Here is a 1,153,433-nt window from a genome sequence, read left to right on the forward strand (position 1 = left end):
ACATCAGAACAGGTACTAGAAGCAGCCTGATAACTCCGGGAGCCACACAGTGTATGTGAGGACTAAGAGAGGAAAGGGAGGGGTTGGTAAGGGAAGGGGGCACAACGGTTTCTTTGGAAGGAATGGAACTCTAAAGGAGGCCTAACAACTGCTGGAGGAGAGTGTAAGGCTAAGGATTTTGAGCCATTAGAATTTGCATTTCCAAAGATGAGAGCTATGACTGTGACAGGAAGAACAGGCCCCTGAGTGAGCCGCGGTGTTAAAGTGACTGAATCTTATTGGAATCACTGATGTCAAGAGTTGGGTTTTTTGTTTTATGACTAGGCCTTTGATGAATATTTGGGGAGCAGCTAAAAAAGAAAAAGGAAAAAAAAAAACATCTTTGCTTTCCCAGAAACAGATTCCTATTGCATTCAGTAAATATTTGGGGTGTCTTTTTGTTTATCCAACGTTGTGCCAGAGATTTAGGATGCAGTGATGATTCCCTTCTTAGGGAATCAATCATCAGAATCTAACACCTTAGTTCTCTTTGTATCTGACTCTGAGCCTTCTTTGACCAGCCTTCCTGGTTAGATTTTTGCCTCCTATTATAACCTCCTGCCTCTGATTTTAGCAAATATCAAATCTTTGCTAGGCAGCTACACTGCACTCAGCAGAATAGATATGAGTCTAGCTCTATGGGCCATGTCTCTTTCATTTTTCTTTCTTTCTTTCTTTTTCCTTCCTTCCTTCCTTCCTTCCTTCCTTCCTTCCTTCCTTCCTTCCTTCCTTCTTTCCTTCCTTTCTTTCTTTCTTTTTTCTTTCTTCCTTTCTTTCTTTTTCCTTCCTTCCTTTCTTTCTTTCTTTCTTTCTTTCTTTCTTTCTTTCTTTCTTTCTTCCTTTCTTTCTTCTAGCTGTAAAAATTCTGTAGTAGGTATTTTAAGACCCTTAGATTTCCACAAATGACAAATGGGACTTAGACACAATCAGGATACTAACAGTAAGAATTCTTCCCATCCTTCTTAGATGCTTAGTTTGATGCCATGGGTGGGGTCTGATGAGCTAGGAGTGGCTTGATTTCAGACTCGCTACCTCCTATTCCACAGGCCGTAATTGAAAATCTATTAACTCTGAAAACCAGTATTGTACATAAACCTCTCCAGCCCTGGCCATCTACAGTGAGCATGCCTGCTCTGTTATCCCTATAAATCATTAGAGATAGGCTGGGAACCGATCGATGAGAAAAAATTATGCCACAGCATTAGATTTCATCATATACAACTTGAACTATTACTTTTCTGTCCTGTGGTATGAGGAATTATGAGAATTAATAGTCTTCCTCTTCCCCAATGATGGGTTTATGACTTAGTGTTACCTACACTCTATTTCTCCCTTAAAACCATCAATTAATTTGGGGGTACTTATAACCACTCAGTCACTTCCTGAAATTAGTAAGCACCGCCTTCTCCCCCCCACCGCCAACCTTAATGGGATTTTTAAATAGTGATATACTTTCCCAGGTGTTGGTTTTCTTCTAAGACTGATTCAGAACAAGTATCTGCCTCAGCAGCTCTTTCCTTTGACCTTCTTCTTAGATTTCTCTTGACTCTATTTTTTGGGGGGGAAAGGGGGAGTGGAAGTATCTGTACCTAGTTCCTAAATGCAGATAAGTAAGCCTAAACATCAATATGAGTGACTACATGAGTTATTCTCATTTTCTTGCTTCAGCATCCCTGGAAAATGCTTTGGAAAAGTCCTTTGAAAAGTGAAGTCCTTTGAATGCAAGATGGGAGAATGGAGTCTCTTGCGAAAAAAAAAAAATAGCTCTCTGGGAAAAATCCCCAAATGTGAATGGCCAGAGCAGACAGACAGATGGGCAGGTAGAAGGTAGATGGAAGGCTTCCTTCTAGTGGAAGGCAAGGTCTGGATGGAAAGGAAGAATAGCTCTAACAATATGGCAGAAACCTTAATGCCTTCTGAGCCAATGAGCAAACGTTTGTTGAGCATCTTCCAAGTACAAAACATTGTGCTGGCTATTCCTTTCAGTGTCTACCTTATTGAGAATGAGAACTAGATTTTTCTGGAAGGGAAGTAGGCCCTTGTAAACGAAGCTGTGCATGGGAGAGGGCTGCCTGGGGTAGAGACATTGTCAGGCGGACTCCAGCTTCTAGCTTCTCTTTCTTTAGAGGCTCACTAACTTCCTAGCCTTGTGGAAATTAGGAAGGAACAATGTGTTCCCTGTTTGTCCAGCAGGAACCTATAACATCTCAATTAATGTGTCCGTTTACTCAATATCAGTATGTTGTCTATACTACAGATCTGTGCATTTATATTTACTGACTTGAGATGGTATATTGATAGCTTGTATTCTCTAAGAGTGAACAGAAAAGTTGAGAGTTTACCCAGCATCAAGAGAAAAACAAGCCCCTGAAGGTGCTTAAGAAACAGTGACAAACGGAAACAAATTCTCCTCTAGAATGTAGCTCCTGGGTCCTGTTCACTCAACACTGGTTATACTTGTGATGGGAATAATAATCCTTGCCTCATAGAGTTGCTATAATTTGAAAACAACTTGGTAGATGTGAGGTGCTTTAGTAAAAGTCCATTCCTTTCCAGAGGAATGAAGGGTGAGAATATGAAAACGCAGGTGAGAAATTCAGAATAAAGAATGGATGAGAAGAATATAGATGAAAAGCTTAACCAGTTGTTCCCTTCTGTCCAAGGTCTATCGCTCTGAGTCCTTCTGGAAATGTCAGACAGCAAGGAAAAATAAAAAGAAGAGGTCAAAGGTGGGTGCTGGTGGCTCACACCGGTAATCTTAGCTACTCAAGAGGCTTGAGATCTGAAGATCACAGTTCAAAACTATCCTGGGCAGGAAAGTCTATAAGACTTTTATCTCCAATTAACCACCAGAAAATAGGAAGTTTATCTATGGCTCAAATGGTAGAATACTAACCTTGAGCAAAAGAGGTCAGGGATAGCACCTAGGTCTAGGGTTTAAGCTCCATGACTGACAAAAGAATAAAGAAGGTTGAAGAAAGGGGACCTCCTTTGGAGATATAAGATAGGGAAAGAGTCAGAGAAGCAGGCACTAAAGGTTAATTAGGCAAAGACTCAAATTGTTCCGCCTGTTAGGTTAGTTCAGCTGGATTCAAGATTCTTCCAGATCCTCTGCAGCTCTAAATCTATTCACAGGGAGGAGGCTGTGTCGGCAGGCCGTTCAGGCTGCTCTCTTCCCCTCCCCCCCCCCCCCCCCCCTCTCTCTCTCTCTCTCTCTCTCTCTCTCTCTCTCTCTCTCTCTCTCTCTCTCTCTCTCTCTCTCTCTCTCTCTCTCTGTCTCTCACCTCAGGTATGTAGGGTGGTTCTGCTTGGAAAGGAAAGATGAATTGCAAGGAAACCATGGATTCAGCTCTTCCCTCCTCCATCCAGGCCCAGCAACCCTCTCTCATTGCCTCTAAGTACAAATTATTTCCTTGTAATGCCACCAGGGAAGTACACTTCCCTGCTGCTGACCCAGTGCGGCCCTCCAGTCTCCCCAGGCCTGGACATAAAGTGGACTCAAGCTCCAAGCTGTGCTTGGGAATAGAGCACAAATATTTATCCTGCCCATAAAAACACTGTGACAAGCTGCCCATAGTAAGTTGTGTCCCCACTGTCTTATAAGGCAAAAAGAAAAAAAAGGCTGGCTGTACTGGATAGCTCTAAGCTCTGTGCTCCACCAAGGACCCATGTTCAAAATGTACCCAGCTGTCATGTTACAACTACTGGAGATGAATTCTATTTCAGGCTTGTAGCATGTGTATTTTACTGATTTTTCCCCTTTTCTTTCTTTCTTTTTTTATTTTTTTAAGGCAGAATCAATATCAAATCAATCAGAAGATTTTCAGGGATATAAACCACAGATTCTGGATGGATAGGGGGCCTTTGCCCTGGGATCAGTATGGCAGAGCCCTTTAGGATACCCTGACCCTGGCTGACATGCATGCTTACCAAACTGGTCATCAAAGCAGAAACACGAGAGAGACTTGCTCATCTCTGTTTGGACAAGGGACTCCTTCTTACAGAGGTTCTCAGGAGAGCAACTGGATTGCCAGTGTGGGGCAGGAGAGGCATTTCTGGTGCAGACCCTTTGGAAGTTGGGTCTGTCTTCCCCAACACTCCAGGTAGAACAGGACTTTCTGCTCGCCAGACTCCCCCTGAGAGACCTCCCCGCATCATAATGAATGATACAAGATACCTCAGTTAAAAATCAGATTTCAGGGTCCACCCACTTCACTTAGCCATTCTCCCAACTTGCCTCACACCCCAATGCTAGAGCCTCACTCCTTCGGGTCTCTATCAATCCAGAGTCCCAAGACAGTAGTAATATCATATTCCCCCCTGGTGATTTGTCAGATCATTTTTTTTTCTTTCATTCATTCATTCAACACATCTTTTGTGCCTGATGAGCCAGCTGGTACCCATGGGGCTTTCTAAAGAACTGGCCAGGAGAGCTGACCAAGGCTCCAGATGCTTGTAGATTTGGAAGGTAATTAATGCTCAGGGCCCCAGAGAACAAAGCCAGAACTCCAAACCCCTCTGAGCCCAGCTCACTGGTCCCAGAGGCTTGATCTGTGAGGCTTCTGGTTTTCCACATGATGTAAAGAGGAATCTTTGGCAGAGGCTCCAAGTGCCACTATGAACTCTCAGCTCTTCATTTAATTACAGAGCTCCTGACCAGCCTCCTTTCATAAGGAGTTGGGTCTCAGACATGGAAGCAGGGTCCCCAAAACAGGAGCATGAGAACAGATAGATATTAAAGATACCCTGTATCCTTGTTCCAAGATTCCCAAGCAACCTTATCTATCATCTATCTATCTATCTATCTATCTATCTATCTATCTATCTATCTATCTATCTTTTACTATACTCTCTCTCTCTCTCCCAGTGGCTCTGTCAGAAAGTTCTAGCAACAGACTGAGGCATTTAGAGTGACTCTCATCCTCAGATCCTCAGTCTCTACGCAAAGGACCTGGGATGGGAAGCACCTGGCCCATAAATATGCATTCTGCTACTGTGACTTCCTAGAGCCCCTTTGCTCAAGGGTTGGGGTGGGGAGAGAAGGTCAAGTACCTCTCCTAGCCAAGATCTCTCCACTCCCCCATCTCCCAGGGCAGATATTACCAGATCTGATTTGTTATTAACGATGTTCTAAAAGCAGCAAGTTTGTGGCCAAGAGAAATCAATTGGCCAGAAATGTGCCAAAAGGGGAAATACTCTCCAGCCTCTGAACGTATGAATTATTGATAGCTGCATTTTGGGGCTTGGAGACAGCAGCTCTCAGCTGTAAGCAGCAAGGTATACTCTCTTTCCATCCCTTCACCTCACCCTCTTCAGTCTGGAGCCCTTGGCAGGCTGGTCCTGCAGATAGATGTGAGAGGGCTGGAGAGATGCTGGATCCAGGAGCTAGAAGGAGCCAGAAAGTGCAGCCCCTTTCTTGGCATTATGAAAGCACTCTGTGACTAGAGATGTTCTCCCAGACTGGCTCTCTCATCCGTGAATTTCCCATTTCCACCGCTTGCCAGGCTAGGACTACCTTCCCATCTCCATCCTCTATTAGCGAGAGCTTTGAAATTTCTGCATCATTAGGAAGGAAAAATCCTTAGGCTGCAAACAAAACAAACAAAACAAAGTGAATTCTTTCCTTTTAATCTATAAACCATTATCTCCTCCATTCGAGCTTCAGGATTGAGAACCAAGGTGGGATGCTAATAGTTCCTGAAGGTTCCATTTCTGAGATCTCCTGTGATGTAAAAAAAAAAATCACCCTCCTTGCCCTCCCCAGGACCCAAGAAGAACATTTTCTCGAGGTTGTCTGCCACCCCTGCTTAATTTTCTTGCTCATCCAGCATCGATGTCCTATGAGGTGCTGCTCATAGCTCCATAAATAATCTCATTGCCCCACAAATGCTGACTCCCCTCTAAGAGGATCTGCTAAATCCTGATTATGAATTCCTGCCTGTACTTCTAACCTGCCTGCTCACCCCTCCTTCTTCAGTTCTGCTTGGTAGAAATATTCTCAGATAAATGAACACATTTCCTGTCCATGGGCTAGAATTGCACTTGGAAATAGTCCCTAACCTTGGTCAGCCCATCAGTTCCCAGGCTCATGTCAAGACCCACGAAAGGAGTAGAGAGAATAGCTGTTATGCAGATGAAATGCAACTTGCTGTCAGTTTCTTTCCTCAGTTGCCTAACCCCATTCCTGCCCTGCCATTGCCCAGAGACTCTGAACAGCCAAGGCCTCATCCTACTGACTTCGGAATGGCTAAGTATTAACCATCTCCTAAGCAGTATGTTGAAAAGATACTTGAGTTTGAAGAAGCTGCTAAAATGAATTCTTCACTCAGAGGTCAGTTTCTTGGGGCTATATGATTGCTTTACACTCAGTGAAGCTAGAAAACAGCAAGGCTGAGCCAGGTAGACCTGTCAGAGAAGATCCATAGAGGACAACCAAGATGACCCATCAGAAGAAAGACTAAGTATGAGTCTGAAAAGAACAAGAAGCACCAACTCTAAGTTGATTTTCCTAATCAAAGTGAAAGTCTTGATGGGCTCAGACATGATAGCAAAAGGAGCTAGGCCAAAGAATCTCGGGCCTGCACACAAGGGAAGATACCAGGAGCTTCAAATTTCCTTGATTTCTACCCTGCTCCTCCTCTGCCAAGTCTTGGTTTTTCTGGACCTTCTGGAAGCAGTTGGTCTCTCTCTTTGACCACCTCATGCTTCTTCCAAATGAAACAAGCCTCCAAGAAATCCACAAGTATCAACTTCTAATATTCCAGCTCAGAGCTTAATTCCTGAGCTTATTTTAGGGCCAAGTGGGTGGACAGCAAGGACACATCCAAAGACAGCGTTTAGATTAGGTGGCTGGAACAATGTTGCCTGCACAAAATCATATTCCATCTGCAGTGACACAAGACAATAAGGTGTTCCTGGTGGTCCCTTTTTCCCCATCATCTTCATCATGAAGATGATCCCAGAAACAAGCATGCCCCTATGTCATCATCCAACTTGCTGAGTTTCTGCTAGGGAAACCACTGCATGGCTGGGTCTCCATTTCCTTAAGGATGCAAGGCCTGTTGTAAACAATCCCGCAATTTTCCTGTAAACTGCCATCTGACATCATACCTCTTGCTGCAGCAGAGGCTGTAGGCTGTAGTACAGGCTCTTAAACAACCCCACCTCATGTCCTCTTGTCTAGATTAACATGCTCTCTTGATTGCAAGATGGAAGCCACCCTGTTTGGTGGGTGTCTATCACTACTACATGCAAATCTTTGGGTCTGATCAATATCTAAGACCATGGTGCAAGGCAATGTCCAGGATGACAAAGAAGAGGTAGGGAACCCAAGAGGAAAGGTAGTGAAATTGGCTTCTTCAGAAGAATGGGGCAGAGCAACCGCCAAAGAGGCCTAGCCTCCAGGCTGGCTATGCAACCTGCTCAACTAATGTGACATTGGGCAAGGTTCTTTGCATCTCTTAAATTAGTTTTTCTCACTGTAAAACAGGAATAACACACCCTTCCTTATACACTTGTGGAGATTAAAGATAATGTGTCCAGTATGTAATGGATTTTCAATAAATGTTAATTCACCTTTCCGTCCCTCTCAAGCTGGTGCGGTGATTCTAAGTGGGGTAAAGATGCTCAATCAATATCCATCCATCCAATCAGAAGCCTTTTTACAAAGGCAATGTCTTTAAGCAAGCATTAGAAGTCAACCCAGCCAGCCTTTTTCCAATGCTCAATTGCCGGCAGTTCTTTCTCATGGGTAGTTTTGAGGCCCTGCTTGAACACCTCTAGGGACCATGATCTCATTATCTCCCAAGATAGCCATTTATTTTTAGATAGTGCTGCTTAGCACAGTGTTGTTCTGATTGAACTGAAAACCACTTACCTGCGACCGTCATCTGTCTTAATCCATCTCTCCAATATTGCCTCGGAAGATTTTTGTAAAAAAAAATAGTTTATCTAATATTTTAATTGACAACATTGTGAACCCATGTGTTAGTTAATGTTTTGTCACTATGGGCAAAACACAGGAGAGAAACAGTGGAAGGAAGGAGAGATGGATTTCTGCTCACCGTTTCAGAGGTTTCAGTCCATTGTCATTTGCTTTGTTGTTTCTGAGGCTGTGGGTGAGGCTGAATCATCATGGTGGGGGGACACAGTATGAGAGAGGGGGGGAAGGAAGGGAGAGAGGGAGAGGGGAGGAAAAAGAAAAGGAGAAGAAGGAGGAGGAGGAGGAAGAAGAGGAGAAGGAGGGAGGGGAGAAGGGGAAGAAGAGGGAGGACAAGAGGAGGATCTGAGTATAAGACATACCCTTTGAAGGCATACCCCTGTGACTCGTGATCCCAGCTAGGTTCTGCCTCTCAGTATCATCAGTGGATTAATCCACAGAGGACTTCAGCGCCCTCACACTCTCACCACCTCTCTCACGTGTGACCAGTGGATGCCAAGTCTTCAGTACATGGGTCTCTCTGGTGAACATTTCATATCCAGTAACAGTAATGACATTTAAAACATGAAACATGTTTTGGGGTGTGTGTGTGTGTGTGTGTGTGTGTGTGTGTGTGTGTGTGTGTGTGTGTGGTAGAATGGCTAAATCAAGCCAATTAACACCTTCGTTACTTCATGCTTTTTGTAGTGTGGATTGCACCCTTTTTCAATATACTAACAAAATACTGGAGGGGAGTTTATTTAATTCATACTTCCTGAAAGCCCAATGTCAGAAGACCCTACTGGAAGTCTACTGGCAGGTGGCATCAGGATGGGAATATGTGAGGGAGTAGCCTCATCACCCAGAAGGAAACCAGATGGCCATCAGGGGCCAGCCTCACTCACAACATGAACAAGCTCAGGGCAAGGCGAGAACTACCTTAATCCCTGGGTGGGGGGGCCCTCAATTATCTAATCTTCACTAGGGTCTCCCTCTTAAAGGTCCACATCTCTTAGCACCACTACTCTGAAGACTAAGACTCCAACACCTGAATCCTTGCGGGGAATTCCTTTAAACCAAAGGACTTACATGAACTTCACGGTCTGGGCTGGCCTGGACCCATGATTCTGCTGATCTCAGATGCCCACATAGCTAGAATGATAGGCACCTCCCACCACACCAGCTATTGGTTGAGAAGGGATCTTGAGCATGTTCCTTGGCTGGCCTTGATCCTTCCAATCTCACTCTCCAAAGTTACTGAGACGATAGGCATGCCCCACTGCCACCTGGCCGCAGTGGTTTTTATTTTGTGATGCAGTGATTCTTGTGTTCTATGTCTACTCGACAAGGGCTTCACTGCAGGCTCTAGGGTACTGTGGGTAGCTACTCACTTTGCTTTAACTCCCTTAGAAGGGATTTCAATCCCTGTGGAGTAAGGAGACCTGAGATTAGGCAGGTCAGAGCTCTAGGGCCAGCAACCTCCCCCACCCCGCCCCCCAGAACACAGGAGAGCTTCTTTGTAACAGGAAACATTGCTGAGGAGTAAGGCAAGAGGGCTCGAGGTGGGCGGATCCAATAAGGAGCACGGAGAGGTTAGGGTGAAGATGTAGCATCCATGCACACTGGCCCTGTTTGGGGCCAACTCAGCCCTGAAGCAGAAGGTAAACATAGCCTGGTGGTCCTGCAAGTGTGGCCTAGCCACACAGCTGCCAGCTTCAAGGGTGACCACCAGGATGCAGCTCAAATGTGGGCCTGGCCTGCAGTTCTCCCAGCCTCTGACAATTCTGCACCGAAGCCCCATGGAAACAGCCTGTCGAATGTGACGCTACTCAGCACAGTCTCTGCCTTGAAGCCTGCACCAGCCTCCCAATGCAGAGGCGGATGCTTTCCTAGCCAAATGCCAGATCTTTCCTACGGGGATTTCCTCCCCCCTCCCCCCTACCCCTTCTCTTGCAGGCACGTTGTGTCTCTTCCATCTCTCTGTCCTAAGTCTGAGTTGCTGGGACTTGGTCTAATACCCTCCCTGCTCCCCCGACCCCAAGAAGCTTCTTCTTAATGGTTTCTAAGCAGAAAGAGAGAATAGTGTAATTTGAGGAATCAAAACACCTCTTGTCACACAAATCCATTTCCTTGGGCCCCACCAGACACAGATGCTGGAACACTCCCAAGTCTAGTCATTCTGCTGTTAAGAACGATTTTTCTTCAGAAAGACCCTGTCAAAATGCAAATGTTACTAGGAGGGGTAACACATTAACTTATTACCATCCATTATCACTAGAGTGTCGTTTATCAGCTTCCCAGCTAAGAACAGGGCCCAGGGAGAGAAAGGGGAGTTACAGGACTGGTAGAGATCGACACCGGGCAAGCCTGGGGGGGGCATTACATGGGGACATGAAATGGGGTGACGGAGACCCCCAGGAAAGACCATCCTAGCTCTGCACAGGATGCTTCCCCAAGCCCTAGGGTACTGACTGTGCCCTCCAGGAAGGGGTGTTTCTGGATAAGATGGTCCCTTTCCAGCACAAATGGAACACAAGTCTTGTGGATTATTTAGAAATCATCCCATTTAGTTTTGTCATACATTATTTCCTTCCTAACCATTTGCTACTTAGGCAAATATCAATATGTATTTGTATTCCCTGTAGACATACTGATGGGGGTGGGGTGGGAGGGGAGAAAAATCAGACACACAAAATGGCAGGGCAGGTCAGACAGAGATTAAAACTGGGCTGTAGGCAAGTTCTGGAAGAGGGCCCACACATCACCCATACAGGGGTGGCAGCCTTAGGCAATGTGTTGGTTTCTGTTTTTCCTCTTTTTCTTCTACCAATCTCAGCAGAGCTTTTCCCTTCTCCTTGTATCTAATAGCCATACCAAATAGGAATTTTGTGCTTGTTGGTTTTGCAAAGAAAAGAAGCAGTTATTTTCTATGATCATAATTTCCTTCTAAGAAAAGCAGGCCCTGCACAGAGTCCTGCCTTGCTCTGCCACAGACTCTGTGGCTATGGGGGTGGGAAGGGAGGAGGGGAACTTTCTATGTGGGGAGTTTGGAATCCTGGGGAATGGTCCAGAAGAAGACGGAGGAAAAGAGAGCTGAGGATGTCACCCAAGCACAAAAACCTGTAGTGGAAGGAGAAATGGGGTTGCCTTATCTGGACTCTGGGGGAAGGGCGTTAGTAAGAAGTGAGTATACCTTGGGAATATCTTTTTATGGGGAGCAGGGGACTTGCTGTTCAATAATAATCATTTCCATCCCTACCAAACTTTAAGACTTTCTCTCTCTCTCTCTCTCTCTCTCTCTCTCTCTCTCTCTCTCTCTCTCTCTCTCTCTCTCTCTCTCTCATACACACACACACACACACACACACACACACACACACACACACACACAGTATAGTATGAACCGAACAAGTATTTATAAGTTTTAATAAAAGAATCCAATTTCCACTTGGGGTTATAAGAAGTAGAAGGCCGTTGGTAGAGGCAGTGGTTAGTCAGGTGCGGTTTCTATAACAAATACAGGTGATAAATTATCTCCAAAAGAGAAAAGGTTTGTTTTGGGCTCATAGATTCAGAAGCTGCACTCCATGATTTCCTTGGCCCTCCTTTCAGGTGGGGAGCACAGGGTGAGGTGGCCTGGGGGCAAAGAAAGAAAGGAGGGATTGTGGAAGGCATCCCATAATCTCCTTTGATGATACACCCACAGTGACCATGCCTCCCACTAGGTGCTGTCTTTTAAAGGTCCCACCACCTTCCTACAGTGCCAAGCTGAGGACTGGAATACTTGGATATTTGGGAGAAATTTCCAATCCAGAGGCTTGTAGACAGCAAGTCAGCTCCAGGCTGAGTCAATTCAGAGGAAACACTACTTGGAGCCCAGTGTGATGAGGAGAACACAGCCAAATGAGAGGGTGGAAGTCCTGGGTGATTTTAGACTTTTGTGGAGTACCAGTCAGTCCTGAAGTCAATTCTTGAATCTGGATCCTGCAAGAGTGAAGTCTGGATGCAAACCCTCAGAGACTGAGTGCTTCCCATCCCCCAGATCTGAGAGGCAGCGTAGGAAGGCAAAAGAAAGGAGAGCTGGAAGGGGATGCAGACTCTTAAGAGGCTGGAGGGGAGTCCAAGAAGAAGACTGTATGTGTGCAGTTGAGTGCTGTGGGCATGTGTCTCATAAAGCCTATGGATATTGAATGACACTGTGGCTTGGAAGAGGGCACAGCTGTGATCAGGTAAGCTGAGGACCCCATTCCAGACAAGATATCCAGGGGGATACCAGGACAGCTAAAGATCTCTGTACCTGTTATAATAGCATGAGAAAGCCCCCTCCCCACGTTAGCTGAAATGCCCAGGTGAAAAATGGGAGCATTGGAATTTTTGGAATTTACCATAACTGATTTCTTTGGCAACTCAAAACCAAAACGTATTTGGACTGTAGAAAGTATTGCTACTCAGCCATGTGCTTAAGCTTGTCATCTTACTGAGATCTAAAGGGCAGTAGCTTGAGACTCTCCTGGACAAAAAAAATGCTCATGAGATTCCATCTCCAAAATAACCAGCAAAAGTCAGGACTAGAGGTGTGGCTCAAGGGGAAGAGCATCAGCTTAACAAGTGCAAGGCTCTGAATTCCAGTGTGAATGCCAGTTCTGGGGCTTGAACTCAGGGTACTATCTGTGAGCCATTTTGTATTCAAGGCTAGAACACCACCACTTGAACCAGAGCACTGAGTAGTTTATTGGAGATAAGAGTCTCATGGACTTTTCTGCCGGGGCTACCTTAGAACCCTGATCCTCAAAGCTCAGCCTCCTGACTAGCTAAGATTACAGGCATGAGCCACCAGTGCCTGGCAAACTGAGTTTCTGATTCACATTTCTTTCTGGGAGTATCATGGGGCTTAGCCAAGACTAAGGAATCCCTTTCACGATTCTTCAAAGAACAAGATTTTTGATCCTCTGGTCCAAATTTTCCAAGTGGAGAGGCGGGACTAAGGACATGGCCGCTGCCTGAGCTGCACTGCAAAGCAGCTTGCTTCTCAGGGGCACAGTAAGAGGCTTTCTCCTCCTTCTTCACACAGTCGTGTCCATTTCCACCCTGGAGTCACACTATCTCAGCCAGAAGTCTGAACAGGATCCAAGGCAGTGGCTGGATGCTTGTAACAAACACAGCGAGTGCCTGACCGCCCCCAGCTGGGCTCCGGCAGGCAGTGACTCATCCGTGGGTACAATGACCAAACAAAAACAGTGACTAGGCAGTCTGAGCCACGCAAATGTCAGCAGAGAGAAAAACTGTCAATGAATGAGCAGAAAATGACTCTAACAACAGACACCCCAAGGTTAGAGTTTAGAACTCGGTCACCCCACTTGGCAGACAGTCAGCCCCCACTCACTGACAGTAGGTGAGGGGATATGGGGACATCCAAGCCTGCTCTCGTCATCTGCCATTGAGATTCCCAACGTGGGGTGCTGCTTTGGCAGGTAGCCAGTCCTTATCCTTCTCTTCTTGGGTCTCTAGAAAGGCTTTTTTTCCCTCTAGACTCCATGGAGGTAGGCATGCCTATGCCTTTTACTATGTGCTTCCTGCCTCCATGAACTCTTTTGGGTACCTTTGTCCTTTGGTGAGTGGGTGCCATTCATCCAGTGAGAACGATCTGGTTTACAGGCTTGCATTCCTTCCCGTGGCTTCTCTTATTTTCCCTTGTGTGTCTTTAGTGTCTTGGTTGAATGGCCTAGCTCAAGTAAGGCCAGGGGTATACTTTTTCCTATGAGTGCTTCCTAGGGTGGGGAGCTTTTGGGTTTGGATGATGAGATGGAGAACTTTACCTCTGTCTTGTCAACAAGAGCCTTCCCCCTTCATCTCCTAAACGGTGAGAAGTACATAGGCAAAGTCTTGCACCAGCCTATAAAGAATACTCCCCCAGAGAGTTCCCAGCCCCCAGAGGTCAACCATTAATCACCTTCTGGAAGCCTGTTGCAGGGTTTGTAATGGAAATGACTCTGTCGTCATGGTAACTGTGGCTCCTCTGGCCCAGGGGCTGCTGAGGCAGTTGGGGCTGCCTGGCTTCTCTGGGTTTTAGGTTTATTTACAAGCTGCCAGTTCTGGCCTGCTAGATCTGAAGAGCATCTAGGAAAAGGCCAAGGCTGATGGAGACCCAAAGAATCCTGATTAAACCACGTTCATTTAACCACCCATATGAGGAAGATGAACATTTTTGCCCCATCCAGGGGTTGATTTCTCATCTGGTGATTGAACAGACACAACTGCCTATATGGGGTTTGAAATGGACAAAGTACTAGCCCTGTCCCCTGAACAGGTAGGTGTGTGCTTGGAGCGAGCTAATAGAACAAACACATGCAGCTTCTATCTCACAAAGCAAGATCATAACATTCCATTGGAAGTGCAATTGTTAGGATTAAGGAAGACAGTGCAAGACTGTGGACTTTTTCTACAAAAGGCCATTTGCACCTTGTCCCTAAGTACTCAGCTCTGTCCTTGTAGGATGAAAGCAGTTATGACCAATAATAACTACAGAATCAGTGCTTCCTGGCTGGCTGCTCTTCCAGTAGTGGTCCTTGGGTGGGAGGCTATAGGCTAACTACACTTCCAGATGGGAACTGTATCTCAATGAATGAATGAATGGAGAACAGGGACCAGCAAGGACAGGGCAGCCCAGGGCAGGATGGGAGGTTTATGCTAGCTACAGAGTCCTGGCTCTGACAGGAAAGTGTGTACAAGGCCTAGCAACTTGCTGATTTATTAACACTCACCCCAGGCAGGGCCTTCCCTGAGAGGTTCACTGGGGAAGAGAAGAAGAGGGCTATGTGGCTCCTTAATCAACTCAGAACATGTGGATTTACACCAGCTCCAGGCAGTGAGGTTTTTCAGAGACCTTCCAAGAATTAAAAGGATTTGGACCCTGTTTCTCATTCACTTGTTCAGTGATTCCCAACATGCAGCATGGGCCAAGCTTTCAAGGCCCGAAGCACTCTCAGGTCTGCTGAGGAGAAAGTAGGCCCTCACATTAGGTCTATTTCCTCAGGATAAGAGGCCAGGCTAGTGCCAGGAGCTGGAGCATAACTATCTATCAGTCTAGAGCCATGGCTGGCAGTAGGTAAGGTGAGGAATCATTTGATTTATTGATCCATTCCAGTGACAGGGCCGACTGGCATCAGATCTGAGTGGAATAGCTGGTATGTGAGGGATACCGCCTCAGTTTGCATCTCTGTAAAGTAGGGGGATCTGTCCCAGTCCTCTTAGCCCCTGCCCTGAGCTGGCTGGTGGAGGCGGACTGGTGGATGGCATCTGTGGGAGCAGGCGGTGCACGACTGACTCCCTGAGCGTTCTATTTCTGAGGTTTATTCTGATGACTCTGTGCTTTCTCCCAGCAGGCTCTGGATGCTGAGCAGCTGTTCTTTTCCCTCTCACCCCTGGGGTGTCCTAGTGAGGGGGAGTGTTTCCAGATCTCAGTGACAGCTTTCTTGGCCATGGTAGGTTTTTTTCAACCCCTTAATACCATCCTTACACATGGATGGCACTTCACAGTTTGCACAAGCAGTTTCAGACACATCTTCTGGGTTTTTTTGCAGATTAAAAAAAAAAATCTCCATAACTGTCCTTCCCAGTTGGCCCAGCAAACTGGTCTAGCCCTGAGTTACACATGAGGAAATGGCTTTTTAAGGTGAGATGATTCAACCCTACTCTGAGTTCCCATCACCACTAGGGGGCAGTGTCGAGTCCAGAACAGAATTCAACCCCAACAGGTTAGGCTCCCCCTTTGAGTCCCTTCAGGCTCTGGGGTCCCTCAAATTTCTCTGGAGACCCCCATGCCTTAATGTTTTAAGTCTTCTTTAATTTTATTACACATTATAATAAAATAATATCATTTTGGAAGGGAGTCAGAAGCAATTTAAAAACATGATATGGAAGCTGGGCACTGGTGGCTAATGCTTATAATCCGGGAGGCTGAGATTGTTGTCACCAGTCTGTTTTAAGGACTGAGGATGGTGGTTAGAAGCCAGCCAAGGCAGGAAAGTCTGTGAGAATCTCATTTCCAATTAATCAGACAAAAGCTAGAAGTGGAGCTGTGGCTTAAGTGGTAGAATGCTAACTTTGAGCCCCCAAAACTCTTATTTGTAATAATTAGAATATGTACATACAAATCTACAAGTGAATCAAATGGATAGTAAAAGGCAAATAATCACACCTGGATATGATTGATTAAACAACACTCCAAGCATTCATTCATACACTGAGAACAAAGGAGGACATTCTTAGGAGAGGATCACGAGGGCTCAATAGCTATGTGTTTATGATCATATAAAATGATGCTTATCGAAATGGACTGAAGAAATGGAAACAAGAGGTTTTTTTATTGTATTATTTGCAGTTCTTTCTTTTTATCTTTCTTTTTACTCATTTGGTTTATTCCTTGCCACTGTTTTTTTTTTAATATTTCTATACCCTTTGTCGTGTATATAATTTTAACTGATTTGGGAAAGGAAGGGAAAATCACAGACATGGCGGGACAGAGGGAAAACCAATTCAACAGCAATATGCAATAGACATGATGTCGGAAATGAAGTTTACAACTTGTGGGGGAGGAGGATTGCCAGTGTGTACATATATGTATGTACATACATATATATGTATTTCTTATATATAATAAATGTTTTCTATAAACATATGTATATATATGCATGCATGTGTGTGATGTGTGTGTGTGTGTGCATATGAGATGAAGAGGTTTCATTTTCAAAAGTTGTCTTCAAACCCCAATCCTGAACCGGTTGTCTCCGTCACCCAAATTAATTCCATTTTCAAATGTGACTCTGTCCCCCTAAGCCTTCTAACAGACTCAAGCCAGACAGGTTTGAGAGAGAATGAGAGCTATTTTTACCACCTTCCTCTGGGGTTCTCCCTATTCATGGCTGGGGAGAAATGAAAACCATTGGAAATTCTAAAAATGGCACCCAGCTGTCTCTCCACATCCATGCATCCATGCAGTATGGCAGCTGTTCCATACTTCTGGACCCCAGTTCAAATCCTGTCCTTTGCAGCATCTCAGCCATGGTCTCAGAATGAGGGTGGCCATGATCACTGAACGTGGCCCTGGGCTCTCAGTACCCTGGGGTCTTCCTAGTTTTCTGAGATCCAGGCACACTTCTGAGAACAGATGCTCAGGGAGTCAGTCTTTACCTCCCAGTCTCAGTGTTCAATGAGATCCACCCCCCAAACTCCCACAGACAGAAACTCTCTGGCCCTCATCATTGTCTTTTGAATAGTTGGTGCAAGTTCTGCTATAGAATTTGCAGGTTGTGTTGTGCACTGGTTGGTTTTATCTCTCTGTCTTGGAGCTTTTGAAGCTTGAATCCTTTATCTTGCACAAATTCTCATGTTGCCAGTTCGTTTTAAGGAACTTTCACAATGTTCATTGAATGAAGAATGTGTGTTCAGGAGGAATGGAAAGAGGGGATTATTGGCTGGATCCCACTGTATGCCCATAGTCTGGTCTTCTTCAGAGAAACACCAGAAAAGAAGCTGTTTAAAAACTGGACTTGAAATCACAACAAGCTCTGTTTATAGAATCCCATTTGGAAGACATTGTTAGGGTCATTTCTCTTCATGTAACTCTGGGGTCAAGAAATCTGGTTCAGAGCAGTCAAAGGTAGAATCAGGCCCCACTGGACCCTTCTCAGTAGCACCTTTGGGAGAATGGATGTCTGCATTTTACTCCTCTCTAACATGTCATTAACCCCCACAGACACCCTCCCCCTTGAGGTAAGACCCAGGATAGGGGTTGCAGGAGGAGAGGGGACTCTCTTTTGAGGTCCTGTCCTTTGCTCAGTGAAAAGTGATCTATTAGAGGCTGACAGATCAATAAAGGCAATTTAGGCCCCTTTCTTGGAGTCTGTGTGACTTACAGGAAAGGAATAGTATAGCGTCCGGGTGGTGCCATGGGTCCCTCACTCCTTCCACTCTCTGCAATTAGAGCAAATTTGCCTAATGCACTAAAAGCCAATGAATCTTGTTGACTTATGATGGGTTGGGGAAGGCAAGAGGAAAGATGTCGGATACTGGCAGATGCCCTGCTAACCTTGATTTTAATTAGGCTTTAGTGAATAACAAACAAAACAATCCTTCATTTGTGACAACCAACCCTGGTGTCTAAAAGGCCTATAGTTGGTTGTTGCAAATGAGCAAGGCTATGTTTCCAGAGAAGCCAATTGGGTGGCTTCTCTCCTCTGGGATGTCGCTCATGAAGAGGTTGGAGCTCTACTCATTCATTGATGGACGAGAGATGTTTGTCTCCACACTGGAGCCCAGGTTAAGGACCTGTTAGATGTCTTCCTTGGAAGATTTCCTTGGGAAATCTGTAGTGCTTGAGCTCATTAGCATTAATCACAAAGTAGAAGCATGTACTCTTTTCTTTCAGGCTTTGGATAGAATATGAATGGTATTAAAATCCAATCAAAAAATCATACAGAATAACTGGTCTGTAGTTGTCAAACTGTCAAGGTTGAGAAAGATAAAGGAAGACTTGAGATTTTATTCCAGATTCACGTAGAATGAGACATCACATCAAGTAAATGTAACCTGTGGGTTCAAATTTTCCTTTCCCGTATGTGGCACTGTGAGAACACGGGATAATTTTTATTATTGTTTTATGGTAATGTAAGAGAACTTGAACTCTTTATTCTTAGGACAGTACAATGAAGCACTGTGGGATGAAGTAGAGCCTCTTCCACTCACACTAAAATTAACCAGCAAGAATGACCAAGTTGAAAGCTGAGGGGATGGGAGGGGGGAATCTAATCAGGAAAGAGATTCTGGCCACAGAGTGCTAGGTTTCAGATTCCTTTTCCCTCTCTGTTCCCAAATAAGCTTCTCTCTCCAAACTGTGGCTGAGCCTGTGATGTAAGCCTCTAAATACACACAGATTTGGGGGCCCTCGTGGAGCTCCTCTAAATGATGAGGTTTCTTACATGATGCGATTAAGGGAGGAGATTTGTCCAGAGAACCAGTGAAAAATGAAGGGATTTGGCTGGATGACCACCAAGCTCCTTTAATGCCCAGTGTTCTGTGACCTCTGATCCTATGAAATAGGAAAGAAATACCATAGTAGTTTGTGGCCTTAGAAACAACTCGAAGCTACCCTCCTGCCCGGCTTTGTTGCCTGCTCCTGAGGCTTACCTGTGGCAGGGTCATAGGCCTTTTTTTGCCAGTCCTGGGCTTGAGCTCAGGGCCTGAGCACTGTCCTTGGACTTTCTCAAGCCTAGAACTCTACCACTTGAGCCTCAGCACCACTTCTGGCTTTTTTCTATGTATGTGGTACCGAGGAATCGAACCCGGGTCTTCGTGCATGCTAGGCAAGCACTTTAACCACTAGGCCAAACTCCCGGCCCTCATAGGCCTTTTTTGAACTGTCTCTGTGTGGTGGGCTCCACTTGCTTTAGATGCTTGAACAGAGAGCACGTGCATATGTGGCTAAGAGGAAAAGATTCCAACATACGTAAGACGTATGCACTATTTTTTTGACCCAGCACTGATCAGAAAAAGAAAGTCTAATTCTGGAGGAAAAGATAGCCCATAAGTTCCTTTAAAAAAATTAATACTAGTCAGCAACTGTCATCAGTTCTGAGTCAAAAGACCAAACATCTCTCAGGAAGGCTGTGATTATTACAGAGGCTGAGCAAACTGGCTTGGGACACATCCAGTGACCATGGCAGGCCTGCTCAGCCTCTTGCCAGGAGTGGATTCTCCCTAAGACAGAAGTTAAGAAGTATAATCTTAGCCCGGCATGGTGGCTCACGCCTGTCATCCTAGCTACTCTGGAGGCTGAGATCTGAGGATCAAAGTTCAAAGCTAGTCCAGGTGCTAAAAAAAGTGAGACTTCAATCTCCAATTAACCAGTAGAAAATGGGAAGTGCAGCGGTGGCTCAAGGGGTAGGGTGGTAGCCTTGAGCTGAAGAGCTCAGGGTCAGTGTCCAGGCCTAGAGTTCAAACCCCAAGACTTACAAAAAAAGAAAGAAAAAAGTATACTCTTGTTTGGGAAAGGAGAGGCAAGTAGTCACAAGGAATGGTAGGTAAAATTACATGGCCCGGTCCTCCTTCTCTCCATCATCAGGATCCCAATTTTGCTCGAGATTTCCATGTTTCTGGTTTAAGATACCCACCTCTCCAGAGCATCCTGTGGCTGGCCATGCTTGTACAATCCAATCTTGGTAGATAAGATGCAGAAAGAGAAATTTCAGTTGCTTTTCCTGATTGAAAAACTCAGCCAATCCTACCCTTTCCTCCTTGCCCTTCTCCTGATTGGAGCCTGGGACAGTGGCTGTCATGGATGGAGCTGCCATTCCCAAATACAGAGCCATTGTGATGAGAGCCCAACCCAAGGCGGGTGGGGTCCATGTCTGCCCAGGGTAGCTTCCTGCACATCTTAGTGTGGAAGGGACAAATATTTCTTGGGATAGGCTTCTCTTTATTGGCCCCTGAATTCAGTCCCTAAAAGAGAGCTCAAGCCACCACCTTGTCATTAATGTAGTCACCTTGTCACAAGTCCTTGTGATTTTTCCCCTGGTCACAATAGATCCACACCCAAGATTATTCCTCTGCAAACTGGGGCATTGTGTTCTTCTGTTGGCTTGGTTCTTTTGGCTGCTCTAACAAAATGGCTTGAGTATAATTCATAAATAAGAGAAATTAGTTGGTCACTATTCCAGAGGTTGAGATAGCCAAGATCAAGCTGAGCAAAGATATGATGCCTGGTGAGGGTCCAGCTCGTCATAGATGATGCTGATCCTGGGAGGAACAAACAGGCAGGATGGAACTTCCTTTAAGAATGTGCTATTCAGGCTGGGAGTTTGGCCTCGTGGTAGCGCGCTCATTTAGCATACACAAAGGCCTGGGTTCAATTCCTCAGTACCATATACACACAAAAAAAGCTGAAAGTGGCACTGTGGCTCAAGTGGCAGAGTGCTAGCCTTGAGCAAAAAGTATCCAAGGACAGTGCCCAGGCCCCAAGTTCAAGCCCCAGGACTGGCAAGAAAAAAAAAAAAAAGAATGTGTGAATCTGGTTTGTCCCCCATAATCCAGCTATCTCCCAAACTTTCTTCCCACATTTTAATACCCTCATCTTGGAGATTAGATTTCAACAAACATTCAGATCATCATATGCCTGTTTCCCAGATTAGGTCTACAACTTTGACTCAGAATAATCTTAAAAAGTCAGGAATTTTGGACGGTAAGGATGGATTCTTTGCCTATTGATATGCAGCTCTGATCGTATGAAGTCTGTAATTTGTGGCAGCCACATTGTTGTACTGAGGAAGAAGTCTTCAGGGAATGAAGTTGACGTTTGGGAATAGAAATCCAAGCAGATCCACAGGCTGGATACGGATGACAATGTTTGAGACCCTGTCTCAAACTGTTCCTGATACCACAACTAAGTTTGGACTGGCAGATCATGTCAGGCATAATTCCTTCCTTTGTTAAGCTACTTAGGGTTTTCTTGACTCAGAGAGTATAGAAGTTCTTATTAATTCAGAGGCTTTGCTGAAGGCAGATGCTGACTCAGGAGCAATACTTGGTAGCAGCTGGCTTGGAAAAGGCCTCCTGGCCAACGAGCTGGTGCTATGTGTTTCTTGGGAGCTAAAGAGCGTTAGTTTTACAAGAGCTCCTGTCCATGCCAAGGCCATTTTTCATCCCAGCTGAACATACATTTTGATCTTTGGGCCCACTGAGAACAGTTTCATCAACTCTAAAAATGAGGCCCGCCTTGGATCAAAAGAGGGGCCTGTTTTATTTGGCTTGGGGGAGGGTAACTGAAGCTAATGGAATGTCCTGCGGTGAGTTATCTGCTCATCTTTCAGGAAACACAATCACCAGAGACAACACTCACTTTCATAAAATTGTCTCTGACACCATCTTAATTCCACAAATTACTGTCAACCGGAGCTGCAAGGAGTTATTTTTAAACTAAGTCTACTTGGCAGGCTATGGGGACAGGCTTGCAGAGTGTAGTGTAAGTGGCTCCAGAACTTCTGATGTGAAATAACCTGGGGTGTGTGTGTGTGTGTGTGTGTGTGTGCACTCACATGCATGTAGTGTGTAGGGGAATCATTGGGCATGCCATCTTTCTTTACAGTAATAAGCATTGAACTTAGGGCCTTCCACTTGCAAGGTTAGCTCTCTGCTACTTTAATCATACTCCTAAGCTTTTGTTTCATTTTCAGGTAGAGTCTCATACTTTTGTCCAGTGCTACCATCCTCTCACCTCCACCTCCTGAGTAGCAAAATCCTTCTACTGCCATCTCTTGAGTTACTAGGATTGTAAGAGTATGTATATCTCTTGAGTTGCTGGGATTACAAGGGTGTGTAGACATGTCCAATTCTCTCCCCCTCTCTCTTTCTCTCTCCCTCCCTCTCTCTCCCCACAGTTTTTCTCTAGCTTGCTTTCTTATGGAAGGGTAGACAATTTGTCTTATACAAAATTTAATGGAGTATTGCTTACCTATAGCTGGGGAGTGAGGACTTCCATAGAGCTGCCTCGACCCTTAGGAGTGTGCCACAGTCTCATGAATGAGCTGTTTCTTTCATCTATAGGATGGTCCCCGGATGATAGCTAGGTACTTACGGTTGAGAGAGTTGGGACACCAGATCAGGCTAGCCAACTTAGGACAAAAAAAAATTTCTTTGACTCTCAAATAACAATTCCCAGCATACTCCTGATATGCCAGCCTAGAAATCATATGCCCACACCAAATAGATCTTTGGGGGGAGGGGGTTGTCACAAAGCAGTTTGGGTGGGTTGAGAGATGGAGGTTGCCTCCTTTGACTCTCTTTGCACCTGGCAGCTACGTAGAGCTTTGTAGGAAAGAACTGAAGCTGTACTTTTAACTCAGTCCTTCCCAAACCTTCCTTCTCTTAAGAAATATATAGAGAGAGTTTTAGTGTCTTTGTCTCTGAACCAGGCCACAGCTGGAGAAAAACACAAGTAAAATAGCTTGTGGCTCTGAAAACCTCTGGCTGCCTTCCTAGGGTTGAGTCATGTCTCTGCTCCAGGGAGGTGCCATTAATTTGGTTAAGAAGAAGTAAAAAAAAAAAAAACAAGTACAGTGTGGTTCAGAACTCCCTGAATGAACTGAGAGCATTCTGGGTTATATCCACAAATGCGGGCTGAGAGTGAAGACCATGGCAGGTGTTGGTGAGAGCAGAGCTTGGAAACATTCCTTTGGAGCAATCCCCGCCAGCTCAGCCTCTCACTGGGCTATAAGTGTTTTGGAAAATGCCTCTCGTTGGCTCAGGAAGATTTTTTTTCCCTTCATATTAGGATATTTGTGCAGATGTGCCCAAGGTGGGCTGAATGTGCCAGGCTGTGCCACCTGCTGTCTTGAGGATGGTAGTGCCTTTGCTTTTGCACTAGAGAATCTGAACATGGGAGCAGCTCCCCCCATCTGCTCTAGGGATGTGGTAAGTCCAGAAGTAGTCCCCTCCAGCCAGCTGCTGAGAGTGGCCCTGGGACTCCTGCATAAGGGTAGAGAAGAAGCCATGGCTGATGCCAAACTTGTGCCTAGGCTACAGACAACTGGTGTCAGGAGGTGGTAGGACTTCTGGTCATCCATCACTGGTGTATATTCACTAGCTGCTGAGGGTGATGCTTTGCAGTGTGGTATCTTGGGGCCCTTGGTTTGCTTTCCTTAAGACCCCATCTTGGAAAAGATAGCCAGCTTCCTCCCTGCAGCCTCAAGAGGATAACTCCCACCCCTTACCGGGGGCATAGAGGAAATGGCTCTCTCTCCTTCTTGCTGCAGAGACCTCCAGCCTCCTTCTCTAATTTACCCCTTTTCTAACTTCCTGTAGAATCTGACAGCAGAAGAGGCCTGGCCATTTCCTAAATGAGCTGTCTTCACATCATACCTGTATCTTGGCTGCTTTTAGAAGGCCTGTGAGCCAGGTTCTGGGCAAACCTCCCAGGTATCTTCCAGCTAACATCCAGCAAGAGCCCACACGAGATGTCAGTGGACCTGGGAGACTCGTCCACCTTTCCTCTTCCATCCTGACACTCCGTGGACCCTCCACAAGTCCTTCTGAATGGGAGCCCAGAGCAGGGGGCATCCAGGGTTGGCTCTTGGCTGCACTGCCTACGTTCCACCTGGTCCCAGAGCTCCAGAGTGGAATGTGCAGACTGCCTTGCTCTCATTCAGCAGGCAGAGCTGCCCCCCTTCCAAATGCTCTCAGCCTGGAATCCAGGCCCGTCTCCTTCCTTTCCCTCTTCTACCCCAGAGGGCTCTGATCAAAATGGGAAGAAAAGGGACTGGGTTTTATGGAAGCACAGTGGTATGGAAAGGCAAACAGTCAGACAGACAGACATAAGTTAGCTCCAGGAAGGTCAGCTTTGATTCCAAAGTATTTCTCCTAGGTCCAAAGATACCCAAAGTATCTACATGAACCAGATAAACCTGATCATCTTGGGTTAGTTACTTAGCTGGAGCAAACCCAGCTTCTTTATTAAACATGAGCCGTATTATGATCGACCCTTAGGACTTTGGTAAGGGGTAAACAAATGAAGTGGCCCATTTAAAAATGTCAAGTATATAAACCTGGCATAAAATTAGAACTTCAAGGGGCCGGGAGTTTGGCCTAGTGGTAGAGTGCTTGCCTAGCATGCACGAAGACCCGGGTTCAATTCCTCGGTACCACATACATAGGAAAAAGCTGGAAGTGGTGCTGAGGCTCAAGTGGTAGAGCTCTAGCCTTGAGAAAGTCCAAGGACAGTGCTCAGGCCCTGAGCTCAAGCCCAGGACTGGCAAAAAAAATTAGAACTTCAATTCAAAAAGTCACTGGTATTAACTAGTTATTTAAAGGGGACCCTAGAGTTTAGAAGCAGACATCATTAAGTGCTCGAGAATTTTTATTGCAGAAGGTCTAATTCCTACCTGTGACAGGAAATCATTTCCTTCTCCTTCCATGTCCGCTACACTGGGCATGGAATCTATGTCGGGGAGATTCTCATACATCAGGAAGCCTAGGAAACAGAGGAAACCTTTCATTTCACCTCTTTCCCTCCACATAGTTCTAAACCATTTCTTTCCCCATGATGATGACATCCATCCATTCATCCCCACCTCCACCCTCATCCAGCAACCGTGATGTTTGATCAGGTGCTGAAGACTTACCTGTTCTGAGAACACCAGACAGAGTCTTTCATTCTTGTGAGTCTATTGGAAAGAGACAATTGATGGACATATGATGGCACCACTATTGAATTAGCACTAAATAATGGCTGGGTGTGCCCAGAGTTTCAATAAACTCAATTGAAACCTTCTACACCATCTTGGGCATACCCCTAGGATTCTACTAGGAGGCGAAAGGGGCAGGTGATGTAAAAATTGCATAGATCCTGGAGATCAATTCTTTCCTTGGGCCATGGCCCATACCTATCCCTTCTATGCGTACACTTGTTCTTCTATACTGAGGGTCCCAGGTATGAAATTTTATCCCATCCTTGATTGCTACTCTGCTTATGCATTCTCGAGCTACTAGAAGGTGGGAAAGATATCAGAATAGGGATTCAAATTCTAGCAATCTGAACAGCTTCAAATTGTATGATAAGGACCTCTTAAAGTACTCGGATAACCCACTCCCTATCTCAAATCTTATTCACTGTGATCATACAGTCACTCCCCTTATAACTTTATTATTCCCTTAGAGAAATATGAAGTTCTCTCATCTTGTAAAATGGGGCATTGCTTATTTATTTTGTCTGTTGCATGAGCCTCTGCCAATTCCCAAAGTTCCCACCTTTTACCTAAAGCTGGTCACTATGGTATTTTCCCAAGCCAAGGGCATTCCAACGTAAGTACAGAATGCTGGCAGTCCATTTTCTTGGCCTTGATCGCACACCGAAAATGTGCATATATCACAAAAGCACACAATGGAATCAGGATGTCTCCCTGGGTTTGGGGGTTAAAGAAGATGGAGGACAAGTAACTAGAAATTAGAAGGAGGTGGGAAGGAAGATGGAGGACTCTACAGACCAATGCGGTTGTACCCCAGAGAGAATGGAAGGGTGGGGGATAATAGAATTGAGGAGAAAGATGTAGAAAGATGTGGGGCTGCCTCCCTCCCTCCATCTCTCCCTCCCTCCTTCCCTCCTTCTCTCCCTCCCTCCTTCCCTCCTTCTCTCCCTCCCTCCCTCCGACCTGCCTGCCCCAGAACACCCATCTCATTACCTCAAAAAGCCCTGTGGGCAGCTCCCACAGTGCTGTGCTGAAACCTGTCTTCTTGCCGCTTCCCACTCTGTTCCCTGGAGCTCTGCAGAAACATGACACAACAGCGGGCAGTTCCCCTCACTGGTTCCCTGACAGAGGAAATCCCTGGTGCTAACAGCCTTCTAAATGAAAAAAAAAAAGAAAGAAAAAGAAAAAGAAAAAGAAAGAGCAAGAAAAAAGTGATTCTTAAAAGTGGGTCTCCCAGTGATGTGTCACCAGCTCTTCCTTCCTCGTAACCTGCATTCAGTGTGGAAACTCCCAAAAAGAAGCAGCCTCCCATCACCCCTTTGTCACCGCTAGGTCCCCTTGGTAAAGAGCATCAGGAAAGGAGGGGGGTTGCCCCGCCCCCTCCATCTCTAGTTGGCAGCTTTGTCTAAGGCAAGATGTTCCCTGTGTAAGCTTTCTAAGGCACTGGAATGTTCTCCTCCTCCCCTTCCTTCCCTTCCTCCTTTCCTCCCTCTCTCCCTCCCTTCCTTCTTTCCTTCCCTCTTTCCCTCCTGCCTTCCCACCTCTTCTCAACCTTTCTTCCTCCTTTCTTTTTCTTCCTCTTCCTCCTCCTCCTCTTCTTCTTCCTCCTCCTCCTGTTCTTCTTCCTCCTCCTTCTCCTCCTCCTCCTCCTACTCCTCCTCCTCTTCCTCTTCCTCCTCCTTCTCCTCCTCCTCCTCTTCCTCCTCCTTCTCCTTCTCCTCTTCTTTCTCCTCCTCCCTAGGGCTTGAACTCAGGACAATGTTCCTGAGTATTTTTGCTCAAGCCTCGTGCACTACCACTTGAGTTACAGCTCTACTTCTGGCTTTTGGGCAGTCATCTCAGCCTCCTGGTATCTAGAAGAACTAGTTTGTTCTTTGTTTCTTAAAGACAGATTGTTCTGACCTATCCAAAGCCTTCATGTGTGTTGGAAAGAATAAGACCTCCCCAAATGGGGGCCAACTCTGATCCACCTTGGAGTTCACATGGGTTTCATTGTGCAAGCTACAAACTACATATTCAAGTGAGAGAGATCAGTCATGGATGTAAGACTCGGGCCTCTTGCATAAAGAAACAGGCAGGGGTTGATTCAGAGCTCAAGTTGACTTCCTGTTTCCTGGCGCTTGGTCAGATAGATTCTAATACCACCACTCTGGAGTATTAAATCCTGGTCTCAAGCAGCTGGACCGAGGTGTGTTCAAATGTTGTGGTCTCTTTTTGGCTATGAGAACTTGTGCTCCCTGGAGCCTGTCACCTATAAAATGAGGATAGAAATCCCTCTCACACCAGGGTGCTGTGAGGGTCGAACAAGAGAGTGGAAATACAGCTACCCTGAGGACAGCAGCCCCACGACAGAGGTCAGTTGACAGTTAGGGAAGAAGAGACAAGGTGGGAGGAAGGGGGTTGAGTCCTGTGTTCAAGCGCCCTGGGGAGCTGAGAGGTAGTGGGGTTTCTTCTCTTCGTGGTGAGGCAGGAAGACAGCCTGTCGGGGGACATGCTGTAGAGCTGGCATAGTAAGAAGGATGATGAGTAGATATAGCCCAATAGGCACAGCGTGGCTCCTACAGAAATCTGTCACAGAGTTTGCGAAAGAGAAACAGGAAAGGCTGTGGAGAATATCCAAACAAAAGTTCCTAGGCTTTGAGGAGATGGAGATGTGTCTTGGGAGCAAAGAATCAGGAACAAGTGGGGTGGGTGTCTGGGGTAGAAAACAGATGTGGCAGGACGCCTGGACTCCAGATGGGCACTCTCCTGAGGACAGCTCAAAGGCTTTCCAGTCACACTAGCTGGAGGGTCTCTTCCCCATGGAGGCAGAAGCTTGATTTCCCGGGGCCAGGGACCTTGACTCAGCCTTGAGTCCGTGGTGCATTTCACCAGCCATAAATGTGGCTTTCAAGAGAGGTCGGAGCTATGCCTTACTTCTTCATTGTCTAAGAACAGATTCATTCAACACCTATTTCATTCCAAGTACCATCCTAGACGCTGAAATTACGAAAAGATATGAGAACAAAACTTCATTTGCTTCTCGTTACTAATGTGTATTCCCATTTGGATGTGTGTGTGTGTGTGTGTGTGTGTGTGTGTGTGTGTGTGTGTGTGTGTGTGTGTGTAGGCCCCGATATTTATTTAGGCTTATGAGATCATGTGGGAAAGTCTAAACATTTAGCTCTTCCAGTAACTAAGAAAAATGTAGAGTGCATCCTCTCTAAGGGGCATATGGGGCTGAGAACATTTCCTCTTCCGTGGAATCTGCCTCCCCCCCGACTTGATGTGTGGAGTTGGAGGAAGGAAGGCACTGTAATGCCAGCACAAGAATGTAAGCATAACAGATTAAGAGATGGTCAGGTAAGCCAGCGTTAGGACCCAGGAAGGCAAAACCAAAGTAGAAGATGTTGCCAAGCCCAGGGTAGAACTGGCAAGAGGTGAGAGCTGGAGGTAGTGCTGACGGCATAGGTGCTACAGAGAGGAGGGAGAAGATCGAACATGTGTGTGCTGTCCAGCTGTCTGAGCACAACGCTATGTCCAGACAAAGGCCATCTTAGGCAGGATCTCATCCAAATGCCCTGCAACATGTCAGTGGAGCCTAACTTCCATCCAGCTAGGGACCAGTGTCTGAAAGCTTTTGCTGAGACACAAACCACTGATGCTGCTCATAAAGACGGATGTTATGGAGTAAGATGGAGACTAAGGGGCCTAGGTGGAAACAGAGGGATGGGTCAACAGGGCATTGAAGTCACCTAAAAATGTACCACCCTTGGTTGTTGCTGCCTTTGTGATAGTTTGTCTCTTAGATGGGCTTCTTGGAAATGTATGCTTATTTAATATCATTTTTATTATGCAGTTAATCATGGGAGGGAAAGGGGAAAGGGAGTGTCCCTGAATACTTCTATTTCATTTGCTTAATGGAGCGCTCAGAGCAGGAGAGAGGAAGCTCCCTAATCATTTATTTTGGTAATTGGAATTATATTTGAGAGTGTGTGACCGTGTCATGCAGCCACTCCAGGCAGGGAGACTCACTGTCTTTATCTTGGTGCCCATGAACAGGTCCAGACATGCCTTCAAAGACACGCTGTCTGCTGGGAGCGCAGATAACAGTGTCCACGGGAGAAGGAGGGTGAGGAAGACAGCAGAGGCACTCTTGCAAAACCTGTCAGGGCTTGGAAGAGAATTAAATCTTATTTTCTGCAGTAATCCAGATTTTTGCTCTCTGGGCCATGGAGGGGATTTCAGATGTTAATTCCAATCTTTTCTGCCTAGAGCTGGATTTGCTTTCTACTCTGGGCTTGTGAACTTGGGTTGACTTGCATGGTTGCTTGGATCTGTTCTCAGCACAGGGCTTGAGAGAAGGGAGGGAGGGGTGCTGGGATAGGGCCCCAGAGACAGAGTGCTTCACTTCAAGTCAGTGTGGTTTAATTGTTAGGTGTAAGATTATATTTCTTACCCAAATGAGAGGCATGTCCACTGGCAGAAGTACAGGCAGGAGAGCCAGGGTTCCAATTCTGACCTCTGAGGAGGGAGGACAAATCTCAGCTGTTGGAGGGGTAGATGGTAGAGGAGCACAGGGGTTGGGAGTGAGGGCTGTGGAGATGGTAGGCCTTCATGTACTCTTGCTTTGTGACTTCCGTTGCTGGCCTTTGGGTACCACTTTCCTCATCTATGATGTGGATATCATAATAGTACCTATCATATTGAAATTTAATGAAGACTGATTGAATAATGACTATATAATAGCATATTATTATATATAGCACTTATATAATAATGTATTATAGTATATACAAATATATTACATATTATATTCTTAGTATGTGTAATGTAATAGTATATATAATATAATAATGTAATGTATAGTATATATAATATAGTACAAATCTAATATATAGTATATGGCATAATATATAATATATAAATGACATTTATAAATACTATATAGTATATAATAATATATTATACTATGATTAGAGTACATTATTATAAATAACATATAATATATAGCACATATACTATAGGATATACAATAATCTGTATATAGTATATACAGTGTATGCAATATATTATAGTATATAGTATACATAATATACTATATATAATAATAATGCATTCTTATAAGTACTATATACTATGTATTTCCTATAATTATATATTATATGTTATATAGACTATATAATATATATTATATATAACAATATATATTAAGTATAAGTGGCATTTGCTATCAATGGATTTGGTCTTAGGATTTCCATGGGTACCAGAATCTATTTGTGTTCAAATCCTTTATGTAAAATGGCATTGTACTTGACTACAATCTACATACTTGAATAATTTCCATTATCTGTAGATTGCTTATAATACCTACTACAGTGTAAGTACTATGTAAAATTGTTGTTACACTGCATTGCTTAGGGAATAAAGATTGGAAAAAGGTTTGTGCCTGTTCAGGGCAGATGCAACTTTTAGCCCCTAGTATTTTTCAGTTTCCTAGATGCTGAATCACCAGATGTGGCATCCATGGGTAGGGACTGTCTCAAACCATGTCTGGAACAAAATATTAACTCTTAGTTATTTCTACAAAGTAGAGCTTTGGTGGTTCCCTGTGGAGAGCTGCCAGCGAGATGTTGCTCACAATATTGGCCTTCTACCTGGTGAACAGCAAGCCCTCAGTCAATGTAAGCAGTTGCTGGTGGCTACTGTTGCTAATGAAGGCAGCCTGGACGCCCAGGTCAGGGCCCAGACAGCATGGCGATCTCAACGAGACAGACTGCCTATCTCCTTTCTTAATGGGGAGGAGGCTGGCTGCTCTGCAGAGAGACACAGCCCATCTCTTAAACCGACTCCAGGCCTGGCTGAGCATCCTCTGTCTTATCGACCCAGGGAGGCGTCAGACAGAGGAGGCTGTTTCCTTCATGGGGAAAAAAAAATGCCTGTGCTTCTGAATGCCTGCTGTGCGAGACAGAGGAGGAGTGGGCAAGAATGGGCACAGGGCCAAGGAAGAAGGAGGAAGAAAAACTGTGGGGTAGGAGCAAAGAGATGGCTGAACTCCCACCACTGGAGACAGCGCACCCTGTCTGGATGTTTGCTGGTGCTGGCTCCCTGCCTGCTGCTTGCTCTTAAAGACAGCATGTGTGTGACTCAGCTGGCTCCCTTCCTCCCTTGTGCACGGAAGACCCACTTTCAGAAGGGCCCTGGCAGAGCTTCAGATGAGGCCAAGTCCTCTGGAGGTGCTAAGGTAGAAAGGCTGGGTGGATACATACATCAGGTAGAAGTTTCCTTGCTCATTCTAAGAAAACCAGGCCTGCATTAACACTTAGCATGCGGGCCTGAGAAGAGGACACAGAGAATGCAAATCTATTCTTTGGAGATCAACTTTCCTTCCAGAAGCTGATATCAGCAAGCCCCACCCCCATCCCCCAGCTACCACTCTGCCCAGTTACCTAAAAGCTACTTTATCCTGCTGTGTCTTGTCTAAGAGTAAAAGCCATTTCTACCTACTTGAATAGCTCATTACTTCTCAGCATTGTGCAGTCTAATTATTTAGCAGATGATAATAATGATAATGGACTCCCATTTAGCCAGTGTTTACGTGAGTTGGACTGACCTGCACAGTTTATGTGGTGAGTTGTGCACTCTGATTACTTGACTCTGCTGTTTTCCTAGCAATGGAGCCTCAGATGAACGTGCTTAACTCCCAAAGCTCTGTTTTCATCTGTTGAGAAGGATTGTTTTCTTTCCGATAAATAAGGTACAGACGTGACATGGGGTAACCCTGTTCCTGCTGCAAGAAGGAACCAGCAGCTCAGCTATGCAAAGCGTGGTCTAGTCCTTGGCTCCTTCTGCACTGCCTTAGCTACATAGAGTACTGCTCTTTAAGGCCAAGTCCCTCCTAAGGAAGCTGTAGTACAACACATGCATACACAGCAAGAGAGAAAAATCCTAGGAGAACACAGAGGGCTGCCAAATCCATGTAGGAGCTATCTTCTAGGATATCTTCTTCCATATAAATGACCAATGGCTGCATCCTGGGCCTCTTGTCATGACAAGGGAACAAAATGTGGGCACCCAAGAAGCAACATGATGATGTCTTTTCTATAGATACATCCCAAAGCTTAGCGTTAAAGAAGTTGGTACCAGTAGCTGCAGAAATGCCAACTGTTTGCAGACCAAAAACCAAACCAAAATGAACAACAAGCAAACAAAACCCCACCACAACAACCTGCTCTATAGTCAGAGAACCAGAAGAAGAAGAAAAAAACCTAGGGCAGAAAATACTCAGACAATAAACACCCACCTTTAGCCATCACCACAGCTGAACCCATGACCTCCTCCACATCCACAGAGGCAAAGGCTGAGCAGGGAGCCTGGATATGTGCCTTGGCCAAGATGTCATGAAGTATTCCAACCTGTTTAGGTGGCATTAGAGAGGATGAAGTAGCAATGGGAAGCCAGGCCAGTCATCCTCTCCAGTCCCACATCCGCTTACACACGTGGCTGGGTTGCCAGTGGCAAAAAAAAAAAAAAGTCAAAACGAACTAACGAACAATGAACCAAACAAACAACTTTGAATTTAACCTTACAAGATATATGGTTAAAAAAAACTCAAATAAGAACATAGGATTAAACATGAAATGTAAAAACCATAACACTTTATGGTTTTGAATTTCAGATCAGAAGGACATACAATCCATAAATTCAAAAAAATGGTAAGCTATACTTCACCCAAATTAGAAATTTTGCTTGCCAAAGAGGCCCTGTTAGAGATTGAAAAGAATAGTTCCAGATCAGGACAAAATATTTCCAAATCACGTCCCAAACAAAGGACTAGTATGGAGACTATATAAAGAGCTCCCAAACTCAGCTGACAATAACATGAGTAATCTAAATATGAAATGGGCAAAGACATGAAAGGCGTATCACTGCAGATAGACAGATGGCAAATCATCACAGGATAAGGTGTTAGTATTATATGTCATTAGCTGCCAAAGAAATGCAAATGAGCATCACAGTGTGACTTCCCACCAGTCGATGACATATGAGAAAGAGCAATGGCACAAAGTATCAGCGAGGGTGCAGAGAACCTTGATCAGCACTCTGTTGCACTGAAGTCCCCACCTGCCCCTTGAGAAGTGGCCCAAGTGGGGAGGGGGAGTCAGAAGACACCAGATGAAGAGCCAGTACTCTGCTTCCCTACCCTCCAGGGTGTGGGCAGTACCTAGAGCTGTGATGGTTTCTTAAGAAAATATCTAAATACTCAGCTACTTCAGGACCCAGCAAGGTCCTTGTAGACAATTTATCTTGGAGAAATGAATGCTGATGTCATGGAAACCATGCTCTTAGGCCTTTCGTGTGTGTGTGTGTGTGTTTGTTTGGCTTGGGTTTCATTACTGGTCTCACTTTTCTTGCTGAGGCTGGCCTACACCCAGTCCTCCTATGTGTCCCTCTTATGAGCTGGAATGACAACTACCTATCACCATCTCCAGCTATGGATTGAAAAGGGGTCACACTAATTTAGTGCCTCAAAATATGATCCTCCTGAAGCAATCTTTATGCTTGTAATCCTAGCTAGTCAACATGCTCCATCTTTTTCTACTTTTTTTTAATTGTGGAAAGTATACATAACATAAAATTAGCCACTTTCACCATGTAAATGTACAAATCATTGATGGTAAATATGTTCACAGCGCTCTACTCATTAAGCTATACCTCAACATTTCCACTGCTCCAGAATCTTACATCTTCTATTCCACTTTCTTTCTTTCCTTTTTTTGGTACTGGTACTATGGCTTGAACTCAGAGCCTTATGCTTTTTCTTGGCTTGCTTGCCACCAGCACTGGACTTCTATTCTACTTTCTATGTTTGTAGAACTGATCTATTTTAGGTACCTTTTATAAGAAGGTACATGTGTGTCCCTACATGCATTAATTATTCCACTTAGGATAATATTGTTAAATTTCATCCATGTGGTAGCATGCACTAGAATCTCATTCTTTTTAAGAGATGAACAATGTTCATCATATATAGATATTATATGATTATATATTTATATAATTTATATTATATATTATATGATTCCATATTTATATGATTATATTCAAATATTATTGGAGGCTGTATTTCAGTGCCCAAGAATGAAACTATGGGACTTCTCTGCTTTTAAGCTGAAGAAACAAACTTCCCTCTTTACATGCTTTCTCTTACTTGTAAAAGACAGGAAAAATGGTTGGGAAGAAGGAGACCAATATCAGGGGAGGAGAACAAGAGAGGGATACAAGGGTAAATATGATTAAAACTTATTTTAGATATAAACATGCTATAATGAATTCATCCTTTTTTTGTCAGTTCTGGGGCTTGCACTCAGGGCCTGGGCACTGACTTGGGCATTCTCAAGGGTAATGCTCTACCACTTGAGCCACAGCATCACTTCTGGCTTATTTTTTTTAAATATATGGTACCAATGAATTGAACCCAGGCTTTGTGCATGCTAGGTAAGCATTCTACTGCTAGGCCACACTCTCGGCCCTCCATCTTTTTTTTTATCAGTTATGAGGCTTGAACTCAAGGCCTGGGCACTACCTCTGAGGTTTTTTTTGCTCAAGGCTAATGCTGTGCCACTTTGGGCCACAGCTCTACTTCTGGTTCATTTTTGGTGAGAAGAGTCTTGCAGGCTTTCTTACCCTGGCTGGCTTTGAACTGCAATCCTCAGATCTCAGCCTTCTGTGTAGCTAAGATTACAGGCATGAGCTACCAGTGTCCAGCTCAAAACCCACCATTTTTTTTTTACAACCAATGTATGCTAAGGTATTTTGTGCATTATTCCCAACCAATGAGAAGGAAGGATATTGGAGGGTTGGACGAAGCAACAAAGTGAGAACTCCCAGTCACTGGTGACTGAAGCAGGAGTTGAATGGTGGCTGGCATTCTTGAGCTCTAGGTGAGTCTACTCTCTGTCATCTAGTATTGAGGTCCTGTTCTCTGTGCCAAGGACGTCGCATTGCATCAACACAAGAACTCCCTTGTTCATGAGGACGAGAATTAATAAGAGCAAACAGGGAAGGATGAAAAATAGAGGAGGAAGATTAAGAAGGTGGAAGTTAAGGAAGTGGCAGAGCACAGTGGAATAGAAAGAGTACTTTCCAAGGAAAAGGTTGGGATGGAAGAAGCAAGCATCCAGGGAGACAGCCGCCTCTACATTCCAGAAGAGAAGAACAACTGTCAGTCGCAGTGATTGGCACACTACTTTATGAGTCCTGAAAGCTCAGATGCAAGGATCCTGGCAGGACAGGTGTATTTAAATCAGTGAGACAGAACTCTCCTTATCCCAACTTCCTGAAGCACTCTCATCCCTCATATATTATTGACAAGGCTCACTTTTATCAAGACAAACATTCTGGCCTACTGTGTAATAAATGTGTATCGTCTGCTCCTTATCACCCATAACCTCATTAAAATAATTGTCTTAAGTTGGTTGTTAAAGTGATAAATAGGGTAAGTGTTAGAGGAAATTAATACTCAAAAGGAAGAATGACTATAACCAAAACAAAAATTAACTCCTTTGAATTGGTCTGGTGTAACGTTGGGGATTTTTGTAGTTAATGAGCCTTAGAGAGTTAACTATAGAAGAGTCCAGGAGAATGACCAAGTGTGAAGGTGGGGAAGAAGCCAGGAGGAGTGGGGATGCATGGAGAGAGAGAGGGCCACAGAGCTGTCCATGTATCTGTGCCCATTCAGAATGGCCGCTCTGACCTCATGGTGCCCAGAATAATGCCTGACACCTGCATGGTGCCAGGGACACAAGCTCTGCACGGTAAGGCTCCTGGAAGGGGAGACGATGCCAATAGTCCATGCCAAGTGGGGACTGAGGCAGAGCAATTGCCAACAGAACAGCAGACAGCCCTGGAACAGGCTGTGGAGGCCCCCTCTCCTCTAAGCAGTGTGAGGGAAGACAGCATTTTTTCTTCCTTTCTTGTGTCTAAGCATACTCTTTCTACCAGGTGTGGTCAAGGTCTTGGGCCAGGTCCTGCTGCACTGTTCAGACAGAGAGATGGAGAGCAGAATGTAGCCAGAGCCTAGAGAGGTCAATTCTTAGCCAACAGCTTTTCCATGCTCGGAGGAAATGGTTTCTTCTGACAATCTCCTCACTCCTTATTTGTCTCTTACTGATAAAGCTCCTGAGATTTGACAGGCTCTACTTTAAGTAAGAAGTGGGCATAAAAAGATAAAAAGAAACTAGACTTCAATTTTAGGAATTTCCAGTTTCACGGGCAGACATGTGCAAAAAAAAGATCATTGCTGGAAATGCATTGTCTGTTTGCTTCTAATTACCTTGGGAATTATTTATTTAGTGTATATATATTCGTATTCCCCAAATTTCACACTTTGTCAGACAAGGAATGCTTCTGAAAAGACCTTTCTGTGTCCCTTTGTCATTAGGCAGAATACAATCTCCCTTAGCCAATGATCTGGGATGTGGACCACTTCCTGGAGTCTGACATTCTTGCAAAAAATTAACTGGAAAATAAGACAGAAAGCTTAAACAACTTTAGGGCAAAGCTCCTATCCATTTTGAGTGAAGAAAAAATTATAAAATGTTTAAAAAACAAAACAAAAGAAAAAGAAAAAAATGCAAGCTGAGCTGGGTGCTACTCAGGAGGCTAAGATATGAGGACCACGGTTTGAAGCCAGCCCAGGTAGAAAAGGCCATGAGACTCTTATCTCAGATTAACCATCAGAAAAGCAGAAATAGAGCGGTGACTCAAAGTGGTAGAGCACTAGTCTTGAGCAAAAAATGCTCAGGGACAGGGCCCAAGCCCTGAGTTCAAGCTTTATGATCAACAACAACAAAAGCTGATTATAGAGATTCAATTATGCCTTAATTGCTATCTTTTGTAGAATTGCAATCTGTTATTCATCACGTTAATCAAAAGAAACATTAATACTTGTGTTTAGCATTTCATTTTTAAATTCTACTTAGACTACAAGCAAGTTCCTCTTATTTTCTTTTGTTTTTTTTTTAATTTTTATTGTATTTTATTGTAGGTAACATATATTGGTGTTACAGTTACATTTGTCAGGTAATAGGTACATTACTTCTTGAACATTGATACCCCTTCTCATGTTTTTCCCCTCACTTTCCCTCCCCCCTCATCCCAATCATCTTGTTTTTCCCCTTCCTTTCCCTATTTCAAATAAACAAATAAACATATATACACTATGCCAGGTAACAAAGTCAGATACAGTAACAACATGAGATAAACCATACGGGGAAAAAGAGAAAAGAAATAACTTCACATAGTACACAACAGCTCTAAAGCTACGTACACATGGCCATATAGGATCAGACTAAGTGAAATGAACTTTAGGATATGGAAACAAGAGATTTGTTTTTGTGATTGTTGTTCTGAATGTACTATGTGAGATTATTTTCGAACTTCATATTTGATAGTTGGAATGAAGAGTAAACATGCCAGTCCCAGGGAATGAGCATGGTAGTACATACTTGTACACATTTACTCAGGAGATGAGGTAGAAAGATCATAGTCTGAAGCCAGACTGGGACATAGTGTCAAAAAAAAAATGAAAAAGCTAGGGACATGGCTCAAATGAGAAGAATGCTTGTCTAGCAAATGTGAGGTCCTGAGTTCAAATCCAATACCACACACACACACACACACACACACACACACACACACACACACCAATCAGAATTCCTTGTAAAGAAAAGAAGCTCAAAAGCCATGTGTAACAATATCTACAGTCAAGGCACAGAAAAATAAAAGTATAAAAGGAAAATAAAATCCCATTGGAAACAAATGAGACATAACCTGAATACAAATACGCTGCTTTCCACCCTGCTTGGAAACAAATACCTCGCACACATTCAGAGACCATGGCATAGAATCAGACAGATCCTTGCTCTTGAGTGGCCATGCCAAAATTCCAAACCTTAACAATTAAATTTTGATAATGATTAGTACTGAGAGCATTTCAGATTTTTTTACCCCCCTCCCCAATTCCAGATGTTTGTTTTAGAATAGTGATGTTTGGTAGGGGCCTGATGTTGATGATAACTTTGGGGTCCAGTCCAAACATGAATTTGGCACTCTACTCCTGTCTGCACGATGGATACTTCACCAGATATCGTGATAATATGGATGAAGTCATGCCGGGGGTGTGGGAGAAACAGGGAAGGCTTCCCCCAGTTCCCTCGGAAGGCAAAAATGACCAGGATGCCTCAAACTGTGCTCTGAGAACAAGCGTGGGTTAGTATGGTGGATGAAGAAGAGCAGTTAAAACCCATCTCCAATGCCTTTGGGCTGTCAGGTTTTATATCCTGGGCCAAGGTGTTCTACCTGTCATTTCCTTCCGTCCTCACCCAACAGGGTGCACTTTGTAACCTAATCTTTTGTTCTTTTTCATGGAGCCAAGACTCAGGGAGCCAGAGTGGCTGCCCAAGGCTGCCCAGAGAATGGCTCCAGGAAACTCCTCTAGCCATGGCACTGCCTGAAAATGCCTGCAGCCCTGTACCCCAGAACCTTGTGGTACAAGGAAGTTGGAGCACAAAAAAGAGTCTGCATTGGAGCTGGAGGGATCGGGGCTCAGTACCTGCAGCTTTATTTCTAACCTGTAGCCTTATTGCCGACATCACCCAAGAACTGTCCACCCAAGGTTGCCATTGTCTCTCCTCATACCAGGTCTGGGTAGAGGAGTCTGTGGCATCCCACAGAGAGTCTGTGTTGCTTTGTGGTCTGGCTACCAGGACCTGCCCAGTGGGTCACCCTTCAAAGCCTTCCTCTAATTGCCTGCTTCTTCTCAGAGCCCCCCTGCCACCCTCATTTTTCTTTTCTTTCTATATATTTCCCCCCTTTTTCCCTTTCGTCTCTCCTAAGGAAGGCCTGCTGCCTGGCACAGCTATTGTGTTTGGAAATGAGCCTCCTGGGCTGGTGAATAAATTGCATTTTTTATCCCTCCCTGTCACTTCTGGTTGGGGAGCACCCGGAGATGAAAGCTCAGACTTCAAAAGCACTTCTTTTGACACGGAGCTGGCTTTCTCTCATTTCCAAGCTCAGCTAGCCCACTAAGCCTGGCGCCTTACAGGCCCTGGCAGGAGCTGTACCTCAGCCATCCCAGAGAATGTTCTAGGCCTCTCTGGTACAGCTTTGCCTGGATAACAGGCCTCAAGGCCTGGGCACCTGCTATAGTCACCGTCCTTAGAGAATCAGTGAAAGGACAGAATGCAATTTCTCAGAATACACTACTGGTAGATAATGATTCTGCCCATCTCCTGGGGAGATGCTAGGCTCCTGTCTAGAGTAAGTGAACACTTCTGTTTGTGTTGTCACAGTAACTCTCAACGCTGGGGAGAACCAGGATTGTGATAGGGCAGATGCCTCGTCACTCATGGCTTCCTACACCTCCCAGAACTTAGCCCATGAGGGTTTAGAGACCTGGAACTCAGTTCCCCATCAATCTGACCCTCACTTGGAGGCTGGAGAAAAGCCTCCCTGAGCACAGGCTGCGAAGGACAGAGCAGCACCCAGCAGCATCCCAGTGTCTGGAGGCCAAAGGAACTGGGAAAGTTAAGCCAGCAGCAACATGGCTCCAGAATGGGCCACTGCGTCACAAAGCCATCAGAATTCCTTGCTTCTAGTTGGCTTCCTACTTCTGGCAGATCAGTCCACGTGTAGGAAATCCTTACTGAATTACCTCTTACCTAGAATCCAGGAGCATGCTGGGTACAGAGGGAAAAGTATGCACACCCGGACAGCTGTGTGAACAGAGGGTTGGAGTTTGATTTGGAATTAGAGAACTAAGAGACTACCTTCTGGATCTGTGTTTCCTTTGTTGGAGCTGAGGAAACAGGGGCCTTGAACCGCAAATCCATGTCTGAAAATAGAGAATAGTGGTCTCTGCCTAATGGTGGCTGAGAAGGTTGGAATGCAATCATTTGTGCAAAGGGTCCAACCTGGGTCTAGCATATCACGGATGCTCAGTAAATAGTCGTGTTTATAGTTCTTAGTACAGTCATGTGAGGGGAGGGTAACGTAATGGAACATACACCAAGTTTAGTGATGGAGGAAGCAGGCTTATCTCCACCTGGAGGCTGCTGGAAGTTATAAGATCCTCAGCAAGTTACTATAAAAAAATAACCACCATTGACACCTCTGGTGCCCATTTATTAAGTCCTTATTATGTACCACATTACCCACAGGGTATCTCATGCTTCCCCACAAGAGAGTTAAAGTCACTTGCTTGAGATGCTGCTGCTAGAAGCAAAGGTGAAACTTAAAGTCAGCAACAGGAACCCCATCATCTTCACTGGCAAGTACTGCATCTCCTTACTGTACCTCTCTGAGTCTCAGTCCCCCCAAGTGTGAAATTGATGTAAAATGCCTATTCCTTTGGTTTGAGAGGAGAAGTAAAGACAATGGCACAAAGACAACCCCCCAGAAGCTTTCCTACCATCATCACGTCAGGAAGCAGCATTTCATTTTAGCCATGCAGAGGTACAGAGTCCTAGACTACAGAAGTGGAAGGAGACTTTCCAGGTCACTGACTCTGACCTCCTTCAACTCTGATAGTCAGAAGGGAGGCAGCTGGCAGGCCTGGCATGTTCTGGCTGGTTTCCCAGAGAGGGGGGGGGGAGAACAGAATGTTCCAGAACATGGAGATGTCCAACTGGGACTTGAGGATTGTATTAGGAAAATTGATGGAATTCAGGTGGCAGGACTTCTAGCTTTTCACTCTCCTTGCAAAACAGCCTTTCAGAGAGGGGGAATCCATGCTGTGTTTGAATTTCTGTCACTATGGGACATCCTCCAGCCTATCCTCACCATAAAGACTCAACTTGTGTCTACCCACAGGCCTCTCTCTTCCCCCTCTCGCAGGAGCCTTCTTTGACCTGGGACTGTCATTTCTGTTTTGCTGATGGGTAAAGGTCACTAGCAGACTGGGACATCTATAATACAAATGACTTGAGAGGCGGAGATCTGAGACTTCCAGTTCAAAGTCATCCTGGGTAAACAAATCCAAGACTCTTATCTCTAATTAACCAGCAAAATGCCAGAAGTGGAGGTATGGCTTAAGTGATAGGGTACTCAGCCATGAGTAAGTAAGTAAGTAAATAAATAAATAAAAGCAAGAGTGTGAGGCCCTGAGTTGAAACCCCAGTACTGGTATCAAAAATACAGGAACAAAACCAAACAAACAGAGCCCCCCTCAGAGACAACCCCAGAGGATCATAGCTCATTACCAATGGGGCAGGAAGTTGAGGACGAAGAGAGTTGAGGGTCTTTTCCAACAGTGGCCCTGACCTCACCCTCTGATTGTAACCAGATCTTTCTAGGAAGGTTTGGACGCTTGCCCAGCCTCAGTCACCCAAGGTTTAGAGGACCGCAAAAGCTATGTACATCCAGAGAGCTGCCATATGTCACCACAAGCGACACGTTCACAGGGGTGGAAAGAGAAAGAGCCCTGAATGCTGATAGCTGTGCAGCTGCAAGAAGCTGGCTTTCCAGAATTGCAAGGAACAGCTTTGTGCTGAAGGTTTTATTATTTTTTTAACGTCACTTGCTTCCAATCCCATTTACAGTTATTTCTTGTCTTTATACTATGTTTTATTGAAATCCATTTTTTATTTTCATGCTTGAGGCTCTGCCATGGATCTTTCCCATCCCCCGCCCTTGCTTTACCTCTTCCTCCCCTACTCCCCCACTCCAGCCCATTGAAGGTTCCACATTACAGAAACACCAACAGAAAAGGTTTTGGAAGCATTATGGGGGCTTTTGTTCTCGGCTGGATTGCCCAGCAAGGAGTATTTACTTTCCTGAAACCAAGGCTGGAGATGCATTCTGCACCCGGGGACTGTTTCAGAATCTGCAGGCACAGGGCAGAGGTCTGCTCTTCTCCTGTCTTCAGAATTCCCCAGAGGACTCACTACAGCCCTGGGTTCACTTTGGACTCCAGCTCTGTGACCATTCTATCACTGCCAGGCAGACTACACTTTGCTCTGCCCTGAACCACAGAGCCTGCCAAGAGGAAACACCAGCAGAGCTGGTGTGGAAGTAGGATCCAAACATAAGGATCTCAGTTGCCTCCTTCGTGTCTTGCTGCCCCGCCCCTCTTGGCCTCTACCTATGAGGTGTTGTTGGGGTCTCCAAACACTGGACTTCCTGCCTCCGTCCTCTTCCCCAGCAGTCATCAAGGGTCACAGCCTCTGTGTCAATAGGCTGGGCTACCCGCGGTTGAGGCTGGTGTAAAGTCTTCCTACCACCATTGTATTGTTGATCTCCTGTCCTGACCTCTCCAGGTGGAAGGGCTGCCAGCCTGTCCACACTTCCTCCAGGAGCCTTCTGGTGCTCTCGGGCTCCTTTCCTAAATTGTGACTCCCAATCTCATGATCCTGCAAACAGCGTGACCCAACCACTCTACCTGTGAGCTGTAATCTCCAGTCCTTTAAACAAATGAATTGTTTTGAGACAGAGTCTCATCAAGTTTTCCAGGCTGAGCCTTACATCCTCCTGCTTCCAACTCCCCTCTCACTGAGATTACAGGCATGAACGAACTGTCATGCCCAACCGGAGTGGCTTATCTTTTGGTGGAGTTTGAACAAAACTGCCAGGAAAATCTGAATGTGGGCCTCACGGGCTATATTATGATAGGTGTGTAACCTCAGGCAGCCCACGTAAGTGCTCTATGCCTCAGTTTCCTCACTCATAAATTGGAAGCCAGAGTACCTTTAAAAAGGTGCTGTAAAACTTAAATGAGGCAACATACAAAGAGGACATAGAACAGTGTCAGGTACCCAATAAAACACGGCGTTGAGGTAGGTTTTCAGTATTGGTTCCAAAGGACAGAAATAAACTCAAGGTAGCTCACATTGTCAAAGCATGATTTGTTATTAATGTAAAGGTTAGACAGTTGTTTGGACCCCAGATGGGAACTTATACCACATGACAGACTTGTTCCTGATTATTTCATGAGAATCTTCCTCCTTGCTCTGCCTCCCCATATTCTTCTAGCTGGAAACATACTCCCTTGTAGCTCTTGAGGTTTGTAGACAAACCTCTTGAGGTTGCTAGACAAAGCCTCTGATTGGTCCAGTTTGGGTCCAGAGCTCAACATTCATCCAATCAACCATGTCCCAGGGGGCATGGCAGGATTATAGTGTGCAAAAAATGGCTTCAGGGGCAAGTATGTGCTGCATTGATCACTGAGAAGAACAAGCCCTGCTTCCGTGTATTAGCTCACAGGAAGTACGGGGTGCTGCACATGCTAGGTGCTGTTTGTAGATGAGTCACAGGTTGTACAGAGGTAGATTTTTAGGTGCTGGGGTTGCAACTCATTGCAGCTGGTTATTCAAGTTTTGCATGAGGTAACTTCAGAGGGGTTTCTGGAGCACTCTTGGATGGAAGTGATGAGCTGAAGCTCTTTCCTGCCTCCCCATCCACACCCCATCCTTCCAGCTGAGAAGATATTGGTCTGTGAGAAGAGCATGAATGAGCTCATCATAACCTCCAAAACTTTGTTAACTAGGAAGTTAACAAATAGTCTCTTTGTCCAGATGGCCACCACACCACCCACTCAGCAGGGTGGGGACCTTCCCTTTCTCGCAATGAATGGCCTATCAGACCATAAGCAATGGAAGTTATCCTTTGGGTACTGACCCCTGAGGATCAGCCCCAGGGATGGGGGTGTGGTGAGCAGTGAGGCAAAGGGAAAGTATTGGAAGGATGCTCAGGGTTAAAAGTGAAATCAGGGGATGTAAGACCATCTCCTTTACCTTTGCCCCCCAAACATCCAGTTTTCCACCTCTAGCTTACTTCCATCACAGGGGAAAATAAACCCCACAGAGGGTTCTTGTTCCTGTCTCATTACATTCACTGTAGGGTGGTACTTCTCAGTCTTGGCTGCAGGTTAGTTATAGCGCTGTGGAAACCCCTGATTCCTGGATAGATCAGTGAGATCGCAGGTGTCTGTGGACAAGATCAAGTGCCCATCAGTATGTTTGTAGAACTCTTTGGGGGTGTTCCCACGGTGCAGCCCAACTTGAAAGCTCCTACACGAAGCCATTCATTTAGATGAACTCAACTATGTTCAGATAACTCGACAATGTGTGCCTGCAGTCCTACACCTCCATCCTCTCTGGCTCAAGCTTCTCGTTGTCTCTGAGTCCTCCCATGAATAACTGCTTACTACATGAAGAATACCATGTTTGGATTTCCTGTTTCTTCCCTCTTGATGCCATCATGGTTCGGAAACTGGGTCTGTCTTGTTTATTTCTGTCCTCCATTGCATGGAATCACTTTACTTGTGCCATATGGACAGGTCTTCCTGTTGCTTTATTTAAAAAAAAAAAGTACCATTCATTAGAAGCTCTTGAGAAAAAGAAGGATCATTGGTCCTAGCTTGGCTTTTTTCCTATCTCTCTCCAGACAACCTAGTAAAATGTTGAAGAAGTAAATGTGTTTGCACTGAGACACTGTACTGGCCAGGTTAGGGTTTCTAAAAGTCTGAAGATTTTGGTGTCCTATACTGACTGGCTTACTCCCATTGTAGAATTGTGTTGCACCAGTGATGGAGAAAGATAACTTTCACCTTTCTGTGTCATATTTGGAAATGGTCCATGTCAACAGGATCCTGGCATTGTGTACAGAGGTGGCGTGGATGCACAATCAGGGCAAGGAAGAGAAAAATAACCATGACCTATGGAACATGCAACTTTGCATCTGATGCCTTTCTTACAACTGCTCAGGATGGTATTATTTCAACACTTCTAAAGCTCAGAAAGGCTATTTGCCCACGGTAAATGACAGAGCTCTAAAGGCTCAAAGGATTGTGCCACTTTTTTTCGGTAAAGCCAGGAGCATTCCAAAGAATACTTTGGGTAGAGAGGGAATCAGACAGGTATTTTTAGTCTCCCTCCTGATCAACCTTCTTCTTCATATTTAATGACAGTGGCTTAGGCAAAGGTTTGCCAATTGCCCTGGGGTCACCTACATTATTAGCATTTTTAAAAGGACCCAAAGCCACATTCTAAGAGACCCAGAGGTCAAACATCCAATCCATCCTCATGTGCATATAATTATTATTGTAATGACTGCATTATTATCATCCTCATTTATCATCATCACCATTTTCCAGGGAGACAAATTAGTTGTAAGCAACAGAAACAACTCAGGCTTCGATAAGAAAGCAGAAGAGCTGTATGTCAAGGGTCACCCTATAATAACCAAAGAAAAAGAACATGGCTGGGTCTCAGCAAGAAATGGGAGCTGCTAGCCTACTCTGTCCTTCGTCTCTCTGCTTGTCTCCCTGAGTCTCCTCTGGGTCCACAGACAGGTTCCTCTCTGTCCATACTGCATAGTACTGAGTTTGTAGATTGGACTCCTAACCACTTGCCAAAATGTCTAGAAGGGGAGCTCGCACTGGTCCCTGTTGGTCTTGATGTCTCCCGTCTCCCATTGAGTGGGGGCCTGGGGTGGGACACCCACTTTCTGGATAGGCTGGGCATCACCAGAAGGAGGAGGGACGATGGCCCACTGCAAAGGTATCCTGCCCCATAGCGCAGCACACAGTAAAACTGACACCGATGCTCTGCGGGGGACTCAAGGGTCCCTCTGGGTAGGTATTACTATTCTCCTTTAATTGAGGAGGAAATTAGAAATGATCCAGTCCTGAGATCCAACTGCTGGTAGATTCTAGCATTTTTCTTTTTTCTTTTTTTGTGCCAGTCCTGGGGTTTGAATTCAAGGCCCAGGGGCTGTTCCTGAGATTTTGTGCTCAAGGCTAGTGCTTTACCGCATTTGAACCACAGCGCCATTTCCAAGTCAAGCACTTTTGAAAATCAAGTTGGACTCAGTTGTGTGTGTGTGTGTGTGTGTGTGTGTGTGTGCGCGCGTGCACGCGTGCATGTGTATTATGTGTGGAATGTGTATATGTGTGTTGTCTGTGTATATACATGTTGGTTGTGTGTCACGGTATGTTCAAGGTATACATTATATGTATGCATGGGGCATGTGTGTTATGTGCATGTGTGTGTCCTCAAGCCTCTGTGGGTCTTTGTCCTCACACGTCCATGGCTGTGTTTTGAGTCTCTGAGAATGCTCACTTGTCAGCAGAGAGAATATTCAGCTTCAGCCTGCCAGCCCGTCAGCCAGAGCCAGAGGCCTGGCAGCTGTAGACAAAGACGCTCTGTATCCACCAGGAATGTGTGACCTCGCCGTGGCCTCTTCTGCTGGCCTGGGTTTATGTTAAGCAGAAGAGAAGGAGAGCCTGTACTGGGCCTTCAGGCTGCCTGTTCATGTACTCCATCCTCTGTCTCCTCTCTGTAGAGCTCTGGATCTGGGTCACTGCTGGGAGACTGCAGTGGAAGTGGCTGGAGCCAGGGGTCCCAGCAGCCCCTGCAAAAGAGGGGCCAGAGTGGAGGCACCGAAGGCTAGAGATGGAGAGCTGGTTTAGGCCTGGCTCTCCGCTGACTGGATTCATCTCAGATCGTCTCAGTACTTGAGATTTTTAGTTCTCTTTGTGTATGTCAAGGGCCCCATGAGCCTAATGAGGCCCCACAGCAAACTAGGCCTGGTCTGTGGCTATTTTCCTTCCCCATGGCCTGTGAGGAGAAATGTAGCAGGTGGTTGTGGTGGCCTTCTGTGGACATGTGCAGGGACAGGTACAGAGACATCATCCTGAGCACAGCTTTAGGAGTATCAGGAAGCAGTGGGGGAAATTGGCTTTGTCTTTGTTTTGACAGGAAGTTCTACCTGTGTTGCAGTCCTCCTGGGGTCTGAGCTTCCATAGTTGTAATGAAGACTGTGACCTTCTAGATTGTTCCCCAGGTTTCTTGCAGCTGTGACATCCTACTGATGGTTGGAGAAGACTGTGGACCCTAATCCCCACCAACATCCCCATTTTCCCAGTCCTTCATATTCCAATTGTTATGACAAGAACAAAGAAGTGATACTTCTGATGGGGGGGGGGATTGGGGGGTTATAGGGAGGAATGTGGGGAAAGAAAGGCAGGAGAGTGGAAACGAGCACAGGGTGCCAGGAATCTGTCATGCAATGTAGTTATTGGTTCTCATAAGCCAAAGCCACCAAGCCTCCTGCAGAAAATACAAGTCAGAGTACTAAACCAGAAATGATGGAATGATGGTACAAATGGTTTTAAACCCTTCATGTTTCAGGCCATGAAAACCCTACGTGACCTCAGAGGCTGACTTAAATGTTGGCTTAGGGGCCAGCAGCTTGTCCCTGCTCAGTCTGTTGGCCAGCTGAGAACTTCCGGCCCCAGAGGCACAGCCTCCCCTGCTGGTGTTGTGCTGTTGACATTTGTCCCTCATTTAAATACTACTGCATGGTTGTCATCTCCAAAGCATCAGAGCTTTGCATATTGAAGCAAAGGTAGATTGCATCTGCCATAAAGATGTGGGCTATGTTTGTAAGGGAAGGCTCTACTTATGAAATTGTTTCTGTTTGGATTCTACATAGCAAGTGAAATAAGAATCTTTTATTTCACTGGGGTAACATTCCTTGATTTAAAAAAAAACTGGTTGAGTAATTAGTTACCTTTCAAGTACTAGAGATTAAACTCTGGGTCTAGCACTTGACTAAACCACACCCCCCATCCTTTTGACATTAGTGTGTGTGTGTGTGTGTGTGTGTGTGTGTGTGTGTGTGTGTGTCTGTGTGTGTCTGTGTGTCTGTGTGTATGTGTTTAAGTCTGGGCAAAATCTCAGATAAGATAAAGATCTGCCTACCCCTGCCTCCTGAGTAGCTTGTATTACAGGCATGTAACACTATACCTGGCTGTAAATGGAATTTTATTGAGACATTTAAATACATCAGTTAAGAAAAACTAAACACATCTGAGGGTAAGCTGTACACAAATACCAAGCTGCAATTCAACCAACTACAAAAGTATTTAGATATAATACCTTTAAGGTCCGGATAGCAAGGGAAGCAGAAGTCAGGTTGTCCCTGATCTTATCTGACCTGGATCTCTTTTTCTTCCCTTGATTCTGACTGGAAGTCTGTGTGGATACACCACCATGGTCTATCCCCCACCAAAATGGATGCATTTGGAGATCAGTGATATTAGCAGACTTTGTCCATAGCTAGTCAACTCTGGATGGGTGTAACATAGCTGGTCTGACAACATAAGATCCATCCATCCGGCCTTTTGTTCCTAACATTTTCTCTCCTAATGGTCAGTACAGAGCCTTCTATAACCAAGGGCTCTTCAGAAGGGTCAATTCCCAAATGAAAAGGCCTTCGCCAAATCCTTGGATTTAGAATATCTTCATTAGTGGTGGGAGGTCTTTCATGATCTCTCAAGATATGGATTAGAACAATGTTCAAAACCTGGCTTAATTTCAATGATATCATGGAAGTTTTTATGAAATGCAATGGGATACTACCTCATTTATATACAAAGCTAGTCATTAAGGCTTGATTAACTATACATAAGACATTTAAATCTGGCTTGGTTTGAGTGAGACAGTTCTGCAGGCTCAAATTGTTGGTTTCTGCCTTGTCTTCTCAGCAACATCCAAGGACTCCCTGAATCAAAGAGGGGAGAATGGAAGAGACATTATGCTTGGGTTGAGTTTGCACAGAACAATGAGAGTTTTGGGCTGTGTAATTATCCTCTCTTCATATCATTTGCCCACTGGCTTTCTCCACCAGACTCCATTCCACTGGAGTATCTTAAAGGTCTCTCATCTCCATGTATCATCACTCTGTGAACATTGCCTCTTGAGAGGCTTAATTGATTAAGATTTCTGTTTAAAGCCTAGCAGAGCATTGCAGTCAATGAAGCTTTTTTCTTCCCATGGATCTGTATTTTAGTTTTCTTCTCTTCTTGCTATGTCTGAGGGCACCTCACAGATGAAGTGTGAGAATGGAGAATGTTAATGTTGCAGTGGGTCAGAACCTGAGTGGCTGAGGGATATAGCTAGAGTGGGAAAGCACATCTGGGATGTTCCTGAGGGACAAGAATCATAAAAAAAAGCAGACAAGAAAGGAGAGGAGGAAAATATGTGAGAAGCCACACTAGCAGAAAGCTGCAAGAGACAAGGGCTTCATTGAGCATGACAAGGAAAAAAAAAAAGCTAAAAAAAATTGTCAGGAACTTGGGGAAAAGAGATTTGACTCTGGCCACTTCTGATCTGGGAAAATGGGAGAAAATTCAAAATTCTAATGATCTGGAAGATCTAGGAACTGCTTTTGCAACTGGAGCTTGCATGTGGCATTTCCAGGAAATGGCTTCCTTGAAGGATAATGTGAGAAAAGGTAATCAAGAGACCATCTGATTGAGGTCATGGAGACGCCTTGCAGGAAGGAATAGTATTGGATAAATTAAAATTAGCTGCATGCCCAGTGGATAAGATGAACAAAGTTAGATTCAAAATATCTCATCTGTAGGCCACCGTTTTCTTATCAGTATGAATTCTGGAAATCCTCATTGGAGGAGAGTAATTGCAAGTCAGACTGCATCTACCATGCTAGGGAACCTGCCGCCCCACCCTCATTTTGGTGTGTGTGTGTGTGTGTGTGTGTGTGTGTGTGTGCCTCTCTCTCCCTCCTCCCTCCCTCCCTCCCTCCCTCTCTCCTTCCTTCCTTCTTTCTTTCCTCATTGTTATTTCCATAGCTATGTTGACCAGATGTCCCTGATGTCCTGATATGGTCATTCTTGAACTATTGCTCCTTTCTTTGTTATTCTTGGTGTTTGGGTCAGAATGACACCCACACATAGTCATCCTATCATAATCCCATGCACTTCCCTCGCCATAGTGATCACTGCTCTGCATCATCACTGGGTTATCTCCACACAACCCTTCATTAGATTGAAAGGCTTCTGATTGCAGACACCTGTCTGTCTTGCTCATCACTGGATCCTCAATATCTAGTACTAAACTGAGTACACTGTGACGTCCTGAAATGTTCATTTGATAGATGGATCAATGCTCATGATCCGAACTGAGTTCCCTGGGACATGCCTACACAGAATGCTTTATAGAAGACCTAACCTAGTCACATGGAGAATGGAGAAATGGATTTTTCTCATTTACTTTTCCATCCTTGCCCTGTGATAAATGGATTTGGGCATGTTGGCATGTTTTACCTTCAGAGAGTCCTCTGCATAGGCAGCCTAGGTTATCTTTCAGCTCCAAAGTCATTATTGCTGGGTGCTCACACCTATAATACTAGCTATCAGGAGGCTGAGATCTGAGGATCGTGGTTCAAAGCCAGCCCGGGTACTAAAGTCTGTGAAACTCTTATCTCCAATTAACCGCCAGAAGACCAGAAGTAGTGCTGAAGCTCAAGTGGTAGAGTGCTAGCCTTGAGCTGAAGAGCTTAGGGACAGTGTCCAGGCCCAGAGTTCAAGCCCCATGATGAGAGAGAGAGAAAGAGAGAGAGAGAGAGAGAGAGAGAGAGAGAGAGAGAGAGAGAGAGAGAGAGAGAGAGAGAGAGAGAGAGAGAGGTGAGGGGAGATCATTATTGTATTGTAGAGGTACTCTGTGCACACAAATTTCTCCTCAGAAACCATACTGTTCTGCAGGCCAGCAGGCTGAGAACAAGCAGCCAAGAGATACAGCAGGAGACACCAATGGTCAAGCCCAGCTTAGCCACTCCACTCTCTAATTGTGATCTGAGTTGAAGCCCTTGACCTCTCTGCTTTTGCAAGAGAAACGTCCCTTCCAGCTTCCAGCTATAATCCTGTACCAGTTAGTGGCTACCTAATAATCCTGAATATATAGGAGCTGAGGACTAGGTGCCAGGGTTATGAAACAGTCATGTGGAAAGCCAAACAGTACAGCTTAGTGGAGTTCTCCCCCACCCTCCCTTGCTTCCACCTCATGCTTAAACCCATGGCACTGTCTATGTGAGTACGCCTTCTATGACTTCACCAATGGAAACTATCCAAGGCTGAGCAATGCAATTGAATGCAAACAGTTCTATAGCACAAGTATATCAGAAGATTGCTGAAGATCTAAAACAAAAGAATTCAGAAGCCCAGTGAGCCCCAATGAGAGGATACCTGGTATCCATAAAATCAAGTTCTAAGGCTCCTATTTATTCTACCTTCTTCTGATGACAGAGTTAGGAAGATCAAGCAGGAGTTAGGGGAATGGATGGGTCAGCTAGGCAAAAGGCCTGACAGCTTTACTTTGTGGCCTGGAAGCTGAGGCCAACAGTGAACAAACAGAGTGGAGATCTGTCTATCAGTACATCTAGAAGTATCCCTGATGTAACTGAAGACGCTTGGGTCCCCAGGGGAGCCGGAGCAGAACTCCAAGCAGCTCCCAGAGAAGTCAGAGGAGACTCCAGTGACAGCAAAGACTTGGGTTGAATCAGCCTCCAAAGAAGACACTACTGACTCTCAGATGGTGACATCACTTTGCCACTTTGCCCCTTGAAAAGTTAAACCTTCCCTTGTAAAAGTCCCAAGGACTCAGTGCAGCCAGGGTGGCTCAGGGAGCTTCCAGCTCTTGCCTGCTACCTCTCAGTCTTGAGTTTTAGATTTACCCTGACAGTTTGGCAACACTTTAGGTCATAGAAGCCTAGCTAATTTGTTAATCTTCCAGCACCACATCCAACATCTTTTTGGGCACTGACACCAGAGTAATAGAAAAGCAGTAAGTAGCTTGGCCCACTGTTTGCCTGCTGAAACTAAGCTCCAGTGTGCCCTGCATAATTCATTTGTGCATGAAATGGAAGCTTAATAGCATAAGTAAAGCACTAAGCAGAAATCAGTGGTAAATGTCTTTTTTAAAGTCTTAAAGATAGACTCTACCTAACTCATAAAGCCCAATTTGGTATTACTTAGTGACTAAAACTCTTTTTCTCAGAAGCTGTCCCTGCTGGATGATTTTTGATCCTCTACCAACCCTGGCCCTTCTCTGTGGGAACCTTGTTATCTCCTGGTCATTCTCTGCCTCCTCAGCCATCTCCTAGCAGTTGGCACTGAGTCAAACATCTTGTCCTCACAGGACCCCAGCCTCCCCTATAGTCAGTGCTGGCACTCCAGCACCAAAGACTGCAAGCCCTCACAGGCCAGGCTCAAGGCCCTGAGCGGGCTGGTCAGCACCATGGAAGAGTAGGGGCCCTGCCAGGAGGCTATAGGTTATCACAATGACCAAAAGGACTTGTCTCCATTCTTCCTGAATAGGGAATGGCTCTGTTGGAATAGCTGCCTTTCTAAAGGGGTCCTTCTTCAGGTAAACTGAGTCTGCCAAACACTCACATGACACAAGCTGCTAACAGAATAGCCTGTGGCTTCCAGAGTCTCTTTGTGTTGCCAGAGATGAAAAGACTTTAAGCAACCATGTTATTTAACTCACAGTAGTGGAGTCTGGGAAGTTGGGAAGGAACTGACCAGGACATTCATGGTTTGGGTGAGAGAGTCATCCCTCTCTTCCAAGATGGCTCCTTATTCCTATGGCAGGTGATCCTGGGCCTTTGGCCTCTTAGTCTCTATAGCTGGTCCCTGAAGGCTAGTCTTTATGAGGACAAATATAAAAGTATTCATTCTGAGAGATACAAGGGGGATGTTCAAATTTCCAGAGTCACCCAGACTTTACTGATCAAGCATGGAGGTGCCTTCAGCCAATGTCCAAGAGGACGGGAGGCATAGACATCACAAGAGCTGTACACACCAGAAGGGAGACATCAGTCCAGGTTGCCTGCATCTATGGCTTGCATTCTGTAAATCAAAAGGCTAGGTTACTCTGTGTGACCCCAGTGCTCAAGGGCAACGCCCATTCTTGAGCTGTCTTAGTCAATGGCTGACTTGGTCAAAGGTATGTGTTGCCAGAGACCTCAACTGACTTTTCATGCTTCCCTCACAATAGTTTGTCCTCACAAGACATGAGGTCTAATCACCCCTACCTCTTTCCTTTTCTTTTTCCCTTTTATTCCTTCCCTGTGGTGGCCAGAGAAAGGGTAAATCTACACAGTGGAAGAATCATCAGAGTCATCTGCTTCCTTGATGCTTCCTTTGCCAGGCAGCTCTGTAAAGGTTGCAGCTTCAACCGTCTTTCTCACCTGAATCAAGTATAGAATCTGGCACAGTAGGCACCCATCGGGCCCTGCTAGAATCAATAGGTGGATGATTGATTCAACAACGTGCACTAAGAAACTGCTATATACTAGGTACTGTGTTGTGTTCCAGGAAATAGGCTTGATTCCTGCTCTCCAGGAATCTCAGCCCACATCTGTGTGTCCATGACTGCTTCCTGGTATCACCTCCTGTGTCCCTGGATTCCTGTACTAATAAACTATCCAAGCGTATGGGGGCCATCCTTGCTGCATAGCACACCAGATGGTAGCTTCACCAGGAAGGATTATTTAGGGGTAATCTTCTCTCAACCACCTTCCTCTCTAGCTCTCACTTAATTACCCAGCATGCCTCGTAAATAAAGGAAGGGGGAGGGAATGCCTTCATCTTGTGAGCATAAATGTTTTCTAAATGATATTGTTCCTGCTGCTTCCGAGAGCCTCATAAACATGCCTGGTCTTGGATTTATTACATGACCATAATCCTGCTTAGCCAGCTGGGGAGATGCATGGTTCTGACCCCTTCTCTTCTTTGCCTCCCCCATGCAGAAGAACCAGGAGCTGAAGGTGAGAGGTCACAGAGCTGACGGTAGCATCCAGCAGCTGATACTCCTGATTCATGCCCTAAAGAATTCTAGGCAGTCTAGCTTCCAGCAAACCTCCCAGGAGTTCTCTGGCAGAGAATCAGGAGGTCTTAGCTGGAGCAAGCGAGCCACACATGATCCTGCTGTTCTCTGCTGCTCATCCCTGTACGGCCTCTCACAATGAAGGCAGCCCACCCTTGTCCATGCTGGGACTTCTCAGAGAATGGCTGCAGGCCTCAGTAGACAGCTCTAAAGTTCCTTCAAGCCACTGACTGCCACCTGCTTAGCTCCCTACCATTAGCTGCAGTAGCTTTTCTGTGCGCTGTAGTTGTTGTTATAAGGCTCTGCTCTCCACCATCAGTTTGCGATCTCAGATCTGGGCTGTCCAACTTAGTGGTGTCAGCTGACTTTGAAGCAACTCTCCCAGCTGGCTGGAGAAGCTCAGCTCCACACGATTCAACTTCTGATGTTGAAACTGTGGGTAGACACCCTGGAGGACAGACTAGGAAGATTTCCCCTGGCCTCGTGGACCTTGGCTTTAGAGACTGATGACTGTGACCTTGAGGCTAAGTTGTCATCTGTCTTGGAGTGCACACCCTAAGCTGCTTACTGTCTGTGCAAGCAGATGAGTGTCATCCAAATAAATCTCGGCCATACTGCTCTAGCCTTCAGGCTTGGTTTCATACAGTGACACATTAAAAAGAAAAACAAATCTAACTCCAAAAGCTTTGAGAAAAGCAATGTAATTTTTCCCCCCTGAAGGTCCTTGAAGAGATGGCAAAGGGGAACATATATCACATCACGCAGAGAGAAACAGTCTAAAATCCCTGCTTACTAATCTGTCTCCACAAAGTCCTGCAGTTTCCAGAAACAGACGTGCCATACACAGCTGTGCAGGTTGTGTTCTACAAAATTCTTGGGGGCACATTTATGGCCATAATGCACACACACACACACACACACACCACAGATGAGAGAGAGAGAAAGAGAGAGAAAGAGAGAGAGAGAGAGAAAGAGAGAAGTCTCTACTAAAGTGTCTTCAACAAGGCAAGACTTCTTCCTGCTTTATATAATGATGCATTTGGGTAATGATAAAAGGCTATGACACCTTCTTGAATCCCTGTTTTCCAACTTCCTTCCTAAAATTCTCTAGTTTGGATCTGTGGCCTTATTTCCTACATTTCTTTTCTATGGGGAATGGTCCCTACCCTCCCTCTGCCATGACTTTAATGTTAGCTGTTTCTCCATTACTGCCATGGTCCTAGAGCAGGTCTGCAGAAACAATAACTCCTCCTTACAAAATGGCATTGTTTTCTCTCTGATCAGAGAGGCCTCAAGGGTTAACCTCACCATTAAGAAGACTTAAGAACCTAGAAGAGACATAAGAAGAAATGTCACTACTGCAACAGACCAGTTGGTCCAGTCCTCTGCCGAACTCTAATTCAGCCCTCCCACCAGGACTATCTGGAGAGCTCTGGCAGCTCTGTGCATGGAGTCCTAGGGTTTGCCCCTGGCTCTCAGAATCTCACATTATCTCTGTGCACAGATTTTCTCTCTCTCTCTGGAGCCTGTCTCTCTCCCTTGGTGGCTGAGGCCATTAGTCTTTTTCTCAGACCTAGGAGAGGAAAGGAAATGTCATTTACTCACCACAGTTCTCCCCCAAACAAGATACCTATGTCAGACATTTCTCTCTCAACATTATTTCCCAGAGTATGGAGTGGATACAGAGAGAACACCGCTAATAAACACTCTCCTGTGAGGTTTTATATGCACTGTCTCTTTCCTTCTGAGCTTTCCCCTTTGGTTTAGCATATCGAGTCTGTCCCTAGCAGAAATCTGACTGTCATCCTCCTCAGGTTGTCTCTGATGGTGGGAGAGAGTCTCTACCTGACCTGTGGTCATGTAGCTGGGCATGTAAACACATGGCTTCCTGCTGCCTACCATGTGATTCGACTCTGCCTGGCCCATGCTTTCCTGCCTATGGAAGGAAGATGTGGCCAGCTGTCTGCCCCTCCAGGCTGGCTTCCACTCAGTACAGCTGATGTCTCATCTGCGGAGGCCTCCTTGTTGGCAGTCTGGAAGCCTGCCTTCCCTGCCCGTGAAGTGCACGAGCCCTGTCAGAATAGCAGAGTCCACAGACTGCTCCTTCCTCGAGAGCCTTTGGAATAAATGGCTGCTACTCAGGTGCTCCCTGCCTGGCTAGGGCTCTGTGGGGAGAAGGGAGGGGGTGCTGACCTGGTCTCTGCCCCCCCCCACCTCCGGTCGAGGAAGTGAGCTCCAAGGTGAGTTCAGAGCCTTCTGTCCCAGGAGGTGGAGGAAGGATCCATCTCTTTCAGCTGCCTTTTTTCCCTTCACTTTCTCTTTCCATCCATGTTCCTGATTGTTCTGTCTTCTCCCTAAATAACACATCAGAGTCTCACCAAATCAATCACCCTCGCTCAACATTCTCCTCAGGGGGCCTTTTTTGGGGGGAATGTGGTACAATCTTCCTGTCACTTTATCATCTGCTGAAATCCAAAGGCAGTGAGCGGCAGCTGCTGTCAGCACAGCATTAAGAACCATCTATTTGGAGGCAGAGTAGAGAAGAAGGGAGATGGAAAGCAAACACAGGCTGGACTCCCATTTCTATCTCCTCTGGACTGGAGCTTAGCTTCCCTAATGCATTTTTGTCCTGCCACGTCCATACCATATTCCATTGCCTTTCCTCCAGGCAAATTCCAAAACAGAGTTCCAGGCCTGGTCCCTGTGGGGTTTGGGGTATTTCAGCTCCACTACTGCTGAGCATCTGGAGATAGAACGATCGAGCAAGATGGATGTTGGTGATGAAAGAAGTGGGTGCTACCAGTATGGGCACAGCATGGAGGTGAGATAATAAGTATTAATCTGAAGTGGGGTTGCCGGGAGCACTCATCTGCAGAGGTGCAAGTGGAGAAAGGAGGTAGGAGGTAGTTTGGAGGTAGTCCTGGGATGACTGAAGACCTGACCAGAAGGAGACCCTGAGCAGGGCCTTCGTATTGTGTCATCTCAGGGCAGAAGGTGGAAGGGTAGAGGGGGTGGACTCATCCTAGCAGAAACCCAAATCTCCAATAATAGAATGAATTTATTTATGGGATTAGAGCCTTCATGTCTGAATCAAGGCCCCATCTATCCCTTGGACTCAGAATCCGTCAACACCTCCCTCTTGTCTGAGTTAATTCCATATGACTTACTCAGACTTCAAGGGCCTCCATATTGTAGTGTCCTCTGGAGTTCATGCTGTATTTCCATTTTGTACAACATGAATTCAGGCAAACTGAGCAGTGAGTGACTCATGTTGGTACATTTATTGTCATGGGCAGTTGGGATCCTCTGATATTAGCGCCTCTATTGAAGGAGTGGGTATCCCCTCTGTTGCCCAAACGATCCACCCTCTCTCTTTGTCTCCCTCCTTCCTTCTTTCCTCCCTCCCTCCTGTCCTCAACCTACCTTTCTTCTTTCCTTCCTTCCTTCCTTCCCTCCCTCCCTCCTCTCCCTCCTCCCTCTCTCTTTTGATTTCTGGGCCCAAGGTACTTGTTTACTTACTTGCTTCCTTAGCTGGCACTCTACCACTTGAACTCTATCTCCAGCCCAGCTTTTGTTTAGTTATTTTGGAAATGTAGTCTCATGAACTTTTCTGACCTGGCTGCCTTTGTACCTCAATCCCCTGGATCTTAACCTCCTGAGTAGTTAAGATTACAGGTGTGAAGCCCAGAAATTCAGCTGTACTGCCCTTTCTGGGTCCCTTTCCAAGGATATCTCTAAGAGAAGCTTCCTTGATGGCTTTCCCCTCTGTATCCTCTGTATTTAGGTTTCACCTCTAGCATCGCTCTTCCAGTCTTGAGTTATGGCCATGTGCGTATCCTGCTACACACCTGTGGGGGCTGGGTCACACCTGGCTCACCCAGCTGAATTCAGAGCTTCACAGAGTCCAATCAGTCAATATGATGGAATCTGTCCACAGCTGGGGATTTCCTTCTGCTGTGGGTTGGTAGATATTATTGGTTGCTTTTGCTTCTGTCCACAGTGGGAAAAAGACATGTGTGCATGTGGGCACACACACACACACACACACACACACACACACAGGCCTGAATAGGAGCCTGCAAGAGAGAGAAGAAAGAGAAGAGCCAGTTTGTTTATTTCTGGCTTCTCGAGTTGTTTATTATCAGCTTCCCTCAGGTACAGCACATGGCGCAGCCGCACTGACAGTTACTGAGGAAACATTCAACTAATATCCTTAACTCCAACTGCCTTCACTACAGTCTAATTTTAACATGACTCTCAGTTGGTTTTTTTTAAGGCTGCAAATGAACTTATGTGGCAGATGCTTGCCTGCCGTGTCTGTCTGTCTTTTGCTGGGTCAGTTAGGAGATGTGTAGAATCTAGGGGTTGCCAACTCTACTTCTCTCTGACATCTTGCTAGACAGAGCTTTGGCTGTTCCCCGACTTGGAAAAAACAAAGAGATTCTCCCCAAATGACACAAACGAATGACTCTACCACACGTGTATACGTCTCCAGGGATCAAGAGCTCCTGTGCCCACTTGCCTCAAACATTAAATAGTTCTATGACACTGATTGCTTGGGAATAGCATGTTAGAAGGGTAGACATGGTAAGAAAGAGAGAGAGAAAAGCAAGAGTTGGGGATAAGTTCCTGCCTTGGGCAGGAAAACCAGCCAGACCTTTCATGTGAGAAGCTGAAGATGAAGAAGACCACCAAGAAATTCTGGATCTTTGTCCATGAGAGAAGTAAGCCAGAGGCTTCATGGTTACCATACCAGGCCCAGCAGTCTCCATACAAAGAATTACTTGTCTGACCTTGACCTTCCTTGTCCCAGCTTCGAGCAACTTGTTCTTGTTCTTCCCTCAGTGGAGACAAAGAATTGCATCTTTGCTCAAGTTTGCTTTTGCTTTCTCTTTTTAATATAAAAACAAGTTCCTATTTAAAGAGTGCAACATGAACATCTACTAACGGTGAGTAAAAGTAAAAGGCACGTGCCAGGTACTGGTGGCTCACGCTTGAAATCCTAGCTAGGAACTTCTAACTTCTAACCAGGGTCATTCTATGAGAGAGGGTGATCCCTTGGCGGAAAAGATGGGGAAGACTTCTCTAACCATTGGTAAGAAGCCTGCAGCAGGTGTGCAGGCGGTCCTTAACCCACACAATCTCGCCCTTTCTGCCTCTCCTCTCATGTGCCTTCCCTCCTCCCAGGGCTGGCTGCTGTCACCACAAATGGTGAGAGGAAGCACAATTTGTATTTCTTTATTTATAGAAGATGCTGCAGCAGACAGAGATAAATTAGCTGTCTTCTCACCCCACCCTCAGCCCTTCTCCTTTGGTCTGAGACTCTCCAAAGACAACTCCCTAAAAGGGGTTGACAGGCAGTGTTTGAGAGAGGGCATGGCTGGTAAGGTCCAGACTAGGAAGAAAGCTGCCAGTGCCTCTACTGCTGTAACCAGCACCATGACAAGGACATCGATGGAGGCCCTTTGCAGAGAGGGGAGAAAGACCTTCTTAGATATCAGAATTGAAAGGTCCAAGGATGCTGCAGATGCTCAGTGCCTCTGAAAAAAATGATTTTTAGAAAAGAAACAAACAAAACCAACTTTATCTGAACTTGTGACAACCAATTGGCTTAGGTATAAGCTGAAGTGCATATGCCCTTGAGTTCTGCCTCCCAGCCCCGTGCCTGAGCCTTGTCCTTCATCACCATCTTGTTTCTGTGGACAAAAGGAGAGAAATCTTCACAGAAAATGCAGATGCTGAAAGCACTGTGGCACTCTGCAGGAAGAGAAATACATGCCCAGCATAGATATAGCTTAGAAAACACAGTGAGTGAGAGGCAGACAGACAGACAGACAGACACACAGTGGACATGGATTGGAAAGCTCAGACACTCTTCTGAAAGAGTTTAAACAGAAAACTGGTCCCTTTGGATGCTTGGCAAGTTGGTCTCGGTTAGGAAATGAAACAATGGCAGCAGTCACATATGTGCAAGCACACACTCATACACACCACTTGCCACCTCAGTCACAATTAGTGTGGCAATCAGTAACATCCACAGTTTTCCTGGCTTCCTACCAGGCTCTGATTAAGGGGAAAGTTCTCACCTACCTTTCTTCATTCCAAGGCAGGCTGAGCTCCAGAATCCTCTCTTATATTCTCTTCCTGATCCTTTAAAGCAACTCACACCCTCCCGGAGGCTCTACCTTTCCTGCCATCTCTCCCAGAAACTGACTCAGACTTGGTTTCTTTGTCTAGTTCAGGGAATCCCAATTCATTTGGCCATCTGCAGGCATAGGTTCTAAGGCGTGGGGCATTAGTGGTGTAATGCCCAGGTAGAATTTTGCCCCACAAACTACTTGGAAGTGGGGGGTCATCTCAGTGGCTTAGACATTTATAGAAATGGGGCAACAATGACTTCTGCCTAAGAGGAGAAATTCCCCAGGGTCCAGCACCATGGACAGGGGAGAACAAAGATTTTTAAAAAAGCATGTAGTTAGGGAGTTGAGGATGCTCTCTGGTTATTGGAAAGGAGCTATGGCTCAGCCTGTACATGATCACTGAGAGAAGACACTGTAGGTACCATGCCTATCCAAGAGGGAATGGTAACCCTACATAATCTAGGGTCAAGAGCAGGAATGCCAGCTAGGCGCCAGAGGCTCACACGTGTAATCCTAGCTAGTCAGATGGCTGAGATCTGAGGATCATGGTTCAAAACCAGGTGAAGCAGAAAGGTCCGTGAGACGCTTATCTCCAATAAACCACCAGAAAACCCGAAGTGATATAGTGGTTCAGTGTGATAGAGCATTAGCCTCAAGTAAAAGAGCTCAGGGACAGCACCTAGGCCCCATGACAGACAAAAGAAAGAAAAGAAAGAAAGAAATGCCAATGGAAACCACAGGGCAAGTTCTCATCCTGAGCCCTCAGGGGGCTGTGGGCAGGTCAGTGGTCCTCTCTGATTTTCCTTCATCCACAAAATGAATATGAGGGTAACCTCTTCCCTATAGATCTGACTGTGATGTTAATTAGATCAAATAAGATGATGTATTATCTGGAAGTAAACAGTAGGACATAATTTATAATAAGTATTCATGTGATTTGGTTGTCTCTGGGCTCTTGATGAGATTCCAGAGCTGAGTAGATAGACGTCACTATACAAGCAGCTCATCAAATATTTGCTGGGACATCGTTGATTTAAGTTAAACAAACACAGTTATTTCTACCCAGAAACAAATGGAAAGAACAGGAGGACAAGAGGGACAGGGTTGTAGATTCAGGCCCTGTGTTGAACCATATGGTTCATGCAATGGCTTCTTGATACCTCTGACCTTGTGTCCTTGAGATTAGACTTGGGGGAGTCCACAAGGAAGAAAATGTAGAGGTGAGTGAATGACCCCTGAGCAGGGCTCTGGGCTTCCCAACTCCCACCTTCATTGTTCTACAAAGGCTGGCAATGGCATTTACTAGGCCCGTTGTCCCTGTTGCAGGGTGGCCTGTCTTCCCCATAGGGCCTCATGTCTTAGCTTCTCAACCTCCTTTCTGCTGACTACTACTGAGCTATGGGCATGTGGGGAAGGGCATTATATCTTACTCTGTGTTATGCTACTCTCGTGAATACCAAGACTGTATAGTTCACAAAGAAGAGACTTATTTCTTACAGTGCTGAAGGGGTTGGAGCCTAAATCTAAGGCAATATCTGGTAAGGTGATGTCCTTGAGGCCATGTTGGCCTATGGAGGAAGGCAGAAGGGCAAGAAAGAACCTGGGGATAAAGCCCCCTTTTGTAACAAATTCACTCCTGTGAAATGACACTCACTAGTCCATGGGGTGAGAGCCCTCATCACCTAACTGACTCTTGGCACTGCAGCATTGGGATTAAATCCTGAAGATGTGAATTTGGGGGGACACACTTAAATGAAACCAGATAGCCAATTGACGGATTAGCCAGTGGTGAATGAGTTAACCAAGATTCATGACTTCAAAATGATCTGGAGAGCCAGGGAGGTTGGCAGTGCGTGCCAAAACTCTCCTTACCTTTGCTCATCCCAGAAAGCCCACTCTAGCATGTGCAACTGGAACTTTAAAAGGCTGAGCTTGTCCATATTTGGGCTTCAGTAGGATTCAAACCCAATTTCATCTTGCTCTAAAGGGATGGCATCTGGAAAATCATGAGCAAGGGGAAGAGGCAGTTCACATTAACTTCCACCCTTCCCTCCCTGCCTCCTTCCTGCCACCCTCTCTGTTTCCCTTTGCTTGATTCCTCTCCCTTCCCCATTCTTCCTTTCTGCACATACTGGGAGGGAAATCTTCCCCTGACTGGTTCCCTTCTTATAGAATCCAGTGTCAAAGGCCTGGGGCAGGACTTGTGAAAGGGAAAAAGTGTGTGTGTGTGTGTGTGTGTGTGTGTGAGAGAGAGAGAGAGAGAGAGAGAGAGAGAGAGAGAGAGAGAGAGAGAGAGAGAGAGAGAGACAGAGACAGAGACAGAGTCAGAGACAGAGAGAGACAGAGAGAGAAAGACACACACACACACACACCCATCAACCATTACTACAAGGCTACAAACTGGTGCATTATCTGCAAACCCTCAGAAATACAGAGATTAGTAGCAGCTCTCTTTCACTACATTCTCTCCAACAGCTGTTGAAGAAGAGGAAAAAATGTTCTACAAATAAATATTTGCAAAGCAACTTAGCCATGGCTCACACAGTTGGATACAACCACGCTTAGTTCCTCTGGATGCTCACATGATCTGGAGCCTTAGCAATTTTCAGACCAGCTTTTCCCAAAATGCTGAGCCAATGGCCCATTACCACAGGCTGGCCCAGGGCTGGAGGCCTCAGGAAGAAGGGAGCCCCACATTCTCTCCAAGCCCCTCTGATGGCTTCCCTAAAGGCTGCTTGCTCAGGACTCTCCATCTTGCAAATATCCTAGAGAAAGAAGGCTGGCTGCTCCTCCCTTCATATTAGAGGGCAGAGCTGTCTTAAAAACCTGAACTAACAAGGGCTTTAGGGACAATCTCCTGTCACTCCGACATTTCATGCAACTTCCAAATAGCCTAATGCCACCGACAGTCCCAAAATCATTGTGGTTTGGGTGGATGTCAAAGTCAGGGTGAGCTAAATGAGATGATAGACAATCATAGATTCTTACTGGCTTAACCCAGAAAGGCAGTTCACTGCCTGGTGATGGGGACTCCATATCTCATGGTGACACAAGGACCCAGGTCCTAGTGTCATAGTATATAGTATAGTATATATAGGTATAGGGTCATAGCACTATATCCCTCACAAGAGCACTAACGAGTGAGAAGGTGGCGGGTCACACACAGGTGATTTTGATGTGCTAGGTCTGGAAGTAAAGTCCCACCTACATTCTATCAGGAAGTCATCATAGCCACATATTACCACGAAGGAGTCCCAGGAAGAAGAGAAACTCACCTCTGGGGAACAGCCATCTTTCCTTCCTTTCTCCTCAAACCCTCACTTTAAATTTCTCAAGCAGGTGTTAGAATTGGAAATAATAATCAATTTTTTTAAAAAAAAGAAACTAGTTAGCCGGAGCAGTAGCTCACACCTGTAAACCTAACTACTCTAGAGGCTGAGATCTGAGGATTGTGGTTCAAAGCCAGCCCGGGCAGTAAAGTACTTAAGACTCCTATCTCCAATGAACCACTAGAACACCGGAAGTGGTGCTGTGGCTCAAGGGTCAGGGTGGTAGCCTTGAGCTGAAGAGCTCAAGGACAGCACCCAGGTCTTGAGTTTAAGCCCCACGACCAAGAGAGAGAGAGAAAGAAAGAAAGAAAGAAAGAAAGAAAGAAAGAAAGAAAGAAAGAAAGAAAGAAAGAAAGAAAGAAAGAGAGAGAGAGAGAGAGAGAGAGAAAGAAAGAAAGAAGGAAGGAAAGAAAGAAGGAAAGAAAGAACCTAGATGTCCCTCAGTTGATGAGTGGATCCACAAGATGTGGTATTTGTACACAATGGAATCCTATGCTGCTGTCAGAAAAAAAAAACGACATCACCCCATTTGTTAGGAAATGGAAAGACTTAGAAAAAATCATATTAAGCGAAGTAAGTCAGACTCAAAGGAACTTAGGCTCAATGGTTTCCCTCATTCATCATAACCAGTAGAAACCTTGGGCTCTAATAGCAAAGATTTGCAATAGAGCAAAAACTTAATACATAAGGCCGTATAGTATGAAGTTAATTGAAAAGACCTCTAGGATATTGAAACAAAAGCCATATAACGAATGATTGCCGTCCTTAAGGTGCTATGTTATCTCTCATCTCTTTTGCTGTTCCTTTGTTATCTCATATTGTCACAATATCTCACTTTGTTATCTGATATATTGGATACATTTGTATTTGGTTACTTGAAATTGGACAGGGAAGGGGGGAAAACCAAGAGGGGGGTGGGGGGGAGGGTAATGGGGACCAAGACATGGGGAAGGGTATCAATGTATGTGAATTAATGCGCCTTCTATCTGACAAATATCATGTAACCCTTTTATTAAATACAATAAAAATATTTAAAAAAGAAAGAAAGAAGCATTTTTAAGTGCTTATTGTATGCCAGACCTTGTAGAGTCTACCAACAAAGTACTGGAATTTTTTTTTTCAGTCCAGAGGAGAAGAACGAATAAGACAGTGAGAAGTTCAATGGCTCTGTCTAGGTCACACAGCATGAGGGTGGGTAGTCCTGTTAGGATGGGATCCCAGGTCCAGACCTCTCAAGACAAAGAGCTAAGGGGGTCTGGGTTTAGATTCAGCCATGGGTGGGGTCATTGTAGCTCACAGCAGACAATGAATCACGGGGCAACTTGACAGCTCATCCTCTGCTGAGCAAAACTGCTTTTAAAAAGCACTTACTCTTTATGATCTAATTTAGGATGACATTGACTGTGCTGCAGCCAGCGCCCCCTCTTCCCTCCAGCTCCACCTTTCCCATGCCCTCCTCCTCCTTTGCACACTCTTCGCTCTGAGCCGCCATGGTGCTCTGAGCCTCAAGGCCCTGAATCCCAGGTTCCTCGCTGTCCTTGGAGAAGCCATCTCCACACGGCAGGATAGGCCATTGCAATACTTCTGTGGTCTGGCTGCCTCAGCTCCTGAGGGACTCTCAGCCTGTTGGCCCCAGAAGTTGCTCTTGCGCCTCTGCGGCAACCCGTAGCACACTTATGAGGTCAGGGGCACTGAGAGCAGACAGGTAGGGGTTCAAGACTGGCTCCACCACTTATGCATTACTATATTCATCTTTTAAAAAATGTGAATAATCAATAGAATCCTATGCTGCTGTCAGAGAGAACGACATTGCCCCATTTGTAAGGAAATGGAAAGACTTAGAAAAAAATCATATTAAGTGAAGTAAGCCAGACTCAAAGGAACTTAGGCTCAATGGTTTCCCTCTTTTGTCATCATCAGTGGAAACCTTGGGCTCTACTAGCAGAGATTTACAATAGAACAAAACCTAGATACATAAGGCCATACAGTATGACGCTAAATGAAAGGACCTCCAGGATATAGAAACAAAAGCCATATAATGAGTGATTGTTGTCCTTAATGTACTATGTTATCTCTCATCTCTTTTGCTGTCTGTTGGTTATCTCATATTGTTACAATATTTCACCTGGTTATCTGGCATATTTTATGCTAAATTGGTTATTTGAAATTGGATAGGGAAGGGGGGAAATCAAGATGAGTGGGAGGAAGAGGGGGAGGGAAATGGGGACCATGACATGGAAAAGGGTATCAATGTTTGTGAAGTAATGCACTTTCTATCTGGTGACTACAATGTAACCCTTCTATTAATTACAATAAAAATAGATGGAAAAAGAAAAAAAATGTGAATAATGGTATGTGCCTGACAGTGTTGAGTTCAGGAGTCAACGGATAATTCAGCTAATGTTCTTACCCTACTGCCTTATACACATGTAGAACAAAAGTGCTCAAGCGAATGGATCTTTCCAGTAGCCTCCCCACCTTGACATTCTCTGTGTAAGCAGGCAGAACTCTGCTCAGCTTCTCACCTGCTTTCATTCTCGGCAGCCATCTATCTCTATATAGAAGCCGGGTTCTTCCCTCTGGGCACACTGAATGGGTGGGGGGGGGGAAGAAGAAGGATTTTGTTAGATCAGATCCTCTGGAAAAAAAAAAAAGAATAGACACCAGGTGTCCTTGCTCTTGGATTCTGTTCAGGAAAGACTTGTGATGAAGGAGCTTGGGAAACCAGGTGTTTCTTGAAAGAAGGAGAGAGAAGGAAGATGGAGGAGAAATATCCTACTTTTACTGCTCTGCAGTAAGAGGAGAGCCAAGGCAAGTCCCTGAGGTCTTTACACTTTTCATCCTCACAACAAATTGATGCCTATTTTACAGATGAAGAAGTGGACACAGAGAGACAGAGCAGCCTGCCTGAGGTCACAGCCAGGTGATGGCAGAGCTGGGATTTGAAGCCTGGCATCTGGGCCTGTCTGAGTTGCCCTCAGGACCCCGAGCCCTGTCTCTGCTCCCTTTCACACTCTCCCCCCCGGCATGGGGGGCACACCAGTCCCCCTTGGCACACCAGTCCTCAGGGCCCACCCCTAGCTGGAGGGCAGTTCTGGAAGCATTTAGTATACCCCCTCCCACTGCAGTCACTACACATCTGTCGATGCTGGGCTGGAGTCATCCTTCCTGAAGCACATGGAGTCCATAACATCCAAAGTATGCTTCCTTATTTGAGGTGTGAGTCACTTAAAGTCGGCTTTTAGTAGGGCTGAGGGCCCTTCTGGGTTGGAGAGTAAGGACAATGCACAAGAGGCAAGTTCAAGTTCCCTCTTCCCGTAACCACCAGTGGGGTCTCACCCTGCTCTGAAGCTCTAACCACTCTTCCATCTAGTTCCTGGCCATCTTTTCCAAGCCTCTTCAGAGAACTCCTCACCTTCTACTCATATGTAAAACCAGAGACATAGAGGAGCCCCGCAAGTCCACATTTAACATAGGTTGACTTGCTACATACTTAAGAAAATGTCTATTGGGAGAAAAAGCCCAGGGACATTCTATGGAATCAAGCACTGAGAACCTTATTTTGTGTCGGAGCTTCTGAACCCACCATCCATCCCACAAACGGAGAGGCTCACTACAGCCCTTTGATATCGGCCTTTATGGAACCCCATTTCCTCCGCAGGTCCTTGACACTCAAAGATCCTATTGGCATCTTCTAGAAGGTCAACAGGAAGATCCTTCCCAAGAGGATTCACCATAGACAGTGGAGGCCTAACTCCAAGTCGAATCTCACGGTTGGGCAGTGCCCTGGGGAGAAGAGACAGTGGTGTGGGAGAGTTGCTGACACATCAACACAAGATGCCCGCACAAGCCCAGGTCCACAGAAAGGCCTTCCGCGAACTCCAGAGTCTGCTGTTCCCTCTGGCAGGGCTGCTGGCCCACCGAGCTCTGACTGCTCAGTCGCTTGCGACGGTCACCGTGGAGGGCACAGAAGCCTGGGCATCTGCCTTGTGTTCCTGTTGGCCCCCCTCGGCAATGAAGCTGGCGTCTGGATCGTGTCTGATAAAGAATCGATTTTGATTTCTTCTTGCTCCCCTGGGGCCTTGGCGGTCGTGACAGGAAGCCAAAACCTAATAAAGACGCACTGGAGCAGATCCTGTCTGGAGTCTGCTCGAGCCCTGGGCTAAGAAGGAGAAGAGCGAAAGGCCTGCCTGCCCTGAGCCCTGTGAAGTTAACTTCACTGTGACCCCGCAGGGCTGCGGTAGGAGACGGAGGAGGACGAGGAGTGCTCTCTGGGGCTGTTTCCCTTCAGGCTTCTCATCCTTTTTAAAAAGGTTTTTTAAAAATCATTATTCTGATAATGCCAGCGTTCGGCAGCATGAAGACTGAGAGTGACGAGGGAAGGAGACTCTGTATTCCAATGACCAGGGGAGAAGAGCCTGGGGTGAGAGGCTGGTTCCTCTCTTTGGACAAAGGTACAAGGCCAGCACAAGGTGGGTTTTGCCCATGCCTCTTAGCAATGCCAGGCCTTAGATCACTCCAACAAAACCAAGCCAGCTAGCACTGAACAAAGCATCCTGTCTGACCTCGAAGATGTGGCGTCCATTGGGTAAGGAAGCCAATTGACGCTTGGGCTGTACAAATAATCGTGATAAGTAGCCATTATGAACACACGCACACACACACACACACACACACACACACGCAACTTTAAGATGATAAAGTATTACTTGGCCCCCTAGAACCTGCTGTGCTGTTTCCATATAACGCCAAAGCACTTGAGATGTATAAGAGGTGTTATTTAAGGGAATAAATAACAACATTTATAGGCTTTTCCTGGAGAGTGCAATCAGCTTTGCATAATTCCCTAAAACTATGCTCAGCATGAGTATCTAGGCTGGGGAGCTGGCCTGCAGCAAGTCTCACTGGAAAAGGTGGGGGCGGGGGCGGGGGCATGGCAGGCAGATCTTATTGTCCATGTATCTGCACAGAAAAAAAAAAAAACAACAACTTTCCAGAACTATCCCTTACCAAAGTGCTTCCCACTATCTTACGGGGGCTGAAATTTCACCACCAACTCCCACCTCCTAGGAGGAAGTAGTTTGGGCTTCAGCAGTCATTAACACTATAGTGAGAATTTATCCCCGCTACTCTTAGCTGGCTCTTAGCTGGCCCAAAATTAATAGGAGTCTGGATGGAAAGGTATCTTAAGGAGAAAATGCCTATGTGAGGTAAAGAGGGTTTAATTCAGCAGGGAAGGACTTTTGACATATGGAGGGGAAAAAAGGGGGACAAGACAGAGAAACAAGGATACTGACATCTTTCTAGACTCTACCTGTGCTGTCTAGATCCAGCTCTGTCAGCATTTATAGTGAGTCTTTCCTTCCCCATCCCAGGTTCACCCTCAACTCCAGCTACAATGATTTCCTGGCTATTCTGTCCATCATTCTCCCCCCCCCACACTAGATCTCAAAATCTTTCCTATGTGTTGTCTCAGGCTGGTCTTATGCTGCTCTAACAGAGCAGCTCGTGCGGTTCATGGTTCTGGAGTCCTAGCGAGTCCAGGAAGGCAGGGTCTCATCCGGGGTGCTTTGCGCTGTGTCGTGGCACCGTGGAAGATGTATCAATGACAGAGCAGTGGGGAGAGGGAGCGAGGGGGCTGAAGTCACTTTTCTATGGCAGCCACTCTGGCCATTCTGACACGAACTGGTTCACGAGGGCATGAAGCCCCCACCCCTCAACCCTGCTGCAGTGAGGGTTAAGTCTCAGAGAAGTCACGTCGAGTCTCACAGCTGTGACAAAGGCCACAAGGCTCACTCTGTGGGCTTTTCTAGGGCTGCCAGGAGACTGCTTCAGAGGAGCCAGCCCGGTGGGAAGGGGGCATGGAAAAGGGCAGCAGCCACAAATACTTTATTCTAAAGATAAGAGAGTCAGAATAGGAAAATCAAAGGCGAGAGTGAATCGGAGAGCAGGCCAGCATTATAAATCAGAACTGAGCTCTGGAATGGGGAGACTATACGACAAGAAGTAAGGAGGGTGGTGATGATGATGATGATGATATAATGACTATAATTAGCCATGATAAAACCTACCGCCACTTGTATTTGTGCTGGGCACAAAAAGCCATTTGGTATCCCTGCTCCAGGGGAGATGGGCTGCTGAAGCCTTAGGACCCAGGTAGACCTCCCAGCAGTCGTGAGGAGAATGGACCTAGAGGTTCTGCTTGCAAAAGCCCCGTGACATGGAAGACATATTTCTACAGACTCCGGGACTATTTAGGAGGTAAGAGAAAAGAGACTGAGAGTCCCAGGGACAACAAAACCCTGGCAGGTAGCAGGCATGGTGTCTGTTCCTTCCCTTGGCGCTGGCGTAGATTGGCAAATTGGTTGTCTGACTTTGAGAAGTGAGTGTGGGCTTTGTACCTTGTACTCAGGACTCTGTCTTCATACAAAGATTTCCCGCCCCCCCCCCAAGAAAACAGTTGAAAAACTCTAGACAAAGTATCTAAAGGGAAACATACTATATATATATATATGTCTATATATTATAGCATATATACATAGTACATTTTTCCTTTACCCAAAGATTTCACAGTGTTCACCAGCTCCTGCTTCCTCGTGAGAAACAAGGAAAAGTGTGAGCCCAGGACACCGATGTCACCGGAAGGCTGAGCATTTTGTTTATCATGAAGTTCCTAATGCCGCTCAGAAAAGCAGTGGCGGGGTAGCAGGCTATGCGATTGATAGGGATGGGATTCATCCGTTCATTACAGGTTCGACGACCTCAGGTCCTGAGCCAGTGGAGCGGCTTTGGAAACATCAGGCGCTTCTCATGAGCTGTGGTTTGTGCTTAGCAGGACAATGAAGCTGTCAGGGATTCCTTGTAAGTATATAGTGCCGGGCTCCCCATAGTCTAATTGGATACTATGAACGTCAACATAAAACTTTGCACTATGGTTAGAAAACAAGGCATTAAAAAAGAGAAGAAGCCTTCTATCTAGCTGCCTTATGGGACTCTGACAAATCAAATGGTCTAGGATGAGGCGAACACAGCCCTTCTGGCCTCTCTGGATTCCCTGTGCCCACCAAAGGAGAGATTTCTTGCCCACCAGAGCTGGATGTGTTAACTCAAGACTGACCCTGTGAGCTACAGGGAAGGGAGGCCAAGTGTGAAAGAATATCATAGAGTTCTAGCCACTGGGCCTGAAATAGCTCCTCATCCTCCGGCCTTCCCATTTCCTCTCGAGGCTTCATACTCACGTGCACTCCCCATGTCTCCTGTTGTCTTCCTCCCCGGGGAAGGATAGCCTGCTCACAGGAAAATGGTGGAACTTCCATTCCATCTCTGCCATTCCTATACTCATCTCAAATTTTAAAAGGAGACTACTACCAGATAAGGACAGATGATCCATCGTCATTGAGATATAAGTCGCACCTTTGTTAAATGCCGCAGATAGCATACAGTAAAGGAAAAGCATTACATGCAAGTGTCCTTTCAAAGTAAGGCCCTTCAACCATTTCCAATCAGGTGCTCGTACCCTAAGCAAATTTCACTCCCATGGAATAAATACACCTTTCATCTCTACACTGGGCTTCCAAGGGAATAGGAATATTACATCTGATTTTCTTCAAGTCATTTTTTTTTATTTTTTGAAGAAAAATAACCTTTGTTGCGCATTCTCGTTGCATCCCCTCGGTCAAGCCATCAACACTTCATCCCACATATCCTTTCTACTACTGGCTGTCCTACGTGCTAAGTGTGTCTTTATGTTCATCATAATAGGCAGGGGTATTTTTGTGTGATTTTACAATCCACCTGTGTGGGTCATAAGGTAAATCCTAAGCAATTTTGTCAGAATGTATATCTGTAACAAAGTGAACGCTACAACTTGTGGGCGGGGATGGGAGGGGGAAGCTGGGGGAAAGTGAAGAGAGGGGTGTCATTGCCCAAAAAGAAATGTATGCATTGCCTGATGTATAAAGTGGTAACCTCTCAACATCTTAATAATATCCTAATGTTAATAAACATACCCATAATATTGATAACATTATATATATTTAAAAATATATAGCATAACCTTTTCTCAGACTTACACTACATCTTTCACTCTTTTTAGCTGCAGTAGAATACTCCACCCTGCCACATTTCATTTTCCCCACTGCCTAATGTTGCTTTGTCTAAACTGATTATGTTTCCTTCCTCTAAAGTGGATTATATTGACTTACGCTTCCCGCCAACATAAAGCATCATGGTCTAGAGTTACCATCCTGACTAATTAAAAAAAGTAGAGAGACATGATATGAAGCAGTGATCTCTAAGATATTAAGTATCGAGCAAGGAGGGACAGTCATCTCTAAAAAATAGGCCAAAAAGGAAGGGAGTCTAAAGACTGACCAGTTTACTGCATTGAGAGAATTTCCAAGCCAAAGCTCAGGGATGTAGGGCAGATAGACCTCTCTCTAGTTTATCCATGTGGAGGAAAGGGTAACTATAATTCATAGGGCAGAGTGTAAGAGAGGAATGAGCAGCCATTTAGAGACTCTGAGGATCTGCAGAAGATCCTACGTGAGAATGAAGAAGATATCTGGTCTGTATAGGGATATAAGGAAATGGAAGGCCAGAGGAAAGACCACATAAGTTTTTTAAGAAAAACAGTGTCTATTTTTCTCAGGGTTTGCAATAGCAACTGTTCTAACTAGCAAGACTTAGAACTAAATCTTACAGTTCATGAGGTATTGCAGTGAATATTCAGAAAAGTCTTGCTTCACTAGTGGGGATAATCATCTTTAGATTAAATGATGCTCTGGTCCCATCTAATGAATCTGAAACGCAAGACCAAAAAGCATTCATCTGCATTCAAGTAGTTTCACTGGATCCCACAAAGAAACATAAGAATACTTAGTGTGAACTGAAAAATATCCATCACTTAACAAGGTAAAATGGACAGTGTCTGGCTTTCAGTCAAGAAGTGTCAGACATGCAGAGAAGCAGGGAACCCTTGACCATAAAGAGGGAGTAAATCATTCTGATGAAACTTACACAGGATGAACATAAATGTTAGAATTATGTGACAGGATGTTAAAGCACTATTTATGGTTGTTATGGTTTGGATATGCAATGTTTCTCCTTAGGCTCATGGGTTGAAGGCTTTGATTCCCTTACTAGTGGCACTCTTTTGAGGGTGTCAGAGACTTCAAGAGGTAGCACTGAGCTGGAAGAGGGAAGTTCATTGGAGAGGTGCCTTCGAAGGTTATATCTTATCTCAGCTTTCCATGAGGCAAATAGTATTTTCCCATTGCGATGGCATTCTGCCTCACTATGGGCCCAGAATCTATAGAAACAAGAACCATGGACTACCATCTCTGAAACCACGGGTTACCAAAAATAAATAAATAAATAAAATGCTTCCTCCCGTAAGTTGTTAACGTCAGGGATTTTGTCACAGCATTGAAAACTCTGACTACTCTAACTATATTCCATATGCTAGAAAATGTACAAGAAAATGAAAATACTACAAGTCACTAACAAGAAAAGCTATTGAAAGTGGCCCTGTGGCTAAAGTGGTAGAGCACTACCTTTGAGCTGAAGAGCTCAGGGACAATGCCTAGGCGCAGAGTTCAAGCCCCATGACTGATAAAAACAAAAACAAAGAAAAAACTGTCTAAAGACATTGAACCCCAAAACATAATATTAAAATAGCAGAAAAAATGCATGAGAGAACTGCAGACAAGTCTAAGGAGCCTGATGTATCAAAAGTGGAGTCATGAAGAAGAATAGTGGAAGAGAAGTATTTGAAACAAATAATGGAATGTTTTTCTAAATATGATGGAAATGTAAACCAGGTTCCAAGATTCCTGGGCTCCAACTCCAGGAAACATGGGGACATGTAAACACATCACAGTCAAACTGAGACTGCGGATAAGAATCCAATGCCTCTCCTACATTAAGACAGATGGGGTAGGACAAGAGGAATGGGTGAGAATGGTGAAAGGGGGTGATATGAATCAAGATATATTGTACTCATAAACTGCTTTGTTAAATGGCAACTCTTGTACAACTACTTAAAGATGATGAAAAATAAGGATAATGAAACTTAAAGAAAAAGAAAAAATCTTGACATCAAAGAAAAAAAAAGGCGTCTCTGTAGAGAGAAGCAAAAATAAATGTGACACCACATTTCTGTTTTTTTAAAAAAAATGAATTCAAGTAGGGTCACTAAGGATCAAACTCAATCCTTCAGTTTTATTTTGGTTCAGAGATAAAATTTCACTAACTTTGTTCAGTTGAATCTCAGATTTGCTCTCTACCTTTTAAGTAGCTGGAATTACAGGTGTATGCTCATCTGACCAGCTGGAATAATGTCTTTAAAGCATGGTGGAAAATATTGTTTTCTGATATGAAAGCAAAATTAAAAACATTTGCAGACTTTCAAAGGTTGAAACAACTTCATCAACCGCATATATGTGCTGTAAGAAATAGCTCTCAGGAGAAGGATGAGTAGCAGCAGAGGAAAATCAATACTTGCATACCAGAATGAAAAATCCCCAAAATAGTACCTCCAATAGGTAAACAGGAACATTTTTTAAATTATTTAAAATCTTCAAAAGAGAATTGATTTAAAAAAGTGGGAATGATGATAATGATAGTATAACAGAAAATTATAACATCTGCAAATTATAACATGTGCAAGATATATGGCAAAAACAGGTTACTATCCCAGAAGGATGGAATAAAGACATGCTACTGGATGATTTTTGTACTATCTGATAATATACCATTTAAAAGTATATTGAGAAAAACATTAAAAATGTGCTACAAATTCAAAAGCAATCACAAAGACAAGAAAAAGAGCTATAGCTTAAAAATCCAATAAAAAGGCAAGATGGAATAAAAGTAATTAAATAAAGACATGTTCCAAAGGAGAAGAAAAAGAACAGATGAAAACAAAAATTCAATAGTAAAAGGTGGATTTAAGTGTAAGCATTCAATAATCACATTAAATAATTGACACATTCCAATTATAAGGCAGAGATAGTCAAATCAGATAAAAGTAAAACCTACCAATATGCCGTCTATAAGAAATTCATTTTAAGGATAATGAGAAAGTAGGTTAAAAATAAAATGATGAAAAAGATCTATCTGAGTGAACACTAACCAAAAGACAGATGGAATCGCTATATTAATATCAAAGTAGATTTCACTGCAAAGAATATTAACAGGATTAAAGGCGATCATTTTATAATTACAAGTGGGTCATCTCATTTCGAGAATAAAATGTTAAACATTTATGCAGAACGTCAAAATAAACGAGTCAAAAACTCAGAATTGTAATCAAATCTGCAATTATAAATGTCAAACTCAGCTTTTAATACTCCTCTCAATTTCAATATGTCCTTTCAACAGTAGACAGGAATCCTATATGATTTAGAGAAGTTAAATGATGCTATTGTCCTCTTATTCATGAGGATTGATTCCAGAACAACTGCCAACCCCACAATACCAGAAGCCATGGATGCTCAAATCCCTGTTATAAGTGGAATTTGTGTATAACCTTGTGTCACTTATAATATTTCTTCCAATGTAAATACTCTGTAACACACCTGTTTTAGGGAAATAAAGTCAAAAGTCTACACATGTTTAGTACAGAAGCAGTTTTTTAAAAAAAACCTAATTTTGATCTATAAATACAGAGCACAGATTCTGCCTTAATGAACCTCAAATCTGACATTTGTAGAACTCTCTGGCCAGAAAGAGAAGATGCAGCCTTTCAGGTGCATTAATAGCATTGACAGATTACATTCTGCTGCATAAAACAAGTTTCTATTGCCTTTTACACTGTGAGGATAGGCATTTCTGTATGTGGATGATACAAGCAAGCTCTCCTCCTCATTTTTAAAAGGCATCTTCTGATGTGTGGAAAAGCACATTTTAAGCTCCATATTCTTGCATCTATCCATAGCTAGAAGCAAGGGTGGAATATTGAATTTAAAGGCCTTGGCTGACATTTTAAGCCAGAATTTGAAAAGTAAAATATTGACTGAAGTACCCTCTAAAGACAAGTGCTCAGCTAATTATTACATATTCTCAATGGTAAGTAAGAAATATGTCGATGTTTACAAGCTGATTACATTAAAATTTGAGTTAAGTTACCTCTTTGTCTGGATCTTGCCAGGATAATGGCATTAACTGATTGACAGATTGATTGATTGATTGATTGCTGGGAAGGCCAAAAACCTTTTGTTACAAAATTCAAAGATTTGCTTTGTTTACTTGTAAGGACCCTTGCTTTATAATTTTGAGGCTGAAATATGTCTAGTATGCTAAACTCAATGTGTAGAAATGGGTTGTTGTGAAGAAATACTCCTGAATCCTGTTAATCATCGTTGGTCAATTTTACCAACCCCATTGGTAAAGACATCTTTTTCTGTCTCTAACACAGGCCATAAAAGATGTCTCTTGAAGTTAGGATCACTGTACAGTGTTTGAAAAAGAAATCTGAACTGTGATATAAATTCTTTGCCTCGCGATAATGTTATTTCCTCCTATGTTTTAGGAAAAGTTTTGGTTTTGTGAAAGGAATGGAAAGATCATGATCTACACCCATCCCAGGCAAAACAACACAAAACAATAACAAAAATAAAAACCTACAAGATTCTAGCTAAAAAAAAAAGTAAGCAATAAAGAACTGGAAGCATAACCTCAGTAGTAAAGCACCAGCCTATCTAGTACAAGAACCAGTATCATTATACAGATATAGATATTGAAAAATTAAAAATTCAGGGGCCGGGAGTATGGCCTAGTGGTAAAGTACTTGCCTAGCATGCACAAAGACCCACGTTTGATTCCTTGGTACCACATACATAGGGGGAAAAAAAAAGCTAGAAGTGGTGCTGAGGCTCAAGTGGTAGAGCTCTAGCCTTGAGAAAGTCCAAGGACAGTGCTCAGGCCCTGAGCTCAAGGCCGGGACTAGCAAAAAAAAAAAAAAAAAAAAATTCAGTTACAAGTAGCAGAAATCAGTGAGTTCTAAGTGATATACCCCATTAAATTGCTGTCTTACCTAAGAGGATGTCTGCAGTAAAGGGATTCATGGTTCACTAGCCTGAGACCTCTTTCATTCTCATACCCATCCATCTTCAGTTGCCAACTTTGTCCTCAGGACAGTCACAGCAGCTCCAGGCTGTAATAAACAGGCATGTGCATATTAACTAAAGGAAATGAAAAAGCCTCCCCAACAGCCCACCTTTCAAAACTAAGTTATGTGTTCATATTAATTCAAAAAATAAGATCATTGTGACTGGCTTCACACACTTGGATCTGGGTCTGTGGGCAGGGCCAGAATGCTTTGAAACATATGACTGAATGGACCAAAGCAGGGAGTCAAAGAAGTTCAGGCATCTCTGAGAAGAGATTAACACAAACTTGGCAATCAATAGTAAGCATTACACCTGATTTCTCCTCAATAAGGAGGTTGCCCAGTCCTAGCTTCCAGACTAGAGCGGGATCAATATTTGCTCTGGTGGTATTTTGAATAGACTCAAAACAACCATAGGAGAGAAAAGTAGTTGTTCCAGCAGAGGCATAGAAGGAGATCAATATGAGGCTGGCTTCCCATGGATACCGGTGTATTTCCTTCAGGGCCATTTCTCCAGCATTAGATGTTACTGCCTCCACTTCCCTGATGAAATCCAACTTAATAAAGCCAGAGGCAAACTTTGAAATTGCTGAAGCTTTGGCTTTTTGCAAATAGCAGGATTAACAGGAACCTCAGGAAGCTGCTCAGTCAGGAGCCATTAGCCCAAAGCCCTGGCTGCTGGATAGCTGGAGCGTGTCCACAAGGGTGGACCCCTCCAGTTCAGAGTGGGTTGGATACCATTGTGTGCTTGTGCAAGTCCTTAGGCAATGTTGACCTCGGAAAAAGGGCTTGGATCACATTTTCTCTCCTCAGTAGAGGCATTTTGCATCACATAGGCCACCTAGGGGCCAGGTGGGAAAGGGTATGAGTAGGAAATAGAAGAAGAAATTGAATTAAAAGGTCACTTTTCACTGATTGAGATTGCTTGGGACTTCTTCTATTAAAAACACAGCAGCTGCTGCTGCAAGTGGAAGGCTTGGTTTAAAAAAATGCATGCAATTTCTAAGGCCAGATTTAGATCTATTGAATCAGAACCTCTAATTTAGAGGTCTAGGAATGGGTTTTAAAGAGTTCTTTGAGCATTTTTTACAGGAAAAAAGCATTGCTTTAGGTCTTTTGTCCCAGAGCAGGACATTGCAGGGCATTGGTAGCTCCCAGAGGAAGGGGTGGGCTTTGAAAGGGTGGAAGGGCTCTGGATTATCTCCATCCTTCCCTCCCACAGTCTCCTCTGAAAAAGATCAGCTGGCTGCAAACAACAACAACAAAAAGTGGTGAGGACAGGTAGGGCTCATAAGAAATGGATGAGTAACTTAACCCTGAGAAGATGTGGTATGCCAGTGCTTTCAGGATTTTGTGCCAATTCCCCGACATGGGCGATATGGTAGGCATCACAGGAAGGACTTTAATGAAGGAGAGGTGGCTTAGCTGTACACCATATGACTCTAGGAGGGGCCTTGAGATTGTGCAGGGTTTCAGCCCTGCTGATATTCCCTTGAAATCAATGTGTGGGGAAAGACCATAAATTCCATTCCTTTCCACGCATAAACCAAAAGAAAGGAAATAACTTGATAACATTACATGGTTAATGTATCAACAGACTCAGGAACTGACATTTCAGATTTCTATCTTAGGAAATTAGTTTTTAGAGAATCACTCAAAAGACATAAATATATTAAACAAGCAAAAAAAAAACCCCTAATATAGATGTCTATAAAGATGAGAATGGTTAGGTAAGTTATACTATTGAATAGCAATTAAAATTATATTCATGAAGGCAACTATATGTTACATGACCTTCTACGACTTTTATTGTTGTGTCACTTATATTTATGTTTACAAAGATAAACATATAAATACTGAGTACATAGGTTTGTATTTTTGTCAGGTTAGAAAACTGTGGATCATGTTTTAGGAGAATTTCTCAACTGTCTCCGATGCTAGGCATGGTTGCAGTAGGCCCCCCTGGGAATCACTCACCCCTCCCTACCCACCTACACAGCCTCTGAAACCCAAGGAGGAATCCTATTCAGCTGAGAAAAGCTCAGGAAACTGAAAATAACATTGCTCAAGCCCAACAAATTGATTGAATCAGACTCTCTGGGGAAGAAGCCTAGACATTTGTATTTAAATTCAAACAAAGAAAACCCAACAAAACAACAGGACTTCTCCAGGTAATTCTACTGTACAGTGAAGAGACACAGATAAACTCTAATCTTGGATAATCTTTACATATATTATATATGAATATATCTATATGTATATGTATATTATTTACACACATACGCATATATATGTATATATATATATATATATATATTCCAGATGGGTAAGACACCAGGAGGTTAACAAAAATGGCTAGAGTGAAACATTCTAATGCCTATTCTAAACCACAAGTTCACTTATGGCCTAGGGCCTGTGCTGGCCCCATCTAAATGCTTGTTTTTCTGAACTCTAGCAGGACTTTTCTAGATATTCTGTGCTGTCCCTGTAGTAGCATCTGACTCTTTCAGCTCCCTTGTTTCTCATTAGAGAAAGTTCTAGTCTTTGCTTAAACCATTTTCAAAGTGGAGTCATTAAGAAGCAGGTGATTTTCCTTGAAGATTGGATTTCTTTACAAAATGATCTGCAAAATGCTAGATGCCTATTTAACTTGCTAATCCTGAGAATTTTTCTCCCTCTCTACTACAGGCACTGTTCTTTTGCATATATCATTTGGTCTCCCTAAGTATTCCCAAGAAGGAGGAAATCACTATCGTTCCTTTGATAAGAAAAAAAAATCCTCATTAAGGGTCGACCTGGCGATGGTTCTCCTTTCTATGTCATAGCAGAAACAGTTCCTCCTGGATGGCAGGAACTCGTTTGCATGAACATGTCCTTTATGCCAAGAACTCATTTACATAGAGGTCCCTGTATCCACCTTCAGGTGTGCCACACCTATGCCATGTACAACCATTTATATGATAGACTAGGAGAGCGAACAAAATGACCAGTTGGGCATGGTGACAAAACACCTGTAATCCCTGACTCGGGAGGCTGAGGCAAGAGGATCTTGAGTTTGAAGCCAATCCAAAGTATCTAGTGAGACTTGATATCAAAACAAATAAAAACCCAATATTATCATGGAGGGAGAAATAACTTCAAAGTAAGTCATATAAATCAGACTGACTTAATATTTCTTCCTTGGATTCAGTGAACAAGTACCTTTAAATCTCCTCTGGACTCTGGAAACCCGATTTTTGAAGAACATAGTCCTTCTCTTTTTGACTTTGCAACTTTTGTCATTTCTCTTGAAAACATCATGGAAAAATTCAGCTTAAAGAGCAAAGGCTCATATGGCTATCAAGCCTAGTACTCTTACTTTATTGAGGAGGGAGAAAGACCTAGACGATAACCTCAGCAGGTACCAGGTGTTAGACCCAGAAATCCCTACGAGAATTATCAAATTTCATGCCCAGATCAAGAGCTTTCAGTCAGTGTCACTAGCAACTCTGTTTGGGGGGGTGAGAGGGAGGAGGGAGAAGGGCAGGGAAAGGCGTCTGGGATTCAGCCTGGATCAATGCTTGATATTTTTGGGGGTGCCAGTCCTGGGCTTGAGCTCGGGGCCTGAGCACTGTCCTTGGACTTTCTCAAGGCTAGAGCTCTACCACTTGAGCCTCAGCACCACTTCTGGCTTTTTTTCTATGTATGTGGTACTGAGGAATTGAACCTGGGTCTTTGTGCATGCTAGGCAAGCACTCTACCACTAGGCCAAACTCCTGGCCCCTCAATGCTTGATTTTCTGCGCAAAGCTTTCTTTGCACTTTTAGAAGCAACTCTTTCCTTAACTTCTGTTCTAGAATTCTCTCAACAGCCAGGTGGTAAACCTGGAGAAGATGAACCATTTTGAGCATGTCTTCAACATCCTTTCCTTGAGCTCCATGCTTGAAATCATGCAAATATGTGGAAGGATGACGTAACTGGGATAAAGGTTAAGCAAGCCAGTCATATAGCCCACACCATGAAAGAAGACACCTGTCTCAGAACCTTACAAATGCTCTCACATCATTCCTTGCCTCCCCCTGGTGTCAGCCTGGGAGAGACAGTTGCCCCACCTGTTTTCATGGCATTTCCATCATGAGCTATGAGAGACTGGAAAGCAAAAAGCAAAAAAAAAAAAAAATGTTGCTTTGGATTTTGTCACTGACTCAGGGAGATCTCAGAAAACTCTCACCTATCTGGGCCTCTGTCATTTATTGGCAAATTAAGGAAAATGACTTGTGCTCTAGTTATTTCCAAAGACTATCAGAATAACATAACATCATGTAGTGAGAGGTTAACCAACTTGTCCAAGGCTATAAAACTCATTCACTGGAACATGAGACTTCATCTTTTACACCAACGCTAGGCTTGCCTGTGACTCATTATTTAATTAATTCAACAAATAGATATTAAGTGCCTCCTGGGACTGATTCTCTGGGTGAGACACTAAGGGTAGAATACAAAGCAAAAAGCTAAATACTATGCTCTATCGGAAATGGAAGTAGAGTAAAATGAGAATTAAACTCCCACCAGGACAGTTGTGTCTCCAGGCTCAATGATTCTCATGGCCCAATTGCCACAATTACCTGGCTCTGAGATTCCCCAGGTTTCTGAAGTCAGACTTCTATTTGGCCCATCACTGACAAAAGACCAATCAGCAGAAGGGCCAAAATTGCTACTGGGATAGCCCTCATTAGAATCATCTTTGAGGAAAATGTATTCTGTCCTAAGAACCATGATTTACCTGAAGCCTCTGAGTCTCAGACCCACGAGATGGAATTAGCTGATGAGCCAGGTCTAAAGGAGAGAGCTCTCGATGCATATTCTTTATTGCAGTTTTGGGTCTTTCTTGACCTTCAGTGACACAATCTTATATTTTGCAGTCTAGGATAATGGGAAATAAAATGAAACCCATGGTGTTCAGGGTTCACAGCACCTCTGAGCAGTGGCTGAGAATAGACTTGTGTTGTATATTTAATACTCTGAATTCACAGGCAAGGAATAAAATGTCCTACAGATCACTACAGAGCAGCTCCTTTGCTGCTGTATCTGGGCCAAAACATGGCAGCAATTTAACAAGCACCTAGGTGTAAATCATGCAGTGAAATCTCTCCCCATGGGAGGACAAAGGTTTCCTCAAGGAATGAAACAAGAGCTATCCAGTGCTAGGCATTTTTAGGAGTCGGCGTTAGTGTCTCAATGTTCAACATTTACATTTTACAGCAGAGTGACATTTTTAAAGGAGTTCTATTGCCCATTTGCAGCCATTACTCTCTGTTGTCCCTGGGTTTGGGGCTGGAGCTGGGCGATGAATCAAAGACACCCTTTGTGTCATGTCACTTAGCAACTCCCTCCTCTCTGGTGCTCACAGAGGCTGAGCTGGGCACACAGCCTGTGTCATCCACATGGTGGATTTACAGGTCTTGATTTATGCCAGCCAAAAGTTTCCTGGGGAAAAGGCAGCTGAGTTTGGGTTTCTGGCCATGTCTTAACTATGTGTTGAGAGTAAAACATGGAACAATTGTGGATTGGCACAACTGCACGAAGTCAGATCTGGCTCCCAAATCATCTGTCTAGAATGAAGGTTAGACCTAAGGGGGGCAAATGTATTGCATACATGTTGATGACCTCCCCTCCCTTCCCTGTGTAAGACAGACATCACTAATCCATCATAGAGCACACTCTTCAGATATGCTAAAGATTTGTCTCTGCTGAGCCAGATATACCTCAAGGTTGTATTTGAAACACACTTGATCCAGTGCCAACTGACCAGTTGGCACATGAGATGAATCTATTTGTCACTCCTGCCTTGCTCTATGTACCAAATCTGTTTCCCATCTCTCTTTTCACAGTAAGACTTCAGGAATTCACTCCATAGAGTTATCTCTGAAAAGCAGATAAATACAAGTAACAGTAGTGTAGGTACGGGTTTTGTTTGTTTTTGTCTTGGTTGCGGGGCTTGAACTCAGGGCCTGGGCACTACCTCTAAAGTTCAGTGTTCAAGGCTAGCACTCTACCACTTTGAGCCCCAGTACCATAATTATCTCATAGACTTTCCTCTCCAGGCTGGCACCAAACCATGATTATCAGATTTTAGCCTCTTGAGTAGCTAGGATTACAGGTTTGAGCCACTGGTATCTGGCAAACACAATGTGCATATGACCACTTAATTGCATGGTAAGAGTAATATTGGACAATGATTTGATGACATCAGTAACATACAAATGTATTTGTCATTTGTGGAATTGCAAATTGTGTATTAGGTACATGGATGGATGATCTAATCTGCTCATGTTCCCTCTTTCACGTGAACTGAAAGCTTTAAGTCTTCATGAAGAAACGACCCATCACAGCATAGTCAATCAGAGGAAAAGCTGGGATCTGAGCCTCAGAAGAATTCCAAAGCCTGTGTTCTCAGAAGAGCACTGGGCCTTGACCCTGAACACCAGCTCATCATTTTGACACTCTAATTTTCTTCTTCACAGCCAACGGTAGAGAGGGGAGATTTTCTTCTCTGTAGGAAACTGACCCTCCTAACTTGCTCCCTAACAAAAATCATTTTACCCTCCCTGGCTCCACATTCCTTTTAAACAGCTGATACACTGAAGTTTCTCAAAGAAAGAGAGAGCCCACAGCTCACAGGCTGGACAGAGCTGAATTCTTCCACAGGTAGAGAGGAAGGCTCTGAGCAGACTTCTGGAGCAGGGAAGAAGGAGGGAGGGGAGACAGCCTCAACTCTGTTCAAATTCTTTAGTGCCCAGCCTCATATCTGGTGTTTATTCTGCCAAGAACTATTCACAATCATTCCTTCCTTTTATCCTCTGATCCTTCTATCTTTCTGACTCCCACTCAGCATTCATGATTTAACTCTATGTCCCACTTCCTTAAGAAAGTTAACTTTGGTGTTTCCTTAATGATCTCCTTAACATGTTCCTTCCAACACGTTCACCAGTTCACTGTACTCGTCTGGTCTGTGTGGAGTCGTGAGCTGTCAGGCAGGTGTCTGACTTGTATCTCTGATACTCAGTACTCATACTCCTAAATCAGCTGATAAATCGATAGTGATTGAATGGAATGGATGGATGTGAACTCACTGTCAGGAAGCTAACTAGATTGGCATGGATAGGGAGAGCCTTCCCACCTCATTTCTGTGCCCAGTTAAGGTGATTGGCAGACGCTCCCTGAGCTTGTAGCATGTGAGCACCCGCAGCACATCCCACTGAGGCTCACCAGTCATATCTAAATGTGGTAGGAAAACAGACCCAAAAAGATTGCTTTAGTCAGATGCTGTCCATCAAGAAACTTTGGGTATAAAGGAAAACAAACACAAGTGATTAGATCTTTGTTTTATTGCTTGGCCATGGTCAAAAATCCATATCAGAGGTTAAAAGAAAAGTTCAAAATCTGGCCTCAGCATAAAAATGTGTATTGATTTCTCCAAAATAGACATGTACTACCCATATGGGAGACTGGCATCAAAGGAGAATCATTTCTAGATTCTAAGGACAGGATAATTAAATGTCACCCCTTTGCCATAAATTGAATGAGATTTTCCAGCTGAAGCTTGGGAAATGAAGAAGCGTATGGGTGATTCATATAACTAAGGTAGAACAGGTTGTGGGAGTTCCAGAGCCCTAAAACGATAGCCTCAGAAGTTCTTCCCTCTGAGCCTCAGTTTTGCTTTATCTACTGGCTTCCTGCTGATCTTCCATGGTATGTTGGTTCACAGACAGCTCCAGGCTTTCATCAGGCCAATGTGGGAGCACCAAAGGAAGAGGGAGCCCCTCTTTGTGGGTAACTGAAGGGAGGACAACAGTTGGTGCTGCAAGGTCTCACACCTCTGCCCTTCTCTCAAGCTCTATGGTCAGGGATGGAGGTATCCCTGCCCAGTCTTGTGATCGGAAGCCAAGCCACCGAGACTCATCAAAATTCTCTGGAATCATTTATTTCTGTCTGGGGCTGCTTTAGAACAAATCCAGCGTCCACCAGGGTCCTTTCTAACTGCACAACATCAGCAGGGTCCTTGGACGTGTTCTCGGTGTCACACACAGCAGCCAGGGTGACTCTAGGCCTTGGAGGATGGCCTCTGGACAATCTCCTTGGCAGCTACACTGAAATATTCTCTGAGAAAGCTTTTATCTTGAGCGTCAGCTTATTTCTAAATCACCGAACTGATTTTAAAATCTATTTCTGAAATTTTAAAGAAAATTAGCATCTTCTGAGATTGCATATATGTAAAAACAAATCTCAGTATTTTTAAAAGGTAAGATTGCAACCATTTTGGTGAAGCAAGGAGAAGGGAGAAATTCAGGGCTCTGTTCAATCCTCCTACAATTTCCTGTGTTATTCATCCTTCACCTTTCCAAGACCCCCAAAATATCTACAGAGAAGCCAAGTCCTTGAGTATAATCTGAAGACCATCAAGAAGAGGTGACCTCTTAGGATGAAGAGTCTACATTATATTTCCTTGGTACTTACAAGATGTTTTGTGAAAGGCAGTAAGGTCATATCACAGATTGTGTGGCTTCTCAGGTCCGCAATAGGCCAATCCATTATCTGATTGTCTTCCTTCTGGTGCTCCCCAAGAGAACTCACCATCCCTCTATTCTTATCTGCACTTCCCTCTCTTCTTTGTTTCTTTTTTATTGTTGTTGATTACATTTTTAATTGTATTTTAATGTTGGGGTAATTTCTCAAACCTTGATACCCCTTCTCATGTTTTTGCCCCCATTCATCTTGTTTCCCCCCTTCCCTTCCCTATTTCAAATAAACAAATAAACGTATATATAATCCCACCATGTTCAGGTTCTTTTATATCTTACCTTCATCCTCTAGCTGTCCTCTAGCATCCAAACAAGCTCTCATTTCAACTCACTTGAAGCTTCTGTGGAGAGCTTAACGTGTTCTTTTCCCCAAGGTCTGAGTATAATTAGGCAGCATGTGTTAGGTGAACCAGTATGGTGGGGAGACAATTCCCAGGTAAGTTTTACTGGGGACACATCTATCCCCTTCTGTACAGATGAGAATATTCTATATATTCTCACATAGGTCCTCGTCTCTTCCTCCAGGAAAACAAAATTCTGCTCCTCTAAAGCTCTGACCTTCAAAACCAGATAGAGGCCCAGAGGATCACAGAAGAGAGCTGACTGAGCTATGCAGATATTTATAATGGATCTGACACCTTTACCTCTCTTTGAAACTCAGGTTGAAATTTTCTTCCTGCTCCCCCCAAACTCCACCGCTTCTAGATTTAGTTTTTCCCTCCACACACAATAACACCATATGTTTGAGTCACAGATCTAAAGTCTTTCTCCACAAATTCAGGTGTGTAAGATATTCACACTGCTTTTTTAAAAAAATTCTCTTCAAGTGAAAATAAAGCCGACTTCATCTCTGTTCCCATGCTCCAAACACTGAGCACCAGAAAATTCAATCTTGGTCATCATCACCTTTCCATTTCTGACTTTCAGGATCATAAAAACTTAACCAGCCATGGAAGGGTTTGTGTCTGCCCACTGGAACCCCTATGTTCATTAAATAATCAAGTGACTCTGCCATCCTAGAACCCCCTAGATCCTCCTTCGGCCCTAGGCTAAGTTCTAGTATCTTGTTCTTCTATAGGTATAAACTTCTAGCCAAATACTACAAATGGCAACCATCTGTCACAGGTAAACCACAGCCAACCACCTACATCAACTCAGGTACACATCACAGCAGTTCCTTTTGCTCCTAGGTTGAGAGCTAGAGTGTCACCTGCTTCCTAGCACAGGTGAGGAACCAGCCTGGACAATAGCCATTGCACAAAGCTGCTCCTGCAGCTCTACCCTCTGATTTACCACCATCCAAGCTTCTTCTCAATGTCCTTCCATCGCTGGGCCCCTTATCTTCCTATGGGATAGTCCAGGATACCTTCCCAAGAACTCAAGGTACTTCTTTTTTTCTGTTGAGTCTTTGCCAGACCCTCCTTCCCACTTTTCCCAGCCTGTGTCATTAAACTGTAAGACCAATCGCAGCTCATTATCCAAGACATTTCTCTGTCCCCATTTAAACTACAGATTGTTTCCTTCAAAAAGTATTCTAAATTTGACTGATGGAGTGAGCAGACAGCTTGCTAGGTTCTTCTCCAAGGGAATACCAAAGCCCTAAGTTGGTGAGTCTAGAGGGATATGTAAGATAAGGACCTTTGTGTTTCACAGAAAGAGGAATGAATGGATGCTCAGGAATGGAAGGGAATGAGTGTGTGCTCAAAGTCAGTTGGCCAGGGAGGGCCACGAAGTGTGGAGTTCACATCTTAACATCTGCACTCTTACTTCTGATAGCGCTCAGTCTATTTCTTTATGTTAAGGGGGGACTGATTTCTTCTTCCTTTTGAGATGTGAATCAAGAAAAGGAGATAAGAAGCGCCCCTGGGAACTAAGACGCTTCCTTACCCTAGGAATTAAATGATCAGCTAGACATTCATACTTGGCTCCTTTCTACCATTAAACACCAGAGAAACCAGACACATCATGAACGGTTAAGTTTGTTTCTGAGTTAAAAACACCACCACCATCACAACCACCAAACAAAGAACCTGCAAGAAATTGATAGGGAAGGGGGGAAAACCAAGACGGGTGGGGGGTGTGGGGGGAGGGTAATGGGTACCAAGACATGTGAAAGGGTATCAATGTATGTGAATTAATGCACCTTCTATCTGGCAAAATATCATGTAACCCTTTTACTAATTACAATAAAAAATTTTAAAAAATAAAAGGGAGGAATAGTACTGAGCAAAAAAAAAAAAAGAAATTGGTAGAAGATCTAATGGAATTGGTACACAATATCAAATTAATAACATTTCAACTAATCACAGAGACGAAATCAGTACCAATTCTAGATGAGGCTGGTGTAGGATTAACACACATATAATTTATTTGACAAAGCACAGACATTTCAAAAGGAGAAAATCACCATTAAATGTTATCAAAGTCACTTCCAATTTTGGGATATGACAGCCCACTCAACCCTTTTTGAGATACCAGCCACCCAGGACACAAACTCTGCCAGCGGTCTTCTTCCTCCAGGCCCACAAACTCAGCCCTCCAGCCACCCTCTCCCTGTCCTCCACGTAGAGTCCAAGTACATGCCATGTCCCCCCTACCGAGTCTTACCACTTGACAAAATAACCGTGATACTGAACAGCTACAAAAGGCTATTTCATTATCTTAATTAATCCTCGTAGCAATGTACTGAGGCAGGTACTATTTTTATTTTAAAAATGAGGAAAATGGGGCCCAGAGAGGGCATACAACCTCCCCATGCTGTCACTGAGCCATAGCATCCATTGGACCCTGGGCTTCCTTCTCCTCCACAACGTCTATTCCTTATTATTGGGGAGAGAATTAAATGAGACACATGTAAAAAGACTGGCAGGTATGGCTGGCGTCCTTGTTACTTCCCTCCATGCTTCCATCTTCTCTTCCCCACTACACCATCCTTATTTTCAACATTAGAGCTCTATCCCTCTGAGTTTTGAAGAACTGGAGTTTACATGATAAGAGAGACAGGGTCTTTGAACCTCGATGCTACTTTCCACATATTCAGTTGGCATCTTTCTCTTATCCAGGCTCTTATTTCCTGTGGTTGCTATGAGCACAGAGCATTGGATTTAAGGTTCATGAATGCAAGTGGATACCTTGTACAGACAGTGGAAAGGACCCCCTCATTTAGCTTATTTTCCAGAAGACTCAAGGTTGCCTGGACCCAGCCAGGAGAAGCCTTTGAACAAAGAAAGTTGGACATCATTCATGTCCATCACTACTGTCTCCCCACATAAAGAGCATCAAGCACCCAATGAGGAAGTAAAGTACCCAGGCTAGCGAGGGAGACTATGTCTGACACTTACCAGGTGCAGTGCAACCTGGGTGAAGTGATCTTACCTTTCCAAGTCTCAGCTAAAAGGAGGATAATATGCGGGCGTGATTCAAATCTGTAATCCTAGCAACTCAGGAGACTGAGATCTGACAACCATACTTCAAAGCGAGCCAGGCAGGAAAGTCTGTGAAACTCTTGTCTGTAATTAACCATCAAAAAGTTGGAAGTAGAACTGTGACTCAAGTGGTAGAGTGTTAACCTTGAGTAAAAAAGCCCAGAAACAATACCCAGCCCCTGAGTTTAAGCCCCAAGACTGACACAAAAAAATAGTAGTATAATAATAACACCTGCATAGCAGAATTACTACAAAACAATAGAGAATGACTCATTTTTTTAGCACTTAACATAGCATCAGGGACACATGCTCAGTGAAGGCAATCACTTGGTAATACTTGTCACTCTGACTATAGTAGTAGTGATTGTAGCAGGCTACGTCATAGCCCATCTTTGTTCAAAGGCTTCCTTTAGCCAGGCCCAAGTATCCTTGGATCCTTGAAGTCCTTTCTATTTCCCATACAAAAAAAATCCACCTGCAAAAATTTGTATTCGTGGATCCATTAGATTGTGTTAGTGTTCACAGAGACTTTAGGAAACCAGAGACCGATGCTAAATTCTGGCACCTATTTCAAAATATTTGAAAAGTAACAGCATCACCCTGGCATCCTGTCTTCGACCACCTCCCCAACCCTCCATGTTTTCATGTGACAACTCTGGCAGACACCTAGCTATGCATTCAATTTGGTTAAATGCACATTTTATTCATGATTGTACCCTCAATTTGTTCTTCCACAAATTAAAGGCATCCGAATACGATATTCTTAAATTAGAAATGGAAATTTGGAAGCCATGTTGAAAGAGGAAAGAGGAGACATTAAAATTGGGGATGATTGGACCTAATCTTTGTTCTGACCTTCCTGGTAGCCAGTACAAAAAGGAAGCCAGATGCCAAATGACATACTCATTAGACGATGTTTTGGGTGGAGTGAATCTAGATTAGAAAAGCTATTTTTCTTAGCATTTTCCACACAGCAACTGCCAACCAACTGAAAGTAATTTTTTCCCAGCAATTTCTGTAGTGAATGTGTCTACTTTGTCCCACCGTTCTGTAGATTCTCAGAAAGAAGGAACTATGTTGTATTTGCAGTTTTATCTCTAGCCCATATGTCATTGTCCTTAGCCCATGCTTTAGAAATATTGAACACTAAGATAAATTGCAGATGACTGCTTAGTCCTCAGACTGGTAACTTGGTTCACACTTATACATCCATTGTGACATGCAAAAATTGGAGTCCAGTCCCTCCTGATGCTCAAACTCTAGATTCTTTTCTAATACTTCATGACTGTAATTATCTATTTCTCTATTATTGTAAAATATCATTGTTTCTAAGACACTAGTATCTTTCATAGTTCTATGGGTTGTATGGGCTTAGCTGGGTTGTTCTTGCTCAGGGTATTTTTTTAACCAGCTTCCAGTCAGAGAAGATGAAAGTCATCTGAACTACTGCAGTCATCTGTCAGTCCGGGAAGGAAGGGCTAGGGTAGTTGGGGGTAGTGAGGCATCGCTCTCCAAGCAGAGCCTGTTCCCTCACAGCTGGATGGTGTCACAGCTGGATAGTCTGACTGCTGACATGTTTCCCAGCGTTGTTTATAGTGAACATCCCAAGATTTCAAGGCAGAGGCTCCAGTCCTCTGGCTGAGATGAAGAAGTCACATGGAAATACTTTTATCTTACTCTATTAGTCAAACAACTGCAAGGCCACATAGATTCAGGAGATAGAAGAATAGACCACCTTTTAATGGGAGAAGAGTTACCCAGCCATTTTCAAAATGTAATACTATCCATAGGAAACTGTCTTGAAGATAAAGCTACCACCATCAAGCTAGGACAATATCGACATTAGAATATACAAGGAAATCAATAGAAGAATCAAGAAATACAGTTACACATAATTGATCATTGACAAACATGCAAGTGTAATCTTTTCTATGTGTGATATTGGGCCAATTATCCATAACAAAAAGTATATAACTCTTATCCATAACACAAAATTTAGTTTGTACAATACACAAAAATTAATTTGAAATGGATCATAGGCTTAAACACGAGAACTAAAACTATAAAGATCCTAAAGGAAAACACAACAGCATTTTTGAGATTTTTGTGGTAGGCTGATTTTGTAGGCATGAGACAAGGGCAACACTTCAAACTCTTTTTTTAAATTTGTGAATTATACTTTCTCCTTTTGCTAATCAATGATATCGTTAAGAAAACCTAACTGGAAGCCACAGACTAGGAGACAATGTTTGTATTATATGTACATATATATGACAAAGGATTTATATACCTAATCTATAAACAACTTTAACAAGCTAAAAAATAATATGGCAAGTCAATTTAAAATTCAAGCCAAAGATTGGAGACAGATATATCACAGCAGACAGTAAACAGAAGGGGGATGCAGTGACATTAAAAAGGTATTCAACCTCATCAGTGGTCAGAAAGGCTCCCAGGAAAACCATAATGTACAGCAAACCCACTAGGCTGGCCAAAATTGAAAAGACTGACAACATCAAATGTTGACAAGGGCAGGGAATGATGGGAAATGTCCTGGATTGCTGGTGGGAATATAAATACTTATAAAATGGGGCAACCACATTAGAAAACTGACAGCCTCATAAATATACACATGCCCTATGGACCCAACAAAAATTAAAACCATGTTCGAAGAAATTCTTGGAGAAGAATACTAACAGCAGCTCTACTCACAGTAACCACAAACTGGAGACAATGCAAAGGGCTGTCAATGTGAGAATGGATTGACGACTTACAATACAGTATAGAATTAGATACTACACAGTAATAGAACCAAACTACATCTGCCTACCAAACATAAGTCAGTCCCAAAGATATTATGCTAGGGGAAAACAGGTAAACATAAGTGCAGCATTCAAATTAAGCTCAAGTTGATAGAAAGCTGGTGTAGAACAGGAGAAAGCAGAGTGATTGGGAAAAAGCATGTCATAGAAATGTTTGCTAGCTTGATTTTGATGGACGTTACATGGGTATAAACTGTTGTCAGAATTCATGGACTGTACGCTATGGACTGCCATGACTTCTTCTTAGTTATACTTCCCCAATCCTGACTCCAAATACAGGGAAACATGACAGTAGAACAGGCAGGGAAAGAAAAGCATACAGTAAGATTGTAGATTTCAACCCCAATATAGCAGCCATTGTATTCCATATAAATATGCCAGATGCTCCAATTAAATGACAGAGATTTGAAAGGCTGGATGTTTAAAATCCCAGCTATTTGCTGTTGATAAGAGACACATAGAAAATGTAAGTTATGAAAACACTGAAAGTAAAATAGGGAGAAAGGGCAAGGAAGACAATTTATGCAAATTTTAACCAAGAAAGGAAGGTACTAGAACTATGCCATTATCAGATAATGTGAGTTTTAAGTTATAATGATTACTGGGAGAAAAGAGAAAGATTTCATAGTGATGGAAGTATCAGTGAACTAGGTATGAAAACAGAAATTCTCAATTTATATACATGTCTAAAGCTACAATCAAGAGGAGAAATTCAGACACTACAATCACCAAGGGGGATTTTTTTTCTCATTTCCTTTAATAACTGACACAAAAGTGTCCAAAAATATCAATAAAATTGCGAGATAGTTACAAGAAAAAATGTATATGCCAGTTGGATCACGGTGGCTCCCTCCTCTAATCCTAGCTACTCAGGAGGCTGAGATCTGAGGATCCCAATTCAAAGCCAGCCCAGATGCAACAGTTGGTTAGACTATTATCTCCGATTAACCACCAGAAAAGTGGAAGTGGCACTGTGGTAGAGCACTAGTCTCGAGCTCTAGAGTGCAGGGACAGTGCCCAGGCCCAGAGTTCAAGCCGTACAACTGACAAAAAAAAAAGTATATGTAACCAAATGGACAAGTAGAACACTGTTGAGTGGGTACAGGTCATTTCTCAGCATTTGTGCAACACAAAACAAGTATAAACAATTTTTAAAAAGTTGAAGTTGTGAACACATTCTGTGAACAAAAACAAATAATCTAGAAGCAAATGGCAAAACCAAATTACAAAACAAAAACTTGCTCTCTAAACTTAAGAATATGCGTCCAAGCTGGGCACAGTGACTACACTGCAATTGATAAGATGTTGGCAAGGTTGGCTGAGAACAGGGGAAAGAGAAAAAAGGCAGTAATGCCAGTAACAAACATGGCAACCCAATTTCATCACATAAGTATTAGAGAGATGACAAGAATGTTATAAATAGCTTTATATCAAGGCATTTGAAAACTAGATAAGATAAAAAAAATTCCTAAGAAAAACACAATTTAAAATTGGCTTGAAAAAAATATTGAACATAATAATTTAAAGTTACTGAGGAAATTAAATGAGTAATTATAAAAATCTTTCCTTGCAAAAATCTTTCCAGATTACATGATGAAGTGTGCCAAATATTCAAGAAAGACAAGAAAATGTTACTTTTTTTTTTGCCAGTCCTGGGCTTAAGTTCAGGGCCTGAGCACTGTCCTTGGATTTTTCTCAAGGCTAGAGCTCTACCACTTGAGTCTCAGCACCACTTCTGGCTTTTCTAAGTATGTGGTACCAAGGAATCAAACCCAGGTCTCCATGCATGCTAGGCAAGCACTCTGCCACTAGGCCAAACTCCCAGCCGAAAATGTTACTCTTACACAAAGTATTTCAGAGGATAAAAGACAAGGCAGCACTAGCCTACTTGTTTTATGAGACCAAAATAATCCTAATATGAAATTTCATAAGAACTTGACAAGAAAGGAAAGCTATAAGTAATACACTGAGAACGCAGAAATCTAAACAAAATGCCTACAGATGGAATTAGCAGTGTATGAAAGGAAATTTGTCAGATCAAACAGGCAAGTAAATTTAGTTTAACAGTCAAAATTCAATGTAATTTATACTGATGAAACAAAAGGGAAAATTTATATAATCATATTAATAGATAAAGAAAGAGCATTAGAGCCAGACACAGTGGCTCCAAGCTTGCAATCCTAGCTACTTAGGAGGCAGAAACTTCAGAATCATGGTTTGAGACCAGCCTGGCCAATAAAAAGAAAAAAAAGACTCTCTAGATTAATGTCTGGGCACAGTAGTGTGTGCCTGCCATCCCTATTTATGTGGAAGCACACATAAGAAGGTCATTACCAGGCCAATCCACACAAAATGCTATACCATAACTAAAAAAAAAGAAAAGATAAAAGAAAAGGCTAATGGTATAGTGGCTCGAGTGGCAGAGTGCCTGCCTAGCAAATTGAGGCCCTGAGTTCAAACTCCAGTACCATAAAGGAAAGATGAGAGGGAGGGAGGGAAAAAAGAGAAAGATACTATATAACGAGTGTCTACCATGTTCATGGACTGGAAGAATTAACATTTGTAAACGTCAGTTCCCTCCAAATTGATGTATGGAATTAGTCAATCCAGATTCTAATGGATATTTTTCAGATCTTGACAAGTTGATTTTAAAAAATCTCATATTGTTACACTATCTCACTTTGTTATCTGATATATCGGATATAATTGTATTTGGTTATCTGAAATTGGATAGGGAACGGGGAAAACAAGATGAGGGGTGGGGGAGGGGGGAAGGGAAATGGGGACCATGACATGTGAAAGGGTATCAATGTGTGGGAATTAAGGCACCATTTATCTGGCAAATATCATGTAACCCTTCTATTAATTACAATAAAAATATATTTTAAAAAATCATTGAAAATGAGATAGATCAAATTTTCTTGCAATAAAAAGAAAGAAAAGAACATAACAGGATAGGAAAAACTACTTTGCCAGAAAGCAAGGCTTATAAAATTATGTTATTAATATCAGGGAGAAATTTATGCAAGGACAAACAGACCAACAGAACAGCTCTTTAGCCCAAGAGCAGACTCACAAATAAGCCCTTTGACAAAAGTGCTGTTGCAGAGGAAGGAGTTTATAATCCACAAAATTTTCCCATATCAAGTAAATAAATACCAGTTGAGTAGATATATTAAATACAATCCCCTAGTTTACATTATACATAAGCCAATCATTACTGGGAACATTAAAAAAGATATATCCTATGCATGAAAGATTAAAGCTCTTTGAAGAAAACAGAAGATATTTTATGAATTATGGTGGGAAAAGAAAATTTTCTAATTTTTTCCTTATTCTTAGCAGAATAAGAGGGAAAAGGGGATACTAAGTAAGTATAAAGGAAATCATTACATACATTAAGAATATTTAATCAACAAAAAAATCCACTAGGACTATGTAAATGCAAGAAAAATGGAAAAGGTTTCATAACACACACCTGTTAGAAGCCTCATACTCACAATATAAAAAGATACTTCCTATATCAATAAGAAAAAGTAGACACCCAATAGAAAAAACATGCAAAAAAGAACACTCCTACCAGTAGATACTTCACTGAAGAGGTTATTCAATTGCCCAATAAATACATGAAAAAAAGAGTCAGCCTCATTAGTAATCAGGGAAATGCAAAAATTCAATGCAAATTGAAGTATATTCATAGAGAACACTACCCCAAATGGATAAAATTAAAAGAAATGACCGTAATAAGCCTTGGCAAAGACATGGAGTAAAAGAACCTTTATAGGCTACTGGTGGGAGGGAAAATTGGTATAATCCCTCTGGAGAACAGTTTGGCATGTCTACTAAAGCTAATCATACATATACTCGATTACCCAGCAACTCCACGTGGATACCAAGAGATGAGCTCAATAATGGTTAGAGCAGCTGTGTTTGCAATAGTCCCCAACTGGAAACAGCCCAAATGTCCATCAATAGTATCCTGGTTAAATAATTTGTGCTATATGCATAGAAAAGAAATTGATAGAGCAATGAAAAATAAATGAAGTGCAGCCACAATACCTATCAATCGCACAAACACAACATGGACCAAAACAAGTCTGACATAAAAAGTATACTGTGTGACTTTGTTTCTATGACTCTTAAACAGTCATAACATGCTAGTGTGTAGAGATGTCTGATTAAGTAATAAAATTTAGGAATGGAAGTATGTGATTGTTATTGGTTATCTCTGTGGGGACAGGAAAGCAGGCCTAAGAGGAGATAGTTCCGGCACATTGGTCCACTTCTATTTGGTTGATGATTTTGTATACTGTTTGATTGCTGTTAACTAATTGAACTGTACATTTTTTATTTTTGAAGCAGGGTCTCACAATGTGTTCCAGGCTGGCCTAGAACTCTCCTGCTCCAACCTCCTGTGTTCTGGGATTATAGATCTGTGCTACCATACCCGGTGAAATATATTTTCCCCCTTATTTTAAATTACTTCCTATATATGTGGTCCATTTGGTAAATATTTAACAAACAAAAAGAGAAAGAATTGGTGGCACAGACACTGAGAACAGGGCGATTGTTTTCTAGGTTGATATCTATCACTTTATTAGTCTTCTGTAGACTGTGCGATGCCCAAAAGGTCAGAAGAAATATAGTGCAGGAAAGCCAGATGCAATGGCTCATGCCGATAATCCTAGCTACTCAGGAGGCTGAGATCTGGAGGACCAAAGTCGTCCCAGATGAAAAAGTTCATGAGACTCCAGTTCCAAAATAACTAATGAAGTTGGAAGCATGATTTGAGTGGCTAGAGGGGCAGTTGAGTAAAATGAACACGTGCAAGGCCTTGAGTTCAAACTCCAGAACTGCAAAAGTGAGAGAGTAGGAGGAAAGGAAGAAGGGAGGAAGGGAGAGAGGGGAAGGAAACAAACCTGGGAACTTAGTGGTGGGATCACCCTCCCCCACAAAAAAAGTGTACATTGCTATACAAACAAGATATAAAATCAGAAGGGTCTTCTTTCATTGTTGTGCTGGTAGCAGACCAAATAGAGGAAAAAGTATCTTTTTAAATAACTGCTGCAGGAGAAACCAGAACTTCAAAGATGATTCTAGTGATTCAGGAAGACTTAGTAGCACAGATACTAGTTAAAATGGTGGTCTACCTGGGATCCAATCCTGGGATCCCAGTCCAGGAGTTTCCTGAAGGGGCAGGACCCATAGCTTCAGGACGCTAAGTAGGAGGGGCAGAAGTCCCCTGGAGGCACTGGGAGATGAAGTTCCTTCCTCCACTGCTAAGACAGAGCTGCTACGAAGAGACACCCATATCTGAAAAAATGTGCCTGAAGTCCTCACCAGCAACGCATCTTACACATCTTTGGTGTTCCTCTCCCTTCACTATGTTCTCAAAACAACAACAACAACAGCTTACTTTTGGAGGTCTGTTTCACTGGACCCTAGGGCCTGTCTTTGAACCTGGGCAGACTTCTGAGGGTACAGCCAAAGGCACCTGAAGACCCCATTGTATCTGGGATGGGAGTGGCATTTGGCACTGGTCAGGAGACTTCTGGATAAAGCAGTTCCCTCTGTTTAGTCTGGCAGGGAAAGCATTGTCTCTAGGGTTAGCCTCGCCTGGGCTTGAAGCCAGAGTTGCCACTTTCTGGCTGTCAGCCATATGACCTTGGCAACTTACTGGGAAATTTTAAGTTTCAAATCACGTTGCACAGAAAGCACTTAGGAAGGTGCCTGCCACAAAAAAAAAAAGTATTCCGTAAAGGCCACTGTTTGATTATGTGTTTATTGTCATCATCATCATCTTTATCATCATCCTATCCAGAGCAACATCCCCAGTAGCAAACAAACAGGAAGCAGCCTTAGGAAACAGGCTCATCCCACCTCTTTGCAGAGGTAGTGGAAGAGCAGCCATGAGGCGTTAAGGTCTCCACACAATCAATTTGGTGCCTAGAATATCTTGACCTGGACCTCAGTGGCCTTCCAGGAGATAATTGGTCTTCTATCTTGGCTGAGACTCTATTTTCTGGTTCAGGATATAAAATAGCTTGAGCCTCAGGGAGACAGAATCCTTTGCCTGGACCATTGTGGCTGAAGGTGCTTAGTTTTTTTCCTGTAAGATCAGAAGGTAGAAAATGCATGGGATTCCGTTTCCTACTTTCTCAGTGTGCTGCTCCCAGATTTCCCACCACCATCTCTAATGTCATTCCATTATGGTTTAAGGACCTATTAGATCAATATATATTTCCTTTGGGCAGATGCTGTGAAAGTACCACTTTGCTTAAAGGGAATGGCCATCTCTACCCTTGCCCAAGGTGGGGAGAATGGGGAGGGGGAGCAAGAGGCACCAAGAACCATAAGCAGGTGAGATGTGGGGAAATGGAGAAGGCCAGGGATGGGCTGAGTGCTGGCATCCTTTAGGCGACACTGAATTACATGGTCCATACAGAACTGAGGTAGATATTGGAACTAGAGGTGTGGCAGGTTAGCTGGAAAAAATGCCCACACCCCCTCCCACATCTGTGCCTGTGTGCTACCTCTCCCATCCAGAAAGAGTATTTCCATGTCCCTTCAACTTAGGCCAGTCGTCAGACTTGTTTGAACCCACAGAACCCTGTAGAAGTTACGCTGTATAACTGCCCATACTACAGCTTATGGCTCTGAAGCTTCTGCCTGCACCCTCTGTCTGCACTCTCCTAACGGTCAGCCCCCAGATAAGAAAGGTCATATATAATAAGCCTCCAGGTCGGGGAGGGAATACGTAGAGAAAGAATGGCTTGGCCAGGCCTGGACATTCTAGCACGCAGGTTGAAATACCAGGTAGAATAAAGCGAGTCTAGCCCTGTTCCCAGGAGAAGGTACATACACCAGTAACTGCAGCCAACACTTGAAGAAAAGCATCCAAGCTAAGCCTGGTCAACTCACAGACTTGGAAAGAAATTCCTATTTCTTAAACAGCCTTTGCTGTGTAAGGCACTCATTTGAGGGGTTAGTTGGGTTTTGTATGTATAGCCACAGATAACTAAAAGAGAGGGTGAGTCACAGACACTCATTAGAGACACTGAAAAGGAAGTTCAGTTAACATCACTGATTCCCCAAGTTTCAGAACATAATGCTTATTGATTTTTCACGCTTTTGATGAAACGTCTGTTTTAAATACACACTGCGGCCAGCATGTTTGCAAGTAGGAAGTGGGTGCCAGTAGCAGATTTTTCCTAGGATTGTAATTGGAGCGAAGCTGAGGAGAGACGCAGTGACCAGCAGCACTGTGGTTAATCACACGGCCTCCCTTCCATGTGGCAGGCCCTCTGCACAGGGGCTCCGCGTCACCATTATACTTTCTCCTTTAGAGGTAGGTCTTGTCTCATGGATGGGGGAATGTTGAGGCTCAGTCAACAGAAGCATTGGCCCAAAGTGAAACCACCAGCAATGACAAAGCAAGTATTAGAGCTCAGAGTTTTGTGGCCTTAGGATCTGCTAAACCTCCCAGCATTACTGCCTTTGGAATGTTCTGGAATGTTCTGGCTGTTGCTTCTGATTTTATGCAGGGCTTGAGAGAACCGGGAGTTTATTGAGGAGGCTTTTAGAGAACCTTCTTCCCCTCTTGCAAAGAAGCCACCCAGGGTAGTGTCACAATGGCAGGAGTACACATCTCTCTCAAACCCAGGGGACATCTGAGGGTCCCCTACTCTCCCCAGAAGCAGCACGTTAGACACTGTGCAATTTCACATACTGTGCTCTTCATTTCTAAGAACAGAGTTTCTCCTTTGAAATCTGTGATTCGCCTCAGGCTACTTACAGACAGAGCTCTGTGGAGTTTCCTCTCGTCCTAGAAGGAAGGAGCCTCAGTTCTGCCCCCGTTTAATCTTGGAAGCCTTCCTGGGAGAGTTCAGCTTTGAGCTCTGTTTTGGAAGCAGTGAAGGAGGCAGCTGGATGAATACTAAGTAGGACATTTTTAGATTGAGCAGCGGACTCTTGAGATGCTGCAGTGAAAATCTCAGTGAAGTGGAGAAGGCAGAAATAGTTCATCTGTTGTACAGCAAAATCATAATGCAAAACCATTTGCATGGGTTTCAATGATGGGCCAAATCAAATGATAACCCCTCATGGAAATAAATGTGCACTTCCAAATGTAGATGCAAATGAGCCTTTATACCATTTTAGGTGGGGACAGGGATGACGGGAAAGCAGTTCACAGGGACAAGAATTGCAGGGGTTGGTGGGCTAGATGAACACATGCTCATAAACTCAGAATAATCCAACAGTGAGATGCAGCTGCTAAAATCTCTAAAGCATAGCAGAAATATAAACTCACACATATTGTGCCAGTTTAGGTTAAAAAAATAATAACAAAATTAGAAGCCTGTGTGCAGTTGTAAGTGACTGTGGTCTACGTTGCACACCAAAGAGATAGTCTCTCTTGCTTTGTCTCTGGGTCTTTCTCTCCTGAGCTGTGGTATGTGATGTTGCCTCTGTTGCTGCTCACATTGAAGACTAGAATGTGAGACTCAAGTTTGTCCATCGAGAACAAGGGACCCGAGGCTGCCCTGGTTCTGGGTCCCAGTCTGACTGTGGCGTTGGAGAGGGAGCTGGAGCAGGAGCTTTTACTATTCTGATCTAGCTCTTCAGAGAACATTACTACAACTCATAATTATAATATTCTACTTCATCTATGTATATATTCTCTTTTTGATTGACTTTGCCATACCCATTTATATGTGGAACCTTCCTCCTCAGTGTCACAGTATATTTGGAAATGGGGTCTTTGGGAACTAACTTTAGATGGAGTTATCAAGGCAAGGTCCTTGAGCACAGACTAGCGCCCTTAGAAGACACCCAAGAGTACTGTTAGGACACAGCAGGAAGATGGTTGTCTGCAAGCCAGGAAGAAGGTCTTAGCCAGGACTAAAATTGGCTGGCACCTTGATCTTAGACTTGTCAACCTCCTAAACTATGAGGAACAAATGCCTGTTGTTGTTAGAGCCACAGATTCTATGATGTTTTGCTACAACTACCAAGCTGACTCGTATAGAAACCTTTGGAGATAAGAGATTGGGATCAGAATCTGAATATTCTTGTCTTGTTGGACAACTATATCATCATGCTGATTTTCATCATGAAGCCAGTCATTATTCTGATGCTGATGAGTCAAAGTGGCCACAGGTATAACACTAAGCAAAAGAAAGAACTTGACCTTCGTGTATGAGATGAACTTGGAGAGTAGACTTATTAACTTCAGTTAAGGAGAGACTGATCAGTCAGTAAATTCTTCCAGTGGAGCCAGTTCCTTAGAAGGGAAAACAGTTCAAGTCTGGAGAAACAAACTGCTCCTGTGAGACCAGAGAGTACCTCATGGCACTGTTTCCCTAGTGGAGAACCTCAGAGTCATCCAGACTGCTTGTGTTCTCCGAGTATTCAGATCCTAGTGTTCAAGGCAAAACACTGGAAGTTCAACACCATCTACCTCCTCTGGATAGAAAAAAACAAGAGTCAGAGAAAGAGAAACTATTAGCTTTGATGTGAAAAGTAGAACAGGTCCCAGATTCCTATCCCAGGTCAGTTACAAGGAGGGAGAGGATTATAAATCTTCTGAAATCCTCCATATGACTTCAAGTCACCATCTTGATGAAGATGGCAGCATTTCATACCAGTGGCCATGGTGTATAAAAAGAGACTGACATGCTCCAACTCCACCTTGGTTTCTTTGCCTTCTCTGTTCAAGAAAGCAGAATATCTCCACCTTTCTTCTGCAACCTTGGTGATGGGAGAGATACCTTTAACACAACCGAGGAGTTTGAGAAACTGACTCTCCACTTCCTATGAACTTGAGTTTAAGAAAGACTATGCCAGCTAAAGTGTATGCCCCACCAGAAAGGAATGCACAGGCTACCATTAGAAGCCAGGGGAAAGATTCTCTGAATAGCAGAGATCCAATTGTGGAAGTTTCTCTGAAGAACAATTAACCAGGTGATAGAAAAGTCCAGTTGCCATCTCCCTTGGGAGGTGCTTCCAGGTGGGAGAGTTAAGATCAACAAGGGAAGTCACAGAAAGGCAATTTTGGATAAATTCCTGAACAAGACCTTACTGGCCTGACACATGTACAGTACTAGAGACATAGACCCCCAAGGAGTAGAAGGTCTGAGAAAATGGGCAACAACTCCTCATGCCTTAAAAAGACTAGATACCAAAAGCTCTCCAAGGGTCCTTTCCAACAGTGAGCAGGTAAACAGCCACCTAAAAACGTAATGCCAAACCTCATCCCCCGGGAGCATGCATAGATAAGAGAGAAATGATACAGGGTTACATAAGGATGACCTTAAACATTTTCAATGGCCAGTGACTCTTCCTGTTCATCATTTTCTTTCCAAGTCATCTGGAGATGGCATCACCTGATAACTGGACACTGTTCAACCTTCCTGGGCTCTCACTGATCAGGGTCCTTCTGTGGGTTTTAGAAACAAAAAGACCCTAAAAAATAGTGAACAAAACAATTTCATTCCTTTATTTACAACCATGTGCAAAGCATGTCTTCTCCACTGAAGGCATTGTGCACGCCAGGAATGCAGACAGGAAAGACAGCACTGTCTTCAAAGGAGAGGCTCACAGCCCACAGAAAAGGAAAACATGAATAATAGACCATTCGAATTGAGTTATCCATTGGATAAATGTTGGCCGTGAGTTCTGTGCTCATACTGAAGATTTTGCAGGGCTAAGAAAGAAGACATCGTCTCTGCCCTGGAGGAGCTTAGATTCCTTTGGGAGAGACAGACCGTGGGTAAGTCACATATAAAAAACGTTTGGCGTGCATGCAAAGTGTCCGGTGGAGTTGTTTTAGATGAAGAAATAGTGAGATGAGTGAGAGTGGTTGAAGACTATTCCCTGACAAAAAAACAAGAAGGTTTTCACCCAGAATCCAAGAGGCAGCCATCCTGATGAAAAGTATGAAGAGTACTATTTTCAGAGAACACCCAACCTAAAGGCAGGGAAGATCTCGGTGAGATAGAAAAGAAATCCTTGTGTTCATGTGGTAAGATGGAATGACATGAGGTAAGGTTGGAAAAAAAAAGACCGGAGAAAGACATGACAGAACTTTATAAGATTTGAGAGGTGGTTTTCTTCTAAGTTGTTTTCAAGCAGTATCCTTGGTGTAAGATGAGGACAATAAGGATCTTTTGAGGACCAATAAAATCTTCACAGTTTTCATTGTCTTGACTCTCAGGCCTCTTGTGAATCTGATTTGCCTGTCTCTGCCCCATCCTCTTGCTCAGAAGAAGAAAGAAGATTCTTCTAGCTGCAATGAGCTGCAGTGACTTAGAGATGGCCTGGTAAGGGCATTTGAAGAAATCGGAAATGTTAACAAGACACAGAGAATAGGAAGAGAAGAGATTCCTAGAATTAAGATCTAAGACACTAGACCTTCTGACCTCATACTGCAAGTCACTAGCAGGGCAAATCTTTGTATCCCTTTCTCTCTGTGTCTCCCTCTGCCTCTCTCCCAAGGAAGAGAGGGGCTGCAGAATTCTTCCATACACACCGACGTCTCCGAAGACCCCAGCTTCTCCCAGCCAGAGCTACTGTGTCAACATTTACCACATCCACTTTGGAAAAGAAAAGTCCCGGAAGCGGATCCAGGAAGACAGCAGGAAACTTGAGATTGCCTTTGCTTTCATCTTTCCTTCTCTTTTATTTTTAAAGAAAATCTACTTTATAAAGATAGATGGTCTCCAAGTCTCTGAAAAGGGAAAGCAGCAAAGGAACTCCTTCTGGTGTGAATGAAAAGAATTATATAAACCACAGTAAATTTAGTATGAAATTACATTGCCAGCCCCAGAGAAGAAAAGATTCTTTTCTACCATGCAGGAGCCATGTTCAAGGATCCATTATTCTGAGTCCCCTGTCTGCCCACATTTAAAGGGACATCATGTCCTGTAAGTCTGGCCCTTCTTGTAGGCTAACAGCTGCTGGTAGACATTAATTTGACCTTCTTTAGGGCACTGAGTTTTTACAGGATTTCTTCCTTGTGTGTGTACTTGCCTTTACTTTCTAAACGGGGCCTCAGACTCCTGCTGGTTCCTAGGCGCCATTAGATCAGAGTTTCATTCTTTGGGGGGCTCTACCCCATTCTAACAGCTCTACAGACCTAGGAGGCCTGCCACAAAGGAGGCTCCTGGAATGCTTCCAGGCCATAAGGGGAAAGAGCTCCATCCTTCCGATACGGATTTCAGGTCCAAGTTCTTCTGACTTCCAGCTGTGGTTTGACCTTCGGCAAGTTACTGAATATCTCCAGGCATGATTTCTTCATCTACAAAATGATGATATTAACAGCATACACTCAGCCCTAGCCTTGAGGAGCTGTTGTAGAGCTCAAGTGTGAAAATATGTTTATAACGCTCTTGGAACAGTGCCTGACCTCTGGTGATTTTTCAACAACACTTAGCTACTTTCAGAGACAACCCTGTTTTCAATTGTTCTGGTAACATCTGCCATTTCCCTCTGAGATGCTAATACTCTCCAAAGAATGTTATGTAGATCTTACAATGTGGATGCTTAGCTAACTATGCTTCATTCATTCATTCATTCATCCATCCATTCACATATTCAATAAATATTTCTTGAGCTTTTATTTTATGTCAGGTATTGAAATAGTTTCTGCTGATAAGAGATGCATAAGGCACCATTCTGTTTGATTAAGGATCTATTGGCATTAGACAAGACAGACATGACAGCAACCTATCTGAGTTGGCACAAGCCACAGAATAAGCAGGAATAAGGAAATCCTTAGGTGGGCCTTTCCTGGGCTGTTCTTGATGAAACCAGATGTAGAAATAGCCAACAGCTCTTCTGTGGGGTTTTATAGAGCAGGTCACCAAAGCTAACAGGGAAGGCTGTGGATGCTGCTACCCAGGCCAGTCCAACTATGAGTTACAACTTAAGTTTAGAAGGTTTATAGTACTAGCAAAAATCAAAATGAGGTTGAGACCACCAGGGTAGGTAAGAGGACACATGGGCTCCAACCAAATCCCAAGATGGAGATGACATAGATAATAAGTTGTGCGATGCACAGACTCAGCTTGAGATGCTAGTAGAACAATCATCAGTCACGAGGACAGCGTGAGGTTCTGGAGAGCAGAGTGTTGAGAGAGAACACTGGGGCTTCGTCCTCTCGCGAGGGGTTGCATGAAGTCCCTTTCTGCCATGCTTCATCTATGGAAGAAGAGTAAGGGACAAAGGAACAATACAAGAGAATGCACATCTTTTGTTTAAGAGACTGGCATTTTTCTGAAAAGACGATGGTCCCATTGGATACAATTGAGCTCTAAAGCAGATTGGACAAGAACAACTTTTCTCCCATCCTTCTGTGTCTAACTCAAATTAGTTACAGAGAATGGAACTCATTAGTCTTGCACCAGAGTTGTAAAATGACTAAGTTTGGCGACTGCCCCCTCCATTCTGTATGTATCCCCTGTAACTAATACCGTGTGTAGAACAAAGGAACACTTGATAAATGTGCCAAATCTCTATGAAATAAAGAAAAGTTAAGGAACAGAAAGGAGTTCTATCTGTTGGTCCGAGTGTCATTTCTGAAAGATGTAATCGAGTTAATATACATGTTTGATATAAAACACAGTCCTGGGCCCACAGCTATTGACTGCCTACTCTTCAAGGTCTGGACCACACCCAAAAGCTTCACTGTTCTGGATGCAATAACCTCTCTGGATCTGGTGCCAGCAGCCATCGTGTGCCTGAGAACTTCAGTCTATTTTAAACTGAGACCCTGACAATGGATCAACTCCATGTCCCCCAGAGGCCCCACCCTGGATGCATACACACACACACGCACACACACGCACACACACACACACACACACACACACACAGTCATACACACGTACGCACAGTTGGGTTGATTTGCCCTGTGGGTGTGGGAGTTTTCAGAGTGGAAGGATCTTGGGTCTGGCCCAGGAAGAAGAGGTATATAATGAGGAGTACTTGCTCCTAGGAAGACAGTATGAAAATGTGTCATCAGAATGGACTGTCCCCTGCAGAGGAGTTCAGGCAGGTGGGAGAAGATTGTTCCTGAACTTACAAACCAGAGAGCCATTTCACATCTCCTGAATCGCATGTTTCATTTGTTTTGTTTTGTTTTCCTGGCACATGAGGTTGCGTATGCCTGCTGGTGGAGGTGGGTGAGAATAGAGGAACTGGGGAGAGGGCTGAGGCAGGGGATGATGCTGACATCATCGTGGAGGAGAGGGATGCTGTGAGATCACAGACGGGCGGGGGACTTCCTCGGTGAGAAGTCTGGAGGAGGGAGATGGAAGTGGGGATCCTATCTCTGGCTTTAACACCAGCCCTGGTGACAGCCAGCACAGGGGTCAGGTGCAGACAGGCGGGTCTGGCAGGAAACAATGGCAAGTCCTACTTGGATCTAGGGTTTTCCATGTGGCTTTGGTGGCCTTTAGTGAACTGGCAACATGGGATGCTTTGTAAGTAATAGTAAAGCACTAAGGGAAAAGAATGGGAAATGGTCGAAAATTGCTGCCACAGCAAGGCTTCAAAGGAATCCATGACCAGTGGTGAGGACGAGTAGGGTAGAAGGTAGTGAGGGCAGAAGTTCTGTCCCCCCCTATCTTGTTTCCTTGGGAGACTTTCTAAAACTCCTTAGGTCTCAGTTACCTCTTCCATAAAATGGGGATGATAATAACCTTTACAGGATTTTGAAGGCTAGCTAAATTAATATGCACATAGAAAGTTTTCGGGGGTCCTTATAAGTAAGTAGGTGTCAAAGGAAGATTAAATATTATTAATATAGTGCCAAGAGTGCTGGAATATGATACTGAGGCCCAGGGGTGTGGGGAGGGAGGGGGAGGTGCTAATGCTGACTCTGCATCTTTGAAATTCAGGTTCCTGGTTTGTGAGAAGAAGATAAAGTGTTAGGTAACCCCTTCCTTTCCTCTCAGCTTCCAAACGCAAGGTATGTTCTTGGTATTCTAGGTAGAGTTGACAGAAGTGGGCTGAGCTCCAAATGACTGTGAGCATAGCCTCTAACACCCCACCCTTAGGATATAAGCCTTTGAATTATGCATATGAGCCCTTGGCTCCCTTCAAGAAGGTCCTGAGAGTGCCTGGTGGGTAATAAGTCAGTGATCGATGGGAGTAAATTAATTATTCCCAAAGTAAATGGAAGATGGGGGCAAAGGTGAGGGAAAAGAACCCTGAACGCAAGGAAATGGAGGAATTGTGAATCTAAATTCCTAGTGCACAGTTGTGCCTAGGGTAGCACTTAATGACTTTTATAAGACATTCTAAATTAATGCAATCATGGCACAACAGATCTAGATTAGTTGGATATAAGGAAAAACTGCAAATCATTGGAATAATGAGAGATAGAACCATGCTTGAGAAACAGAGGGAGATAAGGGACCAGGTGATGGACTGTATGAATTCCTGAGGTTCTCTTGATCCCTCTGTGGCAGGTAGAGGGACTTCCTTGAAGTGGGAGCCTGCACGACCCTGGCAGAGCCCTCCTTCCTCTGTGTCGCCTAAGCAAAAGCTTAATTGGCCTTCCACCTACAACCCAGGGAAGGGCTGTGTTGCACCATGCCTCACAGATGCACGCCTTGCCAGACACTGCTCAGAGAATGTTTGAAATGATCTCCAGTCACCAAGCAGAAGCTAGAATGGGTCAGATAACAGGGTCATCTTGTCATGCAAGACGCTGAGTGCTCAGCAACCAAAGGGTGAGAGAGAGGGAGGGAAGGAGGGAAGGAAGGATGAAGGAAAGGAAGAAATGGGGAGAGGGGAGAAAAGGGGGGATTGGGAGGGAGAAGAAAGTGGGAAGGATTGAAAGGAGAATTGGGAGAATCCCAATGGGTTATTTAGAGCCTGTATGCCACAATTGCAGCCCAAGACAAGAGAGATCGATGGCAGATATGAACCCTGGGGTCAGTGATCATACACACAGATCAGGGAAGAAAAAGGCAAGGGAAGTGAGGTTCTCTAAAGTATTCTCAGTTTCCTGCGGCTGAGAGGCAGCTTAGGGAGCTGATTTCCTCTTGCTGGCTTGCTCCAACAGTGCCCTGCAGAAGCAGGGGAGAGGCGAACGCAAGAGCTGCACTTTCCAGTGATTCCAATTGGGTCCCACAAGGCAGGACCTAAGTCCTTCAAAAAAGAAAAAAAAAGGAAAGAAAAAAGCCTATTTGGAATTATAGCAACTTGGAACGGGAACGCCACTTGTGTGGAGCTGAGTCAAAGCTCTGATTGGCCGCTCCTTATGTTTTTAGAAGTAACAATTTAGAAAGCAGATGCAGTGTGCAGGCCACATCTTTCAAACTATAAAGTCTCATTTGGCAGGGCTGGAGGCTGGGAGAGGAGGATCTGCGTGCCTTAGACTCTGCATGAGTGGAGGGAGGCCTGTCTGGAGGTGGCAGAGAAGGGTTCCCCACCTGTCACTCAGGTTCTATGTGGACGGGAGACACAAAGGAACATGATGAATCAACTACCAACTTGGTTCCATGATGAAGGGACAGACTGCATGTACACGTGTGTGTGAGCATGTGCACACACATACACACACACACCACAAACCTAGGTGTCTAGATGCAGAGAGGGACTAGGTCTTTGTTTCAGCCTCTCTCTCTCTCTCTCTTTCTCTCTCTCTCTGTCTCTCTCTCTTATTTTTTTCATTTCAAACTCAGTGCTGTACAGCTCAATCAATGCTCGCTAAATAAACAAATGAATGATTTACTTTTCCAAGATATCCATGGCCCTAAACATAAGCTAAATTCAGATACTGGAAGGATTGTTTTCACATAGGATGGGAAAACAGCAAATAGAAAAATGCATTTTTTTAAGTTCCCATGTATCGCTTGAACCCAGGTTCTGGAATACAGATCATCTCAGCTAATCTCATTTGAAGATGAGTAATACTAAATGTACCGGCCCTCCCAGAAAGGCAGAAAGGCATGGCCTCAACTCCTCCCTGGTGCCATCCACAGAGGGCTTTGACTTCAGCAAATGAATGGCTGTCTCATCCATTCCTGCTCCCACACATCCCCAGAAGATTTGAAAAAGACATCGCCAGAATTTGTGAGGACCAGAAGCTCAGAATCCTAATCTTACAGCCTTCCCTTTTGTGTGTGTACGTGTGAGGCAGAGAAGCAGGAGAATATTAAGAGGAGTGCAAGAAGCTAAAAATATCTCCAAAGCTTATGTAAATTCAGTGCACAGAGAGGCGTTGGCCTTTGGGCTCCAGCTGTTCTCTGGACTCACTCTGATGTCCCTGGCATGTAGATGCTGACCATCCAACGCCTAACCTCAAAAATAAAATCGTCCTAATTGTGTTCCATGTTCTTTAGATTTATCACCCTTGGGAGTTCACTGCAGTATGCTAATGAGGGCACTAAAAAACCCAGAAATCCCTCCTCCCCCTGGCTCTCAAGAGAACTGTGCAGGTCAGAGTTGTCCACCCTTGGCATAGCTGGAGCCTTTGAGAGAGGCGACACCCCCTCCCTATTAACATGTTAATGGGAGGGAAATCAAAAGATCAAAAGCTCCAATCCACCTCCAATGAGGGCATCCTACACAATCAATAATAGCACAGCTGATAAAAGTCCCTCTGCCACCAGCACTGCTAATTGAGAATTAAACAAACTTTTATCTCCCGCAATCCTGAGCTTCACCCTTTAAAACAATGGCCAAGTTCAAAACCACATTTGGCTTCTTGATTCTGCCTGACAGTATGGGCTGCCACTCTGCTTTCTGGGTTCATGTACGAATGGAAAGGAGACTTCAAGATAGGAAGGAGGCGGTAGATGAGCAGATTGTTAACCTTCAGTGACCTTGCCTTGGCTTTCCTGCTTTGTAAGCATCACTTACAAAATATAGTTCGGGCCTTAGCTGTCTAATACTGGCTGCTAGACTGAGAGAGAAATAGCTTTTAATACTCTGATGACACAGTAGTACTGACATTAGAGGGGTGGCCTTAAACCAGGTGGCCAATTACTCTCAGAAAGGACAGCTCGATATCAATTGTGCTAAATTCAAACAGTCATCTGTGATGGAGGCTCCTGGGTGTCCAGATGGATAAGATTTGAATATCTCCATTGAATGGGACAATCCATTTCATTATCTACAGAGAAATCCAGGCCCTGGCTAGAATGCAGTCTGTTCAGCAAGAATAGTAAAGCAACACAGGAATTCTAAATCTCTCAAGTCAATGCCATCTCATTCTGTGTTGGATGGTTAGACTTCTACTGAAAATCAGGTCCAGCTTACAAGCAAATGCCAAGTAGGTGCTCATGGAGCTTTATGGGTTCTGCTTCTGAGCACCCTGGTATTTTAGCCAACTTGGCTCACTTGCTCATATCTACATGCCCTCCTTGCCTCTTCTTCCTTTGGTAGTTCAGACAGATGGAATTCCTCGTCATGCACCCAGAAAGTGTGTGTGCAAGTTGCATTCTGATCTCAATGAGACCTGGCATTAATGGCCACAGATATAGACAGCCCTCCATTCCTCCACTCAGAAAGAGCAAGTTGATTACAGGTGTGTGTGCAGTGTCCTTCACCCCCTCCTCACTGCACACATATGTACAACACATATGCATACACACACACGCGCGCGCGCACACACAGAGTCTAGTTTTCAGAAACATACCATGAAATAGCTTTAGGCTAGATCTTCACTTTCTAGGTTGTCACAATTCATACCAAGTCTCATGATCTCACTCTTGTTTGGACTTTCTTGTAATTCTTACCCAGATAGGTGTATACTGGAGTAACGGGTAGTTCAGCGATATGCCAGGACTAGCACAACTCAGGCCATCCAATTTCTTCCCTCTGCCTCAAAAGGCACTAGTGGAAAAGGGATGCTAGCTGCATTCTCCTTTTTCTGCTTCTCCTCTCTGGCAATGGTAATGGATTTGGGTGCTTGATTCAGTACTGGTTATAAAGTCAATGTGACAGTTGTTACCAACTTGGCATCAGAAATGGCAAACAGTAATTATATTAATTGTATTCTGTCTATTAATGCATGAATGCTGATTAATTATATTAATTTTAGGACTAGATTATGTTAATTGCTCCCATCCCATGTCTGTGGCAGACATTGCTATTCAATAATAATAATCTTTCCTGCTAGACATAGATGGGCCTCAGAAACCTCAATGCAGTAAAACACCATCACCAACTCCTATGTACACTACCTTGGTACATACTTCACATTTCTTCTCCATTGCCTAGCCCATATCATTTTGGGTAAAGATCCAGGAACTGGAAATTCAGAAATGGCTACCACATATCTTGTGTTGTCAGGCTGTGTGTGACTTCTTAATAAGCTAATGTTGGTCAGAATCTTTGAACCACAGGGACTTCTGGTAGACAGCTTTACTGGAAATGCTCTTTCTTAGCTTCAATATCAAACATGCTTTTCTCTGTCTAACAATGCTGTTCTCTCATTTTTCTAGTCAAGGAGCTTTGTCCCGGAAGGTGAACACACTCATCTCTCGCAGCAGAGTGGCCTTTCTTTGAAGAAAATGGGAAAGGAGATTCACTGGAGTAAATAATATCACACCAACTCTCCATAGAAACAGCATCACCTAAATAGGATTTTTAACACTATGAACTGAGTTTAAGAGGAAAAAAAATGTTAAGAATGATATTTGGTCCTTTGTAAGGTTGTCTTTGAAGATGTTCCTTGTATTATTATTTCCTCTTGAATTAAATGCTAGGGAAGAAAATTGTCCCTCCTGATAAATGAGTATTCTCTGTTTTATTAAATGAATCCATCATAATCTTCTCCTTGGCTGCCAGTAAAGTCACAGCTACTTTTTGTGATCAGTGCTTTCATCCTTCGCTGAAGTTCTCTGATAGATTATCTTTTCCTTTGGTTACGAGTCCCTCTTCCTCTTCTTTAACGGGTGTGTAGGTTTTATGATGAGCCATTTCCCTCCTAAAGGAGTGAGTGAGGTACTGTCAATCCATAATGTCACAAACAGTGTGGGGGACAGATTCCCAGGGGTACTGGACTTTAACCCCAATGCAGTTCCTCAGTTACTATAATTCAGATGTGCAATGTTCCCCAACAGGCTTTAGGTTAAAGGCTTGGTCCTTACTAATAGAAAGTAGTTGGAAGCCTTCCAAGAGGTGGGGAGCAGTGGGAGATTTGAGGTCACTGGGAGGGTATACCTTTGACTAAAGGGCATTATGGGGTGTCAGCCTCGTTCTTTCTCTCTTTTACTTCCTAGACATGATGAGGTGAGGATGTGCTTCTCCTCTACTTGTGCCCTGATGTGCTATCTCATCAAAGCCCCAAACAACAGGAACAATTGACCAAGGCTGACCCTTCCAAATCCCTGAGCCCAATCAGCATTTCTTCTTGTGAGCTGTTATTGTCTCGGTATGTTCATACAGTAATGGGAGGCTGGAAAACACTTGAATGAAGCCCAATCTGCGGGCCAGATCCCAAGCCCTTTACTCATGTTCTTCCAGAAGAGATGATGAAAGATTCCTGAGTTTAACACCAAGCAAAAGCTTGTCAAGAGTTGACATGTTGCCTAGCATGCATGAAGCCCTGGGTTCGAGTCCCCGGTACCACATACACAGCAAAAACTGGAGGTGGCACTGTGGCTCAGGTGGAAGAGCACTAGCCTTGAGAAAGCCCAAGGACTGTGCACAGGCCCTCAGTTCAAGCCACAGGACTGGCAAAAAAAAAGTTGATATATGCTATATGCTATTTTAGTATAATAAGAAATCCCAGGTCCTCAAACTTGTATAATGAGTTAATACAGAAAGATCCATAATTTCAACTTCTCTTTCTGTCCTCAATAAGTCCTTAACCTGGAGTTGAACTTGACAAAAAGTCAATGCAGTTAAAGATTAGTAGGCCTGAGGGGCATTCATTCTAAAAAAGCAGACCAAGAACTGAACTCTTCAGTCTATGGACTTCCTAAAGAAATTATTTTGCACTGTTATTAATCTGTCAGGAGAAAATTAATTTATTGTCAGAAGAAAAGTAAGTTTGTTGGTTTTAATAAGGCCTCAATTAAGTAATTCCCTAAGTTAGGAATGCGTATGTGTCAAAAAAATGAGCAAAAGCAGCTTAACTAGCTATTTTTTTGCGAGTGAATTCCTAAATCACAGATATTATGAGTCTATACCTGACCATGATACTATTTAAATCAGTTCATTCTTATATCAGCTGTTTTATGCCAGCTCTGGGGCTTGAGCTCAGGGCCTGGGCACTGTCCCTGAGCTTCTTTGAGTCAAGGCTGGCTCTCTATCTTGAGCCACAGCACCACTTCTGGCTTTTTCTGTTTCTGTAGTAATGAGGAATTAACCCAGGTCTTCATGCAAAGTAGGCAAGTACTCTACCACTAAGCCACATTTCTAGCCCCCTTATACCAGCTTTTGAAGTATATTCTTATGTCATTCTCCATACAGGCTTCATTATGAAATTATATGTACATATATTTATGCAATGTGCTTCAGTCTTATTCCTCCCTCTTTTCCCCTCCCAGATATCACTGGTTCCTACCTCCCCCAACAGTTCCTTTTGTATGTAAGTCAGCTCCTCTCCCCCAAACTATGGGTTGCTTTTAAGATTTTAACACTGGGAAGCATTTTGGTTATTGTGTGCTTTGACAGAAAGTTAGTGTTTTTGCCTGGGACTTACTAATCTTGTATTTGTGGATCTATAGATTTTATCAATGTTTTAGAAACTAGTCATTATTTCTTCAAATGTTCTTTCTTCTTTCTTGGTTTTTCTCTTTTTTGCCAGTCTTGGGCTTGGGCTCAGGGCCTGAGCACTGTCCTTGGACTTTCTCAAGGCTAGAGCTCTACCACTTGAGCCTCAGCACCACTTCCGGCTTTTTTTTTTCTATGTATTTGGTACCGAGGAATCGAACCTGGGTCTTCGTGCATGCTAGGCAAGCACTCTACCACTAGGCCAAACTCCTGGCCTCTCTTGGTCTTTCAAAGACTCAAGTTGCATATTGGACTGTCTAAAATTATCCCACAGGTTGTTTTGTAAAGCTCATTTTCATCTGTGTGTTTTGTTTAGGATGGCGTTTATTACTACATCCTTTTGTTGCTCATCTTTCTTCTCTAATTATAATGTTAATCCCATCCCTTCCACAGTCCGTCTCATCTACAGTTGTTTTATTTTAACTTCAGGTTTCATAATTTTTCATCTGTAGAAGTATCACTGGGTCTTTTTCGTGTTGTCTACATATCTGCCTATCTCTTTAAGAATATGGAAATAAAATTTTAAGAACTATTTTAATATTCTCTTCTGACATGTGTGCTGTTCTGGGTTAGTTTCAATTGATTAATACATTTTCCTCAGTTCTTTTTCTGCTTCTTTGAACGCCTGTTGGTTTTTGACTGGATGCCAGATTTTGTGAAGTACCGTACTGGGTACTGCCAGGGTACTTTTTTTATGCATTCCTATTAAAAATATTCTTGATCTTTTTTTTTCCCCCTGGGACTAAGTTCAAATACTTGGAAATACATTGATCCTTTTTTATCTTGCTTTTAGGATTTATCAGGCAGCACTGGAGTGGCATTTAGTTTAGGAATAATTGTACCAACATTGATCCTTCCTACTCCATCTTGAACAGAAGTAGAAGTCTTTTTGACAGATTTTTAATTTTAGAAGAAATGTCCCAGACCTAAAGGAAGGGAACTGCATTCAGGAGTCAACCTCTCTAGATTAGTATTGAATTTCATTTTAGTTCTCCAGATAATATATATATATATATATATATATGGATAACATAGAATTCATTCCTTATTTAATATATATATTCTTAATATTTAATAAATGTGGCTACCTAATAACAATAATATGTAACTTTACCATTTTGCAGAATTTTGCCTCTCCTTTCTCCTAATTTTCATATAATACACATAACTATTTTTGTCAGTTTTAGGGCTTGAACTCAGAGCCTGGGTGCTATGCCTGCATGCTACCACTTCGAGCCTTAGCTTCACTTCCGGTTTTTGAGATAAAAGTCTCACAGACATTTCTACCTAGGCTGGCTTAAAATTTTTTATCCTCAGATCTCAGCCTCCTAAGTAGCTAGGACTATAAGTGTGAGCCATTGACATTGACCATGTGATGTGTAGATGTTATATGTGGTATAATAATAACATACATGGTATGGGTATACTTTTGGGCTTAAGCAATACTTAAAATGATAATATTTTAAGAAAGCCAATGCCCATATCTTCCCATTTTGATTGCTATGTAATAAATTTCTTTAAAACTCGGTGGTTTTGATGAATTCATTTTATATGCTCATGGATTATGCAAATCAGGGACTAAGAATCTTCGCTGATACTTAGTAGTTGACACTGGAAATCAGCAGTCTCACATGGAACAGTCGAATGGTCTTTAGAACTTGTGAACAAACAAGTCTAGTGAAGTACTAGGGTACAAAACCAATATACAAAAGGTCAATGAGCAATAGTATGTCCATATACTAGTGAAAACTTCCTGAGTTGGAAATAAACAATGCTATTTGTAATAGCTATCAGAATAAATGAAACAACAAACCCAGGAATACATTTAAACAAAGTGATTTTTTTAAAGATTTATACAGGGCCGGGAGTTTGGCCTAGTGGTAGAGTGCTTGCCTAGCATGCATGAAGGCCCAGGTTCGATTCCTTGGTACCACATACATAGAAAAAAGCCAGAAGAGGGCCTTGAGAAAGTCCAAGGACAGTGCTCAGGCCCTGAGCTCAAGCCCAGGACTGGCAAAAAAAAAAAAAAGGATTTATACAATGAAGACTATGAAACACTGATTAAAAAATCAAAGAGAACACTGCAAAAGAGAAAGACATCCCATGTTCATAGATTTAGAGAATGAATACAGTTAATATTTCTACCTCAGGTAATCTATAGGATCCATGTAATCACTAGCAAATTACCAATTATTCTCTTTACAGAAATAGAAAAAAAATCTAAAATTTATATGAAATCACAAAGGAGCCCAAGTAACCAAAATAACTATAAGCAAAAAGAATAAAACTGGAAGCATCCCATTCTCTGACTTCAAAATATACTACAAAATGATAGTAACCCAAACAGCATGGTACTGGTGTCTATCAAAACTGATGCACAGACTAACGGAGTGGAACAGAGAATTGAGAAACAGGAGCAAACTGATTTTTTATAGAAGTGTCAATAATATACTTGGGAAAGGACAGTCTCCAATAAATTGTTCTAGAAATACTAGATAACTATACGTAAAGAATAAAACTAGTTGCCTTTCTCTCTCATCATATTAAAAGTATGTTTTTACTTAAAATGGGTCACACGTAAATATAAAATCAGAGATTGTATATAAGTCCTAGAAGAAAGACATTGTTCTGGGAAAGATACTTTTTGGATAAGACCCCAGCTAACAACAATGTTATAAAAGAGACACACAAGGCGTATATCAAACTAAAAAGCTTCTGAAAAGCAAAGCAAAGAAGTAGAATGAAAAGTTAAGCCATGGGTGGGGTGGGGGGGGGAGGCGTAGGAATCAGGAAACCTTTGCAAGTAAGATTTGTATCAGAATATATCAGGAACTCAACCTCATCATTTAAAAAAAAAAATCAGACTTAAAAATAGACAACTGAACTGCCTAGAGATTTCTCAAAAAAGAAAAATGAAGATAAACAATAGCCAAAATATACATAAAGAGGAAGGCCCAAACATTAATTGTGGGGCCCATGGGAGAGGAGGCTGTGACTATGAGTCTGACCGAGCTCCAGAACTAAAGGGAAGGAGGGAATTAACTGGTGGCTCCAAATGCAGCTTGCAGCTGTCATGGGAAGCCAGCCCAGGGTGGCCCACCATGATTCTGTGTGCCCTCAAGGAGAAAGGGGGCAGTGTCTGTGGTCTGAAAGGAGTGATTCACAGCACTGGGTAACACGTTGGGATCTGAGCCACCCAGCTGGGACATGCTGCCAGTGTGAATCAGAGCATCCTCCCACTCCCCAGCAGTTCACCTTCTTACACATGGTGGAGGACCCAGAACGTTATCTGGCTTCTGCAATCCCAGGGCTACATTTGGCCAGGTGGAAGAGCAAAGATAATTCAGCCCAACCCAAGGAGATCGGCAGAAATGGCTGTCCTGCAGTCAGGAAGACAGCCACAACAATAAGCTTTAGCAAGAGATTCCCAGCAATGAGCCTGGGCTCAACCTTGCCTCCCACCAACTTCTTGCTTGAGGAAAAAAATGTAGAAAGAAGTGATTACTCCTTTCTTCTACAAAAACATGATTTGCAGGGGTGGCCCAGTGGGGGGCGGGGCTGCTCTGTGTCAGCAATGACAAATTCACAAAGCTTGGCAGTAATTGAAGACTCAGGGCTCTGTGGCAAACCATCGAGCAGACAGTCAGAGAGTCCTGGGTGGGTTGGCGTGACCAGAGATGAGCAGAATCAACTCCTAATGCACTTACGGCAACCTCAGCAGAATGCCTGGAAACTGGATTGGTATCACATCCAATTTGCATATAGCTACGATTATGCTATCAGAGTGTGTTCTAGTGTTCATGCCATGCATTGCTATTCTCTAGCTGGGGAATGACTGGTAAACCCTAAATGTGTATGTCAGTGAAAAGGAGCATTTTTAACTCCTGTATGAAAAAAACAGAAGCAAGCAAATAAACAACTACCAATCAAAATACTCTCCCAGACATGCTGGTTTGTGCTGGGAGGTACATGTGTAAAAGATCAGATTCCCACTCGTTTGCTCCACTGGTGATACTCTGAGATGATGATAACTGCACTCAACACCGGGTCTAAGTGTGCAATCCGAAACAACCAGAGGACACCTCTGTTTAGACAAAGATCCAGACTAAATCTCCTAAAGAATCCTATGAGCTTTAAAAACAAAAACAAAAAGGTTTTATATCAGATCCTTAATATGTAAATGAACTTTCCAGCTAGTAAAAGTGCTCTGGTAGATAAATATTGATAGCTAAGAGTGCTTTTCTTCTCTTATGGAATAATAAATTAGTTGGGGAAGTGAGGAGGAGGGGGAGGAGAGTTCTGGGCAGTGGGAGGAGGGGGGGGGGTGTGAGCCTGATCAAGGTACATTGTATGTGGATATGGCCACATCAAAATGAAATCCCCGTGCAATCAACTGAGGCTGATAAAAATATAGGAAACAATAAAGGGCAAGATAATGACAATAACAGAAAAGATTTTGTTTGTTGTTTTGCTAGCTAGCAGGAGAAATGCCCAACAGAAACCCAAAGTCCGGAAATAGCTGTCTAAATGACAGAACTAATTGGTGCTGGGGTTGCCCCCCCCCCCCCCGGGGAGCAGAGCATCTCCCAGTCTGACAGTTCAAACATAAACCACAAAACTCTGGCACGGTGATACCCTGATCTCATGCTGAACTTGTTTATCCTCAAGCTAAATATTTTTCCTTTTTTTTTTTTAAGTACTGAAGGTGGAAGGCAGAGCCTCAGCTTTCCAGGAGGGTCCTCTGCCACTTGAGTCCCACCCTCAGCCCCTTCTGCTTTAGTTATTTTTCAGTTAAAGCCTTGATTTTCCTTACCAAGGCTTGCCTGGACAATGATCCTCCTACTTTTTGCCTCCCATAGCAGGGATAACAGACAACTATCATATCTCGTTTTTTTTTACTGAGGCAAGCTGAGCGCTCTCTCCCCCGCCCCCTCTGGCTGGCATGGGCTAGTCTTGAACCAGTCCCCTGGACCTCCATCTTTGGAGCAGTAGCTAGGATTACAAACTGGGCCAGGCTTGAATACCCATTTGATATGCACAGTGATGACTGATGGCACAGATAATCCTTTCATTAAAAAAAATATATATATATATATATATATATATATATATATATATTGTTAAGAATTCAGATCAGGGGGCCAGGAGTTTGGCCTAGTGGTAGAGTGCTTACCTAGAATGCACAAAGACTGGGATTCGATTCCTCAGTACCACATATACAGAAAAAGGCGGAAGTGGTGCTGTGGCTCAAGTGGTACAGCACTAGCCTAGAGAAGGCCCAAAGACAGTGCTCAGGCCCCAGGACTGGGAAAAAAAAACTTCAGATCAGGCCTAGCAAAATCTCCCCATCCGCAGATTGCTAATGTATTTTAATGATCACATACATTTTTACATGTTCCAATTCAGCAAAGCCTCTTTCTTTTTGCTAGAGATGCCAGATTTGGGTGGCATGTGTTTAATCTAGCCAAGAGAACATATTTCCTCCTGAAACATGGCCTTGACAGCAAGGCAAAGTGTGATTAAGTTGTGTCGCTAATATGTGCAGCCCAATCCATCTGGCAAAGGGGAAGTCTGTGAGATCTAATTAAGAAATTTAATGATCTGGTCTGATCAAACATCCTTTCACAGTTTCAGCAAGTGAAATTAGCCAATTAGATTACTGCAAATGGGTAGTGTTCTAATGAAATCTATGGAATTAGGGGTAGGGACCTAGGAAAGACGAGCTTTCATTCAGGTCAGCAACACATATCGTAGCTTAGAAAGTCTGTGAAACTTTCTTAAGATTCTTGGCCGGTAACTTGCAAAACACTGATCTGATTTACTTGGAAATTTTTTTTAAATAATTGGCTCCTGCTGGCTGAGGCCCTATGCCAACACTGCATGGTAATTCATTTGTGACATTCCTAGAAGAGTGAGTCTGCTGGAAGAACTGCAGTAATACGTTTAGGGAATAATCATGTCATTCTCCAAATAGGATGCAGGAAAGGAAGCAAACAGCAGGAAGCCAGCAGAGAGACTTCTGGGTTTCTGGGGAAAGATTCTCAATTTAGATGGAAATTGTATGACCCCTCCTCCTTTCCTACCATTTCAGGCTTCAAGTAAGACACTACCCGGGCTAGTGTACAAACCCACAGAGGATCACTTAGGTCTTATAGACCAAAAACGCTCTATGATTTTATGATGGTGACTTTGCAAAGAATCCATCTAAATTATAATTTTCTGGGCTTTTGTAGTTGTTGCTTGATTCTTGGGAAGCTTTTCAAGAAATACATGCAGCCTTCAGGAGATAAAAGTAGATAATCTAACCCTTCTGGAAATAGAGCTAAAGTAAGAGAATTCAAAAGGGAATATTCAACAAGTGTTCAAGAGCACAAGAAAGAAAACTGTAGACCCAGATTTGGCCTCTTACAATGAGGGGTAAGGGAGGGAAAGAAGAAGGTAGAGAGGAAGATAAAGGAAAGAGGAGAAGGAAGATGGAGCAAGTTTCAAGGAAAGAGATAAGGAAAGGCAATGTGAGAAACTCTGACCATCATGAGAGTCCTAGAGAGCAAGGGTACAATATTGTCTAGTATCAAATCTTAGGATGTATAAAAATAGTCCCATTTAGGGTAGGAGGCATGGATCAGTTGGTAGAGCACTAGCCAGGGAGCAAAAACATCAGGTACTGAGTTGAGTTCAAGTCTGGATCTTGGACCTTAAAAAAAAAAAAGGAGTGTGACCTAGGGGGAGAGTGCTTGCCTAGCATGCACAAAGGCCGGGTTTGATTCCTCTGTATTACATACACAGAAAAAAGACAGAAGTGGTACTGAGGCTCAAGTGGTAGAGCTCTAGCCTTAAGAAATTCCAAGGACAGTGCTCAGGCCCTGAGCTCAAGCCCAGGACTAGCAAAAAAAGAAAAGAAAAGAAAAGAATAGCCCATCTTTTATTTGTCATCTGGCTAAGAAATAACCACATTCTTCCATAATGACCACATCAAGAAAGCCATCAAAGGGCAAAGCAGAAATAACTGGATATATTTCTAGACAATATTTCCTAAACAACAATCTGATATCTCATGGTGTTAATAAGACATTCATCCAGTGACTTAACAACCCATTGTTAGATGCTCATTTTTCAAATCCCCTCTCCTGAGATTTCTCTATCTATAGGAGTGTCGAAAGATGGTGTCAGTATCTATTGCTCCAGAGATAAGGAAGGCAAAGTAAAATCTAAAATGTAGGAGATGCCAATAAATCTAGTCCATTTGGCAATGTTTCATTTCTTCCTTGTACCGATAGGTACAAAGCCATCACTGCAAATAGAACAGAAGAGAGGCTGAACACGAGACTGGTAATAGTTGATCAAGAGTATCCAGGATCTGATCATAAGGCAGATGATAAGTGCTATCATAAGTGATAGTACATGGGGCCCACCTGGTATAATAACTTAGAATAGTGGTGGTAGTTCTAGGCAAGGGACATCATGGAGACACAGTCAAGAGTGACAGGAATTCTGTTTGAGTTAGGAGGGCTGTTGGACTATAAAGTAGAACACAGCAACCAGGGGGTCCTGAATATCAGTAAGTTATGTTCTGAGATGACTGACCAGGGACCAGAGCCAGGCTGTGAGACAAAGGTCCTGATAGGAAACTCTCCCATGTACTGCGATATGAAAGAAAGATCCAAGAATAGTTGCTCATCTAGCAGCCCTTGTAGCTCTAATATTTCCTTTCTGAACCTAAGTAGTTTGACCTGTATAGTGGAATTAGGGCCATAGCAGACATTCTCAGCCTCCCCTCCATGAAAGGAAGCTTCAATAAAACATGAGGCCTGGTTCTCATTGGCTCAAATCCTAGAGAAGCCAGAGTACACAAGAAACAGGTTATATTACCACTGGCTGAAAACCCTGCTCGGTCAGCAAAGGCATTAACTAGAATCTACCCACTAGAAGTCTCCTCATTTCACTGATTTGGTGATTTTCTCACAGAGAAAAATGAAAAAGAGAAAGATCTAGGGCCTGTGGTTTAATTGAGACTTTTCAACTTATTTATGAATGCAATTGAAGTTATTACAAAACTACAAATATCAGATTATGTTCCATTATCCACTTAATGAGTAAAAAACACAATGATGTGAAATTTACTCTATCAGAAAATTCAGGATGCAGAAAGATATTATCAATAGATCATCAGGGAAAAAAACTGTCTAGCAGTGTCATTACTTAAAGAATAAATGTTGATTGATCATCACTGAGTGTGAGGCTCTATGGGAGATTTGATAAGTAAGAGATTATTCTTATACTCAGAGACTCCTAAGGCAATGGTGGGAAGAGAAAAAGCAGGTGAAGAACTAGGACATATTGAACATTTAATGTTCTGCTGATGCCCCTTGGACCTTTTCGGGCTCTGGCGGTGCAGGCTAGTAGTGTCAAGATATAATTCCCACCCCACCCTCACCTCCCAAAAGAGGTCAAAAGTTGATTTATAAATAGCCCAGCCCTTTGCCCCTCAGGTGGGATAATTCTAAAGCATATGTTTTATACTATTTCCTAGGTTCCTCTTGAGAATTAGCTCTAGTCAAACACTGTGGTAGTGGCTTAATAACTCAGCCTTTATTGTCTACATTCCCTTCTCCATTCTGCTACCTGTGTCCCTAGAACTTCTAGAATCAACAATTTCCACTTGGATGTTTATCTCGAGAACAAATAAATAATAATGATAAAAAAAAGAGGTGGCCAAAGCTTCTATGGAAATCCAAACCAAAGACAACTGCCTACTATGTTCTTTGCACCATACGAAACCATATACACACTCATCATCTGTTGACACGCTTGTTAGATAAAAATGTGCTATAATTGTTGTCATATGGCTTTACTGCTTAAGATTCTACACTAGTTGTCTATGGTAGTTGGGTATCAGAAAGATCAGAGTATAAAAAACAATGGGTCAAGGCATCTTCCTGACCCCAGATAATCCCCCAGTGGCGTTGACCATGCCATCACACCATTTCTTTTTTGGAGCTCCTTCTCATCCATCTCCAGTGAGGCCTCTTATGATTGGCTTGAAGCCAATCATTAAAATCCCACTTGCAATGAACACCAATGATTCAGTTGGGTTATAATTTGTGGATCTCCCTCAGGAGATCACATCTGGAATCCTAGCTACTCAGGTTGCTGAGATCAGAGAATTGTGGTTCAAAGCCAGCCCAGGCAGGAAAATCCATGAGAACTGTTAACCACCCAAGAAACTGGAAATGGAAATAAGAGGTTTATCTTGTGTGATTATTGTTCTTAATGTACTATTATTTCTCTTCTCTTTTTTGCCCTTACGATTAATATCATATTGCTACTGTATCTGACTTTGTTACCTGGTATATTATCTGTAATAGGTTTGTTTATTTGAAATAGGGAAGGGCAGGGGGGGAAAACAAGATATTGGAACAGGGTGGAGGGAGGGAAACAGTGACAAAAATATGAGAAGGGGTATCAATGTGTGAAAAGTAATGTACCCACTACCTAACGAATGTAACTGTAACTCCTGTATACATTATCCTGACAATAAAATTTTTAAAAATGGTATCATTGATGGACTATAACAAGAAAATCTGTGAAATGAATGATATAGCCAATAGTATAGAAATTACTTACATGGTATTTAATACTTATCAATTCTATACTCAATGGTAATATATATAACTAGAATTAATGTTGATATTAAAAGCACAGATTTATCAAAAGATCAAAAGGAGAAAAGTTGGAGAGAAAATTTCAACACATTTTAGTTTACTTTCTAATTTAGGGAGCTAATTTAACAATGGTAGAAAGATATGCCATTAATGCCTTTCTTCTTCATTGCCATGTCTTCATTTAATAAAATCCATTTTAAAAAAAACTGGAAGTAAAGCGGTAGCTGAAGTGGTAGAGTGCCAGCCTTGAGTGGAAAAGCGAAGGGACAGTGACCAGGAGATGAGTTCAAGCCCTACTCCTGACACAAAGGAAGAAGAAGAAAAGAAAAAAGAAAAAGAAAAAGAAGGAGAAGGAGGAGAAGGAGGAGGAGAAAGAGGAGAAGGAGAAGAAGAAGGAGAAGGAGGAGGAGGGGAAGAGGAGAGGGAGGAGGAGAACGTGGTAGGACCTAGTGAGAGATCATTTGAGAGTACTGTCCTGCAGGGTCCTGGTGAGTCCTAGTAAGAGGGTTGTTATAAAAGAAAAAGGACATGGCTCTTTCCTCACTCTCTCTGGCTTTCCCCCTCACCATGTGTATCCCTTACACCTTCTGAGATTCATCCACCATGATGTGCTATGTTTGGGGGAGGGGGTGCTCTCTAGAGCCATTTTCCTGCTGTGTGGACCAGGAGTTTCCCAAACTGGAACTGAAATAAACACTTTTTCTTATTACATTTTTCCAACCTCAGTATTATGTTCCAATGATGGAAAATGAACGCATACAGTATGTGAGTCAAGCTCATCAAATGAGAGCCTTCCTGAATATTTATCATTAGAATGAAGAAGAGAAGTGAGCCTCTCTCCACAGCAATGATGCGACAGAGGAAACACACTGTTTTATCTCGAGGCTCATGGCAAAAGGGTCTTCAGTAGGAGTTTGTATGGGGCGGGGGTAGGGGTGATATCCAACAGAGAGATAAAGAAGAAGGAGAAAGTAGAGAAGGGGAAAAGGACAGGTATAGGGCGTTGAAACCAGACTGATCCTTGGCCTTCTTTCATGTTCATGACAAGACAATGATGTTTCGTTTAAAAATCAAAGTCAAGGGGCCGGGAGTTTGGCCTAGTGGTTAAAGTGCTTGCCTAGCATGCATGAAGACCCGAGTTCAATTCCTCGATACCACATACATAGAAAAAAGCCGGAAGTGGTGCTGAGGCTCAAGTGGTAGAGCTCTAGCCTTGAGAAAGTCCAAGGACAGTGCTCAGGCCCTGAGCTCAAGCCCATGACTGGCAAAAAAAAATAAAAATCAAAATCAAAATCAAAATCAAAGTCAGGTCAAGTTGGATGGCTGCCATTTCCAACAGGAAGCTCTCCACCTAACACAGAGAACGTGGCAGAAGCCATAGTCGGGTCTGCTTAGCCCTTAGCCCAAGATGTTATAGAAGATAGAAGTTGAAAACCAAATAATGCTTTTTCCCAGGATTTCTTGAAGGCAAAACTCTGAATCTAACTTAGATTCCACAGACCAGGACAGTTCATAGGCACCTTTGTCTCCACACTGAGATTCTGCAGAGTACAGAACACATGTTTATGCTGCTTAGGCAGACTTGGAGTTTTCTAGAGTCAGCAGCTCCCTAATTTGAGAGGTGTCTCCCGATTTGATGGCTCTCTGCACAGGGTGGGGATTTCACCACTACCTGAGTATTTCCAAGTGTTAACTCTTCTCAATACATTTCAGCGCCAAAATCCCTTTAATCAAACCTTCCGCACTTGCATGTGGTAAGTGGATCCTGTGGTGAGGAATAGCGCTGACCAAGGTACACTTGACAGTTCACAATCGCTTTCTTATCCTGTTCTCTTGCCCTATCTCTTCCTCCCCTCTCAGCCACATCACATGACACAATTTGACCAAGACATCCATGTGATAATGCCCACTGGATACTCAAAGTGTGAGTCTAGCACTTGGCAGGGAATTCTGGGCTAAAGAGATTAGGAGTCAGCAACCTACAGTGAAGCGGTGGTAGTGCAGATAGACTTCAGAGAGAGGTAGGAAGATGTCGTCACTGAGACCTAAGCTTTGTAGAAGATGTATACGTAAGGGCTGGAAGACAGAAGAAACTATTGAAGAGAGGCCCCAAGTGACAGTCAGAAATGCTGAAGAAGAGGTTGTCACAGAAGCCTGGGGACAGAGATCCATGATTTCATTATTGTAGAGAGAAACAAGACGTGGGACACCGAGGGAGGGCCTGTGCATGTGGCATAGAAAGCTCCTGTTGATGATCTGGGTAGAATAGTAGGGATAGAAACTTGAAACGGAAAAACAAGGAGGAAATAGAAGTAAATAATGGGGTTCAGGGAGAACAAATGAAAGTGTTGTCATTGCAAGTGAAATTCATTGTAAAAAGGTTCTTTCTACAAACGCCACCAACACATCACTAGCCCATGTAGGTCCTATTATATCAATTTTAATGCATCCTCCCCATTGTTCGTTCAGGAAGGTCAAAGTTGCTGTGTGACCTTCATACATGGTGGTGCCTAAGAGATCCCTCTCCTGTAGGTAAAGTTCTGGATGAGTTCATAAAATGAGAGTAATAGAGAAGGAAGAACTAAGACCAGAGGCTTGAAGAGTGACACTGGGGAAGAGCCATACGATATGTGGTTTAGAACATTCAAAAGGAAAAAAAGAAATCAGAATTGATGAGCAGCTGGGAGAATCCTGGGGGATTTGTATAAGACATTTTGAGAAATCAATGCAGAAGTTGCTCATTTCTCTTTAAAAAAAAAGTTAATCCAACCATACTTTTTGTCCTTTCAATATAGGACTCATTGGATCATCAAAACACAACTTTTAGAGTATTGAGCCTAATTTAACTCTAGAGTGTAGGAGATTTTATCATTTTAATTATTTTGGGCCTCAAAAGAACTAAGTAAATCATACTCCTGATATTCTCCATGCAAGATCCTCCACTTGTTTTATGTATTTGTCAATTCTCTTCAATTCATTCTCTTCTATTCTATTCTCTTGATTAGCTTCAGGCATTCCTCAGTCTAGCTCTACCACATACCCATCTATCTCCCTATCATCCCAAATACATCCATTGTTGTAATGCTTTAAAGTACACTTTCCTCTTGGTGTAGATTATTAAAAATGGAGATTGCTTTATATGAATACATTTTAATTCATGTAGATGTTGCATTACAAATTGCAGTCTCTTACTTTTCCCCCACTAGTTACTTTTTTTTTGCCAGTCCTGGGCTTGAACTCAGTGCCTGAGCACTGTCCTTGGGCTTTCTCAAGGCTAGAGCTCTACCACTTGAGCCATAGCACCACTTCCAGCTTTTTCTATGTATGTGGTACCAAGGAGTCAAACAGGATCTTTGTGTATGCTAGGCAAGCACTCTATCACTAGGTCAAACTTTTGGCCCCACCACTAGTTATGTTTTTAGTATCTGCCCCTCAAACCTGCAAGGTTCTCATTTAATATGTGCCCTGTAACTGCTGTGGGGCCCTTCCATGGTATAAGCTTGCCTCCTTTACCTTCATATTCTCTCAGAAATGGATTCCTAGATGGCATTTAACTCATCCTCACCGCAAATAGCTCCATTGTGAGCACACTTGTACAGGGCCCAGGAATGACTGAGTCAGAAGATATGAATGGACTTCATTTGATGACTTCCTGGCTGGTTGCTCTCCAGCCATGTCCAAGCAACAAGTGAGGGTGAAATATCAAACTTGAAGAATCATGGCTGACCTGCTGGCACTGTAGGATCAGGTTTGACATGTCTCCAACTTACATTAAATCTGCATTTTACTTCAGTTAAATTTTTTTCTCTACATTACATTTCAAGCTCTGTGTGTACCTCTCTTTGTCATCACTAAACAAGGCATTGATAACGAGCTCCACAAGGCCTCAGTCCAGTTTCTGCTACTGTCGTGAAATGCCTTCCAGTGAGATGAAACAGAAAGAACAGGAATTTAATTTCCACGTAGATCTGGAGTTGGGAAGTCAGGCTCAAGAAGATTTAGTATCTGATGTGTGATGCTCTCTGCTTTCAAAATATTGGAAGGCAGAAGAGTAAAGGTGGCCAACTGTTTTCCTATGACCCTTTCATAAGGGCACTAATCCTATGCATGAAAGTAGAACCTCCATGACCTAATCACCTCCCAGAGGCCCTAGCACTTTGAGGACCATATGTATTTTGGAAGTACATATACATTTAAACCATGGTAGAATATTATCATGAAGAAGGAGAGGGAAAGCTGTCCACTGATGGTATGTTTGCCGCTAATTCAGCCTTAGAAGATGGCTTAGTCTCATCATCCCTTCTCTATGGTCCAATCACCAGGACCAACTTGAGCCACTGGAAAATTCCCTAATAGATCTCAGCTTTCCTCCACATCGAACCTGGCATGTTGCTTGAGGCCTCCCCTTAACCCAGCACCAATAAATCAAAGGGACATCAAAATTCTGTCTGCTAGGGAAAAATACAATCAAAATGAGCCAAGAATTAAAGGAAAGGTTACCTCAGTTTCCCTCTTGAAAAGGCAAAGAAATGCAAGATCACAGTAATGAGGCATCTTTGACTAGGAAACAGAGAAAGATGAATAATCCTAAACATGTTGGATTTCAAATCAGTACACCACTGAATCAGGGAGGACTCTCAAAACTTTCTCTGATTGTGACTGATGTGCTGTCAACAGACAATAAGTTAACATTTAGATGGGGTATCATAGTTTAAACTTCTCCAAAATAATCTTATCAATCCCAACAAACTTATAAGGAATTGGAACAGCTATTCTCAATGCTTCCAAATTTACAATATATGAAACAAAGGATCAAAGAGTCTACATGAAATTCCTCAAACCCCATTATTGGTAATTTAGACAACGAAAATGAAAACTGACCCCAGGCGGGGGGTGGGTCAGGAAATGTGATTTATAACCATGCATTTGTTCTAGCAAAATTCTACCACTGTAAAAGAATTTGGAAGCCAAGCAAAGTTTATTACAGCAGAATCTGATCCAGGCTTAATATTCATTGTTACAAGAGACACTGAAGTGGAACAATAAATTACATTTGATACTTCTTAATTTGGGCATTGTTTACTAGGGAGAAGAGGGCAAGAGAACAAAATACTTGATTCCTATAGGGAAAAAAATATATATATAATACCTTTCCTTTCTCATCAGTACTAAAGTGACTTCACAGGAGATGTTGAAGCAACTCTATCTGGTTCCCCCACATAGGAAGCAAAGTGCCAGCTGCTACCTGGAATCTGCTACAGCTCCCAGCAGACCCCTCCCCCTCACCCCCCACCCGGCAAGGGTTCAGCCTCCTGGGACTCCTGCTATACAGAGAGCTAGGGATTCCTAGCCAGCAGAGGAGGATTTAGCAACCCATGCTACAAGCAGGGAGATTTTAAAAATACAATAGTATTAGGATTCCAGGCAGTAGTCTGCTACAGAAAAGCTGGAAAATGTTGTATTTGACAGAAGAGACCACCTTCCCTGAAGATGGGCTGTGTCCTTTGCTAGAATCCCTCCCTGATTCGATCCAAGGAGTAATCTCAGGTCCAGCTCCTACTATCTGTATTGCTGCCCCATAGGACCCCATATGACTGAACAAGCCAGTGTCTCTCATGGTTCCATCAATCTGAGGTCTGCTGCAGTTGACCTCTGACCTCTGATCTGCAGCTTCTTTTGTTTTGGAGTTTATTTCAATGAACATTATTTTATGTGATCATATGCACACAGCTCTTGAGCCTTTGTGATCCTCTCCTAAGAATGTCCACCTTCCTGACTTCTAATTTCTGAATTCTGCCCATTACTGCCTGTTTCCCCGAGTGGGTCCCTGTGGTAGGAAAGTCATTCAGGCATGAATAGCCACTTGGATGCTCTTTCTAGACCACGATTGTATAAATGATGAAAAAGTGCTGAAGTAGATCTAACAGAGGACCAGGGAAGAAAAAGTTGAACTTCGACATGAAGTTCAAGGTTGAGATCAGTGTCCCTTCCTTACCACCATCATATATTGCTACGGTGGTGTTTGTCACATTGTCCCTGGTTTGAGCATGGAAAGACTCTTGTCCCCACCTCACAGGAAAACTGTTCAATCTGTTTATCCAAAGAAGACACCTGTCCTCCCCACAGGCTACGCAAGATCTTTTACTCTTCCACCCAGGGTTTCTCTACAAGCCCTAGGGCCCCCTATTCAAGGTGGATCTCAGCAGGGTGAGGAGTAGGAAGCTCTGGACGTGGGGTTCCCTTTGTGATGAGAATGTGATAAGTCACCAAATCTTGGTGTTGCTTTTATCTTCCTACCCACTTCTCGTCCCGAGTTTTTTTCATGTCAGTATTTCTGCTTCTGGTTCCCTCATCTCCATTTCCAGCTTTTCACTGTAAATCTTTGGATGACTTTATACATACATACATACACACATACACACATACACATTATGTGTAAATTATATATTATCTTCACTTGGCTGAATGTCTTGATCATTAGTCATGATTACTAAGTTACTAAATTGTCAGAGGATGAGCTCACGAAACAAAACTCCAGGGCAGCCAATATTATCCACTAGGGGATTTAGGTAGGGTACATTAAATGCTGGCTTCCTTTTCCACTTTCTGTGCCCTTTGCTTTTTACCCCCCACACATGGAGAAGGTTTGTCTCAGTGGTGGTAGAAATAGCTTGGGCTCAGCGGTACTGTGTGAAGTGAACGGGTCACACTAGAAAGTTTCCTTGTACTTAGACTATGATGTCCCTTTAGGGCAGAACATCATTCCTGACAGGGAGGAGGAACCATTTTTATAATGTTAACACCATTATACGCAACCACCAAGAAATAAAAAAGAAAATCATTGTCATTTACCAACAACTGTTGCTTATGTCATCTCAGCTTGCACAGTGTTGTGACATCGGGTCACTATTTCCCAGATCTTGGGACCTAAGACTCTGAACACCACTAGGAAGGGAGGAATGCCATTAGCTGGCTTTCTGATTCAGCAAAAGAGAAAATGTTAACTCATTGGGCTGTCAAAGATTTCCAAGAAAGTCTAAGCACCATGAGATTTTGCTTCTTACTCCACCTCTTGTGCCTAGCACTGAACAGTTGAATAAATGAATGGTCCTGTGAAAGAGTAGATGAATCCTACTCTGGTGCAGAAGAGAATAAATTCATACCTCTAGGCTTCTAGAGCACACCCTGAGGCATAAACATACACAAATACATTGTGCATAACATATATATATATATATACATACATTGCACATTTCAACAGTTTTCTTAAAAATTCATAACAATATTTCCTTCCCCATTTTATTATAAGAATGATGCTTTGGTTGTTTACTAAAGGGTAATTTATATATGCACATGTGGTTTTTCCTCTGACAATATATACAGCCTGGCCTAGGAGCTTAGGGGTGGGTTATTTCCTAGCCCACATCTATATCCTGTTGCCTAATTCCCTTTCCCTCATGATCCTAATTCCATGTTCCGCTGTTCCAGCTCACCTAGTCTGAGTACTACTTACAGGCAAAGCCTCCAGGTGGCCAGAAAAAGTGGTATTCTTCTTGTTATTTTTTTTCTTTCATAAAACCCTGGGTGATGTCATGAGTAATTGGTCCTTTCTGGAGAGGGATTGATAATCTGTCTTTCCTGGAGCTATTACCAAGCTGGTCTGCCAAATGGACAAGTGTTAAAAGGAGAAAATGGGGCAGTGGCCAGGGTAGGGAGGGAGCTCAAAATAATGGAGCTGAGAGCAACCCAGAGGTCCTCTTCTGGCAGCTAGACCATGAATCACAGCAGTGCTGGAGGGGAATCACAATTCATATCACTGCCGCCCTCCTCTGCAGCTGCTCTGTATGGCTGCCTTGGTTTGGTGTGGACCTGGGCACTTCTGTTCTCACTGCTCCCGGAGTATAGAGGATACCCTGCTGCCCCACCTGTATGGAACAAGGTGAATCCAAAAGTCTCGGTCAACAACACCAGGCCTGTGGATCAGCAACCACTACTGAACCTGTTCTGAACCTAGCACAAAGCCAAGCTCCGAGGGGCTTCTAGGGAGAAAGAATGTGCTACTCTAGATCACTACAACCTGCTGGCTCCCAGAAATACCTACACCCCTGGTTCTGAGCAAAACCAGGACTGGCCTCCTCTGGACTCATTCCTATTGTCTGATCTCCCTGATAGAATAAATTGTGCTACCCTAGGGGCATAACATCCATAGTTGCAAAGAGCTTTTTATATGAATGATCTCAATTTTCTATGAATCTTGGGGATTTATTTTAGACATAAAAACTTAAGAGCATTCTCCAAGGCCACCAATTTAAAGAATAGTGAGGCTACTATTCAACAGCATAGTTTTTCCTCCATGACTATGGAAAAGGAGGTACACGATGAGAGTAGGGGCTAGGGAAATGGGCCTGAAGAGAGAGCCAGCAGGGTGGGATGTCACCAAAGGAGGTTTTAAGCAAACCAGAGGACAGTCTAATAATCTGGATCCTAGGAGTCACTGATACTGGAGAAGAACTGTCAACTGAATCTGGAACATGTGTGCTCATATTTCTTCCAAGGATTGAGCCTTGCTAGAGTTAAAATTCCCAGCTGTGCATAGAGCCTTGGGTAGAAGCAACATAGTATACACATTGGGTGGTATTTGTTTATTTCCTTGAATCTCTCCAAACAATGATGTATGTACATTGAGTCTCTCTGGGCGAAGGACTGGAGTCCTCAGAAGACTATGACCTGGGAGTTTACCACACGGCCTCCATGCATTCCATTAAGAGTTGACAATTGACAGGAGCCATAAACTCTCCATGGGTCTGTAGCCCTTCACTCGGTCTCTCTGATGGGGTAGCTGACTGAGTGTTCCATTTGCCTCAAGGCAGGGTAGATGATTCATTGGGTACCAGTGGCTCACACCTGTAGCTCCTCTGAGGGCTGAGATCTGAAGGATCATGGTTCAAAGCCTAGCCTGGGCAGGAAAATCCATGAGATTCTTATCACTAGTAAATGGTGTTTGTTTTGTTTTGTTTTGTTTTTTTAAAGGTAGACGTGGAGCTGTTGCTCAAGTGATAGAGCTGCTAGCTTTGAGCAAAAACAAAAAAAAATGAAGCTCAGGTCCAGTGACCAGGTCCTGAGTTCAAGCTCCCTAACTAGCAAAAGGAAAAGGTAGATGGCCTAGAAAAAAAAGGAAGGCTACCCTTTTTCTATGTCATGAATGGAATATTTATTGCCCTATCATTTAAACTGTTTTTTTAGCCTTTTTTTTTATCCAAGTCACTGGGGGTTTTTTTGGTTTGGTTTTACTGGGCTACTTGCCGTAGATTGCTGCCCTGCTAGAAGGGTACCCCATAGTATTGTATGTGTGTGTATACATGTGTGCCTGTGTCCACATGTGTGTATGTATATGAAAGAGAGACAGAGACACAGACAGAGACACTGAGAACTTCCTCAAACCCTTGATGTTTTCAAGGTGCCATCTTACAAGGTTCTTCAGACAGGCAGGATAGAGTGATAATCTCTCTCTCTCTCCCTCTCTCTCTCTCTCTCTCTCTCTCTCTCTCTCTCGTCTGTCTTCCCACCCAAGGGTTCTGCACAGTGGGTACAACACGGCTGTCCCAGCAGGACCAAAATTGGGTGTGGTGTTCATTCTTAGCTCTCAGGAGCACTTCCTTTTCCCCAGCCTATCTCTCTTGAAGAAGACCTGAATTCTGTTTCCTTGACAACCAGTCTCTCTCTCTTTCTCTCCATATTTTTAATGCTGTGGTGATAAGGTGTATTTAAACCCAGCAGCCATGTTCCCATGGTGATAGAAGACCCCCAGTATGTTGCCATGGGAACAAGAGATGGCTTTGAAGAGGATAAAAGTAAGTCGGCTTTGCAAATGATGACGGCAAAGTTAGAAGCTGGAGAGGCTGAGACCACAGCTCAGGAAAGCCTTAGGTCATGCAGAAATGGTCCAGCCTGTTCTACCTGTGACCAGCCCAAGGTCACAGGCAGCAGGTACGAAGGATGACAGCGAGCTTCCTGCTCTGTTCCCACGTAATGTGATTGCGGGAATTTAAAGACAAGTTTCACTTACTCTGATCTGTATTTGATCCTTTGTCTAGCCTTTTCTGAAAGATGATTAAGAATGAGAGGAGCTGAGTGGGGCAGAATGTGGAGACAAGAGTGATTTAAGGGCATTTGTTCTCTTTGGATGCTCCTCAACATGAGGTCTAAGATCTAGCACCCTGCACCCAAAAGCATTTTTCCTTCTTATTTTCCTCACAATATAAACATAAAGTTAGAAGAATTTTCCCAATTAACACCTATATATTTACCACCCAGGACTTACTATTAATTAACATGCTATTATGCATTGGCTTTGTCAGCTAACTAGCTAGCCAGCTCTCTTTCCTTTGGCTAAGTCCTCATAGATTGAGAGTAAATAAGGATTCAAACCAGGTCTGTTACTTGACAAAGACTCTTTCCTTCCCTATATGCCACATTCACAAAGTCATACCAATGTGCCTGGGGACTAAAAGGGTTCCTAGAATTGGGGTCTTTCTGTTTTTCACAGTGGTGCAGCCCAGAGGTACTGTTTGTTTTGAGGGGAATTTCAGAATGACTGAAGGGACCCTACTAAGTAAGCATGCAGCAACTTTCTATGGACACAACCTTAAGCACAAAGAGATAAGAACAAGTGTTGGAAAGGTTGTAGAGCTACCAGAACTCCTGTACATTGCCGGTGAGATGGGGATGGTGACGGCTATAACCATTGTGGAATGTGATTTGGAAGTAGAAAGCTAAATGTGGACATCCCCTGTGACTCAGACATACCACTCCAGCAGCGCCCAGGAGAAATGAGGGTATAAGGTCCATCTACAAAACAAACTAACAAAATGTGAAAAGACATTCAGGAAGCTTTTGTTCACATTAGTTCCAGTTAGAAGCCACACACTTGGTCATGGAGAGAATATTGCTCAATTTTGTACATTCGTGTAATGGAGCTTTAAAGATTTTCAGAAGCTGCTAACACGCCCATCATATGAATGAATCTTAGAAACATGATGCTGAGTGGGAAACAAGAGCCAGGCACAAAAGAATCTGTGACAAATCTCACCTGCAGTGGTGAAAGTGAGAGAGAGGCATATATGGACACCTTTGCTGAGCTGCCCATGTAAGATGAATGCACCCTTGAATCCAAGATTATGAATCAATTCAAACATTAGGGAAAAACAAACATTATAAATCCAACAACAAAACTAAAATAATGTATAAGGGAAGAAGAGGAGGCATATCTCAGTATCAGGAAAGCAGTAGGTTGGAGAAAACTCTAGTACAAGTAGATTACCAGTCATGGTGAAAAGAGCAGCCATCACCAGGAGAAAGTTACGAAGTTCTCTTTTTCCCTGGAAATTCCATCCATGGAGTCTGTAGGCACCAAGAATTTCCTATCACACTACAAAGAACCAGAACAAACAGCTCACAATAGAAAGAGGATGCATTTTTAGGGTTTTTTTAAGTCATTTGCTCTTAAACAAGATGGATGAAGGGTTTCTCTTGCATTTGAACTGAGGGGTTATTGGGGAAGGAAAAAAAAAAGATGCAGGAATTCCTCTTGGGACAGCTTTTAGGAAATTAAAAGGCAGAAACAAAGGCAAGGTTGTTTCTGTCTTTTCCATCCCAGAGGAAGGAATCCAGTCTGGGACACTTCCCTTTCCCTGGAAGAGGAGGGGCCTGGCTCTAAGCAGGTACTAACAACCTCAGATCACAGTCCCAGTCACCTCCAGCTCTGCAGCTACCCCTGTGGGGGTGAGAGGGCAGAAGCCACATCTGTGCTTCTGGGTCTGTGTGCCAAGCTTTCCAGCATTTTCCAGGTTCATTAAAGTCAGGGACAGTCATTTGGAGCCTGGGCAATCATTGCACAAAGATTCCCTCCCTGAGCACTCTGGCTCCTCAGAAATGAAAGGGCCTGCCAACTTATTCTACATGGAGAACCCAGTTTCTCCTCTCCCAGCAAGCCTGAGGTAGGTCAGGACAGGAACAACAGATCCCATTAACACCCCTCCCCCCCCTACACATACCAACACGTCAAGCTTCTGGACTCTCACATCCCAGATACCTCTGCTACATCATTTCCCTTTTCATTTTGTTGGGATTAATTTTGCATTGCCGCAAGATTCATGATTCCTGTCTGGATTCCAAAGTACATAGCTAGAGGATTCCTCCAGAGAGGAATGCTGGTTAATACTTTTAGCATGGCTGCTTTGGACAGTGAGAGCAGGGTGTGTGTGTGTGTGTGTGTGTGTGTGTGTGTGTGTGTGTGTGTGTGTGTGTGTGTGTGTGTGTTCTTTTCATGTTACATCTAGATCCACCTCTCTATTGTTTTTAACATGTCATTGTGCCACTCTGCACAGGATTGTCATTTTAAGTGGAAGTTTGGCCTGACTCCAGGGCTTGATGCAGCAAGGTCAGGGGCCTCAAACGCAGCTGTAATTTTTATGCTGAACTCCTACAACTTGATGGCTGAGCCTGGGGAGGCCTCACCACCATGTAGAATGGGGACTGGATAGCTTTCAAAAGAAAGGGCATAGCTTTTAAAGAGAAGAAAAGTCTTGCTCTTCACCCCGCCCATCTTCTCTCTCTTTTCTGGAGAAAGAAAGTACAAAACCCTTAGCTGGACTGAGGTCTTATAGGAGAAAAGATTCAGGAAATCCTCAAGCAAATGCTTCCACCCAGGGTCGGTGTTACAGGAGTCTGAAGGCAAATAGGAATAGAGAAGTAGACATTCATATAGTGAAGATTGAGATCCAGGTTCATGGCCTGAGAGCCTACAGGTCTGTCCTTCTGCCTGCAGGAAAGAGTTCCTCATGAAGTCAGCATGAGAGGAGGGGGCCCTAGGAATGGAAGGAACTCTACCAAGAGTTTCTTGAAGAAAGGTAATGGATTATCCAGATTACTGAACATCTGGTCTTCAAACCAGAGACTAAAGAACTTAATCAGAAGTAGATTTCAAAGTCTCTGTGTGTGTGTGTGTGTGTGTGTGTGTGTGTGTGTGTGTGTGTGTGTGTGTGTGTGTGTTGGTACTGAGAACTGAACTCAAGACCTCATGTTTTGCTTATCTGTTTTGCTCATTTAGCCATGCCTTTACTTCTGGCCTTTCACCAGCTAATTGGAAATAAGTCTCACAGACTTCTCTGCCGGAGCTGACTTACAACTGTGATCTTCAGACCTCAGCCTCCTGAGTAGTCAGGACTACAGGTAAAAGCCACTGAGCCCAGGGGGGTTTTGAATTCTTCTGTGAAGGCGCAGCAGCTGAGCTAGTCCCTCCTCTCCTGTATGAACTTTAGAGCCAGAACCCAGGATTAGCCTCTCCTTGCTCCCTTCTCATCCTCTGCCTCACAGACTCTGTCAAAGTCCTCTCTTTGTACTCCTGGGGAACTTACCCTTGGTCCCAAAATCTTCTCTAGCAAAGCTCCCCTCCCTCCAGTGTCCATTTAGAATTAGGGAAAGAAATGGAGGGGGTCTTATTAAATATGTATATTGTTGCTATTCCTTTTAGTAGGATAATCCCTAACAAACCACAGCTGCACACAACCAACTGAGCAACAGACAGGAGGATATAAATATCCTGAATTACTGTATCTTAGATTCAGTTTTCCCACTGAAGCCCCACAGAGCCAGATTTGATTTTTAAAAGATATGTCAGAGAGGAAGAAGCCCGGGATCCAGGCCTTAGATATCGTAAATAAAATAAGCCTTTAGACCTCCAGGATATAGAAACAAAAGCCATATAATGAATGATTGTTGTCCTTAATGCACTATGTTATTTTTCATCTCTTTTGTTATCTCTTGGTTATCTCATATTGTTACAATATTTTATCTTGTTATCTGATATATTGTATATATGCTTATTTGGTTATTTGAAATCAGATAGGGAAGGGGGGAAGACAAGAGGAGAGGCAGGGATGGGGGAAGAGAAATGGTGACCAAAACATGAGAAAGAGTATCAATGTATGTGAAGTAATGCACCTTCTATCTGGTGAATATAATGTAACCTTTCTATTAATTACAATAAAAATATATGAAAAAAATAAGCCTTTAGTTCTCAGTCAGAGACCTTGGCCTGGTGATGTATATATGTGCATCCATTCATATGTGTACATATGTGTGTGTACATGTGTATACAAGTATACATGTGTGCAAGTCTACTAGTCAGGAAAAAGGGTGGAGAGTCAGAGATGAGGAATAAAGGACCACCAAACCTTCTGATGTCCATACCCTGGAGATAGGGCACCTGTTTACAAGAGAAGACAGGAAGAGAATTAAAAATGGTTTCTAATCCCTCAGGACCTATCATGCAGCCAATGTCACCCAGCTGTTCCCCATCTCTGCCCCATTTTCCCATCTGCTGCCTGCTCTAGATGGTGTCATAAGTCAACATCACTCACGGTGTTTTGGTTGGCAAACTCGTAGGTATGTTGGCCTGTGGGCTATGGGAAGTCTGGTCCCTTAGAGAAGAAATTGGCAAGTCCTAGCCTTTTCAAGTGGACTGGAATCTGAGTCTATACCATCTGGGTGGGTGGTAGGCTGTGCTTAGCAACAAAGCAGATCCAAGGCCAAGGCCAGCACTATAGTGAGGCATGGCGCCATACTGTTGGTGCCAGATAGCAGAGTCGTTCTCTGCATCCCCGGAGAACAGTTAAGAAGAGATCAAGCCTGGAAATTTGGAAGCCCTCCCAGTAGGCATCTGGCCTCCTGCCAGGGAAACCAAATCAAATCTTGGGCTGAAAGAATATGGTGCGTGCATATGCAATTCATTCATCCGTTCAATAGACATTAACAAACCTCTGTTGGGGACAGGGTATCCGTTCCAACTTTCCAGTTTGGGTTCTGGTGTTGCCCAGGTTGATTTTTTTTTCTCTAGTCACTCTAAGATAGACTAGCACAGCCCTAAGGGAAGGGAGAAAGTCCCTCCTATGCCAGATATGAAATGATTGCTCCGGATATGAAATGATTGCCCTCCTGGTATTGTTTCTTTGCCCATGACACCTTCTCCTCTCTCAGGTTTATTTTCCATTTCATTAGACCAACTAACTGGTTCTCAAGTGAAGTCCCTGCCTCCAGGAAGCTGAGTCCTAAGAGATTTACTTCCTTGGCGAATGAGGTTCAGAGGGTAGATGAGAGCAGGGGCATATATCCCAAGCTTCCTGGCTCCAGTGACACTTCTGGCTAGGACCGTTATGGAGACTAGCATGATATGGAGACTTTGGGATCACAGAGATGCTGCATGCCTATCACCCCAAATATCTCACCCCTCCCATACCTCTCATCCTATTTCCTTGGAGTGTATTTATTGGTCATGGTGTGGCCATGCCTGCGAAGTTTCACAGAGAGCTAATGACCCTACCTCTATTTTGTACCTTTCCATCTTCCCTATTAGGAACATTAATAATACATCAGTAGACATAGGTCAGTTCTTCTCTGACTTTCATTATTGCTTTCTTCTCTTTTGATTACAGATGTAATGACTTGTCCCCTTGTGAGTTTCTTGAGGGCTCTGCTGCATATTTCTAAATGCTGGCACAGTGCTCTTTTTCTTCATCATATTGCTCAAAAATAAGTGAACAAAGGAGTGAAATAATACATGTGGTTTTTGTTTAAAAAAAGGTCTGAAGGGCTAGGCATGGTGACAATGCCTATAATCCCAGCTACTTGGGAGGTTGAGACAGAATGATTATGATTTGCGGTCAGCCTAAGCAAAAGTTATTGAGATCTCAAAAATATGTTGTAAAAGATGACTCCAGTCTGTGATTCCGGAGATAGAGGGAAGAGGTCAATGTCTGAGCTCATACAAGCAAATGTAGCATAACACCCTATTTGGAAAAAAAAAATTAAGGAAAAAAGAAGCTGAAGCATTAGGGGCTTGGCCCAAATGGGAAACTCTTGTCTGGCAGGGGAAGGGGAGGGGAGGGGAGGAGGGGAGAAGAGGAGAGGAGTTTAGAGGAGAGGAAAGGAGAGTAGGGGAGAAGAGAAGAGAGGAGAAGAGAAGAGAGGAGAGGAAAAGAGAGGAGAGGAAAGGAGAGGAGAGGAAAGGAGAGAAGAGGAGAGGAAAGGAGAGGAGCTCAGAAGCCAGCTTTGGAAAAAAAAAAATAGGAGAAGCAGCTATCCTTCCATTCCCCTGGGATGAAAGTGAGTAATTCTCAATTTGATTGTGAGTCATTTCTAAATAAGCAGGAAACAGACACGTTTGAGCCTTATTTGCAAAGCTGCTTTAAGCAACTCTTCTGTAAGCCAATCTAAATAGGATACTTCTGCGTAGACCCCAGAAAGGTGTGTTGGATGCCAGTGGACCCACCGCCTCTGTGACACATGGGAGAAAGCAACAGGAGGCCCAGCCAGCCTCTGTCTCTACGTGGTCATGTCCCTACTTACTGACCATACATAGGCTGCAACACTGATGTTATGTTTCCAAATTGCTATATTTCCATTTCCATTCTTGTTTGGCAACCCCACCTTGGCTATCAGAGGCTGGGCAGCCCCTCTGAAAACCCTTGCAAAATACCCCTGTCTAAGGCAGATGGCCCCAGGCCAGATGGCACGTGCCTGAAGGGACATCAGATCTTCTGCCTGCTGCTTTTCCCACCAAGCAGACTTCCCATTTCTCTCATTCTCCACTCAACATTTCTCAGCTTAATCTCGGTAATGAAGGCACACTGGGTGTTTACTGCACACAGGTACACACACTAACACTTTAGTTCCTACATTCCAATCCCTTGTCAGGATTCTGCTTCTCTGTCTTTTGCTGGACCCATCTGAACCTGAGTAAATTCACAAAAGGCAGGAGGGGTTGACCGCTAAGAGGTTTTACTCTTGCAGGACAAAACCTCAGTCCCCATACTGGAGCTTGCAGCCCCTTAGATGTGGTTGAATTCAGAGGCCACTGCTTTAAGAAAGACACAGAGTTCTTGCGAAGCTTTTTTTTTTATTGTCAGGCAGATTAAATATCTCCTGCCTCAGACTCTCCTAACCCAAGTCCTAGGAACCTGGACTGGGGGCGGAGCCATCCAGTTGGCCTCCAGAAGGGATGAACTCCCCCGCCCACCACAGTAGCACCTGCTGCCAGGCACTTCCACCTGGGCCAGTCTCAGCCTCTGCGGGCCTGGGGTTCTGTTTTCCACTAATGTGCTCATATTTCATCTGCTTGAACATTTTGCTTTCCCAAGCCTCTTAATCCCTCATAATTGAAGATATTTTATGCTGATGAGTAGTGGTGTTAATCATGCCTCAGGACATCTTATTTCATTCTTTCTTGGGCCTTGGGCCAACCTGCACATTTTCCAACCTTGAAAGAGTAGACATTCCCTCTGTCCTCTGCAAGAATAGAGTAGGAGCTGGAGATGAGGAAGAACTTCCTGTGCTCAGCCTTTGAGACAGTGGATTTAAGTGTTTAAATTACTTTAAAGAACATTTTTAAAGCCAGGTGCTGGTGGTTCACACCTGTAATCCTAGCTACTCAGGAGGCCGAGATCTGAGGATCTCAGTTCCAAGCCAGTGTGAACAGGGAAGTCCATGAGACTCTTATCTCTAATTAACCACCAGAAAATCAAAACTGGTGCTATGGCTCAAAGTGGTAGACCACTAGCCTCAAGCTGAAGAGCTCAGGGACAGCACCCAAACCCTGAGTTCAAGCCCCAGCACTGACAAATAAAAGAGAGACAGAGAGAGAGCCAGGGAAAGAAATGTTAAAGAATGGAGACACTCTATTCTCTTCCTCATCACTCAACCATTAGCTAAACACTTCGTCCTGGATGCTTGAGAGGAATAAGTAGATTCCATACAAAGCTGCAATAGCAAATGGTCCCATCCAAGTCATTCTCCAGATGTTCTTGAGTGGCAGATGGAAGAATAGTGTAGGTGGGGAAGATTTCTAGTCTGATTGGAATTCATAAGAAGCGCAAATCAAGGCAGCCTCTCCCTCCACCACCCTCCCCCCCCCCCACTCCCAAACCCTGATTCTGAACTGAGAATTTAGATTGCTTGCAAATCTTCCATTGATCCTGCCCTCTGCAGGCTTTCCAGATTGGCCCCCACTCCACCACCATAAGTACTGTCTCCCTCACCTTCAAAGCAGGGATTTAGTGAAAATTAAAAATGCATAAAGCCACAACCTTGTTTTCTTTCCATTTTAGTGCTCAAAGAGTTAGAAAGGGTTGATATGCCAGGAGTAGCAGACAGGAGGGAGAAGAATTTATGACCCCAGAAATGTGGAGGCAAAGCAAAAGAAAGAGGCATTTAAGTCTTTCTATTAAAGTAACTCATATTAAAAAGTCATAGAAGCTGGGGGTGGCAGAGGCTTTATTTATTTCACCAGTGATGCCAACAATCAGCGATTTGTCATGGCTAGAGAACAGGAAATAACTGTCTCCCCCATGAATGAGCCAGCGCTGGAAGCTGCCTGTCAATGAAAATCTGATCCTAGTCTAGGATTACTAGAATGGATGCTGTAGGCACTCATTACCCCTGGGGCTGACAGAGCGGGTGGGACTTGCTTGTTCCTACATAGATTTTCTTTCCCTTTTTTTTCACTCTGCATTATTTCCCCTCATATCCTCACTAAGCGAGTGAGGATCACGCGACTGAGTGTCTAAGGATTTAAGCATTGAGACTTTGACTTTGATGTATGAAGTGAAGGAGAAATGGTCTCTTGGTATCTAGCTTAGGTTGCTGACCTCCAGAGCTGCAATAGGGGATGCATGAGGGAGGAAATGATGCCTTTTGGTTTGGACACGTTGAGTTTGGGATAACTGATGGACCTCGAATGGGTGGCAATCATACACAGAGCAAAGACAGATATTTGGAAGCCATCGAGGCCTAGGCCTTCCTTATCTTTCAGTTATCTGACAGTAGTATTTTAATTCACCCCCCCCTCTTTCTCCCCCACATTCTGAACCACAAGATTCATCATGCTACTGACCTAGTTATGGCCCCTTACCACTTCCTATTGACTTCCAGTCAAAATTCCAAATGAACTAGGACTTTGGAGACCTAGATTCTGATACATAGCCAAGTCTAATCTTCCAACCGGGCCCCAAGTGATCCCAGTTCACCAAATATGAAATATCCTTGCCTGTATTTTCTGTCTAGCAAACCTCTATTCATTCTGTAAAATTCCACTCAAACACCACCTCATTAGCAAAGACTTCTGGCTGTCCAAGGCAGAGAGTCCTTGTTTCCGCCTCTATGCATCCATTGTTAGTTGTTTTTACATCTGATAGCACTTACCACACGGGTTGCATAATGTGTGCAAGTGCATTCAATTGGACAGTGGGTTCTTTGTGGGGAAAACATTTGGTCTTTACATCTCACTATTTCTCCCAAAGTCAGCAGAAGGTCTTCATGTACTGATGACTGAATGGGCAAACCTTAGCCACTGTTTCAATCCTTGACTTTATGGTTCTCCTCACATGATTTGTCTGACATAAATGAAAGAAGAAGAGAATGAGGGAGAGGAAATGTAAGAGGGGAAGGAAAAAGAGGAGGAAGAGAAGGAAGAGAAGGAAGAGGAGGAAGAAGAGGAAGAGGAGGAGGAGGAGGAGGAGGAGGAGGAGAAGAAAAAGAAGAAGAAGAAGAAGAAGAAGAAGAAGAAGAAGAAGAAGAAGAAGAAGAAGAAGAAAAGAAATGCAGAAATTTTATAAATGATCATAGAAAAAATGCAATTCCTAAGAATTCTGGGGTAGAGCAGAAAATTCTGGGTTTGATCTCTTTTCCTTTGTTACCTTTCTATATATAAGAAAAAAATCTAGTTTAGATCAGACCCAAGAGGCTGCACTTTTCTGCCAGAATCTTCACAGATAATATGGAGACAATTTTCTCCAGAACTTGACAATTCAATAGAACCACAGATAATCCCTTGAACTTCCATTTTAAGCAATTCAGAAGAACAATTGCTGTTTCCTATAGACATTCAGGATCCTGAACACAGATATGAAACAGCCAGAGGAGTGGGACTTCGAGGATTCTCTATCTACATGGGATGGGGAGAAGACAGAACAGTAGTCTTAAGTTTGTTCCTCTACAAACCTGGATGACCTGGTTCCTCATATCACTATTATTAAGTTTCTCATCTGTGAATTAAGGGTTTTTGCCTCAGTAATCTCTAATGTATACCTCAAATTTCAATTTATGAAGGCTCCAAATTCCAATAGAATAACAATAGAAATTTAACATGGCCATCAATCCACACGTCCTCTGAAAGGGGCAGGGGTGGTGACATAAAAATCAACACAAGGATAAATAAAATAGCCATAACTCAAGTGTATAGCATACATAGGAGGCTGAGAATATCATGGAATTAAAATTGTACACATTTCGGAGAGCAGAGGGTAACAAAGTCATGGAAGACAAAGACCCAGAAAGAGAAACCACTGCTCAGATGGAGTGAAGATGAGAGTAGGTATAGGTCCTGATGAATCTGAGCACCAGCAACTGGGAAATGAATTGGAGAAGACCTGACAGCACAGTGAGCCAAAAACAGCACCTTGGAGAAGGGGCTGTTTCTAGGGAGAAGAGAAGACCTCAAAGAGAGTTGGTGACAAAAAATAAATAAAGGAAGGAAGAAGTTGTGAAGAAAAACATTCATGGTGTTACAAAAGCAAAAGGGAAACTACCAATCAGGCATGGCTGGAGTGGTAGAGCCTCATGAGAAACAAGCTGAGCAGATGAGGTCCATGAGTTCAAACTCCAGGAAGGAAGGACAGAAGGAAGAAGAAAGGTGTCTATAGTAGTAAAAATGTTCCATAAAGATATGGAACATAAAGATAAGGGAGTTACATGGGTTTGCATGCCAGCCAAAACTCATAAAATTATATATTTAAGATCTGGACAGTACATTGTATCTAAATTACACCTCAGCTTTAAAGTAAATTGATTACAGTAATAAATCATAAGTCAAACTTAATTTTTAAAAAAATCATGAGTCCATAATGACACTAGGAAACAGAAGTTGGATAAAGAGTAGCTCTACTTTTCAGAAGCGGGCCAACTAGCAAGCATTAAAGAATAAGGAAATCTCCATTTTTTTTAACCACCAATGTAAACACTGATTCAGAGAAGGGTAATAAATAAAGGTAAAAGCATGAAGGAATGAATTTTGGTAATCAGGATAGTCAAATAAACTCAAAATAAAGCCCAGCATTTAAGGGGAAAGGTAGTGTTTTGATAAAGGGTTCTAGCAGAAACTAAATTAGCGAACTGATCAAAGCCAACATCTCCAGTAATAGGAAAAGTTGGCAGCTTATGTCTTGGCAGGTGGCGCTCTGAGCAGGTTGTAGCCCTCCTCTGTATCAGGCCTACCAAGAATGCCAACCTGGATCTAATCATGACATAAGACTTAGACAAAACTGAATCATCAGGCATTCTTCAAAGTAAGTGCTCTAAACTCTTCAAAAAGGTCAGTGTCATAAAAGACCAACAAAGGAAAGAAAACTATTATAAATTAAAGATTAAAGTGACAAAATAAGCTCAATGCAACTTCTGATCATTGATTGTATAATCTTTAAAAAGCCAGCTAGGAAAACTCTGTGAAGACAAAAATGAAAATTTGAACAAGAGTTTGATATTAGATAAAACCATGCTGTCTTTGTTAAATGTCCTGAGTATGATAATTAATTCTATATAAAACACTTTCAAAAAGAAAGAGAGAAAGAAAGCAAATATGGACAAAAAATGTTCTCATTCATCTATGTGAAAAGAATATAAGTATTTGTTATACTATTTCTCTAGTGACCAATTTAGAAGTTTTCAAAGTAAAGTACTGGGGAAAATACTATATTTTAAAGAAAATTTTCATTTTAAAATTCTAGGTATATGCAATTTTCCCCACAATATACATATCCTTGAATTTTTCTATCATTTTTATTCCTCCTTGACCAAAGTGGGGCTTGAACTGAGCCTTGCTCTTTTGCTCCGCTGGTTTGCTCACAACTGATACTCTAGCACTTGACCCAAGCCACCCTTTCGGCATCCTGTATGAGCAAGATCGACTGAGGCTAGTTAGTATCATACCAGTAGTTCTGATGCTTGTCTAATGTAGATAGATATAATGCTTATCACACAGACACTCAGGCCTTTCAACATCTAAAATAAATATTATTTTGCAGTAGAAAGGTTAAACATATCATCACATATGTTGTTTTCTGGATCACAAATACATACAAGCTCCCTTTATTAATTCAGAGGATAGACACTGGCTTCAAGAAAAACTGACCATCTTAATCATCTTAATGGGTAATATTTCCTATGGCAGTGCTTTCCATCTAACCTGTGTTGTCAGTACAAGTAAGGGACAAAGGAAACTGTCATGCTATTCAATACAGACTAAGAAAATACTGGAACCTAAGTGCTTTGTGTTTGACTGGAAGTATTTTACTTCATCCAATGTATTTCTTCAATATGAAAATCCAGATCATTTATGTGGGTCAACACTACAGAGGCCACAGGTGGTCAAGACAGTAAGACCAGCCAGAAGGTAGTCAATATAATAACGACTAGCAATGAGTTTTTTTTCCATGTATTTTTATTGTAATTAATAGAGGGGTTACATTATATTCATCAGATGGAGGGTACATTACTTCACAAATATTGATACCCTTTCTCATGTCATGGTCCTCATTTCCCTCCCCCCTTCCCCCCACACAACTTGATTTCCCCCCTTCCTGCTCCTATTTCAAATAACCAATTAAGCATATATAAAATTTATCAGATAACAAGGTAAAATATTGTAATAATATGAGATAATTAAGGGACAGCAAGAGAGATGAGAGTTAACATACTACATTAAGGACAACAATCACTCATTATATGGCTTTTGGTTCTATATCCTGGAGGTCCTTACATTTAGTGTCATACTATATGGCCTTATGTATCTAGATTTTGTTCTATTGTGAATCTCTGCTAGTAGAGCCCAAGGTTTCTACTGATTATGACAAATGAGAGAAACCATTGAGCCTATGTTCCTTTGAGCCTGGCTTACTTCACTTAATATGATTTTTTCTAAGTCTTTCCATTTTCTTACACATGGAGCAATATCGTTCTTTCTGACAGCAGCATAGAATTCCATTGTATATAAATACCACATCTTTTTGATCCACTCATCAACTGAGGGCATCTGGATTGGTTCCATATCTTTGCTATGGTAAATAGTGCTGCAATGAACATCATTGTGCTGGTGGATTTATTATGTCCTTGTTTCTGGACGATTGGGTAAATGCCAAATAGTGGAATTGCTGGGTCATAGGGGAGCTCTGTGTTTAGTCTTTTGAGGAACTGCCATACTGCTTTCCATAGTGGTTGAATGAGTTTATGCTCCCACCAACAGTGTAGTAGTGATCCCTCCTGTCCACATCCCCTCTAGCATCTGTTGTTATTAGATTTCTTGATCCTGGACATTCTAACTGGAATGAGGTGGAATCTTAGAGTTGGTTTGATTTGCATTTCTTTTTTTTTTGCCAGTCCTGGGCTTGAGCTCAGGGCCTGAGCACTGTCCTTGGACTTTCTCAAGGCTAGAGCTCTACCACTTGAGCCTCAGCATCACTTCCGGCTTTTTTCTATGTATGTGGTACCAAAGAATCGAACCCGGGTCTTCATGCATGCTAGGCAAGCACTTTAACCACTAGGCCAAACTCCTGGCCCGATTTGCATTTCTTTTATGACCAAAGATCTCGAGCATTTCTTCATGTGTCCATTGGCCATTTTTATTTCTTATTCAGAAAAGACTCTACGTCTTTTAGCCATGAGTTTTTAAAAGCTACATTATTTGCACACTAATACTTTACAGCCAGATACCATGATTCATACTAAGGGAATGTGAAATCATGACAAATTGCCTGAAATTCCACCTCATCATGAAATTCCACCTCATCATGAAATCTTTTTATATGAATTAATTAGAAGAGGAGGCCAAAGCTAAATAAGCAAATTAAATTCCTCTAATTCACTCTACCCTCCTCCTTGCTTTGCCCAATGGGCACTGTTGCCACTGTTGCTGTTATTCTTAATAAATATAATTTATTGTTTGGAAATTTTAGAATTTAAGAGCATGAGGCAAGCCTCTTAAGGATGCAACTTGGGAAAGCAGAATGTTCTGGAAATGATTATTACCACCTGCCAGCAGCACTTTCATGTAGAATGGTAGTGTAAGTTTGCTCAATCATATTTACAAGAGCTTCGCAGAATCATGGAAACCAACTGGATGGCTGAAACTCATAGGAAGGACATGGGAATGTCCTGTCACCTAGGGTTCATGATGGAAGCCAGCCACCACGATGACCCTGAAATCATTGTGAATTCCCCTTCCATGCTACTAGGCTGGGTTGTGGATGTCTTCAGACTATACAGGGCCTAGATGTCCTGTCTAATTAAGAAGCTATTGCAGGAGTGATGGCAAAATTACTTCCAAGGCCGAATAATCAAAGACGTTGCTGTTTCTTGATTTCTTTCTAGATGGAAGGACATGCCTGAAGGATACTTGAGGATACAGCTCTATGGAGATGTCCATGTGAGGAGAAACTGAGGACTCTTCCATAGGCCAGCACAAGCTTGCCAGCCATGGCAGGGACGTCGTAGAAGTGAATGCACCCTCCAATCCCAGCTAAGCTTTCTGATGTCTGCAGACTAAGGTGCCATTTTGACTAAAGCCTCATGAGGAGCCCAAGACCAGAGATACCACCCAAGCTGTTCTCCAATTCCCAACCCACAGAAACAGAGAGAAATTTTTAAGATGCAAATTGTTATTTTTAAGCTGCTAAGCATTGGGGTATTTTACTACACAGCCATAGGTAATGATCACTAGCCAAGACAGAAAAGCAAGTCTCCAAATGCATAATGTGTAAGTGTCGATGGTGACTAAGCAAGTGCGATCTAGGCAGTCTTCAGAAGATACGCTAATTATAGACCTGTAAGACATGCTGCAGACATATACAATAAACAGAACATGGGTGGAAACAGATGAGTGTGTTCCTTCCATCATCATGGAGAAAACAAGTCATAATCAGGCCACCTCTGGGCTGAAAGCTTTGTCCCCCTTAAATCAGTCAACCCCCCCCACCTGGGTTGACTCCATAGGATCTTAGTTGTAAGGAATAGAAATGATATCCTTGGTTGTCGGGAAGGAAAAATAGAAGCTATAACTGTGGCCAATCAGGCTTGTTCTGGCCATAATTCTCCTCCAATCACAGTAAAGGTATGGCCGAAGAGACCTTGTGTGCGTGCAGGGCCTTCTTGTTCAAATCTCAGTTCTGGTCTCCTCACCCCACTCTCAGCAGGGAGAATGGATGCTGGCACAGAGGAGTGGGATATATGTGAGCCTGCGATTAATTTTCACCCTTGCTGGGAGCCTTAATCTATGCTGTCCTTTATCCCCCCATCCCCATTCCCCACTGCCCTCCCCACCCTCCCCCAGCATCTGCCTTGTTCTATTCAGATTTACTAAACTGAGCTCTATGATTCAGGCCATGAGCTCTCCAGTTCTGAAACCCTGAGGACAATTGGCCTAGTCCAGTTCTCGGAGTTGCCACCACACATGGGCTTTGGCGACGTCTCTTCACTACTCTGAGTCTCCAATTTCTCCCTTAAAACAGGACAGATCTAATGTCACACACTTGGCAGAACTGCTGAACAAACAAGAGTTGTGAGAAGGGGAGGCCCTGTGCCTGGCACGAGGTAGCACTAACTGAGATTGTTCCTTCTGCCTTTGTGTTCCTTTACCTGTCTCTGACCTCAGCTACACTGACTGTCCCATAGAGTATCTTGATACCACCCCCCCACACTTTATTTTTATCTGGTCCCGAGGCCAGAACTCAGAGCCTGTGTACTGTCTATCCATGAATCCCAACACCAGGGCTTTATGCATACTAGGCAAGCACTCCACCACTAGGCCCAGCCTTCTTGATACCCTTGTAGAGTTCCTGTGGGAATTAAATGAAGTCACAATTCTGAAAGGATCGGACACAGAGCCTGGTATACCATCCATCCTTTCCCTACCCCACCCCCACTGCCAACTCAGTCTTGTCCCTCACAGCCTCCCCAGCCTCTCATTCATTGGAAGGGCTAGAGCTTTGTTCCTTAATGGAGAATTACAACTCATCCGGAGGAAAGAATCAAATGACTTAAATTCACCCTAAGACATAAATGACTAACAATAGATCTTTGCTCAGAGAGAAAATTTTTATAGGGAGAGGGAGGAGGGAGCAAGAAGACAGAAGAGTTCAGAGGAAGGGCACTCATCAGAGACGAGACTAGGAAGGTCTCCAGGAGAAAGGCTGGATGCAAGGTCATAACAAGGACACACGGAGATCTATGGATCTTTTGGAAGAGGCTAGAACCAGAGGCCCTCCCTTGAGAGCCTCTTCCTCCCTTGGAGAGCTCCTCCCACAGGGAGCCAGTCCCCTGCGGGTAGCAGAGGTCACTGTGCCAAAATGGAGCTTGCAGCCTATGGAAAGGGGGCTGTGGTAAGTGGGAAGGGTCCCTTTCTGGAAGGATCACCTCCTCCACCTTACCTAGGTGCTTCTTGACCTCAAGACTAGGGAAGGGGCTTGTGGCATAAACAACTCAGATGCTAGCATGTGGACTGTGAGAGGCCCACAGCGGCCTGGCAGTGTGAAGGGAATGGCAGCTGGGCACATCGGGCTGAGATTCAGAGCTTTTCATTCACATCATGGCTTCACATCTTCACAGACAACATCCCCCTCCATCCCTGGAGCTCGACCTAAACAGCAGGTTTACCTAAAGGCTGGTAGAGCTTTCAGTCTCCTGCACTCTTGGAGTGTTCTTGGGGATGAGAGAGCTGGACAGTGGAAAACAATACCATGTAAGCATATCTGCCACCATACCAAAACAGTTCTCAGAAGAAAAAGCCAGGTATGGTGGCTCAAGGCTATCATCCTAGCTATTGAGGAGGTGGGGATCCGGGAATCATGGTTCAAGGCTAGTGTCAGGCCTAAAAGTTCATGAGACTCCATCTCAATGAATGGCAAAGTACAGTGGTACGAGCTTATCATCCCACACCACAGGGGAGCACAATGGCTAGATAATAGTGGCACCTACTTGTCATATCAAAAGTGATCAAGAAAAGCACCAATAGGAGAATCACAGTCCACGTCAACGCAGGACCCAATCTCAAAAACAATTCACATGCACACATAGAGTGGTTCAAGTGGTAGAGCACCTACTTAGCAAGCATGGGGCCCTGAGTTCACATGCAACTCCTACCAATAAAAAAAACCATACACACACAAAAGGTTCTCGAAAAATAAAGAACAAGGTGACTTTTCCAAAGCCGTAGTCATTTTGTAAGTGTAGGATTCATTCTGAGTCAACATTTGCTTTCCTATCTAGTATTCTATTTGCATAATTTTGTTCTCGTTTGTTTTTTTCTTACAGCACTCTCGAACCCCCAGAATTCGAAAGTTCTTACAACTTCAAATCCCAGAAAGCCTGGCTCTACCTCCAAGGACCACAGAGGGCTCTGTGACTGGCTCATAGAAATCCAGAAACAGATGCTCAATAAACCTGACTCGATGGTCCCAGCTCAGCACCTGTCTACACAGGTGACGTGAGTGCGAGGAGAAAGGCAGCCTCAAGACCTCCCTCAGGTCCAGAACACGCTGTGGAGATGGCCAGATGCCTGTGCTCTTCAGCCAGGCCCCTGCAGCCAGACAGGACTAAGATGATGTAGTGACTTTGTCTGCAGTGGATAAACATGCAACTTGCTGGAGGCCCCTAGCCTTTTGTTACTGTTGATACAAAGCAGGCTCCTTTTCTCTAAACCACTGTTTATATGTTAGCCAAGTGTCCTCCATAAATCTCACATCCAACCACCAGACTCTCTGACTGCTACAGAAATGACCAAAACCAACTCAAAAATAGCCAAATAAGGAGTTTATAGCGAGAGTTGAGGGTATCTCCATAGGAAAGGATGGCTAGAGAGACACAGTTCCAGAAAACTCTACGGGGGGGCTCTCCAAAATTAGAGGCCAGGACAAGATTGGAAACAGCTTTAAGGAAAATAAAGGTTCTTTAAAGAACCACAATCTCAGCCAGGGGACCAGGGCTATAAACTAGGGATTCTGTTCGAGTCAGAATCAGAGGACACTTGAAAGTCTCGGTTCAATAGTTCTAGGAAATATATATACTTGGTTCCAGTTCAAACTGGTTCTTCAATAGAGTGTGCTTTCTTTTCTTTTTTTTTTCTTTTTCCTTTTCTTTTCTGTCTTTTTTTCCAGGAGAAGATAGAACACAAATTTTGTAATAGCTTTGTGGTTCCATAAATTAATATTAAGGTTTAGTTCTGAGCTCAGCACAGTTGTGTGGTAAATTGTGGTTTGGAGGTTCCTGGTCTGGCTACCGTCCCTGTTTTAAAGGCCTCAAAAGCAGCCTGCAGATCTGTGGCTTGAAGAGGCTGAGAAGTCTCCTTCTTCGAATAGAAAGGAGCTAGCAGCTGGATCTTGACTCAGCAATGATTGGTGCAGCCTGCTCCCCAGCTATAGCTTTGGGGTAAAAGTCTCTTTTTCTGTGGTAGTCTTGCACAGCCTAGGTCAGAGTTGCTGCTATTTTAAATAATAATTAAAGAGGACACTCTTTGGGAAAAGAAGGAGGGGAGAGATCATCTTTATATAGAGCTATTGCTGGCTTGATTGCTGCTCCACCGGGACTTGTTTCTCCCCTTGGCACATGATTAACTGACTACTGCCATCTAGTGGACTTGGAGGCCTTCGATGCTGTGACTCCTAATGGATAAGACATTGGGCAGTGATCAAAAGAGGGACGCCATAGTTAATTAGGTCTTAGGGTAGATCCATAGGTAGAATTATGGATCAATTGCCCTGGAATATTCCTACGTAAAATTTCTCTTCTTTGGTTTATGGAATAAAAAAGAAAAGGGTTTTTAAAAGTCAGGGCCTGTGGATCATTAAGGTTTCAGTGGCAACTGAAACAAAGCTGCCATACAGAGCTTCAATGCAGAGGCTGTGGATACGTCCACATGGGCTGCTATGGTGGCCAGGGTGGACCTTGGGGAAGACCATGATGATTGGAAGAAACCCTCAGGCAGGAAGCAGTTATTGGCATCTCTGCAGCCAAGCTCGGGGCTGTCCAGGAGGCCCCAGGGGCTCTTCTAAGTAGGGTTTAGGATTGCCTAGAATGGTTCTTCCACAGATAGATGCTATGCAAATGTTTGGGGCCAGAGCCCATCAGATAACTGCAGATGTGCAGTCTCCAAGGAGCTTAGGCAACCAATCAAAAAAGCCGAGATAAGGAAATACATCTGGGCAAATATATACAAGGTAGATGGGAAATTTGCTATGGGCCAAAATAGTTGAATCAATACCACATTAGAACTCAAATCAAATCTACCTCAAGCCTTTGAATGAAGTCTGCAAAGATTTGTTTTTCAGTTGTCTTGACTTGGTTTTCTGGAAGATTACAATTCTTTCCCATTTCCCTATTCAAAGAGGCTAGGTTTTCATGCAACATTGGAAAAAAGGAACACACACACACACACACACCCTGACTTAGTTTCCTCATGCAAAAAAAATAAAGAGGTAGATTTAATTACCTCAGCTAACTTTATATTTCCCAATAGAAAATGTTCACTTGTGAGGTTTACTCCAGTCTGGGCTGAAGTTAACTTCAGGCCTGGAAAGAACTGAACTCAAGCTTTCTGATCATCACCTGGAGTGTCTCTTACAGAACATTTTATTCCAAAAACAGGACCATTTCACTTGACTCTGACCTTGACCAACCGTCAAGTGAGGTGTGATGACAATTTCAATGGAGTGAAGCTAATGATATGACTGCCACCCTGGGACCCAGCCTGCCTCCTACTCATCACTGGGCCTTAGCAAGTATTCATTTACTCATCTAAAAATATATGATAGCAACTCTCTATTTCCTTCTCAAGATTTTTGTGGGTCTATGCTTGGAGCATTCACAGGGACAAGGAATGCTTCTTTTAAAAGCTCACTGTGATTGGGAGGGGGTGGGGGGAGGAGAATGGGGACAAAAACATGAGAAGGGATATCAGTGTGTGAGAAATAATGCACCTACTATCTGGCAAATGTAACCTTGGAGGTGGGTCGGCTGCCACTGGAGCTGGGAAATGGAGGCAGAAGACAGTCTAGAAGCCATCACAGGATGGCCATGGAGAGAGGAGGGCCCTACACTCCCGTGGAAGATCAGATCCTGCTTCCTTCCTCATCTGGTGTAAATCCCTCCGTGAAAGAGCAGAGGACAGAAAATAGCAAGACGTGATTCATAATTGTCAATAACATTTGTGTCGTTTTGATGCTCTAACTCTATTACATTAATTGCTTTCCTCTCTACATTTTATTTTAAGGTGAGCATTAATTGATTCCCAACTGTAATCACAATTATGGTGAGCTACCCTGATTAATGGAAGATGTGATTAATAGGTAGAAGATACAATGGCTTCTCCTTACCCAGAATGATAAGATATATGTTATATGTGTTACTATAGCCCCAAGAATCCAGAAGCTAATGCACAGCTATCGATCATCAGATTTCATTGTTCTCCCTCCCCCAATGGCTAGACACAGCTGTCACTCTGACTAGCCTGCTATTTTTTTGTGTGCTTGGACTGTCCTATCCCTGACTCACAATGTTCTGGAGAGAAAACAGAGTTGCTCTCCTGTCATCTCCCAGATCTGAATTCTGAATCACGAGGCAGATGCAATTAAGATGTGTAAAGTGACAGATTTGCATTTAGAAGCAGATCCAGAAATGACATCAAAGTAAGCAGAGGGAAATATTGTTGATTGGTGTGCCTACAGAGTAGTGGATATTTGATAGGAAGAATGGGTGAAAATGTTTACCTTCTCCTGGGATAAGTGTTTCTAGACTCTCTTCTGCACCTACTCAGCCTTGTCCCAGAGAGAAATCCTCTTTCTGCCCTTACATCTCAACTCTGCTGTCCCAGATCCTGCTGTTAGTGCCCTGCTAGGAGACAGGATGGCTTAGCAATTGGACCAACTAACATGACAGATGGGCTCTCTACAGAGACCTTGTGACAAAAGCCTGGCCATCTCTTCTTTAGGACTCCTTCACATGGGCAAGCATCCGTCCCAGCCTCCTCCAACTTAAATGTAAGATCTTTCCAAGCTGGACACTTTCTGTCCTGTCAGAACACACTTCCCCACCAAGACCTGGGAGCCATTCTGGCCATAGCTCCACATTTTACACAGCTACGCACAGCTCAGCAGCGTTATCATCCTACATCCCAAGTGGCTGCTGCCCTCCCCCTTCAGTGCCAGACAAATATCTGGACCTTGTAGATCTCCATTCAATTTGTACATTCCTCAAGATGGCCAGCTGAAGTCCAGCCTTCACTCTGCAGACCTAGTCATACACCCTGACTCAAGGCTAAACCCACCTACAGGAAGAGATGTCTTCCTTTCATAGAAAAGCCCTGCCCATAGCTGCCTGAATACAATGTGATTTCCATGAGGGCACTGATGATGCCCTATTTGCCTTTGTCTATCTGGTCTACCTGAGGTTCAAAGTTCAACTCCTGCCATTGTGTGGCCTTGGGCAAGTCACTTAACTATTCTGAATTTCAGTTTCTCCATCCATTGATTGGAGGCAATCACCATGCCCATCTCTGAGTATTACTGGTAAGATGGAATGAGATGATGCGAGTAAATATTTGACAAATGTTAAGCTGTGATAGAGTATCACTGGATACCTGTGACATACGTGCTAAGCATGCCTTCCCTCTCCACACATAGCTGGAGATTGTCATCATGCATTAGGTTCATCCCTATCTTCCAACTGCCATCAGATTCATAGCACTCAGGTGCCTTCCCATACTCATTCCTTCTCATCAAGCCAGACGTGGACTTACATGTGAGGCTTAGGGACTGCTTCATTCAAACCAAGAGTCCACATCTTACCCGCCTGTGTCAGTTTAGTTCCTGGATGGTCCATTTTAAGAATCTGTAAGCGCTGGGTCTTCCCTCAGCCTCAGGGCCTTGCTGGTCTTAATTGGTTTGGTTTCAAAATAGTTCAGCCCTTCCAGGCAGAAACTGGAGGCTAGGTCCTGATGGACAGTCAGTAGCTACATGTGGGCATATGTGCATGTAAATATTTAATCACCTCAGAAGAACTGAGACTCAGAATGATGATCAGGTGCTGGGATGATTCTATTACAAGTCAGGATGAGCATACCGAGCTAATGCTTTGAGTTTTTTTCAGGATCTCTAGGAATGCACTGATAGAAATATTTAGGTCATGCCTGTAAGTTCTCAGGCAAGGTACTGTTTGAGGCTTCTGTTTCTCATCAAGCTTGATTATTTCATGCATGTACAGTTTTGAGATAGTTCTCTCTGTCAGTCTTAGTCAAAAATTTTTGTCCTGGTATTTTCTGAAAGTATAATAAACTTTAATGTGGGGCCCATACTTTTATTAGATGTTCACAATGGTCAGAAACTGAAATAAAAATGTTATTCTCCACTCGAAGGGTAAAAGAGAATTCTAGAAACAAAGGCTCCGTGCTGAATCTCTATAGAAGTCCAGACTTGACCACCAAGGAGATGTTTTCTGAATCCTAATAAAATAAACTGGTGATCCTATTATCTACCACTGCCTTCTATAAACAATATGCAACTCAAAAAAAGAATAGCCAACTCAAATTATCTTATTTCTTTTTGGAAAGTCTGTGGATTTCAGTAAGATGTTTAGAAGGGACTCTCACAATAGTCTTAAAGCCAAATGAAAAATATACATAGTGTAAGGATAGGATCAGATGAAATTTTAGGTATTTCAGATATTACTGGCAAAAAAACCCCCACAAAGTATCTGTGAAGCCTGAACATCTGGCAGGAGTGGCCTCAGGACTCTGTTATTGATTGGCCCACATCATCCCACAGCTTTATTAATTATTATTTATTTCCATAAATTGAAAAAACATTCAAAAATTGGTGAATCAAGCTTGTGGGTGGCATCCACTGGTGATAGCATACTGACCAAATAAAAAAAAAACAAGCACTCCACCAATGCTCAGAGTAGCTTTAATCCTAGCTACTCAGGAGGCTGAGATCTAAGGATCATGTTTTGAAGCCCACCCAGATAGGAAAGTCCATCTCCAGTTAACCACCAGAAACCCAGAAGTGGAGCTGTGGTACAGTGCTAGCCTTGAGCTCAAGCCCATAAACAACAATAACAAAATATAAGTGAAATTTAACCAAGTCACAAAATCCCAAATTTATGCCCCAAAATAGAGCAGGCTATACTACTCATCTGCCTTTACAACTGCTGAAGTAAAAGCACTTGGGATTTGAATGATTGGGGATTAAGGATTGGGGCTTGAGCTCAATGCAAGCTCAATGGGTTCCACAGCTGACCAGAAGCTGACAAACTTTGAGGGCAGCAAGCTCTACAACCAAGGCAGAGACCCAGTGGACACAGCATTGTTTCAGGTATTCTGTCATCTCAGCAATGACGAAGGATAACTTGATTTTCTAGCTAGTCATTCTCTTTCCTCTCACCCCCCCCCCGCCCTCCTACTCCCTCCCCCTCCCTCTCCTCTACCCTTCCCTCTGATATTCCTTGCTAAAATTCTATGTTCAGGCATCAAAGGTATAACTTTTTTTTCTTCAATAAATAAGTACATCATGAATTCAACAGATGCTTTCTTAGGACTTCTCACATTAGGTGTAGTATTGGCAGAACAGTGATGATTGCAAATCACTGTGTTAGACACAGCTTGCTTCTGGCAGGAAACAGAGATGGCAGCTGGGGTTTTAGAGGAAACAGTCCTGAGATGGTTCCTCAGGGAGAAGTACAAAGGCTAGCAGGGTACTGCTGCCTGGAAGAAAGACTGCCTGACCCAGCTGAGGTCAAGTCCCAGTTTTGCTGTCCTGACCATGAGACCAAAGCCAGGTTGAGTGAACTCACCAAATCTTAGTTTCTTATAAAATAGAGATAATGGTCCCCATCATACAGGGCTGTTGCACAGATTTAATGAAATGAAAAGGGCTGACGGACATAAAGTGCCCATCAAGGTACCTGGGACCTCATAATAATAAACTTTAGTACCCATTTTCCTCCAAATCAAGGGCCAGCGAGATCATATTTGGATAAGTCTTGGCATAGCATTTTAGGGCCGGCATTTACAAATTATAGTCTATTCAGAAAAAGAAATGACCAAAATGAAGAGAGGTTTAGGAGGCAGAAAAAGTTGAGGGGCTAAGAGAGGCAATATTCGATTTTTTTCTCTCTACCTTAATTTGAGTCCCAGAATATTCTATGGAAGCTTCAAAAGGGGGTACAACTTGGGGGGGTTCCTTTTCAGCTCCAGCATGGGGGAATGTTCTGACAATTATGGCCTTCAAGAATAAAACAAGAATAAAAAGAATAAAGCAAGCTTCCTTGTCAAGCAGGGACAGTCTGTGTTCCTCTCTGGGACTTTTAAGCCCAAGTTGGGGAAATCTGGAGGAAGAACTGCCAGGAACATCCATGCAATTATTTATCTATGCAATGCAGTGTTTATTGGGTACCTACGATGTGATCTTGGATTAGAAGGCAAAGATATAACCCCTGGATCAAAAATGTTCACAAAAGCAAATGATCCTGTGCATAGAGCTATGAGTTCTGTGGGAACTTGGAGGAATTTGTAGCACAGATTGTGTGCCAGAGTGGGAGCTGGGACCCACAGATGACCTCTAAGTCTCCTGACCCCTGTTACTGATGATTCAGTGTTAACTCATAATCACTTTCTTCAATGTATTTGCTCATCTAATCCAAAGACTTTTCTTGGAATTAAACTTTGGCAATCCAGGCTCCTGGTGTTTTACTGTAAGACTCCTCTGACACAATAATAACAATACCTGAAGTCAGTAAAATATTTTCCCTCTAATCAGCTGGTAGAGTATTTTCCATTTGTATAATAGTAAACCCTGTGCCTAGCCCCAAAACAAGACCATATTTAGGTAGAGGACACAAAGGAGACAGAATAGTCTTACCAGAACCACCCATTCCTTCCCAGTAGAGCTAGAGAACCCCTGGGAATACTGAATCTCATTTACTATCCTTGCCAATGGACAAGCCCGCATCTAGCTTTTTTCCTTTGGTGGATTTTTGTCCTGGAAAGCATTCTTGTTTCCCTCTGCCTCCTCTCCTCTTCCCAACCCCCTACTCCTTTATTGCAAGCACAGAATCTGGCAGATGAATGGCCTGGCTGATCTCCCAAGTTTCCCTCTGAAATGTAGAACTGACATCCTTTACATTTAAAATTCCAAACACAGTCACTGCTGTGTCAGAAAAATATTAACTGTTTGAGCAGTGGACCTTGCCACCCACCCAGGAAAATGATAAACACAGATAGAGAGGCAAAGGCATACCTGCCTGCGCTTAGCTCTAAGATGAGATGTATGGCTAAGTTTGGGTGATTATGCTGGGTTTCTGGTTTTTGTTTTGTTTTTGTTTTTTCTGCTTTGGCTTTTTTTTCCTTTTCAAAAGCAATAGAGGGATTCAACAGCCTGGGCTAAGAGCATTAGCTCTATGGGAAAACAGAATGCTCTAGCAAACCAGTACATGAATGCTTTGGGCTTGTTTATTTGGCTCTCATTGGAGGTTGAAGTGACAAGATGGGAGAAGGTCCTGAAGCCAGGGTTCCTGCAAATGTTAGAGTAGTTGGGGATGCTGGCTGTTCAGTTGTCATTTTTCATCCCTCTGAGTGACTCATGCTGAAAGCCTGACAAGGCTGCTGAGACAGCATGAGGCACCTGTTCCAACAGTTGTCCTTTCAGGCTCAACAGCCAGCTGTCCCTACCCAATCAGGAGACAGGGCAGAGAGAGGACAGGACAAGGGTGGGAGACTGAGCAGAGCTGTACCATAGACTCAGGATGTCCCATCCCAGCTTTCCTGGAGGCATTTCCCAAGGTGACTGAGCTGTTACTCCCTTGGCCCTGTGATTTATTTCCAGAATTGCCAGAGAGAAAAACATGAGAAAATTTCCAGGTTTTTATTTATGAGAGACTGGGTTTGAAGAGACTTCCCTAAAAGAAATTTCATGGAAATATCACTGGAAGATGGCATTTGTTTATACATCCTCCCATCCTAGTCTCTGTTTCTGTCTCTCCTCTCTCTCTCTCTCTCTCTTTCTATCCCTCCCTCCCTCTCTCCCTCCCCCCCTGCTCTCTCTCTTCTAATCTTGCTTTATTTTCCCCCATGGTACTTTAGAAATTTGGATTTGTTTATTTCCATATTATCTGTCTCTTTCCATTGGAGAGAATATTGGCCCCAGAAGGGCAAAGATTTTGTTGGTCCTTGCTGAGGCCCCAGTCCATAAAACAGTGCGAGGAGGGGGTTGGGAGGTAGGCACATAGCCAGTTCCACTACATAAATGTTTTTTCACTTGTGTCCTACAGTTCTATTATTGGAGATTTATTAAGTTAGTTTCCAAAAACTTCAAAAGTTATTCAAATGGAAACACTCCTCGACTGGTACTTAAAGCCTTAATTCTTAGCTAGTAAATTTGGAGGAAGGGAGAGTCTGGGAGATGGGAGGTGACACAATGGAACAGAGATTCTTTCTGGAATTACATTGAAGAAGAAAGCCTTCCAGGGGAGGAAGACCTGAAGCAAAAGATTTAGGAACAGGAAAGAGACAAGGAATCAAGTCTGACCACAGAATCTCTGGCCTTGTAGATCCAACATGAACAAACCCCATGTCTACTCTGGTAGAGGGACCCTTTCCTCCCCTCTCCCACTGTGGTTAATATAGTGTGAGATCCCATCACCTACTGTCCTCATCATACCTGTTATCAGCTCACCAGTCTCCCCTTCTATCCCTGTTGCCTGCCCCTCCCAGGCCCACTTTCCAATCAACTGCTTTCTCCTTCCTGCCCTATGTCAGCCCTTAGGACTGTGGATCAACGTTTTGGCTTTCCCTCTTATGACATATGTGTGTCTGCTAGTTCTGTTTGGTGGCTTATGAGCAGGTGGTCTCCTTAGAATGATTTGCCTGTGGGCACCAAGAATCTAGTGTACTTCTAGGGGGTCCCTGTTTTTTATGATAGAAAGCTAAGGAAGTAGACAGAAGAGATAGATGGGCTGAGGTCACTTCCTAGACGTCAGAATCTAAATCCCAAATTCTAGGTGCTCACCAGCCATAAGTGAGTGACCTCCTCCTGCTCATTCCATCCTTTTAAATGGAGGAATCGATCCTTGCTCAATTTTTTTCTGTCTTGCCATATAGAAATCCCAAAGATTAGACTCTGTCCACACTCTGAATCTCCTCACTCACCACCATCTCAAAGATCTTCTCTGTTCATGATGCATGATCCCCATGCTAGGCTGGTTGTGACTCATTTTTTCTCTCCCTACCTCATTCTGCATGTCTGCCTTCATATTTGCCCCAGACAGCTACTTCTTAATGTTTACTCATCCATTATTTGAACATAGAGCATTTACCCCATACAAGATACTGGACAAGCCTACATGCCAGAGTCTTCAATCAACTTAGACTTATGGATGATCACCTACATCTAAACACACAGAACAGGATAGGTCCTGAACAGGAGGCCAGAGGCCAGAAGTGCATGGTTCCATCTGTAGCTATAGCTTGCAGGCTGGGGAGCAGGCATGGCCGACACAGGGCTGCATTCTGCAGGACAAGCTGCCACTGAACAGGATGCTGCTATGAAGTGTGTTTTCAGTGATGGAAAGAAAACAAAAAAACAGAATCCCAGCTGCCGTCATTTAACTCACGGTCTGACTTTGGGTGAGTTGGTTATTCCTCTGGGAGCTTCAGCTCATTAGTCTATAAAATAGGAATTGTAATAATCTACCCCCAATGCGGATGGGAAGATTAAGTTATGCCTGTGGAAATGCTTTATAAACTGTAAAGACAGATGAAGACTGTTTTTATCTATCTGTAGGCAGCCCCAATTATCTACAGGTTAAAAAAAATGTATGCCTCCAAATTTTGTTCTGGAAGGTGTAGCTGTAGTGCTAAGATAAATAAATAATTAAAAGTTCCTAGATCTTAAAATCCAAATCAACTGGCTTCTAACAGTTCTTTGAATAGAACTCAGAGAGACTCTTACTCAACTCTTCACTCCCCATTCTCTCCCATAAACCCTACTGGATCCTCAGCACCAGTGATCCACATCACTAGGGCCTCTGGACCCCACAAACAGCCATTCAGCAGTAGACACCCATCCCAGCAAGCAGAGCGAGCACACTTGTTTGGATAATGGCCTGCACAGCTGTATAGCAGCAGATATCTCTCCAATTACAGTGGCATTAAGGAAAGTTATTGGAAAGGACTTCCTCCCACCATTGAGTAGTAAATGCTTTGCTAATTTGCCCGATGATCCATTTATGATGGCTGCTTGCTGATCCTCTTCTACAATCTACCTTTAATGGCCTGTCTGCTAGGACTGGCCAGTCTTCTCCAATGAACCAACTTTATTTTATGATGGCTTATTATTATATTTTGTTCAGGGAGTGCCTGCAAACGAGAAAGTGGCCTGAAAAAACTCTCTCATCCTGGGCATAATTACTGCAAAAGCACTTAGAAAGAAAGAAAAACAAATAGTAATCTTTGCTAATTGAAACAGTAAAGTATGCACTGTTCATAATTCTGGTTGAATTTTTAAGGGGAACAGAATCTCACATGCATGAATTCAAACCCACACGCAGTATACTCTCAGACACAAAATAGAATTTTGCAGCTGGGCACTGGTGTCCACACCTGTAATCCTGGAAAGTCAGGAAGGCTGAGATATGAGGATTCATATTAGAAGCCAGCCCAGGCAAGGAAGCTATGAGACTCTTGTCGCCAATTAACCAGCAAAAAGTTAGAAGTGGAGCTGTGGCTCACATGGCAGAGCGTCAGCCTTGAGAGGAAAAAAAGAAAAAGCTAAGAGACAGTGCTCAGGCCCAACATTCAAGCCCTAGCAGGGCATGAACATGCACACTCACACACATGCACACATACATACTATGACTTATACATATGGAGGACTCTCTCTTCTTTTGTTCTCACTCATTTATCTCCCATAACTCCTTATTTTTGGTGTGTTTGGAGCTCGTTGCATTAGTATTCATTTTTTTTTCAGATTGTTTTGGGGCAGGATCTGTTCTATAATTAAATCCATTCCCTCAGGGGGAATATACTTCACTTGTTTGAATTTCCTGTATTCCTTTCACTGTACAGGAAAGGAGGATTTTATTTGTATTTAGTCCTGTAATTATTCTACTCTCTATTTTTTCACTTTCTTTTCTCCTTCCCCTCAGGTTCTTCCATCCTTAGGCCATAGATATAAAACACAAACAAATGTAGGATTCTCAGAACTAGTTTGTTCAATGTAGAGTGAATTTCAGGGAAGAGTCGTCATCCATAGAGAGGCCACTGGTGAGTAAGAAGGCAAATCACCATGGAATTATTTTTTTTTCTCCCTCACAAAGATAAAGGCTTCTGCTGGTTCTACCTCCCATCCACCACTAAATCAGAGTACATCATGTGCAAAGCTAAAGTCAGATGATGCTTCATGAAAAATTATCTGTCTAATTTCGGAGTCATGGGGTTAAAAACCTGGGACTCAGATAGTAAGATACAGAAAAGCAGGAAAGTAGAGCCTGTGGTCTGTCTGGGTTCGAATCTCACCTTTACATAAGAACATCCTGTGAGGCCGGGAGTTTGGCCTAGTGGTTAAAGTGCTTGCCTAGCATGCATGAAGACCCGGGTTCGATTCCTCGGTACCACATACATAGAAAAAAGCCAGAAGTGGTGCTGAGGCTCAAGTGGTAGAGCTCTAGCCTTGAGAAAGTCCAAGGACAGTGCTCAGGCCCTGAGCTCAAGCCCAGGACTGGCAAAAAAAAAAAAAAGAAAAGAACATCCTGTGATAGAGCAAGCCTAATGAAGCCTATCCCATAGATAATTGCTAAGAGCTCTGGACAAAGTAGAAAAGGCAACTCTCTTTGGCGCTCATAGTATACAAAAGTGGATGGTAAGGTATGTTGGCCACTGAAGCAGAGAGCCATGAGAAGAGATCCCAGGTCCTCTTCCTCTTTCTCCCAGAGCATTCCATATCCAGCAAAACAATCCTTTGTAAGTGATGGTGAAATCAAGACATCCTTGGGTAAGAGGAAAACACGACTTGTACCCTTTATAACCAGCTCCTGCCATTAAAGAAAGGGAACAAGAAGTTGTGCAGGGAAATGGCACCAATGGTAAACATCTGGGTAGGCAGAAGATTATGCTTCTCCTCTTATAGTACCTGTGTGTGCTTATAGAACCTGCTTGTGCGGATATGCTAAACACTACTATAACATAAGGAAGGAGTCTGCAGAAGTGGATGTCTCTGAGGCTCCTTCATTTTACTGAAGTTGACAACAGTCAAAGATAAGAAACATGCAGCCATTTTTACAGCAATCATGGAAGACACGAAGTGAAATCATTGTTTTTCAAAGCTAGTCGGTAAAAGTAACACTAAAAAGTCAAAACGTAATTTAATACATAACAAATCTAAGGTTAAAACTCATAGGAACATACAATCTGAGTGTTGTCTCTAATATCAACTATGGAGTTGGTTGATAACACACTATAGATCTATCAAATGTACTGCTCTCATGTTGGGGTCTGACAGTGGAGAAGATTACATGAGAGCGGGAAGAGGGATTACAAGGAAATTTCCTTCATCCCTCCCCATTCAATCTTGTTGTAAACCTAAGTTTGATTTTTTTAATAATGTCTATTTTGGGGGGAGGCTTCAAGTCTAGGTCTGGGCGCTGTCCCTGAGCTCTTCATCTCACCACTTTGAGCCACAGTGCCACTTTTGGTTTTCTAGTGGTTCATTGGAGATAAGAGTTTCATGGACTTTCATGCCTGGGCTGGCTTTGAACCACCACAATCCTCAGGTCTCAGCTTCCCGAATTGCTAGGTTACAGGTATGAAGCCCTGGTGCCCGGCAAAAATGTCTAATTTTTAAGGAAAATAATAAGGGCAAACATAAATAATAAGATACTAATGCTACCTCCAATCCTATTAAAATTGTATTAATTACAATTAGTCTAAACATATCCATTGAAAGACAAAGATTGTTGGATTGATCTGGAGCATGGCCTAGTGGTAGAGTACTTGCCTAGAATGTACGAAGCCCTGAGTTCACTTTCTCAGTATCACATACACAGAAAAAGCCAGAAGTGGTACTGTGGCTTAAGTGGTAGACCACTAGCCTTGAGAAAACCCAAGGACTGTGCCCAAGCCCTGAGTTCAAGCCCCAGGACTGGTAAAAAAAAATAAATAAATGCAAGATTGTTGGATTAGATTTTCTATTGAAATCTACTTTTACTGTATACTGGCTGTGAGAGTTTGGAAAGTTACTTAATCTTTTGGATCTGTCTTTTCTTTATCCGTTACAGGGGAATAATACTATCTACCATGTATGGCTATTATACAGATAAATTAAGTGCTATAGTTAAGTGCCTAGTGTACAATAAGTGCCCAATAAATGATATCAACTGTCAACTAATGACCATTAACAGTGACCACTAATAGTTACTAAGTCCATTTGCAATATTTCAGGGCCACAATTCATTTAGTCCTACATTCTTGTCGTTGAGAAAAATATACTAATGGAAAGGTATAATCACAAATGAGTAGAGCTGTGTCTTCCTTCTATTAAAAGCATCATTTCTCTTATGTCTCTCAGAAAGTGGCACAAAATTACTTTGTATTTTTAATCTTACATACCACTCCTATTTATAATGTTCTGGCATTGGTAAATTTTACTACTTAAGGTAATTTATACATCTGCCACCAATGCTTATTTATTTTGAATGGACTCTTTGAGTTAACATTTATTTGAGTTAACATTAATTTACTTGAATTAACTTTTTACCCTCTCTGAAATTATTCTAACATATCAGGATGCAGCAATCTCTTATACTTCCTAGGAGTATGCTTGAATTTTACTACTGACTGTCAAAGCAAGGACTCAGGCTCCTCGGTATTTGCCCTGGTGGATTTATAGAGATAAAGCACCCATTCATGAGTCTATAAGACCCGCCAGAGGGGTAGCACTGATTCGTTCTTTTACAACAAAGGTAGACTGGTAGGATTCCAGCCAGAGTAGAGAGATGGAAGATATATAGAGATAGATACACACACACACACACACACACACACACACACACACACACACACAACCAAGAGAATACTGCCCTTGAGATTTGTCACATTTCCTCAGTAAAGCCGGGTACTGGTGGTTCATATCTATAATTCTAAGTATTTGAGGGGCTAAGAGCAGAAGGATCATGGTTCAAGGTCAACCTGGACAGACCTGAAGGAGTAGCTTATATGGTAGAGTATCAGCATAGCAAGAATGAGGCCCAATATTGCCTCCTCATAAACATAAATCCTTTGTGAGTATTGGTCCAGAGCTACATATAGAGAGAGTTTCCTCTCAACAAATACATGCATTGAGAACTACGTGTGTGCAGGATACAGACCCAGAGGCCAAGAACAGAGAGATGAATCTGAGAGCTAAATGCCACCCTTGAATGGGGGAGAATCTGATGGAGGAGGCATGGCCATCAGATCATTTCAATGGAATGTGGTCAGTGTTTCATTTATGCCCTCTCCAGTCCTTAATACTCCAGGACAGGTTCCCTATAAATGCCACAAACACCCTGGAAACCAGCTGGGAGCTTCCCCATTCTGGGAAAATGCTCTGGTTGTCTTCAGTCCACATCACACACACAGGGAGGTCTGGGAGTTGATTTTTCTGGGTAGTGTTTGCAGTGTCGCTTACCATTTATGTCGCCTGTCATATTACAATATTTACTTAAGTATTAAAACCAAGCCCTTTTACATAAAAACCAGTGGTTGTGGAGCTTTAATTAAAGCATATTTGCATACATTAATATCACCCAGCTTCCCTACATTTAACTTTTTTTTGCATTCAAAACATGACATTTCAATAACAATAGTTGTCAGTGCCTGGGCTCTTATTTATGCCGCAATTACAGGTCCTGTTAATTACAGTCCTGTCTGTTCTTCCAGCTCCACTGTGTGCAGCCATGGCTTCTAGTTCTTGTATGTGTGTGTGTGTGCATGTGCGTGTACATGCGTATGCGTGTATGTGTGTGTGTGTGTGTGTTACTTCTGCCATAAAAGAGCAGCTCTACCCTACTACAAAAGCCATCAAGACATCCAGCATCCTTCATCTCTGGCTCTGATGATGTTTGGGGCTTTGACAGTCAAAGGTATAAATATAGCATTTATATCTAAGACTATTATTGGCCAGCAGATCAGGCTCACATTTCAGTCTTTACTGATGATGGATCCAGCCTAGAATCTCCTCTTAAGTGGAATGAGTGACGACCCAGATAGAAGATCTTATTACCTGGGAATCTCTGCTTTCCCTTCAGGTTAGTCAGAGGGCCTGCACCCAAACAAGTGACGTCACTCTTCCCCCAGTACCTGCACTGTCAGGGCACTAACTACATGCCATTGTTTTTCTCTCTCCCTTTTCAGCTAGACTCTGAATTCCTGATAAGGGAAAGGTATCATAACTTGTTTAGCTTCCCATTGTCTAACATGTAGAATTACCCAGTAGAAATTGTGTGTTGGTGTGCGTGAAAGAGAGAAAGAGACGGACAGAGAGTATAATAAGAGGATCGGCACTAGAGCCAACAGCCATGTCAGGTCTTGATTACACCACAGGTCAAGACCAAAAGCCACACCACACTAAATTGAGAGACATGTGGTGCTTTCCTCTGCTGGACTAACCAGCCGACTGCCTGGATACCAAACTCACACTCTAGGTCAGGCATGGCTCTGTTTCACCAGAGCAACCCTCCAGTCAGACCCTGAGCTTGCCCTTGCCATGACTCCTGTGGAAATGTTCTGAATGCTGGAAAACAAATGGCTTCTGACATCCTAAAACTGCAGAGCCAGCCAGAGAGGGGAGGTTCTGCTAAACAGCCTGTGTGGCTACAGTGGGTTTCTGGGCCCCATCGTGAGGCCAGGGGAATGAAAAGTCTTTCTGAGCCTGACATTTCCAAATACAGAGGCCAGAACAATAAACATATGCTCGGCAGGCAGAGACCGCCTCACTGGAGTTTCTCAAGTTTCTCTCCAAACCCTTCCCTGCAAGCCACAGCCCACAGACCATCTTGTTTGTCTACTGCAAGCCCCAAAGCTGCCCTTGACCTCGGGGAGCCACACAGAGATGCCTGTCCCTCACCACAAGGCAAATATCTCTGCAGGTTATATGGATCTCCAGGATCCACAGAAGAAAGGTCTAAGATGAGTCTCGCTTAAAGGTGTCCAGGGAAGCCAAGATGAGATCTGTGTCTGCTCACTGCACTTCCACCCAGTGGAAATGGCAGACAGAGCACACTCTGCTGACTGGACAAAGCTGACAGGAAAGTTTCCCAGTGTGTCTGGAATGCAAGTAAATACCAAGGTATCAGGAAAGGCTTTAACAGCCTCTGCTGCAAAGTCCAACAACTATCCTTGGAATGTGCTGCCCTCTGTTCTGTGGGATGCTTGGCTACTTTCAAACCTAAAAGCAAGCTAGTTCACAGAGACCAGGAGTGGCCACACACACACCTGTTAACTTCAGTGTTTAAGAGAAAAACAGTTAAGTGAAACAGTGTGTCAGCAGCATCATTGACCTTCTAGAGCTCAAGATGCTACATTAAGTTCTATTAAGCTGATGACTGGTTTGAAAAAGAAAAGGAAAGGTAGGAGTGGGGGATAAGACAAGCCTGAGAGGATCTCCATTCCAGGTGTCAAGGGATTGTCATTCAATCCATTTAGAGGTTCTTCTAAATACAAGGCCTGCAGTCCACATGTAGAGGGTATGATCTGGAAGAAGGGGAGGAGGAGGGTACCCGACTACCCTATGAATCACAGCCACAACGTCTTCCCACCAAACCTCACTCTAAACACCATATAGACATCATTTAACTGTGCCAGCTCTACCCAGATGCAGCTCTGAATTCTCACTAATTTCTGGAAAGCGGGTGTATAGTCCAAGGTCAAGGGAATGACCTTGGCCAAGCCTCTTTCTTGAAGTTTGATAAGAAGCAATGTCGAGACTGCAGTAAACTTCAATGCTATTTACAGACATCAAGGTAATTAAGGCTGAGAAGGATAAAAGGACATGTGTTAAGACAAGATGAAATATATAGATCAAACCTTGAACTCTGCTTTCAAAACCATACATAATTATCTTCTAAAGACATTTAAAGTTATTCAAGGTGGAGTGCTTAGATATGGATGGGGGGACAGAAAGAGGCCCCTTGTTGGAAGGCTGACTTGTAGCTACAGAGGAAGGAACGAAATTTTCTCATCATGCTTTCAGATAAACTATTTGCAAGATTCCTCATTCTGACACCAGAATTTGGCCTCTTATCCTAAATTTTCAGAAGTTCCTCATACAGGCAAAAGGGAAAAGTAAGTTGAGAATAACCCAGATACTGAAATGGAGGGGGCTGCACTCAACTGGTTAAATAAAGCTTGAAGTTCAAGGGAGACAAAGCAGTAAAGTTCACAAAGTTGTGTTAAACACCCAAGTGCATTGATTTATCACACACGTGCGCACGCGCACGCACGCGCACACACACACACACACACACACACGCGCGCGCGTCCCATCTCCCAGATGAATAAAACGAAAGGCCACTTATTGTCTGAGACGTGACTAAAGATTAGGTAAAGAGGAGGGAATTAGGGGACAAGAGAAGAGAACCCTAGTACTGTAGATGGATAAGAACTTGGGAAAACTAGGCTAAAGGGTCATTCTACCCAACCACTCTATGGGCCTCTCCACCCCATTACCAGACAACTCAAGTCAGTCATCATACAAAGCCTGCTTAACTTTCCACTGCCACTCCTTAGAAGGCTAAAGCAGGTGGATTATGAGTTCAGAATGTGAACTGGCTACATAGTAAGTTCCAGGCCAGTCTGTGCTACACAGTGATACCCTAGCTCTGACATCAGAACAGAAATATACAGAACTAAATATCTAGCTTCTTTGAAGCTAGATGGTACTAGGTAATAACTTTAGGCCACTAAAATGGAAAAAAAATACTGTGGGCAATTTGCAAAGAAGATGCTTACATAGAACTAATTTGGCTTAATAATGAGCTCTTTGCCTTTGCCATCTTCCTTTCTAGAGTCCAGAATGTGGAGGTCATGAGTGGATCTTAAGGTGCCATCTTGGACCATGAGATGATCAAGAGGATAACAAGCTGGGGTTGACAAGGCAGAGAGATGGAGTTACTCTGAGAAGACTCCATACCAGCCCTGGGCTGTTTGGTCCTTACATGCTAGAATAAACTCTTGTAGGCATTAGCTACAGTTATTTGGAGATTTATATTACACACAGTGAAAATTTTATCTACAGGTGCAGAAGACTGTAAAATCTCATTGGATTGTTGTCAAAATGAGACCAGATAATATACATCAAAAATGCAGTGCCTCTAGATTCCCAGAAAGTATTTAGCTAAAGGTAACTATGGTTATTTTTAATCACACAACTGTTCAGCTCATAGATGAAGAGAAAGACCTGTTCAGGAGCTTGTCCCTTTGACTCTGGTACCTTGGTGTCCCCAAAGGTCTGCCCCTCCCATAGCTCCTTTGTTTTGGGGGGTGGTTGCTATGGTTTTTTTAAAATATATTTTTATTGTAATTAATAAAAGGGTTGCATTATATTTTCCAGGTAGAGGCACATTACTTCACAAACATTGCTACATTTTCTTATATTTTTGTCCCCATTTCTCTCCCCCCACCCCTCCCAATCATCTTGTTTTCTCCCCTTCCCTATGCTATTTCAAATATATATATATATATATATATATCAGATAACAAGGTAAGATATTGTAACAATATGAGATCACCAAGGGACAACAAAAGAGATGAGAAATAATACAGTGCATTAAGAACACCACTCACACATTATATGGCTCTTGTTTCTATATCCTGGAGGTCCTTTCATTTAACGTCATACTATATGGCCTTATGTATCTAGGTTTTGCCCTATTGTAAACCTCTGCTAGGAGAGTTCAAGGTTTATACTAATTATGACAAATGAGGGGAACCATTGAGCCTATGTTCCTTTGAGTCTCCCACAGCTTTCTTTGGAGACACACTGCCCTCAGCCCTCCTGGCTCACCTTAGTCTGCTTCATTCTCTTTTCTTCATTCTCTCTTACTGGTCATTCTGTCCTGAGTTGGTATACAGGATCTCACCCTGCCACTTGCTTTTGGCACTCCCCTTCTTGATTCCCTCCAGCACGGTCCTTCCAAATATTAGGATCTCCACACACTGTTTTGCCTTTCTGTAGACTTACTGCCATGCCCAGAACTTCATCTCCACCTTCACCCTTTCCACATTCTGAAAATGGAGTTTTAGGCTCCAGGCTCAAACGCCTGGCCCTCAATGTCACGTTGGGACATTTGTCCCTATTTACCATATGAAGGCTGGGAGACGGGCCAACAAGGCACGGTGGCTGTTCTTTCTCTCTCCTCCTCCTCTACCCCTTCCCTCGCTCTCACATTTTTTTCTCTTGGAGAAGTCCATTTCGATGCCTGAGGACACTCAAGCAGTGGTAAGTCTTCCTGACAGGCAATAAGAAACTAAGGTCCTTCAAGTATGGACTAACTCGCTTCCTATAGAATGGAAGAAATTTAAGAATTGTTTTTTTTTTCTGATGCCAAGCCCTATTTATTTTTCACCAGCTCAAAATCAGATCTACTGAGCTGGGCACTAGAGATTCATGCCGATAAACCTAGCTACTCAGGAGGCTGAGATCTAATGATCATGGTTCAAAGCCAAGCCAGGAGAGAAAGTCCATGAGACTCTTATCTCCAATTAACTACCTGAAAACTGGAAGTGGCACTATGGCTTAAAGTGGTAGAGTGCTAGCCTTGAGTAGCCTTGAGTGAAAATGCTCAGGGAGAGTACCCAGACCTGAGTTCATGATCTTTCAAGCCCCAGTCAAATCCCATTTAACTGACATAAGGAAGGTGACCCCAGGCGAGATTCTAAACTGGAACCACTTGCCATGAAGCTCTTGGGTTCCTAACACCCATAAACTGTGAGAGGCAATAAAAATATGTGTAATTTGTAGGTGCTAAAGTCCAGAGTTACACACAGATAATTCATGAACTCCTTGAGGACCATTCTGTGGCATCGTTTATGATGTCTGGCACAGGTTAGTCTCCTAATAGACATGTGTCAGGTATTTGTCTATCAATTGCTTTGACCAGGAAAGACTCCCTGAGGGAGCTTAGGAAAGCCTAAAGATTGTACCTTTAGGACAACAATGCGAATTTTAAAGATGTTAAACCAAGGGGATCATAATATGGTGTGGTGTTGCTTTCCCTATATATAGCTGTTACTTAAAAAAATAGAAAGGAAAGAAAAGCTTCAAGAGAGGTATAATGCATTCATAAACTGTTTTTTTAATGGCAGCTCCTTTGTATAGTTACTTAAAGATAATTAAATATGAGGAGATGGTGCTTCTCAGAGCATGACCAGGTGGGCTATCCAGGAGACAGGAAGAAATAGGACTTGTGGTACCCTTATATAGTCCATACTAACTCTCATCCTATCATAAAGGTATAGAGGAACAAGTGGGAGAGTTATCTCTGACCTTTTGTAAAAGGTAAGTGTCAGACATGTCTAATCACTTTGGTTTATTGATGAAACCATCTTGGGAATTGAAAGCCAATTCAGGAAGAGTGTGGAGAGGCCTGAGTTTCCTCCTTGATCACCTCCTAGGATGGAGCCAGACTAGACGTGGGATGGGTGAGAGAGCTGAGTTTCATACTAGAGTGACAAGGAAAACTGTTTCATAAGTAACAAAATTAGTAATAGAAACACATTACATAGTCCTTCTAATTTGCAGAGCATTGTATTCCACCTTGTCATGCACCTTTTATAGAAAATGAAATGGAAATGGGGCTGGGAGTTTGGCCTAGTGGTAGAGTGCTTGCCTAGGTACCACATACATAGAAAAAAAGCCAGAAGTGGTGCTGAGGCTCAAATGGTAGAGCTCTATCCTTGAGAAAGATCAAGGACAGTGCTCAGGCCCTGAGTCCAAGCCCCAACTGGCAAAAAAAAAAAAGGAGAGCACAAAAGAGCTACCTTTCATTCCATACTGAACATGGGTTACTGACAGGACTGAGTTATACAAGCATGATATAAATGTAACCATTTCAAGTGCGTAGGTTTTCTCACCTCCAGATGGAAGGCCTATAGCTCAGAGTCTTATCTGAGGGCCACAGATACCAGGTGGCAGCTCAGAGTTCAGATACAGCAGGACCAGGTATTTCCTAGATCAGGATCTTAAACATGAATGCCTGGTCTTCAGCAAATATTCTGTATGCAGTGTTGTTGGCTGTCATTGTGTTCTTAGAAAGAAACCTGCCTATACCCTAGCCAAGAATCACTCTTCCACAGCCTTGCCCTGGGCCAACTTTTTGCTCTGGAGTTAAGTGAAGTCCTTTCTGGATACAAGCCCTTCTCCATTTTAAAACCACCTCTAGGAGAAATGGATGGATGAAGTACCTGCCTGTTGTCATTCTGTAGTGTAAACCACTTCTCAGATAGAACATTCCACAGGAAGCCTGGGAGGTGAGACCCTCTTCGGGTACCAGAAGATTTGGTGAGCTTCAGCTACACAAGAGTAGGGGCTGCCTTCATTCAAGAAGGAACCCAGCAACTAGCACTCCCCCAAAGCCACCCAACAAAGGGCCTGTGAAGCCTAAGATGTTTAACTCATAGTCTTTAAATTCTCTTTGTCCTCTCTCTCTCCCTCTCTCCTTCCCTCCCTCCTTTCTCTCTTCCTCTCTACTCTCTCATACCTCTCTTCTCTCTCTGTTCCTCCTTTCCTTCCTCCCTTCCTCTTTCTCCTTTTTCCTCTTCCTCTTCCCTCCTAGCTAGTTCACTCTGTCCTCTCCCTTTCTCCTCTTTCTTCTCTCCTCCCCCTCTTCTTGTGGCTCCATCTATCCCTGGAGCGTCCTCAGGAATTATGGGTGTCCATTGATTAAATAGATGCACATAAACATGCCAGAGGCTGCTTTCTGCCAGAAGGGGCCTAAGCTACAGAGATCAGACCCAAATCACAAACACCTCCTGGGCTAAGCCGACTCTACTTTAATCAGCAGGAATCTCCCCTAAGCACCAGAAGACATGAGAACCTGGCCATCTAGATGGTAACTTTTCAGATGTCCAAGGATCAGCCCTTCTTGGTCAGTACATGAGTGAAGCCTGGGAGAGGATGAATGGGAAGAATGCTGTGGTACAGGCAGGTTAGGGCCAGAACCAAGGAGCAACCAAAGAACAGAGGAAGGAGGAACCAGTGCCTGATGGGCAGGCTCTTCTCTGCAGGCGTCTTAGCCACAAATGTGCCCTGGGGACAGAGCACAGGAAGAGAACATAGAGAGGAAGAGGGAGTCAGAGCTGGCCATGTAGAGAGATTTTATGTGTGATCAGCAAAAGAGGAGACTCGGGCACTTGACCTGGTTTGAAATTATTGCACATCCATCAGCGTCTGTGCAAATTGAGACCATCATTCAGATGGCTCACAACCATCACCCGCACCCTCATTTCCATTAAGCCCTGCGTGTATCTCCCCTGGGCCTAGCTCTGTCCAGCAGCTAATTGAAGGGGTCAAGATAGCACTACATTAATAACCCACACCAGAAAGTTCAGTTCTCAGCCCAGAGGCCATTGTCAACCTTGATGGCTTCTTATCATTTCCTCCTCAGACTGAGTAGAAAGAAGCTCATTGATAGGGCCTCATGGTGTGACCACTGGGCTGGGGCCCCAATCTGGATCTTACTAGCTCCATGGTCTTAGGCAAATTGTATACCTTGGAGGTCCATCTGTAAAATAATAACTAGCCAGATACCAGTGGCTCCGTTCTATAATCCTAACACCTTGGAAGCTGAGAATAAGAGGATCACAGTTTCAGGCCTAACTCTTTTTTTTTAATTTTTTTTATTGTAATTAGTAAAAGGGTTACATGATATTTGCCAGATAGAAGGTGCATTAATTCACATACATTGATACCCTTTCACATGTCTTGATACCCATTTCCCTCCCCCCCCAACACCCCCCACCCGTCTTGGTTTTCCCCCCTTCCCTATCAAATTTCAAATATCCAAATACAAATAAATTCAATATATCAGATAACAAAGTGAGATACTATACCAATATGAGATAACCAAGGGACAGCAAAGGAGATGAGAGACAACATAGTACATTAAGGACAACAATCATTCATTATATGGCTTTTGTTTCAATATCCTGGAGGTCCTTTCAATTAGCTTCACATTATATTCAGGCCTAACTCTTGAGGCATATCTTGGTTCAAGCACGTACCTGGGCAAGAATCAAGACCCTATCTCAAAATTAACCTACAAAAAAACAGGGCTGGAGGTATGGCTCAAGTGGTAGAGCATCTAGCTAGCAAGGGCAGAGCCCCTAGTTCAAACTCCATCCCATTTTAAAAAAAGAACAACAACACTATAGTATGATGCTAAATGAAAGGACCTCCAGTATATAGAAACAAAAGCCATATAATGAGTGATTGTTGTCCTTAATGTACTATGTTATCTCTCATCTCTTTTGCTGTCCCTTAGTTATCTCATATTGTTACAGTATCTCACTTTGTTATCTGATATATTGTATGTATGCATATTTGGTTATTTGAAATCGGATAGGGAAGGGGGAAAACAAGATGAGGGGTGGGGGATGGGGAAGGAAATGGGGACCAAGACATGAGAAAGGATATCAATGTATGTGAAGTAATGCACCTTCTATCTGGTGAATATAATGTAACCCTTCTATTAATTACAATAAAAATATATGGGAAAATAAGTAAAATATGGAACAAAAAAACCACTACTATTTGCAGTTACTCAATATTGATTATAGGCAAGACATTGTGCTAAAAAAATTCTATATATTATCTCTTTCTCATCTTTCAACCTTAAGAGATAGGTAAATTCTCTTCATTATTTCACAGATGAACAAACAAAAGCCCAGAGAAGTTAGGTAACATCCTAACATTCATGTAACTGGTAATCAGTACAGATGCCATTTGAGCTCAAATCTGCCTTTAATTCCCAAATATACTGTTAAGCAGCACACAAAACTCCTACCCCAGCCTCCAAGGGCCTAAAATTAAGTAGGGAGGAAACACATGAAAACCCAAGACACCTTAGAATAATGAAGCAAAATAGCCACGAAGATGTTACCCTGTGCTGTGCAGATGTCAACTAAGAAAGAGCCGTGTGGGTCAAATGAATCATTCTAACGTTTCTTACATTTTCATTTGTTTTTTTCCTCCCTTGATTCTCACACTTGCACTATTTATTTCAGTCTGTGAGACATGGTGTGGAGGTTCAGTGACCAGAGAGACCCACTGGCATCACCACCACCACCCCAACTCCAGAATTAGGTTAGGAGACAGTGTAGGCCAAGACAGAGGTGGGTGGGGCAAGAAGGGTGTGGCACATACCAGGCCCAGTGCTCTAAAGTGGTCCTGGATGTCACAGCAAGGTCATCAGAATGCATGCCAGCCATGGAGTACATGGGGAGCATAGGGAATCACTGAGTCAAGCTCCATGACCACTGCACTGGGCCTCACACAGGTGCTGGCTGCAACAAGAATCTCCCAGTGGGAGTGGAGATTAGCACTCAGCTCTGACTACAGCTTCTGTCCCATCATGGAAAGGGCCAGGCTGGTGGAAGTGGAAGCTGTGTTTCATAGCTGGAATTCCCCTCCGGCAGGGGGCCGAGGGTGGCAGGGGCAGGCAGAACAGCAGGTGTAACTGGCTGTTCCAGACTCTCAGCCTTGTTTTACCCCAAAAGGCCATGTCACCCATTGGCTCTGGAGTGTGGTCCTGACGCCATAGCTGGGAAGCCCCACATTCCATCTGTCTGCAGACAGATCCATGCCATATGGGTGCCAAACAGCTGTTGTGTTCGCAGGATCCAGCAGGGCCTAGAAGCTAGGAGTGGAAAGAGCTCCCGAGACCCTGTATGGGGTGGTGAGGGGGAGAGCAACATCCATTCCTGAGAGGGGTCTGAAAAGCCCATCACTTCCCAACAAGAAATTGGTGATGAAACTTCTTGAAACCATTTGTTCAGCAGCTTACAATTTACAATTATCCCATTTGGTCACCACCATGGGCCCTCCAAGTGGATTAAACAGATTTCACTCGACATTTTCTGGATGAGAAAAAAAGTGGTGATTGGAGAGAGTTGAGGGCTACCCAAGGTTAAACAACAACTCATGAGCAGCTGTGCAGGAATTCGACTCAGGGCTTTTTCTCTCCATATTCCTGTTTCTCTCCTAAACCATTGTCACCTGCTCCAATGGCTATGGAGCTACACTAATCTTTCAGGAGAAATAGTTTCAGAATGAGAAATTATTTTTTCAATTTTTTTTTTTTAACAGTACTGGGGTTTGAACTCAGAAACTCACATTTGCTCAGCTAGTGCTCTACCACTTAACCCATACCTTCAGCTTAGCTTTATGCTGCTTGGTTTGGAGATGGATTCTCATATCCTGGACTGGCTTTAAACCATTATCCTCTAGATCTCATCATCCTGAGTAGCTAGGATTATAGGCATCAGTCTAGCTGAGATATTCTCTTACAGAAACCCCCTTTCCCCCAAAAAAGGAAGAAACTCAGATACATAGCATGACTGGGTGTGGTCTAGAGTAGTCTTCAAAATTTGTACTGATTCATCCATTCACTGTATCATGTATTTGAATGCCAGGCACTGTGCCAAGCATAGGGACATAATGAAAAATTCAGATAACACAGATCCTGCTGTCACAGAATTTTAATTTCTAATAAAGATTATTTAAAAACTAGGGCCAGGAGTTTGGCCTAGTGGTAGAGTGCTTGCCTAGCATGCACAAAGACTGAGGTTCGATTTCTCGGTACCACATACATAGAAAAAAGCTGGAAGTGGTGCTGTGGCTCAAGTGGGAGAGCTCTAGCCCTGAGAAAGACCAAGGACAATGCTCAGGCCCTGAGTTCAAGGCCCAAGACTGGCAAAAAAAAGATTATTTTAAAAATAAATATTCCAAACCCCCTCCCCAGAAAAGCACAACCTAGAAGCTGGGCACTAGTGGCTTATGCCTGTAATCCTAGCTACTCAGAACACTGAAAGTCAAGGTTCAAAGCCAATCTGGGCAACAAAGTCCATGGGACTCTTATCTCCAATAAATCACCAACAAATCTAGAAATAGAATTGTACCTCAAGTGGTTAAACATTAGCCTTGAGCAGTACCCAGGCTCTGAGTTCAAGACCAGGACTGGCACACATGCGCGCACACTTTGCATTATGCTACATACAATGAAGGAAAAAACTGAAAGCCTAAGGTAGATGGACAGTGGATAAAAGAAGGGAGGTTCTTTAAATACTAGGCTAAAGAAGATCTTTGTGGGAAGATCTCATGGAAAGGTGAGGAGAAACCACAGAAGCACATGCCCAGTTGATTATCTGGAGCAGATGGCTATACCCATAGGCAAGACAATCAATGGATAGAATGTTTCCATGAAGTCAGAGTCCCTGGGGCAGAACAGGAATGAGGTACCTCAAGTAAGTGCAGACCACAGTGAATGGTGTCCACATGCGGAAATGCTACATTTAGTCTCAACCCATCGAAGGGTTTTCTGCAGGCAGGGAACATGACCTAAGATCCATTTTCTATGAAGTCATCCATATTGATGTTTGAAAGAGGACACCTCATTAGAAGGACATTTCAGTGCCTCTCTTGGCAAGTGATGGCAGAGAGCTGGAGAGGTCACTGACTATAGAATCTGCTTTGGGGAGTTTGGTTGGCAGAGTCTGCCATTGGGTTGGATAGGATGGAGCCTGGGAGGTAGGAAAAGACAGTTTCCAGAACTCTAATGATAGAGATGGGTGTCCATGGCACTTATTAGTGGAGTGGACAAAGGGAGGAGAATTCTGAGTAAAGATGTGGATGAGCAGAGCTCTTAGACATGATACTGCTGGATGGGTAATACAAATCTGACAATTATTAGAACCCATATGGCATTTCAAAGTCATAGGAATAGGAATGTTTAGGGAAAGTGCATAGTGGAGGAAGAAGAAACGTTGATCTAGACTTCACAGAGCCTAGCCTTTCCAGGGAGGAGAGCCAGCAAAGGAAACAAAGGAAGGAAGGAGTGAGGGATAGACTAGAGGCCAAGAAGTCACTGAATCCTCTGAGTTTCATGTTTCAAAGAACAAGTGTCACCACCAGTGTCAAATTCTGCTGAGAAATCAATAGGAAAACTGCTGTGGCCAAAAAGCCACAGCTGAACTTAAGAGGAGCAATTCCCACATTCTGTGGGGAATGGGTTCGGTTATAAATATGTGGTTGGAGACCCAAACAACTCCCCACCCACCAAGATAAACAGTGGCTAGATTGTATTAAGTTAGAGGGAGGTTATCCCACTGGATGTTTTCTAAATCAGGACACGCCAGAGCATGTGTGCATGATGTGAAGGATTCAGTAGAGTGGGAAAAATGAGTCATGGGTGGAGATATAGGTTATAACCAGAGCAAAACGATCTTGAAGAATGTAAAATGAGACATAACCAGATCGTGGAGGAAGAACTGCCCTTTCATCTGAAAGCCACCAGTAGCTCATACCTGTCATCCTAGCTACTAAGGAGGCTGAGATCTAAGGATCAAGGTTTGAAGCCAGCAAACAGAAAAGTCCCCATGAGACTCTTATCTCCAATGAACTACTCAAAAACCAGAAGTGCCACTGTGGCTCAAGTGGTAGAACCTGGCCTTAAGCACAAAAGCTCAGGGACAGCTCCCAGGGCTTGAATTCAAGGCCTAGGACCAGTCAAAAAAAAAATCACCCTTTCCTATGAAAAAGAGGAAATTGTTGCTGATACTGAGGGATTTGTGAGTTCACAAGGGGAGTTGGCACTCAATCATTTCTATTTCTTCAAAAGGGATTGAGGTCATCAGCTGTGAATGAGTGCTTGAAGAGTGGGGAGAAGGTGTGAAATGATTGTTTAGTTCAGTAGAAAGGCAGCATAGAGTAGCTATGCAGAGAAGCATGGCCAATAGTAATGTATGGTCATCATGAATTAGTAAAGAACTACTTATTCTGTGACTTCTTCCCTTAAATATTCACCTGCTCAGGAGCACACGCAGAGAAGAAAAGTGGCATTAAGAAATCCAACTGAGGGCTGGGAGTTTTGCCTACTGGTTAAAGTGCTTGCCTAGCATGCATGAAGACCCGGGTTCGATTCCTTGGTACCACATACATAGAAAAAAGCCGGAAGTGGTGCTGAGGCTCAAGAGCTACAGCTCTAGCTTTGAGAAAGTCCAAGGACAGTGCTCAGGCCCTGAGCTCAAGCCCAGGACTGGCAAAAAAAAAAAAAAAGAAATCCAACTGAAGCCAGGAGTTTGGCCTAGTGGTTAACGTGCTTGCCTAGCATGCACAAAGACCTGGGTTCAATTCCTTGGAACCACATACACAGAAAGAAAAAAAAAAGCCAGAAGTGGTGCTGAGGCTCAAGTGGGAGAGCTCTAGCCTTGAGAAAGCCCAAGGACAGTGCTCAGGCCCTGAGCTCAAGCCCAGGACTGGCAAAAAAAAAAAAAAGAAAAGAAAAAAGAAATCCAACTAAAGGCCAGGAGTTTGGCTTAGTGGTAGAAGAAAACATGGTTGAATGTAAGAAGGTCCATAGTAGAAAGGCCGTGATGCTGAATGAGTTTGTGCTTTGTTAACAGGCAAAGAGAAGACACATACAAATCTTGTCCCAGACCCCACTTTTTTCCTTTAGGAGGTACAGGATTGGAATTTGAATTCGGGGTTCCATACTTGAGTACGCTCCCACTTAAGTCATGCTTCCAGCCTTGTTTTCCACTGTTTGTTTTTTAAGCTTGATTCACTTTATTATTTTTGTATAAAATCTTATGTTGTGGCCACAGCTGGAGCTCGGGTCCTCTGCACGGAGACTCTGGTGTGGGTTTTCACAAGATGGTCAGTTAATTCCTGGTAAGGAGATTGGGTGAAGACGGTCTCTTTCCAGAGGTCAGGGGTCAGGTAACTGTAGATCTTGGAGATGGCATCAAAGGTGGCCTTGGCGAAGTTGCCCAAGGTGGCGGTACAGCCCCTGGCTGAGGTGTAGCAGTCATGGATACCAGCCATCAGCAGCAGCTTCTTGGGGACTGGAGCTGAAACAATCCCCATATCTCTGGGGGCAGGCATGAGATGCACCAGCACAGAGCCACAGCAGCCTGTCAGTGTGAGGCTTGCCAATCTTGTTCCCTCAGTAGCCTCTCCGCACGGGGACAATGGACAGCTTGGCCAGGATGATGGCCCCCCGGATGGCAGTGGCAACCCCCTTGGATCACTTCACACCCAGGCCGACATGGCCATTGTAATCGCCAGTGGCCACACATGCCTTGACTCTGGTGCACTGGCCAGCACGGGTCTGCTTCTGCACGGGTGTGATCTTCAACACCTCGTCCTCAAGAGATGCCCGCAGGATGATCTCAGACTCCTGGATGGGAGGAGAAGAGATAGATCTCCTCCGAAGACTTGATCTTCATGTCCTGAACCAGGCGGCCCAGCTTGGTGACGGGGATCCATTCCCTGTCTTGGGCCTTGCCTCCCGGAGCCCCGAGGCCGCTACCCCAGCCTCTACCACGGCCTGGGCCTCCTGGGTCCGAGGCATGAGTCACCGGTACCCAGGATATCTACCATCTTTCCAGGAAGTAAACACCTTACTGAAGTGAAGGAGCCCACAGACTGTCCAATCTGGTGTCTCTCAAGCTTGTTCTTCGTGGCTGTAAGAATACCAGTTATGGGGCTCTCTCAAGAACATTACAAAATAGGGATGGATATATCATACAATATAGCTCAAGATCAATTTGTTATATCAGGTACTATCTTAAACCAGGCTCTAGCCTAGGTAAATAAAGTAGCTTGTCTCAAAGGTTCAAGAGGGTAAAATTGTAAATGTCATCATTTCTACTCATTAACATCATGCTTTCCAAATACTAGGAAAAGTACCCACCCTTGTTGCTTAGTTTTTGCTTGAGGATAGTGAATCAGTCATCAATCTCCCAGGCTTTGAGACAAGGGGAGAGACTCATGACCTAGGACAGGAGAAGGTTATGGAAAGCCAACCCCAATAAAGGAAAACACAGTTTCTTCCTCTCAGTGTTCCAACAAGGGAGCCTGAGGAGGCATCTGCAAAACAAGATGGCAGTCTTGCTTATGTTTCTTCTGTGTGGAACACAAGAGGACCTAAGTAACTAGCACTTACTTGCTGATCTTATTGCTCACCTTCTTTCTTTCTATTAACTAATGCCTTACAAGTTTTCTTAAAGTAGCTGGGTACCAGTGGCTCATGCCTGTAATCCTAGCTACTCTGGAAACTGAGATCTGAGGACTGCAGTTCAAAGCCAGCCCTGGATTTAAGCCTTAGGACTTGCACCCAAAAAAAAAATCCTTACAGTGAGAAATATAAGAGTGTTTCATCCCCCTGCAGAGACAAACTTGGAGACTGCTGAAAAACCACGAAAATGGACTACATTCAATCATTTCCAGTCCATTTCTATTCTCCATGGCCCACTCAAATAGCTTATCTGTGTCAAACACTCAGTAATGTAAAGCAATCATAAAAGCAAAGGCATCTCTTTATTATAATCAAACACATACAAGAGAAAGACAGGAAAAGCAGTATGTCCCTGCCTTTGTTGTCTCTTCTGAGCCCAGGGTAAATAAGAGTCTCCCAGACCTTGGCTTATGACACTCCTGGTACAAGAAGCTGAGCAGAGCCAAATGAAAAGGTACTTGATTCAGGGTCCTTGTTCTGCAAGGTTGAGGGTAACAGGATAAACTGAGCAAACCAAAGCTATGGCCCAATCCAAGGGCCTGTTTCCAAGTTCCTTTCTCAAATTCCAATTTTTATCTGACTTCTACAGCAGTTCTCTCCTGAGTTATATGGGCTACACACATTTGTTTTGAGCTCCTGGGGCCTTGGACACCTTTGTTTGAATCTAGGCAATGGAGAGAGCATCACTTGGATTCTTTTTTTTTTTTTCTAAAGGAAGGAACTATCTAGAGATATTTGCCCCAGATGAACAGAAGTGGCACCTATTCACCATGTTTCTCTTGTGCAAGAAAAACATGACAGCCTAAAAGCCAGCTTTCCTCAAAAAGCTTCTCCTCACAGTAACAACAGTTATCATCTGGTGCATATTTATGTCACAGACTTGGAAAAATAGCATGCATGATGTTGAAAAGAAAAGGCCTTCCTTCACGATGTTTCAGAGAAGATACGACCCCTTGATGAGTCAACCAAATATGTGCTCCTCAGGGAAGCCAAACGACATGAGTGTCCAAACTAGATGGGAAGGGTAGAGACCCAGCAAAAACTTAGAAGGTAATGAGAGCTGGGATAAATGAAAAAGGGGATCTTCTTAATTTTACATCTTTTTGGTCTGAAAAACAACTAGAATGAAACAACACTGGAGATATGATTCCACTGTACGGTGATTGCTTAGCAAGTACAAGGCCCTGGGTTCAAATTCTATGCCACAAATAACAACAGAAATGATTATTCTATTAACTTAGAAATTGATTCACTATGTTAAATGGAAACTATAAAATATTATTCACGGGCATGTGTATATTTCTAAAATGTATATATATAGGTATAAAACAAGATGAACACTAATACATTAAGAGAAGGGTGAGATTGTGAATGTTTAATAGTTTGTTTCTTGTTTCATCCACCTTTTCAATATTTTCCATTGTATGTTACTTTTTTGTAATAAGGAAATGTTTTTCCTCAGCTTTAAAAAAAATATTAGTTGTACAAATGAGTTGCCATTTAACAAAGCAGTTTACGGATATAATATATCTTGATCACATCATTTTCCCTTAACTTTAAAAAAAATTATAGGTTTGGGTATGTAGCTCAGTGCAAAGGCCTTGCTTATCGTGTACAGACCCTGAATTCAATCTTCTGTATCACAAAAAAATAACAGTAACAACAACAACAACAATCAATACTTTTCTAAAGCAAGCCTTTCTCCATTTCCTTCCCATTTTCCCTTCTCAAAAGCAATACCAGTCAGAACCTCCTTGGTTCTATAAGTAAGTCTGTATGTGTACAGGCTTAAGTAGAGGAGGAGAAGGAGGAGGAAAAGGAGAAGGAGGAGGAGGAGGAGAGGATGGAGGAGGAGAAGGAAGAATCACACAACTCTTATTTTTCAAAACTGATTTAAATTAAACTTTAACCCAAGAAGTCAGGGGAAGCTGGCTGCTGCAGAATGGAACACATCTCAAATTACTTTGTAACTGCCTCTGACAAGTAGGGTTGGCATCGAGGTGAAGTAAATAAGGCACTTGCCTCAAGCACAAAATTTAAGAGGGTGTGAAATGCTCAGTAATCAAGATAAAGAATATTTGAAAATATGCAATATTTTAAGGTACAAGATTAGCACGAGTAATTCATGAAGAACAAAATAAAGGCAGCATGGGTATTAATATGGTATGTTTCCCTCCCCCCCTCATTTGCCTCAGGCTCTAAAATGGCTCCATATGTAACTGTTATTATCAGAGACAAGAAAACAAGAGATGGGTAGAAAGAAAGTGAGGAGTAAAGAAAGGGATAGGAGAAGGAACCAGACCTGCACTGAATCTTTCCTCTGTCAGGCACTTCCCATCCACACTATTAGGAGAGTGGAACCTTTCTGCCTGCCTCAAGAAGTTTCCCTCTTGAGGAAGGACGTTTTCCAGGTTACACTCTGACCTGTGCAGCTCCATCCTGTACTCCTCCTCTGGAAGATGGAATGAGTTACCTAATAGGTGGGTTGAGGAAATGGATCATTACCTCTACCCCCTTCCTCTCTGTTCTTCACAGGCAAGAAGGATCCAGTGACTGGCCACGAGTCAACAATTACCTTACTTGTTCAGAAAGCTACCTCCCTCTGTCTTCAGGGAATATTCCTGGCAACCATGTTTGTATCCTGTTTCACCTTCCGCCCACAAAACATGAGATCAGGGTGGACATCGATCAAGCAGAACAATTTTGTTCATTTGTTTGTTTTCTTTTAGACTTAGAATTACAATCCAGAGAGCTAACTGTGAATCCTTCTAACTACCAGATCCTGGTTATCTTTAACTTGTACTGGCAAATGCAGACTACCACAACCACTGGCATTATTCACATCTACAGTCACGCCAGGCATGGCCAAGGACCTGCCAGCCCTGTCTGTCAGATCACCTTCCTGACTCTATCGTGACACTTTCACAGAGCTTCCTGTCCCTGGAATGACAGACGCATGCCTCTCCACCATCCTTTTACTTCTTTTCTCCTAAAATACCACCTCTTGTAAGTAGGTAGTATTGTCTTGCATTGTTTGCTTCAAAGAGATGTCAATCAATGAAAGAAATATAAGCTGCTATAACATCAACCCCAAAGCAATGTTCTGGGCACGTACCCATCCTCGTTGGCTCCCGTAGGGTGACTCAGACAGCTGGGTCTCTCCTAGTGTGGGACTCTTCCACCTTCTAGATCCCCACACCCCTTCATTTCCTGTCACATGGCTTGGAATAATGGTAGAGACTGCAGATGATCAAATCGGATGTTTTATAGCTGGGTTTTGGAAATGGTGCACATCATTTAAACTCATATTCTATCAGCCAGAGTTAAGTCATAAGACTCATGTAGATGCAAAAGCGAGCTAAGGGATTCGGCTTGGCTGTGTGTCTCTGAAGAACCATTATTCATTATTTCTTCTAAGGAGAAGACTTACTTGAAGCATGCTGCTCCTACAGCAAGTGCAGGAAGACTCGGCCCTGGGTATCTTTGAAGAAGGCTGTGGAGCAGGGAGGTGCATCACCAGCATTCTTCAGAGAAGGAACCAATAGGAGAGTGAGTGAGAGAAGGAATTGGCTCCAACAACCATGGGCCTGGAAAATGCAGCATGCACTGGCTGTTCAGAGCCTAGAGCCATGGTTCCTCTGCAGCCTACAAGGCCAGGGCAGTAGCAGGCCGGAAACCCAGGAAAGGCTTCTGTGCTGCAGTCTTGAAGTACCATTGCTTCGAGAAACATCCATCTGGGCCCTCAAGGCCTCCAGCTGATTAGAAGACCATTACCCACCATCTGATTACTTCAATGCTATTCGAGTCAAAAAGTTGCCTACACAGAAATATCTAGAGTTGGATTTGATTAAAAAAAATAGAGCACCATGGCCTACTTAAGCTAACACATAACATACCTCACAGAGAGAGGTCTCTCCCCAAAGCTGCCCTGACTTTCAGCTCTTATGGATGGGTAAAATGGACTTCTCTAGTTGAGATCTTAAAGAAGGCATATGGGGAAAAGGACAATCAGAAGGAAAAAATTTTCCTTTAAAAAAAAAAAGGAAAGAAAGCGATGAGCGATGCATGTTACCATATCAGTCAGGAAGCCATCAGAACATTCTAGCATGCTCACTTCAGGCTTACTTGAGGAGGGGGTAACAAGGATCATTTACCAAAGTAATGAAAGGCCTAGAGGGGAAGGGAGGATACCTGGATCCCGAGGGATAAAGGAAGGGACAGTGATAAGGCCCACTTCAGAGAGTCAGTGGTTGAGGGACAGGGGCAGTCAAGGCACCCCGCAGGACGGACAGGGACACAAATGTCCTGACGTTCCCTCCCGTCTCTGTGGCTCCCACTGACAAAGCTCAACAGAGTCTGGAGTACAAGGAGCCTGGTGACGTCCATCTGGTCAGCCTGGTGGCACACACAGAGCAGGAAGGCTGAAGGGCAGATCTAACGCCTTCACCCACACCAAGGAGAGGGGCCCATGTCACAGACCCTGAGAGAGACAACAGAGTGTCACTGCAGATGCCTCACCTATGCTCTTCTCTGCCTTTTCCTCATGTCCAAATTGCCTACACACACACATGCACACTCACGCTACTCACACCACACAAGCCTGCATGCATCCACACAAGACTATGCACACACACACACACACCCAACACAGACGTGTGCACACATATACCTGTCTGCATACGCACACTCACATGAACACGCACTTCCCTTGTGCACATGCACACAAATGCCCAACACAATGAAAGCCGGTGCACACACTCTCATTCATGCGTGTATCCCACACTTTATCACAGCGTCTGCAGACGCCGCTGCTGCTCAGTCAGAAATTACAGGAGATAAAAACCAACAGAATTTCAATGAAGAGGAGAAAAAGACAAATCAGAAATGATGGGCAGACTTCCCTAATTGTTACTATGTTTAGAAGCCAGACAGAAAGTGGTGTGGGAGGAGAGATTCAGAGAGAGAGAGAAAGAGGGAGAGAGAACGGGTCTCCTGCAAGCAGGAAGCTGACCAAAGTTTCCATTGTTTCCTTCATTACTGGAAACCTAGGAAAGAAGGCTGACCCGAATCATGAGGGGAGTTAGGCACAGGAAAGCCACACGGACCCACGGGGGCTGACCAGACAGGCCTGGGCCTCTCCCCCAGCCCTTTTCCACACTCCTCCACACCCGCTGTGGATACTGGAAGAAAGGAAGATGCTGCCAAGCAGAGCAGGAACGCTGACCCAGTGCTCCGCCCTGGCCACCAGACTTCCTGATGTGCAAACTTGAGTGTGCTCCCAGCGGCCAGCTCTGGCCTATGGGACAAATAAAAGAAGCCCTTTGGGCTGACTTCAGCACCTTGAGGGTCAGTAGCTGGGTTTCCAGCCTCCCTGCAGGGCGCACTTGTGCAGGGGTGCAGCCACCCTCCTGTGAGCAGCAGTGGGACATCACCTGGCCTCTGTGCACCAGGGCTGGTCCTCTCCATGGGGTGGGGGGTGGGGGAGCACAAAAGCAACGTGAGGAGCACTGATTTCAGGAATGAAATGGTTCATCCTTGCTTCTCTTTTGTCCATGGAAGGCAAAAGCCAATGTGTATTGGGGCAGGGAGTGTGGCCTAGTGGTTGAATACTTGCCTAGCCTGCATGAAGACCGGGGTTCAATTCCTCTGTACCACATACAGGCAAGTGGTGCTGTGGCTCAAGGGTCTAGCCTTGAGAAAGCCCAAGGACAGTGCTCAGGCCCTGAGTTCAAGTCCCAGGTGGGGGGGAGCCAACGTGTATTGATATCATCCAGTAGGAAGCAGGAGGATTTAGGAACAAGAAAGGATTGAATCCTAGGTTACACCGTATTGCCACCATCACCACCATCAACATCACCACCTCCATCATCATCACCTCCATCATTATGATGTATAAATTCCCTCTCCTTCCTAATCTCTGCAGAGAGCAGGCCACGAGTTCGGGGCTCCCAGTCTCAACAAATTCCTGTTTGATATAGGGGTCACTCTGCCCCAGTTTTTTGTTTTGTTTTTGCCTGAAGAATTAGCTAAGCGACATGCTTTTTGTTTTACAGGCTGGTAAGAATGAAGTAGAAGACACACGAAAATGTTTTCTTGTCATATGGCTTCTCCTTGTTGCCAGCCAAGTGGAGTTTTTGATGACCACTGGGCTTTGTCTTAGACACCTGGTCCTTGCCAGGAGTTTGGCTGTCAATTCACAAGGCAGATTCCCATGGTCTTTCCCACAGATAATCCAAAGGGGCATAAAAAAGAAGATTCACACTCCACTAGAAGGCTGTGGGTTAGACTTGAGGAAGAACTTCCTACCAGTGGGATGGATAAAACAAATGAGGCTTTATTCCTAGAGGAGAGCAAGGATCTTGAGAAACAGGAGTGAGTCCCTCTCTGTCAGGGAGGACAGGGATTTAGAAGTATATTTGGATCTACTCCTGGGACACTCTGGTCGTGGAGATAAGAGTTGTACTTATGAGCCCCTTCTAGGCTCCTCTGAAGGCCCTGGAGGTTAATGTTTCCATTTAAATGGAAATTGAGTGCAAAATTATTAGCAACTGTTCAAAACGAACCAAATTACAAGGAGCTGTTCTTTGCACAGTACAAACAGAGCTGCCACACATGTCTGGACCTTAAATATCGAGGTGAGTTGGCTGAAGGTTGTCTCCCCGCTGCAGAATGGAACCCCTGGAAATGTTTCATTCAGAACACAAACCATGGAGCCAGAAAAGTTCCCTCAAGCCTCAGGTCCTGTTAAAACCCCAAGGAGGATCGGCTGCAAAGTGTCCAAGATCCACCGTCAGTGTGTCCTGAACAGGAGTCTGCCCTACTGAGCTTGATGGACCTTCTGGTGTTTAATTAGAGGATTGTCTCTCCAGCACTTGGTTTTGGTGATGGAAAGCTAGTACATGTCTGCTCTCCATCCGTAGAGGTGATTCTTTTCCTCCTCCCTCAGACCTGGGGACTCTGCACCACACTGCTTTTTCCCCTAGAGAAAGAGAACCTCACACAGCCACCATCCCAGTTTTTCAAAGCCAATCAAGGTTTATGGGCTGTGTAACCCAGAAAGAGGCGCCATACTAGAGAGGTTTCTAGCTTTGATTTAGACATGGAGGGAGGGAGGGACGGAGGGAGGGAGGGAGGGAAGGAGGGAGGGAGTCCATGATAAGTCCATGCTTAGCAACATGGACTTAGATGACAGGCTGCGGGGATTCAAATCTCAGCTCTGCTAGTGATGGATTAAGCATTGATGGAGCGATTGATCCTTTTTAATCAAAGTAATAACAGCTTCTAACTTCTTGATGGTTCCATGAGGATCATCCTATAACCTCCGGCACATGGTACTCAATAAATATCAGCCTGACTTTCGGAAACCTGTTCTAGGTGTGTGTGGGAAAGCACACCTTGCTGGGAACACTAAGGCATCAATGGATTCCATCACTTGGGTGTTCCACGAGGTGCCTTCCGCCTTGAACTCCTCCTCACGCATTTTAGATAGGTGTGCAGCATTTTTCTTCAGGCATCTCTGGGAAGACATGAATCTGGGAAAACTGCAAGTCTTACCTAGCAGCACAAGGCTGGAGAGCCCAGACCCAGGAAGTCACAGTGAGCATGTCACCTGTCCTTGGAGAGGCAGGCATTGTTCTTGCCACCTCCCTCATGGTCCCCAGCCCCACGTACTGCACCAAACTTGGTCCTGGCGGCCTCACTCCTCCAAGACGCCTCTCTGAGTCTGGGGTCACCCCAGCTGGAGGGATACAGAAGCTACCTCCTCCTCATGAGGGGCCAGTGAAGCAGGAAGTTATCAAGACATTCAAGTTGGTGGCTCCCGCCTGCCATCCTAGCTACTCAGGAAGCTGAAAGCTCAGGATCACGATTCAAAGACAGCTAGAGCAAGAGTCCCTGTGAAAACTCTCATGTTGAAGGCCCAATGAGGAACCAGACATTCAGAAGGGGAAGTATGGCTCACATGGAGCTTACCAGCCTTGAGTGAAAGGCTAAGGAACAGTGCTCACACTCTGAATTCAAGCCCCAGCTGGTGCAAACAAACAATATCAAGATTTCATCTGCCACACACCTTCTCAATGCCCTATTAACACTGTGGGACCTTCTCATCCTATGGATTGTACTTCCCAGAGGTAGAAACACGAGCAGGGTACCATTTCCCCAGATGTCCTTTATAGCTAAGGCATAAGCAGAGGCATAAGCAGAGGCAGAGGATGACGCAGTGACATTGTGGGGCCAGATGTGACATGGACCCTGAAGGCAGCAGCAGTGGTGATAGGCAAGCTCCTGGCTGTGATGTGAACTGGCAGCATGCAGCTGGCAGTGGTGGTGGCCGCAGACATTTTCTCATTAGCCAATTCTGCCACCTGCAATGGAACATTCTCCTGCAACTGTCACCTCAAACCTGCCATGTCCAGGTGCCACCCTTCTACTACCACTTCCGCTGGGGAATCTTGATCCTTACAGCTTGGAATCACAAGGACATAGCATATCAATTTAGAAGGGGAGACTTAATGCCCAGACCCTCTCAATTCATATGCACGCAGCCCCCACACAAAGCGTTCAGGCCACACAGCAGAGACCCTGCACACCCCGCCCTAAGGAGGACAGCACGCACCTGCGCATTGTAGAGATGCCCTGGGACAATTCCAGAGTTTGGCTCTGAGCTGAGAACAAAGGCCTTCCTCTGCCAGCAGGTGCATGCCAAGCAAAGGTGTCCAGTCAGGGCCAGGCCAGAAGCATGATGGGTTGGGACTACAGAGCTGGACTCTGCTTAGCCAGTATGGGTTCTTGGCTGTCACTCATGTTCACGGGGCTTGCAAGCAGCCATTGCTTTCAGCCCTTAAAGGGCCCTTGCAAGGCTAGAGGAAATGCTGGCAGGGCGCCTGGTTGGGGACAACATGCAAATTAACCTTCCCAGACTCCTGGGCAAAGAAAGAAGCATAGCACAGCAGGCCAGGAGGACCAGGGTGGGTCTGGTCTACAAGCTCCCTGCTGAGGACCTTCCTGTTTGCAGAGGCCCTCTGATCCCGACAATTGTCTCACAGACCCATGACGTCTGGCTTTAGAACAGAGGAGAGTCACAAGACACAGGGCGGTGGGAATGTGAGCTGAAGGCTTGGCACTCCATCCACCAAGTCTTTCAAGTGATGGCCTGGCCAAGGTACGAGAGTCTGGGCCAACAAAAATCAAAACGAAGTTTGAAGAGGGGAAGGGATTTTCTAATGGCACAGTGCCATCCACTTCTGATTATAGAAGTTAAAAAAGGTCTTTCTGCTCACTTGAAACCCAAAGAAACCAGATCACCAGGAGCTCCTAAGAAAGAGCCTTATCCGTGTTTGGAACGAGGGTTGGTAGGCCTGGGGCCACCATCTGGTGAAAAGTGGGCCATAGCACCTGTCTTCTTCACACATTGCTTATGAGCCCCTCCAAATCCACAAAAACACCATCCTCAATCAGTTGAGCCACTCCATGTCTGATTCAGGGATGGTTAATTGGACTTAAGAGTCTCATAGACTTTCTTGCCTGGGCTGGCTTCAAACTGTGATCCTCTGCTCTCAGCCTCCAGAGTAATTAGGATTACAAGTGTGAGCCACTGGCACCTAGCTTAAGGTTTGGGTCTTTAATTTTATATGAAATTTCATCAGATAAAAAGATGCAGGCATCTCCACACACACACACACACACACACACACACACACACACACACACACACTCACACGCCACCATCCACTTTGGCTTCATCTTTGACCCCAGGAAATTTCAGATGGCCCAGTTTGTCTCCGAAGATGCTAAGAAAACAAACTGACCATCCCTATACAAATCAAGAACTGCAAGAGCTGAGTTAATTGAGATCTCTTCCATCCCATCTTCCTTGTCCCTTCCCATGTGGGATGTCCATAACTGGAGTTCAGCTCCAGGCTCAAGTCACATTCCCTGCGTCCTGTCCTGGGGAATGCTGGCACAGGCCCTGGCCTTACCCAGGCACAGCCAGAGCTTTGTTTCTCTAGGACATGAAGAGTTTTCTCCCTGACAGCCTCTCTCATTTGATTCCTAATTAAACACAGACCCCTACAGCGCCATGTTCTCTGGTATGGTCTGACAAGCTTCCAGGAGGGTTCCCCCTGATCGCCCTCCAAGTCACATGACCACAGGGAAGCTTCAGAGCACGGTCTCCCTCGGGACTGAACACACCCTCCATCCAACCTCATGGCTCCCAGCCCAGAGCCCACGCAGGGAGTCAAGACCCCAGGGCAGTTATCCATTCATCACTGGCTTTCGATTATTGATAGTTCCTTTTCATTCTTGTGCATACAGGGAGCTTTCCGTTTATTTGGAAACAGACCATTTTGTCCTTAACCAAAAAAATAAAATTTTTTTTTCAGTCTATTCACCTAAGTAACTCATTCCCTCTCCTGATCCTTCAGGGTTTCAGACCCACAGACGTTCTGTTCTCACTGTTGCCTGGATCCTTTCCAGCTTATAAACAAACATCAGACTTCCATGGTAACATTGCAACCAAAATCTGTTCCAGACGAGGTCAACACACACACACACACACACACACACACACACACACACACACACACACACACACCAGTATATTAGGATTTGCTGTTCCATCTCCCTTACCCTCAGACAGAATTATAGAACTTGAATGCTTGGTAAAGTAGAAACATCTATCTACTTCTTCTTTTATTTTTTTTGCTAGTCCTGGGGGTTGAACTCAGGACCTGGGCACTGTCCTTGGGTTTTTCTCAAAACTAGCAGTTTACCACTTGAGCCACATCACCACTTCTGGCTTTTTTCTGTGAATGTGGTACCAAGGAATCAAAGCTGAGGCTTTGTGCATGCTAGGCAAGCACTCTACCACTAGGCCACACTCCTGGGCTTTTCTTTTTTTTTTTTTTTAAGTCAAAGAACCAAACTTTTCATAGCTTTTTTTCCCCAGAGCTGAGGAAGCTGTCACCAACTAGTTTGTAACCAGTAAAGAAATGAGGAGGAAGCATTTCTAACAGAGAGATGGAAGACTCTTCTTTTCATCTGCTCCATTCTGCTTCTAGATCTCAGATGTGATGTCCAGAACTCTAGCAGCCATCTTGGACCATGCGGATAAGGAGCATAGACTGGGTCAGCTAGAAGGAGGAACCTAGTCCTTTGAAACTTTCTGTGGCTGCCATGCCAGCATGGGATTGCCAAACTCTAGACTTATATTCCCTAAGAGTTCTGGAGAGAGACGTCCCAACATCAGCATCAGCGGACTGAAATTAAGGCATCCACGGAGGTTTCCACGTGCTTCCTCCAGAGGCTCTCAGAAAAGCCTCCTTGACTTCTTTCCACCTCCATTCGGGGCTCCTGGCTTTCTTTGGCTTATGCTCACAAAACTCAAATCTCTGACCCTGAGCTCTCATTGCCTTCTCCTTTCCAGTCTCCTTCTGTCTCCATGTTAGGAAGACAAATGCGATCACATTCAGGACCTATCCAGATAATCCAGGATCACGTCTACATCTCATGATGCCAAGTCCTCGGCTGGCAGATCAAGTCAATAGACAGGAGCCAGGGACAAGATTCAGATACCTGGAATGGTGAACATGCTTTCAGCCTACCACAACTGCATGTGAATCTTGGCTCCTCTCAGAGCATGAGGCCTGAGGCTACAGGAGTGTTTCACCAGCAGTCATCTCCCTGCTAGCTCCTGGCTGGGTGCTTTGCTGCAGAAACAGCTCACTGTGCTGCTGTCCAAGGGTCCTAGGGCTTGTCCCAGAGCCTGGTGCATTTATCCTCCTAACTCCTCCAGGCCCAAAGAGAAGCTCCTGTCCCTGCCCCCTGCCAGTCCCTACCACCTGCCTTCGTATCCCATGGCCAAGTCCACCTCTCTACCTTCGACCTCCAGGACCTTGTCCTCGGTGGATTGACAGCTGGGTTTCCCTAGAGATAGACTCCCATCCTAAGGCTCTGCCAGGAAGCCAATCACTTAAGTGAGCCCCAGAACTGGTACCCCCAAATATGGTGCCCTGGTACAGTCATTATTTTAAATTAAAGGAACTCTAAGAGAAGCAGTGGTTAGTAAAGGATTTACTCCAATCAACCCTTATCTACCTGAAGTCTGAACCTGTGAGAGAAGAAAATAATTACCTCTGGGTCCTTCTCAGTGTTTTCATTAACTTCTATCACAGGAAGGAAGTTCGTCAACACACCAGAAAAGACTTTTGTCACACACTATTGCTTCCTATTCTGGTCCCATTCAATGTTCTTTTTATTTTGTGAAAAAAAAATCATTTAAGGCTATGGTGACTCATGTCTGCAATCTACGTGGGAGGCAGAAATCAAGAGGATTGAAGACCCTCATCTCACAGGCAGAGAGATCCAGTTCTGAGATCCCAGCTACATGGGAGACATAGATGGATGTGGATCATGGCCCAGGCCAATCCCAGAGAAAAACACAAGACCCTACCCTGACAGTTACAAAAGCAAGAATAGGTTGATCTGTGGCTCAAGTGGTAGAGGACCTGGGAGGCCTTGCGTTCAAACCATGTGCCATGAGGATGTGGGACAAGAGGAGAGAATCCATCATTTACAAATCAGTTTGGTCCTGTGCACTCCAAGCCCAGAGCCCCCCTACAAGTTTGCCATTCTCCCTTCAGTCCCTCCCGCCATGGACTCACATTAGGCTAGAAGGTAATTACCCATTGATGCCTCCCATAAACATGAACAAACCTGTGTATCATTTGTTCAGATACTCTACCTTCGGTCAGTTCATTTTAGCGAACTTTCTCAGCATGAAAGGAAGGAAATCTTTCCCTCATCTCAACTACTTGGGAACATCCATCCTTTCTGAAGAAAGGCAAGGTCTTGTGGTGAGAAGGCTGGACTGGAACCAGAGATGGGCAAGTAAGAGCTATAATCCCATTAATTACCATCTACCACACCTCCGTGGGGTCTACATTTCCTCCTCTATCAAATGGAGCTCGATAGAAAAATAACACCCACCTGGCAACAAGTATTATGCGAGCAAGGAAGAAGGTTGTGTGAAATGCACCTGCCATGCCTGGCTCACAGGAGATGTTTGATAGGTGGAGGCCGTGTCTCTTCCATTCTGCTCATTCTCCTACCAGTTATGGACTCCTCCTGGTGGTGGAGGTGTGGTCCAACCCAAATAGTCTTCCTCCTGGATGCCCAGCCCGGGTCAGATCCCAGGTTCCGAGGGCTCTGTGCAGACTTGGACCGTGCGGAGAAGAAACATTTGTTTGTAAGTACCTTGGTCTATCATTTTAGGTACAGGGCCCCGCCATGTACCGGGGTGGCCTCAAACTTCTGAAAGTTGCATTTCCTGAAGGCAGAAGCAGACTTTGAGACACTGAACCCACACAGGATAGACTAGTTCATTTCTGGGGCACTAAGAGACTCTACCCATCGATTTCCCTATGAAAATCTTCAGTGAAATCCTAAAACTTAGAGGTAAATTAATTAAGATATGACTTCAATACCACCAGCCTTCCCTCATCAACAGTTCCTAAGACAGGACAGGCAGCATTAATTGTTGCAATTAATTAGGCATTAAACTGATAATGGGTACAGCTGCTAACAATTAAGAGCTAATTATGTCAAGCACTTTAACCATTTCACAAAAGAAATGGAAATCAGAGGGAAGGGTGAGGGGAATGAAAAGAGAGAAATCCATTACCTTGTAAACAAATGAGAGGCAGTTAGCTCCCCAGGCAGCTGGACCCAGCTACAGAAATGACACAAAAAGTTGATGTGAGCCTTGTCCCAGGCAATGCTGAGCCACGTTCAAACCTCCTGAGTCTGAGCTGGAGCAGGAGAGACTGGAATCATGGCTGGTGCCAACACATGACAACGCCACCCCTGGACCTCAGTGCCTGGCATATGCTGCCTCATAGAACCCCAACTCTAGTCATTGCTATCATGAGTCTTCCAATTCTGTGGCTTGGAAAACTCAGGTACAGAGAGGTTTCATGACCTGCCCAAGGCTACTCACTACTATTAGAACCTGCACTCAAACCCAGACATACTGACTCACCAAAATAAAATTTTAGGAGCTGGGTGCTGGTGGCTCACACCTGCAATCCTGCTACTCAGGAAGTTGAGAACTGAGGATCACAGATCGAAGCCAGCCTGGGCAGAAATGTCTGTGAGACTCTTATTCCCATTAAACTACTCAGAAAAAAAGCTGTGGCTCAAGTCATAGAGCACTAGCTTTGAGCACAAAGAAGCTCAGGAACAGCACCCAGAACCAGAATTCAAGCCCAGAGAAGCCTGGCGGGGGGGAGGAAAATTAATCCTTAAAACTCAGAGAAGCCACGTTTTATTGAATCAGAAGTGCAATCAATTAATTTTTAGGAATAGTTCAGACTGGAATGAGCACTCCTCCACAGTGGTAAATGGAGAAAAACCCACAACTTCAAACCACTCCCCATCCAAACCCATTACTTTGCTTGTGCTCCCAACTGCGAGGACCCATCTCTGGCTCCCAGGGGAATCTGTCATCCTGCTGAGCTTGCCAAGCAGCTCCTTAGGGGACCTCAAGATCTTTCTCCTCAGTGGGCTTTGGTACACATCACTAGTTGGTTTTTTGCCCAGGGCTTTTTCTAACAAGCTTTATCTTTCTTGTTTCGTGTGAGAAGATGGAGAAGCAAAATGAATCAAATCAAAGTACACGTACACACACACACACACACACACACACACACACACACACACACCAGAGAAATGCACTTAGTTACATGATTATATGAAGGAGGAAAGGGTTGCAGCAAAACTATTAAACCCCGAAATCTTCTCTACTAACCAAGAGAAAAGACGTGTCGCCTTGGATGGTAAAGCCCAGGTTAAAAATTCAGGTCCCTGTGTTCTGTGTCAAACTTGTTCCCACCCCCACCCCATTCTTGGACCTCAGCCACAGAGACTCCAATCTAGTAGGTTTGAGGGGGCTCAGGAAAGCTGCATTCTGATCAGCTCTCAGGTGGGAAGCTCTGATCTGCACTGACCCATTTTGTCCCCTTTCCCTTATCCCAAGCCATCAATCCTCTGCTAAGCCCACTGATCTTCCCCAGAGGTGAGCTCTTTGGCCCAGTTTGGGGACCAGTGTCTACCTTGGTTCCATTGACTTGGAAGTTCAATTTGTATTTGACCATCCTAGACCAAGATCAGATGTTAAGCGGAATGCAGAAAAGGGAGCACACAACTTTGTGTTCCCTCTCCCCTTCCCCACCTCCTGTCCCAACTGCTTGACAGAGATAGGAGGGGTCCTCGGTTAGCCAGGAGGAAAAAGGCAGCTGTACCAAATTAGATCCAAAGTGGCAGGACTTCTTGGACCACAGGTATCCCCTCCCATGGTGAGTATTACCTTTGTCACCTGATTAGCCCTCCCAGAGATAAACCCTTAATGACCTCCAGGGGCTCATCCACCATCTTGTCACAAGGCAGGTTAAAGCAAGAGCTATGGGACAAGTATGTGTGACTCACATCTCTAGAATGGAGAATGAGGAGGAGGATGGAGGCCCATCAGCTGTGTCATCTCTATGTCATCAATTCAGACCAGCTTTGGGCTGTACTTCAGAACTATGAAGGAAAAATGACTCAGAAACATTTGGCCCAGACAAGACAAAAGGTTAAATCTTCTATAGTCCCAGATCCTCCCCCTGCCCAAATCTCTAACTGGGGTCCTCTCCCTCAAAGGGCTCAGGGCTCCAGTGCTGGCAACTGTGAAAGAAAGCCTCTAAGAAAACACTGGAGATGTCATGCTCTTCCTCAAGGTCATTTACAAAGATGGCGACCAGGTGTATATGTGCGTGCCCTGAAGCCCAGCTGAACAGGAGGCATGAGACTGCAACCCAAGTCTACCACAAGGCAAAAACTGAAGACTCTATATCAACTAACTAGAAAGCAAAACAAAAGTGAAAACAGCCCAACTGCCTGCCAAGAGTGATGACCTCAGTTCAAATCTCAGTATGCAACCCCCCAAATATTATAATACAAATAAAAAGATCATAGAGCACCTTCATCTGCTATTGTTAAAGAAAGAAATAGAAATTGTTCTTTTTCCTTCTAGAAGGAATTGTAACAGCATATGAAAGACAATTAAAGGTCTCTTTCTCCTTCTAGGAATCAGCTGTAAAGAAATAGAACCCAAAGCTGGATGCACAAGGTCACTGTAGTACATTAATAATGGCTAAAAAAATGTAAGCAACTTAAATTGCATGACTAAAAAAAAATGTTTGGTTAAATGGACCCTAGGAAATACATTCACAGAAATAGTATGTACCTAATAAAAAATGATATTATAGACATAAGAAAATGTTCATAGCAACAGATTGTAAAATGCAGCTTGTAAAATGGTACACATAGAATGATTATTTTTGTAACAGCATGTGGCAGGGTACTACCTTCAGAAGGAAAAATGCATGAAAATGGCACATACCAAAAGGTTAATAGTGGTTATCTTCATATAATGAGCATACAGGAAAGTTTCTAGAGGGTTTTTTTTCCTTTTATGTTTCTTACATATTTTTGCAAACATCTGGGTTTCTTACATTGATCATATAAATAGTCTGAAATGAATCACAGGTAAAGTGAAACAGCCGATACAGTTTGAGGAGTCCTAAATGGGACATCATAACCTCCCTATTGTTTCCGAAATCAGTTTCAATATATGAAATATAAAAGGAGAACTATAAATACAAACTAGAGATTTTTTTTTCAACATCCTCATTCATGTACAGACAGGCCAGGGTGATAGCTATCAGCAAGTGTGTTTTGAGTTCACAATATACATAATCGCTGCCCCCAGCTTCCTTCCCATCCTCCATTCTAGCAACAAAGATTTGTTTCTGTAGAACATCTCCTAATAGCCCAACACAGGCACTGCTAATGAATATTAATTGACCTAACATCTTGTGGTGATGCAACCTGGCACATTTCCTTGTCTCATTTGGTTGCTAGGAAACCGTGAGAGCCGGCCACAGGGCTACAGGACACAGACCTTTTAAGTGCAGGGCAGGGTTAAACCACACATCAGAAATACTCTGCCTGATTAATTGTGTATGCAAGCAACTATATGGATGTGTGTGTTCCTTTCAAGTAAACAAGGAAAAAAATAAATAAGCAATAGATGATTGGGCAGTGGGCAAGGGGGAATGAGCAAGCCAGTAGAAATGGGTGCAGACTCTGTTACTAGACCCCCTCCCCATGCCTCTCCTGAAACATTTCTTTCCTCTGCAGCCCTCCTCCCCACCATCTAGGTTACCTGCTGGTGTCGTTGTTTCTTCCCATCATTCCTTAGTGATCTGGAGAGGAACAACAACGTTGGTCCAGGAAACAGCACCTGGGAAAGGAGAGACGGAAATGTGCTTGTTGGATCTGATTGTCCTGAAATCACAGGCATCAATTTCCATCATCTAAGTGCTCCTAAGACATGCAAATGAGCTGATGAGTATGCCTGACCTACCTGCAATTCTCCTGCACCTGACTTTGGCTCTCTTCTCTCTTCCTTGCTCTTTTCTTCTACTCATTCAACCAGCAGAGAGCATGGCCTGATCATTAAAGCAGTGCAGGTCCCTGGTCTGGCCACCTTTTGCACTGTACAAAGAGCAAGCTTCCTGGAAGTCAGCTTTCCTGGAGAACCTCACCCCCCCACACTCCCTGAGTCTCCAACTTTGCTTTCTTTTTGTAGTCTCCTCCTTTTGAGTTCTTACTTCACACCATTTTTTTTCCTAACCCAATAAAGAAGTCTCTGGGCTTGAATTCCACAGGCAAATCAGAGGCTTTCTCCATTCCGATTGGCAAGCTCTCTAAAGGGAAGGATGGGTGCTGCTGGCAATCTGTAGGCCTGGCCAGGAAATGGAGAGGTGAGTTCTCATCCCCAGCAGTGAAGGTGTAAGGTGATGTGCAGCTCACTTGAAGTTAGGAAGCAGAAAGGCTTTCCTGTGAGCACTGACTCTATTTCTGGAGGAATACTAACCTGTCCATTCACCCACCCATTCCCTGACTTCATCATCCACCTTCAAGAGAGTCATGCTTCTCCTTTGTAGAGAGGAGATTGGAGGCTGGGAGGCAGAGAGGTTCTAGGGTCTCCTGGAGAAGAAAAAAAAAGATTCCCCACTTGTTTTCTTTCTCTTGCCTCCTTCCTTTGAAGGTTAAAATGTTTAACGGCATCAAAGATGCAAGGGGAAACCCCTTGTCATTGGCCGAGACTACATTCAATAGAGAGCCGAGGTAGGGAGCACAGGTCTATCAATGGCTAAAGCTACAGCCAATAAAGAGCTGAGATGTGAGCATAGGTGTATTAAGAGGTGAGCAAAGAGATTCAGTGTCTCTGATCAGGGAAGTAGCAGGGAGAAGAGCCATCCTGAGAGAAGGCAAAAGACTCAACAACAAGATCAGGAAGGAGAAAACCACAAGAAAACACAAGAGACAGGACCTGAGGCTGGGGGCCAGTAAGACATCAGGAGAGATACCCTAGAGGAACACAAGAGACAGAGCAGCTGCTGCCTTCCCTGGGTTCTACTACAAGGTATCCAGTATGATCTGTGTGTCCCAAATACCAGATACAGTTAATTTGTGAGAAAGACTTGAATCTATTTTAAGGTTATCTTGGAAAAACAAAAGTCACTCCACAGCCAGATGCTCTCAGAATTGGAAGGCACCCCAAGAAGACATCCAGCTCTTAATAGCAGCTGTCCTCAGAGATGTAGTAACCCCACTCCTAGTGAAGAAGAGACAGTGCCTTGTGTGTAAAAGAAACCTGAGCCATTGTAGCAGGAGATTCACTGTCCAAAGGGAGGTTGGGAAGAGCAAAGGAAAACTGACTCTTTAACAGTGGCTATGTCAGCAGGACAAAGAATGGCCCCAGACTGTGTTACCTGAATCCCAGGCCCCTTCAGAGCCCTGATGGTGACAACAGGTATACCCCATTGGGTTCAAGTGAGCAAGATGTGAAAGATGGGGTTTTCCTTTGGCCAGATCCCTCCCAGATGAGAGTCAGCAAAATGAGGAGTGTCTGAAAAGTGAATTTGATTCTGAATTCTCAGAGTGGCTCAAATCCCACAGTGTTTCCATGGCAGTGGAGGGGGTCTCTCATGCACTTTCCTACAGAGGAAGCCCCCTGCATTATGACCTGGGAATAGAGCTTCCAAACACAAGCCTAACTGGCCATGATATGGAGCACATCACCCAGGGAGCCCGGAGACCCAGGACCATGGTCAGTGCTGTCTCTTGTGACTTAGGCAATGGACCTTAGGACATCAGCAGGCTTGAGTTAAAATGCTCTACCAAAACTGAATGTAAACTGATGCAACCATTATAAAAGAATAAAAAACAGATAAGTTGTGGTATTTGTACACAATGGAATTCTATGCTGCTGTCAGAAAGAATGACATCAACCCATTTGTTAGGAAATGGAAAGACTTAGAAAAAATCATATTAAGTGAAGTAAACCAGACTCAAAGGAACTTAGGCTCAATGGTTTCCCTCACTCGTCATAATCAGTAGAAACCTTGGGCTCTACTAGCAGAGATCTGCAATAGAGCAAAACCTTGATACATAAGGCCATATAGTATGAAGCTAATTGAAAGGACCTCCAGGATATTGAAACAAAAGCCATATAACGAATGTTTGTTGTCCTTAATGTACTACGTTATCTCTCATCTCCTTTGCTGTTCGTTGGGTATCTCTTATTGTTACAGTATCTCACTTTGTTATCTGACATATTGAATTTATTTGTATTTGGTTATCTGAAACTTGATAGGGAAGGGGGGAAAACCAATACGGGGAGTGGGTGGTGGGTGGGGGGAGGGTAATGGGTACCAAGACATGTGAAAGGGTATCAATGTATGTGAATTAATGCACCTTCTATCTGGCAAATATCATGTAACCCTTTTATTAATTACAATAAAAACATATAAAATAGAATAAAAAACAGTATGGCAGCTCTTCAAAATATTAAATATTGGGTTTCCATCCATCCATTCTACTGCATTATATCAACTCAAGAGGCATAAAAATGTATGGCTACACAACTTATAAGTGAATGTTCAGTGCAGCATTATTCAACATGGACACAAATGAAAACAACCCAAGGATCTATCATCTGATGAGTAGCTGAACAATATATGGTATCTCTATCCAAACCATGGAATATTATTCATCAATAAAATGAATAAAGCCTTGGAAACAATGCATTAAAGAAAAAGCAAGCCACCACATATGGCATGAACTCATTTATGTGAGATACCTAGAAAACAAACATATAAAGCCAGATTAGTTGTCACCTATGGCTGGGAGGAAGAAGTATGGGAGAGGGTGCGATGAAAGTACTAGTAAATAAAAGTGTTTTGGGGGCCAGGAGTTTGGCCTATAGGTAGAGTGCTGGTGTAGCATGTACAAGGCCCTGGGTTTGATTCCTCAGTACCACATACATAGAAAAAACCAGATGTAGTGCTGTGACTCAAGTTGTAGAGCTCTAACCCTGATAATGCCCAAGGAGAGTGCTCATGCCCTAAGTTCAAGCCCCAGGACTGGCAAAACAAAAAAAAGTGTTTTCTTCTCTAGGGGAAAATAGCAATATTCTAAAATGGGTTGATGGGAACAGTTGATAGTTTGCAGCCTAAAGCCCTTAAATTATACATTTTAAGCAGGTGGAACTTATGACATATAAATTATTTACCATCAAATGGAAGAGAGAGGATCAGGTGGAGGAGGGAGAAAGGGAGGTGAAAAATTTTAGAGGCACAGAAGTTAGCTTCCTGGTGACCAGAAATATTGTGCTCTGATCCCCAGATGGTACACATAGGAAGAAGAGAATGTGTGAGTGTGTGCAATGGAGGTGCTGCTAAAATTCAGAGAATACTTCCAGTTGATCAATGCAACATGAGGAAGCAGAGAGATTTGATCAGGGTTTAATGTTATAGCTCATCCTCTTATAATGCCCTTTCTTGGCCCCTTGAGCCACTGTGAAGAGGGGAAGCCACTGAAAAAGCCACATGGAGAGAGCAAGACAGAGCTACCACCATCTTTAATCACCCCAGCCATCCCAACTAAGGTAGAGGCCATATTGGATCTCCTAACTCTGGCAGCCATTCATGGAACTAAACGACCACCCAATCTGTGGCCAGCACCTCACTGCAGTGTCACGAACAGTACAACATCACTTTTGTTTAAACTAACACTTCTTGACATGGTCTGGTTTTGTGCTACAGATGGAAACACCTTAAAGCAACCCCCATCCACCCCATCACTCAACTGATTGGATGATGGGCTTTAATGGGATATCCTTGAATTCCAAGATGGATTTAAGGAGAAACACAGTTTTAATGTGTGTGTGCCCCGTGCCATTTGTCACTGTTGTTTAGTACCATTTAACACAATATTTATCTGATTGGCATATCAGTTACTTCACATCACTGCGAATTGGCTATAGCAAGGATTCTGTGCGCTTGGCAACCAGGAGATTGATTATGGTGATTATACTAATGGCTGGAAAAATGAATTTCATCAGGAAAGTTGTTTTGAAGCTGCAGTGACAGGCCCGGTATGTTTGCTCACTGAACATCACGCAGCCTGCATACAGATGTTAAAGATGCTTGAGCTCGGCCAGTTAGATTGGCTCTACAGAACACTTGCTAAAGCCCTTTTCCCTGAGAGTTTCATCTCCTGCCTGGACTGGACTGCATTAGAATGGAAGAGAATCTATGCATCTATCTCATCAGAGAGATCTGTGCTAGGTGTATGATAGATGATAGAGCTAGGATAGAGATAGGTCTATCACAGAAGACAGCATGAGCAGGAATCTTTTGGGAATGGTTGAATGTCCTCATGGCTCTGTGCAACTTGATTTCCAATTACACGTGTCTGTTCTGACAATATTAGTTGCACACACCTGTCCTTATGTCCCTAAGACATTTTAATCGTGATGACTATGCTAAAGGGAAGATTTTTGAGATGCAGGAATGTACATGTATATTTTTAAAGATAAACTTGAACATTTTTCTTTGTCTACAAGTTATGGAATTCAATGACTTGTTTCTTCTTCTGATACCTCATCCCGTGTCCAGAATTGCCCCTGAAGCACAAGATCTTGGCAGATGAGAGGCCATTCTTAACCATGGAACGTTTATTTTAAATTCCCGTCGGCAATCAGAAGAGGAAATGAGCGCAATTCCCAGTCATCTCTCTCAGGACCCAGCTTCTCCACAGCTTCATTAAGACTCACTGAGACCTCCAAAGACCTTTCCCACCCAAGAAGGAAAATGAGATTTGCTGAATAGGTTTTTTAGCAAGGGGCTGAGCTCTCACAGTAACCCAACATTAATGAAATTCACCTTCTGAGCCCTTTAATTGCATCGATAGCACTTCACTTGCAATCAAGGTTCTCTGTTCCCACTACAATTTTCTTGTTTAGAAAAATAGTAGTGTGACTCACGCCTCCATTAGAAGACAGAGTCTCTCTACACTCCTTAACACCCACTAGATGGTCCACCCTGAAAATATTCCCCAACCAGTGCTAAACAAATGCAGAGAACATAAAAGCAGAGAGGGCGTCTCCATAATTGAGCTGAAAAATGAGAGGGAATGCAAGAAGAGCTTCTATTAATAATGACACAATAATTGGAGGTCACCCAAAGAGAGCCCTGCTACACTCAACATTCACATTAGCTTTGTGAAAACAACAACAACAAAAAAACCACTATAGATCTTTCTGAAGGACTCACGTGAGTAATGGTGGAGTTGTTTATCAGATTTACCCAGTATCAGTAAGACCATTTTTTTTACCCCAAAGGGAATTGGACTGGCCTACATCACCTCGCTGCATGAGAAAATCATTTTGATTGGGGCCAGAGGGTAATTAATGCAAAGTCTAACTGTACACCAGAATAGCACACCCTGTGGGCTCTACAGCCATTTTGCAAGCATTTTTCTCCTACAGAAACTGTGTGCCATTGGAAAGCATTGCACACAGAAGTTTATGTCCCCAGGGAGGAGAAGAAGCAGGGACAGAGTGAAGCAGATAGACGCCATCTAACCACTGAGTCTCATCCAGCTGGGTTGAAAAAAAAATAATTGCTAGACTCCACCCTCACCAAGTGCATTAAGGGAAATTCATTATTATTTAGTGAGTGGATAGCAAATTCTGATACAAGATTGTTTTTCTAGATTCCCACTTGGGGAATGGCTCATTATGACATCCAGATAACTCTTGGACATTGTAAAATGGTTCGCTGCCATAAATTACAATTACATCAGTATAGATTTTCTTTGCAAAGGGAGGTCCATGAACAGAAAACATAACAACCAGGCCAAGATGTTATTTTCAGAGGGATAACGTGGAGGTGATGTTATTAAATCTGGGTCAGAGTTGAGGCTTCTTGAAGCCTCTTAGGTAAGAAGACAAAGTTAGGGCCTGGCTACAGCTGTGACTGCACACCACGGGGCTTGTTTGCTGTGTTTCCTGATCTACCTCTGATTTCTTCCCTCACAGTCAGCTTTCTGTTGCTGTAACAAAATAACTGAGACCAACAATTTAAGAAGAGGAAGTGTTGATTTTGGTTCACAGTTCCAACTTGGTAATATCCCTGATCATGTTCTTAAAGATTTCACCTCCTTTCAATAACACCATGCATTAGGTACCAAGCCTTTAACAAATGAGCCTTTGGGGGTATTCTGGCATATACCTATCCCAACTTCCTAAAAAAAATTATCCCAAGGTCCTTGGTTTCTTGGTAACTTCTTAGTTGCTTTTAGAAAACAACTGAAATGCAAACCTAGCCACACACAGGCCGTAGGTCAATCTGCATACAAGTTTTTGGTCAAAAGCTATGTCAATCCTTCTTTTATTCCCAGTGTCAGGACAGATTCCTTTTGCATGACACATACCAATACATCTTCTAAAATTACTCAGTGATAATCTAAAAAAATAAGATCTCAATTTCTACTTGCATTAAACTAGTAGGAAAGGGGCTAAGTGAGAAACTGTATTACCACCACCCACCAAAAAAAAAATTGGAAGTACCATCCTATTTGGAAATAGGGTCTAAGTCACCTATGATTTGTGTCTTTATAAGAAGAGTGGGAGAAGAGCCATGTGAAAAGCAAAGCAGATGTTATCCAAGAGCCAAGGATTGCCAAGAACTCCCCAGCATGAAAGGGGTGATATTGATCAAGATCTATGTTGTATTTACAAACTGATTTGTCAGATAGAAACCCCTTTGAACAACTACGTAAAGATAATAAAATATATATTTAAAAATTTCCCCAGCAAATGATAGAAGCTAGAAGAGGCCAGGAATCTTTAGAGGGAGGATGGTCCTGCCAACACCTTTATTTTGGACTTCTACTCTCACAATTCAGGAGACCAGAAGTTTCTGTGGTTTTAACCAGTCCCCAGCAAATGAACCTAGGTATTCTAGAGACAGGAGGTATTTTGGGTCTTCCTTAAAGTCTGCTGGCAATATCGAGAGGGACTCAGCAGAGGCCACCTGATGCTCCTTGCCTCTGTGGTTTTTTTTTTTTTTATAATCATCAAAAAGAAGGAAAGAGATGCAAGTTACCACAACAACTCAGAGGCACTCCTACTATGCATACCTTGAATCTCTGTGTCTTCTACCTCCATTCTATGCCAGTTCTTCCAGCCCTCAGCTCCCATGTTCCTATCTTTCAAGCAAAGCCTGACATGGCTCCTCTATCCTCAGTGCCCTCCTGGAAGCGCCCCTGCCTTTGGCTCATCACATCAACTCACTCATTTGTTCAATCAATTAAAATAGAATCACAGGTCAGGTATGACATGGAACTCCAAATTTAGTCCTCCTGGTGGAACATTCCAGGATATATGAGGTGCCACTTTCTCTTCTAAGGGCCCTAAGGTTTCTATTCCATTTTCCATACCTATGCTAGCTAGCTCAAACAGTAGTTACTAACCTCCACTGTACTGAGAAACTGAATTCTTTAATGGTTTTAAATTTTAGTTTTGTGTGTGTGTGTGTGTGTGTGTGTGTGTGTGTGTGTGTGTGTGTGTCTACTGTAGTAGATAGTTCAGGTCTTGAGCAATTTTTTTAAAAATCAGACACAAAGTGCTTCACAGATATTGGACAAACATATCAATGATGAACATTAATTCTCAGAGCATAAGGAGGAAAAGAAATAGTACTTAACTATTCCTTAATTTGCAAGGCCATCTCTGCCCACCACAGAGTTAATAGTCTACATCGTTGTGCAGAATGGTACTAGTTGAATTCCTCTCCTCTTGGTCCCCAAACCCCACTCAAATTGCACCCCTCTAGACCTCTGAGAATAAAACCTGGACCTATTACTTAGCCTCCTACCCCTTAATGGCTGTTCCTTCAGCTACATAAAGGCCCTGCTGATGCTTTTAAGTCCCATTTATAAAGCCTTGATTAAGTAAGTTCTTCTACAAGGTGCCATTCTTTCTCTCAGCTGGTGAGTGGAGACTTGCAAAAATAGGGAGCTTATTCTCCCCCCATCAGCTACAGTTACTCCATCAACAATCCCCCCACCCACCCAAGCCCTATGTCTAACCTCCTTTCTGTTACTTCTTTCCCCTGGGCAGTGTAAGCACTGGGTTTGAATCTCACCTCGGATGTTTTTCTAGGCTTGATTGTCTACTTTCGCTTCTTACAAGAGTATGAAACTTGCATAAGTTCTCTGAGCATTTATATCTAAATCATACCTACCTGTGTGGGTCATATGGAGTAAGATATAGAACCTGCCAGAACCCAAATCTTATTTCCTTTTTAGAAATCTTTCTTAGAAGTAAATGAATAAGGGAAAATATGGGGTGGGTACAGAAACAGGGGGACAAAGGATGAATGCATAGAGCAGTGATACTCACTCGACACTGTGGAAAATGAACTCTACCACTTGTGGAAGAACTGGGTATTGGAGGAAAAGTGGAGAAGTTGGAAGAAAATAAGAGAAAGAGGTGACATTGTTCAAAAAGTAGTGTACTTAGTCCCTGACTTAAATAACTGTAACATCATCTATTCAATAAAACATTTTTAAATAATAAATAAATAGGGCTACAGATGGGTGCTAGAGGCTCACACCAGAATCCTAACTACTCAGGAGACTGAGATATGAGGATCATGGTTCGAAGCCAGATCAGGCAGGAAAGTCCATGAGACTCTTATTGCCAAATTACTCAGATAAAGCTAGAAGCAGCACTGTGGCTCAAGTAGTAGAGCCCTAGCCTTGAGCAAAAGCATCTCAAGGACAGCTCAGTTCAAACCCCAGGACCAGAATACATACACATACACACCCACACCCATACACACCCATACACACACACACACACACACACACACACACACACACACACACACACACACACACACACAGGATTCTGAGAAGCAGGGATCTGCCATCAAGGCAAGCAGTAGGCACAGCCCATGCTGTTCAGCGAGGACTCTGGCTACACAAATGCCCTGCATCTGGATGTTTACAAATGAATGAAGCGTCCATGTTAATCCAGAAGCAGACAGTAGAGGTCTGCCCGTAGAAGAGGAGCAGCCAGGAAAGAGGGAAGCCTGGGGTTTGCTCTGATCGCAGTCATGAAAGCACTGTGGTACAGGGGCCTAACTACCTGGAACTCTGGATCCAGCAGTCATGCAGAGCCTTTCTGCTTTCTGTCTTCAAACAGGCAGCTCTGTGGTCCTCGGATGAACACAGGGCTGTTTTTTCTTACCTGCAATCACAGCTGCCTGAGTGAGCCAACAAAGCCTCTTAAGATTTTTCTCATCTTAAGCATGCTCTCTCCAGAGCCCTGTTTGATCAATAATAAAATAACTCGCTACGCAGCCATTCTAGAGAAGCACAAAATGGAGTTTGATTTTCAAGACATGCCGGTAACTCCCAAGAGCAGGGTTCTCTGCTCTGTGCAGATTCAGAGCTGATGTCCAGGCCTGGGGACCCCAGAGAATTCTCCGGATGGGGATATGAAAGTCATGATTTTCTGGTGGGAGAGTCTATCTTTCATGGCTTACCAGATTGTTGGGATGGGACAGTCTTTCCATCCACCAATGCATGCAGGCCATTTGGGGTGGAAGGTTGTGTTCAGTGGTCTGTCTTCCCCCTCCCTTGCTCCCTGCTGTGAATGCCAGAGAATATTAGAGTTAAATCAGCATTCACAATTTCATTTTCAATGCATTCAAAACAACAAATATTGAACATGCCAGCCTGCCCTTTGTCTTTCTCAATCCTGTGAATTTATGCGCCAAATGTTTATTGAGTTTACCAAATGTCAGAATCTGTGTTAGACTGGGACACAAAGGAAACCATGATCTAACAGAAGGAGACAAAGGTGACAGTAAGTCTCTGGAGTGTTAAATAGATGTAGACAGTGGGATGGGAGACAAGTCTTTGGGAGGGGACTCACACAAATGTGGGGGTGAATGCTAACACACACACCCCAAGAGGGAGTCAGTATTCCCTGTCTCCCACTGACATCACTAGAAATCCACAGCTGGTTCTTCCTCATTTTCTCTCAAATGGATGAGTCACAGGAGAGTTTTCCCCCATCAATATTCACTTCCTGGGAGTCTCCTGGCCTTAGGGATTATTTCTATGTGGTGGTTGGTGGTACTCACTTGTCATAAGAGCCTTGAGATGTTTCTGAGCTCCAACCTCAATCTAAACGCCAGATTCACCCACCCAACTGTGGACCTGTTGTTATGGTTTGGATGCTATTATGGTTTGGATATGATTTGTCCATCTCCTCCCCCCACCTCCAAGACACATTTGGTCCCTATTGTCACAGTGTTGAGAGGTAGAATCTATAAGAGGTGTTTAGGGCATTAAAAAAACAAAAATGAATGTAACTGTCTACCTAACATGAGGCCCCAAGTTCAATCACTCCAAAAAAAATCTACACTCAAATCAACTCACCAAAAGTAGAAGTATTCTGGTAAAACAAACCCTGCTGAAAAGACAGATATTAGTCTTGATTCTGCGGTCTTACTCCAGTCCTTTCTGACCTCTGAATCTGTTCCTCTAGCCATTTGGGAATACTCAACTCTCTTTGTTCTTCCAATATGCCATCTTTCAGCTTAAAATAGCAAAAACAGTTTGGGTTATATGCAACCAAAAGCTCCCATAATTGATACAACTAAGAAGATAGATCCTGGTTTAGCACCAGGATCCCTCCTAGAGGAGGAATCCCAGCCACCTGAGAGACAGAGGTAGGAGAATCAAAGCCCAAGGCGACTTAAGCAAAAGCATGAAAACTTATCTGAAAAATAACAGAAAACACAAAGGGCTGTGGTAGCGCCCTGGCCAACCAAGCACAAGACCCTGAGTTCAAACCAGATTACTGAAAAGAAGATATGGTTATTCTGTAGAAGTCAAAGCCACAGGGCTAACCTCAAGTGTAGATAGACTATCTCAACATACAGATCCAGAGCCTGAGGCCTTCTAGGAGAAGATATTGGTTTTGGAAATTTGGGGCATAGAGAAGGTGAGACTTTCCACAGCTATTTGGACTTTACTCACAGTCTCTGCACTGGAGCTCCTTTTCCATCTTTTAGTGGCTAGCTTTTTGGATTACTCAGAATGCCTTCACCTTTACAATTTTTACTTCCTCTTTATGGACATTTTTTTTCCTGGGATTTGGGAATTCAGCCCAAGGACTCACACATGTTAGGCAAGTGCTCTTCCACTGAACTAAACTCTTGGCCCTCCTCATCTTGTGTGGAATTTACATAACATTTTCTAAAGAAATGCTATTAAGAAAGTATTACAAAGTCACGCTTCACATGTTTTACAAGTTTGAACCAAGAAACTGATGAATGAGTGGATCAAGACTAGATCCCTGTCAAATTGTCTGTTACAAAAAAATAGAGACTTATGTCTGGGTCCATGCCTTCAATAGAGGCTGCCAGAGTAGGAACAGAGTAGAGAGGTTGAGTAGATACTGGGACCTTTCTAATACAATAATCCACGCACTGACTGACCAAGAGCGACAATGACAACAAAGGTTAAGAGAGTGGATTCACATAAGCCTGGGTTAACTATTCAACAGAGTGGTAGTGAGATTCAAAGGACTGAAAGGTCTTGTTGAGAAGGTGGAAGGGAAATGGAAACAGGAAGGATGGGTGTAACCGTGAGTGAAGAGGCTCACATGACAGACTGCTTCTCTTCGAGGCATGCTTGCAAATTCTAGAGTGAGTAACTTATAGTCTGACAAATACCCTTGGAAGTTTTAAGAAAAGACAGAACACAAAAGTGAGTCCCATAAGAGTCCAGAGACTAGCACATATCCCCCAACAATGTAACTTAAAAGTATACTAGCTGTTTTCGGGGCTATGGCTCAACTTCAAATCATTTTGAGCCCTAAAAGTGGTTGAAGTGTTGTTAAATTGTTAATACACTCCAAGCACATATCAAACGCAAATATAACTTCTCTCTAGAAGGAGATGATATCTGACACTCAAAGTATTCCTACAAGCAATTTGCAATGTAATATCCAGCACACAATCACAAATAACTGGGCACAGGAGGAATAAAGGTATATGGATAAAACTTGCAAGGATACTGCACAATAAAAACAGACCCACAGGGTCTCTAAATATTAGTTCCATCACACATAGACTTTAAAACAACGATGGTTTCCTATGTTTGATAATATAAAAAAAAGGTAAGATTGAACATTTGGGCAAAGAACCTCAAAGTTCAAAATAGAAATTCTAGAACTGGCTGCTATAATAATTGAAAGCCATAACCCAACATGGGAATTAAACCACAGATTAAAAAGAAAGAATGATTTGTGAAGAGAATTTCCAGAAGATACCAGAAGAAGGAAGGAGGAAGACATACAGAGGACATCATAGAAAAGTCTAATGTAACTGAAGTTCCCAAAAGGTTGAAACTTATCATTACTACCTACCCTGTCATCAAGAAACATCTGAATTTAAAAAAGAAAAAAGAAAAAAGAAATGGCTTTCTGGGGGCCCAGCAGAGAACTGAGATTATATAGAAAACTAGAGTTTCAAAATCTGTCAGACAAATTAAACAAAGCAAGAGCAGATGGTGAAGATTTGCTGAGGTGGAGCACAAGTCAGGAACTCTTTGCCTTTCAACCTCTCAAATGACCCTGCCAAGAAGGGCTCTGATCAGATGTTACACCTCCTCACTGGATTGCCCCACCTCCCAAACTTGAGTCTCTACATTTCAGCTCGTTATCAATAACTTATTTGTATTCTGTTCAACCAGCACAAAACAGATTAAGGCGGATCTAAATGCAAAATGATTCAATTTCCAGAAGAAAATAAAAAAGAAAATCAATATAATATTGGATTTGATGATGAGTTTTTAGATATAATACTAAAAAATGAAATCGATGTTAGGAAAAATGCACAATTTAGACTTTATTAGAATTAAAAATTTCTGCTCTGTGAAAGATATTGTGAAGGGAAAGAGAAAAAAAAAAACAAGCCAGAGACATGGAGAAAGTATGTGTCAAGCATAGCTGATGAAGGATGTGTGTGCAAAATTTAGAGAGAAAGAAAAAAAAAAGAAAACCTTCTCCACACTCAACAATGGGAAAACAAACAGCCCAATTAAAAATGAACTCCAATGACCAAAGCTGGAACAATTTGAACAAGAAACGAAATAATGGATTAGATTATAAACTAAAGCACAAAATAAATATTCAGGAGTTTATTCTGAAATAAATAAAGGAGGGAGGGGGCAAGAAACAGATTCCAAGGGCTGAAGAATTCTCCACTGTGATAAGTGGCATGTAACTCTGTTATGTCCTCATGGGGTTCACACAGAGACATTTTTGGCAAGAGCATCATTTAGAAAGGGGTGTGAAGTAACTTTTTACACAGAAAACCTGGAAAACATGATCTCAGATGGAGATCAAGGTCCACATTAGCAGAGATTAGACCTGTGGATAAAGCACATTCATCGTGTGTGTGTGTGTGTGTGTGTGTGTGTGTGTGTGTGTGTGTGTACCAGAGTACCATTTGAATCATGCCTCCCACCCAGCTTTTTGCTTCTCATCTGCTGTTCAGAAGCAACTGTGTCTCTCCTATCATATACTGAATAAGGGCCTTTTACAGCCCATGAGTTGGACATGCTCCCCTTCTTGTAGATAGTGTTGAAAGTTTGTTTTGAAAAGATGGAAGGGGGCGGGAGTTTGGCCTAGTGGCAGAGTGCTTGCCTAGCATGTATGAAGACACAGGTTCGATTCCTCGGTACCACATACATAGAAAAAAATAGCCGGAAGTGGTGTTGAGGCTCAAGTGGTAGAACTCTAGCCTTAAGAAAGTCCAAGGACAGTGCTCAGGCCCTGAGCTCAAGCCCAAGACTGGCAAAATGAAAACAAAAAGATGGAAGGACTAACTTCTTCAAGACATTGTCTCTAAAATAAAATTCAGAGAGCATTTACAAAAAAGTACTATGAGGACAATCTGCACGTATCACAAAGGAACTTTGTATATTTGGGACTGAGGGAACAGGACTGAATTTCCGTGACTGGAACCACGTAGTTCTATCTGCTAGCAACTTCGCTTTGACTGACAAGATCAGATGGATGAGAGGGAAGTGGGGCAGATAAATACATGAATGACCCGAGCCCATTTGCTTCTCTTCCACTGACGGTTCTAGGAACACATTTTCTTTATATCTTCTTTCAGGGTCTGCATCCACTATCTACCCCTCTCTCCACTGGGTAGAACATCGAAGAACAGTGACAAGGGACCAGAAGAGGTGACAACCCTCCCTGCTTCAGGAATTGCAATGTGCCCATGCTGGTAACTTTATTGAAATTCCATACTGTTCTTCCATCTTTCAGGGATGGCTTGACTCTTAAACCATTTTTTATAATGAAGTTATATGCTTGGCAAATACTAAGGCTAATCACAGCTTTAAGTCCAGGGTTTATTTAAATGCATAGTGTGTGGGCTTTGCTCGAAATGTGCTTTGGTCTGCAAAGTTATGTTCATATTTCTTCAGTGGACAGAATGTTTGACAAGATAGTAATTGTGTTAGCTGCTATAGAAACAGTTATATTGGAATGCCCACTGCCAAAGTGTAAGGATTTCTCAGTATTCTGTTGATGCCTATAGCCTCTGCCTGGACAAATTAGGAAGGATGGTAGCCTAGATGGGAGAAAAAGTACAGAGCAAACCTCCCACCCACTGTCATTCTTGGGCCTGAATTAAGGCCACATTCCTCAGTCATCCGGAAGTTGTGAAACCAGGGGGCCATCTCTTTCTCTCTCTCTCTTTTTTTTCTCTCTCTCTCATCACACACACACACACACACACACACACACACACACACACACACACACACACACACACACACACACACACACACACCTGAAGGGGAAAGGGGAAGATAAACCTCTGCAAATAGCTAACTGCAGGCAGGAATTAATGCTTTGGAACATGCTATTATTGGATTGATTTTAAATAGATGTTTCAGTTTTCTTTAGCAATAAACTGTGGGCTCTTAAAAGAAGCCAAAGGCAATCAAAAGAGAAGAAGAAATAAGAAACAAGAAAAAAAAAAAAACCAACCCCAAAAAGCCTTGCTAGGTTATTGCTCTAGAAGGATCTTTAAAATTCTGTTTCAAATTGCCGAACTCTGACAGAGCCATTGTGATAAACTGATGAATGTCTATTTATACCAAAACATAAAACATATGGATGGTTGTTTAGAAGACAAATGCATTTCGACACATATCTAATTTCATTCCATTGATAGGATATACTTTGTCAGACTCTCCATTTTGTCTTGGAGACGCAATCACTTTTGGTTTCTGCCGTGGCAGGCCTCTCCAGACCACAGTGGGCAGAAAACACTGCCATTGCAACCCTGCTTAAAACCAAGGAAAATGGTAAATACCACCATTACCACACCACTCTCACAAGAAATATTCCCAAGGAAATCATACTCTTCTTGTGTGCACCCAGCTTTGTATATGTGGAACTGAGAGAATAGGAATGAATTCCACCTGGGACAGCTTATATCCTTTAAATCTCAGCCTCCTGAGTAGCTAAGGTTACAGGTGTGAGCAACCAGCACCTGGAATATATGGCAATTTAAGGAAATCTAAAAATGATTATCTTGTTCCTCTGTTGTGGGACCCTATTACTTATCCACCTGGTAGATTGGTGGGATCTTATGACTAAGGTCTGGATTTAAGTGGAAAAATCATGTGTAACATGATCTTGGAATGACCTTAAAGGAATGTGGCCCCAGCTACCCTCTAGCTAAAATCCTTCTCATTTTCTTCTGCCAAACTGCCAGGCTGGATCTGTCAGGTACATGGAGTCAAGATTGAAAGCCACAGACTGAGGATGTCAGAAAACTAAGATGCTGTACAGGCTCCTGACTATTTCCAGAGCCCTCAATCCCTTAACTCTTAATTTCTGTGATTCAACAGAAATTTTCGGGGTTTCTCTCACTCGGACCCTAACCAATCCTCATGAATACAAGACTCTTGAGAATCTTCTATAAAAGTGGATTCATTGAACTAAACTGAACTGATACTAGGTAAACTAAAGTTATATCTTTCTCAAGAAGAGTAACTTCAATGTAAACTCAAGAAAGTTGAACAAGGCACATCACCCCGATCACAGCTGGTCTCATTATTTCTTCCCCTACTCACTCATTTTAAACTTAGGGAGGGTAAAAACAATCACTATGGCTACTGTTTTTAAAACATTACTTTTCACTGGCCACCCACAGTTTCAATATGGAATCTAGGGTCACCAATTACCTCTCAAGAGGAAAAATCGCACAGAGAAAACTTTTTCTCCAAGTTGAAAGTTCTCACTCCCAGCCTCTAGCTATGAACCATCTTGATTCGAATGGGCCAGAGCCCAATTTTCATCTCCATTTAGAGCACTTTGACTATGGTAATTTTTTTCTGATAATGTCTGGAAATTTCATGGCTTTTTAAGCAAGATGAGGTAGAATGGTTGAATTTACTGTGGGTGAAACGCTGGCAGAAGAAACTTCAATTTAGCAACTGTTCTCATGGTCTGCTAATTGAGGGTTCCTCGGAAGAGTGAGACCACTGAAAACACTTATTACTCAATGTTAATAAAAAAAATTATACACCTAATAAAAGTTAATGGGGATGTATCATGTGCCATAAAAACTGCAGTCAAAGCAAAGAATGCTGGGTTGGGGAGAAGATTCCATTATAATTCTGTATTGTCTGGGGCCAAAATTAGCCATCTTTATAATGCTTCTGAAATGCAAATGGTTACGCAACTCAAATTACATTGTAAAATATTTAGTAATAGAATCAACTCTTTTTGTAAAAAAAGAAAAGCAAGTGAGATATTTCCCAGCAAATCTAATTAACACCAGCAAGATCTTGCATCATAGTTTGTTAGTTTTCTGTGTGTATGGATTTGAGTAAACTTCCTTCTTAAGAATTCTATGTGTTAGAACTCCCCTATGACCCAGCAATTCCACTACTTGGCATTTACCCAACCATCCAGAAACAAGGGCATACTAAATCCACTAGCACAACAATGTTCATTGAAGCATTATTCACCATAGCAAAGATATGGAACCAACCTAGATGTCCCTCAGTTGATGAGTGGATCAACAAGTTGTGGTATTTGTACACAATGGAATTCTATGCTGCTGTCAGAAAGAATGACATCGACCCATTTGTTAGGAAATGGAAAGACTTAGAAAAAATCATATTAAGTGAAGTAAGCCAGACTCAAAGGAACTTAGGCTCAATGGTTTCCCTCATTCGTCATAATCAGTAGAAACCTTGGGCTCTACTAGCAGAGATCTGCAATAGAGCAAAATCTTGATACATAAGGCCATATAGTATGAAGCTAATTGAAAGGACCTCCAGGATATTGAAACAAAAGCCATATAATGAATGATTGTTGTCCTTAATGTACTATGTTATCCCTCATCTCCTTTGCTGTCCCTTGGTTATCTCATATTGGTATAGTATCTCACTTTGTTATCTGATATATTGAATTCATTTGTATTTGGTTATTTGAAATTTGATAGGGAAGGGGGGAAAACCAAGACGAGTGGGGGGTGTGGGGGGAGGGTAATGGGTACCAAGACATGTGAAAGGGTATCAATGTATGTGAATTAATGCACCTTCTATCTGGCAAATATCATGTAACCCTTTTACTAATTACAATGAAAAAAATGCAAAAAAAAACAAAACAATTCTATGTGTGTTTTCCAGTAAGGTCAAGAGCTGGTTTCCTCCAGCAGGATACCATCATGTGCGTCATACGGTTCTGTCATGTGTATGAACAAAGTAGCTACGGCTCTCGGGAGCTTAAAAGCTTTGTATAATATCTACGATGCCTATTGAGACATAGGAAGTCCAGGGAACAAACCTTTCACTGCGTCCCATCCCATGTGCCTTAATCAGACCACCATAATCATCTTCCACCTTCTAACCCATCACTCACTTCCTCCCCTGAGTTCCTCCTTTCCCTGCCCATCCAGATCCTTTACCTATCCAACAACCACCATGATTCACACACACAGTGTTGCCAATCTTCTGCCTAAAAATCCTTCAGAATTGTATTTTTAATTTTTCTTTGGTTCTTAGGGTAAAACTCCAAATCTTTTTTTGGGGGGAGGGGGTCGATCATAGGACTTGAACTCTGGGCCTGGGCTCTGTCCCTGAGCTCTTCAGCTCAAGGCTAGTGCTCTACCCCTTGAATCGCAGCACCACTTCTGATTTTCTGGTAGTTAGTTGGAGATGAGTCTCACGGACTTCATACCCTAGTTACTCAGCCTCCAGAGTAACCAGGATTACAGGCATGAGTCACCAGGGCCCAGCAAACCCAAAATCTTTCTCAAAGCTCAAAAATGTCAGTTTAGATCCTTTCTATATCTTATTCTCATCATGAGCCTCTCCTACCCTTACTCTGGAGTACCCAGCATGCACTTTACTACTGAGAGTTTGCACTGTCTGGATCTGCCTCTTGCCCCTCCGCTGAGGACATCTCAACTACAACTCACCCTCAAGCTTATTTCCTTCTACAGGGCTCCCTGAAGTCAGATTAGGCTAGCTTCCACTAACACAGGCTCAGAAGGCAATCACTACTCACCATTTCCCTAGTGTTCAGTCTCCTATTAATTATTGCACAGGGTCTATCTTCCTCACTAGACTTTAAAGCTGTCAATATGAAGCTTCAGTACAAGCACATGGCAATTATAAAACACTCAGATCCTTGTTAACTGTCTAAACAAATAAGCAAAGGAAATGTCCTCATACTCAGAAACACTGATTATGAGTTAAAATGACATTTGTAACATATAAAATAGAAATTAAAACTCAGGTCCCGAAGAAATTTAAAGCTCAAATCAGAATGGTATCGAGTCCCAAAATGCTGGAGTTGGAAAATCAACATTATGAATTTTTGTTTTTGGTCAGTCCTGGGGCTTGAACTCAGGCCATGAGCACTGACTTTGAGCTTTTTTTTTTTTTGCTCAAGGCTATGTAGCTCCACTTCTAGCTTTTTTGTGCTTAATTGAAGATGAAAGTCCATGGACTTGTCTGGGCTAGCTTTGAACCACTATCCTCAGATCTCAACCTCCTGAATAGCTAGGATTGCATGCAGGCCTAAGTTACCAGCACCCAGCTCATTAGGAAAACTTTAAAGATTGTTTTAAGCAAGAATTATCAATAGGATTGATGCTAACTTTGGAGGTAAGTTTTACAGTAGTATATATTAATTGTACAAAGAGATTTCACCATGAAATTTCCACAGATGCACAGATGTGCATTGATATAAAGCACTTTGATCAAATGCACCCCTCCATTCATTTTCCTTATCTCCTCCATTTTTAAACAATTTTACTAGGTTTCATTATTCTACTTTCATACATGCACACAAAACACTTTGATCATACTCACCTACAGAATTTTGTTACTGCATGAACTTACATTGCTTATTAGTGGTAAAGGATAAAATAGTAACCAGACAGTGGGGAAAACTGAACACTTTGACAAGCTGATCAAAACTGACAAGTGGCTGATTGACACTCTGCCATTTGAGAGGAACCTAAAGAGAGACACTGTGTCATTTATGAATCATTCTGGATGGAATACATTCCGCAAATCCATGATAAAGAAGTATAAAATGAACTGCCCCATGAAAGGCTATGTTCTAGATCAAAGGAGATCAAAAGATAAAGCAATACAACGTAATACATTAGCCTAGGTTGGCCCCTGCACTGAAGGGAAGAAAAAAATTTAGGCTATCATAGGGTTAATTGACAAAAGAAATGGAATATACAGAAAAAGGAACTAGATAAAAAAAATTGTATACTAGCTGGGCACGATGGCTCACGCCTGTAATCCTAGCTACTCAGGAGGCTGTTTTGCACAACTGTGATCTGAGAATCACAGTTCAAAGCCAGCCCAGGCACTAAAGACTGTGAGACTCTTATCTCCAATTAACCACTAGAAAACTGGAAGTGGCACTGTGGCTCAAAGGGTAGGGTAGTAACCTTGAGCTGAAGAGCTCAGGGACAACAAGCGCCGAGGCCCTGAATCTAAGCCCCACAACCAACTAAAAAAAATGTATTCTATTAAATTTTTGGAAGTTAGAGCCATCCTGAGAGTCAATACGAGAAAAGGAATCCATCTTTTGCACGGAGAAATAGGCACTGAAATATATTTCAGGGTAAATGGCCAAGATGTATCCAATTTACCTTTAAGAAGTCAGAGGGAACAAGGGAGAGAGATGGTAGATTAACTATTAAATGCATTAACTATTAAAAATAGACTTTGTAATGTTCTTGTTCATTTTCTTACAAGGATGTTTTATCTTTCAATTTAACTGTCAGTTTATGAGTACAAGGTATCTCGATCAATGTTACCCCTTCCATCGTCTCCTTCCTATCTCAAACCTCTTAATATCCACTCTTGTAGGACATCAGAATATTCTTCAGATGAACACACACACACACAGCTCCCATCTACTGCCTCTGAAAACTTATGAGGGTCTGCAGAAACCATCCCAGGAACCTTAATATGCACAGCACTATCACCCAGCAGCCTTAGACTGTGTGGTTGCCTAGCAACCCAGACCTCCTACTTGACAAGATGAAGAAAGCCTTCCCTCTGGTCCCAGCATTGGTTCACTCAGTTGTCAGTTTCCAGGTGAGGCTCTGACCAGGGCTTTTAGGGTCTGCAGAATCATCCATAGCCCCTGAGTGGGGAGGGGAGAGGGGGGAAGGATTGAGCCTGGCACAAAGTCTGGGGAACCAGGAATTCAATCTGGCACTATGCAAAGTGAAGATACCTTAATCAAGTCACTTAATTCTGTGAGCCTCGGTGTTGACATACTTTGACTGAATGACTGGTCCTCAAAGAGGAGTGGATTTCTTGACCACAAGACGAACTGGGAACCAGCCCCATTCCATGATTTAAGGAGAGTAGGATCCTTGGGAATGGAGCCCAGGCCTTTGCACCTTTGTAAAGTTCTTTAGATGATTCAAATATTCAGGGATCTCCCTCCAAAATTTAGGCCTATCAGTTAAGACCTTTAGTAAGTGACTAGCCCGGAGAACTCCTCCCTCATGAATGAATGAGAAATTGTTGTATGGGAACCCAGTTGTGATAAAACAAAGAAGTGGCATTTTGAGATGTCAGATTGGGAGTCTTTATTGGAGAGCCAGCGACTACAGGTGGACTCTTGTCTCAAAGACCTTCAGCCCTCGGATCCACTTAAGACTGTTAGAAAACTGAACCATGGCAGTAGGAGAGGAAAGAAGGAGCACAAAAACAATACCAACAAACCAGATCAACTCCACCAGAGAGTTGAAATGGGACACTATGGTGACCAAAGAGTCGGGAGACATGAGGCATGAAGTAATGGCATCTGAGATGGCCTGGGCCTAAATAGGGTCCTGGTCAGGGGCAGAGTCATAGGGAGATTGACAGTTCATGACCCCAAACCGGCAGGTCCAGCAACCTATTGTCCAAATCCCCACCCCTGCCTCTAGAAATTCAGGCACACGTATCACTTGGGGGCTGGGACTTCACCTTCCTCCACCATGAAGACAAGATGGCACCAGTCAAAAACAATTCCTTATCAGCCACTATGTGACCAAGTATCACTAATTAGACCCAATATCCTTATTTCAAGATTAGGAACCTTATAAAAGGGCAGAGATCCTTGCCTTTCAGCTCTTGCCCTACTTCGAATCGGCATTCCTCTCCTGCAGAGGATACCAGCCTCAGCTGAACCTGCCAGCGCCTTCCCTCCTTGATTCCAGCTTTAAAATTGGAAAAACATTTCTGCAAAATTCTCCCAAGAGTGATAGTGACTACTCGGTATTCTTATTTCCAGCTCATCACTACTCCTTACCTGTCCCCTTGGGGAGAGCAAGCTAGACCACCTCAGTTAGATAACCATGGATTTTTTTTAAATGACAGACAAAACATGGAATAGAAAATGTGTACCCCATCATGGCACTTCTATTTTCCATAATGCTTTAGGTTCCTGCTCAACCTATGGAAAGAGCTGAGATGCTAATTCAGCACAAAGCCCAGGGGAGACAATATAGGAGGAGCCCCCCTATTGTAATAAATACCCTTCAAGAAGACTCCATGGGAGTCCCAGTTCCAGAGCCCTTCTTGACAGTGAGTCTATTTCATTGTTTATCTTCTGCTTTTACATAAACTTGCTGTCTGTTTTAAGTACTTCACTGCCTTTTAATTCTCTAAGCTACAGAGAAAACAGATCTCTAACCCCTACACAGCATCACCACTCTCAGTCCGCACACCTAGCCTCTCTATAAATGGTTCCTTCCTCCAAATCTTGGAGCTCTGAGTTTCTATTTCCTGTTGCAACCCCAGCCAACACATCTGTCTTAACTGGCTACACCCCAAGTTGTGCTACAACTCTCCTCTGTTAGAAGTACTGAGATGAGGTACCTGGGGAAAGGAGTTGAACTACAACTTTCATGCCTCTTATGGCATTTCTAGGGCATCCATCTTGAATTCTGCTGTAGTCCACAGGGATCCCCCCCTATAAGAAAAGGTGAAGTCATGGCATTTAGGACCAGGATCTTACCAGGTGAGCACTCCAGGGCTCTTCTCCTTCGGCAGTTTCCCTGAGCACAAACCGTTCTAATGGGGCCAAACTGTCAGAGAATAAGGCTGCCCTCAAGAGTGAACGTGCTTCTGAGGCTCCAAGTCTAGTGGGGCTCCCATGATGTTGCCATGGCAGCAGTAGGGTCACTGCTTAGCAACAGGCCAGAGCTGCAGGAAGTTGCTCAGGGTGCTTTTCACATGTGTTAAAGTAAATGGATGTTTATCTCCATCTTGAGTGTAAATACACGGTGGGGGAAAAGAAAACATATACACACACGGGCCACCTGTGTATAGACAGCAGACAGGGCTGCCTGTGTACTAAAACGTGAAGCCAGGAAAGATGTTTTCTCTGTAGAGCAGGCAGACATGGAAGTCACAAACAATCCTCTTGTATCCCTAAAACAGAAGACCTCCTACTCAGACTTAAAGTCTTTATCACCACTTAATTTCCAACATGACTTCCAAACCTTCCTAAATGTCTTTTGATGGCTCCAGTGGAGTACTAGTTACAAGCATGTTCTCTAAAACATCCTTCTCATCCGTGTGCATGATTCACATTTTCTGTCTTCAGCCTAGACTTAGACAGGTAAGTATCATGGAAGAAACACTTTGCCAGTAAGGACATCATGAACTTAAACCTCAGGCTGTCAGTCACCTGACACTCTTGGCACTAATTAATATAAAGTTACTATGCTAAAGGTAGTACGCTAGCAGACTCAATAACCCCGGTTTTCAGAAGGTTCTCCAGTTACAGCTGCACAATGGAACTCAGAAGAATCACTTCTATAATGCAGGGGGCTCAGTAGGGCTTTCCTAGGTTTTGAACACCCAGAACAAAACCATAATGAGGTGCCAAAACCACAATCCAGCAAGGACCTGGTAATTGCAGATAAATTTTGTATAGGTCTTTGCCAGCCAGTGTCTCTATGGACCAGCTGCATCGACATCATCTACGAATTTGCCACAAATGCAATCTCCTCCCCAGACCACAGAATCCAAGTGTGCATTTTAACCAGTCGTACCAGGTAACTCTGATGCGCATGGAAATTATGACACATGCAGGCAACCCAGCAAGGTAGAACCTAGAACTTTTAGCTGATAGTGAGATAACTCTAGAATAAATAATGAGGAGGGAAATGAATTGTAGTTAAGGAGGGGAACAGTAGCTCAGAGATATCTGAGCAAGAGAAGAAAGCACGGGCATTGAACAAAGTGGCTGGGTAGTTTCCTGAGGATAAACTGAGCCCAAGAGGCAGTTTACACATCAACATCCGGGCCTGTAATGACAAAAGTTCTTAACAAATCCACACCTTACTTGATTACTAGCTCTGAATAATTCATTCCTCAAAAGAAGGTAGAGATTTAACTCAAAAAGATCACAAAGGGGCCCAGAGTTTGGCCTAGTGGCAGAGTGCTTACCTAGCATGCACAAAGACCAGTGTTCAACTCCTCAGTACCACATACATAGAAAAAGCCAGAAGCGCCGTGGCTCAAGTGGTAGAGCTGTAGCCTTGAGAAAGCCCAAAGACAGTGCTCAGGCCTTGAGTTCAAGCCAAGACTGGCAAAAATAAATGAATGAATGGATAAATAAATAAATAAATAAATGGTTCACAAAGGAAAAAAAAATATTTCCCAAATGGCCTGATTCAGAATATGCAAATCCCACACAAGGGGGCTTTGAAGGAAGGCCAATGGAGATTGCAAACCCAGCTTTTGCCAGAACACCCCAGAAGAAACGATCTCAGGCCAGACCTCAGAAACCTATTCACCTACTGCAAGCACCAGGATGATAGGGCAGAAGGGCTCCCCAAGGAGAACCATGCCCTTGGGCAGAGCAGTGGAGTGAACTAATTTCTAATAATGAGGCTGGGAGCTACAGGGTTTGTCTACAAAACAGGCTTATTCATGAAGAGTAAATATGTCAACTAATTTGAGAGGCACGCTAAATCTCCATTGTTTTCTGAAGTTCAGGTTTCCTGGCACTATAAAATGTGATGCACGCCTTCAAATGTGTGCCGCAGACTCTGAGAGATTGCAGAATGCCACATTAAGCCCAGAGCTCCTGGGCTAATGAGGGTAAGTCCATTTTGCAGTAATGAATTGTTGGTAATAGCCCATCATGGAACAGATGTCTCATCTATCACTGCACCAGGAGTCCGACACTCCTACTTCCCAGTGCTTCCACAGTGCAGGCAGGCAGCAGCTGGGGGACAATCTCCAACTCTGGATTCCCCAGGGTAGCCAACCCCACATAATAAAATGAGTGGGTACCTACATGATGTTGTGATTTGAGGCTCCCCAGATCCTCCGTAACTAAATAAGGCCCCACCCACCTGACACCAGCCTTGAAATGCCCTCCTTTGAATTGTCTCCTATTAAAATGTAAATATGTCACCTGCAAGAAGTAACACATTACATTAGCATCCATTATCACTCATTTTCACATTACTGGAAACTGAGCCCTGAGGGACTGGGAAGAAGACTGGCTGGTATTCCTGGGTGAAAAATGGTCTCAATTTGGTGGGGCAGGACTGCACAAGACATCTGGTATACCTGCAGACCCACCCTTGGTAATTCTATGCTCCTGATTTCATGATTTTTTTTTTTAATGTATGTACTTCCCCCAATGACCTGAGCAACTCCAGGAAAGAGTCATAACTTATTTACTTCTGCAAATTTCCAGAATCTAGCCCAGGAATATTGAGAAAATCCCTAGGAGGGTAGAAGTAGAAATAAGGACACACATAACAGATATATAGAAATCATTTTTTTTTTTGCTTTAAAAAAATCACTGACTTACAAATTGACTGAAAGCAGGGAAAAGGCTTGACATTCCATTTTGTATCTGTCTTTGCTGTGAGACATTCACCTCACAGCCACCATGAAACCCAGGAAGCAGAGAACTGATAGATAACATCTTTATTTACAGCAAGGGACAGAAGGAAATGAACTGGTCCCCAAGAAAAGGAATATCCGGACAGAGCACTAGCCAGGGAAAAATAACTTCTTTATCCTGATGAGATTGCTCCCCTCCAGTGATGACACCTATAACTTCTCTGGACCCTCCTAGTGCAGTTTCCTCTTCCTAAAGCTACCCATGCCACATGATAAACTACTTTTCCTTCACCTTCACCATTATTCGTCTAGTTATTTGGTATGTTGGCTCTGACATGTGGAACCCCTCAAGTTGAGCCTGAGGCCTCAGACTCCAGTTTCAGGCACATGCACAGGAAGAGATCATGGATAGGTCAGTGTTAGTGGCTGGTTGACAAGGCATGGACGAGGGAGGAAGAAGAATGAGGCATATTGACTATATTTCCAACTCACTTCCGCAAATGACAGAAAATTGACAATAATGAGAAATGGGGACAGGACGCAGGCTTTGGCTGTGGATGGCAAGTTCCATTGTCAACATGTTGCATGAGGTGACAGCGACCTACTCAAGCCAAGAGTCCAAGGAGAAGATAGATAATCTTCTCAAAAGACATTTCATGGGAGCCATGAGAGCAGGTAAGATTTCCAAATTAGTCAGAACTGCCAAACACGTCCACATATAAAGCATGAGCTCAAAATGAAGGAGACAGGGTTGAACTGGGTAGTGGTAAATGAATCTAAAGAAGAGCATCTCAAAAAAAAAAAAAAAGAAGAAGAGCATCTCATGATGGACATGGCAGTGCCAGACACAGAAGAAAAGTCTGGGAAATGGAGAAAAACAGATACTGTACTGCAAGACATAGGCTAGCTCTAGAGGGTGGTTTCAGAAGGGCAGCAGGGACAGAAAATGAAAATGGAGAATGGGCCACTGACCCGAGAGAGTAAGAAACAAGAAGGGAAGAAAGGTGGCAGCCAATACCACACATTGAGGACGGCACAGCCACGCATGGCAGGTGTGTCAATTCCTTCCTTTGAAAATGAGGAGAGCTGGATTTTTATATGTAGAGTAACAGAAATGCCAGAGAGCAGGGGACACTGGGGAAGTTTCACATGCAAGTCCTGGAGGCAAGTAAGGAAGTTAAGATGGAGTTGAAAAGAGGAAAGAGAGAGGTATCTAGTTTGAAGAAAAAGAAAGAAGCAAGCAATGAAGCAAAGTATCATTTTACTGGAATAATCCTAAACTCCTAAAGGTCAGCCCTCACCAAAAAAAAAGGCTTAGCTTTCCCAAAAAACAGGAGAAAGTCCTTGATGGCTCAGCTAGTACCAAGATTAAAGCAGGACTGGAGAGAGTGAAAATTAGCATCTTGTCTATCTACTGCTAACAGTCCAACTAACGGTGTCTGAACCTAGAATTATAACTAGAAAGGTCCTGAGACAACATATTACACAATCACCTAGGAAATGCAGCCCAGAGAGGGAGATAATTAGCCAAGATCATACACTAGTTCAGGGCTAAATCTGGACCAGAACCTAAGACTATTAGTCCCACCAAACAGTAACTATGCATACTGGATCACCTGGGACAATTCCAATCATCTACCATTTCTTCTTTCCAATCATGACGATGTTATTCAGATGAATAACAAAGCATGATTTCATTTTGCCACTCTCGTATGGCTCCTCATATTAAAAGTTTAAGAGAAAAATAAAGCAATAAATCAGGAGAGAAAGTCATTTATCAGATCATGCCTCTCTGATTTGGGTTCTGAAAACAGACACTGCAATTTTGTGGTGGAGTGATTGAAACTGTTCCACTAGAGTTGGAGAGGCTGGGCTACAAATCCAGGAAAGCCCCACCACCTAGCGTAGTAGTACATTGAATCAGACGCTTGACCTCTGCTGCAAGAGGGCCTCTGCCCTCTGAAGGTGGCAGCAGAAGGCGGGGAGGCAGCAGCAATCTCCCATGCTGTCATTATTGCCTTAGCAATGAGAAGAGACCCAGAGAGGGAAGCAGCCGGTGCAGCCATTAATACTGTTTCCCTCTAAAATAATCTCAGTGCTTTGGCCAGAGGATGATTTGAAGGCTTTCTGAGAAGCAGACTTAAGGAGAAAATGTAATTACTTTTTCCTGCACTTGAATATCGAGGCGGTGTCCTTTCAAAATAAAGAAGGCACTTGAGGGGTAGGAGGGAGGTGGCAGGAAAAGAAATGAAGGATGGAGAAGGGCCATTTGGGGTGACATTTTACCAGAGTGACTCCCTGTGGAAGCAGCTGGTGCAAATGTCATTCTAGCCAAGTCAGTACAGGAACAAGGGAGAGTGGCAGACTGAGTGGGGATAGCACAGTCCATCCCTGCTCCCTCCTACCACTCCTCTCACCCCAAATCCTGGCCTTCCCAGGAAGAGGTTAACCGGACACTTTACTAAAGTCATTGGCCTCAAACATGGCAGTAGGCAGCTTGAAGGCTGTTCTGCAGTCATGATGAAGTCTACATCTCAGCAGTGACAAAGCGCTGGGCTTCCTGTCTCCCACATAGATTAGTGGACCTGGAGAGATGGTACTGTAAGAATTAAGGCAGCACTCAGGTCCTGGGTTCAAGCATGTGCACATGTGCACAGGCACACATGCACACACGCACACATCTTGGAAAAGATGAAACTCCGAGTACATTTTCATCAAAAGTAGTCAACAAAAACAATCTCAAGAGAGAGGGAGAAAAGTCAGATGGAGAGTCACCCTACTGCACCACTTGGAAATAAGATTTCTGGCCAAGGTGGCTGATTCGTGTATTCTCTTTGAGGAGTAGAGAATTGAATTTGTTCACCAGACAAATGCAGTTCTATATTGAGTTTCCACCTGTGCAAGAATCCGTGCTGTGAATGGAATTGTAGAAAGTACATGGGCTCTGTTTCCCCACCAAGCAGGAGTCAAATTCCAGCCCTGATACTTACTGCATGCACTTAACTAAGTGGCTTAGACTTTTCAGCCCAGATGGTTCTCATTTACAAATGGGAGCCATAAATGACCAGAAGCCCAAAAGCTATTACCTACAACCCCAAAAAAGACTTAATAATAAAATTAAACAGGCCTAATGTTGATCTTTTAGGGTGAATTGACAGATGCATTTCACTCCAACAATTGGGTGTGGCTTCTTTTGTTGTTGTTTTGTTGTTGTTTGGGGTTTTTCTCTGCTGTGTGACTTTTGTTTTCAACAGAAAGTTTTTGTTTGTTTTTTGTTTTTATTTTTTTAAGGAAGAGTCTTTTGTTTGAGCTTAACATGGCTGTAGGACACCAAACTCTAGGGACCCTAAGACAATAAACTGAAATTCCTAACTGAAACTAACAGGAAATTAGGTGGCACTGGAAAGCTGAGTGACAAGTCTAGCTACACAAAATCCAGTCTGGAAGGAACTTTCTAGAAACTCAAATTCCTGGCCATGGAATGCCTTGTGTCCCTACAGAATGGATTTCCTATGGAAGTGTCCTGGACACCCATGTAGCAAGGAAGATTTTCTATAGTCGTTATCTTTTCGTGTGGTTACACTTAATACTGAAATGCTCGTGAGAAGCCAAGGAACTGCCTGCCACACACGGAGCCCAGAGAAAAATAACCAGCCTAACTCTTGTTTTCTTGCAAAATAGGTGCTGTGTCAACTCCAGCATTGAAACATGCAGACACAGTATCTGTGTTTAATTAACAAGCTGGAAAAAACAAAATGCTAATAATTGATAGAGGCTTGAACAAGACATTGGGAAAACACCCAGCCGAGTGGTGCCTGCCAATTCTCACTCTGAGGGAGTGATTAGCATTCTATAGCTTCTAAAAGAAAGTTCTGCAGAAACTGTCCCAATCACAGTGGGAGAATCACAGCACAAACCTCCAGAGTACTGGAGCAGCCTTCCTGGCTAATGCTTTTCTCCTTCTGGCTTGCTACTTGTTCTTGGCAGAGACAGAATTGTCTACCTATGAGTTTTCGAGTGACTGTGGGACCTGAGTTGACCATCCCAAACTGGATGTCATTTAACTTTCTGAATCTATGGACTTGTACATACACAACAATGAGCCACCAAAACAAGACAGCAATCTTCATAACACATTTCACAATAACCTACCCAATTCAAACTACAGATGAGAAGAGGCAATCATGGTAGCCCTTTTTGTCTAGGGTCTCTAGGAAATACGTATACCTCCTCTTCTAGGGGGTAAGATTTATATTCTCATATTTAAAAAAAATAGTTCACACTGGAGTAAATTTGCTCCCAGTATTTGTGGACATTTTTGAATGTCAGGCCTAGGGGAACAGAAGACTGTAGTTATTCACAGTTAGGAAAAAATGGGAGGGTGTATGAAACGCTACAATGCACAGGAGACCTCCACCTCATAGCAAAATAGTCTATGGCCCAAATTATCAACAGTAACAATGCTGAGAAAACAAGTTGTAAGGAAAGGTAGAAAGCCAGACGTAGTGGCTCATTTTTGTAATCCTAGAAACTAGAGAAGGAAATCAGGAGGATTGAACACCAACCCAGGAAAAGCATTCATACAAAAGGATCAACCAATGTAACAGTGATATTCACAAGACAATATGTTGGAAATGAACTTTACAACTTGGGAGGGGTTACGGACAGGGAAAGTAGGTGAAAAACATGGGAAGGGGTAACAATGTTCAAGAAGTAACGTACTCACTACCTTACAAATATAACTGTAACCCCTCTATACATCACACTGATAATAAATTTAAAAAAAAACATTCACAAGACTTCAATCTCAATGAATAAAAAGCTGGGAATGGTGGCATACGCCTGCCATCCTGGCAGTGCAGAAAGCATAAAAAATACAATTATAGTCCAGTCTGTCAAGGAAAATAAGTGAGACTCTATTCAATAACTAAAGCAAAGAGGGTTGGGAGGCATGGCTTAAATGGTATCTTGTGCGTTTGAGTTCAAATATCTGACACTCGAAATAAAAATGAAGAAGAAAAATAAAGAGGAATCAGTGAGGAACATATACCAAATAAAAACTTGCTTAGACACTACTATCTTCATTTCCTTCACTAGTTACTAGGACATCATTGTCCTTTTCCTGTTCCTCTCATAGTCCTCTATGTGTAAGCTGATAGTCTTAGGTCTAGAACATTATCCAGTAGACCCAAAGGCATTCCATCCTCAGAAAGAGCTGAAGAATCTCTGCTCTAAATATCCACTTACGCCTACCTGCCTCAGCCCCAGATGCCTATCCTGGAGACAAAACTAGATGATCTTAGATGATCTCCAACTCCCCATTGGGGATAAAGTTTTGATTCAAGCTCACTTCCATTGAGGTTTAAAATGTAAGGGTTTCTTCCATTGCTGTTATATATACGCTTTACTGTACCTTATACCCAGAAGTTTTAGGATACTGTTTTTCTTCTGCCTTTTTTTTGTTTTTTGTTTTGTTGTTTTGCCAACCCTAGGACTTGAACTCAGGGCCTGGGCACTGTCTCTAAGCTTATTTTGCTCAAGGCTAGCTCTCTATTACTTAAGCCACAACACCACTTCCTTCTTTTTCTGTTTATGTAGTACTAAGGAATCAAGCCCAGGGTTTCATACATGCTAGGCAAGCACTCTACCCATAAGCCACATTCACCATTGCTTTCCATTTACTCATTCATCCTATATTTCTTGTTATTCTTCCCTCCTCATATAAGCTGAGTCCTGGAAGAGAATGGGAAGTGTTAAACTAGCAGATAGTGGCAGAATCTGGGGGTAAGGGTTGGGGGAAGAGTGGGTACGCCCACTTTCTTCCCTCTTGCCCTATCTAGTAGAGCCCACAGAAACTTAGGTTGCACTCTTTGAGTATAATTAATCAGGCGTAGCTCAGAGTTGGAACTAATGCTTAGTGTGCAAGAGGACTTGGGTTCCATCTCTAGCACTGTACACACACACACACACACACTTTAAAACAAGCTAATTAGTCCCTAATGGACTCTCTTGGGCCTTGGCATGGAGGATGCTACCTTGCAGGTGCAGAGAACATCAAAAGGACTGACATAAAGACTTGGCTTTGGCAGATGACATGAAATAGGCATGGCAATTAAGGGTCAGTTGCATAACACATGGGTGGCTTGTGCATGAGGGATAGGCTCATGGGGGGATAGGCCCCCCAAAATTACAACTGCATGCAAGGTTGGATCCTGTGCCCTGGCACCTAGCTCTATGTCTACCTTACCCCCAGACAGATGGCCAGTAGCCACTGCCACCCTCACAAACAAAGGCCCCAGCCCCCACCCACCCTGCCTTCCCAGCATGCCCTGGGCTTCCCATCCCCGTCCCCAATCAAAATCAATTTCCACGTCTTCCAAGCACTCATAGGAGACTAGTGCTAACTTGATAAATTAATTCAAGCTAATGCAAATTATGGCTTAATAGGTTCCCCTTCTAGAGAACATTTACATTTTTTAAAGTAGCTTCAGTTCCTTCCATCTAAATGAGTATTAGGGGGATAGCAGATCCCCTGGCTAGCGGCTTAGGGGAGTCTTCTAGAAACAGGAGCACCTGTCTGTGGCCCTCTGAGATCAGGTGTGGAAAGTCTCATCTGTTCCCTCTGATTGTCAAATAGCTCATGGGCCACAAAGTACAGATGTCAAACCTTTGTCTAAAGCCAGGAGATTTCTATCTTGAGTAAACACACTTTAATACACTCAACTATTGCCTGGATCACTCTAACACATGCAGATGAGATTCTACTGTGCAATCAAAATAAACATCTATGATTGTAGTTTGCTTAATTTCCTCTTCTGTCTCGGAGGATATGAGTGTCTTTGAGGATGGAAGAAGAGAAAAAAAGAAGGAACCTGCCCTGCCTATCGCCAGGCCATCCTACCTCTCCCTAGGGTTAGCAGGCCTGTCTTGTCTTCTCCAGGGCCCCTGAATAGGCAAGAGTGTTCCAAGCAGGGTTTGCTCCAGCTGCTTCTGTACTCCTGGAAGAAGGGGAGGCAAAAGGGAAGTCGGGGTTCCCAGAGGACCCAGACACAAAAACAATTCTTCCCTGTACCATGTCTCCAGATAACTCTATGGATTATGCGAGTCTGAGCCCTGAGGAACCAACTCTCTTGATGACGTTTGGGACAAGAAGCCTGAATCCTAATGCAAAGACAATGAGTAAGACGTAGATCACAGCTTTGCCTGAGTTCTCTCAGCCTTCTTTCTGAGTGTTAGAAAATCTATTTTCTGTCACACCAGGCATTCCCCGACATTGTCATCTTGTGACAGAATAGTAAAAGGCTGACTGTGTGTGCAGAGGAGGTGGCCAGTGAACCCCAAGGCAGCCAAGCTACCCTGACTGAAAAACTCACACATCTCCTGAGCAAGAAGTGCAATAACAGCAACCACCAGGCTTCACAGTGACCTCTGTGGCTCACCCCGCCCCCATCCATTCAGGCAGTGATTTGCCAATCATTCATTCATTCATTCATTCATTCATAAGAAGAGCCAGCAAGAAGCCCTGCTCCAAAACATAATATAATGACTATCTCCAATTAATCTCCAAAAGGTAGGAAATGGAGCTGTGGCTCAAATGGACAAACAACGGCCTTGAGAGGAGAAAGATAAGGGACAGTGCCCAAGCTTGAGTTCAAACCTCAGTACACACACACACACACACACACACACACACACACACACACACACACACACTGGTCCTTGTCAAAACCCAGCCGTTGGCTCCTCCTAGTTCTCACTTTAGGAATGCAGATCAGGATTCTTGGGTCTTGGGGTGAGATCACATCCCATGCCCCAACTTCCCCTAAGAGGGGAAGTGACACACTCCCTTCTCTCCCTCTTCTCCCTAAAAATGGAACTTAACGCTTTAGTACCTCTTACTTTCCAGGCAGATCAGCCTCCGAAATGCTGGTTGTAGCATGTTCTAAGAGTTTTTAGTCATTGCTGATATTCAGGACAAAGGTAATTTCTTTGGTTTTCATGAAGCTCAAAATCTTTGGGGAAAAACAAACGAATTCAGGATAGGGTCAGAAAATTCTGTTGGGTAAGGCAAGCAGAGGAAGCTGACTCTGTACTGGACAGAGAGGCAAGGAGCCATGGAGGCCGACAGTGCAGAGGAAGTTGTTGGTGATGCACCTGGCAGGGCTGTAGCTGCCATAGTGTACATTCCAGCAGCACAGGGGTGGTGGGGCTGGGAGGGGCAGAGGGTGCAGCAGCCATCCCAGAGCAAAGTAATGGCTAGAACTGTGAAGACCAACTGGTTAAATGACAGAGAAACACCAGGAAGCCAAAGAGCTTCTCACACACTTGGGTCCCAGACACAGGTGGGACCCAAGGGGTAGTAAGTCTGCACATTTAAGTATTCCTGGGAATTTTCAGAGCTAGCTATCCTGAGAGGACTCTGATGAAGGTTTATGATTCTGAACAGGAAGTTTAGTGGGCCACGGTCCATGGAAAATATGAATAGAAGATGTCAAAAGTCACCAAAATCTAGTGGTAGATTGCTTGCCTAGCATTTCATGCAGCCTTGAGTTCAATTCCTCAGTAAACAGAAAAGGCGGGCAGTGGTGCTCTGCCTCAAGTGGTAGAGTGCTAGCCTTCAGCAACAACAGCTCAGGGACAGTGCCCAGGTCCTAAATTCAAGTCCCAAGACTGGCATCAAAAAAAGTCACCGGGATAAAGCTTAGGACATACTCTAATGAGGACTATAGAAAACTTTTAGTTTCTGTCTTTCCTGTGCTAGGGAGTTCAAGATGAGCACTCTTTCAACCACTCTCCCCTTCTGACTGTAGGAAGGAATGAAACCTCTCAAATAACAAGACCAATTACAACATTTTGACACGTAGGTCAATGGTAAACTACATATACAATGGTAGATCACATACCCAGTAGAATTCCCATAAGACTGAATCATTGCCTAGTGACCTGGGTATCTTTAAAAAAAAAAAAAAATAAGTAAACCTCCATGATATCTACCCAAAGATGAAATCACCCAAGGATTCATTGCCAAGAATGCATCATACAAGCAAGCAGAGAAAGGAAAAAAGAAAAAAGAAAAAACACTCTGAGCTTTTTGTATTATCAGAAAGGGAACAGCAATATAGATTCAATTTGTTTATAAGAACACATAAAATAATTTTGTCAATAATCATCAAAGGAATAGAAACAGGTAATATGTCTAAACTGGCCAAAAGAAAAACTAAATGGTTGTTTAAAATGCTCCATAAGTGCAAACAAATACAAGAAAACAGCACAGAAGAAACTTAGAACTCATTGAACAAATGGAAACCAAAAAATAAGGCAATAGATTTAAATGCAAACACACGGGTAATTGTATTAAATTAAATTGGACTGAAAAGTCAAAGTGAAAAAAAGAAAAAAGAAAGCCATGTGAGATTAAAAATAAAACAGGAAAAAAATTAAATATAAAAATTAAAAACAGGAGTCTGGCATCAGCAACTCACCTCCATAATTCTAGCTACTCAGGAGGCTGAGATCTGAGGATCAAGGTTCAAAGCCCAGAGTTTAAGCCCCACAACCTACAAAAATAAAATAAAATAAAACAAGCTATTATCATTCTGGAAAGAAGCCCCATCAAAAACATTACAATAAAGGATGAAAGTAAGAAGTATTTATAGGGGTACTTTCCTAATAATAATTCAATAAACTGAACATATGCATTTTATGCATTATTAAATTATTTGTTTGAATTGGTGAATAAAAATATGTATACTTATTGTGCATAAGGTTTATTAGATACATTTTAGAAAAACTAAATAAAGATAATTAACATGAGTCATATCTCACATACTTAATTTCTGTGTGCAGTCAATGAGATTTTAAGTGTTAAAAATCTAGTCTTCTAGTAATCTTTAGGTATACCATAACTAAATACCTCATATACTTAAACAACACACTTAAGTATGTGAGGTAAATATCTCACATACGTAAACAGCACAATAAAAACTTTTTTAAAGTATATTATTTAAATATTCTGAATACCTCAAGGTAATCAGTAACAACATTTGAAATAGGGCATGATTTCCAAATCACTGAAGAAAATAAAAGGCTATAAACCAACTTCTAAACAGCTTAGGCTGGAAAACAAAGAAAACCCAAAGAAGCATAAAAATGGAAAGTATAAAATAGTGGCAAATAAAGATGCAAATAAATCAATCTTGAAATAAATATAAGAAGTTTAACTACCCTATTAAAATAAAAATATTCTCCAGTTCTGCTACAAATTTAAACCCTATGGTACGTTGCCTACAAGAAATAGACATAAAGCAAAATAGCAAAGAAAACTGTGTGAAATAAAAGCGTGAATAATGATTTCTCAGGCAAGAACAGAACAATACAACACAGGAGTGGTGATGTGGAATTCTGAGAGGGTTTCCTTCCAAGCACAAAGTACTCAGGAAAATAGAAAATGTCACTTTACATTTATAAGAGTTACAAGCCACTGTGAAAACATAATACTCATAAATTTTTATAAGTCAGATAATTCAGCAAATAAAAAAGCAAAGATCGTTGGAACCACACAGGAAAATTTGGCATACATAATCAACACCCACATTTCTTGATAGATAGGGAGGGGAAAGAAAAATAAACCAAGGTATGAAGGATTTGAATAATAAAGGAAATAGGCTGAATTAGTGGGAATACATCAAATAATATACCTTACAATCACTGAATACTTTCTTTTCAAATTCCCATGAAACATTTACAGAAGTTGATATTGAGCTACAAATGAAACTTCAATAACTTCTTAATGTGTACACTGTACAAGCAATATTCCCTGACAACATGATTTTTAAAAACGAGGGGAGGCTTGAAAATTCAAGTGAAACTCCCTGGAAAAATTACACTTTCCTAAAGTGAATATCTTGAAGAAAGGAAATTAAACAATCAGAAATAAAAAGATAATATTACATAAAGTATTATTTCTATTATGGACAAAACCTGAAAGAATATAAAACAACAACAGAAGTGTGGTAAATATATATTTATATTTATATATATATATATATATACACACACACACACACACACACACACACCATATGGTGCTTCTACTAGTAATGTCATAGAAAAAAAGTTTACATATATTTATATAGGTCACACTGTGTAAGCCCAGGCTGGCCTCAAACTTACAATCTCCTCACCTCCCTCTAAGAACTGGCATTACAGATATAGATCACCATAAACCAGTCTGATTTGGCACCATATGGGTAGAGATATGTGTAAGCTATAATTATAGATTGCATCAAACTTGAGTGTATGTGTCCTAGAATAGAATCTAGAAGGGAACAGTAAGATCTCCCCTCGTAACATGCTGCTGGGTTATACAGTTAAAAGTGATTTTTGCCAGGCCAGGAGTGTGGCCTAGTGTCAGAGTGCTTGCCTAGCAGGCACAAAGCCCCGGGTTTGATTCCTTGGCACCACATATACAGAAAAAGCCAGAACGGGTGCTGTGACTCAAGTGGTAGAGAGCCAGCCTCGAAAAAGCTCAAGGTCAGTGCTGACCAAAACACAAAGTGATTGTTGCCTATATATTTTCCCCTTTTTCTACAAGTTATACATATGTGTAGGTGTTTGTGTTGTCTGTGGGTATTTTATAATCAGGGTAGAAAGCACATACATAATTTAAAAAGAAAGAAAAGACTGTATTGACCTCAAAGAAAAGGATGAATCTGCCCTTGAGGTGAGTTCTCAGCACAATCTTCAGCTTATTCAGGGTAGAATTTTTATTTTAATTGAAATATTTTTCTCCTTGATCCTTCTCTGTAACCTTTGCCATTTTTCTGTTTCAAATATCCTTAAAAAATTTTAATAGTATTTCTTCAGACATCTTGTCAAACTATTTTCAAAGCTGGGTATGGTGGTACATGCCAGTAGTCCTAGCACATGAGATGCTGAGGCAGAAACATCATTAGCTAGATATAGGCCCAGCTGAGCTGTATAGTGAGACTCTCAAAAAAAAAAAAATGAGCTTTGGCTCTGTATTTCTTTTCCTGCTTGCTTTCTTCTTTTCTTTCTTTTTTTTCCCCTGCTAATCCTGGGGCTTGAGCTCAGGGCCTGGCACTGTCTTTGAGCCTCTTTGTAGTCAAGGCTAATGCTCTACCACTTGAGCCATAGCGTCACTTCTAGCTCTTTTTGAGTAGTTTATTGAAGATAAAAATGTCATGGGAACTTTTCTGCCCTGGCTGGCTTCAAATCACAATCTTCAGATCTCAGCATCCTGAGTAGTTAAGATTACTGGTGTGAGCCACCAATGCCCAGCTTGCTTGCTTGCCTGCTTTCTTCTCTCTCTCTCTCTCTCTCTCTCTCTCTCTCTCTCTCTCTCTCTCTCTCTCTCTCTATCTCTATCTCTATCTCTATCTCTATCTCTATCTCTATCTCTATCTCTTCTTTCTTCTCTTTTTGAGACAGGCTCTGACTATAGCCTGGGCTGGTCTGGAACTGTCCTATGTAGTTTGGCTCAGCATCTGACAGCTAAATCAATAGCTCAATGGTAGTAAGAAAGACAGCATGTTCACTGAATTTTTCACTTTGCAAATAAATAGAATAAATCCAATGGACAGATGGAGATGGATGCTGAAACCTGAATTAGTGTAGTGTTCTCCAGAAGATTAAGCTGGAGGCCACTGCTGGAAAGGCAGATGTGAATGGAGGGCTCTCCCAGAGAGACCTCGGGAAACAGGCCTTGGAGTGAAGAGCATGATCAGATGTTAGTTCAGGGAAATAAATGCAGAAGCTGGACGGGAAGAATGGTGCTGCATTGCAGCCCATGAGTAGAAGCCTTTGCAATCATCAGACACAGTATTGATGAAACACCAAGCCTCGGGAAAGAGAGAGATTAAGTGTGTGTAAATAAGAAAACAAAATGTGGTGAGCTTCTCTTGATTCCATCTAAGGGACAAGCCAAAGTGATTTTTACTGATATTTCAGTTACATATAGAAAGGCAAATTTCACCCAATAAACAGGGCCATTATAAAATATTATCAGTTAGGGGATGCAAGAGAAAGAGGAGGAGGGCAGGCAAGCAGGCAGACACAAGACCTTATCTGGAAAATAATGAAAAGAAAAAAAAGTCTTGAGGCATAACTAAAATGAAAGCGGCTAGAGCATCTGCCTGGCAGGTGCAAGATCCTGTGTTTAAAAACTCTTAATATCACCAAAAAAAATGCAGAGAGGGATACAAGTCTGAATGTCTATAAGCTAAACAGGACTTGACAGAATAGTGAATACAACAGACCATGTTGATCAAATAAATGCTAAGGGGCTGATGTATTCCACCTAAGTGCCAAACACGTGATATTTCCTATCGTATTCACCGGCTCCTCCCATTCCAGTGAGGTGGGCATCTGACGTTAAGGAATCCTTTGGATGTTCAGTTAGGGTACCCTGCAATCAGAATCTCAAATACTAAACACTGAGAAAGCAGGTTGTGAAGAGGGGGTGTGGAGACCCGAGAGAGAGCAAGTTAAAGGTATAATCTAGGAGGAGGAAGAAGGGCTTGAGACCATGAGAATCTACAGCAAGTTTAAGAGGTCTGGGGATGACCGATGATGAAGAAGAAAGATTCAGGGTAAGGGAAAAGAATAGGAAAGTTCAGTGTCAGAGAATGTGGCATCATATCAACAGCCAGAAAGTCCCGATATTCCAGTTCTGAGGATGCTAGTTCTGAGGCCTGGGTCAGGTGGATGTCTTATGAGGCTTCTTTGTGGCCCCAATAGGCTACCATTACATGAGGCAAATGGACCATGCCTCTGTTTCTTGACAACCTAAAAACAAACACAACTAGAGTAAGAAGACGAGACAGAGGAGTCAAGGAAGATTCAAGGTGACTGAAAGAGGAAAAAAAAGGAGAATAAGATCATCCAGGCGAGTCTGGGGGTTTGGGGGTTTTGTTTTATTTGTCCATCATGGGTCTTGAACTCAGGGCCTGGGTACTGTCCCTGAGCTCTTTTAAAGCTGAAGGCTAGTGTTCCACCACTTTGAGCTACAGTGGCACGTCCAGTTTTTGGTGGTTAATTAGAGATTCAAGTCTCATAGACTTTCTTTTCCAAGTTGGCTTTGAATCTGATCCTCAGATCTCAGCCTCCCGGTGGCGTGAGTCACCAGTGCCCAGCTGAGAGAGTCTGGGCTAGAGCTAGAGATTTCATTCGAATCGGTAAATAACAAACATGGTGACTAAAGCTTTAAGTGTATACAGTGAGGAAGAGTCTTGTGTTGCACAATGAGAAAACAGAGAAGCCACATTTTGAGAGGTCAAATTGAGAGAATTTATGAGAACACCAGAGGCCTGCATTTGGACTCCTATCCCAAAGACCTGCAGCCCCATGAATTCACTTAACACTGTCAGATAACTGAGCCATGAGAGCCAAAGAGGAAAGAAAAAGCAGCAAAAAAAATACCAATAACCAGATGATCTCCAATGGAGAGCTGAAGTGGTATGCATGGCGACTGGAGAAGAGCTCCAGCAGACAGAGACATGACACAGGAGGCATCTCATAATGGCACCTGAACTGGTCTGAGCCTAAACAGGTCAGGTCAGGGGGCAGGAGCACAGAGAGCTTGAGAGTTCACAACCCAAGACTGGCAGGTCCAGTAACCTATTGTCCAAGTCCCCGCCTCTGCCTCTAGAAATTCAGGCACCCCCATCACCTGGAAGGTAGGCCTCCCCTGTCTTCATCATGAAGGCAAGATGGCGCCAGTTACACCCAATACCCTCTCATCTGCCACGTGGACAAGATGGCACCAGCTACATTCAGCATCTATACAGGTCAAAAGAGTTTCAGGAGGATGCAATGAGGTAAAAAGGATGTAATAAGGTAAAGAGATGCTGCAAAACTACTTTCAACCAAGAAAGAAGAATGAAAGATGGCACAAAGATGCAACAAATTCAGGACTTGTTGGCTACGTCTAGTAAAGGGCTATAATCAAAAGAATGGGGTGGTAGCTTTAGAGAAAGATTCCAGTCAAGATGAAATTCTCTATAGAAATGGCCATTGACTAGAGTTATAAAGCCAGTGGAGCCATATGACCAGAAATATGGGAAGTGGATGCTGGGATGCTGCTCAAGAATAGAAACCAAACCTAGTTTGAAGTGTTCATAAAGGCCTGTAACCTGTCTCCTGCATGAAGCTGAGAAGTGGGACTGACTGCCTTACCTAAAAGCAGCAGCCTGGAGGAGTAGAGGAGGCAGAGTAAACATCTGAAAATTAGAAACAGATAAGAAAATCAGTCGTTAAATTTGGCTTTTTGAGCACATAGTTTTCTCCCAAAATTCCACTAAAAGGAGAATAGGAGATTAAAAAATGCTGCAAACCCACAAGGACAAAGAGAATAGAGGATGAGAAATAGCACCAAATGATGGATGGTGGGAAGGGAAGGCATTAGCAGGCTGGGGAAAGCTGAATGTCAAGTGCATGCAAGGAGGGCGTCAATGTCAAAGCCAGATGCAGAACCCTGGGATATAGCTATGCTCTGTAGCACAGTGCTCAGAGCTACAGGGGCAGAGCTGAAGGATGAAATGATTTACAGAATGAAAGTTATAGGAAAGAAAAAAAAAGCCAAGTGCCAGTGGTTCACACCTGTAATCCTATTAAGGAGGCCAAGATCGAAGGATCATGGTTCAAAGCCAGCCTGGGGCAGGAAAGTCTGTAAGACTCTTATATCCAATAAACTACTCCAAAAAAAAGAAGTCAGAAGTCATGCTGTAGCTCAAGTGGTAGAGTGCTAGCCTTGAGCAAAAAGAAACTCAGGGACAGAGCTCAAGCCCCAGAACCGGAAGGAAGGAAGGAAGGAAGGAAGGCAGGAAGGAAGGAAGGAAGGAAGGGAGGGAGGGAGGGAGGGAGGGAGGGAGGGAGGGAAGAGGAATAAGGAAAAAGAAGAAGGAGAAGGAAGAAGGAGGAGGATGAGGAGGAAGGGGAGGAGGAGGAAGAGGAGGAGGAGGAGGAAGGGGAGGAAGAGGAGGAGGAGGAGGAAGGGGAGGAGGAGGAAGGGGAGGAGGAGGAGGAAGGGGAGGAGGAGGAGGAAGGGGAGGAGGAGGAGGAAGGGGAGGAGGAGGAAGGGGAGGAGGAGGAGGAAGGGGAGGAGGAGGAGGAGGATCATCATCATTGAGGTAGATCACTCCTTTTGCAGAACCAAGAAACAAGCCTTTCCCAATCTACTATATTGGGGAATGGATGGTCCCAAGCCTGGATAATCTATTCTGTGGTAAAATTAAACCACCAAGCTTTCATACAGAGGAAGACCAGACCAACAAAGAGAGGAAGACAGGTACCTAATGAAGCAGAATTTGATGGTTTAATGTCCTTTCTCAGACCTAAGTTATTATCCTAAGTCAATAGATTCCAGGCAGGAATTCACTGGTAGATTGGTCTCTGGGAAATACAATGTCCCAAGAGAACAGACATCAACGTGGGCATTTCACCAAAGCACCAGTGAACAAGCCGCCCTCATGAGTACTATAACACCCTCACCTTCATAGGAAGGGCCAACCACGGATGTCACAACCACTGAAGAAACTTTTCAGGATCAAAAGGGAGAACTAATTTGGGGGGTGGGGGAATGCACAAAATTGGAGACAAAAAAAAGGAGAATTAAAATAAAACTAATATTCACAGAGATTATACTCATGATAAAAAAGAAAATAGGCTGTTATAAAAGGAACATTCTGAGAATATTAAGGATTTGAAATTTTAAAATACACATATATACATGATAATCAAAAGGAAGTCAATAGAACACGTGAGAGATAAAATTAAGAAAATGCAATGTATACAGTAAAAAAAAAAAAAGAACAAAGATGAGGGCTTAAGTGGCAGAATGCCTACCTAGAAAGCACAAGGCACACCTAAAACAGAAGAAAAAGCCAGGCACTAGTGACACACACCTATAATCCTAAATACTCAGGGATCTTGGATCTGAAAATGCAGATCGAAACCAGCCTCAGCAGGAAAGTCAGACTCTTATCTCCAATCAATCACAGACAAAGCTGGAAGCAGAGCTGAGGCTCAAGTTGGTAGAGCGCTAGCCTTGAGCACAAAAGTTCAAGGACAACATCCAGACACTAAGTTCCAGCTTTAGGACCCGCATTTAAGAGAGGAAAAAAAAAAAAAAAAAAAACAGTATTCAATTGGTAGTGTTAGTATTTGACTTAAAAGTCACCTTTCTCAAGTATAAAATTACTTCGGTGACTTATTCTCTGAAAACCATTTAAGGAAATTCACTGTAGAAAACCATGAAAGCCAAGGTCGAAGCTCTCAAGATCGTTTTCTATCAAAACAAAAAACGAACTCACACATGTTACAGTAATGAAGCTACATCACCTCCTCTCTCTTCCTAGTACGCCTCCCCATCTTGTAACTGTTTCTACAACTCTCAGGAAATGATCTCCACTGAAGACTCTCGAGGTCCTGTTTCCTCTCACATTTTCCTACAACTCTTTCCAGAATCTAACCCCGGTGTTGCAAATGATACTCCTGACACCAAGTGAAGCTTTCATTTTTGAAGACACCAGATTAGCACAGAGTGAAATTAAAGTTATCGATATAGTTACCCAAGGATACAGTCTTATGCCAAGTGGCCAGACAGAACCTGAGCAAACTCAGCAAGTTGTCGCCATGGCTTTCTTTGAGCATTGACACGAGTTAAGACAGTCTGATCTAAGAAGATCTTCCTTGTCATTGTCTCTGTTTCACGTCTGCCCCTGTAGATGCTACTTCACAGTGAGACTGGCATGTCTGGCCTGCCAGCCAGCACCTTCTAGGCTCTGCCAACAGGGGGAGCTACAGGAACTCTAGAGAGTTAAGAGGAAGTTGTGTGCACTTTCTGGCTCACTTCCTCCTCCTTCCATCTCTGGCCTCCTTCCCTGTCTTCTTCCATCTCGTCAGTGATATCTCATCCAGGAGCACCTCAAGCTGGTAACTGTAGCAGCTGGATCCATTGCCCAGTTTCTTACACATCCCCAGAATCAACCTCACTTCTCATAGGTGCCAGGACCTTCAGGTGTCCCCTTTTTTTCAGAAATACGATCTCCAGATTTACAAGGCTGAGACTCCTCCAAAGATCTGAGCCCTGAGGGATCCGCTTCCCAGCGTCTGGATTTCCCCAGCTCCAACAGCTTCCTTTCCTTTCCCCAGTCCAGGGATGGTGTCTACTTCATGTAGTTCCTGCCTCCAGGCCACCTTCGTGTTTCTGGGTGGCTTTTCTAGCCCCCAACACTTGTTCAGTCAAGTCCCTAATTAAAATCCCCTCACCCCACTGCAGAAATACCTACTTTAGTTTCTGCTCTTCCGCCTCAACCCCTAACATCGAAACACATCCTTCTCTTGAACTCTAAAGCTTCCCACTGTTAAACGTGTGCCGTTCACATTATAAATTTCATATAAGAATCAATGGAGGAGGAAGAGAGAAACCATTTCCAGTCCTCTGAGGTCAGGGATGCTAGACCATGATGGAAGGAAGCCATTGACTCACCCTTCTCAACCAAGAGAAACATCCACATTCTTGACAGACGCTTCTGCCATGCTGCCCCCTTCACATATGCATCTACTTTTGCCACCAGCCTCCACTTGTCAATCTCAGAATTTGTGAAAGGCTGGAGTAACAACCACCTAGCGGGTATATGTCTTCTGACTGAAGGGAGATGAAATGCAGCATTTCTTTAAAAGCCAATTATTTCCAACCTGTTCCATTAGAGTCAAGCGTGCTAAATGAGCATGTAACATATTGACTTTTGTGCCCCATGGCATCTGGGGCCGTAAATGTCCTGCTTATTGTAAGACTCGGTTGCATAGCTCTTGCAAATCAGGATCCTCCTTGGGAGAGCTTCCGTGGCCCCTGTGTAACTCAGGATGGCAAGAAGACAGGAAGCCTGCTAGGAGGGGAGCTGGCCTTTCCTGTCCAGGCACTGCTGCACACAGGGCCAGACCCACTGACCCGACAGGAGTCAGGAAGCTCTCCACCCACATCTGATCCATGGACCATAATCCTTTGCAGCTAGTGCTACTCTCTGGGAGAAAGATATCATGTGTCCTGCCTAGGATTGTCCAAGGCAGAGAAGACAGCGACAAGAGTTCTGACATAGCTCAACTCTGGAGTCAGACCTATCTGAGTTTGACCCTTGGCTCTTTCAGTTGTGTGCTATGGAGACAAGACACTGGATAACTTCCTTCGCCTGTCCTAGCCTCAGTCTTCCTCCATGAAAAAAAAAAGAGCTGTTAATACCTACTTTTGCAGAATTGTTAAGATGATTGAACAACGCAATGTACACACAGCTGCTTATGTAGAAGCCAGCCTGCTGGAAGCACTAGAGAAATTGCAGCCATTATCTTTACATTTTGTGGTTTTATAAATATTAACAACCTAGATTTCTTATTGCCAGAGGACTGGAGCCTTCAGTGAATCTCTTTACCACTCTGCTGTGAGTATAATGTAAGCAAAACAGAGGCAGCAACGTAAACTACATGAATTCTTTAAAGTGATCACTTCGGATGCCTTCTTTGTGTCTTTGACTTCCTGCTGCCATTGCATGACTCCTACTGGGTGTGTTCCCAATGATCTTGTGAGAGTTTTCCCCACTCCAGCAGGGAAAGCTCTGGGCATCCAGCAGAGGTGTGTGCAGCACCCTGAGCTCACACCCTGAACCGTTACACAGGTGTGGCATTGGGAATTCACCGGCGAAGTGACATGATTGCTTAGCAAGAGTGACATCTGATTGTTCCTTTCTCTGCTAGTGCAATCTCTCCTAAAAACATCATCCAACTGAATGCCTCCTAATTCCATCGGAATGCATTTTAATTATCACCGCTTCTTATGTTGGTGAGCTGTTGCTGGAGTTTTTGATTTGTGATGGAAAATAGGGAAGCCATAAAGTATTTTGGTGACAGCTCTCTGATTAGGCAGCATTGCAGCAAAACAAGTTGTCACAATAAAACTGATTAATCAAGTTGTCAGAGTAAAACAAATTAATGCCACAAAAAAAAACCCTTTGCTAGAAATTACCTCCGTATCTGGAAGTGTTTGACGGATGAATTCCTTCTATTAGAACAACTTTCATCTCCTGGGCAACTCTTCCAAGTCTGCCCCCAGGGTTGGAATCAAGCCAGCCGCCCAGTAGCAGGGAGAAACCGAGGGCCCAGAGGCATATTTAAAGGGGACAGATATGGACTTGATTTTCAGAGATGTTTTTATTCCCGCCAAACTGCTCAAGGGACTATTGTTACCAGCAATGGAATGCAATAGCCATTAAATTTTAATGCAAAATAAATACAAAGGCCATTACCTGCAGGCCTACTATGGAGTCTGGATTTAGTTTTTAATTTATTAAGATGTTTAATCACAGTCCATTGGCTGGAAGGATGTTCTGCAGTTCTTCTTGTGTATTTCTCTATCTTGTGAGTTTCACCCATGACAGCTCCTATCTACCACAGTGTATCATTACAGAAATGTTCAGCCACACAGAGCCGTGTTCCTCACAACCAGAGCTGATTGGACAAAAGCAGGCAAAGTCTGAATTGAACCCATCAGATTCGACCACAGGATCCCCCTAAAGGAATGGACTGCTTGTCTTCACAGTGGAAGACAAGGACGTATCCTAAGAGTTCAGAGCCCTTAAGAGTCCTGACAAGTCAAAAAGGAAGAAAAGGTTTTCAGATGGAAGGTGTAGGATCTTGTAGGAGAAGGTTCAGTGGGGAATGAGGAGCCAGGAGAGAGCTGGCAATTGACAGCATTGCCAGGGCAACTTCCATTCCAGAAGGCTCTCCAGGCTTCATTCCAATTTGTGGTCCAACTTAAAGCCTCCTCTCCTAGAGATAAAGGTGAGGGAGTGAGTCTCGTTCCAGCTAAGCTGGTACCAGGCTCAGGCGACAACGGGGAAGAAAAGGATCCACAGGAAAGTGAATGATCTGCAAACTCTGGGCTAGCACAGATACCACCCAGTGCACCCTGCCAGGGCATCCCACATAGACTCCGGAGCAGTTGTCAACTGGTACCAGTTCATGGGTGCCTGGCAACAATGCTAGCCTTCCCAAGTTAGAGAGAGGCCTTAGCTATAGAGAGGCCTAAGTCACAAAACACCAGCCCCCGCCCCAGCACCACAATGGGCTGGATAGTTACCGCAGGAAACCAGAGTCCAATGACACCTTCAATGCTTACAAGGCATTGACCACACCCCCTGTCATCTGACATTGAAACACCAAGCCCTAGGAGGCCTCAGTCACACAGATTTTGAAGGCAGAAATCTACATACTAGGGGGAAATAGAGATACAGAAGAGAGGGAGGGGAAGGAATGACATAAGATCCAGTCCACAATAAAATACTAGAATCACACTTTGTTCTTTCCACTTTCTAAAGAATAAAGAACTCCATGTTTGTACAGGTATGTAGTGAAACATAATATATGGATATGAGTTCAGAAAATTCTGGATTATCAGATACCAAATGTTCTGATCATTCTAAGCAATACCCTATCCAAAAAAAAAAGGAGAAGGAAGAAGAGGACAAGGAGGAGGAGGAGGAGGAGGAGGAGGAGGAGGAGGAGGGGAAGGGGAAGGGGAAGGGGAAGGGGAAGGGGAAGGGGAAGGGGAAGGGGAAGGGGAAGGGGAAGGGGAAGGAGAAGGAGAAGGGGAAGGGGAAGGAGAAGGAGAAGGAGAAGGAGAAGGAGAAGAAGAAAAGAAAGGAAGGAAGGAGAAGAAGAAGAAATAAGGCAGCAAGGAACATAGATTTGAAAACTGGAAGGTGGGAGGGGAGTTCACACTTAATTTCAAAGCCAGGGGAAAGAGATCACCTAGATACACAGAAAGGAATGGACAGCGTGGAAGTTTAAAATAACCCCAGTCCTCACAGTCCCTGCCTGCTCATTCCAGTGTCTCCCGCATCCCACTTGTCAGTACAACCCCAAGAATTAGATATTATTTTCATCTTCACCTCCACTTTAAGGCGGGGGGTTCACTTCAAGGTTCAGAAAGATCAAAGACACCCCTCCCACATGCCTGCTAGTAGCCTCACCCTCGTAAGCCACATGGGCAGGAAATGTCTTCAAGATCCATTCCTCCCAGTGCTGAAACCTGCCTCAACTTATGCCAGCTGGAATCATCAAAGACTGGCAGCTCCAGCTGCCACTCAGGGTGACAGCCTTGCCAGCCAACACTGCTGGGTCCACCTGTCCAGTATTAGCCCATCCATAGTCAGTTATGTCCAAAATGCAGCTCAGATCACTTCTTTCCTCTCTCATACCACCCAGTGCTTCCTTTACCCTTCCTTCCATTGCAGCCCTCTGGCCAGGCCAGGCCTCAGAGCCTTTCCTGCCACATGACCTTTCAGCCTCCCGGGACCTGAATGAACATGCTCTTCACACAAAGATGATGCCTTCTACCCAAGAAGCCCAGCCCCTGTCATTTTGTGGACAGGGTGAACTGCTTCAGACCACCTCAACCCTGCCCACCTTACCTGCCATGGCTCCATGTCTCGTGCCTGTAATCCTAGCTACTCAGGAGGCTGAGATCTGAGGATCACAGTTTGAAGACAACCTAAGCAAGAAATCACCTGAGACTTATTGCCAATGAACTACTCTGAAAAGGCTGGAAGTAGTAATGTGGCTCAAGTGGTAAGAGTGCTAGCCTTGAGCAGAAGCAAACTCAGAGACAGTACTAAGGTCCCGAGTTCAAGCCCCAGGCAGGGAAAAAAAGTAATTTGTGTCTTCTCTGAGCAGCTTTTTCTGACTACTGCCTCCTGTCTACTGGGCCTTAACTATGCCCTGTACAACTTTTTTTAAATCTTATTTGACATTCTATTAGTGCGTGTTAATTATACAAAATACTGTGTTTCACTGTAACCTTTTCAAACATGTATAGAAAACATTTTGATCACATTAACCACCATTACCCTCTCATCTCCTCTCCTTCTGATTCTCTTCTACCTTTTTCACATATGAGAGAAAGCACGTGATTCCTGTCTTACTGAATCTTGTCTCTTTCACTTAACCAGATGATCTCCAGTTCTACCCATTTTCCCACAAAGGCTGTGCCCTGTGTGGACAGGTGATGCATTGCAACCCAGTGATTTGTTTGGACATGCTCTCGATCCTACTACATGAGCAGTTTTCAGAGGACACGTATCACCTCCTAATGATCCTTACGTGTCCTGGTAACAGAATAGATGCTTGATCACTACTCAGTGGATAAATAAATGCAAGAATGAATGAGTGACAACAGCCACGCCAGGCTCTTGCTGAAGCACTTCTCATACAAACACTCAGACCTGCAAGTGGGGTACCAGAGCTGCAGGGAAGCAAAGCAGGAAGTCACTACCACTCTTTAGCCAGCCCTGCCGAGTCACTGGCATCAAAATCCCAAGTGGCACTGAAAGTTCCGGCATTAGAGCCACTCTAGGCCATTCATGTTTCTTTATGCGCCAGGAGTAAGTTACAGAATTGTATGGGATTGTTTAGTAATCCTAAAGAGAAGAAAGGGGGCGATCTTCGGGTTCTACTCATTCTAAAGGTGGAAAGTGAGAGGCAGAGAAATGAAGGAAGCTGTTCTAGGATAACCAGCAATGGAAGACCAGGTCTCAGACTCCAAAACCTAATCACCTACCACCTGATCCATTACACCAGCTTCTGGACCCATGGCCTTTCATGATGTGGGAGACAGGGGACCAGTACCCTGAGTGCCACTAAGCCCACAGACCTGGGCCACCAACTTGTCTAGTGACATAGTAGACTGGGTAGTTGAACCTCCCTCCTCCTCCTTCACTACACCTGGGTCTGACACAATCTTCTTGCTCAATGTCGATGTGAAGTGAGGCAATATGTTGAAGCTCTTACCAAGGGCTTGGCTTGCATCAGATGCCTAATAAATATGCGTTTTGATTTGGTTTTCAGTCAGGAAAGCAACCATTTGGAAAGGCTGTTTTCTTTAAAAAAAAAAAATCTACGGAAAGAGACACTCGCTGATTTACAGTCTTCTGTTCTGGAGGGTCTTCCATATTTTTGCCTAAGTCAAAAAAAAAGAATTTAAAAATTGCTCTTTCTGTAATACAATAGTATTTCACTTTTATAAGCTCTTTTATAAACATGCTATCATCCAAATAACTTTCTCAGTTCAGGCAGGAAAAAAAATTGGCTACATGAGGAATGGAAGAGAGGCTTCTGGTTATGTTCCTAGTGCTTTAGAATTTTCATTTTCTGGGCTAAATCAGAGTCCTGCTATTTATAATTTGGCCCTGCTTTGTTTTTTTTCCTCCCTCCCCCTTTGCTTGACTTCCTACCTTCCTTTATTTTTTATTAATTTAGTTGGTCTTTTATCAAAGATGTGTATGTGGATACTTTAAAGAATAAATAGTTGTACAAGTCTGGCAATTGAAGATGACAGGGTCTCTCCCTGCCATTCCTGTTCCATTTCCTACTCCTTGGAGGTGAGTACTCTCAACTCTCTTACCTGGTTCTCTCTTTTGTCAGTAAATAATATGCTTGGACAATACATAATTATATATATATATATATATATAATTTTTCTAACTTTTTCCTGGTCTAACCACATACATGGCTACTTTCCATCTCCCTGTCCACATTCTCCTCACATAGCAAGAAGGTAAACTTGGCTAGGTCAACATATAGTTTCTACATTACTGTTATTCTGTAAATATCCTTCACTGTGAGCCACTTGTATACTGTTATTGCCTTTCTATTTCTGCAGCATCTGTTCCCCGTGTATTAATAATGGTCTTTCTGGTTCCTATAGACTGAACACCAATTCAACTCCAAGCACTTTTCAGATGAATAAATGTCTTCTCAGTGGATTTGTGTACTCTGGGCATGCTATTCATTTCATGTTTTTGAAGATACCCTCTTTGGAGCCTTCTGGCCTTCTCCAAACCAATGGTCACTCACCCAGGCCAGTGACCCAGCTGTGAACTTGAGAATCTCTTTTCCATCAGTTTCCTGGATCTTGTGGTTTTGAGTCGCAGCCCATTTCTTAGATCTCACATCCCTCTTTTTCTTGAATTACTTCCTGTTATCTTTGTACAATGCACCCTTCAAAAGCTTCATAGAAAAGGGTAGGTATAGTCTTGAGACACGAATGTCTTAAAAGGTTTCTCTCTTGATTGATAGACGTTTGAGTGTGGAATTCATGTTTGGGATTCCTCTTCCCACAGACTTTGAAAGTATTTGCTCCATCAGTCTGTCAGCTTCCAACATGGCTGTCTGTAAGGTTCTAAAATGTTATCATGCTGTGTCCTGGAATAGCCATTTCGTCTACTTGTCGTCCAAGAAATTCCTGTCATTCATTTGTTTTCAGGTATTTCTTCTGCATAGTTTTTTAATGACTATTTTTGCCAGTTAATGTATCCATTCCTTCCTTATGGAGCACTCATTAGAAATGCTGGCTCTCTTGGAAGTCTTTAGCTACACTGTGCTCCCCTTTCCCCTATGTCTCATGTCTGCATTTGTGCTCTGCTCTGGGAAGATTTACCCAACCTCATAACTTACTCTATTCATATGTTCAGTAAATTTAAGAAAGCCAACTCTTGGCCAAGAAATGTCCAAAGTGCCAAAACTGTCACTGTGGAGAAAAGGAAAAGTCACTCTTACCGTTGATCAAACTCTTTGCATGCTACCATCGAAGATTATATTTCGGGTAACAAATTTTAAATTCCCAACAGCTGTTTGTCATCTCTAAGTACGCTTTCGTGGCCCAACATCCACTCCTGGATTTTGGCTTCCCTGTCTCCTTGTAGGTCCCTGAGCATTTTGACAGACAGAAGTTTTATTTGTCCTTCACGGTTTCCATTTCCTCCAGGTTGCCCTGGTCTCATTCGGTTTTGGTTTACAACTCTGTATATGGTACTGAGGAATCAAACTTAGGACTTCATGCTTACTAGGCAAGCACTATACCACTAGGCCACACTCCTGGCCTGGTTTACAATTTTCTGTTACTTTCTTCACCAACTTGAGTATAAACCACTTGCTGCACCTACGCACATACACACACACACACACACACACACACACACACACACACACACACACGTCACCATTATAGCAGCATTGGAATCTCCCAATTTTGGACCTTTACCCTCCCAAATGGTGGGATAAACAAACTTCCTTTTTTTTTCTATCAAGAGCCCAGCCTCAGACATTTTGTTACAGCAACAGAAAATGACCCGATTCATATATTTAAAAAGTAGCATGCTACAACACTGATGAGAACCTCCAGGATGGTGGTTGGGACTATTAAACTTCATTTGTACAATAAATATGCAGTCAACCTGGTGTACAGTAAATTTCACGAAGGAAATTGATATGAATCTCTTTAGGTCTTTCTTCTTGAACTGGTGAAATGTTTCAGGGTTATAACACGCCATCTGTTAATGTTTATTTAATCTTCCTATTTCAGTTCAATAATACCTTCTTCAATGTACCTGTGTTCTTGATATGGAAATTCTGTTTTGCCTTTATAAGCTTTCTTCTGTCTGCCTAAACCATATAATAGTGATAATGATGGTTTCGATCATATTCACTGTCTATTGCCGCAGAACAAATCACCACAAAATTTACACACTTAAAACAATAAACAGCACTACCTGGTCTGTGGGATCTGGAATCTGGATATAGCTTAGCTGTGGGCCTCTGACTTAAGGATACACGAATACAAGATGTCAACTGGGGCTTGCAGTCTCATCTGAAGGCTCATCTGGGAGAAACATCTGACAATGCCCTAGACTTGATCACTATTCAAAAGACAGTTCTGAAACTACAGCATCTATCTAGAGAGACTAGATTACTTTCAAATTCACCATGTCTTAGCTCCTCTTAGTTCATCAGAACTTCCTTTCATTAGTCTCAGTCCTCTTATGTTTTTTATACCCAAGGCTAAACCAGGCAGTATCTTCAGTACTTGACTTAGAAAACTTCATCTCTGAACTATCTAGTTCATTAGACATAATTTCCTACTTTCCATATTGCTAAATGCAAAACATTTAAGTCTTTACTACTTCCTAATAAAGATCTCCCTTCCTGTTTTCAACTTAGGTGTTTTTATATGTATAGATCTTTCTCTAAATCTTCATCTATTGAACACTTTAAAGAGGCTTTTCAAGCCAGGAATGTGGCCTAGAGGTAGAGTGCTTGTCTAGCATGCATGTAGCCCTGGGTTCAATTCCCTGGTACCACATACACAGAAAACACTAGAGGTAGTGCTGTCCTTCAAGAGGTAGAGCGCTAGCTTTGAGAAAGCTCAAGGACTGTGCCCAGGCCATGAGTTCAAGACCAAGAACTGGCCAAAAAAAAGGGGAGCTTTTCATATTTTATGTATTTTTCCAGCATCAACCACCCATGGTATCCAAGTTTATGTGAAGTATGCATTGGTACACCAAAACCCAAATTCAGAAGCTTCACATTAAACCCTTATTTTTTTTTTTTTACCATGCAGGCGGTGCTCTGCTGGATGTCTCTGTCTCTAAAGTTCTATCTCAAGGCTACATACAACAGGTCAGCTGAGGCTAGGGTCTCAACAGCAAGCTTGACTAGGGAGAGATTCATTTCCAAGCTCTCTCACATGACTGCTGGCAGAACTCAGCATGTCATGGGCTGTTGGATCAAAGACCTCTGCTCTCTGCCAGCAGGCAACTCACAATATGAAATTGCTACTGAAGTTAAATAAATCAGACAGTAAAAGATGGAGGCCTAAGACAAAGCTAATCTCTTTTTATAACCTAGCCATCTCAGTGTTATTGCATCGCTTTTGCATATTCTTATGGTTAGCAATGAGACCCCAAAATCCAGTCCTCTCTGAAGGGAAAGGGGTTATTTAAGAGCATCAGTAAGAAACAGAGCTAAGGCTCAAAGTGGCAGAATGCTAGCGTTGAGCAAAAGAGCTCAAGGACAGAGCCCAGGCCCTGAGTTCAAGCCTTACCATCAATAACAAAAAAAAAAAGAGCATCAATATCAAGTGACAGAGATTATTGGAGATTTTTTTGGATGCTATCTTGGAGGATACCACTATAATATGATACGATGTAATTAATCTAAATATATAACATATCATTAGATGACATATTATATTCAATTTATTGTTATATCAAGTAAGATGAGATAACCCCAAAACATTGACAAGTCAAAAATAACAGAATCAGGGGCCGGGAGTTTGGCCTAGTGGTAGAGTGCTTGCCTAGCATGCACAAAGACCTGGGTTCAACTCCTGGATACCACATATGTAGAAAAAAGCCGGGAATGGTACTAAGGCTCAAGTGGTAGAGCTCTAGCCTTGAGAAAGTCCAAGGACAGTGCTCAGGCCCTGAGCTCAAGCCCAGGACTGGCAAAAAAAAATAATAACAGAATCAGAATGCACAGCAAAGATCTTTTGTCTTCAAATTGGGTCTCTCCAGTCTTGCATTCTACTTTGCAGTATTTATCATCACATTGGACTATTTTGTGGGTTGGTAACTTCCCTAGATCTCTAAAATCTAATTGTGATTCTTATGCACACATCTCCTGATATTAAATTTGTAAGCCCCATATCGTGCGACCTAGAGGAACTACTGTGATTTGGGAGGAGATAAATATACCCTAAGGATTGTAATCACAGCAACCATGAAATAAATGCGTGGCATTAGAGGGAGCCTCAATTTCCTGGAGTGAGTGAGGCAATACCAGCCGTGGCTCCTCTAACATTCTTGCTTGTCTCTCTGCTTCACACTGAGATCTGTTGGGTTTTTTTTTTTTGATTTATCACTGAACAGCATCCAAGCCACTCATCCATATACTCATCTACCACACAGCACCCTCTGGGTGTCTGCAGTACACTAGGCCCTATGTTAGCCCCCTTCTTCTCCGAAGTTCCTGGTCTGATAGGTGACCAGTGAAAACATACTTATGAAACCCTCAAAAGATAACCACTGAGGACCGGGAATTTGGCCAGGAATTCGGTAAGAGTGCTTGCCTAGCATGCACAAAGACCTGGGTTCGATTCCTCAGTACCAAATACATAGAAAAAAGCTGGAAATGGTACTGTGGCTCAAGTGGTAGAGCTCTAGCCTTGAGAAAGCCCAAGGACAGTGCTCAGGCCCTGAGTTCAGTCCCCACAACTGGAAAAAAATATATAACCACTGAGTGGATAGAGCAAGAGTATTCAAATCCTGTGTGTTTTAGAGCTCCATTTTAAAATTCTGTCTAAAGATATAGAAATGGAAGAAAAGAGTCGTGTGTGTGTGTGTGTGTGTGTGTGTGTGTGTGTGTGTGTATAACAAATTCCATAAAGATTATGTACACCTGAGAGTATAGGTAATGGGTGGAGAGGTTAAAGGCCATAGGTAAAAAGTTTATATATATATATATCAGGGTCTGGGAATGTGGCCGAGTAGTGGAGTGCTTGGCTATCATGCATGAAGCCCTGGGTTCTATTCCTCAGTACCACATACACAGAAAAAGCCAGAAGTAGTGGTGTTGTAGCAAAGTGCTAGCCTTGAGCACAGAGAGGCACAGGGACAGTGCCCAGGTCCTGAGCTCAAGCCCCAGGACTGGCACCAAAAAAAAAGTTCAAAAAAAGCATCAGAGAGCCATCACTGACTTGGAGCGGTATCAAAAGCAGATATGTGTTCCCAGGGAAACCATCCTCTTTTTTTCACTCAGTTTTTCTATTCTAGCCATGCTAGTCTTGTCTCAACCCTACCCTAACCTTTATCCTTTACTTTTATGCTTGGATCCTTGCACATCTGGTATTTCTACCTACAATATTCCATCCATCCTATCTTTCTTCATCTTGCTAATCCATGCGCTTCTCTCAGCTCAGCTCAGATGTGCCTTCTTGGGAACACATTGCCACCCACAAACCAAGCATCCCAAAACTCTCCTGATCTATCGCATACAACATGTCTGCTCAGTGTCTGCCTTCCTAAATCACTAGTTTGTGCGCTCCCTGAGCACACGAGAATTATTAATCTTCCTCACCATGGCTTTTGCAAGGTTACAGGTGAATGACTGGGTAAGCCAATGAACCAGACATCCTCTGACCCTGAAAGGAGCTGTATTGTCTCTTGTAGGGAATATTATGGAGAATATTCTAGAGGGCCTCAGGGGTCAGGCTGTGCAGCAGACGCTATGGACTTCACTCAGCCTCTTAATTCTAGGACATGACGAAGAGTAAAGCAATAAATAGAAACATCATCCTTCCCTTAGGATGGAACACTGCAGGGGAAATACTATAACACCTCTAATTCTCAATAATTTTGTATTTTAGATGCAAGGCAATCAATGGACAAGACCAGATTTTTTTTTCTTTGTGTGTATGCCAATACTGGGCCTTGAACTAAGAGCCTCACACTCTTGCTTGGATTTTTGGCTTAAGGCTAATTCTCAGCCTCTTAAGCCACACCATTGCTTCTGACACGTTGCTGGTTAATAGGAGATAAGAATCTCACAGACTTTCTTGAACCAGAGTCCTCAGAACTCAGCCTTGGACAGCTAGGATTACAGGCATGAGCCACCAGCACCAAGATAAGACCAAATATTTTTAAATGTCTTTTAAGAAAAATAAATCAAAAGATCAAAAATGACTAGTGAGGTGGGGGGAATGGGGACAAAAACCTGAGAAGGGGTATCAATGTGTGAGAAGTAATGTACCTGACAAACTGTCACCCCTCTGTACATGATCCCAACAATAAAAAAGAAGAGAAGTGACTGATTTCTTCACCACAGACACCTTGCAAAAACAAAAAAGACTCCAGTTGAGAAAAAGAACCATTAAGAACATATCCTGAGAGTTGAATTCTGACTTTCTTCTAAGTGCCATTCTCATTGGCACAGTAGTTGTTCTTGGTATTATCTGGTTCATACACAGCCCCGAGAATGTAACAAAACCTAGGAAGCAGCCAGGCACCAGTGACTCATGCTTGTAATCCTAGCCACTCAGGAGGCTGAGATCTAAAGATCATAGTTTGAAGCTAGCCCGAGAAGGAAAATCCCCATGAGACTCTTATCTCCAATTAGCCAACAGAAAACCTGAAGGGGAGCTGTGGCTCAAAAGGGCAAAGCACTAACCTTAAGAGAAAAAAAAAACCAAGCTCAGGGACAGCACCCAGGCCTCAAGTTCAGGCCCAATGACCACCACCACCAACAACAAAAATCCAGCACACATTGACACATCTATTCAGACTTGTGTTTACTGTTTCAGAGGCTCCTTCATCTCTTGAAGTCCATGACAGATCTCCAGGTGAGGAATATTGACATGACATATGAAGCAGTAACCACAACTCCAAAACAGCTAATGGGAATGGATTTCTAAGAGCTTCATCTTTCTTCTCATGAAAAACACAAACCTGATGGTCAACACTGACAATAGTCTGGAAAAATCAGAGAGTAACCATCTACTATAAACTACTGGAGCTCAAAGTCTGGATCTGCTTTACTGCAGAATCCCAAGTTTAAAAAAATAAAACTGGGAGGTGAAGTCTTGTGGACATTTTCATTGCATAGAAGGAGAAACAGAAAGGGACTAGCACAGAAGTAGAACGGAGAGGGGATAAGAAAGAGTAATAAAGGGGATGGTTATGATCACAGGGCATTGTATGTTTGTATAAAAGTATTTGGATAACTAGAATAAGTCCACGATATTCTTAGCAGAGATCACAATAGCTCAATAGCTATGCACATATGGCCAAAACAATGCTTACAGAAATGAACTCCAAGAAATGGAAATAACAGGTTTTTCCAGTGTACTGTTTGCAGTTATTTCTTTTTCTTTCTTTCTATCTTTCCTTCTTTTTTACTCCCCCCTTTCCTTTTTTACTCCCTCCCCCCCCCGAATCTGGTTTATTCCTTGTTGTCACTGTTTTTTTATTTGTACCTTTGACTTGTATAGTAGTTCATCTGATTTGGGAAAGGGAAGGAGAGTCACAGAAATAGTGGGAAAAGGAACCAAGGCAACAGTGAAATTCACTAGATACTGTGTTGGAAGTGAACTTTACAACTGGGAGTGGGAGGAAGGCAAGTCACGAGGGTGGGGGGAAATGGGAGAAAAGGAAGAAGGGCTAACACTGTTCAAAAAGAAATGCACTCATTATCTGACCTACATAACTGGAACCCTTCTGCACATAATCATTACAATGAAAAATTAAAATAAATGAAGAACAATGTTTCGATGAACTTCTTTACTAGGCACCAATAAAAATATACAGCGATAAAAATAAATTTAAAATGAGGAGAGATGTAAATGAAGAGAAAGAGATAGGATTGCAAGGAGAATCAGGCAAAGGGAAGAAGGTGCAGGCAGAGTGAAACTGAAAAGCCCTAAGAAGATAAGGCAGTGATTTCCCCAAGCTTGGCTGCATAGCAGCCATGAGATCACTAAGCTTGCTAACCACAATACTGTTTAACTTGTTAGGACTTGAATCAATAAGAAACCCAGTGTAACATTTGTGCTGTGTGTTTCCTCTTATTTACACTAAAGAAGAACAAAAGGAAAAAAAAACTATGTCTCCAGCCAAAAACATGTCCTCCAGGGAGCCAAGTTCCGTCAAAGTCAACAAGAAAATAGGGACTGGAAAAGAAAATTAAACACTTCAGCATGGCTATATTTAGCTCCAACCCAGAGATGGTCTCTTAGCTTTCTCCTCCTTTCCAGCTGGTTCCAGTCTTGGCAAAAACTCGGTTAAATCACCATCAATTTACAACCTCCTATGGAAGTTTCTGGTAGCAAGAGAAGGGCAGCTGCCCTGGGAACCAAGGGACCCTCCACCCGTCTGTGGGTAGATACCCCCACAGATGGCTATGCCCTGCCCACCCTGCCCCATCCAGGGAGATGAGACAGGAAGCATCCTCAAGAGACTGAGTTTTAGAGCCCTGTGCAACTTCTTCCAGCCAGTATAGCTGAGCTTGTTTCTCTGCCGAAGCTCAGCTTTTCGACCCGTAAAACAGAATGAATGAGACCTGCACACTGAGATATTGGAAGTATTAAGCGATCTACCAAACATCAACTGTTACCACGAAACCATTCCTGCAACCTTACCTTCCACAAAAAGCCAAGATAAACATGTGGCCCCAACACTTAACTCACCCTGGTGAAATAACCTGCCAGATCACACTACCATACAGAAGAGCCCGATCTCCACCTCCTCACCCGGCACACCTCCAGTGCTCAACAACTGTTGGGCAAAGGAACGGTTGGGTGAGGCACATAGGACAGGCATTGGGGTCAGCTAGCGCTTCTCTCCCTGTAATGTGAGTTCAGAAGAGATCTGTATGGCCTATCCAGACTTGAGGAACTGTCTCTCTACACGACAGTCCTTCTGAGCCACTCTCTCCTTGATTTGTCTCTTCAGTCTCCTTGTTGTTCATGATGAAATTAAGGCCTAAGGAAGAAGAGGAGGCCATACCTCGTTTAAGGTCTGTGGACTTGGCAAAACCTTCACCAGTCCAGTGGAGGAGGAATTAACATTCACAAGGGTAACGAGTCTCAAGCCAGTGGTCTCAGGGTAGCTCTCGTCTGCATGGGCAATAACACACCGGGTGTTGTCTTCTAGGCAGAATCAGTCCAAAGAACCACTCAGCCGGCTCCGGGAAATGGCTAAATGGTGAGACAAATTGCTCATAACTTTGACGAGGAGGATGGTTGGATGATTCTAGCATCTCTCTAGGGAGAAATAAAATTCAGAATTCATGCATCAAGAAAAGGATTCATTTATTTAAAAAAAAATACCCTATGCAGAATTTACATCCTGCCATAAAAATGGAGGAGTTAGGGTAAAGCAGCATTTTTGCATTAGCAGAATGGATTTGTCAGGAACAGCCTCCCCCCGCCTGGACAGAGCTGTTTTTGCCTTTAGACAATTCCTGTCAGGGCCAAACAATCCAGACATTTGCAATTATCGCATGTTAGCTGGCTTTTTAAATTATAAGGCTGTCGGGAAGAGTTGACTCCTTGCTGGAAAAATATGCACCATGGTGCTTTCTGGCAGTTTCTACAATATACAGTGAGATGTCCATTCTGCCAAAACTCAGAGAACAAAGGATTGTTGTGCCTATGTGCGCATGCAAAGCCAAGTATGCGAAGTGGGTGGACTCAGCTCAGCCCCTCACCCTCCAACGAGACCCAGATCTGCCAAGGCCTTATACAGCCTCTTCTCAGCACAGGCCCAAGTTGCTTGAGGTTTCCTGTCCAAAGATTTGGATAAATGTCCTTTCACTGCCTCTCTTCTCCTTCTGTTGGATACCTTTAAACCACTTGAGGGAATCCATGAGGACTGGGTGTCCAAGGAGCCTCCCTGCTTCATCCATGCTGCACCGTCAAGGTAATGTCAGCATCCTGGTACTGTCTCCCTCCAAGGGCAGCAGAGGAGTCTGTAGCTATCTTAACCAGTACCTCGTGGAGACCAGCCCTTCCTGGCTCATGTCGCTCTTCCCCACTCCCTGAACCTCTCTTATGTAAGAGAGTGGCCCCCTTCCCCTTTCTTGAGACCCTCCACTGCTTCTTAGTCCTGACATTTTCGTGGGATCCTTTCTCATGGGATCTCCACCACAACTCAGTAAAAACCATTCCCCATCTGGGCTTCTGTTCACTGTGCGGATATAGAGAGAGAGTGTGCAGGTTACTCAAAGGCACTTGAGATCTCTCTCATCCCCTCTGAAGTCACTATACCAACTTCTTCCTCACTTACTGGAGTAGAAGCCTACCTCAGTACCACATTCATTTCCTGGGAGTATGGCCTAGTGGTGGAGTGCTTTTCTAGCATGCACCAAGTCCTAGGTTCAATGACCCGATACCACATACACAGAAAAAGACAAAAGTGATGCTGTGGCTCAAGTATTAGAGCATCAGCCTTAAGAAAGCTCAAGGACAGTAACCAGACCCTTAGTTCAAGCCCCAGCACTGGCAAAAAAAAATTCATTTCCTTTTGGAAATATATATTTATCTGAGTTGTATGTCCTCGACATACAATGAAGCAATGTTGATCATTTTATGCTCAAAAAAAATCCTTTCTCTCCTTGCTGGACCAGAGCTCAAATGTCTTTGCTTGAGCTTGCTACAACAATGGAGCCCAGCTTCCAGTTTCCTCCTCTCATCGTGACTGGGAATGGAATGGTGCAGGGTCCATTTCAGTTCATGCTAATGAGCTGTCCTCAGATCTTTTCCAATGTCTCTGCCCCCACCTACAGCCCAGGCACCCAACCCACCTTGTGTGGGTTCTACTGCTCCATAGCCAGCTGCTGAAACAAGAGCATCTCTGATGCGGAAAGAGTGATGTAAACTGGAGGGTAGCTCAAGAGACCTCAGGTGCACCTTAAAGTCACATCACACTGACCTCCAGGCAAGAAAGCCCTCGTAATCACCAGGAAAGCCCTAGGGTGCGGTGGGGGGGGGGGCAAGGAAGGTTCAGGGAACTGGGTGGCTGAAGGTTCTTTTAACTGGCCTCTGCATCTTGGTCTTGGGTTTAAGTTTTGAGCTACTGAGACCGCCTGAGTTAATCTTCCATTTCTCCCCTTCCTCTAGTCTTTTCTTCACCAGTTACACATATTCTCATGCCTGGCACTTAAAAGTATTTTCCACCATTTTCTCACTAAGATTTGGGTAAACTTCTAGAAATGGCACACTACCCTCTTTACTACTCAGTCTCTTCAGCCCACCAAAGCCTGGTTCTCTGCAAATCTCTGCAGGCAAAGTCCTCAGTGGCTATCTTGTCCTGCTCCCATTGCGATTCTAGCTCCTCCCTCCTTTCCCTCTGCTGCTCTGGCTGCTTTTTATTATAAAATTACTGCATAATTTTCACCCAGTCCACCAGTCTTTTTAAAAGGAAAGGGTTGAGAACAAGTTAGCACAAGAACATATCAGGTATAAACAAGAACAAATTGCAAACAAACAAGGATGCACAACCTTTCTCACTGGCTTCTTTTCTTCAGCTGGTCCTCTGTCCTCCATACCTCCTCTCCTCCCTGGTGATCTCCCCATTACCATGCCATCAAATATCATCTAAATGCTAATGATTTCCAAGCCTGTCTCTCCAACTGCAACCGTGATTTTTAAAGATGGCTCCAGTTCTCCTTCAAGTCTGTTATTCACACCCTGGCACATTGTTGCACCGGGGTCAGGCTGTGTGACCAATAGAAAATGGTCCCTATGCTCTAGGACTTCTGAGACTAGTTCTATAAAAGACAGTTCCGTCTCTGCCCTATTTTGTTAGAGCACTCACTCTCTCTAGGGGATGCCAGCTGCCCTATCATGAAATTACTCCATCCCTTTGGAGAGGTCCTCAAGATAGATTCTAAGACCATTTTTCACTGCAACAATATGAGAGCACAGTCTTAGAAGCAGATCTTTCAGCCAAAGTCATTCGGATGACTACAGCCATGACCAGAGTTTTGGCTCCCTCCTGATTAGAGATCTCAGCCTAAGACGGTCCTCGGTTCTTCATTCATAAGAACTACGTATTGGAAGTAGTTATTGTTGAGCATGGGTGGTAGGGAGGGAGGTTCCCTTATTGTGTTGTTTTAAACCATTAAGTTTTTTGAGGATAAGTAACTCCAAGTGGTAGATAACTACATAACTGCCCAGCTGACTTTAAGCTGTGATCCTCAGATCTCAGCCTCCTGCACAACCAGGATTATAGGCGTGAGATGCCAGTGCATGGCCACAGCTCCTCTATATCCCTATATACGCTTTATATCCAGAAACCTCCTATCTTAGCTGTATGCATGAATATCACAGTCTCAATCAAATCCAGCACTTATGAAGGACATATGCTTCCCTCTCCACCACAGACTCCCTAAATCAGTCCCTCCCTTGCCTACTAAATAGCAGAATATACTCCCCACTACTGAAGTCAGAAGTTCAAGTCTCAGCTCTGCCTCTCAATGTCTTTATAATAAAACTCCAGGCCCTAACACAGCTCACAAGGGCCCCAACCTCCTGCTTTGCCATTTTCCAGCATGTACATGCCTGCTCCCTTTAGACTATCCTCCTGCACATGTTCTCTTCCTGTGACTCGAGCCAGTGTCCCTTCCCATCAGATCTATGGGTGACATCAAGCTGACTCTTACTCCTCCATCCGTTTCAGCCTGCAAGTCACTTCCTCTCCGAAGGTATGCCTGGACTTTGGCCTCATGACATATAGCAGCTTGAGTTCCTCAGGAGACTAAGCTGAGACAGAGAGTCATATGACCTGTAACTACTCTTGGGTCAACACCTGTGGGAGGGAAGGAAGCAGAGTTGAACAGAAAAAAGGCCTCAGTGAGCCTCTTGAAGTGCCTGAGGTATGAATGGCAGACAGTGTGATTCTGGGCAGGATGGTCAGAGAAGGGAGCCTTCTCAGGATGCTGAGAGCTACGACGAACTCAGCCTGCCTCTGCCAGCAGCCAACATAGACAACCAGGGAAGAATGAAGAACGTTCTTCACAGAACCTCCACGATTTACTTCTGCACACCTGGCACTCACACTGCACTGCAGCTGCACGATTCTAGCCTGTGTGTTCTTTGCATGCAGATTCACACCGATTTCACTTCTAGCTTCAACACACAGCACTGCCTGGCAGATAGCAAATATTCAAGTCATCTGTTAAATGAATCTGAAGAATCAGACCTGACTATCAGACATTTCCAGAACTTTCCAGGAAAGGGATATTGTTCAAGGCTTCTTAGAAACTCTCCTCTCCTGAACTTCATCAACTCCCACTTGAACCATGACCATGGGGTCTTCCCAAGATAGGGATGTCTGCTCTCCCAGGCCAGGGCCAACGACAGGTACATACTAAACCCACAGAGGTGGGTTTCTGCTTCTGGAAAGGCAGAGCCATGATGAACAAGTCTGGTTATAACCATATGCCCAGAGGACTATTTTTTTTCCTTCCTTATTTTTTCTTATTAAATTTTAAACAGCTCTCAACCACTTCTAACACCAGAATCAAACACAACAAAACAATGTGTTTTCTACTAATGTGATAGAGCAGACAACACGGCTCCCGCAAAGCTGTGAATTATAGAAGAAAACTAACTGTCTGATTTCTCCGTGAAGATCCTCATCTCCACCTTCACTGGCTCCAGCTGAGCCCAGCACCCCACACAGAAGTCAAGACCCCTGTTTTCAGCATTGCCAGGTGCCTCTGAATGCCCTCAGGCTGCTTCCAGGGTCAGACCAGAAGCCCTGGCTAGATTCTGACTGCTTGAAGAAGCTGAGTCAGGAGGCTGTGCCCAGTATAGCGGACTTCCAGCCTAGGCTCGTTCATGCCAGCTACATGCCCTGGACTTGAGAGTTGTGGAGGGCACATCAAGAATTCCTGTGTAGCTGGGCGCCCGGGGCTCACACGTGCATTCCTAGCTACTCAGGAGGCTGAGATCTGAGGATTTCAGTTCAAAGCCAGCCCAGGCCAGAAAGTACATTCGACTCTTACCTACAATTAACCACCAAACCTACACACACACACACACACAGAAGTGGCACTGGGGCTCAACATGGTAGAGTGCTCACCTTGAGCAAAAGAGCTCAGGTACATTGCCCAGGCCCCAAGTTCAAGCCCTGTGACTGACAAATAAAATAATTCCTGTGCAAATGGAAATTTTCCCAGAATAGAAAGATCCTAGAGGAGAGCCAAGGACATGCATGGATCATTCCTACCCAGCCTCATCTTCCCTAACTGGGTGAGACTTTAGCTCTGGCTAGGAAGCATCCCAAGGAGCCCTTCAAACACCTTGGGATACTACAAAAGCAAGTTACACATGGGAATGGCAGGTCTAGCATGCTATAGGTTGGGTGATTATATACTTTTTCAGCCCAGTGAGGATTGTTTTTGTCAAGGAATTTAAACTCTGGGTCTGGGTGTTGTCCCTGAGTGCTTCAGCTCAAGGCTACTGCCCTACCCCTTGGGACACAGTGCCACTTCTGGTTTTTTGGTGATTAATTGGAGATAAGAGTTTTATGGATCTTTTAGTGCCTGGGCTGTCTTTGAACCAGTCCTCAGATCTCAGTCTCCTGAGCAGCTACCATTATAGGTGTGAGCCACCATGCCCAGCAGAAGGACATTTTTAATGGAGTGTTATTTGCTGTGAAGCCAAGATCAGATGTGTGCGATAATGACTGTCCCAAGCAAACCAAATGTGCAACTACCTAGTTTCGACATGCCCACCACTCGTGCCACTCTTGAGCTTTGTCCATCTTCTCTGCTCCAAGCCTCTCTTCAAAGTCAGGGAAGGGGATGGAGAGAGCATGTAGGGTAAAGAAGAGGTCAAGGGAGAGATAGGAGCCCCCAGAAAGAATGTGCATCAAGCAGAAGTGTCGGTGTTTCCTGATAACAGCAAAGGCTATTTTCATTTGAAATCTGCTGTGCCAGATGACCTGGGCATACATTCAGGCTTCATATATAGTCCCTGTATGATCCTCACAGAATCCTGCGTGAAATGACTAACTTTTGTGGGAAGGAAGGTTCTGGGAGGCAATCAGGGTGAAGACTTCTGGATTCAGTCCTCTCCCTCTGCCTTCCAAAAACCTTTTCCATAAATCCCTCCCTTCCTTTCCTGACTGAACAAGCCAACCTGAGAAACTCTAACCTCTTGCCATTTCCTGCATCAGATAGTGTGCCACTAGGTTTTGCCAGCTTCATAAACTAGCAGGAAACAGATGCTCCTGACACAAGAATCTCCCAAGCTGTGCATGTGCAGGAAAGCTGCTCATTTTCCAACATATATTCCTAAACATGGACTGTGACTACCACACAGCTCAGAAAGAAAACACTGTAGAGATAATCATCACTGGCTACCTTTTTTACAATCTAGGATAACTAGCCAAAACACCTGTACATTTTTCCGGTTTGGTTTGATATTTACTAAGCACTCACCTGTGGGATGCACTGAGCTGGGTCCAAGAGATTCTAAGGATGACAACACATCTGCCTGCCCTTGAGTTGCTTCTAGGAAAAGACAAAGGATGAATAGAAATGACAATGAAGCAGAGCAGTGACCAAAGACCAAAAGCAAAGAGCCATCAGGCCCCAGAGGAGGACAGGTTATGTGAGCTTGTTTAATCAAGAATCTTTCCAAAAGAATGGAGCATTTTCTACTAGCTTCAAAAAAAAAAAAAAAAAAAAAAGCAGAGCAAAACCAGCTACCCCTCTTAGCAGAAGGGGCGTGAAAAGAGCCGCTATTTCACATCAGAGACGCTAAGCTCAAAAGCTGGTTATACCACTCACAAGCTGAGCAATTTGGGCCAAGTATTTGGTCTTGCATTGTTTAACATCTGTGTGTCTTTCCTTCATCTCTGAAGTGAGAACGGTAGCTCCAGGCTCGTGAAATGGCTTCGAGGACCAAATCAGCTCACTGTGGCAAAGAGTCATGACTGGCACACAAATGCCCAATAGATATGAATTGGTTACTTGTAGACATTGCTCTAAAGAGTCTCGGCATTGGCCATATAGTATGAAGCTAATTGAAAGGACCTCCAGGATATTGAAACAAAAGCCATATAACGAATGATTGTTGTCCTTAATGTACTATGTTATCTCTCATCTCCTTTGCTGTCCCTCGGGTATCTCATATTGTTACAGTACCTCACTTTGTTATCTGATATATTGAATTTATTTGTATTTGATTATTTGAAATTCAATAGGGAAGGGGGAAAGACCAAGAGGGGGAAGGGGGGGGGGGGGAGGGTAAAGGGTACCAAGACATGTGAAAGGATATCAATGTATGTGAATTAATGCACCTTCTATATGGCAAATATCATGTAACCCTTTTATTAATTACAATAAAAAAATATTAAAAAAAAAAAAGACTCTCGGCATTAACTCCATGCCATCCTTCCAGGCTGCCTCCAGGCTAGTAGCTGAAGAAGGGCAGAAGGGAACAAAGGTCACAGACAGGATTCTAAGCAAAATGGTTCCAGAAGGGAAACACACACACACATACACACACACACACACACACACACTCCACATGTGATCCTCAGAATCCTGCTCCTTAGAGATGATATTATAAAAATTACAGGCAAATTGAAGTCAATACCCAGAACAGAAAAGGCATGTGTGTGTGTGTGTGTGTGTGTGTGTGTGTGCATGTGCGTGCGCGTGCATGTGAGCATGTGAATGCACCCATACACACACACACACACACACACACACACACACACACACACACCCCTCTTTGTAAGGGAGGTTGCCATGGAGATGAAGCAAAGACTGAGGAGCTACTGAAATGGCTATAATTAATTTAGAGCATTAAAAACAATTAAAATTGTATTAAAGCAAGTTCATTTAAACAAGGAATCAACTGGGTGAGCACATCACATCAAGCATGAGCAAAATAAAAGCATTGCTTTGGGGTGTTGGGACAGACACCCTGGCTGTCTTCAAAGAAGAAAAATATATTACTGCAACAGTATTCAGGAGCAATAAAATATCTAACCTAAATTATCTAATGTGTTTCTAAAACCAAGGCAGTTCTCTAAAAATTCTATTTTCTCTAGTACTTTTATGCCAACTTGGAAAACAAAATGAGAACAGAAAATTACTCCTTATCAAATAAATGGATGTGGGTTTCTGTGTCCCATCATTTGGGGCCACAATTATTTATCGATAAAGAAGAAAAGTCTTCTTCTTGAGGGCATGGCTCAAGTGATATAACACTTGCTTAGCAAGGGTGAGGCCTGAAGTTCAGCCCCAGTAAAAATACATAATTTATTAATTAAAAAGGAAAGGAGAGAAGAAGGGAAGGAAGGAGAGAGGGAAGGGAGAGAGGGAAGGCGATAAGGAGAGGGTGGAGGGAGGGGGAGGGAGGGAGGGAGGGAGGGAAAAGAAAGATGACAGACATTATGGAATGCCCACTATACGTCAGTCCCTCTCCTGGCCACTTAATCAAGTACATCATTGAATGCCCCAAAACTCCAAAAGAAGACATGAGTGGAGCTAGGTGCCAGGGGCTCACATCTGTAATTCTAGCTACTCAGGAGGCTGAGATCTGAGGATCACAGTTCAAAGCTAGCTTGAGCAAGAAAGTTAGTGAGACTCTTATTTCCAATTAACCACCAGAAAAAAAAGAACAGAAGTGGATCTGTGGTTCAAAATGGTAGCATGCTCACCTTGAGCAAAAGAACTTGGCAATAGTGCCCAGGCCCTATGGAAAAAAGAAAAGGAAGGAGACATGAGTGTCCCTGTCCTGCCAACCTGGGACTCAGAAATATGTGCAACTGTTTGGTGGCAGAAAATGTACGTGAGCTCTTGTCTGTCGGGCCTCCCAGGCCCACGTTGTCACCACATTCCTCCGCTTCTTAGGGAAGAAGTCAAAGCACCCAGGCACCATTTTTGAGCACAGACAATAAAGCAGACCCTGTGCCGCACATTTGATAAATGTCATTTAGTCTGGTCATCACAAATAACTCTCGTTTCACAGAGAAGGAAACTACAGAAAAAAGAAACGTGCCAAAATTTCACAACTGATAAAGAGCAAAAGCAAGAGTCACTCCCAGCAAGCAAAGGGGTGACACTGTCTGAAAAGAATTGTGCTTTTTACCTGACTTATATAACTCTGACACCTCTGTACATCACCTTTATGAGAATAATAGAAAAGTATTTTAAGGGTCACTCCCAGAATTGCCCGAAGCAGACCCACTTATCACATGCCTAGACTGGGATACGAGGCTATGGCTGAGAGAGGACAGCTGGCTGTCAAATCCAGTGTTGAGGGGAGGATTTAACAAGAGGACAAGTCAGAAAGTCCAGAGCAGGTGGTCAGATGTCCAGCAGACCCAGGAGATAGGAATAGAAGAGCAGAAGCTGAACAGGAATGTATACACTGATGTGTCTTCATCCTTTGGTGTCTGACATGCATGTTCAAGGAGCAAGGCAGAAACAGCCAGCTGATCATGTCCCCAAGCTGTTGTAAGGTGAATCCAGTAAGTGAGATACAGGCAAGCCACATTTTGAGAGATGGAGGAGTCTTTATTAGAAGGCCAGTGATCACAGACAGACTCCAGTCGCAAAGATCTACAGCCCCACAAATATACTTAACACTGTTAGAAAATTGAGCTATGAGAACCAGAGAGGAAAGAGCAGAAACAGAGAGAAGGCCGGGACTATTTTTATTAAGCTAGGGATTAACCTGAAAAAAATCTCCCAGAAGGGCTGGCTTTATAGGGCTTTCCAAGCTGTAGAAGAATCTGGGTTTAATGCTGGGTCTTGATGGAGGGTTTGAAATAAGGTTTGTATTTTAAGATGTATCTAATTGCTGAGTGCAAAATGTATGAGGTGTGGGGAAAACTTTTCTATCCAAGTGTGTTGCTTAACATTTCCTGCTTTGGCCAGGTGGCTTTACTCATCTCAAGGAAATTGCCTTAAGATAAGGAAGGACTTTGAAATGTAAGATTTTTGTCTTAATCTAGTTTTTCAAGAAGGAATTAAGACCAACCTCAGAAGACACAAAGACACACCTCAAAGTGGTAGTAGTAGTAGTAGTAGAAATAGTAATAATAATAATAATACAGAGGGAAATGGGTACCAAGACATGTGAAAGGGTATCAATGTATGTGAATTAATGCACCTTCTATCTGGCAAATATCATGTAACCCTTTTATTAATTACAATTTAAAAATGCAAAAATAATAATAATAATAATAATACAGAAGATGCAAGTATATTTTGAGACTACTTGTGAACTGTTCATCTTATTTTAAAGTCACCTTGTGTAAATACATTTTGCCCAATACAAACTAACCAATCATCAGTGGGTTGTGGACCTAAGCTCAACCAGTTGGAACAAAGTAGGGGAGGAGCCTGCTGCACTAGAAATACATAAGGAATCAGCCTACCTGGTCTGTCTATTACTTGCCAGATTTTGGCTGATGGCACACCATTCTGCAGGAGTAAATCTTGCCTTGCTGAGACAATTCTTTATTTTCCTGTCTATCAGTATGACTCCAGGGGTTCTTGGAGAGCATATTTATAATAGATCAGGCTCAGGCTCAACCATTCCCAACTAAGAGCTCCTGGAGAAGCCTCTTTCCTCTCTTAACTTCACCTTCCCCATTTGTGACTTAGGAGCTTAGGGCCTCTATACTGTTGATTACTATTGGGGTAAAAGAAATAATACACAGAAAATGCATTGCCACACTTTACTGTAGGTTCTTGCTTGGGATCTTACTATCAGATATCTAGATTTTCTGCTTCCTAGATTTCTGCTTTCTAGATTTTGCATCTCGGGGTAGGTTTGAGGGCTTGAACTTTAGCATTAAATGGGACCAGGATTGGAATCCTAGTTTGGTCACTTCCTTGCAGCAACCTTTGACACATTATTCCTCTGACCTCTAGGTTTTCCCTTGTTAACATTTGTCACGAATTCTACCTTATTGAATTGCCAAGAAATAGAATTAAAAGTTGTTATGTTTAGAGTGAGGGAATATCAGCCCAATACTTGAAAAACAAAGCATTTTCCTGGCATTATAAAATGTTTCCAGTAGTAAATGCTCAACAATAGGGTTGTGGCTAATAACTTAGGCTACATATACCATGATTTATTTATAGAATACTGCATAATGCAGCCATTAAAAATAATGTTCTGAAGAATATTTAATGGCACAGAAAAATGATCACAATATAATTTTAAGGGGAAAAAATTAGGCTATAAAACTCAAGTATTAATTCTCAAAAGAGAAGAGAGAGAGTGTGTGTATTCTGCATGTATTTAGGAAAAAGTTAAGAAAGATGTTGCAAAATGTTGACTGGTGAACCTGCTTTTGTTTCTCCTATATATTCTGTGTTTCCAAGTTTTCAAATTTCTGTATTGTTCTCATAATAGATATTATCTTTTAAGATTTCAATCATTCATTTATTCCATGAAGGTTTTTTTCCTAGCATACATTGTGAGCCAAGCAATTTTTCTAGTCTCTGGAGATACTGTGTTAAAAAGTCAACATGAAGGATTTTTCTCAAGACACCCTCTAGCCTTGCATTTTATTCCCCTTAATTCTTTTATGCACTAATTTTCTCTCCACTTTTGAATTGTTCACTCCTCACAGGAAGAAACCTTGTGATCCCCTTCTCTACAACCTACCATCACACATGCTATGCACACAGGAAGAACTCTGTGGTGGATTTCATTTTGCCCACCAGCCATTGATTGAAAGGGGCTGATTTCCTAGAATCAACCATCACAGTAAGATCGGAAAAGGTACGGCTTCCTCTGTTGACAGAGCCCCCAGTGGTATGTGTTATGGTTTAGAGATGGAATGTCCCATCTGATGAAGGCTACATCTCCAGCTGGCATTGCTCTTGAGAGGTGATTAGAAGATAAGAGACAACATGCCTTCCTCAATGGATTACTCCATGGATGGACTCATAATCTGATGGGATCACTGGAAGGTGGTAGAGATTTAGGAGACCAGATCTAGTTACCAGGCCCAGAGTTCAAGTCTCACAACCAACAAAAAAGAAAAGGGCAGACAAGTCTGATATGTGAAAAATCGCCACGCTGACGAAAACCATGATGCAGAACACCGTGCTGACCGAAGAGACCATTCAACAGAAAAAGCAGAGTGAGACTTCCTAAGAACTCAGAGAGTCCCCCCCCCCCGCCCCTGTCATCTCAGAGATACTGCATGACGCAGAAAAAGAACCACCTGAAAAATGGACACAAGCCACCAGTCTTGTGGTGGTACCCCGTGCCAAGCCATTGGCCAATGGGTCTCTCCACTCCCCCCATCCGATGGCCAAATCCTCAGTTTGCCCAGGGATAATAATAATACCAGAAGATAGTCCAGTGCTAGTAGCTGTAATCCTTTCAACCTAGGTTCAAAGCCAGCCACAGCAGGAAAGTCTGTGAAACACTTATCTCCAATAAGCTACTCAGAAAAAGCTGAGAATGGCTCCATGGCTCAAGTAGTAGAGTGCTAGAAAGGGAACATTGGAAACTCTGGATCCTGCACATAAAATCACTTGAATTTTCTGCTCTCCTCCACCCTTTGCTCCGGCCTCCCAGCATAAGGACTGCTGAAGAATATGAGGAAGATTCCCATCCTACACTATCTCCCAGCCAGCCTGGCAGAGGCTACAATTTTGAAATGACACAACAGATACCTCCAGCAAATGGAATGGGATAAGAAAACACCTGTGATTTCTCTTCACCATAAAAAAATATGTCACTGCAGGCTTGTTTACAAATGAGGGGAATACTGCATTTCATGCTGAGGGGGGAAAACATGAGCTCCTGGGCCCACTGACCTCTGACCCTTATGGGCAGAGTCCAAGAGCACCAGTTCACAAGTCTCTGCTTTATATGACTCACAGTGTTCATGGAATGCCTCCCAAATTCCAGGGAAGAGAAAAGGAACAGAGAGTAAGCTTTTGTGCTGTTCAACTTATTAAACTCAATGGGTTTTTTTCTTCTTTGCTTCAGGATGTTCTTCTCTAGAATGTTCTTTTGTCAAAATGATAAGGAGCAGATGGGAAATTTTTAATGACTTTACTAGATTAAAAGAAGCAGCCAGTGACCCTGTGTCCCTTTCCGCATCCAGTCTTTTTACTGTATACCTTCATCTAAGAAATCCAAAATCTGGAGTTCTTCTGGACACCGTGACAAACCCAGGGATTCCCAAGGTCTATTCCACCCAGCCCCACCCTGGCTCACTCACGAATTTCTTCCTGATGCACAATATGAACCTTCAGCAATGAACAAATAGATTCTTCTGTGAACTGCTATGGAAAACAGAGCCTTAGAGATGAGCGAGTAAACAATCTGATTTCACAGGTGAGAAAACCTGCTCAAAGGAAGTGTCAAATGGCAGAAGCAACCCAAAGAGCCCTGTAAAGGCACCCAGTCCTGACTGGACAGCTCTGGGCCCTCCCTCAGAAGGAGTAAGGTAGTAGCAGAAGAGTCTCTCCTCTGGTGACCACCACAGTGGACTGAGCGACTAGCAAATTCAGGATGGACCAGAGAATGCTTCTTGACACCAATAGAACTTAGACTCCCCCAGGGCAGTCTACCACTCCTTCTTTTGCAAGAGAATTTGCAGGAAAGGACAAACCAGGTTCACTGGGCTGTCTCTATCAATACTGTGGTTTGCTTTCTCCTCATCCAGAGCCGGGGCTGGCAAATTCCTTGCTCATGACATCCTCATCATAAAACACTCAAAGATTATTCTGGAAGAATTCAATTCTAAAATTGCTTCATATTGCACACATCTGAATGACAACAATAACAACAAGATAAAGTATTCTTTGATGCCTGCCTGATATTTCAGCTGGGAGCAGTTGCTTGACAACAAATGGAAAGAAAGAGGGGGAGGAGGGGGAAGGAGAAAGAGGAACAGGAGGAGGGGGAAGGAGAAAGAGGAAGAGGAGGAGGAGGAAGCAGAAGCAGAGAGCAAGAGAACGAGAGAATGAGAGAGCAAGAGAGCCAGAGAGAGAACAGCGGTGTGGAAGCGCCAGTGGGGTGATACAATCAACCCAATCAATCACCTCTAAAGGGTGAGCGTCCCCCTCAGAGAAAAGGTTTAAGGAAATAGGCAAGCAGATTTAATGGAAATTTTTCTGCATCTATTGATTGAAATCTATTGCATTTTCGTGCTATTTGAAAACATGTTGCTTTTGCATTAGGCAGTTGGTTTATGGCTTATAAAAAAAAGGAAGCGTAGGAACTTTCAGAGATGGGAAAGTTTAGCAGAGACGCTTGTTCTGTCACCACTGTGTGCTTACAGTTTCCCTGTCTTCTTTGTGACAAAGCGCATAGAAGCCCTGTCAGGAGAAGGCTGCAAATAACAACCATCACTAGGCACCGAACCCCAGCTCCCAGAATGCATTGCCTCCTCCTCCAGCTCCTTCCTTTGCAGACTCCTCCATTTCTGCCTGGAACCCCTCCTCTCCCACCCTTATCCTCCACTGCCTCCATCACTGACCACATCTCCTGCAAGAAAGCTTTACACATGTCCCCAGACAGAGGCAACAGCTTCCTCCCTTGTCCCCCAACATTCCTCCCCACCCCCACCCATGATGAGATCACACAGTTCCATCCATCACTCCAAAGTGCATTTTTGTATATATTTTCATGTCTGGGTGGTCATGGTCAATTGTATCCCCTACACACACACACACACACACACACACACACACACACACACACACTGCTCAGGTTAAGACATTTTTTTTTCACATTTGAAATCAAGTTGCTTTGAAAATAATGTGTATGTTGACTGTGGTGGTACGTCTGATTTTCTTCCCTCTGTAAAGCTGTTATTATATTGAAAATGCACCTTAAAATCCAAGAACTGGGGGGCTTGGAGCATAGCCTAGTGGTAGAGTGCTTGCCTCACATGCACAGAGCCCTGGGTTCGATTCCTTGATACCAAATACAGAAAAAGCCAGAAGTGGTACCGTGGTTCAAGTGGTAGAGTTCTAGCCTTGAGGAAAGCCCAAGGACAGTGCCTAGCCCTGAGTTCAAGAGCTAGAACTGGGGGGGGAAATGTAAAAATCCCAAAACTGGGGGTTTTCTTCACATTCCTTGTGTACAATCTCCTAAGGAGCAGGACCTGTATTTTAATCATTGATGCATCCCTACCCCTTAGCAGAGGGCCTGTGGCTGAGGTGGAGGGGCCTCCTAGGACTGCGTTGTGCTTCTGTAACACAGTATCACAGACTGAGTCTTTTTTTTTTTTTTGGTCCAGTAGTGGGGCTTGAACTCTGTGCTGGCTTTGAACCGAGATCCTAAGATCTCAGCCTCCTGAATAACTACACCTCTTCCCTGATGGTGCCTTGTATTCTGTGCCCACATGCCAAGGACAGAAAGACACAAGAGAGAACCCTGTCTCCAGAGCCCTTTTAATAGCAGCAACCAATAATCTTACCACCTAAAATTCCCCGTGAAGCCCCGAATCTAACACTATTGCACTGGGAATTCCTATTTTCTTTGTAGTACTGGGAATGAACTAGAGGCCTCATGCTCTATCATCTGAGCCACACCCAAGTCCTTTTACTTTTAAGGTTTTTGTTCTGTTTTTGCTTATTTTCTCAGATAGAGTCTTGCACATTTGCCTGGTCTAACCTTTGGCCAGGTTCCTCCTACCCAGCCTTCTGATAGCTGGGAAGCATGTTCCTTATGCCCAGACATTGGGCATTTTTTAATTACAGGGATTTGTAGGGCCATATTCACACCCCCATAGCAAACAAGAAAAGGAAGAAGGTCTTGTTTTCTCCGCTCTCAACCTTTCCTGCTATCCTCATTCTTCTCCACCACTGGACCATATCGAGAAGTTCTAACCATCACTTCTAGTCTACTCTCTTGGTGGAGGCTTAACTGATCCTGAAGACCCTAGAAATACACTGAATTAAAACAGAATGGATAGCACTGCGCATACAAGCGAGGCAGCAATTAGGAGCAGCAGCCACCAAGTTCTCAGGAGGGCAAGAGAGCGGAGGAGAAGAGAAATAAAGTGACCTCATAAAGACACTTAATTTCATTACCACCAGACACACTTGCCCATTACTGCTCTGGGTGTTTAATGGTTGTATGATTCCATCTATTGATGCTTAGCTAGTTCATTAACTGTGCTGCTCAAAATACAATTAGCTCCAACAAACCTTTCATCACTAATAAAAAACAAAAAAGTGGAGGGGGGATGGAGGAGTGGGAGGAAGGAAAACTGTCATTATCAGAAAGCAATGGGGTGGACACATCTGTATAGTAACACCGTGGCCCTGACACTCACCAGTCCATTACTAAGTCTCAAAATTCAACCAAGCAAGTGGCATGCTATGGTGTGAGTCCAGCAAGGCTGTTGGACTGGTTTTGCACACACCCAGTTGGCACTGACTGTGATGGAGTCGGTTGGGTCAATCTTCCACAAAGCTAACGGCCAGGGTGAGTCATGAGGGTCTGCTTGGCTCCTTGTTCATTTACCAGATACTGACTAAGACCTTCCTGAGTGTCACAAACAGATACATCCAACAGGCAAGAAGCCTACAACTGAGGAGAATGTGTGCATGCGTGCATGCACGTCCGTGTGCCCCTGCACATGCCCACAAGTGCCCAGTTAGGGGCATTGGTAGGAGCCCTGGTAATCTCAGGGTCGGTGACACCCTACCCTGACAGCCTTAGGGCACTCAACCTTGCTTGTTTCCAGTCTTCCCTTAATAATACCTGCTGAGTGAAAGCTTTCTGCACCCGGCCTCCCTCCCCCTGCCCAGCCCCACCTCAATCTGCCCCTGTCCCTGTCCCTTATTCTGGTTAACTCTTCCTGCTGGGTGAAAGCTTTCTGCACCCAGCCCCCCTTGCCCAGCCCCACCTCAATCCTACCCCTCTCCCTGTCCTTATTCTGGTTAACTCTTCCTATCATTGGATATACTCTATGTCTTATTTTTCTTATATTTTTGTTGATGATCTCCCAACTAAAACATTGACTCATAAACAGCAGGGATTTTTCTTTTCTGTTTTCTTCCCAGCTTATTCCCTAGCACCGCACAATGCCTGGCATTTTAAGGGAATTTAATAACTAATTTTCAGCTGCCTGAGTGGACTTGTGCAGTCTTGGTCTCCCTCTGTATTCAGTAGGGCTCCGGCTCCTTTTGTCACTTGGCTTTTTCACCAAGCTCTCACAGTAGAAGGTGCTGGAAAAGCAGAAGGGGGGAAGGGAGAAGGGAAGATGCCATTGTTTTTCTATTTCTCACCTATTCTCTTTTCCTTCTCCTGATGATGTCTCCAAAGGTTCTATTATTATTTTCATCATCTCAACTGCAACAGTGTAGCTCCTCCAAGCTCTTTCTTTCTACCCCCAGACTCTAGTAAAATACCCTCTTTTTCCTTCTATTTCCCCAGCTCTAGCTGGGGCAATTGCATCCTGCAGAGGAAAGCAGTCCATTACTTTGCAGCCTTTCTTCTGTTCTCTTAGTCTTCCAAAGCTTATGCATGCCACAGCCTGAGTAAAATCCCCAGAGTCTGATGTGTAGCTAGCATGGTTTCTCTCTTCCTGATTGAGTCCTGATGGAATAAGGAGGCTGAGGTTGGGGAGCGTTGTAACATCCAGGACTTTGCCAGTGCCAGGCTTGGAAAGTGAAGCCTGCCGTCCTTTCCTTCCCATCTTGCCACCCAGCTCCTGCCGCTGACAAACTAAAGGGCTGAAGAGCAGCTTCTGGAATGATCTTTTGGTGTTGGGATCCTCTCTCCCAGTCTAGGAGTGAGAACCAGAAATAAAGGAGATCTGGAATCTCTTGGGCCTCAACCCCCATTTAATTCACTTGGCAACAAATGAGGGGGGGGGTCAGGGCCCCGCTGACCACACTCCTAGAGAGCCTGCCATTGACTCCCCCTTCAAATGCTTCCCATCTAATTAGAAATCACCACAAATTACCCTAAGCATCACCCATCACCATCAGGGCAAATACAGCGGGCCCCACTGAGGGGTTGGGGACACTGAGGTTTCTAAGAGCAGCAAACCCCCCCTTCTCCGAAAGAGGAGATCAATTTTGGTGAAAATCCGGAACTGGACTGAATTACGGCCCCCTGAGATCCTTACACACGCTCCGGCATATCAGTCCTCATCAGTCCACACCACACAGGACATGCCTGAACCATGTGGTTGGCATAGTCCAGTTGCATTCCAGCTGCCAGCTTTTCCAAATCCTATGCCCCGTGTGTACAGTCACACACATACATACGCACATACGTGAACACATGCTCTCATGTGTCTTACCTACCACCCACGGAGGTGATTATTTCTTGGAAAAAAAAAAAACAACATAGAATATCCTGCCAGGGACATCCCCAAAATTCAAATCTCCCCATCATCATTTCATTTGTTGCCAAGTGAATGAATGGGGGTTGAGGGCATTATGTGGTGCTTTAAAAAAAAAAAAAAAGTAACTTGTTATAAAGGGGCTAGACAAAGAATGTGGTATTTCATTTTGGTTTAATTTGATTGCTTTTTGTGGGCTGGGAGCTTAAACTCAGGGCCTGAATGCTGTCCCTGAGCTACTTTGCTCAAGGCTAGAGCTCTACCACTTTGAGCCACAGTGCCACTTCTAGTTTCTGAGGGGTTAACTGGAGATAAAGAATCTCATAGGGACTTTTCTGCCCTGGCCGGCTTTGAACTGTGATCTTCAGATATCATCCTCCTAGGAGAATAACTAGAGTACAGCCATGAGCCACCGACACCTAGCTGGATGTGGTGTTTTTGAAAATGACAAGTCTAGTAGGGCACCGGTGGCTCATGCCAGGTAATTCTAGCTGCTCAGGAGGCTGAGATCTGAGGATCGTGGTTCAAAGCCAGTCTGGGTAGGGAAGTCTGTGAGACTCTTATCTCCAGTTAACCATCAGAACACAAGAAGTGGTGCTGTGGCTCAAGTGGTAGAGCGCTAGCCTTGAGAAAGCTCAAGGACAGTGCCCAGGCCCTGAGTTCAAGCCATAGGACTGGCAAAAGAAAAGAAAAAGGAAAACTAGAATAGCCAGGTACCGGGGTGGTTCATATTTGTAATGCTAGGATTACATGATATTGATGATCATGGTTCAAGCCTAGCTATATAGAAAAGTCAACAAGGCTATGTCCAAAATGACCAGCAAAAGCAGGGCTGGGAAGCATGGCTCAAGCAGTACTATGTCAGCTGAGCGAGTAAGCCGAGCATATGCAAGACTCTGAGATCAAGTCCTGCTATAGCAGTAGCAGGAGGAGGGGGAGGAGGAGAAGGAAAAAGAGGAGAAGGGGGAGGAGGAGGAAAAGGAGGGGGACGAGGGGGGGAGGGGGAGGGACAGGACTGGGAGAAGAAGAAGAAACTGGAACAAATTTTGGTGTCTCAGAATGGGGCTTTGAAGAGCAAAGCTTATCTTGAACGTGTATATAAGAAGAGGATTCCTGGCAGAGGAGACCAGCATGATAGCGAGGCAAGAAACACAGAGGGTGTAGTATGGCTAGAACAGCACTGGAGGAGGGGGTGAGGATCACAGCTGGGGAAAGGTTCCAGGTGGATGAGCTGTCATTTTTGTTTTGAATTCACACTTGAACACAGCCTAGCTTAATGATTTTTTTAAACTATAAGCTTATACAACAATCTCCAATGAGAACCAGTACAGGGGCACAGGCCCCTGACTGGCTCTGGATTTCCCATTTCAACCCTGTGTCTGTGAATGTGGCACCTTTGGCCTCTGTGGGTGGTAGGGACATTCCGAGGCCTGCAGCAGCCCTGGTCTATAGTTATGCCAGGTGATGGCAGGAAGAGCTACATCTGCTGTGGTGCCCTGCGTGTTGCCATGCCATTAGGCACAGGAGGAAGAGGGGTCAGTGTCCTTGATGCACCTAGAGGGAGGGAGGGGGTCTGAATGCCTCTCACCTGGGTTGCTTCCCAGGCTTGAAGATAGTGCCTGGCACTCTGTGGGGTCTCACTGCCAGGAAGGAAAACTAAATGGATTTTAAAGGTCTCGAACATCCCTCCTCTCTGTTCTGTCAATGAACAGTCACCTCCTCCTAACCATCCTTGGAATTCTGCAGTTACTTCAGGGAAATGTCACGTTTGCCACTGTTCTAATAGGGTAGCTAGCTAGCACACAGGCAAAGACGCAAACAACTCCACACGGATATAAATATTGTTAGTGGCATCATTCCAGCTCTCTGGCATGTGTGCTTCCCAGTGATTACAGGGGAGAAGACGACGACGAAGCAGTGGCAGTTCCACGTGCAGGCTGGGTCCCTGCATCTAAACCAGACCCATTCTCCCTTGCCTGAGATTGATCCACTCATTATTTGATCGTATTATGCAGTGAAGGCTGGATGTTTATGCAGCTTTCACAGAAAACTGAATGCATCCTGGGGACTAAGAATGTGAAGAAGGGGTCTGACTTTAGCCCTTCCGCTGAACTCCCCTGAGCTTCAGTTACCCCCGCTGTAAAGCAAGGGTCTTGACTTGACCAGTTCACCCAAAAATACAGGACTCGCTGGAGGCCTATGATTTCATTCCAAGGTAACAGGCAAACCAATCCCCACGGATGCCCTACAAAGCCCCAAAATTGTTGGGGAGGTGGCCAGGCCATGCCTGACATTTACAGGGCACAGAATGAGATTACAAATGGAGGCCTATGTGCCATTTGTCATATATTTAAAAGCCATAAATCAAGCTAATAACTACTAAGATAAAATAGGTTTTTCTCTCTCACTTTGACAAATAGGTCTTCAAAATGACCCAGTAGGCCAAGTTGAACTTTAGATTCTTGAAGTCCTCAGAGTTTCACAGCACAGCAGAGCAGCCATAAGATCCAGCCTGACTTAAGTTCCTTCCAACTCCCAACTTCTTACATTGTGAGGCTTGCACACAAGCATGTGTGTGGTGCAGCCTGTCTATCCACGCTCTGTATATACACACATTCACACACACACACACACAACCACCAGTAGGCCCAGGGATGGGTCTGCCAGCAGCTAGCTTAGTCCACTCTCCAGAGAATGGAGCTGGGATATGAACTAAATACTGGGCCATATGTGCCAGGGCCCTGGGGATCCATATAGAGGTTGGCTATGTGGACTCTGCACCCGGTGGGGAAGCATCCCTCCATAGGAGGCCACCGTGGGCAGGGCCAGTGTCCCCCCGTGCCTGGCCTGGGGACAGCTCCAGAGGTGGTGTGACAATTGTCATATGTGACAATGGGCCAGTTTCCTTACTAGGTGAAAAACTTCTAATCCATAAGGAAAGACAACTTCTCCATGGAAGATGAAGAGACTGTTTCAAAGAAAAATCTTGGGCCAGGTGGTTCACACCTGCAATCCTACCTACTTGGGGAGGCTGCGGTCTGAGGATCAAGGTTCAAAACCAGCACAGGCAGGAAAGTCTGTGAGACTTTTTTTTTCCTTCAATTAACCACCAGAAAATCAGAAGTAGAGCTGTGGCTCAAAGTGGTAGCCTTGAGCAAAAGAGCTCAAAGACAGCACCTAGAACCTGAGCTCAAAGACAGCACCTAGACCCTGAGCTCAAGCCCCATGGCTGACAAAAGAACAAAGAAAAACATGACAAATGCAGGGCTGGGATGTGGCTGTGTGTGGAAGAATGCTTGACTCCCCTGCACAAGGCCCTGGATTTGAACCCCTAATACCACCAACTAATAAAAACAATAATAATAATAATAATAATACAGATGCACATCATCTTCAACCTGGCGATTCCACATCTAATTACAAAACTGGCAGAAATATTTCAAGCCAAGCATAGAGGCTCCTGTCTGTGACCCCAGCTACTCAGGCAACCGAGACTGGGAGAATTATAGTTCAGTGCCATCTTAGGCACAGTTAGGAGACATCTCAACAAACAAGTAAGGCATGGTAATGCATGCCTATCCCTCAGCTATTAGGGAGACAGTGATAGGACCATGGTCCATGGCCAGCCTGGGAGGGAGGGAGAGGGAAGGGTGGAGACCCTATCAAAACAACCAAAAACCATGAGGGGCCGGCCGGAGGCGGGGGGGCGCTCAAGTGGTAGAGTGCTTGCCTAGCAAGTATAAGGTCCTGAGATCAAACCCTAGTACCAGTGAGCTAATATGTAATAAAATTCTTCAACAGAAGGAATCTTTACAGAACCTTTGTTGTTGTTGGTGGTGGTGGTGGTCATGGGCTTGAACTGTGGGCCTGAGCCCTGAGCTCTTCAGCTCAACGCTACCGGCCTACCCTGGAGCCACAGCGCCACTTCTGGTTTTCTGGTGGTTAATTGGTGATAAGAGTCTCACAGACTTTAGTGCCTGGGCTGGCTTTGAACTGCGATCCTCAGATCTCAGCCTCCTGAGTAGCTAGGATTCTAGGCATGAGCCACCAGGCCCAGCTTTTTTTTTTTTTCTCCTTGATCGCAATATAATACGGGAAGCAATCTAGAAGTCCACAACTACAGAACTTCTTAATTCAGCCATGTGTTATGACTACATAGAGCGGGTCACATATGAGCCCACACATAAAATATCTTCTAGCTTATCTTATCTGTGACAAGTTGCTCAGAGAAGCACCCAGGTAAGTGGTGATATGCTGAGGCTATGTTTAAAGTGAACACACACACACACACACACACACACACACACAACCGATGTTCAGACTGTGGAAGAACACACAAGAGACTACTGTATGGCTGCCTGCAGAGGAAGTCTCTGCCCAGATGCTCCAGCTGCTATGGGAAATTCAATTTTTATGGCATCTCTTGCTGTACCTTTTAAATTTTACATTATATGCTTCTTTTGCTCATTATAAAATTTTTGAGTAATAAAAAATGGAAAGCTTAGTTCAGCACGACATCAGATTCTAGCAGCATGTCTTCAGTATCTTATATCATCATTATTTATATACAATATTCAACACCTCCCACATTTCACTCCTTAAAAGCAACATTGTATCAAATAGCAACATATCAAATAATAATAGATACAAAATTCAAGGATACGAATGTGCCGAAAACTAACATAAGATCAAATAGTTACTTGCCAAGGCTCACGCTCACCATTTCATATTCACAACCTCATCTATGTTTCTAGAATGATCTCTGGCAGTAGGGATGGTGACTGTCCATGTTTCATAGTAGAGAAACAAGGAAAAGCATGACTTCCTATGACCCCCTAGATACACCCTGGAGAAGTTGCCTACTTCCACAACCATCTACCCCTAGACTGCTGACTTAAAGACGCCCTTTCACCCCTGTGCACAGAAGCTCCTTCTTCTGGACCCCTCATCCCACCCATATGTCCAGTACCTGGAATTTAGAAAGAACTCGAGGCACGGCTGAGGGCGCAAACGATGCCTATGCCACACCAACAGTAGTCACCCACGTCTTGTACCTGTCATACATGTCTGCTTTCCTCAGATGGAAGGAGGGATGAAGAACAGGCCTGCTTCCAAGCAGCCAGGGGTCTCTCTTCCCCACAACCGCCTGCAGAGAAATACAGGGAAGGAATCAACTAACCGAAGGAAGATGAGTGGAGTGGCTGGTTCCACACCAGAGGGAATACTTTTGAAGCAAAGGTGCCAAGGCTTCAGTGAGACCCCTGGGCCTAATCTGTTCACCTCTACATGAATCCTGGCTTACGTGTCAGCTCAGGATGTCAGAGAACCAAATGTAGAGTTCCTGCCATCAGCAGCAGACCAGATAGGAGACCCTGTCCCCCGCTGAGACTGGTAAATACTACATGGGACCTCCCTTTCAGCACAAAACAAAAGGCACTGGTCCCCTGTCCTACCCCTACTCCCAGCCAAACAGTAGATATGCTCACAGATCTGTTCTCCATGCTTCAGCACAGCCCTCAACCAGCTTCCATTATCCCGACACACATTTCTGTCTCCTTACCCTACATGATTTATATGGGGTCTAAATAATAAATGGCATGGATGCTGTAGGATTTATAGTGCTCCAAGTAGGTCATTAAATAAATCAGTGTATAATTTATATAAATGAACCTAAATCATGTACAAGGAGGATTTCATTAGGAAACCAGCACCATGAGCAGATAAACATGAAGACTGGCAGAATATGGCTGTGCTGGAAAATCCCTGGCCTCTGTGACCACACAGGAAGGTACTAGAGCTTCCACACCCCCTGGGTCTCAGCTTGATGTGTCCTGGCAGACCTGCCTCCCTCTCTAGGTTCCTGGACTCTTTTAGCAGGTTTCCACACAGCCACAGGGGCTCTGTCACCTCCAAACCAGTCAGCCTCTTCCCATCTCCCAAGTGTAACCTCAGATTACAGAGAATGCTGGGGTTCACCTACCAACTACAATCCCAGTCTCCAGCTTGAGCGTCAGCCAAAGGAAGAGCCCAGGTATCTTTGACTGGCAGGCAGATGTCTGCCTGCCACATTGCCCTCCGGTGAATGCTGCCCCAACCTCACTCCTACCCCCATGCAGAACCCATCCCAGGCTCCTCTCCCTGAAGAGCAAGAAGCATGGCCTATCCTCCCTGGTGTGAAGCCAGCTGCCCTTCCATCTTTCTTAAATGGAAGGGTAGTTCCCTTTCCTTATTTCCCTAGTCTTTAGTGCTCTTCTTCAATTTGCTACAACCAAATATCACGAGCTGAGGGAATGATAGGAAGTAGAAAGGCGTCGCTCGCCATGTTGGGGTGCTGAGATAGTGTACATAGAATCTGGTGAGGGTTCACTTCCTGGCTCTTAGACACATCTTCTTAACATAGTAGAAAGAGCTAGAGTATGTTCTGGGAGAGATAGAAACAGCTAGAACATGTTCTGGGAGAGATGGAGAGATAAAGAGATAGAGATAGAGAGAGAGATAGATAGAGAGAGAGAGAGAGAGAGAGAGAGAGAGAATGATAGGTAGATAGACAGACAGACAGACAGACAGATAGACAGACAAACAGATAGATAATAAGACAGACAGAGCACTAGTCTTGAGCAAAAAGTATCCAAAGACATTGCCCAGGCCCTGAGTTCAAGCCCGGGGACCAGCAAAAAATAAAAGAGATAATAGACACACAAACGAGGGGGAGGAGAGCCTAATCACGTAATCACATTCCTGAAGGTTCCCTCATGACATAACATGTTCTCAAGTCCCTGTCTCCAGCTCCTAACACATCTTGGTGGTTAGGTTTCCACAGAAGAACTAGAGAGAGACATAGACATTAGGCCACAGTGACTACCGATATCTCCAGGGAAGAGTAGAAGAGGGAAGCCTCACACCTCTGTCCTTCTGAGATCTGTAGAGCACACCTGAGATTTTCCCATGCTGAATGGAGAAAGAGGTGAATCCAGAGAGAGGCTGGGAGAGGTCAGGGATGACCACTGCTGAGGAATTCAACAGTGAAGCTTCAGCCTAGAAAATGGACATTGTAATGGATCTCCAAGTTCCTATCCTGTTGGCTGCTGCTGTAATGTCATTCTCCTGAGAAATCCCACAAGTACATAGGCAGCATTTTTAATATCAAACAATTGTGCTCGTGTCTTAAAAATAAACCAGATTTGCAGTACAGTAGACATCCCCTTTATCCACAAGAAAAAGCATCCAAGACTCCCCAGGGCTGCTTGAAACTGCAGACTGTACCTGCTAAGCCCTGATGACGTTATGTTGTTTATACCCACATAGCTACCTACAATAAAGTTTAATTTATGAATTAGGTACAACAAAGATAAGAAAAATTAAGAACAAAATAGAACAGTTATGCACAGGACACCAAGCAACACCATTATTAGGTAACATAAGTGTAATCTGAACACAAGCACTGTGGGGCTGGGAGTGAGTGTGCTAAGTAACTACTGGGCTGGGGGAGTGGGTAATACACAGCAGAGACACTCTGGACAAAGGATGGTCGGCATCCTGGGTGGCCTAGAGTGGGACAGTGTGAGATTTCCTCACACTACTCACAAGAGCACATTCTTAGAACACACTGTTTCTTTCTGGAATTTAATATTTTCAGAGCACAGCTGACCACAGGTAACTGCAGACAGGGGAGAAGTACCGTCATGGGAAAGTCACTGTGTACCAGCAGAGGTAACAGAGCACCAAGGAATATAGAACCTGGAGTCTAAGAAACCAGGGTTCCAATCTCAGCCCCACCATTTTCTTCCTCTATACATACTGTGCCATTTGCAAACTGGCAATGGTAATAATCTGCAGTAACACAATAATGGTAGTAGCACAATATTTCCAAACACACTTTCTCCTGATCAGGCTGAATCAGCTGTGATAGTACTACAGTTTACCTGAGCCCTGTGACCTTGGAAAACAGAAGAGGTACACACACACACACACACACACACACACACACACAGAGCTTCCAGTCTCCGGGTAACTAAGTTACTGTCTTCACATTCTTTCTAGACTTGTTCATTCCTCTAAAAAAAAAAAAAACAACGGCTTTCTGCCTAGTCTTTGTGTGTGTGTCATGGTCAGAGCATGGACTCTTACAATCATCCCTCCTCGACCCCACCCAGACCCCTACAAACAGTTTTGTCTTCCAGGGACCTGAGTGGGGTTTTATTTGACAGTTTGAAGAAAGTAGGCCACCAGATTACTTGAAGGAGCTCTGAGGCTCAACAGTATTTTTTTTTTCAAAACTAACCTGCAGTTGCATAGAGGGACGCAAACAACACACCTGAGAACCAGTCACACAACCACCCTGGAGCAAATCCATTTGTGGAGACCCGGGACCTGCCTCTGCTCCTGAGCCCCCACCTCAGGACACTCTGTGGCCCTGTGGATCAATTCTAACCATCCCTTCATTTGCCTCCTGTGCTCATCTTTGAAGCCTTGGTTCTAGGCACCAAGTCCTGAGTGGGCAAAGACTGATTGGCCCAGCCGAGATTACATGATTGGGCCCAAGCCAGGGGCATGTCCCCTCAGTATTTCCCACTTGACACAGGTTAGGCCACAGGAACAAGATGATAGATGTCTGCTATGCTTTTCTATCTAGATCTTCAACTTCTTGATGCTAAATGGCTTGTCAACAGCGTTGCTATAAATCCCACAAATGATGAGTGTCCACAAAGCAGTGTCCCACTCCACAAAGAACACACTGTCCACCTCCCTCCTTAAAACTGCCCCACCCATGCCTTCAGCGTTGAGCAATCCACACAGGTACAAAGGACCGCCGGTTCATGGCCTTAAGCTTCCCTGAAGCCTGAGCCACTCATCACTGAAGAGAACCTCAGGCCCTGGTAATGGTCCTGGAAGAGGTGTCAGCATGACCCCACTACCTGCTTCCACCTCTGCCCACTGCCAGGACAGAGTAGCAGTTAATCATCGTACAACATGCCAGTACAACAGCTGGTGATCAGCCATTAGGGTAAGCCACCAAGCATGGGAATTTCAAGCACCCCGCAGTGCACTCAGAAAAGGAGAGTTATTGTAAAAGCCAGGTGTTCCCATCTAATTGCAAGAACCAGTGGAAAATGTACATCTGCGCCTGCGAAGGGCGTTCTGCCTGTGAGGAGTATGGGAGAGACTCCCCACCAACCGTCAGGCAGAGACAGCAGCCACTGTGTTCCACGGGGAGCTGTGGATGGAATTAACCCTGAGGCCACCAGCCTGAGTCCTGCTGTAACTCAGCAGCAGCCAAACTGCGCTAGCCTGGCCCTTGGCAAGGCGAGCTTGGCTTGTACTTCCCAGAAACCTGTCTCATCCTGCCAGGCCCAGCAGCCACGCATGGCTCTGGTTCACCCAGAGCTTCTCATAATGCAAGCAGCATAAAAGTCACCTGTGTGGGGGCATTAAGTAACCCTCAGAGTTGGGAACGCCTAGCTTCTATTCTTAGCTATGTCCCTACTATCTCTCCAACCTGGGACAAATGATTTGGTCCCAAAGTCAATCTAGTATTATTGCCAGGTGGAGCTTTGTTAAAGGTCTCTAGGTCACCTGAAAGGAGTCCTGGCGCCCCAGCCCTTTCTATCCCTGTCTATGGCTTCTTTTCATCCGATGAGCAATTTGTTCTACCATATGCTTCAGCTTCACCATGAGTCCAAAGCCATTGGGCCAATGATTCATAGACTGGAACCTCAAAACCGTGAGCCACATAAACTTTTTTTTGCTGGAATAGGGCCACCCTTAGCCTCAGGCAATCTCTGGACTGGATGGGTAGGTGGTATCTTCTAGTCTCTCCTCACAAACTGTGCACAACGTACAAGGAAGTCTCTCCTTCTCATCAGCTCACATGACCAAATCAGCTTTGCTCTAGGCTCACACTGGCTCATTACTCTCCCTATCCCATCTCACTCATGCCTGAAGATTCTGGAACACAGTTCCATGGAAAGCCTACACCGGGGAGACCGAAGTCTCTTAATATCGGAAACAAGACTGTGACATTCGTCAGATTAGAATTGGGAGGCTGCAGCTACTCTAGGAAGCAGCCATTTTCCCAGGTTTCCAGATGCCTCCTGCCCTCAGCCCCCCTGAGTCTTCCCCGTTCCTGTCTTCCCACCCTGGCTTGTGTAATGAGCCCTGGGAAACTGCACTGAGTACTCCCGTGGCCAGTGGAGGGCTGGTGGAGACTTTACTAATGAGGGAGGTGAAAGGAGCCACTGTGAGCAGCATCTCAACATGGTGCCAGGTGGCAACGTCCTGCCTCCCTCTCCAGGCTGTCTGTTCCAGCCTGCTGCCTCCCAGCCACACTGCTCCAGTTAAGACGTGTTAAGACAGAAAGTTGCCACTTGATTAAGATAAAAATAAAATAATCAAAATATGTACCACGATCTTCCTTTGAACAGATGGCCAGGGAGCTTGTCTCGTAACACTGAACACCGAAAATGACTCAGAGGCTTATCTTCCTGCATAATCAGGAATTCACTCACAGTGGGTACAACAGGCAGGCAGGAGGTGAAGAGGCTCTCGGCAGAGGTGGAGGAATGATAGTCACTTCTGGGTCTTTCCCTCAGCCTTTGGGGCCACACAAGTCTGCATCGGTCCCCTGTCAATATGTCAATATGTGGGTTGGGGATAGGGAAGGGAAGAGGGGAGGAGGGGGGCACAAATAAATGAATGATGCTTCAGACACCTGGAGCAATCCTTTATCTGACTGTACCTCTTGGTGTTTTATCCCAAAGAAAGAATATTCCTGCCACCCCATGCTTTTTATCTCATGGCAACATCCAGGTCTAGACAACTTGTCTCCCGTCTGGCTACAGCCGTCAAGCCCACTGTATGAAGATTTATTTGTTTACGTGTCTTTGTTCCCTTTGAGCTTCTGGAAAGCAAGCATCATTTCTTATGTGACTTCAGGTCCCAGAGCCCAGCAAAGCCCTAAACAAATGTTTGATGGATAAGTGAATGAAACTCATCAGAATTATTCACAGCCTCTCAAAGGTCTAGCTGGCTTCCACCACTCTTCCTCCTCTATTCCGCATGGCCAAGAGCTTAAATCTTTCTAAAACCTTCAATGAGACAGATCTCTCAGTGCTGCAATACAGAAAGGTGATTGTTGAAGACATAGATAATTGATTTAAAAGAATAGAAGGGATAGGTGCATATTTTGGTGTATATCTTCCTAAATTATTTCCAAGATGATGGACAAGTATGTGACTCTTTAGGGAAGTTAAGAATGGGAAAGAATTTTGTTCTTCTTTATTTCTCCAGATCTGAGTTACTACTTTACATGTGAATTTCTGCTTTTCTTCTTAAAAGCCAGTTCATAATTATTGTAAGAATCACTGGTTAAATCACTTTCCTGCTCAGAAAGTTTCATGGATTGCCCATTTCATTCCAGTCACCTAACTTTCTTCAACCCCAACTTGACTTTTCAACCTTCCCTTGATTAAATCCCTCTGCAGATGCTCTCAGTAAACAATTCCTATGCTATGGGACCAGGTGTGTTTGTGATCAGCGCAAATATGAATATTCCAATTCTATTTCCAGGCGCATGGTAGGATTGTGTTTCTCTTCTGTGTGTCACACCCCTAGTGTGCTTGCAAACAATGGGCGCCTTCCAAGATGGCTGCAATGACTCTCACCTTCTGGCATCTGTCTAGTTGTGTGGGCCTCTCCCCTGGAGTATGGCCTGGACCTGAGGAAGAATGTCAATAAATAGAATATCAAAAAATGGTGGTCTCTTTCCATGCTTTCCCTGAGGAAGGTCACCTTCAAGAAACTAAGATTAGCCTCCAGGTTTGAGGCCAGCAATTCCTTCCTACAATAACATGAGTGGGCTTGGAAATGGTTGCTGGCCCAGTTGAGCTTATAAAAGTTCCTGATTCAGAGTAAGTAGCCAGCTGATCTCCCAAAATGATGACCTAATAGTCACTGGTATTTTAAACCACTGTCATAGGATGCTGTAATACATAACTAACATAGAGGCACTGCACCATCTTATCCCTCATCCCATTCTGTGCCTGAAGGCATGGGAGGAGAGGGACTTTATGTCTCTCACTATGCCACACTAAAATAAGAAATAAGCCCTTGTCTATTGGGGATGTTTATTACTACACACAACTTAGTCTATCCTGACTAATAAACTATGTGCGCAAAAGCACTGAGATTTTAAAATACTATCCCATTGTAACTGTCTTCTCAAAATGACTTGTGGCTATGTTCTTTGGACCCCCCCATTTCTCCTCTCCAATGATTCCCATCCACATTTTCTCAATCTAGCCTCTCCCACGAAGTACTCTCTACTTTTTAATGACAATCTTTATTTAAAAAAATGTTTATTAAACATGGCATTTGAAATATGATATAAAATCTATGTTAATAAATTCTTTAATAAAAAGGTCAAAAAAGAAAATTGTTTAAAATTTTTGGTATTATGATAAATGATATACAGAGGGGGTTATAGTTACGTAAGTCAGGTAATGAGAACATTTCTTTTTAGACAATGTCACTCCTTCCCTCAGTCTCTCCCAGTTTTTCCCTCCCACACCTACCCACAAGTTGTACAGTTCAATTTCAACATGGTGTCTAGTCAGATACAGCTGCATTTGTTCACCCTCTGTGCCTTCATTTCTGTGGCTCCTCCTCTTGCTCTCCCAAAGATAGACAGAAAAAAGAAAACAAAACAGCAACAAAGAACAACGCCTCTTGGTTCCATTTCCCGGAGTTCAGTTCAATAGATGTTGTTTTACATGAGCATTGTGCCTTTGTGTTCCCCTCCTAAGAGTATCCTCCTTCGTTCCACTGTGTGGAACACCTAGGATCCGTATAATTTATCATGTCCAGCTTCCGCACATGAAAGCATTCACCATCCATCCCTCAGAACTTGGCTTACCTCATTTAATATGATTTCTAGGCTTCTAATTACTTTTGTCAACATTGGTCTGCCTCCTTCCTTTGAACATTCATCCCCTCTCTCCCTTACCCCCAATCTGGTTCCCACCACTTACTACAGCTGTAACTAATACTACCTGTACAAATCTCTGTTGAAATACAAACTCCATGAGAACAAAGATCACAGGGTCACATTCCCAGCACCTATAACTCCTAACACCAACCTTCAACATGTAGATGAGTAGCGTACGTAACGCATACACAAACTCATACCTTTCTCTGCCTGCTCATTCTGACACATTCACACATTTTACTTTTGCATCTCCCAAATCGATTCTGAGTAATAGATATCAGAATTGCATCCACTGAGTTCAAGCTCCATGACCGACAAAAAGAAAAAAAAAAACAGAATTGCATCCCCTACTCAGTCAGCACCCCCCCTCACAATCCTACCCCTTACAATCTTAATGACGCCTGGCACAGGGGCATGCATATGTTTCAAACAGAGTACCCAATAAGATTATTTTGTTATGTGCTCCACAGATAATTAAGGAATGAATACAAAGGAACTGTATGGATACAGTGGTGTAGATATAAATCCTTAGGCCGGGAGTTTAGCCTAGTGGTAGAGTGCTTGCCTAGCATGCATGAAGACCAGGGTTCAATTCCTCGGTACCACATACATAGAAAAAAAGCCAGAAGTGGTGCCGAGGCTCAAGTGGTAGAGCTCTAGCCTTGAGAAAATCCAAGGACAGTGCTCAGACCCTGAGCTCAAGCCCAGGACTGACAAAAAAAAAAATCTTTAGGACACAGCAACTAAGAGAGAACCACGTGCTGAGGGTTTATCTTGCCTTTGCTGGCTGTGGTGTCACGTGCCATGTGGTGTCAGGCCAGATGTTATGTATTCATCTCTTAGGCCAGCCTGTCTGCTGGGACTGCTGTGTCTACTGAAGGAAGAAGTGTGCAGAGAGTACCAAACACAGTGCCTGGGCAATGAGAGGATGTAATAAACATTGGCCACCATCGCACATCTTTCAATGGATTTTAGCAAATGCTTGGACTCTGCCCCAGGGAATCCCTTCCATTGTCTCCCGTTCATTGACCTCTACTTTCCTCAGGTATCTGGCAGCCTAGACTTCTAGACTTACTGTTGAGTTTCAGAGGTAGCAACCCAGAGACTTAGCCCACTTGACCACCCAGCATGCTCCTGGCTCCACCTTACCTCCTCCTCCCCCCTCCCCCGCCAAGTTTGAAGTTAGAGTAAGGGGATGCAGCATCTCATGTGCTGCCTGGGAACACAACCCAAGCTCCTCCGCCATCCTCATTAGTTGCAGGATCCAGTGCAGAATGACAAGGTGAGCCTTTGTTCAACAGGCACTAAGATTTCCCAAACAGCAACTGGAGACCACGCTAAACAACGCTCAGGCCCTGCCCTGACCTTATAGGTCATCCAGGGTGCTGCGCTCAGTCTTCTTCAGAGGGGGCATGGGGGGGGGGGGCTCCAGTATTTGGGAAAGTCAGAGGGAATGGAGCCAGGCCAACTCCACATTTGGCTTCTCCATCCTCATCCACCTTGACTTCCCCTAAAATCCCATCCTACAGACCAATTCTGTATTTTGATTAAAAACCACAATAAATTTGTGGATACAACAAAAGAAAATTGATGTTTTAGTACAACTCATTAGGACACCTTTATTAGCTCTAGAAATAGAAAGAGGATATAAAAATAGAGAGCTTCATTTGAATCAGCACTGCGCTGGCAAGGGCAGCTGTAACTCCAGAACACTAATTGCTAGGTAGGCTCATTACTGGTTAAGTAAGAAATCGCAAATACCATTAAACAATTGTGATTAAATGTATGTCATTCTAATTGAATACATGGTTTATCGCCTCCCACTGAATCGGCGGGTCACCTTCCAGTTTGGCGTCTAAGACAGAGACAGCATCATGTCCCAGGGAGCCTGAGAGCCTCCAAGCTGAACCCTCAAATATGGACAATGTGCAGGTGGTGAAGATGGGGTGTCATTCAATCGGGGACCTGAGATCAATACCACTTTGTGTCACACCTGGGCACTTTTTCCTCTCCTCCCATTGCCCAGATCTGGGCTTCCTGCAATCATGGAAGTGGCTTGCACTGGTTTGAGGACTGGGGCTGGGACAGGCAGGCGGGAGGGGAAGGGAGGGGATTTGGGTATCACCTTGGCTCTGGGAGGAGACTCTGGATCCTTAGAACCACACCTGGCTGGGGTCCTGGGGACGTGGATAGCCTTGGATCTCATCTCTCACTCCCTTTTGCTAAGGAACCTTAGCTAAAGAGTCCTGTTTTGGTCTCTCAAGGATAAGTATGTACCCATCACTGATTCGGGGTGCTCACCTGTCCCCTGGGCTGCCATCTCCACACACTGATCTTTACTTGACTAAACCAAGAGCCAGGGTGATAAAAGGGACACAGCTGGCCACATGTGGTTATATCAGCCCATCGTCCTCAAAGGAACCAGAGCAGCACCATTCTCAACACACTGTACAAGATTACACAGCTAGTTACCTTTAGGATCTTTTGTTATAAACACACACACACACACACACACACACAGCCCCTAGCCCAGTTTAAAACAGGCACCCATAGATGGCTGGTAGATGAATGAGTACAGTGCTGTGTGAGCCTGTAAAAGACAGGGATCAAGGCCTAAGGGGTTAAGAATACTTGGTAAGGTTCAAATAAGTTCACAGTAGGCTGGGAGATGTGAGGTCTCCCTGGAGGAATTGGAGACCCCAAACATCAAAACTAAGAAGGTAGGATACTGGAGCTAGGTGTAGTGGTATACACCTGTAATCTCAGCAGATGCCAGGGGAATTGGGTGCTTGAAGCCAGCCCGAGCTGCCTAGTGAGACTCTATGTCAAAAAAGAGGCGGGGGAGAGAAGAAAGAAGGAAGGGGAGGGAAGCAGGGAGGGAGGGGAAAGGAAGTAATAGTAATGCTATTGACAAGGGACAGAGCCCCTGCCTTTGCCTTGCATCCTGTGGGCACTCATTCCACCGCTTCTCAGGAAGAGCAAGGCTAACCAAGGAAAGAACCCTGGATCTCTGCTTTTGTGCAGGTAGAGGGAGACAGAAAAGGCACACACCAAAGATGCAGGCTGCATCCTTCTTTCCCAGCCCACACTTGAGCCGAAGGAATGGAAGGGCAGCTGCCTGAGACACAGTCTGCCTGACACTTGCCCAGAAGTCCTCTCCTTCCTACTTCATCCATTCTTTTTTTTTTTTTTCACCAGTCCTGGGCTTGAGCTCAGCCTGAGCACTGTCCTTGGGCTTTCTCAAGGCTAGAGCTCTACCACTTGAGCCTCAGCACCACTTCTGGCCCGGGTCTTCATGCATGCTAGGCAAGCACTTTAACCACTAGGCCAAACTCCCAGCCCTCATCCATTCTTCAATACAAAACAACAACAACATCAATTAAGTGCTCGCTGCAGATTTGTAACTCTCCCAGTTTGGAAATTCAACTTTTAAACCTGCTTTTTACGTATCCTGTCATGGAGCTGGAGGGCCCAGAGTCCTCCGGCATCTAAATGGAGCAGGGGAGGGGGTGGCAGCGCCAGAGCGGGGTGTCCTCGTATCACATGTTGAAGGGGAAGGCCCCAGCCTGTTCTGGCTGCACAATCTCATTTCAGTCCTGCCATGCACGGTGAAGCCGCCCATAGGTGTGACAAATTGTCTTATCTTTTCTAACCTTTGTTGGACCTGTGCTGGCTTCGGGGTTTAACATTAAATATATGGCTTTGGTTTAATAGCAAAGCGGTTCTCTTAAAATGTCAGATTAGAAGATGCTGAGTCACTCACAATGAAAAGCCTGGTCCTGGGTAGAAATTAGAATCACTGGGGCCCGCAGAGTAACACACCATATCCTCAGACTAAATAGAAGGAGACAGGGTTTAAGTTCTGATCAAATTTAGAAGGCGATTCTGGGCCTCCACGGGACTGTTTGCTCTGAAATACGGGAATGAGTCAGAGTGATCAGGCACCGGGTGAAATATTGTCACTCCTAAACGTAAACACAGTGACAGTCAACATTTTATGTACTTAACAACTCACTAAGCTGTACTAAATAAAATCAAAACTATAAAATTAAAAAAAAAGAACTAAGCAAACAGTGTTCAAGATATAAGAAGTGAGCCAGGCATGGTAGCATCGCCTGTGATTTCAGCTACTCAGGCGACAGACGTAGGAGGATCACCAGTTCAAAACCAGCTCAGGCAAAATTAGTAAGCTACCTGCCATATACCTAGAAAGTGCTTTGTTTGTTAATTATATTGTCTTTCTCAGTGAATGCAACTGCACGGTAATAATTGTTCCCAAAAGACTCATTAATGGGTCCTGAAATCAGTGGGGAAACTGGCTGTTTATGAAATATTTACATGCAACTATTAATTCCAGAGGTAAATAAAGTAACCTGACTGTGGAGAAATGAGTGAACAGGATGAGAAAAGAGCCAGGGCCACATGCCTCCCCAACACAGCACGGCCTGTGGAGACCGAACAGCGCCATTTTGGTGGCTTTTGTGCCCACCATGCACACCCTCCACTCAAAACCGTGCAAAAACGTCAAATGAATCCAAAGCGATGCTCTTTCATCCTAGGGCTGAGGGCATGGCAGAGGGGGCACACCCTAGCATGGGCAAGGCCCTGGGTTCAATACCATCTTCAAAGTCAAAGATCAAGCCGGATGCCAATGGCTCACACCTACAATCCTAGCTCCTCGGGAGACTGAGAATTCAGGATCACAGTTCAAAATAGTCAAACTAGGCAGGGAAGTCGTCTTATCTCCAATGAACTACCAAAAAAAACCCCAAAAAGCCACAAGTGGAGCCATGGGTCAAGTGGTAGGGCACCTTCCTTGAGAAAAAAAAAAAGCTAAACTAAGCTAAGCACGAAGCTCTGAGTTCAAGCTCCACTATTGGCATAGAAAAGAACATTGTAGAAGATCACTGAGCAGTCATGAGAGACCAAGAAAACCTTGGGGAGACGCCCATTTGTGGACTGGAGCCCAAGAGCGATTTCATCATTCCCTGCCCTGGCCCACACACCCACTGTCACCAGTTCTCCCACCCCCCATATGCATGTGCATACACACACATACACATGCATGTGTACACACTCTCCTATGCTCACAAGTTATTTTCTGAGCTTGTACAGGGCCATTCCTGTGAGCCAGGCAGCACCTACTAGTGTAGGTACCGGTCTGCGGTTCACCTCTTCTTCCTTCCTCCCTTGCTCCTGGCCCCTGAAGGTCAGTGAGGACCAACGAGGCGGCCTCCCCATCTGGCTGCTGCCCCCCCAAAACATTAGCTCAACCAATGTTCACCAACTATTGACACTCCACTACACACACATACACACAACACATCTACCATACAACAAACCAGGATACAGGCTTGGGGCCCTGGATCTTGTGAGCTGTGCATCCTTAGTGGACACCCTCTCTCATTCCAGTCACATCATCTGGACCAGAGAGAAAGGAGGGAGCCTCACAGGGCTGTTGTGAGGCGCACACAAGATGGGGTTTAAATAGCCAGTACAGGAATAACACATGTCAGAGCTAGTTCTAACCTCCATAACAATAGAATGATGCGGTGAGCCTGGAAGTCACTTTCTCTTCATCATCTGATGGAGAAGAAGCAACTCCATCCCTTGCACGCAGGGAGACTGAGGCTGAGCAAAATGGAGGACCGTGCTTGAGTTTACAGCACAGGAAGGAGAGGATCAACACTGTGTGTGCTGATCCCACCTCCGGGCTGGGTTGCACACACACACACACCAGCAGCCCAGACCTGGATCCTGAGGAGGAGACCCAGCGGTGGGAGGGGAGGGGCTTCACACAGCTATGGAACCCAAGCCAGCTGCCTGCAGAGCCTTTGGGTGGACAGAGGACCTTCTTTTCCAAGTCAGGTTCTGGGGGCCACAGTGTCCCCCGGGAGCTGGATGCAAAAGCAGAATCTAAGCACAACACGGCAGGGGTTGCAGGCACTTTGAGGCAGAAGGAGAGAGGCCTGTGGGCTCCAGTCATCCTGACCATCGCACGTAGGACTGTCACAGCAACTTTTGGGGAAGTACAAAATAGTGACATTGGTGGATCACGTGGTGGCTCTATTTTCAATTTCCTGAGGAGCCTCCACGCAGCTTTCCATCACGGCCGTACCAATTCCCATTCCCGCCTTCATTACACACAGCTTCCGCTTTCTCCACACCTCCGCCTGCACTAACCTTTGCCTTTTTGACAACAGACATGTTCACACATGAACATTGCACAGTGATTTTCATTTGCATTTCTGGCAATTAGAGATATTGAAGAATATTCTTCCCCCAAATACTTGTGAGGCGTTTAACCAACAAAAATCATTCCATAAATTAAAATTCACAGAAGGAAAAGCAGTACATATGTGGAATGGATAGGACAGAAAAGCCAAGTAGTAAGATTGATGACTAACTGAAGCGATGCTTTCAAAACAGGGAAAGAGAAGAATGGAAGTGGTCTTATGGACTCTCCTATATGTATTTTTCTACATGTCAACAGTCGTGCAACTCTTACCAGCAGGGGCATCTCACAATCAGTTACCTCCACCTCACTATCATGCCACAGTCTCTCTGCGCAGGGAGGCTGTCACGGTGTGGTTGTCAAGGCCTGGGCCATGGGGTAAACTTGATCTCAGCTGTTTATGTTGTAAGCACTCTAATTGAGTTATATACATTGCTGTGATTACATGTGAGTTTAATTGCCATTTAAAATGTCTTTTAAAAGATTACACTATGGTTTGGCATTGAAATGAGAAGTTATTGTGTATGCCAAAAGGCGTAGAATTAGAGCAGCAGGGTGTAATTCATTATTACTGAAGCAGGGGTCTGGTACTGGAGTAATAGCTGCAATTCCTTTTTTTTTTTAAATTAAAAAAAGTGCCTGACAGTATCCAAGAAAGGAATTTGGCTTTGTAACTGAGACACATGTAAAAGAACAATAATAGGGCTGGGAGTTTGGCCTAGTGGTTAAAGTGCTTGCCTAGCATGCATGAAGACCCAGGTTCGATTCCTCGGTACCACATACATAGAAAAAAGCTGGAAGTGGTGCTGAGGCTCAAGTGGTAGAGCTCTAGCCTTGAGAAAGTCCAAGGACAGTGCTCGGGCCCTGAGCTCAAGACCAAGACTGGCAAAAAAAAAAAAAGAACAATAATAATAATGATGATGATGATAAATCACTTGCCAAACAAAGCAACTGAATCCCTCAAAACGGACCAAATAGTGAAATAAGAGAGGACAATCTGATCAGTTTCATCAACTATCATTAAGGCATGGTGTCCTAAATAACTATCAGCATTTTAATTCACCACTGGTACGTGAAATAATAGTGCAAAGTAACCCAAAGGCCAGTGTAGTGGAACAGTCCTACAGTCTCAGTGGCTCCGGACGCTGGGGAAAGAGGATCATGAGTGCCTAGGAATTTGAGGCCAGGATTGAAGCCAGTTCAACACCGAGATTAGTCTAAAATGACTGCTTTATAAGTACGGTTACAAGACAGAACACACAACCAATTCTAGCTTAAATCCTGTAAGACAGAATGATCAGAAAAAGAAGATGGCAGCTGTTGAAGACCAGAAATCAAGATTCAGCCTAATAATTGTGTTTCTGAAGAAGAATCCAGGATAGTCATTGAAGATATACTGAGCGAAAAATATTCCAAAACGAAATGAAGCCAAGAATTTAAAAAAAAAATAAAATAAAACTAGAGTTCACTAGGTTCCAGCATCAGTAACCAAGACAGCCAGATGACCCAGGTGCCAACGGCTCAGGCCTGCATCCTAGCTAGCTAGGACGCTGAGATCAGGAAAACCAAGTTTTTAGGACTACTCAGACTGAAACATTAATGAGACCCCTCCCCCTTCTCAACCCATAGCCAGGTTCAGTGGCATACACCTGCCTGTCAAACCAAGCAACACAGAAGGCTGAGATTGGAAGGATCATGGTACCCAACCTGCCTGGGCAGGAAAGTCTTCAAGATTCCATCTGTATAGAACAGAGCCAGACAGGGAGGTCCAGGCCTGTAACTCCACAACAATGAGAAGTCTGACGCATAAAACAGATCATGGCTCAGGCCACACACTAACACAGGCCTAGAGGTGTGACTCAACGGTATCTCGCCAGACTAGCAAGGCAAGAGCCTCCCTCCCCAGTTCAAACCCCCCAGTACTGAAAATAAATAAAATAACCAAGAGGTAGGGTCTTAAAGTAGTAGAGTTCTGCCATGAGAAAGATGTCGACTCCAGAATTTTCTCTTAAGCAGGTTTTAAGGAAAGACAACCAAAAACAGCTCTCAGAATGTCTGCCACTCACACATTCTGTAAATTATGTTAATCAACTATACCCTAGCTGCCAGGTGATGAGTTGAGATTAGAACACAGCAGAGAGAAGGGTGAGCCAGGGTGCCAGAGCATCTCAGCAATCAGAGGAAAAAGAATTGCTTATGCAATTACCCAAAATCATTCAATAACACATCCAAACTTATAGTAGACCTATGCATTCTCAAGTAGGAAGGGAAAGCATTGGGGAGTCAAAGGTGTATTCTTTCCTTTTTTTTTTTTTTTTTTTTTGGCCAGTCCTGGGCTTGAGCTCAGGGTCTGAGCACTGTCCTTGGACTTTCTCAAGGCTAGAGCTCTACCACTTGAGCCTCAGCACCACTTCTGGCTTTAATATGCATGTGGTACCAAGGAATCAAACATGGGCCTTAGGTTGTTAGGGGGTTATTTGAAAGATAAACAATAACATTGAGCCTCTGCCTTAAAGTATTCAAGGTCCGAAAGTCTCCGGTCAGCACCCAGGACAGATTTTCATTTGTTCTAAGAGAAAGCGAATGTTAAAAATGCCTTCAAGAAGCCTGAAGAGAACCAGTCTTTCAATGGCACGTAGGCCTCCAGCCCTAAGTGGAGCCTAGGACTGCTTAGCAAACACGAGGTTCTGGGTTCAAACCTCAGTACGTGCACCATAAAAGGGGAGCATCCTTCAGAGCTCTTTGGGTCTAAAGTACTGTGTGCTAACCTTTCTCTTGCTAAGAATAGCAAGATTCAGTCAGGTCTCATCCTAAGGAACACACGTTCTAAAAGTGCAGCTGCTCTGAGATGTGTCTTCCTCCATGCACCTTGGCGTTCTCCAACTCAAATCTCAAATCATGCTACACACCAAACCATGGCCTGACACCCAGCCAAACCTAGCTCCCAGGCAAGCCAAGGCCGGGGAGGCACCGGCTGCCACTCAGAGCACCCCAACACCATCCCTGAACCCCCAAGGCTCCTCCAGGGTCCTGTGTCCAGCATACCTGGACACCTCCCCCTGGCCTGTCCTCCGCCCCTGCCCTCAGGGAGACACCATGGCTGCTGCAGGTGGGCCACTGCTGCCACCTGTTGGCCACCTCCCTCTGTGCCAAACTCAGCTTCCATCTCTGCTGGGCCAGGGAAGTGAGAACCACCGGGGGGAGGGGGGGGGGGGGGGGGGGACGACACATCTCCTGTCCAGTTGCCAGGCTGCACACCAAGACTGGACTCTAGCCTGGAGGGGAGATTGCAGATCCCTGCTCCTCTCGATTTCATGGATAAAATGAGCAAGAGTGACAGTGACAAAGTCCACGTGTTCCTCTGTGTTCTGGCAGGAACCCACATTCCAGCCTGCCCACCGGACACCGTGAAACGATGGGGAAATGATATCTAGAGGAAGGGGTGTCTTTTCTGAAGGTAAACAAATGTGCTGTCAACCAGCTCTAACCCCAGTGAGCTAGGGAGGGGTCCATGAAAGTCACGAGTGATGACCACCTAAACTCAGGGCAGCACACAGAAGAGACAGGCAGAAAAAAATCACCAGAGGCAATCGATTAGAAAGCCACCTGAAAGCCCAGTGCCAGCAGCTCATGCCTATAATGCTAGCTACTCAGGGGGCTGAGATCTGAGGATCATACTTCAAAGCCAGCGCAGGCAGGAAGGTCTATAAGACACTCGTCTCCAATTAATTACCAAAAATCCAGAAATGGCACTGTGGTTCAAGTAGCAAAGTTCTAGCCTTGATCACAAAAGCTCAGGGACAGGGCCCAGATCCCAAGTTCAAGCCCCAGGACAGACAGACAGACAGACAGACAGACAGACACACACACACACACACACACACACACACACACACACACACCAGTCACCTGAAAGAACAAGCATTCTAGAGTATCTGCAAATTATGCTAATAAACACTCAACCATTTGCAAAAGTGGATTTAGAAATAGCTATTGAAGCCAAGTTCTCTCTCACACACACACATCACCATCAGAAAATTGTTCATTTTCATCAGCCAGCCAGGTGTAGGGCTCTGAGATCAAAACAAGTCCCGAACACATTGCCAGTGATCTTCTATAAAGAAATTCTATAGGTGGCTTAAGGGAAGAAGGGCCATGAAATAAACTCTTGTGGCCACTAGAGGGGGATGCTCCCTCAAGAAACATTCTAAAACTGCGTGAAGTAGAAAATGGTCAAGAAACACATTCCACGCCCAAGAAACGTTCCCTTTGGCATGGATCCACAACAAAATGTGGGTCTATTCCTTCTTGCCTGGAGATAACTATCCCTGATCACATACAATACCTAACCAAGGCGTCGTAGAATGAGACACTGGCACACGCTCATCTGAGCTACACAACTGATGAAATTCACAGACAAATCCGGGTCACTGCACAGAGGAGCCAGCCCAAAGTAGATTCTATCCATGCCAGTATCCAACTGGTCTGGAATCTTCAAAAAACTGAGACACAAACAACCCCAGGGGGCCTCAAAGGTCCATTGCAGCAACTTGTTTCCTTTCAAGGACAAAAATCTAAAACCCCAGCACCTGATCAAGAAGAGGCTGCCAACACACACTGCATGAGATGGGCCAACAGGTCTACAGCTGAGTGGACCAGGGCTCTCACAAGTACAAGTGGAGGAAGAGGAGGAAGAGGGGGAGGAGGAGGTGAAGAAGAAGCCCCAGCCCTCACACAATCCAGCCGGGATCCCAGCAAGGCCAGATATCTCTACCCATGAATGAGTGCTAGCTATCTACTTGAAGTGTATCTGCTCTTAGCTTTGTTGTCTTTTGTTTTGTTTTTATAGATATAGGAGGCCTGAAGTACAAAGAACTTAAACATAGTTTTATGTTAATTTATACTGTAATTGAATAATTTAGGAAAAATAAGTTTTAAGAGAATCTTAGAGCTTGGTGTTAATGGAAGCCATTTACAAAGCTCTGGTTAACCAGACTAGAGCCAGTCTGCTTGCACAGCCCTCTGATGACAGCAACAGGTACTGCAGCCTTCTTGGGTGTCCCCAAGTCATGGTAAGACTTCCATTCTTCTCATCTGCTGCAATCTAGAACAAGGACAGACATACCAGGACAGCATACAGAACACTGAGTAAAGGCTCCGCACGTGGCTATAAGTATCAGCACAAACTCATGATGCGTGTGCACTTTAAAAAGTCTGCCCATTGAAAACCTGCATTTCAATCTCCAGACACAATCTGAAGAGGCCAGGGTCTCCTCAACAGTAAGACAACAAAGAAAAGTCCATCTCAAGTATTGCTTGCTGTTATTCCATTGGCAAGATGACGGAGCTTTGCCAAGCTACTCTTCAGATTCTCCAGTTAATGGATTAGTAAGGCAGGAGAGAGCCGAGTGAACCATGGGAAATAAAAGCCAGGGGAATCAAAGAAAAACATTGTATTCATGAGTAGCTTAATTAAGAGCAGCCCCTTTACCCACGATCCAAACATACTACACTGAAAACTCCAGAAAAAAAAATAGTTCCTATGTTTTATATGTTTTTATGTTCGTAGTATGGCTACAACTGCTGTGTATATTGCTATTCTATATGTGCCTGCTGTTATCAATTAAGCCTCACTGCAGGTATATATTATAGAGAAATACATGGTATATTTGAGTTTTCACACTACCCAGTTTCTGGCATTTCTAGGGTCCTGGAATATACCCCTTTCAGATAAGGGAGACCACTATACTATTACAGGATGAGGGATTTCTCTGCTAGGTGAAGGAAGAAAATATTCCTTAGATCAACGGAATTTAGAACTGTTTATTTGAGCAAAACAATGATGATGTAGGAAATTCCCAGAAGCAAGTGAGTTTTGAAAACTCCAACCAACAACATATTCAAGCAGCCTCTCGAGGAAGAGAGCCAGGACCCACCAGCAATCCCTTCATTGGTGACAGCCCAGTTTACCAGTGAGTCTGTAAGTTACAGCCTAACTTATTTATAGCTTAACCAGTTAATTGGTTGCAGGGTCTTCTGCAACCAGTCATGGTCTTACTGTGATTAAATTCTATTTTGGTTTGGTCAGCTGGGCTTGGGCCAAAACCACAGCCTCCTGCAGTGTTACCCAGACAGCTCTGGAATGAAAGCCCTCATAAGCCTAGACAGAGCTTTCTTAAAATTGGGTGCAGCCAATCTCTCCTCACCATTCCTCTTTCACTCCCCATTCTTGTTCCCTCACCATCTTTCACACACATTTCCTTCCATCAAATTCAGCCAGCACAGCATCTCCTTCTGAGAACAGGAAGAAACTTACCAGGTTTTCTAAGTAGGCTTGTCTTCCACGGGCCAGATGGCCCGCAAAGGCCTCCAGGCCTCCACAGCTCCTTTCTTTATTTTTATTCAATTCTTCTTTGTAACCCAAAGTCTCTCCAGGTTTCCCTGTGGTACCCAGCCTAACCTCCAAATTCCAGGGCTGGAGGCAGCCTCCTGCTTCCATCTCCCAAGGGTAGCTGAGGCTCCAGTAACACTCTTGGGCCTTAGTGGCCCCTTCCATCTTTAAAAGCAGCAGTGGCATAATGTAAGTAACGCCTCTCACATCACGTGACCCTGACTCTTCCGCCTCCCTCCTTGTCATCTACATGTTTGGTGGTTGGTGATTACACGAGGCTCACCTGGGTGGTCTTCTCCCTAACAATCTGAAATTGCCATCCAACAGATTTTCTAGGGATTTGGATAAGGCCCCATTCAGGATACCCTGCTTCTTCCCACCAGTCAAGGAAGCCATTCAGGCTTCATCTCCAGTCCTCTTCTCCAAACCCACCAAATGCCAACACACGCCACGTACCAAGGAACATTTCCTCCCTCACAAACGCCTCACCTTGTATTTCCTCAGGTTATTCTCTCCACACAGTCTTTGCCAATCTTTTCCATCAGGCCAACTTACCATTCAAGAAGTAGTTCTGGTTGTGACCAGCATAAACCACTGCCACACAGAAACCTGTGGTAGACTTCAATGTGGGTTTGAAATCCAGGCCACAGTCAACTCTCCTCTCCAGGTCTTATCTGCAGCCACCAGGACTAAAGATAGAGGGAATGTGCCTCTGAGACCCAGAGACCCTACAATCAGCGGGCTCCTTCTCCACTTTGGTTAACACAAAGCCATGTTTTATAAAGGGCGAGTGGTAAGCCGAAGTCCCAGCAGGGAGGCCACACAGAATGGATGGCACGTGGAAGGCTGGAGTTGTTAATACAGGAATCCAGAAAGAGAAGTCAATGGAGCTTTCAAACAGCCAAGTGAGCTTCACATGAGCCAGGAGGCTCGCAATGCTAACAACGTGGGAAGCAGAATCCTCAAGAACACAGTTCAAAGCCAGCCCAAGCCAAAGCAAACTTTGCGAGGCCATCTCAACAAATAGCTCGGTGCCACGGAGCACTTCTGTCACCTCAGTGACCAGAGGAAGCACACACAGGCTGTCCAGCACCAGAAAAGCCAGAACTTATCTGAGAAATAGCCAACACAAAACTAATACGGGGCATGACTCAAGGGGTAGAGTGCCCGCCTGAATTCAGTCCCCGGCCATTGGGAAGAGCCACAGTTGCTAAGGGCTGCTTCAGAGGGCAGGGTTAGAACCCTGAGGACCAGGACCTAGGGGAAGAGCTTCTTGAGAAGCGGGTTTAGCAGTGTGGAGTGGCTTCCTGAGGGGTCCAGCCAACTTGGACCGCAGTTTGGATGTGGAATAGAGGAGACACACCTGTGTTCAGTGGGAGGTTAGTCCTGTGGCCTTTCTCTTAGAAAGTGGTCTTCGCCCCTCTCCTGTCCTGTCGTTGTTTCCCTGCCATGCTGCACCAGAGGGCGCAGAGGCTCCAGAAGACGCCATAGCACTGAGATATTTGTGAATCACAAGCAGGAAGTGAATGCCAGTGCTCAGCTAGAAGACCCATCAGCTGTGAGGGCTGGCTGGTTCCATGATCTTGGCTTGGCTGCTCTCCCACTGTTCCAAACACACTGCAAAGGTAGGTAAATGTTTTATTTAAAAAAAAAATGGAGGGGAGGGGGTTCAAACAGACAGGCCAAAGAAAATATATAAATATTTCTTTGGATCCTAAAGAAAACGCAAATCCCAAAGATACAAGACTGCAAGTGGGCCGAGGTTCTGGATGCTGGCAAGCAAGTGTATCCAGAAACTTAGTTCTGAGCCACCACAAGAAAGGAATCACCCAAAATACCCAACTTCCCAGGAAACTGTGGGCTGGGGGAGGTGAAGGATAAAACCTCAGTTCCAGGACCCAAGCCTGACCACCCCCCTGTGGTACCTGTAGTGTCTCCAGCTATCATCAGGCCATCTTGGTCCAGACCAAGAGCTCAAGAGACCACAAAGACTCTGTGGGCCAAGAGGCCCCAAAACCTCCAAACAATAAAGCTGAACATATAATAAAAAAAAATGTAATGAGTCCAAGCTGGGTCCAGTGCCTCACACCTATAATCCTATATCTGGGAAGCTGAGATTGGAAGATGGAGGTTGGAGGCCAGTGGGGGAGGGATTGATGAGATTACAACTCAACCAATGAAAAAAAAAAGGTGGAGTTACCCAGTTATGGGGAGATGGTCAACAGAAGAATCACAGACTAGGCTGGCTCCTGGGGTGGGGAAAATCATAACCTAACCTATTCAAAACAAGTAATGAAAGCAAGAAGGAACGAGGGAACATGACTCAAGTTGTGGAACACCTACCTAACAGGCATAAGCACTCGTGTCCCCTCTGTAATGCACCAGTCAGAGATGAGTGGCTCTTGTGTCCCTGTGACCCCAGGGATCCATCCATCTTTTAGCCAGATAACATTAGAAGAGCTCCCCTATCTCCTGACTCACCCAGGAAATAGAGCACATCTATCTGTCACTCCATACCCTGATTTGGGATGCCTTACGTTGGAGCAGATATTAGCTATGAAAAGAAATAAAGGAGAATCATGTCACCAACTGAGGGCACCGAAGCTCTTCTTGTCTTCCATAAGGCAAGTCCATGATGACAACCATGAACTTTTTTGTTTTGGTTTGGTTTTTGTCCGTCATAGGGCTTGAACTCGGGACCTGGATGCTGTTCCTGAGCTTTTTCATTCAATGTCAGTGCCCTATCACTTTGAGCCACAGCACCACTTCCAGTTTTCTGGGGACTAACTGGAGATGAGTCACACAGACTTTTCTTGCCCGGGATTGATTTTGAACCGGCATCCTCAGATCTCAGCCTCCTGAGTAGCTAGGATTATAAACATGAGCCACCAGTACCAGGCTTAATTCAGTGTTTTCTGTTCTTGTTTGTTTGTTTCTGTGACTCTGTTTTCTCTATTTTTAGAGAGATTCTCCAAGGTAAAAAATAAATAAATAAGACAGCTAGCTGCCTTTAACACAGGCTAAAGCATACGGCACAAGCAGCCATCCTGCTTTTATATAATTGTGATTTCTCATTCAGCTCCTCTATCAGTCCCGAGGGGAGCGGAGGAGATGCCCAGCTGAGGCCCGAAAGGTGGTCACCGTGAAGAGATGTGTGCCAGATGGGAAAGGCTGGCTAATGTTAATGGAAGGGTTTGAAGGCCCCATCTCAGTCTGGATTTTAGTCTGCTGATAATGAGAAACCTCAGAAGGATTTCAAGTCTGCAAGTCTGAGATATCCACACTGCACATTAGAAGGCTCACCCAATGTCTGAATGGAAAGGGAAGAGACCAGCCACAAGACAAGGAGACGGGGCAAAACCAGCATGGTTCTGGGAAGACTTGTGAGTGCAAGACTTAATCACTGACCCATGCTTTAAGGAAGAATGGTGAGAGCTGAATATTTCCAAGGTGGAAAAATGGAAGGAGAAACAAGTTTGGGAGGGAAAGTTATAGTAACTGCCTGCAAGATGCATGGACCTGGTTTGGCCTGCAGAATACCCATAGGCAGATGAACAGATGGGTGTGGTGCCAAACTAGAAGCCTGGACTGGAAAGCATGCAAACTGTTTCCACTGATGGGTTGACCTCTCTGTTGAGTGGGATTTTAAATATAGCCTTGGAGACACAACCTGTTCCAGCCAAGTGGTGGGTTGCAGCAAGGGATTCTGGGTGATGCTAGACTGCCTGAGAGGGGAAGGGTTATTCTATGGGTGACTCCAAGGTTTGGCGGCTACTGGGTCAAAGGGAGCCCTTCTAGGAGCACTACAGCCCCCAGAGACAGTTCAGTAGCTCTGAGAAAGCTCTGGCTTAAGGAATGCAGGGTTCTCCTAGCACCTGTCTCCCCAAATGTAAAATGAAATGAAATAGATACTCCCCAATGTCTCTCACCTGCCTAGCAGACAAAAATCAGGAATTCTCCTCTTTCATTCTTTCATTGCCTACCGTGACTTTCCTGCCATGCTGGTGGGAAATTAAACTCAGGACCTGTTCATTCGAGGCAGGGACACTACCACTGAGCTAAATCCCCAAGCCCCAATTCCTTCCAATAGTAAGTCAATGGCAAACATAGAACCATTTTTTTCCTAAGTATTTTCTTTCTGATTACAGTACTAATATGTATTCATTGTAGAAAATTTGATTTTTTTAAGAAAGGATGAATCCACAGAAACTAAAAAGGCCTTCAAATCACTACAGATAAAACTATAAAATCTCACTGTAATTTATAGTCTTTCTTTGTGTGAATATGTGACTTTTTGAGAAGTGGGTTTGTAATTTGGGGTACAAACAGAGCAACCACTTCCAGCCAGGCCTAAGAATAAGTAGCATACAGACCTATCACCAATCTGATTGACAGTGGGTGGCTAAAGTGCTAGAGCATCTGCCTAGCAAGCCCAAGACCCTGAGTTCAATCTCCAGCGCCAGTCCAGATAGCCTCAAAACAAGAGATCAAGCTACCACCTGCTACCTAAGAATAAGAGACATAGCTTGCTGGATTACTTTATTTTTATGACTTTTATTTAGCTCATCCTTAGCATCTTCTCATTGTCTTCAGATACTTTCCCAACACAGTATTAGAAATGTCTTCCAGGCATCCATCACCCAGCCTGTCACTGGGTATAATTAGAATGTGTTCCATTTCTTTTTCTGCCATGAAACATGCTGTCATTCTCCGATGTTCCTGTCAGTCTTTCCTTTCAGCAGCAACTACTTGTATAGAGTAAATGCTTAGAGCTTCCACCTTGGCCAGTGGCTTAGGTGCGGTACGTGTGTGTGTGTGTGTGTGTGTGTGTGTGTGTGTGTGTGTGTGTGTGTGTGTGTGTGTATGTGGGTCATGGGTCTTGAACTCTGAGCCTGGGCACTGTCCCTGAGCTCCACAGCTCAAGGCTACTGCCCTACCCCTGCAGCTGTAGCTCCACTTTCCGGTTTTCTAGTGGTTAATTGGAGATAAGAGTCTCACAGACTTTTTGTATGTGTGAGTCATGGGGCTTGAACTCAGCATGGGCGCTGTCCCTGAGCTCTTCAGCTCAAACCTACCGCCCTACTCCTGGGCCTGGGCATTGTCCCTGAGCTCTTCTGCTCAAGACTACCACCCTACCCTTGAGCCAAGCCCCACTTCCCATTTTCTAGTAATTAATTGGAGATAAGAGTCTCAAGTCCTTTTGTGCCCGGGCTGGCTTTGAACCTCGATCCTCAGATCTCAACCTCCTGAGTACATAGGTTTATAGGTGTGAGCCACTATTCCTAGCTCACAGACTTTTTAATGTCTGGGGATAGCTTTGAACCCTCATTCTCAGATCTCAGCCTTCTGAGTAGCTAGGATTTCAGGCATGAGCCACCACGCCCAGCAATAGGTACCTTTTTAAGGCTCCAGACCAATAGCATTAGCTGTTTCCAGCATGGCCACTCGTCCTCTAACAATATATGTTCTACTTGCCCGGGATGGATCTCATTTGTATGTGTGCTCACTGACACATACCTGAAATTTCTTGATTGTTAATAAAATAGAACTTTTATTCTGAAGCAGTGAATCATTTCAGAATTCATCTTCATAAGCATATACACAAATCTCTGGAAAAAGGGGAATGAAGGAATGGGATCAAAAAGAGAAAGTGTTAATGTCATCCAAATACCTACTAGATGCTTCCATGCTCTGGACCTTGAGGACATTAAAATAAATAGGAGAAAGCAAATACTGACCATCTATTGCATACCACTCTGATAAGTGTCAGAATTACTATTTTAAAAAAAGACAATGATTATCATCTTCCAAGAGCTTAAAATATCAAGAAGGGCTGAAGGTTCACGCCTATAATCCTAGCTACTCGGGAGGCTGAGATCTGAGGATCGTGGTTCAAAGCCAGCCTAGGCAAAAAAAAAAAGTCTGTGAGTCTGTTATCGTCAATTAATCACTCAAAACCAGAAGTGGTGCTATGGATCAAATGGTAGAGCACTAGCTTTGAACAGAAGAGCTCAGTGAGGGATAGCACCCGGGACCTGAGTTCCAAGTCCCATGACTGGAGAAATCTCAAGAAGGGAAAGGAAACCCAACAGGAGAAAGTATTTAAAACTTCATTTCCCCGTTATGTGTTCTCTCATGGAGCCTCCTTTATGGCATGGATATGTCAAATGTGAGCTATATCTGCTGATCCACATTCCTCCCCATTCCCAATCGCAGGAGAGAGCTCCAGGGCAGGCCTGACTTCTTGCTCATATTCCCATCCTGTGGAGTCAGTGAAGGATTTCCCAATCTTAATTGTTCAGCGATGGACAATGGGGGAAGGTTATCACGTACTTTTCCTGTTGCCTGTCCACTCCCATCTAGTCCCCTGCACACCTGACACAGACCAGGTGCTGGGCCACAAGGTCACAGCAAGGGACAGGAACAGGAACAGCACTGAATGATTGGTTTGTCCATTAACATGGGTGACGAAGCGGACTCTGGGGGTTTGGTTTGGTTTTGCTTTGTTTCCTTTTCCTCTTCCTTGTCACTCATTCTCCTGCTCTTCCACCACCCACAGAACACAAAATGGCCGCCTCCTCCCCACATCTGGCTCAGGCGAGCCACTCACAGAGACCAGGTTCCTTTCACCGACAGTTGCTGCCTTCTTTATTTTCCCCTTTCCCCCCTTCCTATACTTGGCCCAATTCTGTCGCAACTTTGCCACTTCGCCCTGCCCAGAGCAATTGACACACTCAGGCCCTCCTCTAAGCCATCTCTCACAACACCTTAGAAGTTTCCTGAGAGTCCCACTCTCTACTTCCTGGTGTCTTTTCTGGATTGCCCAAAGCCTAAATGAACATTTGCTTAATCCATATTTGGATGGGGAAAGTAGAAGACTGTCAGCTAAAGTGTGGGCTGGAGGCATTGGGAAGGATCGGCCAACAGGCCGGGTTAGAACCTGTCTTGAAGTAGAATCTACCACTGAATGCTGCTGTCAGCCGGGGACCCTTCCTTCCTGTATCCCTGCCACCCCCTCCTGAGGAGCCTTCAGCGTGACAGAGAAGAGCAGGATCGCCATGAGCAAGGCAGCCAGGATTGTGGGTCTTGTCAGGGGTCTCAGGTGCCCACCCCAAGACGGGCTGGCAGATAGAAAAGACCTAAAGGTCTAGGGAAGGAGGAAATGGGGGAGACCATTTCCTAAGAGGAGGGTTTCCAGAGTTGTGACTCAGAGAGAACAGGAAAGCAAGAGTGAAGAAAATATCTTGGTCCATCTTCTGGATGATACTCAGCCAGTAGAGAACGACTCTTATTGGTCAGGGGCTGCACTGTCCTCTCTTGAATCCATCCACGTAGACAATAGCCACAGTTGCCATTCTAAGTGTCCTTGAGCAGACAGGCCCTAAGCTACATGAGGCGTCAGCAAATGTCACCGGATGCTATGGGCCTAAGACCTGAGCCTCCAGTCTCCCCCACTATTCCTGCCCCAGGCCAGTCCTGTATACTTCCGGTCTATATCTTTATCATTTCCTTCTCTACTTTTTCCTGCCTCTTAGACTAGAAATTTGAATTTCAAAGCAAAACCAGGAGAACCTCCTCCCTTCAACAGTGCCTTCTACCTCACCGTACCTGCCTCCTTCCTTCTTCATTAAATCCTGGGCCTGCTCACCCCAGGCCCACTCCTCCATCAAAAATCAATACCTCACCGTATGCTAGTGGGTCAAGCCTATAATCCTACTCAGGAGGCTGAGATCTGAGGATCAGGGTTCAAAACCAGCCTGGGCAGGAAAGTCCATGAGACTCTTTTTTTTCATATATTTTTATTGTAATTAATAGAAGAGTTACATTAAATTTACCAGGTAGAAGGTGCATTACTTCACAAACATTGATACCCTTTTCTCATGTTTTTGTCACCATTTCCCTCCCCCCACCCCGACCCCTCATCTTGTTTTCCCCCCTTCCCTATCCTATTGCAAATAACTAAATAAGCATATATACAATATATCAGATAACAAGGTGAAATACTGTAACAATATGAGATAACCAAGGGACAGACAGCAAAAGAGATGAGAGATAACATAGTACATTAAGGATAATAATTGCTCATTATATGGCTTTTGTTTCTATATCCTAGAGTCCATGAGACTCTTATCTCCAATTAACTACCAAAAAACTGGAAGCAGAGCTCTTGCTCAAAGTGGTAGGGTGCTAGCCTTGAGCAAAATGAGCTCAAGGACAGAGCCTAGGCCCTGAGTTCAAGCCCCTCAACCAACACAACAACAACAAAACTAATACCTCCCCAACACCAAATCCACGGAGGAATTTTCTGTACTTTCCTGTTGTGGTTGTGTCCTGAAAAGGCTCAGACACCCATGTCCTGTCCTGCACTGCCACACGAAACTACCCCCAGAGGAGAGCTGTGACCCTGCTTGGTTTCCATGGCTTTCATTCAGCCGCTAGCTCTACAGACCATTGTCATTAATAACAGAAGGAAAGGCAAATAGAGCTTGACCAGGGGACAGCACCGCTTGCAACTGTGCCCACAGTCCAACAATGAAGACATAAATTAAACATTCCTGTAGGCCATCGGGGAGTTACATGTTTCTTGTGGCTCACGGATCATCGCATGTGATAAATGTGGAGACCAGGAACACTCGCTGATGTGTCAGAAAGTCCTTAGAAAAATATGTCCCATGGCATAGTGTAAGACACTACTGATCATGCTCACTCTCTTTCTGACTTAAACTGTTGACTGTCCCTTTGCCAGCCCTCTGCACTCTGGCTCTCTCTTGTTCTCTCTGTGTGTCTCTTAATGTCTCTCTCTCATCCTAACACTTCATATCCTAAATTCCCACCTCTTCCATATACAGTCTAATGCTGGCTTTCCTGTCAGTCCCTCTGCCACTGCCCCAGAGCATCCCTCACTGGAATTTTCCATACCCACTCTATGCTGACAATTCCCAAGTCTACACCCCTAGCCTTAGCTTTCTGACCAGCAGGGTTTGCCAATACTACCACATAATATATATGTCCCTAGGTACTTGCCCCAGGAGCCCCAAATGAAACCCACCCCAGCTCTAACCCTGCTACTTCCATGGTTCCTATCTTAGTCAATGGTAGCACCCTCCGCCCAGCCAAGCAAGCCAGACGTCTGAAGTCACCCTCCACACCACCCTCTTAGGCAATCCAGCTCCACCATCTGTTCCATTAATGACCTTATTTAAAAAAAAAAATCAATCCCCTCGCCTTCAGTCCTGCATCTGCTGAATCTTTGGTCATAATTTATCAGTGCTTCTCTGGCCTGTTGTCATAGCTTCATCAGGGAGCCCAAATTCCATTCTCTCCACCCTCATCCTTCCTCATCTCCCCAGAGTTACTATAGGAGATATCTCACCCCACATCTGGCTGTGTCACCCTCCTGCTCTAAAATTCTGTTGCCTGTGGATAAGATTCAAAGTTCTTGGCCTGCCTTGGTCCCTGTTCATTCCCAAGCATCAGCACCTCTCATCCCTTGCTGTGAACATCCCTTGTTAGTCATTCCCTGCTCACCATGTCCTGTTTCCCATTGCCATACTTCTTTCTTGCTGGAACACTCACCCTCCTTCCGTCATCCTTATAAACAACTCATCTACCATTTACTCCAAAACAAATTTTTAAGGACATCAGTGCCCTTCTTTTGTACTCCAGTATTCACTTACCTCTGACGCTAGTACATTTAGCTACTACTCCAAAATCATCCACTGGTGGACCAAATTCCCAGCACCAAGCCAAAAGGTATTGAGAAGGAGGAATCAAATACTGGACCCAACTAATGGTCATAGCAGGGCTAGGGAGGCAGTTACAATTGAGTCTCTGAGCCAGATGGCTGAACCATGACTTGAGGCTAACTCCAAGACCAAGGCCTTTCAAGTACAGCCTGGAAGAGGTGAACCAAGCACAAAGCTGGAGAGAAGAATGAGACAGCAAAGCATCCCCACTCCCTCCACCCAGGGGATAGGCTGCATGGCGAGGGACCTAGGAACATGAAGGGTAGGCTCCTGCCAGGCAGAAAAGATGAACTGGAGGACTTAGCACTGCAGAGGTTTTTGTTATTGCTATTTGGGTCTGAGATAGGTTCAACTGCTGGGCAGTCCCAAGCCAGGCCAGCTAAATCTAGATGCTGGGTCGCTGTCCCTGCAAATCCCCACAACTATTCTTCACAACCACTGTGTGTTTTGTTCTTAGCCTGTTGGATGAGCGAGCACACACCACCTCTCAAGGGCATGAGTCTCCAGAAGACGTTTGGCATGGATCAGGTGAGGAGAGGTCCATGGACTCTCTGAGGACATCAGAAGATTAACATCGCTCTGGTCCCCAGCTGCTCCCAGGAGAACCCTGTTTCTCTCCCACTAACTTTCCAGAAGCTTCCCTACAACCAAAACATGGCAGCAGCCAACCAAAGGGCTATAAAGGTAAAGGCAAGAGCCAAGCCAGAGCAATATCAGGCCCAGGAACCCACAGAGGGACAGTTAGACAGAGCTGAAGACCCCTTACTCCTGAACATGGTTCCATGGCGCGTCCCTGCCCACCTTCTTCCAGAGCTCTCTGCTGGAAGATGACTTCTGAACAAGAATGACCGAGAACCCAGGTCTGGAATTCTTCCAGCTAAAGAAAACTAAAAATACCATCTTATGTTTACAAAGCATGGAGAGGAAAAGCAGCCAGGGTGTAGCTAACAACAGATAAGCTAGGCTGCGCTTCTCTGCTGAACCCATGCCCAACGAAGAAGCAGAATTTCCTCATTAGTGGAGATCTGGCAGGTATCCAGGACAAAAGCACCCCAACCCACCTTCCATCTCTCCTCTCCCTTCGGTCTGTGGTAGACCAGTCACCCTTTGACCTCCCCAACAGTTCTGGCACTGGAGAGCTCCTGTTTTGGCATAGAGCCCTAGGATCCACCTCCACTGTCCTTATCCTCTTCCTTCACCAGTGAAGACCCTCACACGCCTGCTCCTACCCGGTCTCGGTCCTGAGGACTGAAATAAGGGCTCTGCCTTTACAAAGTAGACTTGGTGGTCCTCTTTGTCTGCCTCCTCTCGGGCACCCCACACCCCAACTCAGCTGGGATCCAGGGCTCATAATCAGCCAGGCAGGCCACATCCAGATGGCCAGGAGAAGGACACATGGCTGTGACTCACCTATCATTGCTCAAAAAGGAACAAAAGCCTGGGAAACATGGAGTTCCCCACTGGAGGAGGTGTAGGCAGCTTGCAGCTCCACCTCGGTGGAATCTTTCCAGTAATAAGAAGGAACACAAGAGCTTGTTGAATGGCTTCTCTATGGCAGCCATTGTACTTCATGTTCATTATCCCATTGAAAGCTCTCCACAGTTTCATGGGGTGGGTACTATGGTAATCCTCGGTTTATGGACGAGGACATGGAGCAGTGCCATACATCATTGGTCATTAGCAAAATAGGCAGCAAATGGGGATGAAGCACAGAACTTGACTTTAGAAATGGGGCTCTCAGCTGCCACGCAGGGGAAATCTGCCTTACTCTGCGAGGCCTCCCTTTGATAGCGTCTTGAAATGTCTAAACTCTAGAGTTGTCTGTTGGACTGGAATCCTCCTGAGGCTCGAAATCACTTTCAACAGCACTTTGGGAGTGATAATAATTTCCAGGTGATTTCTCTAGAGCAGGGTCTCACGATCTCAGCCCTGTCGACAGACACTTTGGACCAGATGACTCTATCGTGAGGATTGTTTTGTGTGCACCAGGGCCTCGGCTCACTAGATGCTAGTTGTATTTTTATCCCAGATGTGACAGTCCAAATGACTCCAGATATTGCCAAAGGCCACAAGAGTGGCAAGAACTACCCCAACTGAGTACCACGGCTGAAGAGTAAGCAAGTGCAATGAAAATACTTGTTCTCTCTGAATAACACCAAAAGCAAGCGCAAAGCTATTCCTACCACTAATAAAAGATAGTTTTAAAAAGAGAGAAAGAGAGAGAACGTTCCTGAGAATTACCCACAAAAACTGGAATTTCAGAACATCAAAACAATCTGTTATGTTCTTTTCTTTTTGGCCAGTCCTGGAGTTAGAACTCAGGGCCTGGCACTGTCCTTGGACTTTCTCAGGCTAGTACTCTACCACTTGAGCCACAGCGCCACTTCCAGATTTTTCTGTGTATGTGGTACCAAGGACTGGAACCCAGGGTTTTGTGCATGCTAGGCAAGCACTCTACCACTAAGCCATGTTCCACACCCACTTTTCTTCTTTTTTTTGTTGTTGTTGTTGGTCATGGGGCTTGAACTCTGGGCCTGGGCATTGTCCCTGAGCTCTTCAGCTCAAAGCTATAACCCTACCCCCTGAGCCACGGCACCACTTCCTGTTTTCTGGTGGTTAATTGGAGATAAGAATCTCACAGACTTTAGTGCCTGGTCTGACTTTGAACTGTGATCCTCAGATCTCAGCCTCCTGAGTATCTAGGGTTACAGGCATGAGCCACTGTGCCCAGATCCTACCCTGCTTCTCTGTTTATGTGGTACTGAGGAATCCAACCCAAGGCTTCATGCATACTAGGCAAGCGTTCTACCACTAAGCCACATTCCCAGCCCTCTATTACATCCTTAAGCTGTTCTTGTTTTCTTTTTATTTTGTCTTGTTTGTTCACTTATCTGTCTTTGAGAGGGTAAGAGGGGCACAGAAATGGGATGCAAAAGGTGGTACTCACTAGACACTAAATTGAAATGAACTGTAAATAATTTGTGGGAAGGGATTGGAGAGAAGAACTGGAAGAAAGCAAGGGAATGAGTGACTTTCTCCAAAAGGAAATGTACCCATTATCTGACTTATACAACTGTAACCCCTCTGTACACCACCTTTACAATAACCATAAAAAATTAAAAGAGCCAAACCCCCAAAATAACTTTTACATATTATTGTTAAAATTCTTTTGATAGAATAAGCCTCACCTTTGAAGGACATGCTCACAGAATATAGCTTTTCACTTCTTCAGGCTGTGTTTCTCAGCATTTGAGGAAATAATTCTTGTTCCATAAGTAACAAGACTGCATTGGTATAAGAGGTATAGAAACAGAGATTCCCTGGTATTGTGAAAGTAGAAACTGTCATCGTTTAGGTTTGGAGGAAAGAAAGTAATGATATTTAAATGCTGCTCCATAGTACTGAGCCAATACAAAATAGGGGGGCGGGGAATACAGTTTAATCACTATTAGTGGCAGAGGTTGGTATCGCTGAAGGCGATTCAATGAATTAAAGAATCTTCTGAGGTTACTCAACTTATCAAATGCCCTGCTTTGCGAGAACAGCCACAGGCCTGGTGTTCAGTAGTCCTGTGAATAATTGGGGTACCCCATGGAAGTGCATGATATCAGAACCTGGACATCTCAGGGAAAGCAAGTCTGTCATCTTCTCCCATCGCTAATAACTCCAGAGTCACTTGGCAAAGATGAGAGATAATGAACCTATCTTTCTCTTATCACCTGAGTCTTTTTCTTTCTTCCTCACTTTCACTTCTCACTTTTTGAGTTGCCATCAGAGCAGTAGGCAGTGTGTCAATTGCATGACCTTACTTTTTAAACCTTTTCTTCCTCTAATATACCTGAGGAAGACACAGTATTAAAAAAAACAACAAGAACAAGAACTGAACACAGGAGAATCCCAGGGGCAAACATGATGTGACTTTGACCATCAGGCTACCCATCCACATTCACCCTGGAAGTTTCCATTGAGGCTCCACTGGTGTAGTGGGAAGGAGAAAAATGCAATTGCATCTCTTCATGAAAAACGTGTCTATACATAAATCAGAACTGAGAGAGGCCACACATTTTCAGTGGCTGACCAGGGCTGGCCCAACTCTCTTTGGTGCCCTGCAGTGGTCTCTTCTCAAGCAGAGTTCTTGCATCTCATTGAGGAAGCCAGCCCAGTGTGTAGAGAACACCCAAGCCCCCCTTTTCCTCCTTCTCCACTCAGGACACCTTTCCTCCCTCTTCTGTGTGGCGACGGGAATTCTGAGGCCTCACTTCTCTTCCTGTCCTATTTCACTTCCTCACCACCAACCCCTCAGGTCACTAACCACCCTCCACACTTTGAATTCTGCTAAAAAATGAATGAAACCAGTTTCCAGTTTGGGTGGACAGGTGGGAAGAAGTACAGATCCTAATATCAGAAAGAGGATCTTGATCACACATCCTGAGATTCAGCCATCTAGCTCCTCCTAAAATGCCAGCCACCTCTGATTTTTTTTTAACAATGACATGAGGCATTTCTGGAAGTTTCCATTCAAGGTAAACCTTTTGGATTCTTAGTTTCTAGTCTTTGGCTATCAGGAACCTAAATAGGGTATTTGTTATTTGGGGTTATCAGGAACCTAAATAAGGTACTTTATTGTTGTTGGTGGTGGTGGTGTTAGGGGGTTTGAACTCAGGGCCCAGGTGCTGTCCCCGAGCTCCTTTGGTCAAGGCTAGCACTCTACCATTTGAGCTACAACTCCACTTCTGGTTTTCTAGTAGTTAATTGGCTAGGCACTAGTGGCTCATGCCCATAATCCTAGCTAGCTACTCAGAAGGCTGAGATCTGAGGATCCTGGTTCAAAGCTAGCCTGGGCACAAAAGTCCATGAGACTCTTATTTCCAATTAACTACTAGAAAACTGGAAGTGGCACAGTGGCTCAAGTGGTAGAATGCTCATCCTGAGCTGAAAAGCTCAAGGACAGCACCCAGGCCCAGTGTTCAAGTCCTATGACTGACAAAAAGGAAAAAAATAAAGTTAGCAGCCTAGAATTTAGCAAGGACAGGAAGTGAAAAGCCCCCTGAGGCCATATGACCTTCGATAGCTCACCCTGACCCCAGACCCAGTCCACTGACTGCTACTGCAAACAAGATGATGGGAGGCTGGGGTGGTGTGAACCCTTCTCTGTGCTTATACATACCACGGAGGACCCGATGGGAGCAAATGAAGTAACCATGAACCATTGCATTAGAAAACTACAAAAAGCGAAGGCGAGGCAGGAGTCCCAGATGTCCTCCAAAGCAAACACATGGCAAAGTAAAAGCAAAATGCCTGTAGCTCGACTACAGCTGAATGCAAAATGCTAGGAAGAGCAAACACGTAGTAGGCAGAGAGTTGACTGTTGGGGTGGGGGTGGGGGCTGGGAGGAGACTTGCGCAAGAGGAAAAAGGCAAGTGATTCTCTTATCTTTGGGAGAACAGCTAATCTGAATTCTCTAACTGTCCTTCCCAAAGAGGCATCTCTGGAGTGACCACCAAACTTCCATGGTGTGCAGGCTCCCCCAAAAAGCTTCAGGCAGACTGGCAAGTTTGGGATGCACACAGTCGTAAAACCAGCATTTCCAACTGGAACAATTAGTCTGACATTCCATTCCAATCTAGCTTCCACAGATCCACTGCTAAACCCTTAGTGTTCAAGGTGCGATCAGTGGACGGGCACCAGGGCCTTTTGGAGAGTGTTAAACGTGAGGAATCGCAGGTCCCCCCCACACAAGCGCTAATTAGTCAGCAGCTGGTATTAGCTGGGTGCTTGTTCCTTGCACCCTGAAGATACATTTATGTTTTTAAAGTACTATTTTCAAATCACAAGCTTTTGAACAGTGAGATTTTACGGGAGCTAGAATCCAAGTTTCCAGAGACAGGCATAGAAGAGTAGAGGGAGTAGTATCTCACACATGCACTGTTTTAAAACTCATTTTCTTCTGGTCCCCTGCCCTCTAGAATAATCAAGTCATTCCTGGTAGAATCAAAGACCAACTTTGTTTTGTGATCCGCTATTCCTAGAGCCAGTAGACATGCAAGGCCACAGCAGTATCTTTACCCAAGTATACCATGAGCCCAGATTCTGTTGCAGTATGTGAATGTAACTGTTAGCTTAAATGAGTTTCCAAGTTGTTCCCATTCCCACAATCCTCTGTTTCCCTTTTACCAGTTGGTAAACAAATTGGTTGTCCCTATATGGTCAACAAGACTCCTGTCTTTTCTCTTCTCCTGATCTACTGCCTTAATCTGGTACTAATGAAAGGAAGGAGGGAGGAAGAGAGGGAGATAGGGAGGGAGAAAGAAGAAAAGAAAGAAGGAAGGAAGGAAAGGAAGGAGGGAGGGAGGGAGGGAGGAAAACTATCAGTAATGAAATATTATCTAAACCAAAGTCATGAAGATTCCCAAGAGTTTTGTTGTTTTACATTTAAGTCCTCAATGCATTTGGATTTGTTTTTGCATATGGTGTGAGTTCAATATTATTCTTTTACATATGGACATTCAGTTATCAAACACCACTTATTTAAAAGGATCATTCTGCTCCCATTTAAGTTGTCTTGCAAAAGTCATTTGGTCAGAAATGGTGATGTGGCTCAGTGGCAGAGGCCTTTTCTACCCTGCATAATGCCCAGAGATTGAGATCCTGGGTTCAACCAAAAGAACCATAATATATAATATAGACTATATAGTAATATATAATACAACATGCATGCATTAAAAATCAGACTGCATAGTAGCTGGACACTGGTGGCTCATGCCTGTAATCTTAGCTACTCGGGAGGCTGAGATCTGAGGATCGAGGCGTTCAAAGCCAGCCTGGGCACGGAAATCCGTGAGACTCTTATCTCCGATTAACCACTAGAAAACTGAAAGTGGCGCTGTGGCTCAAGTGGTAGAGCACTAGCCGTGAGCTAAAGAGCTCAGGGACAGAGCCCAGGCCCAGAGTTCAAGCCCTACAACTGACAAACATTAATATTAATAAGAAGAAGAATATGTTTATTTGTGTATCTGTCTACATATACTTACACAGCTTCCTTTTGCTGCATAAAGAATATCAGGAAGAAGGTGGCCTTAAGCTGTTTCTTTCTAACGAAGTATATATCAATGTAGACATAGTTATTCCACTTCTGTGTTAGGCAGGAGATAAACTGGAAGTAGGAATGAATGCTCATTTAAGGAGGACCCAGAAGGGGCTCCATAATAAACCAAGCAAAGAGGGCTTCTATGCCTGGGTTCCTTGCACAAAGAGCAGAGCCTCCACGCAGGCTGGTTTGGGAGAACCAGCTACGCTCCCTGCCAGCAATCAGCCTTCTCACAGGCTTTCCTCACCAGCAGATGCCTAAGGGAATGAGATGCAGCCCAAAGCCACCATCTATCTGTTCAGCCTCCTCTTTGAGTAAAACCAGAATGGCAGAGTACTGCTGGTGATAGGTAAGTAGAGACTAGTGATTCATTCCTGGTGAAATCTTGGGCCAGATTCCAGAAGGCAGTGTATTTTCAGGAGGGGTGGGAAGAAGATTTGCATGTGTGACGTCACCCAGAAGCTCCAGCCCCAGAGCTTATAAGCAGAAGCATAGTTGGTCCTCTGCGTTACCTGTACCAGGCCCAAGTCATTGAAGCAAAAGCTCAACCATGGCGGTGCTCAGAGCCTCGCTGCCTGAACTAGGGCTGTTTCTGTACCTGGTGCTCCCATTCTCCTCTGCTGACTTCTTCACATACCAAAGTAACAACTGCGTGGGCTTTGATAGGATCGTCAACACCACTAACCCGGGCATCACGACCATTAAGACGGTGCCAAAGGACGAAGCCTTCTACACAGGTGAGTAGCCGCCATGCTGTCTGCCAACCCCAGTGCTTCCTAGCGACTAACCAGAACGCCATCCCTCTCTTAGCTACACCAAATAGGTTATCTCTGAAGCAGGTAGGAAATGGGGATTGAGTGCGAGGAGGGGACTCTTTCTGTCTGTTTCTCGAGGCACCTAAACCACAGGAAGCATAAAGTTCCCATGCTCAGATTATCTGAGCCCCAGCAAGAGCACAGCTAGAGAAAAGAAGAAAAGGAGGGGGGAGGGAGGAAGGGAGGAGGAGGAGGAGGAGGAGGAGGAGGAGGAGGAGGAGGAGGAGGAGGAGGAGGAGGAGGAGAAGGAAGAGAAAGAAGAAGAAGAAGAAGAAGAAGAAGAAGAAGAAGAAGAAGAAGAAGAAGAAGAAGAAGACAGAAGAAAGTGTGGGGCATTAATTACTCAAGGGTAAAAATTACACCACCGCATGTAGTCTCTTCACACCCACTTAGCAGAACAGCACTCCTGTGGATGGCAATAGGCATAGGGCCCTAGCCCCTCTCTAGAAGGCACTATTTGCATTCTGAGAAGTTCCACTGCTTGCTCAGGGAATAGTGCTAATAAAGGAGCCTGGAGTCAATGCTCAATCAGGATCTTTTTCTTTCTAGTCCTGGGGCTAGAACTCAGGGCCTGGGTGTTGTCCTTGGGCTTTCTCAAGGCTGGTGCTCTACCACTTAAGCCACAGCACCACTTCCGCCTTGTTTCTGTGTATGTAGCACCAAGGAATTGAACCCAGGGTTTTATGCATGCTAGGCAAGCACTTTATCACTAAGCCATACGTTCGGTCTCATTCAGGATCTTAAATCTGTCTTTGTGTGGGGGGGAGAGCATATGTGTGTATGTGTATGTGCATGTGCATGTGCCTATACTGGGGCTTGAACTCAAGGCCTCATCCTATCACTTAGCTTTTGTACTCAAGCTCTACCATGTGAGCCACAGCTCCACTTCTGGTCTTCATGAGGGTGAAGCAGAGATAAGAATCTCAAGGAATTTCCTGCCCAGGCTGGCTTTGAACCTCCATCCTCAGATCTGAGCCTTCTGGGTACCTAGATTACAGGTGTTGAGCCACCAGCTCCCCAGCTCATTCTAAATCAAATTTTCTTAGAAGTATCTGGAATACGTTTTATAAATAGCCCTGTGGGGTCAGCCACACATACCAGTCAAGGAATATGCTGGTTGGTTTTATGAGAGCAGCAACGGCATCTGCAATGTTTGTTTAGTTCCTACTACCGTTCTCATCTTGGAGATGAGAAAATGGCACAGGGGCTAAGTGACTTACTCAGTCGCAGAGCTATGGGAGAAGTGGCAAAAGAATATGTCCCAGATTTCCAGCCTCAGAGACTCAGCCCTGAGCCTCTGTACATCTCTCCATCATCAGAGTGAAATCAGACATCCTCAGCTACAAGCCAGCAACTGATCTAGGGGCAAACTCCATTCATCTCCCAGTTTACAGTTGAGAAGTTAAAGCCTTCCCTAGACACTAGAATATAACAGTACTAATACTGCCTAAATCACACAGTCAATGTGGACCCAACTTCTGAGCCTGTCTTCTTGTTTTATCTCCTCTTAACACCATCATATCTCCCTTAAAAGTCTGACTGGATTTTGAGGCTATCGATTGCTGCGCTCCGCTGGGGAATGGCCTGACATGCCTTTACACTCAGGCTGCTTCTCTTCTCTGTCCCCTGCTCTTTTCTTTCTTTTCCCTAGGGACTGCCACTAAACACTTCCTTTATGACACCCCCTTCCCCAGTCCCTAGGGAAGCGGACCTGGTCCCACCAGGGCAGGGAGGATGACTTTGTAAGGGAAGACATACAGAGTTGAATTCTACTGGGACTAGGAAGAATGAGGAGCCTGAATGCAAGAGTGATTTGAGGCCCCGGTGTAAGAAAACACATACGAGGCCCAAGTGGTAAGCAAGGTACGGAAGGCAAGAAAGCTTTCTGGAGGGAAGGAGACGGGAGGAGAGGTGTGGAAGTAGGATGACAATAACAGTTTCAGAGGGGTCTGGTGGAGCCAAGGAGAAGGGAGACAGGGGAAAGAACTCAGTTTCCTCCTAAGTCTACGCATCAGATCCCATTTCAGAACTGCAAAGCACAAGATTCTCTGTGGGAATCTGACTCACCGTAGGAATGAGTTCCACGGAGGATGAAGCTCCTCTGCCTGTGGGGATGAGAAGAGCCAAGTGACAAATGGAGGGGAAAAGGAAAAGGGGAGGGAGGGAAAAAGGGAAGAAGGGAGGAAGGGAGAAAAGAAGGAAGGGAGGAAGGAGGGAAGGAAGGAAGGAAGGAAGGGAGAAAAGGAGCCCTTAAGTCTATAGCATTTACATTAAGTTACATTACATCATATCCTATTTAGCATCTGTCTCCATTTTTCCCCCAGTCCTGGGTGGGCTTGAACTAAGGGCCTGGGCAGTGTCCCTGAGCTTCTTTTGCTCAAGCCTAGCACTCTACCACTTGAGCCACAGTGCCACTTCTGGCTTTTTCTGTTTATGTGGTACTGAGGAATCCAACTCAGGGCTTCATGTATGCTAGGTAAGCACGCTACCACTAAGCCACATTCTTAGCTTGTACAGGCAGGTGAGAGGAGGTGATTCCACTTTCTTCCTGAACCTTCAGCTTAAAGGGCACCACCCCACATTCAGTGTGGCCTCCAAGTGCCCAACACTGGGCTGGCCAGATACTGACACAGCTGAAAGCACTGAATGTAATGAAGTCCATGACTTTACAGCAACAGATATGAATGTCCCTAGTATGAGAGGAGAGGGAGGCTGGACCAGTCCAAAGGCAGGACCTGAGCAGGATCTCAGGGGTGGACACGGAAAGGGATGTATCATGAGAAAGAAGGAAGCATTACAGGCAGGCAGCCCAGTCTGAGGTAAGGCTGGGGCTAGCTGTGGGCCAAATGTGGGCCAGGTGTGGGCCAGGTGCATTTGCACAACCAGGAAGGCCAGCTGCCCTAGAGCAGGATGCAGCCGGTAGAGAGAGGTCAGACCCTTCAGGTCCTGAAACCTACAAGCTAGTCATTATCACTGACAGGCAGTGGCAGAAACACAAACACGGCAGCAGACAGGATACAGTGAGGCTTTGGGCCGGAGTGCTTCCTGCTGGACTGGCTGCAGGATAAAATCTGGTGAAGCTAGCACGCAGTCCAGAAATCCAGGAACACGGGAAAGGGAGGAGGAGGGCTTGGCTCCTGGTGAAAGAGGGAAGCAACAGAGACAGGCACAAATACGTCCTTGGAGGGGTGACATTCTTATGACCGGTTCCTATGACCGTCATGTGTCACTTTCCTCCACACCAGGTTACACAGATGTGAGACAAATGTCAGGGCCTCCCTGAGCAAGTCAAGGCAAGATGCATTTGAGTCAGCTGACTTTGATTAGCAAAGCAAACTAGGAGGCCATAGAAATAGAACATGCCAAACACAACATAAGAACAATTGCGATTGTAATGTATCTGATATCCATCACATAATAAAACCTTTAAGATTTTCTTTTTTAATCCTCCCAGGAACCTTTCCAGAATAGGCATTGTTATCCTAGATAGCACCAGGACTAAAAAAAAAAAGAAAGAAAAGAAATCAACAGGGTTCTGATAGCTCTTGCCTGCATTCCTAGTTATTCAGGCCAGCAAGGACAGGAAAGTCCATGAGACTCATGTCCAATAAACTGCTCAGAAAGTGCCAGAAGTAGTGCTGTGGCTCAAGTGGTAGAGTGCTGGCCCTAAGTACAAAAAGACTCAGGGACAGCACTCAGTCCTGAATTCAAGCTGTAGCACCAACGCACACACACACACACACACACACACACACACACACACACACACTCAAACCAAGACTGGAAAGGGACATGACTTGCTTCTAAATGTCAAGCCAGAATTGGATCTAGGATTGCAGGCGTATGCTGCCACACAATCCACTTCCTTTACTTGGTGGAGAAATCTCTGGTGGGATTTCGGGTGACTGGGAGGTCATGGAAGGCTGACATGGAGGAATTTACTCACAGAGCTCTTGGAAGAGAGGAAGAGACTGAATGACTGTGTTGAAACTCACCCTGTTTCATGTCTGAATGCTGCCCCGTGCAGGTATCTGCAGTGCCAGGAGCACATGCCAGGCTGGGTCACGGGAGGCACTCATCTGGGGCATGTATTTTTCTGCTCATCCCAGGAGACCCCTGCGCTCAGACGCTGCCCCCTCCTCAATGCCTTGGTCTCCTTTTGGGCAACAGAACTTCTGGGGCCAGGCCCAAGGCTTGGCTTTACTTGGCAGAGATGTTTCCAGATGTTTATAGAATACTCCCCAAGAGCCCACCTGACCCTTTCCAGGTGACAGTCATCCCCTGGGAGGCACCCCCCCCAGGCTCCTCCTCATCCTCTCATCCTGCAGATGGGCCTTGGCTCAAAGAGGTGTCCACTTTTAGGACCTCAGTCCTTCTGTGAAGCAGCACCATGGCTAGAGGAAAGGTCCTTCATCTACCTCGTGCTATGGAAAAGTTAGAAAATGCCAGAGTAGCACTAGGCAGAACCTATCAATCATCTGTGATCTCACGACCAGGAAATCATCATAGTTAATGGATTTCCTTCCATTCCCCAACTTTTTCCCCACCTGGGGCTTGAACTTGGGGCCTGGGCCCCTGAGCTTTTTCACTATGACTAGTGCTCTACCACTTGGAGCTCCATTTCCTGTTTTCTTGTGGTTAATTGGAGAGAAGAGTCTCATGGACTTTTTCCTGTCCCCAGGGTTGGCTTTGAACCCCAATCCTCAGATCCCAGCCTCCTGAGTAGCTAGGATTACAGTCATGAGCCTACTAGACATCTAACTCATTCCTCAACTTGTTTACAATGATAAAACGATGTGACACACACCCCTTCTTTGTACATGTCTGCTGTGAGCTTCGCCCCTCACCCTGGGCTGGCACTGACAGATGGGCTAACTGCTTTCTCCCCACCCTCTCTTCCTAGTGACCATTCCAGTGAGTGACCAAATCACTGAGGTGCACACGCGATCTGTGAAGGACAACCAGGCAATAGGCATCTGGGAAAACCCTACCAAGAAATGCTTCGATAACACAGGGTACACGGCCGTGTACGAAATGAAGACACTGAATGACACAGTTGTCAGGGGCGTCTGGACAGTCCCCTTTATGGTGAAAACCCTTCCAGTCGAGCTTCAGTAAGAACATCCCATCTTTTCTGTCTTGCACTTTTCTGTGTTTATGTGGGCTGTGTGGGGGGTTGGCATTCAACCTAAGAGGGCTAATACTGCAGTCTGGATGTGTTGGGCCTGACCTCCTGGCTGGGGGAATTGAGTTAAAGAGCCATCTCAAACAGAGCAGGAATTCACTTTGAGGCTCACTGTACCACAAAGGAAATAAGCACAAAGAGAGGCAGAAATGGGAGCTGGACTTGAGAATTCCAGCCCTATCGCTCACCCTATCACTCCTTGTTTTACCCTCCAGTGTCTTCATGGTGGATCACAACAACACAGCCAACTTTTTTGCCATACCACTGAATGAAAGTGAGTTTCTTTTCAGCCGGTTTGTATATTGGGCAGTATGCCTAAACAGCTGGGAAAAGTTATTTGTGGGTACCCTAAATGGGGGGGGAGGAGAATGGGGGTCTGCGAATTATGTATTCCCAAGATGCCAGTTAAATTTTTCAGCACCTTACAACCTACCTAAGATTTGTCCCCATCCTTTCACCCTGCTAGAAAAAAGGTTCCCCAAGTTTTCTGCAAATTCCCAGAAATTTTCATAGTCACCACTGGCTCCAAAACGCCTGCTTCTAAAAGAGCTGTTTCTATTCAATACCATATAAACATCCATATGAGAAGCAACACCCCTGATTTCTGTAAAGAATTTCCACTCCACCAGGTGCCAAGTGGTTCATGACTGAAATCCTAGATACTCAGGAAACTGTAATCTAAGAATGGAGGTTCTAAGCCAGACCAGGCAGAAAAGTCCATGAGACACTTATCTCCAATTAACCACCAAAAAAAAAAAAGCCAGAAGTAGAGCTGTGGCTTAAGGGGTACAGCACAAAAGCTCAGGGACAGATTTTATCTAAAGGATGGGGGGCCTGGGGAAGAGCTGCCCCTGAAGGGGTGGTATCACACAAATATGGTCTCATGAGTTCTTCAAGTACCCATGGACTGCCATCCAGAGGGGCTTCCACTGGCGTTTTACACGCTGCAGCCCCAACCTCATCCTTTCCTGAGGTGTGTCACTCCTCATCTCCCTTCCATCCCCTCCCTGTAGAAAGTTAAAACAGAAAAACTTGGAAAAACCCAGACTTACAAAAATCTGTGTCCCCAACATTGCTCAAAAAAGTCAAAAGCAAAAGGAAGATCCTAATTCTAGGCAAGCACTTTAACCACTAGGCCAAACTCCCGGCCCTTTTTTTTTTTTTTTTTTTTTTTTTTGCCAGTCCTGGGCTTGAGCTCAGGGCCTGAGCACGGAAGATCCTAATTCTAATCTCATGCTTAGTCTTACATCAAAACTAAAGTGACAGATTTAAGGATGTTTTTAAGTACACAATCCAAAGGACAGGAATAATTAAGTCTTCCTCAGTGTCCAAATAACAGAACTTCCCCATGAGCTCCAGAACACTGCAAGTCACGCCTGGTCCTACTGAGCATGCATTGATAAACTATGTTCAAGGGGATACTTATTTCCAACAACAACTTTTAAAGTGATTATGCCTACAGCAACTATGACAGAAAAGTCTGAACTTGCTTCCTTGGTGGCTTTTTATCTGGAGAAGATGTTTTCTCCAGAGAAGATGTTCTCTGAGATGTTTTCTTCCTCAAGAACAGTTCCAGGATGCACAGAGGCGTAAATGCTAAGGAAAGGAGATGTTTGTTTCTAAACAAGACCTTAGTAACTCCACGTTAACAAAATCAAGTGAAAGAGAGAGAGAGAGAGAGAGAGAGAGAGAGAGAGAGAGAGAGAGAGAGACAGAGAGAGACAGAGAGAGACAGAGAGACAGAGAGACAGAGAGGGGGGAGGGAGGGAGGGAGGGAGGGAAAGAGGGAGGAAGGGAGGGAGGGAGAGAGGGCAGAAAGAAGGAAGGAAGGAAGGAAGGAAGGAAGGAAGGAAGGAAGGAAGGAAGGAAGGAAAGGAAAGGAGGGAGGGAGGGAGGAAGGGAGGGAGAGAGGAAGGGAGGGAGGGGGGAGGGAGGGAAGGAGGGAGGGAGGGAAAGAGAGAGGGAAGGAGGGGGAAAGGAAGAAAGAAAGAAGGAAGGAAGGAAGGAAGGAAGGAAGGAAGGAAGGAAGGAAGGAAGGAAGGAAGGAAGAGTACGATAAGACATACCTATAATCCTAACAGTAGAGAGGCTGAGACAGGCAGTGGAGAGTTTGAAGCCAGCCTGGGTTACATAATAAAACTTCATTAAAAGAAAAACGTTATGGGCCTAACTCTAGCTCTGTACAGTTCTAGAGAAATATTTATCCTGGGGAAATGCTAACTGATCTAAGACAATGGCCACTAGACTGGAATGCAGCCTCCCGGCTGGCCAGAGACTGCCCCAAGGCTGGTAACTCACTACACACTAGGGTTAGTTTCCTTCTTGTAACCAAAGAGTTTTCCAGTGGTTGAAGGTATTTCAAAGGGACCCTCTCTATAGTCATTTAGATCCTTGAAGTGTCTAAGCCCCCAGCTCATTTACCCAGCATCAGACAAGGCCCCAGGATTACAAGTCTAGCTCCTCTGCTTCTCTGAGAGCTCTCCTCAGTCAGACCCCTGCAGGTGGAAATGGTAGCACCTCAGAAGCCATTGAACAGTCAGGAATCTGGAGTGTGCATCTTTCTCCCAACTTTGAAAGCAGAGATGGCAGTTCTCAGATCTGGATAGCAGAAAGCCCTTGACATCAGCAAGGAAAACATAACCTTGTGCCGTTCTGGTTCGGAGCTGTACTGGTTAATCCAATAGGAAGGACAGGAAGTATCTAAGGGCAGCCTCTCCACCCCAACAATAAATTCATCGGGTGAATAAATTCAATAGGTCATCCTGGAGCCTGAAAGGACTGTGGGAAAGGACTTAATGATTTTGGTGACTTCACCCTATGTACCCACTCACCGTGGCCCTACTGTGTACACACCTGGCACAAAGGTGCCCATTGAATTCTGCTCATGAACTCTGGCTCCAGAATACTGCCAGCTTAGCTGCTGCTTCTAGCCCCCTCTCCCCACCCCACAGAGGGTCTGATACCATTGGGATTTTGTTTGTTTTTCAGCAATAATCACAACCTTGACTTCTCCAGCCAGCCCATCTTCTAAGAATGACCCAACCTCAGCATCAATGCTCAGGGGCAAAGCCAGGACCACCAGGCCCAGCAGGCCCACCAGGCCCACCAGGCCCACCACTCCCAAACCAAGAACCAAGATCACACCCAGAAGTTTGGCTGTGCGCGCTTACAGTAACCCCATTATGGATGCCATTCACATCCTGCTGGTTTCCCTCACCGCCAAACTCCTCTTCTAAAGGAAACCAAGGAAGCCAGGGCTTCAATATGTGTCAGTGAAGGCTTTGTGTTCTCAAATGTGGAACTCTACTACCAGCCACTGCTGCAGACCAAAGACTCATGGCCCTCACAGGGGACTCAGGTGACACAGATGGCTCCACTGGCTTTCTCAGGGCACATATAAATGCTTACACCTGCCCTTACCATAACATGGAATCTGCCTGTCAGATTCACATGTCGTCAGGCAATCTGAACTTCTGTTCCTCGGCCCCTTCTGAGTCTCTAGAGGAAGATTGCTTCCTAACTTTCAGGATAATCTCAAGTTCCTGACTGATGACACTTCGGTTACACTGAACTTCTCACTTATGTGACTCCATGGGAGACCCAGGAAAAGAAAAGGAGAAATGGTCCTGAAGCTACTGGCAGGTTCCCATTTTGCTATCCCAGAAGGTTTTGAAGGGCAACCAAACAGGGAGAGGCCTTGTTTGAGCAGACAATGGCAGGGGAAATTATGCTCTAAAGGCATTTTCCGAAGTCGCACTAAGTAAATGGTACTTTGGACAAGAATAATGTGTTAAATTCAAGTAGTTCTTTAATGAGTGATTTAAAATATTAAAAATTAATGATATAATGAATGTGTATGTTTTTAAGACTAGACCTAAAGGTAACTGTAGCTCAATTTTCATTTTCTTCCCACACGAACAGGTCATTTTCTACTAATAGTAATTTCCACTAAGAAATGGGCAAAAATATAAGACAATGTAAAAATCAAAAGAAAGCATGCTATTTCCAACAGTAAGCATAGACTAAGGATCAAGTTTTCCTTTCATAATTATGCTATGTTTCAGGGCGCTGACACCTTAACATGACATGGCTTTAAGATTCTAGACTATTGTTCTCTCTCCAGCCTAGAGTACCCTGGGACATTCCTTGTGGCTCTTAGATGCTGCTGCACAAAGTTTCCTGGGCAGCTATTCAGTCTGCTTACTCAAACATGTTCCGGTTAACCAGGTAGCTGCCATGGAGCCTTGATGGGGATAGGTAGGAGAGGAGGTCGGCCTCTTCAAGAAGTTTTATGAGACTCCATCTCAACCAATGACATAAGGAAAGGTGGCACATGTCTGCTATCCTGGCTTCTGGGAAGCACCATGGCTAGGTGCAGTGTCAAGGGCCTGTCAACCTCAGTGGCACAAGAAATCACAAACAGCCTGGGCCAGCCCATGCCTAAAGCAAGACTCTACCATATTGGAAAGAAACAGTGTAGACTGGGGCTGGAGGTGTGGTTTAAGTAGTAAGAAACCTGCCTACCAAGCTCAAAGCCCTGAATTCAGTCTCCAGTGCTACCAACAGAAAAGCAGACAGGAATGCAGACCTGCTCTGAAGATGGCTTTCCATTTAGCCACAAGGCAATGAGTTGGCCCTGACCTTGACTGCTAGATCCAGTGAGTGTGCCATGCTAACAACTATAGCATTAACCAGTGAAAACTCAATAATTTATAGCCGTTATCACAAAGTGTTTCAGTGTACATCTCTTTTGAGTATATCCTCTTCAAGCTGGTTAAGTTTCTTCAGTGTAGACATTCAGGTCTTTCATCAACTAGCAAATTTTCAGCCATTATTTCCTCATTCTTTCAGCTTGCCTCTCCTCTGGAAATAATTTATAAGTATATTGTTTTATTTGATGGCACCCCACAGATCTTTGCAGGATGGCCTAAGGTGCTTTATGCCTGGGGGCACATTTTGCCTCTGCCATCTGGAGGAAAAATAATCTCAGTGCACCCTCTCTCCTGCAACTTTCCAGTGGGGCCTGCTGAGGATCTGAAGTTCATTTGAAGTCCATGCCCTGAGCTCATGGGGACAGCTCTGTACATGCATAGCTCTGAGAGTTCTAGCTTCTCTTTAGCTAAGTCAGCAGTGAAGATTAGAAATCAATTTCACTCAGAACGCAAATGGATTATACCTGAGAAAGCCAGATAAATCTGTTTGAAGGAAATCTTGGGGGGGAATTTTATGTTATCATGGTGATCATTTTTCTAAGCTGAAGTGTGAAAGAATTGCTGAAGTATGCTGCTATCTGACGTACACTCAAGAGATTTAAATCTCAAATATATATATACATATATATGTATATATATGCATATGTAGTTGTAGAAATAAACACAAGCCCAGATAATTCTTTAGAGATGGCAGGCAGATACTTGCAGTCTGCCCTCAATACTGGCAGATTCAACTGTTTCACCAAAGATCAGAATCATTAGGGAAAATTGTGCTGAACACAGCAGACTCTCTAAACAAGACACTGGATTAAGTATTAAAAGTAATGTACAGATAGCTGGCAGACACGAGTGGATGGTGTAGGCTATAAGTACACCAGAGGGTCTTGAGTATGATGTACTTGGGTACCCTTGGGGTGGGGAGGATGGATTGAAGACCAATCTCCTATAATGCAGAGGAATGATTGCTCTCAGCATCTGTTATGTAGGAGGCAGAGCTAGCACCTGGGGAAATAGGAGTGAATGAGGCACACAGGGCTCCAGTTTTCAGGAAATTGATACTGATGAGGTTGGGATACTGAGATTGTCCACTAGTTTACTAGTGGACAAAGAAATAAGACAAAGAGAAACATATAAAAGGTTGAAGTGCCAGAAAGGGAAGTGTTTAGTCATATAATAATTATATATATATATATATATATATATATATATATAGAGAGAGAGAGAGAGAGAGAGAGAGAGAGAGAGAGAGAGAGAGAGAGAATAGACACAGGGTGGTCAAGGAAGACTCTAGCAGAGCCTTCCTGGTACCAGGCCCAAATCTGAGGAATGCTTTGGTTTTTGAAAAGGGGAACAGGGAATGTGGCAGGGCAGGAATACAGATGACATGAGGCAGGCATGGAGGAAAGGGTCCTGGGACCAGGATGTAGTAAACACTTGAGCTTGTAAAGTGCGCAGTGGCCAGACAGACAGACCATGGCAGCCAGGAGGAGGAGGCCACACTCTATTCTAAAAGCATGAGTCAGCTTGAGACAGCAAAGAGTAGGGAATAAGGTCCCAACAGCTCGTTCTAGCTGGAGTATGAAAGACAGCCGCGGGAAGCTGGAGACCAGTTAAGAGGTAACACCAGCAATCCAGACAAAGAAAAAATGGTGGCAAGGATGGTAACAACAGAAATGGAGAGGTAGCTGGGCACTGATGGCCTCGAATCCCAGCCACTAGGGAGGCTGAGATCTGAGAATCAAGACTCTGTCTTGAATTAATCAACAGGAAAAAAAAGGATGGACTGGAAGCATGGCTCAAGTAGTTGACTGCTAAGTAAGAGCTCAAAGCCCTGAGTTCAAACCCCAGTACGCAGTACTAGTACAGAGAAAGAGCGAGAAGGGGGAGGGGAGGGGGACAAAGGAGAGGGATGAAAAGAGGGAGGGAGGAGAGAGGCAGACAAGCTCCATAGAGGAGAAGGAACTGAACTGTAAGAAGGAGATTGAGGACAACTTCCAGATTCTGGTTTGAAGAATGGGATGCTTGGGCTGGGAGTTTGGCCTAGTGGTAGAGTGCTCGCCTAGCATGCACAAAGACCCGGGTTTGATTCCTCAGTACCCATACATAGAAAAAGACAGAAGCAGTGCTGTGTGGCTCAAGTGGCAGATGGCTAGCCTTGAAAAAGCCCAAGGACAGTGCTGAGTTCAAGCCCCAGGACTGACAAAAAAAAAAAAAAAAAAGAAAGAAAAAGGATGGTATAGTACTGGCACTTATGGGGAGGAGTAGAGGTGAACTTGTCTCTCCAATAATCAGGACTTGTTTCTTGAGTATGTTTAAGAATACAAACCTAAAATGTCATTTCTTAAGTCAAACATGAAGTGGGGGGGAGAAGATAAAGCAAAACAGAAAAAGGAGGAAGAAGAAAAGAAGGAACAAAAGGAGGAGGAGGAAGAGAGAGAGAGAAAGGGGAGGAAAATGAAGAGAAAGAAGAACAGGGGAAGAAGAGAAAGATGATCAGAAGGAAGTGAGGAGAAGGAAGAAGAAAAGGAAGAGGAGAAAGAGGAGAGGATGAGAACTATGTTCCATTCCCCTGGCTGCTCTACGGTAGAAGTAGGTGGGTGGATTTCTAAGAGGAGCAGAGGGGCTGGGGGGGGGGGACAGAGCTCTGACATGGAGGAGACCCTGACCCATCTTCCTCCTGCAGGATCAGGAGCTCTGGGCAGCAACCTGCACACAGACAGTGTTTACCTGGGACATCTTCCAGAAGTGCACAGCCGCAGATTGCTACAAAGTTCAACTGTGTGAAACCAACAATGGTTTGTCCATGTGCGGAGGGAGGGAGAAATACCTCACACACAATAAGAGCAAAATAGGCACAATCTGTTCATCTTTTAAGGTGCAATCAGCTCCAGAAGCAAGTTGAAAAGCTGGGTGGATCACTTAGGCCAGGTCAGATGTAACCACATCCCACACAAACAGCTGGTCTGTGCATGCCAGCCAGTTTTAGGACCCACTGTGGCTACTCCATTATCAGTTAAGTTGACACGAACGATAGCTGAGCTCTGGGCATGCTCACAAGTTCTGATGACTATCTTGTTAGGCAAGAGCTCTGTGATTTGAACCACACCTCTAGCTCTTTCTGCTATTTGCTATTTGCCCGGAAAGAGCTCTGACTGCATGATTCTCCTACCTATGCCTCCTGTGTGGCTAGAATTACAGCTAGGAGCCACTAGGCCTGACCAAAATTTCAACAGATTTTTAACAATATGCTGTTATTTTAATTAGCAAATGTTATTGGGTAATTTTACCAGAAACACTGAGGAAAAAACATTTTTAAGTTTTGTCCATAAAGAAACTCATAGTGGGGAGTGGGGGTTTAGCCCAGTGATTAAGTGCCTGCCTAGCATGCACATAGTTAGAAAAAGCCAGAAATGGTGCTCTGGCTCAAGTGGTAGAGCTCTTGCCTTAAGAAAGCCCAAGGACAGTACCCCCAGACTGAGTTCAAGGCCCAGGATTGGCAAAAAAACAAAGGGGGGAAGGAGTATGGGGGGGGAGGAAAGCTGGAGCAACCATTACAGTATATTTGACATAGTCTCTAAAAGAAGAAAATCGCCTGCAAAACCATCCACGCATCTACTCACTCATTCTGTAGACACAGAAAGAGATATTTTTATCCTTCTAAGTGAGCGAGTGGTGGGGTGGGTTCATCTTAAAGCAACACCTGGGCAATAAACTGCTACAGGTCAATGAAACCATGAAAAATAACATGCTTTCAGATGTCAGATCTATCCGAGCATGGTGGTCCACACCTGTAATCTGAACACTGAAGGAGCAGGAGAATGTCAAGTTTGAGTCCACCTGAAGCTGCACAGCAAATCCTAGCCAACCTCAGTATACAGGGGAATCTTGTTTCAAATACCCCTGAAGTTAAAAAAAGGGGGGGAGGGGATGGAGACGAATCAGGTCTACAAAATCTGACATATTTTTAAATTCTAGAAATAGACCTAATTGTCCTTTTTATCAAAGTCTGTATTTTAGAATCAGACACCCTACTGTGTAATGTTCTGTTTGTAATTTATTTGCTGAGTGATCTTTAAAAATAAGTAATTTAAACTTTCTTGCTCTTAATTTTCTTATCGGCAAAATGAAAGTGCCCTGCATGGTACTGATAGGAACTCAACGTGAAGACTCTTGATAATTAATAATAACCTTGCCATTCAGATAACCAATACAAAATCTACATACATCACATAAAATGCAAGTGACTATACCATGTGGAAATATAGTAACACACACACACACACACTGAACAGCACTCAGTCTGTGGTATGGTGCATACACTGTTATCTGCAGTCAGCGAGCTGTACAGGCTGGTCATGTGCAGTGCAATAACACAGCATTCCCACAGGCCCTCCCAACAGTACTCCCTCTAGTCCTTCCCAATGGCCCTCTGTCAGATCCAAGACTCACCAGAAATGTACACGTGCACTGCCCCAAGGGAGTCCTATCTCTAGTTGCCACTGAGCAAACGTGTACCATTAGCACACCCCAGAAAGTCATCAAGAGGGCTCAGTCTATTGAGAAATAAACATACTGTCTCCAGACTTAGTGGTCACCTGAACTTTATTTTTTGTAAGATTTAAGGTGAAACATTTCTCCCATTTATATGATACCAAGAAAAACATCCTTGAAAAGTGGGGTGACAGAGAATACAACAAAAATAGATCTCTTTTGCTTTCAGATAATCCTATGTCAAGAAATTTTGCTGGAAACAAAATCATGTTTAATTTACAGACAACAGACCCCAGGTGGCTTGCAGGAGGGCCAGGATACGCCCCAGGAAGGAGAGCATGCTTTGCATGAATGAATGCGAGGCCAGCATCCCTGCCCCAGCCACAAATATATCTTGATGACACAACAGATGTCATCAACATGACCGTTCTAACAAGTGTTTCAGTGGACAGGCACTCCAGAATACAAGGCCGAGGCCCAATTACCTTTCTGAAGATCCTCAGAGTAGGAAAAAACAAACAAAAAACAGTCTTCCGAAAGCAGTAACCCACCCCCCACACACTATTCTCCCTTATAGACTACAATGTTGTTGTCAGTTTCATACACTTTGACCTTATAAAGAGCTCCCTCAGGAAGTAATTTCTGGAGATTTTCCCAGATATACACAGCTACATTTTCTGTCGTGCTATAGAAAGAAAAGAAAAAAGTAAGTTCAAAGTGCAAGTCAAAAAAACAAAATAAATTTTTTTTGGTCTGTTGTGAGACTTGAATTCTGGGCCTGGGCCTTGTCCCTGAGCTCTTCAGCTCAAGGCTACTGCCCTACACCTTAAGCCATAGCCCCACTTCCTGTTTTCTAGTGGCTAACTGGAGAGTCTCACCAAATTTAGTGCCAGGGCTGACTTTGAACCGTGATCCTCAGATCTCAGCCTCCTGAGTAGCTAGGATTACAAGGCATGGGCCACCGCGCCCAGCTCAAAAAATCAAATTTCTTGTTGAATATTTATAGAGAACAAATTCCATGACTGGAAGGTACCATTAGACTAGAAATTTGGGAAGTCACCTGGCAATCAGGCGAAATGTTAACTGTATGTGTTTCCTGTCTACATGAGGCAAGAGAGATACCTACCTTACAGTGTCCGCAAAGTATGCCACGTCTAGGTCCAGGTTCTTGTGATCCAGGGGCTCCATGATGGCCTCCTGGGGCAGAACAGAGCGGCTCAGCATGCAAATCCCCTTCCCATCATGGAGCTGGAACCCCACACTGCTAAGTGCTCTATGTGGGACTAATAAAGCAATCCTACAAGGTTTAGAGCTGCAAAATTAAGGATGCCACAGCTACCTGTAATGCTGAGCTTGTCCTACTTAGTGAAAGTGAAGACATGAGAAAACAAAAAGCAGAGAGTCCTGGAGTTTTCCCCAAACACAGCCACTCTCATTCAGAACTCAGTTGAACACTTCCTGTGCTCTGTCCAACAGGACACTAGAAATGCCTTCTTCCTGTCCCCAGCACAGCAGTACTGTGGGACCACAAAGACAAAGTCTGTAAGAAACAGTGTTTATATATGTATACATGTGTGTATGTACTCATATATATGTATATACATTTATATACATATAAAATACTGTTTCTTATGGACTTTATTTTCATATATAGGACAAATATATATAAATATATGTACTATCTTTATCTAAGCTTATATAAATAGTATATATGTATATAAGTATGTATGATTTATATAATACATAATATACAATTTATATTATACCATATATAAACAGGAGGTATATATACTATATATGTATATTATCTATTTATAATTTGTATGTTATTAACATATAAATAATATACTTATATACATATATACTCTTTGTACAAATTTAAAGTATATATATTTATAAATATCTGTATTTATAAATCACAGTATGTAATGGCAACCTGCCAGAGACCACATATGAGAGGTCTCATACATGGTCTCCATGTTTTGTGTCTTACCTTTGTTACCTGTGTACATGTGTTTTATGTCCCCAATCTGCCTAAATTCTTTGAGCACAGTGATGTTTGTTCATTCATTCCTCATTCATTTATACAACCAACTATTTTAGAGTACACTCTTCTTTACCTCTTACAAAAAGCAAAGCATACATTTTGCAGCTATGTCTCATTCACTTCTGTGTTTCTAGGATTTAGCTGGAAAAAATGATACATGTAAGCCCATTTACTTAGTATATGCATAGTGGGAGTGTCAAGAAGGCACTGTTACCCGGGAGTTTGGCCTAATGGTAGAGTGCCTGCCTAGCATGCACAAAGACCCAGGTTCGATTCCTCGGTACCACATACATAGAAAAACCCAGAAGTGGTACTGTGACTCAAGTAAGAGAGCTCTAGCCTTGAGGAAAGCCCCATAACTGGCATAAATAAATAAATAAATAAAGTAAAATGCATTGTTGATAGTTCATTTTTAGGAAACAAAAGTCAAAGATCAGAATAGAACTCAGTTGCAGAGCTAAAAAAGCAGTGGGCAGCAGAGCCAATGGAACTGAAAAAGGTCCCTAGCTCTGCTGTGCCCTGAGGCAATTCAGGTTCTTGCTTAATCTCTGATAGCTCTCACAATGCAAGAACAGTTAGGTAACACAATAAGCTCTCATTAAATGCCTTCCAAGTGTTGTCTCTATAAGCCAGAGGTGTTCTTTTAAAAAAACAAAAAGACAGAGCTGGGCCCTGGTGGCTTCCATCTGTAATCCTAGCTACTCAGGAGTCTGAGATCTGAGGAACATAGTTCAGTTCAAAGCCAGCCCAGGTAGGTAAGTCTGTGAAACTCATCTCCGAATCAACAGGAAAGAAAACAGGAAGTGGTTCTGTGACTCAAGCGATAGAGTGCTAGCCTGGAGCAAAAGAGCCCAGGGACAGTGCCCAGGCCCTGAGTTCAAACATCATCACTGACAAACAAAATCTATATCCGAGGGTACAAGAAGTAGTCAGTGAAAAAATAAAGCTATGATTTGAAAGAACCAGGGATTTGTTGTATGCAGGACATGAGGATATTTCAGTGAGGACTATGAGGTATGCGTGGTGCAGGGCCCTCAAAGCTGTAACATACACAACTGAATTACTTCCTGCTAAGAACTCCCAAAACTAAGAGCAGTCCCTCCAACTACACCCCACCCCTACCCATAAAGCCATGTAACTTCAGGAAATATGACTACGCATGCAGGAGAGTGTCAGCAAAAATTACAAAGGAGACTGAACATAAATTCCCAAGGCAAGTAGGCGGGGGGGGGGGGTTCGAGGGGGTGTCACACCTCTAATCCTAGCTACTCAGTAGGCCAAGATCCAGAGGATCGAGGTTCAAAGCCAGCCTGGCCAGGAAAATCCATTAAACTCCATCTCCAATTGTTAGCCAGGGTGATGGTATGGCTCAAGTACAGACCAAGTAAATTGAGTGAGTATGAGACCCTGAGTTCAAACCCCAGCAGTGGTTAAAAAAATAAATAAAAAGGGGGGAGAAGACATCGTCCAAAAAGAAATGTACTCTTTATCTGACTTACATAATTGTGCCACTTTTATACATCATCTTTATAATAACAATTTAAAATAATTATTTTTTAAAAAGAAAAAAAAGAAAAAGCTGGGCATTGGTGGCTCATGCCTATAATCCTAGGTATCCTGATTATCTGAGGAAGAGAAAGAGAGGGAGAAGGAGATGGAGCGAGAGAAAGAGGAAAGAGGGAGAGGAAAAAGGGAGGGGGCAGGGGAGGGAGAGAGGAAAAGAGGAAGGAAGGAAGGAAGGAAGGAAGGAAGGAAGGAAGGAAGGAAGGAAGGAAGGAAGGAAGGAGAAAAAGAAGACCTGCTATGAAGCAGTATCACTATGGCATTACCTCCATGTATTTTTTGAGGTCAGTCAAGTTCATAACCATTCCTGTATCAGGATCAATCTAGAGAGAAAACAAGGATGAATATTGCTCTTTTACATTCCACGTATTTAAACTGTTGGCTGGCGATTATTAAAGGCTGCTCAGTGTGGAGATTGTGTCACTTCTGCCTGCACTACACTGAAGCCCCAAACACTCACCCAAGGCTCTTCTCCCCTCCACCCAGAGCACACTGCAGGCGAGGCTGGGAGAGGAGAGGCAGGGACAGCAGGCAGCTCAACACACACACATAGGCCAACAAGGAAGCAATGGAAACCAAACCACATACACACAGATTGCACCACAAGAGGGAGGGCCCAGCAATCTAGACAGAGCACACAAATGTCTTCAGCACAAGAGATGAAGGCATGGTTCAAGTGGTAGAGCACCAGTATGAGCAAGAGAGCCAAGCAAGTGTGAGGCCCCAAGTTCAAGACCCAATATAGAAAAAAAAAAAAAAATGTCAGCACGTACCTCTCCATATACTGTCACCACAACTACGGGAAAGAAAACAAAATACAAAAAAAAAAAAAAAGCTAGATTTTCAACCAATGTAACATTTTCATACAAATCAGCAATGTCAATTATTCATCAGATCTACGGCCCCCAAAGGTATATGTATATTTTCCCACAAAACATCTGTCCTTTAGTTGTAATCTTTTGTTCAACTAAAGCAAGACTCAACCAATACAGAGGAGCTTAGGAGGCCCTGTGGCTAGCAGATGAAGTCAGCCAAGGCCAAACAGGGTTTAAATCCTGCTTAGGACTTTCATGTGGTCAGCCATAACTGCTGTGCACTCTCCACCTCAAAAGGAGAGAATGTCCAGCTGGGAATGTGCCTTAGTTGTAGAGTGCTTGCCTAGCATGCACGACACCCTGAGTTCGATTCCTCAGTACTACATACCCAGAAAAAGGCAGAAGTGGCACTGTGGCTCAAGTGGTAGAGTGCTGACCTTGAGCAAAAGAAGCTTAGGGACAGAGCCCAGGCCCTGAGTTCAAGCCATAGGACTGGCAAAGAAAAAAAAAAAAAAAAACCACGGAATGTGAATTCAGAAGTCTAGTTACACAATAAACTGGCCAACTGTAGGCAGGCCCTTTCTAAGCAAGCCAAACTACTATTAGATTCTCATCTCTTTCCTTACAAGACTGCACCATTTTAGACTAATGCTTTGTAAAACAAGTGTTTCTGCAGAGCATTAAAATCTTGATCAGTACTTTAAAAAAATTAATGACTTTAAAAATGTTGTAGTTTTAGGTACTTCCTGAGTTTGAGAGGTATCGGAGAAAAAGGCAGAAGAAACCTGATCTTCTGACACTTGAACATTTGGAGGCTAGTGGGGTTTGAACTCAGGACCTCACACTTATTAAGCAGGGGCTCTGCCACTAGAGCCACTTTGCCAGCCTCAACTGTCCAGACTTTTGTAATGCTGTCATATACTATTTCCTGGTATACTGAGGTTTATGTAGCTGGTTTTTGAGGCATCAGCTCAGGAGTCTCTTCTCCTTGCATAAATTACTTACTTTCATTCAAGAGCTCTGAGCATCCACCCTGCCCATGAGGTTTCTCCCTCCCTCGCCATACCAACCCTGCCTAAGCGCCCTTAGCTGAAGAGCTGGAGGTCCGCCTGTCTCTGCTCACCTTTGTAATTGTGCCCGTGCCCATTTGGATTGTTGCATTTCCCATAGAGTTTCAGGTTTTCTTCGTCACTCAGTGACTTGCTAACAAATGAAAAAGCAAAGTCAGTCAGCCTGAGCCAAGATAGTTCAAATTCAGGCTCCTTCTCTATTCTCTACATTTTATTATTTGCTCTGATCTTTCCAAAGTATAATCACTCATCATTTCATCAGCTCAAGAAATCATTTGTAGTTCCTTACTTAACTGGACACCAGAAACCAGTGGACATGCTGTAATTATACTACTGTACCATATGATTTCGCATTAAAGAAAAAAAAAGCTTCAATTCAGGCCCTATGTTCCACAGCAAGATTCCAACTTATCTAATTATCCTTTTCAGTTTTCAATTCAACATTTACATTTACATTTACACATGCTGTGTAAAAGGTATGTATAGAATAAAGCCAGAGCCCAGACAGTGATAACACAACTTAAAATCACTTTCCTCCCAGAAAAGAACTGTATGACCTCCAATATCCTATTCACCAATGGATCCAGGTATATTCAAATCAGGTAAAAATGTAAAAATACATATCTTAGCTATAATTCCAAACAGAAAGCCATCTACTGAATGAATGTGTGTTGTCTGTACCCACCTAACTACCACACTGCCCAGTGTTTGTGCATTCTGACACAATCCCTTTAAGATCTGTATCCACTGCACATAGTCACACAGAACCACTTGTTTACAGGGCTTTTGAATAAAATTCTCTCACTGCACTCTTCACAAAACGGGTCACAAATATAACTGTAACCCCTCTATACAACACCCCGACAATAAAATACAACAACAAAATATGCGCCACATGGTAAACGTCCAGGAGAGGCAGAGGACAAATGTCACATATGTGCTGCTCTCCACACCCCCCCCCTCCCAGCATCCACATCACTTAGAAACAGAAAATAAACTCCTGTGCAGGAATGAAAGGGCCCTGTGGAATCCAAACAATTGCCCTTGTTTTGGTAGACAGCTAAGGGTGGACTCAGGGCTAGAGTTTTCTACCTTGACACCCCCAAAATCAACTCCAAAGGACTAGGGGTGTGGCTGAAGGGATACAGCTCCAGTCCAGCAATCACGAGGCCCAGAGTTCAAACCTCACTACTGCTTCCTCAAAAAAAAAAAGCAACACACACTTTTTCGGTGGAGCCAAGCAGTCTGAATGCACTGGGTGCAAATCCACGGGAGCTGCTGCTCGATTAGGAGACTACATCGGATTTCTCTTGCTGTTTGGCGGAGGGAGAACAGAGCGTGCAGGGCAATTACATTAAATACGGTAGTTCGTGCTCGGGTGGTATAGCTGTTTTACTGGGTGTAGAAGACGAAGCACCGGGTACTGCGTAAACAGGGGCGTGTGGCTGCTGAATTTCACTGAACCTCTGGAGAGGACCCTCGGCGGAACCTCAGAGAGATGCCCGGCCCGCCAGCCACGCTCGCACTCGGACGTCCCAAGCCCCCTAGCCAGGGACCCAGCACCGCGAACCGCCCCAGCCACAGGCCCCGCCCCTCACGTCAGCAACCTCCTGGCCCCGCCTCCGAGGGCGTTCCGTGCGCAGGTGCAGCCCCCCGCACCTGTGGACACTCCCCACCTAGGCACACCCGCCGTCCCGGGTGCCTGTGGGCACACCCTACCTGTGCAACCGGTGGCTGGCACTGAAGGACACCAGGCGGGATACCCGCGCTCGGCGGCGACCTGCGCTCATCGTTTCCAGACCACGCTGGCTGGCGACCAACCCTGCTCCCTCCTCCCGCGCTCCCACCCGGAGCCGGTGGGCGGGGCCTCCCCGCGGCTGCGCGGTGAGGGCTCCCTCCGGAAGCTCCCGTAGGGCGTCCGGGCTGGGTGCTCAGACCTTGGACCTGGGGATTTGAGGCCAGGCCTAAGGGGCACGTTCTGTTTGCTTGAGGGGTCCTTTTGAGCTTCCCTCCCGCCCTTGCAGAAAGCCTTGGGTTCCAGTGCTGGGGGCCACTGTCAGAGCCACAGTCTATTGACAAAAATAATTTTTTTTTTAAAAAAAAAAAAAAGCCCTGTGCGGCAGCTCCCGCCTGTAATCCTGGCTACTCAGCGGGCTGAGATCTGAGCATGGCTGGTCAAAGCCAGCCCAGGCACTAAAGTCCGAGAGGCAAGATGCTGCCTCAAAGAACACTGGGCACAAGGTATTCAAATGTACACATATTGCCAAAGGAACCCCCCAAACCAGTACCTTTGAGTCCTTACTCACTCGTGAAGTAAATGTTTACTTAGCACCTAGGTGGCAGTCATACAATCATCGTGGAAATAGTGAATAAAGTGTTTATGACTAAGTCAAACAGAAATAATGTAATGCACGTAAAGCCACCTCATTGTGCTCTGATAGTAAAAGAAGGCCTCCAGAAAGAAAACACATTTTGAGCTGTCCTCCTGATGTGGAAGTCAAGAATCACAAAAAACAGGTGGAGAGGTGCCATCCATCTTGGGCACACTGGCAAGTTCTTGGCTACCCCAGGAGCGGGATGGCCTTATGCTAGAAACACTGTTCAGAAACTGCTTTTTTTTTGGGGGGGGGGCCAGTCCTAGAGCTTGAACTCAGGGCCTAAGCACTGTCCTTGGGCTTTTCTCAAAGCTAGACCTCTACCACATGAGCCATAGCAGCACCACCTCCAGTTTTTTCGATGTATGTGATTCAGAGGAATCAGACCTGGGTCTTCATGCATGCTAGGCAAGCACTCTACCACCAGGCCAAACTCCTGGCAAAGAAACCAAATTCTTATGGGCCATGAGAGTCACTCTACGATAACAGAAAGGCCCCACCCTTGGATCTCTGGCCTGGTCCCTCACATTCAGAAGCACAAACCAGCCTGGTTTACTGAGGGAAGATCCCAATGTGTGACAGTCCCAAAGATGATGGTGGCATACTATCATGATTTGTTCTGAAGCTGTGTTCACCCAACAAAACTGAGTCCAAACTTCCCGTTTCAAGAAGTCCTGGTCATCTAAGTCAAGGTCCACTCCTTTTGTTTGCCCCTGGTAAGGCAACCCAGGGCTGGCCATCTCACCTTCCTCTTCCCTCACTGGTGCCCCATGTACTCCCTTTCTCTGAGTCTCTTGACACTGGCCAGTAATAAGAGCTGGGCTTAGGGAGAGAAGAGGCCTACCTGTGCTTGGAGTCATGATTATATGCTTACTCAATCTTACAAAATTTTAGCGAGGTGTTGGTGGCTCATACCTATAATCTTAACTACTCAGGAGGCTGAACTCCGAAGATTTTGGTTCAAATCTAGCCCCAGCAGGAAAGCCCTTGAGACTCTTTATTTCCAATTAACCACCAGAAAACCAGAAGTGGAACTGGAGCTCAAAGTGGTGGAACACTAGCTTTGAGAAAAAGAGCTCAAGAACAGTGCCCAGGCCCCAAGTTCAAGTCCAAGAACCCACCAAAAAATAAAAATAATTGTTTAAAAAACTTACAAAATTTTCCTGCATTTTCTTACTAGACATTGTTTCTAGATTATAAGTGCTATTGAGCCTTCTGGGATTTTTTTTTGTCTTCTTTAAGAATATTACAGCAGTGGCTCATGCCTGTAATCCTAGCTACTCAGGAGGCTGAGATCTGAGGATCAAGGTTCAAAGCTAGCCCAGGCACAAAAGGACTTATCTCCAATTAACCCCTAGAAAATGGGAAGTGAGGCTTGGCCCAGCGGTAGGGAAGTAGACTTGAGCTGAAGAGCTCAGGGACAGTGTCCAGGCCAAATTCAAGTCCCATGACTCTCCCCCAAGGAATCCTTGAATCAAGTCATATAATTATCCAGCTAACCTCTGCATATTAGAACTTCATTCCCTGTATACATAGGGAGTAAAAGTTTATAGACAGTTCAACAGGCCATCAGACTCCTGTGTTTCCCAGAAGCCAGGGTTTCCCAGTGAGCACCCACATTTTGCCTAGCAGGCACAAGGAAGGCCTTTTGTTAGATGGATCATCTCACTGTTTCCCATCTCTGAGCACTGAGCTCCCATCTCTGCTATATTTCTTCTGCTCAGTTCTTTCTGCTATTGTGTACCTCTGTCCAGTTGTTCATGTCTCAAACCCATACATAGACTTAGTCCTTTTGCTTTACTGCCACTACATGAATCTACACACACACACACACACACACACACACACACACACACACACACACTTACATGTGAACACTTCATGCAGGGTCTACAGCTTGTAGAGTCTGAAATAAGTTTGAAGGAAAATTAAAGAGGAAACTAGCAATCTAGGCCTATATAGAAAAACCTACCCATGATTCACAAGTGCCCCCAAACTGCATATTTCAGAAGACTTCAACAACAGTCAACAGGCATAAGAAGCCTGAACAGTTTACCGATCTAAATTGGAGGTAAGCATGTGTGTGTGTGTGTGTGTGTGTGTGTGTGTGTGTGTGTGTGTGTGTGTACTAGGGCTTGAACTCAGGGCCTTACACTTTGAATTGTTTGCATTCTCAAGACTGTCATATTACCACTTGAGCCACACCTCCACTTCTGGCTTTTTGTTGGTTACGTGAAGATAGACTCTCTGGAATTTATCTTCCTAGACTGGCTTCAAACCAGGATCCTCAGATATTAGCCACCTGAGTAGCTCACATTACAAGTGTGAGCGTCTGGTGGAAGAAAGGAGGGTGTTGGCAAGGCTGGTTTACTTGGGTGCTCAAGGGTGTTAGTAAAACCTGGTGAGGGTTAGAATGTGGAGATTATATGGTCTGTGATGCCACCTGTTGTCCAATTCAGTGAAGAACTGCTGGCTTCTACCAGCCCTTGGCAAATTATATACACTCAGAGTTAGGAGACCTGCCTGACTTCAGTGACCTCCAAAGGTTGAATTAGGGGCAAACAGGGATGGCAGCCAGGGGTCAGCAGCAAGGTAAAGCAGATGAAATAGAATCTGCCATGGATAACAGAGCAACAGCCAACAATGATGAGGCCACTGAGCAGGGCAGAACTGGCTTCTTGCCCACTGAGTAATTCAGAACCAATGGTAACAGGCAGGCTGTGAGGGGGAAGTACTCAATGTATTTCAGATCCAGACTCGAAGCCCAGTATCAAGGATTATTTCTGTTCTTCTCCCACACTTCTGACTTCCTGATCATTATAAGTCATCCTCAGCCGAGCACTGGTGGCTCACACCTGTACTCCTAATCCTGGCTACTCAGAAGGCTAGGTATGAGGGTCATGGTTCAAAACTAGCTGCGACAGGAAAAGTCCCTGAGACTCTTATCTCCAGTTAACCACCAGAAAATGGGAAAGTGGAGCTGTGGCTCAAAGTGGTAGAGCACTAGCCTTGAACACAGTTTTCAGGGATAGCACCCAAGCCCTGAGATCAAGCCCCATAGTAGACAAAATAAAGGAAGGGGGGTTGGCAGGAACATGGCCTAGTGGTAGAGTGCTTGCCTAGCCCTGGGTTCAATTCCTCGGTACCATATACACAGAACAAGCCGGAAGTAGTACTGTGGCTAGAGTTGTAGAGTGCTAGCCTTAAGGAAAACCCAAGAATAGTGTTCAGCCCCTGAGTCCAAGCCCCAAGACTGGCACATTAAAAAAAGGTAATACTCTTTTCCCACCTACCTTTTCTCCTCTTCCTCTCCCTCTCCCTCTTTCCCTTACTGGAGATTTAGCACAGCATCTCACCATGACTCCTGCCCTTTGGGGTTTTTTTCAGATTGGGTTTTGCATTAACTTGGCCTGCGGTCCTCTGACCTTTGTCTCCCAAGTAGCTAGGATTATAGGTGGCTTTTCATATGTATCTTTATTTTGATCTAAAGAAAAACATATCCAATAAATCTAAATTTAAAACTCTCTTTAAAATGTTCTGTCAACACTTGTTTAATGACTTCCTTTTATAAAGAGCCCTAAGAAAATATAAAACCACAGTTATCTCACAAATTATGCTTTAATAAATTTAAAACCAATGTTCCATGATTTAGGAGGTAAGGTGTCTTCTGTATGGAACGTCTCATGTACATCTAGTCCCCAGACCTGGTGGCTGTCTCATCAGATGGGACAAATGTTCCATGGAACCCATAAGGTATTGGCACAGGTACCTCTGCTCGGCCTATTTCTTCAAAATTCTTGGCATCCAAGACTAGAAGAAAATTGCTCTTATTCTGCAAGGAGGGAAGCAGAAAGGCAATACTGAAAATTTCCCTTTTCTCATTAAAAAATAATCTGTCTTCACTGGCCATGGAGTTCCTAATGAAGGGACCATGATGAACTAATTTTCCTATCTATTCCCAGGACCTAGCACCACCACCACCACCCACTGGGCTCAATTGCTAAACTGGACTAAAAGGAAACCTATGGTTGAAATTTAGTCCTAAAGAAGAGGGAAAAGTTGTTCATCCTAATAACCTTCCTAGGCTTTGTTTCAGTTTTATTTCTTATGAGACATGGGGATTATTTCTTCAAGTTAGGAAAGCCTCCACTTTTTTGCCCAAAGGGCAGCACTGTAAAACAAGCAGGGATTTGCCCTGACCTAATAGCAGAAATGCTGAGTGCATGACACCTGGATTGAGTCCATGTCAGACATCACTAATCGACCACAGCACTTTCTCCACCAAACCATAAAAGCCCTCATGCGGCCACTAATAATTTATCAAAGCTGGCACCTGAAGTGATTCTATTTGCCATAGACTGCTGCAGACAAGCAGTCAATAAGTAACATTATTGAGATACCAAGCCCAGGCTTCTAATATTGGGCTCTGAAGTCAGCTAAGCTGCAATTGGAAACACAGGTAGTAGTATGAGCATTAGATAACAGCCAGAAGATTTAAACACCACTGTACCATGAATGTGATGAATGTACTACAATGGAATGAGATGCAAGTAAGTCCCTTGAAACCTCTTCAAATTACAAACTCCATACCTGTAAAATGATATCTCATCCAACTGTCTTCATAACTAAGATTAATCTGAAAATAGTCAAGAGCAAATTCCTGTGCAGAAGTGAATTGTTAAATAATTCCATAAGTGAGCTTCAGAACAATCACAAAGTATGGGTTGTGACTAAAAAGGATATGTAACAGTAAAGAAGGAAAGAGAAGGGAGAAGACAGCCTGAAGGCATCAAATGACATCACTAAATGTCACCCTCAATTGACTTAGTACTATATATTTTTTATTAGCAACAGGGAGATACATTTACCTGGCTGGGAGTCACCACCACAGAAAGAATAACTCCACCATCTTCTTCTCCAGAATCAGGTACTGGTACAAACACAGGTTCAGAAGGATAAAACCCATCTTCTCTCCAAACCTACAAAAAACAAAAGTTTTCTATAGTCTGTGTTACTCCCCACATGAATTTGGTCTTCAACAGAATACTCCAATAGTTGGGGGGGGAAAATGAAGCTTGCTAACCTGATTATAGGGAAGGGGCCTTTTGCAGCTCCTAGATTCTATCATTTTCAAACATAATTTATGTAATTGTAATTTCCATCAACTTGAAAATAGAGGTTTCCCAACAGCCTTAACCCCACAGTTTCCCTAAAATAGTATCAATCTTAGGGTTATTTTCCTGGGCTTAGATTTTCTTTAGGTTCTTTAGAGAAAACATATCCCTAAATTCAATGATTCTATGTTCTCCAATTTAAGAAAGTGATGAAGCAGTTTAAATATTAAAGAATTTCAAGAGCTGCCTTTAATAAAAACAGAAGTGAATTCAAATGGAAGACAAGGTCTTTGGAAAACTGAAAAAAGAAAAGGGATTTTCCTCACCTTCAAAGTCTTCTCCACCACATCAACCTTAATTAAAGAATCCCCCACCAAGTGCCTAAAGCCACAGCCATAGAAGAAATGATACTTTTTGCTATTGAATTGGCTGTAGTTGATCTGAGGAAATTCAATCCCCCCTTCAGTCTCTAGATCCTCATTATGTAGATCTTCATGAGAGCACCAGATCTAAAATGAATTAGAAGTGGTTACATAATTCTCATCTTCAGAGTAGATTGGTAAAGAGAGCTAATTCTCAGTTTATGACAGGGTTTGGAAACTACGGTTTTTTAATCACTTTTTTTTGCCAGTCCTGAGGCTTGAACTCAGGGCCTGGGCACTGTCCTGAGTTACAGCACCATTTCCAGCTTTTTCTCTGTATGTGGAATCAAACTAAGGGCTTCATGCACGCTAGGCAAGCACTCTACCACTAGACCATACTCCAGGCCCATGTTCTACCACTCTGAGCCACAGTTCCACTTCTGGTTTTCTGGGGATTAGTTGGAGATAAGAGTCTCATTGGACTTTCCTGTCTAGGCTCAGATGTCAGCCTCCAGAGTAGCAAAGATTACAGATGTAAACCACCAGCACCCCAAGCTTTTGTAACAGTTCCTCTTTCCATCAGGAATCTGAGTTCATCTGTTATCAGGTTTTGTAAGCCTGAGATGCCATAGGTATAAGTGCTATATTGTTCAGCTAAATAAAGATAAGTCATTGATAGTGTCACCACAAAATGCTGTGATAAGCATAACTTATCTAGAAAGCAAGGATTGTCCTTGCCAATCTCAAATGCTTAAACTCTGCACAGGTGAGGAAGTTGCCCCTATCTGTTTCTAGACTCAAAAGGGAGCATCGACACTGAGTGCATTCCCCGCTAAGTTTCTGAGGTTCTTGTACAAACAAGATTCCCTGACCTCACCCTCATGCTCAATTGCATGTTAATTGGTCACAAAAATCTCCGGAGAATAGCAAAGTAACACAACTCAAGTTCAAAGTCTTAATTAGTGTAATACCTTTCCATCATGCTGTTTCACAGCACTGGCTGACGAATAGGAGAGTGGACTGAGGTTCTGTCCATCAGGGGCATTCATGTGGATGTCAAGGGGCAAGACAAATCTGCGAGGAAAAGATCTGGCTATTGAGCTGTACACCTACACAAGAACAAAATAAACAGGTGGAAAAAATTGTCATTCTTAGGATCAACTCTGTCATTTCAACTCTGTCAACACCATGGGCATTCTTACCTAATTATATAAATATGATAATTCCCTTTCATCCACTCAACACATATTTTTTATTAAAGAATTTATTAGCATTGATTTTTACATCATATTTCAAATGACATGTTTAACAAACAAGTATTCAAGAAGGGAATCTCTATTCAACACATATTTTTGAGCACCTACTACGGCCAAGTAGTGTTTTGAGACAATATGGATACAACAATGAGCAAAGCAGTCTTTAATGTCATGGAACTAGTGTTGGCATAATGAGAAATCTGAAACTTAGATGATATTTATATTATTTAATTAGCATCAAACAAACAAGTGACTAGACAGTCAAAGATCTGAGGGGCCAGAAAGTAACAAGGGGTTCTTCCTTCCTGAGAGTTGATCCAGGTAGAATTCTATGAAGAAAAAGATGGATCTGGGGCCAGGAGCATAGCCTAGTGGTCAAGTGTTCACCTAGCATGCACAAAGCCCTGGGTTCAATTTCTCAGTACCACATACACAGAAAAAGCCAGAAGTGATGCTATGACTCGAGGCAGAGAGCTAGCCTTGAGCAAAAAGTGTCCAAGGACAGTGCCCAGGCCCTGAGTTTAAGGTCCAGGATAGGCAAAAAAAAAAAATTAATCTCTCAGGCCCAAATTGCTCAAACACTGCACTCTACTGAGATAAACAGCTTGTTTCAGCCTTGGCTAGCTCCTGGAAACTGAGTCTGGGGGATGATCTGTCCAGTAAGTTGTGTGAGAGGTTGAATCAATGGTACTAGAGAGTCTGCATAGCTAATGAGCACCTGAACTCCCTGGGGCTGGGATAGGGGGGAAAGATGATCTGATGGCTGGCAGCTTCAGTAGGATTAGTCATGAAGGGACTGCATGCATACACCATTGATCTCTAATGCAAACTTTGCATAACCAGCATGGGGTGAGCATTCAAGACAGACAACATTCCACACCTACTGCTATGACTAACTCCTGGAAATTAAGTATGCTCCATGTGGTTCTACCAGGAGAGGACTATTACAAGCTTGTGCTGGACTCTATCCATGGACCTTTTCCTTTTGCTCACTTTTCTTTGCATCTATGTGTGTGCTCCATCAGAGTCATGAGTGTAATAGTAAGCTGAGCCTGGTAAATTCATAAAGTACTAAAGTTGAGACTTAATCCCAGCAACTCCCTGTCTACTGAAATAAAGCATACATAGAAGAGCCAGAGACTATGTACTGCTTTCTATTAGTAGGCAGTGATCCTAGGATCATGGTTCAAGGCCAAACTCAGCAGACAAAGCCACACAACTTTTATCTCTATTAAACCAGCAAAAGAAAGCCAGAAATGGAGGAATAGCCCCAGTGGAAAAGAATCAGTCATGAGTGGGTTCAAGCTGCAGTACTAACACACAAAAATAAATAAATAAAAATTAAAAAATAAAAATCATTGCTGACAAAAGTATAGATAAGTACAATTTATATTTTACCTCAGATTCAATATTGGGAAGAAGTGATTCCCTTTAGTTTCATGAACTGCTACACTGGGAGTCTTATTTTCCTACACCTTCCAGATATAATAGAATGTTCAGTGCCTATGTGTAATGTAAAACTAATTGTAACTGCTTCCTACTGCATATAATGGCTTTTCACCATGCCTTTTTATTATTAGGTTTTAAATAATGTACTTCAGATAACATAAATAAATGATAAATCTATTTCTCTAAAACTACTCTACCTCCTTTTTGCCACAAAGGAGCAAGAAAAACTGGAAATTCCAAAGCCAGATCTTATTTAACTCAAAATCATCTTAATAATACCTGGTAAAACAGAGATGTTTACCTGATCCAGCCCTTCACCTGCTTTCCGGAGATTCTGTAGTTGGTAAACGTCTAGAACTCTTCCATCATCTTGACAACACATATCGATCACAACACAACCCTCATCCTCAAAGGCATTGATTTGATGAAAAGTAATGAAAGGTTTACTAAAGTACATCCCTGGAAGCAGCTGGAAGGGAAGAAGAAACAAATCCTAAAAGCTTTCCTTTCCCTAGTTTTTGCTTGTTTCATTTTTTTGTTTTGGGTGTTTTTTTTTTTCTTTGCCAGTCCTGGGGCTTGAACTCAGGGCCTGGGCACTTGAGCTTTCTCAAGGCTAGTGCTCTACCACTAGAGACACAGCACTACTTCCAGCTTTTTCTTTTTTCAAATTTTATTGTCGGGGTAATGTATAGAGGGGTTACAGTTACATTCGTCAGGTAGTAGGTATATTACTTCTCGCACACTGATACCCCCTTTCATGTTTTTGTCCCCATTTCCCTCCCTCCAACCCCTCCCAATCATCTTGTTTTCCCCCCTCCTATTTCAAATAAACAAATATAAATTATACCAGGTAATAAAGTCAGATATAGTAACAACATGAGATTAACCATATTCTTCCAGCTTTTTCTGTGTATGTGGTACCAAGGAATCGAATCCAGGGCTTGGTGCATGCTAGGCAAGCACTCTACTACTAGGCCACACTCCCAATCCCCACAATGTTTTTTTTTTTTAAGAGGTCAGTCAGGAACTCCTGGGATTTGAAGTCAAGGTCTTCCAATTGTTGGGCAGGCACATCTCTATTTTGAATATTCTACATGGCACATCCAAAAGATATAAAAAAAAAAAGTAGACTAGAACATAGAGCAAATCTGCTTTGATTCATAAACATTGCCTACTAATTCAACTGAGAATCAATCTACTGAGAATATCTGAAGGGGAGGGAAAGAGGGAGGGAGGGAGGGAGGGAGGGAGGGAGGGAGGGAAGGAAGAAAGGAAGGAAGGAAGGAAGGAAGGAAGGAAGGAAGGAAGGAAGGAAGGGAGGGAGGGAGGGAGGGAGGGAGGGAGGGAGGGAGGGAGGAAGGAAGGAAGGAAGGAAGGAAGGAAGGAAGGAAGGAAAAGAAAAGAAAAGAAAAAAGAAGCAGAGTACAGTGGCTCATGCCTGTAATCCTAGCTACTTGAGAGGATGAGATCTGAGGATCAAGGTTCAAAGCCAGCCCAGGCACAAAAGGACCTGAGACTCATCTCCAATTAACCTCTAGAAAACAGGAAGTGGGGCTTGGCTCAAGGGTAGGGTGGTAGCCTTGAGCTGAATTGCTCAGGGACAGCACCCAGGATGAGTTCAAGCCCCATGACCCAAAAATAAAGAAAGGGAGAGAGAAAGAGAAGGGAGTGAGGAAGGAAAGAAGGGAGGGAGGCAGTTTCAACTAACAGGCTTGAATTTTTATGGGATGATCATAATGACCTATCTAGAAGTCACAAAAGCAACTAATTATATAAGTTTTAGATCAGCCAGGAGTTTGGCCTAGTAGTAGAGTACTTTGTGCTTGCCTAGCATGCACAAAGCCTGGGTTCGATTCCTTGGTACCACATACATAGAAGAAGTCAGAAGTAGTGCTATGTATGGCTCAAGTGGTAGAGCTCTAGCCTTGAGAAAGCCCGAGGACAGTGCTCAGGGCTTGAGTTCAACCCCTGGGACTGGCAAAAATAAAATAAAGTTTTAGATCTCTACATAAGCAGCACCTGCCTTTACATCTATTATGCTATGGAAGACCCATACAAAGAGAGTTTCTTAGATGCCATTTTAATTGAATCAGATAAGTAAACAAATAATATCATGTTATACAATATGCAGAATCCACTTTACTAATTAATGAATAGGTAGTCCAGTCAACACAAGAAAAAAAATATCCTTAATTAGGAGGGTCTTAAAAACAACTCCTAAGGTAGGTTTAAAAAACAAAAATCAATCCTATGGAAATTCACCTTTGGTATCTAACCCAGCAAGAAAATCATGACAACCTGGGCATGGTGGCTCATGCCTGTAATCCTAGCTACCCAGGAGGCTGAGATCTGAGGATCACAGTTCAAAGCCAGCCCGGGGAACTAACGAACATGATAAGACTCTTATCTCCAGTTAACCTCTAGAAAACAGGAAGTGAGGCTGTGGCTCCAGGGGCAGGCCTGTAGCCTTGAGCTAAAGAGCTCAGGGACAGTGCCCAGACCCAGAATTCAAGCCCTATGATCCCCCCACCAAAAAAATCATGACAAGTATGCTCAAAATACTCCACCTGTCCAGTGTGTTTATCCACAATGTGAAACCGTGTGTTTTGTTGGGGTTCCCAACTCATTCCATCTGAAAAAGGCTTTCCCCGAACTTTAGAAGTGACAATTTTCCACAGCTTCATCTTTAGAGGCTGTTCGATGAAGATTATGTAGTTCCTTGTCATTCCTACAAAATTCCAGGAAACAAGCATGTGTTATTTGGCACATTGAAGTAGTCAAATGCAACAGTTTCAAGATCTTTCTGAATGCCAACCTAAGCAAGTATTTCCTAGCCCTGCTGTGTGTGTTTCCTGTTTCTATGGAACAAAGGGGAACTGCTAAGAATAGGTCAGGGTCCTCAGCTGATTTCTTTAGCTTTTGTTTCACTTAAAATTATTTGTGTTTCAGAACAAAGAAGTACAAGATCGATTATGATCTGCGCAGTTATTCCTTACGTCCCTTCCTATTTAATACTGGGGATCAGGATTCAGAAGGAATTTGGCAGTAACAATTGATGATAGAAAAAATAAGAAATCTGGGTCAGATCTGAAACCATTACAAATTCTCTCCCCCAAAATATAATCAGGACCTTTCCATGTAGGATTATTATTTGTAGGCTTTTAAGTAGCCTAAAGTTTTGAATGGTCACTCAAGTTTTTATTATTGCTTATTTAAAGCAACTCTCTCTTTAGACATCTAAGCTAGTAAGGAGTACATGACAAAACACAATAAATTTAACGGACATTAAAATGCAAGCCCAGGGGCTGGGAGTTTGGCCTAGTGGTACAGTGCTTTCCTAGCATGCACAGAGACCTGGGTTCAATTTCTCGATTCCACATACATAGAAAAGCTTGAAGTGGTGCTATGCCTCAAGTAGTAGAGCACTAGCCTTGAGGAAAAAGCCGAAGGATATACTCAGTCCTTGAGTTCAAGCCCCAGAATTGTCCCCCCCCACCAAAAAAATGCAAGCCCAGTCTCATTATCACCCTACTCTGGCACTCTATCACAGAACTTGTTAAAAAAAAAAAAAGTCCATTAAAGCAGAGCCCAATACAATCTTTCTTCTCTCTAGACTTACCAAAGCTGTGGTAGTAGGATGGCTTCATTGCTTCTGTAGGAGTAATAGAACATATCACCTGGGCCCCATGAATTGTTTCCTTTGGGTCCTTCCTCTCTGGAGGTACCCGAATAACATTATAGCAGGAACCTGAAAAAAGAAAGTCATGGGGTTGTCTTTTTTTTTTATAAGATAAGGACTTGGTATATTTGTAAACACACTATAAACAGTTATGGATGGATTAACAAATACCATCATTATATAGCCAGTCAACAAGTGAGTAAATAGAAGATACTGAACTAACATGTTGGTGTTAGAATTACTACTGTTGGTCATGACAAATTTGGACAACATGGAATTTTGTATTCTCCAATCTCCTAATCTCCCACCTTACCTTCTTTTTTTTTTTTTTTTGTGGGTCATGGGGCTTGAACTCTGGGCCTGGGTGCTGTTCCTGAGCTCTTCAGCTCTAAGCCACAGCCCCACTTCTCATTTTTCTAGTGATTAATTAAAGATAAGTGTCTCACAGTCTTTAGTGCCCGGACTGGCTTTGAATCCAGATCCTCAGATATCAGCCTCCTGAGTATTTAGGATTATAGGCATGTGCCACGAATCTAGCTTCCTTCCCTCCCTTTTTCCTTCCTCTCTTCATCTCTTTCTATCTGCCACTGAGTCCAGCTTCCTTCCCTCCCTTTTTCCTTCCTCCCTTCATCTCTTTCTATCTTTCCTTCTTTCCTTCCTTCTTTCTTTGAAAAAGGGTCTTGAACTCTCAATCTGCCTGCCTCAGTTTCCCAGCTGCTGGGATTACAAATATGCACCCCCATTTCCAGTTCTAATCTTCTTTTTGAACAAGATAATTCAGTAATTTTTAATTTATTCATCCTACAACCACTTACTGAGTATATTCTGAACACTGTCCTAAAGGGCTCCAAATGCTAAACTCTATGTACTATATACAGCAGTGTGGAAAAAAATCTATTCTTTTAAAAGGCTTGAATCCTAATAAATCATAAAAGTAAAAACGTAACGAATCAGATGATAAGAAGTCTAATGGGAAAGAAGCCAGGGAATGGGGCTCTGTAGTGATTGTGTCAGTGTGGAACCACTGTTTGCAGTTTTAAATATGGTGGTCTGGGGAAATCTTCACTAAGTGGATGACATTGAGATAAAGACCTAACAGAGATAAGAAATGGAACCTTGAGGATATTTGGGAGGAATGCCTTCAAGGCAAAGTGAATCAAACTACAAAGATTCCTAGCTAGGACTCATGTTAACTAATTTGGAATGTTCAAATGCCAGGCAAGGAGAGCTCAAGAGCTGAGGCCAAAGAAGTGGGTGCAGGTTCAAAGAACGAATCCGGATGCTACATTGAGTATACACTATGATGGGGCAATGGAGGTAGCAAATAAATAGTTGAGAGGTAAAAATTCAGTGACAGAAGGCTCAAAATAGCGTGGTTAGGAAGTGGAGATATGATTAAGTGGTAGAGTGCCAACCATGAACAACAACAAAAAAAAAACAACAAAGCTAAGAGCCAGTGCTCAGACCCTGAATTCAAGCCCTAGTAACTGGCAAAAGCAAACAAACAAAAATCATACTTTCCATGAAGGTACAAAAAAAGAGCTCTGAATAACTGATTAATAAGAAAAAACTTGTCTTAAATAAGTATTAAAAACTAGTTGGACTGGTTAATGTTTAACACATTTTAATTAATTTTAAATGCTTTTAAGTAGCTGGAAAATCTAAAATAATGAAGAGCTTTTTAGTTCCTAAAAGTAGAAATGAATCCCAGACATTTTTATTTTATTGCAATGAGAATCACTAAATTTAATGTAGCTTAGGTAGTCAAGTTTCCCACAATTACATATATATTGAGCTCTACTTCAAAACTTCTCTTCAAATGAGATAATCAAATAGGAATTAGGATTAGATAAGAGAAGTATTTTTTGTCTTGTCATTTGAGTATAAGTGGTGATTATTCAGTTCACTGCATTGAACTTTTTTTTTGGCAGGGGGAGTGGGTCAGTCATGGGGCTTGAACTCAGAGCTTGGGTGCTATCCCTAAGCTCTTCAGCTCAAGGTTAGCACTCTACCACTTGAGCCACAGTACCACTTCCAGTTTTCTGATGGTTAAATCTCACAGACCTTTCTGCCCAGGCTGGTTTTGCACCTCGATCCTCAGATGTTGATCTCAGCCTCCTGCGGAGCTAGGATTATAGGCATGAGCCACCAGCGCCCAACTTGCATTGAACACTATTTTAGTCAGTGAATTATTCTAACTACTGGTCTTCAAGGCAGTAAGTAAGCAAAACAGACACCTAGAAAACCAGCTGATTTATGTCCAGGAGAATCTACACTGTCCTGGACTGTGAGTTTAATTCTAGTTGACTGCTCCAGGTGTCAGAGTAAACAGCAAATTGAGAGTAAGTAACAAAAACAACCCCTCCTGACTAGTGGCCAGGTTTCTCAGATCTCAAGGCTCACATTAATAATTTAGATTCTCAGTCAGGCACTGGTGACTCATGCCAGTAAATCCTAGTTGACATCTCAGGAAGGAAGGTTCCAAGCCAGCTCAGGAAGAATATCAGTGAGACTCTTATCTCCAATGAACAAGAAAAAGCCAAAGTGGAAGTGTGGCTCAAGTGAAAAAGCCAACTGAAAGTACAAGGCCTGGAGTTCAAGCCCCAGTTACACACACACACACACACACACACACACAATCCTTCAATGCTTATAAACAATAAAAATTTAAGTTATGCAAATAGTAGAATGTTACCTGAACCAGTGTGAGCCCCATCTATAGTCTCCAGCATTTTTTAAAAGTTATATTGAAAAGTACAATTGGAAAAGAAAAGGGGTCAAGAAGTACTATATTCATAAACTGCTTTGTTAAATGGAAATTCCTCTGTATACCTACTTAAAGATAATTTTTAAAAGGACAAATGGAAAAAATCAGCTACAAGGGCCAGGAGTTAGGACTAGTGGTAAGAGTGCTTGCCTAGCAGGTACAAAGACCCTGGTTCGATGCCTTAGTACCACATGCCTAGAAAAAAATGGTGCTGTAGCTCAAGTGGCAGAGCTCTGGCCTTGAGAAAGCCCAAGGACAGTGCTAATGCCCCAAGTTCATATTTCAGGACTGGAAAAAAAAATCAGCCTCAAAATCAGGTGCAAAAGAACTACAAAACAGAAACTAGAGATTGTGTATTTTAAGCTCAGTAATGCTACTTCAGATGTATCCTTCTGAGTCTTTTTTAAAATTATTTTTATTTTTATTGCTATTGTAAGTGATAATACAGAGGGGCTACAGTTACATAAGTCAGGTAATGAGTATATCCCAGTTTTCCCCTCCCATTCTCACCCATGAGTTGCATAGCTCATTTCCAATGTAAGTGTCCAGTGAGCACCACTAATTCTTCTGAGCCTTTTGAATGAAATTTCATGTTTCCATCTTAGCCACAACGCAATCATGAGAAGACAGCTTGTTTCCCAATTATCTCTAGGAAAAAGAAACTAAAACCTCCCCTAAAACTCCATTCCCACCTTACCTCGTGGCCCATAGGAGTTCCCCAGATTGTATGCTGTTCCATCAGGGTCAAAGTGAGGATGTGCAGTTGCTCCATTCACAGCAATAAATTTGCTCCAGTCTACCTACAGGGTAAAGACCAGGAAAGAGAGTTAATTGTTCCTTGTGCAGAATTCTGTTGATGCACATAACTAATAGGGAGATGTCAACTGTAGTAAAAAGAAGTAAAAACTACAGGAGATGTACTAATTTCTTATCTCTGAGAAATCAAAATTATCTTGCCTAATTAAAGTAAAAAGCAACTGAGAAGAAAAAGAAAAATAAAAAAAGAAGAAACTGAGACTGAAAAAACAACCCCCCCCCAAAAAAAATTGCCAACAAAAATAACAGAAGGGGCCGGGAGTTTTGCCTGGTGGTAGAGTGCTGGCCTAGCATGTACAAAGACCCAAGTTCGATTCCTCGGTACCACATATGTAGAAAAAAAAGCTGGAAAAGGTGCTGTGGCTCAAGTGGTAGAGCTCTGGCCTTGAAAAAAGTCCAAGGGCACTGCTCCAGGCCCTGAGTTCAAACCCCTGTTGTCAAAAGACAACAGAAAAAAGAAGCCATGAGTAGATTTGGCCAAGATTATATAAAAGTTAAAAGAAAAAAAGAGCAATAATTAGAATTTTACTTTATAGATTTTTACTACTAAGTCACCTTTTGTTTAAGTCACTGACCTTTTTTTTTTATTATTTTTTTATTTTTTGCCAGTCCTGGGCTTGAGCTCAGAGCCTGAGCACTTGTCCTTGGACTTTTTCAAGACTACCACTCTACCGCTTGAGCCACAGCACCACTTCTGGCTTTTTCTTTTTTTTAATTTAATTTTTTATTGTAATGTATAAAGGGGTGTTTACAATTATATTAGCCAGATAGAAGGTGCATTACTTCTCACACATTAATACCCCTTCTCATATTTTTGTTCCCACTTGTGGCTTTTTCTATGTATGTGGTACAGAGGAATTGAATCCAGGTCTTTGTGCATGCTAGGCAAGCACTCTACCATTAGGCCAAACTCCCAACCCCACCCAGAACTTGTGGGGGGGGAGAGGGGTGTGTGTGCGCGCGCGCTAGTAATGGGTCTTCAAATTGGGGACTTTCCTTTTTCATTCAGGGCTGACGTGAGTCACAGCTCCATTCCAAATCTTAATTTGGAGGCCGGAGGCATGTCTTGAGTAATAGAACACTTGCCTAGCAAGCCTAAGGATTTGAGTTCCAATCTAAGTAATAAAAATATACATAAAGGACTTAGAATGTGGCTTAGTGATAGAGTGCTTGCCTAGCATGCATGAGGCCCTGAATTTGATTCCCTTGTAACATATAAACAAAAAATAAATAAAATTAATTTAAAAAATTAACATACATACATACATACACACACTTGTTCTGAAATGTGATTTTTCATGTGCCAAGGCAAATGGGCCTGTCAAAATGAGCAGTACTATTATACTCCCCTATTCCCTGGATGTCAAAATATCAAGACTTAAGGAAAACTAATGGGATTATCTTCAAGGAAAATTAACCCCACATAGACCTTTCTAACCAGAACAGAGGGCCAAGATGAACTAAACCAGTAAATATCTTTGTTTCAGTGTAGTTATTTTTATTATTATAAAGGTGATACATGGAAGAGTTACGTAAGTCAGGCAATGAGAACATTTCTCTTTTGGACAATGTCACTCTCCTTGTTCTTTCCCAGTTTTTCCCTCCTGTCCCTGCTTTCAAGTTGTACCTTTCATTTTCAACATAGTGTCTAATGAATACTATTGGATTTGTTCAGCCTTTGTGATGTGGTTATTAAGGCTCCAATATCTGCTTCAGATATCTACTATTTTAAATAACATTTCTGAATGGAAAGAAGTGTTAAGATCTAATATATTCATTATTTGAACCTATACCCACCTTTTCTGTGTTGTCCAGAGTTTCAATGTCCACTTTGTTCATAAAATTGGTCTCAGTGCTAATGTAGTAATCACCCTTGTACCTCACATAGTTGACATTGGTGTTGTCCGTCATGACTGAAACCAAACATTTCAATTCTTTTAGCATCTGAGCTTACCTAGCACGTAAGCACGTACTCCAAAAGAAAAGGCAATTTTAACACTCTCTCACCCCAAAAAATATTTTTGAAGATTTGTATTTGTATAGATTGTCATCTATCATAATCCTGCAAAGAATGATGTCTATCACTGACAAATTCTAGGCATGTTGAAGACTGCTTACTTGGTGGTATAAACTTGGACATGAAACGTTCAAAAATATTCCTGCATGGGTCCGGAAGAGCCAGTGTGCCAAATTCTGAGATCACAATTCGGTTGGCAGCCCTGTTGGCTTTGTATGTGTCACTCTGTAGAAACTTGCTTCTGTATGTCACGTTACCCTTCTCCAGCCTGAACTGGTGAAGCAAAGCCATTCCATCAAACCAGTGATTGTACCTGCAGACAGGAACAAAGAACAGGAAAGACTGAACAGTAGATAAAGTGGAAGGAGAGTTGGCGCTAGAGAATGCATTTCAGATATACAGATAAGAAAATGGCCTGTTCTTCCAGCACCACCTGACTGATCGGGGAACTTAAATTTTTATTTTTTTTTGCCAGTCCTGGGCTTGAGCTCAGGGCCTGAGCACTGTCCTTGGACTTTCTCAAGGCTAGAGCTGTACCACTTGAGCCTCAGCACCACTTCTAGCTTTTTTCTATGTATGTGGTACCGAGGAATTGAATACGGGTCTTCGTGCATGCTAGACAAGCACTCTACCACTAGGCCAAACTCACAGTCCCGAACTTAAATTTAAAAAAAAAATTAGTAGCATACATTAGGAGTTTATAGAAGGAAGTTTTATTGTAACATTCTACACAGGCATAAAATGTATCTCAAACAACCTTACCCTATCAAAAAGCTCACATTCTATACACGGCTGAAGAAACACCCTTCAGTGATGACTCCTGAGATATATCTAATCTTTATAAGAGAAAAACAAAAAGGACACAGGAAAGAACATTGGTATTTTCCAAAAGTTATCTTCATATGCTATGCATATTAAAATGTCCATCTCCTCTCTTTTCTTTTTCAACTTCATCAGTTAAATAATAGGACCCTGACAAATAGGTAGAAAAATCTGGTGACCTTGCTTTTAAATGAGTTTATCATATGGTCCTTTCTTTCACATGCTTGCCAGAGTGAAATGCCTAAGGCTTTCAATAGGCATAAACAACACTAACAGCATTGCTTTAAAAGGCAATGATTGCCTGGTGCCAGTGGCTTATGCCTGAAATCCTAGCTACTGAAGAGGCTAAAATCAGGATCACCATCAAAGCCAGCCTGAGCAGTAAAGGCCACAAGACTCTTTAACAATTAACTACCAAAAAAAGCCTGAAATGAAGCTAAAGCTCAAATGGTAGGGTATTATCCTTGAGTATAAAGGCTCAGGACAGCATCCAGGCCCAGAGTTCAAGTCCCAGGAATAGCACGTGCACACACGTGAGCCCATACACACACATGCACACACACGCGTGCACATGTGCAATGGTTCCTACAAACAGTACTAGAAGAGGGATTTGTCCATTCACATTCTGTGAAGCAATTCAAATGTCTATCAATATTGAATGGAATAAGCCAAATGGTGGCCACTCCAATATAGGTCACCTGGACAGACTGGTTATTTTGCATTAAAAAGCAGTTGAAAAACAGCAGCTGCAAGAAGAGCATTACAATCTACTGTCTTTTCCAAAAGAAGAAAATAAAAGTCCCATGTGACAGCATCTTCCCTGTTCCAGAAGAAAGATATTCCTGTCCCTGGAGATGGGGACAGGGATCTGTACAAAGGAGCCCTGTTAAATCAACCCTACTCTCAGCCACTTCCCTGCAACCAAGGAACAACCCTCCTCCAAAACCTTACCTGGTCACATTTTCACAATGTACTACTCATTACCTAACTAAGTTTGCAAGCTATGGATCATCATTTTTCTCATTAGGAACATGTGAAAATTACTAAAGAAAATATGTATTCCCTTCTCCTCCTATTAATCTTCCTGACAGGTAAAAGACTAATTCTTGGGCCCTGCTAAGGATTCTCAAGAAGAACATAAAATGTCAGCCAGCTCCTAAAAATAAAGGTCACTCAGACTCTGTAGCAATTGAAAAAGGCTTATATAATATTTTGAAGCAAAACAACAACAAAATTCTACATGTCTGAAATTGCCTAAAATAAGTCTAAAGCAAAAAAGGGGAGGGGGGAGAAGTTATTGCTCAAGTAGTAGAGTGTCTACCTAACAAGCACAAGACTTGAGTGCCAAGCTCACTACCACTAAAATAAATAATAAAAAATAAGAATGTGGTCAATAGGAGAAACTGGAAGAGATCTCTGTGGTGGGGGACATTTGAGGTGAGGAAGAGGGTGGTAAGAAGGGAAGTCACACCCTTCCTTCGGAACTTGTGAAACAAGCTTAAAAGTCACACACAGAGCTCCTGATCCACTCTTCTTTTTGGCTTGAACCCACAGACATTCAAATTCATGATATTCTGCAGAACAGAAATAGTAAGACTTTTCAAAAATAATTTTTTTTTTCCTCCTGTAGGTTATGGTTTTCCTATCTGTAACCACAGAGATCTCATGGCTGCGTGCCACCTCAGAAAGGAAGCAGATAGTGAATGCATGCTCCATAGATTCCATCCATGTCAAGAAATCTAGGCTTACTCATCCTTCCCAAACTCAAACTTCCCAGGTCCAACTCGAAGGAGAGAGCCATGGAGCCACTTAGGAATATGCCCTTGGACTTGAGCGGAGACGGTCTGTAGAGTCTCCTCCACCGTGGTCACCAGTGGCGCAATGCATGGCAGATTCTGCCGCTGTCCCGAAGTAGTGTTTTTCGGAGGTGTATTCCCGGTGTACTTCCTCATTACTGTAGAAAGGAAGCCAGAAGCATAAAAAAGATAACCAGGTTCTAGAAACATGCCCGTTTCCCCCACAGACAATCAAATCTTTTTTTTTTTTTTTTTCAGTTGTGGGGCTTGGACTCTGGGCCTTGTCCCTGAGGTCTTCAGCTCAAGGCTACGGGTCTGCCCTTGGAGCCACAGCGCCACTTCCCATTTTCTGGTGATTAATTGAAGATAAAAGTCTCAGAACTTTCTAGTGACTGGGCTGGCTTTAAACCAAGTTCCTCTGATTTCAGTCTCCTGAGTAGCTAGGATTAAAAGGAAATTTTATTCTTACATTTCCTGATGCTCTGATTCTCCATTTTTGAACCACAACAGTGTGGTTCAAATTGCATTTCTTGTAGGTTTTATCTGCCAAAGAAATAACTTGAGACTTCAATTATACAAATATGATCATTTTTTATAATTGACCAATGCTTATCTTTTACACAGGAAGAGTTCTACATTCTAACTATAGATGAGCATTAACAATTTTACTGTTGCAAGTTTAACAAAAAAAGACCCTCATTCAAAATTATAATCACATTCATCTCAGAACTTTAGACACACCAGAAAGTGAACATAATGACTTCTGTGCATTTGGCAGGATGTGAAATTTAATTTCTTCCATTTGAATGGATTATACATGAAAGTACACGAAATCTTCTATAAGGGCTTTACAAATTCAATTATACAATATTATGAAATCATCTCAGGTCCAAAAGACACAAGACCTAAAGCTGAAAATCTACCTGTTTTTTTCATTTTTACTGAATATTCACAAGATTAGCTATTGCAGAGGAGTAAGCAAATATGTAATTATTTGAATACAGTATAGTCCTTCTACCTAACAAGCATACGGTGCCTAAATTCAAGCCAAGTACTAAAATTAATAAGTAAATAAAATCCTTTACTTCTTTTTATTAAAATTTAGTTATTTTGTTTGTGGGGCTTGAACTGTAGGCCTGGGCATTGTCCCTGAGCTCTTCAGCAAAAGGGCTAGTGCTCTACCACATGAGCCACAGTGCCACTTTCAGTTTTCTGGTGGTTAATTGGACATAAGAGTCTCACTGACTTTTTTGCCTGGTCTGGCTTTGAACCAAGATCCTCAGATCTCATCCTCCTAAGTAGCTAGGATTACAGGCATGAGCCACCAGCGCCTGGCTTCATAAAAATTTTGTAATAAGCTCAGGGCCCTGAGTTCAAATCCTAGCAAAGAACCTCCCCTACTAAAAAATGTAACAGTGATATAGAAGTTTAGTCTCAAAAAAATGAACATACACAGCCAGAAGGGTGGCCTAGTGGTAAAGTGCTTTCCTAGCATGCACAAAGCCCTGAGTTTGATTCTTTGGTACCACATACACAGAAAAAGCCAAAAATGGTGCTATGGCTCAAGTGGTAGAGCACTAGCCCTGAGAATGCCTAAGGACAGTGCTCAGGACCTGAGTTCAAACCTCAGGACTGGCAAAGACAAAAACAAAAACAAAATGATCACACAATGTTACTATTTCCCTCAAGTCAGAGTTTTTGTTTTTGTTTTTTTTACTATTTTAGAACATTATGTACAGTATTATATCTATGATCCAATTTCTTTCCTATCTCTCAAACATTCAGTTTGGAGCATGTAAGAGTTAACTGTCCTAAAATTTAGGTAAGCCCAGCTATTTCCTGATTTCCCTAATAAAATTCACTCTTTCTCTGACTGCCATTCCCTAAGAAAATTACAGCTAGGGGTGAAGCTAAGAGTCCTAGCTTATATTTATCATCATACAACAATACTTTCCAAAGAATAGCTCTGTGACTGCTTTTTTTCCCCTTATCATTAATATCCCTAGAGCATTACCTTGGACCTTTGCTCTTTAATCTCAGCACTCTCCCCATGTAATCTCATCTAATCTCAATATACCAGTTACTTCTAAGAAAATGACTCAACATTTCAAAATAGAATCCTTCATTTTCCCCCTTCCAAATCAATTTTTCTACCAGCTACATCACCTAACTTCAAGATCTCTTGGGGTCTTCTTCTCTGTCCTTTGTATTCACTAAGTGGTTACATTCCGCTCACTATACCCACACTGGGCCAGTGGAGGATGCTAAGGTAGTAACATAAAAAAAAAAAGCCTGTATGCATTACAAGGCTCAAAAGTATGGAGATGGGATGTAACTTGGTGGTAGAGCACTGGCCTAGCTTGCATAAGGCTGTGGATTGAATACACAGCACAAAAAAAAAAAGAAAGAAAAGAAAAAAGACAAAGAAGCCCACAAGTGTGCCTAGGGGAGAGCCTTTTCTCCCACCCTCTAGAACAGAACCAAAAATTGTTTCCCCAGGCCTGAACCCATCCTTTTCAGTGCTGAAACCTCTCTACTTCTCTTTCCTTTTTGTCACTCCCTTCCTAAAGTCCTAATTTAGGCCTGTATCTCTTAGCTGCATATTTTATTATCAAGTATTTGAGAGGAGAAACTAGATAGGGGATCAAACTATCTTTTACACCAAGCTTCATAATTAGTGAGCCACTTGATCTCCTTGGCTCTTGAGATTGACCAGAGTCCCCAGTCACCAGGATTCCAAATACCAGGATAACCCCAGTGCACAGTAAAGGTATTACCATATATTCTGTCTGTAAATATGTACCACATGGGAACAAATGGACAACTTATTAACTTTCCTAAGTAGGTATCTGATTGTATCATATAGTCCTCCAGAAAACCTTCACAAATGCCTTGTCATTGTCTACCAAGTACAGACTAAACTGCTTGGCAGAAACTGATGATCTCCTACATTTTACTCCAGCCTACCTGACCAGTTCAGGCTCCCATTCATTGCCTTCCACTCCAGCTCCACTCTCATCTTCTCATAATCATACTATTCTCTACTTAGGATATTTCTTCTCCTTCAGCATCCAATTCATCTCTCAATATCCCCATGGCAAAAACTGATTCTTCTTAGAACTCATACAGCAGCTGTTGATAGCTCTCTTATGGGCCTTTATCTTACTCTGTTTTATATGATAAAGGCAAATGGGCTTTATATTTTCTACTATCAGTACTCCTTGAATACAAAGTCTAGTTTTTGTCTGCCCTCTTCTATCACTATCATATTGCCTTGCATATTGAAAGCACTAAATTGTTGAATTCACAATTATGCGATTTGATAGTTCTATAGCTGTTAATTTCAAAATATAAAAAATCAAGTAAGAACGAAGACTCAACATTTGCATAACCAATGATATGGACATGGTATGGGAAATATAAACACAACTACATAGACATAAAAACTTATGACTCTGTAGACATAATGTTTTATTGTATTGATTAATACATATCTAAGATATACAAACCCTTAGCCTAATTTTGATTATATTCTAAAAACTAAGTGCCTGTGATTGTATATAGAGATTCCCTTCCTGAATACTTGTTTGTTAAATACATCATTTGAAATATGACGTAAAAATCAATGTTAATAAATTCTTTAATAAAAAAATAATAAATCAAGTATTTTACTCATAATAGAAAGCTACAAAGAACAAAAACAACAGGTATTAATGTAGTCTCCCAAAATGCCAGTAGAACAATCAATGACATTAGAACATTTTTTTTGTCAGTCCTGGGGCTTAAACTCAGGCAAGGGCCTGGGCTCTGTCTCTTAGCTTCTATGCTCAAGACTAGCATTCTACCACTTGAGCCACAGTGCCACTTCCAGCTTTTTCTGTGTATGTGATACTGAGGAACCAAACCAGGGCTTCATGCATGCTAGGCAAGCACGCTACCACTAAGCCACATTTCTAGCCCACGGCAGTAATTTTTTGCGTGTGGGGGTCAAGGGGCTTGAACTCTGGGCCTGGGCCTTGTCCCTGAGCTGTTAACCTTGAGCCACAGCCCCACTTCCCATTTTCTAGTAATTAATTGAAGATAAGAGTCTCTGGGCTTTGGCTTTGTAAAGTAGTGCCAGTAGTGCCAGGCTGGCTTTCAACCATGATCCTCAGATCTCAGCCTCCTGAGTAGCTAGGATTACAGGCGTGAGCCACCACGCCCAGCAATCCCATGGCAGTAATTTTTATTTAGAAAAGTCTGACTAATGAGTTGTCATTCCTATTACACATTTAAACAACAACAAAAATCCTTAAACAGAAAATGTGTAAAGGTAAAGGCTGTTTTTCCTAACAATGAACCAAGTCTGGCTTCTCGTTCTTTCACTTCCAGCTGGGTAGATCTGCTGCTTCTATCTACTCTACAGAGAGGAGAGCTTCAGAAGCTGTCAGCAGTGTTCAGGAAACAGACACCATGAAAGTCTAAGTGCAAACTGTTAGGAAGAGGAAGGGGAGGCTAAAGAAGGGGTAGGGGCCACATTCCCTACCTGGGAGCCAGCGCATTACCAAGGAAAGAAAACCCACAGTGATGGTAGAGACACTGCAGACAAAACGGAGAAAATTTCAAGAAAAGTTTCTGAATTCAGTTCAATAGCAGCAGCAGATCCAGTGCTTTCCAAATCCTCAGGCTCACTGACAGCTTAAAGCACTGCTAAACTGTAAACATTCACAGAACTTCCTGGGTTGTCCTTGGCTCAGTGACAGAAGTGGGTGGGGAGGGGAGTGAGGGGTGGAGCTTCAGAACACCAACAAATCTCTGCATCTGATTTCTCAGGCAAGTTAACCTAATAAACTATTTATAAAAATTATCTTTAAATATTAAAATGAGACCCCTAATGGTGAGTGGTCTCTCTTCTTAGGCTTTCCTTTCTTGACTGTCCTCACTCTGTCAGTTGTAGGGACCCAGTCCATCGCTTTCATCAAGCTACTCCTTGTCTCTGAAAGATTCAAAGTAAAATCCAATTTTAGACTATCAATAAAGGTCTCCATAATTAGGCAGAAGAGGCTTATTTTTTGCCCTGTGTTGTTCCATAATTTCATCCTTCCTTTTCTGCTCATTAATTTTACAAACTATTTTCTGACAATGTAGTATGAGTACGTAGTGAATGTATATGTATGTGTAACCGTCTATGATTTTGTACTTTAATGTTTGAGAACTAACCTATCAAGTCAATATTGTGCTTCAAAATAAGAATGCCAGGAACAACATTCAACTCTTGCTTTTCACCAGTGTAGATGATACTGCTCTGCTTTGTGAACTCTCATCCCAGCAAAGTGATTAACATACCGTGATGTGAAAAGCAGCAAACATTTTCTTCCTGAAATACTGAAATGTCTTTTTTTGGTGGGGAGAGTGGTGTCATGGGGCTTGAATTCAGGGCCTGGGTACTGACTTTGAGTCCTTTTTGCTCAGGACTAGCATTCTACTACTTGAGTCACAGTCCCACTTTACTAAGAGTCTCACAGACTTCCTCTCAGGCTGGCTTCAAACAACCATCCTCAGATCTCAGCTAGGACTACAGGCATGAGCCACCAGTGCCCACCTGGCAAAATCTCCTCTTTTCCTTCTCAGAAACCCAACTCAAACATCTTCCTCTGAATCCCTTTGTCAAAGGTTATCTAGTAACTCCCATGAAGTTGCCTCAGATACTTTGGCTGACATATTGCATCTTCCTAGCAAAGTTGTGTCTTTGAAGAGGAGTAATAAAAAGTATCAGAAGTCAGTCTAGTGCCTAGCAGAGTAAGATGAACAAAGATGGTTCCATATTCTATTTTAATTCATGTCTGTGAAAAGTAATTTGCAAACTTATAAATTCTTATTAAAATAGAATATTGGCTATAAATTAAAAGGTTAATGATGTTTCCTGCAACGCCAAGTCACTAGTTTTAGGTTTATTCTTGTTTAAATGGATAGAACCCAAATCATCAAACTGAAAGTGGCGCTGTGGCTCAAGTGATAGAGTTAGGCTTTAGCTAAAGAGCTCAGGGATAGAACCCAGGCCCAGAATTCAAGCCCCACAACCACCACCACCACCAACAACAACAAACCATCAGAATGTGGCTTAAAATATTAATTTTCAAGCCGGGTCCTGATGGCTCATTCCTGTAATCCTAACTACTAGGAGGCTAAGGTCTGAGGATCATGGTTAAAAGCTAGCCCGGGCAGGAAAGTCACTGAGATTCTTATCTCCAATCAACCACCTAAAAACTGGAAGTAGCACTGTGGCTCAAAGTGGTAGAATGCTAACCTAGAGCACAAAAGCTCAGGGAAAGTGCCTAGTCCCTAAGTTCAAGCCCCACTAACAACAAAACATAATAATAATGATAATAAAACAATAATAATTTTCAGATACTTTTACACTAAAATATGGCTGCTCTGGGTAGTAAATATATTGTAAATGAGAAATTAGCTCTTCAGGGTGACATTGATCAAGACACATTGTACTCATAAACTGGCATGTTGGATTGAAACCTCTTTGTGTAACTACTTAAACATAATTTTTTAAAAAAAGAAATCAGTTCTTTATAGTGTTAATCAGGCTAAATGATCTAAATGTCTAATTCTGCAAAGAGAAGAAACATACTGAATCATGATACCATTATAATATACTGTTTATTGCAAAATAACTGTAGGCATTATTTTCATATAATAAATGATCCCAGATGTGGTGATACATGCCTGTAATTCCAGAATTCAAGGGAATAAGGCAGGAGGATTTTGAGTTTCAGGTGAGTCTGGGCTACACAGTGAGATCTTATCTCAAAAAAACAATAATGGAGCTGGGTACCAGTGACTCATGTCTATAATCCTAGCTACTCAAGAGGCTGTGAGATCTGAAGACTGTGTCTCTAAGAAAGCTAGGCAGGAAAGTTCCTGAGACTCATTTCTAACAACTAAAAGCCTTGAAATGGGAGTTATGGCTCAAAAGGCACAGCACTAACATTGAGCAAAAGAAATTTGAGGACAGCACCCAGGCTGAGGTTCAAGTCCCAGAACTTGTGTGCATGGACACATGCACACATATACACTAATAACAATAGCAGTAATAATAATAATGGCAGTACAGTAGTAGTAAATGCTCAGAAAAAATAACCCAAAAACATTTTATGATAATAGATCAAATGAACCACTCTCCCATTTTGTTTTTTTTTGTTGTTGTTGGATATGGGGCTTGAACTCTGGGCCTGGATGCTGTTCCTTGAGCTCCTCAGCTTAAGGCTACCACCCTACCCCTTAAGCCACTTCTGGTTTTCTAGTGGTTAACTGAAGATAAGAGTCTTAGGAACTTTTGTACCTAGGCTGGCTTTGAATCATGATCCTCAGATCTCAGCCTCCTAAGTGGCTAGAATTACAGGCATGAGCCATGGCACCTAGCTTTTCCTATATTTAACACAAAAAACTCTGAAGAGGGGGTGGGAGTTTGGCCTAGTGGTTAAAGTGCTTGCCTAGCATGCATGAAGACCTGGGTTCGATTCCTCGGTACCACATACATAGAAAAAAGCCGGAAGTGGTGCTGAGGCTCAAGTGGTAGATCTCTAACCTTGAGAAAAGTCCAAGGACAGTGCTCAGGCCCTGAGCTCTAGCCCAGGACTGGCAAAAAAAAAAAAAAAAAAAAAAACTCTGAAGAAAATGATTCAACAATCAAACTTCTGGTTGCATTTAGTTTTCATAAATCCTATTTGTAATAGTTGTTAACCTCCAGCCTATTCTGTTCCATTTGTGTATATGCCTGCCAGTCTAATTTTTTGTACTTAACTAACTTCAGAGTAAATATTTCTCATCTTTTCTTATATAGGCATTTACATACTGTAATGCTCATTATTAAAATAAAATTTGATAAGTTTATTTTTAAAGTTTAAAAGCAAGGCAAACATGCTATCTTGCTTAAGAAGACCAGTTCCCTATGGTACTGTTGGCTAATGTGCCAAAATTTGTGATTGCTTATATTAGAATATGAAAAATCAGTATTGTGACTTTTTAAAGCTGGTTAATACAGTTATCTCATATAGCCACATAGCATATAGATTATTCTGAATAAAATCATATCAGGACTTTATATCAATGGTAGAATATTTTAGTCTGAGTAACAGATCCTATAGCCCAAATTCATTTTCAAATCACAGGGCTGAAGTCATTTCCCAGAGTCATCTTATTTAAGCAGTTCTCTTTACTTCTGTATCATTGATCTCTATTCTGCATTACACTGCTGCTAGTACTACTAAGTATAAAAATAATAATTTTTTTTCCAGTCTTGGGGCTTGAACTCAGGGCCTGGACACTGTCCTTGAGCTTTCTCAAGGCTAGCATTCTACCACTTGAGCCACAACACCACTTCAACTTTCTCTATGTATGAGATACCATGGAATTGAACCTAGGGCTTCGTGAATGCTAAGGAAGCACTCTACCACTAGGCCACACTCCCAGCACTAAATATGATTCTTTAGCTGCATACACTGATGAGGATAAGGAGGTTAAGAAGACACTTACACAGCCAGGCATGATAAAGAATGCCTGTAATCACAGAACTCAAGAAGCTGGTGCAAGAATGCAACAAGTTAAAGGACAATATGGGGTACGTAGCAAGATCTAGTCTTTAAAAGAAAAAAATCACTCATAGAAGGTCCTAGTAATTTTTTTTATTTTACTACTTTTGCCACAAAGAACTAATTTGAAACAAAGTTTGTATTAGTCACATATAATAAACAATAATGAAATAGCCCAATAATATTAAATACAAATAGTACATTTATATTTTATTGACTAAAAGTTTTCATCTAGTGATGAAACAATTTTAAACTATCTCTAAAACTGCTATGTAAACATAAAATTATAAAAGCAAAACCAATAGTGATGAATTAACTGAGGCTTCTTTTAGAAATTAAAGGTATGAAATTTAAGGGAAAGGACAAAAAAATCTATGTGTGATTTAAAGTTTTGATAAATGAACAAAGTATTTGGTAAATAAAAGTAACACACTTCACATTAGGTGCAGCTTAAAACTCCTTTTAAGTACAGAGAAAGGATTCAAGATAGTTCCCTTAAAGATACACATTTATAGCCTTCAGAGCATAAAGGTCATTCATCACAATAATAGGTTTAAATCTCAGCGTATTTTAAGTATAATTATCACTCTTCAGCGTGTTTGCAATAACTGTAAACCTCTGTTTCAGGAACTCTTTTTTTTGTATAAGAAAGTTTTCAATAGTGTTAGCTTCTCTGAAGAGTCCATCTATCTCGTCAATGTAAGATGCATCTACTGCTGCTCTTTCACTAACAAGAAAGAAAAAGTTTTGTGTTAAACTAGTTATTAATTCTAAACAGACCCCAGTGAGAATGGTTCTTTATTATACCATATTTGTCAGCTATTTTGTTTTAAATGGCTTTTCACATGAGTGTCTCATGCCTGAAATCCTAACTGCTAAGGAGGCTGAGATCTGAGGATCACAGTTCAAAGCCAGCCAGGGCATGGGATTATCTCCAATTAACCACTAGAAAACTAAAAGTGGGGCTGTGGCTCCAAGGGTAGGGTGGAGGCTTGAGCTGAAGAGCTCAGGGACAGTGCCCAGGCCCAGAGTTCAAGCCGCACAACTAACAATAAAAAAAAAAAATTAAATTAGTTTCATAATTTTGACTCTGAACATACTATGAACTGTATCTTACACATTATAACTTTAACAAATTATATAAATTATTTCACATCCACACAAACCATTATTTAAACATTTTTAAAAACAATAATACATCCTAATACCAAGACAGTAAGATAATTATTTAAAATACTTCATGTAATATACAAGAATATATCAATTAATAAATCTCTATCATAATTATTATGACTAAAAATAACTTTCTTGAAGAGATATTCACACAAGTTTCCTTGTTTTGTTTTTCTTTTTTGTGGGTCATGGAGCTTGAACTCCTGGGCTCTGTCTCTGAGCTCTTCAGCCCAAGACTACTGCCCTACCCTTGAGCCAAGCCCCACTTCTGTTTTCTAGAGGTTAATTGTAGATAAGAGTCTCAGGTCCTTTTGTGCCAGGGCTGGCTTTGAACTTTGATCCTCAGATCTCAGCCTCCTGAGTAGCTAGGATTACAGGGGTGAGTGACAAAGATATATTCAGTCTAGTATTAGCTCTGGCAGTGACAAAACAAAGGACATTTAGCAGAAAAGTTAAAGCTTCTTTCTAAAAACAATCAACTAATCTATTATAAAACTTAATCAGGGGGCTGGAAGTTTAGCCTAGAGGTAGAGTGCTTGCCTAGCATGCATGAAGACCTGGGTTACATTCCTTGGTACCACATACATAGAAAAAAGCCAGAAGTGGTGGTAAGGCTCAAGTGGTAGAGCTCTAGCCTTGAGAAAGTCCAAGGAAAGTGCTCAGGCCTGAGCTCAAGCCCAGGACTGGCAAAAAAAAAAAAAAAAAAAAACAACCAGGCAGGGAGTTTGGCCTAGTAGTAGAGTGCTTGTCTAGCATGCACAAAGACCCCAGTTCAATTCCTTGGTACCACATACATAGAAAAAAGCTGGAAGTGGTGGTTTGGCTCAAGCAGTAGAGCTCTATCTTTGAGAAAGCCCAAGGATAGTGCTCAGATCCTGAGTTCAAGCTCTGGGATTGGCAACAACAACAAAAAAACAAGATAAAACAAAAATCTTAATCAATGACATTTGAGATAGAGCCAAGTATGGTTGTACATACCTATAAACCTAACTACTTGTGAGGCACCTAACTACTTGTGAGGCAGAATTCTCATGCAATTCTAGCTACAAAGTCCAAGGCCTGCTAGATACCAGTGGCTCACATTTGTAATCCTAGCTACTGGCGATGAGATCTGAGGGGTAAGGTTCAGAACCAGACCAGGCAGACAAAACCACAAACATAAGCAGAAAGCTAAAGATAGAGATATGATTTGTGAGCAAGAGCCCTGAGTTCAAGCCCCAGTGACAGCACAAAAAAATTAATTTAAAAGTCCAAAGTCAGCCTTAGATAAAACTATAAATCCTTATTCAAAATATAACTAGAATTCAAAAGGTGCTGGGGACATGGCACAAATAGTAAAGAACATACCTTGCAAACATCAGACCCTGAGTTCAACCCACGTACCATCAAAAGATAAAAATAAAAAAGAATTGATAGAATAAAAACTTAGAAATTTTAAATTACATGTTAGGTTTTGTTTTTTCTTTTTCATTTTGGTGTCAATCTTGGGGCTTGAATTCATTGCCTGGGTGCTGTCTCTGAGCTTCTGTAGGTAGGCTAGCACTCTACCACTTGGACATAGCTCTACTTCCAGATTTCTGGTGGCTAATTGGAGGTAAGAGTCTCATGGACTTTCTGCCAGGGATGGCTTCAAGCCACAATCCTCAGATGTCAGCCTCCTGGGTAGCTAAGATTACAGGAGTGAGCAAGTGATACCCAACTACATGGCATTTTTTTAGGCATTTCCCATTAAGGCAAGAGAATATACTGTACTTGCCTTAAAATCTTTGCATATGTAGACAACATCAGGTTAATTTCCTTGTTCATATCTGTTTAAAAAAATTATTGAGTAAGTTTTGACATGTTAACAAACCTATATAACACAATGTATGGAAAAACAAATATTTTATACATCACCACTCAAATCTTTCTCTGGAGCTTCATCTTTATAAAACAGTCCAGAACACTCAGGAAAAGATGCATCTGATTTTTCAGGAGAGGACAGCTGTGGCATTTCAGGCTAACAGAAGAAAATAAGTTTATATATGCAACAGTAAGATGTTTAGGATATACAGACTATTATGAAAATAAAGCAAAGTGGCACTAGGATTAGGTGGTAGAGCCTTGAGCTGAAGACCTCAGGAACAGCACCCAGGTCCAGAGTTCAAGCTCCAGGACCAACCAAAAAGAAAGAAAGAAAGATAAGAAAAAGAAAAAAGCAAAAATGCTAGAAATTACATATCCTACTTATATTTTCCAATTATATATTTTAATTATTTAACATGTCATCACCAAGGAAAGCTTTAAGCCTGAGAAAGAATTTACTCAACATATTATATTTTGGTTTTAAATCAGAATTCAGTATTTAAATTCAATTTTGAAAATGATATTAGTCTCCTGATAAAAATGGTTTTGTATATTAACCACTGGGTATTTTCAGAGTAATATAGCAACTCAAATAGGGACAACAGTCAAGTGCTTGCAAAAGTTTGCAATATAATACAGTCTTCAAGGAATTAAATAATGTCCTTCATACAACAGATCAATGCAGCAGCAACCAAAAGACTAGATACAATGCTTTTAAAGATAATTGGGGCCAGAAGTTTGGCCTAGTGGTAGAGTGCTTGCCTAGCATGCACAAAGACCAGAGTTCAATTCCTCTGTGCCACATATATAGAAAAAAATCTAGAAATGGGTGCTGTGGCTCAAGTGGTTGAGCACTAGCATTGAGAAAACCCAAGAACAGTGCTCAGGCCCTGAGTTCAAGCCCCAGGACTAGCAAAAAAAAAAATGTAAAGTAGAATGAAAGATTAAGGCTCCAAGGCAAAAATCTTACCTCCAATTCTCTTGGTCTCTTGCAATTTCTAGAATCAGGTTTTACAAGATAATTCGCCATCATATTTTGGAGGTTGGAACTATAAAGTTCAGAGCAGTGCCAAATTTAAGTGCAAACTCCATGCAACAGCTCTTGTAAATCACTTTTCTTTGCCCTTTCTAGTGATGTTATTAATTTAGGTTTTTATCTGTCATTTAATTTCTTCCCTTTTAATCTTATGGATATCTATTTAGGTACTAATCTTTCAAAAATTTAATTACCACAATCCTTCTGCTCAAAATCCTCGCAGGGCGGGTGGACCATGCCTGTAATCCTAGCTACTCCAGAGGCTGAGATCTGAGAATAGGAGTTCAATGCCAGACCAACTGGGAAAGTCTGTGAGATGCTCTTCTCTAATTAGCCACCAAAAAGCCATAAGTGGAGTTTTAGCTCAAGTGGTTTAAGTGCTAGGCTTAAGGAAGAAGAAGCTAGAACAGCACCCAGGCTCTGAGTTCAAGCCACTGTACCAATACAGGTGCACAAACAGAAAAAAAAATCCAGACAAGATATCTATGTCCTCCATCATTTGGGGACAACCACACCACTACGTACATTCAGCCAAACGAATCTCTTAGGCATCTGTCTAGCCTAAGAGACAGCTCAGTTAAGATTCTACAATCTTCATAAAATCTCAATGTCAAAATAGCCCTCACAGCTCATCTCACTCAATGTCCCCAGTCCCTTTTTCCACAAATAAGAAAAGCAAAGCAAGATGGCGGACAAGATTTTCACAAAACTAGACCAGAAAAAGAAATTTCCTCACACTTCTGATTTGAGACTGTTTCTATGTTGCTATCCTACTTTAATACTGCATCAAAGAGCTTGCCCATAAATTCTAAAGATGTTTTTCCTAAGGAGTCTCCAGTAATAAGTTTAAACTTTAAAAAAGCATTGGAGCCAGGCGCAGTGGCTCACGCCTGTAATCCTAGCTACTCAGGAGGCTCATTCCTCTGTCAGCGTTGAAAGCCTCGGCCTAATCCAGACGTCATCCTCAAGCTTGAGGAAACATCCGCCGTGGTCACAACGCTGGGCTGTGCAGTATTAGACGTTGGTAACAAGACTATTGCCAAGAAATTTTTTTTTTTTTTTTTGCCTTAAGCAACAGTCTTTTTCTTCCTTCCCAGTGCCATTCTGGTTCCTCGGGCTGTACTTTTGGCCTACTTTTAACTCCTCAGGCCCTACTTCCGGTCTGTTCTGTTTCCTGGGGGAGGGGCTACTTCCGGTCTGTTCTGGCTCTTGGGGGAGGGGGCTACTTCCGGTCTGTTCTAGCTCTTTGGGGGGGCTGGGGGAGGGCTGGGGGGGGCTGGGAAAGGAGGCCTACTACCAGTCTGTCCTGGCTCCTCAGGCCGCTGCTCCGGCATTTTCTCCCACCTCCCATCCCGCACCCAGGCCTGTGCTTCTAGGCCCCTGTGCTTCCCCTAAATCCCCTAAGACGCCGCCCCAGTCCTCTCCCGTGGCCATCGTTCACACTTGGTCTCACTGTCCGGAGAGCTCATCCTTCCTGTCACACCAAGAGCCACTTCACTGGGCCGTGGCACGGTCGTCGTCGTCGTGGCCGCCGCGAGCACAAGACGACCGACCGTTGGGCAGGCGCTCAAATGCGCAAGCTCCACGCGCGCGCCAGCCCCACGTGACCTGCGGGCTCCCAGCAGGCCGTGCGAGCGCCCCGAGCCGCTGTTCCCTGCAGAGGACTGGAAAGCCTACAGCGCTCCTTGGAGAAGAAGGCGCCTTTCCCAGCCTGTTCCTGGTCCATCTGGAAACTTGGAGCAATCGCTTTTCTCCTGAGGATATGGAAAGACCAGGGAAAAGTGGAGCGCTGGGCGGGGGGGGGATCTTTTTGCTTGTTTGGGGTGGTGGTTATGTTGCTCTTGTTTTTAAATCTCTCCTCCTCCTCCTCCCTTTCTCCAGGAGTCTTGAACTCAGGGCCTGGGCTGCCCCCGAGCCCTGCTCACGGCTAGTGTTCTACCACTTGTGCCACAACGCCCCGGCCAGCTTTACCTGAGCAGTTTATTGGAGGTAAAAGTATCACAGATTTTTCCCGCTGGGGTTAGCTTTTAAATCTCGGCCTCCTGAGTAGCTAGGATGACAGGTGTGAGCCACCAGTGCCCGGCTGGGTGTTCTGTTTTGTTTGCCACAGAAGATTGGGATCCTAGGAAAAGACCCCCAGCACATGGTGCTCCTGGCCTGTTTTCAAATAAAAGTGCCAGGGATTGCATTTATGGGAAGGATCTGAGCACCCTTCGCTCTGTTCTCAGTGCAGACAGAATTTCAGACCCACACCTTTTTGGAAAATGCCTATCTGCGTGAGTCAGTAAGTTTAGTTGACCTAGTTAGCAAAAGCTTTCACAAAGGGATTTATAATATGTGTGAGTCACATGCTGTTTGTGGCCTAACAGGATTAGCTGCTTTAACATGGTAACTTTGGGGGGGGGGATTAAAAAAAAAAAAGAAAGCTAAACGTGGTAACTTTGATCTTCGATATTCTAACCGCATTTCCAGTTAGAAGCATATCACATAAGACAAAGGTCAGTAACACACCTTTGTGAATACCAGGTACAAGTTTACACCTCATAAACTATAATACTCAACAGTTTTCTTCTTTTTCCTTATTTAAACTTGAGTTACTGTTAAGACCTGGAAGTGACTAGGGATGTAGCCCAGTGTAAGACATTTGTCTAGCATGTGCAAGATCCTGCATTGAAGAAGAGGTTGATTTCCTAATGTGAAAATATAAGCCTTTGGCTACTAAGTACTGAATAGATGATTGACAGTCTCCAAAGGCTCCCTAAGATAGTAAAGATAGATAACTATCTTCAATGGAATTTCTACCATCAGTAGCAAAATAGTGGAAGTATTTTTCCTAATTTTGGGGGGGGAAGGGGCAGTCCTAGGGCTTGAACTCAAGGCTGGAGCACTGTCCTTGAGCTTTGTCAAGGCTAGAGCCCTACCACTTGAGCCACAGCATCACTTCTGGCTTTTTCTGTGTATGTGGTACAAAGGAATGGAACCCAGGGCTTCATGCATGCTAGGTAAGCACTCTACAACTGAGCCAAACTCCCAGCCCTTCCTAGCATGATTCTTTTTAATGAAAAAATATTTTCCAGGTGGGAGTTTGGCCTAGTGGTAGAATGCTTGCCTAGCATGCAGGAAGACCTGGGTTCAATTCCTGGGTACCACATACACAGACAAAGCCAGAAGTGATGCTGTGGCTCAAGTGGTAGGGCTCTAGCCTTGAGAACACCCAAGGACAGTGCTCTGGCCCTGAGTTCAAGCCCCAGGACTGGCAAAAAAAAAAAATCATGCTAAAGAACTATCCTTTAGTATAATGCTGTGTTGTTCCAATGCTTTCCTTTTTGAGTATAAATTTTCATGAAATAAAATTGTAAGGATTAAAATATATATTTGGGATATATATATATATATGCTGCTTTAGCATTCCATGTTAATTAGCTCAGTTGGAGAATGGAAAGTTGTTATTTTAAATTCATAAATTACTGTATTCATATATACAGTAATATATTACTATCATATTCTTAAAAGTGCTATTCGTCTTTCTTCTAGTGACCCATCAGCCAAGCACCTCCAACCAGCCACTCTGCCACAAACTTCCTTTGTAATTACTGCTACAGACATGATGTGTTTGTGACATTAGGGAATGGGAACAGTGTGCTTTATGGAAGAAAAAAAATGCTTGCAAACTGGGTATGTCTGCATTTTGTTTCCTAACTTTAAACTCCTCTGTTACCATGTCATTTACCTTCTGATTAAAAAGAAATATAAAAATGTTACCTTGCAATTTTTTTTTGCTGGCAGAGTAATCCAATTTAGCACATGTTCAAAAAAAAATCCCAAAGGAATTTTGTTCCTATTCTGTTCTTTCTATTCTTTCAGGGCTATAACATTTGCTATAAGTTACTGTTAGGAAAATGGAGGAGAAAGGAAGGAAAGAGGCTGGACTCACTCTTCCACAGGTGAAAACTGTTTATTATAATAAAGATAGAGTAGCGAGGTTCACAACCTTCCTGCTGGCATGGAGACTGTTCAAGAGCTGGGACAGGAGCTGGGTTTTTATGAGGTCTTAGCAAGGAGGCAGAGGTTAATGAAAAAACCATTAGATCTAAGGAGGGGGGCGGGCTTTTCAGTTGGGCCCACAAAGAATGTTTACATGCAGACTTAAATAGCTTGCCTTGCTGGAATCAGGCAGTCTGTACATATCTTTGGTGGCTTTCCTGGTATGTATATGCACCTGGGAAAACAGGGTGAGGGTCAATCCTACAATTTTTTTTTAACTTTTGGGTGCCTTTTCTAGGGCTTGAACTCAGGACCTGGGCACAGTTCTTGAGCTTCTTTTGCTCAACGATAGCACTCTACCAACTCATCACTTGAGCCATAGTTCTACTTCTGGCATTTTGATAGTTCATCAAAGAGCCTTATGGGTTTTCCAGCAGCTCTGGCTTCAAACTGTGATCCTCAGATCTCAGCTCCCTAAGTAGCTAGGGTTTCAGATGTGAGCCATTCAGTGCTCAGCACATTTTAGAATACTTTAATGAGTTGACTATAAGCCCTGAAAATTCATCCCCCTAAACATTTCAATTATTTTACCTAGGAATTTTAACCAAGTTCCAAGAACAGGAAGTTTTTAGTCCCAGAAACTGCAAACAAATATGTGTCTTTCCCCCTCTCCCCCCAGTCCTGGTGCATGAACTCAGGGCCTCAGCATTGTTCTTGAGCTTTCTCAAGGCTAGAGCTCTACCACTTGATCCACAGCACCACTTCCAGCTTTTTTCTATGTATGTGGTATAAAGAAATCAAACCTGGGTCTCATGCATGCTAGGCAAGCACTCTACCACTAGGCCAAACTCCCAGTCAATATTTGTCTTTTATCAGAGCAAAATTTACTTTCTATTGAAGAAAGAAAAATTATTCCACACAACTCAAATGGCATGAATCATGGCTTACAATTGATAACAACAGATAAAGGGAAAGTTTTATATAAAGCAGATTAGTTTTGTTCCACTGAGAAATAGATTGCAGTGTCCTCTATCAACTATTGTTTGAGACCATTTTGAACTTGAATGAGGTCTAAGTGTGAAAGAAAGTACTGGAAAAACTCCTTTCCAAAATAAAGTTACATTTTAAATATATTTTAGGCATTATGATTGTATTATAGAAATTAGTCCAGTATGGCTGATTATTTAATACTGTTCAATAAGGAAAAACTTTCTGGCACTTAGTCTCAGCACAGAGACTTAAGGTAAGAGATGAAGATGCTTCTAACCACTAAGCAGATGTACTTTTTTTTTCTAAATATATTTCTAAGGAAATTCAGGTTATGGAAAGGGCCAGACAGGCTGGGAATGTGGCTTTAGAGGTAGAGTGCTTGACTAGCATGCCTAAAGCCATGAATTTGATTTCTCAGTACCACATACACATAAAAAGCCAGAAGTGGCACTGTGGCTCAGTGGTAGAGTACTAACTTTGAGCAAAAGAAGCAGCACAGGGACAGTGCCCAGGCCCTGAGTTCAAAGCCCCTGGACTAAAATGGGGGGGAAAAAAAAGGTGAGACCCAACTTCACTTTTATATAAGAAATTATTTCATACATGTAAATGCACACATGCACACACACCACTCATTCTCTCTCTTACACACACACACACACACACACACACACACACACAACCACCAAAAAGCTGAAAGTAGAACTATGGCTCAAGTAGTAGAGTGCCAGCCTTGCACAAAAAAAGCTAAGGGATAGTACCTAGATGCTGAGTTCAAACCCCAGTACTCTCTCTCACACACACAGTTCTTTTTATTATTAAAACTTCACTGTTCTTGTTTGTAAGATTTTACAGCAAGTTCTGTGGCACGGTAAGGAGCCAACATCGGAAGGCGGGTCCAAGGCGGGTCCAGAGGCAGTCTCCTCCCCTCACAGCACCTTCTTCCTCATTGACACAACTGCTGTATACAGCTGGGCAGCAAGGAGTTCTCAGTTTTCTGCATTCCGGCTCTGGCTGTTGAAGAGACTGCCACCTTCTTTCTCAAGAGGACTGAGAAAAGACACTTTAAACCTTCCAGATCACTCCCTCTTGCAGAAACAACATGGCACAGGTAAGATATGTTCTTCCTTATCTAAATACTTGAGCATGGCTCTCAGAAGTAACTATGCTTAAAAATCTACTGAAGGAACTTTAAAACTGTTCATATAACTAAGATAGGCAGTTAGAAACCGCATGATGAACGTAAGCAGAGCCAGAATAGGAACTTTTTCTCTTTTTTCACTTCAGGCCAGAGATTCTCATATTTTTTGGTCTCATTCCCATTTACTCCCTTAAAAATTAATGAGTACTCTAAAGAACTTATATATATTTAGGTTACTTATTACATTACTGCCATTTACTGTAAAAAAAAAAAGTAAAGTTGAGATTTTTTAATATCTGTAATTTATTTTAAATAAATCAATCCTGTTATCATAAATCCTTTCCCAGGGTTGGGGATTTAGCTCAGTGGAAGAGCCCTTGCCTGGCAAGTGCAAGTTCGGTCCTCAGCTCTGGGGAAAAAAAAAAAGCCATAAATCCTTTTCCCCCTGGTTTTCTCTCGAACGGAACCCAGTGCCTCATCCTTGCTAGGCAAATGCTTTACCATTTGAGCCATGACCTCAGCCCATCTGTTTGTTTGTATGCTTGTTTTCTTGCTTTTCTTTTCATTTATCCTTTTCAATTCTTTTATTCATTTTTGGAGAGTTTGAGGGGGTTAGTTTTGTTTATTTTTAAGTGATATTCTTAATTAAAGAAATTATGTATCCTGGAAAAATGCAATAGGAAGAACAGTTTGTTTTTTTAACAAATCTCTTTTATGTCTGGCTTAATAGAAAAATAGTGGGATTTTCATCTACATGATCTTGTTCTGTCTTGCAACGCCACACAGAATCTAGGATCTAGGAAACTCTACACCTGTGACAAAGGAGAATGAAAAAAAAAGACAAATGGCAACCTAGAATTGTTAGCACATGTCTTGATTTTATAAGCCTCCAAAAATCCTGCAGAGTGATCTAATAAATAAGCTTTTCTTTAGAGGAATCTGTAGGCATATTTGCCCCATTTTAGATTGACAGCCCTCATTTTAGGGCATCCACAGGCTAGGCCCAGTCACAGTTGTCCATTCCCACCCAAAAGGGCACATACCCCAGCTCCAACTGTGTCAGCAACATGCTGCCTCCTAGTTCCGGTGCCCATTTCTGGTTCCACGCTATCTCCAGTGTCCAGATGCAAGGTGCCCAGACCTGACTATGTGCCCCAATATAGAATGTTTTCTGGCAATAAGCCAGCTATAGAATGTTTGGCCCTGGCTATAGAATGTATTGTATAAGCTATGAGCCAGATACAGGATGTTTTCTTGGCATAAGTCAGCTGATATCTCCAGGGTCCTGCTCAACTTCTAAGATTTCCTGATCCGAGCCCCTGCTCTGGTTTCCAGCCCCTAGCATCCTATAGTTACCTCCCCTGCCTGAGAGCAATTCACTGTTCTCTGTCCTAAGGAAGATCAGCCTGTCCATTTTGGTGGACATAAAATCACATGTGACTTGTGTCCGTGTGGTTTTCTGGGATAGTGCTTACAGAATCAATTATAATCACAACAACTGAAAACTTTGCGTAAGGTTAATTAACATCTGCAGCAGCACCCTTGGGCTGGGCTACCTTTGAATAACATTTCAGTACTTCCAGGAGGGTTTTATTTCGCAATAAGAAAATAACTGGCAATTTGCAGTGGAATAACAACAACAAAAATTTTAGGGTATCCTGAAGCTCCTCTTTACTTTTTGCCTACATTCAGCTATTCAAGGGCTATAAATCCTCCTGCAGAATATCTTTTTTTTTTTTTTTTTGCCAGTCCTGGGCCTTGAACTCTGGGCCTGAGCACTGTCCTTGGGCTTTTCTCAAAGCTAGAGCTCTACCATTGGAGCCACAGCACCATTTCCAGCTTTTGTCTGTGTATGTGGTACCGAGGAATCGAACCCGGGTCTTCGTGCATGCTAGGCAAACGCTCTACCACTAGGCCAAACTCCCGGCCTATCTTCTTACCCCCACAGTGTTTTCATATTGTTTATGAGACTGAATTTGAACTCTTCCAATAACTTCTTAACTTCTTTTTTGCTGAACTCAAGGCCTAGGCACTGAGCCTCTTTGTGCTCAAGGCTAGTGCTCTACCACTAGAGCCACAGTGCCACTTCTGGCTTTTTCTGAGTAGTTTATTGGAGATAAGAGTCTCATGGACTTTGCTGCTCAGGCTAGCTTCAAACCATGATCCTCAGATCTCAGCCACCCAAGTAGCTAACTTTTAAAGCCTTCCATAATATTGTGTTTACTTCTGGACAACGTAACTGTTCACTAAAGTCAAAAGAAACGGTAGGAGCCGGGAGCCAGTGGCTTACACCTGTAATTCTAGCTACTCAGGAGGCTGAGATCTGAGGATTACAGTTCAAAGCCAGTCCAGGCACTAAAGTCTGTAAGTCTCTCATCTCCAATTAACCACTAGAAAACCAGAAATGATGCTGTGACTCAAGTGGTAGAGCGATAGCCTTGAGCTAAAGAGCTTAGGGACAGTGCTCAGGACCAGAGTTCAAGCCCTATGACTGACTAAAAAAAAGGAAAAAAAAGGAAGGGTAGGGCCTGCCTAGGAGGTACTCAGGTGACTCTGAGTTCACACCCACCAACTATGAAAAAAAAGAAGAAGCATCAGGGGGCGGGAGTTTGGCCTAGTGGTAGAGTGCTTGCCTAGCATGCACGAAGACCTGGATTCAATTCCTCGGTACCCCACATACATAGCAAAAAGCCGGAAGTGGTGCTGAGGCTCAAGTGGTAGAGTGCTAGCCTTGAGAAAGTCCAAGGACAGTGCTCAAGCCCTGAGCCCAAGCCCAGGACTGGCAAAAAAAAAAAATGAAAAAGGATCAACAACATTGTTTTGCTTGTCACATTAATTTTCCTTTTGAAAGCCTTTTATCTACATTTTTTTCTTTCAGTACTGGGGCTTAAACCCTGGGCCTGGGCACTGTCCCTTAGCTTTTCCACTCTTGGCTGGCACTCTACCGCTTGAGCTACAGCTCCACTTTTTGCTTTTTACTAATTAAAAGAAGATGAGAGTCTCATGGACTTTCCTGTCTGAGCTGGATTTGAGCCACAATCCTCCAATCCCAGCTTCTAGCTTTGGTGGACGTCATCCCTTCTCGGAAGATGCTGTTCCAAACCACATGGTTATCACTTCCTCTGAGAAATCTTTCCCCAGCACCACAAGGGAGGGTCATCTGTAAGTCTAGCTCTTACAACACTCATTCTGTTTTTGAAACTCTGGGCGTCTGAGTCACTGTGGGTATAAGAGCTAAGTTTCATTTTTGTTAATTTCGTCATCTGCTAGCTCCTGAGACATAGTGGGGCTCCCTAATTCACTGATGAATGAGCTCAAAAATGAATGTAATAGTATTTTTGTAGTATTTTTCTTTAGTATTTTTTAGATAACTACATACATCTACATGTGGCTCAGCTAAATACTCATTGTAAAATACTAGTCATTTAGCCCACCCTGCCTGAATAATTATTTCAGTGAACATGTACTATCTATAATATTGAAGCAGAAAAGGCCATTCTCATCATTACACCCCCCCCCACCTAATAGCTAATCAGAACAGAGTCCTGGGTTAACAGATAACTACCTTCTTAGTTCTATAGTCATTGACAACTAAATTCTGATACCATAACAACTATCATGCTAAGTAACAAAGCTAGGAAGATAAATAAGAAAATGTCCTCAGCTAGGAGTTGGTGGCTCACGTGTAATCCTGTCTACTCAGGAGGCTGAAATCTGAGCAGCACAGTTCAAAGCAAGCTCAGGCAGTCTTCTTATCTGCAGCTAACCACCAGAAAACCAAAAGTAGAACTTTGGCTCAAAGGGTAGTGTACTAGCCTTGAATAAAAGAGCTCAGAAGACAGCATCCAGGCCCCAAGTTCAAGCCCCATGACTGGCAAAGAAGAATGAGGAGGAGGGAAATGGAGGAGGAGGAGGGGAAGAAGGGGAGGGAGGGAGGGAGGAAGGAAGGAAGGAAGGAAGGAAAGGAAGGAAGGAAGGAAGGAAGGAAGGAAGGAAGGAAGGAAGGAAGGAGCGAAGGAGCAAAGGAGCAAGTGTGCCCTCACAGCACTCTCAACCTAATCAGTGTAACCATGTTGTCCTCACACTCACTATCTTCCTACCTTGGCATCCTGATTATTGGGAGGAAGATAGTGAGTTTGAGGATAACAGGTCTGATTCATAATCTTTAAGTTGGCTTGCCTCTTGTAAAGCAAATTTTTAGATGTATCTCACAATCTTCTCCTCTTTTGGTTATATTATTGTCCCTTCAATTTGCCTTAACTCCTTTTAAACCAACTGGTTGAGATGGAATCTCACAACCTTTTTGCCCTAGGTGACATCAAATCAAGATCTCATGCCACAACACCCAGCTATTCTCTGAGATGGGGTCTTGTGCACTTTTTGCCTAGGTTCACCTTGAACCATGATCCTACTGATGTCTACCCACCTGAGTAGCTAGGATTGCATGTGTGAACCATCAACACTCAGAAAAACACCACTTTGGTCATTGTCTCACCTTTAACCTTCAGTGGAGTCATGAACCTTCAGCTTCTTATCGATGGAAAATTATTGGTTCTAAGACAGGAATGGAATGAGAACCAGAACCCAGATAAAAATGACAGGATTAGATGTGTTTCTGATATCCTCAGATGCTGCCATACTTATATAGATAAAATGTTGGTATCTTCTCGGAGAATATTAGAATAGTAATTTAGTATTCAGCTCAAAAGAGCCACTTACCTTTTTTTTTGCCAATCATAGGGCTTAAACTCAAATTCAGTGCCTGGGTAGTCCCTGACCTTTAAAAAAATTTATTGTAATGGTCATGTAAAAAGGGGTTACCGTTACATGTCAGATAATTAGTATATTTCCTTTGTAACAGTGTCACTCCCTCCCTCATTTTCTCCCAGTTTTTTTCCCTCCCAACCACCAACCTTTTTTGTGTGTGGGGGGGGAGTCATGGGGCTTGAACTCGGCCTGGGCGCTATCCTTGAGCTCTTCAGCTCAAGGCTACCACCCTGCCCTTGAGCCAAGCCCCACTTCCCATTTTCTAGAGGTTAATCAGAGATAAGAGTCTCAGGTCCTTTTGTGCCTGGGCTGGCTTTGAACCTTGATCCTCAGATCTCAGCCTCCTCAGTAGCTAAGATTACAGAGGTGAGCCACCACATTTTTTTTTGCCCATTCCTGGGTCTGGAACTCAGGCCTGAACACTGTCCTTGGGCTTTTCCTCAAGGCTAGCGCTCTACCACTTGAGCTACAGCACTATTTCTGACTTTTCTATGTATGTGGTACAGAGGAACTGAACCCAGGTCTTCACGCATGTTAAGCAAGCACTCTACCACTAGGCCAAACTCCAGGCCCCTACCAACCTTTATATTGCTCAAGGCTAGCACTCTACCACATGAGCCACAGCTCCATTTTCAGTATTTTATGATTAATTGGATAAAAGAGTTTCAGACTTTACCTGCCTAGACTAGCTTGGAACTTCAGATCCTTAGATCTCAGCCTCTTGAGTGTTACAGGTGTGAGCCTGTATTGAGGATTACAGGTGTGAGCCACCAGTACCTCGCTTTCTACCCATTAGAGTGTATAATGAGTGTTTAATAGTGTTCCTGATTCCAAACATGTAATGTTTTGTAAGAGAGCCTTTCAACAGGTATCCCAAGCAGACCCTTGTGCACTTACTAAACATCCAGAGTGTCCCCTGGCATCCTGGAGGTTAAGCTGAGTGCTGAAGCTGAAGGAAGTGCAGGCCACGGTGAAAGACTTCTTGAGAAAATGGGCAGTCATCACTGTTGCTCTCCATAGGTAGAGATGGCTGCTGTCCCTGCAGAAGACAGTTTCATCAACTTTGTGGAAATGAGATTTATTGATGGTATGCTCTACTTCATAGGTAAGTATGACACAATAGTAAACATAGATGATTGTGTTCAACTAGGAAAGAAGCTGAGAAAAGAACTATTAAATGACTCCTTTCCGTCGCCAAAACTCATTGTAATATTATGGACTCTTCTCTAGAAAAGAAATCAAACTTCTAGAAATTAACCAGAACATTTCCTAGATTCTGTCACCTTGTCCCTCCAAATGGCTTGGGACTTTGATAAACAGTAGTTCATCATTATTATGAAAACCTCACAGAAGTGGGTATGTTGAGGAAATTCTATTTCTTGAAGCAAATTGGGACCTTAGACCCAGCAGCCTAAATCTAGAGCTCTGCAAGTAACTTGTACCATTCTTTTTATTTGTGTGGTCCTGGAGTCCAACCTCAGGGTTTCATGTTTGCAAGGCAGGAGTTCTACCACCCTAATGGTGAATTATATGTGGTATGTGAATACATTTGATAAAAAATAATTCTCGGACCACCAGCATGGCTCAAGCAGGAGAATACCTATCTTATAACAGTGAAGCCCTAAATTTAAACTCCAGTCCTCAAAAATAGATAGATGATAGATAGATAGATAAATAGGCAGGCCTGAGCCTGTAATCCTAGCTATTCAGGAATGAGATCTGAGGATTGTAGTTCAAAGCCAGCCTAGGGACTTAAAAAGTCTGTGAGACTCTTAACTCCAGGTAACCAACAGAAAACTGGAAGTGGCACTGAGGCTCCAGTGGTAGAGTGCTAGCCTTGAGCTGAAGAGCTCAGGGACAGAGCCCAAGCCCAGATCTGGTTCAAACCCCATAACCCCCCCCACACACACACACACACAAATATTTATATATATATATAAATATTTGTGTGTGTCTCCTTGTGTATCTTCCTATTTGATCACTAATTTAAATAGTAAAACCTATCACTTTATAAAATCATAAAATTTCTATGTATTAGCTGTTTCTATGTAATAGATATGCATTAAAATTTATAAATCCAAGATTTAAGGTTTACATTTTTATGCTTAAATAAGAGCAAATAACTTACCTGAGAACACACGAAATCTAATGAGCTTCATTGTATAGACCTTGTGGATAATTACGTCTTTCTGATGGAGCCAATAAAGATCATCTCCGTTACACAGGGGCCAGAAAGGGAGTGATACAACAGAGTGGTAAGGAGTATAAGAAGAAAACTCTGATTTGAAATATTTAATTTTAACATATTTTCTTTCTCTCCCCCCTCCCGCTTTAGCTGAAAATGATGGTAAAGTATAAATACGTTTTTCTTTATTTGCAAAATAAGTAGCTGTTTAGGACACAGCCACTAGCAGTTAGAAGAAGCTGTCTGTATGGTATCATCCATTTGGGAAGCCACTCTTCCCAAAGGAATTTTCAGGCTCCACACACATTAGGAATGAAGATGACCATAATGGACTTACCTGAGAACCTTTACATCTAGCTCTTAGAATCTGCGAAGTAGATCTTGTCTAAACCTTGGATTGGCTGGATGTCGTGGATTCTCTGAAAGGCATAGAAAAAAGAGATTGAGCAGGGTGCGGTGGCTCATGCCTGTATTCCTAGCTACTCAGGAGGCTGAGATGTAAGGATCAAGGTTCAAAGCCAGCCTGGGCACAAAGGGACCTGAGACTCTTATCTCCAATTAACCTCTAGAAAATGGGAAGTGGGGCTAGGTTCAAGGGTAGGGTGGTAGCCTTGAGCTGAAGAGCTCAGGGACAACTCCCAGGCCCAGGGGTAGGGTGGTAGCCTTCAGCTGAAGACTCAGGGACAGCGCCCAGGCTGAGTTCAAGTCCCATGACCCACCAAAGAAAAGAGATTGATGCATGAGAACTTTCTAAAATCAGCATCTCCTTTCTTCAACCACATCTCTCACAAGTGCTTTAGGATGCTCCCTGTTTGCTCTGGTGGGTAGGGGCAGAGTATACTGGTAAATAGGTAGAATAGGAAGAAGTAGTTTTCTGAAAGTGAAACTAGAAGTAACAGTGAAAGTGAAGAAGATTTGAACTTGCAGCTGTGAAGATACAGCTGGGAAGTGCAGTACTGATACCTGGTGGATGGTATCATGGTGGCATGATGACACCCATTCAAGTATCCGTACCATTGCTCATGAGGAATACTTAACAGCCAGTTCTGATGTTTTGCAGTGGAACTATAAATAAGTTAAGGATTGAAGATACTGTGAACAATATAGGTAAAATGATGAACTGTGAGGTTCAGTTGCAGAGGGGAGGAAGAGATTAGCTAAAGAGGGAAATAGTGTGTCTATTCCTCTATTCAAGAAAAAGAAGTTTAACAAGACTTAATGTGTATTACAGAAGACCTGGAACCAGATTATTTTGGCAAGCTTGAACAATATAGATATTCAATCATACGAAATCTGGATAACCAAGTTCTCTTCGTTTACCAGGGAAAGATGCCTATATTTCAGGATATGACCGACTCTGACTGTAGAGGTATTTTCTTATATTTGCAGACACACTAGCTACTTCTTCCCATTCCATCATACTGGAATATGCCAGACCCAATCTTAGATGAAAAATCCAAGAGTAACAGCAATTGCTTTTACAAAAAAACAAAGAAAAAAAAACATAGACCATCCATACAGTAGTTGAAGTAAAATACTGGATGCAATAAAGACATTACTAGAGATCCTACTACTCTGAATCAACATTTGGCTCACTAGTCCTTAATTTTATTGACTGTATAAGATCTCTGGAAGTGACACTGTGGCTCAAGTGATAGAGCACTAGCCTTGAGCTGAAGAGCTTAGGGACAGCGCCCAGGCCCAGAGTTCAAGCCCCATGAAAAGAAAGATATATAGTGAGATCCTTAATCACAGCTAAAAATACAGATGATATCTTTTGAAAATGAAACATAAATAACAGCATTTTAATTGAATCCATGTTCCATCAGAAAATCAAAGTGCCTTAGAAAATGAGAGTGTTCGTTGTGCCTCCTAAGATATAAGTCGTAAATATCACACTTTGGGGTCAGGTAAAAGTAGTAAATGTGCATTTTTACTTTAATGTGGATCTCAAAATATTTACCACTCAAAAGACAAGCTTTTGGAATTCAAAATGTTTCGGTTTTTGTTTTTGGCCAGTCCCTAGAGCTTGAACTCTGGGCCTAGATACTGGCTCTGAGATTCTTTTGCTCAAAGCTAGCGCTCTACCACTTGAGTCATAGCACCTCTTCCTGCTTTTTTTTGTTTATGTGGTACTGGGAATTGAACCCAGGGCTTCATGTATGCTAGTCAAGCACTCTACCATTATAAGCCACATTCCCAGCCCTCAGAATGTATTTATAAGCTCAAAAAGTTGTCATATTTTTGGTTGTCATTGATGTTCAAATGTGTGTGTTGGTACTGGGGCTTAAATTCAAGGCTTGCAGCTCTCCCTGAGCTTTTTTTTTCTATTAAGGACTTGCCTTTTGTTAAATTTCCACAAATGTTAATCTTGTCACAGGTGGCTGAGGTGGTTGCACTTGTCATTCCAACTATGTGGAAGACTGAGATTCCACCCAGCTCTGGGGGGCGGGGGGAAGTTGGCCATACTTATCATCCCAGTTAGGGCAGATACGATAAACAGGAAGATCACAGTCCAGTCTAGCTCTGGCAAAAAATCAAGGTCTGACCTCAAAAATTACCAGAATTAAAAAGAGTTGGGGATATGGCTTAACAGTAGACTGCCTGCTTAGCAAGGCCGAAGCCCTGACTTTGAAATTGCCTTATTTAAAAAAATTCTCATTAGTGCTCTCACTTATTTTAATGTTTATTGCAGATAATGCATCCCAGACCAAATTAAAAATACATATGTATAAAGATAGTCAAGCTAGAGGTTTGGCTGTGACCATCTCTGCAAAGTATAAGAAAACTTATACTCTCTCCTGTGAGAACAAAACTATTAGCTTTAAGGTAAGACTGAGTATTACTTTGTTTTTAGGCAAATTAATTGATAAAATTAGGAAATGCAACTATCATTTCAATCTTTTTGTTTCCAGCCTGGGGCTTGAACTCGGGGCCTCAGGACTGTCCTTGGGCTTTCTCAAGGCTAGTGCTTTACCACTTGAGCCACAGTACCAATTCTAGCTTTTACTATGTATGTGGTATGGGGAATCAAACCCAGGTCTTCTTGCATGCTAGGCAAGCATTCTACCACTAGGCCACACTTCCGACCCAATCTTTTATCTAGAGCAAGAAACATAAAACTATGAAATGAGTAGTGAGATAATGTGATAATGTTATGACTTTTCTGGGACTGACAGGTAGAAGGAGACACACTTTCTTCATATTTAGAACAGCCAATCCATATATAAAAAATAGTATGAGGATATAGATGTGAATGATATTTTTGTTTACGAATAGCCCGTGCCTAGTAAGTGGAAAGCCCTGGGTTTAAATCCTAGAATTCCCCCCACCCAACCACTCTAAAACTTAAACCAAATAAGAATAGTGTGTATGTAACAGATAGAGCCTCTAGACACACCCTTTGCCATCTCCTTCTAACTAGAATTAGGTTGCACTCCCTACTACAGGCATGATAGACTGCAAGCTTAGTGATCAGAATGATGTCAGAGCCCTGGAATAGAACCCCGGGGGAAGAAGGCAAGCTCAAGTTATGTGAGACAGAGGAAAATTTAGTTGCAGAAGCAGACCCAGAAACTGAGCTAAACATAAGCTATACACAGGCTCTTGTTGGAAGAGACAAGTGTCAAAGAAGACTGAAAACAGACAGGCACTAGCGGCTTACACCTACAAACCTAGCTACTTAGGAGGCTGAGATCTGAGGATCACAGTCCAAAGCCATCCCAGGAAGGAAAATCCATGAGACTCCTACTGCTTAAAAAGTCACAAGCAGCACTATGGCTCAAAGGGTAGAGTGCTAGCTTTGAGTAAAAGAAGCCCAGGGCCCAGGTCCTGAGTTCAAGCCCCAGGAAACACACACACACACACACACACACACACACACACACACACACAATCCTTCTTGACCCTTGTTGAAGGCACTCCAAAGGCACTGGGACCCTTTCCACATTCATTTGTGGTGCCCCTTCCTAGTGATAGCTTCAAATGTCCATTACCCAGACTAAAGAAAATCCCAGGAATTTCTTGCCTTAAATGTGACACCTGTTCTACACACCCACACTTCTACCTTCAAACATAACTTTTCGTGCTAGGTTTGATCTAACATACTCATTTCCCTTGGTTCTTCTTCTGGAACTTGTGACATTTCTGCTAAGTATTACTTCTCATTTAGATATCAGCATGATCTCAAATTGACTTACGTAATTTAAGGTGTCATATTCTAAATTGTGTTACTGTAGACTACAGAAATAGATGCCAATAACTATTTACCATAGCAAAGATATGGAACCAACCCAGATGCCCCTCAGTTGATGAGTGGATCAACAAGTTGTGGTATTTATACACAATGGAATTCTATGCTGCAATCAGAAAGAATGACATCTCCCCATTTGTAAGGAAATGGAAAGACTTAGAAAAAAATCATATTAAGTGAAGTAATCCAGACTCAAAGGAACATAGGCTCAATGGTTTCCCTCATTTGTCATAATCAGTAGAAACCTTGGGCTCTCCTAGCAGAGATTTACAATAGAGCAAAACCTAGATACATAAGGCCATATAGTATCACGCTAATTGAAAGGACCTCTACGATATAGAAACAAAAGCCATATAATGAGTGATTGTTGTCCTTAATGTACTATGTTATCTCTCATCTCCTTTGCTGTCCCTTGGTTATCTCATATTGTTATAGTATCTCACTTTGTTATCTGATATATTGAATTTACTTGTATTTGGATATTTGAAATTTGATAGGGAAGGGGGAAAACAAGATGAGGGGAGGGGGTGGTGGGAGGGAAATGGGGACCAGGACATGAGAAAGGGTATCAATATATGTGAAGTAATGCACCTTCTATCTGGTGAACATAATTTAACCCTTCTATTAATTACAATAAAAATATATGGAAAAAAGAAATAGATGAAATGGAAAGCACTGGTTTATATTGTCAATGGTTTGGTTATATTGGGAATATGACAGTCATCCATCTTAGTAGGCTACAATGCTATTTTAAGTGTAGGGTTTCTCTATCAGTCTTTAGGAACATGGGAATCTTTGCTACCCTGGGGTCAAAATGCAGTCCAAAATGTCATCTGGTTGGGTATTAACATGGAAGAATCTTAGGCAATCTTCCTTTTCTAGCTCATCCTGAAAGCAGACATAATGCAGCAATAGGAAAATGCGGTAGCAACACATTTTCAGCAACACGAGGTTTCAGTCACAACACCCTCTTCTAGGGCAAGGAGACACTGACCTTCAGAACAACCAAGGCCTGGCGAAGCAGACATCATTGAGTTCATGAATGTGAGACTAATAAGAGCTGGCATGCTTGGCAGGGAGAGAGAAAGGGCTTTTTTTCATATATTTTTATTGTAATTATAATTAATAGAAGGGTTACATTATATTCACCAGATAGAAGGTTCATTACATCACAAATATTGATACCCTTGATACCCTTTCTCATGTCTTGGTCCCCATTCCCCCCCCCCCCCGCGCTCAGACAAGGACTTTTGACTGAACTAGTAGAGCAGGGCTGTGAGGAAATTCAGCTTGAGAACAACTGTTCTACATTTAAGATCTAGCCTCCATTGAAAGGCTCAGATTCATGGAAGGTATTTGTGTGGCTAGCAATGTCATCAGAGAAAACAGGAACTAACATTAGAGAGGTGACAATCACTGCTAGACCTCCAGTTCATTTGTAGTAGATGTGGACTCTCAGTGATAAAGGAGAGGGGATATTAAGGGTCACAGTGAACATACAAACAGAAAACCAGCAGTTAAGAGCCAGTATTCCCGTATTCCCTCTCCCTGTCTTTGAGAAAAAAAATTCTATTCAATGCAATACTTCTAAATAAACAGCATGTCTTCAAGTTGTTCGTGGCCTTTAAAAATTTAATGTTTAGGGGCCGGAAATGTGGCCTACTGGTAGAGTGCTTGCCTAGCATTCATGAAGCCCTAGGTTCAATTTCTCTGTATCACATACACAGAAAAGGCCAGAATGGCCCTATGGCTCAAGTGGTAGAGCACTAGCCTTGAGCAAAAAGTGTCTTTTAACAGTGCCCAGGCCCTGAGTTCAAGTCCCAGGACTGGCAAAATAATAATAATAATAATAATAATAATAATAATAATAGTGTTTATTTTTCTCTTTATAGGAAATTGAACCTCCTTTGCACATCCGTGATACAAAAAGTGACATCATATTCTTTCAGAAAAGTGTTCCAGGACATGATGATAAGATGCAATTTGAGTCCTCATTGTATGAAGGATACTTTCTAGCTTGTAAAAAAGAGGATGATTTCTTCAGGCTGATTTTGAAAAAAAATGAGTATGGGGATATGTCTGTAATGTTCACTGTGCAAAATGAGAGATAAAATTCCACTTTTAGCCTGGCACTGGTGGTTCATTCCTATGAAGTCTAAGGATCACAGTTCAAAGCCAGCATGACAGAGAAACAAAAAACATGAGAGTATCTCCAATTAAACAGCAAAAAAAGCAGGAAGTAGAAGTGTAGCTCAAAAGGTAGAGCCTTGAGCAAAAAAGCCAAGAAAACACCTGAGGCTTGGAGTTCACACCCCCAGCACCAGCACAAATAATTAAAATTCTATACTTTCAACTTTCTAGTTTTCGTGTTTGGAAATTTTTCTGAGCCTTAATATTGCCCATTTTGGATTGCTGTAACCACCATGTGAGGCTGGATAACTTAGCACATCTTGTCACAAGATGTGCTAGTGGCTGGAGTATGCAAACAGTCAACATACTAATTAGGGTCCTGGCTACAGTACAACAAGCAAGATGGAAGACGGTTGGAAAGGAACCTGTGGATTGTGCTCACTTTATAGTAGCAACCCATTGTGTGTGTGTGTGTGTGTGTGTGTGTGCGTGCGCGCGCGCGCGCACACCCCCCCCCCCCCCCCCCCCCCCCCCCCCCCCGCACAAGTAGTAGTAGTACTTTGAGAGCTGAGGGAGCAGAAAGCAACATCTGTGGCTTAGGATTTTGCCTGTTTGTTCAGCAGTGGCCAGTGACCTCAGCATCTTGCATGGTTAAATATTTGCTACAGAAGAATGTTAATGCCTGCTGGAGCCACGATGGCTGAGATCAGCTGTTCAGGTGGTGCACGATGTGTAGAAACAACACTGGCCCTGCTCACCACGCCCTTCTCACCTTGATAATCCTTCACACCCAAATCTTCCAGTATCTAGAAAGGTACCACCCTTTCCTTCCTGGCACCCTAACAGAATTGGTTCTCCCAGGAAAGGGATAAAAGCTCCTAATTCTTAGATGTTTATTATGTGCCAAGTACATAATGTTGTATATGCCAACTGGATCACATTCATAAATCAAGTCACTGTGCTCAAGGCACTGATGGATGGTGTTCTCTTGAGGGCAGAGGCCCTAAGTAATGCTTACACCCTGTGGTGCCTCCCACAAGCTCAAATGCTTATTTCCTCCCACAGGCAGGCAGAAGACAAACAATGTTACTGATCACCCACCATGGGCCATGCTCTTTTGAGTCATGGCCAATGCACTGGATCAGCACTTAAAGAGTTGCTAAGGAGGCTGCATTTTAGTAGAGGGAAAATAAGGCCTAGATAATGGTTTTAGAGATCAACGTGTTATAGTGAAAAATGCAATGTAGATAATTAAGAATCTCCATGGAATAACAGTCCAAATAAGCTTGGAAGATCATGTCAAAGTTCCTGTGGCAAGAATAGAAGGAAAAACATTCCAAAAAGAACAGGCAGCACAGAGGTCCTGAGCTGGAACAAGTTTCTTATATGATGCAGAGGAACTGCTAAGAATAGTAAAGCTCACAAAAGGGAGAGGTTGGAGAGAGACTATGGTAAGCTCAGGCAGAAGTGAGTGGATGTGTGTGTGCTGATACTTTGCAAGTTAACTCCTTCCTTTGCCACTGTTGAAATTCAGGCCCTTTCTTCCGTCCTACCTCAGGCTTACCAATTTTCCTAAATGTCTTTCTTCAAGTCACTTAAACTCCTTGCAGAACAGTACATGCCTCATTTTCCATTGCTGCAGTTCACAATCATGTCCTACATACCTAACAAAAAAATCCAACTGGAACCTGGGGCATAATTCTCCCTCACCATCTAATGCATACTGCCACTACACCACTTTCCAGATCCAAAATGGGATGAGATGCTGGAGGTGACTGCAGTTCTCTGCTCTGCAGGTGCTGCTCTCATTGATTCTGAGGATCTCCACTTCATCACTCTATCAGAACATTGGTATACCAGAAGCCTGGCAAGAGGGAATATGGGCATTAAGCGGAGTCATTGCCTATGGAGAATTGTGTGTGTGCGTGTGTCGGGCTTGAACTTGGATTGGCCGCTGTTCCTGAGCTCTTCAGCTCTAGGTTACCGCCCTACCACTGGGCCTAACTAAGCACCGTCCCTGTGTAATTCAGCTCAAGACTACTACCCCCTTTTCTGGAGGTTAGGTGGAGATAAGAGTCTTGGGTCCCTTTGTGCCCAGGCTGGCTTTGAAACTTGATCCTCAAATCTCAGCCTCCTGAGTAGCTAGGATTACAGGCATGGGGTACTGTGAGACACCGCGCCAGGCTTAAGCAGTAACAAGTCCCACCACCACCAAATGGTAAGCCACTGAGTCTCACCTGTTTGAAGCCTATGACCCACTGTGAAACAATCCCTTCTTCCTAACACTCAATGAGTGCATATCTCCATCTGACAAGACCACAGGCACCTTATGGTACAGATTTTTATAACCTCCAGTACAGACATTCAAGAACAGGCATACCCTTTCTAGATGGCTGCCGGGTAAAAGTCCTTCTGAAAGTGCTAAATGTCAATACCTATATTGCTAGGAAAAACCTCAAGCCTCACACTTCCCTTTTTTGTTTTTCCTCAGTTGTGGAACTTGAACTCTGGGCCTGGATGTTGTCCCTGAGCTCTTCAGCTCAAGGCTACCACCCTATCCCTTGAGCCACAGTGCCACTTCTGGTTTCTGGTGAGATAGGAGTCTCATGAACTTTAGTGCCCAGCCTGGCTTTGAACCTTGATCCTCAGATCTCAGCTTCCTGAGTAGCTAGGATTACAGGCACAAGCCACTGAAACAGTCTCACACTTCACTCTTAGCCCAGACTAAATGCATATGGAATGTAACAATTCCAAAGGCCAGTATTCACAGAAACACCATTAATCAAATTCTAATTCCTATTACTAAATCTTCATTCCCCACTCATACCAAATTTATACCTGTTTCCATCTACTGTATCTTTTCTTGTATTATAGTATTTTGTGTCTGCTCTTTGTTTTTTCCTTTTGCCAGTTCTGGGGCTTGAACACAGGGCCTGGGCACGGTCGTTGGACGCTTTTTGCTCAGGGCTAGCACTCTGCCATTTGAGCCACAGCTCCACTTCTGGCTTTTTCTGAGTATGTGGTACTGAGGAACCGAACCCAGAGCTTCATGCATGCTAGGTGAGCACTCTTACCACGAGGCCACACTCCCAGCTGTGTGTCTGTTCTTAAGCTCCAGAAGGAAATTTAATACCCAGTCCTTTTGAGAGCTCTGGATACAACATTTAATTGTAATGAAAAAGGTTATGGCCAGAAATGGTAGAATATACCTGCAGTCCCAGTAACTCAGAAAACTAAAACAGGAGTGTGGTTTGAGTGCAAGAGTTGGAGGCTAGAATGGGCAACAAAGACCGCATATTTAAAAAACAAAACAACAACAACAACAAAAACCTAAAACAGTAGGAACAGCTAGTGCATAAAAGAATAGAATATATTATACAATTTTTTATTTAAAAAAAAAAGTTTTCAAAGAATACATTTTCTCATTAGCAATCCCCATAGTGGGAAACCATTTTACTTACTTTTGAGCATGAAATGTTTGGAATCTGAAATATTTTAGTACACCTACAAGGGAAATCTTGCTCCTAAATTTTAGTACATCTATTGGGGAAGCTCTGAGCTTCCTTTCTAGGATTTAGAAATCTGTGAGATAAAGCACCTTCAAATTTTGATGTTTCCATAGGACATGTGACCATCAGTTCCAGTTGCAACAGAACTGAGAGACACTTCCAAAATTTAAATACCACCCAACTTTCTGCAAAGTCTTTATTCACAAACAAATAGGCTTTTCCTCTGTCCATTATTTCCAGGACAAAACCAAAAGTATAATCATGTATTCATAGCAGTAAAGCTAAATTTTTCAAATGAGATTGATAAGTTGATAAGAGAAAAAAAAAACTCAAAACAAAACTACAACAGAAACAACCATATATACTACTGACACCGTGAGTTTTGTGAGCTGGGAGACAAAGCATTCATTCACCACAACACAAAACACAGTCTCAGTTTCTTAGATCGAATTCCTCTCAAATCTTTCCTCCACATCAAATTCTGAAAAATAACCATGTAATCAGGAGGTTTATACACCAATGTACTCATCTGTTATTTCTTTTTTTACTGAAAGTTGAATGGCATGACAGAGCAGACAAAGGCGCATACAATCAACTCTGAATGGATGGAGAGGTCACAGCTTCCACAGCATAGCCACCGCCTTGCAGATGCCCACATCGTGATAGTTAAAATAGCAAAGCCCAGCAAAGGTTAAAGATGAGAAGAGCACGAGGGCTGTCCTGGCAATTTTCGGCAATGTGTCCCCATGAACATAATCAGTAACAACTTGTCCAAGGCCCCTAAAAAATAAAACAATAAAAAAATTATCACACAAATGAAGAAAAAATGACAACACACACACACACACACACACACACACACACACACACAAAACAAAGAAAAAAATCACAAGTGTAGTTAAAAGGCCATACAGATAACTTGGTTAAAATAAAACATTCAGGGTTATCTTGTCACTCCATTAACTGTCTGCTCTTTCCAATGATTTTGTGTAGCCACTGTTTTTTTGTTTTGTTTTGTTTTTTTCCCCAGTCTGTCATGGGGCTTGAACTTGACCTGGGCACTATCCCAGAGCTCTTTTTGCTCAAGGCAAGCATTCTACCACTTGAGCCATAGTCCCTCTTTGATAAGAGGGGCTTCTTTTTCCTAGGCTGGCTTCAAACCACAATCTGCAGATATCAGCCTCCAGAATAGCTAAGATTATAGGTGTGTGCCACTGGCTCCTGGCTACATGCACCATTTCATAGGTGGAATTAATACTTATTGTGAGGTAATAAACCAAAGTACTTGTGCTAAGAAAGATAAATTAAAATGAAGAAATGAAGAATTTCCAAATATATAATAAAGATAACCACAATATACAATAAAGATAACTTTAGTCCTTGGACTCAAAGTTCCCAGATTTGTGTGCTAGTACTGGGACTTGAACTCTGGACCCCAAGGACCTGACATGGGCTAGGCATGCACATAGGAGGTTGTGCACACAGGAGGCAGAGATAGGAGAATCACAAGGATGATTCAAAGCCAGTCTGGGTTACACAGCAAGACCTTGTCTTCCTCCTTCCTTCCTCACAAAAATAATAGTGATGGATATATAAGTGGGAGAATGTAAGCGTTTTGTTTTTGTTTTCTACAGGTCTTGAGTAGGTTAACGTCTTCCTTATATACAACATACAAGACAAGCTTAAAACAGACAATTGAGCAGCCAACACTGAAAGGAAAAGACTGCTGTACTTGCCAGTAACTATGGAGTGTGAGGGCTGCAGCCAGAGTATAGTCAATCGCAGAGCAAGGATTCAAATATGCAGCTGGAAGCAGGCCTAAAAGGCCAACAGCAAGAACCCTCTCACCAGTCCAATGGAGAGATGCAGCTGTGGAACCAGCTGCAAGCAGAGGAAATTCACATGAGCTGAGAAGCTGAGAGGAGACACTCAACATTTACTGCACAATCACCTAAACTGACAGAATGGGAAACAGGATACACATAAAATTTAACTCTAAAATACAAGAATAAAACCTATAATTGACAGTCCCTTTTTAAGTCTTTTAACACAGGGGTCTCCTTGCCTGAATGTACTTCTCAGAAGACACATTCACTTTGCTTAGAGGCTAGACAAAATATCTTTGTGGAATAAGCCACTGTTGGACTCCAGTAGAATAGATAGATACCTTATGAATATATATGCATCATACCTTATGAATATATTCCAGTGATGCCTGAAAAACTCCTTTAAAACAATATTTGTGAGGGCTGGGAGTTTGGCCTAGTGGTAGAGTGCTTGCCTAGCATGCATGAAAACCCAGGTTTTATTCCTTGGTACCACATACATAGAAAAAAAAAAAAAAAAGTTGGAAGTGGTGCTGAGGCTCAAATGGTAGAGTTCTAGCCTTGAGAAAAATCCAAGGACTGAACTCAAGCCCAGAACTGGCAAAACAAAAAACAAAACAAAACAAAACAAACCCCACAATATTTGTGGAGCTGGAAGTGTAGCCTAGTGGTACAGTGTTTGCCTACCATGCCACGAAGCCCTGGGCTTGATTCCTCAGTACCACATACTCACAAAAAGCCAGAAGTGGTGTGATGGGTCAATTGGCAGAATGCTAGCCTTGAGCAAAAAGTGTCCAAGGACAGTGTCCAGGCCCTGTGTTCAAGCCCCTGCATCTTCTAATCTTTGGAAGGAATATATTATTATTCTCCCAAAACAAAGTTAAAGCAGCCAACTCAAAAAGAGGCAAAGGTTCGAGGCCAACTTTTAGGATCACAGTCTTTTTTTTCTGCACCAACAGTTACAAGAAAGTCCAAAACAAGCCTGGGCCCATCAGTGGCTCACACCTGTAATCCTAGCTACTCAGGAGGCAGGGGTCAGAGCCCAGAAAGCAGCAAAGAAGCAACATTGGAGAGAATATACCATATCGGCTTGGTGACAGGTGAATTTGTTGTGTTCCACACCAGCCTGGGGTAGGCGAATCCTGGAGAAATGCTGACACAGAAGCAGGTCTAATCACTGGGGCTCGGAGGAACAGAGCTGAGGGACGAAATGTTACAAAGACTATAAGCCCTTCTTCAAAACAGTGAGACTTCTACATGAGCATATGCAAGCCACTTATATACTTCACATATGAAATTGTACCACATAGGTATTACAAAGTAACACACGTACAAAGTAATATTATGTACCTTTGTAATACGTAATATCTCATCTGTAAACATGAAGATCGCTCCTATTTCACTGGGTTACTATGAAAGCATACTAAATAGCTATTGAAAGAATGAAGAATAACCACTTAAAAAAAAAAAAAGAATACTAGGCCAGGCATGGTGGTAGCTCACACTTGTAATTCCAACTATGCATTTTAGGTTTACTCCCAGCTGCTTTGTTTTTTCTTTTACTTTTGAGATAAGAGTTTCACTAACTTTGCCCCAGATGGCCTCAGTAGCAGAGCATGAGCTTAATAGCCAAGAGGTTATAAATTCGAAAAAGAAAAAGAAAAAAAAAAAAAGACTGCTTGCCCTTGTAGTATCTTGGAGTAATTCCAGGACCTCAGGAAGGATTTTACGTTCCAGACTTGAGCAACATGGTAAGACACCGGTCTCAACACTACACAATGGTAAGTCGACCCTGCAAACCTATCTAGTTTTCAACAGCCCCTTCAAGATCTCTGGAGCCAAGGAGCTGGGAGCAGTGCCTGAGTCCCTGAGAGACTCATCTCCCATCAGTCACAAACCCCAGGCCCCGCAGAGGAGAAGGACAAGGCTGGGACTGGAAGCACACATCCAGGAGCGGGGCTCCAGCTGTGGCGGGGGTGGTACTGGTACCGACCCCGGGCGGCGGGCACGGGCCGGGCCGCAGCCTGCAGCCGGGAGCGTCCCCTCCGGCGACCCCGCCCCAGCCCCACCCAGGTCCCGCCACACCGGGGCGACGCGCGCGCGCGCTGCAACGGCCTCGGAGGGCGAAAGCCAACGGGAGTCATGCCTTTCTCTCGCGCTGACTCGCTCCCCCCACCCCGCTCCGTGCCCCTCCACCGCGCCAGGCTGCCGGAAGCGCCTCTGACTGCCTGGACCCCCTCACCTCGGCCTCCCCGGGCACCGCAGAGGACACTCAGCCTTAACAGTGCCGCCATCTTGCGTCTAAGGACTCAAGGTCACCCAGCAACCCGGAAGTAGTTATGCTGTAAACGCTCCCTTCTTCTCCCCGCCCCTCTGCCCGGAGACTGGGGGGGTGAGAGGAATCCCGGAAGTCGGGAGGCGGTGCCTGCTGCGCATGCGCTCCAGCACTCACACGCACACGCTGGGTTTTTGCTGGTCCTGAGCGATCCACTGACCATGGCGGAGCTGGGCGAGGCGGACGAGGCAGAGTTGCAGCGTTTGGTGGCGGCGGAACAGCAGAAAGCACAGTTCACAGCTCAGGTGCGAGGATCGGGAGCGCCCCTGGCGGGTGGAGGGAAAGCAGGGGACCCCGCGGTTCTCCGCACCCTGCGGCACGGGGCTGGATCCCACCTGAGAGCAGTTGTGGTCTCCGTGCCTGAACCTGACTGGTGCCCAGGTGAAGCAGGCACAGCATGGGAAGAAGAAGATGGGGAAGGTCTGGGCCGCGTACGAGAGTGGGAACCCTACTCAACCAGCGACCTGGCTGGCGAGCCGGCCAAGGATCTGGGTTCTAATCCTGCCCCTGGATATTGAGTGCCCCGGACAAGATGCCCGTCCACTGTGGGGTTTGATTTCGTGCCACTCACCGCCTTTTTGTCTTGTGAGAGTCATGTCGCAGTGTTTCTGGGTTCTGAAGCAACTAACTAATGTGGACTTGTTGGTTTAGGACACGGATTTTGGAATCTTTTGGGTATGGTTCTAACCTGTGTGTGGCCATTATGAACTAAATCAGGGCATGACCTTGGTGTTAATACACATGCTTTGCATAATCGTTCTGGGTAAATAGTTTTCCCCTTTGGGGATGATCAACAAAAACCAAAACCCTAGTTTAAAATCTTTGAATGCTGAACATTAAGAAAATGGAACACCTTTTTGCAGTCATATGCATATTTTTCTGAGGACGAAATCCATTTCCTTCTTTGTGTATGCTGGTCTTGGGGCTTCACCTCAATACTTCAGTGCTGCTCCTTGAGCTTTTCAGCAGTTTACCACCAGAGCCACTAGCTCCACTTAAAATTCTTTGGAGATGAATCTCATTAAAGACTTTTCTGCCTAAGCTGGCTTTGAACCATGATCCTCACATCTCAGCTTCCTAATTAAGATGATAGGTATGAGCCAACAGCACCCAGCTCACTAAAATTCTTAGGTTTATCTGTGACACACTCCCTTCCCCAGGGTTAAAATATCAATAACTGTCAAGGGTACAAGTTCAGTGAACAAGTGCGGTGATTTGATGAAGATGATTGGTACTATCTTCCCATTTTGTGTTGGTGCTAGCTGCTTTGCGAATGAAGTATCTCATCAAGAAGTTACCATCTGTAGGGATGATAATCTGGACCATTATCGCTGAGAAATGAAGATTACAAAGGAATTCCATGGTTTTATCAAGTCAATTAGAATCACCTATATGCAGACCCCAATGGTTACTGTTTTCTTCTTAGGTGCATCACTTCATGGAGCTATGTTGGGATAAATGTGTGGAAAAGCCAGGGAATCGCCTAGACTCTCGCACTGAAAACTGTCTCTCTAGCTGCGTGGACCGTTTCATTGACACGACCCTTGCCATCACCAATCGGTTTGCCCAGATTGTACAGAAAGGAGGGCAGTAGATCATCTGAGAGAAATGACAGAAGCAGCGAGGACTGAAGTGCCAGTGGGGGAGAGCTGCCCACCCACTGTCAGGTTAGCATCAAATGATGCTAACAGTAACACATCAAAGGTGAATCTGATTTGGAATTCACATATTCACAGGTTATATCACATCAGTAAATAAATGTGAATGCTCTAGGACCTTTTTTTTTCTTTCATTTAAATCTCATTTTAGGATTACTATAGAGATCTGATAGGAACACTAGAAATAAATATATTCCAAGGCTGATAGTACAAATGGGGGAGAATGTAAATTTTGGAGAGCCACCCTAACCCATATCTAATGGGTATTAAAAGTAACCATCAAGGGCTTCTCTAAGGCACAGATAGAAAAGAACTTGAGGTTGAGAAAAGTGAAGAACAGAAAACAACTTTATTGCTCATACATGACCAAGGAAAGAAACATCAGGAGGAGGGAAGAAAAACAAAAAGTGTATTCCTTGAGAAAAAAAATGCTAGTGTAGGAGAATGGAAAGATTAAGACCCAAACAGAGCCAACTCCTTGAAGGTGCTATTTTCTGCTGGCCCATTTTCTTGAATCTGTGCTTGGAATAGGTGCTATTAGAATACCAAACAATGCTGGGGACACGGGGCTTAAAACTACTTCCAGCAAAGATTTAACTTGCTCCAAGGTTAAGAGGTAGTAATTAATTATACCTTTCTTCTGTCACTAAGCCTCCACTTTCCCCAAGGCCAAAACTACACCATGAACACTGACAATTGAGTTATCAAGTTAATATTTCAGTATCCCCAAAAGGCAGCACCTACTCATAGTCAAGGGATAGAGCACCTACGGCCAACCAAGTATTTTAAGACCAAGCACTTTATTAGAAATGTTTGATGTTTGATAAGACAATTTAGTAGTTAAAATTATAAAATAGCAGTCACTTCATGGAATGTCATCATAGTTGTATTCTATTGCTGGTGTCTCAGACTGTCACATTTCCATGAAGTATTTGTGTTACATGGGTGGAAAATAAGGCAAGGGAGATTTTTTTTTAGCTTAACCTGCTCTGGAACTCATAACTGAGTGGCAGAACCAGGACCAAAAGTCATGCTTTTCACTCAGCTGATAAAGTGACAGACAGTCAGGTGAAAACTGACAGTGCATCACTTGAACTTTCTTCCCATAATGAGAAATTCACTTACGTTCTGCCAGGCTTTTTTCAGTGATATTTTGGTTTCTTGGGAATTAAGAGAGGAATCACAGTATAACAAAGGGAAATAATGTGATCTCTGCTTGGTGCTTTTAACCCAAAGGCAAGACAGGAAAGAAATGGGTTATGTCCCTGAGAAGCCTGTTTCTTTTTGGAACTGATTCAACTTAAGTTTCAGGGAAAATCTGAAGTTCGTTAATAGAATTAGAAATGAACAAGGAAGACAACAGGGCTAGCAATTGTAGCGCAGTGGTAAAGCACTTGCATAGCATGCACAAGAACCTGGGCTTAATCCCCAACATAGCAAAGAGAGAAAAAAACCCCAGGAAAACAATACTTAGATGGCTGTTGCTGCCCTGAATCCATTTCAGAGCATCATTAGATAGCATGACCAATTCCTAATTTTTCCCCATTTGAACTGAAGGACCAATTTCAAATGCAAGTGCACTTAAGACTACAGCATGAAACTAGAAAAACATTTACTGTCCAATTAGCATGTGTTAGGGGTATACTAGTAGCTATACCCTGTCCGGCAGGGAAATTTGAGAAAATGGAAGTTCCTTCTAACAGTTGTCTGGATTACCAGAAAGGGGAAAGATTTGTTCTTATGCCCATTTCCTCATTAGGTAAACTAGACCACACCTGTGGAGTCAAAATACAGAAGGCTCAAAGCACCAAGACTGAGGACAAGTCAATATGACACCTGCTATCTGAACAAAGAGCAACACAGTGTTGTTCTCTTGTTAAAACCATTCTACACAGCACACTCCTTCAATCCCCCTCTTCATCCCAGCCCTTGATGTCCCCAAACTCAACATTTTAACCAGTACACCCAGGCTTTTACTGAATTCAGTTTCCTGGGTCCTTTAATTGGCTATCTAGGTCACTTTACCTTAAATGTGATTAATTGCAAAAAATAATCTTCAAGAAACCTTCATAACAAAATACCAGATTCCCCCCAGACAAGAAAAGGGGATCAAGTTGAAAGTCTGGCAAAACAGATAGATGGCACAGACACCTCTGACCTCAAACCCCTGTGCAGAAGGGGTCACTGGCACAACTCCAAGGAGTAAGAGTTATAAATACCCAGAATCGAGTGGGAAGCAAGAATGTTTCTTTCCCATCTAGTCATCCTCTGAGCTCTCAGCAGACCTTTCATCTGTAGCCACTTTCCAATTTGTGCGTTTGTTTGTCCTCTCCTGTATTTCACTGTTAGTGACAGGGACATGGACATCTGTGTCTGTCTTTTTCCTTTTGGTTTTCTCAGTTTCTTTGTCTTCACTTTCCTCAGAACTGCTGCTGGAAGCTGAATCATCTGACTGAGAGGTGTCACTTTCTGCCTCTACAAATAAAGCAGGCTTTTTGAGAGACTTTTTCCTGGATTTTTTCTTGCGCTTGTGGGGTTGCTTCCTTTTCTTGTTACAAGAGGGCCCAGTTTCTTCTGAGAACTCACTTGAGGAATTTGCTGTTATATCTGTGGCTTCCTTTTTGCTTTTCTTCTGTTTCTTGTGTGACTTTTTTTTCTGCTTCTTTTTGTGAGATTTCTTTGACTTCTTATGTTTGCGGGATTCATGGGTAGATTTGATCTGGAGAGAAGTTTTTTTCCCATTGGTAATATCTTGGTGATCACTACCAATAAAAAAGTAAAAATAAACACATAGAAATTTTAAAAAGTTTTTAGCCAGGCACAGTGGCTCACACCTGTAATCCTAGCTACTCAGGTGGCTGAGATCTGAGGATCAAGGTTCAAAGCCAGGCTGAGCACAAAAGGACCTGACACTCTTATCTCTAGTTAACCTCTAGAAAATGGGAAGTGGGTCTTGGCTCAAGGGTAGGGCAGAGTAGCCTTGAGCTGAAGAGCTCAGGGATAACACCCAGGCCCAGGGGTAGGGTGGTAGCCTTGAGCTAAAGAGCTCAGGGACAGTGCCCAGGCCCTGGAGTTCAAGCCCCTTGACCCACAAAAAAGTAAAATAAAAAAGGGTTTAATATTCTGTACTCTAGACAGAAGCCTGAATAAAGTTGGATTTTTTTTTGGGGGGGGGCCAATCCTGGGGCTTGAACTCAAGGCCTGGGCACCATCCTTGAGCTTTCTCAAGGCTAGAGCTCTACCACTTGAGCCACAGCACTAGTTCCAGCCTTTTCTGTATATGTGGTACCAAGGAACTGAACCCACTACGCAAGCACTCTACCACTAGATCACACTCCAGGCTCAACATCTGAATTTTAAATCAGATTATTATTATTATTTGCTAATCCTGGGGCTTGAACTCAGGGCTTGGGCACTGTCCTTGAGCTTTCTCAAGGTGAGTGCTCTACCATTTGAGCCACAGTCCCACTTCCTTCTTTTTCTGTGTATGTGGTACCGAGAAAACCCATGGCTTCCTGCATTCTAGGAAAAGTACTCTACAACTAGGCCATGTTCCCAGCCCTAAATCAAAACTCTTGACATAGAATCTAAGACTAACCTACTTTAGTACTTTGAGTTTTTTCATCATTAAAATGAAGACAAGGGAGCTATGGCTCAAGTGGTAGGGCACTAACAAGCAAAAAACAAAGGAAACAAAGGGCTATGGCCCTGTCCCTGAGGTTAAGCCCTAAGCCTGGTCAAAAAAAAAACCCCAAAACAAAAAACCCTCAATAATGAAGAAAATGTAGGTAAAAATCCTCAACTACCATAACTGACTATATGATACTAACCCAGTACTCCTTTATCCAGTTAATTGTGGATGATCAGAGTTAAAAAATATTAAGTGGAAAATTCCTGAAATAAACAACTTTTAAGTTTTCAGCAGCATGTCATTCTGAGGAACACAAGCTTCTCAATCCCACTTGAGACAGCTACCTTTTGCCCAGCTACCCACCCCTTAGTAATTTATTAGCCATCTGGGTTATGATTCATTGCCACAGTAGAGCAGTACACACATCTGGTAACAATGTACTTAAGGCCCAAAGCAGCACAAAAATAATGATGACAATTCAGATATAGCAAAAAAAGCCACATCTGAAGTAAATAGATGGAGCTTGATCATAGTTATGTATCAAGAGGAAAACACAAAATATAAAATGTTCCGTTATATATGAGGGTTCAAGTATCTAATGAGGGTCTTAGTACATATCCCCAGATAGTGGGGACTACTATATTTATAGAAATCACTGCGACTATGAAGTATATACCAGCACATCAGATTCTAGATACATTTTTAGTATATCAGTAAATATATTACTTGTAAAAGGAATTCAACTTCTAGTACAAACCTACTAATCCTACTTTTAGTAAGTTAATTTATCATACCTGTCTGTTTCAAACTCTTCAGGGTATAACTCTTTATATCCACTGTGACCCCATCTGTAAAGATGACACATTACATTTGTTAAAGCAATGCACACATTAAAAAAATAAAACTGCTGGCATGGTGGCTCATACCTATAATCCTAGCTACACAAAAGGCTGGGATCTGAGGATCACAGTTCAAAGCCAGCCTGGGTATTAATGAATGAGAAACTCTTATCTCCAATTAATCACTAGAAAATGGAAAGTAGGATTGTGGGTCCAGGGGAAGGGCGGTGGCCTTGAACTGAAGAGCTCAGGGACAGCACTCAGGCCCAGAGTTTAAGCCCCATGACAGACAGAAAAACAAAAACAAAACAAAAAACTATTAACATGTATATCTAGAACCAAGAGACATATACAGAACCAAGAAAATAGATATGGAAGAGACACATATAGCAACTTTTTTTTTTTGGGGGGGGGGGGTGGGCCATAGGGCTTAAATTCAGCCTCAACGCTCTCCCTTGAGCTCATCGGCCCAAGGCTACCACCCTACCCTTGAGCCAAGTCCCACTTCCTATTTTCTACGTTAACTGGAGATATATAAGTCTCAGGTCCTTTGGTTCTTTTGTGCCCGGGCTGGCTTTGAACCTTGATCCTCAGATCTCAGCCTCCTGAGAGGCTAGGATTACAGGTGTGAGCCGCGTACCTGGCCTTTTTTTTTTTTGTGCCTGGCTTTTTGTTGTTGTTGTTGTTGTTGTTTCAAAATCAGTTATGGTGCACAAAAGGACCTGAGACTTTTATCTCCAGTTAACCTCTAGAAAAGGGGAAATGGGGCTTGGCTCAAGTGGTAAGCCATAGTCTTGAGCTGAAGAACTCAAGGATAGAGTCTAGGCTGAGTTCAAACCCCATGACCCACCAAAAAAAAAAAAAAAAAAGTGTAGTTTTTGGGCGAGGAATTTAGCATAGTGGTAGAGTGCTTGCCTAGCATGCACAAAGACCTGGGTTCAATTTCTTGGTACCACATACATAGAAAAGCCAGAAGTGGTACTGTGGCTCAAGTGGTAGAGCTCTAGCTTTTCTAGACTTGAGAAAGCCCAAGGACAATGCTCAGGTCCTGAGCTCAAACCCTAGGACCAAAAAAAAAGTGTAGTTCTTGCCAGGCACCTGTGGCTCACACTTAAAATCCTAGCTATTCAGGAAGCTGAGATCTGAGGATTGTAATTCAAAGCCAGCCTGGGTATGAAAATCTGTGAGACAGGCTGGGAGTTTGGCCTAGTGGTAGAGTGCTTGCCTAGCATGCATGAAGACCCAGGTTTGACTCCTTAGTACGACATATATAGAAAAGCCAGAAGTGATAGTATAGCTCTAGTGGTAGGGTCTTGAAGAAGGACAGTACTCAAGCCCTGGCAAAAAAAAGAAAGAAAGTCTGTAAGATGCTTATCTTCAATTTACCACCAGCGAATTGGAAGTGGTGCTGTGTCAAGTGGTAAAGCAATGGCCTTGAGCTAAAGAGCTCAGGAATAATACCTAGGCCTAGAGTTTGAGCCCCACAACCAACAACAACAACAACAAAGTATGGTTCCTATTCTAAGAAATCCTGGAAATAAAAAGACATCCAAATTGGAAATAATAACAAAAAAAAGGAAGTTCCTCTAACCCACAGCAACTACTAACCCACTTTCTGTCTCCATGGATTTGCCTATTTTAGACATCACATAAACAGAATCATATAATGTAAGCTTTTGTGTGTAGCTACTTTCCCCTGGTGTAAGGTTTATAGGCTCACCCATGCTGTGGCATATTATTAATACTTGGTGTCTTTTACTGCCAAATAACAGTCCAGTAAATATAATAGATAAACAAAATGATGAAGGTATCATCAGTTAATCTTTGGGTTTCCACCCTGGGAGCATTTCAATAATTCTGTTATAAACCGTTTTATTCAGTTTTGTGTAGGGACAATTAATTTTGCAAGTACATATCCTCAAGTCAAATATCAATTCAATTCACAGAAATTTAGTCACAAACCTGTCCGGCATATTAGCTTCATAATCATATAACTTCTTGTTCCAGGACTTGGACTTAAGAATATCATCTTCCACTGTTCCAGAAATTACATTCTTTGGTCTCCAGTAGTCTCTCTGACTCTCTTCATCAAAACCATCGCTACGCATTCGACTAGAAATGAAAACACAACTTTCAGATCTGAAAACAACCTGAGGGTTACTTTATGGAACATCACATACACAACAGGACAATAAAACAACTGAAATTTACTCTTTTTTTAATTTGGATCTGGATGTCCCCCCGAGGCCCACGTGTTAAATAAAGGCTTAGTCCCTAGGGAGGCTATATGGAGATGTGATGTCAATTTTAAGAGGTAAGGCTTCGCCAGAAGCCACTGGCTTAGGCCTGTAATCCCAGCTACTCAGTAAACTGAGATTTGAGGACTATGGTCCAAAACCAGTCTTCAGTTAACCATCAAAAACTTGGAAAAGGTGTGGCTCAGGTGATAGAATACCAGCCTTGAGTGAAAAAGCCAAGCAAGAGTGCTTGGCCTGGAGTTCTAGCACCAATACCAGCATAAGTACCAAAACAAAGTCTAAAATAACAAGTGATTGCAAAGGGAAGTAGTGATTCATCAGTTGAGTAACCAGAAGAAAATCTGATGTTAAAGTCTGTTAGACAGTTATAATTCAAAGAATCTTGAACATTTACAATCCAAGACAGAGGTGGCAAATTTTCCATTACAAATAAATTAAGAGTCTCTCCAACTGAATCATCATTGTATCTTTATGCTTGGATCCAGATTTACCAAGCAGGGAAAGCTTAATGACTCACAGAAGTGAATTCATGCATCCTTAACATATTAAAATGTTGTTAAACAAAAGCTGATGACTCTGAAATACATGAGAATTATTTTAGTTCTAGAGAGATTTGAACTTCACCTTGAACTGCTGGGTAACATTTTCCTTTTGGTTCCCTGGTAAGCATCCTCCATCTGTTTCTCTAGTTCTCTGATTTTCCACATATCTGATTCCTCTTGAATCTATTTTTTTTTTAAAGAAAAGAAAATGTCACTTAAAATAACATTTAATATTACAAAAAATAATTGAATACATAATATGCAGTATACAGTTGTGGATTGCACATGAGGTGATGATCAGAGACCAGGAAAGTCAATTCTGAGTTTTCAAGAACATGAATAAATACCAGGCGCTAGTGGCTCACACCTGTAATCCTAGCTACTCAGAAGGCTGAGATCTGAGGATCATGGTTCAAAGCTAGCCCAGGCACGAAAGTTCATGAGATTCCAATTTACCACCAGAAAACTGGAAGTGGCACTGTGGCCCAAATGGTAGAGTGATAGCTTTGAGTTGAAGACCTCAGGGACAGCACACAGGCCTAGAGTTCAAGCCCTATGCCCCCTCGCTGCCCTCCCCCCCCCCCACCCCAGAACGTGAGTAAACAGCCAGGAGTTTGGCCTAGTGGTAGAGTATTTGCCTAGCATGCAAGAAGACCCAGGTTCAATTCCTCCATACTACATACATAAGAAAAAAGCCCAAAGTGGTGCTGTGGCTCAGTGGTAGAGCACTCACCCTGAGATAAGCCCAAGGACAGTGCTCAGGCCCTGAATTCAAGCCCCAGGATTGACAACAAAAAAGAGTTTGTAACCCTGAACAGAGATTTACTACATGTCCAATTTTAAAATCACAGTGCAATTAACAAATAATAATCTCACATTTGTAAGAACCTAAACAATTTTATAAGGAAATCAATGCAGGAATAACTAGTACATTTTACTAAGAAGAAGCAAAAACTCAAGAGATTTTACCAAATTTAAAAAAAAAAAAAAAAAACACAAAACTAGTGCTGTGAATATTGTACTTCTTGTCTCTAATCCTAGCCACTCAAGAGACAGAGATCATGATGAGTGCATTTAAAAGCCAGTGCAGGCAAAAAAATAAAGTCCCAAAGACCTCATTTCCACCAATATAAAGGTGGGCATGGTAGCATGTATTTGTCATCCTAGCTACTCAAGAAGCAGACCTCAATTAGAACAAAAACATGTTGAGCAAGTGTAAGGTTCCATGTTCAATCCTCAGTATCAGAAGAAAAAAGGTGGGGAGGGGAGGGAGGAAGAGGGGGAGGGAGGCAGGGAGGGAAGGAAGGAGGAAAAGAGAAGAAAAAAAAGTAAAAGTAAATTGGGCCAGGCACCAGTGGCTCATATTTGTAATCCTAGCTACTCAGGAGGCTGAGATCTAAGGACCAATGCAGTTCAAGGACAGCCTGGTACAAAAGTCATGTCACTCTTAACGCCAATTAACCACCAAAAAAATCAGAAGTGGTGCTGTGGCTGAAGTGGTATAGTGGTAGCCTTGAGCTGAAGAGCTCAAGGCCAGTGCCCAGGCCCGGAGTTCAAGCCCTAGAACTGACAAAAACAAAACAAAACCCACAAAGGAGAATTGGTGCCAGGCACTGGTGACTTGTACCTATAATCCTAGCTGCTCAGGAGGCTGAGATCTGAAGACTGCAGTTCAAAGTCAGTTTGTGAGACACATATTTCCAGTCAACTACTCAGAAAAAGCCAGAAGTGGTGCTCTGACTCAAGTGGTAGAAGCTAGCCTGTGCAAAAGAAGCTCAGAAACAGTGCCCAGGCCCTGACTTTAAGTCCCAGACCAGCAAAAAAAAAAAAAAGAATTGGGATTGGCTCAGGTGGTAGAGCATCTGACTAGGATCCACTATGCTGTGAGCTCAAAGTCTAGTACTGCCAACAAACAACAAAAGCCTAGTAAAGATAGGTCATTACATTCTCTAGGCTGAGTGTCTTTAAACATAAAGATTGTCAAAACCAAAATAAACCACACTGCTGATTTTTTTCTACATAACAAACTACAATAGCATAAAGAACAAGAACATGTTTTCTGTTTCTAAGTTCTCCCAAACAACTGTGATAATCTAGCATAAATTTATATATTTTTTAGTTAACATAGAATCTCCAAGTACCACAATACTGGACTTGCCACTTAGCTCCTGTCACTGTCTCCTACAAACCCCTCTTTCTGGATGTGTAAGATTTCTTGTCATACCCCAAATGATTAATGCTTTCTCTTCCTCTCCCTCTCTCTCCCTCCCCCCCCTCTCTCTTCCTCTCCCTCTCTCTCTCTTTCTTTCTTTGTCATGGGGCTTGAACTCGGCCTGGGTGTTGTCCCTAAGCTCTTCAGCTCAAGGCTACTTGCCCTACCTTTGAGACAAGCCCCATTTCTCATTTTCTAGAGGTTAACTGGAGATAAGTCTTAGGTCCTTTTGTACCTAGGCTGGCTTTGAACCTTGATCCTTACATCTAAGAGCCACCGTGCCCAGCAATGCTTTTATTTCTTATTGGTAGTGACAGGATTTGAACCCAGGAACTGAACTACCATGACTTACCATACCAGCTCATACTCTTTCTTATTGTTGTCAAATTAGTACAAGATGTCCTCTCTGTTCAGAATAATCTTTCAAATCTGGTAAATTTATAGTATTGGACAAGAACCAGTTCAAACATTAGGAGCTCAAATGCCACTCATTCTGTGAAATCTTTCCTAATTTCCAAAGGCAGATTTCATTACTCTTTCCTCTTAGCTTTAAAGTACTTTCTAACTGCCTCCACTACATAGCAATTAACAAAGTATAATTATCTATTTATTCCTATTTCCTATCTCCCTAGTTGTGCCATAATAATGCTGGCACACTGTATCTTCAAATGTTTAAGAATGAGTGGTTGGTACTCTCCCCCACACACACTTCAAGCCCTCTCCTCCCCTAAACACACACCTTATTGTGAGCATCTGTGTGTCGGATGACATTTCTCAGGAGGACTTTCCCCAGTGGAACCCGGGACATCCTTCAACCTGAAATAAATTAAAAATAACATTTCATTATTTCCTTGGTTCTTTTAATTTTCCCTTAAATAGTATAAATAAGTGTAAGGTAAAGGGAAAAAAAATCACTCAACTAGTAGACGAAAATCTTAAGGAAAATCTTAAGTTTTTCTTTCACCACTTAAATGCCAGAGCACAATTAATGTAGGAATGAAAGGAATAATGGCACATGACCATTCCTTACAACGGCACAAACTGTTTTCATGAGCAGCATTTTACTTCAACTCTGTGTTTTAACGAGGCAAGTATCTGTCCTTCAGCGTTCACGGGAGCTTGGTGCTGGGACAACACTCATAAACTGCAGGGGTGCTCAGCTTTCTATTTACAATGGGGAAAAGTCCTCGCATATAACCAATGCACAACCTCCCATACTCTTTAAATCAGGTCTGCATTATTTGCGATACATAACACAATGCAAATGCTATTTAAGTAGGTACTAGACTTTTTTCGTTTGGCCCAGGGGCTGAATTCCTAAGATGCTGAACCTTTGACCAATAGTTTCCCCCCCCTTCCCCTGACAGCCATGACTCCCGCATAATCCCAGATAAGCCGTGGACGTCCACAGCCAGATGAAAAAAATCAAACCTCCAGATCCCCAAATGAGTAGGCAACAAAGCAAACGCCTAGATTCGAGTGTCAGAAACCACACGTCACTAGTCACAAAAACTGACGCCTGGAAACATCCAATGCAAAACGACCTCCATCTCTCAAACCGGGGCATTTATTTCGTACAGAAGTTAAAAATTAAAAAAAAACAAAAACAAAAACAAAACAAAACACTAGAGGACAAAGGTATTCACACGTGAAGCTTGGCAGGGGCTTCGTGCGAGCACCCCAACACTCACTCACCCCTCGATCCTGAGGAAATCAGGCATCTTGTTAGTGTGAGACGAAGAACCACTCCATTACAACATCTCCTCCGACCCAGGAAGCCAAGGAGTCAGGGCTCAAAGGCAGCTCTGCAGCTTCACCCGAGTCCTTCGTGAAAACGCAGCCTTCCCACCGGTTATTCTGCCCTCACCCGGGGCCCAGCCCAGCCCGACGGGCAGCGCTCCGGCCCGGACCGAGGCCCAGGGGGCCGGGCCGCGGCGCGCAGGCCCCGCGCGCAGCCCCCGCCGCGCGCGCCGGGCCGGGGCGGCCCCGGCGGTTGGGGCTGGCTCCCCACACGGGGACGGGGACGCTAGGGGCGGGTGAGGCCTTCCGTTGGGCCCCGGGAAGTAACTAGGGTGTCCGAAGGGGGGGGGATGGAGCTTCCCGAAGGAAGACAAAAACCACAGCCCCATCTTTGTCAGCGGGCTCCCTGCCCCGCGGCGGCCTCAGAGCTCCCGGTCACCGTCCCCCCAGACGCCCTCCCCACACAGACACACACAAACACACCCATACCGTGCGCCGCAGCCTCGCGTGGCGGGGGTGGGGGGGGAAGGAAGCGGGCGGCCCGGCAGAAAAAAAAGGGGGGGCGAGACTTCCGCTCCAGACAGGAAGTTGTGCTCCCGGGAAAGCCTTCCTCCCGGCAGCGAGCGCCAGAGACTCCCCTCGGGAGAGCGTGCTCCACACGCTGGAGCCTGGGCGGGGGGGCGGGGTGGCTCCTCAAGGAAGCGGGCGCTTGTGCGGAGGAGAAACGAGTCTGAGCCCGCGGACAAGCCAGCCCGCTGTGGGGCGGAGGAGACCCCGGAACTGTATGGGAGGAGACTTGTGTGCCCACGGCCGGCCGGACCCGTGGGGGTGTGGAACCCGCCCTGGTTACCCGGGCAACCGGAGTCGCGGAGAGCCCCGAGCGCCGAGGGGAGTTGGCGGCGGCCGGGGTCTAGTCCAGTCCGCACGGCGTGGGGGCACCGCTCCTGTAGAGGCATGGGGGACTCGACGGGGTATCTTCAGCCTCTGCAGATCGCTTAATCCTCACAGTCGTCCCACCAGGCAAGTGCGGTCGCATCTTCATTTTCATCTGACGAACGTGACTCGCTCAGGGGTCGCGCTGTTAGCTGGAGAGAAGAGCAAAAAAGATGGCCAGCGTGCTGGCTCCCCATCTGTGTGCTCAGACTGCTAACAACACTGGGGACTGAGGAAATCCTCGGTGCCCCCCACCCACTAGGAAAACGCGGGGGGCTAGCCAGGGTCCAGAGATCTGAAAAAAGATCCTCATCAGCCATCACCGCTCTGCTCCCTCAGCGCTGGTGAAGGTCCAGACAGAGCGAAGGCTTCATCCGAGAGGACACTTTAGTAATTGAGGAGGGGCTATTAGCTATAAAATATAATTAATAAAGTAAAGATGGAGCGGTTCTGAGCGCCAGCCCTTTAGACACAATTCCTCATCCATTCCTCCTCCCCTAAAAGAAACAAATCGATGAACGTTTCTCCTCTAAGGTCTTTCCACAGGCCACAGCAGCCTATTTTTCACCATTAACCATGGAGACATCCTCAAAAGGTCTATTGACCCAACTTACTCAGTTCTGGAACCTCCTAGATGACTTAGCTGAAAATGACCCAGAGTGTTATAAGAACTTCATTCAACAGGAGCTGAAAGAGGGAAAAGAGCTCACTGCTGGCCCAGAACCATGGATGTGTCTACAGACCAGGATTCTAGTACGTACAATTGCTTTAAGGGCTGGGGAGGCCTTGAATAAGTGGAGAGTATCTTACCCTCACAGGAATATTTGACAGAAACTCTGTTTAAGAATAATGAAACCTAATGTTTGGTGATTGTGTTGAAAGAGTAAGAATGAGAAAATCTTAATATACTTTGAAAGATCTCAAGAGGAGTCATTTATTACTGGTAGAATGAAAAAAGTGGTGTAACGATTTGATGGATCATGGAGTTGGAGCTTTTGCAAATAAAACTGTTGGAAAGTTATGCAGTGATGAAGTAGTTGGATGTATCTGGTAGAACCACCACATTACAACAGTTTCTCCTGTTTTTTCCAGAGGAAAAGGAGCAGAAGTGGGATTCATAATGATAAGCCAACAACTTCGGGGAATATCAAATAATAAAAGCACAGTTTACATATATAGAATGATCTGTCACCTATAATTCCCTTCTTCTGGGTTGGAGAATGCAGCTCAGCAGTAGAGCACCTGCCTGGCATATATAAGGCTCTTGTTTCATTTACCAGCTCCACAAAACAAATCAAAATAAAACAAAAACTCCCTTTTCCCACCCTGTAGAAAATTGCTTTTCATCTGGTCATATATTTATCTAAATGAATGTCAGGAAATGGAAAGAAAAACACAAAAGAGATGCTTTTATGTTATCTTAAAACTTTCTAAAAACATAAATTTTGAGGTATCAAAATGATTCACTTTCCAGAAACCAACAGAAAAACTACTTTATATCAATCTGTGTCAGTGGAAAAGGATCCCTGCTCCCCAGTCAGCCATTCACCCAGTACCTATAAGTGTTGGCAGACCGGAAGATATCTCTGAGACATCAGGTACAAATAATTGAAGAGAAAACATATTTGCCAGTCCTGGGACTTGAATTCAGGGCCTGAACACTGTCCATGGACGTTCTCAAGGCTAGAGCTCTATTGGCTTTTTCTATGTATGTGGTACCGAGGAATTGAACCCTGATTTTCATGCATGCTAGGCAAGAACTCTACTAGGCCAAACTCCCCCTCCCAGAACACATCTTTTTTTTAAGTTATTTTGAGTAAGCATGGACTAGGTTTTCATTAGATTTGCATTTCAAGCAAAATATTCTGAAGTATCACTGTGGCTCAAAGTGGTAGAAGAGTAGCCTGGAGCTAAAGAGCTCAGGGACAGTGCGCTGGCCCAAAGTTCAAGCCCTATGACTGACCAAAACAAAAAAGTAAACTATTTTCTTTTTTCCTTTTTTTCCAGTCTTGGGGCTTGAACTCAGGACCTGGGCGCTGCCCTTGGGCTTTTTTAAAGCTAATGCTGTACTACTTGAGCTATAGTACCACTTCCAGCTTTTTCTGTGTGAGCCATACCAAGAAATCCAAGCCAGGGCTTCGTGCATGCTAGGCAAGCACTCTACTACTAGTCCACCCTCCTAGCCCCAAATATTTTCTTTAATAATAACAATTAATACAAATTGGCCTGCCTTCATACAAAATTGAATACTGTTCAGTTATTCTAATAATATGAACTGCTTTGAACCTGTGTAAAAATACCATATAGTGCCATTGTCATTGCCTCTGAATTGTAAGTTCAGCAAGAATATGATTTAATATGTGACTTGACAATATAATTAACAGGTAATCTCATTTCACACCCTTGGTTACACACAGATGCTTACATAGTCATCAATGTCGCCTACAACCCTGAGGTTCTCCGGGAAGCAGAAGAGGACCAAGTGCAAAAAGACCAATTAATAAGGATGGCCATGGAATGCATCGAGCAGAGACTCCAGACCACCCTCTCCCATTCTTACCAGGTCACCAAACTAAAAATGAAAGGGAGCATTCAAAGAATGAAACGTAATTTGATGAGAATGCAAACTGATGTCACAGACTTCAAGGAGAAAATGAAGAAGGGTAAGTTATTGAATATGAGCTCAAAATTAAACGTTTTAATTTTTTTGTGTGTGTAACCTATGTATATTTTTGCAAACTAGAACTGCCTAAAAGAAACTTAAGAAAAATATAAAGCTTTTGAAAGGGTTAAAACTATCCATATTTTTACCTGTTTGATTTTGGGCAGTACTAGTGGTTAAACTCAATGCCTCTCACGTGCCCAGCTTTTTTATTCCTAGTTGGTAGACTAGCGCTGAAGCCATGCCTCCAATCCTCCAGAAAGATTTTTTAATCCTACAGATTTTTCAGTCAAAAAAAATTTTTTTTGCCCGTCCTGGGCTTAAGCTCAGGGCCTGAGCACTGTCCTTGGACTTTCTCAAGACTAGATCTCTACCACTTGAGCCTCAGCACGACTTCAGCTTTTTCTCTGTATGTGGTACCAAGGAATCGAACCCAGATCTTTGTGCTGGGGAATGAATCTAACCTAGGACCTCAAATGCTAGTTAAGATTGCCACTACTAAACTACATCCCCAGGTGCATTTAGGTTTTTTTTTTGTTTTTGTTTTTGTTTTTTGCCAGTCCTGGGGTTTGAACTCAGGGCATGGGTACTGTCCTTGGGCTTTCTTAAAGCTAGTGCTGTATCCCTCTGAGACACAGCGCCACTTCTGGCCTTTTCTGTGTATGTGACACTGAGAAATCAAACCCAGAGCTTCATGCATGCTTAGACAAGCACTGGCCCCATCATTTAGGATCCTTTTTTTTTTGTTAAACATTTCCAAACTTATTTAATCATAGCCATACATATTTTTCCAAACTAATTTAAACCAAATAATATTATCTGTATATGTACACATATACATGTGAATGTGTCTCTACATATAAGGATATTTGCAAATATTTTGTTGTCATTTTATATGAAACACTTGTGCAGTGGTCTGTCTCACAGGCTCAGAGCATTTTGTGATTTTCTCTCTCCTGTCTCTTTTTCCATAAAGAAAATACCCTTGAAGAAATAAGAACCAGTGCTATGTCCAGTCCAGATCACTTTCCTCAACTGCTGCTGCCAAAAGACCAAGTTTCAGGCAAATCTCTTATTGAGGAGCTCTCTAGTATTGAAATCCCGGTGGACATGAAGGTTCCAGCCTATGAATTAAAAATTGTAAATGACCAGAATGAGAAGCCTCTGAAAATTGAATTGAAAGTTGAATTACCTGGTGTTAATTCAGCCACTCATTGTGACCTTCATGTTTCTAAGGTCAGTGGAATAGACCATAGAGTAATCCTCTGGCCTCCATTGGAGGTTGTTTGCAGGAACCCCTGAAAATACCAAAACCCAAGGATGCACAAGTTGTTTTTTGTTGTTGTTTTTGGTTTTGGGTTTCTCCCCCCACCCAGTCCTGGGGCTTAAACTTAGGGTCTGGATACTATCCTTGAGCACTTTAGATCAAAGCTAGCACTCTGCCATTTGAGCCACCAACACTTCCAGCTGATACTGAGGAATTAAACCCAGGGGTTCCTCCATGCTAGGTGAGCACTCTACCACTAGGCCACTTCTGGCCACAAGTCTTGTATGTAAAGCTGCAGAGTATTTGCAAATAACCTGTGCCCATCTCCCCATACATTTTATAGTAAAAATCCAGTGCATAAGAGTTCACTTTCCACTCTTAACAACTATGGAAGATAATCCATTTATAAACAAAAGGGAGGATTTTGAAGGTTCCAGACCATTGTCAGTTGGCCCATTATTTTAGGGCAGTATGAGGAAACACATCATAGCAAGAGCTCATGGCAAAGAAAAACCACTTGGTACCATGGCCAGGGAGAAAGAAAGTGACCAACGACCCACAATCCTCTCCAAGGGCACACTCCCCAATAGCCTGCCTAAAGACCTCTAAAGTAAGCCCTGCCTCCTAAAGGTTCCATCACCCACCAATAAGAGTGCCTCCCTATCACCTTTGGGTGATAGTTAAGATACCAACTTGACTGAGTCATATTAGAAGTTCACACATGTAGAGATGCAACCATTGGAGACCTAACTACATTTCTAGTCCCAGGTAAATTAAATCCTCCCACAGGTATGGAACCTCCAGTTACAGAGGGATAACAGTATAGAAAATTTGGGCCCCGGAGCATGCTTGCCTAACATGCACAAAGCCCTCAGTTTGATTCCCCGGAACCACACACACAGAAAAAGCAGGAAGTGGCGCTGTGGCTCAAGTAGCAGAGTGATAGCCTTGAGCAAAAAATACCCAAGAATAGTACCCAGACCCTGAGGTTCAAGCCCCAGGACTGGCCAAAAAAAAAAAGGAAAGAAAGAAAATTTGTATCTATTAGCACACACTACTCTACCGAGTATTAGTACACTTTAGCCTTCTTGGTCTTATAATTATTTGTCCATGTTACAGACTAGCTAGGCTACTGGGCTTCCTGAGTTTATAGCTTCCTAGACTGAGGTGAAATAGCGGTTCCAGATTATCTGTCATTTTCACAGTAGGGTGCCAACAGAAATGAGCAGCCCATGCAAAGGATCTAAAACTTCAACTGAGCTGCAGCATATATCACTTCAGAGGAGGCCAGGCCTTAGAAGTGTTCTCACAGGTTTATAGGAAGCCATACAGCAGGGATATAGAATCTGCCTCTTATAGGTTTTTGGGAACAGCCCTAATTAGCCACAGTCTACCCCTCTTGGTCACAGATATTTTGCTGCTTTTCTAAAGGAAACACTTTAATCCCAGTAACTAAACTCTAAAAAACATGATTTTTGCGATTGTAAAATCAAAAATACATGATTTTTGCCATTGTAATCTTGGCGCTTGAACTGGGCATGAACACTGTCCAGAGCTTTTTTTGGTCAAGACTAGAGCTCTACCACTTGAGCCACAGCCTTTTCTGTGATTAATCTCAGATAAGAATCTCACAGGGGCTGGGAGTTTGGCCTAGTGGTTAAAGTGCTTGCCTAGCATGCATGAAGACCAGGGTTCGATTCCTTGGTACCACATACATAGAAAAAAAAAAGCTGGAAGTGGTGCTGAGGCTCAAGTGGTAGAGCTCTAGCCTTGAGAAAGTCCAAGGACAGTGCTCAGGCCCCAAGCTCAAGCCCAGGACTGGCAAAAAAAAAAAAAAAAGAATCTCACAGACTTTCTGGCCCAATTGGCATCAAATTGCAATCCTCTGATTTCAACCTTTTCAGTAGCTAGTATTACTAGTGTGAACCACTGGCCCCTAGTTTAAGGGATTGTTTTTTTTTTTTTGGCTGATTGTAGGGCTTGAACTCTGGGCCTGGGCACTGTCCTTGAGCATTTGAGCTCAAGACTAGTCTATTACTTTGAGCCACAGCACCACTTAGTTTTCTGATAGTTAACTGGAGATGAGTCTCACAGACTCTTGTGGCTGGGCTGGCTTTGAACTGCAATCCTCAGATCTTAGTCTCCTGAGTAGCTAGGATTACAGGTGTGAGCCAACAGTATCCAGCTGGTTTCTTTGTTGTTATTTAACTTTTTTTTTTTTTTTTGGTACTGGGAATTAAGCCCAGGACATTGCACTTGCTAGGCCAGTGTTTTGCCACTGAGCTACATCTCAGCTTTCTGTGTCTTCTTAACCAGATCAATGGCATAACAAGACAAGCACTCCAACCCCATCCATCACACATTGTGGAACAGAGATAAGAATCATAATTAACAGCCTCGCTTCAGAAATATAAAATGTTTCCAACAGAAGCAGAAATATTTCACCAAGGGATTTTTCAGATCCCCTAATCTCTTTCAGGCCCTACTACATTTTCTTGCCTTTTGCTAGTTAACACCAAGGATTGTACCACATAATTTAGCATGGTAACTATTCCAGGCACTACATCATTTAACATTTGATGTATAGTGCCAAAATAAAATCTCAAAACAGCTAGATGCCAGCGCTCAGGCCTATAATCCTAGCTACTCAGGAGGCTGAAACTTGATGATCACTGTTCAAAGTTAGCCTGGACAGAAAAATGTATGAGATTCTTATCTTTAATTAAACCAAAGACAGAGTAGAGTGTGGCTCTACTCATTAGCCCTGAGCACAAAACCTCAGGAAGAGCATCCTGACCCTGAGTTCAAGCCCCAGTAACCTGTGCAAGAAAAATGTCTAAGACGGCCAGGAGTTTGGTCTAGTGTAGCATGCTTGCCTAGCATGCACGAAAGCCCGGGTTCGATTCCTCGGTACCACATACATAGAAAAAAGCCAGAAGTGGTGCTGAGGCTCAAGTGGTAGAGCTCTAGCCATTAGAAAGTCCAAGGACAGTGCTCAAGTCCTGAGCTCAAGCCCAGAATTGGCCAGTAATTTTATTGCACATTGCAAGATCACGTGACAGTAGGATCCTCCTACATAAGTGAATAATTGAATTCAGAAATTACTGTGAAAATATTTAATAGCACTAACTTTAAAAAATCAGTTTTAATGTTATGAAAATATCTTGTCATTCTTAGGATGATTTACTGATGGTGGTCTCTGAGAAGTACCAACTGCACCTGAATCTTCCAGTGTCTGTTGATAATGAAATGACTACAGCAAAATTTATCAAAGACAAGTCTACATTAATCATCACAATGCCATTGGTATAAAACAACAGCTTGATGTTTTGGGCTTGCAATTTTTATCTCAAGTAATTTGTTCCTTTTTTATTTTTTTCTGTACTAGGTCTTAGAAATTTCTAGGAAAGTACCCAATCACATAAACCACAACTCCAGCTCAAATTCCATTTTCTCTTTTTCTTTTTCTTTTTTTTTTTTTCCTTTTTGCCAGTCATGGGGCTTGAGCTCAGGGCCTGACACTGTCATGGGGCTTTCTCAAGGCTAAAGCTCTACCACTTGAGCCACAGCACCATTTCCAGCTTTTTTTTTTTTTTCTATGTATGCAGTACCAAGGAATTGAACATGGGTCTTTGTGCATACTAGGCAAGTACTCTACCACTAGGCCAAACTCCCAGCCCCTAAGAGTTCCCTTTGATAGAATAAGATTTTTCCTTTTAGCTGAAACATCTATTTTTAACTACTTTTTCTCCTCAAATTTAATATTAACCAGAAAATTTGAAAGAATTTCAAGATATGAGATATTTATCTTAAATATACTCCAAGCAATCCTAAGACATAAACTATCATCTGGAAAATTCCTGTTTTAAAGGAGCACATGGCAATTCTTGGTTTGCTACTTTAAAAACCAATTTGATCTCTCGATTTTTTTTTGGCCAGTCCTGGGGCTTGACTCAGGGCCTGGGTAATGTCCTTGAATACTTTTTGCTCAAGGCTAGTGCTCTGCCACTTGAGCTACAGTGCTACTTCGGGCTTTTTCTGTACATGTGGTACCAAGGAGTTGAACCTGGGTCTTCGTGCATGCTAGATGAACACTCTACCGCTAGGCTACGCCCCTGATCTCAGACCTGCAGAAAGTTTGGTATCACCATGATGGGCTGCAGCAGTAAGTTTCCTCCAGCACTCAACATACAGGACCAATCTGCTTCCAGAAAACTATATGTGGTACCAAGGAGTTGAACCTGGGTCTTCGTGCATGCTAGATGAACACTCTCTTACCACTAGGCTACGCCCCTGATCCCAGACCTGCAGAAAGTTTGGTATCACCATAATGGGCTGCAGCAGTAAGTTTCCTCCAGCACTCAACATACAGGACCAATCTGCTTCCAGAAAACTATATTTCAGTAGGACAGCTCCACCAAGAATCTGAGCTAGATAGCTACTACATTTTGTTGTTGTTGTTGTTTTGTTAGTCATGGGGCTTGAACTCTGGGCCTGAGTGCTCTCCCAGAGCTCTTCAGCTCAAGGCTACCACCTTCCCCCTTGAGCCACAGCACCACTTCACCACTCCGGTTTTCTAGTAGTTAACTGGAGATAAGAGTCTTACAGTCTTTAGTGCCCAGGGCTGGCTTGGAACCGGTGATCCTCAGATCCAAGCCTCCTGAGTAGCTAGGATTACAGGCGTAACCCACCACGCCCAGCGCCAGATACTACTTTTGACATCAGATAGGACTTTTTTGTTAACTAGATACAGTACAGCAATTGCTGTTTTGTCACATCATGAGCAAGTGTATGACAAGTTCTTTTCTCTTAGAGAAATTTGGTACACTGCTCAGCTTCGATCTCCTATAAGGTGTCAAAGACAAATGTACCAACTATCCGATTTACATTCCAGGTTAACACAACACATCAGTACCTATCATACTTTAAACATCACTTTGCCTTTTCTAGGTTTAAAAAAATAACTACCTTATAATTATTAGTATCTATTTCAACACAAAACTTATAAATGAAAATTTAGGAAGTGATGTTCATATAGGACAGAATAATCTGTGATATAGAAAAGCAAATAAAATCCTAAACCTGACCTACATTTGAATTCTTCTAGCAATGTTTCAAAATCTGAGACTATAAAACTTACAGAAACACAGAAACACAAAGATTGCCTTCACCAACACAGCCAAATCTTTTGAATATCTATCTTCACAAAACATAAAGCTGAATTTACATTGCCTTTAATTATGTAGATATTTCCATCTTGTTCTTGTACTTACTAATAAAACAAGATCAACTTCCAGAATAATATTAAACTTAAGGCTTGGTGCTGATGGTTTAGAGCTGTAAGTGTAATTTAGAGACTGAGATCTGCAGTTAAGATTTGAGGACAACTTGGACAATAGGCTCCTTTTCCAAAATAGAAAACAAAAAGCAGATTGCCCCCATAAAAAGTTAAACTATGGTCAACTTCCAAATATCTACACTTTTATTAGTTTCTTTTTGTTGTCAGTCTGAGACTGGCACTATAAGATTTTTTTTGCTCAAGGCTAGTGCTCTACTACATTGAGCCACAGTGCCACTTACGGTTTTCTGAGGGTTAATATGGAGATAAGAGTCTCAAGCACCTCCCTGCCCAGGCTGGCTTTGAATCATTATCCTTAGATCTCAGGCTCCTGAGTACCGAGGATCATAGGTATAAGCGATTGCCACTTGGCATTAGTTTACTTTTAATGTTTTTTTTATTATTAATAAAGATTTCTACTACTCTACAAAAAGCAAAACAATCCCCAGGAAAAACATTAAAAATTAAATACATACTGAGCCAAGAGTTTGGCCTAGTGGTAGAGTGCTTGCCTACCATGCACAAGGACCAGGGTTCAATTCCTCACTACCACATACATAGAAAAAACAAAACAAAAAACCTAAAGTTTCCACTTGTTGGGGGTGGGGGCCCTGGACCTTTAACTCAGGGCTTGGGTGGTGCTTTTTCTGAGCTTCTTTTCTCAAGACTAGCAGTCTACCACTTGAGCCATAGCTCCACTCTAGGCTCTGGTAGTTCAGTAGAGGTTAGAATCTCCACAACTTTCCTGCCCGGGATGACTCTGAACCTCAATACTTAGATCTCAGCTCCCTGAGTTGCTAGGGTTACACAGTTATGAACCACCAGCACACAGCTGGCTGGATTTAACGTTTCACATTCCTTATCTCTAGTGGCAATCCCCACTAGTCCCCTGGTGGCCGAGAACTCTTGTGCTATTAGGTGATGACCATTACTTTCAACTTGTTATCTCTCACATACTGGCCTAATGTGTGTGCAAACCATGCTCTTTAAATATCTACCAGAGCTAGATCACTCCTATTCTGGAAATAAGTTCCATGCCCTTTGAGTTATTATGGTACTCCTATCTCTTGACTCTTGAGTAGCTGAGATTATAGGTATGGGTCACCACATCTAGCTTTTTTTATTCAATAGGGCTGGACTGCGATACACCTGTCTCTACCTACTTAACAGCAGGGATTACCAACCACTCCCAGCCAAAATTTTGTATGGACTGTGAGTTTATAAGCACAAAGAAGATTCTTTCTTCAGGACACAACTTTTTTTTTTTTTTTTTTGGGTCAGTCATGGGGCTTGAACTCTGGTCCTGGATGTTGTCCCTGAGCTCTTCCACTCAAGGTGTCACTTCCGATTTTCTAGTAGTTAATTGGAGGTAAGAGTCCGGGCTGGCTTTGAACTGTGATCTTCAGATCTCAGCCTCCTGAATAGCTAGGATTACAGGTGTGAGCCTTGAAAACGTTTTTTTTGTTTGTTTTTGTTTTGTTTTGCCAGTCATTGAGCTTGAACTCAGGGCCTGAGCACTGTCCTTGGGCTTTCTCAAGGCTAGAGCTCTACCACTTAAGCCACAGCAGCACTTCTGGATTTTTCTGTGTATGTAGTACTAAAGAATCAAACCCTGGGCTTCATGTATTAGGTGCACACTACCACTAGGCCATGCTTCCAGCCTTTTAAACATTATTATTTGAACCATAGCTGAGATTAATTCTTAATTCCACAATTCGTATTAGATGGCAACGGTTTTATTTTTCTTTCAAGGGAACAAGAGAACCGTAAATATCATTAAAGAACTTTTATTTGACTTGTTGGGACCATATATAGCTCAAAGTAAGGCCAGCCCCTCATGACGAGTTTTATTGTTCTTGCATAATCTCCAGTTCAACCTAGAAATACTAACAACCGAAGTCAGCTGGCTATTTGTGAACTACATGAGTAGCACTTGGGAGAATGAACATGTAGAAAGATTGATGCAGTGCTGAAACACTTAAAGCAAGTTCAGAGGACAGCTCCACACAATACATGTACAAGGAAGCATGGGTCAGGTTTATTTGAAATAGTCATAAATCCAAATATTTATTAAAAACATATAAGCTCAACAGAAAGTCTAGAATTTTTATAATGTTCCCAGTTCATTTTTATTATCCTGAATATTACCACCTTCATTCCTTTAAAAGGCAAACATAATAAAATGGAAAAAAGTTTGTCCTTCTAATAGGATTTTAGGGATATTTTATTTACTTAAGGCAATGCTTGGTAGAGAGTGCTTTTTTATGTAATTTTCACTGTTTTTAAAGAATTACCATTTTGTTTTGGGCATCATTTGTTTTTATTGTTTGTTTTGTTTTTGAGATGGGAGTTTTGCTATCTTACCCAAGCTGGCCTCGAGCACCTGTGCCCCACAGCCTCTGGATTCCAGCTCATAAGAAGCCAGGACGACACTGCTGGTGCCTGGCTTGGGGATTGTATGTTAGAATTCTAAACCATTCACCAGTGTTCCTAACTTCTTTCCTCCTCCAACAGGATTTGGTGCTAAATAAGACTTTGGCACATATCCAACTCTAGTAATCCTATTTTACATTTTGTACATTTATTCCATATACATCCCACAGTTACTTCATAGAGTCCGATTATATAAGCAATAAATTCTGCTAGGTTCATTCACAGCTAACATTCTATCAATCTTGGAAACTCCTACGTCTACAACTTCTTTTTATTTAGAAATAACTATAGAGTGCTCTCAGAATCAAAAATTTAAGCTATTTAAATAAGTTGTTATATCAAGAAATCACCTTCCATTTGTTGTTGGTTTTTTTTTTTTGGTGCCAACACTGGAGCTTCAATTTAGGGCCTCTAGCCCTTACTTAGCTTTCTCACTCAAGGCTGGCACTCTTACCATTCAAGCCACACCTCCACTTCCACATGACTTTATCTTAAGATAGAAAACAATCCTTTATTTAGAAGCTCATTTAAAAAATAATAATAAAGGACAAGCAGATGCGGTAGCTCATGCCTATAATCCTAGCTACTCAGGAGGCTGAGATCTGAGGATCTCAGTTTAAAGCCAGCCCAGGTACTAATGTCTATGAGAGTATTACCTTCAATTAACCACAGAAAACAAGGAGTGGCATTGTGGCTCAAGGAGTAGGGCAGTAGCATGAGCTGAAGAGCTCAGGGATAATCGCCCAGGCCCAAAGTTTAAGCTCTACAACTGACCAAAAACAACAAGAATAAAATAATAAAGGACAGTTGGTTGAAGAAGCCTAGGAAAATGTGGAACTTAAAAGCTTCACTTTCCTTGAAGTTTTCTATCATTCCCATGTGTGATAAACCACAATCATGTAATATAAAAATCAGGGCTAAATTCCAAAATAAAGCTTTAATTCAGACCCTACCTGCCCTCCCTCCACCCAAGGGAAGTAATTTTTCTAACTTCCTGTCCTCACACATAAACAATTTGAACTGAGAAGTTAACACATCTGGGTTACCTTCATATACTGGTCTCTAGGGAACCACAATCCTGTCTATTCTATATCCTAACGCAAGTACTTATGGTGCAATGAACAAAGCCATGTGTCTCTTTGACTAGTATTGCACACCTGGAAATCTGATGTTATTAAATGTACACAGTATTTAGATGTAACTGACATTAAAAAATTCTATAATGCCCATTACAAATAACTCATATGGACAGATTCAATAATAAAAATAACTAGTTAAACTTTCAAAGAACCACCTGTTTAATAACATATAAATATCTTGATAAGAATGAACCAAAGTGACCTGGGAGTCTAGAAGTTCTTCAGTAAATTATAACAACATGGTTACAGGTTTTTCCAGGTATTTCCTAAACTCAGCAAGCCACTGGGCTCCAACTGCTCCATCCACAACTCGGTGATCACAGCTGAGTGTAACAGACATCATGCTAGCCACATCAAATCTAGGAAAAGAAAACAAAACGTTAGATTTTTTTTTCTTTTAAAGAATAGCCACCAAAAAAAAAAAAACCAAAAAAAAAAAACACTGGGCCGGAAGTTTGGCCTAGTGGTAGAGTGCTTGCCTAGCATGCACAAAGGCCTGGGTTTGATTCCTCGGTACCACATACATACAAAAAAGCCAGCATGGTTCTGAGGCTCAAGTGGTAGAGCTCTAGCCTTGAGAAAGTCCAAGGACAGTGCTCAGGCCCTGAGCTCAAGCCCAGGACTGGCAAAAAAAAAAAAAAAAAAGAATAGCCACCATGTACCGACTCCTGCTCTTAACCCACCCAGGCATTAAATATTTTCCTTCCACTTTTAATGTTACCAGTTATCTTCAGCTCAGAGAGCTGAACTGATCAGATAAGATGATGGCAAGCTGGCTGGGAGTTTGGCCTAGTGGTAGAGTGCTTGCCTAGCATGCACGAAGACCCAGGTTCAATTCCTCAGTGCCATGTACATAAAAAAAAAAAGCCAGAAGTGGTGCTGAGGCTCAGTGGTAGAGTTCTAGCCTTGAGAAAGTCCAAGGACAGTGCTCAGGCCCTGAGCCCAAGCCCAAGCCTGGGGGGGGGGGGGGGGGAAGAAATGATGGCAAGCTATACAACCAGGTCCAATCCAGCCTTCTGCCTCTTTTTATAGAGAAAAGTTTTTGTGGGCTGGGAGTTTGGCCTAGTGGTTAAAGTGCTTGCCTAGCATGCATGAAGACCCGGGTTCAATTCCTTGGTACCACATACATAGAAAAAAGCCAGAAGTAGTGCTGAGGCTCAAGTGGTACAGCTCTAGCCTTGAGAAAGTCCAAGGACAGTGCTCACGCCCTGAGCTCAAGCCCAGGACTGGCAAAAAAAAAAAAAAACAGCAACAGGGCCAGGAGTTTGGCCTAGTGGTAGAGTGCTTGCCTAGCATGCATGAAGACCCGGGTTCCATTCCTTGGTACCACATACTTAGAAAAAGCCAGAAGTGATGCTGAGGCTCACGTGGTAGAGTTCTAGCCTTGAGAAAAATCCAAGGACAGTGCTCAGGCCCTGAGCTCAAGCCCAGGACGGGCAAAAAAAAAAAAAAAGAGAAAAGTTTTCAATTACATAGTTTCTATCATTTTTGCCTCCCTTGTATAGTTTAATGGCGGGATATGTGGAATGAAGACCATATATATGCTCAAGAAAAATATTTACTCTCTCTTTAAAAACAAAACAAAACAAAATGTTGACTTCCTGGAGCGTAGCCTAGTAGTCATGCCTGCCTAGCATGTACTGGGTCGATTCCTCAGTACCACATACACAGAAAAAGCCAGATGTAGTGCTGTGGCTCAAGTGGTAGAGCGCTAACCTTGAAGAAAAAGCCCAAGGACAGTGTCAACTTTGAGGTCAAGCCCTCAGACTGGCAAAAAAAAGTCATTTGACTGTGCACGAAGACCCCCCCAGTGCTGCCTAGAAAGCTCCCACTAGCATTTGCTTTCTGCTGCAGTGTTTTTGGAAGGGCAACACTCCCTGAAGGTGGGTGCCCAACCTGCAGTGAATGAAAGCAATCACTGCTCTCACAGAACTTATTTCTAGAAATAAGAAATATCATTAGAGTCACTGGAGGCATCCTCCATCTGGCTGCCATCTTGTACCGTTTATAGACTCCGTTAGAATAAGCTGATCAACAGGAATAAAAAAAACAAGGATTAATTTCTTTTAGTAAAATAAAAGTTGTTGCCCAGAGGAATTTCATTCCATTTGCATGTTTAGAAAGTTTTCTGCTAGAATTTTGTTAAAAATGTTTCCTATTCCTTTAGTTGCCTGATTTTTTCTTTCCTCAAAGCCTATTAGTTTGTTGTGGTTTTTTGTTGTTGGTTGTGAGGTTAGAACTCAGGGCCTGGGAGCTGTACCTGAGCCTCTTTGTGCTCAAGGCTAGGGTTCTACCATTTGAACCACAGCACCACTTCCAGTTTTTTGTTTTTTTTTGGGGGGGGGGGGGGGTTGCCAGTCCTGGGGCTTAAACTCGGCCTGGGTACTATCCTTGAGCATTCTCAAGGTGAGCACTCTATACCACTTGAGTGACAGCACCACTTCCAGCTTTTTCTGTCTGTGTGGTACTGAAGAATCAAACTCAGGGCTTCATGTATGCTAGGCAGATACTCCTGGACATTAGGCCACACTCCTGGCCCCACACTTTCAGTTTCTGAGTGGCTAATTGAAGATACGTGTCTCACAGGGATTTTTCTGTCTTGGCTAGCTTTGAGCTACAATCCTCAGATCTCAGTCTCCTGAGTAGCTAGGATTACAGGCATGAGCCGCCAGCACTCAGCTCCTATTAGTCTTAAATTAGGTCTTTTGATTGAGTCCTAAAGTTCTTGCAAGCTCCTTTCTTGTTTCTTAGATTTATTCTACCTAATTGTCCTCTTCCTCTACCATATCTAATGTCTTTGGTCCCTGATACTGTCTTCTACATCACCTATTCTGCTATTGAGTACTTCTTTTTTATTTCTCTTCCTTCTAGTTGGTCATTTGTGATGGCTTCTCTCTAATGAATTTCTCTTTTATGTCCTATATGGACTGCTTTACCTGTGTCTTTTTTTTTTTTTTTTTTTTTTTTGCCAGTTCTGGACTTGGGCTCAGGACACTGTCCTCTAGTGCTAGAGCTCTCACCATACTCACAAATTGCCTTGTGTAGGCTATCTATTCATTAATCATATTTCTCAGCAGTGTTTATAAGGTATATTCAGAACTATCTTCTAGGTCCCTGATTGTTGCCTGATTATTTTCTGTGGAATTAAGCTTCCTTGACTTGCTATTTTTCTTGTATTTTTTTTTTAAATTATGGAGGTAATGTATAGAGGGGTTACAGTTACATTCGCCAGATAGTGGGGTGCATTACTTCTCACACATTGATACCCCTTTTTATGTTTTTGTCCCAGTTTCCTTCCCCCTACCCCCTCCCTTCTTGTATTTCTAAGGTTTGTTCTGCCCATTTGGAAACCCTTTTAATTTTTTAGGGAGCTATGGCCTTCTTAATAAATTGGCCTCTACATTCTTGATTAGCCAGTTGATAAAATCTCCTTTTCTGCACTATAATACCCCTCCCCAAACAAAGGGGAAGGTATATTTAGATGGGGGAATACCCTTTTATGATTTACAACCTCTGATTTAAAGTCTGTGTAATTGTAGGGTTCTGTGTTTGTTTTTTACTTTATATGATATCCTGTTGTGGTTTCAGTTTGGGGCATTTTTTTTTCCCATTGGTGTTATTTTGCATTGGCTCATATTGCCTCTTACAATTGAATTACTCATTAGTTACAGATAGACCTAATCTCCTTTTCTTCACCACAATACCCTTCTCTGCCTAAAAACAAAGGTATATTTAGATGGGGAATACCTACAAGTAACAGGCTTTTTAGATAGGCAATATTAGTGTTTCGGGTTTCTGTTGCATAGACTCTCGACTTGATTTTTTTTAGCGGTGCAGACTACAAGATCTTTCTCTCCCTCATTTTCTTCTACCTTTGTCACCATTATCTATGCTCTTGTTCACCCTTCTTCAGCTCAATCTTCTATAACATTAGACTTCTCTCACCCATAGTTGTCTCTGAAAAACTACTCCTCTCCAAACTTCATCTGCCATTTTTTTTTACTAATAAAGAAGTGTTAAGATCACAGCATCCCCACACCACCAAACTCTAAGCTAGATTTAATGCTTCCAACAAAATCTGACCCCAGATAAACACATCAAACCATACTTATATTTGACCTACCTGAAACTCCAATACCTATGGCCAGTAACTTGGTAAAGTGGATGCTCCAAACCATGCATAATGTGATGAAAATTAGTTTGCAACTCCCTCTCCACCAGGGCACTTACCCTTGTTCATTGTCTGCTGGAACTAGCTTATCTTCTGAAGCACCAATTGCCAAAATACATGCTTGAGGTGGGTTAATAATGGCAGAGAAATTTTTAATTCCAAACATTCCTAAATTGGAGATTGTAAAAGTTCCACCCTGAAGAAAGATTGACTTTAGTTATATTTACAGTACATTGGTGGTTCACAATTGTAATCCTAACTACTCAGGAGTCTGAGATCAGAGGGTCAAGATTCAAAGCCAGCCAGAGCAGAAAGTGCATGAGACATCTCTAAACAAAATAGCTGGCAAAAACCTGGACTGGAGGGCATGGCTCACAGGGTGAGGCATCAAACACAAGCAAGCAAGCTGAGCAACAGTAAGGCTTTGAGTTCAGCTAGGACATGGTAAAAAAAAAATCATACTAATTGCTTGTCACAATAAACTAAGGCACTAGAGAATTTTTTACTTTGTTTTAACAAATGCCTGAATAAAAGATATTTCTGAAAAGAAATGAAAATAACCATTGTAATAGAACAAAAGCCAGTACTGGATATAGTTGGAAGGTATCTTTTTTTACAGCTTTTTATGTGACTCCATTTGTCTTTTCAGGACCCTGTGAGAATACAAGGCAGAACTACATAATAAAAGCATCACATAATGGTCTTAGGAATAACATCATTCCCCTGCCCCATTTCTTCACTTGAGAGGCTAAGGCAAGAAATCTACAAGCTCTAAGCCAGCCTAAGCTACACACTACAAGAGAATGTCCCACAAACCAGCCAAAAAGGCCCCTAAAACGTAATCCTTCAAGGTCAATAAACTGTCTTACCTGGAACTCATGTGGCTGCAGTTTACCTTCTCTTGCTTTGGTTGCTAAAGAAACAACATCATTAGCGATGGTTTCCAGTCCTTTTATGTGTGCATTAAACACAATGGGTGTGATGAGGCCTACAGGAGTACTGACTGCAACACTGACATCAACAACATGGTTTCTGTGTAAAAAAAAAAAGAAATCAAACTAATCAACACTGGGGTTTTCTGGGTTTGGGGTTATTTTTGGCCAGTGCTGTGCTTGAGCTCACGGCCTGAGCACTGTCCTTGGACTTTCTCGAGGATAGAACTCTACCATTTGAGCCTAAGTACCATTTCTGGCTTTTTCTATGTATGTGGTACCGAGGAATCAAACCTGGGTCTTCGTGCATGCTAGGCAAGCACTCTACCACTAGGCCAAACTCCCAGGCTTGGTTGTGTTCATTTTTTTTTTGTTTTGTTTTGTTTTGTGGGTCATGGAGCCTAGGCTGGGTCCCAGAGCTCTGCATCTCAAGGCTACCACCCTATCCTTGAGCCAAGCTCCACTTCCCCGTTTCTAGAGGTTAAGTGGAGTATCTCACGTCTTTTGGGGCTGGCTTTGAGCCTTGATCCTCAGATCTCAGCCTCCAGAGTAGCTAGGATAACAGGCGTGGGCCACGGCACCCTGGGTTTGTTTTCTTGTTTTTTTAATGTGCTGGTAGTAGGACTTGAATTCTGGGCTTCCCCCTTAATGTCCTACATTTGAGTCACAACTCTACTTCTGGTTTGTTACTAATTAACTAGAGATAGGAGTCTCTTGGATTTGTCTGCCCAGGCTGGAGTTAAGCCACGATTCTTAGATCTCAACTTATTGAGTCGCTAGGATTATAAGTATGCCCCACCAGGCAAATACTATTTTCTTGATTAAATGATAACTTTATTACAATAATTGAATGTTTTAAAATAGAACATTCTCAACAAAAACAAATGCCATACCATACCACATAAATACATACAACTATATGTGAAACGAAAATAAAAATATGGCTTAAAAAATCATCCTGTCACAATATTATCTAATAACCTTCCTCCTGATAAAATGTGTTCCCTGACTTGCTCATCACAGAATCCAGCAAACATTGATTTAAGTATTTGTTGAACGGCTGTAAGGATGAAGGGCATTCGGTAAGAATTAATAGTTACAGAATCTGCCATGCCCTTCATCTTTTCAATTAACATCTTTTGCATTTCATAGTCTTAAAAGCAGATGGCCCTTCCTTGAATAGCTATTTGAAACATCCAACACAATAACAAGTGTTGGTGAGGACTGGATAGACTGGAATACTCATCCATTGGTGGTGAAAAACCACTTTGAGAATACAGAACTTATGTAAGAGCGACGGAAATTTGGCCTACCACGCACAAAGACCTGGGTTTGATTCCTCAGTACCACATACGTAGAAAAAAAGCTGGAAGTGGTGCTATGGCTCCAATGGTAGAGCTCTAAGCCTTGAGAAAGCCCAAGGACAGTGCTTTAGGCCCTGAGTGCAAGCCAGGACTGGGGAAAAAGAAAAAAAAAAAAAAAAACCTTTTTGTAAGAGTACAAACATATTACTTAGTAAATAAATATAGTCCCTACCTTAAACAATCATGAAAATCAGGTTACTGTATCCATGGTATACAACATGTCTTATTCATAAACACAGTTTAAAAAACTAAAGATATTTAATAAAAATTATATTGCCTGTATTGTATTTACATGACATATTTTTTAAGAGTGAACTGTTAGAAATGTCCATCCTAGTAAGTTACTGAAAGGCAGGTAGTATACCCACACACAACTCATTAGCTCTGCCCCCAGCCCTCACCCCGACCATCTTTACCTGGAATTCATCTACAGCAAGGCAGTACACTACATCTAGTGTTTTCCTGAGTTCTGTGAGTTGTTCTAGCTAATTAAGCAAACAGAGTGTCACGGGGACCTGAGTTTCTAGCCCACTTCGTTGGAGTTTAACCTAAAGTGGGCAGGATCTGCAATTAGGACCTGAAGTGGGACAGTCCTGTGAGCCTTCTGGGCCCCCAATCTGTGGGCTCCCACACACTTTTAGGGACAGTGAGATGAACTGGCTACTATACAGGGGCTTCTGCCAGCCTGTGCACACAAGTCACAGAGGTGGGCGTGTGCAGGTAAGAGAAGAACAAAGGAAAGCTGGTTTGGCTTTTTTTTTTTCCCCTAATAGATGAGAATGATGATAAAACAATAAAAGCATTCATCTACATACAAGAAAACACCCAGGCTAAAGAGTCAGAATCCCAATTCTGAGCACAATTCTGACACTGAGTTATTATTAACCATTAACCTCAGGACAAGTTATTGCACTATGTAGAGCCTTCCCCTCTTCATCCAAAATATGTGAAAGAACTGAACAAATAAAATGGCTTTAAGAATTAAATGAAAGCATGTGGCACACTGCACTGTGACAGATGTCACCATAATATTAACAAATACTGTCTGTATTCAACATTACTCTGAAAGCCCGTTTATTTAACCTTGCTTTGTAAGAGTCGTTATTAGCTTTATTAGACTATGTTTATATTGCTCTCTTCATTGAACTCAGAGAATCTGTAGTCACTACAAACTAAATTTAGTATTACCTCACAAATGTTTCTAGTTTGTTTTCAGACTGTGTCACCTATGACTGCCATCTCTTCCTTTAACTCCTAATTATATATTCGATGGGGTGAGGAACAGGTACAGTGATGTATAGCCTTTCCAGTTTTACTTACTGTCTTATAACTGTGTCCATCCATGAAGAATTTGCTTCAGGAACTTTTAAACATGCCAAAGCTGAAGCTTTTATGATGAAGTCATTGACAGAAATTTTGCTTTTCCCTTCTAACATCTGGGAAGACAAGAAATGGTCAGAATTTTCTTAAATTCTCTCCCCACAAAATGAACCAGTCTATGTAATTCTGAGAAAGAGACTATGGAATTGAAAACATACAAATGATGTGAGGTAAAAAAAAAAGCAAAATTAAACCTAAAGTTGCTCCTTTCATCTTGTTTAATGTACATCTTAATAATTACAAACTAAGATCAAGAACAAGGCAAGGTTATCCAGGCAGGAAAGTCTGTGACACTCTTACCTCCAATTAAGCTTCAAAAAAGCTGAAAGCAGAGCTCAAGTGAGAGAGTGCTATTCTCAGACAAAAAAGCTCAGGAACAACACCCAGGCCCTGAGGACAAGCCCCAGCCATGTCACACACACACACACACACACACACACACACACACACACACACACACACACACACAAATAAATAAGAAGAAAGAAAAGAAAAAGAAAGCCAGGTGCAGTGGCTCACACCTGTAATCCTAGCTTCTCAGGTGGCTGAGATCTGAAATTGTGGTTCAAAGCCATCCTGGGCACTAAAGACCATGAGACTCTTATCTCCAATTAACCACAAGAAAATGAGAAGTGGGGCTGTGGCCCTGGGGTAGGGCGGTAGCCTTGAGCTGAAAAGTTCAGGGACAGTGCCCAGGCCCAGAGTTCAAGTCCCATGACTCACACAAAAAAAAAAAAAAAAAAAAAAAAAAAGGAAGGAAGGAAGGAAGGGGAAGGAAAGAAAGAAAAGAAAAAGGAAGAAAGGGAGGGAGGAAGGAAGGGAGGGAGATAGAGGGGAGGAGGGAGAGAGAAAAGAAACCAGGAAAGAAAAGAATCAATAGATGAATGGAATAGATTTCAGTTACATGACTCATCTGTGAGGGCTGACTCCAGGCTGGGCATATAATGCCAACGCACTAGGTATGAAGCACTGAACAAAATGAATAAAGTCCTGCTCTTGAGTAACTGCAGCACTGGGTGGGGGGGAGGGGGAGGGAGGAAAGGAAAGTGAACTAAGGGAGGGGAGAGAGAAGTTACAATTGTAGAATAAGGGAGACAAAGGGAGAGTTATAGAGCCAACCATTAGGAGGGGAAGGAGAAAGCTGTGTGGGTACTAGAGAAAGAAGACAAGTGCAAGGGACCCGAAGGCCACAGTGTGGACAATAGCAAGGCACCTGCAAGAGGAAAACAAGAGGAGAAGAGATCAGAAAGGTCAGAAATACTCTTCCACGTAGGCTACTCCAAGGAGTTCAGCTTTTAGTTCTCACATACTTGAAAAAAATCTTTCATATATCCCTTTTTTGTTTTCAGGATTGCTGGGGATCAAATGCAGGGACTATTTGTCAGTTCTGGAGACTGGGTATCACTATCTAGTCCAGGCTAGCCTTGAACTCACAGTCCTCTGGCCTTAGCCTCAGAGTACTAGAACCACAGGCAAACACGTATTACTACGCTCATATTACTACTTTATTGTTAATGTAGATACTTGTTATATCACTTTGTGCTTTAATTACAATGAAGCAAAACTAGTCTCAGCTATTAAAATGTATGTGTGTATATATATATATATATATCAGTTTAGACTTTTCTGAAAAGTTGCTATCATATTATTTTACTGTTCAGAATCACATTAATAGACTCTAGTTATAGTTCATCAGGTTTAACTTCTTCTTATAAATCAAAGTTTTTCCTTAGACTGGTTTATGGTGTATATCAGGCAATTTATCCTCCAGATTCTATATTACTTTTTTTTTTCCAGTACTAGAACTTGAACTCAAGGCCTGGGCACTGTCCTTGGGCTTTCTCAAGGCTAGAGCTCTACCACTTGAGCCACATCACCACTACCAGCTTTTTCTATGTATATGGTACCAAGGAATCAAACCTGGGTCTTCATGCATGCCAGGCAAGCACTCTGAACACTAGGCCAAACTCCTGGCCTTACCTCCATTTCTAAAGCATTGATTTTCCATGTTTACAATAAGCTTTCCGTAGCCTCTGCCAATCCAAACACTTGAACTCAACAAGTTTATCCTATACTACTGTGAATTCCCCAACTTCTCTCACAGGTTTCTCCCCATGATCTCCACCTCAACAGACTCTCCAGTCTGGAATTCAGGAAACAATTAGGCAATATTAGCACAAAGAGATTGATCCACAAATTTTCATTTTCAAAACAATTGCCTTCCCTCCCATGCACATGTATCATTTCTCCAATTAAATTATAAATGAAGACTATGCCTTATGTTTCTGTTTCTTATGTTACTAAACCTAACTGGGTACAGGGTATTTGACTATAAACGTTTCTGACCTACAAAAGAAGACTCAAGTACAGCATCATAGTGGCTTTGCTAAACTAAATTGATCTATGGCTCAGTTCACTTAATATGATAAGCTTTAAACAAGGATTAGAAGATGAAAGTTCTCCAGGATATTCTCTCAAAGTTAAAATTAAAATGAGTTATTTTTTTATTATCAACTAGCATACTGTAACAAAATCTACAGTCAAAAATAAAATGTCTAGTGGTAGAAGGCTATTTCTATAATTTAGGAAATTAGAACTTCCAAAAGTTTTACCTTATTAAGTTCTTTCCGTACCAACAAAACTTCTCCCATATTTACATCAATAGAAAGGTAATAATGAGGTATAGTTTGCTTGGATTGCATCAACCTCTGTGCAATAACCTGCAATGAAAGATATCCAAAAGTCAGTTAACTTGATCTGAGAGGAGACCGTACATAATTGAGTCTGCTCCCTGGCAAGGCTTACCCCAGGCATTTCAGACTCAGCAGATGAGGGCCTAATAGATTTAACCATCACACACTTACTTCTTTCTTCCCAGTATTTAATTGTCTACCTGGTACCAAGCTAAATTTCCTTAAACTGTCACCTAATATTCTCAACTGAACAGCCTCTGGCTGGAGGGAAGATGCCCAACAGCTCTTGCTGCAGACAATGGTAATGTTCTTACTCGACGAATGTTGCTGATTGGGATATCTGTGTAGACCCCGGTAGGAACTGGTGCCACTCCTGGACTTGGGGGAGCCATAGCGGCTGCTGCGGCCTGTGGGGGTGAAAAATACTCTCAGTAACTGTGTTCCAATCTTAGCATAAACACCTCTTAAACATATAACACCACTCTACGTGTCAGAGAGAAAAATCAGTTTTGCAGAATAGCTACCTCTATCCCCGGGGATATTGGAATGATTATGATTAGAATGCTTATATTTAAGAACTTTAAAGAACTTTTTTTTTTTTTTTTTGCCAGTCCTGGGCTTGAGCTCAGGGCCTGAGCACTGTCCTTGGACTTTCTCAAGGCTAGAGCTCTACCACTTGAGCCTCAGCACCACTTCCGGCTTTTTTATATGTATGTGGTACCAAGGAATCGAACCCGGGTCTTCATGCATGCTAGGCAAGCACTTTAACCACAAGGCCAAATTCCCGGCCCTTTAAAGAACTTTTTGTTATTACTTACAATGCTGAAGTCACATTTTAAACACCATCTTTCTTTGTACCAGAGTATATGTAATAACTAGCTTAGGTCAAAATAATTTTATTTTTGCAAAATTAATTTAAAGCAAAGTTACAATAAAAAAAAAACCATCAACAAACAAACAAAAAAGAAAAGTAGAGCCAGGTGTGGTGGCTCACGCCTGTAATCCTACTCAAAAGGCTGAGATCTGAGGATCAAGGTTCAAAGACAGCCTGGGCACAAAAGGACTTGAGACTCTTACCTGCAATTAACCTGTAGAAAAGGAGAAGTGGAGGTTGGCTCAAGGGTGGGTGGTAGCCCACAGCTGAAGAACTCAGGGTAGGGCAGTAGTCTTGAGCAACCGCTGACAGTGCCAACACCAAATTCAAGCCCCATGACCCACAAAAAAAAAAAAAAAAAAAAAAGTAGGGGCCAGGAGTGTGGTCTAGTGGTAGAGTGTTTGCCTACCATGCAGGAAGACTGCGGCTTGATACTTTGGTACCATGTACATAGAAAAAGCCGGAAGTAGCACTGTGGCTCAAGTGGTAGAGCTTTAGCCTTGAAAAAGTCCAAGGACAGTGCTCAGGCCCTGAACTCAAGACTCAGGATTGTAAGAAAGAGAGAAGGGAAGGGAAGGGGAGGGGAGGGGAGGGGAGGGGAGGGGAGGGGAGGGGAAAAATAAACAGCCAGGTATGGTGGTTTACTGTTATGATGCCAGCACTCACGAGGATAACGCATGTTCAAGGCCAGCCCAGACTACATACCAAAACACTATCTCAAAAGATACAACTAAAGAAAGAAAAAGAAAAGCAATCAGTTCTCAAATTGAAAAGATTAATAAAGAAAAAGAAACTAGCGAGGTGTGGTGGCTCACACCTATAACCTTAGCTACTCAGGAGGCTGAAATCTGAGGATCACAGTTCAAAGCCAGCCCAGGCACTAGAAAGTCCATGAGACTCTTATCTCCAATTAACCATTAGAAAACTGGAAGTGGCACTGTGGCTCAAGGGGTAGCTTTGAGCTGAAGAACTCAGAACAGTGCCTAGGTCCAGAGTCCAAGCCCAACAACCAACAAAAAAGAAAAATAAACTAATTTATTATGCTGACAATGTTAAGAAGGATATATAAAGACAAATCTTTCATTTTAAAGCAAACATCTGAAAAATCAAGTTCAATATTTTTTGGCTGATTATCTTCACAATTTAACTACTCAAGCAGATGTTGAATATATGGATTTTATCCCTGTGTGGGCTAATTAACAATATAAACTCTAGAAAACCAACTTGCAATAGTGCTTTTTAAAAAAGGGACTATGGGGGCCGGGAATTTGGCCTAGTGGTAGAGTGCTTGCCTAGCATGCACGAATACCCAGGTTCGATACCTCGGTACCATACACATAGAAAAAAAGCTGGAAGTGGTGCTGAGGCTCAAGTGGTAGAGCTCTGGCCTTGAGAAAGTCCAAGGACAGTGCTCAGGCCCTGAGCCCAAGCCCAAGACTGGCAAAAAAAAAAAAAAAAAAGGGGGGACTATGTCAGGCACTGGTGGCTCAAACCTATAATCCTACTACTCAGGATTACTCTAATTAACCACCAAAAGCTGGAAGTAAAGGAATGGCTCAAGTGGTAGAATACCATCCTTGAGCAAAAAAGCTAAGTAAATCTGCAAAACCCTGAGTTCAAGCTCAAGTACCACCGTAAGTTAAATAAAATAAACTAATTTAAAAAAAAACAGGGCAGGAACTGAGAAAAGGATATTTTAGAAAAAAACAAATATCACTACTCAAAACATAAGTTGGAATACATGTCACTATAATGTTTTGTACATAAACAATAGCATGTGAAAACTAAACATCCTTACGCCACTAAAATTAGAAGAAAACACAGTTCTGGTTAAATTATTTCATTCATAAATAATTTATGAAATGGTTAATAGGACAAAGTGCTTTGCAGGGAAAAATTTTATAAAGGTAAGTTTCAAATATAACTCACAGGAACAGCTTTAGAAGGCACAAAAGAGTCAATGTCCTTCTTGATGATTCTGCCCTCTGGTCCCGTCCCTGGAAGAAATACCAAGGATCACACCACCATCACACATCACTAAACTGCAATTGTGTAAGGTTTGCTACCAAAACACTAGACCATGTTGTCAGAGGTAGTTAAATGTTCTAGAAATCTGGAAGCACAGCAACCATATCTGCGACTGCTCTTACTGTGGTATGATTAAAATATACTTGGTCTTTGCTCCTGGCTCCTGACATGGACCTCCTAAAACAGTTGGCATTTCCTATGTCAAAGGTGTCTTCTGCTATTCAAAGGAAGGTCCTGACACCACACAGAGTTTATATTCATGAGATGACTCAGGTTGGAGCTACTGGATCCCTACCAGAAAAGGAGATGGTAGACTTAAATACTAACACCTGAGTAGAGAATGTTTCAATCCCCTTTCCCATCTGCATCTTCCCATCCTCCTCCTCCACTGCTTCAATTCCTGCTCTACTACCAAAGAAGACTAAAAATTAAGTTCAATAAACAATGGTCATTGTTTATATCCATTGTGTCTGTGATAATACTTCTAAGAAAAGAAAGTCTAGGGCACCAGTGGTTCTTGTCTGTAACCCAACGTACTCAGGAGGCTGAGATCTGAGGATCACGGTTTGAGGCCACTCAGGGAAGACAAAAATCTCTTAACTCCAAATAACCAGCAAAAAAAACCTCGAAGTACAGATGTGGCTCAAGTGGTACAGTCTAGCCTTGAGCAAAAGAAGCTCAGGGTCAGAGTCGGGAGTTTGGCCTAGGGGTAGAGTGCTTGCCTCACATGCACAAAGATTGGGGGTTCAATTCCGCAAGTCAAGTGACAGAGCTCCAGCCTTGAGAAAGTCCAAGATAGTGCTCAGGCCCTGAGTTTAAGCCCCAGGACTGGCAAAAGGAAAAAAAAAAAAAAAGATCAGGAGACACACGGCTGCAGAAATGATATTTTGATTTCACCTACTCTACTTTCTCAAATTACTGTTGTCAAGTCCCCAAAGCCATACCTGACTCAGTCTTGTTGGTTCTATGTAAATAATCTCAAAGGCTGGCATTTCTTTGCAGTTCCACTTTCACACTTTCACTTTGTTTAAGTCACCATCATCAGCTCTAACCACTGAATATTCAAAAATATAAATCAGGGAGCTGGGAAAGTAGCTTAGTCATAGGTAGAGTGCTTACCTAGCATGCACAAAGCCCTAGGTGTGATTCCTTGGTACCGCATACACAGAAAAAAAGCCAGAAGCGGTACTGTGGCCCAAGTAGTAGAGCACCAACCTTGAGAAAGCCCAAGGACAGTGCCCAAGCCCTGAGTTCAAGCTCTCTACAGTATATTATTTCATTCTATATGTGATTAGAATTAGGGATAGCAATGTAAGCTGACATTTTAGAGAAAAGAAAGGGCTGGTTCAATAATTAAATCTGAAGAATTTAGACAATACTAAAGAGACAAATATTCTAAAGTCCCAATATTCTTACCATGCAGGCAAAGGTAGGTGATTGGAGTTGATTCATATAATTTGAAAGCAAATCTTTCCTGAATACTCTGTATGCATGAAGTGCTTGTTCATAAATTAGTAAGACCTTAAAGAAAGGATTAAGTGAGCCAAAAGCTTTTGGAGAATAGCTTAGTACTTCAGAGTGGGCTCTGAAGTTAGAAGGCTTGGGTTTAAACGTCAGCTCTGCCTTATTCTAACTGTGTGACCTTTTGTATGTCTCTTCATTTGTGTATAAAAATAAAACTTTATAGGTTGTAAGGGCCTGTACAGAGAAAGATTATTAGTTAACAAGGGCCTGTACAGAGAAAGAATATTAGTTCCCATGGTTTTTTTAATTAGATGATTTAACAGCTAAGAAAGGAAGGCAATGAGTCATAATGAACAATAGGATAGATATATGTGCAGTCACGACTGCTTTAGACAGGTGGTTGAGGAAGACCTTCCTGATGAGGAGATGTGCGAGCTGATCTGAAAGATGAGTCAGTCAGCTGAGGACCAACCAGGTGAAGACCCAGGGACAGAGCCTTTTGGGCAGAGAGCAGCAATACCCAGTCTGAGCTGGGAAAGACTTTAGCATTTTTGAGGAGTATAATGAGGGCTTCGAGGCAGGCAGGATCTAAGGGTAAGAGAGACGGTTGGAAAGAAATAGAGATTCAAACATCAAGGACTTTATAGACCATGATGAGGAGTTTCATTTTATTCCAAATAAAAGCTGTTAGAAGATTTAAGGAGGTGAAACTAAAATACACACACACACACACACACACTCACACACACACACACACACAGCCCAAACTCCACATCTCATGTTCTTATTACTGACGAATGAGGAGATGAATAAGGTATTTTACCTTGCCCCTAGGGAGCTTTAGTTCAGCTTAGTTTTATTTTAGCTAACTTTCTTGAAAAAGGGTCTTGTTAGAGCCCAGGCTAATCCTCAAACTTAAAATCATCCTGCCTCAGCCCCCCAAGTTCTGGTATTATCAGTAAGCACTACAACGCTTGGTTTGAGTTGTTTTATTTGAAGTCATTTCAAATCACTCCAACTTCATGTTTTGTTTTGTTTATTGCTTATAGTCAATGTAGCCCTGCCAAAAAGTTCTTCATATTATATAACCAAGCCTTATAACACAACTTTGCTCAAAAGCACATTTACTTTCACCAATAAATAGGTAGTTTCCGTAATCAGAGGAAAGTGAAGGTAAGGCACCTAAATCCTACATACAGACAGACTGGAAGAAAAGCAAGTAAAATGTAGTGGTAGTTTCTGTACTCTGCAGAGGCAACAAAGGAACTGTTTTCCTTCCTCATCCTTCTCCCTATTAGTCTAGCTAACACCAGAATCCATAATCTGGCTAAATCGTAACTTTATGTCTCCATTACCTAGAGACTTACCTTTTACTTGTGAAAGGTCAATCCCTTTCTCTGCTGCCAACTTCTTTGCAAGAGGACTGACAAATATCCTTCCCTTTGGTCCAGAAGGAACAGCCAGCCCGGCAGGAGTGGCTGAGGGTGTAGGGGCTAAAGGCTGAGGAGTTGGAGGAACAGTGGCGACCTTTCAAAAAAGTTATAAATTATTGATTCACCACTGTAAAGACTGTTTACATTTGAAGTTAAAAACAGTTTTTTTTGTGTTTTGCTTTGTTGGTTGTGTGGCTTGAACTCGGCCTGAGCGCTGTCTCTGAGCTCTTCAGATCAAGGCTACCGCCCTACCCCTTGAGCCATAGCAACACTTCTGGTTTTCTAGTGGTTAACTGGAGATAAGATTTACACAGATTTTAGTGCCGGGCTGGCTTTGAACCATGATCCTCAGACCTCAGCCTCCTGAGTAGCTAGGGCTACAGATGTGAGCCACCATGCCCGGCTTAAAAAACAAACAAAATAAACATAGCAGTTTTTAATTAAATAACATTTTCCCCCAAAATCACAATGCACTTTTTCCCTACTTAAATACATATCTACATGATACATAATTTTTGTCAAAGACAAAAGAAAATCAAACGATCTTATTCCAGGGTCATACAGATGTGTATAATCTTCACAGCCTACCTGTAACTGAAGCTCTCCCCACTTCTTTATTCTCATTCAGTTCATCACCGGTAATCTCATTTCAAAATATATTATGCTACAAGACTCCACATAAGAACCGGAAGGAACAAACTAATACTGCTCCTGGCCAGTTCCCCAGCACGCCGGGCAATGTGTCTTAGAGAAGCATGCATAGTTTTACCTTCTGCAGAAGCTTCATCGTAAGTCTTTTCTATGCTTGGAGTTAATACAAGCTCTGAATACAGGCATACAGTGTGCTGAACAAAGTACAGTAATAAACTCAGTACTGTACAAAACATTTCCCAAGTATATGCTGGGCCTAATATAATATCTAAATGATTATGTAAAGTCAACAGAAAACAGAGTGAAACTGTACCTTCCATAAGCATATTTACACCCAAAGCAGAAAGCGAACATGTCACTTCAGCTTTGTTCTCAGCAGCACACAACACAGGAGGAGAAAAAAATGCTACAAGGCTCAAACTAGGATCCATGAGGTAGATTGCAAAGCACGACACACCCTATGGGCCTCCAACAAGGTGAACAATTAGCTCCTTCCTTTCTCATAGGCTCTTGCAAGTGAAAGAACCTAGCACATCAACTAATCAAATCCCTTTCATTTAGACATGAATAGAACAAATTCTCTGGATTCTAGAGGCATACCTACCGGGGGTGAGACAGGTGGTGGTGCTTGTGGTTTTAAGTCAGCTACTTCGGTTGGTCTATAGTCGGCAAATGCTGCTATATCTGCCTGTTTCTCTACAATGATACAAAGTGGGGTTCCTAGAGGAACATCTCTTGTGCCTTCAGGGATCAGGATTTTTGCCAGATAACCTTCTTCCTGTACTTCAAAACCTTGAATAGAAAGAAATACATTAAGGATTTTCAAAGACACCATTACCCCTACAACATTGCCTTTCTACAAACTAACTTGTGTTTCATTTTAACTACAAACTGAGAATCATGGCAGCACACTAAAACCCTGGCATCCACAGGCTCCATGTTCCTGGGTTCCGCCAGGAATCAGAACTGTCAATAGTGGTGGAACTGAACAGTCTCTCTTTCAAAACATGAGTTACGGGATATGTAGACATAGTGTTGGACATGTCAGTAGAGAAGTTATGTATACAATTAACTTTGTGTGTCTGAGTAATTAGAAAGCTTGATACATGATGTAAACTATTTCTCTTGACATTTATTCACATACATCCATCTGTGTATATATGTATGTAAATTGTATGTGTATCTATAGTATGTAATATATTAAGTATAAATACACATAAATTTCATATTTGTGTATTATAAACATGTATATGTATTTGTAAGATATACATATTTACATGTATATATTATATGATATATGTGTGTGTGTGTCTACATAATTATGTATATATTGGAGGCGGTAGGAGTGGGGTTCAGTGCGAGTGATCTTGCAGGCGCTGGATTCAAATCTCTAACACATTAAAATACAATCACACACAAATACACATTAACCCTCCAATAACAACAAACAAAAAACATGTGGTCATTTATATAATGAATTTGAGAAGAAGCTAGAAATTTTGGTGGCAAAATGTCTTGGGACCTTACAGAATTTAAGTGAATTAGTATTTAGACACTGTCTATGGTACAAAGAAAATACAGGTGGCCTCCAATTCAGAGGACTAAAGGTACTTAGGGAAAAAAACTGCATTTTGCACTGAATATCTAGGAACTTGGTTTTCTGAAACCACTACCTTGCAGATAGTGAGAGATAAATGGGTTCTGTTAAGTAAAACTGTGAGAGATAACCAATGGTGGTTACTTCTGAAAGTTAAAGATCCACATGCAGATCCACAGAACTCAAGATGGTATTAGCTGTATTGCTAAAGATCAGAATCCCATAAAGTCAAATCAAGGAGGCTTCCAACGTTGACAGTGACAGGGGATTTCAGCTGTAAAAGCACATTCTGAGATCTTCAAAGAGGTTATATTTTGATTTATACCACATATTTCAATGTGAAGGAATTCAGCATTACTAGCTTCCCCCTCTTTAATCATGATTATTCCTAATATTAGGATTATCTTTCTATGTGATGGGGGGAGGTTGTTTCAGAACATAAATCATTTATCAGAAAGTACATGAAAATGTGATACTTTCAAAAGGTTAGAAATCATTTATCGGAAAGTACATGAAAATGTGATACTCTCAAAAGGTTGACAGGTATGTATATCTCAAAGAATGAGAACAATCTAAATTCTGGTTTCAGTTTTCCCACAAAATCATCTTAAATCCTTTGCTATTTGCCTATCTTCATTTTCCTCTCTCCTTCCTTTGCCCAGTTTCCACAATGACAATTCTGACAGCTTTTTAGTAACATAAAAATAGGCTAAGAACCTCTGAACTGACATATCCTTGATTCAGTGGGTGCAATATAGAACTGAGAAATCTGATCATACCCGTTGCTGTTGTCTCAGGAAGTAAATCCTAAATATTGTAAGATTTTTCATATTATCACTCACTCAGTCTAGGCCAGGATGGCAACCCTCTTCCTCAGTGGAAAACTCAATGCCTCATCATTAGGAGCTAAAAAGAAATCTCACCTATGGTGGCCTTGTCCGTCTCTATCTCTGCCAGTAAGTCTCCTTCACTTAGCTTCTCACCCACCTTTTTTTCCCATCTCTGAACTGTGCCCATCGTCATGGTGGGAGAGAGGGCAGGAAGAAGTACCTGTAGAGACAAACACAGGTGGGCACTTAACACCAGGTAGCATTCATTATCATGAAAGCTCTCAGGTAAGTGCAGTTTCAGGGAGTGCTAACATCTATGACAATCCACATACCCATCATAGCCTGTCACTTCTCACCAGTTAAACCACCCTTCAGGTCTAAGGTTTACAGTTCATCAGCAGTAGAAATAGAAAACAATTCTTCCAGACAAAGTTAGTTCCTGAATAGATATCAAAGCATAACCATCTTTCATCTTTTAATAAAACAAAGATTAAAAGGCTAGGTGCCAGTGGCTCATACCTGCAATTCTAGCTACTCAGGAAGCTGAAATATGAGGGTCAAGGTATGTGAGGGTCAAGATATGAAGCCAGCCTGGACAAGAAAATCTAAAAGACTGTTATTTCCAATTAACCTCTAAAAGGCCAGAAATGGAGCTGTGGCTCAAGTGGTAGAGTACTAGCTTTGAGCAGAAGAGCTAAGTGAAAGCATCCAGATCCTAAGTTCAAGACCCAGGACTGGTACAACAACAAAAAATATAGATTAAGATGGAAATTTGTTTCATAAAACAATCTTGGCCCAGACAAGTCTTAAAATTTTGTTGTGCTCTACACTTAGCCTCTATTGTGTTTTTGGTTTTTGTTTTTTTTTTTTTTTTCATATATAATAGGCTACATTTAGCTGGGGGTGCAGTGGCTCCCATCTGTAATCCTAGCTACTCAGGAGGTTAAGATCAGGGTTCACAGCCAGCCCTGGGCCCTAAAGACTACAAGACTCATCTTCAATTAATCACTAAAAAAGGGGAAGTGGGGCTTAGGCTAAAGGAGTAGGGAAGCAGCCTTGAGCTAAAGAGCTCAGTGACAATGCCCAGGCTCAGGGGTAGGGCAATAGCCTTGAGGTGAAGAGCTCAGGGACAACGCCCAGGCCCAGAGTTCAAGCCATAAGACCCACCAAAAAAAAAAAAAAGAAGAGAGGCTATATTTGTTCCAAACTTCTCAGAATACACATACACAATGGAAAACTAAATTAAGAGGTATTCTTGTTGATTGGTACATATACTCATATTTACAGTTCTAGCTACTCAAGACACTGAGATCAGGAGAATGACAATTCTGGGCAAGCCTGGGCAAAGTTTGCAAAACCCCATCTCAACCAATAAAAAGTTGGTACACTGACACAAACTGTCATCTCAGCTATTCAGGTTACAAGGGGGACCCAGTCTTAAAATAATCAGTTCACAAAAAGGGCTTGTTGATATAGTGCCTGACTAGCAAGTGCAAGGCCCTGGGTTAAAACTCCAGGAATGTCAAAAAAGAAGTAGTCTTTGGGCTGGAAACATAGGTTTGTGGTACAGCATTTGATTAGCATGAGCCCAGCACTGGAGGGGAGAAAAAAAAAAATCTCTGGTGATGAGTTAGTATTCTACAGATAATATTCTTTGGTGATTATAGTTAGTACTGTCTTCCTGGAAATTGCTACAAAGACAATTCTAAGTATCACACACAAAAAAAGGTGAGAGTGCTGGGAGTGTGGCCTAATGGTAGAGTGCTTGCCTAGCATGCACAAAGCCCAGATTCAATTCCTCGGTACCACATACACAGAAAAAGCCAGAAGTGGTGCTGTGGCTTAAGTGGCAGAGCATTAGCCTTGAGTAAAAAGTATCCAAAGACAGTGCCCAGGCCTTGAGTTCAAGCCCCAGGATTGGGGGGGGGGAAAAAAAAAAACAAGGTGAGAATATACACAATTACTCAATTAAGCTGTTCAACTATGTATACATATTTCAAAACAACTCAATAATAAACTGACAGAATTCTGTCACCAACTCTTAGAAAAGGCTATCATATATCAAAGGAAGCTATTAGCTATGTATCGTGGTACAAACCAGTAGGATGTGGAAGCCAAAGAGTTTCAATGCCACTCTGAACAAAAAGTAGCTAAACACTGTCTCAAATATAAGGGGTGGAGACAGAAACACAGCACAAGTGATAGGATACTTGCCTAGCATGAGGCTGGTTTGAACCCTTGGTTCAAAGAGAAAGGAAAATACTAACTGGGAACTTTCCTTTCAAGGATGGCACCCAGTGTCTAAACTGTTTGTGTAGGAATAAAATGTAAGTAGATGACCAGGAGTTTAGTCTAGTGGTAGTGTTTGCCTAGCATGCATGAAGACCGATTCCATGGTACCACATATACAAAGAAAAAACCGGAAATGGTGCTGTGACTCAAGTGATAGAGCTATCTAGCCTTGAGCCCTGAGTTTGAGCCCCAGGACTGGCAAAAAAAATAAATAAATAAAACCATAACTAGAAATTATCCTCAAAGACTGTAACATAATATTCTTGAGTGAGAAATTTTAAAACGTTATCCTGTGTACTACAGTGAGACTGAGAAAACATTAAGGGATCTACCGAAATTCACATATTTGAAAATAGTAATCAGTAATAAAGGTGGTTAGTTTTCATGGTTCAATCTCTGTATACTCCCAAATGACAAGAACTGTCTACATTTAAAGCCAGTTTCCAGGCTGTGATAACACTTATGGAGAACAGGTTAATCATCAATCGTCAAGAGCGAGCACTCAGAAGCTGAGCCTTACCTGCATATGAGTTGGGTATGAGCTACCAGGAGCCTGAGCGGAAGGTGCGGGGACCGAGGCAGCAGCTGGAGATGGAGGTGGGGCTGCCTGTGGGGTAGGCGCTGCTGAGGCATCCAATGTATAATTTTTAAATGCCTCAATATCCTCCGGCCTAAGGAAGAGAAAAAAGGGAGCAGATGCGGCAATACTTCGGAAGTACTGAAGTCCTAATTTTTCAATTTGGAGTGAAAAGAATAAGCACTGAGCATCCACACACAACCAGGGCTCAACTCACCTTCCAACTGTGATACAGATGATGGCTCCAACAGGGACATCCCTGGTACCTTCAGCAACAAGTATCTTTGCCATGTAACATTCTTCCAGGCTCTCAAACCCAACAGTGGCTTTATCGGTTTCAACCTTTTAATACAAAGCAGGAGTTTAGGTTTATCATCCCAATGTGAAGTTTCTTAGCATGAACAAGTGTGACACCCTCCAACAGTCATGTGAACATAAAGCCACTATCAGATTTCAAAGAAGAAATTACTATCTATCTATCTATCTAGCCCTTGGTAAAAAATCAGGTTGGCAAGCTGTTTAAAATAACTATGGGGCCAAGAGTGTGGCCTAGTAGTACTATGCTTGCCTAGCATGCATGAAGCCCTGGGTTTGATTCCTTGGTACCACATATACAGAAAAAGCCAGAAGTGGTGCTCAAGTGATAGAGTGCTAGCCTTGAGAAAGCTTAAGGATAGTGCCCAGGCCCTGGGGGGGGGTGCTGGGGGGGGGGGGAAGAGATCTAACCAATCATCTCTAATATCAAGTTATGAGGCCAGGCACCAGTGAGCGGCTCATACCTATGATCCTAGATAATTCAGTTGGCTGAGACCTGAGATTCAATTTCCAATTAAACACTAAAATGCCAAAAGTGGAGAGTTGGCTCAAGTGATAGAGCACTAGCCTTGAGCAAAAACAAAAAGCTAAGGGACTGTGCCTAGGCCCTGAATTCAAGCCCCAGAATCAGTACAAGAAATCAACATATCCACTATCACGCTGTGAGAGAAATCTGTTTTCTTAAGCAGAAAGAGCCACTCACCAGAACGCTAACGGACCTATTGTCCAGTAAAGCCGGTCCTTTAGGTCCACCTGTAGATTTTACAACTTACCTCTGCAATTAGGTCTCCCTCGTTGATTTTCTCCCCTTCTCTTTTTTCCCAACGGGCTATGGTGCCTGCCTGCATAGTAGGGGAAAGAGAAGGCAACGGAACCTAGAGGAGAAAAAGAAGTGTAAAAAGGACTATTCAACTCTCAGACAGGTTTAAGGCTTCACTCAAGCCAATATCACGCAGGTTAGGGGTGGAAACTCCTTTGTAGACAATTACTAGGCGCTCATTTTAAAAATAAGATATTTTTTCCCCCTGATTCTCACTGGACACCGAGGGAGTTCCTGGCACCCGGAGTGGACGATTTCCAGTAAGCTGTAGCTCTGACAAGGCACAAACCTCGCCAGACATTTTGCCTAGAGCCCCAGGCTGTGGAGCTGTTCTTTCAATGGGACAGAGTCACGACGAGGGCCAGGCTTGGGGACGCGGGCCGGGCTGGGCGTGGGAAGAAGGGCGATGACAGGCCGCGGGGCCCAGGTACCCGGAGGCCAGGGGGGCGGCCCTGGGGGCCCCGGGGTCCGGGGTGAGGACGCTCACCTTCTGATGCGAGGGTAGACTGTACCAGCGGCGGCCTGGACAGCCCAGGAGCTGCTGCAGCAGCGGGCGATGCCGAGGCGCCGGCCCGCCGCTGGGGCCCCAGCGACGCAGGGCTCGGACCCCGCCATTCCCGGTGGTCGCGCTGCGGCAACGGACCAGAGCGGGGCCAGCCCGGCGGCTCGCGCTCGGAGCTCCGGGTCCCTCTCTCAAGGCCGCCCAGCGAGCCCCAAGTCCTACCTTCGGGGCTGCACTCTGGGCTTGTCGCGCACAGAGGCGCCACATAGTGCCACAGGCCCCCCACCCCTGCACACCCCAAAACCGAGCCGGTGTCTCCGCAGTGACCTCCCCAAGAGCAGCGCGGCTCTGCCGTCAGACACTCCGCACTGTCGCGCGCTGTCGTAAAGCCGGCGGCGAAGGTTTACGACACCCCCCTCCCTCCCTCCCCCCCACCCCCAGCCCCGCCGGCTGCGCACGCGCGCTGGCGGCTCTTCTTCAACCAGGAGGGGTCGGGGCGATCCGGAGGAGCCCAGGAGGGCCCCGAAGTGTAAAAAGGAGAGGGGGAGAAGATGTGAAGCGGGGAGGCCTACGAGGTGAAGGGCCCGGGGGTCAGGGGGGAGCCAGGCCAGGGAGGGGCTGTGGCGTGGGGAGCCTGGGGCTCGAACCCAGGGCCTGGGCGCTGCCCCTGGGCTTTCCCGCTCCAGGGGGGGGGTCACACAGCTGCACTTCCGGCTTTGTGATGGTTCATTGCAGAGGCTCAAGGACTTTCCTGCGAAGGCGGGCTTCGAACTTGCATCTCACAGCCTCTTAGGTGAAGGATTACTGGCTGAGTGCGCCCCCCCACACACACCCCTAGCACGGGCAGGACTGGGTTCTGCAGCACCCCTGAGAACGAGACTAACCGGGCTTTCCAGCCAGGAGTGGAGGGCAAGTCAACCCACAGGGAGACAGACAGACAGACAGGCCCGCCTCCTTCCCGAGATAACAGACGTGGTACCCCTGGTTACCATGGATACCTTTCATTAGCCACAAGCTTCCTTTAAGATACAGTCTGAGACATATTGGGGTCTGCCGATGAGACTTCGGTGGTATAGTTTATACTCTTGGTAAGATTTATTTTCGTTTTGTACATGTTCTTGTAATTTCTAAAGCAGCGCAAAATCAATCTTTAGTCACTTAGTTTGTGTTTACATTAGAAATACCAACAGTCAAGCTACCCTTATCACCAGTCTCTTAGGGATAAACAAGCTACCAGGGAGATCACTTGAGGAAATTTACCTTCCCTGAATGTAAATCACTTACTGTATGTTCATCTCAAGTCAATAAACACAAATGAGAATTATTAATGAGATTTAGCTTGCAAACTCCATTTTATTCAGTGTGTGTGTGTGTGTGTGTGTGTGTGTGTGTGTGTGTGTGATTCATTTACCAATTTAGTAATATACAGGCAGTTAAAACTGGTTATCAACTTTGATAATCAGAAGCTTCTGGCATAGCACTGGTATCATGAAAACATCATAAAACAGGGAATACACAGTAACATTCTCTTGGAAAGCAAATGTTGCAAACAGGGCATGTTCCTAATAAAATTGAACTTTAGATGTGTTAAGCATGTTAAACCTCTTATGTAAATTTAGACAATAGGAGTGCAATCATAATGCTTACTTAATGGAAGAAAGTGAAAGCAATTATGACCTAGATGTTCTAAAATAGAACCCTCTGAGATCAGATGTACAACATATAGTTTTCCCCTAGTTTACAACCATCCTGGTCAAAAAGAGAAAAAAGGTTGGTCAGAAAGTAGGGTTGTCAACACCAAGTATGTTTGACCAAGAAAAGTTTGGTTTTTGAACCACAGTCTCACTACGTAGATCAGGTTTGCCTCTGCCTCATAAATGCTAGGATTGCAGGCATACACCACTCATGCCCAGCTAACCCAAATTCTTGAGGTACAAATCACAATGTTCCAGTCTCAGTTAGTTCTGGGAATTGAGCAAACAGATGACAGTCTTCAGTTTTTAAATGACTAAAGAGGAGGGCACTGGAGTGGCTCCCACCTGTAATCCTGGCTGCTCAGGAGGCTGAGATCTGAGGATGGTCGTTCAAAGCCAGCCTGGACACTGAAGACTGAGAGATTATCTCCAATTAACCACTAGAAAATAGGAGATGGGGCTGTGGTTCAAGGGGTAGCGCGGTAGCTTTGAGCTGAAGAACTCAGGGACAAGCCCAGGTCCAGGAGTAGGACAGTAGCCTTGAGCTGAAGAGCGCAGAGACAGCGCCCAAGCTCAGAGTTCAAGCCCCAGAACTGACCAAAACAAAAGGCTTAAGGACTTAAGCCAAGGAAACTGGTTTTTATGAGAAGTGTATTTGTTTTTAACTAACATGGTTTAGAGATTATTTTGGACTCCCTAAACACTATTTCTTTAGTTGTTCTCAAAGATTGAGAACCTGAGTAGTAAGACTGGCTATCCCACACCAGTGCCACAAGTGGACAATACTGTGAAAAAGTTATGATGCAGTCACATAAGATACCATTCAAAATACAGATCACTGTGTACTCTACACAGGCTCCGTTAGCTTCTAAAATGAGCACCGCCCGCAGTTTACACAAGTTCCCCAGTGACTTCCTCCAGTAGAGATGCGTACTCAGTCTACTCATGGTTCCTGAAGTCAGTAAGCTAAGGGGGAGAAGTTATAGTCTCCCCTGAATTCAATGTCTACTTACCAAGGCTAGCTATGTAGCTCCTTTTCGGAAAGAGAAAACACAAAGTAGAAGACTTTGAAGTTTTTCTGTGATTTAATTTTCTTTAGAAAGTCAAGGTCCACATAATGGTAAGACAGTTTGCTGAAAGGAAACTGACACGTAAAAACTAAGAGACACACATTCAAGATAAGTTGTACTGGAAATGCAATAACAAATTTTGGCCTGACACCACTCATGCTGTCATATAGCAAAAACACCAAAAACCCATGCAATGGAGAAATTGGCAACATAAAGACTTTTTTCCCCCAGACTTCTTGAAGCTAAAGAAACCCTGAAAATATTTAGTTTTCTTCTGTTGGCTTTCCTAATGCACATTCTTGCTTATGGCTGACTGTCCCAAACTTCAGTTAGTTTTGATGAAAAAGCATTCTTCAATAGGAGACCAAGTAAATTTACATGAAACAAAAGGTGTTTTTTGAACTCCTCTTTCCTGGTAGAGCAATGGACTAGATTTCCTGAAACTCCCTTTACAGCTGAATAGCAGGCAGATTGGGGAGAGGAATCAGTTGTCATGAGTATGCTGGTATTAAAATAAAGCTTGTTCTGAAACCGCAAGAGGTGGTACGAAGATACTGTATAAAAGATACTGGGTTCTTTAGAAAAATGGACAACAGTATACAGGATGTGATAGTATATAAGACTCACCCTCAAGTTACAAAAGTAGACATGGCAAATGAGTACAAAAGAATTTTCCAAATGTGAACTATTTTTAAAAGATGTCAATAGGAAACAACAAGCTGTGATTTCAGAGTTCCAAAGGGTAGTCTGTTCAAATGGCCAAAAGGAAGAAATAAACTAGACACAGGTCAAGAGCTGATCTACTGACTATCCCTCTTCTGTTTGGCAGTGTACACTGGTGGTTGCAAACTGATTTGGGGAATGCATACATATCTTTTACATGTGTATGTATAAATTCACTGATTAGTTAGTGGTTGCTGAGCGGAGGAATGAGAAAAATCTAAGTTATTAATCTCTGGGAGTTGAACACATTAAGCATTTACATTTGACTATGTTGCACATGAGAAATGATTTTAGGCTTTTTTATCACCCTGAATCAACCCTGCCATTCACAACTCATGCTCCATGCCCCCATGGGTTCTACTGTGCCCTAAAGGATCAACGTAGATAAAAACAGAAAATAACAGAAATGAGGGACAGACAGTAAGTCATGCTCAGTCCTTATAAGTCACAAAGAAACACTAAGATTGATGGTCTGTCTCCTCCCGACTGCGAAGGAGATACCATGAATTAAATAAAGTCATGAGACAAAAGTCAACAAGATATGGGTAGCAGCACCTTTCCATACCCGCCTGGATTTTTAAGGAGCCTTTCACTCCAAGTTCATCAGTTCGAAGGTAAGTAAATGGCTCTATAATTGAAGAGTCTCCAGGGAAGAAAAAAAAACAAAAAAACAAAAACCAGCAGTACATGATATGCCCTCCCCGGGCTGAAGGATAAACTGCAGAGCCAGTTAAGACCGGAAGAGTCAGCCCAGGTTCTTGGCAATGGTTTTAGCACAGTTTAGCACTATAGGGACAGCCCTTCTCCATCCAATCAACAACTCAGCACCATCCATGTTCAATAGCATAGTGGAGAGTGTGCTCCCATCTTTGGTACCATCTCTGAGTTAGTCCTGGTTTGCAGTAGCTGCAAAGAAGCAGAAAAGTTGGTACCTTTGCCTTGTCTGTAAGCATAAATGCTGGGACTCTGATTACTGCAACCACTGAGGCTGGTCAATACTAGAACACTCAGGAGTGAAGCGTTCAATTCCCCAATTCCAGAGAACAGCAGCCAGGCCCCCCTGTCCTGGGAGTGGGGTCATTCATCACCACTGGTTAAGGCCTTCGGTTTGTTGTCCTCAGAGTAGAACAAGATTCTGTTCCTTCCCGTGGACAAGGAACTCCAGATGAACTCCAGCTGTGCCAGGCACACAAAGGGACTGGCCTGTGACCGTTACACTTGCAGAAGCTTCTGTTTTGGCAGCACGAATTAGAAACTTCTTTGTGTGTCTGGTTTTAGTCCTTTCCTGAGTGAAGGCAGCCAGAGAGTGTCCAGGTTCCAATACCCAGAATTAATTTTCTCCATGGTCTTCCTCTACCCAGGCTACAATTTTCCCTTCCCATCCAGGAATGGCATCATCATCATGGAAAACCTAGGTTAAAAAAAAGGAAAAACCACTGATAAAACAGGTAGGCATGTTGTCACAAACCTGTAACTCTAGCACACAGGAGGCAGAGGCAGGATTGAGTCCAGAGACTCCTGTGCTGTATCGTAAAAACAAAGAAAAACTAAAACTAAAACAAACTGCTTCTGGCCAAAAAGAAAAAACATATTAAGGATAAGAAAGTGTAAAAGAAATCCTTGAGTTACAATTTATGTCCTTTTGTCTATCCCTAAAAATAACAATGAGTATTTTCAATGTATCTTTTCTTAGTACTATATTTATGATATGGTTTTAAAAAATTCTGGAGCTGGGAGTGTGGCCTAGTGGAAGAGTGCTTGCCTAGCATGCATGAAGACATGAAGACCCAGGTTCTATTCCTTGGTACCACACACATAGAAGAAGCCCAAAGTGGTCCTGTGGCTCAAGTGGTAGAGTGGTACCCTTGAGAAAAGCCCAAGGAGAGTGTCGAGGCCCTGAGTTTAAGCCCTAGGACTGGCAAAAAAAAAAAAAAAAAGTCAGATGTGATAGCTTACACCTATAATTCAAGCTACTCAGGAGGCTGAGATCTAAGGATTGCCGTTCAAAGCCAGCCTGGGCACAAAAGTCCGTGAGATTCTTATCTCCAGTTAGCCACCAGAAAACTGGAAGTGGTGCTGTGGCTCAAGGGGTAGGGCAGGAGTCCTGAGCTGAAGAGCTGAGGGACAACACCCAGGCCCAGAGTTCAAGCCCCACAAGTCACACATACACACACACACACACACACACACACACACACACACACACACACACAATTCCTCACACTGCTTTGCTCATAGTAGAAAACAATAGTAACCACACTTAAAGAACTAGAAGAGGAAAAACATTGGGTTCCAAGCATTGTTAAAGGATGGGTGGGAGCCAGGCACCAGTGGGTGGCTCACGCCTATAATCCTAACTATTCAGGAGGCTGAGATCTGAGGATCACAGTTCAAAGCCAGCCTGGGCATTAAAGTCCCTGAGACTCATATCTCAAATTAACCATCAGAAAACCAGAAGTGGCACTGTGGCTCAAGTGGTACAGCACTAGCCATGAGCTGCAGAACTCAGGGACAGGGCACTGTCCCTGAGTTCAAGTCCTACCACCAAACCCCACAACCAAAAAAAAAATAGGTGGGAAAGAACACCAGTCCAATCATTCATTCATTCACTTCCAAAGCCACTAACAAAACTTGGTTATTTTAAAGATTTCAGTGAAGAAATCTTTCCAGAACAAAATATTCGCTTTTCTAGCTTTCTCATTCTGTAGCCCAGTGAAAGCACTCGCAATACTAGCTCTCAAATTCTCTTCAAAAAATGTTATATTTGGCAAAAAAAAAGTTGTATTTGGAAAAGCATAGGTTTAGAAAATACTGAAGTAAGCATGATGACCAGAAGATCCTTCTTTTCATTATGAAAAACTACCATTATGTAACTTGTACTTTTGTATGTTCATACCTGCATGTGCATTTCTAGGTATGAAGCAAGTTTTCTAATTTGTGACAAATTAGAGAAAACAAAAAGCTCTCTTTAGCTGACTCTACTCCTAGGTAGAGTTCTCCTGGCCCTACCTTAGGATTTTTATCTCCCCTAACAAAAAGATTTCCGTTTTTTGTTTGTTTGGTTGGTTGGTTGGTTTTTGTTTTTGTTTGTTAGTTATGGTGTCTGAACCCAGGGTCTGAGTGCTGTCCCTGAGTTTTTAATGCTCTACCACTTTGAGCCACAACTCCATTTCCAGTTTTCTGGTGGATAATTGGAGATAAGAGTCTTAAGGACTTTTCCTGCCTGGGCTGGCTCTGAACCATGATCCTCAGATCTCAGCCTCCTGAGTAGCTAGGATTGCAGGTGTGAGTCAGCAGTGTCTGGCTAAAATGATTTTTTCCCCTGCCAGTCGGGCTTGAACTCAGGACCTGGGCACTGTCCTTGGGCACTTTTTGCTCAAGGCTAGCGCTTGGCCCCTTGAGCCACAGCGCCACTTCCAGCTTTTTCTGTGTATGTGATACTGAGGAATTGAACCAGGGCTTAGTGCATTCGAGGCAAGCACTCTACTACTAGGCTACCCTAAAATGATTTCTTAAATCTGGATAGAGGGAATTAGAGCATATTGTAAACTTATAAAGTTCTAACAATGAATCTTCCCCATGTTCTAATGCAAGCTAATAAAAACAAAATAAAAATGTTATCTGAATTCTTTGTTAAAATGGTAACTAATGGGTGCTCAACTTCTTCAGCCACTCACAGCTCTCTTAGTCTGACGTCATCAGACATAATCTGAAGCTCCTGTAAATTCCTCTGACCTGAGTAAGAAACTTGGGTAGTTCTGGGAACTAGTTCTTGAGGAGGAGGCTTTGGGATTCAAGAACGACCGATATTACTATCAGTCTCCCATGATTCTATACCTCCTCTTTGACAGTGCCAAACTCCGGGTCCAGGGCTTTGAAATGATACCGGTGATTCCCTTCACGATCAATAGCTGCTTTAAAATCCTTCAGGGTTACCTCTCCCAACCTGCCACAAAAGAAGAGAGTACCAACATAGACTGTTAATCAATATGTTCTAAAGATAAACCCGGTGCCCTGCCAAAATCAACAGGCAAAATCAGCGGTGGCCTCATTAGGTCACTGCCCCTGGTAACTGAGGTAGCTACAATAGCAGAGGCCAGTCACCGCTAGGAAGTGAAAATGTCATTACGTATCAGGTGATCTGAGAATGTAAACTAGGGTTAACTGCCTCAGCAACAGTCCAATCACTTTCCTCTGTCTATAGCTGGAAACAAGACAAAAGGTCTTAGAAATGAACTTTGCTGACCAACCATAAAAACATCCATATGGTTTCCTTCTTTGTTTAGATAGTCCACTTCTCTTAGGCTGGTAAAATCAAACCAGGCATCGTGATCGATATCGTTATTCTCCATTATTAGGAAGCTGGCTTCAAACCCAGACTAATTAGTTAGACTTGTAAGATAGAAAATGACACAACCTCTCAGCAGTGGGATGGTTTCAGAGTCTAAAAATTTGTTTTTATTTGAAAATCAGTTTCCTTAGGAAGAAACACATTAACTGAACTGAGATTTAGGAAATTTTTAACAGAAATTCTAGGTAGGGATTAGTTGTAGTTATCATACAATAACAAAGATCAGTGAGTGAGTGGCTGAGAGTCCAGGCTGCAATCTGTGGCTATCAGCAGGAGCTCTTTTTAACAATTAAGAACCTGCATAGTTACAAGGCCCAGAAGTACCACTGTTCCTAGCCTGGAATCAGATAGAGATTTGCCTCAGTGAGGGGCAAAACGGAAGTGGAGTCTCTACTTCTTGGGCTCTTCAGTCTATACAGGCTGCCCACTCCAGTGGTAACTAAGTGTCTCTGCCACAGTGATCCCCAGTGTCTCACCTCTTTGGTATATTGACCATGAAGGGTGTAAGTGATCGGTCGGTGAAATAGAGCACTTTAGTGCACATGCTGCTGATAGCTGGCGAGCTCTGGGAGTGAGGCAACCCTGCAATCAGAGACACTCGAGTTAGAACATTCAATTTCCTCCTTTCCAGCAACTCACAATATCTCAGGGGAATTAAGCTGTTTGGGGTCACAGCACAGCTCTGGCTCTTGTTCAACCTCATGTCCCTAGGGCATGGTCTACAGGATGTCACCATGAGGACCACATGGACAAGAAGTGCTTTGGGCATGGACATTATCATAAATTCTCACAGGGAATGAGATTAGCAGCCTGAGACCTGACAGGTGCTGATGCCAAAGATTAAAAGAGGACAGAGAGTCACACCTGGCAAGGTTTCAAGACGGGCAGACACACAGAAAAGCCTGCCAACTGCCTATGTTTAGATTTTGGAGGTCAGGAGTAGGAATACTCAAAGTAAAACCAATGGAAACAAGAACCACAGAAGCAAAGGAATCTTACAAACTCAAATCCCAAGGAACCTGTGCTTCCTGTCTACCAAGTCCAAAACCTATCCCAACCCTTGGCTACACAGGAATTAGTATGTGTTGGGGTTGGGGTTGTGGTCACGTTCCTAATTTGTCTCCATCCTTTACAAAGGTACTTTAGCCAGGCACCGGAAGCTTACGCCTGTAAATCCTAGCTGCTCAGGAGACTGAGATCTGAGGCTCACAGCTTGAAGCCTACCAGGGCAGGAAAGCCCATGAGACTTTTATTTCTACCCCAAAAACCAGAAGTCGAGGTGCAGCTCAAATGGTACAGCACTGAAGAAGTCCAGGGACAGCACCTAGTCCCTGAGTTCAAGCCCTAGGAGAAGCATCCTCTCCCCCCTCGACCCCCACACACCAAAAAAAATTTTTGGTACTGGTTCTGGGGCTTGAAGTCAGGGCCAGGGATGGGGGGACCTGGGCATTGTCCCTGAGCTCCTTTTGCTCAAGGCTAACCCTCTGCTACTTGAACCACAGACTTTCCTGCCTGGGCTGGCTTTAAACCACGATCTTCAGATCTCAGTCTCCTGAGTAGCTAGGATTACGTGCATGAGCCACTCCTGTCATCTTTAATTAATTGGTTTTAAAGTTTACAATCACCACTGTCTGGTTCTACATCGTTGTTCTCCTCAAAGGAAATCTGTACGATTAGGCAGTCATTTCCCATCTCTCCTTCATTATCCTGGCATCTAGCAACTCTTTTCTTTGTGTCTCTACCAATTTCCTATAAATGGGGTCACATGTTATGTGTCCCTTTGTGTCTGCATCCTCCACTTTACACAGCATTTTCACAGTTCACCTATGGTCTAGCATGTGGCAGAATCCTGTTCTTCTTTACAGCCAAACAACTGGCTACTCTGTGCTCCTAGCAGAATCTGTTTATCCATTCAACTGTGGGTGGACATTGATGTTTCTTTCTGGCTGTTTTGAATATTGCTGCTATGAATGTATTTTTTCAAAGGCCTGTTTTCAATAGCAGTGTGTTACTTAGATGTGGAATTGCTGGCTTGTACAGTATTTCCATGTTTGAGGAGCTGCCAAACAGTTTCCATAGCAACTGCATCATTTTTAAAGTTCCATAGCAACACATAGGGTCCCATGTTCTCCATCATCAATGACAACTTCTTATTTTCAGTTTCTTTGGAACCACTGAGTAGGTGTGAAGTAATAAGTTACCGTGTTGATTTTTTTTGTATTTCTTTTGGTGCCAGGTAGAAGATATATCTGGCAAGTACAAGGCCCTGAGTTCAATCTTCTTAGCTCACCTCCTGGCTGGGATTAGGGAAATGTACCATCATACCTAGTGTATTTGTTGAGATAGCTATCTCGCTAACTTTTTGCCCAGGCTATCCTCTGCCTCCCAAATAGCTGGAATTATGGGCAGAAGCCACTGCACCTCACAAGGTTCTTTTTTTTTCTTTTTAATATGTTTTTTTTAATGTATATAAAACACAGAAAATGGTTCTAGGAAGCTTTTTACTATTTGATGTTTGTAAATTATTTACTTTCAGATTGGACCCATGTTTAAAAAGAAAGAAAATGTGAATATTATTAAATGAATAAGTAAGATGCAAATGAAAAGAGAAATTGCCAGGTAGGTAATTTCCAATTTTAGTTCAACAGGCCACTAGGTGGTGCAATTATTTTGCAGGCCTTAAACTGAATGGCCTAACCACTCAAGTTTTAAGAGTTTTAAGGAGAATCCCCTCCCCCAAAATTAAACAACTTGCTTCAAAGAAAAAGTGGAATTTTTTTTTTTTTTTTTTGCTAGTCCTGGGGCTTGGGCTCAGGGTCTGAGTGCTGTATTTGGGCTTTTTCAAGAGCTCTACCACTTGAGCTACAGCACCATTTACAGTTTTGTTTTTGTTTTGTTTTTCTATGTATGTGGTACTGAGGAATTAAGCCTGGGTCTTTGTGCATGCTACGCAGGCACTCTTACCACTAGGCCAAACTCCCAGACCCTGCAATTTTTCATGTGTACTATTTGAGACCGCAAGATGATGATGATGATGATGATGATGATGATGATGATGATGATGATGATGATGATGACAATGATGTGTGTGTAGATGTTGTTTTATATTTTCCTTGGTTCTGCATAAATGTTTAAATTACGTATTTTCCAGATGGCTTAGCCCGTCTGAGTCAGCAGCATCCTGCCTGTGGCTAAGGGTTGATGATGGTGAGGATGGCATGTGTGCTCATTGCCCTAGAAGGAAAATTCTATCCCCTTAGGTATTAGTAACACACACACACACACACACACACACACACACACACACACACACACACACACCACCACCAACAATCACAACAAAACAAACTTCTGGTCTAATTTGCTAGAAGTCCCTACTGAAAAATAATGAGTACTCACTTGAATTAGGGGGCCAGGAGTCCCGGTATTCATAACCTGCTTGACTTCTGGGTGACTTGACATGAACCTGGGGAATCACACAAGAATTACAAAAGTTGCTGGGCACAGTGGCTCACGCCTGTAATCCTAGCTACTCAGGAGGCTGAGATCTGAGGATCACGGTTCAAAGCCAGCACGGGAAGAAAAGAAAGAGAGACTCTTAACTCCAATTAATCACTAGAAAATGGGAAGTGGGGCTGAGGCTCAAAGGGTAGGGCGGTAGCCTGGAGCTGAAGAGCTCAGGGACAATGATCAGGCCCAAGGGTAGGGCAGTAGCCTGGAGCTGAAGAGCTCAGGGACATTGCCCAGACCCAAAGTTCAAGCCCCATGATCCACAAAAAAAAAAAAAAAAGACAAAAGTTATGATCAGTGGAAAAACTTAACTAAGACATATAAATCAAAAACCTAAAAGGCAAATTTTTCTATCACTTCTTCTTCCAGAACATAGTTACTAAAACAAATTAAACATATTTATCTTACTAAATAGTTAAGCACACTGATGAAAGCCTTTTTAATTTCCAGTGAATTTTCCATATAGTTTCTCACCCAAGGCCAAGTTCATTCAGGGGAAAGGGAGAAGGAATAAACAATAGAGACAGATGCTTCAGGGTCAAGAGCCACAAGTACTTACTCAGCCACACAGTGGCTGAGAGCAAGAATTCCCTTGAATTCCTTTCCTGGAGTGTCATACTGTAATAAACAGTAGTTCCACCAAGAGGACAACTAATGGGTATCTGCAGCTGGGTCTTACATCTTTTAGCGTTTCCTTCATCCAAACTAAAATTCTTAAAAACCACGCTTCCTTAGATAAGCAAGACATCGCAGCAAAGGGCATTAACCTTTCTTTCTTGTTTCTTCTGCATCTCCACGACATGCAGGCGCTCCATGAGGCTGGAGATGCCCTGCTCCAAGCTGTCAATCGTGTGGTGCTGAGGGTCGTGGCCACTGAAGCTGTTGCGTAGGCTGCGGAGAGCATCTCGGACGAGCTGCAGGTCACTGGTCTGTGGACAAGAGTATGGTGCTGGTGGCATGGACCTGTGCTGTACGATCAGCCATGTCCTGACCACTGAGCTAAAGGGCAAGGGTTCCCATGAAAGACCCCCTGTACTTTTATGATGGAGGATAACTTTCCTCCTTAGAAACAGGCCCGCTGTTGGCCTATGATTGCTTAATCTTGGATAGAAATGCCTTGCCTCTTTACATACCCATCACTTGCCAGGGATGAGGATATGAAAGATCCCAGACCACTGATGATGGTTGGGGTACTGTTCTAGTTACTGTGCTGGCTTCAGCTAGAAGTAGCAGGCTTGCACTCCCATGCCAGAACTTACCCCTCTGTGGGCACTGGAGGTGGCTCCTTTCCCTGCAACTGGAAGGAGAAAACCATTGCTTTGAGTGGTGTGGCTGTTGAAGCTGGTCACCTAGGGCAAGAAGAAATGGTTTGTGAAAGGGAGAATTCTGAGCCAAGCCATCCTCCCTCACTTAGTTTTCAACACTTCATGACATAGAGTCTATAGCTATTTACTTATGGAATGACTCCACTGAAAGCTTCTTGAATGAAGATATGATTTTCCTTTTGCTCCTTCTTGATTGAAGATACATTTTGTTTTTCCTGCTGCGTCAGTGCCGCACCTGACACTTAGGCACTGTGAATGCGGAATGGATGGAATGGAAACCTTGGCCTGAAACCCCCAGTCTAGCCTCTCCCATAGCCACTTGCAGGTCCCAGCACTTCCTTCCCTTTGCCTTGGTCATTGCAAAGAGTAAGAATGACTAATGTATCCCGAGCCTGACTCTGTGCAATGCTGTTAATTATGTGGCTTAGTTATTCATGGGGAATACTTGACATACTCCTCTGTTTTCCAGCTGGACCTCAATACTGAGATTGAGAAGCTAAGCAACTTAAGATCACATAATGTAGACAGGGTAAAGCGGGGTTTGAAATCAAATTTTCTTATCTAGGAACCAGTACTCTTGACCCTCTTACTAAATGACCTCCTACTAAATTGGCCTGTGGCCCCCGCATCAGCTCTGGGTAAGAAACAGAATCTCTCTCTTGGCTCTGTGAGGAGAAGGAGAACCCAAGCTCTAGGTTACCTCATCTGGCTCTCTTTTCATACAGTGAGCCAGAAGGACATCTTTGTGTTCTAGCTCCCGTTCTAGATCCACCTACAACAAAACAGAGATGAAGTCAGAAAAGGGTGGTTCTTTTTTCTTTTTTTCCAAGTCAAAGGTGCAGGAAAGTGAGTGGCTGTGCTCTGACCTGCTGGTAACTGGCATCAGAGAGTTTCCGGAGTGTTTCTTCCAACTTGGCCTGGCGCTGCTGAAGGAGGCGATCCTTCTGCCCTAGCTCTTTCTACGACAGAGTCAGATGTGAGGCAAAATGGAGACCCAACAGTTCATCCTCTGCCATGCCATTTCTACCCACAGAAGGTAGAGCCTTAGGGAGACAGTCCTTACTGGGCAGTATCACTCCACAGCTTTAGACAGTGCAAAGATACTTGAAAGGGTAAGAAGGACCATGCACTGGTGGTTCATATCTGTAATCCTAGCTGCTCAGAAGCCTGAGATCTGAGGATTGCAGTTTGAAGCCAGCCAGGACAGGAAAATACATGAGACTCTTATCTCCAACTAACCACCAGAAGTGGAGCTGTGGCCCACAGTGGTAGAGCACAGGAAGGAAGGAAGGAAGGAAGGAAGGAAGGAAGGAAGGAAGGAAGGAAGGAAGGGAGGGAGGGAGGGAGGGAGGGAGGGAGGGAGGGAGGGAGGGAGGCAGGCAGGCAGGCAGGCAGGCAGGCAGGCAGGCGGGAAGGAGGCAGGCGGGCAGGCAGACAGGCAGACAGGGAGGGAGGGATTTGGAGGGAGGGAGGGGAAGGTAGGGTAAAAAGGAAGGGAACTATTTCTAAGAGGGCCACAAGGAGCCATCCCTACTAGTTAGACATAAATATAAGTGAGTCATTGAGGTTTCTAGCTCCTTATTTCTATGTTCTTTTTCCTAACTGCTATCTACTCTTCAAGTCTCGTGAACCAGGACACAGATGACTTCCCTCCAGAAAACCAGGATCAGAGTAGAATGTATAAGTGATCTTTGAGCAATAGCAAATCGGGGCTGTTCATGAAAGATGGAAGCCATTTCCAAGCCAATATTCATTCTTACTTTGTACTCTCCTAAGAGCCGGTTCCTCTCGTCTAGCTTCCTCTGGAGATCCACCTGCAAAAATCAGGAAGAACTCAGTGGTATGAATACCAACACTCATGGAAACCGGCAGCTGGTAACCAGAGCTGATGTTGGAAATTACAGGATACAGCACATAGGGGAAATGGTTAGGATCGTTTTTAAATATGGCTGCTCCCCGTGCCTTTCGTCCTCAAAGCACTCCTGCAGAAGGCACGGCTCTCACATAGAAACAGAGGTTAGTCTGATGGGAAATAAAAATAACTACAGACACTCAAAATAGGTATGCCCAGAGCAAGGTGAGACTGAGACGGCCGGTGTGAGAGCACTTCTTCTTCGGTCCTCTCAGCTCAGGGCTCACTGACATCAGAGTTCTCACATTTAACTCACATTCTGGTTCTGAAGCTCATCTCTGTCCATATTTGCCCTCAGGAGTTCTTGTTTGAGTTGAAGAACAGATGTGTCCTGCTGAGCCAATCTCTGCTGCAAGGCATCCTGGGAGAGAAGAGCACAGTAAGTGTTGTGGTCTCCATCAGTCACTCAGTTATTACTAAAACTTCCTGAACCCATTACCATATATGCAGCAGTAATTCTGCTAAACTGGGAGAGAGAACCACAAACTGTTGAGTCAGGGTTTTTCTGTCCTCTTGAGATATGAGAATCACAGTTCAAAGCCAGCCTGGGCAGGAAAGTTTAGTCAATTAACCACTAGAAAATTAGAAGTGGTGCTGTGGCTCAAAGTAGTAAAGTGCTGGTCTTGAGCAAAAAAGCTCAGGGAAAGTGCCCAGGGCCCAAGTTCAAGCCCCATGACAGACAAAAACAAAAACAAAAGAGACCCCACTCCATCTAGCATTTGCGGCTTTTCCTCTTATCTCTCTTCCACATCCCATTTCCTACAAAGGTGGTCCTGTAGGGACCACCACAAAGAATGCCTAGAATTACTTCCTCCCTGGCTTCCACAGCCTTTCTGCTGTCCTGATGCCTCAGGGAGTATGCCTCACTGCTTAGAACTGCTCTTGGACTGATGGGTCTCTTCTCACTATCACAGTTGTAGACTATCTTTTCCTCATTAGAGCCTCCTGGACTCCCACCAGGCCTAAGACAGTTGTCTGGATAACTGACATCTAAGAGTCAGCTCTAACCTACTCCTTCGCCCATAATGACTTTGGATAGGACTAATGGACTAGCACTGTAGTCCAGTGTATTTAGCCTGACTTTGACTTTTCTCTCTTTATGGATCACAAAAAAAAAAAAATCAAGCAGGTTCTAGAGAATAAAGGATCTCTTTCTCCCTACCTTCTACTTCCCTTCTCTCTTCTTTTTTTTTTTCCTGGACAAGGTCTCACTACACAGTCCAACTTGGTCTCTAACTCACAGATCCTCCTATCCCCCAGTACAGGAGTCGAGCTGTATACCATCACCAAACCCAGGAAGGGCCCATTTTTAATTATGGTCGTCTACTAGCACAGTATATGGCAAAGGCAGTCTATGAGGCCCCTGATATCAGTAGTTTACAGGAACATTTCCAAGGTGCACTCCCTGGGATGTTAATGATTTACATGGGAGAAAATCCAATTCTGTGGTTAATAACTGCAAATTTTTGCAGGCAAAACCTCTTTATGATAGACCTTCTTAAATCCTTTACTATGGTATTATTCTCTCTAAATCTTCAAGCCCATAGGGCATTTTTCAAACTTACTTGACCACTGAACACATTTGCTACTTGAAATGCTTCCTATACTAAGGCCACAAAAAACACTTTGGCAGAGGCTGTTGACTTATACCTTAAGCAAGCCTATGAGTATGTGTACAGGGAAAACAGAAATGGCAGAGGCCTAAGAAGAATCTGTTTAGCCAATATAATCCTGTTTGAGTGACGTTAACATATATTCAGCACTGAATATATAACTAAGTCATTGCTTCTATTAGCAAAAACAATGGAAATAACCTAAAACTCCACCAATAGAAGACTGATTAAATATAATACTATACGTATTATAATATCCTACAGTTATAAAGAAGAACTAGGGAGGTGTTTACTGAAATAGGATGATCCCTGAACACACTGCTAAGTGAATACTACTATCTAGGTAAAAATTTTGGGGGGAAATTGCATACATCCCTTTTACTGAAGTTACCTCCAAGAAAGAACTAGATGTTTGGGGGCCAGAGTGGGAGGGAAACTTTCGCATCTATACTCTTGGTACCTTTATTAACTATCCCAAGACTAAGGTACGGGCTGTGTTCTCCCTCTCTCCCTCCCTCCCTCCCTCTCTCTCTCTCTCTCTCTCTCTCTCTCTCTCTCTCTCTCTCTCTCTCTCTCTCTCTCTCTCTCTCTCTCTCCCTCCCTCCCTCCCTCCCTCCCTCCCTTCCTCCCTCCCTCCCTCGCTCCCTCCAGTCCTGGAGCTTGCACTCAGGGCTTGGGCACTATCCTTGGGCTTTCTCAAAGCTAGCGTTCCACCACTTGAGCCACAGCACCACTTCCGGCTTTTTTCTATGTATGTGGTACCAAGGAATCGAACCTGGGTCTTTGTCCATGTTAGATAAGCACTCTACCACTAGGCTAAACTCCCCGCCCAGTTTTCTCTTTTTTTTTTTTTTTTTTTTTTTTTTTTTGCCAGTCCTGGGCTTGAGCTCAGGGCCTGAGCACTGTCCTTGGACTTTCTCAAGGCTAGAGCTCTACCACTTGAGCCTCAGCACCACTTTGGGCTTTTTTCTATATGTGGTACCGAGGAATCGAACCCGGGTCTTCATGCATGCTAGGCAAGCACTTTAACCATGAGGCCAAACTCCCGGCCCCAGTTTTCTCTTTTTTTAAGGACCCTTTTTTTTTTTTTTTCAAACTGAGGAACCCTGAGGGAATACTTTACACACTGAGACAGTTAAGGGAACTAGCGGGAAGTGGCAGTAAGTACCATGAGTCACAACTACCAGACACGCGCCTCAGCAAAACAAAGACGGATTCTTCTGTGTCTCACTTGCCACCAAAAAGCCCTTTCTCTCCCCAAAGTAGCCAGCCTGTTCAGGACCCTCAGCAAATCCCAACGACCCTCCTGGCACCCACCAGCAGAACTACTGTACCTCACAGAGACTATTTATAGAATGAAATGGCTTCCTTTGTTACCTTTATTCCCTGCAAATTTCTGGCTTCTTGTTTACATTTCAGCAGCTCTTTCTGCAAACCAAATATAGTTAGATCAGAGGGTGGCATCTGGATTGCTTCACAGGCATTACCTCATGCTATCGGCGAGAACACAAAACCCAGTTATCATTCCATCACTGATGAACCCTCTATTGTGGCAGAAAGCAGATGCAGGCCAGTCAGCAGCAGAGACCAGACCCGTAGAAACAAGAACAGGACCTGTTCCAGTCTTCTCTGCCACCACTGAACTTCCAGTCAAGAAGAGTCTCACCAAGAAAGAAGACAGCCCGGACATCCCCAGCGTCTCTTCATGCATAGGAAAACCTAACTGTAATTACCTCAATCTCTCCTCCCACTGAAATATATTACTGTATCAAAATATGCCTATCCCTAAAGTCATTAAGCAAGGTTTAATGTTCAGCAAACGGTTGGAATGATTCTCCAAGAAAATACTGTTCATTGTGGAGGACCAAATCAAACCACATTTACTTGGCCAAGCACTAGTAGCTTGTGACTTCAATCCTAGCTAGTCAGTCCTGGCAGAAAAGTTTGCTGGATTCCATCTCCAAAAATAACCAACAATAGAAGTGGATGTATGGCTCAATGGTAGAGCACCAATCTAGCAAGTTCGAGACCCTGAGTTCATAGCCCAGTACAGCAAAAGCATTTTAAAAATTAAGATCGAATAACAAAAAACTACATGATTAGCTTTCCATTTCTGTAGACTATACATATATACATAGATATGTGTGTATATATATACATATAATATTGCTCTGCTCTCTTCCTACTATATCAAATGAGCAATTAATGATCAATGTATTTAGAGTGGAATTCTTAACCTGAACTGCTCAGGTGGGACCTAATGTTAGTTTACTCAATTAAAAATATCCTGATTTGGGATGTGTTTATTCACACCCCCTTTTTATTTCTAACTCGTGTCAGGCTCTAGGAGTTGTGTTATAAGATGGAGTGTAACTTGCATCTACTAACATGGATCCTGCTCATCAGGAAAACAGTCTCCATAGCTACTTTCTGGGATTAAATCATCAAAGTGAGCACCACATATGCACACTATACTGCAATTGTCCTGATTATACTGTGTTCAGAAAATTCATCTTCATTATATAGGAAAAAATAGTAATGTTTTCTTTTTTTTTTTTTTTTTTTTTTTTTTTTTTGCCAGTCCTGGGCTTGAGCTCAGGGCCTGAGCACTGTCCTTGGACTTTCTCAAGGCTAGAGCTCTACCACTTGAGCCTCAGCACCACTTCCGGCTTTTTTCTATATATGGTACTGAGGAATCGAACCCGGGTCTTCATGCATGCTAGGCAAGCACTTTAACCACTAGGCCAAACTCCCGGCCCAGTAATGTTTTTCTTTTACAGGTTTTCCAAAGAGAGATCACAGAGCTTAAGGAAGACAATATTCTTGTAATGGACTAGAAAAAACATCTTGCAATTAAGTTCATCCACTTGAAGTTGTTTTATAGTAATCAAAACTGGAAAAACCTCAAGGCTCAGGATTCCATAGATCAAAGACTATCTTTTTGATAAACTCTTCGTAAAGTCTTGGAGACTAGAAGTAAGACAAGTTTGTGACACATGCGTCCTAAGAACTAGAATAGATTTTTACTAAACAGTGGTATATCTATGGTGTACGTTTCTTAAAAGTCCAAATGTAATAAAAGAAAAAGAAAAAAAAAATCCTGATTCGTCTGGGAGCTGGTTGCTCACACTATAATCCTAGCTACTCAAGAGGCTAAGATCTGAGAATCGCAGTTCAAAGCAAACACTGGCAGGAAAATCCAAGAGATTCATAACCACCAGAAAACCAGAAGTGGAGTTGCAGATCAAGGCAGTAGAGCACTAGCCTTGAGCAAAAGAGTTCAGGGACAGCAACCACATTCTGAGTTTGAGCCCCAAGACCAACAAAACAAAATTCTGATTTGGAGGATGGAAGCATGGCCAAGTGCTTTTTACCTACCAAGTGCCAGGTGCAAGGCCCTGAGTTCAAAATCCGGTACCACCAAAACAAGAAAGGAAAAAAATAAAAAAAGTTTCCACTACACTGGACAAAGAAAACCAGGTTTTAACAAAATTCAGATTTTGCTGTTTTTTGAGGTTTAATTTTTACCTTTTTTCTTTAAGTGCAGTGTGTTTGATGGCTCAATAATTGTGTTTGGATGGCAGCACAACAAGGGAAAGCTGCTGCTCTATTAACGCTAATACATCTCTCCCTATGTTTTTTAAAAATCTAACTAGGCATGTCCATGTACATTTAAACATGCATAATTTGAACTTCTGGGAAAAAGTGTTTCAGGTTACCATGCAGAATTAGCAATGCATAGATATCAATAGCCATATTGATCTAAAAAAATGTTTAAGTTGGCCAGGAGCACGGCCTAGTGGTAACGTGCTCGCCTAGCATGCACAAAGCCCTCGGTTCAATTCCTCAGCACCACATACACAGAAAAAGCCACAAGTGGTGCCGTGGCTCAAGTGGTAGAGTGTCAGCCTTGAGAAAGCACAAAGACAATGCCCAGGTCCTGAGTTCAAGCCCCAGGACTGGCAAAAAAAATGTTTAAGTTAATTTGTTGTCATTTGTTCAGGGGTAACACATTATACTAAATTTGTAAAGTTTTACATGGATTTGATTATAGAAATTAGTGAATTTTTTAAAGAATTAAAGTCTTAGTGTGTATGCACATATGCATACTTCTATGTTAATGGCCTTAGTCATATACTAATGACCAAAAATAATTTCTTATTTTTTTTTGCCAGTTCTGGAGCTTGAACTCAGGGCCTGGGCTCTATCCCTGAGTCTCTCTGTGCTCAAAGCACTCTACCACTTAAGCCACAGCACCACATCAAGTTTTTTCTGTGTATATGGTATTGAGGAATCAAACCTAGAGCTTTGTGCATGCTAGGCAAGCACTCTACCATTAAGCCACATTCCCAGCCCCCAAAATAATTTCTAAAGATTAAAAATCAACTGATCCAAAAGAATTCTTGGAAGTACTCATAAAAACATTTCACCAATACCTGATTGATTTTTTAAAATTGTAATTTAAAAAGAAAGCCCTAGAAAAATTTCAAACACATATACAGGCACAACCAATAATGACATAGGCACCTATAACTTTAAGGTCCTAAAAAATTTAACTTTATGATTTTTTTATACTGGGTACCTCTCTCTTTCTCTGTCTCCCAATGAAAGACAGGATAGATACAGATACAGACAATAACCTGGTTCTGTACTCTTTTCCTCCATGCCAGAACTGCCCTGAACTTGATGTGTAACAGTCTCATAGATTTTTCAAAGGGTAAGATGTATAAGTCTTGCCATACCTTTAAGTCTTGATTCTCCTCCATACTCTGATCCAAACGGCTCTGGATTATAACCTGAGCACAACACAAAAAGAGATGCTTGTGTACCTATACTACAAAGAACAGAGGCCATTCGCTCGGCAAGTATTTACTGAGCACCTACTAGATGCTAGCTGTGTGCTGGTGATACAAAGAGCAGGAGAGAGGTTCCTGCCTTCTGACGGAAGCATATTGTCCAAGTGAAGCATGCAAAGCAACACAGTCAGAGCTAGAACAAGGACAGGTATGTTGGGAGCAGAGATGATGTAAAGAAGAAATAGCAAGAGATGAAGCAGGAAAGGGAATTAAGGGTCAGATCATGAAGGGCCAATGAGAATACAGGGGAAACTGATGGAAAGTTCAAATGCATAAGCTAGATTCAGTGCTTAGTCATAAAAGGTAAAGCTCACCAGCTGTTCCTCTGGATTGACTCCTGGTTCACAGAAGGCCAAGGGCCTCTCCTGTTCATCTTCAGGTAAGGATCCGTTGAGTAGTAAGGCCTAAATAACCACAAAGACAGAGAGAAATTGAACTCCCCACTGGAAGACTCAGTCCAGAGCCAGACTTGGCAAATTCACTGAAGCCTTGGAAATTTTCACCCTGGCTACTTCCAATGGCACCTCTGAGGTCTAGTCCCTGTATCAGGCCCATGCTCTAAGCCTTTTTAATCGCCCTAAACACACAGGATCCCTCTGCTCTAAGCTCCTTGGCTCCAGAGAAGACACAAAAGCAGACCTTCCTTTCAGAAATGCCAGAACCCCTTTCAAATGGGAGCTGCTCAAACTCAGTTGGGACAGCTGAGAAGTAACTTGGCTTTAAGAAGGTATTACAATGAATCACTTGAAATCCATTGAAAGCATTGCCTTGGGAGTGTTTTTTATTTACTTGTTTGAGAAATGGTGTGCTTTTATTCTCTAAGACAATCTGGATGGAAGGAGGAGGAAAACATCCATGCAGGGAAGTTACTCATCCCAAAGCCAGGCTGTTTTCATTAAAATATTAACAAGCAGGGACCAGGCAGATTTGCCCCAAAGCTAAGGAAGCTTCAGCTTTACACACCTGTTTACATTGCCTTTTCCAATACCGTATACCTACTATTCTATTCCTAAAGACAACCCATCCCAATTATAAACTTACAAGGGTGTGTGCCACCCCTAGAGCTAAATTTTATGGGGCAACTCAGCTCTGTGAAAGACTGAAAATGTGTGCCTATTTTATACCACATTTCTGTCTCCATTGAAATATAAACAGGGATATAACCAGAGAATAAACACATTCAGCATTGTTGATGTTTTCAAATCCTGACAGTGGTTGATGTGCTAACCACTAACTAATAAGAACATTTTGAGTCAAATGAATTTGACTAATCCAGTAATTCAGGAGAGAGGTACAGATTATGTGTAAGAAACTACAGGTCTACAGAGAGCTAAGGGAAGAGCACCAGTACCACAACAGTGACTCTAATAGCAAATTGTTAGGCTCTAACTAAGGCATACTAATACGTCAGAAAGCCTGGATGTGACTTAGCATACATCTTGTTAATCATGGAAAGAGTTAAGAGGCGCGGGGATCCTGTGAGTCCTTTTGTTTTCTACAAGGGAACTGAATCCTTATTGTGATCATGTGGCTGTGAATTAAAATGCCTATTTGCAGGGAATATTGAGGTGCTGACTTCATCACAGTCAATTTTCTTCTTTATCTTTTTCATTACCAATGGAACTTCTACACTTGGTCTCAACCAAAAGGCCAAGAAGCAATTTGCCATGGAATTTCTCCCAGTCTAAGATATTCAAACCAAACTGAAAGCTAGCCTGATATCCATGTTTATATCATGCAAATTATCCAAATGGAAAGCTTGGGTATAATCCAGATGTTCTCCAGGCAATATGTCCCAATAAAGCACAAGAGAACAATAACAACAACAACAACAAATCTGTTAAAAATATTCCTCAAGAGTGACAGGAAGGGCATTTAAATGATCCTTAGGCCTGTTAAGCTGGAAATCTTAAAAATACAATGCAAATGTCACAGAAACCAACAACTTTCCTTAGGACTGTTTAGGCAGCCAACATTCCTCCAACCTCTCTTGATTCCTGGGCAGACATTATGCAAACTGTCTTTCTACAAATTCCCCTTTTCCTTTGGAAACCCTTTGTGTCCCCGCCCTGTGGCTAGCTGGCTGAGAGCATGCCCTCCATCGCCTGCCGGCTGCCAGAGCCACCCACATAATGTGGGCTTTGTTTATGTGTCCATAAATATTTCACAATTCAGAAGCAGTGCAGTTCCCAGCACAAACAGAAAGGAATATTCCTGGACAATTCCAGGGTTATCAGCACACTACAAGGACTCCCCACCTCCAATGCAGATGGTGGCACAAAGGCACAGGATTGCAGGGGTCTTTAGAGGTGGACATTATGTCAAATGGGTCAGCCAGTCTCTGGGGGACATGTGCCAAGCTAACACTGCAGGTGTAGGAAACACTGAAGGGCTTTGTTGCTCAAGGAAAGCTTTTTCCACCGGATCCTCATGCCCTGACATCCACTTACCAAAGCCCCAAGAGTGAGCTAAATCCTGTGGCTAGACTCAAGTGGAGGCCTGGCGGAGTGGCTGGCTCCTCCACCTTTCCTACTGCAGAATGCCCAGGAGAAAATTCCTGACCATTCACTGTGCCCTTCTTTGCTGAAGGCTGAACTTGCAGGTCTGTAGCCGCATAAAAGAGAAACCCACTGTGCAGCAGAGTCAGAATAAGGGCTGACCAGACTCCATTATGGCTTCACAGCTTGCAGAAATCCTAACAGCTGTATTATGGCTAACTGTGCTCAAGTCCATGTAAAGCCCTCACACAGAAGGGTTTTTCTCTCTCTAGAAATTTAACCCCCCCTCCCCACTTTAACTCTGACTTCATAAACAACTGAAATCAGGTCTTTCCAGTTAGTACAAGTGACAAAAACAACCATCAGTTGGTGCACCAAGGACAAACGGCCCGCGAAAGAGCTACCTGTAGTCCTGATATCATTTTCTTTGCTTCCTCCATTTCTTTCTCCAAATGCTCTTGTTGTTCCAACAGCTGTTCTTCCCATGAGGTCTCCAGATAGGGAGCAGGGCTCCCTGGTCGCCAGTCTCGGCATAAGGGAGAGCCTGTCTCTTCTACAAAATGAAAGGAGGGAGTGTAGTCCATGTTGAAGGAAACTGACTTACTGGCCCCAAGCAATCGGAAAGTGCTGCACAGGTTCAGGTCACCTGCCTTCTGAACCTGTCGGCACAGACAAACCGGACTCGCCACCAGGTGGGGTTGTGAAGCATAAAGAACTGGCTGTTAACTTCGGGTCCAGGCTCAGGGAGGCATCACAGGCTCAGGGTCAGCTACCTCTGATGCTTAGAAGGAGCAGTATCCTTGCAAGGAGAGCCTTGATGTGGGGCATATAGGTTCTTACGTTTAATTCCCTGGAACTCCCAGAGCCTAATTTTACCAGGAACAGAGGGGCTGTCAAATGTAACAAAAGGAAGTAAAATGAAATTCCTGTTAGTTCGGAGTTTTCAATTTAAGACCATCCTTAAATATTTTTTCATTTCTTTTGTGACCATCTGGAGCCCTTTGTAGACGTAACTGAGCCATACAGGAACCACACTAGTAAAGCTATTTAGTACGGTTAATACTAAACCACTGTACTATTAATAGTAAACTATTTAATACTGTTCTGTGGTTTTGTTTTACTTCACTACTTTTTTGTTTGTTTGTTTCAATCTTGGAGCTTGAACTCTGGACCTGGCAGCTGTCCTTGAGCTTTTGTGCCTAAAGCTAGTGCTCAACCACTTGAGCCATGGCTTCACATCCAACGTTTTTTGTGGCTAACTGGAAATAAGAGTCTCATAGACTTTCTTGCCCAGGAAGGTTTTGAACCATGATCCTCAGATCTCAGCCTCCTGAGCCTAGGATTACAGGCATGAGCCACTGACACCCAGCCTTATTTCCCTACTTTTAAGACCTCTTGGCTCACTCTGGTGTCCTCATCCATTGTATCCTAATTATATGCACAGTCATTTAAAACTCATTATGGAATACAGAAGGTGTCTTTATTCGTAACAGGAATGTAGCAATTCCTCTGGGTTGTAGTAAAGATTTAAAAAGGTAACTTACGTACTCAGCTTGCTGGTACCTAGCCAAAAACAAGTAGTCAATATTCTCCTACATCCACTCCTCCCCAAGGTCCTGGGAGTTTCTTTGGTACTCATGCCAGGACCGAGGGGAAGCAGAGTTTGGAAAAACTCTGCAGTTTTTCTTCCGAGAGCTCTGGTTTTACGACAACCCTTATGGGTGAATGAAATTCAGTCTAACTCCTGTGCTTTGCTTTTTTCAGACATCTTTTTATGTTTAAAGAAGGAAAAAATGAAAACAAGTGAGAAAGACTGAAAAGTCTAAATAAAAGGACACCTTTTAGGTCCTTTGTGTAGCCCTCATCTCTAGTCTGACATAGACATGCTCTGCTGAACACTCTCATAGCATCTCAGTTGATACTATATATTCCCAGTCCCAATTTAAATTAGGCAAATGCCAAAATTAGTATTGTAGGATCAGAATAATAAAAATTACTTACACAAGGAAGTCTCTGACTGTCCCAATATCAGTTCCTAATTCATAGGCAGCAAGCTAGACAAGGTCTTTGTCTGTATGGATGCAATTGTCTTTTTGGTGTTTGTCTGTGGCCAGTCTTGGGCCTTGAATTCAGAGCCTCACACTCTTTTTTTGTTGTTGTTGCCAGTCCTGGGCTTGAGCTCAGGGCTTGAGCACTGTCCTTGGACTTTCTCAAGGCTAGCACTCTACCACTTGAGCCTCAGCACCACTTCTGGCTTTTTGCTATGTATGTGGGGTACCGAAGAATCGAACCCAGGTCTTTGTGCATGCTAGGCAATCACTCTACCACTAGGCCAAACTCCTGACCAGAGCCTCACACTCTTGCTCAGTCTTTTCTGTTTACAGGTAGCACTCTACCATTTGATTCGTATCTTTAGTTCTGGCTTTCTACTAATTAACTGTAAATAAGAATCTCATTGATTTGTCATCCTAGACTGCATTCAAACTGAGATTCTCCCATCTCAGCCTAATGAGTAACTAGGATTATAATGTGAGCATTATATGCTGGTGAGCGTCTAGCTTAAAATACAAGACCAGGGAGCTTAGACAAGTAGGTAAGTTGTCAGAACCTCCAAACTTTCCAAAAGCCTGAGGCCTTTCTTGCCAACCGAAGGCAGCAGACAAACAGTACCTGTTCTGTTCTCTATTCCTTCAGAGGGGATGATCACAAACTCTGCCTTCTCCTCCGAATTGGTTATAATGGATTCACTCTTTGCACTGTGGATTGGACTGGGTGAAGTCAGGCTATGATCAAAGAACAGGGAAAAGAAACAATTATCATACAGTTGTTTAGAAGCCAGGCTCCAAAATTTATCTTATTTGTCTTCCTCTGAATGCCTAACAGTACCTAGCTCACAGTAAAAACAAATTATTTAAGACAAAGTTGTTGAATGAATGAAATGTATATTGATTGAATGAACTACCCAGGCCTGCACAGCCTGTTCTACAGTGAGGCTGCTTTTAAAAGCATAATTGACTAACAAATTATCAGGATAGACAATCTAACATTTTTTTTTAACTTTTCAGCTTTGTTTGGACTTTAGTTGGTGGTGGTGGTGGTTTCTGTTTGTTTGTTCGGATTTTGTTGTTTGTTTTGGTGCTTGATCTCAGAGCCAGCCTGGGCAGTGTCCCTGAGCTTTTCTTCTCAAGGTTAGTGCTCTATCAGTTGAGCCACTGCTCCACTTCTGGCTTTTTGGTGAATTATGGAGAGGAGTCTCAAGGGCTTTCCTGCCCAGGCTGGATTGCAACCATGATCCTCAGATCTCAGCCTCCTGAGTAGATAGGATTACAAGGCGTGAGCCACCAGAGCCGGCTACTCTTTTTTTGTTGTTGTTTTTTCTTTTAACCTCTATCACCACTATGCAGTATGTATCTTAATAGCTGGAAGGAAATGGTATTTCTAATATGCTGATCTCACAAACAATGCCAGTAGAGCAATCACAGATCAGATGTAGACAGATCCCACAGGAGTAGGTGGGGTAGAGGATGCTTAAGTGTTGGTAATTGCAGGAGGGTATGCAAGGCTTGGACCGATTTATCCATGTTTACATTTGAATGTGTAGTTTACATGGAGAGGCAGTAGGTTCAAAGGAGAAAGACTTGGAATGGTTTTTTAAAGTTTCGTTATTTACTCTCACCAAAAAATTAGTTATATTCTGACAAAGCAGTTTCAAATTTTCATCAGAAAGATCTGAAAAAAGTCTTAAATTCTGTTGTAACTGCCAGCCTTGGCAAGAACTGTCCAGCTCTTCTGGGAAGCAGGTTTTACATCCCCAGAACAGCAGCAAATGGTCAAGACGAGATGGGGGAGTGAGACTGATGCTTTTCCTGTTGGGGAAAAGGAATCTTGAAAGGCCATTTCTCTTTGCAGTGCACCTTGAGAACATCGGCACTCAAACCATCTCAGTGGGCCTCAGGGCGAGGGCTCAGCCCCCTCTTGAGGAATTCCTTCCAAATCCATCACCCTGACAACAGCCAAAGTGTCTAGGAGTCACTGACCCACTTAATGTGCCCCCAAAGTCTCCCAGGCTGGTCCTCAAAACCAGAGCAGGAAAGTTTCATCTTCTAGAAACAAGTGAAAAGCAGGAGCTAAGCCTGGGAGAAGCAGCCACAGATTTCAAAACCTGTGATGCAGCCTGAGGACACGCGTGTCCTCCCGCTCCTGGTCCCCGGTGGAAGAGCTGCTCAGTCAGCACCACCTTCTCTTCCCTCTTAGAACGGGGGGAGAAGGGGGGAGGAGGAAGAAATCCAAGTCTGGGCTGTTCTGAATTAAAATTGCTTTGGCCGATCTGTGTGGATCTACAACTCAAGTAGCCAGAGAGGTGGGCGACGGTGGGAAGCGGGATTCTGACACGAGAACCCCTCTCATCCATGCGGAGCGGGCTGCGGGAAGAACTCGGGGCTTAGGGTCCTGGGTCATTTTGGAGAGAACAGACGCAGGAAGGTTCGGGCCTCAGGAATGACGTCCGGCCGAAACAGGGGGGTTGGACCGGGATCCAGGGCCCGGAAGAAGCCGGCACCGGCGGAGGCCACACGGCTCGCTCGCTCAGCTGGCGAGGTGCTGAGGACGCTGGACCGGCCCGCGGGAGGCAGGCGCTAGACAAAGCGGGGGTGGGGAGGGGGAGGGAGGGGGGTGGGGAGGTGGGGGGGGACGGGGTGCCACCCACGGGTGCTGGAAAACGACTCTCCTAAAAGCGCCGACGCATGCTCGGCTCCACCTCCGGGATCCGAAGCGGGGCAGAGGGAGGCGGGCGTCTGGATGCCCGGCCCCACTGGGGGAGTGGCTGAGCCGCCCGAGGAAAACAACCTTTTCCTTTCTTGAATGGAGGCTGCCGGGGTGAGGCCGAGGGGGAGAGGTAAGACCCGGGACTAGACGTCCAAAGATCCAGGACCCACCCCCCACCCACCCCGCGGAGAGGAGAATCCGGAGGTCCCGCCGGAGCCCAGCGGAGCCGAGCGGAGCCGAGCGCAGCGCGCGTCTCGCGGCCTCCCGGGCACCTGCTGGGCGGGGACCGAGCGCTCGAGTCCTCTGCCCCGGCCAGAGAAAAGTATCTTCATGCTGCTAATTCTAGGATGCAGGCTTCCCCCGCCCCCCTCCCCGGATGAGCTTAAAAGTCCGGATTTCATTAACACCCCGGTGATTACAAATCAGATCCACCGATTTCTTAATTCTCTCTCCAACCTCAAGGTACCGAGCCAGCAGCACCTCCCTCCGCCCTGAAGATTAAATCCAGTGTTTAAACATAAATACATAAATAAAGACCGCGGGAGGGAGACGGGGGCGGAGGCCGGGGTAGAGGGCCGCCCCTTCTCCTGTAGCCGCTCCAGATTTCTAAAACCTCGCGTTTTCTGGCGCGGACCCCGGGCCCCGCAGCCTGAGCTCCCGGGGTGCGGCGCGTCCCCCACCCCGCGCCCCGCGCCCCGCGCCCCGCGCCCCGCGCTCACCATTTGACCTGCGTCCCGCCCATGGCCCCTCCGCGGCTTCAGCGCGCGCGCCGCCCGGGCTGGGGTGGGAGGCCGGGCGTCACGGCGCCCCCAGTCTCGGGCATGTCCCCCGCGAGCGGGGCGAGCGAGGACTCCGGGGACAAGCCCCCCTCCGAGTGGCCCGCCGGGGTCCCCGGAGGAAGTGGGAACCGCAGGGCCTGGAGTCCGGCCCCGGGGACCCGGTCGCCCCGGGGTGCGGCGCGCGCTGCCCGGCGGCTCAGACCCCGGTGCGGCCCGGCCTCCCCTCGCGTGCGCAGGGTCCCCAGCAGCCGCATCCCGGGCTCGGCCGCGCGGCGCCGGGCATCCCCGCGGGCGGCTGCGTCTCAGCCCATGCCCCGGCCGAGAAGCTCCGGCGACTAGGGCTGCGCGCCGACCCCGCTCCGCACCGCCCCCCAATCCCGCCCTCCGCGCCCCAGCCTCCCCAGGCTGTCACCGCCCGCGGCGGCGCTGGGCCGAGGTAGGGGCGCGGGCGGGGCGGGGCGGGGTGGGGAGTACGGGGGGGGGGGGTGAGCCTCGAGATGGAGGAATGGGGTGGAGGATAGGGACGGGGATAGGGGCCGGGGTAGGAAGTGACAGGGAGAGGTGAGCCCCGAGACGGAGGAGGACGAGGGTGGGGGACAGGAGGACGGGGAGGGGAGTTGAGCCTCTGGATGGGCGGGGAAGGACCGAGTGGGAACGCGGGGATGGGCGAGGGAGGGGCTGCGGGTTGGAAGAATGGGAGCAGGGCGCGGGTGGTCCTGACGCAATCAGCGGCAGAGAAACGCGGCTGCTCCGGTCCCTTCCTGGGGCCAGGGTTCGGGGCAGGGCTGACCCACGGGGAGCTCAGCCCAGCTCCTCGCAGGTAGGGGGGATGCCAGGACGGCTGGCCGGGGACGCGGGCTCGCCCCCCAAACGCCCTTCCTCCACCTTCCCCTCCGGCCTTTCGTGTCCTCCTTTCCCAACGAAGGATCGTTTTGCTTGGATGTGGTGGAGAGGCTGGCCGGAGGCTTAAGAGCAACAGGCGGGCAGAGCTGTGCCAGGGCTTGCCTGCAGAGGAAGAAGATGGGCACCAGGACTGGCTTATCCTAGAATCGTCTTCGGATCCTCTCTCCACCCCAACAGAAATGGGGGGGGGGCATTTATGTGGGCTCCCAGGACAGGGAAAGGGTGGCAGTACCAGAACCCGCTGGATCTCCCTCCGCTGGCTGTGACAAGCCTTCCCCTCTCCTGGATCCAGTGACAAACAAGCAGAGAGCTGATTGAGCATCCCAGAAAACCCAGTGAAGAACCGGCATTACAAGAAAATGGAAAAATCAGGGGGGAAAGAGTGCTCATAGAGAAGAAAGGCCCACCGACAGGCAGGAAGCAAAAGACTTCCTTATACAAGGAAATTATCTCCTGATTCTGTACCTAGTGATAGTCCAAGCAACCAAACAAGGAAGCAATGGCTTAGAACTTCTCTCAGACTGGATACAAGTTTTCCTTGGACTGATGAAGAAAAGATTCATGAAACTGGATGGTTACACAACCTTCCTAATGGAAGATACTAAATGGCACTGAACATTTTAAAATGTATATATATTTTATAAATAAAAGGCTGAACCAAGTTACCAGTATGTTAAAATGCTGGTACGTTCCATATGACTTCAATAAATTAGGCATTTAAAAAAAAAATCAAAGTAGACCAATAGGCAATTTGAGGGCAGGAGAATAGGAAGAATAAAGAAAGACATAAAAAATGCATGTATAGGGGGCCGGGAGTTTGGCCTAGTGGTTAAAGTGCTTGCCTAGCATGCATGAAGACCTGGGTTCGATTCCTCGGTACCACATACATAGAAAAAAGCTGGAAGTGGTGCTGAGGCTCAAGTGGTAGAGCTCTAGCCTTGAGAAAGTCCAAGGACAGTGCTCAGGCCCTGAGCTCAAGCCCAGGACTGGCAAAAAAAAAAAAAAATACATATATGAACCAAGTAGACTGAAGGGAAACAGGCTATGCTGGGGTGGGGCTGGGGTGGGGTAGGAGAGAAAAAGTCATCACAGCATGAATTATTATGATTCAGCACCAAAATCAAGTTGGGGAAGGTGACTCTGTTGTGATCTGGGGATGTGTTTGTAGAAGAGTAATCCTTTTCTGCCACTACACTTGGCACTGACCAGCCTTTATTGGAGCAGAGTGTCCTGTTCTGGTCTGTGCACTTGGCTCTAAGGGAGACGGCCTCTTGGCTAGAGTCACAGACATCATTAGCCCACTCAGACGCATCCTAATCTGCCACAATTCCCAGACCTACACATGAACACAGAGATGCGAATGCTCAGATGACTGCACAGATTCCTCACTCGTTATGAATTTTATACAGCCGTCTCAGGTCCTAGTTACATTCTGGCTTCAGGACAATGCAGTGGAACTGGCTGTCTTCAATACAGTTCAATACAGCTGGTGAGACGCAGATGCCAAACTACTGAGCTCCCCCATGTGGTGACAGACGAGCATTGGTACAGAGGCTCCCACAGCTTGCCAGCACCCTATACGGTAGTTCTGCTGAGATCTTTTTTTTGTTTTGTTTTTGTTTGGTTGGTTGTGGGGCTTGAACTCCGGGCCTGGGCGCTGTCCCTGAGCTCTTCAACTCACAGCTAGTGCTCTACCAATTTGAGCCACAGCACCATTTCCAGTTTTCTGGTGGTTAATTGGAGGTAAGAGTCTCACAGACTTATGCTCAGGCTGGCTTTGAACCGTGATCCTCAGATCTCAACCTCCTGAGTATCTAGGATTACAGGCATGAGCCACCAGCGCCCGGCCTGAGGTCTGTCCCTTTAACGCCAAACCCAAACAAATTTAGGAAAGAAAATGTGTGTGTGTGCGCTGCTGGGGATTGAACCTAGAGCAGACACACATTTAGCAAGAGCTTTACCTCTGAGACACACTCCAGTGACCCCCCTGGCCTTACTGGTGTGTCGCTCTTTGAAATTGAGAATCCTACAAATAACTAAGAATTCAGCTTTCAGACAAGATGGTGGTGGTAAAGAACCCGAGGCCACACTTACCTGGAGCAGCTGGAATCTGACAGGGACCTCTGCTGTCCTTCATATTGCTGCACCAGTGCCCTCACACTCCAGTATGGATTCTCAATCTCTTCATCCACACTGCTGTTCCTAGAGCCAGGGAGTACCAGCAAACAGGAAGGTCAAGTTCAAGTACCGACACCTGGCCACTCTGAACATTTAAGACAAAACCCTCACTTAAAAGCCCTTTACCTCGAGATGGGAAGGAACAGATCATCACAATCTCTACAGTGCTCTAGGTTGTACTCTCCCTGTACAGGTAGATGACCTCTGACACGTGTCTTGACCTGACTCTCTAGGGCAGCCCAGCCACCTGGACCCAATGTAGAGTACAGCGTCCCACACTTGGACTACAGCATCCCTCCCAGTACAGAAACACATGCTGTGCCAAAACATATATTGAAAATGTAGGCACCAGAAAAAAAAATGTATACGCATGGCTCCTTCACATTCTGCTAGCTGTGAAATAAACATCTCAAAACAATTTTTCTCTTTTGGCATGACCTTCCCGATCCCTATTTTGTATTTTCTTCAGAAGTGTGGAGCTGGTGAGATTCTTTCCTCTACTCCCCTGTGTTAACTACGAGAAGGAGTGGTCGGTGAGTGGTCAAGTCCAAGTGTTACTTAAGAGAAGAAGCCTAAGCCGGCAAGAGGTCAAGTTCAAGTTCTCACCCTTACCTCTGTCTGTATCGAAAGACATCCCGTCCAGACCGTGACACGTCATGGCACACATCGGCCAGAGCAGCGGCTGCTCCCTGGGCCACAGCAGTGGCACAGTGTGGTTGGTGACTTTGCAGAGGGGTTCTGGAATCTCGTCTGTGGCTCACGGTCCTGTTACAGCCAGGTTTGAAATGAGCTGCCAACGCAAGAACCAGCCTCATGATGGACTTCAGGTTTCCTTCCACAATATCTGATAGAAAGAACAGAGCAAGAGGTCCTTAGGTGATAGTAGAGGTCACAGACTTAGGTGTCTGGCACATAACACTAGTGCAACAAGCTGGCGAAGCAATCAAAGGTCTGTCTTCACGAAGCATGTTCCGTGAGAAAGGCAGGTTAAAACAATTACAGTGAGTTATGATAAGAACAGTACAGGAGTGTCGGCATCTTAGAAGGCTTGGGGATGGATTCATAGAGGAAGCAAGTCCTCAGCTGAGACCTGACTGATGGAGAATGCTTCAACAGACAGGAGAGATGGGAAAAGCACCCAGGAGAAGGAGTGGTAATGGCAGGTGAGAAGTTGTGCAGGAGAGAGCAGGAGAGCTGCATTATCTATATCTGACATGGAGCCTCACCTAATAGCAAATGAGGACTTTAAATGTCACTTCTCTGAAATGAAATTGTGTAATAGGACTTTCACTAAGTGTTAAATGCATGTATACATGTACACACACAAGAATATAAAATATCACTTTGGATTTGGTATAAAAGTACTATGCCAAATAGTTAAATAACTTTTATATTGATCTCATAGTGAATAGCAATATTCTGGATGTCATGGATTAGACAAAATAGATTAGTAAACTTAATTTCAGTTGTTTCTATTTTATAATGTGGCTATTCGAGATTTTGTTTTGTTTTGCCAGTCCTGTAGCTTGATCTTAGAGCCTGGGTGCACTGCCATTGAGCTTCTTTTGTTCAAGGCTATCACTCTATTACTTGAGCCACAGACCCACTTTCAGCTTTTTCTGTGTATGTGATACTAAGGAATCGAACCCAGGGCTTCATATGCGTGCTAAGCGAGCACTCTACCACTAAACCACATTCCCAGCCCTAGCAAAGACTTTTTTTTTTGCCAGTTCTGGGCATGGACTCAGGGCCTGAGCCATGTCCTTGGGTTCTTTTTCTCAAGGCTAGAGCTCTACCACTTGAGCCTTTTTTCTATGTATGTGGTACCAAGGAATTGAACCCGGGTCTTCGTGCATGGTAGGCAAGCATTCTACCACTAAGCCAAACTCCCGGCCCCCTATCAGAGACTTTTAAGTTATCTAGTGACTCACACTATATGTTTGGAAGCCTGTACTATGGAGGAAGAAGTAAAAAAAAATCAGCATTAAAAAATTAATAATAAAATCCAGGCATGGTGATGTACGTCTGTAATCCCAGCTACTAAGGAGGCAGAAGTAGGAAGATTGTTTTCTGAGCCAGTTCAAGCAAAAGCATGAGATCTGGCTAGAAGGCATAGCTCAAGTGGGATATGCCTGCCTAGCAAGTCTGAAGCTCTTAGTTCAAAACTCCAGAGCACCAGGGTCAATAAAAGAGAAGACAGGTAAAACAGAGGAGGAATCAGAAGTTGTAACAGTCATATGGGACAGGCTGAGCCATAGGGAATATTCTGAATTTCATCCAAAGGTCTCTAGGATGCAGACTTGTAACAAAGCCAATATACTCTTAGATCATTTCTGCCTGCAGTGTGAAAAGCTGAGGGAGGGGGCTAATTACAGTGTCTGTGAGTCTCCTGGTAAAAAGACAATGGTGCACGGAGTGGCAGTTTCCCTCAAAATAGCCCACTTTACTGGGCCAGATCCCCAAGCCCTCTCCACATGGGGACCAGATCAAGTATACTGCTGCACTCCACATTCTGGCCTAGAAAGAAAAATGTGATAGATGTGATAAAAAGCAACTGCAAGGAAATAGGCAAAATTCTATTTATATGACTTCAGGGCCTTTCAAATATGCAAAGCTTGGAAATGCTTGTTTGATACCATTTACCACATGCTCTCAGTGGTTGGATGACCCCAACACAGAGGACACTAATAATTCAATGTGAAAGAAGGGTTCTCCTGTACCCTCTTTCTCATCTGACTCACAAGAAGTCAGCCCCAGAGACTGATGCTGAAACAGACCAGATAAAATCACTTCTTAAGACTCAGCAAGAGGACCAGGCAGACTTTGCTTTCTAAGGACACCTACATTGCTCCTTCCTCATAGGCCAGGAAAACTCACCTTGATCAGTCCTCTGCACAAGAAGGCGTATGCAGTGGCCACCAAGACCCTTTTGTCCTGCCTAGGATGATCTAGCAGAAAAAAAAACCTACAAAATATTTTCCTTCTAGAAAAATGAATAATGTATTTAGGTAATAGAGGAAAAGAGGAAGAAGAGGAGGAGGATGAAGAGAAGGAGGAGAAGGAGGAAGAGGAGGAGGGAGAGGAGGAGGAGGAGGAGGAGGAGGAGGAGGAGGAGGAAGAAGATATCTATTTTTAAGGGAAAAAATGAGTTCACATGGCTGACTCTCTTACAATCCACTCAGAGCCCCTGACACAAGACCAAGGTGTGGAGGCTGTGAGCACCACTAAAGCTGAGTGTGATCTGTCCACCAAGGACATGAAGAACACTGACCTTTAGCTGAAGTCTGGTGCATACGAATCTTCTTGGAGGCCACAAACTGCAGTACTTTCTCCACATTATTCTTCATCTCCTGCTGGTTACTGGGACTCAACTGTACCCCACTCAGCCTCTCTCCTGCTGTTAGGAGAGAGAAAAGATAAGGTGTCATAGGTAATATGGTAACAGCAAAACACAAAAAGAAGGAATATTTGACATGATCACTAAAATCAATCAAAAGTATACAGGCAAATTAAATCTTGGTGGTTGTACTCTGGATGGGAAAGAGGACAATGAAAGACTTTTAGAGGACCTTCCAACGTTCAGATCTACCACTGAGTACCTATGAAGTAAGTTACTATGTATACATTTATTCATTCAACAGTTACTCACTGAGCACCCATTGAGTGCCAGGCATTATTCTAGGCACAACAGAAAGCAAGCAATAGACAAGTAAATTCCCCTTCACCAAGTTTACATCTATAGGGATGGAGATAACAAACAAGTTAAGTCAATGTTAATATCATTTCACGAAATGCAGTCGGGCACTGGTGGCCCATGCTTGCAGGATAAAGAGACTGGTAGGTAAATGAAAATTGGGGCATTGAAAGTGAAGAGCTACAAATGAGACATCCAAGAGGAAATAATGAACAGAAAGCTGGATATCTGTGTCTAAACTCAAGGAAAAGTTAATGGCTAACAAACAAATCTGAGAGGCAGCCTTGAGGTTGTGTGTGTGCATGCCTGTCCTGGGGCTTGAATTCACAACCTGGGCACTGTCCCTGAGCATTTTTTTGCCAGTCCTGGACTTGAGCTCAGGGCCTGAGCACTGTCCTTGAACTTTCTCAAAGCTAGAGCTCTAACACTTGAGCCTCAGCATCACTTCCAGCTTTTTTCTATGTATGTGGTACCGAGGAATCGAACCTGGGTCTTCGTGCATGCTAGGCAAGCACTCTACCACCTGGCCAAACTCCCAGCCCCCTGAGGATTTTTATTCAAGGTTAGTACTCTATCATTTGAGCCACAACTCTACATCCACCATTTTTTTTGTTGTTTGGTGGTTAATTGGTGATAAGAGTTTCATATAATTTCCTGCCCGGCTGGCTTCGAGCCTTGATACCTAGATTTTTCAGCCTCCTGATTAGCTAGAATTATAGATGTGAACCACCAGTGCCAGGATGAGGTTATTTCTAAATAGTAAAGTCTCAACAAAAGCAGTATTCAGAGCTGGGCATGTGGCTGACTGGTAGAAGATCTGCTTAGCATGCACAGACCCTGGCTTCCTCCCTAGCAACACACCACACACACACACACACACACACACACACACACACACACACACACAGAATATTTAAAGACTTGGGTTTGGGGAACATAAGAACACATTTTCATACTCTTCTAGATGCACAGATTATCTCTGGAAAGACATATAAGGAATGTTAACATTGGCTGTTTCAAAATGGGGAATGAGATGAGGAGCTGGTAGACAAACAGAGGCAAAGAAAAAAAGCTTTGGGCTTCATATTCTTTTGTAGCATCTGGATTTCCTACCAGCCACGTGTAACCTATTTAAATAAATGCAACATTAAAAGTTTCAAACGGGCTTTGGAATGAAAGCAGATCTAGGTTTGTACGTACACTGTGCTGCTTAGTTATGGAGCCATGAAGTCGCTTAGCTTCTCTAAAGTTTACAAATATTAGCCTCATCTATGTGGTACTCAGAAAGTTTCAGATTTTGAGGTACTTCGGACTTCAAAGATTTGGATTAGTGTGCTTAAATGTAAGTGGTTAAATTACAGTCAAATATTCCAAAAATAAAGAAACAATATGAAATGTGAAACATTTTTGATCCCAAGCTTTTGAATAAGAGACATACTCAATCTGTATTTATACCTATATCATAAATATTTAAAACAGCATGCTTAGCTACTCTGTTTGACACAAACTAAATAATCAATAAGATTAAAAAAATCAAAACACAAAAAAAAATCCTAGCTGGGTGCTAGTAGCACATACCTGTAATCCTAACTACTCAGGAGGCTGAGATCTGAGGATTGTGGTTCGAAGCCAACCCCAGCAGGAAATTCTGTCTGTGAGATTCTTACCTCCAATTAACCACCAGAAAACTCAAAGTAGTACTGTAGCTCAAAGTGGCAGAGGGCTAGTGGTATAGCTCAGCCCCACAATCGACAAAGAAAAATCTAAAAATAAATAAATAAATCCTCTCTTATAGCTTGTTTCCTGAAAGTAGAAATAATAGCATCAGTTTCTCAAGGGTATGATGATTAAGTTAAATTAACAGGGTAGAAAGTGCTTAATCCTAGCAGCTTTGATTACTATTGCCATTGTTATTAGCACCCTGAAGAATTCATGAGCTGTCCAGCAAGGTATACATAGCGGTGGGGGCGCTGTTATAGACCTTGCTTCTTCCACACACTTGCAAGGCCAGTAGGCTAATATACTAATAAATGTTTGAGTGTGTAATATATTCCTTTACTTAGAAGTCATACAAATAAAACATATAAGTACTATACACGTTCTTACAGAGCCCAATCTATACGGAAGGAAAAAGTAGGTAAACGAATGGACCTCAAGTAATTACCATTCACTAATCACAAAGCTCTGGACAAATGCTAAGAGGATAGGGTTTGGTAACACCATGTAGTAAGAATGGGTCCAGGCTTCAGGGAGGACAATTCTGTCATGAAACATATATTACAAAAACATAACACAGTACAGAAAGCTAACAAATTCTGTTTGCCTGGTTACTGCTTCCTTGTCTAGTCTCAGTTTAGACATAGATTCTCCTACCAGGCCTTAGTTTAGGCACCATTCCAGATATGATCAGACATCCCTGAACCCCAAAAGGCAAAGCAGAGGTTCTCCTTTCTGCATACTCTGATTATCTTATCAGAATACTAAATACATGAATGGCATTGACTTTAGACTGGGAGTCTACTAAAGGAATAGGCTTACATACACCCAAAAATATACAGTGCCAGGCACACAGTGTTTATTGACTAAATAAGTGAATTGATTTTTAATATGTTACACCTTCCCTACTTTCATTGCCATATATTCTAAAGAAGAAACAACCTGCTTTGAAGGGCATATGGAGGATATAGAAGGTCATGTTCTGGTCTATGCTAGCGTCAGAGTCCAGGGCCAACTGACCAACAATCTCGATGAGGTACGCCAGAATCACCCCATCCCGGAGATCCTGTCGCAGATCTTGCACAGGCTGCACTGATGGCCTCTTCTTCAGCTGTGCATTCACCCAGGCCACATAGGCCTGTAGCTGTTGCTGGAAAACAAAGAAGTAGAAATAAGGGAAAAGTGACACATTATCTTATTTCCTATCATGCACCCTCTAAAGCCACCTGAGAGATGGATATGGTGGGAAAGAAAGAACAAAGGCAGTATTATAGCCAGGTATTAGCATCTCATGCTTATAATCCTAGCTATTCAGGAAACTGAGATCTGAGGATCATGGTTCAAAGCCAGCCTGGGCAGGCAAGTCTATGTGATTCTTATTTACAATCAGACAACGAAAGGCAAAAGTGGAGCCGTGGTTGAAGTGGTAGAGCACCTTCCTTGAGCAAAACAAGCTCAGGGAAGCATCCAGGTCTCAAGTTCAAGCCCCATGACCAGCCCCCTCCCCCCAAAAAAGATGCTAAGATGCTATCATAGACAGGCCTAGAACATGTGTTATAAAACTCTCAGGTTCAATGTCAATCTTCAGAGATAAAGATGGACTTTGGTGGCCCTGCAGACATAAATCAGTAGCTGAGTGTCTCAAGGACAATGACTCCTGCTTTCCTTCAGTTTTGCTTTGCTGACAGTGAGGAGGACTAGACCTGGGACCTCAGCCAGTTTTCACTGCTGCCAGCAACCTACCACACTCCCCACTGACAATCCCTCATACACACAGGCATGGTGGAGTGTGGCACTCATACAAATGCATCGTGCAGGGCCAGAAATAAACAGCAAGCCCAGCTCAGAGCTGCCTCTCCCTTTGCTGCTCACTTCAGAATGAGACTTATGTGAAATCATCTCACAGCCAATGTTAGATTTACTCTCCTGAGCCTTTAATCCTAGGATTGCTGCCAACTTAGTTTTCATGTCTGTTTTTATATTGCTAAAGAGGATCTGGTTGCATAAAACTGGCACAAAGGAGAGAATGGTGAACATCACTATTATTTACTTAAGACACCCAGGTGATACATGTGACTAATGTACAACCTGACATAATCCATTTTGTCCCTTGAACAGAACATGTATTCAGATGTTTGTTCTAATGATTTGGTCAGAAGATGATGGGCCCTTGAATCTAATTAGCACATGAGCAATGTCACAATTCAGGCAGCAGCTCTGTTTGGTTTCTATACCAGCCTGGGACCTTGAACCTAAAAATTAAGTTCCAAGGCTAATTGTATTAAAGTCTAATTTATTTAAAGTACAGCTGGTCTCTAAATTTCAAGTACTTCCCTAATGAAATGATGCTGGAAATTACTCCTTGGCTGCTTCCTGATCTTAAATTAAAGCAACACTGGTCTTGCTCCTCGCTGAATTGTGGAAATAAACAAAGTCATCAGTAAAGTGTATGGAGGCAATAATGTCACTAAGGAACTGCAGGCAATGGATGATCAGGAGATGAGGGAGGAATCTAATATCTACCGCACAAAACTATCCGCCATCTGCGGTGTCTTACACATGTTTTAAGTGTACATGAACGCCCAGCATGCGTCCTGACATGCAACTGAGGCTTACTAAATGGTTGTTACTGTCAACATCATCATCATGCAATATGATTCTCAAAAAATTCGCTACAGAGCGTACACACACACACACACACACACACACACACACACACACACACAAATATATACTACAGAGTCAGCATCATGTTTTACAATAAGTTTTGAGAGGTTATGTAACTTCTCCATTATCCCCATAGCGAGGACATGGCAGATCTAGTTTAACAACCAAGTAAATGGGACCCATGCATTTATCAGAGGTCTCTTGCTATCCAGCTCCCTCTGCAGAACACACAAGTCTGCATCTTCTGCCTAATGTGGGCTGGACACCCAAACTCATCCATCCTTAGGACTACCTAAGCCAAACCAGGCACAAGGAACCTAAGGAATGAACCAATCTGGTCTGAGAAAAAGAAGCTGAGACTAGAAACAGCATTGAGAATAACAGTGGAAACATGAATGTTTGGCTTATTATAAAAGTCTTAATCAATTTCCCTATAATAGTATCAGCTCTTCCATCATCAAAATAAAATCCAGGGCCAGGAGTTTGGCGTAGTGGTAGAGTGCTTGCCTAGCATGCACGAAGACCTGGTTTCCATTCCTCAGTACCATGTACATAGAAAAACAGCCTGAAATAATGGTAGTAGTAGAGCTCTAGCCTTGAGAAAACACAAGGACAGTGCTCAGGCTCTGAGTTCAAGGCCCAGGACTGGCAAAAAAATAAAAAGATAAAATCCACCTGTAATTCTAGCTACTCATATCTAGCTGAGATATGAGGATCATGGTTCAGTATCAGCTGGAACAATAAAATCCATGAGACTATTATCTCCAATTAACCACCAAAGAAAGCCAGAAGTGGAGGTGTGGCTCAAATGGTAGAGCACTAGTCTTGAATAAAGCTCAAGGACAGCATCCAAACTATGAGTTCAAGCCTCAAGACTAGCAAAAGGAAGAAGGAAGGAAGCAAGGAAGAAAGGAAGGAAGGAAGGAAGGAAGGGAGGGAGGAAGGGAAGAAAGGAGGGAGGGAGGGAGGAAGTTAAAGCTGTAATTAAAAAAAAGAGGCATCTTTCCATTACTCTTCCTACCCCATTCCCTTTTCTCCCATCTATATCCTACAGACAAACAAATCCATTGGTCTCCTACTATCCACTCGGTGCTGGTTAACAGAGCTCTTCCTTATTTATTCTTCCAGCCACAAAGTACTTGATGAGAGGATTCAACTACTCTCTTACATATGAGCATTTGGGTTTTGTTTTATTTTTGCAATGACAAACACTGCTGCAATCAGTAAATTTGCACACAGGTATCTTCATGTTGATTGATGTTCGGCTTCAGGGTACATTTCAAAAATGAAATTCCTGGGTCACTTGTCAGATACTGCCAACCTCACCAGCAAAATAGTTGTACCTATCAGCTTTCTTGCCAGCAAGGCAGAGGAATGCCTGTTTTCCCATAGCCTTGTCCAGTGAACATGCTATATCTTAATTTTTCCCAATGTGATAGGAAAGGAATGATGTCTTAGTGTTGCTTAGTTCAAATCATTTTTTAAAACTAGGTTTGGGAATCTATGATATACCTTTGCTTTTATCTTTTTATATATCCATATGAATTGTTTGTTCCTTTTTTATTTTTCCGCATTTTTCTATCGACGTGTTCTGCCTTCTACTCCTCTACTCCATTTTTTTTTCCTTTTGCCAGTCCTGGGGCTTGAACTCAGGGCCTAAGCACTGTCCTTGGACTTTCTCAAGGCTAGCACTCTACCACTTGAGCCACAGTACCACTTCAGGCTTTTTCTGTGTATGTGGTACCAAGGAATTGAACACAGGGCTTTGTGTATGCTAGGCAAGCACTCTACCACTAGGCCACACTCCTAGCCTCACTTCCCCCATCTTTACGAGCTCTGTATATGTTACAAATGTCAGTTTTTTGTTTTCAATATACATTGCAGTTCATTAGCAGGCAATTTGTTTATGGTAGGCTTTTTGGCAATGGAAAGAATTTTATATTATAATGAAGTATACTGAAATGTTATTACCGCTGAAAGTTAAAAGTCACAGAGGGGCCGGGAGTTTGGCCTAGTGGTAGAGTGCCTGCCTAGCATGCACAAAGACCCAGGTTCGATTCCTCGGTACCACATACATAGAAAAAAGCTGGAAGTGGTGCTGAGGCTCAAGTGGTAAAGCTCTAGCCTTGAGAAAGTCCAAGGACGGTGCTCAAGCCCTGAGCTCAGAGGCCCAGGACTGGCCCAAAAAAAAAAAAGGGGGGGACAGAAAGCCTAAGAAATGAAAGAAAAATCTACCCATTTTTTCTAGTTGTTTTATGATCCCTTTTACTGTTACTTTCTGGAGGTTAAAATAATATTTTTGTTTAGTTTCCTTCTCTTTGTCTTACAATTTTTTAATTATAACTATGTAAAAATAAGATATTGTGTGTGTGTGTGTGTGTGTGTGTGTGTGTGTGTGTGTGTGTGTGTACACATGCCAGTTCTGAGGCTTGAACTGAGGACCTCGGCACAGTCTCTGAACTTCCCCACTCTTTCTTTCTTTCTTTCTTTGTTTCTTTCCTTCTCTCTTTCCTTCTTTGTTTTTTTCTTTTCCTTCTTTTTTTTTTTTTTTTGCTTGTCAAGTCTAGAACTCTACCATTTGAGGTAGAGCTCCACTTTCAGCTTTTTGGTAGTTAGAGATATGAGTTGTGGACTTTATTGCCCAGGCTGGCTTCAAATTGTGATCCTCAGATCTCAGCCTCCTGAGTAGCTGAGCCACTGGTACCCAGCAAAGCCAGTTATTCTAAATAGGGAAGAGCAGGTCTTCTCCGGCCAGGGCCAGAGGGGTTCAGAGGGTGGCTCACTTAGCATTTTTTCTCCATCTTGAAATGTCTACCTGCAACTCCTCAACCTACTCCCTGTACCCTGGCAGTTAAAGCAAATTGTTAAAGGATTTTTTTTTTGGTAGCAGTTCAAAACAAAAAAAAATACATACAAAAAAATAATTGTTTCCTTCTAGTACTATCTCTTTATGAGTCTATTACTAAGTGAAGACAAGACACAACAGGTTCAGTACAACAGATATATCTAGAACAGTCCAGGAGTTTGGTACCACATATATAGAAAAAAGTCAGAAGTGGTGCTGAGGCTCAGGTGGTAGAGCTCTAGCCTTGAGAAAGTCCAAGGACAGTGCTCAGGCCCTGAGCTCAAGCCCAGGACTGGCAAAAAAAAAGAGATATCTAGAACATGAAGAGTATCTTGAACATGCCTCTGTTGTTGGTCTGTTTCCAAGAACTGCTGGAGAGGAACCAGGGGACAATGACAGATTCCAGCCAGGCTTTGACAGTGTCCAAGGTAGTTGGCTGGCTCACACTGGCTTCCTGTTTCAGAGGACATATCCCTCTGCATCTGGTAATGATCAGGTGACTCGGCTCCCATCACTTGTTCCATCCCTTGCAGCCATAACTGATTAATCTACCTGCATTGATCAGTCAAGCCCAGCCAGCTTTGAACTGGCATTTTGGAATTGAATCAGTCCCTCCTCCACCTCCAGACCAAGCTGTAAAGACAGAGAACTTAGATGTTGCTGTGAATCAGGTTGCCAAGTGCAAGAACGAGAAGTTCCTATAGTTGAAGACAGACAGACATAGAAAGACATGGAAAACAGGAACAGAGAACAGAGGGAGCCAACCTGCCAGTATTTGAGTTCTTAATGTTCGCTGTGTCTCACATTCTGCAATGCCCTGCCCTTTCTGCGGTTTCTTTTTTCAGATTTTCCTTGGATTCCATGAGTCATTAAGTTCCATTTCCTACCTGTCTAGTTCAAGTTAGATTCTGGCTACTTGTAATCAATTTTTTTTAAGGCAAAACAATACATACATAGAACTAATCTTGATTCTGAGTTTCTGTAACTTGTTGGGGAGTGGGGAAGCTAGAAAGATGCTTCCAAAATGACAGAGGGTTTCTATTAAAATTCTGGATTAACGTTGTGGTCCAGTGTCAGGAATGGGTATGAGCTGGCTGAACAGGGTTCTGGCTGGACAAGGCTGGATTCCTCCTCACAGACACCCTGTATTACCCTACAATTGGGGTTACAACCCTTCTAGTACAGACAGTCCTTCATGTTCTTCATGTGGGCAGGAATGTTGACCTTGAAAGCTTTCCTTCTGCCAAATGTAACTTTCCTTCTTTATTTTTTATTTTTGGAGGATCTGCTCTTCACTCCAAACACAACTTTGTACATCTAGCCTAGGTTTTTTTTTTTTTAAATAACTGTACTTTATTTCTTTGCTGTGTCCATTTTTTAATTTTTTTTTTTTACCAGTTCTGGGGCTTGAACTCAGGGCCTGAGCACTGTCCTTGGACTTTCTCAAGGCTAGAGCTCTACCACTTGAGCCTCAGCACCACTTCCGGCTTTTTTCTATGTATGTGGTACCGAGGAATTGAACCCGGGTCTTCATGCATGCTAGGCAAGCGCTTTAACGACTAGGCCAAACTCCCGGCCCTAACCTAGGTTTTGAACAGTCTCTAAGACTCAAGGTCAGGCAGAAGTCCTGTGAGGGACTTGTTTGGTTAGAGTTGCAAAAGTACTAGGTGGGACTATGGAAAGCAGTATGGCAGTTCCTCAAAAGACTAAACATAGAGCTCCCCTATGACCCAGCAATTCCACTACTTGGTATTTACCCAACCATCCAGAAACAAGGACATACTAAATCTACTAGCACAAGGATGTTCACTGCAGCACTATTTACCATACAAAGATATGGAACCAACCCAGATGCCCCTCAGTTGATGAGTGGATCAACAAGATGTAGTATTTATACACAATGGAATTCTATGCTGCTGTCAGAAAGAATGACATTGCCTCATTTGTAAGGAAGTGGAAAGATTTAGAAAAAAATCATATTAAGTGAAGTAAGCCAGATTCAAAGGAACTTAGGCTCAATGGTTTCCCTCATTTGTCATAATCAGTAGAAACCTTGGGCAATAGAGCAAAACCTAGATACATAAGGCCATATAGGATGACGCTAAATGAAAGGACCTCTAGGATATAGAAACAAAAGCCATAGAATGATGTTGTCCTTAATGTACTATGTTATCTCTCATCTCTTTTGATGTCCCTGGACTATCTTATATTGTTACAGCATTTTACATTATTATCTGATATATTGTATATATGTTTATCTGGTTATTTGAAATAGGATAGGGAAAGGGGAAAAACAAGATGAGTGGCAGGGGTGGGGGGAGGGAAACAGGGACCAAGACATGAGAAAGGGTATCAATGTTTGTGAAGTAATGCACCTTCTATCTGGTGAATATAATGTAACCCTTCCATTAATTACAATAAAAATATATGGAGAAAAAGTACTGGGTGGGTTTCACCAGGGATGTCTGGGAAACCGGAGCTGCTAAGCTTTTGTGCAGTTCTTGAGACAGTGGACATAGGAATGGGGGAGGTGGGGATATGGGGGGTGGCATCAGAAAGGCAATTGGCTTACAGTGAAATCAGATACCTGTTTAGAACTTAGAGACCCTCCAGCAGCAAAAGGTGACCAGATGGGGGCCAGAGTTCCAAAGTTGCTGAGAAACAGGGCTGGAAGTTTGGAAATCTTGTTATGACTGCTCTAATTGCTTTTTCTCCCCAATTAATTCTTTCAGGCCTTTACTGGACTAGATAAAGTTCTTTCTTCATTGTACTTGACATCTAGTTAGGTAATAAATTGTTCACAAGAAAAAAATACCATTAAATTTCTTCTTCCTATGGATAGAGCTCTTGATATTAGTATTGCAACCACTGGTTAAAGGATAATATATCAGAAAATGAAGTGCTAAAGGTTTTCTGAAAAATATTACTACCTATCCTTAATTTTAAACTTTTTTATTAATTGTAAGTTTGCTAAACAGTCTCTGATCCTCCATGGGTCCACACTACAAGGTTAGACATTCAATAAATGCATAGACATGGGTGGACGAAAGATCACCCTCTTAAGTCTAGGGGTGTCCTTTGTTCTAGAAATAGAACATTCTTCTAACCCCAGCCCCTACCCAAGCCTGGCCACTCCAGGCTACCTCTGTGAGCAGGTCAGTGAGCACTGGCTGGCAAACAGCAATGCATTCAGAGAAAAAGGTCAGTGTTGAGCCTTTGGTGTGAGGAGCCCAGACAATGAGGTCAGTCATAGCACATGAAGCATTTCCTAGCGCTCCCCAGACCGTCAACGCTGCCCGGCGCCATGGCACAGGAAAACAGTACCCTGCCACTGTGCCACACGCCTGGCCAGCACATCACACAGCAGGAGGACCACAGAGTGCATGAAAGCTCTCGGCCAGGGAACATCTGCTGAGCTGGCATTGGCTCCTGTGGGAACAAAGCCAGAAACCCTGTGGAGAGGATAGAAATCAGTCTGGATAGTAAGAAAAAGAAGTCTGCAAGTTGTGGTACTTTGTTACATTAAAGAGTTGGCAGGAATCGGCACCAGTGACTTACACCTGTAATCTTAGCTATTCAGGAGGCTGAGAACTGAGGATTGTGATTCAAAGCCAGCCTGGGCAGAATAGTCTGTGAGATTCTCATTACCAATTAACCATCAGAAAATTGGAAGCGGCGCTGTGGCTCACGGTGGTGGAGCACTAATCTTGAACAAAAGGGCTCAGGCACAGCTCCCAGGCCCTGAGTTCAAGCCCTACAACAACAACAACAAAGACTCAACAGACCTTTGATTCTATAGAAAATAGAAAAGCTTAGAGGGATTTGTTGCAGAAGTGTCTGGAAACGACTCTACAAACCAGTATTCAATGCTCTCCTTACTAGGATAAGGATTCAAGCACCATTTCTCAAGGACTGCCAAGCAGATCAGTTTGTTTGCTTGTCCAGGCAGGGTCTTGTTATGGGGTCCAAGCTGTTTTCCAGTTCTTGGACCCCAGTGATCTTCCTGCTGTGACCTCCTGAGAAGCTATGCCTATAGGCCTATGCCACTGCAGATAGCCAAATAGATGAATCTTCATGGGGAGTTTCAGTTTGTATTTTTCTATTCAGAAGAAAACCGGTAAGGAAAAGCTGCCAGGTCATACGTCCCAAAAGGTTAAGACTCAGACAAACCGATTTCTTGTCGGGCAGCCTTTTCATAAACCTTTGCACAATGTCTGTCCTCTCACATGTTCATTCTGAAGTTCACTCTTCTCCACAGGCAAGATTTCTGTATCACCACAAGTATGATACTGAGCATTTACTTTGTTATTTCTTGTATAATTTTATTGTTATTAAGGTGTTGTACAGAGGGTTTACCATTTGAAAAGTCAGGTAATGAGGACATCTCATTTGAACAATGTCACGCCTTCCTTCATTTTTGCATTTACTTTATCTTCGTTGGCCTGTGAGCTCCATGAGGGCACAGAATCTGTCATTTGATTTCTATTTTCAGATCCTGGCATGAGGCCTGGTAAACAGTAATTCAGCAAATGTGCGGTGAGTGATTGCTTGCATGCACATACCAGAATAGTAGGGGAGGGGGGGAATCCTAACTTTAATGAGCAAAAGGGCTGGTAAATATTTAGTGATTTCCATGATATCATTAACTTGAAGTTATCCCTACAACTGCCCACAAACATTATTTCTTTATGACATTAAACGTCCTATTTTGTTTTGGCTTTTTATATTAATCCCTTGGAAGCAAGAACTGAGTTGAGTTCCTGAGTTCCCCAAGCAATAAGGGCTGAGTCCTAAATGAATGAATGCTACTGGCCAAATCCTAGAACTATTAAAACCTTCCAATGCAAACATTAAAGTCTTTTAAAGTAAGTTCAGTCATCAAAAACAAAACAAAGCACTGGCAGAAATTCATTTTGGCACATTAATCGAGGACAATGTTCATATAACACCAGTAATCTTAGTGGCAGAGAAAATAGCTTTGAGGCAGATGCAGAATGGGGAAATTATGAACTATAGAAAAACCCATTACAGAGGAAAGCAAGGATACTAGTAGCCCAATCTTAAGGATAAGTCCCAACAAAACTATGTCAATAAAAGGAAGTTATACTGACGTTACTGATGAGGATCGATTCTGTGAATTATTTGCCAAGTAGACAGGTTCAATAAAGGAAATGAGCAGAAGAAGATCCTGTTGTGTGTGATTATGCATAGTATCATATACATTGAGAAGAGAGGCCAAGAGTGGGTAGAGGAGAGAGACTTTGATTCAGAGGGCCAGGTATCTCTCTGTTGCAGGATTCTCTTTTAATTAACCAATTATGGCCATAGCTCTTATGGCAGGTTTTTTTTTCCTTCCCCAGAGAATGAGGTCTTAGCCCCTAACCACACAGTTCTCTAAAGCGTCTAGGTGATAAAGGATAGCTTCAGATATGTATCCTTCTCAGAAGGGGACTAGATACATGTGTAGTATTCTTAGCCTCAGTAAAAAAGTGTCTCAGAGGAATTCAAAGTGTATTCTGATGCTGGCTTTTAAGCCCTATTTACATGGTATCACATGCCTCAAACCAATGGGATTGAGTATGACTAGATCTATTAAGGAACCCTGGAGACTGAACTAGGTCAGAGCCCCACTAAATCTGAAGGAACCACTCATACCACTATTCAGTAACACAAAAGGGGATTCTGTCTGCAAAAAGAATTCTTTAATAAAGTGGATTATCTATGTGAATTCTTTAAAACTGTAAAGGACCATTCAAGGTGAACATATTTTTTATTAATTGGATGATGTTAATTTTTCAGGGAAATCAAGTGTTTATTGGCTTTCCCAACCCTATAAACTGAGGACGACAGACGTGCATTGGTGCTGAGAGGAAGGAGGAAAGTTTATGGGACGGGTAGGAAAACTCAAGTAGCAGCAGGGAAAAGAGGCATTCCTGCCTAAATAGAATAGAATTCGTGATAAAGTCGTACATTTGTTTTCAGAAAAACTTTCCCATTCTCCTTGTCTCCCTTGTTTTGCAAGAATTCGAGGTTAATGGGTATTTACAGAAGCACCCAGGGATGGAAAACATACCCATTTTCTCTTCTAAATCCTTCAGCAGAAGGGCCACATGAGCCAAAAACAATGACCAGGCACTGAGGCCTGAGGCCTGGGAGGATCATTAACAGAGAAGAAGCCACAGGAGGACCACACAAGTTTCTGCCACAGACAGTGGACAAGCTGGACTTAGGGAGCTAAAGATATGGACTACATAAAGGCAGAGAGGGAAAACAGAGGAACCAAGAACATGGGAAGCCTTCCTGGCTTTCTATATGTCAACTCCCAGCCTGTAACTGTCTTTGTTAGCAATTTTTTTGCATGTGTTCAGGCAGGAATGGTGCAAAGCTGGGGAGCCCTGCAGTGCAGGCAGGATGCAAGCTCTGCCCTTCAGTGAAGGTCGTGACACCCCTCAGCCAAAGGAAAACTCCAACCTAGTTGGTTAGGCCAGGACAGCATTTCTGCAGTTTTCCACCCCCCTCTCTGTAAGGAACAAGGCTGGGGAAGAGGGGCCAGCACTGGGGAAGGCTCTATGGCAGGTCAGAACTGCAAGACTGCTTAATTAGAAACAGAAATCCAGGAAAAAGTCTGTCCTGCAGCTGTAGAAAATCGTATACAGACAAATTCACAATACTGATTTCCTCTGGAGAAAAGGGGAGAGGAGTGGGAGGACAAAGGTGCTTCCATCTTGCCTGTCATGTTCGTATTTCAGAAGAGAATCAAGCTGGGGTGTAACTCAACGATTCAACATGTGCTAGGCATGTGTCAGGCTCCAGGTTTAAGCCACACTACCAAAACAAAAAGGCAATGCATGTATGTATTTGACTAAAATTTAAAAAAAAACTGTTTGGTTTTTGTTTTTAAACTTGGAGAGCTTAGTGGTAAAAACTTACCTAGTACCCCAAAACCCTAGCCACAACAACAACAATTTCAATTTAAGGTCGATGGGAAGAACAGGAGAAGGAAAAGGCAGTGTAGACCTCCCTGGGTGCCCTGGTGAGACGCAGAAGCAGGAGAAATCAGAGAGAGCAAATGGCAGGGGGAAGGGTCTCAAACCAGATGAAAGGGGAGAAAACGATTAAAAAATAATAACAATAAATAAAAAGGATTCCGCCCCAGCCCGTGCCACCGGGCAGAGCTGAGGCTGCCAGCCTGGCTTACGGGGAGCAGGGCCCCTCTTCCTAGAGAGCTCGGGGCCGGCCCCGTCCGCGGCTGTGAGCCGCGCACCGCCCCGGGTGGACACTGGCGCGTGGAGGGCCCCGGGGAGCGCGGGGCGCAGGCTCCGGAATCAAAACTTTCCGCCCCGACCAGGCCACCCACCCGGCCTCCCCGGCTCAGCGGCTTCAGCGCCGGCGATGGAGGGGCGGCTGACCTTCTGCCTTTAGGGCCTCCCGGAGGGCTTCCCGGGGGCGCGCGGGAGGAGATGGAGCTGGGGGCCCGGGGGACCCCGCCCTGGGCCCCGGGGATCCGGGACGGGGTCCCCCGCCAGCTCTGGGGAGGCCCGCGACTCCCGCAGCCTGCACCACGCCCACCGCCTCGGCGCCCCCCACCCCGGGGGCTCCGCAGACGGCTCGCCCCGGGGGTCCCCGAAAGGAGGGGCGCGGGAGGGGGGCCCCGGACCCGGCACTTGGCCGGGGGGGGGGGGGTCGCGGGGAGGGGACCGGGAACCGAAGGCGGGACGGTTACCTCATTGAAGCCCTCCTGCAGGACGTCCAGGAGGCTCCCGCGGGCCAGGCAGGCGAGCATCGTTCCCGCCGGGGTCCCCGGGCGGGGTGTCCGCCGGGCGCCACCCCCCCCCAACCCCGTCCCCTCCGCACACAAAGGCGCTCGGCTCGGCGCGTGGGGGAGTCTCGGCGGAGTCCCGCACGCCACTTACTGGAAGCCTTAGACCCGAGCCCGAGCGGCGGCTTGCACTGGGCATGCTCGCGCGGGGCCTCTGGCGGCGGGACCCGGCGCCGTAGTGGTTTCCATAGAAACAGCCCGGCCCGCGCGGGGAGCAGGCTGGCCCGGCTCGGCGCGCGCCTCGGCGCGTGCGTGCACGGGGGCGCGCGGGAGCCTGAGCGCGCTCTGTACGCGCGTGCGCGCACGCACACGCACGCCAGGAACGCGGGCCCTGCGGGCGGGTGTGCACCCGTGCTCACATTCACACACACACTTACCAGGCTTGCAGTGAGCACAACATGCATGCACACATGCATGCACACACCATACGCAGGAGGCCAAGCACGCATGTGCATGTGGTAGGGGCTTGCAGTCTCTCTCTCTCTCTCTCTCTCTCTCTCTCTCTCTCTCTCTCTCTCTCTCTCTCTCTCTCTCTCTCTCTCTCTCTCTCTCTCTCTCACACACACACACACACACACACACACACAGACATTGCACTCCACCACCAGGTGAGTGAGAAAATAAGTGAATCATAGGATCCCACCCCCCCTTCCTTCCAGACTAACGGAAAACAGCAGCCCTTTTGCACAAGGAGCTGAAAGTGATGCCAGGCTAAACAAGAAGCACAACGGAGAGAAGCAGAAAGGAAGAGGTGGGGGGGACAGGAAGGTAAAGGGAGCTATGGGTTCTGGCACCAGTGGAATATACTTAGTAGTATGGTGTGGTAACAATGCACACAGAATCATAAATCACAACAGAAAAATCCAAGATACACTGAGGATGTCCAAAGCTTTACTGAAATGTGTCCTCCTTCCTTTTCTTTTTAAAGTGAACACAGAAAGCTTAAGTCCTCACCTAAGATGGTAGAGTATACCTGTAATTCCAGTATTCAGGGGAGGCTGAAAAACAAGGTTTGACAGTTTGAGGCCAGCCTGGGCTCCAGAGCCAGGTCTCCTGTCCAAAAAAAAAAGGGGGGGGGGGAAGCAAAACCTAGTGAAGTTTTTGGTTATTGTTGTTTTAGAGTTTGTCTGAGCTATAACAACGTTTGCACACAGGGCCTTGAACTTGCTAGGCAGGTCCTGGCTAGGCAAGTGCTCTACCATCTGAGCCATGCCTGTAGATCTTTCTGTGTTGGTTATTTTGCAGAAAGGATCTCACCTTCTGCCCTGGAAAGCCTAAACTGTGATTCTCCTGTTTGTGCCACCTGTGTAGCTGAGATGAACAGCACACCACCACACCCAGCCATCTGTGGACTTGCAGTCTACAGTCCTTTTTGCCCAGCCTGGCCTTAGAAACCCTCCAGATCTCTGTCTTCCAAGTAGCTAGATTACAGGCTTGAGCCACTGTGCTTTGTGCTTGCTAGGCATTCTACCATTTGAACCATAGCTCCATCCCTAAATGGATTTTAATTAAAATTGTTATTTTGCTGTTTTTATAGCAAAAATAATGATACATTTGATAGAGCTAGCTAAAAGCTGTTTCAAGTGAAACAATTATCCCCCTTTGTGATCATGATTGGTGTCATGGGCCTCATTAGTTTTGTTCTAAAGGCTAGTCAATCGCATCATGTCCAGTCAGTGCAGACTTACTTGCTAGTAGAACTGGAAGCTAAAAGAACATCCATGTTGTATTGTACCTTGTGAGGCCAGATGGAGGGGGAGAATTTACAGATTGTTAAGGCTGAGAGAAGGTCAGAGCCTAGCCCAAGGACATTACCTGTCAGTGACAGACAATAAATTGTCTTAAAAGAAGGGTACTGCGTACATTTTCCCTTAGTACCTTAGCAAGTAAAGTCAGTAGTGTGTCTAATGAGTCTTATTCAACCTAATGAATTCCTTCCTTAGATCACTAGAGGGAGAAAATCCTTACCTGAAGCAGCTAGACCAGCAATAACTGCTAAGAACAAAATTCTTCATCAAAAAAGACAGACCTGGGGCCAGGAGTTTGGCCTAGGGGTAGAGTGCTTGCCTAGCATGTGCGAAGGCCCAGGTTCGATTCCTTGGTACCACATACATAGAAAAAAGCCAGAAGTAGTGCTGTGGCCTAAAGTGGTAGAGTTCTAGCCGTGAGAAAGCCCAAGGACAGTGCTCAGGCCCTGAGCTCAAGCCCAGGACTGGCAAAAAAAAAAAAAAAAAAAAAAAAAGACAGACGTGGCTTTCACTACCACACACAGACAACAAAGGGTTAATAAGGGTGTTGAATGGCTCTTGCTGGCTAAGTATTCTGAATTTAGCTCTAGCTGAAGCTAGGAGAAAGCTATGTCACTTGATTAAGCTTGAACCTGAGCAGCCCATAAATCAGACCCCTAGTCTCAATAATCTAACTGGGAGGTTAATTGCCAAGAACTCCCTTCATCATGAAATACCTCAGTTCATGGTGCAAAACTGTCAGGAGAGACTTGACCTATGTTAATGCAATGACATCCTTTATAAAGACATGAAATTTCTGGGGCCGGGAGTTTGGCCTAGTGGTAGAGTGCTTGCCTAGCATGCATGAAGCCCTGGGTTCGATTTCTCCGTACCAAATACACAGAAAAAGCCAGAAGTGGTGCTGTGGCTCAAGGGTAGAGGGCTAGCCTTCAGCTAGCTCAAGGATAATGCCAGGTCCTGAGTTCAAGCCCTCGGACCAAAGAAATGATCTAGCCATCAGAGGCAGGCCTGTTGACACTTACTTACCCGTGCCAAGAAATCACTGTTTCTTAAACTTTTTGATCAAAGTAGGACCCATAAACTCAATGCTTCTTAAAAAAGGCTTAATAAATAACTGAAATTTAAAACTCCCAAACAGAGAATTTGTTCATTTGGCCCAGTTCCCTTATTTCATACAGGAATGTGACAGGGGATAAAGTTGATTGGAATTAATACAGTTCAACTATGTAGAGGCATAACAATGAAAACTCACCCTCACCTCCAGTATGAGTGGTATAAGCCAATAAAAGGGAAACGTATTCAAGGCTGGGAGTCATTCAGAAAATTAATTTACATGGGAGCTAAAATCTGAACCTAAGGTCTCTGAGGCCTGGCTGTGTGCCCTGTGCACAGCCCTTCGCAGCATGCTGAAAAATTAAGAGAGAGTTGAGGCGATTGTAATGACTTGATAAAAGTCATTTTTGAGTTGTAGAGCACTTGTCTAGGTCCTAGGTTCAATTCCTGGTACACAAAAAGAGAGAGCTGGATGCTAGTGGCTCACGCCTGTAATCCTAGCTACTGAGGAGGCTAAGATATAAGGATCTTGTTTAGAAGCCAGCCTGAGCAAGAAAGGCCATAAGACTCTTATCTCCAGTGAATCACAGAAAAAATGGGGAAGTGATGTTGTAGCTCAAGTAGTAGAGCACTAGCCTTGAGCACAAAGAGCTCTGGATTGCCAGAGAGGGGAAGGGGGACGGGCTTTAGAGGGGGAAGAAAGAAAGAGAAGAAGGGAGAGAGAAAGAGACTAATAGTCACTCAAATGTTTAATATGCCTATAATAAAAGCAAAACTGATTTTTTATCACCAAATCCTGTATTAAGCATTAATATACATACATTTGATGGTTAATTTGCCCCAGACCCAGTAGCTACCAAGTCGTTACCAAGTGGTAAAGCCTAAATCTAGAATTAGTCTTCTGCAAAACTTGCATATGATGCTGGCAACACCGAAGTTACTTAGAATATAATTTTAGATGAATGAAGGAACCAACAGAGAAAACATTCCCAAGTGTGTTTGTCCCTTCTATTAATAAATAAAACATGTTTTCCTAATTAAGACTTTGAGCCTTAAACAAAACTGCCATTTGGTGAAAATATTGCCTGAGACTTCTCTCATGTAAAACTCAAATGGGTGAAATTCACACCTAGGGAATAAATTAGCACTTCTATTATGGGCAATCATTCATGACTAAAGAAGCAGAAAGAGTTTTAATAAACAAATACTTTAAATTATCAATGAAATGTTATAAATGACTCTCACAGTAACTCCTTCTCTCTTCTCACATGAGCTGAGTTCCTTTTTAGTAAAATGTTTACATTTACATTTCGGAGATGTGTGCAGAGATATTTGAAAGAAAACAAAAAGGCTTGTACCAACCAGCAAAGGGTACAAACATATCCTGGCTCCACAACTGTGCTTTATTTATGCTAGGTAAATGCTCTATCCTCAATTCTAAATTGATCTTTAGTCTCCATACCAGTCTATATCCATCTTAATCTTTCTCGGATAATACATTTGACTTGTTGCTTTCCTGTTCAATGGCTTCTCATATTCCCTTTGTGCAGTGTGTCAGATGGAAGTTCTTTGTGTCTAGCTTCAGGGACCTCTGTACAGGTGAGAGTAGTCATTTAGTCATTTAGCTGGCTCTTTTTGGGTTTTTTTGGTCTTGAACTCTGGGCCTGGGCGCTGTCCCTGAGCTCTTCTGCTCAAAGCTACTAGTAGCCCTACCCCTTGAGCCACAGCACCACTCCCAGTTTTCTGGTAGTTAACTGGAGATAAGAGTCTCATGTTCTTTAGTGCCTGGGCTGGCTTTGAACAGTGATCCACAGCTCTCAGCCTCCTGAGTAGCTAGGATTACAGGTAAGAGCCACCTCGCCCAGCTAAGCTGGCCCATTTTTTTTTCTTTTTCTTTCTTTCTTTTTTTAAGCCACAGAATTCTCTTTTAATAAGATCAAAAAAAAATTTCAAATTGGCGGTGGGGTGAGGGAAATGGGGACAAAAACTTGAGAAGGGGTATCAATGTGTGAGAAGTAATACACCTACTACTTGGCAAATGTAACCCCTCTATACATTACCCCAACAATAAAAAATAAAATAAAATAAATTTCAAATCTCACATGGAAGTGCAGTGTAAAGGCCACGACTGTCAGGTGACCATGATCCCAGACTCAGTCTGTCCCTGGCCGGCACCTCCACCTTTACTAGGCCCCATCGCTGGGTCCCCCTCATACTTTCTAAGTCAGAGCCCCCCTGGATGTGCCGGTAGACAGGGCTAGCCCCAGGTCCACCCAGGTAGATGTGGTTGGTCCCTAATCTGGCTCATTTTCATCCCCATGCTTTCCCAACTTAGATTACCCCATTTATTTACTGAAGCCCTGGAGATGAACCCAGGGCCTCATGTGTTCTAAGCAAGCTCTCTACTGCTGAGCTGTATCCCTCCTCTGACCACTCTTCAGCACTCCTCCAAATCAGTATTCTAAGGCCTGATATGTTTTTATTTTCTCTACAAGGTGGAATCCAGGCACTACCGGGTCACTCCACCTTAAAAAAAGAGGTAATTAAGAGACCCCAGACTCATACTAGTGAAGAATAAAGAACCTGTATAGCAGGGGTTAAAACTGCAAGGCCCAGAAGGACCTGAAGGCTGTCTGCGATGATTCAAGGAAAGAAAACATTCTGTGGTATTTCGCCTTCTAGGTTCACTGAGATAACCAAAATCAGGACGCCCTCAGGAAAATATGTTTATATTACACAAATATCACAAGGCTAACCACCATTTTGCTTCTGTATCTGCTTGCCTGCTTGCTTTAGCAACACACTGCTCACCACTGCCTTCCAATTAGAAATAGCCACAGAATGGTGCCACTGTAGACAAGCCTACCAAAAGTTACGATGTCTAATGTTCATGATAAAGAACAAATGCACATAAAGATCACTAAATAACCACCAATGAAATTATGTCACGGTGGTCTTGCATGGCCCACTTTTGTAATCCTTGTTTATAAAATCCTACCCCACCCTAAGCATGGGGCCATTTTTCACTATCAAGATGGTGATTCACTGTCTTGGTAATGGGAAGCAGATGTCACGTAGCTTAATAAAGTTCTTAGCTTTTCTTAACTGAGGGGCTTGGCGTCTCATTTGAACTTTAGGTATAATACATAACATTCGTCATTCCCATGGCGAGTCTATATTTCCTTGTTCATTTTTGCTGGTGCCAGAGTTTGAACTCAGAGCCTCATGCTCTGGCTTGGTTTGCTTGCTCCACTGACACTGCTACCTGATCCAGGCTTCCAGCTGGTTAACTTGGAGATGAAGTCTCACAGATTTCAGCCTCCTGAGAAGCTAGAATTATAAGTGTAAGCCATTGGTACCCAACAATTTGCTCCTTTGATTTGAGACAGAGTCTTGCTGTGTTGCCCAGGCTAACCTCAAATTCACAATTCTCAGGCATCAGTCTTCTGAGTGCCAGGATTAGAGGAGAATATTATCATACTCAGCTTACTTGTTCATTTATTAGCAGCCTTCCCCTGAAAGAGTTTACCATGCAGAAGCTCATGAGGGCAAGAAATTTGTTATTTTTTTGGCTACTGTTTTTTAAAATTTACTTTTACAATATTCTGTGCCAAGAAAACTGTCTGTCACGCAGTAGATGATTGATCGAATACTGACTGAATACATCTTTCTCATTTTAAAATTCAAAGTTCTGGCATGTTTAATGCTGTGCTATTCAACAGTTATGGTTAATTTTGGACTCTGGGTTTTTGTCTCTATTACTAGATTCTGAAATCAAAGGAAAATTTTTGGCATTCTCTATTTCCCATTGCCTGCATGCATTCTTTCATTCAACAGTCATTACATTTATGTTGGGAATTTTTTATACATTATTACACGCCAGGTATTATTCTTTAAGCAAACACACTCACACAATACACAAAGTCAAGGAACCAGAAGGGAGGGAAAAAATAGTGAAGGAAGACTTATAAAACTGAGAACTCAAAGTTAGGACCCAGGGAGTATACACAGGATGAATGTCAGACGAATGGGTAGAAGAAGAAAAAAAACTGAGATGGAATAGTGAGAGACTAGGTTAGGATAGTGCCAAAGTAATCACCAGATGGTATTGCTTAATATAAACTGTGCCAAAGCAGATATGCAAATATATTCTACTTTTTTTTTTTAATTCACATTTCAAGTTGTTTGCCTGTTATCCTAATGCGTGAAGATTAGGTTGAGATAGCACCATCTGGTGGCTGTTTTGGAAATAAAGTAATTCCTGACTTTTTCTCTATTGGGTAAACTGTAAAGGCAGCTGCCTTGCTTCTGTATTGTTCTGATCTCCAACTAACTATCAAAAAGCCAGAAATGGAGTTGTGGCTGAAATGATAAAGTACTAGTTTTGAAGGAAACAAGTTCAGGGATAGTGTCCAGGCACTGAGTTCAAGCCCCCAATCCCCTCAAAAAGAAAAAAAATAGAAGTTTTTGTATAATATGGTCTCATGCAAAACACTTACATAGGAAAAAAGACAGGACAAATGCATTCTAAAATGCAATGCTTTCTAACATGTAGGAGACTTTCAGGTTATCGTTTATTTTTAAAGATTTTTAAATTATTTATTTCATCATATGTTTCAAATGCTCTATAATTAACATAAGTTATCTCTACAGTGAACATTAAGTCTACAGACATTCCAATTAATTGTAAAAGAGGTTTTTTTTTCAGGCTCTGAGGATTTTGTTAATTCAAGAAAAACAAAATGTTGAATCGAGACTCAAGTGAGATATAATTTCCACAAGGAGGGGAAGCAAGAAAAAGAAGGCAAATATTCTTTGCTTCCAGGATCTGAGTTCTGAAAAAAAAACCCTAATGTAGAACTGAAATTCCAGAAATCTTCTCCCATCAAAATACCAAAAACTTACAGAGGGTTCTGCTGGCCGCAAGGAATCACAAACTCTCATGACCTCTTGGGTCCTCATCATCAGAACCAAATCAGAGCCACCACCTTAAATAGAAAAATGCAAAAGTGCAGGAGGAGGGGAAAAATTTAAACCAACCTAGTAGGGATTAGGTCCTTCCCCCTAAACCCACCAATTGCCATCATCTTGAAGTATCAGCATTAGAATTCTGGTCAGCAGAAAATGTATCCTAAGATAGTGTTGTCATCATAACAGAGCTATCTTGCAAAGCCATTTAGAAGCTTATTTAAAATGGAAACACGAGGGTTTGTTTTTCCTTTGTCTCTGTTTTAGTTTTCTTTTTGTCTTGTTTGTTCATTGTCTTTGGGAGTATAAGGGAAGCACAGAAATGGAGGGACAGAGGATGAACAAATGCAGGAGTGGTGCTCACTAGATACTATGTGAGAAATGAGCTATACAACTTGTGGCTGGGGACAGGAGGGAAAAACTGGGAGAGAGGGAGGGAAGGGGGTGACATTATCCAAAAAGAAACCTACTCTTTACCTGACTTATGTAACTGTAACCTCTCTGTACATCACCTTTATAATAACAATAAAGAGCTTTTTTACTTAGGTTTTCATAGGAACAGCTATGTTTCCTTCTTCCTTTCCTCCCTATTTCCTCCATTTATAAAGTCAGGAACACAAGCTATAGTCTGATGATAATCACTAGACAACACTGGCACCTCCGACTCCAAACATCATTCTGATGAATTCAGTTGCAACCCAGAGAGAAAGCACTTAACACTGCCACGCAGAATTCGTCTAGAGAACTTTAAAAGTTTACCACAGCATCTTATTTGATACTGGGAATTGGTTTTTCCTTCACTCTTGGCTTACACAGAGAAAAGAGGCTAGGGACTTAACTCTAGTCGGCTGGTCAGTGATGGGGGCATTCCTCTGACCCAATTCTTCCTAGTTCCCTTGCAGAACATGCTGGAAGAAAAAACAAATACCAACAATGACTACGATGATGATGGCAGCCAACCCTCGACTACATACTTACTATGCAGTGTCGGAAGACCTTTACATTCTTATCGACTCTCTGTACAAGTTGGTATTGTTGTTACCACCTCTGCGTGCGTGCTGTGTGTGCGTGCACTGACATTCCAGTTTTAGTGCTCTACCCATCTGCAGAGAATCGCCCCTCTTCGGGATCGAGGACTGCGGCGTGGGGAAAGTGCATTTCCACGGGGTCTCCACACCCGGAAAGTCTGCGACAGAACATGCACCTAAAAATCTACAAGGCCCAGACCCCTCACCTCACCCTCGTTCCTCGTGTGAATATTTAACCATTAGTAAGAATATTTTCCAGTACTTACCTTTCAGGACCCACCTCTTGAATTATCCACCGGTTTGGGTCAGCATCTCTGCCCCCCTCCCACCCCCACCCCACGACCGGCTTTTCTGGTGGGTCCAGCCAGCGCTTGCCCAGAATTTGCTAGTGTATTCCTGTTACCATGGTGACCGCCTCGCCACCAGCCGGTGCAGGCCTTGACCACGCCTCCAGCGTTTCCTAGTCCCGCCTCTCTGCGACCCCTGTCCTGCCTCCATTGGGCTAGACTCCTCCTTCTAATTGTGCAGTCTACAGTCCTGGTCAGCCTTGACCCCGCCCCTACCACCATGGGCACGCCCCTGTCTGTATGGACCCGCCTCTTGGGTTCGATTTTAACCAATGGGGATCCGCTTCCTGTTGTCTAGCCACGCCCCCAGCTCCTCTGCCTGCTGCCTCCTACAGAAAGGAGCGCACCAGGGAGCTCTGCTGGTTGGATTTCCCAATTGACTGATGGCCTTCAGGTTGAATACAACAGCTGTAAAACCCCGCCCCAGAAAATGAACCAGGCTCCTTCTTTACCCTCCTTTATTGATTCTAGTGGTTTTGCATGAGCAAGAACTAACTTTAGTTCATCCAAAGAAACTTACAGGCATCTCCGGGTTGTTCAATGACTTAAAGCCCTTGGGACCAGTGGTTGGGAGGCTTTATGCCTCACCCTTGACCCCATTTGTTTTCTAAGTTTGGAACCCTGGAGCCAGCTCCTAAGGGAATTGCCCAAGCCAGCCTTCAGGCTGTGTGCAAAAAGCTTAGCATGCTTTTCCAGAGCCACTCCAGCTTCGGAGTTCACAGTGTACAAAAGAAGTCATTAAATGAAGCTCAAGTGCATAGAAAGCCCAAACAATGCTGGAGGGGTCAAAGATCTACCATCCTGCACACTCCTACCTGTCTATGTGGAATGCATCCATCCATTCATCCATCCATCTATCCATACATAGCTATTCTATCCACTGCTCCAAGCTAACAGTAACAGAGTCCTAGAGAGATAAAGAAGGGATATGCACAATTTCAAGAACTTAAAAAAAAATGAGTAGACAACATTCCAGGGCTGTAACCCAATTCCACAAAGCAGTAGATTTCTCCTCATAGGAGTAGTGATAAAATGATGGAGATTGATCCGCCTTCCCCAAGGTTCACACCAAGGTCCCATTCTTGCTGTCGTAGCGAGGAGTGGCCTCAGGAAAGTGAAGGGTGGCATACTCGGTAGCAGTTTCTAAATGCTGGTGTTTGATCTCACTGGCCGAGCGGGACTGGATATAGCTGCACACTTGAATGTCCGCATAATGTAAATTGCTGTCTGATGAGAGGTCTTGACTTCTTTGAGATATGGACTGTTGTAACACTAGCTCATATGTGTGTCCTGTGGCTTCATGGCCCTAGGAGAAGGGAGGGTGGGGCGAAGAAATTGACAGAATTAAAGGAGATCCTACATTTTCCTCCTTACCTCTAACACAGGGCAAGTTGAATCGATGTTCCTTTGGTTTGGTCCTTTGAGACAGAGGAAACTGAGTAGCACCAGCAAATTCTACAGATGTGTGTCCCAGGATTAAAAAGACTCAGTACTAGGATCCTGTCTTTGAGTAGTTCAAAAAACAGGGAGCAGTGGTGGCGCATATCTGTAATCCTAGCTACTCAGGAGCCTGAGATCTGAGGATTGCCATTCAGAGTCAGCCTGGGCAAGAAAGTGCATGCAAGAGGAATCTCCAATTAACTACCAAACAAACAAAAAACAACCAGAAGTGGAGCTACGACTCAAGTAGTAGAGCTCTAGCGTAGGGCAAAAAACAGCTCAGAGACAGTGTCCACTCTCTGCGTTCAAACACCATGACTGACAAAAAAAAAAAAAAGGAGGGAGAGGATGAGGGTGAAGGAAGGAGCCTGACATTACCTTGGTGCCATTTTTCTGCAGCTCTTCTTGCTGCTGCTGCTTTGATGTGTGCCTTATTTTCATCTCTGTGGAGAAGAACCCAACTTAAATCCCTGTCTCCATTGAGACCGCCCTTTTCAGTCTCTTTTAAACTATTGTGCTGAGTTTGGAATGAACCTCTCTACCTCCACTGCCACTTCCCTCACCTCTACTAATCCTACATCTAGACCCCTTCACAGGGTGTACACCCTGGACCTTTTCACTGCCTGGTTGTACTGACTTCCATCCTCTTCGTCCATCAGCCCCTAAACATAGTTCCAGAAATACATGATGAGAGGACACAATATGCCAGGCTTTATAACATGTCCTTGGATTGAAGGATAAACTAATTGTTTCATCTGTCTCAAGGAACTTACTGTCTATTAGAGAAATACATAAGAAGAGTTAAGTCCTGGCCTGGGAATGTGGTTTAGTGGTAGCATGCATAAAGCCCTGGGTTTGATTCCTCAGCACCACATAAACAGAAAAACTCAGAAGTGGTGCTACAGATCCAGTGGTAGAGCACTAGCCTTGAGCAAAGAGAAGCTCAGGTACAGTGCCCAGGCCCTGAGTTCAAGCCCCTGGACTTGCAAGAAAGAAAGAAAGAAAGAAAGAAAGAAAGAAAGAAAGAAAGAAAGAAAGAAAGAAAGAAAGAAAGAAAGAAAGAAGAAAAAGAGAGAGAGAGAGAGAGAAAGAAAAAATTAAGTGCTCATTTGCACCAATGGATAGAAAGTCGCTTCTCTTGTCTTCTCTTCTGAGAATTGAACCCTCTCTCCTCCACCTTTTTCCCCTCCTCCTCCTCCTCTTCCTCCTCCTCTCCTTCTTCCTCTCTTCTCCCTCTCTTTCTTCTATTGAACAAGGGCAGTTGATCCACACCCCTAAACTTTTCATCCCCCCCACCCCCAAACACACCTGGCCTGGTAGTTTGCTTTTTTCTTTTTTCTTTTTCTTTTTTCCCTCTGTGCTTGTACTAGGGCTTGAAATCAGGGCCTCTCATTCCTTCTTTTCTTTTTTTTTCTTTTCTTGCCAGTCCAGGCACCTGAACTTAGGGCCTGGGCATTGTCCCTGAGCTTCTTTTGCTCAAAGCTAGTGCTCTACCACTTGGGCCACAGTGCCACTTCCAGCTTTTTCTCTTAATATTGTACTGAGGAATCAAACTCAGGGCTTCATGCGTGCTAGGCAAACACTCTACCACCACGCCATATTCCCATCCCAGTGCCTCTAATTCTCACTTGCTTTTTTTTTTCCAAGCCCAAGGCTATCATTCTACCACTTTAGTCACACTTCTACTCTTGTCTTCTTGTTGGCTAACTGGACATAGGAAGAGTATCACAGACTTTTCTTTCCAGACTGCCTATGAACTGCAATCTTCAGATCTCAGCTTCCTGAGTAGCCAGTATGACAGGAATGAGCCATCATCACCTGGAGAAATTTGCTGTGTTCTCCCTGGCTAGCCTCCAAGTCACAACTCACAATGCTCCTGTGCCTTCCTCCTAAGAAGCTAGAGTTACCAATCTGTGCTACTACTCTCCTCCTTCTACCTCTCTTCCTCTGTGGGATCCTACAGAGTGGCTTACATAAAGTACAGTAATATTTGTGAAATTTGCTCAGTAGCCTTTGTTACATGAATGAAAGAAGCAACTCTGAGATGACAGAAAAGATGAGATCCTCTAGTTCGAGGTTGGCTGTTGGTAAACTAAAGATTTTCTTAGATTTGTGGGTGGGATAACAGGGGAAAACGGGGAGAGAGTGAGGGAAGGGGTGACATTGTCCAAAAGCAATGCCCTCTCTACCTGACTTACGTAGCTATAACCATGTTGTACAACATAATAACAATCTATTTATAATAGCAATATAAATTGTCTTAAAAAATGAAAAGATCCAGGTGCAGTGGCTCACGCCTGTAATCCTAGCTACTCAGGAGGCTGAGATCTGAGGATCGAAATTCAAAGCCAGCCCTGGTACTAAAGTCCGTGAGACTCTTCTCTCCAATTAACCACTACAAAACCAGAAGTGGCACTGTGACTCAAGGGGTAGGGCTGTAGCCTTGAGCTGAAGAGCTCAGGGACAACTCCTAGGCCCAGAGTTCAAGTCCCACAACCAAAAAAAAAAAAAGATGAAAGGATAAGATGAAAAAAAAAAAAGTAAGATGGAACCCAGGGTTTCATTGTAAGCAAACACTCTGACACATTCCCAGTCAAAAATATTTTCTTTGATATACCATTCCCCTTTATGCTCCCAAGATCTCTCATCTTTTCTACTCCTGTGTCCTTTCCAAAAATACTACATCTACTATCTTCTCTAATTTTCCCTCCCTGATGCACCTTTCCAAACTTACCTGCTTTGTTTTTCTTCTGGAAAATGGATGCACAGCTCCTGTGGTAGGAAAAACAGATCATGCATATGCAAGACCTTTAATCCCCTACACACACACACACACACACACACACACACACACACACACACACACACACACACAGACTTCTCTGCTTCATTTACTATGTGGTCTCCTTGGTTAATATTCTGGAATGACCTTCTCCCCTTCTCCTATCTCTCTAAAGACTCGCTCAGAGTCAGGTTCATCCCAAAAGCATTTGCCAAGGGGAATCACACGTCTCCCACATGGATGATTCTGGAAGGTGGAATGGTACAACTGACATAATCAAACCCAAAATACAGCTTTAGGCAATCAGGCCTACTACATGCCAGAGATGTAGGGCTAAGGGCTATTCTGGGATTGTCTAACAAGTTATTCCCAGCAGAGGGGGAGGAAGACCTGCCAAATAATGAATTGGTTAGTCTAGATCCAGAGACCTTTATTGCTATTTGTGTGTGTGTGTGTGTGTGTGTGTGTGTGCGCGCGTGCGTGCGTGCGTGTGTGTGTGTGTGTGTAGGGGCAACCTTTAACAACTGAGGTCTTTTGTTCTGGAAGTCCTAGAACTGCCACAACCAGGATTCACTAATAGGGACCCCCCTCCCCCGCACCTTGCAGTCCCTTTTCCCAAAAAGTGACCTCACTCTGTTTCCCTGTCATTGTTTTCAACTAGGAGAAAGTGAGAGGTGTTTAACCTTCACTGTCCTTTGGGGTGTTCTGTAGACAGAACAAGGAGCACTGGATTTGGCGGGTGACTCAGCTACCTTGTCCTCCTATTAATTTCAAATACCCTGGGGTCCCCCGATGGAGCCTGTGTGTCTACACTATTGTCAAGAATTTGATGCCCAGAGAAGTAACACTTGTCCGAGGAAACAGGCTGAATAGTTTGGGACTTACTCCGGATGCTTTTTCTTGCTAGTACATTTCCAAATCTCCCCAGAGTCAACCTTATTTCTGTCTCCATGGAACATTGCCTTCTTTTGTTGATTAGAAAAAAAGACACAGACAGACTGGTGAAGCATGTTTGTCTGTACTATGACAGGGGAAAAAAAATCCAAATTTTCCCACACACATTTGATAGAGATTTGTGTTTGGGTGTCGATTTTGGTTTTGAGGTTCACTGCTGAGCTGAAATCAATCACTCTACATCTCAACATTCCAGGTGATTCAGCAGGAAACAACACAAAACAACAACAAACAGAACAGAACTGGTACTCAGGGGGCTGAGGTCTGAGTATGACAGTTCTAACCCAGCCCAAGCAGGAAAGTTCATAAGACTCTTATCTCAAATTAACCAGCAAAAAGCCAGATGTGGAACTATGGCATAGGTAGCAGAGTGACAGTTTTGAGTGTAAAACCTAAGGGACAGCATTCAGCCCTGAGTTCAAGTCCCAGGATCAGAACAAAATCAGCTTCTTCTTTCTCCTTCAGCTCATGCTGTGTGTTATGACTGCTGAATGTTCTAATGCCTTGGCCCTTGATACCACTGTTTTCTACTTATTTCTGTTTAAATGGATAAAGAAAATAGCAATTCTCAACCACATGATTGGGCTATCTGATTTTAGTGAACAGAGCCTCTCCCAAGTTAGATATTGTGCAGAGCCTGGACAAACCTCAGAATATTCTCAGGTGACAGATTTATTTTTAGAACTGTATTAAGGAAACTAAATGGACACTTTCCCACAGTAGTAATAGGAAGAAACATTAGCACAATCCTTCTAGACTACAACTATTAATCAGTATAAAAAGCAAGTCTTAAACATAGATTTTTTTTTGGTGGGTCATGGGGCTTGAACTTTGGGCCTGGGCACTGTCCCTGAGCTCTTCAGCTCAAGGCTACAACCCTACCCTTGAGCCAAGCCCCACTTCCCATTTTCTAGAGATTAATTAGAGGTAAGAGTCAGGTCCTTTTGTGCCTGGGCTGGCTTTGAAACTTGATCCTCAAATCTCAGCCTCCAGAGTAGCTAGGATTATAGGCATAAGGCACCACCCCCAGCTATACTCTGTAATGGAGCAATCACATATGCTGATGAATATATATATATATATATAAATACTCACTGTAGTATTACTTATAATTTCAGAAAAATAAGGAACACCCTGAATGTCCAATTGGACATTTGGTAACTGGCTAAATAAATGGCATACCCAGTCAATGGAAACTATGTAGCCACTTAAGAAAAGGATGTTGGAAAAATACCTAATACGCTGGAAATTTTTACTTTTTAATAAGCTGTATAAAGATAAATCTAAGTGGTATATGCCAATAATCTAGCATTTGAGAGACTGAGGCACGACTGCTGCAAATATGAAACGAGCTTGGGAAACATAGTAAGACCCTATCTTAAAATTTCAAATATAAATATATATGTATATTTGATATAATGTGTTTATACACACATATATCATGTTTTGGAATTTTAAAATGTACTTATTTATGGAAGTGAAAGTGTTGCTTAAGTGGAGGTGTGGTAGAGTGCCAGCCTTGAGCGAAAAAGCCAAGTAAAAGTGTGAGGCCCTGAGTTCAAGCCCCAGTATCAACATACACATAAACACACACACACACACACACACACACACACACACACACACACTGCATATTTTAAAATAAAATGGAAATACATGAAAATGTTCCCATCATCTCTGGGTGCATAGATTTATAATTGCATTTTATCCATCACTTTGGGGAATTTTCAAAAAGTCATTATTACACTAAAACAGCAACAAACTATATATATATATGGTCCTGAGGCTTGAACTCAAGGCCTGGGTACTGTCCCTGAGCCTCTTTGTGCTCAAGGCTAACACACTACCACTTGAGCCACAGTATCACTTCTGGCTTTTTCTATGTAGTCTATTGGACTTAAGAGTCTCATGGACTTTTCTACCGGGGCTGGCTTCAAACTGTCATCCTCAGATCTCAGCCTCCTGAGTAGTTCTACTCAAGTTTTAGTAGGAAAAATACATTTGGGTCAGGATATCTGACCGGGAGTTTCCAGAATGAATTTGAGAATCAGACTCATCATGTCATATTAATGGTACAACTTTTGGCAAGTCCTTAACTTCTCTGGACTGCCATGTTATTAATAAAATAAGGATGATAATCAAATCTAAATATTCCAGAGGTTATTGTAAGGATTGAATTCAGTAGTAGTGTAAAAAAATCTTTGTATAGTTCCAGGAATATAGTAGGCCTATCAAATAGTTATCACTATCAGAAAACTATCCAATAGTGAATGATAAAAACACAAGAGAAGATGATGATGCTGTCACAATTCTTCCCTTCAAGCTTTTCTATGTTTTTAGTTGTCCTATATCTAGGCTAACTGAAAGTGCTTTGTTTTTGTTCTTTCCCCCTTTCCTCTGTGTGTGTGTGTGTGTGTGTGTGTGTGTGTGTGTGTGTGTGAACTCAGGGCCTCTCACTTAGGGTTTTCTGCTCAAAACTGATGTGTTTTACCACTTAAGCAATACTTCTATCTCCTTTTTTTTTTTTTTTTTTTGCTGATTAACTGGAGAAAGAAATCTTATAGAATTTTCTGCCCTTGACTGGTTTCAAATCTCCATCCTCAGATTTCATCCTCCTGAGTCACTTATACTTTTTTTTGTTGTCTCTATTTGACTGAAGGGTCAACTAAGGCCCTAGAACTTGGTGTCTTACTCAAGAAGGCAGGGAGTACATAATCATTTTTTAAGGGCTGCATCTGTCACTCTACCTGGTAGACAATATATATTCACTAAATATTTGCTGGTCTTTCTCACCCTAAAGATAAACCACATTCAGTCTTTTGAATGTAGATTTCCTCCCCCAATAACTAATAAAGGTTCCTATTACTTTGGCTACTTTTGTGTCTTACCTGACTTTCTGCCAGACTTTAAGGATCTAAGTGGATTAGCTGCATTGACTTTCCAGTAACACTGGTATGTGTAATGTTTGACTTATGAATCATTCCGTGTTCAAATAAACCAGCTAAATTTCAAAATAAATATTTGCTTACTAAATGACTAGATACGTGATTGTGTAGTAGCAACAGAACTGGAACCCAAAATACTGATTCCAAATTCTTTGGGCTTTTTAATTCACCTTTCATGTTTCTCTGCATATAATGATGCTTAATTTGAAACAAGACATCTTTGGGATCTGCTATGATCTAGCTAGGAGTCAGTGGCTAGGATAAAATCAGTCTTGGAAGTTTATGTTAATGTGCAATCTACAGGATGGAACAGTTACAATACCGCAATAACTTTTTATGGGGGGGTTTCCCACTTTTTTTATGGGGATTTGTTCTTCAAAATAATAGGTAGTTCTGTTAATCTACATTTTTCTCCTGAGTAGATCCAGAAACATTAGAAGAGTACCTAAAGTTACCTAGCCAACAAGTGTGAAAGTTCTAGTCACAAGTTCCGTGGATACTCTGCCTGCTACTTCCGCCCTTTTAAACAAACAAGTCATTTTGCTCAATCTGGGATCCCATCTGTGATGACCTAGCCATGGAAGTATGGAGTCTGAATTCAGGCCTGGGTTGGAAACTTGCTTTAGCTGCTCTCTAGCCATGTGACACAGAGCAAGTTAACAAAGTTGCCACAGAGCTTCAGATTTGTTGTTGTTGTGGTGGTGGTGGTGGTGGTGAGTGTGGCTGTACAAAAAAGAAATAGGGAGAAAAAGATCACTTGCTCATAGGAGTGGTGAGGAAAAATAAACTGAGACCATATTGTATAATGCCCAGCACTAAGCTCTCAGTCAGACAGGATAATCGTTATCTCCTGGGGAAGAAGGGCACACTGTCCTTCTGTCTGTCCAGCGCTGCTGAGGCCATTCCACAGACAACTGACTTGGCTGTGTATTCTAAAGCCTTCCGGAAGGAGGAAGCTTAAAAGGATGTAAGGGACCAGGAGGGCCATGAAGGCAATGAAAGGCTCTGCTTCCAGGCTCTCTGATTCTCAGGCCAACAGATGGGTCCCTTAACCCTGCCACCCTACTACTACTTACCAGCTTCCCCCGCAGCACAGCCGGTTTCCCATGGCGCTTGTTCGTTTCCCGGGGAGCCCAGCTGGTTTTCAATGTGAAGAGGTTTGTTCATTTCCTGGTTCCCGGTTCAGTTTTCAGTGGCAAAGCTCCGGGGGGAATGAGAGTCTGTCAGTGTCAGGTTTCAACCTAGCAGGTTGGACTTTGGAGGCCACCTGCTGGAATGAATCCCAGGTGACTGCCAAAGTGGATTATTTCCACACAGAGGCTCCAAGGTGAGAGCTTAGCTCACCTTGGGGATTTGAAGCTTCTTTGGATAAAGCCATGGCCTTTGAACCTCAGAAACGTGAGCTAGAAAAAACACTTCTCTGGGTTTTCTTGGGAAATGTTTCTCTGTGCTCTCACACTTATTTTTAAAACATACCCTGCAGCGTGAACAAAGGAGCCTGCCTTAGATTTCTCCTGCAACACTCAAGATGGAATTGGTAGGAAGTTTCTTATGATGCTTGGCCGGAACCTGAGTTTAAATACTAGTCTCTTGGGATCTAAAATGCAGGGAAATGGATTCCTTTTGTATTTCTTGCTACTAGAAATAACTGGGAAAATTGCTTAGCCATTTAGGTCCTAGATTTCTAGGACCATATAGTGGAAGAGCTGAATTTATTGTATTTTATTGTCAGTCATGGGGCTTGAACTCAGGGCCTGAGCACTATACCTGAACTCTTTCACTCAAGGCTGAATGAAGCTTTACCACTCTGAGCACCACTTCTGGTTTTCTGATGGTTAATCAGAGATAGTCTCACAGACTTTCCTGCCTGCCTGGGCTGGCTTTAAACTGTGATCTTCAAAATATCAGCCTCCTAAGTAGCCAGGATTACAGGCATGAGCCACTGCTGCCCCCTTAAGAACTGAATTTATTATACAATCCTTTCTGATATAAAATCAAATGATCCTAGGAAGACAGGCACAGGTAGCTTTTGTCTATAATTCCAAGTACTCTTATCTCCAATTAACTAGTAAAAAGCCAGAAGTGGCTGTGTGGCTCAAGTGGTAGAGCACTACTTTTGAGCAAAAAGTACAGGCCCCTAGTTTAAGTCCTAGCACTGGCATCATAAAAAATAAAATAAGTAAATCCTGGGATTGAAACAGCCTCCCCATTTCCTGCCCACCCACTTCTTTCTTCTCAGCTGAGATCTACAAAAATCTGTACTTATTTGCTTCCCAGGACCAAAGTGAGACTTGTCTCCTGCATCCCCAACAGCTAAGATTCAGCCAAGAAAACTTCCCTGTAGAGTCAGGAGAATGGCCTAGTGGTAGAGTGCTTGCCTAGCATGCACAAAGCCCGGGGTTTGATTCCTCTGTACCACATATATGGAAAAGGCCGGAAATGGCACTGTGGCTCAAGTGGTAGAGTACTGGCCTTGAGAAAGCTCAAGGACAGTGCCCAGGACCTGAGTTCAAGCGCCAGTATCTTCCCCCACCTCTGCCCCCTTCCCCCCCAAAATAGAATTTCTAGGAACATCTGTAAAACATGGCACATGTCTTTACTATCTTCAGCTCTGCGCTTCACAGGACTATATTCTGAATTTATCTCCATCCTCTTATGAAAAATAGGAACAAACTACTGTTGGCAGGAATCACAGATACTTATCAGAGGGTAAAGCATCTTTTTGTATTAGCTTGTGCCCCAATCATTTTACAAGCTTCTTCTCTATACAATACTCTACTACTAACTTTTCCTTTCAATCTTCTTTCCTGCCCTTCTTCACCAAGTTCAAAATCCAATAAGCTAGGTATCAATAGCTACACTTGTATCCTAGTTACTTGGCAGGATGAGAACTGGGAAATTGAAGGCGTTCAACGCCAGCTCAGGTAGAAAGTCCCTGGAGACTCCATCTCAATACAAGGAAACTAGATGAAATGATGCCTGCCTGTCATTCCAGCAATTCAAGAAGCATGACATAGGCAAATCACTGCCCAGATAAATGCCTGGCCAAGAACAAGATCCTATTTTAAAAAGAACCAGCAAGGCCTGGCACAGATGGTTCATGCTTATAATCCTAGCTACATGGGAGGCTGAGATAGTGAGGTACAGGGTGCAAGGTCAACCTGGACAGAAAAATTCCAAAGACTCCATAGAGAGGAAGCTAGATACAGTGTAAAGCCAAAAAGAAGTGGGTGAAGATGGCTCAGGTGTACAGCCAGGAAGGATACAAGAACTTCTCCTAAAAATAAGGAGTGAAAAGCAGGGTTGGAGGCATGGCTTAATGGTATCTTGTCTGCTAGCAAGCATAGAGTTAAAATGTCCAGTACTTTATTTAAAAGATTCTTGAGAATGAGAACAGGGGATGTGTGAGGCCCTAGGTTCAATCCCTAGCCCCCAAGTAAATAAATAAAGCTTAATTGCAAAAAAGATCAATATTCTGATTGAATGCTGCATAGAAACCATCTTCTTCCCAATTAGATGTTAAGATTCCTGATCACAGATAATAAGACTATCATCTTTATAATTTATGTGTACATATAGATATATTCTCCCATAGTATATTATTTTGGGGGTTCATAATTGTTAGGAAAATGAAGGAGAATGGAAAAGTAACAAGCCAGACTGGGTCATCAACAGATGAGGACGGTTTAGTGCCAGCCAGGGGCACAGACTTTCCCACGTGTTTGGAGATTGTGCCAGGGACTGGATTGTGGGGTGGGCTTCTATAGGTCTTAACAAGGAGGCAGAAAATAAAAACATGGGCTCTGCTCTCCTGGGGACCAAGGGTGGAATGATGTGCCCATGGTCATTCTGTGTGTGCATGTGAGCACACATCTGGTGCCCTGGAGAATAATCCTTCATATTCCATCTTTACATACATAAAAGGATTGGGTGGAGAGGGAGGAGGCAAGACCTTCATGAATGATTTTTCAGTCTTATTTCTCTGATGCCACTGCTGCCGCTGCCGCCTCCTCCTCCTCCTCCTCCTCCTCCTCCTCCTCCTCCTCCTCCTCCTCCTCCTTCTCCTTCTTCTTCTTCTTCTTCTTCTTCTTCTTCTTCTTCTTCTTCTTCTTCTTCTTCTTCTTCTTTTTCTTCTTCTTCTTCTTCTTCTCCTTCTTCTCCTTTTTCTTCTTCTGCTTCTTCATGGTTGGTCTTGAACTCAGGGCCTGGGGACTGTCCTTGGGCTTTCTCAAGACTAGTGCTCTACTACTTGAGTCACAGGACCACTTCCAGCTTTTTCTGTGTATGTGGTATGGAGGAATCAAACCCAGAGTTTCATGCATGCTAAGCAAACACTCTACCACTAGACCACACTCTTGGCCCCTGATGTATTCTTATACTATTTATTTAGTGTACTGGGGATTGAACCCAGGACCTACTGCATGTTAAGCAACTACTTTTCCCCTGAGCTACATCCCCAGTCCTGCTCTTATTTTTTATTAACCAGTATATTAACCTGAATTCCTTCAGGGAAGGTTCTTATCTCACAAATCCTTAAGGAGGGGATGTGAACGATTGTCAGATACTGTGTGAAACTATTCTGATTGTCTTAGGAGTATGTGTATTTTTTTGAACAGATGGATGGCTTTTGTTAGATTTTCATATGGGTCTGTATTCTCACAGGTTGTGGAACAATTAATGTATACAAAAAATGTATTGGAGGACAAAGAAAGGCTTTTTTGAGATATTTTGCAAATCATACACATGCCATGCTGCCCTGATTGCAAAATGGAAGTATGGGGAAAGACACTCCTGTCTTGGGCTTTTTTGAACACACCATGCCTGTGGGTACTACGATTCTTCTTGCAAAGGAATACTCAGGAGCCTAAGATCTCTGTATTTAGTCTTTGGTGAGTTGTAGAGATGCAACCATGCCTCTCTTTGGGATGCTACAATGTCAGGGGCAAATAAATGCTTTCTTCCTCCCTGTGTGGAGGACGGGGAAACTGTGAGACAATGGTGGCCGATTTTTTCTGTGTCTGTGCCCTCTCTTCATACAAACTCAGTCCCTCAGAATCAGAGACCATTTCAGGGGTCAAATCTTAGTGTGGGAAAACAATGCATTCACTCTAGGGCTTTAGGCAACTCTCTCTAGCCAAAACACTCTTTTCCCCAACCCCTACCCAAAAAGGGGCAGACAGTCTGGAGACCCTTGTTTTTGTGTCTCTAATCACCAGCTCAGACAGTGCCCTCTGGGCTGTTTGCATGGCATATCCCTTTTCCCTCCCAGGATCACTCTCTCTTTTGTTTCATTGTGAGAAAATTATAGCTAGGAATTTGATCTGGAGCCAGTATCTGCTTCCACATGTGATCTCAGCATCCAAGTGTGAGCTCAGGGAACTGTGATGACCATATTTAACTGAGGAGGGCTTTTTTGGGGGGGGATGGGGGGGGAGATGGGGGAAATCTAGCTGGCTTGTCCAACTTGTCTACCTCTTCCTTCCCACCCACCCCATCTTCCAGGCCACAAAATAGGGAACAACACAACCAAGGCCCCCCTGAGAGATGGGTTTATTCAGCTCCACCCAGAACTAAAGCAGAAAGCTTAGGACCTGTCCCAAGAGATCAAATCAGACATTGTGGTACCTCTCCCTCCCTCCATCCCCTCCCTCCAAGAACGCTGGCTACCTCTGGGGTGGTGGGCAGCTGCTGGGAGCCACAGCCGGAGGTAGACGGGGATTTCTGTGGCAGTCAGGGCTCAACTCTGGCTCCTTCCTCTTCTTCCTCGGGGTCAGGAGGCGCGGGGAGCAGGGAGATATAGACCTCATTCACCTCTGTGTCCAGATGCCGGCCTCCCCGGGGGGCCTCCAGGTTGAGGATCCCGTCGTGGGAGAGGGCAGCGCGGACCCTCCAGGGGTCCACGTCGGCAGGCAGGACGTAGGTGCGGCAGAACTCTCTGGAAATGAAGCCGTGGCGGTCCAGGCGCTGGGGATGGCGGGCCGATACCTCCAGGAGGTTATCCACAGTCCTGACGGTCACCTCGTCCGGGGTGAAGTGGCTCACGTCCAGAAAGGCCTGGAACTTGCCCTCGCTGAGTCTAAGCTCAGAAGCCCCTGCCCTGCTTCCCTCTCCAGCTTGGGTGGCTCGAGGCCGGACATAGTAGCCGTGGTAGAGAGTGGGGGTCAGGATGTCTTCTGGCAGAAGGCCTGAGGAGCAGAGAGAGGAGGCAAGAGGTGGGGTGAGGGAGGGCAGGGAGGGGGCCAGGGGGCAGAGAGGCGAGGGGAAGCAGGGGAGGAGCTGGGGAAGGGAACCAGGTGGGCTGGGAGGATAGGAAGGGAAGGAAGAGGACAGGCCTGAGGTGTGGGGCCAGTGGGACAGGGTGGGTGGGGAGGACTGGGGTGGGGGGGACTGGGGTGGGGGGGACTGGGGTGGGGGGGAGGACTGGGGGGGGACGGCTTGCCCCAGGAGTTCAGTTAAGCCCCGAGTGGGGAAGAAGCCAATCACCACCTTGGGCGCCCAGCCCAGCCTCTGCGGAGCTGGGGGTGGGGGTGGGAGGCCGGGGACGGCGCGGGGAGGGCCCGGTACCTTCTCCAAAGCGCTGCTCGCCCAGGCGGCTGGGGTTGGCGAACTCGTACTCGGCGGTGGCGGGGTGGGCGTGGGGCACCGAACGGCCCGACATGGCTGCGCTGGGGTGGGTGGCCCTGGACCCAGAGGGAGCCCCGAACGAGGCTCCGCACGACCCCTGCAGCTGCCCCGAGAGCCAGGCAGCCTCTTGGTTGGAGTGGGGGCGGGGTCGACACCACCCAAAATAGTGCTGGGCGCCTGGGGGTGGGGGAGGGCGGGGAGTGCCAGCGACAGGGGTGTGACAGCGCGCACCGCCCGGACCCCCGGCCTCCTCCCCACCCACACCCTGCAGCTGTCCCGGGGAGGGGGGAAGCTGAGGGTCCTGGGCCTGGGACCAACTGGAGAGGGGGAAGTGGTGCCTCACAGAAGAGCAAGAAGCTGGAGAGACCCCCCCACACACACACCACACACCACACACACAACCCCTTTTATATTTCCACTCTCTTCTGTCGCACCCCTCTTTCACAAAGTGCCCCGAGTTTAAGGTCCCATGAGTCCCATGAAGCACACAAGCAACCACCCTTGGTTTTGTGGATGGGAGGGAGACAAAGATGAAGATTCTCTGCCCAGATGAAGACGAGGGTCTTCTGAAGCCAGACCAACCCAGAAGGTCACTCAACCTATGGATGGTCACCTAGGGCTCTTCTCTCAGGAGGAACAAAGAGTTAATATCCCCAGGGCCCAGCCTAGGAAGATTCCAGGGCCCGCCCAGGCTCAAGATAGTTGCTGGCTCAATTCCCCTGGCATGCAGACCGGAGAGAAGAAGGAGGGGCACAGAAGCAGCTGTTTGGGATTCTTGATTCTGTCCCAGCTCCTCTGGCAAATAGGGGATGGGACCGAGGAGGGGGGGGGAACATTAGGTGTGGACAGAAAGTTAGTGAATCAAGACCAGGACAAGTCACTGGCCAGCTCAGACGGGTTTGTGTTTCTCTTTTCTTAGCTCAGTGAGTCCTGGGTATGTGTCACACTGCCAAATCCCTGATCACACGTCTCCATGAACTGGCGGTCAGCTGGGATAATAAAACCCCTGACATCACCATTCCAGAAGCTTCACAAGACTGTATATATAAGAGGCAGGCTGTAGCTGCAATTGAAGGAGCTGACCAGCCAGCTGAAATCCTACTTTCATCTAAACCAACATGGACATCGCCATCCACCACCCATGGTTCCGCCGCCCCTTCTTTCCTTTCCACTCTCCCAGCCGTCTCTTCGATCAGTTCTTCGGGGAGCACCTGTTGGAATCTGACCTCTTCCCAACTTCTACTTCCCTGAGCCCTTTCTACCTTCGACCACCCTCTTTCCTGCGGACACCAAGCTGGATTGACACTGGACTCTCAGAGGTAAGTCTGTGGCCTCCTTGGCAGAGCAAGAGAGTCCTTTCTGGAATCACCTGGACATTCCATCTGTGTTCCTTTTCTTCCCTACCTGGGACCTTTTTGGGCTTACAATGTCCAGAGGTGACCTAATGCCTCCCTGCCAGGTACCTGCTGAATGCTCCTCCATTTCCTAGTATATTTTTCCATGTACAGTAATGATCAGCCTCTTCTTCAACTTTCCAGCAGGACATCTCTTTCTGATCTGTAGGGGAAAGCTTGCCCTAACTCCTTTGTTTACTTCTAATACTTCCCAAACTTGATTTTGATCATCTCAAGTTTTAGAGCTGTGGGGGGTGGGAAGAGGGGAGACCTTTTCTATGATTCTGGTTTTTTGGGGGGGGCGTTAGCAGGGCTGTGCAGGACAGCAGCCTGAGCTCTTCTAGCCCATGAGTAAAGAATGTAGGTTCATTCTTGGGATGCCCACACTTGTCCTAAGAGGGTAAGAGGGTGGGAGAAGAAGAGAACAGATAAGATTGACAGAAACTGTCCCAGATAACAGACTGGTTTAAAAACATGTAAGTGTGAGTAAACAGGAGCTGAGAAAGCAAGGGCTTTGGAAGGACAAACAGGACTAACAGAACATTCCAGATTGAGTGGGTAAGAAACTTGGCAGAGACCTGAGCAAGGAAAATGGACCATTGTCTCACAGACAAATGACAAAGCTAGGCATTGGACTGAGGCAACAGAAGCCATGCCAAGATCTATCCTTGTGATGGGTCCCCTGGGTGGTCTGTTTTCTTCTCTGTGCCTCCAAATAAAGGTTGGGCCTGATAACCAAGAGGTATGCATGAGGTACCCTTATGATGGCTTACCTGAGAGAAACACAGGTTATTCACAAAAGGATTTATAGCAGACAAGAGGAGAATCCACTACCTGGCTAGAAAGCAAGTCTACAAAATGATGAGGGTGCATCAGTATGATCAACATCCCCACCATCTTTTTTCCTCCCCTTGCAATTTCTAGATGCGTATGGAAAAGGACCGGTTCTCTGTCAGTCTGGATGTGAAGCACTTTTCTCCAGAAGAACTCAAGGTCAAGGTGCTGGGAGATGTGATTGAGGTGCATGGCAAGCATGAAGAGCGCCAGGTATGTAGCTTGCTTTATTTTTTCCCTTGTTCATTCACTGCATCCTCTATATCAGAGGTGAGGGCCATCCACCTCCAAGGCTGCTAACATTCTCATCCAAAGACACAAGGGTCTGAATGAGGAATGACCAATCAGTAGCTACAAAACTAAATTAGGGAGAGGAGTGGTCTTTGAGACATCTGTTTTGATTGGTGTGGACAGAAATGGGATTTTTCTTTTTTTAAGCTGGTGTTTCTGAACTTTATTCACATCAGAATTATGGGTTTCCAATATCCTAGACTAATTAAATCAGAATGATTAGGGGTATAACCCATGCATCAGGATTTATTTTTGTCAGTTCTGGGGCTTGATCTCAAGGCCTGGGCACTGTCCTTGGGCTTTCTCAAGGCTAACGCTCTACCATTTGAGCCACAGCACTACTTCTGGCTTTTTTGTGTGTATGTGGTGCAGGAATTGAACCCTGGGCTTCATGCATGCTAGGCAAGCACTCTACCACTAGGTCCCTCTCCGACTGCATCAGTATTTTAAAAAGCCTCCTTAGCACATTGAGATCTATAATCAAGGCTCAGAACCATTGTTTTGGATATGCCTGAAGGTAGTCAGACACTTGGATGTTTTACATAATGACATTAATTATTTGTACCCTGAAGGCACTTGAGTTTGTAACCTTATTAGACCTGTTCTAGAAACCTTTTCTCTTTCAGTGCATCTTCTGCTAAACTATTTTTTTTGCTTACATTTTTCTAACTGCTTCACCTCCAATCCCCTAGAGCCATGAAAAAGTGTTAATTGAGACTTGGATAGATGCTTGGGACTCAGCAGGTTAAAGACCACGGCCCACAATTCTGAGAAATGACAAGATGATTTCTAACTTGCTTCCCAAATATTAATAAGAACCAAGCGCTGGTGGGTCACGCCTATAATCATAGCTACTGAAGAGGCTGAGATCTGATTATTTCAGTTAAAAGCCAGCCCAGGTAGACAGATATGTGCGCCTCTTATCTCCAATTCACCAACCAGAAAACAGGATCTGAATGTGTGGCTCATGTAGTAGTGCTCTAGCCCTAGTGGAAAAAGCCAAACTAGAGCTTGAAATCCTGAGTTCAAGCATCCACACATTCGAGTATCCTCCCTCCCCCCCTCCCCACATCCCTCAACAGAAATTAATGAGCAGCCAGAACCTGTTTATAATTGGTATAGCTTATCATATTTGGGCTGTTTTAATTTGGCTCATATAACTTACTTTCTCTGGATGGAGTCTGGGTTTTTGTTATTTATTTAAGCAGCGGTCCTTATTAGGACTGAGACATTTCTGAAGAGTCTGGATATGTGTGGGCTTCCAATGCTAGGATGAGATTCCAAATCTTATCGGTCCCAACAATGTTGGTCTAAACATTTAGGAAAATCCCTTGGTTGTAACTGTGCCTCAGGGTTTGAAGAGCTATGACATTTGGGGCCATTTCAGATTTCCTTTACTGATGAAAATGACCAGCTAGGTCCTATTCTCAAATCTGAAAAATGAATGGCATTTATTCAGGAATTGATTTATTTGAAGCAGTGCTGGTGCTTGAACCCAGGGCCTAGAAAGCGTTCTATCACTGAGCTATAGCTTATTTGTTTTCTCATGATGTCATGGCATTTGGTCTCACCTAAGGGGAGCTGGGTGAGTGGTATTGTCTGGTGTTCTTATTTCTTTGCTTCTTGCCTTTTTTTCTCTTGGTTTAGGATGAACATGGCTTTATCTCCAGGGAGTTCCACAGGAAATACCGGATCCCAGCTGACGTGGACCCTCTTACTATCACTTCATCTCTGTCCTCTGATGGCGTCCTCACTGTGAATGGACCAAGGAAACAAGCCTCTGGCCCTGAGCGTACCATTCCCATCACCCGTGAAGAGAAGCCTGCTGTTACTGCAGCCCCCAAAAAGTAGATGCCCTTTCTCTAAATGCATTTTTTAAAAAGAAGAAAGTTTCCTCACGTGAATGAAAGAAGATCTCATGACTAGTGCTGAAGCTTATTAATGCTAAGGGCAGGCCCAAATTATTAAGCTAATAAAATACCATTCAGCAACAGAAAGCTTATTTTTTTTGTGTGTTTGAATATTCACTCCAGGGATTTTTGGAGTCAGAAAAGTCTGTTTCCACCACTTACTAATGATATAAATTTAGACAAGTCACTTAGTCTTTCTAGTCTTTGGGTCATTCACTTACAACTCTGTGTTTATACAGAGTTGTGACTTGTAGACTAAGGAAAAAGAGTAGCTAGGTCCCTGGCAAAGTCTTTCTTCTATCTTTGACTGTAGCTATTTCAAAATTTGCAACAAATCTGAATAAAATCTAAATAAACACTGCATAAAAGGCTTTAATACGTCTCTAAAATTGCATCATCAGTATTACTTGATCTTTACCAAATAATAATTACCTTCAGCAAAATCACAAGAACTATAAATAGAAGATTATCACATAACACACGAAAAAAAGCCTCTCAAATATAGTCCAAATCATCCAGCAAACACCTATTGGACTAAGCCTGAAAACTATCTAATATATTGAGGCTCACATACATAATACATAGTGACTCACATTTAATATGGAACTTACATATACACAGTTGATTGAAATAAAAAGGCAACCTGAGTGTTGGTGGCTCATGCCTGTAATCCTAGCTACTCAGATTGGAGGCTGAGATCCGTAGATCATGGTTCAAAACCAGCCTGGACAGGAAAGATGGTGAAATTCTTATCTCCAGTTAACCACAAGGAAACCAGAAGTGGCACCATGGTTCAAAGTGGTAAAGCATTAGCCCTGAGTGAAAAAGCTCAGGGACAGAGCCCAGGCTCTGAGTTCAAGCCCCAGGACTGGCAAAAAAAAAATAATTCTTTGAGCAGAGTCACACTAAGTAGACCAGGATGGCCTTGAACCTGAGATTCTCCTGCTTTGTCATCTTAAATTGATGACTAACAGTTTGTACCTCCAGAACTGTGATATCTGAGAGAAATAGTATATTTTCAACATGCCTTCTACAGTATCTTTAATGTAGAATGTAAGAATAGGTATCACTAGCTTAAATTTGACATTTAAGCCTTAGTTAAGACAAACAGAAAATATTCTGTCTTCTGCTTTATTCAGTATGATACTGGGTTACAGGAGGCTAAGTTTTTACTGTGTTTAGATTTGTGCTCCCTTTTACATCCTACTCCACAGAAATAAAACTTATTCTTTCTCAGCATTCTGGACCTGGAAATTGGTAAACATGAGGACTGTATATGCACCCAGGAAGATGTCTGATTTGGGGCTTTGTATAGTTGATCATATAATCTGATTTTTCTGTGCATTTGTATTGAGGAGGATCCAGTTCAGGTTGATGTCCTGGGAACCATCGAGGCTGTCGATAAAACCCTGAGAGAAGAAAAGGCAGATGGAAATAGTAAACAGCAAGAAGTATGAGTACTTGATCTCATTTTCTTTTTTTTTTTTTTTTTTTGCCAGTCTTGGACTTGAGCTCAAGGCCTGAGCACTGTCCTTGGACTTTCTCAAGGCTAGAGCTCTACTACATAAGCCTCAGCACCACTTCCAGCTTTTGTCTATGTCTGTGGCTCCGAGGAATCGAACCTGGGTCTTCGTGCATGCTAGGCAAGTACTTTACTACTAGGCCAAACTCCCGGCCCCTCTTTTTTCTTTTTTGTTGGTTGTGGGGTGTGAATTTGGGGCCCAGGTGATGTCCCTGAGCTCTTTGTGCCCAAGGTTAGTGCTCTACCACTTTAAGCACTACTTTTGGTTTTCAGACTTAATTGGAGGTAAGAGTCTCACAGACTTTTCTGCCTGGGTTGGCTTTGAACTGTGGACCTCAGATCTCAGCTTCCTGAGTAGCTAGGCTTACAGGTGTGAGCCACTAGTGCCTGGTTGGCTTTCTTTTTTTAGCCAGACCTGGGGCTTGAACTCAAGGCCTGGGCACTGTCCTTGGACACTTTTTGCTCAAGGTTAGTGCTCTGCCATAGAACCACTTATGGCTTTTTCTGTGTATTTGGTACCAAGGAATCGAACCCAGGACTTTGAGCATGCTAGGCAAACACTCTACCACTAGGCCAAATGGCTCATTTACTCACCACCCATTCAGTTTACTTCTATTTAAGTTCCCACTATGTGCCGAGCACTGAATTCAGTGCCGTGAATGTAATAATTGAACTAGTCCACCTACTGTGTGTTGAAACTGGCATTTTGCTGTTGTAGCTCACATCATATGTTGTTTCAAAGTAGTGTCCAAACTGGAAAGAAAAATTAATGGGTTAAGAATCTAGGAGTCTTGGGCCTAGAGTGCTTGCCTAGCATGCACAAAGGCCCAGGTTCAATTCCTCAGTACCACCTTCATAGAAAAAGCCAGAAGTGGTGCTGTGGCTCAAGTGGCAGATCTCGAACCTTGACGAAAGCCCAAGGATAGTGCTTAGGCCCTGAGTTCAAGTTCCAGGACTGGCATAATAAAATAATATAGGAGTCTTGAGCTAATATCAGGAAATGAAGGACAACAGAAGAACATGAGTTCTAATGAGTTCTGTCATATTTGAGATAGACTAAGGGGTCTATATGTTGTTATCTATCTTACTAACATTCACGTCTTTTTTTTTTCTCTCCCCTGTCCTGGAGCTTGAACTCTGAGCTGGGCTTCTTTTGCTTTAAGACAAGTGCTCTACTACTTGAGCCACTGCGTCACTTCCAGCTTTTTTGAGTAATTTATTGGAGATAAGAATCTCACGGACTTTTCTGCCAGGGCTGGCTTCAAACATTGATCTTCAGATCTCAGCCTCCTGAATAGGTGGGATTACATGTGTGAGCCACTAGCACCCTGGCTTCTTTCATGTCCTTTTTATGTTTAGGAGATATTTAAGAGCAAGACAAAATGACTAGCCCAGATAGGGGGTGGAACAGAGGATGGGCTGGATCAGAAGACATTACAACTTTCTGTAGATCAGGAGGTGAGGTAGAGAGAAGCAAGAAGAAAAGGAAACTACCCATTTTTTTCCATAGTTAACAACTTGAAAATAAAGTAGGATGGATGGGCCCCACTAAAGACTGCTCCCCTCCCTGCTTTACTGAAAAACAGCCTAAAAAGTCAACTCCAGCGTTTTAAATGGCCACTGGCTTTTCTTCTAACAGAAACAAGACAAAGTTAGATTACCTGGGAAGGCAAAGGTTTGGGCTGTACAATATCCTTTAGGTCATATCTTTCCTGGTTCCAGTTGCCAATCAGGGTACGGTTCGAATATGAATTCTCATTAGTGGTGCATCTCCATCCATACTGGGAAAACTTAGACATATTATTCCAATCTGTCCATATTTCACCATGACCATCTGCATAAATGAGGCTTCCATAGTGTGGGTTTGTGAGGAAACATACAAGGTCTTGTCTCTGAAAAAAGGCATGCATTCTTATTGCAAAAAGAGCAGAAAAGACATTGCTTCCTGCCCTCTCCTCATAATGGAAGATATAATCCAAGCATACCTTACTATTTCTCTAGGCTTTTCTCCAAATACATTAAATTTGTAGTTCTGAGAGTTGAACCTAAGGCCCTGAACTTGTAATCTATCACTTGAGCCACCCTAGCTATTTTTCAGGTATAGTTTCATGTTTTTACCTTGAGACAACCTCAGACAGTCACAAGTAATCTTCCTGTGTGTGTATTCTCAGTACTTTGGATTACAGGCATCTTCCACCATGCTTGGTTTATTGATTGAGATGTGGGGTGTGTCTTGCTTTTTTTCCCTCAAGCTGACTATGAGACAATATTTGCCTCCCAAGTAGCTGGTAGTACAGGAATATACCACTGAATCTGATTTCAAACTGAATTTATATGATTTCCTTTTTCTTTTTTTTTGCCAGTCCTGCCTGGGGCTTGGACTCAGAGCCTGGCATTGTCCCTGAACTTCTTTTGCTCAAGGCTAGCACTCTACCACTTGAGCCACAGTGCACTTCTGCCTTTTTCTGTTTATGTAGTACTGAGGAATGGGACAGGGCTTCATGCATGCTAGGGAAGTACTTTACCACTAAGCCACATTCCCAGTAAAACTGCTTTGTGGTTCTACTGCAAACAGTCTGGCCCAAGTGCAATCAATCTTTTAACTGAAAATCTAAATTTCAAAAAGAAAAATTTAAGTTTTCCCAATGTACATTATGTATCTAGTCCCACATTATCATCAGTTGTGTTTAAACCATTGTGTGATCTATTTCCTTCCCCTTAATTTTGTGAAAATATGCCTCCCCCAAAGGAAACAGTGCCCTAAAAGCAAGGCAAAAGTGAAGCATGGGGCCAGGAGTTTGACCCAGTGGTAGAGTGCTTGCCTAGCATGCACAAAGACCTGGGGTTGATTCTTGGTACCACATATGTAGAAAAAGGGCTCAGGACCTGAGTTAAAGCCTGGGACTGGCACACACAAAAAAGTGAATGTACTTATTGAAGTGATAAAAGGAAAAAAATTTAAATTTGTTGAAGGGCAGCATGTCTGTGGCAGAAGGTATGTGATGTTATGGCAAAGATAAGCCAAGTATCTGCAGTACAGACTGAACTGTATGCATCCTAAATATTCATTTTCCTCAAAGATACAGAGAATCTATTCTATGTGATTCTTTTCCTTTCCAGGTTCATGCCTTCACTGAACTACACTATCAATAAGCAATGGTAAATGGGTAAATGGCTATATGTCACCACCCCCTTACCCCTTACCCCTTGAAAAAATGAAGGGAAAAGAAATTCAATGTCAGCAGGGATCTGAGGATCACAGTTCGAAGCTAACTTAGGCAGAAAAGTCTGTGAGACTCATATCTCCAATAAACTACTCAGAAAAAGCTGGAAGTGGTGCTGTGGCTCAAGTGGTAGAGTGCTAGCCTTGAGCAGAAAGAGGTTCAAGGGTAACACCTAGGCCCCAAGTTCAAGCCCCAGGACTAGAAAAAAGAATAAATGTCTTCAATAATATATGAAGAACTAGCTAAGTAGGAATTGAGAGACTAAGGGTATTGCTACAAAAAGAATAACAGCAAGAGTTGAGTAATTAGATAACTCAATAAATGACAATTTCTTTCCTTCTAGGCTGGGCTCATAAGGAGTTGTCTTTCCTTTTACCTGCAGGATGTCACATCTTACACTGTATTTATACATTTGTAACATACAAATGAGTTCTTGGGCTGGAGTTTCTATCTCAAATGGTAGAGTACCTGCCTATCAAGAACAAGGCCCTGAATTGAAACCTCAGTACGAAAAAAAAGAAAAAAAAATGAAGTACATTGAACTTTATGTCCCTTGAAGGCAGACCTTTATGGTACCCTTTCCTTTTAGCCCCAACCAAGTCAATAGTGCTTTACAGATAGACGAGTAGTAAGTGAACTTCAGCTTGTTTTTGGTAAAGAATCAAAAGCTCAACATTCCTTTTGGCCCCCAAATATTTCTGGCTGACTTTGGATCAAGTTGATACCTTCCCTGAAGAAGTATAAGTTGTTAATGTGTAGAAGGGATCGTCTGAAGATCTCAGAAGGCTCTGATAGAAATCCGTTAATGTCTGTGAGCCACATAAGTTGGATAAAGATGCCATTAATTCTAATCTTCACAGTTCTCCGAGCAAAGAATGTAGATGTTGCTATGATCAGATGGCCATGATCTGGGAGTACAACCCACTGGCCTTTTCAGAGGCAGAGACAAAACTAATGAAGCAGCAATGAAGGATGGCATCTCAGTTAACTGCACTCACACCATGTGCCTTTGTGAAGATTAGATACAAGCACTGATGTCACCAGACAACATGGTGACTGGTCTCATTGGGCCTAATGCTCAGACTGGAGACTGAGGTGATGCTGTCTGTAGGGTTTAGAATGACAGGCAACATCATCCACTGAGTTGTCCAAGAAAGAAGCCTGGGGCTTAACTTGGATTCTTGACTTTGCTTTTAGCATCCAATCACTTACTCTTTTTTAAAATAATATTTTATCTTATTTTTCCACTAATGTTGATCCTTAAGGTCTGGGCACTGTCCCTGAGGTTTTCTGCTCAAAGGCTAGTGGTCTACCACTTAAGCCATAGCTCCACGTCTAGTCTTTTGGTGTTAATTGGCGATGAGAATCTCACAGCTTTTCCTGCCTCAGCTGCCTTTTAATGGTGAGGTGTGAGCCAGCATGCCCCAAGTCTTTTTTTTTTTTTTTTAATCAGTCCATTACTGTCTTTACTGCCAGGTTTCAGTTCAGGTCACTGTCACCCTTTGTCTCCCATGAGTGCAGGAGTCCCTATCTGATTTCTTGCTGTCAACTTTGTTCCTCTCCAAACCTTTCTCCAAAAAATTTGAAATGAATTTTGAAAATGGAAGTAATTGTATTACTGCCCCCATCACCCCACAATTTGACATCATTTGGTGACTTTCTACTATTTTCAGAATAAAATTTATTTTGTTAAAATAGTTTATAGCTGGGATCACCTACAGATTCACCCGTAGGTGGACCTAGCTGCCATAAGGTAAATATTGGGAGGACTATGGTTCAAGGCCAGCCTGGGCAAGCAAAAAAACCGTCAAGATCCTAGCAAAAAACAAAAACAAAACAAAAAACCTAAGGGGAAGTGGCTCAAGATAAAGCATCTATCCAGCAAAACGAAGCTCTGGGTTCAAACCTCAGTATTCTTCAATCTTTAGGTTACCCATTCTTTCTCCGAGTTTTAGGCAAACTCATTTACTGTTGAGTTCACCACCTTGTTCACACATCTTTCCTTCCGCCCTCAGTTGTACTTCCCTTCCCTCCTCTTTGGCTTTCGACTCAGGCTCACAGAATCTTTGTCCACAAAATCGGGACGGTTTCCTCTTATTATTATTTGTGTGTGTGTGTGTGTGTGTGTGTGTGTGTGTGTATGTGTGCCGGCCCTAGGACTTGAACTAAGGCCCCCGGGGCTGTCCCTCAGCCTTTTCCTCCAGGGCTAGGGCTCTACCACTTGAGCCGCAGCACCACTTCCGGCTCCCTGGTGGTTAGTGGTGGGTGAGGGGCTCCGGGACTTTGGTGCCGGGAGTGGCTTTTCACCGCGATCCTCAGACCTGCGCCTCCTGAGCAGCTGGGATCACAGGCGCGAGCCAGCGGCGCCCAGCAAGGCCTTTCCTTCCGGAGGCTTTCACAGAAGCCCGGGTTAGTCCACTGCCCGCACACGACCCGCTCGCTCCGTCCGAGTCGCCTTCGGCGGCGCGCGCGTCCCCTCTGTTGAGTCAGCAGGCCACATCCCGTCCTTCCTCGGGTCTAACTGCCTTCCTCCAGGCTCGGCGCCTGACCGACACGGGTTATTGCTTGACTAGAAGAGAGTAGAGGCACCTTGAGAAACTGTGAACAGCAGGGACAGTGCGAGACCGCCATCTCGGACGAGATTCACGCCGTTTACAAACTCCTCGGCCGGGGCTTCCACCCCGCGCTCCGCCGGTCACTCTGTGACATCACGCAGGTGCGACGAATCCGTTCCGGGTCACCTTCGGGCTTCCCGGACATGTTGACCTTTCCGACGGGTGGGAAGTGGCGAGGACAGCGGGGCCTGCATCGCGATTTAGCACTCAACGCTGAGCCTCTCGAGGCGGGGAGGAGGGGGGGGGGGTCCCCCAAAGCTTGATCCAGACAACCAGAGACGCTGTGTGCGCGCGCCGCCGACTCGTTGACGGGCGAGGGTGGGACGCACGGGGAGGAAGAGGCGGGCGTACGCGCGCGGAGGAAGTGACGTCAGAAAAGAGCGCCGGGGGGGGAACGAGAGCCAGGAGTTCGGAACGTGGCGCATCCGAGAGGAGCGATGGCTCCTTGGCGCTTCCTGTTGGTTGGAGAAGGAAATTTTTCCTTCGCCGCTGCTCTGAGCGAGACTCTGGATCCGAACTCTAGACTTATAGCAACCTGCCTTCAGCAGCCGGCCGACTTAGCTCGGGATCCGGGAGCCCAGAAGAACCTAGTGCGCCTGCGCGAGCGAGGTGGGCCGAGACTGGCTCCTCCCCCAGGCTCCTCCCGCAGGCTCCTCCTCCCAGCGTCTGGCCCCGCCCCCGGAGTGGAGCGCGGCGGGGACTCCGGGCCGGGAGGCGGGGTGCGGGGTGCTCCGGATCGTAGTAGGAGGTTGTCAGTGCTGTGTGCCTAGTCCCGGAGTGCGTGCAGGTTCCCCCCCCCCCCCCCCGCCCCCGTCCCCCTTCTGACTTCAGATCTTAAGGTGTTTTTCTCTCACCCACCCCAAACCATCTTTGCCAGGTACCGAGGTGCGATTCGGGGTGGACTGCACCCAACTGGCCAAAGCCTTTGAACCACACGAGAGGGACTTCGACCGAATTTATTTTAACTTTCCTCACTGTGGACGCAAAGCTGGGGTAGCTAAGAACAGGCAGCTGCTGGCCGAGTTTTTCCAGAGGTGAGCAAAGGGGAGCCCTTGACCAGTGAAAGGTTTTAAGAGGGACATAAAGAACACGCAGACACGTAATGAAGCAGGCATTGTGTACATTAATATATTTGGAGGGAGCTACAAGGCCCCCATTGCAGCTAACAGTTCTGCTGGGAGTAAAAAGGATTATTTTATCTTAGTTTGGTCCCTCGTGGGACTTGAAAGCTGCGCCCGGGCGCTGTCCCTGAGCCACAGCGGCCACTTCCCGTTTTCTAGAGGTTAATTGGAGATAAGAGTCTCAGGTCCTTTTGTGCCCAGGCCTGCTTTGAACCTCGATCCTCAGATCTCAGCCTCCTGAGTAGCTAGGATTACAGGTTGTTTAACAAGGCAAACTAGTAAGACTCAGTACAGTTGGGAAGCCAACTGTAGCACAGAATTAGGAGCCAAATTGCTAGTATTTAAATCTTGCCCATCACTTAGTAGTTACTACTTTAAGCAAGCTTACTTAATCCTTAAGTATTTCTGTCTCCTCACCTTGGATATGACACTAATAGTAACTTCTCCATACAATGATTGTGAATTTAAAATAGCATTTTACACTGATATGCCAAAATAGGTGATTCTGTTGGAGGGCTCCATTGGATGTCATAGTTGTTAAACCTTTCAAAGATGCAGTGTTTTAAGCTAGTATGTTGAAAGTATAAAACTTCGATAGGAAGAAATAGTGGAGGGGGGACAGGGAATGGCTCATGGCTGCAGCCCTATTAAAAGGCTGTGACTTGGGAGATCTCTATTGAAAGCCAGCTAGGGCAGAAAAGTTTGTGAGACTCTTATCTCCAAGTAGCAGGCAAAATGCTGGACTAGAAGAAAGCGAATATTTGCTTTCCTAACTTACTGATGTGAATTATAAATAGGAACGTTGCAAACATTGGCCTTTCGGTGACATAAAGACAAAAGAAGCAAAGCGGTGATGACTATTATTGGAGTGCATAGGTTCTTTGTAGGTTTGACGCTTCATAGACTTTTGCAAGTGTGATTGGGTTTTAATTATTTCACAACTAAACTGTGTGTAATTTTCAACTTGTTTCTGATGAGTCCCTGGGGTTTCCCACTCTATTAGCTGTGCAGATGTTCTTACAGAGGAAGGAGAAGTACATGTGGCATTGTGTAAAGGACAAGGTGGAACCCCTGCCGATAAGCCCCAGAGAAAATGGCACAACAGTTGGCAAGTGGTTGCCATGGCTGCTCTGGGGGGACTCATTTTAAGTGATGTACATCCCTTCAGCTGTGAGACTGTGCCAGGGTACAAGTGCACTGGATATAGGTACGTAATAACATAGGTCGAGGCCTTCTCCTGTTTCATCTCATTAATGATAAAAATATAGATTTTTTTCCCCTAATGATTTTCAGATTCAATATAGAAATACTTGCCTTTTAAAATAATGACAGGCATTTTTTTTTTTTTTGGTCAGGAGTCAAGATAAATCCTTTCATGTAGAAGGTGCTTTGAATCATATCTTCACCCGGAGCTTACCCTTTGAAGTTTCTCAAGCCAGAATCTTCAGGGTCAAACTGGGAGACCAGTGGTTTTCCTTTCTAGAACCAGAAGCACTTGCAGGAAAACTACACAGGTAACCTACTATTTTGCTGAAAACCACTTCCATCTTTAGTTTAATTGTGATTGTCTTGATGAAAATCATAATTTGAATAGTATATCAATGATGTTGATGCTATGAATACTTGTTAGTCTGGCATATTGTTAGGGTTGTGGTTGCCAGAGTATAGGAATACATATTATTTCTTCCAGACTACTAACTTGTGGATGAGTAGTAGAGTTCTTGCCTGTCTAGTATGCCTGTTTTTGACTTCTGCCATCACTAGGGGGTGGGCAGAGGAGCCTATGATACCTCCTTCTGATACACAACTTTTCGTTTATTTCTTTTAGGATCAGTTTTGTGGTTATTGCTCTCTGCTTAAGCATTTGTTTTTAATTCTAACTGCATTATACTTACTATTTTAAATGAGAAAAGTTATTTTCTGTGTCTTTAAGCAGGAATTTCCTGGAACCATCTTCATGTCATCCTACTAGAACCATAAATGAAAAAATCATTGCTGAATTGGGCACAGCCTTCTCTCTGAAAAGGTTGAAGTGTTCCTTCCCTTTATTGCCACAAAGAGACACCAGTGTTCTCCCTTCTGGGATCTATGATGCTCGATCTGTCTTTTGGATTAGTCTCTGTGAAGATTACTCAAATGATGAGTCCCTGACTGGTGAAACAGTACAAGGAATGGAGGACCTTCTAGTGACATTTTCAGAACTTAGCTTTCCTAGGAGTCCTGAAAGAGATGGCAAGGAAGAAATTCGTGAAAGAATCTATGGACAAGCCAAGCTCTGCCTTAGATCTTCTCTTCTAGTTTATGCGCAGGCTGTCATCCAAGCTCCAGGCTTCCTCCCAGGTTTTCTGCACATCCTCAGTGGACCTGTGTTTCAAAAGTGCCACATTTTACCTTTTGCAATGCCAGCATTTCATGAGACTTTATTTATCCTTGGGGTTAATAAAAATCAGAAGGATACCTGTCTTTCTTCACTGCTGGATCTCCTGAAGAGCATTCTGGATAGACTTCTGACCCAGACATTGCTGGAGGGCTCTAAGCTGAGCAGATCAGTGGAATTTGACCTTCAACCAAATGGAAAGGATTGTATAATTTATATGAAGTCTCATAATTTTGGCCCAGACTATGATAAGGATTTGATTATTGGGTCTGTCATCACATCTGCAATGAACATGACACATGAAGACCAGTGCTTTGTGTTTGTGTCTTTAAATTTGGACTTAGTAACCATGCTTGTTTGGGGTATCTCTGATTGGAGAATCTTGTGGACCTTTGATAATCGTTTCCTGAAACAATGTGTTCCAGGGAAAATAGAACCCTTTAAAAGTTATTCCTTATATCCTCCATATTATGTGCATGATATTAGTTTTTGGTTAGATGAAAAGCAAGGATTTGATGAACTAGAATTTCATACTGTGGCCCGAGCAGTGTCCCAGGACACGGTTATATCTATACAGTTCCTTGGTCGTTTTCAGCATCCAGAGACTGAGCGGGTTAGTCTCTGCTATAGATTGACCTACCAGGCCTGTGATAAGGCCCTCACCAAGACACAGGTAGCATCAATGCAGTTCCAATTTAGAAAAGAAATTCAGCGATTACATGTTACACTTCGATAGGTTCATCCTTCATTGGGTATAGATGAAAAAGGACAACTTGCAACTGGTGGTCCTTTCTGGGCTCTTTTTAATTGATTATTACTTCTGTAATAGAACCTTTTTCTTTGCCACTATAGCATTATTGATTGACTTTTATAAATGGTAAGGCAATTTTGTACAACTGACCCTTGGGATTGTACAGAATTTTTAAATTTTTTATCAGTCCTGGGGCTTGAACTCAGGGCCTGGGCTTCTTTTGCTCAAGACTAGTGAGTGCTCTGCCACATGAGCCACAGAACCACTTCTGGCTTTTTCTGTTTATGTGGTACTGAGAGCCTAGGGCTTCATGAATGCTAGGCAAGTACTCTACCACCAAGTCACACTCCCAGCCCTGTATAGAATTTTAATCCCAAGTAATGACCAAAACAATACTGTATAGAATTTTAATCCTGAGTAATGACCAAAACAATACTGCATAGAATTTTAATCCTGAGTAATGACCAAAGCAATAAACAAAAATATCTTGTATTTTAGATGCTCAGTTGCTGAAGAGCCAGTAAAACCTGGATACCTCATAAATAAATTAGGTTTTCATATTGTCAGTTTCTCTCTTACCTTAACCCTTCACGCTAGTTGTCATCTCAAAATCAATTTATGACAATTTTTTTTTTAAATTAGAATACTTACTGCCTAGTAAATTGCAAATGCTCCATGGTTGGTATTATCCTGGCATATGGTCTCTGTAACTGATCTTTAGTGAAGTCACCTACTAATCATAGCTGATACTTTGCTTCTGCTTTAGCAGAAAATGGGTACATGAGCTGTGTACAAGCTGGATGCTTGGAGTTGGTAACTAATGGCCGCAAGTAGGAACTGAGCAATATGATTAATTTCCCTTGTAATACTTTGGAAGTTTTAATCCGAAATTATAAGCAGGAGCTTTTCCTGTTAAAGTCAGTCAGTGCTCCTTCCACAGACTTGCTTCTTACTGTACCAACAGCACAGGTGGAGACTGGAGGAACGGGCATTTCCCACTCACTCAGTCACTTTCTGTTATTTATGCCTTCACTGCAGTGGACCTGGAGGTCGGGTCCCTAGGCAAGTGAGTAAGGCTCCTGGAGGGAGAGCCTGGAGCGGCGGCTCTTCAGGACCCCGGAGCGCCGATCGCGCCGCTTCTGCGCATGTCGAGGATTTTTGTCCCTCGGCGGACACCGTTCCCCGGACCGGCGATGTCTGCGCGTTCTCCAGCTTCTTAGGGCGCCGGGCTCCACCTCCCGCCCCTCACGCTTGCCATGGCGAGCCGAGGGGCTCGGCAGCGCTTGAAAGGCGGCGGCGGCGGCGACCCGGCTCCCGCCACCAAGAAGCTGCGGGAGCAGCCGGGCAGCCGGGAGGCGGGCAGCGCGGAGCCCCGGCCGGAGTACGCGTGCGGGGCGGGCGCGGCGGGGGCGTGGCCGGCGGGCGGCGGGCGGCTCCGGGCCCGCGAGGGGCTCGGCGGTGCGGGGCGCGGCGGGGCGCGGCGGGGGCGTGGCCGGCGGGCGGCTCCGGGCCCGCGAGGGGCTCGGCGGTGCGGTGCGGGGCCGTGCGGGGCCGTGCGGGGCGCGGCGCTGCACCCACCCCGCCGCGCGCACCGGGCCTGTCCGGGCCGCTCCCGCCGCTCCGCACAGCCCAGCCCCGAGCCCCGGCGCTCCTCCCGCGCCCGCAGCCCGCCCGGGGAGTCCCCTGCGCGGGTTCCCGGGCTTGGAACCGACGGGGCGCGGGTGGAGCTGGCCTGGAGAGGCCCGAGCGGGGGAGGAGAAGGGCCTCGTGGCCTTCCAGCCAGTGACAGCCCGGCGTGTGGGGAACCGTGGGTCGTAGATGCCGCGAGCCTACTGACTTGATGGCTTCAGAGCAGGAAGTGGGAGACCTGACTTCTGCAGCGAACCTGTGCCAGCAGAGTGAGACGACGACAGATGGTTCACCTTTTAGGTGCATGACCACGGGCACTGTCGTGACCTACAGGTTTCGTCCTGTTTGGCTTTCTTTCTGGGCAGGTTGTCTGGGAACAAAGCAGGCCAAGTCTGGGCACCTGACGGCTCTACTGCTTTCAAGTGTCTTCTCTCAGCGAGGTTATGCGCTGCTCTTCTGAGCAACATCTCTGACTGTGATGAAACATTCAACTATTGGGAACCAGTAGGTGATTCCTTTTTCCCCCCCTTTCTTTTGCAATAGTGGGGAATCAAACTCATAGCCTCACCCCTGCTAAGCAAGTGCCTCATGTGAACTTAGGCTACATCTCCAGATTCAGTTTTGTCTTTTTGTCTTGCCTGCTCGGGAATCATTATCATCTAAGATACAGAATACCATGAGTGTGACTAGTATTAAAATAACTTCACTTCTGTGTAATGAGAGCTACTAATTACCTACTCATGGAAGGTTGTATGGAAATGAAAATTGCATGATATAAAGCTGTGATTTGTAATTTAAACTTTTTCTTAACAGAATAATTTTTTTGGGGGGGAGATAATTCTTAAAGTTAACAATTACCACAAAACTTGGAAGAAAACCAGTTTAGAGTTCTGCTTCTCAGGTTCAAACCCCATTCCCTTTAGGCAACCACTTTTTCCAAACTTTTTTACTTTATTGCTTCTGGTGTTGATCACAATAAACAATGTTATTGAACAGAATGCTAACAATTCTATTTCTTTCTTTCTTTTTTTTTTTTTTTGCCAGTCCTGGGGTTGAACTCAGGGCCTGAGAACTGTCCTTGGGCTTCCCCCCCCCCCAAGGCTAGTGTTCTGCCACTTAAGCCACAGCACTACTTCAAGTTTTTTTTTCTATGTATGTGGCACTGAGGAATCAAACCCCAGTCTTTGTGGATGCTACGCAAGCACTCTACCACTAGGGCAAACATCTATCAATTTTGACTTTCTATTAAAGAAAATTCAGGGGCCGGGAGTTTGGCCTAGTGGTAAGAGTGCTTGCCTAGCATGCACGAAGACTCGGGTTCAATTTCTTGGTACTACATACATAGAAAAAGCTGGAAGTGGTTCTGTGGCTCAAGTAGCAGAGTGCTAGCCTTGAGAAAAGCCCAAGGACAGTGCTCAGGCCCTGAGTTCAAGCCCCACAACTAGCAAAAAGAAAATTCAGAAGTGCAATTTTCACATTTTGTACCAAAAATGGAGAAAAGATACTTGGCATGGGTCTTTTAAGGAAGACATATGATTGAGTTTTTCTGTTTTGGCTATTTAAAAAATTAACAGAAAAAAAAAGTTAGGCTTTCCATGTTCACCAAAGAACAATTTTGTTGGAAATTTTTAATATTGGATTACTTTGTTTTCTTATCTACTACTTTCAGATGGTTGGGTATTTAGCATTTTTGTATACTTCTGTCTTCACCCCAAAACTTCACCTGCTTCGTTAATTAGACTTTGGCCAGTGTTAGGCTGATTGCCTCTATTTTTTTCTTTCAGACGCACTACCTCATCTATGGGAAGGGGTTTCAGACCTGGGAATATTCCCCGGTATATGCCATTCGCTCCTATGCCTACCTGTTGCTTCATGCCTGGCTGGCTGCATTTCATGCAAGAATTCTACAGACCAATAAGGTGAGGGTTTGGGACCTGGAAGCAATCACAGCTAATCAAGAAGTATTCTTTGGAACAGAGGAGAATAGGATAAACAACAACAAACAAACAAAACACTAATGAAGAAGGCATTTCTTTTGCTTTTCTTCTTTGAGGTGGAGTCTTGCTATGTTGCTCTGTTTTGTCCTGGGGCTCAAGTAGTGTTTAAGCCTCCTGGCTCATCCTTCTGAGAGTGGTTGGGATTATAGGCCTGAACCATCATGCTCAGCTAAGAGAGGATTTTTTTTTTTTTAAAAAGCACTCTACCACTTCAGTTATATCCCCCATTGTGTTTTGATCTTAATATGGAATATTTCACTAAATTCCCTGATTAGTGTCAGTGGCTTATCAGTTGAATCTCTTGAGTTCTCTTTAGCTGTGTATATATCTTACTCTGTTTTTGTATTGCTACAGCAAACACATGAGGTCTGGTAGTTAGTAGTTTCTTCTTGAGGAAGAAAAAGAGGTCTATCTAGCTCATGATTCTGGTGACTGGAGGGTCCAAATAGCCTGGCACCAGTGTCTTGGTAAGGATTCTGACTGTGACATGACAAAATAGCTGCTAGGAACTGGCCACATGCAGAAAGGACATGTGTGTACTCAAAAAAAAAGTATACTTAGGACAGTATACTTAATTTATAGCAATCCTTCTAAACATAGCTAATCTACTCCTATGAGATGGTATTAATTGATGAGAGTGCACTCCCTCTAACTTTATTACCCTTTGCTAGGGCTTGCATTTTATAAGTGAATCATCTTAACATCACCACCCTGGTGATTGGGATGCTAGTACATGAACCCCTGGAATACAACCCATATCCAAACTATAGACGTATACTAAATTTCTTTCATTCTGTTCTTCATACCATTTTTTTGAGGGGGGGCAGTCCTGGGGCTTAAACTCAGGGCCTGGGCACTGTCTTTGGACTTTCTCAAGGCTAGAGCTCTACTACTTGAGCCACACACCACTTGTGGCTTTTTCTGTGTATGTGGTACTGAGGAATCCAACTCAGGTCTTTGTGCATGCTAGGCAAGCACTGTACCACTAGGCCATGCTCCCAGCCTTCATAACTCAGTTCCTTCTCATTTTTTTTTGTACCACCTAGCACTTCCAGTTACTGAGTTGGATATTAGAAACGGGGACATCATTGTCCTGTTGCCAGATACAATTATTTTAGATAGTTCATGTTAAATCTTGTTGTTTGTTCTCTTTCCCATTAGCTGAGCAGTCTTTAAACATAGACACTGAATCAATCACATCTGTCGTTGTGTTCGTCATAGCGGGTTTTCAGTATGTTTTGTTGAGTTAATGAATGGCACTGGTAACTACCAGGATCATTTCATTGAACTTGTTCTTGGAATTTTGTTGGTTATAGTGATGGACAAATACGTTTCATATGCTTGTATAGGGCATATTTTCTGAGGAATTCAGCACAGGGACAGTGTTCTGGTTGAACATTTGGCCTAGTACAAGCTAAACAAGTGCTCTACCACTTATCCCTAAGTGCCAGTTTTATAGTAAAAATAATTTGAAACCGGGTGAGGTAGCTTATGCTTGTAATCCAAGCTACTCAAGAAGCTGAGATCTAAGTGCCTCAACTTGGGCACTAAAGACTGAGAGACCCATATCTCCAATTAACCACTAGAAAACCAGAAAAGGCGCCTGTGGCTCAGGCTAGGGTGATAGCCTTGAGCTGAAGAGCTCAGGGACAGAGGCCAGGCACAGAGTTCAAGCTCCATGACCCATAAAAAAGAAAAGAAAAGAAAATATTGATATATTGTTTTATTTTTGAAAGTGCTACCCATATTATAAATTTAATTTAAAAAATCACATTAGGGCCGGGAGTTTGGCCTAGTGGTAGAATGCTTGCCTAGCATGCACGATGACCCAGGTTTGATTCCTTGGTACCACATACATAGAAAAAAAGCTGGAAGTGGTGCTGAGGTTCAAGTGATAGAGCTCTAGCCTTGAGAAAGTCCAAGGACAGTGCTCAGGCCCTGAGCTCAAGCCCAGGACTGGCAAAAAAAAAAAAAAAAAAAAAAAAGTCATATTAAAGAATTTTGGAAGGTTGGAGGAAAGATATATAAATTTCAAATAGGCTGCCATAGCTGCTCTTATATTCTACTGTATTCTTTCCCATTTTTTCATACATAGTTTTCTTAAGAGACCTCAGTGTATTTTAATACTGTGTAATGTACACACTTTGTGTTCTGTAAATAATCACTACTTAAAACATTGAGACTAGGGTTTGGGTACATGGCTTAGTGGTAGAATGGTTTGGTAGCATGCACGAAGCCCTGGGTTTGATTCTTCGGTACCACGTACACAGCTGGAAGTGGTGCTGTGGTTCAAATGGTAGAACACTAGCCTTGAGAAAGCCCAGGGACAGTGCCCAGGCCTTGAGTTTAAGTACCAGGACTGGCAAGAAACAAAACAAAAAACATTGAGACTACTTATTCTTTTTTTTTTTTTTTGCCAGTCCTGGGCTTCGGCTCAGGGCCTGAGCACTGTCCTTGGACTTTCTCAAGGCTAGAGCTCTACCACTTGAGCCTCAGCACCACTTCCGGCTTTTTTCTAGGTATGTGGTACCGAGGAATCGAACCCGGGTCTTCATGCATGCTAGGCAAGCACTTTAACCACTAGGCCAAACTCCGGCCCAAGACTACTTATTCTTGAGTGCTTGGTGAAAATGAGCATTATATTGAAAGACGTTTCCTATTCATAGCAATACATTTTAATGTCTGTGTAATAGTCTGTGAAATGTAGTATGATTTACTTAAGCCTGCCCCTGTAATTGGACATTTTACAATTTTTTTTTTTTTTGCCAGTCCTGGGCCTGAGCTCAGGGCCTGAGCACTGTCCTTGGACTTTCTCAAGGCTAGAGCTCTACCACTTGAGCCTCAGCACCACTTCTGGCTTTTTTCTATGTATGTGGTACTGAGGAATCGAACCTGGGTCTTCATGCATGCTAGGCAAGCACTTTAACCACTAGGCCAAACTCCCAGCCCCTACAATTTTAACTAAAGTGTTAGTGCTGTGATTGACATTTTCAGCATGGGGAATGAAGTTCCTTACTGTTCCTTGAGTGATGCAGGTGGGCATATGAAGTCTAGGGATGTGAAAAATGTGTGTGGTTTTTGATACATTGCCTTTCAAATGATCGTACCAATTTATAGCATTTTTCATTGATGAAAAATGAGAATCATTTCAATTTTACAAGTATCTTGGTTCCTATCTGTGACTTCAGTTCTCTTGTTCTGGGTTTCTTTCAGATTCTTGTCTTCTACTTTTTGCGATGTCTTCTAGCTTTTGTGAGCTGTATTTGTGAACTTTACTTTTACAAGTGAGTATAAAAGCTTTGGTTCTAAAAGTGCTAGGAGAGGAAGTGGCTCAAAGTGGTAGAGCACTAGCCTTGTGCAAAAAGAGCTCAGGGACAACATCCAGGCCCTGAGTTCAGGTACCACAACCAACAATAGCAAAAATAAAAAAACAGCATAAAAGTGTGCTAGGAGAAAGCCTAATATATCAGCTGTCTGATAGTCTAAGTAGTGATCTGAATTAGTAAACACTTCCAGCTCCTGAAATATATCTTGTCATTAATTTTTAGATCTGTGAATATGTATGTAGCTAGTCTTACTGCAATTTAGTAGGATTGTATTTGGCCCTAAAATGCAGGGCAGTGATTTACCTTTTGTTGTGGGAACCTACCTGTAAGTGCTTAGCCTTGAGTTCTAATAAAGAGAATTGGAATGCCATTCTCTGACTCCCAGAAATCTGGGAGTGGCCTGAGAAAGATCAATTGCTCCTAGCATTACAGAGATCTAAAATTCTGCCCTAAATGTGAGTTAATCAAAATCTAAAACTTCCTTGGACCTTGGAGTCCCATGGTGGAGACCTAAACAAATTGTGGTTGTTTGCTGTTTACCTCTACTTCCAAAGGTAAGGAAGTCTATCATCCTGAGATTGTTTGACTTGCCTGTATCTGTAACTTCAAAGAGATTGCTAACTTGCTTCCTGCAAGTACTCCACTGTCTGATAATCAATAAAGATCCTATTAATGGGACCTTGAGCAGTCTATTGTTGGCAAGAGGTATAGGCCCTCTGGTGCCCCCAAAACTTCTGTTTCCTTCACTGCGTTGCTCCCTGTCCTGGCAGGATAAAGGCACTCACGGCAGTTTGCAACATTTCTCCTGGAGCCTGGCTGATAAGAGAACTATTCCCAATGTGAGAGAGCCTGCCCTGATTTGTACCCAGGACATTGTTACACAACACAGCTATCAGTTGATTGAATATTAATGGAAGTATCAAGCATTTAAGTGTTCCAGTAGTCAAAATAGCTTACCCCTTTTAACAGTTAATAGTGCGTCAATTCATTAAAAATTTCTAGGGTGTAATGTTCTTTATTAAAAATTTTCCCAACTGATTATGTGTCTGAATGGAACAGAGGAAAAAACAAAGCTTGCCTTTGAGAATTACAATGACAAGGTGGTCTTCTTTGTGATTTGGATTTGAATTCAAATCACTTACCTTTTCCATTATGCCTATAGTTGAAGATTTACTATAAATTTTTCTGGGATAGTAATGTCTGTGGGTGACTATTAGAAATAAAGTTGTAAGAAGAAATTATAATAGAAATAAATCCTAAAATGGAAGTCATAAGAAGGGCTCAGGAAAGTCAGAAATAAAAATCATCAGTGACTCAATCATGTATTAGGTGTTGTTAAAACAACACTTAGTATATAGTATGTGCACTTAGTTTTTTTTTCAACTTTTAAAATTTACTTGTTCATTTCTTGCATTTGAAGTACTCTCTAATAACATCCGTGGCCTGAGACTCTTGCCATAGTCCTTAAGCAGTATGCAACTGCAACCAGCCACTTTACGGGGTTTTCCCTCTTGATCAGTTTTGCAGAGACCTACTTGATCCCCTAGTTTTTTGTTGTTATTGACCTTAGTAAGGTTGATTTGGTGCTCAGCACAAAGGGCCTCCATCAACTTGACCTACATGGGCTCATTGCAACTTGATGCAAGCACACATAGATGTGCTTGGTGCAAGCACATTTAATGTTTTTAAAGAAGAGAAAGAGGGAACTGAAAATGTGAACAAGAAACAGACTACAAAACTATGCAAATTCAAAAAGAATCAGAACTTCTAGAAATGAAAGTGCATTATTGACTACAAAACATGTACGCATTTAAAATTCATCAGCTAGATAATTTAAACAGTAGACTAGGTGCCTTTAACAAGTACAATAGTAAAATGGAAGATTGAGTTGAAGAAATTACGAAGACTATATAGTATAAAGAAGTTAAGGGCCAGGCACCTGTGTAATTCTGCTACCCAGACATTTCAGATCAAAAAAGAAAAACATGCTTGCATCAGAAGTAACACCGAAGATCGAAAAGTCAAATACAGAACTATTTTTGACAGGTTTTACAGCAATTTCATGTGTATAAAAAACCAAGAGCACAGGAAAGAAGCTACGAACCTATGTGGAGGAAATGTATCCTTAAGTCGGCTATCAATGTGGTGAACGCTAGTTTGATCTAGTTTGATTTGAAATGTCTGTCGGCAAAGCCGATTAGGCTGATTAGCCTTTGCCTTTCTTGTAGGGCCGTGTGTAAGAAGTTTGGGCTGCATGTGAGTCGAATGATGCTGGCCTTCTTGGTGCTCAGCACTGGCATGTTTTGTTCATCATCTGGTAGGTAAAAGGGAGGGGAGAGGACAGCAGGCTCACCATGGCCCACCATGGCACTGAAGGAAGTACTTGTCCAGACATAGGTTATATTTTAAAATGTCAATAATTTATTTATTGCCATTCCTGGGGCTTGAGGTCTGATCTCTTCAGCTCAAGGCCACTGCCTTACCCCTGGGCCTGGGCATTGCCTCTGAACTCCTCAGCTAAAGCTACCACCCTACCCCTTTGAGCTGCAGCACCACTTCCTGTTTTCTGGTGAATAATTGGAGATAAGAGTCTCACAGACTTTTTAGTGCCTAGGATCCTCAGCTCTCAGCCTCCTGAGTACCTAGGATTACAGGCCTGAGCCCTGCACGTTTCTTCTTCTTTTTTTTCTCCATTTGCTTTGCTACTTTTAAAATTGATTTTTTATTTATTTTTATTTTTTTTGGCAGTCCTGGGCTTGAGCTCAGGGCCTGAGCACTGTCCTTGGACTTTCTCAAGGCTAGAGTTCTACCACTTGAGCCTCAGCACCACTTCTGGTTTTTTTCTATGTATGTGGTACTGAGGAATCAAATCTGGGTCTTTGTGCATGCTAGGCAAGCACTCTACTGCTAGGCCAAACTCCTGGCCCCTTAAAATTGATTTTTATGAATGGAAGTTTCCTGGAACTATCTAGCTTTTTTTTTTTTTTTTTTGCCATTCCAGAAAACTGAACTCAAGGCCTGAGCACTGGACTTTCTCAAGGCTAGAGCCCTACCACTTGAGTCACAGTAACTGGTTTGAATTTTTTCTATATATGTGACACCAAGGAGTCAAACCTGGATCTTGCTGGGCAAGCACTCTACCATTAGATCAAACTCCCGGTTCCAGTATCTAGCTTTGTGATGTTAGTTGAGGCACAGAGATAGAGAGCCTCTGAGTAGAGCCTGCTGTCTTTAAATCTCATTCCGTTTGTTCTTGATGGAGTCGAAGGAGTTTTAGAGGAATGAGGATTTATGAAGATCTACCTTTTTGTTCCAAGATGTGAAAACACATTGTTGCTATTATAGAGACTTGGAATAGGCCTGGTTGTCTGGTGTACACCGTGACTAGATTGTGGTAGAGGTAGATAGAGAAGAGCTGAGGACCAGTCTATCCATAAATCCATGGATTTAGGATGCAAAGCCATGCTGCCTCCTACCTGGCCCTTGAGAAATCTTCCCAGATCACTGTAGGGTACACATTAGGACCTGAGCACTTTTAGAGTTCCAGAAGCTATACTTCAGACACAAATTGTCAGCAATGATTCTTAAATCTTTAGAAGTATATTCCCTGTTTGGAAATAAACTCAGGATCACCCTGGAGAAACTAGACTTTTGTAAGCTTGGATTTGAGATACAGTCAGGAGAAGACAACTATGGATAATACTGTATAATTGCAAACTGTATGTTGGTATCTAAAATGTAGGAGTGAAGGGAAATTGTTGAACTCTTTTTTTTTTTGGTTGGTAGTCTCACAGACTTTTCTGCCGGGGCTGGCTTCAAACTGCAATTTTCACATCTCAGCCTCCTAAGTAGCTAGGATTATAGGTGTGAATCAACAGTGCCAATACCTTTTTTCTTTCTTTCTCCCCAAGGATTACCACTTTACTGCCTATTTCTAATGTAGCATTGCTCAGAGTAAACTCCTGGATATTGGCATTTCAAAATATAGGTTGGTTGGTGTTGCATCTTAGACTCTTACCCCTTCTTCCTTTCATTTCTTCCCTCTGCAGCATTCCTTCCCAGTAGTTTCTGCATGTATACTACATTGATAGCCATGACTGGATGGTACATGGACAAAACTCCCATTGCTGTGCTGGGAGTAGCAGCTGGAGCCATTGTAGGCTGGCCGTTCAGTGTTGCACTTGGGTAAGAACCTAACATAGTGTCCCATATGTCACTGCACTTATGGCAGATCTTAATTCTGGATTAGTGCCAAGTTGTCTAGGTAGTGCCTAAAGTTACAGGAATTAATTTGAAAAAAATTGAGAAATAATAATACGTTTCTTCATTATTTTAAACCAACCTTCTTTCCTCCCTTCTGTCCCTCCCCACCTTACACCCTCCCTCCTTTCTTCCTTTCTTTTTGGGCCAGTCCTGGGGCTTGACCTCAGGGCCTGGGCGCTGTATCTGAGCTTTTATGGTCAAGGCTAGCAGTCTTACCATTTGAGCCATAGTTCTACTTCTGACCTTTTGGGTAGTTAATTGAAGATAAGAGTCTCAGTGGAATTTCCTGCGTGTGCTGGCTTCAAACCTCAATCCTCAAATCTCACCCTCCTGAGTGGCTAGGATTATAGGCATGAGTCATTGGTGCCTGACTAAAGCATATACATATATACATATATATATCTATATCTATCTATCTATCTATCTATCTATCTATCTATCTATCTATATATATATATATATATATATTTTTGCCAGTCCTGTGCTTGGGCTCAGGGCCTGAGCACTGTCCTTGGTTTCTCTCAAAGTTAGTGCTCTGCCACTTGAGCCATAGCACCATTTCTGGCTTTTTTCTATGTATGTGGTACCGAGGAATCGAACTCAGGTCTTTGTGAATGCTTGGCAAGCACTCTAGGCCAAACTCCCGGTCTCTAAAGTATATTTCTTAAAGTGCTAATCTTAATGCAAATGGTAACTATGAAATAACTGTCTATTAGATACTGTTAAACCATTTATAAATATTCCTTAATCTTACAAAACTCTGAGAATTACAATCATTAGTGCTTTAAGAAGATCCCAATATTTTGAGTAATGTGCTGTTGAGATTATGTTTTTCTTGCATCTGGGCCTTTTTTTGGGGGGGCAGTCCTGGGCTTGAGCTCAGGGCCTGAGCACTGTCCTTGGACTTTCTCAAAGCTAGAGCTCTACCACTTGAGCCTCAGCACCACTTCTGGCTTTTTTTCTATGTATGTGGTACTGAGGAATCGAACCCTGGTCTTCGTGCATGCTAGGTAAGCACTCTACCACTAGGCCAAACTCCCGGCCGCATCTAGGCCTTTTTGACTGTACATCTGATTTTCTCACTCTGTCTACCCTGTACTATGCATTTTCCTGGTTCTCAGCCTCTAGATCTGTTTCTTTATTGCTTGTGCAGCATATTCAGGGGAGTTTCCAGTTTCTTCTAATTGATATATTCGAGTGTCCATTACATATAAATATGTGTGAAATGTAGTACCAGTAGCTCAGTATTTGTTTCCTGAGCATCTTTGGCATGCATAGCTCTGGTAGGTCTGATGAAGAGAAGTACTTTCATATACCAGCTTTCTTCCCTCTCAGTCCTTGGTAGAGACATTTTATTCTCACTTCAGCATAGGTATGTATGCACAAGTATGAGATCTGTCTATAAGTGTTTTACTTACCCTACTTTCTTTTTTTCTCTGCTAAATAGTTTGCCCATTGCCTTCGATTTGCTGGTCCTGAAACACAGGTGGAAGAGTTTCTTTTATTGGTCACTAGTGGCCCTAATTCTTTTCCTGGTGAGTTTTCCTTTTTTTGTTTTGTTTTGTTTTGTTTTGTTCTCATGTTCTGATGAAAGCACCTTGTGATATGGGAAAAGGACACACTGGGGGTTCACTTTGTTTTACATTCACAAGTTGTCTATTAACATTATTTTTTGGATGGATCATGGGGCTTGAACTCCACTTGGGTGTTGTCCCTGAGCTCTTCAGCTCAAGGCTACCGCCCTACTCTTGAGCCGGGTCCCACTTCCTGTTTTCTAGAGGTTAATTGGAGATGAGAGTCTCAGGGTCCTTTTGTGCCAGGCTAGCTTTGAACCTCGATCCTCAGATTTCAGCCTCCTGAGTAGCTAAGATTACAGGCATGAACCACCAGGTCCAGCTTGTCTATTAACATTTTGAGAGTATTCCCAGACCCAAACTACAGTTGCTGTGTGTGTTCTGTGATTTCAGGTGCCCGTGGTGGTTATCGACAGCTACTACTATGGGAAGCTGGTGATTGCTCCTCTCAACATTGTTTTCTATAATGTCTTCACTTCTCATGGCCCTGATCTTTATGGTGAGTTTTTTTTTTTACAAAATCTGGGGGAGGGTTAGAAAGTAGATGAATGTACCAGGGCTTCCACACCTTAATTCAGTTATCTTATTTCATCAAAGACAGTTTGTCTTTGTTGGAAGTCTTACCTTACTTAAAACTAGAATGATATTTGAATGGAGCACAATGATGACAGGTAGCCATTACTGCTTCTTCATTAATGTGATATTCACATACTGGTTCCCCATTTTCCTGTTGATTATTTCTAGTTTTAGGGTTAGAATTTTGAGGATGGTTGGGTATACAGCTTTTGCTGCTACTCCCCTCCCTCCTAAAAGTGACTTTTTTCTCTTGTTAAAAAATCCAGGTTACTGGGCTGGGAGTTTGACCTAGTAGTAGTGTGCTTGCCTAGTGTGCATGAAGACCTGGGTTCAATTCCTCAGTACCACGTACATAGAAAAAAAATCCAGAAATGATGCTGTGGCTCAAGTGGTAGAGTGCCAGCCTTGGGAAATCTCAGGGGCAGTGCTCAGGCCCATGAGTGCAAGCTCCAGGACTGGTTAAAAAAAAAAAATCCAGGTAACAAAGAGAAAATAGCCCAAATCCCATCATGTTTATATAGCTGCTATTAATATTTGGGAGAACATTCCTCCATATAATTTCTATGCGTGTATACCTTTGATGTCACTTAAAATTTTTTTTTCTTTTTTTGCCGGTCCTGGGGCTTGAACTCAGGGCCTGAGCACTGTCCTTGGGCTTTTTACTCAAGGCTAGCGCTCTATGACTTGAGCCACAGCACCACTTCCAGCTTTTTTCTATGTGGTACCAAGGAATCGAACCCGGGTTTTCGTCCATGCTAGTCAAGCATGCTAGGCTAAACTCCCGGCCCAAAAGAGACACTTTTTAACATTAAAATAAGTTAGCCAAATTAGTAAACATTTTTAAAGAGAGAAATATTGTTTATTTTTTTGCCAGTCCTGAGGCTTGAACTCAGGGCCTGAGCACTGTCCTTAGGCTTTCTCTAGGCTAAAGCTCTACCACTTGAAATACAGCACCACTTCCACCCTTTTCTGTGTATGTGGTACCAAAGAATCAAACTTAGGACTTCATGCATGCTACGCAAGCACTCTATACCACTAGGCCAAACTCCTGGCCCAAGAGAGACACTTTTTAACATTAAAATAAGTATATAGCTGGGCAGCAGGGGTTCACACCTATAATTTTAGCTACTTAGGAGGCTGAGATCTGAGGATCACAGTTCAAAGCCAGCCTGTGCAGGAAAGTTTGTGTGACTCTTACCTCCCTCCAGAAAACTGGAAGTGGCATTGTGGCTTAAAGTAGTAGAGCACTAGCCTTGAGCACAAAAAGGCTTAGGGACAGTGCCCAGCCCCTGAGTTTAAGCCCCTGGACCTACAAAATAATAAATAAATAGAGCTTCTTCTGCTTTAATCTTTTGGGGATCCTTAGAGTTTTCTACATATTTGAATGTCCTGACCCTGCTACAAAGCAGTCAGTATTTTCTCTGCATTCTTGTGAATTTGTGGTGTTGCTAGCCCCATCCATCATGTGCTTAGGCCACATTGCCAGAAGATCCAATAGATTGCCTGAGGAGTTTGAAAGCAAGAATACGAATGAGATACTTGCGCCTCCTGGGATTTCAAGAGTTTTATCATCTTAGGTGGCAAGGAACAGGCTAAAATAAGCAGTGTTTTATTCAGTGAAATGAATTTACAAACCCCATGGTTGAAGAACAGTTGTTAAGTGAAAGAACTTTAAAAGGCTTCTTTATATTTCCTGGATCCCAAGGATATGTGAAAAGCCTTCAGTTCTAAGCTTTTGCCGCTAGATGTCTCTCTTCAGCCAGGGAAAGTTCGTACATTTTAAATTGCCCACTGCTTTTGGTTTTCTTGTAAAATTGTATTTGACTTCTGGAAACAAGAAAAACAATAAAATGTGGGTTGTGTGGTAAATACTGATTTACATGTATCCCATTCTGTATAGAGGAATACATTGACTTTGTGTTAATTCTGAAAAATTGGCTTCTCCATTTTCATAAATGATTTATTAGATGTTGATTTTTTTAGGGAGGGGCAGTGGTCAGTTCTAGGGCTTGAACTTAGGGCCTGAGTGCTGTTCTTTAGCTTTTTCGCTTAAGGCTAGTGCTCTACCACTTTGAGCCATAGTACCACTTCCAGATTTTTGGTGGTTAACTGGAGATAAGAGTCTCGTAGACATCTGCTTTTTTCTTTTTTAGTTTAATTTATTTTTTCTGGTTTGGTTTTAAATGGTGAACCTCAGATCTCAGCCTTCTGAGAAACTAGAATCATATGAGCCACCAGTATACCTGATGTTGATATTTTGATTGCTTGTTTATAAAACCTTTTCTGAGGGGACGGGAGTTTGGCCTAGTGGTAGAGTGCTTGCCTTGCATGCACAAAGACCTGGGTTCAATTCCTTGGTACCACATATATAGAAAAAAAAGCCAGAAGTGATGCTGTGGCTCATGTGGTAGAGCTCTAGCCTTGAGAAAGTCCAGGGACAGTGCTCAGGCCCTGAGTTGAAGCTCCAGGATTGGCAAAAAAAAAAAAAAAAAAAAAAAAAAAAAAAAAACCTCAAAAAACAACAACAAAAAAAACACCTTTTGTGAGAATTTATAACAGGGCCATATTTTCTCTGGCCTCTCCAAGTTGATGAGACTTTTTAATCTATAGATCAGACTGACAGAGGAAGTAGAGAAGGAAAATAAATTCTGGTATAAGTTTATATTTTTAGTGTAGTGGTGGTTGGTTAGGTTTTAGCACAGTCTCTGGTCTTCTCATGGGCAGTGGCATTTGCTATGTTTTACCGAGAAAGAGTCTTTGAGACTTTTTCCTGCCTACTTTGATGACATGGTATTTTGGATCAAAAAGGGTTTGTTGGGGCAGTGGGGATTATTACCTGGGCCACAATCAGTGCTGCTGGAAAGCTGTAGTCAGCTACTTTTAAGGAGCTGTTCCTTGGTATTAGACATTTTGTGTTTTTACCTCATCTTTGAATTTGACAGTTTCTTTTTTTCTTGATTTTCATTTGTTAAGAGTTTTTACTTTTTTGCTGTAGCTTACCTGAAGAGAGAATATTGCTTTCATCTTAGAAGTAGGACTCCCTTGTTAAAAGAAAAAGTTGACAATGAATAAATGAATGAATGAATTCTTGAATGCCTTAATTGCAGTTATGTCTCAGAACTAACTTTGTTTGACATGCTGTGGTGCTGACTTGGAAATTTCTTGATATCAAATAAGATTAACCGATGTAAATATTTTGTGATCATCACTCCATTTGGTAAATGTCACGGATCTTTTATCCTATACAGTTGTTAAACAATGAGACAGTGTGTCTTCTGTCTTAGAAACTCTAGCTCTTTCCTGTTACTTCAATGTTTGACACTAACTTGCAGTATATTGGCTATTTTATGAGTTTCCGGGTCTAGATGCCCTATTAAATATGTTAGATACACACTTTATCTGAACATTAAAAATGCCTTGTGTCGACATCTTTTGGTGCCATTTCTCACCTACAAGTACAGGATTGCACATATTTTCTGCATATGTGGATAGATTTCAGTTAAAGAATTATTGAATAAATTGCCTCTGAGCAATTGCTTCAGGCCCTTAGAAGGCTGCAGAAACAAATAATTATGGTACAGTCTGTTGGGTGCTTCAGCAAGAAGATAGGGAATCTCAGGAGCAAATCCTTCTGCTGGTTATCAGGAAGGGTTCTGAGTGCCACTTCTGGGGCTTGAACCCAGAACCTGGGCTCTGTCCTCGATCCTCTCTTTGCTCAAGGCTAGCACTCTACCATTTGAACCACAGCACCGTTTCAAGTTTTTTCTGTGTATGTGGTACCAAGAAATCAAACCCAGGGCTTTATATATACTAGGCAAGCACTTTACCACATGCCTATGTTCCTATCGTGACTTCAGTCTCTCCATTACGATTGCAATCATATAAATATTCTCTCCATTATTTCTGGTTGAATCAGAGATATCCGATATCTGGGCTAGATAATGTACCATTGTGTGTGTGTGTGTGTGTGTGTGTGTGTGTGCGCGCGCGCGCGCGCACACGGCGTGCGCATGTGCCTTTCTTGGAGCTGACCTTGGGGCCTGGGTATTATCCCTGAGCTTCTTTTGCTCAAATCTAGCACTCTACCACTTGAACCGTAGCCTCAGGTTCAGCTTTTTTGATAGTTAATTGGAGAAAGAAGTCTCACAGACTTCCTTTCCTGGGCTGGCTTCAAACCTTGAATCTCAAATCTCAGCCTCTTGAATAGTTTAGGATTACAGGTGTGGGACACTGCTACCTCACTTATAGATAGCATAGCATAGCTTAATGGTGTTCCCTACCTGAGCTGCCTTCTTTCTTATGAAGTGAAGGAAAAGGAGTGCCTCTTCACAGATATTAATTACCACACTCAGTTTATTGAACGTGTATTGTGTGCCAGAAAATTCACAGACTGTCTTCTTTCCCTCCCCAAAGTTCTGTGAGGTAGGTATGATTTATGCTTTCTGCCCTGTGAGGAAGCTGAGCTGTTAGGAACCCACCATTCAAAGCAAAACAGACAAAAAACCAGGGATGGGAAGAAAGCCCAGAGATGTCTACTCGAAGCCTGCAGCTTTTCTATTGAAAGTACCCTTAGTTAAACCAATACCCTAGAATTTGGACACTGTTTCGGGACAGGAAAATACGCTTGCAAAAATAGGTAGCATGTGTTGAGAGTAGTGGAGGGTAAGATCTGACCCAAGGAATGGGTGCTGTAACCTTTGTATTACTGTGCATTGACTTAAAGGGTGAGCAGGAAGAGGGTGATGAGGCAGGAGGAGCCCGTGGAGCACTGGGATAGCAGAATGACATGCACACTGGCAGGCTGTTTCTCTTGGGAGTGTTGAAAGGAAGAGTGGACAAAGTAAATAATACTTGACATTATAGGACATTTAGAAATTGAGAGTAGTCTATAAAATTGCAAAGTCATGGGCAAATATCTCTTTAAGGTCAAAGATTAGCAGGTAAAAACACCTCAGAAAAGGAAGTGATTGACTTTGCTTCTAGTAGCATTTCAAGGACTCAGAACTTGGTGTCCATGAGTATTTTTGTCTGATGGTGTCTCTGAGGAGTACATGCCTTGGCAAAGGTTTTGTAGGGCCCTTAAAGGAAAATCCCTGAGATAGGACAGCAGGTCTATTCAGGGATACCACTCTGCAGCTTAGCTTGTGCATGTGTTTTATCCATGTCTTTCTGATCATAGGACAGGAAATTTTATAAGGTGAAGGTAAGTGCCTTTGTTAGAAGGCTTGCTATTTCCTCTTCTTTCCCCAGTGGAGTGGAGGGGAAAGGCCCGGGAGGTGTCCTGAGGCCTGCTTAGCATTGACTCAACATGAGGCAGAACTGTTCTTTTGTTAATCATTTCTGTGGAACCTTGCTGGCATTTCTGTCTTGGTGGTTCAAATTTGACATTTATCAGGATGATTTATTATAATTTAGTTCCTGTACCTTTATAAAATTACAGGTCTCTGAAAAGGTTCCCCTTCGTTCAACCTGTGGGACAGTCAACATTCCTTCTCTTTTTAGCTTATTTTAAAAGTCCCCCTTAGCTCATCTGAGTGAAAGGAACTGAGGTACTTTCCATAGAGAGGGAGATGGGTGAGTCACTCCCCTGCAGATTCTGCTGCCAGGTTGCTCTCACTCTGCACCAGTTCAGTGCTTAGCTTGTCATTCAGATGTGCTTTTTTCTGCAGTGTTCAGCTTTGATGCTTTGTGAGCATCAGCATTGAGTAACTCCCTGGATAGAGATAAAAGTTTATATCCCCTTCCTCCCCACCCTCCCCAACCCTCCCCAACCCCCCCACCCCCGCCCCAAGGCGGTGTCTCACCAAGTAGGGAAGAACATTAGTCAACAGAATCTACTCCTAGTGTCCTCTTTGCCCTTATTTTTAAGACTGTGGCCACTTGAACTTTCTTCACTCTTGGCTTATTCTCAGGTTTTTTTGCTCCATTCTCCAGGGAAGGAGTAGTCTGTTACGAAATGTTTACAGCAATTTGATTTCGGAACCCCCCAGTACATAAAAATGACTGAGTTTACCAACTTAATACTTTTGGTACATCATATCTAGGTGAAAACACACATCAAATAGCAAGTTGTGACTGTGATAAATGCTAGAAACTGAAGAGCTTCTTTGAAAAAGCAATCTATATTTGCAAATATCAGAGACGAAAGATTGTTTTCTGAGGGAGGCTGTGCATCTGTGATGCCCAATATAGAGGTTACTCCCTTTCTCTCTGCTCATTGTTGCTTTTTCTTCACAGGTTCAGATTTCCAAAATTCTGTTAAGAAAAAAGGCCTGCCAGAGCTTGATAGCATGACATCCATCCACACAACGGGTCAGGAGAGGGTTGTGGAAAGCTTTCCTTTCCAGAATCTTGATTCTAACTAAAAGGATCAGTTTAGGAAATATATTGTTAAGTATTAGTTATTCACAGCAGACATATACTTCTGTTTAGTAACTAAAACCTTCTGTTTTTATGTAGACTACTAACATAGAATGAAAGATTAAAAGTGTCTCTAATAAACATGTCCTTGGACAGTGCCTCTGCTCCTAACAGCCTCAGTCACTGTATTTAAACAGGAAGCAGTGAACTTTCCCTAAGGTGGCACACAATTGATTGTGTACCCTTCCTACTTAAGGTACTCCCTTCCCTTTTACTTCTCCCCCAAGTATTTCTAGAATTAGGACTTTGGTTCCTGATCTTGTGCTGTGCAAGTTGCAAAAATACCAGTTGGTTGTTTTGCTTTTTTTCTCATGATGATTCCTCTGCCTCCTGAATGCCTTTTAAGCAATGTGAATTGTAGGAAATTGCTGTGGTGCAAGGAGGGTTTCATACAGTGATTAAACCCTCACATGTTACTCACCACCTGGAAGAACCTACCACCTGTCCAGAGGAGGCTAGTTCAGTTTTCAGATTTAAGAATTGTGAATTAAAGGATAAAAATGAGTGTGAGGGAAGCTTGTGTTTTCTGTCAGTTTGCTTCATTCTGAATCCCTCAGCCTTCTTAGCAGGGCCTCCATCTCTGAACATGAGCCTGAAAAATACAACTTTTGCTTTTTCTGAAGCTAGAAAGTAAGTAATCCCTGCAAGCAGATGAGAACAAAGTGGGAGAGACTGAGTAGCTCCAATGGAGTTTCATTTGTTAGTCTCATTTGGTCTGCAGAATTCTGAGAGTAGTTGCATTCAAGTGGCAGTTTGTTGTAGTTGTTGTTGCTTATTTTTGTTTATAGCTACATATGGTTCTATGTTATTAAGCTATTTAAATTATTTGGTGGTTTTGAGAAAGTATTATTCCTGTTCAGATATGGCACTTTGGGCAAGTTAGGGTAAAAATTTTGTCTTAGTCTATTTCTCATAACAAAATGCCTGGATCTGGGTGATTTATTAAGAGCAAATGTATTTTCGTAGTTCTGGAGACAAGCCACTTGCTAATTTGATGTCTATTTGGGGCTGCCCCCAAATTGTCCCCTGTACTAATGTCTTCATAGTAGAAGAGCAGAAGATAGAGTGATTTTTCTTTTTTCTTTTTTTTTTTTTTTGCCAGTCCTGGGCTTGAGCTCAGGGCCTGAGCACTGTCCTTGGGCTTTCTCAAGGTTAGAGCTCTGCCACTTGAGCCTCAGCACCACTTCCGGCTTTTTTCTATGTATGTGGTACCAAGGAATCGAACCTGGGCCTTCGTGCATGCTAGGCAAGCACTTTAACCACTAGGCCAAACTCCCAGCCCGATAGAGTAATTTTTCTACAGATAGGAAATATAACTAAACACTTAAAACTTGATTTCTCTCTAATGTATCTTAACTCTGACCTCTTCCTTCATCTTTTTTTTTTTTTTTGGCCAGTCCTGGGCTTTAAGCTCAGGGTCTGAGCACTGTCCTTGGATTTTTCTCAAGGTTAGAGCTCTACCACTTGAGTCTCAGCACCACTTCTGGCTTTTTCTAAGTTTGTGGTACCAAGGAATCGAACCCAGGTCTTCGTGCATGCTAGGCAAGCACTCTACCAGTAGGCCAAACTCCTGGCTCTCTTCATCTTTAGCTTCATCTTTTGTTTCCTGTGTGGCTGAGCATGAAAAGGCGGTAGGTAGACTTGAGGCTTTCTTCCTTCACTTGGGATATTGGATCTTCCATGTTAACTGAACAAAGGTCATAGAAAGTCAATACTGTAGGTGTTGAAGATATCCACTAATGTTTCCTCATCCCTTTTTTCTTCTTCAGGTACGGAACCCTGGTACTTCTATTTAATTAATGGACTTCTGAATTTCAATGTGGTCTTTGCTTTGGCTCTTCTGGTCTTACCACTGACGTCTCTTATGGAATACCTGTTACAGAGGTTTCATGGTAAGTAATTCAAAAGATGGTATTTGGCAAGGAGAAAGCCAAACTAGAAAGATATACCAGTACATGAACAATAATTATTCTCGATTTTCTTCCTACGGAAATGGTTGGCTCTGCTGTCTTTTTCAGTCTGTATTTGTAGGTTTTTGAACCTATCCAAAGATTTGGTTAGTTTTATATTTCTTCAAGAGAGGAAGTTATTATAATTTACACAGTCATCCAGGAAAACAAATACATTTATAAAATCTCAAAGTGACAAGTCTGTATGTGTCTTCAGTCTTATAAAGACCATGCTAGCAGCAAACATGCTTTGAGAAATTATTCTAACCAAGAATTTGAAGACAACCACATAGGAATTCCCTGAAATGGATAGTGAAATAGAGAGAGGCTGTGAATTTTCTAAGAAACACGAAGCTTCTCTGGGTGCCATTTGTTTGGTTTCTAGGGAAGGTTTAGTGTGTCATTTGTTTTACTTGCTCTGGTTCTGTATTGCACAGCTGCTGTTTTCTCAAGTTGTCGTGGCTCTGGTGCCTACTGTTTCTTATATGGAAGACAGATTTGAGCAGAAATTCATATGGGCTTTGGAAAGATTTAACTTCAGACTTGTTGATCTGATTTGGATGCCATATGATTGATTCCTCTCCAGTCCGCCCCCAATTCCGTTTTACTGTTCATGGTTCATAAGGGGTTTTCTGTGTTAAGTGTTAAAACATTAGATTCCTTTTGTTTTGTCTTAGGACTCTTGTTTTAACATAAGCATATTGCCATTACTCTAACAAAATTAAATCTGTAAAATCATCTACTACCCAGTTGAAAATCAGATTTTCTATAATGTGTGGAAAAGCAAGAATTAGGAGGATCTTGAGCTCCAGGCTAGACTTGGTGACATAATGAAACCCTATCTCAAATATACACTGAATCTGACATTACATTTTTTAAAGCTTTGTATAATGACACTTGTCTTATTTTTCTCCTAAAGATTTTTTTTTTTTTTTGCAGAGGGGGCGGTGTCATTGGGCTTGAACTTGGCCTGGGCGCTGTCCCCTAGCTCTGTGCAGCTCAGCTCAAGGCTATCATCCTACCCCTGGGCCTGGGTGCTGTCCCCTAGCTGTGCAGCTCAAGACTACTGTCCTACCCTTGAGTCAAGCCCCACTTCTCATTTTCTAGAGGTTAATTGGAGATAAGACTCTCAGGTCCTTTTGTGCCGAGCTGGCTTTGAACCTTTGATCCTCAGATCTCAGCCTCCTGAGTAGCTAGGGTTACAGGTGTGTGCTACTGCGACTGCCCGGCTCATCACAGTTAATTTTAGAGAACTTTAGTATTTAGTCTTTCTCCTAAAGATTTTTAAGCCAGATATTCATCCTACCTAGTGTCCTACATTTTAGACTCAGTGTTTCTCTCTTGAGGCAACTAACTCCACTATCCCTTGTACTTTTCTTTTTCTTTCCTCTTCCCCTCCTCTTTCCCTTCCTTCCCTCTTTCTCCCCCCCCCCCATTTTTTTGTTAGTTAATGCTGCTGGGTTTGAACTCAGCCTGTGCTAGACAATTACTGTACCTCTGGCCCTTTTTGCTTTATTTATTTTGCAAATTGGGTCTCGTGTTTACGACCAGGCTGGCCTAGCCCTCCGTCCTCCTATGTACATTTTTCATATTGTTTGTATGACAGGTGTGAACCATCACAGCTGACTTTTTTTTTTTTTGCCAGTCCTGGGCTTGAGCTCAGGGCCTGAGCACTGTCCTTGGATTTTCTCAAGGCTACAACTCTGCCACTTGAGCCTCAGCACCACTTCTGCCTTTTTGCTATGTATGTGGTATCGAGGAGTTGAACCCGGGTCTTCGTGCATGCTAGGCAAGCACTCTACCACTAGGCCAAACTCCCGGCCCCATCTGACTCTTATTTAGTTGAGGTATGGGGTTTCACAAAGTTTTAGCTAGGCTCTCTGTGTCTCTCTCTGTCTTGGTCTCCCTCGGTTTCTGTCTGTCTGTCAAAAGCTTTATTTTCATTTGGTCCAAGGCTTGGGAAGGGTTCCAGGGTGGTTCGTTAGGAAGGTGCCCAATAGCTAGAGGGAGAGGCTCTCGTGGAAACCCTGATGTCAAGAGATGCAGAGATGGTCCTCAAGGGCTGCTGGACGCTGGGGTCTTCTGGTTGTGCTTGAGGGTGAGACATTTGAAGAGATCCTCTCCCAGCCTCGCTGGAGGGGCTGCCAGCCTGTGGAAGTTGTTAGGTGGCCTGCCTGTCTTCTTGATGAGCTTCACCTCTTCATCCAGGAAGAGCTTCTCCAGGAAGCCACAGAGAGGGGGGTCTGTGTGAGCAGAACCGAAGGCATGAAGATCCAAAATGGCTTGGTTCCAGCTCTTCTCCAGGGCCAGGGCAGCTGCCAGGGCTTCCATGGTTTTACCCCACTCATCTTGAGAAGGTTTCTGCACATCCTAGAGCAGCTGCATGCTGGTCCTACATTTTCAGGGGATGGTGGGTACCCCTGTGCGTCTCCTCTGCCAGCTGGCTGAAGAAGTGGCCTATGCTGTTCAGAGCCAACATCATCGCCATCAAAATAGTAGCCCAAGGGGCCGGGAGTGTGGCCTAGTGGTTAAAGTGCTTGCCTAGCATGCACAAAGATCCGGGTTCGATTCCTCGGTACCACATACATTGAAAAAAGCTGGAAGTGGTTCTGAGGCTCAAGTGGTAGAGTGCTAAGCCTTGAGAAAGTCCAAGGACAGTGCTCAGGCCCCTGAGCCCAAGCCCAGGACTGGCAAAAAAAAAAAAAAAAATAGGAGCCTAGAGAGAGGTAGATGTAGGAGGCCCACAAATGCACATTGACCAGGAAGTGGAAGGCAGCTGCCACCTCAGCGTAATAGTTCTGATGAATCTGCAAGGTCACGGCTAGTTGTCAATACAGATCTAATCACGAAAACCGGTGTGGATTGGTCCTGGAAACAGAGACTGGTGAGAAGGGTCAGAGGTTCTGAGTGAAGCAGAGCTTCAAAGGCAGCTGGTGATGGAAAAGAGGAGTCCCTGGGTCAGTTTCGTCCAAAATGCCATTGAAAACAAGACACAGATCCATGGGACTGGCTTACGCTTCTTCTCCTTAGTATTTCTTAGGATTACTTTTTCTTGATAGTGCTGGACCATAATCTAACCCTGCAAACTGTAGCCATGGGGGATAGACACCAGGGGGCACTGTATATCCATCCTTTGCCAGCATTTTGCATGCACTTTTGTTTTCACCAAACATTGTAGGAGTTGCCTTCACTGTGGATTGTAGTTTTATCACTCAGTGCTCCTATACCTAACCATAGGAACTTTCCAGCAGGAGTTGGGTTTCACAGTTATTATATTCTTTTTATTCTTTTCTATCTTTGAAGCACATTTTGTTTCAAGATTTAGAATGGATAGGTATTAAGAAGAGAAAACTTAATTAGAAAACTTTATGAGCCAACTCCTTTTAAGTGTTCTTATATTTAACTTGAAAACAAATGGCTACTGGGTATGGGGAAGCATGCCTGTAATCTCAACAAGAGACTGAAATAGGAGGATCGTAAGCTCCAGGCTAGACATGGTGACATAATGAAATACTATCTCAAAAAACAAAACTTAATAAAATACCCTACCCCAACAAAAATATTCCTAAACTAAAACAGACTGATGTGTAGCTTGATGAAAAGGGTTGAAGAATCATTTTTTTTCTTTTGATCTCTATATAATTTGTATACAGTTCAAAAAAAGATTAATACTTAAACAGAACACAGGAATTAAGAACCAGGAAATGGGGGCCAGGAGTTTGGCCCAGGGATAGAGTGCTTGCCTAGCATGCATGAAGACCCTGGTTCAATACCTTGGAACCACATACATAGAAAAAAGCCAGAAATGGTGCTGTGGCTCAAGTGGCACAGCACTAGCCTGGAGGAAAAAGTCCAAGGACAGTGCTCAGGCCTGGGTTCAAGCCCCATGACTGGCAAAAAACAAAACAAAACAACAACAACAAAAAACTGGAATGAGTTTATTAGGTTTTTGGTTACCCTCAGTAATCTTTAGTCTCATGGAAGGACATTATAGGAAGAGAAGGCCTTCCCATTTCTTCTCTCTTCTTTACTAAGTTCTGTTAACCATTAAATCTGGCTTTCATTTATGTTCTGACCAAATCTAGTATTGTGCCTCCCTTTAAATTTGGATCTTTTGGGTGAACTCTTTTCTTTGTTACATTGAAACATGATTTGGAGTATCCTATAGCAGTCTCCAAGTTTAAGATGAAGAGAACATTGAAGTTAAGGATGTTGTTTTATTCTAATGTGATGAAAGATGGATATTTTTCTGTGTCTTGCAGTGCAGAATTTAGGCCATCCATATTGGCTTACCTTGGCTCCAATGTATATTTGGTTTATAATTTTCTTCATCCAGCCTCACAAAGAGGAGCGATTTCTTTTCCCTGTCTATCCACTTATATGTCTCTGTGGTGCTGTGGCTCTTTCTGCACTTCAGGTGAGTTTCAGGGAAAAGTGTATGTATTCATTCTGTTGTATTTACTGCAAAACTTGCTCACAAAGCTTAAAGGCAGATTACAATGTGTGTCCACCTGTGATATTTTTGCCCATAATGTTAAACCTAATTCAGATCATATTGTTAAATATCTATGTGTTACAGAGCTGTTTATCATACTTTATTAGCCGAGTTTTGTGTGGTAATTTATCTCTGCTATCAACAGTAATGTGATTGCTGGCAAAAATGCTTCTGTTTATTCACTAAGGTATTAGCTCTGTAGATTTTACTCAGTATCTAATGAAAGTGAAGTGTGCTGTTTTAAGTATCAAGAGCAATACAACCAGGCCTGGGTGGCTCTTGCTTGTAGTAGTGTGTACTTAAGAAGCTGAGATCTGAGGATTACAGTTCAAGCCAGTCTGGAGAGGAAAGTTTGTGAGACTTAATCTCCATTAAACTACCAAAAAAGCTGGAAGCGAAGCTGTGACTCAGGTGATAGAGTGCTAGCTTTTAGTAAAAAAGAAGCTGAGGGAGAGGGCTCAGGCTCTGAGTTCAAGCTCCAGGACTAGCATTAAAAAAATGGGAGGAATATAAGCATAATAAAACCAAAGTTTTGTCTGTAAGGAGTTCAAGGAAAGATCAGAAAGCAAATAGCTAAACTCAAGGCAGACAAACGCTTTACCTTATATTGAATGGTTTCATAGTATCATGTATTATAATAATGGATCTTAGGCAGGACATATGTTAACTTAATTTTACACATAAGACATTGAATTTTTGAAAGTTATTTACTCAGATATGAAAATCGATCACAGGCCGGGAGTTTGGCGTAGTGGTAGCGTGCTTGCCTAGCATGCACAAAGACATGGATTCAGTTCCTTGGTACCAAATACATAGAAAAAAGCTGGAAGTAGTGCTGAGGCTTAAGTGGTAGAGCACAAGCCTTGAGAAAGTCCAAAGTCAATGCTCAGGCCCTGAGCTCAAGCCCAGGCCTGCAAAAAAAATAAAATAAAAAAATAACAAAAATAGATTACAGTAATATGAGGTAATTTGTTATGTACCATATGTTAATAATTTCGTTCTCACTAATTGTTCTAGTAGAACTGTAATTTAGCCTATTTTATTTATTTATTTTTGTTTTTGCCAGTCTTGGGGCTTGTACTCGGGAGCACTGTCCTTTGCTTTCTCAAGGCTAGAGGTCTACCACTTGAACCACAATACTACTTCCAGCTTTTTCTATGTATATGATACTGATGAATCGAACCTAGGTCTTTGTGTATGTGAGGCAAGCACTCTACCACCAGGCCAAACTCCCGACTCTCACTTTATTTTTTTTTTAATTATTGTAAAAGTGATGTACATAGGAGTTACAGTTATATAAGTCAAGTAATGAGTACATTTCTTTGAACAGTGTTATCCTGACCTCATTTTCTCCCAGTTTTCTCCCTCTGACTCCCATCCCCAGTTATAGTGAGAAAAGTGAGACAGAGTAGTTAAGTAACTTGCCTGAGGTGACAGAACCAATAGGTGATGATAAAAGTACATTTTCAATTCCCCATAGGGACTACTTGATGGTGGCCTTGGGTGGTATCTGCTTTTCAGATACCAAATCAGAATAAAACTTGCTTAAAACTTTGAGGTTCCATTGGACAGCCATGGGGCAATTTTTTTAATCTTGGTTTAAAACCTGTCTGAGTTGATTCCCTTGCAGTTGATCTATGTTTTTATATTTCTGTGTATGGCCTAGACATCTTGGGACTCTTTCTTGCCCTCTGCTACCTCTCGATTATAAGGGAACAATTGGATGGATTTTGTTCTTAACATAATTATTGAGAAAAAATTCACAAACCGTATAGTTCTATATACTTGTTTAAAATGTATAATTGTTTTTTTTAGAATCTACACATATATGTATGCAACTATCATCGCACTTCATTTTGGGGGGGGTGGGTCATGGGGCTTGAACTCTGGACCCAGGTGCTGTCCCTGAGCTCTTCAGCTCAAAGCTACCATCCTACCCCTGAGCCAAGAACCACTTCCCGTTTTCTAGAGGTTAATTGGAAATAAGAGTCTCGGGTCCTTTTGTACCCCAGCTGGCTTTGAACCTTGATCCTCAGATTTCAGCCTCCTGAATAGCTAGGATTACAGTAGCTAGCTGGCTCATAGCAGTTAATTTTAGAGTACTTTAGTATTTAACTTAATATTACATCATTCATAATCTTATCTGTGTTCCCATGTCTGTCTCCATTATTTTAGTTAGCAGTATAATGTTTCTTCTACTTAGATTCCCAAGATGGGCTGAGGATATAATTCAGAGATAAGAGTTCAAACTTACCCTGAGTGCCCTGGGTTTAACCTCTAGCACTGCTGGTGTCTTGAGGTAGAGAAGGTAGCAGAGTTTATGCATATGTACATGTTTTATAATAATCATCTAGGTTGTTGAGTAGTTTTGATAATTACCAGTATTTTTTCTAGAAGTGTGTTTTTCGTTTCTTACTGTTTGGCCATAAGCCATTTTGTTGATACTACAAGCTTTGGTGAAACTTGTAGGTAGGGAACGTAAAGGTTAATACCCACATCAAAAAGTTAAAATAGCTTGTGTATTGAACAAAACTACTAAAAAGCATTTTTGTTGAAATATTAAACGAATAAGTTATTAGGACTTTAAAATAATCCTATGAAACTAGTAGAAGTTTATTCTTAGCAAGTTGGCTGATTGGCTGACCTCTAGACATCACAGGGAATTTGGTTTTGATCTTAGGATTTGGCCTGCTCAGAGCCTTCCTCACCTATTTTTCTACTGCATCTGGGGGGTATTGTGAGGGCTCATGATTATATGTATTCTGCAGAGTGTGCCCTCTCTTTTATCAATACAGTTGTCTCTCCTTCTAGAAATGCTACCACTTTGTATTTCAGCAATACCGCCTGGAGCACTACACCGTGACATCAAGTTGGTTGGCGCTAGGCATGGTCTTCCTGTTTGGTCTCCTGTCTTTCTCTCGCTCCGTGGCACTGTTCAGAGGTAGATGCAATGACCACTGACGAGGCATTTTGCTTCAGGGTTGCTTGTTGCAGGATTGTTTAACATTGAGAAGACTTTCCTAAAGAGAGAGCCTTCACAGTGGCTGGGGCATGACTTCTGAACCTCAGACTTAAGAAGGAGATTGACAATTCTTTTTTAGTATGATTTTTTTCCTCCAGCATTTTTCCCTCTTTGCTTTAAAGGGCTGCTGCTGAAGCTTAAACTTAGGTTGTGAATTGGGGCTCAAGTCTTCTGATTATATTTTTTTCTTATAATTATTATTTGAATCACAATAGTATGTGAAGATAGAAAGGTGGAAGGATACATAGAAGGGCAAAAAACAAGTTATATTTGGCAAAATAGCGTCTCTGCTGCAGCCATCTTCCTGACTTCTAGCAGGAAGAGCGGCTTCTTTCACACTCTTTAAATTTATGTGGCTCACAGCGGGACATGATGTGCATTGTAATTAGATGTCCAGAGCTCACCTTCCTCATCTTCAGCTTTCATCCACTGTTCTTTCTCCCAGGTTATCATGGGCCCCTTGATCTGTATCCAGAATTTTACCGAATTGCAACAGACCCAACCATCCACACTGTCCCAGAAGGCAGACCTGTGAATGTTTGTGTGGGAAAAGAATGGCATCGATTTCCCAGCAGCTTCTTTCTTCCAGAAAAGTACGTGGACCTTTAATTCCTGGAACTTAAAATGAAGAAATAAAAATAGCAGTTCTGTGTCATGGTCTTCTTAGTTTTTGTTTTGTACAGGAATTTCTGCAGAAAGTCACTGATCCACCTTCCCTCTCTGTTTGCTGAGGGTCTGCATTACATTTCATTAGACAGGTGCCACTTCTGGGTGTGCACACACACTGTCCCATAACTTCTGGTGTCTGGGCACTTCTGAAAATACTCAGAGGCCCTCCTCGTCTCCTGGTAACTCTCCTAAAAATTTATATTTGCAGCTCTATAGTTATTTGGTATGAATCCACTTAAAAGTCATTGAGAGGACCGGGAATGTGGCCTAGTGGTGGAGTGCTTGCCTAGCATGCATGAAGCCGTGGGTTTGATTCCTTGGTGCCACATACACAAAAAAAAGCCAGAAGTGGTGCTATGGCTCAAGTGGCAGAGCACTGTCCAAGGACAGTGTCCAGGCCCTGAGTTCAAGCCCCAGAACTGGAAAAAAAAAGTGTTTGAGAAGCTCTCTTAGAGTGTTTTCAGAAAATAATTATTTTTCGTACAATAACAAAAAGGCACTGGGGGAGATTAGGATGTCTGAAGCAGCTTCATTTACACTGTCTTGTTAGATGTGACAGCATACGCCCTGAAGTTTCTCATAGTTTTCTTAATTTGGTTCTATATTGATGAAGGGAAGTTACATGAGTACAGGTGTTAGCAACTTAGCCTGTGCTGATAGCTTGGGCTTAATAAAGATCCGGTATCAGGTGGGGGATGTAGCTCAGTGCCTAGGACGTACAGGTCCCAAATTTGGTCTCCAGCACTGCAAGAACAAAGGAAAAGAAAGAAAAAAATCCTGTATCAGTCATTAATGATTAAATCTTGTTTTTTAAGGACTTTGCCCTTGGTCTTTCACATTCGAAATAGTTTCCTAGGTGAACATCCTTTGGAGATTACTCAGAAACGTCTCTCTTCAGTATTTCTCTCTCAGCGCATTAAGCAGCTCACCTTACATTCAACCTTCCAGGATGCCTAATGAATTGCTTTGGTTTCACTAATTCCATTTAAGCATATACTAATTGGCAATAAAAGCTGACACTTTTCTTCTCTTGATAAAATGACCAAATCTGGTTGCAAAGTTTGTTTCTCAGACTTGGATGAAATGGATTGAGACTTGGTTGTCAGTTTCTCAAGGATTTTGGACTTGAGTTATGACCTATGCCTCTGCTCCCTGGCTGAAGTTTTAACAGCAGAAATATATGTATTTTACAAGTGAAATGTTTTTCACATGGTTTTTGTTTGCTTCAAGTCCATTTAGCAACATAATCCCCTGTGTTTTTCTTTTTCTCCTGGTTTTGACAGCTGGCAGCTCCAGTTCATTCCATCAGAGTTCAGAGGTCAACTACCAAAACCTTTTGCAGAGGGACCACTGGCCACAAAGATGATTCCTGCTGACATGAATGACCAGAACCTAGAAGAGCCATCCAGATATGTAAGGAGTACATTGTTTTGTTGCTTCTTTGAAAAGAATGCTGCTCCTAAAATCTTTCAGGATATTATTAGAGGAAAATGAAAATTTCTCCAAAAAGTAATTTCTTCCCTTTTTTTGGGGGGGGGAGTTTGAACTCACTTGCTGGGAAAACACTATGCTGCTCTGCCATGCCTCCAGATTGTTTTGCATTGAGATATATCTGGGTCCCACTTTTTGCCCAGGCACCTGCCTAGTCTTTGACATACCAGTATTAGTCTTCCCATTATAGTTGGGTTGACAGGCTCTCATTACCATACCCAGCTTCTTTCCACTGCGATGGAGGCCCTTGGACTTGGCTCTTGGGTTGGCAAGGATCATGATCCTCCCACATAGCTTAGGATGAGAGTGCTATGGGTGAGTAAAGAGAGATCTCTTCTGAACTTTCCTGCCCAAGCTGGGCTTGAACAGTGATCCTCCTGTTCTTAGCCTCCCAAGTAGCTAGGATTACCAGTATGAGCCACTGCACCAAGCATAAAGAGAATGAGGCATGTAACAACTTTTGTTTAGAGTGAACAGTATTTTTTTTTCCATTTTCAAATTTCTTCTTTCTGTGTTTTCTATATAAACTACAGTTTCAGTGTAGCTTCTCAACTTTTGGATGGGATAGAAAAATATTTATGGTAAAATCTAAACTATTCTGAAACATATTGAAACACATAAGGCTGCTTGGCCTAGTAAAATGCTTGGTAGGGAACTTTCAAGTCATCTGTTACCTTTGACCTAGCTCTTACTATGTTCTGGTTTTAGCATATGAAATAGTTAGACATACTATTTCCACAGTGAGTGCCATGGAACAATCATTGTCAGTGCCATGATCTCCTGCCTACTTGTCTTTACACATGCTGAGATCAGGCAAATTCTATTTTGACTCTTTTGAAAGATGGTACTTTCAACATTTGATGCCTATAAAATTTTGGTGGTTAACTTGGTAGTAAAACAAGTGAGTGAGTGGGGGTTGGGAGTTTGGCCTAGTGGTAGAGTGCTTGCCTAGCATGCACAAAGACCTGGGTTCGATTCCTCAGTACCACATACATAGCAAAAAGCCAGAAGTGGTGCTGAGGCTCAAGTGGTAGAGCCCTAGCTTTGAGAAAATCCAGGGACAGTGCTCAGGCCCTGAGCCCAAGCCCAGGACTGGCAAAAAAACAAAAACAAACAAACAAAAAAACCAAAAAACAAGTGAGAGGAGTGAAGATAATGTTCAAGTCTTTAAGCACATAGCAGTTCTTCCTTTAAGTGGTGGAAATATTTTTTTTTTCCTTAGCCATTTGATTTTGTTGTCTATACTGTGTAAGTATTTCAATACGTATGTCATCTTCTTTTCCTGTCAGGTGTGTGAGGGTTATGAGGGAAATGACTATGCTTTATTTCTTCTGTAGTTACCATAACATCTAGAATAGTACTAAACACCTAGTAGTTAGCCTGTAACCCCTATCTGCAAGACTAGTGTATTCCTGAAAGCCTGCATAATACTAAACCCCAAGTAGACTTTCTCTTTTTCAGTACCTATGACAAAGTTTAATTTGAATTAGGCACACCAAGAGAATAACAATAAGAAAAGAATTATCATAATCTACTAAAATAAAAATCCTACTATGGATTTTAGCAACCTCAGCATGAGGTTTTTTTTTTTTTTCTCTTAATGAATTGACTAATGGGTAGATGGCATGCATAGCATGCATGTGCTGAACAAAAGGATGATTTGTGTCCTGAGCAGGACAATTCGAGATTCAGGCATGCTAAGTGTTATCATTCAGTTTAAAACCTCTAAATTAGTTCTTTCCACTTAATATTTGCAGTCATAGTTAACTCAGGGTGATTGAAATACTGGGAAATTAAATGCTGGGTAAATGTACATGTTTTCCCAATGGACAACGAATCTTTATCATTGGGATAATGTTGTGGGAACGCTGCTGGAAAGCTGGCCTTTTGCACATCTTTGGCTTTGGTCACTGGTTTTCTGTTTGATTCATATGTCCATCTTCTTGGCTACCAGATGTCATTAACATTGGTTAAGGGGGATATTTTTTATAATGCACATCACAGTTACTAAAACGTTGGCTGATAAAAGTAGACATGATCAAATCCATGTATCTGTGATGTGGTGTCATGCACGTTCCTGTATTGAGAGTTGTCCTGCCGAGTTTTTTTTTCTTTTTCTTTTTTTTTTTTTTTTTTTTGTGCTTTGGCGAGAAAGGTGCCCACCAAATCCAGTTCACTCATGTTGACTGGAGAGTAGACATTGGTGGCTTTATTTTAATTCTACATGAACCGTGATCAGGGGTTCGTTTTTTAGTAGCTGTTTAAAAAGATATTTGTTACCAGGCATGGTGGCTTATTCCTGTAATCCTAGCTTCTCAGGAGGCAGGGAGCTGAGGATCGCAGTTCAAAGCTAGCCCGGGCACTGAAGAATGTGAGACTCGTATCTCCAGTTAACCACTAGAAAATGGGAAGAGGGGCTGTGGCTCAAAGGGTAGAGTGGTAGCCTTGAGCTGAAGAGCTCAGGGACAGCACCCAGACCCGTGACTGTTTTACTCTGATAATAAATATACTCATTGTATGAAATCATAAAAGTTAGAAGCCAGAAAAGAAAATCTATCACATTATCCAAACAACATCATTGATACATTTTAGGGGGGGGGGTTCTTTTACTTTTATTTTTTTGGTAATACAGTGGGCTTATACTCAGGGTCCTGTGCCTGATAGGCAGTCACTGAGTCCCTTGACCACATTCCTGAGCACATAGGCCTTGTGTCAGACTATTTATACTTTCCATATAAGTAGGATAACCGAGCAGCTGGTGTGGAGGCAGGGACTAGTGTTTATGTCCCCGCTGGTATTGATCAGAGATCTTCCCAAACTCCACCTCCTAAGTAATATGAGCTTACTTTTACCTTTTGTCTTGTTGCGTTCATTAAATGCAAATCAAAATCGCAGTTATTTGAAAAGTATTAATGTGTTAATTCTTCAAGCAATGGTGCCAGAACTCTGGTTACAGTGGACACATATCTTTGCTTGACCTGTAGAAATTCATGCTATTCTATACTTATGTTCATAAACTTGGTATAAGCTCAGGTTGTAAGTCCAGGTTAGTTCAAGAAGACAAAATCATTCTGCACTCCATCTTTTCTGAACATCCTGACTATCAGAAAAAAATCTTTGTTGTTGGGGCCAGGAGTTTGGCCTAGTGGTAGAGTGCTTGCCTAGCATGCACGAAGACCCGGGTTTGATTCCTAGGTACCACATACATAGCAAAAAGCCAGAAGTGGTGCTGTGGCTCAAGTGGTAAAGTCCTAGCCTTGAGAAAATCCAGGGACAGTGCTCAGGCCCTGAGCCCAAGCCCAGGACTGGCAAAAAAAAAAAAAAAGTTGTTGTTGTTGTTGTTGTTACATAGTTTACATAGAAATTGGGATCCTACTACTGCTCAAGTGCCAATGTGTACCATTATGTCTAGCTGGTAGGATTATTTTTATCTGCCCTTTGGCTCTCAATGACAGGTTTTAGCCAACCCTTTTTCTAGCTAGCTAAGTGGTTCAGCCTGTTCCTTGTTTATGTCCTGCATGGGAACTAGGAAAGATGCATGACCTCCTTTACTCTGAATTTACAGGGATAGGAATGCTTGTGAAGGCCCTCTGGTTTCTGTTTTACTATTTTAAGTATATTGCAGAGATACTATTTTTCTGCATGTTCTTTCATGGTAGGGATTTAGTAGCTATTAAACCTCCCATTATTGAATAAGTGTTATGTAGATTGCTTCATTATAAGACTTAAAACTAACCTAACTTCCTTCCTTCCTTCCTTCCTTCCTTCCTTCCTTCCTTCCTTCCTTCCTTCCTTCCTTCCTTCCTTCCTTCCTTCCTGGGGTTTGAGCTCAGTGTCTCATGTTTGCCACACATGTACTCTACTGCTGAAATGGCTCCAGTCTTTTTCTGTTTTTTGCACTTATTATTATTATTATTTTTTTTTGCTAGTCCTGGAGCTTGAACTCGGGACTTGAGCACTGTCCTTGGGCTTTCCTCAAGGCTAGCACTCTATCACTTGAGCCACAGCACCACTTCTGGCTTTTTCTTGTATGTGGTGCCAAGGAATCGAACCCAGGCCTTCATACATGCTAGGCAAGCCCTCTACTACTAGGCCAAACTCCCGGATCCTATTGTTTATTTATTTATTTATTCATTTATTTTTTGCTAATACTGGGGCTTGAGCTCAAGGCCTAGGCACTGTTCTTGGACAATTTTCGCTCAAGGCTAGCATTCTGCCACTCAAGCCACAGCACCACTTCCGGCTTTTTCTGTGTATATGGTATGGAGAAATCGAACCAAGGGCCTCATGCGTGCTAAGTGAGTACTCCTACCACTAGGCTATGCTCCCAGCCATTATTATTGTTATTATTATTTTGGTTATGGAGCTTGAATTCTGGGCCTGGGCACTATCCCTGAGCTCTTCAGACCAAGGCTAGTGCTCTACCACTTTGGGCCACACCTCCACTTTCAGTTTTCTGATAGTTAATTGAAGATTAGACTTTCATGGACTTTTGTGCCTGGGATGGCCTTGAATCATGATGATCCTCGGATCTCAGCCTCCTGAGTAGCTAGCCACCAGTGCCCAGCTGTACTTAGTCACGTTTGAACCATTGTGCCCAACTAGTGCTATCTTTCTTGACAAATTCAGAATTTTGTTCAGTATTTCAAAGCAGATGATATCCTTCTCTGACTCTAGGACCCACATCTGATTTGGGAACTAGTCATTGGTTAGAGATTGGAGAAAACCACATTTAGAAAGGAGTATCCAGGGACTTTTCACTGACTTTCACTTGATGCTTAAATACTCTTGTATACCATCTTTGAAAGAAATAGATTGGGCCGGGAGTTTAGCCTAGTGGTAGAGTGCTTGCCTAGCATGCACTAAGACCCAGGTTCGATTCCTTGGTACCAAGCCAAAAATGGTGCTGTGGTTCATGTGGTGGAGCTCTAGCCTTGAGGAAGTCCAAGGACAGTGCTCAGGCCTTGAGTTCAAGGCCCAGGACTGGCAAAAAAAAATAGATTGATCATTAATTTTCTCCAAACACTAATATAGTCATTTCTGCTTTAACATGATATAGTGTAAAAACAGAAAACAAAAAGCAGGCACCTTTGTGTAATGAAACCCATAAGACTAGTTATGTGCAGTGGCTCAAACCTGTGTTTTAAAGCTGTGTTTTAAAGTGGTAGATCACTAGCCTTGAGCAGAAAAGCTCAGGGGCAGTGCACAGTCTCTGAGTTCAAGCCCCACAACCAACCAAAAAAAATTATTATCCTAAAATATAGCATATCTACATTTAGAATTTTTTTTTTGCCAGTCCTGGGCTTGAGCTCAGGGCCTGAGCACTGTCCTTGGACTTTCTCAAGGCTTAGCACTCTACCACTTGAGCCTCAGCACCACTTCCAGCTTTTTTCTATGTATGTGGTACTGAGGAATCGAACCTGGGTCTTTGTGCATGCTAGGCAAGCACTTTAACCACTAGGCCAAACTCCCAGCCCAGAAATTGTTTTTTTTATGATCTCTACTGATTGAATAGCCAAAAAATTTTACATGTGAGTTCACATTTTCACAGTGCCATAATTTTTAGTCTTGATTTAAGCATTCATTTAACAAATATGCATTTAGCGATGCTGTATGTGGGACAGAAAAACTGTAAGACAGTCTGTGCCTCCTGGTGGCAAGTACTTTTTAGAATTTAGTTGGATGGAGCCTTTCGAAAAGAAATGAAAAGCCAAAAAAAGTACTTAAGCTCTTTCCCTTTCAGAAGTTCCCTCCCAGCCCCCAGTGTTCTGATTTCAATAAAGGATACTATCATAGGAGACACTGATTAATATCTGGCACGTGGTGCAATGGCAAGAGCATTGAGTAGGCAGTTAGAGTGTGAGTCTTGTCTAGATTTGAGCAAAGTGTATTTTCTCTTTAAATGCCTGGGAATTTCAAAGACTAGACTTTTTTTTTTTTTTGTTGGTATCTTTTTCTCATTTGTAGTAACTACATTTGAAATCCAGTTACAGTGTTTATATTTCACATTATTCTGTTACCTGCCTGCTCATAAATATTTTAGGGCGGCATTTTACCTTGAGACATGATTCCTAGGCCTTGAGATTTCATGATGGGAGACAAATTACCTGCTGCAGCTTTCCAAAGGAATGTCTGCAGACCAGAAACTTCCTCGGCACTGCAGTTGTTGATATTGGGAAGTTTTTACTGTAGACTCCAACTCTGACAGTTTCTGTTCCCACTGAGGAGAAGAAGCTATGACAATACTTGTTTTGTTACATTCAGCTTTCCTTTGCTCTTTCCTCCCCCAAGGAAATGCACACACATAATATCATTCATAACTTGATCTCTGTTTCAAGCTCTTTGTTTACACTTGTGGTGTCATTAAATTGTCATTCTTAACATATGTTTATTTCTAGTAAAGTTGATGATTAGTTAACTAGTTTGGATTTCCCAGTCATCCTTTTTTTTTTTGCTGTGGTTTAGAGGTGTGCCTCTTTAGAACTTCTGGTGGGCTAGGAGAAGCCAAAAGAAGTTACATTTCTTTCACAATGAGTCTTGAATGCTTGTGTTTTACAAAATTTCAAGTTGAGACATATTTTTAACTTTGACAGCTGGCTGAGCTATATAGCCTCTGACTAATGACATAAAACCCATTTTTGTTTCATGATCATGTATTAAAGTCACCCTACAATTTTGTTATTTTTTTATGCAAGAAAGGATGATTAAATCTGAAAAAGAAATTGAGCTCTTTGGTTATACTTAAGGCAGATTTAAGTCTAGTTTCTTGATTTCTGAATTATAGATGATGTGGTTATGGTGGGTATCCTCAAATTCTGAAAGCATGAGAGACTCAAAGTTGAGAGAGGGAACTAGTTTTTCTGCTTCACATTCAGCTAGTATTACTTTACTTTTAGGAGATTACTGGTGTCACTGGAGGTTTAAACTGAGAAATCAAACTAAAGCATAATGTACATGTGTACATATTATATGGAATAGAGCAACATATGTAGTATGTGGTATATAATATATGCAACATATTACATTGAACAATTTATATGGTATGTCAAGAGTTTGTAAGAAAGGTCGGGGGCTGGTAGCTCATGCCTGTAATCCTCCTACTCAGGAGGCTGAGATCTGAGGATTGACGTTCAAAGCCAGACTGGGCACAAAAGACCAAGAAACTCTTATCTCCAGTTAACTACCAGAAAACTGGAAGTGGCACTGTGGCTCAAAGTGCTAGAGCACAAGCCTTGAGCTGACGAACTCAGGGATAGCGGCCAGGCCCAGAGTTCAAGCCCCACAACCAACTTAAAAAAAAAAAAAAAGAAGGGCCAGGAGTTTGGCCTAGTGGTTAAAGTGCTTGCCTAGCATGCACGAAGACCCGGGTTCAATTCCTTGGTACCAGATACATAGAAAAAAGCCGGAAGTGGTGCTGAGGCTCAAGTGGTAGAGCTCTAGCCTTGAGAAAGTCCAAGGACAGTGCTCAGGCCCTGAGCTCAAGCCCAGGACTGGCAAGAAAAAAAAAAAAAAAAGTTCACAAGGAACGATTGATATTTTCAGAGAAAAAGATCTGATAGGCTGCTAATGATTTCTTTCTCTTAAAAATACTTTGAGCGGGGGCCAGATGTTTGGCCTAGTGGTAGAGTGCTTGCCTAGCATGCACAAGACCTGGGTTTGATTCTTTGATACCACATACATAGAAAAAGGCTGGAAGTGGTGCTATGGCTCAAGCGGTAGAGCGCCAGCCTTGAGAAAGTCCAAGGACAGTGTTCAGGCCCTCAGTTCAAGCTCCAGAACTGGCCAAAAAAAAAAAAAAAATACTTTGAGCTGAGCGCAGTGGCTCACGCCTGTAATCCTAGCCACTCAGAAGGTTGAGATCTGATTATCTCAGTTCAAAGCCAGCCCAGGCACTAAACACCATGAGACTCTTATCTCTAGTTAACCAGGAGAAAACGGAAGTGGGGCTGTGGCTAAAGGGGTAGGTTGGTAGCCTTGAGCTGAAGAGCTCAGGGACAAAGCCCAGACCCAGAGTCCAAGCCCCATGATCGATTAAAAAACAAAACCAAACAAAAAAACTTCTTTGTTTGGCACTGGTAGTTCATGCCTATATCCTAGCTACTCAGGAGACTGAGATCTGTGGATTCTAGTTCAAAGCCAATCTGAGTAGGAAAGTCTGTGAGACTTTTATCTCCAATAAACTGCTCAAAAAAAGCCAGAAGTGGTCCTATGGCTAAAGTGATAGAATGCTAGCCTTGAACAAAAGACGCTCAGAGATAGGGGCCAGGAGTTTGGCTTAGTGGTAGAGGAAAAAAAAAGCCAGAAGTGGTGCTGTGGTTCAAGTGGTAGAGCTCTAGCCTTGAGAAGGCTCCAGGACAGTGATAAGGTCCTTAGCCCAAGTCCAGGACGGGCAAAAAAAAACCCAAACAAACAAAAAACAAAAAGCAGCTCAGGGATAGTGCCAGGTTCTGAGTTTAAGCCCCAGGACCAGAAAAATTAAAACAATACAAAAAAACTTCTTAAAATACTTTTCTTCTGCTTTTAAGAACCAATCATTTTTTGCTTTTATCACTTGAGGAAAATAAGTACCTTTGAAACTGCCTAGAAGATCTTCCAGTTTGCTTTACCATCAACCCAGTATTTTATCAGTGGGACACAAGAAGAACTTTCAGTTAAAAATTGGGAGATAGGAGCCCGGAGTTTGGCCTAGTGGTAGAGTGCTTGCCTAGCATGCACCAAGAACCGGGTTTGATTCCTTGGTACCATATACATAGCAAAAAGCTACAAGTGGTGCTGTGGCTCAAGTGGTAGAGCCCTAGCCTTGAAAAAGCCCAAGGACATTGTTCAGGCAAGCCCCAGTATTGCCCCCCCACAAAAAAATTGGGAGATTGTTGTCTCTGAACCTTTCTGTCTCTTCTTCAGTAAGTTGTTTGAGTGATTTCATTTAAGATGCCTTTCCTGCTCTTTTTTTGGGGGTGGGGGGCAGTCCTGGGGCCTGAATTCAGGGCCTGAGTACTGTCCTTGGGCTTTCTCAAGGCCAGAGCTCTACCATTTGAGTCATAGCACCATTTCTGGCTTTTTTATGTATGTGGTACCAAGTAATTGAACCCTGGTCTTTGTGCATGCTAGGCAAGCACTCTACCGCTAGACCAAACTCCTGGCTCTTTCTGCAAACTTGATCTGGATGACTTCAAAGAAATAGACATGGTTTATCTATTCTGTTTTGTTTTAACCAAAAAGCATACTGTAGTAGAAAAGGCAAATTGACTGTGTTACACTCATCTAGGCAGGAAAGGAGTTAAAGAACTACATAAAAGTTTAAAGTCAGGTGTATGGCACCCATCTGTAATTCCAGCACTTGGGAGGTTGAGGCCAAGAGGGTTGTGAATTTGAGACCAGTGTGGGTTACACAGGAGACTATGCTGCAAGAAGCAAAACAGAATAAATAAAATAGGATCCACTTGCCTGTTGGTGTTTGGGCAAAAGCCCTGCGTGTCCAATAAACATGCGCTGTTGGTTAACAGGGCAGTCCAGCAGTCTGTGTCACTGGGAAGGTGAATGTTAGTTGTTTCCTTTCCCTTTTCATCATTTTAAAATGTTTTCACTGGGAATCCTCGTGCCTCAGCTTCCCGAGTGTTGGAATTACAGGTTGTACCACCACTCCTATACCAGCAGATGACTTTTAAAGAGGATGTATGAAAATATTCAAATAGCCCTTCATTTACTTCTTACAGAAACATCTGAAAATTCTGTTAATGATGGAAATGGGCTAATTAGGACCCAACATTACTGTTTTTCAAGCTCTGATTAAACTTGAGGTTACAAGTTCCAGGAGGACAGATCATGCCTGGCTTTCTTATATCATTGGTTTATGATGGGAATTGGCAGAGGGTCGAGTTTGGCACAGTTGCCTCTTGGATGGCTCCCTATCAAGTGTGATATATTGCATGAAGATGGAAGGTGTCTTAGCTATGTCAGGTCTATTTCACACAGATGCTTCTTAAATCTCCCAGTGAGTGTCATCATGTATGGCAACCAAAGTCTGGGAACTGGAGTTGGAAAGATGGCTCAGTGGTAAGATCTTACCTACCATGCTTTTCAATTCTAAGATTTATTTCCCTTTTATTTTTAATTTTTTCAGAATCTCCTTGTCTGCTGAATTTTTCATTCAATTCTTTTTTTTTTGATTTTTTTTATTGTAATTAGTAAAAGGGTTACATGATATTTGCCAGATAGAAGGTGCATTAATTCACATACATTGATACCCTTTCACATGTCTTGGTACCCGTTTCCCTCCCCCCCACACCCCCCATTCATTCAATTCTTAAATTGATCTCTTCCTTCTCCCTTTCCTCCTCCTTCTTCCTCCTCTCCTGCTCTCCCTCCCTCTCTCGCTCCCTTTCCCCCTGCCTTCTTCCCACTCCCCCTCCCTCTCTCCCTGCTTTCTTTCATTTTTCCTCCTCCTCTTCCTCTTTTTTCTTCTCTGATTAATTCTAGATGGAGTTTCAGGGACTTTTTTTGTTGTTGTTTGAGCTCATTTTGAACTGGAATGCTCAAATCTAGCCTCTTGAATTAGCTAGGATCACAGATGTGAGCCACTAGTGCTGTGAATTGACTTTTTAATTTAATTTAATTAATTTTTTTTGTTGGTCCTGGGCCCTCAACTCAGGGTCTGGGCACTCTCTCTGAGCCTCTTTTTGCTCAAGGCTAGCGCTCTACCACTTAAGCTAGAATGCCACTTCCGCCTTATTCTGAGTAGTTTTTGGAGATAGAAGTCTCGCAGACTTTCTTGCTCAGGCTAGTTTTGAACCATAATCCTCTGATAATCAGCTTCTCGAGTAGGTAGAATTACACACCACTGCCAGGTGTGAATTGCCTTTTTTTTTTTTTGTGGGTCATGGGGCTTGAACTCGGCCTGGGCTCTGTCCCTGAGCTCTTCAGCTCAAGGCTACCACCCTACCCTTGAGCCAAGCCCTACTTCCTGTTTTCTAAAGGTTAATTGGAGATAAGAGTCTCAGGTCCTTTTGTGCCCAGGCTGGCTTTGCACCTTGATCTTCAGATCTCAGCCTCCTGAGTAGCTACCACACTCACCTGAATTGATTTCTTAATGCATCTGTTTCTTTATATTTTTGGGAGATCAGTTGTTCAGTTTTAGAATCAAACATTTGAGTTCTTTATGATTTTAATAATTTCACTATCTTTGAACATGGTTTTTTGAAGAGTTGTGAATTTTTGGAGTTACGTTGGCTTGCTTTTTATAGTTTTTTATTTTTTTGTGATTATGCTTGTTAGGGTAGATATCTCTTCCAGTTTTATTTGTTTTTTTCTTTTCTTCTTGAGCAGACTTTTCTTGAAATCTCAATCCCCATTAGCACTCTGGGAGAGGAAAAGAAAGCAGATTTCAGTAACAACACCAAAGCAAACCAGATATTTAAATATAAAAAATATTTGGAAACAATATCTACATCAATAATGAGGACTGAAAAGAAAGAAGGTAAGATCTGGGCGCTATAGTTCACGCCTGTAATCCTAGCTACTCAGGAGGCTGAGATCTGAGGATCAAGGTGCAAAGCCAGCCTGGGCACAAAAGAACCTGAAACTCTTATCTTCAATTAACCTCTAGAAAACAGAAAGTGGGGCTTGCCTCAAGGGTAGGTCAGTAGCTTTGAGCTGAAGGGCTCAGGGACAACTCTCAGGCCCAGGGGTAGGGCAGTAGCCTTGAGCTGAAGAGCTCAGGGACAGAGTCCAGGCGGAGTTCAAGCCCCATGACTCACCAAAAAAAAAAAAAAAAAAAGTAAATAATGAAGATAGGAATATTAATAAAGTGATAAGGGAAGTAAGGCCAGGAAAAAAAAATCGAGAAGCAGAAAGATGGGAAAGGGTATGAGAAATAATGAGGAAAAACATAATAAATGCAAAACAACAAAACAAAAGACCAGTGAATAGTTCCTGTCTGTTGGGAGATGGAGAAGGGAGATACTTTGCTTTTTAGATGTCTTGTTTTAAAGTTCACTGTGTGTGGGAGAGGGGTGCAATGAGTCATTTTCTGTCTCACAGCCTAACAAGTCAAACCTGAAAGAGGTGTCAGGAGGCTGAGCCCTATTCTGCCTTGCCCAGGGCAGGCACATGTGAACTGAGACAATGACCAAAGCTCGGCTGATATTCATACGTGCCAGTGATACCATATATGGACCTGGCAATGCAGAGAGTGCAGTAGCTGCCTCGAGTTGCTCTTGTAGGCTAAGTACACGGATCATCTATTGGATGCCCCGCTCCCCCAACACACACACTGCTTTGTCAGTGCATGCAGTTGTAAATGATAATCCTGAGCAGTAACTTTTATTTCCACCAAATGTCTCTGGACTCAGCATGGAGAAGACAAAGCAAGCTGCTGTTGGCAGTGATCCTGCCTGCCTTGGTCATGCCAGTCTCTAGCCCAGTCCCCTCTTGTGATCACAGGCTCACAGGCTAGTCTGACTTCTTTTCCAGAGGTGAGGACACTGTTCCCAAATGGAAGTGACCTGGGTTTCAGTTCTTCCAGCTACACAGCCCTGTGTCTGTGAATCTGTATGCAAAATCATCACCAGTTTCCTGGGCCACACAGACTCTCAGAATTGTTGCTCAGCTTTGAAGTGTAGAGGCTTTGGGGATTTGGAAACAAAAATATTCAGGGGCCTTCAATTCCCACCTGTCCTACAGTTCCATATTCAGATCCCTGTGGTCCCTGACCAACACCTATGTGCTACATAAATTGCAGATTTTGGATCTTAGACTTTTATTTATTTATTATTTATTTATTTATTTATTTATTTATTTATTTGCCAGTCCTGGGCTTGAACTCAGAGTCTGAGCACTGTCCTTGGACTTTCTCAAGGCTAGAGCTCTGCCACTTGAGCCTCAGTACCACTTCCAGCTTTTTTCTATGTATGTGGTACCAAGGAATTGAACCCGGGTCTTTGTGCATGCTAGGCAAGCACTCTATCACTAGGCCTAACTCCTGGCCCCTAGACTTATTTTATAGAGGCCTGCTTTCTGCAGCTATGTACTCATAGAGACTTTCCTTCTTTCCTTTGCTTAAAGCCCCCACTATAGTACCATATTGTAGAGTGCCTGATGTTAAGGTGATTTTTTTTTTGTCAGCCCTGGGGCTTGAACTCAGGGCCTGGGCCCTATTCTTGAACACATTTTGCTCAAGGCTAGTGCTCTACCACTTGAGTCACAGCACAACTTTCAGGCTTTTTGTATATGATACTAAGGAATTGAACCCAGGGCTTTGTGAATGGTAGGTAAGCACTCTACCACTAGGCCATACTTCTGGCCCAGGGTGCTTTGCTTTATATATCTGAAGTGGAATATTGCTGGAACTCATTCAGTTCTGTCTACTGTTTACTGTGTCTTTCCACAGCATCCACCTCTCTCTGCAGTCATGTAGCTCTTGTTCTTTTTCAGTCTCAGAGAAAAGCAGGAAGTGTGTCTGGACACCTCTACCATCTTTTCTTCCTTCAGCCATACCTTTTATATGAAGTACTTAGTGTTGAAGTACTTAATCATTAAGTACTTAGCATGTCTGAGAAAACTTAGAATTTTTCAGGCATGCAGGCTGACAAAAAATTCTCTACTGTTTTCCATATGTAGCAATGATAACACCAGGAACCAGTGGTTCATGCCTATAATCCTAGCTATTGTGATAGTAGAGATTAGAAGGATAGCTGTTTGAGACTAGTCTTGAACCAGGCAAGTGCTCTAACACTGAGCTACATCCCCAACGCAGTATTGTCTGTCTGTCTGCCTGTCTGTCTGTCTGTCTGAGGTATAGTGTCTTGGCCTGAAGCTCACTGTGTATCCCAGGCTGGCTTCCAATTCATGATCCTCCTGCCTCAGCCTCCCAAGTGCTGGATTTCCATCTGTGTGCTGCCACACTTGGCTCTTCACTTTTCAACAAGAGCAGATTAAGAGAACTGAATGAATGTCATTTATGACAAATATGTATCTTCAGGTTTGTTCAGTGTTATAAAAAGACATAGACTCGTATTTTATTTTATTTTATTTTTGGCAGTACTGGAGTTTGAACTCAGGGGTGTTCTACCACAGGAACCATGTCCCCTGGTCTGTTTTAATGTAAGGGTTCATGTAAAGCCTTATATTTTTGCCTGAGACAAGTGTTAGACTGTAGTCCTTTTACCTAAGGCCAACCAAGAACTGGATCTTTTCTGTCTTTGTCTCTAAATTACCTGAGATTAGAGGGTGTGAGCTACCAGGTATGTCCATATGCAATATAATGTTATTTTTTGTTTTGTTTACTTTTTTTTTTTTTTTTTTTAGTTCTGGGGATTGAACCTGCCTTAAGCATACAAAGCAAACACCGAGCTTGAATTTTTATATTAACACATTGTGGCTAACATAGATCAGTAGGTATCAGAAACATTATATGCAAGAGGTTCTGTAAGATATAGAACTAGACTTAATTTTCTCAGATATTTCCTCTGTGAATTGCGAAAAGCAAAAAATATCTATTTGGGCTTTGGATTAATGCATAGTTTGAATGTATTTCTCCCCCGCCCCAAAGAAACTCACCTTACTAAGTAGACATCTGTCTAGCTAGACAAGTGATCTCCCTCCCTCAGACCTCCCTTCCTCCCTCAATCTCTCTACCCTTCCTCGTTTGTCCCTCTCCTCCTTTTTGAAGCTGCATATTCAGGTAGAAGAGGATGACCTTCCTTGATAGAAAAAGGTTACATGAGTAGTTGCTGTGCTTCTCTGTGCTTCTCCCAAAGACTCGGATTGCCTGAGGTATGCCAGGTATGGAATCAGGCACCTCGGAGACCCAACCCCAAGCTCCCACAGAGCTTGTAAATGTTTAAAGGTAGAAAAATCTGGGCCTTCTCACTGTAGTTGCTCACAAAAGAGAAGAGAATATATGATCAATCAGATTTTACTTTGTGCTCGGAAAGATGTACTTCTTAAAATTGAATATTAAATTATAAAATCGTATGTTGAAAAGCATGTGTCAACCATGGTTGCTGTTGGCTAGTCTCAGTGCCATATTTTCCTTAGCTGTGGGTAGAATGTCCAAGGAGTTTTTTGTTTTTTTTTTCAGCTTTAATCTTTGCCCTGCTTTAGAGGCCAGGACAAATGACTGACTGATCCTTCTTCATTTTCCTCTTCAACTCATATAAGACTTTCTTTTTTTTTTTTTTAAAGACTTTCTTTTTACTATGGTTGTTTACCAGAGAACCTTGAGTGACATTTGAGCAGTCAGATCCGCCTTTTCTGTGTAGATAGTTTCTCTGTGATTGATGTCCCCTGAACTTCACGTCGGCCTTTGCCAGGATCTCTATTTTTACAGCTACGTGCGTCACTGTCATTTCCAGCTGATAGATGCCTGAGTGCAAGTGTACATCCTTCCTGTTTGAGGACTTGCAGGGCTTGGCTCTGGCAGCTGGATAGACAGCAGGGAATGTCACCAAGAATAAGAGGGTGGACTGTTAATTCATTCCTTGTCCTCACACAGCATTCTTGTTGTGATAAATTTACTTGATATAATTGTTGAACCCATTCCAATTCAGTCTTCATGCTACTCATAACCTTTCTGTTTAGTTTAAAGTCTGTTGTCCACCCTGCTTTTCAAACTGGTGAATTGTCCTGTGTCTACCTCCTTTCCTTTAACTGTCCCTTCTTTTTTTTTGTTGTTGGTCATGGGGCTTGGACTCTGAGCCTGGGCACTGTCCCTGAGCTCTTCAGCTTGAACCTCAGCGCCACTTCCAGTTTTCTAGTTGTTAATTGGAGGTAAGAGTCTCATGGGCTTTGAACCTCGATCCTCAGATCTAAGCCTCCTGAGTAGCTAGGATTACAGGTGTGAGCCACCGTGCCTGGCTTCTAGTTGTCCCTTCTCTACTTGCATCTTCGACCTCTTTTTGAAGCTAGATTTTTAAACAATTAACTTGTTTATTTTCTGTGTGTGTGACAGTATCTTGCTGCATAGCACCCAGACCCAGGATCTTTCTGTCTCAGTTTCCTCAGTGCTAGGATTACAGTCATGTGCCACCATGCCTGACACTTCCAGAGCTTTGTCTGTGGTATTTGGCTATTTTCTGTCCATTCTCTCTTCATACTCTTATACTTGGCTTTCCCTCCTTCACTTCTATGTAGTGTTTTTCATGCATTCGTGTCTGTTTTGTTAAAATTACATAACACCTGCTGTGTGCTTTGTACTTTGCTAGGCTTTTGGAATGTAAAGTGGATATCTTCTATTAAGTTAAATTTCTTAGTTACTATAGATTGTGACTGTGAAATGTTTTGAGACGCTCTGCCTGCTCTGAGAATGTGTTATCCGGGGACTTGTTCTAGTTTAAGTGGTCAGTGAAATCTTTCCTAAGGAAATCATTTTTAGGTAAAATCTGAAGAATAAGTAAAAATTTATGAGGCAACAGCAGAGAATGTTCCAGAGACTAACTCCTTCCTCTCAGTATTTGTTCTGGCTAAGTTGACCTTACTTCAATTGGTCATTGGTCATACAAATGCTTCTTTCGCCTTGGTCTGTAAAACACTTATTGTCTTTTCCTCGTCTAACCTAATTCTTTAGTATATTCCTTTCCTCCCCAGTTCCCTAAATTGGAAATCTTGGTGTCATTAATGTCCTTTGAGGGAGATTTGAGATTTATTAAAGATGAAGAAGGCAGAAAAATTCAATAAGACATTCTGTCATTTCTCATCTGAATATAACATTAGTGATTGGAGCTGTTGCTTCAGCTTTTCTCTCACTGGGGTAGTCAATGTAGGCTCCTCTTTGGTTTCTTTTGTTTACTCTCTTATTTTTATTAAAAACAAATTTTTTTTTGCAGTACTGGGTTTTGAAATAAGGGCTGTTGGGCTTGCGAAGGCAATTGGACCATGCCTTTTGCTTTAGTCATTTTTCAGACAGGGTCTTGTGCTATTTACTCTTGGACTACAATCTTCCTTCCTATGCTATACTACCACGCCTGGCATTCATCATGCTTTCTAAGACTTTAAATTATTACCTTACTTTTTGGTTGAAAACCTTAGTGCCGTTGCACATGATCCAGCTTCTCCTCATTTCGGTTCGTCCTTATCAGTCCTTAGACTCTCCTTTCCTTTCCCCCACCCCTGTTTTCTTACTCAGAGCCTTGAGTTCTCACTTGACTGTTTTGCTTAAGGCTGGCTCCCTACTATTTGATCCACAGCTGCACTTCTGGCTTTTTAAATTTTTTGCCAGTCCTGGGGCTTGAATTCAGCGCCTGGGCAGTGTCCCTGAGCTTCTTTTGCTCAAGGCTAGCACTCTACCACTTGAGCCACAGTGCCACTTCTGGCTTTTTCTGTTTATGTGGAATTAAAGAATCAACCAGGGACTTCATGCATACCAGGCAAGCACTCTGCCACTAAGTCACATTCCCAACCTACTTCTGGCTTTTTGACAGTTGTTTGGATATGAGTCTTACAGACTTATCTGCTTGGGCTGGCTTTGAATGACAGCCTTCAGATCTCAGCCTCCTGAGTAGTTAGAATTTACACTGGTGCCAGCTCAAGGCTCTTTTCCACCATTTAAATTCTCACATTTCATAGAGATGGTGAAGTATTCCTTCAGATATTTCAGCTATTTGTATAATCCGTTACTGTTTGGCAGTTTTATTTAAATGATTAATCTCATTTAATCCTTACTGTAGTTTTTTGAGGTAAGCAGTAACATGTTTCAGTTAAATAAGAAGTCATCAAAGTATAAAAGCAGTTTGTGACAGAATCCAGACTTTGTCAAGGCCCGCTGACTTAAAACTCCTTTTCTAATCACCTTATTTTTCCTCTTAAGACAAACTAGTGTTTTCTGGAAGTCTTTTGCTCATATGCACTTTCATTTGTACCAGTTGCTTCCCAAAAGATGAAATAGAAGTTACATTTTAATGGATTAGTATCTCTATTAATATTTTGCTTTAAACATCTAAGACTTGTACTGAAATCTTAAATAGAACTTACTTCTGGATAATGTGATAAGTAAACCATGAGATAACTGGAAGAGTTGAATATCAATGGTTAACCACCCACTTTTTCAGAAAACTATTTGCCCAACATCTAACCTCACTATGAGACTGGTATTGTACCTGCCTAGAAAAGCCAGGCTGTGGTCAAGAATTGAAAGATCAATACCATAAGAATCAAGACCATAAGAATCTTCCTTTTTGCTCATGCTGTTTAATAGAGGCATTGTAAAAGCCTTTAAAAACTTGCTTCATGTTCTTACAGTGATTCGGAGCTACAGAGTGGGTGTTTAGGCAAAAAAGGCTCCTTCCCGAAGTGTTTATGCAGAGCATCATTTTTAGAGAGTTCTGTGGAATGGAATTGGGTCTGACGTCAATTCTCAGTGTGCTTTCTCTCCCCTGGAGGAATAGCACATATGTAGAGACAGATGTGAGACTGAAGTCTTTTTTACAAATGATGATTGTAGAGAATGAGAACACTGCTGTGAGGTGGAAGCTAGGAAAGAACAGAGTTTACTCTAAGCAATGACCGCATTGTTCTTACTGCACTTTAAAAAAAAAAAGCTCTAGTCATTCATAACATATAAACTAAAAGTAAACATAAAATAAATAATAAAATGTAAATATAAATAAATCAATGATTATTATAGTAGAGAAAGTGCTTGTATAAACCACCACCCTAAGTCAAATAAGAGAACATTCTCAGCACCCAGACTTTCCCAGGAATTGTTTTGGCTCATGCTCACATTCTCCTTTCCAAGGCATTCTGCTGACTTACATGGTAATACTATTTTGGTTTTTGGCCTTTGATATACATTTTTACATGCATTTCTAAGGTTAGTTTTGCTTGAATTATGTTGTATATAGTTTTGTGTGTCTTAATCTTTCACTTAACATTTTATTTTAACAATTGCATATTTATAGCTATAGATTTTGTTAGTATGTAGTTTTTCATTGTATGGCTGACTGTACTGCTGTTTATTTTACTGTTAATAATCTTTGGCTTTTTCCAATCTGGGACAACTATCAATAATATCACTTAGGATATTCTTGAACTTATATTTTGCTGCAGGCATTTCTATTAGGTATACTTTAGGGAAATTGCCTATTATATGTTTGTAGATCAAATACCAAATATTAACAATTTCATAGGGTGCAGGGTGCATGTGCCTTACTGTGTAGGTTTAGATATTAAAATCACTTCCTATGATTATTGCACCATAAGAATACATATATTCAATATTATCATATTCTACCCAATAGTTTTCTAAAGATTTTTGTGCCATCTTAATCATTTATCATCAATATATAATTGTTGCTTCACATTATGGTCAGTATTTGGCACTGTAATTTTTCATTGTGGCTTCATAATTGCTAATGAAATTGAATACAATTTCATTTGTTTTGGCCATTTAAAGATCTTGGGAAGTACTTGATTTGTCATTTTGTATTGAGTTGTTTATCAATCAATCTCATTGATTGGCAAGAGTTCTTATATATGCTAGATCTTGATCCCTGATGAGTAAATGTGTGACATATGTCTCTTCTCCTTTGTACTGGTCTTTTCATGCCCTAAGGTGTCTCTTTGGGTGAATATACCTTTGTGTGTGTGTGGATGTGTGGGTGGATGTGTGGGTGTGTGTGCTTGTGCTAGTCCTTGAACTCTAAACATTTTCTTTTTTTTTTTTTTAAATAATCTTTATTATAAAGTGACAAGATGGCTGAACCATGTTCTAGTGTTTTCTGAAAGTTGGAATTTTTATTTTTTTTTTGCCAGTCTTGGGCTTGAACTCAGGGCCTGAGCACTGTCCTTGGGCTTTCTCAAGACTGGCGCTCTACCATTTAAGCCTCAGCACCACTTCCAGCTTTTTTTTCTATGTATATGGTACCGAGGAATCGAACCCGGTTCTTCGTGCATGCTAGGCAAGCACTCTACCACTCGGCCAAACTCTCAGCACCTCTAAACACTTTCTAAACAAGCACCCTTATACTTCAACCATGCTTCCAAAAATGATATTTTCTTTTTTTTTTTTTTTTTGCCAGTCCTGGGCTTGAGCTCAGGGCCTGAGCACTGTCCTTGGACTTTCTCAAGGCTAGAGCTCTACCACTTGAGCCTCAGCACCACTTCTGGCTTTTTTCTATGTATGTGGTACCGAGGAATCGAACCTGGGTCTTTGCGCATGCTAGGCAAACACTCAACCACTAGGCCAAACTCCCGGCCTCTGATATTTTCATTTTTAATGTAGTCAAATTTCTTTTTTTTTTCTTTTCTGTCTTTTTTTTTCTGGTTCTGGGGCTTTGAACTTTGCTCAAGCTAGTGCTCTACCACTTGATCTATAGCTCAATTTCCAGTTTTAAGAGAGTTTATTAGATATAAGAGTCTTAAGGACTTACTAACCTGGGTTGGCTTTGAATCATAATACTCAGTCTCACACATAGCTAGGATTACAGGTGTGAGCCACTGGCACCTTGCTGTTATTTTTTTTTTATAGTTAATGTTGAGTCTTGTCTAACATATCTTCTACCTTAAGCTCTGGAAGGTGCCATGTATTATTTACCAAGAGGTTTATCATTGTCTTTTGCATCTATGTATGTAGTCCATCTGAAAAGAGACTGTAATGTGTGGAGTGAGGTTGTATTTATTCATACCCTTTCAGTGTCTGGAGTAAAGGATGGTACACTGGAAGCTGGAAATGGCGAGCAGAAGATAGATTTTCCATAATCTGGTTATGGACAGAGCTTTTAGCTGTATAAATGTCTGAGGGGCTAAAGGGCTTACCAAAACTAGAATAAGACCCCTCAGGACTCGCATACCTCTTTGTCTGAGCAAGTGTTTGTCCTGCCCTCCTGATGATCTTTTTTTTGTTTTTTTTGGCTAGTCCTTGGGCTTGGACTCGGCCTAAGCACTGTCCTTGAGCATTCTTCAAGGCTAGCGCTTTACCACTTGAGCCACATCAACACTTCTGACCTTTTCTGTGTATGTAGTACTGAGGAATTGAACCCAGGTCTTCGTGCATGCTGAGCAAGCACTCTACCACTAGGCCATGCTCTCAGCCCCATCTTGATGATCTATCTTATCAGAATGGAGAAACCACCAGTATCCTTATCAGAGGTCTTGTATGTTTATTCCTTTAAAACCTTGTGAAATTCTTGAGATTACAATTAATGTTTATTGCTATGCAGGGAGTTTTACAGTTATTGATGAAGAGTTTGTCTTTTTCATTTTAGATTGACATCAGTAAATGTCATTATTTAGTGGATTTGGATACCATGACAGAAACACCCCGGGAACCAAGATATTCATCTAATAAAGAAGAATGGATCAGCTTGGTCCACAGACCATTCCTTGATGCTTCTAGGTATGTGCTTTATTCCTAAGAGATTTCTTAAAATCAGTCATTAAAAATTGACTCTAGAATTGAGTAACTTCTGACCTGGGCAGTATATTTCTTTTTCATTTGGGTCCAGTGCATAATATGCTTTTGTCTAGTCCCCTGAGAATTCTAAGAGCGCGCTTAGGGTATATTCTGATGTTATCCAAGTGAAAGAGTCCTAAGTAGTACAGGCTGGTCTACTGTAGAGAAATCAAATATGTGAGTGACATTTTGGAGATGTCTGTGAAGGTGTTTCTAGAGAGGATTAATTACAGGGGCAAGACCTAAACTGGACGTGTGGGGTGCACCCCACATGGGCTGAGATCCAGAAGAATAGAATGGAAAAGAGGAGAAGAGAGCCCACTAGCACAGACATATTCTCTCCTCTGACTGACTCACCCCCTTCTTCTCCCACTTCCTCTTCTCTCTTTTCTCTCCTCTCTTCTCTCTCCTTCCTGGTTGCCCCAGCCTCCCCACTATAATGGACTAAAACTCTTTAACTATAAAACAAAATAAACCTTTCCTGGCTTGAGTTATTTTGCTTAGGTATTCTGTCATAGTGATGAACATGTTTGACTAACCTGTATTCCATAGTTTAAATATACCAGTTTATCCATTTACCTATCAAAGGACATCTAGTTGCTTCCAAGTTTTGTCAATGGTCTTAGTTCATATTATAACAAATTACCATAGCCTGGGTAGTCTAAACAACATTTATTTTTCACAGTCCTGGAAGCTGGAATTCCAAGAGCAGATGCTAACACAGTCAGATTGTGATGAGATTCCTCCCCTAGGCTGCAGATTCCTCTTCCTCCTGCTCCTCTTCCTCCTGCTCCTCTTCCTCCTCCTCTTCCTCCTCCTCCTTCTCTTCCTCCTCCTCCTCCTTCTCTTTCTTCTGTCATTCCTTCCCTTGCTCTCTCCCAGTTTTTTTTTTTTCTTGTGCTAGTTCTAGGGCTTGAACTCAGGGCCTGAGCACTGTCCTTGGGCTTTCTCAAGGCTAGCACTTTACTACTTGAGCCACAGCACCTCTTCTGGCTTTTTCTGTGTATATGGTACCGAGGAATCAAACCCAGGGCTTTGTGCATGCTAGGCAACTACTCTACCACTAGGCCACACTATCAGCCCTAGCTCCCAATTTTTCCCTCCTATCCCCACCCACAAGTTATAACGTTCATTTTCAATTAACTGTACCGTTGCTGCATTTGTTTATCCTTTGTCCCTCCATTTGCAGGTACTTCTAGCTTTGACAAGTTGATATCCTGAAAGGTCACTTAACCCATTTTTGAGGGCTCCACTCTTATGGCTAAGTTTACTTCCCAGAGGTTCAATTCATAGTATCATCCAATGAAGAATAGATTTCATTATATGAACTTTGAGGGGATACAAACGTTTGAGTAAAGCTGTTAAAGGTTGAGTATTTCTTATAGAAAATGCTCTGAGCCAGAAGTATTTCAGATTTTAGATTCTGGAATATTTGCATATACATAATGGGATAATTAAACACTAAACACAGAATTAATTTATTTCTCATATGCTTTATACATATAGCTTGAAGGTAATTTTAAATATATTTTTATTTTTGAGTAGTTGTACAAAGTTGAAGGTTGTTTTATTCAGTATTTTAAATAATGTTATTCATAAGACAAAATTTTATGTCATGTAAGTCTCCACTGATAGTGTCATGTTAACGCTCAAGACTTTTGACTTTTGGTTCTTTTTGGATTTTATATTTCAGGTTAAGGATGCTCAACTAGCATAAAATAAATGTCCAAGTTTCTGTGTGAATATATTTCCATCTCTTGAGTAAATATCAAGTCATGTGATTGTGAATTGTATGGAATGTGTGCTTAGTTTTATAAGAAGCTGCCACATCATCTCTCTTTCAAAATGACTACCATGTCATTCTAGCCATGAACTAGAGTCTGTACATTTTTGCAACCATTCGGGACTGTCATAGTTATGTATTACATATGCATATATGTGTGTGTTTATGTATGCAGAATAGGTGTGTAGTGGTATCTTGTTTTAATTTTCATTTCTCTGATGACACATAATGTGATGGCTTCAATTTTCTCAGTGGAGTAGGATGTTAGGTTATAGGTTGAGAAAGATAAGTAGAAGGGATGAGGTGCTGGAGATCTGAGCAGAGAAAAAGGCAAAAAAGAGCTAAAGAAATGTAGTGTGATTGGAAAGCAGGATCCAGAACGGACTGCCTCTCTGCTTAATCCGAGGCTTAGAGACAGCACATTCTGTTAGTTTGAGAGAGAATCTAAGAATAAGATCTCAACCAGGGCCGGGAGTTTGGCCTAGTGGTTAAAGTGCTTGCCTAGCATGCATGAAGACCCGGGTTCGATTCCTTGGTACCACATACATAGAAAAAAGCCAGAAGTGGTGCTGAAGCTCAAGTGGTAGAGCTCTAGCCTTGAGAAAGTCCAAGGACAGTGCTCAGGCCCTGTGCTCAAGCCCAAGACTGGCAAAAAAAAAAAAAAAAAAAAAATCTCAACCAATTTCTACTGGGTCCAGAGGCCCAGCTTCCTTTCTGTGAGTTTACCATGTTTTTATAGCTGGCTAATTATTGACTCCTGGATCTAGAGTCTAAACTAGTTGACAGTATCACCAAATTAGACACATTGCCATTCTGTCTATCTCATATCACTTTTTTTTTTTTTTTTTGCCAGTCCTGGGCTTGAGCTCAGGGCCTGAACTCTGTCCTTGGACTTTCTCAAGGCTAGAGCTCTAGCACCACTTTCTGGCTTTTTTTTTTTTTTTTTTTTGTATGTGGTACCAAGGAATTGAACCCGGGTCTTTGTGCATGCTAGGCAAGCACTCTACCACTATGCCAAACCCCCGGCCCTCATATCACATATTTTAAAAAATGAGAGAGGATCATTTTCTTTTTTAGAATCATGATATAATTGCTACTTGTATAAAATAGCCTGAAAAGTGGGTGAATGTAATGCCTACTGTTAGATTCATTGAGGGGAGCAATGAGAGAGTGGTACCATCTATTGCCAGCTTGGTGGTGGCTTGCTTTCTGAATGTGGGGAGTGTTGGGCTGTGGGCGCCTGGTGGGAAGTGCCTTTCTAGGATGCCAGACTTGGCTTCCTGGGGCACGGCGCCTGTTGGTACAGTCACTTTCCACCCACTTCTTCCTCCTTCCAAAGGTTCCTTATGGCTTTCATGCTTTGCTTTTTATCTGTAGTTCCTGTATTATAAGATTTATTCTTCCATATTTTAGAGCATATTAGCCTCCAAATGAATTTCAAGCTTGTTTGATTAGAGGTTTGGGAACTTAGACAGGAAAAGATTCCATAGCCCTGTGTGTTTATAATCATAAGTGAAGAACAGGTGCAAGAAAAGCTAGAAGTCAAACCTTCCTGCTGGTGTTCTGGGAGAGGGCCATTTCCTCTCAGAGGACCTCTCAGCACAGCCAGGTGGGAACTGCTCATGAGTGGTGCTGCTTTGTTCTTTCTGGGTTTAGCACAAGATTCACAGTGGCCATTCATTGGCGACTCTGGAGAATGTTTTTACTAAGCCCATGTCTCTTCTTTTAGACTCCAAGAAGTGAACCCAGGGTCTGTGAGGCCTGAACAGTCTACGGCACCCCATGTATCTGTGTCCATTTGTGCCCTTTGTGGTAGGGTGGGCTGGTTGATGAGACCCATTGGTTTCCCCAGCCTCTAGCTCAGTCTTTTGGTTTGCTTTTTGTTTTGTTTTGAATGATAGCTATAAAAGGGTAAATGAGTTAGAAATTTATACTCCGGTTATTGTGGTGTTGCAGTCACTCAAACATAGTAATAATACACAGCATTACTGTTTTCCCTGTGGTTCTGAGTGCTGAGTAGGCTCAACTAGCCTCCTTTTTTTTCTTTTTCATTTTCTATTTTGTTGTAAAAGTGATGCATAGATGGGTTCAACTAGTCATTTCTTACCCAGGCTTGCTTATGTACAGCTGTGAAATGATGGCTGAGGCTGGAAACATCTCGAAGACTTTCTTATGTTCATTCTAGCATCTGAGGCTGGCTGTTGGCCAGAATAAGTGTCCTATGACCTTGAGCATGTGACCTGGGCCTTTGTATAGCTTGGTAGCTAACTCCTAAGAGGAAGCATCTCAAAAGCAATCCAATCTTATGAGTGAGCCTTGAGATCAATATAGTATCACTTCTATCTCATATCGTGTTAGGTGAAGAAAGCTTGTAACTAGGCTATGTGAAAAGGGAGAAGAGTTAGCATTTCCCTATTTATGGCAAAAGCAACAAGAATTTATGGACATGTTTTAAAAACCACTTCAGCTCTCTTAAGGCTAGTCTCCTAAGTTATTTCTCCTTTTCAAGAAGGCTTTTTTTTTTTTTAGAAGAGACAGCTTCTTAGTACGCAGGTGCTAAGAAGGGAATTGTACCTGTGGCATAGCTTGCTTGTGAGCCCCTGGTATGACATGCTTCTGATGCTGCTGACTCTTTTGGTGGAATTGGTTCTCCTTCCTGAACAGTAATTGGCTCGATCTTGTCTTTTCCCAGCATAACAATCCTGGTGATGTGCTTACTGCCTCAAATAGGGCCAAGAAGAAACTCCGAAGAAGAGATCAGAATTTCTTTACTTTTGTACTATTGTTTTTGGGTGGTAATTGAATTTGGATTCAAATGATCACACTTGCTGGGCAGGTGCTCTATCTATGAGCCATGTCCCTATTTCTTTTTTCATTCATTTATTTTTTTGCATAGGGTCTTTCATTTTTGTTTGATGCTTACCTTCAACTATTGTCTTGCCTGTCCCACATAACAGAGACCACAGGCACGCACCACCATACCTAGCTCATCTTTTGAAAGGGTGTCTTGCTAGCTAACTTTTTACCTGGACTGACCTTGAATTGTGATCCTCCAGGTCTCTACCTCCTGAGTAGCTGCGATTGTAAGTGTTTATTACCAGGCAGTGGTATTTCTTTTCTTTTTAGACAGGATTTTGCTATGTAGCATAAGGCTAGCCATGAATTGAAGTTCCTCGACCTCTGCCTCCCAAGTAACTGGGATTATAGATAAGTACCACCATAGCTACTTCCTTTTCTTTTTTTTCTTTTTGCCAGTCCTGGGGCCTGAACTCAATGCCTGGGCACTGTTCTTGAGCACTTTTTCTCAAGGCTAGTACTGAGGAATTGAACCTGGGTCTTCATGCATGCTAGACAAACACTCTACCACAAGGCCACACTCTTGGCTCCAGCCTATATTTTTTTTGAAAGATTTTTATTAACCTTGATTTTTAGTATTTTTGTATTTTTTAATCAGCTTATTTTTTTATAGTTTTGTTTCAGTCTTTGTCAGTTTCTTGTTTTCAAGTATCTTGAGATACTTTCCTGAAATCCTTTCCCTGGCAGAGGTACTTTGGCTTTAAAACACATCGATGGTTTTCTGAGTGCATTATTTATCTGCTTTATAATTTGACTTTTGGGGCTCGGAGTCTGTTTCATATTGTTGTGAAGCACTATGTAGAAGGAGCCCGTCAATAGCACACCTGTGCTTTACGTCTTACCTCACAGCCTTGAGTGTGAGCTTGTGTGGTGTTTTAGGACCTGCTTCCAGCTAGTAAACTGGCAGTTGGTATCATCAGAGATCTTTGTTCTAGGTTCTTTGGGAGTTAGAATCATATTTAATAGTAATTCTTTACAACTCCTAGTACATTATAGAGTCATTTGGTGTATTTTACATTCCTTAGCCCAAATTTATATTACATTAAAAATTTTAGAAAAGGAAATGGTGAGAAGAATCTCCTCATTAGTCTGTATTATCTTTATTTGGTAAAACCATGATCATTGGGTTAAAAGAATACTCATTATTATGATGTCACTCTCTGAAGCTTGCCTGCCAACGTGACATGGCCTCCAATGCTGCCTCTGTTTGATTTGTAAACTTGCCTAAGTGAGAGTTGAAAGGGCAGGGGCAGAGACCTCCTGTCCACCACAATGGTAAAGGGAGCAGGTACTACCTATGTGTGTCAGATGAGGGAGGGACTGATGAGGAGCATTTCCCCAGAAGCTGTGCTGGGGACTAGAGGTCAGAAAACAGCCAGTTGCTTAATAGCAGTTCTTCCTCAATTTTCTCATTCTGAATATTGACCAAAGTGCGCTGGTTAGGGTTACGATGATATGCCGGATGTTGGCGAGGACCACAGATCAGATGACTCACTATGTAGCCCAGTATTATAGTGCCACGGTTCCAATCTGTGCCTCTGTAAACTTCTAATTGTTACACATAATGTATCATTGAAATTACTCTGAACAAAATCGTGGGTATATTCCTTGAATGGCAAGGCTCTGTTGTCCATGACTACTGAAAGTAAAGAATCATACTGGTCGCATGGATAGTACTGAATAATGAGGCCTTAGCAAAGTCTGTATAAACAGAAACCTGGAGAGGTTACCTGACCTTTTACAATGATAGCTTTGTTTATGTAGATGTCTTTCAGCTCCCTCCTGCACCCTAACAGTTCCATGGACCACTGTGGTTTCCTGCTCCCCTCCACACACACAGGCCTCCTTTGCTTCACCTTACCTAGTGGCTTAAGAACTACTATATTTTGGGAACTCTGTCCACAGGATCTGGTGGTCTAAAGGAATGGAACACATAACGTGCCACTCATGTTCTTGCTCTTCTGAGGAACCTCTGCAGTAAAGTTTCTTCAGAATGGAAGGTAGCTGTGAAAGGCCAGTCTGCAGAAGAAAGTGAAAAGGCTAGGCCAAAACCCAGCTGAAAGAGAATGGGCAGGTGGCTTAGAGTAGAGATTTACGTTTGAATGGATATATGCATGGATTGTGGCTGGATGGATGAGTTGATGAATAGATAGATGAATATATGGATAAGAGGAACTGGAGTACTAAACAAATTGACCCAGCATTTCCATTTACGCCTGTTGAACTGGTGGCATCAGGGACTGGCAGCCAGTCTTCCATTGACGTCAGCAAGTGCAGATTTAAATCTCCATGGCAGAATGCTCCTGAGCCCTGATAAATAGCACTGGTAATTGAATTAGAAAACATTCTGAGCTGTCAGCTAATTATGCTGCTCAGCCAGTTGCTTTGTCCAGGTCTGTTTCATCCTTGAATTGTTTGAACAGCCTTGTCACTGGAAGGGAGGTCTCCCTAAGAGAGAGGCATGTATTTATGTCTCCCTGAGTTCCCTTAAGCTCCTCTGGGTCATTCTTTGGCATTCTACTTTGTTGCAGACATTGTGGTATGAGTTTTGATAAGCATTAGTTTTGGTCTAGCTACGATTTATTCTGATCTTTATGAATATGATGTGTGCATACTCATAATATTTCAGTACTCAACTGCTCTTTTTCCTTCATAATGACAAATAAACTATTTGATTTCTCTTTCTTTTTCTTGAGCAACAATGTAACAAATAAACAATGCCTAGTCATGCTTAACTTTAAAGCTATTGATGGTTAAAAAATGATCCAATAAAATATTCAATTATTCCAACTTCAAAAATAGCGAAATGTAGAACAGCACCTATAGTTTGGTACATTCAAGCTGACCTGTTCTATCAATGAAAGAAAACAGCAGAATCATCTTCCCATTCCTGGGAAGAGAGGTGAGAGTGAGTGTGATGTACTTTGACAGAGGCTGCTTTTAGAGGAAATCTGAGGTGGAGAAGGGCCACACCCCAGGCCTGCAGGAGAACTGGAGCTCCTCTTCAGTGAGGGTCTCTCCAGGTTGTCTTCTCTGCTTCTGCTTTTATGTAATCCCAATCTTTAGCACAGGTTTGTGTTCAGGCTTACCTAGAAAGGCCTCCTGGCTTCCAGAACACAGTATTTAGGATTCCATTCTGCTTTTCCACTAAGGGAGCATGCCAGGGTCAGGGTGTTTGTTAACCTAAAGTCAGACACAGGTTTGTGTTCTCTGCAAGACAGTTATCCCAGACCACAGAGTCTTAGACAGAGAGTGTCTCCTTGGGGAAAGGAGCTGTTTGTGTTCATACCTGTGTTCCTGGCATTGCTTAATTAACCCATTGCTTGGTCACTTGGTAACTTGTTGAACTGAATTAAACACATTCTCGTTTACGTAAAATCCTTCTCTCACTCTCCTTATCTACTTGTCTATCTTTCCAACATGTTTTTCCGACTCACTAGGGCCAGCCACATATTGGTAAATAAAACAGGCTTAGTTCTTGAAATCTAGTTGTAGAGGACAGAAGAATAAACAAACTAGTTAGCCAACAGATTTTTTTTTATTTTTTATTTATTTATTCATTTATTTTTTTGGTCATGGAGGTTGAACCAGGGGCTTGGGCGCTGCCTCCGAATGCTTTTCTTCAAGGCTAGTGTTCTATCGTTTTGAGCTTTAGCATCACTTCTGTTTTTCTGGTGGCTAATTGGAGATGAATCGCATGGACTTTCCTGCCCCGGCTGGCTTCGGACTGCGATCCTCATCCAGCCTCCTGAGTAGCTAGGATTACACGTGTGAGTCACCTGCCCCTGGCAGACTGGGTTTTTGTTGTTGTTGTTTGTTTTTTACCTTTCACCTGATTGTTGAACTTTGTGTGTAGGTTTGCATTTCTGTGGTTGCTGGTAAGAGTGAACATTTCATATGTTTATTTTCCCTAGCATTTCTCCTCTCTAATCATATCCTTAGTCAATATTTTCCTATCGAGTTATGTCTTCTTAACTGATTTTAGGAAGTTTCTGTAATCTTGATGTGAATCCTCCATTATATATACTGCAAATACTTTCTTTTGTCCTCCTAAATAGTAAAAATTGCTCTAGAAAGAAAGTGAAAAATTGCAGTTAAGGGCTGGGATGTAGCTCAGTGGCAAAATGCCTAGCAAGTACAATGTCCTGGGTTCGGTCCCCAATACCAAAAAAGAAAAGACAAAAAAAAATACAGTTAAAAAAAAAGTTGGCCAGGCGCAGTGGCTCACGCCTGTAATCTTAGCTACTCAGGAGGCTGAAATCTGAGGATTTTGGTTCAAAGCCATCTCGGGCACCAAAAAGTCCATGAGTCTCTTATCTCCAATTAACCACTAGGAAGCCGAAGTGGTGCTGTGGCTCAAGGGGTCGGGTGGTAGTCTTCAGCTGAAGAGCTCAGGGAGCAATGCCCAGGCCCAGAGTTCAAGCCCCACAACCGGGAAAAGAATAATTGCTGTTGAGTCCATGGACTCTGGTATTATTAGACTGAAGGCTGGGCTGAGTGTTGTTCTAGTACCTGTGAGAACGAAGCCTTTGTCGGGGAGTCTCTTGAAGTGGAAGTTGCACTTGTGCTTACAGGAGTTTGCTTGTTTCTACCTTTCTATCCCAGCCTGAACAAAAGACTGAAGCTCTTTTGGTCTGAGGCAAGTTCATTCTGTATGCAAGAGCCCAGCTCTTATTCTGTGCCTCTTCCCTAAGCCACTTCTCTGTGAGAGCCCTCAAGCTGTTAGCTAGTGAAGTGAAGCTCTGGGGAGCACAGGGCACTGCCAGCATCCCAGTTGGGAAGCGTCTCCAAGAGGTGTGTTTGCCAAGCACGATATCATTGTGTACAGGCATTGTGGGAGTCTGCCAAGCCCAGAGGTAGGCTGCCAGTCCAAATGCCACGTTGACATGACATTTACAAGTTTAGAATGTGGAAAAGGAATGGTGGTGGAACACCTCTCAGCTGTCTCGTCTAGGTGGTAGGAGCTGCGCCAGCTTTTTATTTTCAGACTCAGAAAGTATTATTTCATATAGAATTTGTAGCTATCACCATGACTGTTTTTTTTTTATTTTTTATTTTTTGCCAGTCCTGGGCTTGAGCTCAGGGTCTGAACACTGTCCTTGGACTTTCTCAAGGCTAGAGCTGTACCACTTGAGCCTCAGCACCACTTCCGGCTTTTTTCTATGTATGTGGTACCAAGGAATCGAACCCGGGTCTTCATGCATGCTAGGCAAGCACTTTAACCACTAGGCCAAACTCTCGGCCCAATGACTGTTTTTTTTTTTTTTTTTAAAGGAAATTATAACTCCTTTAAGCTGGTGTAGTATGTGCAATGCTAGAATGGATTTGAATGAGTCTTCTCATAGGCTCACTATGGAAACTGAGGGAGTAATGCCTCCTTCCTGGTAGGATTTTCAGATGGGGTAAATATATTTAAAAACAAAAGTACTTAAGATGTACAAGCACTTATACATTTAGGATATGTTTTAAAGGTACAAAAACAGTTATGACATGCTTCAGAAAACACAATAAACTCAGGTTTCTCCTATTGTGATAGCGTAGTACTAAGTAGATTGGATTTTACAGAATTGTGCTGTCACAGCATGAATTTGTTTATCTGCATTCTCTCCCAGACTTAGTCATTGCTGGAACACTGTGCATAGGCATCTAGGACATAATTTTCTTCTCCTCTCCAGGAAGATTTCAGGCTGAAGTTCGGGTCATTTGCATAGTGGGAATTTCTGCAGATTTTTAGCTGCAGAAACCTTTTGGATGTTAAGAATTCATTTCAAGGGCCGGGAGTTTGGCCTAGTGGTAGAGTGCTTGCCTAGCATGCACGAAGACCCGGGTTCGATTCCTCGGTACCACATACTTAGAAAAAGCCGAAAGTGGTGCTAAGGCTCAAGTGGTAGAGCTCTAGCCTCGAGAAAAATCCAAGGACAGTGCTCAGGCCCTGAGCGTAAGCCCAGGACTGGCCAAAAAAAAAAAAAAAGAATTCATTTCAAGCTCCATGATGGTACACACCTATAACCACATCATTCAGAAGGTAGAGGCGGAAGAGCTCAGGTTGGAGGGCTGCCTCCATCACAAAGTGAATTCTAGGCCAGCCTGGGCCACATAGCAAGACCCCGGGTCAATCCTCATCCCACAAATCCATTTCAGTCAGGTACCTCACTGACCTGGAACTTTTCTGAGGTACATTCTCAGGTAAAATGAAGATCTGAAGCTATTTTGAATGATGTTCTGTGATTTATCAGGGAGATTGTTTATTGTTTGATTGATGGCTGTAACAGGTTACGTGCCCTTGATTCAAGTCTTCTATCCTGATTTGGTGCCTGTATAAGCTTTTCTGTTCTCCAGGAAATACCTTCCTCAATGATGAAATTCTGTCCTTCTCCCCCTCTTTTTCAGGTCTTCCAAGCTGTTTCGGGCATTCTATATCCCTTTCCTGTCAGATCAGTATACAGTGTATGCCAACTACACCATCCTTAAACCCCGGAAAGCAAAGCAAACCAGGAAGAAGAGTGGAGGTTAGCAACACACTTGTGGCCCCAGCCGACAGCCATTGACCTGATTCCCTCCATCACTACCTGTAACTTTTGTAATAAAGTCGTCTGGCAGGAACACCAGAATCTGGGTGCTCTTGGCTAGTCAGTCTATTTCAAATTCTAATTAAAGTTACATTCACTTCTTGCCTATATCATTGTTCTTCCTGTAAACTTTTTGTAGATAGGCAGAGAGAGGCCCTAAAGCACGGGTAGATACATAGCTCCACGACTCATTGTTTTTCTTCTGTTCAATTGCTTACTAGACCGGAGAAGAGCAGAACCAACTTACAGGAAGAACTGAAAATCCCTGGGCTGGTTGGCCATTTTAAGCTGTTCCCCACATGGTGGCCTCACACCCAAGAAGTAGCAAGGCTCTCTCAGGCTGATGGGGCTTCTCCACCAAAGCTATGTGGCTGCTCCTAGGAGATCTCCATGCTCCAGTCCTAGTGCTGAAAGTGAGCTCAGCCTAGTTGCCAGCTGACATGTCCTTGCCACCTTCAGCAAGACTGACTTCCGTGAAGCACTTCCCAGGGAGGACTCCCTCAGGAAAAGACGACCGCTTGAAGAACTGTGACCTCATTTTGTTATAGATGACGCCTCTGAATTTCATTTCATTTCCCTTTATAACCACCTTGAACCCTATCTGTTTAAGCATGCTGTGTCTTGAATTCCAGATTCTGCTGTACAAAAGTATCAACAGTCTAAATTCCTAAAGGACAACCTTGGAAAGAATTAATTCTGGCCATTGGTAGAGCTGGATGCCATCACCTTTCTAGGCAATATGTTCTGAGGCTCTCTCTGAGGAAACTAGTGAAAAGGACCCAGTGTATACTTGTAGCATCTGATTTTCACTTCTATTGCAAGGGACAACCTGCCTGAGTACCCTAGTCAAGTAGGCAATGATAAAAACCCAATTCACACACAGTAAGTACGTTCTATTACTTACTTTAATACATGGCATTTCCCAGGTCCCAAGGCAATTTCACAGCATCTCATCTTATCCTTACAGTCAGTATGGGGGTAGGTCTGGAAGGTGATTTTATCCCCATTTTACACACGAGGAGAGAGGTAGAGGTAAAGTGAGTTTCCCGAGGGAACCCAGGTTGCCTGTCTTCCATGCTTCCCCATTCAACTGTGAAAAGGTGCTGATGAGGTAGGAGGATGAAGTTGACCAAGATCTGGTTGATATTGCAACTTTATATTTTAGGGAAAGATGTTACCTGTATTTCTTAGTTCTTTGGCTCCTCCAGCCTGTCTGTATGTAAAGCCCATCATTGCAGTGCCAGGTGATGAAGCCAGGCCTGCGTCAGAGCATACTACCACACAGATACTATTCCTTTTGCCCATCGGAGGTCACAGGACCCGTGCCTTATTTCCCTAATGGTAGCTGATTCTAATATCTAAAAATAGGATGAGCTATTTTTTAGGATTTCCATCTTTAATTTTTTAAAGACGGACTTTCCAACAGGAGCTAAGAAATGGGTAGTTACCATATAACATATGTCTTCTTGAGAATTCTATGTAAGGGAATAGCTGAACTGGTGTTAAGGCAGAGGGAGAGATAATAGGTCTAGGCAGAATGTAATAGGTAACTGAATAATAAAGGAAAACTGGAGTCCTGCTTGCTTGAAAGACCCTTGACATTTAAGTCTGAGTATTCAACCACTGTCTTCCAGAGCAAGTAACGGGTATATCATCTGACAACAGGACAGAGCACTGTAAGTGGAGCATGTTGCCTTATGCTCAGTAACAGTGCTGTCCTTCACAGTAGCCAAGGTATAAAAGACTTCAGGCTGAGCATGGTGACTCATATGCCTGTAATTCTAGCTACTTGGGAGGTAGAGATTGAGACATCACACTTTTCAGGCCATCCTAGACAAAAAAAGCTTAAGAGATTCCCATCTCAATCAATTAAAACAAAACAAAACTGATGTGATATGCACCTGCCATTCCAGCTACCAGGGAGGGTGAGTTGGAGGGTGGTCCAGGCTGGCCTGAGCATAACTATGAGATCCTGTTTGAAAAGTAAGGCAAAGAACACTGGGAGCGTGACTCAAGTGGCAGAGCACCTGGTAGAGCACAAGCCCAGAATCACCAAGAAAAACAAGTCCAGTAATGTGGGTCATTGGAGAGTAGCTCTTTTTCTAATCAAAGTGGTAGAGAGTTCAAAGAGGGAAAGGTGTAGCTCTATGGTAGCCCTAGGTTTAAGGCTGTGTGTGTGTGTGCACAGACATAAAAGCAGGTGATATAGCACTGATCTATTTTATCATCTTGTGCATTTAAAAGAATCAAGAAGACCTGAGAGAGAACTTAAACATAGCACAAAAAGGAAAATGATTGGTGCAGGCTTACCTTGAGAATATCACTTCTGCTTTGAAAAACCTCATTCTCCCCCTGCCCCCATGTATCCTTTTAGTGAGAGCACCATGAATTGTAGAATACTGTGCCAAATGCTATATGTTGTAAAGATCATTTTCAAGTGATATTTTATAAACATTTAAAAAAAAAACAAAACCTCCCATGTCAGTAATATAGAAAGGCCAGATTTGCCTGAGAAAAAGTGTCTGGGTAGCATTTCTCCTCCAAAGAACCAGTGTTCATCGTAAGTTCCTGCTCTGCTTACTGTAAGGAGAATGTATGTAGATACTTTTTTTGGGGGGGGGGGCAGTCCTGGGCTTGAGCTCAGGGCCTGAGCACTGTCCTTGGACTTTCTTAAAGCGAGAGCTCTACCACTTGAGCCTCAGCACCACTTCTGGCTTTTTTCTATGTATGTGGTACCGAGAAATCGAACCCGGGTCTTCGTGCATGCTAAGCAAGCACTCTACCACTAGGCCAAACTCCCGGCCCCGTAAGGTACTTCTTACTCTCTTGGTTGAGTATCAGAGAAGGAAGGACTGTGGAAGATTCATAACAGCTTTTGATTATGGTCCAAATGAAGGAGTGAGTACACGTGGTCAATCTCGGGTTCTCTGATCTCTAGCTCTGAACTTCAGTCTCCTGATACGGAGTACCCTTACCGAGCCAAACTGTGTGATAGGCATGTATGTTCAAAATGTCCTCTCACCTTCTAGGTGTCATCTGATTTTTTTAAAAAAATCATAGATAGGTCCTTTTATTCTCTTGGGATAATCAAGAGAAATTGCAGGCTAAACTCATCGTTACGGAATTTGAAATTCAGAGACAGACTTGGTTTTGAATCAAGTGGTTCTTGATCAGAACAATTCATTTAAGTCTTTTTTCCTGGTCTGGAGTTCTGGAAAAAAAAAACTGTGAAATCCCAATGTGATTCTGTAGCATGAGATACCAGAAGCAAGTCTCTATTGTGTTTTGCATTTCCTGGGATTTATTGAATTAAGAAATCACTGTGATTGTGTGGTCATCTGGCCAGTCCCAGGCAGTTCTGCTTTTACTTTAGTTAATGAGACACAGTTAAACCTTTACCTCCACAGACAGTAGAGCTCACGTGTTAATCTGTTCTTACACTTCTACATGAAATGCCTTGAGTAAATGCTTTAAATTTTTATATTCAGCAGAGAAATCAATTATGAATGGCATTGTTGGCTAGTAGACTTTCTGGTGTGTCTGTAAACCTGAATGTTGCCTTCATTTTTCCAATCTAGTTAGCTATGTGATTCATGCAGCAAATGAAATCAGGAAGCAGTAGAGTATTGAAGCCGGTGTTGTCCAATTCATTTGTCTTCCTGACCCTTGGCTTTACTTCATGTGTCAGTGTTTACATACTTACTGTATTTTCTGTGGAAAAAAAAGTTAAATAAAACATGGATGTTTGATTCTTTTTTCTTAAGGTACTACTATTTTTTTCTTTTGCTTTCTGCTTTTAAATCTGGAAATTGGAAATGGATGGAACTGAACTCCAAGGCTATATAGCCCAGAATGCTCTCCCGAACACTTTAGGAAGAACCCTTTAATAAAGTAGGAGAGCTAATGTTACTTCACTTATAAAAGAACCAAACAGCAGGAATTAATGTTCAAACACTGTGCTTAAAAGAAAAGCAGTTCCCAGGTCCATTTTAGGTTTTTAGATTGAGACCCTCTGGATTGTGGATGTCTTCATAGAAATCCTGATCCAGTTTTATTCAGTATTTGGATAATATTTTCCCTATTGTGGGATGTTAGAAGGAATAAAACTTAGGTAAATGAACCTACTATGTACTCAACAACTTCTAGTGGCCACGTGGTTTTGTACCCTAGGTCATTATTTTTCCCAGAGGACCCGAAAATATCACCTTTAGTCTTGATTTGATTTATTTCTTCCCCATGTTGTTTTAGCAATGGATGCTTTTTATTAATTTAGTTTTAGGAGGGAGCAGTCTACAGTGTCCATTTCCTTTCTCTGGTGTAGAATTTCATCTTTTTCTATTTATCTCTTACTTTTGTGACTGAGTCTCTCCCAAGAAGCCTTTCTGGATTTTAGAGCACCTGTGATGAGTTTCTCTGGACTCTTTTGAATACATTGTGCCTTGAATAAGAACATAGAACTTCATTGTAGACACCTTATAGACCTACCTCCCAAGAATGTTGTTGGCAGATGAGAGGAAAACCACATTGCCATGCTCTGTGTATTAATTCCTTAGCTCAACATAGTCACCTGAACATTTCAGTGCCATGATTCTTACCAAAGAGAAGCAAAATGACACCAGAAAGGAATATATACCTGCTCTCAATTTAGCATGAGATTTTAGACCACAGAAAGTATAACAAGCTGTATGTCCTGGAGAGCTCAAAGGACAACGTGTAGCAATTCTGAACAACACAGGCTAGTTCAGAAGCAGACTCTTCTGAGGTAGTTTCTAAAAAGAGGGACAGGATGCTTTCACTGAATGTTTCTGTTACATTGTCTTGGAGGGCCAGACTTGACACAAGAGACAAGCTGAAAATGGAGGTGTGGTTCAAGTGCAAGAGTACCAGCCTTGTGTGAAAAAGCCAAGTATTAAATACAAGTGATACTTTAAAATGAAAACTGTGCCAAGCGCAGTGGTTCACATCTGTAATCTTAGCTACTCAGGAGGCTGAGATCTGAGAATCGCAGTTCAAAGCCAGCCTGAGCACTAAAAAGTCCATGAGACTCTTATCTCCAGTTAATAACCGGAGAACTAGAGGTGGTACTGTGGCTCAAGGGGTAGGGCAGTAGCCTTGAGCTGAAGAGCTCAGAGACAGTGCCCAGGCCCAGAGTTCAGTCCTACAACCAGCAAAAACAAAACAAATAAAAAAAACTTGAAAGTTGTTTTTGCTGTCTGTAACCATAGAGATAGCCTAGACCTGGCATTTAAGCACATGACAGCCAGCTAATTTCCTAAATGAAGGAAATTCAGACTAGGGATGTAAGATTATAGAATGGTGTTGATAATTTTCTATTGTAGCTTCGTTGAGTACATTTGTGTTTAATCATTGACTTTAAGAAGATTTTTGCCTGAGTGTGAACTTTTATTATTTTCTCTAACCTTCAAGTATCTTCTTAAAATATGTCAAAGTAGGAGTGGTTTTTGATTTATATTCTAACATTCTGTACCTAGAGGTAAGTATAAACTAGGCCCGGCATGGTGGCATTCTCCTGTCATATCAGCTATGTGAGAAACAAATAATGAAGGTTCAGGCTGGACCAGGCATAATACAAGACCATATTTGAAAACTACCTTAAAAGGGCTGGAGGTGTGGCTCAAGTTCTGTATGGCCTTCCTAATTAGCATACAGCTAAGCTTCCTCAGTCCCACATCAGGAATTTCTGTCTGTACTTGCTTAAGAAGGCTCTTTGCTTTCTACCCACCTAGAGAAGCAGTATTCGGCAGTGGACACTATTGGTCTTTGGTTTGTCATTTTAACATTTGCCAGACCCAAGTGTCCAAATAAGCTGTATGTGATTTTTGTTTTGTTTGAAAGTTGCATTGTACTTGGTGCTGGAGAAACTATAACCTGCAAAACAACCATTCTCAACCAGGGCTATAGCAGACAGCCACGGGGAGTGCTTGAAAATTACCAATGTGGTTGACCACCTCAGGAATTCTGAATTAGGAGCTAGGAATGAGCATAGGTGTCATTAGTTTAAAAAACAAAAACTCCCTAGATTATTTTTTTTTCTAAGACATAGCCAGAGCTGAACACTGCTGCTCTTGATCAAGACTTACAGGCAAACATGACAAAGATCAAAGACGGCTGTGCAGGCAGATTGTCTTTTCTACTTCTGACCTCTGGGCACTCATGCTTCCTCTGGACCTTCACAGAACTCTGCTTACTCAGACCTGTCAAGACTTTCTTCTGCCTCTAGGCCCTTTGAGCCCCTCTTGGCTGATGGAACCATTAAGATGACATTCAAATACACTACATGATGTTAAAAATTCTCTGTGTTTCTTCTTCCATTGGTCCTTATTTCAGTACATTGAAGGGTACATCTAGAAATAAATGAGCCTATTGGTGACGTCACACCTAATTCAATTCCATTGGGTGTACTGATTTATTAGGTGGGACGAGATTGGGTAGCGGGAAAAGTCTCTGGCATTCAACCTTATGGCTTAGCTTGTTCAGGTAAGGTCCTGTAGCTGTGTTGAGTAAGGTGAAGGAGGATAAAATGTGGGTGGGTATGAAGCCCTTTTTCCATGCAGGACCACTGGTTTTTAAAAACATTTTGCTCTGTTTATTGAAGACATATACCATGGAGACCTTATTTTGCCTTTATTGTTTTACTGCTACTAGTCTGCAGAAACTGCTCCTTGGAGTTGCTGCCACCCCCCTTCAGACACGGGAGCTAAAGTTAAATCTCTGGGAAGAAATAGTCCGAAGTGTATTCACCCAGCCCATCCAGACCAGGTACCTTGGGGAGTTAATTACACTTCTTTTCTGTGTCCCTATTAACAGAGAGTCTCAAGTCTTTCTGATATTTCCTATGGGGATGTTCCCCTTCTGTTCTTCCCAGCGAAATATTTATGGCCATATGTAGGAAAGGCGCCTGGTTTACTACATTTATAAAAGAATCTTAGGAATTTTCCTCAGACCTTCCCTTTTTTCTTTGGCCTTTTTGCTATATTTATATCCTTACAGTCTGCAATTACTGTAGATTGTTTTGTTTTTTAATAGAGTTTAAATTTACTATAGTGAAAGAATTGCTTTTGTAGCCAGGTGCTGGTGGCTTGGGCCTCTAATTCTAGCTACTCAAAAGACAGATCTGCACATCATCATTTGAAGCCAATTTTTGAAGCACAAAAGTCCGGGAGACTCTTATCTTCAATAAACTGATCAGAAAAAGCCAGAAGTGGCACTGTGGCTCAAGTGGTAGAGTGCTCACCTTGAGCACAAAGAAACTCAGAGACAGTGCCCAGGCACTGAGTTCAAACCCCAGGACTGGGGTGAGAGTGGGGAAAGGGAAGAAAAAGAAAAAAATTGGTTTTTGTTTTGCTGCCTGACAACTTAAAAGTCAGCCCTGTGTGCAATAAGAGTCTTCCCCTAGTGTCCAGCAGAGGGCACCCTACTCTCAGTAAAGATTGCAGAGCTCTGTTATCCTGCCACTTGTGTTTACTATTTGTTATACTCCTGGTATAATTTCCACTAACTTGGAATCTTTGTGTTTTGATTCTTAAATAATCTGTATCCTTACCCTTGCTCTCCACCCCCCAATTATGGGGCTTGAACTCTGGTCCTAGGCACTGTCCCTGAGCCCTTCAGTTCAAGGCTAGTACTCTACCATTTTGAGCTACAGTGCCAGTTCTGGTTTTCTGGTAGTTAATTAGAGACAAGAGTCTCGGTGACTTTAATGCCCGGGCTGGCAGATCTCAGCCTCCTGAATAGCTAAGATTACAGGCATGAGCCATCAGCACCAGCCTACCCTTGTACTTTTGTATTGCTAAAGTTTCCAATATTTTCTGGGGATAATATCTGTTACTTCTCAGGGTATGAAATGCCCATCACAGCAGTGGTAGATGAGTTAAGTTTACATTTGTCTGTTCATTTCAGTCCAATTTGCTATGGCCTTGGTTGTATTGTGGATAATAGGAAATGTACCTATGGTTGAGAGGAAGCAGCAGCTACTCTGTGGGGTACTTGCTAGCCATTTGCTTGTTTTTAAGTTGTCTTGTTCTCTTCCTAACTTTATTGCTGCTATCCTGCTAACATTGTCAAAGTAGGCCAAAGGCTAGATGCCTTGACCCAGGTAGCTCAAGGGGAGGAAATGGCATTTACTAGGGCTTGAGCCCTTGGCCTTGGAGTACTTTTCATTGCTCCCATGCCTGGGCCGTGGGGCTTAGGGGCAACAATTTCAGGAGGAAGTAGATTTAGTGTTTGAAAGTATAGGATAGCCACAAGACTTGGGCCTGGCGGAACCAGTTCCAGCCTGCTGGTTGAAAGATAAATAGCCCCTTTTTAGTATATGACACCATCCTCTGAGCTTAACCTAAGGAACATGTGGGAATATGGTTTTGTTTGTTTACATTTTTTAACACTCTCTAGATTGTCTGATTTACTTTATGGAGAAACATTACAAAAAACAAATACCTACTCAACATTTGGGTTAGGGTTACCACTCAGTAAGATAGCACTTTTCTATCATGTTCAAGGCGGGAGTTTTATCTTTAATACTACAAAATAACTGAAACAACAGCTGGGAATTTGTGGCTCATGTTTGTGATCCTGGCTACTCAGATGGCTGAGATCTGAAGATTGTGATTTGAAGCCAGCCCAGGCAGACAAATCCCAGACACTCTTATCTTCAGTGAACAAATCCCACAGACTTGTATCTTCAATTCCCCATCAAATGCCAGAAGTAGGGGTATGGCTCAAGTGGTAGATCACCAATCTTGAAAGAAAAAGCTAGGTGACAGTGTCCAGGCCCTGTGTACAAGCACTAGTATTAGTGCAACAAAAACAAAAGGGGGAAAAAAAAAAGAAAAGCATTTGCTGTATATCATTATTCCATTTGCTTTGATAGGTTTTAGATTGCTTTTTCTCACAATAACCTCATAAAGTGATAGCTATTAATTTCTCTTTATAGATGGGGAAATTGATGCTGCGACATTATATGTCTTTCTCAAGGCAATCCAGAGTTAAATCCAGTCTGATTCCACAGCCTGTCATCCTGTATTCCTCTCTGTCCCACAGTCTCCTGTGCTAGGTAAGTGTCATTTTGAGTTACCCTTGTATCTGTTGGTGCTGGTACTGGGGCTTGAACTTGGTGTCGCTTAGCTATTTTGCTCCATTTCTAGTGTTTTGGTGGTAGTATCTAGGATTAGATACTCAGAGTGAGCACCTGCCTCACTGTGACCTCTTTACAGTCCTTGGCTCCTAACTTCCTTTTGGACGCTAAAACAGAGAGAGTCTAGGGTTACACAGATCAAGAACAGGAGCTCATGAAGGTGTTTCATTTTATCACCTTAATCCACGTTCACTAGGCGGAGGCTGGAAATCCGCCTGCGCCTAGGTTGTTGCGGGAGGCACTGTGTGTGTGTTCATACACACCACAGAGGCTTTGTAGAACACCCGCTCATTTTAATCATGCAGCCATATCACAGAGGGGACTGATTCCTGAAGTCCTACAAGTTAGTGTCAATTGCAGTTTCTGGTTACAGTCGCAGCAGCTGGATTTCTGCTGAGCTATGAATGGCACGTAGAAGGGACCTTGGGCCCTCTTGGGTCTTTTCTTAGTCCTCTTGATTTTTCTCCTAACAGTGCCGCAGAGCAGATCAGAGAAGTAAGTGGGAAGGAAGGAATGCCGTCTCCAGGGGAGGCTCCAGGTAAAAGCTTTCATGAGGCCTGCATTTGTGAAGTCAGACCTTGCTCTAGCCGGAGCCTAGAAGCAATGTGCCTGGCTGCTGAAAGCTACTGCTTACGTTGGCTGGTTCCAGCACAAGATATGGTGATAAGAGGCTTACAAAAATAAGAGAGAGGCGGAAACCTGGACTCTACCCTGTGGTCATAGCAGGCCAGGACAGGGAATAGCTGGCCAGGAGAAAATCTGTGCTCCATCTATATCTACAGAGTGAGGGAGGGGAGAGCAAAGGCCAGTCTATAGTGTGAGAACCAGGAGCCAAAAAGAGTGTTTAGCTCACAATTTAGAAAACCTAGATTGAATGTGGTCTTGTGGACTAAGTCCTGTAACAGAGAAAGGATATCAGTGGAAAAATGGATGAAATGTGAGTAAAATTTGGAGTTAAGTAGTATAAACAAAGTATAAGTACTGTCAAATCCTCCTTCCATGTCTGTGTGCAAGGTACACAATGTTATCATATTGTTGTATGTGTTCTTTCCTCCCTCCCTCCTTTCCTTCCTTCTGCGTGTGTGTGTGTGTGTGTGTGTGTGTGTGTGTGTGTGTGTGTGCATGTGTGCAAGCATACCAGTCCTGGGCATTGGTACTCAGGACCAGAGCATGGTTCCTGAGCTTCTTCTGCTCAAGGCTAACTCTCTACCATCTCAAGCCATAGCTCTATTCAGCCTTTTGTGTGTGTGTGTGTGTGTGTGTGTGTGTGTGTGTGTGTGTGTGTGTGTGTGTACGTGGTTAATTGGAGATAAGAGTCTCACAGGATTTTCTGCCTGAGCTGGCTTTGAACTGCAGTCTTCAGATCTCAGCCTCCTGAGTAACTAGGATGATAAGCACGGGCCATTGGTACCAGCTCTTTCTTTCTTTCTTTTTTTCAGATGGGGTCTCAATATGTAACTTTGATTAGCCTCAAACTGGATATCCTCCTGCCTCAGTCCATGTGGCTGGAGATATAGCTCAGTTTAGAGTGCTTACCTAATGTGTTCAAGGCCCTGGGTTCAATCCTTGGCATGGAAAATAAAAAGCCTTAATATGTATAAAAGCACATACATATCCATTCTTCCATATAGAAATGTTTCTGTCCTTGACAAGGTGAATCTTCCCTGAGAGAACTGCCACAAGTCTTCACACGTGAGTGAGTGACTGTGGATTAGGTCAGCACTGGATCAGTCCCTCCTGGTAAGTCTCTGACTCTGATGGAGAGGCTTGAACTCAAGAGCCTTGGGTAAAAAAAGCTCAGGGCTAGAGCCCTACCACCTGGGCCATGACTCACTTCTGGCTTTCTGGGTAGTAAACTGAGGATAAGAGTTTCATAGACTTCCCTTCCTGGGCTGGCTTTGAATCACAATCCTCAGATCTTGGCCTTCCGAGTATCTAAGATTACAAGCATGAGCCACTGGCACTGGGCTGCTTCTCGATAGTTTTAATGTATGATCTTATAGGAACTGAGCAAGTCTAACCTTGTCTTCCCTTGATTCCCACTGGATGAGGGAACTCCATGTTTGTGTGAGAAGTCAGTGCTTTTGCGCTGGAGATGTCCCCTTTTCTGAGGTCTGCCTTGATCCTCAGCCTGATCTTAGCTGTGGCCTCTGGTGCTCCCTTCTCATTAGTTTCTTGTTGGGGAGAGGAAAGGGTTGTGGAAATACAGCTCTGTGCCCTAGTACTGTGTTGTAGTACTTGGCTGACTTCCCGGAGTCCAGCAGGAGAGGGATCTTTTCAGTCTGGCAAGAGCCATAGCTGACAGCAATAGAATTGCTTATTGATAAGAAGTTGGATCTGTCATTTGTTGTTTTTTTTCTAGACAAAGATGGCCTCCAAGGGCTTTCCAGATTCTATCTGAGCAAATGCTTGTTTATTGACATAGAAATTGTTTTCCCAGATGAATCTTTCAAATGAGTGACTTAAAATGTCACTGCGCATTAGGTTCCCTAAGGGGTCAAAAGTAAAAGGTCTGGCTCCATTCTTAAGGACTCTAATTCAGTAGGTCTGGGATGGAGGTTGGGATCTTACATTTTCTTTAGTTTTGGTTTTTAATTTTCAATCTCTGGTACTTGTTATTAAACCCAAGGGTCTTATGCATATTGAATATACACTTTAGCTGGGTGCTGGTGGTTCGTACCTATCATCCTAGATACTCAGGAGGCTGAGATCTGAGGATCAGGGTTCAAAGCCAGCCCAGGCAGAAAAGTCTGTGTGAGACTCTTATGCTCTAACCACTAAAAAGCCAGGAGTGGAGCTGTGGCTCCAAGTCCTAGACTGCCAGCTTTGAGCAAAAAAGCTAAGGGTCAGCTAGCTCGCAGCCTCTGAGTTCAAGCCCCAGAACCAGCACAAAAGAATAACATAAATAAGCCTATGGTTTATCTCAGAGTTACATCCCCAGCTCCAGGATTCTGTATTTTTCATAGACTTTTCCAGGTGCTCCTGTGGGCTATAGATCACATTCCCCAAAACACTGACTTAGAATTTGGCCCAGTTTTCAAAACAGCTTTCTTTCTGTTTTAATCACCTTATTCACGGAAGAATTTATTAGCATTTCTATGTTTATTACTTGTTTGATCTTCATGGCATCACAGTAACTAGAGCAGGAACCAGGTGGTTAGCTCCATTTTATTGGGGCGAGGGGGTGGAGGGTGTGATTGAAGCATTGGGAAAGGTAGGTCACCATGAGTCAGAGACAGGGGTGAGAATTGAAGTCCGGAATTGATGACTCTTAAACCTGGTAATTTTCTGGGGCCTCTTTTCTCAGCTTGTGATTTCATATTTAATAATAGTTATTCTGTAAACCTCTAATTCATTGTGCTTGTGTAAGCAAGTCATATCTGAGTCTTAAATAAAGTAGTCTAGCATCAGTGTGCCAGGTATTTTTAATTTGGGGGGGAGAGTATGTCAAGGCTCTTCTGAGCTTAAGCTAATATTCAAATGAAATGAGTGAAATGGACTTAATCTGCTTCTCTCTGTATCTGCTTCCTTTATCGTGTTGGAGATGTTTTTGCATAGAGTTTGAAGGGACGACTGTCCTTTCTATGACATTGGGAACCCCCTCTGACCTTCTAACTGGTAAAGTATTGAATCAAAAGCTTCAGAGCCCTCTTCCTCTCAAACCTTAGCAGCCTACAAATGCATATTCAGTTTTGTGTCTTTAGGTTGTTCTGGTATGGAGCCCAGGACCTGCTGTATGCCAGGAAAATCTTCTGCTGAGCAGTAGATACTCTAGACTTGGATCCATTAACAAAGTTCTTAAAAAAATTTTTTTACCATCTTTAAATAGTTATACAAAGGGGTTTGAATTCAACAAATCAGTGCATCTTGGTCCAATGTCCCCCTTGCATCATTCTCCCTCATCAATCCATTTTTTAAAAATCTGAAAACTTTCAGTCAACTTGTTCTTATTAAATATTACTGAGGTTTACAAATATAAACCAGGAATATTGTTTTCTTTATTTATTATTCTTATACAGTGAAAAAAACCCAACCAGAACCAATTTACAAATTAAGTACAGGGGCTGGGGATTTGGCCTAGTGGTAGGTGCTTGCCTAGCATGCACGAAGACCCGGGTTCAATTCCTTGGTACCACATACATCGGAAAAAAAAAAAAAGCCGGAAGTGGTGCTGAGGCTCATCGGTAGAGCTCTAGCCTTGAGAAAGTTCAAGGACAGTGCTCACGCCCTGAGCTCAAGCCCAGGACTGGCAAAACAAAGAAATAAATAAATTGGCCTTAAAAAAACAAATTAAGTACAAACAAAACCAAAAGACCAATATTATTCAAATTTGTAATGTTATGGTAATTAAACATGACAAATTACGTCTTTTGCTAAAACTAAACCAACCCTTGTATTATGACTATGCTACTGCCGGTTAAAGCTCAACTTTTGGAGCTTGAACTCAAGGCCTGGCACTGTCCTTGAGTATGTTTGCTCAAGGCTAATGCTTTGCCACTGGAACCACAGCTTAATTGGCTTTTGGGTGGTTAATTTCAAATAAGAATGTTGTGGATTTTCCTGCTTAGGCTGGCTTTGACCCATGATTCTTGGATTTTAGCCTTCTGAGTAGCTAGGATTACTGATGTGAGTCACCAATGTCCAGCAAAACTCTGCGTCTATTGAATACAAGTCTATACTACTAAGTGATCTACAATGTTTTGCTTCTCTTTAGAATTATGGAGACAGAACCATGATGTCATTGGCTTTCATTTCTGTGTATAAAAGCATTATTTCCTTTCCTTTCCTTTTCCCTTTTCTCTTCCTTTTCCTTTTCCCTTCCCCTTCCCTTCCCAGGCAGGTACCTGATGTATATCCGCAGTCCTTTTGCTCTGGTTATTTTTGAGGTAGGGTCTCAAGTTTATGTCCAGGCTTACCTGGACTCTGAATTTCCTTTGTAGGCTTTGATCCTGCTGGGATGGTAAGTATGAACCACCACATCCAGCATTTTATTGGTTAGGATTTTGGGAACTTTCTGTATTCAGTGACCTCCAACTTTGACCTGGTTTTTGCCTCCAAAATTGAACAATCCTGCCTGTGTTTTGTTTGTTTTGTTTTTCATTTTAAATCCAACTCTGTCCTCTCTTTTTTCTTTTTCTTTTTTTTTTTTTTGCGCCAGTCCTAGGGCTTGAACTCAGGGCCTGAGAACTGTCCTTGGGCTTTTTCCTCAAGGCTAGCATTCTGCCACTTGAGCCACAGCACCATTTCTGGCCCTTTCCCATGTATGTGGTGCCGAGGAATCGAACCCGGGTCTTCGTGCATGCTAGACAAGCACTATACCACTAGGCCAAACTCTCGGCTTTCTTTTTCTTTTTTACCAGTCCTGGACTTGAGCCACAGCACCACTTCTGGCTTTTTTTTTTTTCTATGTATGTGGTTCTGAGGAATTGAACCCCGGTCTTTGTGCATGCTAAGCAAGCACTCTTCCTCTAGGCCTGTTCTCTTCTTACTATCCCAAGATAAACAGCCCTGGAACAACATGCAAATGTAGGTTCTAAAATGATGTAGCAAAACTGATTTAAAGTGCTTCTTATTATCCAGAGGATGTTTTGCAAGATCTAAACGATGATCAAAATGATAGCCAGATTAAAGCCCTAGAGAATATACCATGGACCTAATGTGAGGACGACTGTTGATTCTAACTATTGATTCACTAATTTTTACTCTCAAAGTCAGTCTACTGCCAGGAATCTAATGCATTTTTAAAAAAGTATGTATCCCCTAATTGCACTTAGTGATATTTTTGTAGTCCTAAAACCCAGACACATAAAGGTATTTTAAAGCTTTCCATCATCATGTGTAGTTATCTTTCTAACTTGCTTAAGTTCCAGTCTAAAACAAACAAAAGACCATGCTAGTTATTTTATGTTGTTTAAGAAGGGTAAGTAAGGAGCTGCGAGTTTGGCCTAGTGCTTGCCTAGTATGTGGGAAGGCCGGGGTTTGATTCCTCAGTACCACATACATAGAAAATGGCTGAAATGGTGCTGTGGCTCAAGTGGTAGAGCACTAGCCTTGAGACAGTCCAAGGACAGGGCTCAGGCCCTGAGTTCAAGCTCCAGGACTGGCAAAAAAAAAAGGGGGGGGGGAGTAAAACCTTTCTGTTTAGGAATGTCTTGTGCAGTGCATTGTACTTATACATTGACATGTTGAATTGGAGCCCCTCCGTACAGCTACTTAAAAGATTTCTGAAATATATACGCAGGCCTTCATCTCTTCCTATTGTTGCCATTGGGAGATTCTTGAAGATTTAGGGAGGCCACTCTAGGCTTTCATACAAGGAAAGTAGCCACCCCGCCCCGGTTGGAAGCATTAAAGCTTGTCCTGGTTTTGCTTGATTGTTGTACTTCTTGCATGCTAAAGAGCTAAAAAATGGGAGGAAGAAAATACAACAGAAGGCACCATTCCAGTACCAAACTGAAAGGAAACACGAAAACAAGAGAGCAGCATGGTTTCAACAGCTTGCACGGGGGAAAAAATATTGACTGGGGAGTTTGGCCGGCACTGTTCATTTTCTCTCCCCGCCCGCGTTATTTGTCTTCCAGAGTGGGAGCCAGCCACGATCCTGGCAGACAGGCCAAAGGAAGAGGTGGAGGGGCTCCGAGGAGGCTGGGTCCCCCGGGGAGAAGTGAGAGCCGGCTGGCCCGGCGACCCGGTGGCCCGGGGCCAGGACGGAGTCGGGGGGAGGTGCCTCAGCCCTTTTCCTCCTGGCCCCTGGCACCGCCTTTAGCCCCGCTGAGTCCTGAGAAGTAGCCGTCTGTACCACGCAGGTAGGTAGGTCCCTGGCTCCTTCGGGCCAGCACGAGCAGGATGAATCCCTGCCCCTGTTTCTTTCGGCTGGGGAAAGGACACACGGGTTGCATTCGCTACCTCAGCCCATCCTTCTTCTGGGGCTCACATCTACAACTACAGTGGAGGTCCAGCGGAAGCCCCCACCAGCAGAAGAGGGACTCGAGCCCCGCCGCTTCGCTTAGCTCTTGCTGGAGCCCTAGTGCTGGCGGCCTGGAGGGGCGGGGCCCGGGCGCGGGGCGGGGCCCGGGTGTGAGGCGGGGCTCGGGAGCGGGGCGGGGCCTGGGAGAGGGGCGGGGCCCGGGCGCGGGGCGGGGCTTCGGCGCGGGGCGGGGTCCGGAAGCGGGGCGGGGCCCGGGTGTGAGGCGGGGCTCGGGCGCGGGGCGGGGCTTGGGCGCGGGGTGGGCGACAGCGACCAGCCGGAGGAGAAAGAACATGGCGGGCGCAGCGGGGCCCGGGACCGGCCCGGGCGCAGCGGGCGGAGATGGAGATGACTCACTGTATCCCATCGCGGTTTTAATCGACGAGCTCCGCAATGAAGACGTGCAGGTACTGAAGTGGGGCCAGGGAGCGGCCGAGCCCCCCGAGGCTCGTGGTGAGAGGGGGAGAAGGCCGGGCGGCTCTGGGAGGCTGAGGGAGAGAAGGGCCAGACTCTCCCCGAGCTGGCGGGGGAGGCGGGAAGCCGCCGGTCGGCGGGGGGCTGTGGTGGCCCGCGCCTTCTCCCCGGCCCCCCGGGGCGGTGGGGAGGACGGCTTCCCGCCTCCCGGCGCCTTCCGGCCGGCCCCCCCCCCCCCCCCGCGCCGTGGTCCGGGGCTCGGGCCGGCGGGCTGGGGCGCCGGCTGGGCGGCTGCAGCGCCTCGGTCGCTGGTTGCCAAGGGGGCCCCGAAAGTGGCGGGAGTACCTCGTCCCCTTCCCGCGGCGTGGAAACTGGCCGGGCTGGCGGGCAGAACGAGGGTGGAGAGTGGGGTGGCCGATGAATAACCTGGATGCCCCCGTGTCAGCTTCCTGGGAGGTTTTCTTCGTGTGTCATCCTGTCACCTGCTTCATCTCCTTCACAGATTGCCTCAGTGCCCCCTGTTGTCATACAAATTATCTCAGGTCCCCCCCCCACCCCGTTTTCATTCATTCATTTCTTTCCTGGGCCCTTCAGAGTTTCGTGGAGAAAGTCTTCCTCTGCCCTAATGAGGATTACTCCCGAATTTCCTTATGAATTAATTCTACATGAAAGGTTATCCTTATTTTTATACCTTCTGTCCTTTAATCTTAATTGCAGCCATTTTTGTACTCCCCCATTTTCTTTTTTTTTTTTAAAGCTTCGTCTCAACAGCATTAAGAAGTTATCAACAATTGCTCTAGCACTTGGAGTAGAAAGGACCCGAACTGAATTGCTGCCATTCCTTACAGGTATATGTCTTTGTTTAAAGAAGAACATAGGACCATATGTGGTGGCTCATGCCTGTAATCCCTGCTGCAAAAGGCAGATGGAGATCATGGGGATGAAATTGGAGGCTATCTGTGTCAGAAAGTCAGCTGTAAGCTGGTCATGTAAGGCACTGCTATAATCCCAGCTGTCTAGGAATTGTAGATAGGAAGACCAGGAAGAATGAGACCCAAGGTCCAGCTGGGCATGAAGAGACCCTGTCTGTAAGATAACCTAAAGCAAATGCGTGGCTCAGGTAATATGTGCTTGGCCCATAAGTACAAGGCCCTGAGTGCAAACCCTAGTGCCTCCACAAAAAGCAAAAAAGGATATGGACATTCCTTTTCCCAGTGGCTTTCTGAGTATTTGCTAGAGTTTGTTATCTACAGTACCATTAAGTACTATGTAGTGATGTTATGGCTAGACATATTCAAACATTAACCATTTGGCTATGAGTTAAATTTGAGAGTGGGTGTGTAAAACAGATTTATCCAGGATGGAGAGAAGGAAGGAGGTGCTGTTAGGCTTGTGGCTGGACCATTTCATATTCTGTTTCTCCTTCTGAGTGTCCCACTCAGGGCTGTCAGTACTTGTTGATGAATACCTGCTGATTTTCCTTTCCAGATACTATTTATGATGAAGATGAAGTGCTCTTAGCTCTTGCTGAGCAGCTGGGGAACTTCACAGGCCTGGTGGGAGGTCCTGATTTTGCTCACTGTCTGCTGGTGAGTACTTAGCTACTGACTACATCCTTCTAGAACTTTATATTATAGGCAGTGTACTTCAACCATTTTTTGTGCAAATCTTTTTTAGTCATCTTAATTGTTGAAAAAAAATTTAAGACACTTTGATCTGTGTATTTCTTTTCCTGGCTGAATTAAAGAACTTTTCTCTGCCTCTGTAATAGTTTAGTGGTAGGGAGGAAAAGATTTGATGTTTTTTCTGGTATGTTTCTAATTTTTTTCCTTCTGAAGTAGGAAGTTTTGATTTTCATCTAGCATGTGTGTGTGTGTGTGTGTGTGTGTGTGTGTGTGTGTGTGTGTATGTATGCGCGCACACGTGTACTCACATTGGTCCTTCAGCTTAAACTCAGGGCCTAAGTGCTGTCCCTGAGATTCTTTTTCTTAAGGCTAGTGCTGTACCACTAGAGCCACAGGGCCCCTTGCGGATTTTTCTGTTTATTGGATTTGAGTCTCAGACATTCATGATCAGACTGATTTTGAACCACAATCCTCAGGTCTCATTTTCACAAGTAGTTAGAATTAGAAGCGTGAGCCACCAGCATCCAGCAGTATTTTCTTTATTAATTGTATAATTTTTGCTTTTGATGAGTTCAACTTAGTTCACCTTATTGGGAACCTACTATATCAGGCACATTGTAAGTTAGGATTAATGTTGAAGACCAGTTCAAATGGAATGAAATCTTGTCTTTATGTATAAATAGATATTGCTCTGCAGTCTTAAGTGGAAAAATATCAGCTCTTAAATGGAAAGCTGCAATTCCATACAGAGTACCCAAGTAGTAAATAACCAAAAGGGATTCACTGTGAATGATCAGGGAAGACTTCGTGGAAGATATCTGAATTAGATTTTAAAGGATGACTTGGAATTCAGCGATTGGAAAAGGAAGTGATGTTTATCGTGGCACTTTAAGTTTTCTGGTGCTTAGTGTTTAAAATTTTTACCGGATATTGGCTCTCATAATTCATGATTTCTAGCTTGACCTCCTGTAGAGGTAGGGATGCTGCTCAGTGGTAGAGTATTTGTTTACCATGGGTGAGGCCCTGGGTTCTCCATCTAGCACTACCAGAAAAAAACAAAAAAGAGTACATCCTAGGTCTTAGCCTCTGTAATTGAGTAGATGGTGATAAACTAAAAGAAGAACATTTTGGGGAAAAATTTGAGTTCTGTTTTAGGTATACTATATCTGAAGTACTTGTTTGACATTCAAATAGATAAATCATATAGATACTCTACCACTGAACAGCATCCCTGCCTCTCCAGGCTGTTCCATTTCTTCTCTACATCGAATCCATTAGGAACTCCCGTAGATGCTACATATATTTTACGATAGTCCCTTTCCTCTTCCCTTACTACCAAAATACCATGGTCTTTCATTTAGATTACTATAGCAGCTTCCTAACTATAAATGTTAATGCTGGCTTGACTTAGGAGCTTTTGACTTCACAGTGGTACAAAAAAAGTGTATTCAGTGGGAACTATACTTCAGATTTTGAATTTTAAACTTTTCTGGGGATCCCAGTAAAAATACTGAGAATAGAATGCTGTCACTTGCAGCCTAGCTGGCTGCCCCTGGGCAGGTACATGATCACAGACGTAATTCAGTACTCTCCAGGTTTCTGTGTGGCCAGACTGATGGTTGGTAGGTTGGGTTTCAATGTGTAGTTCATCTATTGTATTGCCAAATTACTGTGAGTCTATTGGATGTAATTCCATTGGAAGTTAGGAGCATCTGTAGTTGACTTCTTCCCTTCTAGCTCTGTGGATCGCTGCCATAGATTCTAAAAAATTTAGACTCTGTACCTTCATTTACAAACCTTCCTGTAACACACCTCTTTAGGCTTACCTTTATCGTGTGCCTTTTTTTTTTTTTTTTTTTTGGTTGGTTGTGGGACTTAAACTCTCGGCCTGGGTGCTATCTGTGAGCTCTTTTTGCCCTAGGCTAGCGTTCCAACACTTGAGTCTCTTCCACAGCTCCACTTCCTTCTTTCTGTTCTTTTAATAAGCTGGCTGGCTTCGTTGTCTTCTTAAGACCACCCTTTAACCTCGTATCTCTAGTGAAATGTTGTTTTCAGCCTCCTATGTCTGGCTTGTCTCTCAAACAACTTCAACTCATCTCTGATTGACTTTTCCAAATCACTCAACTTGAAATAGCCTGCCACTTCCTGTCACCTCATTGTGTTCTTTTTCCTTACAAAGTATTAGTCAATAATTGTTGCCAAGTTTGACTGTTATCTTCCTCCCATAAACTCCCCTAGAGCAAGGATCCTTCTGTATGTTTCATTTGTATTCTCTGCTCCAGTACTACTCATCATTTATTGAGAGAAGGAGCTTCATACTCTTGGAAACGTGGAACTTGTTGGTATCAAAACTGCTATATTGATCCAAGGTCCATAAGAAAAGGACTTGGAGAAGGGAGCAGAGCTCAAATCAGTGTTTTCTAGAGCTTTGCTTTGTTTTGTAGTGATAGACCCCTAGGCTGGGACTACATGAAAGGAGGTCACTGTAGGCAGGGGACATGTCATGAAAGACTTTAACAGGTAAGAGCCAGGTGGTATCTTCCTTGTTTCTTTTGGTGATTTTGGAGTTTAAAGTCAGGGCCTCACATTTGTTAGGCAAGCTTTCTATTACTTGGGTTATGCCCATTCAAGGCAGTGTCTTTTCAGTGGGCTTTTGAAACACTGTATGAGAGCTGAGGACTAATGACCTTTATGTACCAAGTTTTTTTTGAAATACCTATTAGGTGGGTACACATCTTTCCTTTGAGTTGTTACTCTGTAGGTCAATTCTCCAGGGGTACTTTGTGCACTACTCTTCGTAGTTTAGCATGAATGTACTTGGACTAAGGGCAAATCCAGAAAAGCAGAGCTTCAGTGACCCTGATTTTCACTTTCCAGTGGGCCATGTCATATTCATTGCTGATCCAACCCCTTTGTATTCTTCTGGTCTCCCACTTTCTCTGTATTCCTCACTTGATTTTTCTGTCAGAGCCTGGTGCATCTGGGGTATATTGGCCTTTTAGAGGTTGGATAATTGGATGATTTGGACCTGGTAGGCAGGATTGCAGGGTTGCTTTAATCTCCAGGTAGGCTGCATTGGTTTAACCTCTAGGGCCTTGTAGGCTGGTACTCAAAAGGACATAAGTTCAGCAGCCTGTCAAGATATCATCCTGTGATTGTGGTACCTGAAGGGTCACATTTCTGTACTAAATCTTAAGGAAATACACATAATCCTTTTTGAGTCTGGCTATGTATCATTTAAACTTGGTGATTCAGCTCCTAGTAATACTAATATTGTGTCAAGTCTCTTCCACGTTGTCATTAGTAGACACCATCTGGGAATTGCCATCTGGGACATGGGATCTTGGCTTTTCCACAGAAGTCGTGTCTTCAGGGTGACTGCACCATATGTTACCACTGCATGAACTCAAAGTAACCATTTGGTATGAAGTAGCTAGCATTCTGGTTTCATGTCCCACTCACTTCCCTTCAGTTTCATTAAAGGTGGCAGTCTGTATCTAACCGGATTTATTAAATTTCTTCTCTGTTTTCCTTTTTGATTTTCAGCCTCCTTTGGAAAGTCTGGCTACTGTGGAAGAGACTGTGGTTCGAGACAAGGCTGTAGAGTCCCTGAGGCAGATCTCCCAGGAGCACACGCCTATTGCTCTGGAAGCCCATTTTGTGCCTCTAGTGAAACGCCTTGCAAGTGGGGACTGGTTTACCTCTCGCACATCTGCGTGTGGCTTGTTCAGCGTTTGCTATCCTAGAGCTTCAAATGCTGTCAGGGCAGAAATCAGACAGTAAGATACAATACATTTTTAATATTTGGGGTTGTTGTGGGCTCACAGTTGACAGTTTACACATTACTCTATTACCAATGAGTAGTCTAAAGTAGATTAGGGTTGATGCCATTGTTAAAAAAAAAAGTCATCCAGATGAATGTACCAATGTTTTACTTTTGTTTCTTTTGTGAGTAGAAAACTAATCACTAATGTTAGAGGAGACTCTACAATGTGTGTGTGTGTATGTGTCTCTGTCTTGTCTGTCTGTCTGTCTGTGTGTTCTGGATATATATAACCCATAGCGATGGCAGGAAACACCTTCCTTATTGTCTGCTGCAGGCACTTCCATTCCCTGTGTTCAGATGACACACCAATGGTACGGCGTGCTGCAGCTTCCAAATTGGGTGAATTTGCGAAAGTTCTGGAACTAGACAGTGTGAAAACTGAGATTGTTCCATTGTTCACTAATCTAGCTTCAGATGAACAGGTAAGTCAACTTGCATTAAAGAGCTACAAATGGGTACATTGTAAACATCTTTTTTGGGGGAGGGGAGGTTCTTAGGAAATGAACAAAATTCTGGCCTAGTATTACTCACCTTAGTGTCCATATGTTTCTTTTTTAACCAGACAACAGGAAACAATAGGAAAAGAAGGTGCATGGAACCAGATCTTTAAGCCATAGGTTAGAGGGTTTTTTTTTTTTGGCCAGTCCTGCAGCTGGAACTTAAGGCCTGGAACTGTCTGTGAGCTTTCTCAAGGCTAATGTTCTACCACTTGAGCTACAGCACCACTTCTGGCTTTTTCTGTGTCTGTGGTACCAAGGAATTGAACCCAGGGCTTCATACATGCTAGGCAAGCACTCTACCACTAGGCCACACTCCCAGCTCCTGGATTTTCTTTTCTAGACTCATTGAAACTATATTTAGATTGTGATCAGAGAAGTGATATAGTATAATTTACATCTTTGGATAAGAGATAAGAATAGGAAACAGAAGGAATCAGTTGGGAGACTCTTAGAGTAAACAGGGACTAGATGATGGATGTGAACACAGGTAGAAGTAGTGAAGGTGGAGGGGATCTGCACTAAGGCTTGCAGGCAGAGCCAAAACAATTTAGCACTGTTACATTAGACTGGGGGAAGAGGACTCAAGATCTAGATTTTTGACTTGAGCAGCTAGGTGAATGGTGGTGTCATTGCATTCTGAGAAAGGGACCAGGAGAAAATGCAGAGCTTTGGAAGAGTGTGATAGTAGTTCTTTGTTTTGTATGATTTAAAAAACTACAACATCTATATTATGGCCAAGAACCTATATCTGTTGTTTGTGCTTGTTCATTTGGATATGAAGGATGAATGTGTTGAGCATCCAGTCAATTCTCATAGACTTACAGTTTTTCAAACTTGTATTTTGCAGAGCTGGAGTCACTGTCATCTTTCTTAATGTGTGTGTGCATATCTCTAATGTACATAATGTACATTAACTTTTGGCCTCATTTGTCCTGGTGTTCATATATTGACAGGGTTTCAGTTTCTACTTAGATGTCTATGATCCTCAAGTCCAGATTTATGACTGCCTTTTATTTCTATATTTCCATTTTGTAATTGTCATTTGGCAGTTTGTGTCTGAGTACATTAATCCCGTTCCTCTCCCTCCTCCCTTTCATATGTATGTATGTTTGTGTTTTGATTCTATCTCAGAGTTAATTTGGTTTTACTCCAACAGTTAGATTCAATATTTTTTTTTTGTTACAAACTTACTTTCTTTGCGAATTTTCTTTTCAAATCTCAGTCTCCTGCCTACACTCTTTTAACTGCTACTGTGAGCTGAGTAGTTTGAAAACAGCTTGCAGAGTGATTGTCTTTACCCTTTTCTCTGCTTTGATCTGTTCTGTATCACTTCCGTAAGTGTAATTTCCATTTTTTACCCCTGCATTTTCTACTATAGCTAGGCTTCAGCTATATCATACATATGTTCTCTTTGACACTTTTTGCCTTTCATTTTCCTTAGTAAAAACTCTAGCCAGACTTATCTGCTGTTCTCCCTATAACACCTTTGTTTCTCTTGGTTTCACATGCCATTCTTGATGAAAGGAACAAGCTATCCAGCCATTTTCAGACATAAAGACTTTACACATGGTGTTTTGTTTTGTTCCTGTTTTTGAAATGATACCTGTAGCAGCACTGCTTCGTATCACACAGAGCTCTGTGTGTTCTTTTAGGATTCAGTGCGCCTCCTGGCTGTGGAAGCCTGTGTCAGTATTGCCCAGTTACTCCCTCAAGATGACCTTGAAGCCTTGGTTATGCCTACCCTTCGGCAAGCTGCAGAAGATAAGTCTTGGAGAGTTCGCTATATGGTAGCTGACAAATTTTCAGAGGTAAAAATCAGTGCACTGTGTGTGTGTGTTTGTGTGTGAGTGAGAGTGAATACTGAGCTCTAGGCCTTACTCCCTTGCTCACTGTTTTCTGCTCATGGCTGATGAGCCATTCCTCTCGTTGTGGTTTTTTGTTGGTTAATTATAGGTAACTGACTCAAGGATTTGTCTGCTGTGGTTGGCTTGATACTTGGATTTCAGTCTCCTGAGGAGCTACAATTATAGGCATGAACCATTGGTGCCTACATTGGCTTTTTTTTTTTTTTTTTTTTTTTTTCCCAGTGCTGGGCTTGAGCTCAGGGCTTGAGCACTGTCCTTGGACTTTCTTAAGGATATAACTCTACCACTTGAGCATCAGCCCCACTTCCGGCTTTTTTCTATGTATGTGGTACCAAGGTATCGAATCTGGGTCTTCATGCATACTAGGCAAGCACTCTACCACTAAGCTAAACTCCCGGCCTACATTGGCATTTTTAAGTATTAAAGAAAAAATCCCTCAAATTGAAAAAAAAAAAAGCTCCCATATTTCTGTTGTATGTAAAATTTTTGGATTCTTTTAAATGGAAAAATGTTATAATAAGGCCAGGAGTTTGGCCTAGTGGTTAAAGTGCATGCCTAGCATACATGAAGACCAGGGTTCGATTCCTCGGTACCACATACCTAGAAAAAAGCCGGAAGTGGTGCTGAGGCTCAAGTGGTAGAGCTCTAGCCTTGAGAAAGTCCAAGGACAGTGCTCAGGCCCTGAGCTCAAACACAGGACTGGCAAAAAAAAAAGAAAATGTTATAATAATATACTTGAAAATTGCACTATTTTGTTTATGTTAACATATATATATATATGTGTGTATATATATATATATATATAAAAACCTCTTTTTCTTTCTTTTTTTTTTTTTAGCTCCAGAAAGCTGTGGGTCCTAAAATCACCCTAAATGATCTCATTCCAGCTTTTCAGAACTTACTTAAAGACTGTGAAGCTGAAGTCCGAGCAGCTGCTGCCCATAAAGTAAAAGGTTAAGGAGTTTAATTCATGTTGCAATCTTTGTTATTCAATTTTGAGCTCTCCAGCTTAAAGCTACTGCCCTACCCCTTGAGCCACAGTGCCACTTCCAGTTTTCTGGTGGTTAATTATAGATAAGAACTTTAGTTCCCAGGCTGGCTTTGAAACACAATCCTCAGATCTCAGTCTCCTGAGTAGCTAGGATTACAAGCCCACTGCACCCGGCAGTGGATCTTTTTTTTTTTTTTTTTTTTTGCCAGTCCTGGGCTTGAGCTCAGGGCCTGAGCACTGTCCTTGGACTTTCTCAAGGCTAGAGCTCTACCACTTGAGCCTCAGCACCACTTCTGGCTTTTTGCTATGTATGTGGGGTACCGAGGAATCGAACCCGGGTCTAGGCCAAACTCCTGGCCCCTCTTTTTTTTTTTTTTAAACCCTAGAATGTGTTTTAGTTAACAAAGGTGACTTCAACGTGTGAAAATGTCGCATTGTCCTATAAAGCTGCTACTTTACATTTCAGACCTAACAGCCATTTTTTCTTATTTCTAAAAGCTTGTTTATAAGCTAGATTGACATAGTTAGTATGCAAGGGCCTAAAGTCCTTAGTTGGTTTTAAACATAGGATTTGCTTTAACTTGGTAATTGTTGAAAAAGCCTGTTATTTATTTTTTTCATAAATGGTTCTATGAAGACACTACTTTTTCTATTTATCTCTTTTAGAACTTTGTGAGAACTTGCCCAATGAAGGTAGAGAGACCATAATAATGAATCAGATTCTACCATATATAAAGGTAAATGAAACTTCAGTTTATTTTACTCTGCCCTATACAAAGGTGAATGTTCCTTAAAGGTTTTGGAGTTTAAAGATAAACGCGGAATAAATAAAGCAATTGTCTAAATTTTTTTTGTTGTTGTTACTTATGGGTTTGTACTTATGCTTGTAATGTGCTCTTTGACCCTTGTGCCTGTCATCTAACAGATGTCTCATGAAGTGCTGCTGGCTTTCAGTGCCTTAGGAGATGGTATGGAGGCTTCTGTAGTCTTTTTGTTTTATTTTAGGAGTTAGTGTCTGATACCAATCAACATGTCAAATCAGCTCTGGCTTCTGTAATTATGGGACTGTCTACTATTTTGGGTAAAGAGAATACCATTGAACATCTTCTACCTCTTTTTTTAGCTCAGTTAAAGGATGAGGTGAGTGGTTATAAATTCTTTTGCTTTCATAGTCCTAGATTTAATGTGACTTTTAGCTTGGAGTTTCACTAGCGTAGGAGTGAAACATGGAAATGGGCTTAAAAATCATAACTTGAAGTTTTTGACTCACCTTCTGGGTATGAGTTAACAGGTTTCCCAAGAAATGGAATACAAGAATCCACTAAAGTAAACTATAAAAATGTGCATCCATGTCTCTACTTGGGTTTTGCTTAATGTTCACTTATTCCAATATCTTTAAAGCCAATGCATCTTTGCTTTAAAAATATTTGTATTTTATTTTTTAAGTGGTACTGGGGTTTTGAACTCAAGCCTTCTTCTTGTCAGCAGGTGCTCTTACTGTTGGGCCCTGCTCCCATTCCTTTTTTGTGCTTGTTATTTTGGAGGTAGGAACCTACTTCCTGCCCAGGCATGTGCCCAGGCTTTGATCTACCTACTTTAGGCTTCCCATTATGACTGGGAAAACTGGTATCTGCTCCCGGGTCCAGCTTTCTGTTGAGAAAAGGATCTCAGGAACTTTTCTGCCTGGTCTGGCCTTGAACCATGATTCTCCCAATCTCAGCTTCCCATTTAGCAAAGATGATAAGCATGAGTCACTGTTAAAAACTTATCTTTTATTTAAACTTATATAGAATATAAAAATTACAGTGATAGCTAATACTTCTTGAATGATAGCTGTGTGCTAGGCATGGCTTTAAGTTCCCATTTTTCAGATGAAGAAGCAGAGACACAGAGAGATAAAATAACCTGCCTGAAATCTATCAGCTGTGGCAGATAGGGGATGTAAATGATGGGGTTCCAGAGGTTATATGTATTCAGAATTATTATTTTGTAAGCTGTACCTGTGTGTGTGTGTGTGTGTGTGTGTGTGTGTGTGTGTGTGTGTGTGTGTGTGTGTGTGTCGCTAGAAAATGAATCCAGGGCCTTACCATTGAGATACACCCCTAGTTATATCTTTAAAAAAAAAAAATCTATCAGTACTTTTTAAGAGTGTTTTTACATATGATCTTTATGGGCTTCTTTATAGTGTCCTGAGGTTCGTTTGAATATCATCTCGAATTTGGATTGTGTCAATGAAGTGATTGGGATCCGTCAGCTGTCTCAGTCTCTCCTTCCTGCCATCGTGGAACTGGCTGAGGATGCCAAGTGGAGGGTGCGGCTGGCCATCATTGAGTACATGCCACTGCTGGCAGGCCAGCTGGTGAGTGCAGTGTCCTCAGAGCCAAAGGGTAGTAGGGATAATGGAGATTTACCATGGCAAGTAAGAGGCCCAAGCAGTCTGTATGACTTGAAGATGAAGTGTGGCTTCAAGGTATATTGGATTTGATTTTTGTTTAAGAAGCTTCTCTGCTTACCTATATTGTAAGCAAAATGTCCTTAAAAATCACTTTTCCTAAATTCTGATGTAGGAGAGTTGAGGGCCCACCATGTAGACAAGCTTGTCATGTAGTTATTTTGGCCAAGTCTACATGTTTTTTAATCACATTATTTGTTACGGATTGTTACTAGTTTTAATCTGCTATGCTTAAAATTAGTTTTAACTACTATGCTTAAAATTTCAAAGCTAAGTTTTATAGCCATGTGTTGCTTTCTTTCATTTTCATTAAATGACCTACACAGTAACAAGTTTCATAGGTCCTTATTCCTGTTGGTAGCCTTTTATATCAGTGTGTTGTAACTGTCACAATGTAAACAGTGTAAAAGAGTATTATAAGTGTAGCGCTATACATCAGTGTACTATAGCCATTACTATGTAGTGGGGAGAGTTGACTATTGATTGCTTCTTGGATAGGGACTGTTGGGCATTTCATTTCTAGTGGCTGCTACATAGCCCATCATTAATTGACCTTTGTGGATTGTTGAATAAAAGAATGCAGGGAGTGTTTGTAAGAACGCTCTTATGTCTGTTACAGCTGACAGGACTCCAGTTTGTATTCCTCCCTTGGCCCTGCTTCAATCCTTTTAGATCACAGTGTGAGGTTTATCTTTTTCTTTCTCTTTCCACTGGATCTGTATCAGTGGTGTTGGTCCATTTAGTTCACGAACACATGTATTCTGTGGATGTCTGCAACATTATGTTATATACAATTTGAAGTGTTCTGTTTCTCAGAATAGTAGCCAAAGTTGTCAGCACATCTGAGAGTCGAGGGAGATCATCTTGTCACCCCTTCCATTGTCACCCTCAGGGCTCTGACTCTCAGGGATCACTCAGTGGGGTGGAAAATAGCAGTGGCCAATGGGCTTGCTGAAGACTGAAACAGCTGTCTAGGAGGTGAATTCTAGCACCAGTTCTTTCTTTTCTTTTCTTTTCTTTCTGTTTGAGGCAGGGACTCAAACTCAGTATCTTATGCTTTTTCTCATTGGCTGTCACTCTACCATTTGAGCTACATCTCTAACCCCAAACACCATTTCTTTTTTTTTTTTTTTTATTGTAATTAGTAAAAGGGTTACATGATATTTGCCAGATAGAAGGTGCATTAATTCACATACATTGATACCCTTTCACATGTCTTGGTCCAAACACCATTTCTTTATCCTGTGTTCTGCCTCCACTTTGAAGTGTCCTAGGGCTGCACTATACCCAAGCAGTATGGAAGCCAGATGGATGGCACCTTTGACTGGCTTATTCCTGGGAAAGGTGAATTGTAATTACAGACATTTTGTCTTAGCGTTTCAACTTTTTTTTTTTTTAGTATATATTCTCACTTTCCTTAATATGTAAAAATTTTAAATAATTTAGTCAGCCTGGCCTTAGATCAGTAAATATGAGTAAATATAAAGTAAATCTGAGTAAATGTACTCATAAAACATAGAAATAAATAAGGAAAATCTTCATCCTGAAATGAAGAGAGATCTTTAAGAACAGATGTAATAGTCTCAAGTTTCTGACAAAATCTGTTTGTAAGTAAAATCACTAAAACTATTTCCAAAGCAAAGAAACTGTATTTCATCTATTTAAAATATTTCATCACTGGTCAGGAACTTTTTAGAATTCAAAGAATTAAAAGATTAAATATTAGCCCTCAGGAGGAAGGACCCGGGAGAGTCCGGATCCCAGTGTTTATCAGGTGTGAGAGTCCTAGAGCTCTATGAGAATGAGCTGGGGCATGGCTCCACACGCCCTATGAGCCAGTGCCTCCTTTCCCCATCTGCTGCTTTCTCCTCTTGTCCCAGAAATTCTGTCTAGTTGAGGATATCTGTATAATTGTCTTTTTCCCTTCCCACACTCCCTCCTATGTTCCTTTTTGTGTGTGAAAGTACTAGGTCTTGTACTCTCAGCTTGCTTGCTTGCCTGGTCTTTTACCACTCGAACTATACTTCTCGTCCTGCTTTTTGCTGTTTAATTGAAGACAGAGTCTTTTGGATTTGTCTGCCCCGGCTGGCTTTGAAACACCAGCCTCCCGATCTCAACTTAGCTGCTCGGCCTGGTGCTAAGCCAGGATTAGAGCTATGAGTCACCAGTGCCCACCTCCAGTCAGGAGATCGTGATGTCACTTGCTTCATTCTTAAGGATTTGTTATTGATGTTAACCAAAAAGAGAAGACAACTGGTAATTATTAATATCATTTATGGATATTGTTCTTGGTGAATCATTTTTGCCAGGTTTAGTTTGGCAGACTATTTGCATTGCATTTTCCCTACCCTCCTGCAGTGTGTGTCTGACTTCTAACTGCCCTATTCTACTTAGGTAGGCCTGTGCCAGCTCTCTTAGGCTTTTCTTTATGTGTGTGTGTGTGTTTAAATTCAATTATATTAGTTATAAAGGGTGAGGAATAATTTTATTGTTGATTCCATTGCTTGTTTGTTTTATTTTGGAGACAGTCTTGTTATGTGTCTCAGCTTTCACAATTTATATTCTTCCTGCTTAAGCTTCCTGAGTGCTTAGATTATAGGCATGTGCCACAGTGTCAGGCTGTTCATGATTTCTGTCCAGTAAAATGGATTTACAGTTTGTAAATCCCATAGTATTCCTTTTCTGGCAGGTTCATGAATTGAGCTTGCTTGTAAGCAATTGTTTATTAGTCTTCAGGTAATTTTTGTTTAATGTAAGTAGAGAATCCTGGTCCCTGAGCTTTCGAGATGTATATTAATGGAATGTTCTGTATCCATAGGGTGTGGAATTTTTTGATGAAAAGCTGAATTCTTTATGTATGGCCTGGCTTGTGGATCATGGTGAGTAGATGACGTAACAGATCACAGTGGGAAGCCCAGGGTTTTGCTGAGGTTTTACAATATTCATCCGTTTCCTTTCAGGACGGAATTCTGAATTCTGGTAACACTATATGTTTTGCCTTTACAGTACAGTGATGTATGACTTTGAGTAAATTCGACATAGTTCTTTCTCTGATTACAGATTTTCCATAGTGTCTGTCATTTTTATATTTTATAAATTAATTTTGTTTGTTAAATTATTTCTTTGCCCTCTTTCTTATCCTATTGCTCTTTTTTCCTGTCTCCTCAGGATTTTTTGGTTTTCCTTTTCCTTTTGGTGGTGTTGGGACTTGAACTCAGAGCCTGGGCTTACTAAGCAGGCACTGAACCACTTGAACCACTGCCAGCCCAACTTTGCATTGGTTATTTTTGAGATAGATGGTCACTTTGTGCCTGGGCTGGTCTGGACTAAGATGCTTCCTTTTGTCATGCCATTGTACCCGGCCATTGCTTGAGATACAGTCTTGTAAACCTCCCCTCCTGGGCTGGCTTTGAACAACTATCTCCCAATCTCCACCTTCCAACTAGGTATGGCTAAGGCTTGAACCACCACGTTAGGATGTTAAGCTTACCATTGGAGTCATCGGTTGAAAAGGGATTGAATTACCTGAAAGGACTGATATAAATGCTGTTTAATGGAAGATGGAATCTTTCAGATTTATCTGCCACGCTGATTGGATAAAAAGCCTGAGTGGTTATTGAAGTGGGTGCCATTTGCTCACGCCTGTAATCCTAGCTACTCAGGAGGCTGAGTTCTAGGAATCTAGATTTGAAGCCAACTCAGGCAGGAGGAAAGTGGTGAGATGCTTATCTCCAATTATCCACTAAAGAGCCTGTGGTAAAGCTGGCTCAGGTAGAGCACCAGCCCTGAGTGAAACAGCTAGAGGACAGTGCCTAGACTCTGAGTTCAAGCCCAGTACTGACTCACACAAAGAAGTAGTTACTTGGTTTTTCTGCGGTGAACTCTGGATGGTGTATCGTAGGTAGGGTGGCATCATGCCGGATTCCTAGGAGTGGGAGATACCTGGTATAGAGAGGGCTGCTAGTTCTGGATTTGGTGAATGGAAGTCTTACTGCTTGTTTCTGACTGCTGCCGCCGTGATGTTAGGAGAGTGTGGCCAGGACGGCAGCAGTGGGCGTGTGGCTTTCAGATAGATGCATGTATGTATGTCCTGCTTGCCAGACAGCAGTGGGTAGGAGACGAACCCTCTGTGCCAGGTGACCTTAGACCTGTTCCATTGATTGCCTTTGGGGACTCGTGTGACACTGTCCTATGAACTTTGGTTCTGTGTTTTTGTCGGTCTGTTTTGACTTCTACAGTATTCTGGATGTGCTGTATCTCAGCACTGGATGCATCTGTCAAAGCAATGGATGCCTTTCTGCTTGTCTGTGCATACTTATGGCTGGGTATTTGGGAGGAGTGGGATAACAAATTAGCTAAATTACAGGAAAGAATTTTCTTTTAAAAGGTGCTTAAAATTAGAAATGAAATGTTTCTGATACTTATTGATAATGGGAATGTCATAACAGATCATTCTATTCTTGAACTGGTGCTCTGGATTAAGGCAGGGCTATAACTCAGGCCCTTGTGCTGTTGGTTAGCTTTTTTCCTTAAGGCTGGTACTCTGCCACTTGAGACATACCTCAACTCCCAGCTTTTTGCTAGCTAATTGGAGATAAGGCTTTTTTCAGATTTGTCTGCCTAGATTGGCTTTGAGCCTTGATCCTCAGATCTCATCCTTCTCAGTAACTAGGATTACAGGCTTGAACCCCCAGTACCTGGCTTAAGGCAGTTTCAAAGTTCTTCTGTTCCACTTCTTGATACTCATTTTATTTAGGCTTGATTCTCATTTGTTATTGTTCTCTCAATTCTGGGAGCAGGTGGGATCCTTGTTTGCTGAGGCAGTATGCTAAAGTGGGGATGGCACTAAAAAGGGCAATTCTGCAATTGTTCTGTTAGTCACAGGGGTTTTCTGTTGTTTTATTTTTGCATTTTATTTAATGTTTTCAGTGTGTTTTATGACTTGACAATATGCTGCTTTTACATTTTAGGAAAGTGTTACGTAGTGATCACTGATGAATTAGACTTTTTTCCTGGATATAAAGCTACTAAAAGAATATTGTGGGGGGGGGGGGGCGGGAGTTTGGCCTAGTGGTTAAAGTGCTTGCCTAGCATGCATGAAGACCTGGGTTCGATTCCTCGGTACCACATACATAGAAAAAAGCCGGAAGTGGTGCTGAGGCTCAAGTGGTAGAGCTCTAGCCTTGAGAAAGTCCAAGGACAGTGCTCAGGCCCTGAGCTCAAGCCCAGGACTGGCAAAAAAAAAAGAAAAAAGAAAGAAAAAAAAAGAATATTGTGGCTGCTGGTGGCTCACACGTCTAATCCTAGCTGCTCAGGAGGTTGAGGTCTGAGGACTGCTGTTCAGAGTCCAAGGCAGCCCTGGCAGGAAAGTCCATGAGGCTGTGATCTTCAGTTAACCACCAGCACAGCACACGTGGAGCAGCCTTGAGCAGAAGAGCTCAGGACAGTGCCCAGGTCCTAAATTCAAGGCTCAATCTGGCTGTCGGTCTGTCTATCTGTCTACATCTAGATGGATAGATAGCTATAATAGTGTGAAAAGTCCAGAGACCTTTAAGACAGAAAGGATGATTATGTAGTTGAGTGGACGTTATTGATCAGAACGGGTGGGGTTTAGGGCCGATGGAGCTCAGTGTTAGAGTGCTGGCCTAGCACACTAAGGCTTGAGGCTTGACTCCCAGGACTGGGAGAGAGGGAAAGGGTAAAATTGAGGCTGTGTTGAGGGGAGTGAAGACAGAGGAGAGGGAACAGCGAGAGAGGAGTGTGAACAGTGATGACTTAAGGAATTTTATCCCACACTAGGCAAGTGCTCGGTCTGAATTACATCACTAGCTTAAGGAATTTCCTTTGTGTAGGAGAAAGAAAAAAGGAAGTAAAGGGTGGTGAGTGTAGGTAGAATTAGACATTCAAAGAACCCTTCTCTACTGCTTAGTCTGAGCTGGGGGGGTGGAGGGGAGAATGGGAGAGAATGCATGAGTGCGTGGAAAACACAGGAAGATAGACAAAATAAGGAGAGAAAACAGACCGAACTGTTGGATGGTTTGCATTCTTCTGACAACAGCATTGAGAGGAGCCAAGAACACAGTGGGCATCTGGCCAGCTGTGGAGGGGAGTGCAGTTAAGGTCCTGGTCCAGTCTGAGTGCCTGCATGCTCTGACTCTGGTTCATCTGGCAATGGGATTGCTTCCTGTCGAATGGCATTATGGTGAGAAAAGATTTGGGCATATGAAAACACATTAATTAGAGGAAACACACAGATGCTCTGGTTAGCTCCTGGGTGGAGGAAGAGCGTAGGAGGGTTTGGGCTGTCGTGTTGGTGATGCTTAGAGAGTGCTCCTGGGCGCTCTGTGTCCAAATTTTGTCTTTCTGGGTTTGCAAAATGATGTGATAAAGGCCTGAATTTGTTAGGGCTTCCTATATAGCAACAGCTTTTGAGAGGATAGTAGGTCAGACCTTTATGATTTATATTTATAACCACTTTGTGTAGAGTTATTACATGTTTAGACATGTATTTGTTTACAGAAGACATCTGCTATTGTATCAACCTAAATATTTTTAATGCAAAAGTGTTTTTATTGGGTTGAGTTTGTGTGCGTGCGGATACGCACGTTGGTTCTACGGCTTGAACTCAGGGTCTGAGTGCTCTCTGAGCTTTTGTGCTCAAGGCTAGTGAGCACCCTGCCATTTGAACTGCACCTCCACTTCTAGTTTTTGGTGCTTAATTGGAGATAAAGAGTCTTACAGACTTTCCTGCCTGGCCTGACTTCAAACTGTGATCCTCCAATTTCAGTCTCCTTAATGTAGGATTACAGGCATGAGCCTCTGGTGCCCAGTTTGCCTCCATGTGTGCGTGTGTGCGTGCGTGTGTGCGTGCGTGCGCATGCATGCTGAATTCCTCTCAGCTATTCTCTTTGACACATCTGCCATCTAGATACCAAGAATGCAGAGGCCAATGATTTAGTTACCAGTTGTGCCCGTGATGTATTTACTGTAAAGTACCCCCTGGCCCTCATGTCACAAGATAACTTTAAAATTCACGGAACCCCATCATTGCTTCTCTTATCACATCTACCTGTAGCTTTCAAAATGCACAGTGGTTTGCCCACTGTAACTGTAACTCTAAGCTCACAGGTTTCCCCATTTTTCCTTTGTATCTTAGGTTCATTTCTTTTTCTTCCCCTCTTTTCTCCACCAACACATGTCCTCCGTAATCTTCATGGCCCACTTGAGTTCCCACAACTCCCTGTCTCTTGTCCCTAAGCTCTTCAGCCCTCACTGCCAAACCTCCTTATCACTAGTCTCACTCTGTGGGTCTTACTCTAGGGGACTTCTTGGAGTGCCTTAGTTTTCATCTTCTGATAGAGCTATGGTTGGGCTAGGAGTTCGGCCTGGCGGTAGAGTGCTTGCCTAGCATGTACAAAGACCTGAGTTTGATTTCTCGGTCCCACATACATAGAAAAAGTCAGAAGTGGTGCTGTGGCTCAAGTGGTAGAGCTCTAGCCATGAAAAAGCCCAAGGATAGTGCTCAGGCCCTGAGTTTGCCAAGACTGGCAAAAACAAACAACAACAAAAAAAACCCAAAAAGAGGCATGGTTGAGAGAGAGCAAGGGAAGGAGTGACACTGTCCAAAAAGAAGGGGACTCTTTACCTGACTTAAATAACTATAACCTCTATGTATCACCTTTACAATTTCTTACAAATTAAAAACAAGGAATAGTATATAGTTTTTTTTTTTCCTTTTTTTTTTTTGTGGGTCACGGGACTTGAACTCAGCCTGGCCACTGTCCCTGACCTCTTCAGTTCAAGGCTACTGCCCTACCCCTGGGCCGGGATGTTGTCCCTGAGCTCTTCAGCTCTGGGTTACTGCCCTACCCTTGAGCGAAGCCCCACTTCCTGTTTTCTGGAGGTTAATTGGAGATAAGGGTCTCAGGTCCTTTTGTGCCGAGCTGGCTTTGAACCTTGATCCTCCGATCTCAGCCTCCTGAGTAGCTAGGATTACAGGCGTGAGCCACTGCGCCCGAGCATGTATGTGGTATTTTCTTTTTGTAACACGTAATGCCACTTAGGCACTTATATTTGGTAATAATTGAGTTTGTGTACAAATGAGCTCTTCGTATTTTTTCCTTGACATACAGATTTTGAAAGTGTACCAGCAAATCACTATGAGCTGTAGCTGAGCTTGCTACTTGAGATACTTGAGTGTGTTCACAGAGGTTTTGTTTTGGTCCATGTTGGTTGTCGATGTAAACAATTGTGGTTGTGCTGATACAGTAAGTCATATAACAAGGTGTTCTGGACTTCTCCTTCAGTGTATGCCATCCGGGAAGCAGCCACCAATAACCTCATGAAATTAGTCCAGAAGTTTGGTACAGAATGGGCCCAAAATACCATCGTTCCTAAAGTGTTAGTAATGGCGAATGATCCCAATTACTTGCATCGGATGACCACTCTATTCTGCATTAATGTGAGTATTACCTCCTTGTTCTTGATAAGTTCCAGGCATTAAAGTAATGAGTGTATTAGTTATACATGTGCATTTCTATGTTTGAATGTACTGCCTTCTGTTGCAGACTGATTCATGTGGACAGTTTAGGACCTGAGAGAAAAATGTTGATTTTTTTTTTAAGTGTTGATTTTCTTGCTAAAATTGGTTGTAGTGGTTGAGAAGTTGTTACTTAGTTGTGAGTCCTGGTGAAGTTTTCCAGTCCTTTGTCTTTGTGTGCCTTATGCTAGAAACGTTTCCTTGTTAGAAATGTTGCTTTCTTATTAGGTACTAATTTGTCTCACTCAAGTTAGGACTTTTTTTTTTAATGTGCTATCTTATTTATTTTTCTAGGCACTGTCAGAAGCCTGTGGTCAGGAAATAACTACCAAGCAAATGCTGCCCATTGTATTAAAAATGGCAGGAGACCAAGTAGCAAATGTTCGTTTCAATGTGGCCAAATCACTCCAAAAGATTGGACCAATTCTAGATACTAAGTAAGATTTCTTATTTTAAAAGGATATTTTAACACCTGATAGGAACAATGGCTAAAATGAAGTTCTTTGTTACTTCACCTAAAATATGAGCTTCTTTAAAGAAAGTAATTTAAGTTCTATATATGCTTAGATGACTACAGCCAGTTTCTGGCCCTAAGTATTATAAAATACTTTTTAACCTTTAAAAAGCACCACAGGGCTCACTGGATTGTTTCACAGATACTGCTTTTGAATGTTAGTGCTTTGCAGGGGGAAGTGAAGCCGGTGCTACAGAAGTTAGGTCAGGATGAAGACATGGATGTGAAGTACTTTGCACAGGAAGCTATAAGCGGTACGTACGTGGAGGTGGGCTGGTAGCCTAGGGCAGGGGGTGAAAGGACGGGTGGTAGCAAGGATGGAGTGTCCTTGGGATACAGAGCCCTCTCTTTGGTTAGAACTTTCTTGGTCTTCCACTCATCCCTCCGTGAACAGACCATTTTCTCAGTTCCTTGTCTAGGACTGAGAGTGAGGTTATGATTCTTACTGGCAGGCACAGATTTTAGTTTGGACTTCAGTCTTGTGATTAGCCTGGGAGAATGAACAGACCGACTACAGCCATACTAAAGAAAGAGACTACACGATGAGAAGCTCTTAGTCTCATGTGTTCTGATCATTGTTACATGCTGAAAATTCACATAGCTTGATTTGTTCTTGAACTTTCTGTACCACTAACCTTGATTTTGTTTGGAATTTTACAGTTCTTGCGTTGGCCTAATGCGAAACAGGAGGACAAGCCTTTACCAAATAATTATCACAGATTTCTAGCCAATGTGTTCTTAACCTGGGAGGAGAAAAAAATGGAAAAGCTTCAAGATCTCTTCCAAGCAAATGGCAACAACGTAGAAGAAATCAAATTTAAGTGACTTCTTTCTAAAGATGAAATGAGATTGTTTTTTTACTTATCTCTTTGTTGGGATAATTATTTAAGGATTTCCTATTGACTGATACTTCCTAATTCCTGATAGTACTGTCATCTCATGATTGTCTTCTAATGATTTTTCCTGCACCACTCCGGCTCCTGCCATCCTGCTTCTGAATCAGGTCCAAGCCGTTTAACATCCAGAGAGGTCTGCTGGGCTCGGACCCAGACATGGAGTGAAGTGAATCCCCTACCATTTACATATGTCTGTGAGCTTCTCCCCCATTCCAAAGTTAAATGTAAATGGTTTAGAATAATTTATTGTATGGATTCTCTGTTGGGAGATATAGTGAGATGTCACTGTAATGAAAACCACATTTTCCTGGGTTCTGATGGTCTGCTCCATTGTCTCACAAGAAAGGGGAATGTGGAAACTCAGGGTTAACATGTTGATCTGCTTTTTATTTGCTTGATTTCGTCTGTAATCATGACATTGAGAAACTTGAAGTGTTGGATGTATCTTGCTGCTAATGTGTGATGTTGAAACCTAAAATTTCAGTGGCTTGCCACTGTGACTGCCTTAAATTCTTTCTTCTCTTCTGAGGAACTTCCACCGTGGTGCCTCCTACCGGGCAGTAGTTGTACTGTCTCATGGCAGGATGGCATCTCGTCTTCGGAATGAGTGTTGGATCCACCTTCCGCCCTGCGGGTTTCCCGTGCTGCCTGGCTCTGCTCCTGCCTGCACACACCTCGCCCTGGCACCATGCAGAAGCTTCTCCAGCTCAGGTTTCATTGCTAATTTTTTGGTATGGGTGATGCTAGAATCTTACTTGAAGTGTTTACTTTTCTACTTTTGCAGTAAAACCTCATTAATTCCTCCTGGAATTTAAGGTAGTCAGTTGGGCTGAAGGATTCGCTGAAGCAAATGAATAGCCTGCAAGACGCCTGTGTACATGTGTAACCAGCTTTAAAGCTCACATGTCCATTTGCCAGCGGACATGCCAGCTCCCACTACTCTGCACTTACTTCACATTCCTTCCCTGAGGATCTCTACGAGCTCCCATCTTTTTTTTAATCCTTGAAATATATGCATTTATATTTCACGAGAATTTAAATATTTTTCTTGCAAATAAATGCATGTTTTTCACCTAATCAAACTGTGTGGCTAACGGATTCTAGTTAATGAGGTCTTACTATAGTGTAGTTTTCTCTCAGTGCTTCTTGTTTTGTAGTTAGGTGTTACTGTTTTGGTTTTGGAATTCATTTCATTTACCTCCTCTTTTAAATCGACCAAACTGTTTTGTTTTGTGAAGGTCCAGAGACACCTACACAACTTATTAAATAATTACATAAACTGAATTCGTGTAAATGCTTTAATTTTGTCTTGTCTTAGGAAAACAGAGCAATATAAAACTCAGGGATGATCAACCTGCATTGTAAACTTAAATTACCTTGTAGTGAGGTGGCTCACGTCTGTAATCCTAGCTACTCAGGAGGCTGAGATATGAGGATCGTGCTTCAAAGCCAGTCCAGACAGAAAAGTCCCCATGATACTCTTATCTCAACCACTCAACCAGAAGTGGAGTTGTGGCTCAGGTGGTAGAATGCTAGTCTTGAGCACAAAAGAGGCTCAGGGACAGCACCCAAGCCCTGGGTTCAAGCCCCACCACTAGCAAAAAATAAATAATAAAAATAAATTACCTTAGTTAATTTCTGTTTTATTACTTTGGGCCAGGATTACTTTCCTAAGTAAAAAATGCTTCTACATTTTCATTCTTCTGTCTTAAACTGTTATGCTCAAGCACTTTTAGTGTTACGAGTATTTAAATACCTACATGTTTGCTCTCATTGAGTTTCATAGCTGAGAGACTTGTCTAGAATTTTGAAAGCAGTTAGCACTGGAGCCATTGTACGAGTCTCCGACACCACCACTGGTTGTGCACAGACTCTGCTCCCCTAGCTCTGTGCATTTACCATCCTGCCCTCCGACTAAAGCGGGGGACAGGGAAGCCTTGCTTTCTCAAATGTGGACCCCTAAGGGACTTCACTGTTTCTTTCTGACTTAAGTAGGAAACCCTTTTGATTCCTCTCTAGAGGAACTGCTTTTTGCCTTCTAATGTGGGCATTTTGTATACAGGTAGTTCTTCTGTCCTGCTTTCACTAGAATGTAATCTCTGGTCCTCTAACAGCAGGGGTTTCTGTTTTGTACTCTATCACCAGTGACTGGTGTACATAGTAGGTGCTCAGTAAAATGTTTTACTGTGTAGATTTCTAAAATGTGCCATCTTGACAAGTTGCATGTGTGCCACACAGTCATAAATATACTGGATTGGGCTGGAAGTTTGCCTAGTAGAGTGCTTGCCTAGCATGCACGAAGACCTGGGTTCAATTCCTCAGTACCACATCCATAGAGAAAGCCAGAAGTGGTGTGGTGGCTCAAGTGGTAGGGTGCTGACCTTGAGAAAGCCCAAGGTCAATATTCAGGCCCTGAGTTCAGTCCCCAGGACTGGCCGAAAAAAAAAAAAGATACTGGATTATCTTGTTCTACCACAAAGATTTTTCTGCTCTTAGGTAATAAGCTTTCTGTGGCCCTCTGCCAGCCCCCCCCACCCCACTCCCCCACCACCCTGCTCAGGCAGCCGTTCCTTGGATTTGTCTAATTGCCTTTCTTGAACATACGTTGCTTCAGTCTTTCATCCTGCCCAGCTTGTACCCATTGTTTGGTTTGTTAGAAAAGGGAAGTGTAGACATATACATATCTGACCTAAGCCAATAAGAAGGTTTCATTAGAATGGGATTTACCTTAGCAACTGGCCATTTGTGTGGGGTTTACCCCTCCTGGGCTTAAGAGGTGAGATCTTATCTCAGACCGTGCTGCCCAGGAGATAGGAACCTGAGGATGCATCCTGTTTCATAAGAAGAAACAGATCCACGTGGAGTTTCAAAGGAGGCTCTGGAAGAAAGGCAGCCCTCAGCTCACGGAAGTTGCACTGCTTGGTTCTTGTGGCTGCAGGCTCTGCCGGTCTCCGCAGGACACCTTGTCTTGACTCAGCAGCCTGACCTTTGAGCTGTCTTGTCCCCAGCATCCAGGATGCTTGCACAGATAGGTCCCTGGGGGGATGTTGGCCTTTCCTGACCAGGAGGTACAGTCGGGGCCTGTGGTACTGCGCTGTGCCTGACATGCAGCCACGTGTTGGAGGTGGACTGAAGGAATTGCAGGGGTTCCGTGTCCATGGGGTCACAGGCCTGCTTTACTTCTCCAGCACTGCTCTTTTGGCACTGTAGGGTCCTGGTCTCCGGGAAGTGATTGCCTTCCTGTGTTTCCCTACGTCCCTTTCCACGCCATGCTGTGTTCCCAGCTTCTCTGCCTAGTGTGGTGTAGCATGCCCGTTCCCAGGTGATGGCCTGCTGGGCGAGGTGGAGATCTGGAGGATGGAGTGTCCGTTACTCACTGTGGAGTAAAGCCAGGGAATTTCTCTTCCCCGTTGTCTACTCTGACATCAGTTCTGTGTTCAGGGCTCTGGCTGTCAGTGATGAAGATGTGAGGGCCTGCTGATGGAGTGGCCCTTTGGAGGGCTCCCTAGGGAAAAGCCTGTGAAGCCAGGCCCCAGGGAGCTGGATTTCCCTGTCCAGGGACCCCCGCGCCCCTCCCCGCCATATTCTCATAGGTAGGGCTTCCCATCCGGGCTGGCACCGTCAGGGCTGTCCAGCACCACCGAGGTTATGTGCCTGGGGCAGGGGTGCGCTAGGCTCTAAAGTGGTGGATCTTCCTTCCTGTGGAGGGCAGTGAGGAGCCCAGGATCCCCTGGGGCCCACACAAGCAACAGCCTGGGAAGGACACAGGGAAGGTCAGTGCCCCAGAAACCTGGGGTGTTGTGGCAGAAAGGCGGTACAGGGGCCAGGAGTTTGGCCTAGTGGTAGAGTGCTTGCCTGGCTAGCATGCACAAAGGCCCAGGTTCAATTCCTCGGTACCACATACTTAGATAAAAGCCGGAAGTGGTGCTGAGGCTCAAGTGGTAGAGCTCTAGACTCAAGAAAGCCCAAGGACAGTGCTCAGGCCCTGAGCGCAAGCCCAGGACTGGCAAAAAAAAAAAAAGCAAGAAAGGTGGTACAGGAGGCAGCTGGCATCCAGGGCTACCTGTGGGGCGGCTGGCTTGCTATCCAGAGCTCTGCCACCTGTGGCTTGAGGTCTGTCAACCCCCTCCCCCCCAGCCATGGTGATTGGAGAGTCGTGGATGGGGTGATCCACTGTGTGTTTTGGCACAGTTCCACTTATTTCCATTCCAGTCCCAATGTCACCTTGCTTTACAAGCACGAGGGTACACTGTCCATGGCTTTTCATTCTGTGTGAATCAAGTCCACAAGCTTTTCCTGTTGTACAGGTCCTGAGATTTTCACCTAGTGTCCGGCCTTTCTGTGCATGCTGTCTCTGGGCCCAGCTTCCGGGCACGTACAGTTGAGGCTGCTGTGGGTGTCACCCAGGGTCAGTGCGGTGACTGTGGCTCGAGCTAGGCCTCAGCAGCTCTGCCCCCTGATGGGCACGGACCTCAGGTGCCAGCCCTTCCCATCTGTCCAGTGCCTTGGCCTCCCTAGAGGGGAGAGACCTTGGCTGAAGGAGAATACCTTCGTTTTAAGGCCCAATTCAGAGTTTCTAGGGAGGAAAGATGACCGGAGCGAGCTGCTCCGATTCCTCAGGGCTGGGAAGCTGTGTACCTTGTCGAGCTCTGGACCAAACCCCATTTCATCCTCACAACCACCTTGAGGAACGTGGATTTCCCCATTTCCGGTGGTCCTGAGGCTCCCCACACGGGGCTTGTGGACCACAGAAAAATCCCCAGCGAGTGACTCAGGGAGCCTTCTCTGCGTTGGTTTCTGAAGGAAAATGCCCCGAGGGTGATGGAAAGGCAGTTTGTCTGTTGCCAGGCAGAGCCCTGTGTGTCAGGGGCCATGGTGTGGCGGAGTAAGTAATCCAGGAAGTCATCCAGTTGCAAAGCTGAGCCTTAACCCCTCTCTGTCTGCAGTGCTCCACTGTGTCCTCACTCGGTGACTGGAACATGTCCTCACTTCTTGGCTAGCCTCGGGCTGGGAGCCATTTGAGCTCCCAGGGGCGAGAGGCAGCTGCTCATGCTGCAGGCGTCTCTGCAGGCGTCTGCCGAGGTCCTCTGTATTCGATGACACTGTGCAGGACCTGCAGAGGTCCAGTAGGAGCCACCTCTCGCCCCTGGCCATTGTCACCTAGGCTTAGCTCAGCTCCCCCCTCCTGGGCGGGCTCTCCTCAGGTGGGACAGCTGGGACAGCTGCTGGCAGGCCTCAGTCAAGGGAGAGTTAATCCTGGATTTGTTTATGGAATCACAAAGTAGCTGTCACATGATTTTAATCAAAACACCATCTCCCTGACAACAGTGATGTCAGTCTTGTTATTGCAGGAAGGAGCGGCTGCGAGGGACACTCAGTCTCCATGCTGAGCCCAGGTCTGGAGAGTCAAATCAAGTGAAGCATCCATAAATAATGGCTCAGACACTCACTGGAGGTTTACGGAATCCAGCCTCCTCTTCCTCTCCTGTCTGGACAGTTTGTTCTGTACAGATGTTGACCAGAGCCCAGTCTCTGTACTGGGACTCAGCTCAGACTTTTATCTTTTTTATCCCTTGCTCTCTCTGCCCTTGCTTTACCGCTTTCCCCCATTCTCCCCAAACTCAGTTCCAAGTCCCTGCTTGTGCCTCCTCTCTAGGACCTAGAACTTGCTGTTGATTTGGGGGGAGGGGGGCTGTTCTGCCCAAGCATCTGGCTTGTTCCTCGGATCAGGGGCTGGAAATGTGGTCTCTAGGTGCCAGGAGGAATTATGAGAAACTCCGTTGTGGATGCTTGAAGGGCCTAATCTTGGCCAGAAGACTTAGTGCTGTTGAACCCAGAAAGATAAGAGAAGGGGCCGTTCCAGCCAAGGCTGACAGCAGAGACCACCTCCAAAGATGCTTCATCCCTCTCCCCCCGAGACTCCAGCTGAGGGAATTGGGCCTCAAAGGCCACCCACAGGTCAGGCATAGCCTGGTCTCAGGTCCAACTGGAGCAGCGTCCCCAGGCTGTGGCCTTCTGTCTGTCCCTCTCTATGGGGACTTGAGCCTGCTCTGCAGATCAAGTGTTTGATCTAAGAGCTGGGGAACAAAAAGGCTTTCCAGGTGGGACATAGCTTCTTGATTATGCCGGGTGAGTCTGAACCCAACTCCAAAAATCCAGAAATCCTAGGGTGAATGTTTTATGCCCTAACCCGTAGCAAGAGGTCACATAGTAGGGCAGCTACCCTTAAAACTGAGGTGAGATTTCCTTGGCTCAAGAGTTGAAGCAAGACAAGAAGAATGGTACTTAAACACCATCAACAAGGGCAGTGAGTGGTCTGGGTGTTTTCACACTAGCACAGCACCATGCCAGGCTGTGCTGGACTTTCTGAGCCTGGAGCCGAGCCTGTCATTCTGCTCCCATCACCGCAGGAGATTCTGGGCCTTTATAAAGTGTTGCCTGGGTCACTGGCTGGGCTGGGAGCCACCCCAGGGCTTGTGACCTGGTGGATGTCCTGGCAGAGAAGGGACAGGCACCTCCCTCCGGGAGTACCTTCCTGGTGGAGTGTCTGCTCTGTCCAGCCTCCCTCTGTGCTGGCTTTTCATCCCTGAGGCCCTCCTGCCCACCCGCCCTTTGGCTCCCATTCTGCTGGCTAAACGTAGGCTTCTGGAAGGAACAAAGGCCGGACCCGTGGGTCCTCGCCAGGGGCAAGACTGAAGTGGGGCCTTTGCTTTAAGGAAGGACTTGGTGTTCCTTTCCCAGGCATCTCAGGCCCCATTAGTCCATCTTTGGGGAGTGAGGAGGAAAGACTGAGTCAGAAGCTTTCAGAGCCTGTCTGAGGAGGCGAGTGACTCAGTTCTCCCTCAGAGTCAGACTCTTTCTTTCATGCCTCATTGTCTCTGGGCCTGGATCTTCGCTCAGCCAGCTCAGGGGGCCTCCATGTAGTCGGTCTTCCTTTCCAGGTGCTGTGCTGGTGGTCACCTCTCTGTGCCCACTTCAGGACTGTCATTTGTCCTCAGGATCTGTGTTGAGGAGAGGCAGCAGTGCCCTCTGTGGGTGTCTGCGCTGTGTCCGGGGGTTCAGCTATCCAGGGTGGGCTGGGATAGCTGCAGCAAGAAGGCTATGGATGCCTCCCTGCTCCTGACCACGTGTGGCCTCGGTGATCTGCAGTCCTAGCTTTGTCCCTGTGGCACTTCTGAGTCTGAGGGCTTAGCCCTTTCAGTAGGGCCAAGCCTCGCGTCTGTCTTCTCAGGGACATTCCCTTGAGAGCTGCGTCTCCATGGCTGGGCGTCCAGGCAGAGCAGCTGGCTGCCTCTGCCCAGAACAGTTCCCAAGCTGTGGCTCCCTCGCACCTGGAGCTACCTAGGGAGAGGTGGACAGGTCAGGGTATCCTGGGCAGGGAGGAGCTCTGGGAGAATAGTCACTCACAGTCGTGGAGGCTGAGGCGGGGTTCTTCCCTAGGGGACCCCAGAACCATCTCCTCTAGGAATGGCCTCTCCTAGGCCAGCGTCTGGGGAAGGGGGTGGGGAGGAGAATCCAAAGGTTTCTTTGGGGGTCAAAAGGCGTCTGAGGCCTCCACTGAAGAGGCAGAAAGGAGCAGCTCCTCAGGCTGCTGCATCAGCATGGTGTCAGCGTGGGGACTGCCGGTGGTCACGCCTGTCCCTGAGCCAGGCCGAGCAGAGGACAAGCGGCTGGAATGCTGGCCGTGTGGTCTCTCACCCGTGTGGAGCTTTTGGCACACCAAAGTGAAGTGTGTGGCTTGCTTGCCTGCAGAACTGGCCAGCCCGTTTGTTCTGCCCATACTCTGGGCCACTGGGCTTGATTTTGGCAACACAGTGGGAAATTCAGTGGGAAAGGAGAAAGTTGGCAAAACACAGTGACAGTTTGTTGTGTGTGCTGGTTCTGTGCTCGAGCTCTGGATCTGTGTGCTGTCTCTTACCTTTTTTGAGCTCAAGGCTACAGGCACGCGCCCACCTGAGTCCCAGGTCATTTTTAGTGGTTAACTGGAGAAGAGTCTCACAGACTTTCCTGCCTAGACTGGCCTTCAACCATCATCCTCAGACCTCAGCCTCCTGAGTAGTTAGGATCACAGACATGAGCTGTCCAGGGCCCTGCTCGGAAATACTTTTTCTTTAAAAAAAGAAAAGAAAAGGGGCTGGAAGTTTGGCCTAGTGGTTAAAGTGCTTGCCTAGCATGCACGAAGACCCGGGTTCAATTCCTTGGTACCACATACATAGAAAAAAGCCGGAAGTGGTGCTGAGGCTCAAGTGGTAGAGCTCTAGCCTTGAGAAAGTCCAAGGACAGTGCTCAGGCCCTGAGCTCAAGCCCAGGACTGGCAAAAAAGAAAAAAAAAAGAAAAGAAAAGAAAAATCCCCAAAGGCTGCTGAGGGGCAGTGGACCCTCGGGAAGCCATGGTGGGCGCACTGTTTGCCTGGGTGGTGGAGAGGTTGGGGAGTATGGAGCCTACAGCAAGGCTCTGCTCTCTCTGCCCCACACTGCCTGCCTGTGTCTACCCACCCTGCAGCCCGCTGGCCGTTCCTCAGCCTGGGAACCGTCCCAGTTCTCTAACCTGGGCTCAGCAGAATGGTTTGAATGAAACCAAATCTCAGCTGAACTTGCTGCCAAAAAGCTGCTTAATCCCCCCTTCATGCTGGGTCTGGCCCTCAAGTAGAGCGGATGTGAGCAGCCAGGCACAGGAACCCGAGGGCATGGGGTTGGGTCCAAGGAGGCTGCCACAGGGACAGGCCAGGTGTGTGAGCGGAGTGAGCCTTCCCAGGTCCCAGGGAAGAGGCGCCAGGGTCACTGGGCAGGAGCGGGGAGCAGCGCTGCCCCAGCCCTACCTGTGCCCTGCAGCTGGCTGGCTGGAGGGAGCTGGGCAGGATCCACGAGTGCTCTCTTCTCCTCTTGCAAGCTCAGGCTACCTGGCCAAGAGGCCCAGTGGGGCCTGTCCTCGTGTGAGCTGTGGTTAGCAGTGCTCGCGTCAGCGATCTGCTGCAGCTCGCGTGTTCTCGGGTGATCCAGAGCAAGGTGTTATTTACCCTGCTGACGTCAATGAGAACATCTTATCCACTGTGCTTTCTTGTAGTCAGTGTGGGCCAGCGCACAGAGAACACAGGGCCTTCCGCAGCATTAAACTTCTACCCAAGGCCCGATCCTTAGCAGCCTGACATACCACCCAGGCTCTTAGAAAAACAAGTTTTTATTTTAATTCGAGAGGGCTGGAAACATAAAAACAGTACATTTTCCTCGCAGAAAATTACCTCATTTAAATTACTATTTGGTACAAACATCGTTTATTAAACTGTATTGGATACCATTTTCTAACATTGAGTGACACGTTTCACCTTTATTCATTTTCACATTGGAGCTATTATGATTTGTACTCAAAACACCAAAGCTGTTGAATTCACCAGTTTTTTTTTGTCATTAAAAAAAAAGCACAGAGAAAAGAACTGCAATTAGATAACGTTTCTCAGAAGTGACTCTCACAGATGAGACCTCCAGTGAGACCTTCCCCCCACCAATCCTACAAAGTGCAATAATCTCCAATCCTCATCATTTTTATTTCTTAGATTGCAGCCCTCAAACATTAGCCAGCCTCCTTTTCTCTTTTTCCTTTCAGGCAGTGATGAAGGCAGATTCTTATTTTATTTTTTGGTCCTGGAGCTTGACCTGCTCTTGAGCTTCTTTTACTCAAGGCTAGTGTTCTATCACTTGAGCCACAGTTTGTCGCAGCCCCCTGAGTAACTAAGATTATAGGCATGAGCCTGGTGTGTGGGGAGGTCTGAGCACTTGTTTCCTTGACCAAGTAAATCTTGAACGGACAGACACCACACAGTCAGAGGCACGTCCCAGGTAACTGCATCTACTATGGTCACATCATTCCCTCTGGGGTCATATTGTTCCAGGAAATTCTCATATACCAAAGCTTCTCTCTATGCACCTACTTTGGCTCTGACAAGAGATAGGGTCAGAGGCTCTCTGAGCGGCTTCCACAGTGGGGTTGGGTCTGTGGACCTGCCTGATGTGGTGGCTGTGTGCCATGTAGCCCGTCCTCTCATACCTCTGAAGGAAATCACTGTGTAACTTGCAACCAGAAAACACCGGATGGGAACCTAAACTAGATTACTGGACAGGCGGAAAGACAATCTGTTTTTTGGGTCTGAATCTCCCTCAACCTCTCGAGTGCAGGGCCACTCAGACAGCTGCTGTGGAGGCCTGAGGGCCGCCCTTCCCTGCAGGCTGCACAGCTGTTGGTTGGAAGGTGCAGCTGAGCGGACAGCGGCCGTTCTTCTAGTACCTGGCCACAAAGGGGGCTTTGCTGATACAGCTGTTTGCTTATGGAAAGAGCCAGGTGTACTGAACAAGATACATGGGACCCAAAGCCAGAGGCCAGTCACCCGGTGTTTTTCCTGGCTTTTCTGCTCCAAGCTCTGTGCCCTCAGCGGAGTCACTGACACATTCCTGAGGGAACCTTGCTTTCCTCCATGAAAGATAAGGACAGCACCTCCTCCTCGGATGCCACACAACTGTTGTGAGGATTACCAGCGATTAGGTGTGAAAGCGCTTGCTAAGTTAATGTAAAAATAGAAGCTCCTGCTCCTTTTGGGTGGACAAGCCAAGTATCTGGGCAGAAACCGTGAAAACTATCTTGTAAAGTCCCTGGGTAGCTGCGTTTCTCAGTCTGTGTAATAGTATGTGCTTGAAGCGGCCCAATGTGTTGAAATCACCCAGGTAAGGCATGGACAGAAGATAGTGGTGTGTAGGATGGCTGAGAGCCTCCTAGAATCAGTTAGGCTGCGTTAACTAGGAAGAAATCATTTTAAAATAACGAAAAACAGTTCTTTGAGAGGTGATGGGAGATTAGAGATGCCAGGGCCAAAAGAGGCTTTGGAAGGCCACTGTGTGGCCCACACCTCACCCAAGGAGGTCCTCCTGGGACCGATCAGGAGCTCTGGTGTACCAGGCTGTGAGGTGTACTGTGCAGTTCAGAAATGGAGGCAGATGTGTCTGCTCTTGCATTTCACAAATTACTCAGAAGATAAGTTCTGTCAAAGACAGAACAAAACAAAACAAAACTGCAACCAAATGACCAAAGGCCCGAGCTCTAGCTTACTTCACTACCCGTCCTTGACATTTGCCCTTTGATGTGCAGAGGCACATGGAGGCGGAGCAGCTGAGGAGGCAGTGAACAAATGCATCTCAGGTTGGCAGTGGGCTTGGCACCTGTTCCCGGCACCAGCGACAGTACTGCTGGCTTGAAAGAGGAGGATGTGACCGAGTTATCTGGAGTAGGAATTTGCTGTAAGCCAGGAGGATATTAAGTGTCACTGTTGATACAGATGTTAAATTTAACTGAGGGCAGAAAAACTCGAGTGTGGTATCTGCCAGCCTGAGGCCTGCACAGGCACAGCACACCTCCTTAGGTTCCTGGATGCTTGGCTGCCTGCACACCCAGGGGTCCTCGACCACAAGGCCATTGGAAGCTGCTACGTTCCACTTTCCAGCTCTTTACCAAGCCCCCCTCTCCTGGGAACACACCTGTCCCCCCAGTTCCTTTCATCAGGGTGGGGGGGGGGTTCCGACTTGCCCAGCACACGGGCGAGGGGAAGTGGCCGCTGGGGTGGGCAGAGCAGGGCACGGTGGAGGTCAGGAGGCAGCCTGAGTGCAGGGGCTCTGGCTCCATCTCCCTGCCACGGGGACACAGTATAGTGGGCTAGACTGGAAGGAAGAGGGCTGAGCAGAAGAGGGGCTTTTGCTCAGATCAGCTGAGTCCTGCTGCCGTACCTCTAGCCCTCCTGGGGTCCCGTGGTCTCTCATGGGTGGAGGCACTGAGCTGGCACGGACAGCAGTCCCATTCCCTGTGCGGGGCTGGGCTGGCAGGCAGCGCCTTGGCAGCACTGCCCGGCTCTGCTTGCCTTGCAGGGAGCAGCACATGAGCTGCGTGTGAATACTGGGGGCTCACTTGCCCAGCTGGGGACCGCGCGCTGACCGCGGAGAGTATTTAATACCCCTGGACTGACACCAAACAAACAAAACCAACCCAAATGAAAAGTCCCACACGTATTGCACTTTTTGCTGAATTACATGTTTACCTCACAGTTCGTGTCATCGAAGTGTTTTCGGGGAGGCTGTGCTACACACACCCGTCATCTAGCTGTGTGCAGGTTGCCCAGGGCAACTGACTGGCGGGCAGGTCGGTGTTCCAAAGCCTCCCCTCACAGGCGGGCTCAGCCGCTGGCCTCAGCCTTAGAGCGCTGCACGCGTCTCCGGAGCTTCCCTGCACTCTGCCGGCAATGCAGTGGTGGTGGGACTCAGTGAGTCTGCTTGAAGTGGGCGCAGGCGCTGGTGGAGGGATTGCGGCAGGAAGGGTCTGAGCTCTTCTCTCGGTGATGGTCACACCAGGGCGCTGTGGAGCTGTTCTGGGAGACTGCTTAGGTCTCCCGGGCTCTGTGGGGGGCAGGCGTGGATGGCCCTGTGGGGCCCGCGCCTGCGTTCCTGCAGTCCTGAGCTGGGGGTGTGAAGGCGGGTTCACTTCCTCTATGGCACTTCTGCAGGGCGGTTCCGGAGAGCCTCCTCCTTAGGCTAAACAAATCAAGGCTGGTTTATAACTGCTTACTTCGCAAAGACTTAGATCAAAGATCTCAATGAAACGACCTCTCAAGTGAAGGGAGGGTCTAGAGCTCACGAAATCATCCGTCTTAAGCATGAGGAGGAATAAACAACCCACGAAAGGGACAAAATTCATTTTTTCTGGATTTTCCTTGTCATGAAATCACAAAACGGACCGTCTCTCCTGCTACCCTTTCCTGTTGCCATCCAGAGCCCAACTCCACGCAGGATGCCTTTGTGACGCAGCCTGGCACCAGTGGGGAGCCCCTGGAGGCGAGGCAGTCTCTGGCCAGCCACCAGGCTGCTAGAGTCACCAGCATTGGCAGGGGCTGGCATGGGGCCAGGCTCAGGAGACTTCCCACGCTCCCCTCCCTGCCTGGACACTTACTACCAAGAGGAAAGGCAACTGAAAGGTGTTTCTAGATGCAGCATCAGTGTGTAGTATCTGTCTTCTTGTGCTTTAAGGAAGATGCTTGTTTTAAACGCATTCATCTGCTGATAGGACAAGCCACTCTAAAGGACAGAAATTATAGGTGTTTATAAATGATACTGAAATTGTAACGCTGGATGTCAGTGTGAAAACACCACCTTACCCATTCTGACTAGGCACAGCATTAATTAGCTCAAGCATCCATTTTTCACTTACTTTGATGACTGAATCATAAGGGTTGCATTTTTCTACTAAAAGTGTGTGGCAGATTGATCTGCTTAAATGGTTAACACATCTGTGGCTCTGAATATTGCTGTAATACTTGAAAATACTTTAAAACTTAAGAAGTAACTTCTTTGGATTTAGCATGGACAGAAGTAAAAACCTGGTTTCTATGGAAGAAAAGGACTTAAAGCGTGATGGGAGAAAGACACCGTCACACCCTGTGCACACACACTCATCATTTTGTGTCCTTAAAATTCCTAAGCCCTACAGGAAACTGTCCAAATCCACAATAACACATGAAGTGCCAGCCACGTAAGTTGTGAAGTCACAGGAGTTTCTGCCCTGGAGGAAGGACAGGAGGTCTGGGTCTCTGCAGAGCCTGCATGGGAAGAGCCTGGCTTCCTGGTTCAGGCCTGGAGCCCCCAGTTCCCTCTTTCCACCCCGTTCCCCGCCTCGGCTGCCTGGCCTCCTGTTCTGCGGCCAGGAGCTTGTGATGCTTAGTAACAGGGGCCATGTCTGAAGAGTTGTGCTGCCTGCTCCCGGAGGGACACAATTTCAGATTTCTGAGGTCTCAGCTTTTAATTTAGGGCTCCCCGAAACAGAGCTTATCCTCTTCTGTTTTTCCATGGTTTGGGGAATAACCCGCATCCTCCTCTAAGAACTTATCATTCAACAATAAAACATAACTTAACTGCCTGTGCATCAAATCCATATATTCTTCATTTGCCTTGAAGCCATACGTTGTTGCTTGGCATCTACAGCCTTCTTGTTTTGCCCTATATATATTTATGCAACATACATTTTTTCTGTTTTTCACCAGGTTTCCTTTGATAGGGAATGTGTAATTCTGCATAAAACTTATATCTAAATGTTGTTGACTTAAGTAAATGTGTTGGTGCCCCCGCCCCCTCGCTAGTGCTGCTTTACCTAAGGGCGTGTGCTTCAGCTTACAACTCTGTTCCAGCATTTGCCACAGAAGAAGATTCTGTGGTGGGACAGAGCCAGGAGGAAGAACATCCACCCAAGCCTTCTGATTCCAGTTGGGTGACTTGATTGTTCGCCATTAGGAAAAGGGCAAGAAAATAAGCTTTAGATTTAAAAGGATGGAATAAAAACAGAAGGACACAGTCTGCTTGCATTAGAGCCACCTCACTTCCTGTGCTTAGATTAATTCACCAAGACATACCCATTGTGTTGTGGATCCACAGCATCTAGCATCTCACAATCAAAAAGTCCAGGTAGGTCAGAGAGGGCCAGAGGGTCGTAGCTGGAAGGGGCGTCCTGCAGTCCTGAGCTCCTGGGGCAGTCTGGGCCGGAGAGGCCGCTCTGCTGGGCTCCATCCACAGGATACTGACAGGGAGGGGGATAGTCTGGCGCAGAGGAAGTGGCACTTGGCAGGTCACAAGTCTGATAGGAGAACGTTAAGGGGGCTGGGGCAGTTCCTGGCTGCGGAGGCGGCGGCGGAGGTGGCGGGAGTGGAGGCTGCTGCTGTTGCTGCAGTTGTGTGGGCAGTGGAGGGAGAGCCCGGGGGCCAGGCGCGGAGGGCAGGGGCTGCAGCTGCATCTCCTGGTACTGGCTGAGAAAAGCGCTGTACTGCATCTGTTCAGAAGAGGGCTCCAGGACTGGGCTCAAGGACTGGCTCAGGCTGAATGGAGGGGGCTGCTGGGACGGTGCTGGGGTCTCCTGGTGGGGAAGGGGCAGCTGCTGACTCGGCTGAGGGTAGGAGCTCTCTGCTATCTGCATCTGATTAAAATACGCCTGTAGCTGAGACTGCTTCTGGAGGAAAAGTCGCTTCTGCTGGAGCCTAAATTGGTAACACCAAAGGAAAACATTTGAGATATTATTCTAAGTAAAGGCCATTCCAATTCACGAGCAGTCACTAGCTTCAGAATCCCTTCTTTGTTTGAGACAAGGTCCTACTATGTAGCCCAGGCTGCTCGAGAACTCTTTGCCCTTCTGCTTCAGCCTCTAGGTAGGTGTGTAGCCCTCCATTTCTCTCTCCCATGCAAGGAGAAGATGTATGGCTAGGAGATCACCATGCTGTGTTTCTGAAGCGTAAGCTCCTTTTTTTTTTTTTTGCCAGTCATGGGCTTGAGCTCAGGGCCTGAGCACTGTCCTTGGACTTTCTCAAGGTTAGAGCTCTACCACTTGAGCCTCAGCACCACTTCCGGCTTTTTTCTATGTATGTGGTACCGAGGAATCGAACCCGGGTCTTCATGCATGCTAGGCAAGCACTTTAACCACTAGGCCAAACTCCCGGCCCGTAAGCTCATTTTTTTGCCCTGCATTTGGACTAATCCCTCACTGAGCATGAATGCACTTTTCCCCCCAGACGTGTGTGCATGTGTGTGTGTAGGCGCATGTATAGTGTTTGTTTTTGCTAGTTCTGGGGCTTAAACTCAGGGCCTAATAAGGACGGTTCCTGAGCTTCTTTTGCTCAAGGCTAGCACTCTACCACTTGAGCCACAGTGCCACTTTCGGACTTTTCTGTTTATGTGGTACTGAGGAAGCAAACCCAGGGCTTCATACATGCTAGGCAAGCACTCCACCACTAAGCCACATTCCCAGCCGGGCTATGTATATAATTTAGATAGACATTGCTCTCTTCATGTGCTCTCCCTACTACTTTCATTGGAATTCCTCCTCACCACCTTCCTAGATGGCTACAGTGTATTTTCTCTTAAGAGACTAGAGTTGTCTTCCTGAGGGGAGGCTGACTTCTCATCCTGACTGGCTAGAGGGGCTGTAGCATAGCCCTTGGCCTCTGTGGTGACTGTAGATGGATGGAGCACAGCATTTCTACCTTGGCCAAGCTGCTAGGCCAACAGCAAAACAGGAGGCCTCAGTGTGACCCGCACGAAGTGCTTTAGGCCATAGATTCTGAAAGCCTACGTCTAGTCATACCCCAGAGGGAAATGCTAGGAGGAAAGGAAAACACCGTGCACTTGGGCGCTGCTGTTGTCTGAAAGGCTCAAACTCCAGGAATGCTGGAACAGCCTCAGCCATGTTCTTAGCAGAGACAATCGTGAATGGAAAAGGACACATAGCCAGCATTCTTCAGGCAGTCCTCAAAGTGACTCCTCGGGCCAAGGAGCCTCTCACCTGTGTTCCTGCAGCTGCTGTTCTAGACTCCGAGGTGGCTCTTTACAATAAAGCTGACAGGTGTTCTGGGCCTTTGACAGAAGACTGGGCTTCTGGAAGGGCAGAGAAGCATCATAATTATGATTGCATGCTGTCGCTTGGGATGCAGTCATCACACTACTCCTGCCTGGAGGGTGGTGCAAGTGTGGGCTCACATCTCTACGGGGAGAAGGGACTGACCTCTGCTCCCTGAGACCCCACAGGAGCATGGGTCAGCAGGCCAGTTTGCTCAGAGAGGACCTACTTGTTTTCCATTTTCCAAAGTACTCTAGGATTTAGAGGTTCATGGAGAACCATGAGAAAAGCAGACTGACATCATGATAGCCTCACCATCTGCTGAATGATTCATTCTTAATGCAGTTGATATTTGATCATTTCTTAAGATTTTTATGCACCATTGTAGACATCCCATGTTAACATTGTGTAGACTTGGGATTTCCGTTGTACTTATTATTCACTAAGAAAGATCAAATCAAAACGAAGCAGCCAAGTCTCCTTTACCTATCACTCAGCAGCAGGTGCCTAAGGACCCATCAACATGCAGCAGAAAGCAAAGTCTGAACATGTTCTTAGAAACTGCAAGTGCAGCCAGACCTACCAGCCTCTGTGAAATAAAGCAGCTACCCTAAGTAGACACCAGCCAAACAGGTTTGCGCTTTGCTCAAAGGAAGATTCTGGGTGAATGACAAGAAGAAAGCTCCCACCTGGAGTCGATGCTGAAGATACTGACTTTCCAGGCTTTGCCGTGGGGAGAGCTGAGCATGCACGCCAGCAGGGAGCGTGGAGACACTTTCCTGCTGTTGAGAAACTTCCTCCTGAGAAGCAAGATGGTGGAAATTCTCAGTCTGCCATGCAGAGAGAAGGTTCAGCTCTTAATTTAAACATCCTTGCCAAATAACCACGAGGAATGTCATCTCTGTGGGACACGTGCTCTATATTTCTGTGCAGGCAGACCTTTGCAGGATGCTTCCTTCTTGCAGAGAACTTCCAGCTGCATTACCTGCAGTCCTCTCATGACCTAGTCTGTATTCTCTGAGGACCTCAAATACAATGACGTTTCAGAGGTACTGCTAGCAGGCTCCAAATTATATTCACTGGGTGAACAGTTGCCTTTATTATTTCACAAATAAACTATCAATTTAATAACGAGGTGACATTACATCACAAGCAGTGGCAAGCGTCTTCCGCGGGTGATGTGACTCCTCCTATGCATGGGTGGTGGTGGGAGTCTATGCGATCCTACATGAGTGGGCATGTGCATTCTGCCCCGTGTGTGAAGTCTAGCTTGAGGGAAGCCTCCCAGGGTGCTGGCCACCTACGTCAATGCAGTGGCCAGGAAAATACTCCCTGCTTCTGGGCAACCAGCCTCAGAAGTGGCGGGAAGGGCCTGGCACTCACCTGAGGGCAACTCGCAAGATCCTGGAGCTGAGGAGCAGCTGGGGCCAGGCTGGGATCAGCGTCTGAGCCCATCTGTTCATAGAGCAACTGCACTTTGTTTAACTCCAGAATTCCTTTGGTTCTGGCCAGATTCTGAAGATGTTGTCTAAATGCTACAATTCCTAAAATAAAGTACAAGGAACAAAGTGTTGGTAAAACCCAAGGCGTTTCAGCGCGCACGCGCACAGCATCGCAGCAGCACCCCATCACTGCTCAGACTGCAGTTGAAAGCCGGGGAGGCAGCACTCGCCTTGCGTGAGGGAGGTGTCGGACGCCCTGCGGCCCTCTCGGAAGCTCACAGGGGACCTGTTGTGTGCTTCACGTTTCTGGGAGCTCAGAGCCTGCATGGTTGGGTTGGTAGGTCGCAGGCTGACGAAAGGAGACGTCATACGGGGTGAGGGCTGATTGGCTAACATGATGTCCTTCAGGGAAGGACTGTCCTCCAGGAAGTTGAGGTCTCTCTGAGTAGACCCCATGTCATACTCGGAGTCCACACTGTCAAGGGAGGGGTTGTCATTCATGGAGAAAAGTTTCCCTTCAAGAGAAAACAGGATAGATATGACCAACAGCAACAACATTTTTGAACACAGGAGACAATGTATGGTGAGTTTTAGTCTCAAAAGCAACGGCGTCAAGAGGCCGAGGCAGGAAAAGCCTTCGAGCCTACAAGTTTGAGATTCTCCTGGGAGGCATCACAAAATAAGCACAGTGAAGAACAAAAACCTTCTCAGGGCCGCTGCTCTGCGGGTGGAGTGCCTGCTTAGCACACACAGGCCCTCGGTTCAATCCCCAGCACTGCGAACAAACCAATTCCATCTTTTCAGAACCCATGAATAGGGCAATTTAAACTTAGTGGGGAAAGCCCCCCAGAAGCTGTGCCTCTAAGTAGCTGTCCTAAGAAGCCAGAGACTGATGAAGTGACACAGCCAACTCAACATCTCGTCTCCATCTTGGCTGGCTGCTGAGAGGCAGAGGCCTAGTCTGCATGCCTGCTGCATGGGCTGTGAGGCCGGGTGACTGCACTCTAGGCCTTGGCTGCTATCGTTACTCACTGCTTCTACTGCTATACTTGGTGACTGCAAGATGAAAGGCCACAGTGAAGATTAGCCCAGTGCTTCTGGACGTTATACCTGGCCCAGGCATCATGAGCAGCGGGTCGGTCACTTCTGACAGGGTGTGCCGCCGCTGGCCGCTGCGTGTGGCCTGGAAAGCTTCAAAGGCATGGCGAGGGTCTTCCTCAGCCTCGCCTTCCGTCTCTAGACCTTCATCTATGGAGGTCTCCATCACACTGCTGGGCAGGGACTGGCACCCCTTCCTCACCAGGACAGGCGGCACGGGGTCAAGCAGACAGCCATTTACCTGGAGATCACACAGTGAGCAAACTGTTAGTGGGGCTCTGAGGAGTCCTCAGAAAACCTCCAGGGGGACAGGTGCCAAGACGTGTGGAAACCAGAAATTAAGCCACCTATTAAAAGTGCCACTACATGTTTCTAATGACAACACACTAAAAGTGAAGGACAGTCAACTGCTGCGCCAGAGGCAGAAATCCATTATGGCCCAAACTGGCAGTGCCACCAGGGCACTGCGTCACCCTTATGACAATATACACGTTCTAGTGGTTCCTAGATGCATAGGGGTATTTTAGCTTGAGGCCTACCAGGGTTTTTTGTTTTTTGGTTTTTTTTCCTTTTTTTTGAAGAGAAAGAGAGGATGAGATTTTTTTTTTTTCTTTTAAGGCAAGCAGTTGTCTGACATTTCTATACTCTTGCTCTGGATAGAGCAGGACAAGGGTCTCAAACAGTCTCAAGACGCTCTAGTGAGCTGTTCAGGAATGCACAGGGCCACAACAGATCCAAGTTTGATAGAGACTTTTTTTTTTTTTAAATATACAGCTCACAGCTAGAAGAAAAGAGTAGTCACCAACATTCTTCTAATTTTTCAACCTCAAACCACACTAGAAGGTTCTAGAGATACTTTTCAGTTCATGGCTGAAGTACCTGCCCATTTGGTTTGGTCTTTAATTGGTTCTATGTGCCCAAGGAATGGAAAGTAAGAATTCTTTGAAGACAGATACCACAAAAACGGTTGAAAAAAAATTCAAATGGCAAGCAGCCAAAGGCTTCCATTATAGAATAACAAATGACTCATAGGCCCCAAATTCCAGCAGAGGTTAATAGGCCCCGGAGCACAGAATTCTCTCCCTCCACAGCTCCCGCAGTATCAACTGTGCACCGAAGGGAGAACTCAACACAGCCCGGTGAGCCTTCCACCTTCCTGCACAGTTGCCAAGCAAACCACCTAATGGTCGGCTAAACGGCACACAAAAGGGAGTTGTGGTTTCCAGTTCTTCTAGCTGGTAAAAACCCCACAGAGGAGGCAATTATTTACCTCATTACCTTAACTATTCCCTAGTGGAAATCAATCCCTGGTCTCCTGTGGGCAGCTGCTCAGGAGCAGCCAGCCGAGCCGCTGCACCAGGAGCACGCTGGGTAGGACCAGGTTTCCTTTGGAGGCCAGAACCTTTGTGCACGTAAGCTCCGTGCCAGACACAGGGAACTTTCCTCTTACACAAACTGAGGCTCTGCGAGGCTCGCTCTGGATAGGGAGAACTGAAGACGCAGCTCTGATTGCTGGGGAAGGGCTGCTTATCCCCCAATCCATTCTGTAGTCCCAGCCGCTCCTTGTTTGGGTTGCTGATGCAGAAGAGAGAAGATAACTTCTTCCCATCCTCCGGGGAGCAGAAAACAGAAAGCTGAAATCTGGTCGACAACTGCCATCCTCTCCTTGGGCCTTTCCCGGAGAACTTTTTTTCCCTCTGACTACTCTAAGTAGCTTCCTTGCAGGAAAGCATGACTGAGACCTTAAGATTCATACTCCCCAACTGGCTGTGCTAGTGAGGTTGTTAAAAATGGTCGACATGAAACATTATGTAAAGAGGATTCAAAATTCATAACGGAATACAACTTTGTTTAAAAAGCCTTCCTATCCAAGGAACCATCTTATTTCTAGCCACCTGCCTATCTATAGCAAGCACACCAAAATGCACTTATCTCTAAGTAATGGGATTGCGAACAAGTCAATTTATCAGTCATTGTTCACAGTACCCACTCACATTCTCATTCAGAGCCGGGCAACTCTCTTAGATAGGTGTTGCTGCTGTTACTAGTTTTTACAGGAACAACAAACCCAAGTCTCAACTCTGACTCCCTAAAGAAAGACCGTTAGTGTCTTCAGCACTGAAGAGTTGTGGGAGAGGAAAGGTGAACTCTCTTCAGGGTGTAAAATTCTTGATTCTGAGAGTAGAAATGTAATTAGCAATACAAAGCATCTTTCAGAAAACAAAAGGGTGTTGTAGTGTGAGTGTTTGAGACAGTGTGAACAACAGAACTGTATTTCTATTACAGGTTTTGTGTGTGTGCATTCATCTATGGGCCTCCATGAGAGAGGCGGGAAGGACAGGAGAGACAGCATGTTTGCAGACATAAATGAAACGACCCACAATAAGACTGGTGCATGTTTCTGGCCTGGCTGGGTGTCGGGGTGGCCCTGCCAGTATGGATGGCTACTTCCACTACAAATGCAAATACACTAGCTAGCTTCTGTCTATATCTTTCACAAAATCTTTCATTTCCTGTCTGTTTCCTAGTTACTGTAACAATCACAAGCTTTAAAAATAGCTTGCCCTATATATTACAGCAGACAGTACCCAATCTGTGTTTCGGGCCTGATGCCCTCACAGACAAGATTTTAGCAGACTGCATTTTAATTTTGTCGGGAGAATTAGATCTTCAACATGAATTATGCTGCCCTAATTGATGTCTACATTTCAGAATTGGACTGTAACAGTAGTTTAGAAGGTTATTTCACGTGCTAGGCAACTGCAGGGGGAACAAACACTGTCCTCAGAGAGGCGCTTGTCCTCAGGGCCCTGGGTAGCTGTTCAGCACCTTGCCGTGGTGGCTGCCTTGGCTGGGTTCTGGCGCACTCACCATTTACCTTCTGATCTGCTGCTTCCACCTCCAGAAGTTCTGAAAATGGCACCCATTCTCCCAATCATCTAGGCTCAAAATCTCATATGGGTTTGGACTTCTCTGTAATCCCTGAAGTCTTCTCCATTCTGTCTGTGTTGTCCTGATGCTCCTTTCCCTGCCTTTGTCCTTTCAGGACCACTGGCCTAGTTCAGGCCTACATGACCTCTTCCCTCCTGGATATGCCAGTGCACTGGAGGCGACAACTGAAACCTTTTTTGTGAAGCATAGAACACACAATGTATAGCCCCCTGACCTGTTTTGCTTGACCCTGAGACACTCCCCAACACCGACAGTGCCTATTTCCATGCAATATCCCTTCTTCATACATTCTCTTCCCCCCAAAAAAAAACAAAAAAAAAAACAAAAAAAACAAAACTAAACAGTATTCTGACTCGGATGGACAAAGTTTCCCAAAGTTTGCTTTTGTTCAAGCTGTTTCCTCCCCCAAGATGTCCTGTCCCATTTCCATTCACCTACATTCTCACCCTCTTCTCTATCCCTCCTCTGAAAGCTAAACCCAAACAGCACCAATCAAACACTCACACTGGCCTTCTTGCCTCCTTCTAATCTCATTTTGCTTTATTACCTCTCTATGGGCCCAATCACATATTTTATCTTCTATCAGCTCATCAGGCTCTTGGCAGACTCAGCATTGTCTAGTTCCTTCTGCTCAATGGCAGTCTAGCAGACTGTGAGGCAGAGTTCATATCTGACTTCTTTTTTTAATACTAAAGAGGCTAGAGAGGAGACATTTATTGAGTACTTAAAAATCTCCCCCAAACATCACATATACACATTATCTCAATCCTCACAATAATCTTTTTTTTTTTTTTTTTTTTGTGGGTGCCGACTGGGTGCTGTCCCTGAGCTTTTGAGCTCAACTACCACCCTAACCTTGAGCCAAGCCCTACTTCCCGTTTTCTAGAGGTTAATTGGAGATAAGAGTCTCAGGTCCTTTTGTGCTGGGCTGGCTTTGAACCTTGATCACGTGGTTTCCTTAACAGCAATTTGAATATACTCTAAGACTTACATTCTTTTATCACACTCTACTATCATTCATGAATATGATTCTTTTTTTTTTCTTTTGCTGATCCCAGGATTTGAATTCAGGACCTGAGTGCTGTCTCTGAGTTTCTTCTGCTCAAAGTTAGCATTCTACCACTTGAGCCACAGGGCCACTCCAGCCTTTTCTGAGTGATGAAAGTATCATGGACTTTTCTGTCCCAGCTGCCTTTAAACCATGATCCTCAGATCTCAGCCTCCTGAGTAGCTAGGATTATAGGCATGGGCCCAGCTTTGGATATGATTCTTTGAGTATCATATAATGCTAAGTATATAACCCACAGAAGGGATGTAAACAGCGATTGTAAGAGAGACCTTCTACATATTAAAAGCCAACTGATATACACCAAATATAAACTGAACTGTTTAGCAATGCCCAAGCTGACCACAAGAAAGATGCGCAGCTGGTAAAAAGAAAATCTATCAATTTTGTCTAGAGTGGCCTCAAATAGAAGAGAGGCAATCTTAATAAAACTCTCAGTTCAGCACAATAGATAACTTGTTTTCAAAATTATGATTAAAGACAAAACCAAAAGGAGAAATAAGAGGCTTCTTGAGAAGTTACTAAGGGGCCTTACAGTCATAATCATTAAACACTGGCGAGGCGTTAGCTCTGGACACTTAAGAATTCTCCCAAACCCCAAAGCAACAACAAAAAGACCCAAACCAACATTCCTGAATGACCAGAGAGAGTTCATCCAAGCCACACAGCAAACACAGAATCTCTCAAATACACTGGTTGTACCTTTGGCGTGTCAACACACTCTTCCTCCATAAATGCAGCTTCTGCTTGACAGCCAGATGCTGGAAATGAAAACGCCTCCACGTTGGATGCCTGCGGGAGGGGGGTAGACCGTAGCAGTCTCACATTCGGTGAATGCATGGCCACAGGGAGTCCCACAGTTTGTGCCTGCAAACACAGTGAAAAGTATGCGAAGATTAATACTTCCCTAATAATACACAAAGCTCTTGGAATCAAATTCTTCCTGTGGCAATGAAAGACACTCCAGGAAAGGTCTGCTGTAATGTGTTAGGTAGAGTATCACCTGGAAGCAAGTCTCAGTAAGACTGTGACATAAATAGGTTGTACAGAGTTTGTTACCCATTACTTGGTAAGAGGTTTAACTTGCATGTAAGTGACAAACAACAACAACAACAAAAAAAAAAACCCAGGAAACAAAAAACAAAACCAGTCTTTGTAACCACCACTTCAACAAACATATCTTGTCTCTTTCTTTAAATCAACTAGGAAAGCTATAAAGAAGAAAAAAGTTGAGTGTGTAGGAGCTCACATTGACACTTCGGGACTTGGTAACTAACTGTTGTACAGGTGCACTTAATTGAGCCCTCGGCTTGCTCTTTCGTTGCAAGGGTGTGCATGGAGATGAAGAAAAGCAGTTACCTGGGAGTGAACAAAGTCTTTCTGCAAATAACGATAGCATGCAGCTGATAAGAGAACGATTCTACGACAACAATGGGTGATTAGTATCCCGGTAGTCATAATTGTGACTATGCCAAAATAATTGTGATCACTTTTTTTTTCTATGCTGAGCCTGGGCACTGTCTTTGAGCTCTTTTTACTAAAGGCTAGTGTTTTCCTACTAGAGTAACAGCTCCACTTCTAGATTTTTGTTAGTTAGCTGGAGATAAAGAATTTCATGGACTCTTCTGCCCAGGCTGTCTTTGAACTGAGACCCTCGAGATGTCAGGCCCCTGAGCGGTTAGGATTCCAGACAACTAACACTGGGTGGGGAACACTTTTTGATCCCTGGTTATTGGCCTGAATCTCTGTTTCTAACTTTGTTTTCCGGAACCACTAATTGTGTGAATAATTTTTTCTTTCTTATGGGAAAATTGTTATTGTGCTATAGGCATATAGTGTTATGGGCTGACTTACCTGTTCCCAAAATTTGTAGGTTGAAGATTTAACCCTCAATGGGAAGGTATTTGAAGAAAGGACATTGTTCTATGGGCATACAGTGTAATGGAATGACATATGCTTTCCTGAAATTTTTAAGTTCAAGATTTAACCCTCAATGGGAAGGTATTTGGAGAAAGGACCTTTAATATTATTAAGGTTAAATTAGGCCATAACTGGTAGGGCTCTGATCTAAGAAGGTGAGACAGAGTTTTACTATATGTAGTTCAGACTGGCCTTGATTGCATTGGGTAGCCTAGGGTAGCCTGCTTCAGTCTCCTAAATGCTGGCTCTACAGATGTGTATGCTGGCTGCTATTCATATAAGAAGAAAAAGAAGAGACACCAGAGACCATTTCACAATGAACAATGGAAAGGGATGTGAGGCACGCTGAGAAGGGAGCCACCTACCAATCAGGACAAGAGCCCGTGCCCAGATCAGTCCTGACGGAACCCGACTGTGCATTTCAGCCTCCAGACTAGGAAAAAGGAATCTGTTTTTCAGTCAACCAGTCCAGCATTTTGTTATGGCAGCCCCAGAAAACGAAAATAATGGGCTGTCTTACAGATGTGGAGGGAAATCAACAGTCAGAGAACTGTGGTGACATTTCATTTCTGTCTGCTCACTGTTAATGTGAGGTAGAAGAACAGGTAGAGAAATGGTTAGAGCTGATGAGAAAAAAGGGTGATGTTTTTTAACTGACTGCCTCAGGTCAGTCAGGTGCAATGCTAAAGGAATGTCATACATCAAACAAAAGTACTTTAAATCTATGTAAGATGGCAATCTTCCCTGCTTTCTAAGTAATAAAATGGATACTTAGTCACTAGGGAAGAGACGGTTTCCTGAGTAACTCTGAGGCCTCAGTGGCCAGAACTGTGGCTGGTAGACAAATGCTCTATTTGCTGAACTCAACTGCTCCTCCAGGTTAGCTGTCAAGTTAACTGTCTCTCAGTAGCAATCTTTCTAAGTACACAGTACTATTTCCATTTCACAGTCAAGGGTACAGAAGGACAGAAACCCTGACTTGTGCACTCATCCATCTCTGTGTGGAACTTAAGGTCTGTGGAATTCCACAGTTCATGTGACCTTGGCATTGAGTCATGCTGTTTCCTCAGTTTCTAATCACATAACAAGTAACAAGTGATCTGTACTACCTTTTTAAACAATTAGAACATTAAAGAATTAAAATAAGTAGGCTGTTCTAAAACAAAGCATTATTTATATCCACAAAAACTTGAGAAATTTGTTTTTAATGTAACTCCCTGAGAGAAGGTCACATCTGAAGTCAGAGTAAGTAGGTCAATGCATAAAGTAAAAAGAACTTATGGCGTGTGTGATAATAAAAAACTAAGCTAGCAAACAGAAGTAGCCATGTTATACATTAGAAAACAAAGCCAAATTAAATACAATCTGAGATATCTGAGGGAATTTGCCTGAAGTCTAGATAGGAGAGGATAGCATATACATAACAGGAGCAGTGCTCACGAGGCACTGTTTATGTAACCCTTGCCACTCCCTCCCCTGAATAATGTTTAAGAATGAAGAAACTTGGCCGGGAAAGCCTGCTACTGCACCGGAGGGGGGGGGGGGGTTGTTGCAGCGCCTGACCCTTTCATCTGCTGCATGCGCTAGAAGAAGCAGCACTGTGAGCTCCACCTCACTAGCACTGCCCAGTTCAGAATTTCATTTTCTCTCCCATTCTTTCTAGGATTATATGCGAGGCAACCCTATTTTCCTCTGAATATTCTGTAGAAGCCAATGTGAAATATATCAAAGAAATGCAAAATAAAGATTTTTTTTTTTTTGCCAGTCCTAGGGCTTGAACTCAGGGCCTGGGCACTGTCCTTGGGCTTTCTCAAGGCTAATGCTCCACCACTTTAGCAACATCAACTTCCGACCTTTTCTGTGTATGTGGTACCAAGGAATCGAACCCAGGGTTTCATGAATGCTAGGCAAGCACTCTACCACTAGGCAACGTTCCCGGCAAAGAAATACAAAGTAAAGATTCTTCTGCTCTTAATTTCACTTTGCACAAAGAGAGCTGCGCACTGAAATGAGACTGCCAAGAGAGCAAAGGAACAAAGCACTTTGCTAAGCCTGCATGCACCCAGACGACTCTCAGGGCTCCTTGGCTCCAGGTGCTCTCCTGGGATCCAAGTCTACATGCCTTCTTGGTAACTGAGCTAACGCTGCCGCATGTGCTCAGGCACAGCCCCCCTCCCCCCAACAGCCATTCCCATCATTTGTTTATTTACACTTCATTTATTTAAACACTTTGGTGGGGACTTGGCTTGAGTAGTGAGCACCTGTCTTGTATATTCAAAGTCCTGAGTTCAAACCCCAGTGTCACCAAACAAATCAAAACGACAATGCTTACCTGGCATTAATTACATACCAGCCACTGTATTACACCACAAATATTAACAAATATTATTGTTATACCTTATTACCTTTATATTACACTTGGGAAATGGGGGGGGGGTAGAGTAAACAAAAACCTTAAGGTTTCCTAATGTCACACAATAGGAAATGGCAGAATCTGGAATTTTCTCTGGAGTCCCTGTTTTAATTATTCCATGGAGCTGCCTCTCCAAACTACTAAGTTCCTGCAGGGTCTAACTGTGAAATGGTCCTTACACCTGACCTTCTTTCTGCTTCTATCTATTCCACATTGGCTTTAAGTCTTCAGCAGTTTGTATTTCATTTACTATATGCTGTCACCAAACCTCTTCTTGATTCATCCCATCTTTGCCTATGCCCACAGGTTAATAAGGTTAAAAGATAATATTCTATCACTTTTTTTTTGCTTATAATGGCTTTCACTAGTTCGTTACTGCTTTCTGAATTGTAACCTGACATTCAGGATTCTTTAATATTCACCTTGCCAATCTAACCTTTTTTCACACTTCAGTTCAAGTGGACTAACTGCTACCTGACTGCCCACATGGCATGTCTGCCTCTTCCCATCCAGAATGCTTGCAAAGTCCTGCCTTTCTTCAGCCTAGTCCCACACGTCTGCAAAGATGTCTGAAACGCCATCTCTCCACGAAGACTTTCTCCATCAGTGTGCTTCTTCTTGTTAGCTCTTCAGTGGCACTTAGCTTCCCTTACTTTCATGATCCTTTTAGCGGTACAGTGTGCTGGCTCTCAGGGAAAACTGCTCATTCATCCCAACCCCCATAGTCATAACAAACTTGCACATGGTAAATTGCTAGATTAAAAAAAAGGGGGCCATGGGGCAGAGAGCATGGCCTAGAGGTGGAGTGCTTGCCTAGCATGCCTAACGCCCTGGGTTTGATTCCTTGGTACCACATACACAGAAAAAGCCAGAAGTGGCACTATGGCTCAAGTGGCAGAGCACTAGCCTTGAGCCAAAAGTGTCCAGGGATAGGGCCCAGGCCCTGAGTTCAAGCCCAGGACTGGCAAAATAAAATAAAATAAAATAATTAAAAAGGGGCTTTGTCTGAGATAGTATATAAGCTAGTGATATTCATTATTGACCTGAATAATTAAAAATATTTCATTTAAAAAACAAAAGCCATATAATAAGTGATTGTTGTCTTTAATGTACTATGTTATCTCTCATCTCTTTTGTTGTCCCTTGGTTATCTCACATTGTTACAATATTTCACCTGGTTATCTGATATACTGTGTATATGCGTATTTGGTTATTTGAAGTAGGATAGGGAAGAGAGGAAAACAAGATGAGGGGTGGGGTGGTAGGAGGGAAATGGGGACCAAGGCATGAGAAAGGGTATCAATGTATGTGAAGTAATACACCTACTATCTGGTGAACATAATGGAACCCTTCTATTAATTACAATAAAAAATATATGAGAAGAAAAAGAAAAACCTCTGAAATAAAGTGAATTCTTAAAAACAAGAAAATGCTTCAATGATAGGGTCTCTGGTGAATGACTGCAGCAGAATTTTTCAGAAAAATGGAATCCTAAACTTCACAATGAAAAGTAAGTCACACACGTGAGCAGGCCTAGGCTCGTGGCTAACAAGGTTACCTTGGCAACTGTTTGTTCCGCTATGGTACTAGGCCGGCGCTGGCGACCGTCAAGTCTCTGCTCCACAGGAAAACTGCTCCGATGTGACTTCAGGCGCTCCACCAACAAGAAATAGATGGCAGCAAAGTGGTTGTAGCTCTTGTTCTGCAAAGACTGAAAGAAAAACCAGTGCTGAAGGCAGAGAACTATAAACCAATGCAACAATCTTCACCTTTTTTTGTTTTTGAAAGATTTTATTAATAATGATTTTTAGATCATATTTCAAATGTCATGTTTAACAAACAAGAATTCAAGAAGGGAATTTCTGTATGCAATCACTGGCACATAGATTTTAGAACATAATTAAAATTATGCTGAGGGTTTGCATGTCATAGATACATATCAATCTATATAACATTATGTCTATAGAGTATATATCCTATCATAGATTTTTATGTCTATGTAGTTATGTTTATATATCCAAGACCATGTCTATAACCTTGGGTACCTGAATATTGAGTCATCGCTCTTGTACTGTTTGGATCTAATATCCACATACCAAGGACACCATGCATCTTTTGTTTCTTTGGCCTTGACTTGTCTTGCTCAAAATGATTTGCTCTAGTTTCATCCACTTCCCAGCGAATGCCATTATTTTATTGTCTGTTGGCTATGCAATTCCATTGTATATATTCCCACATTTTTTTTTGTATCTGTTCATCTGTAGTGGGGCATCTGGGTTGTTTCCATCGCTTGTCGATTGTGAATAGTAACTGGTGGGGGCAGAATCCAAAAGTAGCAAAGCGCAAAGTTTCAAGTCTCCAATTTAGTTACATAAAGGGCCATTCCTTTAAAGGACTTGCCTGGTCCTTTTCCACACTCAGGATCCATCTGTTTACTGCACTGAGAGAAAAAGTACCATCCCTGTCTTGTGTAGACATTCCCAATGCTGGCATATGGTCCCCATCTCTAGCTCTAAATATGGTAAAAGGTCATGAACACTCTGGGCCCAGATGTTCTAATTCTATTGCCTGAACCCACATCCAAATCATTGAAAGTGAATGAATTAAAGAGAAGGGAATGATTAAAGACTTTGAGGAAATTTCTGGAGATTATTTGGGACTGGAGAATGACCTCTGGATACTAGATGGAGAGACACAGTGTCTCCACTTTAGGTAATTCTTTCCTCTTGTTTTTGCAGTCCCACCCATTTAAAACCTTAAAAATAAACTTATTTCCCCAATTTTCACCTATCTAGCCTGCCAGCTTTTCCAGGATGCTAATACAACAGAGAAATGACTGTTCCTTCACTTCTAATTTCACCTAGAAGTTTGTCCAGAAGCTGTGCAGGGTACCAAGGACGTGATGCGAACTCAGCACAAACCACGGGCCAGCAGACCACAGGTAGAATGGAGGATCTGGATGTACTTGGAGGTCAAGTGTAGAAAACATGACTGGTCCACTGCAGGGAAGCAAGGGAAGCCTCACATGTGGCAGGTGGCCAGGCAGCAGTGCCTGATGCTGCGGTCTTCCACAGCTAATAAGGAGCATTTGATAATTCTTTTTTTCTTTCTGGTATGATGCTTCCACCTTAGAAGCACTTTTTAAAATGAAGATACAGTATATTAGGTAAACTAAATCAGTATATATATATATTTTTTTTTACTGAATTAGCGGGAATTTTAGGAACAGAAAATGTCTGTGAGCAGATGGTATTACAGGAGGATGGATTTAAGGCAGCAGGATAACCATGTGCAGGTAGAAGAATGCAACTGGTCATCATCCCTCTCCATATTCAGAGACAAAAGACTTGAACATGAAATGAAGAGCTACAAAGCTAACTAAAAATGAAACCATACATAATTCCATTTAATACACACACTACTCCTGTGGCACTTAATCACCGGCTCTCCTGGTGGACTGTGTCACCAAGGATGAGTGTGTGGGCAGAATTTTAACTTCACAAGGGGGAATTTTGGTGGGTGAAAAGCCATGGCTTTCCTCCATTCCCGTCCAGCACTGAGGATATATATATACCCTATAAATATGCTAACCATTTGAGGAAAGCAACAAAAGCCAAGAGGAATTTTCCAGGTTCATGACCTTCTCAGTTCTATGATCCCTAATGTTTCTAAATCAGGACCCCACCTGTTTCCGCCTTCTGAGTTTCTCCAGTTCACAGTCTATATCCACTGGGCTTTCTTAAATCTGATGCCCTTCCTCCCTGCTGGTTTCCTGCTTGACTTTCAGCTTTATTCCTAATCAGCACATTTATATTCCATACAAATTACTGTAATACATCTTTGAAATTTCATATTTCATTTTGGAAGACATTTCTAACTTGTTCTTGTCAAGTTTCCATCACTGCCATGTCTGAATCCTCTATAAATCTTCTCACTTGAACTTTTTTGGCAGATGGGGCAAAGGAAGGAATTTAGACATAGAATATAAGTAAACAGTGTGATGTAATGGTAAAGGAACACTAAACACTATACCTAGGTGCAAGGGAGGCATGTGCTAGAAGACTAGGTTGATAGGTGTGAGCAAACTAAACTACCGAGTTCAGAATAGAATTAACACATCTTCAGTCAAATCTCTGATATCTTTACCTCAATGGTCTTCTGCTGATCTATTCCAAGACTGTGCATCAATCGCAGAACCTGTTCATTAAATTCCCCGATGGATGGCTCATTTTCTTGCTCTTGTGGATAGAGAACAGGCCTCTGTATAGGAACTTCTATGAGCATCCATTTGTGCTCCTTAATTTGAGCTATGGTAAGCCGTTTAGATGGGTCAAGGACCAACATCCTTCTAATAAGATGCTCACAATCTACAGAAAGCACAATGGTACAAGCATCATAAACCTCCTCCTACTTCAGGGTTATCTGCTTGACTTAAATGACTTTACAACAGTGTTAATTCCCCCTGCCCCCACCCCTGCCTCTGGCCTTAGGGCTTGAACTCAGGGCTCTGTCCTGAGCTTTTGTGAAGGGTGTTAATCTTTGTATCCTCTATTGCAGAGTAGGTCAAATGAGTAAAAGTATACATGAAAGAGACTGATTTTTCAAACTCACATGATAAACAAAAATACTTGAGAAAAACAGTAAAGGATAGGTCTATGTGATTCTGTGTGAAATCAGCTCTACTTCTGAATTTCTCAATTAAAAATATCTAGGCACAGACTGAGATTTTCATTTGAAACAATCTGTCTACAACTGTACAACATGTACACATCTATGGCTGATTCATGAAGGCTACGTAGGTGAATCAAAAGCCTTTAATGATGAAAAAACTCTCATTGGTATCACTGAGAAAAATGTATGTGGAAAAGTATTTTCTTGAGATTACACCTGACACAGCACTGCTGGAGCTCTGAGCACTAGCACACTCATTCTCTGGGCCAACAGCACGCTCCTCATCACTCTCGCATAAGCTAACCTCACAGAACTCCACACGACAGGCACCATGCCAAGTGTAATCATTTTGTTACCCTCACATCACCACTAGGAGAGGAACTATTGTTACTTCTTTTATTAAGGTATTTATTAATAAATTCAGTTAAAAGGGTAACAGCTATTTGGTTCAAGGATGTTATATAAAACTGAAATGAACAAGAAAAATTACATAGTGACCAAAATTATTTTAAAAGCTAATATTACAAAAATAGCTATCTTATGTACAAATATGTAAATACAGGAATGGACAAATGAGCATACATGAAAGGCCAGAAAAGAAACACACTTTTCCTCAAGTGTTTGTCAGTCTTGATCCTACCTGTATTTGTTGTGAATTTCATTGTGTTTTGAGAACTCAAAAAAAACCAAACAAACCCCCAAAGACCCAAAAAACCAAATTAGAATCCATAGGTTTATCTCATCTTCTTGTTACTTCCATTTTTATAGATAAGGAATTGAAGCACAGGGAGAAAAGTTTGTGGATTACAAGCAGGTAGTCTGGCACTAACTAGCCTATGCTCTTAGTTACTCAACATAATGACTTCTACTGCTAGGAGAAGCAGAAGGGTTAAGGATGAACTGAATTGGGCATAGTGGGCTCATCCTTGCAATCTTGGTTAATTGGGAGGACTGAAGTTCTAGGGCAGGCTTGAAACCTTATTTCAATCAATGGTGGGGAAGTATAAACAGGGGAATCACAGTCCAGGTTTGAAAAACATTGAAAATAAAAGAGGGCTGGGTAGTGGCTCAAGCAGTAGAAAGTTTTCCTACCAAGCGCAAGACTTTGAGTTCAAACTCCAGCATCACCGAAAATTAAGAATATGATTAAGAAGCTGGGTGAGGTGGCTCACACCTGTAATTCTAGATACTCAAGAGGCACTAAAGTCTGTGAGACTCTTATCTCCAATTAACCAGAAAGTGGCACTGTTTTTCAAGGGGTAGGGCAGTAGCCTTGAACTGAGGAGCTCAGGGACAACACATAGGCCCAGAGTTCAAGCCCCATGACAGACAAAAAAAAAAAAAAAAAAAAAGTAAGAAGTAAATTGGTCACTGATGAAACAACCCAATACAAGACAGGTAGGAATTGTGACATATCAACTTAATTCTCCAGAGTACTGCCAGTTGGCTTTTAATTAAAAAGATTTTAATTTTGCAAACCCATTTCATACTTAGAGTAAAATGGTTCTGAACATGTATCTATGAAGTGTTCTTTCTGAAAGTCTAAAATAAACCTGCGACATTTATAGACTTGAGTGAATGGGAAGACTTGTGGCTCTTAATCTGGGAAACTTCTGTTCTCAGTTACAAGGAAGGCTTTTCTCATCTACATGGAGAGTAACTGCTTATTTCTATAGCTTTTAACAATGACTCAGTCATTTTCTTTGGTACTCTTTAACTGTCAGAAAAAAAGGGACTTTTTGCCCAGGCATTTCATTTCAACACAAATTTCGAAAAGCTCAGTTTTTTTTTTTTTTGCTACTATCCCATTTTTATTGGTACTAAATTCTTAATAGTGGGGGGAAGGAATTTTTACATTCAACCATGCATATTTCTCTAACTTAGAAAGGCTCACTTATGAAGATGAATACATTCTTACCTTCTGACATGAAATATGGAATCCGGAATCTTCCTTCCAAAACCCTCTGCCTCAAAATTGGCAGAGTGGGTCCGTCAAAAGGCAGTGCTCCACAGACAAGGACGTAAAGAACTACTCCCATGCTCTGGGGGAGAAAACAGTGTAGTGATTTTCCAGGGAGAAGTTCAGACTGTGCTCTTTAAAATATCTGACATTCCCTAGTAACAGTGAGTATAATAAATACTAAATGATCTGAATTGGATCACACTGCTTACTGCTTAACTTTAAATGATTAGACGGTAACACCTGTCCCTAGGGTCCTCCCAGGGATCCACTTCATGTTCTTGCTCTAATTACAGCCCAGGGGTGGGGAAATATGAAACGCTGCTATGTGCTAAGCACTGGGAGCTGAAGACAGGCCAGGGCAGGAGAGCGAAGCCATACCCAAATGTCCAGCTGTGGTCCTTCATACTGCTGCCCTTCAAACACTTCTGGGGCTGCGTAAGGGGGGCTGCCACACCACGTTGCCAGCAGTTCACCACTTTTAAAGAAATTTCCGAAACCGAAATCTATTGGGATGGAAATAAATGTTACATTCATCTACATTCTCAATCTACACTGCATTCTCTCCAGAAATTTTATAATTTGCTCTACTAACAACATCGTTTCCACACCCTTGGTAAGGACTGGGAAGACCTCTATCTTGGCATGCTTCCTTTAGCAGCAATAGCAAGATGACCAACAAACAGCAAGTACTTATAAAAGCTGTTGAATGAAGGTACCCATGAACTGAGGTGCCTCTCATAGCTGGACTGAGTGAGAATTTGGAAAAGGACGAAATCATGGTTGCTTTTTTTTTTTTTTTGAGACAGATTGTTGCTGAGCAAACCAGGCTACTTTCAAACTCTGGATCCCAATGCCTCAGCTTTCTGAATAGTAGGACTGTAAAGAGGTATCACCAAGCCTGCCTCTTAACCCACATATGTGGACAGCCATTGTGAATTTGATAATCACAGAATTCAATTTTTTTACATGGTTTATAAGGAAAGAAATAAACAGGTAAAACACATGGAAGTGTCTGGCTGCTGTTACTTCTGGGTATCAAGAAAACATGAGGCAGCTAAGAAGAATTCTCTAAGCACTCTTATGTGTTGATCTATCCTGTGAGGCAGATATCTATCTAACAGCTCAGAAACACATAAGCAAGACAGCCTAGCGCAGGCTGCTTGCCATTATTTACAGAAGAAGATGGAATCATAGTTCAAACAGTCAATAGCCGTTATACTCATAAAATCGACGACCTTTTTCTTCTGAATGGTACTGGAATTTGAACTCAATACTTCTTGATTACTCTGCTCACCTGTTTGGCTGGCACTCTACCACTTATACCATGCCTACAGTCCTAGTTTTTGATGGTTATTTTGCAGTCTTACAGACTGTTGAGTTTGATCCTATGGATTTTAGCCTCCTAAGTAGCAAAAATTACAGGCTTCAGCTTCTGGTGCCCAGCCATAATCTACAGCATGGATATATAGAAAGCATTCGGCAATCTCTATAATCACAGGCCTATAATACACATCAAAAATTTAGTGATTTTTAATATGTTTATTTTTTTGCTAAGTTTTTATACAGTCTCATGTTCTGACTGAAGAAACAAGTTGCTGTTCTTTTGGAGTTATAATCATACTAGCTTACGTTATATATGCTTTGGGAATGGATAGGAAACGGCTCTAAATCTAGCCAGGGCACAGCACTGCAGAAGAAGCTTTAGAGACACCCGCCAGGGGACTGGATACAGTTTCCACTGGTAGACTGGCTTTGAGACTTGGCTCTGTTTTAGTAAGCATGAGTTTCCTCTACTGACACTAGTCAGCAGGCTGTCCTGTGGTCAGTGTGTAAATGCAAACCAAGATTTCTCTGTACCTTGAGACCAGGCACATTTCTGGACCTCAGGAAATCATGTTCTTAGTCCAAGCTGAATACACTTTGGCTTCTGACATAAGATCTAGAGGCAGGGAGTGGTAACAGTAGTAAAAATAACTCTATAACCCCAGCATCACCAAGATGGAAAGAACTAGAGTTGACTTCCAGTTTTACCACTTTCTAGTTTCAAGTCTCCTAGGAAGTTATTTAACTTTTCTGAACATTAGTTTCTAATCTCTACATGTGGGATAATCTCCTTCCTAGATAGAATATTTTTGAGGATTAAATTCAATGAAGGATGTAAAATGCCTGGAGCACAGATGGGAGATATTATTGCCAACTGTTGACTTTCAGAGACAAAAAGTCCTGAGGGAACACAAAGGAGGCAAAGAAAAAGTGTAGTGGGAGTCTTGGGATCAGGTGAGAAAGAGTACATACACACGGTGTTAAGTCTGTGAAGTAACAGGGTAAGGCTTGCCAGTAACCTCTCTCTGTAATCAAGTCTCACTTCAGTCCTGGATCTCGCGTCCCCAAACGACAATCAGAAAGGCCTTGTGCTCTCTACTCCACCACCATTCATCATTCCTGTTACCTCATAATCTGTATGTATACACACGTGTGTGTGTGTGTGTGCTTCTAGTGTTCTAGGAAACCTATACTCTTAAGTGAGTTAAGAACTAGCTACTCAAATCTGATTTACACAAGGTTAATTCCACTTAAGAGAAAAGTCCAAGAAACTCTTGGATGTAGAGAGCCTGAAATAGGCCAATAATGACTGCACTTTAAACCATTGTAGGATGTTCCTATACATAAACTGAGGATACTCTCCAGACAGTAATGTAAAGTTTCAGTGTCTCAAAGCACCCTTACAGAGCCACTCCATTTTGAACTTTCTGTACCCTGGTGGGATGAAGGGTTGGAGGTGTGGTTTGGGTGGTACAGGGCCAGCCAATGAGTAAACCAAGTTTAAGACAAGAAAAAAAGTCACAGGTAGAGCCTGCTGGGAAGGCTGCCTGGCTATCACAGCCTATGGGATCTCAGTGGTATACTTCATAGCAAGAGAGCAAACCTAGGGGAGAATTACCACGTCTGTGTTAGGGAGTCCACTTGCAATCTTGGCTTTAGAGATCTAGGCCAGAGAAGGCTTCAAGTTTACTCTTAAGGAGAGTGGCATTATGCAAACATTTAGCTCTTTTCTCTAAGTAACTGAGAAAAACACAACATTAAAGAAAACACTGAAGCTGGGTATGGTGTCATAAGCCTGTAATCCTAACTACTCAGGAAGGTAACACAGGAGAATCAGAGTTTCAGGCCAAATTTTTGAGATGTTATCTCAAAAAAAAGAAAACAAAACCTCCAAAGCAAAAAATAATAGCATTGTTGGCTGAGGCCTGTAATCCCAGATATCTGTGAAGTAGAGGCAAAAGGATTGAGGTCTGCAGCCAGTCCAAGCAAAGCACAAACTTCTGTCTAAAAAGCTGGGTGCTGGTGGCTCTGCCTGTAATCCCAGCTACTCAGGAGGCTGGGATCTGAGGATCACAGTTCAAAGACAGCTGGGAAGGAAAGTTAGTAACCACCAGTAAACCAGATGTGGCCTGCGGCCTTAAGTAGTAGAGAGCTAGTCTTGAGCAAAAAAGTTCAGGGACAGTGCCCAGGCCATGAGTTCAAGCTTCACAATCAAAAATAAGTCAATAAATTAATAAATAAAAATAAAGTAAATAAAAGCAAAAGGGACTCTGGCTCAAGTGATACACCACTTGCCCACTTAGTGCAAGGCTCTGAGTTCAATCTTCAGTACTGAAAAAAAATTTTTTTTTAAAAAGAAACACCAATAGAAATCTGATTATCCTAAGAATTGTGGAAAACCTTTTCACCTCAGTGTTTATCAGAGAAGTGATTTGCATGAAAGAGAAGAAGCAAACAAAAGAAATGTTCAATGACTTTTAATTGGCCAAGAACAAGGAAAGCACTGATTTCTTCACTACTTCCCTAAAGTCTCCCTCTATGTTGTCCATGCATTATTATAATAATGATTTACTACATCCAGTTCAATTTTTGAATGAAAGATGTAATTCCATGTTTATTATAAAGTTTGCACAGAAGTAAAAAAAAAAAAAAAAGAAACAACAATATTTGAAATAGGATAGGGAAGGGGGAAAACAAGATGAGGGGTTGGGGTAGGGGATGGGAAATGGGGACCAAGACATGAAAAAGGGTATCAATGTTTGTGAAGCAATGCACCTTCTATCTGGTGAATATAATGTAACCCTACTATTAATTTCAATAAAAATATATGAAAAAAAGAAACATCAAAAGAACAAGGGACACTTAGCTATTATAACAGCACATACACAGATATCTCTAGACTTCAGAGCACCTCAGACACGGTAGCTGGAATTGCCCAGTGAATGGGAAAAAGTACCTGGAATTAGGCGGATCCTGATTTTCTACTTAGGTAGGTAATCTTGGGCAAGTCAGCTGGTTTCACAGAGCCTTGATATCATATTTGTAAAAGGGGGACATTACAGCTTATGAAGTCGTGGATATTGATATAAGCAGAAGAAATATACTGCTACTACCAATATAGTCATTGTTTTACCCATCTATCTTCCCAGTCCGAATCACTTCCTTAGGGGAAACAAACCTGTACCATGCAGCTGGCAGTCCACAGGTGTCCAATAAAGACTGAGCACACAAATACTTTGTTCTTAATATCTTTCTCCTTTTTATTTTTTCCAGCGTTTGTGATAAAAAATAAGGGCCTGTGCACACAAAGCAAGGGCTCTACCACTGAACTATAGCCCCAGCCCATGTCCTTACCTCTTTTAAAAGAGTTTTTGTCTGTTTTTTGTTTTGATTACATGGTAATTTAAGCTTTTTGAGGAAGACTAAATTCTTAGTGCCCAAATCAAGGAGGGAAGTGGAGGCAGAAAACTCCCTTGCCAGAGGATGCATGGCTAACAAGTATATGGCAGAACTGGAACAGAAGCTGGGTTTGACGGCACAGCCCGCACTGTTAACCACCACCTTTATGTCCTTCCCTGGCACAAGTGACTCAGAGCTATTTTTGATCAATTTAATAACTGTCAAGTTTAAGAAGTGGCAATGGGGAGGTTTTTAAAAATAAAAGCCCTTTCATTTCTTCATAGAAATATGGATTATTCTCTTTATTCACAACCTAGTTTTCTATCAAAATTATATAGTAAAATAAGGAAGTTGTTGGATGCAGTATGAACATTCAGAATTTGTTTATCACCCTTTATTAATGGACTATGTAGGTGGCCTTCAATACCTAAGGGGAATTGGTTCTGAGATTCCCCTCTGCCTATAAAAATCCATAGATGCTTAAATCCCTTATAAAAATAGTGCAGTATCTGCATATAATCTACACAAATCCTCTAGATGACATACATTATATGTAGTACCTAATATAAAAGCTGAAGAGAGCCTGGCAATAGTGGCTCATACCTAGATATTCAGGAGGCGGAGATCTGGAGACCGCAGTTTGAGGCCACGCTGGGGAGAAATGTTTGTGAGATTCCATCTTTGTGGAAGCAGCAAAAGGCTGAGCTGGAGGTGTGGTTCAAGCAAGCAACATAAGCAAACATAGGCCCCGAATTCAAACCCTGGCATTGGCCGAAAAAAAAAAAAAAAGCTAGCAAAAGACCATGGATCACTTCGACTATACACTAAAACTGCAATTCTTGTTTCCTGTTCTGTATCTTGAAATTTGACTGATGGACTTTTATCTTCCCGATATGGATAATAACAACAAAATATTATTATTGCTATCACTAGATTACATTATTCATCAGTGCCCAAATATCATCGCAAAGGACAACCAGTGTGTTTTGGGAACGGAGCTATGCAAAGAACAAATAAGCAGATCCTGATGATTAATGTATTTTGTGAACCAAGAACAGGATAGAAGGATGTTAAGGCAGACACAGATCTGCCAGTTTGGTTCCTTGGGCACAGGGCTGGGCAGAAGCTTCTCCCTGTCCGCTGATCTCTGTTCCTGTAGCACCATGGTGAGCAGCACAGAACATACGTGGTGAATAAGATATGGAGGAAGGCTAATAGTTTGTCAGTGTTTACTGTTGCAAAATGACTGTAATTACATTCAGGATTTTTATTTAATTAAGGAGAAAGTGCACAGGTAAACTAAGTCATCAAAAATCAAGGACGAAAAGCAAACAAAACATTGAAAACCTGTCTTCAAGCTAAGAAACAGTAAAATAACTAGGCAGTTTCTAATCTCCAGCAGTGTGTTATAATGTCTAATTTATAATTTAAAAATCCTCTTAGTGAGCAGCAGATGGCTTTGGGATTAAATTTATCACTGTTTCTCAAATTCACCAGTAGAATTTAGCTACCTAGCCTCGGTGAGGAGTTGAATCTCCTCTGTAATTATTTTAACAGCAGCGAAGGTCATTGAAAGCGCTGACTTCAAGGTACACTTAGCGGCCTACCAGTGAGAAAAAGCGGCTGTACAGTTCACTCCAAACATCAGTCACTCTCCTGTCTAATAGGAGGCAAAGGACTAATCGTCACAGCAAAGATGAAACATGATCCTGCTCACCAATGTGAGACATGTACTTTTCCAATCTGGGAGTTCAATGAGGTAAAAAGTAAATAAATGATCTTTTCAGCCTCAATGGATAAGTGTAAGAGAGGAAAATCAAACTAACCAGGCCCCCTGAGAGTTCCTCTCCATGCTCAGCTAAGTAAGATTGAAGCACATAATCTCCCTGTGCTTATTTACACGTAAAGATCATTTGAGGAGGGAGGGTAGTGTGTGTGTGTGTGTGTGTGTGTGTGTGTGTGTGTGTGTGTGTGTGTGTGTGTGTGTGTGTGTGTGTGTGTATACACTAGAGTTTTGAATTCAGGGCCTTGAGTTACACAGGCCCTACAACTTGAGCCATATATCCCTTCCCTCCCACTGTGATCCTCCTCTTAATAATTTCTATGTAGTGGGGATAGCAGCTATTCACCACCACACCCAGCTTTTTATTAGTTGAGATGGAGTCTTATTTTTTTCCCAGGCTGCCCTTGAGCAAGGAATGGTAATTAACTACTTTTGCTTCCATGAAGCTAGGATTACATGCAGGAGCCATTGCATCCAGCCATGCAAGTCTCTTTTATTTAAGTAGCAGGAGGATAACAAATGGGAGACTTGCAGTATATATCTTTTCAATAGATGTTGCTTTCACTCCCTTCACCTTTTTAAGCATGAAACAAAAAATCATACACACAGAATCTGGTGTCATGTCTTCTAGTCAGTTGGATGGCTGTGAGACACAACAGCATAGCTAGGTGGTGAGCCACCAGATTAAACCAGAAAGAAAAGACTCCTCCTGGACAAAAGACAAATGCTTGTAATACACAGGTCAGATTAATTGGGCTAATTATACATTACAAATTATGTTTAGGTTTATTAAAGAGGAAAAAATTATCTAGAAGAGATCATTTCAAATAGAAGTGATTAAAAATTTCTTATTCTTTTAAGATTTGTGCTAATAAGGCTTTAAGATTAGTTAATTAAAAATAACCCAACTATATTGAAGTGGGTTATGTCCATCAAATTTTAGGCTTTGATTTCACATGAAATCAATAATACACTGAACACAAGTAATCATTCACATTTTACTGAGTGTTTATGTGGTGCCAGGAACTTGAATTAATAATTTAGTTTATAAACACTTAAACTAACACTACATACCAGGCACTCTTTTAAGTACACAGCAAATATTAATTTAAGTAAGAACTACTATGAACTGTATCAATCCTTTATTATAGATAAGGAAACAGAACAGAGGTTGGAAAATGGGTTCAAGGTCATTAAGTAAGGGATTCAAGCTCGGGTAGCCTGGCTCTAAATAATGGACTAGTGAAGGTGGAAGGAAGGCACAGAATAAGTGGAAGGTGAACTGCACAACTCAGGGGTGGTAAAGGGAAGGGAAGGGACGGGAGGAGGGAACAGCTGATAATAAGCAACAGGAAGGAAATGTGCCTATCACCTGATCAGGAAGAATTTTTCTTTTTCAGTCATGGGGCATGAACACTGGGCCTGGGTGCTGTCTCTGAGCTCTTTGGCTCAAGGCTACCAACCTACTCCTGGAGCCACAACACCACTTCTGTTTTTTCTAGCAGTTAATTTGAGATAAGAGTCTTTAGTGTGCCTGGGCTGGCTTTGAACTGAGATCTTCAGATCTCAGCTTCTTGAGTAGCTAGGATTACTGGCATGAGCCATGGTGCCTGGCAGGAAGAACTAATTTTATCAATAGTGTTTGAAGAGTTAAAACTTTTCCTATGTAAGACTTGAGTTCTGGCCAAGAGCATGGCCCAGTGGTAGAGTACCTGCCTAGTTTGCATGAAGCCCTGGGTTCGATTCCTCGGTACCATATACATAGAAAAAGCCAGAAGTGGTAGAGCACTATCCTTGAGAAAGCTCAAGGACAGTGCTCAGGCCCTGAGCCCATGTCCCACAACTGGCCAAAAAAACCCCCCAAAACACTTGAGTTCTATGTATTTTATATTATTCATAAAGTTTGTAAATCAGAATGATGATCTTTACCAGTACGAATATAAAAATGATTATGCAAGTAACTATGTAATCTCAATAAAGGAGAAAAAAAAGATGATTAAAAAAAAAATGGGCTAGTGCCCTGCATTACTTACTTCTCTCTAGTAATCATGGATTTCTATAATGTCCTTGAAAGATAGCTTAGGCATTTTTTAATAGATAAGAAATTCTGGCACAAGAAGTTAAAACATCAGCCCAAGTTCTGTTTATTTTCCTCTAATTAAGTCATACATTTGACTCCTTCTGTAAGTATTTACTGTATGATTTTCAGATTGGAAAATAAAAATTTTTCAATTTTAAAACCTGAATAGCCATAAGCAAAACTAGCTAGGAGGAAACAGCACTGTAATTACTAAAACTACTGAAAGCTAACAGTGCTTTCAATTCAGCCTCTTATCTGAATATACCAATGCTCACATTTTACAAAGGTTGGAGGCCCCAGAACTGAGGTGACAGGCAAACACAGGTGGTAGATAAATCTGTGACAAGAGCCATAGATAATGTTTGAAGACATTACGATGCAGGCAGCATAAACTAGAAGCTGATCTTAAAGCTATGTTTCTGTATTCTTTAGGATACACTATGCCTGATACTTTTGTTCTCCTTCTTCTCTTCCTTCCTTTCTTTTTCTGGTGGTAATGAGGTCTGAACTCATGCATGCTTGGCTTGCTTGCTCAGCTGGTACTCCACCTCTTGAGCCATGCCCCCAGCTCTGCATTTTTCTAGAGATGTAGTCTAGGGGAATTTGCTGCCTGAGCTGGCCTCAAACCACCATCATCTGGATCCCAGCCTCGTAAGCCACCAGTGCCTAATTCTATTTTCTACCTTATAAAGACAAGTATGCTCATTTAGACCTAGTGTCCTCCTTAATTTCAACATACTAGAAGGCTAAACCAGCTAATTTATGTGGTATATCCAGCAACCTTTACTACTGTTGCTTTTTTTAGACCTATTACTCCATCACTGGACTCTTGTACAGGATTTCTCATAAATCTGCCTGTCTTCAGTCCTACCCATGGCTCCCATCCATCTTAACTCTACAGTCAGAGACAGACTGCTAACATATAAAGCTAACTGTGTAAACCTCCCATTTCCATGTTACCCATATAAAAATCTTACATTTTTCAATAGGTTAGATTCCCATTGCCTATAGAATAATCTCAAAAGTATTTTACATAGCATTTAAGACCCTTCATATTATAGTACATACTTGCCTGCTCTAACCCTATCACTCCCTACATTTAAACCATCTAGTTCTTACCATGGGAACTGCTACTAATCTGCCTGAAAGATCCTGATTCTGTTTAAATTCTTGGCAAGTTTCTCAGGCCTTAAATTCAAATAATTCCTCTTCTGTGAAATGTCCCTGACTTCCCACAGAAGTTGATATTGCCCCATTTGTGTTCCTACTGAAGTTTGTGGAGCTCCTCCATCTTTGAGAAGTGATGGGGAATGGAATGCAGAACCTGCCCATGGTAGACAAATGTTTTATCACTGAGCTACACCTCTAACTCTACATATTTTTTGGTAGAACCATCCCACTATATTTTTCAGTTTTTTAAAGTATAATTAACAAATAATACTTGTATATATTCAAGGTGTACAACACAGTGTTCTGACATATGTATATAGTCTGAAGTAACTTCCACATACAATATTGTATTTAGCACAGCAGAGAACTTGACACAGAATAATCTACTGAGTTTGGTCATGCAAATGAAGAAACTCAAAACATAAAATACAAAAAAATTCTACAATTGTACAAAGCTTAGGAAGAAAACAAGCTGATCTCTACCCTTAATCTCTTAATCTTTATACCAAAGCCAAACAAGGTGCTCTGTGTCTCAAATCACTCTTATTCTGCTTCTATCATTTCCCCCCCTTTTTTTCTATTTGTCCTTTCATTGTGATCATCAACCATAATGAGAAGAGCAGATTAGAGCATCACCAATCCACACTGTCCTCTGATCCGCTCCATCCTTCTGAATCACACTCATGCATACAAATCCCTCTTCCACACAGAACCACCAGGTAGCTGGACACAAATCAGATCACAGGTGAAGCCCTGACACAGTGTATATTTGTAAGAAACTTATCTTTCTTGTAGTCATACACAGTACTGTGGAAACAGAGAAAGTATACTTTGAGGAAGCTTGATGTCACCTATAGCTATTGGCTGTTTCTGTACACCCAGGATAATGGCTCAAATCTGATCTTTCTAGAGCCAGCTGCATCCCAGTTACCTGCTATTTTGATATTCATGTTGTTATCCAAAAGAAGGTTTTCAGCCTTGAGGTCACGGTGTACAATCTTCCGGCCATGGCAATAATCAACAGCTGACAGAATTTGCCAGAATTTTCGCCTGGCTTCAGACTCATTTAACCGACCATGGTTAGCAAGATAGTCTGCGAAAGAAGACAGAATCTGTTACTCATCAAAATAAATAACCTCAGTTTTACCATTCAAGCTTTGGGGGATATGTTGTCTTTAAAAGTTGTTTTTCATGAACAATCAGTTAACTGCTGGTTTCCAGGTTTTTTTTCTTTTTGTTTTTTTTTGTTGGCCATGAGACTTGAACTCTGGGCCTAGGCATTGTCCCTGAGCTCTTCAGCTCAAGGTTACAGCCCTACCCCTTGAGCCACAGCACCGCTTCCGGTTTTCTGGTGGTTAATTGGAGATAAGAGTCTCACGGTCTTTTGTGCCCGAGCTGGCTTTAAACCTCGATCCTCAGATCTCAACCTCCTGAGTAGTTAGGATTTCAGGCGTGAACCACCACACCCAGTCAGGTTATTTTTTTAAAAAAATTTATTGTAATGTATGGAGGGGTTACAGTTATATTCACTAGATAGCAGATGCATTACTTCTCACACATGATACCCCTTCTCATGTTTTTGTCCCCATTATTCTCCCCCCACCTCTCCCAATCATCTTGTTTTCCTCTATTCCCTTTGTTCTTTCAAATAAATGCCAGGTTACAAAACCAGATACAGTAACAATATGAGATTTTTTTTTTAAGTCTGATGAAACATTCCATTATTTCACTGGAGTTCAGATAGTTAGAGCCCAAGACCTGATAAAAACAAGTGATACAATAATCACAAACAACTCATAATGGGAACTTCCTCCTTTTTCATTGATGAAAATTTATTGAGTACTTCTCAAAATGATATTCAATATATATGAAATACATGTAAGACAAGGTCATCAATGAATTTTCTAACCTCTCATGAGACAAGGATCCACACTCAAGAACACACAGACTTGCTCTACATACATGTTATAGTCATGACAGATGACTATAAGCCACAGCTATAAGACAAACATATTTCCAGGATATACTAACTGTCTTTGTGCAATGTTACAATATTTACTAAAGCAGTTTAAATCTATACAGATTATTATATGAATTCAACATTATTAACTCAGTTTCATCTGAAGACCAATAAGCCTTTTGATACTGTGAGGAGAAGGAAGTCTAACATACATCTTGAAAAGACTTTTTAAGATTACTTTCCTACATGAGGAAATATGGGTAAGTCAATATTCAATCATCTTAACACATTTTCTGCTATAATTTATGTGTTTTACAAGTTCCATGCCATTGGTCATGTTCTTCCTAATATTTAGTATGAAAATTTCTAGCACTTCTATGTGATTTAAAAAAATATATTCACATTACAGAATCTCCTTTAACCTTTATAAACTCCTCTGTAACTACTACTCACATACTTTCCTTGAGACAAACCTTTCCTTATACGGAAAATGTGGTTAGTAGATTGAGACTTTATCAAAATAGACAACCTACAAATTCAATTTGAACAAGTGAAATCATTGCTGGTGGTATACTTTGGCAATTTAACCATGCTTCTAGCAATTTCCCTACAGTAGATTGTTTACATCTGCTAGTCTTGAATCAGTTCTTTAAGCTATCAGGAACAACTAAAGCAAATCTTCACACAAAGCAAATTAAGTGTTAAGATACATAGCTCAAAGATTTAGAGATTATTTATAATTGATTTATATGTTTAATTTTCAGCAATAAAGGCTAATATAGATCAAAATTATTTATAATTCTTACATAGAAGCCAGTAAGTTGTAATATAGTATATAAATGCAGTAACAGATGTCAAATAGATGAGTTCTAAGATTTTAATTTCTTTAAAAAAAAAACAAAAAAAAGAAGTAAAACAATTTCAGGCTAGGAGTATGGCCTAGTGGTACAGTACTTGCTTAGCATGAACAAAGACCGGGGTTTAATTCCTCAGTAACACATATACAGAAATAGCTGGAAGTAGCGCTGTAGCTCAAGTGGTAGAGGGCTAGCCTTGAGAAAAACCCAAGGACAGTGTCCAAATCCTGAGTTCAAACCCTAGAACTGGCCAAACCAAAACCAAAAAAACAACCTAAAAAACAAATTTCAGGGTTTTTTTGTTGTTGTTGTTGGTTGTGGAGCTTGGACTCTTGGCCTGGGTGCTGTACCTGAGCTCTTCAGTTCAAGGCTACTGCCTTACCCCTTGAGCCACAGCACCACGTTTGCTTTTTTGGTGGTTAATTGGTGCTAAGAGTCTCATGGTCTTTAGTACCTGGGCTGGCTTTGAACCTCGATCTTTAGATCTCAGCCTCCTGAGTAGCACCGTACCTGGCTCAGTAATGTTTTATAGCTAGAGAAATTCCAAAATATAGTAAACATAAGTTCTAAAGTACAGCAGAAATAAGTTCTAGAGTAAGAAAACTTGACTTTGAATAGTCAATTATTTCTCACTGTTTTGGGACCTTGGGTAAATTATTTAGTCCCTGGATTAGTTTGGATTGCTCAGTAATAAACCCTAAGTTTTGTCCTTGGTGAGATATAATAGATCTGCTCTGAATTCCACTTTCATGGCAAAGAATCCTTTGAGGGGGTTTTATTTCTGTCCCTACACCATTGGTGTCTTTCTATACACAGCAGTGTTTGTTGTGTGAGAATATCATGCTTTCTGCAGTGTCTAAAAGACTTTAATAACTAGCTACACATGTATACTTTAGGAAAAACCTGAAATTTCTAACTGAAATATTTAAGAGCAAACCCAAGGCTTGTAAAAATTAATGTTTACAAGCAATTAAGATTTCTGGTCCAGTTTCTATATATGTGGTATAGATCTCCCCCACCCCTGCAGTAAAATAGCTTTTATTAGACACCTAAGGCATCAGATGCAAATGAAGTAATGAGGAAATTAATATTATTTTCTCTGTGGCTTGCTGGCAAAAAGTGTGTGACACTTGACTGAGTGGCAATATCTTTGAAATATCTTATTCTCCTCAGTGCTGTTTTTCAAGGAGCTCTGTCTATGCAGTTGGCAATGTTCTTGTGATTGGGTAACAGGATCTACTTACTCAGAGTCCCCTGAGAGATGGGTCTGACTCTGTTTTAATAATTCTTAAAGAAGTTTGGCTCAAGTAATAGAGCACCAGTCTAGCAAGCTGAAGGGCATCAGTTCAAAACCCTGTATGCGCCCCCCACAAAGTCAATCGATTTTCAAATATTACTGGGCATCAGTGGCTCACAATCCTAGTAGGAGGCTGAGTTTCAAGTATTGGGATTCAAAATCAGTTTGAGCAGACAAATCAGAGAGACTTTTACCTCCAGTAATCCAAAAAGCTGGAATTAGAGGCATAGAGGATTATGATTCAGAGGGCCCAAAGATAATGTGAGGTCCCGAGATCAAATCCCAGGACCAGAATTCTCAGGAATGTAACATTTGAGAACCATCGTATTCCATAGAATACGATGCTGGCAGAAGCATACTTTTTCTTGGCTATCCCCCATCTTATTTAACCTACTTTCTTTAGCTTTTGAGCCAAATGTTGTCTCTTTAAATTTTTCTGTTAATTTCAAACAAGCATTATCACATGTCCTCTCCAAAGGAGAAAGACCCCGGGGTGGTTATTTCCCCCCCCCTTTTTTAATTAAAGAATTTGTGGCATAGATCTTTTAAAGACCTCACTTTAGTTATATGAAGCAGCAAAAAAAATAAATCATGTTGACAGTGAAGAGAAAAGCAGTAGCATATATTACTGCCCTCAATGGTGCCATTTTCAGGTCAATCTTGAAGTGTATAGCTTTCCCCTTCTTGGAATTAAATTAAGCAAGAAAGTTAAACTACTTTGTGTTTAAATAGTAAGTCATCCATTCATTCATTTATTGAATAAGTAACTTGAATGACTTGTGTCAAAGTGTATGGTTCTATGCTTCATAATATTTGTCAGTAGAGAAAAAGAAAATAAACACACTAATAAAATGCTAATTTCTGGGTACAACAATGGGGAAATAGTAGGTCCACTGGATATGACCTAGGGAGGTAATTTCACTGAGACAGGGTGATTATGAGAGTCTTCTCTTTCAGATATTCCAAAGTGACCCATACAATGTTCATGACATTCACAGGAGACCAAGGGGCTAAAGCATCAAGTGATGAAGGGGGAAGCTAAATCAGTGGAAGTCCTAAGTAAAAAAGCCAAGCCAAGGGGCTGGGGGGGGGGAGGGAAATGGGGACTAAGACATGTGAAAGGGTTTCAATGTATGGGAATTAATGCACCATCTATCTGGCAAATATCATGTAACCCTTCGATTAAGTACAATAAAAAATATATGAAAAAAAAAAACCCGATGGGGCTGGGAGTTTGGCCTAGTGGTAGAGTGCTTGCCTAGCATGCATCAAGACAGAAAAAAGCTGGAAGTGGTGCTATGGCTCAAGTGGTAGAGTTCTAACCTCGAGAAAAGTCCAAGGACAGTGATCAGGCCCTGAGTTCAAGCCTCACTACTGGCAAACAAAACAAAACAAAACAAAACAGAGCAAGTGGTTCTAACAAGAGACCCAGAGTTTGGAAAATAAAAGGGGCAGTGGGGGAGGGGACATGGAAAATAGAAACTTTTTACTTCAAAATAAACAATGAAAGGGATGAGAAGAAGTTGGGAAAATGGAGGTGAGAATGATGTGACTCTAAGATGCACTGTACACATAAACTGACATGAGATGAGACATGTTGAATAAAGTCCATATAACTGCTTGAAAATAATTTAAAAAAAAAAACAATAAAAGTAAGCCAGACACCAGTGACTTCAAACCTGTAATCCTAGCTACTCAGGAGACTGAATCTGATGATCACAGTTCAAGGCCAGTCCAAGCTGAAATGTCCAATTAACCACCAAAAACCAGAAGTGGCTCAAAGTGGTAAGAGTGCTATCCTTGAGCAAAAGAGCTTAGGACAGTACCCTGATTCTGACTTTAAGCCCCATGTCCAAAATAATAATAATAACAAAGGCAACAACAATAATAAAAAGAAGCAAAATAGTATTACTGGTCTTTGTCAACAATAGTCCTACAGGAATGGTAAAGCACCCAGCTAGCAAGTGGGAAGCTGAGTTCAAATCTCAGGACAACTGAAAGAAAAAGAAATGCCACTGGGTAAATTAAGTAAACCCTTTCTGCCATATATATAATGAATAAAGATTTTTTTTAAATCCTATAAAAGTAAAAAAAATCATAGAAAACTACAAGGAAACCTTTTATGAACTTCATAAGCTATTTCACATATTTTCTAGTTTTATAATAAAATTTTAAATTAAAAAAAAAGCCAAGCCAAGACGAAGTACAAGGCTAAGAATTTAAGCCCCATTACCAACACAAAACATAAACACAGGTATGGGTATCTCTGGCCTGTAATCCTAGCTACTCAGGAGGCTGAGGGGCTGAGGTCGGGAGGATCAAGGTTCAAAGTAAGCCCAGGCACAAAAGGACCTGAGACTTATCTCCAATTAACCTCCAGAAAAAGGGAAGCAGGGCTTGGCTCAAGGGTGGTAGCCTTGAGCTGAAGAACTCAGGGACAGCGTGCCCAGGCTGAGTCCAAGCCCAATGACCCACAAAAAAAAAAAAAAACCTAAAAAATCAAACAACAAAAACAACCCACAAACACAAACAAAAAAACTGCAGAAGTCACCTCAGTAAGATCTAAGGAGGAAGTCTTTATTTCAAAATACTGGGAGACTACCCAAGGGTAAGCAGGTGAGATATCTGGTATAATTTACATTTCCAAAGCATTTAGATGCAATCTGAAATTGTGAATCCTTTTTGATAAGCTGTATAAATCAAAAAAAAAAGTTTAATCATCTCTGTGGCAACAGTCTTTGATAGCTGATTTGGAAACCACAGGAAGTAAAATTTAGTCCCTAAAGACAAGTAGATTCATGACTCATATGAGAAAAGGTTAGGTAATAAAAACTTTAATCAGCACTTGAAGGCAATCAGAAAAGACTCATTAAACAATACTGGCTAGCAGACAAGATGAGATATCGTCTGAAATATCCTTTTAATATAGTTCCATAAAAAATAGCTAGATTTTCTCTACTGATTTTATGTAATAATAGCTTACTAACTACCCCAGAAGTATTTTTAGGCAGTAATTAAAAAAAGAAAAACAAGTCAACTGAATAGCCTGGCTAAGTGATTTCACTCATATTTAATACTACCAGATGATGATGATGCCACATGATGATGTCAGTACAACAAATTGACAGTATAACAAATTCCAGACAATTCCTCCAGTAAATAGTTTGATCCCACCTATTTTTTTCATCTTTGTCATCTCTATGGAGCATCAAAATGTGTTGTGAACTATTTCTGAGTAATGAGTTTGACTGGACTAATAGATGAGTCATCCTAAACTGAACTACTGATGTTGTGCGCTATTTACTCAGAATGGTAGTGTTATAATAATATTTATAAATGCAATCTGGTCACACTTCTAACACGTTCTTTACACAGATAATTACATCCAGATAGCTATTTTGATATGTTATTATTTCTTAAAAAGGAAAGAAATGCTCTCTACGCACAATGGTTTACCAAACAATGCAATTTTTAGGAACTAGTACTCAAATGTCAAACTTGGAAATTAAGATGCTAATAAAAGCAGCAGATTGGTTAATTAGAACAGTTTAGTTTAAGTACAGAAATACTATAAAATGGCTATTTTCTAAATGAGCTGAAAGAACAAAGCCATACTGGACTGATTCGTTCAGAAGCAGACATTGGGAATCTAAAAATATGGATGAAACTGTGCTGACCAGGAAGTTTCAAGTAGAGTTCTTCAATAAAGTTAGTTAACAGTAAATTAAGGCACTTGGGCAAACCAAGTCAGAAGTCAAGCCCCTTAGTTGCTTAACTATGATTTAGGCTTACGGAGGTCCCATGCAGAAAATAAAAATAATGTGAAATCACTTTTCATTTGGGGAGAAAGACAATAGTGGAAGGGAAAAGTTAGCTGTAAATTTTTTCTTAAATTCATCTGCTCAACCATTTATAAAAAAAATTGGTGACACATAAATGACAACACTGGAGTATTTCTATGGTAGATTACTGTTCCCATTCCTACATCTCCTCTTCCTAGCAGAATTAATTATGTGTATCTTTTGTCATGTGACTTTACAGCGTCTCCTACAACAGGCGATATGCACCCATTCCTACTTGGTCTTAAGTCATAGGAAATATCCACAGTGGTGTGATCTAATATCACACATTTCTACCATCTAGCACAAGAAGAGTGTGCCCAGAATGAGAGATGTGGCACCAGACCTACACTTAATCTACAGCCTGAAATGGAATCACCCTGGTGATCTACAAACTATTTGTTGATGTGAGTCACTGAATTTTGTGGCTGTGTTACTTAACACTATCACACTAGAACAACTGGCATAAAATCCATAATTAGAGAAAAAGAAGTTTGCTTAGTCATAAAGCTCACTAAAATTATACAATGATACCTTTTGTCATAAAATTTATGACTGTGATATTCCATTTTCCTCAACAACTACATAGACATTTATATTACTTTCAGATATCTTTCAACATGGAAACCAATTACCCTGAAGAACTGCTCACAGATTGTAGTAACTATTGGCTCCACTACTTAAGACAATACAGTCACTCCATTACTTAAGAAGACTAGTCCAATGCTTCCTCTCAGAAGGTGGCTACTTGAGAACTTTCTTTTTCTTTTTTTTTAACTTGAGAGCCACTTAACCCTTAGTCTCCTGTCTATTTCTAGGTTCAGAGTTTGGAAAGGGACACAAATGTTTAGGCAAGTTCTAAAGACTGGACTATGGTTCAATTCCAGAAGTAAAGAAAGATAAAAGGCATATGGGGATTACTTATGCCTAATTCCTAAGTCAAGGAGGTACTTTAAAAAATAATTGCCAAACAATACTGCCTCATGATTAAAACATAAGGTATATTATGTCTTAATATTACCAACAATTCAGTTCTGGGAAATCACTTAATACTTAGAGAGTTTCAAAATAAACATAATTAGTGTAACTTCTAAAGTTGCCTTCAGTTGAACACTAACACTAATGAATATTAACTTTGTATAAAAATGTGTCTTTGGGCATGGTGGCTCACACCTGTAATCCTAGCTGTTCAGGAGACTGAGATCTGAGGATTGAGGTTCAAAGCCATCCCAGGCACTAAAAAAGTCTGTAAGACTCTTATCTCCAATTAAGCACCAGAAAACTGGAAGTGGCGCTGTGGTTAAAGGTAGGGTGGTAGGTAGCCTTGAGCTGAAGAGCTCAGGGACAAGGATCAGGCCCAGAGTTCAAGTCCCAGGACCGACCCCCTCCCCCCCCCAAAAAAATAATGTGGCTTCAATTTTCCTCTTGGATGTTTTAATCTCATCTCTCACCCTGTAAGTTCTAGTAAAGAAATCCCTAGGATACTTAGAACCTGATAGAAGTTAGATGTATTATGTGGGTGGCTTTCCCTTGTGCAGTGGGGATGAAAAAGACAGCAGCATCCTATGGAAAAACAATAGAGGGCTAGAAGCCAGAAGATAACAGATCAATCCTAAGAGGCTCACAGGAAGGACCAAAGGTCAATAAATGGCTACAGTTTGGGCAACACTTGGAGATCTAACATAAACCTTCTCCTATCAGAAACCAAGATCTGAAACTTCATAAAGCTACTAGCAGTGTCCCAAAACAGAAGTACCCAGAGGGACAGGAGTATAATCCAATGGAAGAAGGATATGAGATCCTAGAATCTTCTAGATATTTAACATGTCTCTTTTTAACTAAAAAAAGAACTAAACTGACCACACTCATGAAAACTGCTATCCTAAGAGCTTAATGATAATTACCCTGAACAACAGAGGAACAGGTACAGTCTTGAGGAAGGTTTCTTGGCAGCCTTTAAAAGATTTGTGCTCAGCAAAAGGATATGACTTCATAGAGTTGGGTTTGCAGATTCAACTCTTACACTGAATGATGTCTCCAGCTGGTTTAAGTGCTTAGTCTTGAGTGGTTAACCAGGAAAAAGATTAGCATCGTTTTCTAACCATTACTTTACGAAACCAAACAAACTATTAGCCTGTATAGCTCACACAAAGTTTGAAGTCACAGTTTGGTGTCTTTTTTTTTTTTTTTTAAAGATTAAACTGGGGCTGGGAGTTTAGCCTAGTCGTAGAGTGTTGGCTTCCCATGCACAAAGCCCTGGGTTCAATTCCTTGGTACCACATACACAGAAAAAGCCAGAAGTGGCACTGTGGTTCAAGTGGTAGAATGCTAGCCTTGAGCAAAAAGTGCCCAAGGACAATACCCAAGCCCTGAGTTCAAATCCCAGGACTGGAAAAAAAAAAGATTAGTCTGTACATTTCTGTTGTTTAAACTAGAGTTTGAACTCACAGTGGTGGTCATAAGAGTTTTATAGGTCTCCCTGTAACTGCAGCTCAATGTTCTAGACCTATCAAACTTAGAACTTACTTTTAGGACATGAAAAAAAATGAACAATTTTGTAGTTTCTATCAAGTGTTGTTTCTATAGCTTTCAGAGCCAAGTGTTTTTTGACCATTTTATTGCTGTTTAGTTAGCAGCTTGACTGTTTTTGACCTTTCTATTGTTTTCTATCCTTTTGTTCCTCACTCTCTTCTAGAAGGAGGAAAAAAATAATCTAAAGTAAATCTATTTTGTTTTCCAGGAATTGGTTATCTAATTATTATTTCATGATCTAACACTGCAAAAATACTAGTAAAAACAAATGACACTTTTATAATTTTGACTGCCTACCCCACTGCTAGGTAAATAGATCAGTGGTAAGATGTTTGCCTATCATGCACAAGGCCCTGGGTTCAAATCCCATGCCAAAAAATGCCACTCTAAGGTTTAAGCTTAAGTATATTCTAATAGAGTTGAACATACCTCACAATGTTAGGGACTTTCAGAATTGGGCATTTTTAAGAAGAGGGAGAAATTCAGAGCTTGCTCTATTAGATATACAAGGTGTTTTATGTCCTAATATTACTAACAATTCAAATAAGATACCTTATGTGCTATTCAAATATTTGTGGATCATTAGGCTCCTATATAAATAAGGATCTTTACTAATCAAACAAATTGGAAAAAGCCAGTGAGATCTGTCAATGTGTTTGGTTTTCATCTGTTGAAACCTATAAGATTAAGAACCAATGCCAGCAAGGATTCACATAATTCACATGCAGTGAGTTTCTGCTTCTGTACTTCTGGAGTAAAGTTGTCATCATGCAGATGTATGGCAAAGATTACATCCACAGTATTTTACATTATTGTAAGTAGGTTGCAGTTTGCACAATGAATGGAATAAAGTTTTATTTAATACAGGCATCTGAATAACACATAGATAAAAGGCATAAAAGATAGTAGGAGCTGAGGATATGCAGTCAGGGTTGAAACTGTATTCTACAGCTAATAAGATCAATGAGAACAGTGAACATTAAGGAAATGACACATTTGAAAGGCAAATCAAAGCTGAGTGCAAAAAACAATAAAGCCTAAATACAGGGGAAATTATCATAGCTAAAACACAGTTAAGGATTAACAGTTTATATGCTGTTTTAGCAGGAGGTTTTTCAATTCAGTTTATTAGGACATACAGTACGTAGTGTGCATGTGTATGTAGACACTTCTAATTTTTAAGAAAGTCAAATAGAGGTTTTTTTATATGATAATCTTGATGAAACATAGTCATTCTAAAAAGCTGTATTATATACAGAATTATTAATAGCAATACTCTTTGAGGTGATATATAAAAGTAGACAGAAATAAACACCCATGTACAAATGAACTTCTTCTTTATCTTTATTTCCTTTTTCTAAATTCACATCAAATTAGTTATACTCTAGCCCAAATAAGACAATGTGTGGAAGTCATAATAAAGAGGTAACTCGAGCTGGGAGTTTGGCCTAGTGGTAGAGGGCTTGCCTTGCATGCACGAAGACCCGGGTTCCATTCCTTGGTAACACATACATAGAAAAAAGCTGGAAGTGGTGCTGAGGCTCAAGTGGTAGAGCTCTAGCCTTGAGAAAGTCCAAGGACAGTGCTCAGGCCCTGAGCTCAAGCCCAGGTCTGGCAAAAAAAAAAAAAAAAAAAAAAAAAAAAGGTAACTGGTAGAGCACTCACCTAGCTAGCATGACCAAGGCTCTGAGTTTGGCTCCCAGAATCACAAAACTAGAATACATAATTAATGGAATTGTTTGGTCCTCTTTTTGACTTCTTGTACGATATGTTTGCTTGATCACCTGTCAGTCACTCACCACATATTAATAGAATATTGAACACTCTGATCTCTACCTTCACCTACCAACTGCCTACTCACCAATTCCACATGGATAGCTCCAAGTGTCTCAAATTTAATATGCCCAAGCAGAACTTCTGGCCAATTTCCCCAAGCCTGGACTGTCTCTAGTCTTCCTAATTTAGTGATTTAGATGCCACTTAAACTCTAAAGTTAATCTTGACTGCTTTTATTCTCCATGTTCAAGCCGTCAAAGCTTTTGACATATGTACATACACACATGCATGTGTGCATACACACACACACACACACGCACACACACACACAGTTTATAACCCAAACTTAGACTTCAACCACAAATTGACATGTCATCATATCAAAAAGTAACCAATAATAGTCATTAACCAATATCATAAAGTTTGCATATTTCTCATCTTATTTTGTATTGCTGAGAACGGAACCTAAGCTGGCAATCATTATTATCTATAACTAAATTTGACTTTTTCTTATTTCTAAAATCTGACTGGAATGACAAGGTAACCACAGAGGTTTTTTTGCTACCATACTCTTTTTCAAGAACTGTTAATTTCTAGGATTACAAACCAATTATTTAGGAATTTTTACTCTAATTCTTCCATTCTCTCAAGTAGCATGAAAGATAATGCCTGTATCTTGGAACAGGGTAGTGAATTGGTCAATAAATTTTACTGCAATAATTTCTACTTTCCCATCATTTTCTACTCTTCCCTATTTCTACTTCTAGGATTTCCATCCAAATTCCAGTTTTGGCCTAATAAATGTAAATTGTTTTTAAAAGTTTTTTTTTTAAAGAAAACATGAAGTTTTGGGCTGGGAGTGTGGCCTAGTGGTTAAAGTGCTTGCCTAGCATGCACGAAGACCCGGGTTTGATTCCTTGGTACCACATTTATAAAAAAAGCCGGAAGTGGTGCTGAGGCTCAAGTGGTAGAGTTCTAGTCTTGAGAAAGTCCAAGGACAGTGCTCAGGCCCTGAGCTCAAGCCCAGGACTGGCAAAAAAAAAAAAAAAAAAAAAAGAAAACATGAAGTTTTAACTGAAGCATTAGAAATTTATTAATCTAGCTGGGCGTGGTGGCTCGTGCCTGTAATCCTAGCTATTCAGGAGGCTGAGATCAGAGGTTCGAGGTTCAAAGCCAGTCTGGGCACTAAAGACCCTGAGATTCTTATCTCCAATTAACCACTAAAAAACTGGAAGTGATGCTCTGGCTCAAGGGGTTAAGGCAGTAGCCTTGAGCTGAAGAGCTCAGGTACAGCACCCAGGCCCAGAGTCCAAGCCCCACAGCCAACCAAAAAAAAAAGAAAAAAAAGAGCCATAACGTTCTAAAACAGGAAAGATGACAGTGGGAATTTAAGTGTTTGGATTTTTTTCCAAACAAGATTATTGAAATTTTAGCAGGTAAAAAAGTAGATAGCCTAAACTTAATTTTACTGCAAAAAAAAAAGTGTTGCTGGAAATTGATGGTATTACCTTCAGCCTTACCAACTATTTCTAATGTAGAGTACCTCTTAGTTTCTAACAAAAGCACCTGTGAGAAAACAAGGTGGGTTGAGGGAAATCTTCCATTCAAGCCCCACCAAAGATTTCAGCTGTTTTTAGTAACTGCTCAGGAAATAACAGAGTCACTATTATATCCTAGGAGAGAGAGGCCACTGGGATCTGAAAAGAATCCCCACATTCCTCTGTAAGATCAGAATTTAACAGAAACCTAGTGCAACTAGCATGACAAGATCTTCACACAGTTAAGTGTAGTTAGCAGCTTTTCAAATCTACTATATCCCACGAAAAGGCAAACATGAGGTTTGCTCCAGCATCACTTCATGGTGAGTTACAGGCTCACCCTCTCTACTTGGTGGCAGTGGTAGTCTGTTCTTATCAACCCCCTCTCCTGTTTGGAACTCTCCAAGGTTCTGACATTTAGTCATGGTCTACTGTCCCCAGGCAGTACTATAAAACATACAGATCAGAACTACTGGCTTAATGGTTCTTGGTCACTCATTCAATCTCGTCTCACTTGAACCATTCCTTAGTCTGTCCTTGAGCTCTTGGCACACATGGACACACATCACTAAGTCTTATCAAATTTCCATAGTATCAGAAACAATTCTTTACTTCTTATTTCAACCCTCTTTATTTTATTTCATTTCGTTCCAGCCCCAGCCGAGTTCAACAGACTGTTGGAGAGAGCGGTCAATATGTATGGTTTGACTCAATTCACCGAAACTAGAAATAAAAATTCCAAATATGTTATTTCTTAAGCGTGTTTCTTCTCTTTCAGAAAGTGCTCTAAAAAGCCCCCAAGCTAAAAGGAAAAAGATTGCTTGCAATGTTCTGCCTGCTAACCTATTTGTCTAATGGTAAAGGATGGGATAATGTTTCAAAGCACTGTCAGAAATAATCCCCAAAGAACTCTTGGTTTTATCTTACTCCTCCACTTTTGTCTAATCAACAACAGTTTATTCTGCCCCAAAGTTTTCTTGTGATGAAAAGTGCAAGATGAGATTTCCCCCAAGAAACTCTGAAAGTCATTAAATGAGTTTCATAGATAAATAAGGAAGTGGGCAAGGTTATACAGAATTAGCTCAAATACAAAGCCGATTAAAGAACTTTGACTTTCTTAGAGATTTTGCATATACTAGAAAAAGGGTGGAAGGCAAAGGTATTGCACAGTGTTTGTCAGATTCTGGCCTCTTTTCCCTCTATTTCTTCCCTGAGGGTTAGAACACAGGCTTTGGTTACAATGCCCAGTTTTAAATCCACCATTAATCAGCTGTGTCACTGTGGTCTGCTATTTTTCTGTGCCTTGGTTTCTCAACTATAAAACAGAAATGGAAGATTTTAAGATAATTACCTGACTCAGGGTTAAACACATGAAATAAACCCTGGTATATAATGACATTAATATAACTACCAACTCCAACCTTCAAAAAAAATTCACCTGGGCCAGGAGTTTGGCTTAGTGGTAGAGTGCTTGCCCAGCATACACAAAGCCCTAGGTTTGATTCCTTGGTACCACATATATAGAAAAAGCCGGAAGTGGTGCTGTGGCTCAAGTGGCAGTGTGCTAGCCTTGAGCAAAAAATGTCCAAGGACAGTGCTCAGTCTCTGAGTTCAAGCCCTAGGACTGGTGTTTGATCGATCGATCTATCTATCTATCTATCTATCTATCTATCTATCTATCTATCTATCTATATTTTAGCTGAGCACAGTGGCTCATGCATGTAGTCCTAGTTACTCAGGAGGCTGAGATCTGAGTATTTCGGTTCAAAGCCAGCCCAAGAACTAAAGTCAGTGAGACTCCTATCTCCAATTAATCACCAGAAAACTGGAAGTGGCACTGTGGCTCAAGGGGTAGGGTGGTAGGTAGCCTTGAGCTGAAGAGCTCAGGGACAGTGCCCAGGCCTAGAGTTCAAGTCCCATGACTGACAAAAAAAAATCACTGTGAAGTTATTGCTTACTACCAGCCATACCATATCTCTTGGGGCCAAGCCATCACTATGGCCTGGAATATAGCAACAGTCCTATCCAGTCTCTCTCCATTGCCATTCCAGCCTGTTCTTCATACCAAAGTGCTGACTGAAAACACCAAGTCATGCTGTGTCACTCCTTCGTTCAAACCTCTCAGCATTCTTCCTACTAGAAGATGCAGCCATTACCACAATAAACATAAACTTAGACTTCTTATCCTGCAAAACTACAATATTATATTGAGACTTGCTTCCAGTCTCAACATAAAATCTCAAGTCCTTACCATGGTCTATTAGGCCCTCCATAACTCTCCCCAGTCCCGGCCAGGCCTCCCCTGCTGTCACTGCTACCATACTCTAGCCACTTTGCTCTAGCCACACTGGACTCCTATCTCAAGTCTTTCTATTCTTTTCTCTGTGTTGAGATACCCACATGCTTTCTTCCTAACTTAGTTCATGTTTTTGCTTAAATCCCCTCATTAGAAAGGTCTTCTTCTGCTGCCAGGTATCAGCAGTTCACACCTGTACCCCTAGATAAGAGTTCAAACCCAGCCTAAGTAGAAAATTCCAAGAGACCATCTCCAATTAACCAGAAAACAAAAACAAAAACAAAAAAACCCTCAAAAATCAGAACTAGAGGTGTGGTTCAAGTGGTAGAATAACAGCCACAAAGAACAGAAGGTCCCTGGAACATGAGGCCTTCGTGAGATGAATTGGTCATGAGGGTTCCATTCCTCCCTTGTGAATGGGATTAAGATCTGCCTACAAGAGGATTTATGCAGCACTTCTGGTTCCACCATCTGAAGATTCAGCCTTCACCACAATAAACCATAAATGTGGACTTCTTAGCCTTGCAAAACTGTAAGAAGTTTCTTTCTTTCTCTCTTTCTTACCAAGTCTGAGATATTTTACTATAGAAGCATAAATAAGATTAAGATAGAATACTGTTGGTATTAAAGGAAAAGCAGATAAGAAAAGTCAGAGAATGGAAAAGGAAATGGGCAACTGGCTTAGTGAGAACTTGAGTCTGAATTTCATAGCATAACATTTTATTTGGAATACCAAAATTACAGTGAATCTCATATAAGTAAGTCCAATGAAAACAAAATTATAGATTAGATATCACGTATAAATTAGCTTAGAAAAAGATAATAACCAAATTTCAAGTATCCTATGGTAAATCAATAAGACAAGATTATCTGTATATAACATTGCTCATAAACTGCTTTGTTAAATGGCAACTCTTTTGTATAACTACTTAAAGATAATAAAAAAGAGAATTATAAGCCGAGCACTGGTGGCTCATGCCTGTAATTCTAGCTACTCAGGAGGCTGAGATCTGAGGATCACAGTTCAAAGACAGCCCAGGAATTAAAGTCCTAGGGCTCTTATCTTCAATTAACTACCAGAACACCAGAAGTGGCACTGTGGTTCAAGTGTTAGGGCACTAGCTGTGAGCCAAAGAGCTCAGGGACAATGCTCAGGCCCAGAGTTCAAGCCCCACGACCAAAATAAATAAATAAATAAAGATAATTACAGACAAAAAATATCTGCATTTGAATGTTCAGGCATTGGACCTTGTTGGTAAACTGTGTCTTAGTGGTGCAATGCTTGCCTAACATGCATGAAGCCCTGGGTTGGATTCCTTAGTACCACATAAACAGAGCTGAAAGTGGCAATGTGGCTCAAGTGGTAGAATGCTAGCCTTGAGCAAAAGCAGCTAAGGGACAGTGCCAAGGCCCCGAATTCAAGCCCTAGGACTTGGGGGTGGAGGGAGAGTAAGTTCTCTCAACCCCTTAATAGATATTCAAAATATTTATAAAATGCTGTGGGGGGCTGGGAGTTTGGATTAGTGGTAGAGTGCTTGCCTGGTGTGCATGAAGACCTGAGTTCAATTCCTTGGTACTACATATATAGAAAAAGGCCGGAAGTGATATTGTGGCTCAAGTGGTAGAGTTCTAGCCTTGATAAAGCCCAAGGACAGTGCTCAGGCCCTGAGCTCAAGGCCCAGGACTGGCAAAAAACAAAAACAAAATGCTGTGGGCTCAGCACTCTGCCAAGTACTAAACATATAAATAAGAAGTGTAAATTAACAAAACAAAACAAAACAAAAAAAAACCCTCTGCCCAGAATGAGCTTATAGCAGAAGAGACAGACAGTCCTATAAGCAATAAGCAACCACAGCAATGGAGTCTTGCACCTGAGCCACTTAACTTGAGTAAGTCAATGAAGGCCTCTCAAGCTATTGTACTTTCAATAATATGTATCACTGCTATCATTGTTACTGTCAAAACCTTACATGTAGAGCAAAAAAGAAGTACATTTCCTACCCAGATTTCAAGCAATCGCTGAAATAAAATTTTAAAGCAATAACAATTGAAATAAAAATGATACTCATTGCCATACATAAAGACATTTAAGACTTCAGATTTTTCTAGTAGTAGAGATAAACAAAGGTTGGGGAAAACACACATTTTTAAATTTAAACTACACATGGTAACACTAGCATTCAGGATGCTATGATTGGAGGATCTGAGGCCACCCTGAGCCACATAGTGAGATCTTGTCTAGAAAAAAAAATTTTCTCTAGGATAGATTTTTCTCTCAAAGGAACCACTGCAATGTGTTCTAAAATCAGATTTCATACTTACAATTACCTTGTAAAGTACCTGCATCTGTAGTAGAAAATGAAACTAATGCTTACCAGGGAGAGAGATTTTAACCTCCTGTACAGCATAGCCACATTTGCCATGAAGCTTTCATACAATACCGTAAAAGCATGCAGCGAGTGGGTGTGCAGATTCTTAATAAGACACAACAGATGGACATAGTTAGTGAAACGTGGGTAAGAATGTGGAGAAGAGGCAGCTGATGACAAGCAGGAAAATGTACAATTCTCACTTGCATTTAGGTGTGGAGAACTAATTTAAAAGCTACTTAGGATGCCTGTCTAGAACTGAAGAACACTTTTACAAGTCACTTACTCTGATTAAACAAGTCACAATATTAAAGCATTTATCTTAATTTGAAATAAGTCACAGTTTGTTTTTATATAGATAGAACTACAGTCAGGGTAGCAAGTGACAACATCATACAACTTAGTCAACGAATAAGAGAAGAAAATGAGGCAGCAATCAGTATCTAGTTTGGCCAAACCATCTGACAATGGCAAAATATTGTTTGAATAATATTGGCTCAGTTCATAGGGTGTTTGTTCTTACTGCACCTACTGCATAGTAAGTTGTGAAACTATCAGAAATTCCAACAAATAAACTATTGAGTAAAGAAAAGAGAACCAGCCACTATAATCTTAATATCAGAACTTCTATGTGCTTTCCTTCTCCTTCAAATGCATTTATTTCACATTGAAAAACTAAAATAACAAAACAGGAATTCCTTAGGAGAAATCATGAGATTATTTTTTCTACCTGAATTATTTCTAGTTTTGCTTTCCTCATAATCTTTGTTTCAAATCTTAATGAATTCTACCTTAAAATTGATTTTCAAATTCTACAATACAGACATGAATGCCAATCTATACAACAGTATAAAAAGCAAAGTGGAATTAAAATGTTTTCAAAGTAAATAAATTTTAGATAACATGTAAGGGAAGAAGACAGACCTGAGGAGGAAAGATAATTCACATCCCAGAAACCTCTGAGTGGTCCTAAAATTTCAGGTGGAATATTATAGGGCTGGCAGTGGACCTGGATTGAATCTAACTTTTATGTGATTTTTATTTTCACACAAGTCTGCATTTTTACTGCTATAACTGAACACTATGCACTACTTTTAAGTTCTTGAGAAGGTTCCTTGTGAGGCAAAGTACACAATCACATATAGATGTTATCTGATCTCTACACTCAGTGAAGTTATGCTGGTCAGGGTAATATATATGCCACTGGCATGAAATTCTTGACATAGTATAGGTATTTAATGTATCTCTGGTGAATAAGTGGATGAATGTACAAACAATGGTTATTTTTACAACTAGAAGCACACAAATTTAGCTTTTAAAAACCCCACTAAAGGCCAGGAATTCCATTTAGTGGTAGAGTGCTTGCCTAGCACATACATAGACAAAGTCAGAAATGGTGCTGTGGCTCAAGTGGTAGAGCTCTAGACTTGAGAAAGCCCAAGGACAGTGCTTAGGCCCTGAGTTCAAGCCCCAGGACTGGCAGAAACAACAACAATAACAACAAAAACCCTACTAAAATTAGAAACAAGCAGGTCTCCCATTAGAACTCATAGTCCACTTAATTCCTCCAGATCACTACACTAATTTTATTTAAATTACTCTCATGTAATTATATTTTAGATGAATCAAAGATATTCACTGCACATAGTTTGTGAAAAACTGGGCATTTCAAGCTAAGAATATATAGCTTGAAGCAGCCTAACACTGTCATAAAATTAAAGTCTGAAGCACTCATAAAAGACAGAAGAGGTCACAAGTAAAAACAGAAAAAATAATTTTTATTTATATAGATACATACTGTTATAAATTATATAAATTATAATTATATAAGTTATATAAATTTTAACTCTATGCTGAAAAGTGTAATAAAACTTTTTCTAGAAAACGCATGCCTATTAGAAATTTTAGAATAAACAATAGTATGTCTGCTTTGGTGTTAGCTCTGTTGAATATAATCTTGCTTCATGTTTATTATCTTTGTTCACTTTAGGTAATTTTATAAAGGGCATTTTTTTCATTTTAAAGATATAGTGACTTGGGAAAAACAGCACCATACTCAAATCGTTTGTAGTCTGCTATTCAACTTACTAAAGACATGAATTAGGTAATGGGAGCAATTGAGAATTATTTTTAAATATCAACAAAATGTTTATATTTTTAAATATGGATATCTAGCTTTTACTTTCTCCCAAACTAATAATTATGCCAAAGATTCTGTAACTATGCTTTAGTATCATAGCAATAGTTTTGCAATGAATATACAACAAATGGGATATTTTAAAAATGATAAGCAAAGAAGCATTTATGCCTTTCAAGGGAATACCTTTTTTTTCTCTTTCTTATTATTACTATAAATGTGAGGTATAGAGGGGTTACAGTTACATAAGTCAGATAATAAGTATATTTCTTTTTGAACAGTAGCATTCTTTTCCTCCTTTTGTCTGTTTTTCCCTCCCATCCCCCTACCACAAGCTGAGTAGATCATTTTCAACGTAGTGTCTAGTAAGTATCACTGCTGCATTTGCTTATACTTTGTTCCACCATTTCTGTGCTTCTCCGGTACCCTCCCCCAAATAGATAAATTTACAAACAAAAAAAAAGGTACTGAAAACAATATATCAACAAAAGGGAAAAAAACCCTCTAGTTTCCATTTCTTGGAGTTCATTTAGCTAAATATCATTTTATATGATCATATGCACCTAGGTATTGAGCCTGTGATCCTCTTGGAGTGTTCTTTTTTTCTTTTCCTTTTTTTTTTTTTTTTTTTTTGCCAGTCCTAGGGTTTGAACTCAGGGCCTGGGCACTATCTCCAAGCTTCTTTTTGTTGAAGGCTAGTACTCTACCACTAGAGCCACAGTGCCACTTCCTGCTTTTTCTGTTAATGTGGTATGGCGAAAACAAATCCAGGGCTTCATGCGTTCGAGGCAAGTATTCTACCACTAAGCCATATTCTCAGCCCTGGAATGTCTTTTCATAAGAGCTTTTTCTTAATGATTTGCAGTGTAGAGGCTGAAATTTTCTTTCTAGGCTTTACAGAGCAAGTTAACTATGAATCTAATGGTAGTTATATTTTGTCTTTTTTCTTCATAGAAAAGGAAAAGATAATTACTGAAAACACACACATACACACAACAAAACAACAGGCCTAATTCACATAAGAGTGAGCCTGAAGGAGGATATTCTTAGGAAAGTTTACATAAAAAATCTAAAATTTATCTAAACTAAGAATACTAAGCTAGTTTTAGCTGCTTAGTATATTTACAGAAAGAATGCACATTTAAGTATTCAATATTTTGTGTGGAAATGACTTATTCACTCAATCATATAATAAAACATTTGGGACTAATGAACTGGTAATAATGTTACGAAACAGCATCTACGCATAGCTCTAATTTGCTTGTTCTTATATGACACTATTTTTCTGCTTCTCTTCAATCCCTAGATTGGCTTGTGGATGTACAAATATTTATATGAGTGCTGTTGGGCATTTTGAGAATTTATATATTTTTACTGTTATAAAAGTGATGTATAAAAAGTTAACTCGGGCAATGAGTACATTTCTTTTAAACTGTTGTAGAACAATTTAAAAAAATTATAAAAGAGCTCTTCTGTTAGCTATGAGAAAAAGAGGTAGAAAAAGCACTAGCACTATCTTCCTTTTGTACTCACACCACCAGCATAACTCTACCACTACCATCTGTGCCTTTACAATGACTCTGAATGAGCACAGTAACAAAAGTGCAGATTTAGGACTGCATGGCATGTTGCCATCTATAAAATGCTCTCACACACATTCCCTTGTATTATCCTAATGAATGAATGAATGTTCATTCCTTGTTGGGTTACCTCCACAAACAAGTATTATTAGTTCTAAGTAAATGATGTAACTACATAATAAAGCTAAGAATATTATAAGGATCTAGCTGAGTCTCTTTTCTCAGTACAGCATTATAAATTTCATATATTCAAGATTCCTTTACCTCACTTGTAGACAAGATGATATGTAAGCTAGGGAAAATAATTTACTATGTACTTGCAAGAACAATACATCGTTTTAGAATGCAATGGCCACCAACTAAAGTGTATAGTGTTTGATTAGCAGATTTCAAGGCAGAGTATAGATAGATACATGGGGTATGTGCAAGGATCAACAAAATGTTGTGCTCACAGATGGAGAGACAAATGCGCAGAAAAAAGAATGAAACTATGTGACACTACTCTAACCAGCTATGGTATGCTGAAATATAATAGGCGCTAGAACACTGGAACTGACAAGCTACATAACATATCAATTATAAAAGATGCGTACCCTGACAGAATTTAGGAAAGAGTAAAAAAGTATTCACTTTGCTAACAATTCAAGAACACACTGAGAGACCATAATTGGTAAAGAGACACATTTTCCAGCAATAAGACGCTCTTGCCATACTCTCCTGCCTACTTGGATCTTCTCCAAAAGATCTATACTCTAAAATGTCTCTAAACTGAACTGAAGAGCTAACTCATTTTTCCAAATGAAAATATATTTTTTGCAAGAATAAAAGCAGAGCACACGTACTGTAAAAGAATGCAATTATACAAACATATAAGGTGCACAGAACACCCATGGCTCACAATTTTAGTCCTAGCTACTAAGAAGGCTAAGAACTGAGGATTGTGGTTCAAAGCCAAACTAGGCAGGGAAGTCTATGTGTGAGACTCTTATCTCCAAGTAATCAGCAAGAACCCCCCCAAACAAACAAACTAACTGTGGATGGAACTTTGGCTTCAGTGACAGAGCATTAACCTTGATCACAAAAAAGCTCAAGGACAACATCCAGGCCCTGAGTTCAAGCCTCTGGACAAACAACCCCCCCTCACAACAAAAAAAACAAACCATAATGTGCAAATGAAAGACCTCACAATTTCATTATACAGCTTGCTTCATATTTCCAAGTTTTTCTTTATACTAATGAAAATATATAGGTATAGTACAATATTGGTAATTTATGTATAAATATTTAATACAAGAATAAATCCATATGAGCCATACATTATAAACTATGGTCTGAATCTGGGTCTCCATCTGGATCCCCCTCAGTCTTCCTATGTTGAAATCCTCAATGTGAAAGGATTAGAAGGTGGGGAGTCTTTGGGGATTATACCCTAAGAGCACACTACTCAAGAATCAGTGCTCACATAAATGAGTTACTCACCTATTGACCCAGGTGAGGACAGAGGGAGTAGCAGGTGCTGCCCAGGAAGACACCAGCTCTTACTAGACACCAGAGGCACTCTCACCTTGGATTTAGCAGCCTCCAGAACACTGAGAAATCTATTTCTGTTGTTTAAAAGTTATCCAGTCTAATTTATTTTATTATAGTAGCCCCAAAGGACTCTAAACTACTTCCAAGAGTAAGCATATTAAATAGTAACAACGTATTTTAAACTTCAAATGCAATCAGACCACATATATTCTCACTTATTTTTAATATCTTAATTTTTTTACTTAACATTATAAAACCTATCAAAGCCACTTACATTTATACTCCTATCATTCATTTACATATTTTCTTTCTTAAAAATAAAAGGTCTAGAAAGTTTTTAAGAGTTAGTTAACAAAGTTGTGTAAGACTTGCAAATTAAATCCTTATACAATGTAGAAACAAAACGTCATGACAGTTTGAGACTTTCAGTTTTCCTCATCTTCATATTTTAAACAGGAGACACATTGTACACTTAGAATATATGTTTGGAAATAAACTAACAGGTGAAGGTGGTAGCTTCATTAAAGCAAATTTGAGCTAAGCCAAAGAAATGGTGAGAGCAGTCACACAGAAAATGAGATACATGCCATGTGGCCAATATGTTAAAGAAAAAAAAAAAACAACCTCTTTTTTCTTAGCTCCTTCAGGGAAATAAAAATTTTCTTGTACTTTTCTCTATGACAGGTATTAAATATACTGCCTTCATATATATATAAATACATATTTATATTATATATAGCAAGGATTTTTCTTCATGTATTATGTTGCAAAAATCAACAAATAACTGTCAGGTACCAGTGGCTTATCCCTGAAAGCTACTATATAAAAGGTTGGGATTGGGAAGATCGTGGTTTGAAGTCAGCTCCAGCACAAAAGTTTACAAGTGACACTTGCCTTTCATCCTCAATTATGTAGAAGCTGCAACTGGAAACTTCACAGCTTGAGGACAGCCCAAGGAGAAAATTCAGTGAGACTCTACTATCTCCATGGAGGGAGGCAACCACAAAAAGTCTAAAGTAAGTGGATCAGGTATGTGCAGGCAGGAAGCCCAATCCTATCTCAAAAATAACCAGAAAGAATGCTGTGTGGAAGGTGTAGCTCAATGGTAGAGCACTAACTCTGCCTGTAAGTGTAAGGCTTTAAGTTTAAATCCTAGTACCATTCTCATCCCCCACAAATCAAAGATCATTGGTTATAATACAAATAACATCTATCTAATCAGCTGGACAAGGTGGCTCAGGCCTGTAATCCTAGCTACTCAGGAGGCTGAGATCTGAGGATCACTGTTCAAAGCCAGCCTGGGCACTAAAGAATGAGAGACTCATGTCCAATTAAAGTGAAGCTGTGGCTCAAGGGTAGGGTGGTAGTCACGAGCTGAAGAGCTCAGGGACAGGGCCTAGGCTCAGGGGTTGGGCAGTAGCCTTGAGCTGACGAGCTCAGGGACAGCGTTCAGGCTCAGAGTTCATCCCCATGACCTATAAAAAACAAAACAAAAACCAACAAAAAACCGCCGCACATATTCATAAATTTGTGAAGACTGCCTGGCTATATTTAATAAGGTAAAGGAAAAAAAGATAAAGGTAAAAGATTTGTTTGACATATACAAGACTCTGGGTCTGAACCTCTGCACCTCAAGAAATTAAAATATAATGCAGTTATCTTTTTTTGGCTCATCCTGATACTGAGTACCCATTATATGCATACACTGCATGTTGAAAATATAGAACATAAATAAGACAGATCATGTCCTTGGGAAAACCACAATGTACTGAGAGAAAAATACATAAAGCAAGAACAGTACTTGACACCAAGAACCCCATAAGAAGTGAGTGAAAAAAATCTTTGCTAATATGGGAACTTGTAAGGTGGCTTCACAAATGAAATGAATTGTGAACTGAGCTATGAAAACTGGTAAAAATGAGGGTGAGAAAGGGGCTGGGAGTTTGGCCTAGTGGTAGAGTGCTTGCCTAACATGCACGAAGACCCAGGTTCGATTCCTCAGTACCACATACATAGAAAAAAGCCAGAAATGGTGCTGAGGCTCAAGTGGTAGAGCTCTAGCCTCAAGAAAGCCCAAGGACAGTGCTCAGGCCCTGAGTCCAACCCCAGGACTGGCAAAAAAAAAAAAGAGGGTGAGTGAATTCAGGGGTTGTGACAATAATCTAGTCTATATGGCCTTATCTATATTATAGGCATACAGCTTCCAAAACTTCCGGAATTTCTGAGTGATAGAAATATCTTTTATCTCCTTTTAACCACACCAGAGTTAAGATTGAGGGCTAGCTGCTATATTATAGCAACCAGAAGAAAAAATTGTGATTAGAGGGTTAGAACTTTCAGCTTTGTTTCTGGGCCCTGAGGGAGCACAAGAAACTGGAGATTGAGTTTATCACCAATGGCCAATGATTTCTGTCAGTTGTTCCTATGTAAAGGAACTTGAATAAAAACTCCAGGTTTGGGGGCTGGGAGTTTGGCCTAGTGGTAGAGTGCTTGCTTAATATACATGAAGATCCAGGTTCGATTCTTCAGTACCACATAAATAGAAAAAAATAGAAGTGGTGCTGTGTCTCAAGTGGTAGAACTCTAGCCTTAAAAAAAGCCCAAGGACACTGCTCAAGCCCTGAGTCTAAGCCCGGGACTGGCAAAAACAAAAACAAAAACAAAAACTCCAGGTTTGATGCGGTTCCAGGTTGGCGACATCCAGGTACCAGGAGTTGTGTGCTCAGAGAAGATATTCAAGTTCTGCCCCACCACTGATGTACATCTCTCTTCCATTTGGGTTCCTAAGCTGTACTGGTTATAATAAACTGTCTAATGTAAGCAAACTGTTTTCTTGAGTTCAGTCAGTCATTCTATAAAATTAACAAAACTTGAGTGGTTGTCATGGTGGACAGAAGTTGAGTTAACCTGCTACTTGTTTCATTTCTGGCCTACTCCTGTAAGTGTGTGGAGTTTTATGCTAATTTTGTAAGTCAGTGTGAGAACTGTAGTATACTCACTTGGTATGTAAGAACTAGTGGGTGGGAATGAAAAACAATTCAAAGGAGTGATGGCTTACTTATGTAAAACGACAAGAGAAACGAGAACCATCCAAGCTGACTTGAGGAAAAGGAAAGAAGAAAGTAACAGTTATTAAGTACTACAACATTCTTGCTTGTTCATTCCAAATGAGAATCTGAGATTCAGAAAAGCTAACTTTGAGAATTACTTGTTAAGAGACAAGAATCTAGTTTTGTAGCTCTTAATTGGCCTTATTTGCAATTCTAGAATCGGGAGAGCAGTCTGGATCCAAAATGGTGCACAACAGTCCCGCTCCACCACATGGACAAGTTATATTTATAGACAGAGAAAAGGAAGTGACCTACAGAAAATGGAGGTAAATGCATGATTACAGCCTGAGTCTGTTTTATTGCAACATGATGACACCAAGGAGAAATTTCAGTAAATCTGGCTGTTCTTGTTTGTAGTTAATTAATTTTACCACTTATTTTATAGATGACCTACAGATAGTACCTAGGAGTCATAGAAACCACTGTCTAAGCTGTTTTCAGGAAGTTGAAGGCCCTGTTTCTAACTTGGATGATTTGAAAACACTGACCCTTCAATGTGGGCCCGGGTGAATGGGTAAACCTCTGGATGGCACAGGACTCACCTCCACCCTATTTTCCAAACATGTATCCTATGAAGCATCATGAAGTGTGACTACACATGTGCTGGTTATCAACTGCTCCATTTTTCTGGTCTCCATTCTCCTTTCCCATTGCCTTAGACAACTGTTTCTTTATTCCACAATATAATCCTTGAGGTGAGGGTGAGGGGCATTTGAGACTTAGGTCTGCCATCTCATATTTGGCTATCTGGTGAATAAATTATTTTTTTAATTCTTGTTGTGTCTGTGATTGGCATACTCTGCAGTGGGCAAAACAGGCCCGGGTGGTTAACTAACATTGGGTCACTTGTGATTGTCGAGACTAGGCTACTTCTTATAAGGTAGAGTTCCAGTGTGTTTACATATCAAGAAGGGTACAGTTCTCTATAAACAGAATAGCAAAGTAAACATTCATACAGTTAAGTATGAAAGTTAAGTATGAAACGGAAGTGGGACTTGGCTCAAGGGTGGGGTAGTAGCCTTGAGCTGAAGAGCTCAGGGACAACACCCAGGTCCAGGGGTGGGATGGTAGCCTTGGAGTGAAGAGCTCAGGGACAGTGCCCAGGCCGAGTTCAAGCCCCATGACCCACAAAAGAGAAGAAAGAAAGAAAGAAAGAAAGAAAGAAAGAAAGAAAGAAAGAAAGAAAGAAAGAAAAAAAGAAAGAAAGAAAAGAAGGAACAAATTAGCCAGGCACCTGTAGTTCATGCCTATAATTCTAGGTACCTAGGAGGCTGAGATCTGAGGATTACAGTTCAAAGCCAGCCAGGGCATGAAAGTCCATGAGACTCTTATCTCCAATTAATCACCAGAAAACCTGAAGTGGTGCTGTGGTGTGCCGTGCTGTGGTGTGTGGTGCTGTAGAATGTTAGCTTTGAGGTGAAGAGCTCAAGAATAGTGCCCAGGCACAAAATTCAAGTCCCAGTCCCATGACTCACACACACACACACAAAAGAAAGAAAGAAAGAAAGAAAGAAAGAAAGAAAGAAAGAAAGAAAGAAAGAAAGAAAGAAAGAAAGAAAAAAAAAAGAAAGAAAAGGGCCAGGAGTTTGGCCTAGTGGTTGAGTGCTTTTCTAGCATGCACGAAGACCCAGGTTCAATTCCTCAGTATCACACACACAGAAAAAAAGCCAGAAATGGTGCTGTGGCTCAAGTGGCAGAGCTCTAGCCTTGAGAAAACCCAGGGACAGTGCTCAGGCTCTGAGCCCAAGCCCATGACTGGCAATAAATAAATAAATAAATTCAAAGAAAATCTGTAAGGCTAAGCAACCAACTTTTTAACATGGAAGAATAAGGACTAGTCCAAGATAATTCAGTAGTATAATAATGGTTATACTGGTGAGAGAATTTTGAAAAAAGGAGAGTTTATTTAAAAGAGAAGATAATATTCTCAGTTTTATACCTTATTTTTCCAATATCAGGAAAGAAAGGAAGGACTTGGATTTCAGGAAAATTTAAAAGCTCAAGGTATAGATTTGAAAATCATCTGTCTAAAAGGAGTGCACAGTAAGATGTACAAAACTCCTCATTTTAGAAGAAAAACATGAGAATGATCTAAGAGAAGGAAAAGAAACCTGTTGCAGAAGAGGATTTCCAAGAGAAAAAAAAAGAGAGTAAGTGCTTGCTTAAGTTTTAAGTTGCTTCCATGAAGACAGAAAGAGTAAGGACTAAAAAGAAAATGGCAGATTTGATGGCCCTGATGATGCTTAACAAATGTTATATTGCCATTTTAATTTGTAACACTATACCCTACAAATACTACCTCTGCTTCTTAATAATTGCTTATCATTTACTTTTTAAATAACTTGTCTAGTACTTTCATAATGTATAGAATAATAATAACTGTGTTTAGTTCTTTATATTTCTGTAGACTTTGCTCCATTTTATACCCTCTGGCTCAAATGCCTAGACAAGATGCCTACAGATTATTTCTTGAACAATGGGTCAAATAAATGTCTCATAATAGGATAAGGCAGCAAATAGAACATTCTATACTAGTTAATATAATTTTCCAATAGCAAAGCTGGATACTTCCATTTTTTAAAACTTTGACTATTTAATAAAAAGCAAATCTATTTTAAAATAGTTAAACATACACAAAGAAGTTATATTTATGTTGTTAATTACTTTGAGATAGCAAACTGAGATTTTGCTAATTTCTTCTTCCTACATCAAATCCTAGAAATAACCAATAAGTATAATTAACTAATAATTAGTAATTATATAAAACTAAACAGATTTGATGGGCTGAAAACTGGAATATATTGTGATCTACAATAAATTAGATGGAATGAAAGAGGAACATCATAGGCTAAGATCAACACGGGTCTTGGATGATATCATACTTACACATATGCACACATAGACACACGCAGAAAACACTCAGTGCTTTATGCTCAAAGGTGTACACAGGAATAGGAAAAAGGCATGAGATAATCAACAGCATTGTTAGCTTAAGTAACACACACTGCAAGTACATTTAAAATCAGTTTGACTTCATACCCTGCCTAATACTCTCTTCACTGTAGTTAGTGCCAGATATGGAAGTAGCTCCTCACTTATAGTACAAAACATTAGCTTTGATCTGTAACTAAGGCAGGCTGCCAATAATTTGAGGACATAACTGAAATTCAAAATGGAAGTTAGCAGAAAAATGGGACTGCTTTCAGCAATCTGGCTGTTAAATTAAAGCCAATTATGCTTATATTTTCAAACATATGATTTTAATAACAATTTAATTAAGTCTGGGAAATCTGTACCATCCACCAAATGTATGCTCAGAAACTCAACTTTATTTTCTGAGATTTGCAGAGATCAACTGATAGCCCCAGAAAATTACTACAAATACGTCTATGGCAGGGATTAAGTCATTCCTTTATGTAGTTTTAAAACCCAGCATTGGTCCTATTACCAGGTACACAGCATTTACCATGCTCCTTGTTAGGCTGAGTGAGACACAGAAACTCAGAAATGCTATATGGCTTGCCCAAGGATATTTACAGTATAATTTAAAGGGAAAACTTGGCCTAGCACACAGGCTTTACTTCTGACTTTTTTTCTTTTTATAACAAAGACAGGAGGGAGCCTAATAACAACTACTTGAATCATGAATCACTACAGTATTTTTTTCAAAATGTTAACTACCAAGATTTACATATAATCCAGTTAAATCTGAGATCTTCAAAGAACTTTATCACACACCTTTAATAAAAATTTCAAGGGGGAAAGACCTTAAATTGAATATCAAAGAGCAGTCTAATTTTAGCTGCCTGAACTCAGCATTTGCATACCTTTTCTAAAGAACACATCAATTCAATATCTTCCTGGACTGACATTTATCACCTTCAGATGTGTGAAAGCAATGTTTTGTTTATACATCTACACAGCAATTATGTTCACTAAATAAAACCCAGAGAACATGTGCCTGGGATGTGATCAGAAAGGAAGATATAGGGGCAGGTTATTTTATCAGTTCCATACTATGTCTTTGATTTTATATTGAAGGAAGTAGGGAGCCAGAGAAATACTACAAGCAGAAAAATGTCAAAGATGGAATCAAAATCTATACAGTATTATAGAACATTTTGGCAGGATAGTATTTGACAGTATAGTATTATAGAACATTTTGACAGTAACATGGACACCAGCTTAGAAAGGGGGACTAACTAGTCTGAAGGCAGAGAGACCCCTGGCTGTGGAAATAATTCAAGAGAAAGATGATGGCCAGAAGTGAAATAATGATGAAAGAAATAGAAGTGAAGATACATTTAAGCATCTGGCATTTTAGACCCTGGTTAATGAAGTTAAAAATCAAAACAAACACTTAAGGCCATGTTGGTTAAAGTGAGCATAACCTTCACAGTTTGCTTTACTCAGAACAGAAAGCAAATCAACTACTACTTTCCTAACATAATCTTCAGGCTATTAAGATAGGAACCTACAGTCATAAAAGTTGTCCCTCAGATTGTCTGAGTAATCAAGTGTCTAAAGGTATTTTGATTCAAACAAAGCCTTTTCCAATGATCACAGCTGGCATCTTAATATGTTACCATTGAAAGGGAAAGACAGGAAATGAATCAATAAACTTCAGGCACATGTTCAGCCTGGAAAGACACAGCCTTCCAAGGAGCAGAAATCTGAAAACAAAGGCTCCCGAGTAATTTAATTACCAGACCGGAATCTGCTGACTGCCGGTTTAATTGTTTGAACAGTGCCCAAATTGTCTGCTGAGGTGACCACCTTATTATTTTTGCAGCATTATTACACGTGGTCACATGGACAAATATGAGAAATAGTTCTGAAGAATGTGGAAACCCTGAATAACTTTCATTAATCACACGTATGATTCCAAGGAAAAAGCCAGTCAAAACCTTATCTTTATAAATAGCCTGGACACTCTTTAGCAAATTCACTTGCCATTCTATACATGCTATCTAACCAAGAAAATATTCTTCAGAGACAAGCAATTGATACAGAAATATTGAGAAACAAAAACTACCCAGTTTAAATGTGATAGACTTATTGACCATAGTACCCTAAAAAGGTTATTTTTAGAGAAGTTTGGAAGTTGAAAGAAAGGAAGTAACTGTGAGGTGGTTAACTATCAGTAAGTATCCAAAAACTGTTCAGTAGCCCAGAAGAAGCCAATTTTCTCCCTGGATTCAATTAGTATTTCCTCTTTCATGTTTATTTCCCAAAGAGTAAACATTTCTTTTAAAAACTGAACAAAGACATACCTCAGACTGTTTAAACCTGACAGTGTTCTACTACTGGCTTCGCTGAGCAAACAAGCCCAAAACAGACAATTACACTATTCATTCAACAAGCATTAATAGAATGCTTTGTATTGTGCTAACTTCTTACCAGAAACCTACTGTTAGAGAAAAAAGACAGATACCAGCCTTTAAACCATGAAAAACAGTATAGAGACTAATTATTTAGTTAGGCAGACTAATTTCATAGATTGCTTTCCACGGGAAAAATCAATGTTGTGGACAAAACTGAGACAGACTGGAACATGTAGAGTGCAAAGGCTTTTCCAGGGCTCCAGATAAACACGAGCACAGATTCTGAATTACACATTTACATGTTCTATTTTGAGAACCAATTTAAAAAGACTTTATAACCAATAATTTTAAAAAGCTATAGTCTTGAATTTCTTGAGTGATAAATATATTTTGTCCTTCAATTTGGTAAGAAATCCATTTATTTTCTTTTTTGTGCAGTATTGGTGCTTGGACTCCAGACTGGGCATTATTCTTTAGTTTTTTTACTTAAAATTGGGAAGTTTTGCCACGGCTTCATTTCTGGCTTTTGGGAGGTTAACAGGAGAAAAAGAGTCTCATGGACTTTCCTGTCTGGACTTCTATGAGCCACTGGTGTCTGCTTATCAGCCAATTTTCCAAGCACATTTCAAAGACCCAAATGCTTCCTATTTCTACTGTACATAAGGCAGTACAGAGCCAAAGATAAATATTACATCAACAGAAACTGTATACTCACCACACTCTACAAAAGCATTAAATGCTTTCTCATTTTCTAGTCTTTAATGGTAGTATATTAAATTCACAGTACCCATCAAGATTCAATTCAATGCTTCAGGAGATAAATGGAAGGCACATGAAACTGAAATGAGCAAAGTAACTGAGACAGAGAATCTTGTTAAGTTCAAAGAACTTTAAGAAGATCTATAACCAGTTACATTAGAATGATTATAAGATCAGCCTAGAAGTTAGACTATGGTTTTGAGTCTTTGTAATACTATTTTGTATACCTGTTCTGTAACTCTGGGTCAATTATTTCAACTTTGTGTACCTTAGTCTCTTCTGTTATAAAATGGAAATATTAATAGTACCCACCAACTAATTCAAGAAACATACTTTGTTATTAATTTTAGGGGCAAAGTGTAACGCTTTTAGTGGGGAGGGTAGACACTGAGAATTAACCAGGTCCTTGTGCTTGCTGAGTAAAAACATTCTATTCTACTGAACTATAATCCAAGTGTGAGTGTATTGAGTTTTGCTGTCCTTGTTAAGGATCCTATTCCAAAAGCAGTGAAAACTCCAAAGCCTTTTAAAAAAGGATTAGATTTGCATTTTAAAAAGAATATTCACAGGCTGGGAATTTAGCCTAGTGGTAGAGTGCTTGCCTAGCATACAAGAAGACCAGGTTCGATTCCTTGGTACCACATACATAGAAAACGTCAGAAATGATGCTATGGCTCAAGTGGTAGAGCTTCAGCCTTGAGAAAGCCCAAGGACCAGTGCCCAGGCACTGAGTTCAAGGCTCAGGACAGGCCAAAAAAAAAAAAAAAAAAGAATACTCACTTAGAATCTCTAAAAGAAACCGTGGAGGGAATTTTTTACTCTAAGTTAAATTTAGTTTGTTTTAGGAGTAGATAAAATTCTGTACTTGACTATACAGATCTTTCCAATATGACAGCCTGAAAGCTTAAAGCCAAGTGCTCTAAGGTCTTTATTTTCTGCTTACTTGTGATCTTAGCTCCCTGTTTTCTATAGGAAATATGTATTCTCTGATTCAACTTATTTATGATTGTATGTGAGAATTATTTTGGCACTGTTCTGTTAAAACAATTTAGCTCTTTGTATAAGAGGTAGAATATAAATAACCATTGCTAGATTTATCTGCCTGAAAATATTCTTTCATCATTATCACCTTTTGGCTTAAAGGAGATGGCCATACTAACAAATAATCCTAATCCCCTTTCCTAACAACTCTGCTACAGCTGGTTTTATACACTTTTTAAGACATGCCTCTTAAGTTGGGCTTGGTGGTTCATGCCTGTAATCCTAGCAACTCAGGAGGCTGAGATCCAAAGATCCGGTTCAAAGCCAGTCCAGGTACTACAAAGCCCGTGAAACTCTTATCTCCAATTTAATACCAGAAAACCAGAAGTGGCAGTGTGGCTCCAGGGGTAGGGTGGTAGCCTTGAGCTGAAGAGATCAGGTACAGCGCCCAGGCCCAGAGTTCAAGCCCCATGATGGACCCCCCCCCCAAAAAAAAGAAGATATGCCCCTTACATATAATAAAGAATTCAAAGATTGTGCATAAAGCAGATGAAAATCCAGAAGCAACACTACATAAAAGGTAAATCTAAACTAATCAACTAAAAGTGGTTTGCCTCTAAGGAGGGGATGTGGGAACGGAGAGGATGGAAGTCTGATTTGTCTGTAACAAACCTTATAAAATTTGACAACTTAAAATAGCACAAGTATAGGTCTTACAAAGTTAAAACCTGTAAGATAGCAAGATATAAATTAAGTGAGAAGAAAAATGAAAAAAGAAAGAGAAAGACTAATTTATTAACTGTAGCAGAGAATACAATCTGCAGTTTGGTTGTCCACATACATAAATAAATAATAGTCTTATACAAAGAAGAGCCCGTTTACTTACTGGAGCTATCTCAGTGGCATCTTAAAGAGTTTGGGTTTTATCCAATGAATAAAAAGGAGGCAGGTGAAGGTTACTAAATACGGTTGTAATGTACTATAAAACAGTCATATGTGAAGATTAAACAGAAATTATACTTAAATGTAATTGACAAGTAAAGAAATAGGTCCATTAATTGAGTTGGGAAGTGATGAAAGCCTAGATTAGGGTGATGACTATGGGAGCAGAAGGATTCAATTTTGAGTCATTTTGCAAGAACATAGGGTATAATTTGCTGGCCAACTAAATATGAAACTAAAGGCATGGGGAAGGGGCATGAAATAACAAGACGAATTCAACACTCTCAGCACAGAATAGGACTAAAAGAATATTTGTAAAGTTAAATACTGATTCCAAAGTTACAAACCAAATGAATAACTTAGTGCAATTTCTGTAGCTCTTTTCTGTTTAAGTTTCCAGTTGACTTAAGAGTATTTTTGGCTCAATTCACTTAAAACCTTATACGTATTTTTTTTTTTTACTATTTGACTATGTTGCCTGGACTACATCTTCTCTTGTGTGGAGTTGATACTGAAACATCAGTCATTTTACTAACAACTGTCTCACACTGTTACATTGTTTGCAATATTACTTTCTCTGTAATTAGTGGCCATTAATTACAGAAAATTCAAACACAACTAATATCATTACATTAGGAATTTAGAAATAACTCTGGAGACAATATAAAACACAATGATCAGAAAATGACTGCAGAATATAGACAGACAAAAATGAGGATACCTGAACAAAAGCATTAGCACTAGGGGCAGAGAAGGGTCTTCTTTAAGAGATACTTAGAGGTTGAATGAGCAGGATTTAAAACCATCTGAAGAGGGACCAGCGAAAAGAAAATCAATACCAACACTTATCTCATATGGCTTTGTTCTTGATGAAGTCAAGTAAGGAAATAAGTATTTTTTCTGACCAAAGACTGTAAGTTGCCAGGCACAATGGCTCACACCGGTAATCAAGAGGCTGAGAGTTCTGAGGATCAGCATTCAAGGCCAGCCTGGGCACTAAAAAATGTGAGACTCTTATCTCCAATTAATCACTAGAAAACGGGGCTGTGGCTCAGGGGTATGGTGGTAGCCTTGAGCTGAAGAGCTCAGGGACAATGCCCAAGCCCAGAGGGAGAGTAAAGAGCTCAGGGACAGCGCTCAGGTCCAGAGTTTGAACCCCATAAAAAAAAATATATAAAAAAAAAGGACTATGAGTTATACTGGGCTAAAACTATGACAAAGTCAAAGTAAATGAAAATAAATGGGACTAAATGAGCTCCAAATTCCCTGTAGGATCTTCCATTTTAAAACAGGGAAGATTATCCAAAGATTTCATCATCCCTTCAAAGTATATTCTATTACTCATTACATCGTCAGAAATTAACTTTACCAGAGTAGAAAATAAGACCCAGTGGCCAACTCTTCTATCTTCAACAGGTTCTTTACATTTTTTTTTTAAGGAGATAGGAAAGTTTATTATAGAAAAGAAGTGTGGTAGAGAAAGACAGTGTGGCACAGACATGCCTCCGGAAAACTGCACTTCCCTGATAGTGGGGACTGAACCTAGAACCTCCTAGAAAGTGCGCTAACACTTGACCTACACTCCTCATTCTTTCCAAACTTTTACTTGGACATGTGTCTTCCATATTTTACATTAAAATAAACTTAATATGTTAAAATAAGCCAAGTCATGCTTTAATGTAGACAGAAAAATGTGCTCCAACTTAGTAAGCAGCAAAGGTCGTTGCAATGAAGAGAAACTGAGACCACCTCATTTTCATAGAAATGACATTGAATTATGTAAAGCCACTTCCAATTTCATAAAAGTATCAAGTTTAAAATATCTTAAGTGCTTAAAACTATCATAAGTGAAGACTTAGAAATCCTTCACTTGACTTCATTATCTCTGCAAGTATCTCCCTATTTCTTTTCTCCCATTGTTCTTTTTGTTAAAAAAAATTAGTGCATATTACTTGTACAAAGGGGGTTTCCACATCCTATTTCCAACACGTATCTAATATACTTTGGCCACGGGCCATATTCACTCCTCACTTTTTTTTTTGGTCTTTCCTGGGGCTTGAACTCTGGGCCTGGGTGCTGTCCTTGAGCTCTTCAGCTAAAGACTACCACCCTACCCTTGGAACCTCAGCACCACTTCCAGAGTAGTTAGGATTACAGGCATGAGCCACTTTGCCTGGCTTTCTTACTTGTTCTTTTAACCTTTTTCATCTAGCTTTTGATCCAGCCACTCAACCTAAGCATCTCTTACCAACTGAAAAATACCAAGGTAAACAGATTTAAAACAAAAAACACTTATTCTTGAATTACAAGCATTGCTTGACACAGATGTTCATTCCTTTTCCTGTGAAAAACTTCTTTTCCTTACTTTCTGGCTTCTCTTTCCCAGCTGTTTCATGTTTGAATGTTTCAAAGTATCAGACCCTGCTTGCTTGCTTTCTTATTTATTTATTTATTTATTTATTTATTTATTTATTTATTTGCCAGTCCTGTGGCTTGAGCTCAGGGCCTGAGCGTTATCCTTGGGCTTTCTCAAGGCTAGCACTCTACCACTTGAGCCACAGCACCACTTCTGGCTTCTTCTATGTATGTGGAGTACTGAGGAATCCAACCCTGGTCTTAGTGCATGCTAGGCAAGCACTCTTACCACTAGGCCAAACTCCCAGACCCTCTTTCATATTTATACTCAGTACTTATGTCGTCTCTATCTGAAGAGAAAAATCATACTCATTTTACTTCTAAAATATATTCTGAGTTTGACCACTCATGACTCCCTGTTGAGTCATGAGCTTCAACTCTGGTCTGTACTATTATCTTCTGCAAGAGCCTCCTACCTGATCTCCCCGTTTCCACCCCTTTCCACTCCAGTCTATTCTCAACACAGCAATGTGTGTCACAGTGATTCCTTCAAAATGATAACTTAGATGCAGTCCTTTTTCAACTAAAACCTTGCAATAGAAATCCCTAATTTTTTTCATATATTTTTATTGTAATTAATAGAAAGGTTACATGATATTTGCCAGATAGATGGTGCATTAATTCCCATACATTGATACCCTTTCGCATGTCTTGGTCCCCATTTCCTCCCCCCCTTCATCTTGTTTTCCCCCTTTCCCTATCCAATCTCAAATAACCAAATACAAATATATCCGATATATCAGGTAACAAAGTGAGATACTGTAACAATATGAGATAACCAAGGGATAACAAAAGAGATGAGAGATAACATAGTACCTTAAGAACAACAATCATTCATTATATGGCTTATGTTTCTATATCCTAGAGATCCTTTCATTCAGCGTCCTACTATATGGCCTTTTGTATCAAGATTTTGCTCTATTGCAAAATCTGGCTTACTTCACTTTATATGATCTTTTCTAAGTCTTTCCATTTCCTTACAAATGGGGCAATGTCATTCTTTCTGACAGCAGCATAGAATTCCATTGTGTACAAATACCACATCTTATTGATCCACTCATCAACTGAGGGACATCTAGGTTGGTTCCATATCTTCGCTATGGTGAATAATGCTGCGATGAACATTGATGTGCTAGTGGATTTAGTATGCCCTAGTTTCTGGATGGTTGGGTAAATGCTAAGTAGTGGAATTTCTGGGTCATAGGGGAGCTCTATGTTTAGCCTTTTGAGGCACTGCCACACTGCTTTCCATAGTGGTTGAACGAGTTTGCACTCCCACCAACAGTGTAGTAGTGATCCCTCCTGGCCACATCCCCTCCAGCATCTGTTGTTATTAGTTTTCCTGATCCTGGCCATTCTAACTGGAGTGAGGTGGAATCTTAGAGTTGTTTTGATTTGCATTTCTTTTATGACCAGAGATGTGGAGCATTTCTTCATGTGTCTATAGGCCATTTTTGTTTCTTTTTCAGAGAAGACTCTCTTTAAGTCTTTGGCCCATCATTTAATGGGATGGTTGTTACTTTGGAGATTAGTTTTGGATTGATTCAATTTTTTGAGCTGTTGATATATTTTAGATGTGAGGCCTTTGTCTGTTGTATGGTTGGTGAAGATCTTCTTCCACTCTGTAGGCTTCCTAATTAGTTTACTAGCTATGTCCTTTGTCAGACAAAAGCTCTGCAGTTTAATGCAGTCCCACTTATCCAGCCTTTCTCTGATTTGTTGTGATTCTTGGTCCTTATTAAGAAAGTTTTGACCTGTGCCAAGGAGGTCTAGTGTATCTCCTATTCCTTCTTGTAAAGCAGAAATCCCTAATTTTATTTAAGGTGAGAGAAAAGTCCTTCGAATGCCTACACAGCCCCGAAACCTGCCTTACTCTTGCCTCCCAGTTATCACTTTGACTGCATTTCCTATCAGTCTTCCTTCCTCTTGCTCTTCTCCCTTACTTGCTTCTAACACATTACCCTTGTTATTATCCCTTGAATATCAATACCAAGTAGACTGTTATCTCATGGCCACTGCATTTACACGTCTATCTCTGGGTATTTTTCCATTCCTGTATCTTGAGGGCTGTATTTTCAGGTCTTTGTTTAAATGTTAGAAAATCTTTCTTTGACCACTCTATTTAATATTTCAACCAACTCTTGTACTTCCCCCATCTCCATCTTTGCATGTAATGAAGGAGGAAAAAATGAGCAAAGCTGAGGAGAAACAATCTAAAGTTATAGAATATGGGAATTAGCAGACTAACATTAAAAGTCATTATAACAGTACTCCAGATATTTAAAAAGTTTAGTAAAACTGGACATTGGTGGCTCATATAGCTCTAGCAATTCAGAAGGCTGAGATTTGAGGATCTCATTTTAAAGCTAGCCTGGGCAGGAAAGTCTGTGAGACTCTTCATCTTCAAGTAACCACTGGAAGTAACTGGAAGTAGTGCTGAGGATTAAAGTTTGAAGCCAGCATGAAGTCATCAGACTTTTATCTCCAATTAACCAGCAAAAAGCTGAAATGGAGATGTGGCTCAAAGGGACAGAGCCCAGGTCCTAGTACCAGCAGGGTAGCAGCAAATAAGTAAACACAGTAGAAGTTTTTAAAAAAAAAGATCAAGTTCACTAACTTGTACAAAATTCACTCAAATTGGAATGATTGCAAATCAGCCACTGAATAAGAAAAGATGAGTGAACTTGAAGACAGAGAAATGACAACTACTTAAAGTAAAACAGAGAAAAAAAATTAAACTGAAAAACAGCATTCAATGAGCAAATAGCCTGGACTAGCTGTAAACAATTCCAAATGTATTGGACTAGAATCTCTAAAGGAAAAGAGAAGAAAATGGAAGCTCTATGACCACTAAATTAAGAACTCTAAGAAAACGAAACAAAAGCATATCATAATCAAATTGTTAAAACCAGAAACAGAAAATGTTAAAAGACAGAGGGGAAAAAAAGGGTCTATTATATAAAATTATTTTCTAAAAAAGATGACAGATTTCTTTCTCTCTCTCTTTTTTTTTTTGCCAGTCTGGGGGCTTGAACTGGGCCTGAGCATTGTCCTTGAGCTTTCTCAAGACTAGCACTCTACCACTTGAGTCACAGCACCACTTCTGGTCTTTTCTGCGTAGGTAGTACCAAGGAGCTAAACCCAGGGTTTCATGTGCTCTAGGCAAGTGCTCTCTCACTGAGCCATACTCCTGGCTCCAAAGATAACATTCTTAAAAGTGAAAGTAAACTAAAAAATAACTAATACCTTTGTTGAAACAAAAATGGGGCTTGGAACACAGCTTGGGGATAAAAACAGTTGCCTACTATATACACAGGCTTTGGGTTTGAATCTCAGAACTACCAAAAGAAAACGTAAACAGGCTGGGCACGTGGCTCACATCTGTAATCCTGGCTACAGGTTGAGATCTGAGGATCAAGGTTCAAAGCCAGTCTGGATCTGAGACTCTTATCTCCAATTAACCTCTAGAAAATGGGAAGTGGGGCTTGGCTCCAGGATACGGCAGTAGCCTCAAGCTGAAGAGCTTAGGGGCAGCACCCAGGCCAAGTTCCAGCCACATGACCCACAAAAAAAGAAAAGAAATAATAAAAATCCCTCAGGAAAAAAGGAAAATAACACTATATGAAAATACAAATTCATATAAGAAAATTAAGATTAAAAAATGCAGATACAGGGCCAGGAGTTTGGCCTAGTGGTAGAGTGCTTGCCTAGCATGCACGAAGACCTGGGTTCGAGTCCTTGGTACCACATACATAGAAAAAAGCCAGAAGTGGTGCTGAGGCTCAAGTGGTAGAACTCTAGCCTTGAGAAAGTCCAAAGACATGGCTCAGGCCCCGAGATCAAGCCCAGGACTGGCCAAAAAAAAAGCAAATATGCAGAAGAATACAGATAGAGTAACAATACTAACGAATAGGATTTAAACAGACAGCTGACTATTACAAGAAAAAGAACAATAGTATATTGTGTCTTATAAATAGGGTACATATAAAATATGACAGCAAAGAACATAGAGGCCTTGAAGGACACAACCGATACACATTGTTTTAAGAACCCTATACTATATATGAAGTGGTAAATATTGCTTGTAAGTTAAAGACTTTTAATACATGCTATCAGCAGCAATTTAGCTGGAACCAATCAAATGTCTATAAATAAATAGATGGGCAAGCAAACTTAGGTATATTCATATAATAGAATACTATATGCAATGAAAAGAAGTACACATAAGGATGAATCTCAAGATAGTTATACAGAGGGAAGGAAGAAGACAAAAGTATTAGCTATATGATTATCTGTTGATATAAAATTCCAGAAGCTATAAAAAAAGAAAAGGACCACTGGTTATCTCCTGGTACAAAACATTTAGAAGATTTACTTGGAAAGTTTCTTACAAAATAATGGATATTTGACAGTAGGAATGGTTTTGCAAACATGTGCATGTATGTCAAATCCTACACCTTAGAATATATAATCTATTATCAGTGAATTATGCCTCAATAAAGTTGTTTGAAAACCATTTTGACATGATAAATTATACAGGATTCTAAGCATTCACACACAGTGAAACCAGAGAAGGATATTCTTAGGAGAAAATCCAAAGGCACAAGCTCTGTGCCTCTGATCATATAAAACAATATTTACTGAAATGAATTCCAGGAAAACAAACAAATGACTTTGGACTAAAATTTAGGTTAAGTGCCAAAAATATGTAGATACTTTCAGTACACTGAATTCATCGTGTAAAAATAAATAAGTATTTTAGATGAAAGCTAGAACTAATAGACTATGTAAGGGTTAGAATACATCATAGAGGACAATTAATCAAATCCTTTCTTACAAGAATTAAAGGAACCATGTTCCACAGAGGTCTAGTGACAGGTCTGAGGTCCTTAACAGTTATGATGAACACTTCCCTCACTCATAAAATAAACACTTTAAGGGATTGTGTTGTTTAGGTCATCACTGTTATAGCACTACTTAGTAAATAAAAATCAGCTTTCATTGCTTTTCTAGAAAGAAAGGTAAAAGGAAAGATAAAAAAGAAAGAAAAAAGTCTCTTGCAAGATGACTGGAAATCTCTCCCTATCTTTGACTATCCCATTTTCAACACAAATTAGAGAATAGTATCTTTAATTATATAACTTGAATAATTATTTATAGTTGTATTTTTATCTTACCAAATATCTCTCCATTTTTGGCATATTCTGTGACAAGGTACAACATACTCTTGGTCTCCATTACCTATTGAAAAATAATTCCGTATTAGTCTGTTAAGAAGGACAATCCTTTACCACAATGTTTTATGGACTTACCTAAGTTCAAAATACTCATAAAAGAATCTGCCTGACAACATTCTTTTTCTACTTTTTTTGTGTGTGATCTTTGCTCTTCTAAGTGTGGTGCGTGGCCTAATGGTTGCAGCACTATCCAGGTGACTGTCAGAATTGCAGAATCCCCAAATCCAGGCTACAGTGGTTCACACCTGTAATCCTACCTACTCTGGAGGCTGAGGTCTGAGGATCATGAATCCAAGCCAGCCTTGGCAGGTTGTTATATCGTATAAAGTTTTTGAGAATAAAATTTTGTAAAAAAATTTTTAAAATTTTTAAAATTAAAAAAAATTATCGGGACCAACACGTCAAAGTTTTAATTGATCTCCTAAAGTACACATCAGAGAGACTTCTATCTCTGATTAACCACAAGAAGAAAAAAAGTCCCAGGACCAGCACACACACACAAAATCTACTAATGCAGTTTACTTTTTTTTGGGGGGGGGGTGGTTCTGGTCCTAGGGTTTTCTAGTCAAGGTTCGTGTACTACCATCACTCCACTTCTGGCTTGTCGTGGTGTTTATAATTGGCTTTGAACTGTGATCCTCAGACTTCAGTCTCTTGAGTAGCTAGAATGAAAACTGTGAGCATCAAGTGTCCAGCTCAGAGTTTACATTTTAACAAAACTGTCAAATGATTTGTATACACGTTAAAATGTATAAATACTGATTACTGATATAGATGTAAAGATGTTTTCAAGACCAACTTTTCAACCCCTCTTCACTGAGTTTTTGAGTGTTCTGTTACTATGATACACCAATTACAAAAGGAATTATAGGGTTAGGAGCAGGGCTCAAATGGTAGAGTTCCTGTTTAGCAAATTCAAGGCCCTTAGTTCAAATCCCCCCCCCAAATCAAGAATTTAGTTGATCTGAGATTAGCCTATCTAATCTGGCAGGATGTGCAATCCTTTCTATAGTTTAATATTGTTACAAAATATTTTAATTTTAAAATGTCATTTATAAGCTTCGTCACAGTTATAATGCTATATAATTTTATTTAAATTATATTTTCTAGATTTAAAAAGTATGTCAATGGTCACCCATTTGATTTTCAAAATATCCTGAATAGTTAGAAATACCTTAATTTTGAGATTCAAGGTTAGTAATTTTTTAAAATCTATGTCTCTAAAACACTCTTTTAAATTAAAAAGTTTTTAGCTAGGTACTGAAAGGCATTCGTCGTAAAATATACATTATCAGACCAAAAACAAAATAGCTATTATTTATAATTTGGGTTTAAACAAATAGTGACTCAACCTTAATTCTTTACTTTAAATAACCAGAATTACTATAGTAGTTTTAACTTCAATTTAGCTATGGTTCATCAGCTATCGTTCAACTATCATTAGTTTCTTAGAAGTATCTTCTTTAGAATTAAAAAAAATTGTAAAAGGAGAAATAATGTAAGTTTGACCTAAGAAGTTCCTATAATTTTATAATTTTAAGAAATATGGTATTGGAAGTTTGGCTTAATGGTAGAGTGCTTGTCTAGCATGCATGAAGACCTGAGTTCGATTCCTTGGTACCACATACATAGAAAACAAAAAGGCTGGAAGTGGTGCTGAGGCTCAAATGGTAGAGTTCTAGCCTTGAGAAAAATCCAAGGATAGTACTCAGGCCCTGAGCTCAAGCCCAGGACTGGCAAGAACAAAAAAACCCCAAAAACCCAAAAAGAAATGTTTAGAATGACATATACTTAGGAAGCATGTTGTAAGTCAGTGGTCTCCAATCTTTCTAAAACGTAATTTTCTATGATAAACACTGTTTAGCCAAATATACAGGTATGTATGCACGTTTATGTACCAATACATTTGTGAATACACATTTGTCTGTGGATATGAATGCGCTAATGTATAAATATGTACACTATAAAATGATGTAACAGAAACCCAACTAGAAATTCTAACATTTTCTACTTATACTCCCAAAGACACGAGCTAATATTTGGTATTAACACTTGTTGATTTTGAGCTACTAATGTGATGCTAGTCAGCTTGCAAAACTTTTTAGCAAACTCAACCACCAGTCTTACCAGCCAGTACAGGTTGAGTCTAACATGCCATGAGTACATTCGTCACACCTCAGAGGTCAAAGTCACAGGTCAGCATCAACTGGGATATGCAGTTTAGAAATCATTTTCAGTTAAAAAAATTCTACATATGAGTGGACACAAACTTTTAAAATGCTTTGCATATTGCCATTAAATGTAAAATGTTTTTAAAAATCTGGGAAAATGGCCACGTGCTGTAGCTCATGCCTGTAATCCTAGCTATTCAGGAGGCTGAAATCAAAGCCAGCCAGGGCAAAAAAGGGCCTAAGACTCTTTATCTCCAATTAAACTCTAGCAAGTGGGAAGTGAGGCTTGGCTCAAGGGTAGGACACTGGCCTTGAGCTGAAGAGCTAAGGGACAATGCCCAGACCCAGAGGCAGGGTGGGAACCTTGAGATGAAGAGCTCAGGGACAGTTCCCAGTCTGAGTTCAAGCCTCACGACCCATATTAAAAAAAAAAAATCTGGTAAAATGTCCTCATTGTTCACAATCAAAAGAGGAGCATATAATTTTGTAAAAAGTATTTCAATAAAATAGATCATTTAGGGCCGGGAGCCTGGCCAGGGTGCTAGAGTGCTTGTCTAGCATGCATGAAGCCCTGGGTTTGATTCGTCAGTACCACATACACAGAAAAAGCCAGAAACAGTGCTGTAGCTCAAGTGATAGAGCACTAGCTTTGAGGAAAAAAACCCAAGGACAGTGCCCAGGTCCTGAGTTCAAGCCCCAGGACTAGCAATAAATAAATCAATAAATAAAATTAATTAATATAAAACAGATCATTTAAAAATGGCTTATTCATCCAAAAAATGCAGAGATTGACTCTAGGTATTACAAAAGTATGTAGTCTCTGTATTTCATAAAACATAAGCAGTATCCTTCTAAAAATAAACAAAATTATTATATCAAAACAGAGCATTATTAATTTTTTTTTTTGGGGGGGGGGTCAGTCCTGGCTTGAACCCAGGGCTGAGCACTGTCTACGGACATTCTCAAGGCCAGAGGTCTACCACTTGCGCCATAGCACCACTTCCAGATTTTTTTTCTGTGTTAGTGGTACTGAGGAATCAAACCCAGGTTTTTGTGCCTGCTAGGCAGCCACTCTTAACACTAAGCCAAACTCCTGGCTCACAACTACAAACCTTTAAAAAAGTAACTAGAAGTTTCAGAGACAACTTAAAATTAAGCTACACATAGCTTCAGTACTCTAATTTTTAAATGTAAAGATAATAAAAATGGATGCATGTAGATGAATAAAAGCATGTTTCTTTTACAGGTTAGAAAACATAAGAGGGAAAAATCATGATGTAAAAGAGAGAACTGAGAGTGGAAAGCTATGCCATACCTGATAGAGTTTGATTATGTGAGGGTGGTCTAACATTTTCATTATTTGTACTTCTCGGTAGATTTTCTCAAGATTCACTGCATCCAGTTGAGATTTATCTATTATTTTAATCGCCACCTGAATTTCAGAACACAAAGAAATGCAGTTAGTATATAATAGTATATTATTTATGTTACAGTATTAGTATATAACTTTTTGTTTGTTTGTTTGTTTGCCAGTCCTGGGCTTGGACTTAGTGCTTGCACGCTGTCCTTGAGACTTCTCAAGGCTAGCACCATTTGAGCCATAGCACCACTTCCAGCTTTTTCTGTATATCTAGTACCAAGAAATGGAACCCAGGGCTTTGTGCATTCTAGGCAAGACCTCTACCACCAGGCCACACTCCTGGCCTTAGTATATAACATTTTACAGTTAATAAATGATGCCTGACACTTTACCTAAGATTCATATGACCCTAATAACAGCTAATTTAACTTCAATGCTTGCCTATTTATTTATTCAGCAAATATTTTTTAAGTCATGTAAGGTACCTTAGGAGGTTTTATTTGGCATTATCATTAGTATGCTAACAATAACACTTTGAAGTGACTTCAATAAACTACCTTTTGCTTTCAGTACAGTTTTTTTTTTTCTTGGTCATGGGTTTTGAACTCAGAGCCTGGGTGCTATCCCAGGGCTTTTTTACTCAAAGACAGTGCTCTATCACTTTGAGCCATAGTGCCACTTCTAGCTTTCTGGGGTTTGACAGGAGATGAGTTTCATAAATTTTCCAGCCTGGGCTGGCTTCAAACCACAATCCTCACATCTCAGATTCCTGAGTAGCTAGGATTACAGGAATGAACCACTGGCATCTGGTTTTCTTCTCCTTTTCTATTTCTAATTTGCTATGCACAGCTTGTTTCTGACTTAACTGTAACCCAAAGAACCACTCAAGATCTTCCAGGAGAAATCTGATTACTAACATAAAGTGTAAATGTCAATGTACTGTCTAAGAAGAAAAGGGGCAACTCCTTTTTGAGGTAGTAAAGTGTGTAAGTTCTATAAAAACTATGGTAGTGCTTATTATCATAATCAAAATGTTCTAGAAACTTTAAGGTGTCAAATTTGCTAGGGAAGTGTAATACCTTATTGAACTTGCTATTTGTGGCATTATAGGACCACTTCAAAATTAAAGAAATTTAAAGAACTCTTTTCCTTTAATTAAGGGGACAAAATATAGGATTAACACTTCCTTTGGGTAAAAGCGTAAGGGTATCTGAAGTGCCTCAACTTTCTTTGGGAAGGCCATGCATACTTCAAAGGAAATATCTTGCCCTGCAGTTCCTGAAGTGAGTCTACATACCCAGAACTTTATTACAAACAAAAAGATTTCATGCAGAGATAAGTCATATGACATAATAAGCAAGGTTAGAGAGAAAGAAATTATGGCTCTCTTAAAATTGAACATTGTATTATCATTAGAAAATTTTGCACACATTCTCTATTTAATGCTAATAAATGGTTAGATAGCAAATGCAAATGAAAAAAAGTATTACTCAAGGGTAGCTCCTCTGTTATATTATTTTGGGACTTCGGCCTCCATAATGAAAAAGTCAAAAAACAAAAATATTAAAATTGGCACAAGAGACAAGAGAGGACAGAATGACGAGAGAGCAATTCTGCTCAGCACGGGATGGTTGATGGATATATTCAATTTGAACCCCCTGTACAATCTTTTGAAATTTAGAAAAAAGAAATACTAAAGTCTGAAATATTCTCATTTTTTTCAATGTGAGGAAAAAAAATTCTCATGACAGTTCTCTTCAATTTTGTCTTGGGTCACAGATCCAAGATAGACAGATAAAATTATATCTTCACAACCTGCCTGTTTATAAGGCTGTTAAAGGATCATATGCTTCTCTAAAAAAAATGTAGAGCATGTGTTAGCATGCTCCTTGTAATAGGGGTAGTCTAACTGCTTTAACAAGTAGACCCAAATGTATAATCACTCAAGCACAATGCAGGTTTATTTCTTATGTAGTAGAACTGGATAGGTGACGTTAGCCAGTGTAAGAGGCTTTTCTATACTTAGGGTGTGGCTTCTAAGGTTACTCAGAGGGTTGTCTCCATTCTAACCAACTCCCCCTCGGTGAGTGGGGGGAGAGGAGGGAGTGAGGAACCAAGCATGGAAGCAACGCAACTTATTCTGTTCATACCATTACTTAGAACTCAGAAGCAAATCTACGTGCAAATGAGGCACAAAACAGGCAAAAAAACCAAAAACCAAAAAACAACAACAAAAAACCCAACAACAAAAAAATGCAAACGAAGGATCTCTGGTGATCAGCTAAGAATTTCTGCAACACCCAAATGAATCTCTTTATCAAGAACTTTCCAGAAATATAGTAACGATGGTGGCTTTTTCAAGTGTACAGCATTTAATTTTATAAAATGCTCTGGCACACCTTATTTCATTTAGCTATAAATTCTGTGAAGATTCTGTGAAGTAGTACACTACTTCTCACGGAAGTAGTAGTTTCCCATGAGTTGGCAAAACTAAGGTTAAAAATGTATCAGGGACCAGGAGTTTGATTTAGTGGTAGAGTGCTTGCCTAGCATGCATGAAGACCCAGGTTCGATTCCTCAGTACCACATACATAGGAAAAAAAGCCATAAGTGATGCTGTGGCTCAAGTGGAAAAGCTCTAGTCTTGAGAAAGCACAACTACAGTGCTCAGGCCCTGAGTTCAAGCCAGGACTGGCCAAAAAAAAAAGTATCATTTATTGTTGTTTGTTTTTTTTGCCAGTCCTGGGCTTGAGTTCAGGACCTGAGCACTGTCCTTGGACTTTCTAAAGGCTAGAGCTCTACCACTTGAGCCTCAGCACCACTTCCGGCTTTTTTCTATGTATGTGGTACCGAGGAATCGAACCCGGGTCTTCATGCATGCTAGGCAAGCACTTTAACCACTAGGCCAAACTCCCGGCCCCCAAAGTAGCATTTATTAGCAGGCATAAAGTCCTAGATTCAAATTACAGCAACCCCCCCCCCAATCTCTTAAAATGCAAATAAAACAGAAAGTCATATAACGTACAAAAGTTCTAAAGCACTAGTGAGCTGGAGGGGTGGGTGTGATGGTCTTCTACTTCAAATTTAGTGTTTTCACAATTTCAAATAGACTACCAGTCACATGTTTTTTTTAACAACTTTTTAATTTAATTTAATTTGCTAGTTGTGGGTCTTGAACTCAGGACCTGAGCACTGTGTTTGGGCTTTTCTCATGGCTAGCACTCTGCCACTTGAGCCACAGCACCACTTCAAGCTTTTTCTATGTATGTGGTACTGAGTAATCGAACCTAGGTCTTTCTGCATGCCAGGCAAGCACTCTTAACATTAAGCCAAATTCCCGGCCCCTAAACAACATTTTTAGTACCTGGATTATATCTGAGATACAAAACGAAGTGGATGTGATTCCTACCCTCAAGGAATTTAAAAGGTCTGTGGCTAACACATTTAATAAACAAAGTTTTTATTTTGGAATTTCCCAAATGGTGGGTTGAAAGTCCCCAGCTTACAAAAGGGTATGCTCTAACAGTTCATTTTAAAGATACAGATAAATTCACTTATTCTTTATACCCTTTCTCCTACTTAATTATCAATATGGGACTGCATCCCTTCCCCAATTACTTATTAACATAATATTGTATGCCTTTTAGGGGTAAAATGCATGTGGGCACAAGGGAGTCAGGAAGACCCAGCAAGCAGGATCAGTGGCTCATATCTGTTTATTCTAGCTACTCAAGAGGCTGAGATAAAAAGGATCTGAATTCTAAGCCAACCCAGATAGAAAAATCTGTGACTCCATCTTCAAGATAATAAGCAAAAACAAAACAACAACAAAAAAATAAAAAAAACCAGGCTGGAGGTATGGCTTAATGGTAGAGTACCAACTGACCAAGTATGAGGCTCTTAGTCCAAACCCTGGCACAGAAAGCTAATCAAGAGATTTTATTGTTCATGTTAATTATTCAACTCCCCGATTTTTAATTATACATGTATTACCTTAGAATAAACACTGACAAGAAAAAAAATATTTCTTCCTCTAGAAATAAACAAAGGCTTTCTCCCTTGGGTAAGTATACAAGTTAAACTAGAAAGACTATTACTGCTATTCAAATCTTTTTATAAAGTAATAACACATTTGTTGTTTTTAATACACATTTTCCTTAGTACTCATGTTTGTAGCTAACTGGAGATAAGAAACCCAGAGACTTTCCTAACAGGGCTGGCTCTCAATCTCAACCATCAGTTCTCAGCCTCTTGAGTAGCTAGGGTTATAGACATGAGACACCAGTGTTAGATCTAAGTGAACTGTTTAAATAAAAGTATATAAACAATAAATCCTCTTTAAAGTTGACTTTTTGCCACCTGGAAGGGCAGTAATTTCTTCCCCTGGTCAAATATTAGCAAAGATTTAAAAGGTAAATATTCCTGGAAACTGTGTTTTTCCTAGTGAAAATTTTGAGTACTCTTTTTCTGGATGTTAATTTGGTCAATGTATACAATACTCCTTGACTCAAGAATTTCACTGCTATGGAACTGTCCCAAGGAAACAATTAGGCTCAAAATGTATAAAGCTGTCCATAAAGGAATGCTCTCTGAGACATTATCTTACAAAGCATAAAGTAGAAATAAGTAAGTATTAACTAACAGGAAATTAACTAAATTAAATGTAATACTCATATGCAAGAATGTTAGTAGACTGCTTCAGTGTTTTCTTGTACGTGGAAATGATAACAATATGCTAAATAAAAACAGATTATATATGTGAATAACTGCATACAAAATTCATGTGAAACACTAAGAGGACGTGAACCAAACAGCCTGTTTTGAAAACAGAAGCAAGGAAGTTGCTTCTTCTGTAGGCTTTCCAACAATGGCTATTCTGAACATGTATAACTTCTGTAATTTTAAGAAAACCATGTAAATATTAGGTTGACTTTCAAAAGGAACTTTAAACAGTTAGCATTGTTTTTCAGTTCAACCCATCTAGGACATACATCTTACTCTGCGGTATTAAAGTATTACCAAAATTTTAAAATTAAGAATGACTACTGAAATTTCTTTTTAATTGTCTTTCAAACTCCTGACAATCTTCAACTCAATATATAGATTATTTCTCTGTGAAGGATGGGAAAACACTTTCCATCAATGTTCTGTATAAAGAAACTTTTCCATAAACAACTCATTTTGAAAAGACAGGGGTAAAAGGAGGAAAGGTTGTAGATATATTTTTAAAAAGGAAAGAAAGATATAAGGAATTCTGTAATCCAAAGGAGGCTAAGGAAATGAATCTGCAATCAGCAGTGGGCCATAAATCAAATGTTATTATGTGAATCCAAGAGAGGCCAGTTTCAGTTATTTCCAAATAAATGTTTTCTGGATAGCCTGATACTGAATCTCCCTGAGGACATAAAATCAGAACACATTAAACTCTGTTAAAAGTTAAAAATTTCTACAGAATATGAGAATTTACACAATCCTTATTTTGCACATTTTTTCCCTTTCTTCCCCAAAAGAGTACATGGCTTTGAGTAAATGGTTTTGAGCAATATTTAACAAAGTAGTTTGCCAAGTACTATTTGTCTGGAATACCAAGAAACTAGAGGACAATTCTAATAGCACATATACGATCATACATAGGCCTAGATACAAACATTAGGGATTAAGTTATTTGATAACAAGTCCTTCTACTGTGCATTAGACAGCTTCAGCTTGAAATCTGAAATCTTTTGTAGTATTAGACAAACACCAAGAATAATGAACAGAGTCTAACTATTTCCAGGCAAAAATTATCTAAATGCAGTTAAAACATAAGTTCGTGTCAAGAAATACTTTAATCATGATATAATATGCTATTTTCTTTGTATTCTTGGTAGAGAAGTTAACTTTATTTTGGAAAGCTCTTGAACAACTACTACCTGTAAGGCAGTAGTTTAAGAATTATATCTAAAGAGCAGAGTCCTAAAATGCACAGAGAGCTTCTCAGTGAACACAAGCAATTTTCAGAATGAGCTTGATATCAGTTCTGCATTCTAGGTTCTCTTAAGAGAGGTAAGTAATCTAATACCAACATGCCATTTTGATAGGTCCATTTTCAAAGACTCAATGAAAAGTAAGTAAAATTCCAGAGATCATACATTTTACCTGAATGTACTTCAAGTTAGCAATTCAAGAGGTATAGTGTTAAGGAACTCAATTATCTTTCAGAGACTAATCAGAAAATAACTAATGATGGTATCTCAGGGTAGTAATATTCTGTTTCATTCTTTTCACTTATCTATACTTTCAAGTTTCCAAATAATAAACATAGATTTTATAATAAAACATGTAACTGTTTAACATAAAAATAACTTTCTAATTTAGTAATTTCCCTTCCAAAAATTTAATATCAATTGTTCTTCACAAAAATTTAGAGACACAGAGATATACACACAAAAGTCTCCTTGCCAATTTAAGTGAAAACTGAAAGTTATAGAATATTCAATAATAAGTAGTAAGATACATTCACAAGGTAGAATACAACTATTAAAATGTTATAAAGTTATATACAAAAATGCTTCTGTATTACTATAGGTAGAAAAATTTATATTACATATACCATAGAAAAACATATTTTAAAAGGAGTAGAGGGGGGCCGGGAGTTTGGCCTAGTGGTTAAAGTGCTTGCCTAGCATGCATGAAAACCCGGGTTCGATTCCTTGGTACCACATACATAGAAAAAAGCCGGAAGTGGTGCTGAGGCTCAAGTGGTAGAGCTCTAGCCTTGAGAAAGTCCAAGAACAGTGCTCAGGCCCTGAGCTCAAGTCCAGGACTGGCAAAAAAAAAAAAAAAAAAAAAAGAGTAGAGGGAAGGGGCTGGGAGTGTGGCCTAGTGGTAGCGTGCTTGCCTAGCATTATGAAGACCTGGGTTCGATTCCTCAGTGCCACATACATAGAAAAAGCCATAAGTGGTGCTGTGGCTCAAATGATAGAGCTCTAGCTTTGAGAAAGCTCAAGGACAGTGCTTAGACCCTGAGTTCAAGCCCCAGGACTGGAAAAAAAAAAGTAGAAGGAAGTATGATACAATGTTAAGAATAACTTACTGGTGGAGAAATTATACATATACTTTCTGTGTACCGTTCACTTTATTCTTTATATTTTCTATAGTTGAACTTTTTTTCTAGAAAGTGAAAACAAAGGCACAAGTAGCTTTTCTAGAATTTTACTTGAGACAAAAACTATTTAGGAAGCTAGATGGAAAAAGTTACTTCCAATAGTAGGAAAACAAAATACTACTAAAGAACACTGATAAGACCAGAAAACTAGCAGCCACTATTGCCTAAAACATTTTAATAGCCTAAAGGTTATCATTTTCCTATTATGCTAATTTTACAAAACTAGCTTCTTTAATTCATAAGCCATAAACCAGTACTACAAAGCTTTTTATTAACTATTATATAGGAAACTGGATTCTATTACCACCTACCTGCCCTTTTGTGGGCAAAATTGACACAGAGATCTAACATACCAATACTGCTTCAAATAATGTAACCACTATTCTTAAACAATGTTAAGCTATTTGATAGGTTAGACCAAAATGAAGATATCTTTTTTCTATTCATTTTTCCCCTAAAACAAGAACAAACTCAGATTTCCTAAGTTCTGCAGAAAATTATCTTTTTTGAATGACATAGGGTAGGAGAGAAGAGGCAATTAAAAATGAAATAAATCAATGTTCCATCATGCAAGCATGTAAACTAAGCCCTGAAATTTGCCTTAGAATTAAACTGGGTTAGTGTTGGGAGATCTCTACATTTCAAACACAAACTAAAATTGATGTTAAAAAACAGTCCATATGAAGAAACTTTTATAAACAATAATAGTCATAAGTCTGCCAATATTTTCTTTATATCACATTTTTACTGAAATTATTTCAGTATGTTAAGTAAGGAGAACTTAATATAAAGTGCCAAGTTTTCACTGTTGCAATAGTTTGGTATATCTACCAAAGACTTATTTATCCAGTCAATAACGAAAACTTGCTACTTAACATTCAAGGAATAAACAATGGTATACTTTAAGGAATAATATTATCTATTCCCTTGCTAAACAGTTCTTTTTTGTTAATTACCTATAAAGTTCACAAAGTAACGGTGCAAATTATAAAGACAGCTACACAACTTTTCTGTTCAGAAACTGCCAGGCCATTTCTCATCAATCTATACCTTATTATCTTCAATCTGCACAAAATTACCACAAATGGTTACACTGGACAATCAAAATTAACACTATTACTTTAGAAAAGCAGAAGGAAGATGCAAACTTTAACATAATTATGTTACACACATCTGCCCACAAAATGTAGGATTTCAGATCTGAGTGTTCTTTGCTTATTCACCTGTGCCTTCAATTACAAATGTATGTGATCCAACTTTAGCTGAATGCAAAAGACAAAAACACAAAACAAACACAAAAAACACAAACGGTGTTACTCCACAGCGCCCCCTAGCTCACCTACTAGGAAGTACCAGTTGAAAGGAACACCGTTTGAATTGTCAATCTCTAAAGTGTCAGTTTACCATTAAGCTCCACTTACCGAGCTCTTGAACAGATACTATATTAGTTATACTGGCCCTGGAAAATAACAGCAGGCAATTTAAACTTGATAAAACCTATAAGCTAAGAAAAAATTGTGCCCGGATGGATTTAATATTCAACCATTAACCTAGCTCAAAAGTTCTTCAGACTTTTTCTGTATGTGTCATTTGATTTTCTAAGACACCCACTTAAAAGTCATAAAACAACCTCAAAGTGTTTTATTTTTACGTAACTTAAGTAGCATATGACATTTGGCGATGGCTTTTTAGAGGCATGGAACCGCTTCGTGTGCATAAAAAAAAAAGACCAGATTAAGTCTTTCCAAATATTGAGTCATGACAACTATAGCCATCATCACAATCAATCTTTAAAAAAAAAGAACACTAGTAAATTTATAAAGAAGAAAAATTGCGACCCTGCTCTTCATGCTCCAAATAAATCAGATTTGGATTGCTTGGCGATTAGTAAGGAAGGCTTAATGACATGCTCCTCTTCTTCTTGGAAACTGTCACCAAGCAAAACTCCTAAGTACAACAACTGCTAGGAAAATCACTCAAGTTTTCAAATGCCCCTCACTAAGCTTACATAAGTCGTGTGTGTGTGTGTGTGTGTGTGTGTGTGGTGGGGGAGAGTCATACTTCATTCTACATTCAAAGGCTAGCATACTGATACTAATAAGAAAAAAAAAAAGACAACAGGATGAAAAATGGTGAAACTCCAGTGGCAATTACACCAAGGCAGAATAGAGTACGTCAAAACCACTAGGTTTTATTCTCAAGAATGGTTTTGTTCCTATCGTTCTTTCTTTTTCTTTCCTTCCCCCAGGTTATTTAATTTGCACATCTTAAAATAGAGACCCGAGGAGAGTGAAAGAGCAGCTTGAGGCAGTTGAAGGAAAGGGGGTGGGTTAGGTAAGAACTGAGACGTGAGAAAATGTATGCGGTGCGTTCGAATGCGCAGAGGACTGGGGTTGGGGGGGTGTTGCTGGAGTCTCCGTCAGGAAGCGGTGGAGCGGCGATCTCAGGCGGTTTGCGAGGAATGCGCATTCACCGGCGGAATGAACGCACGCCGGGGAGGGCGACCACCCAGCAAACGGGGGCCCGGGCGGCGGTGACCATATCAACCGGTCCTATTGTCTGGAAGTATTCCGTGGAAACACCTCCACCCCAGAGATCAAAACTAACCCGGCACCAACTCAAGATGCCCCGCTGCAGGGGCAGCTGGAGAGAAGACCGACGGTGACCACAGCGTGGGGCGATCGCGGCCACCGGGACCCCCCCCCACCCCTCCACTGACCCCGTCTTCTCCGGACAGGGAAGGGCGCCGGGGTCAGGGGCCCGCGCGACCCCGGCCCACCGACAGCCCACTCGCAGCCCCGGTCCGGCAAGGCGACGTCCGTCGGTGTCTCGGTGCTCAGTCCCGGGGACACCGAGACTTCCCCCTCCCACCGCACCCCACCCCACTCCACCCCCAGCCGAAAGCGGGGAAGACGCGGAACTTGGGCTCCGGAGTGGAGGCCACACACCGGGTCACGGCCCCCGGTGGGTGGCAGGCTCCTGGCGAGAATTCCATACGGCTTACCCGAGTCTGACGTCGGGGAGGGGGGCAAAAAAAAAAAGCTCCGGCGGGCCGGGGGTGGTCCGGGTGAGCGGACCCCGGCGCCGACGCGGCTCCCCCACCGACCCCCTGCGCCCCTCGGGGTCCGCACGGCCCCAGGCCCGCTCGCCTCGGCCGGTGGCGCAGCCTCCCGGGTCTCCCCCGGCCGCACCGCTGCAGCCGGGCCCCCTCCCCAGCCGAAACCAATCAAATCTAACCAAACCCAGCTCCTTCCCCCCCCAAACCCTCGCCCCGGACGCTCCCGCCGAGTCCCGGGCCGCACCTCCGTCTTGGTGATCCGGTGCCGCCCCAGCTTCACCACGGCGAAGTTGCCCTTGCCCAGCGTGCCCTCGATGTCGTAGAACCCCACCCGGACCGGCCCGCGCTGCAAGTGCCTCGGGCCATCCGCCATGACCATGCTGGGCCCCCGCTGCTAGACTCGGCGACTGGAGCGCGAGCGGGCGGCTTGGCGGCGCGGCTCGGTTCGGCAGTGGCGACCGCCAGCTCCGCTCTCGCTCCAGCGTTCCCTACCCGCCCGCCCGCTCCGCAGGGCCCAGCCAGGCGCGCGCCGCCGCTGACGTGCGTCGACGTCAGGGGGCCGGGGCGGGGGCGGGACCAGGCCTCCATTGGTCACCATGGCGACCGGAGCACCGCCGACGTCGGCAGCTGAGGGGAGGGGCGCCGCGCGCTGCGCGAGCCTGGCGGGCGCGTCCCTTCCGGGTCTCGGCGCCCTCTCTGTCTCTCCTACCACCCCCCCGCCCCAGCTGCGCTGCCGTTGGGGGCGGGGCCTCCGGTTGCCCCGCCCCCGTCCCCGTGCGTTCCTCGGAAGGGTAAGAGCGAGCCCTGGTGGGCGGGACGGAGCGTGCACCGGAGGACTTCACCTCAGGCTCCTTTCCCGCCCACCTGAGCACCTTCCCGCCAAAACCTCTCACCTAGCAGTCGGCTGCGCCCTAAATTTGGAAGCGACCGAGAACGGTGACTGAGTAACGCGTTGCTCATCACCTCCTTCCTTTTGTGTCTTTTTCCTCTGCTGTGGCTATTTACATCCGTCCGCTTTCCTCAGAGGAATCTTTCTGACGGCAGCGGTCGCATGGAGACTCGCGGAACGTCTGCGTTGGAGACCCCGGGATGACTGAATCCAGAGCCGTGGAACCGCCCCCCCCCCCCGCCGTGGGTGTCAGAACCTGGAACCCCTGAAGTGTAGGCGCTTTTCTTCTTTTCTTTTTGGAACGTGTCTCCGAGGAGAGGAGACGCTAGCTTCTGTCACATTCCCTGAAAGGGTTAAGAAATAATTGTCCAATTTCTTTTCAGATGACCAAGACAGCTGGAGTGGAGAGGACTGCCCGAGTCACACAGGTAGTACTCAAGTTGGTCATTGTAAGTCATCACACAAGTCGTCCTTGTGGTGGTCTGGGGAAATGAGGAATGTGACAGACAGACAGACAAAGAGAATAGATATAGAAAGAGAATCGATAGATGGATATTTAGACATATAGAGAGGACAGATAGATAGATAGATACATACATACATAGATAGATACATAGATACATAGAGAGAATACATAGATGGACAGACAGACATAAACAGATTACACAAGACCGCAGGTCTTCATTTCTGAATAACATTCTCCTCACTGAAAGGAGCCAGACTTTTCAACTCATTCCAAAGAAGAGACAGGGAAAGTATGACATGGCCTTGAAAGATCTTTAGTCAAAAAGCATGAAGAAATATTGTGTATGTAGAGATGGATATGCTGAAAGAAATAAAGGAGACAACTCGAAAGTACCTCCAATTGTCAAATTGACTCATTATGAATGAATGGTGAAGCCTGGCACCAACGGCTTGGGGCTGTGGTAGTAAGCCAGTGGCTCACTATGTACTCTGGAAGCTGAGATCTGAGGATAGCAGTCTTAAGCCAGCCTCCACCCACAAAGTCTGTGAGATTCTTATCTCCAGTTTTAAGCAGCAGAAGTGGGAAGTGGAGTTGTGTCTCAAATGGTAGAGCATTAGCTTTGAGCAGAAAAATTAAGGGATAACAACTGTACCCTAAATTTATGCCCTAGTACTGGCTAATAGGCTGTGCACACATCACACAGAGACACACAAATGAAAAATGCACATAGACCCACTAGAATTAGAATTTGGAATGAGAGAAAGAGAAATTGACTCATTTTTTATCTGATCATTTTAATCTGCACATCTGGGCATAAACACTGATCTAAGGCTAAAAGGAAAAGAAAGGAGTGACAGGGACTACTAACAGCTTCTTTATGCCATAGAGAAAGGGAGGCCAGAGATAGGGGAGCAGATAGAAAGGGCAGTGTCAAAAATCAGCCTCATCCATGTAGAAATGCTGCAGGTGTACCACTAAAAACTACTAGTAGATTGATAATGTTACCTAAAGAATGATGATGAGGGGCCAGGAATGTGGCCTAGTGGTATAGTCCTTGCCTTGCATGCATGAAGCCTTGGGTTCAATTCCTCATACCACATATACAGAAAAAGCCAAAAGTGGTGCTATGGCTCAAGTGGTAGAGTGCTAGTCTTGAGCAAAAGAAGCTCAGGGACAGTGTTCAGGCTCTTGAGTTCAAGCCCCAGGACTGGAAAAAAACCAAAACAACAACAACAGCACTCCCCCCACCAAGTTAATGTAGTTCAAAAGTCAAAGAGGTATAAGAAGAAAAATAGTTATGAAAAGATGGGGAATGACTGGTAAAAAAATAACTTTGTAACACATTTAACATGAGGAAAGTTAACAATGTAGAATAAGGAGAGAAGTTAGCAGTGAGGTAATGAGAGGGTAATAGGAAATTTGAGGAAAGAAAACTTTGCTGAAGCAGACAGCTTGTGAACTTGAAAAACAAGATATGCACCATTTGTTTCCTTTAGTGCAATGTCTGCATGTTTATTCTTTTATCATTTCAGGACTAAAGGAAATTCAATACACTGTCAGCTTAGGCCTGTATTTAGATTTAGTTGAAATCCAAAACGGATGAAATTAGTAGATGATTTCACTTAGAAAAAATAAGTTAAAGGTATACAATGAATATTTTGCCTTTTATACAAATAGTGTACATGAGAAAACTCATGTCTAATCCATGCCATTTCCAAGTGTTTCTTATCAGTGTATGTAGGTACTTATGTGGAGACATGGCTCAGCAGTAGAGTACCTGCCTAGCAAGCATGTGGTCCCCAGTACGGAGAGTGGCTGGGGGGGTTATTGGTTGATGGGGAGGGGAAATCAGGTATTTGTGAAACAAGCATCATTCAGCCAGATAGTCAGCCACTCTGGCTTTTTTCTGTTTATATGGTACTGAGGAATTGGACCCAGAGCTTCATGCATACTAGGCAAGCACTAAGCCACATTCCCAGCCCTACCTACACTAACTTTTAAAAATTCAGCTCAATGTCAAATATAAGGGACTTACACCATGTGGGTGCTATTATATATAATATACTATTATGTAAGTGAATTAAAGGATGGAGGTCCTTCAAATAAAACTTCCTTTGGTACTTTTTTTTTAAAGCTGTATTGAGATGTAATTGATTTTATAGGAAAACTGTACATATTTAGTAAGCACAATGTAGTTTGAACATATAATAAGGCTGTTACCCACAATCAAAGTAATAAACAAATCCTAAAGTCCCCTTCCCCGTACTGGGGAGTGGATAAGAACAAAATGAGTCCCAAGTAGAAGTTTTCAACTCTTTTCAAAGATAAATAACCTTGCCTTAACTTTAATTTTTTTTCAAGTTTAGTGATAGAACTCTTCTAAATGAAAAAAACAAATGATTTTCTTTAACTTTTGAAAATAATTTCAAAATTTTTTGTTATTTGCCTCCATACAATAGTTTTTCTTAGGATCTTAAAGATGAAAGGCATTGTAAGTATATCATATATGTTTACGTACCTTACCATCTGATACATGATCTCTAGACATTTGACAGGTAGAGTCACAGTTTGGTTTACTACATTATGAAAGAACCTAGTTGAAAGCACCTTTTCATATTGGCTCCTTTCTAACTGCCTGTTTTTCCTCATTTTCTCTGGTGAAAAATTCTTATAAACAAACACTGTCATAATTTTTTTTCATTTGGCTAGGCAAAACGTTTCCAACTTTCTTGTCTAGCTGTATTTGTAGCCCTCTCTTTCTTTCTTTTTTGTTCTTCTTTGGATTCTGCTTTGACCTAGTCTGTTGAAATATTGTTCTCACTCAAGTTGATGGGAAGTTTAAGGCCAGCCTGAGCTATCCAGTGAATTTGAGGCCAAACTATGCTCGATAGCAGGACTCCTATCTCAGTAAATACTAACAAGGGATCATGAGTCTGCATTATTAGACCCCAGTCCTAGAGTCTAGGAACTGCATTAGGCCTGGCCACTCGCCCCCATGTACCAAATGAACAGACTTGGTAAAGGGGAGAGAAAGGCATTTTATTACATGGCAGCCATAAGAAAGTAGCATTTGAATACATCTTCAGCAGTCATCATAGGTCCAAATGTTGGCGTTAGTCCCAAATCACTGATGTGGTTTGGTTGACCATTAGTTCAGTCTTTGTCTCTGGAGGAATTTTGGTATTGTTCATACTCTAGCTTTGGGACAGAGCAGGAACAAGTTGCCTGGTGAGTGATCTCCTGAGTTTTTGGTTGTTTCCTTTAAGATGATAAGAAGGTATTACCTGTTTTGCTAGTTACCTTCGCACAGGATGCTTATCAGTGAATTTTCTCTGTCTCCAGAGCCCAAGATGATTGCAAAGTGACTTCTGCAGAGCCTAACTCAGATCAAAGAGTATAGATATATAGCTAGGAGACTTTTCGTTAATTCACAAGGCCCTGCAAAAATAATTTGTAGATTGCTTCTTCATTGTGGTGCAAATGAAGTCTAAGCAGTATAGAATAATGGCCAACCACTAGTTCCTATTTTGATCCTAACACTGTACTCATACTAATTCAGCCAGATTCTGCTAGTTTTCTTTTTGGCAGTCACAAAATGACAGTTAAGATAAAGCCAACTGAAGTCTTTATGTATGTTAAAATAATATTCCCTAAAAGTATAAATGGGATTTTTCATGTTTTTGAGACAGGATTTCACTGTGTTAACTCAGGCGGCTTCATGCTTGCTATGTAGATCAGGCTAGCTATGAATCTGTGATCTTTTTGCCTCAGCTGCCCAGATGCTTGCATTACAGGGTATGTGCCATCAGGCCTGACTCATATTATCTATGTTTTAGTTTCATGAGCTGTCTTCAGGTTTCACCAGCCTGATTTCTAATTTTTATTGATTTCATTATCACTTCTGGCCCATGTGTCTGACTCATAGTAAATCCATGACTGTGTATTCTCCCTTGTAAATAGGGCAAAGCCTGGGCTAGAGTTCTCAAACTTGTCATGAGGCATTTTCAAACTTCTATGATTTACTGATCCACATTCATTTGAGTTAGATATATAACAACATTACTATAATATGTTTATATATACTTTATATATATCACACATATATATAACATGTGATAAATATAATATATGTATAATATAATTAATAAGTTCTGGAATACATTAAAAATCTGGACAAGATTGAAAAGTATGGAACATTGAAGAAAAATATGTGAACAGTTTCAATGGAAATATCAAAAATGAAGAAGAAAACAGAATTCTCCAGTATTTGTTTGGTGCTTGCAGATTGAGCAAGGGAACTATCAGAGAAAGCAGAGACTGAAGAAATAATAAAAGGAGACTGGATAGAGAAGAGAAAGGAAGTATAGGGAAAAAGAAGCTTAAAGGAAATTTTCAGGAAGGAAAGTGTTGTGTTCCGTCTCTCCCATTTCTTCCCTTCCCCTTTCCTCCTGGTCCCTCTTTATTTTTATTTTTTTTGGGGGGGGGACAGAATCTCATTATGCCAGACTGGCTCCTCCTGCTCTACCTTCCTGAATGCTATTAGTATAGGAGTGAACCACCATACCCTGTGGAAATGGGTACATTTAACCACTGAAAATATGTCAAGCAAGGTAAAGATTGAAAGGAATTCATTAGATTTAGTCACAGAGATAATAGTTGATCTTTGCATAAAGTTCCAGAGTGTTGAGGGATGTAAGGCAAACTGGAAACAGTAAAGAAAGTGGTGTGAAGATGGTAGGTAAAGAAAGCTGTGTGTGGAATGTTCTCTCAAGAAACTGGTTTGAGGGCTGTGGTTATGCCTTTCTGGTAGAGTACTTAACTTGGCACAAGTACCAGAAAACAAAAAAAGAGAAGGAGAAAAGGAGGGAAGGAAGGAAACAATCTAGGAAGAAAGGAAGGAAAAAGACAGGTAAGCTAAACAAACAAACAAACAAAAAACCCTGTTTCTGTGAAGGAAATGAAGATAGAAAGGGATGTAGAGTCCAGTGAGAATTTTGGTGTGTCCCTTTTCCTTTTCCATTTGTTTCCCTTTCTTTTGTAATAGCAAGAGAATTGGACATTTTTTTTTGGAATGAACCAGGTAAGGGAAAGGTTCAAATAAAGATGATTGGCTAACCTAAAGAAGGCAGCTGAGTCATAAGTGAAATCTTCACCTAAAATCCTAAGTGCTTGGTCTGAAGCTGGCCCCAGGCAAAAATGAGAGACCTTATCTGGGTTTGTAGTTCTTGTGGTAGAACATTGGGCCCTAAGTTCAGACCCATACCTAATTGGGAGGTGAGTAACCTCCTATACTCTGAATGTGAGTCCATGGGGGAAAGGAAGTTGCCAGTTTATCTCCAGGTAAGCAGATAGTTCCCAGGGCAGATACCCTTGGTGTCTGTTTGCTCAGTGAAATAGGAAGCTAGTTATCTTCAGATTGGGGGAGATTTGGAGGAACTGGAGGCTTTAGATGAGTAAAAGAGGATCAAAAGTTCTACCATGAGAATAACACAGAAAGTTGATCATCATCCATAAAAAACCTTGTGTGCTTAAAACAAATTCAGTTGGAGGGATAAAGCTATGATATAAATTCCTCTTGGGATATTTGAGACAATGTTTGTTTGCATGAATGTCAGGTGGATACAGAGGTGGAGTTTGCTAAGTGAATCCTGCAGCATGAATTACATTGTCTGAATAGAGAACAAAGTGAAGATAAAAAGGCTTAGAGAGACTGGGGCAGATCCTAGGGTCTAAGATTAGATGAGACTGAGGCAGTGAATGGTCTTGAGGAGTCATTTCCTTTCATATTTGAGTTAGGTGTTCTGATTAATGATAAGATCCTGAAGGTGGCATCATGAAGGGGTGATGAAAGAGGAGGGGCTACCTCATTCTCTACAGTATTCTAGGACCTAACCCAGTGCGCCTGGAGCATAAGTCCCCAATTAATATTTATTCAAAACAGAATAGAAGGGCCAGGAGCGTGGCCTAGTGGTAGAGTGCTTGCCTTGCATGCACAAAGACTTGGGTTTGATTCCTTGGTACCACATATGTAGAAAAAGCTGGAAGTGGTGCTGTAGCCCAAGTGGTAGGGCTCTATAGCCTTGAGAAATCCCAAGGACAGCGCCCAGGCCCTGAGTTCAAGATCCTGGACTGGCCAAAAACAAAAACAGAATAGAAATGCTTTTCTTTCTGTTTTCCAGTGTATTACTTCCATTTCCCTTTTCCTTATGTATTTAATATGTTAATTATAAAGATGATGAATGTTCTGAGGGAAAAGTACTGCATGTTAGGAAATTGCAAAAAAGGGACTCCTGAGCAGGGGAGGTCATCAGAAGTCTTCCTCGGGAAATGACGTTTAGACTAGAGTCTAAGGACTCTGTAGGAGATAGCTCGAGGAGGAGATGTGGGGAAAAATGACCAGTGAAAAACTTTGACTGCCTCTTTGCTTGCTTGCTTGTTTTTGTTTCTGGGAATCCAACCCTGAGCCTGTACATGTGAAACACATTCTCTGAGCTATATCCTGTAACCTCTGAGAATCTTGAAGTGGGTAAAACCTCAAAGTGCTCCAGCTGGGTTCTTGAGAGAGGAAGAGAGATGGAGAAGAAAGCAGAGGAGGTAAGGACTATATTACATGAAGTCCCATAGGTACTTAAGTCTTGAAGTGCATTGTAGCCTTCAAGATTTGACATAGAAAAGATGGTATCATTGCTTTTAGATTATAACCATTATTAGGAACCATACAATTTTATGGGTATGTGAATCTCTCTAGTAAAATTTGAAAGCTGAAGTATTATATTTGATTTTTTTTGGTGCTACTCCAAATGGTCTTTAAAGACTAGAGTGAAAGATTATATTTGTTTAAAATATTGAGCCGGCCTTCTACTTCATCTATAATTTTTAAAATTTTAAATAAAAAGAATCATTTATCTGTAGATTTTGTAACTTATTACACAAAACACAAAACTATACAGATTTGTTAAAATATGGTTACAAATTAAATGATAAAGCAAAATAAATGAAATTCAAAACTACATATTGGCTAGAGCTAATGAACAAGTGAGACAGAACCAAAGAAAACGCATGGAAAAGGATCAAAGCTAAGAAACATTGGGGCTGGGGATATGGCTCAGTGATAAGAGTGCTTGTCGAGCATGGGCAAGGCTCTGAGTTCTATATTCAGCTCAGCACCAAAAAGAAAAAAACTGAAAAATATGAGACATCAATAATATAAGTAATCTTTAAAATGTACAAGAAAATCTCAATTTTTATTCTTGTAGTGCAGTATAAGATAGTGAGTACTGGGAGCAGGGCATAGTTCACCACTTAAAGTTCTGTCTACAAATTCTTACTCCTTTGGAGTGAACAAATCAAATGTGATAGTCTTACAAAAGCCACTATTTTTATTTATTTATTTGTTGGTCATGGCCTTGGACTTGGGGCTTGGACACTTTCCCTGAGCTCTTCTGCCCAAGGCTAGTGTTGAGCCATAATGCCACTCTGGTTTTCTGGTGGTTAATGGGAGATAAGCGCCTTATGTCCTTTCTTGCCAGGGCTGACTCCTTAGATCTCAGTCTTCTGAGTAGCTAGGATGAAAGGTATGAGCCATCAACACCAGGGCTCAAGAGCCACTATTGAAACTCCTTTTACTTACCTCCAGAGAAAGTCTCTAGATTTCCTTCCTCTTTGCTGTTTTAACTTTTTTCCCATTAGCTTCATGATTGGTCTATTGAAGCTTCTCTGGGAAAATACCTTAGATTGGGTAATATATATATATATATATATATATATATACATATAAATTTGTTTCTCACCTTTTGAAGGGTGGTAAGTTATGAGATTGAGGTGCCAGCAGATTTGGTGTCTGGTGAAGACCCTCTGTTTTATTGCAGAAGGGGTAGAGGGGTGAAGGAACCCTCACTGGGCTCTTTAGAAGGTCATTAATCTCATATCTGAGGGCAGAGTCCTCATTACCTAATCTTCCGAAGAATCTCCTGTCTTTTAATAGTATCACCTGTGCATTAGACTTCCACCTAAGAATTTTAGGGGGACATACATATTGAGACCATCACAATTAAGTTAATTAGGTATGTGAACCAAGTAGAGACAAGCTTTAATTAATGGAAGATGAAGAACAAAGTGGAGAGCTTTGTTGGATGACAGAATGGGAGTCTCAAATAGGCAAGATTTTGGATCTTGAACTGTTCTGGAGTAGCTAAGACTCTAAGACTGAGACTTATTTCATAATTTGGGTCTAAAACTATTTAAAAACTTGAATTTTTCCGAGATAGGTAATTATTTGCCTGCTGCGATTCTGTTTTAAATGTTACATGTGGGTATATGTGTACAAACAAGCATTGTGTGCATGTGTGTGTGTACAAACGTGCATGCGCACATGTGTACATGTGCATTTGCAGCCTGGGGCAGGAGGCTTCTGTGGAAATTTACAGTTCAGGGTCAGACCTTTAGTATAAAAGTTCATTAGAATAACAATCGAGGCATGACAGAAACCAGAGTATAGAGAACTTCAGTTTCTGTCCCGTGATCCCCTGGGGCTGGTGATTTACGATTTAGAAGTGCCTTTAGCTGCTTCTCCTTTTGGGTGGGGGATCAAGGGAAGAGCATGAATTTAAAATTAGGACTCTAACCCAAAGAGTTGCTTGGTCGCATGAGCAAATTATGGTAGCCTGGTGATACTTGGAGCTTTCCAAGTTAGTGCTTCTCCTTCACTTTCCCTTGAACTCACTGATTATTGGCACACACTAGGATCTGGCTTTTGTCTTTTTCCGTTGCAAATGTTTAGGTAGAATAATTGATACTATCAATGAAATAGAAGCTCACAGGCCAAAGCAATGAGACACATTGCTTCAAGAGCCCAACTACTTCAAAAGAAAGCAACCACCTGGAAATACACACACACACACACACACACACACACACACACACACACACACACACATTTCCAGAAGCAAATATGTGATCAAATAGATAATAGAATAAATAGAAAATAAGCATAAAAATATATGTTTGAGCCGTGCGCAATGGCTCAGCCTGTAATCCTAGCTAGTCAGGGGGCTGAAGATAGGATCACAAGTTTGAAGACAGCCCAGACAAAGTCAGTAAGGTCCTATTTCAAAAATAAAATAAAAACCAAATGGATTGGATTGGTAGTCAGTGGCAGGTACTTGCCTCCCATGCTGAAGGATATAGCTTTAGTCCCCAGTACTGGGAATGGTGATGGGAGTGGTGGCGGGGGGAAGAATGACAAAGAAGACTCTGTAAAGTTTCTTCAAGTCAACAAAGGGCAATAGTCAAATAAATATGGATATGAGTTTAAAAGAAGAGAAAATTTATGGCATATGTAAAAGTATGATGAGATGGTCAACTGCATTGTTGACCAGGAAGGAAAATTAAAATCATAAGGTAGCTTTTTTTTTTTTTTTTTTTTTGCCAGTCCTGGGCTTGAGCTCAGGGCCTGAGCACTGTCCTTGGACTTTCTCAAGGCTAGAGCTCTACCACTTGAGCCTTAGCACCACTTCTGGCTTGTTTCTATGTATGTGGTACCAAGGAATCGAACCCGGGTATTCGTGCATGCTAGGCAAGCACTCTACCACTAGGCCAAACTCCCAGCCCCAATAAGGTAGCTTTTTTTTCCCCTTTTCAGTTGGCAAAAAAAAAGTGTTGGAGCAGTATTGGGAAAAGGTCCAGCCACTTTGGAAAGTTTGTTATCTTCTAGTGCTAACCGTATCTTTATCCTATTATTTAGGATTAATTCAACTTCTAGTTATATATACCTAAAGAAAGCTATGTTCAAACATGCTCAAATACTTTACTATTAGTAAGGTAAAAATCTGATAGCCCATTTCAAAAAAAGTTAGAAACAAATTAAATTTAATTTATTTTTTGGAATCCAAATATATGATAAAGCTCTGATTTCAAAAGCTAGCCAATAATAAATTTGAGGCTCAAGGAAGAGAAGGTAGAAGAATATATTGGAGAGGCTCATAGATTGTTATAAATGTCCCAATTCTTATATCAAGGGGTTGGCTCACAAGTATTTATTTGTTTTTATTTTCATTTTTATGCTGTTTCTGGGTCTGGGCACTCAGGATCTTGGTACTGTCCTTGGGCTTTTTCAAGGCTAGAGCTCTATCCCTTGAGCAACAGCACTACTTCCAGCTTTGTCTGTGTATATGTTACTGAGGACTTGAACTCAGGGCTTTGTGCATGCTAGCGAGCACACTACCACTAGGCCACACTCCTGGCCATTCACAAGTATTTATGTTAATAATAATAAGCAAAACATAGATATATAATACATAGGTACTGTATCTGTAATGTCTAATAGCTATCTGCCTACTCACCTATCTCTAACAGGTATCATACCTGGGTCTATGAATGAAAGTGTTTCACAAATCAAAGATATTCCAATTCTGATTTTTATGCTTTCTATTGAAACACAAAGGTGGCAACTATCCTGATCACATTTCGTTTAGTATTACAGTCATTAAGCCATCTAATAATCCTGCTTGTGATCACTACCATAATCTTCTTTCTACAGATGCATCAAAGCTTATTGAGTTAATATAACTTGCTGCCATATGATAATTCTTGGGCCTGGCCTTTAACAGATGGCTTAGGTTCCTAGTCACTGAGCTGTCCACAAGAGCAGAATTATTGTTGAGAATAACCATCTTTGGATGGATGTGGGCATGTAAATATGCACCTAGCACTGAAATCCTTTTCTATACAGAGTACACTGTAGTAAGTTGAAGAATTTGCCCTTGTGTCACAATGGAAAGGCTGTGTTAAAATGAAATCATGTATCATTGAGTAATAAGAATCTGAATGCAAAAGTACTCAAATAGGACATGTCTTGCATTTTTAGATGAAGAGTGATTCATCCTCTGAGTCTACACAATGTTCCTTTTTTCTATGCCCACACAACAATGTAGAGATATAGAATGTTCCAGGACTTTTTTAGTGGTTTTAAATTTCTTATACACCTAATTTATTCTTTCTCAAATAGACATGGTTCTGGTTTTCTCCTTTTCTTCCTTTGCTTCTCTTCCCCTCTCCTCCATACCTCTAACTCTTTTTTTTTTTTTTGCCACTCCTGGGGCTTGAACTCAGGGCCTGAGCACTGTCTTTGGGCTTTTTTCTCAAGGCTAGAGCTCTACCACTTGATCTACAGCACCACTTCTGGCTTTTTCTGTATGTGGTACCAAGGAATTGAACCCAGTTCTTTGTGCATGCTAGGTGAGCACTCAACACTAGGATAAACTCCTAGTCCCCGTCCAACTCCTTTTTGTCTCTGGTTATTTTTTTCTTTTCTTTTTTTTTTTTTTTTTTTTTTTGCCAGTCCTGGGCTTTAGCTCAGGGCCTGAGCACTATACTTGGACTTTCTCAAGGCCAGAAGCTCTACCACTTGAGCCTCAGCACCATTTCCGGCTTTTTTTTTCTATGTATATGGTACCAAGGAATTGAACCCGGGTCTTCGTGCATGCTAGGCAAGCACTCTACTAATAGGCCAAACTCCTGGCCTCGTCTCTGGTTATTTTTGAGATAGAGCCCCACTCTTTGCCTGAGTTGGCCTGGATGGTGATCCAGAGGTAGCTGAGATGTCCCATCATGCCCAGCTTTTTCTGCTGAGATGGGGTCTTACAAACTTTTTGCTCAGACTAGCTTAGAATTGTGATCCTCCTGATTTCAGCCTTCCACATGACTGGAATGACAGATATGTAATGCCTCACCCAACTCTTGGTAGGGATAGTGTATTGTGAGCTTTTATGCCTGGGGCCATGTCACTACTAGCTAGAATTATAGATAATAGATATGAGCCTTCAATGCCTTGTGATTTCTTTAAACAATGCTACATGTGAAGTTCCTGCCTAATTTCACCAGCATTTTATTTTATTTTATTTTGTCAGTTATAGGGCTTGAACTCTGGACCTGGGCATTGTCCTTGAGCTCTTCAGCTCAAGGCTGCTGCCCTACCACTTGAGCCACAGTGCCATTTCTGGTTTTCTGGTGGTTAATTGGAGGTAAGAGTCTCACAGACTTTAATTCCTGAGCTGGCTTTGAACTGTAATCCTCAGATCTCAGTCTCCTGAGTAGCTAGGATTACAGGCGTAAGCCACTAGTGCCTGGCAAGCATTTTATTTTTATAAAGCAGTAACATTTAATTACATTTGCAAAATTTAAATAACTATTCCATATTTTGGTTTGTTGATATTTATTCATTCTTATTTTGCCTTATGCTTTTGAATATTTTTTGGAAGATGCAACTTTTTTGAGAATAGATGAAAAATAATTCTGCCTTTAGATTTTCATATTTAACTTATACTTTTGATGGAAATATAGCAAACTTTTACAGTTTTAATTTTCATCTTTTATATTGTTACTATTAATAAAATACAAATAATCTCAAAATTTAAATCACAATAGCTTAGTAGTTTTGATGAAATAAAAGCAAGAAAATTAGCTGCTGTTCCATTAATATTGATTAAAGTAAATGATTTTTTAAAGTGTAAAACATTTTAAGGAGTATGAATTTGGAGCTGGCAGAGTGGCTCAAGTAGTAGAGGGCCTGTCTAGTAAGTGTGAGGCCTGGGGATAGGAGGAAGGACATATCAAAGCCTTTTATATTTTCTGATATATAAATTTCCCTTTTAAAACTTTTGTTTTTGGTGGGTTATGGGTTTGGAATTCGGCCTGGGCTCTGTCTCTTCTCTGAGCTCTTCAGCTCAGAGCCTAGCCTTGAGCCTAGCCCCATTTCCTGTTTTCTAGAGGTTAATTGAAGATAAATAAGAGTCTCTGGTCTTTTTGTGCCTGGGCTGGCTTTGAACCTTGATCCTCAGATCTCAGCCTCCTGAGTAAAGCTAGGGTTATAGGCGTGGGCCACTGTGCCCAGCCCCTTTTAAAACTTTATTATTATTATTATTAGCCAGTCCTGGGTTTGAGCTCAGGGCCTGAGCACTATCCTTGGACTTTCTCAATGCTATAGCTCTACCACTTGAGCCTCAGCACCACTTCTGGCTTTTTCTGTGTATGTGGTACTGAGGAATAAACCCCGGTCTTGGTGTGTGCCAGGCAAACTCCTGGCCCCTAACATTAATGTGATAATTCCATTTTTTTTTTTTTTTGGCCAGTCCTGGGGACTGAACTCGGCCTAAGCACTGTCCTTGGGATTGCCTCAAAGTTACTGCTCTACCACTTGAACCACAGCACCACTTTCAGCTTTTTTTCTATGTATGTGGTACCAAGGAATTGAACCTGGGTCTTCATGAATGCTAGATAAGCACTTTACCATTAGCCCAAACTCCCAGCCTCTTTTAAAACTTTTGTGTAAGGAAAATAATAGGTTGTGGATCTTGAACAAATATTTAAGATAAGCACAGGACTTTAGAACAAAATTTGTATTTCTCAAGAGTTTTGCTTTGGGTCACTTAACGAAGGGCTCTGTATGCATACATTCTTGTCACTTGTGTGTATGTGTGTATGTGTGTGTGTGTGTGTATGTCCAAGCGCTTGTGTGCATGTATGTGTATGTGTGTATGTCTTGTTTACAGCTTGCATTTTTCTCTCTCAGTACATTAGTGACAAAGATTAAGAAGCACTAAAAGGAATAATAAACAACTAGCCAGGACAAGAAGAGTTTAGATTATAATTTCTAGGGAGGAACTGAAAGAAGATTCCATAATAAGTCCTCAATTGGAAAAAGCGAGGCATTAATTGACTGGATTTGTGTATGTGTTGCTAAGGAAAGCAAATCATTCTTTCTGTTCCTATGTGGGCTTGTTAATTAAACTCTCTATCTTTGCTGACAAGGCTAAGGCTTGGCTACTCTATTCACTAGTGTGTAACTGCTCACAGAGAAGAGAGTACGGAAGGCCCAAAACCATCTAATCATGTTGGGGCAAACAACTGAACAGATGTTTCCACTGTTGGTGGATAAGTAGTGCTTCCTTCATGCAGCTCTGTATTCAGCTCTCAGTTCCACCAAGACACCACAAAACTGGGACTGCATTTCATCTTCCTTTCTGTTCCTCTCTGGTCAATTTACTACTTCAGCAGTTAAGGGGAAAAGATCGAGTGGTAAGAGAGGAAATTAGGAGTAGAGTGGCTTCATTCTGTCATACACAGCTAAGTAGCTATGTAGTTTTGAGCAAGTTCATTCAGCTTTTCCAGACTTGCTTTTCCTCTTTGTAAAAACCAGAGTTCAATCCTGAACACACACACACACACACACTCACACACACACACACTCAGCAACCTGAAGGGGGGTTATCTGTTCTGGAAGTAATTCATGGTACCAACCTAGGTGGGGGGCACTTGAGGCCACTCTGGCAGGTAATATTCTGTCTCATTTCCTCATCATGCATACAGAAGAGGTTGAATCTGTTTTGAGTGGCACCAAAGAAGATTTGGGGGGTGTTTACCAAGTTGGGTAAATGCAGTTACTATCTCCAGCTCAGTTTCTGGATCTCTTATTTATTAAGCCTGTGGATTGGGGCTGGGGTGAAAAGAATTGGAGAATGAACTATAATTTACAGCAAAAGTCACTTTTGTCTCAGTACAATTAGATTAAAAGTATACAGGGCTAATGCTGGTTAATATTTGATGGATAATTATGTGCTAAAGTAGTTTGAGAGGGCTATCAAAAGGAAGTATCATAGCTGGGTGGATTAAGTACAATAAATATATTTTGTCACAATTCTAGAGGCTAGAAGTCCAAGATCAAGGTGTTGGTTTCTTTTAGAGGCTGTAAGAAGCTTCCTTTTTTTGAGGGGGTGGGGTGTGCGAGTCCTGAGGCTTGAATTCAGGGTCTGGGCATTGTCCCTGAGCTTCTTTTGCTCCAAGGTAGCACTCTTCCACTTGGGCTACAGCTCTGCTTCTGGCTGTTTTTGTAGTTTGTTGTAAATAAGAGTCTCATGGCCTTTCCTGCCCTGGCTGGCTTCAAACCTTGATTCTCAGATATCAGCTTCCTGAGTAGCTAGAATTGCAGGTCTGAGCCACACTAGTGCCTGGCTGTGAGAGACTCTTTTTGCACCTCTCACAGTTTCTGATGGATTGCCAGCCATCTTTGAATATTTTGGAGGAGGTGGACATATTTCACCCCATAACATGTGCCAAATGTACTGTTTATGTTTTGTAATTTTTGTTCTCATAGAAACATTTCCAGGTAGAGAATGTTATCCCCATTTAGCAATATAGAAACTGAGACTTCAGTAATGAACTATTTTGTTCAAGATCATAGAGCTAATAAAGAATAGGGTATAGACCTAGATACTTTGATTCTAGAACCCAGAATTTTAACTACTTTGTTGCTGAGTCTTATCTCTCCTTCATCCTTACCTCTCAGAAATTGAATAGGCAAAATTTCAATGACAGCCTAACACTGCCACCTTGTGGCAGACATAATCAAAGCAACTTTTAGCTCCTCTTACTGTTTCATGAGAAATGCCATAGGCTTTATCCCCTTTATACACCAATATAGCTAAGTAACTGCAAATTTCATTTTATTTCTCCTTTAAATAAAACACAAGATCTTTGAGAACACAGAATACAAAAGCTTTGGGCCACTGAAGAAAATTTGCTGATTAAAATATATAATTGAGGTCCAAACAGGATGGTGTACATCTATAATCTCGGCTAACAGGAGATGAAGGTCCAAGAGGATCATAGTCTAAGGCCAGCCAGGGCAAAAAGTGAAAGACTCTAGCTAAAAAAAAACCCAAGTGAAAAATAGGCTGTAATCATGACCCAATACAAACAATAACAATAAATGATAACAAGACAACTGGTCATAAAAACCCTAACGTACCTACTCAATAGGGCACTATATATTTAATAGATTTTATTTTGTTTAAACTTTCTACCTTATCTTATTCTATTTTAGAAATCATGTTTCTGCTGGTGACTTCCTCTGATGGTTCATTCTGGTCACTATTTCTTCCTGTGATTCAAATTCAGGATTTAAAAACAAGATTACTTGGAAATTAGTAACTACTTATTGTTTTCTGAGAGAAAGAATGATCTATGCAGGTAATTGCTTTGTTGTTTCTCTGTGGCTGAGTGCAATTTCCCAGGCCTTCATTTTAGTACTTATGTCCTCACCATTAGATAGTGAGGCAGGATAGAGAGATAAGATGACAGGGAAATTTAAAGTAATATCAGAAAAACAGACTCAAAAATTGGAACCAAGAAGAAAGCCAAAAAACTATACCAGCTAGCTTCTCTCCCATCTTCCTTGACATGTCAAGAAGACCTAAAGGGGCAATCTGTCTGTCTTTTCTTTTTAGGGTTAAGAAGCTGCAAAGCTCCTTGAATAGGCAAAGAGACAGAAAAGTCGGGGGCAGCTCTGGCAGATGGAAGGTCTGAAACTCACCTGTTGTCCCTCTGATTTGAGTAGCCTATATCACAGCTTGATGCTTTATAGTGTCACTGGATGCTGCTGATAGTTTTATGAGTGATTCATTATCATCTTGAATCAGAGGCTCTCAGTCATTCTCAGCCACGTGATCATGGCAAACTGGTGCACTGTGCTCAGAGATAAGTAATATGTTATCAGCAATTATAGTACCAATGCTCAAAGTACTTACCTTTAAAGAATTTCTAATTAAGGCGGGGAGTTTGGCCTAGTGGTAGAGTGCTTGCCTAGCATGCATGAAGACCTGGGTTCAATTCCTCAGTACCACATACATAGAAAAAAGCTGGAAGTGGCGCTGTGGCTCAAGTGGTAGAGCTCTAGCCTTGAGAAAGTCCAAGGACAGTGCTCAGGCCCTGAGCTCAAGCCTAGGACTGGCAAATAAATAAATAAATAAATAAGTAAAATAAAAACTTGTTAAAAAAAGAATTTCTAATTAAGAGAAAAAGTTACAAGTTCAGTATAAATAATATCCTATACTTCCACTAATCTGAGAGTAATTCTGACTGGATATCCTATCATCTAATTCTCAAATATATGTTTCCTACAAAGGAGCTAATGTCAATGCAACTGTGACAATTAGTACTCCTGGGGACTGAACCCAGGACCTGGTGCATGCTAGCCAAGCACTATTACTGAGCTACCTCCCATTTTATTTTTTATTTTAATTTTATTTTTTATTGTGATTAATAGAAGGGTTACATTATATTCACCAGATAAAATTCCCTCCCATTTTAAATGATGAAAGAGACCTACCAAATTTCCAAATGATATTAGCTCAGTGAATAACCTCAGTGTTCAGCTTTAACATAGCAAACATGTGACATTTAGAGCAAATGTTTGTTGGACAGTTATTAGATAGAAATGTACCTAGATAAGGAGGAAGAAAAAGGACATTAAATAATACACAGGGGTAAGATTGTCTGTGAGCATACACAGGATAACAATCTGTGGGTCCCAGCAGAGATGACACATGAATGACAAAGACAAGGTACTAGTCCCCTTGCTTATAACCTTGTTCCATACACAGAGTGAGAATGAGTCCTCACTTCTAGTATTTAAAGTAAGTCATTACTGTACTTCACCAGCTTCTGTTTACTTTCAAGTGTATTTTCTTCTTCCAAGACAACAGGAGTTCTTTTCAACTGAAATGGTTCAATTACCTTCTCTACCCAGGAGAAAACAGGTCCAACAGATCTTTTAGTTGAAATATTTGGGCAGTTTTACATTGGTCTGAAGGATTTGTTGTGAATATTCGACAGCCTTTGGTTGCCTAAACTGCGCTACAAAGCTGTGCTGTCAGGGTTATGGGAAGGCTGGTGTCAAGGACCAGATAAGATTCCTGCACTCACAGAGTTTGGTACCAGGGGCCCTGGTGGTGGGACACAGCACAAAATGAGAGAAATATAGAGCCAGCATGGGAAGCAAAATAGGAACCTGGACATTTTAGAGCCCATATTGTTATAAACCCCAAATCACATGTCCAAAACAGGTAGAAAAGACATTTTAGTTACCCAAAGCAGGTTAGATTGTCAGGCAATGGTTCCAGTCCACTGAACTGGTAACTCTGAGATTAGTTAACTTTGTCTAGTTTGGGGTTTCATATAGGAAACACAGACGCCAAGTTATTAAAAGGTAACATGTAAGCAGAAATGTTCCAGTGGCAGATTTGTTAAGCTGATAGAGGGAGGTTGCTGGTGGGAGTGAAATGATGGCTTTTGGAACTTCCAAGTATACATGACTGACCCTGGGCTAAGGAATTTTACTCAAGATTGGAAAACAAAAGTATTTGAAGTTTTCAAGTCTCTGAAGTAAAACTAACTCTGGGCCTGGGCGCTGTCCCCAAGCTCTTCAGCTCAAGGCTACCACCCTATCCTTGGAGCCATGGCCCCACTTCCTATTTTCTAGTGGTTAATTGGAGGTAACAGTTTCATGGACTTTAGTGCCCAGGCTGGCTTTGAACCACAATCCTCAGATCTCAGTCTCCTGAGTAGCTAGGATTACAGGCATGAGCCACCACGCCTGGCCATGATTATTGTTATTATTAGCAGTAGGTCTATGTAGCAGCAAAACAGGCACACAAACAGAATGGCATGTAGTATCGGGGTTAGAAGCACAAATAAGCTTCAAAGCAGACACACAGATTTCATGTTTAGTTCAAAAAGTATTTCCAAGATGTTTATTTCTATGTTTAGATGTCAGGAGAAAGGATAAATTCCCCACGAGACTGCAGGCAGAGGAAGAGACATAGAAACTGGCTGACATTCTGCTTCCTGCTTTTTTATTTGATTTTATTCTATGAAAACAAACAAAACAGCCCAGATATGAGAATTACTGATATGCAGCCTTCAGCTATCATACATGAGCTAAATGACTGTAGTTTCTGTCTGTTTGTGATTATGTGTGCTGTTGTGAACAGCAAGGAACATATAAACTGAAGGTGGGGTTTCCAAGCCTAACCCTTATCACTGCTACTTCAAGCACTGTCCCTTGGACATCAGATGTGACCAGTGTATTGACATTTAAATGATAATCTAATATATGCCAGGTCAAGCTTGGCACATGGGACACATCTTTGGCAAGGTGCCTTTCTCATAAAGTCAAACTGGGTGGAAGGCTGAGATAAGGAATGCAGCCAGAACTTGAGGAACCATGAGGAGTTAATAGGGATCACATGCTCAACCCCAGAAGCTGATCTAAGTGTTTAAATAGACGCTCTCTGGGCATTTTCCTCATGGAAAATAGGAGAATTTTGCTTCTAGTTTCTTTCCCATTGGTAGTTCAAGTTTGTTTACATGTCCTAGTAACCATATATCTCATTTTCCACCCATCCAGACTCCTTGCTCCTCCCCATTCTGTCAGAGGAGAACTCATAAATGTCATTGGTCACAAATCCACTTTCCAAGCTTGCCAGAGTCACAAACCCACTTTCTGAAGGGTTCACAGCCATGTTGTCATAGTCACAGGACAGGTTATCAGGAGTGGCCTCTCCTGAACACACCCGGAATGAAATATTCTTCAGATCCGGTCTAGGCTCAGCCAAATCAGCTTCACTTTGTTTTCTTATGATGTTGTAAACCTCGAGGTCTGGGCTGGCTTCTTGGTGAGGAGGGGCCCAGATGGTGTGTTGGTCTTTTGTGCCAGGGTCTTGCTGCTCCCGTTTTCTAGAAGGAAGACAATTGCCTGAGTATTTGAGATCAGAAGACCTAGACTATCTCTAGGCTTCATCCTTAAGCAGGAGGAACACTTGGCAATCACTAAGTCACAGTTCACAGCTATGTAAACCTACGTGCCAGGGTTTAGGGGAGGCTGGGATGGTAGCACCAACCAAAAAGGTGTTATGCTGAAAGTGATTACATAGCTATTGTCTACTGATGCTAGACTGGAGGTCATAGGTTGTTTTCCTGGACCCCTGGAATAGCCAAGATGGTCCAGAAATAGAAATAGGCACGCAAAAAATTAATTAGCTTTAAAAACACCTCTAAGTTGTTTGTTTGTTTTTTGGTCGTGGGACTTGAACTCTGAGCCTGGATGCTGTCCCTGAGCTTTTCAGCTCAAAGCTACCTCCCTACCCCTAAAGCCACAGTGCCACTTCTGGTGATTAATTGGATATAAGAGTCTCAGACTTTTTAGTGCCTGGGCTGGGTTTGAACCATGATCCTCAGATCTCAGCCTCCTGAGTAGCTAAGATTATAGGCGTGACCTACCAGGCCCGGCTCTAAGTTAAATTTCACATGTTTTTACATTAATATAGGTAATAAAGCAGATTAGAATTTATAATAACATTTGCTCTTATTGCCAGCAGAAATCATTTTTATATCACACCACCGTAATTATAGTTATGTTAGTGTATTTTACACTCATCTCTCCTTGAAAATGGTGACAATTATATCTACCACTAAATAAACAAGCACATATATGCATTACTGTACTACATTCACTTTTGGAAATATTTTGCTAAACTATATGACAGTGTAATTGCTTCCATGACATCTCCACGTATTTTGTTTTGTACAATTAACAGTAGCGTCCAAGGAAGAGGTCCAGAGACCTCACCAGACTAACAAAGGAGTCTGTGACCCAAGAAAGGTAAAAACCCTTGATGTAGATGGAGTCCAGCTTGAATTATAATTCCCAAGTCCTGGTAAAGGAAGGTAATTAAGAACCAACTGAAGAGTAAACATGTACACACATGCACACAGATATGCACAATGGAGTTGGAGCTAAGGCAGGAGCTTTACTACCTCAGCCATGCCTCCAGCTCCTTTTTGCTTTATTTTTCAGACATTCTCACACATTTGCCCTAGATTGGCCTCACACTCTTCTTCCTACTTATGCCTCCTGCACAGCAATGACTGCAGGTGCATGCTATCATGCCCAATTTATTTGTTATGATGGTGAGGGGTATTTTTTTGTTGTGGGCTGGCTTCAAACTGTAATCCTCTTGGTCTCTGCTTCTCATGTGGCTGGGATTACAGACATGAATGAGCCACTGTGCCCAGCCAGAAATATTTATAGTTGTTTGAACCAAATTCTACTTTTAAATTCAAAGGAAATGACTAATAAAACTTAATATAATTGCTAACATTTTGCAGTATTTAGTATGTGCCTGTTCTTCACATAGCAACTGCTTTATTCCTTACAATAAATCCTTGGAGGAAGTTACTAAATGAAATAATTTCTACACTGGAATATTATTAGCACATCTCAAATTGCTCACCAGAGGAAGTTAAAAAAAACATACACTTAAATTGAACTTTACCTTTCCTGTTGTGTAAATGGGAATACTAGTATAAAAATGTATCTGATGGCTGGGAGTATGGCCTAGTGGTAGAGTGCTTGTCTGGCATGCATGAAGCCCTGGGTTCGATTCCTCGGTATCATATACATAGAAAAAGCTGGGAGTGGTGTTGTAGCTCAAGTGATAGAGTGCTATTCTTGAGAAAACTCAATACCAGTATCTAGGCCTTGAGTTCAAGCCCTAGAACTGGACAAAAAAATGTTTGGCCTAGTGGTAGAGTGCTTGCCTAGCATGCACGAAGACCTGGGTTCGATTCCTCGGTACCCCACATACATAGCAAAAAGCCGGAAGTGGTGCTGAGGCTCAAGTGGTAGAGCTCTAGCCTTGAGAAAGTCCAAGGACAGTGCTCAGGCCCTGAGCTCAAGTCCAGGACTGGCAAAAAAAAAAAAAAATGTACCTGAGTAGTTCTGTGCACCTAAAAAGTGAGGCTCTATCTCTGGTCCTGATGGTTAACAGAGGCTGTCTGGCTCCCAAGTAGAGCTATTTTATTGTAATGTTTCTATGTGTTTCAGCTGAAAGGAACTCTGCTCTTTCCTTGAGAATGAAGAGACAGTATTGGAGGCTTACCAGAATGCTTTGAAGCAGTCATTTTCCATGTGGCCCATCAGTCATTCCTTACTCAACAGGCAGTTTTGGAATGATGACCTACATGCATGGAAGCCTGTTTACTAGGTGATACATGGATACACAGGAAGTGAAGTAGCAGAGCCTCACCCTTATAGTTTGTTGACATCTTAAACACACACACACACACACACACACACACAGACACACACACACACACCACAAATAGAATAGAAAATCACTTTCTTAGTCACAACTCAGCACAAATGCTTAGCACTTTTGAATGTTTGAGGCTGCTAGAAACTTTCCTGTCAGATCTGCAGTGGTCCTTCTCTTGGAGTGGCCATGACTTCTAATGAGGTCATCAGGCCAGTGCTCAGATCTCCGAGTTCAGAGAATGCAGAGGTTTACACAATGGTGGATTTACTTGCCTCCTTCTAGAGATCCATACTGCACACACCCCTGTGGCTACCACAAGGAGGAGGAGAAGGGGGATGCTGGAGATTAGAATGTAGGTAAGATTCAAGTCAGTGTCTAAAAAGAAAAAAATAAAAAGCACACTATCAGCAGTAGTGAGGTGTTTTTTTCTCCTCTTCCTTGTTTTCCTCCTCCTCCTCCTCCTTTGCTCTCCTTTTCCTTCTCCTTTCTCTGTTTTCAAACCAGGCTTTATTTATTTATTTTTTTTTTGGTCAGTCCTGGAGCATGAACTCAGGGCCTCAGGGCCTCAGGACCTGGGTACTGTCCTTGTTGGACACTTTTTGTTCAAGGCCGGTGCTCTGCCACTTGAGTCACAACACCACTTCTGGCTTTTTCTTAGTATGTGGTACCAAAGAATGGAACCCAGTGCTTCATGCATGCTAGGCAAGCACTTTTACCACTAGGCTATGCTCCCAGCCCCAAGTTTTAATATTCCTAAGCAACAGACTATTCCAGAGAGTGCATTAGTAGGAGGTAGTTGCAGTTGCCCAATCAGCAAAAGTTTCCAACTTCATTTAAGTGAGCGTTTTCTACTTGTACTGTTATTTTAAATATCAATGAAAAATTTAAAGTTTTGAGTCTCTTGCAAATATCTAGAGGAATGTTTGGTAATTAACTCTCCCATCCCCCCCAGAGAAGGGAGATTCTTTCCTTGTCTTTCTCCTTAATGTAGCAGAGGGTTGGGTTGACCAAGGTTTGGAGGTGAATGCCTTTCCTACCTGCTGACCCCACATTCCCAACCATCCAGAGTCTAATTTAGATTTTTTTTTCTATGTAGCTATAAACCTGACAACCATCAAAGAACAAACAAACAAAAAAACTTCAGACAGATTCCAGAGCCATAACAAGGAGATAGACACATCCTGATTGCACCCAGACAACTCACAGATGTCCCCGTTTGGCTCTGTGAATCTCTTTCATTTTGCTTCTTTTTATTTAATCCTGTATAGCAATGTTCTTAAGAATAGTGTTTTCCCGAATTTCATGAGTTGTTCTGGTGGATTACCTAGCCTGAGAGGGGTCGTGGGCACCCTGGATTTGTAACCAGTTCGTCATATGTGCAGATAGCCCATGGACTCCATGAGGGCCCTTGTGGATTGTGCCTTTAAAGATGAAGGACCTGTGCTAACTCACCATCAGAACTGAATTATAGTTCTGCAATTATTCTATCTTATGGACACAGTAGTGTGCTCAAGTAGGCAAGAAAAACGTGATTGCTTCTGTTATGCAAAAGAGTATTCTGAAGCACAGTTAAATTAAGTGGTTTTTGTTCAGAGACACCTTTCTTTGAAAGCCAGGGTTAGAGTAAGGTTGAAAGCCCATTAGCTAATGGTCTGTTTTATTTTACATTTTATGATCTAACTTTTTAGATGATTTTGTTCATTTTCTCTCTTTGTTGCACAGACATTATACATCATGGCTTGAGACTTTCTGATCTTATTTCTCTGTATCCAGTCTCCCAGTCTCCACCCTATCATTGTATCCCAATCCCCTTGACTGTAGGTACTTTCTGAGGTCTTGTCTTTAGAGTGAAAGACAGGATCTTTCACCTCTTACCTATTTTAATATAATATTCTTAATTGTTTTTAGGATAGCTGCACATTTCACATTTAATGTAGGTTTCACAAAGTCATAGATGCTTTCCCTAATTTCATGTCTAAAGGAGCTGTGGGAAGAACAGAGAATATAACACAAGTAATTTGTGCTCAAGGAAGTCCATTCACTAATTTTTCCAGGTGAGTTCTATACTCACCTTTGCTTTCTTTAACTGTTTCTTTAGCATCTTCTTTCTGTGTTTCATCTGGAAGTATGGATGTTGTTGGATCTGTTCCCTCACCTGGGAAAGAAACATATAGACCTAGAACTTGGGGAAAGGCACTATAGACCAAGTATTTTCTGAGGCTCTCCTACATCCAAAGTGGGATGTAAAAAAACAAAACAAAAAAACCCCCAAAATAAAAAAACAAAAAACAGTACCCAAACCAGTGACATTTATAAACATAGAAAAGCAATGAATTGAATTTGCTGCCCTTGAGGTTTAATTGTCTTTTATGTCTTAGTAACTCTTGCTGCCAAAGATCAAGCACCAAAACAGCCCAGAGCAATGACATTGAGCCACATGAAGTACCAAGGTGCCACAGGAAGAACCAAAGACTTACTGCTAGAATCATTAATCAGTTTGGCTCAGTCTCTTGTCTCATTAGATTAACTTATTCCATCCATATTATCAGCAATAATAAGGAACCTTCCAGATTGAATTTGTAACTGTTGCTTTTCAGATTTGACAGAAGTAGACAACAGCAGAGAGTGAACACAAGGAACAAATTATCGTAACTAGATGAGCCTTATCCTATCCAAACTATCTGTGTTCTCAGTGGTCTTTCTATAATCAGGTCAAAAGGACATTTGGCTCTAACTCTATAAAGAAGAGTTTCAAAATAGCCCAAATTAACCCCAGTCATACAAGACAGCCTTACCTTCAGGCCTTGTAGAAGGAACTGTGGGTTTCACTGCAGGAAAAAAAAGACAAAACTAATAACTAAATTTTTCTCCTGGCTGAATGACATCAGCTAGAGAATGACATTCATTTTCAATAAATTTTACTTATTATTACCAGATTATTGATTGTTACCAGACACAAGGAAATGGGTTAGTTAATTTAAAAGAAATGTTTCAGGATTTCTTCTTTTAAAAAATAGAATAGCAAAAGTCTGGTGCAATTAACTTCTGTGTTATCACATAGCTCCTACTCGATAGCTAACCCATCTTTAACAATAATCTCTATTCCTCCACTACACTCCTGACTCAAGGCATTTTATCAGTTTACATGAATGTGCTTTATAGAATTAAAACCACTGATCTCAAAGCAGTGGAATGGTTGGGGGACTGGTCAGTTCCCAGTCAGAACCTGATGACAGGCTCTGAGTTCTTCAAAATACTTCCCAAAGCCTCAGGAAAGTTAGGTTGCATAGACAATGAACGTCCATTGTATTTGCATTTGGCTGACCTCAAGTGTATTGGCAATGGGTACTTTATGCTTAATCAGATGCTTGGGAGTTCAGAAGGATGGGGGTCCATAACAGCAGGATTTGGAAATCACAGTCCTAAACCTACTCTAAAGTTTCTTTCAGAGAGAACAGAAATGTTTAATTATCTCCTCATAAGTGCGTATATGTAGATGTGATACAAACCTCATTTATCTTTAATTATATAATGACTACTGTATGATAGACTGATGTATAAAATCAAACTCAATTTTGATTATTTTGATAATTTTTTTGTTTTTGTTTTTGTTTTTTTTTTGTTGTCAGTTGTGGACCTTGGTCTCTGAGCCTAGGCACCGTCCTTGAGCTCTTCAGCTCAAGGCTATTGCCCTACCCCTGGAGCCACAACACCACTTCTGGTTTTCTAGTGGTTAATTGGAGATAAGAGTCTCACAGACTTTAGTGCCTGGGATGGCTTTGAACCATGATCCTCAAATCTCAGCCTTCTGAGTAGCTAGGATTAGAGGTGTGAACCACTGCACCTGGCAATAATGTTTTCTTATGGAAAAAAGGAAGAATATTCAACTTAGTTTTGAGGGGGCTGAAGTCTTCCCAAAGGAAATTACTTTTTTTTTTTGTTTGCCAGTCCTGGGCCTGAGCCAGGCCTAAGCACTGTCCTTGGACGTTCTCAAGGCTAGAGCTCTACCACTTGAGCCTCAGTACCACTTCTGGCTTTTTTCTAGGTATGTGGTACCGAGGAATCAAACCCAGGTCTTTGTGCATGCTACGCAAGCAAACTACCACAGGAAATTACTTTTTAACTTCTTTGGAACAATTTCAGACTTATTAAAATTTGCAAGATATCTTTTACCTTATCATTTTACCACATTTCAGTTAATTATTCTAGTCTGTCTGCTTGCCACCTACCTACCTACCTACCTACCCACTCACCCACCTACCTTTATATCTGTGTATCTGTACACATGTATCTGTAAATGTTTATATGCATCCACTTACGAACATAACTTTCTTTCAGAGAGTAAGTTGCAGATGGGGTGTCTTCCATTTGCATTCAAAAGGGAGAGGCCATTGTCTCATGTAACCACAGAACAAAAGTCAAAACCAAGAAATCCATCTTGCTATAATACTATTTTTAAAGAATCAGCCACATTAATCTTTCATTGACCTGATAATGGCAGTCATAGAAATTCATTATCATTATTGTTAGCACCATCATCATCGGGGCCATTGTAACAATCCACAGTGACTTGCTGCACTTGTTAGGAGGGAAGGTGATATTTCCCCTAAACCTGAAGAGTAAGAGTGAATTACTTAGGAAAGGGGAAAGGGTGTTCCATGCAAAGGAAACAACAGATAAGAGCTCTCATGAACTACATTGAGTGCAAAGATACTAGGATAGGGTGAGGAGAGGACTTACAGTAGTTAGAATTGAGGCTCGAGAGGAAGGATAGGTTCGATCATGTCTAAACTTTTTCAGCATTCTAAGTTGCATGAACTTATCCTGAGGAGAGGTGGCTTCTGAAAGGCAGTGTGTATATTTGTTTTCCTGCCTAATCTCTATTGGATCCATTCTCTGTTTGGGGAGAGAACCATTTCTTCACTGAACCTTATCTTTGCCCTCTAATTTTAAGGAAGCAAGATCAGAAGATGAGGGCAGAAGGAACGAGGTCATGGTATTTATTCCCCATGTCCCCTTCCCTGTCAGCATGATTTGGCAGTTGTAGCATTCTGTGGTGGTTCCTCTTATGATGCCAAGCTCTCTCTGGGTTTTGCTAAAATGATTCTCTCCCTTTGTCCCCTTTATAAAGATAGTAGTGGTAATAGTTTCCCATTGTAGCTAGTCCAAGACATTTTGCCATTTCTTGTTCTTTATCTATCTATCTTTCTTTCTCTTTCTTTTTTTCTTTCCAGTCCTGGGCTTGAGTTCAGGGCCTAAGCACTGTCGTTGGACTTTCTCAAGGCTAGAGCTCTACCACTTGAGCTACAGAACCATTACTGGCTTTTTTCTATGTATGTGGTACTGAGAATCGAACCCGGGTCTTCGTGCATGCTAGGCAAGCACTCTACCACTAGGCTAAACTCCCGGCCCCTTCCCTCCCCTTTTTTTTATACCTTTGCAAATAGCATTTTATCATATTCTCCTTATTAAACCTTGTGGGTGTACTGTCCTATTAATGTATTTAGTACATTAATAAAGGCAATGGAAAAATGAAGGAAGAATATGAATTTAAGTTCAAAAATACAAGGCTGATAATGAAAAATTTGAAAAGTCTGTTATTTAAAGAAACCATGTAGCTAACAGAGTATAATTAACAAAAGTGGCCCCTCATACCTGTAATCCTCACTCTTCAGGAGGCTGAGATTTGAGGATTATGTTCAAAGCCATCCCTGGCAGGAAAGTCCATGAGACTATCTCCAGTTAATCACAAAAAAGGCAGAAGTGACTCAAGTGGTAGAGTGCTACCCTTGAACACAAAGCTCAGAGACAGCTCCCAAGCCCAGAGTTTAAGCGCTAGGACTGGTAGGCGCCACGCACGCACACATGCACACAAATGGGGAGCCAGTTTGTAACAAGTGTTTTGCTTTTACTGTTCTGAGAAAGTGACTTGCTAAGCCAGTCATGATCTTGGTACACTTGTTTCCTGAGGCAACTCTGGATGGTAGGGAGAGCCAGATCATTTGAGAGGAGACTTTATCTGATGGGGGAACAGGGAGGGAGGGAGAACATCTTTTAGCCACAAAAAATTGCCCCCATAGCATATAGTCTATTGCAAATGACTTTAAGATAACATTATTTAGTCCTACACTAAATATAAGTAACAAGTCTTCTACTTATATCATAAAAAACTGCAGAATTGGGGCCAAGAAGCTTTGAGGTGGTGAGAAGCGTCAGGGGTAAATCAATAAGGAGTTCAAGTTTAAGTCATTTATAATAAGGGAATCTGGGAAAATTCAGAAAAATCCTTCTGATCTGGAAGCACTTGCAAATTGAATTTCTAAGTCATATCTAAAGGGGGTGGGTAGTCTGGGAAGTTAAAAGTTACTCATCAAAGTGCCTGCTGACTCTGCCCAATGGAATTGATGTGCTTTATCACGAGCCTTTAAATTCTCCCCAAATAAGCTCATATGGTTATTAGAAGACTTGTAGGAGAAATAGTTAGCTAATTCCAGGCTCCCACACATGTGGGATGACTAAGTGTTTGTGTTTGTCCAGAAAGAGGGCCTTTTTTGGATGTTCTCAGAAGACTTGCTTTATCTATTTCCTGGTCTTAGCATCTGATAACCTTTTCTTCGCTAGAATTACTCCTCAGTAAGGAAGTGTCATCATATTTCTCTTTACAAGAATTTCCCAAGTTTACTATTACTGGCATCTGCAACAAGCTTTCCCAGAAACAAAAACAAAAACAAAACCCACCACCACCAACAAAAAATACACACACAAAAAAACCCCACAACTGAAACCAAATTCTTGTTATTGGCACCTGTTTGTGAAATGGGAGAGGAGGCTAAGGATTCAGCCACATAGTTTGGGAGGGGATTTATTACCATCGGAGTATTTGCAAATGAAATTGTTCTTCATGTTGCATCGGTCATCATTCCACTGGAACATATAGGAGCCTCCGATGCCAGCAGGTGCTGATGGCTGATGGTACATGACCACGCAGACCTCGCTGCCACAGGAAGGCTCATCCACATACCAGTTCCTATAGGAAAAGGATCAACAACAGAGGTAACCAAGCATGCAGCTTTCACTTCAGAAAACAATACAGAGACACGGAGGTGCCAAAGCACTGCCAATAAGTACAACCACAGCTCTCTAATATGGATGTCACAATCAATCAACTGACATTTATCATAGCCTTTTTTCCATATGCTGTCTGCAAAGTAATTAGGAGAAACAACTAGCAGAGCTGGTCTGGATGGTCTTTTTCCCCCTTTTCTTTTCTGCCAATTATGTGTTTTGTTTCTCATTTTTTCAGAGATCAGGTGTAATGAGAAAAGGAATTGTGCGTGTCCTGTTTCCATTTTCCCTGTTTATCGACAGCCACTGCTACCTTAACAGTTCTAGATGATAGATGAGAAGTTCAAGCATCTGAACAAGTCATGCATGTCTGTCTGTCTGTCTGTCTATCTATCTATCTATCTATCTAATCTTATCTATCTATTCACACATATGTATACATATGTGTGTTGAAAGGGAGAGAGAGAAAGAAAGATAGGCTGTTAAAGCATGTGAGGCGGATGGAGACAAAGTCAGGAAAACCACTAGGTCTTTTTCAGTTTTGAAGTAATTTCCTCTTGATCAGACCCATGAGCCTCTTAGTCTCTACTGCTAGATAGCTTTGCCTCCCAAATCTCCCAGATGGGCCCCTTAGCTCTACTATCCAGTGGCCTGGATATGTGGGGCCAAAATCTTTTTGACCATCTCAGTGTGTGGGAATCCACCCCATTTGTTGATTCAGGGCTGGGCTTTGTGCTCTGCCTGGTTACTTACCTGAGCAGTTCTCTTCTGAATGGGGATCTTGCTCTGATGCTCAGACTATTTAACTAGGCACTGTTGTTCTGCCTATCTTTTCTCAGAGCCCTTCCTCAGGAAAGAGATAACTAAGAGACAGATCTTCTGCTAGTGAGAGAGTATGGCTCTGGTTTAGCTCTGTGTTGCATTCTGCCCAAAGGAAGATCCTTTGTTGTATCCCCTAGGTTGAATTTCCTGAACAATCATCTCATAGATAGATGGAATATATTCCCAGCTTATGTTTTTTGGATTTTAGCCTGTTTTCAGACTCATAAATCACTGGTAGAAGGAGAGGTTAATGGACCAGTGTGATTTTTCTGATTCCCAATCTAAGATATCTGAAAGAGTATGTGTTCATTAGATGTGATGAATACTATACCTTCATGATCTTTCCTCAAGGTCCTGTTGATTTTTTTCTACCCCCTGTTATATGGTTAGGAGAAGCCTAGATTTCCTAGAAATCTTGTAGAATACTACAGTGGTCCATTATATTGCTGACATCTTGACATGGACCTGATGAACAACAAGTAGATAATATATTGAAGGACTTAGTAAGACTCATGTACTTCTAAGGGTTAGAGAGAAACCCTATAACTATTCAAGAACAAGCTACTTTTTAGTATATAAAGATGCTTAGTGATCCAGAGAATACTAGAACATTCCTTTCAAGTTAAAAGACTATTTTATCTGTTCCTAAAGGGGACAGAGATTCATCTGGGCATTTGATTTGCCTTTCCTGCCTCTGGAGCTTAGGCAGCACCCTATCCAAAGGTGTATTTAAATAACATCTTATTAGACAAGGGGACCTGTTTCATAGCAAAGAAGGTAAAGGGCATGGGTAACAGGCCATGGCATTTACTGAAGCTGTAAGTTTGCCAAAGTAATTGAATAGTTTGTTGAAAGTATACTTGAAACACCATCTTAGAAGGAGTGTTATGGGTGGGTTATCACCTCCATAAAGCCCTATATACTTTAAACTAGTGATTTAAACAGTACTTCTGTATTTATAAGAGTAGAATATATGATTCTGATCAATGAACAAAAGCAGGAATACCATCAGTGGTAGTATACCACTGGAGAGAATTGGTACTCCTTATCTCTGTAATGGCAGGCTTTGGGAGTTTAGAGGCACTTATTTCCAAGGGGGAAATATTTCTAGAAGACATAGCAGAAATCTTATTGTATTAGAATCCTTGTGTCCAGGGATCAGCAGTCAAGAAATATCATTATAATGACAGGAGGTAGGTAACTAATCATAAAGAGGAGCTAGGTTTCCTATTATATGTTATGGGCAGGGAGAAGACTCCTAAGTTATCTACTTGGGTATCTCTTGGTACTCATGTCTCAGTTTTGATAATCAGCGGGAAAGTACATTACAGCCTAAGAAGTTCTAGGTGACTGGGCCCTCAGACATTTCACAGATAAGGATTTTGTTATGCTACTAGGTCAGCCATGGAGACCAATATGGGGGTCAGTGTGGGAATCTGAACTGAAAACTAGATCAGTAAATATTCATTGTGGATCTGAGACATTGTACAGTGAGAGATATATACTTGAGTTCATCTACTAATTTTCCTTTTCTGTTTCCCATGAAGAGAAGCCCATGAACACCCTGGAGGAGTTTCTCCCAAACTTATCTGATCAGCATAATGGGTAGACAGCAACAGATGCTATTTTCTTAGATGCAACAGGTAAAATACATGTTTTAAGTTTCATCTTTTTGTCTGATAACGACTTTAGATGTTTTTCCATATGATTACACCCATGATTTTCTGTTTTATGATTTTGCTGCTTTATCTTTTGGGGTAAGTGAAAAAAATCTTTTGATGGCAACTCTTTAAAACAAAAGTATTAGCTAAGTTATATTTGTAGACATGTCTCTAGTATTATGTCGTCTCCTTAGTCTTGATGCTTTTAAATGTTAGCCATTGAATTTTTTTGGTATTTAAAAAATGTTTTTGCCAGTCCTGGGGCTTAATTCAGGTCCTGAGCACCGTCGTTGGGCTTTCTCAAGACTAGAGTTCTACCTTGAGCCACAGCACCATTTCCAACTTTTTTTTTTTCTATGTATGATACCAAGGAATCAAACCCTGGTCTTTGTGTATGCTAGGCAAGCACTCCACCCTTAGGCCAAACTCCTGGGCTGCCATTGAATTTTGGGGGGAGAGATGATGGCAAAGCATGCCATGGTGTGGTGTGAGTCAGCACCCGTATCTTGGTGGTATAAATTTAGAAGGGTCTTGTAGATTACAGCTTTCCTCGACTTGGATTGTTTCTCATCAGGGTTTTCTGTGTTTACGGTAGTCTCTTCTTGACTCAAGAGAAAGGCCAGACAGCCAGAACCACTGACTTACAACCTTCTCATCACACTACTTTGGTCAGTCATTGGGCATTCTGGTATGACTGCCCTGCCCTCCATCCCCTCTCACCTTTCTTCCCAGCCAGGCTTTGCCTGGCTAGGTCTCCTTTCTTTCCCCCATGGATGTGTCATATCCCATCCAGCCTGCCTCTTTCTGAGTTATGTCAAGGGAGTCAATCCTATGGAAGCACACACGTACCTAAATTTTGATGTACTGCCATCAGTCCAAGCATAAAGGTCCTGGCAGGCTGTGCTGTTGCTTTTTTTCTCCTCATGCCTCCTAAGTCCAATCCAGAAGTCACCATCAGATGCCAAGAGGTTTTCAATGAACTTTTCTATCAGTCTCTGCTCATCTTCAGACTCAATGCTAACTAGCTGGCCCCCATCCCATCTGCAGGCTTCTTTAGCTTCCTCAAAGTTCAGCCTTCGAGAAACATCATGGAAATAAATGACTTTATAGCAAGGCCTCCGGGTCCCTCCTCGGCAGATCAGCTGCCCTAGAGAGAGAAAGAAAAAAGAAAGAAAGAAAGAAAGCAACCATTTTATGTTCCCACCAAAAGTATACCAGGGGAGGGTTACTCAGAGGCATCTCTGAGGATGACCTCTGACTAGGAGTCTGAGTATTCATCAATAGAGGATTGTCATGTCAGTTAGGATTCCCAGAGGAAATCAACACTCCTTCTAGCATATAGTTGTAGTAATTTAAACTCTGATGTCCATATTATGGAAGGATACTATATTTTATTTACTCTACTACAGATTCTTAAAAAAACTAGACATTTTTATCTTTTAAAAAAGATTTATGACTTCACTTAAGGCACACAAGGAACACTTTTATGCCATTAGGGAATCTCAGGAGATTAGTGTAGCTTAAAGTGAATATCTCTATTAAGTGGTACTTTTAGGTAACAAGAGGCTTCCTAAAGTTTCTGACCCACCTAGATACTAGCAGGGTAATTCAGTCTCTTCTGTGAGAAGAATCTAAGAGCATCAGATACTTGGGCTTCTCTTCTACTGGCAGTCCTCTGACCTAAAGACAACACCTAAGGCATATTGGACTTTTCCTGTGTGCCATAAACAATGATGAGGGCTTTATATTTACATGCATACTTTATCTCATTTGATAATAACCATCCTGGGATATAGATACTATTTATTTTATTTTATTTTTTATTGTCTGGATAATGTATAGAGGGGTTATAGTTACATTGTCCAGATAATAAGTGCATTACTTCTCTCACATTGATACCCCTTCTCATGTTTTTGTCCCCATTTCTCTCCCCCCACCTCCTCCCAAAGATAGAGATACTATTTATGACCCATTTTACAATTGAGAAGACTGAGGCTCTGGGAAATTAAGTCATTTTGTTTAAAGTCAAAGAGCTATCAGTAGCAGCAGCTGAGTCAGAATCCAGATCTGATCACAAGATCATCCCAGCACCACTTTACCTCAGGTTCAGGTTGCTCTGAGAAGAACCCATACAATGTACCTCATCTGACTAATACTTTAAGACTATTTCAGACAAATTTGCTGGGCAATGAGTAACAACAAATGGTTCATCGGCACACACTGTTCTCACTTTTATCTGAATGATTGAAGTCTTGCTGCAGCCAAAATCTTAGTCGCATTACTTTTTCATTGAGTGACTATTTACTGAGTGTATCCTCTTTGCGTGGCACTGTGCTAGTGGCTGGGAATACAGCAACAAATGCCAGATCCTAGTCCACAGGATTACACAGCATTTGCTTCTTGATCCAAGTGTGCAAAATGAAAACCACATCACAATAAGAAGATTAGTCCTGCAAGAAAAGAGCCAAATTATGGCTGTGGGTGTGAATTTTTGTCACAAAATAAAGGGTGAAGGATTTGGGTTGGAAATCTCTTCCCAGACCTTCTGGAATGTTCTCATTCCTCCAACTTGTTTTGCAGTTGTGCAGGGAGCCAGATAACTTAAAAAAAAATTATTGTCAGTGCTGTCCAGAATACAAGAGAAGGAGGCCACAGTTAATGATACTGTTAGCGCTAACTGGGAATGAATACATACAGATGGTCCAGAAAGCTCCAGTGAATCTTTATTTTCACCTCTCATCACTTTTCTAAAGAAATTTTCAACAAGGAAGAAGCTGAAAGAATTTTGCACCTCCTCCCCATTACCCTGGCTGTTGGCTGCTAAATAGGGAATCTCTGAAAGGATAGGCCCACCAGCAAATTAGGAGAGCTCAAAACTGGATGTTGCCAGCGTCTGAGGCTGCCGTGAAGCCTGCAGAGGAGGCTGTCCTGGCCAAGTTTTTATGATTACTTGCAGGGGTTCCAAACCTGGCAGCAGGGGAAAGATAAGTGAGGCCTCAGGAACACCCCCAACCTGACCATTCGCATAAGCTGGAGTTGGATTTTCTGGCAGCTCCTACTTTTCCACTGGATTGTCAAGGGAAAACATAACACCTCAGTGGAGTTTCCTGCATGATCCAGCCTGGCCGCATATACCCTGTCTGCGAGTGAGTGCCAGAGCTGGACAGATGCCCGAGGGCCCATCTGGTTCTCCTGTCTCCAGGAAGTGTCTTTCTCTTCCCATCTGCAGGAAAGGGAAGGGGGAGGAAGCTTCTGCCCTCCCCTCACCCCAACCACCCAGCTTCTGCAGCCCTTAGTCGTTTAGCGGTTCAGGTCGGTCCCCCCCGCCCCTCCCCTTTTCTTTTGCTGTCGTGACACCACCTCTAGGTTCGTTAATCAACTCCACGAGTTGAGATTCGGGAGTAGGTTCCAGTTTTCTGCGGCCCTCTTGGCCAAGGTGTTGGCGCCTAAGAAGGGAACCCAGAAACGGTGCAGCTGTTCGCCGCCGCCCCCCTCCCAGGCCCCCAACCCGGCCAGCGGAACAGTTGGAAGAGGCAAGAAGCTAAACACGGTACCTCCTCTGGGGTCCAGATCCGAGTCTGCTGTGACGGGACAGAAGGAAGGAAGCGGAGAGTCATTTCCCGGAGCCAGGCGGGGCTCGTCCCGCTAACTAGGTTGTCTTCCCCGTCCCGGAGCGCTCCGGGGGCGGGCGCCGGAGCCAGCCGTCCCCCCTCCCGCCGGGAGAGACTGAGACCGGGACGAGCGCACCCCCACCCCGCCCCCCGCACGCGGGTGCCCCGATCGGGGTCTGGACACTCCCGCGCTGCTTCCCGCGGGACCCGGACCGGGACCCCTCCGAGAGGGGCCCGCAGCAGCGAGTTTGCCCACCTCCCCACCCTGCCTCCCACCCACCCTGGCCCACTGGTCGGAAGTTCCCGGACACCCAAGGGACTGGCCGTCTCAGGAAGTCTCCCAAAGCGAGCACTTGTTCCCACAACCCCGGCAATCCGGGGGCGCTGATCCAGGAGCAGAGCACGGGTGGGGAAAGCAGGGACGTAGAGGTACCCCCCTCCCGACCCCTCAGACCAAAGAAGGGCACTGGTGGCCCTGTAAAGGGTCAGCCGCAGCTAGCGCGCTCTGGGCGCACAGCCTGCTCGCGGCTCCCCAGCACTCACCGCTTAGCAGGCGACCCTTGGCGCCCCGAGGCCCCGCCAGCAGCGCGGCCAGCAGCACAGCCCCGAGGGCAGCTCCCGCTGGCATGGCTGAGACTCCCGGTGCACCCTTCCACTCCCCGGCACTACCGTGCGGAGAAGCCAGTGCACAGACAGATGGACAGATCGCTGCGTGCACAACGACTGCAACCGAGGCTGCAGCATCTCCCACAGACAGACTGCCAGGGACTCCGCACTGGGAGGAGTCCAGGAGGGTGCATGGTCAGTCTGGTGCCCTCCACTTCCTGAGACGTCACTGCGGGGGGCGGGCCACCTCGAGGGCTAGCCGGCCCTGGACAGCCTCCTCCTGCAGGCTAGGCGCCAGACCCTGCCCACAGAAGGACAACTAGTGGTAGAGAGGGCTAGCTCCGCGTGCCCTGCCTCCAGTCATCCAGGAAATGGGGTGGCTTTCCTAAAATTGGATGAAGAACTTAGTATGGCCCCAAACAGTACCACATCTTGCTTCCTGGCTCATGTTGAGCCTGAGTGTGGGCTGAAGGGAGAGGGAAAGTAAAGCACTTACTGGGGCTCAGTAGGCGTTCTGGGCTACTCTTGGGACAGGAGGGAATGCAGGTCAGATGCTCACACATGCAGTGTGCCCCAGTGCTCATCAACGGCCGAGTTAGAGCTGTTCTGGCTGAGAAGAGAGAGGCTACCACCGGAAATGAAAGATTGTCCCAGATCTCAGCAAGAAAATAATTCTGATTTTTGCTGGACACATGTTAGGAAGTGTGAGTGGAGTTTACGGTCAGCCTTCGATGGTAGAAGAAGATCCCTCTCTTCCAGGAAGGAAAGACTTCATTTCACCTGCAGAACCTTTTCTGGTCAATTTAGGTCTCAAACTCCCACAATAGCTGTGTTTTATATTTGTTTCTTATAATAAAAATATTTTCAGGTATATTCAAATAATAAAGTGAGCCTTCCAGAGGTGAAGGCATCAAGTAGCAGAAGGTGAATCTGGGCTCCTTTTCCTCCATAGTACTCTGTTCTGAAGCATTGCAGAAACCTGGTGTGGGCCATGGATTTCTGGATTTGGACTCCAGTTTGTTTCTGCTTATCTACCCACTCAGATTGTCAGAACAACAGTCAAGAAAACAGTAATGCGTCTAAGCTGTTGAGCCACTACCATTCTAGACAAACAGGTCTGGAATAAACCTGGGGCAGAGAGGGAGCTGTCTGGGCACAAATTGCAGATATGAGGGGTCCTTGTGATGTTGCAGAAAACAGCAACATTTCTTTATCCTGATTTGAACATTTCATCTCTAACACACATCTAGAATGTACTGATTATCAAAACAATCATAGAACAGCAATGGGGGAAGAAACACTTGTAGTATCTGATTCTGTCTGAAATCCTGCTTTATTTACTATATATGGTGTTTGGCAATCCTTTTAACCAGTTTTACTCAATTCTTGGTAACTTTGCTTTAGGAGTTTCATGAGGGTTTGCTAAGGCCAATATATATGTAAATATGCATGTAGCTGAGCCCTTAATGTCAGCTGAAAAGGATTTATTAATATTAATATGTTAATATTAATATTAGAACATCCACTACCACTTAAACTGTTACTTTGATTCTACATTTCTCTATACCTTCTAATGTCCATATTATCTATCATGACATTGACATTTATTTTCTCATCCCTTGTCTTTGTGTTTGAGCAGGTGATTGACCTTTTTTGGCCAATGAAACAAGCCAGAGCTTTCTGACTAGCCCAGGTCTCACGTGTTCTTATTCTCTTCTCTTCACTCTCTGAGGGGAGCTGGTCTTAGATATCCCATTGATCTGTAAATATTCCCAGTAGAATGGAATGAATGGTAAAGCTACCTCAGCCAGTTGATGGGCTTATAGTGTGGCAGAGCTGTTTTAGATGCTGTAGCCTGAGTCTCTCATGTAGCTGTAATTAGGTTCTGACCAACAAGTCTGCATGTTCTTCTTTTGGTAATATAGCCAGCAGCAGCATTGTATGGTTCTGTTTAAGAGTCTTGGGTGAGGGCCGGGAGTTTGGCCTAGTGGTTAAAGTGCTTGCCTAGCATGCGCGAAGACCAGGGTTCGATTCCTTGGTACCACATACATAGAAAAAAGCTGGAAGTGGTGCTGAGGCTCAAGTGGTAGAGCTCTAGCCTTGAGAAAGTCCAAGGACAGTGCTCAGGCCCTGAGCTCAAGCCCAGGACTGGCAAAAAATAAAAAAATATAAAAAAAAATATAAAAGACGTCTTGGGTGAGAGCGAACAGTGAAATGAATACAGTCCTAACCAGAGCTTTAAACACTAGAGAAGTGCATGTAGCCCTTCATAGGACAATTCAGGAGGGATCCTCTCTTTTCCTGTGTATGCTGAAGGGAATAAACCTTAAAAATGAGGGGGGTTGGCAGTAAGATTATGTACTTGTGTATAAGACAGGTGTGATGAACTAATGACTTACAGAATAAGAGTTCTGTCTTCAGATATTTTTTAGAAATGGAATAAACCAAATTTTAGAAAAGGGATTTTTAAATTTATTTTTATTTTTGCCAGTCCTGGGGCTTGTACTCAGGGCCTGAGCACTGTCTTTGGGCTTCTTCTTCAAGGCTAGCACTCTGCCACTTGAGCCGCAGCACCACTTCTGACTTTTTTTCTAGGTATTTGGTACCGAGGAATCAAACCCCGGTCTTGGTGCATGCTAGGCAAGCACACTACCACTAGGCCAAACTCCCGGCCCGAAAAAGGATTTTTTTTTTTAAAGAAGGAAAATTTAAGTTTTCAAAATAGCTCTTTTATCTCAGTTTTTATCAGTAATATTTAATGATAGTCTACTCATTGGGAACACACAAATCTTATAGTTTTTGTTTATCTGATTTTAATGCTACAAATCAAAGATATAAACTCTTGAAATCCTCTTCAAATAAAAACAGTAAACAGGTTTTTGAGAATGTGTAAAGTGAGATGACTATGGCATGATGTCAAAAAGTATTATGTCATCAACAAAAGACACAGCTATACAAAAATGGATAAAAATTCATGTAAGTCTGCACATTTAACTTTTATTTTTAAATTTTAACACACTTTGTAAAGTTGGTAACATTCTGAGAAGTCTTTTACTTTTTATCTATTTTAATTCTGTTAGAGATTCAGCGATCCTGATGTAATCATAGATTGCTTCAAAAGTGAAGGTAATGTAGGCTACCCCTTCATCACTTGAATCAAATCAGTGTAAGGCTTTGACTTCTTCTTTATCCTCTTCATCTGACTCTGATACCACCTTCCTGTTGGAAGTCATATGAGTCAGTTACTACACACACAGAACTCTATCACAGTGAACAGAACGGAGCGTGGAATAACTTGAGAATTTCCCCAATAAAAAAATTCAGTAGTTTAGATTCTGAATATCTCTTTTGCAACCAAGTATAAACATATGAGAAAAGTGGTTATTGTACTGTGAAGTGTGAGTTAAAGGGTGCAATCAAATCATCTTATTATTTTATTTTTTGCAGTGCTGGTGATTGAACAAGTGATTCTAAGTCAGCCACTAGCCAAAACTTGTATTTTTTTGGAGCTGGGGGTGAGAACTAGGGGTTTGAACTCATAACTCATGCTTTGCAAGGCAAGTGCTCTACTGCTTGAATCACAGTTTCCTTTTTGCCTTGGTTATTTTTATTTTATTTTTTTCAGTTGTGGGGCTTGAACTCTGGGCCTGGGTGCTGTCCCTGAGCTCTTCAGCTCAAGACTAGTGCTCTATCACTTGAGCCACAATGCCATTTCTGGCTTTCTGGCAGTTAATTGAAGATAAGAGTCTCATGGACTTTTGTGCCCTGGCTAGCCTTGAACCATGATCCTCAGAGCTCAGCCTCCTGACTAGCTAGGATTACGGGTTGGGTCTTGCTTTATGCCAGAGTAGGCCTGGGCTGCAATCTTTCCCCTTTTCCGTATTGCTGAGGAGGACAGGTGCATGCTACTGTGCCCACTCCATTGGGCTTCCATTGTAGCTGGAATAATAATGGGCACATGCCACCACACTCAGCCATTGAAATAGAGTCTCAGTAACATTATGCCTGGGCTGGCCTCAAACTGTCATCTTCCCTGACCTCTGTGTTCCAAGTCACTAGAATGATAGGCTTAAGCCACTATGCCTTATGACATACTCATTCTTTAAAATTATTACTTCCATGATAATAACAAGGTTTAATTTCTTTTACTTTCAAATTGTTATTCCTGAATACAAGGTGAAAATAGTCATTGTTTGGATTAGCCACAAATTTTGATAATACAAAATGAAGTGTTCCTTTTCTTTTTAAGTAGGGGCTCTTTAATGACTTAACTGGTGGGTAGCTGGTTTCCTTTGGAACTGTTTTAGAGTATGTTGAAAGTCTCATTCAGTCATTATTCTAGGGCTAAAACTATTACTCCTCATGGAAATGGCTAAAGTCTTTTGTTATATGAGTATAGCTTTGTTAACCTTAGCTGTGCCTCTGGTGGAATCAGCTGGTGACTGGGAAGACCTGCTGACAGCTAAGAAAGGAAGGGGAGGCCAAGCTGGGAAGTGGGGGTGGTGGGTGAACATAATAGCTAGGATGGTAAAGAAGGGCCAGTGAAGGTCAACAGAGACTCAAAGTTGAAGTGTTTGTTCATGTTCCATAGATACCCAAATGGATTTGCAGGGTTTAATGTCTCTGAGGAGAAGAAAGTTTGTTCAGAGGGAGACAACCCTAACATAGAGGTGTGGGTTTTTAGATTTGGTGGTAGGGGTCAAAGCAAGAAGAAAGAAGTGCTTCTTTGGACAATGACTTAAAAGCTGAGGCTGTTTTTGACAGAAGTAGGAAACTTACTTTTTTTGGCATACTTTGACTTTAGGTTTATAAGGAAGTGAAATCAATTCTTTCTAAAAAAAAATCAGAAAGGAAAAAGTTTGTTTCTTCACTCAATGAAATCAGCTCACTGGAAAAAATATCAGGTAAAATTAGTATAGGGTTTATAAAGACTGACTTCTTAAATCTGGAAATCAGACATAAATGTTGCAGATGAGGGAATTGTAGGTTCTTTCACGAGTGTGTTTGTACACCTATAAGTTCATAATGTGCTATTATTTCTTTTATAAACTTTGTGTCTTCATTTGTCATTTAGCATTTTTGTATGATCTAGGAAAGATCAATTATTGTAAAACAAGTATCAGCACTGGAGTAGCCCATGTTTTATAATATCCTACAACTTAAAAGTCCACTGATAGTCATACCTCATTTCTTATGCCAGGAAAGCTAAAAACTGTAGAGATAAGATATCTTTGGTTTGGCAAGGATTGCCAAATATTTGGATCACTATTTCTGCCCCTCTGTAGTATATAGAAGTTTTTGCCAGCAGTTAGGAACTTTTTTTTTTTTTTAATGCCAAGGGCCTTTTTGATAGTCATATAACATCATTCACGGACCTAGATTTATTTAATTTCTCCTTGAGAAAGCTCCTAGATTTACTGAATTTAGGATCCCTCCTATGATTTGCCTTGGGAGAGCCAGAGCAATTGATTTTGCTGGCCTTATATAGTCTATGGGCCAGATGTTTCTAACTCCTATTGGTATCTATCTGGCTTTAAAAGGGTCAGCCTAAAAAACTGCTGTGTATTTACGACGAGTCATCATCATCCCTTTAGATAGATTTGTTCAGCGCCTTGCTATCAGTCTCACCGAGATCCTTTCTTCTCTTTGTTTTCTTAGGAGCTGGAGAATTTCCTCTCTCCTTTTAGCCTGTGTAGAGAAAAAAAAAGTTGATGAGTTTTTCCAGCATATAATAAAGATTTGTACCTGTGGAAAGTAAACATCTATTTTCTTCTGATATTTTTCCATGATAGGGTCATTCAAAATAATTTGATCCTAAATGGAGAGATTTTTTTTTTGCCTGTAACTAACATTTATTAAGATCTTACCTTATGAACTGAGGTTTTATATATATATATATATAAAATATCAATATGTCATTATTTTATAAAATGTCTCAGAAAGTTGGCACTGATATTTTTCCATTTTATAGGTGAGGAAATCGAATACAATAAAGTTAAATAACTTACCCAGGCTGTTTAATATCATTTTTCATTTCTCTATTTTAGTTATGAAGATATACACACCTCATGTCTTAATAAGATTTCTAAGTGTAAAAACCTAGTTTAATGCAGGCATGATGATTTATCCAAATATGCCTACAACATTGGCAAATGAAGGTAAAAAGAAAATTCTGTTTATATCAAAGCCAGATGAAAGAAAGAAGTGAAAATAAGGGGCAGCTTTATTACAAGCAAAAAGAAATTTTTTTTTTTTGCCAGTCCTGGGGTTGAACTCAGGGCCTGGGCACACTGTCCTTAGACACGTTTTGCTCCAGGTTAGTATTCTACCATTTGAGTCACAATGCCACTTCTGGCTTTAACTGTATATGTGATGCTGATGAATCGAACCCAGGGCTTTGTGCATGCTAGGTATGCACTCTACCACTAAGCTATGCTCCTGGCCCACAAGCAAAATAAATTTTTTGGCAGGGAAGGGGATCATGGAGCTTGAACTCTGCCTGGGCACTGTCCCTGAGCTCTGTAGCTCAGGGCTACCACCCTACTCCTGGGCCTGGGCATTGTCCCTGAGCTCTTCAGCTCTAGGCTACGGCCCTACCCTTGAGCCAAGCCCCACTTCCCATTTTCTAGAGGTTAATTAGAGATAAGAGTCTCAGGTTCTTCTGTGCTTGGGCTGGCTTTGCACCTTAATCCTCAGATCTCAGCCTCCTGAGTAGCTAGAATTATAGGCGTGATCCACCGTGCCCACGCCCAGCTACAAACAAAAATTTTAAGTCATCTCTCTATCCAAATTTATTGAGTATTGGCTTTTTTTGGGGGGGTGTATGGTAAGCAAAAGAATATGCAAACGTAGTGGCTTAGAACTCCTAAATAGCACCTTTTGCCTCACAGTTGTTATAGGACTTTCTGCCTCTTTCTAGCTTCTGGTGGTTTGCTGATGATCTCTCATTTGTTGGCTTGTATAACCCCAATCTTTGGTAAAAGAGTCATTGTCATGTAGCATTATCCCTTGTATCTCTGTTTTCACATTGGCCATCTTCTTATGATATTCCAGTCATATTAAAGCACATTAAAGTAGGGATCAACTATACTCTAGTATAACCTCATCTTATGTAGTCACATTCTAAAATACTGAGAGATAAGACCAGTATAATATAAATGTGATATACATAAGATATATATTATATATTATACACATATATATTATATACACATAATATATACATATATATTACATATACGTATGTATATATATATATAAATGTGTGTGTGTGTATAGAAAGAGAGAGAGAGAAAGAGAGAAAGAGCATCAAGTCCTGGTGGCTCAGGCCTGTAATGCTAGCTATTTAGAAGTCTGAGCTCTGAGGATCACAGTTCAAAGCCAGTCTGGTCAGAAAAGTCCATGAGACTCTTATCTCCAGTAAACTACTCAGAAAACACTGGAAATGGCTCTGTAGCCACGTGGTAGAGTGGTAACCTTGATTACAAAGAGCATCAGGGACAGTGCCCAGGCCCTGTGTTCAAGCCCCAGGATGAGGGTGGGAGAAAAGAATATATATATCTGGGGAGAAGGGAAAAAGGAAATATATCCACTTATAAAAAGCACCAGTGACATAACATTGATGTGTTATGGCTGAACAAAACATAATTATTGCCTGTAAGAATTGTGGAGAAAAGAAAAAACGCATAAGGGCTGGGAGCATAGCCTAGTGGTAGAGTGCTTGCTTAGCATGCATGAAGCTCTGTACCACATACTCAGAAAAAGCCGGAAGTGGCACTGTGGCTCAAGTGGCAGAGCACTAACCTTGAGCAAAAGTGTCCAAGGACAGTGCCTAGGCCCTGAGTTCAAGCCCCAGGACTGGCCAAAAAAAAAAAAAAAAAAAAGGAAAAAAATAGTCTAAAATGCTCCGTGATGGGCTAATCCATCATGCAATGAAAGAACTGAAAATCAAGGATCCTTTCACTCTGGAAAGTATGTGAGTTGGGGATGAGGCCTTGGGGTAGATGCTCCAGAGGAGGTTACATCTTTCCTTACAACTTAAAGTAGAAATTCTGTAGATTTTGACACAGATAGGACAGGGAAGAAAGCTTTTGAGACAGAGGAAACAGGGTGTGCAAACCCCTACAAGCTACTGTCCTGCTAAGCAATTCCTCAGGATGAAATCCAAGTTGTCCTGGCTCAGCTACAAACAATGTTTGAAACTTCAGAAATGATCTGAGACCCAGGAGGAGAGGAACCCTGGCTGGGCAGCTATAGTAGCTGTGGACCATGTCCGTCCTGGATATTTTGGTTCTGTATCATTCTGTTCAAGTTGTAGGTCTTGCTTGTATACATCAAAAATTTCCATTACACATATACTTGAGTAGAATTAATCACTTTAACCCTGTGATTACATAGCATACTTTATGGTATTGATCTTCTCTTCCTGTTTTATTTCTTAGTTGTTTCTTGCCTCTTTCTGACTCTTATCTTTTGATTCTTAGTGCCTAGAATGCCTAGGATATGACACTCAGTGAATTTTTGTTGAATTGAATTGATTTGGTCATGAATAGAATCATTGTACTGTATAATGTATTAGTCAAGCCAAGCCCCTTCCCCCCAAGAGTTGAAGAAAATGAAATTAAACACTAGGTTCAGTTGGGTCTTAAGATTCCCAATGAACAAAGCTATATGATTAGTTTCTGTGTGGCTCTTAAGAAGCTGTAGTTATATTATCATATATAACTATGTCTAGTACAAAAATGAATATTTAGTTATAAGATTTTAAAATACTATATATATGTTATCTTCATATTTTCCTCTGGCTTCAAGTCCTTTTTTTCTTACAATAGATTTTAGTACAATCAGTTTATGATATAGTACACTAGAAGCAAAGATTTCAAATGTGATTTGATTTGTTTCCTGGACATGTTCCCAGGGAATGCATAACAAAAGTACTATAAACAACTGTGTCATCTGAACAAAAACTTAGTGAACTATTTTAAGAAGCCTCTGTCAGGAAAACTACAATCCCATGGTAAGAGACAATCCTTAGAATTTTTATTATTAGCAGAGAAGAATAATTTACTTGTTAATTTCATCATAGCAAAAGAATTCTCATTTCTAACCATGTTGTTTTGGTTGGGTTCATTAAAAGAAGTTTGGAAGACATTTGGGTGATTGGATTAGTTCTTAAAACAACTAGGGGGATCATTAAATAATACTCTGGGGTCATCATTTATATTGATAAAAATCTTAATATTTGATATTTACTTATGTTTCTACATTTAATTTATATGATTTCTGAAAAAATATGGCATTAAAATTGATTTCAGGAAATTTAGGTATAACATTTTTTTTTCCTTCCCTTCACCCTTTTTATCTCCCCCCTTCCTTCCTTCATTGAATTGTTTGACCTTGTTCCCCTCATTTCTTCATTCATATGCCTGCTGGGCTTCTGAGTTCCATACATGCCCAGACATCAAGCTGCCTGGCCTTTCTACCACAGTTGAGTCCCCTGTGAGGGACACTGTGAGGACCTGTGGCAACACAAGCCAAGGCCAGAATCTCAGGATCTGACCTCAGCCCAGGCTCCCAAAGCTGTATGTGGTCTCAGGGCTTGAAGTCCACTTTCTCATTATGACCACCTGCAGCCCTCCAGAAACTCCTGAAACCAGTATGGCATGGTAATGAGCACCTTAGCTCCATTGTCAGATGCTTCTGGGTTCAAACTCTATTATATTTTATTTGTGTGACTTGAAAAAGTCACCTCCATGTTTCAGCTTTAGCTTCCTCATTTGGAAACTGGAGGTAATCAGTGCTTTCATTGAGGATTGTAGAAGAATGTTAGCAAAGGGCTTTCAATGTACACCATATAGTTACTTCTCAAAAATATTATGGTATAATAAGAGCAATAGGTGTTCTGAGAAGAAAGAAGATGTAGAAGATAGCCTAAGATTAAGGAAACAATTATTCAAATGGGATTGAAACACTAAAAATCATTTCTATTGAATATAAATGCAAAGTATGTTTATGGTAGAAATATTAAAAGTACATAAAGAAAAATATTTACATAAATCCATGAATAAATCTAAAATCTTAATATAAGCTTCAAAACAAATAAAACTTTGACTCTTTTTAATTTTTTTTCACAGTCCTGGGGCTTGGCCTGAATTCAGGGCCTGGGCACTGTCCTTGGGCTTTCTCAAGGCTAGCGCTACCACTTGTATCACAGCACCATATCTGGCCTTTTCTGTGTATGTGGTACTGAGGAATTGAACTCAGGGCTTCCTGCAAGCTAGGCAGACACTCTACCACTAGGCCAAACTCCCGGCCCTAAGGCTAATATTTTTGACAAGATTATTAAAATAGATAAAACTTTGACACAGTTACTTTTAAAAGATGTGGCTGAATCCTGTAATACTGGTTACTTGAGAGGCAGAAAAGGGGATCATGGGCTGAGGCCAGCCTGAGTATAAAAATGCTGGGGTAGGCATCTGTAATTGCTAACAACATAGAGTAGGACAAGTAGGAAGATCATAGACCAGGCCAGCCTGGACATAAAACCAGACCTTAATCTCAAAAACAACCCAAGCAAAACAGGGGCAGCAGGTAGTGGCTTTTTGCTAGTTAATTGGAGATAAAAGTCCAATTTGTCTGCCAGGCTGGCTTTGAACTTTGGTTCTCAAATCTCAGTTGCCTGAGATTATATAGGATTATAGGAATGAATTAGTTAGAAACCTTCACTCCACAAATGAAGAATTAGGATTAACTGTGGTGAAAAGACAAATATAGTCTCTGTTCTCATAGAAAAATGTTCTAGTAGAAAAGGTGTGTTTTGTACCTATAAAACAGGAGAAGCCTTGATCACCAGGCCTTTATCACACCTAAATTTACTCACTTGAAAATGAATTAACTTTATTTTTATTTCACATGCTACTCTATAAAAAATTGTTCAGTGCTAAAGAATAGTTGAGTCATACAGGCACTGGAGTATGTCTGCACGGCTGTGTTCTTGCTAGGAAGGTGCTCAACCACTTGAGCTCAGCCTCCAGCCCTTTTGCGTTGACTAGGGTCTCACATTCATGTGTGGGCTGGCTTGGACCATGATTCTTCACTTTACATTTCCCATGTAGCGGGAATGAACAGATGTGCATTACTGTGCCAAGTTTTTATTGGTTGAGATGGAGTCTTTTAACTTCTCCCCCTCCCCAAGGCTAGTCTCAAACTGTAAGACTCCTCTTCATCGTCACCTCTTTAACAGCCAGGATCTTTTTAGGTATAAGCCGCAATGCCCAACCTTCCTAAGATTTTATTTGACATAAACTAAGTATTTATAATAGGATTTTTGGATTAGGTTAGCAATAAAATGGGATTACATCCACAAATTTGGAATATTGAGCAAAATCAAGGTCGTATGGCTTAACAGAGATGGAGAACATTCATCTCGAGGATTCATCTTTTTAAGTTTTAATTCTGTGCCCATAATTGAAAACTAACTGTTTGATAAGTCCACTAGAGGATTTCAGTTCTTACTCTACACAGAATATTAGTCCTCAGTAGGTAGAGGAAGGTAAAAACATGACATGGTAAAAACAAAACTATGAGTTTAAAAAAAAAAAAAGCAAAACCCTCTCATTTTGACTTCATTTCAGAAGACTGTGGGCACCTCCAACTATGATCTTACTCTGTGAATTTACTGCCATTCTCTATTTGAGTGAAACTGTTTATGTATGTCTATAACTCTCATTGACTAAATTTCCATCTGTTATAGTAATAATCTACTACGCTCTCTAAGGGATAGGCTGGATAATCAGTGAAAGGCTTTCTCCAGTACTAGTCTGACTGCTGCAGGGAGACATACTGCAGCAATCTATGGGAGTGGATGGGAAATGATACATAGGAATATTTTTCTTGCTGACTTGCAAGAAAAAAAAGATGCAGATCTAAGCGCATCTCCAGACCTCCTGGAAATGGCTTGACAGTGGCTCAGTTCCCAGCTCTGACATACATAATTTTCATTTAAAAATAATAGCTTATTACAATGAAAAGAACTTTTCACTAATTATATAAGAGGGAGTCAAGACAATTTTTTAAAATGTGGATTTCAATACAAGTAAGAGTATTGTTATGTGGGAAACTTTTTTTATTAGTTCTGCATATTATATATATATAATATTGCATATATTTTAATGAAAAGTCAACAATAATTGCTTGGAGAATGTAGTTTGTTTCAAAATACTTATTTATACGTGTAAATAGTACAAATGCATCCAGGATAAATATGTGATTTTATTTTATTTTGTAACTTTAAGTGACTGTACAAAGGAGTTTCAGTTGTAAGCAATTTTTAAAAACCTGCCTTAATGTTGCTTTCAAAGATACATCTTTAAGAAAAGCAATGTGAGGGCCAGGCTAAAGCCAATCCTATAATCCTAGCTACCCAGGAGGCTGAGATCTGAGGACCACAGTTTGAAGCCAGTCCAGGCAGGAAAGTCTGTGAGTCTGTTATCTCCACTCAAAGTAGTAGAGCGCTAGCCTTGAGCAGAAAAAGGTCAGGGACAGCACTTAAGCCTCGAATTCAAGCCCTATAACTGACCAAAACAACAAACAAAAACAAAAGAAAAAAAGCAATGTGAGGTTTGAATATTTAAAGAACACACATAGAATGAACATTATATTGAAATCTAATGAAGCCTAATAAACAAGAGCTATCTCTCATTTTGTGAATTGAACTATATGCAGTTGATTTCTCCTGCAATAATTACCGGAGCTTTTCTTCATGATAGTAGTTATACAAATATGATGAATGGGTGGATGGGTCTGAGCTCATCTTTCAGATATGCTTTTCCTGTCCTCTCCATAAAGACTTAAGGATGGGGGAGGGGACTCCACACATGGACGACTCTCAAACTTCCTCTCAGAGTCATACATCTCTGACCTCCTGGGTTAGATATTCAACAGCTTATTTCAGATACTCAAAGGCACCTCAAACTAGATTAGCCTAAGTAAACTTTTAATCTCTTTTCCTCCAAAACTCAACACTTCATCTTTATCTAGTGTTCTTTGCTTCAGAGAATATTACCCACTGTTTTGCAAGCCAGAAAACCATTATCTCTGATATCTTGCTATACCTCGCTGTCTGTATCTAGCATATAGCCTAAGTCCTAGTATTTCCTAAACATCTATCAATTATAGTTACATTTCTCCACCCCATTGTGACCATTCTCATCCCAATTATCATCTCCCCTGCTGGATGTCTGCAATGGCCTCCCATCTGGTTTCTCATTTCTGACTGTATACCCCATCTCAGGTTTTATGCAGATTGAGATTTTCCTTATAAAAACCTGTGGCTCAGGTCTGTAATCCTAGCTACTCAGGAGGCTGAGCTCTGAGGATGAAGGTTCAAAGCCAACCTGGGCACAAAAGGACCTGAGACTCTTATCTCCAATTAACCTCTAGAAAACAGTACCCAGGCTCAGTTCAAGCCTCATGATCCACAAAAACCAACCAAACAACAAAAAAACCTTTGTTTATACTCATTTTAAAATTTGGATTCCAAGTGGACATTTCCAAATATCTCATTCATATATGCCTTGAAATATGTCTCTGACCTCTTTTTCATTCTTTTAGCCAATGAATTATTTATAATTCTTTTCATAAAGAGCTTTCTTAAAGGTGGCAAAACTAAAAAGCAGATCAGCTTTATGATTTCAAAGAATTAGCTGACTATTCATTTATTCTAATGTTTCCAGACTGCTTCAAAACTCTCAGAGGAAGAATAATGATCCACTATAGTGCTATAAGGTTTCCTTTATGGACAGAGTATGCCATTTAATCTTGACAGACTCAATTGTTTTTGATTTCCTGCCATGGAAATCCATCGTAGAAATAGTTGTTGTGATTAATAGTATTTTCCCTATGAACTCAAAGCATTTATAATATATACCTGGAGAATATTCTAAAATAGATAACATTTAAAGCTTAAAAAAAACTTCTGCAGCAATAAAAGTATTTTATTGAGCACTTACTAAATGGCAAGCCATGTATCCAATGTCTCCTGTGTACCAATTCACTTCATTCTCAGTACAGTAACTATAATGTAGATAAGGAAATTGGAGCACAGTGAACTGAAAAAGACTCACTTATAAGTGGCAAAGCTTGCTTTTATATTTTATTTATGGATTTATTTATTTACAGGCGAGGTCTGTTTATTGAGGGCACAAACTTTCCCTGGGATTGGAGATTGTGCTAGGGATACTTTTGTTTTTTATTTTTGTCAGTCCTAGGGCTTGAACTCAGGGACTGCACATTGTCCTTGGGTTTTTCTCCAGGCTAGCGCTCTACCACTTGAGCTACAGCTCCACTTCTGACTTTTTTCTGTGTATATGGTACATGCTAGGCAAGCACACTACCACCACGTCACACCCTAAGTGTTCTTGTATTTCAGAAAGCATGGTTTAGTTAATATTGTCCTTCTTTTCTGCTGGTTGACTGTCTTGTAAGGCCTCTTATCTTCTGCTCTTGCCAAATAGACATCTGCATTGCAGGATCCCTTGGCTTAATGTACAGTTTGGCAGATATTGTACATATTTAGGTATAGCAAAAATGTATTTAACCAGTTTATCACTTCAGAAGCATATATAGGAAATACATATATATGTGTGTGTGTGTGTGTGTGTGTGTGTGCGCGCGCGCGCGCGTGTGTGTGTGCTGAGAATCAACTCTATATAGAGCATGGAGGTGGAGCATGAGAGAAGAGGGAGAGTGGTAGGAGAGACAGGGAAGTTATGGTCAAGTTGAAGAAGAACTTCAGCAGGCTGAGGAGTTTGGTCATTAATCTGTAAGAAAGAGGTAGCCATAGGAGGAGCAAGAACAAAAGATTAGAGAAGTAGCCATTTCCTACTGGCAAGTTAGGAAGTGCTCCCTGAAGGCTTTGCATATTCTTTGACAAACTCTATATCCTTCCAAACATGGTCCTCAGAGGAGGTTTCTTCACTCCTTACACTTGATTTTGATGTCTTTCAATGTGCTTTTGTAGTGTCATATGTATGTATCTATCATGATAATACACTAGAATTATGACTTGAATGGGCTGTCTTATCTACTTGATTGTACACTCTCTGAGATCAGGGGCCACTTCTTATCTTTGTAACCCAGCATCTAGTACAGTACTTGCACACAGAAGACTTTCAATAATTATCAGTGGAACTTATTGAATAGTTAATAAATGGATGGATCCAAGGCAAGGAAACTAGTTCTAAGATGATGATGATGATATGATTGATGATGATGGTGGTGGTGGTGGTGATTTAGAAGTACTAAGGTTTGATCTTCAGACCTCAAGCTTGCTAGCCCCACCCCATTTTGTTTTAATATGTTTTTCCTGGGATTGGCCTCCAACTGAGATTTTTCAACCTTCACTAGCTTCCTGGCTGGCATTACAGGCTTGTACCAGCTTAGGTTTTTTCTTTTGGCTAGGTCATGGGGCTTGAACTCTGGGCCTGGGCATTGTCCCTGAGCTCTTTAGCTCAAGGCTAGCACTCTACCACTTGAGCCAGCCAGCCACTTCTGGTTTTCTGGCAGTTGGTTAAATGGGGATAAGAGTCTTATGGACTTTTGTGCCTGGGCTGGCTTTGAACTGTGATCCTCAGATCTCAGCCTCCTACTTGCTAGGATTACAGGTGTGAGCCACCAGCACCCCACCCAGCTTAGTTTTAATATTATACTCCGTTAGTGTTGTATTTATGTGTAACTTGCTTTATCCTTATTACTTGGTGGAAACTAACACTTTTTTGAGGGATCCTGAGGCTTGAACTCTGGACCTGGGTGCTGTTCCTGAGCTCTTCAGCTCAAGGCTACCACCCTACCATCAAGCCACAGGACCGTGTCTTCTTTTAGTGATTAATTGGAGATAAGAGCCTCATGTTCTTTACTGCCTGGTCTGGCTTTAAACTTCCATCCTCAGATCTCCGCCTCCTGAGTCCTGAGTAGCTAGGATTACAGGCATGAGCCACTGTGCCTGGCTTGATGAATACTTTTAAAAAAAGTTTGTTTATAATCCTTTTCTAAAAGTGAAATACAATAAAAAATTAAGTCTGAAAAGTGCCAGAGAAGTTAACTTCTAATGTTTTTACTGAAAAATTATGCCTTTATTTATTCCTATGAAGTATAAATATCCGAAAGAGAAAAAATACCAATTATTATTAATTACTTTTTGGGGGGGAGGGAAGTGAAGGAGGAATCACCAGTACTCCACAGAGTGAATTTCTGTGATCAATAAACCTAGGTTCAATATATTCTTCAGATTTAGCCAACATTTTCAGTGATTAAAGACACTAGGCCAAAACAAAAGCTTCTGTCTTTGCTTTATAGTACAGGAACAATTACCAGAAAATATTTTATCCATGAACTAAATAAAATGTTGCTTTAAATCACTGTATTAATTGCCAAGTTAAAGTTTCTGTCTATATCATGAAAAGCAAAGAAGGAATGTTGCCAAAAAGAGACCAGACCCATGCTCAGTTGGTTTGACCACACCAAGATGATTAGTTGAACAGGTCTAAATGACAGACTTATTTTTCTGATGATTTAATATTGACCTATTACGGTGATTATATCAGATTTTTTCCCTAGTCTTATAGCTTATTTGTTATTAGAATATTCTGTATTGTTTGAAACCAAAAGGGAAAATTTGAATCGGTATCTATTTCCTGTCTTTCTAGATTTTTCTGATTCTGTTGTTCCTATTTATCATTAGGCTTTGAAAGAGACTAAGAATAGCCAAAGTAAAATTTTGAATTCTACAGAATTTTTAAACGTTCAATTAAAATCCTAATAAAGGCTTTTATAAGTTGATATATCAGAAACAAAATTTATTTCCATGTGTCAAAAAATAATGTCCTCAGCACCAATAAATAAAGTTCAAATTATTTAGAAAATCAATGAGAATTTAAAGACATGCCATCTAGGCCTACCTTTTCGAGATACTTTTCTTTTTCCTCAGATTCTTGTTGCTTTAGGGCTTTAGCAAGGATATCTTCATTTTCTAGAGGAAATAAAATCAAATTCACTTGGAAACAATTTAATGATTTTTAATGACATCGGTGTAAAATTAAATAATTTTAAAGAATAGGAAGAGACCAGGAGTGTGGCCTAGTGGTAGAGTGGTTACCTAGCATGCATGAAGCCCCAGGTTCGATTACTTGGTACCACATACACACACAAAAAAAGGTGGATATGGTCCTGTGGCTCAAGTAGTAGAGCACTAGCCTTGAGAAAGCTCATGGACAGTGCCCAGGCCCTGAGTTTAAGCTCCAGGACTGGCAAAAGAGAGGGGGGGGGAAAGCGGAGGGAGGGAGGGAGGGAGGAAGAGAGAGAGAGAGAGAGAGAGAGAGAGAGAGAGAGAGAGAGAGAGAGAGAGAGAGAGAGAATAGGGAGGTATATGTACATGCTGTGTCTTGAACCTTTATAACCAGATTTATAAACAATTAGAGATTGAATCAATTAGCTGTTGCTACAGGGAATGCTAATGTCTTTAGGTGATGAGAAAGTCGGAGTGGTCAAGTAAAGGTCTCTTTGGAGAAAGTATGTGGAGAATTGAAGTTCCAATGTCTACTCTTCTGTCAACCTGCTATAGAAATTCAGGTGGTGTCCTACAGTATATAATGTGGTCTCTAAGGCAAGGTCTAGGTGTACAACCCAGATGTTACTCCAAAATGTGCTGTAGCCTGTACTCATCACCCATTTTCTGAAAAACTGAATTAAATTTGGTACTTACTCATATGCTCAACAGACCGGCCAAGATTTCTCTCTTAAAAAAAAAATACAAAGCGAAATAAAGATATCATTGGAAAAGACCAAACTATTAAAGAATTAAAGATAGACGAATGTTTTAGAGCCATAAAACTTTGTAACAGTCCCCCATGGGCTTCCTGGCCAGTAAACTTGGTTCCTAAAGTTGACTGGCCTTCAACTCTCTTCACTGCTTTCACATTTGAACTCAATTATGCACACAGCAGGATATTCTTAACCACCTTTTAGCCAACATATGCTCTCTCTTTGGATCATTCCATACTGCTTGTCAAATAGATGTCATAATTTAAGAAACACTTCGCATGGAGTTTTCGGTGGAAAGTATCACTGCTGATCCATTTCAGGTGGACAGATGGCTGCAGAGTCTTAGTAACCATGTATTTGTATGGACGTGCTACCACTTGTGAATGAGTGTTGTTTACACCTTTGAGATGCAAGTTTCTCATGTGGGCAGTTTCTCCTGGAAATCTGGGCTTGCCCAGGTTGATTCCTGCTAGAAGTAAGCTTAGGGTACTCACCAGACAAAGTGCTCTTAGTGGGCTTTGCCACAGCCAGACGCTGACTGCTGCCTCTGCTGAGCACCAGCTGAGATTCGGTGGGGGGATACATGGAGGCCCCGAGCCAAAACTGCTTAGCTAAACTGACTTCCTGCTCAGAGCAGCCAGCAAATACCAGTAATCCAGGGGGGCAAATTTCCTGGGGCACCTCTTTTGTGCTGCTAGTACTTCCTCTGGGCTTCGTTTCCATGGCAACTCAGGACGCTTCTCCAAGCTCACTCCCCTTCTCTCCCAGCCCCGCCCCTTCGGAGAAACGTCACGTCGGTAACAGCCACTGCTGGAAGCCCCTGATTTTGAGAGTAGGTTTTGGGGTCCCCTCCGGCACACTCGTGGCCCATCCGAAGCCCACTTCTGCGGTGATCTCGGGCTTCGGGAACAGTCCGTGTCTTGGCCTCGAGTCAAAGCATCAGCTTGACGTGTCCCGTCCAGCCCTGCCGGGGAGTCAGTGAGGGAGCACTTTAGCCTCTTGTATCCGAAAGCAGCCACCCCTTCTCAGTCAAGACTTAACACAGCCAACCTAGCGCCCTCGTTCCGACCCCCCCACCCCCGCACGCCGGACGCTCGGCCGGCTCTCGGGGAGGCCCAACAGGGCGGTTGAAGCCTAGCCGGTAGAAGCTGATTTCCAACTATCTCCGTGTAGATAGATTTTGGGGGGTGTGCGACACCTACCCCATCCTTTCTGACAAATTTTAGGCAACTGGACTTAAAAATCTTAGCTACATTTACTAACCATTTCCATCAGAAGTCGCCTAGCGTACAACCGTTAAGTGGTTACTTAAAAGGGACTATCTAGTTACTTGGACCGGGTTCCTTCATGCAAAACAATCAAAAATAACGTATCCTTATAACGTTCACTAGTGGGCGTGGATAGCCTTCCCCAGACTTTGTTAATCTAGGATCCCTTTAACCCTCGGTGATTGCGATAGATGTTGGAAGGAGCTCGCGTGGACACCTCGCCAAGCCAACTTTGGAAAGAAATACAACGCGTCATCTCCATACTGATGGTTCCTGGCCCTTTATTCCAAATGTTACAATGTGGCATCGCCAAGGTTGATCATTTCCCCGTGTGAGGCACAGTCAAGCGTCTGTAGGTATCGTGAAAAGGATGCAGAGATACATATTATATAGAGTATATTTAGCTTTTTTTTTTTTTTTCCCTTTTTGCTGATCAGTCTTCTCCCAGACTCGCAGACGTTCTCACCGGCAGCTCGGTTGGCTGAATCCCAGTCTTTTTACCTGGCCGTGTGGTTAGTGATTGGTACGATTAGCAATCAGCTAACTACACTGCCTGGTAACTAGACTCACAGAAGACAAACCAGAAACCCCGGCTGTTGGGTGTCTCCATGGGTTCCCTTTCGTTGCAGGCTTGGGGAATGACTGCATCCAACTACATAATGGAAAATTAAGGCACAATAAATCGTTAGCACACGGCAGTACACTGTTACACGAAGGGCTTCTCCACGCGGGGTTCGTGTCTCTCCTCCTGGGCCGACGCCGCTGGGCGGGGCTGCGGGTGATGCTGTGCCTTGTTTTGATGGCAGTGGAGTTAGTGATTGTAATCACCGTGGTACAATCAGCTAATTACACTGCCTACAAACCGAGCACCGGGCGCCCGCCGCTGCAGCAGCTCCTGGATGGTCCGCAGTGCCAACGTGGTGTCCCCTGAGCTCCGCCGAGTCGCCCCCCCCCCCGGTCCCTGGGCCAGGGTCCCCCAGGACGCCCGGGGCTCAAGGGCATCCTGGCTGGGCCCGCATGACCAGTGGGTGGCCCTGCCTGACGGTCCATCCCTCCATCCATCCTCCCAGGGCCGCGCCCTCGACCCCGGGGGGACCCCCCTCCCCATCCCCGCTGCTCTCCCTGTCTTCCCTGGCTCCTTCGGGCCCCACTCCCACTTTCTTACACCGGGACTGGCCGGCTTCAGAAAACTCGGCAGCTTCTAGCCCAAACCCCAGAGCCGGCTCTCTCCACCCGTGCGCCCGGCCGGACGCTCGGACCGGCCGGCCAGTGACGCTGGCCGCGGCCAACCGCCCTTGGAACCCCGAGGGCCGCGGGGCGGGGCGGGCGCGAGGCAGGAGGTGGGGCGGGCTGGGGGAGGGGAGGCCCCCCGGAGAGGCCGAGGGCGGGGCCCGGTTGGGCCCCCTGGGGAGAGGCCCCAGGTAGAGGCTCAGCTTCTGGAGAAGTTACAATGCCTGGTATAGGGAAGGCCCAAGAGTTCTCTCCCTTCCCCGACTGCCCTAGAGGTCCCTCACCCCCCCACCCCAGCCCCCAGTTTTCATGGCCCTCAGAAAACAGTTTGCCAGTTACCTCACAGGGTAGGCTTGAGCTTTCCAAAAAAGAGGTGTGCCTGGGGGAATCTCTGGTCTTCAGCCTAGAGAATCCCATCAGCCAGAGCTGTGCCTTCCGCTGGGATTTGAACCTATTCTCTGACTGGGCCATGCCAACAGGTGAGGGCAAATGGGGAGGCAGTCCGATTGTTAGATCAAAATTTACTCCTTTTGAGAGCAGAGCCAAGGCTTTAGACTCAAAGTCAGCCTACTTTGGACACCTGCTTAAACACAGGTTTAAATATCGACTGTCTGTTTAACACTCATCCTACCTGCTTGAGTTCACACTAGGGGCAGTGAAGGTAGTGATGTGTTATTCCCTAACCCAAACAGCAAACTGAATGGGCTTTAATAAAAACAGAAGGGGAGGGAGCTGTAATGGGTCAGAGAGAGGTGAGATTTTAGTAGAGCCTGTGTGTGTGTGTGTGTGTGTGTGTGTGTGTGTGTGTGTTGGTACTGGGGCTTATACAGGGAGCCTGGGTGCTGTCCCTGACTTCTTGCTCAAGGCTAGCCCTCTACCACTTGAACCACAGCTTCACTCCAGGCTTTTTGGGACTAATTGAAGTCTCACAGACCTTTCCTGCTGGGTGTGGCTTTGAACCAAGATCCTCAGATTTCAGCCTACTGAGTAGCTAGGATTATAGGTATGAGCCACAGGCCTGAACTTGAATAGAGCCCTAAACTAACAGTAGATTTGATGAGATCTGTGAAGACCTGAGAAACAGTGTCTTCCAAGAGTTATATTTTCCTGTCCTTAAAATTTCACACCTGATGATATGAATGTGTTTGTATTTGAAGTAGGTTGGGCAAGGAGATAATGGCAGGATTTCTGGGTGATGGTTACTTCAGGAGAGGATAATGAATATTCTCTGATTCCACACTTTATGGAACTCAGTTGGAAGTAGTTGCAGTAGAATGATCTTGCTTCACCCAGTAAAAATAACAACGCTCATTACAGAGACTAAAGGATTGGCTCTAAATTACTTTCTACAAAGAGAAATATAAATTAATTCTCTAAATCCAATAACTATCTCCTGGATGTAATTACTAATGTGAGTATAGGAGTTGATAATCCCACTTATTCATCACAAATTCCAAATTCCAGAAGCATGGAGACTCAAGAATGAGTTCTGAGTACGCTACAATATTATCTTTGAATATGGTATGTTTCTTATTTTGGCCAAAGACATAATGCGCCAGAGCGAAGAGAAATCGAAGTCACTGAAGTGCTAACTATAAAATTAGTTCATAAGAGACATCATTCACAAACAACTACATTTTCTACTAAAATTCATCCTCTTTGGGAAGGCACAATGTTAAAGCCATCCTCTTTGGAAAGGCACAATGTTAAAGCAGTACATTCTATAAACTGCTCACATCCACTTACATGTACATATATGAATAAAACAAGAAGTACAAACAACTCTTGTTCCCTTAACAATATTCAGGCCTCTAAATTTAGTGAGGTTATACTTCTGGAAACAATTCAGTTCTTTCTGTTAGTCATTTTTACCCAATCTGATACTTAATCCTTCCTCTTATTTGATGTTTATTTAAAGCTATTTTAGTTGCATCTTAAATAATCTTACCTGAACTGGATTGCTGCCATCCAAGATGGTGATTACATTAGATGCCTTGAAAATTCAATTTTTAAAACTTTCTTCAACATTAATTTAAAAAATTAGAAAATCATCAATCTGAAATAATTTTTAAATGCAGCTTATTTAGTATGTAGTACAACCGAAAAAAGCAAACTAACGACAAAACTGTATGTGGCCTATTTTAGTTTGAGGGGGAAAAGCATTCTGTTTTTAGGGTTGCTGTTGATCCTGCCTGCAGTTACTAGAGAAACTCAAAGGATCTCATTGCCTTTGTGGGTCATGTCTAGGCATGCCTGGAGACCAGAGAGACCTGTGATTTAATCTAAGTAAGAATGCTTGTGGTGTTTAAAATGTCCAACAGAGGATTGCATTTGTTTTAGACAGCACCAGGAAGCCACCTTTCAGGGGAATTGTTTACTGTTTTATTTCTGGGCATTTGGTGATCAGGGAGATGGGAAAGGAGCTCTGAGGTTAGTGATTAGTGGGAAACCAAGAAGAGTATCTAAAACAAATACTTTCTCCTATAGCTTTAGCAAATTTGTATTGGCTTAATTTCCCACTCGTAGATAAAAGACTAGGATGATGAGAATCGAGAATTATAAAAGGTAGGGGCAACCTCCTCCACCCCCAACAACATATATACAAACACAATCATCTGATCATTTACCATCTTCTGTTAGGGAAGGAAAAAGTGAATAATAAGATTGATTAAAAATTACTATGTTCTAGGAGATTAAAAATTATTGGGCCGGGAGTTTGGCCTAGTGGTAGAGTGCTTGCCTAGCATGCACGAAGACCCGGGTTCAATTCCTCGGTACCACATACATAGAAAAAAAGCCAGAAGTGGTGCTGAGGTTCAAGTGGTAGAGCTCTAGCCTTGAGAAAGTACAAGGACAGGGTTCATGCCCTGAGCTCAAGCCCAGGACTAGCAAAAAAAAAAATATTACTGTTGTTATTATTTTGTTGTTTGTTAGTTTTTTGGTGCCAGAACTGGGGCTTTAACTCAGGGCCTTGAGTTTTCATTTGGCTTTTTCAATCATAGCTGGCCCTCTACCACTTAAAGCATACCTCCACTTCTGTCAGTTTCTTTTTAAACTTGAATTTTAAGTGAATAATTTTTTTTGGCCAGTCCTGGGGCTTGAACTCAGGGCCTGGACACTGTCCACGAGCTTTTGCTCAAGACTAGCACTCAACCACTTGAACCACAGTGACATTTCTGGCTTTTTCTATTTATGTGGTACTGAGGAATCGCACCTAGGGCTTCATTCATGCTGGGTAAGCACTGTACCACTAAGCCACATTCCCAGCCCTTAAGTGAATAATTTATCATAGGAAATCTAAAACCATGTTTTAGTTTTTATCTAGATCATCAAATGTCAGATTACCTTATTAATTTCATGATAGTATATTTAGGAACTAATTTATATGTTGAAGCAAGACTAAATTGAAGTCTATTTGTGCCTTTGAAGAACTAGAAACCAATGAGGCTGTTGAATTAGGAGAGATTGATTATCTTCTGAGCTAAAATGAACTACTAGCAGTTTTCCCAGTCCCATATGTCTGGCTCCTTCTCATTGTACTCTCATTAGGAAGAGTGCACTGGGTTTTAATTAGCTTCTTGCTTATATTTATTGATTAATCAATACTGTTGCTTTTAGTAAAAAAAAGTTAATTTATTTTTTAGGCACATCAGAAACAATCTAACAAATCAGGCTTCATAAATTCAAGTGGCTGCAGTTCCTGTTACAGCTTCTAAAGTAGAAGCAAATGGTTGCTTATTTTCCATTTTTAGAGAACAGTCTCAAAATGGTCTACGGAGGGATAGACAATTTGTACGCATAATCAGTTATGATAGTTAATTACTTTAATCCTATTAACACCCTATAAGACAATAATATATGAATTAATGTTCATATAATATTTATACTATTAATGCACCAATGAAATACTATATTCTATCACATATAAATCTTTTGAGTATAAAGATTGTTAGGAAGTGCTTCAGGAATGCTGACTATTAGTGGAAGCTTCATTATTACCAGCATTTTGGGAGGATAGGAAATTTGCCCAGGATTGGCACAGGGAAAAGACTGTATGAAAAAGGTAGAGTTGAACTGAGTCTAGAAGAAACAGTGTTATAAAGATGAAGAATGGATGTTCTTGGTAGTAGGGCAATTGATAAAACAAAACAGGAAAGAATATTCATGATAGTAGCACACACACAGCCAAGCAGATGTGATGAACGTGGAGGTTGGAGAAGCAGGAAACCATGGAATAGAACTTGAAGGGCCCTCAGTTTTAATTCAGGGAGTTTTAAACTCATTTTTCTGATGTGTACAACATGTTGACAGTTTTGTGGAGGTTAAAACAACACAGATTAGAGACAGAGAAAGAGGAGACTTAAAATCAGTTTAGAAAAGTATGGTATGAAGTGATGTAAGAAATATGAGATGAAGAGAGACTCCGTGAAGGAAATTATATCAGAGCTGGTGAATGGTCACAGCAAAGAGAATTTTCAGTTCGGAGTGACACGTGGAGGGATTGAGGTGTGGGGGGGATGTAGCCAGATGATAATTATGATGCGTTTAAGTCTAGACATGTCTAGTTCTAGTTATAGAAGACCATGGTGGTATATGAGTTAGATATGGAGTTAGAAATAGCTGGATCTCTGGAAAGAGCCAGAAGTGGGGAGAGAGACTTATCTTAAAGTGATAGTTGAAGTCATGGAGGCAATGGATTTTCTCCACAGGAGGTACAGTGACTTGTTCTTTTTTCCATATGTTTTTTATTGTAATTAATAGAAGGGTTACATGATATTCACCAGATAGAATGTACATTACTTCAATTAATGCACCTTCTATCTGGCAAATATCATGTAACCCTTTTACTAATTACAATAAAAAAATAAAAAAAATAATAAAAAAAGAATGTACATTACTTCACAAACATTGATACCCTTTCTCATGTCTTGGTCCCCATTTCCCTACCCCCACCCCCACCCCTCATCTTGTTTTTCCCCCTTCCCTATCTGATTTCAAATAACCAAATACACATACATACAATATATCAGATAACAGGGTGAAATACTATAGCAATATGAGATAACCAAGGGATAGCAAAAGAGATGAGAAATAACATAGTACATTAAGACAACACTCACTCATTATATGGCTTTTGTTTCTATATCCTGGAGGGCCTTTCATTTAGCATCATACTATATGGCCTTATGTCTTTAAGTTTTGTTCTATTGTAAATGTCTGCTAGGAGAGCCCAAGGTTTCTATTGATTATGACAAATGAGGGAAACCATTGAGCCTATGTTCCTTTGAGTTTGACTTACTTCACTGAACATGATTTTTTCTATGACTTGTTCTTCCTTAGCTAGTGCTATTTTGCCCTTCTTGTCACTTCTAGAGTAAAATGTTTCTTAGTGTTGTAATCCTTCTTCCATCCTAACTCTCTCAAACTTAATATATTCACTCTATGTTAGCATCTTTCATTAGTAAAAATATTATTCTGCTATATACCATTGTATTTTGAATTCATCATTTAATATAATAGTATAGAATACTGAAGGATCAGTACACATTATTTATATTAGTGTAATGTGCTCTCTATATAAGCATATTTCTTAACAATCAGAATGAATTTTAGTGGGTTATATTGATTACTAACTTGAAACTTGAAAATTTGTTTTGACCATTAATACAACTTTCTTTGAATTTGGTTTGAATTTAATGGGACTGAGTTTATGTGTGAGTCATAGAATCCATTCTTTGTTTTATAAAATGGCTATTTGCTTATTGCTACCAAAAATTTGCTTTCCTTTACAGACACGGGTTTTAACTAAAGAAGAAATCAAACAGCTGATTACAACCTTCTTATTCCATTGGAAATCTAGCAATTTTAATGTGCAATCTAGGACCTTAAAGTTAATATGATAAAGTCAGCATATGAAAGGTATTTCTGAATACCCATGTTTACTGTGGCATAACCACAATATTAAAGCTATGGAACTGGCTAGGTGCTGATGAATAGATGAAAGATGAAATAGATGAACAGATGAAAGAAAATAGGGTATATTAACACAATGGAGAATGATTAAGCCATAAAGAAATCATGTCATATCAGGCGTAGTGACTCGCAACTCTCTCCTATAATCTCAGCTATTTGGTATTAGTGATGAGGAAGATGGCAGTTTGAGGCCAGGTGGAGCAAAAAAGTGAGCTCCCCTATCTCAGTCAGGTTAGTGCTGTGATACACAATGCCTTAAGGGAATAAATGTGTAATTACGGAAATTTTAGGCATTATACAAAGATAGTGGGAGAGATGGTCCTCGTCCTTTAAATTTAAGCATTTTTCTAACTTAAAGACAAAGGTGGCTTTATCCTGGTTCAGGTTGAATCTTCTTTGAAATGCCTTTTCAATGAAAATAACTACCTGGATGTTTAGTGGCTGGTGAACATTTAATGCTCTTTAAATCTCTCTCAGTGAATCCTTGGTCTTTTTATACTGACTTTCCCAGTGAGCTCTTTGTTTCAGTGATAAAGTTATTCTTGTCACTGCATCTAGTTTTTCTCCATGGAGCTAGAGTCTTGTGGACTTTTCTGCTGACTTGGAGTTGTGATCCTTCCAATCTCAGCCTTCCATCTAGTATAGGTAAGCCCTGCTGTGCCCAGCTACGGACTGAGTAGGGGCTCTCATAAACTTTTCTGCATGTGTTGATCTTGAATGTTGACTTTCTTGATTTTAGCTTTCCAAGTAGCCACCAGCACCTGGCTTGAGTATCCCATTTCTTGAAATGTGTATTGTAACAATCTTTTTTTCCTTCTGTACATTATAAGCTTTTGGAAAGGAACAATGGTATGTTTCTGTTTTATCATCTTAGTACCTCAAAGTATTTAATATGTAGTAGATGATCTGTGAATAATCAATGAATGGATGTTAATTAAAAGAGAAATGATTGCTGGATGCTGGTGGGTCATGCCTATAATCCTAGCTACTCAGAAGGCTGAAATCTGAGGATTACAATTTGAAGCCAGCTTGATAGAAACATCTGTGAGATTCTTCAGTTAAGCACCAAAAAGCTGCAAGTGGAGCTGTGGCTCAAGTGGTAGAATGCTAGCCTTGAGCAAAAAAAAAAACTAATGAACAATGCCCAGACCTTGACTTCAAGCACTAGGACTAGTACTAGCCAACAAATAAATAACAACAAAATCAACTAGGGGGGTAGTTATTAGTAGTGTAGAGGAAGTGGCTTAGATCAGATGCTTGAAATCATCAGCAGATAACTAAAAGAAGTCTTGTGTGAAGTTTACTTTCTATTTGATTGTGCTTTCCTGAAATCTTAAGTACATTGTTATTCTACTATTCCATATATACCACCAAAGGCCTGCTTGGGCTTGCTGCAGAAAATAATGCTAGGAGAAGACTCAAAGCCTCATCAGTTAATGTACTTCATGAATGTCAAGTGTGGTGGAACAATTTGTCATCTAGGAAGGTGAAGTGTTGACAGAATTATTAAACACCTGGTACCATTAATTTATTACTGTAAATGCAAATGCTAATAGCTTCAAAAGGAAAGAAATTGTGTATTTGCTAATGTATATGTTGCCTTTAGTTCAGAAGCAAATTTGTGTGTGTTGTGTGTGTGTGTGTGTGTGTGTGTGTGTGTGTGTGTGTGTGTGTGTGTGTGTGTGTGGTGGTCCTGGGGCTTGAATTCAGGACCTAGGCACTGCCCCTGAGCTTCTGTGTTTAGGCAATGATCTACCATTTTGAGCCACAGTACCATTTCCAGCTTTTTGCTAGTTAATTGAAGACAAGAGTCTCATGGACTTTCCTTCCCAGGTTGGCACTGAACCACAATCCTCAGATCTCAGCCTCCTGAGTAGCTAAGATTATAGTCATGAGCAACTCACAGTAAGTTTTTTTTTTCAACAATATGCAGCAAATTGTCTTGATTCTTAGTTTTTGTCAGGTCTAACATAGTAAATTATTTTTGCAAAAGATATCCCAGGTAATTGCTAAAAAGATGAACATAAATGATGCAATTTTATCATCATAATCTCTGAAACTTAAGGTATTATCAAGTAATCAAATGTGTAAAATATAATTTAAAACCTCCTTGATAGCTAAGCAACATCTGTCTAAGTGATTTATTTTACATTTGCCTCACATTACAATCAGTGAGAAAGCTTTTTTTTTAAAAAACTATTTAATCAGAATGTCAGGAGCTGAGATGTGATTCCAAGTGTAACAGTTTGGGGGCACCTGCAATGGAGTATGGGGAGGGGAAACAGAAACAGCTGAAATAAAATACTGTGGAGGTAGAAGATGGTTAAGGTCCCAGTAACACTTTTATTTTCCTACGTTCTTGGCATATGGTATAAATTTGAATACTCCCTGAACCGATCTAACTTTAGGTCAACCTTAAATTGGTATTTGTTGATATCAAAGTGCTCAGCCATCCATCTTGATAGTCTTAACATTTACTCTTTCTCATACATCTCAAAAATCAAAGATATTATAATGGCCTGCACAGCCTCTAGTATCTGTATCCCATCTCAGTTTATCACTGCTCAGTTTCAGTGATCACATCATTTCATCTCTTGTTGGAAGCTATATAGATCCACAGTCTAAAACTTGCTGTCATGAGTATTCTATTCTAGCTTGCAAGCGAATAATCTAGCTCCCAAATCCTTATTTTAGAGTCTGCTTCCAGACTGTACTAGCTGTCTTAGACAAGGTTCCTTCAAACAGATTCTGAGAAGGTAGGTGCATATGGAGAGTTTATTGAGGAGTGCTCTGAGGAGAACACGTATAGGTAAATAAAGAAGACATGACTGGGCCAAGGGACAGGTGATGAGTAACCAAGTAGCAACAGAGGCCATGGCCTATCTATGGAAGATGTCAAGATGGAATGTATGGCTCTTCCGAGTTATTGCAGGTTGAGCCAAAGGGACCAGGTTTTTATATTCTAACATTGGCTTGTCAGTGGCCTTGGTAAATGGGAATAACTTCAGACAAGACAGTTCCTTAGGCCAACAGTTTCTGAGCCATAAGACCTGATATTTTGGGCTGTTAGAGGATGACTGTGTTGGACCTGAACGAGTACCATAGGAACTATGATTGTTCAAAGGGACTTCCTTGAGTTAACGGGCTCATTATGTGACTTACATATCTTTTGACACAACACCCCTCCTTCCCTTTTTTGCTGCTGTTGTTGTCTTCTGCACTTTTTTATTTTTTTTTTTTATTTATCTTTTTAGGCAGTGTCTCACTAGGTTGTATAGATTAGCCTCAAACTCAAGATCCTCCAGCCACTTCCTGCTGAGTGCTTGTTAGGCACTCTATCCTTTTTACCCTCTGAATCGTGTGTCAAATTTATGCCCAGGCTGACTAGGGCCTCAGTCCTCTTATGTTTTCTATTTTAGGTATGGGATGACAGTATGCTCAACTTTTGTTAGTTGAGGTGGGCTCTAGCTAACTTTTTGCCTAGTAGGGCCTTGAACTACAACTCTCCAAATCTTTGTTTCCCAAGTAGCTAGGATTGTAGGAGCCGCTATACTTGGCTAGACTATTTTCCTTTTTAAATGGGAAATGATGGAGACCACAAAATGAGTGGCAGATTTTCTTATTGTTCAGTGGGTATCTGAGGCTGACTCCTAGAATACAGCAGGTAGTGACAATTCCACACTGGTCTGCACTAGTGGAGCACCTGAGCATTGTGTGCAAGTCTGTCCCTTTCCCTCCAGGACACCATGCACTTGGAAACAGGATGGCTGACACCTGAAGCTCACCCTGATGGGATTCACCAGCCTCAAAATACAAGAGAGAGAAGACTCCAGAGGCTGAATAGCTAATATTCCAAACTTCACATGTAGAGGAGGATTTGATACTATCATAATACTATACCCTCTACAGTTCTAGAGAGAAACTCTGGGTTGCATGTGAAGAAGATCAAAGAGGTGGACTTGGCTGCACACAGGAAGGAAAAACTGACTAGTATTTAGAACTTTTTTTTTTAATAAAAGAAATGGGTTTCCTTGAGAGCAAATTCTTTCTCACAATTAAAGAAACTGGTGACCACTAATGATGGGTGGTAAAAACTTACAAATATCAGTGTGGAGCCTTTTAAATTTTAATATGTATTAGAGTCATGTAGGGGAATTGTTAACTGCTGATTTTATGCCTTCCCTTCAGCAGACCTCTGGGATAAGGCGAGGGTCAGCATTGTTAGCAAGCAACCCAAGCAGCAACTGACTCACCCTTGGGGGACTAATGGGACTAAATTCAGATCTTGTCCATTTATTCTAGAAAGAAATGATTTAGTAAAAAATGTGTGTGGTCAATATAACAGAAAGTTGACAGGTTTTGTTAAAGATTCAAGACAAAACGCTGTGTTTATTTAATGATCTTTAAGACCTTGTATAAAGGAATTACCATTCAACAAAACAGTTATTATGTGTCTTATTATGTCCCTTATTACCTGGCTAGAGTTAAGAGATAAAACTGTGGGGATGATAGGATACTAGGTTATGGAGAAGGAAGATCACATTACTCTTTTGTCATTATGTAATAATATCCCAGCCATTTGGAGGGAGGGGCCCCAAATCCACCAACAATAGAGTCACCAGCATTCGGTGAACGGAGCTAGGAGTCAGTTTAATAGCAACACAGCGGCAGCTCTCCGCCTTTGGGTTGATAGAGAGCAGCTCCGACCTTCCATGACCTTAGTCACCTTATGGTGTCACCTTATCATGCCCGCAGTCAATAACCACAAGGAGGAAGCCACATGCACGTGGTTGTAATCACTCACAGGTGGTCGAGCAGGTTAAGCATTTTTTACAAAAACAAAAACAACTTGGCATCTAAGCCTGCCAGATTATTACAATTAAAGATGAAATTGAACAGAAAAATAGAAGATACATATGCAGTTTGACAAAAACCCTCTACTTTATACGGGCGGTAGGCTCAAGTGGTAGGGTGCCTACCCTAACAAGCACCCAAGTAGTGTCATAAAGGAAGAAACAGAGACAGAGACAAAGAGAGGGATGGGGGGGGGGAATGTAGTAGAAAACCATAGATCTTATGTGAGGTGGTGATTTCTAACTTGTATTTTCCAATCTCCATATACCTAATAGAAATTTGATGGAATCCTGGAAATGCTATGCGCTTACCCTAATGGGTAACACCTGTGTTACCTTCACTACCAATCATCCCTTAGGGCGTAGGCAGAGATAAAATGCAGCCTAAACCTCACAAAACAGGTGTGGGCGGAAGTTGGTACCATAAAATAGCATGTAGCTGGCTATCTAACTGGCCCACTTTTTGTCAGAACCAAGATTTTGGTGGCAGTATACTCTCTTTTGATCAGTCTTCAAGTGTGCACCGTTGGCAAGCCACATTTTCAAACTGCTGTCACCTGAAATATTTCACACTTTGTAAGTATGTTTTTTAAAAAGTGTTGGTTAGTGTAATTTACAGCCTCACCTGAAAATCTTGGATTAAGTTGCATAATGGTATTTCACTAAAGTGTTAAAATGTATAAAATACATTTTTTTTGCCTTAAAAATGGGTAAGTTGAGGAATTGTTATTCTCCACTGTTTTGTGGATTGACAGTATTCACTAAGGATTTTTTTTTTTGGCAAATTATTTGTTTTAAATTTAAGGCATATAAGACTCCCAATGGCTATTTTATATTGATAATAAGTAAAATTCTTGTTTCTTTGTAGCTTTTTTCCCCTTGCTTTTAATGGCTTTGGGTCTTTTTGTAGACTATGAATCATGAGAGATGAAATCGCAACAGCAGTTTTCTTTGTCACAAGATTGGTGAAAAAGCACGAAAAACTGAGTAAACAGCAGATGGAGGTTTTTGCAGAGAAGCTGATGACGGTCTTGTTTGAAAAATACAGAGGCCACTGGTACCCTGGATACCCTTCTAAAGGGCAAGCGTTCAGGTAAGGGCTGGCATGTGACATAATGGTCAGGAACCCACAAGCAATCACACCTGCTAGGAAAATGCATTGATTTTGTTGTCTGTATACAGGTAACAAAAGTTCTATGGGCTCACATTCGTTTGTTTGAATATGTACTTGAAAGGGAGGGATGTGGTAGACGGCAGTGTAGTTGAAAACAATAGACCTTATGTGAGGTAACTTGTATTTGTCATGAAAGATATGCTGAAGCTTACAAAACTCATTCTGAGTTTCAGTCCCACTTTACAGGGTGGGGGAGGGTGAGAGGAAGATGGGAACAAGATGGGAACAAGGAGGAAGTTGTGGTACTGGAGTAGTATACCCATAGTATGACCTTCCAGCTCCAGAACCAGGATCATGTCTTCATTTACTTTCCTTTTCTACCCCCAAGGTGTATCAGAATAAATAATCCAAATAAAGAGCCCCTTTTAGAAAGAGCATGTGCGGAGAGTAATGTGAGATTTTCTCACCTGGGACTTCCTAAGGAGATCACCATATGGGTGGATCCCTTTGAAGTATGCTGTAGGTGAGTAATCTCAAACTTTATGTGCTCCTAAAAACTTTAAGGTTACTGAATCAGTTCTCTATATCTGTGTGAGAGATGACATTCCTAAGACTCCATTTAGCAACAAGGACACTGCCTGGTTAAGATTTTTAGATGGGTGACCACACAGACATCTATTAGGAGTGAATGGAAAGCTAAGTGTAAAGATTTTTGCAGACTATTTGCAGTGTGACTTAAATCACTGCACCTTATTGAAAACTTACAGATAAACTTCTAAGTACTGTAGACAGTATCAGCATGGAAGAAGAGTTATCTGCTGTGAGGGACAATTCAGTCTATTAGATGAGCCAAAAGAAACTTCTCCATCTTTTTTTAGAGTAATTTACCAATATAGCTCTTACAGAATATCTCTGTTATAACAGTGTGGTAGCTGATGGTCATTGTGTCCTTAACCTATCCTGTTTTTCTTCCTAAAAGTTAGCTATAGTTTCCAGAGACTAGAGATTGTTGTAAAGTTGAATCCCTAATGAGTACTTTCTTTTCCTACTTAGGTGTGGTGAGAAAAACCATCCCTTTACAATTGCTTCTTTTAAAGGCAGATGGGAGAAATGGGAACTATCTCAACGAATCAGTTACGCCGTCAATAGAGCCTCATTAGATTACTCCTCTGGCATTTCCTCTGATGAAGAAGGTTGTGGCAGGGAACCTCAGGCTATTCCTAAAGTCATCAACCCCAAGAGCATCTATCAGGTCAAGTGGTTTCACTTCTCAATACATCTTTTCCATTCAAATTCTGAAAAGGATGTCCTCACTGTGGGGGAAAAATAGGGAGGGAAGAGTGAAACTATTAAAAAAAAAACCCTCACATTATAATATTTTGCAAACTCTTTTCTGTGCCACAACAACGTGCATAAAATCTTAACATGATTTTGTCTCTTCACATAGTATTTTAAAGCATGCATCTTTTCTTCAGATTAAGTATTAAGTGGGGTTTTTATTATTTTTGTTGTTGCTTGTTGTCAGTTTGAAACAGGGTCCCCCTACATAACCCAGTTTGACCTTGAATATACAATCCTGCTGCCTCAGAGGCTCTTCATAGGTCAGAAGGTATTTTTTTTTATTTTAATTTAATTTTTTGTTGGTCGTGGGGTTTGAACTTTGGGCCTGAGCATTGTCCCTGAGCTCTTTAGCTTAAGGCTACTGCCCTATGCCATTCTGGTTTTTTTTTTGTTTTTTTTTTTCCTTGTGGTTAATTGAAGATAAGTCTCACAGACTTTAGTACCAGGCTGGCTTTGAACTGAGATCTTCAGATCTCAGCCTACAGAGTAGTTAGGATTACAGGTTTGAGCTACCACGCCCAGAGATTTATTTTAATTTTATTTAAGCTTTTTCTTCAAGAATAGCGCTCTACAACTTGAGCCACAGTACCACCTCTGACGTTTTCTGTGTATGTGGTACAGAGGAATGGAACCTAAGGCTTCATGCATGCCAGGCAAGCACTCTACTATTAGGCCATACTCCCGTCCTATTTATTTATGTCATTCACTTTTCTGTATACTTTGCTGCAAACATACAATCTTTAAAATACAGAATGTAAAACTCTAGTTGCAGTAGTCTGCTATTGTAAGGACTGCACACTGCAGGAAGGATTCTTAACTTTTTCTATGAATTTTCGGTCAGTTTTGCTAGTTAGTGGTAAATATGGAGCCCACTGTTTTACAGCTTGCCTGTGGGAAGCTTCAGACTGTATTCGCATTACACTTTTTGAAGCAGCTCTGCTGGTCTGAAAATTGTTCAGAATCTGAGCTTCAACCTACAGGCAATGAGATCAACAGCTTGTCTGAGCTATGCTTTTGAACGGTTCTAGGAAATGTAATTTCTGGATGGGCACTGTGCTTTACCAATTTGTTTGAATTGCCCATGCAGCTCTATGTTAAAAATGTATTCTTGGGCTGGGAGTTTGGCCTAGTGGTAGAGTGCTTGCCTAGCATGCACGAAGAGCTGGGTTTGATTCCTAGGTACCACATACATAGAAAAAAGCTGGAATTGGTGCTGAGGATCAAGTGGTAGAGTGCTAAGCCTTTTGGTCTCTCAGCAGATACTTGCAAACTGATCCTACCACTACAATTTCCATGTTCTATTTACAACTTTTATAGGGTTCTGGGTAGAGGGGACCTTATAAAATGAAAGGTGAAGCTTCACTTGAAGCAATAAGAAGGTATTGTATTTTTGGCTAATCTTTTCCTTTCATTCCTTCCCTTTCTTTCTACTCTTCCTCTTTTTTGTGTGTATGTGTGTGTTGGGGAACAGTACTGGGCTTTCTCAAGAGTAGCATTCTTTTTTTTTTCTATGTATGTGGTGCTGAGGAATTGAACTCAGGTGTTGTGCATACTAGGCAAGCACTCTATCACTAGGGTAAACTCCCAGCCCCACCTTGCTCAGCATGGTTTGTAAAACATCTGTGTCAGTCATGGCATATTTACAATGAATCTTCCTTGCTGTTAGCCTTGAGAGATCAGGATTAAGCACTTTTGGATTTGGATGGCAAGGGTCAAGAGGGGGCTGGGTAGGGGGAAAATGCAAGAATATATATGGGTTTTGAAATAAATGGTTTTTTAAATTTAGTTGAAGAATTTGTTTTACTTAAAGTTATAGAGCAACTTTATTTAAATTTAAGGCACATAAAATGCTGCCAAATTTTCCAGAGATAGTTATTTCCTTTCCTTGCTATTTATTTGTATTCCTTGTGTTTTTGAAAGACTTTACTTCTGAGCTGTGAGTTCCTATTTATTTCATATTTTTATTAGCACATATTATTGTAACTGTCACTGTGATATTTCCATGGAATTTGCATATATGCAGGTATATATGCAAATATATCTTGTTCTTTGAATTCATATTTAGTAGTTCCAGCTAGATATTAGTTCTGTGTTCATCATATTTTCTTTTTTTTTTTTTAGGTTGAAAACTTCAAACAGTACTTCCAACCTTCATTCTTCATCCCGTATAGAAAGAGAATGGTGGGTGGCAGTATGGACCTGCTAACCAATGCTTACCATGCTTCCCGTAGGAACCTGAAAGGGTACAGGCCTGCCGCAGTGCACAGGGTAGACAGGTACCACTGGGTCAACACAAATGGTAATTCAGTGGTGGGACATGCAGTGGGGCAGGTCAAAGGAAATGCTCTGTTTGCCCTAAAACGAAAGTGAGTCTAAGATTGAGAGGACAGTGAAATAGGGGGAAAAAAAATAACATTAGGATAAGAATGCAAATAGACCTCTCACACAGATCATGAATGTTTTTAGTTGTACTTTTAACTTACATGCTTTTATATAAAGTTTATGTAACACTACTAAATTGCCCGGCAAGATAACAATGGAAATACTGACTTGTGATAAATTCAATGAATTATGAAAAGTAACAGTTTAAATAAACGCACTGTGCTTTTAATTCCTTCCTAGCTCAGTCTTTCTTTTTCTTTCTTTCTTTCTTTTTTTCTTTCTTTCTTTCTTTCTTTTTTATTTGCAAGAAAGTTGTAAAAGTTTGTTTCTTCACTACCATTGTTTTTAAAGTAGATTTTAATATAGGGAAGACTTAATTGATACTATTCTAGGTTCAACTTTATTGCCTGGCTTCTATTTTCTTAAGTCCTTGTTTGTGAAAATTACATTTTTTCTTTCCTGGTTAATTGGAGATAAAAGTCATGGACTTTCTGCCCCAGCTAGCTTCAAATGGAAATCCTAAAAGCTCAGCCTCCTGAGTAGCTAGAATTATAGGTATGAGCCACCAGTGCCTGTTTTGAAAATTAATTTTGTGAGTGTGTAGGTCCTAGGGCTTGAATTCTGGGCCTACATGATATCCCTGAGCTTTTTTTGCTCAAGGCTAGAGCTGTAGCACTTGAGCCACAGCTCTCAGTTGCAGCTATTTTTGGTGGTTAATTGGAGAAAGAATGTCTTCTTGCCCAGGTTGGTTTTGAGCTGTGTTCCTCAGTTCTCAGTCTTTTGACTAGTGAGAATTATAGGCATGAGGCGCTGGTGCCCTGCTGAAATTACTTCTTTTTTTTTTTGCCAGTCCTGGGGCTTGAACTCAGGGCCTGAGCACTGTCCTTGTGCTTTTTCAAGGCTAGAGCTCTACCTCTTGAGCCACAGCACCACTTCCAGCTTTTTCTATATATGTGGTAACAAGGAATTGAACCTAGGCAAGCATTCTACCACTAGGCCAAATTCCCAGCCCCTGAAATTACTTTTTAAGAAAAAAATTTCCTTTGTATGTCTTTTAAAAGTTTTGACTTTTTTCTATTAGTTTTAATAGGCTTCATAATAAGATGTACTTTTATAGAAATTGATACCTGTTTCTTATAAAGAATTCAAGCCAAACTGAAAAACATGTCACCAAGAAAATAAAATTCCTACTATCCAGCAAAAAAAAAAAAAGCTATTTGTATGAAGTGGCGACTTCTATAGCCATGTTCTGTATATACACAGATGCAAGAGTTGATACACAGGGAAGCAATTGAGCAGTTGAATAAGAAAATTAGACTAGAGGATCTGCTCAATAAGCATTTAATTTTAAACTTCCTCGAACAAGAAAAAAAACTAAAGTAAAACTGAAAGTTAACATTAAAATACCCATAAACATCCTACTGTTTTAATTCTTTGTCCTCTAGCTTCCTGAAATTTTTCCTTTGTGAATTCTAAAGTGATCTTTAAACTTATTTACCTTCATTTTTACATGCATTATTTGTTGCTATAGAAATGAAAGCCATTACATTTTTTTCTCATTTCCTATGTCTTTCTTAGTGACAAGGTTGAACAGTAATGTTCTGTTCTGAGACAAGTATTCATATAGGTTTTCAGTTCTGCATTTAAATGGATTACTTGTTCATTAATAGCCTTCTCAAATCTTCACAAAGGAGTCAGCAGTGTGCTATTTATTATGTGATTTTTTAACTTTAGATCATGTTTTCTTTCCCATGTCACTTCAGACTTCATACTATTCTAACATTTGTGACATTTTATGCTTTAGGGGAAAAAATCTGAGGTCAAATATGACTTGAACTCCTTGCCATTTATACAAACATGTGCCCTTTATAAGTGACTTCTTTTGCTGGTCAATCTGAACAGTTTATATTTGGTATATGTTTCATTTGACCATTCTGAATCCATTTTTCTTGAAACGATTCTTACTGGTCTGTAGCTATGGTTTATAACAATATCTTTGAACACTTTATTGGACATGGGGCTTGAACTCAGGGCCTGGGCACTATCCCTAAATGTCTTTTCCTCAAGGCTAGAGGTCTACCACTTGAGCCACAGTGCCACTTCTGGCTTTTTCTGAGTAGTTTATTGGGGATAAGAGTGTCATAGACTTTCCTGCCCTGGCTGGATCCTCAGATCTCAGCCTCCTGAGTAGCTAGAATTACAAGCATGAGCCACCTGCATTCAGCTCGATTTTTTTTTTTTTGGTTTTTAATTAGCATCAATTAGTGTACCGAATGCAGTGGTTAGAAGAACATAATCTCTGCCTTTGAGTCTTGGGCATTTCCATTTAAAAGCATGTACTTAACTAAAAAGCCTAATATTTGCTACTGTATAATATAAATGGGATGGAAGGCCCAGAGTCAGCCAGAAAATTAATGAGATCATGTTTTAGTAGGTGCCTTATTCAGCCAAGAAAGAGGGAATGGAAAAAGATTTCTAATTTCTACACTTTTTTTTCCCACTCTCTCAGAGGCCCTGTACTCTTGGCCTAACTAGCCTCAATAATCTTAGGTGTCTAGCCTAATTAATCTTCAGTTTGCTTTCTGGGAAACATTTCCCATAATTTATATAAGTAGCTAAGTAAGATTCTTGAAGACACAACCTCGATATTAATCAAATCAAAGACCTTTTCAAAGTGCTGGAGAGTCTTTTAATTTTGTGAAGTTATTATGCATTTGGTTTGGACATGGGCTTTGTTGAACAACTCCCAGCTCATAGAGGAGAGATGGTAGTTCAGCTCCCTCACAAACCACAGACACCATTTGTTGGTGTCTGTGCTGTGAAGCAGCAAGTAGTTCCAACTGTGGTTTCATATGTCTAATGAATACATGTGAATGTTGGTTCTTGTTGACTTACCTATTTGTACTGAAGGAAGCCAAGTGACTACTCTTTAGCAATACCAGAATTCAGCATTAGTGTGAGGTTGAAGAAATGGAGTAGTTAGATATATTACTAATGAGCAGTTACTTAAAAATATTGTATTTGTAAAATTATCTTTAAGATATTTTTAAATAGTTGTACAAAGAAGTGTCCTTAAATAGTTGTACAAAGAGGTTACAATTCAACATATCGGTCTGTGAGCACAAGTCAACATATCGGTCTGTGAGTACAATATATCTTGATTAATGTCACTCCTTTCATACTCCATATTTCTCCCAACCCTACCTATCCCCTCAGCTTACTTAGATCCATTTTCACACATGTACATTGAACTTTCTCCTTTCTTTTTTCTTTCCTTCCCTTCCTCCTCCTTTTTTCCCTCCCCCTCTTCCTTTCTTTTTTTTTGTCAGTTGTGGGGTTTGAACTCAGGGCCTGAGAGCTGTCTGTGAGCTCTTTATTTTGCTCAAGGTTAGTGCTCTACCATAGTGGAGCTACAGCTCTACTTGTAGTTTTCCGATGGTTAATTGGAGATAAGAGTCTACTGGACTTTTCTGTCCCAGCTGGCTTCAAACCACCGTCCTCAGATCTCGGCCTCCTGAGTAACTAGGATTACAGGTGTGAGCCACCCAGTGTCTTGCATGGAATATTATGACTTTATTTGTCCTTCCATTCTCTCTCCATTTGTCTGCCCCTCCCCTTATCCTCAAACTTTCCCACCCCAAAACATGTATTCCAGATTTCTGGTGTTGACAAATATTCTTTATGGCTTGATTTAAAATTCTTTATTAGGCTTTAGTTGTAAATCTGTCATGTTGTTACTAGTGTTTTTATTTCATGTTGTTCCTAGTGTTTTTATTTGAACACATTTTCTCTGTAGTAACTTTACCACTAGCATTTGATTTGTTGGGTTTAGAGTTAAATCCTTGGTTGTGGCCAGATATTTCTTGGCTGCAGAGTAAAGATGATGATGAATAAGAGCTGGACACTGAATTCACTGACCAGTTACTGCTAATTACCTAAACAGTGTTCATAACAATGTTTAAATTCTTTAATAGACTTCTTTTCTTCCATTGTTTAGGAAGCTCATTAGGAATTTTTAAGTCCTTTCTGATCTTTATTTTGAAACACAGTAGGTGAAATTATCCATATCAGATTTGTTTTTTTAATCTGAGAGGGAGTTTGTATTTAATTTTTTAAAGTCATTAAATTAGTGATGGTATTTTTCCTAAATCTACCCCAGAAATTTATTTTCAGATGATTACTTGCCTGTGGTGTTTTATCCAACCAAGGTATCCCAAGAGAATTTTGTTTGCTGTTTTTTGTCTTTTTTAAGTTTGATAAATCTGAATATTTCTATGCAGTCATTACTCATCACAGTCTTAAGATAATAAACCTGTTTATCGTACTGGATAGGCTTGGTCTTTTAAGTACTCTAATTATAGGTCCTCAAAAATTATGCAAACATGTGATCCAGTAACAGTACAGTTTTAAGTAAGTTAGCCTGATTAAATTAAATATATACAAATAATACACATCCAGAAAGAGGTCAAATCAATACTTTTAATATTTTCCACACATGAGGTCTAATGCTTTTAGTTACAGTGAAAGTATAAGCAGGTTATCTTCTGTAGGAAACAATAGCTGTTGTTATGTTGCATTTTAAAACCCCAAGCTACAAAATGCAATTAACTGACTTTATGTAAATAGTACAGATAATCAAATAATAGTACAGATATTCAAATAATTCTGTTTCATTAGATGTTGTATTGATATACTGAGCCTTTTACTCATGCATACTAAAAGGAGGTCGCCATTTTCTTTCTAGGCCTGTTAATGAAACAAAAAATTACTATAAAAATGTTACAAAATGAAAAATTGTTTATAGAAAAATGAGAATGTTCATAGAAATTAATAATAGGCAATTCAAAAGATAAATTACATGATGGCTTCACTACACAGAGATATTCTAAAGGTGTACCTATGAAAGGTATAGCATCTCACTGTTCATCAAGAAATACAAATTAAAACTACCATAATATACCACATATCCAAAAGAATGGATAAAATTTAAGTAATATAAGAGAACCACAATTCTTATCCCTGCTAGTAATAGTATATAGTTATAGTAACTAGAATTCCAAAGTGACTATATAACTATGAAAAAAATCTAAGACTCAGAATATCTGCTCCTAAGTATTTCAAATACATGTGGTTATATCTAGTCACCAGAAGAAGCCCAAGACTAGTTGTAATAATCCTGAACTGAAAAATGCACACTTATGTATCACAGCAAAATGAATAAATGAATTGATCCATCTACACAATACAGGAAAGAATTGATGTATTACAACTACCCGCAACAATATCAATGAGCCTTACAAAGTTGAGCAAAAGAAGCAAAAGAATCAACTCATTTTATGATTATATTTCCATCAAGTTCATGAACATGCAAGAGCAATGATGTTTGAGGTGAGGACACTGATTATTGTCAGGGAACAGGTGAATGGAAGATGAATAGGATGCATCTGGAAAACTAATTTGGATGCTGGCTTTATGGATCTTTTAATATTGACTAATTCACTTCACTGTATGTTTAGTATCCACTTTTTTTTTTTTTTTTGCCAGTCCTGGGCTTGAGCTCAGGGCCTGAGCACTGTCCTTGGACTTTCTCAAGGCTAGAGCTCTACCACTTGAGCCTCAGCACCACTTCTGGCTTTTTTTTCTATGTATGTGGTACTGAGGAATCGAACCCGGGTCTTCATGCATGCTAGGCAAGCACTTAAACCACTAGGCTAAACTCCCGGCCCCTAGTATCCACTTTTAAAGCTGTATTTTATTTTAATAAAGTTTTAAAGGTAGTTTTCATCTCATACATTGGAGGTAATTTAAAATAAAATGGATTGGGAGTAAGGGCTGGAGTCAGTGCTCACTTTTTTTTGTGTGCCAGTTCTTTGGCTTGAACTCAGGACCTGAGCACTGTCCCTGAGCTGCTTTTGTTCAAGGTTAGCACTCTGTACCACTTGAGCCATAGCACCACTTCTGGCTTTTTCTGTTTATGTGGTGCTGAGGAATTGAAGCCAGGGCTTCATTTATGCTGGGCAAGCACTCTACCACTAAGCCACATTCCCATGTCCATCATTCTTTAGTTTTTGATTCTGTTAGGTTACTACTCTGCATAAGAGAAGTAAAGGCTTTGGGATTGTCTTTAACATTTCCATCAGCATTACAAAATTCTAGTGTTGGAGGTTTGGAACCAAACACATCAAGATCCACCATCTGTTAGTACTGGGAAAGGATTTTTTGATTTGGAATTTTTTTTAAGATTTTATTAACATTGATTTTTGCATAATATTTCAAATATCATGTTTTGGTAATTCTTAAAGTAACTGATGTAACTCATTTGTACCACTATTAATTAATATTCCCTTATTCTATTGTCATATTCCTTTATTCTATTGTCATACTAAATTATAAACGTGACCCTGAATAAACACCAATACATTTCAAGGTACATGTAGCAAAGTATAATTTTAAGGAGATGAGTGTATAGATGTCTTACCTTATCTTTGTTCCCTAATGTATCTCTTGGTATTAGGATTTGTTGCTCTACAGCAAGCATACTTTTCAGAAAATGTTCCATGTTAGTGAAGAGAAGAAGATCTTTGTTTTTCTTAATATACTGTAGAAAGAATGGAGGATAGAGTTAATGCTCTTGTTCTCATTTCCTTTAAGTACTCTTGGTTTTTCTCAGCCAAAAATGGACATACTCTATTTTTTTTTTTTGGTCATGGGGCTTGAACTCGGCCTGGGCACAGTCCCTGAGTTCTTTAGCTCAAGACTACCGCTCTACCCTCAAGCCAAGCCCCACTTCCTGTTTTCTAGAGGTTAACTGGAGATAACAGTCTCAGGCTGTTTTGTGCCTGGGCTGGCTTTGATCCTTGATTCTCAGATCTCAGCCTCCTGAGTAGCTAGGATTACAGACATGAGCCACCTTGCCCAGCCATACTTTTTTTAATGTAATTTTTTTAATGTATTTTTTTGCCAGTCCTGGGCCTTGAACTCAGGGCCTGAGCACCGTCCTTGGGGCTTTCCCAAGGTTAGAGCTCTATCACTTGAGCCACAGTACCACTTCCAGCTTTATCATATGTATGTATTACCAAGGAATCATATGTATGTATTACCAAGGAATTGAACTCAGGCCGTCATGCATGCTAGTCAAGCACTCTAACACTAGGCTAAATTCCTGGCCCCATACAATTCTTTTAAAATATAATATTGACTCTCTTAATAGTGGCCAATCTTTTCTGCATTAGAATTCAAAATACCATTTAGTAAGGACTTTGGGGGAAGATAACATCAGACATGTGACAAGCATGCAAATGTTGCAATTAGCTGTCTTACGCAGCTCTGGTAGATTGTCACATTTCAGTATAGAGCATCAGAATCATATTAACAGAATAAATACATTAAAGTTATGCGTCTGGCATATGGGCTACATCAGAAAACAACCATCATCTCTACTGTGTTGTAACTTACATTGCAGCAGATGGAGAGAATTAAGTTCAAGTAAGTGAATTTTGTAGCATTCGAAGAAGTGATAAGAAAAAGGAAAAGTAGAGTAAGAGCCTGCTGATCAGCTCAGGTTATGGTTCACTGAGAAAGACATGTAGAAGGTGAGGTGATCCATGTACAATGATTGGTTAGAATCAGATTTGTGAAGCTTAGTACCACTGACATTTTGGGATGCCTACTAGTTGGCAGCAGCACCTTCTTCCCCTGAATCATGACAAATCAAAAACATCTCCAGACATTGCCAAATGTCCTATGGGGGACAAAATAACTCCTGATTGAGTAGCACTGCCTTAGAAGAAAGGAATCCCTCACGGTCATATACCCAATGTGTTTGGAGTTGCATGATTGAAAGGAAGAGTGGTAAGTGAGACTAGAGAGGGATTTGGAAAAGTAAAGGCTGATGGAGTGAATATGAAGAAAGTACCTATATATGTATAGGAATATAATTAAACCCACTAGAAACTTTCAAATTGGGGAAGAGGATACTAAGAATAATAGGGTGAATTAGATATAACTATGTAATGCACATGTACATAAATATCACAGTGAAATCCCTTTGTACAGTTTATAGTGATAAAAGGGAAAACAGTACAAAAAATAATCCAACCCCAAAATACAAACAAAAGGGCTAGGGGCATGGCTCAAGTGGTAGAGTACTTGCCTAACATAATTTCCTGAGTTCAGTCCCAAGTACTGTAAAAATAAAACCCTCAAAAAAGTAACTGTTATCCAAGTTTTAAATTTGCATCCACTGCTTTCTATTTTTCTATAAAGTATTTAAAAAATTTTATGAAAAATTTAAAAATAAAATAATTTTCATGTGTGGTTTTGGAAATAAGTTGTGTGTTGAGGCAGTGAAACCATGAAGAGGAGACAGATATCTGAATAGATTGAACACTGGGACACTTTACTTTGTAAAGAAATCAGTATTAACTAAGACCACTATATATAAGATGACAGCTGATTACCTCTTCTGATGCCTCTGGTTCTAAGTGAGGTCCATGCTTCCTTTCAATAAGCTTAGAGAGAAGATCTCGTTCTCTTTCAGAAGTGGACTGCTTTCCCAACAGAATAGTAATTATGTTGTGGTCAAGCTTGTGGTCCCAGGCAGCAGCTGACATCTGCAGTGTGGTAGAAAATGCTTCCCTGAAATAGATCTTCAGCCCCTGGTCAAGAAGTGAAGGGACAGATCAGAAGAACTTTTAGACAGTTACTGTTAAAGCTTTCAAAGAATAATTGAAAGGAAAATGGGGCCTGAGATTTATCAAGCGTATCCATCTTCACTAACAGGTCTAGTGAGATTCATGTATGGAAACAAATGCAGCAAAAAAAAAAGCTGAAATGTTGCTCTTGTGGAAAGTCCACTTCTCTTAAGAAATGGTGAGTGCACTTTGTCAGATTTATGCACTATGATGAAGTGATCAGGTTACCTAATTTGTTGTGTGTTGCGACAGGGAATCTGATTAGAGAAATTCTCTTTCTACACAAGAAGTTGGGGCCAAAGGATAGCAACCAACAGGACTCAAATATCTTTGAAATGTTTCAAATAGGGAAATAGGGTATGACTTTCAGAATTAAGAGAAGAAACAAATTCTGTATGTGTTACAAATACCTTGTAAAATGACCTCAGAAAGCTGGGGTTGGAGTCCTGGTGGAGGTCTCCAGCTGTGATGTGAGCCAGGCAGTGGATCAACAGCAGAACAAAGTTTCCCACAGATGCCAAACACTCTCTCTCAACAAACAGTGTATATTCAAGACTCTGAGTGGAGATGATACCCAAGCACAGACATGAGGGAACATTTTCACTACTGCTTTTTTTTCTCTCTCAATTTAAAAATCCTTGAGTCTAATGGAAACTTAAAGAAACTAAGATAAAATTATTGGTTTAGATCAACTCTGAACAAGTTGTTTGGCCTGTTCTGTCCCAGTGTACCTTCTCCTTTCTAGCCTACAGCAAACAAACCTTAGATATTCAGAACAATATTACTTAGGATTTCTCCTCCTCCCCCTCCCCCTCCTCCCTCTCCTCCCCCTCCTCCTCCTTCTCCCCTTCCTCCTCCTTCTCTCCCTCCTCCTCCTCCTGCCTCCTCCCCCTCCTCCCCCTCCCCTGTGCTTCTCAATGTACTTTGATCACTGCTTCCTAAAGCAGTGATTTTCAAACTTTAGGCTGAATATGAATCACAAGTCATGGTTTTGTTGGTGATCATCTCAGAATTTCTAGTTCTGTGATTGTAGACAGGGCCCATGTATTTCTATTTTTTATCAAATGACCAAGGTAGTTTATGAGGGATCCATGGACCATAGCTGAATGGATTACTGTCTTAGGCTTTCTTTGCTTTCCATGCTTTTATTCTAATGGAGCCCACAAATCTGAAGTTCATTTATTCTCCTAGGACACAATAACTTGTCATAAGAAAAGCCTTAGATGTTTTGAAACAGTCTAAGAGCTGTCAATTGAATGAGTTTTGGATTAAGAAGAAGTTCTATGTGAAAATACACCAGGGCTTGAGTCTCAACTGTTCTTGCTAACCCTGAAATCTTGAGCAAGTCATATAGGCTCTCTGAGCCTATTTTCTGATTACATAATAGAAAACAAGAGAAGTACTCCATAGGGTTGCCAGAAGTTGTAAATGAGATTATGCGTGTAAGGCGCCCAGCTGACATTGTCAGTGCATTCTAGATTTGTTTCCCCATCAGTAAAATGGGATTCAATTCTTGCTTACTTTATAAAGTTGCTTTGAGAGTTAAATGATGCCCAGAGTATATTTTATTTATTTATTTTGGTTTTAGTAAATGCCCTAGTTATGCATTAGTCAAGTATTACCCATTTCCTACTCTTCTAACATTGACTGACAGTTTCTTTTTCAAGAACGTTCACCAATAGGCTGTCCTTAGATTTTGAAGTCTCTATATTACCAGTTCAGTTACTAGCAAGGCACTTCTACACATTTGAGGAACTACTAGAAGAACAATTTGGGTCCTTTTTTGTAGGGAAAAAAAAAAGATGATTGTGCAAGATTTCCTGAGACTGGAACCATGACTCTTTACGGGAAATACCAGTTTGGAACCCTGGCTTTGATAATGACAGAGATCCATTAGTAGGCAAAAAAGAAAAAAAAAGCCATTATACTTTTCTGGGAACCAGCCAGGACATATCCACTTTCCTGATTGGGGAAGCTCTTACTTGGTAACATTTATCATGATTTAGCTAAATGGCTTATTTCTAAGAGGGAATAAAATTTGCCAGGATTTGAGAGAGGAATGATGTGCTATGTCTCTTTTGCTTCTGCTTCTCTTTGACTAGACTTCAGAATTAAATATCTCATATCTGGAAATGAATATACAGCACCTGATAGAAGAAGGAACCTTGGAAGGCATTGCCTGAAGCTTCCATGGCAGGAAGATGAGAAGCAATTTGCAGAGTGATTTCTGGAGCCTGAAAAGAATGATGAACAAAACCTAAACCCAAACCCAAACCTGTCATTTGCTAAGGAAAAAAAATCTCATCAACCAAATGCATGGGAATAAATGCAGTCGAACATCAATCTAAATTGTAACAGGGTAAGTATATTCAGCATATATGACAGGAAAATGGAAAGAGTTTTTAGCTGTATAGTTAATATTTATGCCAACCACAACAATCAATTTACTACTTTTAAAAATCAATTCATAGTTATGTATTGTGGTGCATGCCTATGATCCCAGCACTCAATAGGCCAAGACAGGAGAGCTTCAAGTTACCTTGAACTACCTTCTCAGAAGCCATCTATTTTTTGTGGGGGGGAGTGCGGGGAGGGGATGGTCATGGGGCTTGAACTCTGGGCCTGGGTACTGTCGCTGTCCCTGAGTTCTTCAGCTCAAGGCTACTGCCCTATTGGAGATAAGAGTCTCTTGGCTTTGTAGTGCCCAGGCTGCTTTGAACCACAATCCTCAGATCTCAGCCTCCTAAGTAAGTAGGGTGAGAATCCATCTTTAAAAAAAACTCCACAAAATCAAAACAATACTAAAAAATTTACTACTACTCAGTCTTTACTGGCAGTCAGAGATGAGGGCTTGCCATCTATACTGCCTGGTTCTAACCCTGATGCTATCTTTCTGGCTGTGCTCATGTGTAAGTTTACTAACCTCTTTTGCCTTTCCCCTTGATTTCAAAACAAAAAAAATAACATCTATTTCTTCAGATTTGGGAATATTCAATGAGGCAATTCAGGCAAATTATCAGAACATTTTCTGGCATCTAGATAGTGCTTAATTTATTCTGCCTATGGTTAATACCATACAAAATGGTTGACTTTAGATTGATAAAACCATTCCCATCAATTGCCTTAGGGGAAAAACTAGAAAGGTCATTCCATGTGCTTTATCCTAGGGCAAATCCACTGCCTAAAGTCTCCTTCCTGGCCACCCTAACCTCCCCAGCTCCCTGAATGATGGCTCCACAGAGAAACCAGATAGTAGACTTACATGAAGCTGGGGGATGAGGAGACGCAGGACATAGATCCCGTACTCATAAACCACAAACTCTCTGGCAGAAAGGTCTGTGGGCTGTACAGTTATCACTGTTTCTGTCTGGGACTTTTGGAGTTTCTGCATAAAACTTTTCCGATCTGTAGAAATCAAGAGATAGATTTATATACAAGACAAAACGTACAGAAAAACAAAACAAAACACGGTAACAATAGGGAATAAACCAAAGTGAGGGGAAAAATAGAACAAAAGAACTGAAAAAAGTATACTAAAAAAAAAAACCCACCTCTTGTTTCCATTTCTTGGAGCTCATTTTGATGAGCATCATTTTACATGGTCATATGCTGTTGAGCACAATAGCCACTGAGCTACTGTGACCCTCGCTAAGAATATCCTAGACATATTCTAGTTATTACAAATGAGGGAAACAATGCAGCCTATGTTTCTTGGGTCTGGCTTGCTTCACTTAATATATTTTTCCCAAGTCTTTTCATTTCCTTACAGACGGGGTAATGTCATTTTTTCTGCTGGAAGCATAGAATTCCATTGTGTATATATACCACATAAATTTATCTGATTGGGGGAAGGGAAAGGAAATTACAGAAACAGTGGGACAAAGTGTGAACCAGTACAACAAGGATACTCACTAGACACTATGTTGGAAATGAACTGTAGAACATGGGAGGAGGAGGTGGGGGAAAATGGGAGAAAATGAAGGTGGAGGTATCTGTTCAAAAAGAAGTATACTTATTACCTTACTTATATAATTGTACCCACTCTGTATAGCATCTTTACAATAAAATTACTAAAAACTAAATCTTCTGAAAAAAGAAAAGAGAAACCAGTAACAATTTCAGTGATTTCCTGTATGGTAATGATATGTTAACAGCATAACACAACTCAGAGAATGAAAAGATTTATTTGTGGTCCACCCATCCATTCATTTCTCCTCTATGTATCCATCATTAGATGCAGTGCATTCAGAACACTTGGTAAGTACTTAGTGTAAATGTTGGCCATATTAAAAATCTTATTTTCCTACAAAATCATCCTTATTGGGCCTTTAGACCATTTTAAATGGGCATTTAGATATGTCTATTGTCTTTTTATTCTTGAGAGGGTAATGCAAGATGGGCTGGGTAGCATGATATGGGGAAGAGGGCTGAACAAGCTGTCAAAAGTCTTATATTCTGGCCTGGGTTCTATAAAAATGAGTAATATTATATCATAGTTAGACTTTCAAGGTCTAAGGCAATGCACATGAAATTGCATAAAGAATTAAAAAGCAACTGTAAGGAGGTTGATGTGGAGATGGAAAGCCTTGAAGAAGGGCCCATTTCCCTGTCCATGTCCTGGCCAGTTCCTACAAAAGGGAGGAAAAACTTCCATGAGGTTAAATTCCAGAGTCAGTAAACGTTTTTGGTAAAAGACCACATAGTAAGGATTTTAGGCTTTTCCAGCCAAGGGACAAAATTGGAGTTCATAGTGAGTAGTCCTTATCAAAATGTTACAAATGAGGCCTTGTTCTCCTACACTCTCTGTATGCTTCTCTGATTTGCTCTCCTGGGAGCTCACTAGTATGTGTTGTTTGCATAGCTCTTTGCAGTTGTCTTCATAGGATTGGATAGTTTATTTATTTATTTATTTATTTATTTTTGCCAGTCCTGGGCTTGAGCTCAGGGCCTGAGCAATGTCCTTGGACTTTCTTAAGGCTAGAGCTCTACCACTTGAGCCTCAGCACCACTTCCGGCTTTTTTCTATGTATGGGGTACCAAGGAATTGAACCCAGGTCTTCATGCATGCTAGACAAAGCACTTTAACCACTAGGCCAAACTCCCGGCCCCTTGGATAGTTTATTTTATGGGGAAGCAGGTTGAGTGAATGACTGGAGAAAGACTCCCTGCAATGGTAGTCTAGGTGAACTTCACATTATCTTTAAATACTTGCTTGGCCTTTTTAAGAAACTTCTGTTTCCTCATCTGTAAAATGAGTATTTGTTACCTACTTCCACGAGCTGTTGTGAAGGTTAAAGAAGTTCATATATCTTAACATTTAGAATTGAGCTAGGCGGTGGTGACTCACACCTATAATTTTGTCGACTCAGGCAGCTGAGCCCAGAAAAACAAATCTTAGAGAGTCTTATCTCCAATTAACTAGCAAAATGCTGGAACAGGAAGCATGGGAGTGCCAGGCCTGAGTTCAAGCCCCAGGACTGGCACCAAAACAAAAAGAAGAAAAAGCTTAGAATAGTAAATGACCTTATAAAATACACCATAAAATGTTGTTGATTTGACGTTTCCCACCCTCCAATCATGAAAAGATGTTAAATTATTAACTCAGGTATCATGCAAAAACAGGTACCATGCTGGAGTTGGACTGTGGGCTCAATTGTAGATCCTTTCTCGAGTGTTCATGGTGTTATGCTAACTAGTGGCTTGCATAATGATCTGGGGAAAGGCAAATACTCCATTTCTGTTGCTTCTCTTTTACTTTCAGGGTAGGCACATAGAATCAGAGTGAGCTCATCAGGAAAAGCCAGCCACATTATCTCTTAACTTGTGATTTCAGGAGACGGTAGTAATAAAGTAACCTGGGGGTCTCTTAGTGGTATATTCTTTTTTCCTTTGTCTCCCTTGTTTTTCCTTCATGTCTCATACTTCTCCAATAACTTCCTCTTTTTTTTTTTTTTGCCAGTTCTGGGGTTTGACCTCAGGGCCTAGGAACTGTCCTTGGACTTTCTCAAAGCTAGAGTTCTACCACTTGAGCTACAGCACCACTTCTGGCTTTTTCTATGTATGTGGTACCGAGGAATCGAACCTGGGTCTTTGTACATGCTAGGCAAGCACTCTACCACTAGGCCAAACTCCTGGTTCCACAATAACTCCTTTTAAACAACATATTGGCTAGCTGGTATGGGATAAAATCCCAAGAGTTAGTTAGACTCAGGGTTTTGATGTTAGAGGTAATGGGTCTTTAAGACTTTCCTTTTGGGAATTATAATGGCATTTCGATTCCTAGTTGTTTTTCCTCCTGTGGATAAGTCCTGGGGGCCTTTGGGTGGTGATGGGGAAAAAAGAATGATTGATAAGGCAGAATTAGAGCTCCAGTGCCCCATAATTCCAAGGGGCTAACAGGCAATAGGAGATTACCTGGTTGGTACTGCATTTGTCCTTTCATTTCAGCTACTTCTTTGTGGGCTTTGGACCAGGTATGCATTTTCTTCATAATGGAGAATAATGGTGAAGTCCAGATAGTGTTAGCTTTATCAGCTTCTAAACAGAATGGAAAATGATAGTGGAGTGAAAATAGAAGAATGTGGCAGAAGTACAAACATTCAGATGTGACAAACTGTCTCTATGATTGCCCTAATGATCTCCTGAAATAGGTAAGGGTTAGGTCATCCAAGTGAACATGGGATGTCATTTCTGAGGTTAAGACACCAAAAGCTCCCATCTCTTCCACTCTTACTCTCTTGCTTGTCTGTTCTCAGGGAAAATAGCTGTCCTACGAACTCTGGGTGGCAAGGTATATATGTCCTTGGCCAGCCGCCAGAGAAGACTTCAGGTTATCCATTAGCCACTAGAATAAGCTTGGAAATGAATCCTCTTTCAGTGAAGCCTTGAGCTACAGCAACTTGGACCAGTACTTCGATTCTTGACCCATAGAAACGGTGAGATAATAACTTGTTACTTTAAGCATGAAATCTGGGATAATTTTTGTTATGCAGCAATTGGTAACTGATGCATTGGGTTTAGAGTCCTTCATGAAAAACCTACTGTGGCCTGCTTCTATAGTACTGACCCTATTTGTAGTACTGGGGCTTAGTAAAATATGACCAGGACGAATTGCAACAAATAACAATGGTAGAGTGGTTAGCCTTACCTGCTCCTGGTTTCTGGTCCTCTAGCCCTAAGCCATGGTCTGGATCTCCCACTAAAGCTGCAGTGAGTCTCTTCAGGAATGGGATTAACAGGGGACAGGTAGCAGCCTGGTCCCTGAGAGTAGTGACTGTTCCGTAGAATCTGTCTCCAGGATAATTCTCCAAACACACAGGGGTTCCTGAGACAATAATCTAGGACGAAAGTCAAATGTGAATTTCGTGCTTGCTCCTCCCTCCCTATACACATGGGTGAAGCCCCCATCAAAGGTGGACATTCAGGCAGGGAGTTTAGCCTAGTGGTAGAGTGCTTGCCTAGCATGCACAAAGACCCGGGTTCAATTCCTCGGTACCACATACATAGAAAAAAGCCAGAAATGGTGCTGTGGCTCAAGTTGTAGAGTTCTAACCTTGAGAAAAAAGCCCAAGGACAGTGCCCAGGCCCTGAATTCAAGGCCTAGGAAAAAAAGATGGAAATTCAGATTTCAAAGGCCAAGTCCAGAGGATGATACCTGGGTGTGCAAGAGCTGGAGGCGGCTCAGCTCCCTTCTGTACTGCAGTCGACTGAAGGCTCTATCTAAAAAGTTGTGTTTCTCTTTCATCATCTCCTGAAACTCATAGGAGAGATGCTACGCTATCTGGAACACAGAAAACTTAATGTCTAGGTTAAAATGAATCTGCTTTCTCTACTCTTGCTCCTCCATTCACCATCCACTGCCTCTGCATATTGTGTGGCTCTGAAGAATCTCGTGATGATGTGAGAAGAGGTGATCATACAACAGGGTCCCCTTGTTAGCCTCCAGACTCACCTTCCTGGGACGGCCCCAGTCCTGTGGGCTATGATTCCTACTCAGCTGTAGCCACACCTCCTCCTCTTGTCCTTGCAGCCTGCCTGATGCTTGTCTGAGCTTTTCTATGGCCTGCTCCAAACTCTGTAGGACCTTCTGAAAACTTAGTGCCACCTCTGCCTCCTCTTTCCACTCCTCTCTGTCTGCTGCAAAGGAAAGAGGAGAAAAGGGGCCACATAGCACCAGCTATTGTTGGGGCAAGGGAAAAACAAAGTAGTTTATTGGAGCCAAGGGACCTGCCAGTTATTATTAGCCAGGACCTAGGAAAGATGAGTGCATTCAGAGGGTAGAAGGGAATCCCCTCCCCCCGCTAGATAGCCATGAGGTGGCTGCTTCTACCAAGTTCCTTTTGTAGGGATCTGTCCCACCTTGAGAGAGGAGGGCCTGTTCTGGGATGCTGAGTATGCTTAAGACTCTGGCTCTCCGTTCCATCTCTTGCAGACAGCAGGCCTCTAGTGCTGTGCAGGCTTTTCTGGCAGCCCCCAGCTATACAAGACCGAAAGCGCAAAGGAGTGAGTCATGGATGGTAGGCAGGGCTCTTTGGGCTTGGCCTTCTTAAATCAGCAGACCTCTAATCTTAGAGTTGGGGGTCTTGGGATTATTTGCTCTGAGATGGACTCAGCGCTCTTAGATGACCAGTGGAGTTTGATCACGAGACCAAATGTTCAAAGAACAACCTGTTCAACAGTCTTGGCAAATGGTAGGTCCTATGCAGTCTTTGTGTCTCTGTGTCTTACCTGCAGCCTGGTGTCATTGCCTAGAGTGAAGCAGAGCTCCTGGCTCAAGTGCTCCAGGTGTTCTACTAGCCACATTTCCTCCTGTTCCTGGCTATGCCAGTACTGTTGCCGGGCTTTCAGCTCCTGATCCAGGAGTTCCCACTGCAATATACAACCAGTTCAGGCTTTTCTAAATACAGCCCCACAGGAATGGGCTGTAGCTCCCAAGGCGTCTTAAGATACCCTGGGGATCCATCACTAAGCTCCTGGAGGCAGTCAATTTGGCTACAGATAGCAAAATAATGATGACACACTTCCTCAAGTTCCCTATCCCTCCTTTCTTCTGTGCCCTCCCTCTGCAGAGTCTCCTGTGCCACCTGCCCTCAGCTTTCTCTTGGGGAGGCCAAGGAAGATGCACACCTAGGCTGAGGAATAGTTATCTGCCCTATAACTGGCTCCATCATCTATGAAATAGTGGTGTTGGATTTGAATGTAGGCTCCTAGCATCAACTTGTTATATCCATCTTTGTTTCTGAAATGGTAACTAGACTTTGAATGTATAGTAGGGCCCATTTTAACTTTGTTGGAGCTCTTCCAAGGGCTGACTTACTGTAATAACCTACCAGGAATGGGGCTTCCTGTCCTGGCCTTGCCCTGCTCCATTCATCCTCTGTACTACTGGCAGAGGGAACTTTCTAGAATTATACACAAGCATAAAAATGTGTAGAGGGAGATGCATCAGTCTGTTAACTTTGGCCCCAAGTGATGAGAGAAACTGGAGAAGAGGCCATTAGCATTTGGGCGGGGAATACCAAGGAGCATTGATGGGTTTCTTTACAAACTGTAAACATGCAGTGAGTGGGCTTACGAAGGACTTTTTGCATTATTCTATATTTTCCAAATTTGAAAGTCCAAAGAAGTTAAAATCTGACATATCTCTACTTAGAACCCTCAGTGGCCCCACATAGCTTTCATGATCAAACTCACATTTCTTGGTTTATAAGCACCCATGTTGTTTAGGATTTGTCTTCCTGCTTTCTTCACTGGCATCTGTGTTGTTTTTGTCCCTCTTTCATCCTGGAATGTTTGTGGTCTCATACCTGTGACTTTGGTACTTGTACTGAGACCCAGTAGTTTTCACTGCCTCTGTATACAAGTTTCAGCTCAAGTGCTACCTTCTAGGGAAGCCTTCCTTGACCTCTTCTTCATGTGATTGAGATGCCCTTCTTCTGATCTCTTTGTTTGTTTGTTTGCCAGTCCTAGGGCTTGAACTCAGGGCCTGGCACTGTCCTTGGACATGTTTTGCACAAGGATAGCACTCTGCCACTTGAGCCACAGCAATCCTTCTGGCCTTTTCTAAGTATGTGGTACTGAGGAATTGAACCCAGGACTTCGTGAATGGTAGTTGAGCACTCTACCACTAGGCTATGCTCCCAGCCTTTTGATCTCTTTAATGCTTTTCTTAAACTCTAATCATAGCTGGAACTGATAACTAGCCAATATCCTAAGAATAGGAGTCTATCTAATTGCCTTTGTATTTCAACCCTAACACATTCATCACTTGAGCCTAGAAGGCTTTTACATGTGGTTGCTGAGTGAATGAATGAATGAACAGAATAACTTTTCCTACATACCAGACCAGGGTCTCTTTCTCCCCGAGGCAGAGCCTCTAGCACTTGTACCACAGGCACAACCACTCTGGCAGAGGGATCCATTTGAGCACCAATGACAGGACCATACTCTCCAGTCAAAGGGTCTATGGCTTGAACCCCAATGGAGATAGGGACAAGACCTGCATGATATCAAGGCCATATTAATGTTAGTAACCAGAAATGGGGGAAAGAAGGAAGGATCATTTATGGATTGGGTAGGTGGTTAGTTTCTAAAGGACTCAGTTTACCCAGGAAGCATAAATGATATACAGGGCCCTGAAACCTTGAACAGTTTTATTTTGGGTCTTAGCAGTCCTAGCAGAGGAATCAGAGTAGCCTCAGCTACCTCAGCTTTGGAGGCCTTTCTCAGAGCTAAGCCACATTCCTAATGTCCTTGAAATTGTATGAGTCTCAAGTTATTTCCTACCTTTACCATTGGTATTTTCCATTGAGCCTGCAAGGAGTGTGGCACTACTAGAATTGCCATCTTGTTTCATTCCCAGGATGGGCACCATGAGCCCTGAGCCTTCGGGATCTGGGATCTCCATCCCATACAAGGCTGGCATCCACAGCTCTGTCCCAGGATAGCACATCATTCCTAGCATATATAGGGAGAAGAGTAGAAAGTTAAGCAAAGCCACTTAGAGTGTTTCCAGGTTCCTAGAGCCTGACCACAGAAGGATTCTATAAAGACTGCATTTCTCTTGACCCAACTTAGCATTTTGAATTCAGAAAGGAAGAAAGGATGACACCCGAATGGCTTGCTTTTGGAGGATCAAGTGAGAACTGAGTAGCTCCAGATGTTTGGGGAAGCTGAGAACAGTTTTTAGACCACTCTGAAAGGTGAGGTAAGAAGGGACTCATTGCCATATGTCAGAGTTTGAACCAAGAACTCCATATAAATTGTATCTTATTTGGTCTTTCATTTACATCTCTGACACACTATTTTGACCCTTGTTATAAAATGAAGATAAAATAATGGAGTGGTTAGTAACTTGCCCAAGGTCAAAGATTTAGCAGATAGTGGAGCAGATCTTCAAACTCAAGTCAGTTCTGACCCTAAACCCTGTTTATTTTATTTTATTTTTGTTGCACCATGGGCTGAAGGAAGTTTCTAGAGAGATAAACTCCAGGAAGATACCACTCCTACTTCCTTTTCCTGCTTTTTCTTGTATTTAGGCTATGGGGGAAAGATGGAAAAGCTGGGTGGGCTCCTTTTCTGAGTTTATGGGTAGGAAGTAGAAGACTTGCAGACATAATAGAAGGGCGTTGGGGATTTGGGGAGATTCCAGTGTTTTAGGCCTGGTTTTTCAGCTAACTGGATGATTGGTTGGACAAGTAATTTAACTCCCTCTATTTCACATCTTCCCTGTAAAATGGGTGTCATATGACTTCTTTTTGTTTGGGGATCTTATGAAACAAGAGACACTTCATAAGCATAAGGGAGTTGGGCAAGAGATTGGAAGACAGAGATGTAGACAGACACTCATGGAGTCCTAGGCCTGGAGTCCTTAGCCCCTTATCTTTCTTTGACCATACTCGTACATGGCCAATGGAACTGAAGTTCTGCCACTGAATTCATGGGTCTAAGAGGTACTGAAGTTCCAGGTCATTCTGAGAGCCTTTGGCCTGCATCAGCACATACCTATGCTGCCACCACTGACTCCAATGCCACGTGCTGTCTCCAGCAGTCTCTCCAGTTTTCGAGCTTGCTGCAGGACCTGGTGTAGACTCAAGGCCAGTGCCTGTTTCATGTCCTTGATAGCAGCTTCCAGAGATCCTGTACCCTTGACCCTGGACTTTGCTGGCTCTGCTGGAGCACTGTGATCACTTGCCTCTGGGCTATCAGCACATTGGCGTCCAGCAGGGCCTGCAACCCTCCCATATGGGGCAATATCCGGCCCTCCTGTTGGTAAACCCCTTGGAGTCGGACTGTCTTCCCACTCAGTGGCTCCACAAACTTGTCACCAGGCAGCATGAGGCTCCCTGTGGCATCTCGTAGTCCTCCCAGTGCAAGCACCTGACCTGGGAGCAAGAAGGAGAAGTGGGTAAGGGACCACTGGGGATGCAGACAGGTGAAGCATGGGGGAGAAGGAAGGCCTAATGGTAAAAGTGAGCTGCAGGAGAGACAAGAGGCAAAGAAGAGGGTGGAGGAGAGAAAACAGTCTTGACAGGTCCAGAGGACCCATACTGTAAAGGTTTATCTTTACTGTAGGGCCATCTTGCTTCTCTTTCCCTAGAGCATTGTAGTGGAACTAGGCAAGGAGGTCAGAGGCCGAGTGAGAATGACACCGGAGGTCAGAGGCCGAGGGAGGATGATACTGGAGGTCAGAGGCTGAGTGAGAATGACACTGAAGATCAGAGGCCGAGGGAGGATGACACTGGAGGTCAGAGGCAGAGTGAGGATGAAGGGTTATGAGAGGCAATATATTGGAGGCTAGTAGGTGGAGATGATGCATGTAGGCCAGGCAGAGACACAACAGCAGTGGCAAGGCAATACTGAGAGATGCCAGACCTGTGTGCTCATCCAGCCCGATGCCCAGTATTGGTGAGATGCTTCCAGTGACTGGATCTTCCATGGGGCCCCCCAACTCTAGAGGGGCCAACATCTTGGTGAGTGGATTGAAGTACATGCCTCCAAGAGTGAGCCACTGCCCTGTTTGGGGGTGCAGAGTTACGGCCAGCACTGGCACCTCAATGCCAGTGATGGGGTCCGTCATAAGAGCCCCCAGCTGTGACGTCCGTCTTGGCTGCAGGACTGGCAGGTGCATGGCTGGAAGGCAGGTTGGGTAGGGCATGTAGGGAAGGATAGTGGCTTCCGAGGTTCGGACGCTACCTGGACAGAGAGACAGAAAGGTGTTGGTGCCCATCCCTCTTACATGCTAACATCCCTCCCTTACCTTGTGTATGGGGCAGAGCAGGGCTAGGAACACCAGCTTTCTATCATCTGACAATTATCTACAACTATGGGACCCTCTGCACCTAGCAGGAACTACTAAGGGTAAAGAGCCAGAGAGGTGATTCTTGGTATGCTGGTCACTAACCCCCCTGTCCAAGATCAGAGCCCTGCTTCTTGTGCTCTGCTCTCTGGAGGTTCATTCCTGAGGGCTTCAGAGAGCTTTCCCCATCTCAAAAGCCCAAAATAGGTAGGCTGAGGTCAGGGTCTCACCAGCATTAGAGTCAGTAGTGGGCACCAGAGTGGCGCTCAACAGATCATAGCCCAGGTGTCCCGCCTCAGGCAGCACACGCCCAGTGTCAGGGTGGACAAAGTAGCCGTGGGGTATGGGCCCCACACAGCCACTGGCAGGAAGCATCGCACAGTTGGGTCCTGGGACCAGCAGCTTGGTGATGGGGTTCACATCAATGTTACCAGCGCCCTCTTGAGGACCTACTGAGGTTGCAGGAAAGCAAATGCTGATGTCTGGGCCCTGGCCCTGGTGATTGGGGCAGGCTGGTGGTTGGTGGCTGGTTGGCTGGTGGCAGGAAGGCAGTGGAGTCCACCCCACTTTATAGATGTGGAGCTTCCTCGGACAGGAGTCTCAGCTTCTGCTAATCCCAAGGCAGGACCCCACACTTGGGACATGCAGTGTGTTACGTTGCAGCCATCGGTGTGCCAAGGTGGGAATGAGACTCCCAGAGCTGGCATGCTTGCAAGCCCCCAAAGGAATGGATGTTTGCATTTACTACCAGACTTTTACCTTCAGGAAGTGCCACCTGCTCTGTAAAGCTATAATTTGGGGGTGGTTTGGACGGTTTCCTTTTCAGTTTTTTTTTCCTATTTCTGAGATGCCTTCTTCTTTTGTATAGGGTACTACACACACACACACACACACACAAAAAAAAAACCCTCTCATCCAGGGGTTTCTACTTCACCCACCCCTCCCCTTCTTCTCTGCAGTGTGTCTTGGGGGTAGAACTTGAGAGTTTCTACAGGAACTATTTTGGGGTCCCTTTCTGAGATTGACCAGGGCTCACCTGGCTGTAGCAGCTCTGCCCCGGTGCCAGAGCCAAGAAAGCCCCAGGCCTTTAGGCGCTGGCCCTCCTTCAGCATGGCCTGGGACAGGTGGCTCAACACAGTGTTCAGCTGGGGAGCTATCCTGAAGAGACACAGGGTTTGGCCCATGAGGATGCTTGAGGGTGAAGTGATAGAGAACTTGCCTAGCATGTATGAAGCTGAGGGGTTCCTCAGTCCCATAAAAATGCTCTGGCTAAAGTGATAGAGAGCTAGCCTTAAGCAAAAGAAGCTCAGAGACAATGCCCAGGCCCTGAGTTCAAGCCCCAGAACTAGAAAAAAAAGAGGTAAAAGGATGTGTCAGGAATCCACTAAGCCATGCTCTCCTCTTCTTTAGTTCATGCATCAGTAAGCCTGACTGGGGTTAACTGGATACCCTTCAGGGCTTTGCTCAGGTTGGAAGGACTTCTCTGGCCTAGATCCTTCAAGTATCTGTAGCAGTCGCTGAGCCTCCAACACGGCTGAGTAGAAAGAGGTCCACTGGTCCTGCCTGGCGCAGAGGTCTTGGTGAAGGAGCTCCAGTTGGCGACTGAGACTTGCTGCATATTCACCTGCCAGGCGTCTCCTTCGTTTGGCCTCTTCTTCTGTGGCCCTAGCAGCTGCCTCAGCAGCCTGGAGCAAAGATAAATAACCCTGTCTGCTTACCAACAGGGGCTACAGTCTCCGAGGGACAGCCTTGGGGACCAGTCGGTTACCCAGCTTCTCCTGGCACCTTCAGAGTATTTTGAGTAGTTAATAAGGAAGGCTGTATCTCAAAAACCCTTAGATAAGAAAGTTACTGAGGGGGAAAATGAAACCCAACCTGATGCTGCTCCCTCTGAGTGCTCCCTAGAATCTGGTCAGTGGAGACTGGGGTGGGATGGTGAGCACTCCACAGCTGACGGAGGGAACGGGTTTCACTCAGAAGTCTGAGGTAGAGGAGTTTGAGCTGAGAAAGAGGGTGGATTTAGCATGAGAAGTTCATCTTGGAGCCACTGAGGCATTCTCTGCTGAGATTACAGTGCCCCCTGCCGCCAGTAGTTACAGAGAACCAACATCCCAGACACTTTAAGGAATGGAGGAAGAGCTGACAAAGTCCCCAAGTTCTACCTTGTAATTTACATAGGAACCTCTGTTTTTTTTTAAAATGTTGTTTTTTTGAGACAGGATCTTAATATATAGTCCAAGATATACTCAAACTTGTTATCTTCCGTCCTCAGCCTCCCTAAATACCAATTATACCTAGCCTGAATATCCTATTAACAACTTTCTCAGAGATGAATCCATTTCTAACTCATTGTTTCTCCATTTGTGGATGAAATATTGGAGTTCTCAGTTACCTCCTCCTTGGTTTGGCTGAGTTTGGTTGTCATTGTCAGAGACTGCCGGTGTAGGATCTCAAAGAAGGTTTTTGTGTCAAACCAATCCAGGTCTATTTGCTTCTCAGCCTCCCAGCTCTCACCTGTAGAGGGATGGGAATCAGGATTATCCTCCCGGAATGAGAATTTGTACAGATCTTCGATACTTCTTCCAATAGCCTCTCAACAGCCCAGCCTCCGTCTGACTACTAATAGCCTGATCCTTGGGTGAGCAGCATTAGTATTGTTTAGAAATTTGTTAGAAAGCCAGGTGCCAGTGACTCTTGCCTATAATCCTAGCTACTCAGGAGGCTGAGATCTGAGGATCCTGGTTCAAAGCCAGCCTAGGCATCAAAAGTCCGTGAGACCACCTCCAGAGCACTGGAAGTAGCACTGTGGCTCAAGGGCAGGGCAATAGCCTTGAGCTGAAGAGCTCAGGAACAGTGCCCAGGCCCAGAATTCTAGCCCCATGACTGACAAAAAAATCTTTAGAAATGCAGAATCTCTATATCAGTTCTATTGCACCATAACTCCCCCTCTCCCTAATAAGTTATGAACCTTAAAAGTTCTGGAAGCACTAATTATTCAATGTTGCTGCTAGCCTGGAGGTACTTTGCAAGGGAGAAGCCAAAAGCAGCCATGATGTATAATTTTTCTACAGTTTGTTCATTTACATAGCTTTAGTACTTTTCTCTTAGAGAGTTTGCATTTAGACTTTTATCTCCCCACCTATACCATACTCCTATACCTAGTAGTGTTTGCATATAGTATCTACTCAATAAACATATTTTTAAAGAAACTGAATGAATGGTGAAGTATGAATAATCAGTGGAGGTGGAAGGTGAAGGAGAAATCGGACATTTACATTCATGGTTTGTCACTTACCATGAGCACCCTCAGTTCTGGGGACATCGTATCTTGGTGTGATGAACTCCTCCTCACTGACACTATTCCAGTTCTTGAGGAAGCATAGACATCAAGGTTGTATCTTTTCTGGTGGGTCCTGAAGATGGGGTGGGGAGCAGCATTCCGAGTCCAGCTGAGTTTGTAACACTGAATCTACAGGGTCCACAATGAGACCGTGGGAAGGAATGGGAATGCTAAGAGAGAGGATTCCTTCCTGAATACTTGGAAAGGACAGGGTCCCTGCTTGGCAGTAGTTAGGGAGCATCTTATCTCTTGCCCAGTTTCTTATAATTTTCTCCTGTTAGCCTATCTCTATCCTCTGCTGTATTGCTGGAATGCAAGTTAAAATCATCTAAGGGATTCTCACTTGATGAAGATTCTTATCATATGCCTAAAAATGAAGCTCAGCTTTCTTGGCAGGGCTCTTGAGACTATCCAGTTTGGTTTAGAGAGAGCAAATTATTTCAGCCATATATCCCTACCCCCAGACCCCAATCTTGAGATGTGGAGGGTTGCTTTTGATTCTTTGAGATCACTAGTGTTTTATGCCCCAGGGCTTTTGTTCACAACACTGGTAGTCCCTTTGTATCTATTGGGATTCCAGTGTTCCAAGACCCCAAGCCCTGTCAGGGCAGTCCAAAATCCATAGATGCTCTCAAGTGCCCATGTAAACCATCATAGTATTTGTGTGTAACATACGCACATCTTCCTGTATACTTTAAAATCATCTATTTACAATAATACAATGCAAATGCAGTGTAAATAGTTGATGAAAATGGGAAAAATCTTTATATGTTCATTACAAATGCAGGTTTTTCAATGTTTTTGATCTGTGGTTGATGGAATCCAAGGATGCAGAACCCAGAGATATGAAGGGCCAAATGTATCTCCTTTCTAGTCCTATCCCTCCTTCCAAGCACACACCTCTCTAGACTCTGCATTCTCATTGTTGATACAGGAATCATCATCTCACACAACTCCACTTCCTCTTTCAAGCGTTATTCAGGAATCTTCAGGGAAGTCTATCCTGATCCTCTAGGATACTCAGCCCTGTCTTTATGTGGCTCCCAGGGCACATGTTCACTATAGCTCCATCCTTGCTCATGTTTATATGTTTTTCAATCTGCTTAGAGGCCTGAGGTGTCTCCTTCCTCACCTCTGTCTCTTAGCAACTCTTATAATGCTTCCTGAAGCTAGAGACCACAAAACTCATTTACCGGGAGGGGATTAAGAGTGTGGTGATGAACACATCACGTGCCTGGTTTTACTTACCAACAGAAGCAGGCAGAGTCCCAGCAGCAGCACAATCTCCCCCAGGACTCTTGGCCACTCAGACCTTTTCAGAGGCCTGGGAATCTTGGCGATACCAGTCAGGATGAGATACCTGGGAGTCGTGTAGGCAAATGGCCCATCCCCAAAACACTGGCCCCCAGGTGGAAGAGTGCGGAGATACTGAGTGGAAAGAAGTCTATTCAGTTTTTCTCCCATTGTCTGCCAGGCACTGGCCAAGGGACAGAGAAACAGGTGGTATGTGGGTTTCTCTGGGAAACTCATGTACATGAGATACTGTCTACAGCGGGGAACTGACTGCATGCTGTGTGAGCCGGGCTGCCCAGCTTCACAGCCCTTCCCTCCCCGCACCTCATGTTGCTAAGGGGATAAGCTTGTCACCCCTTGGGCTAACTGTTAGGACTTTGATGAGGGGATATACAACATCTCTTCCTTTGGAGATATGTCTAGAGTGTTAGTAGTTTTTTTTTTCTCTTAAGAATGGGGAAGTGGTGGGATACTGTCACAACCATGCAAACCATTATAGACAAACCATCTTTCGGTGCAAGTTGCTGCTTAGACGGAAGACATAGACTCCAGGCAGCTGAAATTGCTGCAGAAAGAGATGAGGGCTTTGTTCAGTAAGCTGGGACTCCTCAGCGAGGGCTCGTAAGCGCCCCCAGTCAAACTGAGGCAGCGTGTTATAGAAGTGGCCCCTGGGGGTGGAGAGAGAAGGGACAATGCTGTCATTGGAGGTGGTGACAGATGTTGAGGCTCTGTGGTGACATGTTATGATTCTATAGACACTTACAGGTCATACTCGGGGTAGTGCTCATGAGTTACCAGGAAGGCCAGTATATCATTGGTTTGGAGGCAGACTGTGGGGTTGCGGATGCCTGGCTCAGACAGGTCCCCAGGGTATGTGGAGTTGGGGCTCAGTAACCAAGAGGCAGTCCGATATTCTTCCTTCAACTTTCCTAGGGAAAATTGTGTGCCTAAGAGGGAGCAGCTACTCTTGAGCCTTTGAGTTAGATCCTCAAAGGGTAAGGAGGGAGAAGAGAAGAAACAGAGGAAGGCTGTGATGCATACCTGGAGCCTGGTCTGGATGATTGGGATGTGTGAGGGGAAGGCTCAGTTGATGCAGAAGCTCAGGACCTGGTCTAGTCAGGCCCAGGAATCCAAGCTCTAGAATAAGACACAGAAGGTCTCTGACTTTGAAGAGACTGAGTTTTCCTAGTACAAGGACACAGTGTGGATCGGTTTAGCCCATGGTAGGATTCCACTGTTTTAAAGCATAGAGGGCCAGAATTCACATGCACTTCTCCAAGCACTCTTCCCAAGGGAGGTATTGTTAAGCTGGAGGGCAAAAATATATGGAGTATAAGGCTTATAGAAATATGGTTGGTCACTCTCTGTCCATCCGTCTCTCTTACCATCCACCTTGACCACATAGAGAGGGGCAGACTTGTGCCCTTGGTCCAAGTTGCAGGGATGCCCCACAGCATGTGGTGAGGAAGGCCTGTCCATGAGGAAAAAATTCTAGAAATGGGGATGGGGATAGTAGTGTTAGGTATTCCATAAAACACATGGAGCATGACACACTCACCCTGTTGTCCTGTGTGACTACCTTACCAGGAATGGGGGGGGGGGCAATGCAAATAGTTCTAAGACCTTCAAGGGAGCACAAGCAGCCTTGAATCATGACCTCCCATACCTGTTCCCATTCTGTAATGAGCACGGTGCCCTCTATCCTCAAAGGAGGTTTACTAAATGAAATCAAATGGAGAGGGAGCCTAAAGTTTTCTCTGCTTCTGGAAGCGTCAGTGTAGGTCAGCTTGTGACAGGGATTTAGGCCATGAGCAATGGCCCCTGGCCTTATGTATAGTCACGTCCGGATGTGTATGAAGTCATAGATCTTACCTCAGCATGGACCACAGGACACACTATACCTGGCTCACGTTGCCTCCAGTGATAGAAATCTGTGGGATGCCCCCAGGGCAGCTGAGTCTCAGGACATGTCTCTGTATTCCTGAGCATATGGGGCCACACATTCCACTTGAGTATTGTCCCCAGCATTTGCAGAGCCCTAGGTCTGGATCATAGCCACGGGCATCCCTGGGAGTGGCACATACCTGTACAAAGACTCATACTTTTGGGGGATACCTCCCTGGAGGAAATCATCCCAATTCTCTCAAGCTCTTTGCAGGAACTCCCAGAGAGCACAGTATACACAGATCTCCCTATTTCCAGGCAGTAGCCAGGAAGTTGGGCATTGGAATTGAGGTTGGTGGAGCCAGAAGACAAGGTATAATCAATGGATGGCCTCTTACCTCATGAGCACAGTGGTCTTTCCATTGGCCTTCAGTTAAACATAGTCCCTCCTGGTTCCAAGTGGCCCCATCCTTGCAGCTCTTATATTCCCGCTGGACACAGCCCATTGGCTTGCCAGTTTCTTGGTAGCCTGGGAGGCAGGAGCACCGACCATCACTGGGCTGGTGGGAGAGGGTAGGAAGAATGCTATCTCAGGATGGCTGGTAGTACTTGGCAGGGATGAACTGTACTTACTCTTTGGCTGTGATCCTGATAGAGATGGAGAAGAAGGGCAGGGGAGGGGAAGGGAGCAATAGCCAGAGCTGAGAGCGGTTGGATTCGAGGTGAAGTTCTTCAATGACAGAAGGACTCAAATACATATTTGTTGGTTTACAGGAAGAGTTCTTATTAAAAGGGGTTGTGCCAGGGAGTATTTTGGTAGGTATCATGGCAAACAGTGACATACAGTTTAGTCTTTTTATTTTTCTGTAGAGGGCAGCTAAATTTAGCAAATAAAAAGTACAAGGGATGCAGTTAAATTTAAATTTCAGATATACAATAGATACTTTTCTGGTTTAAGCATGTTTAGTGTGTGAATTTAAAAAATCCATTATTTATCTGAAATTCAAGTTCAACTAGGCATACTTTTATCTGACAATCCTTCTCTCAACTGACTTGGAAACCTGAGCCAACCCTGATCAAGTTGCACTTGAACTAAGCTTGAAACCAAAATAATTCTGGAAAGGCAATCTGCTGGAGGACATACCTGGAACACTCGTCCAGGTCCCTTACAGACACAAGTGTCCTTGCCCTCCTCTGGCTGGGTGGCCTCGGAGCCACAGGGAAAGCAGGCATTTTGGCCTTGCCAGGTGTTGAAGAACTCCGAAGGGCAGAGGTGACAGGGAGAAGCGTTGTGGGGACCTACTCCAGACATGAAAGTTCCAGGGGGACAGGGAGTAGGTGGTGAGCTGGGGCAGAGCCTACCTGTGGGTGACAGCCGTGTGGAAATTATGGCTAAGACTTATTTCAAGAGCTATAGCTCCTCATGATTCCCTTCCATCCCATTTCATTACTGACTACTCCATTTCCCACTAGGGGGCAATGGCCCACCAGCTCTACTCAGTCTTCTCTTCTGCCCACTCTCTACAACTTCACCACCACCCCTTTGATGTGAATTCAGCCTCAGCCCCTACCATCTGGGCATCCTGGTGAGTCCAGCTCTTCTTTTGCACAGGACATCTCTTCCCCACAGTTTTGAGATTGCTCCTTGATGAAACCCATTGTGCTCTGGAGAATTAAGCAGAGGAGAGCTAGTAAAGCCCATTTCCCTGTAATGTCTCCAGAGGGGAGAATCCTTACCTTCTGAGCAGGGGTGGCATTAGGAAGGAGAAAGGTAGACACAGAAGTCGGGTGCAGACAGACACCTCTGGGGTACAGATAGTGAGATAGAGAGGACATGGTGACAGTGACACTAGAAAAGGGCAAGATAAGGATGACTCAATAGGAGAAGCAGAGAGAGGGAGGGAGGGAGGGAGAGAAAGAGAGAGAGAGAAAGAGAGGGAGGGAGGAAGGGAGAAAGAGAAAGAGAAAGAGAAAGAGAACACTCCAGGGTTTGAGTGCAGAGAGAGAGAGAGATGCCTGGCAAGGAAGCCTCTGACACAACAGCTCAGCAAACACTCACTGAATATTTTATGAAGGTGAAATCTGAGATATGGTTTCTCCAACAGTATTACCCAGACAATTAAAAAAAAACTATGTATTTTTTCTGTTTCTACACTACATTCTTTTCCTAGAGGGAGAGTGCCAAAAGAGAGCCAGAGAGGCAGAGACAGAGGCAGAGAATGTAAATGTGCGAATTGGGCTTAGTGAGAGCAAAGGATATCCCTCTTTCTTCTTTTGCAAGGCCAAGTAGTCACCTTTGTTTAAAAGGTTGGCTTTCTCCATGTGCAAAATCCTCCAGAAGAGATACAAAGGCAATAAATATCTCCCAAGGCTTCTGCCTTTGGTGAACACACAGATAAGTTTGGATGACTTATAGGATCATTGGAGACCATCTAGTTTTATCCTCCCAGTTTACAGAGGGAAATACTGAGCTCCAGAAAGAGAATATTGTTAGAACAATTTGGCAAAACCAGTCTCGCGTGTACAGGAAATATTTGGAAAATACAGAGCAGGCAATGAGTCCCTGGTGTAGCCAGGTGATAAACTGGATAAGGTGCTCGGCAGGTGGTAGAGAGAAAGGCTGCCTTTCAAAGTTGGATAATCAGTAGACTTAGTGCTTGTAAAACATGATAATAGGTAACACTACCCAGCTTTCTTTATGGCTGCTGTGAAAAACCAATGGAGCCAACAGGCCAGGAAGTGCTTACAAAGCTATAAAGCGGTGCAGGTTAAGAGATGTGGCCGCTAAGGAAAGGGAGCTGGGTTCTGGAATACACAAGGCCACCGGAACTCAGGGCCTTGAACTTGCTAGGCACCTTCTCTACTACTTGATTCATGGTTCCTGCCTTTTTTGCTTTATTTTAAAGATAGGGTCTGTGCTTTTACAAACCTGGATAACCTCAGACCTCAAATTTTCTCTTTCCCCTCCTGAGTAACTGGGATTAACAAGCATGTGCCACCACACCAAGCACTAAAGTAATTTCTAATTGAGAGTATGAATCATTTGGCAGATGGGAGAATGTTTACAAATTCACAGCATTATTTTGTAGTTAGGCCTAAGTTGCCAAAATAAGAAGTGGTATATTTCAGCTGATTTTTCCCATGTAATTGACTTCATTTGACTCATGAATTGGATGCTTCTAGGAAGGTATCTGCCCACCCAGGAGGTATTATGTTCATAGATACTTACTGTGCACTTACTATTGGTTTCTCTTCTGGGGCTAGTGATATTTAAAAGAATATGCTAGAGCTGGGATGTAGCTCAGTGGCAAAGCACTTGCCTAGCAAGTGCAACGTCCTGTATCAACAAAGAAAAGACAAAAAAGAAAATGCCAGAAGTTCTGAAGAATTGTTGAGTGCTGTTTTGCAGCTGGGGCAGGAGGGAAAACTACTAGAATATTTGTAGAGCCACTCTGGAGGAAGAAATTGAGATCACTGGAACCTACATTCTAAGAAAATTTTTGCTTACATCAATGCTAATAGAGATATAATGCAAGCAACATATGTAATTTTAAAGGGTTAGTAGCCACATTAGAAAAAATACCAAGTAAAAATGTTAATGTTTTATGTAGCCCAAAGTAGTTAAAATTATTTTAACATGTAATCAATATAAAAAGATACCATATTATTTTGCAATTTTTTTTTTTTTGCGAGTCCTGGGCTTGAGCTCAGGGCCTGAGCACTCTCCTTGGACTTTCTCAAGTCTAGAGCTCTACCAGTTGAGCCTCAGCACCACTTGTAGCTTTTTTTCTATGTATGTGGTACCGAGGAATAGAATCCTGGTCTTCTTGCATGCTAGGCAAGCACTCTATCACTAGGCCAAACTCCTGGCCCCATATTATTTTTCTTTTCTTTTCTTTTTTTTTTTTTTGCCAGTCCTGGGCTTGAGCTCAGGGTCTGAGCACTGTCCTTGGACTTTCTCAAGGCTAGAGCTCTACCACTTGAACCTCAGCACCACTTCTGGCTTTTTTCTACGTATGTGGTACCGAGGAATTGAACCCGGGTCTTCATGCATGCTAGGCAAGCACTTTAACCACTAGGCCAAACTCCCGGCCCCTTATTTTTCATTTTTAAACAACCTATTTCAATCTAGACCAACCACATTTTCATTCTCAGTAGCCACATGTGCCTTATGGTTGCCATATTGTTTTGTCTACAGGTCGACATCTTCCATTACAGCCTGTATATGTCTGCACTTACATCCATGTTCTGCGAGGTTTCCCAGCCTATGAGGTTCCCCCCATACCCAAATATCATTTCTGTTCCCAAATGGCTCAGTCATGTTTGTATTTCCAGTAGATGGCACTGTGAGCTTGCAGGAAGTAGATAACTGGGGTGGAGAGGAAATACTGTTGCAAATTGTGTGTGTGTGGGGGGGGGAGATCATATTCTTAATCATTTTGATGGAAATTAAAATGAACATCTGTGTAATGTTTTCCAGTTCTCTTAAAACTATTATCCCAGCCAATCACCTAGGATCTCTTAAAAAGGCAGATTCTGATTCACATCTGTAGGTGATGTGGTATGGAATCTGAATTTCTGAATTTCTTACAAGCCTCAGTCATGCATTTAGTTCAAGAATAATAGTCCTAACTGTATAAGAATTTGTGTGATAAAATTAATAAAGCTCAATCACAAAGTTTAAGTCAATGTGGGAGATAGGTGGACCTAGACAGCTTAAGTGCAGATGGGGACATGATATTTAAAGCCCTAGGGAAGGGCCAGGAATAGCTTAGTGGTAGAGTGGTTGCCTGGTATGTACAAAGCCCTGGGTTTGAGCTCTTGGTACCACATACACAGAAAAAGCTGGAAGCAGTGCTAGACTCAAGTGGTAGAGCCCTAGCCTTGAGAAAGCCCAAGAACAGTACCCAGGCCCTGAGTTCAAGCCCTTGGACTGACAAAAAATAATAAACAAAACCCTAGAGAGCTAGAAACTGTCCAGACTATAGAATCTGCGATTCCTAAGTTGGACATGAAAGAAGGAATGCCTGGCATTGTCTGAAGTTAGTTCCCAAGTTGATATAGTTTCTCTTGACCATGGCATCCAATGAGCATGTCCTCTCTGGATGGAACAGCCATTACTAATACTGAGATATGCTTTCTTACCAGTGTTTTTTTTTCCTTCCTAGGTGGAAATGAGAAGATGTTAGTCTTTCCTCACTTCCTCAGGTAAACCAGTCTGGAAGTTAAAGATGCCTTCCTTCGCATAGCTGTTAAATGCCTCAGAGTAACCCTCAGTATAGTGTAGAACAGAGATTTGCCCAGCGGAGTCTCAACACTGTGAGATGTAATGCAATGACTGTAGTTATATGCTACTAAGACATAAAGAGGAAATCAAGAAAGCTTCTCTGTCAAGTCTCTTGATTTGAGATTTGGTTTATTCTTAGTATGACCTGGCTGAGGGACTTGAGTGGAGACTAAAAAGAAAATGTGAATGTGGTTACCTGGAGGGTCTAAGCTGGGGACAGTCTGATTAACTTGATGAGTCCTAAGAAGGAATTGCAGTATACTTCACAGTGTCACAGTGTAGAGGGCGGGTCTGAGAGGACTTGTGTTATGGGCTAGTGCTGGGCACTGGAAAAAAAAAAAAGAGGATCAGTTTAGAAGACACATAAAAAGGGTTTTGGGTTTGGGGAGGAGGGAAAGGAAGTGTTTCCCAGGGGGGTGAGATAGGCTACAAGTGTCTTTTTGTGCTAGAATTTGACTTGCACAAATTATGAGTCTGAAGTCTAACCCACACATGTCAGACCTAGGGACTCAAAGACCCTATGTCAACACCTGCTGAACTGCCTTTGGGGTAGCGCTAGAAAACTTCTATGTCCTACTTCTATGACTCTACTCTGTGGGTACTCTGGCAGCTTATTGCTAGACACCCTAGAGCTGATGTCTGCCAGAGGTTCTAGAAGCCCCTGGCTGGTATCTCCCCCTCCCCCACCCCCCAGCCCTGCCGGCTACCTTTTTACTTGGCTTTCTTTAAAGAACCCTGCTTGGAGTCCAAATGAGCTCACTGGAACAGTGCAGGTGCAGGCCTGGCCCCTAAACCACAACAGCCAGGGCCTGTGCAGCCACAATGCACCAGGCAAAGCCTGCAGAGGGGGATAAAGGGCGATTATTTGTTTAGCATCATTAGCAAGAGTTCCAGAACCCTGCAAAAGCAAAGCAGAAACTTTTGTACTAAGGAGATTAGACCTTAAACTCAGCTGAGAAGGCTCTGCTGTATTGAGTGGCTTTGTTGTGCCTGGCATTGTGTGATGATATGCAAATCACAGGGAGGCCTCTCTGGGGTCCTGACCACAGAGGCTTAGTCTCCTGGCCAGGGCAGAAGAGAAGTAGCCACATGTGCTGGTTGGGATGCACCTAGTACCTCAAGTGCAAAAGCTCAAGTTTCCTCAAATGGAGGGACATGGGGGAGTTTAGAGGTTTCAAGGAAGTGTAACCGGAAATTCATGGCAGTGTCCAAGAGGAAAGTTCTCATGTCTCTGCTCATATCACTTACAGAATTGTCCAGCATTCTTCCTTTGGGGTTATCAAAAAGATGGGGCCATGTTTTTTGTTTGCTTGTTTGTTTTTGTTTTCTTTTAACTTCAGGCCAATAAGAGGAATGACTTTGGGGGATTATTCTGGATTTATTGATCTGGAGAATGTTCAGTTAATGTCCACTTTTGGCAGGGTGCAATGTTGAGCGTTGGTGAGGGAGGTGGTGGGTAACAACCGTAATAGATAAAGTTTTTCTGTTATTTAGACGTTACCCAGGTACCCAGGTAACTAAAATGTCTGGTGGAATTTGGTAAGCACCGGCAGAAATGACCGACTAGGCTTCTCATCAGGGCTAATTGAGGTCTTGGTGAAGGATTTGCAGGGAAGAAATGTCAAGCCAGGCCTTGAAGTTCTGGAATCTAGGGAGATCAAGGAATGAGTAAGGGGACTGTAGGCAGCAAGGGTAGGAGACAAGCAGGCCCACACCAACCACACTGTGTCTGTGTCTTACTGTGTCTTGGTACTGGGGAAAGTAGTTTGTGCATATGGGGTCTCAGGTTCTCTTTTCGTGCTACAATCTGACTTGCACAAATTATGAGTCTGAAGTCTAACCCACACACATTAGACCTAGAGACTCAGAGACCCCAAGTCAACACGTGCCGAACTGCCTTTGGAGTGGCATTAGAAACTGCTATGTCCTACTTTCTATGACTCAGTGAGTACCGTGGCATCTTCTGTCTCCTTTTTCTGAGGACTTTCCCCTGCTTCTCAGCTCTTGATAACAAGCATGGATCTCTCCAAGGCCCTACTTACAGGTGGGCATAAAATGTTCTGAGGGTGTCCTCAGTTCCTTTTTATGGGAGGGGGAGTTGGCTAGGGTTCTGTGTGTCCGAGCTGAGCTCAAGGGTGGAATAAGCTTAGCCATTCGCCTACAAAATATGTCATGGATAGACCTCACCAAAGACCACTAGCATGGCTGAGGAAGCCCTGAAGGCTGGGTAGATAAGCTGTCAACCTGAGGAAGTGTGCAGAGTAGCAGAAGCAGGCAAGAGACATGTGGATGGAAAGTGGGAAGCAGACCCTGGAGAGAGGTGTGCACTGGCTCCTAAACTCATGCTGGACATGAGAGGGGGGTGCAGGAATACCATGGACAATCCTTATTGCAATTCTAGCCCCAACATGGTAGCAAGGACTCATTGAGACTCTGTCTCTCCTGACCTCATGATAGACTCCTGAGGGTCACCATGGGCACTAAATGACTCTCAAGTCACAGATCTGTGATCTGTGCATCTTCCCTTTGGCTAGGAGTTTCTGTGAGCACCGTGATCTCTGTGTGCTCTGAGGGGGTGTAATGAATAAAATAAAACTGCTCTTTGGAACTGTATGTCCCTGTCCCATCAGAGGAATGGCTGTTTTTTTTTTTTCCCCCGAGGGTGGGAGGATAGAGGGCACTGGGGGTTCTGAAGGTGGGAGGCAGACAGGAAGCCTCCCAGATCTTAGGGGAGTTGAAAGGAATTTTGCAAATATATCGTCTGTGATTTAGGTTGGATAAAAGACACCGGCAGACGGGGCTGTTGACCTGCTAGGCTTTTGTTCTGCTCCACAGCTCCTGATTTCTACACAGCCCCTGGGGTGGGGTGATGCTGGAGGGAGGGGTGGGGGTAGAGCAGACTGTCCGCCATCTGCAGGAGAAATACAACAAACACCCACACGCGAGCCAACGGAAACTCTCAGCAAAACAAACAGTGAGCGGAGGGCACCCTGCCCGGGGAGTGTGTGGATGGGTGGGGCAGTGCAGGAGAGGCGAGAGGGCACCTGCTGGGGACGGGCTGTGGCTGGGCTGGCTGCCCTAGCTGGAGTCAGGTGAGACTGTACCCAGGTAGACCTGGGCCTGCCAGGTGAGAGGCTGTCAGTTGTTTAGCTGCTAGGGGTTACATATGTAGCATTAGTTGTTAACAATTCATCAATAGGGCTGATCAGGCAGCGGGATTTAGATTTATAGTGACTTACCCAGTAGGAGGCAGAAAATGAGGTAGTTTGGTGTCAAGACCTGACTGCCACTTCAGTAGCCATCTCTCAGCCCCTTGCTTCTCTACCTCTAGATTGAGAGATGGTAAGGCTTACCCGAGAACATTATGATATGAAAATAATAACTATAAAACACTTGGTCATCTGAAAAATGCCATAAAAATGCTAGTTACTGTTTTCCTTGTGCCTGGATATTTAAACTCCAGTGAATTGTCTGGGTGCTTGCTTCTGGCTTTCCCTGTGTGTTCAGGACACATGCCCTCAGTGGGGGCAGCCTTTAGCCTGGCAGATGTTCGGGAAGTCCCTCATCTTGTGTGGAAGAAATCCCAGATTGATAGTTGGCCGGTGGGATTCCTCATGAGTGAAGTATAAACAGAGATGACATGGGTGGGTAGGGCACAGAGTGATAGCTGATGGTGTTGAAGGCTAGGATGTTGGTCATCTCTCACACCCCCTTCTCCCGGGGAATCTGTTTCCCACCCACACCTCAGTGCAGTGAGTGGCAGCCGGCTCTGAGTGTCCACAAACCTGTTGGGACAGGGCAGGCGACTTGTTTGCTCTTCCCAGGGCCTGGCGTGGTGGGCCGGACTCAGAAGTATTGTGTTACTCAGCCGAAGAATTCTTTTCCTTGCCTGCCTCCATTTATAAAGTGGAAACAAAACCCCTGAGCTATATGCACCCATGGCTCCAAGCCAGGTCCTCAAGTGTCATTTCTAGGGAGCTGCTTCCTCTCCAGGTCAGGGTACATGCAACCTCCAGGGGAAACAAGAGCCCTTCTTCCCTTTCCACCTAAGGTGGTGGTGATGGGCCTTGTCTGATTCTCACTCATCCACAAGAGGCCTTGGATTTTATGATATTGTCCCCAGATGTCTTATTTCTCCCACGTCTGAGTCTTTGACAGTACAATAGGGCTTGTCATTTCCTTTGGCCCAGTGGAGACCAGGCTGCATTGCAGGGCTTCCAGTGTAGTCCTGGCCAGTTGTCTTCTGGCAGAGGGAACCACTAAAGAGGAATTCTTGCTTGGAGCCTCGCTCCTGTCTCTGTTTGCTTTAAGAAATCAAGATGGGTTTTAAATCCTCCAGGGTTTGTCTTGCTAGATTTCAGAGCTATTGTCAAAGCGAGGCAGCCCTTGGGTAGCCTAGACAGCCCAGGACTGGCCTTTCTAAGCTGTATCTTGCGATAGAGTCCTAGGACTTGTACTTCAGAGACTTGCCAAGTGAGATCTCTTATTCTGCAGCCAGAGTTGACATGCATCATGGAGTGAAAATAAGGCAGGGAGAGTGACAGGGAGTGGTGGTGGTGGTATTGGAGTGGTGGTAGTATTGGGGCAGTGGTGGTATTGGGGTGGTGGTGGTGTAAAAGTATTGTTCAGGGCACAGAAGGATCTCAGAGACACTCCCTGTTTTCCCTTCTTTTGTCTAGCTGGTATGTGTGTGTGTCTGTGTGTGTGTGTGGTGGTCTAGGGGCTTGAAATCAGGGCCTAGGTGCTGACCTCAAGCTTTTTAGCTCAGCACTCTACCACTTGAGGCACACCTCTGTTTGTTTGTTTGATCATCCCTGGGACTTGAACTCTAGGCCTGGGCATTGTCCCTGAACTCTTCAGCTCAAAGCTACCACCCTACATCTTGAGCCACAGCACCACTTCTGGTTTTCTGGTGGTTGATTGGAGATAAGAGTCTTATGGACTTACGTTAGTTAGTGCCACGGCTGGCTTTGAATAGCGATCCTCAGATCTCAGCCTCCTGAATAACTAGGATTATAGATGTGACCTACCACACCCTACTTTGTTTTGTTTTTTTGATACTTAATCAAAGACAAGAGTTTTGTGACCTTTCCTGCCCAGCCTGGTTTTGCCTGGCAGTTCTCAGATCTCAGCTTCCTGAATTGCTACGTTTACAAGGTATTATTGGCCACTAGAAGCTCTTTTCTTTTTTTCCTTTCTTCTAATGTATGAGAAGAGAGATTGCTAGGAAACTTGGAATTGAGTCTGTCAATGCTACTAATTTATGATGGACAAACCATTTCATGTCTTCATGGCTTAGTTTCTGTTTGGCTTAGTTTTTTGTTTGGCCTCACTCTGACCATAGCTCTAAAATCTAGCAAGACAAACCCTGGAGGTTCCAAAACCCATTTTGATTTCTTAAAGAAGTTGGTGGATTATCTTTAAGGTTGCTTCCATCTTGGATATACATTTTGTGGTCACTTTATGCCCCTGACCTATTGAAAATTATAACTAGGGGTTTGTAGATAAATTCCAGGTTTTATTTCCTTTTGCTCATATGCAGGACTGGGCCTGCCTGAGTATACCTGGTTGAAATGACAAGGATTACTGGAACTACTTTTAGGAGAGATAGATATATTATTGGAGAAGTAGTGATAATAGAATTTGGTTTTTGAGGAATAGGAAAGTTTCATATTTTAAAACAGCATAAAGTTGGGCTGGGAGTGTGGCCTAGTGGTAGAGTGCTTGCCTAGCATGCATAAAACCCTGAGTTCTATTCCCCAGTACCACATACACAGAAAAAGCCAGAGGTGGCGCTGTGGCTCAAGCGGTAGAGCACCAGCCTTGAGAAAACCCAAGGAGAGTACCCAGGCCCCCGAGTTCAAGCCCCAGGACTGGCAAAAAAATAAACAAATATCAAAAAACCAGCATGAAGCAATTTATAATTGAATTGGCTAGTATTCTTCCCTGCCTCCAGATACATTTTTCCATCTAGCACAACAAAACTGCATTTGACCATTTAGTTTCTCTAATTCTATTTTATTTTCTTTAAATCTTACTTAAATATTGGATAACAGTTTGGTTGGTCATTGTTTTGGGGGTAGAGATTGTACTCTAACTTGTTCATGTAGTCCTATGATTAAGTTGCCTTGTTCATACACATTGTCTGAGGGCCACCTTCCTGAGATTAGAGCTTTCCTGTGTGATTACCCTTCTCCCAGAAGGGTAATCTGCTCCAGAAATCATGCTGGCTCACATGAATGCTTATCAAGTGAATGGAATATCAAAGGAAGAGCAGTCAGTGCTCATAGTGATTACTAGTTTGTTGTAACTTCAGGTCTTGGAACAGAATCTATTCCATATCAAGGGCTCTGGTAATGGGAATTATTAATATTATTAATAGGCTAATAGTGATAGTGAGCATGAGCCTCTTAACTACCCATGAAGCAATATATAGAATACAATGTTTTGCCCTACCCCGTACTCTTAAGGTAATACTCATGAATATTCCTTCTTTACTTTCTGGGCCAAGATACAAGATAAGTTCAGCCTTTAGACAGGCCCCTTAGTTTCTTTTTCTTGTCACTAACATGGATGATTCAGGAACACAGAAGAGAAGGAAACTTATATGTATTATGACTTTGAACATATCAGAACATATCATGTAAGTTTCATGTTCTCTCAGGTATAAAATTTGAGTAATGTGCATGGTATCTGTTGTCTCCTAGTTCCACCCTCACTTTTAGGAACGGCTCTCTTCAATACTGGCTGGACTTTAAAAATCTCTCCCTCTCCTGACAGTGGTGTCATGCTTCACCAGTAGAAGGCAGGGCTTTCTGAATAACTGTTTAATGAGTATGGGATTTCTTTTTGTAAGGGAGAGGAATGTTCTGGAATTAGTGCCAGTGATTTCACAACTTGCACATATATTGCACATCACTTGTGAATATACTGCACGTCCTAATGCTTGGTTAGGAAAATATGACTTGTAGTCAAACCCCTCATCCTCTAGCTTAACTTTGCTTTGTTAAGACTGCTTGCTAGAGCCTTGTGGGAGAGCAGGAGGAGGAGAGAATGTTACTGCCTCTCTGCAGGTCTGTGTATTTTGTCAGCCCAGAGCTGGAAATGCATGACACTAAGACCATGTGCCTGGTGACACAACACCTTTGTCATTTTCTTGCTATTTTTTGTGCAGCTGACTCAGAAATGGTCTAGGAGTAGATTCCTGTGCTTTCTGCTTTCAGAGACCACACATCGAAATGACCCCTAACCACATGGAGTAACTGTATTTCCAGGGGGTTTGAGGGAGTCTCTGTGGTGCCAGGGTATCCCTCTGGGGGATTTTTCTTAGACCCTTCCCTCAGACACAGCTACCAAACATGTTTTTCATCTTTATTAACCTGCTCCTCTTCTCACGTTTCTCAGGTCACAGCTGCATTGTTATCTGATGGGCTCACCGCCAGCCTCATGAAGCCTGACAGTTACAAAGGGTGGATTAGCTGCAAAAGAATATTTATTAGAAAAAAAAGTCCCTTCTTATTCTTTTGTTGTTTTATATGGAGTTAGCCACATAGTGGCTGCATAAGATAAAAGCAGCCTCTGAGAGCTGTGAGCAGAGGTCTCATATCTGGGTGCTGGAGGTAACAGGTGGGTGGTAATGACTCTCCTTGCTGTGGATCCTCCCAGAGGGTCCTGCTCAGTTCTACAGCTCAGAGATGTCTAGATCTGGCTGATGGTATCCAGAAAGAGGTTTGTCTTTGTTGCAAATTGATCTGACCTTTTCTGTCAACTCCAGATCTGGCAATGAGCAGACAAAATGATTGTTTGGTAATCATTTTGATTTAATAACTCCCACTTGCTAGGAGGTTTAAAGGAGCTATGAGAGAAAAGAGATGTCCCCACAATCCACAGAGGCAGATAGGACTTGTTCTTTCTCTGTGCCACTGAGGTAATTCTCCGTCTCCAAGGAAATCAGATTCCATGTGTTGGGGCACATGCATTTGGAGTCAACTCTGGGGAGATGTCAGGCTTGTCTAATTCTTCTGTAGTGTGATATAGAAAGGATCGAGGAGGGGGGAGAGTATAGGAAACCCTGGGGATGGTGGCTTCTGATCCAGAAGTGGCCAGCTCCTAGAATCCAGGCCGAGACTGAGAAGCTGGGATCTGAGTCAGGAGTGGGAATCCCTAGAGAATAGAAGGGAAATCACTCAGAGGAAAGGCCAAGGCCAAGTACGAGAACTGCAAGAGTCACTGGTAATCAAAACCTCCTTGTCCACCCACTGTTATTGGGATCCAAAGCCATTCAATACCGTATCTGCACACATTTGTATAGTATTTTACTTATGGCATAATCTTCTAGGAGAAAAGTTACGGTGTTAGGAAAACATGTTGTTTTCCCCAAAGACTTTGGGAGATAAGTAGCAAGAACAATAGTCCAAGGACATTAGGAAGGTGTAATTCTCTTTAGTCAGCCCTCCTTGCCATTCTATCCTTGTCTTCCCTACCTACATTCCTTTCTTCATGCTTCCTTGGTCATCCCCCCCCCCCCCCCACACACCAGGAGGAGCTCCTCTCCTCACCTTACTAGGCCAGACCCTGGGTGTTCCTTCATCATGCTAGTATCGTCCTCCTTTTTTTTTTCCAGTCCTGGGGCTTGAACTCAGAGCCTGAGCACTGTCCTTCAGATTTCTCAAGGCTAGAGCTCTACCACTTGAGGCTCAGCACCACTTCCAGCCTTTTCTATGTATGTGGCAATTGAACCCAGGTCTTTGTTCATGCTAGGCAAGCACTCTACCACTAGGGCAAACTCCTAGCCCCTAGTCTCTTCCTCTTGATGCCTGGTGCTTACATAATGACATCAGTGTTATAGAAGCCATCCATGCTAAGGCCCAGACAGTTTCAATGCTTTTCTCATACTGTCCTCCACAGACAGCTAGCTCCCAAATTGAGTATAGCTGGTCCTCCCCCCACTTTTTTGTTAATCCATAAGGATACATTTCAAGAGCCAATGCATGCCTAGGACCATAGATAGTACTGAACCCTATAGATGCTGTCTCTAAACTGTGAGACAAGTTATAAATTAGGCACAATAACCAGCAGCAATAAATAGTAGTAAATAGAAGGCACTCTAATAAAATTGTGAATGTGTTCTCTCTCTCTCTCTCTCTCTCTCTCTCTCTCTCTCTCTCTCTCTCTCTCTCTCTCTCTCTCTCTCTCTCTCTCTCTCTCTCTCTCTCTCTCTCTCTCTCTGGGTCTCTCCTTCTGTCTTCCATTCCAAATCTACTGTTGTGCAGTATTTGTTTGGTGATGACATGAGATGGGTCAGTGACTGCAATGAGGTGAGGTAAGGTAGCATTAGATAGCAATATTGCTACCCCTAATACTATGACAGCTCTGATGTATCCCAGTCAGCTATAAGATGATAGTAGGTAGATAATGTGTACAGGTAGCATAGATCACTGGTTCACATTTGGAAGGGATGGAACAGGATGATGTGATATTTCACCATGACACTCAGAATGGTACAGTTTAAAATGTATGAATTGTTTATTTCTGGAAGTTCCTAGAATTAAAAAAAATGTTCTCAGAATGCAGTTGACTGTGGGTAACCAAAAATGCAGACAGTGGAATTTCAGCTAGGAGGGGCCCCTGGGTAGCCTGAGTGGGTAGCCTGTCTTACCTGAGCACTGGATTGTATAAACTTGGTCTATGAATGGATGATGCTCTGCAGATTGATTTATGAGGACTTCTGTCATCACCCCAGCCACATACTTTCCTGGCCTCATTTAAAGACTACTTTATGGGGATGGTCAGGTTTAGAAAGGGAGATAAAGCCTTTGAGCCTGTATTTTTTCCTCTTTACCCATTCTGCTTTTCCATGAGACTTTTGGTTTCTCTGATATTGGGGATTCTGAGGCTGTCCTAATCTGAGAATGGTCTCCACAGTAATTTAGCTCCTGGGGAAAGAATGGCTGTTTCCCTGGACTCCTCTGCTTCCAGGAGCTGAGAGAAACACAGGTTTCTAAGCTATCTGATTTTGGGGTCCTTCTTTCTTAGGCCCTCATCTCACAGAAACTTCTGAAAGTGGCATTATGCAGGAGCTGAGCTCTCATTCTGGCATACTGTCTGTCTGTCCTCATTTCCATCATCTTACAGAGACATATGCAGACATGAATATCATGCTATTTTGAGAAATTCATATTATTTATGATTATTTTTATAGATAGGTGACTGGGAAGATGTCAGCTATACTATGTAGTTGCCTGCAGTTTGAGGTAGACAGTGTCTCAAAGCTCCTTCAGGGAGAAATAGTCCAGTTTTCAGGGCACCATTTTGAATGGGAACTTAACTGAACCACTGGCATCCATGATACTTTGAGATGGGTGCAGTGGAAACCCTGGAATACATCCCATCAGTCTGGCTCAGAGCTGTTTCTAAGGGCCAGTCTTGTGCGTTATTTCAAGTCCTATGTTGTCTGGGGAGCACTAGCCCTGAGATAAAGAGATAATTCCTAAGATCTTATGGATGGAGCTCAATCCATACTCCCAAATTAAGGCAGCTCCATCCATAAGATCTTAGGAATTAGTGCTCTTCTGCGAAATCAGCTTCCATGAATACCAGTCATCCCACCATGAATATCCCTCCATGAATATCAGTCATCCCACCAGGCTCCCTTGTCCTCCCTTGGGCCAACTGTCAGTAGGGGGAGCCCCATCACTGTGGTGGCCTTTCCAGCTGAAAGTCTGGATGGAGGAGACTTGAGGAGCAGTCAGCAGGGGTTGTTCTGCAGGAGGGTCCCGGGTATGTGCCCAAGAGGACAAGCCAGGAGCCACTGGGCTTAGCCGTGTGTGTGTGTGTGTGTGTGTGTGTGTGTGTGTGTGTGTGTGTGTGTGTGTGTGTGTGTGTGTGTGTGTGTGTGTGTGTGTGTGTGTGTGTGTGTGTGTGTGTGTGTGTGTGTGTGTGTGTGTGTGTGTGTGTGTGTGTGTGTGTGTGTGTGTGTGTGTGTGTGTGTGTGTGTGTGTGTGTGTAGGTTGGCCTAGAAATCACTATGTAGTCCACTTTGGTCTCAAACTTGAGATCTACCTGAGTGCTGGGATTATAGGTGTGAATCACTATTTGCATATAGTAAATCTCAAATGTTCCCCAGAAGCTCATTGGTCCCAAAGGCAACAGTGCTTGGAAGTGAGGCTTTCAGGAGGTGATTGAATCATATGAGGACTCTGGCCTCATGAATGGATCGATCAATTGATACATTCATAACTTAATGAGTTTTAAGGAAGGAATCTCTGTTCTTCCCCCCCCCTCTCTTTCACCACCACCTCTCTTCCTGTCCTTCCTTGCTCCAATGAGGTGAGCAGCTTTTTCCCATCACATATCTATCCCTCACCAGGTTCTTGTGCCTGACCCAAATCCCCAGGTGTCAGGGCTAAGTGATCATAGGCTGAAACCTCTGAAACTGTGAGCCAAAATAAGCATTTCCTCCTTTTAAGGTGTGTATCTGAGGTTTCTGGGTTTTTTTTTTGTCATAGCAACAGAAGTCTGACACATACAACCATGCATGGTACCTTGGGGTGGTTGGAATGCTCAGTTTAAACATACAAAGCAAATGTACTAGTGTCCTAACCTACAAGGTCTTAGATAGGTGAGGGAAGAAAAAAAATGCTGTATTTTTTTTTTTATCAAGACTTAAACTGCCATGATGACCCTCCTACTAGGATATAGGATCCAGAATTGCTGTCTTTTCTTCCTATGTAACACAGCCTCTGGGGGCTAGGCTACAGTGGAGGGTAGATATGGAGCCTAAGGCGACCCTGAGGGTCTGGTGGGTCATATTAGGTAAGATTTAGGAGGATGTTAGGTTTACTGTCATTCTTGCACCTGTGTGATGTGGTGCTGTAAGGCATGGTCCAAGCTTTGGAGAAGGAGGAGACATGAGAAATCTCAGTGGGCCATTTCTTCTAAGTTTGTAAGGAGGAAGTTCACAGAAGTGGGTCAGAGCTGTTTTGTTCTTTCTGGTGATTTCTGAGATTTGTTTTTGTACTTCATAGAGAGGGAAATTGAGATTGAGATGCCAGGAAAGGTGGTTGCTCAGGAATGGTGGAAGTTTTTTTGTTTTGTTTTGTTTTTTATTTTTTTGAGGATTCTGGGACTAGTATCTTCCCTGTATCCTTTTACCTTGAGATAAAGAAGAAACTGGCTTGAAGCAGTTCAGGGGAATCCTGACTGATTAAAAAATTAGAGAAGTTCTCCAGTGAATAGAGAAAGGACTTTTTCTTGCGTATGATAGGATTTGCAGTGAATCACTGAACTTCAGAGATGGAGAGAGGCTGGCTCCTTTCTATAGCAGCTTCTAGGCTCTTTTGAGTTCTATGAGCTTGACCTCATGTTACCATAAAAAGTGTTGATCTGCTATACTTCTTGCCTTTTATGATGCTTCATTTTTAGTATGTTTGTAGAAGTCAGCTTTGTTTTTTTTTTCCTTGCAAGCTAGGTGATTTGAATCCTCAATGGTGCAAACACTATTTAACTTGTGGCTCAGATGAGAGGTCACAGGAATGTTTTGCCTTGCTCCAAATACAAGTTCAAACCTAAACTTTTATCTTTGCAGATCAGTTGGCTAGCTCTGTTTGTTAGAAGCAAAGTAATCTTGAATTTTCCAGATAGGAGTTTGTAGATCAAGATGGGTTCAAACACAAAACCAAATCGTTCCCTTCTGCACCTAAGCAACATTAGATAAGAGAGGGCAGTGAGGGCTTAGGTGAGCATATCTAATTATGCTAAGTCTTCCTACCACCAAGACCCTCTGTAGCTCCCACTGTTCTAAGATGGCTTTTCTTCACTGTGACAAAATATCTGAGAAAAACAACTTAAAAGATTGATTTTGACCCACAGTTTCAAAAATTTTGTACATGGTCACCTGGCTCCATGTTTCGTAGCCCGTGATAATGCAGAGAATGAGGGGGTTGCAGAAGGCAGCTGCTCACTTCCTGGCAGTCAGGAAGGAGGGAAGGGAAAAAAGGAGCAAGAGGAGGAAGGGGGATGGGAAGGTATGGAGGAAGAAATCCCAGGGACAAAAATACACTCTTCCATGGTATATCTCCAGTGACCTCCCTCCTGCAAATGCTCCTGGTTTCCTATTAAATAATGGCATCTAATTATTCATCTGTCGATGAGGTTAGAGGTCTACTGATCTTGTGTGATATGCTCTATCTGAAAGGCATGTCATCATACCACTCTCTAGCCTTAAGCGACTTGGGACTCTGGCTCCTTGATTCTGTTCTGCTCTTTTCTTTAATCTTCTTCTAGATATTATCTCCCATCTCCATGCCATCTTTTTATCTACTTTGTTCTATGTCCTTCAGGCCCCAGCCAGGTGTCTATTCCCCAAGACAACCTTCTTGAACCTCCTGGATTGTGTTTTATCATATATAGTTGACTCCTTTAGTAGTTATTTATTCTAATTGTAAATTTTTTGAATTACAAAATTGATTGTTGTATCTTTTCTCTTTTAGGATGAAAGCTTTATAAAGGTAGGGCCTGTGAGTAGTTTACATTTTATCTTGTTCTCCATTCAGCATGGCATCTGGCATAAATCGAGCACTCGGTAAAAAAAAATGTTGAACAAACCGGGTGCTGGTGACTCACGCCTGTAATCATAGCTACTCAGGAGTCTGAGATCTGAGGATCATAGTTCAAGCCAGACTGAAAAGCCTGTGAGATCCTTATCTCCAATTAACTACCTGAAAACCAGGAGTGGAGCTGTGGCTCAAAATAGTAGAGGGCTAGCCTTGAGCAGAAAAGCTCAGGAATAGTGCCTAGATCCTGAATTTAAGCCCCATGACTAACAAAATGAATGTTGAACAAATGAATGAATAAGATCACCAGGTTCCCACTGGTGTCCTGTTGAGACTTCAAAGTGTGTAGCTATTGCAGGTGGACTAAGTAGTTATATTCAGGGCTTGAACTCAGGGCCTTGGCCATTGTCCTTGGGCATTTTCCTCAAGGCTAGCACTCTACCACTTGAGGCACAGCACCACTTCTGACTTTTCTATGTATGTGGTACCTGGTCTTCGTGCATGATAGGCAAACACTCTACCACTTGGCCAAACTTCTGGCCCCCCTCCTTTATCTTGAGTTTCATCCCTTCTGAGATGATCACAATCGCATCACCTCATGTTTTACCTTCTTGAAAAGGAAAGGTAAAATTCTGCTCAGAAGGAGACTACTCCCTGCCATGTTCATTGCTTATTTTCTTTTGATCTGGTTTTGTCTCAAAAATAAAATTGTGGTTTTCTCCAGGAAAAGCCCAGATATTACTTGGTCCAGAGAGGTGGCTAGCCACAATCTTTTGAGTTATAGCTCCATATTGAGGCTTCTCAGCTTGATGAACCTGTCAGATGCAGTTTCAGTATAAAATTGAGGAGCCAGTCATATAGATTGCCTGATACAGTTTTGGGTGCACACTTTGATCACTCTTCTCGAAGTCAGTGTTTGGTTTCTTCCAGTCCACTTGAGCCCTACTATGCAGCCTGTGAACATCTCTGTCCAAATGAACTGGACTCTGTCTTGGTGGCTGAGCTCTAAGCATCTCTAGCCAGTTGTCGGTTATAGAGATGTCCCACTTATAGCCACTCCCCCACTTGCCTGCCCTTGGGCTGCTTGCACTGAGTCAGCAATATCCTCTCTGCTGCTTTGGCACTGTGAGGCCAAGCTAAGCCAAGTCTGGTTACAATGCCGTGGGTTCATCTGGAAGCCCACATCCTGTACTCCTTTCCAACATGATGCTTAGCCAGCTGGCAACCATTTGTAAAGAAGAGCCTTGAAAGCCAAAGCTGCTGGGGTCTTAGGACCCTGCACAAACCAAAGGCAAGAGCCATGTGAATAGGGAGGAATTCCTGTTGGCTGGTGTCTCTTTCTGTGCCATGTCGGTTCTTGTCTAGCAGTACTAGGACTCAATCTGGCCATCAGAAATCCACTGCTGCTGCTTGTTGGTGGCTTGGCACTTTTCCATCCAACCAAGGCATTTGGATCTATTTTTGTGTGTGTGTATTATGCTTATGTGCTAAGACAGTTTTCTCCTTTGAGACTGCTTCCACTGATGCTATTTTATTTTTTTTAACCGTAGTCCCAAGGGAGACATGTTTCTTTATTTTTCTCCCCATTGCTTACCTTTCTTTTGTTCATGGCTCAAAGAGAGATATCTCAGGTAGTACCAATGCTATGGGGAGTGGGGTGGACAAAGGGACACATAAGGGAGTTGGTGTTGGCAGTTTGAGTTAGGTTTGCTAACCACTGTCAATGAAGCTTTGAGTCTCAGGGTTATGTGTCAGCTAAGATGCTATAGGCCTGTCTCTTGGCTCCAGAACTGATTGGCCGTGGCTTTATTAGGAACCTTCTGACACTTCTGTGCACCAGCATTGTCCTCCTTCTCTCTCCTCCTCTCCCCTTCCCTCCCTCCTTTCCTTTCCCTTCCCCTCCTTTCTCTCTTTTTTACCTCCCTTCTTTCTCTTCCCCTCCTTTCTTTCTTCATCCTTTCCTTTCCCCCCTTTTCCTTTTTTGACAGGACTGCACTAAATAGAGCCCAGATTGATCTCAAATTCATAGTCCTCCTGCCTCAGCCTACTGAGTGCTAGGATTTCAGGCATATACTCTTTTGGTCAACTACCAGTGGTGATTTCTGTCATGGGATGAATTGTGTCCTTTCCCCTATGAGTTCATATTTTGAAATACTGACTCCTACCACCACCTCAGAATGAATATTTTAAGAGATTGGGTATTTAAAGAGGTAATTGAGGCAAGAAGAAGGCATACATATGGGCTGTAATCCAACTTGAGTAGTGTTACTATGAGAAGATGCTAGGACATTATCATAAGAAATAGGTACAGAGTAAAGGCTATATGAAGACAACGAGGTAAGGCAGCCACCTGCAAGCCAAGGAGAGAGACCCTCTAATTCATCTGTGACACTGGACTTCCATTGGTGAGGGAGTGAACTTCTATTGCTTAAGCCACGCAGTCTGTGATACTTTGTTCTGTTAGCCTTGGGAAACTCATACAAGCTTCTTAAGACAAAACAGAGAATATGCAGGTGGTCTAAGGGAGTAGTAAACTAGATATTCCTCTTTGAATGAGTGTGTCCTGGGTGTTCAGAAATGGTGATGTCTCATCGACTCTTCTTTCTATTTAGGCAGCCATCAACCTCATAGTATTTTGGTGGCCATTCCATAGCATTTCCATTCTTGACTTATTTGCTTTCCCCCTTTGAAACCTAATGGTAGGGCTAGTAGAATCTCAATGTCACACAGCATAGCAGGTTCTGCCCTCCAGAAGCTTGCATTCTGTAGGCAGGAAATAAATGTAGATCACTTCACTGCGGTGTGGGAGGTGGCGGGAGAGAGGTCAGCAGGGAGATAGGAGAACACAGTGAGTGACAACCTGAGCCTGCTTATGGAGGTCAAAGACCTGAAGTCTGCCAGAGCCGTGGTCTTGCTCACCTTCATTCATTCCCTCCTGGGATCTCTAGCACAGCACCTGGCATATAGTTAAGTATTCATCGATGTCTTGGGTGATGACTCGTAAGGCTCTTCCAGCTTTACAGTTCCATGGTTTTGTGATCTCAGAGGTCCACAGTAGTAAGTTGAAGGTACTGCTGGCAGATGGCAGGAGGGTTTCAGATAAGGGGCATTGTAGTATGCAAAGTTATTTCTGAGCAAATACACTGGAAATAAGGGAGGAGAGCACAGAGAGCTTCCCCTCTTACCTCAGATTTCTGGAAGGATCCTCAGGTACAATAGTAACCCAGCCAGGGCAGCTGTCCCATACAGATACTGAGAGGTGATATCTTGTTCTTTACAAAGCAAAGGTTGGTCAAGCTCCTCACAGCTGTTTCCCGCCTAGAGGAAAGTCCCTAAGTTCCCAGGCAGTATACACAGTGTATATTTATAAACTATAACGCATGGGCCAAGAACACAAAAACAGTCCTGATGCTCAAATCTGCAGCTGGTTGTATCAGAGATTCTAGAAGCTTGGAAACAGAAAGCTTGGGTGAGAGAATGGTTAAATGCCAAATGAGCTTTGCTGTTTCCTAGACAACATTCCATCTGATCTAAAACTGAACCTAAAAACCAACAATATATGAGTCTTTTAGAAACACTTTATGCTCAAATACCTTTTTTTTAAGACAGTAGTCCATGCTATTTTACCCAAGTACTTTCAAACACCCTTTAAAGATGAGTGGTCAGTCCCAAACAGGGGCTTGAGGAAGTGGCTGCTAAACGCATCCTCCAGAGAATTAGGAAGCAATTATGCTCCCCATGTGAGGCTCTGAGAGCTCAGATTCAAATCCTTTGTGCTTGGCTTTTAAGATAGAACCAAAAAAAGTCCACTTGTGACAAGATAGAAGATGGAGAAAGAGGCTCCCTCCCTGCACAGATTATGGGTGCCTTCTGATGAGCTGTTTTGTTTCACGCTGAGCTGAGCTCACCTGGGTGATGATCTTGTGACAAGAATACCAGGCTGTGTCCAGATCAGCAAAGAGATGACAGGAAGAGGAAGAGAGAGGCAAACACAGCTGTGTGGAGCTGTGACTGGCAGAAACCTAGTCAGAACCACTGGCTAACATTTTTTAATCCTTCAAACAGAATCAATACATCTTTGCATTGAATTTCTCAGATACAAAGATGATTCAGACCTAGGGATCTAAGACAGATGGTGCTGAAATCCTCAGACTATCTTCAAACTCCCAGGCCCAATCTTGGCTACTTGGAGCCTACAGTCCCTTCAGAGTAAAACCTGAAAACTGGGTGTGACAGCTTTAATAGGGACTGACTTCCTAAAAAAAATGTACTTTAAGAGATGTACTGGAAGCCTAGTGTTACTCTTGGATCTAGTTGATGACAATGACAGTCATGGTAATAAAAATCAGAATGACTATTACTATTTGAGTATTTGGCCTGTTCAGTCACTGTGCAAGGCATACACAATATCTCATTTAGTCATTAAGAACCATCATCATCCCTTTTCTTTCTTCACAGGAGACAGCGAATATAGAGAAGTCAATTGCTTTTTTTTTTTCAAGGCTGCAGAGCAAGTGATGGAGCCAGAATTCAAAGCCCAGCTGGGCTATGAATTGTCCATAGCTATGTCCTGAGAAGCTATCTTCTGAACCTTCTGGAGGCTTGAGCCATGGTGGGAGGAGGCATGGATGTTGAACTAGAATCAAGGTGTGCTGTGGGCCTATGTGAGATACTCCAGCTTACCCCATTCCAGCATGTGACTTAACAATTTTTTTTTTTGCCTGTCCCAGGGTTGAGCTAAGGGCCTGAGCACTGTCCTTGAACTTTCTCAAGGCTCTACCACTTGAGCCTCAGCACCACTTTTGGCTTTTTTCTGTGTATGTGGTCCTGAGGAATTGAACCTGGGTCTTCATGCATGTTAGGCAAGTACTGTACCACTAGGCCAAACTCCCAGTTCCAACTAACAACTTTTCAGATAAATTATTCTTTTTTTTTTTTTTTTTGCCAGTCCTGGGCTTGAGCTCAGGGCCTGAGCACTGTCCTTGGACTTTCTCAAGGCCAGAGCTCTACCACTTGAGCCTCAGCACCACTTCCGGCTTTTTTCTATGTATGTGGTACTGAGGAATTGAACCCGGGTCTTCATGCATGCTAGGCAAGCACTTTAACCACTAGGCCAAACTCCTGGCCCCAGATAAATTATTCTTTTGGCTAACGTCAGGAAGCCAGAGTCCACTAAGGTGTGTGTGTGTGTGTGTGTGTGTGTGTGTGTGTGTGTGTGTGTAGCATACCTACCTAGAATTGAATGTAATAATAAAAAGATAGTGGGAGAGTGACAAGTAGGAAGGGGAGAGAGACACAGATATACAAAAGAAAAGCAAGGAAAGCAAGAAAAAATGGAAGAGAGAGAGAGAGAGAGAGAGAGAGAGAGAGAGAGAGAGAGAGAGAGAGAGAGAGAGAGAAAGATAATTGAGAAAAAAGGAGAGAGGACAACAGGGTTTATACACCCAGGGACCAGAAAGGAAGTGATGAAGTCCCTGTAGCCTCTTCCCCAACAGAGCCAAACCATCTGTAACAGGCCAGCATTTCCTTCCCCAGGCCCAACAGTTAAAGACATCCTTGACTGCCTGAGATGGAAACTATCGTGAAACTTAACAAAGAGGCTACTGCATTCCTAAACTTCGGCCATCCTATTCCTTGATATGCACCCTCCTCTACCAGCTCTCAGGGCTGTCATGTCTTTCCCTTCTAGCTCCGTGTCCAGGTGGACTTTCTTTCTGTAGGCTAACCTTCTGGTTTGCTTAATGTCATATCTTCAGAGGATGCTGAATGTTCATTTCCTTAGATTATATGGAGATACAACCATACCAGGCTCCACTGTTTTTTCTATACCAGAAGATAGAGATAGGAATCTTAGTCTCCCCCCCCCCCTTTGTCCTAAGCTGGACCTCTAGGGCTTAGGTCAAGTGCTTCTAACTAAAATGAGAAACATTCAATTATTTTATGCTCTCTTCTTGAAAGCCCTGCATACAGTGCTCTGTTTTATATTCACTTTCCTTCTGTCTTCTCAGCAGACATTGATGTCACAGTGAATAGTATAGGCTAGTACAGCAAAAAGAGGAAAACCTCTGGAGGAAGCAGAAGGGATAAAGATTAGATTTCCATCCTGTGGATCTAAGTTTGCTTACTGATAATCATCAAACTCATCCCAAGGTTTTAAAAGGGTGGATAGGGCACTGATTCTGTGTTCTGTCCTGAGCCAGGAAAGCACTGTTGGCATCTTGGCTTTAATCAGGGATCCAAATAATTAATTCATTTCTTAGAGCAGCATCTAAAAACTGAAATCCTATGTTAGTTAGCTGGCAGGGGTTTTTGTTCATAACTATTAATTACTTTTAGTTTCTTGGGGAATGTTGACTTTCTTCTCTGCTGGACAATTGACTTCCCTCTCCCCAAATTAACCCAAGACTCCTCTCCTCCCTCTATCTGGGGAATCAATCTGGCAGCATCTCTAGCAAGTTCAGGCTTCAAGTCTCTCATTGCAAGGTACTGGTAGTCAGTACATGCAAATCATTTTTGCCTGGAGATCTAGGGAGGAGAAGACACGACTCAGAGGCATTGGTGTTCTGGGAAGCTGCTTTACTGTGGCTCTCAAGTGATCTGGATCTTAGCACAGACACTAAACAGGGGTGTGTTTCTGAGGAGGCACCAGAGAAATAGGAACTTGGTCTGCATGTTACCTTTGAGAGTCTCTGGGAGAGAACCACAAGCTAGCCCAGGTGTTACCTTCTCAGGAAGGGGAAGGAAAACAACATAACAAAACGGCTACCCAAATGAGAATACCACTTAGTTTCTTCCACTACACACCCATTTGCAGGGTGATGGGGCTGTTTCAAAAGGAAGATGGAGAAAGAAGTGGTGCTGTGGCTCAAGAGGTAGAGCACTAGCCTTGAGCTGAAGAGCTCAGGGACAATGCCCAGGCCCAGAGTTCAAGCCCCAAAACTGACAGAAAGAAAGAAAGAAAAAGAAAGAAACAAAGAAGAATATCCTGAGAGCAGGCCATTGGCTATCATGCCAAGCTTACAGGATAGACATGTGTAGCTCTCAGGACTTGTCACCTCCAGTTCTAGTGCTTTTCCTAGTGTGAGGCATGCAGAGATAGTCTCTAGAAGAGATTAACTAGCAAGCAAAACTTATTGAACATTCATGGCATGTCTACCCTGTTATCATAGGAGAGTCTCGGTTCATGTAAAACATAACAAAATTGAGTGGGGACACCAATGACAAATACAGGAGAAGTTAAATGACATATAACAGACATATAAACACACACGAAAGTGGTTATAAGTGGTACATGACTAACAGGCAAATGAAAGACACGTTCACTCTCAGCTTGCCCCCACGCTGACATTTTGCTAAACGGATGGGACAAGAAGAAAAACATCAAACTGTTGCAGCTAACTTAGGTGTACTAGGGGTGTGGGGTATTCCAGACAGGACAGGTTACTGTGGTCGGATAATCAGTACACATTTTCACTAGTGATATGGAAGGACTTGTTTTTTGCAATGGATTCAGTGTCAGCCTTGGCATGTTCTCAGAAGGTTCTGGTTGTATCTTCCTGTAAGACTTCTATCATATCTGTTCACAGCTATGTCTTCCCCTTCCAGGGAAAAGAGCCATAGGGCTTCCATTGCTTGTGGTACTTTCAGACAGAGGTTCTGCTACACCTTTAACAGCGTTTGTCCACTATTATCTTAGCCGGGTTAGTCTTCCCTCAGACCCTTAGGATGAATTCCTGTAGAATTGCCAATAGAAGTGAATTAAACTTGAGACTAATTGTTTTGAGAACAAGTGAGTCCCAGCCCTGTTACTCACTAGGTTTGTGAATAATTTTCACATTTGTAAAAGGGTACAAAACAGGTATCTCTTGTATGGCCTTATGAAGCTCAAATGACATCGTGCCTATGAAGCCATCTGTTTATTTTTTAAGTGGTATTGGGGTTTGTTCTTAGGACTTTTTACTTGCTAGGCATGTTGTCCACCACTTCAGCCATGTCTCTAGTTTTTTTTTGTTGTTTTTTTTGCTGTGGTTGTTTTTGAGTTAAGGAAATAAATTGTAGTTGGATGGGATTGGATGCTACTCAGATCACTTCCTTTGAGGCTTTAGGTCTGCCTCAGGGAAAAACTGTGCCACCAAGTTCTTTTCCCCCCAGTGTGAGTAAACGACCGTGGGTCACTAAGTTCTGTTCCCTTTTCCTATCTGTTGTAGTGTCATAGTGAAGAGAGGATTTCAGCTTCAGTTTTCATAATGGAAGTGCCTGGAGAGGATTACTAGGAATGCTTGAGGTTGAGATTCTGAAACATAGAAAAAACACAAATTAATTACCTTTGGCCTCTGAAGTAGACTTCTATTTACACAATTGTTCTTATCTTTGTAACCTGAAACTGTATGAATATTTCTGAACTAGAGAACTTACCCCTGACCTGTCCAAAGACACCTCTAATTAACAGCTCATAATTTACATAAATGCCATGTGAGCAGCCTGGGAACCCCCACAGGAAAAGTCTTTCTGAAATTTGGTTCAGAAAGGTAAGGAAATTCATCCTGAAATCTTTGCTTGGGGGCTCAGATTGAAAGTTCCATTCTGTAAAGAGATGCTTGGCTCCATTGAGTTTCCTCAATGCAATTTTTTGAATACACATTGCAATGTGGAAATGAGTATGTGGTGACATTTCCGATGTGGTATTTTTTTTTTCAATTTGCCTTTGGATAAAACCACAGTCAGACTTTTGTATGTGGCATGAATTCTAAAAGGCCATTGAAGGCCATTAGGGGATTCTTTAAGGCATCTCAGGAGAAGTTTAGCACAAACATGGTCCACGCCAACTTGCCCTGAGGCTAGGAAGGCTGAAGGTTTCTGTGCAGTCACCTTATTCTTCCTACACTCTAGCCCTGGAAGGATCTGGAAGGCACATCCCTTGGCTGCTATGTGAGGCTTGATCCATTCATCCATTGAACAAATATTTGTTGAGTCTCTGCTAGTGCCAAACATGCTAAGCATATAGAAGTTCACACACACAAAAATAGGCAACGATCCCATTGACATAGAACTCACTTTGCTATAGTTCACTATTCTTCTGTTCTTTCTGATTTTTATGTAGATATACCAATGGGTCTTAATTTTACATATAAATCTTAAATTCCTTGGATTTGTATAAATGATATACCATGAGCTTTGTTAGTCTTGTCATTGTCATTTAGTTGTGTTTAAACCATGGTGTAATTTGCTGTACTTCCCTACCCTTGATTTTGAGAAAATATGCTTCTTCCAAACCAAAGGATGTCCCCAAAGCAATGTAAAAATTATAGTAATCCCCTCAAGCCAAATGGGACATGTAATGTGCTGTACTGAAGTGACAGAGTGAAAGTTTGAGATTTGTACAAAGGTAACAAGTCTTTAGTGGAAGTTGGGCAACGTTATGGGAAAAATGAATCATGTATCTATAGTACTTGAGGTAAAGAGTACGAAATAAGATCTAGCTTTTGATGAAAAGTAGTAATGTGCACAGTAGTAATTTTTGTGACAGTGCTATATCCTGTTCTGTGCAATTTCATATTATGGTTGCTCAGATGTCCTATACATATAAGTGAATTCAAGTAATTTTAGATATTGATCTCCATGCATTCTGAGCAGTTATGAGTTTTCCTCAGTGAAATCAGATACTCATGGATACCAACGGTCTACTGTGAAATGAAATATGAATGAATTCCTATATAAATAATATATAAGTAAAAATTATATCTTCTTAGATTGTGTGTTCTGAGAAGACAGGTCTTGGGATTTAGTCAGTTATCTTTGCCTATATTCTAAGTTCCTCGAAGGAGATATCAAGACTAGCAAGGAAACACTGTAACTACGGTATCTAGAAGGAAAAACAAGCAAGAAGACAGCTAATGAGAGACAGATTGCTGGGTTAGCATCTAGCAATTGCATGCATCTTACTTCTGGAGCTCAGGTGAGTTCTTCCTGAGCAAAAGGATGCTTAATCTGAAAACTGAAAACATAGTCAGCTGACAATTTGCAGTGGGGTGAGGAGAAGAAGGTGGGCAGAAGAATACTCTAGATAGAGGGAAGAGCATGTGTAAAGGCTTAGGGGAGAGAGATCCTGGTATGGAAGTTTTAAGAAATGGTTAGCTAACTAGGAAGGAACCTAGAAAGTGTGGTAGAATGCCACAGAAGATGAGTTTAGAAAGGCAGCAAGATCAGGGCCTAAGAAGTTAGAGGAAGAATTTGGATGAGGGCCTAAGGGCAGTTGGAAGCTACTGAGAGGTTTAAAACAGTACAAGATGGCAGATTTGCATGAAAAATAAACCTATTGGCTGCATTTTTGGAAGTGGATTGGAAGAGGAATTGTGGGTCTTAGGAGACAGGAGATGTCTGTCATTTGGATTAAATTTACAAATGTTTGCTTAGGGAAATCATGGATGATTGAAGAAATTAGGAGGTTAAAATGTATATTTAATCTTATGTTCTTTTTTCAGCCCTAGGTTTGTTTACTTGGCTGAAACATAACTGTGACAGCTATGGAGACCTGGCCAGTGACAGGAGCCAGTCAGCTCATGCTAACCAAGCATCAGGAAGATGCCAATCATAGCATAAAACATGGTGCAAGGCACCATGGGAGTCCCAGGGAGCCTTGCTCCTTCTTCACAAGATGCCAACATCAGGCTAATGGAAAAGATTTAAAGGGCAGAATATTTAAGTGTTCATTGAAGAGTGATACAATATGTGGCGAATTAGCAATAGTAAAGATGGACTCATAAACCCTCTAAAAAGAGGAAAAGACAAAATTCAGTAGAAGATGCAGGATTTGGGTAAGTTCTCTTTTTGATGGTACAAAGGTTTAAGCTCAGAACCTTGAACTTGTCTCCAATCCTTTTTGCTTTAGTTGTTACTATCCTTTTGGTGGTACTGGGGTTTTTTTACTCAGAGCTTCACGATTGCCAGGCAGGTGCCAAATTGCTGCCATACTTCTAGTCTTTTTTAAATGTGTGGGTTATTTTGAGATAGGGTCTTACTTCCTGCCCAGGTGCATTCCTGGACCATAATTCCCCTGTTTCAGGCTTTCTGTCAGTGCTAGGATGAGAGGTGCATGCTACCACAACCAGCTTCCCTCCATGGAAATGGACTTTTCTGCCTGGGCTGGCCCAGAATCATGATTCTCCCCATCTCAGCCTCCCATGTAGCTTTGGACAGCAGGCTGTGTGCCATCGTAATGGGTACAATGGGAAGGGATCTCATAAACATTTCTGTTCAGGCTGGCTTCAAAAGTAGATCCTACTGATCTCAGTCCCTGAATCACTGAGATTATACGCATGAGTCACTGTGCCTGGCTTTGGGTAAGGTTTTCAAGGAGGTGGGAATGTGAAGAGACTAGCACCAATGGGAACATAGTGCAGTCCAGGAAGTGTGGGATTTCTGGTTGCAACCACATTTGTGATGCCAATTTGTTTTGATTTTTACGGACAATCAACTAAACCTCAGACACATGTGAAAGTGCATTGGTTTTTGACAAATGAGAGAGTATCAAGTATCCCCTTCTTCATGAGTGATCATGTTTCTGCTGCACCTGTTAAAATTGTGGCAGAACAGTGGCAGATGGGCAGAGATGGCTGAAAAGGCATGAGGGTTGCCTTGGTAAAGGTCTGAGAAGCAAGGGAGTAAGGCACTCTTATGGAGGCACACAGGAGGCTGTCCAGAATCGTGGTCAGTCATCCTATAAATCTGCTCTGTTTTCTCCAAGTCCAGTGGCAGTTTCTTAGTTACATAGAACAGAAGAATGTTTGAAAATTCCCACCTCCAAATTCCCTACTTCTTTGCCCTTAGTATAGTGATAGTTTAATTAACTGTTCTGGAGGTTACATTGGCTCAGAATGTCCTCTCAAACTTAAATGTCATTTCAGAGCCACTTGCTACCATCCTGGACCAGTGCTAGGGTGGAGGTTGAGTGGTACAGGTACTGAAATTGTGTCCTGCACTAGTATTGTTGGGATGGGGTCTGGTTTAGGCCTGAGAGTAGACAGCCATGTCTGTAGAGATGGCTTCTGGAGAATATCCATACAGGCCTGGTGAATAGGCTTATATAAGGCTATGTGGGAAGATAAAGTTGATACAGGGACTCCTCTCTAGCTCTACTTGGAAGATATCAGCCCGTACAGTGAGTTCAAAGACACATGGCATAGATCAGAGCATGTCTGTGACTGTTTTTTGCAGATGTGTATGTGCGTGCATGTGAGTGTGTGAGGGTGAGTGTGTGTGTCTGTCTGTGTGTCTACCTGGACTGAGGGCTGAGGAACCAGTGGTGAGATGCCACCTACCACTTTTTCACTGAGATTGGGTCCTTTCTTCTCATTCATAATTTAGGGATCTGACCAATAAAATTCTGATAGATATCAGTGGAAAATATTGATCTAATGGCCTTTCTACACCATAATCTCTTGATCCTGGAGGCTTATAGGTATGTACCCACTCTGGTGGCATCCTCAGGCATTGGGTTGGTGAGTCCCACAACAGGTTCAGTGTGCACCAACCAGCCAGACCTCTGCTGGGGTAACTTGTGGGCAGAGATGAGAAGCCAAAAACAGAATGGTGCCAGCTTGGAACAATGGATTAGTGTGAGTGCTGCCTGCAGGGCCGTGGAGGTGACAGTCCACTTGGGGTTATGGAGGCGTGTTTGTCCAGGCAGGAAGCCATCTGGGACCCTGAGCCAGCATCTTCTGGCACATCTCCTCACCACACCTTCGCAGAATCACTGAATACTCTGAGACAGGCAGGAGCTGTTTTTGGATATCCAAGCCAAATCCCACTTGGCCCTGTCATTTTATCCCTTTATGGTGAGCACTATCCTCTCAGCTCGGGGAAAAATTCTCCATAGTGTTCAAGCCATATGAATTTGTAGGGACTGCCTCTCTGAGAACCAGATTCTCTGATTCCAAGAATCTAGGTCCCGATAAAATGGTATTGAGGGTGAGATGGATAGAGTATCCCGTAATGTTTCTGTGTACCTGGAATGAATGATTCTTTGAATATTTGGGCTCTTCCACTATGTTCAAACTGTTGGGCCAATATAGGTAGACATTCTTTGGTAGATGAAGTTAGTTTTAGCATCAACATAGGCTGGTTTCACTTACCTAGGACAAGATCCACTTCTTAGATCCAGCATGGGGCAGGAGCGGTCTGATTTTAGAAATCACTTTCCTAATTACTTTTGTTATCTAGTTTTGTAAGTTCTACTGAATTGTTGATAAGAGGAGTTGACAGGTTAGTTTGGATGGAGCCAGAGCCGCCAGAGTTGTGGTCAGTCCATCTTCCTTCTTACTGTATCTCTCTCGCCAATCTAAAACCCTGAACCCTAGTTTTGCTTTAGTAACTGAGGAGACTTTCCTCCTGATTTCTTTGTAACTAGCCGTCCCCAAAACTGGGAGTAGTTAATGGGGACATACTTTTTAGAGTCTGATGGCTCATCCTATGTTTAGGATCAAGGTAGAAAATCTCCTGTGTTCAGTATTCATGGGGATTGGCTCCAGAACACTTAGAATACCAACATACTTGGATGCTCATATGTGTATACAACTCACACACACCTCTTAAGTTCTTTATACCCAATGCTATGTAATCAGTTGTTAAACTGTATTATTTATGGCATAATGCCAAGAAAAAAAGTTGACCCACATTATACTGTCAAGGCAGACGCAGTATTTTGTTTTTAATATTTTTTGATATTTGGTTGATGCTGAACTCATGGGTACAGGGGGTGGGGGAGATTATCTGTATGCAGTTCTCTGAGTGACCCATCCTTCATAACTGCTTGGTTTGGGCATATATTTCTCAGGCACCCACAAGGATGGTGCCCCATAGACAGCTAATGCTCCTGTTCAAGGGCATTGGAAGGCTGGACAGAAGCAAGTGTTTGAACATGTGCCATTTTCTCTGACCCATCTACTCACCGCCTCTGAAGGATAGACACACACAGCTGCCTATATTAGAGAGTGTGATTCATTGGAATTTGTAAATTGTGATTTAGTAACCTGGTTCCTTGACCCTGAGTAATAAAAGGAGACAGGTCTATGATAATGTGGACAGTGAGGAGATCTGAGGAAATTGAACTAGCAGTAGTTCATGGCAGTCTTTCTCCTAGCACTTTGTCCTTGGCATCAGGATGCATGTTTGAGAATCTAGGTGGTGACATGAGGTATTATCACACCTATTTGTGAGCTAGGCAGGACTCCCTTTAGAGCTCCAACAAAAGCCCACCCATGAGATAATAATAATAATAATAATAATATAGTTTGTGTGAGACATGCAAACTAAGGGACTTTTATTTACTGTTTTTTCTTAGCAAAAGTACTATGTCATTCAGTTTATATTTTGATATAAGTATATTTTGATATTGTCTCCCCCAAATAATGGAGGATGTTGGGCTCAAATTTAAAAGCTTTCATATTCATTTTAATAAAAAATAATAGTAATAATAACAGCTAACATTTATACTCTCTCCTAGGTGCTGAGCATTGTATACTTTGGTGACCAAGAAATCACTTGGGCCAGAATATATTAGACATTCAGGATTATTAGATGGTCGTATCTGGTTTTGTCTCTGGGTTACAAAAGCCAAGCTTAGCTAATTTCAGTTACTAGTTAGTAAATGAACTAACTAGTTAGTGGAGTTAGCATTGCCAAAAAAATAATCTCATAATATATACTATAGTGTGCCTGCTTAAGTGAATTAACTCTGTTTCTGGAAGTAAATTTCTTTTCTCTTTGGACTTTCAAGGTATGTACAATTTTGGGTTGTCTTTATCTCTCTCACCTTCTTCCTTTTCTCTTTCTATGTTCATTTCATGAATTAATTAATTCAGGCTGCTCTCCCATCAAATTAGAGAAGTGGTAATTCAAAAACAAAGTGGGTCTGTTGCCAGCCCTACAGCTCCACTTGTGACTGGAAGTTGCTCAGGAGCATGGCATGAAAGCAAATAAACATGTCTTCACATGTTGGAGCCTCTGTCTTTTTGTAGTAAACTGTCCTTTTGATTCATAAGGAAATGGACTTTGGCTTGATGGCAAGTTCCAGTTCCATCATATCTTGGCACAATTCATAAAGTACATCTGGTAAAAGTCTGAATCACTGGTGGGGAAGGAAATTGGTGTTCTAGGGAAAGATAAAGAAGGAACTTACTATTATTTTTATTGTTACTTTTGGTCAGTTGTGGAACTTGAACTAAGGGCCTGGGCACTGTCCCTGAGCTCATTTTCTCAAGGCTAGTGCTCTTCTACTTTGAGCCACAGCTCCACTTCTAGTTCTCTGATGGTTAATTGGATGAAGAGTCTCACGGACTTTTCTGCCCAGGTTGGCTTTGAACTACCATCCTCAGATCTCAGCCTCCAGAGTAGTTAGAATTACATGTGTGAGCCATTAGCACCTAGCTGGTTTGGAAGGATGTTTGATCTTGGCTCTAGCTGTTGGACAAACCTCTCTCTCCTTCACTCTTTTGAGCCTTCAATTAAAGAGGAATAGGACATTGATTAGTAGCTGGTCAGGCCAAGAACATCCATGCTGTTTCGAGGAGGTCTCTAATACCTTACAGAGAAACAGTGAAGCTGAAAGGTTCAAGTCTTAAAACCAAGTCATAGAATCACCAAATTGGTATTCCTTAGGGAAATGACAGGAGTGGGATTGTTTCTAGAAGTAGAGCAATCATGGTACCCTGCTTTCTTCTATGTGTGGGGAATGGTGATTGTGTACTTAGCTGGACAAAGGAATACCCCATGCTATGCGTAAGCTGTTTTCTTCTTCATCAGGGCTTTCCAGGAGCATTCCAATGGAGATTTAGAAGAGGAGCGATAAAAAGGGGGATCTTGGGGGAAAAAAGAAGGGTCAGTTTGGAGTTATCTAGTTTAGTGTTTTCTAAATACTAAAACAATATTGTCTGAAATGTTGTTTAAAAACTTAAAAAAAAAAAAAACCAAGCAAAAACAGCCTTTTTACCACTGCAGACCTACTGAGTTGAATAGCCTGAGTCAATCTCTCTGTGTCTTCTGTCTCTTCCTTCTCTCCCTCTTCTCTATTTTTTTTTTTGTGGGTCACAGGGCTTGAACTTGGCCTGGGCACTGTCCCTGAGCCCTTCAGCTCAAGGCTACCACCCTACCCCTGGGCCTGGGCATTGTCCCTGTACTCTTCTGCTCAAGGATACCACCCTACCCTTGAGCCAAGCTCCATTTCCTATTTTCTAGAAGTTAATTAGAGATAAGAGTCTCCGGTCCTTTTGTGCCCAGGCTGGCTTTGAATCTTGATGCTCAGATCTCAGCCTCCTGAGTAACTAGGATTACAGATGTGAGCCACCACGCCTAGCTCTTCTCTCTAATTTTTAAAAACAAGGATCCCATATAAGTTGAGTAAGAACCATTTTATAGGAATTCTTGTGAGACTTCCCATCATTGAAAGTTAGTTTATACACATATATATTAGTTAATTATTTGTTATATATATATATATATATATATCAATGATAATTTGCTTGAGCATGGGGACTGTATCTTCCTTACCTTTGTGGCCCTAATAGCTACCACAATTCCTAGCATTGAGGTTTGAGCCCAATAAACATTGGTTGAAATATCATGTAAGATATTTTTCAAAAGTGGACAACAATTGGGCCCAGAGTTGGAAAAGGTTACTGTCGATGACATGGGTAAGGACTGAGTAATGACTCTACTACTCAGTGGTGGGCGATGAAACAATGCCACAAACAAAGCAAAATGAAAAGTCTTTGTGCTTTGGAAGGACTGCCTGGTGGTAGAATAGCATGGAGAGCACGTCTTTTGCAAAGGCTATTTTCTGAGACTTCGTGGTAATAACAGTATCATAGAAAATTATCCTCAGGTTTTCTCTGTCTTTTGAGATCATTTATGGTATTCCCCAACCAGAGGTAATAAAGTCACCTCGTCCTTGGTTTTCTCATCTGCAAAATGGGACATGGATACTTGCCAAACGCTTATGTGATGGGGAATGTCAGGGTGACTAGAAGCCACCTGTCTAGCACCATAGGGCACTCAAGAATGGCCATAAACTGTTGGGCATCCTCCAGCCTACCATGGAAGCCAGGCTGTTATATATAATAAAAGTGTTGCTTCTGAATGCTGGCATCCACCCAGCCTACTTGATCCAGATCCATCTCCATTTGTCATGCGGATGTGATTTCCTTTTCATAGTTCCTAGTTATAGCCTATAATTATTTAAGGAGCAATAAAAATGAAATCTCAATCATTAAGCTCAATTTTAGATAAGTACCCGACATGCAGCTGTCGGCCATATTTGCATATGGTGGCTGGAAACTGGAGATGTGATGTGGTCTGGATCTGGTTGTTTCGTTGGTAAAGCCTGTGATCCTGTGCTTAGGAAAGTAAAAATTGGCAAAGCTTGAAAGGCTTCAAGGTGTGCATGAATTTTGAGAAAGATATAGAAGAGAATTTGGTTGTCTCTTGATCTGAATCAAACGATAAAATTAGTGCATATAAAAACCAACTAGGACCTAATTTTGATTATGTTCTAAAAACTGTCAGTGATTGTATATAGAGATTCCCTTCTTGAATTCTTGTTTAACATGTCATTTGAAATATGATATAAAAATCAATGTTAATAAATTCTTTAATAAAAAAGGTGAAAACCAGAAATTAACTATAGTAAACATAAGAAAGCCAAAAAAATCAACTAGGATACTGCATTTTTATCATTGCAACAACTCTACTAATAACTATTATCATGTCAGTTTGAAGAGGAAGAAATCACAACGAGTAGAGCCTAAACAATTTACTTACAGCTCCACTCCATTTGGGGTAACCAGATTTCTAACCCAGTTCTCTTACTCTAAATAATCTCTCCACTGTATAGAGGGAAATTGTACAAAAGAAGAAATGTTTGGGCTAGGAATGTGCCTTAGTGGAAGAGTGCTTGCCCAGTAGCATGCATGAAGCACTGGCTTCTATTCCACATGCACAGAAGTGGCGCTGTGGCTCAAGTGTTAGAGTGCTAGCCTAGAGCAAAAGAAGCTCAGGGACAGTGTCCAGGCCCTGAGTCCAAGTTCCAAGACTGAAAGAATAGGTTTTTACTAAAGAAATGAGAAACAAGTTTAACTTAGTATGCAAAGGAATATGAGTGGATTATCCACCTTCCCCGTGGGATGAATTATTGTTCTTTCTGAACTTAAGCAATTTCTCTTTCATATATTAAAGAATGTGATATCATAGTACTTCTCTCAGTAGCTTTTAACCTTAGGCTCTTATGAACTGTGTGGATTATTCTAAGGAAAATATTCATGTGTATATAGGATTCCTGGCACCTTTCAAAATCAAATTATCATATAGAAATTAGTGAAATATTTCACTGTTTTTCTCCAGGAGTTCCTCAATGCAGTGAATTACATTAAGCTTTTTTAATAGTAAATCATCCTTGCATTCTTTAGGAAAATGCTGTATATCATACGATATAATTATTGTATAATTATACTATATATACTATATTCTATACTATATATAATTATACTATATCTTATATAATTAGATGATATAATTATATCATGATGTATGATCATTTCATGATGTAATACTCTACAAACTATAACATTTTATTTAGGATTTTTGAATCTGTGTTCCCAAATTGAATGGTGTGTGTGTGTGTGTGTGTGTGTGTGTGTGTGTGCGTGTGCGTGTGCGCCTGTGTTCCTGTCTTGGGGCTTAAACTCAGGGCTTGTGTTGTCTTTGAGCTTTTGTGCTCCAGGCTAGTGCTCTACCACTTGAGCCACAGATTTATTTCTAGCTTTTTTGGTAGTCAATTGAAGATATGAATCTCATGGATTTTCCTGCCTGGACTGGCTTCAAACCACAATCCTCAGGTCCTCAGGTCTCAGGCTTCAAAGTAGTTAGGATTACAAGCATAAACCACTTGCACAAAGTTTCTCTCTCTCTCTCTCTCTCTCTCTCTCTCTCTCTCTCTCTCTCTCTCTCTCTCTCTCTCTCTCTTTCGTTTACTTTTAGAATCAATAATCATTCTTTTATTTTCAAAGTTTTTTTTTTTTTTTTGTTGGTCATGCAGTTGAACTCTGGGCCTGGGTGCTGTCCCTGAACTCTTCAGTCACTGTGCCACTTCTGGTTTTCTGGTGATTAATGGCGTTAAGAGTCTCATGGACTTTTTAGTGCCTGGGCTGGCTTTGAACTGCGATCCTAAGATCTCAGCCTCCTGAGTAGCTAGGATTACAGGCGTGAACCACCATGCCTGCTTCAAAGTTCCTTTTTTTAAAAATCATACTATAGCATTACATAGTTAATGTTATTTTAAAATACCCCACTTTAATCTAGGAATATGTGTCTTTTAGTTGGGAAGTTTATATTATAATTAGTGAATGTTTCGAACTTACCCTGTCATCTTATTTCTATTAAAAAATAACTAATTATTGTTTTCCATACATCGACTCAAGGTTTCTTTAGCTGGTTTTAAAGTGAAACATAGAATGTTTCACTTTATATTTACAAATTTGTGGGGGGGTTTTGCTGTTTATTCCTTAAATTTATCTACAGCTTTATGGGTTAAACACCCCCTAAACTGAGAATTCAAAATTTGAAATGCTACAAAATCAGAAACATTTTTTGAGTATTGACATGACACCACAAATGGAAAGTTTCACAACTGACCTCATGTGACAGGTCATAGTCAAAGTGCAGGTGCATAAGGTGTAGGTGAATCATAAATGAATTTCATATTTCGATTTGAGTTCCAGACCCAAAGTAGCTTATCATATATATACCGGTATTATAATACCTGAAGAAAACCCCAAATTTTAAACACTTCTATCCCTAAACATTTAACATGAGATACTCAACTTGTATTTTTATCTTTATATAAAGAACATTTATACAATTAAATATGCCTTTGATTTCTTATAGAGCTATCACTAATTTAAATAGAATATAACATAAATGATATTCCTTGGGCACTTGTACAAGCATTTTGCTATATTTTTATTTTTTAATTGATTTATTGTGATTACAGAGATGATGTACAATTACATGAGTCGTACTGAGTATATTTCCTTTAGTACAGTGTCTCCACTGTCTCCTGTCTCCTGTCTCTACTCATGAGTTATATAGTTTACTTTCATCAGTGTCCAGCCAGCTCGACTGCTGCACTTTTTTAAATATTTATTCATATATTTTTATTGTAATTAATAGAAGGATTACATTATATTCACCAGACAGAAAGAAGGTGCATTACTTCACAAACATTGACACCCTTTCTCATGTTTTGGTCCCCATTTCCCTTCCCCCTACCCACGCCCCTCATCTTGTTTTCCCCCTTTTCTTTTTTTTTATTGTAATTAGTAAAAGGATTATATGATATTTGCCAGATAGAAGGTGCATTAATTCACATACATTGATACCCTTTCACATGTCTTGGTACCCATTTCCCTCCCCCCCCACACCCCCACCCGTCTTGGTTTTCCCCCCTTCCCTATCAAATTTCAAATATCCAAATACAAATAAATTCAATATATCAGATAACAAAGTGAGATACTATACCAATATGAGATAACCAAGGGACAGCAAAGGAGATGAGAGACAACATAGTACATTAAGGACAACAATCATTCATTGTATGGCTTTTGTTTCAATATCCTGGAGGTCCTTTCAATTAGCTTCACATTATATGGCCTTATATATCAAGATTTTGCTCTATTGCAGATCTCTGCTAGTAGAGCCCAAGGTTTCTACTGATTATGACGAATGAGGGAAACCATTGAGCCTAAGTTCCCTTGAGTCTGGCTTACTTCACTTAATATGATTTTTTCTAAGTCTTTCCATTTCCTAACAAATGGGGCGATGTCATTCTTTCTGACAGCAGCATAGAATTCCATTGTGTACAAACACCACAACTTGTTGATCCACTCATCAACTGAGTACTGCTGCACTTTTTCATTCATTTCCCCTCGAGTTCTGTACTCTTCTCACATTTCCAAGGATATACACTTGAATACACCATACATAAGATAAAGAAAACAGAATCATCAAAAACATGAAAAAGAAAGAAGAGAAGGAAGGAAGGAAGGAAGGAAAGAAATAAAGAAAAGGAAAAGAGGAAGGAAGGGAAGGAGGGAGGAAGGAAGGAAGGAAGGAAGGAAGGAAGGAAGGAAGGAAGGAAGGGAGGGGAGGTCTCTTGTTTTCATACCTTGGAGTTTTTTTCAATATGTATATTATTTTATATAAATATGAAGGGGCACTTAGGCATTGTCCCTTTGTGTTTCTCTCCTAAGTATCTTTAAAACTATTTTCTTCTGTCTGTAATACATGGTTTTCTTTTTATTGTTTCCAGTTTTAAGAAGCTTTTTATAAGCTGGGCACAGTGGCTCACGTCTGTAATCCTAGCTACTCCGGAGGCTGAGATCTGAGAATCAAGGTTCAAAGCCAGCCCAGGCACAAAAGGACCCGAGACTCTTATCTCCAATGAACCACTAGAAAATGGGAAGTTGGGTAGGGTGGTAGCCTTGAGCTGAAGAGCTCAGGGACATTGCCCAGGCCTAGAGGTAGGGTGGTAGCTTTGAGCTGAAGAGCTCAGAGACAGCGCCCATGACCCACAAAACAACAACCACAACAACAAAAAAACACTCCCTATAGTCAACTCAATTCAGGTAGTTGATGATCTTCTGTTCTAGTATTTCTTTTCTTTCTTATTTGTTCTAGTATTTCTTATAACATTCCCCCCAGGTAGCCTTTTTCATTTGAATACATCCTCTAAGAGCAATTTTAATATCAGGCCTTGCAGGTCTGAGGATATTTTTGTTATGCTACAATATTTGAATGACAGTTTGGCTAGATTTTAAAACGACAGGGTCGAAGCTATTTTTCACTATTTTAAAAATAGTTTTTCATTAAACAATGAAGCATTTAGTTTTTTTGTAGAGAAATATGCAATCATTCTTCATCTTTGGGTATTAATAGCTATTCTTTTTCTCAGTAAGATTATAGAATTTCTTCTTTGGGAGTAGTTGTTTTAAAATTTCATTACAATCTGTTGTAGTTTTTTTTTCTTCCCTCTATTATTTGATTTTCTCTGTCAGTATACAAAATTGGAGTCATCAAAGAACTTTGGGCTTTTTTTTCCCCTCTCCTTATCCCAGAGGATATAAATGTCTACTGACTCTCTGTAGGTTCACTGATTGAATTCCTTATTATTAAGAGCAAACATGGTTGACATTCGTCTTTTAGTAATTCCAAGTTATTGAATATATATTAGTGTAATTATTTAGAGCTCTAGCTCTTAACAGATGAACTTGGATCTGACAGCTAGTGCATTACCTAATAACCTTGTGACAGTGGTGACAGTGGGCAAATGAAAATTTCTTACTATTTAATTGTTTCTTGGAACAACTAGATACAAGTTTCCTCACCAAGTTGTTATATGTGGACTAGATGAACTCATTTAAGACTTAAAACATGGATGCTGATACACAGCAACTAATTATTATTTCATGAAAATTGTTATGGTAGGCCTATGGGAAAAATAGAAATAAACAAGAAAAAATTTTTTATTTCATTGACTTAGAAGAAATAAGATAACCAAGACAAGATCAATATGAGACAAACATAGCAAAGTTTGTACCCTCCTAAGAATCTACAGGACATTTATAGAACCATTTCTTCATTTTATAAACATGGAAATTGAGACTAGAAATTCTGTAATTTAGTTAAGGCACCATAACCAGAGAGAGACAGAAGCTTGATAAGGAACCCATGTCTCCAGGGCCTGAGCCAGGTCTGTGGTAGTGTCTCTAGAGGAAACTTCTCCATGAGCCGTGTAGTATACCAGACAGGTTGTGGTATAAACCTTCACATCTTGGACCCTCAGTTGACCTGAAGTTCGGAGGCTTTAGGTATAACTCAGCTTGGAGACAACCTTTTCTGTGTCTTGAATGAATTGTGCAAACATTTCTCCTCAAGACTTTCCCTCAAATCATCAACTCTTTAGAGACAGTAAGTCATAACTTCATTAAGGAACATGAATGGTAGCCACTAAGCTCCATTCTCTGTGAAGTGTTGGGGAGAAAAGGAAGAAACCTTCTTGAGATAGAAGAAAAACCTTCTTCAGATAGAGAAAAAGAAGAAACCCTCTTGAGATAGCTATAAATCATGAATCATTCATCCAATAGACAGAGTATTCTAAGAGCCAAGAAAAGAGGGATAGATATTTTCTGAGTCAGGCGTTTGGGGGAGTCAGTGTTGTGCTTACCAACAAAGGGTACTCATTGAGCTGAACTTTGGAAAAATAAAGTGTTTTTGGAAGCAGAGAAGAAAGGGCAAGTACTTAGTGAGAAAGTCAAAGTTTAGGGAATTCATGGGTGTCCAGGAATATTTAGAAGGCACTGGAAGTCAGTGGCAGGAGGAAGCAGAGGGAGAAGGGTCTGGAAAGGAGGTCAGGATTTGATTGTGAAGGAGTTTATATGCCCCAGCTCTGTGGATAGAGAAAGAAAATGAAGGCTTTTTAAGTAGGAGAATGGCATATCAGATACTGATCTTAGGGAGCAAAATAGTGCTGAGAACAGTAAGGAAGGCCTCAGACCTGTACTATAGGAAGCTATAGCCATTAATCTTGACCCTATTCTGATTGGAGGGTTGCTGTAACCGAGCACATGGACTTCAGATACACAGTGGTAGAGTTCTTGCAAAGTAGGAAGGAGCCTGTAGCCTCACACCCATGCCCCACGGTGGTGAACTAGTTGTTCTTTTGAAAGCTGGGGACAGGAGAAGAAAGACTCTCTCTCAGTCATTTCTTAGTATGACTACAAGTCTCCTTTGAGAAACTCATCCGATTTAAAGAGTATGGGTTCCTGCAGTGTTCTTTCCTGGGTGAATTGACCCCTTTTTCCGTGGGCATATCAGCGAACTCCCATATTTTAGCATGATTAAGTCTTGCCACTTTGGTGGGGTCTGGGGCAAGAGGAGGGGCCACTGAATTTCAAAATGGAATAACAGAAAAGCAATCTTAAAAGAACAAGGAGGCTGCTTAGTGAGGCTTACAGGGTGGACAGGTGTTTCCTTCCGTGCCGAAAAGTCAGTGACCCTTGGGAATTGCATTTCCTGTTGTGCAGACACCCATGGCAGGCCAAGTCCTGCCAATGTCTTGACAATGTATCACTCTGTATGAACAGCAGAGAAAACCCAGCATTTTCCAGAGGGTCTTTTGGGTTCCTCCTTAGGTGAGGAGGCTCTAGACTTGACATGGTGCTCATACTGTTCCCACTCATACACTCATATGCACCCTCACACCAGTTGGTACCTGTGTGTGAATGGCTGAGGGCCTTCTGTTTTGTGGGCTTCTTAGTCCCAGCTGGCTGGCTCCATGCATGAAGCACCCCACACACACAGTGGGGTGGCGGGCAGTGCTGCTGTAGAACAAGTGCACTTGTGCCTGAGGTGGGAGGATGTGATGACGCGGCCCCACACAGCGGGAACTCAGGCCTTTAAAAAGCCCAGGAAACAGCCTCAAAGCAAGCGGTGGTTCCACTGGAGGAAAGCACACCCAGGTCTTACAGTAAAGAAGCCAAACTGTCTGCTTCAAAGAGAAAAGGCAACATCCTGTCACAGGCCATGCTCTGGCAAAAATGTAAGTGGTTTTGGCCGTGGCTGTCAGAGCCGAGTAAACAGAGGCAGGGGCTCTGGGAGATTTACCTGTTGGCCTGGAATTTGGGGAGTGGGTGAGTGATGAGGCATCAGGGCTCCAAAATCGGGAGCAGAAAAGAATGAGGGGTACCTGCTGGAGAAGCCAATCTGTTAGAAGTGATGCTGATTTTCCAGACTGGAGGGGAACAAACTTGTGTTCCCAAGATGGGACAACTCATCACATCTCCGCCCTATGCATGAATCACTGTGAAGAAAAGGACAGTTTATATGATTCATAAGATAAAAGCCACATGTGACCTGGGTTTGGAGCTGGTAGAAAAGCATGCAGTTCTTCACATGAGGAACTTTATTTTTATAGGCAGTCTTTTTTTTTTCTGTTGTTGAATGGTGTAGGCCCGTTTCTCACTGAGTTGCTTCGCTTTCTCTCAGAGGTAATTTGTTTCTGTGGATGCATTGGGATTAGGTAGAAACCTGTTTGTTTGTATGAAGTAAGTCTTCACTCTGTTGCCTCCTATTGCTCCCATTCTGTGAAGGCTTATGTATCCCACTGAGAGAGGTAGCACATTAGTCATTCACTGTAAGTTTTATCCTCGGAGTCAAATGGAACAACTGTGAACTTTATTTTCCATTCTGCTGATTGAAGGGAGATTCAGGTTATTTTCAATTGAAGTGATACAATCTACAACATTCATTGCTGTCTTGGTGTAAAACGTTGTTCTTTCAGCAAGAAGATTTGCCCAGAATTTGTTCTGTTTCTTTCTAAGGTTCTTAATTTTTTAAAATTCCCTTTGATAAGTTCAGATAGACCATATCACATGTAAATTTAATATACAAGAATCTAGGTCTACAGAAAAAATAGTTTTTTTTAAAGAATAACTGAAAATATAAATTTCATTAGTTAAAATGTGACTTCTAACCACCACTTTTTTTGTTGTTTCTTTCTTGTGGAAGATCTGTAAAAGTGAACTTGTTAAATGTGTGAGTCATAGGAATGAAACATTTCTCAGGTTATTAAGTCCCATGTATACTAGAAAGATGCATTAAAATATAAACAGAACTGAGCTTAACTTGACAGTTATGGACTTCTCTCAAGATAATTAGGAATACTGTAGTTTATTGTAGGGTAGTTAGGTATATCCTAGCCGAAGGATCCCACCTGTGGAAGCAAAGGGAGCTGACATCAATGGAAAGAGTATGGACATGAAGGTAGAGGGCCTTAATGTCTTCACTGGGAGATTCTAAGCGGCCATATGCATTTTCAAATACAGCAGAATCATTTGAGTTTTGTGTGAACTCCTTTGTTCAATTTTTAGGGCTTTTCTTTTAACAATTTGAAATGGGGGTAAAAGAATACCCTTTTATAGAACTGGCCTTAGTAAGTGATAGTGTCACCAGCATGATGCTAACAGCTCTGAGTTTGCTCAGCATCTGAGTTATAGGTTACTTTGCTATATACCTAGAATGTCATGTACTCATCTTTGTTTTCTTCTCATGTCTCCTAAGAGATGAACAATTTTTTTTGTCTTAAAAAAGAAGAGGTTGTGGGGGGCATGCTTTTATGCACACACCAGGGCCCATCATATATAGCCAAACTCCTCTGTGTAAGAGATCACATTGTGAGCTCATTAATGGAATACTTATGGTGAACATTTTCACATGTCCACATGAGTATACATGAAAATTCTCCTTGATTATCCTTTAGAGTTTTAAAGAAAATTAGGAAAGATCTTGCACAGTGGCTCTATGCCTTCCCCTAGACCCGAGTTGTGGGTTAGAGCACCAGGGTGTTTATACCTTGTGGAAAACCAGTAAAAACAGGGTGGCATCATCAACCCACTTAGAATCACCCCATGGAAGGGCAAAGTTTGAAATCAGACACCAAGAGCGCTGAAAAGGCACTTTCTTTTTCAGAAAACACCCTGGAGGCATGAGCTGAAATGACTGTACCCCAGGTTCTGGAAAGGGTTAAGAAAACATTTGCTTTGTAAGAGTAGTCTCCTCCCTACCTGGCCCATGACCCTTGTCTGTGGACTAAATGTGAACACAGGTTTTGGTTAGGATCAGAGATAGCGTGACAGAGCTTAGAGAGGCTGGCATAGAGAAGTGGATTTTCCTGGTCATAAATTTTGAGATGTACTTAGCCAGAAAGTTGGATAACTAAGTGATTTCCCCTGCAGATTCTCTCTCTGGGTTCTGTACTCGGGCCTCTCAGTCCATGTAAGTGAGAATTAGCATCCACCCAACAAGTTAAGAGCACATTAGAAATAGCATGGATGTCAGAACAAGACAGGGCTGGGTTTGACAACTGGTTTGACAATTGAGTTATTTTTCTCATATTCGTAAAAATCTGGAAAATGAGTATTCTAATGTTTTCCTCACTGTAAGAATAAAGTGGAGAATATTGGTAAAGTAATATTTAGTTCCCTTATAAGCAATGACAGTGGTCACTTAGTGTCTTCCTACTGTCAGCCCATTGACCATCAGGTTTATGCCAAGTTCCTTCTAGTCTACATCCTTTTGACACTTTGAATAGAAGAACTAAAAAGTCATAAAATTATTCTTGAGTAAACCAAGACCTTGATCTAAACCAAAGGTCTGCAAATATAGTCCATATACCAACGTGTGCTTGCTGCCTGTTTTACAATAAAGTTTTATTAAAACACAGCCATGTCTATTTATTTGCATATTATCTAGGGCTGTTTTTGTTACAATAAGAGTTGAGTAGTTGGAACAGAGAATGTACAGTACACAAAGCCTAAAATAATTACTACCTGGCTAGTTATCGGAAAGGCTGAACAAGCTCTGGTCTTACATGATTTGGTATTATTTTAAATATTCATTTCCCCAGATTACTTAGTATCTTGGGGTTGTACAATGTTAGCACGAATTGTAGATAAACTAATTAGAAGATAGTTTGGTCAGTGGTAAAAAATGAATTCAACTGAACTTCTTCCTTAAAAGGAACAGAATTGTGTTTAATAAACTGGGCACTCTTGGTTAGAAAGAGGATGAATTAGACAACTGCATTTCACTGTTGTTCCTTGCATTAGGGAAAGAGCTACATGATAACACATCATGTAGATTTAATTGATATTCTTCAGTTAGCTGGTTGTCTCATGATGGTGGTCTATCTTTACTATAGTGCCCAAAGAGGCACCTTTGGAACAGGAAATAATTATCAAGTTATTATGGCACAGATGGGGCTTTGCTTTCACAAAACTTGAACAAAGCAGAAGTTTAACAAATAGATAAATTAGAGTCTCAAAATTCGCATCATCACAAAGCTCCGCACTAAGGGTTTATTCTAGGATTCCACTAAATAGAGCACATTTCTAGGGCAATAAAAGAGAAAATGTGAAATATACATATATTTTCTGCACCTGAGTATCTCCTGCATAAATTCAGAGACATTTATGAAGAAGATATAATTTTAAATATATGGAGAGCCTCTAGTATTTCTTCTCTGTGTTTCAGCCTTTGCTTATTTAATTAGACCAATAAACACCTTTACTTCTTACCAAGTTTATGTATTGATTCAATGATCCATGCTGTTAAGGACAAACAGAATCCTAAGGAGAAATATAAATTCACAGGCACCTTTTTCAGATGAAATCGAGGCCATATAAAGCATGCAGATTTAATCGGCAAAAGAGCAGATGTTTTTCAAGGTCTATATTTTACTTCCTTCTTCTTATATTTACCAAAGAAAAATGCCAAATTTATCTTTCCCATAGTCGAAAAGTTACTGAGTCAGAAAAATATAAAACGCTCTTCCAGTTCACACCTGGAAATCTGTCCTTTTGTGAATAACAAAAAAATCAAGATTATCTATGCTCATTCACTAAATGTCTGAATGTTTGATTCATTAGCAAGTTCTGTAAATATTTGCTTTTAACTTTCCCATTGTAAAGGTTTTTTCTTTCTGACTCCTTCCTAAAGAAATTCTTTTTCTTTCTGACTAAACGAAGATGTCCATCAATTTCTTATTCTAAGCCAATGAAAACAAAGTTGGTTGATTGATTATGATCACTTGTATAGTTTTTACTCTTATAAAATATTTGTTAATCTAGTTTTCTCATTTTTTAAGAGAATTTCTTGACAAAAATAGGATTGGCTGGCACAAGGGAGATTATCTGTCTCTTCCCTCCTCCCCTTCCCCATCTGGTTATGGGGCTTAAACTCAGTGCCTGACTGCTGTCCCTGAGCTCCTTTTGCTCAAAGCTAGTACTCCATCACTTTGAGCCACAGTTCCACTTCCAGTTTTCTGGTGGTTCATTGAAGATAAGAGTCTCACAGGCAGTCCCCAGACTACCTGGGCTGGCTTTGAACTAGAATCCTCAGATCCCAGCCTTCTGAGTAGCTAGGATTACAGGCATGAGCTATCAGTGCTTGGCTGAGGGGAATTTTCCTGAAGCCCTCTTGTCCTGGGCTTCTCTGAAGTCCTCTTGCAGGAGACACCATTTCCATTTTCCAGTCTTACAGATAATTAGATTTAAATCTTTGTTTAGCCACTTAATCACTATGGGTCTCAGATGACATGAAATTACCCTTTACTTGCTGAATTTGATTGAACTTCTTTTCCAATTCTAGTTTTGGAGTTTAACTAAGTGCTTATCAAACATATTTTAGACCAAGAGTCCTTAATTTGGTAGAAGAGATTCTTCCATGTGTTCAGAGCTGTCCTCTACAGCCTTGGAATACATTAGAATGCTCTGGGGAGATTAAGGAACACTAACCCCTTGTCCCAGTCCAGAACTTTCTGGTTTAATTTCCCTCAGCACTGAGATTTTTAGATACTTTCTTGGGTGATTCTAACATACAGCCAAGGTTGAGAAGATTGAAATCAATAGATTCTAATATACATTTTGTCTCTCTATATTACTGTATCTAGACAGGCTCAATCCTTCCAATAGGGATGAGGCAGCTATGAGGTGATGGACACTTGTGTGGTGCCATTGAGTCTACCAAATACTATGTTGGAAAAGCTTGGATTACATTTGGTTGTACTGGAGAGACAAAGATTTGGCTAAGACATTAATATACTTTTTTCACATAAAAGAAAATGCATAAGAGGTTATCCAAGATTCTACGTAGTTCAACAGTGCCAATGATGTTTCAAGCACCCTCTGTCTTTCTGATCTACTGGTCTTGGGTGTGGCTTTGTCCTCAAGCTTTGTTCATAGTGGTCACTGTAATTCTTGGGCTACATCTGTGATCTTCATCACATCTTCAAAGAGAAAGCAAAGAAAGAAGCAAAAAAGAATATGCTTCTCATCACTGCTACTTACCCCCCTCCCACTTTCCATCCCCCAATGCACAACTTCTGACAGCTCATGGCTACTCCCAGCTATAGGAGAGAACAACAGAATTGTTTAGCTGGGCATATTGCCACCCTCCATAAAGCAATGCTTGTTAAAAAAAAGAGAGAGAGAGACAAAGCAGATGTTGGATGTGACAATTGCCAATCTTTGCCTTACTTTGAATGTACTATTTATTTCACTTCATCTTCATAAAATCTCCATGGTATAAACTTTCTTATGAGGTCTTTTTCAAAGACGAGGAGAGTGAAGCTTGAAGATTACACTAGCAAATGACTGGCAGTGACCATTATTCTAAACCCATACCCTAAGAATTGACTTGTCAGGCTGTCCTATTTTTCTATCATAAAGTCTGACTCCCTCCTGGGGCTTATGTGATGATACTCTTTGTAAAACCCCAAACCTTCCTTGTTAGATAAAGGCTGAGGGCAAAATGAAATGCATCAAGCTGTGGGTGGCTGTTCAGATATTGGGGACTCCATTTTGATGAGATTTACTTGTGTTTCAGTTTACTTTTTAGGGAAGATGCCCTCTATTGGCCTTTACAGATAACTTGGAAGACATCAGTGGAAGGCTCAAAGAGGGATTTAGGGTTTCTATTTAATAACCCAATCTATCTAATACCCAAGCAGCTCTAATGGAAGTCTGCACTGGAAGCCACTGCTTCTGCTTCCTTGGTATTTCCTTCTTCTTGAACTTTCTAGAGTTTTGAGAGTCAGATGTATGGGGAGCAAGATATAGTGAGTAGAGTTTTATTTGGAGTTAAAGAGGGGGTATCTTTGTTTGTTGCTAGTAGTTTAAAATCTTAGCTTCTGGGTCTAATGGACCCAAGTCTGAGTCTTACACTTATGCCTGATTGGGTGTGTACTGCTGGTAAGTCCTATTATCTCTTCCTGAAGTCATCTCCTTATCAGTACACCAAGGATATAGTTTTACTTTCATAGGATTTTGGTAGGCACTTACTATTCTTGACATTAAGCAAATATCCCATATTTAGAAATTACTATGATTACTTTCCCATTTTTTCTCTCTTTTTACCTCAGTGGACAGAGGTTATGTGGGCTAGTTATAGATTACAATTTGTATGGTCTCTGAGTTCTGCATTTCTTGTGAAATGACAGGACACATGTTAATGGTCTTGTGAGTCATAATAGAGCTTTATTCTTCAGTGTCAGGACTGATGTTGATGGCAGACCTGGCCATTTGGTGCCTAACTTGGCCATGACCTCCCTACCACCTTTGTAGGTTGGTGGCAAAGGTTGTACTGACTGGGAAATTTGTGTTTGCATTTTAATTCACAAGATTGGACTGAGGTGTTTATACGCTAGCTATGAGGAGAATGACACTTGGAATCTGTAAGAAATAGCACAAATGATACTGAAAACTGAAACAACAATGTGCTGCCTTCTTTTCTCAGTAATGGTTTCAGTTGTTACCACTTTCTGGGAAGAGCTGGTAGCCAAAGAATTATAAACTAAAAGAATCCACATGCCAGGTGTCGGACTAAAAAGGATCTGATCACCCATTTAAAAAAAATGCTGCATTACTCTTGAATCCACTGGAAAGAACTCTGCATTCATCTGGAAGGGAATTAAGATTGTTAAAACTTTGGGATAGAAAAGAAAGAAGAGGGGCCAAGGAGTTGAAATCAGGAGCAAGGCTTAACTTTGGTTGATGAGCCACAGCAACTCAAGAAAGAAAGGCATAAAAGGAAAAGTAACCGTCTTCATCATCTTATTGCATGTGTGTCGATTCAGTCATGAAACTACCTTTCTCTTGATAAATTAAGCTATTAAATAAATGTTATTTATTTAATAACACTAATCAAGACTTATGACTTCAGATTTTGGAAAGCAGGTTAACATTGGAAAGTATGTTAACATTTGGAAGAATGTTAACATTGAAAAGAAAATTCAAGGACTTCTAGGCTGATGTGCACAGTTTTCTTGTCATGTTCCTCTCTATTTGAACCAAATCTATTGAAGCACTCCAGTAGAAAAATTAAAATTCAACAATTTAGTAAATACCCAGAGGTCAGTTTATTCATTGCCTTCCCAATTTCCTTGCTTCTTTCTCTTTTCACACCTGCCAATACCATAAATACATTCTGGGCTTCTTCGGGTGATGGTTGACTACCTTGGCCACCAATCCTTCACTTCTTTCGGCAAGATTCTTGATAGCTAACCTCAGGTTCTTAATTTACAGAGTGAACTGCTGTGAACCATGTTGTCTTGGTCTTTATGAGCTTGGAAGCTTTTTGAGAAGGTCATCTTTTCAGTCTTTACGGGTTTCTTGTGAATAGGATAGGGGAAAATGCCTCAAAAATTGCCCTAGTGATCAGTCTTTCTGTATTGGAGAGTAAACAGTCCTATCTCTTACCTTTTCTTTATCTCTTGTCTAGCTTGCTTCTCATTTAAGCCTTACTGAATCAGATGAAGGTGGTAGGCATTCAAACAAGCCAGATCCATTTGAATTGTGAAACAGATACAACTCTGCCATGGTTTGTAAATTCTAGATCTGTTTGTGGAATTCTTTTTATTAAAGTTTGTATTTCCCACTGGAGTTCAGTGAATGGTCCACCTGGGGTGGACCAGTGGTCTTCACCCCTAGGCTGGGATATGGTGAATCTGAGATAGGCACCCTTTCCACTCCAGTGACCCCAGTTTCTGTAAAAGGCAGGCAGATGCAGCTGTTCTCTCAGGTTGGACTTCTCTGCTGTCATTTCAGTAAAAAAAAAATACCCAAAATAAAACCTTGAGGGGAATTGTTTGAGCCTCTCAGTTCTCGGCACTCTTCACGTGAGCAGACTGCTGAGAAAGTTTTTTTTGAACGTGTGTGGTGGGCTCTTTTTACTCCATTGGGAAATACCATTGCTTTGGGGGAAATGACAATGAAGGGAGACAAAAGCAGAACAAGTCAAGCCCAGAATCCAACTGGAAGAAGGAGGATGAAGAATGGCCCAGGTACCATTTGATGATTGACCTCTAGTGCCTCTCAGAGAAACGAACAGGATTTTTCTAGGCAAAGAGAAGCAGGTGGTGGACCAGGAACAGATTGTATTTGGACTCTGATGTCCTGCGTTTGGTTGTTGACACCATTACTAATGTTGGGCAAGTCACTGAATGTATCTGTGCATCTCTTGTTTTCATCAGTCAAAGGAAGAAGAATGGAATATCTCCTTGTTTATTCCAGAGATTGTGGCAAAGCCTCCTATGAAATTGTTTGTAAAAAAAGGTTGTGAGCCACAGAATGTAATGCAAATAAGTGTGAGTATGGTTATTTTGGAGTTCCTGAGAGGTAAAGCTAAGAAGCATATGGATCTTAGCCACTCATTTATTCATCATACCTGATCTATATAAAAAAGAGCTGAATACAGCATCCTTCTAGGCTCTGTTTGTTGTGCAGGCGTTTAGAAAGGAGAGTGGTTTTTAATCTTTCAAAATGGCTGATGTGACTGAATATATATTGAAGCTCAATAGAAAGAATTTTAAATTGGCCAGACTGTTGAGATGGGAGGAAAGGTTCCTGGCCTTTAGTTTCCAGGTGATAGAAATGTGTTTATCCCGGATCACAACCGGTCTTTAGTGTTCTCAGTTGTGGTTCAATCTTCTGCCTGCCCCACTGGCTCATGGGAAATGAAGAGAACAGTGGCTGGGAGAAAGGTCTTGTATCAAGGTCCTTGGAGCTTATTATAGAAAATAAACGTCTGATGGGCATAGGTTCTTTTAAAGTCATCGTAAAAGAAAAGTTACTGGTGACCAGTGTCTGGTGACCTGCCTCTTTGTCTGACTAGCATCTGAACTGTAGCATGAATGTAGTTTGCATGGGGTTATTAAATAAACAAGTACAGACAACTTTGCATAGTTCCTCAGTGATAATTTTATTGTGTCTTCATTGGGGAAGTAAAGCATCATACTCATTTAAACCAGTAGACTCCCGTGATCCCTCAGTTTGGTCCTACTCATGCAGCCGGGGCACTGTGTGAAATGACCGCACATGGCTTGGCTCTGAGGTGCTCTGCACCCTCCAGGGGAATGGCAGCTGTAGAGTTCTTATTTTTGTGCTGTGTAGCATGTCTGGGTGTGTAGCATGGGGAACTGAAACAACCTCTTCTGGGCTTTTATACTTTGATGTGTTCACATTGTTCATTTTGGGAAAGGGAAGCCCTCATTAGGTTCAAATTTACGAATTTTGTGATAAATGAGTTTTTGTTTCATCTTTCCTCAAACTCTACTGGCAACAGATGGCTGGTAGTAAGGAAAGGCAATATGGTGAACTCAGCCTAAAAAACATGGAGATTCCTATTGAAGGCGAAGGGTTCATGTTTAGGTAGACCAAGTTTTCTAGGTGATTGACACTAAGTAGTTACTAATGAATATTTACAGGTTCCTCAGACCTCAGCAGAATTGGTGAGAAATCTCCCAAGTTTTGGGGGTGTGCTATCCTGAACTGCATATCTATAGTCTTTAGGAAACTGGCCTTTCATCATCTCTGCTGCTGAATTATTATTTTGAACTGCTTGGTTTTCTTCGGATACTTTTTCCAAATTATTATTTAAGAATCTTTTTTGGGGGGAGATTAAACTCAGGGCCTTGCACTTACTAAGCAAGCACTGGACCTCTTGAAACCATGCCCTCAGCCTTTCTGCTTTGGTTACTTTCGGGATATATCTTGCATACATGCCAGGGCCAACCTAGACTGTGATTCTCCTATTTGCACCTTCTGTGTAGCTGGTATGGCAAATGTGCACTATCATGACCAGTTGTTGCTGGTTGCGATGGGGATGCCTAACTTTTTTTCCAGGCTGGCCTCAAATCATGATCTTCCCTGTCTCCAACTTCTGAGTAGCCAGTCTTACAGGCTTGAGCCACTGTGCCTGGCCAAGAAATTATTTTATAATTTCATTAAAAAATATTCCAGTTCGTTTGTTTTAAAGTTAGCTCACTTTAGGAATCCAGCAGCCCCAAGGTGAGACAATCCTGATTTCTGACAAGTTCCCTCTTTCAGATTTGTACTTGGGGCTCAGTTCTTGTGCTGGAGGCAGTTAAGATCCCAGTATTTACTGTGGAATTAGAAACATCAATCACTGCTTCACATAGGTTGGTGTGAAAGGCACTAAAAACTTGCAAATCCACTTGGCTGTTGTGCTTCTTTGGAAATTGTCCTGAGGCTTTGGATTCTGGTATTTCACAGGCTCTGTGTAAAGATACTCAAAAGCATCCTTACCTCTTGTCTGTTCCTGTGGAGTCAGTTATTGGATTCCTTGGCAGCTGGTGGTGGACACAATGTCTCAGGGACCTTCAGGATCTATAGGAATTTTTGATGCAGTCAGAAGAGGTGAAGATCTGTGCATTGTTCTGTCCGTACTCTGTTGTGTCAAGGCACATCTGTTGTCACTTGGATTCCAAGGAAGGCCAGGCATTAGAGAGAGCCCTCAAGCTCTCTTTGTTCATTGATTTTTTTTTAAACAGGAGGCAGGAAACACTCATTTGACAAGATTCTGGAAATATCCTGTTGGTTCCTTCTAGCCAAGTGTGTGCTGTGTCTTCTTCCTGAGAAGGAGTAGAACTGAGAAGCCTCTGGGATCTTCCAAGAATTGGACATGCAAATCAGCGTAGTCATCACAGATATTTCTGCCTGTGAACTGATCTAAACTGAGATGCATACTGTGGGATTGGGTCTTTTTTGTCCCCCAGCTGACCACTGTTCAGACCCCCAACATAATCCCAAGCCCCAAGTATATAGGGCCTCATGTTGTACGTACTCCGTGCCTACAAAATAGCAGAAAAATCAAACGGAGATAAGTATAGGTCGAAGAATACAGCTGTAAAGAAAACTGATGTAACCACAGATGATCCTGAGAACGGGGCATGTAGAAGGGACCAAAGTCATTAATTGAATCTGAGAATATTTTACAGTCAGCAACAACCCAGATTTGATTTTTGGCTTTCAATTCCATTGTCATTACTGCTTAGAACAAAGATACAGGTATTCTTAGGACACATACACTGGGTTAACTCCTCTTGTTATATACTAAATCAGCCTGAATCTCACTGTTTATGACAGTCATCTTATTGATGACTATCAGAGATTGCTGCCACATTAGGCTATTACTGGGACCTGTGTACTTCACTGGACACCACTCAGTGACATGGCAAATGGAATTTGTATAGAAGGAAGGGCTTGGGGTTAAAGGTATGTCTGAGAAATGGCAGAAGGAAAATAAATGTATAGTGATGTTTAGAAATGCTCAACATATTCAGAGATAGGGTGTACAGGGTCTTTAGATGCTGGTGATAGAAAACATACATGAGTATGCATTAGGTCACCAACACTAAATTCATACTCTGTACCAAAATCTGTGATAAGCACTTTCTATGTAATTTCCAGTGCCCTGTAACATGCATATTGTTATGATCTGCATTTTATAGGTGAGAAATGAGCTTCATTTTTATAGGTAGATGTGAATGGCGAGCTCATTACAGGGCAGTGTAAGGGCCGTATTTATGATACTTGTGACCATAAGGCAGGTTGGGTAGGAGGAAGAGCTCTCTACAATCACCACTCTCAAAGAAGAGTGGAAATAGATGGAAGGAAGGGAAGAAAAATAACACGTGTGCAGTATTTGCCATATGCTGAACCTGGCCTTGGGAATTCCCCATGATTGTTTCCCATTAATCCTCATAATAACCATGTGAGAGAATAGATATTATTCCCATTGTATAGATGAGGAAATTAAGGCTCCACTCCCTAAATAAATATGAGAATTCTCTACCAGTGAGCAACAGCCCAGGCTTGATTATAGGTGTTTTTGGCTGCTAAGACCATTGCTGTTTCTGCTTAGAAGAAAGATAAAGGTGATACCAAGGCACAGATATTAGATGGGGTCCCTTTGCTATATAATATATGACCCAAAATCTCTCGGCTATAATGTTACCTAATTGATGTCTGTCATTACTGTTTTACTGCTTAGCTTCTTGGTTTTATCACAAGATCAACAAGGGCAGGAGCTACCTGCATCCTAGTGTCTACAACATTTTAAAAGATTGGATGCCAGCAGAGACCATTTGTTATGACAGGGGGATTTAAAATGAGAGTAACTCCTACTGAGTCATAACAGAAGGTTGAACTGTTAAATCAGGGTGCTTCAAATCCACCTTCAGAATTACTGGAGGAATCTTTTGCCACATTGATTCCTATATAAGACCCCCCACCATAATATTCCTAGAAGCAGGGCTCTGGGTATCTGAATTTTGTGTCACTCTTTGGTTGATCATTACATGGCCAGAGTGAGGAAATGGGTTTGAAGTCTAACCTGAGAAACTGGGGTCCGACTCAACCATCTGTATCTAGGGTTTACTTTTCAAGTCCTGCTGGTGGTAGCCAAGTCTCTCTGCCTGCTAGACTTTTAGGCCAGGCCATGCAGGTGCCTAGAACCCAAAGTGAAGTCTGATGCAGAATCGGGAACAAAACCTTATCAACTCAGTATTTACTGAGCAAAGTTCAGCCATGGTAGAGCTGTGGATCCGGGTTTCACAGATACCCAGTCTTCCGGGGACTTTGATTCAGTATTGGGTCTTTGAGGGCCTTATCAGCTCTCACCTGAGACTTCTAGACCAAGTCCTTCGCACCAAGGGTCCAGGTCCAGACTGATTTGCATCTGCAAATTGCCACAGGGCAGCCTTGGCTAGTTTGGCGTGCTTTCCCAGGCTAGTTGGTACATTGGTTTCTTGTCTTTTATAACAACTGGGATGGGAAACCTCCTGGCAGCAAAGTAGATATTCTGGCCCCAGGACACATGGTAGGCATTGGGCATTTGTCCTAGATCCTGGGAGCCACCAAGAAACTGGAAGCCACTTGCTTTAGCCCATCTGTTCTAGAAGTCTAGGAGAGTTGAGGGGAAGGTGAATGGAAGCATATTCTAAGGGATTACCCAATTGATTAATCAACAATAATCCTCACTGAGCCTCTTCCAAGTGAACAGGCACCTTGGGAAGATAAGACAGAAATCAAGTGCAGCAGCTCATCTTCGGATGTTCCTAATCTAGTTATAAACTAGATTTGAAGTCTACATCAAAATGAATAATTATTGGGTGGGGAATTTGGCCTAATGGTAGAGTGCTTGCCTAGCATGCATGAAGACTGGGATTTGATTCCTCGGTATCATATATATAGAAAAGCCGGAAATGGTGGCTCCAGTGGTAGAGCACTAGCCTTGAGGAAAGTCCAAGGACAGTGCTCAGGCCCTGAGTTCAAGCCCCAGGACTAGCCCCCCTGCCAAAAAAAGAATAATTATTACACAACAGGCTGAAGATATATTGGATACTTACTTGCTCAGGATTTGCCTACTATATGTGAAGCTCTGGTTCCATTCCTAGTACTTAACCAAACCCAAACCACAAAAGCACCCACATTTACAGAAAGCTTGCTCTGTACCTGATTTTATATGACAAGTATACCTCACTTCTTAGTTATCATGTCATGTGACGCCTCACAGCATTCCTTTGACAGGATATTGCAGATTCACAGGCACAGAGAGGCTTAATAATTTTCCCAAAACCACACAGATGGCATTGAAGGCAGGATTTGAGGCCCTGTCCTCTGCTGACATCTATGTGAATATCAATAGATCTGGGGGTGTTAGGGAAGTTGGGGATGCAGAAGTCTGTAGGCTGAAAGATGAAAAGAAGGGAGAAAATCTCTGGCTATGAGAAATGTCCTGGCATGCAGGACCATAGAGAGAGGTACACACAGGCCTTTTCATGGGACCCAGAGTTCATGTAGTTAGGATACAAACTGCTCAGAGAAATGGGTTCAAATATCATTGTGATGCCTTTTCAATTCTAGACAGAAGGGCTTGGCCTTCGTTATTTGAATGTAGGGGGAGTCATAGAAGGTTTGAGTACAGGAGGAAGGACTATATCAGAAGAAGCACTCTAGGAATCCTCAAGAATGGGCAGATCGTAGAGGAAATGGGCACTTGGGGTTGGGGATCTGTATGAGAAAAACCATGGGTTCCAATGACATTGCTTTTCCCAGCCACAGCTCCAGAGCAAGCTTCAGCCCCACCCCGGCCATACCAAGGTGTCCGAGTGAAGGAACCAGTGAAGGAGCTACTAAGGAGGAAACGCTGCCATGCCAACAGTGGGACAACTGTCCCACCAACTGCGGTGAGAGTTTCTGTGGCGTGTGTGTGTGTGTGTGTGTGTGTGTGTGTGTATGTGTCCACGCATGTGGAGGTGCATAAGCATATGCATGCATGCAGGTGGGTATGAGCTTGTGCATACATCTGTGCATACATGTGTGGGTAGGATAGAGAGGGTGGCCCCTGAAAGGATTTTCTTTTTTTTTTTGAGTTTTTAATATATTTTTATTGTAATTAATAGAAAGGTTACATTATATTCACCAGCTAGAAGGTGCATTACTTCCCATACATTGATACCCTTTCTCATGTCTTAGTCCCCATTTCCTTCCCCCCACCCCTCATCTTGTTTTCCCCCTTCCCTATCCGATTTCAAATAACCAAATATGCATATATACAATATATCAGCTAATCAGGTGAACTACTGTAACAATATGAGATAACCAAGGGACAGCAAAAGAGATGAGAGATAACATAGTACATTAAGGACAACAGTCATTCATTATATGGATTTTGTTTCTATATCCTGGAGGTCCTTTCATTTAGCGTCATACTATATGGTCTTACATATCTAGGTTTTGTTCTATTGTAAATCTCTGCTAGGAGAGCCCAAGGTTTCTACTGATTATGACAAATGAGGGAAACCATTGAGCCTATGTTCCTTTGAGTCTGGCTTACTTCACTTGATATGATTTTTTTTCTAAGTCTTTCCATTTCCTGAAGGGTATTTTCTTGCTCCAAGGGACATCCCTGGGTGATACTGTGAGGATGGGTCTGGACTAGTTGGTGGTTCATTGAAGTGGGATAAAAGATAGTGGAGCTGGTTCACTTAGCCAGTTGAACAAGGCAACTGCCAAGGCCTACAGGAGTCAGTAATATTCACCCTGGTGTGATTTGGGTTAAGTGTACCATCTTCTGGCTCAATGGAAACACTAATTCTTCAAGACTGCAGGTGGTAATGGTTGGTGTGAGTGCTGAGGAGATTCTTCCAGGCACTCTGCTATCCTGGGGCCCCTGGGAGTTTATCCTTCAAAGGCCTTGCTAACCCCAGCTCCTGGTCTTTCTCTCTCTAGGTGGTGCTGCCCCACCAGCCCCTGGCGACTTATACCACAGTGGGTAAGAGGTCCCTGCAGCCCAGCTCTTCTTTAGGACCTGCCTGGTAGCTCTATCAGTTCTATTCATTCTCTTCCCCCGCCCCCCACAGGTACGTCCTGCCTTGACATGGAGCTCTCTGCTTCCACAATGACAGAGGAAGGGGCCCTGTGTGCTGGCTGGCTCTCTCAGCCTGCCCCTGCCACCCTCCAGCCCCTGGCCCCATGGACACCCTACACGGAGTATGTGTCCCATGAAGCCGTCAGTTGTCCCTACTCAGCTGACATGTATGTGCAGCCCATGTGCCCCAGTTACACAGTTGTGGGGCCCTCCTCAGTGCTGACCTATGCCTCCCCACCTCTCATCACTAATGTCACGGTACGTCTCATAAAAGTGGGGCTATACCACCCATGGTATCCTGTTAGAAACAGCTGCTGCTGCTCCTCCTCCTCCTCCTCTTCCTCTTCCTCCTTCCCTCCCTCCCTCTTTCCCTCCCTCCCTCCTTCCCTCCCTTCCCCCTCTACCTTCTCCTTGTTGCGATACTAGGATTTGAACTCAGGGTTTTTTCACTTGGGAGGTGGGGGATGCTCTACCACTGAGCTACACTTCCAGCCTTCACAACTTCTTATGCCTGTCTAGTCATGTTTTGTGTTCCTTGGGGTTGGGAAACTCTTCTCCTGCCTCTCTGTGTGAACATCTCCAGCTTCTGTGTAAGCAGTGAGTCTTGGTTATAATGAGTTGAAGCTTTCAGGAAGCGAGGGACCAGGTGAAATATGTGTGGGTGTCCAGGCGAACCAGTCTTTCCTTTCAGTCCAGATAACTCTGAGAGTGATTGTGCACTTAGCCAAGAGAATTGCTAGAAGACCTCTAGGCTGAGTAAAAGGCTATATAATCATTTAAAAAACTAGTTTTGAGTTATACCCACATTAAGGTAATGTATTTGAGTTCTGACGGTAGTGTTAGATTGCCTACACTACTCATTATACATGAGCCCCTTGGTTTAGTGACTTCATCTCTCAGACCACATTGTCCTGGAAATATTAAAAAGAAGGTTGTTGTTGGGGAAAAAATGAGCTAACGCTAACATACAGAAAACAGTAAATAAATGTTAGTTATTATCACTTTATCAAAGTATGCCAGCAGTGTCAGCCAAGGGCCACCACAATCAACTGCTAGGTAGAAAAGGAAGTCTCTACCACCGGAATGAAGAAAAGGAGTCATAGTTGAATGTGTATGGTGTCCCTGTGTGATCATCAAGAATGAGACTCTTACATGTGTTGAGGGGAGAAAAGGCCTGTGGACATAAAGGGATATAAGTCTATCTCAGGGAAACTGTGGGAAGTAAGCTGGAGCCTCATGAATGGTTGAAGACCCCACCCTTGATGGTAGTATTTGCTTTGGGTCCCCAGGTCCCCTTTATTGCCTCCGTGTCCAATGTCTTCCCAGGGGACCTGGTCCCTGCCTCCAGGTACCTTCCTGGCAGGTCTGTAGGAGCACACTCCACAGCAAACCAATTTTTCAGTGTCGAGGAGAATAAGTAGGAAGGGGTTAATTCAGCACCTTCCTCAGACAACTCACTTCCATGTCAGAAGCCTGGGGTGGTGGACTTAGTGATTCACAGCCATTTCATTACTGAGGATTCTTTTCATTATTTATTCCCTTTGATCGTTCCCCCTTTCTGCTTTGAAAGGTCCTGTGTATCAAACAAACTGTATTTATTAAGAAATAATGTATTTGTTTTGTCATGTTGTAAATTAACTCATCAAAGCTGGCTTGAACCAATAGTGATCACTACTGAATTGTAGAGATAAGACCTGTATTAGGAGCTGGTTTGAGATATAATTCTCTCCCTGAGCAGGGAACCTGCTGGCAGATTATAGTTGGGGATTCTGGGTTGGGAAGGAAGCACAGGTCCACACTGGAATGGAAGTGATGAATACACAGTGAAATATGCACACTACCTTGGATGGTCCCCTTCCCACCCATCATTCAATGGAAAAACAACTTGAAAAGCCTTGTTACTCAAACTATGGTCCCTAAACCAGCCACACTGGCATCCTGGCAGACTAGGTTAAACATGCAAAGTCCCAGGCCTCACGCTAACCCCCTGGACCAGAATCAGATCTCCAGAGAGCTGAACAAACTGTCCTCAAAACAGCATGACAGGGGCTGGGAGTTTGGCCTAGTGGTTAAAGTGCTTGCCTAGCATGCATGAAGACCTGGGTTCGATTCCTCGGTACCACATACATAGAAAAAAGTCGGAAGTGGTACTGAGGCTCAAGTGGTAGAGCTCTAGCCTTGAGAAAGTCCAAGGACAGTGCTCAGGCCCTGAGCTCAAGCCCAGGACTGGCAAAAAAAAAAAAAAAAACAAAACAAAACAAAAAAAAAAAAACACCATGACAACTGGAGATGATAGGCCAGGTGGGAATAGCAGGGGGAGATTTTTGGCTTACTCCACAGCCATCTCTGCAAGAACTTCCCCTTTTATCTACTTTTCTCCGCCGTGAAAGGATTTGAACCTCTGGCAGAGTTGATGGCTTAGCTTCCCTGTGCTGTCACCACCAGAAGGGTGGGAAGTGACGGAGCAGTGCTGGTCCATGAGGATCTTGGGATGCCAGAGTTGCTGTGTGAAGCCAGGACTCCTTTTATGTCTGAGCAGGACAGCAGCCACCTTCAAGATGCAGCTACTGGGTTGAATGACAAGTTCATTGGTTGACATGAACATAGATTTAAGATGTACATGTTTTTCACGTTTTAAGATCTCTAAAATAAGGATATATTTTATATTCAGCGAAACCTAGCAAGTCCTCTCAAATTTGTTCAGCCTTATGACTTTATTACTATTCTGATCTCATTTTATAGGGAAGAAAAATGAGGTTTCCGAAGTGGCTAGGACACATAGGTTGTCAGTGGCAAATGAGGGACACAGTTGAAATCTGCCTGTCACTTCACTGGGGGTGGAGCTTCAGAGAGTGAAAAGGGAAGAGAAGGGCAGAGTTGAAGTAGAGCTGCAGATCCTTAAGAGACAGGGATGGACACGTGAGTATCCCAGGCCTGCTAACCATTGGTCCTGTGTTTCCCCTACAGACAAGAAGTGCTGCTGCATCCACAGTGGGGCCCCAGCTGGAGGGCCCCGAGCACCAGGCACCCCTCACCTATTTCCCGTGGCCTCAGCCCCTTTCCACATTGCCTACTTCCACCCTGCAGTACCAACCCCCAGCCCCAGCTCTGCCCGGGCCCCAGTTTGTCCAGCTCCCCATCTCTATCCCTGAGCCGGTCCTTCAGGACATGGATGACCCCAGGAGAACCGTCAGTTCCCTGACCATCGACAAGTTGCTTTTGGAGGAAGAGGATAGCAATGCCTACGAGCTCAACCACACCCTCTCTGTGGAGGGATTTTAGGGCTGAGAGTCCTTTTCCCTGGAATTAGGGTTTTCGGATAAGCCCAGATGGAGCCCAGATTCATACCTGTGCTACACTTTCTACCACAAAATATAATTAATCTTTTCCTCTCTCCCTCCTCTATTCATTTCTTACATGATTTTCTCCTCCCCCCCACACACATTTATTCTTCCAGTTTTCTTTCCATGGGCAGGGAATTACTAGGATATTAACCCTAATATTTTATGCCAAATGTTGACAAGTTGCTATCTCATCCTAATCCTGGGAACACTCCCCTTCTTTCTGGTGCCTGCTGCTTTGTGGTAGCTGCGCACTGCAGAAGTGTCCTAGGTCATTACTCCCACTGTAATTTTGAGGTGCATGGGGTGCCTGTGAAGAACCAGTACTACGTGCACTTCCCAGATGTGACCACCAAGGACAGATCAGATACCCAAGATCTTGAGCGCTCAGTTCTTGCAGTTGCTCTGTTTGCTCTTCTCAGCCTTGGCCAGATTTCTCATCTGGGCATCAGCCTTAAAGACTGAGACTGCACAGTGCTAGGTTGGGGGTGAGGAGGGAACATCTGGATGGATAGGAGCATGGTCAGTGACAGGGCAGAGGGGGATGGGAACACATGGTGAGGGAGGGTGTGTGTGTGGAGAAGGAGGCTTGGGTTTTATGGGCAGAGGAGGAAGGCAGAGGAATGATTCAACTCCAGGTTACTTGGTTACTAAGAAGGGCATAATCTTGGGAAAACTATTATTTTAAGAGGTGACAGTATAGCTGCTGTTGAGAATATCTGCAAGAAAAGCAGAACTGTTGGAAATAGAAATAATGATCTCATTGGCCATTTCTTGCCCCTCTCCAGATTCTTCACCACAACCCCTGGGTACTTGCTTAATGCTAACGATGCTAATGATGTGAGCTTCTTTGATTATCTCCCATTGCTTCTAAGCCTCAGTATGTTGAGCTAAGGCCGCTTCTACCCCAATGCCACTCACCATCCTTTCTAGAGCCTCAGCTAGAGCATCATTAGATTTCACTTCAAGGTTTATTTTATTCATACTAGAGTAACATTTAGACTTTTCAGAAACTCAGCTCTGATAGTGGCCGTAGGCCCATGTACTGGCACATTGCCTACTAATGACACTCATGGCAGACTCGAGCTGTGCACTCTACATAGAATGAACAAACATTTTCTGAGAAATGACAGTGTCTTTGATGCATTTCCATTGTTTTCCCTGCTCTAGGTTTGTTTTGATCCAAATTTCTCACCATCTGCTTCAAACCCCTGCATACTTATCTTTGAATTCTTTTAATTCAGACATGTTTCCATTTCAAAGTCTTAGGACAGACTCTTGGATATAAATTCATATCTCTGCTGATAGTTATGATGAGCAGTCAAAGGTTAGGGGAGGTTTCAGCCCTGTTTTATGAAAGCCTGGTTACCCATTAAAAAACCCCCATAAAACACTATGCAAGATTTTCCATCTGTGTGAGGATTTGAGGAGACACAGAAGCAACATCCATAAAGGAGTTCAAGTTGGCAGAACTAGCCAAGAAAATACTTTGTGGATTTGCTTCTTTTCTAAAGGCACAATGTCTTGGCTGTAGTTTAGTCTATTTGGGGTTCTTCCTGGATTATTCTGTGAGATGGAAACATTTTCAATAAAGATTTCTAGAATTTTCTGTGCCAAAGAGTTTTGTTTCTTATCAGATTAATTCCCCTTAGCTTCCAGGCCCTTGTCAGACAATGTCATTAGAGGAAGAGCTTATACTAGTCTTGTTGATTTTGCAAATTGATCTGTTTTCAGGAGGAGATAAAAGCAGTTGTTTCCACTGTACCTATTGCCCAGCAGAACATGAACATGGCTAAGTAAGCTTGGTCTCTCAAGAGAATGGGGATCGGAGAGTTGGGAGAAGATCTTTTAATCCGATTATTCTTCCTATTATTTGTGTTACATGAGTCATTTCTCATATGTTGGCTGTCCAGGAGTAAGTCCTACTATTGGCAGGTCAAAGCTGACTTTGAAAGGCCATCAGTTATAAGCCTAAATGAATCCATCCTCTAGGATTAGGAATCACAATAAAATAGAAGACAATGTCACTTCCAACACCAAGCTTTAGAGGAAGAGTTTTGGAGGAAGAAGTAGGGATTGTTTTCCTGATGAATTTCTGAATTACAAAAAGAAAAAAAAAGCCAAGTGTAGTGGCTGAAGTCTGCAATCCCAGCTGCATAGGAATCATAGGAAGGAGGATCATAGTCAAAGGCTAGTCTGCATATGAATGGGAAATTCGATCTGAAGAATAGCTTAAGCAAAAAGAGATGGCTGCATAGCTCAAGTGCCTGCCTAGCAAGCACAAAGCCCTGTCTTCAAATCCTAGCAGTACCAGATGAGAGGCAAGAAAAATGGAAAAAGTAAAACAAAACATCCGACAACCAAGTGATTCCAAGATTCTGGACTTCGAGTTGCACCCAATTCCAAATGAAAGTTTGAAGACACATTTTAAAGCTAAACACAAGTCTGCCATCAGAAACCAGGGAGAAGATGCTTTGCAAAGATGGAATTGTTGAACTGAATGAAGTTGGGAGATTCTCTATCATCTGCTCCTAAGTTTTGGTATGAATGTGTTTAAGCTGATCACACTGGAGCTCTCTGTTTTTCAATGACCATTTACCAATATAGACTGTAGCTTAACATGCTTTCTTGCAACACTCTTAGGCTAGTGTTCTTCATCTGTTTGTTAGTCTGATAGCAGTCGCTGCTGTGGAAGGCATTTCATCCATTCATTCAACGTATCTACATTAAAATAATTTTTTCCTATAAATCGGCAACTTACGTAGCAATGGGATAGATAATGTTATTATGATTTGTGAATATAGTGTGGAGTAATTATCTCAAGTCAATGAATACTTCAAATACTTTTTGGTGGCAAGCACATTTGAATTTTACTGTCATAGCAATTTTGAAATGTATAATACCCTATAATTGATCATATTCACCATATTATGAAATAGAGCTATGGTCTTCCTGAAATAGATCTGTGTTCTTCCTGCCTGAGATTTGGTTGTACTTTTGACAGTGATCTCTCTATTCCTCCTACCTTCTGGCTTCTGTAGCCAACACATTCTACTTCCTGCTTCTATGAGTTTGAATTTTCTCTTAGATCTACATGTAAGTGAAAACATACTATATTTATCCCTCCATGTCTGGCTTATTTCACTTAGCATAATGTTCTCCAATTCTATCCACACATTTCAAGTGAAAGAATTTGTTTCTCTTTGAAGGCCAAAGAGTTTTCCATTGTGAACATGCATTGTGTATTCTGAATCCCTTCATCTGTTGGTGAGTAATTCTGTAACATGGTCCTTGTGAGTATTGCTACAATGAGTATGAGCGTGTAAGCATCTCCTGAGAATACTTTTTTTTTTAACTTATTTTGAATAAATATTTCAAAGCAGGATTGCTGGATTGTATGTTCTAGTTTCAGGGTCTAAAGGTAACTCCATATAAAATTTCCATTCTAATTTATCTTCCTTCCAGAAGGGTACAAATATTTTCTCTTCATGTTTCTGGCAACACTTGTTAATCTTCTGTTTCCTTGATCATAGATAGCCCTTCAGTGGGGTATGAGATGATATCTCACTATGGTTTTTCATTTAATAGTAATTAGTGATGTTGAACACATTTTTTTCATGTGTCTGTTAGCTATCAGCATATATTTATTGAGTTTGGCAGGCCTCCTGAATGGTACTAATGTCTGCTTTGGATCCATTTTTTCATTTATTTTTAATCTTCAGGTAGCCATACAAAGGAGTTGTTATTCAACAAAATAGTATATGAATACAAGAATCTTGATCAGTGTCACCCCTTTCATCATTCTCTCTTGAATCGTAAGGACCCAAAGATTTTTCTCTTTAAAACTTCCAAAGCTCTCATAAGCTTTCTGCTTCCTCTTCATTTGTTCTTTTTCCTCTTTGGACTGTGTAATTTCAGATAGCTCTCTTTGACCATTTTTTTCTGTTGATCTATACTGCATATTTTAAGTTTCACTGAATGTATTTTTTATTTAAATATTGCTGTTTGATTTTTTTTTTTTGCCAGTCCTGGGCTTGAGCTCAGGGCCTGAGCACTGTCCTTGGACTTTCTCAAGGCTAGAGCTCTACCACTTGAGCCTCAGCACCACTTCCAGCTTTTTTGTATGTATATGGTACCAAGGAATCGAGCCCGGGTCTTCGTGCATGCTAGGCAAGCATTTTAACCACTAGGCCAAACTCCCAGCCCAATGCTGTTTGATTTTTTAAATTGTTCTTTTTCCTGTTTTTCTCTGTTAGAGAATTGAATATTTCTATGTTTTCTTCAAGCCCATTGAGTTTCCATAAAACAACTGCTTTCAATTCTGAGAGTTCTTCCATACTATTTAGTATCCAGTTAATTTCTAGCATCCTATTTTGAAGCAATATTTTCTTGACTGCTCTTGAGGTTTGTTGGCATGAAATATCATTCAAGCATGGAAGGATTAGGCATTAAGCATTTATTTCACTCTTCAAAATCATTGAGTATATGTCTCTGTGTGTATTTCTAGAAATTCTAAGTCTACTCTTAATTATACTAACTCTGTAATCATTGTCGTCATTTCAGCACTGGATGGCACCCACAGCCAGGTTTGGTGGAAATCTGCTGTTGATGTATTTTCACTGTTTCAGCACTAGGGGGTGATTCAAGCCCAAGTTTAGCTTAACTTTATGGTTGGGTTGTTCATGAAGAGCCTGTCTGTGTAATTACTATTACCAATAAATAATCACAATGACCAGAAGTACCTAGATAGTGTAGTCAATCTTCGTAAGTCCTTAGGGGAACAGAGCTAGAGACAGATACTTCACCCAGAGGTCCCAGTTTCTCCTCAGGTACTGTAGGATTCTTTTAAGCTCTTGGTAGAATCACCATCCTTTGGCTATCCTTGTTAGGTTGTAGCTCTGGCCATAAATGCCACGTAACTATGTCACACTAAGACTGGCATAGTCCTGGGAAATAACTTATAGTGGACCAACAATGTTATGAGCTGTTTGTTGCTGATGTGAGTTCATGGCCCAGTACTACTGAGACTAGCCACATGCTGGCTAGAATTGAAGCCCAAATTATCTGGAGGCTGTATAAATTCCAGAGGCTCCATCTTCAAGTAGGCCTCTTCCTTAGCCATTATGAAAGTAGCTTGGTGCATTTAGAGGCTGTTCAACTTGGTGTATATGAACAATCCACTTTTGGGTTTTGACTTTGTATTGTTTGGGGTTCTAGTAGCTTTCCTTTGTAGATTCCTTAGGATTTATCTGTCAATATTTTTGTCTGACCAGAGGCTTCTTTCTTCCTTTGGAAGCTGCTATATTTTTAATTTTTTCCTGTTCTTATCTTATTGCATTGGCTAGGACCTCTAGTACAATGCTGAAATGATGAGAGGCAAAATCCTTACCTCCTTGCCAATCCTTGACAAGAAAGCATTTGGTATTTACCACTAAATATGGTATTAGTTGTTGGCTTTTTATGGATTTCTTTTGGCAGCATGAGAAAGTACTGTAGCCTTTTATTTCCAATACTTTTGCATTTAAAATCAGATGCTGTTGAATTTGTCATGATTTTTATCTGTTGATATAATCATCCATATTTCTCTTGCATTTTTTTTGGCCAGTCTCAGTGTTTGAACTCATGATCTGGGCACTGTCCTTGGGTTTTCTCAAGGCTAGAGCTCTACCGCTTGAGCCATAGCACTACTTTCAGCTTTTTTCTGTAGATGTGGTATGAAGGAATTGAACCCAGGGATTCATGCATGCTAGGCAAGCACTCTCCCACTCCATGCTCCTGGCCCCTCTTGCATTTTTTTAAAAATATAGTAAATTACATCCATAGTAGGATTTGTTTGTTTGTTTGTTTGCTGAGGAGCAAACCATGGCCTCAGGCATGCTAGGAAAGCATATACCTCTAGCCCCAATAGATTTCTTTGTTTTTTGCCTGTCCTGGGCTTGATCTCAGGGCCTGACCATTCAGGGTTACCACTTAAGCCTCAGCACCACTTCCAGCTTTTTTCTATGTATGTAGTACCGAAGAATTGAACCAGGGTCTTTGTGCATACTAGGCAAGCACTCTACCACTAGGCCAAACGCCCAGCCCTAGATTTCTTAATAGTTAAATTTCTTGAGTATTCCTGGAACAAACATTACTTGGTTACAATATATTATTATCCTAGTAAAGATTATTCATCTGTGTCCATGAAAACTATTAGTTTCCAATTTTCGTCCTCATAATGTCTACATCAGATTTTACTCTCAAATACTGGTAGTCACATGGAATGGATTAATTTTTTTCTAATTTCTGCCATACTTTGTATAAGATTGGTATTATTTTTCCTTTAAAGTTGGTGAAATTCACAAATGAAATGATTTGGTGAGCCTGGAATTTTATTTATGGAAATTTAAAAATAATTTTTAAATAGATTTCTTTAATAGGTAAATAGCTAGTCTGACTTTAAATTTAATCTTATATAAATCTCAGTTAATTGTGTTTTGTAAGGAATTTATTCATCTCATTGAAACTTTCAAATTTATTGGCTTAAAGTTATTCATAGGATTTTCTTGTTATTCTCTTAATGACTATAGAATCTGTAGAGATAGGTCTTTTATCATTATTTTATCTAACCTATTTGGTTAGTTTTATAAAGCTGATTTAAAAAATTAATCAGTTAGCTAATTAATTAATCACATAGTTTTTGAGGTGCTAGGGATCTGACCCTGGCATGGCTCATGTTAGGCAAACATTTTTACCACAAATCTATAACCCTAACTTTTCTTGAGGTTTTGACAGAACTAATTTTGACTATATAACATTATAAGTGCCGATTTTTGTGTCTTTAATTTTTCTATCTTTATTCCTATTTATTTCCCTCTACTTAATTCAGTGTTACTTTGTATTTTAGTGTATAAGGATCTCTCAACCATGAATAACACATAGTATGTCTGAGTGGACAATTATTTGTTGCAAGGAGCTGTCCAACATATTATAGGATGATTAGCACTAACTTTGTGAGTGGTTTCTCCCACTCATTTACAACAGTAAAAATGTATATAGATATTGCCAAATGTCTCTTAGGGAACAAAATTCTCCTAGTTGAGAATACTGGCCTAACCTATATCCTGAGGTTATTGGTTTTCTTTTGGTACCTTTTTTTTCTAACATATATACTTAAATCTACAAATTTTCCTTTAATATTACTGTAGCTGCCTTCTACAAGTTTTGATATATTTCCTTATCTTTACTTAGAAATTTTCCTTGTGCTTTTTTTCTCTGGCTCATGGGTTATTTAGCTATCTTATATTTTTAATTTCCAAATATTTTAGTATCTTTGTAGATAGTAAAATATCTCTGATTTATAGGATAATCTCATTATAAGAAAATATGTAAAATCTCAGTAATTTGAAATGCATTGTGCCTTGTTTCACGGATTAATATTTAGTCTTTCTTGTTAAAGATATCATGTTATGTTCAATACAAATATTCTACATGGTTGAGTGTAGAGTTTTCTAAAGATTAATTTAGTTATGATGACTGTTAGTGTTGCCCATGTCTTTTGTGGATTTGCTGATTATTTTTATCTCATTATCTGTCAATTGCTGAGACATGATTGTTAAAATCTCACTGTAATTGGGGATTTGTTTATTTCTCTTTACTTCTGTTAACTCTTGATTTATACATTTTCAATCTGTTATTCAGTATATACATATTTATGGTTGTCATGTACTTTTTTATTGATTTTTTATTAAAGAATTTATTAACATTGGTTTTTATATCATATTTCAAGTGACATGTTTAACAAACAAGTGTTCAAGAAGGGAATCTCTCTACATAATCACTGGCACTTAGTTTTTAGAACATAATCAAACTTAGGCTAAGGGTTTGTATATCATAGATACATATTAATTTATGAAATAAAACATTATGTCTATAGAGTCATAGGTTTTTATGTCTATGTAGTTATGTTTATATTTCCAATACCATGTCCATAGCATTGGGTATGCAAATATTGAGTCCTCGCTCTTGTACTGTTTGGATCTAATAGCCACATATTAAGGATACCATGCGCCTTTTGTTCCTTTGGTCTTGACTGTCATGTACTTTTTAAATCAATGGGCTTATGATTATGAAATATCCCTCTATTTCTAGTTTTATTATTTGCTTTAAAGTCTACTTTTTATATTAATATAGCCACGTTAGCCTTCCAATGCTTTAATAGTTGCTCAGTTTTATGGGTATTACTTTTGTAAGTAGGAGTAATACTGAGATATTTTATACAGTGCATTATTGATAAAGAGATAGGAAAGTATTCTCTCATGACTTTTATAACAGTTATATAATAACAGGCAAAAAATATCTTGTTATCTTTTATGCACAGATACAGCAAGAAACCAGAGCCTGATTTCTTTCTTCTTACAGTTCCTGGGCTTTTGGCCACTATCCTATGCTTCTCCTCATAGATTAAGAAGAAGGAAACTTAGAATGATCCAATGTGGCTTGTCCCATAATAGGTAAGGATGAATGTGGGAGGCATATATGGAGAGCTGGTACATTTTCTGTCAAAGACCTGAGTGATCACAGTTCTATTCCAGGACTCAAGGTAGCTGTGAAGAAAAGCTTTTGGTGACCCTATCCAGGGGATGAGACATTCATTGTCGGAGTTGCTGGAATGAAGAATCATCTGAGTATCAGAGGTCAGGCTAGGCAGAACATCATGGTTACAACACACAACAGTGAACATTGGCTATTTACCCTGACACTGTATGTATGGTGCAGTTCAGTCTGGAGACAGAAGCGTGGATAAGATAATTTGCCTTGTCTGCCTACCTTAAGATTCTATGATTCGTTGATGAAGGTCACAAAAGAAACTATTGTGTCCAGCTGGCAAGGCATTCTTTAGAGAAGGTCTTTCTTGCTGCTGGGAGTCTAATCCACTGCACAGCCGGTCAAGCTATGGGGTCCTCTCAGGATCTGGCTGTTTCAGCCGGACCCAGGAGATGGAATACCAATTGTGAATATGTATTTGTGACAACTTTTGTTCTACAGGTATGTGAAAAGGGTTAAACAGTTGGCTATGTCCCAACTACCCTGGCTTAGTAATTTCTGGAGAATCCTGGCACACGTAATTTGCATAATGAGAATTTGTCTCCTGGAAGATGCAGTGCCCTGAAATCCCAATGCAAACAAACTCCAGCTGTATTAACCTCTGAGGATTAGGTAGCCTGGGTGGGACATTCCTTAGGATCTGTCCATTCCTCTCTCCCCTCATCTCCAGGGGTGGAAAAAGTTCCTCTGTTCAAGTGAGAATTATACTGCGGGTCGCTCTCACCTCTTTCTCACCAGATGGCATTAGGGATAAGGTCAGAAATTTAAAAGGGCCACAGAGAGCAGAAGGGCTCTTCAATCTTGTTTCATTCTGCATCTTTCCAGTTTTCATCTAGACAGTGTGGGTACACCATCTTCTGTGGTACCACAAAACATTTTCTTTTTAACAGGCATTTGTATGGTTCTGATAGTGCTATAAATCTATTTTATCTTGCAGCAGCCTCAGCAGCTCAGCTCTTATGTCTGTGAATGTGGCCTAGATCTATAGTCCAACTTAGCCTTGTATCACTTGGTAGCCATATAATCAAAGAGAAGTTGTTTGGTACCTTGCTATCCTGGCTTCTCCATCAATAAAACAGATCTTCAAAGGATTTCTGTAAGGATTAGAATAGATAATATATGCAAAACAAGCCTGATACCTGGTGTGATGGATGGCTGTGATGATGGTAAGGAAGAAAACATGTTTCCTGAGTGAGTCCTTTCTGAAAACTGGAAACTGTCCCTGTACAGGCAGTTCTCTATGTTCTAGAGAGGTTGGCCTCCTTCAAAACCCTAGAACTCTATCTAGAGTGAACAAATTCCCATCTATCTGGGGCTACCATGCCCTCAGGAAATCTGCTCCCTATTGTGAGGAGGAAGGGGAAGAGGTTAGAAATGGCCCTGAACCAGAGATCCTACAAAGAAGACTCTCAGGGCAATCTAGTCAGAAAACTCAGTTGTATGTATTTGCATTTCAGATTGGATTCAATTCTGTACCCTGGGCAACCATAAACCTTGGCTCAGGGTATAGCAGCAACTCCATCTGAGGGAGTTAAAAGGTATGATGGCAGCACCTTTTTTTTTTTTTTTGGTTCATGGGGCTTGAACTCTGGGCCTGGGCGCTGTCCCTGAGCTCTTCAGCTCAAGGCTACCGCCCTATCCCTGGAGCCATGGCCCCACTTCCCATTTTCTTGTGGTTAATTGGAGGTAAAAGTCTCATGTTCTTTAGTTCCCAGGCTGGCTTTGAACCTTGATCCTCAGGTCTCAGCCTATTGAGTAGCTAGGATTACAGGCATGAGCCACCTTGCCCAGTTAGCAGCACCCTTCTTTAGAAGAACTGCTGTGCTTCCTGTTATTTGAAGTTTTCTTTGTGAGGATGACCCAAATGACCTTTGCTAGCGAGGCCCCTATGACAGGATCACCTCTCCCTCATCTCCAGAGAGAAAAGTGGATTCTAGTCCTCTCCCTGTGGTGGAAGGGACATGGAGGAACATACAGTGAGTGCAAGGACCCTAGCTGGTGCAGAAGGTCTTGAAGGGGCAAGCAGGAAACTGAAGATGACGTTGTCTTCTTGGATCTTCACCCTGGCTCTTTTCCTCGAGCCCTAGCACTCTTGAACTCCCTTGGACTTGGGCAGGCTGCTGACCTCTGGGCTGGAAGGTCTGGATTTGTTGGCAGCTTCAGGTTCTTGATCCCCAATCTTTCCTCCCACCCCCCACCATACACATACAAGTTAGCCTGCTGGTAGGAAGTTAATGAGTGATATATTAAGTTCTGCAGGTGACATTTCTGCTATGCTATTCGCTAGAACTCAGACAACCAAAGGACACTTATCTTCAGGTTTCAAATCCATAAGGCTGTTTTTTTTTTTTTAAACTTGGGAGTGTGGATATAGATGTTCCGCATCTCAGAGCAGTGTCTTTACTAACCTGGTCCTGACAACCTCCCTGGCTGTGTTATGGGAGTAAGTTCTGTTTCACTCCTTCCCTCTTCATTGAATCAAGATAAGGCAGGTAGAAATAGTGTCAATATTTAATCAGGATATATAGGATTCGGCTCTGTAAAGCAGTACTTAGGACCTGTGTTTGCAGACTCTGGCTGGGAGCCAAAGAAAGTATTAGTTCTAGGGAAAGTTTATACAGTTATTTGTCCCAAAGTTGTCACAAGAATATATATATATATATGTATACATACATACATATATATGTACATTATATACATGATATAAGGAGATATAGATACACACAGTACATTCATACATACACATATATGTTCAGATACATGCACATATATCTCTATGTCCATACATATGTCTGTAAAAGCAGTGGTGGCATGGTGGGTGTATGTTGGGTTAACAGAGACAAAGCTGGGAGTCCAGCCCTTACTCTGTATGAAAAGAGCTCCTTCTTTCCTACCTGGACTTTCTTTCCAGGCTCTTTTTTGCCTCTACTTCCTATCTAGCTTCTCTGACCAATTAGTGTTCAGCAGGCCCACTACAGAAGGGAAGGAAATGTGCTCAAGGTCTTATGTTTCTTTCTATAGTTACCATAGTCTTTGTAGGGATTTGGTCTTCCTGGGGTAATTTTCTGACCTCACAGGAAATGTCTTGGACATTTCTATCCAGTTTGTTAGATAATTTGTGGTTAAGTTCTGGCTTTTGGCTCCATAATCTCAACACGCAACTACTATCCCTCACTCTATGAACTTTCCTCTGGATATCACCTGCCCTTTCATCTCCTTCTCCATGTGCATGCACGTGTGCTTGTGTGTGTGTATGTGTGTATGTGTGTGTGCACACACATGCACATGTAATGGTTGGTATGTGAGTCCTCAACGTCCCCTTACTAGAACTCCTTTGAGCTGTGATGGGATACTTAGTATTCTCCAACCATTCTCTGCAGTGCTAAGTCCCAAATCGCAATCCCTCCCTGGTCTCAAGGAGCAATAAATGCTCTAGGTGCAGAGTTGAGTGTTTTATCCATTATTAATTCCTTATTTAGTTCCTTACTACATCTTCTGAAGTGTTACTATGAACTCCATTTGATGGGTGAGCCTCAAGATACAGAGATTCTTCAGTAACTTATTAAAGGCCACACAGGCTACCAAATGATGATGCTAAGAGGAAAGATAATGTTTATCTGTGTCTATATTGCATGCTACAATTTCTCCAATGTAAGGAGTTAAAACAACCTTATTCTGTATTCCTTATAATCACAAAAGTAATGCATGAATAAATACCTCATTTACTAGTAAGGCCTTCAGTGAACATTCTCTGATTCCTACAATTTCCCTTCCCTCACTGGGGATCCCTTTGGGGCACTTACTATCCCCAATCTCTTTCCTTAATCTCCCAATGCATATGTATGCAGAGAAAGCACCAGTATCATCTACAATACTTTCACATGTGGAATCACAATGGCAAAACTTCTTTCACTTTGTAATATGTTTTGACCTCTTTTTCCATGTATACACAAGGAGATTCTTTCATTTTTTTCTACTCTGCCCCAAACTTCAGGCTACACACACACACTTCTGTTTTCTGTATGTCTGGCCATTTCCCCCAGTTGGTAAACATTTAAATTGTAATCAAATGTCTGCGATCATTATGCTTCAGTGGAGATCCTTGGACAGAGCCCCTTGTGTACTTTGCTGAGTATTTTTTTAGGGCAGTGGAAGTGAAATTGCTGTGTGATAGATTATGCAAATTTAAAATTTTAATAGACACTGACAAAACGATCCTCCAAATTAGCTGCACCAATGGATAGCTTTTTAAGGATGATTATACTTTTAGACAAGGAGAAGGCTACAGGAAGCCTGAATTGTGGCTTTTCAACCTTCCAAGTGGTCAGATGACAACCTCTCTATGTCTCAGTAACTACACCAGCAGATTGGAGACAACAATGTCATGAACTTAGTGGGCTGTTGTGAGGATTACATTGTGAGGACTACATGAACAGCTCAAAGCACAGGGCCATGTATGTAGGAAACACTTGATAATAGCTATCATAATCAATCTATATGGGAAAGAAAGCTATATGAAGACAGGAATGTAATAGTAAGACCTTACCTAGGCTGGTTCAATGTATCATCTTCTATAGGAAGCATTATATAGCTGGACATTGATGTCTAGCCAATTTCAGTGTGGAGATAGAAGCCACAACATATGACCTTGACCATGACCTTGAGTTCATGATGAAAGGTAGAAGATCATAGGATATGGGCACTTGCTATCTTTATATGAAACTTTAAATTCACAAGAAATATTTCTTACGTTTTTCATTCCAAAATACCTTAGCTTTCACCTATTTCTTTTTTGATATGGCATATGGAAACTATTTTAGGTCGTTGATGCAATTCCAATTAAAGAAGAATTCATTCATCAGGCAGGTTTTATTTTCTGCTAATAGCATTATGTAGTAATCTTGCCTCTTATTTTCACTTGGTATGAGCAATCTTGAGAAACTTGGGGAGCCTTGCTATATCTCAAACCTTTGTAAAGATTGGATGATGATAATATCAATTTTAAAAAGCTAAACACTGGGGTACAGTTTAGGTGGTAGAGCACTTGCCTAGCATGTGTGAGGTACTGGGTTCAAGCCTGAAAAGGCAAAACAAACAAAAAAATCAAAAGCTGATGCTACTGGCACACTTAGACTATCCTAGACATTTTCTAATTAATCATTTGTTTTGCATTATTTTGTTATTAATATAGTAAACAGAAGTTGATGGGGACCCCTGGAGGCAGATCTAGATTGAAATCTTTTAGTGGTCAGCATGGCCACCTTGTGTCTCTGTGATTTCTAGAAGTTTCACTGGGATAGCTAATGGACTGATATGCAAGATGCCAGAAAAAGCCCTTGTCAAGGTAGAGAGCCCCTCACTGACTCTGATGGGAAGCAAAAGATGCTATATGGCTCTTGTATGAGGATGTTCCTGTGGCTGCGCTTGGGTTATGGGCCTAAGAGCCAGGAAGGGAAAGGCTCTGGAAAGCTGGGCAAATATGTGCTAAGACCCTTAACTGACTTCAAGCATCTGGGCTGAGCTCAGCTCCCCTGAAGCTCTCTTCTGTTCGGCCTGATAAACGAGGCCCGCTGTTGGCATTTCTTACCCCCTTAAGAGGAGGTGGTATTACTTACACCTTCCAAATCTGCTTCTTAGGAACTTTGGCAGTCCTAGTCCAGCATAGTTTACATTCATATGCAGGCTGGGTCTGGAACTCACAAATCTTAAAACCACAGCTCCCCACTCTTCATCTCTCCTGGCACCATGACATTTGTGATGTGAGCATCAGGAAATGACACTGAGATAACAAGGTCCTAAGAGAGGTAAGCTTTAACTACAGGAAGGTTTGGAACAGATGGGGAGGGGGGGTCTCCCTGGGTGCTGAGGCTCTTTTATCTATACAGTATCTGCAGAATTAGAGCCCCTTTTAATCATGGCCAGTAACGTGATCCATCACTTCCTTGAAGGGAAAACTACTTCTTGTGTGAGCTTTGCTTGTGCGCAACCTCCCTCCTCAAAGTTGGAATGGCTGAGGTGCTCAGAATGTGACAGAGCACAGAATCTAATGCCCTGGGACCTGGTGAGTGGTTGGGTTAACCCCAAGAATGTCTCCCAAGTACTGGGCTGCAGTGTCATTATCTGTGGAGGGAGAGCCTTGTCAGCTGAGAATGTGGAAGGGGCTTCTTGCTCCACAATGCATGAGGTAAGCAGCTTTGGCAGAGGATTGGTGCTTTCATGGTAAAGTTTCAAAGCTTCATATGAAGCTTGAGACCCTAAGCACAGAGTTGGTGATTCTAAGGCGTGGGGTGGGGGTCTCATGAGGAAGGTGAGTTTGTGAAATTTTAGTTCTCATTTTAATTCAGGAGCTGTGTTCCCAGGATGGCCAACAGTACGGGTTAGTCAGGGACTGAGAGATTCCTGGGATGTGGGACTTCAGCTACATCAGGACCCACTTGGAAGCCAGGATAAGCTGGTCATCTTAAAGGTTCCCCAAGCTTTCTGCATTGAGACCAAGGGCAAGATTTCCATCTGCTGGTCTTGGGCTGAATCAAAATCTACATATCCTTCTCCCTAGTCCACTAGAATCCAGCATTGTGCCTGGACATCTTGTTTTCTTCCTTGTGGCTTGGTGTCATTCTCTATCTTAACCTCAGCACTCCCAAAGAGTCACACAGCCCTTGATTTGGTTCCATCAGTTGTTCCCATTTGTATAGTAAATAACATTTATTGTACTCTTATAAGGCAGTATAGGTAAAGGAATTTTATAGATCTTAACTCATCATCTCTCATCATCCCTTAAAGTAAGTATTACTAATGGATGAGAAAGAGAAGAGGGAGGGAAGGAGGATGGGAGAGAGGAAGGGCGGGGAGGAAGAGGAGGAGGGAGAGAGATTGAAGGAGGAAGAGAGGCCACTTTACCTACTCCCTGCCTCAGTTATCCTTCCATCTGACCCACGATGGAGTGGTTTTAGCATGAGCAGGAAGTGCCCATTCATGCCACATGTGACCTGCACTGCTAGCTTTGGGAGAGAAGAAACAGCCAAGTGTAATGGAGTGACATCTGGAGCCTGCAGGCCTGGGCTCAATCCTGGCTGCACTTGCCAATGTGATGTTACCAGTCAAGTCACATTACCTGACTACGCCTCAGTTTCTTTGTCTGTAAAATGGGCTAAATCTGAACAGGGTTTCTTTTCTTCTTTCTGTTCTTTGGAATCACTCTTTGTTTAAGACATCGGTCCCAACACCACTTTCTCTGAGCAGCTTGCTTTGTTCCCTTGAATCTGGAAGTATCAAGAAAAACCAAAGGTGGCCTCTTGCTTGGAGCCAGGGAATAGAATGCTGGGCAAAGCCAGATCAGGCTTTCTTCCAGCAACCTTGCGAGGAAAGACTAGCCTGATCTGACACAGACCACAGCAACACCTTCTCTGCAGGGAAAATACTAGAATCTCTGTGGTAGATTTTTATGCTTTTCATTTATATCACCCAGGACCAAGTTCTGGCTTGTTTTGATTATTTTTTTAATTGGCTTTCAAGTTATAGCATGTAGATCTGTAAATTTCAAGACCCTCTAGCAATTATGCAAATAGTTTTAATTTGAGGTATAACTAACAGGTGGAATTAACGCTACCAAGCCAGCACTTTCTTGGAGTCCTTCTGCATAACTCATAATTAAGCAAGACCACTCCTCCTCCCATAGAAATTATTTGGTGAGCCTTTTAAGCTATTGAAGTGGGAAAAATTCTAAGAAGAAGTTTTGTTTTTCTGCAACAAAATCTGACATTTTGTTTCCTGTGTGTGTTTAGTAGGAATTTGTCAGGGAGTGTTGCAGGGATGAGAATTAGGTTAATCCTAGACCAGAGAGTCTAGATAGTAGTCAACCCTGGCTTCCCCCAGGGCTGCCACTCCACCTCTCTTTCTGTGAGACACTCTGTTCTATCCAGGCTTGATCATGTCATTGGGATGAAGGTAAGGTTTCAAAGCACCATCTTCAGAGTTAAACAGGTGTGGATTCAAATCCTGACTTTCTGTTTCCTGTCCTTGTGACTATGGGGACTTCTTTTAATTACCTGAGATGTGATTACCTGTTAGAGAATATAAAGAGTGCCTGTTTCCTTCTGCCTGGATGAAAAGCATCCTTAGGCAAACCACGGCATGGAACATCATGTCTAAGCCCTTTCTTGATGAATGTTTAGTAGTATTGTCAATGCACTTAGGAGCTCCAACCCAGGAGCAACTATTTGTTCACAACATGGCCTCTCATTGTGCTAGTGAGATCTGTGAGGACTCAAGAAAAAGATCAATTTTAATTTTTTGGTGCATTTCCGTGTTTCTGATCACCCATGTCATTCAACTTGGTGTTTTAGTAAAACACTTAGCTTGGTTCTATTTAACTCATCACTTTTTATTTATACGTAAATCCCCCAAGGCTCCCATTTTATTCACAGAAGGACAGGAATGAAACAAGTCATCCAAGGTCACATGGCTAGACTTGGCTAGGGTTTGCATTTGCAATGTACCGTGGAGGGCAGTCCTGGGCTGACCTTGACTGAAGGGTAGGGCTGAGGAACTGTGCCACTTTGAGAAGACATTTGGAATTCTGCTTAGCACAGGAGAAGATCCCCTGGGGGCAGACCTCTGGCTTGCCATGACTGGCAGGCTGTGGACATCAGTGTCAGCCAGTCCTGGCAGGTGAAGACCACAAAGGACTCTTCTTTGCCACAGTCCAGGAATGAAATCTGATCCATGCCCTGGGACTCACAAGGTGCCAAGTATTTGCCTTCTTATCAGGCTGGGCACATTCCATGGCCAAGTGGCCACCTGGGTTACCTCTCTCAGGTAGACCTACAGCAAGCTGTGTGTGTATTTGCATTGCTACTTACCCAGTGATTTTTGCATTTTTTTAGAGTTAGCTTGTTTACCAGGGGACTAGGACCAAGGACATTTTGGCTCAAGTCCTGGCTCTGGTGGGAGAGGATCTGCATTTGAATCTTGCCCTATCTTTCTTAGGTATATGATGTTGGGAATGTCTTGCAGCTCATCAGTCATGTGTCCTTTACCATAAAATGAGAAATAAAAATCTACCCTTAGTTTTGTCTTAAATAGTAACTATTATAAAAAGCCTGATCTACCTTGATAAATACTTCATAAAGCAATTTATTTATTTGCCTTGAGCTCAGCGCCTAAGCACTGTCCTTGGACTTTCTCAAGGCTAGAGCTCTACCAGTTGAGCCTCAGCACCACTTTCTGGCTTTTATTGATGTATGTGGTACTGAGGAATCGAACCTAGGCCTTCCTGCATGCTAGGCAAGCACTCTACCACTAGGCCAAACTCCCAGCCCCCTAATTATTCTTTTTAACGGTGTTAGCAAGTTGGAGAATTGTGAGTGCTCTGAGCTTTATCATAGGGCAGAGGTGGGTGGGAGTGGGGTTGGCAAGTGGGCAGGGGTGAGTGTAAGAGTCAGGTGATCCTCCCATGACATCTTGCTCGCTTTCATTTGGAGATGCTCAGCAGTCCATCCTGACTGGAATGTGGGAATTTGAGCCAAGACCCAGTGGTGGAAATCCTGGGCTACATCTCAGGACTTGGAAAGGCTTGTGTGATTGTGATCAAACTTTATCACTAAAAAAAGTTTCTTTTTGCTGAGCTAAATCTGGTCTCCAGTGCATTTCTCAGCTGGGAATCACGATCAAAGATGAGGATGTGGTAATCCTGCATGTTCCTCATCTGTTAGGTCCAAGATCTGGTGGCAGGAGAATACAGGACCTGTCAGCTGGGTTTACACCCCAGACTGCCACCTGTATGGACCTGGCAGCTCCTTATCTCCTTTCTCACATCAAAAGGGCTGCATTCCTGTACCTTTTATCTCTTTGGGTGTTATGATAAGCACACTAATTCATCACTTACGTGACTTCCCAAGCCCACTTTTCCAAGAGTTCCCACAAGTTCTGTGATTAGACCCCTGCCTGTTGCAGACCTTATCCAGAACCCCCTGGAACCTTCTTAAAGAAGTTCTGGGCCAGCAATCCATTTTGAGAGCCAAGCCTTTCCTTTGGCTCCCCAATCACTGTGCTTTTTTCTCCAACAAAAATCCTTGTGCGCTGCTGATTACTAGGGGAATATTTGCATAGTGTATCACCAAGAACAATCTCAGGCCCAAATCTTCCATTTTATGAGAACTTGGCTAATTCTGTGCCACACTGTTGGTCTATTGCTAGGGAGAAGATGAAGCCAATAGATTATTTCAGGGAGCTGTAAATATTCAGCTGTTGCCCCCCCAAAAAAGGCAGGGAGGTTGGTCTAAAATGGACAGTAATGTGTTTCTAGAGACTTTTTTCAGGAGCTTTGATCTGACTTTATGGAGAGTCTGTAGTCTAGGTGGGTTGATTTTAACCATTTCAGCCTAAAATCGACACGATTCTTAAAAACTTAGCCATTTTTGAAGGTGAACATAGCAGAATTGAGTGAGGGTGAAGGGTAGTTCTAACCCAGTTCCAGCCTCTTCTCTGAGTGTCAGAAAGCAGTGCACTTCTTGAGAGGCAGCAGATCTAGGACTCAGACAGGACTTTTTTTTTCCTTTGAAAATGTGGTGGAGGAGAGGAACACTGTGTCCTTACATGGAGTTGCTAACTTACAAAGCCTTGTTTAAATATACTTATTCATCTCATAGTACCTCATTTAATGTTCACAATCAGTGAGGAGAGCACTTTTCTTACTCTCAGGCCGAGTGACATTAGATGACTTGTCTAGAGTCAACACATTAGCAAGTAAAACCCTTTTCCGCAAACCCAAAAGTTTGCTTGAAATAAAATATGTTGGCATTTCAAGTACTACAACCTCTGGACATCACCTGGTTTCAGTTTAATCTTAGCAATTTTCCATGACACTTGGAGAGCCTTAACATAATGTGATAAAGTTATTTAGCCACCTGTGCACACTCACTAGCAAGAAGAGCAAAAATGGTCCCTGATTAAATACTTTTACTTGGAGTTCATGGCACTTTACCTGTACTCCATGCTTGAATTTTTGCATCTTTTCTGATTTAAAGAAAAGATAACAGTGGTTGCTTTTGTCAACAGGGACACAGTGTGCCTTAACTACATTTCTACCTACGTAGAAATGTTTTATTTTTGTGGGTAGTAGCAGCACAATTAGTGTCTCTCCAATGTGAAACAGCCAGGAAGCTTCAAGCTCTTTCCAAGATTGTTTCTCACAAGGACCTTTCCATTCTTTCTTCTGGATATTTAAAATAATAATTCAAAGGCATTGCATGATACAAGGATACGTGGTCTCCCCATGGAGCCCACGACTGTGTTGGATCCTTTCTACTCAGCCCTACATCTCCCTCCAAACTTTCCAGTTCAACATTCTGTTGTCAGAGTGAATGGTGTGTGCACTTAATCTGCTCAAGGACAACCTTCCTACCACATTCTGTTCTAGAAGTACCTGGAACCTTCACTGGGTAGAGAAGGTTATAGAATTATACATAGAATTATACAAATTTAGGTCAGAATTCTGGTCATCTGTATCATTGGCTTGGACATTTGATTCGGTCTCTGAATCTGTTTTCTCATTTAGAAATAGAATAACAATGCCCATTCTATAGCTGGTAATAGGAGCCAAATGACATAATAGTGTGTCTGTGTGATCTAATGGAGGAACCTGGTATACTGCAAGATACGATATAACCAGGAGAGGCAGGGATTCGCAGAGATGAGCGGCTGGAATTGGTGAAGACAATATTTTCTCCCAACGCACAGGAAAGCCCAAAACAGTTAGGTAGAGAAGCTTTTTACCTGACTTCTTGGGACTTTTCCTTTCTCAAGACTTTTCTCAGACTTCTGTGCTATTGATAAGGTACTTTTTGTTTGTTCTTGTTGCTGTGATGTCCAGTACTGGGACTTGAACTCAGGGCCTCAAGCCTTTTGCTCATCTTCTTTTGGCTTTCAGCTGGCACTCTATCATCTGAGTCAGGTCCCCAGCCCTCTTTGCTTTTGGATCCAGTTTCAGATAGTGCCTTGTGCTTTTTGCCTGGGGGCTGGCCTTAGACTTCAGTCTTCTCACATTTGCCTGCCACGTAGCTCAAAGTACAGGCATGACAATATTTTTACCTTTTCAAGAAAGAATGGTTGCTTGCCTCAGTGTCTTGGAGAATTTGAAAGGTCTTGGATGTTGTGGGATGCGACCTCTTTGTGATGATATTTTATATGCCATTATTGTCAGTGCAAGGAAATGAGATTCTACAACTTATTCACAGGATGAAGCCAGTTTTGAAGGGGTTTACTGAGTGACTTGGTGTCATTCTATTGGCTTGCATGCTTTTATCACTCAGTGTCAGCTCTGAGGGATTAAGACACTTGTCCAGCATCACAGAGCAAATAAATGTGGAAAGTTGAAATCAGACTCAGGTCTGTCTTGCTGTATAGCTCTAAGTTTAGGCTGTTTTGCTTTATGTGGAAATGGAGTTCAGAAAGTTGTAGTCCCACTCTCTACCCAATGCAAGAGGAACTTGTGCAAAATTGAAGACCATTCTGTGGGGACAGTGGGAGGGGACACCTTGCCTCAGGTCCTTGTGGCTAACCACATCACAGAACTCTGCTTAGTCTTCCGCAGATGGATTCCTCCAGTTAATCATTGAGCTCCTACTCACCAGCCAAGGAAAGGTGATGGGCCAGGCTGAGAGCTGCCATAAATGAATGCTCACCAGGCAGAAAGTCCTCTTCCAGCCATTCTCTAGCAGGGGAGACAGTGGTTTGAAGAAGAGCAGCCACGGCCTTGGAGATTTGATCCTTCCATTTGCTTCCTGGTGCAAGGTGGACAGAAAACTAGAGCTGGCTGTGATTCTCCATCTATCTTTGCTTAGTTCTGCCTGCTAAGCCATGAATAGTCAGGCTCCCCATGTTGACTGTGGGCTCTGGACTTTGAGTCAAGAGCAGGCCCCAGGAATGGAGTGAGAAGGAGAATCAGGTTAGGGGTTAGGAGCTTCAAAGACTTACCTGCCAAACCCATTTGCAGAGACCCTCAGTACTACAGCTCCTCTAATCCTAGATATCTGTATAGGCTTAGATGGATGGTTTGGCCATATTTTTCTGTTTCAAACAAAGTGGGGATTGGAGCCATCTCACCCTTGGAGGGCCATCTTCCATGTCCTTCCCCAGCTGTGATGATTTGGAGAGACTAGTCCTTCAAGGACAACAGTATGAGGAACAGGCTACCACCACAGGAGGAAACATGTATATAACTTATTTGGACCAGAATACCCCAGCAAAATGGAGACATTAAGTCCCACAGATTTTTCTACCTGACCAGTGAAAGGGGACAATATCCCTGGTACAGTGTGGTGAGTGGGGTTATTAACAAGCTTAGCCATATGTTTCCAGCTGCAACATGGAGCAAGCAAAGGGGGCCACACAGAGGGAGAGAAAGAGAAAGTTTAGAATTTAGGAATTTTGATGTCAACTATTTTTGTCCCCCATGCCAGAGTTCTCTTATAATAACACTTAAGAGTTTTCTTTATAATAATAACAAACATGGACTGAGATGTTTTTAGCATTGGCCAGAAATTGTGCCTTTTGTGCCTCTTTAAAAATATCTTTCAATAAACTGGAGCTGGGAGTTTGGCCTAGTGGTAGAGTGCATGCACGAAGACCAGGATTTGATTCCTCGGTACCACATGCATAGAAAAATCCAGAAGTGGTGCTGTGGCTCAAGTGGTAGAGCTCTAGCCTTGAGAAAGCCCAAGGACAGTGCTTAGGCCCTGAGTTCAAGCCCTGGACTGGCCAAAAAATATCTTTCAAAAACCTTATATGTTTGGAAGGATCACCAAAACTTGTGTTTTGTGTTTGCGCCCTTAAAGTGATTTCAAAAAGTCAGTATGTACTCATTCAGAAACCATCTTGTTTTCAGTAGCACATTATTGAGCTGAAACTCACAAGGAGCAATGTTAACTTTATGTTCAGGAAACAACACTGGACTAGAAAGGTCAGCTCCCTTTCTTATCAAAAGGTTGTCTCATCCTTGGTGGGTCACCTTACCACTCAACTCAATATTGTCATCTGTGAAATGGGGTTATGTCTCAGCCTGTGCTCAGGATATTCAGAGAAGGATTAGTTGTCCTAAAATAGAAAGTCTTGTTGCATAGAAAGACATCTACATCCCCAGCACATAAATGCATGTATACAAAGTATTGAAAATGGCCAGGCAATCATGAGTTCAAGCCTGTTATCATAACTAATCAGGAGGCTGAGATCTGAGGATGACTGTTTGAAACAAGCCAGGACAGAAAAGTCTAGGAGACTCTTATTTCCTGTTAAACTACCAAAAAGCCAGAAATGGGGATGTGGCTCAAGTGATCAAGTGCCAGACTTAAGTGCAAAAATCCAAGCAGAGTGTGAGGCCCTGAGTTCCAGTTCCAATATTGGAGATCTATCTATCTATGTATCTATCTATCTATCTATCTATCTATCTATCTATCTATCTGAATAAAATCTGTAGTCTTGGGCCCAAGTGTGGCCTAGCAGTAGAGTGCTTTCCTAGCATGCACAAAACCCCAGGTTTAGTTTCTTGGTACACAGAAAAATCCAGAGATAGTGCTGTGGCTCAAGTAGTAGAGCACTAGACTTCAGAAAACTAAAGGATAGTGCCCAGGCCTTGAGTTCAAGCACTAGGACTGGCAAAAATGGTAAAATCTGTAAAATCTGTCAGCAATGTCAGCTTCCTGTTTTTATATCTTCACATAGTTGTTGAAGATGACACATTAGATACAAAGTATGGAAGAGTCTCTGTATTCCACCCCACACATCAAATTCCCATAATTTAAAACTTAAGGGTTTAAATGCTTCCTAATCCCCAAATCCTACACCAGAGATTGTAATCCATCTGTTGGAGGCTTGGATATCCAAGGTTTTTTATTTTTTTTTTCAAAAAAGCCTATTGAAAGCATCATATTATGCAGCTCTGGTTGAGGATCTCTGATCTGAGCAATCTCTAAATCCTTTTCCAGTCCTAAATATTATCTAGGCAATTTATCTAAGCTTTTCTTGTCACTGCTTACATGTTCAATGTGTGGAAGTAAGGGATTTTTTTTTTTGCCAGTCCTGGGCTTCAGCTCAGGGCCTGAGCACTGACCTTGGACTTTCTCAAGGCTAGAGCTCTACCACTTGAGCTTCAGCACCACTTCCAGCTTCTTTCTATGTATGTGGTACTGAGGAATCGAACCTGGGTCTTCGTGCATGCAAGGCAAGCACTCTACCACTAGGCCAAACTCCCAGCCCAGGATTTTTTTTTTTAAAGTTTATTGCTCTCTTTGTAAGAATTTTCTTGTACTTGTCCTAAAGTTTCTCCCTTTTTGAGTGAGCTGAATGAACTCCAACCCCTTTCGCTTGCCACCATCCTCCTCTAAGCTGAGTCCTGGAGTTGCTGCTTCTCAGCTGATGCCCTTTCCCATGACAGTGATCTTTACCATGAGCCACTGCTACACACTGGCAACTCCATGTGAGTCTCATTAGAGTGGAGTAACTATAGAGACCACGTGACTCACTGATTGAAATGTTAAAAATCACTCCGCCTTTTGACTTTGCAGTTTGAAGACATGCAACAAGTTTGTTTATGGTAAACACACACTACATGGCTTTATTAATTTCTCTGATGATTTTGAATAAGAAATTTATTCATCTTTTCTAACTCCTGATTATAATTGTATTCAATACCTCTGGTGTGAAAACTCAGCTATCAATATGCAGGTGACTTTTAAGGCAAAAGATTTAAGTCCAAAATGATGATTCTTCTAGGTAGAATGCATGGAAAGCTTATGAGGGCTACTGGATGTTCAGACAATATCAGATAATGCAGATTTATAGGTTATGTAACTTCAGGCAAGTTATTTTATCTTTCTAAGTTTCACTTCCATCATCTATTTAAAAAAGGAGCAGTAAAGAATGGCATCCAGGAAAGCTGTATGTCAGTGCCAACCAGTGGATGGTCTTGGCTTCTTTGCTCACATCTCTTGGACACAGACAGCTGTTAGATTGGAGTAGAGAATATAAAAGGGCTTTTGGAGGTGGTCTGGTTTGAGTGAATAGATATTTGTTGACAACAGGCCAGTTTCAAATGAGTTTCAAGGCATTAGAAACATCTAGTTTAATTGGCATCTCAGAAAGCAACAATTGTTCTATTTCCTGGCACAACTATTTCACAAGGCGAGCTGAAACTTGTCCTATTTGCCCAAGCCTAGGCTAAGTCCTTAGGGAGAGGACAATGACCTAGTGTCAATTTGGAAAGTAAAGCCGTCTCCTAACTCGAAGAAGCCCATTGGAGGAGGAGGTTGGTCAGCTCGTGCTTCTAGTTCCTTGCTCTGTAGGGATTCTGCTGCTCCTCTGCCTGGCATCTTGGCATCTTGTAGATCATTTTGATCTTTCTGGGAGCACGGGCTTAATTGGGATGAAAATACACCTTTGTGTGGTGTTTAATGATTCCATGGGTTCTTCCCTTAAGGGTGTTAAACAAACCTTTCACAACTAGAGAATCAGGGGTAGGGACGTGGGTTCCTTCAGACCGAAGGTTGGATCTGGTTGAGTGATTATGGGCAGATGATTTAATTTCTCTGAGCATTATACTCTGTATTACCATCCATGTTGTTATTAAATAAGATGATGTATGAGAAAACCTATAAGCAGAGCCAAAAGTGTGGCCTAGTGATAGAGTGCTTGCCTAGCATGCACAAAGCCCTTGGTTTAATTCCTTGGTTCTATATACACAGAAAAAGACAGAAGTGGTGCTAAGGCTCAAGTGGTAGAATGCTAACCTTGAGAAAGCCCAAGGACAGTGTCCAGGTCCTAAGTTCAAGCCTCAGGACCAGCAAAAAAGCAAAGAGAAAACCTGTGAGCAATTCTAGCACCTGGGAAGAGTTTAAAAACTGGTACCTCTGGTGCTAGTATTGTTGCTATGGTACTGAAAGCTTCTACTTCAGGAATTAAGTCCTGGATTTCTGTTGTTCTTTAGCAAGCAAGACTTAAGAAATGAACGTGAGACAAGAAGCTTAAAATCTTCTGAACTTGAAAGACAGTGGGCTTCTTCTAATTAATGATTAGTTGGAGAAACTCAGTCATTAACAGTACAGTGAGTCCTAGCAATCAAATACTAGTGATGCATCTTTAAAGACCTAAAGCAGAAATGTAGAAGTAGAAGATAACTACAAAGTATAAGCTGTGGGTTATTTCAATGACATGACAGCTGTCATGAGAAAAGTTGGTATTTGCCCAGCAAATTTTCAAAACAATACTCTGGAAATGAGAAAGAATTATATACAGGCTATCTTTGCTGCATATAGGATTTTTTTTTTTTGGCTTTTTGTTGTTGTTGGTGGTGGTGGTCATGGAGCTTGAACTCAGGGCCTGGGTGCTGTCCTTGAGCTCTTTTGCCCAAGGTTAACATTCTACCACTTTGAGCCACAGCACTACTTTCAGTTTTAAGTCATTTATTGGAGATAAGAACTTCATGAACTTTCCTGCCCGGGCTAGCTTTGAACCACAACCCTTAGATCTCAGCCTCCTGAGTAGCTGGGATTAGAGGTGTGAACCACTGGTACCCAGCAGGATATGCTTTTTAGATTTTCATTGACTACTGTTAAATATGAGGAACTAATGATTGAGCCATGACTGTTAAGATAGACATCCTTGTTTTGAGGCAAGGCATTTTTTTTCCTTTTCCACTATCACAGTTAGGTCTGTCTTTTATCTTAAGGTAAACCATAGCATCTCATCCCGTTGAAATAATTTTGTTTTGAACTCAGGATTTCATGCTTTCTAGTTAGATGTTATACTATAAGCCCCTGACTTATTTTGCTTTAATTATTTTTCAAATAGGGCTTTATATTTTTCCCCAAAAGTTCTGGAACATAATCCTCTCATTTATAGTTCCTGCAGGGCTGGGATGATAGGAATTCACACCTTCACACCCAGCTTATTGATGGAGATAAGGTTTCAATAACTGATCCCAAGTTGGCCTTGAACTTTGAATCTTCCAATCGCTGCCTCCCAAGAAGCTAAGATTATAAGTATGAACTGTCTCACCTTGCTAAAAATAATTTTAAATTCATGAATAAGATAAAGCTGCTCAAGCTATGTAGCTAGAGATTTTCTGGCTCATTGATAATATTCAAAACAAATAAATACTATTATCGGAAATGAATAAAAATAGCCCAACATATAGTATACAAACATTTATTAGTGTAAAAAAAACTTGTTCATAGCACAGAAAAGTAAAATGACAAGAAGTGCTCTACAAAAAGTTTAACTGTACACATATAAAAGAAGACTGGCACCATGATCCAGTTTGAGGATTTCACATGAATGCCTATGTTAGTGTCAGGAAATTGAAGAAGAGTGACATGTGGTAGAAAAATAGATATACCCATATCAAGCTCCCAATTCACACACGTAGCTTGTATTAACTATAGCAGATGTCACAGTTTGCTTCCCTCCTATAGAAATCACTGGCGGTGGCCACCGAGGGGGTAAAGTCCACACAGTCCTGGCTTGGGTAGAAGTACTCAGCTGTTTTCAGCATGTCCACATGTTCTGCCTCACAGGAAGCACAGTAGCAGACGGAGGTGGTGGCTGTGGGGAAGCAGTTATACTGGGTGTGTGAGGGCAAGTGGTGGTAGGAGCAGTTCTCTGGAGGGAAGCCAGGGTTTAGGGTGTCCAGAGCTGGGGGAGAGTTGTAACTCTCTGGAGCATATGAAGGCAGCTGGGCTGGTGAGTAACTATAGTCAAAGGAGCCTGAGAGATTAGAGGAATCCGAAGGTGATCCTGGGGTCTAGACACGTGAAAAAAAAAACACAACAAAACAACAAGGAACAAAGAGATCGATAACTTAGACAGGATCAAAAGAACAGAACAGTGTGGGCTTATGGAGTAAGAAAGTGAGAGGGTAACAAACCAAAACACTCAACCCAAAGTCTACTGAAATAATTGTATTTGCTGACTCCACAGTTTCATGGCACCACATTGTATATTTACCTATTTCCTTCCCAATAATGAATTGTCTTGCTTCACTGGATTCCTTTGTTATCACCATACTTTAGAGGATGTTTTGTTCTTAAACTACAAAATCCCATTGTGTGTCTGGTCACCTGCGCACTGAGTCCAGCTGTGTGCTGCAATATAAGCTGCAGGTGGCCCTTTGAACGTGTCTCTGTACCTTTGGTGTGGAGAACCAAGTAGACACAAGAACTGGGACCCTCCAGAGTCTAGTTTCTGGGACACTCTAGGATGAGAAACCATGCTTCCTGCCATCCAAGAAGCTGGAAGAGAAATGTGTGGTTGGAACCCTGTATTTGCCTCATGGCAAAATACCTATTCAGAGTGTTAATTTTCTGTCTCCTCTAAAATCCAGTTGCTGCTTATCTAGACTTTTTCAGAAAGCAAGAGGAAAAAGCATTCAAATTTCTTTCTTTTATTTTTAAACTTGGATTTTAAACTTTGAGAAAAAAATATAGACATCTAGAAAAACTAGTTACTACTCATGGAAACCTTGTTCATTTTATTTTTCTTATATTGGTACTGGGACTTGAATTCAGGGCTTGGGCACTATCTCTTAGCTTTTTTTTTTTTTCCTCCTTGAAGCTTGTGTTCTACTGATTAAGCCACAGTTCCACTTCCAGCTTTTTGCTGGTTAATTGGAAATGAGTCTCATGAGCTTCCTTGCTCAGACTAGCTTAGCCTCAATCTTCAAATCTCAGTTTCCTGACTAGTTAAGATTATACATGTGAGACACTGGTGCCTGGTATAACTTACTCATTTTATAGGGAAACACATTTTGAACACTTGAGGTCCATAAAAAGGTAGACAAGTCAAATTATTTCAAATGAATGGTTAATTTTATGAACCATCTCAGACCCAAATGAGATCTTGTGTGTCCAACAAGATCAAAACAACCAGTTAGCAGAGTCAATTCAGTAACCAAGCCAAACGAAATCAATACCTACTCACAGAATGAAGTTTGAAAAAGGGCAGCCTTAATCTTATTTTAAGAAACTCAAAATCCCACCTACAAATTAGTCAGTGTCTTTGTCTTATGATTCAAGAAACAGCAGGGGAGACATGACATACATCATCTCACCTGAGAAATTATAATTGTGTAGTCAAAATTTTATGCCCTGTGATGTGTCCACACATGGAATCCTTGTCGAGAAAATTTGTGTGCTTTCTCACCAGATGAGACAAACTCTCTTACACATTATTATGACCCAGGAATTAGCAACCATTAGCTTATATGAAGAATAAAGATAAATTACCAGGCTCTGGTTAAAGCAGAAAGGGGTCGTTTGGAAGCTGTCTGGAAAGTAGTAGGGAGTGCTTGGCAAAGGCTCTGGTGGTGTTTCCATCTGTAGATAGGAATCAAAGATCTGATCCAGGAAGCTTGGATTTTCTTCACAAGAAACACAAGTGGAAAACTCGCAGGGTTGAACACAATTGGTTGTGGAAGACATTTGCTCAGCCTCAAAATACAGTCCTAAAGGAGAAAGGGAGAAGAAAGGTACTTCCAAATAACACAATGGATTTGAATAGAAGTGTCAATCTGTTCCGAATAATTTCTCTATCTAGGAGAGAAAAGCACTTGAGAAATTCCACTATAGTAAACAGGCAGGCAATTTGTATTTTTCAGTTATCCTAAGCTAAGCACCAGTGAAATGAATCTGGTAACTAATGCGGCAGGGAATGTGATATAAGATAGGATCAGGGTGGTCCAACCTGGGTCCAAGTGTCACAGTGGAGATATGGTTCAAGCCTCCACGGTCTTGGGTTCAAACGCCATCCACACCCAGCCCATATGTCCAGTTCAAGTAAGCCTCTCAGAAGTGACGGTGAGTGTGAGACCCACACGAGGCCCAGAGGAAACTTCTGACACACTGGGGAAATACTCCTTGTGATTTACGTCTATTGTTTTCTTAAACTTTACACACCCAGCAACTGAATCTTGAAAGAGGGTTTTGAGAAGTGGTAATGATGGCAATAGCAAAGAATAAGAAATGGAATCCGAGAGATGTATGGTACAAATTAGCATTGCATGTTAAACTTTAAAAGTCATAAAAGCAAACATGTTCTCTTAATGCATAGATTAAAATGATAATGCAACACACTAACTTGGTAAACACCATACAAGAATAGTTTTTCCCCCCTTTAGTCTTAATAGACCTGCTGTGTGATCAATATCCTTAAATACTCCAAGAAGAGAGATTTCAGAGGAACACTTCATGAAGCTACAGGACACTAAATTGTTTTTGCAGTCTTAAGTTCCTCTACGTGAAAGAGATGTACTTGTGGCAGCTACCATCAGCTCAAGCTTCCTTACGTATGACCTCCTTAAACTCTAAACTGCGGAGTGGCATAGGAATGAGTGCTTATGTAATAGTTATTCATATTGGGCTGGGAAAACTTACACTTGTCTGAACTGCTTTCTGGGAAGAGAGAAAAGAAGGGGAGGGAAGCCCCTGTCGGCTAGACGCTAACTGAACAGGAGCAAAGGCATTATTCGAGAGCCTCAGGATGTTCTATATTTCATCTCATAGCATACTAAAAAAAAAAGAAAAGAAAAGACTCTAAAGAGTTCTGACACTATAGTCAAGTTGAGTTACTTAGTGATGAGGAATGGAATGAACGTAAAGAAATAGGTCTTGAGAGGCAGAGCAGACAGCAGAGAGAGGACAGTTCAGAAATGAAGACAGAATTAGCCCTGGCTTCCTGGCTAGATTGCCTCTTCATCTCCTGATTGGTTGGATTCCAATTAAATGGTGGTGCCTGTCTGAACCCCTGAATCAAGTTCTGAAAGGCTTTCCAGGTGGACTTTTTTTTTTTGAGGGAATTGTGATGCTCTCTGGACTGACCTGCTGAAGCTGGTGCAACTGGATCTGAAATGTGCACACTGCTGGGTCCGGGTAGCTGTCAAAGCAAGAATATGACCATGAAGCAAAAAGAAGAATAGAAGTTCTATGCCGGGAAAGCTAGAACATTTTGATGGGAGCTGTATTTCCTTCTGAGATAAGGTAAGCCAAATTCTTTCCTGTAAAAAATAAAAACAAAACACCAGTTGCTTCTTAAATGCAACTAATGTATTTTTCTTAGATTTGAGTTTTTTAGGTTTGCTTGATTTTTTTTTGCTAATATCAGATTCCCCAGTTAAATTTTATGTCATTCATTTTGCTAAAGATCTATGTAAATAATTTTCATGTTACAGAAAGTTTGTGAAAACTGAGCCAACGTCCTTCCTAGTAAATTGTTTTAGTTACAATTAATAAGGGCTAACATTTTTCTAATTCAAATAGGACTTAGTGAATAATTTTTATAAGTTTTTCAAATACTAACTGGTTTTTTAGTCTAACAAATTTGTTTCTCCAACACCAAACATTTCCTAACTTTGTTAAATCTGATTACCTAAAAAATATGCACATCCTTACTACTTAGGAATTGCAAAAATAGAAAGGATTTTCTTCAAGTTATAATCACTGATTCAGAGCGCAGCAACATTCTAGTTTACATTCAGGAAATATTTCAGCTTTGTATGTGCTGCCTTTTTTAAAAAACTACTTTCTATAAAAGTTGCTTCTTTTGTTACTATATTTAATACTAAAGTTTATGTGACTGTCCCTTGTAACTATTTAAAGTAAAACAGCATACATTTTCCAGTTGATTGAAGAATTATACTAACCTAATAGCTTAGGACTTTTTTTTTCTTTTTCTTTTTCTTTTTTTTTTTTTTTTTTGGATTTCAGGTTTCAGCTTTAAAATTTAAAGGGACCAGCATTGCTCTGGGATTCCAGGCTGGGAAGGCCAGCTTACCACACCTCTCTCTTGGGTCTCAGGGGATACTCACTCCTGTTCCCTGACCGCTGGGAGCAAGGCACAATCAGCTACTGGTGAAACAGGAGGTGGTGTTAATTTTGAAAAGGATCCATGCAGCAATGTCATGAACCAGGAAGCTGGAATCCTTTACCCGGTCCTTATGCAAATATTTGGTTTTTGAGCTGAAGGAGTTGCAAGGAATGGGTTTTTTAAAAACCTGTTTTATTGTGGAGCATTCTCTTTAACTCCATGCTTCCCCTGGATTGGCCTATTTGCTTGCTTCCCTGTTACCCTGTTACCTGCCCCAGGTATGTTAACAATATCTTCCTTGATATTATCTTTCCAGTCATGGGTTCACTGTCTCCTTTGCTCCAAAAATACAAAGAAAGTTGCTTCTCTCTTAGATTTCCAGCAGCACAAAATCCACAATCAACCATTTGTGAAAATACATCATAGCTGTTTGGAAACACCCCCCCCCCCACACACACCCCATACACAGATCTAATGGTTTCAGAAAAAAAAGAAATGTAAATCTTTTGATAAGTACTAACTCAATTTTCCCTTTGCCCCTAAGACAAAAGGTGTGTGTGTGTGTGTGTGTGCAAGTTGATCTGTCTGAAGTTTTATTATATTTTTTTATTAAACTCTCCATCTAGGCTCACATGGTTTCTCCTGGTATGGCTTGAGATCTGAATTTTTGTCTCAATCCATAAATTCCAAAATTTTCAAAATTGTAATCTGTGAATACTACTCGGACTTCATAACAAATTAAGATAAATTCCTGCCAGCTTTATAATATTCAGCACAGTTAATTCACTCCTTAGTTTGTTTCCCAGAGTTATCCTTCAACCATTGAACACATCAGAGAAAAGTCTGTGTCAGGTACATGTCATCCTTGCCTACTGGGTACACTTTTTTGTAGTAATCCTAGCGTTACAATCCCACATTCTCCCAATGACTGCTAGTGAAAGATCTTACATCTCTCTCTTCAACTGAAATTCTTTGTGTTCCTACATGTTGCTGAGGGCACAGACTGATAGAATCTTCCAGGAAGCAAAGTAGAATATGTTCCTGCCAGGTACTGGTTCAGAAGTCCTGGTTCATTTTTTTTCTAGCTGATACGATTAGAAAAAGATAAGACAGACTGCTCTAGGGAACAGAAACTAGTCAGATACACAAGTGCTTTTCCCTTCAGCTCCTGAAGCTTGTGAGGGAGCCAACAGCCAGCAAGCTAATCAGTTAAGACTTAATAGCCACAGAATTACTTTGCTTGAGAGAAAACTCTCCACGTCCAGGTAAAACAGAATTTGACCAACACCAGAGCTCTTTCATGAAAGATTGTTATAAACATCTTGATATGAGGAAGGTGTGGGTTCCAATAACATTCTCCAGTTCCCTCAGGACTAGTTTAATTAATTATAACCTTGTAACCACAACTCACTTCCTAATGGAAGGGAACAAGATGACCAGATTCAGCTCCTGATTAGTATGGCAGGATCTACAGAAAAATCAACTTGCAGGCAACAGACAGAAAAGGTTTTTATATTAAGAATAAAGTGACTTTGGGTCTATCTCTAACTTTACCATTAGCAACTGTAAGCATTAAACATTAGCTACAACAGAGGAATACAGACTCCTGATCTTCCTAGCCTCCTCTGATTATTGTAACTAAATGAAATAGTGAGCTTGCCAAGTGCTTTAAAAGAAGCATCATCGGAAAGCCCCTTACAGATGTCAGGAAGTTTTGCTGGTCCTTGAAATTCTGCAAATGGAGATATTCATTTCTCCAGCTCTATATACCAGGGATGAGCAAACTCATACCTAAACTGTAAACCTGGGACAAAAGATGTGATAAATATTGCTGAATTGCTGGCTTTCAACCTTTGCTTAGGAACTTTGTTTTACATGTCTTCCAAAAAAAGTTAACATTTATTAAGCCCTCACTGAATGGAAAATACTCTCCCAAGTGCTTTCTCTGCTGTAGTTCATTTAGTTATTACAAAACTTTATTATCCCCTATTTAAAGATGAGGGGACCATGCAAGAGAGGCAGAGGAAGCCATATTGAGGAGATGAGATCTAAACCCTGTTCATCTGGCTCAGGAACCTACTTACCACCCCTGCATAATTTGCCTCCTCCCATTTCATGAGTCATGCATTGAACACAAATAGCGCCAGGCAGAAAAACTGATGCTTACAGTCTGGAGAAGGACCAAAAGGAACACAGGCAATATGAGCTCCAGTTATCTGATGCCAGCTCCGCATCAACCCACAGTGACCCACAGCAATTGTACCGTCAATAGATTGCACCTCAATAGAGGGCTTTCAGGAATGACTTTCCCTTTCTGGAGAGTGATCTCACCCTGCTGCTGCCCTGAACACTTTTGATGGTACTTTACATGCTTTAAGAAGCTGTACCAAGGGGCTGGGAGTTTGGCTTTGTGCTTGCCTCGCATCCATGAAGACCCAGGGTTCAATTCTTTGGTGCCACATATATAGAAAAACTGGAAGTAGTGCTGTGGCTCAAGCGGTAGAGCTCTAGTCTTGAGGTAAAAGTTCAAGGACAGTGCTCAGGCCCTGAGTTCAAGCCCCAGGATTGGCAAAGAAAGAAAAGAGAGAGAGAGAGAGAGAGAGAGAGAGAGAGAGAGAGAGAGAGAGAGAGAGAGAGAGAGAGAGAGAGAGAGAGAGAGAAAGAAAGAAAGAAAGAAAGAAAGAAAGAAAGAAAGAAAGAAAGAAAGACTGGCTGTATCAAATGTCAGACTTACAACTTCCCAGATGAGTTTTGTAAGAACCTGGACTTACGTGATTCACTCTAGCTTAGAGGCAGTGGTTCTGTATAACATTCCAGGACAGGGGGGATTTCAGTGACTAGTGATTTTCAGTCATACGGCCTCAGAAGCTGGGTCTCAAAATGAGGAAGGAAGGGAAGATGTCACTTAGATTCTCTAATCCCAAATGAGGCGAATTTCTGGAGGAGATCTTTCTGAGCATGTGCAGGTTGTATACACTGTCTCCCTAAGGCAATGGCAACCTGATCATCTGATGGCTGGCTCTCTCTTTGCATTGTACCAACAGGGTTGTGATTCTCAGCTTTGACCAGGGATGGACTTCCTCAAATCCTGAGGCCTGCAATACTCTCTCCACTCCCCCCATCCCAACTTCCTCGTCTGTTCTTTGTGGCTGCCATTGGTGAAGTGAGTGAAGGTGTGCTGAGAAGCTGTAAGACCAGTGGGGAAAGACCAGATCCTGGTGTGGCTTCCACACCACCCCAGACACGGGGCCGGATGAGGGCGAATGCTTACGGTTCCCCCCGAGGCTGCTTGGTGCGCCCTCCTTTGCTGCAGCAGCTCCTTCACTGTGATCTTCACCCGGACACCTTGATACACCTTTGGTTTTTCTGGGGGGAAAAGGCAACCCGAATCAGTGGTCAAATCCAAGAGTTGGGGTGTCAGCAGTGAGGGCCCCTTTTATATGGGGCAATGGAGGCAGGGGGAGGCAGTTGGAGAATGCTAAGATATGGATGAGCACTTTGCAAGATCCACGAGGCCATTTCTGGGAGCTGCAGCTACAGCCCACAGCACATGGATCCCACCACTGTGGCTAAGGGGAGACTGGGGCTCCAGGCCCAGCCTGCTGACCTGGGGCAGGGGTGCTCTCTCCACAGCTAGATCAGCACCTAGCCCACCCCACTGTGATGTTTCCACCGGTGAGAAGCCCACAGTCTCTCCCTTCTGCAGCAGGCTAGGCATGGCTTCCGGGGGAAGCTACCCCCTCAACATGCCCTGGGACTGGAAGTCAGCCCTGGGGCAAACAGCTGGGCTTGACCAGTGGGTCCTGGGCAGGTGAAGGGACCAGCCAGCTTGATTCGAGAAAGGAACGACGCCCAGGGAACTGCCTGTGGTCCCTTTCATCCATCCACCATCTCTCCCCACCCCTCCCTGGCGCAGGCATTCTCAGCGGAGCACGGAGGCTCCGGGGCGAGTCTGTGCAGCTCGAGCTCTCGGGGAAACCGGCTCCCCAGGACCGGGCAGCCGCTGGGAGGCCGCCCGCCCTCCGGAAGGGGCCGCCCCCGAGCTAGCGGGGCAGGGCTGCGTCGCCCCGGGAACCAGAGTGGCGGGGCACACACTGCGGGGGTCCACGGGGAAGGACCGTGTGTGCCAGGAGAGGTGACCGCCACGGCCCCGGGAACCCCTCCTCTCCCTCCTGAAGAGCCACAGTGAGTAGATCTGGACGGCTGCTAGGCGAGGCTAGGCCAGACGAGCTCTGTGGGCCCCGTGGAACTGGCAGCCAGAGCCCGGAGCAGCTCCGGCCTTGACCTTGGCCCTGGAGGCAGCGCCATGGGAATGGCGGGGGGAGGGGCCGGGCGCGGCGGCGGCGACGGCTGCAGGAACCACCTGGGCGGTTGGCGACAGTGCCAGGCTGCCAGCGCCTCCCCTGGTCGTTGCAGGGACCACAGCTGGACATCCGGGAGCCCCCACCACCAGCACCAGGCCATATCTGGGGCGCTAAGGGTCAACCCAGGAGAGGGGTCTACGCTCTTCTTCGCCCAGGTCTAAGGAATCCTGGCCCAGGCCCTCGGGGCCCGGCGCTGTGCCTCCTCCACTCCCAGTCGCCTTGCCACCCCTCCTGCCACCCTCCCTCCTCCTCTCCGCTCCGAGCGCGGCTCCGCGGGCGGCGGACGCGCCCCGGGGTCCGCGCTGGGGACCGCCACCGCTCCGCAGTGCGCGGCCAACGCGCGCTGCTCGCTTCTCCGGCTCTCCGTGAACCTCGAGCTCCCCCCGCCGCCGTTTCTGGGCGCGGAAGCTCGTTCCCCGCGAAACCTCAGGACAGGACCGTGGAAAAATGGGAGGGCAGGCCGGGGGCCTGGGGTACACGCTGTCCGGTGTCCTTGGGCCTCTGTCCTGGGGAACAAGCACCCAGCTCAAACAGCCACGGTTGTTGGCTCCGTGGTGGCCTGAGAACCACCCTGGGGCCTTTACTGGCTTGCCCTGATTTTTTTTTTTTTTTAATCTTTTTCTGTTGTGTGCAGGAAAATCCTATGGAAAATACACCCGGATCTAAATGCCCCTGGCCTGCCTGACCCCTACCCCCGGAGAAGCAGCTGAGTTACCCGACATCCTGGTCTGCTGGAGATGGCTCAGAGACTGGTTTCAGCAGCTGCAGGAACTCAGCACCTAGGAGGGTTCCTGTGCAGGGAGAGAGGCAGAGATGCGACATTTTTAAAGTTTCACAAAGCATCTAGCTGCACCCAAGTCCCCGGAGCTGGAGACACACAGAATTAATGTTTTATACCTTCGGGTATAGGTTTGAGTTTTTTCCCCCTCATGCCAAGTATTTAAAACCTCTAGAAACCCATGATTTGACAATCAATGATTGCGCGATACTTTCAATTTGAATATTCAAAGGCTTAACAAAATGGACTATCTTCTGCAGAAATCCTGCACACAGGCACTCCACAGAGAGTCCAGAGAAACAGGGAGTGAGACCACTTTGGATCCTGACCCTTGCTTTTCTTGTATTTTGAGCATTTTGTCCACCTTGCCACAGACACAGCAGGTGTCTTCAAAGATGCTCTGTTTTTCTGTCCCCCAGGCAGCTCAGAGGCCAGCAGTGACTTGGACTGTCCCTCCATGGCTACCCAAACCAGGCTGGACTGCCAGACTGATTCTTGCATCCCCAATTTCCAGTTTAAGGGAGAATTTCAGGTTTTGGGGAGTGAATATGGCTGCAGTCAGTGGGTGTGGCATGGAAAAGGGGACATGCTGGGCCCCAGGTTGCAGGCCAGAGGATAGCAGAGGCCTAATCTCAGCACTTTGTGTCCCTCCAGCCCTACCTGTATATGTCAGCTTCCCCTTTTCATCCACTGCCCTCACAGGCCCTGGACACTGAAATTTTAGTGCTCTTTCCCATGATACTGAGATTGCTATGGGTCTTGTCCCCTGGAGATTTCATCACAGGGAGGTTCCTCTGTCCCACTGTTTCTCTCCTTCAGCCACCCCTGCTTTCTTATTATAGAAGCACTTGTTAGGAAGCAAGTAACAAGTTTGACCACTGCTCCCTCCCATTAGCTGGAAGGATGAGGATCTGATCTGGAGGCTTCTCCATTTGAGGGAGGCCTTTTCCAAATGGTCCATGTCCCAAGACCCTCACAAAGTGAACTGTGCCTGTTCTGGTACATCTTCTCCAAGTATTTGCTACACATGGCTCCCTCTTGCTGACAGAGACAGGAGTAGTCCAGAGAGGGAGCAAGGACCAGGCCAAATCCTTTTATAATGAATGGAAGAAATGGGGCAGCCTGAGAGGGTGGATAGGGTGTGGTTTCCTTAGCAAAAAAATCCAGGATGTTCCCAGGATGTCAGGATGGGGCTAGGCCCCTATTATCTAAAAATTTTACAATGCAGAAAAAAAATCATTTTAGCCCCAAAGGCTTCCAATAGAACACCCGAATGCCTTCATGCAGGGCACATTATACAGAGCTCACATAGACAGTGTCTCTGTGAATAAACTACACTGAGACATAGGTAGAGGCTGTTATGTGGCTGCAGCCGCATCTCTGGGGCAGAAGACACCAAGGGTGGTATGCAACCATGGAGTGCAGGGGGAAGTGTATATCTCAACATCCCAACTGGGATATATCAGCTCTTGAAGCCTACTTCTCTACAGACAGAAGCCAGGCACAAAGGACCCGACATGAGTGGATGGGGAGAACAATGGGAAAAAGCACCTTTCCTTCTTCTAGTCCTTTCTCTAATTTGGTGGTGGCACTACAGAATTAGGGATGTTTGTTCTCATCATTTCTTCTCTGACTTCTTTTTCTCTCATTCTTTTATGTAAATATATTTAATTTTTTTAAACCTTGTTCTTTGTCTTTATTAGTCCTGTTTATTTTTTGTGTCTTTCTCCTATCATTGTTTTCTTCTATTTTCTGTCTTCATTGCTGTTTGTCTCCCTGTTTCCCGATGTACCTTGATTTCCCCAGTTCTAGGATGCTGTGTTATTCTTTTAGGATGAATCTTTTTCCTCACCTCTTCTTCATGTAGAGATGACAGGAGGTCATTGTGTCCCAGGGTGACATTGTGGAGGTTGTTACTAATAAATGACTCCTCTGGAGATGATAGGGAACTCATTAGAAGTCCTGGGGTCTGCAGGGACAGCAAAGCACCATGTCATTTCTCCCAGAAGCCTCTGCCTGAGTCATGACAGCTGTCCTGTGCCATCTTCTGGCCCTGGGTGCTGGCGTAGACAGCTCAGTGATACTGCTGGCTTGCAGCTTCAGAAAATTAACTTTTCCCTACACCTAAATCCTATTTTTTTTTGCCAGTCTGGGGGCTTGGGCTCAGGGCCTGAACACTGTCCTTGAACTTTCTCAAGGCTAGAACTCTACCGCTTGAGCCACAATACCACTTCTGGCTTTTTCTATGTATGTGGTATCAAGGAATCGAACCTGGGGCTTCGTGCATGCTAGGCAAGTACTCTACCACTAGGCCAAACTCTCAGCCCAACCTAAACCCTCTTTTTATTGGTTGTTAGCCCAACATTAAGGAGTTTTCATTCCTAGTCTTGTTACTGTCATTACAAAAGTTACATAGTTATTTAAGAGCTGAATATCATGCTTGTTGGGGATGACATGACCCTTCCTACTAAATGGATCCTCTGAACCTTACAGAGTTCCATGTGTGGAACTAGTCATTTCTAGTCATTTCTGCCCTGCCTTTTTTTTTTACATTGCAAGGATTGAACCTAAGACCTTATGCATGTTGGGCAAATGCTCAATCATTGAGCTACATCTCCAACCCCATAAGAGACTCTACCTATTGTTTATTGGATGTTGGACACCGTGTTATATCCTACCTTTGAAGATAAGAGAACATAAAGATAAGCAGCTTGCCAAAATTAGTGAGCTCATAAGCAACAGAATTGAAAGTAGAGCTTTAATAGGTCTTATTCCAAAGCCCTGGCTCTTAACTATCATTATGGTCTTGATTTTTTTTTTAAGTAAAAGCAGTTTTTGAATTTTTTTGGATTTCAATCCCCAGTAAGAAATTCAGCTTATATGTCCATATAAAACTATATTATGACCTCAATTTAGAAAACAAACCATTCATGTGCTTGTGGCTCATGGCTATCCTTGTAGCTGCTCAGGAGGCTAAGACCTAGAGGATCAAAGTTCAAGGCTAGCTCTAGTTGAAATGTCTCCAAAACTCTGTCGAAGTCTCCAAGACTCTGTCTTCAATTAACTAATAAAATACTAGACTAGAGGTAATGGCCTAAGTAGTAGTACACTAGCTTTGAGTCAGTAAGCTGAATTAGACCCTGAATTCAAGCCCTCATACTGGGAAAAACAAACAAGCACACAAACCGTGAAAAAAATTATGCACCTATATGTATAAAGCATTCTCAAACTTTCTGTGATGTTGACTTTTCTCCATTTCATTCTGTTTATGAGAAATAGATGCTGATTGTCAGTCACTAAGTTAACATAAATTGGCCCATTAAGGAATTGTATGCAGCAATTGATGTTGTATATAAAAGAATATTTGGGTGTGTGATCTGTTTTACTCTCAGCATATATAGAGATATCTAAGACAGTGCTGCATTCTGGCTTGAAAGTGTTCTAGAAACATTAGAATCCCGAGGAAAAAGCCTGCTGAAGATAAATTATTCTGCTGATTATGGTTTGTGTTTTTCTGGTTGAGCCTCTCTTGCTGGGAGCATTTTCTCCTCAGGGTATCTATCCTGAAGTCCTGATCAATCCCTTTAGCAGTCTAGATTTTTTAAAAATGGGAAAAGATGTGGCATTTGACTCACTGTTACAGGCTCATTTTCTTGAAAATATAACATAGGGCCTTGGTTGGGCATTGGAAAAGAGCTTGAAGTGTTGAGAGGGACTTCAGAGTCTTTTTCTAACACCTCTGCTGAAGGCTGTCTAGCTTCTGGGTCCATTGCTGGGCTGAGATCCTGGCTCTGCAGAATATGTGGAGGAAATGGGAACCCACTAATAGTGGATAGCTGTAAGACAGCTACTGGATTGTCTGCTATTGGATTCCTTTGAATTTAGTTAACAGAGATTGAGCCATAGTCCTGTTAGGTATTGATTGAGCACCACCTATGTCCCAGGCCTGGTATAAGCACAGGGAATATGAAGAAGTCTTGGGTCTCCCACCAGTTGTTTTCTTTCTACCTTCCTCCTTGTCCTTCCCTTTCCTCCTGCTTCATTTATAGTTCATTCATTGGCTCAATTATTCATTCACTCATTCACATTCAACAACCATGTACTAGTTTATTACTCTGACCAGTACAGTGCTGGTGCAAAGAGATTACTGTATTTGTTCTCTGCCATAGCTTTCTCTGCCTGACACTGCCATGCACAGTTTCTCTAGTTCTTCATAAGTGACCTTTTCCAGATCTCTGCCTGTCCTTGTCCCTGAGCTCAGAGATTCCTTTTGTCTTTGGTCTCTTTGAAGTCATTCAGTGACACTTGGAGTGAATGTTTTATGTGGAGAAGGAATTGTCCATTTTTGTATGCAAATGACACTTCAGCTAATTATGCTTTTTCTTCGAAGTAGGTTTTTATTAAATTGAAGCCTATGCATACTAAAGGACTTTCTCTATAGGGAAAAGTGGTAGTTTAGTCTCTCCAAATTTGACTACGACTCTAAATTCTCTTTATTAATGCAAAGTTCCTTTGTCACTTTGGCTTTGAGACACTGTTTCCAAATCATGTGGGGAATATCAAGTTCCAAAAGATTGAATACATGGAGGAAATGAGAACTTACTGGGCTCGGGGTGAACACTTGGTCCATAGGAACATGACCAGGAAGATTATTAGGTGGATTTATGATAGATCAATCTCTTCCCAGAAGACATACTTAGGACTTTAGCTTTTCTTTAAGAGGTTTCCACCAGGGACAATCATTTGGTAATTTGGCATTTAAATGACAAAATGCCATCATCTACTGCTTGAAAAGTTCCTGTTTTACTTAAAATGCTTTTTATTATGTAATATTTAAGATGCATACACACAAAAAATCATAAAAGATACTATCCGAGGTTAGGGAATAAAATGGTTGAGTGATCATTTTATTCAAGCTTACTTATTAAACATAAAAGTTTTGGTATTAGTCTTTGCAGGATATTTGGTTATAGAAAAGGTTACTAGGAAAATTTTCATTTTTTTAGAACAGAGCTAATTCCTAGATATTATTTGTTTGGCCTATATTTTCCCCCCTTTTAGAATATGTAACGTTTCCCTTTCTTCTTGTAACCTATTGACAATGACACTGCATATTAGAAATGTACAGGGCTTATGAATCAGGGGTTATAGTTAGCAGATACTTGTTTACCAAAGATTAAAACATAACAGTATGTTCATTTATAAAAAAAACAAAAAGGATATTTGGTTATTTATTTCGCTTGACTGTGAGAGACTCTAGTTTCTCATTTACTTAACATATTTACTTTAATCATTAGAAATATAACACACTAGAAATGTTATTTTTATGTTATGAGGCAGGTACTGGTGGCTCAATCCTATAATGCTACCTACTATAGCTGAGATCTGAGAATCGAGGCTTGAAGTCCACTCAGACAAGACAAAGAGATTCTTGTCTCCAATTAACCAGCAAAAAGCCAGGTGTGGCTCAATTGGTAGAGTGTTATCCTTGAGCAAAAAAGCTGAGTGAGAGTTTGAGGCCATTGAGAGTGAGAGTTGAAGCCCCAGTAGCAAAATACTGAATCTGAATGACTGTGTGTGTATGTGTGTACCAGTGTCAGTCCTGGGGCTTGAACTTTGGCCTAGGTACCATCCTTGAGTTTTTTTTTTTCACTTAAGATTAGCACTCTCTCACTTGAGATGAAGTTCTTTTTTTCCAGCTTTTTGCTGGTTACTTGGAAATAAGCTGGCGTTAAGCTGTGATCCTCAGATCTCAGCCTCCTGAGTGGCTAAGACTATAGGGGTCCCTGAATAATTTTTAGTTACAAGACTTTTTAGCAATATATTATAGTATGTATAGATAGTAAGCGAATATATCAACAGTTTTCTGTGCTACTTCAAAGGTCCAACGATTTTTTTCCTTCTTAAAGATATTGAAATATTAAACCAATCATAGCACAAAAAGTGTCACCTATTGTCTAAATTTGTGGAGTATGACTATTTTTTTTTTTGTCCGTCCTGGGGCTTTGAACTCAGAGTCTGGGCACTGACCTTAAGATTGCTCCAGGCTAGTGCTCTGGCATTTGAGTCACAGCACTACTTCTGGCTTTTTTTTTTTTTCTTGTGGGTCATGGGGCTTGGCTTGAACTCAGCCTGGGCGCTGTACCTGAGCTCTTCAGCTCAAGGCTATCACCCTACCCTTGAGCCAAGCCCCACTTCCTGTTTTCTACCGGTTCATTGGAGATATGAGTCTCAGGTCATTTTGTGCCCTGGCTGGCTTTGAACCTTGATTCTCAGATCTCAGCCTCCTGAGTAGCTAGGATTACAGGCATGAGCACCGTGCCCAGTTCCTTCTGGCTTTTTCTGTGTATGTGGTACCAAGGAACCAATCCTAGGACTTCATGTACTCTACTGCTTGGCCATACTCCCAGCTTGACTGGTGTTTAATACTAAACATGGGAGTGTGTTTTCTAGTTTCAGAGGGTTATCATCCAGAATAATTCATCCTTGTGATAGCGTTTTAATTCAATCTTACAAATATTTACTGAGTACCTATATCATGCTGGGTCTTGAGCAGGGCCTAGGAAGACAGGCTAGTCCTTCAAGAAGCTTTACCTTCAACCTCATTAGATAGAGAACCACTCCTTCTGTAGAGTGTATGATTTTGCACTTGACCTCTCTGGATTGAATGATTAGCAAATATGTGTGTAACATGAATAGCATAAACATTTTTGGTGATTCCAATCCTAGGGATTGAACCAAAGTTCTGGGTGCTATGTATGTTGTTCAAGGCCTTCAGCTCCACTTTTGACTTTTTGGGCCACCAAATGCCTGACTATATTATTGTTTTGAAAAAATGAGGAGGAGACCTTAGTAGAACCTCATGATAGTTATTTTGTCCTCTTCTCCACAGATTCACTATCATGTGCGGTGACCCTTAGACATCAACTGTTGTTTCAGAACTTTAAATATAGCCAATGTTTTTTTTCTCTTTGTGGCTATTTGTATTTACCTACTGAAAAATGGGTCACAATGGTGCTTTCTCTCTCTCTCCTCTCTCTCTCTCTTTATGTATATACATATCTATCTATATATAAATATTCTTTTTATTGCTGAGGTTAGTAATTCTTTTCCTGTGTGGATCTTCTTTTAGATTACTTCAGTCTTCTTCCCCTCCCACAATTGTGTTATTAACTGAACTGTGGTAAGTCATAATGATCACTGAACAGCACTTGTTAAATAAACAAGGTGGTTTTCTTCTCTCATTCTTCGTTATTTGAATAGCGTATAAGAGAAGTACAAACACTTCCAGCTACAGGTGATGTCTATTTTCAGTGATTTATAGGCTGAGTTGTCTAGAATGAAGCTTTACATGAGCAATCTCACTTTCATTATCTAAGTCTGCTTTCTTAATTAGGTTGAACTTGGCATCACTATCTGATTACTTCAAATCTTAAATACATCTTGTATCCTGGGAGATGGAATTTTGAACCTTTAATTTCCTCTGGCTCTCCCACGAAAACTGTGAGTCAGAGAATGGCAGGTTCAAGGAAGGAAGGGAAAAAGAAAGAAGGAATATGAGAGAGAGACAGAGAGAGAGAAAGAGAGAGAGAGAGAGAGAGAGAGAGAGAGAGAGAGAGAGAGAGAGAGAGAGAGAGAGAGAGAGAGAGAGGAATGCATTTTTTCCATCATGCATGAAAGGTGTCGTTGGTCCCCACATGCAGTAGAATACTGGGAAGTACTTGAGTAAGTTCTTGAAATAAGACAGGGAAATGTAATTCATTTTTTGTGACATCATTTGGTAACTCATTTTCTCATTTTCACTTTATAATAACATATCCCCAGAACAATAAAACAGGACCCAAATAAAGTATAGGAAATATAGTAGCATATTGTCAAACTGAGCAAAATTTTTTCTAGAAAGTAATTTACAATTTGGAACTTATTAGCAACACACCTACTCCTTCCAGCTCCCCCCCCCACCTTTTTTGGTGGGTCATGGGGCTTGAACTGGGCCTGGGAGCTGACCCTGAGCTCTTCCACTCAAGGCTACTGCCCTACCCCTGAGCCTAACCTCACTTCCCATTTTCTAGAGGTTATTTGGCGATAAGTCTCAGGTCCTTTTGTGCTCAGGCTGACTTTGAACCTTGATTCTCAGATCTCAGCCTCCTGAGTAGCTAGGATTACAGGCGTGAGTCACCGCACCCAGCTTCCAGCTCCCCTTTTAAGCTTATATTGATGAAATGGATATTTGATGGAGTATTGGCATGTGAATGTCATATATCCCTATCTCTCTATCTTGTCAAACACTGCAAAAGGGGTTAGATGCTTTAAGAAGGATGAAGACACCATTGCAATCAATGTATTTCCAAGATCAGTTTACTTGACTCTGCTATCTGACAACCAAACTTCTCTGAGATGCATAACCACAATATGTGAGAAGATAAATGCAGAGTTAGGTGAGATATGCATTCCTAATATTTAGTATCATAAGTAACGTGTAAGCTGATATGGGCGTATCAGTGTTATTTACATCAACATGGTCATGTTGTTGCTTACTTAAAAGACAATGGCAAGTAGCTCTGGAGCCCTCAGACTTCAGATTTAGATCTATAGAGGGCCACATCGCTTCTTTCTGATGCAGGGTCTGCTGCCCAGATATGAGCAGTTGCTGGGTAACAGATGGGTTTGACACACATACTGAGGAATCAAGATTGAATAAAGAGCAGTGCTATTTGGGAGGTAGAGACAGGATGATGGTGGCTTGAAGTCAGCCTGGACAAAATAATTGGTGAAACCGTATCTCAAGGAACAAGTGGGCACTTATCAGCTATACAGGAGGCAGAGGTAGGAGGATTACAGTTAAAGGACAAGTACAAATTTGTGTCTGAAAAAAAAATAACCTTAAGCAAAAAGGGCTGGAGCTATGGCTCAAATGAATATACAACGTAATCATAGTCTGTGAATATACAACATAATACTATTCCACCAGTAGAAGAGAGAGAAAATTCTGTCACTGGTGACAATGTAGCATATCTGGATGTCAAATGTTGAGCGAGACAAGAGCCAGTGCAGAAAAACAAATGTTACATGATCTCATGTGTGGAACCAAAACATGTTGATGTCATAGACACAGAAGATGGTAATGGTTTCCAGAGGCTGAGGAAGGTAGAAGGGAGGGATGGAAGGGAAGAAATTGGTCAGCCAGTACCAAGTTACATTTGGAAGGACTGAGTTCTGGGGCCTTACTTCACAGTAGGATAATTAAATTTATTGATAATGTATTATTTAGTCCCATAGTGGTGGAAGAAGGTATTTTTCTTTACCTTAAAATTTGTGATTATTAAAGAGGGGATTCTTGCTGGGCACAGTTGCTCAGGCCTGTAATCCTAGCCACTCCAGAAGCTGAGAGCTGAGGATCACAGCTCAAAGCCAGCCAGGGCACTAAAGAACTGACACTCTTATCTCCAATTAATCACTAGAAAATGGAAAGTGGGGCTGTGGCTTGAGAGGTAGGGCGGTAGCCTTGAGCTGAAGAGCTCAGGGACAACGCCTAGGCCCAGAGTTGAAGCCCCATGACTCACCCTCCCCCCAAAAGAGGTGATTCTACTGTTTCACTACCAAGAAACAATAAATGTTTGAGGTGATGGATGCTATGATTTGATCATTAGTGTGTGCCTATGTCACAACATGGCCTGGGCTCCTCCCCCCAATAAATCTGTTCAATGATTTCATACCAATTGACAATTAACCACCATGTGTTTAGGAAAAAGAAAAATTCTGTGCCAGGATGCCATAAAGGACCTGTTGGGAGGAAGTTGGACAGAGAACCTGGAAGAGCACCACCAAGCTGCGAAACACTAATTCTTTGTCTTCTTCCCCAGGACCACTCTCTCAGGAAAGAGCTTCAGGTGTAAGATGAGGGAATGAGCATTCCCCGAACCAAGAAATACCCTCAACGTCTGGAGACTAAAAAAGCCTCTATTATTCACATGTAAGTGGAAATTAACCTCTTGCTTTGAACTCCTGGATGGCTCCCTAGCTGAGGTAAGGTAGAAGGCACTACTGGAGGATGGGATAGAGATACCATTGGCAGACGTTGGGCAACAGATGGCTTCCAGAAGATGGCCAGAAGGGATCAAAGGGGTCACGAAGGTGTGAAAAGGAAGTAAAGAATAGGTAGTATGGGAGAAGATAGGAGGAAAGGTGCGTTTGCTAAGTCAAGTGTGCTCAAGGCATTTATGGCAGTATGACCTTGTAGACAGGTGCATGGCTTGGCGGAGATTACTCTGAGTTTTGAAGAGGAACCCACACCAATCAGACCCTACCTGATGCAGAATAATGTTTGAAAGCTATGCACCTCTCATCAATAAGCCACAAAAACCTTCCTTCACACAGGAGATGCTGGACAGAATGTGGCTGATAATTATTGGATTTAATTGATTTGATTTGATTATTTGCCCCTCCCCAACCCTTTTGCTTCTTGGTATCCTGTGGACTGTTGCCTGCCATGGCTTAGTCTTCTTATAGGAGTACCAAATACCCATTTTATCTAGACACTTTGGTAATTGGAGTAATATTTCAACAGAGAAAGACACACACAGAGAATATTTAATTTAATATTTAGTTTAATGAAAGAAAAGCTATGAATTTTTTGATTGGACTAATATTTGGATATCCTGAATTATAAGGTAGAGCTAAAAACCATTTTAATCTATAAAACCACAGTTTCCTGACTTCTTCCTATTTTATTGACAATAAAGCATTTATATGTGGTGCTATTTTTTTTTTTACTGGCCTTTTACAAGTCTCTGTAATGAGGGAAATGTATGTTAAAACTTCATTCTTTAAAGCAACTTATGAGTTTTATGTGCCCCAACTTAATATACCTTCACCATTCCGTTACACCTAGTTTATCATGAATAATACATATAGTTTAAAATCAAGAAAAACCAGATAGGAAAACCATTATGTTTTCTGATCTGCATAAAGTTTTTAATGTAATTGAAGAAAAAGAACGAGGGCCCCAAATGATACTTGAAAAACAACAGGGGGTTCAGAATGATTAAGGGGCCAGCAAGGCCTCCCTGGGATCTCACTCAAGTCCCTTTCACTTCCACCTCGGTCCCTGATGTATGGCATTGACCTTGTGGTGTGTTTCAGAGGGCTCTGGGTGGAGAAGATCAGAAATAAATGCCATTGTCCATTCACAAAGAGGGATGTCACGGCTTCTACAGAAACGCAATTCCAAAGGAGCTGGCATACCTAAACCATTTCAAGAAGAGCCCAAAGCCCTTGCACCCACCCTCTTAGTAAGCTCTGCGGCATTCGTAAGAGCCCCAGGCCATGCTCCCATCTTCTTTGGTCCAGGGAGGAGGGTCATGGAGAGAAGTGTCTGACTCCTCATCCAGGGAGAGAGACATGGCCTTGGGCTGTAGGTCGTTGGATACCGTCATGAAAGGGGTGAAGGGGTACGGAGGTGGAGTAGGGTACCCAGGTGTGTGATGCAGATCCTCCAGTGTGTGGAGGGAGTAGGGCTGAGTGCCAGCCTGTGAGGCCCCCCAGCCCGAGCTCTTGTGCGGCTGCGTGGTGCTGCTACCCGACTCCAGCTGGGTGAGGCAACCAGAGCTGGGCGGCAAGGTTTGCAGAGCATCAATGGGGTCCGGCTGGCTGAGCACATCAGGCACCATCTGCTCCCATGAGTCCCTCTGGAGAGAACGGCAAGGTCACTGGGTTACTCAAGGTGAGGCTCTGTGGGTGCAGGGTGCCCTCTCCCCTCCTTGCTGATGAAGCCCACCAACCCTCAGGCATTTGCCACTAGCATGGAAGGTTCAGGTGCCTTTTTATGCTGGGATAAGAAATATCTGTATCTATATCAATTCTCTCTCTATATTTTCCAGAAAACAACATGAGATGAGTGAAATGTGAGAGAACAAAGTAAACATTCACTTTTTTTAAAAAAACTATTTTCTTTCTTTTAAGGCCTCCCATGATTCCAGGTCCCACATTACTGTTGACCCAATTCAGGAAAGTCAATTTCCAGTCCCCTTTTGTCTGGAGAGTGTGTGTCTGTAGTGTGTGTTGGAGTGAGCCAATGAGTGTATTTGGATGTATTTCCTCGACTTGCTCTTTGGCAGGCCTGGGCTCCTCCTGAGCCCTTCACTTTGCTCTTCTGTGAAAGGGAGCTTTCATAAGCATTTTTTGAATTCGTACAAGTGTGAAGGGACCAATGGCACTTAAGCCTTCCTGGCATGGAGTAGCATGCAGAACTGTTAAGTCCCACTTGTACCCTGGCTCTCTTTCCACCTGTAGAGAATCATTCCTTTGTGATCGAAGGCTTTCCAGTTTTCTCTAAGGACAGCATTAGGATCCTTCAGAATTTTTGAACTCATATTCTTGGAAGGATCAAAGAAAACAAAGTTCTGGCAGGCAGAAATGTCTGTGAGTGAGAGGAAAATGGTGGTGAGGGGAGGGGCCGTAGGAGAACTATCAGGCTATGGGTCTATTACCTAGCTGAGTCCAGAGATGGTAGCGGCCTACCTTCCCTTCAGGCTGAGGGATGAGAGGACTCGCACTATGAGGGTGGCCGTAAATTCTACCTTACACTTTTTTAGGGTTCATCACTAGGTATTCTGGCCGTCATGGTTAGCATGGACCTTTGACAAGACTCAGTCAAAAGACATCCTGGTAGAGCTGGCATGCCCTGGTACCTCGACACTGGTAAGAACCTCCAGTCAGGAGTCTGTACTCTAGGTAAGCCTTATTCGACCTGTAGCCAAGACCAGGGGTCTGCCCTCCCACTAGTCCCTGCGTGTGAAATAAGAATACTCACAAACACAAAGGGAGTGGGGTCACCAGCGAAGGGAGGTGGCAGAAGCGGTGGCAGGGGTGAGGCACTGAATAGGGATCCTGGGGTGGTCGGGGTCAGTACTGGGGGGCGCTGGTCTCCGTAGGGTTCTGCCAGGTAAGACTCCAGCAGCATCGAGTGACTTTGTCCTGCCGAGGACTCGCAGGGAAAGGCCTTTGCCATACTGGAGGTGTAGATGTCATTGGAGAAGGGCTTCGTGCTGTGAAAGTCCGAGTCAGACAAGAATGATCGTCGGACACCATAGTAACCCGACATGACAGGTGAACCTGCAGTCAAATGAAAACCAGATGGACAATGGTTTCTTCCCAGGAAGATCAGAGCAGCCGCTGCTGCGGCATGTGAAACGTTAGTAACAAGTGCCTGACATCGACTTTAACGCTGACATAGAAATAGACGAATGTCTGAAAAATAGGGCAAAATCCCCACTGTCCCTGGGACCTTAGACTTGGGGCCGGAGTGCTATGTCCCTGGGACCTTAGACGTGGGGCCGGAGTGCTATCCTTGTGTATTTATTTATTTATTCTCAAGGCTATATGCCCTACCACTTGAGCCATAGCTCCATTTCTAGCTTTTTTTGGTTGGGGTGGGGAGGTGGTTAACTGGAGATGAGAGTCTCCTGGACTTTTCTGCAGGGCTGGTTTTGAATCCACAAACCTTCCATCACAGCCTCCTGAGTAGCTCCTGATTACAGGCATGAGCCACCAGCACCTGGCTATATTGCCTCTCTTAACTGTTCCAGGTCCAAAGAACAGATATGTTCCAAGTTTACTCTGCCTCTAGAGATGAGTTCCATTTAGATGCTATGGTCACTGTTGTTCAATCATTCACTCAGCAGACATTTGTCATGTGCCACTCAGATGCCAAGATGTTTTGCTAGCAAGGGGATGGGCTGAAATAGTTAAACCAAAGATTTCCTTGGAATTCATATTTTTTTTATAGAATGATGCATCTTTGCTTAGCTTCTTAGCTCTGTCACCACAATATGCAGGACTGGTCATAAGAAAACTGCTCCTTAAAGAGATACTTTCATCTCTAGATGATATTTAGAACAGCCTGAAATCAGAGGCAAGGTATGTTCTATTTTCTAATTCTTTTGCAGATTTTCCTTTAACAAGGGTACTTCATGGATCTTTTTCCCCCGTTTAAACCAGTCCTGGGACTTGATGCTGTCTGGATCTGTCCTTGAGCTTTGGGGTTCAAGGCTAATGCTCTACCACTTTAATCACAGCTCCACTTTTGGCTTTTTGTGGTTAATCAGTCTCCCGTGATCCTCAGATTATAGCCTCCTGAGCATCTTGGAATACAGGCAGAAGCCACCAGTGGCCAGATGTATGATCTTTAACACAGTGTCTTGTACCTAATGGGTACAAAATAACCTGTGTTATTTTGGGGTAATATGGCTATGGATAAGGAAGTTTCAGGACCTCAAAAACTGTTTCCTGGCTTTGCTGAGTTTTGCTGCCCTCTTGTGGCCCTACTGACTCTTGCTCAGCTCACCAGGGTACTTCTAATTTTAGGCAGGCAGGGTTTGCTACACAGTCACCCTTGGAGGAAAGGAAAAAAAAACCTAACAAGAGTTATATTTAAAATGAGGCCAGTGTGGAAATGTCACAGAGAAACCCAGGTATACAACTAATATATATGGTAGGCATCATATGTATTATGTATTAGATATCATATATGTGATACATGCTAATTAAAATGGGAAACAAAGAGGTTAAGTCCAGAGAGATGGTTCCAGAAGAAATGTGTATGCTAAGCTCTTTAGAACATGTTATTATTTAGAACATGTCTGGGGCCCCATTTCAGTGTTTCAGATGTTAGTAGATGTGGTCTAATTAATACAGGCCAGTACCCTGAGGTGACAAAAGCTGAGGAGATGTGTGGACTTGTCTCCCTGACCTTCTCTCTGTAGTGGTGGAGGACTTCTGAGCTTGACTCCTCCCACCTGAACTGAACTGGGGGACACCCTTCCCCTTTCTATGATAGCTTGGTCATACTCAAGTCTGCGTACTGAGCACTTTGCTCCCACGCAGTGTGCCATTTTATAATACATGCATTATTCTTTCTCCATCCATCTATAACCTTCCTGGTGGCAAAGCTCATATCTTATACATTGTCTGTAAACTCAGTAGGATAATATTGTATCTGGTATTATATGTAAATTTATTCATTCAGAAGCAGCTTTCAAAATTCCCCATGATAAACCTTTAGCGCAATTCTACACACTCCACTCCCAATTTAAATTCTACATCCCCAAACTTCCAATCTGTTCACACACTTGAAGGTTAGAATTTTAATTATGAGCATACTTCTCTGGGGGAAAAATCTGTGCAAAATGATATTATCAATAAATAAGTATCAACAAATGAGGTTTGGGGACTTGTCACAAATTTATATCCTGAAGTAAGGTTAGGGGCTGAGAGCAGAATGAGGAATATATAATTCTAGCCTGGCATTTATATTTCCAACCAAAAAAACCTTGGAAACTTAAAAATATCCTCAATCAAGAGGTTTATATTTGTGATTGTTGTTCTTAAATGTATTATGTGAAGCTTTTTCTTCTTCTTTTCCCCTTAAAGTTTATTTCATGTTGTTACTGTATCTGATTTCGGTACTTGGTATATTGGATATACGTTTATTTGTGTATTTGAAAATGGGAAGGTAAGGGAAAAGCAAGATGATTAGGAGGAGGTGGGGAGAGCAAAAGTGGGAGAAGAACATGAGAAGAGGTAACAATGTTCAAGAAGTAATGTACCTACTATCTGATGAATGTAACCGTAACCTCTCTGAACATCACCCCAACAATAAAATAAAATTAAAAATTAAACCCAGCAATTAAAATGATATATTATATAAAATAATATCCTCACTTAAGCATTATCTTTTCCTCTTTAACAGAGAGAAAGAGGGATTCTAGATAGAAAGAAAAAGCAGAAATGTCACTTGACAGAAGTGTCAAGTTCCAATGACAGTAAGTATGATTGGAAACTGGGAAAGACAACACAAACATTCATGCATGTAAGATGCTCAGTGGCTTTCATCCCTTTTCCATCTGCAGCTCTGAAGATATATTAAAGTCTTCTTCAGTGTGAGATCTGGGAGGGAGGAAGGGGGAGAGGAGGGAGAGGGCTCTTGACACTATATTAAGAATATCCCTGCATGCCTGTAATCCTAGCTACTCAGGAGGCTGAGATCTGAGGATCAGGGTTTGAAGCCAGCCTGGGCAGAAAATTCCCTGCGAGACTCTTATCTCCAATTAATCACCAGAAAAAACAAAATCAGAAGTGGAGCTGTGGCTCAAAGTGGTAGAATGCTAGCCTTGCACAAAAGAGCTCAGGGAGAGTAGCCAGGCCCTGAGTTCAAGCCCCAGGACTGACAAAAAAAGAAGGAAGGAAGGAAGGAAGGAAGGAAGGAAGGAAGGAAGGAAGGAAGGAAGGGACACCCCTTTCTACCCCACAGGGGTGTGGAGTGAAACATATGTGTTGAAATGAGCAGAACATGCTGAACAAAGTATGTGACATAAGAAATGACAACTCCCCATGCCTAGAGCTCTCATTTTCCTTTTGACAGGTCTTTCCTTTATGGGGTCATGGAGTGAGAGCTCTTAACATTTGGAAACCATACCAAGGGCCTAATTGCTAGTGTGTTAACGATCTTGTGTCACAGAGGCAGTCTTTTCATCCCCTGCCCAAGCAAGGCAAGAGACAAAAAGGCTGCCTTCAAGACGTAATGGATTCTAAGTTCAGAAATGATGGGCGGAGGTCTCTCCTTAATGATTTGGTAATTTAGAGGTAGCTATTGGAAAGCTGGTGACATGACATAAGGCTGTTCTACAAAAATGGAAGTGCTTGGCGGCGCATGTAGCTCTGTGATAGAGTGCTCGCCTGCCTGGCATTTTCTAGGTTGGGTTCCATCCCCAGCATGGTGAAGAAAAGAAAAAAAGAAAGAAAAAATTACAAATGCTCAGTTGAAGCTCAGAACAGAGTTTCTTGTTCACTGAGTAGAAGTACTTACCAGGCATCTGGGGGAATGGAGTCTGAGGAGTGCTGACGCTGCCCTGAAAGGGAAACAGAGTAGATGGATTCCTTTGTTTTGTACAAGCTTGGGCTCAATTAGAAATTAGGAACATACTTTCCAAACTCTGTGATACTCAGAAATCATTCAAAACATAGACAAAGACAAAAACATAGACAAAACATGTACCAAAGATGGGGAGAGACCAAAATTTGGATTCTGGTTCACATACCAGCAAGCTCTGGTGAGATGAAATAGAATAGCTTCCCTTTGAGTTTTGTCATTCCTTTTAAATACTCCACCATGCATGTATGTGAGCACATACACTTGACATTGGACTTCAACCTTGAATGAACATTCTTTTAAAAATCTTTGGCCTTCATGTGGAATAGAAACTCCAGCATGTGTTACGAGCCTGACTCTAACTTAGCACGATTGCCCAGAATAGAGCATGATTCATAACAGACATAACTTAACGCATGCAGTCCTCAAAGAATCCACAGCCCTTTGAGCATGGGGCTTTGAAAGATGTGGTAGATTGATTCGTTCCTTGCATCTCTGAATGTACTATTTACAGGTAGAATCTCTGAAGAGGTCATGACTTAAATTAAGAGGAAGTCATACAAATTAGGATGGACCTTAAATCTCATACAACTTATGCCCCTGCAAGGAGAAAATATGGATGAAGGATGCATGGAGACAAATTGAGTGACAGACCCTCAAGAGAAGAAGACAGTAGGAATGAGGAAGTAAGAAATGATTCTTCTGTAGCTCCATGGAGGAATCCCATCCTATCAACACCTTACTTTCAGGTATCAGGCTTCCAGAATGGCCCAACAATAAGTATCTGTTGGTTTAAGACGGTAGCTTATTGCTGCAGTTTTAGGAGCTGAACGCAGTTTTAGGAGATACACTCTGGGCTAGGTGGCATGGTAGGGAAGGAGGGGTGAGATGGGCACTTAAGCTGGCATCCAGGATGGGGTAGAGAATGCATTCTGGCAGAGGTGCTGACTGCAATGAAGGTGTGTAGAATCTTAAGATGTATGTATGCAAATTCTGACTCCAAGGTGTCCTGGAGCAAAAGAAGTGGATAATACGGACACAGTCTTTGGATCTGATACTGAGTCACAAAGATTGGAAGAGATTTTATACAGTCTAGTATAACTACTTAATGCCTAAAATCTCTACATATTGCTAACTCCAGATATAGCTCCTATATCACTCACACCCTCTGGGTGACATCTGGGGACCGCAGACTGAACAATGTCAGACCTCAGACTGGAAAATGTCACTTTCCCAGTTCTGCTTTCTTTGGCACACAAAAGTAATGATCACTATCACTGAGGTAAAAACAATGATAATAAAATGCTGCAATAAAGTGATCAACATCACTACTCTAGGCCATTATTAAGTAAAATAAAGGTTACTTGACCATAAGCCATGCAGTACCGTGACAATCTTCTTGATAAATTAAAAGTATACTGACTGATGTGCAGGTAGTGTATACAGTGTGGAAACACTGGACAAGGGTGTGATTCACAGGGAACAGCATGAGATTCCATGTACACAGTGAGAACTTGTGAATTGTTTTATTTCTGGATTTTCCTATTTAATATTTTCAGATGCTCATTGGCCCTGAACTATGGAAACTGGAAAGTAAAACCGGGAGTGGGGGTTAGGGGTGGATGTAAAAACGTGCATTTTAAAAGTCTTGTCAAAAACTATGCCATGGATTTCTAAAATGTCTTCTGATTTATGTTTTCCTGTTTAAAAGGTTAATACCTCTGTGTGTGTGTGTGTGTGTGTGTGTGTGTGTGTGTGTGTGTGTGTGTGTGTTGGTGATCAAACTTGGCCTTGTTCATGCTACATACATGTCAGACAAGGTGTCACTACAAAGCTCAGACTGGCCTTAAACTTGTTATGTATACCAGGCTGCACTCTTAAGTCAGGGCTGTCCTGCCTCCACTTCTGTTCTGGGATTACAGGTTCTGGCACCACACTCAGATAAGTTAGCAAACTTGAGAGGTAGAAGGGAACTCTTTGAGTGTGTGGTGGCCAGAAGTGGGGACAAATCAGGATCCCTAACATCTGTGCCATAAAACCATAACTCTGCTTCCATCTGCACACATTTTCCTAGGCTTCCAGGGTCCTGCTGTCTGGTATGTCTCTCCAGTTTCTGGCTCTGTTTGGCTGGGTCTTTCCTGGAAGGGCTGTTCAAACCTCTGTACATGTGGACCTCAGCCTCAACCTCCTTTTTGGCAGGAGTAGAGTCTGGAGGGGTGGTGCCTATTTTGAACTTCCAACAACAGCTCCATATTCTGCACCCAGCACCCATCATCAGCTGGTACAGCTTTGCCTCCTGTGTCTTTTACCTGGGGGCGGGGGTGAAGCCAGGCTATGGACTGGCTGTGCCAGCTCCCTCCACTTTCACCATTGTCCCTAGCAGGGCTTTAAACTTCTTTCCTTCCTGCTGCCCAGGTTGAATTATAATCACCAATCTACTAGAAGGTTCTACAAAGACTTCACAATTCCGAGTCTTGCATATTATTATTTTATATTATTATCATTACGACTACTATTTTTTCCCATGGGATTTAACTCTGGGCCTGGATGTTGTCCCTGAGCTCTTCAGATCAAGGCTACTGCCCTAGCCCTTGAGCCACAGCTCCAGTTCCAGTTTTCTGGTGGTTAAATGGAGAAAAGAGTCTCACAGACTTCTTAGTGCCTGAGCTGGCTTTGAATCTTTATCCTCAGATCTCAGCCTTCTAGGTAGCTGGGATTACAGGTATGAGCCTGTAATTACAGGCACTGCACCCAGTTTGTTTGTCATTATTTGCTGTTCCTGGGGCTTGAACTCTCAGCCTTGGTGCTGTCCCTGAGCTTTCTTAGGGTTAATTGGAAATAAGAGTCTCACAGATTTTCCTTTCCTGGGCTGGCTTCGAACTATGATCCTCAGATTTCAGTTTCCTAAGAAGCTAGGATTATAGGCATGAGCCACTAGTGCCTGGCTTTATTTATTATTTGGAAGGAAGCATACTGTATTTTTTTCTCTGTAATTTTGCCTTCTATCTGCTGTGGAAATTACACACTATTTTTACTCTTTGTGGTTGTCCATAAAAGCTTTAACAAAGCTTATAAATAAGCTCTTAACCCTCCCACAGAAAGATAAAAACCTGAGGTTAACTCTTACCACCCCTCTCCTAATTTACATGCATCTGCCATTAATGGGTTCTTTTTTAAAAATGATTAGTCCATACATTAAGCTATCCTTATTATACATCACATTAATAGAGCTAAGGATAAGAATCATATGATAATTTTTCTGGATGTGGAGAAGGCATTTGACAAAATACAACATCCATTCATGTTGAAAGCACTAGAAAAAATAGGAATAAGAGGTACATTCCTCAAAATAGTTAAAGCCATATATGAAAAACCTACAGCCAGTATTATACTAAATGGTGAAAGACTGGAATCATTCACCTTAAAATCAGGAACTAGACAGGGATGCCCACTCTCTCCACTTCTCTTCAATATAGTGCTGGAACCCTTAGCCAGAGCAATAAGGCAAGAAAAGGACATCAAAGGGATCCACATAAGGAAAGAAGAAATTAAACTATCCCTATTCGCAGATGACATGATCCTCTACTTGAATGACCCAACAAACTCCACTCCCAAACTTCTAGAATTAATAAACTACTTTAGCAAAGTGGCAGGATACAAAATTAACCTTCAGAACTCAGTAGCCTTCTTTTTTTTTGCCAGTCCTGGGCTTGGGCTCAGGGCTTGAGCACTGTCCTTGGACTTTCTCAAGGCTAGCACTCTACCACTTGAGCCTCAGCACCACTTCTGGCTTTTTGCTACATATGTGGTACCGAGGAATCAAACCCGGGTCTTTGTGCATGCGAGGCAAGCACTCTACCACTAGGCCAAACTCCCGGCCCCTCAGTAGCCTTCTTGTACACCAACAATACACAAACAGAAGGCCAAATCAAGAAAATGATCCCATTCACAATAGCCCCCAAAAGAATAAAATACTTAGGAATATACTTAACCAAAGATGTAAAGGAATTATTCAATGAAAACTACGAAAGCCTAACGAAAGAAATTAAAGAGGACATTAGGAAATCGAAAGACATCCCATGCTCATGGCTAGGGAGAACCAACATAGTGAAAATGGCTATACTGCCAAAATCGATATATAAATTCAATGCAATCCCCATCAAAATCCCAAAGACATTCTTTATTGAAATAGAAGATACAATTCAAAGATTCATATGGAACAGGAAAGACCTAGAATAGCCAAATAATTCTAGGCAAAAAGAGCAATGCTGGAGGTATTACAATACCAGACTTCAAACTCTCCTATAGAGCCATAATAACAAAAACCGCTTGGTATTGGCACAAAAACAGACCAGAAGATCAGTGGAACAGAATAGAAGACCCAGAAATAGAACCACATACCTATAGGCAACTTGTATTTGACAAAGGAACCAAAGATATACAATGGAACAAACACAGTCTATTCAATTATTGGTGCTGGCAAAACTGGGCAGCCACATGCAGAAAACTAAAAATTGACCCTAGCCTTTCGCCATGCACAAGCATTAACTCAAAGTGGATCAAAGACCTCAACGTCAGACCGGAAGCTGTGAAACTGCTACATGATAAAGTAGGAGAGACACTGGAACTCACAGGCACAGGCAAAAGATTCCTGAACAGAATCCCACGGTCACAACAGATAGGAGAAAGACTCAATAAATGGGACTACCTAAAAATAAAAAGTTTCTGTACAGATAAAAACATAGTCGCAAAAGTAGAGAGACAGCCAACCAATTGGGAAAAGATATTCACCAATAATACATCTGACAAATGCTTAATATCCATTATCTACAGGGAACTCAAGAAACGAATCCTCCCCAAACCCAATAAACCATTCACTAAATGGGCAAGGGAACTAAAGAGAGACTTATCAGAAGAAGAGATTAAAATGGCAGAAAAGCACATGAGAAAATGTTCATCATCTATGGTCATAAATGCAAATAAAAACAACCCTAAAATACCACCTTACCCCAACAAGAATGGCCAAGATTTTGAACTCAGACAATGACAGTTGCTGGCAGGGTTGTGGAGAAAAAGGAACCCTACTACACTGCTGGTGGGAATGTAAACTAGTTCAGCCACTCTGGAAAGCAGTGTGAAGGTTTCTTAAAGAACTGAAAATAGACCTTCCCTACGATCCCACCATACCACTTCTGGGCATCTATCCTGAACATCATAACCCAAGATATGATAAGGACACCTGCTCAGCTATATTCATGTCTGCAGTATTCACAATAGCCAGGCGATGGAAACAATCCAGATGCCCCACTGCAGATGAATGGATACAGAAAATGTGGTGTATATACACAATGGAATTCTACATAGCCAACAGACGAGATAAAATAATGGCATTCGCAGGGAAGTGGATGAATCTAGAGCGAATCATGTTGAGTGAGACAAGTCAAGACCTAAGGAACAAAAGTCACATGGTATCCTTAATATGTGGCTATTAAATCCAAAGAATACAAGAGCGAGGACTCAATATCTTCATACCCAATGCTATGGTCATGGTAATGGAAATATAAACATAACTATATAGACATAAAAACCTATGACTCTATAAAAATGATTATTCCATACATTAAGCTATCCTTATTATATCAAGTATCATTAGTAAGCGATTTTTAGATCTAACTCTTCATGTGTTTACCATTTTCATGTTTACTTTTCTAGACTTGTTTGCTCTTCTAAAACAGTTTTTTTTTTTTTTTTTTTGCCAGTCCTGGGGTTGAGCTCAGGGCCTGAACACTGTCCTTGGACTTTGTCAAGGCTAGAGCTCTACCACTTGAGCCTCAGCACCACTTCTGGCTTTTTTTTTTCTATGTATGTGGTACTGAGGAATCGAACCCGGGTCTTCATGCATGCTAGGCAAGCACTTTAACCACTAGGCCAAACTCCCAGCCCCCTAAAACAGTTTTTTTAAAAAGAAAATTCCTTAAAGATAGGTGGTATTGGTGGTATATATATATATATATATATATATATATATATATATATATATATAGTGTTGGGGGGTAGGTCATGGGGGCTTGGGGACTTCCCCTTTTCTAGTGGTTAATTGGAGATAAGAGTCTCATGTTCTTTAGTGCTCGGGGTTGCCTTTGAACAGGATCCTCAGATCTCAGCCTCCTGACTAGCTAGGAGTACAGGCGTGAGCCATCGCACCTGGCTAGAGACTTTATATATATATATATATTTTTTTTTGGGGGGGGGTTCATTGGCTTCAACTCAGCCTAGGTGCTGTCTCTGAGCTCTTCAGCTCAAGGCTACCGCCCTACCCCTGAGTTTGGGTGCTGTCCCTGAGCTCTTCAGGTCTTTGTGGGATGGGGAAAAATTTTCACTGGCCAGATTTCAGAGCTGGCACTTACTTCTCCATCCCCTTCTGATTTCCTAAGGTGAGAGAGGACAGCCTAAGTCAGGAGCCTTACGCAAACATGCAGCTTGTCATTCCTCATGCCAAGGGCACCCTTAAATCCCTTTCTCCTTAGTTCTACATCTCACATCCATACAGTTTCCTCTTGTTCCACCAATCTGCCAGAAATAGTTTTGAAATTAATATTGGAGAACCCTTAGCTCTTGACCAAGAGAGATGGTATATAATGTTTATTTTGCATACTGCAAACAACAGGATCCTGCAATGCCAGGTACTCAAATTTAGAGGTTTATATTTGAATGAAATTTGCCAGTCTGCAACTTCCTGTAGCTAACCCTCCAGCCTCACAGCTGCCCACCCTAAAGCTCTCCATGAAAATGAGTTAATTTGAACCAATAGGTCACAAGGTAGTAAAAGTGATAAGATTAGGAGTTTCCCTTGAATACATTGGTTGTCATTTTTATGACCCTATAATATTTTTAGGTTACAACCTAGTTGGAGGAATATGCTAAAATGTATTGAAGAAGAGATATCATATTGTATAACCTTTTTTGCAGTGCTGAATAATTTAAAATAACTTAAAATTTGAATTATCACATAATTTAGAAAGTCTCTCTTTAAATTTAAATGGTAATAATCATGTCACTTGTGAATAGATGGTCTTTTTCTTCAATGAATTCCCAGTATCTGGTACATGTAATATCTCATGTTCATCATGTCATATCTTAATTTAGACATAGGTCATGGGATTTTTTCCCCTTCAACTTTAAAATAAATATAAAGTCATGTTAGATTATACCCTGTTAGGTTGGAATATTCTCTTGCCTCAGAAAAAATATGAGCATAGAGACTTTTATGACTTAGTTAACATGATAAATATGTAGTAGAATCAGGGAAATTTTAATTGATATTAAATGTTTTTTGGGGAGCAGGATTCAAGGTGGAATCTCATGCTTGCTAGACTGGTGCTGTGCCATTTGAATCATGCCCACAACCATTTTTGGCTTTAGTTCCTTTTCAGATCAATCCCCCCGCCCCTAGACTGACTTTGGACATGATCTTATCTATATAGCTCCCATATCACTAGGATTATAGCTCTCTATAGCACCCTGGCTGGCCCTGGGAGGTCAAATCTTATATGATACCTAAACTATCCTAAATATATCCTGGTTAATTTTACTAATTTTACAAGGTTAGAAACAGATTTTTGACAATTACTGAACTCACACACTAACTCATAAATAAAAATATTCCCTAGTGAAAAAGAGCTGCAGTTGCAAGCAAGCCACCAGGGGCTTTAGTGTTAATTTTAGAAAGTATGCTCATTTCTGTTTTACAAAAGAAATGGAGTAAAAAGAAGCAGAACTAGAATTGAGCCCTGAAACTCCCATGTTTACCCTTTTGAGCTCTTAAGACATTACAGTCAAGTTCTGTGCGGTAGTCCTTAGTCAAATCACAAAAGGTAGTGGGCATGTTGCTGTGGGGGGGGGGCATGGGGAATGCAATCAGTCGACTAGATGGAGGACTATTTGAGGAGGCCAACCCTTATACGGCAGATGCAATATGGCCACCATATTGGATCCTTGTTTTAGAATGCCATTGTGACTTGCTTTGGCCAGCAAAAATATGGCCAAAGGGATGTATATGTTTCAGAACTTGCGCCTCAGGAGAATTGCATACTTTCACCTTTACCTGCTCCCTGCCATGTTGCTTTTAGACCTCCTTGAAACACCATAAGCCAACTGGAAGCTGAGAGACCATGGTGCAAACAGAATGAAGGGATATCTGCTGACAAGCCAGCAGCAACCAACTATAAGACCTTCCAACCTGTCTGAAACCCATCTGGGTAAATGCAGCTGCATGAGGAGCTCTGGGAACAGAACAGCTTCCAGTCAACACAGCAACACTGTAAGAAATGGTAAGCATTGTTTCAGATTCCTAAGCTAATTTTCTTCAGCAGTGTTAAGTTCAGGAAATAGCTCAGCATACATAAAAGTAGGTATTGAGTTTCCATGTGTGTGGTCCTTTCCTTTAGAAGCTGGATGACAGAAAAGCTGGGGGCAGGGAGGTGTGCTGAGGATTTGAACCTGAATCTGCGGCTGAGAGGGAAAAGTGGGGACACAGGGTGTGCCCAGCTCTGAGGAATTTTGTTAACTGAAGGTAGGACAGGGAGAGAGGAGCTTTGTTTCAAGAAAGAACAAACAAGTTGGTTTGTTGACTACATAAGTTCACTTGGTTGGTTTAAGAAAAGCATACTGTGTACCTACTGTGTGCTAGACTTACAGTAATTTCCAGAAACATGAAGGCATGGATTCTGTTCTTGAATAATGATCACAGTGTCATAGGGAAAAATAGTTACTTTATTGTACTAATCACATATGTGGTTGAGGGGACTAGCATGTATTTGTTTTTTGTTTTTGATCTCGAGACTCTGTCAGGTACTGTATAAACTTCTTTGGTCATTTGTAGTAATAATGAATATTTGCATGACTTTCGTACATGGCAGTGATTGGCCTGCTTATTCATCAAATCCTCGCTATCCATCAATGAGAGAGTATAACCGATAGACACATTGCAGTATCTATTAGCCTAACACATATTACTACTAATTATTATTATAAGGTGGTACGTGTCACAGCTTGGATGGCAACCTTGATCTACTCTAACAAGAATCAGGAGCAGGCAAAGAGTGAGGGCAAAGAGGAGTGGAAGTGGGTTACTGGCTGAGTTCCACTGAACATCTCATTGGGAGCTGATATTTGAATCCAGATGTGAAGGAGGTAAGGAACTCAGCAGGTGAAAGAAGAGAAGATGGAAAGGCTCAGGTGTGTGGATAAGCATGCCAGAGGCAAGGTGATGTGAGCAGGAAGTGTAAAGCAGGCGGAAGAGGCAGGACACATGTGGTGAAAGGCTTCGGGACCATGCTTACAGGAGCTTAGACTTTTCCCTTTAGCCCATAATCGTCTTGGGAAACTTCTTAGCAGTGAGAACATGGCAAAGTGGAGTGCTAGGAAACATTGTCTGCTGTGGAAAGGACAGCTCTGGAATTACTTGGTGGGATAGGTGGATGGGCTGTAGTCCTTGCATAGGGAAGATTTGATGAGGATGGTATAATAGAATTTCATGTGACATGTCTGTTTGGATGATGTAATGGTATATGGTGATTTATGTTCATACTTGTCTGGCTTCTTATTCTGGGAAATGTATAGTTCTCATGGATTTCCCAGTTTTTACTTAATGGATGTACAGAAGGGGTAGAATTTCTCCCTCAAACTGCCCCATTTATGAAAAGAAATCTACATTAAAAAATTAATTTTATGGGGGCCTGGAGTTTGGCCTAGTGGTAGAGTGCTTGCCTAGCATGCTCGAAGACCTGGTTTCCATTCCTCGGTACCACATACACAGAAAAAAGCCAGATGTGGTGCTCAGGCTCAAGTGGTAGAGCTCTAGCCTTGAGAAAGTCCAAGGACAGTGCTCAGTCCTGAGCTCAAGCCCAGGACTCTACCATTAAGTGACATTCCTAACCCCCATGACTTAATTTAATTGTGCAATTGTGTAGGTCCAATAAGAATTTTTAATAGATGGGGGGATATTGAGGCGAATATCCTTAACCACTTTGCCTACAGATTCTAGCGTATAGAGAACTTATTGCACAAAGAAAATGCCTCCAAATTTTGTGAACCTGGTCTCCATAATCACCCTTTGTCTCCGTCCCTCCCCTGCCACACACCTAGGCTGTTGCTAGTAAGGATGACATTACTGATAGGAGGAGGATTGCTTAAGATTGTCACATTAGAAGAGGTAAAATGAAGACAAAATTCCAGGAAAAATATCAGGAGAACATTGACATATGCATTTTTATAGTGGTGCATGTCATTATCTAACATCGGTGTTGATATTCATTAGCTGGTAGATGCAACGGTTTCATTTCTTTTGGATTAAAATGTATGGCAAATGGTTGGTGAATGTGTTGAGATAGAATCAGAGTGCCCGGAAGCCTGGAGTGGTGGCTCACGCCTGTAATCCTAGCTACTCAGGAGGCTGAGAGCTGAAGATCACGGTTTGAAGCCAGCCCAGGCACTAAAAAGTCTGTAAGATTCTTATCTCCAATTAACCACCAGAAAACTGGAAGTGGGGCTGTGACTCAAAGGGTAGGAGAGTAGCCTTGAGCAGAAGAGTTCAGGGACAGTGCCCAGGCCCAGAGTTCAAGCCCTATGACTGACTCAAAAGGCAGAAGAAGAGGAAGAGGAAGAGGAAGAGGAGGAGGAGGAAGAGGAGGAGGAGGAGGAGGAGGAGGAGGAGGAGGAGGAGGAGGAGGAGGAGGAGGAGAATGTAGTGTGCCCAGCGTGTACAACATGCAGGTACCAGCCCCGGGTGATTTCAGGAGACTTCTTTTCATGTTATACTCTGGTTCTATTTGAAAATTTTGTGTTTCTTTTGTAATTAAAGCAATTAGTTAAAGCAAGTAATAAAAATAAGTAAGCTGATAGCTCACAACTGAAATCCTAGCTACTCAGGATGTTGAGATCTGAGGATCACAGTAGGAAGCCAGCCTAAACAACAAAGTCTGTGAGACTCTTAACTCCAGTAAACATCAAAGCCAGAAATGGAGCTATGGTTTCAAGTGAGAGAATGCTAGCTAGCCTTGAGCACAAAATCTCAGGACAGTGCTCAGGCCTTGAGTTAAAGTACTAGGACCAGCTAAGAAAATAAATTAATAAATGGATGTTAGGACTTCTACCTTTATTGTCCATCTCAAGCATTTTACAAACTACCAATCTAAATGCTTTAAATTCTGTGGATATGAACTATTTATGTGTGGTGAATGCTTACATGATTAAGGAATTCAACTCTCTGACAATCTCTTAATATTTTCCTACTTGAAAATTCTCCTACTTGGCACAAAATTATGTCCAGACTCTCTTTCTGAGCAAGTGATGGCTGTTGCCTTAGTTACAAAATGAAATATCTGTATGTATGTGTTGTGTGTGTTATATATATATATATATATATATATATATATATATATGGATGGATCTATAATCCTGGATCATGGTGTGCTTTTGGAATGCTGTTTGTATTTATGTAACTAAGTTAGAACAACAGGAGTCACTATGCACTTTGGCCAGAACAAAACTGCAGAACTTCAGCCCTGCCAGATGGACTTGGCATGCCTGATTATTTTTGCAAGCTCTGTGAAAGAATTCACCACCAGGCATGATTTTAAATTTCATGACATTGAAAAAAAAAACAACTGACGACAGAACAAATAGAACAGCTGAAAAAATAAGTTCCCTGTGAAGCTTTTGCTTTGATTATTATTTAAAAATTTCTACAATTGTGAAGGAGCAGGTGGTTGGGTGGGGAAGGCAGAAAGCTCAGGAAATGTGGCTCAGTTCTCTAAACAGGGCTGGGCAGTGGACTAATTAAAGTCAGACAATAGGCCATTTAGAAAGCTTTAGGAAAGAAAGTATTTATTCAAAGGAAAGCCAAGGATATAGTGTGTATCCTTACTCACACAGAGGCATTTTGAGTTTACAAAGCAGAGAATATTGTTTTCCTTTTTTGATTATTTCTAGGCTCATGCAAGAAGCAAGCTAGCAATGTTAACCAGATATGCAAAGAGGATGAGGATGATGCCTTGCGGATGAGCAGAAAGTGTGTGTGTGTGTGTGTGTACGCATGCGCCTGTGCATATATGTGTGTGTGTGTGTGTGTGTGTGTGTGTGTGTGTGTGTGCATCTGTATGGAGGATTCTCCCAGAGTAGACATGGCTTCCTTTATCAATAACCTTATAAATACAGGTAGCTGGGCACAGGTGGTTCACACCTTTCATTCTTAGCTACTCAGAGGTGGCCTGAAGTTTATTCTCCCATACATCTCAAAGTTAGAGTGCCTCAGTCCAAAGGTTATCCTTTTTCCAATCACTGCTACCGTGTTCTTAGATCTGCAGTACGATCAGAGCTTTGATTTCTTCTTTGAGTTTAATGTATGGCCAGCGCCAACCCCCCAAAAAAAATCCCTCAGATTTAAGGCATCTGAAATGAATTTGTAAATGTAATTATATCACTACTGTTTTTTTTTAATTGGCCTTTCACAGGTTGGTTGGCATAACAACTAGAATAGCATAAAGAATTAGAGTCATGTATAAAATGTCCACATTTTAGTATTTTGGGGGTATATATCTTAAGAATGATAGCTTTCTCTATTAAAAAGATCTTCAATCAATCTTTAGTATGGAACCCTACTAGAAAATGACAATATTGATGATCTTCCTTCCCCTGTACTTTCACAAGAAGGCAATAGCACAGGGAAATCTCCCTTCCTTTTCATTGATGACTTTCTTTGTTTAGAGTATGATCAGGTGCTTAGGTATGTATAAATATATAGGAGAATATATATCTATGTATCTGATATATATAAGAGAATTCTGGCCCTGTGGGAGATAGAGGAGTATCAGTGGGTTGAGCCAGTAGAGATAAGAAAGAACCGGGCTAGGAAGCACTGTGTGTACTGGGTTCAGAAATCTTTCCAACCCTCAAGTGGAAGCTGACACAGCTCATGTCTCCTCAAGTGGGCAAAGTGGGCATCTGACTGCCAGACCCAGGAGTGTGTTACAGAATGCCAGTCCCTCAGATTGGAGTAGTGGTCACCACTCTTCACAGCAGGTGGGTGTAAAGGCAGGGAGAGAAGGTCAGAAAGAAATGGGCTATGGGAGGTTTCCACAAAGTCGGAGCCATGCTGTGAGTTTGGGTCTGAAGGTGTCATGCTGAGAAGGTGGGCCTGGGAGACATACAACCCCAGAGGTCCAGGAGGGGTAGGAATGAGGAAGACAGACTTCAGTCTGTTAGAAGGAAATGAGAAATTGATCAGGTCTAGTTTCCCACTGCATCATGTTGTAAACCTCAGATATAATGAATACTGCTGAGTGCCAGTAATTTACATCTGTAATCCTAATACTCAGGAGGCTGAGATCTGAGAATTGCAATTTTAAGCCAGCCAGAACAGAAAAGTCCATGAGATTCTTATGTCCGATTAACTACCAAAAAAGCTAAAAGTGGAGCTGGGACTCAAATGATAGAGTGCTAGCCTTGAGCACAAAAAGCTCAGGGACAATGCCCAGACACTAAGCTCAAGCCCCAGGACTGGCAAAATAGTAGTAGTAGTAGTAGTAATAATAATAATAATAATAATAATAATAATAATAATGTGTTGAGAGGAATCTTAAAGAGATAGTTCAGCTCTATTTTTTGTTCTTGTTGGTTGTGGGACTTGAACTCATGGCCTGGGTGTGGTCTCCGAGCTTTATTGCCTTTTAAGTGAGCCACAGCATCACTTCCAGATTTCTGGTAGTTAACTGGAGGTAAGAATCTCACAGACTTCCCTGCCCTGGCTGTCTCTGAACCTTGATCCTGAATAGCTAGGAGTACAGATATGAGCCACCAGCTCTTGGCTGTCGACTCTACTTTTACTAACAAGAAATCAGAATCTCTGAGGAGAAAGGAGAGTTACCCTGGACAATTTAGGGTCACAGTAAGGGGTGCAAAAAGATTAAAGTCAAAGCAGTTTCCCTCTGGAGTAGGAGAGATGATATCTGCAATGTATTTCCCAAAGTTTCAGAGTAGTCAAAAAATATAAAAATATAAAACAAACCAACTTTAAGATGATCTAACATCCAGTTTCCAATTATGTACTTGTTTTGTGATACTTCACAGTAAGTCTGAAGGCAAATCACAGATCTGGACATGACAGAGGTCAATGAAATGTACACGTGATCCAAGCAGCAAAACAGCAGCTGGATGTGTAACTAAACAAACCTCCAAACAGCGAGGAGTTCCTAGGAACTGAGCTAGCCAGTGTACATCTGCTCTACAGTTAGAATTTGCCCCCTTCTCAGCAAAGATCAAACAATGTCAATAACCGCCCGCCATAAAGACAGCATGCAACACCCGTTTACCTTCTGTTCCTTCAAGTTTTCCCCTCAAATAGCAACAATGGTCACGCTTCTCGCCCGCTACTTACAATGGTTACCCTCCAAAAATAATGAGCATAAATTCTTAGCCAAGGATTCCAGCTGACAGTATGGTCTTATGCTACATGTTCTTGACATACGCTTTAAGCAGCTAATCTAAACAGCAGGATAATTTGAGAAATACACATTCCGATATTGGTATGAAAGATTCCGCACATGTGGAAGTAAATGTTGCTGTGTGCCTATATGCTATGTATAAGCCAAGGTTATGTCATCTAACTAATTTCCTCCTTGGAATATTTCTCCTCACACATTTCCCTCAGTTTAAGCTTTCAAAGCCAAAGCCGGAAATCCTTAGTTATTTTTCTTTGTGTTAATATAAAATGTTAATTTTAAAGGAACTTAGGCCTCTATTTTGCTATTGTTACTATATTATTCTGCTACTGTTGTTCTATTGTTAAAGTTTTATAACAAGAGTAAAATAACATAGTTGAGTTCCTTTGGCAGTACTGGGGTTTGAATATGGAGTTTGCACTTGGTAAGTAAGCACTCTACCATTTGGGCCATGCAATCTTTTGCTTTAAGTTATTTTTCAAATAGGGTCTTACATAATTTTTGTTTTCAGTTATAGGGCTTGAACTCTGGACCTGGACATTGATCCTGAGCTCTTCAGCTCAAGGCTACCACCCCACCCCTTGAGCCACAGAGCCACTTCCTGTTTTCCAGTGGTTAGAGGTAAGAGTCTCACGGTCTTTAGTGTCTGGGCCGGATTTGAATCTTGATGCTCAGATCTCAGCCCCTGAGTAGCTAGCTAGGAGGACAGGTATGAGCCACTGTGCCTGGCATGTCTTATATTTCTTTGGGCGCGGGAAGTCTGGGACTGTAATCCTCTTACCTGTGTGTTCTACATAGCTGAGATTATAGGCATGTGCCACAATATCTGGTTTGTCTGCTGAGTCTTGTTATTTTATTAGGTTTTTGCCCAGGCTGGCCTTGAACTAGGATCCTCCCAATATCTAACTACTGAATAACATGAGCCACCCATCACACACAACTTGACTGTAGTATTTTGCTGAATAAGAGAATGAGAGTTTTTATGATGCCCATAAATTCATAAAAAATACATTTGAATTCATTTTGAGTTTCTCATGAACAGTACACTCCCCTCTCCATTTTTAATTTTTTTGCAGGTCTTGGGTCCTGAACTCTGGGCCTACGTGCTGTCCCTGACTTCTTTTTGCTCAAGGCTAGTGCTCTACCAATTGAGCCACAGCCCTATTTCCCATTCTCCATTTAAATCAAAGTGATTTTCATTTCCTACTCAGCAAGTTTTAAAATTTTCTTCCCAGGCCATTTGTTGAGTATACAATGATTTTAAATGATTCCTTATGGTTGCTTAGGAAAAATTTGATTAGAAAGTAAAATAGCTGGGCCAGGAGTTTGGCCTAGTGGTAGAGTGTTTGCCTAGCATGCACGAAGATCCTGGTTCGATTCCTCGGTACCACATACATAGGAAAAAGCCAAAAGTGGTGCTGTGGCTCAAGTGGTAGAGCTCTAGCTTTGATAAAACCCAAGGACAGTGCTTAGGCCCTGAGCCAAGCCCAGGACTGGCCAAAAAAGAAAGTGAAATATAGCCTATAGGAAGTTTACTGCAATTCAAAATAACACTGAAGAATTGTGTCTATTAAGTTTTTGTTTATTTTCTTCAATAAGATAACAGAGTTGATAGAATTTTTTTTTTTTTGCCAGTCCTGGGCTTTGGCTCAGGGCTTGAGCACTGTCCTTGGGCTTTCTCAAGGCTAGAGCTCCACCACTTGAGCCTCAGCACCACTTCCGGCTTTTTGCTATGTATGTGGGGTACCGAGGAATTGAACCCAGGTCTTCGTGAATGCTAGGCAAGCACTCTACCACTAGGCCAAACTCCCGGCCCCAGAGTTGATAGAATTTTGTGATGTTATTTTTTTTTTAAGAAATTCAATGATTAGCTTTTATGGAACTTGAATAATAAAATACAAAAGCATGCTATAAGACATTTAAGAGCATATTTTTTTTGCTACTAGATATTAGTGAGTGTTTCAAATTTCATCTGGTAGAAGATCTAAGAATATATATGCCAGATCTAGAAATATAATAAAGCATAATACAGAAACAAGAGAAAAAGGACAAAAGAATAGCTATGATTTTTTTAAAGGTATATCCAACAGTGCTTGTAAAGCTATCGAATTACCCCTAGAGTATATATAGCAGTTTTAATTTTCATTGGTTGCCAAAATATCACTTCTGATTTTTATTTGTTTTGCTTTAAAATTCCCTCTGCAAAGACTTTGAAAATGCCTCCATGGTATCAAAACCAGATGTTCCTGAGAGAAATTATGGTGAAGATGAGTCGTCTTGTTTTTTGTATAGTTGTCAGTGTTGTCCCAGAGAGCAGAGCAGGAGTGCAGTCTCTGGTCATTACTTCCAGAACACACTTGTCCCTGTGGACTTGGTTCTTGTCACACATGTAGATGAGTTTTCTAGAACTTCTGTCACAAGCGGTCATGAATAGGGTGGTTTCAAACTATCCAACTATATCCTCTCATATTTCTAAAAGGCCCAATTCCAGTGTGTCGGGGATCTGACTGGGTTAGGTGTATCATGTGGCTGTAGGGAGAATCTGCCTTTTCCAGCATTTGGTGGCTGCCAGGATTCCTCACTGCAACCTCTACTGAAGTGCTTGTTTGGGTCTCCTTCTTCCTCTTGTTGTCTTCTCCTCTCTTTGGGTGTGCATGTGTTTCTTTCTCAGAACTTCCCTGTACTAGGGATGCATGTGATTCCACGGAGTGCCCAGCCAGGAAATCTAGGGTAAGGAAGGACCTCCTCTCAAAATCACTAGTTTTGCCACATAAGGCAATATGCATTGTGCTCCTAGGATTGGAAAAGAGATTTTTCGGGGAGAGGGGATCAGTTTTGTTTTAGAGCAACATAAGATGCTTTCATAAAAACTGCATAGTTGGTCTTTGTCATAAGAAGAATCTGAACACATCATATGCGGATGGCTTTTCCACCTGCACTTAGCTGAGGTATTAGGTACATGGCCTCCAGTGCACTCATAGGAAAAGGAAGAGGTCATCTTAGAACCCCGTGAGGGTCGGCCTGTGAAATGATGAGGATTCATAGAGATGCTTGAAGACCAGATTACTCCTATGTTGAGATGTGTTGCATTTCTCACTCAAATTTCAAAGATGATTGAAGTGAGGATGAGATCAGACACTAACATTGAGATATTAGGCATATGTCAGGAAGGAAGGATTAAGAATGTGTTTGTATGACCTATGGACTTTATGCTCAAAGTCACTGCCCCAGCTTCAACTTCTTTGTACCTTTCTTGTCCTACTACTTTCTCTATAGCGTAACCCCCCCACCCTGCCTCACCCCTTCTCTGTCATTTGCATTTATCAGATTATGCAACTTTAGTGCACACTGATCTTTCTTTTTAAATATGGAGTTAGGGATCAGAAAATCTGCAACTAGCTACCTGTGTAGCTTAGAAGCAACCACATCAGTTCTCCTGTTCTCAACTTCCTCCTCTGTAAAATAGGAGCCAGTTCCTGTCAATTTCACAGGTCCGGGGATCCATGAAATGAGATAACACATGGGCAAGTACATTGTATATAGACTGTTCTCACATAAATATCATAGCAGGCTTCGTATCTCATTAGCTATAATGCCAGGCTTTTTGTCTTTAGCCTTCAGTCTTGTACTCAGTTCTATCATCCTGCAATCTTCCATGTGTTAACTATTTTTGCCTCCCATCAGATTAATTGGTGTTTAATGACAGATCATATCATTAAGCTCCACATTTCTTGTAGCCATTTTCTCAGTAAGAGTCACCAGGCCAAGAGCAATTGCACAGCCAGTTCTTCTCCGGGTAGAGATAAGAACCTTGGCTGTGTTGTGAGTCTTGGACCCTAGCTCTTTATTTGGTGGAAAATATTTTCCAATGGCAACATGTAGAATTCATCCCACAAGCCTGTGAAAAGTGACAAGATGAGCATGTCTTCACTCCTGCCCTGCCTCCTAGACCCTAAACCTAATAACTCTTGCCAGTAGACATGGAATCTAGACCCAGCTGTCAATATATCAGCTGTTACAGACTTTGGGCAAGAAGCCATATTGGGTAAATGAAGAAAAAAATATATCCATAGAGCTTTATTATTTGTATTTAGATATTGACAACTGGCACTGTGTGTTATGTCCTTGTTCATACCGAGAAAATACAAGAGCTGCTACTTCTTGACCTCTGATTCTCATCTTTCCAACTGCTAATTTGCCTGGAGCTTTCTAATCAAAATTCAATTTATGTTTTATTGATAGTTGTAGTCATGATTAACCAAGCAATTGTGTGAAATCCTACTGAAGATTATGGTTCTTTCTTTCTTTCTTTTTTTGAACAGACACTATACTCTCTCTACTTTTTCCCTTTCAGGAGACAAGGCTTTTAATGTCATAATGGCATTTGTAACACACACACACACACACACACACACACACACACACACACACGCACCCCAGATGCTTCTGAGCCGACATCAGTAGAAACACTGACAGAGGGGCAGACAAAGAGCCAGCTATTCAGATTTCTGTGTATCAGCTTATCTCTGGGTGTTGAACTAGATGAGTAGAAATGGTTTTTAAAGGAAAGAGAATAGAAAAATGTGCAACAACAGGTGTTCTTGGATAAAGAAATAGAATTTGGAGTTGATCCACTGGAATTGTGTGTATGCCAGGAGTTTGTTACCAGAGCAGTGCTGAACGTAATGCCAACATTCTCAGCAGTCCCTGGAGAAAGCTGGACCCTGCTCTGTCAGGGCCGCACTAGATGCTGTATGTGACTGTAGGTACCCAGTTCCCATTCCACTTAGTAGCATAGGTGGCCATTTACTGATCTTGATAACCATATACTCTTGCCATTCTTGAATCAGTAGCGGTCTTGGCTACAACTCCTTAAATGTTCAGTGTACATTGGAGCTAGATGACAGACGGGGAATTGAGACTCAAATCATCTACTAGGATTTTTTTTAAATCTGATTTTGTACATGACAGCAATAATGTTTTTGCAATGTTAATGTTGTTGGGTTTAGCATCCAATGTGCCCGATGGTTAGCATTATGCATACAAACGGAGTCTCTGTTAACTCAGTCAAAGTACATCATCTTCACACCGCCACTTGCTGGTGTAATCATCCAGTAGGCCCACAGAGTTCATGGAACATAGCCTATAGCTAACCAGTAGGCCACAGTGTTGATAACAGTCTGATTTTTAATATCAGAAGGACCTCCAGGGGTCATTTTGAGTCCAGAGAAGTCAAGTGACTTAACTTGCAGAGTGGTGGCTCCTTCTCTGCTCACTTTAGTCCAGTCCATCAGGCTTCTTTGCCAAGAAGAAAGCTAGCATTGATGTATGTCATACATAGTTTTGAGGAAACACAAATTCTATTTTCTGAAGCATGTTATCAGTAGCATCTGGATGATTATATAAGCACTTTTCCAAAAATGGATCTGAAAGCCAGGGTAAAATAGGGTCAAGAGGGTCTTAGGAGTATGTTCAAGCACCAACATTGGCATCCCTAGATGAGAGGCCAGAGAATCTCAATGGGGGTGTGCACAGCAGAAAAAGATTGTTCATGGTGGGGAGAAATGAAAAATCAAAGTATTTCTATTGTATGTGCCAGACAAAGGAAGATCAGATGCAGTAAGTGCAAGACTGGCATGTAGATAAAGGAAGAGAGCAGACAGCTGACTTGCAAGAGCAAACACAAACCCTTAATAATTTAAGATGTATTGCATTGGGACTTACATTGTACCTGGAGTTACTTGTCTGCCTGGATCGTTTTTCTGCCAGGAGATCTTTGACAGTGTGCTTGACTCTCACGCCCTGGTACACACGTTTGCTGTAATCTCCTGGGACTTAAGCAAATGGAAGAATCACAGTCAGAAGTAGATGGGGTAGCTGGGTGCTGGTTGCTTGTGCCTATAAACCTAGCTGTTCAGCAGGCTGAGATCTGAGGATCACAGTTTGAAGCCAGCCCAGGCAGGAAAGTCTGTGAGACTCTTATCTCCAGTTAACTACTGGAAAACAGAAGGTGGTTCTATGGCTCACAGTGGTAGTGCACTAGTTTTGAGCTGAAGAGCTCGGGGACAGTGCCCAGGCCTAGATTTCAGGCTCCATGACTCCCCACTCCCAAAGAACCTTTTGTTCAGATTATCCTAGAAAGTATTCAAGTACAGAGTTGGTGGTTGAGCTAGTAACTGTAAGTTACTTTAAAACTCTGATAGTGTTGCTCTGCAGTAGATGGGATGGCTTCTGCCAGTCCATTTTAATTGAAGTGTTGCTGGCTTTCTCTCAAATGTACCGTGACAGAATTTGGCATCCATGTGGATGGCAGAATATGCACATGTAAATGGGTTTGAGGCATAGAATCAAAAGAATGCTATAATCTGATTGATTTTATAGACAGCCTAGGATATATTTGACATGGAAATCAAATTGTGTTGTAACAGAACTGTAAGGAAGGAAGGAAATGAGGGGAGAAATGAAGGCCTCAGGCGTAGGCTAGGTGGTATAGTGGCCCGGAGCTTGCTGGAGTCCAGTGCTGTCTGCTAGTTCCCGACCTGGGAAAAACCGTAGTCATTCCCCACTGTGTCCTTCATGTAGAAAATGGGTGTAATTTTGTCTTGGTTATCTTTAGAGGTGTATGAGGAAAAATGACCCCGTGTGTATGAAAATGCATTGAAGACACTAATGTTCATAGACCACACCTTTTGTCTAATATGAAGACAGGGGAAAAATATCTAGATCTGAAAGCAAGTTACTTAAGTAAAACTATGTGCCACCTGAATCTAGAAAAACAAAATTATTTTCAACTAGTCCTTTTAGTCTACTATTGACAGGATATGGCCAGTATGCTTTTTAAGCAAAGAGGCTTGACCCATGTCAGTCTCTCCAGCATAACAACTTGAGACTTACTCAGAAAGAATCTTCAGTGTTACTTCTAGAACCAAGTAGGAAGCTTAGCTTTTGATTTAAAAAAATGGAAAAGCCAAAGGCATTGTTTATTCATCAGTTCATTATTGACTATTTTCTGTGCCTCAATGGAATACAAAACAACAAGAAATCTAGCGGCAAGAAATAGTAAAAAAAAATAAATACAGCACAAATGAGCCTGATACAATCACTGAAATATGCCTGGGATATTCGGAGAGATAGAGAACACATTACTTCCTTATTGGAGCTGAGAAAAAGTCAGGAAGAACAAGGGGATACTCGAGCTGAGGCTAAAGATGGGCAAGATGGCTAGGTATTGAGGACAACATAGGTAAAGGCCTGGTGTGAGAAGAGAGAAGTATGAGGGAAGAAGTGGCAGGGAGGGAGAATGGGAAAACAAGTAACATCCCACCATGATGCTTCTGGTACACCGGGACTCAGACCTCATCCTGTTAGCAATGAGCATCTGGTGACTCTTAAGCAAGGGAGTGGTGTGGTTAGATTTGCATTTCAGATAGACTCTTCAGGCAGCTGTGTGGAAGAGGGATTTGGAAATCTCCAAACCACAGGGATATCATTCAGGAGGATTCGGGAAGAATTCAGACCAGAGGTTATGGAGTCTGAGTAGTGGAAGCAGAGCAGACAGACGGGGGCCATACATACGAAAATTATTTAGATGTGGAAGCTTTAGAGAGATTCTCTAGATGCCCTAATACCCGAGTTTCAGCTGCATGGTGGGAAAGATAATGAAACCAGGAAAGAGGAGATAATCTCTTGAGGGTGTAGAGAAAACATTGCAAGTGCCTGGTATCAGAAATAAATAGGCCTATGAGTGAGAATACCTCTAGCACCCAGTTCTGACACACTGGTTCAGAAGGGCTGGATTTAGTGATTAACGATTGGAAGTATGAGATGCATTCATTCACATTTGAAAGGTGTTGGAGAAGGAAGAAAGAACCCGGTGGCAAAGACTGGTAGGAGGAGCCAGGTAGAATTGTGGGACTATGCTATCTAGAATTCAGGGGAAGAGATTTCCAGAAAGGGAAAGTGTCAGGTACGATGGAATGGTCCAGGAAGATACAGACAAGAAAGCATCTACTGGTTCTAGTTCAGCAGTGGATGCTGACCTTTGCCAGGTAGATAGAAGCCAGATGACAATATCAAGGAAGGAAGTAGGAGAGAGACGACTTCTTGAAGAAGTTCGAGTAATAAAAGGAGCAAGCGGAATGTCCACGGATCATGCCTGTAATCCTACTCAGGAGGCTGAGATCTGAGAATTGCGGTTTGTAATTGGCCTGGGCAGGAACGTCTATGAGACTTTTCTCTTCAATTCACCTCCAGAAAACTGCAAGTGGTGCCATGGCTCCAAGTGATGGAGAGCCAGCCTTAAGCAAAAAGAACTCAGGGACAGGGCCCAGGCCCTGAGTTCAAGCCCCAGGAGCAGCACAAAAAATAAAAACAAATAAGAAGGACACAGGAGACTGGGTGATAACTGAAAAGAATTACAGTGGCAAAGAAAGTTTGCCTATGTTTTTGTAACTAAGTATTAGTGGGTAAGAGAGAATTAAGGATGCGTTAGTAGGGCAGAGGAGTTGGGGGGCACATGTTGGTCCTCAGCCTCAGAATGGAATAAAGCAGGATGGAATTAGGGTGGTATAGCCATGACTAAGACAGCTTTGGAGTTTACATCAAGCAGCCTGGAGCAGGAGCTAAACTCAGATATTAAAGGTTGGAACAAGGCAAGCATCAAACCAGAAAGCCAGGTCAAATGGAGAATGCATAGCAGTGATTCTCAGTGTGTCATCCCTGTACCTTCAATCTTAGTGGTGGCTGGAACTTGTTAGGAAGGCAAATTCTCAGGCCCCAATTCAGAGTACTGAGTCAGAAATCCTGGGAGTGGCACTTGGCATTTGAGGTAATTCTCTTGTGCTCTGAAGTTTGAGAACCATCACTGTAGATATGAGTAGTGACATGGTGTGTGTGTGTGTGTGTGTGTGTGTGTGTGTGTGTGTGTGTGTGTGTGTGTGTGTGTGTGTGCAGTTCTAATTGTGACCATCTTGTTGTCCCAGGATAGAGATCTGGGTGATTGATGGAATGCATAGACTGGGACAGGATATGGAAGCGGGCTGAGTGTTGTCTTTCTCTGTCTTTGAAGAGCTTTTTAGTTCATGATTTTTGTCTGACTTAGCCACTTAAGCTTTATGTATATACCAAAAAACCTGGGGCAAGGGTGGGAAATGCACCTATTCTAAATTAAGTTGGAACACATACCCACAGGGTTATTCATAGAGGAGTCAAGTTCACAGATGGGAGCTAATCAGATCAAAACTTTTGAAGTTTTGTTATAAAATAATCTATCTCATCAGGATAAAGTATGGGGCTACATGCCACAGGCCCTGTGACACTCAGTATATGTCCTCAAAGATATACTATTTTAGTGAGAGAAACAGCTTTTTCATGTTTGAGTAAGGGAGGGAGCAGAGGACATCTTGGAGGGCTGAGGACAATTCTGTGGGAGGGAATAGGCCTTGGGCTGGATTTAGATGTAAATAGGCAAGGAGGGAGACAGCCCATGGACAGAAGGCATTTGTAATCGAACATAAAGATGCAGCCAGGCACGGTGGCTCACACCTGTAATCCTACCTACTCAGGAGGCTGAGATCTGAGGATCAAGGTTCAAAGCCAGCCTGGGCACTAAAGTCTGTGAAACTCTTATCTCCAATTAACCACCAGAAAACTGGAAGTGGGGCTATGGTTCAGGGGGTATGGTGGTAGCCTTGAGCTGAAGAACTCAGGGACAATGTCCAGGCCTAGAGTTCAAGCCCCACCATTGACAAAAAAATAAATAAATAAAGATACTGGGAGGCAGGAACAAGGAACTGGTAAGACTGAATTGCTAGATGTCCTTCCATTGCTATATAGATGAATTTCAAACAGACACAAACAACTCCAGTTGTGACCTGGACTGTAGACTAAAGGGTCTATCTGCCCTCTCACATCTAGACATCTCAAGTTCTGCATGTCCAACTCAGAACATCATTTCCCCTTTCACATTTGTTTTATTATTTTTATTTTCATATTTTTTTCGTTTTCTTCTTTGTCTTTGTCTTCCTTGTCTTGGTGGGTAACCACCTCATCCTAATTGCTGGGATCCAGAGCTCACTAGCCATCCTTTCTGTACTCTTTGTCTCTTATTTTGTACTTTTAGCATTGCTGTTGTTGTTTCTCTTTTCCTCATATCTGTTTTGTTTTTATTTAGTGTGTAATGATTGCTCACAGGAGCTTTGTTGTGATATTTTATACATGCATATACTGTATTCTGATCAGATTTATACCTCTCTACCCTCTTCCCTCATTATTCTCTCATTCGTTACAACAAAATTATCTAGATGGGTCAAGTATAAAGAAGCAGAGAGAGTGAAAATTTCCAAACAGATGCTAAGCCAAAATGTATAAAATGACAAAGAAAGGGTATATTTAAGTGTCTTTTCAAAGGAACACACACACAGCATACAGTCACATATGTAATAACATATATACACACACTTGGGAATACCAAGAAAAATAATCAAGAGGACAGAGAAAGGAGTTGGTTTTGATAGTGAAAGAAGAATTCTGTTTTGAATATGTTGACTTTGAAGTTTCAGGGACATAATCAAATAAAACTAAAAGTATTCTATAGGATATTCTTTCCCAGAATGAAAACCAGGACCAGGGTTAGAACTACATTTCTAAGAAACATCTTTCAAAAGATGATAATTACAGCTCTGGGCATAAAGGTCTTTAAAGGGAATTTTGCAATGAGAGTATCAAGATGTGTATTCTGACATGCTGAATTGAAGTCATTTCATATAACCAGTTAATGATAATTAAAAAAATAAATAGGAAAAATAAATTCAGGCACTAAGTCTTGGGAAATGACTGTAATCCTGATTCCTATTGGCTAAAGATGGGCCGGAAAGGATTCCTGTGAGAGAGGTTGGACAGGAGAGTCCAGGAATTAGTTGTGTCCTAGAATCAAAGCATCAGGGAGATGAAAGCAAGAGGGAATATAGAGAAAAAGGGATAACTAGTGGTGCCATCTAATAGTTGCTCAATAAATGCAGTCCTGTAGAGAAGTTGAGACACATAAAAACAAAAAAGACCAGAGAGCTGAGAAAGACGAGGCTCTTTAGAACTTTGTGAAGAATAGTTTTGTAAGTGAAAGAGATGGAACCCTTTCTTTGGGTCTTCATGCAGCATGGAAGGCAAGAAAAGGAAATGTATCACAATCCAAGCAGTAATGTAGGAAGTGTCTACATTTGATAGTAGCAAAGAAAATGAACTAATGTGTGTGTGTGTGTGTGTGTGTGTGTGTGTGTGTGTGTGTTATTCTTCATGGATTGAGGATTGTGGAAGCCAATCTCCCCTCCCTCCCTCCCTTCCTCTCTTCTTTCCCTCCCTTTCTCCCTCCATTCCTCTCTATCGCTCTCTCTCTGTCATCGGAAGTCATACATTTAGAGTTCAAAAGTACTATGAGTATCCCTACGCCTATTCTTTTTTCCCTGTGCATGTGTCTATTTGAACTCCACACCTGCACACACTAGCAGAGAGCTAAAGAGTTTTTTATTCAAATACTCTAGGTACAGACTTACATTCAGATCAGTTGTTGAGAAAACAAAAGCAAGTGTTTCCGGAGAGAAAGCACAAGCAAATTTCACAATAGGAATCCATCTCTCCTCTTGAATTTGGGGGAGGAAAGGCAGTGCTGGACTGTGATTGGATAGACAGTAAATTGTGCCAGTCACATCTGCTTTTCTCCTTTCTGTTGGAGTATCTGCTCCATAGTCGATTTCATGGCGCTGTTGCCGTAATACTGTTTGTTTGGCTTTTTTTTTTTTTGAAAAATTGAACATTTGTTCTATCATCTCAACCTCCCTTTACTCTGAACTTTATTTAGTCTTTAAAATATAGGTGACTTCTAACACATTTTTAGTTATCCAATGTGAAGTATATTTGTGGTATTTGAAACACATTCTTTTTTTCTTTTTCTTTCCATTTTTTTGCCAGTCCTGGAGCTTGAACTCAGAGCCTTGGCAGTGTCCTTGAGCTTTCTTAAGGCAAGCAGTCTACCACTTGAGCCATAGCACCACTTCTGCCTTTTTCTGTATACGTGGTACCAAGGAATTGAACCCAGCACTTAATTCATGCTAGGCAAGCACTCTACCATTTAGGCCAAACTCCTGGCCCACATCCTTTCTTTCTTTCTTTTGTTTTAGTTTTTGGTGCCAGGCCCAGGGCTTGCACTCAGGGCCTGGACGCTGTCTCTGTGCTTTTGTGCTTAAGGCTAGCTCTCTACCTCTATGAGCCACAGCTCAATTTCTGGATTTTTGGTGATTCATTGGAGATAAAAATCTTTCCTGCCCGGGCTGGCTTTGAACAGCTATCTTAGGAGCTCAGCCTCCTGCACAGCTTTGAACCACTGGCAGTCATCTTGAAACATTCTGATTTTTATTATTTTTTATAACATTTTGTGACATAAGGCAAAGGAATAATGAGATTATATGAAACAAAAAAAACCCAGAAAACCAAAACTATCACTTAACTTCAGTAATGAAAAAAAAAGCCCTGGTTTGACAGTGGGACAATGAAGATAGCAGATGTCACCCCTCTGAATTTGTCCTTTATGACATCAGTCAGTAGATCATGATAGAACAGGATGAGATCTCGAACAATGGATTACTAATGGAGAACTTGCTCATTTGTTCCCTCTCTGTCTGTCAAAGAAGCTCCAAGAATTAATTTCCGGCACAGTGATAAAATGAAGCTATGTAGGGTCATCAGCTGGCTTAGGGGACTGCTCTGGTCCTGTGGTACCCTGCTCCCCACTGTACAATCCTGCTTCACTCTGTGAACCTTTCTGCAGGTGTGAACCCCTCACTGAGGGAAAGGCAGATACTGTCCAGAAACTGATGCTACCAGCTCCACACGAAACAGAAAACTCAGCATTTGTAGCTCCCCTTCTGAACTTGGGAGGTGGCATATTAGAGGAGATATAAGGAAATGCAACATGGAGTATCCAAGTTCATCAACTTCACCTTGACGTATTCAAATTATTAGGCAGAAATATATATATAATATACATACTACCTATGAAATATTAAACTCGAAATAAAGACTAAACACTAATGTAACGTTTAGCAACATTTTAGGATTTTTGTTAACGTTTGATTTGTCCACAGCCTCTCTCTACCTCCCCTCTCTTTCCACCTGTTAAGCCACAGAGCTGGATCACCAAAATGATATACTTGCCTATAACCAGGTCATTTTTGCCTTGGTTAAGGCAAAAAATGCTCTTACAGCTTTAACTATCTTTTATCTCTTGAGATTAGGCTTTGGATAGATGTGTTTTTTCTTTTTATTATCAATTGTTTTTTCATGGTACTTTATAAGACATTGTTTTTGAACTATTTCTTTCATCAACCTTTATTACAGCATCTAAAATGCTAATGTCTATATTTCAAATTTGATTCCAAACAGGTGGGATTTTACTCTATCTTGCCTTTTAAGGCACTTAGCTTTATTAGGATAAGTAAAATGGTTAAGGCATATTGTGAATTCATGAAATAACACCTCAGTGTGTTCCTTACCCTGTTGCTAATGGAATGTCCTTGATGTAAAACCTTAAAAACCTAAAGTCAGATGCCTGGATGAGAAAAGTTCTAAGTTCTAGAAAACTATGGAACTGTAACTCCTGCTAAATTCAGGACTTAGCAGGTGTTGTCATATTTAACGTACTTTTTATAAACTCCCAAAAGAATGTGTTAATATACAGATAATCATTTTACAAAAACACTGTTCAATAAAGTCAATCTTTCAGAATACGTGCCTACCTAAACTCAGCGTAAGAAAATAAAATCTAACAATTACTAAGCACAACTAGTATTATAAAAATGTTGCTACGAGTGTTACATAACTGCTTTCTGTTTGTATGAACAAACAAACAAATAAATAAATGACCTAGCCAAAGTTAATGCTATTTCCTTTTTACTTTTACTTTATGTTACAATTGTCATATCAAAAATAAAAGTTAGAATTACTGAAAAAAATTTTAAGTCACAATTGCCCTCGACTTACCACTTTCCATTCTGGATGAGGCCCTTAGTGAGGGGTGCTGATATTCTGAGCTCAGCCTGGGAAAGCCTTCTGGATGCGGTAGGGATGCTTTTGAAATAACTTGCTTTAGATTTGATTAAATGCAAATCCTTTGGTGTATGTTTCTCTCCAATTTGCATCCCCAGTGTAGATTATATATGAAGGTACTTTTTTTCTCCCCTTTGAGTATTTATATTCAGTAACAATGAGCCTTCACGAGGAGCTCCCTGCTCTCTTACCAGTCCTGGCTTGAACTCAGGGCATAAGCATTGACCTTGGGCTTTCTCAAGGCTAGAGCTCTACTACTTGAGCCATAACACTTCTGGCTTTTTCTATGTATGTGGTATTGAGGACTTGAACCTGGGTCTTCGTGCATGCTAAGCAGACACTCTACCACTAGGCCAAACTCCCAGCCCCAGTGGCTGTTTCTCTTAACGATATCTGAAAACAAAGCATCCATTATTTGCCTAACTGGTGACATTTCCCCATTTCTTTAACTTAGCACTATTAGACTTTTAGAAAATATAGGTATTAGGCGATTGTGGGTTCTCAATTTTTAGAAAGCTGGGCATCTTATAGTGGTTGATAATAAGAAGATTTCATGCAGGAATGGGAATCAAAATTAATGTCACTTAAAAATTAGGTGAAACAAATATGTGTAGGAAAGATTTCTGAACCTTGTAGTCCATCAGAATTTTCGATGAAGCTTTCCCCAGGGCTCACCTCAGAGGAATTCAGGATATTTCAAGGTAGTTACTTTCTAAACAAACATTCTCATTTACTAAAAAGAGCCTTTTGAGCCAAGTGCAGGGTGGGGGCCAGTGGGTGAGATCTGAGGATCGCAGTTGGAAGCTAGCTCTTCCGCTCATGGCCAACTGCCTCCCCCCAAAAAATAGAAAAAGAAAAAAAGAGCCTTTTGATTCGTATTCATGAATTTTGATTTATTCCAGTAAATTCTTCCTCATTTCTTAAAAATCAATTATATGGATAGTTGTACAAATTATATAGATAATTATACAAAGGAGCTGCCATTTAACAAGGCAGTTTATTATAAATACAATGCATCTTGATCAGTGTACCTCAGACAATACCTCCAGGCGGTCTGCTTACCCCCTCTTTCTCCCCTTCACATGCCTCATCTGGAGTCCAGCTCGAGGTGTTAGAGTCCATCCACCTGTTCACCTCTCCAGGAAAATACCTGTTCCCCAGTTCCAGGAGAACCACCAACACTCTTGCTTTGCTCTAGGTCCCATAGGCTGACCCTTAAAATGTGCTAAGAGGCAAGAGCTGGACATTCGCACCAGCTCCTGAGGTGACAAGGAAGGAGGCCACCGTCATCATGTCCTGACTTCTCTGAGTTACTCTGTGAACCTTTCTGCATACACAGTGGAATGTAAATATGCAGGGACAAGTTCCCATTTGTTGTTTGCTTTTCCTGCTCCTTCTTTGTCACCATTATCACACTGAATTCCTCCAGGACATTGAGTAACATATCTCAGGATAGTTCCAAGTCCTGTGAGAGATTTTTTTTAGGAATGGCTTGTTGGCGAGTAAGTGACCTGGCTGTGGGGTTTAGCTCTCCAGTAGTCTCCATTTTACTTAGTGTCTGGTCCATTGAATAAACTTGCAGTGCTTGAACATGCTATCATACAAATGATTTAACTAGAACGGATAGCTCTTGGCTAAGAGAAAATGCAGAAGAAGGCTTTGACTGTGGGTAGGTTTGGCTTCTGGGCCTCCTTTCCTTTCTTGGACAGATACCTGCCTCTATTTCGCCAGGGGCATTCCTTTGAGAATGTTTTCAGTTTCAGCCATTAGGTGGTGCCACAACTCTAGCAGTAGGTCACTGAAGGACTTGGCTCTGTCATAGTGGTAGAAAGCAAGGATTTGGGGGTGACAGCAGTGACATGAATGGAGCCTATTCTATTCTTTTTGCCAAGGATCTTGGAATGCAATCTGAATATTCTTTCCCCGGTTTCTCTGCCTATTCCTCCATCTCCCTGCTAACCTCTCTCTGTAAACCATGATAGAAAACTCAGAGCAGTATCAATTAGAAGCCTAGAGGGGGAGACCTTTTGTCTTTGAGTTGTTGAGGGTGAGGGAATTTCTCTCTAGCTCACCAAAGGTAGCATCAAACCTAGAAGGAAATTAGAAGTGCAAACTCTGAATCTATAGACAAAGCAAATGTGGCAAGTCACACAACTTTTTTTTGTGCCTCAGTTTCCTCACCTGTGAAATGGGAAGGATAGTTGTCTGACTCAGGCTTGTTGCACTATTACTTATTAGTACTATCCAAGTTAGAACTAGTCATCAATCTGAGCAAATTTTAATCTTTAGGAGGGTGGGCTACTTTGTCATCATGCTGGCTCTTGGGAGATGAAGTCTACGTCTTCTCTAGTTTTTTTTTTTAATCTTATTGTTCAGATAATGTATAGAGGGGTTACAGCTACATTCGTCAAGTAGTAGGTGCATTACTTCTCACACATTGATGCTCCTTCTCATGTTTTTGTCCCCATTTCCCTCTCCCCACCCCTTCCCAATCATCTTGTTTCCCCTCTTCCTTTTCCTATTTCAAATAAACAAATGAATATACCAGGTAGCAAAGTCTCTAGATTTTTTCTTCAGGAAGCAATCTTGGCATACCTCCTGCCTTCATGAAGGGGACAGATATGTTTCTCCCCACAAAGCTGGTGGTATAAGAACGTTAGCCTGGTGCTCTGGTCTTCAGCTTGTTCTAGTTAACTCTATCCTTGGCGTGTATGAACCCCACATAATGCCAGCCAGCATTTCAGCTCAAGACTGACTGCCCCAACCCCTCCCTCCTCTTCTGCTGGTGTGACCTCTTCTCATGGGATCTATTGTATATCTAACTGGTATTTTAGGGGGGGGGAAACCCATTACTGGGCACTCTGCTGGATAAACAACCTTCAAAATCAGTTTGGTGGAAAAGCATGTGTTTAAAAGCCCTGGGATTTTGCTGCTGGAGAGAAAGGAGTGTCTTTACTCCCGGAAGTCCCTTCTCAGCGTCTCCACCTCACAGCTAGGAACTACAAACTCAGCAGTCCGAGGAGTGACTATTGGGGATGCAAGCTGTGACTGTGAGGAGAACAGAATGCTTGGGATCCCTCAGTCCTTTCCTGTGCGTCCTGTCATAAGATGGAGTCGCATCTCCTGAGGGTGGACTCTGCTAACTGCTCTTTTTACTTCTTAGATCTGTGAGTCACAGCTTTCACATCATATTCCACTTAGTGGCTTACTTACTGTGGAGGTTAAAAAGAATACAAGATGAGGAAAGATGGAGTCTGGAAGCCACACCAAGCCTCACACTCTAAGCAGCCCGTTGGGTGGGTTGAGAGTCAGCAGCGTAAGAATGAGTGCTTACTTTCCCAGCAGCCAGGGGGCCCTGACTGAGGAGTGAGTGGAGTCTGCGGAGCGAGCGGAGGCTGAAGTGTCCCTTAATGTCATGGAGTAGGCTCTTCCACTCTGAGGCTATATCCTATTTTGAAGTGATTGTGACAGTGTCTTTCATCTTCACATGAGTAGAAAACTCATGAGACTAAGCGAGTTTGGTACAGGGGAAAAGCTTCATTTTCTGAGTAGTTTCAAAGGACAGTGAGACATGGGTAGGCTGAATTGAATGGAGACCCACACCACGCGTTTGTGAAAGGTATGTGTTAACGTGTAAAATAACGTTTAGATTGTTACTTCAACGATATGGGTTGCTACGGGTCAAATCATTCCCATTGACGTATTATAACTATAGCCACGGAACAACCTCCCGATACACCTCATGAAATATTATAGTGGAATTATAGAGTTCTGTCTTCTGGTACCAACCTTAGGGAGGAGTCTTGTTGCATTTCCTTTTTTAATTGATACTCTAATGGTATAACCTAGATGAAATCAATGTTAAGTAGCATTTGTTTTATTTTTCTTACATAGTATAAATTTCAGTGTACCTTAATGGCATTGCAGTCTATTCATTGCTTGCGATTTCTCAGTGTTTGTACTTTTTCCAAGCTGTGGATCTAACACTACATCAATTACATTTTGCATTGTAGAGCATGGTGATCATGGAAGGAATTTCCTCTTATCTAAGTTTATGTCAGGCACAAAATTATGATGTGCACTTTCTTACTTCCTCTGCGATTAGAGCAAAGCGAGTAGTAGTGTGTCAACTCCAGTACTGCCTATAATGTACTGATCTACTGGGACAAATCTCAGTCATTAAATGTTTACCAATGACATCGCATGGCCTAGGATTATTCTATACCTTTCCCATATTTCCATTTAGAAAAAGGAAGAGATTTTTTAGAACTTTCCTTGCTGTGGAAGTAAACTTAGAAGAAGGTGATTAGTTCACATAATTTAGGATTTGGTTAACTTTTCTATAAATATTTTAAGCACTGGGGCCGACAATCTCTGTCTCAACCACTCAACCCTGCCTTTGTATCATAAAAGAAATCAAAGATAGATAAACTAATGAGTTCTGATAAAATTAGATTAAAAAAAGAGGACCAAAATTTGGCCTGCAGGCTATAGTCTGTTGATAACTGAAAATGTCCCCTTCAGAATTTTAATCAACTTGAGAGTTTACTAAAACTATAGAACTGCTAGTAAGCAATTTATAAAACATAGCTATGGATCCATAATGAGTGAGTGAGTGTGTGTGTGTGTGTGTGTGTGTGTGTGTGTATTGGTCTGTCAGGATTCCTTTAATAAATTTTCCCAAAATACCAAGATTTTATCTAAAAAAATTCAAAAATAAGAAACTACTGATATCAATGCTATCCTGTCTATCCAGAAAAGGAATCAAATGAAGAAAATTTCTATAATTTCTATAATGAAGGCCATTTCTATACATTTCTATAATAGTGCATATGAACTCTGGAGTGGATTCACTTCCTACCTGCAGACTCAGCCTACACAGAGAGGGGCTTACTCAACCACAGAGAAGTGTCTCTCATGACTAGATTATTTTGGGTTGTTGTAGAGAGCAAGAAATGGACCACATGCAGAGTTTAAAAGGTATTCACAAGCCACACTTGGAGATATACACCTATAATCTCAACTAATTGGGAGGTGAAGTTAGGGGGATCTCACTTTAGGGTCAGTACAGGCAAAGTTAGCTTTGGTCCTATCTAAAAAAAAAAAAGGAATTACAAAAATGTAATAGAGGCATTGATCAAGTGCTAGAGCTCTTGACTAACAAATACAAGGTCCTCTAATTTCAACCTCAAAACTTTTCTCTCTGTGGCTCTCATGCACACATGCGCGCACACACACACACTTTATACTCAAGTTTACACACTTCCTTTATAGGAGAGACTCTAGCCTGTTAGTCACATTATATTCTTACTTTCAAATAAATCATCTGATTTCCTAAACCAGGTAGCCTACAAAGAGTAAATTTAAAAAGGGAAAGGGGCTTGGCAATGTGGCTAGTGGTAGCGGTAGAGTGCTTGCCTAGCATGCATGAAGCCCTGAATTTGAATCCTCAGTACCACATACACAGAAAAAGTCGGAAGTGGTGCTGTTGTTTAAGTGGTAGAGCTCTGGCCTTGAGAAAGCCCAAGGACAGTGCTCAGGCCCCTGAGATCAAGCTCCAGAACTGGCAACACAAGACAAAACAAACAAAAAACAACCAACCAACCAAACAAAACCACCTTCCTTCCCAATAGCAGATGCCTGCGAGCCAAACATTCCTATGTAGAGATTGCTATTTATTTCAGTGAGGATGTTTATGACATATGGAGCAGATCTGTTAGAAGCAGGTTAGTAGAAAAGAGAGGATATTAGCAGATATGTGTTTGTGAATATTGTGAATAGATGTTACTTATATCAGTGAATTAGCTGAAGTCATGACTACAATGGAGTCATACAAGAGCAGTTTTGCTAGGTGCTAGTGGCTCAGGCCTATAGTCTTAGCTACTCAGGAGGCTGAGATCTAAGGATCACAGTGCAAAGACAGTGCAGGAGGAAAATTATGTCTCTTAACTGGCAAAAAATATGCAGAAGTGGACCTGTGGCTCAAGTGGTAGATTACTAGCCTTGAGCAGAAAAGCTCAGGGATAATGCTCAGGAACAGTTCAAGCTCCAGGGGTGGCAGATAAAAAAATAAAGGCAGTTTTTCAGAGAAATGCTCAACAATTGTTGAGCATACCCAAAGATGCTGGGAACTCCCACAATATACATTTCCTGGAGCCAAAGGTAGACAAACATCCTTGGGAATTAGAAGGCAAAATGAGGTTAGGATCTTGACCCCAGGTCAGCACAAAAACTTTAATCATATTCTGTCTACTGCCTTAAAAAAAGAAGAAAAACATCCAAATGTGTAATAGCTTTCCAACGATGATTTCAATCCAAGTGGCTGAAATTATAAAAAGAAAAGTCTTGGCGCTTAGAGGCGTAAAATTATTTGAAACACTTCATTTCACAATGATGTTGAATAAATAAAGCATTACTCTTCTTAAGTAAGGCCAGGTGTAGAAACAAATTACTTTTTTTTTCTTAGAGATTTGTACTTGCATATGATTGTGTCTATACAATGCACAGTGTCATGGGGATTTATTTGATTCTTACTTGACGTTTGTGGCTCAATATTAAATATGCAAGAATAATTTGTTTTTCCCATGAATTAATTTCATGCAAATTTGTCTTCAATGTCTAATACCAATGAAATGACTTGAGTAACTGCCAAACAGTTCCCCCCGCCTTTTTTTTCCTATATGGACAACCTTTATATTGCTAGGGGATATTTGAAATTCTAAAATTATCCAGGTTTCCAATCTTGTTGCCAGGAAGAATTGGCTAAGCATTTTCTCTTCCCTTTTAAAAATAATGTACCTGTTGCTCAGGTTTAACTGACTCTTTGGTTTTCTTTCCTTTTGGGCAGTACTGGGATTTGAACTCGGGGCCATGCTTTTGCTAGGAAGATGGCAGATGCTCTACCACTTGAGCCACATGCATAACTTTTTTTCACTGTAATCATTTTTTTTCCCCACTGAGGGTCTTGCTTTTTTGTCTAGGGCTGACCTCAGTGGGCGATTCTCCTCCCTATACAATCCATGTAGCTACAATTCTGGGATTTTCTCCTTGTGCCGGGGCTTTAACTCAGTGCCTGGGTGCTGTCCAAAAAAGCTGGGAACATGTTTTGTTTTGTTTTGTTTTGTTGTCCTCAAGGCTGGTGCTCTACCACTTGAACTCAGCTGCACTTCCATCTTTTTGCTAGTTAACTAGAGTTAAGAGTCTCACTGACTTTCCTGTCCAGGCTGGCTTTGAACAGGGATCCTCGGATCTCAGCTTTCTGAGTAGCTAGGATTACAGACAGGCGCCACTGGCACTCTGCCTCCACCTCTTTATTTTAAGGTAATAAAAAAGATGTATTGATCTAAATGGAACCCATTTGTATCAACTCAGCACTCATCTCTTGTTCTTGCTCTGGAGGGAACTGTTATCCATGTCCCATGTTTAGAGATTTGTGTATGTGTTGGAATAATTCACTCTTTGTCAGTAGATGGACAGTGCTGCTGTTTTGCCTGTGTAAATGGTACCAAAGTCAATTTTGCCACGTGTGTTTCTAGATATGCTCACCTTCAGCCTGGCCATTGTTGCCAGATCACTCTCTCCCATTGCTGTCTGAGCAGTCCCACTAGTGTCTGAGTGTTCTTGTGTATCCACGCTTCCACTGAACTTGACATCGTCAGGCTTATCACTCTGGATTTTTTCCCAATCCAATCAGTATTAGATTGGCTGGTTTGAATTTCAATGTGAATCCACTAGATGAGTCCAACTCACCCCGAACGCTTCTTTTGGGTGGGGACGAGTGGAAGATGCAGGAGACTTGGGAGAATTAGGCATATAGGAGGCAGAGCAGACAAGGACCATGGGAGAGATGGGGTAAGAGGCCTGATGGGGTTGGCTGTGACATTTCCCACAGGAAGTGGGGAGATGTATTGTTGCTGGGAGGGTCCCCCTCAAAGTGTAATATTAAGACGGCACCCAGAGAGTGGATTAGGATGGATGCCTTCTTCAGAGTTAGTGTTTTCTTGGGCCATCTGTTCTCTAGGAGCGCTCTGTGTCTTTAGAACGGAGAATCTTTGTTTCCAGAGGAAGTTCAGCACTTAAGACCAACTCTCACTAAGGAGCTTCTTCAAACAAAAATATTCTTCAAATGTTTCTGTTTTAGCTGTGCAACTAGGAGTTTTGAGGCCTAGCTTTATCAAAAACCTCACCAGAAGCCATTTCTTCTTAATCAAACATGGCTATCCACAGAGGTGGTGTTGTATAGAAGTATCAGTTCCAAGTCACATGTGGATTGCTCACCTTTACGTGTTATGCTAAGTGTGTTTATTTTAAGGCATATTGATCTCTAATTAAACAGACATATTCTTGGAGTCTTTATTCTTGGAAGTGTTTTGATACTCATAGAAAAACATCCCATGTTTTATGAAACTTCATGCTACCACACGAGTCTACTGTGCGTATAGCTCAAGAGGGTTTTTTGTTTTGTTTTGTTTTTGTGATACTCATGGCCTTATGTTTGCTAGCAGGTGATCTGTCACTGACACACACTGCCTCTAACTCCTTTTTGTGCTGATCATTTTTTATACATTTTTTATCCATCTAGGTGGATACTTGGGCCAGGGTCTTCCTATTTTAGGTTTCCTGTAGTAGCTGAGATGGCTAATATGTGCAACCGCATCCACATTCTGTTTTTCAAAGTTTCTTTATTTCTATTACTATAGATGCAGACTCTGGATAGGACATCATAACGTTTAAAACTCCCCTATCCCAAAAATGTTGCCTCTAAAGAGGATTGGTGAAAATGGCTTTTTTCTTTTTAACGTAAGCTAGAGAACTATTCTCAGTAGAATCTTTGTGAGTTGGCAAGACAAATGGACTTTTCTAGAGATCCATTCCCAAGGTGTCTTATCTTTTGAGGCAGCTTGTAAGATTCTACTCGAATAAAAGCCATGGAGGCCTGACTCTCAGTTTGTTCAAGGCCAGTTTACAGGAGATTTTTACCATCTTAAATCTTTATATCCTAAATATCAAATGGGTGAATGAAATGTGACGTTCTAACTACAGAAGGGAACTGAATATCTGGTAGAGCCAGAAATGTAGCAACTGGCCTTTCATTTCCAGAAATTTGTCTTGATATTTGTGTTATCAGATCTGGCACCTGTATGATCTTTCAAACTGACTTGGTCCTTGACCAAGGATACAGTGAATTCCATCTCACTTGGTGAATTAAAAACTGGCCAGAGTCAGAATAAGACAGACCTCATAAATTTGTGCAATGATACTATGTCCATCAATTTTTTTAAAGGGCTAGAGATATAGCTCAGTGGTAAAACACGTCAGCATATGCAAGGTTCCAGGTTTGATTCTCAGTACCATGCATATAAAATTCTATTTTAAAAGTATGCCTAATGAGATGGAAATTCTAATGATATTCATTTGATTCTTAGTCATATATATGTATCTAATTAGTACTGAAACTCACAAATATATACAACTGAAATAATGACTAATGAAAGATGGAGACTAGGAAGATAGAGGTTCAAGTCTAGCCTGAGCAACTGTATCTAGGAGTGATTTCAACTCATAAGAAGCTGAGAATTATGACAGGCACATGTTATCCCAGGTACTCAGCAAGTACAAACAGGAGAATCATTGTCCAGGCTAATCCAGGCTAACCCAACTGTGAGAAAGAGACTTTATTCCAAAAGCCATGAAAACATTGGCTAACCAAAAAGATTAGAAAGAGACTTTATTCAAAAGGTAATAAAAACATTTAACAGATAACAAAATGAATGCCAGGAAGTTGAAACATGTCTGAGGTGGGTAGAGCTCCAGGGAAGGGGAAAGATGCCTGCAGAGAGCTATGAAGGAATGGATACAGTCATAATACTTAATGTACACAGGTGAAAATGCAATCAAGACATTGGATGGGTGCTTGGGTTTTAGATAAATGGGCAGGGTAGAGAACGAGGGAAGGGAAGACACTAAGCTACATCATCCACATTAATTGATATGTTAAATCGAAACTTTCATATAACTATTTAATGATGATGATGATGATTATTCTTTTTTAAAAACTAAAGAGAAAGGTCTGGGGCATGGCTCAGTCAGTAAAGTACAAGACTCTGAGGCCAAATTCCAGTACTGCAAAAATAAAATAAAATAAAACTAATAACTCTCAAACCCCATTGTATACACAACCAAATAAACTAGGCTTGATAATAATGAGTTGATGATAACATTAAATGTTGGCCATTATGAATTTGGGAAGAGCCTCAGATCTATTAATAGACTTTGTCTTAGCCAGGCAACAACATTTACATATCAAGCTACTTGGGTGTTCACTTTTCTGTGCCTTTTCTTTAGAAAATCATGCCCAGTCCAAATACCATGTATTTCTTTTTTCTTTTTAAATGCTGGGTAGATGAGATCTAAAGAGCTGTAGTCCAAGAGGCCATATTTATATTTACTAAGATGAATTAGCCTCAGATCAGAGGAAAAATGTAGGTACCCTTTATCTCCAGGGCCTGCAGGCGGGTCCCCTCATCTCTGTGGGAAGAGTGGATTATGAAGCAAAGCTTGAGGCCCTTCCAGGGTGAACACAGCTGAGTGTTTGTCTATCAAAGGAAAAATATAACCAAAACACAGGGCAAAGAGGTATTTTTCAAAATGGGAAGGACTCTGACTGAGAACGGCCACTCATCTACAGTTTGAACTTCTGTGAATGCCTGTTGAGGGGGAAAGTTTTGAATAATAAAACCCAAAAAAATCACTGATCGAAACCATCTGTTTTCACAACCTTCAGCTTGCCTTGAAGAGACTGGATTCTGCTCTATAAGGAAGCTTAAAACTATACCTGGAGCTCCAAATCTATCTGTAGGCTTTAAGATCCACGAGAGAACCTGATTTTTTTTGACAGGGGGAAGAAGGGCTGTATCTAAATTAAGCACACCATAAGCATATTCGGGCTAATGCTAATGTATTATTTACTATGTGTAAGGTCTAACCCAAAGTGTTTTTATCATAGTCTCTCTCGTGATGCGTGTGTAGCTCTTTATCTCTTGAAACTGAAATTTGAGTCAATGAGTCTCACTTTATATCCATGGAGACTTTCTTTTGGGTTAAATTCGTAGCTCCCTGAAGCAAGAACTATGCCTTTGACCATGACCTTGAGATGTTTAGGTAGGTCACTCCCATTCTTCGTTGTTTCCATGGGACTCCCAGTTCTGTCTTGCAGTGTTTGATTTTCTCATCCAGCTCAGTTTTGCTGAATGGATGAATGTATATATTTATTCAGGTGACACACATTTGCCCAGAAAACATCGTGCGCTAAAGAAAACAACTATGTCCAGGGGATAGCTCAGTCTTGGGCCTCTTCAGCAAGACCTCATTCTCATTTCACAGTCCATGATGAGAATTGGCCGAGGTTATGAGAGACCTTTGATTATCATTATCACTGTGCTCTGATTTATGTCGAAAAGTCCTGGATGAACACAGACTATTTATTGTTAACATCATTGATTTTAGAAATATTTATTATTCTTAAGTCATTGCCACTGGAAAAGGGAGAGGAATTTCCTTGCCTAGTAATGCTATATATATTTTTGTTTTTTTTGAGCCTTTCTCATCATTCTTTATTACCATCTAGATTATTGAGCTCTTTAATGAGAGTTGCATTCCAACTCTGCCTCTTCTGGAATTCTATGTCAGATTAAACAATGAACATATTTTATACCGTGGGACCACAAGTCTTCTAGAGATGGACGTTATTTATTCCCGACTATTTAGGATTCTTGGCTCTGAAAATCATGTGTCAACAGCTAAGCATTTCTTGGGGATTCTATTCAGAGCCCCCAGGAGACCTGGGCCCTGATGTGTGACATCACAAGAGATATATAATTTAGACTTCTATTTCTCTGTGGTATTATCTATACACATACAATTATCAGATGCCATCAGTAATTTGCTAATGTTGAAATTGACTCAATTATCTGGAAGCTTTAATGCCTCGAGGCTTGAATCAGTGCTCAACCCTAGCACACTGTAGCCCAATGCTATATCTTGCTTGTATTATTATCGATTCTTCTGATGCTCCACTGAGGATGCTTGCCTTATTTAATCTCACCTTCCATTTTTCTTAGCATGCCCTCCTTCAAGCCTTGTGATTATCCAGGACTAACCTATTGCTGTTCAAGGTCCACCTTTCCTAATTTTTTTTTGTTTATGTCTTTTGCTTTTGTTTTAATTCTTATAGCAATTATGATCTCTATGATTGGAGCTCTTACTGCCACATCATAAAGAGATTTCTTCCATCTCTGCATTGCTGTGTTTTGTCCTTAGGGAAATCATATGTCCTATATCTTGCTTCTCAAACTCACCTGTAAGTCCTTTGAGAGCTATGATTATGAAAATGAGGTAGACACCTGTTAAGGACAAATAATAGAATCAGTCCCCACTCAGCTTGGGAATGTAGATTGGAGGTCTCTTTCCTCCTATCTTCTTCTTTCCTGTCTCTTCTTAGTGACGGATTCTGGCTCTACCATTCTCATTCTGCATTTTAATTCATTGGAAAATGATCAATTTATACATATGTAAAATAGGAATAAGAATAGTGGGGCTAGCGGGTTACACTAGATTCTATATCAAAAAGCTCATGCTTACTCTGAAAATATTTTAGCATCACCAGCTTTTTTTTTTCCTCCTCCATCCTCCAGCATGCACTGAGTCCCCATCTTCTAGCAGTTGCTACTTCTGGAATATTCTTTTCTTCCTTGGAAAAATTTCCCTGAAAATTGCATGGATTGAACTATATAGGTAGTAGGCATGTACATAGGTAGTACTTATTGTCAAATGGAAATGAGACCTTTGTAGATCCCGGAATTAGTAGAAGAGAGAAGGCTCTTAGTCTGAAGCACTTGGATGCCTTTGGCTATCTATCTTTGGAAAGAGGGAGGATTTACAAGTGCTTTCAGAAATATCTTCTTCCACTTGGTACCTTTAGTTCTCTAATTTTCTCTTTATTTCTCTCAATGGTTTTTTGATCTCTCAATTACTGAAGGCTTTTCCTATACCCTGTGGAGACTATTCATTTCTGTGTGTGTGTGTGTGTGTGTGTGTGTGCATGCGCGTGCGTATGTGTTGAGCCCTGATTTTTAAAAACCTATTCATCATTACCCCATGAGGAGACAGATAGGTCAGATGAAAAAAAAAGAAAGTTATTTGGTCTTTTATCCCCTCACCACTTTAATGAAAGGTTTAGGTGACAAAAGAGATTAAAATTACTGCTCTTCTAAAATTACTGCTGTGTTCCTTGTTGGTAATTTGAAAAGCATATGAATTGTGCACATTTTATAGTTCTCCCAGTAAGAGAAAGATTCTTTTGTATATGATCCCTTATTTTATTCTGTGAATAAGGCCTCTTCACAGAATATAGAAGGTTTGTTATTCACAATATAGAAATAATATATCAATTATAAATATAAATTTATATCATATACAGCATATGATATATGGTTATTATATTCATATTTCAATATATTTAGTATAATACATGTAATATGTAATAGTATTTAATATAATATATGTAAATGAATATGTAAGTATATAATAAACATATTTATATGGTTACTTTATATACTATTATATAATATATGAACATAGATATGTTCTATCTACACATATGATATATGTAATCTATAATACATAAATGTGTACAATATATAATATAATAAGATATATTTATACAATATATTATATATTTTATATATAATAGATTACATATATTTATATTATATATTTATATATTACTATATATCAATACATTGATATACTGATATATCTCTATATTATATATATCAATACCTATCAATATATTATATATAATGTATAAATTATACTTTATGTTTAAGCATATGTCATATTTATATAAACTATGTAAGTCTATTTATTTCTCATATAATATATATCATATGTCATATTCAATATATGCATATGTCATATATGATATAAATATGTATCTATATCATATGATACATATATATATGATCATAGATATATTGTGTACCCTCTTAGCAAATCAAGCATCATATTCCTTTCCTTACTTTCCTTGAGAAAATTCTTCTGTGTGAACCTTCCAGGATGAGGAGGACACAGTTTTTTCAGCTGTGTCCCTGAAGCCTATCCCTGGAGAAGCCTGAGACTCCATCTCATAGCATATAGGCTGTTGAGAGAGTAGCAGCTGCGAGAGCAAGCTGAGAGAGCAGGAATTCATACCCAGGTACTGACAAAAGAAGAGTGAAAATTATGCAGGGCATGACACCCCAAAAATGTATTTGAATAATGCTCCACTAGAATGAATTCTCAAAATCAGGATCTATAAATCTCGAAGGTTTTGAGTAAGACATAACTTTGGAGTATGCAACACATCCAGACCTTTCTCTGAGTTGCATTACAGAAAGCAACTCAGACTCAACATCTCAGGAAATAGTCCTGTTGTTTCTTCTTGTTCTTCTGGTTAATAATATGTTGGGTCAGAGTGATCTAATTCAGAGAGAAAATCTGTTTTCCCCAAAGACAGACAATGTAGAGAAGAATAGAGCAGAGCATTTTTTGTTGATGTTGTCTTGATGAGTTGGTGTAAACTTTCAGCATTCCAAATATGATAGATTCAAAGCTCAAAACCATGAATAAATCAATCCTAGGCCTTATAGAATGTACAACGAATATGATTTCCAATGACTTCGTGCAGATGTACTGGATTCCAATCTAATGATTCTGTTGAATACTTCTCTTGTGTAGTTACCCATTTTAAGAATCTGCTCATCCTCTAAAGTTGGCTCAAAGCACATGTCATACCCAGGATTCAGACTTAGGAAAATGTAGTAGGATTCCTGTCTTCTGCTATAACTTAGATTCTAACTTTCTCCCCAAAGGTTCATGCTCTGCAAACTCTGGTCTCAAACCTGGATTGTGAAACCTTTAAAAGGATGAGCTTAGTGAAAGGTGTCTCACATGAATGGATGAGGTTTGGGTTAGGGCTCAAAGCCATGGATCATTTCCCATGTTTGGGGCTTGTGGAGTGGACCCAAGCCTGGCCCCTCCCCGGCTACTCCTTCCTTGTGAGCACACATGGTTTCCTTTCTGCCTCTCTGCCATGACAGCCATACTGTTTGGGTCCCCAGTCATCATAAGCCACATTTTCCTCTTATGTTATGCAGCTGCAGGTGTTTTATTATAGCAACACAAAATAGACTAAGATACTCTCTCTTTTCCCCTCACAAAAATCATCCTTCTGAGAGCAAGTTTTGCTCAGTAAGTCAGTGTGGCTTTCTCATAATTACCTTCCCTCTCCTCCCTCCCCCTTCTGTCACTTTCTGTCCCCTTCCATCCTCTCCCCTTCTTTCCCTCCCCTCCTCTCCTTTCCTCTTTTCCTCTTCCTTTTACTGTACCTTTGTGGATGTGTTTTGGAAAATTCCAGCTACTTTATTGCTTTAATATTATTAATGTGCATTTGCAGTGACAAAGATACAGTAAAAATATGTAATATGACACTGGTCAAAGAATAAGCCCTAGAAAGGACTTTAAATGAGAAGCAGCCATTCTTCAGACATTTTTAATAAGGAACACAAGAGAACAACACAATGATTTTTATAGTGTATTTTTTACTTAAAATTCTTCAAGTCATCTGATGGATATGGAAAACTAAAAGAGTGATTATATTGATGTGAACTAAAATGAATGTGTTTATTTACTTAAGCCTTAAATTATGTAAAAAGACCAATATGGAGCCTAAATCCCTCAGCAATTTTGGAGTCAGGGTGTTTGTTTTGTTTTGTTTTTACTGTTTATTCATGAAGATCTGTAGCAAGTCACTCACTTTTTTACAGTTTTTTTTTTTAAGAGAGCAAGTTCAAGATGAAACAGTAGAAACTCTTGGTGTAAGTCTGGATTCTTGTTTCTGCCTTCTAGAGCTCAGTGAACAGATAGGCTAGCAGTGAAGAAATTGGATATTATGGACCTTTATAGACCTGGATCTTTCAATCATGAGTACTTCAGAATGTAAGAGGTCAGGGAGAAATTTAAAGTATGGGAAGGAAGAGTTCAGTAGCTTCGACCCTGCCATAAAGCAATGCTGATAAAATGTGTGGATTCTATTGACCATTTTAGAACTTTCCTAGATGATAAAGTTGCTAAGAACAATTAGTAGCTATGAGTTCGTTTTCTAAAACTCTTTAACATAGCATATTTCTTGGTAAGCCAGTGTTATTCCTGTACAGATTTAATTTTTATCTTGATGAGCATCTTTTTCAATAATATTAACATGATCGCACCTGCCTCCCCACATGCAATTCTTTATTATATACAACTTTATATATGGAAGTTTCATAGATAATATAGCAATACTAAAGCTTTCACATCTGAACAGAAGGCTCTCCTGAAGACTAAATGGACTCATTTTTACATGTCCAACATGTATTTTGTTATGAGTTAACATATTATCATTAACATATATTAGTTGTGATATTTTCATACATGCATATGTCATGTATGGTCTGTTTCCCCTCCTCCTCACTCCCTGCTTACCTTTTTCTAGTCTCTCCCTTCTTTCCTTCTTCCTTGCCCCTTCCTTGCCTCTAATAATTTCTTTTCTGCTTTCAGATAGCTTCATTTCTTTCTGTTCTGTTTTTACACGAGAGAAAAACATATGATACATATCTCGTTTTGTGTCTGGCTTACCATCACTCACCAGGATGTTGTCCAGTCCTATCCATTTTCCTGCAAAGGGCATGAGCTAATTCTTTATTAGGAGTGAATAATACTCCATTGCACTATTTATATATCACACTTGTTAAGGGACTGTTTATGATAAGAGTTTGGAACATCTGGCACACAGTAGTGCTCGGTATGTAGTGGCTACATGTGTGAATAGGGCGGCCTCCTCCTCCATTTAAAGCTCTTTGCTATTCCATAGAGAATTGGTAATAAAAATCCCATAGCTTATGAGAGCCACGTGTTCCATACAACTCCATTTTTACCCTTGGGAAAGGAGCAGGTCAGGTACCTTTGGGTGTCCCATTGGCTCATTCAGAAACTCCAGCTCAACCCTGTCTCCAGCCATAGGTACCCATCTACAGAGCAAACTGATCAACGTCTTGTTATCAGGACCCACACTGGCTTGCCTTTCCTAGCTTTTTAAATGAGTTTATAATTTTTGTTGTAAATCTTGTTACTGACTCTAGAACAGCCACTGAAAAGCCTTTGAAAGGACAGATAAGCTTCACTCCGACATTGAACGTCTTTGTGGGAGAACTCTCTGAGGTTAGCACATGCATTTCTTATGACTGTCCTTTTGCATATGAGTGTTCATTTCCAAAAGACATGAGTAAGTTCAACAAAAACAGACACTGGAACCTGTATTCCCTCTTGCTCAGCCATGGGTTCTTAAGTTTTTAATGTAGAAATGACCATTGGAAAGCCAAGCAAGAAATAGAGCCAGCGGGTTTATTTTATTTTATTTATTATTATGATGATTTTTATTTTGGCAGAAGCAGCAGCTCAAAGAACTAAAACAAACTCTCACACCAGGAGAGAAAATAACCAAGATGCAGAGGGCTGTATTTATGCCAAGGAAAATTCTTCACCTGGTCTCTACTTTCTGAATGAGACCTTTTTCTATGGTATTCTAGCCTTGGGTGACAGCAGGACAAACACCTGACCTTTTCTTTGCATAAATTGGTATGATGGGTCATGGGATATGATCCACAGTTTATTATCCCTTCAACCTTTTCTGCAACCTCAGAAGTGGGCCAGAAGAATACCGTAACATTTTCTTCTGTCATATGTTGTTCCTGAGAACCATTTCTACTTTGGATATAGTTTAGCAATGTGTCCGTCTCAGTCTGCTGTTCTTATCTGACAGCAAGAACTAAAATGCTCACTGACCTGGAGCTCCAATGTCTAATGAGGACCACAAGTGGCTCCTAAACCCATGTCAGCAACTGGATGCTGGGGAGAGCTGCCTGGGCCTAATCAAAGGGAGATGGAGCCTTCCGGTGTGTACCGTGAGGAGGAAGAATCTAAGCCACAGCCTCTTTTCAGAGGCCAGTCAAGGATAATTCCTACCACATACACTACCGAGAGGTCTCTCATGTTACGTTGACTTTTCTGGACCCAAAAGACTGCATGGAAAACTGGATGTGTTCATCAAGAAAGGACACTCACACGTGCACTAGATAAAGCACAGTGACATCTCCTGTAGCCTGGTAGTCTGGCTCATGTCTGAATATTAATATGATCTTCCCTTAGGGACATATCCCAGAAATGCACAGAGTAGAGAATCAGAGAGTGAGCAAGGATGGAGGTGGCAGAGAACTAGAAACAAAGGACTGCAGAGTTCTGCAGAGGCTCCCTGACAAGCGAATGAAGGCACCTGAGCTGTTCAGTGTTATACTGTCCGAGGATTGGACTCATTTTCTTTCTTTTCCTCCTCCTCCTCCTCCTCCTCCTCCTCCTCCTCCTCCTCCTCCTCCTCCTTCTGTTCTTCCCTTTCCTCTTCTTTGTCATTCTCCTCCTCTTTTTTCTCTTCTTCATTCTCCTCTTTCCATTCGTGCTTCCTTTTTCTCCTTTTCCTCATTCTTTTAAATACTGGAGTTTGAATTCAGGACTTCATTCTTGATAACCAATGCTCCCTATCACTTTTACTTTTAGTTTGCTTTTCAGATAGGATCTCACACTAACTTTGCTTGGGGCCAGTCTAGGAAAACGATCTTCCTACATCTACCTTCTGAATAGCTGAGATTACAAATATGAACCACCATGTCTAGTCCTTATATAGTTTCTTTAAGGGCTACCTTGAGATTATTTTTCTATATAGTAAAATATACATTTAATGTATAAAATTTAATAAGCTTGACATATGTCACCTATCTATCTATCTATCTATCTATCTATCTATCTATCTATCTATCTGTCTTTATTGATTACCTATCTATTAACATAATCTTGCCCTGCTAGAGGGTTATATCAGCCATTCAGCTATATTCATAGGTTGCATACACATGGACACACACACACACACGGTGTACACATTTCCTTTTGGATAAGATGAGGAAAGGGAACCTTTTCATGCTTTCAGAAGTAGCTCATTTGAACATGGAGGTCCTTTCCTGCTCTGGTTTTGATATTCAGCTTAGGGATTCTCAACCTAGGATCCCTGTGAAACAATATACACCTAGGTTTGCTATCTGCATGGCTTCCATGACTGTTGAGTGGGTGTTGTCTGTATCTTGTAAAGTGTGTGAGTGCAAAGGTAATTGGGCAAGTCTGTGGGCAGTTGGCTTCCCAAATACAGTGCGTGTACATGTGTCTGCATATGTGTGTCCATGCATGAGTGTACGTGTGTGTGTGTTCATGTGTGTGTGTTTGTGCTGCATGTGTGCATGTGTGCGTGTGTTTCAGGATCCAGAGCCATCTCTCAGAATGCCTACCCTCTCTCAAACAGCTGATGGATGAATATATGTCAGTCGAAGAGTGTCTTTTCAGCCCGTGTGAAGAAAATGGGTTCACGTATTAAAATCCTTACTAAAAGCAATGTTGAGACTCTGCAGTCTGGAAACTCCTCCATCTTGATAAGAATCTCCACAGAATTGAAACCAACACTTTGCACAAAGCTCCTCCAAGTTTTTCCTCAGTGACTTGCCCTGGCCTGACAGCCCACTTGTTTTCTCCCCAGTACTTGCTCAGGGTTTCACTGGGGCAGTGGTGACCTACCCCTACCCCTCTCACTCCCCTTTATCCTCTACTGAAAAGGCACTTGACTTTCAACCCCGCCTTTCTATAAGTGATGGTAATTAGTGGCTAATAACCACAGCCATCCTCTCCACAAAGACCTTCTTGGGGTTGAATCACAGCAAGCAACCCGTAAGAAACCATAGTGATGGCTTCAAGTTAGCATTTCAGGGACAAGCTGTGAATTTACAATAGAATACCATTTATTCTTTTTGCCTGATTTCAATGGCAATTCAAAAAGCAATTTATTTTATTGGCAGGTGTGGGGGGGTAGTTTGTGGATTAGTTAACATTTCTTCCTTAGCTTCGAAAGACAATAGGCGATGTCTTTAGGGTAGCTCAGTGGTTAGAACTCTATTACATTTGAAAGTCTTCCCTTGCTGTGTTATCTATTATATATTTTCTATTTATAATTCAAACAGCATTTTGAGATGAAAGCTATGACTGTAATATGTATTCACTAAATTGCTCTCTGTGTATATGCATGTATATGTCTATAAATATGTATGTCTTTTAGGTCTAAATTCTACAAGTGAATGAAAATATATGCAATAGTTGACATTTTGAGTTTGGTTTATCTCACTCAAAATGGTGATACTAAGTTCTATCCAATTTCCTGCAAATGATATAATTTCATTTCATTTTTTGTTATGGCTGTGTACTATTCCATGGTATAGATGTACCAGGTTTTCTTAATCTATTCTATTCCTCAATTGTGGGGAACACCAGATCCCATAGCTGGGCTATTGTGAACAGAATTGCAAAAAACATGGGCAGGCAGGAATCTCTCTTGTATATTGACTTACCTTTCTTTGGCTAGATGCCCAGGAGGGGTCTGGGGGCTCTATTTCCATGTTTTTACATTCTCACCAGCAGTGTATGATGATCTGTTTTTCTCCAAATTTGTTGTTGGTCTTCTTGATGACAGTTATCCAGACAAGGGTAATGACTGAAACTCAGTATAGATTTGTTTTGTATTTCCTTCATTGTTAAGAATAGATACATTTCTCAATGTATCTATTAGTCATAGGTATTTTTTTATCTGAAATCTGTTTTGTTCAAAATTTCTCATTAATTGGCTTATTTGTTATTCTGCTGTTGTTATTTAAATCTTTTAACAGTTTTCTTTGTGTTTGCTTTTTTGCATAATTCATGTATCATCAACCTATACTTTAATCCATGAAGATAAAAGCCTCAACCATGGGATTCATCTGTTTATTTCTAAGGTCCACACCGGTGTCTGGTAGGTAATAGATAATCGGTAAATATCCAGTATTCAAAGTCTCACGTTAAGGATGTAGAACAAACCCACATAGGTGAGAACAAGGCAGCTTTTCTTAGGTAGTATAAAGCTAGCTGACTTTGGTAGGCAGTCAATGGAAGATGGATTCAAGTCTTTTATATTATCTCATAAGAATACGAGCCTTGGACTGTTTGTCCTGTTCAGAGGTTTTTGTGAAAGAAATTGCTCTCTAAGACTTTGCCAAAGTAGACTCTGCATGGTGTCTTCTCCTTTTGTGTCACTTTCTTCTCCACTGAGGTCTTGGGTCAGATGTGATTTATCAGCCACATTGATTCATATAAGTTTCTTTCTGGCTGGGAGGAAAAAAAAAGACAGATTATGTTCCTGGCTTCTCTTAGAGACAAGGGGACTGAAAACGAAGGACGTTTCCCTCTCCCTAGGTCCTGTGCAGCCACATAGAATAAGTGATTTTTTTTTTTCCACAGAGACCATCTCCAAGGAGACATGGAGTTTAATTCAATCCTTTGTTTCTATTTGTGACACCTTCGCCTAACACCTATTATATTCCAATCTTTCCTAGTTAGACTTTATTCATTCTTTACTCCATGTTGATTAGAATATCCTGGTGATGATTAGATTTGATCATTATCTGTACAAATATAATCGCGAGCATGTGCCATGAGTCTCAAAAAGTAAGTTTTCCAGGAAGTCAACATTTATAGATGCAGGCAAGGTGATCTCCATAAACCATGTAGGTGCTTCATATATATTACAGATTTCAATCCAAAAAACAAATCTATGCAGATTCCACTGAGGGCCAGGGAGCTCAATGAATGTATCCAGAATTCTGAGTAGCAATCAGCTTCTCATGGTCTTTTGAAGTATTCCTTATGCCAGAGGTTTCTCTGATAGGGTTATTTGAGGATAATAGAAAGCTATTAAATATTATGAGCACAGTCCATGGAATCAAGTGATTGAACTCATTCTCTAGGCTTTGTAGGGAGATGTGTTTGATTAGTTAGGTCTGAGTGTCTACCCACAACTCTTAGGGTCACATTCTGTGCATCATTCCTTATTTTCATTTATAATCTTCCAAAAATGTTTCTCCCTTGGAGTTAAGTGTGTGCAATCTGTGTATAGCTTCCAAATTAGGATGCTGAATGCATATGTCCTATGGAGTCAGTTAGAGCCAACTGTGTAATAAATGCCCTTACTTACCTGCTTATTATTTTCAGATTGTTGTGAAGATTCTGAGTTATTTTTGTCTTGGGCTTAGGGTAGAGATATGTTTCCATGCTGACAATGTCACCTGGTGAGATATATATTTTAATAGTAGTCAGCAGGAATCCTTAGAAAGCCATGGGGACCAAAAGGTTCACTTAGAAGGAAGCTAGTAAGCAAAATTCTTTGGGGCTACCACTAGAGCCTGGCACATAGTAATTCAGAAATACTGGCAACCTAAGGAAATTACATGTCATGGTTACTTTCAGAGTAGTTGCCAAACTCTAATGCCCAGATGAGAGCAACATCTGTTTCTGCAGAGCCAAAATCCATTCTTGGCATCTACCAACATTTATTTAAGATATAGCCAAGATTAGAAGACTGGCATTAATAAAAACCATTTACCCTCCTCCATCCTACTTTTTTTTCATTCCCCCCCAAAGACATGAGCTATTATTTTTCTGAGTGTGTCTATGTTTTCATTTTCTATGACAGTCACATTGGCAGAGTTCAAGAAATTTAAAACTATGGAAATTCATGTGAATTCTAAAAACCCAAAGCCTGGGCAGAACTTGAGACCTACAATGCCGAGCTATATGAGCAAGTTAAATTGGTTTGCTTAAAATGGTAGACCAGTGGGCACAGGATGATGCACAGAGATGGCTTTCTGGCCGGCTTCACTTGGCATATGACACAGGAGCAGCGTGTCTCTGGGAACTGGGTCATGGCTTGTGGATTTTTTGCTTCCTTAACTCATCACTAGTCATTGGAGCATGGAAAGCGCCTCCGAAGAGTTGACAGAATGGGTTTGTGGAGGTGATAAGTGAAAACAAATCAAAATGGAGCTTCTTTTCATTGAAGAACCCATAGAGTCAGTAAGGCTGTGGAGATAAGACACGTGTTTCCTTTCTTTTCTTTTGTTGATAGTACTGGAGATTTATTTAATTCAGGGCCTCACACTTGCTGTGACATATGAGTTGCCAATTGAGCCACACAGCAGTTCTTTCTCTTTTGCCATGAATTCCTTTTTGTAGGTTTCATGCTTTTCCCTAGAGCAACCTCCACCTTCCAACTGGGTGACAGGTGAGAGCTACCATGCTTTTGATGTGGAACCCTGAGAGCTTTTGTCCAGGTTGGCCTCAAAGCACCTGTCCATGTTTCCTGAGTATTTGGGATGACAGACTCTCAAGGTAGATAACAAATCATCAAAATGAGTAAGTCAGAAATGTGACAGACTCTGAGCCTAATATTCGTTTCCACTGGTTTGATGGTATAAACATTGCGTTTTCTTGTTGTCATACATTAAGAGTACCTTTTAGGAATTGGTGATTTACCAGGAAATGAGGCCACAGCGCCTGATCTGAGTTACCCTTCCTGCTTCAGCCTTTTAATCTAGCTTGTTTAATTAATAGAAATTAGGAATTCAGATTGTATAATTAGTCTTCAGAGACATAGTCAATGGTCTCTGAAACTGTATTTGCAAACTCTATTCAATTCAGGAGAAAAGATGTCATTATAACTCAGTCACCTCTTAAGTGCCTTATAGTTTAATCGTCTTGTGTTGGCTATTCATTCTAGCATGTGAGTGCCAGAGAGGACACACCATTAATTTCTATGGGAAGACAGACAGAAGGCCAGAGAAAGAGAAAAATAAATGGGATGAGCACACATTTGTCAATTCGTTTATTTCTTCATTAAACATTTACTGATTTCTTTCATATCAGGAGTTAAATTCGGCATATTAAATTTTTTCAAGGTAGGTTTGAGTAGGTTTTCAAGATAGGTTCAAGATAAATTAGTTCCAAAGCCCCACCAAATGAGAAGTATAAGAACAGTTCTCAAATACAAGAAATTAAATGTAGAAGGCTTTGTCTATGTAGTTTGACTAGTTGGTTTAGTAACACTTCAAATTTTCTCTAGAAAATGCCCCCAGAACTAAGTTGTTTAAGAAAATAGATTAGCATAATTTACAAACTACCTCTTGACTCAAAGATTAAACAAAGAATGGTCTTTAAGATCTGGAAGGAGCCTACATTTTAGTAGCTAACTAGTCTTACACAATGTATCATCTTGAAGGTTTAAAGCAGGAAATTTCATTATGCATGTTACTTGCCTGAAGGCTTGACTTCACAAGGTCAGGAGTACAAAATATTGCATTTAACAAGCTGCTAAGAATCAGCTAAGCATTTAACTCTGATACAAAAACTGTCCTTTGAGAAAAGTGCCTGTAAACTTATTTAATTCAAATGACAGGGTGTTGATCAACAGCTAACGGACAACAACACAAAGTACTGCTTTCTAGGCTGGGAACGGGCAATTGGCACATACCTATAGATTTATTTGGATGTGATCTTGTTATTGAGGCATTCCAAATTTTTCCCCTTAAATTCATTGAGAACATTTTGTGTGTGTGTGTGTGTGTGTGTGTGTGTGTGTGTGTGTGTGTGTGTGTGTGTGTGAATGTGTTAGAAATCTAAGGGAAATAATCTCATAGAAAACCATGAAAATCACATGTATCTTCTATTTTGAGTGACTCGGACAGCCCGTGAGCTAGTCTTGTTTCTGTGCATGCATAAAGGCTGTACTTCTAAATCCTGGAAGGTTCCCCTTTGAAGACTCTTACATAACCTTTGCATTCATCGCTAGCTATTTTCTTTGATGGAAAGGGGGGTATCCTGTGGATACTTTCCTGATGTAGGAAGAAGAAGGTCATGGATAATCTTTCTACTTTCCCTTCTTAACCACAGAGATAAAATTTTATTAGTTTTTGAGCCCGTTAACATTTTATTTTCTCCTCTAGAAATGATTGGGAGTATGCAGCAAGGCAGGGTACTCTTTCATTTGTGGAAGCATCTCGAGAATTTTCCTTTTTTTCTTCACCACTTAAGAAAAGTACCTCTAATTTATTTCTTGCTGACAGCTGAAGCAGGTTTGGGAAGCAATTCAACTTTCATAATAAGAAAGTCTATGTAGATTAAGACCTGCTTAAATTTAGAACTGCTTTAGGATTAAGAGACACACGTAGAACTGAAAAGAAGGTTGAGATTGAGCTACATTTAATATTCCAAATATGAACAAGCTAAACCAAATACTTATATACAAATACATATGAACACTGGCTAGGCTAAGACAATGGTCCCTGAACTGAACAGACTCAAGAGATAATGTAATGATTGAGCCGATAGAGCAGGCCATTATGTTTAAGCAAGTTACAAAATTATAAAAATTTACACGCAAGCAATGTACAGGTGATTTTTCATAAAAATATCCTGAGTTGACAACTAGATTAAACGGAAAAACATGTAGAAGTTTGGAAGCAGGCCATCGTGAATGGAAAAGTACACACTGAAACAGAAATTAGTGTCATGAAACATGAGGTTGTTAGAGGATCTGGATTCAACCCAACAATAAATGAAGAGATTCCTGCTGCTGGAGGATGAGAGAAAGGAGATACACAAGGCCAGCAAACCAGGAATGCAGAGGAGCTCCTGACAGGATGACCACACGAACATTTCCCACCATTAAAAAATAACCACTCTGTTTTGATGACTGCATTTACTGATTACATCCTACAGTTTCTCTCTTATCTATTCATCTAATAGGGCTTTAGCAAAAATATTAATAATCTTCGCTCAGTGTGAACTCTGGAGACTGAGCCCACATTGGTAGTCTTTTCTAAATATTTATTAACTGCGTGGTTGATTAATTTTTTTCTGGAGTTTTGACAGGGATGGACTTTATTAGCTTCTCATATTCATCTCCCTTTCTTCCTTTTCATTGAAAACCAGAATGAAAATGGTATGTCTTAATCTCTGGTTATTAGAAAATGTATACCAAAGCCACAAATGGCTGAAATTGATGAAGAATGACCCCATCAAGTGTTGTTAAGAATGCAAAAGAACTGAACACACCTCTGGTGAGTTAAAACTACTTTGAAAAGCAGATTGGCTGGATGTGGGAGGCTCATGCCTCTAATCCTAGCTACTCAGGAGGCTGAAATCTGAGTACTGTGGTTTAAAGCCAGCCCAGGTAGGAAAGCCTGTAAGTCTCCAATTAACCACCAGAAAATCAGAAGTGACGCTGTGGGTCAAAGTGTTAGAGCACTATCCTTAAGCAAAATTGCTCAAGGAGAGTGTCCAGGCTGTGAGTTCAAGCCCCATGACTGACAACATGCCCCCCCAAACCCAGAATACCAGCTTGGCATAAGATCTAGGCATTCAAGGTATTGATCCACATTAACTAAAACCCATACACACACACACACACACACACACACACACACACACACACACACCACCACCACCACCAATAAGTGAATAGAGAAAGGAACACTGCTATCTCTGTACCAATAGAGCTTACTAAACAATAACAAAACACTACTGATGTATGTGATAATGCAGATGAATTTTAAAATCAGTATTCAGATAAGAAAAACTAGAAACTAGATGGATTCCTTATGTATCTCTTTATGTTTTCAAACTTTTCATTAATCATTTTTGTCAACTGCATTTGTATAGCACTTAGAGGACTCTCCTCTAGTTTTGCCATTGACTTCTCCATTGCCTGTTCATATTGAGTGGGAGATACTATTCCTTGATTTGCCAATTTTCTTGAGTTTCTTTTTCTGCCCATTTGAAAATGGGAGCAAGATTAATACTGCACAAAATTATAATTTTTAATATATAACCAACCTAGAGCTCTTTAGCTGTCCAGACAATAGATATTCACAGTTTTAGATTGGTATCATCACTCTCTCTCTCTTTCTGTGCACTTACAGACAAAGCTAATACCACCACCGGTCACCATTTTATGACAGAAAAAAAATCCTCAATCCAATCTCTGTTGTATTTAAGTCCCTCTGGACCTACAGTATAATTGAACTCCGAGAAATATAGTATACATGAGGCAATCACTTTGCTACAACTGGATTAAGAGGAAGACAATTTGAGATCCTCATCACTGGAATAACAAACTGCCAATGCCAGCCTAGGTGAGTGGGCTGCCATCTGCTCTGAAGTTCAATGGTGAGGTTTATACTCGCACATAGAATTAGACTTGTATGGAAACTGGATTTTTGTAAACTTTCCTTTGCTCTACTTGAATTGATTGGCTTCCATTTACACCCAGAGTATATTGCCTGTCAGTGACTCTCAGACTTACAATCACACTTTAAGATGCAGATCCAGAGATTCCATCAAAGATATTCTGAAGGTTGAAAGCCAGGCCCAGGGATATCAATTTTGTATACAATATACCACACTTGGTGCTCTGGCCAGATGACCTATAGAATGTCTCTATTATATCTCCAAATGAATACTTTTAAGTTTAATGAACATCAGCTAAGTAGCTAAACTAGCTTATGCATTTCTAAGCAAGAATCTGTCAACTTCATATCCCTTCATAAAGAAAACATGCAAGCTATTTCTATTGTCTTTTAGTAATATTTATTTTAGTTTTTTTTAGCATTAGTCTTTGAGTCTCTAGTATATTTAAATAACTGTGGTATCAGTATAAATCCCCTGGCCTGCATCTGCTATGAATTATTCTGTAGGTGTGATAACCATGATAAGCTTGTGTGCTAGCAATTCATTTTCAAGTATGGGTTGGTTAAGGGACTAAGCATCCTGACTACAGATTCCAGAACATGTTTGAAATAACTACTACAAGATGTTCTGGAATTGAGCTATAATATTGACCTAACAGATATTGGCAGACATTCTTTCATTTAATGAAACAAATAAGGTAGGGGGCGGGGGGCTGGGGGGAGATGTAGCATACAATTCAGTAGGGGAAAACAGGGGGCAATAATCTTTCGCGAGGAAACAAAGGACATCATTTTAAGTTTCTACAGAGAAGCAAAAATGAGTCCATGAGAAAGGAGGTTGTTTACCATCTTGGGTACCTTGACCCATTTTAACCCATCATGGTGGATTTCTACTTTGCTTTCTCCAGCCCTCTCCTCAGCCAACCTATTACAATATCTGTATTCTTGAGGTCACCTGCACAGCATCTCCCAGTATTTTTCCTTCTCTCTTTGACCTCTCCCCTGGCCATTTGCCACAGTGAAAAGGAACACCGTGTGGATCTCCAAGTGTGGTCTGTAGAGCAGGGTGGGTGTATTTGGCGACGTGTTAGAAAGGTGAATCGAAACATCCCTTTCCAGACTTCTGAGTCAGGAATTCTAGGGGTCAGAGTCCAGCATTGTGGTTTAGGAAGTTTTCTGAGCTGTTCTGACAAATGCTGAAGACTGAGAGCCTGCTGTGCAATTCTCTTGGGTGCTTTTTATTTATTTATTTTTTTAAAGCATAATGACCTTGCCTGTCATTGCCAGGCAGAATGTCGAAGCAGGTAAGAGACTCGTGTTATGGTACAGGGCAAAGGCCTTCTGCCGTGCGTATTGTTAATACTAGCAAAAAAAAGTTACTGAGCCCTCTCTGTGGGGTAGGCTCTGCCACTCTCAGTTGGACATAATACATACTTAAGAAATGTATGATGAATGGATGTGTGGCCACCAGCCCTGTGGTGACATCATATCGTCATGGTCCCCATCAGGGGTTCTGCCTGTTAGAATTACTGGAGGGCTTCATAAAAACATCCCACTAGCAAACATCACCTTCACCCCGGGGGCTGCAATGGGCACTGATTTTGCATCATATTTTTCAAAGCCCCCTAAGGTTAATAATGTGAAGTTGGGTTGAGTCGCTTTCTGACTCCTGTCTTCTGGGTGGGCCTCTCTCACAGTTGGGGGTCACTTTTCTCCCCAGGTGCAGTTGCCCCTGCCATGGCTTTGTCATTAATCTTGTCCTTCGACAAAGGAATTTCGGCAGCCGTGGGCAGGAGCCTGGCTGACTCAGCGTCCTCTCCACAGTGGTTTGTTTCCTGCCTAACTAACGTCTTGAGTTCAGAAACCCGACTGGCCCCTCTCTCTGTCTCGTCTCTCTGCCTCTGCCTCTCTCTCTCTCTCTCCCTCCCCCCCCCCTCCCTTTCTATATAGCCACCAGCTTCAACCTCAGTCAGAACACAGTGGTCCTTTACTCACATCTCTCCAACACATGGGCTTCCTATCCCTTTGGGATACAGAGTGAACAGCCTTCCTTGAAGGTCACATACCCAGACACCCACTGGCTCTCCCATCTCAGCCACTCTCCTTCCTCTGGCTACCCCTGCTCTAGCCATACTGACTGCTTCACTGATCTTCAGGTGCACCTGGGCCACATTCACTGCCAGTCCTTCAGTCTATCACCATCTCATGTCTGTCTAGGTCATAACTCAAGTGTTATCCTCTCACTGAGACCCCATGAATCACTATTGAAGGTCAGTGAGATCTCAATCTTTCTCTCTCTCTCCCTCTTTCTTTCTCTCTCCTTCTTTCTTTCTTTCTTTCTTTCTTTCTTTCTTTCTTTCTTTCTTTCTTTCTTTCTTTCTTTCTTTCTTTCTTTCTTTCTTTCTTTCTTTCTTTCTTTCTATACAGCTCCAGAGAAAGGGGAGCTTTGCCTCTGTCTCATTCCCCATTATAACTCCTGTACTTTGGGACAATGCCTGACAAAAGAGTTTCAGAAATATTGACAGAAGGGGGAGGAATAAGAAAGGGTATCAATGTGTGAGAAGTAATGCACTTACTATCTGGCAAATGTAACTGTAACCCCTCTATACATTACCTCCATAATAAAAAATAAAATGGAGAAATATTGACAGAATACATGAATAGGTCAAGTTGCTGAGCTTGCAGCTCATTTTAGAACCTGAGCCTCTTCCTTGTCCTCTGTGCCTGCCTCCTCACCTCATAACCCATCACCTGTCCCAGCATAGCTAAGGCAGAATCTCTAGCTCTCTTTTGATCCATCTTTGCAGGGCTCTCCAAGGCCGAGACGTGAGACCCCCTGTCATGCTTCCACAGTGACACAGAGGGTTGAGTCAATTAGAACAATTGTGAAGCAAGCTATTCTCTTATGTGGAAATTTAAAAAAAGCAATTGTTACTCTTTTGATGAGACTAATTTCCAGGATGCGATAGCCTTGGAAAACAAAAGTAAATAAAATAAAATTGCCAATACATTTCATCCGTGAAAATGTATGAAAAACTTAGGACTCACAGAGACAGATTACTAAAACCTTTCAGAGGAAGAGTTGTAGACTCTGATATTAGGAAAGGGAGAAAGGGCTCAAGAGAGTTTCTGACACATCGAAGGGGATCCTTTTGAGAAAATGTCAGCAGCAAGCTTTGCTGTTTCTGGCATTCATTCTTTTTTCTTTCCAAACTTAATTTTCATTCCTGCTTCTCAAGGAGAAATCTTTTTTTGGCCTTGGGTAATGGTGCTTATGAGATTTTTATCTTGTGATCAGATAGCTCTTCATTCCCCTCTTAGGCAAATCTGAACAGAGAAAGAGCAATGACTTGCCTCACAAGCTTGACAAGTATAGGGTGAATGTGTTTCCTGTGATTAAAAAAATTAATATAGCCAGAGGAGGCCAGAAAAAGTCAATGTATTGATGTCAACTCCTTTATCCCCATTTCACCTGAATGACTTAGTCATCTACTGTGCTAGGTCTTACTTCTTCTGGGAATTCTGAGGAATGTTAGAATTAAATTACCACCACGCAAAACATTTTGTACTTGATGTTTTTGAAAGAAAGCCTTGGCTTAGAAGCCTCTCCTCTCCATGAGTGCCGTGCAGAGAACATTGAACACGATCAGGTAGGTAGATTAGATGTCCAACAACAAATAGGTCCATCTTTCTTTTTAGGTATATGTTACTGAGAAACCACCTTCCAAGTCCTGACTTGCTAAGTGTTTTATTAAGGAGACCATTCCTCTCTGTCTCAGCAGATCCCACCACGGGAAACGGGCTTTGCATTGCTTTTCTCTTTCTTGTCTCCACCTCCTGAGAACATGTCCCTTGTGTTTATCCTCTCATCTTTCCCTCTTTCTTTTTCATGGCAAAATGGCCAATTAAGAGTGTCTGAACAAGATTTACAATAGAACAAAACCTAGGTACATAAGGCCATATAGAATGACCCTAAATGAAAGGACCTCCAGGATATAGAAACAAAAGCCATATAATGAGTGATTGTTGTCCTTAATGTACTATGCTATCTCTCATCTCTTTTGCTGTCCCTTGGTTATCTCATATTGTTACAGTATTTCACCTTGTTATATGATATATTGTATATATGTGTATTTGGCTATTTGAAGTTGAATAGGGAAGGGGGGAAAACAAGATGAGGGGCAGGGGTTGGGGAGGGAAACGGGGACCAAGACATGAGAAAGGGTATCAATGTATGTGAAGTAATGCACCTTCTATCTGGTGAGTATAATGTAACCCTTCTATTAATTACAATAAAAATATAGAAAAGAGTGTCTGAACAATTATATATAAGATAGTATTGCCATTGTTTTATATAACCAGCTGGTGATAGTGCTTAAAATTTTAAGGATGCTTAACTTTTTAAAATTGTTTGTTTAATGTCTTAACAAGGGTTTAATTTTAGTATAACAGGATAAAGTAGGAAGAAAAAGAAAAAAAAATAGAGAAACACTTCCTGCTCTCCATGCAAGGAATGGGAGTTAGAGATGCCTCAAAGATTCTCATTCATCTCTCAGCCGGCAGTCCAATTTTTAGAAGTGGGTCCCACAATAGAACAGTACACACATGCTCACGACGTGCTGTTTCTATGAGTAAAACCAAAGCAACAACAACTAAAAGAAATGCAAAGCAATTTTCAATGTCGTATGTGAAACCCCTTCAGGAACATAAAAGCACACCTCTCCCTACTGTCCTGATCCAGTTATCTACACAGAACAAACTGCAGGAAATGAGTAGCCAAAGCCAGCTGCAGAAAGCTAAAGAATGTGTCCGCATAGGAATGTACAAAGACTAAAACCAGACTGTCCACAATGGTGACCTTCCAGGCTGCTAGAATTAATCGTGTACGAAGAGGAGGGAGATGAGGAAGAATGGAGAGTGCCGTTAATTTTTTTTCACTTTACATGTCTCATTATTTACTATGTTATTATAAACATGTGTTTATTATTTTTTTCTGTGTATCTGGTACTGAGGAATCAAACCCAGGGCTTCGTACATGCTAGGTGAGCACTCTACCACTAGGACAAACTCCCGGCCAAACACACATATTTTAGATGTCATAAAACAAGCTCACATCTTTAGTCCTATCTACTCAGGTATATTTTATATGCCATAAACAGAAGCTTATGGTTGTAATCCTAGCTATTCAGGAGGATGAGATCTGAGGGTTGTGGTTGAAAGCCAGCTCAAGCAGGAAAGCCTGTCATCTTCCTATCTCCAATTAAACACCCAAAAAACTGGAAGTGGAGCTGTTGGCTCAAGAAGGAAAGTGCTAGCCTTGAGCAAGAAAAAAAAAAGTTTTTAAAGCTTAGAGGTAGTGCCCAAGCTTTGTGTTTAGGCCCCAGGACTGGCGCAAACAAACAAAACACCTCAGGTGAAACCATTTGTTTTCCATCCAGGGAAAGGCAATAACTGGTTGGAGCTATCCAACACTTTCCTACCGAATCCCCCTCTAGGCCAGTGATGATCTGTCATGCCAGGATGAAGAGTGGGGGCTGCTTGTTCCCCTATTTCACAGAGGCTGGTTCCTGAGCTGCTTGTGACAAATCTGCCTACCACTGCGCTGCATTTCTCTGTGTTTCTAGGGCCAGCTTAAGCTAATCGAAGCTCAGGTGTGCCCTGTCTACGCCAGTCTCCTTGTGGTATCTTCTCCCTCATGATCTCAGCGCAACACACCCCACAGCTGCTGAGCATGAAGAGGTGGGGCAGCCTAATGGGTCAACACCTGAGCCAGGTAAACAAGTTCTCCTTCGCATGCGTCTTCCTTGGAACTGCCCAATCCATGGCCTGCTCGGGAAAGCCCCCGGATATGCAGGGGGAGGGGGCACTCCTTTCATAAAGGGACAGCCCTACAGGCGTCCTCTGGCTTCTGCTCACCCTCGACCTGCTTAGGGAGCTTCTCCCATCAGTACCCCTGATCTCCCCAGGAATGGTAAGTACTGTTCTTTTTTTCTTATATTTTGGGCTTGGTCACATATGACTGATGGTGGGTTCTTCTACTGTATCTGGATATAAATCTTAGATAGATCAGAAATAGCTCCTCTGGGCTGGTGACCATGTGTTGTAGAGGCTTAGGCTTGAGACTTGCAGAGACTTAGATCTGAGCCTTGAAAAACTGGAGATTCTTTTTTAACTCCCAAGTTTTCCAAACTAGAGGCTTATTGCCCTGGGTTTAGAGCTCAATGGCTACACAGCCTTGAAGATTTGGGTGTTGGGACCCTGGGCTCTTGGCTTGCTGGGAACTTCTTTTCTTGACAGCAGGAATAAGACAGGGAATACGGAGGCACTGAAGGGGCCTCCATTCAGAAACTCAGTTTTCAACAGTTTTGTCCATACTTGTTCAAAAGACATTGCTTGTTTTTGTTGAAATAGCAGTTATACACTGTGGAAAATGAGATTTAATGAATGGATGTATTCAGTTGTTCAGCAACCATTTTATGGAAGTAATTCACGGGTTGAAGAGATTGTTCCCTTGGGCCTGCATCAAAGTCTTAGAACATTTCGGAGAAGAGGGACTGGTAACTGCTGAGGCATGAGGTGCTGATTTTTCTTCACTATAAACTAATACTACTACCTGTCCAAATAAGAGAAATCTCACTCCCTACCTAAAAAACGGATGAAAATTCTCCTCAAGATTATATATAAAGTCTGTTTCTTCTGGCCATGTTCTGCAAAGGGAAACAAAGCTTTTCAGACTTTGTGGATAAGGTCAAAGAACAATGAGATAATTTTTGGTGGGTTTTTGTCTTTGTTTTGTCTTTGTGGTTCTGGAATTTGAACCTGGCGTCTTGTACTTGCTAGGCAAGAGCTGTAGATAAACCTAGGAAGAAAGACTCCACAAATTCTATAAACAGAAGTCAGGGGACAAATGAGGAAGGCATAGTAACTCACTTGAGTAGTGGGAGACATGGTTCCTCATAGCAATCTCCTGTGAATACACAGGTACAAATAGCATTTTGTTAACACCTGCTTATCATTATGCTTATTGTAGCTTCTTGATGATTAACTTTCAGATTAAAATGTGTTTATCTTTTGTTGTTGTTGGGTATGGGGTTTAAATTTGGCCTGGGTACTATCCCCAAGCTCTTTTGCTTAAGGTTAGCTCTCTACCACTTGAGCCATAGCTCCACTTCTGATTTTCTGATGGTTAATTGGAAACAAGAGTCTTGGGGTGGGGGGAGGCTTTCCTACTGGGGCTGGTTTCAAACCATGATCCTCAGATCTCAGCCCCTTGAGTGGCTAGGATTACAGGCATGAGCCACGAGCGCTTAGTTTACCTTTCCTTTAATGTCTATGTAGGATGTATTCTATTTCCTTTCTTCCAGAGACTAGAGCTGAGAAATTAGACCAGTAGACACCACTGTAACCGAAAGCATTGTGAAATGTTCTTGGCACCAATTCTTCTTGCCTTTTGTTCCTTAGAAAAAAGAGATGACGAGCTTTTCTCCACTCACCAAGAAGATATTAAAAGCAGCCATATTCTAAGGCTATTTGGATAGTTGGAGTTGATTCACTTCTTTTTTAAAAATTTTTTATTGTAATTAACAAAAGGGTTACATGATATTTGCCGGATAGAAGGTGCATTAATTCACATACATTGATACCCTTTCATATGTCTTGGTCCCCATTACCCTCCCCCCAACCCTCCATCTTGGTTTTCCCCCCTTCCCTATCCAATTTCAAATAACCAAATACAAATATATCCAATATATCAGATAACAAAGTGAGATACTGAAACCAAGGGACAGCAAAAGAGATGAGAGATAAAATAGTACATTAAGGACAACAATCAGGACAACAATCATTCATTATATGGCTTTCTGACTAGCAGGGACCCCACAGTCCTGTAGCAAAGACTGCCATGCAAGCAATCCATTTTAGAATCAATCTTGCCAGTTGTGGAGGTGCACACCAGTAATCAATGAAGATGAGGAAGGAGGTTCACGAGTTCTAGACCAGCTGTATACACCTTTAGCTAGGTAGCAGCAGCTCATGCCTGTAATCCTAACTACTCAGAAGGCTGAGATTTGAAGATCACAGTTCAAAGCCAGCCTTGACCAGCTAGTACATGAATTTCTGTTCTCCAGTTAACCACCAGAAAACCAGAAGTGGTAGAAAACCAGAACTGAAAGTGGGAGAATACCAGCTTTGAGCAGTAAGAGACTCAAGGACAGTGCCCAGGCCCTGAGTTCAAGCCCCAAGACCGACCAAAAAAAATAGAATCACCCTTAATTATGGTCTTGGTTTCATTCCTAATACAAAGTATGATTGTGCCTCCACAATTTCATCCCCCTTCCAACTGTGGTGTTCTGGTCCAAAGCCCTACATGTGAGGCAGGCTACTCTCTCATCTCACAAACTGAGCCCTCCCCTGCTTCTGCTCATAGTTGATGAAAATTCTTTTCCTCATAGCAATAAAAAAGATCCTAGGGAAAAAAAGTCACTAATAATCATGTTGCTCAAAACCTTCGATTTGTTTCCTACTGGTCTTAAAAAGTAGTCTCATCTCTCCTCCAGTCCTGCCGAGACCATGGCATCTCAGTACTCAGAAGGCTTCCTTCACATGGTAACCTTCTTCTCTAGATCCTTCCTCCCGTGGGCCCTTTGCATGCCCTTTCCATCCCCACTTGAATAATCTTTACCATGTCTTTGACTACTTCGTTGGACTTCCTGCTCTAGAGACATGTTTGCTAACCGTTCCCCTGAATGCCTGGGTTTTCTGATTTCTACAGGTCACATTTCTCCTGGTATTGGTGGTGATCTATAAAACCTTTAATTATTTCAATGCATGTTTGTTGTCTGTGATCTCCCTGAGTCTGCATATGTGCAGATAGCAACTGATCATTCTTGCTTGCTTCCTATCATAGAGTCGTAGGTCATTGTTAGTATGTATTTGTGGAATAAATAGATGACTATATTGAATGGAGGTAATTGATGTATGTTTGTATAGCCGTTTATATTAACCATACTATTGTGGATGAATCTTAGCAGTAATAGATTGATGTGACCATTCATAGAGTTTGAAGAGTGAGAAATAATGCTTTAAAAAATCTCCCTCCTTGGGCTAGGAGTTCGGCCTAGTAGTAGAGTGCTTGCCTAGCATGCAAGAAGATCCGGGTTTGATTCCTCAGTACCACATACACAGAAAAAGCCAGAAGTTGTGCTGTGGCTCAAGTGGTAGAGCTCTAAGCTTGAGAATGCCCAAGGACAATGTTCAGGCCTTGAGTTCACACCACAGGACTGGCAAAAAAAAATCTCCCTCCAAATATGTACTTAATAATTTTCATAATTTTTATCTTTTCATAGTTTGTGTGTTTATAATGAATAACTTTTGCAAATAATATCTAAGATGAATTACATAGGCTGCCCATAAAACACTGAAGGTAAAAGTACATTCCCAAACGACATTTTTCTTCTAGATTACAAATAAACATAGGAATTAAAAACGACAAAATTCTTGCTAACACACATGCAATATTTTTTTCTTATTCCACAAAGAATTTAATTGTGGCTCTTCGTTTGTGAATCAGAAATTGCTTTCACAATTGCAATAGATATTCAGGAAATGTTTGGACAAGTGACTGATTTGATAGATTCTAAATAAATTCTGAAGAAATGTGGCAAAACATTTTTCTGGGTTTATTGAGCTTATTCATAAATTTTTATTAACATGTACTAAACTTTTGAATAAGTTCAGTGTAATTTCTTAATTTACATAGAACATATTGGTGAAATCAATTTCTCCCTATTCTTTTCAATTCTTACTCTTCGCTATGCTACTCTCATGTTGGCATTCTTTTTCTTTTTTAGCTTCCACATGTGAAAACATGTGATAATTGATTTTCTGTGTCTGGTGGGATGATTCTACTTAACATCTTCCATTTTGTTGTGACAGGCTTTCATTATCGTTTATAGCTGAATAATACTCCATGTGAATATGTCTTACACTATTGATGAGCACTTAGACTGATCCCCTATCTCAGCTATTATGAATAGTGGCACAGTAAACATAGGATTGTGAGTGTCTCTTTGGTATGCTGATTTCATTTTCTTTGGTGATATGCCCAGAAATGGAACAGCTGGATCATATGGTAATGTATTTTTAGTTCTGTGAGGAATCTCCATGCTGTTTTTCATAATGGCTGTACTAATTTACATTCCCACTAACAACTGTATAAAAATTCTTCCTCCACATTCTTGCCAAGATTTGTTATTTAAAAAAAAGTTTTTAATAGCCATTCTAATTAGGGTAAGAAGGTATCTAATTGTGATTTTTGTTTGCATGTCCCTGTTGGCTGGTGATAATTGAGTATTTTTCATATACTCGTTGGCTATTTCTATTCTGTAGAGAACTATTCAGATTATTTGCCTATTTTTCAGTTGAACTATTCAGTCTTTTTGTTCATCCTTTATCCTGAGTATTAACCCTCTGACAGACTTCTTAGAGTAATGTAACTCCATTTGCCAACTTTTGCTTGTATTTTGTGTGTTTTTAGGGTTCCACCCAGGAAAAAAAATCATTGCTTTTTCTCCATTTGAGCTATCTCCTATTTCCAGTGCTAGTTCCATAGTTTTGGAGCTTACAGTAAGGTCTTTGATTCATTTTGTGTATGGTAAGGCAAGGATTGCTTCTGTCTTCTGTGTGCGGATATCAGCACTTATTAAGGAATTTGCCCTTTCTCCAATGATGCTTTTGGCAGCTTGGCTGGGAATCAACTAGGTATAGATGCGGAGCTTATTTCTGGGTCTGCCAGTCTGATATAGATGTGTCTGTTTTAATTTCAAAACTATGCAATTGTTGTAATTCTGTTCATCTCTGAAACGTGTTTTGAAATCAAGCATTCTCCATCTATGTCCTTTTTGTTTCAGGGGTCTTTGTGATTCCATAGGAATTTTGGGATTTTTTTCCCCTAGCCTGTGAAGATTATTATTGCTATTTTGATGGTGATTGCATTGAATCTAGTTAACATTGGATAGTATGGCTATTTTAATAGCCTCAATTCTTCTACTCTATGAACAGTGTTTCCATATTTTTGTTATTTTGTGTTGCTTTCAGGTTTTTTTTCAGCAAGTGTTTCAAAGTTTTTATCGTAGAGTACTTTTGTTCCCTTATTTAAGTTTAATTCTAGATCTTATTACTTTCATAGCTGTTGTGGATGAGATTACTTTCATGCTTCCTCTTTTAGCAAATCCATTCTGGGTGTACATAAATGCTGCTGAGTTTTGTAATGTTGGATTTTGTGCTCTATCCTTGGAATGAATTTACCTGTAAGTTCTAACAAGTCATTTACCAGGAGTCTTTATTTGCATCTTTCTTTTACTTTAAATGTTTCTAATTAGTGTATATTAATTGCATAATTTGAGGGATTTCATTGTGATATTTCCATGTATACATGAACTTTGATCATATCTTATTGCTTTCTAAAATTTCCATCTCCCTAGTCAATTTTCCTTAGACTTTCAAGGAATCAAATCTTTTGTTTTGTTTCTTGTAGACTTTTAGTTCTTACATATTTTTTAATGCTGTGATCTGTGTGATTGCATTTACTAATTTGAGGTTTCATTTGGTATTGGCTTTTCTTCCCCTAAATTCTCGAGCTCCTGACGTTCTCATTCATGTCACGGTAACGTGTGGAGGGGTGGCCTTGCCTGCATCTGGGAGGAAGAGATCTTCCCTGGTTTCCTCCTTCTCCATTCCCTCCCACGATCCAACACCATCCACCACAGTGCTGGATGCCCAGTAGGCTCAGGTCATACTTGCCCTGCTGGGTCCAGGTGGATTTGCTAGTCGGCTACCTCAGAACCAGTACAGTCGAATGCCTGTGGTTCTGCGATGGGAATGTGTGGCGGGTTCCAAACAACAAGGATAGCTCAGTTCTCAAGATGGCTCTTGCAAAGTTTCCAGTCATTCCCTGAGATGCAGAAAGGAGCTTCCCTCTCTTCTGGCTGTGAAGCCTTGATGGCAGATGCCAGAATATTAGGCTTTTCTTACTATGCTATTGCCCCAGACTTCTTAAACTTTACAAGGCCCGGTCTCTTGTTGATTTCCAGTGATCTCCTGTTAGTCACTCATTCCAAACTGCAGCGGTTGTTACTTTGGTGCCTTGTGGAGGAAAAGGCCAGTGCCGGGTGCTTAAGTCTTCTCAAGGGGATTAGTATTAGAGACTTTAAGTTCTCTGCTCTTCTGGGTTATTGGGAACCAGTAAATGATTTGCTTTTCATGAAGCACTGAAATTTGGTAGAGTCCCGGACTATCTATGTAGAATGATGTACATATAAATATGCACACACCTCCCAAATTATTTTTCTTGACCCTCTCAGTAGGTGTCTGTAGGATGAGCAGCTGTGCCCAGGAGTGAAGGATTTTAGATGTGGGACTAAATAATGCAAATTCCAAGACAGAAAGCTAAGAAAAAAAAGATAACACTTCCAAAGGAATATGAGATCTCTAAATATTGGGTTCAAAGGAATAACTTACCAGGAAACCTTCAGCACTCAACCAAGCCTGAGAGTGGCTAGAGAGGTGGAGCTGATGAAGTGTTGGATTTTGGGTGTCACCAATGTACTTGTCACTTGTACAAGGGGATCCATGAATGCAATAGAATTCAGAGGAAGTAGATGTGAGGAATAGTGTTAATTATGACTCTGGGGTGACATAATGAGCATTTGTTTCTATGAATGATTCAATAGGCACAGTTACTGTCATTGTCTTTCCTTCCTCCTAAAGAACCACAGGGAAAGTTTCAGGATAGCAAAAGTCAAGTACCAGAAGAAGATACTCTCAGAATGTAGGGAAATGAGCATGATACAGAAAATGTGAACTGTGAATAGTGGAACAGAAAGATGTGTGGTGGCACGTGTGACCCTGCATTCTTTTGTGCCATTGTGAACCCTAATGTCTAGCCAGTGATTCTCAAACATTTCTAGTTCCATGTCCCTGGAATCGGTGGAGAGATGATTGCATGCACACCTTGTCAGGAACTCCAATTTAGCATAGAGATGCTAACAGATTTCCTCTGCTGTTATTTTCTTACAAATTAGGTAAGCTATTTCCTATTTCATTAATGCAAAAAACCCCACCCCTTAAACAAGTAATGCAAACTTTTTAGAGTCCTAATGAAATATGGAGTGTAATACTTACCAAAATTTGTATTTCTGTTGCTCGCTCTAGTACCTCTGGGAAATAAATGATAGCTATTGAAATGATTGCTTCTATGAATATTCTTTGCCTTTAGCACTTAGAGCACTGGTGTGTGAATATGAAGTTATCAAATAAGTAGTAACTAGTCTCTCTTGCTATAGAATTCTTAGCAACGTCAGGATAAAAGTAGGTCTCCTGGGCTTCCCAGAAATCTTTACTGTTTACTGAGGTTGACTGCTAGAAATAAAAATAACACTGTTTTTGAGACCACATTTTGTCCTGTACTATGCTGAGTATTTTGACCAATTGCTCTCCACAATGATCTTTAAGGGGTGGTAACTAGTCTTAGTTTGGGGCAGCCCACTTTGTCAATCACAGAAAGGCATAGCTGAGTATCAAAGCCATTGTCAATCCTGTCTCTCTCTTCCTAAGGCCTGAGTTCTTTAATTGTGGCTGGTGCTGGACCAAAGCTCATCTGTGTACTTCCTTCCAAGAGGAGGCTCAACTTTCTTAGTGGCACATGTAAAGGCCTGGCCTATTCCTTGGGCTGCCTCATGAATTTGTCAGTCAGCGAGGGGCAGTGCTCATTCTTGGACTGGCCATGTTTGATTGAGCTATGTGTGGACTTCAAAGTGAGGTTAGGGGGTCTGTGGAATCTGTCAAAAATGGCTTCTTGCCAGGAGCCACACAGATAGATGACAGAGGGGAGGGGATCCTGCAGAGAGGGAGGGCTGGAATGGAGCAAGGGAAGTATGTGGGGGAGCCTAAGGGGGTAGCAGAGAAGGAACTGAGCTGGCAGAGGGAGCACAATCAAGACATGAGCATGAGTGAGTACTCCATGTCCCCCACAAGCCATGGGGGTCTAATACACTGAGAGGGAGAGGGAGAATGGGTGGGGGAAGGAATAGGAGGGAGGGTGAGGGAGGAAGGGAGGAAGAGAGACCACTCTCCCCCCTACCATAAACCTGGAAGAAAGGAGGAACAGATGGGAATGTCTAGGCCAAGCTAGCAAGCCTGACTGCAGGGCCCCTAAGGAAAGGGAGTTCAAATGAGCTTTCTCATTAGCCGAAATATTTGGAATAAATAAACAGACTTCTCTGGAGCCTGTTTTATTACATTTGGTGTCATCTTTCAGTGGGGCAGGGAGGGGCATGGATACATGTGCCTAGTGTAACCATTTTGCCCACATTGAATAGACTATTTGATCACTTACGGGAAAGAGAAAAGACCATTTACTTAAAAAAAGAGTTTTCCTTTTCTCCCACCCCTCAAACAAAGAAAACATTCTATGAGTACTTTCGCCTTTAAAGAAGGTAGAAGAAAAAAAGAGCACTTAGAGTTTGTTGCTGATGAAGAAAGAAAGTTGGGCATGGGCAGCTGACACGGTAGGAACTGGCAGCGCAGTGGAAGCCTAGAAATATTCTGAAAATAATCACGAGGGGGAATTTGACATGGTGGGTTCATACCTGCCGTCCCAGTTGCTTAGGAGGCAGAGATAGGAGGATCAAGGTTTGAGGGCTGTTGTGAGGGCAGGCCCTGGGATGGATATTAGTGTCCTTACAGGAAAAGATACAGGAGCTCTCTTCTTTGTCTGTCCCACATGAAGACAGCGAGAGAGCTGTCTAGAGGCCTTCTCTAGAGCCCTGATTGTGCTTCCACCCTGACCTTGAATTTCTAGATTCTGGAACTGTGAAAAAATAACTGTCCACTCTTTAAGTCATGCAGTCTCTGGTATTATCTTTGGCAGATCACGTATTGTTAATCATATCAACATGATATCACTAATCTCATTATTCATGGGCCTCCGTGGTATTATTCATGAAACAAAATTCCCTATGAGCAACTGAAGTAAAGCTTTTAAAGCAAAGTTTGGTATACATTTTCTTTTCCCATCTATCTCCATGGATCTACAAATGTGACTCCAAAAGAAAAACAACTTTTCTAATTCTTCTCTGTAGTATTCTATATCACCATGAAAATCCTACAACTACAGGAGCATAGGATAATTCCTGATGATGCCCCAAACTGGCAGATGGGCCTACATGACTGACATTCTGTAGTGAATTTGCTAGTCAAGTTCAGGGAGTAGTTGAGATAAAAATGTCTTCATGTTCTGCAGTACATAAAGCAATCAACTGCAGATAATCTCTGCATAGTACAAAAAGTTACTTAAGGAAAGAATCGGAAAGACCAAGAGTTTTTACTGATATCTTGTTCCCTGCCTCTCTGTATCAATGGGGAAAGAGTTTTTGAATCTAGTGAGACAATCCTGAAAAGATGTATTCTAGTTCATGCCACCTGAATTTCACTTCACATTTGAAGGAGCGCACCTCTTTCCACAGCACCTCTTGTCCTATCTGGGTGTATTTTCTATTTTCTATGCAAGAGTAGAATGGAATATTTGAGATGTTTTTCAAGGTCTTCTATGAACCTGAATTATTTCTTAGGGGAAGGAAAACTTTCTACCCTGCCTCATTAAAATTCTTTGTCATTGTTTAAATATTTATGGAACCCTTAATAATATCTCTTATTACTCTTGGTAACACAGTCATTTATCTAAAAAATGTGTTCTTTGAATAAATCGGAGGATCTTGATAAAATAAATTCCCTCAATCCCTTTTTAATTAAGGAGGACTCAGCAATCCATTACACCCTCTGCTAAAGCACACTTCCTCCTTGGCATGTACTGCTGTAAGAATCTAGAAGAATGTGAACATCCGAGATGACTTGGTTTTATCTAGGTCAGGCTCTCTATGAGAAGCATGGATTTGTAAAAGAGGAAAAAGATTTTAAGACATCAGCCAGAGGAGCTGCAAAACCACCTGGACAATCCCTTTAAGGAAAAAAAAAAACCACCAACAGAATCTTGAGTTATGAAAGGAGAGTTTAAGTCTGGGCTCTGTTTCTTGGCTGTATTTTCCTGTTGTTTAGGGGCATTGACTGGAGAATGATTTTCCCTGGGGAGATTTTGAGAAGTAAAATAGAATCACACTCTAATCCGGGATGATGGGAAGCTGAGGCAGGAGGACTGTGAGTTCAAGAGCAGGCAGAGCTACAATAGCAAGACTGAAAAAAAATCCCACCAAAGCAAAAAATAAAAATCCAAAAACAAGCCATTTAACCTTTCCATTGGCATTTTGAAAAATTATGCTTCACAGTTCACAGGTAAAAAAGCTGAAGCATAGACAGGTTGTGCAACGTACCTGATCTGGCATTTCTTTACCTGCTGTTCAAGAATAACAATATAATGATCACAGTACTGTCTCACACATGTGTACTTTGGTACAGGAGGCACTGGCTGGGATAGCTCAACTGAGGCTGGAGATCCACGATGACTCCTCTCCCACTCTCGTGCTTTAATTGGAACAGCTGGAAGAACTTGGATCTGGCCAAATCTTTCTCTTGATCTCATTCTTGGCTCCCCACATCACCTCCTAACAAGGTCATTGAGCTTCTTTAGATAGTGGCTTAGTCTCCACAGTGGGAATGCAGACGATGAGAAGGTAGAAAGAGTGCACAACTGCCACTGTTCTGTTGGTTGAAGCAAGGCCCAGTCCAGTCTGGAATCAATGTGTTTTTCTGGGTGTTGTGAAAGACTATATTTACCAGATCTGTCTTGCATGTTGGCTTAGGTCACATGATTGAGTTCTTACTGATGGCCTTTGTCCTATTTCTGGGCTTAGGCTTCTCTATCTTCTTTTTCCATGGAAATCATGCAGAAGATGTCCTAAAGTGAAAGTTTGGGTTCTCAAGTCATATTACTTTATGTCTTGGGGGGAAAGATGGTGGGAGGGGATTAAAAAGGGGATAGTTTAGCTGCAGAGGAGTCAGGGGATTAAAATTCATATTCATTTAATCAACACTATGCATTGTACTGTAACCCCAATATCACCCACAGAGTCCTAAAACACAGTTAGAAGATCGTTGGAATCGATGATATGGAGACATTTTCAGTTCTAGCATCTGCAGTTTTACTGATTTCTTCTAAGCAAGACAGCCTAACCTACTTTTAAGTCTAGAGCTTTAGTAAATTAAATGTTACTTGGAGGAGCTAGATTGAAAATTTATATATGCATATGTATATTTACTAAATTGAATCTTCAGAAACTAGTGAGTGCCCCAAAATTAGATACCTGATTGAGAACATATTTAAAAGTATGTTCTTTTCTGGATTAAATAATAAACATGTGTTCCTTATGTAAAAGTCTACAAATGAAACAAAGCCAAAAGTTAAGTCACTGAAGGGTTTCCAGCTCAGAAGTAACCATGGTTTCGTTTAGTTTCTGGTTCCATCAAGGTGACAATGGAAATCTTGGAGGGCTGGCTGGGCAGGTATGGTTGTGGGAATGAACTAGGATTCCATGGTGCTATGGAGAAGTTTCTGGAGGGTATCAATGTCTTCTCCAATTTCCAGGGCCTCTTAGCCAGGTTAAAGTCCAGTTAGGGTCTAGGACTATGGAACTCCTTCCTGGGCAAAGGATAAGCAGCAGATTATCTTAGTTTCCCCACAGAAAATAAGAAGGAGAGGAGCTAGGTGCTGCTTCAGCTCAATTCTGTCCCAGTGAGTTGAGCTCCTTTGCCAGGCAGGGAATTGCTGTGTGGCTTCACTTCTCTGGGACACGCAGTGGGCACCAGGGCCAGTATGGCAACGATGGTGGAGAAGAGGAACTGTGAAGCCAATGGAATCCCAGCTCTGTAGCTGCCTTCGTTACCTGTTCTTTACGATGTGGGGCATAATGATTCCTACCTCATTGAGTTTCTGGAAAGAGGAACCATTGTATCCTTAGCACAATGCCTGGCATACAGTGACCTCAGTAACCCATAGAACTTTCTTTAATTATTATGATTGCCTAGGCCCACATTTAACCCCAACCTGCTTATTTTACACTTCCTGCCATGGTTGGCATGGCACCATGCCCATCTTCTGCCACTGAGATGTAGACTCTCCAGGACTTTTCTGCCGAGTGTGGACTGGAACCCGAGCTTCTTGATCTCCTGTGATGACAGGCGTGAGCCACTGGTTCTTATACATTCCTAACTCTATTACTCACTGGTTTTGCTGCTAGTTTGTAAGACCTAAGAAAGAGGGGGCTCTAATTGGTATTTTCTCCCACCTCTGAACATTAAGGAAAGCATGCACATGTAGGCTTTGAGAACTATTCTTTGGAGTCATTGTATAAGTGTGCTATGGATGTGAAACAAAGCTTAGAATGGCTCAGAAAGATTAGAATTTTGCTTTATCTCCTGTCATACACAGAGCAACACCAGTTCCTTTCCCGCAGCCTCGCCTGTTCCACAGATCCTTCTTTCACAAAGATGTCATCTTTGTCTTGTTACTCAGGCTGTTTCTTTTTGCTACTGCAGCAAATTTGCCAGATGTTTCACTGCCTAAAAGAACAAAAATGCAAAATCATATTGAAAGCCTGGCTTTCAGCACTAAAAAGCAAGATGTTGGCAGAGCCGTCTTCCTTCTGTAAACTCAAATTCTAGAACCTGCCAGCATCCCTTGGCTGATGGTTCCATCATTCTCCTCGCCTCTGTTGCTATATCTCCTTCTCAACTCTGCTTTCCTCCTTATAATAAGCACCCCAGGGATTATGTCAGTCCTACCCAGATACTCCTGGATAATATCTCTATGTTGAGATCCTTCCCTCCCCCCCTCCCTCCCCACCCAACCCCCTCCCTCCCTCCCTCCCTCCTTCCCTCCCTTCCTTCCTTCCTTCCTTCCTTCCTTCCTTCTTTCCTTCCCTCATTTTAACGTATTTTTTTTGCCGTATGCTTTCATTTCATTAGGTTCCAGAATTGAGCCTAGAAATGGATCCTTTGAGTGGAGGCAGTATTTGAGCATACAATTGTTCAAACAGGAAGTAGGTCTACAATCCATCAAATAAACTAGTGTAGAGGTCTAGAGAGCTTAAGGGTCAGCTGGTTCTACTGTTTGCTCAATGAATCAGAAGACAGCCTTGACCAGGGGAGCTGCAGCTTGTCCATGTTTGTGAGGAGTGCTGGCGCTCAATGAGATCTCACTAGACCAGGGATTTCTCTGCTTCTGAAATTGCCCTGCGAGGTGAGAACACAGAAGGCTAAGTTTATGTGCAGATATCTGCAGATACTCAGTGTGGGTATGCATTTCACAAGGCATGAAGGATGACTTCTTCCAGTTAAGAGGACCAATTTGGGAGGCCAAAAGATAGAATATGAAGTCTTCCATATCCCACCAATTGAACTGAAGTTGACTTTGTTTCCCCCCAAATATGTTCTTTATATATGCTCCATTCTAAGCTAGTGTTTTTTTTTCTCAAATTTTCTTAGCAACTTGACTAGAATTGTTCTTGAAATTGAATTTGCTCCATTTGTTCCTTGGTCTTTTAAGACACATATTGCTCTTGGATTTTGGAAGGTGAGTCACCAGCTGTAATATGGAGCATTCCTCATGGATTGCCCTTGAAATAGGGCTGAGACCTTGGCCCACTCAGTGAAGACAAGCGACATAGAATGAAGTTCACAGAAGGAGATTGTTATCTATAGGGAAGCTCAGGCCCTGCAATATGGCCTTCAGACTCATCCAACACAGGGCAGATAGAGGAAATACAGGACAGAAGAGACCTGATAGGGTCCTCATTTTATTTGTACTCAGTGTTAAACATAGGCCTGACTGTTGATAGATTTCGATGGCTGGAAGAGTCTAGGTCTTACTAACACATGTGAGATAGAAATTATGGTTGAAATAGGGAAGTACGGGGTATGTACAGTTAAACCTGAGATGGACGCTTGAACACTGTATCCCAGATGACTTGTTATCTAGGCTAACTCCAAATCTGTACTCTTTTCTACTATCTTTCCTTCTCTCTCCTTTCTTTTCCCTCTCTTTTTTCACACTTTTCCTCTTTGTTCCTTTTCTGTCCTTTCCATCTCTCCACCCTATCTTACTTCTCTCTTCTTTTACTCTCTGCTCTATCTCCCTCTTTCTCCTTCTCTTCTCTTTTTTAATCTTTCTCTCTCCTTCTCCCTTTCACTTTCTCTCGGCTCATCATGATGTGAACTGCTTGGCTTTCTAGCCATGTGCCTGTCATGATGCATCTCAAGAGGCCCAGAAACAATGGACCAAGCTGACTGTGGATAGAAATACTTGAAAATATTTCTCTCAGGTATTTCTGACAGCACAGGAAATAGACTTAGACATTCAATAAACAGTGAATATAACTTGCTTACAAAACTACTAAACTATTTTTTTAAGAAATAAAAAGTAGGACGGGCAAGGCAAACTTTCTGAATATTAAGGAAAAGCTTGCATCACAGCCCTGTAAAAGAGAAAGCTGTCACCTGTAATTAAAATTAACCTTTGACATCTTACTACAGGCTAGGCAACTTGTTTAAGTGAATTGCCGCAGGTAGTCTCTCCTATGAGGTAGACAATCAGTACCATGTTTTTAGAAAATGAAAATGAAACAAGACAGGTGCTTGAGAGCACTTCTAAGTGCAACTTAATTTTTCAGAAACTATTTTATGCTTAGAAGGTCTGATATTTCCCCTCTCATGAGAATAAAGGATATTATTTTATAAAATGTTAGGCATTGTTCCAATCAGAACCCTTGCCTTGATCGCTTCTTCCCCAAGTTTCATTGAGTAACCACGCAGGAAGTTGTTTTTGTTTTGCTTTTTTAAAGCCAGATATTTACAGGTACATAACACCCTGCATTTACAGAAGACTAATTTTATAAAAATCTAGAAGCAGGAATCTGGAGGAATTAGAAAGAACTGACTTAACTGACTTGAAAGAGTGAAGATCCAAGCTTGCAACTTGGAAAGCCAATGTAGGCAAACAGATTCATCCCGCAGAACTTGAAAAGGACTCAGGAATTTGAGACCACAGGTATCTGGGAAAGTAGAAGTGCAGAATGGAATGAACAATGGACAGACTGGTTGAAAATCTTTATTTCTGTCAGCGGTTAGGAGGATCTTCTTTTCCAGGGCAACCATCCCTCTAAACTCTGGCCAAAGTCCTGACATTTCCTATCAAGAATGAATGAATCATAAAGGCTCACAAACTGGAGAAGCTGGAAATAGGTGATCCTTAGAGATCTTCACACAAAAACTCCCATCCAGCTCCGCGCAGCTTACTAAACACTTACTATGGGGTTTGGAGTATCTCCAGTATCTTAACTCCAGACTCTGGAATATTGTTTTGAAGTATGTGCTCAAGAAGACAACTTTTGTAGTTCATCAAGAAGAAACTTTGGCCTGGAGCTGGTGGCTCATATCTGTAGTGGTCAAGAGGCTGGTATTTGAGGGTCAGAGTTCAGTGCCATTCTGGGCAGAAAAGTTTGTGAGACTCTAATCTCCAGTTAACTACCCAGAGAAGTTGGAAGTGGAGGTATGGCTTGAGTAGTAGAATACCAAGCCTGGATTGAAAAAGTCAAGTCAGAATGGAAGACCCTGAGTTCAAGCACCAGTACTGGCATGGTGTGTGTGTTTGCATATAACCCCTTTCCCCAGTCTCTCCCACCGTGTCTATACTACATCTTGCTGTGAAACTCAGACTGATCAACATATTCTACACAGTGGTATTTAATTTCTACTCTGGTCCTCACAGATTATTGGGTATTTGAAGAAAGACTAGCAATTAACTGAATAAACAAACAAGAGACAGAGCCTTTTTAATATTTCCAGAAACAGAAGGGAAGAAAACATTCCCATGAAAGAGAATAGATTCTTTAAAAACAAGATGAATGAAGATCTTGGATATTAAAAAAAAAAAGCCTAATAGCAGAGATGAAACATTTGATAGACTTTAGGAACTTGGAAACTAAAGCTGAAAAAATATTTCAAAATTTATTTCCCAAAGAATGAGGAAATCATTCAGACAAGAAAAAGGATTGATTCATACCGTGTCATACATGATGATTGAAGTTCCAAAAAGAGGAAATAAGTCAATACTAAAGGTTCTAAAATTGTTTCTGTTCTAAAATTGTTTCCCAGAATTACAGAAATTAACTTTTAAAGAAAGGGCTAAAACATTGCATGTCAGAATGGGACATGAGAGATACAAACTAAAACTAAAAGAAGACATGTCATAATTTAGGACAATAAAGAGGAAGAGGAACTTCTAGAAGCCTCCAGAAATGGAATTGAGAATGTTCTCTTTTGGTCTTTTTTTTTTTAAACAACAGAACACCTGAAGCCGGGTAATTAATAAACAGTCGGAGTGCATTTGGTCACTATTCTAGAGACAGAACCATCCAGCAGCAGCATAGCAATGTCTTCACCAGAGAGCATTTGTCCTTTGTCCCATAGTCAAGATGTGGGCCAAGTGCTAGAGCATCAGCATTGAGAGAAAAAGCTAGGTAATAGTCTGAAGCCTTGAGTTCAAGCATTGGCATTTGTAGGAAAAGTAAAGGGCGCCAAGTGCTGATAGCACCTCAGAAGGCTGAGGTCTGAAGACTGCAGAAAAATCTCTGGGACTCTTTAATTTCAATTAACTACCCCAAAGCCGAAAGTGGCACTGTGGCTCAAAGTGATAGAGCACTAGCCTTGGATAAAAAAAGCTCAGGGACAGTACCCAGGCCCTGAGATCAGGCACCATGATGAAAAATGGGAGAGGGAGGGAAGTGTTGGGGAGAATTGAGGCATATAATTAATGTCTCTTCATCAAATTCACCCTATGTGAGTGAATCACTTGTACAACCAGTGGCTACCAACATAAACTTGCATCTGTACTGGACATGTAGGCCTGTGTGTGTGTGTATTGCTGTTTTTCCTAAACAATACAGTATGACATTTCTCTGTATGATCTGAGCACCCTGTTGGGTAGTGTAAGAGATGAGTTATAGCCACAAGAATATGTACCGGTTGTGTGAAAATCCTGGGCCATTGATATGAAGGGTTGAGGCATGTGCCAGTTTGAGTTCTTTGGTGATGGTGGTATGTATGTGTGTGTCTTAAGCCAGGTCCTCCCACCCTGGATATTGAGAGATAATTATATTTGTTGGTGAGAGCAAGCAGGGCACAGCTGAGAGAGTTAACTTCTACTTTAGAGAGAAGGAATCAATAGAATTAAAATGCTAAAAAAAAAAATCTTTGGAGGACAATATAAATAAACCATTTAGAAACATAGCAGGAACACCAGAAGAGATAATCGTTGAAAGTGGCTTTTCTAGGGAGTAGGATTGAAAAAGCATTATGGATGCAACAATAATAGGAATAAGAATGAAATTAAAGAAGGAAAAGCACTCTCAAAATCTGCTATCTTGATAAACATATAATTCTTATGGAATTATAAATATTCAATTTATTTTTGCCAAGCATCTAAATGATGTGGTCTCTGAAAGCAATTCCAAAGTAATAAAGGAGAAAAATCTGCAAAATTTCCTGTTCCTTTCCTAGAAAATATTTAAGAGTCCATGTAATGTATTTGAAAGGTTTTCATATCTAGATATATTCAGAAGGACATTCAAGAAATATTCTTGCATAAAAAACCTGGAACATAAACCATAAATGTTCCAAATGTTTAAACTAAAAAAAAATTGTACTTTTTTTTTTCAAGTCCAAGTTAAAGTACTGATTATTTGAATTTGCTGTCTACAACTTCAGAATTGAACAGGAACTGTAAATGTTCCAAGTTTTTACACTTAGAAAAGAACCTGTACTCTTTTGTAGTTGGCAAAAAATAAGTTACAGATTACTATGATGATTGGAGTCCACTGTCTGCTTCTTCAATGCTACTTCAGTACACAGGGTCTGGCCGTGCATATGAGACAGACGTGTTTGGTAAGCGTTTAGATGGAATAGGAATTTTTAAGTGCTCTGGAGAGCAGAGTTAGCCAAGAATCCAGGGAGGGGCACTCTCTGTGGACTTGCTACAATTTGATTTGTCACTTTTCTGCTGGAATGAAAATGAAATTCACAAATTCCTAGAGGCTTTTACTAGGAGCGAAATTCCAAGCTTTTATGATCCTTGTCAATAAAGGAACTTACTGGGATCCAGGCCTTACATTACTGACCAGCATCTGGTCTCTAGACACATCTACAGTTTTCCTCATACGGTGTAAATCACACATCCCAGCGAAACGTGCAATCTTCTCCCGTCCAGCCACTTGTCAGTATTTTGTTAAAGAATGTAACTTAGGGAACAGATTTGGGAGAGAGACGAAGAGGGAGTATGCATGCATATATGTGTATATTTCTATTTCATACATTTTCTTCAATTAAAACCTTCAGTTTTTGGCTTAGTATTCATGAAAGTATTCTCTCCTTTTATGTACTCTTTCCTCCCACATTGTGTATGTGTGGTGTTTGTGGGTTTGGGAGTGGGTGTGGTGTGCTAGTCCTAGGACTTGAACTCGGGGCTTAGGTACTGTCCTTGAGCTTTTGTGGCTAAGACTATTACTTGACCACTTAAGCCATACCTCCTCTTTCAGCTTTCTGCTGACTTTGAACTGTAGTCCTCAGAGCTCAGACTCCAAAGTAACTAGGGTAAAAGGCCCTGCACCTGGCTGTGGCATACTCTTGCGTGGCTGTGTGATGTCATCTCATCAGAGGGATATTCCTTTCTAAAAAGCACCCCTCTTATTCTCTCCCCTACACCTTTATTTTTCTTCATGGCATTTATCATTAACTGAGTTTACATATCATTTGTATTTTCTATTAGAATATACTCTCCTTGAGGGAAGGGACTTTAATTTGCTCATTGACAAAGCCTCTCACTATTTCTTGATAGTTAAAAATGAATGAGTTGTACAAAAATGAATCTTTTTCTTAAAAATAGAATGCAGCCTGACCAATGTCCCTCCTTTTATCATTCTTTGTTTTGTTCAATTGACTTCATTGAAAACAGAACAAGAAATGGTCTGAGCCAAAAGATTGCTCTTAAAACTGTCAAAAACATTGTAACAGGAAAAAAATTAAATATGATTTCATTGTAAATGTCTTAGAGTTTCTTTCCCTCCCCACCCACATGCAAACTATAAACGAAACCTCAAAACAAAACACTGTTACTGCATTAACTATAGTACCAAGTTTTTCTTTATTTTTAACTAGTTGTGTAAAGGAGTTGCCATATATCAAAGCAGTTTATGAACACTATATACACTAAGCCTTGATCAATATAGTTTATGAGTAATATACTGTATCCCGTTACTCCTTTGAGCATTCTTTCTTACCCTTCCCTGCTCCCCGCTTCCCTCACTCTCTTTTTCTTTGATGGGGGGTGGGGGGGTGGGTTGGTGGTGTCAGGGCCTGGGCACTTGGGCACTGTCATTAGGTTTTTTTGCGCAAGGCTACCATGCTACCACTTAGAGCCACAGAGCCATTTCTGGTTTTCTGGGTCATTTATTGGAGAGAAGAGTCTCTCTGCCTTTCTGCTCTGGCTGGATTCAAACCACAATCTTTAGATCTCAGCCTCCTGAGTAGCTATGCTTACAGGCCTGAGCACTGGTGCCCCTCTCCCTCACTTCTTAATTTTTGTAGGATATACACTGAATTGTTGACTACATCCACCCCCTCTTCTCTTCATTCCTCTACATCTTTCCCATTGACCTTTCTTAAATGATGCAACAATTTTAAGCTAAGGAAAATCATTCATCCTACAACCAATATAAGTTTTCCTCATGTCCTACCCATATCCATTTGTAAATGTAATTTTACATATCACAGCATAGGCACTGTAATATTGATGTATGTGCATGAACATATATTTAAATGTGGCATCTTAAGTCCTTTCTATTCTGGGTCTTCTGAACAATTAATTTTAAGGGTTACATAATAAATTGGGGGATATAATTAACCATCATTTTATTTGATGGCCTTTAGATTATACTTTGCTGAGTTATAACAGGTAATTTGACCTCTTTGAATTTATTCCTTCTTTATGAAAAGTGCCTAGATCATTGCTGTACAATACAATAACTTAAGCAAAGTACCCAGCTAATGTCTGCCAAGCAATTTTTGTTTTACCACTTAGTATCTGCATCACTTTTCTAGCTTCTGGTTCAGCTTCTTTTTATTTTTAGTTTATTTTATTGCCGGGATTAGTTACATTCATCAGGTAGTGGGTACATTACTTCTTGAACACTGTTACCCCTGACATGTTTGTTTCCCAGTTTTCCCCAACCCCCACCCCACTCATCTTGTTTTTCCCTTCCCTTTCCTATTTCAAATAAACATATATACAATATACCAGGTACCAAAGTCATGCGGTAACAAAATGAAATAAACTGTAAGGGGAAAAGAAATAACTTCACATAGTACATTAAGAACAACAATCACAAAGATAAACCTCCTGTTTCTATATCCTGGAGTTTCTCTTAGCCTTACCTTACATGGCCATATATACACTGGTTCAACTTCAATCTTCTGGTTCTAACCAAACAATGTTTTGACACTGGAATTTGTGTTATCATCTTAGTATTGTCATTGTTACAAATACCCAGTAGTGGGGCCGGGAGGTTGGCCTAGTGGTTCAAGTGCTTGCCTAGCATGCATGAAGACCCGGGTTCGATTCCTTGGTACCAAATACATAGAAAAAAGCCGGAAGTGGTGCTGAGGCTCAAGTGGTAGAGCTCTAGCCTTGAGAAAGTCCAAGGACAGTGCTCAGGCCCTGAGCTCAAGCCCAGGACTGGCAAAAAAAAAAATTGAGTTATCCTATCTTAGTTTGAAGTATGAATCTCCCTAGAGACAGATGTGAAATCGTTTTTATATACTATTTAGGATACATTATTTGATGGGTGAGAATGACAAAGGCAGTATCCATCAAGATGCATTGTACTTTATAGTGACTGAATGATAACCCCTTTGTACAATTTCTTAAAGATAATAAAACATTTTAAAAGACATATTGTTTATTGAATATTAGAGTAAGTTATTACTATTTCAGGGATACTCTCCTCTCTTCCAAGTCATATTTCAAATCTCTCATGCTATAAAGACTTTCCTTTGTCATTATACCTTGAAAACATTCAAAATTCTCTTTAAACCTGAGCAGAGATTCTCTTAGCCCCTTGGAGCTAAATAACTGGCCCATTCACTCTAGCTTTGGATTTTCTTTGAATTTCTTAGAATAATGCCTCAAATAATTTCCTCCCAGTGTTTTTTTTCTTTTTTCAAAACTTGACAAATCTTTCCAATTTTAACAGTTATTCTTAAAAATAGACTTCTCATCAGTGTGTTGCTACAGTGTCTATATCTTCCCTGGTCTCAATTTAGTCCTGGCATGTGTGAAACAGGGTGCAGAAGTTATTTATGATCCATCATCCAGAGGGAAGGCTCAGTTTCTGACATTTCTATCCCCTGGAACATAAAAGATAGATGAAAAGGAAAAAAAATCAAACTTGATGCATTCAAGATTGAGCAGATTACTTTTCTTGGTTAGTAGAGAATACCTGCTCTTCCTGAATTATAAATATACTGTCATAAATTGTGTCCTTGAACGACCAGATACTTTGTGATTTGTGCCATGGCATTATACCCACTGGGCTGGCAGAGTAGATGGCAGGATGGTTAAAAAGATAAAACAGCACTTGTGTCTCAGTATAGCTATGGCTGGGGACATAGCAGAATGCCACAGAGAGTCCTGGATAACTTATATGTAAACTGAGCTCAGAGGCCTCAAGCAGTGAAGCTTGCTCCTCCTAATGTAATGGTGTTACACCGGTAACTATACAGAAATAAATGCAGGCTTCACATGACCAAGATAATTTCATCATGGTAACATTACAATTCAAGTTATGAGGGGTTGTTACCAGCTCACCTGAAATTTCCAGACCAAGAGTCAGACCAAGTCAAGGGGTTGAAAAATGGTGTTTCTAGTGAAAAATAAAATTCTACTTGAAGCCCTCAGTCTCGTGCTTAGTTTTAGTTGTTTTGGGAGGTACTCTGACTTTATCCCCAAATGTGTTCTTGCGGTATGGGGCGAGGGGTAGGGAAAGCTCGTCACTGCTTGATAATGACACGTGAGACATGCTTCTGTTTCCTTCACACTGTTCAGGGTTGACCTCTTGCAAAGTGATGACTGGTTGTCACATGCTTTTAGCCGGAAGTCTTTTCCAGGTCCATCAAGCCTTGTTTGCTCCTTTTATAATTCTCTTGTGTGCCGGCGAACTGAATGTGCAACTCTGTTCCCTGCCAGGCCGTAGGACACTGAGACCTCCCTGTATCCTGACTGTTTGATGCTACTCCTGATTGTCTTGGCTTTCTCTGCTATTCATGGGCTCCACTGGGGTAAGGAGCCCTAGGAGGAAGGAAGCTGTGAACCAGTCTCTGCTGACACAGCATCCAGTCTTTCTCCTGTGAAGAAAGCCTCCCAGGGTCCCCCAGCCCTCCAAGGTCTTATATTTCTCTTCTTGAGAACTCGGCTCCTTTTAGGGGACATTATTTCCTCATCAAGCTTTTTTCCTTTTTTTCAGTGCTCTACATTAGTCTTGCTTCACCTCAAATTCTTTTTTTTTTTCAGTCATGAGATGAACTCTGGGCCTGGGTGCTGTCCCTGAGCTCTTCAGCTCAAGGCTACTGCTCTACCCTTGAGCCACAGCCCCACTTCCCATTTTCTAATGATTAATTGGAGATAAGAGTCTCATGGACTCTCCTGCTTGGGTTGGCTTTGAGCCATGATCTTCAGATCTCAGCCTCGTGAGTAGCTAGGATTACAAGCATGAGCCACTGTGCCCAGTTGGCACTTTTAACTTTATTTTTTTGCCAGTCCTGGGTTTGAGCACTATTCTTGGTCTTTAAGGCTAGCGCTCTACCACTTGAGCCACAGTGCTACTTCTAGCTTTTTCTATGTATGTGGTATGGAGGAATCGAACCCTGGTCTTCATGCATGCTAGGCAAGCATTCTACCCCTGGGCCAAACTGAGCCCTTCACCTCAAATTTTTCCTAATGGAACCAGAGTCATCCCTACTACATTCTAGAATGCTTTTCCAAAAGTCTTTTATTCTTTTACTTTTTAAATATCTGGCATATATATATATATATATATATAATATGTATGTGTGTTTGTCTGTTTATATATGTATAAATATATAATTATTTTTGGGGTGTGACTTGTAGAGTATGAAATTACTAAAGTTATTAACATCTCACAGTTAAAAATCCTAAACTGTGTTGGGGCTGGGAATATAGCCTAGTAGTAGAGTGCTAGAAGCCCTGGCTTTGATTCTTTGGTGCCAAAAGTGGTGCTATGACTCAAGTGGCAGAATGCTAGCCTTGAGAAAGCTCAAGGACAGGGCCCATGCCCTGAGTTCAAGCCCTGCGACTGGCCAAAAAAAAAAAGAGTCCTAAACTGTGAAGATGGGCTTGATGGTAATCTTCTTGGGGTACACTGGCTGAGTCAGCCTTCAGTGACTTCACAACCTGCCTAAATCCTCCAGAACGAAACATGGCACTTAGAATTAACATTGATTCAGAAAAAAATCTTTGAGCGCCTAACATCCTGGCTCTGCGGGACCTCAAAGAAACTGCAGTTGTCTGTGCCATTATCATGGTGAGTCCTGCATCTCTCAGGCTTTATGTGGTGAGCCTGCTTCTCTGGGCCGCTGCCAATTAATTATGTGAAGAACAAAGATGTTGGATGTATCCTGTTCTTTCCATACCTTTCTCTTCTTCATGTTCAGAGCTACTTGTCATGGAAAATGGGGGCCGTGGAGGGTTGATAGGGCCAAATACAGTGAAGCACAGGCTGGTACAATGGAATTGGTTCTGCCACCGACTTTTTAAATATGCTGTTTAGAAAGTGAGTAATTTCTCTTGTCCGTTTATCTGGAAATGAGACACTTGAACTAGAGCTAAGTTTCATGCAGCTTTATCACTTGGTGACCTTAGCACTTCCACATTTGAATCAGCAGCAATAGTAGAGGTTTACAACTGTGTGTAAATCATAGTGGTTATCAGTGATCCTCTTGGGACACTGCAATTGAAATCTTCTCTCTAAATGCTTTTGTAAAAATATTATCTCACAGTAAATGATAACTCTTACTGAGGTAGTAACAGGAATGGATTTTATATTTTACTGTCTGATGCTCATGTTTTATTGATGTCATCAAACTTGGCTTTTGAGAACTTGCCTATTAGAAAATTAAGTGACAGTGACAGTGACATTTGATACAGGCAGATGAGATAGAAAGGTTACATTTGCATGAATCCCTGCCTCTGATTTTAGTTTTAATTTCCGAATTACAACAGAGTCCTTTCTTCAGTCAATAACTCACTCAGGGCTATGTTGATTGGACTATAATCTGCCTGAAACCAGGAACCGCTCCTGCATTTTATGTGGGTGGGGGCTGAATGAAGGGCTCTTGAGGAAACCACTCAGTCACAGGAATGGACCCTGTTTGAGTCATGTTTCATCTTGACGCCCTCTGGAGGAATCAGGAATTCTGAGGATGCCTTCAGTCACCTCTGTTACAATTCCCTTAGCTTCTACTGCAAGCCTTTATTATCTGCTTCAAGCTACCTTCACATTAAACTAATGACTCTCACACCTCTGTCGGGGAGAGAACTGAGCTCATGCAGTGGAAGGAAAGCAACACTCACTGACTGGCACTCAGTCCATACAGTCAGCGCTTCTAATCGGGACAGCTAGCTGGCCTGGAGCGCTGGAGTAAGAGAGGCCTGCCATCCATCATCAATCATGTATATCCCCGAGTGCAAGCTATGACTGGGCATCTTTAAATTGGTCTCATACTATACTTGATTTCACAGGTTCCTGTTTTTGCCTTCCACATAAGCTAGAAACATGAACTGCAGACCTGTTCAGTCAGCCTTCTTTCCCAAGGCCTACCTTGACCTCCTCTTTCCCTTCTCTAAGATCTTCCTTTCTCTCTCTGCCTTTCATTTCTAATTCCTCCAATAGATGAGTTCCCTGAGTCCAATTCATTTGTTTATTAGTCTGTTCAGATTAAATTGATCTATTATCTTAATATGTCTACCCTCTTTGTCATTAGGGCTGTGAAGTGTTTTTTAATTTCCATTTCTCTGGGTTTGTTTTCTTACCTGAGAAATGGAGTGGTTGGGCAAGTTACAAATGATTTACAGTTTTACTGTGGGGTGGTAAACAGCTACAGTGGCTTGGTCATTTTCATCAGTGTTTTCAAAATTTTTGTTATGATCCTAAGTGACAGTATGCACGGAATACTTTCCTGCTTGCCTTGTCTGTTAGTTTTAGTCACTTGACTTGGCTTTGACCAGGAGAAAGTGTAGAACAAGTAGCAGTGTGCCAATCTCTGCTGACACTGGTGGATCACATCTGTTGCCCTAGCTACTCAGGAGGCTGAGATTTGAGGATCCCAGTTCAGAGCCAGCCTCGGAAGGGAACTCTATGAGATGCTTATCTCCAGGGAATCACCAGAAAACTGAAAGTAGAGCTATGACTCAAAGTGTTAGAGTGCTAGCCTTCAATGGAAGCCCCATGACTGACAAAAGAAAAGAAAGCAGGGTATGGTTCCTCCGCTACCTTTGTCTGTGGGTCTCCTGGGAGATGAGACCCAGTCTGAGAGCCATGAAGAAACACATGAGTTGAGACTGAAGACACATGTGGAGACAAGTCCCCCGAGCTCATGGATGATCAAGGGAAAAATGGTTGCTGGTCAAAGATACCAAGTTTTAGGATTTTTAAATGCAGCATTATTGCAGTAAACATGAGCTATGACACTACTCAAATCTACTTTTCCATTCCGCATTTTATTTATTTCATTTATTTGGTAGCTGCTATAATGCAGAAACCTTAATTATAGGTCTCAAGGATAGCACTGAGTGGGGGAAAAAAAGAGCAAGATTTGGCAGATGCTAGAAGAAAATAAAGTGGGGTTACATGACATCCAGGGATGGGGATGTGAAGGAATGTGCACGGAGGTTGACAGGTCACGAAAAGCCTTTTGAAGCACTCGGTGAGAATGGGAGGTAAGGAAGGGGCAGGCTGATATGGATCCAGCCACAGTGCCTGGCTGCTAGGAACAAAGCCTACAGTGGATATGAGTTTGGCTAGAAATAAATTCAAATAACCATGTGCTGTTAAATTTGTCTTGTTAGTATTCCAAAGCCTGGAATTTAGACTGATAAATCTAGAACTATAAGCAAGCATCAGGAAATAGCAGAGGCAGAGTAGGAGACATGGATGGCACAGAGAGGCAGATTCTAGGCTGGCTTTGTCAGTCACTTGTCCCAAGCTTGGAGGACAGACATGGGTCAGATGATTAAAGGTACACATGGAACAGATAGATGCTCAACCACCAATTTGGTTATGATCTGTCTTCTTATTGGCAGTTCCTATTTTTTATAATGTATAGACGGGTTGCAGTTATATTCACCAGATAGTAGGTGCATTACTTCTCACACATTGACACCCCTTCTCATGTTTTGTCCCTATTTCCCTCCTCCAACCCCGTCCCAATCATCTTGTTTGCCCCCTTCCCTTTCCTATTTAAAATAAACAAGTAAATGTATATACAATATGCCAGGTAACAAAGTCAGATATTGTAACAATATGAGATTAACCAAAGGGCAACAAAAGAGAAGAGAAATAACATAGTACATTAAGAACAGCAATCACACAAGATAAAGCTCCTGTTTCCATATACTAGAATTCCTTTCAACTTAGTCTCATCCTATATGACCTTATATGGCTAGGTACCTATTTTATATTTATATTTATTTCTTAGAGTGGAGTTTTTCTTTTTCATCTCAGAGATAAGTTTTTACTAGAGACAATTTCACAATTTCCCTGTACCCCCCTTTCTCCTCCTCCTCCACGATTTTCTTCTTTGTTGGTTTTCTTTCCATTCCTCTCATCAAAGTTACATGCACACATGATTTACGAGTCAATGGATTCTATGAGCTGTGTTATAAACCATAGACCTTCTTGCCAGCAGCCATCCCATAGTGGTTTTCCCAGTATAGACTTTTGCATTTCCTATTTAGGGCTCTAAATAGCATACTGAGAGGGCTGCTTCTCTACTCACCATCTTTAGGTATTTCAAAAGTCTTGAGGGAGATGTAGTTTAAGTAAAAGAAATGTTTTATTCTGCAATTCCCACCATTTCCTCTCCGTATAATATTGTGATATTTTTGCTTAGATAAGTGTTCAATATTTACCTTATTATGTCTGTATAAAAGCTGAAGTAAGCAATCCATTGCATTGTAATTTCTTTTCCTTTCTGTGGTAAACTGTCTCTCTGACCTTCAATGACCCCTGTCTACTAATATCCTAAATGTTGTATTTTCACCCTTTCCCTCGAGTGTGAGCTTGGTCCTTTCTAACAACTAGAATATAGCAGGAGCATCACTTCAGAGACTAGGTTACATAACAACCATCTGGGGTTCGGGGTTCTTTTCTTTGCTTACTGTGAACATGGTAGGCAATTCTAAATTCCCATTCTCCTGCTAGCAGTATGTGATCATGCTTTACTGACTGTAAAGGATTTTTTTTTTTTGCAAATTGAATTGGTTACACATCTGCTGACCTTTTCAGTAGAGAGATCACCCCCAGTCCTCCAGATAAGCTGATGCAAGCAGTAGCAGAGACTGCTGAATGAAAAAAGAAGGGCAGGGCAAAGAGCTCCACAGTAGAAGGACTCTTAAGGAGTCTGCCATAGCCAAGTTGAATGTGAAGGAAGGAGGTCATCATCCAGAGCAAGCTGTTTTAAATTCACGACAATGGAGCGGGGTACAGCAATGACAGAAAATGAAGACATTGCCAAAGCTAGTCCACAAGTTCTGAGCTTGCAAAGGTAATCAGAGATGTGTTAATGTCAAGGATTCATCAGGATAAGATGGCACCATTGAGAGAAACATCCCCAAAGGATTACATGAGAGAATTGATTGGCCCCACAGATACTGAGATAGACTGAGAACATTCCTGTCTCCATGGAATATTCTCTAGTCAGAAAAAGAGAGTGGGTGATTGATGATTATTTTTGTGTTCTGCCCAAGTTGACTCATAACAAAGAGTGAATTCATCACTATTGGCTTGAGGATGGTAGGAAAATTCCAAGATGATCTGACTGGTATTTAATAAACATTTACGAAAGCCCTGGGACCAAATGTGAAGCCATCAGTGAGTTTTGGTCTCGCAGATCTTCGGTAAGGAAAAGAAGGCCAATTTAGAAGTGAATGGCTAATATGTTGTGTCATCCTCATAAAAAAAGAGAAAGGCAGGAGGTACCAAGGGCAGATCTAGGGTTTTAGAGACTTCTTTTGTTTTAACATTTTACTTGTAATTAATGGAAGGGTTACAGTTGTATTCACCAGATAGAAGGTGTATTACTTCACACACATTGATACCCCTTCTCATATTTTTGTCCCTATTTTCCTCCCCCCACCCCCTCCCCTCATCGTGTTTCCCCCACTTCCCTTTTCTATTACAAATAAACTGTATGTACAATATACCAGATAACAAGGTAAGATACTGTAACAATATGAGAATAACCAAGGGACAACAAAAGATAAGAAATAACTTAGTATATTAAGAACAACAATCCCACATTTTATAGTCTAGAGCCTTAGCGCGCATAGTAATCGGACATCTTATATTTGGCCAGCACTGGTCTTTTCTCCTAGTCTCTGAAAATAACAAGGAAGACAGCTGCGTGCTGGTGGCTCCCATCAATAATCCTAGATACCCAGGAAGCTGATTCTGAGGACTACAGTTCAAAGTCAGGCTGGACAAGAAAGTTGTGAAACTTTTATCTCTGATTAACTACTAAAAAGCCTGAAGTGGAGCTATGGCTCAAGTGATAAAGTGCCAGTCTTGAGCAAAGAAGCTCAGAGACAAAGCCTAGGCCATGTTCATGTTCAGTCCCAAGAAGACACACACACACACACACACACACACACACAGAGAGAGAGAGAGAGAGAGAGAGAGAGAGAGAGAGAGAGAGAGAGAGAGAGAGAGAGAGAGAGAGAGAGAGAGAGAGCTGTATTTTCTTCCCATCCTTTTATTTGTAATTCCAGTACAAATCTCAGAGAAGGACTAGAATGCATTGACCTTGAGCATTGTCTAAATTTTTATTTATGCTCTAGAAGATCAGGGATTGATGAGGTATTTGGCCTTCTGCTGGACAGATGTGTTTATTCAGTAGCAGATTAAGGTTTCCTGAAAGGCTTGGTGGCTTGCTTTTTTGTTTTTGTTCTTGAGCACTATGCTTTTCTGACATGCACTGTTCCCAGAGTAATCTCATTACCAACACTGACTTACTAATTTAGTGAGAGACCATTTGCTTAGGGGAACCCTGTGTGTATCTTAAAAAAATAGCTACACACTCCGGTTTCCTTGATCTTGTTAAGAGAACAAAAAGCTATTAGTTTCATGTACAGAAATAATGGCTTTGGTGTCAACCTGATTTCCTTTGTATATAAATGGGGGTATGGAGTTACATAAAGCCCACATTGACTTACCCTCTGTTGACATACATGTGTCTCTGTAGACTTGTTGTAAAATATCACTATATGGAAGAGATCAGAGGCTTATCTGCTTGTCTTTGCATTTGGTGACTGTTCTCTATTGATACTGACCCATCAACTATCACCTGCTGTTATGTACCTTGCTCTTGAGGATATAAACCCTAGCAAGGGAGAGACGTCAAGTGACACACTGTGGCTGGAGAGCAAATATCTACTTGCAATTTCTAATGGAGAAGAATAAGACGTTCCCTTCTCTTGAGAGAAGTTGGATCAGTGACAAAATGATGAGCCAAGGCTCTATGACAAAGAATTTCAGGTAGTGAGACCAAGATTTCCTCTGTCAGAGTGCCTCCCGTGGGGGCAACTGACAAGTGATAAGTAGAATTCCATCAGAGTGAATCAGACAGACATTGGGGGTGAAAATTGGATGGGGAACTCATTTCAAGAAGCTGGGTAAGTTAGGAAAATACTAGCTATTATTCAAATGCTTTTGTGGATTATAAATATGGCAACTGTGTGTTCACCCCACACATGGGTAACAAGTCTCCCACAAATCTTGTGACAATGTCTGATGGCAAATGACATTATTTTCTTTGATTGGAACAGCACTGAGCAGCTATTTATTAAAGAGCATATGTTCCAGAATATTCTACATGTTTCCTGAGACCTAAAACCATAGTCTTAAGGCATCTATCTGAATGGTGTGTTCGACCTGTTAGCTCACCTTTCCTGATTTTTTTGGAGTTTGTTTTTAAATTTCTAACCACATACTAAAGACATCTTAAGACTGTTCCCCTTCACCTTTCTATAGTTAGAAACAAGCACTGAGGTTTCCCACCATGGTGGACGTCTTGAGACATGGCCCCAAACCCCTTCACCGAAGGATTTGTTGATCCAGCTGCTGGCAGAAGTGAGTCTGTCCATAGCACTTAGCTGTCAACCCTTCAGGGATTGCTCAGCTGCAGAAAGCTGCCTCATCCGGAGTCATGTCCTTCTGTTTCTGTCAGTTAGTGGTCCACATCTAGTGTCTGATCAGTCCGAGAGTCGAAAGGTCCACCATGTTGATCTAGACTTAAAATGAATTGTGAGGAGTCATTCTGGCCATAATGATTACTGGACACGGTCGATGCAGCCACTCCTCTTCCATCAGCCTCACTCTTCACTTTGCTCCTTCCTACCCTCCCGTTCCCAGGTAGTGAATTCCAGGGTGCCCTGGTAAAGACCCTCTGGAACCTCCTTCTCCACTACCTGCTTCCTGGAGAACAGACTCTTGTAAACATATCAGGCCGCTCTATTGACCAGGAGTTTCGTACTGTAGTACAGAAATGGTGGTGTTCACAGTATTGATGTAGACAGATGCTCAACTAGTCTCCTTCTTAAACTCTTAGCTTCAATTCCTTCTGTTTCCCAACTCTGATATTTGATGTCTGACACATATATCTCCTATTGCTTCATCCAGTTTTTTTTAAAAATAAAAAAACATAGTTGGAAAGATAAAATGTTTTCTGATAATTGCCACTTGAATAGTGCCATGTTTCATGTAATAATCTCAAAGCTGAAAATCTATGCTAAGCACTCATCTTTTACCCACCTTCCCTAGGAAGGCGTCTTGAGAGTCTATATTCCAAATAAATGAATCCATGAACTTGAATATATTTACCCAGATTTTAATGAAGTTAACCAAAAGAAAACCATCGTGGTTAATTGAGTGTTTTGTGTGTACTGAGCATCTAGTCTGACTCTTGGTAATTGGTTTGTTCTCCCATACATGCTTATAAGTGCTGAAATGTTAGCTGATAGAATGATGATTATGGGATTTCAAGAATTTCTCATTTGCCCTATTCTGAAAATGGATCACATGCAACTCTAGTAATCAATAAGTTGGTCAATTTATCGCATTTTTTTAACCAGTCCCAGGCTTGAACTGAGGGCCTGAACACTGTCCCTGGACTGTCTCAAGGCTAAAGCTTGAACAATAGCACCACTTCCGGCTTTTTCCATGTATGTGGTACTGAGGAATTGAACTGGTCTTCATGCATGCTAGGCAAGCACTCTACCACTAGGTCAAATTCCTGGCTATCACCTCTTTTTTATTGTCTTAAAGTCTGTAAGAAAGCTGGACATCTGTGGTTCACTTCTGTAATCCTAGACACTCAGGAAGCTGAGATCTGAAGATCCCAGTTAGAAGCCAGCCTGGACAAGAAAGTCCATGCGAGCAGTAGTGGTGAAGCACTAGCTGTGAGCACAAACACACACTGGGACAGTAGCCAGGCCCTGAGTTCAAACTTTAAAAGTGCACATAGACACATACACGCACACACACACACAAATCTGTAAGAACTGAAGACATTTTGTCCCCAGTATTTTATGTAAAACAGGATGGTATAGAATGAGTCTACAAAAATTTAAACTGTGCAAAATCCAGATCTTTTAAGCATTTAAAGATTATTTTGGTTACCCCATGCACATAACTTTTCCAATAGAAATGATTTTTAAAATTATTTTGCATACTAATTTTTTTTTGGTAATGGGGCTTGGACTGAGGGCCTGGACACTGCCACTGAGCTTGTGCTCAAGGTTAGAGATCTACCACTTTGAGCCACAGTTACACTTTGTTTTTAGATGTCTAATTGGAGATAAATCTCAAGGACTTATCAAGGACTGGGTTGGCTTTGAACCACAATCCTCAGTCCTGTTTCCTGATAAACTAGGATTATATACTTGAGCCACCAGCACTTGGCTTATTAAAAGCATCTCCGTAGTTTTAACAAACGAATTATTCCTTCTTTATATTTTTATTAAACTAGAAACAGCATTATTTCCTTGTAACCTTGTAAAAAACATCTTTTAAAGACAATAGCCAATGTCCTTCTGCAAATTGAAATGCTAGAGAAATTCCAGTTAAAATAAAAAAAAAAAACCAATGGCCTATCTGACATGACCCATCTGACTTACTACCACCATTGATAATATTCTTTATTTTTGATAATGTGCTGTTATAAAGGAGAAAATAAAGCAATAAATGAAGATACACATATGATATTTTAGATGGTTTATTTATATATTACTAAATTTACTTTTTGCTAGTCTTGGAGCTTGAACTCAGGGCCTGAGCACTGTCCTTGGGCTTTCTCAAGGCTAGCACTCTGCCACCTGTACCACAACACCACTTAAAGCTTTTTCTGTGTATGGGGGTACTGAGGAATCAAACGCAGGGCTTTGTGCATGCTAGGCAAACACTCTACCACTAGACCATGCTCCCAACCCCTTTAGATGGTTTAAATACAAACATTGCCAATATCTTTGACTAGCATACAGACAATAAAAATTACAGTATGCACACTTGAAGATAGCTTGATGAGCCCACTGTCTACTATTGAAAAAAGGGAGCATGAAGAGAATATAAGCGAGGGTGAAAAAAAGCACTGCATCTATAAAGGAGCTACCTGCTTCTTCTACTAATGTATGCCAATAAAAATAAATGAAAGCTAAAATCTTATATACAGACTTTCTAACAGTACTGTTAAATCTAAAATTTAGCCAAAAGGAAATACATACAAAAGTAAAGTAGAGTCGAGTGCCTGTAGCTCATGCCTGTAATCCTAGCTCCTCAGGAGGCTGAGGATTGGGGTTCCCAGCCCGGGCAGGAAAGTCCATGAGACTTTCTAGCTAACCAAAGGAAAAGCCAGAAGGAGTTGAGCAAATGGGGCTCCGGGACAGCACCTTGGTCCAGAGTTCAAGCCCCAGGACCAACATAAATAAAACAGAAAAAAAAGGAAAAAGAGTTACATTATGTTCATATGACATAATGCTATAATAATGAATGACTGGATAATGAATATTTTATATATTCAGATATGTGAATACATATGTTTCATATAATACGTTATATAATGAAATACTGAGGCTTTTAAAGTCTTCCCTATTAAAATAAATTGCAATATTCATTGAAACACTGTCAGAAAAATGGAATCTAGTCTTCCATTCATTAAAATTACTAAGTGACTCTTACATGACTATTTTCCAGACATTATGTTAAACCCATATCCTGATTGAAATTTTATCATCTTTCTAGAAAGAACTATCACCAAAGTTCACCACTGATTATTCCATATCACAGAATTACATAATTTTATTTGACTGTCTTGTGCTCTCATTTTTTTGTTTCCTCTCCACTCAATCACCTCTAGAGCAATACACGAAATGAAATCTCACTTTCCCCCAGGACTTTTCATTGTCATTTTCCCCAAAGACTGGGCTGCTTGAAGGCCCTGGGTGAGTAGCACAATTCCCCTCCCAGTTTATCATCAGTTAATGGGGGGTGGAAGTGGTGGGTAGTTCAAAACGCGGGAAGCTTACAATTTTGGAAGCATCAGAAGACAGGGTTACATAAGGAGAGAGTTTTGCAGAGGGCTGCCTGGTTTCCCACTGAGATTCAGCAAAGCCGCTGCTGTACATCTGAGCTCCCAGAGCGCCAGGCTGCTTAGCAACTACCACAGAAAGTCATCTTTCTCTCCTTCAAAAAAAAATAAAATAGAAAATTCCAGGCTATGCATGACTTAAAAGATGTTCTAGTTCACTGGGGCTTGGAGAGCAATTACTTAGAGCTGTCTTTGGCAATTGTGCCAGGCTCATCAGAAAATAAAATGAAGAGACTGTCAACTCCTTGTGTCTTCATCTCCAACTTGTGGCTAGAAGTGCAAATGAAAGGAACGGCTGTTCTCCACTGTCTTTATTTCTGCTCTACCACACACAGGAACTCAAACAGAGAAGAGCAGTTTGGGACTTGTTGGGCCTGGGGGAACTTTTTGTTTTGAACATTAAGAGTAGAAGAAAAAGAGCCAGGAACCTGTGGCTTAATCACCCTGTCATTACTGTAGCTACTTGGAAGGAAGAGATTAGAAAGATCGTGATTCAAGGCCAGCCTGGGTAAAAAGTTCAAGTCACCATGTCATTTGATAGCTAGGTATCATGATGTACACTCGTTAGGCCAGCGTGAAACAGGAGGATCAGTGTCCAGGCTGGGCTGGGGGAAACAAATCGAATCCTTTTGTCTCTTTCTTGTGTGGCTGGGTAGTGGCTCTGTTATTATTCAGATCCTGCTTCCCTCTGGCTCTGGGAAAGACGATAGGTAACTGTACCTGGAGATCCAGCCTCACACTACAGTGTACATGGATGGTGTGCAGACAGGCACACAGATTATACAACAACGCATTTAAGAAATAAGCTAGGCCCAAAAGAACAGTGCTGTTTTGTGGCACTCGATCAGGGTTCTCTTCTGCTCAAAGATTCCAGAGAAAAGATTCGTTTGAATGACGAGATTCAAACTTAATGTTCAGAATAATTTGATATGTCTGTAGATTTCCCACACAGCACACTCTTGACATTTGTGTTTGTTAGCAGTGAATTATCAATGATCATAAGGAATTTTAGTTTGCTGAAATTCTAGTTCCTTCTTTTTGCCCATCCTGACCCTTGAACTCTGGACCTAGGCACTGTTCTTAAACTCCTTTTGCTCAAGGCAAGTGCTACACCACCTGAGCTACAGCACTACTTCTGGGTTTTTCTGTGATTAATGGGAGATAAGAGGCCCCAAGCTGGCTTCAAACCAAGATCCTCAGATCTCAGCTTCCTGAGTAGTTAGGATTTCAGGTGTGAGCCATCAGTGCCTGGCCAAGTTTTTTGTTAATCTGGTTATAAAGTGGTGGACTTCTTATTTTTTTAGCGAGTGGTGGACTTCTTAGGTTACTATTTGTTGGCTTTTGGAAAAGGAAAATAGTGGGCTGGCAGCTACATCTATAACTTCAACTACTTAGGACATGGAGGCAGGAGGCTAGTGATTCAAGGCCAGCCTGGACAAAAGAGACTTTTATCTGAAAATCAAACTAAAAGTAAAAGGCCTGGTAGGGTGACAGTGGGTAGAACACTTGCCTAGTAAGCATAAAGCCCTAAATTCAGACTCCAATACCAACAGAAAAAAAGAGAAAAAAGAAGATGGGTCAGAAAAAACCCTAAAAATATCTGACATGTATTGTAATTTGCTACTCCTCATCCAAAATTACCTGATTGTCTTGGTAAATGTTTCTTTAATATTTTCCAGTGTGAATGGCTGTAGCCTAGTGATTACTCTTGGTAATGAGGGCTGGCCAATTTCTTCTGGTTGAAGGAGCTGGTGATTGGTATGGAAGAACTACATCTGGATTAATAAATCATTGAGGTTGATAGGGCAAGGGTTCCATCCATCCTTGTCAGTGGGCATATACCAGGGGTCAAAATGCAGCTCGGGAGTATAAATGGAAGCTTGGCTGAAAGCCGTAAGTGGTATTAAATAATTAGGCTGGAAGTGTGGGTCTTTTGAAGGTGGCACTCAACAGCATATATGTCACTGGCAGCAGACAGCGAGTCTGGGGCAAGTCAGGTTTCTCAAAACCCTTTGTGGAATCATTCCAATTGAACTCCCCAGCAGTCTATGCCTTATATTTGGTTCGTGCTATGGTTTGAATGCATTTTCCCAGATTCAAGCACTGTTTTACTGTTTTTGTTTGCACATTCACTCATTCCCTTTTTCCATGCTTTAGCTTCTTTCTGTGAAAACAGTTTTACGTTTTCTGCAACTTGAGAATTTCCACCTATACTTTTCTTCCATGCTATCTTTAGTCACTTTTATAAGTTGCTTGGGCATCAGCCACACGAAGTTGGATGTATTTTTTTTTCTGATGCATAATTTTAGTCATCTTTTACCTCACACTTACTGAGGCATTGAGATTTCTCTCTACTCCATTATTTTTTCTATTCCAGTCTACTTTAAATACAAACAGTAGGACCTGTTTAATTTTCTTTCCTTTTTTTTTAAAATTCCAAGATCCATGCTGATCTTCACGGCAGGCGATGCTTCTTCTTCAGCCTTGCTTGTCAAAATGACCAAAAATTAAAAATTCATAATCAATCCAAGCAGCATACCTTGGTCCTAGCTACCCAGGAAGGGGAGATCTGAAGCCAACCCAAGCAGGCTTCTTGTGAAGTAATCACTGCTCAAATAGTAGAGTGGGAACCTTGAGAGAGAAACAACAACAAAACTAAGGGACAGTGCTCAGGCCCTGAGTTCAAGCCCCCATATCTTCAAACACACACACACACACACGACCTAAAAATACATGCTGTGCTGTACTTTCTTAGGAGTGCAGAGTTCTCTAGCAGCTTGCTGTGAGAGAGCATGGAAATGTGAAGTGGGTGAGCAGAGAAGCCTGCTGATGGGGTAAAACCAGACAGGGGACTGGTTAAATGTAAAATGTCAATGATCTTTGCTTCTAGGAAGCAAGATGATTCTAAGACTGGATGCTGTAAATTAGGAAATGTAGAGCCAAGTACTGTGAATACCCATCTATAGATGGGTACTTGAAAGCCAGGAATCGTGTCCTCACTTATTTTCCTCACATTTCTAGAGGTTAGTAGTGGCTTGGTTGGGGTGCTAATAGGTTTTGCTTCCTCTTAAGGCCTTGGTTTGTAGATGGTTGCCCCTCCATCCCCCTTCCTCCTCTCCTTTCCCCTATCCCCTTCCCTTCCCTCTCTCCCTCCTCCTTCCTCTCATCTCCTTCTCCTCCCCTTCTCCTCCCCTTCCCCCTCTTCTTCCCTGTAACTGAATTCTGATTTTCTTCTTTTTAGAAGAATACTAGTCCTACTGGATTAGGGCCAACCTTTATGACTTCCATTTTTAATTTTTATTGCCTCATCAAAGGCTTTATATTCAACTTGATACACTAGTGTATCACCCATATTTCTAGTTTCCCAGGAAGCTGAGATCTGAGGATCATAGTTTGAAGACTCCCCAATTAACCACCAAGAAGCTGAAAGCAGAGCTGTGGTTCCTGTGGTAGAGCAACAGTCTTAAGTGAAAAAGCTCAGGACAGAGCCCAGGCTCTGAGCTGGAAACCCAGTACCAGCTCATGCACCCACCCATGCACGCATGCATACACACACAAACACACACACCACAGAACACTCATATATGAAAAATAGGAGCTGAGTGATCTTGATACAAATACTTATTCTGCATGCCAAAACAATGGAAACTCCTGCACCAAGAATTTTCTGTGTGAATCTGGTTGGTGAGAGCTTTTAAGATGTTACTTCCCTCTTTTTCTTATTCCAATGTGATGACCTCTTGTTTTTAGTGTCAATCCCTAGGACCCCTCTAAGGCGGGGCTGAGAGCCAGGGGTTTTGTTTATCTTTCAGCCAGCAGGGAGCAACTCCAGGAATCCTCAACAGGACAGTTGAGGACCTGTGCAGAGTACAGACAAAACAGGATATTACTTTCTGATTGCGTTCCATGCAAGAATTTCCCAAAGGGTTCTCATATTGCTTCTTCTAAATCATCCACATGGTGAAAGGGCCCCAGACTCCACCCTTCCCTGAACCTCTTTGCATATTAACAGGAGCAGGGCGGGTGTCTCCAAAGAGAAGTGACTTACAGAGAAGAGACTGAACACAGAGCACAGAGGATGCTGGCAGGAAGAAAGTGATGAGAGAAGGTGTTCATGAAAGATACTGAGCTCAGCTTGGAGGGGAGGAATGGTGAGCGTCCTCTGGACACTTGCATGGAAGCCTCTTGAGATGAGGGAGAAGTTTCATTAAGTCACAGCGGAGGGCCACCAATAGTGCTTGGGTTTCAAATCCACTGTAGTGTGTCCTGCATCCTCCTCCTCCTCTTCCTCCTCCTGCTGGATATGGACGAATGTATAGACAGTCCTTGACATAGGATGGTGTACATTGCAATTATTTGTTTGGATTTGCACTGGTACACAGGGATAAGGAGCTATTTCTGTTGGACTTTTATCTTCACCCAGGCTAGTGATGTGTAGCATGATCCTTCGTGGTCTTGCTAGACAGTAGCAGGGACACCCAATTCCCAGATGCCTCTGGACCCCAGGAAGACACAACTAACACCAGTACAGGGCAGAGGCATTCCAATCAACGAGACGAAATAACCACTTTGTTATAAAATAAGCTGTAGTCTCGCCTGAGTAGGTCTCAGGCAGGCCAGGCCAAGCTGCAATGCTCAGTCAAGTACATTAAAAACATGTGGAGGCTATGCCTTACGTACGTTTATACATACATGCTTATATGTATTTATGTACAAATATATTATAATAAACAATGGACTATTACTCAGCCATAAGAAAAGTATGACAACATGGATGAATTAGCCAAGTGTGTTAAGCCAAGCACAGAAAGACAACTAACACATAAGCTGACTCATATGTAAACTGTAAAAATATCAAACTCATAAAATTAAAAAAAAATGGAAGTGGAATGCCAGGAGCTGATGGTGGTAGAAATGGAGAGATGTTGTTCAAAGGAGCTGAAGGTTGCCTTGTAAGATGGACAAGTTCTGGGGACTTACAGGACAACAGTGTGGGTGGTGAGGGCTGCGTTTGACTGTGACCCAAGATTATTACATATGGAATGTCAAGTCATAGCATCCCTTCAGTATCTATCCTGTTAATTAAATGTGGTAAAAGATGCAATCAGGTGCTCATCTGTTAGCCATAGGATAGAATTCTAGTTCTCTTAAGATTAGACTCCCTGTTACATCCACATGAAAATCACCTCGTGGTGTTCATGGCTCTGGAACCTGTGTTGGCTTCTGCACAGAAGAGGTATGTCTAAAAGACCCTACTCTACATGAATCTTGAGCAGTTAAATACTTAAGTGAAACTTCATACAAAACCATCCCTGAGTCCTGAGGCTGGCAGAATACTTAGCACATAAAAGCACTCAATAAATTTTAGGTGTTTAAAATTAAGCAACAAGTCCCTTCCAACTTTGGATTTCCCACAGCACTTGTCTATAGTTACCAGAGCATAGACAAGTGCCATGGCCACTGTTGTATATCTTTTCCCCTCCCTTAGCTGTTTTGCATATCTGTTGTCCCGCCTGGTATCTGACACCAAAATTGTTAAGTGAATAAGATTCACACTCAGATGTCTGGAAGTTCCACAGGAAATCAAGAAGATGAATTATAACCAAATAGAAAAGGGAAACCACTGGAATACAGAGAGAGCTCTTGTCTCTTAAACAGAAAATAGCACCTACTTTCTTGGGCAACTGACATGAGTCAGGAAGACCTTTAAGAACAAAAAGAAGAGCTATCCATCCGATTTTGTGTGTGTGAACATTGAATTTTTAAATCTTGGCAACTTATATGAACTTGGAAAACCATTGTATGGACCAAGGAAAACAAGTTTGCGGGTTGGGGACTTAATCTTGCTAGAGACTGGCATTGTTGCTTTGCAGACAACACACTGCCTCTTCTGGCCAGGATAACCCTTGCAGGATTTTCTACTGGTATCAGGAATAGAGGCTTTTCATTTTTGGAGATTTAAAATGGTTTTCAAGCTGCTGACAAGCTGCCCTGCCACAGAATTACCTGTTCAAATTGGGCATGGCATCCTTCTAGTGGGTCTGTCTGTCTGGCTCGACAGAGCCATCTGTAATCAGGAAGAAGGGTTAGGAGTAAGCTCTACATAGAAGGGGGGGTCAGCCCTATGTGCATGGGACAAGGGGTCCAGTGGGTAATAGAGGGAATTGAGTTTCACATTTTTGGGGGGGAGGAGTAGGTGTTGTTGGTCATAGAGCTTGAACGGGCCTTAGCACTGAGTGTGTGCTCAAGATTAGTGCTCTACCACTGAGCCATAGCTCCACTTCTGGCTTTTTAGTGGTGTGTTGGAGCTAAAAGTATTAGACTTTAATGATCAGGCTGGCTTCAAACTGAGATCCTCAGATCTCCTGAGTAGCTAGGCCCTTCACAACTCTGCACAGCCCGTGTTTTGAACCCTTTGATGAAGATGAGGTGCTTAGAGTGAGAATAACATGCTGAATACCACATGCACAAAGTGCAAAGGTGGGGATGGAGCCTCGGTCATCTCTGCACCACCAAAACTTGCCCTCCATCCTCCCTCCCTGTTGCAGACATGGTATTTAGCCAGCAAGGAGCAGAGAAACCATCTGCCTTGCTCCCTGCCTTCCTGCTCTGGCTGTAAGTCTCATAACGGCAGACCTGCTCAGTCCTGGCATCCTTGTCCCATACCCTAGCAGCTGCAATGGACAAGGAAAGATTTCCTTCTGCTAGACAGGCTTGCTCCACTCAGGCTTGCTCTCCTTCTTCCAAAAGGGGTCTGAGCCAAGAAGAGTACTCATGAGGCCTCCACGATGACTCTTGGCTAGGTAAAAGTTTAAACTGGAAAGATCCGGACTATGAGACAATTCAGAGTTTTCTAATAGGAGGCAGAGCCTTTATGAAAGCTCACAGATAATGCTGTTAAAAGAAGGTCCGTGGCAACCCCTCATGAATGACAAGGCTTGCACAACTCCAGGACCAGCTCCTCACAGAAGGCCAGGAGGTGAGGCTTTGAGATACTTCCTGCCAGCATTTCAGCACAGAGATGAGGTCTCAAAAGGCGTAAGCTCAGAGCTGTTTTCCTAAATCCTCCTTTTCTAATCAGCTCTTGTAATGGCTCCTAGATCCTCTGCTTCAGGCCCTAGCCAGCTTGAACCCTGCAGGGTCAAGTTCCTATTTTACCTTACTTCATTTTCATGTATGCATGAATACATTTTTTAAAAAGTAGTTTTCGGTTCACAGAATCACTGAAAGGAAGATGCAGTGATTTCTCACACAGACCTACCCTCCCATTCCCCCTCCTCCAGCCTTGTCAATATCTTCAATCAAATCTAAAATGGAAAAAAAGATTTTCGATAGATATTCACACGATTTCTTTTCTCTCAAAATTAAGTGTATAAAATCAATTTCTTCCAGATGGACCTCAATGGATGAATGGATCAAGAAAATGGTACATACAATGGAATTCTATTCATCCATTAGAAAGAATGATATTGTACATTTTGTAAAGAAATAGAAAGATGTGGGAAAATTATGTTAAGTGATGTAAGTCAAGCCCAGAAAGACAAAGGCTCTTAGATGTGGAACCTAGCTTTTGCTTACCCATGAGTAAATATGTTGAGTGCTATGCAAGTGTATATGAATGTATTAACAGAAATAGGGTAGATGCAAGTAATGTAATCTCCAACAGTACAATTCCTTAGAAAGCCAAAATCAAAGTTCAGCCAAGTAAATACCAGGAAGCAGAAAGGAGTAGGGACAAAGGAAAGGGGTTAGGTAAATGAATGAGGAGGAGAAGAGGAGGTAAATGCAATCAAGCATTCAATATATCGCCTACAAAATTAAGAAGAGTGAGGGAATGGGTGGAGAGGGATGGGTGAGAATATTGAAAGGGGTGTTGATCAAGACACAGTGTATTCATAAGCCTCTTGGTTAAGTAAAATGCCTTGGTACTTAATTAAAAATTTAATTTCGTGTCTGATAAAAAACAGCACAGTGAGGATGGAATAGCTAAGAGTGTGGTCTCTATAGGTGAAGTTTCCTGGATGCTACTTGCTTGATCTGGATGTGGACAATCTCCCCCCTACTGGGGCCAGGGCAATAGTCTAGACTCCTACTATCCACATTATCACATTTTGTTGATGAGTTCTCTGCCCAAAGCAATCTACAAGGGATGCACACCAGAGCCCAGTGGTCTGATCATTCTGTGTGCTCCTCCACTCACTCTTCTGTGAGTCCATTTCTTTCTTTCAGATTGCTACTATGCAGTCAAAAAACTTGGGAGGCTTAAAAGAGAGGGGAAACATTTTACTTTTTCAAAATTAAACATGTGACGAATCACCATCCAATCCAAACCTTTGTGTGAGCCAATCTGGAGCCACTCTTGTAACTGGAGCAAAACTTTTGCTTACTGCTTCTTCCTTATTAGACCATTATTCTCAGAGACTTATCTCCAATCTCAGGAACACGCTGGGACACTGGACGTGACAAATGCATTCCTACAAAACCATATATCTAAGAGGTTCTGCAATACACAATTCCCAAGTATATTTGTGATTGCTTCAAGCAATGTAATGTGAACTTTGAGGCTGGACAGCAGGAATATTCAGTTTGCTTATATGTGAAGCAGTTAGGAATATATGGGCTCATGAACAGCTAGGCTCAAATATGGTATACTAGACAGAGGGCACAAGTTCAAGTTGCTTTTGCAATATACTAGCTGCACAATCTTAAACAAAACTTGAGTGTTTCTTTGTTTGAATCTAGTATTCTGCAGAAACTAGAGCTCACTGAATCTAGTATTCTGCAGAAACTAGAGCTCACAAGGGTCATCGTGGTTATGTAATACAAAGAAAAAGTTTGTGAACTCACACGGTTGCTAAATCACTAGGAAGTGTGAGCATCACTCGAGGGAAGCTAAAGTGTCTAGCTCATCTCTTCCACCCATATGTGTTCCCTTCTCGTTTCCTAGTATGAGTCCCAGGACATGAGTGCCTCGGGGTTGAATGAACCTGAGGAATGCTGGGCAGATGTATAATGTATGTTTCTAGAAGACGGGTTCATTCAGACAAAGACCTCCTTCTACATATTTGCTCTATGGGATGATGATGATGATGATGATGATGATGATGATGATAATGATAATGATAATGACAATGTTCTCTTTTTGGCTTATAAGTTTCCCCAAATTCCAAACATGTCTAAACACGATATATGCAAGGTTTTCACAAACGGTTGTAGAAAATTCCCCTTGGTACCTACCCTTGGCAGAAAAAAAAAGCTTCTTACCCCTGTCTGCCAAGGGCCATTTGGATATTTATAACATCATTAGCCATAAAAAATGATCAATATAGGCAGATGGGCTATGGGCAGCTGACAAGAGCCTAAGAGCAGCCTTTATGCCTGTCCTGTTATGTATCAGATGATTTCTCCGGCCTTATATGGCCTACTGGCCAAATGTGAAGAGATCTGCCAAAGAAGATATTTGAGTGGAATTGCCTGAGACGTGTTTATTCCACTGTCTCTGCAGAGTAGAGGACGAGACCACATTGTTTTGTTTCTGCCTCTCCTTTAACTGGGAGAGCTAGGAGGCCCCAAGGGAATAACAGAACCGTCTTGAACCATAATGGGAGAACACACTGTGGCTAGATCAGCTTGAGGAGACGGGAGCCCGGAGCAAAGGGTCTGCATTGAGAGTTTTTCCATTCTCAGTGGAGCAAAGATGAAATTAGTTTTGGCTCACTTAGTACAGGGTGACCCTTAAGCTCTTTGGGTTCCATGTAAGAGGCCCATTGGAGGCCCAAGAGTAACGAACTGCCAGATGATCAGAGAAGAATCTACTACTTAGCTACGGTCACTCTTGACCTCCTCATCTAGGCAGCTGCAATGTGAGCATCTTCCTGGGACCAGTGCTGAGGCAGCCACATGGGTCTAAAGACGACCACCACACTAAGGGTACCATCTCCAGGTTGTGTCTAAGTAGACAAGAACGTGTTGAGACACGTTTACTTTTCATTGAACTCTCCATACAACCTTTCATATTGAGGGCCCAGAGACCAACTGAGAGGGGAATGCTGATGAACCAGGTACACAGGGAGAGTAAACAAGCTGGTGCTCTACCACTTTGTCATGTCTCTGCTTCTAGCTTTGTGGTGGTTAATTGGACATAATAGCCTCATCGACTTTTCTGCCTGGGCTAGGTTAGAATTGTGATCCTCAGACTTGAGCCTCCAGAGTTGTTAGTATTAGAGTCGTGAGTCACACACTGTCCCCGTCTTTTGTAGTCCAGGGTGGAGCCAGCTGGGGGCCCCCTGTGCTTATTCTCATAAGTCTTCATGCATATTAGCATTGGATTAACATTCCCACTTACAGATGAGGTGACAGGTTCACAGCATCCTGAGCTAATAGTTCAACAGGACTAGATGTAACCCTTATTACTTTGATTTTAAAGCCTGGATCAGGGTACATTACATTGGCTGAGCTTTAGTTGAACTTGAAAAGGATCCGTGGGATGATGGAAGAGCACTGACCCCAGAAAGTTTCCCAAGAGAGTTCTACAGATGTCCTTCCAGAGGGCCCACTTGTGGCTTTGTATTCTCTCATTTAAATCAACCTGAGAGACTCAAAGTTTCTTTGCATCTTAGGCATCTTGCTTTGCTATTAAAATTGGATGAATGCTACCCTTGGTATTGAACCACTGCTTTTGAAAGTTGCTCTCATGTTTACATTCAGTCATTCAAGAGTTGTGTTCTGTCCCTGTTTGCTCCCAGGGTCTGGTTTGGCTATCAGAACGTGCCCACTGGTGACATCCAGTCTTCTCACTTCCCACCCATGGGGTGAATGCTCAAGTGCATGGGTTTTCACATCTTCCTTCACACTGTCTCCCTTTGCTCTGCTTCTTGGAGGCAGTTGGAGGCTCAGGGCTGCCTCCTGTGTGGGCAGCTCAGCCTGCCCTTGTGGTCTGTAACCTGAGGGGCACTGGGCACAGGAAGCATCTTTCTGAAGGATGCTGGGCATATAGCTGCACAACTTACCTTTTATGGGCATCAGAGGCAAATTTGGGAATTTCAAGCCCTGCTTAGCATTGTGGTATGGATGAAGGCGGTTTGATTGTTTGTACAAATATGAAGGCAAGAGCAAAACAGATGAGATTTCTCAACCACAAAGGACTGTTTTACAATTACACTTGCAAGACATCTGAGAACCTTTGTCTGTAAAATGATACACACACACACACACACACACACACACACACACGGGAAGAAGCTGTTGTGAATCAACTATAGTTATTAAATATAGAAAGTGATAGTAATGCCACTAATTAAGTATTTTGGCAAGTAGGTCTACTTTTGTATTTTTTCCATATCAATATCTACATCAAACTTTTTTTCATAATATTTTTATTGTAATTAATAGAAGGGTCACATTATATTCACCAGATAGAAGGTGCATTACTTCACAAACATCGATACCCTTTCTCATGTCTTGGTCCCCATTTCCCTCCCCCGACCCTCATCTTGTTCTCCCCCCTTCCCTATCTGATTTCCAATAACCAAATACACATATATACAATATATCAGATAACAAGGTAAAATTCTGTAACAATATGAGATAACCAAGGGATAGCAAAAGAGATGAGAGGTAACGTAGTACATTAAGGACAACAATCACTCATGATATGGCTTTTGTTTCTATAGCCAGAGGTCCTTTCGTTTAGCCTCATCCTACTTGGCATTATTACAACAAACTTTTGAACAGGGATTACATACGCCCGGGTACCGGTGGCTCATGCCTCATTCAGGAGGCTGAGATATGAGGATGGCAAAGTCAACCCTGGGCAAGGAAGTCCAGGAGACTCTTACCTCCAATTAACCACAAAAAGCTAGAAGTAGAGCTGTGGCTCAAGTGGTAGAGCAGCAGGCTTGTGCACAAAAGCTCAGGGATAGCACCCAACCCAGAGTTCAAGCCCTGGGACTGGCAATAAATAAAAAATAAAGTGAAAGCATCATTTGATACTTCTACCAGTACTTTATGAAGATACCTGTTTCTCCACAGGGCAAATATGTAAATGTGTCATTGCTGGTCTTCTTAAAATTAATTTCCCATCCTAGTCGGTGAAAGAGGGGTCTCTGGCTCTTTCTCTGTATTTACTTGATGAATAAAACTGAATATCTCTTTATGTTCTTATTGGCCAGATACTAGATCCATGTCTCTTATAAATAATTTTTAAATATTTTCTCCAAGTCTCTGGCTTCTCTTTTTATTCTTTTGATAGAATCATTTGCAGACCTATCTTTTCTTAAAACCTCAAAATCTTCCTGGGTATATAGCAAGATAGACTGGCTGAAACCCAACCAGAAGATTTTTTTTGAAGATACTATGGATAGATGCAGAAACATTGTACTTGAGCCTGTTCTTCTGCTCTGGCATAATCAACTGAAGAGGCCACTTAGCTGAACAAATACAAACCGAATCTTGATTCAACAGTACAGACTGGACAATTCTCTTCAGGCTGAAGTTATAAGCAGATAATCTGGGTTGGGTTTTTTTTTTTGAGTGTAAACTCCTGGGTATGTTTTAGTCAAAGCAATGTCTTCACAAATTTGCTATTGCTTACTTGGTGTTGGGATGGATGGAGAGGGAAAGAAAATGAAGAATGTTCTTTGCCACTGTTTGTACTGTGCCTCCACTGTTGTTCTTTCAACAGAGATGGATTATATTTGTGTCTGAGACTCCTGTACAAGAGACCAGACTAGGAGAAGGAAGCCATAGGGTTGCCTTCAAAAGAGGCCTTCTACTCTGGGCTCACTCCCTGTGGCTTTGGGGCCCTGGTGCCCAAGTGCTCTGCTGCACCAGACTGAGAGCTAGATTCCCCTCTCTGAAGCCATGTGTTCTGGGCTACGAGAGTCTTCCTGGGTACTGGCTAGCAATCAAGTCTTAGAAGGCATGGACTGGTGATGCTGAAGGCTCTCGGGGCTGTCTCCTAGGGATAATCACACTGGTGTTGCCATAAAGACAGCGTCAGTGTTCCCTCCAGCTGTGTTCTTCCCACTGTCTTGAGACCTATAGGGAAAGAAGGGAGAAAGCAGGAGAGAAAGGGAAAGAGCAGAGAAAACAGCCCAGGGCATCGACACACAAGGTTGTGAGGTACCCAGAAATGATGGGAGTTTGAAGTTTAACCATCAAGCTCGGGGACATTCTAATGTGCCTTACAAGTCCCCTTTATGGTGAAAGGGTTGGGTCAGAAGTCATTGAGCGGCAAGCTGGTGGCTAATGCGGTCACTCTGTGGCCATACCTGCATTGATCAGCACACTTTTGAGCTTGGATTGAAGTCTCTATGGTGAAATATGAGTTCTCTTTAGTTTTCCATTCAGATTTGCACATTCATAGTATCTATTTGACCTCTGCCAGATTTCATGCTACTGAGCTCTTTTTTTTTTTTTTTTAACAAATTCTGGACTTTGAAGAATTATCCTCAAGGAGTTGTACAGAAGGGTTTCATGTGAACTCTTGAGTCTGTGTGACATCCTTTAGCTTGTGACGTTGTGTACTTCAAAGTGGCCATGGTAACAGGACTCTCAATATTCTTGCCCAGCGTATGAATTTACAGTATCAACAGTAGGCACTTGTATGGGTGGTGGGTACATTCATTGTGACCAGCCGTCAACTTTGATCAGTTGAGAAAAATGGATTAAAAAATGTATTTGATAATGAACTGAAGAACCAAGAGTGAGAAAATTCTGGAAGAAAATTGAACTATATAAGCTGTAGGGGACTAGTACCTCAGAATGACAGGGGTGTGTGCTGAATTCATCTGTTCGGTGAAAGAGGGTCTCACGAGCTTTTTGCCTAGTCTGGCCTCAACTCACAGATCTTTCTGAATCTCTGCCTCCTAAATAGATAGGATGATAGGTGTGAGGGACCGGCACCTGTTCTCCAACAGTTTTTCATTAAATTTTAGATTTGAGCTCATGTCAACTATCAACTGTCCTTCAGGAATTCTTTGCCAGCCTCATCTAGAAATGCATCCCTAGTAATTGATTGGATCTCAGGTGGGGAGTGGTCAAGGGTATTTCTGACATCTCTGACACTTCATAAAGACTATTATTCAGTATATTTCTAGAGATGTTATTTCCACTTGTCTCATGATCACATTATCAAATTGCAGGTGTGTGCATCTTGGTCCATTTTTAAATCATCTCATAGGGTCCTAATTCTTGTGAGATGGCAGAACTGATAGTATTATTCTCACTTTACACTGAAAGTTGGTGAAGCAGAAACTAAGATCTTACCCAGGGACACACAACTAAGTAGCTGAAACATAAAACTTTGACCTCTCATATACAATACATTCAAGCACATTTCTTTAGAAAAAGAAAATTTAAACTCTTCTTCAGTATTGATATTTACCCAAGACTTACAATGCCTAGTTCTGTGTCTCCACTCCCCCCAACCCCACCTTACACACACTTTCTGTTCATTCTCTACATTGCAATGTTTTCAGACCATGGCAGCAATTTGTGATATAAAGAGAAAAACATCCAGTCAGAAAATACCCAGGCTCAGGTTTGTGTGCAATTTTGTGATCAATAATTAAAGGGACGTTCTCAGAGAAAAGATTAAGCGAAGGAGGATTGAAAACTATTGATACATCAACAAGCACATATAGCCAATGTAGCATCCAAAGATAAGACCATGTGCCATGAACTTGACCTAATAGAATCAAGCCAAATAATACCTGCAGTCACACGACCAGGATGTAAGAATTGCAATCCTGATCAAGTCATACTTGTATGGATAAAACACCCCCTCCTCCAATGCTTTGCCAATTGTTTGTATGCCCGATGCTCTACTCCTGGGAAAGGGAATTTCAGGAAGTATTTTGGCTGAATGTGTAAAGTTCAAAAAACAAGCCTAAGAGAAGGAAACAAAAGCCATATAATGAGGGACTGTTGTCCTTAATGTACTATGTTATCTCATCTCTTCTGCCATCCCTTGGTTATCTCATATTGTTACAATATTTCATCTTGTTATCTGATATATTTTACACGTGCTTAATTGGTTATTTGAAATTGGATAGGGAAGCGGGAATCGAGATGAGCAGGGGGAAGGTGGGAGGGATATGGGGACCATGTCAAAAGAAAGGGTATCAATGTTTATGAAGTTATGCACCTTCTATCTGGTGAATATAATGTAACCCTTCTATTAATCACAATAGAAAAAAGCCTAAGAAAATAATAAGAAATGGACATCTTCATTACCCAGAAATTGACCAAAGAAACACTAGACAAATGACAGGGCTCCTTGGTGGAACAAAATGAAGTTTACAGGAAAAAAAAAATTGCTCTGGGGAAATTCAATTTCCTAGGGCAGAGAGAATGCAGCGTTTAGTTAAATGGGTTGTAGTTGAATAGGTGCACAAGAATCATGGGGCTCTTAAAGATTCATGTATTCCATTGGGCTCATTCTGGGCCCAGGCATTCACCCCAGGAATGAGCCCGTGGGTTTGTAGAAGTGAGTCTGGTGTCAAGCCCACTTACTAACTTTGGAAAAGGCCTGAAGTAATACAGAGACCTTTGATTCTGTGAAAATTACTGGCTCTTTATAATCACAGAGGAACCTTCTGAAAAATGGTGCAAGAAAATAACTTGCCCATCACTGGCGGTCACTAAGGCTGTCATCACGAGGGAAAGCTTTTATGCAGCAGAAAGACATGGCGGGATAAACAGGTTTCTCAATAGTGACTGTTCCAATTTATTTTCTTAGAGTCACTGCATTAGTCCACATGTAACTACAGGATGTTGTTAAGACCTATCTTGGTCTGGAAGGATGTTCTAATTTGGGGCCATTCATTTCCACCTAGGTTTTCTCTTGCTCTGTTTTGTGGGTTTTTGAGGTTTGAGAGAACCAGTAGGGACAATCCAACAGGAAACTAGAGTTCATGCAAGGGAGGCAGAGCTCAGAAACAGCTCTGGATTCATATCTGGAGCCCTGGGTTTAGAGAGCTCCAGTATAAAAAGCAAGAGTGTTTAGTTGGCTAAAATCTCCTTGGGTCACTGAGATGAAAGTCATAGCAGAATTGTGCCAGTAGAAATAGGAGAACTCTTGTCAGAGACATCGATGAAGGGGGAGGGAGGGAGACTAGTCTGACAGCAGAAGCAGTGGGACCACTGAAGAGAATTAACTTCTCTGCTTACATCAGCAGCCATGTTTTCCACGATCAAGCCAGAGCACCAGGGATCTAGCTCGGCCCTGCAGGGTGGTTGGCAGCCTTGGCCAAGAGGCACTGGAGGGGCTGGCAGGAGCCCTCAGCACAGCTGCTCCTTTGTCACTGGCAGCCGTGGACGACATCATTACTGTGATTCTAACAGCAGGAGAGGAAAGTGGGGGAAGGCAGGGCGGGTATGGGCTACCCTAAGAATCAGCCCGGATCTTTCCAGAACTATTTGGGAAGAATTGTCCAGGGTTTTGTCTTTCTCAGGGACAGATCTTAAGATTGTTGCTACAATCCCATTTTTTTTTTTCTTTCCTTTTCTTTTTCTTTTCTCCCCTCCCCACCCCCTTTCTTTGGCCCAGGGAGGAGGTGTGGCCTAGATAGATGGAAGAAACAAAGAGCTCTGCCACTTCACAAGTTTGCCAGGGAAAGGATCTTCTTCTGACTCTGCCCCTTCTGACCCCACCCCTTCCCAACTCTGCCCCCAATGCATGCACACACACACACACACACACACACACACACACACACTCACTCTCACACTTGCATTGCAGCTCTGGCACACAGCAGGCCTGCCCACTGTCAGAAGCTCACTGGGCTCTTGGTGTAAAATGGAAAAAAGCACATCAGTCCCTGGTGTTTCCAGGGACTGTGGATCATAGGGAATGTCTCTGAATAGAGCAGAAGTAGCTGACCTAGAGTGCAGGCTTTAGAGAGTTCTCCTAGCAGCTTGCTCTCAAGTTGAAATCGCCTCCTAAAATTGGTGAACTATGAGAGACTTCAAACTCATTCCTTTTTTTTCTTTTCAGCTGTTTTATTAAGGTAAAGACAATTTATGCCAGATGGAACCTCTTAAAGCATCCCAGTTTGCAAGGCAACGATGACTGTATAGCAGATAAGACTTTCGCATTTTCCTTAATTTTGCATTATCATTAGTCAGTGACTCCTCAGGTCTCCTTCCTGAGCCCCTAGCAACTACCTCTCTGCTGTTTTATTCTACAAATTACAGTTTTGAATATTCCCTATCGATGTGATCATAGAGTGTTTGTCTTTGAATGGCTAACCTGTTTCAGTGACAGGAATAGTGATATTCCTGAATGCGGAGAAATGATAAAACCTCTTTGGGATCCTGATTTTGAGTACTTTGGGTAAACACGTATAGGATTGCTGGGTCAAGGTTGCTTTGTGTTAATATTTTGAGAAGCCTCCTTATGGATCTCCAAAACAGCTGCATTCATCTGTGTGCATTCTCACCCTTAGAATTCAAAGGTCTCAATTTGCCTCTCGTGGAGGTCTGGAATGGGTGTGAGCTGATGTTTCCAAATGGATTTGATTCTCATTTTCCTGGTGATTCTAGATGCTGGGCACTTTTCACTTTTAGTCATTTCTGTGTCTGCTGAGAAATGTCAATTCAAGTCCACAATTCACTTTTTAAAGACAGGTTGTGAGGTTTTTGTGGTTGCCTTGGCATTATAGGAATTCTTTATGCATTTTGGGAGTTAACATCTTATCACATAAAGAATTTGCAAATGTTTTCTCCCTTCCTATTGCTTAAAAAATTCTCTTTTCAGGAAGAAAGAAAAATCAAGTAAAAATGCTAAACGTAATCAAAGCCAGCAATCTGTTAAAAATCTCCCCTCAGAGACCTACTAATATATATTTAACATATTAACATATTGAAGAAAAACAGTATAATCAGTTCACTAGTTGCTGGTAAGAATTTAATAAAGGTTAATAAGGATTCGTGTTAAAATATGTATATTTCCTTAAAATTCTCTTTTCTTCCCAGGGACAGACAACCCTGAGAGAGCGCAAGTCTAGAGTCAGGAAAGTGAATGTTCACTTTGTGACTGAATAAATGAGACTCCATCGCAGATCTAACCCCAGCGGCCCAGGGGTTCTGTTGCCTTTCACAGATGCTGTGCTGGGAAGAAGTCCAGAATGTTCTAAATGAGCAAAAGGCTAGAGGGAGACATAACCCCCAACCACAAATGTCTGCTGTGTTCTGTGGTACTATTGGGAAGGAAAAGAAGGGCAGTAATCCACCATACCAGATTGATAGTAAACCTTCAAGAAATAGGCGATTGTTTTAAATGCCTGAGACAAGAGCCTGTTTAAGTCGTGGGGTGGGAAATTTCTGTGGGGATCTAGCTGGCTACAGATTCCCACACCAGCATCGTGGTGAGGGAAGAGAAGTAGAAATCACAGGGAAGCCATGTCCAATTCTGGGAGTGTGGTGGAAGTGTACTTATGACGACATGCACCATCTTGAGTAACACAGGCCCCACAAGAAAGCACGTCACCTTGCTCACTCTACAAGAGCTAATGGTTTTTATTCAGATGAAATTTCCTGAGATGGGCGTGGCTTACATGGCTCCTCGGGAGAGAGCAAGCCAAGAATTACTGGTAAAGAAAAGGCCTCTGGGTAAAATCAATTTCCAGTCTTTTTTTTCCCTTCTATTCTTGGCTGTACTAATGAGCACCAAGCGAGTATTTTCATAACTGTTCTTCATTAAAATCACCAGGCAAGCAAGCTGGAATAGACATCACCTCCAAAAGTATTGTTTCTTGGCCTTGCAGAAAGTAGGAGGAAAGAGACCAAGACCAAGCTCATTCACACTTGCTCAGGATTGAGAATGCAAATTCCCCCGCACTGACTTTTCCTTTCCTCCCTCCTTCCTTCCCTCCTTCCTTTTTCTTCCTTCCTTTCTTGTCTTTCTCCTTCCTTTCTGTCTTCCTTTCCCTCCCTCCTCTCCCTCCTTGCCTCTCTTTGTCCCTCCCTCCCTTCCTCCCTCTCTTCCTTCTTTTTTCCTCCACTTAAAGTTCTTCCAAACATGTAGCAGATCTAATAACCAATCCTGAAGAGAAATTCACAAGAGACCACACACCCCATCTCCAAAAAGCATTTCTATACATTTGTGTCTTCCCTTGTGTTATCTGGGAATCTGGTTCAAACTCGGGTTTAGAAGGTAAGCTAGGTTGGGGTTTCCCGGAGCTTGTGTTCCTGGGGCCCCACTGGGAGTGTTGAGCAATGAGGTAAGGTAGCAGAGCCTGAGAGCCACCTGCTGCCACCAAGCATCTGTCACACAGGTGACTGGTCAAGTCGGGCAGATATGGTATAACTCACACCATCCCTGCCATGGTGGGGTTTCAGGAATACTAAGCTGCAGACTGAGCATCTAGGAAGCGAACATCTGGCTCGACACATTATATACATTTCTCCTTACTTAAGAGGAAGAGCTTGACAGGCAATGCAGTGCATGCAGAATGCAGCAGAGCGTTTTTATGCCTTGTTCAATTCCAAACACTATTGTCACAAGAGCCTTTTCTAATTGTTTGTGCAAATTTTTACATTGCTTTGGCAACATGTGTAAAGGCTGCTCAATCACTATGATGGTTGCTTTCTAGAAAGCAGCTCAGCATGAATGTCTTCCTTGATAAAAAAAAAAAAAGAATAGAAAAATAGAGATGCAAGTCAGAAGTTGATGGCAGAGGATTAGGAGTTTTATTACTCAATCTTGAGAAGTTACCTAATGTGTGTGAATCTTGACCTCCTGACTGTGGAATTTCTTCATATCATCCATCCACATTTATATCACAAAGATGTGTCTAAATACATAAAACAAGTAAATGAATAAGAAAATGTAGATCTACACATGATAAACTGTCTCCTAATCTTGGAAGGAGATGATTAGCTCAAGGTCCAATGGCTAGAGTCTCACCTCGCTCCAGTTTGCATATGCTCACTCCAAGTCAAGCTTTCTTTTCCTCACACATCACACGTGTGTGTATGTATATGTATGTGTGTGTGTTTGTACTGGGGCTTGAACTCGGGACTTCACACTCTTTTTCACTTTTGTCCAGTGGTTACCATGTGAGTCACAGCCCACTTCCTGACTTTTTTTTTCTGATTAACTAGAGATAAGAGTTTCATGGATTTGTCTGTCTGGACTGGCTTCAAACCATGATTTTCAGATCTCAGCCTCTTGAGTAGCTAGAATTATAGACACCAGCTATCACTACCCAGTCCCCTCTCACCTCTGGCATCCAAGTTTGGATGTTGTTTTCCATAGCAGTAAACAAGGAAACACAAATGCTGTGTTTGCTTTCTACCATCATCCCCTTCATGGCCTGGAAATTCACAGAAGCCTTCAAGCCATGCCCAAGCTTGTTGTCCCTGGTTGCCAAGTTGCCTAACTCATTGTCCTACCAGAAGGGCAGACCCTTCCTTCAAAAGCGACCACTGGCTTTATAGGCAAAGTCCCCTGAAATACCTTTTGTGCAGTGTTTGACAAACTTTTTCCCAGCCTACATATAAGCACCAAGAGAAAGCAGATCATTCATATTTTAAATAGTGATCTGGCTTTTGAGCAAAGCCCATTTTTTTCTCTTCAATCATTTACTTAGTTCTGCATGACTTCAATTTGTTTTCAGAAATTAAATCTGAGCCCTAAATATAAATTTTCTATCACTTTAGGAGTTGGGAAATCATGCCATAGATAGTAAAGTGAGTTCCAAGAAGGAACCATTTAGGTGATTTTGCATTATAAATCTTTGGAATATGTGTTTGGTCTTTGAAAGTTTTCCTTTTTTAAAGGGCAATCCTCATTTGAACTCAGAATTCTAATATGCTTATCTTTTTTCTTTTAAGGTACTTTGTTATATAATGAAGGCATTTTCCATCTCAGGATGGTCACTGCTTTCCAAAGGGTGTGGAATGGCTTATGGTAAATATTCCTACCACAAAATTGCTATGAAAGGAAACCAAACCCACAAATAAATGACAGGAGTAAAATACTCCTGAAACAGAATTACACTGAGGGGAAATAGGAAAGGATATAGCTCTTTTCTTTTTAATCAATAAAAAGAGAATATTTTTATTTCAGAAAAAACAAGATAAGGTGGTTTTGTTTGGTACTCCTGGCAGCCAGGAGCTTTTGTGAACTTGACTTTTGCCTCCCTGCCTCCTCTGGCTGGGTGACTTTACAATTTACTTATATCTCAAGGCAAATCCTCCCTTATTTGTGAACTAGAGTTGGGGAATAATCTGACTCATAAATTGGGTATAAGAGTTCAGTGCAGTGTTTATAAAACCTTAGCAAAATGCCCTGCGCACTGTAAACATCTATTAAATGGCACCTGTATTTCCTGTAACACCCCTTTGAAAAGATGCTACTATCTCCAGTAAAGAAAGAAGGTTCTGGCATTTATCAGTGTGTCACTAGGGCCCAGAGAGCCCGGATTTGATTCTAATCCAGTTATCTACTCCATAAAAATCTATGGCCTTTCTCCAGTACCTGTTAGCTCCTAATAGAAATTTGCCTGCATAGCCAAATTGGGTTTTCTAAACAATATCTGAGAATACAATGACCAGCGCAGAAAGCACTTTTATGGATTTTTTTAACAGCAAGAATGTTGAGATTTACACTGGACTGTGACTCGGGGGAATTGTTTCTGTAAGATACCAAGTTAGGAAGTCTAGCTTTCCAGAAAGTTCACTTAATGCAGGTGGAGCTCAGGACCCCTACCCACTCCAATCCACTTAATCCCGATGCTTTATCCAAGCACCAACAGCTTAATAGACTTGGACTAGGGCTGCAGAGAGGAGCAGTCCTGATAGAAGCAGCCTCTCCCCTCTCCATCCCTTGCTGTCCCTAACCTGCTCCTGGGGGATGAGCTTAAAAGAAGCATTTTGCTTCACTTTGCAGCAGCTTCTCCCAATACTGCTGCCTCTTTGTTTTGGTTCTACATCTCACCTCCTTGGCAACAGGTTCCTGGTAATCATTCTGGGGCTTCATCCCACAGGATTCCAGGATGTTCTTGGCAGGCACCAGGAGAGGGACAGTATCCCCTGGTCTGTCTCATGGGTCAGCCATGAATCAGAAGCTCCACCCCTGCTCTGGCCCCCACTTAGCCTTAGGTTCTGGGACTGACATAATGAGCCAACGTGGCAAGCTGGCACCTGCCCAATAGTGTCTTTCCCCAGCTTCTGCTTTCAACCACTGTCACTCAAAATGTCTCTGTGCCACCACCGGGGCTTAAATGCAAGGCCTCGTGCTCTTGCTTGCCTCTTTGGCTCAAGGTGGGCGCTCTACTGCTTGAGCATTGCCTCTCGTTCAGAAGGTCTCTTGGCTGAACAGTCAAATTTCTGGGCCTCCATCAAGGTCTTCTCTTCTCCTACCAAATTATGGTGGCCTTGAACTTGATCTTCTCAACAGAACCCTTGAAGTTTAAAGCTGGAGAATGAGAAAGCACAGGGAAATCTTGCTTCATCGGGTCTCTCCAAAACCAATGCTCTCATTGCCAGACTTTTCTGATTATAATCTAGCAGAAATCATACCTTGAACACTCTATATTAGCCATCCTCTTAGTCTTCCCTTACCTTTAGGGAAGGCCATTTCTCAACATGCCAGTGTCAGAGGCAGCTCCCCGTCCCTGAGCATCTCACCCTAGAGGCTGGTATTAGCCACCCTCGTCCTCATCCTCAGTGATGAGTGTTGAGAATGGCCTCTGAGGCCTGACCCAGGCCCAGACCTATTTGCCTGCTGCTCCAGTTCATTTTGGCCATTTTCAGCGTGGATGCACAGAGACCATGGTATGCTATGGGTTAAATTGTGATGCCAGAATCTGATTTTATTACTCTTTGTTCACAAATCAAGGCAACTGGGGGGAATTGGGGTTTGAACTTACAGGGATAAAGAGACAACACATTGTTTCCAGGTTGGGGGTATTTTTTAAAATTTCCCCACGGGACAGGATTTTTTTTTCACCCACACTTGGCAGGTATTATCTTACCAATAGTGATATTGGCAGATTGTCTCTAGAGCCATCCTAGGGCAACAGGAGAAGCTTCCTTCCCACTCTTATTCCCTCGTCTCCTCTCTTATCCTTTCCTCCTCTCCTCCAGGCACCCGGGGCCCTCAGGCCTGAAAGCATCAATGACCACATGGGGCTCACAGCAAGACTCTGGGCCCTGTTTAGGATCCCAGCCTGTCCATGGTTGAGCAGTGTTAGAAAGGGGCCTTATTCCTTCTGGATTCCATGTCCTCGTTATAAGGATTAGGAGGAGGCAGGAAATTGGGTAGGTAGAACATAATGGTCACAACTGCGATTGGAAAATGGAAATAAATCAGGATTTCCTCAAGCCTACCCAATATTATGTTGTAGCACTGGGATTAAAACCCAGGCCTCTGTGGTCCTCAAATCTCACCCAGCACCTGACCAGTACCCATACTGGAGTGAGAGCTAACGCAGCTCATGGACGCACAGCTGGCCTTCAAGGCTCTCTCATGCCAGTGACTCCCTATGACTTCCCAGGGTGGATATTTCTAGTACCGCATGAGGACAGTAATAGAAAATGTCTTCTCTTTCTTCTCCCTCTCCCACTTCTTCCAGAAATAGTAATTGGTTCAGATGGGCTGGGCTAGTTCCATGGAGAACATATGTTTGCTGCTGAGGGGAAACAAAGCCAGCTAATGTGAAAACGTGAGGGGGGGGTCCCTTATGTGTTCAGGGTTTAAATATCAGTTTCTGCTGTTTGTGCCTGTGTGGTTTTCTGCCTTGAAATCACTGGTTATCTTTCCAGTTTTACTGTCTCCCCTCGAGGGTGTTTGGTGAGGGGGGGGCACCCTCTTCAGCTACTAGCCCTTCTCTAGCAGCCAAACCTTGCACAGACATCCTGGTGTTACATGTAGAATGGGGTCAAGAACAGACAGACAACAGAGGCACATTGAAATTGGGTGGCAAACTGAGGACAGCTCAGGAATGCAGAGAGGGAGGCCTGGCCTCCGATGTGACTGCCAATAGCAGGGATGTCAACTCTCAATCATGATCAGGGCTCATGAACTCTTCCTTGAACAATCTGGCTCTACCTCTGGCTCTTTCTGGCTCTGTCTCCCTCTTTTCCTATCTCTCTCATAATACCTGTTCATCAAGAAGCCTGGAAGAGCACGTTCAGGTTTTACAAAAGCTGCATGCCTCAAGGTCACAAATGGGAGTTTTGACCATCAGGAGGAAAATACAATCTTTCTTCCTCAGAGTTGCATGTGGCCATTGAGGTAAAAGTGATTAGGGACACAAGAGGAACTATTTGGGCCTAGAATCTTGGATCTTTATAAGTAGTCATCTTTCAAATGCTCACATCGTTTGGTGCTTCTTCTCTCTGGGTTTCTGGGGTAACATGAATAATGAAGGACTAGCTTTGTGTCTGTCCATTCTGTAGTCCTCCTTACATAGCCTCAGTGAGAAAGATGGAGTCTTTCCCCAGAGATGGAGGTGCTTGGCTGCTCTCCAAGGGGAGTTTTATAGTACTGATAGGTCAAAGAAATACGTGACTCATTCAGCATCTCATAATTTAGTGATGGGCTCCTCTAGAAAGCAAGTAGCAAAGACCATAGCTCTGAGGTATGTGTAAGCATATGGGAGGGAGTTTATGTATCACTAGGTATGTGTATATATTTGTACAAGCATATATGCATTGGAGTATGTGGCTGCATATATGTATATGTTTGTGTATGTGTGTCTGTGTACAGGTGTGTCTATACATGTAAGAATATGCCCTGTGGAGTGGGTAGCAGGCAACATTGTGGGTCCTAAGGAGGACACAATTGAAAGTGCACTGTAATCATCAGCAGTAGTGAAAATTCATAAAGGGATATGGCTGAAGAGGTGTCTGGAAGCACAGACTTTGTCTTCCTGCTTGTGGAAAACAAAATAAAAAACTAATTACATAGTCTTTCTTTCTTTCAAGTTTCCATGGCATTTGTCTCCATGATGAGGTCATGTCTTCAGAATCAAGGAGAGAGCTGGCCACAGGGACAATGATAGTTTATGACAATGACAACTTACTGAACTCTTTACATATTTAAGACTATACTAAGTTGCTGTAGGATGAAGTACTTTCCTAGAGACAGGTGCTTACTAAGTTATCCAGGCGGGACTGACTGGAACTAGAGACCTGTCAGCCTCACTGAATCTGGTTGGTAGGTACATATGTATACCACTTAACTTTCTCATTAACCATGTGAAAGGTTCTAATTTATAAATAAGAAAGTGAGATTGTGAAGGAGTCACCCCATTACAATCTTGAATGGATTTGAACTCAGATCTTTCTAGTTCCAAAGCCCAGCTCCTGTTTCCACTTCTCTCCAGCCTCATCATCTCTTACATCATCCCTTCATCCGTAACAGCAAATGTTGGCTAGTCCAAAATAGTCTGAACCAGTCTGCCAGTGATGACTGACCCTCAAGAATCTGTGATGTCTTGGGCAAGTTTCTGAATATATTGAAACTTAGTTTATTCTCCTCGGTAGAAAGGAATACAAACATGTCATTAGGTTTTTCTTATCCTTGGTCAAACGAGAGGCTTAGATCACTGAAATTCTCTCCATTATAAACCACCCACAAAATGGGGGCACATTATATAAATGGGAGAAGTGAGCTGGGGAGAGATTATGCCAACCAAATGGTACAAACCCTGTTTGCAAAAGCCAGCTGCTCTTCAGCCACAGCCAATTGTTACCATGTGGAAAGTAGGTCTACTGGGGCCACAGCAAACTTTTCATGAGAAACCAGAAATCTAGAGTCTGTGTATGTGTGTGAAATTGTTGGCCACAAACTCATGTACTTTTTATAACACTGAACTGACTGGTCAAATAAAACACATCTGAGAGCTGTCCTTGCTCCAGAGCCCCTAGGTCTATAATTGTTATCTCAGACATATAGCCCTTAGCTAGAAAACACACAGATGACTTTCTGTTCAAAAGAGCAGCAGAACAGAAGATGGGTTTTCATAGGCATTACCATGTCTCTCTTAACAGATCGCTCACCCACAGGTAAAGAGCTGCATCTAACATGGCTTATCTGCTCAAAAGCAAAAGAGTCCCCAGTGGGATGCAGAGCTAAGCATGGGCATGGCATCTGATAGTGTCTAGCTTAATCCAATATTCTTAGTGCCAACTGGAAAAGAAACCACCACTCTCATCCTTCAGGCTATGTGCTATCGCAGTGACTTTAAGTTGGGCAGAAGGGTTGAGAGTTTAATAAAATAGAACTGCAGGTAGGAAGGTAGGTAGATAGAATATATAGATGTGTGTATATATATGTATGTATATGTGTGTGTGTGTGTGTGTCTGTCTGTCTGTGTCTGTGTCTGTGTGTGTCTGAGTTGAGCTGATAGCTCCCCCCCAGGGCATTGTGATATCAAATATGTTTGGCAGGTTCAATTCTCTTAGCACCCACATTTGTACTGTTTTTAAGCTGGAGGTGATTGGAAACACATGTGTTAACAGTAACGCCGTGTAACGTGTGAAGATGAAGGAAGTGTGGAATGTTCACTCTGACTTTCATGGTCCTAAGCTGACCCTTTCCACTTGTGTTGGGGGAGGAGGTTTGGGGATGCAGCAGTTTTCTTTGTAAAATAATTTTAGGAATCAGCTTGGGCTCTTCATCTGTCTTTCATTTTGGCATGTAGGAGTTCAACTATACATTTTTTTTTGCCAGTCCTGGGCTTGAGCTCAGGGCCTGAGCACTGTCCTTGGACTTTCTCAAGGCTAGAGCTGTACCACTTGAGCCTCAGCACCACTTCTGGCCTTTTTCTATGTATGTGGTACCGAGGAATCAAACCCGGGTCTTCATGCATGCTAGGCAAGCACTTTAACCACAAGGCCAAACTCCCGGCCCCTCAACTATACATTTAAGAACTGGGATCAGTGAATCCTATGTTCTCCAATAAGAAAAGTCAGGACCAAGTAGTCTTGATGAGCCACCCCTGTGCAGGATAAATCGATTGTGGATGCTTAACATATAGGCTTGGTACTATTGTGAATAATTATGTATTGTATCTTTGAAATTTGTGAAGAGAATAGATCTTAAATCTTATTGCCTACAAGCATACACACACACACACACACAGTAGTATCCAGGTGAGGTAATAGATATATTAAAATGAGCCTAATTGTGGTAATCATTTCATAATGTGAAATGTAAAGCAGTGGCTCCTGCTCACAAGTCTTTGACTCACGCCTGTAATCCTAGCTACTAAGAGGTTGAGATCTGAGGATCATGTTTTGAAGCCAGTCTGGGCAGAGAAGTCTTTTTTGAGACTCTTATCTCCAGTTAACTATCAAAAAGTCAGAAATGGAGCTGTGACTCAAGCCAGTCTAGTGACAGCCTTGAGCGAAAAGCTCAGGGACAACTCCTAGGCTCTGAGTTCAAACCCGAGAATCGACACACATAAACACATCAAGAACAACAAAAAAAGCCGACCTTGTTAGCGGTAAATATGTACAGATTTTATTTGTTAACTTCCCTGCATTAAAGCTAGAGAAAGAAAAATGAAAAGCAACAATGTATGACTGGTTGACAAAACAAAACTGCTTTAGGAGGCCAGGGATGTTACCGAAATCACCAAGCAGTGTTTTTCAAGGGATCCAAGTCCCGAAGGACAGAGGATTTAGCACTCCCACAGATTGGAGCCAGCCAAGGAGACATGGTACTATGACATCAATATGATTTGCAAATATTTACTCCCTGAATACTTTTTTATTAACTGGTTTTGGTTTCTCAGTGTTATTGTTATTTTGTAGAGTTTTAAATGTCTACCAATTTTTCCTCCATGGAGTAAGCTTTGCATATCAACTCTTAAGAAATTCATGCCCGGCCAGCTCCCAATGATACTGAATTTTTAAAGACTTTTTTGTTTCTTGTTTTATATTTCTAAGTTTGAGATACTCTGTGTAGTATTTTAGGTCTTCATTGTTTTTGATGAGAAGTTCACTGGTGTTAGAATTGATTTTCCTCTGTAGATGAGGCTTGGAGTCGTTCTATTTGCTCTCAATATTTTCTGGTTTTAATTGTTCTAAGTTTAATTATGGGGCTCCTATTCATGGATTTCTTTAGGTTTACTCTGTCAGAAGTTTGCTTGATATTTCAAATCTACATTTATGAATCTTGCCAAATTTTCATCTCTTTTCTCTGTTTCTGTAGTACTAGGGATTGAACTCACTATATTTGATGATCATACCTCAGTCTTTTTTGCATTTAGTGTTTTCATTGTTGTTATTTTGTGGATTTTCTTCAGCTAGGATCCCTCGTGGCTAGAATATTATAGACACACACCATTAAACAAGGCTCATACCACCATAGACAAGCAATTTTAGTTTGCTTGCTTTTAGGTAGAGCTCAGGGACAATCTGTTCTCCTTTTAAATTAGTGAATATTACTTGTATAAAGTGGTCTGATTTAATTATGGCATGTCCAAATAGGTCTGTGATGTACCTGGACTAAATGTAACGCCTTACTCCTTCTGTAAGGGTCCCCTCCCCCCACTCCCACTGGGTAAGGTAAACACAACTTTGTTGGTCCTCTCAGGCCTACCCTTAGGAGCAAGTTACATTTGTGCATTCCCTGAGATTATCTGGCTCAGTCAACTTTCGGTATGGGTAAGGCCCACGAATATTGGTGGCACAGTGCTTGACTCGATCTACTGGTCCTAAGAAGTCCAGGGTTACCTGACTACCTGTTACAAGTAACACACATGTGAGAGGGAAATAAATTTGATCAGTTAAACTGGTAAATGGAACGTGATGAAGTTGTGTTTGGTATTTTGATTGGGAAGGAGCTTTTAGAACTGACAGACCCTATCTGAAATCTGTGACTTAAAAGTTCACTTAAAAGGTAGCAATGATCCTGCTTCAGGGTTAAATATTCATGTTGGTTCCCAGCTGATGTCTTTTTCTAAGGAGAGAAATGGAAGTGTGAGGCCCTGTGGAACCCTTAGCACATTACTCTACTAATGGTCACTTTTCTCCTGATTTTATCTTAAAGGGACAGCCTAGGTTTTCTTCTGAAGAAATTGAAGGAAGAGCTAACTCTGTACCTTTAAAGACTTTTTTGTTCATGTATGGCTGTTTTCCCTACTTTTGGCCCCTGCCACTATTGAACTTGAGAGTCTTCAAGAGTCATGATATTCTTAATGGCCCTAAAGTCACAGTAACACAGCAGGTCATTAGACTTGAGGATAGACTTCAAAAACAGTGAAACAAACAACAATTCTTACAACACCTCTTACCCGATTGCATGTCCTATTCTTCAATATGACAAAACAGGGACTCTACACGAGCAATACTGTTACATCCTATAGAATAATAATTGTCTCATGATAAAGAACTGGATGATTTTTGTTTGTTTTGCTAAATTGGCCCTCCTTTCTCTTGAAACACCATTTTGACTGGGAAGGATGGCTGTTTGACAAACTATGGTTATTCAAGCTTGGGTATTTTCTCCAATGGAGCGAGTGAGTGAGCCTGGAACTAAGTAAGTGAGCCTGTCATTTTCATAACATTGATTGAGAGTATATATTACATGTGGAAAAAAAGTCTTTTTGAGCTTCCAAGAACAAGTTAGAAATTTCCACCATGAACTTGACAACTTCCCATGACTTAAAGATACCTGCCTTAACTGTCTGAAATGTTCCTTGTCTGGAGAAGGATGAGATCATAAATGTGATAGCAGAGTCAGCGAGCTATCCCAACATGGAGTGAGGAAGCTAAGTAATTCCAAGAAGGCCACAGCCACCAGGATATCTGGCACATTTAGAGACTGGAAAGGAGCAGAGAGGGTGCCATCCTACAAGGTCTAGGAAAGGGAAGTGACAAGCTCCAAGCCTCTGAGAGATAACAGCACGATGAGACATCTGCCTTTGCTTAGCAGCACAGAGCTTGAGGGTTGTAACTCTCCCTCCAGAGGAATTCCTGATGATTTCATTTGCACAGGCAGGGAGCTGCTGCCCATTTGGCACTAGGGTGTTGTGTGTGGCTTTGTTTTGACAAACCTTGGCCGTGACTCTCTAACATGAAGCAGAACTTGGGGTTGTGACCTCTGCAGCAGGGTGCTTGCTGCCAACTGTCAAATCCAGTTCTCAAAGACAAGCCTTCTCTCAGCCCTTACCTCCTCCTCGCTGCCTGCTCCCTGCCAGTGCTTGGTTTAACGGATTGAAATCTCCTTTGATATGTTTTGGGACATTTGTATTATCTTTAAGTAGTTGTTCTAAGGAGTTGCCACTCCTGGAAGCAGTTTATGAATATAGTGCATCTCAAATACTGTAAATGATCCTTGTTGCCATACCAAAAAGAAATTTCGAGACACTTACTTCTAATCAACCTGCAAAATGGTGGAAAAGGAGACATGGTTTAAGAGGTGAAGCGGCAGCTGCAAGTGAAACAATGAGCGAAAACATGAGATTGTGAATTCAACTCCCCAAACCAGCACAGAAATGAAGAGAGAAATATGTATGATTTTGTCATCGACAGAAAAACACATGGGTTCAGAGATCAGTTTAAATTAAAGCAAGTCTCAAAAAGGCAAGTTCTCTCCAATTTTCTCTTACAGGTAGATTAAAAAATTTAATTATGGAAGTATTAATAATAAATAATGAAAGTAGAAGGAGGACTATTAAGAACAAGAAAAGCAGGAAGTGAGGGGAACAGGTGGGTTAGTGAAAGGCATAAAGATGATCAAATTATTTCATATGCATGTGTGGTGTCTTCATGAAACCATTATATTGTATAATTGATGTACACCAATAAAAACAAACCAAAAGAATTGGAAAGAAGGGCCGGGAGTTTGGCCTAGTGGTTGAGTGCTTGCCTAGCATGCATGAAGACCCAGGTTCGATTCCTCGGTACCACATACATAGAAAAAAGCCAGAAGTGGTGCTGAGGCTCAAGTGGTAGAGCTCTAGCCTTGAGAAAGTCCAAGGACAGTGCTCAGGCCCTGAGCTCAAGCCCAGGACTGGCAAAAAAAAAAAAAAAGAATTGGAAAGAAAAAGTCTCCTTTGAAGGCTTATGTGACTTGGTTTTTAACCAAGGGTGGTTTCCCGCAAGCCTTGAACAGGGACACAAATCCAGAAACAAGGAATCCTGTGGAAGGGGTCTTCTACTCCCCAGCCTTCCACGGACACCTCTACAAGTTCCTTCTGTAAATTTTCGTGAAAGTTGTCAACTGATTCAACAACCATTGTTCACACATGGCTAGCTGACAATGTTCCATCACCTGCCCTTTAAGGACTCTTTATGATTCTTTATGTCTTTGTAGTCATACAACTCCTATCAAATTACAATATTTAAAAATAGAGCCAGGTATCAGTGGCTCATCTAATCGTAGCTGCTTGAGAGATTGACATTGGGAGGTTTGTGGTATGAGACTGGCCTACGTAGACTTGTGAGAGGCCTTTTCAACCAATAACTAGGCCTACGGAAACATGCCTGTTGTCCCAACTGTGTGTAAGACTGAGATGGAGAGGTTCACAATTCCAGGGTAGCCAAGGCAGCAAAGTTCATAAGACTTGACCTTGAGAGAGAAAAAAAACAAACTGGGCATGGTGGTGTGTGCAAACAATGATAGGAAGCCTAAGAGAGGATCGTAGTCTAGGTACATTCCTGGGCAAGAAGAAAGATTCTGTCTTAAAAAAGAACCAGCTCAACATGTCTTGTATTCACAAATTGTTTTAAATGACAACTCCTTTGTACAACTACTTAAAGATAATTTGTTAAAAACTGGAAAAAAAACAAGAACAAAGGTATAGAAGGACCTGGACCATAGCTTAGTAGTAGAGTGCTCACCTAGTATGCATAAAGCCCTGGGTTCGATTCCTCAGTACCACATACTCAGAAAAACCTGGAAGTCGTGCTGCGGCTCCAGTGACAGGGTGCTAGTCTTGAGCAAAAAGTGTCCAAGAACAGTGCCCAGGCCTGGAGTTCAAGCCCGTGGACTGGCAAAACAAAAGGTATAGAGATGTGGCTCAGTGGCAAAGCACCTGCCTAATAAACAGTAGGCACTGAGTTCAAATCCAGGTAGTGCTATACACACATATATATATAAATATAAATGAAAAACCAGAATGAATTCTTCAAAAAATTAAAAAGTAGATATGCATTTGCAATATGATTCTTTTGGAAGGTGGCTAGGGAAAGTTGGCAATGGCTTGTTCAAATTGTAAACGATTTAAAAATACTATTTTTAACAAAGTGTTAGCATGTAATAATTGCAAGTATTTTTCAGGTACAGTGTGATATTTCAAGAGAGTCTGAAATGTGTAATGATCAGGTTGGGCTAATTGGCATATCACTGCCTCAGACATTGTCTCTTTGTGCTGGGGGAATTGAAACTGTCAAACCATTTTGAAACATACAACAAATGGATATCAACCATTGTGATATAGAATATTACAAATCATTCTTACATAATTGTTTCCCGCCATTGTTTAGTCATCTTTTATCGCCCTTCTTCATCCCATACCTCTAGCTCCATGCAAGTTACTACAAATAACAGTATTTTTATGACAAATAATATTCCACTATATATGTGCATACACACACATTTTGTAATCTATCCACCTTTCTGTGGAACCTAAGTTGACTCTATATCTTCTTCATTGTGGAGAGTAATTCATGGGACTAAGGTTCTTCAATTTACTAATTTAAATTAGAAACCCATTTATTTTTTCCCTCATATATTTTTATTGTAATTAATAGAAGGGTTACATTATATTCACCAGATAGAAGGTGCATTACTTCATATACATTGATACCCTTTCTCATGTCTTGGTCCCCATTTCTCTCCCCCTCCCCCTGCCCCTCATCTTGTTTACCTCCCTTCCCTATCCAACTTCAAAAAACCAAATGCCCATATATACAACATATCAGATAACCAGGTGAAATACTGTAACAATATGAGATAACCAAGGGACAGCAAAAGAGATGAGAGATAACATAGTACATTAAGGACAACAATCACTCATTATATGGCTTTTGTTTCAATATCCTGGAGGTCCTTTCATTTAGCGTCAAACTGTATGGCCTTATGTATCTAGGTTTTGTTGTATTGTAAATCTCTGCTAGGAGAGCCCAAGGTTTCTACTGATTATGACAGATGAGGGAAACCATTGAGCTTATTTTCCTTTGAGTCTGGCTTACTTCACTTAATAGGATTTTTTTCTAAGTCTTTCCGTTTCCTTACAAATGGGGCGATGTCATTCTTTCTGATAGCAGCATAGAATTCCATTGTGTACAAATACCACATCTTGTTGATCCACTCATCAACTGAGGGGCATCAAGGTTAGTTCCATATCTTCGCTATGATAAATAGTGCTGCAATGAACATCGTTGTGCTAGTGGATTTAGTATGTCCTTGTTTCTGGATGGTTGGGTAAATGCCAAGTAGTGGAATTGCTGGGTCATAGGGGAGCTCTATGTTTAGTCTTTTGAGGAACTGCCATACTACTTTCCATAGTTAGAAACACATTTCTTAAAAAAAAAATCTCAGTTCCAGCATGCTTTCTCTTGTTGTATCCAGATACACATGGCATTTACTGGAACTCCAAATAGATTCAGTAGAACCAATTATTTCGGTGTCAGGAAGTCAAAAACTCCACAACTAATCACTTTTTTTCCCTTACTCTTGAAGCTGGTGTTTAACCCACCAAATACAGCTAACTAAGAAGAAAAACCATTTTTTTTCCAGGTAAGGTAACTGGAAACAAACGAGACAAAAATGCTCTTGCTTGAGGAGACATCTTTTCCCTTCCCTACTGACATGTGACAGATAGTGATGAGTAGGAGACAAGCAGGAATAACAGTGGGAAATTGAAGGAATCACAGACCAAGTGGCATGAGAAAAGCACATCCATGTAGACTGCGTTTCCTTTCAGAGGCATTTAACTCTTAAAACAACTTAGAGGCTTCAAACACAATTCTCTTAATTGAAAAGTTTTTGTTTTACTTTTGCTGAACATCAGATCATTTTGAACCAACGGAACACTCAGGAACCCGTTTAATGTTATTACTGTAGAGACTATTCAATTATGTTTCAGTTAGAAATGAGTGGCTTCCATTTCTCACAGAGTAATGTCAACAATTGTGATACTTTTTGTTAAGATTGTGCTAAAGTTTTTCCAAGGGAAGTCAATCTTTTTTTTTATTGGTGATGATGCTTGAACTGTCCCCGAGCTTTTTTGCTCAAGGTTAGCACTCTATCACTTTGAGCCATAGCCCCATTTTTGGTTTCCATGAGATGAGTCTCATGGATTTTCCTGGCAGACAGTTTAGGCTGCCTTTGAACTGTGATCCTCAGATCTCAGCCTCCTGAATAGTTAGAATTACAGGTGTAGGCCACAAGCACCTGACATCAAGTGAATTCATTCTTGCCTTGAAACTTTCCTAGTACACCACTTACAAAATCTATACATAAGGGTGACATCCATGGCCAGACATACTGCTTTCTTCATTTTTTCTTGAATCGCCAAGGCATGGAATAGGCATGTCTGTGCTCTGCCATTTTCAGCGATAAGCTGGCTTGGAAATGGGTAACTGGAAAATGTCAGCAAGTGTCATATACAAGGCAACATGAGAAATGAACGTTGACCAAGGAAGGAAACAAGAAACACTTTAGTTTGTCTAGATCTGTGTGTCTCATGAGTTCCTGACAGTAGTAAATATAAGGACAGGTGGTCAATGACTCTTTCCTATGATTGACTCGGTAACGTGTGAATAGTAATGTTTCCTTATCTCTGGGACTCTTAAGTTCGTTGTAGCATTACCATCTGATCACGGAGGATAGAAGATGAGGCTCTTTCATCTCCCTGGCTGGACGTAAAATTCAGCTGACTTGTGTGCAGAGACTTACACTGGCTTAGGGTCCCCATTAGCTGTATCTTGCATTTAAGCTGTCAGGATAATGAATGTTGAAGGATGTGGGAATGTGTGTTAGGCGCAGGCCGTTCAGGAAGGAAGAAATGTAGATGCAGAGATGGGCGAAGAGCTAAGAACTCGGAAGGGCCAGGTATGTTTTGGGAGAATGGCTGCTAAGTTGTGATAATCCTATAATCAGATCCCTGAAGAGACTCAAGGAAGGTGAGCGTTCTGAGTTGCAGGGTTGGGTCACATAGATTCTTAGAAGCCAAACTATCAACATATTGTGCTCATTGGAGGAACCCACAAAGGTTGTTCCTCTGAATGCTGCGTTTTAGAAAGGCTGACTGACTCAAATGAGCTTCCTGATTAAAATTGGCATTCAGGGCAGATAAGTGCTAAACTACTAAATAAAAAGTCTCTCAAACACTGTAACCCTACCACCCTCCCCCAAATTACATTTGTTAGACATTAAAGAGGTTACTAAATGGCCAAATACTTCATGGTAAAAATATTTAGGTGGTTGGCAATCTCCTCTTTCTCTGTATGTTATTTTCAAAGGAGATAATCTTCTATTCTCTCTTCCATCCAAATTATTCCCCTGTCTTGGAAAAAGAAAATGTCAAAAATGTTGGGAAAATGCACTCCACCCGTGTTTTGTTGGAAGGGCTAGTTCTTAGTTCCTCAAGGAGCCAAATTTTAATCCACAGGCATTTCCTTAGGAAAGGGACATTGCCAAAATTCCCTGTCAGTATGATTCTGGTAGGAACTTATAAAGAATCATTGTTAAGTCAGTCACAGAATGTAAGAGGAAGATTTAACCATAATACAAGTGTATTGTGAAGTATCTGACACTTCATTACTTCTTGATAAAAACAAAACATAAAGACTTCAGTGGTTGATATAATCTGGATATTCATATAATCTGAATAGTCTTATTCAAATACTTAATTATTGATGGGATCTCTTCAAAAATATCCTACAAACACTTGTGCACACACACACACACACACACACACACACACACACGTGTGCATGTGGGCGTGCGCACATGCATTCAGCAGTCCTGGGGCTTGAACTCGGGGCCTATGTACTTTCCCTGAGCTTTTCTAACTCTAGCTCTCATCACTGAAGTCACAGCTCCACTTCTGGCTTTTTTTGTGGTTAATTGGACATGAGTCTCATAGCCAGTGCTGGAGGCTCATACTTGTAATCCTAGCTAGTCAAGAAGCTGAGAGCTAAGGATTGCAGTGCAAAGCCAGCCCAGGCATGAAAGTCCAAAAGTCTGTGAGACTCCAATTAACTACCAGAAAACTGGAAGTGGTGCTGTGGCTCAAAGTGGTAAAACACTAGCCTTGAGTTCAAGAGCTCAGGGACAGAACTCAGGCCCAGAGTTCAAACCCCACAATGGACCAAAAAAAAAAAGTCTCGGGCCAGGAGTTTGGCCTAGTGGTTAAAGTGCTTGCCTAGCATGCACGAAGACCCGGGTTCGATTCCTTGGTACCACATACATCCAAAAAAGCCAGAAGTGGTGCTGAGCCTCAAGTGGTAGAGCTCTAGCCTTGAGAAAGTCCAAGGACAGTGCTCAGGCCCTGAACTCAAGCCCAGGACTGGAAAAAAAAAAGTCTCACAGACTTTCTGGCTGGCTGGCTTTGAGTCTCAGATCTCAGCCTCCTGAATAGCTAGGATTACAGGTGTGAGTCATGAGTCTTGGGGTCATAAACATTTTTGAGCCCTGTGGGTATATGGTGGGCAGCAGAGACAGAATCCTTGCTGTAGTTTTCATCTACAGATATAAAAAGATAAAATAAGTATGATCAGTTGGCAAATGGTGTGAAATTGCTTCAGCAGAGGAAGGATAGGGTTTTTACTGGTTCATCCTGGCTAGATTTGAAGAGAGGGGAAGATACACTTGAAGAAATTGTAGAGCTGGGAATGTGGCGTAGTGGTAGAATGCTTGTCTAGCAATACATGAGGCCCTGGGTTAGATTCCTCAGTGTCACGTTAAGAGAAAAAACTAGAAGTGGTGCTGTGGCTCAAGTGGTAGTGGTAGCCTTGAGCAAAAGAAACTCTGGGACAGTGCCTTGGCCCTGAATTCAAGCCCCGGGACTGTAAAGAATGAAGAAAGGAAGGAAGGAAGGGATTGTAACTAAGCTGACTTCTTTGGATATCATCAGAACGTGCAGGTCCTAACCCTAGATAAATGAGCAGCCAAGTGGGTGGTGAGCACACAGGCAAGGTTTGAGATAAGGACTTAGCATCAAGAGAAAAACGTTGTGTTCAGGAGGGGCCGTAGTTTGTTCCAGCTGTAACTTGCATATTGGCCCTTCAATACTCAGAGGACAGGAGGGATTGAGAAGGTAGCTGTCCACAGAGGAAGCTAGAGAAGGTTGGGGCAGTCCTTACCAGTGCCACAATCCTGCAGTGCAGTTTACTCCAGTCCATCTTGAGGATGGTGAAGACTTTCTGTCTCTTTTCCATTTGTCTTCTTTTGAAGAACTTAACCGTTTTTTGAATCAATTACCTTTAATATCATCAGTAAGGTGCTAGAGCTAAACTCTTGTCCCATAGTTTTTTTCTTTTTCTTTTGTTCTTGTCTGAGCATCACATTATATACTCACACTAAAAACTCAGGAGTTAGCCAAGAGAGTAAAATCAGACCAGTTCATTTCATGCAAGAAAAACCAAAACTGTGTTAGATGTTAAAGGGGAATGATATTTGGGTCCTCTGATATTTCATTTTTAATGAATCTATTTCTTGGCCTACCCATACCCAGGTTCAAATTCATTTAGGATCCCTTGTTCCCAAAGATTAGAAGTACTTTTCTAAAGTACATTTGGGCTTTTTTTTTTTTCAAAACTGGGCCTTGCTGAGCTTCTGGTGCCAATACAAAGAGCACATACATCTTCCAACAATCCACAAATTGTTGGTCCCGAGCATCAGTTCTTGGCCTTAGAAAGGAAGGGCACAGCAAATCTCTGCACAGGGGGAAGTGAGGGAGCTATTATTATATCCAGACATCACAGGCTTGTCCATTCAGAAAGGCACAAGCCAGCCTCTGTGGGCCACTCAAAGGAAGGGGCTGTGAAGCTGGGTACTCGGTGACACTGTGACTGCCAGCTCTCCCCTCACCCCCACCAACAGCAGAGGTTCCCAGCACACCCTCGTTTGTTAACCTTGACCTCTCCTATCACCATGGAAACACAGCAACTGCCAAGAGAACTTCCTCTGTGATTATCAGGCAGATTCTAAAAAATGGAATCTCGAGGAGGAAAAAATAAATATCACTGTCTATTCCATCTCAGCATGAAAGTCTTTACTTCAGAAGTTTGGCATGAGAAGTGGGGGAAGAGAGAGAGAAAAGCCTGGCAAGAAGCGCCCTAGCCCTCTGGGTAGAGGGTTCATATTTCAGATGGAGAAGCTTACCTGTGAAAATAATTGGAATAATGACTCGATCCACAATCCTCTAACATTCATTTAGATTTCCACCTGCAGGTTGTCAGGCAACAAGCTTCTGTTACGATCCTTTACCCATCATTTTATAGAGCTAGGTCCCAAATTTGATGGGAAACCAAACAGGCTCGTTTTTGCATCTGTGGCAGTGGGATCTTTCCTACAGAACTGAAAGAAACTGTAGAGATCTAATTGCAATGAGTGTAATCTGAAGTAAATGAACTTTGGGGGGCCATGTGAGATATATGTATGAAACTGGGTTCATAACTCTAAGAGTCTTGTGGCTTCTAACATCCAAAAAGCATTAAGAACATACTTCATCCCTTATTTTCCAGACACTTGAAACTCAGATTGCATGTTACCACTTAACTTCCACTCTTGCCCTCCTCCTTGCTCAGAGTGAAAATTATCAATGAGTAGGCAAATTATTGTAGAAATGCACTCTGGAGGAATTGGTCATCAGTTAATCAATGCCCTGGCAACCCATCACCTGGAGCCTGACATGTTCTTCACATGTATTTGTTGGTCTACTGGTTGGCTTGGCGATTAAATCTTCCTTCTTTAGCAGCAGAAGTGGGAAGCTGCCGAGGGCCTGTCCCCTCAGGTCTGACACTGAGAATTATTGAGACCTGAGACCCCTGAATTTTACTTACCTTGATGATGCATAAATCTTGCGTTTAAAAAAAAGAGGGGTTAAAGTTACATTTGTTAGGTAGTGGGTACATTATTTCTTGAACCTTGATAACCCTCTCCCATGTTTTTCTCCCAATTTCCCCCCCTCCGCCCCCATCTTATGCTTTTTTAATGGGTGGTGGTTCATCTAATGGACAGGCTGTTGTGTTGAAGGTTTGGTTCTAAGCATAGAGCTTCCCAGGCATGCTGATGAAGAAAATGTATTGAATAGGCAACTTATGGTTCCATTATCACCAGCTCTGGGAAACCATATTTCCCTGGGAGCAAAATGGACATCATGAAAATGTATACAAACATACATACATACGTACATATGTACATACAGTGTGTATTTATATACTGGGTTAGAAATTTCTAAGCTAGATGATAGTATGTAAACATGTGTGTTAGTGCCATTATTGCCTGGGCATTTTTGTATTCTTGAACTATTACAAGAAAGAAAATATTGCCTTAATACTGTATTTTAATACCCTAACGATTGGTCTAATAATGAAAATTTCAATAGCATTGTCATTTAGCAAGTACACCTGCTATTTGATTTACACTAACTTCAACAAAAGTAAGATTTATTGGTAAATAATGTGACTTAATACTTTTTTAATTTGGGCCTAATAATAACACTAAGATCTATTCTAGTATAATTAAATTCTACAATCAGTAATTGCTTTTTATAATTTGATGTTTGAAATCTCTCTTATTAAAATTACCTTTAGGTTGTACAAATTCAACAAGTCCATTTATGACTCTGAAGCATCTTGATGAAGTTTCTTTGGAACTTAAAAATCAGCTGGGTCATCCTTTCCAGATACATGTAAATTTTCAGGTTTTTAATTTAAAGATGGAAAGAGGGGTTTCCACAGATACACCCCGTAGCTGTTGATAAACACTATTTCCAGTTGATCACACATCACCTTGTGTATAATCACTGCTGTATTGGGGATGTTAAACACTGAGAATGCCCTGGAGATGATTGTGCTGTGTGGTAGGATTTTGACGGTCCTCTGTACATCCAGTGGGAGCCTCTTGAGGTAAAATTCCAGAATGATCATTGTTTTCTTTCTCTTCTTTCTGAACTTCAGAACTCCTTACCATCAAACAGTGCATGACAGAGTCACAAATATTGTGGCGGCTACAGGGGTTTGATGTGTGATGCAGTGACTGACTCCTGGAGATGGCACATGTTCTGTATGTCCACTGAGTCCTGAGCGCTCGGTGGCATGGCAAAATGAACCTGCAATGACAGTGGAACGTGGAATGACAATCCGACCTATAATACATTGAACTAATTACTCCATAGCATGTTTCAGGAAAGGAAGGAATGGAGTTCAACAGACCCCTGGCCCTTCTGGCTTGTAGATTGTCAGATTGATGAGGCTCTAGAACTTGTTAGCTCTACTTTCTGCCATTCGGGAAGAGGTTATACCAGATAATCCACAGCAGTTGCTTTGAATCTTTTCTATTTTTTCTAATCCTCAAACACACTAGTCTTCTATTCAGCAGAAGGCTTCATCCTTTGCCTCCTGCAAAGATAAAAGCCGGAAAAGTCAAGCTTGCTCATCTCCAACCACTCTGGGTCCCTAGCCCTTCTCTTACTGCATTCCAGTTCACTCTGTTGATCTGGCTCTACCTCAAACTACAGCCTTGGTTTCTATTAGTGATTCTTCATCCCCCTCATCTTTTGGTATGTATATCTTTTATCTATATCTATCATTTTAACTCAACCTATGGCGAGCTGGAACTCATACATACATACATACATACATGCATACATACATGCATTAACATGGGAGCTTCTAAAGTCAATGTAGTCCTGAAGCAAACAGCTCACCCTGGACCAGCCTAGCTTTTAGCCTACTTACAGCACCATAGTCTAGAGCTGGAATCACCAGACTCTAACTACTGCTATGTCTCCTGGTGATCTAGTGCCCTAAGCATGCCTGGAAATAGTTTCTGTGTTTTAAAAATAATCCTTTCAGCCAGGCACAGTGGTTCTCGCCTGTAATCCTAGCTATTCAGGAGGCTGAGATCTGAGGATCGTGGCATGAGGCCATAGAATATGACGCTAAATGAAAGGACCTCCAGGATATAGAAACAAAAGCCATATTAAGAGTGATTGTTGGCCTTAATGTACTGTGTTATCTCTCATCTCTGTTGCTGTCCCTTGGTTATCTCAAATTATTACAGTATTTCACCTTGTATCTGAGATATTGTATATATGCGTATTTGGTTATTTGAAATCGGATAGGAAAGGCGGGAAAACAAGATGAGGGGTCAGGGTGGGGGGAGGTAAAGGGGGACCAAGACATGAGAAAGGGTATCAATGTTTGTGAAGCAATGCACCTTCTATCTGGTGAATATAATGTAACCCTTCTATTAATTACAATAAAAATATATGAAAAAAGGCAGCCCAGCCACAACCAAGCCCTGAGACTCTTATCTCCAATTAATCACTAGAAAAGGAGAAGTGCGGCTGAGGCTCAAGGGTAGGACCATAGCCTTGAACTAAAGAGCTCAGGGACAGCACCCGAGTCCAGAGTTCATGACCTTCCTTCCCTCCCCCCCAAAAAATCCTTTCAGTTCTTAGTCTTAATTAGTTTGTAGTATTTTTTTCCAATTTGACAGGTTTTTTAAATCTTTAGTATTTAAAAATGTTACAAATAAGTAAAATGTTTTCACAAGCCAGGAACTGATGGCTCACAACTATAATCGTAGCTACTCGGAGGCTGAGATCTGAGGATCACTGTTCAAAGCCAGCCTGGATAGGCTGGCTGCAACTCTTCTCTCCAATAAACTATTCAATTCAATGCCAGAAATGATGCTTTGGCTCAAGTGGTAAAGTTCTAACCTTGAGCAAAAAGAGGCTCAGGGATAGTACCCAGGCTGAGTTCAAGCCCCAGAACCAGAAAATAACAATCATTACCCTTAACATTTTACTTAGTATTTAACCTTTATTTTCTAGCAATATACTCTTTTTTTCTTTCATATATTTTTATTGTAATTAATAGAAGGGTTACATTATATTCACCAGATAGAAGGTGCATTACTTCACATACATTGATACCCTTTCTCATATCTTGGTCCCCATTTTCCTCCCCCCACCCCCACCCCTCATCTTGTTTTCCCCCTTCCCTATCCAATTTCAAATAACCAAATACAAATATATCCAATATATCAGATAACAAAGTGAGATACTGTAACAATATGAGATAACCAAGGGACAGCAAAAGAGATGAGAGATAACATAGTATATCAAGGACAACAATCACTCATTATATGGCTTTTGTTTTTATATCCTAGAGGTCCTTTCGTTCAGTGTCATACAGTGACATAAGTCATATGGCCTTATGTATCTAGGTTTTGCTCTATTGCAAATCTCTGCTAGGAGAGCCCAAGGTTTCTACTTAAAGGTATCTTTACTTTCTACAACTCTGTTTGTTTGTTTTTTACTGAGCATGCAACTTTTCTTAATTGTACTATATTAATAAAGTGAGTGATTACACATGGTTAAGTTTTATGCCCTTGTCAGGCTTTTAATATGGACTGTATGTATAAATAAAGGTAAGGGCATTGGAGATTATGGGCCCTGGAATGTGTTTTGGTTTAGTCAATCCCTTTAGAAGACAGAGACCAGCATGTGCCAAGCTGTGAATAGTGCCCTGTCTGTCTCTCTGTCTCTGTCTGTCTCTCTCTGTGTGTCTCTGTCTGCCTCTCTCTCTCTCTCTCTCTCTCTCTCTCTCTCTCTCTCTCTCTCTCTCTCTCTCTCTCTCCCCTCTTTCTTTTCTCCCTCTCCTTTCTCTCCCCCCCTCTCTGTGGGGGAAGGATTTGTAGAGTTCTGAAGGCATGTTTCAGGAAGCCAGGCTCTCACCAGCTGTCTCTGACCTCTCTGTCCCCTGTTCTTCTCAGTGGTAGCCAGAAAGGGCTAAAGTAAATCATTTCAAATGTGTCCTTTCTAGCTCTTGCATTGTGTATGCCTGGTGATTCTGATGGTAGCGGATTAGTAGAACAAAAGAATGTGTTTAGATAGAATCATGTTAAAATGGCAAAGCAAATGATCAAAGCACTGCTTTTTGCCCTTTTAATAATGTTCACAAAAGAAGTTTCTGACATATGCCCTTGCTGTGTGGAAGTCTTGTTCTGTCTCTTAGCCTGTGTCCCTGGCATCAAAATGGCAATATCAAAGTCAAGCGAGCTCTTTGGAAAATGCCCAGGTTTTTCATTCTGGAGAATTGGCTTTGTGTTCCTAGCTCAGTTTATTACTTGCCAGTTGGCTGTGTACCCTTGGGGATGAACTTTCTTGGCCTCTGTTTCCTTTATCAGTTAAATGAAATTAGAGTATACCCTCTGAAAACATTCATTATTAGTTTAAGAAAAACATAAAAGGCCAATACGTACCTCTCTGTACAGATAAAGGAAATAAAGTTTAAGGTAATGTAGGGCTTTTAAAATAACTTTCTTTTTTTTTTTTTGCCAGTCCTGGGCTTGAGCTCAGGGCTTGAGCACTGTCCTTGGACTTTCTCAAGGCTAGAGCTCTACCACTTGAGCCTCAGCACCACTTCCGGCTTTTTCTATGTATGTGGTACTGTGGAATCGAACCCGGGTCTTCGTGCTTGCTAGGCAAGCACTTTAACCACTAGGCCAAACTCCAGGCCTCAAAATAACTTTCTAAGATAGAAAATGAGCTGTGTTTAATTTTTTCAGGAAGTGTTATAGGTTAGGAGAATCGTGGGTTTGGGGAAAGCCAGTAGCCCCATGATTGAGGGGGGAAAATCAAGTGTACATACTGAGCATTGCATCAGATGTATGAAGAGTAGGGAATGCTGACAAAAAAATTAGCCTGTCTCACTTCTTCCTCTTCCCAGACTAGAGACCTACTTTGTAAGTGGAAGCTGAATAGTCACACTTAAAATACAATTGTTCAACAGGGACAGTCACTAGAATGAGGCAGCATGGTCGCTCTAGCTCTGGGCTATCTTGGGCCTTGTCTCAAGAAGACTCGTTTGTAGCTCAAAACAATGGCCAAATTTATTAAAAGGCAAAACAAGAAAAAGAAGCATATCATATTTTGCCAGCAAGATACTTTGGTATACTTTATGAAGCTTTTTGGGAAATTAGACTGGTTGCTTCTTAATTGCTGAGGCGAAGCAAGCAGTGAGACGAATGGAAGAGAGGGGTGAGTTAACACTGGCGGTGATGGCGGTGATAATTTCTAGAGAATCACAAGGGAAAACCAATGCATATATAGGTTCTAAAACACGTATCCTTCCTTTGCCTAGTTTTGATAGTCTTTTTCAGCCCAAGAGAACACTTTGCTAGGACAAATTCTTTCTCCTCCCCTATGAAGAGTTTTGATTCTATTTACCATAATTATTCTTAAGCCTTGCACGTATATTATTTTCCAAAGACTCTTTCTATTCTTTTCATGCTGTCTGTAGCATCTTCAGGTATGCATTTCTGGCTGCAGATCAGTTCTCTATCCCTGGGCCAGTCAGTGCCACCTCTCAATAAGGTACTGCTTATGTAATGCATGCCAGGGTTGGTTCCCTTTCTGAGTTATCTTGAGCAAAGGCCGGACTCAGCACTGAATTCTGGGAAGCCTTACACCACACTCAACTTTGGTATGTCATACCAGCAGCTCTCAATCCACGCAGCAGAGTCACCCCTCCCCCCAACACACACACACACCCTTGAGCAACTGGATTTGATGTGAAAGTGAAATTTCACTAGATGAGACGCTGAGTGTTTTGCTCATACACAAACATCTACAATTTATGGCATCTCATTAAAAAGAGAAAAAAAAGGAAAACAGAACGAACCTGAATGGCCACAGGGCCCCCCGGTTGGTATGCACTATTCATTCCCATCGAATCCAAACATGTGCCCCTCCAGATGGCCTTTCTGCTCCCTGGATAATGTAACTGTAAGCAGAACAAGTCAGCGGAGTGACTTCCATGAGGGTTTTCATTTTCTGAGGTACTGACTTCGACTCCTGGTTATTATTTCTGATGCTCTATTTTAAGTGATACTTCCTGGTACTTACTTTAAAAAAAAGTATCATGTAGCAGAAACAACCATACTTAGGGGCGTTCGGGTCCAAGTTCTGGCTTTACTCCTGGGCTTGTTGGTTTCTGACCTTTTTATGCTACAGTGACCTGTCCTCTGAATGATTGCATTTGTTCCTTACAGTTATGGAGGAGAGTAATGATTCCTTTTTCCACCCTAGGTTCTTGGTCTGGAACTCTGTCTGTCTGTCTGTCTATCTATCTATCTATCTATCTATCTCTGATCATGGAGCTTGAACTTAGGGTCTGGGTGCTAGGCTAGTGCTCTACCACTTGGAGTCACAACACCAATTCCAGTGTTTTGACTACATAGTTGGAGATAAGAGTCTTACCAGGTCTTTTCTGCCCAGGCTGGCTTCCAACTGCAATCTTAAGATCTCAGCCAAACAAGTAGTTTGTATTATGGGCGTGAGCTACTGGTACTGAGGCCTTATTAAAAAAAAAAAACAAACAATGACGGAGGGGGCATGGATCAAGTAATAGAATGTTTACTTGAGTTTGAATTCCAATACTGACCAAACAAACAAACATTGAACATTAAGAAAAGATTCACAGGAGAAAATCCACCTCAGATCCTGCTTTATAAGATTTAAATACCACCCTATATCACAAACCTGAAATCCACACCTTCAATCCCATTGTACCATTGAGAAACACTCAAATCCAAACTGGAACCACAATACAAAGAAGGTCAATATTGGTAAGGAAAACTAGTAGAACCTGAGGGGTTATTTATATTTGTTTTTTATGCCAATCATGGATCTGAACATTGTCTCTGAGTTTCTTTGCTCAAGGCTAGAGCTCTATCACTTGAGCCACAGCTCTCCTTGTGGTTTTTTGATGGTTAATTGAAGATAAAAGTCCTGTGGGCTTTCCTGCTTAGGCTGGCTTTGAATCACAATCCTCACATCTCAGCCCCCTGACAAGCTAGGATTCCCAGCATGAGCCATTGGTGCCCGACTTGAGGTTGAAGGTTAGTGAGAAGCCTCCTGAGCAGTTCAGAGTGTTGATAGCATTGACTTGATGTGATGATAGAAGAGATTACAGAAATAGAATTTGGAGGGAAAAGTGGAGAGGGAAAAGTGGAGAATGCATTTTTGAACATTTTTGTTGAAGTGACTCCCCCAGTATAAGAATGTGTCATATTCTACTCGGGTGCCAGTGCTAAGCAAGTTTTCTGGTATAAAGCAGCCATTCAATAAATAATTGGATTGAATAATTGAAGAAATGACTTTGCAACTCTTTCATAACCTTACGATGGAAAGGAAAATTAAAGATCATCTGATAGTTTCTGTAGGAATAATTGGATTTCCTTTCCAATACTTTCCCTCAGCAATCTCAGACAGGCATTCCAAGAGGTGTGAGTTGGTTGTGATAATTCTGTTCTAAGTGTGTTGAATAGAAAGAAGCAGTCCTCTTATCAGTTCCTAGAATATGGACCAGAAGGATAAGAGATGATACAGTGACACAGAGGAGTAGATTAACTAATAATGAATTCCTTTTGGTAACAAATTTTTCACAGAACAAAATGTTTTTAAAAAGTTCAATGAAAAAAGTATAAAAGCTATCTAGAAGGAAAATTTTTCTTCTGATTTCTCAGCAAAATTGGAACTATAAAATCCAGCCTTGGAACCTTACATACCTCGACCTGAGATCTCTTTTCTGGGCAAGAGAGCAAATCAGATTCTGGAGTGAGTGATGAGCCCCAGATGATTGAATTTGAAGATAATTATTACAGAAAGTGATGGATGAGTCTTCACACACCCTGACTTTCCTCAAGGACACAAATAGAGCAGATGGATCTATTTGTAAAGAACAGGGTAAGTTCTTTACACTCTCTTGGTGACAATTAGGGACCAGAAGTTATGAAACAAAAATCAGGCTACCTCACTTTCAAAGCAGTCTTTTCTGTTGCTCATAGGCGCTAATGTATCTCTTATGTAATTAAAGTAATATGATATTCTAAATTAGCATAGGCACACCTCAGCTTTTGATAGGCTAGAAAGTAGGGTATTCTCAAAAGATCTGGGTGGATTGTGTGTATGCTTTTAATTGAATTCTCTCTTTATTTTTAACCTTGGGAACAGAAGGAATCTGGGTACCAAAATAACCCTACTTTTCAATAAGTATTTGAAAATATATAGTCAGCTAATCCTGCCCATTATTCAATCAGCATTTACATCGCCTGCTTGGTGCCACATATCCAGGCTGTGGATAGGAGATTGGTTATTGTTAAATCATGACTATTCGGGGATTTATATCTTGCAAAGTTTCTATGGACATGAGTGATGGTGACTGTTAAAGTTTCAAATGGGTATATTATTTGATGATCAAGTATCAGATCAATCATCAGATTGAGAGGGAAGGAAAACGGGGGGGGGGGTCCACGTAGCAAATAATTAGCTGTAGCTAAATAAGACTAGTGAGGGTACTGAATGGGTGTGGTGGGGATGTCTGTTAGTGAGGATGTAGGAAGATGACAGGAAGTAGCTGTAAAAGAAACGTCTTGTGTTGGCCATTCTTGCTACAGGGAAGATGGAAGAAAGAGAGTGAGAAAGATAAAACATTGTAGGTAGAAAATAAGGCCCCAGAGAACAGCTGGGAAGAGGTCCGACAAGGGTGGGCCCAAACTGTTTCATCTGAATAGCAGCTGCACCATCAAATGAAGCAGATGGCAGGTAACCAGGAGCATAAGTAGATGTGTTTATCTTATGATTGTGTGGGTCAAAGGCTATGCTTAGGTCACTCACTGTGGAATCTCTAGTTCCCGGTGCACTGATGTCTGTTGAAAAGACAATGTGACCAGAGAAGCCAACAGCTATCCTGGTACAATGGGTAGCTATGCTAGACACAACCACAGAACTCCCTGGCAACCTGCTGGGGAGTGATTCTTCCCAATCTGATCTCCACGGGGCTCAAAGAGAACCACAAAGCCAGCTAACCATCATTAGAACAAACCATTGACTGGGGGCAAAGACACTCAGAAACTTTGGCCACCATTGAACTCCCTCTTGACTTGTAAAGCAAGGGCTACAACTAAGAGCCCTGGCCTGCATCACAAGGAGGCATAAGGCAGTTTACTGATGTGATTCAAAGACACAAAATTCAAAGCTGAGACATGGAGCTGAGGAAGACTTGACATGTAAATAAGGTAGGTGAAAGCCGTCTATAGGACCCCTATTAGGTTAAAGGTATTCAGCACATAATGCATCCACTACTGCCCCCTCAAATTGTGTGCTTCCTCCTCTCCATAGTCCCACACGGTCACTGATTTGCATGACAAGCCAGGAACCTCTCTTGATTCAGAATGGGCCATTGATTTTTACCAATGTAATGTTTCTGGAATCCAGCCTCTTTTCTATATTTATGTCTGATTTGTGCCCTCATTAGAGATAACTTTTAACTATCTGGGTTATAGTAACACTTCCCTAAGCATTCTCCCATCTTTGAGGTGTGCCCTTCCTTCTCTGGACAGAACAACCTTTCTGGAACATGTCCCATAAATAGAACCCAATTACAGAGAATCTAATTCAATTAGCCTGGCCTAAAATGCCTTTGTGCCCAATTAATCTCACCAGCCCCATCTCCTGCTCCTGCAATTCTGCATTATTTTCAGTCTACACACAAATAGGCATGGCTAATTGTGCTTCCCATCTTCACTGTTTACACTATGCCAGCTTTCTCATGATACTCTTTTAAGTATTTTGTACATTTGGGGTTTTTGTTGTTGTCATTGTTGTCTGGCAGTGCTGTGGTTTGAACTCTGGGACTCGTGCCTGCCTAGCAGGCACTCTACCATTTGAGCCATGTCCCCATCCCTTATTGATATTACTTTGTAGGTATGAGTGTCATGCTTTTTATCCAGTGATAATTTTGCCTACATTCTTTCTTTCTGTGCTATCTGGAATTAAAAATATGCATCACCATACTCCATTTTGTTTGCTGAGATGGGTAGCTCACTGACTTCTTTCTTGAGTCAAAGTCAGGCCTAAAACTGCTATCACTGCATCTCACTGATCACTACATCTCAAATACACATGCACTGCCATGGTCTGGCCAACTTAATGTTTATTAAAGTATTAAAGGAGGACTTTTTAAATCAAGTCACAAACATCCATGGGTAGAAAAAAATGTCAAGATTTCTATACTGAAAAACGGAGTTATAACAACTAAAATATGAAAGGAAAAGGAACTTTTTCATTTTTTCTGCCATCGAGGAAAATCTTTCACTTTGCATGTAGTCCACTTGGAAATGTGAAAGCATCATTTCATAGAATAGCAGAGGTAAAGGGAGATTACAACAAGAACCCAATGGTTGCCAAATGCCAACACTCATAAAATGATTTATAAAGATAGGTGGGGTGGAACTCCCTAACACTTTACTAAGTTTACTTTAGAATATCGCTACTGTTATGTGTATGCATGTTATAAGCCAATCAAAATTTACTGAGGTGAGTGACGTCATCAAGATGGAAGAGTAGGAGATGCCAGCCTTCTCACATAAAATAACAATAGAAATAGCTATTTCCCTACACACACACACACCCCACCCAGAGAGGGCCCAATCAAAGGCCAGTTAACGAAGCACCCGTGACACAATACAGTAAAATGCTGGGACAAGTCACATAGCGAGGAACAGAGAGGAGACACGGAGGCATGAAGAGCAAAAGCCCACGGCTGTTGGCCCTGTGCTGAGAACCACTAGGTTCTTGGTTTCTCTTTCCTGTCATTCTTACCAAGGATTCCCTCTCCTTCCCCAAGCAATGACTGCTTTTCATGGGCTTTATTAAGAAAGGAGCTACAGCATCACCCAGTGTCACACATGGCCCATGCCAGGCTCTGAGGCTGCAGAGGCATGCCCACCTCACACACTGGAGCCATTGCCACACCAAGACAAGCTGGAAAACAATTTCACTCCGGGCCTGGGAGCTGGGCCCTTGCTGTCCCCCTGCATGCTCTGACACTGTCTTAGCTCAGCCACTGTAGGAAGCTGGGCTCTACCCAACTCTAGAACTACTTTAACCCTGACAGGCCTTGCTCCCATTCTTGGCTCCTCTGGCTGCTTCCCATCCGATCTTCAAACAACTGTAGGGTGTCTTCATCTCAAGCACCCCTACACATACCACCCTGCCACGGGGAGCCACTAGATCCCTTCTGCCTGAGCCACTTCCAGCCTCAGCTCAAGACATCCAATTAGAATTCTTTCCGATTTCACTCACAGCGAATGGGGCATCATTGAAGTAGCAGCCATTATTGCTACAAAGCCATCAATCCAAGTCACCAATCAAGACAGAAAATGCAAAAAAATAAAAAAAATCCCCAAACCCTGAACTCAATCCACCGATCGTGGAAGGTGAATTGGAGCTCAAATGTTCCCTGGCTCCTGGAGCTTTGTCTTCCCTGTGATCCTCACACTCAGCAGCTGATCTGGGTCTCTGCAACTCTGTCAAACTTGCTATGCTGAATCGCAGTAGCCCAGAGGGTAGCTTGAGAAAAGAGGTTGCTTACAGTACAATTGGGGGTCCCTTAAGTCAGACCAAGAGGAAATGGTAGCCATGGGTTTCAATCCAACGACCACATGAGCAGTGCTGGAGCAGGGACTGAGCAGCAGCAGATGTATTCACGAACTTTGGGCACGTCCACTTTTCCCATTGGGTCTCCTTAGAAAGTTCTGTGCTGACCTCCATCAGCACTCCTCTGTATTTCCAACTGGAATGTTTGCTGGGCCCTGGTTGCCTTAGAGCCTCTGCTAACCGCCAGCCCCCCACAAAGGTGGCTGGGCTCCAAGCTCACCACCCAGAACCTTTGCGTCTGGAAATGAAGCTCGTATTTTCTGAGTAGACTTGTGGTAAGAGATTGTGCAAACTTGGTAAGGTTAAATGGTCCTGTTTGTTCAATGGAACATGGCCTCCAAACTTTTCCCAGCCCCAGACACTTCTTTAAATTATTTTAACTTGTGAGGACAGGATTGCTCATGAGAGAAATGTGCTTTCTCACTCAGAGTCAGGCTTAGAATCAAGGGTGCACCATATAGGGGTGAGTTGGAACTGTGACTTCTTTTTTTTTTATTCATAGACCCAACCAAGGAATGAAGAGAAACTTAAAAATCCTTCTCATGTTGGAAGCTCTGTAAATTCTTCCAGTTAGACTTAATTCAATCGTGGGCTGGGTTGTTAGAAATCACATATCTCAGTAGATGCAGGAATGAGGTTCGTTTAATGACAAGGGGCATGAGTTTATAGTATGCTGGTACTGATTTTTCAAAGGCTGCCGTCTATTGTGGGCAACTGGGTTGAGGTTTGGGGGTTTGGGGTTTAGGATGGGCTGTTGGGAAATGTCTGCATGGGATCTTGTGTTTGGAAATTGCCTCTCCTGTACCTCTTTTTTGACCACTGCTCTGGAAACCTGAGCTTTATAATTTCGACCAATGATTGGAGTTCTCTGCCCGAGTCTGTGTCTGCTCAGAAACTCCTGGTGCCCCATAGAGTAAAAGGAATCCCCCTCCCTGCCCCCAGTGCTCTGATCTCAGGATCCTAAGGGCCTGTGATGCCCTTTCAGCCTCTGTTCTCTCTCTCGCTAGAATCTTCAGGCCTAACACACGGGTAAGTCCCATACAGCACTGTGTCATTGAAATTTACCAACTGAAACAACAATGAGCCCTGATCCAGAACCACCCTGCCTCCTCCCTACCTTTGCCATTGATTTGGTGAGCACTTAGGGAATGTGTCTAAGGAACAAGCCTCAGTGGTCAGTTCTGTAGGAGACACCCTTTCTCTGGACCTTCTTATTGCCCCTAGAATTTTCTTTCCTACCCCCATTCTTCCCTGCTCTAGTTAGTCACAAAGTGTCTGCTGAGAATGGTGCCTTAACACAAAGATTGAGCAGCCCCAGAGGAGGGCAGAACTGTGTGAAAGATCCCAAGCTGTGCTCAGTAGAAATGTTGCATTAAATCTCTCCATCTTTATCAGAACATTACAAGCTGTTCTCATCATCTGCACTCCAGCCAGACTAAATGGTGGCAGCAGTGTGGGGCCTGTCTCACACCCCCTGCCTGCCTCCTCCATCTGGAGTTAGACTTTGGGGGAATGAACCATGTCATTCTCTCTTCCCAGTGGTCTTTACCATGGCAACAGGGGGTGCTGTTTCTGTTTTCCATAAAGGTTAAAAAAAATCTCAGGGTCCTGCTCATCCATTTGGGTCCAGGGTGGGCTACATTTCCCCCCCAATAAGCCAACAGGAAGAAAGTTTAGGGGACCACATTTTTTTTTGACAGGTGATACAAAATTCAGAAACATGAGAGTGGTCTTCTTGCTACTTGGATTCCATCATCGAATGTCATTTAGATGCCCATGCCTTGGTTTGCTCATTTGTTTGTTTTACCAATCCTAGGGCTTGAACTCAGGGCCTAGGTACTGTTCTTGAGCCTTCTCAAGGCTAATATTCTACCATTTAAGCCACAACACCACTTCTGGCTTTTTCTATGTATGTGGTACTGAGGAACGGACCCCAGAGCTTCATATATGCTAGGCAAGCACTCTACCACTAGGCCACGCCCCCAGCCTAGTTTGCTTATTTGTGAGATTTGAAGTATGAATTTGCTTCAAGAATTTTTTAAGGTTCATGTCCTTTGTAATACCTGGTACTCTGTACCATGTTTAAGGAATAGGTTTATATTGATTAAGTTGATCAGAAGGTAAAATATGGAAAAGGAACACACATCTGAGGTGGGAGTGAATTCAATTTAAATTGTGAAATACAAATGTCTGCGGGATAGCCACCACAGGTGGTGAGTTGGTAGTTAAAATTAATCTAGCATGATGGCACATACCTGTAATATCAACACTGGGGAGGCTGAGACAGGAGTATTATGAGTTCAAAGCCAAGCTCTGAGACCTTGTTCATGATTTTTTTTTTAATTCGGAAATGTGAGTATACAAATTAAGAGAGTGATCCAAACTATGCTTTTTAGGAGTGGCGTTGTTCAAAAAGAAATGTCTTCATTACCTGACTTGTGAAAGAGTAACCCCCTTTGTACATCACCATTATGATAGCAAGAAAAAAAAAGTACCCTTCTTGCAGGATGCCTACCTGGGGTGTGCCTTCCCCACATGCAGTGTAATAAGCTTGCACATATCTCTTACATTTATTCTCTGTGATGACTTATTGATCTAATGATGAATCATTAGATCACAGGCTGCTCTTTGAAGCTGGTGGACATATTTTGTTGGTTCATTTCACCAACAAGACCTCCAAGACTGCTTATTAAGCTGGGTGCTGGTGGCTTACCCCTGAATTCCTAGCTATTCAGGAGGCTGAGATCTGAGGGTCATGGTTCAAAGCCAGCCTGGGCAGGGAATGTTGGTTAACTGAATTTTTAAACGAAGAGTAGCAAATTAATTTTGTCAAACCGTGGATACCATTCTCAACACACTTTCTTTCACATCACAGTCCTGACAAGATTGTTTCCTCTTTGCCCTCTTGACAGCGCTCCTGGACTCACCTGGGCCAGGAGAGCAGCCACCTGAAAGAGTCATCTGCCTTGTCCTGCCTCCAACCTCTACATTTATTCTGGATTCCTTTCCAATAGTGACTTTAGTGCAGGCAGGTGTGTTTCAGGTGTATTCTTCATGTTAAAAGCTTGGAATGGCTCCTAATTTCTTCTTCATTTAAACTTTCCCTGTGGCACATGACATCTTTTGAGAATTGTACTTCTGCCTATGGTCCAACTTTCTGTTTTGCACCCTTTTATTTTCTAGGCTGTGGAATCAGAGAAACTCCTTATCCACACAAGGACAAGCACAAGATGATTCCTCTTTCATCTGGACCTTCATAATGTGTAAGTTACCACCACCACTACTGCTGCCATTTCCTGTTCCTGAAATTATTGTGAGTACCAAAAATGTGAGATACGTGTCAAGAACTAGTAAGGCTAAATGAATATTAGCTGCTGTTTTTATTATAATGACTCCTTTTTCAAATATTACCTGTTTATGGTTCATAGTGTTGTGTTATGTGGTAGTTTACCTAGTTTCTCTGAGCCTGGGCTCTTTCTGTCCTTGAACTTCTTTTTGCTCAAGACTAGCACTCTATCACTTGAGCCACAGTGCCACTTCAGCTTTTTTCTGAATAGTTTATCAGAGATAAGGATCTCGTGGGCTTTCCTACCCAGGCTGGCTTTGAACTGTGATCCTCAGATCTCAGCTTTCTAAATAGCTAAGATTACAACTGTGAGCCACTGGGGCCTGGCTAAGAAAGCTTTTTCTGATTCTACAATTCTGGGTACAAAGGCTTATGGACTTGCAAGTAACTATGTATCTGTCTATTCAGCTCACTATTTAATAGATATTTTATATGTAATTGTACAAAGGGTTTTTTTTAATAAGAGAAGAGTTATTGACGTGATGTTCCTATTCCACCATACTATGAAGTCCTCAAAAGCAAAAGGTTATTGAATAGAATACCTAGAATATAGCAGATGTTTGATTAATGATTTGGGAAGGGAGGAAGAAAGGGAAGGAAAGAAGGAAAAAAGGGAGGGAAGAAGAGAGGAAGGGAAGAAAAGTTTTAAGAAGTGTAGAGAATGCAAAAAGAGGCAATATAGTGTTGTTCAAATTAAGAGCTACTAGGGTAATTGGCAAAGAAATTGAATTTAGGATCTGAAGCTCACTAGAAGACCAGGGGCAAGGCTGTCGATGGGGGTTGCAGTGCCTGGGCCTTGAAGGCTTGGCGGTGCATGCCATTGCCTTGAGAAGATGTGCAGCAGGAGAGGTCAAGGAAGGGTTGATTCCTGAGATACAGTCCTGTTGAAGGAGCAGTCAAATGAATCCCCAGCAAGACAGAATGCAAGTCTTTCCCTACGTTGTAGGTATGGTTTGAAAATCCTTCCTTGTGGCCTGAATGCTAAGACTCCCAAGACACAGAACATTCCAGCTCTCCTTCAAGGGGCAACAAACTAGGTTAAGTAAATGTTTTTGAGTCATATGCCAAACAGCTGTGTCCCTCTCCAGCCTAGTTCTCACCACTCTCCTGCATGAAGCATTGGCTTCTGCCAAGTCTCCCCACCCTTCCCCAACTACATACTGTTTTTTGACCTCCACCCCCACCCCCACACTTCCATCTTGGGGCCCTTGCTTATGCTGATCCTCCCCCTCTGGATTTCCTCTCTCTTCTTTGTTTATCCAAAATCCCTTCAGCCTTCCACACTTTTGTCTAAGATCCCTTCCAAATCCAGAGATTCTTTCTTGGTCATCCCAGTTGATCTGGCATGCCTGGCCTTTAGTGCCCAGGCTGATAGTATCTACTTTTATCGTGTCTTACTTATTTGCTTGCTCTGAGATCCACTCACCAGTTTGTCCTCCTGGGCTTCCTGATGAAAGGAAATCCAGAGAGTGTATGCATCCTTCCTCTTCCCCCTTCCCTTCCTGGAGACTTCTGGTGAGCCTGAGGGTAGAGTTCTGATTTTGTCCTGGGATGTTCAAAGTTTCCCCGCGTCCTAAAAGACTTAAAACATTTCCTGTAGGTCCCAATTTGCAGAGAGCTCCCTCTCTGCAAGTACAAAGTAAGTGAAGAGATGAAGATTCACCCCCAAATCAGAAAAGGAAAAAAAATTATATAGAGACAGCAGGAAACAAAGCATATTGGCAGAATTCTATCTATCATCTATCTATCTATTTATTTGACAAGTAGAGATGATGACCTAGACACAAACTTAGACCCAGATGCTCCTATGTTTGACAGCTTTGGAATCTGGTTGTAGTTTGTGTATTTGGCAATGAAGACAAGACGATCCTGGCCAGCACAAAGCAGGCTGGCGAGTTCCATGGAGAAAATGGGAGTGTGGTAAATGAGGCCTGGTGGCTGTAGTTCTCCCCTTGGGTTCATTAGGGCATCCACACTGTAATGACTGGGAACGAGCAGGTTCCCAGTCCCAGATACAGGTCAGGCCCCACTAGGCCACATCTAGTAAGTTCATAGAATTCTGTGTGTTCTCAGGCTTGATTAAAAACCCCAATGTTTCATTTCTTACACTCCCTTCAGAACAACCCACATAAGATGGACTTGCCCAGTGACTGTTCTGTTTGCATAGTTCCCATCTTCATTGCTAGATTTGAGAACATGTTCGAGAAAGGAGGGACTACTCAAAGCAGCCACTGTTTGACGGGTCACTTCGATGTGTCGGGCAAGATAGGTCATTTGTGAACAGGAGAGCTAACAGTGGGTCAGGCAGGTGTAAACAGATGGTGGGTAAAGACCTTGGAGCAGCATAGTCAGGTTTTCAAAGTCCAGCTCCACAGTTACATTCATACAAATCTTTCCTGAGGATCTCCTGTGTGTACATTGATGTAAGGCCCATCAGAGCCAAGATTCCTGCCACCCTCGCGTTTATACTTTATAGGAGAATGGCAAGAGAAGGGAAAGAACTGATCAAATAAGGTTTGAAAAAGATTTCAAATAGAGTGATAGGATGGGGAGAAAAACAGGTGGCTAGATACGACCTCAGATAGTGATGGATTCCAGGTCATATACCACTTATGTGTGGGTAAAAGTTATTTAACCTCTCTGAGCCTCATTTTTTCTATCCATAAGTTAACTATGCCAATACTACCCAACCCATGGTGATCATATTATATTGGAGTACCTGGCATCTGGTATGTATTTAACAAGTACTCGGGAGTTGTTTTCAAGTCCAGGGACTTAGATCAAGTCACTGTACTTACAAGGTGTCTCCTTCCTGGGAACACAGTTGAACTTGATTTGATATTACTGGTTTCCAAGTCATTCTGATGATCACAGTTGAAAGCTATCCTGAGAAAAGCTCATGGGATTCTTATTTCCAATTAACTAGCAAAAGTCAGAACTAGACACATGGCTCAAGTGGCAAAGTACTTACTAGCGTTGAGGAAAAAAAGCTAAGGGAGAGCTCCTAGGTCCTGAATTGAAGCTGCCAGGAAGGAGAGAGGGAAGGAAGGAGAGAGGGAAAGAAGGAGAGGCAAGGGGAGGGGAAAACAAAATACAAAACCCCAAACTAAACCTTGAAACATAATCAGACGTAGGGAATTCATGCAATTGTGTTTTCCTGGGCTAAGAATGGAACCAGTGATTTTACACACACACACACACACACACACACACACACACCACAACACACAAGGGAGGGAAAGGGAAAAAGAATGGTGGATGGTTGTTGCAGTGGGCAAAAAACACTCTGGAATAAATTCAGTCTTGAAAATAGGGATCATAACAAATCATAAGCTTGATTCTTCTCTCCTCGTCTCCTCCACCCCCACAGTACTCGTAAATTCTTTCAACCAAGAAAAATATTTCTCATATGCCTTGGACGAGAATTTACTGCCTGTATCTCCATCAGCCCTTCCCGATTATCAGCCCACTAAATATTTATGGTGACTCTCTTTCAAGGCCGGAGTGCCGTGAGTTCAGTCCACAGGGCACGGCAGGGATGGTGTGTGTGTTTATTTCAGCCCCATTTTCTCTCACTTGCTTCACTGGTGCCTCCAATGCCATCTTTGCCTTGTGAGACAGACTTCAGGCTCTTTGCTTAGAGGGTTTTGTCCTTGCAAAGAAATAATAAATACTGGTGCATTCTCATTAAAAAGATGATCATATCTTCCCCAGATGGAGTAAGTGATGAGATTTATCAGATTGGAAGTATTTCCCCATCCCCTCAATTTTCAGGTGAAAAAAAGATACATTAGGGGGAGTCCATTCAGAGATGGTTAGGTTAGGGTTACAAAAGGCTGAAATGAGATGGTACCATCTGATTGCCTCAGCCTACCAGTTGAAATGAGTTCTGTCCTCGGCTCTCATTAATCTTCAGTAGATGTGTTAGGTCCCTACTCAGCCTTGAAGAACATGGAGTACGGGCAAAAAAAGTGGCTGCCAGGATATGACTCTAACGAATCAAAACTCTTTCCGTTGTAGTCAGGAGCTGGTGGCTCATACCTGTAATCCTAGCTACTCAGGAGGATTATGGTTCAAACTCAGGCTAGGCTATCTCCAATTAATCACTAGAAAAGTGGCAATGTGGCTCAAAGTGGTAGAGCCCTAGCCTTGAGCACAAGAGCTCAGAGACAGCAACCATCCCCGAGTTTAACTTCTATGACTGACAAAATAAAAACCTTCCCGCCATGAACATAGTACATGAGACGGTAGCTTTGGCAGCCAGCTTTCTTAGCTACCTTCTAAGGGGATCACCACTGTCTCTCATGCTTTGAATCCCTTCCAGTCAGTTCCACGGAATCCCCATGTCAAAGTTCTCTTCAGGGCTCACAGATAGCATCAGGCAAAAATCATTTCTTTCTGTTTTGAAAGCCTGAGCCTTTCCTTCCACAATGCCAAGGTGAGTTTTATGGCTATCCAATAAAGGGAATCTCTCTTGCTCCCTCCTTCCCTGCTTCCCTCCCTCCCTCCAAGTCTATGCTTTTTATTATCCACAGCACATCTGCTCTTCGCAGTCCCCCCGCAACCTAGGCCCTGTAATGTCAGTTGAAAGAGATATGTTTTATTTGGTGTGTTAGAAAGGAAGATTATTGGGCAAAGATTGTTTCAATAGCCGTTATTTTCTCCATCCCAAGTTGGCTATCTGTTGACATCATCACCATCATGAGGTAGGAAGCAGGCCTGATATCAAGGAACAAAGGAATCTTATTTTTGATTCCTTGAAGGAAAAAATTGTAGCTACATTTTAGGAAGCAGCGATTCTGAGCGCTGTAGGGAAAAAAATATCCAGAAATAAATGATTGCACGGTGAATGTATTTGAGTATAAATGCCGCCCTGTCTCTCTCCAGGTCAGAGGAGTGAGAAGGCAGGAGAGGGAGTGAGGACAAGAGACTTGCAACAAAGTTGTTGAGTTTGTTTTCAAGGACTTGGAGTGGGAGGAAGTAGGGTGCTTGGGTGCAATCCCACAGCAGAGTGGGTTACCAAAGGGGACCCAGCACCAAGGACAAACTGGCACAGGCTTCAACCTTGTGCCAGAGAATGGCAAAGGGTAGGGGACCCCTGTGGGTGGAGCCGTCTGTTCATTGCTGTGTAAGGGAGCTGTGCACCAAACAGATTGAAGATCTAGAGGGTGCTTGCTTGTCACCCCCAGCCGGGCATATCCCGAAGAAGGACCCCTCCCCTAACACTTTCAAGAAGGACTGTGGGGCACAGTGTGGAGGTTTCAGTGCTTAGCTCCCTGAATCCCTTCCACCCAATAAGCCAGGGGCAGCCCCTCCCCGCACTCAGGGAACACTGCTGCCCAACACAAGGCTGGAAGGGAGCTGATGAATCCACACAGCCTTTCCAATCACTCCAGCACCCAGAGAGACAAACCATAAATAACAAATTGTCTCTTTTAACAACAACAAAAGATACATAAATGGCCCTGACAGATCCAGACCCCACAATTGCAGCCACCTTGGGGAATTGTAAAAAATAAAAAAATGTAGCAGAGCATTTTCTAGATCTCCTGGTACTGTAGAGGCTATTAAAATCATAGATCATGGAGCGGAAGGCTAAGGGAAGCGTGTCTTTCAGTTTAAGCAGGTCACTTCCACTTTTGCATACATAGCGGGACTGTGGAAGGAGAGACCATAATGAGGACGTGGCTCAAAAACAGACCTTCACCACCCTGGGTTTCTTCCTGTCCCTAACATTATGGGGCTTCTGTGCTGGCAGTGTTCTTGTTTCCAATCATCTCACACAGGACATCAGCAAGGCATCTTATTTCCTCTGTCCCCTTCTAGAGAAAAGTCCCATTGCATTCTCTGTGTGGTCTATTGCCTTACCTCCTGTCTGCTTGCTTTTCTCATCTGCTGGGATTGTCTTGCTCTCATAATTGGGGGCAAGCCCTGGGGTCTAGTTTTAGTGCTAGACTGCCAAGGAGTACAGTAGAAACCCTCTGTTGGTTGTGTCTATCTTTGCAGTTGAGGAAAGAACCCAGAGGTCATCCAGTGGGGAAGTAAGCAACTGTATCAGCTAGCTATGGCTTTGTAACAAATGACCTCAGAATGACTGTCTCTGTGGGTCAGGAAAGAAGAATGGTGCTCTTGGTTTTCTGCTGCCAGCAGATACTTCTGCTTTCTCAGCAGAAATATGGCCTCACAGCTCACTGGAGATGGAGCTGCTTCCAGCGCCCTTATAGCACTGTTGACAGTACTCTGTCCCAAGGGTGTGGCAGGATCAAGGGTATCAGAATTTAACTTTTCCATGGCATGTCCTGCTTGCCACTGCAACACACCTACACAGCACAATCATCTTTTAAAGGCAGTGTGGTGGTGCGTGCCTATAATCCCTGCTGACCCAGGAGGTAGAGGCAAGGGATACATCATGAGTTTGAGGTCAGCCTAGAAAAGGGGACACCTTGAAAGCAAAGGGGCTTGATACGTTGCTCAAGTGGAAGAGTACTTTCAGTTGTATCCCTACTGAAAATAAGCACATCCGTGCAACACACACACACATGTATACACAATATACATGCAGACCTACTTCATACATGCATGGCAGATTTTGCTCTAAGAATCTCTTAGCAAATTTGTCAATGCAATAGTTTCTCTTCATTTTATTTTTCTGAAACATTATGTATAATCATAAAGCAAATCCATTTTTTTAACACTAGAAGCAAACCCACTGGGTGCCAAGTAGCCTTGTGTCTTTAACATAAATCTGGAGGCATCGAACTGACCTCATCAGGTACAATCAAGTAAGCCCAGGGACTATGATTAACCCTGTCAGCAGTGAAATGACTGACATCAAACTCTTCACATCGTCGCCCCTCCCCACGCTTAACCTGCTAGTTATTTCCCAATGCATTCATTACTGAGAGGCCACCATTCTGGGATTCTATCCTTAAAAATTTAATCATCTGTGATCAGAATTCCAGAACACAATCAAAGCCTTTGATGGGAGTGAAAGCGTAAATAGATCTAAGGAGGACAGGGATGGAGGGGAGAAGTATGCCCCTGGTCTATACTGGGAAGTGCCAAGTGTTTGTGCCCTTGTCGTTCGGGCCCCATTTCACTTGGCTCTGGTGACAGCAAATTTATGAGATTAAAGACCAATTTCAATGGGCATTTAAGAAGTGTCCAGGGAGTTAAGCCAAGGTGATTTGCAATAATGTGGGCAATGGAAAATGACCATAAATTCACCCATCTGTGCCTGATGGTTTGTTTCAAGAGTCATTTGTCCCGGGGCAATAAAGGCCTAAGCAATAATACATATATCTGTAAAAACGGCTGGCGTAGACTTGTGGGGGATTATCACATGGAATATTCTAGAATGGCTCAGAATGAGGGGAAAGAAGATACAGTAAACAAACACTGGGTTTCAGAAATCAAGAAGCAAGGCTCTGGCCCTGTTAGGACACTAAAATGGCTGTGTGGCTGGGAGTAGCTCATGTCCTCTCTCATGAATCTCAGATCCCCATTTTTCTTTTTTCAAATTACAGAGGCAGTAGTTTAGAATTTGTTGGCTGGTGATTTTCTTTTTCTGGGATTGGGTCTTGAACTCAAGACCTAGTGCTTGTTCACCTTGTTTGCTTGGCTAGTACTTTACCACTTGAGCCACAGTTCCACTCTCATGTTTTAGACATTTCTCCATGTCTTCCAGATTTTCTCAGCTTCCTGAATAGCTAGGATTACAGGCCTGAGCGACAAATAACTAGCAAGGCATTTTTAGCTTCCATATATACTGTCAGATGATTTTCCTGAAGTGCTAGGCCAAGTCACAGTCCTCAGACCCTTAAACCTTTACCAACCATTTTATATTTTTACCAGTCCACTGGGTAAAGAAAAAAGCATTGTGACGTTCTGATTTGCATTTTCTTTTATTATTAGTGGTATCGAATGCCTTAAAACTTTTTATATTTTCAGTGAAATTGCAGGAAACTTGCTCTGGGTAAAATTGGTAGATTAAGGATGTGACCATTTGAAAGGGGCTTGACAGTTAGCCAAATTGCCTTCTAGAGGTGATGAAAGAAGCTACCCTCCCCCAAGCGGCTCAGGAAAACTCCTATTTCACCCGAATCTAGGTATTATGATCCTAAAAGGAAAATATAGGTCTTTGCCAAGTTGGAAGTCTCTCTTGATTTACGTGGGCATCCCTCACCTTCCTGTCAGCAGTTAGGTGGGAGGGCAGGGGGTGTTCATCCTACAGGGGCAGCTGGCTGGGAGGAGGAACCTCTAGTACCAAGGTCCTGGAGATACAGGGGGTGGAGCTGTGGTGGGCGGAGCCTGAAGATATGCCCAAGAGCCCAAGAGCTCTGTGGCTACTTCACAAGTGAGGGCCGGTTTCTGTTGTTCTCTCCTGGGGACATGGCCAGAGCACCAGGGGAGTGTTAGGGGGAAGGGCCGGACCCATGCTACTCTATTGAATTGAGTGCCACTTTCTCTGTTACTTCTGAGGAAGAATTGGCCACAAAGGGAAAACAAATGACTGGAGCAAAATGGAAACGACCAAGAGCTCTTAGACCCGGGGGAGAAGCAGTCTTAGACTAGGGAACAGAGTGGGCTCCTGCGGTAGACACAGTATAGGAGGGCAGGCATCTCTTGAGAGGCAGGCAGAGCCATGCTTAGTTGAAATAGAGTTTGCAGTCAGGCAGGAGGGCCGGCGATGGCTTTTTGGAGAGAGGTCAGGATGTTTCAGAGGAAAGAGTGCTCTCTCCACACGGTCTTCACGGTCAAGTTGGAAGACCTTTCTAATTCCTGGGTGTCCTCCCAGATCCATCAGTGGGTCATCTATTGGTCCTAGATCAATAAATGCATCAAATAGGGGACATAAGTTCACCTCTTCCCTCTTATTAAAGAGGAGAGCTGCAAATTAATGATCCCCTGATTTCCCCCAGCTAAGTCAAGCATGGGATCCAGTGTAGCTGTTAAAGAAAAACAAGCTGGGTGACCTTGCTGAGTTCTGACCTGCTGCAAAAGCAGAGGGAAGAAACTGAAGGAGAGGAGAGGAAAGGGCAGGTGGGTTACAACATGATTCCTGTTCTGAGCCCACAGGATGGACCAAAGCCGAGGCTATACCTATCATGAAAGGCTATGGGTTTATCTAGAGCAGAATGGAGAATAGTGCAGAGCTGAGAAACTTCCAGAATCGTGAGACTGAGGACAGCAGTGTGGCCTGACAGCCAGGATAATGAGCAGCAACAATGCAGGCTGTTCTGGTGGCTTCCGTGACTGTAGCTGCACGGTATCCATGGCAACTAGAATCTGGAAAGTCTGGAAGAGGTAGGACACTCTGAATGGTCCAGCACAGGATGTGATATCAAATTTGGATGTGATATCAAAACCTCTCCTAAGGCCTGGACACATTTTGCTTCATGAGGCAGGTGTGTGGTATCTACCCAGAGAAGAATGAAACCAAAGCATAGAAGCTTATTGCTTTGGGAGAAATTGTCTCAAAACATTTTTAAGACATCTCATCCATGGCACCCCTTGACTTAGCTCTAGGAGAGAAATACTATTGAGCAGGTTTATGGGAGGCTCCAATTCAGAATCTGGATTTTTTGTTAAGAACCCCTAGAGAAACCAGAATTCTTTTCATTGAATTAAGTTCCCATTGCATGCTATTATCAGTTATCTTGGGCTGTGAGGGTGGCAGATGTTTATTGCTTGTTAATTTGGCTTGATTTGATGTGTTGCTATAAGTGCACGTATTTATTTGTTAAAATATGTTCTGAAATGTGCATTGGTTAGATTAAGAAAACTACATACTTCCTACTACCCCTGTGACCATCAAAGACATTAAGAGAGCCTCTTGGCCAAGGGTGAGTGGCTCATACCTATAATCTTAGACACTCAGGAGACTGAAATCTGAAGATCATGGTTGGAAGCTACCTCTGCACAGACAAATCCAAGAGACTCCTCAATCCAGTTAACAACAGAAAAGCCAGAAATAGAGCTGTGGCTTAACTGGAAGAATGCTAGCACTGAGTAAAAAAGCCAACTGAGATTACACAGCTCTGAGTTCAAGTCCCAGCACCAGAAAAAAATAAGAACCTCTTGACTGTTTACCTGGTGAAACCTCTCATCTTCCCACAGAGACTATATAGGATATATGTAGAAGAAGGGGAAGAAAAAGGGCACCAGACCTTCTCTGAGCTCTAGAACTAGTTTTCATAAGGGTTCCTATCCTCTAGCCCTTTCCTTTTCTCCCTTTCCCCCTAACTCCCTTCTTAGGAAACATCAAAAATTAGAGGCATCTCCTTTCCAAATTCTCCATTTTATAGGTTGACATATTTCGGCGCATGACTTTCCATCTGCAAAGACAAACTGAGTTCAAGACAGAATTAACACAGGCTGTTTTATTCATAAACTTACAGCGAAGGACGCCATCTGCTCTCATTTTGGTTTTCAGCAGGGGGTTTTGGTGTCAGGAAAGGGGCTTTGTTTATCCAGCTAGAAAGAAATATAGGGACAAGAATCAGATGGCCAGACCCTCTATTGTGAGGGGGGATGAGGGGGGATGGGCATAGGTTTGGGAGGAGGTTGATCTGTGGGTGCACTCTGTAATCTGTGGTCAACTAAAAGGTGCCAATGATTGGGAATATTTCAAAAGAGGAAACCTCAGAACGAGGGGTCTTCTGTGACCAGGGTCACTTCACAAATAAGTGGAAATCAATACAGTACATTGGGTTTTTTTGGGGGGGGGGCGGTTATGGGGCTTGAACTTGGCCAGGGCACTCTCCCTGACCACTTCAGCTCAAGGCTTCCACCCTACCCTTGGGCCAAGCCCCATTTCTCTTTTTCTAGTTTTCTAGAGGTTAATTGGAGATAAGTGTTTCAGGTCCTTTTGTGCCCACGCTGGCTTTGAACCTTAATCTTCAGATCTCAGCCTCTTGAGTAACTAGGATTACAGGCATGAGCCACCATGCCCGGCTAAATATAGTACTTTTTTTTTTTAAGAGTCAACTCACTACCATCTTGATTCTAGTCTGCAGTAGACAGTAACTGGAAAAATAGGTCAATTAAAAAGAATATCCTGGGGCCCAAGGGAGTTTGGCCTAGTGGTAGAGTGCTTGCCTAGCATGCATGAAGACCCAGGTTCAATTCCTCAGTACCACATACACAGAAAAAAGCCAGAAGTGGTGCTATAGCTCTCAAGTGGTAGAGCGCTAGCCTTGAGGAATGCCCAAGGACAGTGTCCAGGCCTTGAATCCAAGCCCCAGGACTTCCAAGGGGGGAGGAAGGGGGAAGAATATCCTGTTAATCTTGTTTGGTTCCATTGAAGTTGTTATCTATCAAAATGACACCCACCCACCCCCCTCCGCCTTTGGGGCACCCTGGAGCACAAAGATGATGTGGCCTACGGCCTTGTCTGGTTGTCTTTGGCAGGTGAGGTTCTGGAATATTTCCTCACTTCCCACAGGTATCTGTGCCTCGAGTCCTAGAACAGTCCATCTTCAGGCCCAGGGTGTTTTCTGGGTTGGACCCCACTATAGGACATGCAAATTATAAGGATCTTCTTACACGGTATGTAGTGCTTATTTATTAGCTTTGTTTTACATGGGGGGGGGGAGTCCAAGCAAGTAAAGAAACTAGTCCAGGATCATTCTGTTGGAAAGCTGTAGAGCTCAAATTTGAACTTGACTCTACTTCTAAGGCCTCTGGCTTGAAAAGCTATGCAGTTCAAAGTAATGCCAGACAAGGAGCTCTGCTTTCTCTCCCTGCTGGCTTTCTGCTACATGCATCTAAGTCCTTTAGCTGTCCATGCGATGTTAAGTCAGCCCTAGTTCTCTTTTTTTTCTCCCCTTCTCCCTAGCTGGAATTTCCAGTCTCTCCTCCCTCTCCTCTTTCCCCTTTATTTTCCTCTCTCCCTCTCTTGTCCTCTTTCATCTCCTAAATTTAGAGCAAAGGTTGTGTTTTCCTGTCCACTTAAGCCATGTTACTTATGAGAAGTGACTGGCAGTATGATGAGGAGGCGGGTCCCCCATCTTTTCCTGGGAGTACTTTTTGCTTTCCAAGGAGACTAATGGGGTTGTCACAGAGCCCAGATCTCTGGTGCTGCAGCTTAATTTCTTCTAAAAATGTCAGAGTGCAAGGGCTGTGTCCATATAAATGCTGAAACTATGAGCACAAGTTACAGGTCCTTGAAGAAGAAAAGTTGCCTAATTAGGTGGCTAGCTTCCAAAATTCTCCTTGGTTAAGTCTTCCTCAAGATTTTTTTTTCTCTCTTACAAAATAGTTTCCAGAAGAGTTTGGAATATACTTTTAGAGGTGTTAGAATATCTATCACAAAATATCCTCTGATAGTGAATTATTTGTCTCACATAATTTTACTGAGTTCAGAAGCTGGGTCCAAAGATTGGGAATGTTCTTATTAATGTGGACCCTATATACTATATAGCAGGAGAGTCTTTTGAAAAAATTATTGATCAAGGACTAATTATGTATGCAAAATAAAACTAAGGGCTAAAAATAAAAGTCTGGATCAAATGGGTTTTTAAAAAAATCCCAAGGAGAGTGACAGCTTTAAATAGAAAATCCAAGATGGTAGGTTAGCGCTACTGTTACATGGGCAAATGGCTTCCCCTTCTGTGCCCCACTTCAGGTTTTCTCCCCACTTCTCCCCCTGAAATGGCACCATTTATAGTTCATGGGAACGAGGTACTTGATCACACCTTGAAAGAGAAGACTTCCTTCTCAGGTCTGTAAGCCCTTGCCACAGCTCCTTCCCTTGGGAAGAGATGACAAAAGTGTTCTACAGTATTTGCCATTCACTTGAGCCATTGCTGACAACTTTTATTTCTTTTGCTTGGAGGCTTTCTGGAAATTTTGTAGTTTTAAAAGTAAGGAAGGAGGTAGCTAGTAGGCATTATATCATTGATTCACTGAGTGTCAACCCTGGACCACTGGATGGCATTTATTTTATATTCATGTCTGAGTCTATTCCCTGGCTGCAGAGCAGCTGTTCTACATCAGCTCAGCTGTCTATAGTCGTCTTTGCAGGTGGTTACATTTGCAGTGACAGTACAAGCCTTAGGAGAAACTAATTGCTTTGGGTTTTCTTTTTTAAAGAAATCCTCAGCATTGAGGCAAATAGAGCTAATTTTTGCTTTTTTTTTTTAAACTTTATTTTTTTGCCAGTCCTGGGCCTGAGCACTTTTCTTAGACTTTCTCAAGGCTAGAGCTCTACCACTTGAGTCACAGCACCACTTCTGGCTTTTTTCTATGTATGTGGTACCGAGAATTGAACCCAGGTCTTCGTGCATGCTAAGCAAGCACTCTACCACTAGGCCAAACTCCCAGCCCATAATTTTTGCTTTTTGAAATAAACTTGCTTGAGATATCATTGACAAATAAAAATTGCATAGAATACATGTATATAATGTGTGTAAGTTGATGTATAGATCTTATATATTGTTTCCCATAATTTAGCAAATTAGCATAGAGTCCATCACTCTCCAGTTACCTTTTTCATTTTTTTTTCTTTTCTTGGTGCAGTGGAGATGTTTTAAGGCCCACTGTTACAGTATAGACATGTGATTGCTAGCTGTAATAAGCATTCTGTATATGAGATCTCCACAGTATAACATAAATACAACTGCAAGTGAATCCTTTGAAGGACCCTCCCCATTTTCCCCGATCCTAACCCTCATAACTGCCTTGTCCACTTGGTTTCTGAGTCCAACTTTTTTAGATTGTGCCCATGCTTATTTCACGTAGCATACCATCCTCCACCATCGCCTGTGTTTGTTCAAAGGGCAAGATGTCTTTCCTTCAGACTAATGAATACTCCCAATTCGCATATATGCTTCTGTACCACGGTGTCTTTATCTATTCATCCATTAGTTGCTATTGCAAAAACAGCTGTAGAATAGTGCCGATAGCTTTCAAGGGACTGGTTTCGTATCCTTTGGACCTACAACCTGCACATATATCCAGAGATACCTGGATAACCCCTAGGACTATCTGGTGTTCCAGGTAACTTTTTGGAAACTTCCACATTGTCTTGTCATAGCTGTCCCAGCTTACATTCCCAGCTGCCCGGTCTACTAATGGTTTCCTCTCCTCTCCATCCCCACCAATGCTTATGAAGATGGGTCTTTGTGATAATAGCTATGCTTTCTGGAGTTACATGGTGACTTGTATTCTCTGATGTGTGCTGCTGAATACATTCTTATATGCTAATTGGGCATTTGAATGAAATAAATCCCATTTTATTGGAGCTGGTAGAAATGAAATTCTGCTTATAAAAATCTGGTCCCTAAATAAGAAGAGAAAGGGGAAAAAAAGTTTTTGGATACCTCAACTTACAGAAGAAGTCAATAGCATTTCTTTTTAACAAGAAAAATGTAACTGCAAAATACAGTCAGAAATTTGATTGTATTCATCATAGCAAAAAAATGCTATGAAGTTTGTGGAATAAAATAAAGAACACTTTATAGATCCAAAGTATAGCACAAAGACTTAACTGTTCTATTCAGAGATTTTTTTAAATTCTGATTAGAGAAAGGTTTTATTCTCTTGGCCTTTGACAACTTCATTTTATAGAACAAAAATGGTCCACTTTTGCTAAAATCAAACTACAATTTGATCTAATACCAATTAGCATCTCTGCTAGATTTGTTTTGAGGAATGTAAAAACAAATGTTATTTTAAGATGCATGGTGAAGAATATATCCACCCTTCCATGAGTAGCAAAGACAACTTGACTGAAAGCAGGATCAAAGAGAAGAAAGAATTTGGCCTTTCTTCCATAATCCTAATAAAAAAAAAGCCTAGTAACAAAAACAGTAGAGGCCCAACACATAAACAGACTGACTAAAGGAACTGTAGTCCCAGGCATCTAGCTAGCTAGCTAGCTAGGATTCCACATAGCTAAGCCCGAGCATTGTTCTACCTCCACAGGGGAGACTTTGCCAAGACAGACAGGGTGAATTCAAAGGCAAGACAAGACAAGGCCTGCAAGTTAACTGAAAGCAGGCCACTGAGCTTATAGGCAGATTCCAGGCAATGGACAGAGCTGGCCCGAAGGCCCAAGGTCATTGCGGAGCCTCTCATTTCCATTCTGTCTTGGGTATTGTCTTGAACAAGGGGCTTTAGGAGCAGCTGTTTTAACTAAATTGATTGGTCACTGTTGTTCACATAGCTTCACCCTCTTTGGTCCTTTGATTGACCAAATTCCCCACATAGTTGGGCCCAGTCTGTAAGCCTCCATTACAGGGCATACACATTCTATCAGCGCATTCTATCATGCCTGGGCCTATGTGCCAGCAATAGGTCCTCATTGGCCTCAATGGTCCCTGCATCTTGGTGCACTCAGTTACATGGAGAACTGAAAAACTAGCTCTTCCTTACACAGATGCAACACTGGAACAAGCTCCCAGGACTCTGCGCTTCTGTGAGACGGAAACATGGGAGCAAACGTTCCTTGAAATAAGTAGGCCATCCGCTGAGGCTGTTTCCAGGATGCGATGCTATTTATTAGAAGGCACGTGTTGTTGAAATCAAGAGTTTTCCTCATTAGAGAGTCCTTTGGTTTCTTTTTCTTGTAAAACTTAAACCATCTAGCTCATTTCCTGTGTTCTCTTGATGAGTTTGGCAGCAGAGGCCAAGCCTAAGTCTTCCCAGACTGACTGTTCCTCAAGTACTTGGCTTTATGTGACCCCCAAACTTCCTTTGCCTCTTTTGCAGGCTGTTCAATTGAACAAAAAGCCACAGGTGTCAGAATCAGACAAACTCTGGGTCTTGCTTGCCAGCGGCCCTCTAGAGCTAGTTGCTTAACCTCTTTGTTCCTTGTCTGCTGTTTCTTTAAAATGGGGAGATGAAGTACCCCCATGGTATTGTGTCAATAGAAATGAGCATGGCTGTGTGTGCCAGAGGCTCAAAAATAGTTCTTGAGACTTGTCTCCTAGCTTGCTGCTTTATCGTGTGGCCTTGGGCGACACATCCAAGTAATATCAGATTCCACTAAAGGGAAGCCTGTGCCAATTGGCTTATGTGCAACGTTCTCTTTTACGTGAAAGAGGGAAGATCTGCTTTTGTCACAGGAAGGCTTCTTCTGTAGATTGGTTTGGCCTGGTTGCATTTTTCTGTGGAAGAGGGAACTTGTGTGGACATACTGAGTGACAGTGCCCACGGGAGATGCCCGGCCTCTACTCCCCCGCGTACCTGTGCCGGCAGGTGAGGGGCAGCGCACCTCTCATTCTCCCAGCCCAGCCAGCAGAGTGGCAGCGGTGTAGTGGGGCTCCTGAAGATGGTTGTCTCCACACAGCTCCCCTTGCAAACCCCTGCCTGCTCCCGAAAAGGCCTGAGAACCCCAAATATACGCATTCTGGAAAATCCAGAGACCTACACTATTCCTCCTCTACTTCTGCAGATACCTCGAATTCAGAGTCCCTACTGATGCTGAAAATGTATTTCGAGTCCATTTCGACCATCTAAGGGACTTGCTGCAAGGGTCTGGCTCTGCCATGGCTCCTTAACCCAGTCCACAGGTAATGAGCAAGCTTCAGAGCACTTCCTGATTTGTGTCAGCAGGTACTGATCAGGGAAGACAGCCATGGCCTGGTGGGGCAGAGACTTGACACTGGCAAAGCAATGATGCTTCTTCCAGGCTTCCTGGGAGAGTTTTGACCAACCACCTACATACAATAGTGCAAGCTTCTGTAACCAAGATCTCTCTCTCTCCTCCCTTCCTCCCTCCTTCCTCTCCCTCCCTCCCTCCTTCCTTCATTCCCCTCCCCTCTTCTTTCCTCCCCCTCCTTTCCTTCTTTTCTCTCCCCTTGTCCCTCCTCTTTCTCTCTCTCGTGCATATACATATCCTACTCTCTTTCTAAAATACTTTTTCTTTCAATCCCTCTTCCTCATCCCTTGTTTTCTCCACCATTTATTCTTGCATTTATCCTTTAAAGTATTAATCCTTTAGAAAGTCACCTCCCCACACCTTCTAGCAGGTCAAGGTCAGTGATCTTCCTCTGGGCCCTAGAACATTCTGAGCCTGTAGTGTCAGGGCACTCATTATGCAGTGACCACATTGCTTACTCACCTGTATAGCCAGGATAAAGATATGTCTTTATTGTTGACCCTTAAAACCGCACACACACACACAAGCACGTGCGTGCACACACATGCACACACACATGCACGTTTGCCCACATGTATAGGCATATACATATATTCATATATTCACATGTTCATATATTCATATGTGTGTATACACACCCTGTATTGATTCCCTATATCTATTCCACATATACACTATATATTCTGTATATAGATCCCATATGTGTATATGTATGGAATACTAATACCTGTAAGCTTTGGTGATGGAAAGCTCTTTCTAGACATGGGATTTCATTCCATGAACGTGCATGATTATCACTGGGAAGGCAGAAGAGCTGGGGAGACGTCTAAGGTGGGGGACCAAGCCCTTAGATTGGCTGCGTGGGGTCTTGTGTTTGGGTGGATACAGCAAGCATGTAAGGGTAACAAAGCACAACCAAGTGGCAGTTTTGAATGGGGTCCATATCTTTTAGACTTGTAATCACTCTTGATTGGCAACAAGTTTGGGATGAAGGGGCGAAAATGCCATGATTCAAAACTAAAAGATCTCTCAGACCCCAAGCAGTTTTGTGCTGTGCTATTTTCATGTGAAGGTAAGCAGATGAAGAATCTGTGGATTGCATTCCTTGCGAGTTATATAGATTTTTTAAATTAAAGGGAATTTTGTCTGGGGAAAATGTGTTTTACATTTGGTTGAACCAAAACTGTATATAGGCCTGAAAACTGGTAATTCTGAAAACAGCTGCTTTGTCCTTTTGGTCCTTATTTAAATTTCATATATTTTTTTAAGAAAAGCTTGTGGGAAAAGTTTGAGCATCAGAATAAGAGAGACCTGGAGGCAAACAATCTGAAAAATCCAAAACCAAAACAAGCAGGCTTTAAGTCAAGTCACAGAACAATGACAAACAAGCTTTACCTGGCAAGATTACTGCCGGAATTAAATGTGTTGGTATCAGCATAAGACTTTGCCCAGTGCCTGGAATGTATGTGAGCAATGTGGTATTGCAGCATTCTTACAAATAAGCAAGTCTACTGTGGTAATTCTTTTGATTTTGTTTGTTCCCTTATTTATTTATTTTGTCAATCATGGGGCTTGAACTTTGGGCCTGAGCATTGGCCCTGATCTCTTCAGCTCAAGGCTACCACTCTACCTCTTGAGCCACAGTGCCAGTCTGGTTTTCTAGAGGTAAATTGGAGATAAGAGTCTCAGGGACTTGAGTTCCTGGGATAGCTTTGAACCACAATCCTCAGATCTCAGCCTCTTGGTAGCTAGGATTATAGGCAGAAGCCACGGCTCGCACGTTCTTGTGGTAATTCTTGCTTAAAAATAGCATTTTAAATTGATCAATATGTAAATGGTGGTGGCTTCTCCATAATCTGTTCCCCTTTCCAAACCTATAATCTTCTCAACAATTTTTTTGTAGGGGATTGTTTTAAGAACTATCAGTGTCCAAAGCCCAGCATGGTGGCTCACACCTGTAATCCTAGCTGCTCAGGAGGCTGAGAGCTGAGGACCAAGGTTCAAAGCCAGCCTGGGCACAAAAGGACCTGAGACTCTTATCTCCACTTAACCTCTAGGAAACAGGAAGTGGGGCTTGGCTCAAGGGTAGGGCGGTAGCCTTGAGCTGAAGAGCTCAGGGACAGCACCCAGCTGATTTCAGGCTCCATGACTCACTGGACACTAAACATGGCTAGGTTTGTTCATAAGGAAGTTGACAGAAAGCTACATAATGATCAAATGTCCTGGAAAGTCATGAACTATTTACAAAGGCTAAGGAAAAACCAGAGCATCAGCTCTTAACTAGGACAGAGAACAACTCTGCTCTGATTTGATGGGGACCAGTAATCACCTGCCTTGAGGAAAAAGTAGGTAGCTCATAAAACAAAATGTTTCAATTGCTTCTACCCATTGGGGGTGTGTGTGTGTGTGTGTGTGTGTGTGTGCCATTGGACTACTATTTAAAGGAGATAATTATCCTTCGGCTGGCTGAAAATGGCCTTCACTTTTTTCTTCAAAGGAAGATTATCCAAAGCAAATTTTTCTTTGGGAGGGGGAGAGTAGAAAAGGTGCCTGCTCACCAAATTCAATGTTCTGTCCTCAGAGCCCACTCATCTACAGTTAGGTGACTAGAAATATATGAACTATAGGTTATTTGACAATAGTAATTTTTCCCTAGTTACCTGCCTATGAAAATTCATTTTACTTTCAATGCTGTTAGTATTATTGTTGTCAGTCATGAGGCTTGAACTCTGGGCCTGAGCACTGTCCCTCAGCTCTTCAACTCAAGGTTAGTATTCTATCATTTGAGCCATAGCCCCACTTCTGGTTCTCTGGTGGTTAATTGGAGAAAAGAGTCTCAGACTTCAGTGTCTGGGCTGGCTTTGAACTGTGATCCTTAGATCTCAGCCTCTTGGGTAGCTAGGATTACAGGCGTGAGCCACCGACATCTGACTGCTTTCAATATTGATCAGAAATCCATCATGGGATTGCCAAGGGTCCAAAGACTAGATGGATTTTTGTTTTCAAAATTAATTTCGGTAGGTGGAAAAAATAACCTAGTAGACAACAGGATGATTTATTCTCTCTAGAAGAGAATGATTCGTGAATAATAGACCTTTGGGTAGGCTTAGTCTGACCTAATGCCACTTGAAATGAAGCCTTTGATTTGTCTTCCCTGTTTAGCACCCATCTCCCATGTGCATGGGGAATCCAGATCTGGTCCCCTCACACTAGACCCTGAGATGATTTCCAAGGAGGCCTTAGAACCAATTCTGTCAACGTCGTCACAGGAAGTCAGCATATTAGAGTAACGCCAAGTCGCCTCCTCTTTTCTTCTTCTTTTTTTTTTTTTTTTTTTTTTTTATCATGGGGCTTGAACTCCGCCTGGGCAATGTCCCTGAGCTCTTCAGCTCAAGGCTACCGCCCTACCCTGGAGCCAAGGCCCACTTCCCATTTTCTAGAGTTTAATTGGAGATAAGAGTCTCAGGTCCTTTTGTACCCAGGCTGCCTTTGCACCTTGATCCTCAGATCTCAGCCTCCTGAGCAGCTAGGATTACAGGTGTGAGCCACCACAATGGGCTCGCCTCCTCTTTACACTGGGCAGGTTCTAGTGCTGAAAAGAGAAAGGCTGCTGTAACAAATTGGCATTTGTGGGAAGTAGAGCACGCTGTGTCTGGCCATCTCTGGCTGGACGTCGCTGTGCATCACGAGGGCCCTGTCACCCACTGGAAGTGCCCAAGTTGAGTCACCCTGTACACACTACCTGTCTTCTCCACTTCTCCCTCCCACCTTGCTCAGGTCTCTTAAGTACGCTCATATTTTCTCGCTTACCTTTCAAGCAAAGATTAAGATCATCAAGCATTGGCAATTACACACAAAAAGAATGCCATTCTTCTTAGAGCGATGGAATGCAAGCAATGCAAAGAGTAGGAAAAGAGCACAGACCAGACTGAGTAGTTATTTTACTATGGTTAAAACTGTGTCTGCTGGTAATTTGTGAGGATGGTAGCTTCTCAACTCCTGATTATATAATGTGGAGCGTTGTCTGTGTAGAAAAGGAAAATTGAATTAGAAGCCATGTCTAACCCAAAACAAATCTGGTGAGTGACACGAAAGGAGGTTCTGACCATGTCCAAGTTGATTTGAAAAAATAACGACAACACAAAAGCCTTGGAGAAACGTCATTTTGATCTACTCCTTCATTAATCAACCTCATCATCTCGCTCGCAGCCTGAAGGGCAGGTCTCACACAGGCTCCATTTAACCTTCACCGAGGGTCTATGTGCTCTGCTACCATTTATTCATGGCTCAATATTTGTTAGCATAGCTGTATGCCTGGCCCTGCAGTCGTAGTCACGGAGCAGACAACGTTTTGATAGAATCTAAGAGTAGTCAAGGTCATAGATGTGTGCACGATATAATTTCAGGCACAGTATGTAGCACAGATATGAATTTCTCCTTATCTTGGAGAATATGATCATTTATCTGGGAGAGTCAGTACTCATGGGATGGGATAAAATCCACTGGAAAGAATGGAATCCAGAGGTGCAATTTTAAATTCAATTTGACTTTCTTTTCATTGGCTTTTGGAAGTATGCATTTGCTATGTTGTAATATTTTATATATGCATATATATCCACATTTAGGAGTCATTTATAGTTTCCTGTGTGACTGGGGTATAATTATATCATCAAGTCAGCATACTTATGATCGCTATACTTAGATGTTGATGACTAAATAGAAATATAGGAGATCAAGCCTAGGCAATCAAACATAGATGTCAAGACAGCCACATTCCCTTTAGGCACTTAGCTAAAGCTGATAATTTGGTGTGATTAATTCCAAGATATGAGAAACTCAGGATAGCAAATACAGGATCTCCTGTACTCTATACACATTCTAAGTCCTTCACTGCACATTTTGGTCTAAGGTAGGTAGATGGATGCAAGATGTAATAGCCGAGGAGAGAGCTGACTGCTCAGTTGTTTCTTCATCTTAATAAATTACACCTCGAATGGTGAGGCAGCAAAAATCCTGAATCTACAGATTCCCCTAGAAATTTGTCATAGATATTAACTGGTAATAGTGTTCAGAAATCAAGCATGGTTGACAGCTATCACTATGGTCCAGGAACTTGCAAGAAAACAAAATTTTCCTGTTGACAAAACTTCCTTTTTTAGATCGTTATTTTCAAAAGAGTAAAATCTCAAAAATACTTGGAAGGCCAGGCACTGCTCACTTATGCCTGTGATCCTAGCTACTTTAGAGGCTAAGATTTGAGAATCATAGCTCAAAACCAGCCAGCATACAAAAGTCTGTAAGACTCTTATCTCCAATTAACCACCAGAAGATAGGAAGTGGCACTGTGGCTCAAGTGGTAGGGCAGTACCCTTGAGCTGAAGAGCTCGGGGACAGGGCCCAGGCTCACAGTTCAAGTCCCAGGGCCACACAAAAAAAAACTAGGAAGTTAATATGATAGCCTTTTCAATAAATAAGATGAGCTCGGCTAGAATGGTTTATTTTCAGGGTCCTTTCCACCACATGATGAAACTCCCTGGAGTATTAATAAATTACTTTAAAATGAAGCTGAGATACCTTACCTAGGCAATTCCAGAATGGCATCCTGAGTATCTGCTGAGAAATTTTGTGAATGAAGGTGTGAGAACCACTCTGCCAAGGTAGAAATTAGATGTCGGTGGCAGAGTTCAAGATAATCACTTCATTCACCATGGCAGAGTACTAGAGCTTGAAACAAAATAGCAAAGAAATGGTTTGCAAACTTGGCCACTTGCTTAAGCAATGGAATCATTCGTCAGTTGTAAATTTTATATAGCACAAGCCAGGTTGTTGGTGTTCTTATTGTTGGACTAAAGGCGTCTTGAAGACAAGCTACTGTGATTCTTCAGTGAGAGTAAATGGATTTTCCACTAATGACTTGGTAAATACCAGTCAGGAAACAGGAAGATTCATGAGGGACAGGAAACACTTTGCAGACACATGGCCCGTGGTGCTTTCTGTAATTCCCAATGTGGGACTGTCATTTGTGGACCATCCTCGTGTGCTCAGTCCTTGGTGCTTTCTGTGTATTCACCTTCCCATGGACGCCTCTGGATGATCCTACCAAGGTGGAGTGACGTGACGTGCTTGTCCAGGGAATAAAGAAGAAAGCTAAGATCAACACGAGCAGGAGCCATAGAGCTACAAATCCTTAATGCCACTATTCAACGAACCTTTCAGAAGTGCCTCGGAACACGGGAGAAACCAAGAGTAGATCAAGGCAATTCCTCTCTGAAAGAACAAGATACCCCCAGTCTTCTTCCTCCCTCCCCTTCCCCCCTCCCCTTCTTCTCTCCCTCCCTTCCTCCCTTCCTTCCCTCCTTGTCTCCCTGTCTTTCCTCTGTGGAGAGATTACTCAGGTTTAGGGTATTACAAAAATCATGGCACAACTAAGATACACCAGGAGAAAGCAATTTCATCATTTGTTCAATAGATGATGGAGTCTCCATGAAGAAACCTCACCTGATGGCAAACTGAGAAAATTAAGTAGCTATCCCAAAGGGCATACAATAGGTCTGATCTGACTCTTAACAGTTTGTAAGAGTCCTTTCTGAAAGGTATGTTCTTTGAGCAAAAACCCCACAGCTGCCTGTGTACTGGGCACCCAGATAGTCTTCAGTGCTGAGGTAATTTGGGGTCGACTTATTTTTCCCCAAGCTCTCACATGCTCCTGGCAAAGCGCCCAGGCTGAATTGGTCTCCTTCTCAGTTTCCATTCTCCTGAGGGCTGGCTGTGACTTTTATTTGTCACTAGTCCAAGCAGCCAGATCTGCAATCCTTATTAAGAGACACTTCATCCCCATGAAGAAGACCCCCTCTGCTTATGCTGGCTCCTCAGACCAAGCTACGCAGTAAGAATTTCCCTGCTGCTCTTTACAAATCAGTTCTCATCTCAGCAGAGTTGTAAGTAGGAGATCTAGTTACAGACAAAAAACAACGATTGCTTTTCCTCACTCAATAGGCCAGGGATTTGACTGTATTTGTAATTGAGGAGAATCAAAAAATTGCAGACTAATAAAAGTAGAAATTGCTTTCGAAGCCATGCTCATCCCTCCTCTCCACCCTAGAGGATAAAGGAACTGGAGCCAGAAGTCCTGTTTCTACATCATCCCGCTCATCAGTCACAGACCCATGTCAGTCAGATGGACAAAGCCTGTCCCCAGTGCCAGGGCACAGAAGTTACGTGGACATCACACTTTCACGAAGTTAAGCTAACAGAGAATTCCACAATTGCTTTAGCACACATCAATTTCCTATGAAATCCTTTGAGCCTGAAGAGATCAAGTGCATTTCTTTTTAAGCCATTTATCCTTAAGCCTCTTATATTTAGAAGGCATACGAGACCAAGGTCGAGAAGGAAATGACAGTATGCAAGCCAGCACAGAAACATTTTCTCTTTTAGTTCTTTATTTCTACTCATTTTAGATTCAAAATAATTCTACCTTTAGGGAGCATGATGTAAGATTTTTCACAGAAAACATATTCCGTAATGAGAAATCAAAAGCGCTCTTTCATGAATACTAATGTATTGCCTAAATGTTTTATCTTCTATTTTCCAACGAGTGTATTATATAAAATAAGATGTAAAGGCGGAGGAGAATGCTGCCAAAAATTCAGTGTATATCCTACAAAATGAAGAAATGTGAGGGGAAGGGTGAATTGGGAGGACTGGGCGAGAATGTTGAAGAGAGTGGCATTGATCAAGACACGTTGTATTCATAAACTGCTGTGTTGAATGGCAACCCTCTTGCACAACTACTTAACCATAATAAAATATGTTATTTAGTGTAAATGCATTAGAAGGGGTGCTAGATATCCTTAAGGAGGAAGGGTTTATGAAACACATAAAATGGAAGAATATATTCTGGATTGGAAATACTTGTTGTTGTTTCCATGTCCACATCCTAAGTTCTTGTAGGAAACAGAGTCTGAGACAAGAATTCCTGTACTGTGGCTTCCCACCCCAGAGTAGTAAAGGAATGAGGAGAGAGGGAAATTGAGCGGAAACCTGTGAGGAAGGATGGAAAGACTTTCAAGAGCTGCGTGAGATTCTCTTCTCCTCTCCAGAAGCATACCCTGGACTGGCTTTGAGGACTGTGTGATTGTTTAATGAATACGTTGATTCAGAGCTCGGAGATTTCCAGTTCCCTGGCTCCCACTGACCAGAATCGGTCCCCTTTCCCAGCCCCTCATAGGTTTCTGAGTAAGTGGGCTCACCACCTAATCAGGCAGCCTTGAGGGATGCTGAGGCAGCAGTGACAGGTGTGGGAGCTTCTCTTTGGGGACCATTTGGGCTCAGTTGTGATATTCTTGCACCATTGATAGATGAATCCCCACCACCTCATTTGAAAATAGAGATAGGATTGGCTGGGATTGTCCATGTGATTGAGTAAATGAGATCATGTGTGAGTGGTGGGTGTCCCTTATCCTTGACAACTGGAGTCCTTAATAGAAGACACTTTGGATACAGACATAGAGAGAAGATAGTCTGGATGGGCAAAATACAAACATCATCTAAATTCCAAGGAGTTGAGGGGACGTGGAGGTTGTATTGTAAAGGGAGGAGGAGATAAGGAAGAATGACGGGTTAGATCAGATACGTGTATGGAAATGTTACAGTGAACCCCCTTTGTACAAATAACGTGGACTCTATAATAATACATACATTCCAAGGAGTTCATGGGTAGACGTGGACAGAACATCTGTTTATAATCCTTAGGTATAACCAACGTTGCCCACACTTTGACCTTGGACTTCTGCTCTTCACTTCCCCACACTGTGACATGGTCCATTTCTGCAGCACCAGCCGTCCACTGGTGGTGTTTCATTACTTTGTTAAGAAACAGCTTCTCATTTCTACTTCTCTCCCATAGCATCCCTCCCCTGTTTTCCTCTAATCATGTCACACTTTCTCCTTTTCTACAAATGGACTGTCCTTAGACATCTTTACTTGCATGTCTCCCCCTAGGGGAGGGACAGGTGGGTAGGGAATAATCCTGTCCCTGTGTGGTAATTGATAGAACAGAGGTTTGCTGGTCAAAAGAACAGCATCCCAGCCCTGCATGGTTTGGGAAGATAATGAAGCATGCCAGCACCTGTTAAATGGTGGGTACAAATACTCCTCACCTTGTATTTGTGGGTGCTAAAAGGAATATAGTTAGCACAATTCTTGACACATGACACCTCAATTAATGAGCGCTATTAAAAATACTTGCTATTAAGAGGAGCTTAAGACATCAAGCAGCAGAGTTGGGGGTGTGTGCATGGAGTCTTTTCAGCTCTCTCAAATTAAACAAGACAGCTGCTTACTCAGTTATATAACTGCAGAGTCATATTTAGCCATTAAGCCAATAACCCGCATCACCCCTGTGGCCTTAGAGGATCTGAGATAAATACAAGGTTTGAAGATGGAGATGAAAAGTGTTTAATAAACAACAGGCTGGAAATAGTTCTCAAGAATCCGTTACTGTTGTCCCCACCACTCCCGTCTCCCAGAAGGGAGGAAAAATTAATCAAGTGTGGATGAGGACATCCGGTCAGGAATTCCCAGTAGCAAGGCCAGAAGACACAGCCTTCTAGCTCCCCAGGCGACTAAGTGCCAGTATCTTAGCCTCTCTGAACCTCAAGTCTCTTACCTGTGAGGTGGTGCAGTAGTATGATTGTTCACAAATATTTCCCCAGCAATCCTCGGGGGGGGGGGAATGTTTACAATTCCTACCCCAATATCATCTGGTGTGTTCCAGTGACTTCACCAGTGGAAGCATGAGGCACAATAGCTCCAAGCTGTTACCATCGAAGATGGAGCCTTTCTGTCAGCTTGATCCTGAGTGTCCATACTCAGAAATTACGCTTGTGAGTCTGGGCTGTAAGCAATAAACTTTTCTGCTTTAAACCCTGATTTATTTGAGTCATTTCCACAGCACCATTCCCTCCCATCCCCCCAAAAAGTAGGACTGAAGTAGATGGAAAGTCAGATCTGCTAGAATATAGAGCAAATGCCATGTAATTACGGGACCATGTTATTCTCAGTGTAGAAAGAATTAGCATGGGTCATTAAAGAAACGCACAAAGATGAACTTGTGTGTTCACTTTTGTATTCAAAGTTGAATAAGTGAGCATCAAAACTGGTAAATTGCTTGAAACAAGTCTTTTAAAACACAAAGTCTATATGACATTGCAGAAAAGGAAAACTATGGAGAGAGGATAAAGTAGAAATTTAAGGGAGAGGAGAATATGATTAAGAGGGAAATCCTGACTTTTCCCTCCTGGAGCCAATTGGTACTGCCATCAACAGGAAATGGATAAAAGTCACAAAATGCATATTCCTCTGTTTTACTTTCAGTACTTCTTTATGGAAAAACTTGGCTGCCTTTTTGCTTTCTTCCCTTAGCGTCTGGGAGTGCCTGCAATAGGAGCTTGGCACTGTTCAGTGGATTGTTCTGTAAGATACAAGGTCAATATGAAAGTGCCTCCTCTTATCCTCCTGTGGACTACGAAAACAGCCAAGCATATGGCTGATGTGCTTAGGACTTGGGACAAGAGCAGCCAGCCCAATGTGGGAACTTGTAGAATGGAACCTGGCCTGCTTTGATGAGCTTATACCAGGAGCAGCCAGAGGGAGAGTCTGAGGTGAATGCCAAGAACTGAAGCACATACCTTCCCATCCCCCCGCCAAATGTACAGATTTGGGGATATATGATCCATAGGCACCCCCATTAAATTAGGAAGTCCGGGTAGATGCTGTAACCCAGAGTCTTACCCACTCGTTTTTTCTAAAGTTTCCTTATGTTGGGTACATGTAAAATCTGCTCCAAATATAACAGGTGTGAGCCATAGTGGCCAGTGTACTGTGTGCTATGATGGAAAGACCAAGGCGCTTGAGGAAGAGCACAGCAGATGTGGCTGTAACAAGAAGCCTAGAACAAGCCATGCCTCCAGCTACCCAGGTCAGGATGACATGGATGTCACCATCCTTTCTTCTTCCTTTTCCCCTCTTCTCCTTTCTACTTCCTCCTCCCCTCTTCTCCTCCTCCTTCCCCCTCTTTTCCTCCTCCTCCTCCTCCTCCTCCTCTTCCTCCTCCTCCTCCTCCTCTTCCTCCTCCTCCTTCTCCTCATTCTCCTCTTCCCTCTGTTCTCACATGGGTTCTGCTTTATAGCCCTTAGTTTCTGAACTCATTCTTTTTAAACAAGAGAAAACAATTAAGTTTATGTGAAGCAAGTCCTGCTTTTGACAGCCTCCAATTTAAAGCCATAGGGAGGAAATAATTAAATTGAATCAAAGTCACAGCATTTAAAATGCCAATATATATCAGAGCCCCCCTTTTTTCTAATGTGTTTATGAACAGAATTAATCATGAACATTTTCACTGCGGCAGCAACCCACTGGGCACAAGTAGGAATGAAACATTTTGTGCAGCAAGGATCCACTGAAATATTCAAAGAGAGGCTACCAGGCTAAAAATAATTCCACCAAAATGCATTAAAATATTTGCTTTTGGAAGATCACAAACTGGATCATTCTGTAAGTTACTGGGGACTTTCATCCTGGCTACCTAGAGAGAGAAATTGCATCTGAAGTACAGTTTATGAAAAGAAGCCATTCTGTACTTTGGGATATTTTTTTTAATGTTTGGAAGAAGTCAGTATTTGCTGGCCAAACTGAGATTTAAACAACCAAACAGTTTGACCCTCTTCTTTCTCTCAGCATCAGCATCCGCTTGTTGCCTTGGAGAATAAGCGTGTTGCTTTCGGACATCTGGTCTCACATCTGATCAGGAGAGCAGACTGAGGAGCTTACTCTGCTAGCTAGGTTTAATCCAGAGGAAACCTCTTTGGATGCTGGGCTGCCTGGCTTGTCAGCATCTCTGCTTCCATCAACAATCATGGTCTATCCAAAAGCTGCAGCACTGACTTCAGACCCTAAATGGCCACAGACGGTTGAAGGGTAGAGAAAAAAGTGATTTCGCTCATTGTGATCTCATGGGGAATAGGTCATCTGTGGCTCGTTTTTTACAAACAGGAAAGACTGATGTAGAGAAGATAAGTGGTTCAGGCAAGGTCAGTGACCTAAGGGAAGGACAGAACCGGGTTGCTTTCCATGGCTTTGTCCACATTTGGTAGTACACTGACATTAACAAACTATGAAAGGAGGATGGTTGGCCCTCTTGAAAATGGTGACAAATGCAGTGTAGGAACCAGCTGAGAATGTGAAAGGTAATCAAGAGACGTAGTGGAATCTGTACTCGAGCCTAGAAATCTTAGGATCTGCCATCTCCACTCCTGCCATCTCCATTGGAAGATGAGAGAGGCTGGCTTTAAGTCTCACCCATGAGACTGTGCCCTGACGCGGAAATCCAATTCCGAGTACCTACACGTAGCACCCCTGGGATGACTCTTTGTCTCTGTCCTGCAGAAACTTTCAATGCATTGCCTCCTCTGAGGCCAAATGTTTCTTACCTTCTGCTGATGCTGTCTTGCTTCATTTTCCTCTTTATCAAATCCCATCTCCAGAGCTCACTCCCTCTATAGTCTTTCCCCTATTTTCCCAACCCTTAGTGATCATAGCATTCTCAGAACAACCCAACAGTTCCAGTGTGGGGCGCCTTCTCAGTCCTCACAACCTTACTGACCACATCAAAGGAAGAGAAGCCAATTCAGGCCAAGACACCTTTACTCTGCAACTCTTGCTTACTTCTCCAAATGTCATTTCCTATCAGGCCCCAGATGAACTGGCTTTCTCTCTATCTCTAGAGAACACCAAGCTTGCTCCTGTGTGAGAGCCCCCACACTTCTGTTTTCTTGGCATATATCTTCACAACCCCCCCACACCTATACCATCACCATTGATTTTCCCATACCAGAATCTTTCTTGTCATTCGCTTCTCACTGCAATTTTTTCTACTGGCAAACCTGCCCAGGTCATACTAAATCTTTCCTGTATCCGAATGGCCACTGTGGTTCTATAACCCTGTCCCCATTCCATTTTCTTCATGGTGCCTACCAGCATGTCTCCATTGATTTTAGCGTTTGCATGTTCATATTGGAAGTGCAACCCCAGCGCAGGGAGATCTTACCCAGTTGCTCTGCACTAGCTCCTCCAGCTTCCATGCTCATGACGGTGCCTGAAGCAAGGGTGATTGACTCAGTGAGTGAAAGAAGGAAGAAAAAGATAGGTAGAGAAGGGGACGTGAGGGGCCAGGAGTGTGGCCTACTGGTAGAGTGCTTACCTAGCATGGATGAAGCCCTGGGTTCAATTCCTCAGTACCACATACACAGAAAAAGCTGGAAGTGGTGGCTGTGGCTCGAGTGGTAGAAAGTCCAAGGACAGTGCCCAGGCCCTGAGTTCAAGCCCCAGGACTGGCAAAAAAAAAGTGGAAGCGTGAGATGTTTGTGTCCTTTCACATGATGTTCTGTTACAACAACCCTTTCATATGCTCTAATTTAATTCTCATCACATATCCAATAAATAAATTCTATAACTCGTTTATAGACAAAGCTGCTTCTTAAGTACCCATTAGAAGTTTGGTTTTGAAGTGGAGTTGAGTGATACATGGAAACATCTGAGGCACACCCAATCACCCAGTAAGTTGCAGAGTGAAGATGTCGGCTCTACCACACACAAAGGCTATAATATAGCTGAAGTCTAAGAGCTGTGAGCTTCTGTAGCCCTGCTTTACCCTCCCCATCCCCCCACCCCCAGGACTGGAGAATGTGGGAAGGTGGAGGAGCCCAGATCAACATAACTCACTTCCTTCATGCCTTGTCTTTTCTCCACCCTGTTCTGTACCTGGCAAGAAGGACAGCAGAGGGTAGCCTTCCCTTCTCTCTTCTTGCTCACTGACACAGGGGTGAGAAGGGAAGTGACTTCATTCCCACATGTTCCAGGGCACTCTCTCCTCACTGGCCTTCTATAAACTCATCTTTGGGGAGATCGAGTACTTGGTCCTTTGCTTTGGTCTTCAACGGAAGGTTTTGTTACCACTACAATGGTAGAGTAGCATCTCTGTGTGTGTGCCGTGTTAATTTTTAGAGAAACTATGGGTATCAGTATTCTAGTATACAGATACTGGTATGATCAAGTTGTCAATGTAATTTTCATCATGTATCCTTATTTTGGGTACAAATAGCTTTAATTAAAATTTAGGAAACTGCCGAGTGTGATGGCACACGCCTGTAATCCTAGCAGAGATTAGGAAGCAGAAATCAGGGATTAAGGTTCAAGATCAGCCTGGACATACAGTTTTGTGTGATTCCTTTGAACCAGTGGTTAGATATGGTTGTGTGCAATTGTCATCCCAATTATGGAGCTGGGGGGGGGGGAGCTCAGTGTCTGGGCACAGTAGTGTGTCTGTCATCTCCAGAAATGTGGGAAAACACAAGTAGGGGGACCTCACTTAGGTGTAAATTACGACCCTACCTCAACAATAACCAACTCAAAATGGAGCTGGAGGTATGGTTCAAGCAGTAGAGTGCCCGCTTGGGCCAATCTCCAGTACTGCCAAAACATTGAATAAGTCATGCAACTATTTCAATTTCTGTTAATAAAAGGATTTCTTATTGTAAAGGGGAGGTTCAGAGGGGCTGCAGTTGTGTAACTCAGATAAAGAGTACATTTCTTCTTGGACAATGCCACCCCTTCCTCTGTCAGTCCCACCTGTCAAGTGGGAATGATGATGACATGTACCATTTACAGGACACAGAGCTATAAATAGTAAGATATGAAGCTGCCTCTGAACTCTACAATTATAAAATCACTACTTGGTTATTCTGGCTCCCTCCTTGCTCACCTTTCCTCATAGTGCTTGTTTATTGTTTTCATCATTGTTTCCTGCTTGGGTCTTCTCACTACACTAAGTGCCACAATAACTGGTTGAACTTTGTCCATCATATTCATCCTTGACCCTCCAAAGTGGGATATAGCAGGTTCAAGATTTTTTTTTGCTCACAAATCAAGACACTTAAGTGTGTTTTGACAAAGGAATGAGAGGACATGGTTCGCTAACAAGATTCCAGTACTTTGTAGACTGTTGAAGAAATCATGCACTTTCTACCCATCTTTGAAAACACTGTAAGCAAGCACTTAGTGAAGCCATGGGAAGGTCCAGGGGGATGTATAATAAAAAGCTTTCATGCCCGTGAGCAAGCGAGTGCTATAGAGTTCCCACCGTGCTTCTGAATGAGGCCACACAAACTAGAAATGAAAGAGACAACTGAAAGGTTTGGAGCTCAAGTCTTCATCTGTCACCAATGCATGTATAGAATCCTGGGTGAGCTATGTTGAAGTTCCCAAAAGCATAGGAGTTGGAAATAGTCTAAACTTAGATCATGGTTACTGTATAAGTCTGTATTTATGCCAGAAACATCTGACTAGTACCCTTTATATGGAGGAATTTTATGGTATACAAATTATGGGTCAATAAAGATATGCATTTTTTTGTAAAGAACAGAAGGGACTAAATCAACTTGAATATAGAACTACCTTTCAGGTTGGCACATCTATTGTTAGTATGAGGAAACGATTCATCGTAAAACTAATAATATATGCGCTACATTATCAAAAGGATAGACATAGTAAAGAAGCTAAGTAGAAAACATAGGTCATAAACCAAACCCTTCATTTTGGCAGGTGACTCAATTGATCACTTTACTCAAGGTTACACAATGAGCTAGGAACAAATCTTGGCTAAGACCCTGGCGTCTTGGCAGCCTGTCGGCTGTGATTTCTCTGACATTTCTGGTAATGGACAGCAGTGAAACATGGAAACATTTTATTTCTCAATTCAAAAGAAAGGATAAATGAATTCCAGAAACTGGATCATTTAATATGACATCAATTTGTATCCAGTTCTAGAGTGGATTTTAAAATATGTGCTATGCAAGCCTTTAAGGGTGTGGGGGGAGATTTTCCACAAAATTAGCATCGTTTTTCAAGAAAGAATCTCAAAAACAAAAATCTGTTCATTTTACCTGATTGAAAAGAGTCTGATATTTGGACATGATGTAAATGTAGTGTTTCTTGATGTAACCTCACAAAAGCCTTTCATCTGTTTTGCAAACAAGATTGGAAAATATGACCTGATTAACAGCGATGCTTGGATTATTTGTCACTACTGAACAACTGTATCTGAAGAGTAAATATCTTTTGGTCATGACCAAAAGGCTTCAGAGCTTAGTTCTAACCTTTTCCTTACTAACTGGATAGAAGAAATCAGGCAGGATAGTTGTCCAGGCAAGAATGATCTGTTGATGTTAATTGAAATAATATAATTTGGGGCTGCATTAACAACAATAAGATTACTGCATTTTCTACTGTCAGGCCACATTGGGGACAGTGACATCATACAATTTCTTTACAAAAAAAATGCCTATTGATTCTGGGTGCCAGTAGCTCATGTCCATAATCCTAGCTACTCAGGAGCCTGAGTTCTAAGGACCAGGGATCAAAGCCAGCCTGTGCAGGAAAGTTGTGAGATTCTTATCTTGAATTAACTACCAAAAAGCTGATAGTGGCGTTGTGGTTTCAAGTGATAGAAGGCCAATCTTGAGTAGAAAAACCTTAGTGGCAACATCTAGGCCCTGAGTTCAAGCCTTAGGACCAGGAAAACAACAATAAAAGGTGGATGGAAGGGTGGTGGCAAAAAAAAAAATAGCAGAGAGAGATAAGTGACCCTTGTGTGGTAGGTCTGAGCGTATCCATGGGATAATATGTCATGGTTTGTATGAAAAACAGTGGGAAAATATAGGATCATTTACATAGAAGAATGTACAATTTAGGGGATTAAATTACGTTGACTGTCTTCAAATATTTCATGATGGCATTCTGCTGTGTGAAGGTAAATTATACTTAGCAGTGGGGTGACAAAGAGACAATTAGACAGTGGAAAAAATGGTGGTGAGGGATGAAACGAGATGAAGTCAAATGACATCACTGAAAGAACATTATTAATATTAATTTTATTTGAAATCTTTTGGATAAGTACATAAGAGTGGTGTGTCTGAGTTATAAGGTAGTTCTGTGTGTTTAATTTGTTGAGGCATTTCCAAACTGCTTTCCAGAGTGGTTGAATAAATTTACATTCTCGTGCCTTGCTACTTCCTCCTCTCTCAGTCCTAGGGTTGTTTTTTTTTGAAAGGTCTATTCCCTCACCCAGCATTATTTGTTTCATCATGATATTTTCATCTTTTATTTTAGTAATTCATTTTGGCCTCAGTTTGTAACCCTGTGGGAGTTGCATAGAAACTAAGATGCAGGCGGTTTCTTCAGTGATTAAAATACCAGCTTTTACCACTACTTTGGGGGTTTGGGGTGCATAGCATTCATCAATGTCACTCTATCCTTTATAGTCACATTTTCTCTCCAGAGGAAAGGTAGTGAGTACATATTTGTCGGAAGGAAGGCGGGGTTGAATGGAGGAGATGAAGACATGTTGTAATAGATTCAAAGCATGTTGTCGTTATTAATGATGATATGGTTTGAATCAACACATGATGGTAACATGGAGGAGTGTCATTGTAAGATTTCCAGATTACACAGTGCACTTTGGACAAATTCTCATTGCTCCTCTCCCTCCTCTCCTCCACAGAACACACCCTCTTTAAATTGTGGCTCCCGGTTCACTTCCAAGTATAGGTCTACTCGTGTGGGCTGGAGCTCATTCCATTGCATATTGCCTGGCCCCAGTGGTTCAGTTCTTTCACCACTGTGGGTCGCTTGATGAGAGAGCTGAGACTTGAAAAGTGAGCTGGATTGGGGCTGAAGTTCTACTTTGGATAGTGCTGTTCATGCAAGGTTCCATCCTCTTCATGCAGATCCCAGCCATCTTGTAGCACCAGCAGAGCATAAAGTTATGAATGTGTGTTCTCACTCCACACCCTCTGTATTAGGTTAACAGGTGCATGCCCACGCGCGCGTGCGCATACACACACACACACACACACACACACACACACACACACACACACACGATAGCCAAATCCTTTAGGGATTTCATTAGGAGCTGCCTGGTCAAAAGGAAGATGGGAACACTTTGAAGTCCTCAGTCCAGGGTCATTCTGACCTTACACCCACCATCCTCCCTATACTAGGAGCCTTCTGAGAGTTAAGTTCCTTCCATTCCTAAGACTTTGGCATTCTCTTTTAATGTTAGCTGATTTCTGCAAAGAATTCAGAAACAGGGAGTGAAGGGAAATGTGATCACTTACTTTGCGTTGTTGTTATAAATTGTCTAATAGCATCCTCTCTCTTTTATATAATAGGCCATGATCTTATCTGTTATGCAAGGAGTTGGGAAATACAGAAGGACCAATATAGAGAGTAATAAGTTTTCTCTGTATTGTCTGAAAAGGAAAACGTGAAACTCTGATGATTTTGTGGTTATTTGTTGTTGTTGTTTGAAATCCAGATGACTGTTTCTTTGAAACACCACGTTCAAGATTCCAAATCCTTATGTACATTGTTGTTAAAGTTGCATTTCCTGTCCTTGGCCTTATGGTGACTGTGATTGTGGGCTCATGTGTCCTCTGACACATTTCTTTCTTCTGAGCAGAGATTCCACGCTCACTTTAGGCAATCACTGCCTTACATCAGAAGTCGGCTATTTTTCCTAGCAAATTTTGTTTTGGGGTGTGTGTGTGTGTGTGTGTGCGTGTGTGTAGGAAATTATATGTAGAGACCACAGTGGGAGTGCTATGAATATTTCCTCCAGCGGATGGTCATAGTTTTCAAGGCCTTATTTCCTTTAAAAAAGAGCTGTATTTTTAATTGCCCTTATAATTGGGTGGTGTTGGCCAGGAATCAGTCTGGGTTTGTGTCTGTTCTCACGGCACAATCGCTAATGGTTTCCCCTCAAGGCATACCAGTATGGATGATAAATTTTATGAGCATCCTACTTAGAAGTGACTTGATCTGTCTTTATTGGGTGTAAAAAACGATGTCTCCTTTGTCTTTAAAATCTCTACAATTTCATTGGCTTAACTTGGTGTCCAGCATCTGAGCCAGTTTTCCCAAATACGTGATGAATTCTTTCAATATGCAAGTTTAAGTTGTCTTTCATTCCAGGAATTGTTCTATATGATTATTTTGGATATTTCTTTGGGGATGTTGAATTTATATAATGCTGATTTTTGAGCATATTTTATACCAATTCTATATATTCTTTAACTTTTTTTTGTTAATCCTGGGGTTTGAATTCTGGGCTTGGGCGCTATCTCTGAGCTCTTCAGCTCAAGGCTAGTGCTCTACCACTTCAGCCACAGTGCCACTTCCGGTTGGAGATAAGAGTCTCATAAACTTTTGTGCCCAGGCTGGCTTTGAACCATCATCTTCAGATCTCAGCTTCCTGAGTAGCTAGAATTAGAGGTGTAAGCCACTGGCATCTGGCTTTTCTTCAACTTCTTTATTTTCCCCTATTTTCTCTTTATCTTACTATGCATTTCCCCTGTTTTCTAATCTTTAATATTTATTAAGAAATGTTTTACTTCATTTCTATTATCTCTGAACTTTTTGGGGGGAGGGAGGGGGACAGTTTTGGGGCTTGAACTTGGGACCTGGGTGCTGTCCTTGAATTCTTCTGCTCTAGGCTAGCACTCTAGCACTTTGAGCCACAGCACCACCTCTGGTTTTCTGGTAGTTAAAGTCTCATAGACTTTCCTGGCCGAGGTGGCAATCGTCAAATCTCAGCCTCCTTGAGTAGCTAGGATTACAGGCAGGAATCACCAGAGCCCAGCCTTCCCTGAACTCTTGACAGAACTTTTTCACATCTTGCTGCCTTTCACTCAAATCCATTTTGCTAATTTTTAATAGTCCTGTACTGTTCTTATTTCAGTTCTATTTGTAATACTAAGAGATTGTCTTCATTTTCTAATATGCTTATTTTTCTAATATGCTGTTATTAATATTTAATTTTCCCCTTATTACAGTGTCTTTATGGAGTTTGCTTGTGTTTTCCTTTTTCTTTGAGATGCTTTTTGTCATCTTCTGTTAGAAGGAGATTCCTGTGGAATGAGGCGGGGCTGCTTTTTCTAGAGAATCACTTAGAGGCTCTCTTCTCTGAAGTATCACCTTGAAGTACTTAAAAAAATCTTATTTAAGTAGTTGTAAAATGGGTTAGCTATTCAACATGTTGGTTTATGAGCAAAATACATCTTGATCAATATCACCTTGAAGTATTTTAAAAATAAAAATGCTCAGTTCTACTTCCCCCAATAAGCTTTCTATTCTCTCTAGTATTGGAAGCATATTCCCATTTACTAGCATTGTTTCTACACTGCTCAACTTCTGCCCCATGCTTTTCTCTTTTTCTGTCTCTCTGTCTCTGTTTTTTTTCTGTTTCTCTATTTCTCTTCCCTCCCTCCTTCTTGCTTTCTCCATGAGCATTCATCTTTCCAAAGACGAGAGGATCCAGGTGGCTGTTTGACTCTTCTGAGGATGCAGGATGGATGCTTAAGAGCTTCCGGTACTTAGAGCTTCCAAGCACTTAGAGACTCTTGTTTGTACTTCATCAGCTCCAGATTTCCCACTGGTAAGGTCCAGGTTTACTGCCTGAGGGTTTCACTTATAAGGAGGACATCTTTTATGGTGGATGACTATTTGGTGGTGATTTCTGAGTTTCAAATCCCTCAGTACCACTAGAAGTCTTTATCCCATCTGTCTCTCCCCACTTCAGGGGCAATACCCATGTATCGTGCTGCTGAAGATGGAGGTGATTTGGCTTAACCATTTCCAATCTGTGGTCTTCACATCCTCGGGATTTCTTTGCCTGCTCATTTTGTTGAAAGTCTTTCTCTCTCTCTCTCTCTCTCTCTCTCTCTCTCTCTCTCTCTCTCTCTCTCTCTCTCTCTCTCTCTCTCTCTCTCTCTCTCTCTCTCTCTCTCATATATTACCCTTATTTATTTGATCTGTTTTCATATAATGATAATTAGCTATCTCTAAATAATATTTTTTTCCACAATGACTCTGTTCTGGCTGCAGCTTGAGGTCAGTTTTGAAAAACTGACCAAGATAAATTGAGAAGCACGAGGGATAAGATAGTACCTCCCAGCCCAGAGACATACAGGAGATACCTCAATGTGGAGAATTACCTTCTCACACTCGGCATAATTGCCTAAAAGGGCCATCAGTGCTCTGGGTAAAACAGCAAACAGAGCACAATGTGTCTCTGTCTCTCTTCTACCTACTACTTCATTCTCATTAAATCTGGGCCAGTGAGCACAGAATTTGAATTTTTCTGATCCTTGTATTATGGGTCATTATTAGACAAACCCTGGGGTGATCTAGTCCCTGCATTCAAAGTAAGGAGAATTAGAGAGTTGGACAAAGGCCAAGAGAGATACTATTTGTGAGCCCAGGTATGGGACATGGACCCCACAGGCAGTGTTAGGAATTGCTTCAGAAGGGCAGTTACCTAGGGTCAAAGCAAGATAGGCCAGCATCCAGCCCCAGGCTCCTTTTCTGTGCTGCTCAGGTCTGCTGCATTTAAAATGGTATTTGCTGTTCAGCGGGGCTGGGTTCTTGTTTTCTATAGGGAAATAGAATGGAGTATTTCACCAGCAGCCTTGAAAGCCAGCTGTATGGCCCTGCTGTCAGGACCACCCTTCTCACTGCTGCAATGGTTGCTTTGTACACAACATGATTATAACTTGGAAATTCTCATGGCCAGCATCTAAAGATCAGATCAAAACCATTTAGAGCAAGTGTCTGGTACCACTGTCTCCTTCTCTCAAAAAGCTCTATCTCTGCAGCATCTTCCCCCCTACTGATAAATTAGAGGAAAAGACACATCTCTTAATCAAGGTTAACGCTTCAAGCATCCTGTAGAAAATATTTCCAGGAGATGCTCAATGGAAAAAAAAAATTTTTAAATCCCACCATTTACTAAGTGCTTGTTATTTGTTAGGCCCCAGGAACTAGACTCATGTTATGTAACTTCATGTTGCAGTAAACTCTGTGGAGAGAGAGATGACACAAGAGACCATACAGGGAATTACATACTAATGAGTATGAGAATCCATTGCATTAGTCCCCTTAGTTTTGTGAATATTTTTTCAGTCATAATACGAAAAACATAATACATTACAAAGTATTCAGTTAGCTGAAGGAAAAGAAATTTATATTGAAGATATTTTATCTGGAGGACTTGCAAAGATTAGAACAGGATCTGAGTTAAAGAGCATGGAATTTGGGAATGAAGACCTGAGTTTACATCTCACTTTAGATACTAAACAATGGGAGAAATTCCTAAGAATTTCCTCATCTCATTTTCTATTCTTTAAAATGTGGATAATATCCCTAGCACTAGATTTTAAAAAATGATTAAAATAATGTACATAATCTGCCTAGACCTTAGGAGCTGCTTAGTAAACTGAAGTTGCCACCCTCTGAGGATTAATTTTAATAATTCATATTCAGAGAATGGATTCGGATTAGAATAGAGTTTGGGGTGATAAAGAAGAAAGGAAAATAAAGGGTAATAGCTACTAAAAATATTTTAATAAATACTCTGCCTGCTGGTATATATTGGGCTTGTTGTGAGATTTCTTTGTCACTAGGGACCTATAATTTTTTCAGGCTAATTGAACTATATCATCTGAGATGAAAAGCATAGTCAGAGCTATTTAAATAGCATGTAGTAATTAGGAAACTAGTTTAATGGGGAAACTCTCAAAGGAACCATTTTTTTTTTCCTATCTGACAGAAAGAATGTTTTAACACCTTAATAAGAACACCACATTGGTTCAAGCCTTTTAATTGGGTGGATTTTTATTCAAATAGCATGGAAAGTTAAAATCACATTCTAATAAGACCGTGAAGAAGCACAGATGTTTTGCAATTTTGACTTTGTGCCTAGCCCTCTTGAATGGCTCAAAGAAAATACCTAGTGATGTGTCCGCAATGCACATTTGTTTTAATATTTGGCTGAAGGTTCCTGATGAATTATAAACTGGTCAATGTGATGGCCTGTGAAAGGGCTGTAAAACAAAAACGATGTCTCTACTGAGATAAGTGAGTGGCAAGGATGTGCTCATTAGCAGCTGAAGGAAGAAGGGCAAATTGAAACAATACTGCTGGCCATCTCAAGTGCAGCCGTGGTCTTCCCTGATAGATTCAACGGATTGAGGAAGAGCTGCCCGAGGCTTTGTAATTTCTAAGCAATTGTTTCTATTTTCTCTCTCTGATTTATTAGTTGAGTCGTATCCATAAGCACAATGGTCTACCCTTTGTTTCATCTGGTCCACTTTGGCTGGGTAAGCTCTTTAAGAAACCAAACAAGCTCCCTCAGGGTCCCTTGAGTATTTAGAGATGCCTCAACCGCACCCCAAATGTCCCGCGCCTTTCTCTGTAGTCCCTCCAAGTCTCACTTTGGTATCACATCATGGTCTTCAAAAATCCATCCACTTAAATTGTTTTATTGGCTTCAGGGAGGTCGGAGTTTGAGGAAATGTCCAGAGCGTAGAGGATGAGGCTGTGCTGTGTAAAGCATGAGACTGAGTGTACGCCAGGGTAAGAGAATGCCGGTGGCTGGAGGCAGAACTGGCTTGAGGACCACCGAGCACTTGGTGAAGCCAGCTCCTATCTACCATCACATAGTTGATACCAATGGAGTGTGTGTCAGGAAGAAACAAAACCTGGGTTTCCCTGAAAATGTATCCTAGTGTGGGGGAAACAGACAAGCTGAGCCCATCTCCAGCCTGGTGACAGCTGCTCTATCTGCGTTCTTCTCCCATGACATCTCCAGAATGCTTAGACCTTACAGGAACCAAAGTCTGTATATTGCCTAGTTTTCCTCTTATTTATCCTCTTAGCCTCTGAGCTTTTTGTCAGGGAAGGGAGACATTTTAATGAAATAAGACTGATAAGGCTGGGAGCATGGCCTAGTGGTAGAGTGCTTGCCTAGCATGTATGAAGACCCAGGTTCGATTCCTCAGTACCACATACACAGAAAAAGCTGGAAGTGATGCTGTGACTCAAGTGGTAGAGCCCTAGCTTTGAGAAGGCCAAGGACAGTGCTCTGAATACAAGAACCAGGACTGGCCAAAAAAAAAAAAAAAAGAATGATAACCATCAGAGACAAGAAGCCATGCTGTGCATGCTTCTGTGCTCTTCAGAGGGCCGCTCTCCATGCAACTCTGCATTTCCAACCTTGCATTTATGACCTTCCCTTTGTAACTTAGCAACCTCTCTTTGGAGGCCAAAGGCTTATTCGTTTTGCTTCCTAGGGCTGTATGTTTATGTTTAACAGAGATCTGCTGGAGGTAATGTTTTAATCAAGTATTTCCCAAAATGCAATTCCTACATATGACCCCAGATGTGCCTGAGGGGAGGCAGGGGGAGGGGAAGCTCATGTACAAGAGCTTTCCTGGATGCTGAAAGCCACACCCTCTTCTTGCTGATGCCAGCAATGAGTTGGTGAGAACATACAACCGTAAAGAAGTTCTCGACTCTCATAGCCCAGCTTACCTCACACCTTTCTTGTCTGTGTACAGTGTTCCAACGTCCCATGGAACACACACTTGTTAAATGAACACTGATGTAGTATACTACCCTGACCAGTGGTTCACAAATTGTAATGATAAAGCATGTGATGTGTTTATTAGGACAATAAGGAGTAAGAATGTCCAATCAGGGATGTCTGGATCCATTCATTTGCCTCCAGACTTACTAAATCATACATCTCACCAGTATATTGATGATAGTTTTTTCAGCTAATTTTTTAGATATAAATTCACGTGAAAAGCCTCACTGAATTTTTTAGTTCGTTTTTGGAACATTCTTTTTTCCATCATCCACAACTGAAAATAGTACTGTCATGTGAGAGATCTGTAACGTATCTTGGTGTTGAAGAGTTCTTTAGCTACTCTGGAGGCTGAGATCTGAGGTTCATGGTTCAGAGCCAGCTGTGGCAGAAAAGTCCATGAGACTCTTAGCTCCAACTAACCACCCAAAAGCCAAGCTGGAAGTGGATCTTTGGCTTACATGGTAGAGCACCAGCCTTGAGTAAAAGTGCTAAGCAAGAATGCCAGGCCCTTGCAGGGCGCGGTGACTCACACCTGTAATTCTGGCAACTCAGAAGGAAAAGGCTGAGATCTGAGCATGAAGGTTCAAAGCCAGCCTGGGCACAAAAGGACCGGAGTCTCCTATCTCTAATGAACCTCTGGAAAATGGGAAGTGGGGCTTGGTTCAAGGGAAGGTATTAGCCTTGAGCTGAAGAGCTCAAGGACAGCACCCAACCAAGTTCAAGCCCTATGACCCACAAAAAAAAAAAAAAAAAAAAAAAGTCAGGCCCTGAGTTCAGGCCCCAGTAC

General features: G+C 42.4%; 26 protein-coding genes, 5 long non-coding RNA genes and 1 pseudogene across 65 annotated transcripts; 13 read left to right on the plus strand and 19 right to left on the minus strand.

Annotated features, from left to right (window-relative positions):
* Positions 1-22,551: 22,551 nt before the first annotated feature.
* On the minus strand, positions 22,552-25,154 carry LOC150045565 (uncharacterized). The gene is made up of 3 exons (XR_016532871.1): positions 25,126-25,154; positions 24,886-24,974; positions 22,552-22,620 (listed from the first exon to the last, which is right to left on the minus strand). It is a non-coding gene; the product is annotated as an uncharacterized LOC150045565 (long non-coding RNA).
* Positions 25,155-29,485: 4,331 nt separating this feature from the next.
* On the minus strand, positions 29,486-221,227 carry LOC150045566 (uncharacterized). Its single transcript, XR_016532862.1, has 4 exons — positions 221,120-221,227; positions 198,317-198,394; positions 76,364-76,483; positions 29,486-29,865 (listed from the first exon to the last, which is right to left on the minus strand). It is a non-coding gene; the product is annotated as an uncharacterized LOC150045566 (long non-coding RNA).
* On the minus strand, positions 179,622-180,277 carry LOC150045567 (small ribosomal subunit protein uS5 pseudogene; annotated as a pseudogene).
* A 97,451-nt stretch (positions 221,228-318,678) lies between the features above and the next one.
* On the plus strand, positions 318,679-327,364 carry Plet1 (placenta expressed transcript 1). Its single transcript, XM_090319331.1, has 4 exons — positions 318,679-318,865; positions 323,847-324,057; positions 324,344-324,402; positions 327,117-327,364. Exons 1-4 carry the CDS (start codon positions 318,679-318,681, stop codon positions 327,362-327,364), a joined length of 705 nt encoding a protein of 234 aa, XP_090175457.1.
* Positions 327,365-333,424: 6,060 nt separating this feature from the next.
* Positions 333,425-340,685, minus strand: Pts (6-pyruvoyltetrahydropterin synthase). 3 transcript variants are annotated; one of them, XM_090319506.1, is made up of 6 exons: positions 340,546-340,685; positions 338,880-338,959; positions 337,715-337,737; positions 337,208-337,264; positions 334,458-334,528; positions 333,425-334,016 (listed from the first exon to the last, which is right to left on the minus strand). In XM_090319506.1, the coding sequence occupies exons 1-6, from the start codon at positions 340,614-340,616 to the stop codon at positions 333,893-333,895; spliced, it is 426 nt and encodes a 141-aa protein (XP_090175632.1). In that variant the 5' UTR covers positions 340,617-340,685; the 3' UTR covers positions 333,425-333,892. The 3 variants fall into 3 exon arrangements, with proteins under 3 accessions (XP_090175632.1, XP_090175633.1, XP_090175634.1); XM_090319507.1 differs by lacking the exon at positions 340,546-340,685 and adding an exon at positions 340,244-340,294; XM_090319508.1 differs by lacking the exons at positions 337,715-337,737; positions 338,880-338,959; positions 340,546-340,685 and adding an exon at positions 337,402-337,421.
* Positions 340,686-344,806: 4,121 nt separating this feature from the next.
* On the minus strand, positions 344,807-366,271 carry Bco2 (beta-carotene oxygenase 2). 3 transcript variants are annotated; one of them, XM_090319505.1, is made up of 12 exons: positions 365,805-366,271; positions 361,233-361,437; positions 358,763-358,974; positions 358,442-358,557; positions 356,526-356,628; positions 353,002-353,130; positions 351,950-352,110; positions 349,684-349,851; positions 347,649-347,786; positions 346,642-346,824; positions 346,070-346,180; positions 344,807-345,033 (listed from the first exon to the last, which is right to left on the minus strand). In XM_090319505.1, the coding sequence occupies exons 1-12, from the start codon at positions 365,818-365,820 to the stop codon at positions 344,893-344,895; spliced, it is 1,683 nt and encodes a 560-aa protein (XP_090175631.1). In that variant the 5' UTR covers positions 365,821-366,271; the 3' UTR covers positions 344,807-344,892. The 3 variants fall into 3 exon arrangements, with proteins under 3 accessions (XP_090175631.1, XP_090175629.1, XP_090175630.1); XM_090319503.1 differs by lacking the exon at positions 365,805-366,271 and adding an exon at positions 361,749-361,922; XM_090319504.1 differs by lacking the exon at positions 365,805-366,271 and having other exon boundaries at positions 361,233-361,555.
* Positions 366,272-369,934: 3,663 nt separating this feature from the next.
* Tex12 (testis expressed 12) lies at positions 369,935-375,465 on the minus strand. The gene is made up of 5 exons (XM_090319509.1): positions 375,359-375,465; positions 373,850-373,928; positions 372,931-373,033; positions 372,791-372,842; positions 369,935-370,588 (listed from the first exon to the last, which is right to left on the minus strand). Exons 1-5 carry the CDS (start codon positions 375,382-375,384, stop codon positions 370,432-370,434), a joined length of 417 nt encoding a protein of 138 aa, XP_090175635.1. The 5' UTR covers positions 375,385-375,465; the 3' UTR covers positions 369,935-370,431.
* Positions 375,466-375,926: 461 nt separating this feature from the next.
* On the plus strand, positions 375,927-393,536 carry Il18 (interleukin 18). The gene is made up of 9 exons (XM_090319511.1): positions 375,927-376,441; positions 377,450-377,590; positions 377,780-377,859; positions 379,742-379,997; positions 385,819-385,899; positions 387,130-387,141; positions 388,211-388,348; positions 389,675-389,808; positions 393,124-393,536. Exons 3-9 carry the CDS (start codon positions 377,815-377,817, stop codon positions 393,340-393,342), a joined length of 885 nt encoding a protein of 294 aa, XP_090175637.1. The 5' UTR covers positions 375,927-376,441; positions 377,450-377,590; positions 377,780-377,814; the 3' UTR covers positions 393,343-393,536.
* A 3,194-nt stretch (positions 393,537-396,730) lies between these two features.
* Sdhd (succinate dehydrogenase complex subunit D) lies at positions 396,731-401,045 on the minus strand. The gene is made up of 4 exons (XM_090319516.1): positions 400,939-401,045; positions 399,778-399,894; positions 398,607-398,751; positions 396,731-397,650 (listed from the first exon to the last, which is right to left on the minus strand). The coding sequence occupies exons 1-4, from the start codon at positions 400,988-400,990 to the stop codon at positions 397,485-397,487; spliced, it is 480 nt and encodes a 159-aa protein (XP_090175642.1). The 5' UTR covers positions 400,991-401,045; the 3' UTR covers positions 396,731-397,484.
* Positions 401,046-401,067: 22 nt separating this feature from the next.
* Timm8b (translocase of inner mitochondrial membrane 8 homolog B) lies at positions 401,068-402,806 on the plus strand. Its single transcript, XM_090319517.1, has 2 exons — positions 401,068-401,276; positions 402,458-402,806. The coding sequence occupies exons 1-2, from the start codon at positions 401,193-401,195 to the stop codon at positions 402,623-402,625; spliced, it is 252 nt and encodes an 83-aa protein (XP_090175643.1). The 5' UTR covers positions 401,068-401,192; the 3' UTR covers positions 402,626-402,806.
* Positions 402,807-403,019: 213 nt separating this feature from the next.
* Positions 403,020-414,459, minus strand: Nkapd1 (NKAP domain containing 1). 2 transcript variants are annotated; one of them, XM_090319515.1, is made up of 6 exons: positions 414,401-414,459; positions 412,911-412,987; positions 410,042-410,142; positions 409,122-409,271; positions 407,115-407,168; positions 403,020-405,451 (listed from the first exon to the last, which is right to left on the minus strand). In XM_090319515.1, the coding sequence occupies exons 2-6, from the start codon at positions 412,977-412,979 to the stop codon at positions 404,947-404,949; spliced, it is 879 nt and encodes a 292-aa protein (XP_090175641.1). In that variant the 5' UTR covers positions 412,980-412,987; positions 414,401-414,459; the 3' UTR covers positions 403,020-404,946. The 2 variants fall into 2 exon arrangements, with proteins under 2 accessions (XP_090175641.1, XP_090175640.1); XM_090319514.1 differs by lacking the exon at positions 414,401-414,459 and adding an exon at positions 413,867-414,066.
* A 304-nt stretch (positions 414,460-414,763) lies between these two features.
* Pih1d2 (PIH1 domain containing 2) lies at positions 414,764-425,337 on the plus strand. 2 transcript variants are annotated; one of them, XM_090319512.1, is made up of 7 exons: positions 414,764-414,931; positions 415,379-415,597; positions 416,319-416,442; positions 417,262-417,507; positions 418,483-418,742; positions 421,951-422,079; positions 425,243-425,337. In XM_090319512.1, the coding sequence occupies exons 2-7, from the start codon at positions 415,421-415,423 to the stop codon at positions 425,276-425,278; spliced, it is 972 nt and encodes a 323-aa protein (XP_090175638.1). In that variant the 5' UTR covers positions 414,764-414,931; positions 415,379-415,420; the 3' UTR covers positions 425,279-425,337. The 2 variants fall into 2 exon arrangements, with proteins under 2 accessions (XP_090175638.1, XP_090175639.1); XM_090319513.1 differs by lacking the exon at positions 425,243-425,337 and having other exon boundaries at positions 421,951-422,114.
* A 2,481-nt stretch (positions 425,338-427,818) lies between these two features.
* Positions 427,819-451,940, minus strand: Dlat (dihydrolipoamide S-acetyltransferase). Its single transcript, XM_090319518.1, has 14 exons — positions 451,592-451,940; positions 451,058-451,159; positions 450,187-450,311; positions 449,913-450,063; positions 447,194-447,320; positions 445,278-445,465; positions 443,957-444,116; positions 441,027-441,094; positions 438,538-438,630; positions 438,143-438,250; positions 435,471-435,586; positions 432,724-432,886; positions 431,914-432,050; positions 427,819-428,042 (listed from the first exon to the last, which is right to left on the minus strand). The coding sequence occupies exons 1-14, from the start codon at positions 451,871-451,873 to the stop codon at positions 427,913-427,915; spliced, it is 1,950 nt and encodes a 649-aa protein (XP_090175644.1). The 5' UTR covers positions 451,874-451,940; the 3' UTR covers positions 427,819-427,912.
* A 1,050-nt stretch (positions 451,941-452,990) lies between these two features.
* Positions 452,991-511,343, minus strand: Dixdc1 (DIX domain containing 1). Of its 3 annotated transcripts, XM_090319522.1 has the most exons (20): positions 510,230-511,337; positions 490,135-490,342; positions 487,054-487,179; positions 484,395-484,626; positions 483,699-483,806; positions 477,829-477,941; positions 475,563-475,711; positions 472,975-473,064; positions 472,547-472,600; positions 469,182-469,232; positions 466,448-466,552; positions 466,040-466,093; positions 465,146-465,238; positions 464,980-465,051; positions 464,214-464,303; positions 463,722-463,883; positions 462,844-462,910; positions 459,921-460,026; positions 458,931-459,039; positions 452,991-456,504 (listed from the first exon to the last, which is right to left on the minus strand). In XM_090319522.1, exons 1-20 carry the CDS (start codon positions 510,287-510,289, stop codon positions 456,424-456,426), a joined length of 2,130 nt encoding a protein of 709 aa, XP_090175648.1. In that variant the 5' UTR covers positions 510,290-511,337; the 3' UTR covers positions 452,991-456,423. The 3 variants fall into 3 exon arrangements, with proteins under 3 accessions (XP_090175648.1, XP_090175646.1, XP_090175647.1); XM_090319520.1 differs by lacking the exons at positions 483,699-483,806; positions 484,395-484,626; positions 487,054-487,179; positions 490,135-490,342; positions 510,230-511,337 and adding an exon at positions 480,642-480,754; XM_090319521.1 differs by lacking the exons at positions 452,991-456,504; positions 458,931-459,039; positions 459,921-460,026; ... (10 more) ...; positions 475,563-475,711; positions 477,829-477,941 and having other exon boundaries at positions 483,695-483,806; positions 490,213-490,342; positions 510,230-511,200; positions 511,271-511,343.
* A 768-nt stretch (positions 511,344-512,111) lies between these two features.
* Positions 512,112-521,039, minus strand: C27H11orf52 (chromosome 27 C11orf52 homolog). 2 transcript variants are annotated; one of them, XM_090319528.1, is made up of 4 exons: positions 520,865-521,039; positions 515,842-515,879; positions 513,486-513,550; positions 512,112-512,973 (listed from the first exon to the last, which is right to left on the minus strand). In XM_090319528.1, the coding sequence occupies exons 1-4, from the start codon at positions 520,894-520,896 to the stop codon at positions 512,731-512,733; spliced, it is 378 nt and encodes a 125-aa protein (XP_090175654.1). In that variant the 5' UTR covers positions 520,897-521,039; the 3' UTR covers positions 512,112-512,730. The 2 variants fall into 2 exon arrangements, with proteins under 2 accessions (XP_090175654.1, XP_090175655.1); XM_090319529.1 differs by lacking the exon at positions 515,842-515,879.
* Positions 521,040-525,327: 4,288 nt separating this feature from the next.
* On the minus strand, positions 525,328-526,610 carry Hspb2 (heat shock protein family B (small) member 2). Its single transcript, XM_090319526.1, has 2 exons — positions 526,353-526,610; positions 525,328-525,973 (listed from the first exon to the last, which is right to left on the minus strand). Exons 1-2 carry the CDS (start codon positions 526,444-526,446, stop codon positions 525,519-525,521), a joined length of 549 nt encoding a protein of 182 aa, XP_090175652.1. The 5' UTR covers positions 526,447-526,610; the 3' UTR covers positions 525,328-525,518.
* Positions 526,611-527,250: 640 nt separating this feature from the next.
* Positions 527,251-530,928, plus strand: Cryab (crystallin alpha B). The gene is made up of 3 exons (XM_090319527.1): positions 527,251-527,731; positions 528,731-528,853; positions 530,579-530,928. The coding sequence occupies exons 1-3, from the start codon at positions 527,531-527,533 to the stop codon at positions 530,780-530,782; spliced, it is 528 nt and encodes a 175-aa protein (XP_090175653.1). The 5' UTR covers positions 527,251-527,530; the 3' UTR covers positions 530,783-530,928.
* Positions 530,929-531,958: 1,030 nt separating this feature from the next.
* On the minus strand, positions 531,959-538,396 carry Cfap68 (cilia and flagella associated protein 68). Its single transcript, XM_090319332.1, has 5 exons — positions 538,329-538,396; positions 537,909-538,065; positions 534,025-534,255; positions 533,050-533,116; positions 531,959-532,250 (listed from the first exon to the last, which is right to left on the minus strand). Exons 1-5 carry the CDS (start codon positions 538,394-538,396, stop codon positions 532,075-532,077), a joined length of 699 nt encoding a protein of 232 aa, XP_090175458.1. The 3' UTR covers positions 531,959-532,074.
* Positions 538,397-538,593: 197 nt separating this feature from the next.
* Fdxacb1 (ferredoxin-fold anticodon binding domain containing 1) lies at positions 538,594-542,919 on the plus strand. 3 transcript variants are annotated; one of them, XM_090319523.1, is made up of 5 exons: positions 538,594-538,811; positions 539,080-539,236; positions 540,327-540,530; positions 540,679-540,837; positions 541,257-542,919. In XM_090319523.1, exons 1-5 carry the CDS (start codon positions 538,640-538,642, stop codon positions 542,434-542,436), a joined length of 1,872 nt encoding a protein of 623 aa, XP_090175649.1. In that variant the 5' UTR covers positions 538,594-538,639; the 3' UTR covers positions 542,437-542,919. The 3 variants fall into 3 exon arrangements, with proteins under 3 accessions (XP_090175649.1, XP_090175650.1, XP_090175651.1); XM_090319524.1 differs by having other exon boundaries at positions 541,260-542,919; XM_090319525.1 differs by lacking the exon at positions 540,327-540,530.
* A 750-nt stretch (positions 542,920-543,669) lies between these two features.
* On the plus strand, positions 543,670-613,235 carry Alg9 (ALG9 alpha-1,2-mannosyltransferase). Of its 4 annotated transcripts, none has more exons than XR_016532811.1 (17): positions 543,671-543,832; positions 544,446-544,584; positions 545,865-545,999; positions 549,291-549,361; positions 551,632-551,720; positions 553,453-553,588; positions 555,114-555,201; positions 555,634-555,739; positions 564,006-564,128; positions 568,448-568,602; positions 571,492-571,621; positions 572,148-572,295; positions 573,655-573,784; positions 595,057-595,187; positions 606,274-606,392; positions 606,674-607,334; positions 613,119-613,235. XR_016532811.1 is itself a non-coding variant. In XM_090319530.1 (16 exons), the coding sequence occupies exons 1-16, from the start codon at positions 543,708-543,710 to the stop codon at positions 606,709-606,711; spliced, it is 1,863 nt and encodes a 620-aa protein (XP_090175656.1). In that variant the 5' UTR covers positions 543,671-543,707; the 3' UTR covers positions 606,712-608,601. The 4 variants fall into 4 exon arrangements, 2 of the variants coding, with proteins under 2 accessions (XP_090175657.1, XP_090175656.1); XR_016532813.1 differs by having other exon boundaries at positions 543,672-543,832; positions 571,516-571,621; XM_090319530.1 differs by lacking the exon at positions 613,119-613,235 and having other exon boundaries at positions 606,674-608,601.
* Positions 613,236-622,835: 9,600 nt separating this feature from the next.
* On the plus strand, positions 622,836-645,681 carry Ppp2r1b (protein phosphatase 2 scaffold subunit Abeta). 2 transcript variants are annotated; one of them, XR_016532814.1, is made up of 16 exons: positions 622,836-622,980; positions 623,745-623,835; positions 624,476-624,576; positions 628,159-628,391; positions 628,713-628,860; positions 630,591-630,746; positions 631,642-631,756; positions 632,461-632,531; positions 632,800-632,934; positions 633,980-634,153; positions 637,065-637,125; positions 642,553-642,707; positions 643,080-643,222; positions 643,462-643,553; positions 643,960-644,906; positions 645,012-645,681. XR_016532814.1 is itself a non-coding variant. In XM_090319532.1 (15 exons), the coding sequence occupies exons 1-15, from the start codon at positions 622,867-622,869 to the stop codon at positions 643,974-643,976; spliced, it is 1,806 nt and encodes a 601-aa protein (XP_090175658.1). In that variant the 5' UTR covers positions 622,836-622,866; the 3' UTR covers positions 643,977-645,681. The 2 variants fall into 2 exon arrangements, 1 of the variants encoding a protein (XP_090175658.1); XM_090319532.1 differs by having other exon boundaries at positions 643,960-645,681.
* Positions 645,682-653,939: 8,258 nt separating this feature from the next.
* Sik2 (salt inducible kinase 2) lies at positions 653,940-745,088 on the minus strand. Of its 4 annotated transcripts, XR_016532815.1 has the most exons (17): positions 744,337-744,574; positions 733,843-733,959; positions 730,297-730,360; positions 688,809-688,970; positions 678,501-678,625; positions 678,078-678,201; positions 675,635-675,855; positions 673,047-673,199; positions 667,858-668,022; positions 663,150-663,378; positions 662,270-662,554; positions 661,981-662,141; positions 661,287-661,397; positions 660,544-660,635; positions 658,628-659,245; positions 657,175-657,299; positions 656,678-656,759 (listed from the first exon to the last, which is right to left on the minus strand). XR_016532815.1 is itself a non-coding variant. In XM_090319535.1 (16 exons), exons 2-16 carry the CDS (start codon positions 733,882-733,884, stop codon positions 656,609-656,611), a joined length of 2,703 nt encoding a protein of 900 aa, XP_090175661.1. In that variant the 5' UTR covers positions 733,885-733,959; positions 744,986-745,088; the 3' UTR covers positions 653,940-656,608. The 4 variants fall into 4 exon arrangements, 3 of the variants coding, with proteins under 3 accessions (XP_090175661.1, XP_090175659.1, XP_090175660.1); XM_090319535.1 differs by lacking the exons at positions 657,175-657,299; positions 744,337-744,574 and adding an exon at positions 744,986-745,088 and having other exon boundaries at positions 653,940-656,759; XM_090319533.1 differs by lacking the exon at positions 657,175-657,299 and having other exon boundaries at positions 653,940-656,759.
* Btg4 (BTG anti-proliferation factor 4) lies at positions 744,994-850,834 on the plus strand. 9 transcript variants are annotated; one of them, XR_016532816.1, is made up of 14 exons: positions 744,994-745,253; positions 745,365-745,409; positions 751,912-752,041; positions 776,811-776,906; positions 813,193-813,375; positions 813,785-813,919; positions 814,450-814,648; positions 816,859-816,918; positions 822,368-822,507; positions 825,901-825,990; positions 827,915-828,171; positions 832,568-832,747; positions 847,100-847,212; positions 850,795-850,834. XR_016532816.1 is itself a non-coding variant. In XM_090319546.1 (9 exons), exons 5-9 carry the CDS (start codon positions 813,203-813,205, stop codon positions 822,408-822,410), a joined length of 705 nt encoding a protein of 234 aa, XP_090175672.1. In that variant the 5' UTR covers positions 744,994-745,253; positions 745,365-745,409; positions 751,912-752,041; positions 776,811-776,906; positions 813,193-813,202; the 3' UTR covers positions 822,411-822,474. The 9 variants fall into 9 exon arrangements, 7 of the variants coding, with proteins under 7 accessions (XP_090175672.1, XP_090175666.1, XP_090175668.1 ...); XR_016532817.1 differs by lacking the exons at positions 832,568-832,747; positions 847,100-847,212; positions 850,795-850,834 and adding an exon at positions 828,980-829,763; XM_090319546.1 differs by lacking the exons at positions 825,901-825,990; positions 827,915-828,171; positions 832,568-832,747; positions 847,100-847,212; positions 850,795-850,834 and having other exon boundaries at positions 816,859-817,013; positions 822,368-822,474.
* On the minus strand, positions 762,249-781,303 carry Layn (layilin). Of its 3 annotated transcripts, XM_090319536.1 has the most exons (8): positions 781,079-781,303; positions 780,479-780,502; positions 777,774-778,071; positions 774,246-774,403; positions 770,172-770,204; positions 769,448-769,531; positions 767,649-767,751; positions 762,249-765,016 (listed from the first exon to the last, which is right to left on the minus strand). In XM_090319536.1, exons 1-8 carry the CDS (start codon positions 781,161-781,163, stop codon positions 764,653-764,655), a joined length of 1,149 nt encoding a protein of 382 aa, XP_090175662.1. In that variant the 5' UTR covers positions 781,164-781,303; the 3' UTR covers positions 762,249-764,652. The 3 variants fall into 3 exon arrangements, with proteins under 3 accessions (XP_090175662.1, XP_090175663.1, XP_090175665.1); XM_090319537.1 differs by lacking the exon at positions 780,479-780,502; XM_090319539.1 differs by lacking the exons at positions 774,246-774,403; positions 780,479-780,502; positions 781,079-781,303 and having other exon boundaries at positions 777,774-777,967.
* On the minus strand, positions 784,131-803,610 carry Hoatz (HOATZ cilia and flagella associated protein). Of its 4 annotated transcripts, XM_090319549.1 has the most exons (8): positions 801,392-801,543; positions 800,222-800,878; positions 799,453-799,922; positions 798,900-798,932; positions 798,097-798,167; positions 786,770-786,829; positions 785,921-785,973; positions 784,131-784,360 (listed from the first exon to the last, which is right to left on the minus strand). In XM_090319549.1, exons 3-8 carry the CDS (start codon positions 799,679-799,681, stop codon positions 784,303-784,305), a joined length of 504 nt encoding a protein of 167 aa, XP_090175675.1. In that variant the 5' UTR covers positions 799,682-799,922; positions 800,222-800,878; positions 801,392-801,543; the 3' UTR covers positions 784,131-784,302. The 4 variants fall into 4 exon arrangements, with proteins under 4 accessions (XP_090175675.1, XP_090175674.1, XP_090175677.1 ...); XM_090319548.1 differs by lacking the exons at positions 800,222-800,878; positions 801,392-801,543 and adding an exon at positions 803,405-803,606; XM_090319551.1 differs by lacking the exons at positions 785,921-785,973; positions 800,222-800,878; positions 801,392-801,543 and adding an exon at positions 803,405-803,610.
* Positions 823,174-854,853, minus strand: LOC150045590 (uncharacterized). Its single transcript, XM_090319333.1, is given in 35 exon segments — positions 823,174-823,314; positions 823,598-823,717; positions 825,579-825,776; positions 826,223-826,369; positions 827,960-828,046; positions 829,075-829,217; positions 832,227-832,349; positions 832,960-833,149; positions 833,467-833,588; positions 833,760-833,948; positions 834,171-834,288; positions 834,540-834,680; positions 836,153-836,310; positions 836,598-836,768; positions 837,816-837,947; positions 837,950-838,195; positions 838,686-839,006; positions 839,340-839,591; positions 840,146-840,267; positions 840,559-840,794; positions 840,985-841,110; positions 841,502-841,623; positions 842,405-842,434; positions 842,437-842,578; positions 843,698-843,877; positions 844,248-844,410; positions 844,506-844,671; positions 844,784-844,879; positions 845,128-845,233; positions 845,644-845,826; positions 846,025-846,186; positions 846,771-846,988; positions 847,198-847,291; positions 847,364-847,475; positions 854,657-854,853. Coding segments are annotated over 35 exon segments (5,454 nt in total).
* Positions 854,854-897,197: 42,344 nt separating this feature from the next.
* Positions 897,198-909,745, plus strand: Pou2af1 (POU class 2 homeobox associating factor 1). Its single transcript, XM_090319552.1, has 5 exons — positions 897,198-897,407; positions 903,484-903,614; positions 904,660-904,702; positions 904,791-905,056; positions 907,766-909,745. Exons 1-5 carry the CDS (start codon positions 897,329-897,331, stop codon positions 908,078-908,080), a joined length of 834 nt encoding a protein of 277 aa, XP_090175678.1. The 5' UTR covers positions 897,198-897,328; the 3' UTR covers positions 908,081-909,745.
* Positions 909,746-934,919: 25,174 nt separating this feature from the next.
* Positions 934,920-943,541, minus strand: Pou2af3 (POU class 2 homeobox associating factor 3). 3 transcript variants are annotated; one of them, XM_090319555.1, is made up of 5 exons: positions 943,475-943,541; positions 942,845-942,939; positions 938,589-938,643; positions 936,999-937,216; positions 934,920-935,518 (listed from the first exon to the last, which is right to left on the minus strand). In XM_090319555.1, the coding sequence occupies exons 1-5, from the start codon at positions 943,491-943,493 to the stop codon at positions 935,150-935,152; spliced, it is 756 nt and encodes a 251-aa protein (XP_090175681.1). In that variant the 5' UTR covers positions 943,494-943,541; the 3' UTR covers positions 934,920-935,149. The 3 variants fall into 3 exon arrangements, with proteins under 3 accessions (XP_090175681.1, XP_090175679.1, XP_090175680.1); XM_090319553.1 differs by lacking the exons at positions 942,845-942,939; positions 943,475-943,541 and adding an exon at positions 939,575-939,707; XM_090319554.1 differs by lacking the exons at positions 942,845-942,939; positions 943,475-943,541 and adding an exon at positions 939,410-939,445.
* Positions 937,376-949,582, plus strand: LOC150045593 (uncharacterized). 2 transcript variants are annotated; one of them, XR_016532818.1, is made up of 4 exons: positions 937,376-938,747; positions 939,474-939,851; positions 942,618-943,758; positions 943,990-949,582. It is a non-coding gene; the product is annotated as an uncharacterized LOC150045593 (long non-coding RNA). The 2 variants fall into 2 exon arrangements; XR_016532819.1 differs by having other exon boundaries at positions 937,377-938,747; positions 944,572-949,582.
* A 6,421-nt stretch (positions 949,583-956,003) lies between these two features.
* Positions 956,004-990,178, minus strand: Pou2af2 (POU class 2 homeobox associating factor 2). Its single transcript, XM_090319808.1, has 5 exons — positions 990,169-990,178; positions 981,865-981,974; positions 961,580-961,622; positions 957,527-957,828; positions 956,004-956,402 (listed from the first exon to the last, which is right to left on the minus strand). Exons 1-5 carry the CDS (start codon positions 990,176-990,178, stop codon positions 956,004-956,006), a joined length of 864 nt encoding a protein of 287 aa, XP_090175934.1.
* On the plus strand, positions 957,313-962,394 carry LOC150045595 (uncharacterized). Its single transcript, XR_016532863.1, has 3 exons — positions 957,313-957,447; positions 960,464-960,536; positions 962,157-962,394. It is a non-coding gene; the product is annotated as an uncharacterized LOC150045595 (long non-coding RNA).
* Positions 990,179-1,011,181: 21,003 nt separating the features above from the next.
* Positions 1,011,182-1,017,446, plus strand: LOC150045596 (uncharacterized). Its single transcript, XR_016532824.1, has 3 exons — positions 1,011,182-1,011,241; positions 1,016,251-1,016,378; positions 1,017,240-1,017,446. It is a non-coding gene; the product is annotated as an uncharacterized LOC150045596 (long non-coding RNA).
* The last annotated feature ends 135,987 nt before the right edge of the window (positions 1,017,447-1,153,433 follow it).

The sequence above is a fragment of the Megascapheus bottae genome, chromosome 27 (genome assembly GCF_031878675.1).
Source record: "Megascapheus bottae isolate mThoBot1 chromosome 27, mThoBot2.hap1, whole genome shotgun sequence".
Lineage (NCBI taxonomy): Eukaryota > Metazoa > Chordata > Mammalia > Rodentia > Geomyidae > Megascapheus > Megascapheus bottae.

Coding starts and splice junctions, on each gene's coding strand:
- Pou2af2 (XM_090319808.1), bottom strand. Junction 961,623..981,864: donor CAAGTAACTCCAGGTACAAT/GTAAGTCCCAAT, acceptor TTTCCCTTTCAG/GGCAGCGTCAGCACTCCTCA. Junction 957,829..961,579: donor TCCATTCCCCCAGATGCCTG/GTAAGTACTTCT, acceptor ATTTGACTGCAG/GTTCACCTGTCATGTCGGGT.
- Alg9 (XM_090319530.1), top strand. CDS start 543,708: ATGGCGAGCCGAGGGGCTCGGCAGCGCTTGAAAGGCGGCGGCGGCGGC. Junction 551,721..553,452: donor CATGTTTTGTTCATCATCTG/GTAGGTAAAAGG, acceptor TTCCCTCTGCAG/CATTCCTTCCCAGTAGTTTC. Junction 564,129..568,447: donor CCTGTTACAGAGGTTTCATG/GTAAGTAATTCA, acceptor TGTGTCTTGCAG/TGCAGAATTTAGGCCATCCA.
- Ppp2r1b (XM_090319532.1), top strand. CDS start 622,867: ATGGCGGGCGCAGCGGGGCCCGGGACCGGCCCGGGCGCAGCGGGCGGA. Junction 628,861..630,590: donor ATCTAGCTTCAGATGAACAG/GTAAGTCAACTT, acceptor GTGTTCTTTTAG/GATTCAGTGCGCCTCCTGGC. Junction 637,126..642,552: donor GGCCTGGCTTGTGGATCATG/GTGAGTAGATGA, acceptor CTTCTCCTTCAG/TGTATGCCATCCGGGAAGCA.
- Il18 (XM_090319511.1), top strand. CDS start 377,815: ATGGAGGAGAAAGGAAGGAAAGAGGCTGGACTCACTCTTCCACAG. Junction 388,349..389,674: donor GACCGACTCTGACTGTAGAG/GTATTTTCTTAT, acceptor TGTTTATTGCAG/ATAATGCATCCCAGACCAAA. Junction 389,809..393,123: donor ACAAAACTATTAGCTTTAAG/GTAAGACTGAGT, acceptor TTCTCTTTATAG/GAAATTGAACCTCCTTTGCA.
- Pou2af3 (XM_090319555.1), bottom strand. Junction 938,644..942,844: donor AAGCAGCCTCGGGGGGAACC/GTAAGCATTCGC, acceptor TTGCTTTGACAG/CTACCCGGACCCAGCAGTGT. Junction 937,217..938,588: donor AGTTGCACCAGCTTCAGCAG/GTCAGTCCAGAG, acceptor TTTCTCCTTTAG/GACTGTATTTTGAGGCTGAG.
- Cfap68 (XM_090319332.1), bottom strand. CDS start 538,396: ATGCAGGCCCCGCTGTCCTCGCCACTTCCCACCCGTCGGAAAGGTCAA. Junction 538,066..538,328: donor CATGTCCGGGAAGCCCGAAG/GTGACCCGGAAC, acceptor CTGACTCAACAG/AGGGGACGCGCGCGCCGCCG. Junction 534,256..537,908: donor CAGCTGCTCAGGAGGCGCAG/GTCTGAGGATCG, acceptor GCCTTTTTTCAG/AGACAAGACCTTGTATGTTT.
- Cryab (XM_090319527.1), top strand. CDS start 527,531: ATGGACATCGCCATCCACCACCCATGGTTCCGCCGCCCCTTCTTTCCT. Junction 527,732..528,730: donor TTGACACTGGACTCTCAGAG/GTAAGTCTGTGG, acceptor TGCAATTTCTAG/ATGCGTATGGAAAAGGACCG. Junction 528,854..530,578: donor GCAAGCATGAAGAGCGCCAG/GTATGTAGCTTG, acceptor CTCTTGGTTTAG/GATGAACATGGCTTTATCTC.
- Layn (XM_090319536.1), bottom strand. CDS start 781,163: ATGCCAGCGGGAGCTGCCCTCGGGGCTGTGCTGCTGGCCGCGCTGCTG. Junction 769,532..770,171: donor TCCTTCTACAAGGCCTGAAG/GTAAGGCTGTCT, acceptor TTTCTTTCCCAG/GTGAGGGAACAGATCCAACA. Junction 767,752..769,447: donor AACAGTTAAAGAAAGCAAAG/GTGAGTATAGAA, acceptor TTTTCTTTTTAG/ACACTGACTTGAATCTTACC.
- Pou2af1 (XM_090319552.1), top strand. CDS start 897,329: ATGACAATGAAGGGAGACAAAAGCAGAACAAGTCAAGCCCAGAATCCA. Junction 897,408..903,483: donor GAGGATGAAGAATGGCCCAG/GTACCATTTGAT, acceptor TGCTTTTCCCAG/CCACAGCTCCAGAGCAAGCT. Junction 905,057..907,765: donor CTCTCATCACTAATGTCACG/GTACGTCTCATA, acceptor TTTCCCCTACAG/ACAAGAAGTGCTGCTGCATC.
- Tex12 (XM_090319509.1), bottom strand. CDS start 375,384: ATGAGCTCTCCGGACAGTGAGACCAA. Junction 373,929..375,358: donor TCTCCGGACAGTGAGACCAA/GTGTGAACGATG, acceptor TGAACTTTATAG/TTCCAACCTCCAAAATATGA. Junction 373,034..373,849: donor AGAGACCAAGAGAATTGGAG/GTAAGATTTTTG, acceptor TTCTTCTGTTAG/CCTGAAATGCCACAGCTGTC.
- Hoatz (XM_090319548.1), bottom strand. CDS start 799,681: ATGGAAACGAAGCCCAGAGGAAGTACTAGCAGCACAAAAGAGGTGCCC. Junction 798,168..798,899: donor CCGGTCTGTTGAGCATATGA/GTAAGTACCAAA, acceptor TATTTCCTCTAG/AAAATGAAGATATCCTTGCT. Junction 785,974..786,769: donor AAAGAGAAGAAAGGATCTCG/GTGAGACTGATA, acceptor ATTTTTTTTTAG/AAAGAATTGATTTCACTTCC.
- Fdxacb1 (XM_090319523.1), top strand. CDS start 538,640: ATGGCTCCTTGGCGCTTCCTGTTGGTTGGAGAAGGAAATTTTTCCTTC. Junction 539,237..540,326: donor CTGGCCGAGTTTTTCCAGAG/GTGAGCAAAGGG, acceptor CCACTCTATTAG/CTGTGCAGATGTTCTTACAG. Junction 540,838..541,256: donor CTTGCAGGAAAACTACACAG/GTAACCTACTAT, acceptor TGTGTCTTTAAG/CAGGAATTTCCTGGAACCAT.
- Dlat (XM_090319518.1), bottom strand. CDS start 451,873: ATGTGGCGCCTCTGTGCGCGACAAGCCCAGAGTGCAGCCCCGAAGGTA. Junction 447,321..449,912: donor CATACCCAACTCATATGCAG/GTAAGGCTCAGC, acceptor TTGTCTCTACAG/GTACTTCTTCCTGCCCTCTC. Junction 432,051..432,723: donor TGCAGCCACATGAGTTCCAG/GTAAGACAGTTT, acceptor ATCTTTCTTCAG/GGTGGAACTTTTACAATCTC.
- Plet1 (XM_090319331.1), top strand. CDS start 318,679: ATGGCGGTGCTCAGAGCCTCGCTGCCTGAACTAGGGCTGTTTCTGTAC. Junction 324,058..324,343: donor ACCCTTCCAGTCGAGCTTCA/GTAAGAACATCC, acceptor TTTACCCTCCAG/TGTCTTCATGGTGGATCACA. Junction 324,403..327,116: donor TGCCATACCACTGAATGAAA/GTGAGTTTCTTT, acceptor TTTGTTTTTCAG/CAATAATCACAACCTTGACT.
- Sdhd (XM_090319516.1), bottom strand. CDS start 400,990: ATGGCGGCACTGTTAAGGCTGAGTGTCCTCTGCGGTGCCCGGGGAGGC. Junction 398,752..399,777: donor CCTGTCACCAAGCCGATATG/GTATATTCTCTC, acceptor CTCTGCTTGCAG/CTGGTTCCACAGCTGCATCT. Junction 397,651..398,606: donor CTCACACTCCATAGTTACTG/GCAAGTACAGCA, acceptor TTTATTTTTTAG/GGGCCTTGGACAAGTTGTTA.
- Hspb2 (XM_090319526.1), bottom strand. CDS start 526,446: ATGTCGGGCCGTTCGGTGCCCCACGCCCACCCCGCCACCGCCGAGTAC. Junction 525,974..526,352: donor CGAGCAGCGCTTTGGAGAAG/GTACCGGGCCCT, acceptor TCTGCTCCTCAG/GCCTTCTGCCAGAAGACATC.
- Dixdc1 (XM_090319522.1), bottom strand. CDS start 510,289: ATGATGAGGACCCAAGAGGTCATGAGAGTTTGTGATTCCTTGCGGCCA. Junction 473,065..475,562: donor AAATGATATCAGGACTACAG/GTAGCTCTTTCG, acceptor GTGGTTATTTAG/GCCTTACTACTCAACGGATC. Junction 472,601..472,974: donor TCAATCCAGAGGAACAGCTG/GTGAGCTTTACC, acceptor TGTTGTGCTCAG/GTTATAATCCAGAGCCGTTT.
- Sik2 (XM_090319533.1), bottom strand. CDS start 744,471: ATGGTCATGGCGGATGGCCCGAGGCACTTGCAGCGCGGGCCGGTCCGG. Junction 663,379..667,857: donor AGTGTGTTGACACGCCAAAG/GTACAACCAGTG, acceptor TGTGATCTCCAG/GTAAATGGCTGTCTGCTTGA. Junction 662,142..662,269: donor CGACACCTCCCTCACGCAAG/GCGAGTGCTGCC, acceptor ACTTTATTTTAG/GAATTGTAGCATTTAGACAA.
- Pih1d2 (XM_090319512.1), top strand. CDS start 415,421: ATGGAGACATCCTCAAAAGGTCTATTGACCCAACTTACTCAGTTCTGG. Junction 416,443..417,261: donor AGATATCTCTGAGACATCAG/GTACAAATAATT, acceptor GGTTACACACAG/ATGCTTACATAGTCATCAAT. Junction 422,080..425,242: donor TAATCATCACAATGCCATTG/GTATAAAACAAC, acceptor TTTATTCAATAG/GGCTGGACTGCGATACACCT.
- Nkapd1 (XM_090319515.1), bottom strand. CDS start 412,979: ATGTCCCGGGTTCCACTGGGGAAAGTCCTCCTGAGAAATGTCATCCGA. Junction 410,143..412,910: donor ACACAGATGCTCACAATAAG/GTGTGTGTTTAG, acceptor AAAAAAAAATAG/ATTCAAGAGGAATCAGATAT. Junction 405,452..407,114: donor GAAGAGTTTGAAACAGACAG/GTATGATAAATT, acceptor TTTTATTGGTAG/TGATCACCAAGATATTACCA.
- Timm8b (XM_090319517.1), top strand. CDS start 401,193: ATGGCGGAGCTGGGCGAGGCGGACGAGGCAGAGTTGCAGCGTTTGGTG. Junction 401,277..402,457: donor AAGCACAGTTCACAGCTCAG/GTGCGAGGATCG, acceptor TTTTCTTCTTAG/GTGCATCACTTCATGGAGCT.
- Btg4 (XM_090319540.1), top strand. CDS start 813,203: ATGAGAGATGAAATCGCAACAGCAGTTTTCTTTGTCACAAGATTGGTG. Junction 813,376..813,784: donor TCTAAAGGGCAAGCGTTCAG/GTAAGGGCTGGC, acceptor TCTACCCCCAAG/GTGTATCAGAATAAATAATC. Junction 814,649..816,858: donor ACCCCAAGAGCATCTATCAG/GTCAAGTGGTTT, acceptor TTTTTTTTTTAG/GTTGAAAACTTCAAACAGTA.
- C27H11orf52 (XM_090319529.1), bottom strand. CDS start 520,955: ATGAACAAACCTCTTCACATTGAAAACCAGCTGGGCTCCCCGGGAAAC. Junction 513,551..520,864: donor CTGTGCTGCGGGGGAAGCTG/GTAAGTAGTAGT, acceptor TCTTCTCCACAG/AGATGAAAATAAGGCACACA. Junction 512,974..513,485: donor TGCAGAAAAATGGCACCAAG/GTAATGTCAGGC, acceptor CCCTTCTCCTAG/GGCCATGAAGCCACAGGACA.
- Bco2 (XM_090319503.1), bottom strand. CDS start 361,806: ATGCAATTTGAACCACACTGTTGTGGTTCAAAAATGGAGAATCAGAGC. Junction 361,438..361,748: donor GAATCAGAGCATCAGGAAAT/GTAAGAATAAAA, acceptor TCCTTTCTACAG/TAATGAGGAAGTACACCGGG. Junction 356,629..358,441: donor CTCTGGACAACACAGAAAAG/GTGGGTATAGGT, acceptor TTTACCCTGTAG/GTAGACTGGAGCAAATTTAT.
- Pts (XM_090319506.1), bottom strand. CDS start 340,616: ATGAGCGCAGGTCGCCGCCGAGCGCGGGTATCCCGCCTGGTGTCCTTC. Junction 337,265..337,714: donor TGGTGACAGTATATGGAGAG/GTACGTGCTGAC, acceptor TTTTCTCTCTAG/ATTGATCCTGATACAGGAAT. Junction 334,529..337,207: donor ACCTCAAAAAATACATGGAG/GTAATGCCATAG, acceptor GTTCTGCCCCAG/GAGGCCATCATGGAGCCCCT.